At 43.2% G+C, this 1,153,433-nt stretch overlaps 1 protein-coding gene, 2 non-coding genes and 2 pseudogenes across 3 annotated transcripts; 2 read left to right on the forward strand and 3 right to left on the reverse strand.

Annotated features, from left to right (window-relative positions):
- Positions 1-18,731: 18,731 nt before the first annotated feature.
- Positions 18,732-768,480, reverse strand: LOC126184041 (inactive phospholipase C-like protein 2). Its single transcript, XM_049926398.1, has 21 exons — positions 768,441-768,480; positions 767,677-767,826; positions 702,924-703,130; positions 548,637-548,815; positions 508,425-508,537; positions 435,361-435,424; positions 382,567-382,660; positions 257,331-257,534; positions 225,461-225,578; positions 197,896-198,067; positions 177,574-177,748; positions 171,382-171,549; positions 125,049-125,227; positions 111,273-111,381; positions 103,454-103,630; positions 98,884-98,981; positions 72,213-72,305; positions 43,131-43,217; positions 32,933-33,118; positions 26,711-27,025; positions 18,732-21,002 (listed from the first exon to the last, which is right to left on the reverse strand). Exons 1-21 carry the CDS (start codon positions 768,478-768,480, stop codon positions 20,691-20,693), a joined length of 3,240 nt encoding a protein of 1,079 aa, XP_049782355.1. The 3' UTR covers positions 18,732-20,690.
- Positions 406,724-406,798, forward strand: Trnat-ugu (transfer RNA threonine (anticodon UGU)). The gene has a single exon. It is a non-coding gene; the product is annotated as a tRNA-Thr (tRNA).
- Trnat-ugu (transfer RNA threonine (anticodon UGU)) lies at positions 736,095-736,168 on the reverse strand. Its single transcript has one exon. It is a non-coding gene; the product is annotated as a tRNA-Thr (tRNA).
- Positions 768,481-853,226: 84,746 nt separating the features above from the next.
- On the forward strand, positions 853,227-853,344 carry LOC126185911 (5S ribosomal RNA; annotated as a pseudogene).
- A 229,186-nt stretch (positions 853,345-1,082,530) lies between these two features.
- On the reverse strand, positions 1,082,531-1,082,648 carry LOC126185544 (5S ribosomal RNA; annotated as a pseudogene).
- Between the last annotated feature and the right edge of the window lie 70,785 nt (positions 1,082,649-1,153,433).

Genomic DNA, 1,153,433 nt, shown 5'->3' on the forward strand with positions numbered 1-1,153,433 from the left:
TTTGGCAATCTTACCAAACTAATACCTGAAAAAATCCGGCTTCGGAGATGTCGTGTGGCCAATGGTCAGGTGTTTCCTCTGACGGGGTGGGTTAAGGGTAGTGTTTCGGTAGGACAGTTTTCATGGCCAATGACCTTTTCTCTCGTTGCTAGCTTGCCGGTAAATATGGTGCTGGGTTGTGATTTCATTTCTAAAACTCAACTCATTTTGGATTATTCCGAGGATAACACCTTCCGAGAGGTCGACACCTTCCGAGAGGTCGACACCTTCCGAGAGGTCGACACCTTCCGAGAGGTCGACACCTTCTGAGAGGTCGACACCTTCCGAGAGGTCTACAACTTCCGAGAGGTCTAAGTTTGTCCAGAGGTCGATATTTGTCAAGATTTCGATATTTCTAGTGGCCTTTAATTTCGGTATATCGATATTATCGAGACGTCAATATTTTCGAGGTATCGATATCTCCGGGAGATCGACATTTCTGGTATATCGATATATCCAATATATAGATATCTCCGGGATATCGATATTTCCAGGACATCGATATTTCGGGGATATCGACATTTCCAGGATATCCATATTTTCGTGATATCGTTATTTTCATGATATCAGTAATTTTCTATAGACCGATATTTATCTATAGACCTATATTTTACAACATGTCGATATTTTTAGAGACATCTAGTTTGATCATGAAATCGATATTTATTGAGAGATCGATTCATATCGAGTGATTGATGCTTATCGTGAGATCGTTACTATCGATAATTTTCGCGATGTCTATATATTCCGAGAGGTCTATATTTTCCGTGAGGTAGATATATTTCGCGTGGTCGATATATTTCGCGTGGTCGATATTTTTATAGTGGCCGATGTTTTTATAGTGGTTGATATTTTTATAGTGGACGATATTTTTATAGTGGTCGATATTTTTATAGTGGTCGATATTTTTGTAGTGGTCGATATTTTTATAGTCGTCGACATTTTTATAGTCGTCGACATTTTTCGAGTGGTCGACATTTTTCGAGTGGTCGACGTATTTCGAGTGGCCGACGTTTTTCGGTGGCCGACGTTTTTCGAGTGGCCGACGTTTTTCGAGTGGACGACGTTTTTCGAGTGGACGACGTTTTTCGAGTGGTCGAAATTTTTCGAGAGGTCGACATTCTTCGAGTGGTCGACATTTTTCGAATGGTCGACAATTTTCGAGTGGTCGACATTTTCCGAGTGGCCGACATTTTCCGAGTGGCCGACATTTTTCGAGTGGCCGACATTTTTCGAGTGGCCGACATTTCTCGAGTGGTCGACGTTTTTCGAGTGGTTGACGTTTTTCGAGTGATCGACGTTTTCCGAGTGGTCGACGTTTTCCGAGTGGTCGACGTTTTTAGAGTGGTCGACGTTTTTCGAGTGGAAGACGTTTTTCGAGTGACCTATGTTTTTCGAGTGGCCTATGTTTTTCGAGTGGTCGATATTTTTCGAGTGGTCCATAATTTTCGAGTGGTCGATATTTTTTGATTGGTCGACATTTTTCGAGATGTCGATATTTTTTGATTGGTCGACATTTTTCGGTAGGTCGATATTTTTCGAGTGGTCGATATTTTTCGAGTGGTCGATATTTTACGAGAGGTCGATATTTTTCGTGTTGTCGATATTATACGAGGGAGCTAAAAGTTTCGAGAGGGCGATATTTTTCGAGATGTCGGTATTTTTTGAGAGGTCGGTATTTTTCGAGTGGTCGGTATTTTCGGGATGTCGGTATCTTTCGGGATGTCGATATCTTTCGAGAGGTCGGTATTTTTCGAGAGGTCGGTACTTTTCGAGAGGTCGGTACTTTTCGAGAGGTCGGTACTTTTCGAGAGGTCGGTACTTTTCGAGAGGTCGGTATCTTTCGAGAGGTCGGTATTTTCGGTATGTCGGTATCTTTCGGGATGTCGGTATTTTTCGAGTGGTCGGTATTTTTCGAGCGGTCAAATTTTTAGAATGGTCGATGTTTTTCGAGTGGTCCATGTTTTTCGAGTGGTCGATGTTTTCCGAGTCGTCGGTGTTTTCCGAGTGTCGATATTTTTCGAGAGATCGATATTATACGAGTGATCTATAAATTTCGAGATGGCGATATTTTTCGAGATGATGGTATTTTTCGAGATGTCGGTATTTTTCGAGTGGTCCGTATTTTCGGGATGTCAGTATCTTTTGGGATGTCGGTATCTTTCGAGAGGTCGGTACTTTTCTAGAGGTCGGTACTTTTCTAGAGGTCGGTACTTTTCTAGAGGTCGGTACTTTTCTAGAGGTCGGTACTTTTCTAGAGGTCGGTACTTTTCTAGAGGTCGGTACTTTTCTAGAGGTCGGTACTTTTCGAGAGGTCGGTACTTTTCGAGAGGTCGGTACTTTTCGAGAGGTCGGTACTTTTCGAGAGGTCGGTACTTTTCGAGAGGTCGGTACTTTTCGAGAGGTCGGTACTTTTCGAGACGTCGATATTTTTCGAGTGGTATATATTTTTCGAGCGGTCGATGTTTTTCGAGCGATCGATGTTTTTCGAGTGGTCGGTATTTTTCGTGTGGTCGGTATTTTTCGTGTGGTCGGTATTTTTCGAGCGGTCGGTATTTTTCGAGCGGTCGAAATTTTTAGAATGGTTGATGTTTTTCGAGTGGTCTATGTTTTTCGAGTGGGTAATTCGCGGGAGGCGGGTAATTCATGAGAGATCGATATTTGTCGAGAGAGTCGGTATTTTTAGAGCGTCGGTATTTTTAGAGCGTCGGTATTTTTAGAGCGTCGGTATTTTTCGGGAGGTCGGTATTTTTCGGGAGGTCGGTGTTTTTCGGGAGGTCGGTATTTTTCGGGAGGTCGGTGTTTTTCGGGAGGTCGGTGTTTTTCGGGAGGTCGGTGTTTTTCGAGTGGTCGGTATTTCTCGAGAGGTCGTTATTTGTCGAGAGGTCGTAATTTGTCGAGAGGTCGTAAATTGTCGAGAGGTCGTTATTTTTCGAGAGGTCGTTATTTTTCGAGAGGTCGTTATTTTTCGAGAGGTCGATATTTTTCGAGAGGTCGGTATTTTTCGAGAGGACAGTTTTTTTATGTAGGCATCTAATTTTCGGGACATTGACATTTTTAGAGATATCGGATTTATCGAGAGATCGATATTTATTGTGAGACAGGATTTATCGTGAGATAGATATTTTTTGGGAGATCGTATTTATCGAGAGTTAGATATTTTTGAGAGATCGATATTTGTTGAGAGATCTATATTATTGAGAGATCGATACTTTCCGTATGATAGATGCTTGTCGAGACGTCGATACTATCGATAACATTCGAGAGATTTATAATTTTCGAAATGTCGATATTTTTCGAGTGATCGGCAACATTCGAGAAGTCGACACCTTCCGAGAGTTCGACACCTTCCGAGAGGTCGCCACCTTTCGAGAGGTCGACACCTTTCGAGAGGTTGACAACTTTCGAGAGCATGACACCTTTCGAGAGCATGACACCCTCCGAGATGTCGACACCCTCCGAGAGGTCGACACCCTCCGAGAGGTCGACAACCGAGGTCTACAACTTCCGAGAGGTCTAAGTTTGTCCAGAGGTCGATATTTGTCAAGATTTCGATATTTTTCGTGGCCGTTATTTTCGGTATATCGATATTATCGAGACGTCAACACTTTCGAGGTATCGATATTTCCTGGCGATCGGCATTTCTGGTATATCGATATATCCAGGTTATAGATATTTCCGTGACATCGATATTTCGGCGATATCGACATTTCCGGGATATCGATATTTTCGTGATATCGTTATTTCCATGATATCAGTAATTTTCTATAGACCGATATTTATCTATAGACCTATTTTTTTTGAGATGTCGATATTTTTAGAGAGATCTAGTTTTATCATGAGATCGATATTTATTGAGAGATCGATTCATATCGAGTGATTGATGCTTATCGTGAGATCGTTACTATCGATAATTTTCGCGATGTCTATATTTTCCGTGGGGTCTATATTTTCCGTGAGGTAGATATATTTCGCGTGGTCGATATATATCGCATGGTCGATATTTTGTCGAGTGGAGATATTTTTATAGTGGTCGATATTTTTATAGTGGTCGATATTTTTATAGTGGTCGACATTTTCTAGTGGCCGATATTTTTCGAGTGGTCGATATTTTTCGAGCGGTCGACATTTTTCGGGTGGTCGACATATTTCTTGTGGTCGACGTTTATCGAGTGGTCGACGTTTTTCGAGTGGTCGACGTTTTTCGAGCGGACGACTTTTTTCAGGCGGGCGACATTTTTCGAGTGATCGACATTTTTCGAGTGGTCGATATTTTTCGTGTGGTCGATATTTTTCGAGTGGTTGATATTTTTCGAGTATTCGATATTTTTCGAGTTGTCGATATCTTACGAGTTGTTGATATCTTTCGAGTTGATATTTTTCGCGTTGTCGATATTTTTCACGTTGTCGATATTTTTCGCTTTGTCGATATTTTTCGAGTTGACGATATTTTTCGAACTGTCGATATTTTTCGAGTTGTCGATACTTTTCGAGTCGTCGATACTTTTCGAGTTGTCGATACTTTTGACATAGTCTATTTTTTTCGAGTTGTCGATATTTTTCGAGCTGTCGATATTTTTCTAGTTGTCGATATTTTCCTTGTGGTCGACATTTTTCGAGTGGTCGACATTTTTTGAGTGGTCGACATTTTTCGAGTGGTCGACATTTTTCGAGTGGTCGACATTTTTCGAGTGGTCGACATTTTTCGAGTGGTCGACATTTCCGAGTGGACGATATTTTTCGTGTGGTATATATTTTTCGAGTGGTCGGTGTTTTTCGTGTGGTCGGTGTTTTTCGTGTGGTCGGTATTTTTCGAGTGGTCGGTATTTTTCGAGTGGTCGGTATTTTTCGAGTGGTCGGTATTTTTCGAGTGGTCGGTATTTTTCGAGTGGTCGGTATTTTTCGAGTGATCGGTATTTTTCGAGTGGTCGGTATTTTTCGAGTGGTCGGTATTTTTCGAGTGGTCGGTATTTTTCGAGTGGTCGGTATTTTTCGAGTGGTCCGTATTTTTCGAGTGGTCCGTATTTTTCGAGCGGTCGAAACTTTTGGAATGGTCCATGTTTACCGAGTGGTCGATATTTTTCGAGAGGTTGATATTTTTCGGGAGGTCTATATTATACGAGGGAGCTATAAATTTCGAGGGGTCGGTACTTTTCGAGAGGTCGGTATCTTTCGAGAGGTCGGTATTTTCGGGATGTCGGTATCTTTCGGGATGTCGGTATCTTTCGAGAGGTCAGTATCTTTCGAGAGGTCGGTATCTTTCGAGAGGTCGGTACTTTTCGAGAGGTCGGTACTTTTCGAGAGGTCGGTACTTTTCGAGAGGTCGGTACTTTTCGAGTGGTCGGTATTTTTCGAGTGGTTTATATTTTTCGAGTGGTATATATTTTTCGAGTGGTCGATGTTTTTCGTGTGGTCGGTATTTTTCGAGTGGTCGGTATTTTTCGAGTGGTCGGTATTTTTCGAGTGGTCGGTATTTTCGGGATGTCGGTATCTTTTGAGAGGTCGGTACTTTTCTAGAGGTCGGTACTTTTCTAGAGGTCGGTACTTTTCTAGAGGTCGGTACTTTTCTAGAGGTCGGTACTTTTCTAGAGGTCGGTACTTTTCTAGAGGTCGGTACTTTTCGAGAGGTCGGTACTTTTCGCGAGGTCGGTACTTTTCGAGAGGTCGGTACTTTTCGAGAGGTCGGTACTTTTCGAGAGGTCGGTACTTTTCGAGTGGTCGGTACTTTTCGAGTGGTCGGTAGTTTTCGAGTGGTCGGTATTTTTCGAGTGGTATATATTTTTCGAGTGGTATATATTTTTCTAGTGGTATATATTTTTCGAGTGGTCGATGTTTTTCGAGCGGTCGGTATTTTTCGAGCGGTCGGTATTTTTCGTGTGGTCGGTATTTTTCGTGTGGTCGGTATTTTTCGTGTGGTCGGTATTTTTCGTGTGATCGGTATTTTTCGAGCGGTCGGTATTTTTCGAGCGGTCGAAATTACTAGAATAGTCGATGTGTTTCGAGTGGTATATTTGTTTCGAGTGGTATATTTTTTTCGTGTGGTATATTTTTTCGAGTGGTATATTTTTTTCGAGTGGTAGATATTTTTCGAGTGGTCGATATTTTTCGAGTGGTCGACATTTTTCGAGTGGTCGATATTTTTCGAGAGATCGATATTATACGAGGGAGCTATAAATTTCGAGAGGTCGATATTTTTCGAAATGACGGTATTCTTCGAGATGACGGTATTTTTCGAGATGACGGTATTTTTCGAGAGGTCGGTGTTTTTCGAGAGGTCGGTATTTTTCGAGAGGTCGGTATTTTTCGAGTGGTCGGTATTTTTCGAGTGGTCGGTATTTTTCGAGTGGTCGGTATTTTTCGAGCGGTCGGTATTTTTCGAGTGGTCGGAATTTTCGAGTGGTCCGTATTTTTCGAGTGGTCGGTATTTTTCGTGTGGTCGGTATTTTCGGGATGTCGGTATATTTCGAGAGGTCGGTATCTTTCGAGAGGTCGGTTCTTTTCGAGAGGTCGGTTCTTTTCGAGAGGTCGGTACTTTTCGAGAGGTCGGTACTTTTCGAGAGGTCGGTACTTTTCGTGAGGTCGGTACTTTTCGAGAGGTCGGTACTTTTCGAGAGGTCGGTATTATTCGAGACGTCGATATTTTTCTGTAGACATATATTTTTCGTGAAACCGATATTTTTAGAGATATCGGATTTATCGAGATATCGGATTTATCGAGAGATCGATATTTATCGGGAGGTAGGATTTATCGTGAGATCGATATTTATTGGTAGATCGTATTTAACAAGAGATCGATATTTATTGAGAGATCGATACTTTCCGTGAGATGTATGCTTTTCAAGACGTCGATACTATCGATAACATTCGAGAGATCTGCAATTTTCGAGATGTCGATATTTTTCGAGAGTTCGGCACCTTTCGAGGGGTCGGCACCTTTTGTCGTGACAACACCTTTCGAGGGGTCGACATCTCTCGGGAGGCCGACTCCTTTCGGGATGCCGACTCCTTTCGGGAGGCCGACTCCTTTCGGGAGGCCGACACCTTTCGGGAGGCCGACACCTTTCGGGAGGCCGACACCTTTCGGGAGGCCGACACCTTTCGGGAGCACAACACTTTCCTAGAGGTCTACAACTTCCGAGAGGTCGATATTTGTTGAGATTTCGATATATTTCGTGACCTATATTTTCGGAATGTCGATATTTTCGATATATAGATATTTCTGGGATATCGATATTTCCAGCATATCTATATTTCCGGGATATCGGTATATACGGGATATCAATATTTTCGTGATATCGACATTTTCGTGGTATCGACATTTTCGTGATGTCGACATTTTCGTCATATCGATTTTATCATGATATAGACTTTTTCACGATATCGATTTTTGCATGATATCGATTTTTGCATGATAGTAATTTTCTATAGAACGATATTTTTCTATAGACCTATATTTTTCGAGACGTAAATATTTTTAAAGAGATCAAGTTTTATCATGCGATATTTATTGAGAGATTGATACATATCGAGCGATGGATACTTTTCGAGAGATCGGTACTTGCGATAATTTACGAGAGGTCGATATTTTTAGAGTCGTCGATATTCTCGAGTGGTCGATATTCTCAAGTGGTCGGTATTTTTCGACGGGTCGATAATATTCGAGAGGGCGATAAATTTCGATAGGTCGGTATTTTTCGGGAGGTCAGTATTTTTCGGGAGGTCGGTATCTTTCGGGCTGTCGGTATCTTTCGGGACGTCGGTATCTTTCGGGACGTCGGTATCTTTCGGGACGTCGGTATCTTTCGGGACGTCGGTATCTTTCGGGACGTCGGTATCTTTCGGGACGTCGGTATCTTTCGGGACGTCGGTATCTTTCGGGACGTCGGTATCTTTCGGGACGTCGGTATGTTTCGGGAGGTCGGTATGTTTCGGGAGGTCGGTATGTTTCGGGAGGTCGGTATGTTTCGGGAGGTCGGTATGTTTCGGGAGGTCGGTATGTTTCGGGAGGTCGGTATGTTTCGGGAGGTCGGTATGTTTCGGGAGGTCGGTATCTTTCGAGAGGTCGGTATCTTTCGAGAGGTCAATATCTTTCGAGAGGTCGGTATCTTTCGAGAGGTCGGTATCTTTCGAGAGGTCGGTATTTTTCGTGAGATCTATATCTTTCGAGAAATCGATATTTTTCGCTACGTCGACATTTTTCGCTACGTCGACATTTTTCGCGACATCGACACATTTCGCGACGTCGACCACTGTTCGAGACGTCGACCACTGTTCGAGACGTCGACACTGTTCGAGACTTCGACACTGTTCGAGACGTCGATACTGTTCGAGACGTCGATACTTCTCGAGACGTCGATGTTTTTATCCATGGATCGATATTTTCCGAGATGTCGTTATGTTTTGTGTAATCGATATGTTTTGAGACGTCAATGGTTTGAGAGCATGATATGTTTCGAAAGATCGATATTTCTCGTGTGTTCGTTTCTTTTGTGAGATCGATACTTTACGAGATGTCGATACTTTTCGATATGTCAGTACTTTTCGAGTGGTCGATACTTTTCGAGAGGTCGATACTTTCAGAGATATCGATTCTTTTCTATGGTCGTTTTTCGAGAGTTCGATATTTCTCGAGAGGTCGATATTTTTCTGGTGATCGTCATTTTTCGTGTTCTGCGAGATTCATATTTTTCGAGTGTCGATATTTTTCCAGTGTTCGATTTTTTAATTTTGCGAGACATCAACATTTTTTGGGTGTGTCGATCTTTTTCGAAATATCAATATTTTTCGATACGTCACAATTTCTTGAGATACCGCTATTTTAAGTGAGCGATATATTTCGATGGGTATCTATATTTTTCGAGGGATCGACATTTTTCTAGGGATCGACATTTTCCGAGCGATCTATATTTTTCTAGGGATACATATTTTTTTGTTACATCGATATTTTTTCCAGGGAACGGTATTTTTCGATGGATCTATATTTTTCAGATCCTTTAAATCGGTATCGGCTATTTTCGTGAGATCGTTTATTTTCGATATCGTTTATTTGCGATAGTTGGATAATTTTCCATTGTGTGATAATGTTGGATACGTCGTATGTTTTGATAAGTCGATAATTTTCGATAATAATGCTTTTCGGTATCTCCTGCTATGTTCCCAACCTTGATAGTTCTTCTGATTCAAGCTCGCCTCAAAATCTCTGCTAGTTCTAAGTTTCTCTGTAACATATTTTACATTATGGGTAGTGTTTTTTTCTGGGGGGCTCTTGGTAGAATTTTAATTTTTATTTTGGATATAAAGTAATCTGGGTCTAAATTTGTACACATGAGGAGGCGTTTAAACGCTGTTGATTTCATTATCAGATCAAAGGCCTTACAAATTTCCACTAGTCATTCGGCATTTTGACTAGTCCTGTTGTGGGCTGGATAGTTCTTAGTTATGATTCTGAACCTCCTCTCTTTCCCTAACTGAGCATTGAAGTCACCAATTAGCATGATAACATTATAGTTAGAATCTTCAATAGTGTTTTCTCCAGGTCTTCCTAGAATTCTTGTACTTTCTCTGGTTCAGTTCTATTAGTCTCATTTGTGGAAGCATGTACATTGACCAGTGTATAAACCTTATTTGCTCCCCTAAAGGTAATTGTGGACCTAAAGGTAAGTGTGGAAAGTCTACTGTTTCTGGAGATGAAGTCAGTGATGGCTCCCACATTTTGTTAATTGATTATAAAGCCTGTGCCCAGTTGAGGTACATTCTTCATTACTCTCTTGCCAGGTTTTCCCCTTATAATGTGAAGTCCTTCAGATTCAAATGCTGATTCAGCTGTGTATCATGTTTCAGTTTTCCGGTTTTGAGGAGTGAGTTAACATTGAAGGTAGCAAAGTTACTTTCTTACTTTTTGATGTCTTGCATGTTGGTGTGAGCTCACCAGAATCTGTTTTCTCACTAATGTTGTCATTGACAACAGTGGATAGGTTACCACCTAGGGTAGTGCTTTCTATAAGCAAACTTGCTATCATGCTTAATCGAATGATTTATGTTGGGGTCAACACCTAGGTATTGACAGGGCTACACCCGGGGTAGTGAGCCTCAGAGGTGCCTTGAGATGTGACCTGGCTTCTCTTTTATGGCTTATTTGGGTACCAACCCTCCTCCTTTATCCTGGCTTGGGACCGACAGCAGCACTTTCAGGTTACTCAGTCCACCCATTAGTACTGCAGGTGGAGTTTGTTGGCTCCTATGTAGTAATGCCATTGATCTGGAAGTGCAAATATCTGGTCAGTCATCTGTTATTAGTTCACACACATATCTCCCTCATTTGAAATCAAAGAAACTTTGATTTGAGGAGGTAACTTTTTGCCATATCACTGACAATGCATCATCAGACATAAGAGTAGTGTCCGTGGCTGATGTTGCCAGAATTGGGAAGGTGTTCTGCCATTTAACTTTTTTGTATAATCTGCCTGATGAATTTGTTGCTCTGGCAATTTGGAGAACCTTTGCAGGAAGGCTACCTTTGCAGTTTCAAACTTGCAGATGATCAGAGGCCATTGCATGACATCACTGATGATATATGCATAGTCAGCAGTATTGCAAAACAAAGCAGAAAATTTTGATGTGTTATCAACAACACTGTGAGTAATCAGAACAGCCTCTGCAATGGCAAACCATGGTGTAGGAACATCACCAAAATTGTGTTCATATGGCCCTAGGTTATGTGATCCAGGGGTGTCATCATACAGAGCCCCATTGATCTTGCATGATGTGGGAGATAAACTGTAATTCTTCTCGAGTGACTCAGGGAAGAAATTTGTTCATCTACTCAATTTCCAGTCCAGAATCAAAATGGAAAGCATGTGAGCCATATTCTTAATGAGGAAGTTTCACATGACAATCTGGTCCAGCAAGTGAATAGTTTTGTACCAAAATTGTAGATCTGTCTCATTGGTGAAGTTAGTAGGATCAAAGGGTTGTGCCACGCTAATTCATTGCAAGTGTTCCACATGGTCTGTCAACCCATGTGGGAGGAGAAACATAATCACTCTCACTTTTCACCCCACAAATAATCTGCTCCATATTGTTTGTCATACTATGTAATCCACTAAAAACAGTATCTGGTTGGGTGAAAGCTCCCAGTAACTTTTGTCCAGTTTCATGATCCAGTGTTTGGCAGGAATGTGACATTGTGCATTACCAATGTACTGGTAATTCAGTGTGCTCATCATGCATTACCAGTGTTAGAAATTGCATGTGGATAAGTAGTCATGAACTGTGCTGTATTGAAATTAAATCCCCACAGAAGCATAGCTGTCAGTCACCAAAAAATACACACGAGATTCTTATTGGCTCAGATCTATTGCCATAACTTCAATGACAACAATGATGTCTGTATGAATAACTCCAGCTGATGCCATATTGGAAACCAGTGGCACTACATTTTTTTCAGGAGCTTCTGGGAACAACAGCACATGGCATCAATAACATCAATACCATATCAGTGGCCATGCCACTTGCTGTGGCATTGCTGTTATTACATGTGGAAACCCAGCTTAGCTGTAGCAAGGCTCTAATGTGCCTAATTATGCAGCAACTATAATGTTATGCAAATGTGTTCACTCTGCCATTGTGCTTCCCAAAGGCCCTGTAAACAACTTTAATACTGCTTGCCACACAGTCAGAATGAGTGTACTCAAAACTTTTCTACAAGAGCTATTACAGGTTCATTAAGTGATCTACCATTTGCATTCCATGAATGGCAGGTGTTTGTGTATTATACCAACTCTGTTTAGTCTTCACAGTACTATAATGATACCAAGTTCATTTATTGTCCTACAGATATTAGTGTACTCAATGCCAAATTCAGGTAGGTATTTGCAGACCTAGAAAGTGCCTATGAAATAGTTTTTAGCTATTTGTGTTGTGGTGACAATGAATTTTCAGTGGAGATGGTGTTATTCTTCTGGGTCTGTTTTTCTGTGTCATTATTTTGAATTTTGCCCTCTTCAGTATTGGTTGGTCATATATGATTCACTGTCTGACAAAGGAAATGAAGCAGCAGCAAGACACGATCATCTGTCATCGCAATTTTGTACATGCACACACCATTAGTGGGTATGAAATGATCAGAGTTGCCATCCTTCATGACAGAATGATAACTAGAATACATTACTGTTGTTCATGTTTAGTGTTGTTACTAGACCTGATAGGGTCTATAAGGGGAGAGAACTGCATCAGATGTGTGATCACTGTGAAGGGCATGAGAATGCCACATGCTTGTGCAAGACAGAGGTGTCAGCAACTGACACAGTTTCAAAGTAGGCTCATTGTGGGGTCTACATTAGGCAAGTTGGTCAAGTAAAGCAATATCCAAATTTGTGGGGCATTTGGATGTGACAGTGGCTCAGTGTTGGACTGCACAGAAGTGTGAGGCAGGCATACGCATCATCAAGGTTTTGGTTGACCACGTCTGACCACCATAAGGGAGGATCTCTGTATTGTGCACTAAGCACATCGTAACTCCTTCACATTTGTGCCTGTCATCAGGGAACAAGTTATGGACTCAATACAATATTCTGTGTTATTCTATGCCGTTGGTTGGAGACTGGGAGCAGCTGGACTAGGGAAATGCCATTCCGTGCATAGGCTGCTGTTAACAACATAACAAATCTGGGGGTTTGGAGTGGTGCCATCACCGGTAAGCATAGTTTGCTGATGAATGTCACTGCACTGTGTTCAGTGATGAATCGTGCTTCTGCACTACCCAGGATGACCATCACCAACAGTCAGAGTGGTGACCTGAAGACAGGTCCAATTCTTCCATTGTTTTGGAGAGGCACAGTGATGTAACTCCTGGTGTCATGGCACGGGTAGCCATCACGTATGACTTCAGGTCATGGCTGGTAGTAACTGATGGAAGTCTGGTGGTGCAACAGTCAGTCACAGACATGCTGTGTCTTCATGTGCTGCTTCTCATATGACAGTGTCATGGTGCCATTGTTCATCAGAACAATGCTTGACCACACATGGCAGATGTCTCTATGAACTGTCTGCATGACATGTGTGGGACCAATTTGGATGTCAAATCCCTCCTAGTGCCAGTATCCAGAATATCAGGGACCAGATACAACAGGCAGCTTGCCTCAGCTGACGATCACTGGTTTTATGAAACCCTTCCCAGTCATTGCATACGTCCAGGCAAGAGTCACTGCAGTATCATACTGATGGACTGATACTGCCAAGTTCTTTGTAAATTTAACTCAAGTTTGTAATCAATGAAATAACATTACCTACCTTCTCAAACTGTGAAGCTTCATTTTGTTTCCTTTCTACTCTTCTGTATGCTTCACTTTTTTTTTCTTTTTTTTTGTGAGGCTGTGTATGGAGATGTACTGGCCTGTACAGACAACCTTACTTGTAGTAGTTCCACAAAAACTTTAGACCCTAATGAATGTAGAAATGAAAGTAGTGTATTGATAGTGGTCATGAAAGCAGTAATACAAATAGTAGTACTAGTAGTAGATGGTTAATTGGTTAGTAGGTCAATAACAGTTTTTGCAGTAGTGGAAATTATTTTTTCTTTTTCTGTTCCTTTTTCGTGGTATTATTAATATTAATTATTTAATTACAGTTCTATTATGCACAAATATGTGGGTTGTGAAGTCTATTTCAGCTGTCCAGTTAACAAGCAGTAATTTTCAATAAGAAAGAAAGAAAGAAATGGTCTAGACTTCTCACAGGCTGATGATTAACCAGATCAGATGTCTTTGGGAAGAACCAGAACCTGGACTGTATGCCAGATCAATTTGCTTGTCAATTTGCTTACGGAAAAATATGTCGACACCAAAAAGGAGTTGTGTGACAAACAAAAGTTGGTAGGCATGTTTCTACATCTAGGAGATGATATGTATTTAGATTTCATGCCAGTTCCACTAGTGTGTTGCTGGCTGTGTCACTATGAGGATACATATCAGGTTTGATTTAAATATACGCTGTAATAGTACCTTTGAGATTGGATGCAGTAGGTTGATGTTAGTCAAGAATGCTCTTAAGGTGACAGACACCATTATCAACACCTCACTGGGTTTGAATGAGGTCATGTAATAGGGCTACAAGAAGCTGGAGATTCTTCTCCAATACTGCAGAAAGACTTGGCAGGAATGTAGGCATTATACATGACTGATGGAAGCAGAGGTCACGATAATGAAAGCTTGCAAGAAAACCAGGCTCCGGGTGGCCATGTGCCATTAACTTGAAGGGGAAGATCATTGTGTTTGGTGTATAGCTCTGGCACATCGTACTGCATCTGCAGCAGCGTTTGTTAGGAGTTCAGTTGAGGGCCAGCAACTGAGCTGTCTGTGTGCTAGACACACTGGACCTACGCCTGAAGTTATGGCCTAGCATATGATTTCATATGACAGCAGGAGCACTCCTGCAGTTATCCTGGGCACCCTGACTGCAAATTTGTATGTCAGTCTGGTGGTTTGACCTGTTGTGCTGCCAATCATGAACATCATTCCTGGGGATGTTTTCCAACAGGATAAAGCTCACCCACATACTGCTCTTGTAAACTAACATGCTCTACAGAGTGTTTATGGGTTGCCTTGGCCTGCTCAGTCACCACATCTGACCCCATTCCATCACATACATGACATCATTTGATGACAACTCCAGCATCAGTCACATGCAGCATTAATCATCCCTGTATTGACTGACCAAGAGCAACAGCCATGGAACTCCATCCCACAAACTGACATACAGCAGCTATGCAACACAATGCATGCAAGTTTGCATGCTTGCATTCAATATTCTGGCAGTTACACTGGTTATTAATGCACCAGCATTTCACATTTGCAGTGGTTTATGTCACACTTACATTAACCTGTCATTTTACAAGGTTAATCACTGAAATGTGTTACCTACATAAATGTTTTCCTGAAAATTCATTACACTACCTTAATCATTTTTGATGTTGGAATTTTTTCCTTTAGTGTATTTGATCATTTTAATGGTATTTTTGATATTTTCTTGTCTGTTTCATATTTTTTATACTTTTCCATTACATTTAGTGGTTATTACATTGGAGAGTTACCTATACACTAAATTTCCAATAGTCATTATCCAGGTCTGACTTGTTTACGTACTGAACTCACTCTCATAATGAACCGTGCATGTCCACACACAGTTTTACACATACCTTTTGACGTAAATAGCACTCGAGTGTCTTTTTCTCTTCACACTAGTGATGATTTGGCATCTTGACATTATTTTCAGAAAATATGTTTGGTATGACTTGTATCTGACATTTTGTTTACATATGTATTTGTTGATGATAGCAACATCATAGTCAGTGACAAAACACCAGAATCAAATGAAAATCTCAGATACCTGCAGTTAGGCAATTTGCAATAAATTAACACTGAATATTAAGAAAACATGCAATATCCACTTCAGCATAAAGGGGGAAAACAACTCTGTCACATTACACATAGATGATGACTCTATCGATTGTGTGACAAATGCAGAGTTTTTTTGGGATGAATGTTAATTGTCATTTAACCTGGATTGAGCACACAAAGGTTATAGTAAAAAGAATGCCATTAGGATGTTGTGCTCTTAGGGTTCCATGACCAGTTTGTAACAGCCAATGTCTTGTGTACTATCAGCTTAGCTATGGGATTCTTTTCCAGAAATTAAACAGAAGAAAATGGTAATGCAAATAATAACTAGAAATAGTATTCAGGCTCACTCTAAAGAACTGTTTAAAAGACTGGGTTTTCTTACTGCACCAACTGAGTGCATTTCACAATCTATTATGCAAATTAGGAAAAACTTTACCATCACTAATAGTTCTCCTTATATCATGGAACAAGAGCCAGTGTACAATACACTGTCCAAAGATGAAAAAGACTACAAATACAGTTCTTTTTAAAAATGCAGCTAAAATATGCTTTATAACACACACTACAGAATTAGACATTATGTAGAGGATGCAGAATAGTGAACAATTTACAATACTGTAACACAGTGTAATACTTTCACAAGAAAATCATGAGCCATGTGCACAATGGAAATGTCTTGTCATTCTCTCAAGTTCAACATTTCACTCGTTTTGGGAGGGGGGAGGATGCCGACTCAATATTTCAGGTGGACAGAGAGGAGGACATGAAGATGAGCATAGGACATATTTGCATGCTTATGCACCTGCAGACAGTTTTGTAAACAGATTGAAGTTAGTGCAAAGGACGTAGCAAGATGTTGATGGTTCAGGAGCCACCAGTGGGTGATTGAGAACAAAACTGTGCTTCATATTTTGTATAATACATTACATGTAGCAAACTGTGTGTAAATTGAAGAAAATTAAACAATAGGGACCAAATGAATGAGGTAGTGCAGATAGTAAGACATTGACCTGATAATTGGAAGGATCGGGGTTCTCTGTCTTGCCAATCTGATTTATTATTCTGAGGTTCTCCTAATTTTTTTTTACACGAAAATGCAGGGATGACTTCTTCATCAAAGCCATTGCTGACCACGTGTCCTATCCTCATAAAACCATACTTGTATATTCTATGAGTATATATTTTTTGAGCTATTTATCTTCATTGTATTATGATGACATATCCTAAAAAAGTAAAGCAGTCATAAATATTATGATAGTTTTGAACACTTCTGTGCTTTACTAGGCATGGTATTGTTGGAGGTGGTATGCTATTGCCTTCCCTCAACCTTTGAACTGATTTATCAAGCCAGTTACTGGATGACCTAAAGCTTAACATGGATTCTGAATCATGGTGCAACTCAGCATTTTTAACACCAACAAGTATTCCATGGGTGAAAGAAATAAGTAAAAAATAAAAATCTAGTACTCACTGTGGATTGAACACAAGACCTTTAGATTTGTAGTCTGACACTTTACCACATTTTTTTAAAATCTAATTTTGTTCATTATTGTTTTTGTATTTGTTTGAGGTGGACATACCATGAGGTTGTTCAGGTTCATCATTGATCCATCCACTTTTTTTTTTCCCCCTCCCAAGTAGGGTGATATCTACCACTGAGCCACAAATCCTACATCATTACAAAATCATCCATGGATGAGTAAATAAATAAATAAAAATAAAACTTTGCAAAACTAATCACTGTGCCTCATGAAGCAAAGCCAGCCAGTGGCTGCTTTGGGTGTATCAACCATAAGCGAAAAACGTTTCCCAGGATATGAACTAAAGAAGAGTATCAAAAAGAGATTCAGCAAATTTTTAGTTACTTGGTTGACTTTCTTGGAATAATTGACAGTCAGAGACTATCTACATTCTACAATTTTTTTTAGAGTAGTAACCGTGTGATAACAGTGACATCAATTTCTACAGCTTACTTTTGTTAGAAGCATATAGTGATGGCATTAATATGCAACAAATATAAATTACAACAACATACTGTATAAAAGCTATCCAAAAACAGATTACTTCTTCAGACTTTATTACTAAAAGATTTTCCAACAGTGTTGTGAATTGTGTATTCTGCACGTAATTATATTTTGCGACACTGAAAAAGAAAGCGCTAGTGCCATGTTGTGGATATAATATAAAGGGAAGTGTCACTTTTTCAGAAAAATGCACACAATGTCTCAATGTATTATGCCATTTTGACAACAAAATTTTGGGGCTAGGTATAAATAAAATTTATGAAAGTTATGAAACAACTTGCTGTTATTTTAAATTTCAAATAAACAGTTACATGTTCATTACAATTTTGTAAATGGTGCACTCTTTTCTGTGCATTTCCATTCTTTGTTAAGAACATTTTTGATACTTATCTCCAGCTCACCCACTTTACAATATCATAAAGAATTTTATTACATATTTACACAGTGGAAAAATATACGTTATGTACAAGATTGAAGAGAATTCTCAAGCCATACAAGAAAAAAGTTTCACACACCGAATGCTGATTATTCACTCATTGCTGCACCCAATACTCTCAACATTTTGATTACATGTTTTTCACAGAACACTTACTTCGTATAAACAAAACTTTTAAACACAGTTTACCTTCTGTACATGCTAGCAGTAAAACAGATAGTATGAAAAAAATGCTGTATGATGTTTATCTAGAAATCAAATATCCTCACATACTGGACCCTGTACTTCTTAAATTATTACCATGGCATATTTTTACAGTGTCAAGATTTTAGGTTACTAGGGATCAATAAACAGTTTAGATTTTTGACACTATTTTCGTTATGGATTTTATGTATCTTGAAAATAGTATTTTTACATGTGGTACCATTACTGGATCCATACAGTGTAAGAAAATATTTTATCAGATTACAGGCCTAAATTATTTAGACCATTATTTGGCATCCCTGACAGTGTCTTCTGTAAGAAAATGTTAAATATAATAATACACTGTTGTGAAGAAGAGACTGTCAAAGCATAAGGAAATCAGTCATTAGTAAATACCTGATGTTATATACTTAGTGAGACCCAAAAATTATCACAGCAAAGAATTCGATGGTAGTAGATTTTGTAACTTTCACAATGACTTCACTCAAATACATTAAAGAACTGTACCTGCCAATACCTTACATTGTTTAATGGGATGGCAAATTGTACAAAAGAGTGAAATTATATGCTGCACAGGATATTTAAATAAGACACAAAAGTCTCAGAAAAATTTTCCTTTATGGTAAAAAAAAAAAAAAAAAAAAAAAAAAAAAAAAAAAAAAAAAAAATATTTTAAACAAGGAACTACAGAGTTTAAAATTCTGCATAGTACATAAATGATTCAAGTGCTAAGATATTAACAAATTACACCATACTTCTTTCAACAAATTATTAAAAATATAGCTTTTTACGGAAGTAACAACCAACAAATTAACAACATTGATTCCACAAATAGTGAACACAGGTATGTGTAAAATATCAGTTTATACTTATTTTCACTCAAAATTTCCACTATAACAACAGAACATTGTTAGAAGCTATGTAGATATGTATTAGTTGCTTAATAAAGTCTCACTATTCCACAGCCAATATTTTCATTTGATTTTGGTCTGTTTTGTGAACATACTAACTGTTAACTATAAGAATGAAACTAAAATGTTCTAAACTTTAATATCCAGGAAAGAACACAAATAAAACAGCTAAAATAGTCCAATGCTGCTTCTACACAAGAAAGACTTCCTTCTGCTATGCTGTCTATAGATGTGCAATCACATAACATCAGTTAAAGATCATTAATATATGTACATATGAAAATACTGTTCTGGAAGCTCATCATTTTGTTATTATTTTAAGTAAGGTTAAGAAAGATAGGTTATAAAATTTAAAATCTTATTCTCAAATGAAAATATTTGATATTTCACAAAATATTCAGGATATTTCACTGAGAATCCCTAAAAGAGCAGTAAAATGAGTAAAAATGTTAGAAACAAATATTTATTTGTTGGAGTCTGGGAATGGAGAATAATTCTTTGGAGTGGAGAAAAAAACTGAAATTTCTGACAATGCATACGTCTACAGTGACTGAACATTCCTGTAAACATCTGACAACCTATTATTTCATTCAGGTTATTAGTCTGTTACTGGATCCAAAATCTATAAATAATTGACTTGGTCATACCATGATTCAAATTTCCCTGAAATGTTGAAAGAAATATTCCTTTTTATTTTCAACTCAATTTTGTACGTACTAAAAATTCACATTTGCTGTTTATCAAAAGCAGGGACTTATGCAATGTTTATTGCCTTTCCCAATAACACCTCACTGCTTTAACTTTCTAACAATAAGTAGAATGTTTTTAACCTTTTTAAATTTCTTAGTTGCAGCTCACATTGTCAGACTTTTAGTCACAGTAAAATTAAACATGTTATTGTTATTTATTCTGAACATAAATAATTTATAATCTATCTTAAGCATATGTCAACTTTTGCACAATTCTTTTGTGTACTGGTGATTAACTGATATGAGAAGGTTGTGGTACAATAAGTGAGAAATAGCTAGCTTACTCCTAGTTTCATAAATGTCAACAGTATGCAACTGCTGTTCTTTTAGAAGCAGTAGATAATATTCCACAACGCAATAGCTATGCAAGGTGTAATGTATGTGAACAGAAGTGTTTTTATGCCATTACAAATAATTTTAATATGCAGCTGATGAAACAATGTACACTGTATTTATTAATGTACCTGTAACTTTCAAGTTCTTAAAATAGTTTGGCACCATATAAAAATAAAAAACAAAAATAAATTTATAATTTCAACATCAGCATGAATCGCACATGTACACAAGGCATTTCACTTATGGCCTTATATATTGCATTCATATTAATTGAGTTCTGTCTCTCATACAATAACAAAAGCATGCAAGAAGCTCAGCTCAGTTTACTGTGCCTTAATAATATTTTACATGTTTTTAATAATATAGTAATCCTTACATACACACATTATCCTAGAAATTCTTGAATGAACACCAAACACTGTGGAAAAATTAGTGTAATTCACTACACACACACACACACACACACACACACACACACACACACACACACACACCTGTGACAGGAGAAAAACACAGAATTGTTTATCTCCTTCCTTTGGCAACGATTTCATTACTTTGAATTAATAGACCGTCTATACAGAGGTAACACATCTCTACATCCATGTCCCTGTAGCACTGTTCGTTGTTACATTGTTACCAAAGTATTCCTCTTCACAGTCCACACTTTCATGTTGATTGTTATTAGTTGGTCTCTTCAAAATACTCTTTAGTTTTATTTCACCAGATGAAGATCCTGATGAGCTAGGTTGTGCAGTAGATGCAATACTGGAATCTGAATGTAGCTTTGAGGACTGTTTTTCCACAGATAAATTCTTGTTTAATTTCACTTTGGAAACATTAGTTGAAGTATGCGGTTGCTTTTTCCCAATGTTTAATTTCTCCATGACAGCTGCAGCATCAGCAATCTGCAAGGAAAATATTGGATATTAATTTTGTTGCCTGTCATAAGCTACATATAATGTAGGAAACAATTAATTACTTGAATAAGATTAAGAAAAACAGTCTTGGTTTCAGGGGGAACAATACTTTTATTGAGGCATTTCTCCCTTCAGGGGCATCATTAGAAAATTTTAGTATACTGCAGAATTTGGAATTGTCACATCTGATGGGACTTTTGGGTGTACCTTAAAAACACTGGGCTCAGTTGAAAAAGCAGTGATGGCACAGAACCACACTTACAGGTTTTGAAACCCTATAACACAATCTGTACACTAAGCAATGATCCGTTCCAATCAAAGTTACAAGTTTTTATGTGTTCGTTTTTAGTGAGACTCAACATAACTTCAAATGACTATATTGCGAAGGTTTCACTAATTAATTCTTTGATAGTAATACAAGATAAGCCTGGTATCATACTATACATTACAATCATTACCTTCACCTTCATTCAACAGATACACACAACTCTCACACATATCCTGAGGAAAGTCTGATTGAAATGAGTTATTGCTTAGTGTACAGATTGTGCTGCATGGTTTCAGAACCTGTAAGTGTGGTCCTCTGCCAGCACTGCTTTTTCAACTGACCCTGGTGTGTTTAAGGTACACACAATGGTCTCCAGAGATGTGGTAAACACAAATTTTGCAATATATTAAAATTTTCTAACCATACCTGAGAAGGCCAAACACACCAATAAAATTATTATTTCCCCTGCAACCAAGACTGTTCTTCTTTCAAAATACTACCCACAATTGCTATACCAGATGTCATAAACTGGGAAGAACTTTCCTACACAAGTACTGCAATCTGAGTGATATCATGGCTAAGGTGGGTGAAAGAAAGAGATGTTCAGAAAAAGAATAACAGTCAGGGACAGGGTTAGGAAAGATGATGTGAAACAAGCAAGTGTATGCAAAAAACTCGAGGAACACATCTGGAAGCCACAAGGGGAAATGTATTGACAAGTACAAGGCAGAGATAAAGGATCACAATTGAGAGAAAGATGTAAAGGAAGAAAAATATGAATAAGCCAGAGTTTAATAGGAAAGTAACAGTGGAGAGAGAGACTGGCCTGGAGACAGGAGGGAGGAAACAGGTGGAAATGGGAGAAGATTAGAGGCAGATGGAGGACATTGAAGTTACAGGCCTGATGGATCTGTTACACAGAGGATTTCTATCTGCAGAATAAAGAAAAGCTGACTTTAGGTGAGGAGGTTTGTAAAGCAGCCTTTTAAGTTAACTACATTTTGTTGAGCAGAATGTTTTGTAACCAGGTGGTCCAGTTGGTGCTCATGATTTAGTGGTGCTTATTCGTCAAAGTTTTTTTTGTGTTCTTACCTTGTTGCAAGGAGGCTAATACATCATGCAGATGCTTTACAGGTGGGCCTGCGTCTGAGGGGTAGTGGGTAAAAAAAATGCAACAGGAGGCCATAGGCAGATTCTTGGGACCCTCAGGTTAGGGTTAGAGGATTGAGAGCAAAAGGATCACAGGGATGGACAAGAAGGATATGTTGGTAGAGTGCCTGGTGGCACACTGTTTAGGAAGTGAGGGAAGGATAAACTACGCTCATTCAAATGGTTCATTTACCTTTACAGGAAACCCTTTCTATCAAGAAAAATTGATAATGTTCAAATGACATGTGATTACAAAAATGTTGTGAACTAATAACTGTTTATTCACAAGAAGACATATCCCATTTGATAGCCCCAATTTCATACTTTCCATTAACCAGTTTATTTAATCTAAAAAGCCATTAACTCAAAAACTATTCATAACTGAAGTTTTAAACCAACCAACAGTACTTTTTTTTTTTATTTGAAATTTTAAGATCTGATGCTATACTTTTATTGCCCTAATTATGCTGAACCAGATAATAAATTTGATTACCTGAACAAAGTGCTCATTAAGAAATTAAGAAAATTGGGGAGTTGTAAAATTTACATGAAACTATTAAACCACTACATTGTATCATCCAAACAGTACATAAATCTTTATTATTTTTACAGTTGTCTAATATACAGTAAAACAAAACTCTTACTTGATTCAAGAGAATGACACCACTACTAAATTTGATTATTATATCATTATAAAGCAAAATGTAATTACTGATTTTGTTACTTATCCTTATGCTTATCTATGGACATACCTCCATCAGACAATAGATTGACAGTGTGCGCCTAAGCCATCACCTGGTTCATATCTCTGTCTCAAAGTCTCCAAGTAGCACTCAATATGAAACCATCATGTAGCAACTTGTGTTATATTTTTTGTGAGCTTATTCTGAGTTTATGCCTAAGAATCACTCTGTCAACAGATGTATCAAAATCTGCATATCAATGGAAAATTTTGCAGTTAAAGTTCATTATCATGTAAATTTCTGAGTGTAAAAACAGCCTGGCTGCAGAAGTCAATGTAGCTTTTTGTGTTGATATACTAGTGATGACCCAGTGACTGACTCCAAGAAATGTTTGTAATTATCTGACTCCTTTCTCCTAGTTATTGGTAAAGACTTTTCAGAGGTTATGGGAAGATAAGAGAGGACTTCAATATGGGACTGTGTTTTGAACAAACTACCACTGTCTAGAACCTATTATGCGCACTTACTATAGTGGTTCGTTGGCATTATTTTCTTTGAGAAAACTGAACTGATCAGATGAGAATTATTAATGATTTTCTTGTTGATCAACTGTTAGCAATATGTAAAGAATAAGAGTTAGCTGGTCATCACCAAAGTGAGTCTTAATATACAGGGTGTTTCAAAAATGACCGGTATATTTGTAATGGCAATAAAAACTAAACAAGCAGTGATAGAAATACACCGTTTGTTGCAATATGCTTGGGACAACAGTACATTTTCAGGCGGACAAACTTTCGAAATTACAGTAGTTACAATTTTCACCAACAGATGGCGCTGCAAGTGATGTGAAAGATATAGAAGACAACGCAGTCTGTGGGTGCGCCATTCTGTACGTCGTCTTTCTGCTGTAAGCGTGTGCTGTTCATAACGTGCAAGTGTGCTGTGGAAAATATGGTTTATTCCTTAGAACAGAGGATTTTTCTGGTGTTGGAATTCCACCGCCTAGAACACAGTGTTGTTGCAACAAGACGAAGTTTTCAACGGAGGTTTAATGTAACCAAAGGACCGAAAAGCGATACAATAAAGGATCTGTTTGAAAAATTTCAACGGACTGGGAATGTGACGGATGAACGTGCTGGAAAGGTAGGGCGACCGCATACGGCAACCACAGAGGGCAACGCGCAGCTAGTGCAGCAGGTGATCCAACAGCGGCCTCGGGTTTCCGTTCGCCGTGTTGCAGCTGCGGTCCAAATGACGCCAACGTCCACGTATCGTCTCATGCGCCAGAGTTTACACCTCTATCCATACAAAATTCAAACGCGGCAACCCCTCAGCGCCGCTACCATTGCTACACGAGAGACATTCGCTAACGATATAGTGCACAGGATTGATGACGGCGATATGCATATGGGCAGCATTTGGTTTACTGACGAAGCTTATTTTTACCTGGACGGCTTTGTCAATAAACAGAACTGGCGCATATGGGGAACCGAAAAGCCACATGTTGCAGTCCCATCATCCCTGCATCCTCAAAAAGTACTGGTCTGGGCCGCCATTTCTTCCAAAGGAATCATTGGCCCATTTTTCAGATCTGAAACGATTACTGCATCACGCTATCTGGACATTCTTCGTGAATTTGTGGTGGTACAAGCTGCCTTAGACGACACTGCAAACACCTCGTGGTTTATGCAAGATGGCGCCCGGCCGCATCGCACGGCCGACGTCTTTAATTTCCTGAATGAATATTTCGATGATCGTGTGATTGCTTTGGGCTATCCGAAACATACAGGAGGCGGCATGGATTGGCCTCCCTATTCGCCAGACATGAACCCCTGTGACTTCTTTCTGTGGGGACACTTGAAAGACCAGGTGTACCGCCAGAATCCAGAAACAATTGAACAGCTGAAGCAGTACATCTCATCTGCATGTGAAGCCATTCCGCCAGACACGTTGTCAAAGGTTTCGGGTAATTTCATTCAGAGACTACGCCATATTATTGCTACGCATGGTGGACATGTGGAAAATATCATACTATAGAGTTTCCTAGACCACAGTGCCATCTGTTGTTGACAATTGTAACTACTGTAATTTCGAAAGTTTGTCTGCCTGAAAATGTACTGTTGTCCCAAGCATATTGCAACAAACGGTGTATTTCTATCGCTGCTCATTTAGTTTGTATTGCTGTTTCAAATATACCGGTCATTTTTGAAACACCCTGTAAATAACAAACCTATATGAGTAGTGTTGCATCAGTTACTGAACTTTGAGACCATCAAATAAAACGGTTCCAGAGTACAAGACTTCAATTCATCATGTGCCACTGAAGACTTGTTGTGAGTCTACCAGGTTAATACCATCATATGCTGTTCTTGTAGACCTATCATACAGCAGCCTTCCTCAGTTGATGGTGGAACTACTGATTTTTCAATGATAATACAATTTTTAATGTCCTCCATATGCTGTCATGTTGTTTACACAAGATAAACTTTATTGCATTGTGTAACACATTACATTACTAGCCTGTGGCTATTTTGAAATGTAGTTATGTCAGTGATATGTGTTTCATATCCAAAAACTGTTTAATGTTATGTAGGAACAGAGACTTGTTCTCACACACACATGTCGAAAATCTGCATATGTAGTCTTGCACATCACGTACTGCATGCAGGAACACAATTTGTAACATGTCATTGCGTAACTAAATTGCTGTTAACAAATAGCTTCTAATTCCTTGCATAATGTATTTATGTCTTTGTAAGCTAAAGGGCTTATTGTGCTGTTAAATACATTAAGTAAGGACTTAGAAGCCACTTGTTGACAGCAATTTAGTCATATGATGTGTTTCAAAATATGCCCCCATATGCAGTATTTGATGTACAAGACTATAGACATCCAGATTTTCAACATGTGTGAGTGGGCACACATCTCTGTTCCCATGTAGAACTAAGTGGTTTTTAAATATAGCACACACATCACTGACACAACTGCCCTTGAAAATGGCCACAGGATAAAACTGGCTAGTAATATAGCACATTACATGATGCAATAAAGGTCATGTTGTACACAGAATTTAACAGCCTGTGGTACACATTTAAAATGATTTCATCATTCAGAAATCATGTAGAGACTGTTGAGTTAGAAATGAAGAGACTAATGGAACTAGTAATTATTCTTCATATTTTGATGGTTTTATCCTTAAGAATCCTCGAACAGAATATTTTGCTAGAATTATCTGAAGCCAATTTATCAATTTCATACACACACTTCAAACAACATTTTGGTTTTTATGCGAGTCACTGACATTTGCATGAACTACACACACACACACACACACACACACACACACACACACACACACACACACACACACACATGTAATAGCTCTAAGAGCAATACCTGGTATTTAATTAAGACAGTTAATGTGTTAGTAACATCACATTTATGAGGGGAAATAAGTAACAGTCACTGATAATTGAAATATATTATCATAACACCATATAAATTTCAGACAGTTAATCTAAGCTGAAACAGTTTTTCCACAGATTTCACAGTTGATTGCACAGGCATTAAGAACAATAAGTTACAGCTGGAATTACCTGTGTTAAAAAGAGTTGGGAGTCTTCTTTACATGTCTTTAGTAGGTCAATTTGCCCCTTCAGTCTCCGCACATTCACAACAAAATATTCCACAAAAGTGTTTAGTCTCTTTCCTGTGGCACCAACCGACACTGCTAATTGTGGGAAATCCTCATAATCTACTTGAATGACATCCAATTTCCTCTCAAGTTCAGCTACCAGGTTATCACTATGCTCTAAAATGTACTGTGAACTTTTAAGTGCTTTCTCCAAAATTACCAGACTTCGGTCAACAAATTCTGGTATGTCCGACCCTTGAACTCTCACCATTTGTAGCTGCAGAAACAAAGAACAATTTTTTAAGTTTCTGGTGTATTTAGCATACCATGTTCTATAATAGTTTCAAATAATAACAATAACAATAATTTATTCTGCATCAACCCCAAAATGATACAATTTCAAGATACTATGCAAATCATTCTTCCAAATTGGTCAGTAATGACTGTTTCATAAATATGCAAATATAGTATAGTTGCAGGTTTCAGTGCCATTCATATCTCTTTAACATACAAGAAGTACTTAGAAATTTATGAGTTTTTAATATTTTGAATTTTCTGTAGGTTAGTAAAAAACTCGCTTTGAAACTATTTCTCCAAAAAAACAACAATGATTTTACAATAGCTTTTAGGATATATGCAAGCTTCTAATTGCTTTAAGTTGAGGAACTAGGCTACTCTAGTGAATAAAGTTGGTCTGAGTCACCACTTTTAAAGTTTGTCTTTTAATTTCATTGTAACAAAATAGCACCAATTTTGGAGACAATGAGTAGTGCCCACCCACAGTCAAGCTCCTTACTAGTAAGACCATATCTTCTCACAAAACGGCAATTCTCAAGTGATCAATTTGTGAATCAAGTGTGCACTTTTAATGTCCAGTACTATTTCAATCAGTATCCAAATGTGTGAGATGCCTTCATGGATTCTGAGGTTAATTTCTCAGGAAACAGAGCACTTCCTTACAAGAATGTACACACATATGTTGTTTATGTGACATTCAAATAATGACTCAGGTTTTTACTATGAAATAGTCACAAACTGTGACTGTTTAATAGTAATAAGCTCATTTATTATTTTTCAAAGTCACATTTTGTGACTTTTTCACAGCAGTAAGCTTAGTTTTTATCCCAGTGTTCTCTAGCAAATGTGTGTGTGTGTGTTACGTTTTGTCTACAATAACTGAATACAAAAACACACAATTTACTGCTAAATTAACCTTCAACTCTTATATATACTGATAGCTCATATGTTTTCGTGCAGATGCTCTTGATGTTTGGGCATTATGTGCATATTCTTAATAGACATTGTAACAATCAATTACAGATGATACAAAAAATTGATGTTAAAATTGCCAAGTAATTTGTTTCCAAATAGTTCATGAAACTTTTTCACAGTTGCTGATTTAAATTGTAGCTCACACTTACGATGATGTTATTTAACTTCTGCTTCCTTTGTTGTCAATGTTTTCTCATAACTGCTTTGCTGCAGAGAGAATAAAATGGGTCTTATCTGTGTAGGATCTCATACCTGCACTCTAATCAAATAAAAAAGGTGGGCACTATATTGGAAATAACTTTTCACAATGCATTGAAAAATACTGAGTACTGACTGACCTATGACAAAATACACTGACAGACACTGACCTTTAACATACAAATGCTGACAGCTTTGAATCACAAGCATTTCATTTTTGTATGACATTATTAACATGATTTAGGAAACAGACTGATCATTTAAATTTATGATTCTGTAGGAGTCCAGATATGCTGTTTTCCTTTTCAAAATGTATTGACATGTTTCATGTAAACAAAATTGCAATAGAAGTACATTTATAGTGAAAATTTGATGATATGTCCCAAATAGACCCACGTCCCAGTAAAATTAAGAATGGAAAAGTTAACAGTAACTGGAAAATATTTGAGCTCTCTGCCGCAATTGGATAAGCAGCAACCAGCAGCAAGTCGTACTCTTAGCTCACTTATTTGTGTCATAGTTCAATTCTTAATTTCTTTGCAAGTTTTTTGGTACTTCCATAGTTTAAGTCTCAAATTTCGGGTGTATTATAGTATTTGAGAGATGTAGCATCGCATTTTAGTACCTGTATAGTGTAAATTTGCTTAGTCATCAGTCATCTGTTTGTTCTGAACAGCATGTGAGATAAAAAGAGAGGGGGAAAAAATTGTTAGAGATGGATAGGGACTACGCCTGTTGTGTACAGCTTCAGGGGAAATTGGCCACCATCCATAAACAGCTGGAAGCTGTGTTGGGCAAGGTCAACAGGCTCCAGGCAGTTGCCCTGGGCCATGGTGACAATGGGACACCTGAGGCGAGTGCTTTGGCGCCTCTGGAACCTGTAGCATGAGCTGGGATCTCTGATGCCACTGTGCCCTCGAATTTGGACGTCCCTGCCAGTTGACACTTTCATGACAGTGATTGGCGAACCATGGCAGGGTCGCGAATCCCTCGGCGGAAGGCGAAAGTTGGTGCTGGCCGCAAGGCGGTACCCATATGCCTCCATAATAGGTTTGAGGTACTACCCACTGCTGAAAGTACTTCCGAGCCAGCAAGGGTGACCTCAACTGTTGCGGCAGTGGCCGGTCTTCCTGAGAGGCCGAGACAAATGCAGAGGGTGGGATTGATTGTTATTGGGAGCTCCAATGTTAGGCAGATGATGGAGCCCCTTAGGGATATGGCAGCTAAAGACGGGAAGAAAGCCAATGTGCACTCCTTGTGCATATCGGAGGGAGTCATCCAAGATGTGGAAAGGGTCCTTCCAGATGCCATGAAGCGTACAGATTGCAGCCAACTGCAGGTGGTGGCTCATGTCGGCACTAATGACGTGTCGCTATGGATCGGAAGAGATTCTCTCTGGTTTATGGCTGCTATCTGAGTTGGTGAAGACTGCCAGTCTTGCTAGCACGACGAAGGCAGAGTTGACCATCTGCAGCATCGTCGACAGGACCGATTGCGGACCTTTGGTACAGAGCTGAGTGGAGGGTCTGAATCGGAGGCTCAGGCAGTTCTGTGACTGTGTAGGCTGCAGATTCCTTGACTTACTCCATAGGGTGGTGGGGTTTTGGGTTACGCTAAATAGGTCAGGTGTCCACTACACAGTAGCAGGAGCTGTGTGGTGGGGACTGGACTTTTTTTTAGGGTAGACAGTCTTGGGAAAGATCAAAAAGGGCTCCAGTCTCAAAGGGTACAGGGAAAATAAACAACGCGAATTGACCGAGCTACAGTCGGTATTGTAGTTATGAATTGTCGTAGCTGTGTTGGAAAAGTACCAGAGCTTCAAGCGCTGATAGAAAGCACTGAAGCTGAAATTGTTAAAGGAACAGAAAGCTGGCTAAAGATGGAGATAAATTCTGCTGAAATTTTTACAGAGGCACAAACTGTTTTCAGAAAGGAAAGATTAAATAAAGTAGGTGGTGGTGTGTTTGTGGCTGTTAGTAGTAGTTTATCTTGTAGTGAAATAGTTAGTTCCTATGAATTACTATGGGTAGATGTTATCCTTAACAGCCGTACCAAAATAATAATTGGCTAATGGCTGAACGGTTCAAAGAAAACTTGAATCTCATTACAAATAAGTACCCCACTCATACAATCTACCCTCAATTTGTTGGCGAAAATACATGTTCAAAGCTGGTGATAGACAGGAAACATCTTCCAAAATTGTACTAAATGCTTTCTCTGAGAATTACTTTGAACAATTATTTCATGAGCCCACACAAATTGTAAATGGTTGTGAAAACACACTTGACCTCTTAGCCACAAATAATCCTGATCTAATAGAGAGTGTCATGACAGATACAGGGATTAGTGAACACAAGGTCATTGTAGCTAGGCTCAAAACCATATCAACCAAATCCACTAAAAATAAATGCAGATTAAAATTGGCTTGATGCCTTCCTAAGAGTGTGTTGCCATTCCTTCCAAGCTAATTATGTAAGTGTAGACCAAATATGGCTCAAATTCAAAGATATAGTATCGTCAGCAATAGATTGATTCATACTGCAAAAGTTAATAAGAGATGGGACTGATCCACCACGGTACACAAAACAAGTCAGAACACTGTTGCAGAAACAACAAAAAAAGCATGCCAAATTCAGAAGAATGCAAAATACCTAAGACTGGCTAAGCTTCACAGAAGCTCGAAATTTGGTGCGGACATCAATGCAAGATGCTTTTAATAGTTTCCACGATGAAACATTGTCTCAAAATATGATAGAAAATCCAAAGAGATTCTGGTTATATGTAAAGTAAACCAGTGGCAAAAACACTCAATACCATCACTGTGCAATAATGATGGAAATGTTACTGATGAAGGTGCCACTAAAGTGGAGTTACTAAATACAGTTTTCCACAATTCCTTCAAGAAAGACGATGAAGTAAATATTCCAGAATTCAAAACCAGAACAGCTGTTAGTATGAGTGACATAAAAGTAGATATCTTAGGTGTTGCGAAACAACTCAAATCACTTAAGACAGGCAAGTCTTCTGGTCCAGATGGTATACCAACCAGGTTCCTTTCAGAGTATGCAGACACAATAGCGCCTTTCTTAGCAGTCATATACAACCGCTCACTTGACAAAAGGTCTGTTCCTAAAGACTGAAAAGTAGCACAGGTCACACCAATATTCAAGAAAGGAAATAGGAGTAACCCATTGAATTACAGAACCATATCACTGACCTCAATTTGCAGTAGGATTTTGGAGCATGTACTGTACTCAGACATTATGAATCACCCTGAGAAAATGACTCGCTGTTACATAACCAACAGGGATTCAGAAAATATCATTCTTGTGCAACACAGCTAGCTCTCTATTCCCCTGAAGTAATGAGTGCTGTTGACAAGGGATTTCAGATCGATTCCATATTCCTAAATTTCCAGAAGGCTTTTGATACCATTCCTCATAAGTGACTATTAATCAAATTGTGTACATATGGAGTATTATCTCCATTGTGTGACTGGATTTGTGATTTCCTTTCAGAGAGATCACAGTTCATAGTGATAGATGGTAAATCATTGAGTAAAACAGAAGTGATATATGGATATAAGCCCCTCTGCTGTTTCTGATTTACATAAATGATCTAGGTGATAATCTGAGCAGCCCCCTTAGATTATTTGCAAATGCTGCTGTAATTTACCGGCTAGTAAAATCATCAGATAATCAATTCCAATTACAAAATGATCTAGAGAGAATTTCTGTATGGTGCGAAAAGTGGCAACTGGCACTAAACAAAGAAAAGTGTGAGGTCATCCACATGGGTACTAAAAGAAATCTGATAAACTTTGGGTATAGGATAAATCACACAACTCTAAGGGCTGTCAATTCGACTAAATACCTAGGAATTGCAATTATGAGCAACTTAAATTGGAAGGACCACATAGATAATATTGTGGGGAAGGCAAAACAAAGACTGTGCTTTGTTGGCAGAACACTTAGAAGGTGTAACAAACCCACTAAAGAGACAGCCTACATTACACTAGTCCGTCCACTGCTGGAGTATTGCTGCACAGTGTGAGATCCTTACCAGGTAGGATTGACGGAGGACATCGAAAAGGTGCAAAGAAGGGCAGCTCATTTCATGTTATCGCACAATAGGGGTGAGTGTGTCACTGATACGTTATGTGAGTTGGGGTGGCAGTCACTAAAACAAAGGCGGTTTTATTTGCTGCGAGATCTATTTACAAAGTTTCAATCACCAACTTTCTCTTCCAAATGCGAAAATATTTTGTTGCCACCCACCTACATAGGGAGAAATGATCATCATAATAAAATAAGAGAAATCAGAGCTTGAATGGAAAGATTTAGTTGTTCCTTTTTCCCACGCGCCATTTGAGAGTAGAATGGTAGAGAAGAAGTATGAAAATGGTTTGATGAACCCTCTGCCAGGCACTTACGTGTGAATTGCAGAGTAACCATGTAGATGTAGATGTAAATATGGATCTGGATATACATCAGTCTCCATATGAATCACTTCATTATATGTAGTATTTCTTTGTCTGCCGCATTACAGTATACACACACATATCACTTGAAAATTTCTGATAGTGTATGGCAAGTGGAGGTCTAAATTATTAATGCAGGTAATAAGGGGACAATGACTTCAGTTTACAACATCATAAATCTATATTTAATTAAAACTGAAATGCTTTAAAAAATGAAATTGTTTTAACACTCACCCCATTCTGAGATGTAATTGACACATTAGTTATTTGTGGGGTTGCTTCATATCGTTGTAACAGTACTTTCAAACAGTGACTCATATTTGCTGTTTCATCTACACCACATTCATAGCGTAACTCGTCCATCGCCATCTCTGCTTCAGTGCGTAGCCGCAGAGCATCTTCCATATCTGGAATTACATCCTATCACAGAAGAAAAAAAGCATGTATTTTGTTGGAAAATATCACTGAAAAGTTTTATTTATGGACATGGCACCAATAAGAGAAATATCAGCTACCTTTTGAACAAATTTAAATGGACTGGTACTATGATTAATGATAAATGCTCTGGATGCTCATTAAAACCTAATCACAACATGTGAGGCAATCAGACTGCTGGCAAGATTGAAGGCTGTGGGGAGTGGCGACAACAATCCTCATAATGTGAATGGATGTGAAAGAAATGCCCCACAGTTAAACATGTGACTATAGATGACTTACACCATGATATTGACCATTCCTTCTCATGACACTTTTCTCACATGAAACACTGAAAGCTTTGAATCAAGGCAGTCAGCTAGATGCAATATTTCTTGATTTCCAAAGAAATTTGACTTCTACACTTATTATAAAAACTAGCATTATATGGAGTATGAAGCAAAATATATGACTTGACTGAGGATTATTTTGTAGGGACAATGCAGCAAGCTATCTTGGATGGAGAGTCATCAACACATGTAGAAGTAAATTGAGGTATGCCCACAGAAGTGTGTTGGGACCCTTGCTATTCATGTTGTATATTAATGACCTCGCAGACAATATTAATAGTAACCTCAGACTTTTTGCAGATGATACAGCCAACTGTAATAAAGTACTGCCTGGAAGAAGGTGAATAAATATTTAGCCATATCCTGATAATATTTCAAAGTCGTGCAACTTCCTTTAAATGTTCAGAAATGTAAAATTGTATATTTCATAAAATAAACAAAAATGCATAGTAGCCTATGACTACAGTATCAGTGAGGCATGGCTGGAATGCGTCAGCTCATACAAACACCTGAGTGTTACACTTTGTTAGGAAGGAGAGGCACACAGCAATCAGTCACAATCCCATTACTTCTTATTATTCTTGCAAATCTAGAGTTTTTCCTTCTGCCTATACACCTGTAAGAACATACAGTGACATGCACTGTCACTTGTTGGATTGTAACTGAGATACACTGACTATGGCTATTTATAGTTTAAATCTATATTTGGAAGATCTGTACCTACAGATTGGAAAATTGCGCAGGTCGCACCAGTGTTTAAGAAGGGTAGTAGGAGTAATCCATTGAACTACAGACCTATATCATTGACGTCGGTTTGCAGTAGGGTTTTGGAGCATATACTGTATTCAAACATAATGAATCATCTCAAAGGGAACGATCTATTGATACGTAATCAGCATGGTTTCAGAAAACATTGTTCTTGTGCAATGCAGCTAGCTCTTTATTTGCATGAAGTAATGGCCGCTATTGACAGGGGATCTCAAGTTGATTCCGTATTTCTAGATTTCCGGAAAGCTTTTGACACCGTTCCTTACAAGCGACTTCTAATCAAGCTGCGGGCCTATCGGGTATCGTCTCAGTTGTGCGACTGGATTCGTGATTTCCTGTCAGGAAGGTCGCAGTTCATAGTAATAGACAGCAAATCATCAAGTAAAACTGAAGTGATATCAGGTGTTCCCCAGGGAAGCATCCTGGGACCTCTGCTGTTCCTGATCTATATAAATGACCTGGGTGACAATCTGAGCAGTTCTCTTAGGTTGTTCGCAGATGATGCTGTAATTTACTGTCTAGTAAGGTCATCCGAAGACCAGTATCAGTTGCAAAGCAATTTAGAAAAGATTGCTGTATGGTGTGGCAGGTGGCAGTTGACACTAAATAACGAAAAGTGTCAGGTGATCCACATGAGTTCCAAAAGAAATCCATTGGAATTCGATTACTCGATAAATAGTACAATTCTCAAGGCTGTCAATTCAACTAAGTACCTGGGTGTTAAAATTATGAACAACTTCAGTTGGAAAGACCACATAGATAATATTGTGGGGAAGGCAAGCCAAAGGTTGCATTTCATTGGCAGGGCACTTAGAAGACGCAACAAGTCCACTAAAGAGATAGCTTACACTACACTCATTCGTCCTCTGTTAGAATATTGCTGCGCGGTGTGGGATCCTTACCAGGTGGGATTGACGGAGGACATCGAAAGCGTGCAAAAAAGGGCAGCTCGTTTTGTATTATCACGTAATAGGGGAGAGAGTGTGGCAGATATGATACGCAAGTTGGGATGGAAGTTATTAAAGCAAAGACGTTTTTCGTCGTGGCAAGATCTATTTACGAATGCGAAAATATTTTGTTGAGCCCAACCTACATAGGTAGGAATGATCATCAAAATAAAATAAGAGAAATCAGAGCTTGAACAGAAAGGTTTAGGTGTTCGTTTTTCCCGCACACTGTTCGGGAGTGGAATGGTAGAGAGATAGTATGATTCTGGTTCGATGAACCCTCTGCCAAGCACTTAAATCTGAATTGCAGAGTAGTCATGTAGATGTAGATGAATAAAAAATAATGTTATTGCAACTGATTGCTGTGTGCCTCTCCTTCCTTTTAGTCTATGGTCACTGTGCACAATGGTTCCTTATGGAATTGAAGTTGACTTTATAAGAATTTGAAATGGAATGATCATATAGGCTCAGTCATGGATAAAGCAGGCGGTCGACTTTAGTTTATTGATAGAATACTGGATAAATACAATAAATCTACAAAAGAAATTACTTACAAATCACTCATACAGTCCATCCTAGAATATTGCTCAAGTGTGTGATGGGGCCTGTGCCAAATAGGACTCACTATCCCAAGAAAGCTTACTTATGAAGTTTCAAGAACCAGCTTTATTTGATGATTCTAGGAATGTGCTACAACCTCCTATGAATCACTCCCATAGAAATCATGAGAACAAGATTAGGTTAATTATGACACATATGAAGGCATTTAAACAAGCATTCTTCTTGTGCTCCATACATGAATGGAATGGGAAAAAATCTATAACAGATACAGTGGGACATACCCTCTGCCATACACTTCACAGTGCTTTGCAGAGCACAGATGTAGATGTGGACATAAATCACAACACACACACAGGATGTCCCAGGAGGAATGGCCAGTATCAGTAGCATGACAGAAATGATCATTCGAAGCAAAAAAGACTAGTAAACATGGGCTTTAAAGTGCATACCCTGAGACCTATGAGCACTTGTTCATTTTCACTACTGTGAAACATATTTCTTATACTGAACAAGTACTCATAGCTCTTAAGATATGCATTTCAAAGCCAGTGTTTACTAAACAATGTTATTCTTGTTTTAATCTATATTGCATTTGCCTAAAATATGGAAAGCAAAGAGCTTGTAGTAGAAGAGATAATTTTCAAAGTATTTAAGATGACAAAGCTCTTAAGTTACGAATTTTAGAGCCCATGTTTACTAGACAAAACACCTTTCTCTTCATTTCCATGAATATTGGTCATTCCTCCTGAGACATCCTGTATAAGAAACATTGATATGCCTGAGTTTTTTCTGTTTACTGTTTTGGTAAAGGTAAATTAATCTTATCTCTTGTTCCATGGAAGAAGATAGAAGTATTATGATCATATTTACTGATGTTTTTTTCCTAATATAACTGATTGGTGCATATACTTCCATGATGCAGTTACAATGCCCAAGTTGTTAAACATACTTTCACAAAGAACCAGGTTATTAGTTTTAATTATTATTTTTCTAACACTTTTTCTGTAGTTCCATAATTATGTCTATATTTAGCATATTTTCATAGCAAAAGATTGAGTGTAATTTGAAATATTGTTTAACTATGAGGCACTTGCCCTGCCTGTTACACAGTAGTGAAGAGCATCTAATGGCATAAAACAGAGATGACATTCTCTCTGCTGATATGTTTGTGTGCTGATAACTCTTAATGTAAACCAAATATTCAGCATAAAAAATATGTTTCTTACACATTCTACACAATTATGGTTTATATTTCATTTGACAGTATACTTGTCCTCCTTTAGCCTCAGGTTCAAGATGTTCCTTTCAATTTTCCTTATTTAACCTCAAATTCAAGATGCTTTTTTATTTATGTTCAGTTTTGTTCATTGATTATTACATAACTGTAAATGTCTTCCTTTTTCCATGGGTAATTATGGTATTGATATTATTGAGAGCCATGAAGAGAGAATTCTCCAACATACAAGGCTCACTGGAGGTATCTTAGTCTTAAGAGATGGACAGAATGCATAATTACCTCCTAATAGCCAGTCAGAGATAGTCTTTAAAAGGATTCTTTATAATGATATAATGACTGGCAGTTTTGAAGTCATACTTCCTGGTATAATGACTCAGTATGTCTCCAATGCAGTAACTTTCATATCTATTTCAGGTGTGATGTGACCTTTAAAGGCATCCAATGCTGGCATAGGTATCTTACTAAGCATTACATCAGATTTCCAGCTCAAGACAGCAATTCATCATTAGCTCTGTTTTGCCATCTAGTTGTTATCTTGGCAACACATCACTAACCCATTTGTTAAGTATTCCTTGGCAAAAGTTTTACAGTTCAAAATAATATTCGGGAAGGGGGAAGAGGCAGCTTTCCACCTCTAAAGTACAAGGGCATGCTAAAAAGTAATGCCTCCAAAAATTGTGTGTGTAAATTCTTCAAGCTTTTTAAATAAAATAAATGTTATTAATATTTTATGTCTTTATTCTTCACATCTACATATTTGCAGCCTTCTGTAACTAGACAGCTCCAAATTGTCACATGTAATTTGGCAGTGTGTAACATAACTATGTTAGTGTGTGAGAAAGAGTGTGCTGTAATCAAAATTTGAATATGAAGTGCTGTGACACCTGCAACAATCCGATGCCTTGGGTTCACTATCATTCCATATAATACTGACTTGGCACCATCCAAGTTTCATTTGTTTCCAATACTTAGAGAAAACCTTCGATGACTTCACTTTGGTAATGATGAAACGTTGTATGCAGAGCTGAGGTTGTGGCTCCATCAGCAAAGTCAAACATTCTACAGTGACAGTATCAAAAAAATGGTCTCCCACTGTAAAAATGTGTTTGTTACCAGGATCACTACATTGAGAAATAAATATGTAAACATGAAGAATAAAGATGCAAAATGTTAGTAACATTTGTTTTCTTTTGAAAGCTTTAAGAGTTTTCACAAAAAAAATTCAGGGACATTACTTTTCAGCATACCCTCATAACTGCTAATATCATGCTAATTTGTTTTTCTTTTCCAGCTGTTTTTAATGAGATACTTTTCATCCCTTTACGGCCCACTGGCATATTGTTCCAGATATCCTAAAAGGTAGATGCTTCATTGGTGACGTCAATCTGGTGTAAATGGTCAGAGTGCTGTTGCCATGATCACATTTAGATTATTTGCCTCTGGAAGTTGACTAGTATCTCAGTAAACTCTTATTGCAGTCTCTATGCTAATAAAGTTCTTCGCTGGGCAGAAAGATCATTTCATCTGTGGCACCAACTGATACTCTCAAGGAATTGTGTCTGTAATATGTTTAAAGTCTTCACAACTTCCAAGGCCTTCAACTGGATTATTTGTCAATAGACAGGTATCCCATCTTCTTTTCTCTTCTACAAAAAAAGGAACCCTAGCTTCATGATATTTTGCAGATTTTGGCCCTCAGTATGGTTTCCTTGGTAACATGATGAATTGCAGCTTATTCCCCAATGCTGCACATTTTGATACAAACCATACTTTTTATCAGCATCTGTACGAGATGTATTCTTCACATAATAAATAACTATGAGTTTAAAATTTGCATCATAACTGCCTTGAATTCCAAAGAGTGCTGATAATTTTTTTCACTTTACCATGTGATAGTTAAATTTTACTCTTTACTTAGAGAAAAGTGTACCTGTCCTGTCACGAAAAGTAATGGAGCTTTGAGCACAATAATAGTCACATCACTTCAAACTAAGGAATGAGCACTAAAGTTGAAGATTTTACAATCTGAAAATATACCAGTTCATTTAGGGCTGTGCAGATAAGTGACATCCCAATTTTTTGTGTCCAAGTTTTAGGGAAATAGTACAGCTTATATTTAGGACAATATAGTGTTTTAGATCTGATAAATATTTTATTAAGTCTTAGTCAGCAACAGATAATGCCAAAGATGAGGGATGGAGAGAAACATAAAACTGTTATAGAATTACAAAGATTGTTCTGCTGAACTATCTAGATATGGAACACTGTATGAAAGATGAGTAAACCGACATCCTGTGAGTCAATTTTACCTATGGGGTTTCCAACGCAAAAGAACTAGCTAGAAAATACCTACTCAGCTAATCAAGAGAAATACAGTATAGCAGTGAAGTGCAGTTATCAGCAATGGAGGCACATACAGTTAACTGCTCATACGGCTTATGTTCTGTGAGAATAAATCAACAGAGGATCAAAACTAGGATGGCTAGGTACAAACAATACCCTCAGGTGCATGCACCATGATTTTTTTTTTTTTTAATTGCGAACAGGGGTTCCTGTATGATGCTGCATGAGATCTGTGATTCATTTTTTTCCCTTGGAGTGCTCTGGATAGTACTTCTGCAGTGACATTACTGCAACTAGGCTCCACTGACTTTTGAGATATCTGCTACATAAACCGGTTCATTGCAACAGTTCTTTATAGTCAACTCAGTACCAGAAAATGACAAGGCAATTATTAAAGTAGGAACATGCAAACAGTATACACAGGAAGTAAACATCTCTAGGACTCAAGATGCACTCAGATTGGATGAAGACAGCGGGAACAGTACAGAGAACAACTGCATATAGTGGTTGGTTCTTCATTTTCTGCAACAGAATATACTATGCTACTTGACAAAATCAATAGTTTTCAACTGAATGTCTACATAGTCACTTCTCATTTCTCTGTCACTATTTGCAATCTTAGAACTTACTTTTCACAAATAATGTGGTTCAGTTTTATTGTTCTGAGAGACCTGTAGGTATGAAGGTATGATTCTTGCCACTACTCCAAGATTGCTTTGACCACCACAGTGCTTCTCTAGGTGTTGTGTTACTGAAAGGGGTACACACTTGCTTTCCTCCAACCTAAGAATCTATCAATCCAGTGAGTTATAGACAGACTTCTACTTCAACGTACAATATGACATATTTAACATACTTAAAGCACTGACTTAAGAGAAGATTAAGTTACATGGCAATAGACAGTTCAAGATTAATTAGAAATTAAAGCCTGACTCTTCCAAGTTTGCTATATTAAACTTTGCTCTTGAACACCTAGTCATGCTAGATTAGTAATACCATTTGATAGCAATAATAACAATTACAACAATGAAATTGCAAGTTACTGTACATAAAACCAAGGAAACTAAAGTTTAATGAAAGTAAAGTATGAAAAATGAAAATCTGAAATATATTTCAGATGAATTTGATGTTTATTGTGATTAATGTATGAATGTAGAGTTCCACAGTGGTAATATTGAATAAAATGTTCTCGAGCTTCCAGCTATGCCAAGTGGTTAAAATTGAATGAAATTTTGACCATGGACTCCTTGGCCATTGTCAAGTGAAATGACAGCTGACGGGCTGCTTGTAGGCCCTTATATACTCTAGCTACTGGCTATGATGTCACTGGTGCTCATCTCATTGCCACATTTAGGCACATGTTGACTTGGTGTCCAATGCGCCTGCTTCAACCTCACTATTACAAGGTACCAAGCTGTGCTGAGCTGCAGGCCACCATATCTATCAAAGTTGTTGTCACTCATTTTTATTTCAATGGCTTCCTTAATTAAAAAGTCCCAGAAACCATTAGTGTGTGCCATGACAGAGGTTTCATCAAATTTGTTCCAGTGATAATTTTCAATAGCTTCCTCAACTAAAGTGGATTTTTTGGGGTAGCATAGGTGATAAAAACTCTTATGCTCCTCCTGTCATTGTTCTACAGTGTACACTCTATGTCTAACGTAAGACTGGCCAAACTGACAAGGTATGGATTTTTGTTGAAGGCCTGGAGTTCAATTTGATTTTGTGCTTTTTCAGCAGGCAGTTTATCTTGCCAAACATGGAGCTACAGAATAGCAAAAAAGCAAGTCTTTTATCCTGCTTCTCATCAGTGGTCTCAGCATGATTCTTATTTGAGATCAATTTACTTATTTGGTTCTTGTTGTAGCCACTGCTCCTGAAGACCTCAGACAGATGGCTCAGCTCAGAGCTGATGGTGTGTGAATACAGGTTTGTGTGCATAGGAGTTCTGTTGACATTGTAGCCAACACATTCATTTAGTTTGAAATGGCAGTGCATCATCTTTGTCTAGTTTCACAGTGTACTGTATTTTGTTGTTGATGCTGATGAGATACTCCAAGAATTCAAATTTTTTCAAGTCCATGGGGCCAATGATCAATGTGTTGTTAAAATATCAGAAGCAACAACTAGGCTTTAATGAGGCCATGTCTAAGAAAATGTCCTCAAAATTCTCCATAAAAATTTTTGTAACACCTGAAGCTAATGTGCCTCCCTTCGCAATGTCAACCATCTGATCACAATACAGTTGGACAGAAAATAAGATGACATAAGAGTGTGTCTAAAGAGCTTGACAACATTACTATCAAACAACTGGGATACTAGATCCAAAGAGTCTTTCATAGGCACATTCGTAAACAGTGCTACCATATCAAAAGTGCCCATAATGTCACTAAGTCAAAGACAGTTAATTTGGCTGATTCTCAGGAAAACAATGCTATGAGCAGTCACAGTGACCAGGACTGAGTACAATGGCTGCATGCACTATGCAATGATGCAAGAATTGAGATTCTCCCCGCTGACATGCTGTAATTATGGAACATACACACTATGATACAAAGAGCATGAAAAGAAACTTTATTTTTTGTCATTCTGTGGTTCTGTTTCAGGCAAGGTAAACTACCTGCTAAAAAGACACAAAACCAAATCAATCTTCAGGCCTCTGTCAAAAATCAAGCAACTACTGAGTCTAGTTTCAGACAAGTCCCAGAATGCTTGGGGCCTACAAGATACCTTGGCAGTGTGATCAATCTTAAAACAAACAGTGTGCTCTGTAGGACAAAGCAGAAAGGAGAATGATAGGTTTTATCACTGGCAATATCCTGAAAAATCCACTATGGCTGAACACATTCTAGAAAAGTCACCAGATCAAATTTGACAAAATGTCTGTGGTGGCTCTCACTAATGGCTCCTGGGATTGTGTAATTACATAATCCATTGAAATAAGAATCAGTGGCAACATCCTTAATAGAGATGGCAGCCTGCAGCTCAGAACAGTGTGGGATCCAAGGACAGTGAGGCTGAAGCAGGCACCTTGAACATGGAGTCAATGTATACCAATATATGTTGGTGCCATGAGCACCAATGACATCACAGCTGGCAGCTAAAGTATATAAGAGCATACAAGCAGTCCAACAACAGCCATTCCACATGAAAATGGCCTGGGAGTGCTTGGTTGAAAGCTCATGGTGTTAAAACCACTTGATGTAGCTGAAAACCAGAGAACATTTTATTCATATTAATAGCTGCTTCATCACAAGGAAAATCAAACTACAGCAGTATTTTGACCATATGTCAACTGGAGGAAATAGTGGATAAAATAAAGAACATTAGGCTCTGAGAATCAAAAGAGACAAAACAGCTATAGATGTTAGTCTACAAGTGTGTTCAGTAGTTTGGTTTACAGTTAGTAATGTGATTCTTCATAGGTATAAAGAAGGTGATCTTTAGAAAGTCAAAGGAGTTGGAATTGATACGTGATCTAGTGACATGAGATGCTTTCCACTAATGTTGCATGCTCTTGTTTCTGGGATTGCATTAAGCAATAGTAATGAGATAATCATTGTAAATCCTATATTAAGGAAAAGAGGTTGAGTTTACTAGAAGATTATTAGTGGTAATGAGAAATCCGTGTCCAAAATATGATTTTCTGAGAAAGTCATGCTAATAAATGCATGGTAAATATATATCTCAAGCAAAAGCATTAAAAACACTTTTATTTGATAAAATATGTGTTATGGGTTACCAGTTTGCATACTGAAAATATTCAGTGATAAAAGGCTTTTTATCTTTGAATAACATGGTAACATGCTTACCTTGAATATGTCATCCAAGTTTTTTATTCCAAACTTCAGTATGGTGGCAAGAGTTCTGGCATATCGTGCTCTTTTCTTCATTTCCTTCTAAAATTTAAAAGCAGAGTATTATTTCTCACATAACAACTGACATAGTTCTAATGTAACATTTCTTCATTTTATGATACTTTTTCTATACATACATTTCTGGCACACATTGACAAATGTCTCAGCACACAGCACAACTATAAGTGTAAACAATAACCCAAATCAACTTTCATCTTTAAATGATACTATGCTTTACTGTGAAATGTCAAGAAATTCTTTCATCTTAAAGTATCATTGCAGAATTTTCTCCACATAATGGAGGCAGTAGCCTTATGTTATTCTTAAAGTTTCCATAATAGTCATATACTAAGCTGACACTTGTAGTGACTACAATTCCGAAATTAATCCACTAATTTTTTTCAGCACTAATATGTTACAAAATATATGCTCTGATATTAAGCTTGAGGAAATAAGGATACTGCTACTTATGCACAAAAATAAAGTGAGGAAGCCAGGCTGCACTATATAACCCTTAAGAAGTTGGACCAATATGAAATAAAATCAGCTAAATCTAAAGTAAATGATGAGGATACCACAGGATCAAAAAACAGTTGTAAAATAGTTTGGAATATTGTAAAAAGTGAGATCAATATGGGCAAAGGGCAAACCACAGTCCTAATAGACTGCAATACCCTTAACAAATACACTATAGACTGTGCCAGCTCCCATTTTTCATTTAATACATATAATTATATTACTCGTTCAGCAGCTGTGTCTCTGCTTAAGCAACCAAAATCAGTATCCAAAAAATAACTTAAAAACACATAAACAGAGGATTGCTATGGAGATAGTAACAGTACTATTAAACATGTAGCCTCAGCAATTATGAAGCCACTAACATACCTGGCAAATCATATTCTCGATGAAGGTGTGTTCCCAAATGTCTGAAAATGACAATTACACTCCCAGTCTATAAGAAAGATGAAAGAAAAATGCCAAACAACTGTAGACCCATATCAACAGTTCCCATTATATCAAGTCATAGAAAACAGTATAAAAATGCAAATTTACAATTATTTTGAAAGTAATAAATTAGTGAGTAATAGCCAGTTTGGCTTTTGATCTCAGCAACCAACAAAAAATGCAATCGAGTGTCTCCTCAATAACATAGATGAAGGATTTGAGAACAAGAAACTCACTTGTGCAACAGTGTTAGACATAACTAAAGACTCTGAATCTGTCACAATTGACAATGATATAAAATCTGGAACATTATGGTGCTGTAGATAAGCCATTAGAACTATTTCAGTCATACCTAAGCAACAGGATACAATTAGTAAAAGCAAACAACAAAATGTCAACAACAATGAAAACAAGGAGAGGAATCCCATGGATCACTGCTTGGTCCTTTCCTGTTCATTGTGTATACCAATGACTTCCCAAATTACATTCCATGTGACAATTTATTGTATGCTGATGCCATGACACTAATTACATATGAAGAAAATCTGCCAGATGTCTCAGAATACAACAAAGTAGTAACTGAAATGAGCAGTGACTAGTGCAGGGCTGGTCTTTTATCTACAAATAAAATAAAAACTGAGGAAATTTACTTTGCCATGAAGACATTTAAACAAGATACAAAAAGCATTAAATTATTCTGATTGGATTTAGATCAAAAACTCACATGGGTAAGTAAATAAAGTATCTATGTGACAAACTAGCTCATACACTCTTCCTACTGTAGAAGCTGGGACACACTGTTAGTAAAAATTTACTAATTTAAGAATACTTTTCTTTATTTCAGTCACAACTGCAATATGAAGTGCTACTTTGGGGTAACTCAGTAAGTTCAAGTACCATTTTCAACTAGCAGGCCGGCCGGGGTGGCCAAGCGGTTCTAGGTGCTACAGTCTGGAATCGCATGACCGCTACGGTCGCAGGTTCGAATCCTGCCTCGGGCATGGATGTGTGTGCTGTCCTTAGGTTAGTTAGGTTTAAGTAGTTCTAAGTTCTAGGGGACTGATGACCTTAGAAGTTAAGTCTCATAGTGCTCAGAGCCATTTGAACCATTTTTTTCAACTAGCAGAAAAAGGCAGTTAGATGCATATATGAGATCTAGCACCAAGACGAAGCTGCAAAAAACACTCTAAAGAAATCAAAAAATGACACTGCCTAGTATTTATATCTACAACTGTTTAACATATGCTAAAGAAAACATGAGCAGTTTTAACTTAAGGTCCACATCCACAATACCTGAAACAATAGTAACCTAGATCTTCCATACTCAAAACTGACATTAAAGCATAAGAACCATAAGTAACTATGTTCAAAACTCTACAAAACACTCCTAAAGACAGTGAGAGATTTACCAATGAATATTTTTAAGCATATCTTAGAAGTGTAGTCAAGTGCATGCCATACTACATTATGAAGTACGCCTATATGTATGTGACAATAATGTATAAGCATTTAATTATTATTATTATTATTATTATTATTATTACTGTTATTATTATATTAACATTGTATAGTACCACTGTGTTGATGATTATTGTATTATCACAATTATTGTAGCATATTTATCTATTTTTCCTGCACATGTACTATTCAACAAAATGACTGAAAGACAAATAAAGATCCTATTCTAGTCTAAAACTTATGATGATAAAATGGTAGCTTGAAGAGCACATTTTTCCTGTATACAAACTGTAAGATTTATTATATTCTTTCAGTTCTACAGATGAATGAATAACAGAAATAAAATACAAAGACAGTGAAATACAACACATTTCTAGTCTTTGCAGCAGTGAGCTAGTATGTTCTACCACAAGGCTCTGTTCTGGGACGTGTCCTATTTCTGCTTTATGTATGTGACTTGGCTGATAAAATACATGGTGGAACCACAGTACTCTTTGCAGATAACTGTAATATTCTAATTATATCACACAGTGAGGGAAAGTCTGCAGGAAACATCAGTTATGCACAGCTTAGTACAGTGGTTCAGGACCTCATCATAAATTCTTAAAAAACTGTGGCAGTTAACTTTCACGCCATGCAAAACCTCCATCCTGCAAACCCTGTTTTTACCATTGAAGGAAAAAAAGGTCTCAAAAGTCAGTAATTTTGAGGCATACCCATTCAGAAGGATCTGAAGTGGAAGATGCATCTTACCTATCTAAATAAATAACTGAATACACAAATGTATGCAGCTAGGATTCACACTCAAATTACAAGCTGCTCATCAATGTACCATTGTAATATATAGTCACTACTGATGTATGGAATAATTTTTTGTGGGAATTCCTCAATTAAACACACACATACATTATCAGGTTGATAATGAAAGCTAAATGCAGTGATTCTTGGAGATTCATTTCTAAAAGCCTGCAAAGACTGTCTCTTCCTTGTTTGTGTATTTATGAAATACTAATTTTTACAGAAGGGACCATCTTAAAAAAAAAGAAAACTTATTCAAACATGACTATGATAAACATGCATATGAAACAAAGCAGAAGCTGAACTTTCGCATAAGCACAGTTAAGTACAAACTTATACAAAAGAGGAGTGTATCATACTGGAGTTATGTTATATGAGGGCTGTACAGAAAGTAAGGTTCGATTGGTTGCAAAATGGAATCCACTGTGAAAATCAAAAATATTTTATTTGCAACAGTTATCTACACCTTCCAGTTACTTCTCTACATAGTCACTGCTCTGCCTTAGACATCTGTTGTAGCATTGTACCAACTTTCAAATACCCTTGTCACAGAAGGCAGCCCCCAGTGCTTTCCACTAAATCTCTATAATAGTCTATAGCTTGTTGTCTGTGCCAAAATGTTGTCTTCATAGCCAGCAGTTCTGGTGAGCAGAAATGATACTCAGAGGGAGCCAATTGGGCACTTTATTGTGGGAGATCAAATATTCCCATTGAAAATGCTTCTGGAGCTTCTTCAAAATTTGGTTTGAAATAATTTTAAAAATACTATTGATGCAATTTCCACTCACAAATAAAAGATTTCAATTAGATTTGGCAGATAAATTCAATGGCAAGATTCTCTGGTATTACAGCAGTCCAAAATACCCAAGGATGGGTCACTATTCTGAGAAAACTACCTTCACAAATAATTGTAGCAAAATCAAAATCAGGAACAATATACCACATTCCAGAAATTATCATATACCTTCTTGTGAAAATGAAAGTTTCTACTCACTATATAGTGGAGATGCTGAGTGGCAGATAGGCACAAGAAAAAGATTCTCACAGTTAACACTTTCACCCATTAAGGCCTTCATCGACAATAGACAACAGAGGGACAGAGGTAGTGTTTGAACACAACCTTTCCCAATGCTCGACATATTCCAAACCAACAACAATCTTCCTAGTCGCCATGACCCACTATATCCTCACCCACAATTACTTCTCCTTTGGAGGCATTACTTACAAACAAATCTGGGGTAAGGCTATGGGCATCCAAATGGTACCATCCTATGCCAACCTATTCATGGGCGATCTAGAGGAATCCTTCCAAAAAGCCCAGAATCCTAAATGCCTCACCTGGTTCAGAATCACTAATGACATCTTTGCTATCTGGATTGAATGTGGGGACACCCTATCCACATTCCTCCAAAACCTCAACTACTTCTCCCCATTTGCTTCACCTTGTCCTACTCAGTCCAACCCTACATGTTGACCTCCACCTCAAAAATGGCTACATCAGTACTAACCACAAACAATACCTCCACTTTGACAGCTGCCACCCGTTCCATACCAAGAAGTCCCTTTTGTACAGCCTAGCCTAGCAGTAATGAGCAGTCCCTCTTGAAATATACTCAGAGTCTCACTGAAGCCTTCACTGACTGTAGTTATCCTCCCAACCTTGTACAAAAAATAATCTACCATGCCTTATCTTTTCAGTCTCCCACCACCTCCGAGAGTCCCACTGTCCGGTCACAGAGGAGCATTACCCTTGTCACTCAGTACCATCCAGGATTGGAGCAACTGAATTACATTGCCTTTCAGGGTTTCAATTACCTCTTGTCATGCCCTGAAATGAGAAATGTCCTGCCCAGTATCCTTCCCATCCTTCCCACAGTGGTATTCTGTCATCCACCAAACCTACACAATACACTCGTCCATCCTTACACAACCCCTGCTCCCAATCCCTTAACTCATGGCTCATACCATTGTAGTAGACCTAGATGCAAGACCTGTCCCATACATCCTCTCACCACCACTTACTCCAGTCTGGTTACTAAAATCACCTATCCCACCAAAGGCAGGGCTACCTTTGAAACCAGTCATGTGATCTAAAAGCTAAGCTGCAACCACTATGCTGCATTCTATGTAGGCATGACAAACAACAGGCTGTCTGTCCACATTAGTGGTCACTGACAAACTGTGGCCAAGAAACAAGTAGACCACCCTGTTGCTGAACACGCTGCCAAACATGATATCCTTCATTTCAATAAATGCTTCGCAGCCTGTGCTATATGGATCCTTCCCACCAACACCAGCTTTTCTGAATTGCTCAGGTGGGAACTTTCCCTGCAGTACATCCTATGTTCCCATAACCCCCCCGGCCTCACTGTCCTCACCCATCCAGCCCCTTCCCTGTTCCCATTCCAGCACTACAAAGCTGTCATTCCACCATTATACCCAGTCTTTTTACAGCAGCACTTCACTGTCCACCACCCCCACCATACTATCCCTCCCTCTCCTCGCCCCAGCCTCCTCCTTACCCTCACCCAGTTGCCACTCCCATCATGCACTGGTGTGTGTGTGTGTGTGTGTGTGTGTGTGTGTGTGTGTGTGTTTTGTCTATTGTTGATGAAGGCTTTAATAGCTGAAAGCTTTAATTGTGAGAGTAGCAACTTTCATTTTCATAATATTGTTACATTCCATCATAGGTTTTCCATTGTTTGACATATACCTTCTCGGTATTACAGCATTCCTTCATACATCACCTTTCACAGAGCCCATCAATAGGGAGAAATATAAGGGGTTGCAGAACAAATCAAAATATATATTTACCATAGAAATACAACTTTGGTGAACTATTTGTAGCATCTTTAAAGATGGGCAGCACCATAGGTGACTGTGAGGTGCGAGGTGGGTGTGGTTGGGGTGGGGGTGGGGGTGGGGGGGGGGGGGTGGGGGTGGAGGAGAGGAGGTGGGAGCAGGCAAGAAACAGAAAAAATTGCAACTTTTTGTGCTAGAAGAGAGCGAGAGAGACAGAAAAATTGTGTGCTGTCTCAAAGAGGAAAAATAATGTGATCTCCAGGATTGGGAACTTCTAGAAGTCTATGGGTGCAACACAGTGCCACTTGCAATCATAAAGCTACAAGTTCTGCATTCCAGTTGGTATGTTGTACAAGAATATGACAGACTGGAGGGATGAATATGACCTTGGTGCAGTAATAGGTTGCTGAAAATTGATTCTACTGGCCAACTTGAGGATGGTTTTGACAGGTTTCTGACAATCTATTTGTTTATTGGCCCTGGGCTACACTTTTTCTAACCAACTCAAATAGATGTAGCTTCCAAAGCACATTTTGTTCAACATCAGTTATGCCAGATAACACTAAAAAATTGGAATCATAAAAGTTTTGCAATAAATCCCTTAAAAGGTGAAATCCCATAAGCAAACAAAGTCTTATAGATGGCATCGTCAGAGTTGAATAAGACATTTTTAAAGCTTGTTTACTGTTTCTCCACTTAAAGGGGTCTATGTCATTTTTCTTCACACACAGCAAGGATTTCTGTCATTCTGACCTTTTTCCCTTGTTTCATATTTTTAATTTTCAGCTGTAATATGGCTGTAACATTGGGTAGTTTCATATTTAAAATATTTTGTATTATTCTGTGAAGTGTACACAGGAGGATTTTAATGAAACGTGCAAGTATTTCAGCTTTACAGCACAATGAAAGAGCAATCACAAAAATACGGAAGTTTATAGTACACATGAGGGAGAATAAAAGAGGCTAATTTTAATAAATTGAAAGTGAATGCATGGGCATGGATCCTGCAGTGTCCTCAAGAGATCTGTGTGAGGAAATATTATCAGCAAACTGTATAAAGTGATGACTATGTAATGGTGACATCAGAGGACACCATATAAAAAAAAATTATAATCTGAAAGGAAATGAATGACCATCCTACATATAGAACATACCACAACACTGCTGCCATCACTGAAATTAACTGAAATGAAATGTGTGTACAAAAGCGCATGCAGAAGAACTATATACACATCAAAGTTCTGTAGATTATCAGCAAATCATCCAGCACAAATGTAATCTGTATCATGATTGTGACAAATTTTGAAGCTTTTTCTCAAATTCTAGGACAAAATATGACATCATAAGTTTTCCTGGTGAACTGAATTTCTACACCTCTCACTAAAACTAGTGCAGAAACATAAATACATGTGCACTGAGGACAGGTTGTGCTTTGTTAAGACCTATCTCGAGCTGAATACCACAAATGATCCAACATACACAATATTGTTCTTAATGCCATGCTACAGCAAAATTTTGCAGTGTTGACTAAGATGACTAGTTAATCAGTCAGTAGTCACACTTCATGGAAAAGGCCAAAGTTATATGTTTCCTACAGTAATTTCAGTTTCAGACAACAGTTGATCATATGTTTTTGAAATTTCATAATTCAATAGATGATGAATGACTGCAATTGTCATTTATTCAGCTTTGAATATTTGTCTACATTTAGTAATAACTAATTAATTAAAGTAGGAGAGATAAGTTCTATGAAAAATTGAAATCTTATCTAACTCATATTAAACTAAAGCTAATTTAATATATGTGTTTTGTTGTGATAAACAGCTGTTTACTTGATATTATTAATGATAATCTACATTCTATTCAAATCATCATTATATCTTTCATAAACTCTTCCACAAAACTCTACATCAGAGTATCATATAGTTATTTTTTTCCAGTGGGCCTAGCTCATGTGCAGAATATTCTCACACTTTTGTTTGTTGTAAATTATCATTCCCTTATATTGTGTAGTCTGGACCCATAATGTCAGTCAGTGATAAAATGCAAAAATCTACCCAGTTTATGGTATTGTAAGCACAATTTCCTTGAATGATTTCAAATTGATACACAAAAAATTACAGTTTCAAGTATCTATAGGGACTGCAATTGTTGCAGTTTTCTAAATAATGGGGGTCATTGGCTAACTCAGAAGCAGAGTACACATGTTCCTGATTACTTCTAGTGGCACCATGACACATAATATGCTACTTCGGATTCACCAGATAATAATACCATATTTATAACATATTGAAACTCACTATGGCATGTAGTTTTGCCTGTGTTTTTGTCAGCAGCATTGGATAATGAATGCAATGCAAATGAAAAACTGCATAATTTATTTTCTAGATACTCAACATGTGAATGGACAAAGGGAGAAAGGAAATGGGAAGCAAGAGGGAGTAGGCACATGGGATATGAATTCCGCAGGGAGACTCAGCACATGCATGGGATAGGCTAGCAGATTTCTGCTAGTGCCTAGCCATTATCAAGGCACTATTTCTTAATTTTGATGCATGTTAGTTCCCTGTTGTTTTGGCCCCAGTCACAGTTACTAGAATACTACAGTAGTATTCTAGAAACTGTGACTGACACCTGAACAACAGGGAACTAACATGCATCGAAATTAAGAAATAGTGCATTGATAATGGCTAGGCACTAGCCAAAATCTGGATTTGTGTAATGAAACCAGCAAAAAGGATTTGCTGCACTCTATCATTTATAAATTTAGGAGTAGTTGTTTTGCAAGAAGTCAGAAAATGGTGTATGACTCCAGATTGATATTCAATTGTTTCTAGTCGCTACCAATACATTCAATACAGGATGCTAGTACACTGGCATTGTAGTAGCCACATTGTTCCTGTGTTAATGTCACTTGTGATTATAATCTTATACAGAGGATATCCACTTTCCAGTATTTGAAACTAATACTATAGTTTTGTTTAGGTGTATGCAGGTGTAATAAGTACAGTGGCATCTGCTAGCCAAAGTTGACTAGGTTGGCTGTGTCAAGAGAGCAGTAGGTGTTTACTGGTGCCATTCCACTTCTACAGAAACATTTATCCCAATTATCCACTGTGACAAGAATCTTCTTACAGTGAACAGTTAGTCCTTCAACTACAGAAAACAGAGGGTCACTTTAACAAACAAAACTATGGGATTATAACTAAATTCAGTGTAGTGGAATGAAAACTTTTGTCCTGGAAGACTTGGAATTTGGCACACTCCTTTCCTTCACCTACATAAATGATTCATCAAAAAAATTCAAGGCCTCTTCACAAATTTTGACGTTTGCTGATTATAAACATACAGAGATAAAAGGCACAAACACACCTACGTAAGATGCAGCCAAGAGAAAAGTAGGACAGGGCAACAACCAGTTCTAGAGGAAACATCTTAACTTTGAATGATAAGTTCTCAGACAAAAGACCAGATAGTCCTGGAAAACATGCATAATATTTCACCAAGAGACTGAGTTGTTTATCATCATATGATGACAACTTGGTCTGTTGTTGAAGTATTATGCAGTTTGCCATGAGTTCTGTCTATTCCCCTCAGAACTTTTCATTCATTGTACATGCTAGAAAAAACTTATTAATTGCAGCTCAAATCTTAATCTAGCAAAAACTAAATACATGCAATTCAAGGAATATAAAAAAAGACCTATTGGTACCAGATGAATAGATAAATCCACACACAGTAAATGAAATACTGTGTCTCATTCCTAGACACCCAGAAGGATAACAAACTGAGGTTCACAAGCATGTGCACAAGTCAACCAAAAAGTTGAACTTTGTTTGCCTTACACTTATAAATCTTTCTCACTGTGTTCACTTTTAGCTGGTATTCCTAGTGCACTTTGCATACTTTCACTCAGTAGTGTGGTACAGTATAAATTTTTGGGGCTATGCAGCTAAGGTGAAAGAAATATTTAACTTACAGAAACTAGTAGTAAGAATGCCAATGGCTGTGTCATAGTGGTAACACCAGTTCCCATCAAATCACTGAAGTTAGGCAGTCAGGTTTCAGTAGCACTTGGATGGGTGACCATCCAAGTCTGCTGAGCACTGTTGGAAAACAGGGTAACTCAGCTCTTGGGATTCCAACTGATGAACTACTTGACTGAGAAGTAGTGGCTCTGATCACAAAAATTGACAATGGCCTGGAGAGCAGCGTGATGACCACACACCCTTGCATATCCACATCCAGTGACATCTATTCGCTGAGGAGACAACAGTGGTCTGTTGGTACTGTTGGGCCTTCTGAGGCCTGTTCGGGTGGAGTTAGAGTAATATGAATATTTTTTAAAGTTGAAGACTGAAAACTTTGCACCAGTCTTCACCAAAAATATTGCAGAAACCTCTTCAAGAAGCTAGAATTCTTACACTTTTGTGCCAATACAATTACTCCCTAAAAGTGTTAATGCTTAACAATAAGAGTGAATTTAGGATGAAAAATGCACCTCATGGCCACATTACTATGAGTAAAAGTAATTTGTGTGTAGGCTTCACATCTCTGCCTAGAATCCAAAGTAGTTTTTTACAGTCTGGTGTAAAAGTCTTGAACAGTTTGCCAGTAGACATGAGAGAGGATATGGATACTCCTAAATATTAAGGCATAAAGTAAAAGAATATTTAAATTAACCATTCCTCCAATAATTTATTAGAATATTTAGACTTGGGTACCAGTATGTATGCCACAGTTAGCATTAATGTGCATAATAAATGTATTTTAATGTCTTGATAATATAGAAAGCAGGGTTTAACCTCCTATGGACAATGAGACATTAGAGATGGAATACACACTCAGATTCAGGATGGAAATTGGTCATGACCTTTTTCAGTGAATGAAGTATTTGTCTTAACCAAATAAGAGGAACCATGAAACACTTAAATCTTGATGACTAGGCCAGGAAATGAACCCTTGTCCTCCCAGATGTATATTCAATGTCTTAAGCACTGTGCCACCTTGGTGGTCTGAGCATATAAAATAAGTAAAGTAACATAAATGCTTAATGTGAAACAGAAGAGGAAAAGAAAAGCTGAGGGGTATAGGAGAAAGTGCAGTGGATGTTATGAAAGTAGCTGCTTTTCTAGTAATGTACATAATATCCTTATTTTAAAATATACTAAAATAATTAATAGTAATTAACAATGTAAGTAGATTACACTAGCTATAACTGATTGTTAATATATTTCACAAATGCAGTCTACAATGGCTGCTTCTGCATCTTAACTGGATTTATTACATGTTCCTGAAAGCTTTCCTCCTTGATGGAGTTTATGGGACATAATGTGAGGATGAATGGTTGAAATGAACTTATTGGCTGTCATTAGTGTGATCTTGACATGTGCAAGAAAAAATTCCTAAGAATTCTCTCAGATTTCCTCAAGGTTAAAACACCTATCATAAAATCTAACTGCCTATTTGTGTATCAACAATATCACCTTATTGTCAAATTACTAAAGCACTGATAAGATACAAACACACCTCTCACAAGAAACTGTTGAAACCTGACAAATGTATTCTGAGAAAAATTTCAAATGGAATATGTATTCTCCAGATGAAATAGGTATCCTCCAAGAAATGTAGAAAAAAGAAGATAAATAATTAGATTAAGTCTAAGGCCAAATTTTAAAAATGTCAGACACCCTGCAAGATTAAAATTAAATAAATAAAATCTACTGAGACATAGAAAAAAGTAAAACAAAACATCTGAGGAAGACAGGAGCTATTGTATTCACCTTAGGTACATGAACAACTATAGTTTGACCACACTCACATCTACATCTATACTCTGCAAACCAAAATGAAGTGTATGGCAGAGAGCCAGTTATTACGGCTTTTTCTCATTCCAGTCACAAATGGAATGTGGGGAGGATGATTGTTTAAATGCATCTGTGTGCCGTAATTAATCTAGCCTTGTCCTTATGATCCCTATGGGAGCAATGTGTAGGAGGTGGTTGTAAATCCCTTGAGTCATTATTTAAAGCCAGTTCCTGAAACTTACTTTTCTCAGGACAGTTTCCCCTTCAAGAATCTGCCAGTCCAGTTGATTTGACATCTCTGTGACACTCTCCTGCAGGTGAAACAACCTGTGACCATTCATGCTGCCCTTCTCTGGATGTGTTCAATATCCCTTGTTAGTACTATCTGGGATGGGTCCTAAGCTCTTGAGCAATATTCTAGGATGGGTTACATGAGTGCTTTGTAAGCAGTCTCTTTTGTAGACTGACTGCATTTCCTCAGTATTCTACTATTAAACTAAAGTCTGCTACCTTCTTTTCCCATGACTGAGCGTATGTGATTGTTCCATTTCATGTCCCTACTAAGTGCTACCCCAGGTATTTGTGAAAGTTTACCAATTCCAGTTGTGTGTCATTGATATTATACTCATGGAGTACCATCTTTTTTCATTTTCTTAAGTGCACAATTTTACATTTTTGAGTGTTTAAAGCTAGGTGCCAGTTTTTGCACCACTTTGAAATATTGTCAAGGCCTGACTGAATGTTTGTCCAGCTACATTCAGACTTTACTTCATTGTAGATTACTGCATCATCTGCAAAATATCTGAGAATACTATTAACATTGTCTGCAAGGTCATTAATATGCAACATGAACAGCAAGAGACTCAAACATGCTTCTCAGGGGCACACCCAAACTTGCTTCTACATCTGTCGATGACACTTCAAGATAACATGCTGCAGCCTTCCTACCAAGGAATCCTCAATCCAGTCACAAATTTCATGTGATACCCCACATGATCATACCTTGGATAATAAGCTTAGATGTAGTACTGAGTTAAATGCTTTTCAGAAATGTAGAATTAATGCATCTACATGACCACTTTGAGACATGGATTTAAGGACTTCATGAAAGGAAAGTGTGAGTTGGGTTTTACATAATCTATGTTTTCAAAATCCATGCTGCCTGGCATGAGAGAGGTTGTTCTGTTTGAGTCGCCTCATTATGTTTGATCTCAAAATGCGTTCTATGGTTCTGCAACAGATGGATGTCAAGGATACTGGACGGTAGTTTTGTGGATCACTTCTGCTACCCTTCTCGCAGGCAGGTATGACCTTTTGATGCAATTCTTCAGACTTTTCCAGCTAGCTGTTGACATCTTGAGGTGTCATGTATTCTGCCCAATATCAGTGTCATTCTTCCACAATATTTCAACAATGTGACTCGTTATCTTCATCAGGTGATACCTCAGACTGCTCGTTGAGTGGAACAGGACCAGTATTTATGCCTACACTCCTCACCTCTCCATGGTGGGCTTCTGGTGATCTGTCTGTGGTCTGCTCCCACTAGCAGCATCGTTAGACATTCCCTCTTTGGTCCAAAGTGCCTATCTGTGGGTTGTCATTCCATTTTCAGTCCACTGAAGTTACAGATGTTCTCTCTGTGATCCGCACCCACTAGAAATGTTCTTAAGCATTCAATCTTTGGTCTAGTGAGCCAGCCTCAGCATTGGTGTTTTGTTTTCGCTCCCATGCACCCCTCTGGGTGCTGGTGTTCTGTTTTGAGTCTGGTGTGGTTCTAAGCGTTCCCTTGCAGTCTGATCCTGCTAGAACCAGCCTGTGACATTCCATCTTTGGTCTGGTACACCGTGTGCTCTAGCTGAGCAGCTCTTGGCTGGTACACATTTATAGAGCAGAAAGTTGAGTATTTATTGTTTCCTGTGTTTTCCTCACAGTATATTTCTAAAATTTTGTGGATGTTTTTCTTTTTAAGAGGTTTAATCTCATGTCTTGTAACTGTAAATTCATTCACTCTGTAGCACAGTATGTACTTTTTTTAAAGACAAGCATTGTTTATCATAAGGTCAGATTGCAGTTGTGTACTTGTTTACGTGAATCCTACTTAATTGTTCTGTTTTCTTTCCATCAGTGTAATTTGAGTGTGTCCATTCATTATTAAGTTCATATTTTCGAAAAGTAGGACAAGTCTTAAGTTGCTTGATTTAGAATCTTTCACACTAATCATATGTTTACATGCAGTTTTTGTACATTGAAGTTACATATTGTTGTGATTAAAATAATTAATGAATATTGTAACCAAGCAAGTGCTAAGTTCCTGTTGTAAGCAGAAGTAAATAACTTTTTATGTTATATCCTAGTTCTGAAGCATTAAACTACAGGTTTAATTTTTGCTGCTCACAAATAACAAAAATTCATCTAGGGTAAAGTGTGTTAAGTGATTGGTTCTATTTTTAAGTGTGTAATCTTTGTTGCAATGTGTGATAAGTTTGGATGCTGCCATAGGATACTCAAAGAGTTAGTAAGTAGTATATGTTGGCTATGGGTTGGAATTTCATTGGGCTGACTGTAGTGAGGAGCTGAATGAGGACCTCAGCGAGGCTCTCCCATGAAACTGTAAGCTTTGAAGAAGAAGAAGAAGAAGAAGAAGAAGAAGAAGAAGAAGAAAACAAGAGCATTGCTGAGCAGGAGACAAAGATTTGTGCCCTTCAGGTTGAATTAGATAACACAAAATTTTAACTAGGTAGGTTGAAGGGGAAAATAGATCTTGGGAACTGCATAAAGGTAATAAGCAATGGGTGAAAGGGGAACAGCTCTTCAACTTCATCTACACTTGAGCTAACAGTACTGAATGAATTTGATTTGTCACCTGAAGTAGCAGGGGATGAGCCTCATCCACCTATAGGTCACACTTCTGGCAAAGAAGCCAATTTAGATCCATACCAAAAGAGAGCACGAAGAAAAGAATCCTGAGGAACAGGATACCAGGTCACAAGTACTCTGAAGGCAAGTGCTGGCCTTAGCTAGGTGGCAGAGGAGAGAACGTTTTTGTGCAAAGATTTTGGCAAAGGTTATTATAGTTAATGGAGCAGGGAACAGCCTGGCTAAGAACAGTAATTACAGGATTAGGGGTGATGTGGATGAACTAGGAGTAGAAACTAGACACAGAAAAGCAATTTTTGTGGAGGTCCTGCAGTGCCATGAGCAGCCCTGTGTGAACACCACTGTGAGCCACGTGAATACTCAGTTGAGCAGACTACTGCTGACTGAAATGAAATTTCATATGAATGCAGTTCCTGTTGCTACAATTGGGAGATGGTGATATACTAGACATGGCCTACACCTGAATAGGAGAGGGAATGATAGGTTGGGTGAACTTCTAGCAGCTGATATATGGGGAGCTACTGTCATGTATATAGCAAGATCCCTGTGGTTACTGGTGTCAGAGGGGCACTCTTTTTAGATTAGAATCAGTTTTCAGTCACCCTGTTTTGAAAGAAGTGAAAATAACAGAACTGACCCACAAAATGCTTAAGAATTCACAGAAAAGAAAGGTTAGCTTATTTCATCAAAATATTAGAGGACAGAGTAATAAAGTAGAAGAGCTTCTATACTTTTTGGAACATTTAGAGAGCTCTGCAATGATAGACATCTGTTGCCTGTCTGAGCACTACATAAGTTACATATAAAGGATTACACTATAGCAGCTTACTTGTGCAGAACTAATATGGGAAAAAGAAGAGTTTTTGCACTTATTAAGACAGAACACAAGTTCAGAAATACTGAGACAAGCAGATTTTGTAGTGATAAGCACATAGAAGTATGTGCTTGTGAAATGATACTGAAACATAGTTCACTTTTAATTCTAACTGTATACAGATCCCCACTGGGAAATTTTGCACTGTTTATGAGGAATCTGGATTCTTTACTGTGCTATCTGTCAGACAGCAGCAAATAAAAATCTGTGGTGACTTCAATATAGATTTTCTGGAGGGTTTCAATATGAAAAATGATCTGGAAACCTTATTTGGATCCTATAATTTGATCTCAGTAATTAACTTTGAAATACTGGTCAATAATGTATGTATGTTAGAATAATTAATGACTCCAGCACAAATGTTTTTAAGAATAGTTTGCAGGAGATGACCTGGGATGAAATTTATAGTTAACCAAATGCTAACATAAAATTTTATCTATTCCACGATAAATTAATATTTGAAAATTGCCTTCTGCATAAGCTAATCAAAAAGGACGTTAAACAGCCATGTAAAAACCATGGATCACCAGTGGAATTAAAAGTATCTTGTAGAAAGAAAAAGGAAATTTGCCAAGAACAAGTACAAATCCTGGAGTAGTCATACACTACAAAAACTAATCATATGGAATGATGTTCTGGGTAGCTAACTCATATTTAAGAAAGTCTTTATTGCACAAAAACATGCCATAAGAATAATATGTGGTGCTCAACCATGACCATCTTGTTGACATCTGTTTAAGGAGTTGGACATTCTGACTACTGCTTCACAGTATATTTATTCCCTCCTGAAGTTTTTTGTAAATAATCCACTACAGTTGAAAAGGAACCATGATCTACATAATTACAATACCAGAAGGAAAAATGATATTCGTTATTAAACATTTAGGTTGTCTTTAAAACAAAAAGGGGTGCACAATGCTGCAACAAAAGTTTTTGATTACTTACCAGTAATATTGAATGTCTGACAGACAGCAAAGTAAAATTTGAAAACAAACAGAGAGTTTGTCCTTGACAACATCTATTCTGTAGAAGAATTTCTTTTACTGTAATGTGTAAAAGTTGGTGGGTAGGACTTATTAACTCATAACAACTGTATACATTTTTTCTTTCTGGAAAAAAAACTTAGAAATGTCCAGAATGTAATCATATTTACAAATTAATTTGTGATGTGAATTAAAATGACTGATTTCACATCATTACAATATATCGGGCAAAATTATCCTTGGAACATGAAATTAACTAACTAACTCTCCCATGTCTACAGCCTCAGTTCTTCTTTTTGTCGAGCTCTGATGCTGACTTCATTGAGTTTTCAGCAAATCCAGTGCAGGGCCCCAGGCTCTACTGAGTGGGTACCCACTGTTGTGATTCATGAGGCTCCCTGTCACCTTTACCTCTATAGACTATCTTGTAACAATGCCCCAGTACCTGGGGGTCTGTGCCAGAAGCCTCATTTCATAACAGTTCATGGAATGACTGAGTTCCAGACAGTGCTCAGCAATGGCTGATTTAGTTGCCTATCTTAGTCAGGTGTGTCTCCAATGTTCTTTGCATATGATATCCACTGTCTTAGATGTTTCGCCAATGTATAACATGCCATGTTGGCAAGGTATATTATAAACTCCTGGTTTTCATTGTCCTAAGTGATGTGCCTGAAGTTCACTGACAAGAATTCTTTAAGTGATCATGTAAATCACCGAGACTCAAAACCTACATAATCATACAGTTCAATGGAAGGTACAAAAATGTCTTCGACCTGCAAAGTAAGAAAAGGTTCAGAGACATTTAATGTATGATATATCCATTAAAAGCCAGTTTTTTAGGGATCCATCTTAAAACAGTCAATACTATTTTCATGGACCTTTTTTGTCCATTGAACATTTTTTTTTTTTTTTTTTTTTTTTTTTTTTTTTTTTTTTTTTTTTTGTGGTTTTAGGGCGCACAACTTCAATGGTCATTAGCGCCCTGACTACTCTAAAAATGCACCGCGAGGCACAAGTTGACAACAACTAAAAGGGAAAACACGCTAAAAGAGACTGACAGGCATAGGATTAAAAACAACATCAAATGTCCTTAGCGAGGTTTGTCAAATTGATAAAACAAAGAACACGAGCAGCTGCTCGTGGGTCATCCGCTAAAACGGCATCGAAAGTATTAGGCAGGTTAAGATCGAGGCGCAGTTGGTTAAGATCGGGACAGGACATTAAAATGTGTCTAACTGTCAGCAAGTGCCCACATGGGCAGAACGGCGCCGGCGCAGCCGTCAGCAGATGGCGATGGCTGAACCGGCAGTGTCCAATCCTTAACCTTGCTAAAACGACCTCCTCCCGCCGAGAAGGGCGTGAGGAGGACGTCCAAGCCACGGGAAGAGGTTTTAAGGCCCGAAGCTTGTTGTCGGTAAGTGCAGCCCAATCGGCATGCCACAGCGACACAACGCGCCGACAAATGACCCTGCTAAAATCGGACGAAGGGACACAACAAGAAGCTGTCCGAGGCTGGAGGACCGCAGCCTTGGCCGCGGCATCTGCAGCTTCGTTCCCAGGGATACCGACATGGCCAGGAACCCACATAAAGCTAACCGGCGGACCGACGTCCACCAGCCGCTGAAGAGAGCGTTGGATCCGGTGTACGAAAGGGTGAACCGGGTACGGATCACTGAGGCTCTGGATGGCGCTCAGGGAATCTGAGCAGATGACATAAGCAGAATGTCGGTGGCGGCAGATGTAAAGAACAGCCTGGTAGAGGGCAAAGAGCTCAGCTGTGAAGACCGAACAATGATCATGGAGCCGGTATTGGAAACTTTGTGCCCCGACTATAAAGGAGCACCCGACCCCGTCATTGGTCTTAGAGCCATCTGTATAAATGAAAGTCATGTTGATGAACTTCGAACGAAGTTCCAAAAAACGGGAGTGGTAGACCGAACTGGGGGTGACCTCTTTTGGGAGCGAGCTGAGGTCAAGGTGAACGCGGACCTGAGCCTGGAGCCAAGGTGGCGTGTGGCTCTCGCCCACTCGAAAGGTTGCAGGGAGTGAAAAATTAAGGTGTTGAAGGAGGCGACGAAAGTGAACTCCAGGGGGTAGCAGGGCAGAGACATACAACCTATATTGACGGTCAAGAGAGTCGTCAAAAAAGGAACGATAAGACGGATGGTCGGGCATTGACAGTAGCCGACAGGCATACCGACAAAGCAGTATATCGCGCCGGTAAGTGAGTGGCAATTCGCCAGCGTCAGCATGAAGACTCTCTACGGGACTGGTATAAAATGCTCCGATCGCAAGTCGTAAACCCCGATGTTGTATGGAGTTGAGGCGGCGTAAGATGGATGGCCGTGCAGAGGAGTATACGAAGCTCCCATAATCCAGCTTGGAGCGGACGATCGACCGATAGAGACGAAGTAGGACGGTTCGATCCGCACCCCACGACATACCACTGAGAACACGGAGGACATTTAAAGAACGGGTACAACGGGCGGCCAAATATGACACATGTGGAGACCAGCTAAGTTTCCTGTCAAAGGTAAGACCTAAAAATTTGGTTGTCTCCACGATTGGGAGATCAACGGGACCAAGTCGTAAGGACGGTGGGAGAAACTCTTTGTAGCGCCAGAAGTTAATACAGACCGTCTTCTCGGCAGAAAAACGGAAGCCATTGGCGACACTCCAGGAGTAAAGACGGTCAAGAGAACGCTGAAGACAGCGCTCCAGGACACGTGTACGCTGCGCGCTGCAATAGATGGTAAAATCGTCCACAAAAAGGGAGCCTGATACATCAGCTGGGAGGCAATCCATTATTGGATTGATCGCGATGGCGAACAGAGCGACGCTCAAAACTGAGCCCTGTGGCACCCCATTCTCCTGGCGAAAGGTGTCGGACAGGACAGAACCCACACGTACCCTGAACTGTCGATCCATTAAAAAGGAACGAATAAAAAGAGGGAGGTGACCGCGAAGGCCCCATGTATGCATGGTGCGGAGAATGCCCGCCCTCCAACAGGTGTCGTAAGCCTTCTCCAAATCAAAGAACACAGCCGCGGTCGGGTGCTTCCGCAAGAAGTTATTCATAATGAAGGTCGACAAGGTAACCAGATGGTCAACAGCAGAGCGGCGCCTACGAAATCCACATTGGACATTGGTAAGTAGGCGTCGAGACTCAAGCAGCCAAACCAATCGAGAGTTAACCATTCGCTCCATCACTTTACAGACGCAGCTGGTAAGTGAGATAGGTCGATAACTGGAAGGCAAGTGCTTGTCCTTCCCCGGCTTAGGAATCGGGACAACAATAGACTCCCGCCAGCATGCGGGAACATGTCCCTCAATCCAGATGCGATTGTATGTACGAAGAAGAAAACCTTTACCCGCAGGAGAAAGGTTCTTCAGCATCTGAACATGAATAGAATCAGGCCCTGGAGCGGAGGACCGTGATCGGCCAAGTGCGGTTTCGAGTTCCCGCATGGTGAATGGGGCATTATAACTTTCACAATTCGAGGAGCAAAAGTCAGGTGGCCTAGCCTCCTCTGCCTGTTTGCGGGGGAGGAAGGCAGGGTGGTAATGAGCGGAGCTCGAAACCTCGGCGAAAAAGCGGCCGAAGGCATTGGAGACAGCCTCAGGGGCCACAAGGACTTCATTCGCGACCTTCAAGCCAGAAACTGGGGAGTGGACCTTAGTGCCTGATAGCCGGCGCAGGCTACCCCAGACAACAGAAGAAGGAGTAAAACTGTTGAAGGTGCTTGTGAAAGCAGCCCAGCTAGCTTTCTTGCTTTCGTTAATAATACGACGACACTGAGCACGTAATCGTTTATAATTAATACAATTCGCCACTGTAGGGTGGCGTTTAAAGGTGCGTAAAGCACGTCGACGAGCACGTAAAGCGTCTCTACATGCTGCGGTCCACCAGGGGACCGGTACGCGACATGGAGAAGAAGTAGGGTGAGGAATGGAATATTCAGCAGCAGCGAGAATGACTTCCGTGAGGTGTGCGACCTGACGATCGCAGCTTGTGAAGGTTTGATCCTGAAAGGTCGCCCTGGAAGAAAAGAGCTCCCAGTCTGCCTTGGAGATGGTCCAACTAGAGGAGCACGGAGAGGGAGTATGCTGCAGGAGATGGATAACACACGGGAAGTGGTCGCTCGAATATGTATCAGCACGTGCATACCACTCAAACCGGCGTGCAAGTTGGGGAGTACATATAGAGAGGTCTAAATGGGAATAGGTAGGAGATGTGTCTGAAAGAAAAGTAGGGGCGCCAGTATTAAGGCAGACAAGATTGAGCTGGTTGAAAAGGTCTGCTAACAAGGAGCCCCTCGGGCAGGAGGCTGGAGAACCCCAAAGGGGATGGTGGGCATTGAAGTCTCCAGTTAACAAAAACGGTGCAGGTAGCTGAGCAATAAGTTGCATCATGTCTGCCCTGGTAACGGCAGATGACGAGGGAGTGTAAACGGTACAAAAGGAAAACGTAAAAGTGGGGAGAGTAATGCGGATGGCGACTGCCTGCAGGCCGGTGTGCAATGTGATGGGATCGTAGTAAATATCATCCCGGACCAGCAACATAACCCCTCCATGAGCTGGGATTCCTACCATAGGGGGTAGGTCAAAACGCACAGAGGTGTAGTGTGCCAAGGCAATGTGATCGCATGGGCGTAGCTTCGTTTCCTGGAGGGCTACGACGAGCAGACGATGCAAGCGGAGCAGCAACTTCAAGTCCTCTCGGTTGGAGCGAATGCTGCGAATATTCCAGTGAATAAGTGCCATCGTAAGAAAAGGAAGATGAGAGAAGGGGTCACCTCGAAGGCCGCTTAGGGCCTGGCTTCGAGCGAGCACTGCCGCCGCTATCAGTAGGCGGACAGTCATCGTCCATGGGGTCTATAGGGTCATCGGCCATCTCGGGAGGATGGCCGGGAGGGGGAGCTTCCTCCGCCGGTGAACGGCCAGATGTACGGCTACCGGCGGTGCGGCCAGGCGAAACGGATGACGGCCTGGGGCGGCAACCGCTGGGTGGCGCAGGAGAAGAGATGCGCCGTGGCGGAGAAGGAGAACTGTGCTTCCTATGCGCCTTTTTGGAAGGACGTTTGGTGGAAGTACCGGTCGAAGGCTGGGAGGTCGAGGGACGGAGGAAGTCTGCACGGGATGGTTCCTTCTTGAAGGACCGTGCATCTGACTTCGGGGTCTTCGACTTAGCAGAAGCTGAGGAAGTGGCTGGTGTCTGTGGTGTGATGGGAGGAAGAGGAGACGTCGACCGCGCGATCTTAGCACTGGCCGAACGGACGACCGTGGTGCTGAAGGTCAGATCGCATGTCTGGGTTGCGACCTCCCGGGTAGTCCGAGGAGAGGCGAGGACAGTACTATATTTCCCCGCTGGGAGCAGCGTGGGCTTCCTACTAGCCAATAGCTTGCGAGCAGCCGAGGTGGACACTTTCTCTTTGACACGAATTTCTTGGATGCAACGTTCGTCCTTATAGACAGGACAGTCGCGGGAGGATGCGGCATGGTCCCTCTGACAGTTCACACAATGAGGAGACGGAGGTGGACAGTCACCCTCATGGGCATCCCTGCCACAAGTGACACATTTAGCCGCATTGGAACAAGACTGTCGAGTGTGATTGAAACGCTGACACTGGTAGCAGCGCGTAGGTGTCGGGACATAGGGGCGAACAGAAATAACCTCGTAGCCCGCCTTGATGCGCGATGGCAGCTTAACACTATCGAAGGTCAAGAAGAGTGTCCGGGTCGGTACAAGGTCGTTGTTGACCTTTTTCATGACCCGATGGACAGCCGTCACGCCCTGCTCAGCGAGGAAAGATTGAAGCTCCTCGTCAGTCAATCCGTCGAGGGAGCTAGTATACACTACACCACGAGACGAATTCAAAGTACGGTGGGCCTCCACCCGGACAGGGAACGTGTACAGGAGGGTGGCCCGAAGCAGTTTTTGTGCCTGAAAGGCACTCTCAGTTTCTAGTAATAAGGTGCCGTTACGCAACCTGGTACAAGATTTGACAGATCCGGCTATGGCATCAACGCCCTTCTGAATAACAAAAGGGTTGACAGAGGAAAAATCCTTTCCGTCCTCAGTGCGAGAAACTACGAGGAACTGTGGGGCAGGCGGTAGTACTTTTGTCACTGTTGGCTGGTCACGTTTCCGTTTTTGGGTCGAAGTCGAAAGCGATGGAGTAGAATCCATTGCGGAGGAATCCCCCATGATTGCCAGCGTCTCCGATGGCGCGCTCCTTCCTTGTGGGGACCCTCTCAGAGGGCACTCCCGCCTTAGGTGAATGTTTACACCTCAGGTCACACCTCCCGAGAAACAGACGGAGGGACCAATCGGCATGGTCAGAAGGTATCAGCTCAGGCAATCACCCCTCCCCGGGCCTGGCCTTTACCAGGGGGTACGCGCGTGCCTTACATGTCTACCCAGGGCGGGGACTTACGCGTTACCCCGTCACCGGCTACGCGTGCGAACGCGTGGGTCGGCCTTCAGACACGCACAGGGAGGAAGGAAGAAGAGGAAAAAGAAGAGAGAGAGGGAGAAAGAGGACAGACTGTCTCAAACGCCGAGGCGGAGACAGAGAAGGCAAGGAGAAGAAGGCAATGAGAAGAAGGCAATGAGAAGAAGGCAATGAGAAGAAGGCAATGAGAAGAAGGCAATGAGAAGAAGGCAATGAGAAGAAGGCAATGAGAAGAAGGCAATGAGAAGAAGGCAATGAGAAGGCAAGGAGAAAAAGGCAATGAGAAGGCAAGGAGAAAAAGGCAATGAGAAGGCAAGGAGAAAAAGGCAATGAGAAGGCAAGGAGAAAAAGGCAATGAGAAGGCAAGGAGAAGTCAAGGGAAAGAGTAAGGAAGACAGTGAGGTTGAGAAGAGCAAAGAAAGGGACCAACAAAAGGAAGGAAGACTCGAGAAGTTGAAAACCAAAAGGACCACGATTATAGGTCGTGAAACCGTCCGTCTCCGGACGCAGGCGCTAACTACCCCCGTGAGGGGGATGGACTCCTTTTAGTCGCCTCTTACGACAGGCAGGAATATCTCGGGCCTATTCTAATCCCCGGACCCGCAGGGGGGGTCCATTGAACAGTGATGTGTAGAAGATGTCAAAAGCCAGTATTTACTGCTCGTTATGTATATGTACTGCATGCTAAAATACCTCCTAATTGTGCCTCTATCAATCTCCAATTCATACTCTAATTTTAATTTGTATTTCCAGGTGGTCAAGTACGAAACTCATGACAAACTGCAGGCCATTGAGGAGTGCAGTGCGTACTGTGGGTAACAGACATTTTGTGCCTCTACCTTATCTGATCCTCCAAGTGACCTGACAATTGACCAGATACTGAACAATTATTACTGCCCATCTCTTTTTCCATAACAGATTCTGAATGAATGCCCATGGAGTGAGTAACAAATCTGGGAAAGTGGTGTCACAGCAGATTTTGTATTTGTTTGTTTATGAAAATTTTCAAAAACCATGGTATGTAGAGAGCCATTTGGCAGAAAAATGTTGTACATAGAAAATATGCTTTAGGTATTTTTATATCGTATGAAGCAAATGCATGAACATATCAAATAAATTTAATTATTTAAAAATTATAGGGTCCTACCAAATATCACCAAGAGGGAGAGTGGTTCAAATGTGAAGAAAGAAAAAAAAATCCCTCACATAAATAATGTACATCCCCCCAAAGGTAATCTATAAGGTCTAGCTGCTCAAAACACAAAGAAAGAAAAAAGAAGAAAGCATGAACCCACAATACCCTTCAGTATGTAGTAAAAGGATATGGTTATTAAAGAACATAAAACTGGGAAATCAGCAGGCCAGAATGATAGTCAATTGGAATAAATTAAGAACTTTGAACTTAAGGGCAAAGAATGGTATCCACAACAGTTCAAGACCTGCTTGGACAGATCTCAGATCCAAAGTGATGGCACTGATAGGTCCTAAGAAAGAAGGAAAGGATTCAAAAGATTTCAGACCTATTGAAATTTTGTGCCACCTCCACAAAATACTGGAAAGACTGATACTGAATCAAATTCTACATGTGATTGGCTCACTGCATACATAAGAGCAAGCTCAGTTTCATCTCCTGACAAAAGCTACAGTGGACAATTGCTGAAATGAATGCAGATTGTAGAGAGTAGTTTTGAGTTTCACAAGGTGAGGGTTTTAAGAATCTGTCAAGATTTAAGTTTTGCAAGATGTGGGTTCTGTGGACCTGTGAGCAATGTATGAGACTGTTAAGCATAAACTACTTCTTGAAAAGGTGCATAATTTAATAAAGGATAGTGGATTAACTATGTTCCTTTGCTACACTTCTCCAGAATTGTAAATTAGGACAAAATAGCTGGTGGAAGATACAGAAAAACAGTCTTCTCCAGAGAAGCATATTAGCTCGAACCCTTGCCAGTATCTACACAAACAGGCAGGAAGTATTCTCAGACACCATAATAATCTTGTCCGCTGATGACATTACTGTAGCCACATGGAGTTTGAAGTAGTGCAAAGAAGTCTGTCTACTGCCCATGAATACCATGAATCACTAAGGCCAATTCTGCAAAGACTCAAGTTTATGCTTCTCATCTGAGAAATAGGAAAGCTCATAAGGAAGGAAGATTATGGTTTAACATACTGTTGACATAAAAATTGTTAGAGATGGAGCACAAGTTTGGAATGAGGATGAAATCTGTCTGTGCATTTTTCAAAGGAGGCATCTCAGAATTTGCCTTTAGAGACGTCAGGGGAACCACAGAAAGCATGAATCTGGATGGTCATAGGAGGAACTGCATCACAAGTATCCCAAATACCAGGCAAATGTCCTTCCACAGTGTTAGCATGCCTACTGAGAAAGCTCATTGCAAGCTGAAAGCAACATGAATATTTATCAACTACAGATCTGTGACACTCTGAAATATTTGTGAGTAATGCTTGACAATGTCCTTACTCTTAGAAAGCACTGCATGTGCTTAAAGATTTCACAAAAATCATCTTTCTGTGCAAACTGGCCAGTACATTAACAAACATAGTGGTATCTTCAGTACAGGATTTAAAGATAGAGGATATCAATCAGTTAATTTCTTACTTTCAAAATGAGGCATCATACAGAACAGTTTGTGATTTTCACAATATGAGGTATCAGTTAGTTCACTTATAACTTTCATGAGGTGAGGTACCGTATCCCTTACAGCTGAGTATAGCGCTCTCAAATCTTATTCAGTTTTGTAATAATAAAGTTTTCAATTAAAATTGTAATTTTTTCTACATTTGATTCAAAACAAAAAAATTAAATGAACTAATTTGCTTTGCAGTATAAAATATTTTATTTCAATGGAAAATTGATTATGCTGAAGTTCAAAACGTATTTTGTGGACGAATTTTGCTGGTAAATATTTAACTGTAGGCCAGTTATATGTCAGAACTATTCTCAAGAGGAAGTGGTATACAAGAGCTCATGGAAAGTGGGTGTAATCTGCAGGTGATGAAAATTCATGAATAAAATGAGTTCATTCAAAAAACTGTGGTTCAAAGATAGTTATTTATTGAATTTCTACTGATTAGTGATCAAATTAAAAAGGTGTTTATCATGTAGGTGAGGCTGAATTAGAATGGAAATAACAATTTATGTGTTATGGTGTGTCTACAAAAGGTAGGTATTTATGCAGTACTTCATTTAATTAATTTATTTCATATAATGTGCTACATATCTATCGCACTTCTGGATACAGCGAAAAACTATGATTAATGAGCTGTTACAATGCAAACAGGGAAGTTACTCTGCTACCTGCTACTCTGTCACAGAATATACACACCCAGTTTCTAGTCATCATTGCATGCTAACCAAATGGACATATTGCTCAATGAGACCTGTTGGCTAGTGGCAGGCTGTTTAAAGTTCATTCAAAGTACAGTCCACATCAGCTTGTAGGGATAGCCCCACCTAGTACTCACAGAAAAAATAGCTGTAAATAAGGAGAGGATGAGATTAGAATATGTAAATACCTATCTGCTGTATGTTAATGTACCTCCAGTTCAGAGACCAAATTGTGGTTACAGCCTGCTGAAAACAACACAATAACTAATTGTGTCACCTGAAGTGAAAAACAGACAGCTGTGTTAAGCCAAGGTCCCTAACATTCCAGGACAGATGGTGGTTATGGAAGTGTTGCTGCCTCACTGCAATGGAAATTATGTAACATGACATCCTTAGACAGACAAATGACAGGAGTGGACATGTCCAAAGACAACCTATAAATGCCAGAGCAGAAATAATGCAAATGTGGCAAAGACTAAACCATGAAACATATTTTCCAGTGTTCAGCTTATCCATTTTTGGCATTAAAGATGAACTTTTTTCAGTCAATGCAGAATTCAGATGATGTTAAAAAGTATTAGTTTAAAATGTTGCAATATGCTCAGTGTTCAACTGTGATAAAATGTCTTTCTGAAATAAGAACAATAAGAAAATATATTATTTTAACTATTTGTCAGCAGTTATAACTGAAATTTAGTATAGTTGTGATTATGCGGTACTCTATTATGGAAGCCAAATAAGGATGACAAACAATGAGGTGAAATTAATTCCTGTTAAAAATTGCTGTTAGGGACAAGATACATTACAATGTGTTAGCAACAGCTTAGAGTTTTAAAATAAATGTCACATAAAATATGACCTCAGAAAATGGGATGGTTATATAAATAGAATGTGAAACACCAGAATACATGTCCACCTTCATAGCTGAGTGGCCAGCAAGGCAGAATGCAATGCAAGGGGCCTGTATTTGATTACCAGCTGGATCAGAGAATTTCTCTGCTCGGGGACTGGGTGTTGTGTTATCTTCTTCATCCTATCATCCTTATTGACATGCAAGTCACCAAAGTGGCTTAAACTTAAAAGACTTGCACCAGGCGACTGGTCTACTTGACAGGAGGCTGTCGCCACACAACATTTCACTTTATTTCACCACAGTAAACAACTTAGTTTCTCTAAAGATAAAACAGTAGACAAAGAAAATATTTCAGTATATGATAGTAGCTCGAATATATGAGATTGTCTAAAAACCTTTGAAAGGGAGGAGTGCAAGGAGGAAGATGGTAAGGATGATGAATGAATACAGTGCCAACCTCACACACTTTACATTCATCACTTTCTTTTTCTTTGATGGACAGTTGTATTATATTACTGTGATTGATGACATTTCTTTGACATTGTACAAATCTAACACAAAATAGGAGGGTGAAATACCAATAATATGCTTTCTTCATATGGAGATACTGGCAACACAGTGCATGAATTCTATTATTTGTAAACAGCACTACCTGACATGTACTAACAACAAGTATTACAGCACTTAAACATTACTATGTATTGAGCATCTCCCTGGGTTTGGAATTAAAAAATTATACTTGAATATGCAGAATAACAATCTTTAGAAACTTTCCTACAAGGAAACATAGTTCTTATACACAGTCAGTCTATAAAACTGATTTACATTTTGCGCTATTAATATTTACATTTTTTTTTCAGTAATAGATTTAGGTTTTTAAATTTTAAGAGTCCTCAAACACATTTTGGCAACATTATACTAAAAGGAAGCAGAAACAGAAAGCTTAAATTTTGGTGATGGCATTACAGGCAAGTGTCACGAGGAATATACGATCGAAACGACAGTAGTTATTTTGATAGCATAACAGATTTTTGTCAGTATTTATGGTTGTTGGTCACATTACACAAATGACACCAGTTTGACACAGAACAGGAGCTTTTTTTTATCGGCTGCTAAACCAAGAATAAATGGAGCCATGCTAACAGTCACATACAATTATTTCAGTTTTTCTATAACCAGGAGACAAGAAAGGATTAGAGATAGCAAAAATGAAGGATGTGCTGCATAGGTGTTGGGATGAAGGTAAAGTTGTTCATAACTACACATCAAAAAAGGCACAGGGTGCTTGTTCCATGTACCAGAACACTCATGAGAGATGAATGCAAAGAACAAGTTTAAGATAACAATGAAAATGATATTCACTACTACTTTTACCTCCCTTGCTGTTCCTTGTTTCTGTATGGACAAATGTTTTGGAACAGTTTAACCTACTCCAGCAATTAGTTTTCCTGTTTCATCAGTGTCATTTGTTCCTGACAAAATAAGTATTCAAAGGTTTACAAAGTCAGAGATTCAATCATATTCTCCAATTTGTGTGTCTGTATGTGTCCGTGGGCTGTATCTCCTATTTTATCATCTATTAAGCAGAAGCTTCTCTTATGACACAAATATTATTAATATTCAGCTTTCAAAATGCTTCTAATACCGTTACATTAATTCCTCGGACTTCATTTTTACGTAATGTTCAAAGTAGCAAATATGTGCAAGAGTAATAGAGCGACATACGGCTTTTTCCATAAAGCAGCATATTTAGCATGGTAATACTGAGCTACCAAAGCAAAGGATACTCTGGGGTTTTAAGGGTACTGTGGCACAAAACCATTCAGTACATACCACTGCTCTCCCTGGTGGCCACTTTGTGACAGACAGTTTAAAATGCTTGTCTCTGCAGCCACAACATCCATTTTTTGTTGGTTTTTCACCCTCCTATGTAGGAAACTGAGATAAATCATCATGTATTTAACAAATTCAATTCAGAAAGTACTCTTCTGCTCTGATTATAAATAGGTATGGTTCTGCAGTATGAATATAGTAATGCTTAGTGAGAACTTTAATTGCAATGTCTTTTAAGTGGATTTTATTTACATTGAGAATGAATAAATCTTAATACATTTAGGAACCTGAGCAAAATATTATTTATAATTTTAATCAAACCTTTTTGGCAAAGTTCTCCATTATGAAGGTGACACAAAATAACTTAACATTTTATTGTTACATACTTTGTGTCCTATTTGCAATGTTTTTCTTATGTTGCAGTCAGTGACAGTACAATCTTAGGTATGAAAGAGCCTCACCAACTATGACTAGAGTGCTGTAGACGAACTGTTAGAGAATAGAAGATAATTTTCCTTGAAATATCTGAGAAAGTGATCCCAAAAGCAAACTGTCCCATGTCAGAAAGAATAACATGGACTAATTAGTATGAGGACATTAAGAGTCAGATGAGAATGAAGTGATTATTCCACACTTCTGCTCTTCAATTTACTTAACTTGATTCAGCATCCAGTATAGAAAGTTTTCTGTTTTGTTATTTATCCCACCTTATTAGGTGAAGTCAATAATCAAAATTACTCAGTGGTAATGCCTGTACTTTAAGTGGAGCCATAATTTAAAACTAATAGAGAAATATAATAGAAATGCATCTAATCAACTTCTTTATGTACGTGTCTGCAAATGAAGGTTAAGCACATTGTTCTGCTTTATTGGAAGACTAGCCAGTTGGCCATTGTGTGGTTCCAAGTTGCCACTAAATACAGCTGTCACAATCATAGGAAACAGGCACAGCTCATATTTCCAACAAGTACTGGAGACATGTGCTATGTCTTGTTTCCCAAAATTATAAAATCTGATGCATTTGACAAACTTAAACATTATGTTGGCACACATGCTGTGTCCAGCTTCCTAAAATTATAACAGCATACATCTTTAGTAACTTCTTGACATCACATGGAAACAGTTTGTAAAGCCAAAACTGGCCTGTCACAAAATATCAATAAATTTTAATTTCTGACAAAATCATACAGCCTTGGCAGAACAATGGTTAACTTTGTTAATATATTGTTCATTGGAAACTACTGCAACCAAGATATGTAGAGTTTCTTACTGGTATACTGTGCTCAATGCTGTATGAATTAACTAACACTTTAAGCAGATAGTACAACTGTGTTGTTTACAAGTCACTGAATTCTGACATTTACTTTATATCACACACACTTATATTTTTCTGAAATATTATGTAATTGTAATAATTTTATGGAAATGAAAGCTCAGTGAACTATAGCTACTTATTCAAATGTTCACACTGAACTATTACAGGACAAGTGTAAGGGTGCATGTGAGTTCAGATTGGTGTGGGCAACAGGAATGTATATTAAAATAAATTTCCAGGTGTCAAGCTTTACACCAATGGCCCCAAGAAATGATAAACAAATTATACAAATAATAAAACAGATAATTAAGTTCCTGCCATTCTGTTGCACAATTTGTTCTGAAAACAGTGTTGTCTCTTTCCAGTGACAGGACAGATCACCATAGCAATTTTGGTGCCAAAGTTTAGAAAACCATTTGTATTTTCATGGTGCCTAAGAGAAACATTATAGAGATAAATGGTTGTGATCTCACAGCCTGAAAAAACTTTTTTTGAGACTTTTTGTAGGAACTTTTATGCGCAAAGATGAATCACAAGTTCCTCCTTCCATACTACTATACATATATCTGCTTGTGAAATGTACAATTGCTTCACCCCACAAAATAAAAATACTTTGGCCTCTTCTGCTATTGTAAGTTGCACAGAGTGTGTACACCATTATAGACAATGAAATGCTGTGTCCAATTAATTTTATGAAATGAAAATTCATTTGAGGAAACTTATAATTTATGATACACAACTGCTGCCCACTACATACCTTCAGGAGGGAAAATGTGTAGTTCTGCCAACAAATACATACGAAAGTAAATGTGATACACTTCCTGTCTTTTGGAACTAACAGTTCCTTCACTGTGGATGAGAAAGGGATAGGTTGGGGGTTTCCTACCCTCATTCTTACTACATCCTGGGTTCTAAAATTTTTATACAAGTTCAAGTATCTGAGAAAGTTTCCAAAGATATCAGTAATGCTACAAGTAGAAAAGAGGAGCATCATCTTTTTTCTTTTCTCTTTTTTTAAAGATTACTTATAGTTCCATGCAGAAGTGAATGAAATCATATTATTAGTACATGTAGAATATAACCCTCAAAACAACTCAGTTACTTAAATCAGTTCCATTATGAAGTAAATGATTGGAAACTTATTTTTTAAATTATTTTCCAATCTATAACCTTGTATCTCAGTAACTTTAAAAAAAGTCCTTTACCCAGATAATGAAAGATGATCCTGCAAATGTGAGGATGTGTGGAAGTGTCAGTATAGTTAAAATCTGTTTGTGTCTTAAGACCAATAAAGCCAGATATTACAAGGCCCCTAGTGAGTAATGGGATTGTTGTAGTCAAGTGTACTAGCCAATAACTCATTGGATGTAGTACAGAAAATAGAATAAAACAAAATATCATACTACTCTAGCCTCTCACAACCTTAAAGTTTTTTTGAAGCACATGCGTAAGCTTATGCTTTCTTTCTAGCAATTTTTCCAATCCTACAATTTCGTCTCTGTAAATGTAAATGGTCAGACAGCTATCTGTTTGATAAAACTTAATTTTGTAGTTGTGTTCTCCTTATAAAGGTTTACCATTCTTGTAGTACTTTTTCTAATAAACTCAATACTTACAGCTGACTCAACAATAAATATCAATATATTTTTTCCTTGCTTATTTGGTATGGCAAGAATAGCAGAACATAATTAACTGAAATTGTCTTTAAAATGTTACATAGGTGTAACAGATGTTCACTAAAGTATTGGAATAAGAATTTTACTTTGCAAGCTTATTAAAGCATTTGACTAAGAATTTTATTTAACATTTTAGCTTAATGGGACCTACACATCCACACACAATCATCTGGTGACTTTACAAGATGGTAAATGATAGCATCATCTACAAATAATCTAAGAGGGCTACTCAGAATGTATCCTAAATTGTTTATATAGATCAGGAACAGCAGAGGGCCTATAACACTTCCTTGGGAAATGCCAGATATTACTTGATGACTTTACATCAGTTAATATGAAAAGTAACCTTTCTGAAAGGAAATTTTGAATCCAGTCACACAACTGAAATGATACTCTCCATGCAAGTAATTTGATCAGAAGTCACTTGTGAAGAATGTGGCAAAAGCCTTCTGAAAATCTAAAAATATGGAAGCAATTTGACATCCCTCATCAATAGCACTCACTGCATTGAGAGAATAAAGAGCTAGTTGAATTTCACAAGAATAATATTTTCTGAATCCATGCTTCTTATTTGCCAATAAATTGTTTTCTTTGAGGTAATGTTTGAACACAGTGTGTGCTCCAAAATCCTACTGCAAACTGATGCTGGTGATATGGGTCTGTAATTCAGCAGATTACTGCTATTTCCTCTCTTGGGCACTGATGTGATCTGTGCAACTTTCCAGTCCATAGATACAGATCTTTCAACAAGTGAGCAGTTATATATAACTGCTAAGTATGGAGCTGGTGTATCAGCATACTTTGAAAGGAACCTAACTGGAATACAAACTCGACCAGCACTCTTGCTTTTATTAAGTGATTTAAGCTGCTTTCCTATGCTGAGGATATCTACTTCTCAATTACTCAGGTCGACAGCTGTTCTTGATTAAAATTCTAGAATATTTACTTTATTTCTGTGGAGAAGGACCTTCAGAAAACCATGTTTACTAACACTGCTTCAGTGGCACTGTCATCAGCAACATTACCATTGCTATTGTGCAGGGAAGGTATTGACTCTGTCTTGGTGCTGGTGTACTTTACATACAACCAGAGTCTCTCTGGGTTTTCTGCCAGATTTTGAGATAGAGTTTCTGCAAAACTTTGTCAATCTTGGCAATTTTGCATTCTTTAAAATTTGGCATGCTTTTTCTGTTGCTTGTGTAACTGTATTCTGACCTGTCTTGTGTACCATGGGTGATCAGTACTATTTCTTATTACTTTATATCATACATATCTCTCAATTACCACTGTTACTATTTCTCTATATTTAAACCATACCTGGTTTATACTTACACAGTCAGATCAGAAGAAGTGGAGACTGTCTCTTAGGATGGTGTCAATTTTTATCTGCTTTTTAAATTGATATATTTTGCATTTATTTTTGGTAAATCTGGATGTTACGGATTTCAGTTATGCTACAACAACCTTGTGGTCTCTAATCCCTGTATCCATCATGAAGCTCCATATTTTCTCAGGATTATTTGTTGCAAAAAGGTCAAATATGTTTATGCAACCATTTTCACTTCGAGTGGGCTCCTGAACTAATTGTTCAAAATAATTTTCGAAGAAAGCATTCAGTGCAATTTTGGATGATGTTCTTTGTCTGCCATTGACTACTTTAAACATGTATTTTCACCTACATATTGAGGATGGATTGAAATCATCACCAACTGTCATTGTAAGAGTGGGGTATCTATTTGTAACAAGACTCAAGTTTTCTTTTAAGTGTTCAGAAACTGTATCATCAAGTTGAGGGTCAGTAAAAGAAACCAATTATTTATTTATTGCGGTTGTCCAGTATTGCCTCTAACTACACTAACTTACAGGAACTATCTACTTCAATTTCACTAGAAGGTAAAATACTTCTGACAGAAATAAACATTCTGCACAGATTACCATTTACATTATCTGTGTTTGTGACTTTATTAAAATTAATATCTTGCTAAATACTAAAATGACAAGAAGACTGCCTACCAGAAGTTGCAATGGATCTGTCGGTTATGAGGTTAAGACAGTAACAACTATTGTCACACCGGCGGCATGAGCATTGACTACACAAGAAACTGAGGCAAAAAATTAAATTAAACACAGCAGGAAATTGCCCTGCCATGAAGCAACAGTCTACTGTATGCACTAACATAGCATACGGTAGTCTATATGGTGCTGCCACCACCCAGATTTCCATTATTTGATATGCTGTCATAAAATTAGGATGTTTACCAGTAGTAGCAGAAGAGCCATTTCCAGATGCATACAATGAGTTGACAAATATCTCACAATATCACGTCAGACCTCCTTTTGCCTGGTGTACTGCAGTTAACTCAATGTGGTATGGACTCAACAAGTCATTGGAAGCCCCCTGCAGAAATATTGTCCCATTCTGACAATACACTGATCCATAATCATGAATGTTTTTCTGGTGCAGGATTTTGGGCACAAATTGACCTTTCAATTACATTCCATAAATGCTCAATGGGATTCATGTTGGGTGATCTGGGTGGCCAAACAATTCAATTGAATTGTTCACCATGTTCTTCAAATCAATTGCAAACAATTGTGGCCTGGTGACATGGTGCATTGTCATCCATAAAAATTCCATTGTTATTTGGGAACATGACATCCATGAATGGTTGCAAGTGATTTCCAAGTAGCTAAACATCCAGAGGACCCAATCCATTCCATGTTAACATAGCCCACACCATAATGGAGCCACCACCAGCTAACACATGGGTCCATGGCTTCTAAGGGTCAGTGCCATGCTCAAACCATACCATCAGCTCTTTCCTACTGAAATCTGACAAAGCCACATTTTTCCAGTCATCTAGGGTCCAACCAATATGATTACGAACAGAGGAGTCATGCTGTAGGTGGTGTGTGGCATTAGGAAAGGCTCTCATGTCAGTCATCTGCTGCCACAGCCCATTAAGGCCAAATTTCACTGCACTGTCTGAACAGATATTTTTGTCGTATGTCCTTCATTGATTTCTGTGGTTATTTCATGCAATGTTGCCTGTATATTAGCACTGGCAGCTCTTTCCAAATGCCACTGCTCTCAGTCACTAAGTAAAGGCCGTCAGCCACAGGGTTGTCCATGGGGGAAGTAATGCCTGAAATGTAGTTTTCTCAGAACACACTTGACACTGTGGATTCCCTAATGATTTCTGAAATATATCTAGCTCCATCCACCATCCTGTGTTCAATGTCTGTTAATTCCCTTTGTGCAACCATAATCACATCAGAGGTCTTTTCACATGAATCACCTGAGTAGAAATGACAGCTCCACCAATGCACTACCATTTTATATCTTGTGTACATGATACTACCACCACCCATACATGTGCACATCACTGTCCCATGACTTTTGTCACCTGAGTGCAAAGTATACTGGAATGCAGAGTTTGAAAGTCTGTTCAATGTCTTTCATCAAATGTACACCTATTCCATTTTATTGTTCATTTGTTACCTGCTATAGTAGTACCAGAAATATTTGAATCAAGCACATTAGGGAATAACTTTTCATCAGCTTCTTTGGTTAGATGTCTACATTTCCCATATTCTTTGGCAGGCCTCAAATTTCCTGGTCAGCTTCTCTGATGGTACCAGAGGAAGTGCATTTGTTAAAAACTCTGATTTCTTCATCAATTAATCATCCCTGGACAGCTCTATAACTACCAGCAGCTGTAGAGACAGATCAGCTAAGTCAAATTTGGGAAGGCTCCTACAGACCAGGCACCATCTACATTTTTCTCCCACAGTGCTCACTGAGTAGTGTAATGGTACCACCTAATCTCAATATGGAAACTGAGTAGCTGGCACAGCATTACTATTGAATGGCACTATCAAGATGATGTGTGTCATCATGAGCACCCTCTGATGAGACCACACTAGACTCCTAATAGAAGCCAGCCCACCAGGGCTGGTCTAATTCATTTGTAGTTCAGTCAGTGAAATACACACCGGGTAGCATACTATCTTGGTTTATGGTGTTTGTATTTCACATTCTGGTTATTCTTGGCAAATCACTGATATTGTATGAACTAGATTTGGATTGGACTGCTTATTCTAAGACAGTTTGCACTGCTCCAGAAGTCTTCTGCAATATATCTCAAATTTTCAAACAAATTGGAGTTTGTCTCCATTAACTTCACCTGCCAAATACTTATAAAAAAGTAACCAAATTATAACCACGTAGTTAATACATTTTCACAGTTATAACTGCCACATTAGACTCCTGAAATTACTTTATTTATATACTCCATGACTGCCACCTCAGCCTTTGTGCCATTTTTAGGACACACAATTTTGTACTCATAACAAGTAAAAAAATTTGAAATGTACTAGAGCACAAAATTGTTCCACTTTATAACAGCTATAACACAAATATGGAATTGTAGAGTTCGCAAAGAAAAGTAATTTTAACAGTTGAAAGTAAGAGCAACGTCCTCTAAAATTTTTTCTATTACTGTGAACAACACACAAGAAAAGGTTATGTAACTACCTATGCAATAATTTGAACAGAATTTGTTGTTGCCCATGTAAAAATTTATTTTCGGAGGCAGTATTAGACATGGACAATTATAATCTGTGCTCTGCAGTGCTCAGTGCATATACAGACACGGTGGATGTAGTAAATGTTTGGATGTATTGTTTCATGCAATCACACAAGTGCCTAAGGCTTTGGCACAGAAACAAACACACAAGGAAGTAGATTGTATAACAAACTACCGGTAAAGATAAAAGAAATAAAAAATTGTCTTCATTTAAAGAAGCAGAATTCAAATTTTTAATGACCGACTGCTATTATAGTGTAAATGAATACCTGGAATAGCTTCATGCAAAACTATTATATTTATGTACTCTGTGCCAATAGTAATTTTTATATTACTGTTGCTATGATCTAAATAAATAATATGTACAAAAGTGTTAGAATTATTATATGTCATATCTAAATATCAACTGTGTATTCCACGTAAAAAGTCTCTCTCATACATTAATGTAATTAATCAAAGTTGTACATGCTGTTTCAATGCGGTCTGATGTTGTGTAGTCTACTATGCACATTTGTATTGTGTAGAGTGTTGTTCACCCTTTATATATGTACATTGTCTCTGGATGAATAAACTACTACTACTACTACTACTACTACTACTAACAGGACTAAGTTTTGCAACCTATAGGGGCCATTCAACCTGACAAAACTTAACACTATCTAACTTGGATCATTTTCCAAAGGGTGTGCATGATATCTAAGAGTATAACACTCTTGTTACAAGCCTTCACTGTTGGAAAATTGCAATATGGGTAATCATTTATGTTCCTTCATAGACGGCCAAATTAATGTCATGTACGCACTTCCAATACCATGAAACCACTGTCACTAGTACATGCAGCTGGTTGATGAATTCATAGCCTCAAGGGCTTGATGTTAAACATACGCATGTTCATTCAGAGTGAATTGAAAATTTGGACACAAGGGCCCAAGAATATATTTCAAGCCATTGACCATTGGTCTGGGACATGAATTATACTGTATGAATCATTTTCACTTATGAACACACATGAGGTACATTAGAAGCAGTGGGAACATGTTACAATGGTCTGTATGAGAGTATGTGCAGAATGGATCTGTTAACAGGTGGGCTACTGTTCTGTTGGTTGGCAAGATCCTCAAATGTGCTGCATTTGTCCTAAAAATGATAGTACTGTAACTGTTGTAGCTTTCAAACATTCAATAACAAGTAAAACTAGTTGAAACTTCATGGTAAATTAAAACTATGTGCGGGACCAGGACTCGAACATGGAACACTGCCTTTCACTGGCAGTGCTCTTTCTTACTGAGTATCCAGGCATCATTCACAACCCATTTTCACAGTTTCACTTGTGTCAGTACCTCTCTCCCATTTTCCAAGTTTCAATGTAAGGACATGTCACACATTGTGCATGGACAGCTCAGTTGGTTTCGAGTTTGAGTCCCATTCTGGCACACAGCTTTAAGCCAGGAAACAGTACACAGTCTGTTGCAGGATGTTTGCTGTGTGTTAAGTACTCTTTTTGGGATTCTTTTCAAATGAATCATAGTATGAGGGGCATTCGAGAAGTAATGCAAAAGTTTTTTTTTTCTGAATTCTGGTCGGCTTTATTCATGATTCCAATACACAGTATTAATCCCCACTCTTTTGGTTACAAAACCCTATTTTTGAACATAATCTCAATTCAATGTGATGGTCTTATGCCACCTTACTGAGAGGGCCTGTACGCACACGCGATACAGCTCTACTGGTCGACATCAGAGCCCACATCTTGCTGCATCAATAACTTCCCCATGGGCTGTAGGATGGATGAGGAAGAACAGTCCAACGAGTTTTGTGAGCTCCCCTCGGGTACGCAGACTCGTGTGAGTCCTCGTGTATTAATGGAGAAAGAGAAGTTCATTTGCATTTCCACGGTGATGAAACATTGAAATTGTTTCTTCAATTTTCTCAGCACAGCACAATACACTTGTGAGTTGATTATTGCACAATGATGGAGGATACCAAATAGAATATCCACTTCAGAGTCCCAGAAAACCATCACACTGAGTGTGCAGCTTTGAACTTCTTTTTCAAGAGGAGAGACGCTGCGTTGCCACTCCGTGGACTACCATTTGGTTTCTGGTTCAAAGTGATGAACACCTTCCATCATCTGCGATGATATCCAACAAAAAATTGTCACCATCAGCCTCATAACACGCAAGCAATTTCACACAGATAATCATACATTGTTCTTTACGGTCTTCTGTTAGGTGGCGAGGGATCCAGTGTGCACACACCGTTGAGTACCTCATCCGTCGGACGAGTGTGTCAGCTCTTCCAACAGAGACATTCAGTTGAGCATCAAGGTATTTGATTTTGATATGTTGATCACCTTGAAGGAGAATGTCTGCAGATTCTAACATTACAAGAATCATAGCTGTGTGCAACCTGCCAGCACGGATAGGCCTGTGTGACCTTGCTACAGTGATGAAAGAATGCCTTGCCCAAAGACTCATCATGCTTTTGCCTGGGTGTTAAAATTACGAACATCCTCAGTTGGAAAGACCACACAGATAATATTGTGGGGAAGGCGAGCCAAAGGTTGCGTTTCATTGGCAGGACACTTAGAAGATGCAACAAGTCCACTAAAGAGACAGCTTACACTACACTCGTTCGTCCTCTGTTAGAATATTGCTGCGCGGTGTGGGATCCTTACCAGGTGAGATTGACGGAGGACATCGAAAGGGTGCAAAAAAGGGCAGCTCATTTTGTATTATCACGTAGTAGGGGAGAGAGTGTGGCAGATATGATACGTGAATTGGGATGGAAGTCATTACAGCAAAGACGTTTTTCGTCGCCGCGAGATCTATTTACGAAATTTCAGTCACCAACTTTCTCTTCCGAATGCGAAAATATTTTGTTGAGCCCAGCCTACATAGGTAGGAATGATCATCAAAATAAAATAAGAGAAATCAGAGCTCTAACAGAAAGGTTTAGGTGTTCGTTTTTCCCGTGCGCTGTTCGGGAGTGGAATGGTAGAGAGGTAGCATGATTGTGGTTCGACGAACCCTCTGCCAAGCACTTAAATGTGAATTGCAGAGTAGTCATGTAGATGTAGATGTAGATGCTCACTGCCAGGTCTCTGTAGACATTCTTCAAGCACCTATGAATATCTGCAATGTTCTGGTCCCCCCCCCTCATCCCCCCCCCCAAAAAAAAAAAAAAAAGAAAAAACAAAAAGAAAAAAAAAAGCTCTCGATTCAGAACACACCTCCACTACAGACGCCATTTTGAAAGCTATGTATGACGCTGCCACTTACTGGCACTTCACTTCATGAAGCAATAGGGGCAGAAGTGGGAATATTCCATGATGTCCCACAACAAATTCTGAATTTTTCAAATGAAATTGGTGGAAAAAAGTGTTGCATTACTTATTGAATACCCCTCATAAGTCATTTTCCATTCCCAGTTCATGCAACACATGAACCTTACACCATGCATTGCCTTCCACAGACGTTACATGGCCAGTGAGTGATATCAACGAGTCATATAATTTATCTTATGTTATAGCCAAATATGTGACGTTATAGCCAAATAGCATAAGAGTTTTTTTATCTGTGTATATGTAAAGCACTAAGCAGCACAGCCAATGTTTACAACAAAATAACTTCAGAATGTGGAACAACCCCTACAGGTGTACCACAGATATTGGTGCTGGGTCTACTCTTGTTCTGATTATTTATAAAAGATTTTCCATCATACATTGCCTGACAAAAATGTGAAGCACTCAGAAAATAAGACCAGGTGTGAGGATGTCATTGTAACATTGTACATGTACACAGCACAGTGGGTACACAAATAATTAGAGTTACCACTCTCTGCGACAGACAGAATGGCCACCAACACACGTTAGTGCTGTTACTAGGCCTGATGAGGTATATAACGGGCATTGCCAGCATCCAGTGTTGAGTGATCATTGTGAAAGACACGGAGATGCCACATACTTGTGTGAGACAGAGTTATGAGCACCTGCCAGTGTTTGAAGGGAGTCTCATTGTGTGTCTCCATTTGACCATGTGGTTGAATTGTGCAATACCCAGATATGTAGAACATTTGGATGTAACAGTAGCCTGATGTTGGACTATATTGGCATGTGGAGATGGGTATGCTCATTGTCAAGGTTCTGGTTGACCACAACTGATCACCACACTAGAGGATCTTCATACCACACACCAAGCACACCATAACCCCTTAATATCAAAGCCTGCCTTCCAAGAACAAGTAACAGACTCCCTACAACTTTCTGTGTCATCCTGCAGCATTGGCCAGAGACTAGCAGCAGCTGGACTAGAGAATTACTGTCCCACACTTAGGTTGTAGTTAGCATCACAACACAAATGGCTATGTTTTGAATGGTGCAATGACCAGGAATCATGGACTGCTGACAAATGGTGTTGCATTGTGTTCAGTGGTGAATTGTGGTTCTGAAACACCCTAGATGACCATTGCTGGTGAGTATGATGGCAGCCTGGTGAGAGACTCAATTCTAACATTTTAGAGGTGCACAGTAGTGTTACTCCTGTCATCATGGTGTTGGGAGCCATTGGGGTTGACTTCAAGTCATGGCTGGTAGTGACTGAGGGAACTGACATTACAGCAACAAGTCAGAGATATCCTGCATTGCCTTGTGTTATCTCTCATGGGACAGTATTGTGGTGGCGTTTTTCTACCAGGCAGTGCTCGTCTGCACATGACGTGTCTCTATGAACATTCTGCATAATGCTCAGGTATTTCCCATTGCCAGCAACACCCTCAGATCTGTCCTGATAAAACACATGTGGGAGCAGCTCCATCCAAGTGCCAGTTCCAGGATATCACGGACTAGATAAACAGTCCTGGGCCAGCTGGCCTCAGCAAAGGATACCATGGCTCTAGGACATGCTTCCCAAGTAAATCAATACATGCATCCAAATAAGGGGGTGTGCAACATCATACTGGCAAGTCCTTTGTAAGGTGGACTCTATTTTGGAATCACTGAAATAACATTACATTCTCTCTCATAGATTCATTTTCACCCTACTCCCCCTCTGGGTGCTTCACTTTTTTTTGTCAGACATTGTCTATTGAAGAAGCAGAATATTTCTCTCTAATAATGATGCAAGCATTATGAGCAAGCCTAATGGTGTAACTTCTACACTTCTACACTCTTGGATTTGGCATGTTTAATTGAACAGGTAGCCGGATGCCCTCCCTGCTGCCACCTCATTACACCCCCCCCCCCCTGCTCCAGAGGGAATATGTGTACACCAAATGTCTGGGTGTAGTGTTATCCATGTGAAAGAGAGTAAACATTTTCTAAATGTTTGCAAATAATGTAATTGAGATGGGACTTGGGTACCAGCACAGTATTCACCTAATCAGATGTAAGAAACCACCTATAAATCATATCCAAGTTGGCAGGCACACTGGCTGTCATCATTAATCCACTAGGCGGTTTTGATCTGGGGCCAACGCACCTGTCTGAATTCCAGATGCAGTGTTACACTCGGCTATCTGGATGGTGTGTAATTTCTACACTTGAAAATGTAAAAAAAAAATGTTTTCTTGAAAATAATTAACGATTGGATCTCTGCAGACAGATGATCACTGTGTTTACATAAAACACAATACATGCAATCCAGTACAGCACAAGGTCTGACCACTTCATTAGAAATAATGCACGAATTTAAATAAATAAAACAAATAGAATATTTGAAGTTCTTAGGTGTTTATACTGACAAGAATCCAAACTAGAAGTCACATGTTATAGATCGCCTTAAAATATCTATACATGGATCAGGTATTGATGCCGTTACTTTTTCGTTACACATATCATTGTATTTTGGACATCAAAATATCGCAAATTTAACCTACCTTTTCTATTTTCATTCACTTCATCTTGAGCATCATCAGGGATACCCAGTCATCAACAAAAAAATGTGTGTTGTATAGAAGAATTTGTTGTGTGGAAGTGTGTAAGGTGTACATGGTGTCCATTCCAGAACTTCCTGAAAACTGCTCTTTAAACTTGAGGATACACTGATAACAGCCTTACGATACACACTTTCTTGGGCTGTTTGTTGTCAACAATCAGTCAGTCAAAATTTGAGAACAGTAGCAAATTTCATAAATATAATATTAGAAAGAGAAATGAATTACACTTCCGTCAATGAGCTTTAGTGTAGTACAGAATGAAATGAGGTATTCAGCTACAAAAATCTTTGACCAGCTATGAAATGTTGTAAAGAATTTAAAAATGTTTTTAAATGTATTATTTTTAAATTTGTTTAAAATCATTTTGAAACATGAACTGAAAACATCTCCCCTTGATAACTTCTTCTACTCCACAGAAGAGTTTCAGGATGTGCACAGTATAGTGTGTGTGTGTGTGTGTGTGTGTGTGTGTGTGTGTGTGTGTGTTTTTTTTTTAAGATATAAACTGGTGTTTCAAGATATACACTGAGGTGACAGAAGTCGTGGGATATCTGCTAATATCATGTCGGACCCCGTTTGCCTCGCATAGTGCTGTAACTCAATGTGGCATACACTCAAAAAGTCATTGGAAGTCCCCTGCAAAAACATTGAGCCATGCTGCCTCTATAGTCTTCCATAATTGTGAAAATGTTGCTGGTGTAGGATGTTGTGCACAAACTGAAATTTCAAGTATGTCCCATAAATGTTTTCTGGGATTCATGTCAGGCAACCTGGATGGCCAAATCATTTGCTTGAATAGTCCAAGCTGTTCTTCAAACCAGTCGTGAACAACTGTGGCCCGGTGACATGACACAGCATCATGGCAACATGAAGTCTATGAGGCCTGAAAATTGTCTCCAGATAGCTGAAAATAACCATTTCCAGTCAATGATTGGTTCAGTTGAAACAGAGGACACAATCCATTCTGTGCAAATACAGCCCACACCATTATGGAGCCATCATCAGCTTGCACAGTTTCTCCTTAACAAAATGGGTCCACGGCTTCATGGGGACTGTGCCATATTTGGACACTAACATCAGCTCTTAACAACTGAAATCAGCACTCATTTGACCAGTCCATGGTTTTACAGTCATCTTGGGCCCTACTGATATTGTCATGAGCCCAGGAGAGGTGCTATAGGCAACATCGTGCTGTTACGAAAGGCTTTCGCATCAGTCATCTGCTGCGTAGTCTATTAACGCCAAATTCTGCCACACTGTCCTAACCGATACATTTGCTGTACTTCCCACAATTATTTTGGTGGCTATTTCACACAGTGTTGCTTGTCTGTTAACACTGACAACTCTACACAAATGACACTGCTCTTGGTCATTGACTGAAGGCCGTCTAACACTGCATTGTCCACGGTGAGAGGTAAAGCCTGAAATTTGGTATTCTCAGCACATTCTTGAGCTGTGGATCTCAGAATACTGAATTCCCTGAAGATTTCCAAAATGGAACGTCCCATGCATCTAGTTACAATTACCATTCCACGTTCAAAGTCTGTTGATTCTCGACATGGGCCATAATTACATCAGAAACCTTTTGACATGAATCACTTGAGTACAAATGACAGCTCTGCCAATGCATAGCCATTTTATACATTGTGTATATGACACTACCAGCTGTATCCACACTGTAGTGAGAAATCACAATTTTGATCCACAGAACATGCAAATAACTAATAATTAATTACATTTTCTGATAGGTACTGTGAGCCACAATAAACAGTCAAGAATGCCCATCTTTGGGCCTTTCTGGAGTATACATTTTCCCGATCATATGTACTTACATGTGATATTTACAGAGAATGACAATAAAAACTGTCTCATTACCCTTACAGAAGGTACACTCAACAATGGGTGTGTTTCTAGTTCTATGTTATTCCAAAGGAGGAGAGAAGGAAGATTAGGGTTTAACGCCCCATTTACATCTAGGTTGTTAGTGGCAGGTAATCTATAGAAACAGGTTGTGGGTATATTAGCTTAATGGAATGTCTTAAGATGAACAATGAAAGCTAGGAAAATGCCATACCAGATTGTTCTGTGATATTCACTGGGTAATGTTTGACCATCAAATTATATAGGTTAGGAATGTTATGTCATTAATTAGTCAAGCTGCACTACAGATATATCATTGCAATGAGATAGCACTGCAAATGTACAATGTTGTTAATAATGAAATCTTACAACAATGTGTTCCAAGTTTTTGCTAATATATGAATAAAAAAATTAAATTTAATAAATACATAAATAATTCTAAACTATGACATAACTGAAAAATTTAACAGGTTCTAAATATCATTTGCTTTCTCAGGTGACAGATGACTTGGAAGGCCACTCTATGAAGTAATGCACCTAATTCGCCTAAACTCAGTCATTTTTGTAAGATGTCACCTGACTGCCTAAGGGCAACATGGTGGTTCAATATGCTGTTGAAACAACACTGTTTTGCATTGAATTTGGAGAAGAACACTCTACAGTGGTATGGGAAATTCCACTTGCAAATATTGTAAATAATGCTTTCCATTTAACCAGGGATGTGGTGCAGAATGTTCAGTCAGTTTTGCACCAATGATTCCTATCCAGACATTTACAACAAATCTTTCCTGGTGACCACACACTTATGATATGGAAAGTAATCTAGCATGATTAGCACTTCCAAAATGATGACAGATTTTTGAAAGTACCTTATAAACCAATGATTAGGAACTGGAAAACTTCACATATTGCAATAAATGCAAAAAGGATGGGAATTCTGCCTCAAAATGTTAAATTATTTGATAGATACTATTTAATAGTGAACTGTATCCAGATGAAATATTTTATTAGAGACAATATGAAATAGCTTTATTTTCTGACTACAAATACAAAACATTTTACCAGTTTTCAGTTACTGGTATTGCACATCATCTGGTGAAGCCCAGGTTGGTAGATAATGTCTCTAAGAGTACAAACACAATGATGTGTCAATGTGTTCAATGATATGGAGCCATGCCAACTGTGGGAAATTGAATAGTCTGTTTAATGCTAACACTTTTAATGTGGTAAATTAGGTGGCAGATGTTTTAAACTGTAGTTGCACCTTATAATGCCAGAGGTCAGGCCTGAACTACATTGTCAACAATACTCTGTGAGCTTCAACAAGCACTTGCATGGTAGCCATCCCAAGATGCTTTGTGTTGTGCATTGCTCATTGTCTTCTTTTCTTATTTTGAAACAGACAAAGTGACTAATCTTGGTCCATCACGAATTTTGATTTTGACCACTGCAACACCAGAAGAGAGTCGTGATCCCTGTGACAATGCATAATTTCTGCTGTAAGCTGCTGTGCTGCAAAAGGGACATGGGGTTTGTTTCCCAGCACCGCTTCTCTCTCCTCTGGCACTCAAAATTGTAGTTTCTTTACGCTTGCAGCCATCTACCACTATATCCTACAGTGCCCACATTCTGTGCTATAGTGATTGGAAAACAATATCTATAACATTTCTTGACTGCACCAAAATTTTTCTCCAAAAGTCCAAAGAGAGTTACTATACATTCAGTTCTACTTCTACGCTAAGTGCCTTGTCAGTTCTGTCTGTAGCCATTGGCAAGCATGAGTTGCACAGCTATGAATGCCTTTGAAAGGTCAAAATTAAAAGTCTGCAGATTTTGTATTTATAGAAAAGGCAGCAAGACACAAATAATGTCCAGAAACACCTTAAACTGGAGATGCATTCAGTTCACCAGTGGGAAAATGCTGCTGCTTTTCAACAGAACAATCATTTTGGAAGTTTAAATACAGCCAAACAAAGAAAATAAATGTCATTTTGGTGGAAAATGGTGTTGAAGTTTTTGTGAAAGTAAACATTCCAGTTAAAAAGTTCCCAATCAGAACTTTTCTTTAATAGTCAGTTTCAAAGAACTAAGACTTTGTTCGTCTTCACTCATGTAGTGCTATGATCTTTTAAATTTGTATATCTAATCACTCAAACAAATCACAAATTTCAATGGAAATAGATGCAAACTTTGCAAAAAATAAATGCAAATTTTGCTAAAAATAAATGCTACAGTTTCTGGTCCCCGCTCATAAAATATGATCATCATATGTATTCTAGAAAGCTCTGCTTGCAAGACTCTATTTGCAATTCTTTTTAGAAAGTGTTTGATTTACCCAGTCATCCACGTATCTGGGATGATTCAGAGCAGCAGTAACATGTGAGAAGTAGCAAGCAGGAAGTATGCTGATTCTGTTGAATGTTTGTTGTAATTCATAAGAGGAAAGCCCCCATGTTCAGGAAACTAGTGGTCATAACTTACTTTCTGACAGTTTTAATGCCTATTTTTATATGTTCCAGCTTTTATCATCCAGTTACCTAATATTGAGGCTCCATAACTTTAAACTACTGCAGTAACTGTTGTTCGACAGCTTTAATGAATTCTTAAAAAACTAATCAATCTGATGGAGGGATAGGAGGTAGTTGAAGTGAATGAGAATTATTCTGTGAAAAATGACATACTACTGCATTCTGAATATGATAACAGATATTGTGGTTAGTTTACTTTTAACATTCATCATGTAACCATACAACTTACCAATTGAAGATCTCTAACAACATTAATACAACTAGTAATGATGCAGTGTATCTGTGCAGTCATTTTTCTATTGCACTATTTGCAAGTGGAACAGGAAAGGAAATGACTATTTGTGATACAGGTTACCCTCCGCCATGCACTGTACAGTGGCTTGCAGAGTACGTACGCAGATGTAAATGTAGACATAGATCTACTAATAATTGTGTCACCACTGGTTGTCATTATGCAACTAGCTAGCATTCATGTTTGTATATTTCAATGAGCCATCCTTTCTATGACTGCAAACACATTGTCTAAGCAATTAATTTTGAATATCCTACCAAGTCTGCCTGAAAATTTTTTCCCAGGGATGGTAAATGTACGACATTATACATATCCACCATAGCTGGATATAAATTTGTGTTTACACACACACACACACACACACACACACACACACACACACACACAAAAAACCATGCACAGATACATTGTATCAGCTAATTACATAGTTACATAGTACCAACAGTGCATCTCATCTCTGGAGTGGGGTTGTGTTGGCTGGCATTGGTGAGTTGAGATAGGAGGCAGGGAGGGGGAGGGTGAGTTGGAGGGAATGGTAGCTGACAGCTGGGAGAAAGAGACAGGAAAGGGGCAGGCTAGCAATGTGGTACCCATGAGCTTACTCTGGCACCGTTAGGGGGAGTTGTGTGTGGCACACAGTGAAGTGGAGGAGTGAGTTGGAAGAGGAGGGATAGAATAGAGGAAGAGGGAGGGGGAGAGTGTGACTAGAATGAGGGAGGTGGAGCCACAGGGGTAGTAATGAGATGTGAGTGTGACAGGAGCTGGTGGAGATAGAGACCAGGAGGATTGCAAGGTCAAAGCATGGGTTGTAAAGACATTTCCCATCTACATAATTCAGAGAAGCTAGTGTTAAGAGTGAGAAACTTGAAAGAATAGGTGATGAAGCAGCCTTTGAAGTTGAGTATCTTGTGCTCAGCAGCATGTTCTGTCATTGGGCATTCAGCTTCATCTTGGTCACAGTTCGGCAATGGTCATTTAGGTGGACAGCAATTGGTACTCCACACGAATATGTGCCATATAGCAAGGGGTTGGGAGTCGCTGCAGCAGATATGCCCTGTCTGTTCCCAACTACCTGTGCCTATGGTGCCTATGGCAGCACGTTCCAGGTTCTAGCTTTCAGGTCCCTCAAGTGTGGTAACCATAATAATTTGGAGTCCGAAATGATGCCCAGAAACCTCACGGAGTTTTTAAAATGTAGAACGGTGCCCCTAATATGCAAGTCAGGTAAATTAAAAATATGATAAGAATGATTAAAATGATCTGCAGAAAACTGAAAACCCATGACTGGAAAGGCTGTGATGTTACCTGCAGTTGGGAGGCATTTAAATAATTGAAGAGCTGCACACCTGTCCCAGATTGCTGAACAGCACTCATCAGGACACCAAGGTATGGGTCACCTCCTAAGATGACCTGGAGACTTTGGGATGGATAAGTCACCAGTATGATGGATCACTCATTTGATGTGGTGCACCCATTCTTGGATGTTGGTGTGGTGTTTGAACACAGCCTGCTGGCTGAACAATGTCCAGTTAGCCCTGCTGACCATCCATTTTAGTGGCTTCTGTTCAAGCAATCCTCCAATCAGTATGTGAATGTGGAGTGGGAAGTGGTCACTGGAATGAAGGTTGCCAATAACTTCCCACTGAACAGAGTATGCAAGGGCTGGAGAGCAGAGAAACAGGTCGATGACTGAGAATGACCCATTGTTGTTGTTGTGGTCTTCAGTCCTGAGACTGGTTTGATGCAGCTCTCCATGCTACTCTATCCTGTACAAGCTTCTTCATCTCCCAGTATCTACTGCAACCTACATCCTTCTGAATCCGCTTAGTGTATTCATCTCTTGGTCTCCCTCTACGATTTTTACCCTCCACGCTGCCCTCCAATACTAAATTGGTGGTCCCTTGATGCCTCAGAACATGTCCTACCAACCGATCCCTTCATCTGGTCAAGTTGTGCCACAAACTTCTCTTCTCCCCAATCCTATTCAACACTTCCTCATTAGTTATGTGATCTACCCATTTAATCTTCAGCATTCTTCTGTAGCACCACATGTCGAAAGCTTCTATTCTCTTCTTGTCCAAACTATTTATCATCCATGTTTCACTTCCATACATGGCTACACTTCATACAAATACTTTCAGAAACGACTTCCTGACACTTAAATCTATACTCGATGTTAACAAATTTCTCTTCTTCAGAAACGCTTTCCTTGCCATTGCCAGTCTACATTTTATATCCTCTCTACTTTGACCATCATCAGTTATTTTGCTCCCCAAATAGCAAAACTCCTTTACTACTTTAAGTGTCTCATTTCCTAATCTAATTCCCTCAGCATCACCCGACTTAATTCGACTACATTCCAATATCCTAGTTTTGCTTTTGTTGATGTTCATCTTATATCCTCCTTTCAAGACACTGTCCATTCCGTTCAACTGCTCTCCAAGTCCTTTGCTGTCTCTGACAGAATTACAATGTCATCGGCGAACCTCAAAGTTTTTATTTCTTCTGCATGGATTTTAATACCTACTCCGAATTTTTCTTTTGTTTCCTTTACTGCTTGCTCAATATACAGATTGAATAACATCGGGGAGAGGCTACAACCCTGTCTTACCCCCTTCCCAACCACTGCTTCCCTTTCATGTCCCTCGACTCTTATAACTGCCATCTGGCTTCTGTACAAATTGTAAATAGCCTTTCGCTCCCTGTATTTTACCCCTGCCACCTTGAGAATTTGAAAGAGAGTATTCCAGTCAACATTGTCAAAAGCTTTCTCTAAGTCTACAAATGCTCGAAACGTAGGTTTGCCTTTCCTTAATCTTTCTTCTAAGGTAAGTCATAAGGTCAGTATTGCCTCACGTGTTCCAGTATTTCTACGGAATCCAAACTGATCTTCCCCGAGGTCGGCTTCTACTAGTTTTTCCATTCATCTGTAAAGAATTCGTGTTAGTATTTTGCAGCTGTGGCTTATGAAACTGATTGTTCGGTAATTTTCACATCTGTCAACACCTGATTTCTTTGGGATTGGAATTATTATATTCTTCTTGAGGTCTGAGGGTTATTCGCCTGTTTCATACATCTTGCTCACCAGATGGTAGAGTTTTGTCAGGACTGGCTCTCCCAAGGCTGTCAGTAGTTCCAATGGAATGTTGTCTACTCCGGGGACCTTGTTTCGACTCAGGTCTTTCAGTGCTCTGTCAAACTCTTCACGCAGTATCGTATCTCCCATTTCATCTACATCCTCTTCCATTTCCATAATACTGTCCTCAAGTACATCGCTCTTGTATAGACCCTCTATATACTCCTTCCACCTTTCTGCTTTCCCTTCTTTGCTTAGAACTGGGTTTCCATCTGAGCTCTTGATGTTCATACAAGTGGTTCTCTTATCTCCAAAGGTCTCTCTAATTTTCCTGTAGACAGTATCTATCTTACCCTTAGTGAGATAAGCCTCTACATCCTTACATTTGTGCTCTAGCCATCCCTGCTTAGCCATTTTGCACTTCCTGTCGATCCCATTTTTGAGATGTTTGTATTCCTTTTTGCCTGCTTCATTTACTGCATTTTTATATTTTCTCCTTTCATCAATTAAATTCAATATTTCTTCTGTTACCCAAGGATTTCTACTAGCCCTTGTCTTTTTACCTACTTGATCCTCTGCTGCCTTCACTGCTTCATCCCTCAAAGCTACCCATTCTTCTTCTACTGTATTTCTTTCCCCCATTCCTGTCAATTGTTCCCTTATGCTCTCCCTGAAACTCTGTACAACCTCTGGTTCTTTCAGTTTATCCAGGTCCCATCTCCTTAAATTCCCACCTTTTTGCAGTTTCTTCAGTTTTAATCTACCATGACCCATTAGCAGCACAGATATGAGTGGGAGTACAATCTTTTAGGCTGCACAGTTACTGAGGTGTCATGAGGCTCCCCTAAAACCTGACACCAAGGACAAGTGGAAGTCAAGCCCCACAAGACATGGTGAGCATTGAAGTCTCCAAGTCAGAGAAATAGGCGAGGGAGTTGTTCTGTAAGGTCTATGAGAGCCCCAGAGTCTACGCCATGAGACAGAGATAAATACAGTGAGCTAACTGTGAAACACAGCAACCCCTCCCTTGGCCCTTTCCCCAGTCGAATCCTTATTGTGACAGAGAGTATAGCCCCATACGACAGGGGCATCAGGTGTTTTAAAATGTGTTTCCTGCAAACACACGTACACTGGGTGTTCCTGTGTTAGGAGCTTCAGGTCCTCCACATGTGTTGTGACTCCAATAATATTCCACTGGAGGATGGGAGCCATTTATCACAGAGGTTGCACTTTCACCTTATCTTGCCACCTGAGAGGGGGAACCTACCATATGTGGAGGCTCAACTTTGGTGTGAGTGATTGCCCCAGTCCGACATCAAGGTCCATTAGCTTAGAAGAAGAATCAAGAGATATGTCAGACAGGATGAGTTTGACATTGTTGGACGGTTGACTTCCCAGCTCTGTCAGTGGTTGATGCTTTGTCTTGGATTTTTCGCCCTGAGTGGGCTTAGGAACCACAACCAGGGCTGTGGTAGTAGTAGCACTGGACAGTGGACCAGGTTGATCCTTTCAAGGGGCAGGGAGCTCCGCAACAACAACAACCATAGCCTTGTCCATTGTTCTGGGTGGAGGTATGGGCTTCAAAATAACTGCAGCAGAACAAGTGCATTGGCAGACGCAGGTAGTAGTGTTGACACTAGCAACCTCAATTTGAGTAGCAGCATTGGGTTTAGGGACTGGCTATTTAAGAACAGACGCAAAGGAGGTAGTGAATGTCAAGGGCTGCGTGGCCTTATAGATCTTTTTGGTCTCTGCATATGAGGTATTTTTAGTGGGTTTGATCTCCCGTACCTCCCTTTCATCAAGAAAGACACTGCAGTTCCTACTCCAGATGAGGTGATGCCCAGAGCAGTTTATACGCTTCACAGGAGATGAACAACCAACTCTTTTACAGGCAACCTTCCTATATATGCCACAAGTGGCTTCTCCCTTACATTTGACAGTAGTGTGCCCAGAGTGCTGGCACTTAAAACAGCACATTTGGTTTGGAAAATAAGGCCACATGCTGAGGCAAAGGAAATCTGCTTTGACATGCTCTAGAAGTTATGTGTTGCTGAAACTAAGTATAAAGAGTCTGATTTCACTAGATTGTCATCCACCCTTTTCATTATGTTTTCTAAGTCCACAATGCCTTTCTGGATCCACTCATTTTCCAGTTCTTCTCTGGGAATGTCAATGAGATCCCTTTAAGTCACAACACCGTTTCTGTAGTTCTGCAGTTCTGTCTCTATTGCATACTCCCCAAGACATCTAGCTGTTTGGAGGTTAGCTGCTTGTGGGGAAGTAGAAGTTTCCACTAACAATGTTCCATTTTGCAAATGTTTGACTGACTTGACAGGGCCACAGATTCCCTCTAAGCTAGTTCTGATATAGAAGGGTGAAACCCTCTCAAAAGTTTCTTTTTCTCTTTACTATGAGAAACACATTCTGGCCAGTGGCATGTATTCTGTTACTGTAAATACCACCACTCTAAATAAGCCCAGAATCAGGTGGACTTGCTATGCAAGCCCTATTGTTTGATTGGATGTTGGTACCTACCAGCAGTCCCTGCTGGGAGGAGGAAAAGAAAATTTCAAAGGAACCATCTCAGCGTGGGAAGCTGGGGAATTAGAAGTACATCTAGATAAGAGCCCCATGTGCCTAAGTAAACCTTATACAACTGAGGTGCAGCAGGTTCCCCAGAGGTTGCTCACTAATGACTATTCCTCCTAAACAGCCATGTATCTCATTGGTGCACAGGACACCTTAAGACTGAGGTTTTTTTTTTATAGAGCTTTTTACCATCTTCACGATCCAGGTGGTCAAACCAAGATCCCCATGGCACATGGGGCTCTTATCTAGATGTACTTCTAATTCCCCAGCTTCCCACATTGAGATGGTTCCTTTGAAATTTTCTCTTCCTCCTCCCAGCAGGGACTGCTGGTAGGTACCAACATCCAATCAAACAATAGGGCTTGTGTAGCAAGTCCACCTGATTCTGGGCTTATTTAGAGTGGTGGTATTTACAGTAACAGAATACATGCCACTGGCCAGAATGTGTTTCTCATAGTCAAACAGAAAAAGGAAGTTGAGAGGGTTTCACCCTTCTATATCAAAACTAGCTTAGAAGGAATCTGTGGCTCTGTAAAGTTAGTCAAACATTTGCATAATGGAACATTGTTAGTGGAAACTTCTAATTCCCCACAAGCAGTTAATCTCCAAACAGCTAGATGTCTTGGGGAGTATGCAATAGAGACAGAACTGTAGAACTACAGAAACAGTGTTGTGACTTAAAGGGATCTCATTGACATTCCCAGAGAAGAATTGGAAAATGAGTGGACCCAAAAAGGCATTGTAGACTTACAAAACAAAATGTACTTATATATGAATGTTTAATGTGAATGTAAAATGACTCATGCCACATAATTATCATTAATTGTACATGTTATCCATGGAACATGAAACAAGCTAACTAATTAACTGTCTCACATGAGAGCGTAGGATCTCCGTGTCCTACATAGTGGTCATTCAAATAGACGATGCTGTTAGTGCACCTTATATATGATACCAGGCCTGGTCACAATGCTAAACATAACCAACACTAATGCACTCTAGTGACTGTTCCATCACAAGAATTGCAACTGTTAATCATTTACGTACCCACACATGGTATATGTTTGTACGAAGTTACATTGACATCTGGCTGTTCATTATGGGTGCTTAACTTTTTTGTCAGGCAGTGAATTTATATGATATTTTTTTGTATCTCTGAAGAATATTTGTGAATATTTTTGAGTGTACGGGGTTCTATTTCTTTCGTTTTCTTTTCATGTTAGTAGTCTCATTTTCATTCAGCTACACACAAAAAAAGGTTTCCATTTCCAGGGACATTCAAGATAGATGTGCTGCTCAGGTATTCCAGTTTTGCATCTGTTTATAGAATGATGTACCTGTGAGTGCAGTTTTCCTGAATTATGAATTATTGGATGTGGGAGAGCATCACTCTTTGTTTTTGGACTAAAAACTGGGCCTGCTTTGGCACGCACCAGCATGCAATGAGTGTCATGCATTAGTATGTATGAGAGTTGAGTCAGTGTATGGATGCCTATTTAGCAGGCAACACAAGTCTGGAGCACTTTTTTTTTTTTTTTTTTGAGTAGTATGATTTATGTTACATGTAATACAGTCTGTATGATAGTGGTGCAGGGTCATTAAGAAAATTAATAACTGTTATGATGGATGTCCTGGGGAACTGATAAAATAAATGTTGTCTTTGTTCAGAGTTTGTTAATGTATGTATTAACCTGCAACCATCAAGATGTTTCCTGAATCTGGCAGTACAGGATCTTATCAATTACATTTCTGAGCTCACTCACTACTCAGCCTGCTTGTCAGGAAGAAGATCAAGCGAGAGAACAATCAGTGAGTAGCTTACAGAATGTCTACTGTGCTAGTGTCAACGTTTTCATTCTGGGACTCAGTTGTGGAGGAAGCTGGGGAAATTGGATGGCAAAGGAATCAATTAATGGAGGTAGAAGTTTCAGCCTGGAGAAAGTCTGGAATATGGCACATTATTTGATCACCTCGCAAAAAAGTTGCTACAGTGCAGCTCATACTGATACATAGATAACTCAGCATCAATTAAGCATCTAACCACAGATTCAGTTCACACAAAACTCTTTGTCGCTAAACATCTCTGGTCCTAGTGTATTCTGTGGCAGGTGTAGTTATGTGGATCTCATGTTTATAATGACAAATGTGAATGCCCTAGCTTCAGTGTGTCAGCTCACTCAGATGATGGCCAAATTGTATGTAACTGAAACATCATTTAAAGAAATGGATTTTCCACAGCTGGATGCTTGAAATCTAATGGATCAGTCAATTATTGGGTTGACTAGAGATGTGCACTTGAGATCATTATATAAATAATTGTGTGGTGGCAACATCAATGGAAGAAATTTTGGTAGATGTTATTCAAGCATGTTTTATTGTACTGAACATAACTAAAAAATAATTTTTCTTTGTTATTCAAACTATAGTATCATCTCAGACATCAAATTAAGCCATGGCCCTATAACTCTGGAAACAATGAATTCAACAAATATAAGCCTATCTTCAGCAGTTGTGGACTTGCATATCTACTAATGGGGGTTGACTAAATGTCAGAAAATACATATAGGTAGGTCTCCAAGTCATATACTGGCTAAAGTGGGAACAACTAGATACGATCAAGTTTTATGTTCACACTTCTTCACTGAAGTTACTTGAACATTAAATATTCTATCATTGAGTACTACACAAATATCATCTTACTTTAATGAAGTTAACAAGTCTGAAGAAACCAGAGAACAATAAACAAACATGTTCTATGGGAAGACTGAAATTCACTCATTGTAGTTAAAAGGTGTAACACTGTACTTACCCTAAAACATCTTTTATAAGTCACTGAGATGTGGACAAACAGGAGTGCATTTGGTATCAGTTCCCCATTTGAGGCCATCAAACGAATATGACGATACCCTGTTGAAAGACCATTATAGATTGACTTTACACAATGATGATGCTACATGACATACTGTAGGAAACATAATGGCTGCAGATTATGTAATACTACCTCGATACAAAAGTAATTAATTTATTCACATTGCTATGAACTATTTGTTGTGGCATATTAGTTCATGGTTCTTCTTCAGCCTGGATCTTTGTACTTACATTCTGAAGAATTTCATTAAAACTGAGCCAGTCTTGGTCAGTTGGTGATAAGTTTGTTACAGGTGTCTTTTTGTGCTACTCCAGAAGTAAAAAATTGCAGAGCCCTTGAATAGCCTTACAGAAACTGATATGCAAAAGTGTTTTGGCAGTAGGAGGAGTCACTGTGAATGTATGCAGAACTTAGATGGATCCTGATTTGAAAGCAACCACCAGTAACTCAGCATATTTGTTAAGTGCACAAATTTTCAGCATTAATTTAATTTCTTTTCTCATAGTAGTGAAAAAGGTAGCCGTGTTCATTCCATGAAAAATGCTGATTTCACTTTTCTCTAGGTGCTGTCTCACCCAAATAGTAACTACTTGTACTAGAAAATATAGTAGACATGGTTCTGGCATAATGATTCATAGTGATGCTGCCACAGCTGCTAAGGTTGGAATTTTGAAAGATAAGAATGATGAACAGAGTACATCTAGAAGCCATGGCGACTCTCATGTAAATAATGCTGAATTGAAAATGCACAAGTTAAAATGTGGTGTAATTTAGGTAAAAGATGTTTTTTCAGTAATTTGATTGTCAGTACAGGGGTTAAACCTCAGGATGGAACAAAGTGTGAAATAGTTAATACCAATATTGGAACTCTTCCAAGGTGTGGACAGTAAAATGTTCTTTGGGAGATTACTCGTCCACCTTCATATGCAAAGAGATATGTCATCAGTGATTTTCCCTTGAGTGCTTGTCATCTGTTTATGGACAAACCTCTTCTCACATTCTAAAATGCATTGGAACGAGGCATGTAGAGTGTGGGAAGCTGAAGAGTAATCATTATTGTTAGAAGAGCTAGATGCATATTATGCTATTTTGTATGTCACGAATGCCATTGAATCCAAAGGAAGAAGTGGACTTTCTTTGATCAGATAAATGTGGAATACAGTTTTATAAGTCTGTGATGTGGTGTAATTACTTCAGGAAGGTCATGACACTCCTCAGATTTCATTTGAAGTCAACACAGCTGGAGGAACTAAAAAAAAGTGACATTTTCTCTCATGTATGACATGAGTGCAAGATTCATAGCTAATTGTCAGAGCTTGTGTATCCCTGGCCCATATATTCGTGTTGATGTGCTCTTATTCCTATCCAAGTGTATATGTTGGTTCATTCAGTTCATGGTTTCAAAACCTGTAAACTATAGGCAGAAATATTGTTAATAAGGGTTGCAAATATACGCTAGATGCTTTCCCATATCATGGTAAAGATGAGTTTCATCTTGGTGGTGAATCACAGAGTGACTTTGTAGTGAAGAAGCTTATAGGTTCATACTTGAATAAAGGAAAGAATGTTACAGGTGACAACTTCTTCACACTGCGTTCACAATAATAGCATCTGGAACAACCAAACTGAACAAGCTGGCTTTGTACAACATGCAAAATTAGAAGGGAGTGCCTGAGTGCATTAAGAAAGCTTGCAAGGGCCTATACAAGACTTTAGTTTTCGAAAATGATGATGTGATCCTTACAGTGTGTCAATGAACGCCAGAATAGATAGAGGTTGTTAGCATGATGGTCTACAGGTACTCAGTGAAAGCTGGTGAAAGAATGTGGTCTGTTGATACTTTTTTGTAATTTTCTGGATTCAGAAGGTGTCAGTAATTTGGTAACCTACAGAGAAGCAACAAACATCTAAATAACAAGATGAATTTTCTTCTCTAGATCAAAGAGGAACTTGCCAAAGATTATGCAGAAGCCAGAGTCACAGCTCTAGATATTCATATTGAATCATTAGATGTAGGTGGAAGCTACCACCTCTTCCAGGTGCAAAAAAAAAAAAAAAAAAAAAATTGCAAATTAGGGAAGAGTTCATACAAATGTGTAACAAATCAGTTTGCAAGAAATGTGTTACTAAAATTTCTTGTGGTTCTGCAGATGCAAAGCTTGGTCTACAGAAAACAATGATCTGTAGATATCTAAACAGAACACACTTACTTACACAGACTGTAAAGTTTACCTTTGGAGAATGTGTGTTAAAGTGAAGACCTATATTAGACTATGGCAACATACAGACTGTATATTATTTGTTCTTACTTACTTACAGAAAACATCAAATTGCACACAAAGCTTTCGGATTTTACTATATTTCTATAAAAATACAAGATTCTGTCATGACATTATGAGTAATTTTCAAGTATTTGCATATTTAAATTGATGTAGACAAAAACTGTGAAAATATTCTGTTCCCAATCTGTTATTTGAATACAGTTTAAAATAAATTGTTAATATCACCATGAATGTTTTTAATATTTGAACTAAAACAACATAACAGACCATTAGAGTTACTATTTGTTACAGGAAAACACATCCCCTAAAATAAGAACAAGTTTTAAATGCATCAAGTCAACATGGAACAGTAGTGTGCCCATAAGTATACTTTAGTTATTTAGGTTTATTTATTTTGATTCTGTGGGGCATTACAGCTGCAGAACATCACTACGAGAATATTGTTAAAATAATATGTTACGTATATGTGCGTGAGGTTGACATACTACATATGCATATTACTTACTACTACTTAAGAACATTTTATAGGACTTAGTATCAATTTTAGAGTTATAATCTGCGAAACTGCTGCTGGTGTAAAATCCACTTTACAAGTTACAATGCCTTATCCGATAAAAGAAAATGTTATATAATAATTGAAGGAATAAGACTGGTAGCCTGAAAACAAAAAGTGAAAGGGAGAGTGTTCCTTTCCCATGTGAGTCTATGAACAACTCAAAAACATTGACACATTGAAAAACATACGAAAACTATTGCTAAATTAATAGAAAGATCAGGATGGAGTAGAATTATTTGTAAGTGATAACTTACTACTTACAAAATAGAAATCGTGAGATGGAAACCTCAGCAAATCGACCTCATACTTTAAAGATACAAGCACCCTTGGAAGATATCAGCCACAGCAACGGATCCCGTGCGAAAATTTGGGCCAAAATTGTAACAGTGCGCACTTATGACCAAAACGTGCAATTTTAAACTTCGCGCGCACCGGATGTTTATCACTTGCTTCGCCCCACTGCAGCCGCCTAATGGCCGAGCGCGAAGTACCGTACAGCGGAATGAAGATCATAGCCCTCCTATTCGCACGATGTTCATGGTGAAGGAAGAGGAGGGGAGAGGTCGATACTTCTCCGGAACGTGTTCGAAAACTTGTTGGAGAACTGTCATATTATTTTACGCGAAAAATAGTAAGTAATATGCGTGTGTAATGTGTCAACCTCATGCACATATACGTAACGTATTATTTTAACAATATTCTCGTACTGATGTTCTGCAGCTATATATACGCCCCAGAATCAAAATAAATAAACCTAAATAACCAAAGTATAATAATGAAATCAAGTTAATGATTTTCGATTAACAATTTAATCGTGCCAATCACGCTGAAGAATAGTGCATTTCTTGCAAAGGTACTTCACTTTAATAGTGCCAGCTTTAAAGTCCGAAGAACTTAACGCACAGTAGCGATGCCAATAACTAAATAGCGCTATGCTACTTATTTAATGACACAATTCATTTCGTTCATTTACACGATATTTGTGAATCGCAACATCAAAATATTCAACGCAAAGAGACCTCTGGCACCTGCTAGAAACCGCACACCATGACACAATGAAGAAAACATGTTACCAATATGAAAACAGTATTTTATAAACCCCATTCTCACTTCGCGCTCGGACATTTGGAGGTTGCAGTGGGGCGGTGCGAGTGTCAAACGGTGCGCGCGAAAGTTTAAAAGCTGTAGCCTACTTTCAAAAGGTCATAAATGCATACTATCAGAATAGTGACCCAAATTTTCGTTTTTCACGCGGGATCGATTGCTGAGGCTAGTATCTTGCAACTGTTGTTTTTTCCTCGTTAAAATATGGGGGCGAGTAGGCGATGTTTCCTTGTGAATAGCAGACAGGCACACAGGGAAGGATCCTACTTTGCTAAGATTTTGGACCAAAATTTAGTCAGTAGACAGAGACTGGAGAGAGGTGTGTGTGTGTGTGTGTGTGTGTGTGTGTGTGTGTGTGTGTGTGTGTGTTTGTTGAAGAAGAAACATTTTGAAAACTTAGCACATATTATTATGCTATGCATTTCTATTTGTCAGCCTGTTGCCCAGCCACATTTTCTTGTTGGTAGTTGGTGATCTATGCTCATATATTGAACAATCTAGTTAACTATCAATGTTCAGTAAATACTGTTAAAACATTTACTTTAAGGCATTATTGATTAGTCCTCACCTGGTTGTAAACATGTAAAAGGAACTGTATATTGTCCAATAAAATCATCACCAATGAACTCATCATCAAGAACTATAAATCTCACTAGTGCTGCTTCTGGCAGAGCCAAGTAAAAAGTAAAACTTTCTTCAAATACTGGAGATTCACCTTCATTTGTAAGAGTTTTAGTCCTCTTAACTGCAAAGCAAATCATAAATAATATGTTATTTATTTCACAACATAAAAATAAAATGTTAAAATCCAAATGAGCAGTTGATGTTGAAATTAATAATAATTTGTTTTCTACAAGGAACATTTTGAGAATAGCTTAAGTGTTTTCAGAGTGATAAAAAGATGTTAAGAAAGATCCAGGGAAAAAAAAAAACAAAAAAAAACAGGAATGAGAATAATAATACAGTCCAATGTCAAAAATGAGTACTTTAGTGGAGAATGATCACCATAAAGTAATTGTTACACATGAATGAATTTTTATGCTAATAATATTACAGCTGTACAGTGCATTGTCCTGGACAAAATTTTTGTTTCTCTTATAGCCTCCTTCGGCAACAAGCAATCCTGCAGTCGCACATAATGTGAACCATATAGGTTTCAGATGTCATCCTGGAAAATAGTGATCCCCACCTCTTTTATCTGGTCAAGGAATGGTAATGCATATGACTTTAGACACAGTCCCATAATATCACAGGCTCAATACTCAAGTGTTCTGGTGATTTTGCTGACCTTGGGAGCTGATTAATAAACTCAGATGGCATATTAAGTAATGTGAGAGGGGTGTGCATGTGCTCTGCTGTGCTGAAAGAGCACATCTCCATGATATTTTATGAAATGGCAACAAAGCATGTATGATATACTGGATATTTCTAGCACTGTTCAGAATTACAACAACAAATTCTAGAGTAGTACAGTCATTGTAGACAGTGGTTGCACCTACTGTGAAATTTTAAACTGGAATCTTTCTGCCTTCAAGCACCCCCTGTGACACTGCAACTGATTCTTATTGACACTACCTGATACACTCCAGTAGTTGCCACTCAAATAGTTGACAGTGGACTCAGATATTAGTCATTTGTTGCTTCCATCAAATGTCTCCCAGTGTGCAACATTAGTATGAATTTGTAATTTGTGTTGTGATTACAGAAATGTAGGACTCAAAGTTAATCTATATGTTGCTGCCTTTTAGAAAATGAATGATAAACATGTGCATCCTCTTTACACCACCAATAACACCACTGATAGATAAATTGCAGCCCACATTCAATAACTTGGGCAATTCTTCAGAACAATAATCCAGCCTCCTATGTCCTCATAATATGCTCATAGTAAAATTCAGTTAATAGTATAAATTGAACTCACTGACATTGACTTGACATGTAACTCAGTTCAAAACAGGAGAGCACATTTGCACCAAGTCAAGTGCTTAGCACTTTAATACTTTGAGCGTGGTTTCTACTCGACTCACAGCTTAGAAATGTAAATGTTTGCCTTTACCACCAGGTATTAGTGCCCCATGCAAGTATGAAATAACTACATCAGTCCTACAAATGTTACTTTTCCACTAGTGTATTTACTTAAAGATACAGAATAAGAACAGATCTGCATTCATGGGAACCTACACGATAGATGAGGGACTTTTCGACATTGATACAAAGAATTACTGTTGACTTGCAATTAATATTATACTTCGGTGATGCCCTGTGCATGTATGAAAGTCTTACGCTCATTATACGAGAAGTGGCCATTACTGTGTGGCTTTAACTTGGAGGCCAGTGAAGTGAATTTATACTGTTTGAAAAGAGCAAGTGAGTGTAAGAAATGCAGTATTTCTCATCCATGAGGACTACAGAGGACAAATATATCATATATGAACTTGTGAAAAATTAAGGAATTGACCAATAATTTATGTTGTACCTAACATGACACACAAGTGACATCTGCTGTCTCTGGGAGGTAAACACAGTGTTGTGAACACAACTTCAGCAGTGTCTGCACAATACACTTGATGTAATTATGATGAGATACTTCATATCACATGGTATATTTCAAAGCATTATTTTCCAACTTTACATCTACACTTAATGGTTATGAAACTGTACTATATTACAGGAGATAATAATGGTCAAAACTGAAAAGTCCTAAAACATCAGTCTAAAAATAAAAAGAATACTTATTGAGCTGTGAGAAATTTTACTCGCAGTGAGAACACTGAGAAATTTTACTAGTAGTGATAAGTCAGTTATGAGTGGTGTACAACACCTTCTTGCTGATGTGCATTGTCTATTTGTTACAGATTTTGTTATTCTCTATGCTTAGCCATCTGAACATGACACTGTTATCAGACAAGGCACTTACAACAGTCTCCTCTATAATTCATTGTATATGTACCATGTGGATGTTGTGTAGGTACCACAACTAGATGAATGCCTCTGACTCAATGGAGTATGAACAACATTAATAGTGAAATGAACTATTATTCCATGTGAGAAATGGCAGATATGGTGGTATGTTCTGGTTTAGCTAACAGTGTTGACCCACATTAATGTGTAATGTTTGTTATAATATTTAGTCCAAAGACTGGTTTGATGCAGCTCTCCACACTACTCTACCCTGCATAAGCCACTTCATCTCTGCATAACTACTGCAACCTACACCCATTTCAATGTACTGATGGTAGTCAACCTTTAGTCACCCTCTACAATTTTTATCGCATAGCCTTCCATTCATTACCAAGTTACTATTTATTGATGCCTTATGATGTCTGTTATCAACTGAACCCATCTTTTAGCCAAGCTGCACCATAAAATTCTTTTATCCCCTGTTCAGTTCAATACCTATTCATGAATTATCCAGTCTTCCCATCTACTTTTCGACACTCTTCTGTAGCACTGTGTTCCAAAATTTGATATTGTCTTTCTTTTCTAAGCTGTTTATTGACAATATTTCACTTTCATACAAGGTTCAATACTTTCAGAAAAGATTTCCTAACACTTAAATTTATATTAAATGTTAATAAATTCATCTTTGCCTGAAATGCTTTCCTCGTTATTGGAGTCTTCAATGTATATACTCGCTACTTCAGCCATCATTTTTTTTATGAAAACATACTACAACTCTCATGTACCACTCGTAGTGTCTCATTTCCTTATTTAATTCACTCAGCAATGCCTGATTTGATTCAACTACGTTCCATTACTCTTTGTTTACCTTTGTTGACGTGCACCTTACAACTTCTTTTCAAGACGCCATCCATTCAAGTCAGTTGCTCTTCCAGATCCTTAGCAATCTCCAACAGAATTACAATATCTTCAGCAAACTTCAGAATTTTTATTTATCCTCCCAGAAATGTAATTCCTTGCATAAATATCTCCCCAGTGTCCCTTACTGCTTGGCCAATGCATAGATTAAACAACACTGAGGAGAGGTTGCAAACCTGTCGCATTCCCTTCTCAACTACTGCTTCCTTTGCATGCCCTTCAACACTTACAACTACAGTCTACTTCCATACAAATTGTAGATAATCATTTGCTCCCTGTATTTTATCTCTGCTATCTTCTGAATTTCAAGGAGTATGTTCTAGCCTACATCATAAACAGCTTACTCTAACCCTACTAATGCTGTAAGTTTAGAGTTGCCTTTCTTCACTTACATTTAACCATATAACACAAACTAATCTTCCCTGAGGTAGGTTTCTGCAAGTTTTTCTATTCTCCTGAAATAACCCATGTCATTATCCTGCAACTGGAAATTACTAAACTAATGGCTCTGTGGCATTCAGACTTCCTGGCATTTGCCTTCTTTGGAACTGGAATTAAACACCATTCTTGAAATATGGGGTTTTTTCATCTGTTTCATATACTTGCATACTGGATAGGTCACTGATGTCCTCTCTGTTTGGCACCCTAAAACATTAATCATCAGTGACATCATCATTGTTGTTATCATCGTCAGTAGTTTTGTCGTGGCATTTCCAAAGTTATCAATAATCTTGATGGAATCTCGTCCACTCCAGGTGCACTGTTTTGAATTTTGACTTAGGTGCCTCAGTGCTCTGTCAAAATTTTCTTGCAGCATCACATCTCCCAACTCATCTTCATCTTCTTCCTCATCCCTAGTTTCAAGTTTGGTTCCCTCGTGTAGCCCTTTTGTATATTCCTTGCACATTCCTGCTTTCCCTTCTTTGTTTAGATTGGCTTGCCATCTGAACTCTTAGTAGGCCCTATTCATGTAGGTGCTTCTCTTTTCTTCAGAGGTATCATTAATTTTCCTGTATGTTGCATGTATCTTTCCCACTGTTATGCATGCTTCTACAGCTAACAATTCCTGTTTTGGTATTTTACACTTTCAGTCAATCGTATTTTTCAATGTCTGTATCCTGTTTTCCCTGTTTCATTAGCTGCATTTTATATTCCCTTCTTTCATAAATTAAATTCACTATCTCCTGTGTTATTTTAGGATTTCTACTGGACATGCCCTTTTTCCTCTTTGACCATCTGCTGCCTTCAGATTTCATCTCTCAAAGCTACTCATTACAACCAGTTTTTTTTTTGTGCAACTAATTACCTACTTAAAGTGCAATAGATTGGTTGATGAGGTCCAATAGCATAGCTTCTCCAATCACCTGATCTTAATACTCTTTGTTTCTGGCTGTAGACACACTGAAAGGCATTGGTGCAGGTCACACCCATCAGCAGTGTGTACATTTTAGGGAAGCATGGGTCTTGCACATGTGATGAAATCTGTGGAAAGTCAGGTGTGTTTGCACAAGTTCATAATTCTTTCAGAATGAGTGCTTCAGGGTGTGTAATAATGTACAGTAGCCACATTGCACATGGCCATCATAAGGATACATAGGAGGTTGTAGTTTACTCCCAGACTCCTCATCCAATACTGTTTCTTAACATTTTGTTAGTGGCTTTTCATAGGATTGTTTGTCTCTATCTTAAAGGGTCTGGCAGTTCAGGTTTTTAAGCATCTACGTGACATTCTCCTGTGGTTCAGTTAAACCTGTGACAATTTAAGCTCCCCTTCTTTTTATACATTCAATAGCCCATGTTAGTCCTGTTTTATATCGCTTACACCCACTTGAGAAATATTCTGTGATGGGATGGGTTGCGTAAGCATTCTGTAGCAGTATCCTTTATAGGCTGCTGCACCTATGACAGGGCCTATGTGACATTTATACTTTATGTTCCCACACGTTGTGACACCCACTTATTCATATAAGCCGACTAATTCCAGTCATGACTCTCTGATATTGTAATCGTAGAATACTATCATTTTTGCATTTTGAGGACAGAGTTTAACATTTTTGAACATTTAGAGCAATTTGTTGATCTTTGCATCACTTTAAAAGCTTATGCCATGTGAGAAAAGCATGAAGTAGGTTACACAGGCAGATTTTGGAATCCATGCTGGTTAGCATGGAGACGTCATTCTGTTTTGGGTCCCTCATTATGTTTAAGCTAAGAATATGTTTTAAGGTTCTACAGTACAACAGATGGATGTCAGTAACAATGGGCAGTAGTTTTGTGGATCACATCTCCTACCCTTATTGTACATGGGTTTGACTAGTGCATTCTCTGGATAAAGAGCAGAATGGAATGGAAATAGCAAATTGAGTACACTATATGCAATTTAAACCTTAGACAGATAGTAAGAGGAGTATGGCATAAAAGGAAACAACAAGAAATAGATGAGAAGGTGAGACTCTGGGAAAAGAAGAAATAAGTTAGAGCAGAAACAAAAAACTGGTGAAGATGGAAAAGGAAGTAGTAGAGCAAAGTGTGAAATTTGTGAGAGATACTGGTACTAAAGCAGTAAGGACACAAAATGCAAAGAGAAGAGCAAAAGGATAAACCATGAAAAACTTTGTAGAATACTAAACACAACAGTAGTAGAAATCAAAAATAGGAAGGGACTGAGACAATGGAGTAAGAAAGTAGTGGAGATAATAAAGGAAAAATAGTGGGAAGGGTGAAGCTAAACACCAAGTCCTGTTGTAGTAATAAGAGGGAAGGAGGATATATTTCACAACCAGTACAACCGGTGTTCATTTGCATATAAATATATTTGCAGTTTCCATTCAACTTTCTCTTCTGAGAGTAAAAATGAGTGGTCATACACAGAAACTGTATACCAATAACATACGATGCCATATGTAGAGCAGACCTAGCAGTAATGAGCGAGAGTTTTCTAAATGTTTGCAAACCTTGTAACTGAGGTGTAACTTGGGTATCAGCCCAGTATTCACTGAATGGGATGTGAAAAATGATCTATAAATCACATCTAGGCTGGCTGGCACACTGCCCCTCATCATTAATCTGCCAGGCAGATGTGATGCGGGGCTGGCAGGCACACTTCCGCATCCCAGGAGTAGTGCTCTTAACACACATGGCTATGTGGTCTATAAGTGATGTGTAATATGCACATTGTTGTCCATTTAAGAATAATGAAATTATTGGTATTACGGAGGGGAAAAGTAAATAACAATACAGTTAATAACTGTCTGATGGTAAGTTTTACATTGCATGTATCATGGCAAAACAACAAATGTGAAAATGTTGGAGAGGGGCAGAGAGAGGGAGAAGTGACATTCGCAAAAGATTTATGTAACACAATGAAAGCTACCCTTAGTTTAAAATGTATGCATTATGTAAAAGACAAATAGGCAGAAAGGGAGAGGGAGAGGGAGATCACGGGGGTGGGGGGAGAAGGAGTGACAGAGGAGGGAGGGAGAAATGAAGAGTGATGTTCCTGAATTGGGGGGGGGGGGGGAAGGAAAAAGAATGGACAGTTGTAGTTTAACATCCAATTTACTACAAGGTCGCTGGTGAAGGAGCACAAGGTCAGAAAAGATGAGGATGGACAAGGAAATCAGCTGTGTTATTGTACTGGTATTCTCATTAATCAACTTTCAGGCAGCACAGAACACCTAAATCTAGACAGCCACATAGGGCTTTGGACACTAATGTCCCTGGACATGGCACACTTCACTCAGTGTGAGAGGAACAGTTGTAGGGAATGATTACACAATTTTGTGCTCTTGTGCGAGTAGGTTTTTGGATACATGTATCTCAAAATCAACAATAGTACTGCAGCAGTTTGCATTTGAAGTTCTTGTAATTCACTTTTGGATAACTGAATGGAACAGATTAGTTGCAAAGATAAACAAATAGCTGACAATAATTAAGGAGCTTACAGAGAAAGAAACAAATGAGATGTTTGCTTTGCCAGGTGTATTTCTTGACAGTCAATGCATGATGAGGTGATGTATAAACATAGTCCACAAGCAATAGGAGAATAACTAAATAAAAGTTATTTCCCCTGTTCACTGCAAGGCAGTATTCTCTCATGATTATAAGTCTCAATAAAAACATTGGCAGTAAAAGGAAATTGTTCCAAGATGGGAAGTGAAAGTATTCACTAATAATCTAACATATTACCTATAACGTAACCTATAGTGAAATCAGAAAGCAAACTATTCCTCATACAAGTATGTGTGAGTGAAATGGGCAATACTCTGCATTAGTCATATGCAACAGTCAACTGTGAAGAGTAAAAGTAGTGTATACATCACTCTGAGAAATGGGATTTCTATCTGCAGCATCATACTCTCTCTCTCTCTCTCTCTCTCTCTCTCTCTCTCTCTCTCTCTCTCTCTCTCTCTCTCTCCCCCCCCCCCCCCTCCCTCTCTAGCTCTCTCTCTGGTGACTTATAATAATCACATATCTTACAAATTCACAATGATTACAGCAGTTAAATCATTAACATGATTAACTACATAATGGAAATATGAATGAAACATAATAAATATTCTTCTTACAAGCACAGTCTGATGGCGTTCCGTGTACTTGAACGATGACATATGGATCTATAACATCACCCTTCGCTGAAGATCTTCGAGGCCTTGGTAAATGTTGTGCACTTATAATCTAGAGGAAACATCATGAAGTGTTAATATTACTCAAAACTACAGGAATCCATGTCAATTCATGGTAATCTACATACAATCTGGTAATCTACATACAATCTGTTTATGTAATATTATAGCTGACTTAAGTATGTAGTTGGTAACAACTTATATCTCTTGTTTGAATGCTTTGTTTTTTCACTGACTTTCATTTTACAACATCCACATAGTTGCACACATAGATCACTACTATACAGAGATTTAATTAAATATGTAATAATTATATAGGACACACAATGAAAGAACAAAACTAGACAGATTATTCATGATTTTATGAATATGTAGGCTGAACAGTATGATGAACCATGGAATAGAGGTTATGAGTAGATTAACAGAAACACTTACTTTCATTCCTTTTTCCATTCATTCATAAAGATGTTCACATCTGCTGAACTGGTGGCCAACAAAGACAGTACTAAATACTGTATCACAACAATTGGAAATACAGTCTCCTTACTAATAGATCTTTCAAAACAAATAGCCCTTGTAATAAATGGTAAAATTTAAAAACCTTCGTACAGCATATGTTTTTGATGAGGCCAGGCATGTTGTCTTTCAGAGATACAGAAACTGTTAATGACTTAAAACTAATTATTTATTTCTGTCACAGTTCTGAAGTGATTCACGGAATCATGACTGATATAAAGTGCCCATTATAAAAGCATAAAAAGCCAGGAGGGGGGGGGATTGCATCCAGGGGAGGTAAGTACCTAAGTTAATAATTAGCCAGTACTGAATATAGAGAACATTTATTACATACAGACTCACTAATTCAATGTTAAAAATACCCTTTTTAATAGTATGAAAAAACATAAACAAAAATTCCAACAATGTGTAGCAGCCTCACATAAATTAACAAATAACAGATTAATTATGATGATGCTTTAATGCGGAAGAACCTTCACTCACATATTATGTCCTCCATGAGCCACAATCATTGAATGCAAAGCACATCACAATGAAACAAACAAGTAATACCCGTATTTACCCGAATCTAAGCCACACTCGAATCTAAGCCGCACCTGAAAAATGAGACTCGAAACAAAGGAAAAAAAGATTTCCCGAATCTAAGCCGCACCTGAAATTTGAGACTCAAAATTCAAGGGGAGAGAAAAGTTTTAGGCCGCACCTCCAAATCGAAACAAAGTTGGTCCATTGTAATATGAGACACAATTTAGGTCGAATGAATGACGATACAGCTACAGTAGTTTGGTTCGAGTCGTAAGCTTTACCAGGTAGCCATTACTATGCGTCAGGCGCTCCGTCCGTATTTATACGGGTACCCTTCCTTTTTCACGTGCTTCGTCTGGTTTGAATCGATTGCTTATTTTGTTTGATCTGATAAGTGCCGTTTTCTCTGTTATAGGTGTTTACGTCACTCTAACCTGAAAATGCATCACTGTACTGTGTCATGCATTGTTTGTCGCATTCTGATAGTGCGTGTTTACGGCCTGTTGCCGTTCGCGGCATGCCTTGCTTTTGTGCGCGCTACCGCTGCTTGCAACTAAAAAGAGGCGAATCGTCTCATTAGCGAAGCAATGTCAAGAGACTGCTATTTGTTGTTACTTACACTGCTGCTTTCTTTGAGAATGATCAACAAGAACCAAATAATAGGCTGCATATTATAGAACATGTTCTGAACGAGAGTTAGGCGAAAAATTTTCTCCGTTTGAAAATCTTTGCGGCCACTTCTTTAGTACATCAAATTCTGCACAGAAATTAGAGTCATCTTAGATTTAAAAATCTAGTCAGTTGCCGTGGTTCATTTCTGACTGTATCACTATTAGGCTAAGAATAATACGAATATAAACATGACACGATAAGTGTATTCTTCCGCGTTTGCTGTTGTCTCACTCTAGTTTCGTAGTTTATTAGGCAGACAGGATTTAAATGAGATAGCAACAAACACAGAAGAACACATGGCAAAATGTTTGTATTTGTATTATTCTTATGGTGAATGGTGAAGAGAATACTGCTTGTGATTCACATGTCATCAGGTTACTATTAGCAACCATCTCTTCTCACAGGTAGGAAAAAATTCAGAACATAGAGTTGGCCATATTGAAAAACATCCCAAACAGTCTTGCCAGTCGGATTTTCGTAGTACATTGAAATTCTACTACATTCGAAGATGAACAATACGGAATTTGTATTTACTTCGTTGGATAATGTATGAAAATGCAGTGGTCGAAACTCGGGGCGAAGAAAAAAAAGCTCGTCTTCCACCTTTTTTTTTTAATTTATTTACTGACGCAGAGGTTTTGGCGCCAGTATTTATCTTTGTGCCTACAAAGCATGCCTGTGTAGCACTACATATATTCAACGGCAGAAGTTAGTTGTGGCGGCACCTACCAACATTTTTCAGAAGTTCCGCTTGCTTTGCACTCGATTCTAAGCCGCAGGCGGTTTTTTGGATTACAAAAACCGGAAAAAAAGTGCGGCTTAGATTCGAGTAAATACGGTAGGGTGTAACATACAAGCAGATCACTCAAGGAATTTATCAGTATCCTTGAAATCGGTGTGATGGATATATTTGTTTTACTTGTTCAACACAATATCCCTGCATTCAAAGTATAAGTTTTAGGTGCCCCCATGAAATTCTTCCATATGCTGATAAATGCTATCAGTATAGTGCATTCATGTCTGAAGGAAACATCAGAGGGAGTTTTTATAGCTTCTTGATAGAGTATATTCTTTGAAGTGTATCTGGTAATTCCTATCTGCCTGCCCCACATCTATATTTTACATCAACCACAATATGCTGCACATATCAGAGTGAGTGAATTTTGCTTTAATGATGTTAGCTTTATGCCTAAACTTGTATCTTACTACACTGTTCATCTACAACTACGTTTTACTTTTGAATTCTTAAAACATAGCGTCATCTTGTGAGAAATATTACCGCCATATTTTAGTGTGTTATATCAAATTCTGTTTTGTTTTTATTTTTGCACTACCAAGGTGCTATTCACATTTTTTCCCATGACACATTCATTGTTAAGTGTTTTATATAACTCAGTTATATTGCCATTTCATCATTTGTTACTTGGTGCTTTCCATTTGCTCTTTACTTAATTTCTATCCAAAGAGATTCTCAAAGGTCTTTAAATGATACAACAGAAAAGGTTTGCTTGTGATGTGGTGAATGACATGATTTCTCATTGACAATTTCTGAACAAAGTAGTTTCCATTATTCTGTGTTATGTGTATGTCCCAAAAAATACTGTGAATTGTTGTCTTCGTGTTTCAGAGTAAATTCTATCTTAGGGTGTATGACAGTCACTTCATTAAAGATTTTATTAATTACATTCTTTCTCTCACTGACCACCATGATAGCACAACATATTTATTGTACTCATAGTTATCAGTTAAATAATGATAAGCAAATTATTTTTATTTATAAATAATTAATAATGATTTCTGCTATGATATCAGTCAAACAGTTTCTCATAGCTAAAGAAGGTGCTAACATGGCAGGAGTTGAATTATAATGATCCCATTAACATACACTGAAATGAATACTTATTTTAGTATCAGTTATGTAGAAAAATGTTTCCAAAATCATCCAAATTGTACTAAGTTAATGAAGGCCCCAAAACAATCATTTTTGTTTTTTAGTTTTCATACTATTCTGATTGGGTATTTTTATATAGAGCTAGCCACTTTTCATGCAGTAAAAGGTTCCTTACATATAATTCATATTGGCTAATCATAAACTCTTCTCTCTTTTCAGGCACCAACAGTGGGTCAACAATGACCAACAATGGGAACTGATAGAGGTGGAACCATTTCCACCCTTTAAGGCTGTAAGCTTCTCACCTCCACCCAGTCCTCCTCTCCATTAAACGCTTATTTAGATGTCTATATGATTACCTTCCTGGACGTTTTCCTGCTCAGTATTTTAATGCTAAGGCAGACATTAATGACAATGAATGTAGTTTGTAACACTGTAGCCAATGAATGTAGGTTACCTTTTAATTTCTGAAAGAAGGAAAGCCTTAGCACAGTGTGCAGACTTCATTTGACTGTTTCAGTGTTGTTGTCAGGTCATTTATGATTTTCCCCTTGAACACTATGATCCCAGCTATTCCTTTATTTATTCATTTATTTATATTTAGATTTAAAACTATCTCACTTCCTCCTATGCTGCAGTTTCAGTTATCAAAGATTACTTTATTATCTTATAAAGGGCAGTGAAATGAAAATGATACAGATGGAAAAAAGTAAGTAAACTGTTCACTATTTCAAAGGTAATCACCATAACTGTCAATGCATTTATCCCACTCTGAGACAAGATGGTCAACGCCGTCATGTAAAAATGTTTGCGGCTGCATACGGAACTATGATTGTACCCAGGCATGCACCTCTTCATCTGAAGTAAACCAACAACCACATTGTTTTTCTTTGGGGCTCCAATAATCTTGAAATCACATGGGAAGAAATCAGGACTGTATGGAAGATGTGTAAGGGCTTGCATAAATAGCTGTACTCTCCATTCAGAATTACTATTCTGTTCGGCTCTGGCTGTTAGTTGGTGTTTGTAATAAACATGCTTTCAGTACTAAATATGGTACTTCAGTGATGATGATGCTGTCATATTTTGACTTGATTCTGTCTAAGACATTACAGTAGGTCTCTCTCAATAGTGAAGTTAGTGCAAAGGCTTTAGAGTCATTTGTTCCAGCCCTACATGATGTGCTAAACACTGACAAAGCTCAAGAATTAAAAGCAGCAGCACAAGCTATGTTTAATGGTACAGTCAACTGATGACAACTAGTCAATGTTATCATCTGATTTTCTAAGCACCTGACCATCTAGCAGACTTACAAAATGGGATTCAGTAGTTAGAAATCCACCACTATCTTCATTGGTAGACACGCACAAAAAGAAGTGCTTTGTTCACTGTAGGTATGTCCCAAAGTGAGCGGAAGCTCATAAAAAAAGTATCCTCCATGTGATTGTCTAAGAGTCCCAGGATATCAAATGAAGTTCACATCACAGGCCAAGGCATCGAGGATGTCATGACTGTTCCGTGACGTCACCTGTTTTGCATGCCACAAACTGGGGCATCTAACAAGTGTCTGTTTTGGCCAGTGAAAGATAACGACAATAGCTGCCAGTGTACACTATATCTTGCCAATGCCAACAGCAATAACAAATAGGGTGCAGAAGCTCAAGATGCTGTTTTTGCTGGCTGCTGGAAATAAATGGAGGAGACTTTGCATAATGAAGGCAATAGTATGGTGTCATGGGTACTGCCCTGATGTTGAGGCTGCAATGGAACATGTGGTCTGGAGCTGCCAGGCTTTCACCCACTATCCATCACACTGGTGCAGCATTTGAACCCTTGGCTCAACCCTCACCACCTTTGGCAAAGATTACATATTTATATTGCTGGAACATTTTGAGGAGTGATGTGGTAGCTAACTGTTGACATCCTCTCTAACTCTCCATATGTAGCACAGAATGCTACCACTACCACAGCAGTTATCACCCATGCCCTCTCCACCGTATTTTCAATTGAGGTGGCACCTTCTCGGGTATCGCAGCTCAATGAGTTGGAAAGCCTATCGGAATGCATGGACTTAGACAACAGCTTCTAACATTTGCGAGAGTTGCTGTCACTGCCTCAGCGCTTGGCCTGGACCATAACCCATGTACCAGACTAATGTTGCCTGTGGCTGCTCTATAAAGCTAGCAATGCAGGAGCATGGACCTTGGTCGTGTTCTGACTGTGCTCTTGTACTGTTCCTAGTATTCAGTGTTGCTTGGTTCTTGATATTGCTATGTCTTGGCTCAAAATTTAGTTTACACCCAGGGCTTATCATTCTGTCATGTTGTCTTGCTCTTTGTCGATCGCTGTTTCTTTGTTGTAGTCTTTTGTGGTTTTTGGCAACTTACCATCGATGCCCAGTAGGCCAGCATCTCCTGGCCATGTCCAGTTCTGGCTACTATATCTTCCACCATGGTTTGTGACAATTACCTTCATTTTGTGGCATGTTTGTTTCAGGATTTTTGTATTTGCAATGGTATTGAGCACCTGACCACTGCCCCATTCAATACAGCATCTGATTCTGAAGCTGAGCAAATGGTCAGGACCTTCAAAATGCATACATGCCAGATGATGACAACAGACAACCCTAAGAAAGCACTCACTCACCACCCTCCTTGCAACCTATGGGTCCATCCCCATAAACACAGACATAGTGATCGACTGCACCTGACTCAGGGAACCATCACCCACGCACACAGTCTTATTACCACATGGGCTCCAATGCATGGACCCAAGGTGTCACCATCAACAACAAGGTAGCAAATGTTTGAGGTTGTGCCCAGCCAGGAGTAGATAGACAGGCATGAAAATCAGCTCCAGCCACAATGAGACATAGTGCGGCCCCTCCCCCTCAGCAGCTGACGGGGCATGACTTGACACAACCATGCCTGGGACAAACATACCCAACAGCTTGCCTACCACCACTACAATTTCTGCTCTCTTTTCGGGCACCAACAGGGAGAGGGAGATGGGGGATAATGACCAGCAATGGGAACCAATAGAGGTGGAACCACTGTCACCCATTAAGGCACGTAAGGCTCCCCCTAGCACCAGAGATGGCTCACCAAACAATTGGCAGAGGTTGAGCTCCCGGATTGAGATGCCCACATAGGCCAAGTGGTTGTTCCTACCTGAACCATAGCTGACACACATTCCCCTGCAGGCAGGACAGAGCAGTACCCCAGAAACCGTCAATCTGCTGACAATTCCACAAACAGAATTGACATCCATCCTGGCTGATCATGACGACAAAATGCTGTGGGAGCCACTTTCTCCTCATCCTTTGATTACACGATAAGTCACACAAATCTGAAGGCTGTAAATTCAACTAAATAGTTAGGGATTACAATTACAAATACCCTAAACTGGAATGATAATGTTGTGGGTTGAGCCAACCAAAGATTGCAATTCATTGTCATAACACTTAGAAGGTGCAACAGGTCTACTAAAGAGACTGCTCACACCACGCTTGTCTGCCCTATTCTGGAGTACTGCTGTGTGGTGTCAGATCCGCATCAGATGGGACTGATAGATGACATCGTAAAAGTACAAAGAGGGGCAGCGCGTTCTGTATTATCATGAAGTAGGGTAGATAGTGCCACAGACATGATAAGTGAATTGGAGTGGCTATCATTAAAACAAAGGCATTTTTTGTTGTGACAGGATCTTAGCATGAAATTTCAAACACCAATTTTCTCCTCGAATTGCGAAAACATTCTGTTGGTGCTCACCTACATAGGGAGAAATGATCATCATGATAAAATAAGAGAAATCAGAGCTTGCACAGAAAAATTTAAGTTCTTGTTTTTCCTGTGTGCTGTTCAAGAGTGTAACTGTAGAGAGACAGCTCGAAGGTGGTTCATTGAACCCTCTGCAAGGCACTTTATTGTAAATGGCAGAGTAATCACGTAGATGTAGATGAAGTTGAAGTTAGCACAGGCCAGGCCATTTCCAGCCCAAAATGCTTTTTAAAGAGCGAAGGAGGTGAGCATCTGACAACGATTTTGATTCCCCACCAAGCCTGAGTATCAACATGGAAGTAACATCAGATATACTCAGGCTTTGTAGCTTGGCTGAAACTTGCTCCCATGGATGGTGCCATCAGGGTCATGTCACATGGGCCCATCCACTGACTCAAGAGTATGTGTTAATAATGTGACCCCACATTTGTCCAGCATTTCTTGCTATTCTCTGAAGCCTTTGATAAGTGTGATTTAATAGCAGAGTGATTGACCTTCCTGGGTTGATGTTTTTGATTCAGGTCCCTCTGGACTGTTTTTCACGTGCTTATGGTGACTCTCAATTTGCTCTGGACTTTGCTTCTGGCTAACTATTCACATCATGAACTCCATGTGATTGACTAAAGGAAAGGCCTCTTTGTGCTACCAGTCTCTACATCAATGGCAGTGTGAGTGACCATAAACTGTGTTCTACATATATGGAGTAGGACAGAAAATCAATAATTGTTACTGAAGTGCAATAATGTTGTTCTAGAATGAGATTTTCACTCTGCAGCAGAGTGTGCGCTGATATGAAACTTCGTGGCAGATTAAAACTGTGTGCTGGACTGAGACTCGAACTCGGGACCTTTGCCTTGTCCTTTCTTTCAGGAGTGCTAGTTCTGCAAGGTTCGCAGGAGAGCTTCTGTAAAGTTTGGAAGGTAGGAGATGAGGTACTGGCAGAAGTAAAGCTGTGAGGATGGGGCATGAGTCGTACTTGGGTAGCTGAGTTGGTAGAGCTCTTGCAAAGGTCCCGAGTTCGAGTCTCGGTCTGGCACACAGTTTTAATCTGCCAGGAAGTTTCAATGTTGTTCTAGCTTCAGAATCATAAAATGACTGCATGTTGTATGATTGCAATCAGATGCAACATACCAAAGATAAATTCAGTGAAGTCACATTACAGAAACTGATGTAACAAAAAGCCTGTTTGCAATGTAACAAAACAGAAATTCTTGTACCAGAAAAAACTAACATGAATGAAACATCAAAAAGCCACATTGTTATGTATGCTAAAACCCAACTAAGTGAGAAGTTGACTGTTTTGACATTCTATTCAGTTCAGTTGGATCATTGCACAAGACTGTGAAATGGTACAGAAAGTTTATTTTTACTTTCTGAACATGTATGTTTTAATGCCTCACACTCTCTACAGGGTGCAAGCTGAATGCAGTATATCACTGGTGGGGTTTCATCAATTTCTGGTATGAGAACCTGCGGGAATTCATGTAACAAAAATCAAGAAGTCTGGGAGAGCATTATGCTCTGACTGCAACAAACCTGTACTATTTACAGGGTGAAATTTTCAAATTCCATTGTAAGAGAGCACTCCAAGAATGATATACTAAAGCACAGATGACTCTTTTGCTTGAAACAGAAAGCGTGCCAAGAAACCAGATGTGAATGCAAAAAATGGACTGCACCATTTTTTTGAGATTTAATTTCACAAAGAATTATTAATGATGTGGTGTCACTGCCAGACACCACACTTGCTAGGTGGTAGCTTTAAATCGGCCGCGGTCCATTAGTACATGTCGGACCCGCGTGTCACCACTGTCAGTATTTGCAGACCTAGCGCCACCACATGGCAGGTCTAGAGAGGCGGACTAGCACTCGCCCCAGTTGTACGACGACTTTGCTAGCGACTACACTGACGAAGCCTTTCTCTCATTTGCCAAGAGACAGTTAGAATAGCCTTCAGCTAAGTCCATGGCTACGATCTAGCAAGGCGCCATTAACCATATCTGGAGAGAGTCTCACTTGTATTAACAATAGCGATGTACCACAATGATAGATTAAAAGTTAAGTATTAACTCAGATATGTACTTTTCTTTAGTGCATTCATACGTATCCTGTTCCAGACTTCACGCCAGTCGGCGTGTGTGTACGCGTGCCTTTCGGTTACCCGTCACTGTGGACTGGCTGTCTTGTCAGTCCACTACAAATGATGGGCTATTGCTCAGGAACAATTAAATGAAAGAAATACTTCCCTAAGCAATGTTTAAAGGGAAACAACTTTATAAGGAACAAAAACAAAAGAAAAATATTTTTATGATTTTGTGAGTAGAGTTCTAAAGACCTGGGGAAAATAACTGGAAATGCAGTGTGATTAAGTTCTTCATTCATGGGGACACAGTAAACTTATTTGTTTTACAGTTATTAAAGGTGTTTAAAATCTATCTTTGCAATTACTGGTGTTGCAAAGATGGATTTTACATACCTATACAGAGTATAATTTATCATATAACTAAAAAAAAAAATCTGTTTTTTGTAAGAGAATGTTTTATTTTTGTATACCAAACATGTATCACCTATTCGTACTAGGCATCTTTACTGGTCTATAGTATAAAAGACAAACTTTCTGAACAGGCCTTGAAGGTCCAGTGGAACTAACTGACCACCGTATCACCCTCAGCCCTTAGACGTCACTGGATGCAGGTATGGAGATGCATAGGGTCACCACACAACTGTCTCAGCCATTGTTTTTCTTTTTTTTTTCATGACTGGAGGCATTATTTCTCAGTCAAGAAGCTCCTCAATTGGCCTCATCAGGGCCTAGGGCACCCTGCTTGCCAACAGTACTCAACAGACCTGAACGGTACCCTATCCAAGTGTTAGCCAAGACCGAAAATGCTTAACTTCGGTGATCTGATGAGAACCAGTGCTACCACTGTTGCAAGTCCATTGGTGTATATAATATAAAGCAATTATTTAATTATACTTATTTTGATAGGAGATCTGTAGGGGAAGGAAAATTTCATGAAAATAACACAAATTGAGCAGTTTTTAGCGAAATAATGCGAAATCAATGGTTTTGTGAGCAAAGGCAACACAGAATTTGTGAAAAGGACACTAAACTTGACAAAAAATAAGAGTGAATTTGGAAAAAAACAAGGAATTCGGCAACAAATAAAACATGCTTTAGTGTAAAAGATATCACTGACTTTGGCAAAAAATAGGTACGTTAAAGGAAAGAAACAATTTGGCAATAAATAACAGAATTGGCACAAATACAACTAATTTGGGAAAAATAACAGATCTGTCAATGAAATAACGACAAGCTTGGCAAAAATACAACTAATTTGGTAAAAATAAAACTAATTTGGCAAAAAAAACATCAAATTTCACAAAAAGTGACACCAAATTTGGCCAAAATAGCACCAATTTTGGCCAAAAAGCAAAAAGATTTTTTCTTGTCTGTAGGGATCTGTAGTGATTCTTTGATAAATGTGAAAAAGTATGTACAAAATTAAATTTTCTGACTCTGAACATTATCTCCAGATGAATTACTGAGCTGATAAACGGAAAAACTGGATGTTTCAGATGTTGTAATATACGTTGTATGTGAAGTACAAAAACGTAAAGGCACAGCCTACCTTGTGTTAAATAAATATTACCTTTCTGATACAGTATTATTTGGGCAGAAACAAGTTGTATTCTCAAATATTGTTTTCTTTTTTTGGTCTAGAAGGCTGCTTAAGCACAGTTTATTAGGCTTATGAGCACAAAATGTAGTGGTACACTTCCAAAAATTTTATTCACAGTGAAGTATTGTTTCTGAAGATTGTCTAAGGAAGTGTTATTGTGCTTGCAGATAGGCAAGACAGGTTGGACATTTGAGAGTCTACAACATTCACTTTATAAATTAATAAAAGTACTGAAGTTAACCATCGTTCCATGAAACCTACACATTTGTGTATTTGAAGTCCACAAAAAATTGTTCTAAATTAAACATACATGTTGATATGATACCAAAAAGATTGATGAAAGGTATGCTAGAGTTCCACTGCTCCACAGTGTAATAATGCATCATGTCTCTGTGACTCAGCAGTCAGTGTACAAAAGTCTAAGGAAACAATTGTACATGAAGTTCTCAAACAACTCACATAAAATGGATTTGCTTAAAACAGAATGAATAGTTATTACAGTGGATCACAGTGGATGCTGAAGTTTCAGAATCAAATAATCATCCACAGTATGTGGCCCAAATGTGTGTGTTTAACTACTAACAGACTTTTTCCATTTCTTGATTTAATTTATTGACCAACACGTAGAGAACAGCATGTATTTTGTACATTTATTTAAGAAGAAACAGGGAACAACTGAGGTGAATCAGAAGTGACATATATCTTTTGTTGTTGAATATTAAAAAACTTCGTTATTGAAAAAAGATGTAATTCGTGGTCAAGAAGCCATTGTAACATCTGTTTGGGTTTGCCAGTATCATAAATTATTTCAGAGGAGCTTCAAAGTTAGGAATAAGTATCTGAATAATATACACCCACATTATTTATATATTATTTAACAGAAGGAGTCGCCACTACCAGCATTCCAGAAAGCTTTCTGATGAGGATGAGACAGAAGATGCAGCTAAATGAACACCAAGTAACAGCCCAAATGTAAGACATTTGGCGAAAATAATAATGATAATGGACATCACACAGTGTGAACCAGACAGGTCTGAAGCACCATAGCACACCATTTTTAAGACAGAGTTTCGGTAGTGGTTATGCTGGTCATTTCTGTCTCCATAAAGTGAATATATTCATAATAAGCAAAACTAAATCAACAGTAGGGAATTGTTTCAAAATTTACATAAATACAAGAATCTATGACACTGTGTCACAGTTTATGACAGCAACTGTTCTTCATTCAGTATAACTGCACCATTTGCTCATACTTTAATATGTATCATTTTGAATGGAAATCAATCATCAAGACTGTCTCATAAAATCTCATTGGCAACAGCTGAGTGGCGCTGGGGTGCTAACAAACAGCATCAGCCTACAAAAAGAAAGAAAACAAAAACTGCGTAGGCTCTAATCTGATGAACACCTATACCAAATTCAAATTCTGTCTCCGACTAAGACTTGAGCCCAAAGCTCTCCCTTTTGCAAGCAGTATATTAACACTAGTACTTCTTTTCATTTTTGTTTGGGATTTGGGGGGGGGGGGGGGGGGAGGTGAACACAAAAATGTATAAGTTTTATATATACCTATACAATTAACTGAAACTGCAACATCATCAGGGGTACAGAAAAAGAGTGAATCTCATCTGCAGGAAAAAATCTAAAAAATGTGGCTATGGGAAGGTGGCTCACTAAGATTTATGATTAAGAGGACAGGGCAGTAGGTGGCGGTAAAGACAGGAAAATATCATAATTTAATGCTTTTTGGCAGCTGAACAAAAACGGAGGGAAAGGAAAGGAAATAGTAAAAGAAATGGCAAAAGGAGGGGTTATTTGACAATCTTCAAGAGTTTCAGAACTCAAAGGCTATTTTCATGATACAAAAGTTTATGTTCTAAACAATATCATAACTCGGGCAATACTGTGCCAATATAGAACTACTAGCAGATTTAATCTACATTGTTCTACACTATTACTTATGCTTGTATAATTATTTACTAAACTATTATCAATTTACTTCCAGATACTGATTTATTTCATAACTGTAGAATTTTGCCATTGTCATCATGCAGGAAGAATCTATATGAAATGAGTACATCTCACAGTGCCTTTTAATCATTCTACCTTCACCACACAGGTTTTGGTTAATAGAGAAGCCAGTTTAACAACAACATGATGTTCGTCAAATAAAACTCATATACATTTCCATTCAGGGATACTTATACTTAAACCTCAAGTAATTTTGTGGTATCATAGCAATAGCAAGACAAGAAACCTTTTTCGATTTACTACAGTATTTTAATCTTCAATTGTATCAGTATTTCATATTCTTTTGTGATCTTCACAGCTACAAACAAGTAGTGGTACAAATCTTCGCTGCTCCTCTCTCATGAACACTTTCCTTCCTCCAAATAACAATGATGTCAAGTTGCCTAATGTGATTTGAAAGCTTCAGAAATATTTTATGATTAGACAAAACAGCAAATAAATGCTATACATTCAGTAACTCCTGTACACTATTTTTAGAAAAATACTTGGATTGTTATCCTCTGTAAAGCATCCACATCCTGTAGAAACAATCATTATACAAAACAAACTGTCCAGTATACTTCATGATGAGGTTTCTTTGTAGAATCATTACGTAAAGTTTAGTTTTAACAAAGTACACCACCTTTATATGCAGTACTTGAGGTTTCACTCCAGGTATCCAGTCTTTCATATCAGATTTATATAAAATGAAGTGATCTCGCATGATTTCTGGCTTTAAAACATATCCACATCCCCCATTTTCACGAAATCGTCCGTCATTTATGTCCATCAAATGGCCAGAGCCATGGTAGTTTAAGGCCACTACGAAATAAAAGTTAAACATTTAGAATGGTGTAGGACAGCATGCAGATGATAGACACTATGTTACTATAAAGAACATGTAATCTATATACTGGAGATCAGGTGTTCTCAAGCTGTACTAGTCATGATTTACTAATCTGTAGGACCAAGTGCAATTATTAGGAGAGAGTTTGACAGTAATTATATTCTCATTTGTAGTAAATCAACAGTAACAGTGGTGTTCTTGGTCATTTTAATTCCTTTTAGACTAGAACTGAAAATGAGTCATTTTAACTCTCAATCAATAACTAAATTTTTATTGTGTTTCTAGATACATTGGATTTATTTTGTAACTTTTAGCAAATCTTTTCATCTTATGCTTCCAGTTCCTTTACATGATGACGTTTGCCAATCTTTGCTGGCTTATATAGTAAGCGTTATGCATACCTATCATTTCAGTTTCATTTTTTCCAGGCCAGAAAGGACTATCAACCTTGCTACATCAACAGTTCACTAAAATCATTATAATTTCTAAATTATCCACACTAACTCGTGTCATTTTACTCTTTTCTTCTGAATGTCATAAACATATTAACATTGATTGTAATCTTATTTGTTTCTTCTCTTGCACCACTAATAACTCTCATACTTAAATTAGTTAAATTCTGTCAGATACACAGATTTTTAATAGCCCTAAACTATAAGCATTATAATTTAAAACCAATAGTTTAGTCTATAGTCACTGAATCTACATGAAATAACAATTGCCCTGAGTGTTTAACATATCACGGATATTTGTTGACAGTAAAATGAATTCCTATCTATATTCTGTCTCTTTTATTTAAAAAAATCTGAAAGTTCTCTAGAATTGTAAAAAATGCTGTTTGAAAGTTCTAAAATTTTTATGCTCATTCCCAGATACATTTTTCTGATCTCTTACTACAAATCACTGCATTTCTTCTAAATCTTATTTGTTTAAAAATGACCTTTTATGTAATTTCTCCATAAACTAAAGGTAAAATAATAAATCTCTATTGTAGAGCTAGTACTCAATTTTTGTAACAATACAGCTGCTGTTGATTTTCTCTATGGAATACTTTATTTAAGGTGATCATGTACCACTGCTTAACCAATTTGTATACCTCTTCTCATGCCATTTCTAAGAGCAGAATGTTGAGAGTTTCAAAAGTATCCCTCTATGGAGTCACTTCTTCACTAAACTGAACATTATTTCTTGATATAACTATCTTTGCTTCATCTGCTTCACCTTTTATATCTTATCACTAGCTAAAATCTCACATCTTAGGAAATAAAATGTTCAGAGTCATTTTATTTATTATTTGCACTATGAAGGTAACTATACCAAATTTGAACATATGACATGTGTGTTGATGTCTGCCTTTATATAGAGTGAGTCATGATCTCTGCAAACAATGTATCAGAATTGTAGATACTGCAAAGAGGATAACTTATTCTCAACAAAGTCACAATTCATTTAGAATGTGTGCACCCATGTTTGAAGCACATTATCATGGTATATTACGTTAATTTAGTTGTAATTAAGTTTGACTGAAGGCAAAAAGGCAGCAAGTACATATCAAATCTGATTGCTAAGAGGATATTACAACGATTCCACATTATGGCTTCTGTACAATGTAACAAATGGATGATACTGAAATAAGCATTCCAAACAACAAACTATTCAATGTTAACATGGTACCTGGTCCTGAAGGAATGACAATTAGATTTTACATTGTAATAGCTGCAGGGTTCTTTTCCACTCTCATATTTATCAATAGTCTTTCACAAAGCAAACAGTCAAATGTGTCTGGCAAAAGAGCGGAGGTCCATCCTGTTTATAAGAAGTGGAAAATGTCAGATAACAGAGCTACAAAGCAAGATCAGCAACATCAGTCTGTTGCAGGGTTTTAAAGCATGTCCTAAAGCACATATATAATGAGCACAAATTCAAAAATACCATAATCTGGTCTTCCTATATTTTTCAGAGCCATTTTATACTGCGTGGCATTAAATGATAACCATGACATGACTGCATGGAGTATCTTATCAGATATGAGGGTGGCATGCTGAATTTTTGATTGATAGAAAACAATCTCTTATAGAAGAAGAGGAATGGTGGACAGAAATAATGTAAATCACATGGGGGTGAGACCCAAATAAGTGAAATAGGAATGTTAAAGCTCTTAATATACATAAATGGCATGTCAGACAGGGTCAGCAACACTTTCATATTGTTTGATGACAAATGTATTGTCTAAAGCAAAGCATCAGGTAGATTATTGTCAGGATATGCAAAATGATGTAATAATATTTCCACTTGGTGTATTCAATAGCAACTTCCTCAAAAGATGTATAAATGCAAAGTAATGCTACAGACAAGATAAACAACCCAATAGTATAATATTGTTATACCATTTGAATACCTGGGGGGAATACCATGATATTGAATGAGATGAACATGCAAAATCGGTAGCAGGGAATACAAATGGAAGGCTTCTGAGGGAATGCATTGCATTTATTATGGTAACTACATACAAGACACTAGAATAAATTATTATAGAGTGCTGTGCCAGGGTTTGGGGTCCTCATTAAGTAGGCTGTACAGCAAATATAGTAGGTACTGAGAAAAACATCTTTTGGATTTTAAAAAAGTCAGCACAGGCCATGTGACACTGTAACAGAAATGTTCCAGGAACTTAAATTGGAATCTTCATAAGAAAGGTGGCATTGTTCTCACCAAACCCAGTATGGTGAATTTAGGTAACTGGTATTCAAGTAGAATGAATGTGTAATAATTCACTGCTTTAGTGGTATTCTTGGGAAGGGGTCATGAGAGTGAGATACGATAGGTCAGAGCATATATGGAGGCATGCAGATAGCTGTTTCTTCCTCACTTCATTTATAAATGGAATAGTATAGAGATTCATTAATGTCTGTACAAAGTACCTAGCACATTGCATTGTCAGTGGTTTGTGCAGTACATATGTAGGTAGGTATAGATGTAGATAAGGCTGATTAATGAGAATGAAAAAATTGATATTATAACACAAAAACATTATAGTTGATCATGTGACTATAAAAGAATGAGGCTGCCATTCTGCAACACAATAAAACTTCCAACTTTATGCTTATGCCGAAGTCCTTACAAAACACAAAATTTTGGAAGCTTTATCAAACTTGCCTTATCATCATATGAAATAAGAGGCCACTAAACTATTGTTGTCAAATACAAAATGGACTCCATTAAAATGTGACACACAAGCACCACATAGTGGAAGCTGCTCTTGCCTGAATGTGACTATTCACACACATTTTTGCAACCTTGCCACATCAGCATACCTGGTATGAGGTAAGTAAGGCTGAGGAGTTAGCTTCACAAACCACAATTGCTGTCCTTCACTATTAGCCACATTTCATCTCACAGTTATTTTAGATTCAACAGTGTGAAGACAACCTGAAGAAGAATGCCACATTATTTTCCCTTCAGTTGCAGGACATGATGGTAGTTCCATATCTTTTACTTCATTTTTCTCTGAAGGGTATGTTAGTGGCAGCTCTTGTAGTGTACTGACAGCAAGGGAATTGGAATAAATGCAGATGTTTCAGCCTTTGGAGCATCATAGTGGGTCCAGAGCAAATGAATGAAGCTTTAAATGTACAAAACTAGTTTCAAAGTGTTCAGGCAATCGAATGTCAGTAACCAATGAAGAGGGTCTTGTTAAAAAATAAATCTTACTCAGGAGACTCATATGATTCATGTCGAGCATATTCAGGAAAGGAAGAATGTATTTAGTGTAAATCTTTAACATCAAATTCATCCTACGAATATCTAAGGAAAGATAACAGCCAAGAAACAAGGTACCTTTTTGAAAAACTTCTATCCAATCCTCATCCACAAAAGCACATTACAAGAAAGGAACTCCATTATTTCTCAGTGGCCAAAATGGAATTGCAAAATAGATCAACTAAATTCAATATCTAGGAAAAATAATCAAAAATTCGTATTTACACCTTACAACTAGTGAAGACACAATAAGCGATATACAAAAAGTCTGTATCAAAATACATTCAACTAAGAAATGAGTAACTCAAAATGAAAACTAAGACATCAGGAAATAACATATTATGTCTGAACCATTATTTCAATCAAAATTTTGATCAGTGGAGCCATATGACTAATTGAAGATGCAGAAAAATAAGACAAGGAGCTCCTAAGGGAAAATTCTGGCTCAGCTTGTACAAAGAGAATCAGTAGGGGAAGAAGATTTCATGAATTATACCAACAGTCTGCAAAAACTTCTTACACATTCAGGAAAAAGTTAATGAAATTCTAAGGTCACATTTTTAAAATGGTAAAATTTGAGACGGGCTAAAATAATTTCATGGTTTTTTTTCCCTTTCAGTGAAAGTTCAGTACATACGACTAATTGAAAGAGATCACCAGGAAATAAGTATCACAGAGGACACTGTAGAGAACAAAACTAAATTCTAAACTGTAATTGATATCAGCAATTTACAGAAAAGACAAACACTAGGTGTAGTAACAGGATGGGAAGAATTTGCTACAAGAAGGAAGGAAACACATTAAGTTCAGATGCACTTTGCAGATGGGTGTAACAAAGCAATTACAACAATATTTTAAAGTTTATTGAATGTGCCTCTCAAATACATATACCATGCATGATACTTTAAACTGAGGTGCATAACACCAGAACAACATGCCAGCAGGAAGAGGTTTCTTAACAACATATCCTCTTCATTATATTTACAATTCTTCAGTGTGTGTCAATGAGATCTTGACTCACCAAGCTTCCTTGAAAATCACTGTTTGATTTTTGTTTGTATTTCCTGGTAAATTCGGTCGCTGTTTACTTATTTTCTCACATTTTTATAAATAATGGCATCAGCTCAAGAATAAATGATTTGTGGTTTTTAATTTTAATAGTATCTTGCAAGTGTTATCAGCATCAGAGTAAACTGCCATCAACCATTTCTTTGTGTACATTACTTCATATCCCTACATCTAATACAAGGTGTACGGAAGAAATATGCAATAACACAGTATGTTGCGCAAAAGGCAAACTGATCATCTTGAAAGAGTGTGGGATTGTGGCAGGAGTCTGCAGGACTGAAAACACCATCTCACAAGCTGTACTCATGAGCAATTCTCCACTACTAGTGCTTCTACTTACTGCAGATGGAATTGATGTGGCTCTTATTCATGGACAAAACTCTAAATGTTACCACATGTTACTGTAACACTAATGCCACTTGGTGGGTACTAGAGGGCAGTTGATCTTTAATGTGTCAAAAAACTTCCTCCTTAAAGGCAACTGTTTGCACTGAGTGTGGATGCCAGCATGTACTTTTGACATCTAATACTGAACAGAAATGCAGAATATTTGATACAGTGTTCAGAAGGCTTGCCATATGCATAGCAAATTTCTCAACACCACATGGTACTGCTGTACGCACGGTGAAACATAACAAGCATAATGTACACACTTTGGTACACATGGATGCTGTAATTTCGGAAACACACCAGGCACAAAATATGATACCTGAACTGGTCTGAATATCAAATGCTGTGGAGTATTTCTGTTGGAACTGTATGCAATTGCACAGCAACTCTGACAGTTCCACAAACTTTGTCATTTGTAGCAGGATATTGGTCATTCCATTCTTTACTACTGGTACACGCCATACTGTTGTCACAAAAGTTGCGGTATTGTTTGTATCATTTCCTTTGCTAGTATGATGTTGACATTTCTGCACTAACTCCAGTAATTTTTACACAGAAAAAAAATATAAATTGTCTTCTGTTAGCCATATTATCTTTTAGTAATGACCGTACAGAAATCATTTATATCATAGGTGATTCTTTAAAAAATCTTATTTGTTTTTAGTACTTATACAATTCAAAAAGATGTTCAGCATTCCATACAACTAAAAAATACTATCTTGTTTATTCTTTCATGATAGTCTTGTCTGTTTTGACCTAAACTGGTCTCCATAATATAGTCTATCCTTTCATGACAATATTTGCGTTAAAATATTATACGTATTTCCAGTAAAAAAAAAAAAAAAAAGGATGCAATTCTGCCAAATTTGTTTGTCTTGTCTCTTTAAACACCAAACACTCCTGTTTCTACCCATCCCTTTCCCTTATCAGCATTCTTTCTGTCAAACCTGTCACCATTTTCTGTGTTCAAAATAAAACTTTTTGACCTCATAGCACAAGGGAACATATCATTCCTTTCTGTAATAGTTCTACTGTATTTAAGAGAATTCATACATCAACTTAAATGACACACACTTCAGTGTTACTTTCAGTTTGTCCAGCTTTTTTACTAAGTGATGCTCTTGGACTATAAGTGGTGGTATTCAGAAAATATGAAACAATTTTTCGTAACTAGCATGTGATTTCTAGCATGTTATCAAATAATACTCAAAATATGCTGATTGTTTTTCAGTTTTCATTAGTTTCAGCACCAACTACTAAATTTTACCTCTTATTTGTAAATTAACTTGCTTGAAATGCTTACTGCAATTCAGTAGTGGATGTCAGCATATTTTCTTATTGCAAGAAATAAGAATATTAACATTCAGCAGGGATAGTACCTGTAAACACTTAATATTTCTCAGCCATTACTGCTTGTAATAAAACATAATGTGACACACTCGTATTTGTTAGTGGCTGAGAAGAGTTTCTAGGCTAATTACACTATTGTAAGATGTTGATAATTTTTATAATTATCTTGATTGAATACTAAAATGGTTTCTCAGTTACCACCTTGGCCTTTTCCTTCTTGAACATTGATGTAGCTAACTCAAAGATTCCCTGTAGATGGCATAATGGGCCACGTAACTTTAAAATTGCACAAAATATGACACACTTTTTCAGTATTGAAATCTCCTCCTTTTTTGTAATATTTATGAATACAGCAAAGTCATAGTGAAAATATGGCCTTTCTACCATCTTTCCACGAATAGCTAATATCAAAGTTAACAGTAACAGCATGAGTACTGATAAGAAAATATGAATGCAGAACCCTGTAAATTCTAGCAGATATAAGGTTGTCTTAAAAATGAGGCAGGTAAGTTTTAATGGCTGTGCCCATAAACAATATCACTCATGATGAATTAAGATCAATGATTGAACTCCTCATTTTAATAAAATACACCATGATTGGTGATAAAAATTAAGTTTTCTGTATCCAACACAATCTCCATGGAAAGCCATTGCAGTTGTGTTTCTGAACCAAAGTAGATGGTGGATTTCACAAACCCTCGAACATTAATAACTTGTAAAATGCGTGGCAAAATACTTTAAAAACTGAGAGATGCTATTCAAAACTAACAATAAAGAAAATTGGCATCTGTAACTGTCTTGATTACTGACACTGTTTAATCACACACTACCATCCTTTTCATTTAGTCTGTTTAGATCTTACTGAAACCTTTTTGTATGTGAAAAATGGGGATTTGCACCAAAGTTAGGTGTCCACATTAAACATTAGGTCCCCCTATAACTGACTGGCTAAAACAATACTAAGACTGAAGGAAGATGAGGACATACTATCTCAAACAGAACTGCATTCAGTAAAGCACTATGTTGTTCAAACCAATCTTCAGGTTGAGGACAGCTTGAACTTTACTTGTAGCTATAAATTGATCATTGATTCCTGAATGTGACTTCTATTTTGACCATGAACATTGCATAAAAACATCCATGTTACAATTAAGAATACACTCATCATAGATTTGGCAGCTACATTTACAGTCACTCAATAAATAATACCCGACGTTCAACAACTACAAATGAGAGACAAGAAATATACAAATAAACATTGTATTCTTCATTTGTGTTCCTCTCTCTTTGTAAGAACACCTTTCACTGCCACTTTACACGAAGTGATGAGCAATGAATAAAACACACTGAACAGAATTAATTGTTTAGTATAAACTATTTTTAAAAGCTGAAAAAGTGAAATTAGTTGAAGGTATTACTGTAGGATGCAACTGAAGTCCTTTATTTACTTATCTTTGATAGATGTCAGTATCCCATTTACAGCAGAGCACTTAAAGATGTAAATTTTCCTACACCTGACAATGAATGATAAAATGACTATTCATGAACTTGTTTCAAATAATTTCTTTAGAATTTTTCATGAGAGATTTCTTGTAATTAGGGAAAAACTGAACTAACATCGTGTGATTATGGTTAAAATTGTATCCTCTTGATTGCAAGTTCAGGATTTCACCACTATTATCCCATTCTGCATGAAAATCTATGTGGCAAATATTTGTGAAGCTGTACCATAATTCTGAGTTTCTGCTTTTGACATGCTGATGCAGCAACATGTGCAAAGAGAGTAACAGCGAAATTGAATTAGTTTTCCTAATAGTTCAGTTACCTTGCTGGTTAAAGACGCAAGATGTTCTGAGGAGAAAGAAAGATGTTCAGGCATGTTTTGAGAGATGAGGGGACAAGCTTAAAAAGGATGAGGGAGTATAATATACTATAATTTAAATTGCAGGAAAACAGATGAAATGGTAAGAGTAGAAATGTATTGAGAAGTGGAAGCTAAGTAAGTTAATAATGTAAGCAGATGGGGGACAAAATTTGCAAATGATAGAAGACTGCCAGAAATTAGAGTAACACTAATTAAAATGTTGAAAAATTTTCATGAAAGGGGTTACAGTATTCCTTGAGAAAAAATTGTTATGATATATGTACAAAAGTTGTCATTACCTGATATGCACTGCAAAGAATTATCAGTAGTTTTAACTGCAAAATTTCAGTAGTTCTGAACAGGAAAGAATGCCTATTTGTTGCCATAAGTGAATAAAAGGCAGTGTGCTTCAAAAATAATTTATATTTAAACGAATTTGGTGAGGAGAACATTTGTAATCAGGTTGAAGCATACAACATCCACACAATAAACGTGATGCATTTGCATTTAGAACACAATCAGAGATATAAATTACAGTATAATCGGCACTACAGCACAAAACTGTATGGAAACAATTTCGAAGAAGATACAAGTACAGGCTAAGCTCAAAAAACCTTGCACAGGTCCTGAAATACTAGTTTGATGAATGTTAATATTTTTCTGTTCTCTAGCTCATATTGTGGTAATACAATAAATATATAATCTGAGACTACAGTACACATGTGGAAGAATGGAGTCTACTGTGAGATGATCTGTGTCAACTGAGGTGACAAATTACTGATATGACTCGATTATTTGCAGTCATATCAGATTTTGATTTCCTCCTCACCACATTGAGACCAATTTTTTGGATGGCTAAGTATTAAATTTTGACCAGATGCTATTGAGAGGTGGGCAAATGTTGCTGTTTCAGAAATAGGATAAATAAAGAAGGAAGATTCAAGAAGGTCATTGCATCTGAGACTGCACAAGCCAAAAAGAATTTCTATGAGAAGAAGCAGCCACTACCATCCAAAATTATAGACCCGAGATCAGAGAAAGACCAATGGAAATTCGGAGTACAGTTCTGTATGGGTGTGAAACATGGACAATAGAGAAGAGAGAACTTGTGTGAATAGGAGCCTTTCAAATGTGGTATTACAGGGGACTGTTGAAGATCGGATTGACTGATTAATTAAGGAATGAAAATGTTCTGCAATGAGAAAAATGTATAACAAAGAGTGTAATGTAATGAAGAGATTCTAAAGTTGTGTAAATATCATGACACAGATAATTGCTGAAACAGGTAGTTAAAAGGATGGGAAAGGAAAGAATCATGTGAGCATGCATTGATGTGAGTATCTAAGGCTCTTTGTTACTGATTTGGGATGCAATGGTTACATTGAAATGAAGACAACAGGTGACAGGAATGGAGAACTGCATCGACCTATCTTGGGGCTCATGACCAAACTAATAACCAGCACAAACAGAAATAACAACAGTTATTGTGATTAGAGATTTATATGGTAGAAAGTTTATCTATTTTGTCCAGTGTGTTCTGTTCATTGCTTGAGATATAATCCTTGAACCAATTACAGTATGGCTGCATTGTTATTATTGACTATCTGAACCAATTCTATTTTTGGTATTCTTATCTTACAAAGATTTCATGTTACATCACATATTTTCAAAAATATTGTGAACTCTTAAAAAACATCATAAAGTATTCTTCACTGAAAGAATAACTGTTAACTGCAGAAGTCAGTGTTACAAGAAACAGTAACAAAAAATTTGACAAGTTTGCACTAAATAAAAATTTGATTAATCCTTCAGGTCGATTAAGTACACTTTCTGTCAACTTCATAATTCCATGCAATAAAGTGCAATTTGGGCTGCTCCCAGCTTTATAATGAAATGTATTGCTTTTATACAAATCAGTGGTGTAATCCTACTACAATACTATGCCTTATATACACAAAAAACTTCGTTTCAATAGTTATCCAATCTTTTTATTTCCAGTCTCTTTTCATTGATATTTGCTTCTCACATCTGTAGCTTGGCAGTAATGAACTCCATGATTTTATTACTTCAGTTATAAAAATTAAATAGCTATTATAATAACATATTTGTGTGGCAGATTTTTAGGTTCTTACTGACACCATACGGTTGCTTGCATAACTGCTACCTTTTTGTTACAGGTCCTGTATCTGCTTTTGTGATGACATTCCAGTAGTTCCATTGATATATCAAGATGCAAACTAAACAACACCAATGAGAGCCCATATTTTTTATTTCATTCATTTCTTTGTTGCACATGTATGTGTTAGATTTTTTTTACAGAGCTGTGGTTTCTAATTTTTATAAAGTGAATAATTTGTATATTGTGACAGTTAAGAATTTGCAGTCATTCACTCAGGCCCAGATTTCTTGCTTTTTGTGAGTAGTTGGTTTAACAATTGGACATAGAGAGGCCTTCTGGATTAATGTAAACATTCATTGGCACTGTTTTTCTGCATATGATTTCCATAAACTACTCCAGACCTCAAGTCTGTTGGTTAAGGTGAATGCTCCAGGTTCGTGTGTCAGTCTGGCACAAATTTTCTTTCTTCTCAACATATTTCTTACACTGTGAATGCATGCTGATATGCACTGGCTTGTCATAGTAAATAGGTGCCAGTGGACTGGAATGCACAGTGCGCCTGTGGAACCAACGATGACTCACTGCATAGTGTGCAGGGCCGTTCTTGTGCTTTTTTTCAGAAATCTGTCTTGTTCTGGATGTTTTATGAAATATTACTGTAGAAAATGCACACTTTGGAACACTACATTTAATTATTGCAACAAGATAGAACATATCAATGCTCATTGTTTTCAAGCTAAGAAGCATTCGTTATCATCTGAGGGAAAGACAGGTATAAATTTTGTGCAAATGGTTGGGAAATGGTGTCAACAAATTCAAGCGCAGAGTGAACCAGAGTGCAATGACAAGCTTGGCAAATGCTTGTGCAGAGCTCAGGCTACCCCCATGTGCCACATGAAAGATATAGCTTCCTCTCTCGTCACTGAATAATGACATGTCACAAGGCTGTCACTCATGTTTGGTCTGTGTGGCTGAAACCATTACTGCAACACCAATCACAGAAAACAATGTTCTCGCATCAGAAGAAATTGTTCATCACACTGCAAATTAATTGTAAGGACATTGTCTTCCAGCTAGACATGAGAGCTGCAACAAACCTCTTAATGTGTAAATGTACCAGCTCATAGGTGCACCATTTTTGCAACCTTAGCAAGTTGAAGTGGTCGGATGCAACGATATGGTCAGGGCTATGAAAGGACTCTGCACTGTTCCTGCTACTTACACTGATCAGCCAGAACATTATGACCCTGTCCAGGTGACAGCAGAGTCACCTGGTGAGGAATGACTGACAGTCAGACACTCTGTCCGTGTGTAGAATGGGGAAGACGTGTGATCTATCTGTGTTTGACAGAGGGCAGACTGTGATGGCCTGGAACCTTGGCATGAGCATTTTGGAAACTGCACGACTTGTCAGGTGTTCGAAGAGTGCTGTCGTGAGTGTCTTCAACATGTGGCAAAACCAAGGTGAAACAATGTCCAGACGTCGTGGGGCTCGGCTACCACCCTTCATTACAGCTGTTGGACATCACAGGCTGGGCAGACTGGTAAAAGAGAACAGGCAGCAAACTGTGGCAGAACTAACATCAAACTTTAATGCTGGGCAGAGTACAAGTGTGCCTGAACTTACAGTGCACCAAACACTCCTTACGATGGGCCTCCACAGCTGAAAATCCATGCATGTGCCAATGTTAACATCATGAGATCAGCAACTACAACTGATATGGGAGTGTGACCATTGACACTGAATGTTGCTGCAGCATCAGAGCATTGCATGGTCTGATGAATCCCAATACTGTCTTCATCATGCTGATGGGAGGGCATGAATCCATCATATTCCAGGAGAACAGCTACTTGACACCTATATGAGGTCTGTTCAAAAAATTCTGGAACATTTGAGTTTCATACCAACGGTGTTTTGGAGCAAAATGCAGTTGACATCCCTCCACACACCTGTGTTTAATGTGTAACTGCCAGAAGTTTCATTGTTGTATGTCTATTAGTTACTGTTTAGTGCTTGAGTAGAACATTGTGTCACGCAGTTTGTGAATTGGGAGATGGTAGAGTTAGAGAAACAATGTGCCTGCATTAAATTTTGTGTGAAACTCAAGAAAACTTTTACAGAGACACATCAAATGATGCAGGAATCCTATGGTGATGAGTTCTTTAGCTGTATTTGGTGTTACAAATAGTTCACACAATTTAAAAATGGCCAGACAGAAGTTAAAGATGACCCACATTCAGGACACTAGTCTACTGACGACACTCATGTCAGGAACATCAACGAAATTGTGTATGCCAATCAAAGACTGACAGACTGACTGACTGACTGACTGACTGACTGAGAGATTGCAGAAGAATGTAACATTTCAGTTGGATCATGTCAGGAAATCCTGACAACATCCTGGAATGCATAGTGTTGTCACCAAGTTCGTCCCATGGCTCGTGAGTCGAGACTAGAAAGACATTTGCCTCACAATCTGTGAAGAGCTTTAGGACTGCGCAAATGAGAATGAGATGTTCCTCAAGAGGATCATAACTGGTGATGAGATGTGGGTCTATAGTTATGATTTTAAGACCAAGGTTCAATCTCTACAGTGGGTCAGGAAAGGCTCTCCAAGACAAAGAGTCGTCAGGTAGAGTCAAATGTCAAAGCCATGCTGATAGTTTCCTTTGAGTTTGAAGAATTAATTCATCATGAATTTATGCCACAGGAACAACTGTTAATTGATGGTACTATTGGAATATGTTGTGACACCTGCGAGAAAATGTGAGAAGTAAATGGCCTGAAATGTGGTGCGACAATGCATGGCTCTTGCATCACGATAACGCACCTGCACATTCATCCCAATTGGTGTATGACTATTGCACAAAAAACGAAATCACTGTGCTTCCTCATTCTCCATACTCTCCAGAGGTGGACGTTGTGCACCTTTTTTTATTTCCAAAGTTGTGGACCACTTTGGAAGAACAAAGATTTGCAACAATAAATTAGATAAAAGAAAATTTGCAGATTGTGCAATCCAGCAAGAGGTGAATCCAGACTACTTCCGGAGGTGGAAGCGGTGTATCAGTTGTGGAGGAGAGTATTTCGAAAAAGACTGTGCACAATAAGTAAGAGGTAAGTGCAGAAAAATTTTGTGGACAAAGTTTTTGTGAACAAATCTTATACTGTAGGATGGAGACAAGCTGGCTGTGACTCCATTATGCTCTGGGGTATGTTCACTTGGGCATCCATGGATGCAGTGGAGCTTGTGCAAGGCACCACGATGGCCAAGGAGTATCATATACTGGTTGCTGACCACATACACCCCTTCATGATGATAATGTTTCCCAATGACAGTGGAAATTTTTCAACATGATAATGTGCCATGTAACAAGACAAGGAGTGTGATGGAGGGGTTTGAGGAACACAGTGGCAAGTTCCAGTTGATGTGCTAGTGCCCCCCCCCCCCCCCCCCCCCTCCCCAACTCGCCAGATCTGAAGCCAAAACCCAATCAAATGCATCTGGGATATGATTGAATGTGGCGTCAGAGCTCATCGTCCCCCTCCCTGGAATTTATGGGAATTACATGACTTGTGTGTCCAGATGTGGTGTCACCTATCTCCAGCAACCTACAAAGGCCTGATTGCTTCCATGCCATGAAGTGTCGCCACTGTTACCCATGCCAAAGGTAGACATACTGGCTATTAGGTAGATGGACATGATGTTATGACTAATCAGTGTATAATCAGTTGCAGCAAGATCTGGAAGTGACAGTGGTCAATCAATTTGCCACACAGAGCATCTCTGGAGTTGATGTGTTCCACACATTTGGGCTTACTGTTATGGATGCTGTGCACATTATATCTGATGCAGTTCTGACCTAGGACATTGATTGTTTATGAGCTCAGTACAGGAATCTGGTTTTGGAGTGTTTAGGCCCTGTCAAGGAGTTTCAAGCCCTCATCATGATTAAACAAAATGCTCAGCCTAAGTTCTGCAAAGCATGAAATGTGCCCTTTGCTCTGCAATGTGGTGTCAAAACTGAATTGTATTGATTTTGGATGGATTTTTGACATTACATGATTCACTTTGATTTGATGAGATAGCTAATGCTAGCTACTGACTCATCCCAGTAGAACATTGGCACTGTCTTATTGCACAGGTTTTACAGTCATGATAGGCCAACTGTGTTCGCCTGCAAGACGCTGCACCTGGGCCATATCAGTCATTGAACTGGTGACATCATGGAAGCACTCCAGCAATGACGTTGTGTGATTCACTTTGATTTGATGAGACAGCTAATGCTAGCAATTGATGCATCCCAGTAGAGCGTCGGCATCATCTTATTGCATCAGGTTTACAGTCTCCATGGGCTGACAGCATTTGCCTCCAAAATGCTGAACCTGACCCAGATCAATCACTTAACCAGTGACAAGTGAATGGTCCACTCCACTGGTGATTGTCCACAAGAAAAAATATGAAATCCATTTGTGTGGTGACTTTAAAGTCATAATCAATGTGGAAGCTATTACGTATCCTTGTACAGTACCAAAGCTTAAATAATTAGTGGCTATGCTGAGTGGGGGAAATATTTTTTGATACTGATCTCAAAGATGCATACCTCCAAACAGAGGTGGATGATGAGATGAAGCAAAAGCTAGTGATTAACACAGCACAGGAGTTATATACATACAATAGGTTGCCTTTCAGAGTTTCCTGAACCCTGGCAATATTTCAGTGATATCTTAAACATGTCACCAAGAAGGTTCCCTACTCCTGCAACTACTTGGACAACATTATTGTCTGGCAAGGCTCATCTGGTCCCCCTGCTAATTTCCAGAAACTATTTCAGTTACTGCAAGACAGGTTTTAACTGCAACAACCAGTGTCAGCTTTCCAAGCCACGGATCAAATACCTGGGCCACATCATCGACTGTTATGGCATGCAGCCTCTCAACAAGCATCTTCAATCAATTAGAGATCTAGCAACTCCAATAACTTACAAGATCTTAAGGTTTTCTTGGGTAAAATCACTTATTACACATGGTATATTGCTAACACAGTGAAAATTGCTGTGCCTCTTAACAAATAATAGTGCAAACACCAAAAATTCGTCTGAACACAGCAGTGCACACATGCTTATACTAAACTGAAGGAAGCACGCCTGCAATGACTTTGCTTGATTCTTTGTGCAAGCAACTGATGCAGTCCAGAAGATCCTCATTGTCATCTTATTGCACAAGATTTCAAGCCACAATTGGCTGACAGTGTTTGCCTCCAAGACTCGGAACCTAGCCCAGATCAAATACAGTCAGGTGGAAAAAGTGGCCCTAGCCATGCTAGCCTGCTCGCTGTCTATCCTTCTCATCAATATCTTTACAGCCAGAAGTTCACTCTGATTACTGACCACAAGTCACTTGTTGCATTGCTTGGACTCAATCGAATGATATCAGAAAGAATAGTGCACAAATTGCAGTGAAGAGCCTTGATTTTAAACAAGCATAATTATGATATCACGTATTGCCCTTCGATACAGCATGCCAAAGCAGAAACGTTATCATCGTCACCAGTGGGACATGATAATGAATTTGACCACACTGATCTCGAATGTCTTCATATTAAAACCATGTTCATGGTCAGTTGGACAATTTTCTGCTAGATGCTTCATTGGTGACATATACTGATGAGATGTTTTGATATGTCTGCCACTATGTTTTGCCAGAATGGCCAGCCAGAAGTACCATCATTCCAGATGCCATTGTCAGAAGGTACTTCACTTTTCATTGTTCTTTATTGATTCATGATGGAGTGCTTCTGCTGCACACTTCACAGGACACACCTTATGTACTCATTCCTGCCTCATTGCAATGCTGAGTGTTAGAATTTCTTCACACATACTGAGAAAAGGTACGCACTAAGCAGCTAGCAAGAAGGCATTGTTCATGGGTGGGCATGGGCTGTCAGAGTGAAGCAATGATGAGGAGCTGCTGTTTCTGTCAACAAACTCAGGCCATGCAGCAACAGTTCCATTCATTGCTTAAGCCAGATGGACCATGGCAGAGGGTACACATTGATTGACCAGGACCCTTTCTATATACACACTGGTTGGTGGTTGTTGATGCATATTCAAAATTCCCACATGTTGTGCCAGCGAAGTTGACTATGTCTTCTGCCACTTTCAGAATCATGGCACGGAGTTTTGCCATCAAAAGACTGCCGACCACCATTGTATCAGACAATGGTCTACAATTTATGGTGCAGGAAGTTTTGGATTTTTGGAACTGCAACAGCATTTCCCACATACACACTGTCCCCTCCATCCTCAGTAGAACAGTGAGGCAGATCGATTTGTTTGTATGTTCAAGTTCAAGGAGTATCACACTAAAGGAAATTTCTTGATGATTTTTCTAAGTCCATACCTTACCATGGCTATCAGTGAGCATTTGAGAGCTTAATTTTTGCATGGCTGGCAGCACATGGCATTACTTCATCTCTTGCACCTTTCACATCAGCAAAGAGCCCTTGGTAATCAATCCGAAGTTTACAATTGGCCAGAAGGTTTATTTTCACAATTTCTCTATGAAGTGGGACCTTGGCACTATAGTGCAAACACGGGAGTGTTCGACATATCTTATCTTAGGTGCTTCTGGTCGGATGTTGCGGCACCAGTATTAAACAGTATTAAATTCATATGTTGCCCTCGCACTCCGATGCTACTGCTCAGTTGCCTTTGCCTACAGGGTCACCTTGCTGAGGCACACCGATCAGGCTTTGTATCCTGGGGCTATCAAGTGGCCACTGCTGCCTAGGTAGCCACCCACTTCACTGCCATCACAGCTGCAGTCACCGCCACCACTGCAGCTGCAGTACCTGGTAGCTGAGTTCCTGTCACAGCTCAGGGCCATGGCTGCACCTGAAGTCATGATGGCATCATCACTGGGGACCCTGCCAGCATTGCAGCCACAGTCACAGTGGCATTTCAGGGTTTTCACTGCACCTGATGTCCCCCATCTACATCTCTGCCAGTGATTCGGCCTCTCTCATCACTACCACTGTCACCCATGTCACAGGTGTTCTACCCACCTGATGCCATCATGAGCCCCCGCCCAAGGCCACCACACCAGACCAGATTTCAAATCAGTGCTCAGTCCCTGGTTGTAGTTGCTTTGTGACACTGATGTTCTTGGCTTGCCTCTTGAGTCACTCTTCACAACCATAGCTTAAAATGCTCCAGATAAATGTCTTGATTAATTTCTTTCTTGTTTCTATATTTTGGTGAATGTTTGTTAATAAAATACTCTTTATTTGTGAAGGCTTTGTTGGTCACTGCAATTCTTCTTCTAATATCCATTACACTTATGTTTTTGTCTGTTATTGTACTTCCCAGGTAGCAAAATTCATTTACACGCATTAGTATTGTATTTTGTGTCATAATGTTTGTCCTTAATTGTCTGCTCAATGTATTTATCACAGTTATTTTCGCCTCCTTTTAGTTATTTCCATTTTGTGGTTGTCTAAGGCACAAGCTAAAAATTTTAACATGTTGTTCAGCAAAGACTACTGAATCACAGGCAGATGAATAGAATGCATTTGTTACCACTAATTTGATGCCTTTAGTGGCACCTTTCATTGTTTGTATTGCACTTTCTTTGTAAATAAATATGGAGAAAGAGGACAGCCTTGTCGGACACCTCTTCTTAATTTAGCCTCTTTCTTAATGCTGTTGATGTATACCTCTGTACTCTGGTTATTGTATAGATTGAGAAACAATCATTTATATCTTCAGCTTATTCTAATTTTATTCAGTTCTCCTCTCATATGACAGTATTTCCTGGGATATTGTTGTAGATATGGTTCTAGGTGGATCTTGTTTTATTCAGTTTTGTTCATTGGACTGTGAGCCGATTCATTGCAGGATGTTGACTGACCATGTATATAGTCAGTGTTTCTCTTGAAAGTTAACATGTAGAGCTCTACAGTTTCAATGACACGTATTCATAATGATTGCACCAATTCTCACATGAGAAACTTTTACCATACAATCAGGTCAGCATTCCTCTAACACTGTCATTCCAGAGGTAATTTGTTAATAAATTATTACAACTGTAAGCTACTAGCACTCAGTTGTTGGTAAATCTGCTGAAATCTTGGACAAGGAAGAGATTAATGGGTATTTCAGAAAGATATTTCTGGACATTTGGTATGTTTTCAAATAAATGTACTTCTTCCGTATAGATATTTCAAACCATAAGTGGACTAAGCTTTTTCTTTTTTCATCTCCAGCTACTGCAATTAACTTTTGGTCTTGAGGTATTGCATTAATCTGTTGTCAGTCTTGTTTCTACATTTGATCAAACTCCATTTGCTACTCCTTTGTTCAAATATTATTCTCATGTTTCTCCTTTCCTGCTATACTGTGATCATAGTGATATGTGAAGGTGGTCTGCAGAAATATTTGTGCCGCTATCAGTAATTTATATTTCAAGTCAGTGATGTTCATTTATCAGTTATTGTTTGATATGTTAATACATTTTTTGTTTAAGTTTTATTATGTATTTTCCCGTATATGCAAGCATTTCTAAAAATCACCCATAGACAATGACTTATTTCACTTTTAACAAAATATTTGTTTCTATTTTAATATTTTGTTAATATCACTTACATCATTTCCATATCACAGTACTGAAGATTCTCTTCACTGTTGTCACTGATCTTGGTTGCAAAAGGATGGGAACCATTCCATTTCAGCTGTTTTTGTGCTTCGTGGATGATAGTGATTTCCCTTGTTAATTTACTTGTTTGAATAGCCATTTATTTTGGAAGACTGTGTGTGTCAGTCACTTGTTTCTATATATGTTATGGCTCTGTTGGCATTTTGTAAATTCTTGTGTCATAAGTATATAACCAGAGGGTGCTCAGTAGATGAGTTCTCTGAAAATATTCTTCACCCTTTCAGGTTATATCCAACTATACATCTCAGAAAGATAACCTACTTCACAATGTTCAGTGAGTAGCTCATGATTAACTTTAAAAGTAATGAAGTTCTCAGGTTGAGAATGTTAACTAAAGCGGTCCGTGCAAATAAACAGCAAACAAATCAATAGTCCCCATGTTGCCATTTCCTTGTATATTGATCCTGGTTGATGCATGATATGCAGGAGATTGATTTAAATTAAGACACCTGTACTTAAACCAATAACTTACTCTGTATGTAATAGAATTAAATTTCTCCTCTATGTACCTCTTATGACATGCAAAGCAGATATTTCAAAACTCTGGAAATGCTGGAAAAACTCTTGATGAAAACATGATTTGTTTGCATCTGCAACTGTCCGGCCACTGGATTTTGTATCAACTTTGGATTTAAAATGGTTTCCTTCCAACAGCACTTTCAGTAGTTCAAGTGGATGGTAGAAATTGTAGAGCAGGCATGACTGTGCTGCAAAAAATATGAACTTCTTGATGGTTACTTCTGACTGAAGGGATAACATGTTTCTTGAGCAGACTTTTGTATGTAATACTGGGCACTCTTTCTTCCTTGCCCAATGGTGTTCCAAAATTAAAACACTTCCAATTAAAAAGAAAGTGAATGTAAGTTTCCTTGATGATGATTCAGGCAAACTTTATGTCTTAGTGGCTATTTCATTCTTCACTTATTCTCTTGATTCCTGGTTCATCACTGTGTTCACAGACTGTCACCTGTGATGTTTCTTCTTATGAATCTCTTAACTGTGTCAGTATATGCAGCATTCATTGTGAAATCATTTTATGGAAGCACAGGATACTGCCAGAAATGTGATACCACATTCTCTTAAGTGTGGTGCAACCAATTTTTCGCTGCATTTGTGAGTTTGCTTAGCATTTCAGCAACACATTTCCATAGGTCAGCCATTCACCAGACTGTTACAATCACTGTTGCCGACTTTAGGAGCTTGTGCTCCACTTCTAGCATTTTTTAAACTTCAAATAAGATATATAAATATTCAGGATAGATAACAATTTTCATGTTCTTGGATGACATATGCATCCCAAAAGTATTATGTTGTCTCTTCCTGATGACACAGTTTCATTGACCATTTGGTTTTGTAGCACTCACTACACATCACAGGACATTGCTTTGGAGCAAATGATAGCTATGATATAAAATATTTTTGAAAAAGTATTAGTTTAGCTTTTGTTGACCTATCTTCATCTGCTTATCCTAGTGGCTTGGTTACCTTCATAGATTTACAGAAACATTGCAGATATCCTGAGACTGTTAATCCAGTTCTATAATTTCTGTCATGATATGATTTCTTTTATTTTAGTTTCTTCCAATAATTATCTTGATTCATTCACAATCTGGCTCACAACATTTAAATTTAATGTGGGGCTGCTATTTAATGACACTGATCAAGATTCTAGAATGCAATAAAATCATACATGTGTGTCTCAAATTTTGCAATATTGGTTTTTCTTCTAGTAACTTTCCATATTCCTATAGTCAAAGTACTGAATATAAATGCATAATGTTTATACTACAGAGCTGAACTCTACTGAAACTGAACCTAAACACCTAACAACTGCTTCAGATTATATCCATTAACCTGGTGATGTAGTACTACTTCACCTTAAAATATTTTCATTAATTTCAGCCCATACACCAATTTTGTTGTATATGATATCACCTAGACAGCACATAGGACTCGCCAGCAACACTGCAACTTCCCTTACTTGAAATGCACTACATTTACAAAGTATTTCGTTGCATTATGTGGTTCACTTATATCGTAAAGTGATGCTTCATTTAATTTAATTTTACTTATACTATATTCAGTGCATCAAAGCTGCCACTACCTTTTCAGTCAGCACTAAACAATTTATACACACTCAGATATCACCAAACTCTGCTGTAAGCTTTCATGATTCTCTGCTTTTAAATAGTGCATACACATGTAATCAAACACCTGACTTGAAGACATTGCATTGTGCTAACATTTAAAAGTCATAATGAGTAAAATTATTGTAATGTTTATCAAAGTTTTTACATTCAAATAGTTTCAGTTTCCAGCAGTATGTTAATTATTTCTTTCTTTCTGAATGACCTCCATAGTATAAATTCTTTGGTACCCTTTGTTTTGTGATCTCTAATTCAAACTATTCAAACTATCTTCCCACTGTTTCATTTGCCATTTCATGCTCTATGTAAGTTATAATTTTTAGATCTATCTATCTTATTATAAGCATGTGTTAGAACATAACATATCTGCCTTCTAGTTTGCTTATAATCCTCCAAATGACTAAAATTACTGTATATTGTACAAAGTCTTCTCTCCATTAGAGTCTTTCTTGTGACAAATTTTGAGTCTTTATCAATTCATTTGTGCTACAACAGCGTCATAATTTGTAATGTATTTGATCATTTGAACCCCCATTTTTAGTATATAATTTACAAAGCATTTTAATTATGTACCTAAACTGCCCACTGCAATTTACCGAGTGCCTTTCTAAAATTTTTATGGTTATATTCTTGGCTCCATGCTTATAATGTGTGTCCAATGAATTCATTTTAGTTTGTAAATGAGAAATAAAGAGGTTTTTTTAATTTGATTTTCCCCTTTTTACATATCTTAAAACCCTTCCTTCATTATGTCAACCATTACAATTTGCATACATCTGTACCAGTAAATTATATATTTTCAGCCCAGCACCTTCCAATATGTATCATCTGGCAATATTTTATTACTCCAGAATTTTATTTTTTGCAATTTAAATGCACTTCCTTTCCTCAATAGACCTGTTTTTGCTGTTAATAACATAATCATTTAAAAATATTTGTTATCAAATTTATCTTTGTCATGCAAAATTTTTAATCATAGAATTACTTAGAAGGAATATGTTGTTAGCATACATAATTCTACATTACGTAAATGCCATTATCAAGTTACATGGTTTATAAATATTTTTGTGACTTACTCTGTACTCTACTTTGACATTATTTACACACAATCTTCCTATTTTTTTTAATGTAAGGCACTCATTTTTGTATCTGCTACCACTCCTCATTCCTTTCCATCTATGTACAACATACTGTCCCCAAGAACATATCCCATGTATAAAGGTTTTTCTTCACATGTAAATATAAATGACAAATTCAAAACTACATACTACTTGTTTCATTTAGTCTTTGTTGTTCTACGAGGGGTGTTTGAAAAGTCCGTGCATAGTCCAAGAGATGACACCACCGGCACATATTGAGGTCATTTTTAGTTAGTAGCATCTTTGGAAATAATGCACACCAAGTTTCAGCCATATTGGTCTATTTCTTTATGTTTGGCACTTGTGTAAATCAAGGAAGTAGAGTGATTATCAAAAAATGCACAAAAATGAATTTCGTGTTGTGATTAAACATTACTTTATGAAAGGCAAAATGCCTCAGGAGACTAAAGAGAAGCTTGATAAACATTACGGTGACTCTGCACCTTAGATTAGAACAATTTATAATTGGTTTCAAAATTTTCGGAGTGACCATATAGGCACAAGTGATGCTGAACATTCTGGATGCCCTGTGGAGGTTTCAACTCCAGAAATTATTGATAAAATCCATGATATGGTGATGGATGACAGAAGAGTTAAGGCATGTGAGATTGCTAGTGCTGTGAGCATCTTGAATGAATGGGTACATAATATTTTGCATAAACATTTGGACATGAGAGAGCTATCCACAAGATTGGTTCCGCGATTGCTCATGCTTGACCAAAAACAGAATCGTGTGATGTGTTGCAAAGATGGTTTGCAGCTGTTCAGGAAGAATCCGCAAGACCTTAAGCATCGTTTTGTTACTGTGGATGAAACATGGATACATTAAAACAAAAATCTAAACAATGGATTACCAAGGGAGAATCTGCACCAAAAAAGGCGAAGACCATTCCTTCGGCCGGAAAGGTTATGACTTTTGGGAGTCACAAGGGATAATCGCCATTGACTATCTGGAAAAGGGTATAACTATTACTGGTGCATATTATTCATCGTTATTGGACCACTTGAAAACCGAGCCGCAAGTAAAATGCAGGTGATTGGAGCCCAAGAAAGTCCTTTTCCGTCATGACAGTGAATCAGCACACACCTCAGCAGCTGTGGCCGAAAAATTAATGGAAACAGGATTCCAACTCTTATCACATCCCACCTCTTCTCCAGACTTGGCTTCCTTGGACTACTATTTGTTCCCCAGTTTGAAGAAATGGCTGGCGGGACAAAGATTTTATTCAAACGAGGTGGTGATTGCAGCAACTAATAGCTATTTTGCAGACTTGGGCAATTCCTATTATTCGGAAGGAATGAACAAATTAGAACAGCATTGGACGAAGTGTATAAGTCTAAAAGGAGACTATGTCAAAAAGGAAAAAAGGTTTACCCCAAAGACATTAACAGTTTTTATTTTTGCACAGGCTTTTCAAATGCCCCTCATACTAACATTCATACACAGCAATGAATTTAAACTTTTTTGAACAAACATTTACCCCAACTAGTCAACTGCATTCATAAACAAAATTTTTATTCTTGACTTAGTTCAGAGCTACATTTTACCATTTTTCCATTTTATTTTGTTCCTCGCCTTGTACAATACTGGTTAAATATCCATTAATATTCCAGTATAGATCTGTTTGTACGTCCTTTAGAAGTAAAATGTAAATATCGTGTGACTAGGGCCTCCCATCAGGTAAACCGTTCGCTGGGTACAAATCTTTCAATATGACGCCACTTTGGCAACTTGCATGTCGATTTGGATGAAATGATGATGATTAAGACAACACAACACTCAGTCCCTCAGCGAAGAAAATCTCATGGTGTCTGTGATGATTTAGCAGGTATAGCACTAGACTCCAGCCCTAGAGGTCCCATGTTAAGTCCTGGGCAAGGATGGGGATTTTTACTCATTCCAGACCCTCCAGGATGGCCCCAGATTGATATAGCCTCTATCAAATGAATACCGGGGACCTTTCCTGAGGGTAAAATGTAACCGTATCGATGTGCCCATCACCCTCTCCCTCCTAGTGCTGTGGCGAAGAAAGAATGCACCCTACCTGTTGTCACAACAATGGCCCATTCATAGGCTTGTGCCACAGACTTTGCCTTTTTATTAGATTTTTATATGACACTACAGAATTAGCAAGGTACTCAGAAACATGTGGTAAATTTAAACAACTAGTCAGTTTTCTTATGATTAAAAAACACTCTGCTACTGAGCGTTGTTTTTTCTCATTTTTAGTAGATTCCTATTTTCTGCAGTACTGACACTTTAGAATTCATAGTTCTCCCTGAGCTCAGTGCTCCTATGTTTTCCTAGATTCCACCCATTGAGTTCAAACTAATGAACCACTCACACTCTCCACAAAAGCACTGGCATTTTAATAACTGTTGCAGATAGTTTGTGTGTGTTCTGGTATATTTACTGCCGTTGTTATGTTTGTTGTTCTGTTGGATCCATTAACAATCACAGTTAGAATCACATTAATCAACTTTTTTTCATTGTTTGTATTATCAACTGCAAATCAAAACAACTCACAGCTAACATATAACACACAACTCACAACATTTTGACCTCTGAGAACATCAAAATAAAAAATAATCCATAACTTTGCAAGCATCATGGTGTTCACCATATCTGAAGATTTTTTTTTAAAGAGATGCTACAATAATTTCTCTTTTGTGTATCATGAGAAGTCTTTTTTTAAAAAAAGAAAAATATATATATATATATACGGTACAATTCAAGCATTATTTCAGAACATAGGTAGATGTGTGTCTGAGATACTTTTGTTCTGTTTATAAAACTGAAAACTGCTTAATGATGAACATTTTCTTGAATTGAAACTATTATGGATCTCAATGTCCATTATTACACTCAAGAGGTAAGTTCCATTTTAAAGTTTATTTTTTGCTTACATCAGAAAGCAACAACCTGCACATGTATATTGCCATGTGCTTCATAACTAAAAAATATATAGATGTCACCATTTGTCAAAAGAAAATCTCCTTCAGCAATGAACAGAGCACATTAAACATCACATACGTCTATGTTATATATTTTGGATAAGCTGATTTTATTTTCACAAGCAGATGGAGCTTTGTAGATGAGTGACAAATGGTAAAGGAAACCTGAGTTGATGAAAGAAGAGCTAAGGATAAGCTAAAGGAATACAGGAAAAGGGAGTGGGAGTAGTTCTGCATTTGCTAGATATTCATAAATAATTACCAGTATTGAGTGTAACATGAGATGAGTAGAAAAGGTGTGATGGAAGGGAGAACTCACATCAAACAGAAGCACTAAGAAAAATAAAAATAAGTGAGAAGTAAGGATAAACGGATGAGGATGACCAGGAGAATAAAAGAGCTAATGTAACATGCTTATTCAAATGTGAGCACAAAGTGGAAAGTTCTTGATCTGACACAGTGATGACAATCATGTTAATGAAACTTTGTTTTTGCCACATCTTGTGCTGTAATGTAAAACATGTCTCATTAAATACCATGCCATCATTAAATCTATTGGTTTGGACTGTTCACCAAGAACATAAATTCATCCAATGTTTGTGAAGATTCGTAATAAATCTATGCCTTTCTTTTCACTGCATAATAAATAGACAGGTGGATAACAATGTTGCTTGACCTCTCATGAAGGTGAACCACAGAAAGGACATCCAAAAATTAAAACTGTTGATAAATACTTCAATGAAGAGCATGGGACAACTGTGCTTTACAGATGCATGAAATAGCCGATGCGATAAGTACATCAGAAGAAGAATATGGTAGATTGTAGATCAACAATTCATTGTGAAAATGCTTTGTGCAACATGGATGCTGCATTTGTTGAATTCTGATCTTGAGCTTAAATGATTTTGTGCAGTGAGTTGTTACTGTGGATGATACATGAGCCCACCATTTTGGTTAAAGAAACAATCCACTACCAGAGCACTAGATGGCCTTTCAACAAAAATGAGGAAATCAGTTTCGTCTGATAGAAGGGTTATTAGGATAACTCTTAGGGATGCAAGAGAGATCCCTTTTATAGAGTACATTGAAAAAGGTAAAACAATAACTACCAAAATCAGTGCAAATCATATTTTAGAAAACTGAAAAATAAGAAGTATACCACAGGATAATGGCTACTCAGTCAATTTATTAAAAATGATACTTTTGAATTGACATTAAATTTCTTATCAGCCACCAGGAAAAGGCTCCTGAAAACACTGAAGAATCACAAAACAAGAGAATGTCAGCAAAATGATTCTGTATGCCTTTCTCATGACACTACTACATCAGTGCAGAGCAAGCTACGCTTTAGTCAACCATCAACATGCCGAAACGACCAGATAATTGCCAAAGTGAACACTGTGGTGATGCAGGAGTGTCATGTGACTATCAGAGAAATTGCAGGTGAGGTGGGTATCAGAACTGTTTTGGCACATTCCATGCTCCAGCATGGCCATGAAGAGTGTGTCAGCAAAATTCATGTTGAAGCTGCTGACAGCTGAGCAAAAGCAACTTCGTGTTGAAGTCTCACAGGATATCTGGACCCACAAACAGTGACCCTCACTTTGTGAACACCATAACCACTGGTGATGAGTACTGGGTGTATGGGTATGTTCTGGAAGCCAAATCCCAGTCATCACAGTGGAAGCATTCTTTGTCACCAAGACCACAGAAGGCCTGGCAAGTGCAAAGCAATGTCAAAGTGATGCCGACTGCTTTCTTTGACTCCCACAATGTAGTACACCATTAGTATGCACCACAGGGTCAAAAATCACCAGAAAGTACTCCAGGAATGTCCTCAATTGCCTATTTGATGCTGTGCAGAACAAGAGACAGGACCTATGGTCAACAGGAAATTGGTGCCTCCATCATGGCAGTGCTCCAGCACATGATGAAAAACCAGATTCCTGTGCTTCAACAGGCTCCTTACTCTCCTGATTTGGTCCCCTATGATATCTGGCTGTCCCCCAAACTCAAGAGGCCATTGAAAGGAATGTAATTTCAGACAAGAGAAGACATTATGGCGGCAGCAACAACAGCTGAGCTAAACTCCATTTTAAAAGCGGCCTTTTCAGCATGCTTCCAACAATGGTGGCACAGCTGGGAGAAGTGTGCAGGATCCCTAGGGAACTACTTTGAGGATGATTAGGTGTCCAATGCTGCAGGTAAGCCAGTTTTTTTTTCTGGTCAAAGGTCAGATACTTTTCTAACAGACCCCATATCAGCTCTTGGAGAAGCTGATTACTACTGAATTTTTTAATGTTAAGGAAATGGGTGTCTCAGTGTGTCAAATCCAGAGCAGAGATAGAATTGAAAATATTGGGAATCTGGAGCCAGGTTATAAAATATAATGGAAATGCCGTGTGGCAAGGGCCTCCTGTCGGGTAGACCATTCGCCTAGTGCAAGTCTTTCAAGTTGACGCTACGTCCGTGACTTGCATTTCAATGGGGAGGAAATGATGATAAGGACAATACAGCACCCAGTCCCTGAGCAGAGCAAATCTCTGACCCAGCCGGGAATTGAACCCGGGCCATTAGGTATGACAGGCCTTCGTACTGACCACTCAGCTATCTGGGGCGGACAGGTTATAAAATGAATGTGAGTCAGATATGTAATAATATGAGCATAAGACACAGTGCTTCTTATATATTATGAAAGAAATTCAACATCAGAATTAATTAAAAACTCGAAGGTTAACACAAGAAAATTATATTTTTATGACTGTCTTTCAATGCAAGCAATAATCCTGTTAATAACATATTTGTTCAGTCTAAAATATTTCAACTACACAGATAAATTTTACCCTGCAGTTTTGGCTGCTTTCTAGTTGGACAAGGGGACAATATCATTTAATAAATATCATCTGTCAAACTTACCAATTCACATGCTAGTGAAGTGGTTTACTTGCAGAGAAACCTACTGTAATTTGAAAAGAAGTTTTTGGTAAAAGTTTAGTGGAAATAAGTCAGCAAATTGTTTCTGAGTGAATTACTGTGCACAAGAGTGTGTCAGATGTGAAGACATGTCAAAGAATTTTTTCATCAGTGTGTATCAGTAATAAATACTTAGATGATAAGCTAAGCAATGAAAGTATGATTATAATGTTGAGAGAGATTTTTTTAGGTTTTGTGTAATAATTCTACACAGTTTCAATAGCGTTAAAGCTCCAAAGAACACTGGTATTAGGGGAAAACACATGACTTACAAGGTTGTAGCTGAGGTCAGTTACAGAAGAGTAGCAGTAAAAGTTACCATGAGGAATTAATATACAGAGTACAAAATAAAACAAATAAGTGACTAAGAACTCTAGCGTATGGGGTATTTCACTGTATATGAGCACATGCATGGTGTGTGTGTGTGTATATATATATATACCTCTAGCTACTTGTAGTATTTTTCCTTGTTCTATTCTTTGTGTTAGATTTTTCTCCTCTTACTCATAATTTCCTTTTCACTTGTTTTACCACCTTTCCTAATGTGTTCACAAGTGAATTTTAGGGCAAATTTTTACTTTTCTTTCCATTGCAATCTGATTTAAATGATGAGAAAGTGAAAATTTATTTGTAACTTTTTATGTTATATTCAGTCATAATGAAAATAAAAAGCATTCTGGAACATTGATTTAGCATTGTGAATGGTGATAAGGCAACAATAGATGAGTTTATCTTGGAGCTGTGAAGTAAGTAATTGGTTTGCTCAAGCAGTAAGTCAGTGAATGAAGTGACGTGATGACGATCAACCCAGTTTTGTTAACATGCATAAAGTAAAGTCTGTAATTTGGACAGACAACAAGTGTTCATTTATCTGAAAATGAATGTATATCTGTGTGTGTGTGTGTGTGTGTGTGTGTGTGTGTGTGTGTGTGTGTGTGTGTGTGTGTGTGTGTTCCTTTAGTTAGATTATGATATAATATTTAAGGGTGAAAAACTATGATGAATAGTAAATTTCATTACAGGAATATGATGCATGTTAGTGAACATAGGGAAATATCAATAAAGCATAAATGATGTAATATGATTTCTTAAGGAATAGATAGAATGAAGTGAGACACAGGAATGCATTTTGCATAATTTTGATTCAATTAGTGACTTGTGCATTGGGTAAGCTAATGTAGAAAAGTATATATGTATATATTAATGAGATCTAACAGGAACTCAGGAAAAGTAATTACTCATGTTGTCAGTAGTCAATAATAATTACCTTTAGCAAAAAATTGTAATAAATAACCATATAACATATGATCTATAGTTAGACATGCTTAGAAACATTACTAACATGTACTGTGTTTAGTAAAACAATTGGCTTCAGATTTCTAAATGTGACTAGTGCCAACAGTTTTATTCCAGCTTTGCTAGATGCCTGATTCTGGGTAGAAGGAGAAAGGAGTAAAACTAGGAAGTTATTTATGGTTATCATGCAGTTTAATTATTGAGAACAGATTTTCTGTATCATTCCATTCCTTCTTGTTTTTAGTATTTCTCATATTCATGGAAAAAATAGCCTAATAAAAATGAACTAAAATTACTGCTTTTAACATGCCAGCAACATTTGCCTGTATTTAACATAAGTAATATAATACTACAAGAGTAATGATGAACAACAGAAAGCATAAAAGTGCAACTGTCTTAAACATATGAAAAAATTGACAGTACTCAAGTGTGTGAAGAAAGGTAGTGAAACTGAGTGACATGTGATTGTATCACAAGAAGGATGGCAGAATGCTACAATTCTATGTTAGTAGCTGAACATTGTTTTCTTATACTACTTCCAGCTAGATCTGAAAAAGACTATAGACAGTAAAAGGCAGGTACTATAGACCTTATTGTAAACACTTCAATAGTATATTGATTACTTGCGTAAGGTAGTGTACTTTTTCATTTGATTTTTGTCTTTGTTTTAGTATCGTCAGAAAGACTGACTCTTCCAGAATCAGTTAAAGTTTAGATGTATGTAATCATTTAATGATTTGTCTTTGAAACACAGTAATTTGGATGTTAAGTACCTCCATAAGTTGGTAATATTTAGTTATCTTGTTGTCACTAGGATGATGCTGACATTTGAGGTATTGCTGTGATGTTACAGCTGTATAAGACAGAGAATTTGGTGCAACCTGTGTGGAGGACAATGCGATTTGATTACCAGGGCCAATTACAGAAGCAGGTGAAATTATTCACACTTCTCTGACATCTTAAATAAAAATGTATTTTGGACAAATTTATAGACGACTGATGATTATTTAAATTTTTTACAATATAAAATGTTTTATTGACACTTCTTTTTTTCATGGTATTTCATAGAGGGGCTGTGATGAGCTATTGCTCAACTGTAACAGGCACTGATCAGTGCATATGCAAATTATTACACAGAGTGGCAGTTATACGGAAGGAAAGGGGTTAGGTATAGCATAATGTACCTACTGAACAACATGAATATTTTTACTTTTGTCATAAATAGAGGTGAAAAAAAATCCAGTAACAGAATGTAAAATTTATCATGATTTAATATATTTTCCAAATATAAAGCCAAGTAAACTCATTTCCTCTATTTTAGTTTTATTATTTATTTATCCCTTCTTGCATCCCTGTTTTTAATTTCAAGTATTAATTTTTTGCTTAAAAGTTCTTCAAAATTATAAAATACTGTTTGTTGATGTGTATGGTTTGTAGGTTCTTTAGCCAGATTTCAGGATTGCAGCCAGATGATGATCTTGCCACAATATATTGAGTGACAACCATTCATCTTTCTGAAATTGTAACATGGCAGGAAGGGTGAAGAGGGAGAGAGGGGAGAAAAATGTAAATATCATAGAAATATGTTGATGATCCACCCAAAATCCTGAAATCTCATCAAATAAGGCTAATCCTATTTAGGTGGTCTTTAATTTTTACAGGAGCTTTCGTTATTTAGGGTTCTATTACTAAAAACAAGTGAGAAATGAATGAATGAAATAATGGGGTGTAAAATGAAAGTTTTTAAGATAAATTAGATTCAAATTAGACACATTAGAGAAACATAAGCTTGGATGGAGATGTATTTTCTACACAGCATTTAGAGAAAATTACAGAAGAGGAGGAAAGACATCTGGTAAAATTTGAGGTACAGTGATGGAGCATGTTTAGCGATTAGGTTGTCAATTCCAGACACAGACACTGTATAGTGAAGAGTATTACATTTGGTAGGAAGTTTTTCCATTGCCATAAGTTCGAAAAATACATAGTGATGTTTACAATAATGGTAACATAAAGTTATCAAATCCAAACTATTTGGTACTAGTGTTCTACAGAGCATTGTCCTCCTGACTTGCTGATTTTCAACCTTTGCCTATAGAGTCATTCAATAACTGGACATATTGTAAACATAATGCAAGCCCAGCTGTTAACATCAGCTTTTGGAAGCAGAGTTAATATTTCTATTTAAAGCAGCTCCTGAGTCGTCTTCAAGGGATTTACTGAACAATGTACTAGTCTTCTCACCAAGAAAAAATTCCTGGCAGTAATGGGGATTGATCCTGTATCCTCCATGTGGTAGTCGCAGGAGATTAAGGTACAGATTCAGAGGTGTTGCAAGTTTATATATACTGTGGATAAGGATTTAGTTGTAAGATGTATGAGGAATTGCTGCATTTTCCATGTAAGGTGTTCCTAAGAAGCCTAAGATGTCACAGATACCCCATGAATTTCAGAATATTTCTCTGGGTGAATATGGAATAGAATTTCAGGTGAAGTACCTATAACTCACGACATGCCCTGGTCAGAATGTGGATGTGTTGTTTAATAATTGGTACTGACAACTTTTCTTGTCTGATATTGCTGATTATAAATGTGAGACATTTGAGAAAGAAATTACTGGAAACTGACTATAAGTCATCAGTTAATTATTTATATTTACTGAGGGCATTTGGTTGAATCCATAACATTTCGTATCAGAAACTGCATGGTAGTCGTGACAAAGAAATGTAATTGCTGTGTGTGGAAGGAATGGAACTTTTTAAATGAACATATATTTTATCAGTAAACAGTATGATGTGTATGGAGGTAACTGAGGTACAAAAGTTTAATTTTAATAAGCAGGTTGCTGCACACAAAAGAAATATCTTTGTAAGCATTTCTGATATTGTTGAAGATTGAGGGGAATTTTACCTCTGCATTCTCCTAGATCATAAAAATGCAATTATAGAAGTAACACGACATCATCATCATGCGATTTTTTGCCGTTATCATTTGTGCTACAAGATACAAATAACATTTTCACAAACACTTTGCACTCTTCTTAATGGATCGACTATTTTATGATAAAAAACTTAATATCCTGTAATCATATATTGTATGAGATAAACAATATAACCATTATAATTAATGAATATGAAAAAAATGGCTTTTGTTCATTAGTTACTTTCTTAAGCTGATTTTTTAAAGCTGAAAATTAATATCAGCACAATCAAAAGGCTAATTTATTCATTATAATTTAACTTATTACTCTTAAAGCATAATTTATGTACCTGTATACAAATAAATTTACTTGGTGGAAAGGTAAAATTGTGGTAAAGCTACAAACAGTAACTGATTCGCATAAAATTTATATTAAGGAAGGAATATGAAATATATATTAAAACTGAACTACAAAGAGATGAATTTCAAGCTTATCTCTTGTAGGAGGGAACACTGTACCTCAGTACACTGTTCATAATTTTGTCTCTAGCAAGCGCTGTAATGAAAGTTTAATATATTTTCTTATTACATTTGTAAATGATGGCATTCACTTTTTACATGCTATGGCCTTTGTCTGTAATCACAAAAATTAGTTTGAAAAATTAAGATCTCTTTCCAAATGTGAAAACAAGCTCCGAGGTACAATATGGTGATATACCTTGAATAAATATTTGACTGAAATTTAAAAACATTGCAATCAAGAAAATATTGTTAACACTGTATTTAATAGTCAATCTGTTACATTATTACTCCACTACACACCAATAATTCAGTAAGTAAAATCAAATGAAGCAGAAGCATTAGCAAAAACCAGTTACAAGTTAAATACATTTTGAATTAGAAGCTACTGGAAACTAACAAATTTCCATTTTCAAGACAGATAAATTTGTTAAGGCATTCATTTGCAAGTATCACATATTCCACAGTAAAAGACCTTTTGTTTCAAGGCACAAGATGGAAAATGAACAACAAAGCATGACAGCTGTCCACGTGTTATATAAATAGTTCTAAAATGTACAGCATTTTACTCACCATAAAATTCTGTACCTAAAGAATTAACAATATATTTTAAATAGCTTTAATATATTGTACAGCACTTAAATGTGTAGAATGCAAAATATTTACAAATGTTGCATGAGAAACAACCTCACATCTAACAATAACAAAAACTGTAGAAAATAGCAGGGAGTGCTTATGGCAGTCTACTGTGCATTCCTTCATGTGATTCTAAATTCAGTCACTAGACTGAAGTACTAACCAAGAAACACTGTGTGTTCCTTGGTACACTCTACTCTAGGTAATACTTTTTCTCCTACTACATAGTGTGAACACTATTTTCCTTCTTTTAATTTGATCTCCTAATTTTGGAGTTCTCCTCTTGTAATTATTCCCTATTCCATATTGACTGAATTGTTAATCCTTTTCATTCCTGTTTCTAAGAGAAGCAACACTCATTTAGTTCAGTTGAATACTTAGTATCTACCATCATTCTGTAATCTCAGTCAATCTAACTGCAGCTCCACCTCACAAAGTTACATTTTTCTTGCTTATTTTTAGTACTGTCAAAAACTTAGCATTGTAATTTTAGTGTAAAAGAAGCATTAGTTTTTTAAAGCAGCAGTATGTGTTGCTCTGCAAGTGTATAGGGTAAAGTGAGGTTAACTGGCCATGGAGATTAACTGAACCAACTTTATTAAAAATGGATAACTAGGGACATTTTTGTCTATATAAAATCTAGTTATGTTAATTTGGCAGTCCATCATCTCACCTGATGTTTTATTTTCAGTAAAAAAAAGGTAACTCCTGTGTTACTAAACACTGTTGAGTTAACAAGGTTCAAAGTAAATGTTTGCACTTTCTGTTTTTATTTTTTTTTCTTTAATCATTTTTAGATTTATAGAATAAAAAATCCACTTCAGTTGCAGTAATTTCTTTATTTATTACACAACCAGTTTCAAACCGTAAAGCTTCATCTTCAGATGCCACCAAATAATTATGGGAACGTAAATGTGTGGTGGTTGAGCCAGTCAGTAATTGGCGTCACACCCACGTCAAACGAACACATGGGAATGTAGGAACAGCAATCACAGCACCCATATGGACAACATGACATGGAAGTGACTAGCGCAGATGGCCCAGAAGCCAGCTGACAGTGGTGGCACGTGTAATAATTAGGTATTTTGTGAATTACAGGGTCCACAGAGCCACTAGTAAGACAGCAAACCACCAAGCATGATATTATCCTCTGGAACTGAGGAAAGACACTGTCAGTTAACATATCCATGAAAAGGCTTCTTTGTGGAAATTAGAAAGAAACTAAATTGTTTCTAAGAAACATTCCCATTAAAAAGTCTTGAAGAAGTTAGATTAACAGAAGAAAGGAAAATGAACAAATCTAATACTGTCAACTGGAACTACATTGATCCTTATGAGTCTACTTTGGCCCATGAAGGAAAAAACAAGTTATTGGTTTTCAGTATTTACAGGCAGTACCTATTCTCAATCATAGGTAGCAGCCCTACCAAGCCTCTGAGACACCACAGTGCAGTGCTAATATTTTCGAACAAGGAAGAAGTATAATTTTTGTTACCTTCCTACTTTGTGTTGTATATTGACTAAAATAAACAGGAAAAAATTGGTAAGCTGGCTACATACTACTTTGTCCCATGTCAAAGTAGCCTGTAGTAAATCAGCTGTAGGTTCAACTTAGCTTAATATGTCTTTTTTAAGTGTTTTTTCAGATAAAAAAGTCATTTGTGTATATAAAGGATGATTAGGGTAAGAAGTTACCACAACTATACAGAACAAGATCTTAAAAAGTGTTTAGAAGAAATTAGGTCAGACCAAAAAGGCCAGAGAGTTGCTTCAAATCTCTATGGAATTCATAGAAGCACCTTAAAGAACAAACTGAAAGGGAAATTTGTGAAAAAGTATGGTCATCCAATAGTATTTAGCCCTGAAGAACAGAAAATGTTTGTAAATCACATGATTAAAATTGCTGAATTTGACTTCCCACTTAAACAGATCTTGGTCTTTTAATTAAAGGCTATTTAGACCAAAAAGGTATTGTTATCAAGTGCTTCAAAGATAATCTGCCCGGCTACGAATTTATTAAATCATTCCATAGAAAGCAAAATAGACTACCCACATGATTTTGTAGCAATATCCTACAACACCTAACACATAAAGGTGTAAAATGCCAGTTGAGAGGAGCAGACATAGGAAATTAAATGTCCCTACAGTGAAGAGTATAAGTCTGATAGACTTCACCTGCATCTTCAAGCACCACTGCTTCTGTCTACAATGGTGATATTTCCGTTCCCAAAAAGAAGGGAAGACCCAGGAAAATAAGAGATTTGTGACTCCTGAGACTAAGAAATTGATGCTGATAAGTTAAGGGTTCATGATTCATCATGAGTTGGGGTTCTCTGCCTTGCTAAGGTCTTGCATGTCCTGAAAGATGAAATCATGTCTCATAGTATACACAGCAGACTTGTCTGCCTTTCTATGAATATATTCAGTTTACTGTGTTCTTCTACATAAACACAAAAACCTAAAAGTACTGCTACCTTCTGTCGCTATGTCGCCATAATTCTGTATTAACAGAGGTATCTTTTGCTCAAGGCAATTAAAATAGTCATTACTTGGAAAAAAAATTCCTGTGACAATGTAACCCTGCTCTAGTACCAAATTTGCCCACATTTTGGAAAAGTAAAATCATGTACCCAAAAATGCTGCAACAACCCCTAATGTCACGTAAGTATGGAGTAAAGTCCTGTTAACTAAAAAAACAGTTTTTGTAACATAATTAGAGCAGACTCATTTGAAAAAATTAAGGACTAAAAATAACTCTGGGCAAAGAATTGAGTTAAAGTAGCCAAGTTGAAGGCAGGCTTATAATAAAAAGTCTAGAAATGAGAGGAATGAAAACTTATTCTTATTATTTTACACTCCTGGAAATTGAAATAAGAACACCGTGAATTCATTGTCCCAGGAAGGGGAAACTTTATTGACACATTCCTGGGGTCAGATACATCACATGATCACACTGACAGAACCACAGGCACATAGACACAGGCAACAGAGCATGCACAATGTCGGCACTAGTACAGTGTACATCCACCTTTCGCAGCAATGCAGGCTGCTATTCTCCCATGGAGACGATCGTAGAGATGCTGGATGTAGTCCTGTGGAACGGCTTGCCATGCCATTTCCACCTGGCGCCTCAGTTGGACCAGCGTTCGTGCTGGACGTGCAGACCGCGTGAGACGACGCTTCATCCAGTCCCAAACATGCTCAATGGGGGACAGATCCGGAGATCTTGCAGGCCAGGGTAGTTGACTTACACCTTCTAGAGCACGTTGGGTGGCACGGGATACATGCGGACGTGCATTGTCCTGTTGGAACAGCAAGTTCCCTTGCCGGTCTAGGAATGGTAGAACGATGGGTTGGATGACAGTTTGGATGTACCGTGCACTATTCAGTGTCCCCTCGACGATCACCAGTGGTGTACGGCCAGTGTAGGAGATCGCTCCCCACACCATGATGCCGGGTGTTGGCCCTGTGTGCCTCGGTCGTATGCAGTCCTGATTGTGGCGCTCACCTGCACGGCGCCAAACACGCATACGACCATCATTGGCACCAAGGCAGAAGCGACTCTCATCGCTGAAGACGACACGTCTCCATTCGTCCCTCCATTCACGCCTGTCGCGACACCACTGGAGGCGGGCTGCACGATGTTGGGGCGTGAGCGGAAGATGGCCTAACGGTGTGCGGGACCGTAGCCCAGCTTCATGGAGACGGTTGCGAATGGTCCTCGCCGATACCCCAGGAGCAACAGTGTCCCTAATTTGCTGGGAAGTGGCGGTGCAGTCCCCTACGGCACTGCGTAGGATCCTACGGTCTTGGCGTGCATCCGTGCGTCGCAGCGGTCCAGTCCCAGGTCGACGGGCACGTGCACCTTCCGCCGACCACTGGCGACAACATCGATGTACTGTGGAGACCTCACGCCCCACGTGTTGAGCAATTCGGCGGTACGTCCACCCGGCCTCCCGCATGCCCACTATACGCCCTCGCTCAAAGTCCGTCAACTGCACATATGGTTCACGTCCACGCTGTCGCGGCATGCTACCAGTGTTAAAGACTATGATGGAGCTCCGTATGCCACGGCAAACTGGCTGACACTGACAGCGGCGGTGCACAAATGCTGCGCAGCTAGCGCCATTCGACGGCCAACACCGCGGTTCCTGGTGTGTCCGCTGTGCCGTGCGTGTGATCATTGCTTGTACAGCCCTCTCGCAGTGTCCGGAGCAAGTATGGTGGGTCTGACACACCGGTGTCAATGTGTTCTGTTTTCCATTTCCAGGAGTGTATTTGGAAGAATCCAAAGAGCTAGAAGACTGTTACTTATGCCAACTCCTCTTCAGCAGCAAATCTTTCTTCAGACAAAGATAACATGGTGTATTTATCAGGGAATTTTTATGAATGTGAAAATCTGTAGCAAAGGCTTTACAGTTTTCATACATTATTTGCTAAGGTTTTGCACATCTTGAAAGACGGAACTCAAGTGTTATTTTACACAGGTATAACAGGAACAACAAAATTTGTGCCAACAAATGAAAAGTTTTTAACCAGAGACAGAAGTTGTATTGAAATTACCTGATCCATTTTAATTAAGATTAGCCGAATATGCAAATATGTTATAGTGATTAAAATTCTTCTGGGTATTATGCCACGTCATTGCTAAAAACTAATAACAATAATAAACTAAAACCGATGTTTTGGCCAAATTGTAACGGCCTTCCTCAGGGCCTGAGGAAGGCCATTGCAATTCGGTCGAAATGTCAGTTTTAGTTTATTATTGTTGTTGTTAGTTTTTAGCAATGACACGGCATAATACCCAGAAGAATTTTAATCACTATGACACCGGCTGTGGAAGCCTACATTCTTATATGCAAATATGTTGTCTTAATTGTGATTTAAGTGACTAAGTTGTATTAGATATTTATCAGCTGTTGGTATGCTGTTGTGACTGTGCGACAACACACTACTATGCGTTTGTGCCCACCACCCATCTGCTCTAAGAGAATCTCACACTGTAGCAGACAAATGATCACCAGGAAAAAAACCACATCATGAACTGGATACATCTGAGGACAAAAGTTTTCTCTATCATGCACCTCTTTGCTGCAGCAAGTGGGGTTGCCCCCTAAAGCATGCTGCAGGAAGTGTCCCCCCCTGCACTGATGCTGAGCTGTGCACATGGTCAGCGCAAAGAGTTAATGTTCCTTTGGTGTTAAGTTCATGTTCAAGTTGTCTCACTATCAGAACTTAATGGCTTGCCATAGTTCTACCAGATAGGTGTGTGACCCATGAATTCATCAATGGTAAGTTGGTTTTGAGTGTCTATAAAGCGAACAGCATTGCAAGCTACCACGATGCCCATGGAGAACTACCTAATAGGGGGGACTGATACCGTACTTCAGGGGAACATGTCAGCACCTGCCTCATGGTCTAATTTCATGAGGATGGAGTATCCACACCACAGAATATGTTAAATTATAGTAAGAGTGGCAGCCGGCCGCGGTGGCCGAGCTGTTCTAGGCACTTCAGTCCAGAACCGCGTGACTGCTACGGTCGCAGTTTCGAGTCCTGCCTCGGGCATGGATGTGTGTGATGTCCTTAGGTTGGTTAGATTTTAGTAGTTCTAAGTTCTAGGGGACTGATGACCTCAGATGTTAAGTCCCATAGTGCTCAGAGCCATTTGAACCATTTAGTAAGTGTGGCAAGATTTTTTGTGAACTATATGCAAAACACTGCAGCACCATACATGTGGTCATTAAAGACTGAAATTCCCAACTGTGTTAGATTAGTTTCACCTACAGCACCTCTAGTTTGTTTATTTATATTTTGTATTTGTTTTGCTCACTGTGGTACATTAACTTCACTTATGGTACCTCACTTTAGTTTATTCGTATACTGTTTTCTTCTTTGATCAGCATGTTAGATTAGCTTCACCCACACTACCTCAAATTCATTTATTTCTAATTGTATTTTGCTTTAATCACTGTGTTAGATTAGATAATCTTATGGCACCTCCAAGTTCATTTATTTCTATTTGCATATTACCTTGTCAGTGTGTTAGATTAGCCCCATTGACTGTACTTCAAGAAGATTAATTATGTTTCTCATCTTGCCTTAAAAGAACAGTGTAAACTGATTCCCCAGACATGGGCAGAGGGCACACCTCATGTGTACTTGTCAGAGGTGTACACATTCCACTTTTAACCAGCCCACGCTTGCCTGTCAGCCAAGCAGGCTAGCTGCCACACGTTACCAGCAAAACAGTCAGGCTGCTTCACTCCCTCCCAAGCCAAGATTTGCCCAACCCAAGCACGCTAAAGAAATCTTGCAAATATCTACTGTGCTGTGCTACATAGCAGTTTATTCTTTATGCTTTCATTGTAATGTTATGAATAGGGTTTGGAAGTTAATGAAAATCCTTTTATTACCTGAATATCACAAGAAAAGGCTTAATGAAATATGTACTCATTTTGGGCCAGAATATGGTGGATTTTTTTGGTCATATTTTTGGCTTATTTATTTTTTTGGTATTAACTGTTTTCTCTGTGGCTTTATCATCTTTCGATTAATATTTTACACCTAAGTAACTAATGACATCTATTATACTGCAACTGCAACACCAACTAAAGCAAGGTTTTAGAAGTCTAGTTTCTGTAGCTTTAGTGTGTTTCAGCTAATTATGACCCTAGTTTTTTTTTTTTTTTTTTTTTTTTTTTTTTTTTTCATTGGCAATCTGACTGGTTTGATGTGTCCCACCACAAATTCCTCTGCTGTGACAACCTTTTCACTTCAGTTATACAATTGTAATTACTTTTTCTTTGATGTGTACTGCAGGTTCACTGAATTCATTTTAAGTGCCCAAAAAGTTTAGAATAAATTCCTCAAATGAATTTTGGCAAACATGAAGCTTGTTTTTGTATTATGTTACTCTAAAAAGTACATGTTTCTCTCACACTAAGCTTTCTTCACACTATGTTGCATATCAACAGACTGTGGTTTTTAATATCCACTGATTCATATTTTTTCTTGTTTCAATCAATTTTCCCCCTAATGTTAGAAAGCCTATATACTGCTAAATAGCCTCGAGTCCTTAGAACACATTCCCACACATTTGTCAGCCAGTAACTCTTTGTCATCTTTCAAAATATTTACCGAGTGAGAAAACTGCTGGACAAATTTACAAACATGCTGTAACATGCCCGAGGTCCCCAAATGAAGGTTTAGTAAATTTTTACACAATTTGCCTTGCGAGGCACCTACTGAGTTATTTGGAGCTGTCTCATAAAACATGAAAACTTTCTCCCTGCTGGATTTCAGCTCTGTTTAAATACTTTCTTAGTTTCTCCTCAGCCTGTTTTAAGTTCAGTTTGTTCATTTTGCTGCACCCAATGTTATGATAAATGAGGTGCAGTGAAACTATCTATGCAAACATATACCTGGCTAATCACATTGGATTGATAGTGCAGCGTGTTGGCAAGTGCAGCAGGCTTAACGGGTTCCATAAAGCTTGCCAGGCTTGTGAAAACCCAAGCTGACCAGCTTTAACCATTGTGCTTCAGTACACATGTAGTCTTGTTTCTCTGTTCTGGCAGGTTGAAATGCTTTAATGGTTGTGGTGGAGATAGGAGCAGGCCGGCTGGGAGGAGAATTTGTCCTTACTTCTAACTCCTTCATGAGTTGTAGTGATTGACTAGATTGACAGTTCTTGTTCAAAGGCATTTTTTGTGGCAACATACCTCTGTAAATGCATTTTGCAATTAATTGTTCCTGTTTAGTATCTGGATGTCTTTTGTTACATTGTTCCCATACCTTATCCATCCATTTTACCCTCCACACCTAGCAAACCCATGGTATAAGCCTGTCATGTTCAATGAAGAACACAGTTTCCACACGGTGACCACAACCTACCTCCCCCCCCCCCCCCCCCCTCCTCAGACGACACTCAGTATTATGGCCAGCTGTACACAGGTGCTATTGACATTACATTCCCCACCATTCTATTCCACCTGGCTAGTGCTTGCCACACTGGTCTGAATGCATATGTATCGGATAACTGCAAACATCACATTGCCCCATCACTTGAGTAGTGCTCACCACACCGGGCTACCCAGCCACTAACTAAACCACCCATCGCTCCCCCCGACCTACAAGTGCATATGGCTGAGTTTCACACTATCATCAGCTACTGTGTGCAGCTCACAGGGACCACCACTGTCCCGGCACATCCTCCTCCCCTCCCCCTGTCCCATCCTCCAGCTGCCCCACACCATCTTCCACCTCCCACCTTTCAGCTCTCCCCACTCATGGTTGTCGTTATCTTTTGCACAGCCAATATTTGCAGGCTCCTCGTTCACCAGTCACTCCATACAATTTGCCCTAATGGTTGCGCAGCTTGAGTCTATGGTCAACGTGGAGGTGCACGACATCTTTGCAAGCCCACCACAGTCTGACAGATTTGGTGTGCTGAAAGACTGGCAGATAGTGCAGTTTGCAGTGTTAGAAATGCAGTGCATGCACAGACTATTTTCACTGGAGGAATGCACTGGCATGGAGCCCCCATAACTCCTCCAGCCCCTCCATGCACTTGCAGAGTGTACGATCATTCTCAAAATGATTCTGCTTTTGAATTGGCTCATGAATCTGCCTGCTGCAGTCTGCACGGTAGTAACTGCACATGATTATACGAACTTTGACATGGCAGCCATTGTTGTGGACAGGGTCTTCGACTGCCTCAATTGCCCACACCATTGCCGAATGCAGCACCGCAATGGCTATTCGCACAGTCTCCTATATGTATAGCCCATATCATACTCTCCATGTCCCACAAACCCTCCACAGACATATACCAGTTAATAACCCACTTGATCAGTGAGGTGGACAAGCTCACCTCCGCCCTAGAGTGCATGCACCATCCTGTGCTTGCCCATCCCTGCCCCCATGATGTCTGACTACCAGTGCACATACCCACACAGGTGCAACCCTCATCCCTCCCCCAACCATCTAGTGGTAGCCAGGGCATTCAGAGTGCTAATGATGAAGAGTGTTTTGGAAGCAATGCCGCAAACTGTCAGGTACCATGTGCATAGTCCTCAAACACTAGTGGCAGCTGGCAATAGGCTTGCCCACCATTTCTCGGCACCCGTTCATGCACAATCATCGGAACCCCTCCTCCTGAACAGCCTACCTGCTTGACACCAGCTCCAATCTCTCCATGTACCCTCACAAACTGTTACCCTCATCTGGCCCCCTCTTACCCCTCCTCCTCACCATGGTAAATGACTGTAATCGAAACCTACTTCTCCCACACCAGGTCCATCAACCTCAGACTCGTGTGGATTTTGCATGGACCTTTACTGTGGCTGATGTTACAGACCCCAGCCTTGTCACAGACTTCATCCACACTATGGCCGCCTCATCAACCTAGCAAATCATCGATGACACATCACTCTATTCCATTGCTTGTATATCCTGCACTGCCACCAGTTTTGCCATCAAGCAACTGTCATATTTCAGCCCCTTTCCTGACCTGAATTTTATCCCTTCATTCACCCTTTCAATGCCCCGGGAGGTACACCATGATATGTTGTGCTACACTGCAACAACCCTGGCCCCATCCCACGCCCCCTGGTTTTTTGGCACCACCTTGCCTTCAGATGGGTAAGTGAAGAGACTCACATACCAAAATCAAGGCACTGATCATCTTTGTTGTGCTCAACCTCTCGAGGATCCCATATGCCTCTGCTCTACACCTCATCCCAACAAAGGTAGTATTTGGCACTGATGTGGTGACTTTCGGGTCCTCAATGCCTAGACAGTTGTTGTTTGCTATCCAGTGCCCCTCTTGCATAGATACAATGAAGATCTGTCCAGTGCAACCATCTTCATCAAGGTATACTGCACAAAAGCATTTATGAAAATTCTGGTTGCACCAGAGGACATTGAGAAAATGGCCATAATCACCCACTGTTCTTTTCACAAATGTATTTATGGCCTTCGGGCTCCAGAGCACCACCAAGACCTGGCAGTATTTTCTCGACAATGTCCTATGCAGCATCTTGGGTTGTTTTGTGTACCTGGATGATATCCTATATCCACTGGTGCAATCCCATGGCACACTGCCAGCACCCCCGGGAGGTATTTTCCTACCTCAGGGAGGTGGAAGTTATCATCAACCTGGAGAAGTGTGTCTTCAGTGTTTTGGAGATTGACTTCCTCAGACACAGGGTGTCATCTGCACACTCCTGCCCACTGGACAAGAAGGACTGGGCTGTTGCCAAATTCCCATGCCCAATAACTTTCATAGAACTCTGCAGATTCCTCAGGATGGAAAATTTTTTCTGGTACTACCTGAAGAACACTACAAGTGTGCAAGCAGCAATCACTGCCACATCCCAGGGTGATAACACTAAAAGTAGCAGGCCCATTCCCTCTACAGTGCAAATGACAGAGTTTCAAACAAATGAAATGTGACCTTTCATATGCTGCCCTCCTGGTCCTGGCAGCCAAACAATGACTTCAACCTCAATCCACACACAGTTCCTGGTACAGACTTACATGTCTGGTGTGACTTTAGCACAAGTTCTAACCACTCAGGCAACTCCTCGAGGTGTATCTCTCCTACCTTACCCCCAACTTCCACAAGACAACATTCAAACACCTCCACAGCCTGTTCCACCCTAGTGATTGCACATCTGTGGTCCTCATGGAGGAGCATTTTGTCTGGCATGGTATCCAATGGGACTGCAGAAACTGGGCCTGCACCTGTCTCCCATGCCAGAGTTCCACGGTAGGCTGTCATGTGCATGCCCCTATCAATTCTTTCCCCCTAAATGATCATAGTTTTTCTCATTTCCATATTGATACTTTAGGTCCTCTTCCATCATCAGACAACCACTGGCACATCCTCACCATCATCAAAAAGTTCACTCTGTGGCCAGAGGCTGTGCTGCTGGCTGACATCAAGGCAGATACTGTGGCCAAGGCTTTCATGGACACCTGGGTCTCAGGTTTTGGGTCTGGTTGCCTTACATGAGTAATGGGGTTTACTGTACCAACTTGATTGGGATTTTTTGTTCATAAAATTTTTTTGTGGGAACTTACCTTTGTAAATGCATTCTGCAATTAACTGTGCCTGTTAATGCTCCCATAAAGGAGCCATTTAATATTCAGCTGTCTTTTGTAACATTGTTCTCATGCTTTGCCATCTGTTTTACCCTCCATGCCTAGCAAACCCACAGTATTCACCTGCCATAATCAGTGAGGAACACAATTCCCAAAATTCTATAACTTATTCTTTTTGTTTCATCATATTGTATTCCATAGGGTGCAGTAATTGGCTACAATGATGTGTATTATGTTTCTCAACGTATACCAGTTATGATAATGGTTTAGTAAACCCCACTGCATGTTTTAGTTAATCTCTTACAGGGGGTTAAGTCAACCACTTGCTACTGTGTTACATTTTGGTCCCTTCTTTTGCTAATATTTAGATTAGGCTCTTAATATTTTTCCAGACATTCATTATATACTGTATCAACTAAGACAATGATGTGCTGAACATTTACTTATTGTGAAAAATATAAACACAAAAAGAAATGTAAAAACTGGCCAAGTTAACCTAACCTTACCCTACATATGACTGCTTACACGAAAAAGATTTCAGGGAGTTTGTGAAAAAACAGCATTTTCTTCATGTGTGTTACATCACCTCACATCTGTTACAAATTACTTTAACTTAAGATAGCTCAATTCTTTTGTTGTGATTTGTATCTGTGACCATTTCATTTAATGTTACTTAAGCTACTGCATTGGTCTGAGATGTACAGAACAGAATTTTCAGTGTGTGTGTGTGTGTGTGTGTGTGTGTGTGTGTGTATGTGTGTTTTTCAATGATGTACACATTGGATCAATTATGTAAGCAACTCAGTTTCAATCTTAGAACCAATGGAGGAAGAGATCTCTTAATCAAAACTGTTTCCATACTACACAACTCATTATACATGCAATAGTAGTAAGAGCAACAAGCCCTCTCAAGAAACATATAAGTTGTGTTAGTAATAATACAGTAACTGGTACTACATATAAATAATTTCTTAAATTTAACAGTTAGCCATGTTCCAATTGTATTTTATGTATGAAGTGCAACAGTACTGTTTGGCAATCCTTTCCATACGCCACACAGATTTCTGCAGCATAAAAAATGTAGTTGGAGTAGAATCACTGTGGATTACTTCCAGTTTGAGAATACCTGTCTCTCAGTAGTTTACCTGGAAGAACAGTTTAATACTTTACCCATTTGACAGCCAGAGCTCCAAGTATCCAATGGTTTGTTGTTTTGAGGCACATTTTTTGAATCACTGAAGATAATCTTAGTGAAGTACCTTTTATATTCATTTAAGAATGGTTCTAGGTAAGTGGATGTCATGTTCCCAGTGAATGTTTTAGAAACAACTTCCACTTCTGCAACAATAATTTCACATCACTATGGAAAATATTACTGTCAGGCAGCAGCTTACAGACTACACCTTCAAAGATCTAAACAAGTTCAAAAAATAATATTTCATTTCTACGCACAATGTAAAATGAATCTTAAGCCACTGAATAAACAGCAAATAACACATTTTCAAAAGAAAGTAACCTTAAGTTCTGCTCTCCCACCTATATAAAATTACCAGTTTATAGAATGTCACAACAAAAGCTTTCAGCCAACAAGGCCTACGTTGAAAAGACAGACACACACAGACACACACACACACACACACACACACACACACACACACACTTGTTACATTCTATCCTGGATTTTCCATATCAACACCAGTAATGATAGTAAATGTCAAAATTTTACACTGTTCACATGCAATATAACAGCCTCAGCTCTATGCCAGATTTCATCAATCATAGTGATCGGTGAGTGATGGCATGCCAATCCCTTGGCAACCTGTGACCAGATGTTTTCATTGGGTGAGGCATCTGGAGAACATGTTGGCCAAAGCTACAGTTGTACACCCTCTGTACCAAAGTATCTCAGGACAGCAGAAGCAACATGCAGTCTTGTGTTATCTTGTTGAAATATAATGTAACATAGTCCAAGAAGACGGAGCACAGTTACTGGCCTCTATGCACTAGAAATATAATGGCTACTGTCTAAATTACTGGCTACGTGAATCGAAGGTGTCATGTTGTGTACCCAGTGGTACCCACACAATTATACCAAGTACTGGGTCCTTATGACAATCAGGAATACAATCTTTACAGTTTGTTCTCCTCAGAGCCTCCACACATGGATATATTCATCATGATACTGTGTGTAGAACTGGACTTCTCTGGAATCATCATGTGGTGCCGTTCCAGTGTCCAGTGTCATCATTGGGTGCACCACTGTTGGCACACCCCTCTCTGTTACACTGTCAAGGGAAGCTGCAACAACAGTTGCTGTACTGACAGTTCCTCGTGCTCCACATGTTAGCAACCTGTTTGTGTGGATACTTGTTTTGTAGCAAGCCCAGTTCCTGATTCAGTGTCAACATGGATGTATGATCCTATATGGTGGACTGAACAATAAGTCTGTCCCGTCAGGCACTAGTCATGCTGGTTTGCTGAGATTCTCCGTGGCATTGAATATGGCTCTCCTGAATGCAACAATGCCACATTGACAAGGCTGTTGTGTGATTCTGACCAACATGAGCAGTAGTATCAGGCAATGACAAACCACAGTAATGATACGTCATGATTCCACCACTATCACCATTATAACACTTGGTGGTGCTCCAGATGTCATTGCACTGTTTTTGTGGGCACTTGTGTTGCAAAATAGCAGATTTCCTGATTGAAGGAAAATGATGTAGTTGCATGATCCTGTATGACATTGAATACGGCCCTCTTGAACTCAGCAATTCCAGATCAGCATGACAGTATTGAAAGACCACAATGCTGTCACTAATACTGTCTACATCTTACATGAGGTATAAGTTGACCTTACAAAAGTGGTGTGGTTTCAGAAGTTCCTTCATTCTCGGTCGGTTTTTCTTTGAGGAGACAACACCTCGTGATGCTGTTAGGAGTACAGTGACATCTGCACATTATAAGGACCTCCTCCTGCAACACATGATTCCAGCTTAACAGAACTACAACTGTGTCCACACCACTATTTTCATGCAAGGCGGGGTGACACCATTCCACCTATGCAAAATAGGAATAATTGGCCAAAGGAGTTTTCAGCTGCGATAAGATTGTACCAAAACACAATCTTAATTGCTGTTATGGGCTGCAGGTCTAGCATTTGCCTGCATATAGCCAGGAAATTACAACAGCACAGGCTCTACAGAGCACAGAGAAGTGTACTTACTTGTAACATCTGGACCTAGCTGTAAGAAAGAGAGGTGCATAATATTGGCTCAAAAAGGGTGAATATAATAAGGTAAGAGAGATACTTGAGAATGTGGAGCAATTGGCATCTACGACCACACGGTCTGGAAGTGGGCCATTAGACAAGATGTTACAGACCAGGGGAGGACAATCTTTGTTAATAAAAGAGTCTATAACAAAATATGGAATGAGGAACTGTGGCATAAGCTGAACTTTCTGACACCTAAAATATTGGATTACGAACTGCAAGCTTACATATTTGAGAGACAACCAAGAAGAAGCACACATCATAACAATGAGACACACAACCACAGAGCATTCACCTACACTGGGGAAGATTTTCTGAGACCCTGACACTCATCTCTCAATCTCTGCACCAAGTTGGCACAGCAAGGCAGCTCCTGTGTGTCCTGAATTGTGCCTCAATATGCTGGGGGCTAATTATCAAGACAAATGAGGAATCTAGCTTGCTTCTGATTCCAAGTACAGTAGTGTAGTAAGAGTTATAAATTACCAAATTTGCAATCCAGCTATGCAGCTTAGTACAATACACTAGTAGCATGTGCATTCTAGACTCCGGAAGAACACATACAGGGTGTACATAATGTCCGGAAACACTTTCAATTATTTATTGCACAAGAACTAAACATTGTACAGATGTCATACATAATGCATTTTGAAGAGAAACTCTTAAAGTTTTTTTTTTTTTTTTACAAATATTCAATATGTGAACCATGAATGACTCGGCAGATGTAAATACAGTAATCACATTCTTGCCATCCCCTCCCAGTGTGGCATTGTTAACTGTGGCACTCCCTTCCTGTGTTCTCTGCCAGAGCTCTGCTACATCACGTGGTAGAGGCGGTACATACACCAGATCTTTAATGTGTCCCCACAGAAAAAGTCTCATGGAGTGAGATCTGGTGATCAGGGAGGCCATTTCATGAAACAGCTGTCGCCTTCTGTAGCATGGCCGATCCATTGATGCAGCGGCTCTGTGTTCAGGTACCTACAAACTTGATGACGAAAATTTGGTGGAACCTCATCCTGCTGAAAGATGAACGGAGAGTCCGATTGCATTTGAGGCTGCTGCAAAATGTCCAAGTAGGAATATCCAGTGACAGCGCTCTCAGTGAGGAAGAATGGCCTGTACAGTTTTTGATGTGACAAGGCACAAAAACATTTACCTTTGGTGAGTCACGCTCAAATTCAATGCATTTGTATGAATGCCATCCCCATCCTCATTCAATTGTTGCAACAGCGAACAAAACTCAAAATGCTTCATTGAGATTCTGCACTAGCTCCAATCTGAATGTTTTCATAGACATCTTGTGTTGCAGGACTTTCCACATGGTCACTGGAGCCATTTTGAGTTCACAGGATGCACAACGCACTGATTTCTTTGCACTGCTTATGAATGTCTCTTGTACGCACTCCAGATTCACTTCACTCACATTCTCTTAGCCGGGCACAAGCAACCCATCATAATGAATTTGTTGTGCGAGTGGTAAATAGCCTTCCTTGTTTGTGGCTTCTTACCATACTTGGTTCTCAACGTCCATTGAACAACTGTAGTGCACTTGTTTTTGTCAAATTCTAACACACAGAAAGCTCACTCTGCACCTGAACTCGCCATGGTTGCAACCAGTGCCAACTATTGTCAAATTACCAAACTTCGCTGTGGTGGTATATATGAAAAAAAACTTTCAGCGTTTCTCTTCAAAATGACATATGTATGATATCTGTGCAATGTTGGTCTTGTGCAATAAATAATTGAAATTGTTCCCGGACTTTATGTATACCCTGTATCTATGCGCCAGGAGGCCAAAGAGTAGTAAGTAATTTTTCTTTTATGTTATTATGATTTTTTTTTCAGTTTCCTCACATTAGTTACACTAACACATTTTAAATTATTTTAGAATATCATTTGCTGTATTCCTGCCAATTCGTGTGCAACATTTACTTTGGTCTGTTGTTGTATCCAGATAAAGACTACAAGAAAATTGCAAATAAATAAAATGTGGCTTTCTCCATTTGTTATAAAGAGAGTGTCTCTAAAATAGAAATACAGGGGACTGGCAATATATAAAGTTCTTAGGAAATGGGTTTGGCAGTAGATTGTATTGGTACTCCGTTATTTTTATTATTCTTTTTTGCATGAGGAAATTTTTTCTGTTAATAACCCCCCATAAAGGGATGCATATGCTATTGTTGAATTCAGAAACTCATGATAAATGGGTTTTAGTGTGTTTATATCACATGATTGCCTGAGAATTCTAAAAGCAAGCTTGTTTAACGTTTTTGCCCTGTGGTGGTCCCACTGGAGTGAAATGTCAACCCAGACTCCCAAAAACTTTGTTTTTGTTACTAGTTCAATTTTTTTGCCATTTAACTGCATGGGTTCCATATAGGCAGGATGTTTTTGGGATGGGTAGAAGAGCATATGAGCTGTCTTGTTTGTGTGTAATAAGCCGGCACGGTAGCTCGGTCTGTTTTGTCAGAGAGCCGGTTGGCCTCTGTAATAAAAAAACTGAGTGGAAGGATCAACCATCGAACTTTAATAGGATATCTTGCGACGTCCACAATGATCAAACAACGATCAATAACGAACAAACAAAAAACAGTAATTTATCGTGGTGGAGTCATGAGAGGAGTCTTTCAGCTGTGTCATTAAAGTTGAAATTCCACTGCAGAGCTAAGACTGACTGGAAGAGCAAGTGTGTGTCATCTGTAAACAACACAAGAGACATATTAGGGAGACTCACAGGAAGGTCACTGAAAAAAGGCAGAAAGAGGAGAGGGTCCACTACCAAGCCTTGTGGGACTCCACAGCTTATCAGGGCTTTGTCAGAATAAATTTGTATATATTCAGGGCTTGTGATTTCTACCACTTGCTTTTCACTAGTGAGCTAGGATTCAAACCAATTATTTGCTGTGCCTCTGATGATATATGTTTCTAGCTTCTGAAGAAACAGTAAATGATTAATGTGAACAAACCTGTACTAAGGTCAACAAGAAATCCAGTTGAAAATTCCTTTTGATTGAAGGCTTTAAGAATTTGGTCAGTGAAACTGAAGAGTGCATCATTCACAGCCCTGTCAGTAACTCATAACACATCACCCCTCAAGCCAGTCAACTTTTGCCAAAGTGGCTTTCTGCTGGCCATGTAAGGGTGGCACAAAACTCAGCCCAAAACAATCATCCAATACAGTCATGATTATTTTATTTATATTTACATACATACTCCATGAGCCATTTTACAATGCATGGCTGAGGGTACTTTTTGCCATTGCTAGTCATTCGTTTTCCTGATCAACATGAAAATGGAGCATGGGAAGAATGATTGCCTTTATGCCTCTGCATGATCCTTAATATCCCTTACTTTGTCCTTTCTGTCCTTCTGCAGCCTGTACACTGGCCAATATATTCAGTCTACAGGCTGTTGCAAATGCTACTTCTCTAAACTTTCTCAGCAGTGTTTTGGAAAATCTCCTTCCTTCCAAGGATTCACAAGGATTCTCCCCATTATTTGTTCCACAAGCCTCTAACAACTTTCAGCATAAGAAGGAGCTTTAATCTACAATTTTGTTAAATTCCTTCCTCCTTTCCCTGGTAGTTCATTTTGTATGTGGTGACTAAAGATACTATACATGTTCATACCAGAAATACAGAACTGACTTTTAGATATGTGCAGGCAACAAACAAAACACTCATTTCACTTAACTATTTTATGAATGAACTTCATAACAAGTTATTCCCAGTATCAGTAATTTATTAAAATGTGCCATGTGTACACACAAATAGTTCCACACTCAGAGTTAAATTCCACGTTCACATAGTTAACTTCAATCATCTTAATTTATTAAGAGAAAACTGCAAAGCAGTACTTAGCATTTTGCATTTATTTCTGTTTGTAACATGTATTATGAGAATGAGATAACTATATGTACAAAATTCAATTATTTGTCAGTGTGTGTTAGTATCTGCAACTTTAAAATACAATACTGATAACTAATCATATAAGAACACACATTATTAGTTTCTATGATGTATGTCTCAGAACTAGTTTATCCTTTTGCAGAGAAATCTACAAAGAAATAAAAATAGTTTACTTACCACTGGACACTGCAGGGTGAGATTCATTCACCTGTATGCTTCCAAGTGATATTAAATCTGATAGCTCCCTACAAAGAAGATGAGTTTCTCCACCTATTACTGCACCATCATCATCGAGGAGCACATCATGGACTTCTCCCACGTCCTCTTTGCAGTCTGGTGGCAACTTGTGTCCCTATGTAGAGAGAATTAATTCACTCTTAAAAATTAGCTTCACACATTATCAGCAACAAGATAATTTAGGTTGTGCCATATGAACAGCTGGCAATGTTTTAAGGGAGTAGATCCCCACACTTTTACATGAGTATCAGTGTAAATATAAATACAAGGAAACTTCAGAAATGCTAAACAACCGTAACTGAGAATTAATAAAAGCCATACAAAACATTGTTTTATGAATCTTAAACACATCTTCATCAAACTACACTGCCTGACAAAAAAGTGAAGCTGCCACATGACATAGTTATATATCAGTATAACAATGTACTGAGACACACTATTGGCGAGTATGTATGATTTAGAGTTGCAATACCCCTTCACAGATAGACTGTCCATCAGAGTGCATTAATGTTGTGTATAGTTTTGTTACCAGGCCTTATAGGTTATGTAAGAGGTGTGACAGTTTCCAATGCTGAGTAATTACTAAGGGCACAGAAATTCCATCTACTAAAATGAAACAGCATTATTAGCACTTGACAGATTTTGAAAAGTGGCTTCATTGTAGGTCTCCTTTGGTTGGCTGGCCAGACTGTGCAATATCCAGATTTGTGGGGCTTTCAGATGTGACAATGGTCCAATGTTGGACTACATGAGAATGTGAGGACTGACAAATCCATCATCAAACTTCTGGTCAACCACATCTCGCCAACACAAAGCAGGATCACAATACTGTACAAAAAGCTCATCAGAACCCCTACACATCTGTGCCTGCTATCCAAGAACAAGTATTGGACTCCCTACAACATTCTGTGTCTTCTCACACCATTGGTCAAAGACTAGCAGCAGCCGGACAAGAGAATTACTGCTCTATGCATAGGCTTCTGTTAACACACAAACAGCTGCATTTAGAATGGTGCCATGACCATGAAGAATGGACAACTGATGAATGGCATCACTATGCCAGATGACCATAATTGGTGAGGAAGTCACTTGTAAAAAGGTCCTATTCTTCCAATGTTTTGGAGCTTTATTCATTGCACCACGGTGTAGGGTTGGATGGTTGGTTGGTTGGTTTAAGGATTAAAGGGACCAAACTGCAGAGGTCATCGGTCCCTTTTTCCAAAATACGAAAAATACCCACAGAGAATAAAAAATGTTCAACAGAATAGGAGACAGAGGACACAGAACAAAAGAAAGAGACAAGGACCAGACAAAACGAAATAAAATCACACGGAGTGTGACGGTGGTTGGCCGACCACAGGAACAAAAAAAAGGAAAAGCCAACCACCGAAAACACATTAAAAACTTAGTTTAAAACCGTAGGCCAAAGTCCAGAATCAACACAAAACAAGAAAATAAAACAGAAGCACTGAGATTAAAGAATAAAAACCCCCTGCCCGAATAAAATGTAAAACTAAGTCAGCCACAACAGGGTCATCAGATAAAAGGGCAGGGAGCGTATCAGGCAGCGCAAATGTCTGCCTGACCACAGCTAAAAGGGGGCAGGCCAATAAAATGTGGGCCACTGTCAAAGCCAGCCCGCAGCGACATACAGGAGGGTCCTCCCGGCGCAGTAAATAACTGTGTGTCAGCCAGGAGTGGCCAATGCGGAGCCGACAAAGGACGACTGAGTCCCTGCGGTTGGCTTGCATGGATGACCACCACACAGTCGTCGTCTCCTTAATGGCACGGAGTTTATTGGGCGTGATCCGATCGTGCCATTCAGCATCCCAAAACGCAAAAACTTTTCGGCGGAGGACTGCCCGCAAATCAGTCTCTGGGAGGCCAACATCCAGAGACGGTTGTCTCGTGGCCTCTTTCGCCAGGCAGTCAACATGTTCATTGCCCGGGATATCAACATGACCGGGGGTCCACACAAAGACCACAGAGCGGCCGCAACACGCAAGAGTATGCAGGGACTCGTGCATAGCCATCACCAGACGAGAACGAGGAAAACACTGGTCGAGAGCTCGTAAACCGCTCAGGGAATCGCTACAGATAACGAAGGACTCACCTAAGCAGGAGCAGATATACTCTAGGGCACGAAAGATGGCGACCAGCTCAGCAGTGTAAACGCTGCAGCCATCCGGCAATGAACGTTGTTCGGAATGGTCCCCTAGAGTTAATGCATACCCGACACGACCAGCAACCATCAAACCGTCAGTGTAAACAATGCCAGAGCCCTGATACGTGGCCAGGATAGAATAAAAGCGGTGGCGGAAGGCCTCTGGAGGGACTGAGTCCTTCGGGCCCTGTGCCAAGTCGAGCCGAAGGCAAGGGCGAGGAACACACCATGGGGGTGTACACAAAGGGGCCCGGAAAGGAGGTGGAACAGTGAAACCCCTAATCCCGGAGAGAAGCTCTTTGACACGTACGGTGATCGGACAACCCGACCGGGGCCGACGGTCTGGCAGATGGACGACAGACTGCGGGAACAGGACACGGTAATTTGGATGCCCGGGCAAGCTAAAAACATGGGCAGCATAAGCAGCCAGTAATTGTTGGCGTCGTAACCGCAGTGGAGGGACACCTCACCTGCCTCCACCAGTATGCTGTCCACAGGGCTGGTCCGAAAAGCACCAGTGGCAAGGCGTATCCCGCTATGGAGGATTGGGTCCAGCACCCGCAACGCAGATGGGGATGCTGAGCCATAGGCTAGGCTCCCATAATCCAGGCGAGACTGGACTAACGCCTGGTAGAGCCGCAACAGGGTAGATCGGTCGGCGCCCAGCGGGTGTGGCTCAAACATCGCAGAGCATTGAGATGCCGCCAACACGCCTGTTTGAGCTGCCGGATATGAGGCAGCCAAGTCAACCGGGCATCAAAATCACCCCCAAAAACCTGTGTGCTTCCACCACTGAAAGAAGGTCGCCGGCTAGATAAAGCCGTGGCTCTGGGTGGACAGTGCGTCGCCGGCAGAAATGCATAACGCAGGTCTTGGCTGCCGAAAACTGGAACCCATGAGCTACAGCCCAAGACTGCGCCTTGCGGATAGCACCCTGTAGCTGACGTTCAACGGCTGCAATGCCAGTAGAGCTGTAATAAAGGCAGAAGTCGTCAGCATACAGGGAAGCAGAGATGGAATTTCCCACGGCCGCAGTGAGCCCGTTAATGGCTATTAAAAACAGGCAGACACTTAAAACAGAACCCTGTGGCACACCGTTCTCCTGGACGTGGGTGGAACTATATGAGGCTGCGGCTTGCACGCGGAAGGTACGATACGACAGAAAATTTCTGATAAAGATCGGCAGAGGGCCCCAAAGACCCCATTCATGAAGTGTAGAAAGGATGTGATGACGCCATGTCATATCGTACGCCTTCCGCATGTCGAAAAAGACAGCGACCAGGTGCTGACGGCGGGCAAAGGCAGTATGGATGGCCGACTCCAGGCTCACCAGATTGTCGGCGGCGGAGCGGCCCCTCCGGAACCCACCCTGAGACGGAGCCAGAAGGCCCAGAGACTCCAGTACCCAATTCAAGCGCCGGCTCACCATCCGTTCGAGAAGCTTACAAAGAACGTTGGTGAGGCTAATGGGGCAGTAGTTGTCCACCTCCAAAGGGCTCTTGCCTGGTTTCAAAACGGGGATGACAATGCTTTCCCGCCATTGTGACGGAAACTCACCCTCGACCCAGAGACGGTTGTAAAGGTCGAGGAGGCGTCGCTTGCAGTCCACTGAAAGGTGTGTCAGCATCTGACAGTGGATGCGATCGGGCCCGGGAGCGGTATCAGGGCAAGCGGCAAGGGCACTGTGAAATTCCCACTCACTGAATGGAGCATTGTAGGATTCAGAAGTGTGGGTGCGAAAAGAAAGACTCCGACGTTCCATCCGCTCTTTAATGGAGCGGAAGGCCTGGGGATAATTCGTAGAAGCGGAACTCATAGCCAAATGCTCTGCCAAGCGGCTTGCGATGACGTCTGAGTCTGTACAAACTGCTCCATTCAGTGAGAGCGCAGGCTCGCTGGCAGGGGTCCGATAGCCGTAGACGCGTCGAATCTTCGCCCAGACCTGCGATGGAGTGACATGGAGGCCAATGGTGGACACATACCGCTCCCAGCACTCCTCCTTGCCTTGGCGGATAAGGAGGCGGGCCCGCGCACGCAGCCGTTTGAAGGCGATGAGGTGGTCTATGGAAGGATGTCTCTTGTGACGCTGGAGCGCCCGCCGGCGATCTTTAATCGCCTCAGCGATCTCAGGCGACCACTACGGCACAGCCCTCTGCCGAGGGGACCCAGAAGAACGGGGAATGGCAGATTCGGCGGCAGTAACGATGCCGGTGGTGACCGATTGAACCACCGCATCAATGTCATCACGAGAGAGAGGCTCAATAGCGGCAGTGGAGGAAAACAAGTCCCAGTCAGCCTTATTCATAGCCCATCTGCTGGGGCGCCCACAAGAGTGGTGCCGTGGCAGTGACAGAAAGATTGGAAAATGGTCACTACCACACAGGTCGTCATGCACACCCCATTCGACAGACGGTACGAGGCTAGGGCTACAGAGCGATAGGTCAATGGCGGAGTATGTGCCATGCGCCACACTGAAGTGTGTGGAGGCACCGTCATTTAAGATCGAGAGATCGAGCTGCGCCAATAAATGCTCAATAGTGGCGCCTCGACCTGTTGCCACTGACCCACCCCACAGAGGGTTATGGGCGTTAAAGTCGCCCAGTAACAAGAAAGGTGGCGGCAATTGGGCTATCAGCGCAGCCAGAACATGCTGCGCGACATCACCCTCCGGTGGAAGGTAAAGACTGTAGACAGTAACAGCCTGTGGCGTCCACACCCGAACAGCGACAGCCTCTAAAGTTGTATGTAGAGGGACAGACTCGCTGTGGAGAGAGTTAAGGACATAGATGCAGACGCCACCAGACACCCTTTCATAAGCTACCCGGTTTTTATAATAACCCCGATAGCCACGGAGGGCGGGGGTTCACATTGCTGGATTGCTGGAAACCATGTTTCCTGAAGTGCAATGCAGAAGGAAGGGTGAAGGCTGATAAGTTGGCGCAGCTCAGCTAGATGTTGGAAGAAACCGCTGCAGTTCCACTGGAGGATGGTATTGTCCATGTCTGAGAAAGGCGTGACAGGACTGGGTAGGCAGATTACGCCGCTGGGTCACCTGCTGCCTCCGATTGAGCACCTGTGCCAGTGATTGCCATGGCGTCTGAGGGATCGGCGAGATCGAGGTCCTCAGCGGACGCCAGAATCTCCACCTCGTCCTCAGACGCAGAGCTTGTAGGAAGCGGTGGGACGGGTGCCACCACAATGTTGGTATTCTTGGGGACTTTCTTCTGGTTCTGTTTCTGCTTCTCTCGTCGTGCCTTCGGTGGTTCAGGCTTGGAGGGCTGCACAGGGTCAGTCTCAGGGACGGAGGACGACTGTGAGGCCCTACGACCAGGGACTGGTGGTTGTTTGAGCCACTTGCGGGTGTCTGCTGTGCCGCTGGTCGGAACTTGCGAAGGGAGGTCCCCAAGGGACCCCTTCCTTGCGAGAGTAGCCGAAGAAGTCTTACTCTTCTCCGGCTGGGAAGGGGGAACTGATGTCCCCGATGGTTTGGGGGGGGGGGGGGGGGTGTTGCTCCTGAAGTAGATGGAGCAGGAGCAACAGGTTGTGAAGTGCCCCCCCACAAGCAAGGGGGCTGGTGGATGCTGACCAATCTTAGAGCCGATTCGTGATGATGGGAGAACCGTCGTTGCAGCAGCGGCGTAGGTTGATATCATTGCCAAAGGATGGAGCCTCTCATATTTCCGTCTAGCCTCGGGGTAGGTCAGGCGGTCCAGGGTCTTATATTCCATTATCTTCCTTTCTTTCTGCAATATCCTACAGTCCAGCGAGCAGGGGGAATGGTGTTATCCGCAGTTAACACAGATAGGAGGCGGGGCACATGGAGTATCGGGATGCGAAGGACGTCCACAATCCCGACACGTGATGCTGGAAGTACAGCGAGATGACATGTGCCCAAACTTCCAGCATTTAAAACACCGCATCGGAGGAGGGATATATGGCTTCACATCACAACGGTAAACCATCACCTTGACCTTTTCGGGTAAAACATCACCTTCGAAGGCCAAGATGAAGGCACCGGTGGCTACCTGATTATCCCTCGGACCCCGGTGGACGCGCCGGACGAAGTGAACACCTCGTCGTTCGAGGTTGGCGCGTGATTCATCATCGGACTGCAGAAGAAGATCCCTGTGGAATATAATACCCTGGACCATGTTGAGACTCTTATGCGGCGTGATGCTAACTGAAACATCCCCCAACTTGTCACAATTGAGCAACAGCCGTGACTGGGCAGAGGATGCCATTTTGATGAGCACAGAACCAGAGCGCATTTTGGACAAGCCCTCCACCTCCCCGAACTTGTCCTCTAAATGCTCCACAAAAAACTGGGGCTTGGTTGACATAAACGATTCTCCATCAACCCGCGTACACACAAGGTACCGGGGTGAATAGTCTCCACTGCCTTCTTTAGCAAGACGTTCCTCCCATGGAGTGGCTAGGGAGGGAAACGATCGCTGATCAAATTTCTTCACGTTGAGGTTAGACCTCGATCGCTTAGAGACTGCTGGTGGAGGCCCACCAGCGAGAGAGGATGTACCACGCTTCATTGCGGGTCATCCGCCCTGATGCCACCTACTCCGACCAAGGGCCCTCCCCACGGGTGCCATCCAGCCGCAGCAATAGCCACCTGGCAGGATGGCCATTGCCGGCAGTCCTGATGCCCCAGGGAGATGGGCATCTACTCCTTGGCATACGTGGGGAGTTAACGGCGCAGGCATCAGCAGAGCGATCCCTGTGTTGTCAGGGGGCTACAACCAACAGGGTACATGGCGGCCCCACCACAACGGACTGGCTACTGTGCTGGATCTTAGGTGCAAAAATGTCCAAGGTCGTCGTCGCAGTTAAAAGCAACATTGCAGAATGCAGTGTGGTAATCGCACCCAGGGACGTATCCTCGCCCAAGAGATGGAAAACGAGCGGAACACCATTGCAATGACGAAAAAGCCGGCTAAAGGTCTCAATGCACAACGGATACAGTGCACCATGTAAGGCGCCCTTCCCCAATTGGCTTGCTCTTTGGAATAATTTAGAAATATGGAGGTCAAACCCGAGAGGGGACCATCACATAAGGCCAAAACATGTGAGACTCCTTTTAGTCGCCTCTTACGACAGGCAGGAATACCGCGGGCCTATTCTTACCCCTGAAACCGCAGGGGGTACGGTGTAGGGAGTCGTCATGCATCACTTCAGGTCATGTCTGGTAATGATAGACGGAACTTTTCCAGCACAATGGTACGCCATGGATATTCTGCATCCCCACGTGTTACCTCTCACAGGACAGCACGGTGGAGCCATTTTTCAACATAACGTTGCTCGGCCACACATGGCACGTGCCTCTATGAACAATCTGCATGATGTTGACGTAACTTTGCAGCCAGCAAGATCCCCACATCTGTCACCAGTAGAACATGTATGGGACCACCTTGGATGTCAGCTCCACCCTAGTGCCAGTATCCAGGGTATCAAGGACTAGTTAGAACAGTTATGGGGCCGGCTTGCCTCAGGAGAGAGTAAAATGGATTTATGGCAACTTTCCCAAATCAATCAGTGCTTGTATCCATGGCCAGAAGGGGTCAACATCAAACTGACAAGTGGGTGCATAATACCAAATTCTTTATAAATTTGACTAGATTTTGTAATCACTGAAATTACATTACATACCCTCTCAACCTTTGAAGTTTCATTTAATTTTATTTCCTTCTTCTCTTCTGACTGCTTGACTTTTTTGTCAGGCAGTGTATTTTGATATACCATTAAAAATAGCAAGCAATGTTTTCCATGTTATTGATTCACACTGTAACTCTTTGATGATGCTAATTTTTAAATAAAGTTAGAGAAGAAATACAAAACAAGTAAATGAAGTAAGTAACTAGTGTAAAAAATTTACAATTCTAAGACCAGAAGGTCATGATAAGGTTGTGGGCACCTCATAATTAACATAATACTCCCTGTTTCCTAACATGACACAAGGTTAAGAATAGAGACAAATGTAGAAAACAAAATTAAGAAAGAGTTTCAATTTAATGAGGCACCAAATTCTGCACAACACATTTTTGGTTGGTTGGTTGATTTGGGGAGGGACCAAACAGCCACATCATCAGTCCCATCAGATTAGGAAAGGATGGGGAAGGAAGTTGGCTGTGCCCTTTCAAAGCAACCATCCTGGCATTTGCATGAAGTAATTTAGGGAAATCATGGAAAATCTAAATCAGGGTGGCTGGACATGGGTTACACATTTTTATGTTTCTAAAAAATTACAATAAGCCTCATCTCTTTTCATTTATTCACCTTTGATTGAAGGGGAATTGAATTAGTTAAATGAGAGTCATGCTATCACAGTGATTGTATTAGGTGATTTCATATCCTCTTCTTAACCTTTTGTAATCTGACATGGTACTGGGTATATCAATTTGTTTTATGGGCAAGCTTTGGAAGTGAGAAGTGCTGTGAATAGGAGAAAAGAGACTTTTAGTGAGGCCCAGCAAAAGCAGCCACAGAGAACTGCGAGCACACTGACCTTCATGGAAACAAAGAGTTAAAGTGGAGGTATAACATCCTTGCCATGTCGGGGGGCTGAAAGGGACATTGATGAACAGTGAGCAGGTGGAGAGGCCATTGTCTGGCTTATAGCATGGTTTGTAGGGTGACTGCTATAAATGCCTTTATTCTAAAAGGCAGAACTCCTTCAGCAGGTGGTATGTGCTAGGAACCCATTAAAAGAATAATGTGAGCAGATAAGCATCTCCTGGCTTTCCTAAAAAAAAAAAAAAAAACGAAACATCTGTGACCTACTTAATGCTCAGAAGTTGCAGGAAAGTCAGAGAGTGGCCCTGGGGACAGTTTTTTTAACAGTTTCACAGGACAGGCTAGCTAGGCTAGCTGGTAGCTGAATGAGCATTGACTGGTCTGTTACAAGTGACTTCAGGAGGAGATAAGTTTTTTAGAAAAGAGGGGAAGAAACTCAATTCATTGGCTTGTTGGCATTTTACCGTTACTTTGCACAACATTTTGTCAAAGAAACAACTGTGGCCTATAGTAGCTCTTGAAAGGATTGGTGGATACATTTTGTTGGTGCACAGAAATGAGCAAGCTGGTTTTTGGAGACTTACAAAACATCTTTTAGAAAATATCAGATGCAGACAAGTCACAGACAGGAGATGGTAGCAAGCTCTGTGGCTGTGCTCTCAAGTGGCAGAGTCATCTGAGGTCCGCTGTTCAAGTCCTCAGCTGCCAAATCATAATGCTGAACTTCAGACCAGCAAACAGTAGTGTCCCTACTCTACTCAAATTACACTGAAGATTAAGGTAAGCATCACTTACATCTCTGGCACATTAGAAGAAAAGAGAGTATTGTAGTTAAATTTCAATATAGGTTTCACTGTCTCATATTTGTCAGTGCTTCTTTGGGATTCTTCAGTTCTTGTTGCATACAGTCACTGTGATCACCATAATCAAGTTGCAAATCAGTTCATAGAATCAGATGCAAGATTATTAATCATCTCCCCCTCATTTAGTAACTTTGCCAACTCTGAGCTTTAGTTTGCAATTCTCATCAGAAAGTTCAAATTGAGACTTCTTTTTTTTTTTTTAATGCTTCAAAAGGCCAACTGTCTTTTGTAATAAACTGTGAGAGTATGCTTAAATCTTGGGTTTATTATCACATTCAATCCCTTTCAATGATAAATATTATGTCAATTCCTCCATCTTCAGATTCACTGTTACAGCCTAAATAAGTGTTAACATTAGTAAATCTGTTGCATGCATTAAATTCTGCACAGATTCTCAAGGGTTTGGCTGATTCATGATTAATTCATGAGTCAGTTAAATATCACATAACAGGGGGTTTGCAAAGTGAAACATTAAGAATTTTAAAAGTATGGCCAGTAACATTATGCTGTTTTTACAGAAATGTACAAAGATATGAGGTTTCGTTCATCCTTTTATACTGAAATTAATTATGAAAATAGATATACTTAATGATGGTAGGCAGCACTGTAGCAGTTTTTGGAGAAGAGGAGGCAAGAAAATTGTGATTTAACATTGTGTCAGTGCTGAGGCCGTTAAAAATTGAGCACAAGCACTGATTTAGCAAGGACAGGGATGGAAATTGATTATGCCCTTTTCAATAGGAATCTCCCAGTATTTGTATTACATAACTTAATGGAACTCTACATCTTGCTGACTAGAGAAGAATTTGAAGTCCACTTCTCCAGAATATGTGTTATGTACATTAACTAATGGAGAACCTCACTTGGTAGCGATGTTGGAAACATTCCTTGTCTCTATTCAAATAGATTTGTTGGATTTCTTTTCACATTATTCATGATTGTGAACACTGATAAGCTGGACTTTGTTTGAGGGATCTAAGAATTCTGCTACAGTAAATAATAAGTTTAAAATTTTTGCTGTTAACTTTTCACTGAATTGAAGTTTGTGCAAAAATGAGGCTTGTTATCGTCATAAGGTAAAGCTCTCTTAATGAAGCTGCATTGTCAGAAAACTGACTCTGCAGAGAGCAGTTTCATGTTGCCATTATTCAGGAAGACTATTGTAACTGGAAAATAACTGGCAGGTTGCATGTCACTGAAAGCGGTGATGAAGTCTGAGGACACAGTCTGATGGAAGCACATGTGTGATAGTTAAAATATCTACTGAAGTTTTTTTTTAAGTTGGATATGAGGCCAACACACAAGTGGCAGCTTCTGTACATATCATCTAGAAAGAAGATCTTCACAAACACTAAACATACAGGAACTGAAACCACCAAGATATCTGAAATTCATAAAATAAATTTCCATAAATTTTTATTGGCTGTTAAACATTATTAGACATAAATTTTTCATTTAAATGCATACATGTCACATATAGGCAAAAAAAGAATTCACACACAGCTGTAGAAATGTTTCCCATCAGTCTATAGTGATTTCTTAGCACATGGTCATTGCATCTTTCACTACTAACTAATTTTTTTTTTCCTTTGAGGAAGCTTGCAGCAATATGCTTCTAACTGTCAGAGACCATTATATAGCACTTTTAAAACACAACAGAATGCCCTCTTTACAAGAGAAACAACTGTTCTCTAGTGTAACATTCAGCCAGCACAATGAGTATATTTGTCCAGCTACTGCTGGGGCTGCTCCAATTATAGTCATCTCTCCCTCCTTCCCATGTTCTCAAAATTTCTTGGGCAGGAACTTACAACAGAATACTAAATCACCTTCCTGACAGTAAAATTTTACAAACATTGCCACTTAACTTCTGTAATGATTTTGCTAATATTTCTTGTCTTTAATGCATTTACTGTTTGTAAACCACCTCAAACAGTAATATTTGAACTATAATTTGTCAACCATCAGAAATAACAGAACAACATGTAAATTCGCCGGTGTTTTCATGTCTATGGCACGCTGCACTAGATAAACACCTGAAAATGGCTTTTTAACTCAAAACTAGTAGTGTAAGAAAGATAAACTCTTAATAAAAATTGCAGTCCAAGTGGAAAAATGTCAACTTCATTCAAAGGAGACACCAATGAAAAACATCATGAACTCAGATCTGTCAGAACAAACAAGAAAAGTTACACTTTTGGCATTGTCAGTATCTTACAAAGACCTTTGTGTGGATCGCAAAATTCTACAAGGGCAAGTGCGATGGCAAGTCATTCCCCTTGCATGGACGGAATCTTATTTTAGCAATGGACAACAGAGGAACACAGTAACCAATGACCCAACAGGAATAAAAACAAACTTGGTATGGGGAAACATTGAATATTGTGTCCCACAATGTCCAGTGCTTGGTCCGTGTCTGTTCTTGGCCTACATAAATGATTTACCTAGAACACAGAGGATTCTTCGAAACTTCTGAAGTTTTCTGATGACACTAGATAAAGGGCTGAAACATGTCCATACCAGATACCACCAGAGGACTGATGGAATAGGCTTGCAACTTGTTCACATCAAACAGCTTAATTCTTGATCTTACAAAATCCCATATTGTTCAGTTCAAAACAACGAAACAAGATACCAGAAGTTGAGACCAGTGAGAACACACTGAATGGGGCTGCATGTGCATGTGTAAAGCTCCAGGGCAATGAGATGGATATTAAACTGAGGCAGGACTAGATCATGGATCAGTTACCCAAAATGCTCAGTTCTGCCTGCATTACCCTTAGAAATGCCTCATTATGCTGCCATGAATAGTGGACTACTAGTATACTTTGCATACTTTCATTTACTCAATATTGTCCTATGGCATAATGTTCTGGGGAAATGCAGCTAAGATAAAAAAGTATTCTTCTATAGGACTGTTCAGTAAGAATATTATAAAAGTTGATAACTGAACATACTGCACAAGCTGCTTTAGGGACCTATCAATGTTTACACTAGTATACCAATACATTTACTTCGTAGTGACATATCTGATTAATTACAAGAGTAAATTAAAGATGAAATGCGCAACTGACCATGTTAACACTAGAAGTAAAAATAATTTTCATGTAGACTAAACATCCCTTTCAATGGTTCCAAGTGTAGTTTTATATTTTGATGAATGATGTGTAACAGGTTGCAAGTATTAGCTACCTCTCCCACAATTCATCAATACATTTGGACTCAGGAATGTTAATTTCACATAACTCTAGGGTACAGTTCTCACTGAGCTGATACAATATGACAAAACTACACTCCATCTGAACAAGTGTCTGAAGCCCAAACTGTTCCAAACAACTGCCATATCATCCTTAACCAATAGGCATCAGTGGATGCAGATACGGAGAGTCATGTGGTCCGCGGTCCACTCTCTGAAGTTGTTTTCAGATTTTGTGACAGGAGCCTGTACTTCTCAGTCAAGTAGTTCCTCATTTGGTCTCACAGGGGCTGAGTGTAGCCTGCTTGCCCATAGACTAGGCAGACTCAGGTGGTCACGTGTCCAAGTGCTAGCCAAACATGACAGTGCTTAACTTCAGTGACCTAGTGGGAACCAGTGTTACCACTGCAACAAGGCTGTTGGCAGTATGCAATATGACATATTGCAATAAATGTCACATTGTGTGACACTTATCAGTGTGACACTTACATTCCCACAAGGATGATACAATATGTGATGCAGCTGTTGATAAAAAAAAAGCAACATGACAGAATAAATCACTTTTTTGTTTGAGTTTCAGTTGCAATCACAAGCTCTTCTGAAGTGGACATTATTGTCACTTATTATTTACAGTTCAAAAAACAAAAAAAGAAAAGGAAGTTCTGGGTGCACCCATACATTGATATAAATATGAAAAATTGTTCAGCTGTGGTTTCTCATGAGGTCTCTCAGCATGAACACAAATTCCATGAATTCTATAGAATGAGTCCAGACAGTTTCCACTTTTGGGAATAACAGGTATCGGCTACTTTGACAATGCAGGACACAAATTTTTGACTAGCTATTTCTCCTGCTGAGAAGCTACTCATTCCAATTAGGCAAGTTGGTGAAAGAGTGTGAATGACATTAAAATGCCACTATGAGAAGTTTATTTTTTGTAAGAGCATCTGGTATGGTACTTTACAGAATGTGGTACATATATAAATAATGGTTACAAATTAATAAAGCTAATATTTCTACAACTATTTGGTTTTGCAAAGTAGTATACAATTCAGCTTGACAAGTATTCAGAAGAAACACTGGATCTGAAGTGGGATCCGGGACAATTGATGGTGTAGCAGTGGATGATGAACTCTGCACAGGGGTATGTGACAACAAACAGCTGGCTCGATTGCCACAAGATGGTTTAAAATTGACAGAACGGCTGTAGGGCTGGTGTGAAGAAGTGTTGGGGTGGGTGGCTATCAGCTGGATTGTGAACAGGTGAGCTGAACTGGACGGAGCAGTAAGCAGAAATATAGTGGTGGCTAGCAAGCAATGAAAAGTAGTGGTCATGTTTTTCCTGAATGGAAAGAGGTGCTTCTGATTTCTGGCAGTAGAGTTGCAGAATGAGCTATGATGGAGGAGTCCTGTGACTTGAAATATTGTCATTACATTTAATATTACAGAAAATACATTAAGTGTCATACAGGCACGGTAGGGTAAAAAAAACTGACAGCTTTGGAAACACAGCAGTGAGATGAGCTCATTGAAAATTAAACCATATTTGGAACTTAAATGATCAAAAAAAGCAATTAAAATTTACTACTAGTATTATTTTTTAAGACTGTAACAAATAAGCCCATTATGTAATTTACATTCTCAATACACCAAATGAACGTGGCTGATGCCAGCAATCAGATGAAGTGATCACTTTTCTAAGTAAATAATATATGCAAAATATTATAAAAAATTAGTTAATTTTACATAAATAGTGCCATGACTGTGAAATGCTCCACAGATGCACAAATGATGATATCAGCATGAGTATCACTTTAATAGTCCAACAATTTATGACATATTTATTTATATTTGTGAGCTATAAAATATGTAAAGTTAGTGTCTTGACTGGTTCCAGGTATGTCAAATTATATGTTTGAGATTAGTTTGAAATTCTTGTCACAATGCCTTATATTTTATGAAGAGGTTGCAAACTGCAAAGATTCACCAAATTTTTATCGTATATATTTATGTGAAATTATTGTATAAATTCTTAATGATGGTCAGGGTGAAAGTATCTTCACTGAGTTGAGTAGTGGTGAAGTGACCAAGCCTTTAAATAAGCATGCACAGCACAGCATCTTTCATCTACGGTGGTTCATTGTGTGTTTTTTGTCTGCAGTTGGTCGGAAGTGTGATAACATTCTGTGTGCTGTGTGTGCTACTTGCTTCACTCCGTGAGTGTGGAGACATGGAATTATTTCAAGGCTGCAAGTGAAAGTCTGTAAATATTTGTGGACTCTGATTTCAGTCAGGACATAGAATTTCTTGAGTCATTTCATTTCAGTGAATGACTAGCTTTCATACGGGCATTCTTTAATTATTCTTGGTAGGTGTGCTTCCATTATTTGTATTTGAGATGGACTTGGCTGAAAAGTGACACAATAGTAATGTGCACTGTTGAGTTTGGCTCCACTGAGGGTAGCAGTGAGAGTTCACACTAATGAACATTAAGAAGTTGTTACAGTTATTCGTGAGTTAATGTGTAAAACTATTTAATTATCTAGAGCATGGTGTTGTCTGTAAATGCACTGCTTGCATGAAGTGATTATAAATTTCACACTGCTGATTTAGCAGCTACCATTCACATATGTTGTGCATGTCTGAAATAAATATTTGAAAACAGTCTGGCTTAGCCAACATTATTATCCATCAGGATTTCGTTTAAATATTTCATCCTTAATTCAATTACTGATTAACATTTATTTCACTAATTTGTTTCATTAATATTATAAGGTTTAGAATTAGCATTACTGTGTTGAATGATTCAGCTGTAGAGTGATTGTGTATGGCCACCCTCCCTATTGAAGACAGCCAGCCATGTTGAAAGTTATAGGTTGTACATCATCTGCACTTTTTTAGCACATTCTACAGCATCACGATTATTTATCTCAAGAAGGATATACTAGATGAGAGAGTAAACAAGTCCCATGGGTGAAATCACAGCCAGACAATGTATTTGAAGAAATGAAAGAAGCTCATGATGTTAAACAAAATCCCAATGTCGCCTTCTCAAGTTCTTTCTAGCTGCTCATTCAGAAGTAAAAGGAATTTAGCTTTAGGATCTCTTTTATGCTTGCCATAAGGTTTGCTGAAATCAGGAACAAACTGTAAAAAAGCAGTCAGCATTATCACTTGATTCCCTGTGTCTCATCTAATGTTAAAAACAATTTCAATATGTTGGCTATAATTTGTATGCAGCAATGTATGACCTGAAACCCACCAAACATAAGCTGGCTACCAACTACACTCTTTGCTGTAAACGTTCCAAACATAGCCAATTGTTTTCTTAGTAACTAAGTATCAGAACAACTATGGGCAATAGCAAAAAGAAAACCAGAGAGTGAGATTACGGCATAAGAAAAAATATTTTTAAAAAAAATACTTAACAGTTTCCTTAGACTCAAATGAGAAAGCCTGCATAATGGAGAATACACGTGAATCTAAAAACCATGATTTTTAAATATTTACACAAAAATAAAAGCTTTCCTGAAAAACTAAGTAGAGAGACAGATGTAGCTCTGCTTCATTTACATAAAACAATGTTTTAGGCACTTCTGATGACTTGAAATTTGTATCAAAACTGTCACCCCAGTGTGAACCAATTGTCACTTCAACTACTTTTCTATGCACTCCAGCAATGCAGGCTGCTTCTGTGTTATATTGTGAGCTGCATCGCATATGTCATTGCCTCAGTGAGAACCACACCTAGTATTTGTATTAAGTAGATATTAGCTTTGCCAGTACATGGACAGCTGATAGTGTTCTGTGTAAAGATGCATAAGATCTTTGTTTGAAGTGTTAGACAAAGCACCAGCTGTGTAGTATAAGTGGAGGAGCAGTGAACTTTTTTCCCCAAAAACAGCTGTTTTCCTCCTAATATACGTGAATGAAGAATCAAGGGGCAATTTCCTTAATTATCAGTTTCAATAGATTAGCACTAGTGATATTTTACACATGTAAAAATGATACTTTACACAAGTAATTTGCTGTGGCAGCTTCTGGCTATTAATATATAACTTTACTTGTTCCACATACCTGGTGGGAGTCCATGATGAGACTTACATGACAATGCAAGAATGAAAAATGACAATTGGAAATTACTGTGTTTTGAGCCACTGTCTCCACACATATGGCCTACAGTATTATCAGACAGTGTGTATTTTTATTATAGAAATACTTGACATCTTGGGTGTACACTGTACAGGGATCATTCATTATTGATGACACATTGTTAAAAATAGTTTTTGGCCAAATTTTTCAAAATAAAAAGTAAAATTCTCATCTGTGTTAAACAGGATTGCATAATTAACACACTCAGTACTATGCCTGTATGCCATACAGATGCACATGTATCCACTGTGAGGACAGCACCAGCATCCCATACAGACACAAGTTTTCCATTCACTGAAATGTGTTTTCCCATGTGCTACATGACTACTGGCTGTAGGACAGCCTTTGTAGTTTATATTTTGATCGCTGGATGCAGCAGGAGTCAATTTATAACTGTGTCTTTAGTGAACGTGGTAACTGTCACAAAGAACCGAAAGGGCACACCAACAAGCTCCCAAGCTTCATGACAAGGAATCTGAAGAAACATTTTTTATTTTTATTTTAATTAAGGGTCCTATTCTAGTGCTCACTCTGGAAAATAGACTTTATGTGTATTGGCTCTCCACAAAACATCAGGCAACCACTGAAGGTGTTTCTGTATGTTCAGAAGGAGGTTTTATAACAACAATAAAGCCAAACAATGTTATAGATTACAATATGAACAACGCTGGTGTACACTACATCAACAAGCTGTACAGTTGCTGCCCTTTCACATGCAAAACAATGAAGTGGTGAAACAAAATTTGCTTTCACTTTTTCCTAATGTTACTGTTTATGATTCTATTTTGTACAAAGATGTCACCAAGCAAAAGATATCTCTAGCGAAAAGCATAAAAAAGAAGTTAGAATGGACTCGGTAGTTGAAGGAAGTGACATATCATCACTGGACGGAACACCAACCATTAACATAGATAGAACTTTTGGTCGACACTTTCCAGATAAGGTTCCATTTACTGCCAACAAAGTAAACAACATGTGCTATTGTAAAGTTTTCTCTGGCAATGGAAAGAAAGGGCCTGGCAAGTGAATAAGAAAAGAAAGCAGATAGTGGTACAAACATGGGAATGTTGGACTTTGTGTACCACAATGTTTTCAAGACTGCCATTTGGAAGTAAATTATGTACAAACTACATGTTATCATTTTTTGTTATAAAATATGAAATAAATACGCACTTACAGCACTTACAGAGAATTTAAAAACTGTAGCAACCAAAGCTAATATAGTTATACTTGACTGCTTGAAAATTCATACAGTGAACAGTTTTTAAAACACAGGTGTTAAAACTATTAAAATGAAACTGAATGAAATGTCCAATGGTCTTCTGTAGCTGGATTTGTTTAGGTCACTTATAAGCCAACAACTGGTAAGACAACTGGTAAGACAACTGGTAAGACAACTGGTAAGACAACTGGTAAGACAACTGGTAGCACAACTTTTAAGTTGCATCTTTTGGTGCAAATATAAATGCTATGTCATAGGTTGCCTGCAGAGTACCTGTTAATGTAAGCTAGGCTGAAAATTATCTGCATAAAATTTAATGCATTCTGAAAAAAAGTGATCAATCTGTGTAACTGCTAGGAAATCCAATTGAGACATTGCGAGCCACCTAGTGTAGTGTCTGAGGCAACAATTGTCACTACAGGGCCCAGTACTTCCAGAATAACATCTATGAAGGGCATTTTGCACTTGGCATGGGCCAACAAGAATATTTTTTAATTGGAAAGTGTACAGTTCGCATCTTAACACAGATATGACATTCATCATTGATGATGGCCTTTTTATCAATTGCCAATGAATTTTTATCAATTGAGGAGGGTTGAAAACTTTTGCTAGCCACGTCAATTGTCACTCTGTGGCATTTTGTAACCTATGACACAGCATTTATATTTGCATCAAAAGACGTTTTCTTTTTATTTTTGCTTGAAATATTTGTGAGCCTAGAGAGGACATTTCTCATGTTTCTGGCAATGCTGATATACCAGTACTCATCCAAACACACATATAACCAAGCATATTTCCTAATCTACAAAGTATCGAGTTTAAAATGATGTGTGTCTCTAAGATGCTTGACAATTGAGTAATTATTCTTTACATTTACCAGAAAATCACCAGTTCACCTACACAATTGAAGAGAAGAGATAGCAATGTTGAATGTGTTGATCCAAGGACTGTTCTGATGACTTATGTCTACACCAATGTCCTTTGTGGCCAGTACTACCCCACTATACAAACTGTTAATGCAAGCTAAATTGAAAACTGTCGGTATAAAATTTAATGTAATCTGAAAAAAATGTTATTAGTCTGTCTAACCGCTAGGAAATCCAATTGAGAGACTGCGAGCAACACAGTGCAATGTCTGTGGCAATGTATCACATGAGCTGGCCACCTGGGCTAATGAAATGCCTGCCATAGCCTGCTGTAAGTTACTTCAGCATTTGCCTACAGTATGCCAGCATTCTGCAATGATCTCTGTGAGCCTTGTGTGATGAATGTTGTGACTCTTCTATAATTTTTTGGTTTGGCGTTTTGACTTTGCCTACATCTGTTGCTGTCAGACTCCTGCTTTGATGTATTGTTTTAAGAAATGCCCAAGGTTTTTCCACTTGCAGTTATAAGCAGCTGATGGAAATTAGTTAAATGATTTACTTTTTCATTTTTCCTTTATTCGAATGTAATATACAGGATGTCCCAGGAGGAAACATCAGTATTCATGGCTATGACATGAATGAAAATTCAAAGCAAAACAGTCTAGTAAACATGGGCTCTAAATGATTGCATTAAGAGATATGAGCACTCTTTCATCTTCACTATCATTAAAAACATCTATACTACTGAATAAGTGCTCATAGCTTCTAAGGTATGCACTTTAGAGCGAATGTTTACTAGACTTTTTGCTTCGAATGACTGTTCCTGTCATATCTCTGAATATTGACCTTCCATCCTGGGGAACCTTGTATAAATGAGTTTTAACACAGAACAGCACATAATTGGACAATATGGATGTATGCACAAAATTAAAATTTAGAGCAAAGATTTCCATTTGCTCAGCATTATGGAGGTAAGACATGCACAATTAAAATCTGATGCTTTGAATAATTACTTGAATGAGTTAAGAGTGGTGGCATGAAGTAGTTTTTTCCACATTTGATTTAAGATTAGAATTTGCATCTCTAATAAATACAAACCAAACACATATTCAAGAACCAAAGCAGGATACATATTAAACAATACAAACACAAATGATATACAAGAGTACAGCAAAAGTCACAGTTTTACTTCAAAGTCAGCCTGCAATAAATATTTTATTAAAAGGCGATATTTAAAAAGACAAAAAAAGACATTATACAGAATATTTTCTACTCACCATAATCACTACTTTTCCTCGCAGATCTTCGAGAGTCATTTCACAAATATCTGTTTGGCTGTCTTCTGGATGCACATACAATGCATCACGTAACACATCTCTAATCGCAGATGCTAGTTTCCTCTGCTCATTTATGTCACAGTGATTTTGTAAGTGGACAAACAACGGATATCTTGAAAAGAAAATTATGTATTAAAAGGCAATAACAATAAATGCAAATTCAGAATGTTGAATTAGAGAGAGAGATATGGTGCACATAAAACTGGAAAAACGTACCATTACAGAAATGAATATAGTAAAAATGGACAGAACAAGTAATTGAAGAAAAATATGTAGAGACATTTACAAATTGCAGAAGGATATTAGTAAACACATATGAATGGAGAATGTTGGGTCCTTAGAGTGAACGTCAGTTGCTACCGTTGGAATAGGGAATTAAACAATCATAGTTGAAAGAGTTGTAACTTGCCCTATCTCTTGCTCACAAAATGGTTCGTGTGTTAGCATCTGCAATAGAATATGTAATATCTGTATTCTAGGATGATGGTAGTTATCATCACGGGGATTTCTTAGCTCTAAAATGCTAGACAACTTAGGTATGATTTAGAACTCTTGCATAATGGGAGGAGGGGGGAGGGGAGAGAGTGAAACAGACCTATACCCTTGTGATGTCACTGTAGTGTAGATAATGACACTGCCGTGAGTAATGAATGTCACAATACATTTATTGTTCTGGTTATATTTTGTTACATTTTGAACTCATATTTTTGTCCTTGTAAGTGGTGGACCTTTTTCAAGATTTGACGACCTTTATTCTATGTTTCATATTGCGTTATATTCTTATCTTCTGAAAACCAATTATAATTTATTATTTCTAAAACTAAATGATTATTGACATTTATCAAAATACAGTTATAATTTGATGTAAACTATTCTACATACATTGCATTTCTGTGAGTCAGTATCGATATGAATGTTACCAATTTTCCTGATTGTAAGACGAGATTTTTCCCCAATTCATCATTCAAAATATACAGGGTCATCTTATATTCGCAGATTAAACTATAGTTCAATTCTTTTATCTTGGCGGCTCGCACATGCCCGCCCAGACGCTGGGGGTAGCATTTATGACTCTCGGTGAGGAGAGCTCTATGTCATTGTGACGTAGCATGCATCATCATGAGTTTCACGAGTTGCCCTATCGACTGTTAGTGCGTCTTGAATCTGCATTGTTATTTGTTTATGTGCTTTCATTGTCCTATTGTCCGGTGTTGCTAGCGTGTACGTCGTTCTGAACATGGGCTCTAACGGAGATGAGAGAACTTTCTAGCAGATCCATGAAGGTAACCTGAAAGATTTCACTATCTTTCTTAGTTGATTTACAACACGAAGGCAAAATTAAATGTAACTAGATGGTTTAATGTTTCTAGCAACATTCGGAATTATCTTCAGAACCACTTCACTTTCTCAGTTTAACATTTCTGCCCACATGAATTATGTACAATTCATTGGATTTTATAAAAATACGATACACTTTAATTTCTTCCTATTTCACATTTTTATCCACATGATTTATTCAATATTAATCGGATTGAAAACATGACTAGTCACTTTTTTAACTTTCGTTATGGTTATGATTCCTTCATTCAGATATTCGTTACGTTCATGAGACACAATAACATCTCTCATTCTGTGGAAATACGGAAGCGTCCGATCCCACCCTTCGGCTTTGACCCATGACGTCACAAATATGGCGGAAACGACCATAAACGACAATTCCAATATGGCGGATATAAAATCGTTGCATACGTATCATAAAGACGAAAATACATCGAAAAACACACACACACACACACACACACACACACACACACACACACAAGTTTCACAAAAAGCCTAATGACTAACGGGACAAGCGTGGGAAATTGGGGGTTTTTGGGTGGGGAGAAACCAAATATAAACAAATTTAGCCACCCACCCCCATACAAAACCACGCAAAACAACGAAAAAATCGACAAAATACAATATTATCTGGAATCGGACACTTCCCTTGAGCTATATAGATCTACAGCAGCTCCCGATCCCATAAATTGGGATCAAACACTTCCCTTGACCTATACAGCTCAACAGCAGCTCCCGATCCCATCTCCCAATACAAAAATCAAAATGCACCGCCAAACATTACGAACAAACAATTCCCTTGACCTACACAGATCTACAGCAGCTCCCGATCCCATAAATTGGGATCGAACACTTCCCTTGACCTATATAGTTCAATAGCAGCTCCCAATCCCATAAATACACACACACACACACACACACACACACACACACACACACACACACACACACACACCAACGAAAAAATACTAAACCAAAAGAAAAACCCAACCCACCCACCCCCGACCCCAAAATAAAAAACCCACAAACAAAAAATTACAAACAAATACTATACAACAAAATAAACCACCCACCCCACCCTGAGCCATAGCCACCCACCCACCTACCCAGACCACCCTAACTAACCACTTTCGGCCTGTACATTTTACCCACAGCCCTTAAGAAAACCCGAACAATACAATAGCCCTCTGGGACACTCTTCCGCCAACAGTACTCATCTAAATGAGACTGAAGGCTGGAAGAGTGCCTCTTCCCCCTCCCAAGAACTGACTTAACCGCCCCCCATATCCCCTCTATTGTATTAGTACAAGCCCCTGTCTCATAATTCTTAAACTATGGTTCACTACTAAATGATTAAATCCCCTCTCACCCAACCCCCTATAAGAAGGAAAAGCATCAGAAACTATTGTGGACCCCGGCTCTATATATTCGTCAATTAACCTCACTAATTCAGCCTTGGACCTCCCTTCCACAACCCTAAAAACACATTCGGAAACCCCCCCACCCCCAAAGACCAGCCACAGACTTCCCCCTCCCATACTTCCTTTTCCCAAACTGTGACTCGTCCACCTCCACAACAACCCCATGCGCCACTCCCCCCCCCCCCCCCCCCCCCAACTTACCCCTGTACTTAATAAATTCCGAACACACTTCACGACAAACGGAATACCAATCTAAAACGCTCCTCTCACTCACACCAGTCTCATGCACGCAAAAACTCTGTGGGGATCTATAACAAAAATAATATGTAACAAGCACAATCTCACGCATGCCCAACCTAGACTTCTCGAGCCAGGTACAGCGCCGTATGGAACGCCATATGTCATCTTTGCGACAGCGCCACATATAACCGTCCCTGGTCCAAGAGGCCGGAACTTTAACCAATTTCATTGGTTCACGGCACACACCGCACTTCACCACCTCGGCAATTAAGCCAAAAAGCTGTAGGAACTTAATCAGCTCTATAGCTGTGTCCCCCATCATAGCCCTCAACCGAGAACTATTGATCTTGTCTTTCACATCCATTCCTGAACAAAAGACCACAACCGATTAAACTTAATGACAAAACCGCTCGACGTACAGCAATCATCACTACATTAACCTTCACACAAAACCACAAAACCGTTATCTCACTGATACAAATTCCGCTTCAAAAATACGCAAGCAGCACTCGCCACTGAGCAACAGCAAACTGAGCCCAATACACCAAACAAACGAAAACCCTGAACATACCACCAGAGGGCACAACAAACCACAACACGACGACATCCACCAACACGCCACACTCACAAACCAAACTCCGCGCTGTAATGACGTCACACACCACAACACCCTTACGTCACGGGTCAAAGCCGACGCGTGAGATCGGACGCTTCTGTCGACCCATTCTCTGGATAGCAGCTTAATAATTAATTACTTCACTTTTCTGTCCACACAATTTATGCACGATTCATCGGATTTAAAAAGAATGACAAGCTTTTTTTTATTTCGTTATGGCTCCTTCGCTGAGACATTAATTATGTTCAAGAATACACAATTACATCGCAAATTGTTGGGATTACATTTAACCATTCATTCAGCTGGGATGAGCATATCACACAACTCCTGCCACTTCGTTTGTACACATGTCTTTACATTTAGCTTTGACGTTATCGGTACAACTGCATAGATCGATATACGTACTCATTTAGTCGATTTGGGTTATTTACGTCACGATGACGTAGCGTTACGTCATTATGACGTAGGGTCCTCCTCACCTAGCGTGAGATGAATGCTAACCAGACGTGGGAGATTGCTGCGTTGCCAGTTGCAAACGACGCACGCGCCAAGAGAAGCAGCGCCATAGTATAGTATAGTATAGTTCGCAAACTTACGTTTAGGGGGGAGCGTGCAGTTTATGAAGTAAAGCCACCACGGCTGCATTAACCCTATCGCTGCTACAGAGACGTGCTCCCCGCATTCCACGCTGTGCGCGATTTTATCACTGCACTGCTCGCCTGTGCAGACACACGGTGTTCCGACTGCTTTGATACACTTATCATTCGATTTCACAAAACCTATTTGGCCCAAAAATTTGATTTTTACACATCATCTTGACTGACACCTTCCCCCCATAAATGACTTAAATTTGTTTCGATGTTCAACGCAGTTACTGTGCAGCATTAAATGTACTAAACCATTGCACGAAATTTTGAAGAGTTTGCAGAGGTAAAAGTCCACAGCGTATACTTTCCGTGTGGTCGATTTTAGTTGCCACAATGTTGAGAATGAAATGTGGGCAAGATACCTAAATTTCATATAAAATTTACTGTGTAACAATATCTCATTTAATTTAAGTACCAGATAGGTTTCGTATGTAATATTGAGAAATATTCCCTCTTTAGCGACTGTAATAAAACTTTTATTTATACCAGAGTCATTTCGCTTTTTTCTAAAACGTTTTGATCAAAAGAAAGTTGGCGAACTACACAAAACTGAATTGTGAACTTTTGTGTGTGTGTGTGTGTGTGTGTGTGTGTGTGTGTGTGTGTGGTGCTGAAGTCTGATCAACTTCGTTGATTTTTACTTCTGTAGGGAATGGAAGGGGTAAAAATTTATTGTGAACGTAATAAAACATAGAAACTAAATTATAATGTCAGTGAGGCGCATTGCGCAAACAATTTGTGTTTGTCACAACGGACAGTAAATACTTGCCAAAACATAGATCAGTCGAAGAAAACATTGAATATGATGTTACAAAGAAGTGTCCCAGGCAATCAAGTAGCTCGGCAACGTACGAGCTGAAATTCTGCACTAAATAATACTTTTAATACTGTCGCAAAAGAATATATCTCAATATGAATAGTAAAACAGCGACTGCGGAAGATAAGATATACAAACAAAAGAGATAACATGAATATTATATGTGTGCCTTTTCATTGTTTTTAATTGCTGTGAAAAGAAATATTGGAGGACAAAATTAGAAAAACTGAAAACTTATGATTATACTGAGGAGACAAAGCACTAGAAATGTCAAAAAATTACATCCAAACGAATAAAATTCATGAAGTAAGAAACTTCAATATTTTTTTAAATAAAGAAAATATTACTCAACAATTAAGGTTTGCACTCAAGACCTTTCCCATAGTATCCATTCACCTTAACCATTACGCTAACGCAGCTGGTCATTACACAGTTCACCTGGCACCTGGATGACAGTAACATATCACGCAAACTACCGACAAACACTTTTGGTATGACTATAAATTTCTCACGTTTCGTCGAAGTACAATAGGAAATAAACAATTACTGCTGTTCTTTATTGCGAAAAAGTGGTTCGTGAGAATGATACAAACACCTTTCCTTGCTATCGCCTGAATTAGGAGGCTTATTGCTTGTTTGGTTAAATTAATTAATAGAATATGAAGCAATTGGTATAAAGAATGTTTTTCCAAACTTTCTATAAAAGAAAGTCTGCTATCAAGACATTGCTTTTGTTCAGTTACTTTATTTATGACTGAACGTTTCTAAAACTGAAGACACTCGTCCATGCTCTGCACTGCAGTCGAGCTCTGGCAACATCGTTCTCTGTTCATTGGCTGACTGTTTTGTGTTGTCAGATGCGCAGAACGAACCTAAACTCGGCTGCCGTCGTAAATGACACACACTATAGTACTGTTGCTGAGGTTAACATTTTTACATTGTTTAATGAAGTATACAGATGGTGTCTTGCATTTACAGATGAAGCTTTGGCTATTAAGGTCACGTGCAGATTTATTTTGAAGAATTCGGGAGGGCGGGGATGAACAAATGGTATTCATCTTCAAAGGGGCACAATACTTCCTGACTCGCCGAAACGCTCGACACAGTTTCATACTTGCTCGAAAAATCCCGTGACATCTGCCTTGCGCGGCGGTAGTGCAAGGTATAGCCTACGCGAGAAACTATGAACTACGATAGTCTACTGCTCTGCTTAAAATTTATCAGTTTTGTGAAGCACGAGAGGAAATAACATCAAATTCTATCATCTTACAAACTCTTGTTGTACTGGAACATGTTTGAAACAGAAGTTCTCATACATGTACGGATACCGTGTACAAATATTTTGCTGCTTTTTAAGTAAGGGTAACTTCAAAAGCGGAAAAGATGTTCTTCAAACAACACTACTTGATTCTGAACTCAGACAAATATTTTATTTGATTATGAGAGACTGTAGTGTTTTACTGAGAGGGTTGCAAATAAATTCGGTCACTGTTCACTTATTAGAAGACTGGATAAAAACGTCACCAGCTTTATATCAGCTGATCCTGACATTCAGATGAAACAAGAAGGAAAATTTATCGACAACGATATGTCTAACGAACGAAATAAATCGTACTAAGCTGACGGTACTTGTCGCGAGAATAAATACAGTGGCAAGAACTGTCGTGGATATGGAACCAACAGACGTCAGTAGATGGCGGGACGAGCGCAAGCTCGAGAATTGGTCTGAATCGTGATTGCGATCTGTTTATGTATTTGTTGCTGTTGTTAATATGACCCTGGAAGTTATTGCAGTCTGTGCTTCACAGTTGCTCAAGCATGGCACTACGAAAGGGTTGGAGGGGGAACAGTGATACCAGACTGACTGAGAACTACACTCCTGGAAATGGAAAAAAGAACACATTGACACCGGTGTGTCAGACCCACCATACTTGCTCCGGACACTGCGAGAGGGCTGTACAAGCAATGATCACACGCACGGCACAGCGGACACACCAGGAACCGCGGTGTTGGCCGTCGAATGGCGCTAGCTGCGCAGCATTTGTGCACCGCCGCCGTCAGTGTCAGCCAGTTTGCCGTGGCATACGGAGCTCCATCGCAGTCTTTAACACTGGTAGCATGCCGCGACAGCGTGGACGTGAACCGTATGTGCAGTTGACGGACTTTGAGCGAGGGCGTATAGTGGGCATGCGGGAGGCCGGGTGGACGTACCGCCGAATTGCTCAACACGTGGGGCGTGAGGTCTCCACAGTACATCGATGTTGTCGCCAGTGGTCGGCGGAAGGTGCACGTGCCCGTCGACCTGGGACCGCACCGCAGCGACGCACGGATGCACGCCAAGACCGTAGGATCCTACGCAGTGCCGTAGGGGACCGCACCGCCACTTCCCAGCAAATTAGGGACACTGTTGCTCCTGGGGTATCGGCGAGGACCATTCGCAACCGTCTCCATGAAGCTGGGCTACGGTCCCGCACACCGTTAGGCCGTTTTCCGCTCACGCCCCAACATCGTGCAGCCCGCCTCCAGTGGTGTCGCGACAGGCGTGAATGGAGGGACGAATGGAGACGTGTCGTCTTCAGCGATGAGAGTCGCTTCTGCCTTGGTGCCAATGATGGTCGTATGCGTGTTTGGCGCCGTGCAGGTGAGCGCCACAATCAGGACTGCATACGACCGAGGCACACAGGGCCAACACCCGGCATCATGGTGTGGGGAGCGATCTCCTACACTGGCCGTACACCACTGGTGATCGTCGAGGGGACACTGAATAGTGCACGGTACATCCAAACCGTCATCGAACCCATCGTTCTACCATTCCTAGACCGGCAAGGGAACTTGCTGTTCCAACAGGACAATGCACGTCCGCATGTATCCCGTGCCACCCAACGTGCTCTAGAAGGTGTAAGTCAACTACCCTGGCCAGCAAGATCTCCGGATCCGTCCCCCATTGAGCATGTTTGGGACTGGATGAAGCGTCGTCTCACGCGGTCTGCACGTCCAGCACGAACGCTGGTCCAACTGAGGCGCCAGGTGGAAATGGCATGGCAAGCCGTTCCACAGGACTACATCCAGCATCTCTACGATCGTCTCCAAGGGAGAATAGCAGCCTGAATTGCTGCGAAAGGTGGATATACACTGTACTAGTGCCGACATTGTGCATGCTCTGTTGCCTGTGTCTATGTGCCTGTGGTTCTGTCAGTGTGATCATGTGATGTATCTGACCCCAGGAATGTGTCAATAAAGTTTCCCCTTCCTGGGACAATGAATTCACGGTGTTCTTATTTCAGTTTCCAGTAGTGTAGATGAGGTGGGGTGGAGTAGTGACGGGCAGTAAATTAAGTAGTGTTGCCAACGATGAGAGTGTATAAACAATATTTTGGCTTTCGAGGAACTGTTGCCACGTTTAAACTGCATTATGACTGAATCCGTTTGCATCCGGGACTGAATTGACTTTAAAATTGGACAAATACTCAACACGAGTATTCATATCTACAGGAGACGGTGAAAGTCTCGATGTGTGAAAGTGGTGGGGGAGGGAGCAGTGGCGTACTTCAGTGTTTCGTGCTACAACATTGTCGGCGCTGCGCATGACTTAGTCGAGTACGAGATGGGGTGTAAAAATATCAGCTGCTGGTTTTACGGAGCCAGTGAGAGAGCGACGGGAAGACGACATGCTTAAAAGCGAGAGACACTTTAACATTCTCATGTCAGTATAGAAGCGAAATTTGACATGTATTTCGATAAACACAGCTGTATTCTCAGGTCCCACGGTAACCTCAACCTCAGAAATCGCAACATATTCAGAAGAAACGGCCAAATATTTGTGACAACGAAGATTTAAAATTCATGGCTGTGCTATGAGGATGATGGTGATAAAACATAGTGACACCACAGATGGCACGTTTAGTAAGCGAAAAAAGTAGTAAAAAAGTTTTGCAAATTCATGTAAATAATTGTTTTGCTTATTTTATCTCAGTTATCAAAACGCAGACAATAAATTTCAGAACTTTAGAATAGGTAAAATGTTAACTTTTTAAGCAGGTACTTTACGTCAGCAAAACAGTTGGTAAATTTGATTAGTCACAATACGTTAAAAATAATGTTTTGCAACAAGTCTCTTAAAAAATAGGGGTCATCTTATAATGAGGGTCGTCTTATACTTGGGTAAATGCGATAATCAATGATTGAAAGAGTTGTAATATGTTTTTACTACATGCCTGCTACATGATGTACGAGGGCGGTTCAGAAAGTAACCTCCGATCGGTCACAGTGCGGGTTGTGGGGAGAGTAGCGACGCCATCTGTGCGTTCACGCACTCAACAGGTCAGTCGGCATCAAGCCGTGGTCGAGTGAACGTCGTACCTGCGCTAGTTTAGTTTTTGTGGCAGTTTGAAATGTGTGCTGCAATAGAAAACCCCGCCAAATGTGAAGTGCGTGCTGTCATAAGGTTTTTTACAGCCAAAGGATATTCTGCAGCAGCTATTCATCGTGAGCTTCGTGCCGTGTACGGACCAAGAGTTATGAGTGAAGGAGTTGTCCGTGAATGGGTACGTTTATTTAAAAGTGGACGAGAAAACGTTCATGATGAAGAGAGGAGTGGTAGACCATCATTGGTGACTGACGAACTCGTTCAGACAGTTGATGCAAAAGTTCGTGAAAATCGACGTTTCTCAATGTCGGAGTTGTCTACTGGTTTTCCACAGATTTCTAAGACTCTCTTGTACGAGATAGTGACAGCAAGATTGGGTTACCGTAAGTTCTGTGCACGATGGGTGCCCAAAATTCTTACCGACCACCACAAAACTCAAAGAATGGCCTCTGCATTAGACTTTCTGTCACGTTATGAGGACGAAGGAGAACCATTGTTAAACAGAATCGTGACCGGTGACGAAACCTGGATTAAGTACGTGAACCCTGAGACAAAAGAACAATCAAAGATGTGGGCACATTCAAATTCGCCTACCAAACCAAGAAAAGCCTCGCAAGATTTTTCTGCCAGAAAACTGATGGCAACGGTGTTTTGGGATGCCAAAGGGGTGTTGTTGGTTGAATTCATGGAACGTGGTACGACCATTAATCAAGACGTGTACTGTGAAACAATAAAAAAGTTACGACGGGCTATACAGAACAAACGCCGTGGTATGCTGACTTCCGGTATCGTTTTTTTGCACGATAACGCCCGTCCTCACTCTGCTCGCAGAACAACGGCCCTTCTTGAGTCCTTCAAGTGGGACGTTATCAACCATCCACCTTACAGCCCAGACCTGGCGCCAAGTGATTATCACCTCTTCATGCATTTGAAGAAATGGCTCGGGTCACAGAGGTTTGATGACGACGAAGAGCTCAAAGATGCGGTCACAGGCTGGCTCCAGGCACAAGAGGGTGATTTTTATGCAGAAGGAATTTCAAAGCTTGTGAAGAGATACGATAAGTGCCTCAATCGCTATGGAGACTATGTAGAAAAATAGTGCAAAGATGTAGTTGTAAGATGTATATATTAAAATATTTTTATTTAACTTGGTGTATTTTTTTAAATCAACCGGAGGTTACTTTCTGAACGGCCCTCGTATTTCTTTCGTAAGAGTGTGTTTGGTCTTGTGTGGACGGACGTGAGGAGATGCGAGTTTACAAACCTCCATTGACTTACATAAAAATGCATTCATGAAACTATGTTGTAGAAGAATAAGTATTGTCAGAAAAACGTGCTTTGTCTCGTGTGAGAAATATAAGGAATGTTTGATCTAAAACCTCATTCAGTACTACTATTTCAAAAAATGCGGTGGAGTTAATTATAGTCTCATCATTTGAAGAATGCGCTACAACAGATTGCGAGCCTGAGAGATTAAGCAGTTCTTCCAAAACACGTAAAATCGAGGCCTCTACCAGCGAGATAATACCCTGTTTTAATTCAAGGATACGGAGCAGCAGCAGCAACTACGACGCCAACAACAAGGGACTGAAGATGAGTATCATTTAACTACTGACTTTTAAAGTGAAAAATGTTGATGCAACTGATCTGCTACCTGTGTCCTGAATTTATCTAAACCAATTCTATGTCTAGTGTACTTCGACAGAATTGTTAATGAACCTTCAGTTTCGAAGGTTACTCAACAATAATTTTAATTAGACAGTGGGACAGGGTAGTTTAGAAGAGAGAATGAGAAACTACCTCAAAAGTTGGGATGAGTCATTCCATTCCTCTAAAACACAAGACACAACATAACTATTTGTAGATGGCCAATCATTGAAGTTTTGAAATATCATCTTACTTTAGTTGTATGTATTGTATTACAATACTTTTCTTCTGTGTGTTGTCCATCACAGAGAAAAATCTGAAGGAATAGCGCTTACTAATAAACAACATAACAAGGAAAGTTGCAGATAAGTAACGTGGCTCCCAAGATGACATTTTGACTTTTTCTGTATGTAATGTGTAAACATTGTATTAACGCTCGAAAAATATGGAAGTATCTATGTGTAAAGGTGGTAATGGGATATGTGAGTGACTTTAAGACCTCTTAAGTAATAGAACCCAGCACGTTGTCCTGGACACCAAGTGTTCATCAGAGACGAAGATATCAAGAGTTCTCCAGGGAAGTGTGGTAAGACTGTTCTTGTTCTCGACACTCATAAATATTATGTCAGACATGGTGAGCCCCAATCTGCATTCGTCTGCTGATGATGTTATGGTGTACGTACGGCTCATAGTTAAAAGCTCTGAGGTGGAGTCGCCCCAAAATATATATCACTATAAATTTCTCAATAACCTATTGCAGAATTTAAATTATCAGAACGCTTTTCCCATATTTCCCATACGGATTTAAATAATGCCGGTCAACGTTTTTGGAACTGATGGTAGGTGATAGCACGTGATGTTTTTCCAACAGGTAGTAGCTAGTCTTAAGGCTGCGCCTTGACATCCCGCTTAGCCCTATGTAGCGGAGGTTTGTGGGTGTGGTTTCCGCCGAGTACAGCTCTAATGGGCGTCCCGGAGGATCTGGTGTTTCAGCCTAAGGGTGTCCTACCAACTTGCACACAATTTTCACGTTCCACTGGTTACATCAAAAGGGAATGAACAGAGTTGCTGAAACTTTGCTATCGAATCCCTGTCTCTGTATATCTCTATTATGTTTTGATACGTCTTTACTCGCCCTTTAGTATTGCTGTTTTTATAGTCCTTTCGACGGTTTTTCTTTTTTTTTTTTTTTTGCCATTGACTATTCTGTCTAATATTGGAATAAGTTCGCAAATTTCTCGCCAGAGTGCACTGGCAGCGGTAACATATAAAGCTCTATACAGAGCTTTAGTAACGTATCACCACCTAGCAAGAGTTTCACAAATGATAAGAGGAAAAAGCGCGCGAAGTATGTCCTCTTACTTTAGTTTCCTTGCTCGCTGACTACAGATAACGCGGGTTATTAGCAAATTTCTCTTTGTGAGTGCATTATGCATGAGTTTCGTGGGTTTTACTTTCTTGCGAATAATAGCAGCATAACACGAGTCAGAAAACAACACAATATGAATCCAGAGTGCAATTTATCAGGTAAAATTTAGGAAAGTGCGGTAAGGACGAAAGTGAAGGAACTTGGTGCGCCCAGACTGGATGTAAACATGAATCAAGAGCGCCCAGACTGGATGTAAACATGAATCAAGAACAAAACAGCGTAAATCCAGGGAGGAGTAAACAAGCAATTTTAACAGAGCATTGTACAATGCAGCAGATTGGCTGTGTGTGTGTGTGTTGTACCACTTAAAATGCATATTTTTGTAATACACAAGTGTAAATACACTACGTCATCTAAAGTATCTGAACACCCCCAAAAGCATACGTTTTTCATATTAGGTGCATTTTGCTGCCACCTTCTGCCAGGTACTCCATACTAGCAACCTCAGTAGTCATTAGACATCGTGAGAGAACAGAACGGGGCGCTCCGCGGAACTCACGACTTCGAACGTGGTTAGGTGATTGGGTGTCATTTGTGTGAAACGTCTGTACGCGAGATTTACACACTCCTAAACATCCCTAGGCCTACTGTTTCTGATGTGATAGTGAATCGGAAACGTGAAGGGACATGTACAGCACAAAAGCGTACAGGCCTACCTCGTCTGTCGACTGACAGAGACCACTGACAGCTGAAGATGGCCGTAATGTGTAATAGGCAGACATCTATCCAGACCATCACACAGGAATTCCAAACTACATCAGGATCCACTGCAAGTAATATGAAAGTTAGGCGGGAGGTGAGAAAACTTAGATTTAATGGTACAGCGGCTGCTCATAAGCCACACATCACGCCGGTAAATGCCGAACGACGCCTCGCTTGGTGTAAGGAGCGTAAAAATTGGACGATTGAACAATGGACAAACGTTGTGTGGAGTGACGAACCACGGTACACAATGTGGCGATCCGATGAAGGTGTGGGTATAGCGAATGCCCGGTGAGCGTCACCTGCCAGCGTGTGTAGTGCCAACAGTAAAATTCGGAGGCTGTGGTTTTATGGTGTGGTCGTGTTTAGAGATGGGTCGAACTCGTTCAATCCCGTGAACTGCTTCATTCATTTCACTCTTTGCCGTGAAGCGTTCAAATGAAGTAGTTCATTCATGAAGTACGGAAGCCTGGCGAAGTTGCCCAGTTCGCCGCTCAGCCGCGGCTATACTCGCTTCGCCTCGCTCGTACAATAAAGCTTCGTAATACTTCATAATTTTACCAACAGATGGCCGAACTATGCAGTAACGTGCACGCAACGTTTTACGCTCTTACAACGTCTGAGCTAACTTAAATAGAGTATGGTCGAAGGGGACAAAGGAAAGATAAACAGAGAAGCCTGTCACATATAAAGAAGGTATTACATTTAATCTTGCTCGACATTTTCTCATGAAGCGCCCAAAAAAGTCTTTATCTGCCAAGTGAAACATTATTTGTTGTATTCATGGACTGAAAACAAGGGCTACCAACGAAATGCAGTCCAATTTTATGTTCCTTTTAAAATTTAATCCAAAATAGAACGTGTATGTTTACCACTGTCACAAAGTCTATATATCTACTTTAAGTAATAATTCAGAAGTTTTCCTGTAGATTTATTTTTGTTGACAATAATAACCCTTCAGATTCAAAACGTGAACTGTCACCTGTAGTCATTGGTACGATTTCAGTGTTATTAACATGTTGGCTGTGCGTGCTCACACAGCCAGCCTCATCGTTTGTATCTGTTATATTCATTTGTCCGCAAGCGCTGCCAACGGTAGGCTACCGGTAGACGCGAAGTATAACTGAACTGCACAAATAGTCACGGGTAAAGATGTCAGCACTGCAGGAAGCAGCTGACGCTGCCTTCCCCTCGCCCCTCACCACCAAAATACCACGCAGACCTATCGTTTCCCACAAACGCCGCACGATTTGTCGACAGGCAGTAGAGGGGGAACTGAAGTGGAGGGAGAATAAGTGACGTAGCGCCGATGTAATGGGATGAGGGAGAGGGGAAGAGAGTGAGTGAACTAGAAAAAAGTGTGGAGTGTGTTATCTGTGAAGAGTTTGAAGTACCAGTTCATTGAAATTGAGTGGTTAGTTCACACTTCACTGGAGTGAAGCGTTCATTTAAACGACTCATTCACGAGCTCCCCATCACTAGTCGTGTTATTCATGAAGGGGGCTTTCACCCCGCCGGCCGATGTAGTCGAGCGGTTCTAGGCGCTTCAGTCCGGAACCAAGCGGCTGCTATGGTCGCAGGTTCGAATTCCGCCTCGGGCGTGGATGTGTGTGATGTCCTTAGGTTAGTTAGGTTTAAGTAGCTCTAAGTCTAGGGGTCAGATGGTAAGTCCCATAGTGCTTCGAGCTATATGATTTGAGCTTGCACCCCTTGTTTTTCGTGCCACTGTCACAGCACAGGCCTTCATTGATGTTTTAAGCACCTTCTTGTTCCCCATTGTTGAAGAGCAATTCGGGGATGGCGACTGCATCTTTCAACACGATCGAGCACCGGTTCATAATGCCTGTGGCGGAGTGGTTCAAATGGTTCAAATGGCTCTGAGTACTATGGGACTTAAAATCTGAGGTCATCAGTCGCCTAGAACTTAGAACTACTTAAACCTAACTAACCTAAGGACATCACACACATCCATGTCCGAGGCAGGATTCGAACCTTCGACCGTAGCAGTCGTGCGGTTCCGGACTGAAGCGCCTATAACCGCTCGGCCACCGCGGCCGGCGCGGAGTGGTTACACGACAATAACATCCCTGTAGTGGACTAGCCTGCACACAGTCCTGACCTGAATCCTATGGATCACCTTTGGGATGTTTTGGAACGCCGACTTTGTGTCGGGCCTCACCGACCGATATCGATACCTCTCGTCAGTGCAGCATTCCGTGAAGAATAGACTGCCATTCCCCAAGAAACCTTCCAGCACTTGACTGAACTAATGCCTGTGGGAGTGCATGAAGGCTAAGGGTGGGCCAACACCCTATTGAATTCCAGCATTACCGATGGAGGGCGACACGAACTTTTAAGTCATTTTCAGCCAGGTGTCCGGATACTTTTGATCATATAGTGTACGACAAATGCGGTCTGTACATTTCCATGGCGGTTGCTCAGTTTTCTCATGTCAATCAGTCACAGCACAAGATCCGTGACGTCATGGAAACATCACCATTTCGCGCGAACTCTTCAACACCGCGGTTTGAGTGTACAAAACATTTAACGTCTGAGGTTTAGAAATGAAAATACCATAAAATATAGCATGCAAGTAAGCTAACAGACAGCACATTACAGATTTCCTCTAAACGCGTCTTTTAGTACGATCTGGTGTGCTAAATTGTCAGGAAATGTGACGTTGCGGGATGAAAAAGCTATCTATAGATTTTGTCTTGGAGTTAGCTGTTGATGTTATTTAGTAGTTGATTACGAAAAAGGAGGAAGATACGGTATTTGAAGTTTGGCTGGAGTGTAATATTGCCCCCTCCCCCTCCCCTTTCTAAAATCTTGGTTATGGTGACAGACTGATCTGTAGCAAAACCTGAGGTCTAGGTTAGTTCAGATTGGTAAATGGGTCAGCGTACCCCAGTATGGAAGTCACGAGCCGCACCTGCGTAGTGTATGCGGAAGTTCTGTAATGTAGTGACTGTAGAAGGATACAGAATGACTTGGACAGTATTTCTATTTGGTGTGATGAATGGCAGCTTGCCTCAATGTGGAAAATTTAAGTTAATGCGGATGAGTAGGAAAAGAATCCTGCAATTTTCAAATTCTGCATTAGTGTTTTTCTGTTTGGCATTGACACACAGATTAAATATCCAAGCATAACGTAGCAAATCAACATGAAATGAGGCCAGCATGTAATGTCAGTTGCTAAAGAGGTGAATGGCCAGCTTTGGTTTGGTAGGAGAATTCTAGAAAAGTGTAGCTCATCTATAAGGGAACCCATTCTTGAATACTGCTCGTGTGGTTGGGATTCCTACCAGTTCAGATTAAAGGAAGACGTTGAAGCAATTCAGAGCCTTGCTGCTAGATTTTTTATTGGTAGGTTCAAGCAACATGCAAGCATTACAAAAGTGCTCCGTGAATTGAAATGGGAATTCCTGGAAGGAAGAAGACGTTCTCACAAAACACAATTGAGGAAGTTTAGACAAATGACATTAGGACAGACAGTCCAGTGCTTTTGCTGCCATCAATGTCCATGTTGCATAATAACTGCGAAGACAAGACGAGAGAATTTGGGGCTGACGTAAAAAGACATATATACAATCGTTTTTCCCTTGCTCCATTTGCAACTGGCACAGGAAACGGAAAGGTTAGCAGTGGTAAAAAGTTCACTCTGCCAAGTATCATGTAGATGCAGTAAGGACTGAGGATGAGACTGGTATTGGTAGAGGTGTCAGACAGGTGTATTTTTGCTGGCAACACTTTAGAGAAAAAACGTGTGCTGAGAAAATACCAGGTAAGGCACTAGGAAAAGCAAGAAATTGCTACAAACATATGTTAAAGATATTGGTCTAATTTTGCAGATCCATTCCTTTTACCTTCTTATGTACTTTTTTCCAGTCTCTTGGAATTTTTTTTGCTGGTTGAGAGATTCCCCATAAGTGCAAGCTAAGTACGGGACCAATGCCGAAAAGTACCGTACTCTCTATAAAAAATTAACTGGGTTTCTATTTGAACCTGGTGTCTTATTTGCTTTCAACTCTTATATTTGCTACTCAGTGTCAGGAATGACTATTTCTGTGTCCTGAAAATGAGAATCTGGGTTACAGTCAAATGATGGTACGTCTGTACGATCCTCCAGCGTCAATGATTCTTTGAAGGCAGAATTTAAAACTCCAAAATGGTTCAAATGGCTCTGAGCACTATGGGACTTAACATCCATGGTCATCAGTCCCCTAGAACTTAGAACGACTTAAACCTAACTAACCTAAGGACATCACCCAACACCCAGTCATCACGAGGCAGAGAAAATCCCTGACCCCGTCGGGAATCGAACACGGGAACCCGGGCGCGGGAAGCGAGAACGCTACCGCACGACCACGAGCTGCGGACTTTAAAACTCCATTTTTCCTTTTGCTGTCTTCTGTTACCAAACTGGTTGCTGAGTGTCTGAATAGAACGTTTCTCCTCGCTTACAAGCAATCTCTTGAATGCGAGGTTGCAAGATCAATTTCAAATGAGGCTCATTTGAAGGAGACTAGTTAATTATGACAGGAAAAATATTAGCTGCTTAGCTGCTAATGACTCACCGTGTTCATTAGGAAAGCGACAGAAAATGAGCGCCCGGGAGGTACAGAGATCAATCTTCTTTGGGATGTTTGTATTGCACTTCAGAAAATGGACGCCGTCGACATTCAAGAAACGTTCAAAACAAACTAAAAACTTGCATCACGAACACCGAATGGAAAGTGGCGTGCCACAGTGATTATAAAAGTTCTCGCCATCAACATCGAAGGCGAACTCCTTGAGAGTTACGAACCGTGCAGGAATTTCAGCAAGGCATCCGCTCTTAAAGATTGCAAGTAGCAGTCGATTGGTGTAACGGGGTGATGAGAACTGATGGAATGTGACGACATGCAACTGAATGCGAAACAGTCTGCCGTGGAGCTTATCGTGAAACTGGCAATCCTTTAATGTGTAGCTGCAGATAGTACAGGAGTATGTTTTACAGACACGGATAAAACAAAAATCCAGAGGCTGAATTTTTCCAATGGTTCCTGGTGGTATGAACTGCAATGTCACATACTTTTCAGGAGGGATAGTTTGCTCTAAAGGAGTAGGATTTTTATACACGGACCTAGAATAAAGCAAAAGCAAGTAATTTTGACCAACTACTGGCCAAAGAACTGCTCATACCATAGCTGTCGCTCTCTTACGCCCATTTCCACACGCTTGCTTGCTGTAAGGTAAATATTCCTTATTGTCCTTGCAAGATCACGCACACGAGAAAGAATCATAGAGGTAGAGCACCTCCACCATCTCGCAGCACAATAAATAAATTTCTAGCCAATTTACCATCGAGATTAACAGTCAGCATAACTGTATATGAATACGTTAAGGCATTTGTGATAGTTGATCTTGATACAACTTTCTCAGTACCTCTAAATTCCAGGGTTCCTTTCATACGTAATTACTCTTCAAATCCCAATTGATCGGAGTTGAAAAGAAATTCCTTACTGAACGTTGGCATAAGTTTGTCTATCACATCTACAAATTTTCTGGTCGACTCCTCAGTTTTCTGTGCATCATCATGTTGACGCTTTGTTTGAAATTTTGTTACGTCTTCTAAGTGTGAAAAACTGTTTGAAGTTATGCAGTCATATACCACTTTCCTCGAAATCACTATAATCTACGTCGCGTGCAGTTTGGTGTGCATAACATAGTAGGTCATTGTCACCCACATCCTATAAATTGAATCAAGCATCCCTGAAATGCACAAACACCAGTTTGTGTAACAAGTGCGCCTTGCCCTACCTTGAAAATTGTTACTTTTTCTTATGCACTACACGGTCACATTGCTGCGGACTTATTCGAAATCTGTCCATAATTGCTTTTTTACTATGCTGCAGACGATCTTCCATGTATGAAATTATATTTAATTCTAGCTCATTGGACAACGATTGTTCTTTACTTCTTTTCACTGGACACGGGATTTTTGGCTCCTTGTCAGACATGGATTATGAACTACATGGCTAGACACTTATCACTTTCACTTGTAGCGCGTAGTGTCATCATTGCATATCTCACGTGCATAGTCCACACAGTCGAGCGTATACGACTCCACGCATTCCACAGACTCATCTTGCAGAAACACTAATATTTCATCTGCCACTTCTTTCTCACTCTGTAAAATTCCTTGGGTTCCTTAAACAAAGCAAACATTGCATTATATCTACAACAACAGCTCCCAAAGTTGATTGATGAATCAACTTTGGGAGCTGCTGTTGTACATATAATGAAATGTTTGCTTTGTTTATCGTTGCCATTGCTCAGCTTTGTGTCAACACCACTAACACTGTACCACTGTTGTGAGTTATTCGTTCACTAAGCAGTTCAACTACGCTCCATAGCCGCATGCTGTGTTCACCATTGGATGCCTCCAATCCCGGCCTCTATTGTCATTAGCAGTCAGTATTGTGGTTGCATGGTAGACAATATGTGGGGATTTGAATGCATCACTGGCCTTTTGCGACCTCGCACTCAAGAGGTTCCTTTTTAGTGGGTCACAGATTTCTCGGATTCACGGCAAGGCCTTTCTCTAACATGTAAGAGTGGAATTTGTTTCACACATCGATTATTTTATAGCTGCACAAATTTCTACCAACTTTTGCCTGTCAACATTTCTGCGCTATTTTTCGAAGCAAGAATGCAACAATCCTTCTCAGAATTTCCAAATTTTGTTATTAAACTACGGTGGGTCTTTCTCGTCCTTAATCCATTGACTCAGCACATACACTGATGGGAAAAAATCACAACATCAAAAAATAATTAACGTAGCGTAATGAAGTTCCACAAATACATTTGTCTGGGTAATATATTTAAGTGACTAACGTTACAAGATCACAGGTTAATGTACATGCGAGATAAGCAACTGTGGTGCATTAATAACCTGTATAACTGCCAGAACATTGAATCCGCATTGTGTTGTACAGGTGACAGATGTCAGTTTGTGGGATGGAGTTCCATACCTGTTGCACTTGGCCAGCCAAGGAAACATGTTGACACTCCATAGAACCCATTGGGTTACAACAGTAGTACGCTGGCGAACGTTATCTGTTGGAAAACACCCCCTGGAATGCTGTTCATGAATGGCAGCGCAGCAAGTCGAATCACCAGATTATGAACAAATTTGCAGTCGGGGTGCTTGGGATAACCTTGAGAGTGCTGCTGATGTCATATGAAATCGCACCCCAGATCATAACTAGTTATAGGTCCAGTGTGTCCAACCAACGCACAGTCATCACTGGCACAGAGACTGAACCAGCTCTCATCAGAGACCACAGCAGACTTTCACACTGTCCTCCAATGAGCTCTCGCCTGACACCAATGAAGTCACAAATGGCGGTGGTTTGGGGTCAGTGGAATGCTCGCTACAGGGCGTCTGACTTGGAGCTGTTCTTGAAGTAATCAATTCGTACCACTTTGTTGTGTGACTGAGATGTAAACTGCTGCTCAAATTGCTGCTGCAGGTGCAGTGCGATGCGCCAGAGCTACGCGCCGAACGTGATGGTCTCCCCTCTCAGTAGTGCCACATGGCTATTTGGAGCCCTGTCTTCTTGCGGCTGTACTTTCCCAAGACCACCGCTGTCAGAAATTATGTACAGTGGCTACATTCCTGCCAAGTCCTTCTGCAGCATCACAGAAGGAACATCGAGCTTCTCTTAGCTTTATTACATTGCCCCATTCAACCTTATTAAGGTGTTTATAATGGCGTTTATGTCGCCTGAAAGGCATTCTTGACTAACATCATTTCACAACGCCCAGTCTCAAATACACTCCTGGAAATTGAAATAAGAACACCGTGAATTCATTGTCCCAGGATGGGGAAACTTTATTGACACATTCCTGGGGTCAGATACATCACATGATCACACTGACAGAACCACAGGCACATAGACACAGGCAACAGAGCATGCACAATGTCGGCACTAGTACAGTGTATATCCACCTTTCGCAGCAATGCAGGCTGCTATTCTCCCATGGAGACGATCGTAGAGATGCTGGATGTAGTCCTGTGGAACGGCTTGCTATGCCATTTCCACCTGGCGCCTCAGTTGGACCAGCGTTCGTGCTGGACGTGCAGACCGCGTGAGACGACGCTTCATCCAGTCCCAAACATGCTCAATGGGGGACAGATCCGGAGATCTTGCTGGCCAGGGTAGTTGACTTACACCTTCTAGAGCACGTTGGGTGGCACGGGATACATGCGGACGTGCATTGTCCTGTTGGAACAGCAAGTTCCCTTGCCGGTCTAGGAATGGTAGAACGATGGGTTCGATGACGGTTTGGATGTACCGTGCACTATTCAGTGTCCCCTCGACGATCACCAGTGGTGTACGGCCAGTGTAGGAGATCGCTCCCCACACCATGATGCCGGGTGTCGGCCCCGTGTGCCTCGGTCGTATGCAGTCCTGATTGTGGCGCTCACCTGCACGGCGCCAAACACGCATACGACCATCATTGGCACCAAGGCAGAAGCGACTCTCATCGCTGAAGACGACACGTCTCCATTCGTCCCTCCATTCACGCCTGTCGCGACACCACTGGAGGCGGGCTGCACGATGTTGGGGCGTGAGCGGAAGACGGCCTAACGGTGTGCGGGACCGTAGCCCAGCTTCATGGAGACGGTTGCGAATGGTCCTCGCCGATACCCCAGGAGCAACAGTGTCCCTAATTTGCTGGGAAGTGGCGGTGCGGTCCCCTACGGCACTGCGTAGGATCCTACGGTCTTGGCGTGCATCCGTGCGTCGCTGCGGTCCGGTCCCAGGTCGACGGGCACGTGCACCTTCCGCCGACCACTGGCGACAACATCGATGTACTGTGGAGACCTCACGCCCCACGTGTTGAGCAATTCGGCGGTACGTCCACCCGGCCTCCCGCATGCCCACTATACGCCCTCGCTCAAAGTCCGTCAACTGCACATACGGTTCACTTCCACGCTGTCGCGGCATGCTACCAGTGTTAAAGACTGCGATGGAGCTCCGTATGCCACGTCAAACTGGCTGACACTGACGGCGGCGGTGCACAAATGCTGCGCAGCTAGCGCCATTCGACGGCCAACACCGCGGTTCCTGGTGTGTCCGCTGTGCCGTGCGTGTGATCATTGCTTGTACAGCCCTCTCGCAGTGTCCGGAGCAAGTATGGTGGGTCTGACACACCGGTGTCAATGTGTTCTTTTTTCCATTTCCAGGAGTGTATAAGTAATGCTCAGGAGCGTCCCAGTATGTATTTGTAGCAAACCCGACTTGCATCATCCAGTGACGCTACTAGTATCACATTTGTGCGACTGGTGCAAAATTTGAATGGACATCATCTTTCAGATGTAGAAACACGCCTACTAGTTGTCGTTTATGCATCGTGGCCGAGCGGTTCTGGGCACTTCAGTCCAGAACCGCGCTTCTGCTACGGTCGCAGGTTCGAATCCTGCCTCGGGCATGGATGTATGTGATGTCCTTGGTTTAATTAGGTTTAAGTAGTTATAAGTCTAGGGGACTGATGACCTCAAATGTTAAGTCCCATAGTGCTCAGAGCCATTTGAACCATTTTGTCGTTTATGTAACACAGCTCCTTACTGGTACCTCGATTTCTTTTCCGTCAGTGTACTTCTTCAGATCCTGATTTACATTCAGTTTAAAATTTTCCCATAATTCCTCTATGTCCGTCGTATTGGAACTAAATGACGTCCATACATTGTCGAAGTAGGATGTTAGGAACAGTTTATCTGCCCTTTCTAGCATAAAAACTCTCCTAATCTTCATGATGGACCTATTAACTTGTGTAATCATCACTACAGTGATGAATTCGTCATCAATAACCCCTGTCTCTATACTGACACTATCGATAAAGTCAGGCATGTTTGTAGCTGCAAGGTCTAAATTATCTCCATTGTGTTTAGGTTGTGCGAAGTAGCTGTTCAAAACTGTTTTCTGTGAAAATGTCCAGAAGTATTTCACAAGACTATCTGTCGATATCACCTGCAATGAATCTACAGGGTAGTCCATTGATCGTGACCGGGCCAAATATCTCACGAAATAAGCGTCATACGAAAAAACTAAAAGAACGAAATTTGTCTAGCTTGAAGGGGGAAACCACATGGCGCTATGGTTGGCCCGCTAGATGGTGCTGCCATACGTCAAAATGATATCAACTGTGTTTTTTAAAATAGGAACCCCATTTTTATTACATATTCGTGTGATACGTAAAGAAATATGAATGTTTTAGTTGGACCGCTTTTTTCGCTTTGTGATAGATGGCGCTGTAATAGTCACAAGCATACGGCTCACAATTTTAGACGACCAGTCGGTAACAGGTAGGTTTTTTAAATTAAAATACAGAATGTAGGTACGTTTCAACATTTTATTTCGGTTGTTCTAATGTGATACATGTCCCTTTGTGAACTTATCATTTCTGAGAACGCATGCTGTTACAGAGTGATTACCTGTAAATACCACATTAATGCGATAAATGCTCAAAATGATGTCCGTCAACCTCAATGCATTTGGCAATACGTGTAACGACATTCCTCTCAACAGCGAGTAGTTCGCCTTCCGTAATGTTCCCACATGCATTTGGCAATACGTGTAACGACATTCCTCTCAACAGCGAGTAGTTCGCCTTCCGTAATGTTCCCACATGCATTGACAATGCGCTGACGCATGGTGTCAGGTGTTGTCGGTGGATCACGATGGCAAATATCCTTCAAATTTCCCCACAGAAAGAAACCCGGGGACGTCAGATCCGCGGAACGTGCGGACCAATCCACTTGTCATGAAATATGCTATTCAGTACCGGTTCAACCGCACGTGAGCTATGTGCCGGACATCCATCAAGTTGGAAGTACATCGCCATTCTGTCATGCAGTGACACATCTTGTAGTAACATCGGTAGAACATTACGTAGGAAATCAGATTTCAGATCAGATTTCAGATCAGAGATCACCATTTAGATTGCCATCGATGAAATGGGGGCTAATTATCCTTCCTCCCATAATGCCGCACCATACATTAACCTGCCAAGGTCGCTGATGTTCCACTTGTCGCAGCCATCGTGGATTTTCCGTTGCCCAATAGTGCATATTATGCCGGTTTACGTTACCGCTGTTCGTGAATGACGCTTCGTCGCTAAATAGAATACGTGCAAAAAATCTGTCATCGTCCCGTAATTTCTCTTGTGCCCAGTGGCAGAACTGTACACGACGTTCAAAGTCGTTGCCATGCAATTCCTGGTACATAGAAATATTGTACGGGTGCAATCGATGTTGATGTAGCATTCTCAACACCGACGTTTTTGAGATTCCCGATTCTCGCGTAATTTGTCTGCTACTGATGTCCGGATTAGCCGCGACAGCAGCTAAAACACCTACTTGGGCATCATCATTTGTTGCAGGTCGTGGTTGACGTTTCACATGTGGCTGAACACTTCCTGTTTCCTTAAATAACGTAACTATCCGGCGAACGGTCCGGACACTTGGATGATGATGTTGTCCGGGATACCGAGCAGCATACATAGCACAAGCCCGTTGGGCATTTTGATCACAATAGCCATACATCAACACGATATCGACCTTTTCCGCGATTGATAAACGGTCGATTTTAACACGGGTAATGTATCACGAAGCAAATACCGTCCGCACTGGCGGAATGTTACGTGATACCACGTAATTATACGTTTGTGACTATTACAGCGCCATCTATCACAAAGCGAAAAAAGTGGTCCAACTAAAACATTCATATTTCTTTACGCACTACACGAATATGTAATAAAAAATGGGGGTTTCTATTCAAAGAAACGCAGTTGATATCCGTTTGACCTGTGGCAGCGCCATCTAGCGGGCCAACCACAGCGCCATCTGGTTTCCCCCTTCAAACTAGACGAGTTTCGTTCTTTGTAGTTTTTTCGTTTGATGCTTATTTCGTGAGATATTTGGCCCGGTCACTATCAATGGACCACCCTGTATAGACGCTCCAGTCTATGTTAGATTAAAGTTACCTCCAACTAATATTGCACGATTGGGGTACTTCTGTGCTATTGAGCGTATACGTTCTTTGAATGATTTTACTACTATTGTGACAGGAATGATTGGCTGGTAAAAGAATCCAATGAATAACCTGAGTTCACCTAGACCAGTTATTTATGCCGACATAACTTTGCAGTGAGGTTCAATTTTGACGTCGGTAGACATATTTTTGTCAGTTGCAATTAACACTCTCCATCCAGTGATCTCTAACCCGTGTCGTTGAATAATGTTCCATCACTCACTAAATATTTCAAAGCTTTCTACCTTAGGTTTAATCTAGGTCTTGGTTCCAAGGTTAACTTGAATGTGACAGCTTTCCTTCGGGATGGTAAAGCTAAAGCCCTGACAACTGAAGTGTCTTTACTAAGTACCCAATCAGATTTCACTCTTTGTGTATCAACTGATGTGCATTCATCAGAGGACCTCAGACTCTCACCTAGCCTAAAAAACTTAATGCACTCTAAAAACTCTCTGCTACCAGAGTACCTGCTTCCCTTATGTACTGCACCCTTGACATATCAAAGGGAATCCTGAAGTTTTCCACACCATAACGCAGGTCCAGAAATATGCAGCCAAAACCGTCACAGAATCATCCAAAGGAACCCCATCAGTTCTGTGTATGATACTGTGAATTTTAGCCTCTGCTAGCAGCCCACAAGGAAGATCAGTAATTTCGCCACTTTCACCTGCTGCATTTATGAACTAAGGATGGTCTCAGAACCCAAGAGACAGGCATCATTGGTACCAACATGAACCTGAACTTGCAGACGATAGCACCCTCGAAGAGAAGACAAGGATGGGTTAGGGAAAGCTAAAAAGGAAGAGCACGTCATTCAGACCTGACTTAACATCTACATCCATACTCTGCGAGTTATCTGACAGGGTGTGGTGGAGGGTACTTTGTGTACCAGTTTTTGTCAAGTCAGTATAGGATTTTAATTTCTAATTCATTGAATGCATCCCTCATGGCCTTCCTTATGCTAATTTTGGTTTCATTAACATTTGTTTATCTGTGAGGCTTTGGCTGCATTTAACTTGGCAGTGCAGCTATCTCTGCTTTGTTAGCAGCTTTTTAATATGGCTGTAAAATTTCGGTGGTTCTTTTACATAACTCACAACTTTGCTCGGCATATATAAGTCTAAAGCATATTGTACAATGCTCTTGAACTTTGTCCATTGATACTGAACATTGTCAGTGCTTTACATTTTCGTGTAAATCTGTCTGGAACTCTGAAATATGTTTCTTGTTACTTTTGCTATGCAGAGAGGTCTTCCTACCTTTCTTTTTATTCCTATTCATGGCGATATTCTTAGATTCTGTAATGGCTCTATGATCACTGATTCCCTGTTCTACACTAAGTCAAAAAGTTTGTGTCTCTTTGCCATCACTTGGATGAGAAGAGCCCCACAAGGGGAATGAAGGTGTTTGTGTTCATTATTTTGATCCAGTTTGTGAATGGGGTAACCCTTCTCAATGGCAAACAGTGAATTTTTCATCGATAAATAGCAGTACAGAGCATGTGGTAAATAATTAATAGTGAACAAATCTACGAGTGTATAGCTTTGCAGTTTCTGTGTTGCATATTTATCAGTAAAACTACAGCTTTACGGCTTCTGTGGTACATGTTCATCAGGATTAGTTCTCTCCCCATGTTGTCAAACCTTGTCAGTGGCAGAAGAAAACATATTCAGTGGGTGTAAGTGTATGTAGATTACTATTTCTTAAGTACATATAGATCAATGTTGTTTTTAAGACGAATAATGAGATATGTGCTGAATTAAACATCTGCATAATATGATGTATCTACAATCTATTACACATAATGTGTCAACAGAGACACATGCTATATTGTATGAGTTATCTGCAGTGTCAACATACAGAGTCATTATCGTATGTTTACATCCCTTTACATTTATCCCAAGCCTCTCTATCCCCTGAAGAATCTCTCTCTCTCTCCCGTCTGTCATAAAAGTTTTATTCATATCCGCCTATTCTTACAGAATGAGTTTAATGCCTGTTTCCATTCACCTAGATTTTATGATACAGTGATTCTTAGGAGATTCAGTGTTTTGTAAACAGACATTTTTCTGTGCTACGCTTGATACTTTCGAGAGCTTCTATGTAAACAAAAGTAATACTGCAACTGTAAACAATTGAGAAATGTAGGATATCAGAAACATAGATATTGTTCTAGAGATTATTTGCATCACTTACGGTGTTGAGAGAAAACCAAACTCTCTGAAGACTTCCAAACAATCTTGGAAGAGAACCTTTGTTTCTTCATAATTTTCTGGACTGGCAGTCTGTTGTAGTGAAGTATTCCAACAGTCAACTGTAAAGGTAATCCGTTCTTAATCACATTCAAGTAAATATAAATATAATGTCTTAGAGCTATAAATGCAAGGAGAATTGACTTCTAAACATGTCTAACTTCAGTGTATGCTGCTGTTACAGTTGATCTAGAATCTACAAAATACTTTTATAAATCTAGAAACTACTTTTATACCATGAAGACTTTAGTAATTCACAACCAGATGATTTGTTATACAGTTACCTACCAAATGGAAATGAGTCATATGCATACATTACATAACAAAATGCTAATGTAAATATCTAAAATTTGTACACCAATCCTGCATATTTAAAACAAAAACCTTCCATAATAGATGGGCAGACGTTATCAATGTGCTTCATGGGGATTATACCTGGACTTAAAACAGACAGTATTTATATTGTGTGGATGGTGTGGACACGACAGTGGATTACTTTTGAATTACTGCTGGCATTAAGCTGGATTTCATGAACCTGTTAGATAGTTTATTGATTCACTAGATTAGATTAGTATTTATTTTTCATTCCAAAAACCCACAGTGAGGATGTTCTTAAGGCTGTAGAACACATCATGCAACAAGAAAACAATAAATAGAAAACGTTATAAATATTTACATAGAAAAAAGATATGCTAATATATCTTTCACAGATCCAAAGCGAAATGGTCCTCATGGAAATGGGATAAAAAGTGTCAAATGCATTTTCATTCAAAAGGCAACAACAAATCTGTTAAAAACATGTAAAAGTACAATACACTGAGGTGCACATGATAGTTCTTAGGCTATTGTAGCCACACATCATCAAAGAGAAAAAACAGATTACAACACTTATTTACATTGATGACATTACTGCACAGAAAATGTACTAAAGTCAGATGTTTTGTAATACCCACATTGTCTGATACTATCAATAATATATACACATCAGCCAGTTCTACTAAGAAATTGATCAATGATATAGAAGGAGCTGGCTACCAATAAATAGTTTTGGCTGCTCTGAAACTGAACTGTATTAGTGGTTAATTTTATTATAGCTGTTGGCAAGTTATTGGAAACGTGTGGTGTGTTCCAGAATAATGGACACCCTTCTGGACCAAAGTAAATGACATTAAATCTTTCTGAACATTATTCTTATTTATAGTACTGATTCCATTAACTGCTCTGTTCGTTTGAGAAAGAGGTATAATGTAAATGACAAATTAAATTAAGAAGTAAATACACTCTCCAAGCACATTAATGTGACCACCTGTCCTAACCCTGAATAACCACCTTCTGCAGCATGAGACATGCAGGAAGAAAGTCAGTGAGGTTCTGGAAGGTACCAACAAGGATGTGGAACCATGCCGATTACACTGCCATGGCCAGCTGTGTTAGGTTTCTCAGTTGAGGATCCATGCCTTGTACAGCCCAACCGAGGTGGCCCCACGGATTCTCGATTGAGTTTAAACCTGGGGAGTTTGGTGCCCAGGGGAATAGAATAAACTCATCCTAGGGCTCTTCGAACCAAAAATTACACCGTATGCTGTGTGATGTGTTCCACTGTCCTGTTAGTATATTCCATCGTGCCGAGGAAAAACAAACTGCTTGCAGGGGTGGAAATGGTCCCCAAGGATAGGTGCATACTTGTGTTGAAACATTATACAGCATACTTGTGTTGAAACATTATACAGTACAGAATAACGAGATCACCCAGGGAATGCCACGAAAACATTATCCAGACTATAATGCTCCCTCAGGTTGCAGGGTGCTTGCAGTTAGACATACACTACTGGCCACTAAAATTGATGCACCAACAAGAAATGCAAATGATAAACGTGTATTCATTGGACAAATATACTAGAAATGACATGTGATTACATTATCACGCAATTTGGGTGCATAGATCCTGAGAAATCAGTACCCAGAACAACCACCTCTGGCCGTAATAACGGGCTTGATACGCCTGGGCATTGAGTCAAACTTAGCTTGGATGGCGTGTACAGGTACAGCTGCCCATGCAGCTTCAACACGATACCACAGTTCATCAAGAGTAGTGACTGGCATATTGTGACGAGCCAGTTGCTCGGCCACCTTTGACCAGACGTTTTCAGTTGGTGAGAGACCTGGAGAATGTGCTGGCCAGGGCAGCAGTCGAACATTTTCTGTATCCAGAAAACCCGTACAGGACCCGCAACATGCGGTCGTGCATTATCCTGCTGAAATGTAGGGTTTCGCAGGGATCGAATGAAGGGTAGAACCACGGATAGTAGCACATCTGAAATGTAACGTCCACTGTTGAAAGTGCCGTCAATGCGAACAAGAGGTGACCGAGACGTGTAACCAATGGCACCCCATACCATCACGCCAGGTGATATGCCAGTATGGCGATGACGAATACACGCTTCCAGTGTGCTATCACCGCGATGTGGCCAAACACGGACGCGACCATCATGATGCTGAAAACAGAACCTGTGTTCATCCGAAAAAATGACGGTTTGCCATTCGTGCACCCAGGTTCGTCGTCGAGTACACCATCGCAGGCGCTCCTGTCTGTGATGCAGCGTCAAGGGTAAACGCAGCTGTGGTCTCCGAGCTGACAGTCCATGCTGCTGCAAACGTTGTCGAACTGTTCGTGTAGATGGTTGTTGTCTTGCAAACGTCCCCATCTGTTGGCTCGGGGATCGAGACGTGGCTGTACGATCCGTTACAGCCATGCGGATAAGATGGCTGTCATCTCGACTGGGATCCAGCACGGCGTTCCGTATTACCCTCCTAAACCCACCGATTCCATATTCTGCTAACAGTCATTGGATCTCGACCAGCGCGAGCAGCAGTGTCGCGATACGATAAACCGCAATCGCGATAGGCTACAATCCGACCATTATCAAAGTCGGAAACGTGATGGTACGCACTTATCCTCCTTACACGAGGCATCACAACAACGTTTCGTCAGGCAACGCCGGTCAACTGCTGTTTGTGTATGAGAAATCGGTTGGAAACTTTCCTCATGTCAGCACGTTGTAGGTGTCGCCACCGGCGCCAAACTTGTGTGAATGGTCTGAAAAGCTAATCATTTGCATGTCACAGCAACTTCTTCCTGACGTTTAAATTTCGCGTCTGTAGCAATTTTAATGGCCAGTAGTGTATCACGCTATACATGCCTATCTGTCCAGTGGAGCATAAAAGATGATTCACCTGAAAAGGCCACTTGTTGGCACTCAGTGGACTTCCAGTTGTGGTTCTGACATGCAAATTTCTGCATTCTTTGCTGATGAACAGCAATTATCACGGATGCAGGAACCAGCAAAGTTTGCTGAACAGTTATTAAGAAAATACTATTGGTAGCTCCTTAGCTCATCTGGGTGGTCAGTTATCAACAGTTGCATGTATATCCACCCACACACATCTCCACAGCCGTCATGCATCCCTGTCATCTATGGCCCATGGTGGACCACAGTTGCCTCAGTACCAGTTTTCCATAGTGCCATTTTGCCATGCATGGTATAATATAACCATGGGAGCACACAAACTGTTTACAAACTTAGCCATTACTGAAATGTTCCAACCTTGGGCCGAAAGCCAATGATCATACCAATTTGGACATCATATAAATTACTCTGTTTCTTTATTATAGCAATGACTGCACTGTTTTCCATGTCATCGCCATATGCTTTATACAGGGTGTTACAAAAAGGTACGGCCTAACTTTCAGGAAACATTCCTCACACACAAAGAAAGAAAATTTGTTATGTGGACATGTGTCCGGAAACGCTTATTTTCCATGTTAGGGGACTGATGACCATAGATGTTAAGTCCCATAGTGCTCAGAGCCATTTTCCATGTTAGAGCTCATTTTATTACTTCTCTTCAAATCACATTAATCGTGGAATGGAAACCCACAGCAACAGAACGTACCAGCGTGACTTCAAACACTTTGTTACAGGAAATGTTCAAAATGTCCACCGTTAGCGAGGATACATGCGTCCACCCTCCGTCGCATGGAATCCCTGATGCGCTGATGCAGCCCTGGAGAATGGTGTATTGTATCACAGCCGTCCACAATACGAACACGAAGAGTCTCTACATTTGGTACCGGGGTTGCGTAGACAAGAACTTTCAAATGCCCCCATAAATGAAAGTCAAGAGTGTCGAGGTCAGGAGAGCGTGGAAGCCATGGAATTGGTCCGCCTCTACCAATCCATCGGTCACCGAATCTGTCGTTGAGAAGCGTACGAACACTTCGACTGAAATGTGCAGGAGCTCCATCGTGCATGAATCACATGTGTCGTACTTGTAAAGGCACATGTTCTAGCAGCACAGGTAGAGTATCCCGTATGAAATCATGATAACGTGCTCCATTGAGCGTAGGTGGAAGAACGAAACTAAAATGAGCTCTAACATGGAAATTAATCGTTTCTGGACACATGTCCACATAACATCTTTTCTTTATTTGTGTGTGAGGAATGTTTCCTGAAAGTTTGGCCGTACCTTTTTGTAACACCCTGTATAACTCCACTGCTAGTGCTGCCACCTGTCATCCAAGTGGTTATTGCACATTGAGGCCGAACATAAGCAATGGTCACATTAATGTGACTGGACCGTATGCATTGTGAAGTAGTAGTTTCCCCAGGCCACTGAGGAATTGCTTGCGTTCACACCGCAAATAATTTGTGATACTTATTTGGGCTCTAAAAAGGTTCAGCTTGGTTTGATGAGGTACCACAAGTATCTAGTACGATATTATGGAACAGAAGTACGTGAACTATGTTGGTGTTATAATTTTTACATCACATATATCTGACAGCATCCACATTTCAAATAAAGATTTGTTTAGGTACTTTGGCATTTTTGTGGCAGCTCTTCCCAGTTGACTTTATTATCAAGCTGTAATATCAAGAATTTAACATGGTCAAACTCCTTTACTAGCATTTTATCATATTTTAGACATACACTGGGGAGAAACCTCTCACAAGTTCAGAACTGCACATTGTGTGCTTTTTCGAAATTTGGTGACGAAGAACTGGCTTGGAACAATTCATGGTGTTCATAAAAAAAAGCATTAACTGATTTTTACGAAAACAATATTCGATTTGCAATTCGTTTCAATCCCTGTATCATCTTCAAACAAAACAAAATTAGCATCTGGTAATATTACTGATGATAAACAACAAAACTTAAGGGCTTTAAGATGGAATTAGTTCCCAATTGAATGACGCCTGATTGCTTAACACAGCACTCCTTCCTACTGACACTCTTTGTTTCCTGTCAGAGAAGGACGATTTGAACCATACTGGAGTATTTACTGTTACCTCATAATATTCTAATTTACTTGAATGGACGTTGTGATTTACACAGTTAAATGCCACTGACAAATCACAAAATATATCAGTAGCCTGTAATTTACTGTGCAGTAAATAAAATACATTCTTCCATATGTGTAAATAGCCTCCTCAATATCAGAACCCTCTAGAAATCCGAAATGTGATTTTGACTAGAAATTTTTTGTAGTCAGATGGTTAAGAAATTAACAGTACATTACATACTCTAAAATTTTCGAGAATGCTGAGACCGGACTGAAATTTGGTGGTAATTCTTTGTCTCCTTCCTTAAACAGAGGCTTAACTTCAGCATATTTCAACCGTTCGGAAAATGTTACACTGATAAATGACTGATTAGACAAATAACTTAATATGTTACTCAACTGAGAAGGGTGCTCTTTAATTAAAGCCCACCCGGCTAGCCGCTCGGTCTAACGCGCTGCTTCCCGAGCGGGAAGGCGTGCCGGTCCCCTGCACGAATTCGCCCGCGCAGATTTGTGTCGAGGTCCGGTATTCCGGCCAGCCTGTGGATGGTTTTTGAGGCGGTTTTCCATCTGCCTCGGCGAATGCGGGCTGGTACCCCTTATTCCGCCTCAGTTACACTATGTCGGCGACTGCTGCGCAAACATTGTCTCCACGTACGCGTACACCATAATTACTCTAGCACGCAAACATTTGGGGCTTCACTCGTGTGGTATGAGACGTTCCCGGGTGGAGGGGGAGGGGGGGGGGCCTCCTCTGGGGGCCGAACCGCACAATAAACCTGGGCTGGCTCGTTGTGGGACGGCGGCGGTGGGGTGGGTATACTGCTGTGGCCTGTTGTGGGGTTGTGAACCACTGAGGGCTATGGCGGGACGAAACCTCTCCGTCGTTTCTAGGTACGCGGTTGAATACACCCACACACTCTTTAATTACGTTAGTTGTGCGTCTTATGAATATATCTTTTATTGTGTTCTGAGTTCGAACATTCACAATAACTCATATTGTCTTTGTTACCTGATGTGACAATATTTTTCTCACAATGCGTTTGATGTGATGCCTATATTACTGTCTTCAGTATTTTCCAGTATGTCTTATGACATTACAGCATCAAAATCAGCGCTGTTTCTGACTGACAGTTACAGTTTACTTTTTGTCTGACAGTAAACTTTAATTCCTTGAATAATCCATGGATTCCTTATAGACATTTGTCTATTTTATGTTATTTCGAGGAAGAAAGCAGCTTTCAAGTAAAGTAAGGGCTTTGTTAACAAAAATGTTGTATTCTTGAGTTAAGCCATGAGCACTGTAAATATCACTACAGTTCATTCCTTTGAGGAATTTTCTTAAATAATCAGTTTTTGGCTTAGTGACTACCCTCTTGAAGTCAGTTTTAGTTTATTTTATATCCTGATAAGTATTGAGATTTAATGATAGGATCTACAGTTCATGGCCTCAGATGGTATTGACTATTTTATTTGTAATATAATTTTGTCCATTAGACCTTGTGACAAAGCAGGCTGACTCCCACCATCCTACTTTGTATACACTCCTATTTCTTGTATTAAAGTCTGTATAACATTTTCACCAATTTTCATTTCAAAATTCCAATGTTAAAGTTCCTACATTAAGTTCATGTTACAGAAATTGTGGAAACTATAGAAACAAATTCCCCCACAAAACTATGTTGCTAAGATCATTCAATTTGTTGTCCTGCTTGCAATGAATAATTAATTTTGTCAGAAATGTTGGCCATAAAAGTCATTGCAATTATAAAATTTTGTACACTTAACCACGAGGAAAATCCTATGAGCTAATAGGTAAATGCAAAACGATGATCACTTTCAAATTAAAGAGCCATTTTTCACATTTTTGGTAACGTATTTATATTAGAATAAACTTAATTTAAAAGATATTATTTATTAAATATTTCACCAGGCCTAAACTTTCACTACCAATTATAACAAACCAATGTAAATTCCGGTAACTGTTGATATACTTTTGATTGCCTGATTTTTCTCAGTCTGTTGAGTCCAATATCAATGAGCAAGAGTCCCTAACTAGAAATTATTAAATTTTCAATAACATAATTTTAACACACAAGATGGATCCCACGGGCATGAATCATAGGCATAAATCAGTACTGAATAATTTATTGGCTGCTGCTCATACCAAATAATATATAAACGAAATATTATAATAATCTTCTCAAATAATGAAAGGCAAAAATTCTTACCTACAGAAGTACCTGGAGTAAGTCTTTACAAGACCAAAACAAGCCGTTTCAGTCATTCTGTTCCATCTGCTCTTAGTCTTTGCCTACTATAGTTTCAGGCTAGCTAGTCTGCCATTTAGCCCAGCCTTGGGAATCACTTGTGTTGCCTCTCTGTTCATTTCATTCAGGCTGAGAGAACATAATTTACAGTTATGAGCAGTAGACATCAAAATGTGCAAGTTACTATTCAGTTGAATAATACTTGTAACTATAGTAACAGTTCTGTCATCTTTTCTCCTTAACTGCGTACGAAGCAACATGTGATCACCGAGCGATGTGGCACAGTGGCTAGCACACTGGACTCGCATTCGGGAGGACGACGGTTCAATCCCGCGTCCGGCCATCCTGATTTAGGTTTTCCGTGATTTCCCTAAATCGCTCAAGGCAAATGCCTGGTTCGTTCCTTTGAAAGGGCACGGCCCACTTCCTTCCTCGTCCTTACCTAATCCGATGAGACCGATGACCTCGACGTTTGGTCTTCTCCCCCAAACAACCGAACCGAACATATGCTGTCTTCGTTTTTGAAGAAATGAGAACTATTAGGGAGCTCCACATATGTCTGTCTATAAACACTGTTAGAGACTGTAAGAGACCTGGACATCACCGGTAGGATCTTAAGGATGTGATGAAATATTGGTGAACTTCCAGTTTTAAACTTAAAAAAAAGCTTCTGGCTCTACATTTAAAGTATAGTTCCTACATCAGCAGTTTCAGGTTCTGATCCAGCGAAACTGTGCAGGTACTGTAGGCTTATACCACAATGGGTAGATTTAGTTACGTGACAATCTTTATATAAAGATATCAAAGGCTGTTTTTGAGCAGTTAACTAACCTAGTAGGGAAGCTAACAGTATAAATTAAGTTGAATCATAACGGTACCGACTGCAATGAATTCTTACTGGAAGCGCCTTTTAGAAAAATCTAATATTTTGAATTTTGCTGTTAAATAGGCCAATAGAGCTTCGTGGTCATTTATGAGCAGATGAAAATTACCCTCAGGGATTGGTATACATTTACTGTCATCAGGGTTTATTATGAAATTCTACTTTGGTCTTACATGCTTCCATATACTGCTCTAGCCAAAATTCGTAAATGTCTATGTTCTTAAATTTATGACAGTTCCTGATGGATGTTGCAACTCCTCTTTCGCCTCTCCTCTTCACTGCTCTACAAAAGTGAAGTGTTAACCTAAATCCTGTAACACTCAACACATCTATACCAGCAGTCACATATTCAGAGAGACTGATTATCACAGCTAGGTTTTCTTACCAATTCATCAATGCAGAAAAGTAGTACTTTAAAATTACTTCTCAGTCCTCAAATAAATACAACATTTTTTTCCCTTACATCCTTTTCTAAAAAGCCACTTGTACCACTTCATGAAATGTAGGCCCCCAACATTTTGCATAACTGAAAGTAATTTTTGGAAATGATATTTGATTCTAATTCGATACCGGGAAATAACCTGTACAGCCAATCTCAGATGTTTTGCTAGCCCAGTTATATAATCGTGCTGTAAAGCATAAAGACGATTCACTGCAATCAGTAATAGGTTCTCTATTGAACCTGGTGTTATAGCCTACAGCAACGTATTTCTATGTGACTCACAGGGTTGCATGTTAAATACACTGCTTACAGACCCGAACATCCACAAAAACTCCGTTCTGACATTGTTATACCTCCTCAGTTTTGAGAACTTAATATATGCATGGAAATGAATGTCTGCACCAAATGAATACTTTCCCACAGCGAAACAATGCACCCGAATACTAAAGTTCTCTATGCAGCAGCCTATAAATCAGCATTTGCTGCCAATGGCGTAAGCATCAATTGTAATTACAAACTCACTTTCGAGTCTGTCATTGCTGCCAGCAACTTGCATTTACGCAGTATCCACAGGATCGGTGGTGCCTACACCAGACAGCCTTGGAACAGCACGAAGAGGTGGTTGTTATATTATGCGTTAAGTCTTAGTCACTGAACATTCTTTGTTATCATTCTTGAGCTCTGTTCCACTAACACATACACCCCTATAAATGGATGGGGTTTCTTTAAACAACGTAATTTCACATTTACACTTCTCTTCAGTAGTCCTCTAATCAGCAACACCACCAAAAGTTGTAGAGTTCTCAGATTTCAGCATTACCGTAAATATCAATTTATAGTTTTGACCATATCGTTTCCAACAAACTGGTATTGGTAGTAACGTCAGAATATAAGAACTCTACTCCTGTTTGTGTTGTTGCTGATTACAGTACTATTGAAGAGAAGTACAAATGCGAAAATACATTGTTTAAAGAAATGCCACCTATTTGCGCGTATCAGAGCCAGCTTTAAGCATGTGAAAACGGTGCAACCGCACGGGGTTCTGCGCTTCTTTGGACCTTACGCAATGACTTAGAAGGTAATTTTAATACTATCGCCTGAAATTATGGTATTACTGATAAATTGAAAAAATCAAGTAAGGTGTTTCTCAAACAAATTGTAATTTTTAATACGCATGTGATGTAATTCAAGTATATACCCATTGTGAAACGACTACAAGGCTACTGGGCCTCGCGGAGTGGCCGTGCGGTTTAAGGCGCCATGTCACGGATTGCGCGGCTACTTCCGTCGGAGGTTCGAGTCTTTCCCTGTGTGTGTGTGTGTGTGTGTGTGTGTGTGTGTGTGTGTGTGTGTGTGTGTGTGTGTGTGTGTGTGTGTGTTGTTCTTAGCATAAGTTAGTTTAAGTGGTGTGTAAGTCTAAGGACCGATGGCCTCAGCAGTTAGGTCCCTTAGGAATTCAAACACACACACACGCTACAGGGTGTACATCACTGAAAACTATAGCTGCATCAGAGTCGATGGAACTAAGGACTATGATAGGGACGCGCAATGGTGGTATCTATTGTCGACAGATGGCTATTGCTCATCCTAAATTAAGAGATACGCGGCTCTCAGCGTCCCTTCACGCCCTTGCAACTCATTGGAGTGGCTAACAACCAAGCATTACATTCATCAGCAAGCCAGTGTCTCTCAAAGAATAATTTGTTTATTGTCGTGAGTTTAACTGTACGTTTCCAGTTCACACTGATTCATATGTTGCGCGTGTGTTCCGAGTTAAAGTTTAAAACTTTTTCTGTGCTGTGAAATTTAAAATAGCGAAACGGAAATGTCTCGTGACAGGGACAGAGTTAGGGAATACGACTTAGGGGCTCAAAACAACAAGAAAAGCTATATTAAGAACCATTTTTGAAATCACAAAAAGGCTCTTTCGACAAGTTTCTTCAGCTAACATCTTCACGGATAAAAATAAAACTGAAGTATGCTCCAATGGCGAAGGCATTAACAGTAGCCTCTCATCATGTGGTGCTCTAGATAAAAATGAAAATATAGTATTGGAATGCGAACCTCTTGCTATCCCGGAATGAGACAGGCCTGCTAGTAGCGATCGTGAAATAATCAAACATCCGAATCCAGGCACTTGGCCTAAGACGATAGCATCCTCCAAGATAGATGGAATTGTACAGAATGACGCTACTAAAGTTGTAAATTTTGATATTCCTTTAACCCTCGCATTACCAAACAGGGTATTCTGACTACCCCAGGTTGATTTTTTTCCCTATAATAATGTTATCTGAAGGGCCACATGCCTGTGGTTTCATGACTTTGTATTAAAATGACTGACGTTGAATTGACACTCACGACTGTCTAATTTTTTTGGCTTTATCACTGTTATTCAAGTCATTTATTGGTATGAAACGTCTTATTTTCTTATTTGTAGAAAAGAAGATTTTGGGAAATATATCTGTCATTCATCTTCTTTGTTGAGTTTTTCCATAGATCCAATGTTTGTTATTGTTGCTGGTTACTATTGTTGAGTTGAATTTGACGTTCACTGTTGAGCTGACATTACACGAGTCAGTATTTCATCTGCAAGTAAGGATGTCCAAAGGACTTTAGTAAAGAGATCATGGAAATTTTATACAATTCTGATGTCAGTGACGATGAAAATGAATGGGACATTGATAATGAACTGAATGAATATATGGAACCTCTTGATAAAGACCATATCATAGCATCAGATGAAGCTGATGATGAAATATCAGAAGACTCTACACATTCATGTGAACAAGTAGAAGAGGATGAAGATGATGAAGAAGAAGAAGAAGAAGAAGAAGAAGAAGAAGAGGACACTGGAGATTTGTTTGTTTCCAGAAGTGGACTACAATTTTCTAGTCAACCACCAAGAGGTGGGCGTCGTCAATATCGCAACATTTTAAACGTAACACCTGGCCCAGTGAATGATGAAAAAACAGTCAAAACAATAACAGTGTCATTTTTATTATTTATCTCACCGAAAATCGTGAACATCATTGTAGAAGAAACGAACAGGGAAGCCAAAAGAGTAATTTCTCTGTGGAATGCAGCTCATTCTTCGAACAAAACGACATGGAGAGATATAAATGCAACTGAAGTGTACACTGTATTAGCTATTCTAATAGGAGCTCGTCGAACTCATGGACATCGCACAAGTGCTTCCGATCTGTGGAGAGGTAATGTTGCTTTCGGCAACCATACTTTTCTGCTGCCATGTCAAGAAACCCATTTTTGTCTATACTGAAACTCTTGCGATTTGACAACAGAGACACAAGAGCACAGAGAATTGAAGAAACCAAGGACAAACTACAAGCCATCAGGGTAGTGTTCGACAAATTTCAGTTTAACTTGTGTAAGAACTTCCATCCTTACGAATACGTGACTATTGATGAACGATTAGCAACGTACCGAGGAAACTGCCCTTTTAGGGTTTATATGAAGAGCAAGCCTGGCAAGTATGGCATTAAAATTTGGGTTTGTGCTGATGTGAAGACATCTTACTTATTACGGATCCAAATCTACACAAGAATGGTGGACAATACCCGGGAAGTGAATCAAGGACAGAAAGTTGTTTTGGATCTGATGGAACCACTTCTGAATAACGGTCATGGTGTAACAACTGATAATTTTTTCAGCAGTTTTCCATTGGCTGCTGAACTACTAAAACAAAACACGACATTGGTTGGTACCTTGCGTTCCAATAAAAAAGAGATTCCGAAGGAATTCTTGCCAAACAGAAAGAGAGAAGTTCACTCTTCAATGTTTGGTTTCACAAATGACTTGACCCTGGTTTCCTATGTTCCAAAGAAGGGAAAGGTAGTAATACTACTCTGTACTTAGCATAATGAGAGACAAGTGAGTGGTGAAGAAAGTGAACACAAACCCGAAATCATACTGCACTACAACAAAACCAAAGGTGCTCTAGATAATGGAGACAAAATGACAAGAGAATACAGTTGTGTTAGAGGAACGAGGCGGTGGCCACTAAGAATCTTCATGGAAGTGATAGATATTGCAGCACTGAATGCATATATTCTGTACACTCAAAGATTTCCTGAATGGCAGAAGAATAACCGAAGCCGACGTAAACTCTTCACGACTGAACTGGCATTTGGACTCAACAAAGGCAACCGTGGATGAAAGAGCCAAAAATATCAAGCGTCTTCATAAAGTTGTACAAGATGCACTGGAAGCTTGTGGTATTGCAACTCCTACAGCAGTGATCCCGACCCAGTGTTCCAAGTTACCAACGCCACAAGGATGTCAAGATTGCAAGAGAAACGAAGATCGGAAAAAAAGAATATGTTGTGTAACGTGCAAGAAACCTGTTTGTAATATACACAGAGAAGAAACTGTTGCTGTGAAGTGCACGCAGTGCAAAAATGTACTTGACTGAAAAGTTCATAAAGTCTTGTGTTATTTTACCGCAGTGACTGTTGAGGTACATAGATTATTAATTTTCTGTTCGTTGAGGACTGAATTTAGTGAAAGATATAAATTTTTTTTTTGTATTTTGTATCTGTGATCTGACTAAATACTTATAATAACCTGAAAAGCTGTTTTTCAATACTAAATAAACCCATTCAATGGAAATAACGAAATTTGAGAACAAATATTACAATAAAACACAAAACTCTTTTGGGGTAATCCAAATACCCCGCTTGGTAAAATAGAGGTGTGAAAAAGCTTGGTAACGGGAGGGTTAAATGAAAACAGAAGAAAATTTTCACCTCATTTTTTGAAAGAACTTTACCAATATGAGCCGTGTGGCTCGATCAACGATATTCCCGCCGCCGGTATGGGTCATGTTTCCGGCTGTGCGCGCAAGCGCACGCCGACGCCACCTACCGAGCCGATCGGGAGGGAGAGAAAAAGATGAGGAAGAGGGCGTGTATTTTGCTTTGGGACGCCGAGCAGTAGCGGTGTTTTGGGAACTGTGGCGGACAGCAAGTCGGGTACGTCCAGAAGGGGTTGTTTACCCGGGTGACGGCGCCGTGGCAAATATCGCCAGCGTGGAAAGAGACGTTATTGGGAAGCCGTTGGTTTTGTTTTTCCGCTGATTCGCGTCTCCTGGAATCGGGATCTGCGGCGGTTGGCTTCGTCAAACAAGCAAGAGGGTAAGGGCCTTGCTTGTCCTGTAAATTGTGGTCGGAATCCACAACCGGGCTCTGTGTGGTTGACTGTATTTACTTGGGCGGCCGTCGCTACTCCTACTGAGTCGGGCCTACAATGTGTTGATTTTAATGGGTTTAATACGTCATGTTTTAAGGTGTGTATGGTGTGATCATTAACATTTACGAGGGCCTGGAGTGCTGAGACCTACTGTCAAGGTTTAAACGCCATTGAAAACAGTTTTCTGGTCCTTGTTTAAGAACCGCCTGGTTACTGGTTACTGTATTTATATCACACCACGGAGTTAAAATGGCCAGTCGCTATTGATATATTTATCTCTGATTGTAATAACATTACTGTTACGTTTGTTTCAACCAATAGCGTGTCTGAGAGACACGTTTATAATTTGAAATCAGTAGTTTCCTAAATTCTTACCAGTTATTGAGAGGCCAGTTGTTATTGTGTGTTTAATGGCCTGAAACGGAATCTATTGATGGTGGTACTGGAATTCCTTTAATGACAGTAGATCATGTATTAATTTTACTGATGTGTTGTAATGAGTTATTGTGTTTCTAGTTATTTAAGGCAGATGTCGGTCTGTTGTAGATACCCACTTGTCCTGGGATTTTCTTGTGCCCATTCGTGACCGTTGCTGCTCCCGTCTGGGGGTCCATGTCGAACCTGTATTGGAAACAGCTGAATGGGGGGGGGGGGGACGTCCGTTTTCTGAGCGAAGTTCAATCTCACGATCTTGTTTGTTCACATGTAATTTTATATGTTACATGCTAAATTATCTGAGTTATTTTGGTAATAACAATCACTGTCGTAATGAAAGAGTACATTAATTATAAAATTTAACTCATTTCACTAAATGTGTACTAGGCCATAAGTGCCGCGTTTCTTAGAGTTTAAAACTGAACTACTTTATTTTCACCTGAATGTTAAATTTTAAAGATGTGTGGTAGTTTTAGACATGTGACGGTTTTGTCAAGTTCTCTTGTTTAAAGGTACCAAATAAAATGTTAGGTGCAACTGTCGATGGTGATTGCCTGATGTGTTACTTTGGTCCAGTCCTACCACCCTACAGCCTGTTGTGCTGAGTTTGTGTCGCTGCGTAAAAGGTGTAATTACATGTTGTCTCGACACTTCACAATAGAAAAAAAGGGCTCAAAATTGGTTGTGTATTCGCCATCTACCGACAAAGTGTTTGGTCATTATTGTAAACTTTTTGATTCTCCTTCGAACAAGCTGTCAAGCGATGGACTCTGTGATTGGCTTCAGTTAGGAAACAGGCATCAAGAGCATGAAAAACCAGTTAACTACGTAGATTTTACAAAGAAATGAACAGAATGTGAGATATGGTTGAAACAAAAAAGTGGTATTGGTCAACTTGACCTTTAACAACTAGGAAAAGAGAAGGAACATTAGCATCAGGTTCTAAACAGAATTATGCTCGCCATCAGTTACCTGGCTCAGCATAATATGGTCTTAAGAGGAACCAGCGACAAGCTGTATCAAGATAATAATAGCAATTTTCTTGGTTTAATTGAAATGATAGCAGAATATGATCCTATTTTGCAGGAACATCTAAGGCAGGTAAAAACTCAGTCATGTTCATTATCTTGGAAAAAACATTCAAATAAACTCGTAAATTTGCTTACCAACAAAGTAAAAAACAATTTGGTTAATTTGTAGAGGAAAGTTAATATTTTTTAGTCAAATAAATGGTTCAAATGGCTCTAAGCACTATGGGACTTAACATCTGAGGTCATAAGTTCCCTAGATTTAGAACTACTTAAACCGAACTAACCTAAGGACATCACACACATCCACGCCCGAGGCAGGATTCGAACCTGCGACCGTAGCAGCAGCGCGGTTCCGGACTGAAGCGCCTAGAACCGCTCGGCCACAGCGGCCGGTTAGGTTTGTAAACTTACTAGAAGACACACTGTAGAAGAAGACTTTCCGAACGTCACTTCAACGACAGGAGAAAGTTTGAGAGAAACCCTTTGGCGAAACTAGATCAACTAGGTCTCGATATTCATGACTGCAACACAGCGAGGTGGCACAGTGGTTAGCAGAGTGTACTCGCACTCAGGAGGCCAACTGTTGAAACCCGCGTCCGGCCATCCAGATTTAGATTTTCCGTGATTTCCCTATATCGCTCCAGGAAAATGCCGAGATTTCTCCTGTGAAGGGACACGGCCGATTTCCTTCCCCATTCTTAACACATCCGAGCTTGTGTTCGGTCTCTAATGATCTCGACGTCGGCGGGACGTTAAACTCAATCTTCCTTTCCTTTTTTCATGACTGCAGAGGCCCAATTGACGATAGTGGCGCAAATATGGAAGGTCATCACAGTGCTGTTCAAGCACGAATCCTAAAGTGTAATAACAGAGCATTTTGTACGTCATGTGCTAACCACAGTCTGAATCTTGTGTTATCAGATGCGGCAAAAGCAGTTACATTTTTTGGTGTAATTCAAACAATATAAATTAATCTTGGTGCATCCACTCAGATATGGGAAATGTCACTGAACAGGGTAGCACGTTTAACAATAAAGCAGCTTTCAGATACCCAAAAAATGGTTCAAATGGCTCTGAGCACTATGGGACTTAACATCTGAGGTCATCAGTCCCGTAGAACTTAGAACTACTTAAACCTAACTAACCTAAGGACATCACACACATCCATGCCCGAGGCAGGATTCAAATCTGCGAGCGTAGCGGTCGCGCGGTTCCAGACTGTAGCGCCTAGAACCGCTTGGCCACTAGTGCCGGCTCAAATACTCAATAGAAAAGTAGAGTGGAGATGGTCTCAGCTATAAGGTACCGGGCAAGAGAAGTGAGAGATGCCCTTTTTGAGGTGAGAAAAAGCAGTGATAAATCGAAAACAAAGAGCGAAGCACACTTGCTTGCTGTGAACGAGTTACAGAACTTCAAGTTTACTATAGTCATTGTCATATGGTATAATCCTCTCTGTGCAATAACCACAGCAAGTAAGGCAAGCAGAAAACATGGACACGGAAGTAGCAATTAAATCCCTCGAAGGTTTAGTGAAGTTTTTTGAGAACTTCCATTAGAAGGTTTTGTTAATGTGCAGATAACTGTGAAAGAGATAGCTGAAAGTTTAGTTTGAATGAAAATATAAAGAGGAGGATTGGTAAGAGGACGAAGCAATTTGAAAATGAAAGTGATGAGACGGTTTGCAGGGCACAGCTTCTAGTGAAGAAATACAAAATTCATTTTGTATACCCTTTCGTTGAAACACTACTAAAAAGTTTGAAAGAAAGGTCTGGGCAAGTGGCTAAGTATTCCGAAATATTCGGATCTTTGCCTTCTCCAGAAAGTTTAAGACACATACAGAAAGTTTAAGACACGAAGAACTGAAAATTCTATGTAAAAGAACTTGAGAGAGAGGTTAGTGCAAACATAAATGACGAATGTTCAAAAGATACTGTATAATCAGAACTTTTGACAGAAATCAAAGAGTTCAGAGAAATGTTGCCCAATGACATGAAAACTACAGTGCTAATTTTCAATATTTAAATGAAATTGGAAGCCTCATTTCCCAACATACACTCCTGGAAATTGAAATAAGAACATCGTGAATTCATTGTCCCAGAAAGGGGAAACTTTATTGACACATTCCTGGGGTCAGATACATCACATGATCACACTGACAGAACCACAGGCACATAGACACAAGCAATAGAGCATGCACAATGTCGGCACTAGTACAGTGTATATCCACCTTTCGCAGCAATGCAGGCTGCTATTCTCCCATGGAGACGATCGTAGAGATGCTGGATGTAGTCCTGTGGAGCGGCTTGCCATGCCATTTCCACCTGGCGCCTCAGTTGGACCAGCGTTCGTGCTGGACGTACAGACCGCGTGAGACGACGCTTCATCCAGTCCCAAACATGCTCAATGGGGGACAGATCCGGAGATCTTGCTGGCCAGGGTAGTTGACTTACACCTTCTAGAGCACGTTGGGTGGCACGGGATACATGCGGACGTGCATTGTCCTGTTGGAACAGCAAGTTCCCTTGCCGGTCTAGGAATGGTAGAACGATGGGTTCGATGACGGTTTGGATGTACCGTGCACTATTCAGTGTCCCCTCGACGATCACCAGTGGTGTACGGCCAGTGTAGGAGATCGCTCCCCACACCATGATGCCGGGTGTTGGCCCTGTGTGCCTCGGTCGTATGCAGTCCTGATTGTGGCGCTCACCTGCACGGCGCCAAACACGCATACGACCATCATTGGCACCAAGGCAGAAGCGACTCTCATCGCTGAAGACGACACGTCTCCATTCGTCCCTCCATTCACGCCTGTCGCGACACCACTGGAGGCGGGCTGCACGATGTTGGGGCGTGAGCGGAAGACGGCCTAACGGTGTGCGGGACCGTAGCCCAGCTTCATGGAGACGGTTGCGAATGGTCCTCGCCGATACCCCAGGAGCAACAGTGTCCCTAATTTGCTGGGAAGTGGCGGTGCGGTCCCCTACGGCACTGCGTAGGATCCTACGGTCTTGGCGTGCATCCGTGCGTCGCTGCGGTCCGGTCCCAGGTCGACGGGCACGTGCACCTTCCGCCGACCACTGGCGACAACATCGATGTACTGTGGAGACCTCACGCCCCACGTGTTGAGCAATTCGGCGGTACGTCCATCCGGCCTCCCGCATGCCCACTATACGCCCTCGCTCAAAGTCCGTCAACTGCACATACGGTTCACGTCCACGTTGTCGCGGCATGCTACCAGTGTTAAAGACTGCGATGGAGCTCCGTATGCCACGGCAAACTGGCTGACACTGACGGCGGCGGTGCACAAATGCTGCGCAGCTAGCGCCATTCGACGGCCAACACCGCGGTTCCTGGTGTGTCCGCTGTGCCGTGCGTGTGATCATTGCTTGTACAGCCCTCTCGCAGTGTCCGGAGCAAGTATGGTGGGTCTGACACACCGGTGTCAATGTGTTCTTTTTTCCATTTCCAGGAGTGTATATATTGCTTACAGAATTTTGCTGACCGTGCCAGGAACTGTCGCCTCTGCTGAAAGGAGCTTTTCATGTCTGAAGCTGATCGACATTTATTTCAGGGGCAGCATCTCGCAAGAACGTCTGTCTTCTCTTCCATGTTGTCAGTGTAACACGATGTAGTTTCAAAACAGAATTTTGATGATACTGTTGATGAATTTGCTCACGAAAAAGCAAGAAAAAGATGTTTCGTGTAAAGTGTGAAAAGCAAAAAACCCTTACTGCCTGTAACTTACAAATCATTTAATGTAATGAGAATATAGAGCACAGTGAAGTGATGAATACATATAACAGATATCTATGAACGTTATTTGAATTTAAATTTCATAATTCATAGGATTCCAGTACGTATGTTCGCTTTTTTTATTAACGTTTTATTAGTTACCATACCTATTACGACTACTACTCCTGTGATTTATCACAACAGTAGGTCTGCTGTAGTAATACTCTTTTGATATACTAGTAGTAAGTCAACGATGATGTTACAGTTCTTTTAAACGTGGCATAGGGGTATCGCCTGTGTTGAATGAGGGGGCAGAAAGGGACTGGGGGAGGGAGTAGTGACAAATGAGGAGGAGCCGAGGGGAGAAGTTTAGCACTGGGCTCCGCGTCAGCTAAGGCTTGTCGCGATGTGGGTGTCTCTGTTAGTGGAACCAGAGCCTCAGAAAGTTAACAGAGAATGTTCCATGACTGGGAAATTATCGTTCAATATAACAACCAAAGTGTATTTAACACTTCGTGAAAGAAAATCAAAGGTCCAACGGCAAAAAGTATCTGTCTCAGAGGACTTCCCTTTCTGAATTGTGACGAGCTTTGCTACTTCCCAGATCACATTTGAAAAAGTTCAGGTATCTGCGGACGAGCGTAGTATGTCAGATGTCTATTTGCTATTTTATGACAACCGTATCAATCCAGGTGCTGCGCGTCTGATGCCTATGGTTTGGCCAACAGAGCGGGGGACAGTTGTTTTTTCGGTTTAGCAATGAATACACTTTTTTTGTTAATGCATCTAATGCTCTAAGGCGTACGTATAAGTATAACAACATTAGAAAAGCCAAATTTTTATCATTGTTGTATGAGTAATGTTAGAACATCAATGGAACAAAAAAAAGTGTCCCTGAAGAGACACACAGCGAAGCAGACCTAGTTGAATGTGGGTCAGGGGTACTGACCCCTCTGCTGGGTAAACAAATAGGTTGCGTAAGCATATTGTGGAGAAAAGGTATAAATAGTTGTTGTAAGTGTGAATGTGGGTGGTAGTGGTGCCTTCAGTCAATAAGTGAGCTAGTCGAACGATCGTGGATTAGTCACATAATGCGAGCAGCCACTGGGCGGTACGTGACTGGAAATAATTCCGACCCAGAAATTTTCGCGTTCGGAGGACTAAATGAGAAATCTAGTGACGTCAGTAGTCAAGCAAGTGACGAACATGCTAGAAGACGATAGTGAATAGAACAAGCCAGTGCAGGCGCTGCCAAGACGTGTATTGGTTGTTCCGCTTAGAGAACCGGCCGTAGGTACGAACTCAGTATCCCTGCAAGGTAGGCCACCATGCGTTACAGACAATCGGCCTTCACAGTGAAATATAAATAGATGGAAATCAAATTTCTGGCGACTGCTAAAAATTCTCAAGAGTTGTTTCTACTGATATAGTCTGCTAGAATTATGTTCTTTACGTTCTGAAACTGTAGTTTTGTTTCAAATCTATCCTCTCTTAAAACTTCTTTAGTTTCTGTCCTCCGTATCCTAAAGAAGGTGTTGCTCTGACACCTGTGACCACTAGTGTTTTACCACTGATGGCAGCGCCTCCTTTCATTAAAATTTCTGCTACAATTCCATCCGGTTCCCTCTTCCCTCTCGTGTTGAGATAAAGGCCGTACCTAACTTTGCGCAGGTCCAACTTTGCAACCAGCCGAGTGGCGTACAAACAAGCAGCCTGCGAAACCCTGCTGTTGTGTGCTAAAATAACGTTGGTGCAGCAATCTGCTATGCAGCAGTCTGCCATAGCTGTGGGTTGGGTTTCCACATGCCACGGCCGAACACTGTACTCCCGCAGCCACCTGCGCGATAGGAGGTGGGCTCCTGTCACAGCATAGCTAGCCTGAGCAACTATAAATTCTCCCCGCTCAGACACAAGCAAGTAGTTGACTCCCGACTCCAGCCGCCGCCGTGACATCTCCAAGCCAGCTGACGGTCCAATATGGTGCCGAGCAGCTTCAGCCTCAGTAAGCAGCGTCATCAGATAGGCCTGCTGTTCCCGGGTCTTGAGTTGGTTCCGCCGAGCATCTCTGAGCAGTTCCGAGGGTCCTACGTTCAGTACCGGGCGTCAGCACTCCTGACAGGCTGTTTGGAGCTGCTAGCAGTCCACCATGTCGACTGGCAGGCTGATGCCATCCTTGAGTCAGTAGGGCAGCTTCACCGGTCATCGCTATTTCGCTGTGGCAGCACCCGGCTGCCAATGCTCGTATTGTACTATATGTTAACCGGGGACGTAGAAACGACGGAGAGGCTCTGTCCCCGCCGCAGCCGCAGTGGTCCACAACCCCACGACGACTACCGCAGTCGACTTCACTCCTCCGCCGCCCCACACCGAACCCAGGGTTATTGTGCGGTTCGGCCCGCTGTGGACCCCCCCAAGGAACGTCTCACACCAGATGAGTGTAAGCCCTATGTTTGAGTGGTAGAGTAATGGTGGTGTACGCGTACGTGGAGAACTTGTTTGCGCAGCAATCGCCGATGTAGTGTAACTGAAATGGAATAAGGGGAACCAGCCAGCATTCTCCGAGGCAGATGGAAAACCGCCTAAAAACCATCCACAGACTGGCCGGTTGATCGTACCTCGACACAGATCCGCCGGGCGGATTAGTGCCGGGAACCAGGCGCTCCTTCGCGCCCGAAAGCCGTGCGTTAGACCGCACGGCCAACCGGGCGGGTTTGCCAGTGTTTACACACATGTTGCCACGAGACTTTATGCGCTAACGGCGTCAAGCCGGGCTTCCACAGGCATGAATTTCTTGTGCGTGTATCCCGCACAACTGTGCTTACATGCACATTAGCGTTTCTACACGTCGAAGCTGGAAATGCCATTCATGCGACTTTCAAGGTGGTGACAAGTGACATTATTCGTACGGGAGTTTAGTAGCTTTTAACCTAAGTGCTTGTAGTGACACTGATGAACAAAAAGCGGACACACAAATGTTGCGTATGGAAATAGACATCTCGTAGGAATAATTTCGGTACATCCAATACGCTAGTAAGGGAGTTATCTGCCGAGGACGACGTTTCGTTCGAAAATAATTTTGGAATGAGCAAAATCAATTTTGAAATCTCTTTGAGCCATATTTCTGGCTCTGTACAAAAGCCTAAGAGGCGCATGTAAGATGTCCTTCCAAGCCGCATTAAATTACAAGCAACACTGAAATATCTGGCAACTGGAGTCACTGCAATATATGTATTGCATTTCGGAGAGCAGTATTTTTAAATTTTTATGTCATCTACAATACACTGAAGGTACATCTGAAAGTAAGATATTCATCTCGACAGTCCAGCTTTGTTTATATTTTCAGGGTTAATCAAGGTTCTGATAGGTCACTGGTGTTGTAAATATACGTTTGTTTTACCGGTGAAATACTTAATTTTCTAACCAAACTTTTTACTACTGTGCAAAACAGTCATTACTCAGTAACAGCGCCAATACGAACACTGTTATATATGCATAAGATTTTAAAGTGGGTCAAGAGCAGTTTTAAACATCTAAAGCCACAAATAAATTTCCATTGTATCGTGATATTTACACTCAATGGCTAAAAGAAAAAATTATCATCTCATACAGAAATTAAAATATCTTCACAGTGTTGTCTGTTTTGCAGTAATATGAACCGCAACAATGTCACTCATTTACAATACTTTTCAATCCATTTCGCCACTTCAAACGATGATGTCTTACTCTATTACAAGTAAGTGATTATAAAGAGTTGCTGAATACTAAGAAGTTGTTCCTGTCGCGTTGTTTAAGAACAGTTTGCCACTTTAGAATGTACTTATTTACGTAGTTGAAAACTAAGCCTATTATTCTAGTATGACGTAAATAAACACACTATTTAGATCTGTAATGTCCGACGAAACAGTAGACTGGAGTAGATCCACCTATCGGCAGCTATTGAAGCTCGTAGGCGATGGTAGGGGAAGCGACATCGTGCAAGAAAGTAGAACGGCTTTCAACTTAGGTAACTTACGCGTACGTTGGCAGGACAGTGTGGAAGTTGGGTGTCTTATGTGTGGAAACACGAAAAAGTCGCACGGAGCCACGTAAGGCGAGTAAGGTACGTAGATCAGCGGAACCCCGCCATTTTTAGCCAAAAACTGTCTAACAGAGATGGCTGTGTGTGCAGGTGCGCTATCGTGGAAGAGTCAGTCTACTGTCTGCCACAAATCGGGTCTTTTTCGACTAACACTGTTGCACACTCTTCTTAAAATTTGCAAACTTATCTCTCGAATTATTTCAATATCTTCGTCGATTCGGGCAGTTGATGGACGTCTAGAACGAGGTTTGCTATCACTCGACATGTTGCGTTTCTTAAATCGAGCAAACCACTCGTACACATGAGTTTTTCCCATAGCATCATCTTGGTAAGATGTTTTCAACATCAAAACAGTTTAAGCAGCATTTTTACCAAGTAGAAAACTAAATTTCACAGCTGTCGTCGTTCATTTAAACTTGCCATCATAAAAAACGAAACAAGAACAAAACAAGAAGAAAACAGCGCTAGCAAAATCAGTCAGTGCAGATGAACAGAACAAGCCAGGTCGACAACACAGGTGGCACTAAACTGGAAATGAGTTGTGCTTGGGTAACCCTCGTAGACCTCTTGTACGGAAATAATTCTGAATAAAGAATGTTGATACTGAATGAGCTTTCCCAACTACGCGCTCGCTCCGGTGTAGGTAAAACGCAACCCACAGTTCCCACACATGTCATTCTGTGGCAGAAGCGGCGTTAATGGCTTCTGGTATCAATGTTGACTGCTGCTCAGCCGCGTATTGCTCAGAAATGAGGCGCCACCACATTTTGATGCCAGGGAAGCGACTTGGGAGACCTGATACCGTTACATGTAGTATAAACCTATCTACTGTCGGAATACGTGATACTGCACAAGACATAAGCAGCTGTTTCAACCCCAAACCAACTCTCCCGAGAGCGGGTTCGATATTCCTTGGTCACGGTGTCTCAGAACAGATGCAATCTCAACATCTGTATGTGTTTTGCTGATTCAGTCTTTACCAGACCTCATTCTAATTTGTACTGAACCTAGACCTCTGTCAGCACTACTGCCTGGCTCACCCATTGTAACTACGATGACTTTCTTGGTGATATCTTTACAAAGTGAGCCTAAATCTTCTGCAACATGACCCAGAGAAGCATAAGCTTAAGAGTTGGTGACCTATATTCTGATCCTAGGTCAAAAAATGGTTCAAATGGCTCTGAGCACTATGGGACTCAACATCTTAGGTCATAAGTCCCCTAGAACTTAGAACTACTTAAACCTAACTAACCTAAGGACATCACACACACCCATGCCCGAGGCAGGATTCGAATCTGCGACCGTAGCAGTCCCGCGGTTCAGGACTGCAGCGCCAGAACCGCACGGTCACCGCGGCCGGCGATCCTAGGTCATCTTGCAAAAGTTGGTCCACACATCTAGCATGAGAACTATATAACAAAAATACACTGATGTGCAAAAATTCAGGAGAAGGATACCTTCTACATGTTGTCACTGCCAACTGACATAACTCGATGAAACTTGGACCATAAATAGAAAGTCACCGCGATTTCTGATGGACTCAAGGACAATATAAAACGCGGAGAATGGTTCTTAATAGGGTATGTGATCATCAAGGATAGCAAGATATGCTCTGCAACGTGCTCCGATGCTGCCCACAAGGTTGATAAGGAGTTCTTGTGGTAGGGCGTTCCATAAGCGCGGATGACAACTGCGGGATTAATCGACGGTCCTCTCGATGGTATTTAACTCGGGGAAACGGACATGCCAGTCAATTCGTCGAATATTCTCTAGTTACAAGACCTTCTCCGCCTGCACTGTTCGATGGGTCGTGCATTGTCATCCGTGGAAATTTAGGGCTGATTGTAAACGTGAAAAGATGCACATGAGGAAGCAGTACAGTGTGACTAACGTTGACCGGCAATGTACCGTGTTCAAAGATTTCGAGGTCAGTACGCGTTTGCAACATTATACCACCTTAAAATTTTATTTTTGTGGGGATCTGTACCCTCTAAACGTTTAATAAAAGAAAACATGGTCCGTAGTAGGCTGTAATATAGACGAGCTACATTTAAATCGTGCGATTAGCTGATTTCGATGACCTGTCATTTTCAAGCATCTTGGTATCACCTTCGTTTGCAGATACTTTTTACTGAACCATATATATTCGTTAAACTTCAGCATCTTTATCCAAGTACGTCAGTACTGAATTACAGTATCCCATGCCGTACTAGGAAAAGTCTTGTACCAAGGGACCGTAGTCCTTAATATTTGACACAAATCTCAATTTCATACCTCTACCCGTCCCTGTGAAAAAGGAGTCTGAACAGGTGGACAGACAGACGGACGACAAAGTGATTCGATAACGCTTGCATTTTTATCGGCTGAAGTACGGAACTTTAAAAAGGCCGTCTAGTCCCAAATGTGTCAGTTTATATATATCTTTCCCTTGGACGCAAAGGAAGGAAGCGAGTACTAAAAAATTTACATACTTAGGCAAGTACTACAAGAAGCACGGAAGAGTTCAATTACTTTGACAGAACGGCGAAATGGACAAACTAGATAATGGTCTCCACAGACGGCCAAACTAAGAAGGTAAAATTAGATTGTTATAAGGCTGTACCAACGTTCCACTATAATGGCGGATATGGAAATGAGAGTAGAGCAGTAGTCCTACAGAGCAATTAAAGAAAGTCACACAACACTACTCTTCCAGACACTGAAAAACTGCTTGGAAAAGTATCTGCCTATTCACTTTCATGCGAGTATGTGGGACCAACCCAACAAATACCTGATTGATCGGATCAAAACATCTATGGAAGGAAGAAAGTTTGGAGTCTAACGTCCCATCGACAGTGAGGTCATTACAGATGGAGCCCAGGTTCGGATTAGGGAAGGAAATCGGCCGTGCCCTTTTAAAAGGAGCCGGCCGGAGTGGCCGTGCGGTTCTAGGCGCTACAGTCTGGAACCGCGAGACCGCTACGGTCGCAGGTTCGAATCCTGGTTAGGTTTAAGTAGTTCTAAGTTCTAGGGGACTGATGACCTCAGATGTTCAGTCCCATAGTGCTCAGAGCCATTTGAACCATTTGAACCAAATCGCTCGGTAAAAGTATCTATGGTTTTGGCTGCGCTGAGGATGAGTAACTACAACTCCGCAAGTAAATGCAAGTACACATCGGAATACGTGCTGCATCGGCTACTCCCCGTCGATGACCCAGCTACAGATTTACACGAACACACACAAATACAGACCACGTTAGACCAGAAGTACGACACTGAAGCTGTCACTTATCAGTATGTGTAAGAAGAGGTTGTAGTGACGCTGGCCTCGTTAAAGAAAGAGAAAACACCTGAAACCGAAGGTATTCTTGCAACTAGCGCCACAGATCGTACTCTATTTAACATCTGCACTAAATGAAGCACTGCGACTAGGAAGGTTACTTCAATCACGGAAGACGATGGAAACAGCAATTTTCAAAAAAATATGGTAGACAAGATCCCTCGTAACGTAAGTAATACAGCCGTAGTAGCCCTATAAGAACTTTGGTTGAGGTCCACGAGCGCCTCCTGTGTAATCAACTGCAGCTACGCAGGGAGCATAGCATCAGTCAAGTTTCAGAAAGGGCTTACAATGGGCGCTGATGACCACGCTGTTTAACGCCCGAAAACCTCAAACCAAACGCACAGAAATGGCTTATCGACTAACGTCATAATAGAGGCACTCAAGATAGTAGGAATACTTGCGAGATTACTGCGAGAGACGAGATGTGGAATACCGACAGGTGATTAAACGAACAGCAGGGGGATGCCTGCAGGAATCCATTAGTGGACCTATCTTCTAGCATCTGACGATAGAACTAATACTCAGTCTGACGCTCGGTGACATTGATGAGAAGAGTTCGTGGCGAACGCCAGCTATTTTCTAGCAGTAGTTACTGCAAACTCAAGAGGCGCTTTGCAGAACAAATCCTACAGAGAGGAAATAAGGATGTGATGCAAAAGAAAGAAACTGATTACAGCAGGGCACAAAACTATCTGCACTGCCTGGTAAAAGAAGTGAAGTACCCAGAAGGCTAGGAGGAAACGAAATGAAACTTAATGGGTTGAGAGGGTATGTTATGTTATTTCGGTGATAATACCGAATCCAGAATTACGAAGAACTTGGCAGTATGAGCCCAGTTATCAGTACGACGTTGCACTCCCTCTGGTCTATATGCATGCATTGATTCGGTTGGAAACGCAAAGCTACTGTGCGCTAAAGAAGTAAGGGATTCTGAAATTAAACTTACTGTTATGAGCGTATAAGGGCAGTTCAAGCAGCTCGTCCACTGGTTGGCATTATGATGTCCTTATGATGCCCCTTCGCATTCTTACTTGTTTGATATTTCAGCATAAGGTAGTGGCTGGATTCAAGTGATATTATCTTAATAAGCTGAGTTTTGAAAGGGCAGTCCGCAGCGTATTGTCAGTCAGCGTTTTCTATTTCTTGATTAACAATGACCAGAGTCAGAGGAGATGGCTTACATCTGGATGCTTCTATCATTTCTATCATTCCCACAGAGAATGTAATTTTGATCTTCTTCAGGCCACTAATTTGATTGATATTTACATAATCAATTAAGGGAAATAGTTCTTAGTATGACCACCAGCAGAATCACAAAATATACAGGGTATCCCTAGAGGAATAGTCAGTATTCAGGGATACGAGCCGGCCGGTGGGGCCGAGCGGTTCTAGGCGCTTGAATCTGGAACCGCGCGACCGCTACAGTCGCCGGTTAGAATCCTGCCTCGGACATGGATGTGTGTGATGTCCTTAGGTTACTTAGCTTTAAGTAGTTCTAAGTTCTAGGGGACTGATGACCTCTGATGTTAAGTCCCATAGTGCTCAGAGCCATTTGAGCCAAGGGATACGATAAGAACGATATGGAAGCAAGAAAATCAGGTGATCAGAGCTATGAACACTTTTCACTTCGCTACTACGAAACACATCTTTTCTAAATCAAATGGGACTTAACTTCTGGGGTCACCAGTCTCCTAGAACGTAGAACTATGCACTTAAACCTAACTAACCTAAGGATATCACACACACCCATTCGAACTTGCGATCGTAGCGGTCGCGCGGTTCCAGACTGTACCGCCTAGAACCGCTCGGCCACACGGCCGGCACATCTCTTCTACTGATGAAGTGCTGTTAGCACATAGTGTGCATTTTAGAGACCATGTTTATTAGACTACTTGCTTCGAACGATCATACGTGTCATCATATAGCTGAAAATTCACCATTCCTGGAACATCCTGTAAAGGGCTCTTCAGTGTCCTCATCCAAGGCATGAGTAATGAATTGAAAATAGAATGACGCCACTTCATTTGTGCTCTTTTACAATATAAACATAAAAAATATTCGCTTCTCCCAAGAACATGCATGCTGAAAGAATACATAAAAAGTTACCACTTAAAGTAAACGTCATCGGTTGCTATATTTGGCAGGGATATATTTTTTTGCAAAGTCTATGCAGATAGCCACATTCTTTTAGCTTTTACTTGCCTATAATTTACTGGGCGACGGGGGGGGGGGGGGGAGGGGGGGGATGGGGGGCGAACGCCCAAGTATTGTGTTTGCTCTGTCCTCTCATGTACGGATGTATAGCAATTGACCTTCCGGCTTCTTTCCCCTAAAAAAACCTGTTTTACATGGTTCCTAACCCTTACAGCAAAGCTTTGAACGCTAATATCTGTGGAGTCGTTTGGTTATTCCCCAGTTTTAGTCTCTCAGCAAATGAGTATGGTCAGTCTGAGCCAAACTGTAACTATTACTCAGTTGCGAAAGAAAAGTGGCTCAAATGTTTCTTTTCCCCCTGACCCTTCATTTACGGTACGTGAAATTCAGAACTTAAATATCAGTCTCACAAAGCGATTCTCAAAAATGCTCGAGAAAATTGAGTTGGAATTTTTCGAAAGTCTTTAATACACTAAAGTATAGCCGATTTTATAAAAGATCGATAATTAAGAATTTATATATAAAACTTTGAACATAGCTGCTAAGGTTCAGTGACCGTGTCAGAATTATATTGGAACAAATAAGCCCTCGGTCACAAACATTAAGTCAAAATTGACCAGGTTTCGACGCTACTATGAGCGTCGTCTTCAGAATTAGACTAACTGTTCTAAAACATATTAAGTATATAATACATTAATAAAATTAAAGTTTGTACTGACTGGAAAAAGATGCAGTACTTACAAGTCACATATTAAAAAAGATCTAAGCCGGAAAGGCGACGTCATAAATAGTTGTAAGTAAGATGGCGAGCCGCTAAGGGCTGCTCGTACTTTAGTGAACAAGGGTTGCAACAAGACTCAGGTGTCCACGTTAGAAAGTGTGGGGCTGGCCGCAGTGGTCTAGCGGTTCTGGCGCTGCAGTCCGGAACCGCGGGACTGCTACGGTCGCAGGTTCGAATCCTGCCTCGGGCATGGGTGTGTGTGATGTCCTTAGGTTAGTTAGGTTTAAGTAGTTCTAAGTTCTAGGGGACTTACGACCTAAGATGTTGAGTCCCATAGTGCTCAGAGCCATTTGAACCATTTTGAACCAGAAAGTGTGGGCAAGTAAACATTGTGTTGCTACGAGCGCCATCTAGTAGCCGCAGAAACAACTAGGCTACTGTACATTCAAAATTAGACACATAAATTGTGATGCAGCTGATTCAGGCATAACGTAAGCACTAATGATAATAGGATGAAGTTACATATTTATCTGCTTTAAACAGAGATACAATTTGTAACGTAAAAAAACCGTTAGTTATGACACAAGAAAACAGCTAAGATGTAACAGGAAAACAGCATTTCGGTAAACTGCATGAGGAAATCTGAATCAAAGATCAAGCAATGGCTTTATACAGTCGAAAAAGTTTTTATTTCGCAGCTGTAGCTGTTCGTTGAGAATGAGGCCATCATGACGAGAGAGATGTTTGAAAATCTCCAATTCCTCTAAAACATCTAACCCACGCCCCTTCTTTTCGGTATGCAGAATATTGTTATCGCCTATGGCTTTAGGCACGTGTCCAATAATTAAGAGATGATCGGCAAGGATGAATTTAGGGGACTGGCGCCGTTCTTTCTCAATAGATGTTTTTTATATCTGATAGTGAAAGCACGTCCAGTTTGTCCTATATCATAGGAGGAGCAGGTATCACAGATGATCTTATAAACGCCAGAACTTTCTGTAGGGGAGCGAATGGCTTTCAAATTATGAATGAAGTTTCTCTTTAGATTATTATTAGTAGAGAAGGCAACATTGCAGTTGTATTTGTTGCGAAGCATGCGCTGAATCTAATAGGAAATGAGCCCTATGAAAGGAATAGAAAAACGGTCTTTTGGGTTAATTTCAGTGCATGGGGTGTTGAACGTGGTAGTTCTTGCAGTTTTCTTTTTTAGAATATCGTCCACTATGTTAGGCGTATATTCATTATTGACTGCTATGGTTTTAAGTAAATTAATCTCCTCATTAAATTTTTCTGTTGAAAGTGGTATAGAGGTGGCTCGGTGGACGGCAGAGTGAAAAAAGGCCATTTTTTGAGACTGTGGATGAAAAGAAGAAGCAGGCACGATTTGGTCAGTATACGTTTCTTTTCGAAAAATATTGAAAGTGATGTTATTGTCTTCTATTGTAAACGTCAAGTAATGTAATTGGCGGTTTTCGTTTTCGAGTTCAATAGTGAAAGAAATTTTTTCATGGAGGTCGTTAAAAAGTTTAAATATATGATCAATTCTGTCGGCGGGTCCGTTATAGATGACTAGAATATCATCAACGTATCTTGTGTAAGAAAGGATACCTAGTGAAGCGGCTGAGACACGGTTAAACAGCTTTTTTTCCAAGGAATTGATAAAGATGTCGGCAAGGATGCCGGCTAAAGGGTTGCCTGTAGCGAGCCCATCAGACTGCTGGTACAGTTTTCCGTTGAATTCAAAGTAGTTGTACTTGGCAACGACATTAATGAGATTCAGAAAATTGGTAATCTGTTCATCTGATAGATCTTTTCTAAATTGACGTAAATTTTCTTCCACAATGATGAGCGTCTCATGTACAAATTTTAATTTTATTAATGTATTATATACCTAATATGTTTTAGAACAGTTAGTCTAATTCTGAAGACGACGCTCATAGTAGCGTCGAAACCTGGTCAATTTTGACTTAATATTTGTAACCGAGGGCTTATTTGTTCTAATATAAGAATTTATATTTTGAATGAAGCTAAATTTTTGTGTGTGATATGTAATTAGAAATAAGAGGACGTAAATTTTTCATAAAACTACAATTACATGTGTGATAATTAGCATATCTGATTTATTTTATATTTAAATGACGTAGGCATTCATACTTAACGGAAAAAACCTAAAACATAACGAGAGAAACAAAAAGCTTACTTCTGACAGATCGGCAGCCACTGCCGAGCGCCCGGATGATTCCCTCTACGCCCGTATCCCCTCTCAGCTGACCCTCTGAAAGGAACGAATTCTGGCAGCTGGAAATGTAGTAGTCAGTAATCGGTTTTGACATGTCCTGCCATAAAACGGAATGTGATGGAGCAAACACGTCGCATTCTTTCGATGTCAAATATCTTGCGAGACCTGAAACAAGAGCACAATTAGCAAATTTTGAACTTTTCTCATAAAAAAACTGTGCACAATAAAAATAATTCATAATAGCATTCAAGAAATGTATTCAAATTCTGTAAATAAAGACTGCAATAAGTATGCACTGAATGGGTCAAACTGCAACACCCACAAGTTTTGACGCTACAATATTGATCTTTGACACGCTAGAGTAGAAGGTGCCACATAAACAGAAAAAAATCTGCAAGTTCCGCACGTTTTCTAATTAATAATGTAAAAGCCGACTTTCTTTTTTCATATGTGTAAGATCACGTATGTTAGGTAAATTCGCATCAAAAATTTAGATTCAAGCATTTTACCTATTAACTAATCATGCAGTTCGTGTCGTTTCTCTTTTATATTCTACTGATGGCATCAAAACTTATGCGTGTGATATATTGGGTATATCGACTTTAAGCGCAGCTAAAAAGGTAATTAGTACTATATAATCATTTGTACACCGCATTTGCGTCTTCCACAAACGTTGACTGTAATATCCTACCTAGGTCAGACAATCGTTTACCTCATTTCAGTGTAAATAAAGCGATATATATAAATTTAATTTTGTAAGTTGACGAGTGCCGTGCATAATGCACTTTGTAGCAACTCGACAATTTTGAGCTATAGTTATGCATTCTACAGATTTTGCCAACTACATCTGGTTTGGAAATCGTTTACCTTTAAATGCAGTGTGATTACTTACATAATCAGTCGAATATTTCTACCCTTTTCCCTTGTTGGCTGGTTTGGTCTAAGGATGTTTTTGAAAGTTTAACGTGAGCAATGTTCTTATGAAATCGACTACAATGGCGTAATATAATTTTTGCGCATATTAAAACTGTCATATGTAGTAACATTTAGTTTCCCATTTCAACAACAGACAAAGTATGTTGGAGACTCGAAGTTCCGAGTAGCTATGGGTAATCTAAATATTTTCACGGGTCTTTCGCTTGTTACAAAAGAAAGTCACTTGCTTGGGCATTATTCGCTGCAGTTTTTAGAGGGAACTTTTAATTCTTGTGGCATAAGAGTTTAACAGATCTATAAATTAGATGATAATCAGTAGGCTTGGTTTAAAGTTATTTATTTTCAGCTCAGAAAAATATTTCACCAATCACAATGGGCTACTGTGAATACTATTCTTTTTCAGTGGGTGAGTCAGTACTAGTTAGTAAGCCGATGGAAATCGCCCTGAATACTGTCAGACTATTGGAAGCTATTGCAAGGGGGTGTATTGCGCTAGCTACCAAGAGACACATACCAGAGATACCAATGGCACCTCAGGTACTTCCCTCTGCCGTAGATACCATCTATTCTCTCGAAAATGCAGGACCTATCATCACTCGCCGTCTTGACTGTGAGTGGTGTGTCAGTGGTACTTCTAGCTGCCAAGAGCAAGTGATGCGTCAGTGCAACGTCTAGGTACCCTGTACAATTAGCACAGGGACCAGCGAGACCCAGCCTCCTAACTAGTAAGTCTGAGGTTCTGTCGAACATTGTTTAACATTCCGACCGTTGCTGTAGGTATGCTTGGACTGATTACAATAGTAGTGTCATCTGAAAAAAAACTAATCCTGTTTGTTGTTTGTAGGATGGAAGGTCGTTTACGTGTATGAGGAACAAAAGCGGACATAAAACTGAGCCTTGGGGAACGCCATTCATGATTTCTCCCCAGCCATAATAATTCCTCAGACTACATTGGTCAAATTATGAAGTACAACTTTCTGCAATCGTGTGGTTAGACATGACGTTATCAGTTGGTTGGCTACACCGTCAGTTCCATAAAACTTCAAATTACGAGTACACAGTAGAAACTGTTCAGAAATCGAAACTGTGATATGCTGCGGAAATTGTTATTGCTCAGGTGAGGTACTATTTTTTGAAAATGGTGTCACTAGTTAAACAGACAGGTAGCTACTGGCATCTCCCCTATCACCTTTCTTAAAGAGTAGTTTAACAACGGCATATTTCAGTCCTTTTGGAAAAAGGCCTAGTGATGCATTACACATTTAAGATAAAACAGTATTTAATGTGTGGTGTCACCGCCAGACACCACACTTGCTAGGTGGTAGTTTTAAATCGGCCGCGGTCCATTAGTACATGTCGGACCCGCGTGTCGCCACTGTCAGTGATCGCAGACCGAGCGCCACCACACGGCAGGTCTTGAGAGACTTACTAGCACTCGCCCCAGTTGTACGACGACTTTGCTAGCGACTACACTGACGAAGCCTTTCTCTCATTTGCCGAGAGATAGTTAGAATAGCCTTCAGCTACGTCCATGGCTACGACCTAGCAAGGCGCCATTAACCATTTCTAGAGAAAGTCTCACTTGTATCATAAAGAATGCTGTATACAAATGATGGATTAAAGTTAAGTATTCCAGCAGCTACGTACTTTTCTTTATAGCATTCATTACGTATCCTGTTTCAGACCTAACGCCAGCCGGCGTGTGTAAACGCGTGCCTTTCGGTTACCCGTCACTGTGGACTGGCTGTCTTGTCAGTCCACAACATAATGTATGGGAACATATCTTTAGTATTCTGTGGGGACACAATCAAATGCAGATGAGCTTTTATTTTTGAGAGAATATACACTGAAGCGACAAAGAAACTGGTATAGGCGTGCGTATTCCAATACAGATATATGTAAACAGGCAGAATACGGCGCTGCGGTCGGCAACGCCTACATAAGACAAGTGTCTGGCGCAGCTGCTGCTACAATGCCAGGTTATCAAGATTTGAATTTGAACGTGATGTTATACTCGGCGGACACAGCATCTCCGAGGTAGCTATGAAGGGGAATTTTCTCGTACGACCATTTCACTAGTGTACTATGAATATCAGGAATCCGCTAAAACATCAAAACTCCGATATCGCTACGGTCGGAAAAAGATCCTGCAAGAATAGAAGCTTGTGTTATGTGGTGTTGCAGATGAATTCTGAAGATTAGATGGGTGGACCACATAACTAATGAGGAGGCACTGATGGAATTGGGGAGAGAATAAATGTATGTCACAACCTGACTAGAAGAAGAGATCGGTTGCTAGGAGACATTCTGAGACATCAAGGGATCATCAGTTTAGTACTGGAGGGAAGCATTGGGGGTCAAAATCGTAGAGGGAGAGCAAGAGATGAATACAGTAAGCAGACTCAGAAGGATGTATGTTGCAGTAGTTATTCAGAGATGAGGAGACTAGAACATGATAGAGTTACATTAAACCAGTCTTCGGACTGAAGATATAAGTCTTCCCACATTGGACAGACAGTGCGCACCATCGAAGATCGGTGCCGAGAACGTCAGAGGCACACTCGACTTGGGTACCCCAACAAGTCGGCGGTCGCAGAGCACTATTTGTCCGAAAATCACGAAATGGACTACCAGCATACCAGGGTATTGGCACAGACATCTAAATACTGGACAGCGTCGTTAGAGAGGCTATCGAAATTTGTACCAGGGACGGAATCATCAACCGAGATTGCGGCTACAGCCTCAGCAGGGCATGGGAACCAGCACAGAGTCTAATTAAACAGACGCTCAGCAAAGGAAACGAACGGGCGACTAGGGCGGTCGAGGCAATTACACCGACGCCACCACAGACGCCGACGCCAGCGTCTCACCGACATATGACGTGCGGGCGCGGACCGCGGAGAGAACGCCTCGCGAGGGGAGGGGATTTAAGACGGCCGCCCGCCCTTAGGAGCTCAGTTCGTCAGCGCACCTGACGATGGCGACATGTCTGACCGCCGAAATATTGTGCCCGTTGGACGCTATGGACCGGCAGTACACCCGTGGACTGTTCGAGTAGATAAATAAGTTGTAGCGTCGTATTGTAAGGAGGAACCCAAACATTAAAGTCTGGACAGGAGCATGTATGGCAATTTTGCCTCGAGTTTAGAATAATAGTTAACCTAGCACTAGATAGATATATACCTAATAGAACAGTTTGCTGGCACCCTCTATGGTATGCAGTCTCTGTAGAACAACGTCTAAAGGAGCAGTAATTACTGTTCCATAGGTGTGAAACAAAGCAGACGGCTAAAGGTAGAAATATTCTAAATTTAAACAAGTTTAGATGTCAAAAGAACAATTCGTAAAGCTTTCAGAAACTGTCGTAACAGAATCATCTCGAATGATCACTCACAAAACCAAAGGAATTTTGGTCTTACGTAAAAGCTTCCAGTGCCACAAGAGTTTGTGTCCAAACACTGATGCATGATATAGGAACTGAAATTGAGGATAGCAAAGCAAAAGGAGAAATGTTCCTTGACAAAGGAAGATTCAGGAGTACTGCCCCGGTTTGAGTCCTGTACGACTTCAAATCTGAGTGATAGGGAAAAGTTGCGTTAGTCGTACCACAGCCTAAGTCGTACTCCAGTAATATTTCATCCCACATTTATAAAATGCGATATGAAGTAGTGTAAAACTGAACTAAATAGTCGAGCGAGTAAGCAAACACAATTGAGCTGACCGCTGGCCATCGTGGACAGAAAAATAATTAACAAATCAGTTTCTATTACTGCGTTTATTATATTCTCTCACTACTTTGCACTTATTATGATGATAAGGTAACTGTTTTGTGTCATATGTATTTCTTTGGCACTCTGTCATTCATTTAAACATAATCAAATAGCAAAAAACCTTGAGGTTCTGCGTGAGTTCGGGTTTGAAACGCTAGACGTCTCACTGACTCACTGCCTAAGTTGTACCTGTGGAGAATTCGTTAATCGTACCTGTCCCATTTAGGCGTTGATGAAAATTACGTACCGGTTAAAAACTGTTTCACCAGATCCATATGATGAAGAGAGCTTACAATAAGTGGAAGCAACTTACAATAAGTGGGAGGTTGAAGTTGGATTTAATGAAGCATGTGGAACGTGTAATATACCAAGGCCTACTCCCACTCGTCAGACTTCAAATTTTGAAAGACCTAAAGATGTGACAGCAGAGATGAAAGATGAATTAGCACAGTATATAATTAATTTAATGTCCAGTTTCTTAGGAGTAACTATTACTGAAGTAAGGAAATTGCTTAGGAACTTACTGAGAAATATCATCTACCGCATAGCTTCAATAAAGAAAAAAAGCAGGTAAAATTGTATTACAGGTTTATGAAAGAACATTCCACTTCGTCCTTGCGAGTTCCCGAAGCAATATCGATGGCAAGAAGGAAGGGGTTTAATAAAGAGCGTGTTACTGAGTTTTTGATAAACACAAGAAAATACTGGATAAACATAAGTTTACTGCTGGTTAAATACGCCAAAGCGCCCGAGAAACTGGTATAAGCATGAGTTTTCAAATAAAGAGATTTGTAAACCGGCAGAACAAGACCACCAAACTCCCCAGCCTTGCAACGTGCTGTTCAGAAGAGATCTCCACCCCCTCGTGTTCTTAAAGATTGATGGACAGCCCTGCAGGATTCATGGTGTCCGTTCTCTGCAACAGTACTTCAGGCATTAGTCGAGTCCACGGCACGTCGTATTGCGGCACTTCTGCCTGCTCGCTAGGGCCCTACACGATATTAGGCAAGTGTACCAGTTTCTTTGGATCTTTAGTGTATATAGAGTAGATGAAACCGTATTATCCACATTTCACAAAACGTATAAAGTGGACGCAACCAGAAGCTGAGTCAGGGGTCTTACAACGGCATGTGTATGTGCAATGAATGCAACAGGCAAATTCATACCTCTGATGTTAATACTTAAGCGACAGATGGATGGATAACATCAGAATTGCTTGTCCTATGGCTAGAACATTTCATAAAATGTACAAAAGTAGAAAAAAGGGACCAGATACGAATTTTGATTTTACTGGATGGATATAGCATACACACCAAAAATTTAGAGGCAGTTCAGCTGACTCGTGATTATGGTATAATCATGCAGTCATTTCCTGCTCACACGAACACTAAAAATAGCTACAATGACGACGCACCGTCATGGCTACGTTCAAGTCCTGGCAGTGTCATAAAACAAGCTAATATTGCAGAACTACTACGTAATGCATATCCCAGATTAGTTTGAATGGACACAGCACTAAACTGTTTTAAGGCAACAGGCTTGTGGCCATGTGACAGAAATGTCGTCAAAGAAGAGGACTTTGTAGTTACCACTGTTGATATTGTTGTTGAGTCAGACCGAGAGTCGGTCAATGAAACTGAAACAACAAAGCAGAATTCTAGGCCACCTAACGTTGCAACACCACTCAATGATCAGCGTGGACCTTCTACAGTATCTCAAGAATGTGGACCCGAAAACCATGCTGCAACGATTGTCACAATTAACAGCCGCCGGCTTATGTGGCCGAGCGGTTCTAGGCACTTCAGTCTGGAACCGCGCTGCCGCTACGGTCGCAGGTTCGAATCCTGCCTCGGGCATGGATGTGTGTGATGTCCTTAGGTTAGTTAGGTTTAAGTAGTTCTAAGTCTAAGGGACTGATGATCTCAGATGTTAAGTCCCATAGCGCTTGGAGCCATTTGAACCAATAACAGCCAATAAATAAAATCTTACTTGAACGTTTCATCTTCTATCAACAGTTATCAAGAAAAATACGAAACGACCTAAATTAACAATAGAATTAACATCAGGTCCTTACAGATAGGAAATAGAAGCCAAAGAAAAGGCAAATAAAATGACCTAAAAAGAAAGAGATATATGAAAACTTCAACAAGAATAAAAAGTAAAGGACAGAGTCTATCGGTTATGTTAGCTGTGTAAGGAAGATCGAGAAGTAACATGAACAAAAAATAAAAGACTGAGTCTGTTGCTTACGTCAGCTGTGTAAAGAAGGTCGAGAAGAAGAAATGATTCAGTGTACGAAATATGAAGTTTGGGTACATGACCTATGAGCTGGCGTGTAAAGTAAAAGTTATAAATATTTCTGTGATATTTTTGTTCAAACCAACTAATTTTCAATATGCCAATTTAAGTAGATTAATTTGCTAATAACAGTTTTTTGTGAACTATGTGTCATTTCATTACGTGTAACTATAGAACTAGCATCAACTTTGTAGTTTATAATTTATTATTGTGATGTTTTATTACAGCATTACATGCATGTACTGTGTTTTTGTTGACTTCTTATCCTAAGTACTACTAAGGCTATAGGGGATACGGATTAGGAAAACAGTCGCCTTCTCGTACCGAAGGTGCAGTTTTGGAAAAAGGCTGACCTAGCAGATATAATAACCTCACACTTTCCGCAGACGACTCAGTTACCTATACTGAAGTACTATTTAAAAATAAAAAAGTTGTACAAATGTTCTATCAGATCTTGATAAGATTTCAAACTTGCTTTAAATGTTCGGAAATGTAAAATTGTCCACTTCGCAAAACACAAAACAGCAGCCAATAGCTACAGTATCAGTGACCCATAACTGGAATCAGCCAACTCGCACAAGTACCAGGGTGTAATAGTATGTGATGACATTAAATGGAATGATCATATAGGCTCACTCGTAGGAAAGACAGGTGGAAAACTTCGGGTCGTTGGTGGATAGTGGGAAAATGCAATCAGCTTATAACTGAGAGTACTTACAAAACAACGGTCCGAGCCATTCTAGAATATACTAAATATAACTTACAGGGTATAATGAAGATATAAAAAGAAGAGGCAGCATGAATAGTCACAGGTTTGCCGGACCCATGGGAAAGCGTTACTGAGATGCTGAAATGTCGGAACTGGCAGACACACAGAGATAGACGTCAACAGTAATATGAAAGTTTACTTACGAAGTTTCTGTAACCAGTATTAAGAGAAGAATCTAGGAGCATACCACAGACCCTTACTTATCACTCCTATAGGAACCGCAAAAACAAGGTAAGACTAAATACAACGCCCACAGAGGCATTTAAAGACTCATTTTTCCTGGGTTACACACGCAAATGCCACAGGAAATAACCCTTGCACGAGAAACAATGGTATATATTCTCTGCCATTCACTTCACAATGGTCTGCAGATTAATTAAGTAAATGTTTGCGTTTATGGCGGAATAGACCTCCTTAAGCAGAGAAAGAGACAGACAGATACATAGAGAGAGAGAGAGAGAGAGAGAGAGAGAGAGAGAGAGAGAGATAATGAGGCGAGGGGATTATGAGGACTGCTTACTCACAAAGCAGAGACAGTCAGTCACCTTCGACGTTGCTAAGTTAGGAAGTGTTGCTGCGAGCAAAAATGGAGAAAATTGCATTGCCAAGGAAAACATTGGCCATCAAAAGCATCGTCATTACATGTACAAACATAGGCCTCGCATACTCTATCCGCAAACATCACCTTCAACACCTCTGGGCCTCTACGTTTTGGCGTCAGATGTGAGATCCTTGTCTGAAGCTGTAACAGGATTCTAGTCTCCAGGCACAACTCGCGGCATCAACATGGAGTTGGGTGAGTGCGGTGATTTTTTGTGTGTTTTTGTTTTATTGCAAATATCGTGGCAAGTTCGTGGGTCTTTTACCAGAGGTTAAATTGCATTGTAGGTACAGTAAGGAGCACGTCAACTCAGGCAAATGTGTATGTATAAATATAAGTGTTAACTTTCGCTTGGATATTATGAGAAATACGTCTTATCATGAGAAGAGGGTATTTGGTTCATTGTATAGGAGTATATAAGGTGTTAACCACGTATAGCGATTCAAAAGGTGAACCTCAGAATTGTCGAGAATTAGGTATGATACTGTTACAATTAAGTGTCCTTCTACACTCCTGGAAATGGAAAAAAGAACACATTGACACCGGTGTGTCAGACCCACCATACTTGCTCCGGACACTGCGAGAGGGCTGTACAAGCAATGATCACACGCACGGCACAGCGGACACACCAGGAACCGCGGTGTTGGCCGTCGAATGGCGCTAGCTGCGCAGCATTTGTGCACCGCCGCCATCAGTGTCAGCCAGTTTGCCGTGGCATACGGAGCTCCATCGCAGTCTTTAACACTGGTAGCATGCCGCGACAGCGTGGACGTGAACCGTATGTGCAGTTGACGGACTTTGAGCGAGGGCGTATAGTGGGCATGCGGGAGGCCGGGTGGACGTACCGCCGAATTGCTCAACACGTGGGGCGTGAGGTCTCCACAGTACATCGATGTTGTCGCCAGTGGTCGGCGGAAGGTGCACGTGCCCGTCGACCTGGGACCGGACCGCAGCGACGCACGGATGCACGCCAAGACCGTAGGATCCTACGCAGTGCCGTAGGGGACCGCACCGCCACTTCCCAGCAAATTAGGGACACTGTTGCTCCTGGGGTATCGGCGAGGACCATTCGCAACCGTCTCCATGAAGCTGGGCTACGGTCCCGCACACCGTTAGGCCGTCTTCCGCTCACGCCCCAACATCGTGCAGCCCGCCTCCAGTGGTGTCGCGACAGGCGTGAATGGAGGGACGAATGCAGACGTGTCGTCTTCAGCGATGAGAGTCGCTTCTGCCTTGGTGCCAATGATGGTCGTATGCGTGTTTGGCGCCGTGCAGGTGAGCGCCACAATCAGGACTGCATACGACCGAGGCACACAGGGCCAACACCCGGCATCATGGTGTGGGGAGCGATCTCCTACACTGGCCGTACACCACTGGTGATCGTCGAGGGGACACTGAATAGTGCACGGTACATCCAAACCGTCATCGAACCCATCGTTCTACCATTCCTAGACCGGCAAGGGAACTTGCTGTTCCAACAGGACAATGCACGTCCGCATGTATCCCGTGCCACCCAACGTGCTCTAGAAGGTGTAAGTCAACTACCCTGGCCAGCAAGATCTCCGGATCTGTCCCCCATTGAGCATGTTTGGGACTGGATGAAGCGTCGTCTCACGCGGTCTGCACGTCCAGCACGAACGCTGGTCCAACTGAGGCGCCAGGTGGAAATGGAATGGCAAGCCGTTCCACAAGACTACATCCAGCATCTCTACGATCGTCTCCATGGGAGAATAGCAGCCTGCATTGCTGCGAAAGGTGGATATACACTGTACTAGTGCCGACATTGTGCATGCTCTGTTGCCTGTGTCTATGTGCCTGTGGTTCTGTCAGTGTGATCATGTGATGTATCTGACCCCAGGAATGTGTCAATCAAGTTTCCCCTTCCTGGGACAATGAATTCACGGTGTTCTTATTTCAATTTCCAGGAGTGTATTTGATTTTATTTTTCCTGTTGTTGCTGTTTCGTTATATTGACTGAAAAGGGTTGTTACCACAACGCCAGAGTCTGACTTCTGAGTTCCACTTTTCACCATTTGGAATGGGAACTGTAGTTTGTTTTAAGCAAATGGCTTATTATGTTTAAGCATATAATGTAGTTAGAGGTGCTGGGACGTTTAACTGCCCTTGTCGTGGTCTTGTTTTGTTCGAATCATTTGTTGGGTTTTATGCAGTCTGTAGAGGGTCAACCATGCCGTTTACAATATTACAGGGACTAACCTGGACGAATTTCATCAGCTGAGGTAATTCATCTGCTAGACGACATTCGTACATGTCTGAGGAAATAAAAGCTGAGGAAAGGAAAAGAGCTTTGCACCGAACAGTTACTCCAGCGTACACGGGGAAGAGAGACAAAGAATTTTGCTGGTGGTTAGGTAAAATCGAGAACGATATTCCGGTCGGAAGGATTATGAGGACTTTGGAGGAGCTTGAAAGAAGGAAAAGGATAGTACTGGCGCGGATGCAGCAATTAGTGACGTTGTGGAAGATGAGGGGAATAATATAGATTGGTTGATTTGGGAGGGGGGACCAAACAGCGAGGTCATCGGTCACATCGGATTAGGGAAGGGTGGGGAAGGAAGTCGACTGTGCCCTTATAAAGGAGCCATCCCGGCATTTGCCTGAAGCGATTTAGGGAAATCACGGTTCAAAATGGTTCAAATGGCTCTGAGCACTATGGGACTTAAAATCTGTGGTCATCAGTCCCCTAGAACTTAGAACTATTTAAACCTAACTAACCTAAGGACATCACACACATCCATGCCCGAGGCAGGATTCGAACCTGCGACCGTAGCAATCGCGCGGTTCCGGACTGGGCGCCTAGAACCGCTAGACCACCGCGGCCGGCGGAAATCACGGAAAACGTAAATGATCTATAGTGCTGTACCAGCTGGACGAAGTAACTGTGTACTGTACTGAAGTAAAGTACTGCGTAGATAGCAACATAAGTAAATAAGTGTGTGGCTAGCAACATGGGTTATGTAGGTACAGTAGTACGTACCCCACTGACTGACAATGGATATTGTTTAGAGGTTGTGGAGTCTGGAATAGTCCTCAGAGAAATGCATGTGCCGAAGATTTTTGTGGCATCTAGACAGCAACTGCAGACAGTAATTTTGCTGTAGATACTGTGGAGGATACATAGAAAGCTATCGGTAATGTTTATTGAATTGCAGACGTCGTGGGTAACGAAGTGGTACAGACGCTATTATTTCAGAAGGACGCAGATTCGCCGCCAACTGTGTTGGTGCAGCCACTTCGGGAACGGGGAGGGGGTAGGAAAAGAAATAGGAAACTTGATTACAAGGTTAATGATCAGGTTTTCAAGGTTAAATCCGTACAGGAATGAACCCTTGAATATCGGGAAGTTAGCAAAAGTGATGACTCTTGCAATTTGGTATGTACTAGAGGTAAGACGTTGCGCCATGCAAAAACTGACCTTCGGCGATGCACAGTCGAACGCGGGGGGATATTGTTCCAGCTGGGGGGAGGGGGGAACTGTTGCCAGATACTGCCACAAGGTTCGTCTGTCATGAAGGGCAAACCGGTTAAACTGCGAACAAAATCGATAAGGTTTAATTCGCATGATATAGTGCCACAAGGCACAAGGAAGTTGCTTTGGTGAGCTGGGGTACATACAAGCCTAGCATTGCGAGTGCAATTCAGTCTCTGATTGGCACAACAGTGAGAAACTACCTGTTAACTTACTGCGTGGTAGAAATGTTTCTGGGTTTCATGTGAGTATAGTTTTAGAGGTGCGTTTTCTAGAGAATGTACCGGAACAGCGGGTTAAGAAACGACCGGATAGACAAAAAGAGATGCAGACCATGATACGAGGTGCATTCAAGTTCTAAGGCCTCCGATTTTTTTCTAATTAACTACTCACCCGAAATCGATGAAACTAGCGTTACTTCTCGATGTAATCGCCCTGCAGACGTACACATTTTTCACAACGCTGACGCCATGATTCCATGGCAGCGGCGAAGGCTTCTTTAGGAGTCTGTTTTGACCACTGGAAAATCGCTGAGGCAATAGCAACACGGCTGGTGAATGTGCGGCCGCGGAGAGTGTCTTTCATTGTTGGAAAAAGCCAAAAGTCACCAGGAGCCAGGTCAGGTGAGTAGGGAGCATGAGGAATCACTTCAAAGTTGTTATCACGAAGAAACTGTTGCATAACGTTAGCTCGATGTGCGGGTGCGTTGTCTTGGTGAAACAGCACACGCACAGCCCTTCCCGGACGTTTTTGTTGCAGTGCAGGAAGGAATTTGTTCTTCAAAACATTTTCGTAGGATGCACCTATAACCGTAGTGCCCTTTGGAACGCAATGGGTAAGGATTACGCCCTCGCTGTTCCAGAACATGGACACCATCTTTTTTTACGCCCTGGCGGTTACCCCAAATTTTTTTGGTAGCGGTGAATCTGTGTGCTTCCATTGAGCTGACTGGCGCTTTCTTTCTGGATTGAAAAATGGCGTCCACATCTCATCCATTGTCACAACCGACGAAAAGAAAGTCCCATTCGTGCTGTCGCTGCGCGTCAACATTGCTTGGCAACATGCCACACGGGCAGCCGTGGGGTCGTCCGTCAGCATTCGTGGCACCCACCTGGATGACACTTTTCGCATTTTCAGGTCGTCATGCAGGATTGTGGGCACAGAACCCAGAGAAATGCAAACTCTGGAGGCGATCTGTTCAACAGTCATTCGGCGATCCCCCAAAACAATTCTCTCCACTTTCTCGATCATGTCGTCAGACCGGCTTGTGCGAGCCCGAGATTATTTCGGTTTGCTGTCACACGATGTTCTGCCTTCATTAAACTGTCGCAACCACGAACGCACTTTCGACACATCCATAACTCCATCACCACATGTCTCCTTCAACTGTCGGTGAATTTCAATTGGTTTCACACCACGCAAATTCAGAAAACGAATGATTGCACACTGTTCAAGTAAGGAAAACGTCGCCATTTTAAGTGTTTAAAACAGTTCTCATTCTCGCCGCTGGCGGTAAAATTCCATCTGCCATACAGTGCTGCCACCTCTGGGACGTATTGACAATGAACGCGGCCTCATTTTAAAACAATGCGCATGTTTCTATCTCTTTCCAGTCCGGAGAACAAAAATCGGAGGCCTTAGAACTTGAATGCACCTCGTAGATCAGTGGATTCGCACCAATTGCTGTTAAAGAAGATTCATGAACGATAACTTGTTAAGAAAGGCACTTTTTCAGTATTAGTTTTAGTTTGTTCCATATTTATGGGCGGTAGTATTTGGTGGGTATGGTTGGAATACTTTTTCAGTTAGTAAGAATGGATGATGTTGTAGGTTCTTTTCTTGAGCTATAACACACTGATGAAATTTATGATGTGCCCTGAAGCAATTTTCTGTGTGGTGATAAATAAGAGATCGGAACGATTTACGGCTCCTTTAACATTTGCCATTGGTTACTCGAGTCGTTAGGACTCGGGGTTATAGGTGTATTCTGTTTTGTGTAATTTTGTGGATAATTGGTTAAGCCAATTTACTCTGTTAGTGTTACTCTTTCTTTCTTTCGCTTACGCCATAGTCCCGCAGCGATCGCAGGGTCGGCGTGGTTACAACGAATTTGGAAATGTTAGTTTTTTTTTATTTAGGGATGGCCGGATGCCGTTCCTGCCGCCACCCCGTACCCCCCCAGGACGGAATCAGTGTACCCCATCTGTCTGGAAACCGCGAAATAGCGCGGACGTGTTTCAAATGTCTGCGACACGTGTAACTGAGGCGGAACGTGGGGAACAGCCAGGTATTCACCTGGAGGGATGTGGAAAACCGCCTAAAAATCACATCCAGGCGGGCCCGCACACCGGCCCTCGGAGTTAATCCGTCGGGCGGATTCGATCCGGGGCCGGCGCGGCTACCCGAGTCCAGGAAGCAGCGTGTTAGCGCTCTCGGCTACCCTGGCGGGTTCTGTTAGCATTACTCTGTTAGTTCGTAAATGGACATTAGAAGATGTTATCAGCGATGGGAAAACGTACAGATTAATGGGCTAGTACTGTAGGCTAAGTACGTAGTCAATAAACCTAGTCAATAAACCTTGTGTGTTTGTGGGGAAAGGACCATAAAACTGTCTGTTGTGGGGCTGTAGTGGTAGCCCAGGGGTTGTTATTTCCGATGTTTTTTAAGTTAAGCATTTGGGACAGATATTGGCCGGTGAACTATTTTAGCAAAAGAAATTTTGCGCATGAGCTACTGGTCTTAAGAAAATTGTACTGTACACAATTATCAATTCGGGAATGTACACTGAGGTGAGAAAAGCCATGGGTTACCTCCTAATATCGTTGCGGACCTCCTTTTGCTCGGCGTAGTGTAGGAACTCGACGTCGCATGGACTCAACAAGTCCTTGGAAGTCCCCTACAGAACTACTGAGCCATGCCGCCGTTATAGCAGTGCATAATTGCGAAAGTGCAGGATTTTTCACACGAACTTTCCTCTCGATTATGTAGCATACATGTTCGATAGGATTCAGCTCAGACGATGTAGGGCCATATAATTCGCACCAACTGTCCAGAACGTTCTTCAAACCAGTCGCGAACGACTGAGGCTCAGTTACGTAGAGCATTGTCATCCATAAAAATTCCGTCGTTGTTTGGGAACATGAGGTCTATGTGATGCGTGCCGCTGAGTTATTTGGCTATCGATTCTCATCAACGATAGTTTCAGCGCTAGTTGCGTGACAAGAGGGCGCGTTGAGGTCACGAGGACGGGGTTTTGGCGGGCTTTCGGGACGCGTCAGTATACAATGCGATACACGCCGCAGCGGAGCCGGGTTGTGGGCTCGTTGAGGGCGGGAATGAACCAACGTCGACATCAGCGGGGCCTGACAAAGTGCTGTCTAGCGAGGGAGAATCAATCCACTGTGGCTGGCGTCCCGAAGGTTTGAGGTTGCGGAGCGGGAACTACTACTACTCTAGATTGATGGTAACATCATAGTCAAGTATCGTTCCTGGAGAATTTGTCAGCTACTTTTCATACAACTCACGTTGTCGTGTGCTGAAAGGCTGAGGTTGCGCGGAATCTTGAGCGGGTTTGGTTAGAAACGTGTTAGTCTTGGTGTATGCTATTGAGTTGAGTCTTGGTGGGCAAATGTAAAGCCTTATGACTAAAATTAACAGGTTTCGTGCATCTGGGCTAATACTGTTTAGTACCGAGTAGTCATATGCTATGTACTTACTCACATGTGCTTAAAAACATCTAAAACGGAAGGCCCGTAAAACTGTCTGTTGTGTGGCTGTAGCGGTAGGCCAGTGGTTGTTATTTCCGATATTTTATAAGTTAAACGTTTGGGACCGACATAGGCCAGTGAACTATTTTAGCAACGGAAATTCTGCATATGAGCTATTGCCGCCTAGTTGAAATATTCCCTGGTGGTGTTATTCTTACGACCATCATTAACACGTTCTTGCAGTACTGCCATATGCGATGACTGAGTGTAATTTGTCGCAGTAAAATAATTTGTCTAACGTCCACTCGCATCTCTGTTTAAGTTATTATCACTGACTACTTTTCAGAAATTTCACCTGTAATGCTGCAGAATTATGGAGTTATTCATTAAGAAGTCGTAACCTTACGTCTGATTTGCCCATATCATTTCATGTAACTGGCTGAACTTACTTGTAACGGGATGTGTCGTCAGCGTAAAGGCACTGGTTAATCGAAATATTTTTTTCATGTGCTATGAGGGTCGAGGTCTATATTTGAGAATGTCCCGTTAGACGATTAGCTTCATTAATTCGTTAGTACTTTGAAGTGAAACTCTTAAGCACCTGTCACTGTTCAGGAAAATTGTTAATCTGCTAAAGTTTAGTGGCGGCTATAACCGTGAAGTTTGTTCTAAAAATTTTTTTTCGTGTTAAATATGGCCAAGGACCGGATTAAAAAAGTTTTGACGTATTCCTGAGGTTAAAACAGCTAGTGCCGATTCGAATTGGTAAATTCATTGGAGAATTTAAAGGCGGCTGAGAACGAAGTTAAACTTAAAATTTAATCTATTTGGCCAGCCGGTGTGGCCGAGCGGTTCTAGGCGCTTTAGTGTGGAACCACGCGACCGCTACGGTCGCAGGTTCGAATCCTGCCTCGGGCATGGATGTGTGTGATGTCCTTAGGTTAGTTAGATTTAAGAAGTTCTAAGTTCTAGGGGACTTATGACCTCAGATGTTAAGTCCTATAGTGCTCAGACACATTTGAACCATTTTTTTAAATCTATTTGTGTAAGCTGTAAAAATGGTTTGCATCGTGGGCGTTTTACTATTTAACTGCTCGCGTAGTGTGGAAACAAACAGCTAGTGCCGATTACAATTTTGAATTCAAAGGCGGCTAAAGGCCAAGTTAAACTCCATGTTTTGTCTGTTTGCGCTTTCAGTAGACCACTGATAAATTTATATTATTTTATATTTATGCAGTTTGTAAAATGGCTCTAAGCACTAAGGGACTAAACATCTGAGGTCATCAGTCCCCTAGACTTAGAATTACTTAAAACTAACTAACCTAAGGACATCACAAATATCCATGCCCGAGGCAGGACTCGAACCTGCGGCCGTAGCAGCCGCGTGGTTCCGGACTGAAGCGCCTAGAACCGCCCGGCCACCGCGGCCGGATGTAGTTTGCAATTTAAGTGGCTCCTGCCAGTTGAAGTAAGTAAGTCGTGTTAAGTGTTTTAATGTGGTTACATGCCGATTAAAATTTAAATGTTCTGAGAGTCGTGTAATCATACGCAGACGGTTAGAGCCGTTGTTGATTTGAATGATTCTATGGCTTATGTGGTTATTCCATTAGAGCGGCTGGTGCCGAGAATCATAAATGATCCTTTTAGGTGAGGCTGCTGAGAACCGTAGGGAATATGGAAGTCTTACTGTCTTGCAATTATCAAGTAACCAATGGCCAGCTGAATCTAGATTACTTGTTAGCTTGTGCCTTTTATTTTAAAGGTGGATTGGCTGAAATTTAAGAATTCTGATTGGTCGGGTTTTGTTGAATTAAAATGAAAACTGGAATGTGTTATTATGTAGTGTGGCTAATGCCAATTGTATGTTGTCTTTCTTAATAACTGTGCATTGTTCAAATGTCGAAGGATTTTGTCGAAGTAAATTTTATTTCTGTGCCTAGTACCGTCCTGTCAACAACCACTGCGTCCTAGGCATCCCCGCGCGAAGGGGTATCCCCATTCCTTATTTCCGTGTTAGAACAAAGGGATAGGAGGGGGAGGGTTGACCATATGTCCAAGTAGCCGAACATAACAATTTCCAGTTAATGATCGCCTTAGTTGGAGCAGAGGACCCAGTCCATTGAATGTAAACAAAGCACGCACCATTATGGAGCCACCACAAGCTCGCACAGCGCCTTGTTGACAGTTTGGGTCCATGGCTTCGTGGGGTCTGCGCCACACTCGAACCCCACCATCAGCTCTTACCAACTGAAATAGGCACTCATCTGACCAGGCCACGGTTTTCCAGACTTATATGGTTCAACCGATGCGGTACGAGTCCAGGAGAGGCGTTGCAGGCGATGTCGTGTTGTTACCAAAAGAATTCGCGTCGGATGTCTGCTGCTATGGACCATTAACGGCTAATTTCGTCGCACTGTCCTCACGATACGTTCTTCGTACGTCCCACATTGATATATCTACATCTACATTTATACTCCGCAAGCCACCCAACGGTGTGTGGTGGAAGGCACATTACGTGCCACTGTCATTACCTCCCTTTACTGTTCCAGTCGCGTATGGTTCGCGGGAAGAACGACTGCCGGAAAGCCTCCGTGCGCGCTCGAATCTCTCTAATTTTACATTCGTGATCTCCTCGGGAGGTGAAAGTAGGGGGAAGCAATATATTCGATACCTCATCCAGAAACGCGCCCTCTCGAAACCTGGACAGCAAGCTACACTGCGATGCAGACCGCCTCTCTTGCAGAGTCTTCCACTTGAGTTTGCTAAACATTTCCGTAACTCTATCACGCTTACCAAATAACCCTGTGACGAAACGCGCCGCCCTTCTTTGGATCTTCTCTCTCTCCTCTGTCAACCCGACCTGGTACGGATCCCACACTGATGAGCAATACTCAAATATAGGTCGAACGAGTGTTTCGTAAGCCACCTCCTTTGTTAATGGACTACATTTTCTAACGACTCTCCCAGTGAATCTCAACCTGGCACCCGCTTTACCAACAACTAATTTTATATGATCATTCGACTTCAAATCGTCCCGCACGCATATTTCCAGATATTTTACGGAAGTAAATGCTAGCAGTGTTTGTTCCGCTATCATATAATCATACAATAAAGGATCCTTCTTTCTATGTATTCGCAATACATTACATTTGTCTATGTTAAGGGTCAGTTGCCACTCCCTGCACCAAGTGCATATCCGCTGCAGATCTTCCTGCATTTCGCTGCAATTTTCTAATGCTGCAACTTCTCTGTATACTACAGCATCATCCGCGAAAAGCCGCATGGAACTTCCGACACTATCTACTAGGTCATTTATATATATTGTGCAAAGCAATGGTCCCATAAGACTCCCCTATGGCACGCCAGAGGTTACTTTAACGTCTGTAGACGTCTCTCCATTGAGAACAACATGCTGTGTTCTGTTTGCTAAAAACTCTTCAATCCAGCCACACAGTCGGTCTGATATTCCGTAGGCTCTTAGTTTGTTTATGAGGCGACAGTGCGGAACTGTATCGAACGCCTTCCGGAAGTCAAGGAAAATGGGATCTACCTGGGAGACTGTATCTATATTTTCTGGATCTCATGAACAAATAAAGCGAGTTGGTTCTCACACGATCGCTGTTTCTGGAATCCATGTTGATTCCTACAGAGCAGATTCTGGGTTTCCAGAAATGACATGATACTCGAGCAAAAAACATGTTCTAAAATTCTACAAATGGTTCAAATGGCTCTGAGCACTATGGGACTCAACTGCTGTGGTCATAAGTCCCCTAGAACTTAGAACTACTTAAACCTAACTAGCCTAAGGACAGCACACAACACCCAGCCATCACGAGGCAGAGAAAATCCCTGACCCCGCCGGGAATCGAACCCGGGAACCCGGGCGTGGGAAGCGAGAACGCTACCGCACGACCACGAGATGCGGGCTAAAATTCTACAAAAAATGGCTCTGAGCACTATGGGACTTAACATCTGAAGGTCATCAGTCACCTAGAACTTAGAAACCTAACTAACCTAACGACATCACACACATCCATGCCCGAGGCAGGATTCGATCCTGCGACCGTAGCGGTCGCTCGGCTCCAGACTGTAGCGCCTAGAACCGCACGGCCACTCCGGCCGGCTGCTGCCGCTATTTTTCGGATCTTCTATGTAAAACAGCGACGGTGTCACGACTTTTGCAAAAGGTCATGGAACAAACAAGCGTAGTGTGAACCAAAACATCGTTCCATCAGATGTAGCAACGCTACATGTCGATTTCTGCATCGCGGACTGAGCCAGGAGCCAGCAACTGAATAATGTCGATACAGCAGAAAGGTAGGGCGACTGTGGTATATGCAGGCCTGTTATTACACCTCCAAGCTATGGGCTTATGTGGGCGTATGTAGTTGGAAGCGGTGGTTTGGCGAAAGAAGTAGGACCCGAACCAGTATAAATACTAATCACTTTTAGCCCAAGGAATCGCAGTCTGGCAGCATCACCTACAAGGGAAAGACTAAGCTGATCGACGGGGCGACACGGTTCTGCAAGCAGTCGCCGTAAGACTTGGTATCACCAGCTGCATGCCACTAAATCCACCACTGTGCACTTAGCTGGTGACCCACTCCCAGGTTCACTTCAGCCGCAGCCAACCCTCTGCCCTGGAGGGAAGCTGCTCAAGACCAGGGCGGTGCAACTGCTCAACTACCTACGTCTGGGTGTCATACTGACGCTGTCTTCCTCTGCAAAAGTCACAGCAAGTTTCTAAGCCTATTGGTGTGCCCCTTCGTGATCCGCGAGCTATGTCCTGAGGGTTAGCAACCCTCTGTAATGGAAAAAAAATAAATACACTACTGACCATTAAAATTGCTGCACCAAGAACAAACGCAGATGTGTGGTGTCACCGCCAGACACCACACTTGCTAGGTGGTAACCTTTAAATCGGCCGCGGTCCGTTAGTATACGACGGACCCGCGTGTCGCCACTGTCAGTGATTGCAGACCGAGCGCCGCCACACGGCAGGTCTAGAGAGACGTCCTAGCACTCGCCCAGTTGTATAGCCGACTTTGCTAGAGATGGTTCTCTGACAAATTACGCTCTCATTTGCCGAGACGATAGTTAGCATAGCCTTCAGCTACGTCATTGACTACGACCTAGCAAGGCGCCATTATCATTTGCTATTTATCTTGTGATGCATGTACCGTCAGACCGATGTTCACCAATTATGAATTAAAGTTAAGTATTCCAGCAACTACGTATTATTTTTACTAGACTCAACTCCTTTAACTGTTCCAGACCTCACGCCAGCCTGCGTGAGCTTAAACGCGTGTCTTTCGGCTACCGGTCATAGTGGCTTGGCTGTCTTGCCAAGTCACAACAAAATGATAAACAGGTATTCATTGAACAAATATATTATACTATAACTGACATGTGATTACATTTTCACGCAATTTCGGTACATAGATCCTGTAAAATCAGTACCCAGACCAATCACCTCTGGCCGTAATAACGGCCTTGATACGCCTGGGCATTAAGTCAAACAGAGATTGGATGGCGTGTACAGGTACAGCTGCCCATGCAGCTTCAACACGATACCACAGTTCATCAAGAGTAGTGACTGGCGTATTGTGACGAGCCAGTTGCTCGGCCACCATTGACCAGACGTTTTCAATTGGTGAAACATCTGGAGAATGTGCTGGCCAGAGCAGCAGTCGAACATTTTCTATATCCAGAAAGGCCCGTACAGTACCTGCATGATGCGGTTGTACATTATCCTGCTGAAATGTAGGGTGTCGCATGGATCGAATGAAGGGTAGAGACACGGGTCGTAACACATCTGAAATGTAACATCCACTGTTTAATGTGCCGTGAATGAGAACAAGAGGTGACCGAGACATGTAACCAATGGCACCCCATACCATCATGCCGGGTGATACGCCAGTATGGCGATGATGAATACACGCTTCCAATGTGCGTTCACCGCGATGTCGCCAAACACGGATGCGACGATCATGATGCTGTAAACAGAACCTGGATTCATCCGAAAAAATAACGCTTAGCCATTCGTGCAGCCAGGTTCGTCGTTGAGTACACCATCGCAGGCGCTCCTGTCTGTGATGCAGCGTCAAGGGTAACCGCAACCATGGTCTCCGAGCTGATAGTCCATGCTGCTGCAACGTCGTCGAACTGTTCGTGCAGATGGTTGTTGTCTTGCAAACGTCCCCATTTGTTGACTCAGGGATGGAGACGTGGCTGCACGATCCGTTACAGCCACGCGGATAAGATGCTTGTCATCTCGACTCCATACGAGTTGGGAGCCAACCTCATGAATCCATGGATCCTGCATGTCAGCAGGGAACTGTTCAAGCTGTTGGGGGCTATGTAATGGTGTGGGGGAGTGTGCAGTTGGAGTGCTATGGGACCGCTGATACATGTAAATACGACTCTAACAGGTGACATGTACGTAAACATCCTGTCTCATCGGCTGCATCCATTCATGTCCATTGCGCATTCCGCCGGGCTTGGGTAATTCCAGCAGGACAATGCAAGACCCCACACGCACAGGATTGCTACAGAGAGGCTCCAGGAACACTCTTCTGAGTTTAAACACTTCCGCTGGCTACCGAACTCCCCAGACATGAACGTTATGGAGCATATCTGGGATGCCTCGCAACGTTCTGTTCAGAAGAGATCTCAACCCCCTCGTACTCTTGCGGATTTATGGACAGCCCTGTAGGATTCATGGTGTCAGTTCCCTCCGGCACTACTTCAGACATTAGTCGAGTCCATGCCACGTCGTGTTGCAACACTTCTGCGTGCTCACGGGTGTCCTAGTGGATATTCGGCAGGTGTACTAGTTTCTTTGGCTCTTCAGCGTATTACCGCGAGGATTATCATTCACTACGCAAGAAGGTGTATCAGTTGAAATTTTATGACCAAAGCCCGCCAGTAGTGACCAGCCACCAACAACGTCACAACGTACAGACCACGCAAAGATAAGCTGTAATGCCAAACGCTCTCCCTGCAAAGACTTAATGCATCTCCTGTAGTTTCAATTTTAATTTCTTTCTCTTTTGTGATAAAATTTTTTCAGTATTTGTTTCCTTTAAAAATAAATAAGTTTCTGTTAGGTGTGTTCGCAATCAGTGTTGATATTATTGAGTCCACCCTTAATGGCAGTTATTACATATAATTGATTCGTCTCGATGGGCCATGAATCCACAACTTTCAGCGTAGATGCACACTTACGTTCGACCTCCTGTTGGAATCTCAAATTAGTGGGCATGGGGGACATGGACGAGGGCTGCTGATAGGTAGCGCTCTGTGTTGAGTGTGGGTCGGCCGGAAGCGTACCGCTATAGTCCGCTCAATTGCGCTAAACACTGTATCTAGATCGCGCGGTGGGTAACGCAACTACCTAGAAAGTAGGAGATCCTTCGTTGGACTATCGGTCATGCACACATTTTCATTCGTCGCCGCTGATTCGGGGTAAAATCCTGATGCAGCTGACATCATCAATAATTCGTTTCCTTTCCTCCATCCCTCTCCCCTCCCCCGCCACCGTCAGTTTACATAATACACAAATTTTGTTTTGTGTTTAAATTCACTAAGACGTATTACGACATACTCATAAACAAGTGTGCATTTATTTGGTTCTTACGGTTATAATTGAACAAAATTATAGCCATTTGCCTAAATTATTAACGAATATATTCACAGGAGTTTTCGTGTTCCATTTTCATGCAGTGTTTGTTGTTAAACTCTGATATGGTTACTTTCGATAAGTTAGGAAGTAAAACAGGTTCTTTCGAGTTTAAGTAAACGAAATACTACCTGAAAATTACACAAAGGAGATCTCTGGGAACCGTTTTCCTCACATGTGACTCAGTTCATAACAGGACTACAGAAGAAAGCATGTTATTGCTTGAATTCGTTACACTGCTGAGTCATTTTCTTCTCACTATTCACAAAGGTCCAGTGCGAACTAATTATCGAATAGAAGCGAAAATTTGGTAGGTATTCTAATGAGTTAATGTGTAACCAATTTATGTTGCGAAACGAATAGTTCTAATGTTGGCCACCAGCTGCAAATCTGGAGCTGCACATCTCATCAACGTCTCTGATGAACAAATTATGCAAGTGGTGGTTCATACAACATCAACGCTACGCGTTTCTCCCTTGCGTGAACTTTTCTGCCCACGTCCCGATCCTAATCCATTACATATGGAAACATTTCTATATGTCTTTCTTGCATTCACAGCGCCAGATTTGCACCTGGTGGCCAGAATGGAAAATATGTTTTTTTACAGTGTAAATCGGTTCCGCATTAACTCATTAGAACATTTACCAAGTCTCGCCGTCATACAATAATTAACAGCCCACACAGGACCTCTGTCAGTAACTGCACGTTAATTATAACCACCCGGTACATGTGTTGCCGCGTTCTCCCCCTGTCAGCGTTCCCGAGCAACCGCTGACGTCATAACAGGCCAGTGGCCACCTGTTGCATCAGTCCCGCAACACTCGTTGCCTTCAGCACACGCCCAGGTGGTTGGGGAGAGTGAGGAGAGGGGGGGGGGGGGGTTGCTACTGCAAAGCACGGTTCGCAGTGTTGTACTTCGCTGCGCAATAAATTGGTTCAAATGGCTCTGAGCATTATGGGACTTAACAGCTATGGTCATCAGTCCCCTAGAACGTAGAACTACTTAAACCTAACTAACCTAAGGACAGCACACAACACCCAGCCATCACGAGGCAGAGAAAATCCCTGACCCCGCCGGGAATCGAACCCGGGAACCCGGGCGCAATAAATTGTATGACTAATTTGAGCAACCATTGGTCATCATCCTGACAACACCCCACTGTCTCAACTTAACCCGGCCACTGTTGAGGTCATTCACCTCAGGTCTCTGCAGTACATTTCCTGACAGATTGAAATGTGCAGCAGTAATACCCATTTATTAAAGTGGAGGTAAGCAAGTAACTTCTAAAGACTCATCTGCCTCCTTCATACCAAGGCGTGCTTTAAAGTAATACCTCCGAGTTTTCAGTGTGAAAACTCGTACAGATTTTTAAATAAACCAAAGTTTTTAGACATTCTACATCCTCATTCTTCAAGTCTACATATATGGAACCTTCTGCCGCTAGAGGGCTCCGAATTATAGCGTGTAGCATTGCGGTGTGTAACGTCACTGGCCGGCCGGTGTGGCCGTGCGGTTCTAGGCGCTTCAGTCTGGAACCGCGTGACCGCTACGGTCGCAGGTTCGAATCCTGCCTCGGGCATGGATGTGTGTGATGTCCTTAGGTTAGTTAGGTTTAAGTAGTTCTAAGTTCTAGGGGACTGATGACCACAGATGTTAAGTCCCATAGTGCTCAGAGCCATTTGAACCATTTTTGTAACGTCACTATGTTGTTGGGTGAGAAACACCGTGCTGTATCGCGTTTCGAATTCGAAGAGTTCGTCCATGTATGAAACGTCCTGTTGTTCAGCATGAATGCCGACCCATACACGAGCGTTGCGACATTTGGAAAAATCCGACGCTTTGGGTTCACTGTCATCGATCATCCTCCATACAGTCCCGACTTGGCGTCATGATTTTCATCTGTTTCCAGAACCTATAGAACACCTTGGAGGACTTCACTCTGATAATGATTAAGCGGTGCAAGTTGTGGCTCCGTCTTCAAATTCTTCTATTCCTAACGTTTCGTCCAATACTACGTTGGACATTTTCAGAGGTATGGCTGGTCCTGCTGAGTCCTTAGTCGGCAGGACTCACCAGGACCAGCCATACCTCTGAAGATGTCCAACGTAGTATTGGACGAAACGTTAGGAATAGAAGAATTTAAGGACCACGGCGATATAACCCGGAAGAATTATCAACAACAGTACCATCCGGTCGTGAAAGCCTTTATTGTATGAGCCGTCATCAAAGTTGAACATTCTACAGCTGCAGTGTCAACAAACTGGGCTGTCGCCGAGAGAAATGTGTTCATCCCCAAGGTGACTATGTTGACAAATACATATGTAGACACGTAGAAAATGGCGTAGATTGTTAATGACGTTTGTTGTATTTAAAAATCTTTAAGGGTTTTCACACAAAAAATTTGGAGGCAGTAATTTTTAGCACTCCGTCGTACATTTCCAAAAATTATGTAGATGTATCTTGTAACAGAATACTCCGTTGCTTTAATGACACTAACGTATTAACAAATTTTCAGTCTCTCTTCCAGTAAAGGTCTTCTATAGAGTAAGCAAAGTGTGACCTCGAAAACATGCTCCATAAAGCAATAAGACTAGAAAAATTGGTTTGTTGGCCTTTTATGTGAGTTTGCCAAGGCCATCTTTGCTCAGATCACACACTGTTTTAGGGAAACTGAAATTTTGATATCAAGGCTTAACTTAACAACAGAAAACGGAGGATTAGATTACCAAGTGATAACACAGCCATAAAATTAAATTCACCGTTATTATCAGACACTAAAGGCAACTCCAAGTTGATGTACCTATCCTACGTCTTTCGCTATCTTTAACATGTGGCTATACATGCTGTATTCTGGGCCTGCCTGTTGAAATTTTTTCCGCTATTTTTCCTCCTGAGACATGGTTATGCAGGTGGTATGTCGACTTAATTAATTTAGTCTTCCTTCTCGTTATCATGTCAATCAACGTTCTTTACTCTTTAACTTCTTTTAGTATTTATTATATTTTCTTTCAGACCATCATACTTTTGTGACGTGTGAAATTTCTTTCTTGTTTCCATATTAAGGCGATCGTTTGCTAATAAATTACTCTTATTTCTGAAAGTTTGTTTAGTCATTCTTTTTTTAATACCCATTATACGTCTGCTGTCACATGTTGTTGTACTGCACAATTAGCAAATACCGTTACTTGCCTTAGTAGTACACGACCACGATGTTACTGCAGCTGGCCTCCCGTGGCCGTTGTCGGAAATACTCGCTGAAGTTCGAGTAAAAAGGATAGTGCTGACTAAGGAAAATGCATCACTTTGTGATTTATTTCAAGACAGTTGTGCATCTTGCACCCTGGCAAGAACAGTGGCATAGCTTAAAAATGCAATACTTCAGAAAACTCGACTTACAGAATTAATTCTGTAAAACTTATACTGAAATAGTATAGGATTCCTTTAAATTTCAAGCAAGTATTGCTGGCAGTAAATTCCATTATATTTTTCTACATCCATACTCCGCAAGCCACATGACGGTGTGTGGCGGAGAATACTTTGAGTACCTTTATCGGTTCTCCCTTCTATTCCAGTCTCGTATTGTTCGTGGAAAGAAGGATTGTCGGTATGCCCCTGTGCGGGCTTTAATGTCTGATTTTATCCTCATGGTCTCTTCGCGAGATATATGTAGGAGGGAGCAATATACTGCTTGACTCCTCGGTGAAGGTATGTTCTCGAAACTTCAACAAAAGCCCGTACCGAGCTACAGAGCGTCTCTCCTGCGGAGTCTTCCACTGGAGTTTATCTATCATCTCCGTAACGCTTTCGCGATTACTAAATGATCCTATAACGAAGCGCGCTGCTCTCCATTGGATCTTCTCTATCTCTTCTATCAACCCTATCTGGTACGGATCCCACACCGGTGAATAGTACTGAAGCAGAAGGCGAACAATTGTACTGTAACCTACTTCCTTTGTTTTCGGACTGCATTTCATTAGAATTCTTCCAATGAATCTCCGTCTGGCATCTGCTTTACCGACGATTAATTTTACATGGTCATTCCATTTTAAATCACTTCTAATGCCTACTCCCAGATAATTTATGGAATTAACTGCTTCAAGTTGTTGACCTCCTATGCTGTAGCTAAATGATAAAGGATCTATCTTTCTATGTATTCGCAGCACATTACACTTGTCTACATTGAGATTCAATTGCCATTCCCTGCACAATGCGTCAATTCGTTGCATATCCTCCTGCATTTCAGTACAATTTTCCATTGTTACAACCTCTCGATATACTACAGCATCATCCGCAAAAAGCCTCAGTGCACTTCCGATGTTATACACAAGGTCATTCATAAACAATGTGAATAGCAACGGTCCTACGACACTCTCCTGCGGCATACCTGAAATCACTCTTACTTCGGAAGACTTCGCTCCATTGAGAATGACATGCTGCGTTCTGTTATCTAGGAACTCTTCAATCCAATCACACGATTGGTCTGATAGTCCATATGCTCTTACTTTATTCATTAAACGACTGTGGGGAACTGTATCAAACGCCTTGCGTGCCGGCCGGGGTTGCCGAGCGGTTCTACGCGCTACAGTCTGGAACCGCGCGACCACTACGGTCGTAGGTTCGAATCCTGCCTGGGGCATGGATGTGTGTGATGGCCTTAGGTTAGTTAGGTTTAAGTAGTTCTAAGTTATAGGGGACTGATGACCTTAGAAGTTAAGTCCCATAGTGCTCAGAGTCATTTGAACGGCTTGCGGAAGTCAAGAAACACGGCATCTACCTGGGAACCCGTGTCTATGGCACTCTGAGTCTCGTGGACGAATAGCGCGAGCTGGGTTTCACTCGATCGTCTTTTTCGAAACCCATGCTGATTCCTACAGAGTAGATTTTTAGTCTCTAGAAAAGTCATTACACTCGAATATAATACGTGTTCCAAAATTCTACAACTGATCGACGTTATAGATATAGGTCTGTAGTTCTGCACATCTGTTCGACGTCCCTTCTTGAAAACGGTTATGACCTGCATGGAAGTCGGGGCAATTCACACTTGTTTTTCAGTAACATAAAATGAAGATGAAATATTTCGACTTGTCACTTTTCTTTTCGGGGTGCGATGTATTATTAAGAGTTCAGCGTGCCTTGGTGAAATATCCGATAAAAACTCACTATAAGCCGACCGAAGCGCCTTCACTCTCAGGTGCAATAGTATTGTGATCGACTAATGTTTTACTTACTATCTTAATGCTTTAAAATAAATACAGAGAAGTTGCAGCATTAGAAAATTGTAGCGAAATGCAGGAACATCTGCAGCGGATAGGCACTTGGTGCAGGGAGTGGCAACTGACCCTTAACATAGACAAATGTAATGTATTGCGAATACATAGAAAGAAGGATCCTTTATTGTATGATTATATGATAGCGGAACAAACACTGGTAGCAGTTACTTCTGTAAAATATCTGGGGGTATACGTGCGGAACGATTTGAAGTGGAATGATCATATAAAATTAATTGTTGGTAAGGCGGGTACCAGGTTGAGATTCATTGGGAGAGTCCTTAGAAAATGTAGTCCATCAACAAAGGAGGTGGCTTACAAAACACTCGTTCGACCTATACTTGAGTATTGCTCATCAGTGTGGGATCCGTACCAGATCGGGTTGACGGAGGAGATAGAGAATATCCAAAGAAGAGCGGCGCGTTTCGTCACAGGATTATTTGGTAACCGTGATAGCGTTACGGAGATGTTTAACAAACTCAAGTGGCAGACTCTGCAAGAGAGGAGCTCTGCATCGCGGTGTAGCTTGCTCGCCAGGTTTCGAGAGGGTGCGTTTCTGGATGAGGTATCGAATATATTGCTTCCCCCTACTTATACCTCCCGAGGAGATCACGAATGTAAAATTAGAGAGATTAGAGCGCGCACAGAGGCTTTCAGACAGTCGTTCTTCCCGCGAACCATACGCGACTGGAACAGTAAAGGGAGATAATGACAGTGGCACGTAAAGTGCCCTCCGCCACACACCGTTGGGTGGCTTGCGGAGTATAAATGTAGATGTAGATGTAGCTTGTCCGTACTCGTGTGTTAGATTTATATATCACACTTATTTCAGCCATGTTTGTGTTTATTTTCAGTCTGTGGTTGTATAATGCATTAGACAAAACTTTTAACATATAGTTCATGTTGTTTTCAGAAATTGCCAAGACGACTATACCATTTTTAAAATAAATCTTTTATCATCAACAAGTCGAATATATAGTATTTGTTTACAGTTGTGTTTGATTAAATATGGAGTCTGTGATGTTCCGTGACTGGTCCATTACCGTTCTCGGCATAGATAAATGATTTACAGAGGGCATTGGAGCGCACATCAAAATCAGTGATGTTTGAGGTATGCCCACACTGCAGTCTATAGGAGAACATTCATCGGTGTCAAGTGCTACTCACGGAAATATGTCTCCAGGAAGCATACACTAGACTGAAGTGGATCAGCGGATCCAGTAACAGGCGAGTACCTCGGATTTCCGAGTAGTGCGCTTCCCCGTTTATTTCCGGTACTACTGTAGGAAGCGACGAATACTCGCAGCCCAGCCACAGAAAATGGAGAGGGCAGTCATTTGACTGGAGTAGCTAGTTACCAGAACCAATTAAGTAGCAAGTAAATTGGAGCTTCCAGGAAATGCACTCTCTCTGTAATTATTGCGCAACCGTAGGAGGTGGGAGGAAATGGATGGGCACTGCAGGTGTCAATTTCTCACTTTGTGTTTCAGTTCACCTTATGTGTCATACAGAAGAGCACTTGTGTTGAAATTTATAAAGGGTGACAATTATTGAACTATATGAAATAAAATCGTCGTAACTTCTGAACGGTTTGCGTTAGGACGTTCAAACTGCACGGTTGGTCGCTGGGTGTGATAGGGATTAGTATGAGCATGGTAAGGTTTGGTTTAGCGACCAAGCCCACTTTCATTTGGATAGGTTCGTCAATAAGCAAAATTGCCGCAATTGCGGGGCTGAGAATCCACATTTCGCGATCGAGATGTCTCTTCGTCCTCAATGGGTGACTGTATGGTGTGCAGTATCCAGTCACGGAATAATCGGTGCGATAATCCTTGAGAGCACGGTGAGTACCGAACGGTACATGAAGGTTTTGGAAGATGATTTCAGCCCCATTATCGGAAAGGCCCTGATTTCCACAAGATGTGATTCATGCAAGACGGAGCTCGACTCCATCGAAGCTGGAAATTGTTTAATATCCTGGAGGAGCACTGTGGAGACCGCATTCTGGCTCTGGGGTACCCAGAGGAGACCGGCCTGGGCCTTGATTAGGAGCCACATTCTCCGGATCTGAACACATGCGTCTCCTTTTTGTGGGGCTATATTAAAGGCAAGGTGTACAGCAATAACCTCAAAACCATTGCTGAGCTGAAAACAGCCATTCAGGAGGTCGTCGACAGCATCAGTATTCCGACACTTCAGCGGGTCATGCAGAATTTCGCTATTCATCTGCGCTACAGCATCGCCAATGATTGTAGACATATCGAACATGTCATAATCTGGATTCGAATATCTGTAGGGACGGTTACATGTTGAATAAAGCGTGTGCGCGCTGTAGTTTATAACTAATTAAATTTTTTCATATAGTTCAATAATTGTTACCCTGTGTACACTGCCTCTCAAAATAAGCGAAGCACCCACAAGAGGAGGACCAAACGAAATGAAACTTTTCGAGTACAGCGGTTTGTGATGCTACACTACTGGCCATGTCCGCCGCTCGTGGTCTCGCGGTAGCGTTCTCGCTTCCCGAGCACGGGGTCCCGGGTTCGATTCCCGGCGGGGTCAGGGATTTTCACCTGCCTCGAGATGACTGGGTGTTTGTGTTGTCCTTATCATTTCATCATCATCCAGGAAAGTGGCGAAATTGGACTGAGCAAAGGTTGGGGAATTGTACGGGCGCTGATAACCACGCAGTTGAGCGCCCCACAAACCAAACATCATCATCACTACTGGCCATAAAAATTGCTACACCAAGAAGAAATGCAGATGATAAACGGGTATTCATTGGACAAATATATTATACTAGAACTGACATGTGATTACATTTTCGGTGCATAGACCCTGAGAAATCAGTACCCAAAACAACCACCACAGGCCGTAATAACGGCCTTGATACGCCTGGGCATTGAGTCAAACAGAGCTTGGATGGCGTGTACAGTTACAGCTGCCCATGCAGCTTCAACACGATACCACAGTTCATCAAGAGCAGTGACTGGCGTATTGAGACGAGCCAGTTGCTCGGCCACCATTGACCAGACGTTTTCAATTGGTGAGAGATCTGGAGAATGTGCTGGCCATGGCAGCAGTCGAACATTTTTTGCATCCAGAAAGGCCCGTACAGGACCTGCAAGATGCGGTCGTGCATTATCCTGCTGAAATTTAGGGTTTCGCAGCGATCGAATGAAGGGTAGAGCCACATGGGCGTAACACATCTGAAATGTAACGTCCACTGTTCAAAGTGACATGAATGCGACCAAGAGGTGACCGAGACGTGTAAGCAATGGCACCCCGAACCATTACGCCGGGTGATACGCCAGTATGGCGATGACGAATACACGCTTCCAATGTGCGTTCGCCGCGATGTCGCCAAACACGGATGCGACCATCATGATGCTGTAAACAGAACATGGATTCATCCGAAAAATGACGTTTTGCCATTCGCGCACCCAGGTTCGTCGTTGAGTACACCGTCGCAGGCGCTCCTGTCTGTGATGCAGCGTCAAGGGTAACAGCAGCCATGGTCCCCATCTGTTGACTCAGGAATCGAGACGGGCTGCACGATCCGTTACAGCCATGCGGATAAGATGCCTGTCATCTCGACTGCTAGTGATACGAGGCCGTTGGGATCCAGATAGGCGTGCCGTATTACCCTCCTGAACCCACCGATTCCATATTCTGCAAACAGTCATTGGATTTCGACCAACGCGAGCAGCAATGTCGCGATACGATAAACCGCAATCGCGATAGGCTACAATCCGACCTTTATCAAAGTCGGAAACGTGATTGTACGCATTTCTCCTCCTTACACGAGGCATCACAACAACGTTTCGCCAGGCAACGCCGTTCAACTTCTGTTTGTGTATGCGAAATCGGTTGGAAACTTTCCTCATGTCAGCACGTTGTAGGTGTCGCCACCGGCGCCAACCTTGTGTGAATGCTCTGAAAAGCTAATAATTTGCATATCACAGCAACTTCTTCCTGTCGGTTAAATTTCGCGTCTGTAGCACGTCATCTTCGTGGTGTAGCAATTTTAATGGCCAGTAGTGTACTTAAGTGATTACAGTATCGAGTCAATTTACAAAGAAATTGGCAGTGTGACCCCACTTATCGGTATGGCGTTGCATTTCATCTGGCCTGGATGTTGTGAAGGGTGTCAAAGCCGTTGTATGCTCTATTGAGGCAAGCTGTGGAACTGCTTGACATTCTGGATACTGGCACTGGGAGAGAGTTGATGTCCGAGCTGGTCCAACGTATGTTCTACCGAGGACGGATCTGGGGATCTTACTGGGCACAGGAGCACATCTGTATAACGCAGACAGACCCTAGAGACACGTCCCAGCTGTGGATGAGAAATGTGCTGCTGAAAATGGCACCACAAGACTGTCGCATGACAGGAAACAAAAGAGGACGCAGGATGTTCGAGTCGTGCAGTTGTGTTGCCAGAATCCAGTAAATATTACCATCCCCGAACTAAAAACAAATATCCGACAGCTCACCACACGATGACAGGAGTAATACCGCTGTGCCCTCGAAAAAATTGGAAGAATGGTACCTCTCTCATGGTCTCCGCCCGATTTCGTCGACGATGGTCGTCCAGGGTAGTGAGAACCGAGATTTATCGCTGAACACAATGCGTCGCCATCCATGAGCACTCCATGCTTCCCGCTCACGGTACGATACAAAACGCAGCCGTTTGTGTTGTGGACTTATCGGCAGCCTACGTGTGAGATGGTAATTCCCTAGTCAGGCTGCTGCTCGTCTCCGACCAATAGAGCTGGATGACACATTACTTGTTCTCAGATGGCAGGAGAAAATGTGAAGTGATTACTGTGTGTTTGGTGTACAATTCGGCGATTTTCCTTTGTGATGGTAGGACGTGGTCGACCGAAACCTTGACGACGAGGATATCTGCCCTAACGTTTCCATGAGTCCAAGATCGAGACAGTATCACATACAAAAGCCCCACAGATCTGGATATTGCACGATTCAATCAGGCACCCAAATGGAGACCCGCAATGCGACCCCTTTCAAATTCAGTCAGGTGCTGATAAAGCTACCCCACACGGGTACGCGGTATCTCCGTGTCCTTCCCATTCCTCGCTCTACATCTCACGCTGTTAACTCTTTATACTCTACCACGCCTGATAACGCTAAACGTGAACAGCACTAATGCACACTATCTGTTACAGAGAATTAAAAATCTCATCATTTAGGTACGCGCCGATGGTATGTACGTGTGCGAAGCTACATTGACATACGACCAAGTCTTCAGGGTGCTTCACTCTTTTTGTCAGGCAGTGTACAATATATCCGGACACCCACAAAACATACGTTTTTCATATTAGGTGCATAGTGCTACCACCTAATGCCAGGTACTCCATATCAGCGACCTCACTAATCACTAGACATCGTGACAGAACAGAATTTTTTTATTAGCGTTCTCGGTAACATGGTAAGTTCTATATGCGATGACATCACGGTCCACAAAGCTCTGCAGGCCAGATACATTTGGAACTCCAGATCCACCTCGTACTATAGCAACAGTTAACCATCCGTTGCCATGTGTGAAGGAATCGTTGATGTCGATGCTGAAGTTGAGGCGGCATCCACAGAAGACTGCTGTCCATCCAGTAGAGAGTGTGCTGCGACAGACTTTATAGTATTCTTTTTCTTGTCTGCAGCAGAAGTTGTCATTTCGACGTCTTCAATTGTTTTATACACTCTCTACTGGATGGACCAGCAGTCTTCTGTGGATGCCGCCTCAACTTCAGCATCGACATCAACGATTCCTTCACACATGGCAACGGATGGTTAACTGTTGCTATAGTACGAGGTGGATCTGGAGTTCCAAATGTATCTGGCCTGGAGAGCTTTGTGGACCGTGATGTCATCGCATATAGAACTTACCATGTTACCGAGAACGCTAATAAAGACTTTGGCAAATCTACCTATATGTCACCCTCTCCCTTTACTTTATATACTCGTAATAGACGTAAATTATCAACTAATGAAACTGTATTTATTTGGATCAAAGGCAAAGGTACTTGTGAATATGTAAAATTTGTTGGTGATTGTACTTTGTATTTTCATAAATAAATTGATCTGTAGCGTAGCTTAAAAACGGAAAACGGAAAACAGAAAGAGCTTCACTCTTTTTGTCAGGCAGTGTACAATATAACCGGACACCCACAAAACATTCGTTTTTCATATTAGGTGCATAGTGCTACCACCTAATGCCAGGTACTCCATATCAGCGACCTCACTAATCACTAGACATCGTGACAGAACAGAATTTGGCGCTCTGCGGAACTCACGGACTTCGAACGTGGTCAGGTGATTGGGTGTCACTTGTGTCATACGCCTGTACGAGAGATTTTCACACTCCTAGGTCCACTGTTTCCGATGTGATATTGAAGCGGAAACGTGAAGGGACACGTACAGCACAAAAGCGCACAGGCCTACCTCGTCTGTCGACTGACAGAGACCACTGACAGTTGAAGAGGGTCGTAATGTGTAATAGGCAGACATCTATCCAGACCATCACACTGGACTTCCAAACTGCATCAATCCACTGCAAGTACTATGACAGTTAGGCGGGTTGTGAGAACACTTTGAGTTTATGGTCGAGCGGCTGCTCATAAGCCACACATCACGCCGGTAAATACCAACGACGCCTCGCTTGGTGTAAGGAGCGTGAACACTGGACGACTGAACAGTGGAAAAACGTTGTGTGGAGTGACGAATCACGGCACACAATGTGACTATCCGATGGTGGGGTGTGGGTATGGCGAATGCCCGATGAACGTCATCTGCCAGCGTGTGTAGTGCCATCAGTAAAATTCGAAGGCGGTGGTGTTATGTTGTGGTCGTGTTTTTCATAGAGGTGGCTTGCACCCCGTGTTGTTTTGCGTGGCACTATCACAGCACAGGCCTACACTGATGTTTTAAGCCGGCCGGGGTGGCCGAGCTGTTCTAGGCGCTACAGTCTGGAACCGCTCTACCGCTACGGTCGCGGGTTTGAATCCTGCCTCGGACATGGATGTGTGTGATGTCCTTAGGTTCAAAAAATGGCTCTGAGCACTATGGGACTTAACTTCTAAGGTCATGAGTCCCCTAGAACTTAGAACTACTTAAACGTAACTAACTTAAGGACATCACACACATCCATGCCCGAGGCAGGATTCGAACCTGCGACCGTAGCGGTCGCGCGGTTCCAGACTGTAGCGCCTAGAACCGCTCGGCCACCACGGCCGGCGATGTCCTTAGGTTAGTTAGGTTTAAGTAGTTCTAAGTTCTGGGGTACTGACGACCTCAGAAGTTAAGTCCCATAGTGCTCAGGGCCATTTGAACCATTCGATGTTTTAAGCACCTTCTTGCTTTCCACTGTTGAACAGCAATTCGGGGATGGCGATTGCATCAACTTAACACAATCGAGCACCTGTTCTTAATGCACGGCCTGTGGCGGAGTGGTTACACATCAATAACATCACTGTAATGGACTGGCCTGTACAGAGTCCTGACGTGAATCCTATAGAACACCTTTGGGATATTTGGAAGGCCGACTTGGTGCCAGGCCTCACCGGCCGACATCGATATCTCTCCTCAGGGCAGCAATCCGTGAAGTATGGGCTGCCATTCGCCAAGGAACCTTCGAGCACCTGATTGAACGTATGCCTCCGAGAGTGGAAACTGTCATCGAGGGTAAGGGTGGGCCAACACCATTCTGAATTCCAGTATTATCGATGAAGGGCGCCACGGACTTGTAAGTCATTTTCAGCCAGGTGTCCGTATACTTTTTATCGCATAGTGTAGATTCTCGGATTCATCTTGCAAAAGGGGTGATATTCCTGCTGCAAATTATCGATAGATTGCGTACAGTCATTTTTTGGAGTTTTTCTTGCATTTCCTACGTTTCCGTGACCCGCTTGGCTAGCCGCGCGCGTTAGCATGCCGCCTCAGGCTTCAAATGTGACAATTAGGCCCCGGGTTGAATCCGCCTGATGGATCAGCGACAAGGGCCAAAATGCCAGCCAGCTTGGATGTGGTCCTTGGGTGGAAGGGGAAGGGACGCAGTTAGTCGGAAATCATGTGTACGTTGTCCACAGCTGTCATGGTACCTTCGATTACTACCACAGGTCCGATGTAAGCCCCCGATAAAGTCCTCCATTGCATAATGTTGGTCCCACCAGCCTGCATACGTGGCCGCGATATATGGCAATATTATAACAAGTGTAAAAAAATTAATATATTTTGATGTGTCAAAACGTATATCATAATTATGGCAAATTTTTGAAAGGGAAAGTAACTAAAAAAATGGTTCAACTGGCTCTGAGCACTATGGGACTTAACATCTATGGTCATCAGTCCCCTAGAACTTAGAACTACTTAAACCTAACTAACCTAAGGACATCACACAACACCCAGTCATCACGAGGCAGAGAAAATCCCTGACCCCGCCGGGAATCGAACCCGGGAACTCGGGCGTGGGAAGCGAGAACGCTACCGCTCGATCACGAGCTGCGGACCGGAAAGTAACTAAAAAGGAGGATACTGGTAAGCTTGTGTAGGTGATCCTAGGTCATGGATGGAAGTTTCATTTAAAATATGCCACAATGATTTAAATGTTGAATGGTTAAATAATAACGAACTCTTGGAGGACGAAGAGAAAAGGATCTTCTTTCTTTCCTGGCCTTATCCCTGCCTTCACGGGCTCGCTATGTTACTCTGGATTCGGCATTGTTGCTGGATGGATGCCCTCCCTGTCGCCACCTCTTCCGCTCGGGATAGAATGTGTGTACCCCATCTGTCTTTCATACCCCTTTTGCCTAGTGAAAGTTTGAAAACGTTTTTGAAATGACTGCGAATCTTGTAATTGAGGAGGGGCATGAAAACTAGCCCAGTATTCACCTTATCGAATGTGGAAAACCACCTAAAAACAATATCCAGGTTGGCTGGCATACTGGCCCTCGTCGCTAATCCGCTGAATCGCCTCATCGAAACCTGGGGAACCAATTCTAATGCGCGCGACTATCCAGGCTGGTGATGGAAGCAAAAGCATGTGCATGAAAAATTCTGAAAGGTAATTGTATGCAAATGTATCGAAAACTTGCAACAAGAAGTTCATACGTATGTGTACTTACATGATGTGCTAAATCATTATGTCCATTTGTTTAATAACGTATTGGTCCAACTCGTGGACACAGTAAAGCAGTGATTCTGCGTAGCATGTGTTCGGAAAATCCTCGATAAATTTTCGGAGGTATATGTCACGAGATGTCTACGCACAGGTGACACAATTCCCGTAAATTACGAGCCGCTAGTTTGTGGGCGTGGAGCTAGCGCATGGAAGCGTCAATTGCTTTTAGATAGGTTGAATTTGGGAACCAAGATATCAATGTCAGTTCACTATCATGTTTCAAAAACAACTGCAACGACCTTCTGGCCTTGTGAAACTAGTAATTACTATGCTGGACAATATCACCGCCATTGGGGAAAGACACCAAGCACGAAGGGACGCAGTGAGTCCGCAATAATGTTCAAGTAGTCCATCGCTGCCATAGTGCCTTCGATTACTATCAGAAATCCCACGCAAGCTCAGGGAAAGTTCCCCAATGCATAACGTTGGTCCCACCAGCCTGCGTACGTGGCGCGATGCGGGTTTCGAGCGCCTTTCGCCTGGATAATGGCGACTCCTGACACGACCATCCGACTGGTGTAAAAAGAAACGTGATTTATTGGACAAGGCGACATGTATTCATGGATCTACCATTCAGTCTCGAATATTCCCTGTCCAATGCAGTCCTAATTGACGATGTCGTTGGATCAAAAAGGGAACACGTAGGGGTCGCTTGCTGTGCAATACTATGTTCAACAACGTGTGTTAAACGACGTGGTTCGCAATTCTCGTGCCTGCACCGGCATTGCACTCTTTCGTCAGATCGTCACCTTTCCTGCATTACAGAGTGGACAGGACTATGACCTCCATGTTGTTGTGTGATGACTTGTGGATGTCCAACACCTTGTCTCTTACACGTGGTTTCGCCATCTTTCAACTGCTTTTCACAAATCTCCACGACAGTAGCGCGTGAACCTTCACCATTAGACAGATTCTCATTCCCAAGCGTCAGGCCATAACAAATGGTTCAAATGGCTCTGAGCACTATGGGACTCAACATCTTAGGTCATCAGTCCCCTAGAACTTAGAAATACTTAAACCTAACTAACCTAAGGACATCACACACACACCCATGCCCGAGGCAGGATTTGAACCTGCGACCGTAGCAGTCCCGCGGTGCCGAACTGCAGCGCCAGAACCGCTAGACCACCGCGGCCGGCAGGCCATAACACTATGCCCCTTGTCAAAGTTGCTTATGTCGGTGGGCAACCCAGCTTGCGGCCCGGTTACATATTTCCCTACCGGCCGGTGTGGCCGAGCGGTTCTAGGGGCTTCATTCTGGAAGCACGCGACCGCTACGGTCGTAGGTTTGAATCCTGCCTCGGGCATGGATGTGTCTGATGTCCTTAGGTTAGTTAGGTTTAAGTAGTTCTAAGTTCTAGGGTACTGATGACCTCAGATGTTAAGTTTCATAGTGCTCATAGCCATTTGAACCATTTTGAACATATTTTCTTTAGCGATGGCGCTCGAGAAAACGCAGGGTTACACACAATATAGTAAAGCGTGTCGGGGGGACGCAGAAAACAGTGCAGTCATTGTCATAATCCAGCAACTGAGCCATTTATCTGATTTACAAAAGGGCATAGTCGTTGGCTTTCGGGCCAAGGTTGGAGGCGTTTCCGAAAGGGCTAAGTTTGTGAAACGTTCGCGTGCAACCACAGTTAAAGTATACTTTGCATGGCCAAATGCTGCTGTCCAAAACAGGCACCTTGGCAACTGTGGTGCACCACGGACTAGAGATGACAGGGGTGAGCAACGGCCTTCGAGATGTGTTCGGGCGAACAGACGTGATGCTGTTGACCAAATGACAGCCGTGATGAAGCAAAGGGCTACCAACAGTGTCTCCTCTACGACCGTTCATCGAACGTTGCTGCTTATGGGCCTCAACAGCAGACTCCTGGTTCATGCACCCATGCTGACTGCTGATCATCGCCTGCGAAGTCTGCATTTTCTACGCCAGTACCGTAACTGGACGTTGGACGTCCACTGAGTAGCTACAAGTGGCCTTTTCAGCGGAATCACGTTGTATGCCCCACCGAACATATGGCCGTTGGTGTGTATGGCGTGAAGCATCTAAAAGCGAACACTCTGCAACAGTCTTCGAAAGGGTACAGGCTGAAGGAGGGAACGTTAAGTTCTTGAGAATGGTTTCCCTGACTGATCTCATCATTCTGGAAGGCACAATACATCATCACTGTCACAAGTATGCATCTATCCTTGGAGACCATGCCCACCCCCACATGCAGTTTCTTTCTTTCTCGGCACAATGGCACGTACCAGCAGAACAACGCAGTGTGTCACACAGTTTGCATTTTGTACGTGGATGGTTCGAAGAGCACCAGGACGAGTTGACCGTGCTCTCCTGGCTACCAAACTCTCCCAGATTTAAACCCAACTGTGAGTCTGTGAGACCACTCCGATCGGGCTACTGGCACCACTGGTCCTCATCTGAGAAAGCTGGTGCAGCTGGGCATAGCACTGGAGTCGGCATGATTCCACATCGCTGTCGCTACTTCCCAGAGCCTCATTTACCCTCTTCCTGCACGTCTCGCAGCGATCCATACTACAAAACGTGGTTATGGTGGTTATTCAGGCCTTTGGCAGATGGTCGCAATAATGTGACTAGACATACACTGAAGAGCCAAAGAAACTGGTATAGGCATGTATATTCAACTACAGAGATATGTAAATAGCCAGAATACGGCGCTGCGGTCGGCAATGCCTATATTAGACAACAAATGTCTGGCGCAGTTGTTAGATCGGTTACTGCTGCTGCAGTGGCGTGGTTATCATGATTTAAGTGAGTCTCAAGGTGGTGTTACTGTCGGCGCCCAAGCGATGGAACACAGAATCTCCGAGGTAGCGATGAAGTGGGGATTTTCCCGTAGGACCATTTCACGAGTGTACCGTGAATATCAGGAATCCGGTAAAACATCAAATCTTCGACATCGCTATTTCCGTAGAAAGATCCTGCAAGAACAGGACCAACGACGAATGATGACAATCGTTCAACTTGACACAAGTGCAACCCTTCCACAAATTTCTGCAGATTTCAACGCTGGGCCATCAACAAGAGCCAGCGTGCGAACCATTCACCAAAGCATCATCGATATGGGTTTTCGGAGCCGAAGGTCCACTCGTGTACCCTCGATGACTGCACGACACAAAACTTCATGCCTTGCCTGGGCCCGTCAGCACCGACACTGCACTGTAGATAACTGGAAACATTTTGTCTGGTCGGACGAGTTTCCTTTCAAATTGTATCGAGCAGATGGACGTATACGGGTTTGGAGACAACCTCATGGATCCATGGACCCTGCATGTCAGCAGGGGACTGTTCTAGCTGATGGAGGCTCTGTAATGATGTGGGGCGTGTGCAATTGGAGTGATATGGGACCCCTGATGCGTCTAGATACGACTCTGACTGGTGACACGTAAGTAAGCATCCTGTCTGATCACCTGCATCCATTAACGTCCATTGTGCATTTCGACGGAGTTGAGCAATTGCAGCAGGACGATGTGACACCCCACAGGTCCAGAATTGCTACAGAGTGGCTCCAGGAACACTCTTCTCAGTTTAAACACTTCCGCTGGCCGCCAAACTCCCCAGACATTAACATTATTGAGGATATCTTGGATTCCTTGCAACGCGCTGTTCAGAAGAGATCTCGACCCTCTCGTACTCTTACCGATTTATGGACAGCCCTGCAGGATTCATGGTGTCAGTTCCCTCCAGCACTACTTCAGACATTAGTCGAGTCCGTGCCACGTCGTGTTGCGTCACTTCTATGTGTTCGCGGGGCGCTACACAATATTGTGTGTGTGTGTGTGTGTGTTCAAATGGCTCTGGGCATTATGGGACTTAAATCTGAGGTCATCAGTCCCCTAGAGTTAGAACTACTTAAACCCCAACTAACCTAAGGACAGCACACACATCCATGCCCGAAGCAGGATTCGAACCTGCGACCGTAGCAACAGCACTGTTCCGGACTGAAGCACCTGCCTGTGTGTGTGTGTGTGTGTGTGTGTGTGTGTGTGTGTGTGTGTGAGGGATGGTAAGTCAGGTAACAGTTCCTGAACCGTTTAAGACGTCGTAATTCTGTTTTATGTAAATCACCTTTAAAATGTTATCACGAAATGATGTATAGTATTTTCGTCATAGCTATGTTAATTACAGCGCTATCGGTATCAACTTCGCTTTTTGCAGTAGAGCAATAGTAATTTCTGCTGCTGGTATTGTAGCTACAAGAGAGATGAATTCAACGGCGTTTTACTCTTCAAAGTCCGATTATAGTTTCAGAGAAATTACCGTAATTGTAACTTAAAAGATATCTGTTTTGAAGAAGAAACCGATTTCTGCACCAAGGAACTGTCGTTGTATGGAACTGTCGTGTCAGCTTGAAGCTTCTGTACTCCATACGGTGGGAGAAGAGATCTGACAGTGGAAGTTGCCTTGGCGCACGTGCTTCGCTCGTCCACGACGGCCAATCAGATCGTAAGATTTTGTTACAGGTACTACTGTGTTGTCGCTGTAGTGCTAGACGACCCTTGTTTTCACTCACTGATGCCACGTACTTCGTTCAGGTTTGTGTATGTACGTGTGTATTCCACTAAATCAGTGAGTTTCTTGTCGTGTGTGTGGAAAATGGCTTCCTGTAGCAATTGGAAAAGGAGCTACGCTGAAATCTCGAACACGAGAATTTATATACAAATTGCGAGTTTACTTTGAAAGCGAAAATGACAAATGGCTCTGAGCACTATGGGACTTAACATCTATGGTCATCAGTCCCCTAGAACTTAGAACTACTTAAACCTAACTAACCTAAGGACATCACACAACACCCAGTCATCACGAGGCAGAGAAAACCCCTGACCCCGCCGGGAATCGAACCCGGGAACCGAAAAGGACAATGGTAGGTCTTTGATACCAGTAAGTAAAGTGACTGACAAGGTGACAGAAGCAGTGAAGAGAGTCACAAATGATAAAGAGGCTGGCAGTTCAGCTGGAAGCCCTGTAATTGTGACACCTGAAAAGTCAAAGGAGAGATCGTGCCGTGCGTCTCAAACAGACAACGTGGACGAGAGTGCTATCAGGCAACATATATACGCGTACTACAACAGGAAGGAGTACCTCTCTTAAAAAGATGATATCACTGTCGGACAGTAGTTTGTTCACAGGCAGAACGACAAGACTTTCCATTGTTTTAAAAGTTTATTTACGGTGAATAATGTTCTCGGGAAGAAAGGATCTAATGGAACGCGAAGACATTGTGGCATGGAGATGTTCCCTGCGTGAGTTGCTAGCAGTGAATCCAGAGAAAGTGGTATGGACTGACGAGACATGGGTCAACGTGCGTCACGCACGCCCCTTCGCGTGGACAGATGACACATGCCACGGAACTACGAGCGTGCTAATTGGTAAGGGAGGGCGTCTAATTTTTGTCCCTGCTGGCTCTATCAACGCTCTTGTGCCCGGTGCTATGGCGATGTTTCAGTAAAAAAAAAACTGTCGATTACCAAGAGAAAATGAATACAGATACATTTAAAGACTGGTTGGTTACTCATTTGCTACCAAATGACAGATCTGGTAGTGTTTTTCTAATGAACAACGCACCGTAGCGTTCTGCACTATTAAACAACGCACCAACGGCTGCTGGAAAGAGGGACGACATAGTCAGCTAGTTGCAATGTAATGAAATGTACTTTGAACAGAACACGGGAAAAGCAGAACTTCTGGAATTAGTGAAACAATATAAGCCACAGAAGACACATTATGTAACTGTTAAGTTAGCAGAGAATCACGGCCACGAAGTTATACGTCTTCCACCGTGCCATGCCATTACAACGCCACCGAACTTGTCAGGGCTCAAATAAAAGCAGATGTCGCGGAGCGAAATAAAACCTTTACGTTGCGAGACACACAGAAGTTGCTAAATGAGGCTGTCACAGGAATAACTCCAGAAAACTGGAAGAACCTCGTGAAGCACGGGTGGGGAGGGATTACTACGTCGAACATAGAAGAAGGCGTAAGAGAAGAATCCATACAAAATACCGTAATTTCTTTATCAGACGATGAGGACAGCAGCGGCGAAGACACCGAAGCCTGTGTGGTCGCGACGAGAAACGGTAGGTTAGATTACGATGACCTTCGGGTATCCGTTCTCCCGCACGAAAAATAATTGTAACGTCTTCATTTGACATTTTACACTCGACATTTGTGCATTTTGCTGTACCTTGTTAAGGTAGAAAATGTGTGTGTGTGTGTGTGTGTGTGTGTGTGTGTGTAAGGATGCAAACACTGCTAGCACATGAGAAAAAAAAATTGATCAAGAAACACATCGCTCAGTAGAATGCTACCACGAAGAATGCTACAATGAATCGTGTGTAGAGTTGTAAAATTACCGTAGACTATCATAAGTAAGAGTAGATGGTTCAAATGGCTCTGAGCACTATGGGACTTAACATCTGGGGTCATCAGTCCCCTAGAACTTAGAACTACTTAAACCTAACTAACCTAAGGACATCACACACATTCATGCCCGAGGCAGGATTTGAACCTGCGACCATAGCGGTCGCGCGGTTCCAGACTGAAGTGCCTAGAACCGCTCGGCAGTAAGAGTAGACTACGGTAGTTTTCCTACAAGGCTAGGTCAGTTACGATCGTATCCTTTACGTTAGGTATGTTGCATACATATTGGGCGTTACCTCTTTTCAATCGTTTTGTTTGCGTATGCGATCAGTGTCTTACTAAATTCCTCTTTAAGCTGGAGGCGGTGAACCATCTAGAAACTGCGTGAGGATATATAAAGGGCCGCATAACCTACGGAACATATTTGGTCTACCCTTTTTTTTTTAACTTATGGGACTTAACTGCTAAGGTCATCAGTCCCTAAGCTTACACACTACTTAACCTAAATTATCCTAAGGACAAACACACACACCCATGCCCGAGGGAGGACTCGAACCTAGCCGGGATCAGCCGCACAGTCCATGACTGCAGCGCCTCAGACCGCTCGGCTGTTCTACTTAGTTATCCTCATGTCAGTTACTTAAAAGTAAACAACATTTGTAGTAAAACTGAATCTGTCAATGTCGTATTTTCGGTTTTATTCGAAAATTGTTGATTTGTAACAATAAACAGAGGGATGACGTGGTAAAAATAAAACAAAACAAGAGAGATTTATCACATACCACTAGAAAAAGCTATTTCCTCAAAAAAGATAAACTTAAAAAAAAAAAGACACGAAACAAAAGCATATCAAACACCGCTGCAGTAGTTAACCGAGCTTCTATAAAACATGTTTCTGGTTTTCATAAACAACTTTAAAACCAACAGGAGACTCTTGCTTTTGCATCAAAAGTATTTTTTTGCATAAAAGCACAGAAGCTACGCAGTCAATTTTTATTAATAAAATAAAATGCAGTATGCATTTTGTAAGGATGTAAAATAGACAATGGACTAACACTGAACGACGTACGGTTCTAATTACGTGCAAAATGAACAAAAAACAAAGAAGTTGTCAGTTCCCAGTTTCATTCACAAACTTTCATTTGTCTCTTTTCCTACCAATATTACCGCTAATCATACCATTTACTGCGTCGTTTATGTACCGTACCAAAACTACCGAACCGTAGTTCTGGTAGAGCGCACCTGTATTCGTGCGGCATTGTTAGGCTCTGTCACCCTGGCTGCCGGGGGACCGAAGTGTTGGAGTGGAAGGTTTGTCATCCAGCTCCCCGTCAGGCCAGTCGCTGACCCACTGCACTTCCGGTTCGAATAGTGGCAACTGAACTGTCAGCTTCTCCTGCCATACGGAGTATAGGAGTGTCTACTTACAAAAGCGGGTCGGTGGAGAAATGTTTAATTTAGAACTGCTACTAATAACAATTTTCAACTTACGGATGGACCGACACACCAACTGGACGGCAAAGGAAGTGTAATCCAAGAACGATTCATCAGTTAACTACGGTAACAGTTCTGCTCTTGTTTCTGCCAGAGCCGTGAGAGAACGATGCACGTCAAAAACTGAATTGATCTGTAGAACATGGCCGACCGAAGTGGCCGAGCGGTTCTAGGCGCTTCAGTCTGGAACCGCGCGACCGCTACGGTCGTAGGTTCGAATCCTGCCTCGGGCATGGATGTGTGTGATGTCCTTAGGTTAGTTAGGTTTAAGTAGTTCTTAGTTCTAGGGGACTGATGACCTCAGATGATAAATCCCATAGTGCTCAGAGCCATTTGAACCATTTTTGTAGAACAGGGAATTGAGGTATAAAGACTGTTAAATAATAACGTCACATCATGTGATTAATGTCCAAAAAAATGTTAAAATGTGTGTGAAATCTTATGGGACTTAACTGCTAAGGTCATCAGTCCTTAAACTTACGCACTAATTAACCTAAATTATCCTAAGGACAAACACACACACCCATGCCCGAGGGAGGACTCAAGCCTCCGCCGGGACTAGCAGCACAGTCCATGACTGCAGTGCCCTAGACCGCTCGGCTAATCCCGCGCTCTGATTAATGTCGAGGCACATACTAATATTGGACAATTATATCTACAACAAAAAGGGAATCACAAATAACGTGGTAATAACAGCTTTCTTAAAATGCCATGTGTCACCAAATGCCGGCCGGAGTGGCCGTGCGGTTCTAGGCGCTTCAGTCTGGTGCCGAGCGACCGCTACGGTCGCAGGTTCGAATCCTGCCACGGGCAGGTTTAATTAGTTCTAAGTTCTAGGCGATTGATGACCTCAGAAGTTAAGTCGCATAGTGTTCAGAACCATTTGAACCATTTTGTCATCAAACGTTCGAAATGTCCACCGTCTACAGCAATACGCGTTTGCAGTCGCTGGTGCAAGGACTTTGGAACAGACTGAAGAGATTCATTCGATATCACTAAACATACAGGAACAATGTGATGTTTTAGAGGATAGAGATGGGATAAAACTGCTGAAGTCATCAGTTTACACACACTGCGGGGGTGATCTGCGGGCGGCTATCCCGCGCGGCTGACACAGATAGAATGAAAGCTCTTTTTTCTCTGTGCCTCCTACTACCAGTAGCGCGACGGTGCAATACTGTTTCTTCCTTATCGGACGTGACGTATTTCCTTATTTGGGTATAATTCACGAATTTTTGCGTAAGACAGAAATCGACTTCGTTTTCAAAATTGATACATATTAAATACTAAATATTTTAATTTCTCCGGAACTAAATGGTTCAAATGGCTCTGAGCACTATGGGACTTAACATCTATGGTCATCAGTCCCCTAGAACTTAGAACTACTTAAACCTAACTAACCTAAGGACATCACACACATCCATGCCCGAGGCAGGATTCGAAGCTGCGACCGCAGCAGTCGCGCGGCTCCGGACTGAGCGCCTAGAACCGCTAGACCACCGCGGCCGGCTCTCTGGAACTACTTTTCGGATTTTGAAGAGCGAAATGCCGTCGACTGCGTCTCCTTTAGAACTGTGATACTAGCTGCAGAAATTACTTGAGTTACGTTTGAAAGAGCGAAGTTGATACCGTTATTTCGGTAATTAATACAGCTATGAAAAGAAAATGTTTAATTAGGACTTTCTCACATTTCATCTGTGTGAAAATAGAATTACGATACCTTAAACGGTACTCGAAATATTTGAGGCATACAGTTCAGAATTATATAGTGTTTAAGGAAATAAAAGGAAACGCTGTTTTCATGTGACATTACTTTCGCAGGAGCACCGTTTCCCCGCTAGAGGTCCACGAAGGTTTTGAAACGAAGGATGTTCAGAGATGGTGTTAAACTGCTGTGTAATGAATACTGTTTTAAAGATATTACTGAAATTGTTGTCCATTTACGTTACTACACAACTGGCATCTGTGTGATAATGACTGTCTAAGAAGCTCAATATTACTATAGGTGTTTTATGCATAACGGCTGCAGCTTCAGCCAAACGGGCAACCAGTTCTTCTGCAGTGTCTACTGGTACAGCCTACACAAAACGTCTTATCTCCCTCCACATATAGAAATCCACAAGAACAGGGCCAGGAGAACGTGGTGACTATGGTACCGACCCACACCTCCTAATCCAACAATTGGGGGAAACATTATCTAAATGTCCTCTGACATCAACAGCACAGCTGCAACCATAATCATTGCCTGATTGATAGCGGGACATTCTCCTGCATTGTCATTAGTACATCATGGAGGAAGATACGGTAATTTCCTTCACCGAGCGTATTAGGCTGAAGTTACGGCCCAGTCAGATCGTCGAGAACAATACCAGCTCACACGTTTATGTTAAATTTCTGTTTATAGTGAAACAGATGCATTGCCTTAGGGTTTGCCAACTCCCAGAAATGGCTACTCTGACTGTTGAATATTCCTTCCCTGTTAAGATAGCCTCATCAGTAAATAAAACAGAAATTTTGAAGTCAGGTATGTTTATAGTGTAGAGTAAATACCATTGGCAGAATTCCACGCACTGGGGAAAGTCATCAGCTGATAGGTCTCGTATCTTCTGATACTTGAATGGTTGCATGCATGTCCCGTGCAAGACATTCAAATGGCTCTGAGCACTATGGGACTTAACATCTGAGGTCATTGGTCCCCTAGAATTTAGAACTACTTAAACCAAACTAACCTAAGGACATCACACACATCCATGCCCGAGGCAGGATTCGAACCTGCGACCGTAGCGGTCGCGCGGTTCCAGACTGTAGCGCCTAGAACCGCTCGGCCACACTGGCCGGCGAGGACGTTCCGCACAATGGCGTTAGCGGTATTTAGTTCCTTAGTTCCCTAAAACTGAACGGTTAAGACACTGGGAGGCCTACCAGTTTCCCGTCTGTCTGGGCTAAGGGATCTTGTTTCACGAAGACGGCCAACAAATCTTTGATATGTGATATTATTTGGCAAACCCTTCACTGGAAATCTTTGTGCATACAGGCCCCTTGCTGCACGATTGTTGTATCTTTCTCCCTGTAAAAGACGTGCATGTCAGCCATTTTGGTTAGAGTGTAATCAGCCGTCAAGAACCTGTAAACATTAGTAGAACCTTTCAAGTAAACACAACGTAACAGACAATAATAATGCAATTCTTTATCCAGAGACAAAGACACTGCTAGCAGAAATGAAAACTTATCCTTCCGAGTAGTAGGATGTAATTGCTTCACAACTGAGATTAGACAGTTAGCGAGTTGCATACAAATCAGTTAAAATAACTGTAACTTGGCTCAAGAGAAATCCAACGTCAGAAACTTGACAGATTATCACCGGAGTAACGTTGCACCTGTGACATTTGTGTCCCACAACAACAAAATACGTTCTTTTTAACACCTCTAAAATCTCGACAAATCGAATACGTAGCTTTTTAGACCATGTGTGTGTATATATGTATGTCAACCGTAAAACCATTTCGTAGATCTTGCAAGATATTATGCAACATACATCTAAAAGTAAGTTTTCCTGATGTTCTTTTGGAGGATTTAATTACGCCCAGAATTTTACGCTTTTCTTAACAATAAAATGCTTCGTCGAAATGCGAGACACAGGACTAAATATACATATAGCAGTTCTGAAGATTTGATTATACAGCAGTTATATCGAAGTCTGCTTGGATAAGGCGTACTGGAGAATATACTGACGTCTGTTCGTAAAATATTTAGTGTCATAAACCGAGCTCCTCGTTCACACCGTGAAGGCCGACGGGATGTCTACCGGCAGCTGTGTCATCTTCTGCACTCCGGCGTCATGCGAATGCGGTATCGAGGAGCATACGGTCAGCACACCGCTCTCACGAAGGTTTTACAAATTTTCCAGACCGTGGAGCCGCTACTACTCAGACAATGCATCCCGTACCACACCTCCCACCAACGATATATCCTTGTCAGTACCGGGAATCGAACCCGGGTCATTCACGTGGCACCCAACTATGCTGACTGCTCAGCTACGGAAGCGGCCATTTAGTGTCATAGCGGTATTAATTTGTAACTGTTTCGTCTACAATGTTTTTAGTAACGAATGGTTCAAATACCTCTCAGCACTATGGGACATAACATCTGAGGTCATCAGTCCCCTAGACATAGACAACTTAAACGTAACTAACCTAAGGACATCACACACATCCACGCTCGAGGCAAGATTCGAACCTGCGACCGTAGCAGCAGCGTGGTTCCGGACTGAAGCGCCTAGAACCGCTCGCCCACAGCGGCCGGATAGTAACGAAGATTTGGCCGACAATGTGCAGTCTTATTGATCATACGCGGGTATTGGATAAGTAATGTCACATTTTTTCCTGAAACCGGCTTTGTTTTTATTCAGGATTCTAGTACACCATATTATTACCCACTCATATCACTACAAAACCCTATTTTTCAATATAATCTCCGTTCATTGCCTCGGCCTTACTCCATCCTACTGGGAAACCTGTACGCCTACATGGTAACACTCTACCACTCGACGTCGGAACCAATGTCTTTCTGCATGAATAACCTCTCCACCATCCTCGTACTGCTTCCCGCGGAAGTCTGAAAGTACGAGATCCGGGCTGTGAGTTGTGAGCTACTCTCGGGTGCGCAGCCTTGTTCAAATGGTTCAAATGGCTCTGAGCACTATGGGACTCAACATCTTAGGTCATAAGTCCCCTAGAACTTAGAACTACTTAAACCTAACTAACCTAAGGACATCACACACACCCATGCCCGAGGCAGGATTCGAACCTGCGACCGTAGCAGTCCCGCGGTTCCGGACTGCAGCGCCAGAACCGCTAGACCACCGCGGCCGGCCGCAGCCTTGTGTGTGGCCTTGCGTAGCCATGTAGAAGGAGAAGTTAGTTTGCATTTTTGTGGCGATGAACACGCTGAAGTTGTTTTTTCAGTGTCCTGAGGGTAGTACAATACATCTCCGAGTGGATTGCTGTTTTTTCCGGTTCAGAGTGATGAACCCACGTTTTATCGCGTGTGACGACGTTCGACAAAACATTGTTACGATCAGCGTCATAGCGCGCCAGCAGTTCCGCACAGATGGTCCATTGTTGCTGTTTGTGGTCTTGTGTTAGGTGGCGAGAAACCCAACGGAACGCCTTTGAGTACCCCAACTGGGCGGCAGGTTGTCAGCACTACCAAACGAGACGTCCATTTGCGGAGCGAGGTGTTTGTGATCTGTCGATCACCTCGAATGAGTGTGTCCGCACGTTCCAACATTGTAGAAGTCACAGCAGGTTTGCCCGGCCTTGTTGCCATGATGACAGACGTCTACCCCAACGACTCACCGTGCTTTCGTTCACTAACAGGTCTTCGTAGACATTCTGCAAGAGCCTATTATTATCTGTGATGCTCTGGTTTTCCACCAAAAGAAATTCAGTGACAGCTCACTGCTTTGAACGCACCTCCGTTAAAGACGCCATTTTGAAGGCTACGTATAGCGCCACCTATTGGAAATGCATGAAACCGTATGGGGTTAAGCGAGAATATCCCATGATGTCCCACAACAAAATAAGCATTTTTTTCAACCGAAATTGGCCAAGAAAAATTAATGTATTGCATTATTTAAGTAACTTCCGTTTTACATCAAGAGCAGAAGATCTGACGTAGCACTTCTATTCTGGAACCAACACACCGTAGAGGTTCACTAGAAAATACGAATTTGGTATCTTCCTTGGCTGTTAATAAGGTTAACACAACATGCTGACGCTATTTTATGATGTCATAGTGGCTGTTCGTCAAAGTTAAATCAGCGTGAAACACGTTAAAAAATGGCTCTGAGCACTATGGGACTTTGTTGATGGAACGATAATTTCCACTGGAAAGCGGCTACGTTTGTTGTAAATGAAACGGTAAGCTAGCTTGTAGCGTATCAGAAGGAGCATAGGAACACTATTTCAGTGGTGTGTACACTATCAAGGTTAAGTAAATAGCTTTTGTGGGATCAAGTTAGCCTGTATTTATATCTATGACCGAGCGAGGTGGTGCAGTGGTTAGCACCCTGGACTCGCATCTGTCCGCCAATCCAAATTTAGATTTTCTGTTATTTCCCTAAATCGCTCCAGGCAAACGCCCGGATGGTTTCCTTCTCCATCCTTTCGTAATATAAGCTTGTGATTTGTCTCTGATGACCTCGCTGACGACGGGATGTTAAACTCAAATCTTCTTTTCTTCTATGACTATGAATCAAATGCAGTCTTTCGTCCATTAACTGATATGGCTTTTTAAGTACTGAGTTCAGGTACGCCTGTAACTACTTCCACGAGCAACGGTCTTGGGTGATATTAAGGAAGTTAACTCAAGCGATTTTCCACTGATCTTTGTCCCGTCTATCTGGCGGTCATCCTCGTGGTCTGTCTCTGTCTCTTTGACTATTCCCGCACCGCCTTTGTCCATAGATCATCATTCTTCTGCAAACATGGCTGGCCAATTACTGTTTCATAGTGGATGTTCATGAATGAATAGATCTAATGTCATCCGCCCGTTCTTTGTCTTTCTTTGAAAATCCCAAAATAGACTTTTATTGCCTTGCTGTGCAGTTCTAAGTTTCCGTCTTGCATATTCATGAACTCTCCGAATCTCAAGGCCGTAAGTCAACACGGGGAAGACACACTGATAAAAAGACTTCTTTTGTTACTGCCAACTGAAGATAACTGAATGTCTTCCAAACGCTTGTCAGTCTAACTTCGTGCCTCAAAATATTTCGTATCTTATGTCTCCAGTCTTATTTAAAAGCTGTCAAAAAAATAATATTTCCTGACATTGTTCAGTAGTGTATTTTTGAGTTGTACGTTTCCTACACCGTAACATTTATTGGAGACATATTTTTACTTAGAAAGGTTCCTGGTCAGTCCCACTGCCTGACATTCCGAGGCGAGATAAGATACCAACGTCTGTAGTTCATCAAAATCATTTGTCAATGGCACAATGTCATTTGCAGATCTCAAGTTTCTAAGTCTCTTCCGTTGACAATAATACGTTTTTTCTTACCAGTTAAATTTTGCCATTGCCAGTTCCAGGACGACAGGGAATAGCTTGGGAGAGATGGTAGCGCGTTGTGTCACTTCTCTGTGGATTGGAAACTCTTCAGTTGATTCCGTGGCACCAACAAAAGCTGTAGATGTTTCATATATATGGAACAGGATTTTAATATAAGCCATCTCTAACGCTTTCTCAACTAAGGCTTGCACGATAGCAGGAAGGTTAAGTGAGCCAAAAGTCTTTTCAAAAACTACAAAAGATATACATGGAGGAATCCGGAATTCGTTTTCTCTGCTTATCACTTTGCGGAGAACAATAATATGGTCTAGTGTGCTGAAGCGGCTACGGAATCCAGCCGGCTCAATGGGATGAGCTGCGACCAGGATGCAACTGATACGATTTAACAATACCCTTGTGAAAACTTTGTACAAAACCTAGATTACACTTATGAGACAATTTTTATGTTATGAGTGCTTCCTTTCTTGCGGAGCAGTATTACCATTCCTTTGTTCTATAAGGCTGGGATGGACGCACGGGCAATACACAGGTTGTCCCACGTAAGAATGATCAGGCGCATTTTCTCTGGTGTTTGGATAGATATTTGGAATTTTATTTTTGCCATGTGTAGCCGCAGTCCACCAAAAAAAAAAAAAAAATACTCAGCACGGCATCCATGCGACGCTCAATATCGACGGGGAGCGTCAGTTTGTTTCCCGTTACAAACAAAATGATTTTTAAAACGGAATGTGACGTGCCCTTTCGATATAGCTGTGCCAAATTATTCTAATATGATACTTGTTTTATCGATACTTATTAACACGGGCACTAAAACACGGAAAATAAGTACTACCCCGGCAGAGACTTAGCAATGTTTATATGAAATAGAGAATGGGGAAAGAAAGGGAAAGGATGGATCGGAATTTGTGACCTCCCGCCGCACAGGGCATTACGGTGCTGCTGTGCCGAAAGATGAGAATCTGTGACGGACCGGGACTCGTATCTAGATCTACATCTACATCCATACTCCTCAAGCCACCTGATGGTGTGTGGCGGAGGGTACCTTGAGTACCTCTATCGGTTCTCCCTTCTATTCCAGTCTCGTATTGTTAGTGGAAAGAAGGATTGTCTGTACGCCTCTGTGTGGGCTCTAATCTCTCTGATTTTATTCTCATCGTCTCTTCGCGAGATATACGTAGGAGGGAGCAATATACTGCTTGACTCCTCGGTGAAGGTATGTTCTCGAAACTTCAACAAAAGCCCGTACCGAGCTACAGAGCGTCTCTCCTGCGGAGTCTTCCACTGGAGTTTATCTATCATCTCCGTAACGCTTTCGCGATTACTAAATGATCCTGTAACGAAGTGCGCTGCTCTCCGTTGGATCTTCTCTATCTCTTCTATCAACACTATCTGGTACGGATCCCACACTGGTGATCAATATGCAAGCAGTGGGCGAACAAGTGTACTGTAACCTACTTCCTTTGTTTTCGGATTGCATTTCCTTAGAATTCTTCTAATGAATCTCAATCTGGCATCTGCTTTACCGACGATCAACTTTATATGATCATTCCACTTTGAATCACTCCTAATGCCTACTCACAGATAATTTATAGAATTAACTGCTTCCAGTTGCTGACCTCCTATATTGTAGCTAAATGATAAAGGCTCTTTCTTTCTTTGTATTCGCAATACATTACACTTGTCTACATTGAGATTCAATTGCCATTCCCTGCACCATGCGTCAATTCGTTGCATATCCTTCCGCATTTCAGTACAATTTTTCATTCTTACAACCTCTGGATATACTAAAGCATCATCCGCAAAAAGCCTCAGTGCATTTCCGATGTTATCCACAAGGTCATTTATGTATACTGTGAATAACAACGGTCCTACGACACTCCCCTGTGGCAAACCTGAAATCACTCTTTCTTCGGAAGACTGCTCTCCATTGAGAATGACATGCTGCGTTCTGTTATCTAAGAACTCTTCAATCCAATCACACAATTGGTCTGATAGTCCATATGCTCTTACTTTGTTTATCAAACGACTGTGAGGAACTGTATCGAACGCCTTGCGGAAGTCAAGAAACAAGGCATCTACACGTGTCTATGGCCCTCTGAGTCTCGTGCACGAATAGCGTGAGCTGGGTTTCACACGATCGTCTTTTTCGAAACCCATGCTGATTCCTACAGAATAAATTTCTAGTCTCCAGAAAAGTCATTATACTCGAACATAATACGTGCTCCAAAATTCTACAACTGATCGACGTTAGAGATATAGGTCTATAGTTCTGCACATCTGTTCGATGTCCCTTCTTGAAAACGGGGATGACCTGTGCCCTTTTCCAATCCTTTGGAACGCTACGCTCTTCTAGAGACCTACGGTACACCGCCGCAAGAAGGGGGGCAAGTTCCTTCGCGTACAGTGTGTAAAATCGAAATGGTATCCCATCAGGTCCAGCGACCTTTCCTCTTTTGAGCGATTTTAATTGTTTCTCTATCCCTCTGTCGTCTATTTCGTTCTTGCCATCGATATTGCTTCGGGAATTGTGAATAGCAACGGTCTTCCGACACTCCCCTGCGGCACACCTGAAATCACTCTTACTTCGGAAGAGTGCTCTCCATTGAGAATGACATGCTGCGTTCTGTTATCTAGGAACTCTTCAATCCAATCACACAATTGGTCTGATATTCCATACGCTCTTACTCTGTTCATTAAACGACTGTATCTGTGTTTACCGCTTCTCATGAGCGTCTGCCTTAACCGCTTCGGCCATCCGCATACGTTCCAACTCAAATTTTCAACTTATCGCACGCTGCAATGCAGCGTCCCTCGTCCATTAGCCCCCTACGCGCAAATTATCAATTCCCGAAGTTCGGACGCTATTAACGTATCCGCACTGAAAAAAAAAAAAACCGTCAAGGGGCCGTAACGCTCTTACTGAAATATATATATTTGAGCGGTGTCCGTTCTGTCGGACATTCTCGACAGAACAGAAGTCAGTCAAATATATGAATAACGTTGCTACATGGCGGTAGCGAGCAGCTTGTGCCAGGGTGATGGTGCCGCTGTGGAGTACTGGTTATTCTTGGTGTTTTACTGTCCCTGTTATTACACATCGATAAAACGAATATCGCACAAGACTAATTTGGGACCACTCTATCGAATGGGCACGTGAAATTACGCTTTAAAAATCGTTCTGTTTGTAACAGGAAACAAGCCGACGCTTTTTGTCGATACTGGGCGTCGCATGAAAGACGAAACGGGCAGTATTTTTTTGGGCTGACTGCGGCTACGCACCGCTAAAACGAAATTACAGATATCTGCCGAAACAACAGAGAAAATACGCCTGGGGACGCTTGCGAAGGACACCCTTGTGCATGTACAGGGTACACTAAATTTCCCCTCACAGTCTTCTAGGACTCATAGGGGTGATTGAGTAGGTAATAGTTTGAATTGAAATCCACGTCCGTAAACGTACCATTTCCGTGCTACAACAATTTGAAAACATGCTGGTAAGCGACCACTTTTACGAGTAATTTATTAGACATGACCCAGTACACCGTTTGTTTTACAGTTTGTAATATTGGGATTTCCGTAGTATGAAAGCTGTGAGTACCCTTGGAAAGGTATTCGCCTATATGTATATTAAATAATCAATTTATGAGATGAGACCTATTCTTTGAAAGACAATTGTTTTATATAATTTACGTAACTGTAAAGATGCGCATCTAGCGCGGACGCTGGTACATCGATTGCACAGTCAAAGAAACATTTTAACAGAAGCTGAACTGATCGTTCCGCTTCGATCTAAATAAAAGATGACAGTAAAAAGCTTTTGTAGATCTTAAGATTTTATCGTACTTCTACTTGTAATGTTAAAGCGTAAAGAAGGTCGTCTTTAAGCCATAAAAGTGAGCGGTCTTGCCAGCGTGCAGACAACATTATTAATTAATAAAATTCGAGTAATTTATGTTCGATACTGTAAACCGGCAAGTTATTGTTATGAAGGTATTGAACGGTGCAAGAATTGTCTTGAAGGAAGGAGAAAAGTAATGACTGTGAATTGTGACAAAAACGTGAATCAAGGAGCTAGCACAGGACAGGCTGAAATCTGATCGCTCCATAAAGTTAAAAAAGTACTTATGTAAGTTATACTGTTTATAAATAAGTCCGAATTGCTTGTGAGAATTGTTTGAATATATTTAGTGTTTACCAGATTTCTTATTCTATGCTTTTCCTTTATATTTTTTTTACCTCCATGTCATATTATTTTTGTAAATATCAAACAACCTTTACTACAGCAGAGAATACTGCGGCATCCTGGTAGTAGACAGAAGGCCGCTCCTTGTCTTCTAAACAACTCATAGCTGTCCCATTTATTAATGATTTCATTTGCAAATGCAATTTTTTATTGTTCATTGTTGAAGGTCCCTTAGGTGATTATAAATTTCATACTGATTACGAAAAGAAATCCGGGTTGTTCTTTTCCAAATAATAGAAGCCTTTGCGTAATCAAAAACTAGCCTCCTTCTGACAACGATCAGGAGCCGACCAGAAGACGGACGTCTTCGTCCGCTTTCGTGTTTCCTGTGACTAATCTGTGCTAAACTGGGAACACGACATTCTAGTATGAAACTATATGTATATATATATAATTATCAGATTAAAATTGAAAAAAATTCAAGTATATTTAACTTATTTGTTTATTTCTTTTATCATACTAGAAGATCCACTCGTTAATAACCACAGAAACAAAAGGAAAACTTACTCAATTTTCACGAACGCAGGTGATTAAAGTTGAACTGTTTTTGCCATATAGCTCCTCAGAATAATTTCTGAAGTGTTCTGGAAGGCTCACGTATCAGGGAAAAAAGTTTAACAAACGAGGGATTTCCTTGGTGGGATCCATCAGTATATACAATGATGAAACTGTGATACGTACTTAAAACGTAGGATAACAGAACTGTAAAAACGTAATGTGGCGTACAAGTTAAATAAAAATAACTTTGGGCCTCTAAAGACACCGAGGCGGCAATTTGTTCCATTGCTAGTTATGTGTTCGAAGGTCTGGTATATGCAGATCAGTGAGACAGTTGGTGGCATGTATCTCGAATGGCTAGGTCCATAGAGCCGATTCCTGAACAGCCGCTCATAGTTGGGGTAGGTACCACACTAAATGCCGATGACAGAGACCACGCCCGTCGAGATAGAAGCAGGCGCCGCCGAATCTGGAGTGGTGGTTCAGCAGCCTCTGCACACAGACCCTGAACTGGGCTGATCTGAAAGGCTCCAGTCAACATCCAAATGCCCTCATAGTAGACAGCGTCTAACATTTTAAGCTAGGAAATGCAGGGATGTCCTTTGTTCGTGGATGTTTCAGCTGCGGGGCCAGGTTAATTTTGAGCCAAATAGCAGACCCAAAAAACGCACGTGGTCCATACAATTTAAAATAATGTCCTTCCCTCATAGTGAGCTCCGTCAGTGAAAACTACGACGCGTACGGTTAAAGACGAGACGAGTAGTCTTCTCAAGTAAGAACTTAAAACTAGTGTCATTAGCCCAAGTTTCCAGCCTCCTGAGGTCTGGTGAAGTTGCCTCATCGTCGTCGTAACAACGGAGGAAAAGCAGAAGTTCTCGATGTCATCCAGAAAACAAACTACTGTTAACTGGTCTTGTAACTGCAGAGGAGATGCCACTGACAATAAGTGCGAACAGTGTGAGATTGTACACCGTCTCAACAAAGAAGCCAGAAAAGGAATGACCAACGCGTTTGTGTGAACGTCTGTCGTTGAAAGACCGAGTAAGAAGCGACAGACGTCCACGTAATCCCCCTACATGAAGCTGGCGAAAGATGTGTCTCCAATTGGTGTTGTAACCATTTTCAAGACGAAAAAAGAACACTGATTAAATGGTAGCGGCTTAAGGAAGACATCTATATCGCCGTCTCAAATAGAATTACGTCATCAGGGACGGAATGGTAGCTCCTGAATCCGGACTGGGAGCGGCACGCGTGGCTTTGTGATACGAGGAGCCAGACGAGGTACGGGTTGACCATGCGCTCGAGAGCTCTTACTCAAACAGCTGGTAGTAAGGGTTACACTCCGCTATCTATTATTGCTGGTACGATCGTTGCCTTTTTTCCATAGGGAATAGATGTTGCTCCCTTCGAAGTGACGGGGTACCATACATTAAGAGAGATAAGGTTGAAAGAAGGTAGGAGATTGTCTGTGGATCCAGGGTCAGGTCGTCGTCGTCGTCGTCGTCGTCGTCGTCGTCGTCGTCGCCTGAGGTAGTTTCTAGACTAGGGAATGGAATCGGTGGCAGCTCGTTGGATCACACAGCCGAAATTGTCCACCATCCCCTGGGCACATTCCTATTGTTCGACGACGATCTGATGACTGTATACCAACTGGTTTGTCCTTTGAAGCCTTTATCTTTGCAATCTCCTGTCGATTACCGTCCGATTGAGCAGGAGGATCCACATCGGAAAGTGATTACTGGAGTGCAAATCTATAACCACTTCCCACTGAACTGAGTCTGTAATTGTTGGAGAACAAAGGGAAAAATGTCGAGGACTGAAGATGACCCTCTAGCTATAGAAAAGTGTGTCATCCGGCCAGATTTCAAACGACAGATTCACTATAAATGGACGAAGTGGTCGATAGTTCGATCCCTGAATCAAGTGGTAGCCGAGCCACACAGCGCATTGTGTGCACTGATGTCACCCATGGGCAGGAATGAGCGGGAGAGTATCCGAAAGAGATATGTCAGTGCATCTGGCTCCAGCGGATAGTGAGGTGGAAGATATACAGAACTCACTGTGGTCTTAAACGGTGTGAGAACTCCACCGCAACTACTTGTATAGCCGTGGTAAGACGGACAGGAGGAGAGGCGTCTGTCATCGACGAAAACAGCCACCTGATTATCAGCTCCGTCTCCAGTAGGATAGTCGTTCTTGTAGGGTAGTAATCCCTTAACTCAGGTGCGTCAGTAACATTAAATTCTGCTTCTTGTAAGCAGATGCAGAACAGTCTCACCTGGGCCAGAAGCCGTAATTCTTCCAAAAGCGGGCTGCTAGATTTGTTACGGTAGCTTCGATCAACACGCGATTATTTCGGAGATGCTTCGTGAACTCAAGTGGGAATCCATGGAGAGAAGACGACGTTCTGAGAAAATTTAGAGAAGCGGCATCTGAAGCTGACTGCCGATTGATTCTACTGCTGCCAACACACGTTTCACGCAAGGACCACGAAGATAAGAGAAATTTGGGCTCGCACGGGGGCATACAGGCATTCGTTTTTCCCTCGATCAATTTGCGGGTAGAACAGTAAAGAAAATGATTAGTATTGGTATAGTGTACCGTCCACCGCTCACTATACGGTGGCTTTCGGAGTATGTATGCAGATACAGATGTAGAGGTACCCATCTAAGTTCTGCTACGGTACAAGAGTTCTTGTGGGAGCTTCTGATCAGTGATGGTTATCGTTGTCCTTCTCCCTCGGCAGGATTGATTTACTCGAGAGGTCGGGGGGGGGGGGGACATTAGACGCTGCTCAGTTCTCCGGTTCCTCCATGTAAGTATCGGTGTCCTCGACCTAAAATACTAGTCAGAAAGGGGGAGTGCTCGCCGATCTAATGTTTTTGATGCAACTTTCTTAGATTGGGAACGAATTTTGTGTGGCTTTCTCCTTTCTTATAACAGGACACCTTAGTGAGCCTATGATGGTGTGCAGTGGTTTGTGCCTGAGGTTCTAAGTCTGTTGTTGATGGTTGAAGAACGGTATAGGGGTCATGTATAGCTTTTCCACCACAGATATATTGACAAGTGCGTTTACATACACAGATTGGTCCAAAAAAACGTTTACAAACTGACATAGCACATCGGGAATACAACAAGGATCAGTCGCAGCAACTGGGAGTCGCAAAGGCGATCCAGGGCAACTAATTGGAGTTGCAGTTATTTAGTCACGCGCTGCAAATATACGCCCACTATAGAAGATGCTCGAAGTTTTGTCCAGCTGCATCGAGACAAGCCCGACATCAACGCCGCATTGAACGGCGTACCTTTTCAAAGATACCTGGTGTATCTCTAAGACATCCTGCTGCCGCAACAGTCCTGCTCACTAGGTCCTCCGGCGATGTAGCAGGTGTTTCATCCACAAGGCCCTTCAGATACGCCCACGGGAAAAAAATCGGTTGGGGACAGATCGGATGATAGTGGTGGTCATAGGATTTGCCCGCCGTGACCGATCTAGCGGCCGGGAAAGTTTGCCCGTAGATGTGCCCTCACTTGTCAGCTGAAATGCATGGAGGCGCCGTTGTGCTGAAATCGAATGTGGCGGCGAATTGGCATGGGAACATTATTCAGCGTGTCCAGAAAAGCCTTTCGAAAGAATAAGAGATACGAGTGACCATCAAGTCTGTCCGGGAAAATGTACAGCCCAAGAAAACAGTCTCCCTCTCGTGAGTTGTAGCACCCCCTCGTGGCGTCTGCGACCAAGCTTTGTATATGATTACTGTTCCTTGTGTCCGCTCCCGGTAGCTGAGTGGTCAGCGCGACAGAATGTCAATCCTAAGGGCCCGGGTTCGATTCCCGGCTGGGTCGGAGATTTTCTCCGCTCAGGGACTGGGTGTTGTGTTGTCCTAATCATCATCATTTCATCCCCATCGACGCGCAATTCGTCGAAGTGGCGTCAAATCAAAAGACGTGCACCTGGCGAACGGTCTACCCGACGGGAGGCCCTAGTCACACGACATTATTACTCTTCCCTGTATGCACGATGTGCAATATCAATTCTTAAACGCTTTTTTGGCCTCCTGTATATCTACATATACACTCCTGGAAATGGAAAAAAGAACGCATTGACACCGGTGTGTCAGACCCACCATACTTGCTCCGGACACTGCGAGAGGGCTGTACAAGCAATGATCACACGCACGGCACAGCGGACACACCAGGAACCGCGGTGTTGGCCGTCGAATGGCGCTAGCTGCGCAGCATTTGTGCACCGCCGCCGTCAGTGTCAGCCAGTTTGCCGTGGCATACGGAGCTCCATCGCAGTCTTTAACACTGGTAGCATGCCGCGACAGCGTGGACGTGAACCGTATGTGCAGTTGACGGACTTTGAGCGAGGGCGTATAGTGGGCATGCGGGAGGCCGGGTGGACGTACCGCCGAATTGCTCAACACGTGGGGCGTGAGGTCTCCACAGTACATCGATGTTGTCGCCAGTGGTCGGCGGAAGGTGCACGTGCCCGTCGACCTGGGACCGGACCGCAGCGACGCACGGATGCACGCCAAGACCGTAGGATCCTACGCAGTGCCGTAGGGGACCGCACCGCCACTTCCCAGCAAATTAGGGACACTGTTGCTCCTGGGGTATCGGCGAGGACCATTCGCAACCGTCTCCATGAAGCTGGGCTACGGTCCCGCACACCGTTAGGCCGTCTTCCGCTCACGCCCCAACATCGTGCAGCCCGCCTCCAGTGGTGTCGCGACAGGCGTGAATGGAGGGACGAATGGAGACGTGTCGTCTTCAGCGATGAGAGTCGCTTCTGCCTTGGTGCCAATGATGGTCGTATGCGTGTTTGGCGCCGTGCAGATGAGCGCCACAATCAGGACTGCATACGACCGAGGCACACAGGGCCAACACCCGGCATCATGGTGTGGGGAGCGATCTCCTACACTGGCCGTACACCACTGGTGATCGTCGAGGGGACACTGAATAGTGCACGGTACATCCAAACCGTCATCGAACCCATCGTTCTACCATTCCTAGACCGGCAAGGGAACTTGCTGTTCCAACAGGACAATGCACGTCCGCATGTATCCCGTGCCACCCAACGTGCTCTAGAAGGTGTAAGTCAACTACCCTGGCCAGCAAGATCTCCGGATCTGTCCCCCATTGAGCATGTTTGGGACTGGATGAAGCGTCGTCTCACGCGGTCTGCACGTCCAGCACGAACGCTGGTCCAACTGAGGCGCCAGGTGGAAATGGCATGGCAAGCCGTTCCACAGGACTACATCCAGCATCTCTACGATCGTCCCCATGGGAGAATAGCAGCCTGCATTGCTGCGAAAGGTGGATATACACTGTACTAGTGCCGACATTGTGCATGCTCTGTTGCCTGTGTCTATGTGCCTGTGGTTCTGTCAGTGTGATCATGTGATGTATCTGACCCCAGGAATGTGTCAATAAAGTTTCCCCTTCCTGGGACAATGAATTCACGGTGTTCTTATTTCAATTTCCAGGAGTGTATACTCCGTAAGCCATCTTATAGTGTGTAGTGTAGGGTACTTTATGTACCAGTATCATTTCTCTCTTTTCCTGTTCAGCTCACATACGGTTCGTGGGCAGAACGAACGACTGCTGGTAAGGCAGCTGCTTGTCCTGTTCCAGAGGTTGCCCCTCAGTCTGCAAGATCCGGGCTGTCGCAGAGGGTGGGCTTACTGGTAGTCATGGGGCCCCTTAGGGATATGGCTGCAAGGGAGGGGAAGAAAACCGATGTGCACACCGTGTGCGTACCGGGGGGAGTCATTCCAGATGTGGAAAGGGTCCTTCCGGATGCCATGAAGGGTACAGGGTGCACCCATCTGCAGGTGGTCGCTCATGTCGGCACTAATGATGTGTGTCGCTATGGATCGGAGGAAATCCTCTCTGGCTTGTGGCGGCTATCTGATTTGGTGAAGACTGCCAGTCTCGCTAGCGGGATGAAAGCAGAGCTCACCATCTGCAGCATCGTCGACAGGACTGACTGCGGATCTTTGGTACAGAGTCGAGTGGAGGGTCTGAATCAAAGGCTCAGACGGTTCTGTGATCGTGTGGGCTGCAGATTCCTCGACCTGCGCCATAGGGTGGTGGGGTTTCGGGTTCCGCTGGATATGTCAGGAGTCCACTACACACAGCAGGCGGCTACACGGGTAGCAGGGGTTGTGTGGCGTGGACTGGGCGGTTTTTTAGGTTAGATGGCCTCGGGCAAGTACAGAAAGGGCAACAGCCTCAAAGGCTGCGACGCAAAGTCAGGACATGCGGGGACCAAGCAGCAATCGGTATTGTAATTGTAAACTGTCGAAGCTGCGTTGGCAAAGTAACGGATCTTCAAGCGCTGATAGAAAGCACCGAAGCTGAAACAGTTATGGATACAGAAAGCTGGCTGAAGCCAGAGATAAATTCTGCTGAAATTTTTACAAAGGCACAGACGGTGTTTAGAAAGGATAGATTGCATGCCACCGGTGGCGGCGTGTTTGTCGCTGTTAGTAGTAGTTTATCCTGTAGTGAAATAGAAGTGGATAGTTCCTGGGAATTATTATTGGTGGAGGCTATACTCAACAACCGAGCTAGGTTAATAATTTGCTCCTTTTACCGACCTCCCGACTCAGCAGCATTAGTGTCAGAACAACTGAGAGAAAATCTGGAATACATTTCACATAAATTTCCTCAGCATGTTATAGTCTTAGGTGGAGATTTCAATTTACCAGATATAGACTGGGACACTCAGATGTTTAGGACGGGTGGTAGGGACAGAGCATCGAGTGACACTATACTGAGTGCACTATCCGAAAACTACCTCGAGCAATTAAACAGAGAACCGACTCGTGGAGATAACATCTTGGACCTACTGATAACAAGCACATCCGAACTTTTCGACTCATAACAAGCACATCCGAACTTTTCGACTCTGTAAGCGCAGAACAGGGAATCAGTTATCATACGGCCGTTGCAGCATCCCTGAATATGGAAGTAAATAGGAATATAGAAAAAGGGAGGAAGGTTTATCTGTTTAGCAAGAATAATAGGAGGCAGATTTCAGACTACCTAACAGATCAAAAAGAAAATTTCTCTTCCGACACTGACAATGTTGAGTGTTTATGGAAAAAGTTGAAGGCAATCGTAAAATGCGTTTTAGACAGGTACGTGCCGAGTAAAACTGTGAGGGACGGGAAAAACCCACCGTGGTTCAACAACAAAGTTAGGAAACTACAGCGAAAGCAAAGAGAGCGTCACTGCAAATTTAAACGCAGCCAAAACCTCTCAGACAAACAGAAGCTAAACGATGTCAAAGTTAGCGTAAGGAGAGCTATGCGTGGAACGTTCAGTGAATTCGAAAGTAAAATTCTATGTACCGACTTGACAGAAAATCCTAGGAAGTTCTGGTCTTACGTTAAATCAGTAAGTGGCTCGAAAGAGCATATCCAGACACTCTGGGATGATAATGGCATTGAAACAGACGATGACAGGCGTAAAGCTGAAATACTAAACACCTTTTTCCAAAGCTGTTTCACAGAGGAAGACCGCACTGCAGTTCCTTCTCTAAATCCTCGCACAAACGAAACAATGGCTGACATCGAAATAAGTGGCCAAGGAATACAAAAGCAACTGAAATCACTCAAAAGAGGAAAGTCCACTGGACCTGACGGGATACCAATTCGATTCTACACAGAGTACGCGAAAGAACTTGCCCCCTTCTAGCAGCCGTGTACCGCAAGTCTCTAAAGGAATGGAAGATTCCAAATGATTGCAAAAAAAAAAAACACAGGTAGTTCCAGTTTTCAAGAAGGGTCGTCGAGCAGGTGCGCAAAACTATAGGCCTATATCTCTGACATCGATCTGTTGTAGAATTTTAGAACATGTTTTTTGCTCGCGTATCACGTCATTTCTGGAAACCCAGAACCTACTCTGTAGGAATCAACGTGGATTCCAGAAACAGCGATCGTGTGAGACCCAACTCGCTTTATTTGTTCATGAGACCCAGAAAATATAGATACAGTCTCCCAGGTAGATGCCATTTTCCTTGACTTCCGGAAGGCGTTCGATACAGTTCCGCACTGTCGCCTCATAAACAAACTAAGAGCCTACGGAATATCAGACCGACTGTGTGGCTTGATTGAAGAGTTTTTAGCAAACAGAACACAGCATGTTGCTCTCAATGGAGAGACGTCTACAGACGTTAAAGTAGTCTCTGGCGTGCCACAGTGGAGTGTTATGGGTCCATGGGTTTTCACAATATATATAAATGACCTAGTAGATAGTGTCGGAGGTTCCATGCGACTTTTCGCGGATGGTGCTGTAGTATACAGAGAAGTTGCAGCATTAGAAAATTGCAGCGTAATGCAGGAAGATTTGCTGCGGATAGGCACTTGGTGCAGGGAGTGGCAACTGATTCTTAACATAGACAAATGTAATGTATTGCGAATACATAGAAAGAAGGATCCATTATTGTATGATTATATGATAGCAGAACAACGACGGGTGGCAGTTACTTCTGTAAAATGTCTGGAAGTATGCGCACGGAACGATTTTAAAGTGGAATGATCATATAAAATTAATTGTTGGTAAGGCGCGTGCCAGGTTGAGATTCATTGGGAGAGTCCTTTGAAAATGCAGTCCATCAACAAAGGAGGTGGCTTACAAAACACTCGTTCGACCTATACTTGAGTATTGCTCATCAGTGTGGGATCCGTACCAGGTCGGGTTGACAGAGGAGATAGAGAAGATCCAAAGAAGAGCGGCGCGTTTCGTCACAGGGTTATTTTGTAAGCGTGATAGCGTTACGGAATGTGTAGCAACCTCAAGTGGCAGACTCTGCAAGAGAGGCGCTCTGCATCGCGGTGTAGCTTGCTGTCCAGGTTGCGAGAGGGTGTGTTTCTGGATGAAGTACCGAGTATATTGCTTCTCCCTACTTCTACCTCCCGAGGAGATCACGAATGTAAAATTAGAGAGATTCGAGCGCGCACGGAGGCTTTCCGGCAGTCGTTCTTCCCGCGAACCATACGCGACTGGCTTAGGAAAGGGAGGTAATGACAGTGGCACGTAAAGTGCTCTCCGCCACACACCGTTGGGTGGCTTGCGGAGTATAAGTATATATGTGGATGTAGATGAAGCCTCCGTATGGGCTCGAAACTTACTAATTTCATCTTGATGATCTTTTTGCGACATATACGTAAGAGAAACTAATACACTGATCAGCCAGAACAATATGACCACCTACCTAATAGAAAGCATGTCCACGTTTCCCACTGATAACAGCGGCGACGCATCGTGGCATGGAAGCAATGAGGCCTAGGTTGGTCGCTGCACACTCTAGACATCTAATACCCGTAAATTTCGGGGAAGGGGCTATGAGCTCTGACGTCATGTCCAATCACATCCGTGATGTGTTTCATCGGGTTCAGATCTCGCACATCTATTGGATCTCGCGGCTGTGTTTCTAGAACCACTTCTTCACACTCCTGGTGCATTATCTTCCTGAAAAATGGCATTGCCGGTGGCAAACATGATCTTCATGAAGGGGTGTAAGTGGTCTGCAAACCAGTGTACGATACTCCTTGGCCGTCACGGCGCCCTGCAAGAGCTCCACTGGACCATGGATACCCATGTGAAAGCTCCCAAGAGCACAATCGAGCCATCGCCAGCGTGTCTCTGTCCCACGGTACAGGTGTCAAGGAACTATTTCCCTGGAAGGCAACGGTTTCGCGCCATCCCATCGGCATGATGAAGGTATCGGTGTTCATCATACCATGCAACTGTCTGCCAATGCACCAACGTCCAGTGCTGATGGTCAGGTGCCCATTACAGTCGTAGTTGCCAATGTCGTGATGTTAGCATTGACACGTTCATGAGTCGTCCGCTGCGGAAACCCATCGTTAGGAATGTTCGGTGCACTGTGTGTTCAGACTGTCCGCCCCCGGTAGCTGAGTGGTCAGCGCGACAGAATGTCAATCCAAAGGTCCCGGGTTCGATTCCTGGCTGGGTCGGAGATTTTCTCCGCTCAGGGACTGGGTGTTGTGTTGGTACCTCACCAAAAAAGGAAGGGTGTACATAGACTTCCAATCCCTATCTGTCAAAGACTTTACGTCAGTGAGCCAGTGTTACAACTGTTGTGACCTTGGCCATACAACCAAAGCCTGCGCAGACACAGGTACGACCTGTTCAAGGTGTGGCAAAAAGGGCCACAAACGCGCGGACTGTCGAGCATCAGAGCCCATCGATTGCATCCCGTGCAGGAACAGAAACCGAATTTGCAATAAGAGCAGGGGTGGCGTCTGCCAGACCTACAAACAGCTGCTTGATAGACTAATTGACAGTACTGACTATGGCAACTGAACACCCCCCTGAGTCAAACAACATGCTCCGCTCCATAAATCAACCCCTGTAAAAATAAGATCGTACAAGTCACCATCCACCAGGCACAGAAACCATCTACGTGCAATACTCTGGCGTAAGAGGCAAAAACTATTACCTGACGACTACCCCAACAATGGTCACATTCCAGGCTTGATACACAATACAAACGTGGAGGACAGCCATCATGCAATCAATGAATACATAGACGACCTAACACTCACAGGACAAATGTCACCAGAAGCCGCCAAACTAATCAAAAGACAAATAATGTACTGGATGACATTCCAGACGACCCTTATGAACAGGATAGACGAACTCGAAGGCGAACTACTGAGAATAGACATGATAACCCCAAATCCTGATACCGACAGACCAGAAAACCATACCACACATGACCAACCAAAGCAACTGCACAAAACAGCGTTGCTAACCACTCAAGATCACCCATCCACTCCAGCACAACGACGCACATACGACACTACAAAATGCGAAGGACGCATCAAACCAATCAAATTCATACAAGGTGAGACCTTGAACCCAACGGTGCTAAACACAACCGTAACGCAAGCAAGCACAACTGGAATCCAAACGGAAAACATGGACAAATCAGACACCTCAGACTGTAATCAAATCAAACGCAAAATAACTCTCTCTGACTCACTGACAGAGGAAGAAGACGACGTCTATTATTGCCCTTACGCCAGAGATTGTAGTGTTCATAACAATGATATTCGAAACCGTAATACCGACCTTGAACAGGCCACAGCGCCGGCAGACACCACGAATGCCACACAAAAAGCCGCAGGAACAACCGCAACAAAAGTTTGCGGAGGGTCTGGCAACAGAGGCGACAGTGGGCATAACATACCAAAAGCTGTTATGTCTGTCACAGGTAGCGCAGACGAGCAGTCAAGTGGGAACCAAATCACGTCAAATCAATGCAGAATGGAGGCACAAACAACCAACACATCTGATACACATCAAGACTGCACAAACGAAACACACACAAAAAACAAACGAATCATCGCAGCCTTTAGGAAACTAAAACCGCATAGAAAACCCAAACAGTCTAAGAGAGTCCCGAAAGTGAAAGCGTGTGACGACCAATCTCGGCAATCGCAGGCTGCCTCAAAACCTAGTGATACGAAAGTGCACACCCCTGATGATACCAACACCTTCGCAGCCCCCCAACCAACAGCCTCAATGCCGACGCCCAAGGAAACCCCCACAACAACCAACGAGGAAGCCAATCCAGCGCCCCCGGCAGAGGTGCACAACAACGCCACTACACCATCACGACACGTCACGGCTGCAGAGACGCCAACACACGCCATCGACACCGATAGTTTTAGTTACGACAAGCTAGATATAAATGTAAAATTAAGTAGGCTAGAAAAAAGAGACATCCTAGAGACGGCACAGCGGATGCTCATCCGCACCCTACACCCTTACGGCCAATCTGTTTGTTTCCGTACATCAGAGCAAACCGATAGAGTGATTCTCAAAACGGAGAATATTCCAACAGATCCAGACAGCCTACTAGACCTGCTCATGCAGGTGTGCGCCCGCAGGGAGGAACCATTCGATATGGACAAGCTTTACAAGGATCACGTAAGGGCTCATGGGAGAACATACTTCGATTACAGTCAAACTGGCAGCAAGTGCTACGCCACAGTTAAACACCCAAACTGCTAATAGCACAGCTTAATGCTATGCGGAGTATACTTGTAAATTCGGAGCTCCCACGGGTCCTACGTGAACTAAAAAGTGACATTCTGTGCATACAGGAGCCCTACACTAGACAAGGGCATATCCCCAACTTTCCTCCAAGTGCGGTGACAGTTGCGGAGGGGACAGGCTGCATGGCATCTGTCATAATCCTAAACAAAGAAATACATCCAGTCAAAATTACAGAACTCTGTTCCGAGCACCTAGTTACAGTTGAAGTCACACACAATGGGGATACTTGGATCATCGCGTCGCTGTACGCCCAATTCTGTCATTGCATCAAACCATACGCAGACCTCATCAGAGATGTTGCCCAATACGCTGGCAACAAAAAACTTCTCATCTGTGCAGACATAAATGCCAGATCAACCCTGTGGCATTCAGACAGAACTGACGACAGAGGTAGAATAATAAATGACATCATCCAAGAAAACAGACTACACGTACTCAACAAGGAAGGACATCACCCGACTCACATCGGACACAACGGTCATTCATCAAACATAGACATCACCCTCGTTAATAACGCCGCCATCAACCACGTACGAGACTGGACCGTACATGACCAGATCACTGCTAGCGACCACAACATCATCACACTAACCTTAAGTGGCACACCAAACGTCAACACAGAAACACTACCAAAAAGACTATTATTTGACAAAACAGACTGGGACAGGGTCAGACAAAAAATACATGAGCACATACCGCAAGACATCACCGGCAATGTTGATTACAGAGCACACATGCTGACAGATATCATCACACACACACAGAACACCTGCATACCCACACAAAGAATGACAAAACACCAAAATATTCCCTGGACTACACAATTAACACGACTCAAACAAGACTCAAAACGTAAACGTAAACTTTACCAACGAGCAATTTCAGATAGAGAAAGACAATTACGACTACACGACTACCGGCTTGCCAAGGATAAATATAAACTTGAGCTGAATAAGACCAGGAAAGACCATTGGAACAGCCATGTAGCAGCACAAACACAACTAAACATTTGGGGGGAACCATACAAAATCGTGACAGAGAAAATTAAGAGCCCACTGGTTCTGGGAACGCTGCGACAGGAGGATGGTGAGATGACTAAGGGCTGGAGACGCACAGCGGAGTTCCTGCTGAGCAAACTCCTGCCCGACGACATCGCAGACACAGACACACCACAACATGCAGCGGTGAGACGCGAAGTAGACACAGTATACACCACACCAACCGTCACCTGTCCATTTGCGCAGGAAGAAGTGGCGACAGCGATCTCAGAACTCAAAAACAAAAATGGCGCCTGGACCGGATGGTATCCACCCTGAGGTACTGAAACAAATTGCACCGCAGATCATCCCGTTTCTCACAACGTTGTTAAACGATGCATTAAGGCTGGGCCGTGTGCCTGCAGTGTGGAAGACCTCGAAGGCGGTTATCATCAAAAAGGCTCCAGACAAAGACACATCAGACCCCAAGTCATACAGACCAATTTGCCTTATCAATACACTCGGTAAAGTACAAGAAATACTACTCTGCAAAAGACTACAAGCACACCGAACACTACGGGGACTGACACCACACCAATATGGCTTCAGGGAAGGGAAATCTATAGACGACGCAATTAACAGAGCACTCCAAATAGTACACGACACACGCTCCAAATACACACTTGCAATTATGATAGACATCTCAGGTGCCTTCGACAACCTCTGGTGGCCGGCCTTGTTCAAGAGGCTCAGACACCTGCAGGTACCGGAGTCTCTGTATAATAGTTTCATGGACTACTGCAGAGACAGAACGTTCGTTTGGCAAATGGACAACCAGAAAGTGATTAAACGAATTACAAAAGGCTGTCCACAAGGGTCGATCTGCGGCCCCATCTTCTGGGACATAGTTATAGAACCGCTCCTACTGTTGCTAGAGGAGCACATGTTGACAGATGGAGCTGCCGCTTATGCTGATGATCTACTCGTCGTAGTTTCAGCAAATAACCGTGCCCAGCTAGAAGAAAGAGCCAATGGAACACTTAGGACAATAACCCAATGGTGCACAGATAATAAATTAAAGATAGCAGGAAACAAAACAACTTATACATTGCTAAAGGGTATCCTGCGCAGGAACCCAATAGTCAAAATCGGGGACACAAACATAAAAAGACTAGCAGTCACACGCTATCTAGGAGTATACATTGATGAACGATTGAACTTCCACGAACACATGCGAATATGCACAAACAAAGCAGAAAAGATACTACACAAACTGGCTAGGCTAAATTCGGAACAATTCAGAATACCCCTGTCAGTGACACGAACATACCATTGCGCTCTCTTCGAGTCAGTACTATGCTTTGCTGCCAGTACGTGGGCCCACAGGTTAAATCTCTCAACCAACAGAACCATTGTACGTCGAGGCCAAAGAAGTGTTCTACTTCGACTAACAGGGGCATTTAACACAACATCAAATGACGCACTATGTGTCGTCATGGGAATTTTCCCCATAGATATCACCATCAGGTACCGCGCAGCAATGTACTGGCTTAGGATGGGGAGAATAGACCAGGTTCGGCAGATCACTGGTGTACCGATTGAGACAACACGCCAACTCAGAGCATGGCGAGTGGATACCTGGCAGAGCGAGTTTGCAGTCCGCCTTCTTGGAGGTCTAAATGCTTAGCTTACTACAGGTAAATTCATATAGCGTTTACTCTTTGCTCGAAACAGCTGCATACATCGAAATGCTAAACAGAATTTAGGCCTGAAAGTGGGCTGTTAAGCCTACCAGCAAAACTGTTCCGGCGTAAAAGTCAAGCGCCGGCACGACGGTCAGGAACGGTCGAGCAGACAGGCTATGAAGACGTCAGCCAATAGTACGCTGACCACCTGGCCGCGGCCCAGCTGAAGACAGGCCGTTCTACGTGTTCTACAGCAGCGATTTAGGAACTGTATTGTTTCACTTGTATCAGGAGTTCTGTATACCGAAGAGATTTTCTTATTTTGTGTGTCGCCCATTGCTTGCGACACACCATTGTAAATTCTCAAAGTTAAGAACTGTCATTTATCTTACTGTAATAAAAATTCATTAATACGATTTGCTTAAACTGTTGTCTAGCGATTCGAGAAAGTAGGTTTCCTACAACCCCGCCCCCCCCCTCGAGTCCTTTTGCATTCCCCTCCTCTGCCTTTCCCCTCTCCCTCTCGCATCTGCCCAGCCCCCCCCCCCTCTTATGAGTCCTCCTCCTCCGTCGGCTCCTTCCCTTCCCCCTCCCCCCTCCCCCCTCCCCCCACCCCCCACTTAGTTTCTCCTCTCCTTCCCCCTTTTATTTCCCATCATCTGTCGAGGTTTCCCCCCCCCCCCCCCCCCCCACATGCCCTCGGCTGTGGTGTGTCATATTTGTGCCAACTTTTTAGTGCAGTGTTCAAGTGAGTGTTCAGTGTTGTGCGTCTTTTCCAAAGTGTTGCGAACAGAAATGATGCTGTCGCTGGGTGTGATTTTTATATCTCTTGCGAACAGAAACCAGACTGTCGCCGTGTTTTTTAATTGTCTGTCTATTATTTTACCTGTCTGCTTCCTGTGTATTTTCTCAGCATCGCCAACCTTTTGTTTTATGTTTCAAGTTCAACAATTTCCCGCCATTTTACCATTGAAGTCACCGATTTTATCGCCTGCTTTTGTTATTTACTATCTTAATTTTTGAACACAAACTCTGTAGGCTGAAGAGTGGCGTACTAAGCTGCTGCCAGCCCGCCCCCGAGGTGGGGGGAAGTCGAGGGCACACAACCATTCCTAGTAAAGCACTGCAGTGCTGAAACCATCCTTCAAGCTGAGCAAAGCTTCACTTGATTTACAGTGTAACAAATAATGCTTATAGAAATTCTTCAAATCCATATGTGGCATACAGCAAACAAGTGCTTAACAGTATTCGTTAAAAACAGTCTTGGTTGCAATTTTAGTTTTTTATTTTTCAACGACGCGTTTCGCCTCATTTAGGCATCTTCAGGTAATCTTTTCTAGATGGACGCGAGAGGCACCAAGATCTGCAAAACGCGTTCCCGTTCACAGGAGCGAGTAACAGAGTAAGATGGGACTTACTACCTGAGCCCCCATCTTACTCTGTTACTCGCTCCTGTGAACGGGAACGCGTTTTGCAGATCTTGGTGCCTATCGCGTCCAGCTAGAAAAGATAACCTGAAGATGCCTATATAAGGCGAAACGCGTCGTTGAAAAATAAAAAACTAAAATTCCAACCAAGACTCATTTTAACCGATATAATACTTATAGGCGGACGGCCTCAGTTTGGGCTATAACGCACCAGGCAGCCGCAATGTCAAGCAGCCAATGTAGTCAGCCAGCTGACAGTCAGTCGTGACCGATCAGCTGAGCGACATGGAGGTGAAATGTGTTAGGCTTGTTTCTCGTAGCAAACGTATAACAAACATACTTTACTATTAGTATCAGTACTATTTTTCCGTCGTTTTACTTGCTTTGTGCGCTGCGGATTACAAGTTCACTTACATAGATGCCGCCCGGTGTGGCCGAGCTGTTCTAGGCGCTTCAGTCTGGAACCGCGCGACCGCTACGGTCGCAGGTTAGAATCCTGCCTCGGGCATGGATGTGTGTGATGTCCTTAGGTTAGTTGGGTTTAAGTAGTTCTAAGGGACTGATGACCTCAGATGTTAAATCCCATCGTGCTCAGAGCCATTTGAACCATTTGAGCTTGCATAGATGTTGGAGCATACCGAAAACACAGTGACTCATATATTTTCATGCAATCAGTTTTGCATGAAAATCTCGTTAGTAGAAATTTTTGAAATATCAGAGAAAAGTCCCACATCAAACAAGGGAGTATCGATGCTGTGGGTCATTTTTGGAGACGAGGCATTGGGTATATTTGAAAAAGTAGCGCCTCATAATGCAGGAAGGAGTTTAATGGCTCTGAGCACTATGGGACTTAACATCTGTGGTCATCAGTCCCCTAGAACTTAGAACTACTTAAACCTAACTAACCTAAGAACATCACACACATCGATGCCCGAGGCAGGATTCGAACCTGCGACCGTAGCGGTCACGCGGTTCCAAACTGAAGCGCCTAGAACCGCACGGCCACACCGGCCGGCTAGGAAGCAGTTTAAGAAAAAATAAAAGAAACTTTATAAACCGACTGTATCGGACTAGGCGGTCTATAAAAAAACATTCTTTCAAATAAATGGAGAACGAGAATTTGTCATCGCTCCATGGATGTTCGAGATGAATTTGTAGTTGCCGTAATAGATGCATGTTGCGTTTTACAAAATAATGTGCCGGGTGGACAAGGCTATAAATTTGGAGACACGCTGTACGTCCCTCCACAAGTGAAAATTTCCCCAAGTCCTGCAAGCTGTCGAAAGTCATCATAAAATTTGTTTCAGAATGCAAAGAATGTCTGGCTGCTTCGACAAGTGCACGGACACTGATGGCAGGCACATAAATTCTCCAAGAGAGAGGCTGCCAATAACTGGCAGCGTGAACACAGCAGGCTGTCGCATCGTCAGAGTGCGCGGGCTACAATGCACGTTTTTTTTATTAGTTGCTGCAGTCAGCCTGCCTACTGCGTCACAGCCCTACTTCACTACCGACTCGGCCCCCTTCATCTGTCTCTACACCTGTCAAGCCGGCCGCGGTAGGCGAGCGGTTCTACGCGCTCAGTCCGGAACCGCGCGACTGCTACGGTCGCATGTTCGAATCCTGCCTCGGGCATGGATGTGTGTGATGTCCTTAGGTTAGTTAGGTTTAAGTAGTTCTAGGTTCTAGGGGACTGATGACCTCCGCAGTTAAGTCCCATAGTCCTCAGAGCCATTTGAACACCTGTCAATACTTCTCCGCTCCTAACACGGTGTAAGAACTCTACGTAAGCAGCCAACGATTAGAATGAAGCCGACAAAAACTCTCAGACTTCAAAACCTTCCTTAGATTGCTAACATTATCGGATATGCATGTTTTCGTAGCATAATAACGCAGTTCGTGGTTTTAGTGCTACAAAATGAGTGGTTCCTAACGATTAACATCACCAAACTTTTAATCTAAAATCCCTTTAAAACGTTATTGAAAGCTGTTGGACGTCCACAGTCGTCCAAAGTGTCTTACGATTAATTATGTGTAAGCTTGCCGTTATAATATGGAATAATTTTTCCATCCGACAGCCGTCTATGCAATTACGTAGAGCTACGAGATTCAAAAATTTCGGGAGAGACACTGGGTATATAAAAGAGTCCGTAAAATTGCAACACACCATCAACCTGTGTGTATCGTGTATGTGTCAAGAGACGATTGGAAGACATTTTCTGTCTTTCTATACCAACTGCAAACATTGCAGCAAAGTCTAATCCACGATTTATAAACAAGTAGTTCACCTCTATTGTTGCCCATGACCAAATGAGACTTACAACAAACTTCAGACATATATTAGCCAAAGAAGTCGGGTCACGAGTTTCGAATGACATTATGACGTAAACAGAAGATTTTATTTGGAATGTAATTTGAGAAGTAAAGTTAAAGTGGAATCACAACGAATTATATGCCAAAAACTACAGTAGAACTGATATCTCAATTTTTGTTAAAGAAGGTGAGCTGGAAGTCATACATCGAATTCATGATTAAAGACGGATTCAAGAGTGCGTTGCATATGTAGAACGTATTTCCTTTACTGTTATAACGGTAAATTTTCGTTACTCAAATAACGTTCCTGATGAGACATAAAAAAAAAGTTTTTCTGGAAGCTAATTTAAAAGAAACGAACTATACAGTTGTTTCTTAAATGACAAAGAACTGGAGCAATAAATGCAATTAGATTTCAAATTTGTCTATTATTCTTACACTCTATATTCATAGATGACGAATAAGTGTTTTTATTCGTATAAGTGAATAATATTTATTATTCATGGATTCACATAAATTTCGCCTAAGTCTGGCGCTAAGCGAAGTGCACTGCGCATGCGAACACTGCAAATTCGTAGCCTGTATGCAACTGAGTGCAGGAGCGTGAAATACTCGTGGGTCAGGCGGCTGCCACTGACATGCGCTCAGGCGGCTGTCATTAGCGTCGGTAATCTTCGGCAACTTCCGCCAACGGTCGCGAAGCGTACTAGCGCTATCGCTCGCACACCACAGGCGCGTGCGGGCCATGCGGAAAGGTTAGACTGTTGCACACCACGCTCCCGTTGTTAATACATACATATCGGCCGAGCGCCTAGGTGTCACCTGTACAACAGATCTGTCAGGCGGGTTCCGTATGGAGTAGGGGCACGCCTGTCAGCGTTAACCCGGAAGCCGTCAGATACTTCGGTACAAGTCGCGACGTAGCCTAACTACAGGGTGAGGCAGTGAAACGGCACGATTTCGATAGTGGTTGTCGGGCGCGGAGGGGGGTTGCGAGAGTGGGGGAAGTGACCTTGGGCGTCTAGAGTGGTGGAAGTTTCAGTAGCCATGGAGCGTTGGTCGAGTGCGCAACGTGCATATGCCGTAAAGGCATATTACAAAAACGCGGATAGTGTGGTTGGTGCTCAACGCGCTTTTCGTCGTGAATTCAACCTGCCGCCACGGGCTCCCGTGCCATCAAGGAAAGCCATTCTCCTTTGGGTTAAAACCTTTGAAGCTACTGCTAGCACAACAAAGAAAAGAGGCGGCAGCACAAAAACAATCCGGACACCCAAGAACATTAATCGTGTGCGCGAAGCGTTGGGACGAAGTCCGCGAAAATCCGCGAGACGGCACAGCGCAGAACTTGGTCTCAGCAATCGATCAGTAAGACGGATTTTGAAGAGTGACCTTCACTATCATCCATACAAAATTCAGGTAGTGCAAGCCCTTAAACGTAATGACTACAATAACCGTATACGCTTTTGCCAGTCAATGCTTAACGTTATTGAACGAAATGAAGAAAGAGTGCATAACTTATGGATGAGTGATGAAGCCCACTTTCATCTTAGTGGGTACGTAAATAAGCAAAACTTCAGATATTGGTCCTCAGATAACCCGCACGAACTTCATGAAAAACCTCTCCATTCTGAAAAAGTAACAGTCTGGTGCGCAATGTCATCTCGTGGAATCGTGGGGCCCTATTTTTTTGAAGATGAAGATGGCAACACAGTGACGGTAAACTCTGGACGTTATGCTGACATGCTGACCATTTTTGGTCTGCCTGGAATTGATCGACATGATCCAGATGCTGAAACACTCTTCCAGCAAGATGGTGCAACAAGCCATACTGCTAATGTCTCAATGGAATTGCTCAGACTTGCATTTCCACGACGTCTAATCAGCAGGAATGGCGATTTCCCCTGGCCTGCCCGTTCACCAGATCTGACGGCACCAGACTTTTTTCTTTGGGGCTACCTCAAGTGCAAAGTCTTCCAGGAAAATCCACCAAGAACAAAAGAAGACCTGAAGGAGCGAATTCGACAGGAAATTAACAACATTCCAGTATAGATGCTACGAAACGTCATGGGACAATTTCATCTCAGGCTTAGACAATGTGTGCAAAACCAAGGACGACACCTCACTGACACCATATTTAAAAAATGATTGTTTTTAAGTTAAATCTTTAATTTCCACTCTTGTACTTGAGATCCATGTTCAACTATTATGACTTTACTTGTAAATAAATCTTTGGTGGTTTTACAAAATCGTGCCGTTTCACTGCCTCACCCTGTAGTTTATTGCGCATAGACACGTGATTGAAAATAATGGAGAATTCTGTCGCGGGCAGGCCGTTTAAGGCTGCGCACAGATAGCAGAAGGTAGTCTTCACAGAGTAAGCCGTGGTCCAGGCACCGAGCGCAAAAGCTCTTCCACAATCAGGGGCTTACAGCGGTGCATCCTGGAAGACGTGTCGCAGTCCACCACCAGCTGCACAGCCGAGTCATCCTCCAGGGGGAACTGCTAAATTCGGACCGTTCCTAGTCGACGTGAGGCCTGTGACACCGTATCAAGAGTTTGGACTTCTAATTAACACTGATTCTTAACTTTAGCTACACCGAACTCTAAATCCTCTCACCCATTGTGGGCCTTAACCACTTCCGCCATCCGAGCACATCGGGCGAGGTCGCGCAGTGGTTGGCACACTAGACTCGCATTCGGGAGGACGACGGTTCACACCAGCGTCCAGCCATCTTGATTTAGATTTTCCGTGATTTCTCTAAATCGCTCCACGAAAAAAACCGGGATCGTTCCTTTGAAAGGGCACGACCGACTTCCTTCTCCATCCTTCCCTGATCCGATGGTACCGATGACCTCGTTGTTTGGTCCTCTCCCCCAAATCAACTAACCAACCGTCCGAGCACGCGCCACTGCCACACCGAAACTTCCATATATCGTAGTCCAGGTGTCACAACCTGGATTCAACCGTTATGTGTATTCCTGTCCGAGAAGGACATATTTATTGAGTCAAGGACCTGGTATTGGCGAATAAATACGAAATAACAGTGCTTGTGTTACTAAGAAGTATGATGCAAAGTTCCTTCAGTCATGCATGCATGTCCGAAGGAACAGGCACTGCAGAGACTACTGCAGTCAAGAAATACAGAAAATGCATTTTGCTATTATGAACCATCTTCAGTTGTATATTGGAATGACGGCTACGAAAATTTGTGCTGGGCTGGAACTCGAACCTGGATTTCCAGCTTTACGTGAGCGGTCGCCTTAACCGCTTCGGATCCCAGCAAGAATCACGGCCAGACCCAAACCTCCATACGCATGCATGAATGTCCAAAGGCACACTGCATTGTATTTCTTAATAACACAGGCACTGCTATTTCCTGTTCCTTCGCCAATACCAGGTCCTCGACTCACAACAAATATGTTCTTCATGGACGGGAATATACCGGGTGATCAAAAAGTCAGTATAAATTTGAAAACTGAATAAATCACGGAATAATGTAGATAGAGAGGCACAAATTGAAACACATGCTTGGAATGACATGGCCTTTTTATTAGAACCAAAAAAAACACATAAGTTCAAAAAATGTCCGGCAATGGCGCTTCATCTGATCAGAATAGCAATAATTAGCATAAAAAAGTAAGACAAAGCAAAGATGATGTTCTTTACAGGAAATGCCCAATATGTCCACCATCATCCCTCAACAAAAGCTGTAGTCGAGGAATAATGTTTTGAACAGCACTGTAAAGCATGTCCGGAGTTATGGTGAGGCATTGGCGTTGGATGTTGTCTTTCAGCATCCCTAGAGATGTCGGTCGACCACGATACACTTGCGACTTCAGGTAATCCAAAAGCCAATAATCGCACGGACTGAGGTCCGGGGACCTGAGAGGCCAAGCATGACGAAAGTGGCGGCTGAGCACACGATCATCACCAAACGACGAGATCTTTCACGCGTCTAGCAATATGGGGTGGAGCGCCATCCTGCATAAACATCGTACGTTCCAGCAGGTGTTTATCAGCCAGGCTGGTGATGATGCGATTCTATAACATATCGGCGTACCTCTCACCCGTCACGGTAGCAGTTACAATACCAGAATCACGCAATTCCTCGAAGAAAAAAAAGGCCTGATAACTTTGTTTTTTTTTTTTGTTCTAATAAAACCCCATGTCATTCCAAGCATGTGTGTCAATTTTTACCTCTCTATCTACATTATTCCGTGGTTTTTAAGTTTTCAAATTTATACTGACTTTTTGATCACCCGGTACATAACGTAGGAGTCCAGGATGTAACACACGGTCAACAACGTACGGAAGTTTAGGTCTCGCCGTGATTCGGTGCTCGGATGGACGAATTGTAAAGCGGGATATCCGGGTTCAAGCAATAGTCGGGCACAAATTTTCATTGTCATGTCAGTATACAGCCAAAGGTGGTGCATATTCGCAACTGTGAATACATTTCATGTAATTTCAGTTGGTTCAAGTACTTTCAATACCGGCCTTCTGCCAGAATGAAGGTGTTGATGTATGTACTGTGGTTCGTAATAGAATTGGGCTTCTGACAAGAGTTATTTTGTTGCCTGAGTATTAAGCCAAAAATAATTTTTTTGGTTGCAATTCAGTCTTCAGCCCAATTACTTTTTCTTAAGCATGCCTTCAGCCCGCAGGTGATCGCCACGGGAAAGGGACATGTGTTTACGTGCACAAAATAAACTTTATTTCTTTTCCGTTCTGAGAATTGTTCTTGTTCACTGAGCACGGATATCACATTTGTCGCTGAAACCACTACTAATTCGTCGAGTAGCTCCTCAGCTGACATCTCGAGGTGGAGTGCACACAGTACCAGTCCTTCCACCAAGGAAAAATTCCTTGCAGTACCGGGAAGCGAACCTGGGTCCTCCACATGGCAGTCAGCAACACTGACCACTCAGATACGGAGACTGACATGAAAACTCGATGGCCTCTAAAAATTTTGCTCGACAAATGACATTACCACTTTGCAGTAGTATGTGCCTGGCACCACTTCGCAAGGCGTCTTCACAGAAAACCATAAAATCAGAACATGCCAGTACTTCACACACATTCTACGTGAAGTTATGAAACCCCCGGAAATTGCATCTGTACAAGTAACGAGATCATAAGCTTATTTTTTTAAATTAATGACACTCTGTACAGATAATTAAATTTTAGGAATTTCAACACTTTACCTACCACGAAAGTGTTCACTGCACAACTTTACATACTGAGAATAATAGGTTAGGTTAGGTTAGTGGTGTTTAACGTCCCGTCGACAACGAGGTCATTAGAGACGGAGCGCAAGCTCGGGTTAGGGAAGGATGGGGAAGGAAATCGGCCGTGCCCTTTCAAAGGAACCATCCCGGCATTTGCCTGAAACGATTTAGGGAAATCACGGAAAACCAAAATTAGGATGGCCGGAGACGGGATTGAACCGTCGTCCTCCCGAATGCGAGTCCAGTGTGCTAACCACTGCGCCACCTCTCTCGGTGAGAATAATACAGTACTAAGCTTCCACAGGGCGCATTATACCGCCGCCATTAGGACACTAGCAGTGAAAATATTGACATTGAGAATCAAAAGGACGTAAGCCAACCTCAGGGCACAAACTTACATACCTTGCCTGACAAAAATGTGAGACGCGCAGAAGACATAGTATGGAGTCAATTTAAATTCATACACGTACACACCATCAATGGGCATGTAAATGATTATAGTTGTAATTATCTGTGACATGTAGAAAAGACAGAGTGCATTAGTGTTGTCACCGGGCCTGGTAACGTATATAAATAGCTTGAACAGCGTCAGATGTTGAGTGATCATTGTGGAGACGGAGAACATAGAGACACCGAGTACAGTGTTAGACCTGACAGAGTTTGAAAAATGCCTCTTTGTGACTCTCGATCTGACTGGCTGGTCGAATTGTACACTGCTGGCCACCGTAAATGCAACACTCTGACAGAAGCATCCGAATCAAGTGAAATTTACACCATGAGTTTGCAGCGATGAGATATGCAACTGATTAGAATTTCAGCGCAGACGCACATCACGCGCGATTGTGGCGCCACCTCATAGCGCCATTTAAGGCTTGGCGATTTCGACGAGTGTACGTTCGGCACGTGTGTTTACCTTGTGGTTGTTTCACACGACGATCAGTTATGCCTCGTAGACAACAGCGAACATCTTTTGATCAAGTATCCGAGTTCGACAGAGGAAGGATAGTGACTTACTGAGATTGTGGATTATCGTACAGAGAAATCGCTAGTCGTGTTGGACGAAACCAAACAACTGTAATGCGGATATGTGACCGTTGGCTGCAGGAGGGTACGACGGACCGACATGGTCGATCGCATTCACCTCGATGCACCACTGCACGTGCTGATAGAATTGTGCGCATGGCAGTGATGGATCGCTCAGTGATATCCCGAACCATAGCACAGCACATTGCGTCTGTAACGCATCATGCAGTGTCTGCGCGTACCACTCGACGCCGTTTACAGCAGGGTGGTCTGTCCGCAAGACGTCCAGTGCTTCGTCTACCATTGACGCAGAACCACAGACGTCTCTGTCGCCAATGGTGTGATGACAGACGGATGTGGACGGCAGAATGGAATGACGTTGTCTTTACTGACGAGGCACGCTTCTGTCTGCAGCACCAAGATGGTCGGATTCGAGTGTGGAGACACCGTGGAGAGAGGATGCTGGACAGCTGCGTTATGCACCGCCACACTGGTCTTGCACCGGGTAATATGGTATGGGGCGGCATTGGCTATTACTCTCGCACGCCTCTAGTACGCATTGCCGGTACTTTAAATAGCCGGCGCTACATATCCGAGGTGCTGGAGCCAGTTGTCCTTCCTTACCTTCAGGGCTCGGCCACAGCCATATTTCAACAGGATAATGTGCGACCACACGTGGCACGCATTGTCCAAAGGTCCTTCGTCAATAACCAGATTGAATTGCTTCCCTGGCCGGCTCGCTCTCCGGATCTTTCGCCGATAGAAAACATGTGGTCCATGGTTGCTCAACGAGTGACCCAGATTACATCCTCAGCTGCCACACCAGATGATCTTTGGCAACGTGTGGAAGCTGCTTGGGCTGCTGTACCCCAGGAACACATCCAACGTCTCTATGACTCAATGCCGAGACGTGTGGCAGCGGTGATCTCCAACAATGGCGGCTACTCTGGCTACTGATTCTGGCAGGAACCACATGTCACAGACGTCTGTAAATGTAATCATTTGATACTTGGTCAACATGTTATCTACAAAATAAATTTTGCTGTGCTACCTCTTGTCTTTCTTGGTGTTGCATTTACGGTGGCCAGCAGTTTACAATATCCAGATTTGTGGGGCATTTGGATGTGACCGCGGACCGGTGTTAGATTGTATGGGAAAGAAGGAAAGGCACACTCGTAATCAAGGTTCCAGTCGATCGCGTCTGACCACTGCAAGGAAAGATCGCCGTATTGTGTATCAAGCATTCAGTTATCAACCCATGCGCATTGTCACGGTCAGTGCGGCTCTCCTCGTCGGAGGTTCGAGTCCTCCCTCTGGCATGGGTGTGTGTGTTGTCCTTAGCGTACGTTAATTTAAGTTAGATTAAGTAGTGTGTAGGCTTAGGGACCGATGACCTCAGCATTTTGGTCCCATAAGACCTTACCACAAATTTTTTTATCGTCCCATGCATAGGCTGCCGTTAACAACAAAAAAACTACCGGCTGAATTTCGAGTGGTGCTGTGACCGGAAAGTCAGCGATGAACCGCCGTTTTGAACTGCCCCGGATGACCATTGTCGGTGAGAATGGTGGCGACCTTGGGAGAGCTTCCACTCTTCCATTGCTTTGGAGAGGCACAGCGGTGTTTCTTCTGGCATCATGATGTGGGGAGTTACCGGGTGTGACTTGGGGTCATGGCTAGTAGTGATTAAGAGAACTCAGGCGGCACAACAGAACGTCATGAGCTGCTGTTCAGTATTCTGTGTTGTTTGGCCCACTGAATGTGTGGTGGGCCTTTTGCCGCTGCGAGCGATGGCCTTTTGTGTGGTACCTGATTCCAAATGCCTGTTGCGTGCAGTTCCCTCCGTGATATACGTTCTGATTCTGGCCAGATGTATCTCCATTGTCCTGCAGCAGCACCTGCTATCGCTTTTGAAACCAGTTGTCATTGAGATTCATTGGAAGAGTCCTTAGAAAATGTAGTCCATCAACAAAGGAGGTAGCTTACAAAGCACTCGTTCGACCTATACTTGAGTATTGCTCATCTGTGTGGGATCCGTACCAGGTCGGGTTGACAGAGGAGATAGAGAAGATCCAAAGAAGAGCGGTGCCTTTCGTCACAGGGTTATTTGGTAAGCGTGACAGCGTTACGGAGATGTTTAGCAAACTCAAGTGACAGACTCCGCAAGAGAGGCGCTCTGCATCGCGGTATAGCTTGCTGTCCAGGTTTCGAGAGGGTGCGTTTCTGGATGAGGTATCGAATATATTGCTTCCACCTACTTATACCTCCCGAGGAGATCACGAATGTAAAATTAGAGAGATTCGAGCGCGCACGGAGGCCTTCCGGCAGTCATTCTTCCCGCGAACCATACGCGACTGGAACAGGAAAGGGAGGTAATGACAGTGACACGTAAGGTGCCCTCCGCCACACACCGTTCGGTGGCTAGCGGAGTATAAATGTAGATGTAGATGAAAAGGCATGCTACTCGTCTCGGGTCTCTGTCGGCCAGAATGTCTTACGACCACTGTTATTACGCTGTCTCATATGACTGCCAGTGGTACAGGGTTCATTGCAGATATGTTCTTCAGTACATCTTGATACACCAAAACACTGAGCAACGTCGTCAACACTGAGGCCATGAATATATCCAAAGACCATTTTGTCACGTCTGCATACCCAAACTATCTGATTCCACTGAACCAAATGGCATATGCACACCAAATAACTGCCGTGGTGAAGTCAGCATTGGAGGGTCACATGACCATCAGATCCAGTTCTACATCATTTAGAGCGCCCCAAAGCAACCAGTATGCTCTTTTAAGTACGAGGGTCACTCCAAAAGAAATGTACACTATTTTTGTAAAAATACAGTTTTCATTCTGCATGTGTAAAAGTTTTACAGTGTGTAGACACATCCTTCCCGCTTGGTTTCAAACTTAGTTCAACCTGTTCCCGTGAGTGGCGCTGTCACAGCATGTCTTCAAGATGGATGCTACACTTGACGTTCGTCAGAAGCGACGTGCTCTCATAGAATTCCTGTGCTGTGAAAACGAGACAGTGGGAAACATCCACAAGAGGTTGAAAAAGGTGTATGGAGATGCTGCTGTCGATCGCAGTACAGTCAGTCGGTGGGCAAGCAGGTTACGTGATGAAAGCGGGCACGGCAATATTGAGGATTGTCTTAGCAGCGGCAGGCCTCGTACTGCACACACTCCAGACAATGTGCAGAGAGTTAACGAATTGGTGACTGCTGACAGACGCAACACAGTGAACGAATTGTCACGCTACGTTGGGATAGGGGAGGAAGTGTTTGCAGAATACTTAAAGTGTTGGCGTTAAAAAAGGTTTGTGCCAGGTGGGTTCCCAGGATGTTGACAGTTGCTCACAAAGAAACAAGAAAAACGGTATGCAACTTTTGGAAAAGTACGAGAATGGTGGAGATGAATTTCTTGGAAGAATTTTGACAGGTGATGAAACATGGCTCCATCATTTTTCACCAGAGACGAAGAGGCAGTCAATGGAGTGGCATCATGCAAATTCACCCAAGAAAAAAAATTCAAAACCACACCTTCTGCTGGAAAAGTTATGGCTACGGTGTTTTTCGATTACGAAGGACTCTTGCTTGTGGACGTCATGCCAAGTGGAACCACCATAAATTCTGATGCATATGTGACGACACTGAAGAAACTTCAAGCTCGACTGAGTTGTGTTCGATCACATCGGAAAAAGCAGGATGTTTCGCTGTTGCACGACAATGCACGGCAACATGTCAGTCAAAAAACCATGGAAGCGATCACAAAACTCCGATGGACAAGACTGAAACACCCGCCTTACAGTCCTGACCTAGCTCTATGTGACTATCATCTCTTTGGGAAACTGAAGGACTCTCTCCGTTCAACAAAGTTTGAAGATGATGACTCCCTTGTGCATGCTGCCAAAGAATGGCTCCAACATGTTGGTCCCGAATTTTACCGTGCGGGTATGCAGGCCCTGGTTCCAAGATGGCATAAGGCAGTTGAGAGGGATGGAAATTATGTGGAGAAATGAAAATATTATTCCTAAAGGATGTATCTACACACTGTAAAACTTTCAAACATGTAGAATAAAGATGGATTTTTTTTAAAAATAGTGTGCATTTCTTTCGGAGTGACCCTCGTAGATGTTTAATATTTGCTTCAGTGAGCCTATGAGGCGATGAATCTGCTCATTTGTATTTTGACAATTGTGACATCATTGTTGTTCTTGTATCACATGGCCCCGCTCCCCTTTTGGCACATGGTACACCAATAATGTGTTGAAAAAGTTTTACTGGTAACGCCTCGCTTGGTGTAAGGAGCGTAAACATTGGACGATTGAACTGTGGAAAAACGCTGTGTAGAGGGACGAATCACGGTACACAATATGGAGATCCGATGGCACGGTGTGGGTATGGCGAATGCCCAGTTAACGTCATCTGCCAGCGTGTGTAGTGCCAACAGTAACATTCGGAGGCGATGGTGTTATGATGTGGTCGTATTTTTCATTGACGGGGCTTGCACCCTTGTTGTTTTGCGTGGCACTATCACAGCACAGGTCTAGATTTATGTTTTAAGCACCTTCGTGCTTGCCACTGTTGAAGAGTAATTCGGGGACGGCGATTGAATCTTTCAATACGATCGAGCGCCTATTCATAATGCACGGCCTGTGGCGAAGTGGTTACACGACAATAACATCCCTGTAATGGACTGGCCTGCACAGAGGCCTGACCTGAATCCTATAGAACACCTTTGGGATGTTTTGGAACGCCAACTTTGTGCTAGGCCTCACCGACCGACATCGATACCTTCCCTCAGTGCAGCACTCCCTGAAGAATGGGCTGCCATTTCCCAATAAAGCTTCCAGCACCTGACTGAACATATGCCTGCGAGAGTGCAAGCTGTCGTCAACGCTAAGAGTGGCCAACACCACAATGAATTCCAGCATTACCGATAGAGGTCGCCACGAACTTGTAAATCATTTTCAGCCATGTGTCCCGATACTTTCGATCACATAGTGTAGGCAGCACTAGTGTCCTATATGTGATCTCCTTCATAGATGACTCGCACTTTCCTAAAATTCCCCCAATGAACCGAATCGACCATTCGCCTTCCCTACCACATTCCTCAAACGGTATATTCGAAACCCTTCAGCGACTTATGCTGATCCCTAGATTTGCAACTGTGATGTAATTGACTTTACTGTCCATGTCACTGAATTTTATTAAACCTCAGAATGTTTCTATAATTTAATTGCAATATTCCTGAATTAATATTTGTATGAATACATAATTCTGAATGAAGCCCAACTGAATTTCGTTACCTTCCTCACTCTGTGAATCTGACTATGAAATAGCCATTCATGAATTTTGTTGGCTGAAGGCCTGGCAAATGTTCTGTAAATGTGAACTGCACTATCTTCTCTCTATACTGAGGCTCATGGCCAACGCAGCAGCTTATGTAACGTTCATAATCTCGACACAGCACACCACAGAACAGGATATTTCTTAAAGTACCTTTGTAGGACGCAGCTCACTCCTATGGCTCCTTTGCGATGTATGAGCCCATGGAAACTGGACATCACATAAACTCATCAGCATCCCACAAGAGCTGCAAGCAGACGACACTATGGAAACTGAGCGTCACATAAACACGTCGGCACCCCTCAGAGCCGCAAGCAGACCACAAGGTCCTAGTAGAGGTGGCATGCCCTTGTATTACTTCGACCTTTGAACTGGCTTACTCAGCAAGTTTAATGTAGACTCCAAACCACATTGCAGTACAGAATTTTTCATATTAAGAAACCATGGCCAGTATTATAAAACAGCTTAGAAAAAAACTGGGATCTAAATCAAGACCTCTGGACTTATATTCTGGCATCTAGGCAATGAGCCACCGAGCTTTTCTCCTGAATGTAGTAGGGTATATATATAATTCTATTTTTATTTATATCATATAAGATGTTGCTCTTATGCAAGTAAGTCCTTTCAGTGCAGTTTTATATAAATAATTCTATGATGGGTGGCAAGAAAATTTTAATTAATTTTGCTGTTTGTTCAGATACATGTCTACTGTCCTATACATTGAAATACCCTTGACGCATTACCACAGCATGTCGCTAGGGGGAAACACACATAAGTGGACTGGTAGTAGTTGTTGGCCTGGTCTTCAGGCAGAAGACTGGTCTGATGGAGACCTACTGTACCCTGTGCAAACTTCTACATCCCCGAAGAACTACCGTAACCTACATTCTTTCGAATCTGCTTGCTGTACACATCTCATGGTCCCCCTCTACAATTTTTACCCTCCACAACTCTCACCAGAACCAAATTGCTGATCCCCGGATTTCTCAGAAAGTGTCCCATCAACCGACCTCTTCTTTTAGTCAAGTTGTGCCACAAATTTCTTTTCTCTCCAATTCCATTCAATACCTCTTTCATTAGTTACATGGTATACCCATATAATTTTCAGCATTTCATAATTTCCAAAGCTTCTATTCTCTTCTATCTTAACTGTTTATCGTCCAAGTTTCACTTCCATACCTGACTACGTTCCAGACAAATACCTTCAGAAAAGTCTTCCTAAAACTCAAATGTACCGGGTGTCCCTCCTAAGAGTCGTCAGGTGCATTTTCTCAGGTGTTTCGGCAGATAGCTGCCATTTCTATCTTGCAATGTGAAGCTGGAATCAGCTCAAACAAATACTGTTAATTGCGTCATTCATCCAACGCGAAGTGTCGGGTTTTTTCCCGTTACAGACAGAATCATTTTCAAAGCGGAATTTTACGTTTTCATTCGCTATCGCAGTTCCAAATTCGTTTAGAGCCATATTCGTTTTATTAATACATCTTAACACGGACAGTAAAACACGAAGAATAGTCAGTAGTCTAGCAGCTACGGAGAAACTCTGCTGTAGGGCGGTGGTAGCGCGGGCCAGGGCGGTGCTGTCGTTGCTTGGGTATCGGTTATTCTTCGTGTTTTACAGTCTCTTATCACATACTCATAAAACGAATATCACACTAGACTACTTTGGGGCCACTCTATCTAATGGACACGTAAAATTCCGCTGTAAAACGATTTTGCTTGCAACGAGAGACAAACGACGCTTTCCTTCGACGATGGGCGTTGCATGAAAGAAGTTATTAGCGTTATTTGTTTGGGCTGACTCCAGTTACACACTGCGAAAACTAAGTTGCAACTATGTGCCAAAATATCAAAGAAAATGCGTTGAATAATTCTAACGCGAGACCCCCATTATATTCATTCATTTTATTAATATTTGTATGAATACATAATTCTGAATGAAGTCAACTGAATTTCGTTAAGGGGCTCCTAAAAGGCTCAAAATCATGAAAAGTTCAATTTTTACTTTTTTGCGTTTTCTGAATCTGCAGACTATTACCTTTTAGTAGATATATAATTTATTCAATTCCGAAGACTACAACTATTTTTAAATTTTTTTTTGAAATGTGTTCTACATGGGCGTGACCCACTGTGGCGATGTTAAACTGCTGTCAAATGGTGTTATTATTAACGTCCGTGTTCATCAGGTACATTTTAGTGATGTGAGATAAAGTATGTGTTGTGGCTAACCTGTGATGGTTCAATATATATCGCTGCTGTGATTGTCGATTGTTTCATGTTTATTTACTCTGTCGTTATCTCGAAAATATTCGTAATTAATTCTGTTTCTTGAGTCTCTGTTTTGTTGAAGTATAATAATGAGTAAAAGTAAAGTTGCTGTTGCGACTTTCAATGATGGCAACATTGTAAGGTGCAAGGTATTTAGAAATATGGGAATGAAGATAGGTTCTGACATGGTACGAGCGATGCTTGCTTTAGACAAGGAACGCCTTCGGGCTGCAGACAGGGCTGTAAAGAGTCTAGAAATACAAGCAAGAGTAAACAGGAGGAGGAACAAGAGGAAGCTGGAGGAGGAGTTTGCAGAGGATGAAGATAATCCATCCTATGGACCTGGAATGCACTAAAAAGTTAATCCAATCTTTGTCGCTCGATTCCCAAAACTTTTATTTTCTCATACTAATGACATGTTTTCTAAGGATCTTCCAAACATATTTGTTTCAAACTTTCAGTAAATGTTACACAGTACCTTCTGCATAATTTAACACAGCCTTTTTCCAAAAAACTGTATATTTTTGAAAATATAAATAAAAAATTGCAAAAAAAGTTGTGAATTTTCATTACAATTGAAAAAAAATCATCTTTAATAACTGAACTAAAATTTTGTAAAATCCCTGTGTTAAGTTGTAGCCCATATTCCAATAAATAATCTGTAAAAAGTTCAACTTCCTACCTCAAATACTTTGTGAGGAAAGATGTAATTTATAAGCGTTATTTTAACATTGCAAGTATAGGGCGTTCCGGAGCCCCTTAACTTCCTCATCTGTGAATTTGACTATCAAAGAGCCATTTATGAATTTTGCTGGCTGAAGGCCTGGCAAATGTTCTGTCAAATGTGAACTACTACGATGTGAAGGCCATCGCGGCCTTCCTGTCAGGCAGGTCGCAGTTCGTAGTAATAGACGGCAAATCATCGAGTAAAACTGAAGTGATATCAGGTGTTCCTCAGGGAAGCGTCCTGGGACCTCTGCTGTTCCTGATCTATATAAATGACCTGGGTGACAATCTGAGTAGTTCTCTTAGGTTGTTCGCAGATGATGCTGTAATTTACCGTCTAGTAAGGTCATCCGAAGACAAGTATCATTGCAAAGCGATTTAGAAAAGATTGCTGTATAGTGTGGCAGGTGGCAGTTGACGCTAAATAACGAGAAGTGTGAGGTGGTCCACATGAGTTCCAAAAGAAATCCGTTGGAATTCGATTATTCGATAAATAGTACAATTCTCAATGCTGTCAATTCAACTAAGTACCTGGGTGTTAAAATTACGAACAACTTCAGTTGGAAAGACCACATAGATAATATTGTGGGGAAGGCGAGCCAAAGGTTGCGTTTCATTGGCAGGACACTTAGAAGATGCAACAAGTCCACTAAAGAGACAGCTTACACTACACTCGTTCGTCTTCTGTTAGAATATTGCTAGGCGGTGTGGGATCCTTACCAGGTGGGATTGACGGAGGACATCGAAAGGGTGCAAAAAAGGGCAACTCGCTTTGTATTATCACGTAATAGGGGAGAGATTGTGGGATGGAAGTCATTAAAGCAAAGACGTTTTTCTTCGCGGCGGGATCTATTTACGAAATTTCAGTCACCAACTTTCTCTTCCGAATGCGAATATATTTTGTTGAGCCCAACATACATAGGTAAGAATGATCATCAAAATAAAATAAGGGAAATAAGAGCTCGAACAGAAAGGTTTAGGTGTTCGTTTTTCCCGCGCGCTGTTCGGGAGTGGAATGGTAGAGAGATACTATGATTGTGGTTCGATGAACCCTCTGCCAAGCACTTAAATGTGAATTGCAGAGTAATCATGTAGATGTAGATGTAATTTATTCATTTAACCTGATCAGATTAGGGCCATCAGGCCCTCTCTTACATCGGACCAGTGTTCCACTCATGCAGCATTTTACACATCATAGTTACATCATGACAGTAGTCTGAATAAGAAAAATAGATTAATCTAGTGACAATATGAATAAAGAGTGATGACTAAGACCTAATAAAGTAGATACTGGCAGTATTTTTACAACAGCTGCTATTCATAAAAATTATGACAAAGCAATAATAATAACAGTAAAAGAAAAAACGAAATAGTAATGGTAAACGTGAGAAAAATTGACAGTAGTAATGAAGATTTGTGCAGCTGTACATTTATATATTGGTGTATAAAGTAGATGTTTACTGGTATAACGAGTTTTGGGGAAGGGAATTTTAACGAGGCCGCATCAGTTAAGAAAAAACTGGGAACTGAGGAAGAAGGAACTAATGGGATGAATTCGACGTTAACAAATTTCTCGTCTTCAGAAACGCTTTTTTGCCATTGCCAGTGTACATTTTATAATCTCTCTACTTCGACCATCATCAGATATTTTACTGCCCAAATAGCAACACTAATCTACTACTTGTAGTGTGAAGTGTATCGTTACCTAAGCTAATTCCGTCAACATCGAGGGATAATTAGTCTTCGGGAGCAGTAGAAATATTGCAGCAGTGGCAGCCCCATCCAGATGGTTAAGGAAACTGAAGGGTTCAAAAAATGGTTCAAATGGCTCTGAGCACTATGGGACTTAACTTATGAGGTCATCAGTCCCCTAGAACTTAGAACTACTTAAACCTAACTAACCTAAGGACATCACACACATCCATGCCAGTGGCAGGATTCGAACCTGCGACTGTTGCGGTCACGCGATTCCAGACTGTAGCGCCTAGAACCGCTCGGCCATTCCGGCCGGCAAACTGAAGGGGAACGACGCAGCAACAATCCATGCCGACTTGCTGAAAGTGTAGTGAAAATTGAACGATCATATGAAATAGTGGTTATGTAATGCAGACTTTTCGAGTGTGGATAAATAAGTCTAAATGACAAAGAACCAAATTACAATGTTTGGAAATGGAAATCCGTGGTAAGGTCTTATGGGACCAAACTTCTGAGGTCATCGGTCCCTAAGCTTACGCACTACTTAATCTGACTTAAACTAACTTACACTAAGGACAAGAGACACACCCATGTCTGAGGGAGGACTCGAATCTCCGATGGGAGGAGCCGCACGAACCGTGACAAGGCGTCCAAGACCACGCGGCTACCACGCGCTGGCACCAAATTGCAGACCATCTCCGTGAATAACTGGGAGTGTCTAAGAGAAGTGCAGGTCCTGGTGGTCGAAATTCTATGTATCACAATTGGGGCTGATAGTGAAACCAGTGAAAACCTGCCTTAGATCAGTTTTCAACATCTTGCATGACAGTTTGACCGTAATGGAGGTTGCCGCGCGCTGAGTTCGTCGATTGCTTACACCCATTCAAAAAGCCTACCTATCGGAGGCAGTAGTGGTAATACTGCAGCGGTCTCAGGCCAATTCAAATAACTGCTTTAACCCTTTCGTGGGCAAAATTATTGAGCAGTTTTTTTAATGAATGGAGAGCAGATGGTAGTTAACAGATAGGTATATTTATCATACATAGTATCAAATTTGCTCCAATTGTGAAAGTGAGGTCACACAACAAGGTGGGAAGTATTCTCCCCACTGCCCTTCCTTGGAGTTAAATGACAAAAACAACTTTTTCAATATATGTCATATTTATTTGATAAATTTACTTCTCTTGTTACAATGATTGTTCACAATTACTTGCCATGAAATTTTCTGAAACATGGGTCTATGCAAAGTGGTATTTGACAATAAATACAAACACAACGAGTGCTCTTTTCCGCAGCTTTGGTGCTACAATGACGGCTCGTCCAGTAGGTTTCTTCTAAACTGGGTTGATGCTCCCCTACAGCCACATGACGAAAATCTTCAGGTATTTTACCCCTTTCTGCCAGAAAGACATGTTTCTGTCCACGCCTTTTTTGGGATGAGAAGCCAGAGATCAATTGTCTGGCTAGATGGATCCTGTATGTAAGCTGGTCATGCTGTCCACTTTCTCTTTTACTTATTTTCCACAGGATAAAACTGTTCACTGCAGCAACGTCCACCAGGAAATAAAATATTCTGTGCCACCATTTGACAGAACGTCTGCCAATAGCATACCTTTCTCGTAATTGATGAAACTTATCGACACCTCCCATTATTTTGTTGTATTCTGCCACAACTTCAGGACAAGAAATCTCTGTACTAGTACCATCCTTGTTTTTCCTTTTCACTGTGGCTGTTTCTCATGGGTCATGAATTGAGGACAGGAAAGTGACTGGACGGTTATCCATCCATTTTATTGCAGAAATGGCTCCTTTTGTTTCAAACTGGAATTCCCCTCGTTCGAATTTTACGTTTTCCTTCATAAATTTGGGTGAAACAAAAGTATTTACCTTATAGTATAGCTTTGAGGAAAAAGTCACAAAATGTCACGCAAACAACACTGAAAGGCTCCTCTACTGAGCAACACTCAGCTATACAATGTCTCTGTGCGAAGGTACAGCAAAAACGGCGGGAACTTCCGACTGGAAGTAGTACCCTATACTGTTCACTAGGTGGTAGCACCATACAGAGGTGGGAACTGTGAATCCCACGGGACTAGGAGGGAGTTCATTGTAGTGCGAAGGATGTTTCCCACTAGAGATGGGCAAACTAAAACACGTAAATGTTTCGAAACAAATGAAACAGTACAATGTAATGTTTCGATACAGTGTTTCGAAACTGTGAAACAGTTTGTTTTGTAATCTAATAAAACTACACATTTTATCATCTTGATTTTTTTTTCTTTATTGAATTTCAATTCCCCCCGAAGGGGGCGGGCTGGCAGCAGCTTAGTATGCCGCTCTTCAGCCTACAGATTTTGTGACAAAGATCAGGAGAACAAATAATAATAAAAAACAGGCGATAAAATCGGAGACTTAGAGAGTAACAAGGCGAAAAGAAATCGTGGAACTTAAAACAAACAACAGAGGGATGATGATGCTAATAAAAATACATACGAAGCAGACAGGGAAAACAATAGACAATTAAAAAACACGGCGACAGTCTGGATTCTGTTCGCAAAAGACATAAAATTCACACCTAGCGACAGTATGGTTTCTGTTCGCAACATGAGAAAGACAAACAACACTGAATAGTCACTGGAACACTGCACTAAAAAGTTGGCAAATGTGACACCACAGTCGAGAGCAGGTGGGGGGAAACTGGACAGAAGATGGGAAAACAAAAAAGGGGGGAAAGGAGAGTAAAAGCGAAGGGGGGCAACCGGGAAAGGAGCTGATGGAGGATGAGGACCCATAAGAGGGGTGGGGGGGGGGCAGACGCGACAGGGAGTGGGGTAGGCAGGGGAGGGGAATACAAAAGGACTGGGGGGGAGAAGGGAGGTAGGGAGAGGTTTAGTGGGGAGAAAACGGGGCGGAAGGGGGGGGGGGAAGAGGGAGCCCAGGGAAAGGACAGAGGAAAGGAGTGGGAGGGAGGATCAGAGTTGATAGGAAGGATAAATGGAGGGAGAGAGGGCATCATCCGGGAGGGGGAGTTGACGGAAGCCACCTTGAGAAAGGAGATGGAGGGTGTAGAGATGGAGGGTAGGGGGGACACAACGGTGAAGGCGTGGCAGGGGGCGGGGATGGGAGAGGAGAGGAGCAACCAGGGGGTGAGGGGTATCATCTTGAATGTCTACTGTATAAGTATGTCCATATAAACACAAATGAGGTGCGAGAGCGCTAATGATATCGCAGAAAGTATGAAACTATCACTTAGGCGTCTTGGCAGTTTCGTATTTCCTGCAGCAAATGCGCTGCTTTTGTGTCATGTGACTTTCATACTTTTCAATTGGCTGAGGAAAGCCTTAGTTGAAGACAGAAGAACCACCACGAATGGAACTGGAGGTGGGAGCAAACTGCAGAAACAACAGATATGCTACTGGGATTCCCACATTCCATTAGTATGGCTAATATACCCATGCTGCTAATTTCCATGCACACAAAGGGAATCATTGTGGATAATAGACACAGTGACTATAGACTCACAAATAACGCCAAATAATTCGAATAAATAACAAAATATAACAGAAAAAAATTGTGTTTCAAGGTGTTTCGAACCGTTACTATGAATTTACGATGCTTCCCGTTCACCATTACACTATCAGTGATATGTCAAACAAATTGCTTGCAATTATACCTACATCAAATTTATATACATGTCTAATAACTGTCACTCTACGCCTTTTTTTATTTAAAATGTTGTAGACTTATTTGCGTTTCTTAATATGATTACTGTACATGAACAGAGAAGCGTATGTTATAAAAAAAGTGTAATTTAACTGAATGATTTTCACATATTTATTATTTTGAATGCGAATAGTATGCGTTGTTTTATTGTTTGTTTAGTGTTTATAAAGCAGAAGTTACGCCATTTCGGAATAGGACAGTCAGCTAGAAACGAAGCTTTATTTTCGGATATCTTGAGCTTCATGCTATTGCTTGTCAAAAGATTTCGACACTCTTGAAAGTTTTTCATGAAGTGGTATGTTGTGTTTCAGTATCTGTGCCGAGCCCGAATCTGGTCCGACACAGAGCGGAATGAAACATCACTGTTTCGATACAATTAGTCCGTTCCAGGTGCAGGTGGACTGAAACAGTCTTATTTTGAAACAACGATACAGTTTCTGTGTCTGGCTCGAGATCCGAGACAAGGGCGGAATGAAACACCACTGTTTCGAAACAGTGAACCATAGCCGTTCGGAAACACTGAAACAGTTCCAGGTATCGATACAGTGTATCGAAACATAGAAACAGTGGCCAAGTCTATTTCCCACGGCTCACGAAAGGGTTAACTGCCTAACCACCATGGACGAATGCTGTCAAAGTCGGAATGACCCAGTGACAAAGGACGATAGCCAGCAGTGAAAAATTTGAATTCAACAGCGCCGATAACATCCAAAATTCATATTTCTACAACCAAGTCATCCATCATTCGGAAAAATGTGTCACATTGAAGTGCTCATATGAAAAGAAGGACTAACATAATCGCCAAGTCTCATGGTCGCAGGTTTATGTTTCTCATGTTTACAAAATTATTGGAAACATGGTCTACATCTACATCTACATCCATACTCCGCAAGCCACCTGACGGTGTGTGGCGGAGGGTACCTTGAGTACCTCTATTGGTTCTCCCTTCTATTCCAGTCTCGTATTGTTCGTGGAAAGAAGGATTGTCGGTATGCCTCTGTGTGGGCTCTAATCTCTCTGATCCTGTAACGAAGCGCGCTGCTCTCCGTTGGATCTTCTCTATCTCTTCTATCAACCCTATCTGGAACGGATCCCACACTGCTGAACAGTATTCAAGCAGTGGGCGAACAAGCGTACTGTAACCTACTTCCTTTGTTTTCGGATTGCATTTCCTTAGAATTCTTCCAATGAATCTCAATCTGGCATCTGCTTTACCGACGATCAACTTTATATCATCATTTCATTTTAAATCACTCCTAATGCGTACTCCCATATAATTTATGGAATTAACTGCTTCCAGTTGCTGACCTGCTATATTGTAGCTAAATGATAGAGGATCTTTCTTTCTATGTATTCGCAACACATTACACTTGTCTACATTGAGATTCAATTGCCATTCCCTGCACCATGCGTCAATTCGCTGCAGATCCTCCTGCATTTCAGTACAATTTTCCATTGTTACAACCTCTCGATATACCACAGCACCATCTGCAAAAAGCCTCAGTGAACTTCCGATGTCATCCACAAGGTCCTTTATGTATATTGTGAATAGCAACGGTCCTACGACACTCCCCTGCGGCACACCTGGAATCACTCTTACTTCGGAAGACTTATCTCCATTGCTGCTGAATGACATGGTGGTGCCAACTGTGAGTGTCTAACGGATGACTGAGAGCGATCTTATAAGATAAAATACATTAGGATCTTCAGCAGATTGGCTATTGGAAACCATTTTTTCCTGAGAGACACATTTTCACCTAAAGAGCTAAGTCGTGTTCGCAGTGAGAGCCGCTCGAGCTACGCGTTGAGTTCATGTAGCCAGTTAGTGCCGTCTTTTCACCCTACTTGCACAGGCGGGCAGTCACAGCGGGGGATGGTCACGTCCCAGTTTGTCTCCCAGGACGCGCTATCAGCCAAGTTGGAGCGAGCACGTGCCGGCCGAGAATGGCTCCAGAGACCAGAAAGGCTATAACTCAGCACCACTTCCACGTGTTTCTCGGCCACCAACCTTCGATAAATTTGTGACGTCCCGCCGTTCCACGATAAAAATTGTCGTGCAGGAGCAGATTTTAACTTCTGCTATCGCCGTTTTATGGAACACGTAATTACAAAAACCCCCAAACTGCCCATTAAATGTAAATATTTTAGGTGAGGCTTTACCGTGACTTTTATTATTATTACTTGAAACTAGAAGTCTATTGTTAGCAGTAATTATTTTATTTTCTCTAGTTGCAGAGGCTTAAAACTTCCTCATCACATTTCTGTCTTATTAATTCACGTAAATTCAACTGATGGTTGGTGTCTAGACCTCTGAAACACGTAGTGGATATAAAATGTATTGTGACTGGTAGCAGTAAACTTGTAGTTTCACCTGAAATATGTGAGTTATTCAGTGCCTTTGGTGACTTTATAGAGTCTTATTTGCACCAAATGCGTTTGCTTTATTTAAAACATAATCAGCGGCCAACGGAACGATTAACATATTTATAAACAAATCTTTACTTAGGTTTTTTGGTTTCTACATTTTTCCATGCGTTCTTCAATAGGCAGGCGTTCGATTTCTAGCACTTGCACTGCACAGACACACAATGTTTTCTCATTTTCACGTTTTTATATATTTATGTTGACCTCTTTTTTTGCTGTAGTTTGTTTTGATCGCGTGGAATGCAATCGAAGTTTGCAATTTTTGTGGCTATTATAGTATTTGCTGTTCCACTGCGTGTTTATACAGGGTGTTTAACAATTGATGTTACATAATTCTAGAGTTTGTAGAGGGGACTTTTATATAGGAACCCACGTCCGGAAACGTCAACCAACGACGCTACAGAGCGTCAAAGTTATAAGCGCCGGTGGCTGTAAACTTAAGTATATACAGGGTGATTCCGCGATAATGTAACAAACTTTTCAAAGATGATGGATAAAGATAAATGTATCAGTTTGAGGTAAGGGTTTCCGGTTCGGAAAGGAACGAGTCGAAAGTTACAGACGAAAACCATTCCAATACCTCTGGCAGTGGAATACGTGTGCTGGTTCTGTTGTTGCTAAGATTATAGGGTAGCTAACTTCCAGAGGTAGTAGTATGGACCAAAAGAAGAAAAATGTGCAGTAAACATGGGCTCTAAAATGCATACCTTAAGAGCCCTGAGCACTTGTTCAATACAGGAGATGTTTCACAGTAGAGAAAATCAACAAATACTCATAGCTCCTCAGGTATGCATTTTAGAGCCCCTGTTTACTAGACAATTTTTCTCTTGTTTTGGTCCATACTATCATCTCAGAAGTTGCCTACCGTACAGTCTTAGTAACAACAGTACCAGTACATATATTCTAATGTCAGCGGTATCGGAATGATTTTCGCCCGTAACTTTCGACTCGTTCGTTTCGAACCAGGGACCCTTACCTCAAATTGATACATTTATCCGTCTCATTCATCCTTGAAAGTTTGTAACATCATCATGGAATGACCCTGCGTATACATACATTTACAGGCGCCTGCGGCTGGTGCCGGCGGATGTTCGAGTCCTCCCTCGGGCATGTGTGTGTGTGTGTGTGTGTGTGTGTGTGTGTGTGTGTGTGTGTGTCTGTGTTTGTGTCTGTCCTTAGGATAATTTAGGCTAAATAGTGTGTAAGCTTAGGGACTGATGACCTTAGCAGTTAAGTCCCATAAGTAAAAAAACAGGCGCTAGCGCCTAATACTTTGACGCTCGGTAGAGTCGTTGGATGACGTTTCTGGACATGGGTTCCTGTGTACAACTTGATCTACTAACTGCCCTCTACAACCTCGAGGAGCGACTAACATGAGTTGTGAAACACCCTGTATACAAGCTGTTCAAATGTCTTTGCATCAGTCGTCTAGCAGTGATAGATCACGTCGTGAGGAACAAGTTGCATTAGAGACAAAAAACCTCGTTGACGCTTCCCGGCGACGCTAGGTGTCTTTCAGTATTTTCCGGCCCTGGGATGACGAGGCTTCACCAAAGTAGCAGGGTCTACTGACCAGGTGAGCTGCGTCAGCGAAGTAACTACCCCAGTAAGTTGATAAGAGTGCTTCTCAACAGTAAAATCTTGAGAAAGAGTGCCTTTAAGAGGAGAAAGCTTTCTTTAAAGTGAACTGAGAACTTTAATTTTGTTCGGCCTACGACCTTTCACTCGGAGAATATGACTGGATTATAGACACCACACACTGCATACGCGCGTCGCAGTGTACCTACGTCCTGCCGCCTCCACGGAAGTATCCAATAATAATAATAAAAAAAAAACGACTAATGTCAGTGGGAAGCGTCAGTGAACATTTTGTCTCAAACAAAAACGTTGTTCCTCATGACATGACCTGTCACCCCTAGACGTTTAACGGAAAGTGATTTGAACATTTTGTATATAAATATACACTCCTGGAAATGGAAAAAAAAACCCATTCACACCGGTGTGTCAGACCCACCATACTTGCTCCGGGCACTGCGAGAGGGCTGTACAAGCAATGATCACACGCACGGCACAGCGGACACACCAGGAACCGCGGTGTTGGCCGTCGAATGGCGCTGGCTGCGCAGCATTTGTGCACCGCCGCCGTCAGTGTCAGCCAGTTTGCCGTGGCATACGGAGCTCCATCGCAGTCTTTAACACTGGTAGCATGCCGCGACAGCGTGGACGTGAACCGTATGTGCAGTTGACGGACTTTGAGCGAGGGCGTATAGTGGGCATGCGGGAGGCCGGGTGGACGTACCGCCGAATTGCTCAACACGTGGGGCGTGAGGTCTCCACAGTACATCGATGTTGTCGCCAGTGGTCGGCGGAAGGTGCACGTGCCCGTCGACCTGGGACCGGACCGCAGCGACGCACGGATGCACGCCAAGACCGTAGGATCCTACGCAGTGCCGTAGGGGACCGCACCGCCACTTCCCAGCAAATTAGGGACACTGTTGCTCCTGGGGTATCGGCGAGGACCATTCGCAACCGTCTCCATGAAGCTGGGCTACGGTCCCGCACACCGTTAGGCCGTCTTCCGCTCACGCCCCAACATCGTGCAGCCCGCCTCCAGTGGTGTCGCGACAGGCGTGAATGGAGGGACGAATGGAGACGTGTCGTCTTCAGCGATGAGAGTCGCTTCTGCCTTGGTGCCAATGATGGTCGTATGCGTGTTTGGCGCCGTGCAGGTGAGCGCCACAATCAGGACTGCATACGACCGAGGCACACAGGGCCAACACCCGGCATCATGGTGTGGGGAGCGATCTCCTACACTGGCCGTACACCACTGGTGATCGTCGAGGGGACACTGAATAGTGCACGGTACATCCAAACCATCATCGAACCCATCGTTCTACCATTCCTAGACCGGCAAGGGAACTTGCTGTTCCAACAGGACAATGCACGTCCGCATGTATCCCGTGCCACCCAACGTGCTCTAGAAGGTGTAAGTCAACTACCCTGGCCAGCAAGATCTCCGGATCTGTCCCCCATTGAGCATGTTTGGGACTGGATGAAGCGTCGTCTCACGCGGTCTGCACGTCCAGCACGAACGCTGGTCCAAATGAGGCGTCAGGTGGAAATGGCATGGCAAGCCGTTCCACAGGACTACATCCAGCATCTCTACGATCGTCTCCATGGGAGAATAGCAGCCTGCATTGCTGCGAAAGGTGGATATATACTGTACTAGTGCCGACATTGTGCATGCTCTGTTGCCTGTGTCTATGTGCCTGTGGTTCTGTCAGTGTGATCATGTGATGTATGTGACCCCAGGAATGTGTCAATAAAGTTTCCCCTTCCTGGGACAATGAATTCACGGTGTTCTTGCAACTTGGCATATACAGATGTCTCGTTCAACGGATTCTTAAGTGACCTCCGGATATACCCGAACAAGATGACGCCAGCTCAGAAGCTCACTGCAGAACACAAGCGACAGGGACTGCTGTTTGACCGCTGGGTGGAGGATAAGGGACAAATTCTCAGCAACATTTCATTTACAGATGAGGTGCATTTTAATTTCGACGGTGTGTTTAACAACCAAAATGTACGCTCTTGAGCTACTGAAATTCGGAAAGTGCTTCATGAAGGACAATATTATGCTCCGAGGATTACAGTGTGGGTCGCAATTTCAAGTCACGGACATTTCTTCTTTGAATAAACTGTGAACAGTGCACATTATTTGAGCATACCCCTCAGTAACTTCGTTCCACAGCTTCTTGATACTGCATTGCCCTCCAACACGCAGTGGTTCACGCCGGTTGGAGCAAGACTGCATACTGCCAACACCGTCTTGGATTCGTATCACGAGCGCATCGACAAGCGGGTCATTTCACTCAGATTTCCACGTCATTTCAACGACGGACAATTTTGGACCCCCAATAGTCCAGACTTCAACCCATGTGACATTTTTCTTTAGCGGGTACCTAAAGGAAACAATTTTCTCGAAACGTCCACATGATTTGACGGAGCTCAGACACCTTATTGTTCAAGCTTGCAGTGAAATTACGGAAGAAATGTGCAGTAGAGTTGTCACTAACATCACTGTTCCTGAGAAGGAAATTAAAATTCACAATGGTGGACATAGTGAGCATATCCTGGATTGGAACACATTTTTCTTCCACTCACGGTTGTCGTCTTCTCGTCTTGCCAAAAATAGACAGTTTCGTTTTTCTTTCTGCGCAGCTAATACATTAGACAAAAATCTCCAGTAAACTCAAATATTACTTTTTTCCGTGCCATTAGCGAAAGATCTTTTCCTAAAAACTTACCGAAAACATTAAGCGCCGCTTTCTAACACTCTTCCGCTAGCGTACGCCACTGCGGAACAACAACCAAGTTCTACACAGCTTTACAGTGCAGACGAACGCCAAACAGGACCAAATAAGCAAAACGGGAAGATCCAGTAGAAATACTTGGATAACACAGGAATACTAAATTTAATTATCGAAAGAAGAAAATATAAAAATGCAGTAAATAAATCAGCGCAAAAGAGATACAGACGTCTAAGAAATGGAACTGACATGCGGTACTAACTGGAAAAAGAGGAGTGGTTAGGTGAGAAATACAAGGCTGTGGAAGTACGCATGACTATGGGAAAGGGGAAAGATACATAAAGTATGCGGAAAAATTAAACAGCCCAGAATGGAGAGCTGAAAGGTGGAAGGAATATACAGAGGGTATGTATGACGGAAATGAAGCTGGACATATTGACGCGAACTGTGCACCATGCAGTGCGGGGTAGACGTGGGCGTCGCTGGTTGACGTGCTGCTAGTCGTCATCTGAAACCCGACCATCAGCAATTATTTGTTATTTAGTATTTTTCATTTTTTGCAGCAACTAAAAATTTTGTTTGTTTGTAATGTTTGTATATTCTACAACATTCTATGTTTGTATAAAGAGCGGCACTCCAACCAGGAGTCACTTCTATTCTCCCAGGCTCTACGATGGCGCTCGTAATAAACCTGCTTTCAGTGCTATGTGTTGTATTTCATTAACGGCCCAGCTTTCTGATTTGAACTCGATTGTGGTAACGATGTGAAAATATAGACAGAGAAGAGGAAAAACGTGATAATATGGGAAATAAGATACTCAGGTGAGGATTTGACAGAGCTCTGAAAGACCTAAGTGGAAACAAGGTCACTGGAGTAGTCATCTCCTCAGAATTATTAAGATACTTGGGAGAGACATCCATGACAAGATTATTTCACTTTGTATGCAAGATATATCACAGAGGGTAAATAGCCTCAGATTTCAAGAAGAATGTATTAATTCGTATTCCAAACAAATCATTTGCTGACTGGTACCATTATTACTGAACTATCTGTAAAGTAATGGTGGCAAAATACTGACACGAATTCATTACAGAAGAATAGAAAAACTTTTGGAAGCCGACCTCGAGGAAGATCATTTTGGGTTTCGGAGAAATGTATGAACTCGCGAGGCCATACTGACCCTATAGCTTCTCTTAATAAGATTCAATGGAATAAGGAAAACTTACGCTCGTAGCGTCTGGAGATTTAGAGAAAGATTTTCGCACTGTTGACTGAATCACACTAAAATTTTAGAGGTAGTAGATGCACAAACATCGATCAAAAATTATTTACACTTGTGCAGATGCCAGACTGCACTCGGAGTAAAACTTCCTGGCAGATTAAAACTGTGTGCCGGACCAAGACTCGAACTCGGGACCTTTGCCTTTCGCGGGCAAGTGCTCTACCAACTGATCTACCCAAGCACGACTCACACCCCGTCATCACAGCCTCACTTCTGCCAATACCTCGTCTCCTGCCTTCCAAACTTTACAGAAGCTCTCCTGTGAATCTTGCAGAACTAGCACTCCTGAAAGAAAAGATATTGCGGAGACATGGCTTAGCCACAGCCTAGGGGATGTTTCCAGAAAGAGATTTTCACTCTGCAGCGGAGTGTGCGCTGATATGAAACTTCCTAGCAGATTAAAACTGTGTGCCGGACCGAGACTCGAACTCGGGACATTCGCCTTTCGCGGGCAAGTGCTCTACCAACTGAGCTACCCAAGCACGACTCACGCCCCGTCCTCACAGCCTTACTTCTGCCAGTACCTCGTCTCCTGCCTTCCAAACTTTACAGAAGCTCTCCTGCGAACCTTGCAGAACTAGCACTTCTGAAAGAAAGGAAGTTTCATATCAGCGCACACTCCGCTGCATTGTGAAAATCTCATTCTGTAAACATCCTCTAGGCTGTGGCTAAGCCATGTTTCAGCAATATCCTTTCTTTCAGAAGAGCTAGTTTTGCAAGGTTCGCAGGAGAGCTTCTGTAAAGTTTGGAGGGCAGGAGACGAGGTCCTGGCAGAAGTAAGGCTGTGAGGATGGGGCGTGAGTCGTGCTTGGGTAGCTCAGTTGTTAGAGCACTTGCCCGCGAAACGCAAAGGTCCCGAGTTCGAGTCTCGGTCCGGCACACAGTTTTAATTTGCCAGGAAGTTTCATATCAGCGAACACTCCGCTGCAGAGTGAAAATCTCATTCTGCACTCGGAGTATCTGATGAAAAGTATCCTGACAAACCTATGTAAAGTGAAATTGACCATTTTATGTCACAAAAGGCGGACCTCCCCCTGTAAAATAGTGCGCGGATTTTTGTATTGTCAGAAGAGAAGCAGTATTTTTTAAACCCTCATCGCCAGCTTTGTAAAGGCCACGTCGCTACTGCTGGGGAGGCCGAGTTGTCACTGTTGTTACGGTAGGCTGAGTTTTAGAGTTCGTGAAACGGCTTCTGGTGCAGTACACCGCTAAGACAATTTCTCTTTGTCACTATTACACAGCTACGCCAGAGGGTCACGTATCAGCTAGGAGAAAAAGTTTCGGCGCAGTTCTCGCGGCCTACCGACCTCGTCCGCGCAGTGGGGCCTGCTGTTTCTCTTCAACTAAGTAATGTAGATTTATGGTTCAAATGGCTCTGAGCACTATGGGATTTAACATCGTAGGTCATCAGACCTCCAGACTGAGAACTACTTAAACCTAACTAATCTAAGGACATCACACACATCCATGCCCGAGGTAGAATTCGAACCTGCGACCGTAGCAGCAGCGCCGTTCCAGACTGAAGTGTCTAGAACCGCTCGGCCACAGCGGCCTGCTGTAGATTTATGACTGGGCACTACGGTGCTGTAGTTTTATACTTGACATGGCCAGACTTTGGCATGCAATAGTTTGAGGCCAAATTATTTTGGCTGAAACCTAGGTAAGGATTGGTTTCTGTCTCCACTGAGGCTGACGTGTCATATGTTTATTTAAGGGCGGTAGGACGTCAAACGGATCGACTTGGAGCAGAAGAGGCATCACACGACATTTTAATTTCCAGTGTCTATACTTTTACAAATAAGTTCATAAATCTTTGTCAGCATCACCAGGAAGGATTCAGGATTCACACTCATTGCAGTGGAAGTTCGGAAACATAACATAATAATTTTTTTGTGTGCGAAATTTCTTAACTTTTTCACTTACTAATGGCTGCATTTGTTGCTATAGGTACACTTTTCTTCATAAGTTAGAGAGATTCTTCGATGAAGTTTGCACAGCATACACATCATACTTACAGGTGTATGAAACTCTAGAATTTATTTAATTTATGAAAAAACAAATGAGCTGTTGTATTTTAAACTTAATGTTTAGAAAAAACACAAATTTTGTAGTCAATTACCTCAATTTTTACCACAGTTTTTATAGATATGGAAAATTCTAGAGTTTCATACACCTTTATGTATGGTTTGTATGCGGTACAAAATTCATCGAGGAATCTCTCTTACTTATGAAGAAAAGTGTACCTATAGCAACAAATACTGACATTAGTAAGAGAAAAAAATGATGAAATTTCACATGTAACAAAAATCATTTCGTTATGTTTTCGAACTTCCACTGCTATGAGTGTGAATTCGGAATCCTTCCTGGTGATGCTGACAAAGTTTTATGAATTTATTTGTAAAAGTATAGACAATGTAAATTAAAATGTCCTGTGGCGCCTCTCCTGCTCCAACTTGGCCCGTTTGACGTCCTACCCCCCTTAGCAACTCTCCATCAAATTAGTAACAAACTCACACAAATGAGTTCAAAAGGTTAAGTAAACCTTTTGAACTTGGTGACCTGTTGAATAATGAAGTCGTGATGACTGGGTGTTGTGTGCTGTCCTTAGGTTAGTTAGGTTTAATTAGTTATAAGTTCTAGGCGACTGATGACCTCAGAAGTTAAGTCGCATAGTGCTCAGAGCCATTTTTTGAGAGCTCCTCTTCTGTTTTACGAGTAGGCTTCTGTTCGTTGTCGTCCGGTCATTGGCCGATTGTACTCGGCCAGCAATTGGGCGAGGCCAGGTCGATATCTTCATCCTAAGCGCTGCCAGTGGCGCTGGCGGAACTCGCGCAAGTGGTGAGTCACTGTGGCACTGGCACCAGCTTCCATCTGTGCACCTGTAGTGCTGTTTCTCTGGTAGTGTCTTGTTCGGGCGACACAGCACACTAACATCAAAATGCGTCCGTCAGGAGAAATCGGCGACTTTCAACGTGAACTAGTCGTTGGGTACCGTCTGATTAACAAATCCATCGGGGAGATTTCTATCCCTAAAGCTGCCAACGTCCACTGTTGGTGATATGATTGTGAAGTGGACACACGAAGGAACAACCGCAGATAAACCACGGCGAGACAGATTTCATGTACTGACGGACAGGAGCCGTCAAGCACTGCGGAGGTTGGCTGTAAAATATGGCATGAAATCGGCGGAAGCGATCACTCGTGGGTTCCATAATGCTATCAGCAGTCCAGATAGTACAACGATTGTCTACATATACATCCACATTTATACTCCGCAAGCCACCCAACGGTGCGCCGGCCTATGTGGCCGAGCGGTTCTAGGCGCTACAGTCTGGAACCTCGCGACCGCTATGGTCGCAGGTTCGAATCCTGCCTCGGGCATGGGTGTGTGTGATGTCCTTAGGTTAGTTAGGTTTAAGTAGTTCTAAGTTCTAGGGGACTGATGACCTCAGAAGTTGTCCCATAGCGCTCAGAGCCATTTGAGCCACCCAGCGGTGTCATTACCTCCCTTTCCTGTTCCAGTCGCGTATGGTTCGCAGGAAGAACGACTGCCGGAAAGCCTCCGTGTGCGCTCGAATCTCTCTAATTTTACATTCGTGTCTCCTCGGGAGGTATAAGTAGGGGGGAACAATATATTCGATACCTCATCCAGAAACGCGCCCTCTCGAAACCTGGACAGCAAGCTACAACGCGATGCAGAGCGCCTCTCTCGCAGAGTCTGCCACTTGAGTTTGCTAAACATATCCGTAACGCTATCACGCTTACCAAATAATCCTGTGACGAAACGCGCCGCTCTTCTTTGGATCTTCTCTATCTCCTCTGTCAACCCGACCTGGTACGGATCCCACACTGATGAGCAATACTTAAGTATAGGTCGAACGAGTGTTTCGTAAGCCACCTCCTTTGTTGATGGACTACATTTTCTAAGGACTCTCGCAATGAATCTCAACCTGGCACCCGCCTTACGAACAATTAATTTTATATGATCATTCCACTTCAAATCGTTCCGCACGCATACTCCCAGATATTTTAGGGAATTATCTGCTACCAATGTTTGTTCCCCTATCATATAATTATACAATAAAGGATCCCTCTTTCTATGTATTCGCAATACATTACATCTGTCTATGTTAAGGGTCAGTTGTCACTCCCTGCACCAAGTGCCCATCCTCTGCAGATCTTCCTGCATTTTGCTGCAATTTTCTAATGCTGCAACTTCTCTGTATACTACAACATCATCCGCGGAAAGCCGCAAGAACTTCCGACACTATCTACTAGGTCATTTATATATTTTATTTTGTGCGTAGGGAATGAAAAAGAGTTGGGTGCAATGGTCTAGCAGCTCCTCATAGGCCACAAATTTGTGCAGTCAATGTTAAACGACGCTTGAGGTGGCGTAAAGAGCTACGCCACTAGACAGTGGACAAATTGAAACGAGTGATTTGAAGAATCACGCTACACCATGCGGAAATCCGATGGAAGGGTTTAGGTTTGTCGAATACATAGAGAACGCTCGTGCTATTATGTGTAGTGCCAACAGCGAAGTACGGAGGAGCTGGTGTTATGATATGGGCGTGGTTTTCGTGGTTAGGATGTGGACCAGTTATTGCGCTTAAGAAAACGGTAAATGCGGATGAATATGAACCCATTTTACCGCGTTGTGTACTAGGTACAGTAGAGGAACAGCTCGGAGACGATGACTGTTCGTATCAGCATGACAATGCACTCTCTCATAAAGTAGTGTCTGTGAGGCATTGGGTTGTGGACAACAAAATACCGGAAATGAACTAGCCTGCGCAGAATCTTCACATAATCGGCTAAAACCTCTTTGAGATGAGTTAGAACGTCAACTTCGCTCTAGTGTCCAACAACACTATCTGTTCTGGTTTCTTGATGGAGAATGGCTTGCCATTCCTTCATACAGTCAAACACGTCATGGAAATTGTTCCCCAGCAGAGTTCAAGCTGTCGTAATGGCGAAGCGTGGACACAGCCGAAATTAATGTCTATTAACAAGTGTTCGGATAGTCTATCCATAATTGTCAGTAAACCTACTGGCGACGACATAATGGATGCAGTATATGAGCAAACGATGAGTATGTAGCAGGAACGTAATACTTCTAACTTAGCGGAATACGGAATGCTTTACATGGACACAGATGTACGCCTTCTTCAGATGTATTCGTACAATTCTGGGGTGTATACGTGGCAAAATACCATTCTGCCTATTACTACACCACATCTGGGTTATCATAGGATGTAATTCTCAAAACCACACGCGTCGGACTCGATGTTTTAACCGATACCATCGTGTATTGTTCTTTGAGCACGGCATTCGTGGGGGTCTTTTAAAACGTTATCATAGAAACCCCAAGGCAAATAACTACGAATGGGTGAATTGGCTCAAATGGCTCTCTAAGCACTATGGGACTTGACATCTGAGGTTATCAGTCCCCTAGACTTAGAACTACTTAAACCTAACTAACCTAAGGAGATCACAAACATCCATGCCCGAGGGTTGATTCGGGCCTGCGACCGTAGCATCAGCGCGCTCCGGACTGAATCGTCTAGAACCGCTCGGCCACAGCGGGTGAATTGTTCAACAAAACCATTGATTCAACATAAATCCTGCATTTGGATCTTAACAATTTATATGAGTTTCACATGCAACAATTTCATACTATTGGAGTGTTTCGGTGGCTAACTGGAACGGATTTTTCAACTGCAGCTGATAATTAATTCTGTTGTAGGATACGTCTTGGACGTAGACTTGACGTTTTGTAATAGTTTGAACGACGATCACAACCATTTGCCCCTAAGTCCAGAGCACCAAATTCTGCAACATGTTTCCGTGGCCAAGCTGATAACGATGCTAGGTGAACAAAAAGAGATTACAGGAACATAGATTATTGAAACTTCCAGCAATGTATAATTTTGGGTACGGATCTGATTAGAGTCACCAGCATTATCCAATGCAAACAGAGCCATGGGTGAAGGACTACATAGATTAAAATACCGATAAAAGATGAGCCATGTCGTGAGCATCTGAGAAAGATTTTTATAAATTGATTAACAACACTCTTTTTTGCAAGAAGATGGAGAATATTCGATAAGATCTTTGAGATGGGTATGGAGGGTTGGGGAGCAAGGCAATTGATCGAAAAGCTGTTATTTTAAACAGGCTAATATCTTCCACGAAGAATTTGTGGCTCTTGAGTTGGTTCAAATGGTTCAAATGGCTCTGAGCACTATGCGACTTAACTTCTCAGGTCATCAGTCGCCTAGAACTTAGAACTAATTAAACCTAACTAACCTAAGGACATCACACACATCTATGCCCGAGGCAGGATTCGAACCTGCGACCGTAGCGGTCGCTCGGTTCCAGACTGTAGCGCCTAGAACCGCACGGCCACTCCGGACGGCTCTTAAGTTGGTGACAGTAGCAATACACTTTATAAGACATGTTAGTATTAGTATGTGTGTAGTGGACCCATGAAGGATCCACATCTGTCATTTTCATGACTATGTGAAAATTCATTCTGAAGACTGAGAGTTGTTTTATGTGGATAAAAACCGCTCCATTTATTTTGTGAAGGACTGTGACCCATATGAAGTTATGAAGTGTCGTCCCAACACGTTAGACACGTCTGAATATAAAACTTCTAACTTATATAGTATAAGACAGCCGACAATAAGGTTATCAGTTTGATGAAAGACAAGGCGAATGCGTCACAGATTTTGTAGGCCTGTGATCTACAATGTATGCATACCGCACAGCATATGGTGCCAACTTAAGGCAGGCCAAAGGTGTACGACATTACACTGCACCAATTCTTATGATTGATGATTACCTGGCATGCCTTTACAGTAATGGAAATCAGTATAAAGGCAAGTATATTTGCAGGAAATTTCAAACTGTCGTTTGGGATAGTTGTATATAATGAACATGCAGTAGTATCAAATCCAGTATACCCACAAATGCAGTCAAAAGGTATCGCATTTGATGTCGGTAGTATACTACACAACAAGACATCAACGCTTCATGTGGTAGAGGGTGGAAGTCGGTATAAAGGCAGTCAGCTCTGTACGGTATTAGAGTGTGTGTGTGTGTGTGTGTGTGTGTGTGTGTGTGTATGTGCGCGCGTGCCTTCACTGCAGATAGGAAACAGACACCATTAGTGACAGTTCGTGTTGTGTATATAAACCACGACTCTGAAAATGCCACGCGGGAAACACTTATCATTTGAAGAAGAAGCAAAAATCGGTACGTACAACGAAATGGAACTCTCTAAGCGGCAAACTTTCAAGAATTTGAACTACTAAAGTACAGTGATTAATAATTTAGTTAGATTGGGCGCACGATATAGAGAGAACAGAAAATATGGGCAGAGTAGAAAATTATTTGACGCTTGGAAAGGGTTACTTTTGGGCAAAGTAAGAGCCACAAACTGTTATTCTTCTCACCTTGTTGCTGATTGATAGTTATCAGTAGTTGCCACACGTGTACAGCAAATTTTATCACACGACATATATATTGCACTCAAGAAACGGCTGCAGAAACCGGCTGTAACACCCGGACATAAACAGGTTAAATTGGAGTTTGCTGAAAAACGTATGTCATGGACTTCTGAATAGGATAAAGCAATCTTCCGCAATGAGGAGGAGTGTAATTTAAATGGGCACGGTGGATTTAAATATTATTGACATGGTTTGAGAACAGAGCTGCGGGTAAGAATGAGCAGAAATTTTTGTGGTGGGACTGTTACGACTTGGACAGCCTTCTGCGTTAGAAGGAATCACGCATTGCGTGACTGAACACTAGAATGAACTTTAACATGTACACTGAGATGCCAGAGAGACATCTGATAAGACTGTATGAGGACCTACGGGACGAAAGTTTAATGTTCCAACAAGATAATACATAGGTGTATGTTTCTGCTACAGCCAAAAGTGTTTTGAGGATAGAGATATCGATCTCTTGCCCTGACCAGCATGTAGCCCGTATTTGAAGCCCCTGGAAAACCTTTGGGAAATACTTGCAAAGCGTTTTTATCGCAATGGAAGGCAATTTAAGGCCGTGTGTGATCTGAAAAGAGCGATAAGAGAAAAGTGGGTGACTATTTCACTCAAAGAACTACAAACCGTAACAAACTCAATGCGGAAGAGAATTTTTGAGGTAATTAGGAAGAACGTATGTTGGACAAAGCACTAACAATGCAATAACACAACAGTACAGTGAGTGCCTTCATACCAATTTCCATTCAGGAAATGCAAATGTCTTATTTTGTTACCCGTGTTATGAAAGAAAATAAGTAATTCCGTCATGATTGTTTATCTCATATTTGTATCTACTACATTCATAGTAAATTCGACACATTTAAGTTTCAAATGTTGCACAATTACTTTCGTGGAATCTTGCCATTACACTGATTTCCACTACTGTATGGCGGTGCAGATGATGCATCGAAAATGACGTCAGGTTAATTTTCGGTCTAAGAGACATGTGGTTTATACTGTACCTGAACTGAAAATTAGTCAGTCATATCATGTCATGTCATCTGCGATGGCGGAACTGAAATCGTACCATATTCACTGCAGTGTGTGTGTGTGTGTGTGTGTGTGTGTGTGTGTGTGTGTGTGTGTGAGAGAGAGAGAGAGAGAGAGAGAGAGAGAGAGAGAGAGAGAGAGACAGAGATAGACGGGCGCTGGTGCCCGGTGTAGTCCAGAATTTCTATGTGATACGGAACCAACAAATTGTTGGAAGTTCCCTACAGAAATATTGGGCCACGCTCCCTCTATAACCATCAAGAATTGCGAAACGGTTGCCGGTGGAGGATTTTGTGCGTGAACGGACCTCTCGATTATGTCCCATGTCGAGCGATCGGGGTGACCAAATCATTCAATCAAATTGTCTAGAACAAGTCGCGAACAATTGTGGCTCGGCGATATGGCGCTTTGACATCCCTGAAAATTCGATCGTTGTTTGGGAACATGAAGCCCATGAATGGTCACAAATGGTCTTCAGGTAACCAAACATAACCATTTCCAGTCAATGATCTGTTCAGTTGGTACAGAGGATCCGGTACATTCCATGTAAAAACAACCCACACCATTATGGAGCCATCACCAACTTGTATAGTGCCCTGTTGACAACCTGGATCCATGGCTTCATGGGATCAACGCCACACTCCAACCCTACCATTAGCCCTCACCAAATGAAATCGAGACTCATCTGAACAGGCCACGGTTTTCTAGTCGTCTACGGTCCAACAGATATTGTCACGAGTCCGCGAGAGGTGCTGCAGGCCATATCGTGCTGTTAGCAAAGGCACTCGCATCGATCTTCTGCTGCCATAACCCATTAACGCCAAATTTCGACGTTCTCTCCTAATGGATACGTTCGCCGTACGCCCCACACTGATTTCTGCGGTTATTTCACGCAGTGTTGCTTGTCTGTTAGCACTGACAAAACTACACAAAAGCCACTGCCATCGGTCGTTAAGTGAAGGCCGTCGGCCACTGCGTTGTCCGTTGTGGGAGGTAATGCCTGGAATTTTGTATTCTCGGCACTCTCTTAACACTGTGGATCTCGGAATATTGAATTCCCTAAATATTTCCGAAATGTAATGTCCCATGCGTATAGCTCCGTGTTCGAAGTCTGTTAATTCACGTCGTGAGGCCATAATGACGTCAGAAACCTTTTCACATGAATCACCCGAGTACAAATGAGAGCTCCGCCAGTGCATTGCCCTTTTACATCTTGTGTATGCCATGCTACCGCCATCTGTTTATGTACATATTGCACCTGATGCATAAAGGGTCTTTCTAAGTCTTTGCTTCAAAATAGAGACAAAATGGCCACTGACACATACTGACGGCGGTAGGCATCTTTTTACTGAATTAGCCGGCGCTGGAACGACGTGATTTCACTAGACTAGTGAGGTTTACTAACCACATGCTCTCAGGTATATACCACGTGGCCTACACACGCCGTCCCCCGTTGACGTTAGTTAATCCTGGATACTATATACGCTGAAAGGTTTGCCTAAGCAGAACAGTAAAGGGGACTCCACATCAACAGAGAAGAGACCCTGCTAACGGTAAGACTAGCACCTGAAAATAAATACTTTATGGGTGTAGCTGGCCCCACAGCTCGTCGCTAGAAAACTTGATTGCTGTAAGACGGGTGCCGGGTTCCATTCCTGGGATCAAGAAAGGTGTCTGTGTAGAAGAATGATTGTCCATGACCAAAACAATACGTACAAGGGTAAAGCATGTTAATTATCTGTTTCAAGGAATGTCAACATATAACAGCTAATATATTTATATATTTCGTATGGCTAATAGAATACAGCAGTAAATAAGTCATAACACAAACAACGTATAAAAACAATGAATGGTCAATGTTACAGGCAACAAACAATTATTAGATCTAAAAAAGGAAGTAAAACACAAAATACACAAAAATACATAGAAATTATAGTAATAGTATCTAGTAATAGGTTTTACAGAAGGAAAAGAGTAGACCAGACTCATGGTTGTATGTCCAAGTCCCTCAGCCAGCCAGAAGCATCTCCCTCCAGGAGGTGCAGCTCCTGCATTGTGCCAGGGAATCTCCTCGTAGGGCAGTCCATTGCGATATGATGTAGAGTTTGTGGATTCCCACAGTCGGAGTTGGGTGAGTCAGTCTGTCCCCATTTGTGCTTCCAGTAATTACGTCTACCATAGCCTGTTCGGATACGATTTAAAGTTGTCCAAGATTTTCTGGGAAGACCGAAGCCCTCGGGCCGTACGGTTGGGTCCGAGACTAAGTTAAGGTGATCAGGGTTAGACATATCCCATTCCCGACGCCAGGCTTCGTCGATATCATAATTGTCCTCGATCAGCTGTTGCCCTAATCTCCATGATGGCTTACGGGACTTGAGCCTGTGGCTGGGATTCTTGCAGTCTTCGTGTAAGGGTAGGTCATGGTTGTTAGCGCACTTTTGCCATTCCCTTTTCAGTGCAGATCTTCGCCTTAGATGAGGTGGGGCTATGTTAGCCAGTACCGGGAGCCATTGGTGGGGCGTCGATTTAATAGTGCCTGAGATGAGCCTCATGGTGTCGTTTAGCTGGGTGTCCACCGTTGCTGTATGAGTGCTGTTTAGCCAGACCGGAGTGCAGTATTCAGCCACCGAATATACTAGTGCAAGAGCAGATGTTCTGAGAACTGTGGCGCTTGCTCCCCAGCGACTTCCAGTGAGTTTGTGTAGGACATTATTTCTGGTTTTGATTTTTGCTGCGCATTTGTATAAGTGCTCCTTGTACGTCAGAGATCGGTCCAATGTAATTCCCAGATACTTTGGGAGGGGACTGTAGTTAAGCAGCTGGCCTCTGAACTCTACGTGGGGTGCATAGTTTGCCTGTCTGTTGTTGAGGTGGAAACAGGAGACTTGGGTTTTAGAAGTATTAGGTCTGAGCCTCCATGTTTAGAAATATTCATCCATTTATTAACAACACATAATGCATCAGTTTGTGCATCGCAACTGGCAGTGTTACACAAATACTATCATATCTTTGACTGCAGTAAAGAACAACGAATATAATGAATATCATAAATGATGTTCCTTTAAACCTATGTTATAAGCTGATAGGTCTTTATAATTGCTTTATTCATAATACGAATGCTCAAATGCATGTCCGTCTTGTTGGACGCATTGATGAAAGCGGCTCTCGGTATTATCATGGACACGCCTTAACATTTCTACAGATACTGAGGAGCAAGGCGTCACAGTCGTACTTTTAACACATCTGGATTTTCCGGTTCCGTTTCGTAAACCTTGGCTTCGATATAACACCATTAGAAAAAATCAAAGGGTGTTAAATCAGACGCCGGCCGCGGTGGTCTAGCGGTTCTGGCGCTGCAGTCCGGAACCGCGGGACTGCTACGGTCGCAGGTTCGAATCCTGCCTCGGGCATGGGTGTGTGTGATGTCCTTAGGTTAGTTAGGTTTAGGTAGTTCTAAGTTCTAGGGGACTTATGACCTAAGATGTTGAGTCCCATAGGCTCAGAGCCATTTGAACCATTTTTTGTTAAATCAGACGATGTCGCTGGCCATCTAATGCAACCACCATGATTTATCAGCCATTTGGTGTACACATTGTTGAGACGTTTCCCAACCCGTCTACAATAATGAGGTGTTGCACCATCGTGCTGAAACCAGTGTCTCACAGCTAACTGGAAAGGGATGTGTTCTAGGAGATGCCCAAGAATGTACCCATTCTGTAGGAATTGCAAATGCAGCCTACCAGTTAGTCTGGGAGCCAAATAAACTGGTTCATTACGTTAATATCCCAGAGTGATTGCATGTGACGTGGTCGGAACCAGTGAGGATTTGCAGGAACCCAGTAACGTAGATTGTGTCTATTGTACTGGGGCGTCATCGGCGAAATAGCATTCATCTTCTCATAGAATTTGCCCTATGAAATCCGGATTTACGGCTACTTTGTTTACAAGTTATCTGCAGAACGATTCCCGATTTTGGAAATCGTTTCCGTATAGCTGTTGGTGTAGGTGCAGCTTAAAAGGATGGCAGTTTCGTTCCTCCAAAATCCTTTCTACCGAAGACCTCGATATCCCCAGGTCCACTGCAGCTCTTCTTTCTCATAATTACTATGAGAAATGGGTATTACTTTGCGAGATCTAATGACTTTCGTAATATTAATAATAATAACCATAACTGTGTTATTATTGTTGTTGGAAAATAAGTGTCCCCTGTCGACTGTAGGCAGAGTTATGTGATATGGGCGAAAGACGGCACGGCAGGTGAGCGTGCACGTGCAAGACACCGATACACCATTTGGTAGAGGTCGACCGCGATCAAGCAACTGGCGCTGTCGCAATGCCTGCACAAAGCGGAGGCCAGCAGCTCTGTATTTTCCCGGAGCTATGGAGAATAGGTGCGTTTTGAAGTTGTGGTCAAAGGCGGAAGTGAGAGCTGTTATCCGCTATGAACGGGCACGTGGAGTATCAGGCACAGAAATTCATAACCGCCTTATTGAGGCGTATGGGTCAGGTGCGATGTCGAGGCAAATGGTGCGGAGATGGTGCCAGCACTTCAGTGATGGACGTCAGCATGTGCAGGACATACTGAGACCTGGACGGACGCGCACGGCCACTACAGATGCAATGTCAGGAAGGTGGATGAAATGATTAAAGCGAACAGGCATATCACCATCGATGGAGTAGCGGCAGAACTTGGAATCGAACATGAGCGAGCTCACAAGATCATCCACAACATTCTTCGACACAAGAAGGAGTCAGCACGATGGGTGCCCTGCCAACTGATCCCGACACACATGGAACAACGCATGGCGCTCAGCGTGGAACAGATCGTGTGTTACCATGAATCTGGCAATGACCTTCTGTTTCGGACTGTGACGGGGGATGAAACGTGGGTCTACCATTACACGCCCGAATTGAAGGCCGCATCCATGGAGTGGGAACATCCGTCATCACCTGTCCGAAAAAAGTTCAAAAGCACTCCGTCTGCAGGTAAAGTGCTACTCAACGTTTTATGGGACGCCAAAGGAGTTTTGCTGATGAACGTTCTGGAGGATGCAACCATCAATGCTGCGAGGTACTGTGCCACTCTGTCGAAATTGAAAGAGGTGATTCGGAAAAAGCGGCCTGGCCTTCTCAGATCTGGTGTTCTGCTGTTGGATGACAATGCGAAACCACACACGGGGACGGCAACGCAAAACCTTATTGCAACCCTTGGTTGGGAGCGCCTACACCATCCGCCTTACAGTCCGGATCTCGCACCAAGTGACTTCCATCTGTTTTCTGCTTTGAAGAAGACTCTCGGCAGAAGGCGCTTTGGCAGCAATGCTGACGTCAAACAAGCCGTTCAACGCTTCTTCCGTATGCAACGCCCTGATTTTTTCCTGGAAGGCTTTTTGAAGCTTATAAAGCGGTATGACAAATGTCTCAATGTACTTGGAAATTATATAGAAAAATAAAGATATGTCTTATGTTTAATGTCTCATTCTCTTTTTTTTCCTTTCACACACAAAAAATGGCTCTGAGCACTATGGGACTTAACTTCTAAGGTCATCAGTCGCCTAGAACTTAGAACTACTTAAACCTAACTAACCTAAGGACATCACACACATCCATGCCCGGGGCAGAATTCGAACCTACGACCGTAGCAGTCGCGCGGTTCCAGACTGTAGCGAATAGAACCGCTCGGCCACCTCGGCCGGCCTTTCACATACAACTCTGACCACAGTCGACAGGGGAAACTTATTTTCCAACTCCCCAAGTGTTATAGGTACAAATAATACTGCAACCTAAATGCAATAGCACGATAACACTTTCGTTTATACTTCATTGTACATAGGCGCTATTTTCACTTAAGCTTTGCTTATGGTGCGTCGGATGTGGTCCAAAATAATAATTTTCCGGGCAACATCGAGTGCGTCGCACATTGGTCTTTCCACTACATATTGTACCTTGAAAGCTCCCTCGATTCTTAAACTATCTCTGTGCGTCTAAAAACATGCGCAGAAGGTAGGCGTCGCGTTGGAAAACTTTGCGAATAAAGCCTTCGGGCCTCAGGTGCGCGTCTCCCCATAGATCAGTTTTGTATACGGGGTGTCTCACCTAACTCTGCCACCTCATATACACTCCTGGAAATGGAAAAAAGAACACATTGACACCGGTGTGTCAGACCCACCATACTTGCTCCGGACACTGCGAGAGGGCTGTACAAGCAATGATCACACGCACGGCACAGCGGACACACCACGAACCGCAGTGTTGGCCGTCGAATGGCGCTAGCTGCGCAGCATTTGTGCACCGCCGCCGTCAGTGTCAGCCAGTTTGTCATGGCATACGGAGCTCCATCGCAGTCTTTAACACTGGTAGCATGCCGCGACAGCGTGGACGTGAACCGTATGTGCAGCTGACGGACTTTGAGCGAGGGCGTATAGTGGGCATGCGGGAGGCCGGGTGGACGTACCGCCGAATTGCTCAACACGTGGGGCGTGAGGTCTCCACAGTACATCGATGTTGTCGCCAGTGGTCGGCGGAAGGTGCACGTGCCCGTCGACCTGGGACCGGACCGCAGCGACGCACGGATGCACGCCAAGACCGTAGGATCCTACGCAGTGCCGTAGGGGACCGCACCGCCACTTCCCAGCAAATTAGGGACACTGTTGCTCCTGGGGTATCGGCGAGGACCATTCGCAACCGTCTCCATGAAGCTGGGCTACGGTCCCGCACACCGTTAGGCCGTCTTCCGCTCACGCCCCAACATCGTGCAGCCCGCCTCCAGTGGTGTCGCGACAGGCGTGAATGGAGGGACGAATGGAGACGTGTCGTCTTCAGCGATGAGAGTCGCTTCTGCCTTGGTGCCAATGATGGTCGTATGCGTGTTTGGCGCCGTGCGGGTGAGCGCCACAATCAGGACTGCATACGACCGAGGCACACAGGGCCAACACCCGGCATCATGGTGTGGGGAGCGATCTCCTACACTGGCCGTACACCACTGGTGATCGTCGAGGGGACACTGAATAGTGCACGGTACATCCAAACCGTCATCGAACCCATCGTTCTACCATTCCTAGACCGGCAAGGGAACTTGCTGTTCCAACAGGACAATGCACGTCCGCATGTATCCCGTGCCAGCCAACGTGCTCTAGAAGGTGTAAGTCAACTACCCTGGCCAGCAAGATCTCCGGATCTGTCCCCCATTGAGCATGTTTGGGACTGGATGAAGCGTCGTCTCACGCGGTCTGCACGTCCAGCACGAACGTTGGTCCAACTGAGGCGCCAGGTGGAAATGGCATGGCAAGCCGTTCCACAGGACTACATCCAGCATCTCTACGATCGTCTCCATGGGAGAATAGCAGCCTGCATTGCTGCGAAAGGTGGATATACACTGTACTAGTGCCGACATTGTGCATGCTCTGTTGCCTGTGTCTATGTGCCTGTGGTTCTGTCAGTGTGATCATGTGATGTATCTGACCCCAGGAATGTGTCAATAAAGTTTCCCCTTCCTGGGACAATGAATTCACGGTGTTCTTATTTCAATTTCCAGGAGTGTATATCTGTAACAACAATAGATATTGAAAAAACGTTTTTCACCCGCATGAACGTAGGGTAGATGCTTATGCGAAATTTTAAAACGTAAACAAATACTATTTTCAACACAAAGTTGTGTATGTTTAAATGGATACCCCCTATTATTTCGTATGCAATCAATAGCATGAAAAACCACAAAAATAATGGCGTTGCTTGCATCGCAATACGTCAATTACATCCCGGGAAATTACGAAGTGAATTTGACGCTTGAAATAAATGAAGCGCACAGCTAGCGCACGCCCTGATACTCAAGCGTGCACCTCACGCTGCCGGTAATCGTGATGTGAGTGACGTACTACGTCAGTGGGGCGTTAATGCATGGTGTGGTATCGTATGACAACACATCATTGGCCCATATTTAATTGATGGCAGTCTTAAAGGGGAATAGTTTAGCCCCTTCTTGCGCTGTAACTTACTGGAACCGGTCCACCTCTTATAATGTGTCAAATAATGCGGTATCAGAATGATGGATGTCCTGCGCATAATGTTTATTGTTGCGAAATGACAACTAGAGGTACAATTAGTGGGAACACACTTGGTTTCACGTTTCTATACCTCATAAGTTTTGAAATATGTGGCTTGTAAAGGATAGCAACGGCCTCACTGTTTCTGACGTAATGCATCGCATGTAGTACTGTGCTCAGAGCAGGGGTTGCCTGCAGTTGCGCCTGTATCCTGCCGTAAATATACCAATACCACCATGGCACGCTCTATCTTCAGTGTAAAAGTGTCTCCTAATCTGGTCTGCTGAACTGCTCTCATACTGTAACGTAATTCACATACGTTGCCACATTAAACCTGTTTTCTTGTGGCTTGTTACATTTGCCGTCATCTAGTCCATATGCCGGCCTTCAGTACTAGATATTATTTTAATTTATGGTGAATTTCACAGAAATGCAACTGCAGCTGTGACACTGTATGCTGTCCGTCACGTCGAACCATTGGCAACATTTGCAAGATACTCACGGAAACAGGAAGCTGGGCTCCCACAAAACGTCGACGTACAACACCAGCGACTGGCAATGGAAACGAAATTGCTGTTCTGGCTGCTATAGCCCACAGTCCTCAGGTGGGTGTACGAGAAATGGGACGAGGTGTAGGAATAAGCCACAGTAGTGTGTGCAGAATCTTGCATCGGTATCGGTTTCATCCGTTAAATATCTCATTGGACCAAGAACTGCACGGGAATGAATTTGAATCCCGCATTGCATTCTGTCGTTTTGCACTTCAGCAGTTGCAAGGTAATCCAGTATTCCTAAGCAATCGTTGTTTACGGACGAGGCTTCATTTTCAAATCATGGTAATGTGAATCTGCGGAACATGCACTACTGGTCCGTGCAAAGTCCCAACTGGATTCGCCAAGTTGTTCATCAGCAACAGTGGAGAGTCAATGTTTCGTGCGGTATCATTGCTAACTGTATTGTAGGTCCCTATTTTTACCGTGGAACATTGAATGGACAGCGATATGCGTCATTTCTTCAACACACACTAGCGCTCCTCATGGAGGATCAAGGATTAGAAACTTGTCCATCAGTGTGGTTCCAAGATGATAGATGTCCCGCACAGAATGCAAAAGTTGACAGAGACGTTATAGATGCGACATTTCCAAATAAGTGGGTGGGGCAGGGAGGTACTGTGCGATAGCCAGCACGGTCCCCCGACTTGACGCCATTAGACTTCTTTCTCTAGGGCGCAGTGAGAGAGAGAGAGTGTATCAAGAGCCCCCAACGACAGTAGAGGATATGCAACATCGCATTACTGCGGCGGGGCCACTTCGAACATATGTTGACGTGACAGTTTCATTGGTCAAGATGTGGGTGTATTTTCTATGTTGGATATAATGCTCAAAAATACATTTTCTGTGGCCGATGGGGCACTAGTAAATGTGTTTATCAAAGTGATTTCAAGTGTGTTATCTCTAATTGTAGCTGTAGCTTTCATTTCGCTAGAATAAACATACATTTACAATTTGAAAACCGTAACTTTGCGTTGGACGTGTTACTTGTTTATTTTTGTGGATTGTGCGTACCTTCCCATTGTGTGAGCCCCTGACACAGGCAGCGTGAGGTTCACGCTTGAGTCTCATGACGTGCGGCAGCTGTGCGCTTCATTTATTTCAAGCGTCAACTTCGCTTCGCAATTTCTCGGGATGCAATTGACGTATTGCGATGCAAGCAACGCCATTATTTTAGTGATTTTTCATGCTATTGGTTGCATACGAAATAATAGGGAGTATCCATTTTAAAAATACACAAGTTTGTGTTGAAAATAATATTTGTTTACGTTTCAAAATTTCGCATAGTATTTGGTTTCCTAAGTCCCTGCCGTACGTTCATGCTGGTGAAAACCGTTTTTGAATATCTATTGTTGCTCCAGAGATATTTGAAGTGCCAGAGTTAGTTGAGACACGCTGTATGTGCAGTCTTTGGTGGAGTATGTTGCGGTTGTAACCTGTTAGAGTGTAAGACCTGAATCGAACTACAAGCAGACGGCTACGCGACGTTGTCGGAGCGGAACCAGGAGGAAAACGGACGCAGATGGCGGCACAGCTCGGTGGATGTTCGCTTTCATTGCACTTCCCCTTCGGACAGCAGTGACGAGGGGATCCTTCTTCCACTAGCGTATGCGGGAAACATAAATCTACAGACGACAACTAGCGTAGGCTACCTGGTGTACATATATGCAATTTATTTGCCGGCCGGAGTGGCCGTGCGGTTTTAGGCGCTCCAGTCTGGAGCTGAGCGACCGCTACGGTCGCAGGTTCGAATCCTGCCTCGGGCATGGATGTGTGTGATGTCCTTAGGTTAGTTAGGGTTGGTTAGTTCTAAGTTCTAGGCGACTGATGACCTCAGAAGTTAAGTCGCATACTGCTCAGAGCCATTTTGCAACTTATTTCAGCAAATATTTGCAATTTCGTTTCTGTATTATGTAGCTGGAGTCAGCACCAACAAATAGTACTCATCACGTCTTTCATGTGGCGCCCAGTATCAATGGAACGATTTTTAAAGCGGAATATTAAGTGCCCGTTCGATAGAGCGGTCCCAGATTAGTTTAGTGCGGTATTTTTTTATCGATATGTACTAACAGGGACAGCAAAACTCGAAGAATATATTCCAGCAGCGACAGTGCTGCGCTCTGGCCCGCGCATTGTTGGATGGGTTATCCCAAATGATTACCAAATGCTCTAAATGACAGGCTACAACCTGTTTTAATCCACATCCTAGAACACTAATGAGTGGTCAATGGTAAACATTTTGACATAGTACAGAGATCTTGTCACGCCCACTAGAACAACAGACACCATTATAGTTACAGCCTTCCACGATTTTGCCAGAACTAATGACACTGCTGAATGTAAGCTTCGCAGACCTATAACTAGACAACCCATCGAAACAGCACAATGGTCGATTTGGAGCGCTATAGATGGAACCAAGTATCTAATACTGGTACCAGTTTGTCATGTAGCTCTTCACCGCTTACGTAAGTAATGGTGTATCACTTGCAGCCACGCAACATATTGTAAGAACAGTGATCACAAAATGTCCCAAGGGGCAAAAGGAGATTAGTGTTTTACGTCCCATCAACAATGAGGTCATTAGAGACGAAGCACAAACTCGGATTGTTGGAGGATGGGGAAGAAAGTCGGTCGTGATCTTTCAAAGGAACCGTCCCGGAATTCGTCTGAAGTGATTCAGGGAAATCACGGAAAACCTAAATCAGTGGAGTCAGACGCAAGTTTTAACCCACGTCCTCCCGAATGCGAGTGCAGTGCGTTAACCACAGCGGCACCTCGCTTGGTCCTAACGGACAGGAACTTGAGGCGAACGTCACACCCTGTCAATGACAGTCGGTTGCAAGTCTGAGAGTAATGGCTGTTATCAATGAATGCCGTCCATCTAAATAAATTCCAACGGAATATTGCAAAGGGAACTGGATGTAATGGACGTTTGAATGTGGGAACCTCGCTGTAGACCGTTGCTCACAGTGGCACAAACAACTGGACGTCTTCAATGGGCTACAAAAGGCAGAAATTCGACAGTAGCTGAAGGGAGGCACACTGCGTGGTCTGGTGAGTTGCGATTATTGCTCCTTTTCAAATGGTTCTAGACGTTGAGTGCGCTGACAGCCCAATGAGACATTTAACCAACAGTTAACAGGGTCTATCTAAGACTAGACGTGGGTCTGTGATGTTTTGGAGGTGACATTGTACCATAAGCTGAGCCCACATATTGAAATTATCGTCGACATGTACCAGGTCATTTATTTCAACACTCTCGGTGACAATATGTTGCTCTTTTTCATCTGCATTTTCTTGATGAGAATACTATGGACACGCTCGTCTTCCAAAATGTCAAAACCTGTGTACAGTGGGTTGCAGGCATACAGTCGTGGCTTTATTAACACTGAGGGTCCGCTACTAGCCGGTATCGTAGTAGTTGCATTTACGCTACAGCCTCACTGCTTGCTACCCGCTGGGAGTAATTATCCTGCGGGAAGTCACATATCGGGCAGAGTGCTAGCATCGTCAAACGCGGCACTGCTGGAGTGATCTTGAAACAGCCAATAATGCCTCAAGTTTCCGAACATGCAGCGGGGACCATAGTGAGCAGCGGGGTAAGCGAGGATGGTGCAGGTTAAATGGACCCGTAAGACGCAGTAGGTTTGATTCATCATCGGCGTACCATGCCAGCGAGCTGCGAGGTGGCAGCATAAACGCAATCATAGGCACCATATCGCACCTGGAATGGCCCACTAAACCACCCAATATCAATCCCATAGAAAAGACTGGAACTATTAGGAACAGCAGGTGATTAGCAGCAATTGGAAAGTCTACCAGACCATCAATGACAGGCCTCAGTTGGATATGACATACTTAAAGAAACGTTTGGGCCAAAAGACTAGGGGAGGTGTTACATAGTATTATCGTGGTTTCTCTTTTAGGACAACTATTTTTGTCTGGTGTGCTTATTGCATTATAAGCATTTTGATCTCACTGCTATCGTAGTTCAGCGTCTTGATCAACTGATTGCTACAAAATTACGCACAATTTCGAAGAGAAACATATCTTCACTTTTTATAAGTCCATGGCCAATATAAAAAGTATTTTAATTTTTTTAGCACTTACCATCGACTGTCAGGTACTTATTGTTGCGACCTTCTTCTGTAGTCTCATAGTTGTTGATGATCTCCATACATCTCTCCAGTGTTACGTCTTTCAGCTGTAAAAACGAAGGTAAGACGTTAGACAAATTTTGCTTCATGTAATCGACACACACTTGATCATTATATAGTAGCACAGAAAACTTTATCACTAATGTACCGAATAGACAAAGCATGATACAATGATTCTTTGTACCCAATAAGCCCAAAAAATTTTCAGATTCGGTTGATAAAAATAGAGAAACATAAAGATGTTAGTTTTAAGATTTCAGGTGTTCTACATAGTCTTCTCCTCCACTTGACTGAAACGTGCAGAACGTTTATAAAACCATGAAAAACTGTCAAATTCCTTCTTTGGGATGTTGTTCAACACGCGAACCACAATGGATTGAATATCTCTTTGTAACACTATTACCTACATTACCAATAATGATTTTATCTAACTTCTTTGTTTGTGTCTTTATTTAATGTGACTTCTGTATAATCATGCTCTTTCATGTAACGCACATGTAAATGTTTTATTTATTGTTTCTGATAATTCACGTAATTGACATTAATCTATGGATGTAATTTCAAAATCATCATTCTGTAAAAGAATGTGACGATCAAAACTTTAATTTTAATACTGCTTCACGCATAGGGGAATTAGGTTTCCAATCATGTAATACTTGGAGGGAAGTCCCTTCGCAACGGTACTAACTAGGCGGGAATAGAACAGGTGGATCTGGCGGTCGAAATTCAACGTTACTATGTGTCATGAGTCAGTCGGTGGTTAGCAGGTGAAGAGTGAGCATCTTGTGAATTGAAAGAAGCAAGAAGTACAGCAAGATTATGTATTATAGCCTCGGATGCGGAAATAGTTCGGCTTATTATTCACGGCATAATTTGGTTAGTTCTGTACTACGAAAATCTGACGCTAAGAAGGGAATTTTCAGAGCTTGTTACTCAGAAGAGCCATGGACACTTTTGCCGCCCTCTTTTGAATAGCACAGGAAATCGATGCTGCCACCACCTTCAGCTCAAATTATCAGTTGAGTACTGTATAAATGCAAGGACAAGTTACATGGTTTCGTTTCCAATAATAATTTTGTGTGTAAACTTTGTGTTGAGCCACCGTATTTTATCCTTAGTCATTTACCTAGACAGGGCCCTATCGCAAGTGCTATGATGAATCCAAGTATCCTGTTTTACCGAACTGAAAAGCAATTATCGTCTTTAACAGAAGTTAATAAGCTTTGTGGAGCTGTTAAGTACATACTTATTTAGTGAGCATAAGTTTTGAAATACTCCACGTAGTTTTCTTAAATGGACAGTTAAAAGCATTCGGTTCAAAGATTTTTCTTATTGAAATAATAGTGCTTACAGTTTCGTGTATTATGTAGTTAGTGTTTCCCATATGTGTCGTGACTGAAGGGTTCAACCGCGATCTGAATCTAGCGATAAATTTAAATATATTACAATAACAGTAAGAGTAAGCAGCTAGCTATAAATATTCAAACTATGCTAGATCCGTGTGTCACATATTCCACTTGAGCTAAATATAAGGAAGTGAATGTCCCTTGAAAATGCAAATAATAATCAGTAAAAAAGATACTATTACTTCATAACTATTTCAACAGTAGTAATGTCCTACAATTAAACTGACCAAGGAACCTCTTGTCCATGTCAGTAGTGCTCCACCATTAGTAATCGTTTACCTATAATCATCATCTTCCTACTGTAACATACAGATAGGAAGCCAGTTGTTGCCTAAACGCATTAATACTCCTCCTGTGTAGTTCAAGTCAGATCACTGGTAGATTCATTCCTAAATTGTGCTACAGTTTTGTATCTTATGAGATTAAGTAAAGTCAGCCCCAATAGTTAACTTTCTTTATGAACCATGCTAGTACTGGGTACAACTTTGCCTAATGAGGCTGGCGACCGTTTCTTTTCACGTAATTACAGTTTAATAGATTACTCATAGAATCTTGTTTCGATTCCCGATTACCTTGATACTGCTTTTCTTGCATAGAAACCTTCAAGGAAACAAAATTAGTCAGATACCTTACCATTCTATGCCGCCACGGTCACAAATTAAAAAAAAATCCTTTCACAGGGGTAACATTATTGGCATATTACCCGGTAATGTTACAGGTTATGTCGTCAAAGCATTGATGCTTCGCAAGAATTTCTGCACTTTGTCGTTTTGTGATTGGTTCGTATCGATAATAGCAAGTTTCGTCACCCGTGATAATTTTTTTCCCAGAAAAGGATTATCAGAATTTTGCATTTCGATCAAGTGAAAACGCGTTGTCGCTTGTTATCTGGGATTCACAGTGTGGGGGGAAAAGCTTTGTAAGCACTTTTACCTTCTTCAAAAAATTCTAAAGAGTGTCTTGAACTCTTCATTTAGAGATGTTGCTCCATTGCGATTTGTGACGCAACGGTGTTAACACATTAGTGTCGCACGTCCACTACTTAACACTGCCTCCACACAAGTGACTGGTCGAATGCATATTTTAGGAAAGTGCGAGTCATCTATGAAGGAGATCGCATATAAGGCGCTGGTGCGACCTATTCTTGAATGCTGCTCGAGTGTTTGGGATGCGCACGAGGTAGAATTGAAGGAAGACATCGATGTAATTCAGAGGCGGACTGCTAGATTTGTTACCGGTAGGTTCGAACATCACGTAAGAGTTACGGAGATGCTTCGGGAACTCAAATGGGACTCCTGGAGGGAAGGCGACGTTCTTTTCGAGAAACACTATTGAGATAAAAACTTCCTGGCAGATTAAAACTGTGCCCGACCGAGACTCGAACTCGGGACCTTTGCCTATTGAGATAATTTAGACAACCGGCATTTGAAGCTGACTCCTGAACGATTCTACTGCCGCCAACATACATCGCACGTAATGTACACGAAGATAAGATACGAGAAATTAGGGCTCATACGGAGGCGTACGGAAAGTCGTTCCTCCTCCACTCTATTTGCGAGTGGAAGAGGAGGGGAAATGACAAGTAGTGGTACAGGATACTCTTCGCCACGCACTGTAAGGTGGCTTGCGGAATTTTATGTAGATGTAGATTTTTCTTGCGGCTGTTACTTCACACTGGCACCGTAGTTAATACGCTGAAGCCGCTTACATGTCAGAAATAAAATTACTCTCGGAACTTTTTGGATTGAAGGTGTATTCCATATAGTGACACTTTGCCCTTTTCATTATAACAGATGGCAGTAAAATTTTTGAGTGCTATATGGTTAAAGTAGCACTGCTATGGAAAACCAGCGATTCGAAGAATATAATAAAATACAGACGTTACCCGATCTCCGTCCACAAAATTTCAGAGACTGTTCGCATCCGTCAGAAATCATGTAATAAGCAGTGACGGTAAAACAAGAGGATCTGATTCACGGAAACCCCTGTGTACAGATACAAAAGCACTGATGTGGTTGTCGTCACTGCGGCAACGGCTAAGCATAATGTTCCTTTTGCCGCTCTTTTATTGCTTTCATGAACCCTGACACGAGGTGCATATTGGCCAATTCTTCGTTACTAGGCCTATCCATACCGCTGTGTATCACAGTTAACTAAGAAGTAACCCTGCCAGAGACAAAAACCCGAAGCAGAAGCGAGCAATACTGAATTCAAGCTCGAGAGCGAAGAGTAAAGCAGGCATTACTGTCGTCAGCAGCAAGTACCATGACTGACAAGCCGACACATGGCGATCGGATTTTTGTAGTTTTTATATCTACGGTACGTGAAGCTCAGAAATTAAATATCAATCGGTAAAAACAAGTCAATGCAGCTCTAAAAAATTCTCGAGAAAATCGACTTTGAAGTTTTCCGTCTGTCTTTAATACGCTAAAGCAAAGTTGATTTTTCTCGACAGGTCGTGTGGCTGTGAGGTAGAACGCTCGCCTACCACTTGTGTGGCGTAGGTTTCGTTCCCAGGCCTGTCAAAATATTAAATAAACCTGTATGTTCCATGAATATTCCCCTGAAGCTTAAAATACAGAAGAATGAGAAAGAACATAATTCGTGATTTTTTTAAATTATACAATCTTTTATAAGAGATCAGTAATTAAGAACTTCTATTGCAATGAATAATGGATTTTTGTGGGCTATATGTAATTAGTAATAAGACATGCATTTTCCATAAAAACAGCAATTACATATCTGTTGATTAGCTAATATTTGATGAATTTATATTTAAATAACGTAGGTATTCCAACTGAACGTAAAAAACGAACAAATAATGACCGAAAGGAAACCCCACCCAGCAGTTATATGTTTTAAACTTCACAGGATTGCTAGCAGAACATGCACCTCTGTTTAAAAATCTGAGTCAGCCACAAACCTCACCTAAAAACCCTACGTGGCTGGCAAACATTCTACTACACAGCCGCCGGCCGCTGTGACCGAGCGGTTCAGGGCACTTCAGTCCGGAACAGCGCTGCTGCTACGGTCGCAGGTTCGAATCCTGCCTCGGGCATGAATTTGTGTGATGTCCTTAGGTTAGTTAGATTTAAGTAGTTCTAAGTCTAGGGGACTGACGAACTCAGATGTTAAGTCACATAGTGTTTAGAGCCATTTGAACCACACAGCCACATGTGTAAGTAGGCTGTTTAGGTTTTTATGTTGGTAACGCCACGCAGCGCTCTGTATGAAACTCACCGACTGTGCTGCGTGCAGTCTGTGGCTGGTTGGCATTGTTGGAATATTCACTTGTGTAGTGTTGGGCAGTTGGATGTGAACAGCGGGTAGCGTTGAGCAGTTGGAGGTCAGCCGCCAGCAGTGGTGGACGTGGGGAGAGAGATGCCAGAGTTTTGAGCGGACGGTCTGGACGTGTGTCCGTCAGAAAAAGGAAATTTGTTTAATTGAATGTCACTTTTGAACGTTATTAACGTAAATACATTGTTTGCTCTCTATCAAAATCTTTCATTTGCTAACTATGCCTATCAGTAGAAGTGCCTTCAGTAGTTAGAATCTTTTATTTAGCTGGCAGTATTGGCGCTCGCTGTACTGCAGTAGTTCAAGTAACGAAGATTTTTGTGAGGTGAGTGATTCATGAAAGGTAGCGGTTATTGTTAGTCAGGGCCATTCTTTTGTAGGGATTATTGAAAGTCAGACTGCGTTGCGCTAAAAATATTGAGTGTCAGTTTAGTGATGATCAGAATAAGTAAAGAGAGAAATGTCTGAGTACGTTCAGTTTTACTCAGCTGTCTCTGTTTCAAATAACGTAGAAGTTTACCAGCACAGTAATTCACAATTTTTCTAAGGGGACGTCTCACATGGCCTATCGAGAAAAACGGACCGTGCTTTAGCATATTAAAGGTGGTCGGAAAACTTCAAAGTCGATTTTCGAGAATTTTTGCGAGTGACATCGACACATTATGGGAGATTAATATTTGAGTTCTGAACTTCACGTACAATAAATACAAAAAATTACAAAAATCTGATAGCTGTGTGGTCAAATGGTTCAAATGGGACGTAACATCTGAGGTCATCAGTCCCCTAGACTTAGAACCACTTAAACCTAACTAACCTAAGGGCATCACATACATCCATGCCCGAGGCAGGATTCAAACCTGCGACTGTAGCAGTCGCGCGGTTCCGGACTGAAGCCCCTAGAATCGCTCGGCCACAGCGGCCGGCACTGTGTGGTCCCCATGCGATTTGAGGAAGTCCGTTTCAATATACGACACACACCACATTGTACTATTTTGCAATTATTTTCGGTGCAATATAGATACTAAGATAAATAGGGGAAAGAAATACGTGTGTTCAGGTTCATCCTGTACAATATTCTCAGCAGAAAGCTACCTGACGTGAGAAACGTACTCTGTGAGAGTATCACAACAATACTACTTTTCAGTCTGCATTGCTGCGTCTTTCCTGTTAAGTCATTCCTCCTTCGAGGCCTGGCACCTGTGTCTGTATAGAATGGTCTTCTTTAATAAAATTTATTTCAATCGTCGTGAATCCCCGAAAATTTCGTGAATTGTGTTTTTCAGACTCAAGTGGCTAACCAGTTAAGAATCTACTTAAGCGGGAAATCAGAGCAAGATTCGCCTAAACGTAGTTGGACAACTTTCGATAGGACGCATTCAGGATTTCCAGCTTACTAGGTCCATGCTCATTAGCCCAGTTCAACGATTCGGTTCAGGTTTGATTCGCCACCCTGTGTTGCATAATATGCATCCTATTTTAGTTATTGTTTTGTAATCCAATTGAAGTGTTATGCAATACCTGTCCTCTTTTTTAGTCTAAAGCAGGACGTTCAACACACTCGATACACTAAATATTCTCTACCTAATAGTGTTATTTTTTATTCTTAGCTCTAATAATCCAGTATTAAAGATAATATCTTAACGACAAATATATGAAAAGCCCTAGTAAATTTGTAAGAACCTGAAATGAAAATAATTACTGAAAAACGAATCTGCTAATTTGATCTGCAAACGTTAAACAGAACTTTTTCATTCCGTTCAGTTTGCAGCTATCTCGGTATAACTCGAATTTGTCCTCCAAATGGTTTGAAAATCTTCTGTACGTGCAACAACATGTGCGAAATTTACAAATATTATTCTTAAATACGTTAATTGTATTGTTCTAGTAGGAATAGTCCACAGGTTAGTGTGTTGTTCGTTAAGTCTAGAACCAGCATAACACTGTAAGGGAAATTAACATGCAAATGGTCGCCGTTGGGGGCCAAAATTTAATAAATTGAGAAGAAATTGATATGCAAATCAGACAACTTAATTGAAGATTTGAAATAGGAAAACTTTTGCGATTATTATAATCTCATCGATACAGATATAAAAATCGGGGCCAATTTGCCTGGGCATAACAGGACTTAGTAACTGGGCAAGTAGGAGGGGAATGGACTATCTCAACTGTCGTTGGAGTCAGTTTTACATGAAGATGTTAGCTGCAGACGCAAGGTCAACACCTCGTTGTTTGTGTGGTGGCAAGTTGACAGCTGGTAGCTTTCATCTTTTTTGTTCTGTGCCTTTGAGAAGACGCCCCTGGGCCACTTAAAACATTCGTTCTTCCATACTGGCTGAGCGCTAGCCTTAATCCTTCAGATAGCATACGACTGCCAGCACAGTGTTCCTGTGATTGTGCTTCCAGCGTCTTTTTTATGGTAATTGTCTCGCGAAAGCGGTATTATCGAAATATTTGGAGCTGAGATGAAACAGGCAGAAGCAGTCGAATACTTAAAGATCCAAGTGACAAACAGCAAGATAAATCTGCTCAACATGGAACAGGAAATGAGCATGTCACAAAGCGACAATGAATATTGGAAAGGAGGGATCTTATTCAAGAGTCTGAAGACTGAGTCGACAATGGGCTGGCATGGCTCCAAATGGTAAACTCTGTCTCTTCTGATTCCTCCGACTCTGCATTGCTAACTCACTGACTACTCCCTCGTCACCGACTCTTCACTACCCATTTTCTGCCTAGTTGCATCTCTCTCCTGCCTGAATGTCTGATTGTTCTCTGAATGCCTACCTAAAGGATTCTCTCGGCTGCTCCTCCTTTGAATTTCTTATACTCGTCTCCCTCAGAAATGAATGGAGCCAGTTTTCAATCCCACTCAATGAGCAATCGATGTTACATAGCCATGTCTCCCAGTCTTTGTGCAGGGTGAAGTTTTCCAGTCTTGCAGTGGCTGATGTGTATCGCAGAAATTCCTGTCTGGTTCTTGTATGTTGCCCGTTGTGCCAGTTCCCAGCACTGGCTGCAATTTCCCCACAAAATTATTTCATGTGTTGGTATGCATGCCTGAGTTCTCAAGAAAGCAGCCATACAACAACAAAGCAACTTGTTTGTAACAGGAAAGCCTGTGCTTCTCCCAAGTGTCGTCAGGTGTTTGTGACTTGGTGGCGTTCCTCTTGTTGTGTGTCAGACTTCACACTGGGCAACCCCTTCCTATGTGGGGCAAACAGCCCGGATAAGTCATACCAGTCTGTCTTTTGGGAAAGCCTAAGGCACCAGTTCTTGCTTAAACGTCCCTCTCGCCCTTAGGGCCAGTGACCAAGTAATGCAGTGTCTGATTTATTTGATAGTACTTTTCCTAAGTGAAATTTAATGTAGTAATCATAATTAACTGTCTTGTTGTTGTGGGACTAGGCAGAATCTCTAGTCACACTTCTGCACTGATAAGTACACCGTTGTTACTACGCTGAAGAAAATGGGAAGTGTTTCACCATGATTGAAACGGTCGATATTTGTCGAACCTGTGTGGAAATGTTCATCACATAACGGGTATTACATAATTAAACTTTCATTCCATTCGGAGCTGAAGGCCATCATCGATACCAGTGTGAGTTGTGACCCCAATGGATCTTAAGACACTCTTGTATTCATTGTCGCATGGAAGAAGATGCCTTCCGAATCTCATCTTCAGGAGTTTCTTGCTATGTCAAACACTTACTGTGTCACTTTATGAAGATTGCTGGCGGCAAGCTAGTATGAATGTATACACTTCCCAATCACTCCAGATATGCCTTTTGGGTGACATCTGGGCGCAGAGTAGATCGGTTAAGGATTTGTAGATTCGTCAAGGCGTTTGTGGTGTCAACTACAGTGTGGGGTCTTACATTACCTTGTTGGAATACTTCCACGTGAAGAAAGAAGGAAGAAAGCAAGATTAGGGTTTAACGGCCCATCGATATCAACTCGAGACCTCAACCCAACTTCAAGTAACCTGTTCCCGATTGTTCGTGGTGACACTGTCTGTAACCTCTTCCCGAATTTCAGCTGTTGTCATACTTCTATTCTTCAGAACCAGACGAAAAATCCTACAACGTTCTCGTGCTGTAGTACTGGAAGGATTGTGTTTGCTCTTCTAGCCACACTTTTGTCCCGAGTCTACCTTTTTAGCACTCGTTGTACAGTCATTGCATTGCTACTGACCGTCCCCACAGCTGATTGGTCAGCGCAGCAGAATGCCATGCGAGGGCTCCGGGTTCCATTCACGGTCGGGTCGGAGATTTTTTCAAATCGGAGAGTGTGCGTTGTCTTTATCACCATCTCATCCTCATCGACGGGCAAGGCGTTCAAGTGGCATCACCTAGAAAGACTTTCACCAATCAAGCGGTCTACTCGACGGGGGGCCTAGCCACACGCACATTCCATTGCACTGCACTACAGCTAACTGGTTAACTCTGAGAGCTTTTCAAATTGCCTCTTTCTGCGAAGGAATGTTTGACAGTGTATGCTATAAGAAAATTTTTTGAAATATAGAAACAGTATGTGATTTTACTTCTTTCACTCATATTGTAGCCCTACAGTCAGGAGCGAACTGCGTAATTATATCAACGAAACATTAATATCCGATAGTGTTGGGTGCCTTGTTTCAATGGGTGGGGAGTACTGCACTTTGAGGGTTTTTATTGACTGCAGACTCATTTTTGGTTAAGTAGAGCACATACGCATGTTATCAGGGAGAGGGGGGGGGGGGGGCGGGAGGATGAAGTACTGTCAAGTGCAGAGTCAGTTGAACTGGGCCGGTTCAATAGTGTAACTGCTAAGGCCATATGCCTATGAAGTCTCTGTCTATAAAACAAGTAAATCTGTGCTCAGTCCGAAGTTATTACTGCAGTGCTTAACTAGACATGGTAGTGTGCCCTTGACTTGCTCTTATATCGGAATCGACTTACACAGAGGGAACCTAAAATTGTGTGCTCCAAAATACGGTGCAAGTTGAATTGAGGGCAACTTTTAGAAATTTAGCGTAGTTGTTCTAATAATTTATAGTCTTCGATACTAGAGTGAGCTGTGTTTACTGTATATCCAAGACTACTCCTTACTTGGTTCCTTCTGACCTTAGGTAACGCCCCTTAGCCACCTGGCAGTTTCTTTTAATTATAGGATACGGAATTGTATCCGGATGCAAGAAGTCAGCAGATGTAATGTAATTCGGGGAAGTCCTAGTGATGACTGCCAGATTTTTCCTGATAATGTTCCAGACATATTTGACACTGTCACAAGCAAACAGATGCTCTTCACTGACTTTTAAGATACACGTTGTGCACAAGGGCTAGTCTGCTAAGAGTATGGTGTCAATTTTACAGCTGGTGTGTATTTTCCGGTTGACCGCTCGGTACCATGTCGCTTTCACCGTTGGTAACGAATTGCTGCATAGTATATTCTTCGAGATTACTGGCAACATGTAATTGCGGTATTTTTTATGATGTTCCTGTTCTTGCTTTCAATCAGCTTCTTGTAAGCTGTCTTCACCGTCATGAACTTCTTTGCTGGTATGGTGAGCTGATGTAACTACACTGAAGCGCCAAAGAAACTGGTACACCTGTCTAATGTCGTGTAGGGACCCCGTGAGCACGCAGAAGTGCCACAACACGACGTGGCATGGACTCGACTAATGTCTGAAGTAGTGCTGGAGGGAACTGACACCATCAATCCTGCAGGGATGCCCATAAATCTGTACGTGTACGAAAGGATGGCGATCTCTTCTGAACAGCACGTCGCAAGGCATCACAGATATTATCAATAATGTTCAAGTCTGGAGGCAAGAGGAAGTGTTTAAACTCAGAAGAGTATTCCTGGAGCCACTCTGTAGCAATTTTGGACTTGTGGGGTATTGCATTGTCCTGCTGGAATTGCCTAAGTCTGTCGGAATGCACAATGGACATGAATGGATGCAGGTGATCAAACAGGATGCTTACATAAATGTCACTTGTCAGAGCCTTATATAGACGTATCACGGGTCACACATCATTCCAACTGCACACGCCCCACACCATTACAGAGCCTCCACCAGCTTGAACAGTTCCCTGCTGACAGGCAGGGTCCATGGATTCATGAGGTTGTCTCCATACCCGTACACGTCCATTCGCTCGATACAATTTGAAACCAGACTAGCGAAAGAAATTTCAGTGTGGCACGGATCCTTATATCGAACGGATTGAGGAAACCTGATTCTAAACGATTCAATTCATTGTAATTACGCCAACAGCGAATAATTTGGAGACAATTTTGTTCCTCTTAAATTGCTAATTTCTTAGGTGGTAAAGTTCAAATGTGTACATTTGAATCAGGTGGTGTTACAAAGAACAGCAATGCGATTTTTCATTACTAGACTGATCATCATTACAAAAGATGGTAGTTACATCGTTTTCCAGTGACGCTCCAATCTGTGTCCAAATTTTCGTTGTTGCATAAAGCAAGCTATATTCTCTTATGGATCACAGTGATGTCGCGATTAGACACTGCCACCTAGGAATGTACGTGTGCAGGGTAGCCAAATAGATCTGACAGTGAGTACAGCTCAACCAAATGGTGGGCGTACGTCAGGAGTGACACCAGCCTGCGGACACGAGCTGATACTAAAACGGTCACAACAGCAGCGCGGCGAGCGCGCAAGATCGGGCTGGCCTCCGCCTTGTCCTCCCCGTGGCTAGTCGTTCGACTACAGGCTTCGCGCTCCGAGCATTAGTGCTCGGGCATGCGATAACTGAGCGTGGTGGGCTCTACCTGGTATGAGCAACCAAAACGCCCAGTTTGCAGACCTGTAATACGGACGTGGGCCAACGGCCGTACCGTAGTGTAACACCGGCTCCCGGCAGATCACCGAAGTAAACTGTTGTCGGGCTTGGCTAACACTTGGATGGGTGACCGTCCGGGTCTCCCGAGCGTTGTTGGCAAGTGGGGTGCACTCGGTCCTTGTGAGGCCAATTCAGGAGCTGCTTGACTGAGAAGTAGCGGTTCCGGTCACGACAACTGACAACGGCCGGGAGAGCGGTGTGATGATCACATGTCCCTACAAATCCGCATCAAGTGACGCCAATCGGCTGAGGATGACAAGGCGGTCTGTCGGTACCGTTGGGCCTTCGGAGGCCTGTTCGGAAGGAGTGTAGTTTTAGTAACACGGAAGCAGATTCAGTTACTAATCCTCTGAGTACCAATGGTTTCTTTTATATGAAACTGAGAAAATGGCTCTGAGCACTATGCGACTCAACTTCTGAGGTCATCAGTCGCCTAGAACTTAGAACTAATTAAACTTAACTAACCTAAGGACATCACACACATCCATGCCCGGGGCAGGATTCGAACCTGCGATCGTAGCGGCCGCTCGGCTCCAGACTGTAGCGCCTAGAACCGCACGGCCACACCGGCCGGCCTATGAAATTGAGAATGGGGAAGGAAAGGGAAGAGATGGGTGGGATTCGTGATTCGCAGCATCAGAGGCCATTGTGGTAACGCAATGGCGAAAGCTGGAAACTGACGCCAGACCGAGACTCGAACCCGATTTACTACTTCTCATCAGTGGTTGCCGTAACCACTTCGCCATCCGTATACACTCCCTCACCGACTCGTCCTTTAACCACCACCATCTAATATATACAATCACCATTCTAGTAGTTTCTGCCACAAAACACCATTTTATTAATTTTATTTAGAAGTTTCAGTCCCTTTTGCAAGAAATTACCGATATAGCTGCAAGACAGAAACATCTAGTGGTTCACTGAGGTACTTCTACGAATGTAGTGCACTGTAGCAGTCATATATCGTGTTCAAAGCACCAGTCGACGCGGAGATGTGCTAAGTGATTGTAGGAGACTGTAACATTTGGTTTTCCTTTTAGTGATCAAATGGTTCAAATGGCCTTAGGTTAGTTAGGTTTAAGTAGTTCTAAGTTCTAGGGGACTGATGACCTCAGATGTTAAGTCCCATAGTGGTTCAAATGGCTCTGAGCACTATGGGACTTAACATCTAAGGTCATCAGTTCCCTAGAACTTAGAACTACTCAAACCTAACTAACCTAAGAACATCACACACATCCATGCCCGAAGCAGGATTCGATCCTGGGACCGTAGCGGTCGCGTGGCTCCAGACTGAGGCGCTTAGAACCGCTCGGCCACATCGGCCGGCTTTTAGTGATCATATTGAGGAGATCACTGACAGTGAAAGTAAGTACAGTCATGCTCATAAATTACGGATAATTGTAGAATGTGGTGCCACACAACGTGGCAATACACAAAAATGGCGCTAATAGCATAGGCACAAAGGGAACACACAGGACACATATCCACGGTCCACAGTCCACGGTATTGGTGATAAGTTGAGAAAACCGTCCCGAAACACATGTGCTACAAAACGCCACTGTTTCCTGCGCATGTACCCCGACATCAATATGCGATATGATCACCATGCACGCGTACACAGGCCGCTCAACGCGTTGGCGTACTCTGGATCAGGTGGTCGAGCAGCTGCTGGGGTATAGCCTCTCATTCTTGCACCAGTGCCTGTCGGAGCTCCTAAAGTGTCGTAGGGGTTTGAAGACGTGTAGCGATACGTCGACCGAGAGCATTCCAGACGTGCTCGATGGGGTTTAGGTCTGGAGAACAGGCAGGCCACTCCATTCGACTGATATCTTCTGTTTCAAGGTACTCCTCCACGATGGCAGCTCGGTGGGGGCCGTGCGTTGTCATCGATCAGGAAGAAGGTAGGACCCACTGCACCCCTGAAAAGGCGGACGTACTGGTGCAAAATGACGTCCCGATACACCTGACCTGTTACAGTTCCTCTGTCAAAGACATGCAGGGGTGTACATGCACCAATCATAATCCCACCCCACACCATCAAAACACGACCTCCATACAGGTCCCTTTCAAGGACATTAAGGGGTTGGTATCTGGTTCCTGTTCACGCCAGATGAAAACCCCCCGAGAATCACTGTTCAGACTATACCCGAACTCGTCCGTGAACATATCCTGGGACCACTGTTCCAATGACCATGTGCTGTGTTCTTGACACCAGGCTTTACGGGCTCCCCTGTGACCAAGGGTCAGTGGAATTCACCATGCAGGTCTCCAGGCGAATAAACCATGTCTCTTCAGTCGTCTGTAGACTATGTATCTGGAGACAACTGTTCCAGTGGCTGCACAAGGCTACCTGCAGTACTCCATGGCCGTCTGCGGACACTGGTGGTGAGATATCGGGCTTCTTGTGGTGTTATACACTGTGGACTTCCCGTACTGTAGCGCCGGGACACGTTTCCTGTCTGCTGGAATCGTTGCATTAACTTGAGATTGCACTTTGTGGCACACGGAGGGCTCTTGCTACGACCTGCTGTGGTTGTCCAGCCTGCAAATGGTTCAAATGGCTCTGAGCACTATGGGACTTGACATCTGAGGTCATCAGTCCCCTAGAACTTAGAACTACTTAAACCTAACTAACCTAAGGACATCACACACATCCACGCCCGAGGCAGGATTCGAACCTGTGACCGTAGCAGTCGCGTGGTTGCGGACGCAAGCGCCTAGAGCCGCTTGGCCACCGCGGCCGGCTCCAGCCTCCAGTCGCCCTAGTATCCTACCCCTCATAACGTCATCAATATGTGTTCTTTGAGCCATTTTCAACACACAATCACCATTAGCACGTCTGAAATCGTCTGCACACTTACTCGCTGCACCGTACTCCGACATGCACCAACACACCTGTGCGTATGTGAACTGCTGCCAGCCCCACCGTGCGACGACCGCAGGTCAAATGCACCGCATGGACATACCCCGAGATGATTTAAACCCGCAAACCGCCCACCAGAGCGTTGTTTCACCATGTATCAGCATTATCCTTAATTTATGAGCATGAGTGTATATATGAATTTATGGTAACGTAAACCTGAGTTTGTACTACTGCATTTATGGGTTCTTTCGAAATGAAACAATGCGGCAGTAAGCTCATTTGATACATCTACATCTACATCTACATGACTACTCTGCAATTCACATTTAAGTGCTTGGCAGAGGGTTCATCGAACCACAATCATACTATCTCTCTACCATTCCACTTCCGAACAGCGCGCGGGAAAAACGAACACCTAAACCTTTCTGTTCGAGCTCTGATTTCTCTTAGTTTATTTTGATGATTATTCCTACCTATGTAGGTTGGGCTCAACAAAATATTTTCGCATTCGGAAGAGAAAGTTGGTGACTGAAATTTCGTAAATAGATCTCGCCGCGACGAAAAACGTCTTTGCTTTAATGACTTCCATCCCAATTCGCGTATCATATCTGCCACACTCTCTCCCCTATTACGTGATAATACAAAACGAGCTGCCCTTTTTTGCACCCTTTCGATGTCCTCCGTCAATCCCACCTGGTAAGGATCCCACACCGCGCAGCAATATTCTAACAGAGGACGAACGAGTGTAGTGTAAGCTGTCTCTTTAGTGGACTTGTTGCATCTTCTAAGTGTCCTGCCAATGAAACGCAACCTTTGGCTCGCCTTCCCCACAATATTATCTATGTGGTCTTTCCAACTGAAGTTGTTCGTAATTTTAACACCCAGGTACTTAGTTGAATTGACAGCCTTGAGAATTGTACTATTTATCGAGTAATCGAATTCCAACTGATTTCTTTTGGAACTCTTGTGGATCACCTCACACTTTTCGTTATTTAGCGTCAACTGCCATCTGCCACACGATACAGCAATCTTTTCTAAATCGCTTTGCAACTGATACTGGTCTTCGGATGACCTTACTAGACGGTAAATTACAGCATCATCTGCGAACAACCTGTTTATTAAATTTTAGGCTCATATTGCTTGTTATTTAGGACTATAATTTTTAATAGACGTTATAAATTTATGGGAGTTTTGAGATATGGGATTGCCTAGGAAAATGCGAAACTGCATTCAAATGTATACTGTGAAATGATGGATGTTTGAAAACTATATATTATAGTGGTTTCAAAATGAAACCACTGCCTTAAAACAATTTATTGTTTACATTTTGCCAGTTTTTTTTCTTATATTCGTGGCTTACTATGATAATAAAGGTTGATTTCGTGAAAAATTTTACCATCATTCTACGAAGTGAAAGCACCTCCGAAATTAATTGATTGTTTAGTTTTTGCCAATTTCCCCTTGTACTTTTTGCTTAGTATGATAATAAAGTTAATTTCGTGAAATTTTTTTAAATAATATTTTGTTCACATTGTTGGGTCTGAAAGTGTCAGGGACCTGCATCGGCCGTTGCTCTTCACATCGTCTGACAACATTGGGGCATCGCATGACTAATCGAGAAGACCTGCTGCGTTACTGGACTTGGATTATACCTGGTTACTGCTTTGAAGACTTTGTTGATTGCGTATAACAACTTAGCTGTGGGTTATTACGCTTTCTGGTTGAACTATTTTGTTCTGTTTTGTCTCTAGTGTACGTTAACTCATATCGGATACTTTGCGATATCTTTTACGTATTGTCTTTGTTGTGACTTGGCAAGACAGCCAAGTCACTATGCGAGGATGCCGAAAAGCACGCGTTAAGCTCACGCAGACTGGCGTGAGGTCTGGAACAGTAAAGTAGTTGAGTCTAGTAAGGAAAGAACGTAGTTGCTGGAATACTTAACTTTAATCCATAATTGGTGTACATCGCTCTTGATGATACATAAGTGCAATCTCAATATTAACTGTTAATGGCGCCTTGCTAGGTCGTAGCAATTGACGTAGCTGAAGGCTATGCTAACTATCGTCTCGGCAAATGAGAGCGTATTTGTCAGTGTAGCTTCGCTAGCAAAGTCATCTGTACAACTGGGGCGAGTGCTAGGAAGTGTCTCTAGACCTGCCGTGTGGCGGCGCTCGGTCTGCAATCACTGACAGTGGCGATACGCGGGTCCGTCGTATACTAGCGGTCCGCGGCTGATTTAAAAGCTACCACCTAGCAAGTGTGGTGTCTGGCGGTGACACCACAGTCTTATTTTTCATTTGTCAGTACATCAGACCATCCGTGAAATCAGTGTCGTATACTTCAGAAATAAAATTGACATTCCCAGCGACATACTGTTAGTATCTTGCACATTCTATTTGTACCAGGGCGTTTCTTATATTGGGATACATTCCTTTCTTAATGGTAAGCATACGGCACCCTACTGTAAGTAATTGGTATCAGTATGTAATAGTATTGCATTAGGACGCTCCAAAGCGTCTGTGAACACTTAACATTGATGAGGACTGTGGATCATATGAGTACTTCCATCAGACCATAAATGTTTTTTGCAATATGAGAATTCACCATCAGTTTTAAAGATATGGTGCAATTCTTTAGTCATATTGAGAAATGTGAGCACTTTCAGAGTCATGAGCTATTTTAAAAGCGGCCCATAGTTCTGGCTTATGTATGGGAGTTCCATATATCGGATGAGAGCGATCAGCGCCCCTTGTGCCATCAGGTACATACGGGATGATGGGCTTGGAGACAAGTCCGCGACCCTTGAACTCGATGGCTTTTCATTTTAAACTGTGGATTCGTAAGAGTTCGTGGAGACCTTCACTAGAGAACCAGAAACAGGGAGTTCTTTATTTCATGAGATTTCGGACTTGCGGCCGGATGACGGATGAGCTGCCAAGATTTTTACACCATCTAAGTTCCATCCACGGGGATATCCACCTTACGAGGGAACAAAAATGGCTGTCTTCCGTTTACAGGTGTCTTAGTCAGTCTGGAAGTGGGTGGATGACTAGGAAATTTTGTTTATTATGAGTGCATACAAACGGACCTATATTTATAGGCTTCGGACGCCCTACATATGCCGGTGCACAGGGCACATGTCGTGTCTCATGGAGACAGCCACGCAGAAGGACCTAGCACATCTACCGTATGTGTTCAAAGACAATGGACATTCTTGACATAAGATTAGGAAAGCTTTAACTGGGAGTAAACGCGGCCATTTACAAGTTAAAGAACAGAAATAGGTGTTTAAGTCTAGAGCACTCCTCCCATATGTAGGTAACATTTTATCTGATTTAGACAGAATACTAAGGAAACGTCACGTTAAAGTAATCTCCTCGGCTCGGCAAAGGATGATCTGGATTTACGGAAGATTGGAGTCTACAGAATACCACGTCAATGTGGCAAAGCGTACACTAGTCAGACCACACGCAGAGTTCGTGAAAGGTGCGTGGAACCATGATCGGCACATTCGGCTTTTGCACCCAGAAAGTCAGCCGTAGCCGAATATTGTATATTGACAGGAAGTTATGTATTATTCTTCCACGATAATCTTGGCCACGGTGAGCTCCATTTGGGATTCGGTTATTAAGAGATTGTTAAAAGCTTGGGAGCCGGCGATTTCTCTGATGGCCGGCCAGTGTGGCCGTGCGGTTCTAGGCGCTTTAGTCTGGAACCGCGTGACCGCTACGGTCGCAGGTTCGAATCCTACCTGGGGCATGGATGTGTGTGATGTCCTTAGGTTAGTTAGGTTTAAGTAGTTCTAAGTTCAACGGGACTGATGACCTCAGATGTTAAGTCCCATAGTGCTCAGAGCCATTTTTGAGTTCTCTGATGTATTTAGAAAGACAACATTTTACGCCTAATGTCACATCCGGCGACAATTCATTTTATTATTTTGATAACAGACTTAAAACTCCGTCCGTCCACAGTTCGACAGAGAGCATGCCTGAAATGTGGCTGTTGGTCACGCGCCCGCGCACCTCAGGTGGGGCGATATTCAAGAACGGGAGCTAAAATCGACAACGGAAACCTAAGCGCATGCGCCGCCACCCCAATTATAGGCATAAAGTCAGTGATGTGCCCCAGAAATCTCTTTTTTCCAATAATCCTATCGTTTCCCCTCTGTTTTTCACTCCTCGTATGCTGACGCGCCTTTACCGACACATCCCACCAACCCTCCATTTACGCACTCTCCATTTGTTCTCCCAACGAAACTTCAACCATCTCTCACTCCCAGATCATGAACTCCGCCCCAACATTTACCCATCCTACCAGCTATAGGTCCAACCAACCCAATCCACCTTTTCAGGGCTTCCTCTCCCTCCCATTCCCTCATTTCCTTAACCCCTTATCCCCTCCACCCCCAGTCTGCCTTTCTTTCCTCACGCCTTTTCCCAACAACTATAAGTATCATTCAAGTGGATGTATCTCCCTTCGAACGCATGTATGGCCATATTCCATATGCCATTTTTGATGCTTATCCTCTCAGGAATGGGTTCTTATAACTCATTCTCAGTTACCAGAATCACCTTGTATATTAGGGAGTACAACTCCCGGTTTTCGTTCATGGGGACTCTGTTGTTTGTATGGAGAACCATACAGAAGTAACAGTCATTTTAGTGGAACACAATAAGAAACTGATTATGGCGACAGGAAGTGCGTTCTGCCACACTATATCACTAACATTGCCAAACATAGAATAACATGCTGACACCGTGAAGACAGGGAATGTGTCCAGGAGGAAGAGAAGAAAAGAGAAACAGCCAAAAAAGAAGAAGAACAACAAAGTGATCACTGCTACTTGTTTACGGGACATCTAAGACAGCAACAACCAGTCAGCGAAAGAGGTTAATGACGCCTTCCATTCTGTTCAAAGTTGTATAGCTCTCCTACCTCAGGTGCCAATTGCCACAGTCAGTTTCGGACCACATTTTCTGGCGGTAATGTGACAGGCGATTCGTTTTTGTGAACTGCATTGTTCCTGTGTGCGGCGTGTTTATTTTAAATGACATAACGTCCTGACCTATTTGGAAAAGTGCTCCGGACCATTACCACCCTGTCAAGAAAATCCAATACTGCACGTTAACGGATAGCGAGTGAATGCATCCAGAACGGCAACAGCCAGCTCTTGCTGCCGCGGCGATACTGCGTGCGCAGATAAACGTGCACCGAGAACATCTTTCCCTCCCATGATAGACTATCAGTCATTTTTTGTTTTGATCGAGGTTCTTGTACGACCGTTGAGTGCTCTCCAATTCAGTTAGCTAGTTAGTTACATGTTACATACAACATTTGAACGATAATGTGGAACTAGTCAGTTTACAGGCTATGTACACGTGATTAGTATTAACATTAACAGACACCTTATCATTTTATTCCTACTCATGCAACTACACTTACAAACTAGTTTTTCTTAAAATTGGCTACCAGTTTTTGAGTAGAAATTCGTCAATGGAATAGAAGTTGTCCAAGAGAGATGATTTTAAATTAGATTTGAAACTTGCTTAGCTACCTGTCAGACATTTTATGTTATTGGCCTAATGATCAAACATTTTTATTGCCGCATACTGAACTCCTCTCTGAACCGCTGACAAAAATGGTTCAAATGGCTCTGAGTACTATGGGACTTAACTTCTGAGGTCATCAGTCCCCTAGAACTTTGAACTACTTAAAACTAACTAACCTAAGGACATCACACACATCCATGCCCGAGGCAGGATTCGAACCGGCGACCGTAGCGGTCGTGCGGTTCTAGACTGTAGCGCCTAGAACCGCTCGGCCACTCAGGCTGGCTGAACGGCTGACAGCTTTAACAACGTGTAGAGAAGTCCATTTTCCCTGTAGTGCTGCACGTATGTGCATCAATGTTCTTCTCAAATTGTGATTCATTATTTATGACGAGTTTTATCAGCGAAAGTGTGTACTGTGACGGCGCAGTTAAAATGTTTAGCTCCTTGAAGAGGTACTTACGTACACAATATCCGTGGATGAACACTAAATATTATTATTACCGCTCGCTTCTGTGCAATCAAGTTATTTCGTACTACATAAAATTATTCCGTTCGAAATCGTCAGATAAAAAAGGTTTATGACGTTCTTTTCCACTCATCTACGCAATGAGGTTGGTGGAATACGTAGCACAGTATACATATGCTGCCCATTTTTATCCTGACCCCCCATCTCATAGCCAAAGTACAACAAGTTTGCCTTTAAAACATGGTAGTTGGGGTCTTTCGATAGCATGAGCACTTCACATGTTATGTACGTGTACAACTTCGGTCCCCACGATAGACACCCGTCAACTACAAAGTTATTTCGACCGAAGTATAAATCTCTCCCCAGCCGCATGTGCCTCTCTTGTAAAGAAAGGCAATCAGTATTGCCTCTTAACGAGTCACAGATCTCGCTAGGACATTTGGTACATGCTGTAAGGAACCAGGTTCAGTGAGACAAAAGTAAATAAATGAATAGTCAACACTGACTGCACTTGACTTGGAAAGCGGCAACATAATGTTGTTGACACCATATACGCTCGCTTTAACAAGGGAAACTCCACATCGCACCCCCCTTCAGATTTAGTGGTAAGAGGGTCCAGTGGACAGGCGTCAAAAATTGAACAGAGATCAAGCTTGAAAACAGGAAGAAGGCATACTTAACTGTGAAAAAAAAAAGAAAAATAGGAACAGTTCACGGTCCAAGGACAGGAAGTGCAAGGAACCTAAGAGAGCAATAGCGTCCTAGTTAGGCGGTGACGGTGTTGGACTCTCAAGTGGGCGAGCCGTGTTCAGACCTCCCTCGTGTCGAAAACATTTTTTTTTCGCTGTTCGCTATATTCAAATTTGTGTCTTTGTCGTGGTGTAAAGTCCATTTGCAGCATCGAGGTGTAAGGAAGTGATCTAAAATGACAGTTTATTCTGCACAACTGCGGCCGAAATGAAGTGACTTTCGAATAGGAACCGCAAACGTTTGATGACAAGGCGACAAGCCAATCGAATCCTTCACGAGAAAACACGTTTGGTGTGTCATACACGGCTTTAGTGACAGTACGTGCGTCATTTGACAGGAATCTCTCACGAACTCACCTAATTTGTACGCCTGGTAAGTAAGTGAGATATGCCTCCTGGCCTGATTTAGGTTTTCGTATGAATGTGATCCCTCCCAAGGGAATGATGGAAACGTAATAGTTTGTCACATAAGCTGCAACAAATGAAAGCAACAGTTTCATAATCGCACAGTTTCTCTGTGCTCTGTCAAAACATATGTTTTTAACGGTTTTGAAGTTGCATTCCGTTTTGGACGTCTTGACTCTTGAATTCCTTTGCTGTAACATAGTTCACATGCGTTTACGTGTTGTTTTCATTTATGTGAGACACCTATGTGGTTTCGCGCCTGCTCTCACTATTCATGACAATTACTTGTGACAGTAACGTATTCTTACCACATCACTCATATTCTATAACCAATGTGTAGTATAAAAACGGCTAAGACAACAGAAAGCGAACAAACATTTCAATAACCGAACGGACAGTTAATAATATAGTGAAAAAATAAAAATAAATGACACGAGGGAATTTCAAAACCCGGCTCGTCCGCTTTTTTGTCCAACAAACGTGACCATTTAAGCACGACGCCACGACTGTTCAATTACACTTATTAACCTTGGACCGTTCACTGTTTTTATTTTGCTTTGTTTTCACAGTTCAGTACACCTTCTTCCTGTTAACAAGTTTGATCTGTGTTCAGTTTTTGACAGGCTATCCACTAGATCATCTCACCACTAAATCTGAGGGGGTGTGATGGTGAGTCTCCCTTGCAAGATACAACGAAGGATGCCATATTAAGGTTTCTCGTTGCCTGTTTAGTGCTTTGGGCGAATCTCACTAATGCCAAGTAGCGGCTTGCAATTTAATCAGCAGTTTCAGGAGCTCATCTTTCCCATTAAACGATGGCCTCCACCCCTAATTTTGTTCCGCATTTCTCCCTGTACACCAAATTTCTCCTCTGCAGAGTCGTCTGGAAAGAGAATATCCATCATTAATTAGCATACAACGTAATTGACCTCTTTCTCGAAGCAACTTCACTTCACTTTTTAATGCAATAATGTAATTTTTTAAGAGTCATTCTTAACTGATGACATGAGATTAGGTGTGGGTTAGCAACACGTTTATTTTCATAACGAGAATGAACTACTTATCTGTCTTGTCCTAAGCTGCTTGTTTAATTATCCCCTGTTTCAGCATTTCATCGTAGCTGCAAATGCCTTAGCATGTTAATGAGCCGCGCTCGATTAGCCGAGCGGTCTTGGGCGCTGCAGTCATGGACTGTGCGGCTGATCCCGGCGGAGGTTTGAGTCCTCCCTCGGGCATGGTTGTGTGTGTTTGTCCTTAGCATAATTTAGGGTAAGTAGTGTATAAGCTTAGGGACTGATGACCTTAGCAGTTAAGTCCCATAAGGTTTCACACACATCTGAACATCTGAACATCATCATCATCATCATCTTTAATGAATTACCACTATGTTTTGGCTGAGAATGAAAAAATTGAACTCAGCACCAGAATAAACGTAGGCGTTACTCTGAACTCTCCGCCCACCTGACATCTGAGCCCGCTCCGCCCACGCCACTTTGTTTTCACAGTTCAGTACACCACCTTCCTGTTTTCAAGTTTGATCTGTGTTCAGTTTTTGACGGGCTATATACTAGGCCATCTTACCACTGATCTGCCCCCGTCAGGCAATGTTGCCGTATTACTTACCAGTCAGTCTGTTGTCGCAATTCGCTACTTTCGTGTGGTTGGTTTCATTTGTTTCCGTGAACTTGCTCTGCTTTAGGTATAGTCATGAGTGATACTGTATAGCAAAGTTCCATGCATAGCATAGTTGCCCGCCCACTTCTCTTCCTATGCCGAAATCGACTGGACATTAGAAAACAAACTAAATATGTAGTATCTACTGTCTTAAAGTTTTTCAAAAAGTTTCTCATGACGAAGAAGCTAGTCGGAACAGTTACTTTTCCCAAGCACAAAAATTGATGGCAGAAGCATGTGGAGTCTCAGAACAAACGGAGCAACGTGTTGTGGACATAGTAGGATTTATTCAAACGGACGATTTTAATAAAGAAGTGGTCCGCTGGGCGGTGTTTGAACAGTAAAATAGAGGATAGTATTCTACGGCCAGGAAAGCCCGTGCCCAACTACAACACAAAACTGAGTACAAGGGCTCAGAAAACGTCCGTTCTTTACCTTCTAAAAACATTGGTTGTAAATTCAGAAAATGCATAGATGGGTGCAAATTTTTTATGGGCTGAAGGGATATTACCCCCTCGATAGCTACATTTTTGAGGACTACTTATTTATTGAATCTGGACGAAACTTTGGATTCCCAAACCAATACCAATAATATGAAGATAGTATCTGTTCTTTCGGACATGTCCGAACAGATACCATCTTCATATAGATAAGGCTAACCGACTTTCTTCTTCTGTGCTGGATGCACACGACATGCCCGAACTCTTACGGGACTCAGTAAGATTGTTTGCGGCGAGTAATGAGTGTAATGGGCATGGGCACTACGAATGTAGTGTGTGGACATTAAGTTGGGAATGTGGGTCTCACGGGTAGCGTGCAAGGGATAAATCCCTGCAGTCGCACTATCCTCTGTGCCCTCGGTGGCTCAGATGGATAGAGCATCTGCCATGTAGGCAGGAGATCCCGGGTTCGAGTCCCGGTCGGGGCACACATTTTCAACTGTTCCCGTTGATATATATCAACGTCTGTCGACAGCTTAGGGTCTTGATTTAATTATCATTACATAAAAATAAATTCAATGCGTGACAAAAAATTGGAGCGATGTCAGTTTAAATTCGTACACGAACACAGCATCAGTGGGTACGCAGTTGCAATTTTCTGCGACACGTAGGACGGCTACCGGAGTGCTTCAGTGTTGTTTGTGTTTACTCATGTTACCAGGCCTGGTAGGCTTGGCTCAAATGGCTCTGAGCACTATGGGACTCAACTGCTGTGGTCATAAGTCCCCTAGAACTTAGAGCTACTTAAACCTAACTAACCTAAGGACATCACACACATCCATGCCCGAGGCAGGATTCGAACCTGCGACCGTGCGGTTCCAGACTGGAGCGCCGTTAACCGCTCGGCCACTCCGGCCGGCTTTTGGTCTGGTAGGATATATAAGGGGTGGGAACAACGTCAATGTTGAGTAATCGCTGCGAAGTACACGGAGATACCGCCTACTCCTGTGAGACAGAGTTATCAGAACCTGATAGAGTGCGAAAGTGATCTTATTCTGGATCTCCATTTGGCTGTCTGGTGGAATCGTGGAATATCTAGATTTGTGGGACATTCAGAAGTGACAGTGGCCCGATGTAGGACTGCATGGTAACATGAGAGCAGGCAGACTCGCCGTCAAGGTTCCAGTTGACCACAAGTCAGGATCGCCTTATTGTGCACTAAGGTCATCGTAGCCACATCAGTGCCTACACTCTGAGAACAAGTAATTGACTCCGTACAACGTTGTGTGTTATCCGCTACCATTAGTCAGAGACTAACAGCAGCCTGACTAGGGAATAACAGTCGATGCGTAGGCTCCCGTTAATACCACGGAACAAACGGCTGCGTCTGGAGCGGTGCCGTGACAGGGAAGCTTGGACTGCTGGATAACGGCGTCCCATTGTATTCATCGATGAATCTTGGTTCTGCACTATCCAGGACGCCCATTGTCGGCGAGTATGGTGGTGACCTGGGTAAATGGTGTCGGACTTGGTCACAACTGGTAGCGACTGAGGGAAATCTGACGGCAATAGGAGTGACCCATTGAATTACAGACCCATATCACTGACCTCAATCTGCAGTAGGATTTTGGAGCATGTATTGTACTCGAACATCATGAATCACCTTGAAGAAAATGACTTATTGATACATAACCAACACGGATTCAGAAAATTTCGTTCTTGTGCAACACAGCTAGTTCTTTATTCCCATGAAGTAATGAGTGCTGTCGACAAAGGATCTCAGATAGATTCCGTATTCCTAGATTTCCAGAAAGCTTTTGATACCGTTCCTCACAAGCGACTATTAATCAAATTGCGTGCATATGGAGTATTATCTCAGTTGTGTGACTGGACTCGTGATTTCCTCTCAGACAGGTCACAGTTCGTAGTGACAGACGGTATGTCATCGAGTAGAACAGAAGTGATATCTGGCGTTCCGTTAGGTACTGTCATAGTCCCTCTGCTGTTCCTGATTTATATAAATGATCCAGGAGGTAATCTGAGCAGCCACCTTAGGTTGTTTACAGATGACGCTGTAATTTACCGTCTAGTAAAATCATCAGACGATCAATTCCAATTACAAAATGATCTAGAGAGAATTTCTGTATGGTGCGAAAAGTGACAATTAGCACTAAACAAAGAAAAGTGCGAGGTCATCCACATGGGTACTAAAAGAAATCCGATAAATTTTGAGTATAGGATAAATCGCATAAATGTAAGGTCTGTCAATTCGACTAAATACCTAGGAATTACAATTACGAGCAACTTAAATTGGAAAGACCACATAGTTAATATTGTGGTGAAGGTGAAACAAAGACTGCGCTTTGTTGGTAGAACACTTAGAAGATACGACAAACCCACTAAAGAGACAGCCTAAACACTTTTCCGTCCTCTGCTGGAATATTGCCGTGTGGTGTTAGATCCTTGCCAGGTAGGATTGACGGAGGACGTCGAAAAAGTGCAAAGAAGGGCAGCTCGTTTCGTGTTATCACGCAATAGGGGTGAGAGTGTCACTGATATGATATGCGAGTTGGGGTGGCAGTCACTGAAACAATGGCGGATTTCTTTGCGGCGAAATCTATTTACGAAATTTCAATCACCAACTTTCTCTTCCGAATGCGTAAATATTTTGTTGACACCCACCTACGTAGGGAGAAATGATCATGATAATAAGATAAGAGAAATCAGAGCTCGAACGGAAAGATTTAGGTGTTTCTTTTTCCCACGCGCCATTCGACAGTGGAATGGTAGAGAAGTAGTATGAACATGGTTCGATGAACCCTCTGCCAGGCACTTAAGTATCAATTGTGGAGTAACCATGTAGATGTAGATGACACAGTGATACGTCACAGACGTCCTGCGTCCTCATGTGTTACCTCTCGTGCGACGGTATAGTGGTGTTAGTTTTCAACAGTACAGTATTCGTCCACACATGGCACGAGTGCCTCTATGAATTGTCGTAGTGACGTTGAGGCACTCCTGCGACCAGCACTAATTGTAGCTCTGTCCCCTATAGAACTTGTGTAGGATCAGCTTGTTTATCAACTCCATCCCAGTACCAGCACCTAAGATATCAAGGACCAGTTACAACACGTGCTGGCCAGTTTGCTTCAGGAGAGGATACACGGCTTTGTGACACCCTTCTCAACCGAATCAATGACTGCATCCAGGAAAGAGAGGATACAACGTCATAGTCATCAGTGAGCTCGTACTGCGAAGTTCTTTGTAAATTGACTCGATTTTTTAATTAACGAAATAGCATCACACACCCTCTCAACTCATGAAGTTTCATGTTTCGTTTCCTCCTCCCCTTATAGGTGCTTCACTTTTTTGTCAGGAACTGTAGTAGGAGTACATGGACTGGTGGAGAGGAATTAAAAGAGAAAACGCCTGATATGATTTCGCCCAGGACATTTAGGTACTTGGTTTCAGAATTATGACAGAGTTTTATATATGTTCAAGACACCGGAATGTTAATAGATAGATTATGTAACGGTAAGACAGAGATTTCGGAATCGGATTCGTAACTGCAAAATATTTCCAGACGTGTATGTGGATTATCATCATAATTTATTTGTTATTAATTGTAAACGGAAACTAAGAGAATTGCACAACGTTTCGACCTTAGGAAACTGCATCGAGAAAAATTAAAATAACTAACTGGTTATGGAGAGTTTCGAAGAGAACTTTACGCAAGGAATGATTGAAACAGGGGAAAGGAACACAGAAGAAGACGAAAGGGTAGTTTTGCGAGACGAAATACTGAAGACAGCAAAGGACCAAATAGTCAAAAAGAGAAGACCCAGTACAAATCCTTGGTATATCAAAAGAGATACTGAATTTAGGTGAAGAAAAGTTTAAAAAAACCTACAGCACTTAAAGCAGGAAAAATTAAATGCAGACGTCAAAAAACAAGATTGACCGGAAGAGGATAATTCTAACGCAAGAATGGCAGGATATGAAATGAAAGGCTGTAGAAGTATGCTGGAGTAGCATAGACGCCGCCTGTAGGAGATTTAAAGAAAGATTTAGAGGAAAAAGAAGTACCTTATGAATATTACACTGAAGCGCCAATGAAACTGGTCTAGCCATGACTATTCAAATACAGAGATATGTAAACAGGCAGAATACGGCGCTGCGGTCGGCAACGCCCACCTACGAAAACACGTGTCTGGAGCAGTTGTCAGATCGGTTACGGCTGCTACAATGGCAAGTTATCAAGATTTAAGTGAGTTTGAACATGGCGTTATAGTCGGCGCACGAGCGACGGGACACAGCATCTCCGAGGTAGCGATGAAGTGGGGATTTTTCCATAAGATCATTTGAAGAGTGTGCAATTAATATCAGGAATCCAGTAAAACAATCTCCGACATCGCTGCGGCCAGAAAAATATCCTGCAAGAACGAGACCAATGACGACTGGAGACAATCGTTGGGTGACAGATGTGCAACCCATCCGCAAATTGCTGCAGATTTCAGTGCTGGGGCATCAACAAGCGTCAGCGTACGAACCGTTCAACGAAACATCATCGATATGGGCTTTCGGAGCCGAAGGCCCACTCGTGTACCCTTGGTGACTGCACGAAACAAAGCCTTACGCCCCGCCTAGGTCCGTCAACATCGACATTGGACTATTGATTGGAAACACGTTGCCTGGTCGGACGAGTCTAGTTTGAAATTGTCTCGGGCGGATGGACGCGTACGGGTATGGAGACAATCTCATGAATCCATGGAGCTTGAATGTCAGCAGGAGTTGCTCAAGCTGGTGGAGGATCTGCAATGGTGTGGGGCGTGTGCAGTTGGAGTGATATGAGACCCCCGATACGTGTAGAGGCGACTCTGACAGGTGACACGCACGTAAGCATCCTGTCTGATCAGCTGCATCCATTCATGTCCATTGTGCATTCCGACGTACTTGGGCAATTCCAGCATGACAATTCGACACCTCACCCATCCAGAATTGTTACAGAGTGCCGGTCGGAGTGGCCGTGCGGTTCTAGGCGCTACAGTCTGGAACCGTGAGACCGCTACGGTTGCAGGTTCGAATCCTGCCTCGGGCATGGATGTGTGTGATGTCCTTAGGTTAGTTAGGTTTAAGTAGTTCTAAGTTCTAGGGGACTGATGACCTCAGCAGTTGAGTCCCATAGTGCTCAGTGCCATTTGAACCATTTTGCTACAGAGTGACTCCACGAACACTCGTCTGAGTTTAAACACTTCCGCAGACATGAACATTATTGAGCACATCTGGTATGCCTTGCAACGTGCTGTTCAGAAGAGATTTCCATCCCCTCGTACTCTTACGGATTTATGGACAGCTATGGGGGATTCATTGTGTCAGTTCCCACCAGCAGTACTTCACACATTAGTCGAGTCCATGCCACGCTTCGTTGCGGCACTTCTGCACGCTCGCGGAGGCCTTATACTGTATTAGGCAGGTGAACCAGTTTCTTTGGTTCTTCAGTGTACATCCTTACTAAAAACAAGTCTGAGAGGTGGAAGCGACATACGCTATCTGATAAAATGTGTTCGGACACCTATTGGTGGGCATTAATATGGGGTGTGTCCACGCTGACTTCATGACGACTTGAACATTGCTGAGGTGGTCGAATGTCCGTATAGGACCGATAGCCCACTCTTCCTCAAAAGCTGAAACCAGAGAATGTAGTGATGTTATACGCTGGGTCTGGATCGAAGCCAACGTTTTGATTATTTCCAAAGGTGTACCGCTGGCTTTATGACCGATCTCTGGGTAGGCCAGTCCATTTGAGGAACGTTATTGTCCAGAAACCAATGGCTCACGGGTGCTGCTTTATGATAGGGTGTATTGTCATGCTGATTCAAACAATAATCATCTCTAGATTTGCTCCTCTTCTGTACGCAGTACATAATGCTGTAAAATGTGTTCATATTCTTCCGCATTTATCGTTTTGTTAAGCGTGATAATTGGAACGTAGCATAATCACAAAAAAACACCCCCATAGCATAACACCAAGTTCTCCGTAATTCACTTTGGCACTACCCATGTTGGTAGATAACGTTTTCCAGACATTCGCAAACCCTAAAACCTTCCATGGATAGCCACAAGGCAGTGATACATCAATCCAAATCACTCGTTTTCAGTCATACGCTGTCCAGTAACGTCGCGCTTTACTCCACCTCATGTGTGGCTTAGCACTGGCCACAGAAATGTGTGTCTCATAAGGAGCTGCTCTACCATTGCACCTATTTTTCTTTTTTTCTTCCTACGCGCAGTTCATTGTGCTAACTGAACTACTGGAAACACTATGGAACTCACGTGTGATTCCTTCCCCTTAAATGATGCAATTTTTTACAACCGTCTGCCGCAGTGTTCCACGGTCCCCGTACGTCAGGACATGAGGTGTGCCTAAATTTAGAATTATGTATATAGTATATGTCCGAAAGAACAGACACCATATCCATATAAGTATGTGAGGTGTGTCTGGTGTTAGCATAAATCTTGTTGTTCTTTTGCGTTTACACATGACAATCACATCACCAACAGTCGACTTGGGCAGCTTTGTAAGGGTTGACATGTCACTGACGGATTTTTTACTCAGGTGACATCCAATGACTAGTCCACTTTCGAAGTCACTAAGCTCTTCTGATCGAGAATTTCTGCTAACAACACTATACTCCCAGCCTCATTTTATACGGGCGTGCCCGCCTCCCGTGACATCTAATGTAAGTAGGCTCTTTAGTTTTTTATGTTGGTAACGCCACGTAGCGCTCTATATGAAAATCACTGACTGTGCTGTGTGCAGTCTGAGGCTGGTTTGCATTGTTGGAATTTGCTATTGTAGTTTTGGGCAGTTGGATGTGAACAGCGCGTAGCGTTGCGCAGTTGGAGGTGAGCCGCCAGCAGTGGTGGATGTGGGGAGAGAGATGGCGGAGTTTTAAGAGCGGACGATCTGGACGTGTGCCCGCCAGAAAGAGTAAATTTGTAATACTGGATATCATGAACTGATTATATATATATATATATATATATATATATATATATATATATATATACTCCTGGAAATTGAAATAAGAACACCGTGAATTTATTGTCCCAGGAAGGGGAAACTTTATTGACACATTCCTGGGGTCAGGTACATCACATGATCACACTGACAGAACCACAGGCACATAGACACAGGCAACAGAGCATGCACAATGTCGGCACTAGTACAGTGTATATCCACCTTTCGCAGCAATGCAGGCTGCTATTCTCCCATGGAGGCGATCGTAGAGATGCTGGATATAGTCCTGTGGAACGGCTTGCCATGCCATTTCCACCTGGCGCCTCAGTTGGACCAGCGTTCGTGCTGGACGTGCAGACCGCGTGAGACGACGCTTCATCCAGTCCCAAACATGCTCAATGGGGGACAGATCCGGAGATCTTGCTGGCCAAGGTAGTTGACTTACACCTTCTAGAGCACGTTGGGTACATGCGGACGTGCATTGTCCTGTTGGAACAGCAAGTTCCCTTGCCGGTCTAGGAATGGTAGAACGATGGGTTCGATGACGGTTTGGATGTACCGTGCACTATTCAGTGTCCCCTCGACGATCACCAGTGGTGTACGGCCAGTGTAGGAGATCGCTCCCCACACCATGATGCCGGGTGTTGGCCCTGTGTGCCTCGGTCGTATGCATTCCTGATTGTGGCGCTCACCTGCACGGCGCCAAACACGCATACGACCATCATTGGCACCAAGGCAGAAGCGACTCTCATCGCTGAAGACGACACGTCTCCATCCGTCCCTCCATTCACGCCTGTCGCGACACCACTGGAGGCGGGCTGCACGATGTTGGGGCGTGAGCGGAAGACGGCCTAACGGTGTGCGGGACCGTAGCCCAGCTTCATGAAGACGGTTTCGAATGGTCCTCGCCGATACCCCAGGAACAACAGTGTCCCTAATTTGCTGGGAAGTGGCGGTGCGGTCCCCTACGGCACTGCGTAGGATCCTACGGTCTTGGCGTGCATCCGTGCGTCGCTGCGGTCCGGTCCCAAGTCGACGGGCACGTGCACCTTCCGCCGACCACTGGCGACAACATCGATGTGATGTGGAGACCTCACGCCCCACGTGTTGAGCAATTCGGCGGTACGTCCACCCGGCCTCTCGCATGTCCACTATACGCCCTCGCTCAAAGTCCGTCAACTGCACATACGGTTCACGTCCACGCTGTCGCGGCATGCTACCAGTGTTAAAGACTGCGATGGAGCTCCGTATGCCACAGCAAACTGGCTGACACTGACGGCGGCGGTGCACAAATGCTGCGCAGCTAGCGCCATTCGACGGCCAACACCGCGGTTCCTGGTGTGTCCGCTGTGCCGTGCGTGTGATCATTGCTTGTACAGCCCTCTCGCAGTGTCCGGAGCAAGTATGGTGGGTCTGACACACCGGTGTCAATGTGTTCTTTTTTCCATTTCCAGGAGTGTATATATATATAATGACTTTTGAACACTATTAAGGTAAATACATTGTTTGTTGTCTATCAAAATCTTTCATTTGCTAACTATGCCTATCAGTAGTTAGTGCCTTCAGTAATTAGAATCTTTTATTTAGCTGGCAGTAGTGGCGCTCGCTATATTGCAGTAGTTTGAGTAACGATGATTTTTGTGAGGTAAGTGATTCATGAAAGGTATAGGTTATTGTTAGTCAGGGCCATTCTTTTGTAAGGATTATTGAAAGTCAGACTGCGTTGCGCCAAAAATATTGTGTGTCAGTTTAGTGTTGATCAGAATAGGTAAAGAGCGAAATGTCTGAGTACGTTCAGTTCTGCTCAGCTGTTTGAAAATCAAATAATGTAATAGGTTTATCAGCACAGTAATTCATTAATTTTTCTAAGGGTACGTTTCACTAATGGTCGATCCCGCATTACATAGCGGTGGCCGGATGCTTTTGATCGGATAGTTCATAGGGGGTCTCTGTGGCAGAAACAAACTAAAAGACAAAATTATAGGAAGGGAAGGGTTCAAATGGTTCAAATGGCTCTGAGCACTATGGGACTTAACTTCTGAGGTCATCAGGCCCCTAGAACGTAGAACTACTTAAACCTAACTAACCTAAGGACATCACACACATCCATGCCCGAGGCAGGATTCGAACCTGCGACCGTAGTGGTCGCGCGGAAGGGAAGGGGAAATAGATAAAGATGAGATGGGCGATATGAGTCGGCACTGATAGAGCACACAAAAACCAATGTCGAGAAAGGCCTTTGGAGTAGACGACATTCCTTTGTATTTATTGAAAACGTTGGGAGAGCCAGCCATGACACAATTGTTCCATCTGGTATACAATATATACGAGAAAAGCGAAATATCCGCAGAGTTCAAAAAGAATCTAATAATTCCACTTCCGAAGAAGTCTGGTGTCGTCAGGTGTGAATATTACCCAACTATGTTTTGACAAGTTTCACTTACAAAATACTGACACGAATTATTTACGCAAGAATGGAAAAACTCGCAGACGTCGACCTCAGGGAAGATCAGTGTGGGCTCCGCGGCAATACTGATCCTATGACTAACGCTGGAAGACAGGTTAAAGAAAGGCAAAGTTAAATTTAAAGCTCTTGTAAATTTGCAAAAAAAAATTACAATTTAGACTGTAATACACTGTTTTAAAATCTGAAAGCAGTAGGGATAAAATAGAGAGAGCGAAATGTTATGTACAACTTGTGTAGAAACCAGACTGCAGTTATCTAAGTCGAAGGACATGAAAGGGAAGCAGTATTTGAGATGTGAGTGAGACAGGATTGTAGGAATCTCCATGGTGATGGAACGTGGCAGTAGATGTAATTAACTTAAGAATAATTAATAATAGATAAAATGTTCGCAAATCCTATGCAGACGACATGCTGCCTAGTATACATTAGTGTAAACAAGAATATAACACAGGAATCAGTTTAGTTTTTTCCAGGTACTCCCAGCTGGAAGGACGAAATTCTTCGATTTAGCCGCGCGGGATTAGCCGAGCGCTCTAAGGCGCTGCAGTCATGGACTGTACGGCTGGTCCCGGTGGAGGTTCGAGTGCTCCCTCGGGCATGTGTGTGTGTGTGTGTCTGTGTGTGTGTGTGTGTGTGTGTGTGTGTGTGTGTGTGTGTGTGTGTGTGTGTGTGTGTGCGTGTGTGTGTGTGTGTGTGTGTCCTTAGGATAATTTAGGTTGAGTAGTGTGTAAGCTTAGGGACTGATAACCTTAGCAGTAAAGTCCCATAAGATTTCACACAGACTGGGTGTTGTGTGATGTCCTTAGGTTAGTTAGGTTTACGTAGTTCTAAGTTCTAGGGGATTGATGACCTTAGATGTTGAGTCCCATAGTGCCCAGAGCCATTTGAACCAAGTTATTTCACACACATTTGAACATTTTCTTCGATTTAGACTTGAAATATTTTTTAACCTTCATGAGGCTGCCCCAGTCGACTGTTGGTGACGTGATTGTGAAGTAGAAATGTGAATAAACAAGCTTTTTTACACTCTTGCGGTCGATTATTAAAAGCTGGTGGAGGAGAATACAGTACGCCTTTCCGCATAAGGGTGATGGAGGTGCAATCCAAATTCAGACTGGATTTCTATGGAGTATTAACTGAACTAAAGCTGCTAATTCTTGCAAATAAGCTGATACTGATTATCAACAAACAACATTTCAGTAAGTATTTATTGGGAGACCAATGTCCTGGTTCCCAGACTCATGGACACAGGACGGACGACAAGTAGTTTGCGAACTTACACTACATATTGCTCCATCTACCATTTATGAACCAAAAATATAGTGCCATATGTCATAAGCGATTTAAAATAGGCAACGAAGATTAATTTCCGTGTTGGACCCTCACGTAGTGCAGATGCTGTTCTGATGGGAAATATAGCAGCATTCAGTTTTTGAACAAGATCCTCAGCATGGGCTTTCTGTGACAGACAAGCTAAGTCTCACCCCCCCCCTCCCCCCTCCGGTATCCGTGGACAAATTAGACGCCTCCTCATAGCCATTCTAATTACTGTGGATAAGGTCCATATGCTGTCTGTTGTTGAAGTACTAGAGGAACCAATTGTGAGCTATTGCTGTTATGGATTATAAGAACTTCTGCAATAATATTTTGTGAGCAACCAAATGAAATGGTTCAAATGGCTCTGAGCACGATGGGACTTAACTGCTGAGGTCATCAGTCCCCTAGAATTTAGAACTACTTAAACCTAACTAATCTAAGGACATCACACACATCCATGCCCGAGGCAGGATTCGAACCTGCGACCGTAGCGGTCGCGCGGTTCCAGACTGTAGCGCCTAGAACCGCTCGGCCACCTCAGCCGGCCAACCAAATGAATTGGCTGAGTCAAATCAAAGAAGACTTCTAAGTGGTGACAACTTTTTAATTAATGCGTCCGGTACCTCACAGAAAAAAATATCATTTTTAGTTTTAAACCACGTCTACAACCAAACAGTACGTTTGACAGCAAATTATGTGAACTGAAATGATTAATTACCCATATATACATGTTGATTCGAAGGTCATGTTCTGTAGGACAAATAGTGAGAACTAGAACTCCACCGACAAACTTTCAGAGGTGGTAGTATGGACCAAAATAAGAAAAAAGTCTAGTAAACATGGGCTCTAAAATGCGTATGTTAAGAGCTGGATTGATACTGTAAAATAAATCTCTTCTGCTGTAAGCTCTTTGCTTTCCATTTTTTGAGAGGCGGTAGCATGGACCAAAACAAGAAAAATGTATCCAGTAAACATGGGCTCTAAAGTGTACGGGCTATGAGCAGTTGTTTAGTAGATGAAATGTGTTTCATTATAGCGAAAATGAACAAGTGCTCACATCTCTTACGCTATGCATCTTAGAGCCCATTCTTACTAGACTTGCTTTCTTTTGTTTTGGTCCATACTACCACCTCTGAAAGTTTGTCGAAGGAGTTTTGGTTCACTCTATTTGTCCTATGGGACATGACTTCTGGCCCTTTGAACAGACTTTTCAACAACTTTTACAAACATCGATGGCATGTAAATACGTCTAAAACTGTCTATTTTGTCCGTTTCTCCTTTTGTATAAATCCGTTTCACTACTGAGTGTTTTAATCGTTCAGGAAACTGACAATTCCTAAAGGGGAAATTACAAATGCGGCTGGATGCTGGACTAACATGCAGCATAGCCCTAGAGTATCCTGCTTAATACCCTATCATCATATCCACAAGAGTCCTTTATTTTCAGCAGTTTTATTACTGACTCAATCTCCCCCTTATATCACGCAGGTTTATTTTAGATACCAGTTTTGGAAAGCCATTTTCTGAGAGAGCTGTATGATTCCCTGTAGAAATTAAGTTTTTATTTAATTCACCTGCTGTATTCAGAAAGAGATTTTTAAATACTATACCTTTATCAAACTTATCAATAACAAAAGTATTTTCACTACGTACTGACATTATGTCCTCGACCTTATGCTGTTGGCCAGACACTTCCATCAAACGGTTTTCATTTTATCCCTAGGATCAGCTATTTTATTTGCGTAGCACTTGCTTCTTGCCTTACTAAAGACATTTTGAAGCACCTTGGACCATTGTTTATAATGAGCTACTGCAGCTGGATTGCGAACATTTCTAGCGTTTTTATATACCGCCCGCTTTGTTCTTAATGATATCAAAATCTCACTACTCAGCCACACAAGTTGCCTGTTAGTGCTATTACCCTGTTTTAAACGTTGTAATGGGAACAACTTCCAAAGAGTATGAGAAATGTGTCGTGGAGAGAATTATTGGGTTGGGTTGTTTTGGGGAAGGAGACCAGACAGCAAGGTCATCGGTCTCATCGGCTTAGGGAAGGACGGGGAAGGAAGTCGGCCGTGCCCTTTGAAAGAAGCCATCCCGGCATTTGCCTGGAGCGATTTAGGGAAATCACGGAAAACCTAAATCAGGATGGCCGGACGCGGGATTGAACTGTCGTCCTCCCGAATGCGAGTCCAGTGTCTAACCACTGCGCCACCTCGCTCGGTGGAGAGAATTATATTTTTCGTCTATCTTGGCGCTCTGTGTATGATTGTGCTACTCCTCCCCTGCATTCTTGTTAGGAAGAATACAGTCTGCGCCAGATGATATGAATGTAGCAGATCTTCGAACATTTTGTACCCTGCATAATTGCTTATAAAATTAATGACAGGTGACAACTAATTTTTGCTACTTTCTATAAAATGAACCAAGAACTCCCTCTAACTTGAACAGAAATGTCCTGAAATCAGAGTTATTCAATTTGTACATTTATAAAGCAGTAAAAGAAACCAAGGGTAAATTCGGAAAGGGAACTAATGTTCTGAGACAAGAAATAAAATCTTTGAGATTTGTGGATGATATTGTAATTCTCTCTGAGACAGCAAAAGGCCTAGAAGAGCAGCTGAAAGGAATGCGTGTCTTCATAAGAGACAAGATGAATATCAGCAAAAGTAAAACAAGGTTAACGGAATGCAGTGAATTAAAACAGGTGATGCTAGGGCAGTTGGATTGGTCAATGAGGCACTAGAAATAGTAAACGAGTTTTGCTATTTGCATACCAAAGAGAGAAAAAAAAACTGACGATGTGCGATGCAGAAGGGGTACAAATGCGGATCGGCAATAGTTAGATAATTATTTAAGATAAACAGATTAACATAGAATGTAAATTTAAATGCTAGGAAGTCTGTTTCGAAAGTATTTGCTGGAGTGTATGCATGTACGAAAGTGAAATGCACACGTTAATCAGTTCAAATAAGAGGGATATCTAAGGTATTTAAATGTGGTGCTACAGAAGTATATTGAAGATTAGGTGAGTACACCGAACAACTAATAATGAGACAGTAAAGAGAATTGGGGAAAAGAAATCTACGGCACAAACTGAATAAAAGAAGAGATCAGTTAACAGGGCACATCATGAGGCATGAAAGAATAGACAATTTGATGGTGTAGGGAAGTGTGAAGGGAAAAATGTAAAGAATAAAGGTTTAGTATCGTAAGCACGTGCAAATGGATGTCGGTTGCAGTAGCTACGTACAGATGAAAAGGCTAACACAGAATATACTTGCGTTAAGAGTTGTATCAAAGCAGCTTCGGACTGAAGGCCACAACACGTGACAAGATACAATAATGTTGTCTCGTATGTTACCAAAATAAATTTTATAATTTTCTTAACAAGTTTTCTCGTTGGAATTTTCCACGAGTTCTACCAGAACGTAAATTCATCAGCGACGACGTTTTTCGTAAAACAGGCTGAACAATTTGACACCTCTCACGGTTTCACGGAATAGTTTTAAGTTTTCTAGATAAAGTATGTCTCACATACATCTATAACATTGAGGATATTCATACTTTTTTTATTCAAATGTGTTTGTGCTAATTCTTTTTATACAGGCTGAACTAAAAAAAAGTATCTTGGAAATTTTTTGTGATGTTGGTTTTTATTCTCTTCATAACTATTGGCAAAAATTATCTTTCAAAATGTACCCCTCCATATTACAAACTAAAAACAGAGATGTGTAATATCTTATTCTGAATTTCTTCTTCTTCTACTTCGTTTACTTACTTTGTGCTATGTGCTGTCGTCTAGGAGAACGTGTATAAACTGTAAGTAATAACATCTGACCTATGGACCACAGGAAAATCATAACTGTGAGAGTCTGTCGTGTAGAGCTCCCGTGGGGAAGTCGGTGGAGAGTTAGTTTGTCGTACTTGGGTCCCAGGGTCGAACCCTGGTCATGCCAGGTTTTGTACTGTAGTATGTGCGAAACTGTTATTTGGGACAACACGATTCTTACTTGTAAAATGACTATTCGGAGTTCACAGCAACGTTCTATTGCAGTCGTCTTCCGCTTTGTTTATTTGAAAATATCAAACCTGAATAGTACATTTGAAGTTGCACAGAATAAACGTAAACAATCGGAACAGAAGAATAGAGAGACAACTGCATCACATGCGCGGTAATAATACTAGTAGTAATTATAGTTATGCTTATTGTTATTATTACAATTGTGCTTTTTATTATTATTATTATTATTATTACGAAACGACATTACAATACCATGCAGGAATAATTTAAGGATTTAGTTGACAATTAAAGAGCATATAGTTACAGCAATCGATAGATAGGATTCACTGTGCTGTGCGAGGGGCGTTTGAAAATTCCGTGCAAAGTCCGAGAGATGGCACCACCGGCGCGTATCGAGGTCATGTTTAGTTAGTAGCATCTTTGGAAAAAGCATACACCATGTTTCAGCGATATTGATCTATTTATTTGTGTTTGGCATTCGTGTGAATCAAGGAAGTCCAATGATTGTCAAAAAATGGAAGAAAAAAATTTCGTGTGGTGATTAAACATTACTTTATGAAAGTCAAAACGCCTCAGGAGACTAAAGAGAAGCTTGATAAGCCTCACGGCGACACTGCACCTTCGATTAGAACAGTTTATAAGTGGTTTCAAAATTTTCGGAGTGGCCATATGAGCACAAGTGATGCTGAACGTTCTGGACGCCATGTGGAGGTTACGACTACAGAAATCATTGATAAAATCCATGATATGGTGATGGATGATAGAAGAGATAAGGTGCATGAGATTGCTAGTGCTGTGGTCATCTCGAATGAACGGGTACATAATATTTTGCATAAACATTTGCACATGAGAAAGCTATCCGCACGATGGGTTTCGCGATTGCTCACGCTTGACGAAAAACGGAATCGTGTGAAGTGTTGCAAGGATGGTTTGCAGCTGTTCAGGAAGAATCCTCAGGACTTTAAGCGTTGTTTCGTCACTGTGGATGAAACATGCATACAGTACTATACTCCTGAGACCAAAGAACAATCTAAACAATGGGTTACCAAGGGTGAATCTGCACCAAAAAAGGCGAAGACCATTCCTTCGGCTGGAAAGGTTATGGCGACTGTCTTTTGGGATTCGCAAGGGATAATAATCATCGACTATCTGGAAAAGGGTAAAACTATTACAGGTGCATATTATTCATCGTTATTGGACTGTTTGAAAACCGTGCTGCAAGAAAAACGCCGGCGATTGGACCGCAAAAAAGTCCTTTTCCATCACTACAATACACCAGCACACATCTCAGCAGTTGTGGTCGCAAAATTAACGGAAATAGGATTATAACTCGTTTCACATCCCCCTATTCTCCAGATTTGGCTCCCTCGGACTAATATTTGTTCCCCAGTTTGAAGAAATGGCTGGCGGGACAAAGATTTTATTCAAACGAGGAGGTGAGTGCAGCAACTACGAGCTATTTTACAGACTTGGACAATTCCTATTATTCGGAAGGGATCAACAACATAGAACAGCGTTGCAAGAAGTGTATAAGTCCAAAAGGAGACTATGTCGAAAAATAAAAAAGGTTTACCCCAAACACGTAAGTAGTTTTTATTTTTGCACGGACTTTTCAAACGGCCCTCGTACATCAAGAAGCACTGTCTTAAATTTGCAGGCATTGAGCGCATGGAGAAACTGGTGGTACGAATAGCAAAATTTCTGAAATTTTACGCGTTGGTCCACTGTTAGTTGCAACGGTTTTTAATGGAACTGGACGAAGAATAGGGAGACTTCATGTTTACTCCAAAGTGCGTTAGTTAATGTTGTGTAAATTGAAGGGAGACGGGGGAAAAGGAAAGGAAAGGAAAGGAAAGGGAAGTAACTAAAGATATCGCTGCATTGGAACTTTGTGCAGAGTCGGTGGCGACGAGTGAAAATGTGTGCCAGACAGGGACTCCAACGCAGGATCTCCTGCTTACTGGGCAGTTGTGTTAACTGCTACGCCACCCGCACGCAGTGTTTATTGCATGTGTGAAGACTACTTCTGCAGACCCAAGTTTCCACCTAGCGCCACCCATCTACGGTCCACGTCCATGTCCTCCATGCTCGCTAATTTTAGATTCCCGCTGGAGGTCGAACGTAAATGTGCATCCGCATGTCCGGAAGAACAGACACTAAGTGCCCACATAATAAATAATATGTTGGTGTCAAGGGGTATACCTAGAACGGTTTTTCAATTTAAAACTCGCTATTGTTGAATTTATGAAGGAAAAAGGAGCACAGAAACGAATATTATTACATGCAGAATGGATCGCAGGTCTTGCGTTTTAATTGGACTTGACTGTAAATTGCCCAAGTTAAATACCACTAGGTGAGAAACACTTCTTTCTAATTTGATCAGGATGCATTAAAGGAGATACTCGCGCTATAGAAGCGACATATTCTGACACACACAATGCAGTTCCCTGATCTCACTGGTGTTAAAGAGAACGTGAGGCTTGAAGAATTCATTGCGGCCTTGAAAGAATTTGAAGGATAGTTTTAAACGTTTTGCGGACACTGCCAATATTACATCTGTTTTCCAGACTGTTTGCCGTTTCAGTTGAAAGTGCTCCTGTTCATTTATAGATGATACTGATTGATCTGCATGGTAATTCTCATTTTAAAGTAGTTATTTCTATAATAAGGTTGCAACAGTGCTACAACATTCCGACAAATGCGTGAGAGACGTTTTCTCGGGTATGAAACTAAATAAGTCATGATTACATATCAACGTGAAAGCAAAAATAAGCCGCGCGGGATTAGCCGAGCGGTCTCAGGCGCTGCAGTCATGGGCTGTGCGGCTGGTCCCGGCGGAAGTTAGAGTCCTCGCTTTGGCATGGGTGTGTGTTTTTGTCCTTAGGATAATTTAGGTTAAGTAGTGTGTAAGCTTAGGGACTGATGACCTTAGCAGTTAAGTTCCATAAGATTTCACACACATTTGAACATTTTTGAAAGCAAAAATCAGTGAAATTGCCTGCCTCTGTCGGTATGCCGACAGATTGTACAAGATAAAAACGTCCCACAAATAATTAAATAATACTGAAAATTCGTTTTGTTGTTGATCTATGTAGTTGAGAAATGTGAAACGTAAAACCAAGTCGTACGGAGTGCGATTCCATTGCCATTTAAATGCGACGCACTTACAGTTTCCCCCCTCTTTCCCCTCCATGAGCTCAGACAGCGTGGCGTGGCAGTGGGGGAAATGTGCCGGCCTGGCAAAAGTGCTAATGAACTCGTGTGAAGGCATACGGCTCGCGGGCCGAATTCTTGGCAACTTCTGCTCTATCGACTTCCCCACAGGAGCTCCACATGACAGACGCTCACAGTGATGCTTTTCTTGTGCTCCGTAGGTATGGTGTTACTTATTATGTATCGTTTATGCACATTACCCTGGATGACAGCACATAACATGAACTATATTGTAGTTTTGGTGTATACTCGATACACGTTTAGTACTGATCTGTCTGTCATCTGGAGGTTTCTGTGGTTGAGTTAAGCGTGACTCAGTACGTAGTCCGCTGCACTCAAGGTTTGGCAACTTTATTTTATTTAATCTTGTGGCCAGATTCCCTTCCTGTCGCCCCATTCGTCAGTTGCCTGAGGGAGGGAAGTAGTGTGCACGCTTCTTTGGGTCGGAACAGCAAACCCACAACGAGCTTATCGTAGTTCTAAACTTAGGGATTTTCAGCTATAGTCTTGTGGTATGATACGTGGTTTGGCTTCTCATGTGTCGTCTTGTGTGCATGTCCCATCTGAGGTTAAGTGAATGTCGCTGAGCGCTACCTACCACTGAGCGCTTGTCGTTCCTCCTCCATAACTGGCGGATGAGGGAGTTCTGGGAAAGACAGCACTTTATGTAGAGCCTCTCGCTGTGCGTTGGCATCTATCAACTACATAGGGCTTGCTGGCCATGTCATGCAGATAGTGTGCCAGAAAGTCATAGAGCACATGGAACACTTGGCGCAGGATTTTGTTCTGAATAGCCTGTAGTGCCTTGATGTGGCTGGCAGCTACATTTCCCTAACTTTGCTTGCATAGTTCATGATTGGCCGAATATTCATATAGTGACCACAACTGACCGACAGTGGAAACCTCTCATTGGACAGTGGATATAGTGCATCAAGCCACTACGTTATTTGCTTATGCACATGGGGAATATTCTCCTTCTCCTTCTGATCAAACAAGACCGCCAGGTACTTCGAAGGTATGGCAAATTCAATTGGATGCCCAAAGGGTACTACACTGGCGACCTCTTCTGGACAACGTTTGGTCAGGATTATACCTTGGCTTTTGGCAGCATTCAAACCGACCCTCAAATTCACAGCCCATTCTTCAAGCTGGAGGCAAGCTACTTGCAGTCAACGGTGCACAGCAACTGGCCACCTGGTGCACGTGAGATGTGCTGTGTCACCAGCGTGTATGGTGTTGATGGCTGTGGCACCTTCGGGAGGTCTCCTGTGTAGGCTACATACAGCACTGGACCTAAAACGAAGCGCTGCGCAACCCTGGCTTTAATGCTCATTTCGGTAGGTATACCCTCTCCAGCATGAATGGTGAAGGTGCAGTGTTCAACTGCGGATGAGTTCGACAAACGCTTGCAGGAGGGGATGTACAAAGAGCTTATAAAACAGGCTATGACGCCATACGCTGTCAAAGCCTTTGACACATCTAAAACATGGTTCCACAATATTATTTATTGCTGAAAGCGAGGGTAGCCTTCTGAACAACTCATAACAGCTGCTGAATGTTCGAGTGCTACCTTCCTTCATATGCAAGTTGAGTCGTGCTAGGAAGATACACTCGAAATCCTGGCTGATCATCAGGAGGACACTTATGGGTATATAACTGGTAGGGTCCTTCCTATCTTCCCCAAACTTCGGCATGGCCACCAGAACCACATGTTTTCAAGGATGAGGACAATGCTTCTGGGTGAGGACGATGTTGAACATCCCCGTGATGCAGGTAATCACCATCGCTGGCAGTGCTTTGAGACCTTGGCTCACGATGTTATCAAGTCTGGGAGCTTTCACAGTTGGAAGACATCACAGATGACCCTCACCTCCCTTTCGATGGCCGGCATAGGATCTCAGATATGTGAGTGACTTGAAGACTTTTTAAGTAACAGATGCCAGATCAGAGATAGCTTTATCATCAGGAGTGCACCAGGGAAGTGCAATGGGACCGTTTTTGTTCTCTATATACACAAACGATCGGACGCATAGGATGAGAAGCAATCTGCTACTGTTTGCTGATGATGATGTGGTGCACGGGAAAGTGTCGTCTTTGAGTAACTTTAGGAGGATACAAGATGACTTAGATTTTCTATGTGATATTGTTACCAACTTGATCTAAATGTAAGGAAACATAAGTTAATGGAGATGACTACGAAAACCAATACTGTAATGTCCAATGGCCGACTTTTCTCTTATTCCGAGAATTCAAGGAAAGTGCAGTTTCTCTATTAAAGAGACTGCGTATAGAACACTTGTGCTACCAGTTCTTGAGTACTGCTCGACTGTTTGGGATGCCCTCCAGCTCGGATTGAAGGAATACTTAGAAGTAGTGCAGAGGTGTGCATCTTGAGTTGTTAGCTTTAGGCTCAGTGAACAAACAAGAATTACTGAAATGCTCCGTAATCTCAAATGGGAGTTCCTGGAGGGAAGGCGACGTACCTTCGGCGATACGATATTGAGAAAATTTGAAAAATCGACATTTTCGGCTGACAACAGGACGATTCTACCACCATCAATATAAATTTCGCGTAAGTACCGCGAAGATAACATAAGAGAAATTAGGACTTGTATGCAGGTATACAGGCAGTCGTTTTTCCCTCCCTTTATTTGAGAGAGGAACAGGGAAGGAAATGACTAGTATTGGCACAAGATACTCTCTGCCCTGTACGATACGGTGCCTTGCGGTATATGTGTGTGGATGTCACGATGTACCTAGTGGAGCAACACAGTATTTAAAGTTCTCTAACAGCAGATTTTGATTTCACAGATGTACACCATGGAAGAGAATGTCTTTATTTTGGTTACTGTTTTGTTTTCATTTTACAGTAAAATTATTTTTGATTTTGTTAGGCTTACTCTTTCATTCTAAGCTCGCTTTGAACCGAAGCCTACACAAGTAATAGATATGCAAGTGGTGCAAAAGTTATTTAAACAGTTGATCATACTATGCTTTTATATGCACATAGTATTGTGCAATACGACACACTATTAGATACCGTGGTTTCTTGCATATCTACATCTACATGACTAATCTGAAATTCACAGTTAAGTGCCTGGCAGAGAGTTGTCGAACCACCTTCAAACAATTTCTCCACCGTTCCACGTGCAAACGACAAGCGTGAAAAACGAAAACTTAAATCTTCCCGTGCGAGCTCTGATTTTACTTGTTTTATAAAGATGATCATTTCTCTCTATGTAGGTGGATATCAACACAATATTTCTGCAATCGCAGGAGAAAATTGGTGACTGAAAGAATCTCGCCGCAAAGGAAAAAGGCTTTGCTTTTATGATTTCCTCTCCAACACATGTATCATATCTGTGACACTCTCTAGCCTATTTCGCTGTGATACAAAACTGGCTGCCCGACTTTGAACTTTTCTATTTCCTCCTTCAATTCCTTCTGGTAAGGATCTCATACCGTGTAGCAATATTCCAGAAGAATACGGACAAACGTAGTCTCTGTGGCAGATGTATTGCATCTTCGAAGTGTTTTGACAATAAAATGCAGTCTTTGGTTCGCTTCCACACAACATTTTCTATGTGATCGTTCCAGTTTAAGATGTTCGTAACTGTGATCCATTCGCATGCAATTGAATTAACAGCTTTTAGATTTGTGTGATACATTGTGTAATCGACGTTTAACGGATTCCTTTTCGTACTAACGTGGACGAACTAACACTTTTCAACATTTAGAGTCAATTGCACCTTACCGCACTATACAAATACCTTGTCTAAATCATTTTCAAATTAATGACTTTACTAGAGAGTAAACGACAGCATCATCAACAAACAATCTAAGAGCGCTGCTCAGATTGTCTCCTAAATCATTTATATTGATTAAGAAAAGCTGAGAGCTCATAACATTTACTCGGGGAACTCCAGTTATCACTTCCGCTTTACTCGATAACTTTCCGCCAATTACTATGAACTGTGACCTTTCTGACAGTAAGTCATAAATTCCATCCGCACGTAAGACGACTGTCCATCGACACGAAGTTCGATTAGGAGCTCTTTGTGAGGAATAGTGTCAAAAGCATTGTGGAAATATGGAATCAATCTGACATCCCCTGTCGATATCACTCATTACTAAATGTGAATAAAGAGCTAGTTGTGCCCCATAAGAACGATATTTTCTGAATCTACACGCAGTCTGATTAGGAGCTCTTTGTGAGGAATAGTGTCAAAAGCCTTGTGGAAATATGGAATCAATCTGACATCCCCTGTGGATATCACTCATTACTAAATGTCAATAAAGAGCTAGTTGTGCCCCACAAGAGCGATATTTTCTGAATCTACACGCAGTCTGATTAGGAGCTCTTTGTGAGGAATAGTGTCAAAAGCCTTGTGGAAATATGGAATCAATCTGACGTCCCCTGTCGATCTCACTCATTACTAAATGTGAATAAAGAGCTAGTTGTGCTCCACAAGAGCGATATTTTCTGAATCTACACGCAGTCTGATTAGGAGCTCTTTGTGAGGAATCGTGTCAAAAGCCTTGTGGAAATATGGAATGAATCTGACATCTCCTGTCGATATAACTCATTACTAAATGTGAATAAAGAGCTAGTTGTACCCGACAAGAGCGATATTTTCTGAATCTACACGCAGTCTGATTAGGAGCTCTTTGTGAGGAATAGTATGAAAAGCCTTGTGGAAATATGGAATCAATGTGACATTCCCTGTCGATATCACTCATTACTAAATGTGAATGTTGAGCTAGCTAGAACACAGTACCAAAATCCTACTGCAAATTGAGGTCAGTGATGTGTGTCTGTAATTGAACAGATTATTTCTATTTCCATTATTATGTATTGGTGTCACCAGCCCAACTTTCCAGTCCTCAGATATAGATTTTTTATCGACCCTGTGGGTGTATACAATTGCTTAGTATGGAGCCGAAATGGTATACATTATGGACCGAAGACCTTGCCTCTATTAAGTAGTTTAAGCTGCTTCGCTACATTGAGTGTATCTATTTCTAATTTACTCATGTTGCAAGCTGTTCTTGAATCGAATTCCTGAATATTTACTTCATCTTCTTTGATGAAAAATTTAGGAAAATCTTGTTTAACAACTCCGCTTTAGTGGCAATGTCATGGTTAACATTATCATCAAATGGCTTAAATGGCTCTGAGCACCATGGGACTTACATCTACATCTACATCAATACTCCGCAAGCCACCTGACGGTGTGTGGCGGAGGGTACCTTCAGTACCTCTATCGGTTCTCCCTTCTATTCCAGTCTCGTATTGTTCGTGGAAAGAAGGATTGTCGGTATGCCTCTGTGTGGGCTCCAATCTCTCTGATTTTATCCTCATGGTCTCTTCGCGAGATATACGTAGGAGGGAGCAATATACTGCTTGACTCTTCGGTGAAGGTATGTTCTCGAAACTTTGACAAAAGCCCGTACCGAGCTTAACATCTGAGGTCATCAGTCCCCTAGAACTTAGAACTACTTAAACCTAACTAACCTAAGGACATCACACACAGCCATGCCCGAGGCAGGATTCGAACCTGCGACCGTAGTAGCAGCGTGGTTCCGGACTGAAACGCCTAGAACCGCTTGGCCACAGCGGTTGGTATTTTTCAGAGAAAGAATTTAGTACAATTTCGGACGATTTTTTATGCCCAGCGCCAACATTAAGCATGTAAACTGCCGGAAAAAAATAGTGCACATGGAAAGACCACGTCGATTTTGATCCAATGACGAAATTTGCCATTTGGAGGATAGTAGATGTACAGATTATGTTTTCAATGTCACCTGCCAACAGATAGCGTAGTAGCATAGCTATCAGAGCGCCATCTATGTCTGTCGCTTAATAAAAAATGGTCACAGCCAGAACCCTCAGTATGGTGCAAAAACGTGTGAAGCAAGCAGACAACCTCCAACGGAGACGCACTGTTGCTTTCTACAGTCAACTAAAGAGTTTGAAAGGGTTCAAATCGCGGCCTTCAGAATGGCGGAACGGTCCTTTCGGAGAATTGCCACACAAGTTGGAAGTGCTGCGTCAGCTGTGCAACGATGCTGATATCATGTGAACATTCTCACGTCCGTAGACGAGGCTCTGGACGTCCACGCATCACAGATGCCCGCCAGGGTCGTCGTATTGTAAGGCCAGCAGTGGCAGATCATAGAGCTACCGAGGCCCAGACGTGTTAACACGACCTGTAGCGAAACAGTTATTAGTAGTGGTACTACGGGTATAGGCACCTCTAGCACCTCTCCCATTCACGCCACAACACCAATGTGCGTGGTTTGACTACAGACGTCAGAGAATCACTTGGCAAATGGAAAAGCGCGCCGTGGTCTTCAGCGATTAAAGTAGATTTGCATGCACGCAAGTGATGGTTATTTTGCATGTACGAGGTGCATTCAAGTTCTACTGCCTCCGATTTTTTTTTCTTCGGACTGGAAAGTGATAGGAACATGCGCATTGTTTTAAAATGAGGCCGCGTTCATTGTCAATACATCCCAGAGATGGCAGCACCGTATGGCAGATGGAATTTTACCGCCAGCGGCGAGAATGAGAACTGTTTTAAATACTTAAAATGGTGACGTTTTCCTTACTTGAACAGCGTGCAATCATTTGTTTTCTGAATTTGGGTGGTGTGAAACCAATTGAAATTCAACGACAGTTGAAGGAGACATGTGGTGATGGAGTTATGGATGTGTCGAAAGTACGTTCGTGGGTGCGACAGTTTAATGAAGCCAGAACATCGTGTGACAACAAACCGAAACAACCTCAGGCTCGCACAAGCCGGTCTGACGACATGATCGAGAAAGTGGAGAGAATTGTTTTGGGGGATCGCTGAATGACTGTTGAACAGATCGCCTCCAGAGTTGGCATTTCTGTGGGTTCTGTGCGCACAATCCTGCATGACGACCTGAAAATGCGAGAAGTGTCATCCAGGTAGGTGCCACGAATGCTGACGGACGACCACATGGCTGCCCGTGTGGCATGTTGCCAAGCAATGTTGACGCGCAACGACAGCATGAAAGGGACTTTCTTTTCGTCGGTTGTGACAATGGATGAGACGTGGATGCCATTTTTCAATCCAGAAACAAAGCGCCAGTCAGCTCAATGGAAGCACACAGATTCACCGCCACCAAAAAAATTTCGGGTTATCGCCAGTGCTGAAAAAATGATGGTGTCCATGTTCTGGGACAGCGAGGGCGTGATCCTTACCCATTGCGTTCCAAAGGGCACTAAGTTAACAGGTGCATCCTACGAAAATATTTTGAAGAACAAATTCCTTCCTGCACTGTAACAAAAACGTCCGGGGAGGGCTGCGCGTGTGCTGTTTCACCAAGACAACGCAACCGCACATCGAGCTAACGTTACGCAACAGTTTCTTCCTGATAACAACTTTGAAGTGATTCCTCATGCTCCCTACTCACCTGACCTGGCTCCTAGTGACTTTTGGCTTTCTCCAAGAATGAAAGACACTCTCCGTGGCCGCACATTCACCAGCTGTGCTGCTATTGCCTTAGCGATTTTCCAGTGGTCAAAACAGACTCCTAAAGAAGCCTTCGCCGCTGCCATGGAATCATGGCGTCAGCGTTGTGAAAAATGTGTACGTCTGCAGGACGATTACGTCGAGAAGTAAGGCCAGGAAGTTTCAAGTTTTAACGCCAGTTTCATCGATTTCGGGTGAGTAGTTAATTAGAAAAAAAAAATCGGAGGCCTTAGAACTTGAATGCACCTCGTACAACGAACAACTGGTGGGCGCTGTCTAGTAGAATGTTTTTGTCCGAGACACACTGGCCAACACTGGGCCTTATGGTCTGGATTGTGATAAGCTACATTTCTCGTTGAACTTTGCATATGTGGAATGTTGTTAGACCGGTTCATTTTCCGTTCTTGCTACACGAAGGTGATGCGTTGTTCCAACAGGATAATACTCCCCCATACACTGCCTGCGAAATTCAACGTGCCCTGCAAGATGCGCAGCAACTTCTCTGGCCAGTATTATCTCCGCAGTTGTCTCCAATCGCGCACGTGTGGGATATGATGGTACGAGAACTGGCTCGAGCGACTCGTCAACCAATAACTCTCACAAAACTACGTTAACAAGTGGAGCAGGCATGGAATAATGTATCCCAGGATAGAATTCATCATCTCTGCGATCGACTGGATTCCAGAGTCAGCGCCTGCATTGCCACCCATGGAGGATACATCACGTACTCATATTGGCGTTTCAGCATGGGTCGATATCTGAAACTTCAGAACAGCTTGTGCTACTGATCTTTAAATGTAATAATTTCCTGTGCTAATATGACTGTTGCAACAGTAAATCTTGAGTGAATTGGAAACCTCTAAAAGGGTGTACTATCTTTTTTTTCTGGAGGCGAGTTTTCACCAACATGTGGAGGATAGACTGAAGTCACCACCAGCTGTAACGATATGAGTGGGGTATCTATTTGAGTTTTCTTTGACGTTTCAGCAACTGCATCATTTGAGTCTTGGGGGGAGGGGGGGAGGGGGTGTTGCTAAGAGAAATAATTATTAATTTATTCCGGCTATGAAGGATAACTGTAGGAAGCATTTAATTCACTTCCACTACAAGATCTGATACTTCTAACAGCAATAAATACTCCAGCACCAACTGTATTTGATCTATCCTTCCTGAACACCGTTAGGTTTTTTGTAAATACACTCCTGGAAATTGAAATAAGAACACCGTGAATTCATTGTCCCAGGAAGGGGAAACTTTATTGACACATTCCTGGGGTCAGATACATCACATGATCACACTGACAGAACCACAGGCACATAGACACAGGCAACAGAGCATGCACAATGTCGGCACTAGTACAGTGTATATCCACCTTTCGCAGCAATGCAGGCTGCTATTCTCCCATGGAGACGATCGTAGAGATGCTGGATGTAGTCCTGTGGAACGGCTTGCCATGCCATTTCCACCTGGCGCCTCAGTTGGACCAGCGTTCGTGCTGGCCGTGCAGACCGCGTGAGACGACGCTTCATCCAGTCCCAAACATGCTCAATGGGGGACAGATCCGGAGATCTTGCTGGCCAGGGTAGTTGACTTACACCTTCTAGAGCACGTTGGGTGGCACGGGATACATGCGGACGTGCATTGTCCTGTTGGAACAGCAAGTTCCCTTGCCAGTCTAGGAATGGTAGAACGATGGGTTCGATGACGGTTTGGATGTACCGTGCACTATTCAGTGTCCCCTCGACGATCACCAGTGGTGTACGGCCAGTGTAGGAGATCGCTCCCCACACCATGATGCCGGGTGTTGGCCCTGTGTGCCTCGGTCGTATGCAGTCCTGATTGTGGCGCTCACCTGCACGGCGCCAAACACGCATACGACCATCATTGGCACCAAGGCAGAAGCGACTCTCATCGCTGAAGACGACACGTCTCCATTCGTCCCTCCATTCACGCCTGTCGCGACACCACTGGAGGCGGGCTGCACGATGTTGGGGCGTGAGCGGAAGACGGCCTAACGGTGTGCGGGACCGTAGCCCAGCTTCATGGAGACGGTTGCGAATGGTCCTCGCCGATACCCCAGGAGCAACAGTGTCCCTAATTTGCTGGGAAGTGGCGGTGCGGTCCCCTACGGCACTGCGTAGGATCCTACGGTCTTGGCGTGCATCCGTGCGTCGCTGCGGTCCGGTCCCAGGTCGACGGGCACGTGCACCTTCCGCCGACCACTGGCGATGTACTGTGGAGACCTCACGCCCCACGTGTTGAGCAATTCGGCGGTACGTCCACCCGGCCTCCCGCATGCTCACTATACGCCCTCGCTCAAAGTCCGTCAACTGCACATACGGTTCACGTCCACGCTGTCGCGGCATGCTACCAGTGTTAAAGACTGCGATGGAGCTCCGTATGCCACGGAAAACTGGCTGACACTGACGGCGGCGGTGCACAAATGCTGCGCAGCTAGCGCCATTCGACGGCCAACACCGCGGTTCCTGGTGTGTCCGCTGTGCCGTGCGTGTGATCATTGCTTGTACAGCCCTCTCGCAGTGTCCGGAGCAAGTATGGTGGGTCTGACACACCGGTGTCAATGTGTTCTTTTTTCCATTTCCAGGAGTGTATTTCAACTGAACATATCTCGGGCTTTAGCCAGCTTTCAGAACCCATAACGGTTTTGAGATTCATTGTTTTGTGTTGGCGATTGGAGCCCTTGTTCCTTCACAATACCGTTGCGACAATTTACGACTATAATAACGATTGCTCTTAGGTCTATCCTCGTCATGTGTTCCACTTACATTCTTTGAGGCTAAAGCCCTTACTGTACTTCCCGAGACCCTCTAAACTGAAAAACCGCCAAATCCACTCCACACAGCCTCCGCTACCTGTGTAGCCGCCTCCATTCTGTAATGGATGCCCAACGTTTCGTCCAGTTATTTAAACGATGTGACTGTGTCAAACAGTACACTACTAACAATGTATCTGAACATTACGGGTTTGTTTTTCCTATTCATCAGCATTAACTTACATTTCTCTACATTTAGAGCCGGCTGCCATTCATCACACCAACTAGAAATTTTGTCTAAATCATTTTGTACCTTCCTACACAGTCACTCCAATTCGACGCCTTCCCCTACACCACAGCATCATCAGCAAACAACTGCAGACTGCTGTCTACCCTGTCCGCCAGTTCATTTATGTATATGTAGCGTTCGATCTGTACAATTTTAGGTTTCACTTAGGAATCTTCGTTGGAAAAGACAGCTGCAAATTTACAGTGAGGGCAAATAAATAGTAAGAAAATCAGGATGTGGCACTGAAAGAGGGGGTCGAGTTTACTCGGAGTAACTGAAGCCTTTGATACCGCTACGCTACCCCACAACCAAATTGCCACCTGTCAACCTAATCAAGACTTTGGGCTACACTATACATCAGTACGTTACCAAAGCCTACACTTCGAAAGTATGAGTTTTCGAATCAAGACAGAAAGCTAGATATTGGCCAGAAGATGTACTTACTCCCTGTTCGCCTGCCAAGAAGAAGAGCAGGTCATAAGCAGTGAAAAAGTCTCTGCGTGCGAACCTGAAACACGAGGAGAATATTGTTACAGCAAATAATATACATTTTGTCATTCTCTTATATTAATGACCAAATCAGTGTGCCGAGTAATAAGGGTGGCCGCAGCATTGCATCAAAGAGGAAGAAAAATTCGGAAATAGTCATTTCTGATGTAACTGATTAGGTGAATTTGAAGCGCGTCGCGCCCCAATAACTAAATTTTACACGACATACACAAAACTTATCCTACCTTAAAGGAACATTACTTGTACATTCAATTTTTTTTCTTAAGGTGGATTTCTTTGATACCTAAAAGATAAACTACATTAGGGCACTCAAAGTACTTTTTATTTTGTTTAAATGATTATGGATGTCACTGTTTTGACTTAAATTTTTATATTACTTGCAATATGACTGACTCCAGCCTATGCAACAAGTAGAAAATAAAATTAAAAAATATTCACAAAAAATTGAAACGCGTGTCGCTGACTTTAAGTTGACACTGAAAATGAGATTATAAAACTGGATTAAATAACAGTGAAAATTCTGTTAGATACAACAAAGTAAATAGTGATAAAGTATCACTAATTGATACTCAGCTACACTTCTTTGATTAGTTCGCGTAAAATACATTCCAGGCCCAACATTCGACTGTAAGAATTTGTGAAACCTCCAAAAATCACGAATCAGTAGGTCTGTGTAACTGACTATTAGCAGCAAAGTACTGAAACAAGACACTCTTCGTCTCCCCAGCGTGACACCTTATTATGCGGCTATGCCGAATTCGCAATCCAGTATGTGAGTTTTGCATTTAGTTGCACCTGTAGATTTGAAGAAGATTTCAGTCTCTGGAAGGGAATCTTCAAAAATGTTCAAATGTATGTGAATTTCTAAGGGACCCAACTGCTGAGGTCATCGGTCCCTAATCTTACACACTACTTCAATTAAAGTTAAATTAACTTATGCTAAGAACAAAACATACACCCATGCCCGGGAGAGGACTCGAACCTCCAGCGGGAGGGGCCGCGCAGTCCGTTACATAGCGCCTCAAACCACGCGGCCACTCCGCGCGGCCAGGGAATCTTCTCGACCTTGAAATTTCACAGTCTTTTTCTCCTTAGTAGCGCAGAAAATTACATTTTCTTAGTGACAGCTGCATTTGGATCCACAGATGAAGCAGAAACGAGCACACCTAAAGAATAATATGGCCAGCTTTTAGTGCCCACTACAATTAGCTCTTCTTTGTGCAAAAGTTAAAAGTTCGGAAACAAGAATAAATCAGATAGTAGGCATTTATTGAAGAAAATAATGACAACTTAATTTGAACAAATGGTCCGGGGGCAGCACAGCTACTATCTAACAGCGAACAATATCGGAAAAGGGACGTTTCTAAGCCCTAGCGCAAGTGGCAGCACTTGTCGCGCCACTGCAGTGTCAAATATGGAGAAAGAAAACTATGCAGGTGATTTTGAATTTAAACAAGTGTGAGGCTTTCGGTGTACAAACATAACTCTTGAAAGATGTAAACACATGACTGGTTGCTGTTTTATGTATTTGCATTGTATTAACAGTCACGGATTCTAAAATATCGCCGGCAGGGTTGTCCGAGCGGTTCTAGGCGCTACAGTCTGGAACCGCGCGACCGCTATGGTCGCAGGTTCGAATCCTGCCTCGGGCATGGATGTGTGTGCTGTCCTTAGGTTAGTTAGGTTTAAGTAGTTCTAAGTCTAGGGGACTGATGACCTCAGATGTTAAGTCCCATAGTGCTCAGAGCAATTTTTTTTTCGAAAATATATGTAACAGATACGCGTAATGTATTTGAAAGGTGTGTTTTGTTTCCATGTAAGTGCTATTACATTTTTATCATGTCTCCACATAAAACTGATATTATTCTCCATATTGTAGGCGGTGATATTGTTTAACCCTAGTAATAACAATGACAACGTAAAATCACCATCGCAGTACGCGCAGGTTGTAAACGACGAAGCAATATCGGGTTGAGCTTTATAAAAGAGATAATATAATTTTTTTCTTTAACAGGCAACCTGAAGAAGTGAGAACATAAATGGGATGAAGAAACCATGAAGGAAGCTGTAGAAAAAGTCAGACTTCATGAAATCTAAATCAAGGAAGCGAGTGAGAAACAATGAGCTTCAACAAATAGGTTAGGTGTTACACTTGAAGCTTTGTGGTGGAACAAAGAGATTCCCATGAATCCTGTTTTAAAAAATAATAAGCTTTTTGGGAGATGATGAAGAGGAAACGGTACTGCGTCCTCATGTTAAGAATTTAAATAGCCAGCTTAAACCTTTGAGTACAGACCAGTTGATAAATCCATACATATTATAAAAATGTATGTATATACGTTGTTCCACATTTCGTCCTAAACCACAGCGCTGATTTCAAGCAAACATGGTACACATACAACCTACTGCCTGGAAAGAATCGCTGTGGGGGTAAGAACCACCTACCTATCACAAGGGTAGGCAGTGGAGGTGAAAAATAAGTGTAGCTCACGACGTGCGAATACCCACACTTTATTCATGCAGTATTTGAGAATGAGAGTACCCTAGCGACTTGCAACAAACTTTGCACTACTTGCTGGAAACACCCACAAAATAATGAAAGGAAAAAATCTGTCGGTTACAACGTTTACGCTGTTCATTAAGTAAAACTGCTGCATCATGCATCACATTACATTTATTACTCCTTTGCTACTAATTCTATTCACAACACATTTCGAAGAAAGTGTACACGTTTGCCGCTGAATGTACCTACAAAATTATGTCACTGTACGAGACATTCTTCACGAGATACGCCATAAACATTGAGCTGCGTGAAAATGAAACTGCAGGGTGAAATTTGCTAGAGATACACGTGAGATAAGGGTATAACTATGTGTGAAATATATGTAAACTACACTACTGGCCATTAAAGTTCCTACACCACGAAGATGACGTGCTACAGACGCGAAATTTAACCGACAGGAAGAAGATGCTGTAATATGCAAATGATTAGCTTTTCAGAGCATTCACACAAGGTTGACGCCGGTGGCGACACCTACAACGTGCTGACATGAGGAAAGATTCCAACCGATTTCTCATACACAAACAGCAGTTGACCGGCGTTGCCTGATGAAACGTTGTTGTGATGCCTCGTGTAAGGAGGAGAGATGCGGACCATCACGTTTCCGACTTTGATGAAGGTCGGATTGTAGCCTATCGCGATTGCGGTTTATCGTAACGCGACATTGTTGCTCGCATTGGTCGAGATCCAATGACTGTTAGTTAGCAGAATATGGAATCGGTGGGTTCAGGAGGGTAATACGGAACGCCGTGCTGGATCCCAACGGCCTCGTATCCCCAGCAGTCGAGATGGCAGGAATCTTATCCGCATGGCTGTAACGAATCGTGCAGCCACGTCTTGATCCCTGAGTAAACAGATGGGGACGTTTGCAAGACAACAACCATCTGCACGAACAGTTCGACGACGTTTGCAGCAGCATCGACTATCAGTTCGGAGACCATGGCTGCGGTTATCCTTGACGCTCCATCACAGACAGGAACGCCTTCGATGGTGTACACAACGGCGGATCTGGGTGCATGAATGGCAAAACGTCATTTTTTGGATGAATCCAGATTCTGTTTACAGCATCATGATGGTCGTATCCGTGTTTGGCGACAGCGCGGTGAACGCAGATTGGAAGCGTGTATTCGTCAACGCCATACTGGCATATCACCCGGCGTGATGGTATGGGGTGCCATTGGTTACACGTCTCGGTCACCTCTTGTTCGCATTGACGGCACTTTGAACAGTGGACGTTACATTTCAGATGTGTTACGACCCGTGGCTCTACCCTTCATTCGATCCCTGAGAAACCCTACATTTCAGCAGGATAATGCACGACCACATGTTGCAGGTCCTGTACGGGCCTTTCTGGACACAGAAAATGTTCGACTGCTGCCCTGGCCAGTACATTCTCCAGATTTCTCACCAACTGATAACGTCTGGTCAATGGTGGCCGAGCAACTGGCTCGTCACTATACGCCAGTCAATACTCTTGATGAACTGTGGTATCGTGTTGAAGCTGCATGGGCAGCTGTACCTGTACACACCATCCAAGTTCTGTTTGATTCAATGCCCAGGCGTATCAATGCCGTTATTACGGCCGGAGGTGGTTGTTCGGGGTACTGACTTCTCAGCATCTATGCACCCAAATTGCGTGAAAATGTAATCAGAGGTCAGTTCTAGTATAATATATTTGTCCAATGAATACCCGTTTATCATCTGCATTTCTTCTTGGTGTAGCAATTTTAATGGTCAGTAGTGTATATGTGACATGTGCGTACGCGGACATAGCCGCGAGTAAGGAACTCCTCTTAAACCCGCTGATCGATTTCGACCGAACTTGGTACACATACTGCGTACTATGTGGAAAGAAATACTGTTGGGTAAGGAATGGGTATCCCTCTATTGGGGCGTCGGTGATAATGTGGAGTGAGAAGGCAGAGGAGGAAATGAATTCAGGTGGGGGGGGGGGGGAAGGAGGAGATGGACAGAGAGAGGGCGAGGTAGAAGCGTACAGGAGAGAGAGAAGTGGAGGAAATGGATGGAGAGAAGGGGGAGGAGCAGGTTGGCAGAGGGAGGGAGGAGGAGATGTATAGGGAGAGGGGGAGGAGAATATGGAAGAGAGAGAGAGAGAGAGAGAGAGAGAGAGAGAGAGAGAGAGAAATGATTGGAGGAGATAGGTTGAGGGTGAGAGAGAGGGGGCAGGAGCAGATGGACAGAGTGAGGGGGAGAAGCAGATGGATGGAGAGAGGGCCAGGAGAAGATGGACAGAGAGTGGGCGATGGGGGATGTGAACAAAAATAGGGATGGGGAGGAGATCGACAGACAATGGGCGGTGGAGGAGGTGAACAGAAATATGGATGAGAAAGAGATGAACAAAGAGGGGGGGGGGGGCGAGATATGGACAGAGAGCGGGAGAAGAGGAAGATGGACTAATAGAAGTGAAATAAATACATACCCAGGCAATGCTGGGTACTTTGCTAGTCTAATGTGTAAATATGCAGAGTACGTGAAAATAAAGCATCGGTCCAAAAAAATGAAAATGAAAGCCGGTAAAGACTTTGACTATGATTTCATGAAAAGACGTGAGGGCTTAAGGCTGCGGCTAGCTGAATCCACGAATCTGCAGCGAGCAACAGGTCTCAGCAAAGAACAAGGCGACAAATTCTTTGGCAGTGTAGGTGAGCTGATGGGCAAGTTCAAGTTTATTCCTACTTACAATTCAATTAAACCTTTTTTGCAATAAAAACGACGTTTTTACACATTACAGTTTTAAGTCCGTGCAGACATCCAAAAATTTAAATGATCAAAATGGAAATGGTGGAAGAAATATTTTAAATAGTCAACGAACAAATATTCTTATGAAATCGAATTTTATAATTCTAGTAATTCATGTATCATAGTATTTTTTAGTCTGAATAATGTTCCAATAAAACATTCAGAAAATAAATTTCGAAAAAGTTTACCTGTTCCATACTACCCGAAATTCCAGTAAGCCTATTTTGAATATTTTAACCAGGGCAATTTTTTTTTTGTATTTTGCGTTAACATGCACAAATACACTGTAGCGCGAAATAAACTGGTGAAGGCATTCGTATTAAAATACCGCGCTGCGGTCAGCAACGCCTACATACGACAACAAGTGCCTGTCGCACTTGTTAGATCGATTACTGCTGCTGCAGTGGCAGGTTACAAACATTTAAGTGAGTTTGAATGTGCTGTTATAGTCGGCGTACGAGCGTTGGGACACAGCATCTCCGAGGTAGCGTGAAGTGGGGATTTTCCCGTACGACCATTTTACGAGTGTACCTCGGGGAAGTACAGAAAGGGCAACAGCCTCAAAGGGTGCGGGGCGAAGTCAGGACATACGAGGACCAAGCAGCAATCGGTATTGTAATTCCAGAATGAGATTTTCACCCTGCAGCGGAGTGTGCGCTGATTTGAAACTTCCTGGCAGATTAAAACTGTGTGCCCGACCGAGACTCGAACTGGGGACCCCTGCCTTTCGCGGGCAAGTGCTCTACCATCTGAGCCACCGAAGCACGACTCACGCCCTGTACTCACAGCTTTACTTCTGCCATTGTAAACTTCTGTAATTGTAAACTGTCGAAGCTGCGTTGGTAAAGTACCGGAACTTCAAGCGCTGATAGAAAGCACCGAAGCTGAAATCGTTATAGGTACGGAAAGCTGGTTGAAGCCAGAGATAAATTCTGCCGAAATTTTTACAAAGGCACAGACGGTGTTTAGAAAGGTTAGATTGCATGCAACCGGTGGTGGCTTGTTTGTCGCTGTTAGTAGTAGTTTATGCTGTAGTGAAGTAGTGGTGGATAGTTCCTGTGAATTATTATGGGTGGAGGTTACACTCAACAACCGAGCTAGGTTAATAATTGGCTCCTTTTACCGACCTCCCGACTCAGCAGCATTAGTGACAGAACAGCTGAGAGAAAATCTGGGATACATTTCACATAAATTTCCTCAGCATGTTATAGTCTTAGGTGGAGATTTCAAAGGACGGGTGGTAGGGGCAGAGCATCGAGTGACATTATACTGAGTGCACTATCCGAAAATTACCTCGAGCAACTAAACAGAGAACCGACTCGTGGAGATAACATATTGGGCCTACTGATTACAAACAGACCCGAACTTTTCAACTCTGTAAGCGCAGAATAAGGAATCAGTGATCATAAGACCGTTGCAGCATCCCTGAATATGGAGGTAAATAGGAATATAAAAAAAGGGAGGAAGGTTTATCTGTTTAGCAAGAGTAATAGGACGCAGATTTCAGACTACCTAACAGATCAAAACGAACATTTCTGTTCCGACACTGACATTGTTGAGTGTTTATGGAAAAAGTTCAAGGCAAACGTAAAATGCGTTTTAGACAGGTACGTGCCGAGTAAAACTGTGAGGGATGGGAAAACCCACCGTAGTTCAACAACAAAGTTAGGAAACTACTGCGAAAGCAAAGAGAGCTTCACTGCAAGTTTAAATGCAGCCAAAACCTCTCAGACAAACAGAAGATAAACGATGTCAAAGTTAGCGTAAGGAGGGCTATGCATGAAGCGTTCAGTGAATTCGAAAGTAAAATTCTATGTACCGACTTGACAGAAAATCCTAGGAAGTTCTGGTCTTGCGTTAAATCAGTAAGTGGCTCGAAACAGCATATCCAACCACTCCGGGATGACAATGGCATTGAAACAGAGGATGACACGCGTAAAGCTGAAATACTAAATACCTTTTTCCAAAGCTGTTTCACAGAGGAAGACTGCACTGCAGTTCCTTCTCTAAACCCTCACACGAACGAAAAAATGGCTGACATCGAAATAAGTGTCCAAGGAATACAAAAGCAACTACAATCATTCAACAGAGGAAAGTCCACTGGACCTGACGGGATACCAATTCGATTCTACACAGAGTACGCGAAAGAACTTGCCCCCCTTCTAACAGCCGTGTACCGCAAGTCTCTAGAGGAACCGAAGGTTCCAAATGATTCGAAAAGAACACAGGTAGTCACAGTTTTCAAGAAGGGTCGTCAAGCAGATGAGCAAAACTATAGGCCTAAATCCCTGACATCGATCTGTTGTAGAATTTTAGATCATGTTTTTTGCTCGCGTATCATGTCATTTCTGGAAACCCTGAATCTACTCTGTAGGAATCAACGTGGATTCCAGAAACAGCGATCGTGTGAGACCCAACTCGCTTTATTTGTTCATGAGACCCAGAACATATAGATACAGTCTCCCAGGTAGATGCCATTTTCCTTGACTTCCGGAAGGCGTTCGATATAGTTCCGCACTGTCACCTGATAAACAAAGTAAGAGCCTACGGAATATCAGACCAGCTGTGTGGCTGGATTGAAGAGTTTTTAGCAAACAGAACACAGCATGTTGTTCTCAATGGAGAGACGTCTACATACGTTAAAGTAACCTCTGGGGTGCCACAGGGGAGTGTTATGGGACCATTGCTTTTCACAATATATATAAATGACCTAGTAGATAGTGTCGGAAGTTCCATGCAGCTTTTCGCGGATGATGCTATAGTACACAGAGAAGTTGCAGCATTAGAAAATTGCAGCGAAATGAAGGAAGATCTGCAGCGGATAGGCACTTGGTGCCGGGAGTGGCAACTGAACCGTAACATAGACAAATGTAATGTATTGCGAATACATAGAAAGAAGGATCCTTTATTGTATAATTATATGATAGCGGAACAAACACTGGTAGCAGTCACTACTGTAAAATATGTGGAAGTATGCGTACGGAACGATTTGAAGTGTAATGATCATATAAAATTAATTGTTGGTAAGGCGGGTGCCAGGTTGAGATTCATTGGGAGAGTCCTTAGAAAATGTAGTCCATCAACAAAGGAGGTGGCTTACAAAACACTCGTTCGACCTACACTTGAGTATTGCTCATCAGTGTGGGATCCGTACCAGGTCGGGTTGACAGAGGAGACAGGGAAGATCCAAAGAAGAGCGGCGCGTTTCGTCACAGGGTTATTTGGTAAGCGTGATAACGTTACGGAAATGTTTAACAAACTCAAGTGGCAGACTCTGCAAGAGAGGCGCTCTGCATCGCGGTGTAACTTGCTGTCCAGGTTTCGAGAGGGTGCGTTTCTGGATGAGGTATCGAATATATTGCTTCCCCCTACTTACACCTCCCGAGGAGATCACGAATGTAAAATTAGAGATATTCGAGCGCGCACGGAGGCTTTCCGGCAGTCGTTCTTCCCGCGAACCGTACGCGACAGGAACAGGAAAGGGAGGTAATGACAGTGGCACGTAAAGTGCCCTCCGCCAGACACCGTTGGGTGGCTTGCGGAGTATAAATGCAGATGTAGATGTAGAATATCAGGAATCCGGTAAAACATCAAATCTGTGGCATCGCTACGGCCGGAAAAAGATCCTGCAAGAACGGGACCAACGACGACTGAAGACAAGCGTTCAACTTGACTTCTGTTTCAGGTCAGGATTGAGCATTAAAGGCACACACAGTGCACACAGTTTTCTGTGCCGCAGTTCTGCAATGATACCCTGTACGCGCCCTAGTGACATGTCGCATTTGGCTGAGAACTGTGTCTGTGTTATCCGACAATTTGCATCAATCCGATTCCGATGGGTCCCATCGGTTTCTGTATGTTGTCGCTCACTCAGAGCTCTGCCACCTTTCGCTTCATTACGACCACGAACAACACATCGTCACGCATTACTGATGTCGATACAATCATCATTGTACACAGCTTTCATTCTTCTATGGATTTCAATTGGAGGCTCGTTTTTTGCTGTTAGAAACTCGATTACAGCACGCTGTTTCTTACGCGCCGACATGGTTACGTTATACATCGCCACGTTACAACTGACATCAGCGAATAGGGACTGTACGATCACATTAATGTGACCATCTGTCGAAAGCTAAATGACCGCCTTTGGCAGCGCGGATGAGGAGTGAGAGTCAGTGTGACTGTAAATGTCGTGTGACTAGGGCCTCCCGTCGCCCGTTCGCCGGGTGCAAGTCTTTCGATTTGACCCCACTTCGGCGACTTGCTCGTCGATGGGGATGAAATGATGATGGTCAGGACAAGACGACACCCAGTCCCTGAGCGGAGGAAATCACCGACCCAGCCAGGAATCGAACCCGGGCCCTTAGGATTGTCATTCTGTCGCGCTGACCACTCAGCTACCGGGGGCGGACAGAGAGTCAGTGAAGTTCTGGAAGGTACGACAGGGTTGTGGCGCCAGGCTGACTCCAGTGTCGTGGCCAGCTGGGCTAGGTTTCTCGGCTGAGGATCCAGGGCGTCAACAGCCCGATTGAGGTGGGCCCCAGATTCTCGGTTATGTATATATGCGGGAAGTCTGGTGGTCAGGGGAGGACGGTAAACTCATACTGGTGCCCTTCGACCCCGCACGTACACAGCGAGCTGTGTGACACGATGCATTGATCCGCTGGTAGATTACATCGCGGCGAGAAGAGCCAAACTTGATGTAGGGTTGTGGTCTAGCACGTCGGAGAACTACGTCAAATTGACCTACAAAAATTACCCAAGCTACAGCGTATGCACGTCGTGCTAGATTTTCAATATTCTCGCGCTCTTCTCTCGCAAAATATTAGGGTTAGAGAAAAAAAAAACATTTCATGTAGGATTGACACACAGTCAGCATGGGCTTAGAAAACATCGTTCCTGTGAACCACAACTAGCTCTTTATTCACATGAAGTGTTGAGTGCCATTGACAAGGGATTTCAGATCGATTCCGTATTTCTGGATTTCCGGAAGGCTTTTGACACTGTACGACACAAGCGGCTCGTAGTGAAATTGCGTGCTTATGGAATATCGTCTCAGTTATGTGACAAGTCAGAGAGGTCACAGTTCGTAGTAACTGACGGAAAGTGATCGAGTAGAACAGAAGTGATTTCTGGTGTTCCCCAAGGTAGTGTTATAGGCCCTTTTCTGTTCCTCATCTATATGAGCGATTTGGGAGACAATCTGAGCAGCCGTCTTCAGTTGTTTGCTGATGAGGCTGTCGTTTATCGAATAATAAAGTCATCAGAAGATAAAAACAAATTGCAAAACGATTTAGAAAATATATCTGAATGGTGCGAAAATTGGCAGGTGACCCTAAATAACGAAAAGTGTGAGGTCATCCACATGAGTGATAAAAGGAACCCGTTAAACTTCGGTTACACGATAAATCAGTCTAATCTAAAAGCCGTAAATTCAACTAAATACCTAAATGGTTCAAATGGCTCTGAGCACTATGGGACTTAACATCTGAGGTCATCAGTCCCCTAGAACTTAGAACTGTTGTTGTTGTTGTTTGGGGAAGGAGACCAGACAGCGAGGTCATCGGTCCCATCGGATTAGGGAAGGAAGTCGGCCGTGCCCTTTCAGAGGAACTATCCCGGCATTTGCCTGGAGTGATTTAGGGAAATCACGGAAAACCTAAATCAGGATAGCCGGACGCGGGATTGAACCGTCGTCCTCCCGAATGCGAGTCCAGTGTCTAACCACTGCGCCACCTCGCTCGGTAGAACTTAGAACTACTTAAACCCAACTAACCTAAGGACATCACACACATCCATGCCCGAGACAGGATTCGAACCTGCGACCGTAGCGGTCGCGTGGGTCTAGACTGAAGCGCGTAGAACCGCTCGACCACACCGGCCGGCCTAAATACCTAGGTATTACAATTACGAGAAACTTTTTACAATCACGAGAAACATAAATTAGAAGGAACACATAGAAAATGTTGTGGGGAAGGCTAACCAAAGACTGCGTTTTATTGGAATGACACTTAGAAAATGTAACAGACCTACTAACGAGACTGCCTACACTACGCTTGTCCGTCCTCATTTAGAATACTGCTGCGCTTTGTGGGATCCTTACCAGATAGGACTGACGGAGTACATCGAAAAAGATCAAAGAAAGGCTGCACGTTTTGTGTTATCGCAAAATATGGGAGAGAGCGTCACAGAAATGATACAGGATTTGGGCTGGACATCATTAAAAGAAAGGCGTTTTTCGTTGCGACGGAATCTTCTCACGAAATTTCAGTCACCAACTTTCTCCTCCGAATGCGAAAATATTTTGTTGACACCGACCTACATAGGGAGGAACGATCACCACGATAAAATTAGGGAAATCAGAGCTCGTACGGAAAGATATAGGTGTTCATTCTTTCCGCGCGCTGTACGAGATCGGAATAACAGAGAATCGAGAAGGTGGTTCGATGAACCCTCTGCCAGGAAGATAAATGTGATTTGCAGAGTATCCATGTCGATGTAGATGAAATTTAACGTAGTTTAATTTTGCACTGCGACACGTATGCGCTGGAGGGTACGGTTTTCGACAAAAGTGATATTAAATGTCTTCTACCTAGGAAACCATTCGGAATAGAGCATATGTTCATACGAAGTTTGTTGTTCAAAATCACAAAAACTGCCACCTCTCAGAGCATGTACCTTTCCTGCTGACTCACTCTGTGTGCCCTCCATTGCTCGTGCTGCCACCACCGTCTATGAGAGATTACTGCAAGTTTACGTCGAATGTAGTCAGTGGTCGCATTAACGTGACTGGACTGCGTATAATACCTCAACCGATATTGAGAACAGAAGAAAAAATTGGAAGAATAACTTTTCCGAACGGCCTCGTATTAGGTCTATTTAAAATATGGATAAACGTAAGATAATGCCTTTAACAAAGAGAAATAATCCTATGGTATCTGATTACGAGGTTAGTGGTGAATATCTAGCCACGTCACCTCGTGTAAGTACTTAGAGGCAATACTTAGTAGTAATAAGAACTGAGACGATCACGTAAAACAAGTACTAGGGAAGACCAATGGAAGACAGATCTGTAAGTAGAATTCTGAGAAAATGGAACGCAGATCTAAAGGAAATCGCATGCAAAACGCTAGTGGTACCAGTTCTAGAATATTTCTCCAGTGCTCAGAACATTTCTCCAGTGCTCTGAATATTTCTCCAGTGCTCACTAATCATTACCAAGTAACCATTACAACAGACATTGAAATAATTCAGGGACACTGGTATCGTAGCAGGCCGATATTAACCCTAAGTAAGTGTAATAGTAATAGTCAGGGAAGTTGCAGGAAAATAGTCGGAAGAAAGGCGACGCAGGTCTCACGAGACCCTGTTACGCAAATTCAGAGAACCTGTGTACAGACAGAACTATGCGACCACTATGTTACAGAAAGCGTACATCTCATGAGAATAAGATACGAGAGGTTAGGGAGCTTCCAGAGGCATACGGACACACATTCCTCTTTCATTTAATACGCAAATGGAATAAGACAGAAAATCAATTTTGGTACGATGTACCCCCCGCAATGCACTGTACAATGTTTTCTGGGATATAGATAGACATGCAGATTTCTTGACCCCAAAACTATAGAGAACAGTTCTGTTTCGATATTGAATAATGTCATATCCGTATCACTACGCAGTTCGCATAGAATTAAAGAATGTTTTGTCGATAGAAATAGATTGTGTACGAGAACGTTGGCTATTAAAACAGAGAGTGGGTACAGCAGCTTACAAAATATCCACTGATTAGGGATATAGGATTGTTACCAATCAGCCGACTACTGTAATTCTGTAAATATACCGATGAGCCAAAACATTATGACCACTGCCACAGCGATATAGAATTGCCATGGGGTGGCGTTGCAGACACATGTCCGGATACGCCGTCATCCAGGCGGAGGCACTTTCATGCTATGGGGGACATTCATCTGTACTTACACGCGACCTCTGGTAGTAACCGAATGCACCATGACAGCTAAGTGCAAAGTGAACATTATTGCGAACTTCCAAGCTAGGTGTCTTTACGCGACACCAGCGGTATCCTCCAGCAGGATAACTGTCCATGTCATAGAGCCACCATCATGCTGCATTGGATAGAGGAGCATGATAGGGAACTCACGTCGATATCTTGACCACTAAATTCGACTGATACAAACATGACGGCACACGTCTGGGACGCTACCAAGCGCCAGCTACGCGCTCACAAACCGGCTCACCGTAATTTGCGGGGATTGCGTTACCTGTGCGCAATCATCTGGTGCCATATATCTCCCGAGGGCTACCTACGAATTGTAGGATCCATATCACGCAGAATCGCTGTTTCATTGCGTTTCAGTAGTGGACCAAAACGATGTTAAGCATGTAGTAATAATGTTTTGATGTATCATAATTTTTCTGCATCTAAGAAAGATCAACTTCCCTATCTTTAGTTAAATCAAGGAAATAAATAAGTTTGCCAGCCGTGGTGGCCGAGCGGTTCTAGGCGCTTCAGTCTGGAACCGTGCGACCGCTACGGTCGCAGGTTCGAATCCTGCCTCGGGCATGGATGTGTGTGATGTCCTTAGGTTAGTTAGGTTTAAGTAGTTCTAGGTTCTAGGGGAATGATGACCTCAGAAGTTAAGTCCCATAGTGCACAGAGCCATTTGAACCATTTGAGCCAATAAATAAGTTTCTGCTAAGGGGAATACTTCTGCTTTTGCTTCACTCCTCATAAAACCGTTTCGTACGCAGTAAAAGTAAGTGATAACTTGATAAATCAAGCATCTCGCAAAAACGATTGAGCGCTTGCTTGCGAACGAATACCTACTAGAGGAGGCGAAATCCTTCAGCTAGAACCGCATTTCCAAAAGTGATATTTGGGTGATTATAAGAGCAACAAGAAGCGCTCTTGGGAAACAGGATTACGAAACCAGAGTTTTGAGTCCCATATAAACGTAGTAACAGCCTTATTGAGAGTTATTCTTCCCACACACCGTTGTCACCCCGAGTCGCACCCGGCACAGGAGGGTGAAAGGGCAAGCCCTCCTGCAAATCCTAACGGCCTGTTGCAGAGGTCTTCATTAGCACAGAACTACACTGAAGAGCCAAAGAAACTTATACATCCGCGTAATATCGTGTAGTGCCCCCGCGAACACGCAAAAGTGCCGCAACACGACGTGGCATGGACTCGACTGATGTCCGAAACAGTGCTGGAAGGAATTGACACCATGAATCCTGGAGAGCTGTCCATAAATCCGTAGGAGTAAGAGGGGATTGAGATCTGATCTGAACAGCACGTTGCAAGATATCCCAGATATGCTCAATAATGTCCGTATCTGGGGATATTGGTAGCCAGCGGAAGCCTTTAAACTAAGAAGAGTATTCCTGGAGCCAGTCTGTAGCAATTCTGGAAGCGTGGGGTGTCGCATTGTCCTGCTAGAATTGCCCAAGTTTGTCGGAATGCAGAATGGACATGAATGGCTGCAGGTCATCAGACAGGATGATTACGTACGTGTCACCTTTCAGAGTCGTATCTAGACATATTAGGGGTCCCATATCTCTCCAACTACACAAGTCCCACACCATTACAGAGCCTTCGCCAGCATGAACAGTCCCCTGTTGACATGCAGGGTCGATGGATTCATGAGGTTGTCTCCATACCCGGACACGTCCATTCACTCGATACAATTTGAAAAGAGACTCGTCCGACCTGGAAACATGTTTCCAGTCATCAACAGTTAAATTTCGGTGTTGACGGGCCCAGGCGAGTCATGAAGTTTTGTGTTGTGCGGACATTAACGGTCCACGAGTGGGCCTTCGACTCCGAAAGCCTACATCGACGATGTTTCGTTGAAAGGTTCGCACGCTGACACTTGCTGGTGGCCCGGCACTGAAATCTGCAGCAGTTCGCGGAAGGTTTGCACTTCTGTCAAGACCGATCGAGGTGGCGCAGTGGCTAGCACACTGGACTCGCATTCGGGAGGATGACGGTTCAATCCCGCGTCCGCCCATCCTGATTTAGGTTTTCCGTGATTTCCCTAAATCGCTCCAGGCAAATGCCGGGATGGTTCCTTTGAAAGGGCACGGCAGACTTCCCTCCCCGTCCTTCCCTAATCCGATGAGATCGATGACCTCGCTGTCTGATCTCCTCCCCCAAACAATCCAATTCAACTTCTGTCACGTTGATCGAGTCTCTTCAGTCATCGTTGGTCCCGTTCTTGCTAGATCTATTTCCGACGCAGCGAAGTCGGAGATTTGATGTTTTACCGAATTCCTGATATTCGCGATACACTCGTGAAAGGGTCGTACGGGAAAATCCCCACTTCATCGCTACCTCGGAGACGCTACGTCCCATCGGTCGTACGCAGACTATAACACCACGTTCAAACTCATTTAAATCTTGATAACCTGCCATTGTAGCAGCAGTAACCAATCTAACAACTGCGCCAGACACTTGTCTTATATAGGCATTGCCGACCGCACCGCCGTATTCCGCCTGTTAACATATCTCTGTATTTGAATACGCATGTCTATACCAGTTTCTTAGGCGCTTCAGCGTATATTTCACGTCACACATTACGCGAAACAAATAATGTGGAGTTGAAATATCACTACACACTAGAGAAATAAGGAGAGCCTCGTGGATTAGCCGGCAATGATTTTCCAGGGGTGTTCCTGTGTGTTCTTGCGCAGCATCTTCGGAAGTGTATCTCAAAGTTCCAGTCGCAGTCATCGCTGCAGTAATCGCTGCCCACATATCCAAAGAGTATCCGCTGCTCTTAGAAAGTGCCTATGCTGGGTAGAGGGAAATGTGTTCCAACAACTGTACTTAGCGCCAGAGCAGGACTGTGACAGGCTAGGACTATTGCACAACCATCTATTGAAATTAATTATTGATGTATCAAAAAATGGTTCAAATGGCTCGGAGCACTATGGGACTTAACATCTTTGGTCATCAGTCCCCTAGAACTTAGAACTACTTTAACCTAACTAACCTAAGGACATCACACAACACCCAGTCATCACGAGGCAGAGAAATATTGATGTATCAACGAATAAATATCTGTTTTCTCGAAATATGACTGTAGTCCTTTCAGTAGTTGTACTTGCATTCTTGTCTGATTGGGACTAACGCCCTGTTTACACGGACATCAGCCGAACCTCGGTATTTGCTTTCAACATCCTACTCTGGCGATGCACAGTAGCTACACCAAATCATTCACGAATGGATCAGGAAAGACAGGGAATGACGATGGTAGCGTAAGTACTCTCCACCACACACTGTAATATAGCTTACTGTGTGTGAATGTAAGTGTACAATACATAAGCTACGGTATTGCCCTTACCGACATTGAAACGCTTGTCATACAATGTAGACTTGCACGGCCGGTATTAACTTCACTTAAAACTTACAGGCTGACAGGCCGTGGTTCCCTAACATTTCGTGTCCGGTTGCGGAAGACATTGTCGGAGGTGAAACGGTGAACTGCAATCAGAACGCGAGGGAGCGCCGAATACAGATGATGATAATGATGATGATGATGTTTGGTTTGTGGGGCGCTCAACTACGCGGTTATCAGCGCCCATACAAACTCCCACCCTTTGCTCAGTCCAATCTCGCCACTTTCATGAATGATGATGAAATGATGAGGACAACACAAACACCCAGTCATATCGATGCACGTGAAAATCCCCTAATATAGAGGCAGAGTACAAGGAACCACAATCCAACACATGACGCCGGCTGCCTCTAGTAGTGCCAACATTCTAGACTGAAAGTAATCGATCGTTAGTCTGTCGGTGTGAAGTCAAAATCCATATTTAATTTAATTTGACAACATCCTATTTTCTGTTAAAATTATTACGTGCTTATAAATCTCAACAGCCTCTCTATAAATACACGCATGATAATGCGATATTTTCGATATGACGGTCGTATCACTGAATTTTATTTCATGAGTACCCTCTCGATACACATGTTCTGCTACGCCCAGTTTATTATTACAGACGGCATTTCCTCTTATGCTCCACTAAACGGGTATTAACACTTTTCTCGTCGTACAAATATATACTAGTCCACAACTACAAGGAATTTTTATATACACCCGATGTAGCTAAACGATGTATCTTTTTTGCCGTTCTTAAATATTTACCACGATTCCTGTGATCTAAACTATCTCATGTATAGCGGATATTTTTCCAGGTGATGTCGAGTCGTTATTCAGACATTGCCAACGACACGATTTTCGAATAGGACGTTTGCTGAACAGTGAACACGCAGAATTCTAGGACCAAGTTCTCCACTAAGTCATCGAACGCTCGGAAAAGTGTGATGCATTTCAGTGGTTAGTTAACATCATCGCTAAGTCTGTTGATCACAGTTTGATATTTTAGATAACAATTAAAATGTTATGACTTAACCTTTTAAATGTATCTATAATGTTTTTTAATAATTTCAAGTATAAAGCTTCATGAAAGGTTTACTCATTCGTGATCAGACTAAAAATAATAAATTAAATTATAAACTTTTTAATAAATGGTGTTATAAACACTCTAGTATAAAAGTCATTAACAGTTTTATTGCACTATAAATGAAATGAGCTGTTGTGATATTTTTTCCAGTGGCAAATACTCCCTACACTACTTACTATTATATATTGGATGCCCCCCCACGTTTATGGTTCATCGTTTAAATTTTGGAAGTATCGTCAGAGCTATTAAAATTTCAGAACTACAAATTTTCAGGGCTATCTGTATGGGGTTAGGAATCTGTATGTGTATAGGAAAAATATTTCCATACTTCGTAGTCGGTTTTAAAAAGAGTTATCTTTTTAAAAAAATATTTAAGTTGTTATTTTATACTTTTTAGCTTTTTGTGTGTGTGTGTGAAATTTTTGAAACGACTTGAAACATTTTTAAGTGATTACAAGAGAGTCACAGAGTAAATTGCAGGTTTAGTTTAGTTTTTCTTCACCTGAGTCAACCAATATATTGCCTCCTCCTACGTATATATCTCGCAAAGACTATGAAGATAAAAATTAGAGAGAATCGAGTCCACACAGAGAGTTACTAGCAGTCGTTGTTACCGCGAAACATTCGCGACTGGAACAGGAAAAATGTGAAATAGTAGCGGTGCACGAAGTACCCTCCACCACACACGAGACAATAAAACGAGTTAGTACTGCGTTGTTGCGAGCTGTATTGAAATTATCAGGTCTCTAGCTCATTGGAAAGTTAGTTCGAAATCCAGCCCTCAGACAAGAAATTGGGTTAATATTAAACTGTCATTCACCTCTGACACACATTGAAAGCTCATCAGAAAGTTAGTTTACAATCAATTGCTAAATTTGCACCAAACAAACAGACAAGAAAGCGACCAAATAAAAATGTATTAAAAATGGAAAACCCACGCAGGCCACAGTTGTGGTGCAAATTTCGGAATACGTGTTACCTGGTGACAAATCAAGATGGTTCAGCCAACTGTGCATAGCTAATGGATAACGGAGAAATACTGTCCGTTAAAATACAGAGCCTGACAAAACAAGTGAAGCACCTAGAAGACATGGGTCGATGTCAAGTGTAACTTCGTACACGAATACAGCATCGGAGGGTATGTAAATCATTAGATTTCTCTGTGATATGTAAAACTGTTGCTAGAGTGCATTAGTGTTATTCGTATTTTGTGTTGTTACCATAACTGCTAGGGTATATGTGGATGAGTGACCATAGTCAGATGTTGAGTGACTACTGTGAATGGGATGAACATTCCTGTAAGACAGCGTTATCAGTTTCAAGGGGGCTTCATTGTGAGCCTCCATTTGACCAGCTGATCGAATCGTTCAGTATCCACCTCTGTGGGACATTTTCATGTGAGAGTGGCCAGATTTTAGACTGCGTGGGAGCGTGAGGGCTGGCATACTCGTCGACCATTCGATCACGTCTGAGCGCCGCAAGGGAGGACCGCTGTATTGTGCAACAAGCACATCTGCCCCAGTGATCCGAGAACAAATAATGGACTCCCAGCAACTTTCTGTGTTATCCCGAGCATTTGGTCGAGGACTGGCAACAGCCGGTTTAGGGAATTACTGTTCACGAGTAGGCTCCCGTTAACGCCAGACGACGAACGGTTGGGTTTGGTTTGGTTTGGTGCCGTAACCGAGAAGTATGCATTGCTGAATAAATGGCTTTGGATTGTTTTCAGCAATGAATTGCGTTCCTACAATATCAAAGATGACCATCATCGGACACGACCGCTACGGTCGCAGGTTCGAATCCTGCCTCGGGCATGGTTGTGTGTGATGTCCTTAGGTTAGTTAGGTTTAAGTAGTTCTAAGTTCTAGGGGACTTATGACCACAGCAGTTGAGTCCCATAGTGCTCAGAGCCATTTGAACCATCATCGGAAGTATGGCGGCGACCTGGGGAAAGGTCCCATTCTTCCGTTGTTTTCGGGAGGCATAGAGTTGTTTCTCCTGGCTTTATGGTGCGGCGAGCCATCGTATATGACTCCTGCCACAACGGTACGTCACAGACATACTGCGTCTTAAGTGTTACCTCACAAGAGACAGCATTGTGGTGCCATTTCTGAACGTGAAAATGCTAGTCCACATATGACAAGTGTCGCTATGAACTGTCTGCACGATGTTGAGGTTCTCTCGTTGCTAATAAGAGTCACAGATCATTCCCCGATAGAAAACGTGTGGGATCAGTTTGGAAGTCGGCTCCGTTACATTGCCAATATGCAGGATATCATGGACAACTTCCAGCAGTTGTGGGTCAGCTTGCCTCCGGAAAGGATACAACAATTTTATGACACACTTCCCAAACAAATCAGAGCATATATCTAGGCCAGAGGAGGTGCTACCTCATACTGATATGTGTGCTCATATTGCAAGTTCTTTCTAAATTTGGCTCCATTTTGTAATCACCGAAATAACATCACACGCCTTCTCCACTCATGAAGTTTCATTTCTTTTCCTCCTCCCTTCTGGGTGCTTCACTTTTACTGTCAGGAAGTTTGCAGTAACGCAGTTAGTATACTGACTATGTTCGAAGTCAGGTTCGTACTGGCAGCCGCACGTGCGAGGGCTTGAGTTCATTTAGCCAGTTAGTGTCCTCGTTTCGTCGCACTGGCAGAAGCGGGCGGCCACAGCTGGGATGGTCACGTCCCGGGTCGTTTCGCAGCACGCGCCATTACACAAGTTGGAGCCAGAACGTGGCTCAAGGGAGCCGAACGGCTATAACTCAATACGACGTTCCCGTTTCCCTTGGCCACCGTTCTTCGACTGATGTGTAGAATGCTGCCACTGAGCGATAAGAACTGTCGTGCAGTGGCAAGTTGTAACCGTTGTTATCGCAGTTTGATGAAATTACGTAATCATGAAAATCTTCAAAATGGATCACTTTATAAACAGGGATACCATCGTGGTGAGTTTACTGCAAATACACAGAAATACACTTCTGATATTAACCAACACTATCACTACATACATGTAGTAATGCAACCCCGTAGCGTCTTTCTGTTTGTTTGCGAAGGAGAATCTCATAAATTACTGTTGAAATTTTGATAGGGTTTTCGCTAACTTATAGATTTATTCACGAAGAAGTTTTGCGTATATAATTTACAGATATTTCGTACAAATTGGCTGAACTATTATGGTTTTGTCGATTAATTCGTGCCTCCTGACAACTTTCCTGGCGCGCCCTGCTTGAAACGTTGAACTTAAACTAGAATTTGGAGTTAATGTTCAGTTACCTAACGTTGTTAAAAAACGGTTCAAATGGCTCTGAGCACTATGGGACTTAACATCTGAGGTCATCAGTCCCATAGAACTTGGAACTACTTAAACCTAACTAACCTAAGGACATCACACACATCCATGCCCGAGGCTAACGTTGTTATTTGAATTTTAATATTAACTATAAGCAGTGGCGAGTACTCTAAATTAACACTACACCAAGCAAGTCGACAAGCCGTAGATCCATAATGCTACCTGTGCGAAGCCGTGAGTAGGGGTCGCTAGCCAACTACTAGAAAGAAAATATACTGATGAAAAAAAAATCGCAACACCAAACAATTATTAATGTAGAGTAAGGAAATTTCGGGAATACATTTGCCTAGGTAACATATTTAAGCGATAAACATTGCAACATTGATACGGTCGAATGATTTTCGGTTTGTTCTTCTGCGATGCTTACATGTAACCGTACCGATTTTTGGCATTAGCGCGTCTTTACGGAATAAAAACTGTTCTGTGGTCAGAGATTCCAGGTGTGGATAGCGGTTTTAAGTGCGCGCCGGGCGAGTCTTAAGTGACTTGTGTTTGGATGACAGAGGGCGGAGTAACCCGTGTAGCGAGTAGAGATGGGGGATCCACTCCTGAACTGATTCATAGAGTTGAATCTTTCAAAGGAGTGAACAATCAGTGATTCAGAAAAAAAGAAGAACGGTAGCTCCAAACGTTTCCTACAGCAGAGAGAGAGAGAGAGAGAGAGAGAGAGAGAGAGTCGGAGCAGATCAGCGGGGCCTCTGCTGGTCAGAGCACACTGCACACCACACAACACAGCCAGCGCCGGCCTCTGCCCTGCTTCTACCTTGGCTGCCTGCATTGTGCAGTGCCCCATTGGATTTTGTGTTTCACATATGCCCTGTGGTCTCTGTGCTTCCTCTGCCGCCTGCAGTGTCTGGCGCACCTTAACTTAGCATCGCACTCTGTCGGCGATTGTTTCAGTCGCACATCCTGCCCTCTGGGCAGTTGATGCCAGCAACAGGACAGAGAGCCTCCTAGCGGAGCACATAAGAACTACTTGCAACAACCTGCTAGCAAGAGAACGGACGATTTGTCTCGGAGAGGGTGACTGGTGGCCGTTCACTGCTCCCCCCACCCTCGGAACTCGCCCGCTCAACGCTCACCCCACCGTTCTCGACTCTAGCCAGAGCGTTGAGCAAAGCAACTCAGGTGTTACTCTGGTCTCTGCGGTCTTAGCTCACGCAGTAATACAGCTCGCGGCTTGACCTGCTTGACTCAGGGCCTCTGCATTGGAGTTCGTCTCTACTGGATATTGTTCTTTGTAGTAATACCGGTATGTATATTACATAATTATGTTATGTATACATCATTTGTTTTTATTTTATTTTTATTTGTTTAAAGTCATCAGATTAGGTTCCTCACGACTCCTCCTACTATACGATTTTTTATTATGGACACTCGAATTTACGCTTTGATTATGAGCGAACTGTTAAACATATCGTAAAATCACCTTTGACCATGATAATGGCTACAAAGACAAAACCACGATAGTGCAAAATAAATCAATAATCAAAAACTTTGTCATATCGTGGAAATTTCAATAAACAATACAAAATTCTTACTTATTATCGGCGTTACTTCAAAATAGGATCAAATAAAATCAAAATACAGGTATAGTACTGGAATAAACCAAGTTTAAAGGGCAATGTGCCTTCCATTTATTTTCTATTGTGAATGAGTGGTGAGTCATGAAAAAGAGCTAGTTCATTTCAGGGAGTGAACAGTTCTGATCCGATCTCTGAAAAGAACAGTTTTGCCCATGTCTAGTAGCGAGAGGCGCGTGCATGCTAGCTCTGTACTGGAAGCGCGCAAGTGCTATCTTGTGATGAATCAGCGGCGCGGATGGCGGAAAGCATATCACATCGGAATCAGTGCCTCACACTTCTACTGAATTTGGTGAGCGCCCGCATTCAGTTTGGAATTTGAACTGAGTCATTCGCCTTAGCTGGAACAGTAATTCGTCCATCTGTGATCGACTCCAGTCGCGTACAGCGTCATCCTTTAAATTAAACTGTTTTCGGTTAGCAAGTCTCCTATTTCTTTCGGGAGACATCACATTGGATGTAGCACCGAAGAGCAAGTTGGGATTATCATTAACTGTAGTGTCACGAAATTGTGCCCTGCAGTCTTCTGGAAATGTACACCTGCTGGGTTAGCCGAGCGCGCTTACACACTGCTTCCTGGACTCGGGTAGGCGCACCAGCCCTGGATCGAATACGCCCGGTGGATTAACGTCGACAGCCGGTGTGCCGCGCAACCTGGGTGTGGTTTTTAGGTGGCTTTCGACATTACCCTAGGTGAATACCGGGCTGGTCCCCACGTCCTGCCTCAGTTACACGGCTCGCAGACATCTGAACACTTTTGCACTATTCAATGGATTACACTAGTCGCAGACAGTTGGGGTACACTAATTCCATCCTTTGGGGTATGGGGTGGCGGCAGGAAGGGCATCTGGTCACCCCTCCCACTAATATTGCCACATCCAATTGACCATGCCGACCATGCGTATCCATGGGAAAACATGCTCAATCAAAAGAAAGAAAGAAAAGAAAGTCTTCTGCAAATTTACATGTTACGAATGGCTAATCGTATACCTTTCTGTTGTAGACTTTCCGGGCTGTGCAAACCTTGTTGAACTATGTGCAAGGTGTTCTAGAAAATTGATGTCAGCTTCAGGGCAATTCGTAATAGTGGGTACATGTTCTCAGGTTCCACTGGCGTAAATTTGCATGTATGTGGGGTTAATTGATTTCTCTGATTACAAAGCTACGTTTAAATGTACTCTTCCAAATCGCCTCATGTCCAAAAGGCATGGTGAACGTTAAGTTGGTTGAGACGGATAGTGATACTTTGTCGTTTGCAGTTCTTCTTCTTAGCTTGGGACCGTAGTAAAGTGAGACATGTTTAATGTATCTGATACTAATGAGAGGTTGATTTGTGTAAGGCTCCATTACCTCATGTTAGGCTTCTGTAAATTGTATCTAAATTTTGTTATAGGTTTTTTTTTGGTAAATATCCTAACGTTGGTTTTCTGAGAACCAGACTGATTGAACTGGCGTTAAGTTATTCACATGTCAGTATCCCTCTGGCCAGTACGGTGCACTAATGCGAAAGTGATTGCGAACTTAAGCTTATTTGCTTTAAAAGGAGTACCTTGTATGATTTTAATTTTTTTAGGTTATTGGTTCTAATCTTTACGGAAAACGAAATTTTGGGTAATTTCGAATTACGGTAACCACTTGTAAATATTTTGAATGATTTTAAGTTTTTAAAAAGGTTTTTTGTTCTGATGTTTAAAAACTTTGCGAAGTTTAGAACTTCAGTCAATGTTGTAAAAACTTTGCATCATTTTAATGTTTTAAGGATTGTTTGTTTTACTGTTTAAGAGACAGAGAGTACGAATTTTCTGTATACCTGTGTACGCTAGTATAAACTAAGAAAACCAATAAATGTTCTGCTACAGTGCTCAGCCGTTTATCACACCAAATCATTGTATTCTAGCTTGACGGGCTCTAAAGGTTACTTTTCACTTTCGAAACCTTAATAGAAGGTTCCAAAAATCACAGGTCAATGTAAGCGCCAGATAATCCACTGCAAATGTGAATTGCTGGTACATTAATAATCAGTGTAACCACCAGAATGTTGAATGCAAACATACAAACGTGCACGGATTGTGTTGTGCACGTTCCGGATGTCACATTGTGGGATGGAGTTCAATGCCCGTTGAACTTGGTCGGTCAATGCATGTGCGGTTAATTCTGTTTGTTGATGACGTCCCATATGTGCTCCATTGCAGACAGACCTTGTGATCGAGCAGGCCAAGGCAACATGTCGACACTCTGTAGAACATGCTGGGTTACAACATCAGTATGTGGGCGAGCGTTATCCTGTTGAAAAACACCCCCTTGAATGCTGTTCGTGAATGGCAGCATAACAGGGTCAATCAGCACACTGATGTGAAATTTTGCAGTCAGAATGTATGTGATAACCACGAGATTGCTCATGTTGTCATGCGAAAACGCGCCCCAAACCATAGATCCAGGTGCAGGTCAAGTGCGTCCGGTTGTAGGCCCCCAATAGGCCTCCTAACCAACACACGGCCATCACTGGTACAGAGATAAAATCAGCTTTCATCAGGAAACAGAACAGGCCTCCACCCTGCCGTCCAGTGAGCTCTCACTTGACACCACTGAAGTCGTAAATGGCGGTGGTTTGGGGTCAGTGGAATGACCTACCGGTGCGCTACAAGATCTACCTCTGGGTCGCTACACAGGAATACGTCCATTGTTGACCCGTACGCAGAACCACGACTATACTGAAAAGGAGACTTGCTGTACTCTTGTGTCCAGTGTAGTCGTTGGGAGCAGCAGTGTCAGCTTGTCTCTTTCTGATGCCACGCGTCGAATGAAACAGTAATAATGGTGTTTTCCAGATGTGGTGTTACAGATATTCACGCACTGCCCATGTGGATGCTCGTATCCTTGCACGGCCGGGCGAACAATATATCTGTCCTCTCCGGTTCTTGTCGCGTGGGCCCAGTTAGGTCCTGAACCGATCGACTTCACACTCGCACGGCAGTCGTCGGATCCCGACCAATGCGAGCAGCAATTTCGGGGAACGATAAATCTCACTGTCGATAGGTCACAATCCTGACGCTGTAGATTTCTGACACGTGCTGGAAGGCGTTTCTACTTCTCGTATGAGGCATAACACGACCTCCCCACAAACAACGAGCGTTAAAATGCAATTTCTGAATGAGAAATGCTCTGTGTAATATTTACTTGTACGAGGAGCGTTCAGTAAGTAATGCAGCACTTTTTTCCGCGGCCAGTTTTGGTTGTAAAAATGCGAAATTTGTTGCGGATCATAGTGGAATATCCCTGCTTCAGTTTCTATAATTTCATTAAGTTCCGATAGGTGACTGCGCTATAACTAGTCTTCAAAATGGCGTTTGTAATGAAGGTGTGTTCCAAGCGAAGAGCTGTCATTGAGTTTATTTTGATGGAAAATCAGAGCATCGTGGATTTTCGTAGGCGCTTGCAGGTTGTCTACGGAGACTTGGCAGTAAACAAAAGCACCGTGAGTCGTTTCGCGAGGCGTCTCCCATCATCGCAACATGGTCGCACAATCCTGTGCGATGTCCCGCGTGTCCGCCGGTGGCACGCAGCTATGATTCCTGCAATGTCGGAACGTACGGACTTTCTCATTCGGGGTGATCGTCGGATCACAATCAGACATCTCGCTGCACAACTGGACGTTTTTGTTTGTAGTCCTGACACTCTCGTCCACCGGTTGGAGTACTCAAAGGTGTGTGCCCTCTGAATTCCTCATCCACACTACAGTCCGGATCTCGCACTTTCCGGCTTCCATCAGTTTGGCCCAACGAAGGATGCACTCTGCAGGCAGCAGTACGCAGATAATGGAGAGGTTATTGGTGCAGCAAGACGTTGGGGGTAGAATCGATCATAGGCGGCTTAAACTCAGACGCCGCCGGAGGGAGGGTAGGTGCCCTCAGCTCCAGAGACCCCCCAACTGACTGGAGGTCTAACAAAGACTTCTCGAAGACAGTTGGTAAATAATGTTCGGTAACGTGGAGTGTGCTCGAGTGCTGCGTGGACTGTTGGTAAATAGGTCAAGAAGTCGAGACGGGATTTAGGTCCCTCATGGAATAAGTATCCGAGCACCATCCCTCGGCCCCCGTAATGTCATGAAATTTGGCGGCGGGAAAATGTTTGTCCTCCACGAATAGAAATATACGCAGTTTGATCGTGGCTTGTGGCATGCGAAGATAACAGGCAATAATTTGTTGCACGAATGACTAGACATCATGCGAAGAGGTGCAGGTCAGATGGAGGTCATCGGTGTCGACTTGCTGGCAGAGGAGGGTAATCTGACAAACCAACGTTTTGCATTCACTGTTTTGTGGCATATTTCCAGTTGATTTTGCGACACCACATTGTCTGGACATCTGTAGGGAGGGTGGGATGAAGAATGGTATTCCACACTATGGGCCACTGGATGGAGGGATATTTGGTCTCCATCACATTACGGGGAACACGACGCAATAGTAGGCCATAAAAATCCTTGGTCCTGGGAGGGCGCTTATCTGGGAGACTGGTATATGTGCAACTGTAGTCGACGAAAAGGCCGAAATGTGAGACAAATGAGGCACCGACAGACACCGGTGGTGAGGTGGACGCAGCCAGGAGGACCTCAAACAAGCTGTCCGGCACTGTCTTCTCATGGTACACATATACAAGGCCGCAGCTCACATAGCGACGTTGACGAGTCCGAAGCGATCTTCCCGTGGGGGCAGGGTAAGTGTCTCATAAAGGACTTTAAGCATGGAACCAGCCGTAAGATAATAGCCAAGGGCCGCCTGAAGGTTGCACCCAATCGCCGTCGGCAGAGGGAGAACTTGTGCGATATGGACTAATTTTGACGACACAAAGCGATTAAGAAACTCAGTGCGGTGAAGTGTGCCCTGGCGGCGCAGGAAGCTCTAGCGGACGTTGTTACGGATGACGCGTAACAGGGGACGGAAATTCGTTGCCGCTGTGCGTTTGACGGTGGGGGTTAAGGTAATACCCAGGTACTGGAACATCCACACGAGTGGCAGGGGTGCCACTTCTCCTTCCTGCGGGCCTCGTCCAATGTACATCGCAGAAGATTTGGTGACATTCTTGGCACTGTCAGCGGTAGCCCCATAACATGAAATCACTTCGAGTAATAATCGAATCTCAGAGCCGAAGCGGATGAGGAGGAGGAGATCATCAGCATATGTGCGACAGTGGAATGTGTCTTGGCGAAGGGTGAGGCTGGAGAGATCGGGCTCTAGGTCAATGGCATATAGGAGAGTAGAGAAACGGCACCCTTGCCGAATTGAACGGCGGATGGGTACCGGCCCTGCTGAATGTCCATTGACTTCGACTCGTGAACTGGTACTGCTATAAAGTCGCCGGAGGACGTCGATGAACGGAGGAGGGATGCCCCTGCGGGCCACCACCGAAAACAGGAAACGGTGGTTCAAAATGGTTCAAATGGCTCTGAGCACTATGGGACTCAACATCTGTGGTCATCAGTCCCCTAGAACTACTTAAACCTAACTAACCTAAGGACATCACACACATCCATGCCCGAGGCAGGATTCGAACCTGCCACCGTAACAGTCACGCGGTTCCGGAGGAAACGGTGGTCCTCTTTCTCGAAGGCGCTATAGAAATCTATAGCGACGACCGCTGCACGGCGTCTGCAGGCTGCCGCCATCGCAGTTAAGTCGCGGCATTGCCCTGTTGTAGTCTGTACGTTAACCTGTCCGCCAGGCGTCGTTTCCTCTGGGGAGAGGACATGAAGGAGTATCGTCCGGAGACGGGTCGCCAGTAAGCGGGCGAAAATCTTGTAATCGGCATTGAGGAGGGTGACCAGTCTATAGCTGATGACTGTCGTACCACAGGCTGGTTTGTGGACTAGAATGATGATACATTCTACAGAGGCTGGTGGGACTGCTTCGTTATGTCATCAGTTCTTCAAACATAGTCGTCCACCGCGTTGCCATGAGTTCCCGGAAGGCTCGGTAAAACTCAATCGGTAAGCCATCAATGACGGGCGATCTGTTGACTGCACCCTTATCGATTGAATTCTCGACTTCGTCTTGTGTGACCGCTACAGTCGAAGTATCCGCCTCTGTGTGGGGGAGGGTTCGTGTGACGTAATGCAAAATGGAGTCATCTGCTTCAGTATTGGCATCTTCCCTATAAGTACGACTGTAGTGTTCGACGAATGCGTGAACGATGTCGTTGTGATTGGTCACCTGAGTACCATTAGGAGTGACCAGAGTGTCGATGAGCTGCCGACGACGCCGCCGTTCGTCGGACATTGTATGAGCCATGGATTGAATTCCCAAACCCGCATGTTCGTGGCGCTGCATCCGTATCACCACTCCCTGCAATTTATGGTGTGCCAGCGCAGCTATCCTCGCCTTAGTTCTTTGTCGTTCCAACTGGTTGTCTGGTGTTGGCGGCTGAGTATCAAAATCTCGGAGAATCGCATAGTAGAAGTCGATGGTGTTATGATGCAAGTCGGCCAAGTCCTTCCCACTCACCAGTGTCTTCCGGATCGTTAAACGGCGCAGTGCACCCACTACGTCAATGTCGAACGATAGCTGGGAAGGCGTCGTTCACAGGCTGCCCATGTCTCGGTGACTTGCTGGCGACAAGTCGGGTCATGCAGGTGAGAAATATTTAGTTTGCATGGCGCACGGCTGCGCCTTAAAGAGTGGGATGGAAGGAGGATGTGCAGATGTAAGGGCAATTGTCGGAAAAGGCCAGTGGCCAGCATTCGGTTCCCTGTATCGCAGATCTAACATTCTGTGAGACATATATCCTGTCTGCGGAATGACTGTTAAGAAAGGTATGCCCAGAATGGTCGCTATGTTGGACTTCCCAGGTATCGTGGAGCAGGAGGTCCCGTACGACTACATGTAGTTCCTGGCATCTAGTGCAGTGTGGAACCTGATCTCTTGGGTGCTGAACGCAGTAAAAGCACCTCCTAGCAGGCAGTGTTCGTATTGCACTAAAAACAGGAGGGTCATGTCCTCAGAATAAAACTGGTCCCATTTATCTCGTTGGTCGGTGCCTGAAGACGTGTGGACATTAATGAAGAGTGTCCCAATGGCAGAGTGTGCCATAGCCCCGAGCTTATGGAAAAAGGCGACATCGGTGACAGAAATCGTGTTGCTGGTTGTAATGGTTCTTTATTTACGTGACCATTACGGCACTCCAACCCAAGTTCTCGATACCAGTAATATCGTACTACTTTTCTGCGAAGTAACGGACATATTTTTGTGACAATATTCACATTTGTTTTTTTTAATGCATAGGTACTCCGATGTATCGATATATTACAGTGATACGGTTCTTGTGTGTATTCATTTCTGTGAGACTGTCACAATCTTTGACTTACTTGTAACCGTTTTGGCGCGAATGAGCACAGAGCAGTCTTTGTTTCACTTTGCAGAAGTTAAGTTGTTATTTCGCTTTGTAAAAGAACAGTCAAGTCTTGTGTTTGGTTAAAGTGGAAATTAAATATATGAAGATTGATACAAAACTGTTTTCTTGATGATGTGACAATTAAGAAGAAGTATATGTGAATTTACAAGAAGTTTGTGGATCGTGAACACCAAGTCAAAAATTATTTCTACCATACCATTGTTCTGATCTGGGATTGTTTGATCATTAAGAATTTCATGAAAAACCCATTTGTTAGGTCTTCAAATGTTGCTAAAATACAGAACTGGACCTTCTAGCAGTCAAAGTGGAATCATCCTAGAATCAACAAGATGAGCCATAACAACTTCGACGAAATCTACGTAGGAATCCATTCAAGATAAGTGCCAAAATTAATGACTTTTTTTCAGTGACTTCATTATTTCCATTCTGACGATACCATCAACAGTCAATAACTTTGTTGTTGCCCGATAAAGCGAACATATGCTGCGCGAGCAACATTATTAATCTGATTTGTAACCTACTTTGCAAGTGGTGGTATTGTTAGAAGGTGTAGGTGGCCACTCCATGGCCCATGGTATCACTCGTGGAGGCGTGGCCGGTGTAGCCATTTATATCCGGGAGACTGGCCAAGTGAACTTCCTGCAGGAGGGCGAAGTCTATATCAGAAGGCCGAAACATCAACTGCATAAGGCGGATTTTCACCCTGGAATGGATGTTGGTGTTGATGGTTGCATCTGATAGACGTGGTGGCGGACTGCTGGAGCCTAGTCCACTCTGGCGTCAGCGGAAGGGCGTGGGTGTCGCCGTGGAACGTCAACCTGCTCACCCACAGGGGGTTCTGGGGAGAGTATGATTAATGGAGCGTGGCCGATGGCGCCGGGTCCCGTAACGGGGCATCATCCTCGACCTCCTCGTCTCGTGCCACGCCGTGGAGGCGGGCACCGGTGTAAAGTCATTTTTGTCATCAGAAGATGGAGTAGTGATTCGTAGTGTAATTTCGGCTGTGCTATGTCCATTAAATAGTTCACTGTCCTCATGGTGCTTTGGGGGGAAGGGCGCAGGCGCACCGGTGGATGTCGGCGCTCTCAAATCGTCTCCTTCGGTAATGGCGGATTCAGGCTCTTCGTTCGGGTCGACGTCGGCCTCGTCCTCGAGCCTCCTGGTCGGAAACGGTGCCGCGCCTTCTATTGCGACGTTTCGCAGAACGTTGTTTCCTTATTCGACCTTCCGTGTCCGGTGATGGAAGGGAGTCATGTCACTCTGGTCAGAAGGCCACAGTAGCGACGATGACCGAATCCATCTCCATCGCGTTGCAGACGAGTGGGTCAGCGGCCTATCGTATCGGCACCGTGGGAACGGGTTCGATGGCTGGTTGAGGCGGCGGGCCGTCCGAGGCGATCTCCGTCGGAGTACCGTCGGGCTCATTTGTGGCGTGCGGTTGGCGTTGCGAGGCGGTAGGAGAAACAAGAGCAGCAGCGTAGGACATCGGTAGCACCGTAGTTTGCAACGCGGGCGATTCATTGACCACTGGAAGTTGCTTAACACGCCGTTGTAGACATTCTGATCTATGGTGGCCTTCTTTGCCGCAGCCAGAACAGGTCTGAGACTAGCCATCATATATAACTGTTGCACGGCACCCGCCGATCTGTACGTAGGACGGGACATGGCTTTGGAGAGGATATGTCCGAAACTGTGTCCACTTCTCCGCAGCGTGGTCGTGGACTGTGCCGTATGGTCGGAGTGCCGCGACGACTACCTCTGCAGGAAGTTCGAATGGCAGTTTGAAAATGCGTATCGTACGCATACCTAACCCCGCGTGGTCGACCGTTACCGCCCCGACATCGCCGTCAGCATGACAGAAGAAGAGGCCCTGTTTGGTCTCGCGTAGGATGCGTTCGCACGCAACGTCGTTAATGATATTAACATAGATCGTGCTGCTCACGATCGACAATGTATTTCGATAATATCGGTCGCCGCGAGCTTCACTTCCCCTCGCAGAAAACGCTCCACATCGAATGCTTCGGGTCGGACATAATCGTTGCAGAAACTAAATTAGAGTATAATTTGCCTAACAGTTCGCCACGTACCGTAGAAGTCAACAGAGCACGTAACCAAAGGCCTTCGGAATGTAAACAAAGCGAGCTCGTGCTCCACACGCGAAAACACTGGCGTGTCCGCTCTGTTGCCCTGCCAATGGGAGACTGTCACCACTTCGACTATCCGAGCACGCCTCCGGGATCGACCCAAACTTCAATATGTCACGGAATTCACAACTCTTACGCTCTCACATTTCGCGATTCCCGCACAGGGAGAGAGAAATATTTTATCGTAATTTCGGTCCATGAAGCGTGCTACGTCATTGATAGTTCAAATGACTGTGTTTATACTTCGTCTGTATCTTCACATTCTGCACTTGGTCTCCCGTGGCTGTTATCAGAAACGCATATGACATGGCATTAAACAAGTAAAGTGGTGACCAAGGAAAACGCATGGCACAATGAATGATTTGAAGACAGTTGCGCATAAAATATCAAGCGCTTCAGTACGTCATCGTGAAATATAATAATAAAAATTCACGATAAGCCGACCGAAGTGCCCTCGCTCCCAGGTGTGAGGGACGGAAAAAACTCACCGTGGTTCAACAGCAAAGTTAGGAAACTATTGCGAAAGCAAAGAGAGTTTCACTGCAAGTTTAAACGCAGCCAAAACCTCTCAGACAAACAGAAGCTAAACGATGTCAAAGTTAGCATAAGGAGAGCTATGCGTGAAGCGTTCAGTGAATTCGAAAGTAAAATTCTATGTATCGACTTGACGGCAAATCCTAGGAAGTTCTGGTCTTGTAAGTGGATCGATACAGCATATCCAGACACTCTGAGACACGCGTAAAGCTGAAATATTAAACACCTTTTTCCAAAGCTATTTCACAGAGGAAGACCGCACTGCAGTTTCTCCTCTAAATCATTGCACAAACGAAAAAATGGCTGACATCGAAATAAGTGTCCAAGGAACAGAAAAGCAACAGAAATCACTCAACAGAGGAAAATCCACTGGACCTGACGGGATACCAATTGGATTCTACACAGAGTACGCGAAAGAACTTGCCCCCCTTCTAACAGCCGTGTACCGCAAGTCTCTAGAGGAACGGAAGGTTCCAAATGATTGGAAAAGAGCACACGTAGCCCCAGTCTTCAAGAAGGATCGTCGAGCAGATGCGCAAACCTATAGGCCTGTGTCTCTGACATAGATCTGTTGTAGAATTTTAGAACATGTTTCTTGCTCGCGTATCATGTCACTTCTGTAAACCCAGAATCTACTCTGTAGGAATCAACATGGTTTCCGGAAACACTATCGTGTGAGACCCAACTCGCTTTATTTGTTCATGAGACCCAGAAAGCCATTTTCCTTGAATTCCGGAAGGCGTTCGATACAGTTCCGCACCGTCGCCTGATAAACAAAGTAAGAGCCTACGTAATATCATACAAGCAGTGTGGCTGGATTGAAGAGATTTAGCAAACAGAACACAGAATGTTGTTCTCAATGGAGAGACGTCTACAGACGTTAAAGTAACCTCTGGCGTGCCAGAATGGAGGGTTATGGGACCATTGCTTTTCACATTTGGGGAGCAAAATAACTGATTATGGTCGAAGTAGAGAGGATATAAAATGTAGACTGGCAATGGCAAGGAAAGCGTTTCTGAAGAAGAGAAATTTGTTAACATCGAGTATAGATTTAAGCGTCAGGTAGCCGTTTCTGAAAGTATTTGTATGGAGTGTAGCCACGTATGGAAGTGAAACATGGATAGAAGAGAACAGAAGCTTTCGAAATGTGGTGCTACAGAAGAATGCTTAAGATTAGATGGGTAGATCACATAACTAATGAGGAGGTATTGAATAGGATTGGGGAGAAGAGAAGTTTGTGGCACAACTTGACTAGAAGAAGGGATCGATTGGTAGGACATGTTCTGAGGCATCAAGGGATCACCAATTTAATATTGGAGGGCAGCGTGGAGGGTAAAAATCGTAGAGGGAGACCAAGAGATGAATACACCAATCAGATTCAGAAGGATGTAGGTTGCAGTAGGTCCTTGGAGATGAAGTAGCTTGCACAGGATAGAGTAGCATGGAGAGCTCAATCAAACCAGTCACAGGACTGAAGACCACAACAACACAACATAAATGACCTAGTAGATAGTGTCGGAAATTCCATGCGGCTTTTCGCGGATGATGCTGTAGTATACAGAGAAGTAGCAGCATTAGAAAATTGCAGCGAAATGAAGGAAGATCTGCAGCGGATAGGCACTTGGTGCAGGGAGTGGCAACTGACCCTTAACAAAGACAAATGTAATGTATTGCGAATACATAAAAAGAAGGATCCTTTATTGTGTGATTATATGATAGCGGAACAAACACTGGTAGCAGTTATTTCAGTAATATATCTGGGAATATGCGTACGGAACGATTTGAAGTGGAATGATCATATAAAATTAACTGTTGGTAAGGCGGGTAGCAGGTTGAGATTCATTGGGAGAGTCCTTAGAAAATGTAGTCCATCAACAAAGGAGGTGGCTTACAAAACACTCGTTCGACCTATACTTGAGTATTGCTCATCAGTGTGCGATCCGTACCAGGTCGTGTTGACAGAGGAGATAGAGAAGATCCAAAGAAGAGCGGCGCGTTTCGTCACAGGATTATTTGGTAAGCGTGATAGCGTTACGGAAATGTTTAGCAAACTCAAGTGGCAGACTCTGCAAGAGAGGCGCTCTGCATCGCGGTGTAGCTTGCTGTCCAGGTTTCGAGAGGGTGCGTTTCTGGATGAGGTATCGAATACATTGCTTCCCCCTACTTATATCTCCCGAGGAGATCACGAATGTAAAATTAGAGAGATTCGAGCGCGCACGGAGTCTTTCCGGCAGTCGTTCTTCCCGCGAACCGTACGCGACTGGAACAGGAAAGGGAGGTAATGACAGTGGCACGTAAAGTGCCCTCCGCCACACACCGTTGGGTGGTTTGCGGAGTATAATTGTAGATGTAGATGTAGATGTAGAATAATATCTTGGCCGACTAACATCATGTCGTTTCACAGATGCATGGACATGCTGCAACAAACAGCTGGCGTCAATCCCGATCGCAAAATAAGAATCATTTTCGTAATATTTACCCCAGAATCAGAACTGTATCCGTTGCTTGAGACAAACATGCATGTCTGAAGAACATTGTAACGTAAAGATGCAGACACTGTATAGACAGTCATCGTAGCCATCAATGATGTATCCTTACCTCGATGGTGTACAACGCCTATAAAATAAACTGACGGAAAAAACCTCGCAACAACAAAAAATAATTAATCTAGAGTAATGAAATTTCGGGTAATACATCTCTGTATGTAACGTATTTAAGTAATCATCATTGCTACATCACTGGTTAATGTGAGCGCGAAAGAAGCCATTGCAAATGTGAATATTGTTACAGTAATAACCGGTGTAACCACCAGAATGTTGAATGAAAACATGCAAAAGTGCATGTATTGTGTTGTAAACGTGCCGGATGTCAGTTTGTGAGTTGGATTTCAATACCTGTTACACTTGGTGGGTTAATACAGGGACGGTTAATGCAATTTGTGGATGACGCAGGAGTTGTCTTCCGATGACTTCCCATATATGTTCAATTGCAGACAGATCTGGTGATCGAGCACACCAAGGCAACATGTCGATACCCTGTACAGCATGTTGGGTTACAACAGCGGTACGTGGACGAGCGTTATCCTGTTTGAAAACGCCCCCTGAAATGCTGTTCATGAATGGCAGCACACCAGGTCGAATCACCATACTAACGTACAATTCTGTAATCAGGGTGCGAGGGATAACCACGAGGGTTTCCCTGCTGTCATATGAAATCGCGCCTCAGACCATAAATCCAGGTGTAGGTCCAGTGTGTCTAGCACACAGACAGGTTTTTTGCAAGCCCTCAACTGGTCTCCATCTAATCAACACATAGCACCGAGGCAAAATCAGTTTTCATCAGAAAAAACAACTGGCCTCAGCTCTACCCTCCACTGAGCTTTCGCCTTACGCCACTGAAATCACAACGGCACTGGTTTGGGATCAGTGTAATGCACTATATAAGGTGTCTCTGGACTGTCACTTAAGTAACCGATTTGTAACAGTTCGTTGTGTCACTGTGGTGCAAACTGCTTTTCAAATTGCTGTTGCAGACGCAGTAACATGTGCCAGAGTCATACGCCAAGCGCGATGGTCTTCACTCTCGGTAGTGCAACGTGGCCGTCCGGAGCCCGTTCTTTTTGCGACCGTACATTCTCGTGACCCTGCTGCCAGAAATCGTGTACAATGGTTATATTCCCGGCAAGTATTTCTGCAAAGTCGTAGTAGGAACATCCAGCTTCTCGTAGACCTATTACACGACCTCGATCAAACACCGTTGTGTGTTGATAAATGCGTCTTTGTCGCCTTAAAGGCATTCTTCACTAACATCCAGTCTCAGAGGAAAGTAGCGCTCACTACCGTTACATCGTTTATTTAAAACAAACCTGACCTGAATCATCATATCGCCGCTACTAGCCCCACTCTTATGTGACTGGCGCGAAATCTGAATAGATCATATTTCAGATGTAGAAACACGTCTACCAACTTCCGCTTATCTACATCTACATCTACATGATTACTCTGCAATTCACATTTAAGTGCTTGGCAGAGGGTTCATCGAACCACAATCATACTATCTATCTACCATTCCACTCCCGAACAGCTCGCGGGAAAAACCAACACCTAAACCTTTCTGTTCGAGCTCTGATTTCTCTTATTTTACTTTGATGTTCATTCCTACCTATGAAGGTTGGGCTCAACAAAATATTTTCGCATTCGGAAGAGAAAGTTGGTGAATGAAATTTCGTAAATAGATCTCGACGCGACGAAACACGTCTTTGCTTTAATGGCTTCCATCCCAACTCGCGTATCATATCTGCCACACTCTCTCCCCTATTACGCGATAAAACAAAACAAGCTGCCCTTTTTTGCACCCTTTCGATGTCCTCCGTCAATCCCACCTGGTAAGGATCCCACACCGCGCAGCAGTATTCTAAGAGAGGACGAACGAGTGTAGTGTAAGCTGTCTCTTTAGTGGACTTGTTGCATCTTCTAAGTGTCCTGCCAATGAAACGCAACCTTTGGCTCGCCTTCCCCACAATATTATCTATGTGGTCTTTCCAACTGAAGTTCGTAATTTTAACACCCAGGTACTTAGTTGAATTGAAAGCCTTCAGAATTGTACTATTTATCGAGTAATCGAATTCCAACGGATTTCTTTTGGAACTCATGTGGATCACCTCACACTTTTCGTTATTTAGCGTCAACTGCCAACTGCCACACCATACAGCAATCTTTACTAAATCGCTTTGCAACGGATACTGGTCTTCGGGTGACCTTACTAGACGGTAAATTACAGCATCATCTGCGAACAACCTAAGAGAACTGCTCAGATTGTCACCCAGGTCATTTATATAGATCAGGAACAGCAGAGGTCCCAGGACGCTTCCCTGGGGAACACAATTCCTTGTTGCGGCGATTTTTTCCACCATGGCGCCGAGCCAAGTTAGGCGGGTTGCATCACCCACTGGCTAGGTGCTCAGCGTGCAGTGCGGCACTATGCTTTGAATTTTTTCAAACCGTTGCATCCTTGAGCCCCCGGTTCACGATGTACGCTTCCCAGTTACAGAGGTCAGGGATAACGCTTTATTAATAATTATAGTACAAAGTGATATCTCACAGTTACATTGTCAGAAAGTATGTGTTTATCGTCAACGCCGCCACCGCATGCCTTCATACAAACATATTATTAGCCTCGTGAATAAACTAGGAGGAAATGGAACAGCTCAAGCAGTTATACTAAATGGACCTATATTCTTCCATGGCTGCAGGGTTAATTTTACTCTTGACGTCGTTACTGGAAATTCTGGTAGTCACGAAATATGTGGGCGTAAGCGTTGTTGACTCCGTACCATATGGAAGTTTGGGTCGATCCTGGAGGCGTACTGTGAAAGCAGAAGTGGCTAAGCGACTGCTCACGATAAGTGGGAAATCCAGTTCAAGTCATGGCACGCCACAAACTTTCATCTATCACAAACAGCTGACGTCAATCCGGATTCGATTTCGTGTGAATATATTTCTCTTTTGCAGAGATTTAGTTCTTGTAATTACCATTTTTCCATTTCATATCCTCTAAACTTCTATCGCCGTCAGTTATTTTGCTGCACGAAGAGTTAAACTCATCTACTACTTTGAGTATCTCATTTAATGATCTAATTCCCTCTGCGTCGTCTGATTTAAGTCGACCACGCCGTCACCCTAGGTTTTATTCATCTTATAACCCTTTTCAAGATACCATCCATTCCACTCGGCTGATCTCCCAAGTTCTTTGCAGTCTACGGCGGAATTACAGACCCGTCGGAAAACTTTACAATTTTTATTTCCGCTCCCTGAACTTTAATTGCCTTCCCGGATTCTCGTTAGTTTCCTCCACTTCTGGTGCAGTGTACAGATTGAGTAACATGGGGCATAAGCAGCAACTCTGTCTCATTCCTTTCTCAATTACTGCCTCCTTTCATCTTCTTCGGCTCTTATGACAGCAGTCAGGATTTCATATAAGTAGTACAGAATATTTCGCTCGCTGTACTTAATCTCGATAACTTCGGAATTACAAAGTGTGTGTTCCGCTTACCATTATTGAAGGCGTTTTGTAAACATACAGATGCATATATGTATATATATGACCGTGTCCTTCTTTAACCTAACTTCTGAGATAAGAGCCGGCTGGTGTGGCCGTGCGGTTCTAGGCGCTTCAGTCTGGAACCGCGTGACCGCTACGGTCGCAGGTTCGAATCCTGCCTCGGGCATGGATGTGTGTGATGTCCTTAGGTTAGTTAGGTTTAAGTAGTTCTAAGTTCTAGGGGACTGATGACCACAGCAGTTAAGTCCCATAGTACTGAGAACCATTTGAACCAACCAGTCTGGAACCGCGTGACCGCTACGGTCGCAGGTTCGAATCCTGCCTAGGGCATGGATGTGTGTGATGTCCTTAGGTTAGTTAGGTTTAAGTACTTCTAAGTTCTAGGGGACTGATGACCACAGATGTTAAGTCCCATAGTGCTCAGAGCCATTTGAACCATCTGAGATAAGACGTAGGGTAAGTGTTCTTCACCTGTTCCTGTGTTTTTCCTGAACCCAAACTGATTCTTCCCCATGTTGGCTCTAGCAATCTCCCCATTCTTTCATACGTAAGTAGACTGAGTATTTCGCAAGAATGACTTATTTAACTGATTGTTCGATGATATTCCCTACTTTCGACACTTGGCATCTTTGACATTGTAGTTATTTCATTATTTTGAAGTTTGAGGATACTCCACTTGTCTCATGTACTTTGCATACCACTTGGAAATTACCGTTATGGTTCTTTCTCCGAAAGATATTAATGACAGAGGAATGTCGTCCACTTGAGCTGCCTCATTCCGACTTAAGGTCTTTAAGTGCTCTGCGAAATTCTTCTCGCAGTATCACATCTACCATCTCACCTTCACATAAATCCTCTTTCCTATAACACTGCCTTCATATTTTATTATTTTATATACTATTTATATATCTCCTTCTACCTTTCGCCATTCCATTTTCTGGTTGGTACTGGCTTCGCATCTGGGCTCTTGATGTTCACACCACTTCCAAAGTTTCCTTCCATTTTGCTTCATCTACAACTGCATCTGTATTCCACAAGGCACCTTACGGTGTGTGGTGGACGGTTCTTTAAGTACAACTGTCTCTTCACCCTTTTCCTGTTCCTGTCACGAATGGTTCGTGGGAAGAACGATTGCTGGTAAACTTCCTTGTGATCGCGAACCTCTCTAATTTTATCTTCAGGGTCTTTTCTCGAGATATACGTAGGAGGAAGCCATATATTGGTTGACTCCTCTAGGAACATACACTCTTGGAATTTTAACAGTGGACTATACGGAGATGCAGTAGTCCTCCCTTTCTGCGTCTGCCACTGGAATTGACGAAGCATCTCTGTGCCGCTTTCGCGTCTACTAAATGAACATGTAAAGAGACGTTCGCTCTTTTTTGAGTTTTCTCTATTTCCTTTATCAACCCTATTTGATGCGGGTCCTAGAGTGACGAGCAATATTCAATTATTACTCGAACGAACGTTTTTGTAAGCTACTTCTTTTGCTGATGGACTACATACATTTTCTGAGGAGCCTCACAATCAATCTATTTGGCATCTGCCTTACACGCGATTTATTTTACATGGTCTTTCCACTTCAAATCGCTCCGTATGCATACTTCTAGATATTTTATGGAAATAACTGCTTCCAGTAATCTTTATGCAACCGTGTAATCATACAATAAAGGGTCTTTCCGTCTATGTATTCACAATACGTTACATTTGGTTATGTTCAGGGCCAACTACCTCTTACACCACAAGGCGTCGATCCACTGCATTTCGCTCTAAGTTTCTAGCGTTGCAACGTCTCCCCGTGTACAACAACTTTATCCGTAGAAAAATGGTTCAAATGGCTCTGAGCACGATGGGACTTAACTTCTGTGGTCATCAGTCCCCTAAAACTTAGAACTTCTTAAACCTAACTAACCTAAGGACATCACACACATCCATGCTTGAGGGAGGATTAGAACCTGCGACCGTAGCGGTCGCGCGGTTCCAGACTGTAGCGCCTAGAACCGCTCGACCACACCGGCCGGCAGTCCCCTAGAACTTAGAACTACTTAAACCAAACTAACCTAAGGACAGCACACACATCCATTTCCGAGGCAGGATTCGAACCTGCGACCGTAGCGGTAGCACGGTTCCAGGCTGTTGCGCCTAGAACCGCTCGGCCACCCCGGCTGGCCATCCGTGGAAAGCCTCATCGGACTTCCGACATCATCTACTACGTCATTTATATACACTACGAAAAGCAATGGGCTTATAACACTCCCTGGAGAACGCCCAAAGTTCCTCGAGCTCGCATTTTATTCATTAAGCGGCAGTACTGAACTGTATCGAACGGCATGCGGAAGTCAAGGAACATAGCGTCTACTCGTGCGCCTGTATCTACTGCTTCCTGGGTCTCGTGTACCAAAAAGATCTAGATGGGTATCACACGGTCGTTGATTACGGAATCCGTGTTGATTCCTACGGAGGAACTTTTTGGTCTTCAGATGTGTCATAATACGCGAGCATAAAATATTTTCCGAATTTCTACAACGGGCCGACGTCAGAGAAATAGCTATGGATTTATGCGTCTGTTCGACGACTCTTCTTGAATACGGGAACGATCTGTTCTTTCTTCTAACCATTAGGAACCCTTCGCTCTTCTAGATATCTACGGCACTCTGCAGCTAGAAGAGGAACAAGTTCTTTCGCTTACTCTGTGTTGAATTGTATTGGTATCCTTCCCTCAGCTGAGCGTTTTAAGTTGCTTTTCTGTCCCTTGGTCACTTATTTCGAAATCTGTCATTTTGTCGTTCGTGCGATGATTTAAAGGTGGAACTACAGAGTGATCTTCCTCTGTGAAACAGTTTTGGAAAAAGATGATTAATTTTATACATCTGCCTTTCGTGAAGTCATCAATGATTTTACAACTTTGCGTTTCTCCAGTATCCATTCCAGTTTTGTTGTTTAGCATCTTCTGTCAGTCTTATTTTTAGACGTGTGTATTCCCTTTTGCCTGTTTCGTTTGCTGTGTTTTTATATCTTCTTTCTTCATTGATTAAATGTAAGCACTATGTGATCAAAAGTATCCGGAAACTTGGCTGAAAATGACGTACAAGTTCGTGGCGCCCTCGATTGGTAATGCTGGAATTCAGTATGGTGTTGGCCCACCCTTAGCCTTGATGACAGCTTCTACTCTCGCAGGCATACTTTCAATCAGGTGCTGGAAGGTTTCTTGGGGAATGGCAGCCCATTCTTCACGGAGTGCTGCACTGAGGAGAGGTATCGATGTCGGTAGGTAAGACCTGGCACCAAGTCGGCGTTCCGAAACATCTCAAAGATGTTTTACAGGATTCAGGCCAGGACTTTGCGCAGGCCAGTTCATTACAGGGATGTTATTGTGGTGTAACCACTCTGCCAGAGGCCCTGAATTATGAACAGGTGCTCGATCGTGTTGAAAGATGCAATCGCCATCCCCGAATTGCTCTTCAACAGTGGGAAGCAAGAAGGTGCTTAAAACATCAATGTAGGCCTGTGCTGTGATAGTGCCACGCAAAACAACAAAAGGTGCCAGACACCTCCATGAAAAACACGACCACACCATAACACCATCGCCTCCGAATGTTATTGTTGGTGTTACACACTCTAGCAGGTGACGTTCACTGAGTATTCGCCATACCCACATCCTGCCATCGGATCGCCACATTGTGTACCGTGATTAGTCACTCCACACTACGTTTTTCCACTGTTCTATCGTCCAATGTTTACGCTCCTTACACCAAGCGAGGCGTCGTTTGGCATTTACCGGCGTGATGTGTGGCTTATGAGCAGTCTCTGTCAGTCAACAGACGAGGTCGGCCTGTACGCTTTTGTGCTAAATGTGTCCCTTCACGTTTCCACTTTACTATCATATCGGAAACAGTGGACCTAGGGATGTTTAGGAGTGTGGAAATCTCGCGTACAGACGTATGACACAAGTGACACCCAATTACCTGACCGCGTTCGAAGTCCGTGAGTTCCTCGGAGCGCCCATTCTGCTCTCTCACGATGTCTAATGACTACTGAGGTCGCTGATATGGAGTACCTGGCAGTAGGTGGCACCACAATGCACCTAATATTGAAAACGTATGTTTTTTGGGGTGTCCGAATACTTTTGATCACATAGTGTATGTCGTGCGTTATCCAAGGATTCCTGCTGGGTATCCTGTCGTTGCCTGTTTGATCCACTACATGTAATAGTGTAGTTATCGACCCCAGTACAATGTATCGAATCGCAACCTTACCCATGATCACAGGAGGCACAGGGATGCCCCATCACATATTGAATGGGGTGCGCTTTCGGCGCCTACAGGAATGGTCCGTAAGTCTTTTGTCTGATAGATTTGCTCATGAAGTGAATAAGTAGAAGATCAACCCCACGTAACTCCGCGGTTTCAGAAGAAGATTGCGCGAAAAATCAAGACATACGGAAAAATAATACAAGTGCGAGTAGTACTCGCGGTCCGAGGGTTCCGTACAAAGTTAATTATACGTAGAGATCATTCTTCCATCCTGAAAATCGATAATCTTGAAGATTTTTGCCTGTTATCGATATCTTTACTGGCAAGAAGTCGGTCCTGGAAATTCCAAGACTTTTGAGAATGTTTCAATTTCATGTTTAAGGTTAAATTTTGTGTATAATTTCCCATTCGCTATTGTAATCCTACATTTATCATACCAAAAGCTGAAAATTTCGGGCTCTTATACGCCCATCATCAGGTGTCCATACGTCCACCGCGGCGCTCGGGGTCTCAATACGAAGTTATAACACACGATAATAGGTGTATAAGAGCCCTAAACTGGTCGTGTTCTAATAAACGAACCTTAATACTGCAGAGGTGTTTCCAACTTCTGGTATGATGATCAGTTGCAGATGTTCCTCCGACAGCATTGTTTGTTCATTCATTTTATTAATTTTGGAGTGATATTAACAGTCTACGCTAATTGGCAATTGCAGAAGCGTTATCGTCGGTTACTCTCACTCGTGTTGCGATTGTTAGCAGATTATACGGAAGTCTCTAGAGAAGAAAACGATACATCCGGCCACAGGACTATAGCTGTTACGCAGATATCGAATTGTTCTGTGGAATGCTTCAACGGATATTTCAGGGGATATCGGAACCTCATCCTAAACATTGGAAGTGCAGTCCTGCATCAGTTACCAGTATAACGAGTGCTTTACTTCGAAATATCAGAGATTTCGTACGCGTGTTAGGCATACACTGTCGGGAAGGTTTGTATGCAGAATGAGCAATTCGGAAAGGACTTGAGAAGCCAGTGCTGGCGTAGAGCTGTTGTCAGGCAGCCTTACGGCTATCGCGGTTAAATGGCAAGAGCATCGTTTTCACAGAGACAGGGGATTTCGCTTCATCTTAGCTCATCCAGTTAACACGTAATATTTTTAAATTATGTACAGAAATCTTCCTCGTGAATAATAATAATAATAATAATAATAATAATAATGTCGTGTGACGAGGGCCTCCCATCGGGTAGACAGCTCGCCTGCTGCAAGTCTTTCGATTTGACGACACTTCGGCAACTTGCGCGTCGTTGGGGATGAAATGATGATGATTAAGACAACACAACACCCAGTCCCTGAGCGGAGAAAATCTCCGACCCAGCCGGGAATCGAACTCGGGCCCTTAGGATTGACAGTCTGTCGCGCTGACCCCTCTTTTTTTTTGTTTGCTCGTTGCGGACGTTACACGACATCCGTTGAAGTTCGGTTGTTGATCGTTACACTCAGTTTTTTTTATTACAGAGGCCAACCAGCTCTCTGACCGAACACGCTGAACTACCGTGCCGGCTATCCCCTCAGCTACCGGGGGCGGACTTCCTCGTGAATTACTCTACTTGTTACTGAAAACCAGATCAGAATCTCTACAGTAGTTCCTGAGGTCTCTGACGGATTACGAATGCAGTGTACGTTTGCACCGACAAAAAAGTTAATGTGATATAATTAAACATTAACAGTTTTCGGAATTTTTTTCATTTACTTGTACTGTGAAGCCTTGATTCTTGCCAACTATCCTGATTCTAGGTCAACTGGAAGCATCCTATAGGTTTTGATGAGTGCGTTTGCGAGTATCAAAGCATGTGACATAAATAGCTGTATTTTCTGACTGCGACGACTTGAAAGCTGAAATTTTTCACGCCGCCAAGGGACCCTATACCTTACTATGTGTCAAATTTCCACTTGATACCTCCACTCGTTCCTGAGAAAGACGTGTTTTAACAGTCGGACAGACAGACACATAACAAAGTGATCTTGTAAGCGTTCAGTTTTTACCGATTTAAGTAGGAGCCCGGAAAAATGACTCCCTGTTATCAGTGGATCGAGAATCTCTCCAAGTTTCGATTGGTGACACATGTCGTGGAGTAGTTGCAAACCATACACCACTTGAGGACAGGCGTGTCAGAACCTGTGGCCAACTCATCCGCTTCATATTATCCCATCGAATTATTGCGCGCCTACAGAGAAGCAACCCACTTAACATATTTCGAAAGCGATCTACTGTAGTTGTGCCTTCCTGGATGGCGGCAGCACTGGCTTCAGTGAACTGCAGACACATATTGACATTTGCTGTGGCTCATATGGTACAAATATGAAGCATTTGTAATATGAGTTAAAAAGTTGGGAAGAAGCTCTATCCACTAATACGTGTCTGTTTTGTCTGATTTCTGTATGTCCTGCAGTTTTCGTGTAGTCGTGTTCTGAACCCTCAGAGGTATAGTTCGGATACACAGTTCTCGAGACCTGTCGCTTTATAGTTATGCTGAACTGTGTAGCTTTGCTGTCTGTGACGCTACATAACATGTGAGCAGACGCAGTACTACCAATTCAAATTCAACCCAGACATGTGTCTAGTGTACATTACAGAAAACAAAAATTAGAAGCCAACAGGTACCCAAGTTAAGAGGTAACAAAATACGAATTTTCAACAAAAACGGTTTCAAAGACAGGTCCGTTTCATTCAACCACAAAATGTGAGGGGATAGACATTTATGATCATCACAGACAATTAACATACGACTTAGGATGCTGCAGTTTAGACACATTACTTGTCATTACTCACGTATTGGAATTAAACGGCTATACTCGCATGCAATTCCCTGAATTAGTTTACGGACAGCGAAATATTGACAGCAGCTAATGTTTCAAGTTTGTCACCTTGATCACACCAGAATGAGGAGATGGACGTTCGGTGGATCCCAAAGGTGCCGATAATAAGGAATCCCAAAGGTGTTGATAATGAGAACTTTAGAGAAGGACAAGACAAAAGCATTGAGGATATTTCTTTACTGGTATCAGCGTCATATTATGTCTATACGCGAACTACGTTATATCTAAAGATAGTCCTCGTAGGTATACTAAGATTTACGTAAATTGTTCCTGGTGTTCTTGATTGTGAAACGTATAACTAAAACGAAAGTCTCCAACTACATGGTCCAGTACTAACAGCCCTTATTTGTTGATGGGACAGACAAAAGAGAACCTGCTTTACATCTTCTATTACAAATCACTAGAAGCCACAAACCACAATCATGTGCGGATGGCTGCGTAGCAGTTTCCTCCTACCGGTTCTATGAGGCTCCAGGACGGCGACACCTGTTCCATTCCGATACTTCTCTCCACCTGTCTCAAACACTGACGGCAGATGTAGCAAATAAAATATTAATTTAAATGTAAGACAAATACAATATAGCTACGATGTGATTGATAAGAATTTCCTTTCAGATGAATTATCAGGCCGGCCGGTGTGGCCGAGTGGTTCTAGGGGGCTTCAGTCTGGAACCGCGCCACCGCTACGGTAGCAGGTTCGAATCCTGTCTCGGGCAATTATGTGTGTGATGTCCTTAGGTTAGTTAGGTTTAAGTAGTTCTAAGTTCTAGGGGACTGATGACCTCAGATGTTAAGTCCCCTAGTTCTCAGAGCCATTTGAAGCATTTTTGCATTATCAGCACAATAACCTACCGAGTGTTGTGGATCGGAAACCAAAGAAAAATAAATCTGTACGTCGCAGACTGTAGAGAAACGAATTTTCTAATTTCTGGCATCAGAGTGGCAAACTACAGCCAGCTAATCGTTATTAATTCCCACAGTTGAAAATGTTGATAACCTATTGTTAATCTTTACAGCAGTACCTAACTGATCGAAAATAGGTTTTTTATTAAAGTAATTACTGATAATAATACGACGGGATATTGGGACGTAATACTAACACACAAGACTATTTGAACCAACAATTGAAGCCATCGTGGCCGGCCGTGGTGGCCAAGCGGTTAAAGGCGCTACAGTCTGGAACCGCGCGGCCGCTAAGGTCGCAGGTTCGAATCCTGCCTCGGGCATGGATGTGTGTGATGTCCTTAGGTTAGTTAGGTTTAAGTAGTTCTAAGTTCTAGGGGACTGATGACCTTAGAAGTTAAGTCCCATAGTGCTCAGAGCAATTTGAACCATTTGAAACCATCGTGTTCTGGCAGAAAGATAAGATTACTTATTAACGCTGACCAGCTGACGTAACACTAATGAAAAAACATTCCTATGGTTGGTATCATCCCATGTTTTTGCGGCGTTTCCATATGCTGCTCGCAACGATTTTGCCATCACAAAGAAAAACGCATCTATAAGTTTAATAATATTGATGAATCACAAAGTCTACGAGGATATTATTGTTGTCATTCATGGTATTGTTCCGCAATCATGAAAAAATTTGGATGCTAATGACGGGAAGGCTTCAGTTATGGCCAACCGATTCAGGGTCATATTTGGCAGATCGCTTGGGTACAACCTAAATTGAAATATTCTAAGATATTTAGGCACAACGACCCCCGTCTTCTTCTTCTTTGAGAAAGTTACTCCTAAAGTTCTGAGGCGTAACTGTTTCAGAATCGAAGGTATCGATACATAACTGAAAAATTGAGCTTTTTTCATTGACGTATAAGGTGTCTGCAAACGCCTATTTTCCTAGTAATTGAGGAGAGAACGTTTTCAGCAGCCGCTTATGTATCCGTAGGATAAACGCTGTTCAACGAACGCGCCGCGAGTGTAGCGACATATGTATCTGGTTGCGGAGCAGAGAATCTGTGTTCGATTCCCAGTCGCATTCTGCATTTTTCTTTTTTGTACTCCTTTTTCCGTTCAGAAATTAGTAGCTAAAGAAGGATGAATAAGGTAGGTATATAAATAGTGAGTAATAACAAGGTAGGCAAATAAATTTCTCTATCAACTTGGATTAGTAAATAATTAAAAATTTAATCCTGCCGGATTTACAGTGGCTCTTTGACGCATTTTGTTACATGTCCTTACACTTATTAATATTTCTTTTTCGGGAATTAATTTTGAGGCATACCACGCATACGACCACATTGTGTGAAAAATCTGTGCTGGAAGCTGACCATGAATTATGTTATGAATCGATATTGCATCCTTTCGGTTGTGAAATTCCCGCGGGGTTTGTAGATGCAGAGGGTTTGTGGAATCAGTGGGTTTCTGGAAGCAGACTGTAATTCTGAAGTCTCGAAATAAAGTTTTTAACGTGGCGATAAAAATAAAGATCACATAGCCGTCACTAAGGTGTGAAGTTTAGTGGTATTACTTCTACCGTGCAAGTCGGTTGACCCTCGTCTTCTATAGTTTGTGTACCCCAGCAGATAAGACTTCCTATCAGCAACGTACGGTTTTAAATCGTTCTCAAGATATGTTCTGTAAACTAAATTATTCTTTTTACCAGATTTGGAGCAAGTGAGGCAAACATTTTTTTAATAAGTCGGTTAAACGATTGATGTCTTCTGTAACCCGAGGACCAGATTAATCATTAGTTTCTTATAAACACGGGACATATTTAGCAACAACTTTCGAGACGCTGTGATGGAATATTGCGCCGGCTAAGAGTGAGTTATTTTAAGTACGCTACTGACTGCGACAATGGTTACTTTTTCTCCATTATGCGATAAAGTGCGTCGAATGCTCGTCTTCGCAGAAGTCGTACTCTAAATTGTGTTCATACTTACATGAGACTTAAAATTTTAATTCTTTACTAAACAAAGTAGTTTGAGAAGTTTATTTGCCCACTTTGTTATTTCCTCCATTGATTTACTCCTCTTACTAAGTCTCCCACATTCCCAACAGTGTCGATGCGAAAAAAATATAAATTACGAAAAACCTACAGAATGCAACTGGGAATCGCACACGGGTTCTCTGCTTCCAGTGAGTACCTGGTTCGCAACACCAGCAGCGCATACTTTATGGGTTCATAAGCGACAGTCGAGAAAGTTTCCGTCCACGATTTCTAGGAAAAAAATGTTCAAATGTGTGTGAAATCTTATGGGATATAACTGCTAAGATCATAAGTCCCTAAGCTTACACACTACTTAACCTAAATCATCCTAACGACAAACATACACCCCCATGCCCGAGGGAGGACTCGAACCTCCGCTGGGACCATCCGCACAGTCCATGATTGCAGCGCCTGAGACCGCTGGGCTAATCCCGCGCGGCGATTTCTAGGAAGAAATGGGTTTGCGGACCCTTTATATGTTTATGAAAAATTTTCAGTTTTCAGTTATCTATCGATCCCATCATTTGTGAGTCGATTGCATGCCATGAACTTGAATTTTTTTTTTTCAAAAGCGGGAGGTTGTTGAGCCAAAATATGTTGATTCTTTCATTTGAGTTTGAACACAAGCAAATGCCGAAATGTGGGCCAAATTGGTTGGCCATGTCTGAAGCCTTCTCCTTGTAAAAAGAGAAACGTATAACTATGTCAGACCAAACGAATTTCGCGAAGCAATCTGTTCGCAAACGGAAAATGATTTATTTCATTGAAACTTCCTGGAAGATTAAAACTGTGTGCCCGACCGAAACTCGAACTCGGGACCTTTGCCTTTCGCGGGCAAGTGCTCTACCATCTGAGCTACCGAAGCACGACTCACGCCCGGTATTCACAGCTTTACTTCTGCCAGTATCTCGTCTCCTACCTTCCAAACTGTACAGAAGCTCTTCTGCAAGGTTTTCTGCAGTTTTAGGAATGCCAATCTCGTGTTCAAGCTGTCGTGTGCTCACATCTGGATTCATAGCAACGGAAGTGAGAACAGTAACTTCGCCAGCTTGGTCTGTGCGAGTGCTGCGACAATTGCGTTGTCGTGTGCTGAAACTTCCCGTTTCCTGAAGCGTCGCAACAAAACGAGAAAACATCCATAGGGTAGGTGATTTTTTGTCAGGATATTGCTCTCTGTACAGTTCCGCTGCCTGCGTAGCATTTCACCTACCTTCAACAACAACATCAACAACAATGAAAGAAACGTTGTGTCGATGCAGTTTGTACGAAGGACAGCCTTTACTGTATGCGTACTCTACACAAAGTACTTATAAGGACTAAACTACTGTACTAAATATACCCGTACATAAGAAAACAGTACTGCAGTTACTGTTCTGCTAGCTTACATTCCCCAAAGATGAGTAGCATTTCTACCCTCTCTTCGTTGCTGTACATTCTAGTCACACAACTCTTCAACCGACGGTTGGTGACGGAATGACGGGTGTGCATTCTACTTATGTTTAAATTTGTCCTCTGTCAACGTCAACACGTGGATTTGTTCCATTACCCCAAGTACCTGCACTAAGCGCTGGGAGCGTCAACGTCCGTGTTGTGTTATGCAATTAATAACGTTGTGTTTCAGTGAATGGTACACTGTAATACATTTTTGAATAGGTCTTTAGGAGAGGAAATGAACTAGCGGATAAAAATACAGGGTGACATTTAAAAAAGTCATACCGCTGTTCATATCTTTGTAAAAAAGAAAGCGCCCGCATCTCGTGGTCGTGCGGTAGCGTTCTCGCTTCCCACGCCCGGGTTCCCGGGTTCGATTCCCTGCGGGGTCAGGGATTTTCTCTGCCTCGTGATGGCTGGGTGTTGTGTGCTGTCCTTAGGTTACTTAGGTTTAAGTAGTTCTAAGTTCTAGGGGACTGATGACCGTAGCAGTTAAGTCCCATAGTGCTCAGAGCCATTTGAACCATTTGAAAAAAGAAAGCTACATCGAAGGTAATCATGCTGATTGATGTCCCCCTGATGGCTAAAGAACATTTGCTTGAAACATTTTGTACTTTGTACCTGGAAAAACAGTTATTTAGGGTGGTCAAGATAAATGTGACACCCTATATACAGGGTGAGTCGCGTAAGACCCACTTTATTCCGGCGGCGATTGCACGTATCGGCATGCGGTTTTCGGTGAATGATAGCGGACTATGGGGCACATACGTTGGTTGTTGTTGTTGTGGTCTTCAGTCCTGAGACTGGTTTGATGCAGCTCTCCATGTTACTCTATCCTGTGCAAGCTTCTTCATCTCCCAGTACCTACTGCAACCTACATCCTTCTGACTCTGTTTAGCGTTGGCATCTCTTGGTCTCCCTCTACGATTTTTACCCTCCACGCTGCCCTCCAATACTAAATTGGCGATCCCTTGATGCCTCAGAATGTGTCCTACCAACCGATCCCTTCTTCTAATCACGTTGTGCCACAAACTCCTCTTCTCCCCAATCCTATTCAGTACCTCCTCATTAGTTATGTAATCTACCCATCTAATCTTCAGCATTCTTCTGTAGCACCACATTTCGAAAGCTTCTATTCTCTTCTTGTGCAAACTATTTATCGTTCATGTTTCACTTCCATACATGGCTACACTCCATACAAATACTTTCAGAAACGACTTCCTGACACTTAAATCTATACTCGATGTTAACAAATTTCTCTTCTTCAGAAACACTTTCCTTGCCATTTCCAGTCTACATTTTATATCCTCTCTACTTCGACCATCATCAGTTATTTTGCTCCCCAAATACCAAAACTCCTTTACTACTTTAAGTGTCTCATTTCCCTCAGCATCACCCGACTTAATTCGACTACATTCCATTATCCTCGTCTTTCTTTTGTTGATGTTCATCTTATATCCTCCTTTCAAGACACTGTCCATTCCGTTCAACTGCTCTTCCAATTCCTTTGCTGTCTCTGACAAAATTACAATGTCATCGGCGAACCTCAAAGCTTTTATTTCTTCTCCATGGATTTTAATACCTATTCCGAATATACGTTGGTACATGCACAATAATCACAACGTTTATATTGACCGAGATAATGAGGCAAGTACATGTTTTTAAATGGGACGCTATACTTTTTTTACCATCATTCGAACGCTCTGGAAAAGGCGCGTATAGTAATGTAACGTATGTTGCTATTGTGATTCAAACTTTGCTTAAAAGAGGGCGGATGGGGATTTACTTACGTAGCGTGGGCCATGCATGCTGCATACAGCACGGCAACTCAGCCTGCGGGTCGCGCGAGGCGTGTTTACAGTCTGCAGCCGCTTCTGACCGCCTCGACCTTCAATCGTGCAATATTTCCCAGCGTCTTTTAAAAATGGTTCAAATGGCTCTGAGCACTATGTGACTCAACTTCTGAGGTCATTAGTCCCATAGAACGTAGAACTAGTTACACCTAACTAACGTAAGGACATCACACACATCCATGCTCGAGGCAGGATTCGAACCTGCGACCGCAGCGGTCTCGCGGTTCCAGACTGCAGCGCCTAGAACCGCACCCAGCGTCTTTGGAGCGAAGTTTGAATCACAATAGCAACATGCGTTACATCACTATACGCGTCTTTTCCAGAGCGAATCACAATAGCAACATGCGTTACATCACTATACGCGTCTTTTCCAGAGCGTGCGAATGATGGTAAAAAAAGTATAGCGTCCTATTTGAAAAACATGTACTTGCCTGATTATCTCGGTCAATATTTACGTTGTTCGTGTTGCTCTTCATCCGTTGTTCGCAGTATATCGTGCGAGAAAAGGGCAAGCTGAGTTCAGCACGAAAGACGCATTCTAAGTCCGCCCCCGGTAGCAGACAAGGGGAGCCTCCATACTGTAAATCACGGATTTTGATGCGCTTCAAATATGTTGTAGAGGCACTTACCCTGAGTACAGGGCCTTGTTTGTGAGAAAATCGATTCTGAAGTTCATTGCCTGGTTTGTATATCCGTAACATTATATATAATCGGAGCAAGTCAGCGTAGCGCAGCGGTAGAGGTTCACGGCTACTGCTGTGGAGGTACCATGTTCGAATCCTGCTTGTTGTGGCGTCACAAGACAGCCACGCCACTCGGAAGTAGCCGAAATGCACGCGTTTACACACGCCTGCTGGCGTGAGGTCTGAAACAGGATACGTAATGAATGCTATAAAGAAAAGTACGTAGCTTCTGTAATACTTAACTTCAATCCGTCATTTGTATACAGCGTTCTTGATGATACAAGTGAGACTCTCTCTTGAAATGGTTAATGGCGCCTTGCTTGGTCGTAGCCATGGACTTAGCTGAAGGCTATTCTAACTGTCTCTCGGCAAATGAGAGAAAGGCTTCATCCGTGTAGTCGCTAGCAAAGCCGTCGTACAACTGGGGCGAGTGCTAGTACGTCTCTCTAGTCCTGCCGTGTGGTGGCGCTCGGTCTGCAATTACTGACAGTGGCGACACGCGGGTCCGACATGTACTAATGGACCGCGGCCGATTTAAAGCTACCACCTAGCAAGTGTGGTGTCTGGCGGTGACACCACACTGCTCGTGTACTTTTTTTTCAAAATCGACCGACTTTTTCAATTTTATTTCAAAGAATATCAACGAATAGTGTAAGATGTGCGAAGTTACAAAGATATATTCAGTTATTAATTTTTTCTGCCATACAGTATTACAAAATCTTATTTTTCATCGTCGACATTACTCGATGTGCCAGAACAATATTGTGGGCGATACTTATCATAGAAAGAGCCGAAGCACAAATTTTCACAGCACCAAGTGCATTTTATGAAAGCAACCGTCTTGCAGGCGTACGGTTTTTTTATGAGCGATACCGGGAAACACAATTCTTTTGCATTCAGAAACTTTCATCCGCTAATTTCGATGCGAACCATGCGTATCTAATGATGCTATCAAAATTAGGTGCGCTCAATTGATGTAGGATTAGCGAATGTAATTTTATCGAATCTTCCCTGCAAGCGATCTCTGTATTGTCTTTCATCAAGTCGGGAGCATAATGAATAATTTTCGTGAAGATTTTCACCTGTCAGTAAAAATAAACATCGCAGGGCTGGCAATAAGGAGTGCACTTTGGTGGGACCACTTTTGTGGTCCAGGGTTCAAAAATGGTTCAAATTGCTCTGAGCACTATGGGACTTAACTTCTGAGGTCATCAGTCCCTTAGAACTTAGAACTACTTAAACCTAACTAACCTAAGGACATCACACACATCCATGCCCGAGGCAGGATTCGAACCTGCAATCGTAACGGTCGCGCGGCTCCAGACTGTAGCGCCTAGAACCGCTCGGCCACTCCGGCCGGCCTAGGGTCCAGGGGCTTGTTTTCCTGTCATCAGTAAATAGATGATAGTATATAGTTGAATCGGTTTGCGCTCCCCACGAATCGATAATATACAAAAAAAATTTTCTGTTCCAATTGCAGAACGCAAAAATTCTTCGTACACCAGTTTAGTGAACTTCCCGGATTTCGTGCAGGACACGACTACATTTCTATATTTCCCAGTTAATTCGCCTATTCGTTTTTTAACGTTAAGAGCAAATTTTCCGGACGGTTCTTGCATACATAAAAAAAAACATATTGGATCACCTTTCCTAAGACCGTTATGGTATACTGGGCCGTATAAGAACGAGTAGTCTTGTTTAAATCTTTTTTTTTTTCGGACGAGAACGATTTTCGTTTCTTTTTCCGAAAGTGATCTATTATACGTTGCCTGATACTGGCAGCCAGTTCGATCAGTGACGAAATTCTCTGTAAGTATTCTCGTTTGTATGCGGAATTGTTCGGCAGCTGCTAAAACTTCGTCTATCGTCGTAAATTCTTTAGAGCTGACAAACTTTGTAATTTTTCTTTGCGAATCTGATGTTTTTTCTTGAATAGCTCAACCCATGCATGGCCGGCCGTGAAATTGAAGCTTTCCGATAAGAAGGGAAGAGCAGCTGTGGAGTTCTCGTTATCACCACATCTCGGAAAAAAATTTAATTTTTCAGAAGCCATTCTCCTTTTTACGATATACTCGACATATATTTCATGTCAATATGCTTTACATTTTCCGAATTCTGCCTCGCTTTGACGAACCTTTCATACGTTCGCTTCTATGGAAGATCCGATAAAATTACATTAGCTAATCCTACATAAATTCAGCGCACCTAATTTTGAAAGCATGATTAAATATGCAAGGTTCGCATCGAATTAGTGGATGAAAGAGAAATCTTTTTGAATGCAAAAGAATTGTGTTTCCCGGTATCGCTCATGAAGAAACCGAAGGCCTGTAAGACGGTGGCTTTCATAAGATGCGCGTGGTGCTACAAAAAATTGTGCTACGGTTGTTTCTATGATAAGTATCACCCACAATATTGTTGTGGCACATCAAGCAATGTGGACAATGAAAACTAAGATTTTGTAACACTGCATGACAGAAAAAATTAATAACTGAATATATCTTTATAACTTCGCACATCTTACACTATTTGTTGATATTCTTTAAAATAAAATTGAAAAATTCGGTAGATTCTGGGGAAAAAAGTACACGAGCAGGACTCGAACACGGTACCTCTAGCGCGGTAGCCGTGTACCTTTGCCGCGTCGCTACGCTGACTTGCTAGGTATATACGTAATGTTACCGATTTTCTCAAAAACCAAGGCCCGTCGCTAAAAACCAGATAGACAGGTACTCTACAACATATTTGAATCACATCAAAAACCGTGATTTACAGTACGGAGTGTCCCCTTGTGAGTGGTCAGCGTGACAGAATGTCAATCCTAAGGGCCCGGGTTCGATTCCCGGCTGGGTCGGAGATTTTCTCCGCTCAGGTACTGGGTGTTGGGTTGTCCTAATCATCATCATTTCATCCCCATCGACGCGCAAGTCGCCTAAGTGGCGTCAAATCGAAAGACTTGCACCCGGCGAACGGTCTACCCGACGGGAGGCCCTAGTCACACGACATTTACATGACGCATTCTAAAACCATACTGATTCCTGGTCATAAGCTTCTCGGTCTCAAGAAATAAATTCGAACTGAGGGTATGTTCAAGAATTCTACAGCAAACCGATATTAGTGGTATTGGTCTGTAATTTTCTGGGTACGTTCTTTTGCCCTTCTTATATACAGGTGTAACCTGACCTTTTGTTTAGTCGCTTTGCCTTTTAGCTGGGCGAGAGATTCGCGATAAATGCAAGCTAGGTAAGAGGCTAACGCCGTATGGTACCCTGTGAAAAACGAAATTGGGATTCCATTCGGACCTGGTGACTTACTTGTTTTCAAATCTTTCAGTTGTTCCTCTACGCCAGGGATGCTTATTACTCCGTCGTCCATACGGGAGTCTGTTCGCTGAGCAGACGACGGTATGTTCCTACGACTGAGTTAATTGTGGCACTAAACAATATGTTAACTGGATTTGTTACGTATCTATCCCTTCCCTGGCAGTTATGTAACGCTACTTCAGTATGGTTCTGGACTGCACGTAGACACACACCGTATAGCGGTCCCATCACACTTCCCTGGTTCACTCATATATATATATATATATATATATATATATATATATATATATATATATATATGATTTAGTGGACAGGGTGGGCAGCAGTCTGCCATTGTTTGCTGATGATGCCATGGTTTACGGTAAGGTTTCGAAGTTGAGCGACTGTGGCAGGGTACAAGGTTACTTAGACAAAATTTCTAGTTGTTGTGACATATGGCAGCTAGCGCTAAATGTAGAAAAATGTAAGTTAATGCGTATGAATAGGGAAAAGAAACCCGTAATGTTCGCATACAGCATTAGCAGTGTCCTGCTTGACACAGTCACGCCGTTTTAATATCTGAGCGAAACGTTGTAAAGTGATATGAAATGGAGCCAGCATGTGAGGAGTGTAGTAGAAAAGGCGAATGGTCGACTTCGTTTTATTGGGAGAATTCTAGGAAAGCGTGATTTATCTGTAAAGGAGATCTCATATAAGACGTTAGTGCGACCTATTCTTGAGTACTACTCGAGTGCCTGGGATCCGTACCAGGTGAGATTAAAGGAAGACATCGCAGTACTTCAGAGGCGGGCTGCTAGATTTGCTACTGGTAGGTGCGAACGACAAGCAAGCGTTACGGAGATGCTTCGTGAATTGAAACGGTTATCCCTGGAGGGAAGGTGACGTTCTTTTCAAGGTACACTACTGAGAAAATTTAGAGAACCGGCATTTGAAGCTCACTGCAGAAAGATTCTTCTGGCTCCAACATATATTGCCCGTAAGGATCGCGAAGATAAGATACGAGAAATTATGGCTCATACGGACGCATATAGACAATGGTTTTTCCTTCGTTCTATATGCAAGTGGAACTATGGAAATAAGTAGTAAAGGTATGGGGTACCTTCCGCCATGCGCCGTATGGTGGACTGCGGTGTATCGATGTAGATGTCGAATGTAATTGTTTATTCACAAGTAACTAAAAACCTATTTAAGCAGAGGCAGAGAAAGTAGTCATTAACAAGAATGCAATTCTGCAAGGTTCCAACCTTTAGATCTACAGAATCAAAATGGCGGGATAACGTATAGAGGAGAATTTTGCTTAAGATTTCGTTACTAATTTATTGTCGATCTGCCTGAACACAGCTCTTTCACAAATAAAGCGAAAAACCTTGTCAAACTACAGCTAAAGCAGTCTTCCCTTTCAAAGACGAACATTTCACCATTGAGCTAACAGGCAGCTGTACCAAAGATCGCTCCCTCTTCACTCCCGTGATGGCTAAAACGGAAAATTTTCAACGCTAATGATGAGGTTAGTTGCAGTTTCTACTTGGAACGAACTTCCCGGACTCCGAAACATTAAGTGTCTAATTCTATATTATTTTCTAAAGTGAGCATTATTCAGAAACTGTAATCGAAATTACAACAAAAATCAAGTGAATAGGGTAGGATAATTTTGAACTTCTCCAGGAAGTAAATCGACAGGTCCAGTATTGCCAAAGATATTCTGGGATATTTTATAATTTAATTTTCCTCGAGACATTTAAGTCTTATCTTGATCGTAGATGAAGATAGAAGGTGAAGAAATGAATTAAAATTTGTGTTGCGGCTGGGACTCGAACCCGGGTCGCCGTGCATTTTTTTTCCGTTGTTGATCGTTTTGGACGTCACATGACATCCATTGAAGTTCGTTGTTGATCCTTTCTCTCAGTTTTTTTTATTACAGAGGCCAACCAGCTCTCTGACCGAACACGTTGAGCTACCGACTTATTAGGCAGGAATGTTGAACATTACACCGTCGTAGCTAAACATATGAATAGTCCATGCAGCAATGTTGACCATGGCGCTGAGGTGATATAATAGTCGTCATTTCCGCCTAGTAATCGTTTGAGTCCCGGCCGCAGCACAAATTTTAATTCATTTCTCCAGTTTCCATCATTATCGTATGTTCTGGGATGTTGCCAAGTCTCGAACTAGAGGCAGGTAGAATAGCGTTTTCGCAGCCGAACTGCTTCTGGAGCGTCTCCTACTTGGTGTTTCAAAGACACTGACTTGGCAGCCACCGAGTTGACTGAACGAACAGGTCAATGAATGTCATTTGCATTTCTGTAACTAGAGGTCGTAGGCCAGCATTACCTGTGGTTACACAGTAACCGTTATGTGAAGATAAGAGCTTTTTCTTCTTTTGATCAATACGAATTTCAAACAATTTTTCTTAGGAATAACATTACATCTGTGAATAGTGTCAAGTTTAAAATGAAAAAAGGTGAAGTGGGCTCAAAAACACGTAATGAGATGAATCCTGTTTCTGTACGCAATGCAAATTCGATCCCAGCCTCTGATAACATGAAAGGAGAAGCGTGTGGTATCATATCATACGAAAAAGAAAACAAAATGCTGATGTTATTTTCTAGGATATGCCTTAGTTAACCGAAACTGCCATTCAGTTTGCATCGATGATAATAATATAGCTACTGATACTGATTTGTCAGTAAAAGAGAAATTTGTCTGATGAATGGGTGTGCAAACCGAGAGTACATTTTAAATGGAGAGAAACCAAAATGTCAGTAAGAGCTCCACCGAGCTGAGCGTGGAGTGGACTGTATATGAAGTGCCTCGCATTTGGTAATTTTAGTTGTTAAATTAGTGGCTGATGGTTTTATATTAGCGAAACCTCTCGGCTATCACAAACTTCATATGAGAAGTATCCACTTGTAATTGTTAGAACAGGCCAATACGTTCCATTGTACTCTATTTGTGGCTCAATATGACTCAATTGGTGACGCCAAATTTAATTTTATTTCGTCTGCTGACGACAAGCAGAATGAATTTCGAACTCCTGTGAAAATTTTGTTGCCTGCCTTGTGAAAATCACAATTGGTATCTCACTGGGAGAAATGTATTCGTCGTCAGGGTGACTACCTAGAGACATACCGTAAATATGTAGATATGAAGAATAAAGATGTAGAATGTTAATAAAGTTTCTTTTATTTAAAAAGCTTTATGAGTTTTCACACAAAAAAATCCAGAGAAATGCTTTTCGACAAGCCCTTGCGTGTTCGACTTAGTACAGAAGATGCGGAATCCATTTCAATAATGGGCGTCCTAAATCTCGTGTGACTTAGACGCAGCACATCTCACTTTAAATGATGTGTTTAGTCCATGTGGAATACTGTTTTGAGATACCGTACAGAAAACATTTAAAACCAGTGTATTTCAGTGTGTGAGCATAGCCACGAGGGCTGAATTGTACATACGATCCCTTATTGAATTACGGTATCTGTCAATAAAATTTGCTTACAAGCATTCATTAACACGTTCGCGCTTACGATGAGAATTTTCTTTCTAGCTGCGGGGTGGTGGATTGGCAGACTGAAAATTATAGTCACTATGTTCTCCACTGCTTTCTGTTTGACCACAAAGTAAGTTTTCAGGCCCTTTAAAAACGGTGAAGATGATAAATTCAACCCGCCGCCCCACAAGTAAACTTTTCCCTCATATACAAACTTGTCACGTGGCGCGGCATCCACATTAGAATTTTGAGTGAAATTGCTCAGCAAGCTCATTTAATCCATAGAGCCTGGTATGTACTGGAGGCATTGCGTTAGTATTTTCCCTTTGAACTTACCTTTCGTAAGCGATTTTCAGATAGTACAATGTTTGACAATGATGCAGTCTCTGAGATCTTCAGGTGGCGGAGAAGAACGACTTACACTTATTGATATTGGTCCACTAGCAGACATTTTCAGGTTGTTAAGCACAAATAGGCAGTCGATATTAAGGCACATTTTCGTAGCTTATAGAATCTATTTAGCTGCTATTTGTTAAGTTTCGAAATAATGAAATTAAGAGCTCATATTTGTTTTGTAAATAGAAAACACCTTCTCTTGCTGCACTGTATTTTATTTCTCCCAGACGCGTTTCGCCTTTATTCCATTTAAGGCATCATCAGTTGGGTAGTTTAGTTCTATTTACGAAACAAAAGCGTGTTTTTATGTTCCGAACTTTTTCGTTGCCATTCTCATCTTGTTTGCCCTTGTTGTTGTTCACTATGTGATTCCAAAGTCGTTAAGTCTTGAAACCGCAGTTTTCGATCAAATATCTATAACTTGTGATAGAAGACTGATAGTGCATCATAACGACATGGGCAAATCAGACGAAATGAGGGAAGAAAGAAGGTCGGATCATAAAAACGTGATTATGTTTCGTAAACAGAGCTGTAGTGTGATTTCCAGCATGTGAGGAGATGAGAGGAAACGCAGATGCCAACTAGAAACACGAGGAACTATCCCACTGATGACGCCTTAAAGCGAAAAAAGGCGAAACTCGTCGGGGAGAAATAAAATACAGTGGAACAAGAGAGGGCGTTTTTTATTTACCAAACAAATATTTATGTGCTTGCTGTGGGGGATGGCCACGCAAAAAAGCTCGTAAACAACTCGTAGTTCACAATTCACAGCTAATGTTCAGGAAGGCATTACTATTAAATCATTTATCCCCCTGTTGTTGCGCTATTGCGTAAGATTGCTCTTCCTATCACTATCGCGATATCATTTAAAACTGTTTCTTCTACATGGGGGTCTATTTCAGGGCATAGTTAATTATTTTAAACTTTCATGAACACGAAAGTAAATTTTCGCAAGACAGGGAGCAAATTAAAACTTCGATCACAATCCTCGGATACCCGTTTTTTCAAGAGCTTTCGAGTACTGTTAAGAAAAGTACTTCAGTCCATTGTAAAAACCGTACCTGCTTGAAAAGTGGTTAGCGCGCTGGACTCGCATTCGGGAGGACGACGGTTCAAACTAGCGTCTGGCCATCTTCATTTAGGTTTTCCGTGATTTCCCTAAATTGCCTCAGGCAAATGGCCGGGCTGGTTCCTTTGAAAAAAGGGCACGACTTCCTTCCCCTTCCTTCCCTCATCCGATAGGATCGATGACCTCACTGTTTGGTTCCCTCCGCAAAATCAATCAAACAACCATCTAACATGCTTCAATAGCTTGGTTGCTCCAAGAGCTTAGACAACTACCCCTACAGCAAATTACGTAACTCTCTTCCTCATTTCATTTGCCGAAAACCTCGTTTTGATATCTTGAAACGTTTACGAAATACATGACTCACACTGTGTATGTTACATTTCAGCTCTTAGTGATTGACGTACGCATGGAATATTTTCAAATGGCATCTGACCCTCCATCACACGCGAGCTGCCACTGCCTACGGGACAGAGTCGCCCCTTGATGGCATATCGCCGTGTTCCATTAGGGGGACACAGAAATTACTGTCTTTTTTCATTAAATTCAAACAGATATTATTATTAACAAGTTTTCATTTTTAATCAGTGATGTAATCACTCTCGTTATCCAGTGTGCAAATTTTCAACACCAGATCTGTAGGAATCAACTGGATTTTGAGTAAAATATCTGGATTTTTTTAAAGGATTGCAGAAACTATTTACTTCACACTTGCCGTTTCGGCCTCTGGGCCATTTTTCAAGTGGTTCTGCGAAAGATTTTGCTTCAGCACATGTCACACGGTTATAATTCTCCAACATGTATGCGTATCATCGTCGAAGGATTTTCAAATCTGACATGTGCTGAAGCAAAACATTTTGCAGCATCAGTTGAAAATGGCCCAAAATTCCTAAACTGCAATTGTGAAATACATAATTTCCACAGGCAACGGCGAATATGTTGTCCTCTAATAAATTCTACATGGCTGTGAACATCGAACATGAAAAGGTAATCGAAATACCCTGAAGAACCAAAGAAACTGGTGCACCTGCATAATATCGTGTAGGGCTCCCGCGAACACGCAGAAGTGCCGCAACACGACGTGGCATGGACTTGACTAATGTCTGAAGTAGTGCTGGAGGGAATTGACACCACGAATCCTACAGGGCAGTTCATAAATCCGTATGAGTACGAGGGGGTGGAGATCTCATCTGTGGTTCAAATGGCTCTGAGCACTATGGGACATAACTTCCAAGGTCATCAGTCCCCTAGAACTTAGAACTACTTAAACCTAACTAACCTAAGGACATCACAAACACCCATGCCCGAGGAAGGATTCGAACTTGCGACCGTAGCGGTTGCGCGGTTCCAGACTGTAGCGCCTAGAACCGCTCGGCCGTCTCGGCCGGCGAGATCTCATCTGAACAACATGCTGCAAGGCATCCCAGATATGCTCAATAACGTTCATGTCTGGGGAATTTGGTGGCCAGAGGAAGGTTTAAATCAGAAGTGTGTTAGAGTGTTCCCGGAGCCACTCTGTAGCAATTCTGGACGTGTGGGGTGTCGCATTCTACTGCTGGAATTGCCCAAGTCCGTCGGAATGAACAATGGACATGAATAGACGCAGGTGATCGGACAGGATGCTTAAGTACATGTCACCTGTCAGAATCGTATCTAAACGTATTATGGGTACCGTATCACTTCAACTGCCAACGTTCCACACTATTACACAGCCTCCATAGCTTGAACAGTCCCCTGCTGACATGCAGGGTCCGTGGATTCATAAGGCTGTCACCATACCTGTACACGTCCATCAGATAGATAAAATTTGAAATGAGACTCGTCCAACCAAACAACATGTTTCCAGTCATCAACAGTCCAATGTCGTTGCTGACGGGCCCAAGTGAGGCAAAAAGCTTTGTTTCGTGGAGTCATGAAGGGTATTCGAGTGGGCTTTAGATTCTGAAAGCCCATATCGACGAGTTTTCGCTGAATGGTTCGCACGCTGACACTCGTTGGTGGCCCAGCATTGAAATCTGCAGAAATTTACGGTAGGGTTGCACTTCTGTCACGCTGAGTGATTGTTTTAGTCGTCGTTGGTCCCGTTCTTGCAGGACATTTTTCCGGTCGCAGTGATGTCGGATATCTGATGGTTCGCCGGATTCCTCATATTTATGGTACACTTGTGAAATGGTCGTACGGGAAAATCCGCACTTCATCGCTATCTCGGAGATATTGTATCGTCGGCTGGGGTGGCCGAGCGGTTCTAGGCGCTTCAGTCTGGAACCGCGCGACCGTTACGGTCGCAGGTTCGAATCCTGCCTCGGGCATGGATGTGTGTGATGTACTTAGTTAGGTTTAAGTAGTTCTAAGTTCTAGGGGACTGATGACCTCAGATGTTAAGTCCCATAGTGCTCAGAGCCATTAGATATTGTTTCCCATCGCTCGTGCGCCGACTATAACACCACGTTCAAACTCAGTTAAATCTTGATAACCTGCCTTTGTAGCTGCAGTAACCGATCTAACAATTGCACTAGACACTTTTTGTCTTAATAGGCGTTACCGACCGCAGCGCCATATCCTGCCTGTTTAGATATCTCCGTATTTGAATACGCATCTGTATACCAGTTTCTTTGGCTCTTCAGTGTATCTGGAAATGGTGTTTAGAACATATTCCGCATATCCAAATTTTCATCCACTCAGAAAATGCTGTTGCGGTCGAATCAAATGAAAATCCGATGGCGCAATATCTCCCATCTCCATTCATTAATTTTTTTGCAGGGTTCGTCTTGGGCAGTGCGGTTTTGCATTATTTTGCTGCAAAATAACGCCTTTTCTGTTGACAATTACTGGGTAATTATCAGTTAAAAATTAATTTACTCGATCCAGTTGTTCACAGTAAAGGCCCGTATTTACAGTTTTCAGGGTCTCAGCACTTCAAAATGGACGACCCGCGAATACTCCTCGAAACAAACAACAGCGCCTTTTTGAGTTGCAAACGTGGCTTATTTGTACTTTGTGGTGGTTCATTCGGAAACAGACACTGCATTTTTCGTTTTGGATTATTATAAAGAACAGATTTTTCATTTCCAGTAATCAAACGATCAAAAACCACTTGTGTATATTGCAGCTGAAGCAATAAATAACACGTGGTCGTTCGGTTAGTTTTCTTTGTCTTTACGACCCTGCTGCAAATGTTCTTGGCTGGTCGGCCGAGGTTGGTTAAGAGTATCTGACAGTTCCTCGATTGTCTGAGACGGATTTGCTTCCTCTTCCGTCTTTAACATGTGCCGGCCGGAGTGGCCGAGCGGTTCTAGGCGCTACAGTCTGGAACCGCGCGACCGCTACGGTCGCAGGTTTGAATCCTGCCTCGGGCATGGCTGTGTGTGATGTCCTTAGGTTAGTTAGGTTTAAGTAGTTCTAAGTTCTAGGGGACTGATGACCTCTGCCGTTAAGTCCCATAGTGCTCAGAGCCATTTGAATCTTTTTTGAACCTTTAACATGTCATTGCCTAAAGGTGCTGGTCTTCTTGATCGATACGAATCGGAAAGATCAAAAATACCGACTTTGGACTTAGAAAATCACCTATGGCATTTACGCACGTCAAATTCACTGCCATAAACATTGCAAAATTGGTAGTAACAGTTGCGTTAGTACCCTTGCGAGACTTACGAGTAATCAAGAAATATTACTTTCCGGTCCCTTTTATTCATGAATCATCCTACGTCACAGGTGGGAAAACGGCGGCGTGACCTACGGATTGGTTTCAGTCCGGCCAGCTGAACTAATTCGTGGGAGAGCAAGTGAGGCGCTCGCTTAGTACTGCGCCATAGACGCATTTTCAGATAGTTCCGCCGACACTCGGGTCTTCTCGGGCTTGCAACTCATGGCATAGACCAGTGAAAGTTTTGCTTACTCTACGCAAGGGCAATGACATTTCACCGCCGTTAGGTTTGAACAATGAAGAGAAACACGTCTCCAGTCTCAACACTAAGTTATGACCCATGTGTTCATGTGCGTGCGGAGGATGGGGTAAACAGCTGTCTTGACGGGATGTAGGGATGAGTATTTTCGCCTCTCGATCAGAGCTAACAGCACACATACGTTATTTACTGCTTACTGTACGTTTTTGTTACACTTTCGTAGCAAACGTTTGTAGTAGGAGACAATGGCACGAAAATAACCGTGTGTGTTTTGGGATCTTATGGGCGCCCAACGGCGAAGTTATCAGCGCCCTGACATCGATTAAAACAAATGAGTGTGGATAAGAACGAAAACTGTCGTAACGCATGCACACGAAACGACCACACAATGACTCTACCGAACAGGCACGCTCACATGCACTAAAACCAATGAGGAGGCAAGATAGCCAATCAAGAAATTAAAACAGAGGGAAAACAAACCACAAAAGAGCTAAAAGAACAGCAACTGGAAATGTGACTGGTTGACCACTTGGTGAGCCAGCCACCCCGTTGACACATTAAAAATATCTCCCCAAAATCGTGTTAAAAATGTGGGACAATTCACAGAACTTTAAAACGCGAACCACATTCGTTTGAGCATTGCATAAAAGAGACTGCAGATACGCCGGCAAATCCGCTGCAGTCCGCTGGTCAGCAAGTAAAATGCAGTCCAATAAAATGTGGTGCACCGTGATCTGAACGCCACAAGCACTACACATCGGAGGGTCCTCTCGCTGGAGTAAAAATCCTTGCGTCATAGGGCGGTGGCCGATGCGAAAAACGAATAAGGATGACCTCGTCCCGTCGACGTGGCTGGGAGGAAGTACGCCACGGCCGAGTTGTGGGCTTGATCACACGGAGGTTGATGTCGGTCACTTGTAGCCACTCATGTTCCCAGCGACGCTGGACTTCATACCTCAACAGCGAGCTGAGGGCATGCAGTGGGATAGCACACTGATAGACCTGAATGTCACGACACGCTTACTTGGCTGCTCGATCAGCCCTTTCATTCCCCAGAATTCCCGCCTGCCCTGGTACCCAGCAGAAAGACACCTGTTTCTCCAGTCGCTGTAGTTGGAGGAGGGCGTCGTGGATAGTCTGGGTTCCTTTATCTGCTAGGTACAAACGCTGGAGAGAGTAAAGGGCGCTCAAAGAATCTGAACAGACGAGAAATCTAACACTGGGAGAAAGTCTCATCTGTTCCAGTGCCCGCAAGATGGCATATAATTCTGCGTCAAAGATGGTAAATTCGGAAGGCAGTCTGGCCTTGAGGACACGATCCGGGAAGACGACAGAGCAACCAACAGAGTCACCCTGCTTAGACCCATCCGTAAAAACAGCTACATGGTCGTGGTGCTCAGAGAAAACGGCATAAAAGACCCCATTAAAAACGGAAGCAGGAGCGCTATCTCTTCTGTACCGCACCAAATCTACGAAAATAACCGACTACCCTCGAAATGTGTCAATTTTAACATTGGCGGCAGCGACCAAAACTTGGTGAACAAAATCATCACCTACTGTCTGTTCACATGTAAACTTCTGTGTTACCTGTTTGTTAACTTTGTAAAAGTGTCTCCGTGCTTCTTTACTGGGTTTATTCGCAAAATGTTTGGCATTACGAAGAGATAAGTAGATGCTGAATGTCGGCAAGTCCAGGAGATATAGACAGAGGACTATTTCTTTACCAACTACAAAGATAAACGAGATGGCTTGTTGTGTAGAGATTCACTATGAGTTGGGTGCAACTTAATACGAATAGGCACTTTTCTACGAAACACATTGCTCAACAAAAGCTTTCTATTCTTTCTCGTATTGACATTACACTATGTGAATTAGGCCAATGCGTCATCAAAGGCTGCCCATGCTCGCTCTAAGTTCTGATTATTGACAAACAGCCTTCTATTTTTTAAGCCATAACACATGTATTTTAACTCCTTACAATATGTTAAAAACTTTTGTATATTTCGAACGCTTCGATTGGGTAGATATACGGTTGCAAGACGACTGTACTGGTTGAAATGGGAAAAACGAAACAGAGAAAAAAGTGGGGCTGTAGGCACTTAGTGATTCCAGTCAAATTCAGGAACTATAGTTAACTGCGGATTACTCAAAAAATTTTCAGACCAGCAAGCGCTAGCGTTTGTCTAGTTACAGGGTGGCAACATAAGATTCTATGGTGCTATTTTGGAAACACTTTATATATTTTGGATGAGATAGCGTGTACTTCAGTACAGTATTAACCAGGATTTGACCTTAACAAGTATAGCTGCCAGTTTCCATGTCGACAGCGTCATTCGAAGTAACTACAGCTTGTTTAGGCGAGAAATAATTGCAATATAAATCAATGAAGTCAAAAAGATACTGCTGTAATGGATTCTTTAATAGTAGAACAACTACGAAGCATAAAACTTGTAAATTTGTTCCAGTATCTTTCTGTCTACCTCCTACACAAAACTCTTTGGAGTTGCACCGATTTGTAAATGTGTGTGCTTGCAGTGTAATGCTGTGATTCAATAGTTTTAATCAATAATTTAAAAAAAAGAAAGCTTGTCCACTGCATCTGGTGCAGAAATTGTGAAAATACTGAAGCGCAAACTTTAATTCATAAATAAAATGTATTCTTCTATAAAATGATTAATTCGCACTTACAATATGAAAGCTCTCAAGGTACTTTAATTCAGTTGCTTTCGTTGAAGTCTTCTAACGATTCAATAGCTAACAAATTTCTACCATTCTCTGAGAATTTTATTTTCAGTACGACGAATGTACGTGAACTCTTTTCAAAGCACGCAACCGCTCAACGAAAGATAACAATCGCAGAATGCATAACCATTAGAATGTGAGCATAGAACGATTTCGACTCGTTGCGTCGCAATAAAATGAAATTCTATTAACATAAGACTTCCTCTACGGTCCTGGTATTCAATGTGACCCCTCTTCCGATATAGCATCCTACAGTCAGCCAGCTTAAGACTTAATCACTGTGGTCTACTTTGGCTTCCCTGGTGTTCTATTGAAAGATCACAATTACGGCGATTGCTACGATAACACGCAATGGATTAGAAGAAAAGTGTTAGGGCGTAAACTCAAGCGTCGGCACACCAGTCGGGAAGACAGAGCGGAGAGGGCTGTGGAGAAGACGTTAGCCAACTGCACGCTGACCGACCCCTTTCTAAGCCGCCAACGCGACGGCAGCGCCCTCTATACAAAGAGAACTTAAGTGCTGCGCCGAGTGGTCGCGGCCTAGCTCTACAGCTGCATCGAGATTAGGCACTTCAACAACAGGGACTTAGGAATTGTAAATACTGAAGAGACATCTTATTTGCATGTCGTCCTTCGCTTGCTCAAATGTTTCAAATGGCTCTGAGCACTATGGAACTTAACATCTGAGGTCATCAGTCCCCTGGAACTTAGAACTACAACCCTTTAGTGACCAGTGGGAACTATAATTCCCACTTATTTGTTTTCGCTGTAAGTTCAGTGGTAATCCGTGTTCCCACTTCTAACTTGTTCTACCATCTCTGTTAGAGTGTGCTAACTATGTGTAGTTTGTCAACGGTTAGGCGAAAGCTGTTGTATTTCTACCTTGTGAGTCAATCAACGCAGAAGCACAGTTTCCGCGTGAAAATGAGCCACTGTTTCGACCGCTACAGCGTTTTTTGGATAGTGTGCTTTCCTTTTGCATGTGAAGTGACTCGTGTTGTATTTATCTACTTTTATATTTATGAGGGAGATAGTATTCGTGTATATTTGCTGGATTTGACTGAAAATTACATAAATATTACAAGGTAAGTTAGTGGAAGCAGAAGTGAAGTATTCTGCCCATTGGCTGTGGCAGAGTATAATGAAATAATGGGAGGAGTGGATAGATTTGATCAGCTGCGTGAACGGTATGCTGTAGGCCGTCTTTCATGGAGGTGGTGGCACAAACTGTTTTTCCCTCTTGTGGATTTGGCAGTTGTCAATTCCTATGTTATGTGGAAACTACAGAAGACAGAAGCAGACCAGCTAACATTTAGATTGCACTTGGCAAGGCAGCTTATCCCTGGCTTCTCAAGTCGAAGAGAAGAGGAAGGCCTGTTCATTTTCAAACACCAAAAAGAGGTGTGTCTGGAGTACCAGATGAAGTTTGTCTGGAGAAAGTTGGAACTCATTTCCCTACAAAAGGTACAACAAACAGAAGATGCCACCAATGTAGCACCAAGAACAAAGAAAAGAGAACAAAAATAATGTGTAGCAACTGTCGTGTACCTTTGTGTGTGGCACCATGCTTCTCTAAGTTCCGTAGTACATCACCTTAGTGAACTCAAAGGACAGTATGAACTAATACAAATATAAATGTAATGTTAAACATGTTTTTGCACTAAAAAATAAAGGAAATACATTTTTTAAAATTAGCAAGTGAAGTTACTCCAGAGTTCGGTGGGAACAATAGTTCCCACTAATTTTTTTAAACTCGTAGGCTAAACTCTCACTTTCAAGATTTAAACTATGATTTTATGAACGGTTTCTTAGCCCAGTAAAGTGTTCATAAAAAGTCTACAACTTCCGGAAATAATTTGGTCACTAAAGGGTTAAACCTAATTAACCTAAGGACATCACACACATCCATGCCCGAGGAAGGATTCGAACCTGCGACTGTAGCAACCGCGCGGTTCCGGACTGAAGCGCTGGAACTGCTCGGCCACCGCGGCCGGCTTTGCTTGCGACACTTCTATGTTATTCTCAAAGTTAAGTATTGTCAGTCTTCATTTCGTAATAAAACTCATTAATACGATTTGTTTGAAAGTTGTCTAGCGATCCGAGAAGGTAGACTTCCTAGACCCTCACATTTGGCGAGTAGGCAGTACTCAACAAAAAGTGAGTGAGAAACTGAAACACGCTACAGCAGCTTCCGTTTTGCGATATATAACCAATTAAAATATTTAAAGAAAATAAAATGGAGAGGGAGAGAGAGAGAGAGAGAGAGAGAGAGAGAGAGAGAGAGAGAGAGAGAATGCAGTCATCAGAAAATTTGCAGCATCCAGAAACCATTGACGATTTATTTTGTAAACCTATGATACTGACAGTTGATGTAAGCGTAGGTCATAATTAACATATCTCAGGTTGTGAAACGTGGTATCCTTTTGAAGGTTTGTCACTTTAAGTATATAAAATTTTAGGTACGGTACATGACGTGCAATGAGTCCGCTCCTCGTTTGCATATATACATTATCGTGTAACGGAAGCCAACAATAAAGTGACAATATATGGAGATGGTATCTGTTCTTTCGGACATGCCCATAAATAGTTAAGGCTGACCGGCCATTGATTTCTTCTGTGCGGATGTACACGCATTGCCTGAACTCTTACGGGCTCGGTCAGATTGTCATGCGCGAGTAATGAGTGTAGTGGGCAGGGGCTCTACGAATATACAGGGTGTTACAAAAAGGTACGACCAAACGTTCAGGAAACATTCCTCACACACAAATAAAGAAAAGATATTATGTGGACATGTGTCCGGAAACGCTTAATTTCCATGTTACAGCTCATTTTAGTTTCGTCAGTATGTTCTTCCACCGACGCTCAATGGAGCACGTTATCATGATTTCATACGGGATACTCTACCTGTGCTGCTAGAACATGTGCCTTTACAAGTACGACACAACATGTGGTTCATGCACGATGGAGCTCCTGCACATTTCAGTCGAAGTGTTCGTACGCTTCTGAACAACAGATTCGGTGACCGATGGATTGGTAGAGGCGGACCAATTCCGTGGCCTCCACGCTCTCCTGACCTCAACCCTCTTGACTTTCATTTATGGGGGCATTTGAAAGCTCTTGTCTACGCAACCCCGGTACCAAATGTAGAGACTCTTCGTGCTCGTATTGTGGACGGCTGTGATACAATACGCCATTCTCCAGGGGTGCATCAGCGCATCAGGGATTCCATGCGACGGAGGGTGGATGGATATATCCTCGCTAACGGAGGACATTTTGAATATTTCCTGTATCAAAGTGTTTGAAGTCACGCTGGTACGCTCTGTTGCTGTGTGATTAATGTGAGAATTAAAAAATGAGCTCTAACATGGAAAGTAAGCGTTTCCGGACACATGTCCACATAACATATTTTCTTTCTTTGTGTGTGAGGAATGTTTCCTAAAAGTTTGGCCGTACCTTTTTGTAACACCCTGTAGTGTGTGGAAATTCAGTTGGGAATGTGGGTCTCAAGGGAGCGTGCAAGAGATAAATCCCTGCAGTTGCACTATCCTCTGTGCCTCGGTTGCTCAGATAGAGGCCGGCACGGTAGCTCAGCGTGTTCGGTCAGAGGGCTGCGTGGTGCTCTCTGTAATAAAAGAACTAAGTCAAGGAATCAACGATCATCTTGAACGGGTGTCTTGTGACGTCCGTACAGTCCAAACGCAACGAACTATATCGAACAAAATGAAAGAAAAAAAAGATGGATATAGCATCTGCCATGTAAGCAGGAGATCCCGGGTTCGAGTCCCGGTCGGGGCACACATTTTGAACTGTCCCCGTTGATGTATATCAACGCCTGTCGACAGTGTAGGGTCTTGATTTAATTATCATAAAGTAACATGTTTTAGATCTGTCACTGACTGCGTGGCTTATTTATAAAGTTGGTTTTGCTCTCTGATAGGCACAGAACCGTGCCACTCGAATGTACTGTACATAGTTTTCCTGCAACAACTAAAAATGACGATGCGCCTGAGGTGGGCGAAGAATGGGGAGCAGCTAACAAAGGGAAATATTACAGAGAGAAAGAAGGAGGGTTAGAGTTTAACGACCTTTCGACAGCGCGGTCATTAGAAACGGAGCACAGACTCTTATTACGAAAGGATGGGGAAGTAAACCAGCCGTGCCCTTTTTGGAGGAACCAACCCGACATTTCCCTGGAGCGATATAGCGAAATCACGGAAACTCTAAATCTGGATGGACAGACGGGGATTTGAACCATCGTTCTCCCGAATGCCAGATCACTGTGTTAACCACTGCGCCCCCGCCCTCAGTGGAAATATTATAGAGAAATACACCCTGCGAGCTCATTGGTATACCAAGTAAACGGTATCAAGAGAATTTTATACAACCACAGCACGTAAGAAATTTATTCATGGGTGGTTTGCAAAACATCTATCTCGACTAGGAGAGATCGACGCACCTCTTTGTTCACGCAGAAACGAAGATCTGTAACACATTATCTTGCAGTGTATCGAAAAGAAAGCCATGGTAGATGGTATACTAAAATCACTTAGATCTATGGGGTACAAAAGCCCATAAGTCCGCTACTGCATTACCACTCTATTCGTGACGATAGGATTCCGAGTTTATAAACTTCTGTACAAAGTTCTCTAAGAGCAGGAGTGTCCATTTAACCAGGCACTGTGAAGGTTTCAAGAGTGTTCCTCTGTTGTGGACATCGATGGCAAGACATTATGGACCAGCATTGAGCTGGAGAAGACCTACAGTGCGAGACCACGTGAGAATACGAGATACCGAGGTGTCAACTTCATGACGGAGAACAACCGAAACGAGAAAAACGCAGCCTGTACACGTGACTTCAACAACCAAAATAAAATAGGCATACTCATTGTAGTGCGTACACGCAACTAATTTTAGTACAAGTTTATCAAATATTACTGCTTATTTCGTAAATGAATTTGATTATTTTTCCTCTGTAATTATAGTAATATTGTTATTAATGTGTGTATATTGTTGTACGAAAAGACACTCAGAAATGGTTATCGTTAATACGTGTTTGTAAATTATGGGTGATAATATGGTCATGAAACCAAAAGCCAAAATAAAGAACAAAATAAATGCACTTAATTTAAATCTAAAACATGTATATCAACCACTTACTTGTACATGAGGGCGTAAATATCTGGTCTGGCTGTAATTTCCTTATATATTTCAACGAATCCTCTGCAGTCAAGTTGTCCCCTCTTTCCAGGGTTGTTGACGTAGTCATATTCCTGAAAATACAGAAAGAAATACAGCGATCATCAAGTGCATTGTAAATATCAAACAGAAAACATTAAGGATGTCATTAAACAACGTCAGAAAAGCAACATAGAAATGTATGAAGAAAAAAAATCAGCCAAAATTTTTATTCATGTGGTGTAACATTGAAAAATCCGTGAATATACTGTTAGGGGTTTGAATCATTGACTGTGACAACACCACAAGGTACTTGTACGGTGTGAACCTGAACTCCACAGACAAAACTTCGGAAGGTGTTTAGGAATATTTCCTGAGTGTTTCGGTATAAGGTACCTGTAGTCACCGATGGCTCGTTACAGAGTAATAAGTAAGCTTGATTTATTCGGTTGACTACCATAGTTACTTTTGTTTTTGTGGAATTACCCTCATATCAGTGAAAAATGCCTGTAATAGCTAATAAATAACATTTTCAACACTTAACACGTGAGAGATGTCCCTTTTGATCGGTCATCTTCCATATACTTTGTTTCTACATACCTTTGTCTCATGAGAAATCTTTGCTGTTATATCTGTGGCGCACTCATCGACTTACACCACAGTCAAATATACAGGGTGTTACAAAAAGGTACGGCCAAACTTTCAGGAAACATTCCTCACACACAAAGAAAGAAAATATTATGTGGACATGTGTCCGGAAACGCTTACTTTCCATGTTAGAGCTCATTTTATTACTTCTCTTCAAATCACATTAATCACACAGCAACATAACGTAACAGCGTGACTTCAAACACTTTGTTACAGGAAATGTTCAAAATGTCCTCCGTTAGCGAGGATACATGCATCCACCCTCCGTCGCATGGAATCCCTGATGCGCTGATGCAGCCCTGGAGAATGGCGTATTGTATCATAGCCGTCCACAATACGAGCACGAAGAGTCTCTACATTTGGTACCGGGGTTGCGTAGACAAGAGCTTTCAAATGCCCCCATAAATGAAAGTCAAGAGGGTTGAGGTCAGGAGGGCGTGGAGGCCATGGAATTAGTCCGCCTCTATGAATCCACCGGTCACCGAATCTGTTGTTGCGAAGCGTACGAACACTTCGACTGAAATGTGCAGGTGCTCCATCGTGCATGAACTACATGTTGTGTCGTACTTGTAAAGGCACATGTTCTAGCAGCACAGGTAGAGTATCCCGTATGAAATCATGATAACGTGCTCCATTGAGCGTAGGTGGAAGAAAATGGGGCCCAATGAAGACATCACCAACAATGCCTGCCCAAATGTTCACAGCTAATCTGTGTTGATGACGTGATTGCACAATTGCGTGCGGATTCTCGCCAGCCCACACATTTTGATTGTGAAAATTTACAATTTGATCATGTTGGAATGAAGTCTCATCCGTAAAGAGAACATTTGCGCTGAAATGAGGAGTGACACTTTGTTGGATGAACCATTCGCAGAAGTGGAGGCTGATAGTGTCTGCACACGCTGTACATGGTACGGAAACAACTGGTTCTTCCGTAGCACTCTCCATACAGTGACGTGGTCAACGTTACCTTGTACAGCAGCAACTTCTCTGACGTTGACATTAGGGTTATCGTCAACTGCACGAAGAATTGCCTCGTCCATTGCAGGTGTCCTCGTCGTTCTAGGTCTTCCCCAGTAACGAGTCATAGGCTGGAATGTTCCGTGCTCCCTAAGATGCCGATCAATTGCTTCGAACGTCTTCCTGTCGGGACACTTTCGTTCAGGAAATCTGTCTCGATACAAACGTACCGCGGCACGGCTATTGCCCCGTGCTAATCCATACTGTACACCAAATGGGCATCTGCAACTCCGCATTTGTAAACATTGCACTGAATGCAAAACCACGTTCGTGATGAACACTAACCTGTTGATGCTACGTACTGATGTGCTTGATGCTAGTACTGTAGAGCAATGAGTCGCATGTCAACACAAGCACCGAAGTCAAAATTACCTTCTTTCAATTGGGCCTACTGGTGGTTACTCGAGGAAGTACAGTACATACTGACGAAACTAAAATGAGCTCTAACTTGGAAATTAAGCGTTTCCGGACACATGTCCATTTAACATCTTTTCTTTATTTGTGTGTGGGGAATGTTTTCTGAAAGTTTGGCCGTACCTTTTTGTAACACCCTGTATACAATCACGACACACACTAGCGACGGTAGCGCTCGAAGAGATGATGAAGCAGACGGCACGTGAGTATTAAGGATAGTGTTTGTTTTTAATTATTTTCTACTTAATTTACGAAATAGTTGTTATATTTTTGCGTTCCATGGGCTAGTAAATAACCCAGAAACACGAATGGTTGTGAAACACATATAAAAACAAGTTAATCACACTCGTTCAGTACCAAAAGCTAAAACTTACTCATGAAGAAAATATACTTTCGAATATGTATATATTTGTAGCTTTCTCCACTGAGAGCAAGAGAATATAAATACATTTTTCATTCCTGAGAAGCTTATTTTTCTGATGTTTTCTGTTGTTATTATCATAAACGCTTTACTTGACACCTAAAAAATTTTAATGGAACCTAATAATCGCCCTTTCTTACTCAACTTCCTAATGCACTAATATTTTTGTAAATGTAATTACTTTTTCTGCAAAAGCGAGTGTGTTGAGAAGATTCTTGCCGTTTGTGGCTCATATTTTCAAAAATTGAGGAATCGGTTTCTGCTTTGTAGGTGAACAGTTTCGTTGCTTTTGACGATTTATTATCACGTCCACATCGTTTCCCGTTAAGCTGCAGGTATGGTGGCTTATTTGGTACGTTAAATTATCTTGGTATTACACTGAAGTGCCAAAGAAACTGTTATAGGCATGCGTATTCAAATACAGAGATATCTAAACAGGCAGAGTACGGCGCTGCGGTCGGCAACGTCTATATAAGACAACAAGTGTCTGGCGCAATTGTTAGATCGGTTACTGCTGCTACATGGCAGTTTATCAAGATTTAAGTGAGTTCGAACTTGGTGTTATATTCGGCGCACGAGCGATGGGATACAGCATCTCCGAGGTAGCGATGAAGTGGGGATTTTCCCGTACGACCATTTCACGAGTGTACCACGAATATCAGGAATCCGGTAAAACATGATATCTCAGATATCGCTGCGGCCGGAAAAAGATCCTGCAAGAACGGGACCAACGAGGAAATGAAGAGAATCATTCAACTTGACAGAAGTGCAACCCTTCCTCAAATTGCTACAGATTTAAATGCTTTGCCATCAAAAATCGTTAGCGTGCGAACCATTCAACGGAACATAATCGGTATGGGCTCTCGGAGCGCAAAACACACTCGTGTACCCTTGATGACTGCACGACACATACTTTTACGTCTAGTCTGGGCCCGTCAGCACTGACAATGGGTTGTTGATGAATGGAAACATGCTGCCTGGTCGAACGAGTCTCGCTCAAATTGTATCGATCTGATGGCCGTGTACAGGTATGGAGACAACCTTATGAATCCACGGACCCTGCATGTCAGCAGGGGACTGTTCAAGCTGTTGGAGGCTCTGTAACGGTATGGGGCGTGTGCATTTGGAGTGATGTGGGACCACTGGTACGTCTAGATACGACTCAGAGTTGACACGTACGTAAGCATCCTGTATGACCACCTGCATCCATTCATGTTCATTTTGCATTCCGACGGACTCAGGCGATTCCAGCAGTAGAATGCGACACTCCACACGTTCAGAATTGCTAGAGAGTGGCTCCAGGAACACTCTCCTGAGATTGAACACTTCTGCTGCCCACCAAACTCCTCGGACATGAACATTATTGAGCATATCTGGGACGCCTTGCAACGTGCTGTTCAGAAGAGATCTCCACCCTCTCGTACTCTTACGGATTTATGGACAGCCCTGCAGGATTAGTGGTGTCATTACCCTCCAGCACTACTTCGGACATTAGTCGAGTCCATGCCACATCGTGTTGCGGCACTTCTGCGTACTCACGCGGGCCCTACACGATATTAGACAGGGGTACCAGTTTCTTTGGTTCTTCAATGTATATTTGATATAGGTTTGCTACGTTCCACATTAACTGAGTTGACGTACGGTGTAGCGAACAATACTCCGCTTTCTTGGATAGGTATACGACGACTTTCTGCAAAAGGTCTGGGCTTCTGGTCTTTACTAGAAATTTTTTGTTATTAAAAGAAAACATTGTTCAGTAAATAACCGAACGTTACAAGAAAGTCCGCAGCTCGCGGTCGTGCGGTAGCGTTCTCGCTTCCCGCGCCCGGGTTCCCGGGTTCGATTCCCGGCGGGGTCAGGGATTTTCTCTGCCTCGTGATGACTGGGTGTTGTGTGCTGTCCTTAGGTTAGTTAGGTTTAAGTAGTTCTAAGTTCTAGGGGACTGATGACCATAGATGTTAAGTCCCATAGTGCTCAGAGCCATTTGAACCATTTCTTTTGGTTACAAGAGAATAATAGATCAACCGTTCTCAATGGACTGCTTTGCACCACCCAGAGTCCTTAGGAAACTGAAGAATGACGAATATAGTGTTATTTTTTAGTTATTGTGAATTTTTATGGTACTACATACACTCCCTATTGTAAAACCTACGTCACAAATCATTATAAACGATAGTAATCGCACTCATCCGAGATCGTAATCAGAAGTGTCGATTGCTGACCTCTTGTGGCATTGCTATCGCAGTAGGTATCAAGAACGAGACGAAATGTCAAAAATGGTTCAAATGGCTCGAAGCACTATGGGACTAAACATCTGAGGTCATCAATCCCTAGAACTTAAGTCCCATAGTGCTCAGAGCCATTTGAACCATTTCGTTAAGTTAGACTGTGCTTCCGCATACTCACGGTTGCTTCGGCTGCGCGAATGTATCTGTCTGTCTATGAACCGAGAGTGGCTTCAGCCACACGTCAAGCGAGGGTTTGGTCGCCACAGGTGGCTTGCCGCTTTGGAGGAAAAACAAGTTTGTCTGTCCCGTTTGCGCTGCTCTGAAGTGAAGGTGGGCTGTGCTCGTGTGTGATACAGTGTGCTAACGAGCGTGCCTGCATGAATATACACTGACAAGGACACCATTATATCAATTACAAGGACACCATTATATCAATTAGTCGCCGATTTTGATGAGTCTTTGACATGGTAGAGTGGCCTGTCCTGAGTATCGGACTGGCGGCTTTTCATACGACGGCACCTAGTTCCCGAGAAAATCGATGTTGAAGTTTTATGCGTACCTACTCGTAACGTCCGCCATATTTCGACCGAGTGAGCGTAGCGCAGTGGCTGAGGTTCACGGCTACCAGGCTGGCGGTGCGGATTAGCCAACATGGTGAGGTTTATTTCTACAGGCAGGTTAAAATTTCCACGAAAAAAATTTAAAACGCCCCCGACTTGCTAAAGACTAGTAGAGAAATCGCTTTGAGGGAAGATCCCGTAAAAAATACATTCTTCAATTTTTCAACAATTTAGTGCACCAGCTTTCACAGGAATAATCAAGTACGCATTGTTCGCGTCGAAGTTGATCGAAGAAAGAACAATCTTCCTCAATTTAAACGAAATGAACGAAATGTGTTTTGTGGCATCGTTTCTAAAATCGCACGTGGCTGCAAGGCTTGGTACGATACGAATTTGTTACTTCTACAACAAACACCATTCGGAATTCTGATCAAATACAACAAGCGATAACATAACTCGAAGGTGAGAGGCATAATCGCCACGCTTGCTTCAGAACGGATTGGCGAACTACAAAAGTAATATCCAGCAAATGTGTCCCAGCTGGAGATGTGAAAGTCAAGGACAGTCTACTAGAAAAGGTCAGTGAATAAGTCTACCTTGGCCAGATTATAAATATGAAGGGAGACATAAGGCCAAAAATCTATCGACGCATCAAGCTTGGCTGGCAAGCATTTGGGAAGAATTCAAAAGTATTCAGATCAAAAATGCCAGTAAATCTGAAGACAGCAGTATTTGATCAATGCATTCTTCCTGTGATGACGTATGGCTGCGAGACATGGACACTGAACTCGTTCACAAAAGGGAAACTTAGGACAGCACAGAGAGCCATGGAGAGATCAATGCTGGACTATACAAGAAAGGACAGGAAAAGGGCAGATGACATCCTGTCTGTGACGAAGGTTAATGACATCTTAGAGAGAGTAGGTTCCTTGAAATGACAGTGGGCTGGCCACGTCGCAAAAAGAAAAGACAACAGATGGACGAAGCTAGTACTGGAGTGGAGTCCGAGAGAGCACCGGAGGCCTAGAGGAAGACCACCAGACAGATGGGACAAAGACATCAAGAAGATCGCTGGTAACACCTGGCAGAGAACTGCCCAAGACCGTCCCACTTGCAGAAGACTTCTGAAAGCCTACCTGAATCCACGACTCGAAGAGGCCACATCACCTAATGATTGAATTGGCTGATGATGATGATGATGATGATGACAACAAGCGATAAGCGATGTCTAGTAAGATGGTTCTGCAATCTATTCTGTAACAAACGTAGAACACGTTTCAAGAATGTTTCATGTAATGATTGATTCATTAATGAAATTGCTACGGCGAAAATGACACCGTATGAGAAATTTTCCATGGCATATACTGTTTAATGATGTTCCGTACGATGAAACTGATAAAGGCGTACTGAGGCAAGGTTGGAAACAATAGTGCCAACGTGGTAGTGGGGAACCTTAACCACTGCGCTACGTTCGCTTGCTTGAAACATGACGAACATTACAGGTGTAGCAAGTACTTAGGAAGCTTCATAATGGATTTTCTCGGAACAGAAACTAGGAGCCGTCGATTGAATAGCCGCTAGCCGGGTATTCAGGACAGGACTCTCTACAACATACTGAAGTTTCGTGAGAATTAGTTGCTAACAATGTCTGATGGTCCCATTCTAAGAAGGAGGGAGCCATGCGTGAAAACAGGAATAGGATTATATTGACTAAGTGGTGGTAACAAGCATATACATCTCCACTCTGTTCGTCCATTCTGCAACACAAGGTAATGTGTTTCTTTATTTCACAACCTGCCGAACTAAAACAGAAAAATGTGATGCTTAGGCAATGTTTTCGAATGAGTACCTGAGTGAAAGTCGCAATTGTGATTAGTGCGGCGCAGATACCGTTTTGTTTACGTGCTATTTCTGATTTGTGATCGGGTTTAGCAAGGTGATCTTATTCATCAAAAGATTTTGCATTTTATTTCATTTTTTATTTTTTTTTCATACCCAAGTTATGAAGTAGGTCTATGTCCCGAGAGCACAACTTGAGTCATTTAACATTAATCTGATTGTTCTATGGAAAATTCTTTTGCTTTCTAGACAAAATAATAAACCCTGAGGTTACGGGAAAATGTCTTTTCTTTACTTCTGCTTCGTTCCTTTCACTGGTTTAATTAAATGAACTACAACTTACGAAGATGGTAGTACTGAATAACCATGACGTTTGCACTGTCGCCTTATGCAGATGTAATTACAGAAATATTCTCGATCTCTGATTCGACTGATATTTCAATTTGGAACCAGTTCTGCTGTGAGCAGTTAATTGAAATATCACGGTTTCTGAGAATTAATAAATTATTTTCTGATTACGGAAGGTAAGTTTACTTCGAGAATCTCTGGGTAACAGCGGTTCTGTAGAGTAGTTATGTTTCGTGACTACGTTGCATCATCATGTGGATCATTTCAGATGTCAAAAGAATATCCATTACGTAACGCATGTTTGACTGTGGCGAATCATTCCTGAGGACAGACAGATCGCTTAATAATATTAAATACTTTGGACTCTAGTCACAGCAATTTCAAGTGGAATTTAAATGTCCACTGCTACTAGCGAAGACACATCCAGTGTAACAGAAATCACACACACAGAGTAATGCAACAATCTTCAAATGATGGAAAAGTACTGAGATGTGGTTGCCTTTGCTGCGAGAACAGCGTAACTGAGCCACCCTACAGCTGCATTGAGTGTATCCATACACGTGGTGTCTGTCGGCCGATTCTCCATCAGTAAACCCACCCATATTGCTGCTAGCGTGCAACTAACACTGAAGGGAAGAAAATGCTAGCTTGAGGGTGAAGAGTGGATAGTCTACATCGACATCTACATACATACTCCGCAATACACTATACGGTGCGTGGCTCAGGGTACCTCGTACCACAACTAGCATCTTCTCTTCCTGTTCCACTCCCAAACAGAACGAGGGAAAAATGACTGCCTATATGCCTCTGTACGAGCCCTAATCTCTCTTATCTTATCTCTGTAGTCTTTCCGCGAAATGTAAGTTGGTGGCAGTAAAATTGTACTGCAGTCAGCATCAAATGCTGGTTCTCTAAATTTCCTCAGTAGCGATTCACGAAAAGAACCCTCCTTTCCTCCAGAGACTCACACCCGAGTTCCTGAAGCATTTCCCTAACACTCGCGTGATGATCAAACCTACCAGTAACAAATCTAGCAGCCCGCCTCTGAATTGCTTCTATGTCCTCCCTCAATCCGACCTGATAGGGACCCCAAACACTCGAGCAGTACTCAAGAATAGGTCGTATTAGTGTTTTATAAGCGGTCTCCTTTACAGATGAACCACATCTTCCCAAAATTCTACCAATGAACCGAAGACGACTATCCGCCTTCCCCACAACTGCCGTTACATGCTTGTCCCACTTCATATCGCTCTGCAATGTTACGCCCAAATATTTAATCGACGTGACTGTGTCAAGCGCTACACTACTAATGGAGCAGTCAAACATTACAGGGTCCTTTTTCCTATTCATCTGCATTAATTTACATTTATCTATATTTAGAGTTAGCTGCCATGGTTTACACCAATCACAAATCCTGCCCAAGTCATCTTGTATGCTGCTACAGTCACTCAACGACGACACCTTCCCGTACACCACATCATCATCAGCAAACAGCCGCACATTGCTATCCACCCTAGCCAAAAGATCATTTATGTAGATAGAAAACGACAGAGGACCTACCACACTTCCCTGGGGCACTCCAGATGATACCCTCACCACCGATGAACACTCACCATCGAGGACAACGTACTGGGTTCTATTACTTAAAAAGTCCCCGTAGCTCAGTGGTCAGTGCGTCTGTCAGCTGTGCAGAGGATCCACGTTAGATTCCCGGTGCTGCCAGGGATTTTTCCTCAGTGAAAGAACAGAAACGGGATGCTCTCAGACTCGTGACGCCAACTGACGACCAGCTTGAGTGAAAAAACAGAGATCCCTCCCCCCCCCCTCCCCCCCCCCCCCCCCGACCTTCATATCACATCGAATGACGCCAATGGTCAGGTTGCACTCGGCGAGTGTTAGCCCGCTTGGGAGCGAGTTATTGCGACACTCGTGGATAGTGAGAGATACGCTAGGAGCAAGTAGAGACGCGTATAATGCGTTGGCGCGGCGTAGGACAGCGCTCAGTTTTCTAACTTCACAGATTCAAATGGGGCCACGCAGATTGGGACGCGACACGATGGGGACACGATAGGTGGCTGCGCCAGGTCGCGAGGTGTTACGGTTATTGCACAGCTTCTCGCATCGCGTGCCACGCCAGCACTACGGAAGGGTGAGGCGGGGAGGGGGAAGCAGTCCTGCTATATGCTCTCTTCGACACTGCAAATATGGGCAGTGGTAGTATTGGACATCCGAAAAATATAGCCTTACTGTATACTGAATTTTATTGTCATTGAATTGTGTTTCGTTTTTCGCAATTCAAGCGATCCATTGTTTTTCGTTAGTACACTATATTTTTCAGTTATTACACCAGTATGGTTTTTTTGGTTTCTTCTTTTGTCAAGAACAATGCACAGTTCAATAACTGGTGAGCCCTAAGCCACTGGGATTATATTTTCTGCCTCCACAAAGTTTTCAGATAGCAAGAAAGGACAGACGAGGGTAGTGAATAAGGAAGTAAGGAATCTTACAAAATCATGTGATCTAAAACATGGTTATCTACCGGGTGATCAAAAAGTCAGTATAAATTTGAAAACTGAATAAATCACGGAATAATGTAGGTAGAGAGGTACAAATTGACGCACATGCTTGGAATGACATGGGGTTTTATTAGAACCAAAAAAATACAAAAAGTTCAAAAAATGTCCGACAGATGGCGCTTGTCGGCCGGGGTGGCCGAGCGGTTCTAGGCGCTACAGTCTGGAACCGCGCGACCGCTACGGTCGCAGGTTCGAATCCTGCCTCGGGCATGGATGTGTCTGATGTCCTTAGGTTAGTTACGTTTAAGTAGTTTTAAGTTCTAGGGGACTGATGACCTCAGAAGTTAAGTCCCATAGTGCTCAGAGCCATTTGAACCATTTTTAGATGGCGCTTCATTTGATCAAAATAGCAATAATTAGCATAACAAAGTAAGACAAAGCAAAGATTATGTTCTTTACAGGAAATGCTCAATGTGTCCACCATCATCCCTCAACAATAGCTGTAGTCGAGAAATTATGTTGTGAACAGCACTGTAAAGCATGTCCGGAGTTATGGTGAGGCATTGCCATCGGATGTTGTCTTTCAGCATCCTAGAGATATCGGTCGATCACGATACACTTACGACTTCAGGTAAGCCCAAAGCCAATAATCGCACGGACTGAAATCTGGGGACCTGGGAGGCCAAGCATGACGAAAGTGGCGGCTGAGCACACGATCACCACCAAACGACGTCATCTGTCGGACATTTTGTGAACTTTGTTTTTTTTTTGATTCTAATAAAACCTCATGTCATTCCAAGCATGTGTGTCAATTTTTACCTCTCTATCTACATTATTCCGTGGTTTATTAAGTTTTCAAATTTACACTGACTTTTTGATCACCCGGTATTTCCTGCCTGTTATGCTGGCGTATTTCTACGATCTGCTACAAAAAGTCTAAAAGGGGTAATTTCCAAAGGTACGACACATTTATGCTCCTGGTAAAAAGCATCCACTAGCTGAAGTACGTAATTTTCACTGTCATTACTTGGACATGGATGTAATAAGAGACATTATACCAGGTCAAGAAGCCCTCACTAATAGCAATGTTTTAATTGGGTCATCGTGACGAGACAAAGCATTTCAGTGGTTGCATACATACTATCAGCATTAATAAACTAATTGTACAACAGGCTACACAAATGAAGAAGTGGTCAATATTATTTTGTAAGTAAGAGTATCCAGAAAGGGTGTTGTTACTTGTTATATTTAATTTGTGGAAATGTATTGCTTACAAAAGCCGACCTACATTCATGACAATTTTTTTCGAATGTCATGAACTTCCCTCCCCCCCACCCCCTCACTCCCCCATCCCAAGCCCCACATGGCTAGCTTTTGCATTCCTGTCGAGTGTATTATCATATTGTGCAGTCGATGAATAATTTACTTTTCACAATGGCAAAAGAAAAGTTAATAGAGACAGTACGAAATGCAGAGATCTTAATGATAACTTTTGCATCGGGGGAGAGGGGGGGGGGTCGAAAATAAAATACCTAGATATATGGGTGCAACACTTTTATAATTCCTTAAATAAAGAAAATGGCTGACAGTGATCATCACTTATCTGAAAATTACTGACAGTTTTTGTTCAGTTGCAATCGGCTCCTGTGCATTGCAGCCATTTGAGTCAATGGTGTGTTATATGATTCCATGCACTTCAGAAAACTGCCTTCTAGTAATTTTGAAGTAATTTGTAAGATCAGCATCAGTCAACTTAGTGATAGTTTGAAACTGATCTTAGTCATAGTTTGAAACTGACCTAAGTCATAGTCTGAAACTCAAAATGGTTGAAATGGCTCTGAGCACTATGGGACTCAACATCTGAGGTCATCAGTCCCCTAGAACTTAGAACTACTTAAACCTAACTAACCGAAGGACATCACACATCCATGTCCGAGGCAGGATTCGAACCTGCGACCGTAGCAGTCACGCTGTTCCGGACTGAAGTGCCTAGAACCGCACGGCCACCGCGGTCGGCAGTCTGAAACTGTCCACATCTTTTCCATTATAACAAAATATACTTCTTTGATGATTTGATTTTTTTATTCGAGAAGAAATAAAAATTTTGAGGTTCGCCGATGACATTGTAATTCTGTCAGAGACAGCAAAGGACTTGGAAGAGCAGTTGAACGGAATGGACAGTGTCTTGAAAGGAGGACATAAGATGAACATCAACAAAAGCAAAACAAGGATAATGGAATGTAGTCGAATTAAGTCGGGTGATGCTGAGGGAATTAGATTAGAAAATGAGACACTTAAAGTAAAGGAGTTTTGCTATTTGAGGAGCAAAATAACTGATGATGGTCGAAGTAGAGAGGATATAAAATGTAGACTGGCAATGGCAAGAAAAGCGTTTCTGAAGAAGAGAAATTTGTTAACATCGAGTATAGATTTAAGTGTCAGGAAGTCGTTTCTGAAAGTATTTGTATGGAGTGTAGCCATGTATGGAAGTGAAACGTGGACAATAAATAGTTTGGACAAGAAGAGAATAGAAGTTTTCGAAATATGGTGCTACAGAAGAATGTTGAAGATTAGGTGGGTAGATCACGTAACTAATGAGGAGGTACTGAATAGGATTGGGGAGAAGAGAAGTTTGTGGCACAACTTGACTAGAAGAAGGGATCGGTTGGTAGGACATGTCCTGAGGCATCAAGGGATCACAAATTTAGCATTGGAGGGCAGCGTGGAAGGTAAAAATCGTAGAGGGAGACCAAGAGATGAATACACTAAGCAGATTCAGAAGGAATTTGCAGTAGGTACTGGGAGATGAAGGAGCTTGCACAGTATAGATTAGCATGGAGAGCTGCATCAAACCAGTATCAGGACTGAAGACCACAACAACAACAACATTCTTTAATGAATAAAGCGACACTTTGTCTTCACTATTAGTATCGGAATCCGTTTCGGAAGTCAAGTCTAACGGTAATAACTCTTATCTGCGAATCACACATTTTCAGTTCGACAAGAAATAGGTCAGCAACTGGGATCTGGTACGTGCACGTTACCCTGACTGAAGAGCACACTCTTCATACGTGTCTCAATATGTGCAGGTCTGCACGACATGCGTGGAGCATGCACGTTGTGCAGTAAAATCGTATCACGTTACAAGTGCTATACGCGTCTCAGTGTGCACTTAGGCTACTGAGATGCGGAGACATTCTTTGCCGGCGCCAGTTGGCGACACGCTGTACTGACAGAACTGAGGCACACACCTTGTAATCTTTCTCAAACAATTTTACAGACTCTACGTGCTAGAACAATTGGATTTTTCTTTTTGTTGTAGCTTTACGTACCACGTTTATGATGAAGTGATCAAGATCTCGCTAATCATCATGTTTATTATGATATTCACATTTAAATAGACAATTAACAAAATTCGAAAAGTTTGCTGTAAAAATAGGGATCACTGTGATTTTGTGTTTGGTGCATATTACACCATATGAGGTTGCGTATGAAATTTAGCTAACATATTGAATTTTTCTTTAGACTTGAGAGAAGGTAATGGATTTTATGCAGTGCTTTTACTTCCGATCACACGTCCACAAGATTGAAATATACATAACATCTCCAATTTCTCATGAACCGTTCAAGATATCGAAATGAGATTTTGGCAAATGACAGCACGCAAGGGGAAGACTATTTTACCAAATACACTCCTGGAAATGGAAAAAAGAACACATTGACACCGGTGTGTCAGACCCACCATACTTGCTCCGGACACTGCGAGAGGGCTGTACAAGCAATGATCACACGCACGGCACAGCGGACACACCAGGAACCGCGGTGTTGGCCGTCGAATGGCGCTAGCTGCGCAGCATTTGTGCACCGCCGCCGTCAGTGTCAGCCAGTTTGCCGTGGCATACGGAGCTCCATCGCAGTCTTTAACACTGGTAGCATGCCGCGACAGCGTGGACGTGAACCGTATGTGCAGTTGACGGACTTTGAGCGAGGGCGTATAGTGGGCATGCGGGAGGCCGGGTGGACGTACCGCCGAATTGCTCAACACGTGGGGCGTGAGGTCTCCACAGTACATCGATGTTGTCGCCAGTGGTCGGCGGAAGGTGCACGTGCCCGTCGACCTGGGACCGGACCGCAGCGACGCACGGATGCACGCCAAGACGGTAGGATCCTACGCAGTGCCGTAGGGGACCGCACCGCCACTTCCCAGCAAATTAGGGACACTGTTGCTCCTGGGGTATCGGCGAGGACCATTCGCAACCGTCTCCATGAAGCTGGGCTACGGTCCCGCACACCGTTAGGCCGTCTTCCGCTCACGCCCCAACATCGTGCAGCGCGCCTCCAGTGGTGTCGCGACAGGCGTGAATGGAGGGACGAATGGAGACGTGTCGTCTTCAGCGATGAGAGTCGCTTCTGCCTTGGTGCCAATGATGGTCGTATGCGTGTTTGGCGCCGTGCAGGTGAGCGCCACAATCAGGACTGCATACGACCGAGGCACACAGGGCCAACACCCGGCATCATGGTGTGGGGAGCGATCTCCTACACTGGCCGTACACCACTGGTGATCGTCGAGGGGACACTGAATAGTGCACGGTACATCCAAACCGTCATCGAACCCATCGTTCTACCATTCCTAGACCGGCAAGGGAACTTGCTGTTCCAACAGGACAATGCACGTCCGCATGTATCCCGTGCCACCCAACGTGCTCTAGAAGGTGTAAGTCAACTACCCTGGCCAGCAAGATCTCCGGATCTGTCCCCCATTGAGCATGTTTGGGACTGGATGAAGCGTCGTCTCACGCGGTCTGCACGTCCAGCACGAACGCTGGTCCGACTGAGGCGCCAGGTGGAAATGGCATGGCAAGCCGTTCCACAGGACTACATCCAGCATCTCTACGATCGTCTCCATGGGAGAATAGCAGCCTGCATTGCTGCGAAAGGTGGATATACACTGTACTAGTGCCGACATTGTGCATGCTCTGTTGCCTGTGTCTATGTGCCTGTGGTTCTGTCAGTGTGATCATGTGATGTATCTGACCCCAGGAATGTGTCAATAAAGTTTCCCCTTCCTGGGACAATGAATTCACGGTGTTCTTATTTCAATTTCCAGGAGTGTAGTTAACTAATGGAGTGGAGGAGGATATTAGTGTTTAACGTCCCGTCGACAACGAGGTCATTAGAGACGGAGCGCAAGCTCGGGTGAGGGAAGGACGAGGAAGGAAATCGGCCGTGCCCTTTCAATGGAACCATCCCGGCATTTGCCTGAAGCGATTTAGGGAAATCACGGAAAACCTAAATCAGGATGGCCGGAGACGGGATTGAACCGTCGTCCTCCTGAATGCGAGTCCAGTGTGCTAACCACTGCGTCACCTCGCTCGGTGTTAACTCATGGAACGGTCTTATCTACGGCGATGCAGCACAAGCTGTACTTTTTAATTTTTCACTTCAGTAGAGTAAGAGTCATCGACAGCTAGTAAAAAGAGAATTTATGGGTATGAAAGTAAACATGAAATTTCTTCTCTTATATCACTAAAAACCGACACAGTGATGTAAGATATTGACCTCTCTGGTCTCCAGTCACTTGCTTAATGAGACACACTGTTTCAGGATTCTGTTGCAATAGTTACTACAAGATGGGTTTGTGCAAATAATAGTGTCGTTTATCAAAAGAAGCACAATCAAACCTGTCAACAAGGGAAACGTAGCCGTTACTCTCAATGATGACGCTTCTTCACACAAAAATAAATTATCATTTATGTTACAGTTCTGGAGGAATTCTCAAAACCCATCGTATTTGTAATAGTGAACGACTGGAATGGAAACTTACTGAAGGATTTTCTTCTGTTTTTTTTTCATCTGAGCGATATTAAAGTAATGGTTAGTGTTCCATTCAGGTGGAGTGATCCACACATGGCACATGCAAGGCGCTGGTTACTCACCTATGTATTGCCAAAATGACGCTGTTAGATACGCACATAAAAGAGTTATTACTGAGAAAGGTAAGCAGTTGATCCATTGCACATCCCAATGGTTAGCTCATTGTCAGCAACAGAGAAGTAATGCGTGTGACAGGATTGTCGAAGAGAGCCAGCTGCTTCTTGTGAGGAGAATCATGTCATTTAAAAATATTGTTGTAAATGTAGGCCTGCCTTGGTCAGCAATACATTTCAGCAAATTAAATATATCAAATAATACACACTTTCAGGATACTCATACTTTCGAAATAATACTAACCACAGTCTTAATTTGTGCAACCTGTTGTATAATTAGTTTATTGGTGCTGATTCATGGTATACAACTACAAGAATGATATTTTTTTGACACTACTTGCTAATTAAAACATAGTCGTTCATGGGGGTTTCTCGACTGTTTCTAGCTTACAGCGAAATGTGATGTCCGCGTGCATGTAGTTATTATCATCACTTATTACATCCATATCCAAATAATCACAGTTAATCTTATATACTTCAGATATAGGATGCTGTTTACAAGGAACACAATTTGGATACACCTGTGGAAATTCCCACTTTTCGACTTCTTGTAACATCGTACAGTTACACCAGTATAATAGGCAGGGCATAGACGACTTTGTGTCACTGTACCATATTTAAAATTTCCTGCCTTGCTGCTTGATCACATAATTTTATAATATTCCTTACTATACTATTACCTTTACGATGAAACGTCTGTCTCGTCTTGCAATGTCAAGATATTCGGGAGGTAGAAGATATAATCCCAGAGGTTAATGGCTCACCAGTCATTAAACTTTGCACTGTTCTTGATTAATAAAAACAACAACGAAACAAAAAAGCATAACTATGCAGATAAAAGTAATCGAAAAATGTAACGTGCTAATGAAAAAAACCGAGAGCTTCATCTACATGGATGCTCTGCAAATCACATTTAAGTGCCTGGCAGAGGGTTCATCGAACCACCTTCACAATTCTCTATTATTCCAATCTCGTATAGCGCGCGGAAAGAACGAACATTCATATCTTTCCGTACGAGCTCTGCTAATGGCTCTGAGCACTATGGGACTTAACATCCATGGTCATCAGTCCCCTAGAACTTAGAACTACTTAAACCTAACTAACCTAAGGACAGCACAAAACACCCAGCCATCACGAGGCAGAGAAAATCCCTGACCCCGCCGGGAATCGAACCCGGGAACCCGGGCGTGGGAAGCGAGAACGCTACCGCACGACCACCAGATTCGGGCAGCTCTGCTTTCCCTTATTTTATCGTGGTGATCGTTCCTCCCTATGTAGGTCGGTGTCAACAAAATATTTTCGCATTCGGAGGAGAAACTGACTGGAATTTGGTGAGAAGATTCCGTCGCAACGAGAAACGCCTTCCTTTTAATGATGTCCAGCCCAAATCCTGTATAATTTCTGTGACAATCTCTCCCATATTTCGCGATAACACAAAACGTGCTGCCCTTCATTGAACTTTTTCGATGTATCCCGTCAGTCCTATCTGGTATGGATCCCACACTGCGCAGCAGTATTCTAAAAGAGGACTGACAAACATAGTGTAGGCAGTCTCCTTAGTAGATCTGTTACATTTTCTAAGTATCCTGCCAATAAAACGCAGTCTTTGGTTAGCCTTCCCCACGACATTTTCTATGTGCTACTTTCAATTTAAATTGTTCATAATTGTAATACCTAGGAATTTAGTTGAATTTAAGGCTTTTAGATTAGACTGATTTATCGTGTAACTGAAAAACGGAAATACTACTCAAGTGAGAATGAAGTTGAGCAGTAAGGCAATGTTTTTCTGTTGGCAAATACTACCACTGCCCATATGCACGGTGTCGAATGGGGCATATGGCAGGTCTGCTTTGCCACTCCCCGTCTCAGCTCTCCCATAGTGGCTCGTGGCGCGGGAAACTGTGCCATAACGACAACGTCACGTGACAAGGCGCAAGCGCGTGTCGCATCACCGTCGCATCCCGTCACCAACGCGTCGCGTGCCAATTTGTGCTGTCCCACTTGCTCACTTGAAGTTACATAAATGCGCGCTGCCCTGTGTATCACCGACGCGGTATGCGCATCTGAAACAGAGGTGCGCGTAGAGCGTGTGGTGCAGCGCAGGGCAGCGTAAATCTTTGTAACATTAAAGGTTCAAGTGGATCAGCGCAAAATCGGGCGCGACGCGATGGTGGCGCGACGCGATGGTGACGCGACACGCGCCTGCAGTAGGTCGCGTGGCGTTGTGGTTGTGGCACAGTTTCTCGCGCTGCATGCCACTATGGGAGAGCTGAGACGGGGAGTGGCAAAGCAGACCTGCCATATGCCCCATTCGGCACCGTGCATAGCACTATGCGTAGGTAAGGTGGAGTGGGTGAAATCGGACGTCCCATATTCTCCCTTCGGCACCACGCATATGAGCGATGGTAGTATCGGCCTTCCAAAAAATATTACCTTACTGCTGAACCTTATTGTCACTGAATAACGTTTCGTTTTCGCTATTAAAGCTCTCGATCATTTTTCTTTAATGCATTATATTTTTCAGTTACTTATATCTGTATAGTTTCGTTATTATGCTTCGTTATTGTTCTTCTTTTGTCAGGAACAATGGATAATTCAGTTACTGGTGAGCCATTAGTCACTGGGATTATAGACTGAAGCACCAAAGAAACTGGTATAGGCATGCGTATTCATATACAGAGATATGTAAACAGGTAGAATACGGCGCTGAGGTCGGCAACGCCTATGTAAGACAACATGTGTCTGACGCAGTTGTTAGATCGGTTACTGCTGCTACAATGGCATATTATCAAGATTTCAGTGGGTTTGAACGTGGTGTTAGTCGGCGCACGAACGATGGGACACAGCTTCTTTGAGGTAGCCATGAAAGTGGGATTTTCCCATGCGACCATTTCACGAGTGAACCGTGAATATCAGGATTCCGGTAAAACAGAAAATTTCCGACATCGCTGCGGTTGGAAAAAAATCCTGCAAGAACGGGACCAACGACGACTGAAGAGAATCGTTCAACTGACAGATATGTAATCCTTCCTCAAATTTTTGCAGATTTCAATGCTGGGCCATCAACAAGTGTCAGCGTGGCACAGTTTCTCGCTCTGCATGCCGCTATGGAAGAGCTGTCAGATTAGATGTTAGATTAGATTAATACTTGTTCCATAGATCATGAATACGACACTTCGTAATGATGTGGAACGTGTCAGGTTAATAAAAGATGTCTGTACAAGATATTACATTACACAAAATATATTGCATGACACTAATGTTTAAGTTTTTTCCCGTAATTTATATCTAAAAATTCAGCCAATGGGTAGAAGGAGTTGTCATCTAGAAATTCTTTTAATTTATTTTTAAATGTTAGTTGGCTATCTGTCAGGCTTTTGATGCTGTTTGGTAGGTGACCAAAGACTTTTGTGGCAGCATAATTTACCCCTTTCTGTGCCAAAGTCAGATTTAACCCTGCATAGTGAAGATCATCCTTTCTCCTGGTGTTATAGCTATGCACACGGCTATTACTTTTGAACTGGGTTGGATTATTAACAACAAATTTCATAAGTGAATATATATACTGTGAGGTTAATGTGAGGATCCCTAGATCCTTAAATAGGTGTCTGCAGGATGACCGTGGGTGGGCTCCAGCAATTATTCAGATTACACGTTTTTGAGCAATGAATACTTTTCTACTCAACGATGAATTACCCCAGGATATGATGCCATACGAAAACAGTGAATGAAAGTAGGCATAGTAAGCTAATTTACTGAGGTTCTTATCACCAAAATTTGCAATAACCCTAATAGCATACGTATCTGAACTCAGACGTTTCAGCAGACCATCAATGTGTTGCTTCCAGTTTAACCTCTCATCAATGGACACACCTAAAAATTTTGAAAATTCTACCTTAGCTAGACTTCTGTTCAAAGTCTATATTTATTACTGGAGTTGTGCCATTTACTGTACGGAACTATATATACTGTGTTTGATCAAAATTTAAAGAGAGTCCGTTTGCTGAGAACCACTTAATAATTGTGTGAAAACATCATTTACAATTACATCACTTAGTTCTTGGTTTTTGGGATGTTATTACTATACTTGTATCATCAGCAAAAATAGCTATCTTTGCATCTTCATCAATGTGGAATGGTAAGTCATTAATGTATATCAAGAACAGTAAAGGACCTAAGACCGAACCCTGTGGGACCCCGTACTTGATAGCCCCCCAGTTTGAGGAATCAGCTGTTGTTTTAAGGAAACATCATCGATATGGGCCTGCGGAGCCGAAGACTCACACGTGTGCCCTTGTTGACTGCACGACACAAAGCTTCACGTCTCGCCTGAGCCCATCAACACCGACATCGGACTGTTTATGATTGGGAACATGTTGTCTGGTCGGACGAGTCTCGTTTCAAATTGTTTCGAGCGGATGGACGTGTATGGATATGGAGATAATTTCATGATCCTGTGGACTCTGCATGTCAGCAGGGGACTATTAAGGTGGTGGAGGCTCTGTAATGGTGTGGGGCGTGTGCAGTTGGAGTAATATGGGACCCCTGATACGTCTAGATAGGACTTTGACAGGTGACATGTACGTAAGCGCCCTGTCTGATCACCTGCATCCATTCATGTCCATTTTGTATTCCGACAGACTTAGACAATTCCATACAAAGCGACACCCCCCCCCCCCCCCCTCCCACGTCCAGAATTACTACAGAGTGGCTCCAGGAAAACTCTTATGAGCTTAAACACTTCCTTTGGCCGCCAAACTCCCCAGACATCAACGTTATTGAGCATGTATGGTCTGGGATGTCTTGCAACGTGCTGTTCAGAAGAGATCTCCACTTCCTCGTACTCTTACAGATTTATGGACAGCCCTGCAGGATTCATGGTGTCAATTCCCACCAGCACTACTTCAGACATTAGTCGAGTCCATGCCACATCGTGTTACAGCACTTCTGCGTACTCGCGGGGGCGCTACACGATACTAGGCAGGTGTGAAAATTTCTTTGGCCTTTCGATGTATTGGCCGGCCGTTGTGGCCGTGCGGTTCTAGGCGCGTCAGTCTGGAACCACGCGACCGCTACGGTCGCAGGTTCGAATCCTGCCTATGGCATGGATGTGTGTGATGTCCTTAGGTTAGTTAGGTTTAGGTAGTTCTAGGTCCATGGGACTAATGACCTCCGATGTTAAGTCCCATAGTGCTCAGAGCCATTTGAACCTTTTGATGTATTTTCTGTCTCCGCAATGTCTTCACATCGCAAAAAGGGAAAGACGATTTATTGTGAGGGTAGTGAAATAGTAAGTAATGTCATAAAATCATATGATCAAGAAACAAGACAGAGAATTTTAAATATATAGTGAAACAAGGTAGAGTACGCACTGCCTATTATGCTGGAACATCTGCATGATAAGTTTCAATAATTAGAAAGGTAGCTATTCCCACAGGTTTATCCCCTGTGTGCTCCTGCTAACAAGCACCCAAGATCTGGAGTATATAAGATTCACTGTTGTTACCATACTTGAATATATACACATAATTAGTGACATTATATACTACATTCACGCGGACAACGCATTTCACTGTAAGCTAGAGACAGTCGGGAAACCCTCACGAATGAGAATGTTTTAATTGACACATAGTGACAAGGAAAAGCATTTTAGTGGTTGTACACTCGGAATGAGCATCAATAAACTAATTATACAACAGGCTGCACAAATTAAGAATGTGGTTAGTATTATTCCGGAAGTATGAGTATTCTGAACGAGTGTCGTTATTTGATATATTTAATTTGCTGAAATGTATTGCTGACGAAGGCTGGCCTGCATTTACGACAATGTTTTATGAACGACATGAACTCTTCCCCTCACAAGGCATATCTGGCTAGTTTCGATATTACTGTCGCACACATTACTTCTCAGCTGCTGACAGTTCACTAGCCAACTGGTTGTGCAGTGTATCAATTGTTTACTTTTCTATTTGCGAATCACACAGCGTCAGTTTCGCAAGTCGTGGGTGAGCAACCGGCGTCTGGCACGTGTGCATCACTCCACCTGAAATGCACACTCGTCATTATTTTAATATTCCTCAGATTAAGAACAGGAAGAAAATCCTTCGGTAAGCTTCTATTCCAGTCGCTCGCTATTAAAAATACGATGCGTTTTTGGGATTCCTCCAAAACTGTAGCATTACTGATAATGTATTTTTGTGTGAATTGTTGACCTTTTCTCATTTGAAGAAGCATCATCATTTATGAGTAACGGCTACATAGCCCTTGTTGACAGGTTTAATTGTACTTCTTTTGCTAAAACACGGTATAATTTGCGCAAACCCAACTTGCAGTAGCTATTGCAACAGAATCCTGAAACAGTGTGTCTCATTAACCAAGCAACTGGCAACCAGAGAGGTCAGTAGCTTACAGAAAACTTCACTGTGTCGGTTTGGATTGACAAAAGAGAGATGTTTATTTTCATACTAAGAAATTCTCGTTTCACTAGCTGTCGATGACTCTTAAAAAAATTCCCCAATGGACTGAAAAACATAAAGAACTGCAGCTTCTGCTGTGTCGCCGTAGATAAGAGAGTTCTATATGTTAACTATTTAGTAAAATATTCTCCTCCTTATACGCTATCATTCATCAGAATCTGGTTGAGACATCTATACCGGTTTAGGAGATGGATGTTATGAATATTTCGTTCTGGTCTAACAACCCTACCACAACAAAGGTCAAAAATTAATTATGATTGAAGTGTTGCTCACGTTGCTAAATATTGCATTTTCGGGCAGCAACAAAGTTGTATTATGTGGCAGGTGTCATTAGAGCACAGTTAATAAAGTCATTTCTTGAAATAATGGATAAACTAGGCACTCATCTTTTCGTATTTCCCACGCTGGTCTCATAGTGAACTCATGGCTCAATCGTCGAAAATCTAGGTAGTGATGATTCCAAGCTCGGATTCAAAGAGGCCTAGGTGTTATTCTTCGATATTCTAAAGTTTTATAGATGTGTTTCATAAACCATTCTCGAAGATAAAAATTTTGCAAGTTAGGACAATGGTGATGTAAAAAAGTAATCAGCACTCCGAATTTAAGTTACACTTATTTTTTATTACTTTTGTTGCAACATCACTTCACAAAATATAACATACTTGAAAATGTCTTCCTCACTGTTAAAGTTCACATTTCACAAACTGACTACAATTTGCGTCTTTTCAACATGACGACCAAGACTTGACTCTCTAATAACCGCTTACACGCCCAAAAATCAGAGTTACAAGTACGTCAAAGATCATAGTGACAAAAGAAAGAATACACATAAGAATAATATCATTGCAATATAAACATATCGATGTATCAAAGTACCTCTACATTAATGAAATCAAATCTGAATGTTGTCACAGAATATGTTAACTATTTTACAGAAACACAGTAGAATATTGTTAGTATCGAGAGGTTGAGGTAAGGCGCCGCAATGGTTACGTAATTCAAGTACCATTACACTGGCGAGTGTGAGATCGGGTGTGAATGCGCTACATAGGATTCATTTCCTCGAGATCGGAGACAGACAGGGACCTACTCTCAAGTCTAAAGAAAAATTCAACATGTTAGCTAAATCTCATTCGGAAAAACATATGGTGTAATATGCACCAAACGCAAAATTATAGCGACCCCTATTTTCCATTGCGAACTTCTGGAATTTCTCTCAGTGTCTTAATGAAATGTGAATGTCACAAGTATGACAATTAGCGACATGACAGATACTTCACGATGAAGGTGACATATAAGGCTACAAGTAACGTGAAAACTTTTTTTTTACCCAGTAGTTTCTGTAAAATCGTTGAGAAAGATTTCAGGGTACTTGTCACGATTGTGTCGGCGAAGCGCGTCCCCATCCTGCCCGGGCAAAGAACGTGTATGCATCTCCAAATGCGCAGGGCCTGCGGGTAAGTGCGCGATGCGCGCATCGCGCTGTAATATCATGTCACTGCACACGTATTATACGCGTCCAAATTTATCCCTAGTGTAAGGGACGACGGCCGCTCACTCGACTTCGTCACGGGGAAGCAGTGCTTCTCTGAGAATCCCGCTATTGGAACCAACGTTCCGCCATAAATGGCGCCCATTTATGCCAATGCTTCGCCAGCGGAAGCGCCACCGAGAACCGCTTCTCAGTAGCTCCTGTATGAATGGAGCTCCAAAGGGTACGCTCGTGTTGTAGCATCCCTGCTCGTTCCTGCCACGTCACATGTCGTTGCTCGCTGAAAGCCTTGTTAAATTTAAGCTGTAGCGTGGCTGCTGGCACGTCGGCGGTCGCACAGGCGTCTCACATCTAGCTGAGAGCCTTTAACTTGCGGCTGTGCACATCACTATCCGACTGGTTTACTTGCAGTACATAAAGCAAACACGATACCCTCTACGTCGTCTGACGTCAGTAACAGTGATTCACTCGCGGCAAAATGTGTGGAGGAAGACGAGTTCACTCTTTGAATGTACACCGTCCACACTGCAGATAATTTCACCAACGTGGCTGTCAATCAGCGACTGTTGTATAATACAAAATTTTGAAAACCACGGCCCTCAGTCGCGAACACAATTAATCTGTGACCTAGGATTCGGTGTCACAAGGGATTTTTTACGTCTCATATATGTAAATTAAAAACATTTTTGGTTTTTATACCGAATCTATTACAGCAAGCAGTAATGTCATTTAATGGATTATTTCGTATGTCTTCTTTATGCAATTATTCTGGAATTTTTATGCTACAGCCAGTCATTCATTAGTTGTATTTTATATCATGCAGTATCCCGCTATTGTAATTACTTCATGTACACCGTTCAGGTGTTTGTGCATTTCCGTATCTGCAGTTACGAGAAATGTTTACAAAATAGCTTGGCAGGCCTGTGTGGCCGAGCGGTTCTAGGCGCTTCAGTCTGGAACGGCGCGCCGCTACGGTCGCAGGTTCGGATCCTGTCTCGGGCATGGATGTATGTGATGTCCTTAGGTTAGTTAGGTTTAAGTAGTTCTATGTTATAGGGGACTGATGACGTCAGATGTTAAGTCCCATAGTGCTGAGAGCCATTTGAACAAAAAATAGCTTTTTTTACCAGTTAACCACCAGATGGCGGTATTGTCTTGAAGTTGCCGTGGCGCACAAGTCACATGATGTTTCAGTTTTGTGTTGACTGTAGCAGAGGACACATGGCAGCCCCTAGTGGCATGGATGTATGTGATGTCCTTAGGTTAGTTAGGTTTAAGTAGTTCTATGTTATAGGGGACTGATGACGTCAGATGTTAAGTCCCATAGTGCTGAGAGCCATTTGAACAAAAAATAGCTTTTTTTACCAGTTAACCACCAGATGGCGGTATTGTCTTGAAGTTGCCGTGGCGCACAAGTCACATGATGTTTCAGTTTTGTGTTGACTGTAGCAGAGGACACATGGCAGCCCCTAGTGGCTTGTACCTCTATTGCATTTTATTTTAATTCTGACTATCTGAGGCTGTTAGGTATGACCGCAACTTTCGTATTTATTGGTACGTTATGCTGTAACATTTAGTTAGTTTTCATTTTGTCCGAAGAAGGTGTCCCCTGTGACACCGAAACCTAGGTCACAAATTGTGTTCGCGACTGAGGGCTGTGTTTTTCAAAAATTTTTAGCTCTAAAAGTGTAGATACATCTTTTCAGAGAGCTAGGAATGTCGCAACAAATCTTACAGTTTATTTTAAGTACACTACTGGCCATTAAAGTTGCTACACCAACAAGATGACATGCTACAGACGCGATATTTTACCGACAGGAAGAAGACGCTGTGATATGCAAATGATTAGCTTTACAGAGCATCCATACAAGGTTGGCGCCGGTGATGACACCTACAACGTGCTGACATGAGGAAAGTTTCCAACCGATTTCTCATACACAAACAGCAGTTGACCGGCGTTGCCTGGTGAAAAGTTGTTGTGATTCCACAGGTAAGGAGGAGAAATGCGTACCATCATGTTTCCGATTTTGATAAAGGTCGGATTGTAGCCTATCGCGACTGCGGTTTATCGTATCACGACATTGCTGCTCGCGTTGGTCGAGATCCAATGACTGTTAGCAGAATATGGAAATGGTGGGTTCAGGAGGGTAATACGGAACGTCGAACTAGATCCCAACGGCCTTGTATCACTAGCAGTCGAGATGACAGTCATCTTATCCGGATGGCTGTAACGGATCGTGCAGCTACGTCTCGATCCATGATTCAGCAGATTGGGACGTTTGCATGACAGCAACCATCTGCACGAACAGTTAGACGACGTTTGCAGCAATGTGGACTATCAGCTCGGAGACCATGGCTGCGGTTACCCTTGACGCTGCATCACAGACAGGAGCGCCTGCGATGGTGTACTCAACGATGAACCTGGGTGCACCAATGGCAAAACGTCATTTTTTGGTATGAATCCAGATTCTGTTTACAGCACCATGATGGTGGCATCCATGTTTGGCGACATCGCGGTGAACGCACATTGGAAGCGTGTATTCGTCATCGCCATACTGGCGTATCACCCCGCGTGATGGTATGGGGTGTTATTGGTTACACGTCTCGGTTACCTCTTGTTCGCACTGACGGCACTTTGAACAGTGGACGTTACATTTCAGATGTGTTACGACCCGTGGCTCTACCCTTCATTCGATCCCTGCGAAACCTTACATTTCAGCAGGATAATGCACGACCGCATGTTGCACGTCTTGTACGGGCCTTTCTGGATACAGAAAATGTTCGACTGCTGCCCTGGCCAGCATATTCTCCAGATCTCTCACCAATTGAAAACGTCTGGTCAATGGTGGCCGAGCAACTGGCTCGTCACAATACGCCAGTCACTACTCCTGATGGACTGTGGTATCGTGTTGAAGCTGCATGGGCAGCTGTACCAGTACGCGTCATCCAAGCTCAGTTTGACTCAATGCCCAGGCGTATCAAGGCCGTTATTAAGGGCAGAAGTGGTAGTTCTGGGTACTGATTTCTCAGGGTCTATGCACCCAAATTGCGTGAAAATGTAATCACATGTCAGTTCTAGTATAATATATTTGTCCAATGAATACCCGTTTATCATCTGCATTTCCTCTTGGTGTAGCAATTTTAATGGCCAGTAGTGTATTATTGAGAAGGCATAGTTACATAACGCCGAGAGGCGACAACAGTGGCGTCTGCGGTCAGCGGGGTGCCCCGACCCCGGTAGCATGACCGTAGGCACTCCATCCACCCTGGCCGCCAGCTCGTTGTTTGCTAAGTGTCTTCTTAATTAGAGGCACTGATTCCAAGCCTTACTTAGGTACTCGACTAATGCATCCTAACAAATCGGCTAGCGCTGGGTACTGTTTGTTCGACAACCGTGAGATGGAATACGATCGCGTCAGGATTTTAGCACAAACGCCAGAATGCAGGTAGAGCGTCGTTAGAGATGCCATCGAAATGCGCACTGGGGGAAATCACACCAATCGAGACTGCGGGTATAGGCTATATAAATACAATTTAGTAATAATAAGTGGGACTGGTATCGTGAAACCAATCACATTTCAGTGTTTTCGTAGATGCACGTTGCTGAATTTGAAGCTATAACAACATCAGTCTTAGTGCAGTGGAGTGGAGATGTTTGGAGGTATCAATTTAAGAGAGTTGGAGCCTTCATAACTAGTGGAAGCGTTAAATGAATCGTTCGACTTTAGACAGTTCTGTATGTACGAATGTCGTGTAATAAGTAACTTTCCCTACGTTATTGCTCTGCATAATAAACTGTGCCCGTGAAATGTCAGTGCCTGCGAGTTTGAATGGGGTGTTTTGACAATGCTCACCCTGGCTTATGATGCATACCACAGTATCTTGCAAGTATGAAGCCAGTTAGTATGGTGTTACAACGACAATGTGTGTCCACTTGTGAGCTGCACTCTTTCATTCGTTTTCTTCGCAGAAAAACAACTATCCGCTGTCGGTATCCATCTTGAGTTGACCTTTGTCTGTGGGTAAGACGGTATGAACATTCACATGAGGATGAGACCTGGGTCCATAATTCGATTCGCCGGCCGGTGTGGCCGAGCGGTTCTAGGCGCTTCAGCCTGGAACCGCGCGACCGCTACGATCGCAGGTTCGAATCCTGCCTCGGGCATGGATGTATGTGATGTCCTTAGGTTGGTTAGGTTTAAGTAGTTCTAAGTTCTAGGGGACTGATGACCTCATATTTTAAGTTCCATAGTGCTCAGAGCCATTTGATTTGAACGATAATTCGATTCCAGAGACAAAACGTCAGAGCATGATGTGGAAGAAACCTGACGAAAGAGTCCCAAAAAGGCAAAGGTCACACATCGGCACGGAAAGTTATGGCAACCATCTTTTGGGACAGTGAGGGGGTGTTCCTCGCTCAATATCCACTTCACCACACCAAACTCCGTACAGGGAGGTACCGTAATGCCTTAAGGAATCCACAAGCTGCCGTCAAAAGAAAACGTACTGAACTTTTGCCTCGGAAAGTTCTCTTCCTTCGTGACAATGCTCGAACTCATTCAGTTCGAATGACCCATGAGGAGCTCCGAAGATTCAATTGACAACTGTTGCGGCATCCTCCATATTCACCAGATCTTGCCCCGAAGTGATTTTCACATGTTCCCCTCCAAGGTAAGCACTTTAACACCGATGAAGTCCCATCAACAGTGAACAGCTGGTTACGAGCACAGAATCCGACGAGGTACAACACTGGTTCCGAAAGACTGATGTCACGTTACAGAAAATGCTTGGAAAATCATGGCGACTATGTAGTAAAGGAAAAAAAAATAAATTTGTGGTAAGGTTCTATGGGACCAAAGTGCTGAGGTCATCGGTCCCTAGGCTTACACACTAAGTGAACTAACTTACGCTAAGGACAACCACACACATCCATAATGAGATTTTCACTCTGCAGCGGAGTGTACGCTGATATGAAACTTCCTGGCAGATTAAAACTGTGTGCCGGACCGAGACTCGAACTCGGGACCTTTGCCTTTCGCGGGCAAGTGCTCTACCAACTGAGCTACCCAAGCACGACTCACGCCCCGTCCTCACAGCTTAAGTTTGGAAGGTAGGAGACGAGGTACTGGCAGAAGTAAAGCTGTGAGGACGGGGCGTGAGTCATGCTTGGCTAGCTCAGTTGGTAGAGCACTTGCCCGCGAAAGGCAAAGGTCCCGAGTTCGAGTCTCGGTCCGGCACACAGTTTTAATCTGCCAGGAAGTTTCACACACATCCATGCCCGAGGGAGGACTCGAACCTCCTATGGGGGTGAGCCGCGCAGAAAAGGAAAAGAAGCAGCATTGTATAATGTCAATAAAATTATTTTAGTATGATAAATTTTGTGTAATTTTTTTAACATATGAAATAGGGAAATTTACTTATTAGACGCCCCTCGTAGTATACGTGCAACTAAAGTCAGGAGATGTATATTAGTTTGGAGACGTGTATTTTGTTGTTATTGGTAGATAGTGAGCTGCCTTCAGCAGTAGATGCAAGGCTAAATGAAAATGATTTGTACAACTGGAGCGTCCAGTACTACTTGAAGTAGAATACCGATTCCTTCAACCAAAGCATTCTCGTATACTGTTTGAAACTTGCAACAGGTGAAGGAACCAAGACACAGACGCCACACGGTGGAAGACACGAAACAGTACAAGGCTGCAGCTTCAGTAGAAAATGTCGAGAGGTACACGAAGTAATATAGACTATCCTATTGTTTCATATGTCGGTCGATGGTGCCTGAATCAGCGTCGTCAATGGGCAGTACGTCAAAGAAGACAGATTAGCATTCCGTCTTCAGGTCACGAGTGGCCTACCGGGACCATCCGACCGCCGTGTCATCTTCGGTGGAGGATGCTGATAGGAGGGGCGTGGGGTCAGCACACCGCTCTCCCGGTCGTAAGATGGTATTCTTGACCGAAGCCGCTACTATTCAGTCGAGTAGCTCCTCAATTGGCATCACGAGGCTGAGTGCACCCCGAAAAATGGCAAAAGCGCATGGCGGCCTGTATTGTCACCCAACCAAGTGCCGACCACGCCCGACAGCGCTTAACTTCGATGATCTCACGGAAACCCGTGTATCCACCGCGGCAAGGCCGTTGCCCAAAGAAGACAGATGCAGCTTGAAATCTTGCTAGATGTTATGAACTTTGGATACAGTATCGAACAAATACGGACAGAATAGTACCGATAACAGATCAGTTAATGAGCGCGAAAGTTTCAAGATGTTGCTCATCCATCTCTCGTGGCAGACGGTGCAAGACAGGACTCGTATATCACAATGTTATTTACTGTTAGAATTCAGTGAGTGTTCTTTACTAGAAGAGTCAACCAATCTATTGCTACCTCTTGCGTACATCTCGCGGCAGTGGTACATAGACGTACGCGACATTAAACGCTAAGTATAGACGTGGATATTGATAAGAGCTGGAACAAGAGGAGATGTGTGGGGTCATGGTGTTCGGTAGCATGGGAGGGGTATCTGCGCTGCACAAGACAAAGGATCACTTCTTTGAAACCCCTAATTGCCTCCCATTGCAATACAGGAGTTGGCTAAAAAAAATGGTTCAAATGGCTCTGAGCACTATGGGACTCAACTGCTGTGGTCATAAGTCCCCTAGAACTTAGAACTACTTAAACCTAACTAACCTAAGGACATCACACACATCCATGCCCGAGGCAGGATTCGAACCTGCGACCGTAGCGGTCGTGCGGTTCCAGACTGTAGCGCCTTTAACCGCTCGGCCACTCTGGCCGGCCAGAAGTTGGCAGTTTGCTTCAAAGGTCCCTACAAAATTTCTTTGTAACGGTGCAAAAGCGTGGCTCCTTGCAACGTCATCCTTGAGCTCGGCAACACTTCAGACAGCAAGGTGTCGACACATGCAAATAAAAGGATAGAGCTCAGAAGTTCATGCGATCTGTAAAGTGCGTTAATGATGTCACATTGGCACCAAATTTCACCAGAATTCTGCCCAACGTCTCTGTGGACGCATCATACGTTTGGAAAGTCTTTACATCCCCTTTTCCTCATAACTGACCCATTCGTTTGGCGCCTCTGCAATTGAATTTAGAACTGCTACGCCTAGCGTTAAAATCACTCTGGTTTCTTATGGGTAGCAGAGGAAAATATTTGGAACACACCACCTCTCAGAACCTACACGAAAAGGTCTCAGGAGTTGGCAGAAAGGGCCTACATGAACTCCCCACCATAGAGACTTTCATTTTGATACATTTCGCGCTCGAAAAAGACCGTTTGCAGCGCGATGAATAACAGGACGCCGTTCTTGACAAATTTGGCTATCGCTGACAACCCCTGGACGATTAAACCCCTTTTTAAGGACATCGCGGCGCTGAATCCCCATTGAACGTGATTACACCCCTTTTGAGTTCAACGTCACATAGCTCTGGTATTAGAGTACAGGGTGGCACCATTAGGGAGCGTTCAAATCCATTCGACGAAATTTGAACAGTGAAGCGTCTGCCCTCTGGGGGAGAAGAAGCATTTCCGTGGCAATTAGAAACCTATGTCAGCAACCGCGTGGAGTGGGATAAGTGGAGCTCTCTGTGGAGTTTGAAAAATACGGGGAGCAACGAATGGCGCCGGCCGCTGTGGCCGAGCGGTTCTAGGCCCTTCAGTGCGGAACCGCGTGACTGCTTCGGTTGCAGGTTCGAATCCTGCCTCGGGCATGGATGTGTGTGATGTCCTTAGGTTAGTTAGGTTTATGTAGTTCTAAGTTCTAGGGAACTGGTGACCTCAGATGTTAAGTCCCATAGTGCTCAGCGCCATTTGAATTTGAACAACGAATGGCAAGTTGAATCCTCGAGTTGCATGTGTTTGGAGCTCAACGAAGGCAGCTAGGGTAAGTCCCTGTGCTGCATGCAGTTGCAATAAATGTTCATTGCAGCATATCCTGTCCTGAATCGTACAGATACGTCACCATTGTTTCATATTTACGAGAGGCATTCAGTAAGTAATGCAACATATCTTTTTTTCTGAAAAATGGTTGGTTTTATTCAGGATTGCAATACACCATATGTTCCCTACTCTTTTGGATACAAAACCCTACTTTTCAACATAATCTCCATTTAATATGACTGCCTTATGCCCCTTTACTGGGAGGAACCTATGCTGGCTTGGTGCCATTCTACTCGTCGACTTCGCAGCCTACGCCTTTCTGCATCAATGACCTCCCCCATCATCCACGCACTGCTTCCGGCGGAGTGCATCTTTCATCGGGCCAAACAGATGGAAGTCGGGGCTGTTGGGTGGAGGAGGAGGAACAGTCCAATAACGTTTTGTGAGTTCCTCTCGGGTACGCAGACTCGTTTGAGGACTTGCATTGTCACGGAAAAGGAGACATTCGTTAGCAATTTTGTGGTGATGAACCCAGTGAAGTCGTTACTTCAGTTTCCTGAGGATAGTACAGCACACTTCAGAGTTGATAGTTGCACCATGAGCGGGGACTTCAAACAGGATAATCCCTTCAGAGTTCCATAAGACCGTCGCCATGACTTTAGCGGTTGTGGGAACAGCTATGAACTTTTCCTTCGGAGGAGAGGTGCTGTGGTGCCACTCCATAAGAATGCCGTTTTGTTTCCGAATCACAGTGATGGACCTATGTTTCGTTATCTGTGATGATGTTGGAAAAAAATTGTCTCGATTGACCTCGTAAGGCGCAAGCAATTCCGCACAGATTGTCCTTCGTTGCCCTTTATGGTCTTCTGCTAGGCAGAGTCCATCCCGATAGCTGAGTGGTCAGCGCGGGGATCTGTCACGCCAAGGGCCCGGGTTCGATTCCCTGCTGGGTCGGGGTTTTACTCCGCTCAGGGACTAGGTGTTGTGCTGTCCTCATTATCATTTCATCATCATCAGTGGAAGGCAATGGGAAACCACCACTGTAATTACTTCCCTAGACGCTCATGCGGTGGACCTCTCTGACGAGGCTTCCCCCATGTCAAGACCCGCCGTAAGGCGGAACACAAAGATTTTTTTAAGTTAATCGGTGAGAAGGCCAACGGGCACATACCGTACCTTTGTGAACTGCAACTGGTGGACAAGTGTGTCAGCACTTCTAACAGAGACGTACAGTTGAGTAACGAGGTGTTGGATTGTGATTGGTCGAATGAGAGTGTCCGCACGTTCCAACATTGCAGAAGTCACAGCTGTGTGCGGCTGGCCGGCACACAGGGCATCGGACAGGATTGTGCGACCTTGTTGCGATGATAACAGACACCTCGCCCAACGACTCACGGTGCTTTTGTTCACTACCAGGTCTCCGTAGACATACTACAAGCTCCTATGAATATCTGCGATGCTCTGTTTTCTGCCAAAAGAAACTCAGTGACAGCTCTCTGCTTGGAACGCGCCTCTGCTACAGACGCCAGTTTGAAGGTTACTTGTAGTACCGCAGTCTATCGGAGCTTCATGAAATTATAGGAACTGAAGCGGGAATGTTCTAAGATCTGTCACAAAAAATTATACATTTTTCAACCGAAACCGGCGAATAAAAAATAGTGTTGAATTGCTTATTGAGCACCCCCGTATTTTGCAAGGTAATGTTGGCAGTGCATGGCTACGAGCATCAAATATGGTGACGTGATAGCTTATTTGATAAAGACAATGCTCGAAGGACAGGGAATCGACGATTTTCGCGTAACGAATTTAATCTAATCTTCACTTCAACCTTTGCGGTTAGTTCTTTAGCTAGAAACTAGTGATCTCTTTTTCGCACCTCTCGTCGGCTACCCAAAAGTAGCCACCTCAACCTGTTATTTTAGGTCCAAGCACCATGCAGTGTCTTCGCATGTAAGAAATGACACAAAATGTAAACCCAATTAACAGAAACTGTGATAATTCCTCCATGTGGAACTGCCACTTAAGTGATGATGTGGAAAGGAAAAAACAGCACAGCGTTAATCATGACAAAATTTCAATGCTGAACCGTAACACAGAGAAATATGGAGACCGGAGTACTAACAGCAAACAAAGGTTGCAGCCAGTGACTGAGGAATGAATGCAAACCAGATCTCCAGTATATTGCTGCTTATTTAATTAACAAGTGATGAAAACTAATATTATCATTTCGCGATCAACTGAAATAATTAGAATTTCGGGGCACTTATAATCCCACATTAAATTATTCAAAGGTTTATCCTTCTTGGACACTCCAGGGCGCGCCCGAAATGATTGTTGCTCGGAGGAATCTCCTGGCAGTTTCCGTTAGAAATGATGTGAAGCCTCGTAACAAATACGCCTTCGCTGATGCACGATCTAGATTTTCGGTGTCTATCACATCGGAAAGCAGACACATCCCCACTGCCCCCACAGAAAGAAGCGGGTGCCATCTCTTACGACTCCGCAATTTTGTTGGGATAAGAACACGGTGGAGGGGGTGACTCCAGGAGCGAAGTTATTAAAGGAAGAATCTGATCTGATTCTCTTTCGTGGTCTCTTGTATCTCAGATCACGTTCTGCGGACGTGATTTCATCACTGAAGGTGGAGATAGACAGAGGAGCTGTCGTTACATCAAAAGTTAGCACAGTGCTGGACACGAGCCCTTCGTGTTCTGAACCAGTAGCAGTAACTAGAAGTGCTGATCCCAGGCTTTAGCCACCGCCTTCGATACCCTACCGGCTGAATCTTCTTGAGGTAATAATGCAGTCAGTTGTCAGGTCTTCTTTCGTTCGCAGTCTTTAGGCAACGATGATTTTTTTTACCATCTTGGCTAGTCGTTTGATTTTTCTAAGAAGACTTTAATTGCTCAGCGTATATAAATAGTCTTACAAAGCAAATCTCAATTTAGCAAAGTCAACGGTAACGTGTATAGCTGTAAAATATGTTTATTGATTCCTAAAGCCTTTATGGTGTCGACATTGGAGGTAGTAGCTGAACTATAATCAACCTTCGTAACACAGGCAATATAAAAATTGTAATGAAATCATCAGACAACTAGGTATTGTTCTTGATTGTTGGTGTTTGGTTTCCCCATTTCGTTTCCTTTCCATCGACGATAATTGTCAATTTTCCGACAGCAAATAATTTACTAAGTGCCATCAGTGCGGTCCTCTGCTAAGTCTTATTACGAAGTATAGATTGCCGTTGTATTAACTTCCGCCATGACAGACAAGAACAGTCTGATACCCCCACTTTTTTTGCACTAATTCCAATTTTAAAAAGATGAAGCTAGTTTTCCTGCTCTCGCGTCAGAGAGAAACGACCTTCCGAAACTGTACCGATATCAGCCAGTACTAGTCCGATAACCACATTGTGGAATGAAAAGGAATGGTAAAAACGAGGAAATGATTGTGGTGTAGCTGCAATGCTCTGTACGATAGCGCCATTAGCGCGCCAACGTTAATTACTTCATACAGCAGCCAAAGACTATGAAAAATTACTTGTCACACTCTATTATTTAAGTTTCACAACCACACATCGTCGCTGCCTTGATCCTCTGTCTCCCACACGAACAGGCGACAACTACACGCAAATACAAGAATTGGGTTTTTCTTGTTAATTAAAATCCTCAGTAGAAATGAAGTAATGAACAACTTAGAGGGAAATTAAGACTCGGTATTGGTATTTTGGTCCAGTTATAAAAACTGTAAAAAAATGCTCATTTCATTTATCTTTGAGCTAAATTAAACACTTCACTCAAACCACTAAAATAGACACAAAGGACAAAAAAGATTTGCTCCCTTTCTAGAACACTCGACGTGCGGGGGCGGGCTGAAAAGTAATGCCTCCGAATTTTTTGTGTGGAAACTGCTGAATCTTTTTAAGGAAAATAAACTTTATTAACATCTTACATCTTCATTCTTCGTAACTACATATTTATTTCTTAACTAATCACCCAGGCGCCTAACACAATTCTCACAACGAGACAAAATGGTTCAAATGGCTCTGAGCACTATGGGACTTAGCTTCTGAGGTCATCAGTCCCCTAGAACTTTGAACTACTTAAACCTAACTAACTTATAGACATCACACACATCCATGACCGAGGCACAATTCGAACCTGCGACCGTAGCGCCTAGAACCGCTCGGCCACCCCGGCCGGCAAAACGAGACCCCTGTTTGTTTATATCATCACTGTAGAATATGGTTGACTTTGTTGATGGAGCCACAACGTCGCCTCTGCTCGCACCGCTTAATCTCTGTCAATGTGAAATCCACGAACGTGTTCTTTAAGTTTTCCATACAGATGAATATCGGATGGGCTCAAGGCGATACTGCATGCAGGATGATCGATGAAAGTGAACTCAAGGCGTCGGATTGTTGCAGATATCGCAGCGCTAGAGTGAGTTCTGGAATTGTCATGCTGAAAGAGAGGATCCTCCACGTGTGGACAATGTTTTCCTGTGTTTAAAGTTCAATTCCAGCACGCTATTTCTCACGTATCGACATGTTTACGTTGCACTCTACAATTCGGAGCCCTCTAGAGGCAGACGGTTGCAACTTGCGTCAGTGAAGCAGTAAGATCGTCCAAGTAATATGCGTCACATGTAACACCTCAACAGAACACAATAAAAAATTCGAAGACATTACTTTCCCGCACGCCTTCGTAATTCAAAGCGACTACCAGGCAGGCTTTACCAAGACAGACATGTTTGTGTGTGAAATCTTATGTGTGTGAAATATTATGGGACTTAACTGTTAAGGTCATCAGTCCCTAAGCTTACACACTACCTAACCTAAATTATCCTAAGAACAAACACACACACCCATGCCAGAAGGAGGACTCGAACCTCCACCGGGACCAGCCGCACAGTCCATGACTGCAGCGCCTAAGACCGCTCGGCTAATCCCGCGCGACACAGGCATGTTTAAAAACTAATAAAATGTAAGGAGTTCTTGGCAGGATTGCTTAATAAAGGTGTGCATGACGTTGGTTTCGTGGAAGGCGGAAAAGTATGTTGTCTTGGTAGCGTAGCTGGAAATCGTTTCTGCCCACAAAACTTAACACAAATTTATTTTTCCGTTACAGTTGTGAGATGTTTGCGGATAGACTTATTACGAGATATACGCGTTAGAAAAGTGATTATCAAAATTAAGTGTTGTAACGATATACGGCGGAGAACCACAGGCGGCACGAGCACTTCATGCGGGCCGCATTCCACCCGCGGGCCGCAGTTTCACGACTACTGTGTTAGGCTCAGCAACATATGAGACGTGGTGACCTTTGTGATGCTGTGCTAACAATTTTCCAAAAGCGTTAGTTATGTACATGCAATAAACTTTAATGTGTGTAATCATGCGTCTGTTAGGAGGGCTCACAATCCTAGCGGCCCAATCATAATGTGAATTTTAATTTAACTGTCATATTTTCAGCCAAATTCTCTCGACGCGTATCGGTCATTGTACACAAGGACCTAAATACAAGCATATGTGCTAAAGAAAGGAAGCAGGCTTTTCTCAACCAAGTCATATTCGTTTACACTGAGGTGACGAAAGTCATGAGATAGCAATACACACCTGTACAGATGGCGTTAGTATCGCGTGTACAAGGTATAAAATTGTAGTGGATTGGCGAAGCTGCCATTTGCACTCCGGTGACTCATGTGAAAAGGTTTCCGATATAATTATGCCATAATATGCAATATATGCATATGCCATATTATGCCATAATATGCAAGACTGGAGTTAACAGACTTTGAACGCCGAATGATTGTTTGAGCTAGTTGCATGGGACATTAAATTCCGGAATTCAATATTCCGAGATCCACAGTGCCGAGAATGCCAAATCTGAGGCATTACCTCTGGCAACGGACAATGCAGTGGCCAACGTTATTCACTTAATGACCAAGAACAGCGGCGTTGGCGTAGAGTTGTCAGTGCTAACAGAGAAGCAGCAACACGTTAAATAACTGCAGAAATCAATGTGGAACGTACGACGAACTTATCGCTTAGGACAATGCGGCGAAATGTGGCGTTAATGGTCTATGGCAGCAGACAGCCGACGCGAGTCCCTTTGCTGACAGCACGCCATCGCCTGCAACGCCTCTCCCGGGCTCGTAACCATGACGGATTGGAGCCTAGACGACTGGAAAAGCATGGCCTGGTTTTCAGTGGGTGCAAGCTGATGATAGCGTTCGAATGTGGTGCAGACCCTACTAAGCCATGATACAAGTTGTCAACAACGCGCTGTGAAAGCAGGTGGTGACTCCATAACGGTGTGGGCTGTGCCTACGTGGAATGGACTTAGTCCTCTGGTGCAACTGAACCATCATTGACTGACAATGATTATGTTCGGCTACTTGGAGACCATTTGCAGCCATTCATGTACTTCATATTTCTAACAACAATGAAACACGAACAGCTGCTAGCATGAGTTTCTTAGAAGTGGATACCTTAGGGGTTGCGAAGCAACTCAAATCGCTTGATACGGGCAAGTCTTCAGGTCCAGATTGTATACCGATTAGGTTCCTTTCAGATTACGCTGATACAATAACTCCCTACTTAGCAATCATATACAACCGCTCGCTCACCGATAGATCTGTACCTACAGATTGGAAAATTGCGCAGGTCGCACCTGTGTTTAAGAAGGGTAGTAGGAGTAATCCATCGAACTACAGACCTATTTTATTGACGTCGGTTTGCAGTAGGGTTTTGGCGCATATACTGTATTCAAACATTATGAATCATCTCGAAGGGAACGATCTATTGATACGTAATCAGCATGGTTTCAGAAAACATCGTTCTTGTGCAACGCAGCTAGCTATTTATTCGCACGAAGTAATGGCCGCTATCTACAGGGGATCTCAAGTTGATTCCGTATTTCTAGATTTCCGGAAAGCTTTTGTCACCGTTCCTCACAAGCGACTTCTACTCAAGCTGCGGGCCTATGGGGTACCGTCTCAGTTGTGCGACTGGATTCGCGATTTCCTGTCAGGAAGGTCGCAGTTCATCATCGAGTAAAACTGAAGTGATACCAGGTGTTCCCCAGGGAAGCGTCCTGGGACCTCTGCTGTTCCTGATCTATATAAATGACCTGAGTGACAATCTGAGCAGTTCTATTAGGTTGTTCGCAGATTAATTACCGTCTAGTAAGGTCATCCGAAGACCAGAATCAGTTGCAAAGAGATTTAGAAAAGATTGCTGTATAGTGTGGCAGGTGGCAGTTGACGCTAAATAACGAAATGTGTGAGGTGATCCACATGAGTTCCAAAAGAAATCCGTTGGAATTCGATTACTCGATAAACAGTACAATTCTCAAGGCTGTCAATTCAACTAAGTACCTGGGTGTTAAAATTACGAACAACTTCAGTTGGAAAGACCACATAGATAATATTGTGGGGAAGCGAGCCAAAGGTTGCGTTTCATTGGCAGGACACCTAGAAGATGCAACAAGTCCACTAAAGAGACAGCTTACACTACACTCGTTCGTCATCTGTTAGAATATTGCTGCGCGGTGTGGGATCCTTACCAGGTGGGATTGACGGAGGACATGGAAAGGGTGCAAAAAAGAGCAGCTCGTTTTGTATTATCATGTAATAGGGGAGAGAGTGTGGCAGATATGATACGCGAATTGGGATGGAAGTCATTAAAACAAAGACGTTTTTCTTCGCGGCGAGATCTATTTACGAAATTTCAGTCACCAACTTTCTCTTCCGAATGCGAAAATATTTTGTTGAGCGCAATCTACATAGGTAGGAACGATCATCAAAATAAAATAAGAGAAATCAGAGCTCTAACAGAAAGGTATAGGTGTTCGTTTTTCCCGCGCGCTGTTCGGGAGTGGAATGGTAGAGAGATAGTATGATTGTGGTTCGATGAACCCTCTGCCAAGCACTTAAATGTGAATTGCAGAGTAATCATGTAGGTGTAGAACTGTCACAGGGTCACAATTTTTCGCAACTGGTTTGAAGAACGTTCTGGACAATTCGGGAGAATGATGTGGCCACATAGTCGAGATATCAGTTAGTACACAATATCCTACAGTGGCAACATTTTCAAATTACGGACGGCTATGGAAGCAGCATGGCTCAATATTTCTGCAGGGGACTTCCAAAGACTCGTTGAGTTCATGTCTCGTCGAGTCGCTGCACTAAGCCGGGCGAAAGGAAGTCCGGCACGATACTATCAAGTGTCCCATGAGTTTTATTACCTCAGTGGGTGAAACGCATCTGAGGACTGCCTCTCGTAGCTGTAGGTGGGAACCCGGCATTGAGTTTTAGTGCGGCTGCTGTGTTGCAGATGGCGGACTTACGGCAAGTTTCTGCAGGATATGGTCGCTGCTGAAGGCGCGGCCCGAGACTCTCTGCACCAGCGTCACCACCTGCTGCTGGTCCAATGTGCCGTCCTCAGACTCCGGGACAGTCGCTACAGCCACCTCGAAGCTCTTCTGCAACCAGCGTTCTCGCATCTTCTCTTTCTCCTCCAACGGGTCTGCAACAAGCACAGGCTACTAAATGGAGGGGCATAAACAAATCGAAAGCCGTGGCAGGGCACATTTGCGCGTGATTCCCCCACATAACGCGATGCCACATTGTTGAACAACATAATTTGTAAGGAAATCGGACAAAATATTAATTCATGAAATGTATTAACAATTGCGAATATGGAAAACCATCAGCTGTAGAATGGAATGATGACAATGGACATTTGTGTCAGATGTAACATCATAGATTAAGGGTCGACCTGCGACAGCAATCGCACAACTTGCGTACGGGCCGCTAGACGCCGCCGCGAGCGCTAAGAGTGCATTGCGGTCGCAGGCGCGCGTGTTACGTATGGGCCGCGAGGTGCCGCCACGAGCGCAACCGTGTATAAGTGCCGACGGAGTTTGGCCAGTTCTCATTTTGTAGGCATCTAATTTTTGCCTATTCTCTTATTTGCTTAGTTGCTTAGTTGCTTAGCTCTTATTCGTTTATGGCTCATGTTATTGTGCTCTCTCTCAGCCATTCTGATTGTTTTGATTTACTCCCAATTGAGAAGTGCTCATTTTGGCATTTCACTTTTGCATATTTCTCATTTTGCTAGCCCCTCCTCTCTTCATCCCGCCGCTTCCCCAGCTGCCCCATGCTCTCCCCTTCTTTTTCATCCTCTCTGACCTTTCCCTCGGCAGGTCCCACCTGGTAGTTTTATTCTTCGTCATGTGTGCTCCAAGTGGGTTTTAAGTGTGTTGTTTCGGAGTGCTTTTAATACTGTGGCCAATTTTTAATCTGTGCGTGCGCATCCAGTGTCTTCTCTGTGTTTTGAGAATCGCCAACTGAGTTTTTTAACTTTCTGGTGACTTTTTTAACTGTCCCCAATGGACGTCTACATGTCAGTGTATTTTTACCTCCATTTTCTCCCCTTACTCTGTTTTATGTTCCCCTTTTTTATCTCCTTATGTATGTATTATTTTATTCTTGTTTTAGTTGTCGTGTCACTCGGCTGAAGAGCGGCGGATTGTGCTGCTGACAGCCCTCCCCTGCCCATATGGGGCAGGGGAATGAAATCACAATAAAGAAAAAAAATCATTTTGCTAATAATATGCTCCTTAGCTTTTTACAGTTGATTTGATTAACATAGTCTTATGTAATGTTTGTTCATCTCAGCCTGTTCATATTTTGATGTTCTTTAAATACTGTAATAATTATCGGAAGCATTTCTTTCCTTAAACTTGTGTAAAGTATTCTCGATGTAGAATTTGTTCTGTGACACAGGTGTAAGGTTTTGAATATGAATTATATACGAAACTGTGCTTTAAAGGGAATTTATTTTTTCAGTTTTTACTACATCAGACAACAATTGTGTGATATGAGGGAGAAATTTGAGGGGCGAACCCATGGAAATAGTCTTAAGTGATCCCCTTTAAAAATAAAAATTTGTGTGACACTGAAAGACGTGACACTAAAGGATACGTCACACGGACCGGGCCGCGAACACAGATTCCCTGCTTATCGTGAGCGATAGTACCATTTGGCTATCCGTGCACGACTCATGACCAGACTCAAACTTCCATATGTCGTCAGCCATTTGTCTTCAACCTGTACTCGCACATTCATTATGTGTTTTCTCGTACAGGTGAGACATTTTACCTGAAAGTCGCTTGCCCGGTGTCGGCGGATAAATACGATACTGCAGTGCCTGTGTTGTTCTGAATTACGATGCAAAGTTCCTTTGGACATACATGCAGCATTCAGAATAACACACGCACTGCAGTATCGTAAAATATTAATCGTACAATGTAGGATTTTAGCGCCGGTATTTGCGATACTGCTGAGATTTGAGTTATGAGAATGAGGCCGTGGTCCAATGCATAATTCTCTGCCAACCGTCTCGTAGTCTACTGCTGGAGACATTACAGAAGCTACACGACTGAGAAAGCTGTTACAGACCTAAAAATAGCTCTGCAAACCGAAAAGTTTATATGTCATTACATTATTAGATGTATAGATAATTAGAAAACCTGAAGGAGCTTCAGGGGATAAAATCTACAGACATGCAAGGTCTACAGTTTGTAATGAAAAAGGAATGACTAAAGGAAAAGTTATCGTTCCATTCGTAAAAGCGATCATAGATCGCATCAGCAAAGTACTCGGAAAACACGTTACTGATACGGTGTTTAAACCAACAAGAAAGGTGTGGGAATGTATGAACACTGCAAAGGGCCTACGCCTACTGCTTGCCACAGCAGGGTATACAAGGTTGTTCACAATTCATGTTACACACTTCTAGAGGTTGTAGAGGGAACATAGTAAGACAAGTTTTATAAAGGAACCCATGTCCGGAAACGTCATCCAACGACACTATAGGGTTCCTAAATAAAACCTGATCTAACTCACCTATTTACCCCTAGGAGTGTGTAACATGAATTGTGAAACACCCTATATAAAATTCTATACACTTCCGACCAAGTGTACAAAGGAACTACAAAAAAACCAGCATTAACACCCGCCTCAAGGAACACAAGACAGATAATTCAGCAGTAGCAGATCAAGTGGTTCAAAAAATGGCTCTGAGCACTATGGGACTCAACATCTTAGGTCATAAGTCCCCTAGAACTTAGAACTACTTAAACCTAACTAACCTAAGGACACCACACACACCCATGCCCGAGGCAGGATTCGAACCTGCGACCGTAGTAGTCCCGCGGTTCCGGACGGCAGCGCCAGAACCGCTAGACCACCGCGGCCGGCAGATCGCGTGCTAGGGCCGGGAAATCAGCAGTTCCGTTTCTCTGACATTGTGATTTTTGTAATAACTAAGAATTACTACGCCAGATGAGGAGAGAGGCCATAGAAATTCAAAAGCACAAAAATAATTTCAACAGAAAGGAAGAAGGTTTAAAAAGTTGCGGTCCTTAGTGCTAAATAAAGAACAATGCCAACTCTTCCAGTCTACAATCTACATACACTATGTGATCAAAAGTATTCGGACGCCTGGCTGAAAAAGACTTTCAAGTTCGTGGCCCTCCCCATCGATAATGCTGGAATTCAGTACGGTGTTGACCCACCCTTAGCCTTGATGAAAGGTTCCACTGTCGCAGGCAAACGTTCTATCAGGTGCTGGAAGGTTTCTTGGGGAATGTCAGCCTATTCTTCACGAAGTGCTGCACTGAGGAGAGGTATCAATGTCGGCCGGTGAGGTCTGGAACCAAGTCGGCGTTCCAAAACATACCAAAGGTGTTCCATAGGATTCAGGTCAGGACTCTGTGCAGGTCAATCCATTACACGGATGTTGTTGTTGTGTAACCACTCCGTTACGGGCCGTGCATTATGAACAGGTATGTCACGGTCCGTGCGGCTTCCCCTGTCGGAGGTTCGAGTCCTCCCTAGAGCATGGGTGTTCGTGTTGTCCATAGCGTAAGTTAGTTTCAGTTAGATTAAATAGTGTATAGGCTTAATGACGGATGACTTCAGCAGTTTGGTCCCCTAAGGCCTTACCACAAATTAAAAACAAAAAAAAAAACAAAAAAAAAACAGGTGCTCGACCGTGTTGAAAGGTGCAATCGCCATTCCCGAATTGCTCTTCAACAGTGGGAAGGAAGAAGGTGCTTAAAACATCAATGTAGGCCTGCGCTGTCATAGTGTCACGCAAAACAACAAGGGGTGCAAGCCCCCTCCATCAAAAACACGACCACACCATAACACCACCGCTTCCGAATTTTACTGTTGGCACTACACACGCTGGCAGATGACGTTCACCGGACGTTCGCCATCCCCGCACCCTGCCATCGGATCGCCACACTGTGTACCGTGATTCGTTACACCACACAACGATTTTCCACTGTTCAATCTTCCGTTGTTTACGCTCCTTACATCAAGCGAGACGTCGTTTGGCATTTACCGGCGTGATGTGTGGCTTATGAGCAGCAGCTCGACCATGAAATCCATGTTTTCTCACCTCCCGCCTAACTATCGTAGTACTTGCAGTGGATCCTGATGCAGTTTGGAATAGCTGTGTGATGGTCTGGATATATGTCTGCTTATTACACATTACGACCCTCTTCAACTATTGGCGGTCTCTGTCAGTCAACACTTCACTGTCACATCGGAAACAGTTGACCTAGGGATGTTTAGGATTGTTGAAATCTCGTGTACAGACGTATCACACAAGTTACACCCAATCACCTGACCACGTTTGAAGTCCGTGAGTTCCGCAGAACGCCCCATTCTGCTCTCTCACGATGTCTAATGACTACTGAGGTCCTGATATGGAGTACCTGGCAGTAGGCGGCAGCACAATGCACCTAATATGAAAAACGTATGTTTTTGGTGGTGTCCGGATACTTTTGATCACATAGTGTAGCATACTTCGGAGCGATTCCGCGATCTTTGGGAAAGGTCTGTGACGTCACGAACCGGCCGTTGCATGGATACATATACATAAAGTTCGACTTGTTGAGCTTGTTTTGAGTCTGTAACAGCTTTCTGAGTCGTTAAATCCCTTGATGATGTCTCCAGCGGTGGAAGACGAAACGTTGGACAGAGAATTATGACTTGGACCCCAGTCTTTTGCCCATAACTCAAATATCAACAATGCTGCAAAATATTAATCACCCGCAGGAGATATTACGTTGATACCGTTTAGATGATATTCAGTGAAAACACGATAACACTGTTGAGTGTGGTACTGTGCGGATAGGAAATCGACTGCAGTATTCTCTGCAAGCAACAACAGCGTATCCATAACAAAACCCATACTCAAGTATATCGACATAATAATAAATAAATGTGGTATGTTCGATTCAGTAGAATTGGCCATCAAATGACAATCTGACAATCACAGTTTAAAGATTCAGTTACGTAAACTCAAGCACAACTTTGCAACTTGAACTTAAAAAAATAAAAACATGACAATCGATAAATAAATCCATAGCAAATGGAATAACAATGTGAGAAACGAAAACTTATCTCTAACCTGCAGAAATATCTCTCTGTAAACAACACTGAACAATGTTATATGGCACTATAGTCAATATTTTACGTTCCGTTAGGCCCCAGCATAGTATACGTCGGTATAAGACATAATGAAAATGAATAATCCAGTTAAGTAATAAGCTTTTATAAATATTTTACACTTGTGGCCAGTTTCGGCTTATTGCCGTTATCAAGTGACCTGCGTAAATAACATACGTAAATCGTAGCTGTTTAATGTTCACAATTGCACTGATACTTACGTCTAGTTCGAAGTAACCATCATGTTTCATCTATATCACATTTTTTCTGTCATATCTGTGTAAGCATATTACTTTTTTAGTTAAGAAACGTAAAAATACGTTTTTGTCAGATATTTTGACAGATTTTGACAGTTCTTTACTACGATGCTGTATGTTTATAAAGCATAGACAGCTCACCAGAGATGATTTTACAATTCGTTGTTCTTATTTTGCTTTAAATTTTATCTGTGGACTGTGTACGTTTTGTTTACCACATGAATATTTCTTTTCGTATTTGTTATGTCAATAAAGTTTTCTAGATGGTATTTATATTTAAAATCTATATATTAATGTAGAATTGTGAATGGAGACACAGATTTTAAACATAATTACTGTCTTGAAATATGTCAATAGAAGACGATAAGAAATAGTCTTATGGTAAACAGTTTTACACAGGCCATAGATAAAATTTAAAGAAACATAAGAACCACGAATTGCATCATCATCTCTGGTAAGTTGTATATACTATGCAAACATATAGCATCGTAGTAAAGAACAGTCAAAACTGAAATGTCAAAATATCTGAAAAAAAACGTATTTTTACATTTCGTAGCTACTATAGGTAATATGCTTACAAAGATATGACAGAAAAATTCTACTATAGATGCAGTGTGATCGTCATTTCCGAGTAGACGTAAGTACCAAAGCTACTGTAAACATCGAAGAGCCACGATTTACGTACAGATAATCGTAACTATGTTTTTTTCATAGGTCACTTGATAATGGCAACAAGCTGAAACGCGCCTATCGTTTAAAATACACTCCTGGAAATTGAAATAAGAACACCGTGAATTCATTGTCCCAGGAAGGGGAAACTTTATTGACACATTCCTGGGGTCAGATACATCACATGATCACACTGACAGAACCACAGGCACATAGACACAGGCAACAGAGCATGCACAATGTCGGTACTAGTACAGTGTATATCCACCTTTCGCAGCAATGCAGGCTGCTATTCTCCCATGGAGACGCTCGTAGAGATGCTGGATGTAGTCCTGTGGAACGGCTTGCCATGCCATTTCCACCTGGCGCCTCAGCTGGACCAGCGTTCGTGCTGGACGTGCAGACCGCGTGAGACGACGCTTCATCCAGTCCCAAACATGCTCAATGGGGGACAGATCCGGAGATCTTGCTGGCCAGGGTAGTTGACTTACACCTTCTAGAGCACGTTGGGTGGCACGGGATACATGCGGACGTGCATTGTCCTGTTGGAACAGCAAGTTCCCTTGCCGGTCTAGGAATGGTAGAACGATGGGTTCGATGACGGTTTGGATGTACCGTGCACTATTCAGTGGCCCCTCGACGATCACCAGTGGTGTACGGCCAGTGTAGGAGATCGCTCCCCACACCATGATGCCGGGTGTTGGCCCTGTGTGCCTCGGTCGTATGCAGTCCTGATTGTGGCGCTCACCTGCACGGCGCCAAACACGCATACGACCATCATTGGCACCAAGGCAGAAGCGACTCTCATCGCTGAAGACGACACGTCTCCATTCGTCCCTCCATTCACGCCTGTCGCGACACCACTGAAGGCGGGCTGCACGATGTTGGGGCGTGAGCGGAAGACGGCCTAACGGTGTGCGGGACCGTAGCCCAGCTTCATGGAGACGGATGCGAATGGTCCTCGCCGATACCCCAGGAGCAACAGTGTCCCTAATTTGCTGGGAAGTGGCGGTGCGGCCCCTACGGCACTGCGTAGGATCCTACGGTCTTGGCGTGCATCCGTGCGTCGCTGCGGTCCGGTCCCAGGTCGACGGGCACGTGCACCTTCCGCCGACCACTGGCGACAACATCGATGTACTGTGGAGACCTCACGCCCCACGTGTTGAGCAATTCGGCGGTACGTCCACCCGGCCTCCCGCATGCCCACTATACGCCCTCGCTCAAAGTCCGTCAACTGCTCATACGGTTCACGTCCACGCTGTCGCGGCATGCTACCAGTGTTAAAGACTGCGATGGAGCTCCGTATGCCACGGCAAACTGGCTGACACTGACGGCGGCGGTGCACAAATGCTGCGCAACTAGCGCCATTCGACGGCCAACACCGCGGTTCCTGGTGTGTCCGCTGTGCCGTGCGTGTGATCATTGCTTGTACAGCCCTCTCGCAGTGTCCGGAGCAAGTATGGTGGGTCTGACACATCGGTGTCAATGTGTTCTTTTTTCCATTTCCAGGAGTGTATTTACCAACTGTATTACATTACTGCAGCTAGTTTTGGAGCATTAATTTTCTTTATGTCCTACACTAATGTTATATGAAATGAAATACACTCCTGGAAATGGAAAAAAGAACACATTGACACCGGTGTGTCAGATCCACCATACTTGCTCCGGACACTGCGAGAGGGCTGTACAAGCAATGATCACACGCACGGCACAGCGGACACACCAGGAACCGCGGTGTTGGCCGTCGAATGGCGCTAGCTGCGCAGCATTTGTGCACCGCCGCCGTCAGTGTCAGCCAGTTTGCCGTGGCATACGGAGCTCCATCGCAGTCTTTAACACTGGTAGCATGCCGCGACAGCGTGGACGTGAACCGTATGTGCAGTTGACGGACTTTGAGCGAGGGCGTATAGTGGGCATGCGGGAGGCCGGGTGGACGTACCGTCGAATTGCTCAACACGTGGGGCGTGAGGTCTCCACAGTACATCGATGTTGTCGCCAGTGGTCGGCGGAAGGTGCACGTGCCCGTCGACCTGGGACCGGACCGCAGCGACGCACGGATGCATGCCAAGACCGTAGGATCCTACGCAGTGCCGTAGGGGACCGCACCGCCACTTCCCAGCAAATTAGGGACACTGTTGCTCCTGGGGTAACGGCGAGGACCATTCGCAACCGTCTCCATGAAGCTGGGCTACGGTCCCGCACACCGTTAGGCCGTCTTCCGCTCACGCCCCAACATCGTGCAGCCCGTCTCCAGTGGTGTCGCGACAGGCGTGAATGGAGGGACGAATGGAGACGTGTCGTCTTCAGCAATGAGAGTCGCTTCTGCCTTGGTGCCAATGATGGTCGTATGCGTGTTTGGCGCCGTGCAGGTGAGCGCCACAATCAGGACTGCATACGACCGAGGCACACAGGGCCAACACCCGGCATCATGGTGTGGGGAGCGATCTCCTACACCGGCCGTACACCACTGGTGATCGTCGAGGGGACACTGAATAGTGCACGGTACATCCAAACCGTCATCGAACCCATCGTTCTACCATTCCTAGACCGGCAAGGGAACTTGCTGTTCCAACAGGACAATGCACGTCCGCATTTATCCCGTGCCACCCAACGTGCTCTAGAAGGTGTAAGTCAACTACCCTGGCCAGCAAGATCTCCGGATCTGTCCCCCATTGAGCATGTTTGGGACTGGATGAAGCGTCGTCTCACGCGGTCTGCACGTCCAGCACGAACGCTGGTCCAGCTGAGGCGCCAGGTGGAAATGGCATGGCAAGCCGTTCCACAGGACTACATCCAGCATCTCTTCGATCGTCTCCATGGGAGAATAGCAGCCTGCATTGCTGCGAAAGGTGGATATACACTGTACTAGTGCCGACATTGTGCATGCTCTGTTGCCTGTGTCTATGTGCCTGTGGTTCTGTCAGTGTGATCATGTGATGTATCTGACCCCAGGAATGTGTCAATAAAGTTTCCCCTTCCTGGGACAATGAATTCACGGTGTTCTTATTTTAATTTCCAGGAGTGTATTTTTAGTGGGTGGTGTTGAACAACTTTCATAAAGGTTAGGAACCCTTTCATGCAATACATTGGTGTACCTATTTTTATTTTATTATCGATTTCTATCACACTTTCTCTAAAGGGGGTTGCTCTCATTTAGTACAGATCGTCAACTGAAGGTCAAAGATTGATTGAAATCGAAGATCAAAATAAAAATATTTACAGCTGCGTACTGCATGATGCAGTTCCTGAGCCTTACATGGAACGTTTCCCTCGAATTAGTCTGCACAACCACCTTCTCAAACATACATTATTCCTCTTGAAAAACTGTGTGTTTATGACTTGAGAAGACCTAGGGGTATTCAGTACCTAGTAAGTCATATCAGCGCGCTTCTAGGACTGACTCAACCTATGTGTCATTTATGGTTTCCTCCTATTTTTTTGTTCTTTCTGGGGAAAAGAACCACTAGACGAACAGATATGACGGACAATCGTCATCCTGAATTTAAAACAATGGTTCAACTGTGTGGGCCAGCTTTTCAGGGACTATGGGTGACATTTTCATCAATAACCTAAAAGATAAAGTTTTAAAGCCTTAACATGCCATTATGGGTAAAACTGTTTATTATAGACGTAACATAGGCGATACTTTGTAGCTTGTTATCGGTTATGATTGATATATGGAAGAAATAGTAAAAAAGTTCGACGAAGTCCACAGGGGATCCACAGGACCCGGCCTGCTGCGTGAGCGATGTGAGATGGACGGCAACTGGCAGAAGTCGACGATTATAATGGATGAAGAGGACTAATGTGTTTCAATTTTCTTTTTTCTTTTTTAGGTAGGCCAAAATAGTCTTGGAAGACGCTTTAGTTTATTTACCTCATGAGTTAAGATTTTACTGCCTGATGATGAGAGCATTGTCTCTCGAAACGCGTTATGAGCTATATGTACCACAGAAATACGATCGAATGCTATATTGCAAATGATTAATTTCAAGGTTTATTTTCATAAGTTCGACCTCTGACGTCAATACACATTCAAATTCTCTTGACAACACCAGTGTAGCGCTTCTGAGGCCTTCTCAGCGCTACTGTACGAGCGCAGCACAAATAGTGCGAACGATCAAAGTATCTTCGGTGTTTACTTTTTCTTTGTAAGCTCCACCTTTCAACCATCCCCATAGGCAAAAATCTACTGAGGTAAGATCTGCGGATCATGGAGGACAAGAAACATGATCATTTTATTTAATCCCTCTTCTGAAGAAGGCTGGGTTTAGAAGATGTGCCTCCTGGTGACTAGAATGCGCAGGGAACCCGACGTGCTGGAAGAACATACCCATCTATGTAGCCTAAGAAACCTGTTCCAATAATTCTGGAAACTCGTTCTCAAGAAAGTATAGATTCCGAGACCATACAAGACATTGCATTACATTAATGTTTGTTCTATACATCATGAATACGACATTTCGTAATGATGCGGAACATGTCAGTTTAACATAAATTTTCTTTGGACGTTATCTTCTTTTAGTTTTTTTTTTTTACAATTACTACTTCATATCTAAAAAATCATCTGTTGAGTAGAAGGAGTTGTCATTCAGAAATTCTTTTAATTTGTTTTTAAATGTAGGTTGGCTATATGTCAGACTTTTAATGCTATTTGGTCAATGACTAAAGACTTTTGTGGAAGCATAATTCACCCCTTTCTATCTCAAAGATAGATTTAGCCCAGAATAGTGAAGATCATCCTTTCTTCTAGTGTTGTAGCTATCCGCTTTGCTATTATTTTTGAATCTGGATGTGTTTATCACCAAAATTAGCGATAACCCTAATAGCCTAATAGTATCAACAGTTCATCAACGTATTTCTTCCAATTCAATTTCTCATCAATGCTCACACCCAGAAATTTTAAATATGCCTTAGCAACAGACTTCGTTTCAAAATCTATATTTATCACTGGTGTTATGCCATTTACTGTATAGAACTGTATATACTGCGTTCTCTCAGAATTTAGTGCCTATTTGCAGAGAATTACTTAATAATTTTCTGGAGTACATTATTTATAATTTCCTCAGCTAATTCTTGTTTGTTGGGTGTGATTACTATACTTTTATCATTGGCAGCACAACAAGTCCACTCAACTTATTATGTATCATAACACACTAAACATTTACAGAGATGCGTTCTTGAAAATGTCTCTCCACAAAAGTCTGTGGGTTTTTGTCGAACCACCGATGCGAGCTAAGAGTGCTATCAACAGCGTCATTAGTAAAAGTGGTATCATCGGCAAACATTATTAATGAGACCATTCGGTGACTTACAATTAGTCAACGGCATAATTCCAATTGTCTACCTTCACCTCTTGCTCCAGCGTGTTGAATCAGCTATAAATGATAAGGACAGACGTCGTGCATGAGGAATGTCAGCCATATCATCGAGTGAGGATAATTGATACATGCAGAAATCCTGCGTGTGCTTGTTGAACGACTACGTTCTACCAAATGAATGTGTTCTACTGCAAATGGTTCAAATGGCTCTAAGCACTATGGGACTTAACATCTGAGGTCATCAGTCCCCTAGACTTAGAACTACTTAAACCTAACTAACCTAAGGAAATCACACACATCCATGCCCAAGGCAGGATTCGAACCTGCGACAGTAGCAACAGCGCGGTTCCGGACTGAAGCACCTAGAACCGCTCGGCCACAACGACCGGCTGTTCTGCTGCATCCACACACTGTTCATTTGATTGTTCAGGTGAAATACTCGTATGACTGCTACGCCGTGCAACACTCTCCCGCAGTTTTGTGGAAACACGAGAAAGCAATTTTTAAAACGATATTTTGCGGTTTGAAAATCGTCTGCCGTATTCTCTGTAACCAGCAGCAGCGTTTTCACTTCGACAATTATACGAAAATACAGTACCGGCTTACTTAGAATCTGTAAATAACTCTACGTGCTGGTTGCTAACACGATACGATAGCATTGACCAGCGAATCGGTCACAATTACAGTTGAAAAATTCGGCGATGGAAATTCGAGCACGACTTCCCGGCTCGGACTTCGGCATATAAATAAACTCACAAGTGACCTGAAAACGTAGCTCTGAAACAGACTGTATATCTGCAAACAATTGAAACTGACACCTGTTATTTCGAATGCTGAATCTATACTGCCACCTTCTGAAATATTTGTTATTCCTCCTGGGAGACCCTGTTGTATACAGGTCCAAGATTTCTGTTTGTACAATGCATTCACAACCGGGACGACCAGAATGTTTAGTTTTTATTACCTGGTCAAATATAATCAAGCGCGCATTTGTTGCCGTCGGTGTACAGTGACAAACACGTTTATGAAGAGCTCGGTGTAGCATCGTTACACTCGCAACTAGTGGAATGCTGGCGCTTGGTATTGTGTTTCCCCGCTCCTTCCATAAAAATATGGACAGCAGAATTTCGCTCCCGCAGTATTTCTTTTCAACGAACGAGATTCATGCTCTGAACTGGAAAGTATTTTGTGACACGTAGTTCCAGATCTATTCACCTACTCAACCGCAAACCACAACAAGGGGCAAAACGCATTGGCGCGAATAGTATGGCCTGCCAGTTCCAACCTCGCCGACAAAAGGAATTTTTATCTCCGCAGCATTTCCCAGGAAGACAGTTGCGGACTATTCTGTGCTTCACATTTCGCATCACTTCTCTGCGTTAAATTCCGTAGCCCTGCCAAGCGTTTTTTTCGGTAACTGCAAAACACTATACACTTCACTAGACCGAATTTTCTCATATTTTCTCATACTTCTACTATGGTGGTTCGACAATGTATGTAACATGTCAGGCAAACGTAAACAGATGTACGAATGTGCATTTTACTGTATATCGTGCGTTTTAAGAATTAACAAGCCTCTGTCAATGCTACGTATGCAAACATGCCCGTGTGCACAACCGTAAAAGGTTTTATTTTTGACAGACCTTTATATAATGTGCTGCTTTTTATCCACCATAATGACAACATGGCATGAAGTATTAACTTACACTTCAGTCTGGAACCGCGTGACCGCTACGGTCGCAGGTTCGAATCCTGCCTCGGGCATGGATGTGTGTGATGTCCTTAGGTTAGTTAGGTTTAAGTAGTTCTAAGTTCTATGGGACTGATGACCTCAGATGTTAAGTCCCATAGTGCTCAGAGCCATACTAACTTACACTGGAACAAAATTTATTACAAAAATTTTCTGAAGGTATATAAATGCAAAGTTTCTATTTCCGTAGTTCTAATGTCAAACAAAACATTTTATCTCAGATATTTTTTCATAAATCACGATAAGGCGTACAGTCATATAGTCCATAGATATGCTTTATGATGCAGACCAGAAGCTGACAGCTACTACTTTTGAAACCGACTGTTAACAATAAAGACTGATGCTACATAGGCTATTGAAAATTGGACTACCATCTACACTCTTTTTTAAAACAGAATTTATCTTAGCACAGGTGTTTCAAACTGTCTCTGATTCTCCTACTTTCGCTTCGTCGTCATAATTGTCATTCGCTGTATGAAGACTTATCCAGACTGCAGCAAAGGCTACGATCTTCTGCTTTACGCATCCACGTTGCTGTTGCATGTTTTCTAATGTCATCCGCCCACTAGAGATCAGAAATGAGCTCCACATACGTGTTTTAACCTCACCAGTGAGTCATGTGACGTCATGTCCGAAGTCGCCGTCTCCGTGTGCGGTGTGCTTGTGGGCTCGAATCGTCTCTGCCGCTGCCCACTTACCACCTGAATCTGTTACCGTATACAAGTGGGCTCGACTCGCTCAAGAAAGAAGAGCAAGTACACGAGTTCGCAAACACAAACGCAGACTCACGATATTGCCGTTACATACGCAACCATTTCGAAAGAAATTTCCTCCATTAAATTACAAATTACTATTCATTTATTTTAAGATGTGGTGCTACAGGCGAATGTTGGAAATTAGATGGACTGATAAGGTAAGGAATGAGGAGGTTCTGCGCAGAATCGGAGTGGAAAGGAATATATGGGCCGGCCGAGGTGGCCGAGCGGTTCTAGGCGCTTCAGTCCGGAACCGCGCTACTGCTACGGTCGCAGGTTCGAAACCTGCCTCGGGCATGGATGTGTGTGATGTCCTTAGGTTGGTCAGGGTTAAGTAGTTCTAAGTTCTAGCGGACATGACCTCAATTGTTAAGTCCCATAGTGCTAAGAGCCATATGAACCATTTGGAATATATGGAAACCACTAACAAGTAGAAGATACAGGATGATACACTGAAGCGCCAAAGAAACTAGCTTAGGCATGCGTATTCAAATACACAGATATGCAAACAGCCAGAATACGGCGCTTTGATCGGCAACGCCTGTATAAGACAGCCAGCGTCTGGCGCAGTTGTTAGCTTGGTTACTGCTGCTACAATGGCATGTTATCAATATTTAAGTTAATTTCAAACTAGTGTTATAGTCGGCGCACGGGTGATGGGACACATCTCCGAGGTAGCGATGAAGTGGGGATTTTCGTACGACCGTTTTAGGAGTGTACTGTGAATATCAGGAATCCGGTGCAACATAAAATATCCGACATCGGTGCGGCCGGAAAAGGATCCTGCAAGAACGGGACCAATGACGACTGAAGAGAATCGCTCAACGTGACAGAAGTGTAACCCCGTCCGCAAATTGCTGCAGATTCCAATGCTGCGCCATCAACAAGTGTCAGCGTGCTTCCTAATGGTTTTCGTTTGAAGCGTGGGCTACAGAGTGAAACTTATTCCAGGTATCACCCCTCCCCTAATAGAACACATTTTTAGTGGTGTACTTCTTTGGGTGCTGGGCTTTCGGAGCGGAAGGCCCACTCGTGTGTCCTTGATGACTGCACGATACAAAGCTTCATTCCTCGTCTGGACCCGTCAACACCGACATTGGACTGTTGATGACTGGAAACATCTGGTCGGACGAGTCTCGTTATAAATTGTATCGAGCGGAAGGACGTATACGGATATCGAGACAACCTCACGAATCCATGGACCCTACATGTAAGCAATGGACTGTTCAAGCTGGTGGAGGCTCTGTAATGGTGTGGGGCGTGTGAAGTTGGAGTGACAAGGGACCCCTGACACGTCTAGATACGGCTTTGACGTATGACACGTACGCAAGCATCCTGTCTGATTACCTGCATCCATCCATGTCCATCGTGCATTCCGACGGGCTTGGGCAATTCCAGCAGGACAATGCGACACCCCACACGTCAAGAATTACTAGAGAGTGGCGGCAGGAACACTCTTGTGAGTTTAAACTCTTCCGCTGGCCACCAAACTTCCCAGACATGAACATTATTGAGCATATCTGAGAAGCCTTGCAACGTGCTGTTCAGAAGAGATTCCACCCCGAAGTACTCTTACGGATTTATGGACAGCCCTGCAGAATTCATGGTGTCAGTTCCATCTAGAACTACTTCAGACATTAGTGGAGTCCATGCCACGTCGTTTTGCGGCACTTCTGCGTGTTCGCGGGGGCCCTACACGATATTAGGCAGGTGTACCCGTTTCTTTGGGTTTCAGTGTAGGACTTCATTTAAGACATCAGGGAATGACTTACATGGTGGTAGACGGAGCTGCAGAGGGCAAAAACTGTAGAGGAAGACGGAGATTGGAATACATGAAGCACATAATTGAGGACGTAGGTTGCAAGCGCTACTCTGAGATGAAGAGGTTGGCGCATGAGATGAATTCGTGGCATGCCACATCAAACCAGTCAGAAGACTGATGAGCCTCCAAAAAAATTCATTTATTTCAAACAACCGTGGTTTAGGCTTTATAGCCTTTTCCATGTACAGGCTGAAATGTCACAAAATGTATGACCTGCCTAAATAACAGAAGCAGTTTCTATACCAACATAACAACTGATCGGTTAGCAGCGAATATTTTTCGTTTATACACACACTTATAAAAATAAAACTTTTTCGTAGACTGCTGTAAATATATTTCAATACTTAATATCCATTCAGAGAATGTCTAATAATTACGTTGACATATACAAACACTTTCGCGGTATTACGGAGTGTGTAAAAACAGTATCAGAAAACATAACATGATGATGAAGTGCAGTCTCTAAATGGTGATTAATTATTAAAATAAATTACAGAAATATATGAACAGCTACACAACTCCCTATTGACCCATAAATGCAAGCTTCCATGGCTATATAAATACAGAAACAGCTCGCTTTTTGTCGCAGAGATATAACAGTGACGTTGCTCTGTGTCCAGTTTTCGTTTGACATAGCACATATGCTCTCTTATGGTAGAGGTGGACTAAACAAGAATGCAACTTTTTGTTTGTGCTGGACGAAATGTGTATGGCTTTCGTTTGAAGCGTACCACTTATTCCAGGTATCACTCCTCCTCTAATAGAGCACATTTTCAATTGGGTACTTCGCATCAATTAATTTTTCTTCTTACACCCTCCACAGTCTCGCAAAACACAGCTTCGTTACTGGCCATCTGATCCCGATAATCGGTCATTTCGTCTCGTCAGTGCTACTTTCAGCAGGTGTGTCCACCTTCCGTACTAACAATACGTCACGACTAGCCTTACACTACTGCACGCTTCAGTAAGAGAGAACGAGTCGAGGAGTCGGAAGTGGCCGCAGCGCCAAGGCTTTCAATCTCGTCATACTCGCGTAACTACAGCGAGAACGAAGTAAGTCCGTTAGCACTGATGTAACAGCTGCGGCTTGATTTGTGAAATATGCAGCCCGAAGGTTACACTCTCGCTCCGTTTCTGATCTCTAATACCCCCTTACTTTAGGTAGTCGTTTCAGCATTACCTTAATTTTTTAGAATCGAACGAAGAACGTCCCTGGCCTTCTAATCAGATTGAGTGCCTGTGGAATATCTTCTTAGCTTTATGACGACTCGTGACTCGCCGTCAGAAAAATAACAGTTCATAGTATGCGGCGAATTTATCTAATTATATCTAGGGTTCCACAAGATAATATGCCCTGTACTGTTCTTAATCTATAGAACGGTTTAGGCGACAATCTGAGCAGTCCTCTTAGATTGTTTGCTGGTGACAGCATCGTTCGCCGTTTACCGTCCTCTTCCCTCTGCTTATTGCTTTTAGGAAGAAGCTGTAACACAACTTCCTGTCCTCCTTACGACGGTTCCCCGGAAATTAGAGCGTATGGCCAATTTTCTCCGCTGGCAAACGGGGAAACAAATACTTCCATCATCCCCCGTTTATGCTTCCTGTTCTTTTCATTTTTCAGGCACTCACATCACCTTCTTTTCCCTCTCTCTCTCTCTCGCTCTCTCTCGCTTTCTCTCTCTCTATTCCTCTATCTCTCTCAACCCCCTCTCCCCCTCCCCCACTCTCCCCACGGCTTGTCTCATGTCCATCTCTGCTAGCGCTAATGGTTCATAGCTGCCTAACTACCTCCCTTACAATTATCTCTACTGTTGTGTTCATGAACGACTTTACTCTGTACTTAATTTTTTCTCTTTCTACAGTACAGTAATTACTAAATGATTTATAATGCTGTACGCTAGGTATAAGTGTCCCCGCCGCAGCCGCAGTGGTCCACAACCCCACGACGACTACCGCAGTCCACTTCACCCCTCAGCCGCCCCACACTGAAACCAGGGTTATTGTGCGGTTCGGCCCCCGGTGGACCCCCCAGGGAACGTCTCACACCAGACGAGTGTAACCCCTATGTTTGCGTGGTAGAGTAATGGTGGTGTACGCGTACGTGGAGAACTTGTTTGCGCAGCAATCGCCGTCATAGTGTAACTGAGGCGGGATAAGGGGAACCAGCCCGCATTCGCCGAGGCAGATGGAAAACCGCCTAAAAACCATCCACAGACTGGCCGGTTCACCGGACCTCGACACAAATCGGCCGGGCGGCTCCTTCCCGCACGGCCAACCGGGCGGGCCGAGCTGATGTTAGTCAAGAATGTCTTGAAAGCGACAAAGGCGCCACTGCCAACATCTCACTGAGTTTGAAAGACGTCATGTAATCGGGTTACTTTTGCGATACTGCAAAACGGCTTGCCAGGAATGCAGCCACTGTACATGACTTCTGGCATGACCAGGAGCGGCACGGCCACCAAAACAAAAAGTGAATAGATTTTTTTAATAAAAAAAAGGGAAGGAGATATGGAAAAGAGATAAGGAAAGGACAGAACACACTTTATTGTCTATAATAAATCATACAATCACCGTTGATCTTTATTTTATAATTGCCATTGCCGACTTTCACCCATAAAAAGAGGTACTCATCAGCATTTAACTTCTTCCTCCTTCTCGTAGTCAAAACAAATGGCATGCTGGGAACAAGAGTACCATAAGGCTGTTTAGCCAAGAGTCCTATAGTCTCAGCTATACTCCATGTCTTCCAAGCCAAAATGTTAGCATCTGGAAATGCTTCAAGGCCACCATAATCTGCTTGATTCCCCCATACAACAGCAAGTGTCAGCCAGGTACTACCTCCAAACACTGCTTGTACATCACACGTAAAGTTCAGATGGAGTCCACGAAAAACATTTAGACCTCCAATCAATTGCTGTTTATTAAACTGTCCAGCCAAGTCAATATGAATAGCCTTCAAACTGCGATACACAGGTACACTGCGCCGCCAGCGACGACGGTAACCACGTCGCAGAGGCATTGCTGTGGCACGTTAACACAAGTGAACGTAGAGAGAATTTACGGTCTCAAGATTCCCGGGCTGGGACAGCCACGTGGCATTACCGAGAGGGGAGAGCACTGTGTTCGTCGTATGACTCTGGCGCATTGTGCTGCATGTGCAGCAACAATATGAGCAGCAGTTGCCACCATAGTGACACAACGAACTTTACAAATCGTACACTTCAAGTACAGCTCCAAGCCAGATGCCCTGTAGTGTGCACTCCACTGACTGCAAACCACCGCCGTTTGCGAGTTACATGGTGTCAAGCGAGAGCTTAAAGTAGCGGAGGTGGAGGTCTGTTGTATTTTCTGATGAAAGCTGGTTCTGCTCCCAGTACCATTGATAGGCGGATGTTGGTTAGAGGTAGGCCATTTCAAGGTCTGCAACCAACCTGTCTGCATGCTACGAGGTGCGACAATAAAGTAATGAGACTGATTTTCTTTGCAAGATGCGGCAACCCTGCAGGCTTGCGCAGGCACAATTCCTTGACCTTGGTCTATAAGCTGCTTCTGGTCCAAGTGACACATCGATGCAACTGCTCAGTCGTGAGTTGTACTGTAATAAGTTAACATGTGTTGTGTCTCTCGTCACGGAAATGGAACCGCATAATACTGCGCAACGGTATGCCATTTCTTTTTGCGTTAAATTGGGTGCAAACGAGAAGACAACTTACGGTAAAATGGTTCAAATGGCTCTGAGCACTATGCGACTTAACTTCTGAGGTCATCAGTCGCCTAGAACTTAGAACTAATTAAACCTAACTAACCTAAGGACATCACACACATCCATGCCCGAGGCAGGATTCGAACCTGCGACCGTAGCGGTCGCTCGGCTCCAGACTGTAGCGCCCAGAACCGCAAGGCCACTCCGGCCGGCAACTTACGGTAAGCTTCAGAAGGCTTTTAGAGAGGAGGTTATGTCAAGAGCTCAAGTTTTTCGTTGGCATAAAATGTTTAGTGAAGGCAGAACGAATGTTGAAGATGAAGATCCCAGTGGACGACCATCAACCTCACGGACGGATGTCAACTTGGCCATTGTGCGTGAACTGGTACAATCTGATCGAAGATTATCCGTGAAAATGATTGCAGAAGAACTGAACATCAATCGAGAAATGGTTCGTCTAATAATAACGGAAGATCTTGGTATGAGAAAGATTTGTGCAAAAGTGGTCCCCAAAAGTCTCCCACCACAACAGCGAGAAACACGGAAAAATGTGGCAGCCGATCTGTTAGAGCAGACGGATATCAATCCAGAATTGTCGAGCCGTAATCACAGGTGATGAAAGCTGGTTTTTTCAGTACGATCCAGAGACAAAACCCAAACGCCAAAGTTCGCAATGGTGCTCAAAGGGATCACCCAGACCAAAAAAATCTCACATGTCAAAGTCAAAAGTGAAATGCATGCTTGTGTGCTTCTTTGATTCCAAGGGAATTGTTCATCAAGGGTGGATGCCCCTGGACAAACAGTTAGCCAATATTACTTCAAAGAAATTTTAGAATGACTTCGTAAAAGATTTCTTCGTGTCCGTGCTAAAACTGCTGATAATTAGGTCATGGTAATGCGCCATCCCATACTGCTCTGTCAGTACAGCAATATTTAACCTCAAAACAAATTTCAGTACTACCACAGCCACCTTATTCACCAGATATCGCTCCGTGCGACTTTTTTCTATTTCCAAGAGTTGAAACGGCAGCCAAGGGACACCATTTTCAAACAACACAAGATGTCCAAAAAGCTGTGACGAGGGTCTTGGAGGATATTACAGAAGATAAGATCCAGAAATGTTACCATCAATGGCAGAAGCGCTGGAAAAAATGTGTGCAATCAGAAGGGAACTACTTTGAAGGAGACAACACTAAACTTAACTAAAACGGTAAGCAACATTTTTTCACATCAGTCTCATTACTTTATTGTCGTACCTCGTATATCTGGAACTACAGTCTCCGGTGCAATTTCGTATGACAGCAGGGGCACACTCATGGTTATCCCACGCATCCTGACTGCAAATTTGTTCGTTGTGCTGTTGTGCTGCCCTTCATGAACAGCATTTCCAGGGGGTATTTTCCAACAGGATAACGCTCGCCTACATACCGCTGTCGTGACCCAATATACTCTACAGAGTGTCGAAACGTTGCCTTGGCTTGTTCGATCACCAAATCTGTCTGCAATCGAGCACATGTGGAACATCATCGGACGAAAATTCCAACGTCATCCATAAACAGCATTAACCGTCCCGGTATTGACCGACCAAGTGCAAAAGGCATGGAACTACATCCCACAAACTGACGTCCAGCACCCGTACTACACAATTTATGCACGTTTGCCTGCTTGCATTCAACATTCTGGCGGTTACACTGGTTATTAATGTACCAGCATTTCATATTTTCAATGGCTTATCTCGCACTTACATTAACCAGTGATTTTGCAACATTAATTTCTTAAATGTGTTACTTAGACAAATGTATTCCTGAAATTTTATTATTCTACATTAATTATTTTTGGTGTTACAACTTTTTCCGTGGTGTATGTAGGATTCCTGAATAAATGTAAGAGAGGGGCTGATGACACTAACATTGACAGTTTAAATAAATAAATGAATAAATAAATAAACAGCGTCTATTGAAGTCATCAGGTGATCGAAACGAATTGACAAATCATTAAGGTAGGTTACTCCATGATGCGAAATGTGGCGATCGACTATAGCAATAAAAAGCGTGAGGCCCTCACCTACTTCATCTACAGACTTAATCCCCAAGCTACCGTGCGGTGCATGACAAGGGTTACCTTCTTTCATTGCTAATCATTCCTTTCGTGCTCCACTCGCAAATGCAACATGGAAAAAACTGTGGTGTCACCGCCAGACACCACACTTGCTAGGTGGTAGCTTTTAAATCGGCCGCGGTCCGCTAGTATACGACGGACCCGCGTGTCGCCACTGTCAGTAATTGCAGACCGAGCGCCACCACAAGGCAGGTCTAAAGAGACGTACTAGCACTCGCCCCAGTTGTACAGCCGACGTTGCTAGCCATGGTTCACTGAGAATTACGCTCTCATTTGCCGAGACGATAGTTAACATAGCCCTCAGCTACAGTTGCTACGACCTAGCAAGGCGCCGTATTCAATTGCTATAATACTTCTGTATCATCAAGAGCAATGTTCTACAAATGTGGATTAAAGTTAAGTATTCCAGAAGCTACGTACTTTTCTTTATAGCATTCATTACGTATCCTGTTTCAGACCTCACGCCAGACTGCTTGAGTTTAACGCGTGCATTTCGGCCTTCTCTAGCTATACAACAAAAACGACTATGTACACTCCTGGAAATGGAAAAAAGAACACATTGACACCGGTGTGTCAGACCCACCATACTTGCTCCGGACACTGCGAGAGGGCTGTACAAGCAATGATCACACGCACGGCACAGCAGACACACCAGGAACCGCGGTGTTGGCCGTCGAATGGCGCTAGCTGCGCAGCATTTGTGCACCGCCGCCGTCAGTGTCAGCCAGTTTGCCGTGGCATACGGAGCTCCATCGCAGTCTTTAACACTGGTAGCATGCCGCGACAGCGTGGACGTGAACCGTATGTGCAGTTGACGGACTTTGAGCGAGGGCGTATAGTGGGCATGCGGGAGGCCGGGTGGACTTACCGCCGAATTGCTCAACACGTGGGACGTGAGGTCTCCACAGTACATCGATGTTGTCGCCAGTGGTCGGCGGAAGGTGCACGTGCTCGTCGACCTGGGACCGGACCTCAGCGACGCACGGATGCACGCAAAGACCGTAGGATCCTACGCAGTGCCGTAGGGGACCGCACCGCCACTTCCCAGCAAATTAGGGACACTGTTGCTCCTGGGGTATCGGCGAGGACCATTCGCAACCGTCTCCATGAAGCTGGGCTACGGTCCCGCACACCGTTAGGCCGTCTTCCGCTCACGCCCTAACATCGTGCAGCCCGCCTCCAGTGGTGTCGCGACAGGCGTGAATGGAGGGACGAATGGAGACGTGTCGTCTTCAGCGATGAGAGTCGCTTCTGCCTTGGTGCCAATGATGGTCGTATGCGTGTTTGGCGCCGTGCAGGTGAGCGCCACAATCAGGACGGCATACGACCGAGGCACACAGGGCCAACACCCGGCATCATGGTGTGGGGAGCGATCTCCTACACTGGCCGTACACCACTGGTGATCGTCGAGGGGACACTGAATAGTGCACGGTACATCCAAACCGTCATCGAACCCATCGTTCTACCATTCCTAGACCGGCAAGGGAACTTGCTGTTCCAACAGGACAATGCACGTCCGCATGTATCCCGTGCCACCCAACGTGCTCTAGAAGGTGTAAGTCAACTACCCTGGCCAGCAAGATCTCCGGATCTGTCCCCCATTGAGCATGTTTGGGACTGGATGAAGCGTCGTCTCACGCGGTCTGCACGTCCAGCACGAACGCTGGTCCAACTGAGGCGCCAGGTGGAAATGGCATGGCAAGCCGTTCCACAGGACTACATCCAGCATCTCTACGATCGTCTCCATGGGAGAATAGCAGCCTGCATTGCTGCGAAAGGTGGATATACACTGTACTAGTGCCGTCATTGTGTATGCTCTGTTGCCTGTGTCTATGTGCCTGTGGTTCTGTCAGTGTGATCATGTGATGTATCTGACCCCAGGAATGTGTCAATAAAGTTTCCCCTTCCTGGGACAATGAATTCACGGTGTTCTTATTTCAATTTCCAGGAGTGTATTTGCTTCCGTACTATCAATAATGTATCCTGCCTTTTCTTCGCTATCCTTACGAGAAATGTATATGGTGGCTGTAGGAACGTTCCACAGTCTGTCGCAAATACCAGTTCTCTAAGCTTACTCAATAATTTTTCGCGAAGAGAACGTATTCTTCCTTTCAGGGATTCCCACTTGAGTATTACCGAGCTTTTTCGTAACACTAACGTGTATATAGAATCTGGCGGTAACAAATCTAGCAGCACGTCTCTGAATTGCTTCAATATCTGCTCTTAAGATGGTAAATCTCTTATGAAAATTTCATGAAACAGATTTATCTTGCGTAAGTTGTTTCCTGGGATGCCTGCTTTACTGTCGTGTTCATTAGAAATTCGCCAGAATTTCCGTTATAGAGTTACGAGGCGATTTGTGAAAAAGTGTCTCCGAAAACCATTCACAGCGAGGAAAGAATAGTCGATATCGCGACCAGAGTGGCAATATGTAATTTAAACGATGGCCTAACAGCCATTATGGAAATCATGAACGTGCTCGAACTTGAGATCGGACCAGCCTGTTACCACTTGTGCAGAAAAATGGACGGAAAGCATATCCGAACGAGCAGAGCAGAGGATGACAGAAACTGCCAAAGAGGCCTGCAGGATCACCGTGGCCACGAACAAGATGGAAGGGGAACTCCTTTCGGATAAGGGAGGATTGCTGTGTGGTCAAAGGAACATTGATTAGAGGTATATTTAACTTAACTACAAGAAATGTAACCCAAAACTTCAAACGCGTTATCTTGAAATCGAATTTTTCCATATTGGCGGGTAACACAGCTTTGGAACTGTAGATACGCTTTTGATCGGAATTTGATGCCGGCGATCTAAATTTAATTCTCTATCAATGTACTTAGCCGTTTTGCGGTAACTTCAAAATCCTATTTTCGGGGCATGTTTTGTCTCGATTTTGTAGGCAATGACAATGATATGTGTTTCAACACGTCGCATTTTGGTAGAATTTAATATCATCGATTATCTTGAGCATGCTGATAGAAAGTATATTTTAAATGACTTGTACAAAATTAGTTTGTTGGAGGTCGTATAGAAGGGCTTGGGGTATTCTCACTGATAAACATTTTTCCGGCTGCAAGGGGTCCTTCCACTTGATGCAGCGGCTACACAGGGCGTCCAACGTGCACACAAAAATGCTCTCTTAAAGACAGAAATATAAGGAATAAAACTGTATTAGCAGATTTAGCATCTTTTTTAATTCATCAGAAAAAATACGAAAATTATCTATCTTTTATACGTTCAAAGAAGGCTACCGTCTTAATCCAACCTGTTGCCATTCAACTAATGAAGTAGAAATACTATCTAGGTCATCTTGCATCCTCGTATAGTCACTCAGACATTTTCCCGTACACTAAAGTGTCATCAGAGAAAAAAGACTCGTATTACTGCTCATTCTATTCGTCAGATCGTTTACGTATACAGAGAACAAAAGCGAAAAAGAAGGAAGATTAGGGTTTAATGTCCTGTCGACACTAAGTGATTAGCGACGGAACACAAACTCTGACTGTTTCAAGGATGAGTTAAAAAATCAGCCGTGTCCTTTCGAAGTAACCATCCTGGAAAACCTAAATCTGGATGGCCGGAGGAGGATTTGAACCACCACCTCGAAGAACAAGAGTGCTTATGCCACTCCTCCCTGAGGCTCTCTTGACGACACCTATGTCGGTGGTACCCTCTTTGCATTACAATACATAGAATTGTTTCTTCAATGACTTATGCTTGTGCAGTCCTCAGATTCGATAAGATTAAAATATATATTGTACACCAATGTAGCGTTCTTCAGGTAAATGACCTTGGTGAGCGATAGAACAGACATATTTCCGTTTTTTAAAGTAGTTTTTATTTACTTTCAGCGCTTTGAGCAACACTATCTCCATTGTAGGTGTACACCAACTAGGACGCAAGCCGCTTGCGTAGTCTTGATACAATCAGGTAACTGTCAACATATATAGTTTGCAAGGTTGGTTGGTTGGTTGGTTGTTTGGGGGAAGAGACCAAACAGCGAGGTCATCGGTCTCATCGGATTAGGGAAGGATGGGGAAGGAAGTCGGCCGTGCCCTTTCAAAGGAACCATCCCGGCATTTGCCTGGAGAGATTTAGGGAAATCACGGAAAACCTAAATCAGGATGGCCGGACGCGGGATTGAACCGTCGTCCACCCGAATGCAAGTCGAGTGAGTTTGGCAAGACGCGTTTCAACAACACGTTGCGATCGTCAACTATACATTGATATCTGCCACAATCGCTAAGCTTTGGTTTTGTAGTGTGTGTCAGTGAAGTCAGGCGATAAGAAATTCCTTACTTCTGCCCAAATCATTTACTGTCAGTTTCTGTCCAGAGGTTACTTCCCATTCTAATATCCTCTCAAGATATTACGTTCGATAAGACATGGAGAACGAAAAGAGTACCCTGTTTATATTCCTCCTCGCACTGTGCTGTCACTGCTAGAGTACTGGTTATTCTTCGAGTTAATACATATCGATAAAACGAATATCGCTCTAGACTATATCGGGACAGGTCTGTCGAATATGTACGTAATATTCAGACTTAAAAATAATTTTGTTTGTAACAGGAAACAAACCGACATTTCTGTCGACACTGGGCATCGCACGAAACCGTGATGAGCATTATTTGTTTGGGCTGACTCAGCAACAAGTCGCAAAAAATAGCAAATATCTGCAGATGCACCAGAAAATGAGCCTAACAACTCTTAGGAAAGATAGCCGGCCGGTGTGGCCGAGCGGTTCTAGGCGCTTCAGTCTGGAACCGCGCGACCGCTACAGTTGAAGGTTCGAATCCTGCCTCGGACATGGATATGTGTGATGTCCTTAGGTTAGTTAGTTTTAAGTAGTTCTAAGTTCTAGGGGACTGATGACCTCAGATGTTAAGTCCCATAGTGCTCAGAGCAATTTTAAAAATTTTCTTAGGAAAGATACCCAATATATACTTTATTACTTTGGGAGTACGTATCAGAAACAGTCCGTACAATGGAGCTATTACGAGCGGAAGAACCAGATGTGAACTCATTAACCGGTAATAGACGAAGCCCGCCCATTTGTTCGCTGAGAATCTAAGCTTACCGGACAAAACGTTAATCACAACCATAAAAATGCCGTGCCCGGTGGTCTGATGGTAAAGCGGTTGCCTGGAAACCGAAAGATTGTATCGAATCCCGGAATGTTTCAAACTGCCTTTAAACCTAGCCTTCACGTCCCCCCCCCCCCCCCCCCCTCCCCAACTGATTATAAGATACGCAAGGAACGACAAGCGGTTCGGGTTCCACGTAAAACTGGTGGTGCCATTTCCCCCGTAGGGTTACCAGGGTAGGTTATTAACACGAAAGTGGCCGAACTGCTGTGCAACAGGGAGACTTGCACCAGGCCGTTGAGTCTCCTTAAAAGAGCACACTGGTCGCATTGGAGATGGTGTGGAACTAGTACGAGGCAGACATGTGACCCTAAACTGATGACCTATGTCATGACACTGACGTGATGTGTGTTTACCAGTCGACTGTATAAAACCAGCAGATTAAGATGGGTCGACGTGGAGACATGACAGAATGGCTGAAACAGGTTTTTATGTCTGAAGCTTTACGTTAAGTACATCGCGAATGAAGAAACCAGATTTGTTGGTGTATCAGCTCTCACTGTTCAGCGTGACTACGAGACGTGGTGTACCACTCACACACATATAACACTGCGAAATAATTGTCCAAGGAATAGCAAAGCAACAGAAATCACTCAACAGAGGAAAGTCCACTGGACCTGACGGGATACTAATTGGATTTTACACAGAGTACGCGAAAGAACTTGACCCCCTTCTAACGGCCGTGTGCCGCAAGTCTCTAGAGGAACGAAGGTTCCAAATGATTGGAAAAGAGCACAGGTAGTTCCAGTTTGCAAGAAGGGTTGTCGAGCAGATGCGCAAAACTATAGGCCTATGTCTCTGACGTCGATCTGTTGTAAAATTTTAGAACATGTTTTTTGTTCGCGTATCATGTCATTTCTGGAAACCCAGAATCTACTTTGTAGGAATCAACATGGATTCCGGAAACACGATCGTGTGAGACCCAACTTGCTTTATTTGTTCATGAGACCCAGAAAATATTAGACACAGTCTCCCAGGCAGATGTCATTTTCCTTGACTTCTGGAAGGCGTTCGATACAGTTCCGCCCTGTCGCCTGATAAACAAAGTAAGAGCCTACGCAATATCAGACCAGCTGTGTGGCTGGATTGAAGAGTTTTTAGCAAACAGAACACAGCATGTTGTTCTCAATGGAGAGACGTCTACAGACGTTATAGTAACCTCTGGCGTGTCACAGGGGAGTGTTATGGGACCATTGCTTTTCACAATATATATATATATATATATATATATATATATATATGACCTATTAGATAGTGTCGGAAGTTCCATGCGGTTTTCGCAGATGATGCTGTAGTATACAGAGAAGTTGCAGCATTAGAAAATTGCAGCGAAATGCAGGAAGATCTGCAGCGGATAGGCACTTGGTGCAGGGAGTGGAAACTGACACTTAACATAGACAAATGTAATGTATTGCGAACACATAGAAGGAAGGATCCTTTATTGTATGATTATATGATAGCGGAACAAACACTGGTAGCAGTCAATACTGTAAAATATGTGGAAGTATGCGTACGGAACGATTTGAAGTGTAATGATCATATAAAATTAATTGTTGGTAAGGCGGGTGCCAAGTTGGCATTCATTGGGAGAGTCCTTAGAAAATGTAGTCCATCAACAAAGGAGGTGGCTTACAAAACACTCGTTCGACATATACTTGAGTATTGCTCATCAGTGTGGGATCTGTACCAGGTCGGGTTGACAGAGGAGGTAGAGAAGATCCAAAAAAGAGCGGCGCGTTTCGTCACAGGGTTATTTGGAAAGCGCGATAGCGTTACGGAGATGTTTAGCAAACTCAAGTGGCAGACTCTGCAAGAGAGGCGCTCTGCATCGCGGTGTAGCTTGCTGTCCAGGTTTCGAGAGGGTGCGTTTCTGGATGAGGTATCGAATATATTGCTTCTCCCTACTTATACCTCCCGACGAGATCACGAATGTAAAATTAGAGAGAATCGAGCGCGCACGTAGGCTTTCCGGCAGTCGTTCTTCCCGCGAACCATACGCGACTGGAACAGGAAAGGGAGGTAATGACAGTGGCACGTAAAGTGCCATCCGCCACACACCGTTGGGTGGCTTGCGGAGTATAAATGTAAATGTAGATGTAGAGGGTGGTAACGGAATGGGATCGGAAATGAGCGTACGCCTTTTCAACGGCAGTCGTTTCGAAAGCCAACAGGAATTGCTGCTGTTAGTAACTGCAGATCCATCTCATCCAGTTTCCGTGTGAAAATTGCGAACGGAACTGCATGCAGTGGACGTTTGGAGTCGTATAACTTGCAAAAAGGCATTTCTGACAACTGCTCATAAAGATACACGTCTTCAATGTGCCAAAAAAGACAGTAACTGATTGGAAATGGGTGGTGTGGTCTTATCATTCGTTATATCCCCTCTTTTCAAATGATCCAAGGCATCGAGCGCACCAGAAAGAGATGTTTAACCTACATGTTAGTTCGGGCCATAGGTGGGTTTGTAGTGTACTGGGAGTGTTTCATGCACCGCAACTTGGACCCACTCATTCAAGTTGCCGTGAACGTGAATTAGGATATTTGCTGCAACGTTCTTGGGGAGCAACTTACGCCCCATCGTACCTCGCCTGACGCGCTTTATCACCAGATCTAAATCCAATAGAAAATGGACTGGACGATCTGGAAAGGTAGGCGAAACATAACAATCAGCATTCCCGCCATCTGGTGGCTCTGCTGGTTCTAACTGATATGTTCCTCTTACAACAGGCACAACCAATTGCTAGCCAAACCACGATCCGCGCTCGTCCCGCATGTTGGTACTAGCCAACCACGATATTACTGCACGTCACCTCCCGTAGCCGTTTTCGGAAACACGCAGTAACGTTACAGGAAACAAATGCAGTGGTGGATAAGGAAAACGCATCGCACTGTCAATGCTTTGGGATCAGTTGTGCTTACATTATGGAACAGTTCAGCGTATCTTCGTGAAATATCGTCAATAGTGCAGTGCGGTGTTATCCATAATCATACACACCCATTAGAGTGGAAAACAGAGGAAAATGTCGCAAAAGTGGACACATTCGGGTGAAAATGAGCTTATATTGAAAGTCGTACAACTTTGCCAGGAAGGAAGAAAGTAGAATCTGATAATAATACTTTTATGGAAATCAATTTTGGGGGCCGCAAGAGTGGTAGGGGAGAAAACAGAACAGTGAACTACATTCTGGAAGACTTTAAGAAAGCGGGAGAAATCGGGCGAAAAGTTAAAACTCCTATAAAAAAAAGGCGTTTTAAAAAATTATTTCTCTATATGATTTCGATAAAGCACTTAAACGAAGAAAATTTTTGGAATAGTTGAATAGAAGGAGGAAATCCAAATGTTGAAAAAGCAGCTTATATCTTGAAAAACTGAGATAAATTTTCAGAGGAGTAGATAAATACTTCTAAAAATATTCGAAGATATGGGTTTAGTTTCAAAAAATGTACATCTACATCTACATGATTACTCTGCAATTCACATTTAAGTACTTGGCAGAGGGTTCATCGAACCATAATCATACTATCTCTCTACCATTCCACTCCCGAACAGCGCGCGGGGAAAACGAACACCTAAACCTTTCTGTTAGAGCTCTGATTTCTCTTATTTTATTTTGATGATCATTCCTACCTATGTAGGTTAGGCTCAACAAAATATTTTCGCATTCGGAAGAGAAAGTTGGTGACTGAAATTTCGTAAATAGATCTCGCCGCGAAGAAAAACGTCTTTTTTTTAATGACTTCCATCCCAATTCGCGTATCATATCTGACACACTCTCTCCCCTATTACGTGATAATACAAAACGAGCTGCCCTTTTTTGCACCCTTTCGATGTCCTCCGTCAATCCCACCTGGTAAGGATCCCACACCGCGCAGCAATATTCTAACAGAGGACGAACGAGTGTAGTGTAAGCTGTCTGTTTAGTGGACTTGTTGCATCTTCTGAGTGTCCTGCCAATGAAACGCAAGCTTTGGCTAGCTTCCCCACAATATTATCTATGTGGTCTTTCCAACTGAAGTTGTTCGTAATTTTAACACCCAGGTACTTAGTTGAATTGACAGCCTTCAGAATTGTATGATTTATCGAGTAATCGAATTCCAACGGATTTCTTTTGGAACTCATGTGGATCACGTCACACTTTTCGTTATTTAGCGTCAACTGCCACCTGCCACACCATACAGCAATCTTTCTAAATCGCTTTGCAACTGATACTGGTCTTCGGATGACCTTACCAGACGGTAAATTACAGCATCAAAATAAGAACCATCCAAACAGAACGTTCCGATGTTATTACTAAGAATGCGGAATACGAGTACTTGGGATCATTTAGAGTAACGAGAAGGGACCGAATAAACTAGTGGTATTCACTGGGTTCGTACGCATCATACCATGAAAAAGTTCTGGCAGCATGAAGATGTTCCAGGTTTAATGACCAATAGCAGTGCAGGCCAAAGAGCTATTATTGTTGACGCTGGACAAGCAATGGGTTCCATAAGATAGCAGAGTTAATTTGTGATATGAAATCTAAATCCCACAATTATCATAATGATATGGCTCTGAGCACTATGGGACTCAACTGCTGTGGTCATAAGTCCCCTAGAACTTAGAACTACTTAAATCGAACTAACCTAAGGACAGCACACAACACCCAGCCATCACGAGGCAGAGAAAATCCCTGACCCCGCCGGGAATCGAACCCGGGAACCCGGGCGTGGGAAGCGAGAACGCTACCGCACGACCACGAGATGCGGGCTATCATAATGATATGAATGGGGATAACTATTAGAAATGGCTAGAAGAGAAACTGATTCCTAAGATCGCAGTTGGTAGTAACGTTGTTCTTGATAACGCAACGTAGCAGACAAAGCCCCCACTACTGCGACTTACTAAATGGATAGAATTGAATGCTCATTCAGAACAAAACCAGTTTTGAACCGATTTTAATGATAAATGAGCTTTTACAAATTTCTAATAAGACAGAGCATGGTTTTTAAAACAGATACAGTTTCAAAACGTGAGAGATATACTGTTCTAAGGTTCCCACCATACCACTGCAATTTGAATCCTTTGGAGGTAACTTGAAATACAAAGGTGAATACACCAGTAAAACCAGATTTGTCATCGATTACTTATTTTATTTAATTGCAAGAAAATTGGCTAATAGAGGTGTGAAACTATTTTCTGGTGCGAATGAATTTTTCCTTGAATTTAGAAATTGCGTTATACTGATGGGAGACATGTGGAAGCATAAAAGTAGGCCATCTGAATAATCGTTGTGTTATTTAGTTTCTGTTTTAACTCAAACATTTTTAGAATGACGAATAAATCACATCTTTTCTTCTATATCTACATCTACATCAACATGGATACTCTGCAAATCACATTTAAGTGCCTGGCAGAGGGTTAATCGAACCACCTTCACAATTCTCTATTATTTCAATCTCGTATAGCGTGCGGAAAGAATGAACACCTATATCTTTCCGTACGAGCTATGATTTCCCTTATTTTATCATGGTCATCGTTCCGCCTATGTCGGTCAGTGTCAACAAAATATTTTCGCATTCGGAGGAGAAAGCTGGTGATTGGAATTTTGTGAGAAGATTCCGTCGCAACGAAAACCGCATTTCTTTTAATGATTTCCAGCCCAATCCCGTATCATTTCTGTGACACTCTCTCTCATATTTCGCGATAATACAAAACATGCTGCCCTTCTTTGATTTTTTCGATGTACTCCGTCAGTCCTATCTGGTAAGAAAATGGTAAGGAAATGAAAATGAACAATGAAGCAGACATGGGTTAATGGAAGAAGCAATAGACAATATAATCAATGTTGTTATAGGGAGTGAAGATGAATATGCAGCACAAGACAGTGACAGTGATACGGAAACTTACACAGCGAATGAAACTGGAACCCATTCCATTCAGACAGCTGCAGCAGACGATGACTGTAATCACCACGGTCAGAGCAGTTTACATTGCATAACTGTAATTCTACCGTCGTTCCTTCGCCACGCAACCCCGATTACGCGCAGACTACGGATCAGGCGACCGAAGCGCCCTCACGCTGAAGTGCAATAAAATTGTGGTCGATTAATAAATGTCTCGAACAACCACGAAGACGACGACGACAACAACAACAAAACGCTAGTTTGCTCATCACAAAGTCTCCGGCAGCCGCCACGAGACGCGCGAAGTCCGCTGTCAGCAGAGCGCGCTTCCGCGATCACGGCGCTGCGATCCCGGCCACTATATTCCTACATGACACGTGTCCGCCAGCAGCTCGCGCTGAATCCGTGAACTGCGACAGCATTTAGGCCTGCGCTCGAGCACTGTTCGGCAATTTGTACTCAGCAAACTAGTAAAAGTACTAACTGGCCGAACTTGGGTATTGCACCCCTTCACTGTCCTCCACACCTACAAAACCTCGATCCGACACATCTTTTGCTATACGAATGCTGCATGGATATCCTCCCCATCTAGCACCTAAGTACTGTAAGTCTCTTCACATCCTTCAACGCTATGCACTTTGTCTCGCTTTCCGCATCCATTTACCTTTTGCCAAAAGGAACCTTTACCAACTCATTAAATTCCCCCTTGTCCTCACCAAGGCTTGGGTTTTGCCGCCCTAGGCGAGAGCTGAAAAACGACGTCTCGTCTTTTCCACTACCATCGGTCTCTCAAAAAATGGTTCAAATGGCTCTGAGAACTATGGGACTTAACTTTTGAGGTCATCAGTCCCCTAGAACTAGGAACTACTTAAACCTAACTAACCTAAGGACATCACACACATCCATGCCCGAGGCAAGATTCCAACCTGCGACCGTAGCGGTCGCGCGGTTCCAGACTGTAGCGCCTAGAACCGCTCGGCCACCCCGGCCGGCCCATCGGTCTCTCCATTACCCCGACCCCCCGCGCCCCCCCCCCCTCCGCTACCGCCAACATCCAACGGCACTACGTTGCATTTCTCTTATTATACGTTCAGTCATTAAACTAATCTAACCAGATGTCCTAATTTTTTGGGGACAGCCCTCAGTTTTCATGCTTTGTCCCGAATTCCTTTAAAACTGATTGATGACAACGAATATCCTTAATTTCTTATTTTTTTGTCAATTTTTTAAATTGTCCAAAATAATTGAAATAAGGAGAATGTTTTGAACATTTTAAGCTAGAACCAAAATGAATATACCAGTGCAACTAAATTTGGCATCGATTACTTACTTTATTTAATTGCAAGAAAATGGACTAATACAGGGGGAACTACTTTTTGGTGCGAACGAATATTTCCTGTAATTTAGAAATAATGAACTGATGGGAGATATTTGGAAGAATCAAACTAGGCTATCTGGATAATCGTTGTATTATTTCGTTTCTGTTTTAACCGAGACATTTTTAGAATAAGGAATTAATCTAATCCTTTTCGGCACTCCCATTCGTCAAAGGAAGTAAAGACTTATTAAGTTACTCTTCCGAATGCTTTTGAAAACAAATCAGTATTTTAATTTTTCCTCTTTTTCATTTTTTCTCCACATTTGCTCGATTTTTTCGCTCTCTGAATTTAGATTAATTTTTTTCCGTCCTTTGCCCTCTTGCCTAATGACGGAAACACCCTCAGTCCTCACTGACACTGAAGGCCTCCAAACAACCTACACCACCCACAAACTTGACTGCAATAACCCTCTACTTTCCCCCCTACTTTCTGTGCGCGCCGCTGTCTTTCAGTGTGACGCACCCCGGCGGCTGTTTTCGTGAGCTAGCGCATGCAGCAGCCAAGGACGAAACGTCTTCTTTCGAGACGTGCTATAGTGCGAAGTAAGTGCCGCGTGTTGCAGTTGCGGTTAAGTTTTCCTCGTGGTATTGCCGAAGCGTGCAGTGATGTATTTTGGTGTTGCTGCTTATGAGCAATATAATGGAGTTGTGTCCAGTTTAGTATTCTTCTAAATCGCTGAAGTGTTTTAACTATTTTGTTCAAGTGTTTAATCGTGGTTACTCTCTTTGCCGAATGTTGGAAGTATCGAGTTGGACTCGCAGTGTCTGCTAACTATTGTAAGAGTTGGTGATGCAGCGACCGGCAAGCTGATGTCTCTATGGGTTCGCGATCTGTGTATTGTCTTTGTGTCCCTTGTCAACCATGACGCGTGCGGTATCAATTGCATTGGCTCTGTTGTGAGTGGTTTAGCAAATGGCGCGTGATTAGTGATTAGGAATAAGTGTTGTGTTTGTCTTTAGTGCTAACAGCAAGCAGGGATGGTCGTTGACATTTGTCGGTCTCATCATTTGCACAAGTGAGCGTGTGTGTTGGTAGCAGCTCAGGCATCACTACAACTGAAATCGGTTTTGATCACTTTGTGAGGTTTCCAGCGTGATGTGCCGTTCCTAGTGGAATATTTACGTTTGCCATTTGTTCGAAATGTCTGAGTTTCGATCCTTGAAGGTTTATTCCCTATGCTTGATATTGTCAGCTGTACATTGAGATTCGGTTTGAACAATCCGATTGATGTCCTGTGTTCGGTTTCTGTAATAGTCGTTACTCGTTTCGTCTAGTGAGTTCAGTCATCCGCAACAAAAACAGCGCTGAGTTCAAATCAAATGGCTCTGAGCACGATGGGACAACTGCTGAGGTCATCAGTCCCCTAGAACTTAGAACTACTTAAACCTAACTAACCTAAGGACATCACACACATCCATGCCCGAGGCAGGATTCGAACCTGCGACCGTAGCAGCAGCGCGGTTCCGGACTGAAGCGCCTAGAAACACTCGGCCACACCGGCCGGCCAGCGCGTAGTTCTACTGTCGCAGGTTCGAATCCTGCCACGGGCATGGATGTGTGTGATTTCCTTAGGTTAGTTAGGTTTAAGTAGTTCTAAGTCGAGGGAACTGATGACTTCAGATGTTAAGTGCCATAGTTCTTAGAGCCATTTGAACCATCTCCTCTGTCATGTTACATGGTAAATTAATTGATATGCGAAAGTAATGGCTAGCCATGGTTATGTTCCATTAGAATCAGTCGAATGTTTGTTTCCTGCTGTAGGGACCGACAAGCAGTGGTCAGTCTGGATTTGTTGTGTTTAAATGGTGTATGTATCTCTGGCGTATCATGTATGGGTACGTTCGTTAGCTCTCAGTTGTAAGTGGTTCTGCTGGGAATCGGTCATGCTCCTAACTCCACTATCGGTGGTTCAACTGTGGCATGTGATCCGTGATTAACCAGCCATGTGTGTTTAGCCAATCCGACTACCTGAAATATCTGTCTCTCAAGTGTCTTGTATTAGCTGTTGAGTTGAGATATCGTGACTTCTGGATAAAATCTGATTGATTCCGTATCTCAGTGGTTTAATATGAATAATGTTTACTGACGAGAAAATAAGTTTAGCACGACATACGAGCAGACCATTCGCTTGCCTCGTGTGCTTTTCTGTATCGAATCTGGAGAGCCTGAATTAAGACTGGAGGCACCACTGTGCATTGGATGGTTACACTGTTGTGTTGTTCGACGACGTGTGGTTTGTAAGAATTGTATTTCACTAAATATTAAGTCTGACGGAATATGTTTTATTAATTTATTATGATTATATTGTTCGTCGTTGGGCGAGCGTGGGCGTGCTTAATTGTGCCGCAGCCTTGTGTCGTCTATGATTGTCTTGTGTTCCTATATTTCCTTAACCCCTTTTTCCCCTTCTCTTCTTCTTTCCCTACCACACTTTTCCCCTTCTAATTTTAGTCTCATCGATACCCTCATCTACTCCCCTCTTCTTACTTCCCAACAACCGGTCCTATTGCATCGATGCTACTCTCCAGTGCCCCATCCTTACGCAACCATCCTCCTTCATCTTTTTATTTTTAATGTTTTAAATTAAACATGAAAAAAGCCATATTCCCTATACATGTAAATACACACATCAAAAATAGTTTTGCATCACCCCGGTTCCCAGAACTCCTGAAGATAGGCGTTGACTGTGGATATTGTATCACGGGCACAGTCCCTTTGACTGTTCAGAGATGTCACTAAACTCGCCCAAAGATGTAAACAGACGAAGGGGGTCCCACAGACGATCAGTTCCAGTCATTCCACCAGGAAAGAGGTACACGGCTCGTGTTGTCTGTAGTTCAACCATGCCTAGACGGTCAATACGGCGGTTCGATCGCATCCGCATTGTTACTTTGTACCAGGAAGGGAAGTGTCCAGGCGTCTCGGAGTGAACCAAAGCGACGTTGCTCGGACACGGAGGAGATACAGAGTGTCAAGACTTGTCGATGATATGCCTCGCTCGGGCCGCCCAAGGGCTACTATTGCAGTGGATGACCGCTATCTACGGATTATGGTTCGGAGGAACCCTGACAGCAACGCCACCATGTTGAATAATGCTTATCATGCAGCCACAGGACATCGTGTTACGACTCAAACTATGCGAAATAGGCTGCATGATGCGCAACTTCACTCCCGGCGAGGTCCAACTTTGCAGTCAAGACACCCTGCAGGGCGGCACAGATGGGCCCAACAACATGCCGAATGGACCGTTCAGAATTGGCCGCTCTTCACAGAAGAGTGTCGATATGCCTTCAATCAGACAATCGTCGGAGACGTGTTTGGAGGCAACCCGGTCAGGCTGAACGTCTTAGACACACTGTACAGCTAGTGCAGCAAGGTGGAGGTTCCCTGCTGTTTTGGGATGGCATTATGTGCGGCCGACGTACGCCGCTAGTGGTCATGGAAGGCGCCGTAACGGCTGTACGATACTTGAATGCCATCCTCCGGCCGATAGTGCAACCATATCGGCAGCATATTGGCGAGGCATTCGTCTTCGTGGACGACAATTAGCCTCCTCTCCCCCCCTCCCCCCACATGCACATCTTGTGAATGACTTACTTCAGGATAACAGCATCGCTCGACTAGAGTGGGCAGTATGTTCTCCAGACATGAACCCTATCGAACATGCATGGGACAGGCTGAAAATGGCTGTTTATGGACGACGTGACCCCCTAACCACTCTGAGGAATAAGCCGAATAGCCGTTGAGGAGTGGTACAATCTCGACCAACAGTGCCTTGATGAACTTGTGGATAGAATGCCACGACAACTACAGGCATGCATCAATGCAAGAGGAGGTGCTAGTTGGTATTAGAGGTACCGATGTTTACAGCAATCTGGACCACCACCTCTGAAGGTCTCACTGTATGGTGGTACAACATGCATTGTGTAGTTTTCATGAGCAATAAAAAGGGCGGGAATGATGTGTATGTTGATCTCTATTCTAATTTTCTGTACAGGTTCTGGAGCTCTCGGAAACGAGGTGATGGAAAACTTTTTTTGATGTGTGTACATCTACATTTACATGAATACTCCGCAAATCACATTTAAGTGCCTGGCAGAGGGTTTATCGAACCACCTTCACAATAAGTAATAAGTTTCCTTTAATTTACGTCTATGGTCACAAACTATTTGTAAACAGATTACCGGTTTCGGTCTTTAATGACCAGCATCAGATCTGTTTCATAAAAACAAAGTCCTAATGTACTGCAGCCATAGTGGCATCGTCAAATGTTAAATGCGGAATCAGCACCAGCATTGTCAAATATATATAACTCTCTATTATTCCAGTCTCGTACAGAGCGCGGAAAAACGAACACCTATATCTTTATGTGGGAGTTGTGATTTTCTTTATTTTATTATGTTGATCGTTCTCCCTATGTAGGTCGGCGCCAACGAAATATTTTCGTATCCGGAGGAGAAAGTTGGTGATTGAAATTTCGTGAGAAGATTCCGCCGCAGCGAAGAACGCCTCTGTTTTAATGGTGACCACTCCAAATCCTGTATCATTTCTGTGACACTATCTCCCCTATTTCGCAATAATACTAATCGGGCTGCCCTTGTTTGAACTTTTTCGATGTACTCCGTCAGTCCTATCTCTTAAGGATCCCATAACGCGCAGTATGGGCAGTCTCCTTATAGATCTGTTAAATTTTCTAAGTGTCCTGCGAATAAAACGCAGTCTTTGGTTAGCCTTCCCCACAACATTTCCTGAGTTCCTTCCAATTTAAGTTGTTCGTAACTGTAGTACCTAGGTATTTAACTGAATTTACGGCCTTTAGATTTGACTGATTTATCGTGTAATCGAAGTTTAACGGATTCCTTTTAGCACTCCTGTAGATGACCTCACACTTTTTGTTGTTTACAATCAATTGCGAATTTTTGCACTTATTCTCCATACGTCACACCAGATGACCAAAACGAGGAAATTCGAGAGATAATAGTTTCCCACAATAATCCTTCCCATGTGCCATTTGCCAAGGGGGGATTAATTGGTGGTACCAGAAGTACCACTTACCGTACACCGCCAGGTGGCTTGCGGAATATTGATGTAGTTTGTCAACTTTAACAGGGACACTGCGAATGCAGCCTTGGCACTCTAACCCGTATATTATTCTGAGATGCGAAAATCATGTGGAGGAACGTCAGCAGCTGTTCAGTCTAGTCCCTTGCAAAGAAAGAGAGTTTAATTAAATAATAACCATTTTCCCAATCTCGAATTCATACTGTATATGTAATTTTTATGTGAACGATAGTAATGATGGCCATATTGCGTTGCTAATTAAAGGTTTAGAAAATGAATTGTCCAATTTATGCATTAAAATCAATTTTCCCTGGCCATTGGAAACCGCTGATGGCTTGCCTAAGTAGAAGACCATCGAATGCTAGGGTACATGAATTTTCACGGGACGGTGAGAATCTGAAGTTAGGAGCCATTACCATCAAATTCTGCGTGCCGGTACGCCGTTGCAGAGGAGCATTACTTTCGTCAGCGTTCTTTGACCCTGTGTCACAACTAGAGATGGGGGATCCGCTCTTGAACTAATTCATAGAGTTGAATCTTTCAAAGGAGTGAACAATCAGTGATTCAGAAAAAAGAACGGTAGCTCCAAACGTTTCCCATGGCAGAGAGAGAGAGAGAGAGAGAGAGAGAGGGAGAGAGAGACGGAGCATATCAGCAGCGCCTCTGCTGGTCAGAGCACAGTGCACGCCACACAACACAGCCAGCGCCGGCCTCTGCCCTGCTTCTACCTTGGCTGCCTGCATTGTGCAGTGCCCCATTGGATTTTGTGTTTCACATATGCCGTGCCGTCTCTGTGCGTCGTCTGCCGTGTGCAGAGTCTGGCGCAGCTTAACTTCGCATCGCACTCTGTCGGCGATCGTTTCAGTCGCACGTCCTGCCCTCTGGGCAGTTGATGTGAGTAACAGGACAGAGAGCCACCTAGCGGATAACATAGGAACTACTTGCAAAAACCTGCTCGCAAGGGAACGAACGATTTGTCTCGGAGCGGGTGAGTTCACCACACCCCCCACCCTCGGAACTCGCCCGCTCAACGCTCACCCCACCGTCTCGACTCTAGCCAGAGCGTTGAACAAAGCGACTCAGGTGTCACTCTGGTCTCTGCGGTCTCAGCTCATGCAGTAATACAGCTCGCGGCTCGACCTGCTCGACTCAGCGCCTCTGCTTCGGAATTCGTCCCCACTGGATATTGTTCTTCGTAGTAATACCGCTATGTATATTACATTATTATGTTATGTATCCATCAATTGTTTTTATTTTATTTTTATTTGTTTAAACTGATTAGATTAGGTTCCTGATGACTCCTCTTACTATAGGATTTTTATTATCGCAAAATGTGATACACCAATATTTTCCTTGTTTTATTCTGCGTAAGGCTATATGCAGCACTTTCGTTTTACAGTCAAATTTATATATTTTTTTCTTATTCTGGTACGGATTTTGCGATTTTAGGTGTCTTCGGAAGTAAACGTTCACTTTAAAAATATATGGCTTGCGATGTATTTGTATGAGGTTAATGAAATTTTAATACATTATAGCCAAATATATTGTTAATGTAAATCTCAAGTTACAACATTTTCCGATCACCCAAAAAACCACGATAGTGCAAAATAAATCAATAATCAAAAACTTTGTCATATCGTGGAAACTTCAATAAACAATGCAAAATTCTTACTCATTATCTGTGTTACTTCAAAATAGGATCAAATAAGATCAAAATACAGGTATAGTACTGGAATAAACCAAGTTTAAAGGGCAATGTGCCTTCCATTTATTTTCTATTGTAAATGAGTGGTGAGTCATGAAAAAGAGCTAATTCATTTCAGGGAGTGAACAGTTCTGATCCAATCTCTGAAAAGAACAGTTTTGCCCATCTCTAGTCACAACAGGTTACCCAAAAGCCAGGACGGCGAGCCGCCTCGCCGGCAGAAAGCAGATGGAACTGTCTTCACTACCAACATGAACCTTTTACACTCGGAGGAGGCACACTTCTCTGCTGCTTCCGAGATTACAAAACCACATGTAGACGTTCTCCAACTTCCGTTCCGTTGTTGTACTTCGTCGGTATCACTTCGTTAATGATAGTAATGCGGGCGTTGCCACCATCTTTCTATACATGTCTTGGCTTCCATCCGTTTTGTAGGAGCCCTGTGTCAAACGCTAAGTTTTTTCGTGCTGCCAGTTTCTTTGCGTTGGTATGCGTAACTCCGCATTGCTAACCATTTTCTTTCGTAATATTCACCTACAAGAATTCATTTGAGTTCTCTAAATACCTTTGTCTAGGAACTGGAGGAGGTTACCTTTGGTTTTTAATGGTCTTAAACGTATTTTTCTTGTCCTGCAGCAAGACGGCTGTGTGCCTAGTACTGCAGAATTGTGGGTTGATCTGGTTCCAGTAATGTACCACGGCTACCTTGCAGTTATTATACAGAGTGAGCACAAAGTCTTGCCCTGATTATAAAAATGTATTACAGAATAATCGTTTGGTATAATAATTTACATTTGATGCCGCTACGTAAGTTAGTGTTACTAGTTTTTTTTAAGACCACTTACGTTAGTAAACCTCAACGTGTGCTTCCTTGGTAGCCCGGAGAATGTCGAGGCGGTATTCCAGTTCCCGCGAGGTGTTTCGTAACATGTGTTCTGTCACAGTACCCACAGCAGATTGTATCCTAGCCTTCAGTTCGTCGACGTCTGTCCTTGATATAGCCCCAGAAAAAAAGTCAAGGGGTGTAATGTCTGGAGAGGGGAGTAATGTCCGGATCGGTGGATTGGAAGGAACGGACCAACACCCTGGCCTCTCCGCTCTCCCCACATTACACCCCTTGACTTTTTTTCTGAGGCTATATCAAGGACAGAGTCTTCGTCACACCAGTTGATGACGTCGACGAACTGAAGGCTAGGATACAAGCTGCTGTGGGTACTGTGACAGAACACATGTTACGAAACACCTGGCGGGAACTGGAATACCGCCTCGACATTCTCCGAGCTACCAAGGGAGCACACGTTGAGGTTTAGTAACACTAAGCATCAAATGTAACTTATTATGTCAACCGGTTATTCTATTATAAATTTTATAATCAGGGCAATACTTTGTGCTCACCGTGTATTTTAACAGACAACATATACGGGGAGATTAAAAATTTTCCGGTTGAATGCGTTGCTGCATCGTATATGCAAGGTAGCGCGTCTCCGATGCATTGATATAAGCACCGACATGTAGGCAAGGGTTAGCGTGGCATTCATGTCTTTCCGACGTGCGTGTAGTAAATGTGGAAACGTGAACTATGGCGACGTTATTACCAAAAGCTTCCAAACGGGAACAATGAGCTGTTATTCTTGACTTGGTTGCCGAAGGACAAACACGGGTAGGCATTCATCAGAGAATAAAGAATGTGTATGGGGCAGTATGTCAGTCGAAAACCACCGTTTTCGAATGGTGCGACAAAGGATTCTGCAGCTTCATAACATTGTGCGTTCACATGCCGCAAATGTCGTGACGCACAAGTAACACGAAGTAAAGTGGTAGACACTCGAGCATATGCACTATACTCTTTATGTCTCCCCCTGTGATTATCGCACTTTTGGTCCCCTAAAATAGGCTTTGAAACGTCGAAGATTCTTGTCCGACGAGGATGTGCAGCAAGCAGTTACGGACTACTTCACGCAATACGACATAGTATTTTACAAAACGGGTATCTTGAAGCTGGTGCGTCGGTAGGATAATTGTCTTAATGGTCACTGTGATTTTGCCTGATTGGCATATTGATTCTGGACTTCACGGTCTTCGAACGGAAACTTTTTGATCGCCCCTTATACACTCCTGGAAATTGAAATAAGAACACCGTGAATTCATTGTCCCAGGAAGGGGAAACTTTATTGACACATTCCTGGGGTCAGATACATCACATGATCACACTGACAGAACCACAGGCACATAGACACAGGCAACAGAGCATGCACAATGTCGGCACTAGTACAGTGTATATCCACCTTTCGCAGCAATGCAGGCTGCTATTCTCCCATGGAGACGATCGTAGAGATGCTGGATGTAGTCCTGTGGAACGGCTTGCCATGCCATTTCCACCTGGCGCCTCAGTTGGACCAGCGTTCGTGCTGGACGTGCAGACTGCGTGAGACGACGCTTCATCCAGTCCCAAACATGCTCAATGGGGGACAGATCCGGAGATCTTGCTGGCCAGGGTAGTTGACTTACACCTTCTAGAGCACGTTGGGTGGCACGGGATACATGCGGACGTGCATTGTCCTGTTGGAACAGCAAGTTCCCTTGCCGGTCTAGGAATGGTAGAACGATGGGTTCGATGACGGTTTGGATGTACCGTGCACTATTCAGTGTCTCCTCGACGATCACCAGTGGTGTACGGCCAGTGTAGGAGATCGCTCCCCACACCATGATGCCGGGTGTTGGCCCTGTGTGCCTCGGTCGTATGCAGTCCTGATTGTGGCGCTCACCTGCACGGCGCCAAACACGCATACGACCATCATTGGCACCAAGGCAGAAGCGACTCTCATCGCTGAAGACGACACGTCTCCATTCGTCCCTCCATTCACGCCTGTCGCGACACCACTGGAGGCGGGCTGCACGATGTTGGGGCGTGAGCGGAGGACGGCCTAACGGTGTGCGGGACCGTAGCCCAGCTTCATGGAGACGGTTGCGAATGGTCCTCGCCGATACCCCAGGAGCAACAGTGTCCCTAATTTGCTGGGAAGTGGCGGTGCGGTCCCCTACGGCACTGCGTAGGATCCTACGGTCTTGGCGTGCATCCGTGCGTCGCTGCGGTCCGGTCCCAGGTCGACGGGCACGTGCACCTTCCGCCGACCACTGGCGACAACATCGATGTACTGTAGAGACCTCACGCCCCACGTGTTGAGCAATTCGGCGGTACGTCCACCCGGCCTCCCGCATGCCCACTATACGCCCTCGCTCAAAGTCCGTCAACTGCACATACGGTTCACGTCCACGCTGTCGCGGCATGCTACCAGTGTTAAAGACTGCGATGGAGCTCCGTATGCCACAGCAAACTGGCTGACACTGACGGCGGCGGTGCACAAATGCTGCGCAGCTAGCACCATTCGACGGCCAACACCGCGGTTCCTGGTGTGTCCGCTGTGCCGTGCGTGTGATCATTGCTTGTACAGCCCTCTCGCAGTGTCCGGAGCAAGTATGGTGGGTCTGACACACCGGTGTCAATGTGTTCTTTTTTCCATTTCCAGGAGTGTATATTAGTTTATTTGAAATTTTCTGTCTGTTACTGGTCGGTGCCGCTCACCCCCTCAACCACGCCCTATTTCCCCTTCATTCTTTGTTATTTTCCTAGCAATTGAAACATTCGCGAAACACTTTCAGTAAGAGTACAGGTTTGATGTCTCCCTTGTCCGCTACGGTCGCAACTTCGAATCCTGCCTCGGGCATGGATGTGTGTGATGTCCTTGGGTTAGTTAGGTTTAAGTAGTTCTAAGTTCTAGGGGACTGATGACCTTAGAAGTTAAGTCCCATAGTGCTCAGAGCCATTTGAACCATTTCTCCCTTGTCAGCGGGCAGAAGATTGCCAAGCAAGAATAATTCTGTCTACTGACGGGGATACAGTGCCAAGTAATACCGCTGATTTATTTCACTGATTCAATATCTACAGTCTTAAAGCTATGTAAAACGTGAGTTCATTATGTGTTGAGCAAGGAGAGGGCACTTATCAAAGGCAATAAAATCTCTTTGCCTCGAAGATCGCCAGATTTGTTTTTTTGTGATTTTCACCTGTATAGAAAGTCACCTGTCACTGGAGATACCGTAAGCTGTACTGGAAACAAAATTGGAAAGGGTTGCTTTGGTGCTACCCGAGTAATATATTTCCCTTATTAAATATATCTTCTACTACAATTGTTTTTCTCTACCTGCAGTGCTCTCCTTTTATAAAGCTTAGGCATCCACTCTGCACGCAATGGCGTGAATCGAAACTTATTTAGAGAAAACTGAGATTTATTTACTAGGGCTATAATATTGCGTGCACCTTAGTCGTTCCCAAGGCGTGTGAAGCAAGGGTTCTGCAACTGGTGGCGTTTATTTCAAACTCGACACGCAAGCGCTACCTGAATTCAGCGATGTCGACTGTTATGACGACTTCTAACCACGAGGCACCTGTAGGTAGATAATAAGTACAACGAAGTAAATGGAAGTCAAGATGTATGGAACGTGCCTTACCACAAACTTGAAGTTCCTACGCACCTGGATTTTATACTTTTGTAGCCTAAGCGTAACTGGTATTTTAGAGCTGTGCGGAAACCTGCACCCGGTTTCGTGGGTTTCCTTGACCAACATAATTAATGAATGACAAAATGAACCTACGCTTAATGATTCTTGGTACGTTAAAAATTTGAGTCGTACCATCACTCACGTCTGTGAACAGGTTAGTTCTGTCATTCTAGGTTTCCGCGAGGCGTTAGGTAATCGACGAATGACACAATATGTGATCGAACAGAGGAGCTTCACAAATATGTGACTGACTCGATAAGTTTCTTACTAAGAGAATCCAGAGTGTTTACTGGACGGGGAAGGTTCAACAGAAACGAGCGTAAAATCTAGTGTGTACCAAGAGACGTAATAGAGCCCCTGATGTCCTGCTACACATCAACGATTCGTCGGATGGGATTATAAAAACTATAAGGTTCTTCGCTGACAATGCTATACTCCATCATCGTATCTTCCTTGGACGCACGTAAGGACAATTTCCATTTGGTGTAATAAACAGTAGAAGACATCCCCTCAGAAATAATGAGATCCTTTGGAGAGACAGGAATTAAAAGAAAGCTGTTCCAGCTCGTGTGCAAGATATGAGACGGGCGAAATCCCTCAGACTGCAAGAATAAAGTAATAATTCAGTTTCAAAGAAGGCAGGTGTTGACACGTGTCAATACGACCGAACTATCAGTTCAGTAAGTAATGGTTGCAATACACTGGCACGAATTATTAAAAAAAAAAAGAAAGGAAAGTCTGATAGAAGGCGCCCTATGAGAAGATCAGTTGGGCTCCATAGAAATGACAGTCCGCAGCTCGTGGTCGTGCGGTAGCGTTCTCGCTTCCCACGCCCGGGTTCCCGGGTTCGATTCCCGGCCGGGTAAGGGATTTTCTCTGCCTCGTGATGACTGGGTGTTGTGTGATGTCCTTAGGTTAGTTAGGTTTAAGTAGTTGTAAGTTCTAGGGGATTGATGACGATAGATGTTAAGTCCCATAGTGCTCAGAGCCATTCCATAGAAATGTAAGAGCAGGCAAGGCAATATTTATCTTATGACTTATGTTAAAAAATAAGTTGAAGAAAGTTAGAGCAACGTTTATAGCATCTGTACGAGGGCCTGCTGAAAAGTAATGCTTTCGAATTTTTTTGTGGAAACTCTTCAAGCTTCTTAAATAAAACAAACGTTATTAACATTCCATTTCTATTCCTCACGTCCTAATATTTGCAGACCTCTCGCTAGAGAGCTCCGAAATGCAGCATGTAACATGACGGTGTGTAATGTAACGATGTAGGTGCGTGAGGAACAGCGTGCTGCTATTGAGTTTCGAATTGTAAGAGTTCGTCCACATACAATGTATCCTCTCGTTCAGCCTGACAATGCCAGCCACCCAAGAGCGCTGGGACATCTACAACAATTCGACGCCTTAGCTTCACTGTCATCGAACATTCTCCACACAGTGCCGACTTGGAGCACGAATGGGAAAAAATCAGAATCATCGTTGAGTATGCCTTGGACAAGTATGTTCCGAGCAAGGTCTTAAGGAATAGAAAAGACGTACCGTGGTGTAATAACCGTGTTGGAAAACTGTTACGTAAACAATTTAAGAGGAGTCAAATCCTAGATGACAAACAAACACTAAACAGAAATAAGCATAAGGAGAGTAATGAGAGAAGATGGTTCAATTGACTCTGAGCACTATGGGACTCAACATCTTAGGTCATAAGTCCCCCAGAACTTAGAACTACTTAAACCTAACTAACCTAAGGACATCACACAAACCCATGCTCGAGGCAGGATTCGAACCTGCGACCGTAGCAGACCCGCGGCTCCGGACTGCAGCGCCAGAACCGCACGGCCACCGCGGCCGGTAATGAGAGAAGAGCTCATTGACTTTCGAAGTACCGGGCATCCTGAAAAGTACACTACTGGCCATTAAAATTGCTACACCACGAAGATGACGTGCTACAGACGTGAAATTTAACCGACAGGAAGAAGATGCTGTGATATGCAAATGATTAGCTTTTCAGAGCATCCACACAAGTTTGGCGCCTGTGGCGACACCTATAACGTGCTGACATGAGGAAAGTTTCCAAACGATTTCTCATACACAAACAGCAGTTCACCGGCGTTGCCTGGTGAAACCTTGTTGTGATGCCTCGTGTAAGGAGGAGAAATGCGTACCATCACGTTTCCGACTTTGATAAAAGTCGGATTGTAGCCTATCGCGATTGCGGTTTATCGTATCGCGACATTGCTGCTCACGTTGGTCGAGATTCAACGACTGTTAGCAGAATATGGAATCGGTGAGTTCAGGAGGGTAATACGGAACGCCGTGCTGGATCCCAACAGCCTCGTATCACTAGCAGCCGAGATGACAGGCACCTTATCCGCATGGCTGCAACGGATCGTGCAGCCACGTCTCGATTCCTGAGTCAACAGATGGGGACATTTGCAAGACAACAACCATCTGCACGAACAGTTGGACGACGTTTGCAGCAGCATGGACTATCAGCTCGGAGGCCATGGCTGCGGTTACTCTTGACACTGCATCACAGACAGGAGCGTCTGCGATGGTGTACTCAACGACGAACCTGGGTGCACGAATGGCAAAACGTCATTTTTTCGGATGAATCCAGGTTCTGTTTTCAGCATCATGATGGTCGAATCCGTGTTTGGCGACATCGCGGTGAACGCACATTGGAAGCGTGTATTCGTCATCGCCATACTGGCGTATCGCCCGGCGTGATGGCATGGGGTGCCGTTGGTTACAAGTCTCGGTCACCTCTTGTTCGCATTGACGGCACTTTGAACAGTGGATGTTACACTTCAGATGCGTTACGACCCGTGGCTCTACCCTTTCATTCGATCCCTGCGAAACCCTATATTTCAACAGGATAATGCACGACCGCATGTCGCAGGTCCTGTACGGGTCTCTCTGGATACAGAATATGTTTGACTGCTGCCCTGGCCAGCACATTCTACAGATCTCTCACCAATTGAAAACGTCTAGTCAATGGTGGCCAAGTAATTGGCTCGTCACAATACGCCAATCACTACTCTTGATGAACTGTGGTATCGTGTTGAGGCTGCATGGGGAGCTGTACCTGTACACGCCATCGAAGCTCTGTTTGACTCAATGCCCAGGCGTATCGAGGCCGTTATTAGGGCCAGAGGTGGTTGTTCTGGGTACTGATTTCTGAGGATCTATGCACCCAAATTGCGTGAAAATGTAATCACATGTCAGTTCTAGTATAATATATTTGTCCAATGAATACCCGTTTATCATCTGCATTTCTTCTTGGTGTAGCACTTTTAATGGCCAGTAGCGTAATACCTCTGAATGTTTTTATTCTATTGTCAATATCGGTTACGGTATTACATATCATACATATTACTCGGTCGACTTTCCCGCTTCGCTGATGCTAGTTGCAACCCTCTGCCGCTGGTGGGCTCCGAACTGTAACATGTAACGTGACGATGTGTAACGTAATAATTTAGGAGGGTGATAGACCCTCCGAAAACTGAAAGCACGAATTCGAAGTGATCGTCCACATATGGAGCACGCTCTCTTTCGGCATGATCATGCCTGACCACATACGAGCGCTGAGACTTCTGCTACAGGCGGCCGGAGTTGTCGAGCGGTTCTAGGCTCTACAGTCTGGAATCGCGCGACCGCTACGGTCGCAGGTTCGAATCCTGCCTCGGGCATGGATGTGTATGATGTCCTTAGGTTAGTTAAGTTTAAGTAGTACTAAGTTCTAGGGGACTGATGACCTCAGCAGTTAAGTCCCATAGTACTCAGAGCCATTTGAACCATTTTTGAACATCTGCAACAACGCATCGCCTTGGTTTCACTATAATCGATATCCTCCTGATTGGCCCATCCGAATTTAATCTGTTTCCAAACTTAAAGAAACAGCTTAGAGGACCTCATTTTGATAGTGATCAGGCAGTGCAACCAGAGATTAATTTGAGGCTCCGTCACCCAAGTCAAGCATTGTTCAGTAACGGTATCAACGAACTGGTCTCTCGTCGGGAGAAATCTGTTCGCCGCCAGGGTGACTGCACTATAATGCCTGTCAACTCTCTGCTCAAAAAATGTTCAAATGTGTGTGAAATCCTATGGGACTTAACTGCTAAGGTTATCAGTCCCTAAGGTTACACACTACTGAACCTAAATTATCCTAAGGACAAACACACACATTCATGCCCGAGGGAGAACTCGAACCTCCGCCGGGACCAGCCGCACAGTCCATGACTGCAGCACCTCAGACCGCTCGGATTATCCCGCACGACGGGTGACTATGTTGAGAAAGAAAAATGTAGTCATGAAGAGTAAATATTTAGAATGTTAATAACTTTTGCTTTATTTAAAAGTGTGTAAGAGTTTTCACGTAAAATATTTGGAGGCGTTACTTTTCAGCACGTCCTCGTAGACTTACAGAAACCTTTGTCAATGCTGACCGGACTTCACTCTTCGAAATTTTAAAGGTATCAGGGATAAAATGCAGGGAGCGAAAGGTTATTTACAAATTATACAGAAACCAGAATGTAGTTATAAGAGTTGTATGACATGAAAGGGAAGCAGTTGTTGAGAAGGAAGTAAGAGAGATGTAGCCTATTCGATATGTTATTCAGTCTGAGCACTGAGCGAGAGCTAAATGAAATCGAAGACAAATTTGATAAGGGGAATTAATGTTCATGAAGAATAAATACAAACTTTGAAGTTTTCCGATGACGCTGTGATACTGTGAGAGACGTCAAAGAACTTGCAAGAGCAACTGAATGGAATCGACAGTACCTTCAAAAGGATTGTAAAATGAACACCAACAAAAGTAAAACAAGAATAACGGAATGCAGTCGAATTAAATCAGGCAATGCTGAGAGAATTAGATTAGAAAATGAGAAAACAGAAGCAGTAGATGTGTTTTGCTGTATGGGCAGCAAAAGAACTGATGATGGCCAAAGTAGAGTGCGTATAAAATGCAGATAATCAACAGCAAGAATAGGTCTGAAAAATAGTAACTTGTTAATACCTGACGGCCACTGTGGCCGAGCGGTTCTAGGCGCTTCAGCCTGGAATCGCGCGACCGCTACGGTCGCAGGTTCGAATCCTGCCTCGGGCATGGATGTGTGTGAAGTCCTTAGGTTAGTGAGGTTTAAGTATTTCTACGTTCTACGGGACTGATGACCTCAGATGTTAAGTCCCATAGTTCTCAGAGCCATTTGAACCACTTTTGCTAACACCCAATATAAATTTATGCCGGCCGAAGTGGCCGTGCGGTTAAAAGCGCTGCAGTCTGGAACCGCAAGACCGCTACGGTCGCAGGTTCGAATCCTGCCTCGGGCATGGATGTTTGTGATGTCCTTAGGTTAGTTAGGTTTAACTAGTTCTAAGTTCTAGGGGACTAATGACCTCAGAAGTTGAGTCCCATAGTGCTCAGAGCCATTTGAACCATTTGAATATAAATTTAAGTGTTAGGAATGTTTCCTGAAGGTCTTTGTCTTGCACGGAACTGTAACGTGGGCGAGAAGGAATTCAATGAATAAGAAGGAAGGAAGACTTGGTTTAACGTCCTGTCGATATCGAGGTCATTAGAAACAGGGCTAAGCTTGGGTTATGTCAAGGGTAGGGAAGAATGTCGGCCGTGCCCTTTCAAATAAACCATACCAGCATTTGCCTGAAGCGATTTAGGGAAATCACGGAGAACCTAAATCAGGGTGGCCGGACGCGGGTTTGAATCGTCGTCCTCCCGAATGCGAGTGCAGTGTCCTAACCACTGCGCTACCCCGTTCGGTATGGTTTTCCTCTTACACACTTGGAGATTTTGTAGAGGTAGCACATTACTTGTAAATAATGTTTTACATAACAACATTCATCCAAAAACAGTCACTTTGTATTTCATTATTAAATATATAGCATGTGAGGGAACAGTGACCACTTTTATTATAATGGAGAAAGCCAGTCGCAGTTTGTGTCACTTCTTACGTTTATTCGTATTACTGATTTCGACCTTCGTCATACGCCTTCTTCTTCTAGATTTCCGGAAAGCGTTTGACACGGTGCTCCATTGAAAGCTGTTACAGAAAGTATGGGCGTATGGAATAGGTTCACAGATACGAGAGTGGCTCGATACCCGTACACGTCCATCAGATCGATACAATTTGAAACGAGACTCGTCCGAACAGGCAACATGTTTCCAGTCATCAAGAGTCCAATATGTTTTTGACGGGCCCAGGCGAGGCGCAACGCTCTGTGTCGCGCAGTCACGGGGGGTACACAAGTGGGCCTTCTTCTCCTCAAGCCCATATCGGTGATTTTTCGTTGAACGGTTCGCACGCTGCCACTTGTTAATGCCCAGCATTGAAACCTGCAGCAATTTGCAGATGGGCTGTATTTGTTTCTCGTTGAAAGGTTCTCTTCAGTCGTCGTTTGTCCCGTTCTTTCAGGGTCTTTTTCCGGCTGCAGCGATGTCGGAGATTTGACGTTTTACGGGCTTCCTGATATTCACCGTACACTCGTTAAATGTTCGTAAGGGAAAATCCCTATTTCATCGCTACGTCGGAAATGCTGTGTCGCATCGCTCGTGCGTCGACTCTAACACCACGTTCAAACTCACTAAAATCTTGTTAAGCTGCTATTGTAGCAGCAGTAGCCGATCTAACAACTGCTCCAGATATATGGCGTTGCCGAATATATAGCCTACTTACATCCGAATGTTCAATAGAGTGTCGTGTCAAAATATGAAGTAAATCGGTAATGTTAAACGACGTCTTGTGTTTATAAAGTAGTGCAGATTTATCAAATGGTTCAAATGGCTCTGAGCACTATGGGACTTAACATCTGAGGTCATCAGTCCCCTAGAACTCAGAATTACGTAAACCTAACGAACCTAAGGACATCACACACATCCATGCCCAAGGCAGGATTCGAACCTGCGACCGTAGCGGTCGCGCAGTTCCAGACTGAAGTGCCTAGAACCGCTCGGCTACAGCGGGCAGCTACAGATTTATCCATAATTTAAGAAGCACGAAATGGAAATTTTATGCAGGTTTATCTAAAGTGCCTTATGATCCAACGACTCTACTTTCCGGCTCATAACAGCACAATCCGGATAAAGTCTTTTAGTGTGGTTCATGCTAGCTTATAACTAGTTCATACTGAAAACATTATACAGGGATCAGCCAGAACATTATAACAACTGTTCACCGCCAGAATGAATGCCGCCTGTCGGCGTTTCAGGTAAGTGATGAGATGGAGAAAGTGTTTACGCAGACCCGAGACGAAATGCAAATCATCCTATGACGATACGGGCCCGAATGCGGAAAGTCATTGACAGAAACGACCTTGACAAAAGGCAGACAGTTACGAGCAGGCACCTGGGAACGAGCACGTGGGAAACGGCGAAGCTAGTCGACAGTTTGTGTTCTACTATCGTGAGTATATATGAAAATCCACGAGTAGGCGACAACGTGTTGGACATCTACGCTTCGTCGCAAAACTTGGAGGTCAGATGACTGTCCACCCTGTAAGGCTTGATAGGCGACGGTCTGTGGTAGATCTGATGACAAGAGTACATTGCTAGTGCAGGCACAAGCATTTCGGAGCACACTGTCCAGTGCATGCTGTTGAATGTGGCGCACCGCAGTAGACAACCCCTACGTGTTCCCATGTTGTTCTAACGACGACGTCAATTACGATTGATGTGGCGCGTAATCATCCAAATTGGACCGCTTACCAGTAAAAACGTGTCCCCCTGGTCGGATGCGCCGCCATCAAGTCGAAAGGCCACTCGAAACATGTACAGCTGGTGACCGATTTCGCTTGACTCCTCGCCTCATTGCTGTGCTGAACTGTACAGCTTTACTGTCTGTTAACATGCTAGGACGGCCGGAGGCACCACCTTATCGTAGCACTGTCCGTGCGGGTGGGAGAGTTTGCGTGTTCCTGTGATGCTGAGAGCTATACCGGTGGTAGCGTAGCTACTGGCAGGTTCAACCTAGCCGGTCAGGTCTCAGCAGAGGAGCCAGACGAAGTGTGCCTCACAACGACCTACCGTCCTTTCCTCCCTTTCCCTTCCAGTCCCTTCCCTTTCCTTCTTCCCTTCTGTCAGTCTCTTCATCGGCGTAGGAGGCGAGTAATATCGATAGGTAAACACTCACGGCTTCTGTACCGACGAAGCAAGGCACCTGTGATGTGCCTTAAGGGCGTATGTCAGGATACTTCCAGTGGCATATGGCCATTCACTGCATCCCCTGCCTCTTTCCAGACGTATCGGCCCTACGATACACTGCCAACCAGAGGCAGAGGACGAGAGAGTGGATCTGCATCTGCGCAACTGCTTGTCCACTTTAAATACCTTCAAGCGCAGATGACTCCGGCAAAGTTTCAATGGACTATGAGCTTTGAAAGTCCTGCGGCGATGGAGTACTGATGGTGAGGCAAGGGTTTGGTGTACCTGAACCTTAGTTGGTGCTCTGCACGTTAGGCGGTCAGACGGTGATGGTCGTTCTGGTACTCGTCAGAGACGGGAGGACTGGTTCGGCAGCTCGTCAGACAACAAAGCAGCCCTATTTAGGATCGCTCTGCTTCCCCTAATCCAGGGAGAGGCCTAGAAAAGGTGGCCTAAACATAGCCCGTCTCAACCCAGCACAAGTGGCAAACTGCGGTCACTTGTTCACTAACATATGCGGTCAAAAAAATAATAAAATAAACCTTAAATATCTAATGATTGGAGTCTGGAACGTCCGTACTTTACAGGATAACGACCATAATCAGTGCCCAGAGAGAAAGACAGGACTTATCGCAAGGGAATTGGCTAGATATAACATCGACATTACCGCCATAAGTGAAACACATCTTAGTGACTCTGGACAGTTATGTGAACCGCTCGGAGGTTATACCTACTACTGGAGTGGAAAGTGGGGTAGGATTTGCCATACGCAATAAATTGGCATGTTCACTGACAGAACTCCCAAAAGGTATCAGTGACAGAATAATAACACTCAGACTTCACCTGGCATCCAAGAAATATCTTCACTTGATCAATGTATACGCACCTACATTGCCATCTCCGGATGAAGAGAAGAACAAGTTCTACCAAGACCTCCGACATGCCCTTAGGGATATTCCTTCTGCAGATAAACATCTGTTACTTGGTGATTTTAATGCTCGTGTTGGGAATGATTTCAGTGCTTGGGATGGAGTCCTCGGTCGCCATGGGATTGGAAAATGCAACTCGAATGGTTTGGATCTTCTAACTCTATGTGCCGAGTTTGAACTCTGTCTGACAAATACATATTTTCGTCTGCCTGAAAAATATAAAACGACATGGATGCATCCGCGATCTAAACACTGGCACCTTCTGGATTATGTGATAGTACGGAAAAAAGATCTTCGTGACGTACTGGTCACACGTGCAATGAGAGGCGCTCAGGGATGGACAGACCATCGACTCGTGAGGTCCAAATTAAAGAAAACTTTGAAGGCACCACGCCGAGCTTCACACAAAATACCAACAAAATTGTCCTGCAAAATCTTGACCAATGATCAGACTATGAGAGCAAAACTGGATGAAAAATTTGGTGTCGATGACCTTTTGATATCTGAATCTGCCCCTGTTGATGAACAGTGGAGTGCATACGCTAGCAGACTGCGTGGCTGTGCTTCAGAAGTCTTGGGAAAGCCTCAGAAGAAGCACCAGGACTGGTTTGACGACTCAGATCCAGAGATCAGAAAGCTAATTAATGATTTCAGAACCTCTCTTCGCACCCCTGATGATAACAAGCGTAGAGCAGCGCGTTACAATCTGAAAGTGAAGGTACGTGCTCTCAAAGACAGTTGGTGGGCAAATAAAGCAAATGAAATACAGTTATATGCCGACACACACCAGACGGGCAGATTCTTTGAGTCCCTGAAAACTATCTTTGGTCCAAGAGTTGGGAAGATAGCACCTGTCTATAACAAAGATAAAAGTTGTCGGCTGACGCAACAGAGTGACATCCTGTCTCGGTGGGCGGAACATTTTAATTACGTTCTTAATCCCGACCATCAGACAACCGATATTCCATCCATAGAAGCACTTGAAGACCTGCCAGTTGAGGAACAACTTGCGGATGCCCCTTCCTACGATGAATTCATTTCAGCACTGGCTAAGCTGAAAAATGAGAAAACAGCAGGATTAGATAACTTGCCATCAGAGCTATATAAATATGGGGGGCCAAACATCAAGAAACCATTGTTTGCTCTGATCTTAAGGATTTGGGAGTATGAAATGATTCCACAAGACTGGAAAGATGCTTGTATTTCCAAGATCTATAAAGGCAAGGGTGACATATCAGACTGCAGCTCCCACAGGGGCATTTCTCTTCTCTCAGCAGCGGGAAAAGTCCTTGCCCACATAATTAACACCCGGTTAACACACTTTGCAGAAAAACTGCTACCAGAGACCCAGTGTGGCTTTCGCCCAAACAGAGGCACAGTGGATGCCATATCTGTTGTCAAACAAATGCAAGAGAAAAGCTTAGAGCAACATCGGCATTTGTTCGTGTGCTTTGTAGACCTGGAAAAAGTGATCGTGTCCCACGTGAAGCTCTCTGGATCATACTAAAGAAAACTGGGTGCCCTAACAAAATTGCCAGTTTAATTCGGCAGTTTCATGAAAACATGATGGCAAAAATCCGCCATGAGGGCAAGCTCTCAGAACAGTTTCCAGTGACATGTGGTGTAAAACAAGGCTGTGTTTTGGCTCCCACACTCTTCTCACTTTACTTCGCAGTTGTTATGAGAGACGCGACCAAAGCCTGTAGTAATCAAATTAGTCTCGACACAAGGACAGACAAAAGTGTCTTCAACATCTCTCGCCTCAGAACAAAAAGTCGCGTAACCAAACTATCCATCTTAGAGATTCTCTACGCGGATGATGTATGCATGATGGCTAATTCTTGCGAAACTCTTCAGACTTACATAAATCTGCTAAATGCCTCCTGAAGAAGATTTGGCTTAGCCATTAGCATCACTAAGACGCAAGTTCTCAAACAGCCACTTAGATGTCTTAATGCATATGACTCCAGTATTGAGATAAATAACAAACCCTTGCAAAATGTGTCAAATTTCAAATACCTGGGAAGCCAATTTAGAAGCGACAACAGCCTGACAACGGAAATCGCAGCGCGTATAGCCAGCGCAGCCTCAGCCTTCGGTAAGCTTAATGACCGACTATGGAAATCACATGATCTCAAACTACAAACAAAAATTGCAGTCTACAAAGCAGTAGCATTATCCACCTTACTCTATGCCTCGGAAACATGGTGCTGTTACAAAGCTGACATTAAGAAGCTAGATAAATTTCATCTTCGATGTCTGAGATCAATTCTGCGCATCAATTGGGAAGACCGTGTCCCAAACACGGAGATTTTGCGCCGCGTGAAACTGGCTGGCATTGAAGCTTTAATAATGAAACATCAACTGAGATGGAGTGGTCACATAGTACGCATGGATGACAGTAGGCTACCTAAAGCGGTGTTCTACTCGCAGCTCTCGTGCGGGAAGAGGAGGAAAGGTGGTCAACACCTGCGATATAAAGACACCATTAAACGCCACCTTGCAGCCTGTGGCATTCCAAGCAACCGTTGGGAGGAGCTAGAATTGCGCCGATCGGAGAGGCGATCAACTGTACATAAGAGCATCGAACAATTCGAGCAAAAGCGTCTAATGAACCTGGATGCTAAAAGAGAGCTCCGAAAATCTCAGCTCAAGCCTGTCTACACGTATACTTACAACTCTGCTGGTCAACTTCACTGTGCTTCATGCAACAGGATATTCAAAGCGAAATTCGGATTCGCGAGCCACATCCGAGCCTACCACAACAAGGACAGAGAAGACTGACGGAGTCGCTGTCGCCGGACACGGCGAGGAGGACATCATCAGGACGGCCGGTGTGGCCGTGCGGTTAAAGGCGCTTCAGTCTGGAACCGCGTGACCGCTACGGTCGCAGGTTCGAATCCTGCCTCGGGCATGGATGTGTGTGATGTTCTTAGGTTAGTTAGGTTTAAGTAGTTCTAAGTTCTAGGGGACTTATGACCACAGATGTTGAGTCCCATAGTGCTCAGAGCCATCTGAACAATTTTTTGAACATGCTAGGAGACGAAATGCTACCAACATCCTGTCCGTAGACAGTAAGTCGTATAACTATACGAACACTGTCTGCCTGTTTTTGATAATGTCTGAGAATATACTGCTGCTGATTTATTTGCCTCTTATGTTTATTTTCTGTGTTCAAATAACTAACGGATCAACACTACTTAGTATACACTGTACTAATGCAAACGAGTTACAGCTTATCATGATACCGTTGTGAAAAGAGTTTTTTAATAAAGTAAAGTACACCAAATTGTCTAATCCTGGGTTCGGCACGGGGCGGCGGTGGGGTGGGTGGACTGCTGTCGCCTGTTGTGGGGTTGTGAACCACTGAGGGCTACTTCGGGATGAAGCCTCTCCATCGTTTCTAGGTCCCCAGTTCAAATACACAATACAGTAATACCTAATACAACAAATGCAGCATTTTTTTCTATCGAAATTGGCGACAACAATATGAGTAAACGTCCCTCGTAGTTTCAGGAAGAGTGTCAAGAAAGAGAATAAAAAAAGTCCACAAATGGTTCAAATGGTTCTGAGCACTGTGGGACTTAACATCTGAGGTCATCAGTTCCCTAGAACTTAGAACTACTTACACCTAACTAACCTCCGGCCGGTGTTGCCGAGTGGTTCTAGGCGCTACAGTCTGGAACCGCGCGACCACCACGGTCGCAGGTTCGAATCCTGCCTCGGGCATGGATGTGTGTGATGTCCTTAGGTTAGTTAGGTTTAAGTAGTTCTAAGTTCTAGGGGACTAACGACCTCAGCAGTTAAATCCCATAGTGCTCAGAGCCATTTGAACCTAACCAACCTCAGAACATCACACAAATCCATGCCCGAGGCAGGATTCGAACCTGCGACCGTAGCGGTCGCGCTGTTCCAGACTGAAGCGCCTAGCACCACTCGGCCACTGCGGCCGGCAAAAAAGTCCTCAAATTGCAGGAACTGAAGCATGTCAGTTTCCACGAAGTCATTACCGTTTAATCTTACTTTAAAAAGCCTAATCACATCGCAATAGCCTGAGGAATGCAGGGAGGAGGAGTAGATTATTGTTTAACGTCCCGTTGACAACGAGGTCATCAGAGACGGAGTGCAAGCTTGGATTAAGGAAGCATGTTGAAGGAAGGTGGCCGTGCCCTTTCGAAGGAAACATCCCGACATTTTCCTCCAGCAATTTAGAGAAATCACGGGAAACCAAAATCTGGATGTCCGGACGCGAGGGATGCTGGGGGTGATGATTAATTCCGCCAGTACAATAGTCTCTGAAGGCCGACGTTTGGGGGGCCTGTAGGGATTGGCTGAGCTATCTTTCTGTTGAGGATATATCCACGTGCGAGCATGGAGTAACATCAGCTATTTTCTGAAAGTATATCATTCTTACAAGAAGGAGCTGCAATAGGTCGCTCTCTGACACAGTCGAAACTTTGTTTGGTGAAAGAAGGGCGAAAATAAATTCACTCTTATTTTGTTTTAGAGGCAAACACGAAATGGTTTCCAAGAAAGTGACCAAGGTTTGGCGCTATTGCATCAGTGCTCACACATGGTGTTATACCAAACACGTTGGTGGCGTAATTGCTAACATCACAGGTTCGAATTTTGGCGCTCTGTGTTCAAATCGAGTCTTATGATACTTCCTAGACAACAAAAAGAAAAAAAATATGTGAGCGGAATGACATCAATTTCTTTGTTATATCGAGATATACAATGAAAATATTAACAAAATAAATAGGCATTTGAAATGTTATTAAAATTAGTTTTCATCACCACAAATCCTATATAACTTGATGTAACTAACGGTAAATGAAAATGAAAAACTTATAAATTCTGTAAATCAATTTTTGCTTTTATGCTACAAGAGAACCAATGTATTCGGCGGGGTGATAGCAATCATTAGACGTTAAAAGCATAAAAAACTGAAGCACCACCAGCAACGTACGAAGGCATATATGCCACTGTCATATTCTGTGATGGGAATATCATAAGAAAGAGCAACATCGTTCACGTTAATTTCGCAGCAAACCAAGCTTATCAAAGCATTTTATCGAAAGCTGGAGCCTGCAATTAATTACGGACACAGACGTATATTTTATTAATTTCATCACTTCTACTTGTGATTTCCGTCTGCTGTTCTGTGAACATATGGTACTTTTGTAACAGGCGAATGTAGTTCCCCATCTTTCGCCGTATACTTCTCAGGGCTGACGGCATAGACTTTGGCGGAATCACTTTTAATGAAAACGTCGATATTCCGATTTTATCCAAAAAAATGTTCAAATGTGTGAAATCTTATGGGACTTAACTGCTAAGGTCATCAGTCCCTAAGCTTACACACTACTTAACCTAAATTATCCTAAGGACAAATACATACACCTATGCCCGACGGAGGACTCGAACCTGGATGATGATGATGTTTGGTTTGTGGGGCGCTCAACTGCGTGGTTATCAGCGCCCGTACAATTACCCAATCTTTGCTCAGTCCAATTTCGCCACTTTCCTGGATGATGATGAAATGATGAGGACAACACAAACACCCAGTCATCTCGAGGCAGGTGAAAATCCCTGACCCCGCCGGGAATCGAACCCGGGACCCCGTGCTCGGGAAGCGAGAACGCTACCGCGAGACCACGAGCGGCGGACAGGACTCGAACCTCCACCGATTTTATCGACAACCAGACAGTCGTATAAGAAAAGATACCTCTGCAGACACTACTAAGTCAGTATATGCAGAAAATGTTCCAATTTTTAGGTTCTGAACCACAGTCGGTAAAAACGGAACCCTTACAGGATCACATTGTTAGATCCTTTCTCTCTTTCTCTGTTCGATTATTATGACACCTATTTTCAAGAACTGGTAGAGATAGCAAGTTGAAATCTATATCAGGTACTAAGGCCTACGGTCCCTTGACGATGAATATAATTTAAGCTTCTACACCAGTTGAATAAAAAGGTACGGCGATATACGCCAAATATTTTGATACTAGTCGTGGTGGTGTAGTGGCAGTTCCGCTTCGTACACCGTACGGATAGGACGTTGTTTACTTTCGCTCCGTCACAGCGCTACGAGTATTGGAAGTTCGATATTTATTTGACTTTTGTGCTCTGTGAGTGTATTCCCTATGTCGAATTCGTTTTGGTATGCTCTCGATAGCCGCGTTGTCCGCTTCTTTTGTTTATATGGCGTCCAGGTCTATTGCACGTAAAGCTACACTAAGGTTTTTCTTGTGATATGTCGACACGTCATGTGCAGCCCATTTATCTGGAAATCCACAATTGGTTAGTAGATACTTTTGATTTAACTTCGGATCGGGTTAACACGGCGTATTTTGACATCGACCTTTATTTCCTTTGTTAAATTTGTGAATCCCTTAAAAGTAAAAAAATTACTGCGTGAACATAGTTTCCAGATTCCTTTCCATCACAGAGATGATTCAGTTACTAGAGTCCTTACGAACGCTGACTTTGAATACAGGAATGTTCGTGTGTTCAACCTGCCGTCCGAGGTAGATAATTTTTGCCTCAAAGACGATTTGTTTAATTATGGCGAGATTAAAAATGTTGTCAAAATATCGTGGACGAATTAATTAATTGAAATTAATTTAATTTTTTTATAGAATGAAGATATAAAACCCAACACCGTTATGTAAAGTAGTTTTCTGTAAAACATGCCTGCAAATTTCCTTACTGAATTGCTGGATCTAATATAATATCAGATAATTTCGTTATTTAGTTACATACGTGCTCTGTTTTGTAAAGACAACTCTCCGATTGAACTATGGAAGAAACTACCTTGCCGAGTTTTCTACTTCATAGCATTCTTTGTAGGTCGCTGTTGGTTTTCTAATTTTTGCTGTGAATCGTTAATAGGGAGGTCTGAATTGTGCTGCACAGATGAGTTAGAATGTACATCATCATGAATCCATATAAAGTAATGAAACAGACTAATAGCTTGAACTGTCACATCGATTTTCATGTCACAATTTATTTAAATATCCAGCAACCAGATATCATGGATGCTAACAAACTAAAAGAACATCTTACAGACTTTCTTCGGCAGTACAGTCCATGATTAAACCTGTGCCTTTCATAAGTTGATTGTTTATAAAGTTATTTTCTCATTATGTGTTTCATGATACGAAAGGCTTCATCTAAATCAAAACAATAAGGAAATTTCCTGTCTTCTTTTGGAAGATGTATAGATTTCTGAAGTGGGAGCGCGCCTCCATACAGAGCATTACAGAAAGAACGTTCTTTCAGTTCCCTCCCATCACTGTTGCGGGCGTACTACCCAACATGAAAGGCTAAAAATATGCCATATCCATTCTGCTTGCACAAGAAACAGCTAACAAGTCTATAGATTGTTATTATAAAATGTTGATCCAAATTTATCGAAAGCTTTAACTCCGATGTGCTTTTCACGAAGTTACCAGTACTGTACGGTAGAGTCTATGTTTCAGCCATAACTCTTTGTCTGGCAGTGTGTTCTCGGAAAAAATTAAAGGATAGCAGGATACATATAAAATTCTTTAAACTACTTAAAAACTCATCGTTGATTCACATTAGTATGCCACGAAGGGTCTACGCAACAATGAAGACACAGTACCACGTTACTAACGCCAAATCATTTCTGTTGGCATCGAGTCACACGCACACCACCTCAGTGCTATGTATCTGCTACGTCTCGCGTCACGTATCTTGTCACGCCATGTCGGTGGGCATCCTGTGCAGGAATTAATATTGATCATCACTCATTTTACACAAACAGGAATATAGTTCGTATTGGCTTGGAGACCAGCGAGATTATGATTGATGACAGGCTTTTAGGCACCAGCTGGAAGCTCTACTAAAGAGACAGCAGACACTACAGCTGTCTGTATTGCGGCGCATTATGGGATCATTACCAGTAAGTATTGGCGGATTGCATCGAAAAAGTTCAAATAAGGACAGCTCGTTTCGTATTATCGCAAAATAGTGGAGAAGATGTCATAGGTATGAATCGTGAAATGGGGTGGCAATCATTAAAACAAAGACATTTTCTTTTCCTGTGAGGTCTCTTAACGAAATTTCAATTTCCAGCTTTCTTCTTCGAATGCAAAAATATATCGTTGATTCTCACCCACAAAGAGAGTAACGGACAGCGTGATAAAATAAGAGAAATCAGAGCGCTGAACAAAAGATTTAGGTGATCCTTTTTCCTACCTGGTATTCGAAAGTTCGGTCGAGAAAAAGTGTAAAAGTGGATCAACAAATCCTCCACCAAACACTTAAGATTGAATTCCAGAGTAGTGATGTAGATGTAGATGTGGATATAGGTGCACCCGCCAGTTAACTGAATCAGTTTGCTTCGGCCCGGCTTTAACCGGATGCGCTGGCTGGCTTTATAATCGAGCGGTTCTCCTCGGCGCTGCCAGGGCGGCAACCAACAGCTGCGGAATATGCCACAACAGCTCACACAGCTGCTGTCTATGTTGACTCGACGCATGAACAACGGAGCTGTAGTGGATCAGCGGATCTGTTTCTCTCGGCAATATGGCGGCTTTGCGTATTTTTTTGTCGCGTCACATTTGGGTACAACGTCAAGTTTTCTACGATCACCACCATCGTCTTTTTCAGGAGGAACTGACTGTTCTAGCTGCTGTTGCTGATGATGCTCTGGTAGCCTTTCATAGCTTCTGTCTAGTCGGCTTACGTCGTCATTATGTCATTCTACCAGAGTGTGCGTCATAGAATGCGCTAATGCGCCACCGCTTTCGTAGGAGCATTAACGTATGACGAAAGAGAGAAAGCCTAATACTAAATTTCTTTTTCGAAAACTGTTTCGCTGAGGAAGCTCGTATTGTGATTCCTCCTTTTAAACCATCTCATAAACGTCAGAATCACAAATATCGAAATAAGTGACAGAAAATCAACTGAAATCGCTCGGCACAGGAATGGCGACTGGACCTGATGGGATACCTATACGATCCTAGGAAGTGTATGACCAAGAAGCTGCTACTCTTCTAGCAGGCATGTACCGTAGGTACAACGACGTGTGGCCGGTCGCTGTGGCCGAGCGGTTCTAGGCGCTTCAGTCCGGAACCGCGCTGCTGCTACGGTCGCAGGTTCTAATCCTGCCTCGGGCATGGATGTGTGTGATGTCCTTAGGTTAGTTAAGTTTAAGTAGTTCTAGGTCTAGGGGACTGATGACCTCAGATGGTAAGTCCCATAGTGCTCAGAGCCATTTGGACCATTTTTTGAACAACGACGTGTGAATCCTAGTTGGCTGTGCTCTTCCCGGAGACCTAGAAGATGGCAAAGCCCGGCGCCCAGGTTGATTCTGTCGTTCCCTGACTTCCGGAAGGCGTTCGATACAGTTCCGCTCTGTCGCCTAATGAATAAAATATGAGCGTAAGGAATATCAGACCAGCTTTGTGATTGGACTGAAGAGCTCCCAGCAAACAGAAAACAGCATAATATTCATAAGAGAGAGAAAAATTCAGATGTGGTGTACGCCAAGACAATGTTACAGCACGATTAATTTTCACAATTTATACACCGATGAACAAGTGAATAACGAAGAAGTTTCATGAGGCTTTTCGTGGACGAAGTTGTTATAAATAGAGAAGTAACATCGCTAGAACATTACACAGAAATGCAGGAAGATATGCAGAGTACCAACGCTTGGTGCACGGACAGGCAGTAGACCCTTATCATAAACGAATGTAGCGCATTGTGGATGGGCTGAAAAAGTCAAAGAGACCCATTACTATATGATCGCATGATTGCAAAACAATCACTGAAAGCAGTCACGTACATTACTGATGTGGGAGTGTGCGTACAGAGTGATTTAAAGTTCGACAACGACATACGCTGGGGTGACAAAAGCCATGGGATACCTCGTAATATCGTGTCGGACCTCCTTTTGCCCGGCATAGTGCAGCAACTGGACGTGGCATGGACTCAAAAAGTCGTTGGAAGTCCCCTGCAGAAATATTAAGCCATACTGCCCCTATAGCCGTCCATAATTGCGAAAGTCTTGCCTGTGCAGGATTTCATGCACGAAATGACCTGTAGATTATGTCCCATAAATGTTCGGTGGGATTCATGTCGGGCAATCTGGGTAGCCGAAACATAGACTCGAACTGTCCAAAATGTTCTTCGAGCCAATCATGAACAATTGTGGGCCAGTGACATAGTACATTGTAAATCACAAACATTAAATAGTCGTTTGAGCACATGTAGTCCATGAACGGATGCAAATGGTCTCATTTCGTTCAGCTGGACCATAGGACCCAGACCATTGAACGTAAACACAGCCCACACCATTATGGAGCCAGCCCCATCCTGCACAGTGCCATGTTGACAAACTGGGTACTTAGCTCCGTGGGATCTGGGCCAGACTCGAACCATACCATTAGCTCTTACCAACTTAAAATCGGTACTCATCTGACAAGGCCACAGTTTTCCAGTCGTCTAGGGCCCCAAAAAATGGCTCTGAGCTCTATGGTACTCAACTTCTGAGGTCATCAGTCCCCTAGAACTTAGAACTACTCAAACCTAACTAACCTAAGGACACCACACACATCCATGCCAGAGGCAGGATTCGAACCTGTGTACGTAGCGGTCTCGCGGTTGCAGACTGTAGCGCCTAGAACCGCACGGCCACTCCGGCCGGCGTCTAGGGCCCAGCCGATATGGTTTCGGTCCCCAAGAGAGGCTCTGCAGGCGATGTCGTGCTGTTAACAAAGGCATTCCCTTCGGTCGTCTGCTATCATAGCCCATTAACGCCAAATTTCGCCGCACTGTCCTAATGGATACTTCCGTCGAACGTCTACACTGATTTCTCCGGTTATTTCACGCAGTGTTGCTTGTTTGTTAGCACTGACAAAATGGTTCAAATGGCTCTGAGCACTATGGGACTTAACATCTATGGTCATCAGTCCCCTAGAACTTAGAACTACTTAATCCTAACTAACCTAAGGACATCACACAACACCCAGTCATCACGAGGCAGAGAAAATCCCTGACCCCGCCGAGAATCGAACCCGGGAACCTTAGCACTGACAAATCTACGCAAACACCGCTGCTCCCTATTGTTAAGTGAAGGCCGACAGCCACTGCGTTGTCCCTAGTGAGATGTAGTGCCTGAAATGTGTTGTTCTCAGCATACATTTAACACAGTGGATCTCGGAATATTGAATTCCCTAATGATTTCCATGCGTCTAACTCCAACTATCATTCCGCGCTCAGAGTCTGTTATTTCCCGTCGTGTGGTAATAATCACATCGGAAACCGTTTATACCTTGTGTACACGATACTACCACCATTTGTATATATGCGTATCGCTATGCCATGACTTTAGTCACTTCAGTGTTTAACAGATCCCTGGTAAGATGGCAAACAGATATTCATTGGTAGAATCCTCAGAAGATGTAGACCAAGAATGAGACTGATATTTCCTACGTAGTAGCTCACGTTAATTACTGATTGTCCCAGATCGTATGCAATTAACAATTATTTGTCAGTTCAACACACATGTGCGAAACACAAATTGTCCTTCTTGACTACTGGTGTAAATTCAGTACAGATGAAATTTATCAAGAATTAATTATTGATAAGCAAATTAATTGTTTAATCTCTGCCTGTATGCAAGCAGATGAAAGCTGATACGTTCCACAGAAGGAATCACGTCACTTGTTGCATCCCGGCCATATACGGGCGCAGTAGTGTTAGCCTGAGCGGTGTGTTGCAGCAGCGTTGGCGGCAGGCGAGCGCGGGATACTGTCACTCAAATAATTCAGCAAGACCAGCCCAGTGGTGGGAGGCACGTTAGCTTGCTGGAACAGCGAACTCAATGGTACTGCTCAGACTCGTGCAGCGAGGGGCAAGGCAGATTTCCACACTGACAGTGGCAGTGGTGTTTCAGGAGACGTCACTTTTAATGGCGTATATGCACAACAAGCGAGCCGCTGCCGACTATAAGGCTGCACATTACAGTAATAAAATTGTTCTTAGTATCACAGCCCTATAATGCCGATGCCGCTGGGTCGGACAAGGTACATGGACCTCCTAGTAGAGGTGCTAGTGGTAAATTCCTATGGGACCAAACTGCTGAGGTCATCGGTCCCTAGGCTTATACATTACTTAATCTAACTTAAAGTAACTTACGTTAAGGACAACACACACCCATGCCCGAGGGAGGACCTCCGACGGAGGGGGCGGGGAGCAGTGCGAATCGTGGCAAGGCGCCTAAGACCGTGCGGCTACCCGGCACACTCAGTGGAAGTTACTGGTTCGAGGCCATGGCAGAGCAACAATCCCAGCCTACCTCTGCCCAGGAGTCAGCAGGTCACAACCCGTGCACACCAGCCGTCATCTGTCCTCGCCGGAGAGACATCTAACCGTGCTGGGCACCCACCGCCGTGATGCAGCCAAACGTCGCCCGTGGCCGTACAACGGCGTCCAATGCTGGCGCAGGGACCGCGCAGCTGACATATAATGGAAGGGTCTGACATATCGTTATCGATTGTATTCACGTTTTCCTACGACGTTCTATATTGAAATTAAAGAGACATGAGTTTCGGCTTTTTGCTAGACACTCCCTCGTTTTTGAAACTAAATTCGAGGTCAACGTTAATAACGGAAAATCATTTTTTCAATGCTATACGTCGTCTAAAACCATTTTTGTAAGTATAGTAAGGGGTCCATAGTTAATAACAATCGAGTTATTAAAGGTTTTGGTGTTTCATGCTGTAGCATGAGCATCCGCCATGCAGAACGATTTCGGTGGCCGAACGACATGCTGTGCAGTTGGTGCATTGGATAGAGTCTGTCAATCCTAAGGGCCCGGGTTCGATTCCCGGCTGGGTCGGAGATTTCCTCCGCTCAGGGACTGGGTGTTGTATTGTCCTTCTCATCATCATTTCATCCCCATCGACGCGCAAGTCGCCGAAGTGGCGTCAAATCGAAAGACTTGCACTCGGTGAACGGTCTACCCGACGGGAAGCCCTAGTCGCACGACATTTACATTTTTGCCGACACGGTAGCTCAGCGTGTTCGGTCAGAGGGCTGCTCGCCCTCTGTAATAAAAAAAAAAAAAAACTGAGTAAAGGAATCAACGATCTGTGCGGCTGGTCCCGGCGGAGGCTCGAGTCCTCCCTCGGGCATGGGTATGTGTGTTTGTCCTTAGGATAATTTAGGTTAAGTAGTGTGTAAGCTTTGGGACTGATGACCTTAGCAGTTAAGTCCCATAAGATTTCACACACATTTGAACATTTTTTGAATCAACGATCAACTTGAACGGATGTCTTGTGACGTCCGCCGAGACCAAACGCAACGAACAATACCGAACAAAATGAAAACAAAATCGGTAAAAATTGTTAAACTACCAATATGCTGGCCAGTGTTCGATTCTTGGTCGAGACATTTTTTTTTCGATATTTTTTGCGGTGTACCTGATGATAATATTCTGATAATCGGAACATTTTTTAATTTTTTAAAAGTAACACATCAGGTATGATTAACGATCAAATAAGTATATATTATAACGTATTGGCACTTATTTTCGTCGTGATACATGAAGCGCTAGATTGGACTTTCATGATGCTCGAACGACCTGCACTGTGAAAGTGACACCACCGAAATGTACCTCTCTTTGTCAACTGGGTGACTTTTACTTTTTCGGACAGGTAAAGAATTTCATTGTACGACTTCAGAATCATGCGAAATCACAGCAGAGCAGAGAATTACAAGACAGGATGAATGCTATCAACATTCATGCTTGGGTCCATAACCCGTTGTCCACGTCTATCTTTCAAGATATGCTTTTAAGCGCCTGGTACGCATCCGAACTGATATCTGACCGATCTGTGTTTAGTGACGTTAATCGGAATTTTTTTCCACGAACAATGTACCGGAAACATGTTAATGCGGCGAGATTTCGTTCGGGTGTTGTACTTAGTTCAGAAATACACTCCTGGAAATTGAAATAAGAACACCGTGAATTCATTGTCCCAGGAAGGGGAAACTTTATTGACACATTCCTGGGGTCAGATACATCACATGATTACACTGACAGAGCCACAGGCACATAGACACAGGCAACGGAGCATGCACAATGTCGGCACTAGTACAGTGTATATCCACCTTTCGCAGCAATGCAGGCTGCTATTCTCCCATGGAGACGATCGTAGAGATGCTGGATGTAGTCCTGTGGAACGGCTTGCCATGCCATTTCCACCTGGCGCCTCAGTTGGACCAGCGTTCGTGCTGGACGTGCAGACCGCGTGAGACGACGCTTCATCCAGTCCCAAACATGCTCAATGGGGGACAGATCCGGAGATCTTGCTGGCCAGGGTAGTTGACGTACACCTTCTAGAGCACGTTGGGTGGCACGGGATACATGCGGACGTGCATTGTCCTGTTGGAACAGCAAGTTCCCTTGCCGGTCTAGGAATAGTAGAACGATGGGTTCGATGACGGTTTGGATGTACCGTGCACTATTCAGTGTCCCCTCGACGATCACCAGTGGTGTACGGCCAGTGTAGGAGATCGCTCCCCACACCATGATGCCGGGTGTTGGCCCTGTGTGCCTCGGTCGTATGCAGTCCTGATTGTGGCGCTCACCTGCACGGCGCCAAACACGCATACGACCATCATTGGCACCAAGGCAGAAGCGACTCTCATCGCTGAAGACGACACGTCTCCATTCGTCCCTCCATTCACGCCTGTCGCGACACCACTGGAGGCGGGCTGCACGATGTTGGGGCGTGAGCGGAAGACGGCCTAACGGTGTGCGGGACCGTAGCCCAGCTACATGGAGACGGTTGCGAATGGTCCTCGCCGATACCCCAGGAGCAACAGTGTCCCTAATTTGCTGGGAAGTGGCGGTGCGGTCCCCTACGGCACAGCGTAGGATCCTACGGTCTTGGCGTGCATCCGTGCGTCGCTGCGGTCCGTCCCAGGTCGACGGGCACGTGCACCTTCCGCCGACCACTGGCGACAACATCGATGTACTGTGGAGACCTCACGCCCCACGTGTTGAGCAATTCGGCGGTACGTCCACCCGGCCTCCCGCATGCCCACTATACGCCCTCGCTCAAAGTCCGTCAACTGCACATACGGTTCACGTCCACGCTGTCGCGGCATGCTACCAGTGTTAAAGACTGCGATGGAGCTCCGTATGCCACGGCAAACTGGCTGACACTGACGGCGGCGGTGCACAAATGCTGCGCAGCTAGCGCCATTCGACGGCCAACACCGCGGTTCCTGGTGTGTCCGCCGTGCCGTGCTTGTGATCATTGCTTGTACAGCCCTCTCGCAGTGTCCGGAGCAAGTATGGTGGGTCTGACACACCGGTGGCAATGTGTTCTTTTTTCCATTTCCAGGAGTGTATTCATGTTTTGCCTATTTCTATGCTAAGTTTCATCCCACTGATTGCAAGAACGCCCACGAATAGACTATCAGTTACGATTACGTAATAATTATTTTAGGTGCATCACGATGAAAATAACTGTCTATACATTATAATATATACTTATTTGATTATTAACTACACCTCTCAGTGCTTTACTTCAAAAAAGGCAAAAAGTAGTCCGAATATCAGAATATTATCAGATGCGCCGAAAAAATATAAAATGAAAAAAATGACACGATCAAGAATCTAACACACATCAGCAGATTAGTAGTCTAAAGCCGCTGACCTCGCTCTGCTAGACACGTCGAATGACGGGTACCCAAGATGCTGTATCAATACACAAAAAACCTTAACAACGCGAACGTAATTAAATTTGGACCCCATATGACATAAATAAAAGATGTCTGTTTACAGACGATCTTTCGATGCATGGCACTGAAAATACGATTTTCTGCCATCAACTTCGACCCAGAGTTTTTCAAAAATTAGGGAGTGTCTAGCAATATGCCGAAACACGTGTCCCTTTATTTTCGATACAGAACGTCGTTGGAAAATTTGATCAAACCGGTGCCCCGCATGTCAGACCGTCCCTGTGTTAGTAACCAGGCCGCAGGCGCTCGGTGGCATAGCCGCGTCAGCGTCGCGGTGCGTGCAGGCAGCAGCCCAGCACAATGCGGCGGCCAGCCGGTCATAGGCCCGGTGTATCATTCAGCGCAGATGCGGCAATGAAGAACTCGCTACATTAGCAGCGGCCTTTCTCTAGAGCCTCCTGATCTCCTACCTCACGTCCACCACCCTCTCGCACCCTCTCGCTCATAGCTGCCCCTTTCTGCACTGGAGTCGGTCATTTTTATTCAGATGATTCATGCGGAAAGATGTCCGAAATGATTATGGCCGCACGACGGAAATCAACAGACTTTGTACGCGGAATCATAGTTGGAGCTAGACGCATGGGACAACCCATTTCGGAAATCGTTAGGGAATTCAATATTCCGAGATCCAGAGTGTCGATAGTGTGACAAGAATACCAAATTTCGGGCGTTACCTCTCACCACGGAAACACAGTGACCGACAACCTTCACTTAACGACCGAGTGCAATAGCGTAGAGTTGTCAGTGCTAACAGACAAGTAACACAGCGTAAAATAAAAGTAGAAATCAATGTGGGGATGAAATGCGCAGGATGAAAGTATCCGTTAGGACAGTGTGGCGAAATGTGGCGTTAATGGGCTATGTCAGAGGACGTCGGAAGCGAGTGCTTTTGCTGAACAGCACATCGCCTCGTTGACTCTCACATGGAGCGCCTTTCGCCTGCAGCGCCTCGTGTCCACACCGGTTGTACTGTAGATTACTGGGAAACCGTGGCCTGGTCAGATTAGTCCCGATTTCTGTTGGTAAAAGGTGATCGTAGGTTTCGAGTGTGACACTCATACCATGAAGCCATGGACCCATGTTGTCAAAAGGGCACTGTGCAAGTTGGTGGTGTCTCCATAATGGTATGGACTGTGTTTACATATAATGGACTGGGTCCTTTGGTCCAACTGAAACGATCACTGACTGGAAATGGTTATGGTCAGTTATCTGGAGACCATTTGAAGCCACTCAAGGATTTCATGTTGCCAAACAATGACGCAATTTTCATGGACGACAATGAGTCATGTTACCGGACCACAGTTGGTAGTGACAGGTTTGAAGAACATGCTGGACAATTAGGGAGAATGATTTCGCCACCCAGATCGCCCGACAAGAATCCCATCGAACATTTATGGGACTGAATCGAGAGGTCATCCGTGCACAAAATCCTTACCCGGCAACACTTTCGCAGCTATGGACACGGCAGCATGGCTCAGTACTTCTGCATTGGGCTTCCAAAGAATTGTGAAATGACTGTCATCTCGTTTTGCTGCTCTACGCCGGGAAAAAGGAGGTCCGACATGACATCAGGAAGTATCCGATGGCTTTTGTCACCTCAGTGTAATTATATCCACGTATTAGGTTGGTGCCGGCCGCGGTGGCCGTGCGTTTCTGGGCGCTTCATCCGGAACCGCGGGGCTGCTACGGTCGCAGGTTCGAATCCTGCCTCGGGCATGGATGTGTATGATGTCCTTAGGTTAGTTAGGTTTAAGTAGTTCTAAGTTCTAGGGCAGGGGCGGGCAGGAATCCTGCACATGTGCGGTGCACTTGCACGCGTGCAGTTACAGGTGTTCCGCGTGCACACAGGGGCAAGCTGGCCACCCGCTTACCTCCCATCCCCACCATACCTTCTGTCCGCTCCTTCCTCTGTAATGCGTTTTGTTTCCTAGCTAGCTTTATTGAGTGAATGAATAAGGTGAGTAGGAGTGCTTGAAAGAAATCATGGTTTGAAAGAGTACCTATTACCTACGAAACGTTTTATTTAATTATCACAGGTGGAGTTTACAATATGTTTAATATCTGGAACAAAATTTCTACATACAGACAAACACAACAGTCACGTAAATTTTCAATACTCATGTTTGCTCTTAACCGAGACTTATTAATTCAGCAAATGGTTTTCCAGCTCTCGCTATATTAAGTGCAGTCTTATAACTTGCACATACCGCTGGGCTATTATTGTTGTCGTCCTGGAAACTTGAAAACAGTGCTCTATAAAATGTTAGATCAGTTAGATGAGAGACATGACGAAAGAAAGTCGCAGATCTCTCGTGACAACAGCAACTACGACAAATTCAAATGGCTCTGAGCACTATGGGACTTAACTGCTGTGGTCACCAGTCCCCTAGAACTTAGAACTACTTAAAACTAACTAACCTATGGATATCACACACATCCATGCCCGAGGCAGCATTCGAACCTGCGACCATAGCGGTTGCGCGGTTCCAGACTGTAGTGCCTAGAACCGCTCGGCCACTCCGGCCGGCCAAGTACGACAGATTCATCTGGTATCGTCAGATCGCTCTTCTTAAGCTCAGTCAATTCCCCATCCGCTCAGAATCCGACAATAAATTGTACTCGTCCTTGTGAAATTTATTATAATGGCCTTCAATACTAAACTTCCGTTGACCAGCGAGAATACTGTCACATATTAAACATTTCGAATTTTCACGTTTTTGCACAAAGAAAAAATGATTCTCCCATTACTTTTTAAAAGATAGCAAATCTCCACTTCTCCGTTTCTTGAAATACAACGTTCACTACATAGTGCTCGCTCCGCATCAACGTCCGCAGCTTTGCCTGGCACTACACTGCCGCAACCTGCCGGCTGTCGCCACAGCCCCGGTCGACGCCTGCACGCGAGCAGCACACGTGCAGCGCTGTGCGCTCATGAGCCGCGTGCAACGTTTGCCCGCCCCTGTTCTAGGGGACTGATGACCTAAGATGTTAAGTCCCATAGTGCTCAGAGACATTTGAATTTTTTAATTAGGTTGCTGCTTAAGTTCGTACCGTTTTTGTTTCGTATGTTTCAATTCCGGTTACTATGGGTTTGTTTAACGATTGTCATTTTTTGTAGTCATAGTTGCTGTTTGAGGTCCCATATCGTCATTTTTTCATTTGGAGATTTGGAGAATGTGGGTGGAACTGTGGACGCTAGGGAATGGAGTGCCAAGTAGAGAAACCGGAACATTTCCGATATATTCTTCTGTCTGAATTCAGTAGAGGAGTGACAGCAGCAAAGGTAGCCAGTATAATTTGTGCCTTGTATGTCGGTAATGCCACTGGACACAGCACGGTAACAAAATGGTTTTCTCGTATTAAGGAGGACCATTTTGTCATTAGTGACTCTCCACGTTCAAGAAGACCTTTGGAGTTTGATGAAGATCGTTTAAACGTATTAATACATAATGATCCATGTCAGCATACTCGATTGGCAGATGTGACCGCTGCGTTCCACCATCGTGCGACATTTACATCCAACGTGGAAAGTTCAAAAATCTGTCGTATGGGACCACATGCTCTAAGCCAAAATCACAAAAATCAGCTGGTGGCTATGCGTGAATCTCTGTGTGCTCGTCATCAATTGCCTCGTGAACAACACTGATAATTCCTATCCTGTATTGTTACTGGTGACGAGCAATGGTGGCTTTATGCTAACATACGGAACAGAAAGGAATAGTTGAGCCCAAACAAAGCAGCAACTCCCCACAGAAAGACCAGTGCGCATCCACAAAAGATAATGATACGCACCCGGTGGAACAGCGACGGTGTGGTGTACTACAAATTGCTTCCCCGATGTGTAACCATCACTGATGACATTTATTATCAACAACTGAGATGTCTTGCAGACGCAAAGAACGACGATGAGGAAGACTGCGTGAAGTGATGCTACATCAGGATAAAGTCCGCCCGCATTCTGCTAGCCTGACAAAAATCACTATACAGGCGTCGAGTTGGGAAGTCAATGCGCACCCACCTTATTCACGAGATCTTGTGCCCTCAGATATTTACATTTTGCGCCATTTGAACAACCTTCAATGAACTTCGTTTCAGGATGAAAATGCGCTCCGATCATGGCTCGACAAGTTGTTCTCCCCAAATCCACGTGATTTCTAAAGTTGTGGAATTTCTTCTGGACAGGCAAATGGAAACTCTGCGCGCTGATATACAAACAGCGTTCGTCGGCTTGTGGCCTAGTGTGGTCAGCCCCTCCAGCTAACATTCGTTGTACCAAAACGTCTAAATTGGTAATTGCTCCTTCTCTCTGTCTTGACAGTGAAGCAGATGTACAGTATCTTCTGTTACTGTGAGCAAGAAACCGATCCAACGCTTTGGTGGCATGTGTCTAGACCATAAACGTGTCGACAAAAATGAAAACTGATGAAATGGAGCTAAATGTAACGCACGTTCCTCAAAACGTCTGGACTTGTCATTGCCTCAATTCAATCCTTCAGAAGCCATACACTTAAGAATCACGTGGACGATGTCGCCAGTGCGCTCAGTGCCAAACCATACTCTAGTTTGACTTAACTCACTGTGGAAACCACATATGTATTAGATACTACCGGGAAGACTACAGTTCTGCACTGCAAGATAAAGGCCATCGTGCTGGTCGCTCCACACGCCTTATTTCAGCACAACAATACACCGCTGAATGTCACGAGGAATTCAGAGCGTCATTCAAAGTATTATTGTATCCTTTTTTAAGGGTGTGACTAATTTTTTATCCATTTGTCTCATTATGGTCCGCAGCTCGTGGTCTGGCGTTAGCGATCTCGCTTACCGACCACGGGGTCCCGGGTTCGATTCCTGGTGAGTCAGGGATTTTCACCTGCCTCGAGATGATTGGGTGTTGTGTCGTCTTCATCATCCTCATTCATCCACACTACGGTCGGAGGAAGGCAATGGCAAATCACCTCCACTAGGACCTTGCCGGTGCGGGTCTCCCGCATCGTTCCCTACGCTCTGTTATGGAGTATGGGACTTCATCATCCATCATCTTATTATGACTAATGTATTGGACATCATGACGGAATGAAAGAACTTTTTGTTACCCAGTTATATCTACTTCATTGCAAGGTAATTACAAGTAGCACAATAACACAATAATATTTCAAAGTGTTAACGTCATTTCACTGTGTTATTCATGGTGTGGTCTTCAGTACAAATACCGGTTTAATGTGGCTCCCTGCGCTGGTCTATCCTGTGAATTCCTCTTTGTCTTTGCACATAACTACTGCAACATATATCAGCCTGAACACGCCTCCTGTGGGCAAGCCTCGGTCTCCAACTACATTTTTTATTCCCCTAACTTCCCTCCATAAACTTATTCACGATTCTCTGATGCCTTAGTATGTGTCCTATGAACAGATCGAGTCGTTCCGTCACACTATGCCACATATTACTTTCCTCCCCAATTCGACTCAGTACCACGTCTTTAGTAATCCGAATCCGATCTACCCATCTAATCTTCAGCATTGTCATATAGCACCTAACTTCAAAAACTTCTATTCTCTTCTTGCCTGAAATGTTTATCGTCTACTTTTCACTTCCGTGCAAGGCTATACACCAGGCAAATACCTACAGAAAATACTTCCTAACACTGAAATTTATGTTCCATGTTAACAAATTTCTGTTTTTCAGAAATTACTTGCTTGCTAATGACACATTGCATTTTTTTTCAGTCATCGTCACTTACTGTTCTGCCTAAATAACTTAACTCATCTACTTCTTTTAGTGGCTCATTTCCTGAGCTAATTACCACAGATTAACGTAAATTAATTTGACTTATCCTGATAACATCCTCCTGAGATGTCCTCGCCCACAAATCAGAATGAAGGATTACTTTGCTTATGGGATATTTTATCAAAGAGGATACCATAATTAGTAAATTATAAAGCAGAGCTGAATATTCCCCGGATATGTAACCAGAGCAATCTCCTCTTGCTTTGAGCCGTTCGCAGTACTTGCGAGGCGCCTGCGATGGTGTACTCAACGACGAACCTGGGTGCACGAATGGCAAAACGTCATTTTTTCGGATGAATCCAGGTTCTGTTTACAGCATCATGATGCTCGCATCCGCGTTTGGCGACATCTCGGTGAACACACATTGGAAGCGTATATTCGTCATCGCCATACTGGCGTATCACCCGGCGTGATGGTATGGGGTGCCATTGGTTACACGTCTCGGTCACCTCTTGTTCGCATTGACGGCACTTTGAACAATGGACGTTACATTTCAGAAGTGTTACGACCCGTGGCTCTACCCTTCATTCGATCCCTGAGAAACCCTACATTTCAGCAGGATAATGCACGACCACATGTTGCAGGTCCGGTACGCGCCTTTCTGGATACAGAAAATGTTCGACTGCTGTCCTGGCCAGCACATTCTCCAGATCTCTTACCAACTTAAAACGTCTGGTCAATGGTGGCCGAGCATCTGGCTCTTCACAATACGCCAGTCACTACTGTTGATGAACTGTGGTATCGTGTTGAAGCTGCATGGGCAGCTGTACCTGTACACGCCATCCAAGCTCTGTTTGACTCAATGCCCAGGCTTATCAAGGCCGTTAATACGGCCAGAGGTGGTTGTTCTGGGTACTTATTTCTGAGGATCTATGCACCCAAATTGCGTGAAAATGTAATCACATGTCAGTTCTAGTATAATATATTTGTACAATGAATACCCGTTTATCATCTGCATTTCTTCTTGGTGTAGCAATTTTAATGGCCAGTAGTGTACTTGTGTAGACCGGTGTGTTCTCCCCTTCCAGGTGCCAGACCGAGTTTGACTACCGTATAGCCATCGCGTGATTTTTGAGAGCGCCATCAGTCAAGTTGTGTTTTTGTTGTGTGTTACGAAAAGGGAACAGCGGAAATTAGAGCAACGTTATGCCATCAAGTTTTGTGCTAAATTTAAGGAATCTGCGAGTGTGACCTTTGAAAAGTTGAAACAGGTCTATGGGCAACATTCTTTATCAAGAGCACAAGTTTTTCACGAGCATAAATCTTTTTGGAAGGCCGAGAGCACGTTAAAGATGAACCTGGCTCAGTGAGACTTTCAGCTTCAAAAACCGACGAAAACGTCGAACGTGTGAGTGCTCATATGACAACAGACCGACGTTTAACAATAAGAATGATGGGTGATCTGTTAAACATTTTCACCGTACATCACATTTTGACCGATGTTATGCACACGTGAAAGATTTGTGCCAAAATGGTGCCGGAAAACTCACGACCGAGCAGAAGGACAACTGAAAAACGCGTGAGTTGCTGATCTCGAGAGGATTGCTAAAGACCACAAATGGTTTAGTCGTGTGATCACAGGTGATAAAGCCTGGATTTTTTAGTACTATACTGAGAGAAAACGGCAATGTGAGATGTGGCACATTGAGACAACTCCTCGACCGAAAAATGCTCGACTGGGAAACTCAAAGAGAAAAACCATGTGGATTTTTTTTTGACAGTACGGGTATCGTGCAAAAAGAATTTTTTCCTCCAGGAAAAACTATCAGCCAAGTGATACACAAAGATAACCTTGAAAGGTTCAAGTAAAGGGTGAATCGAATGTGACAAGACATCGCAGACAAAAGGATGCTGCATCATGACGACACCCCATGTCACATGGCCGCGTCAATCAAACAATTTTTATCCTCAAAAGGACATTCCTGTTATTTGTTGTTTCATTACTTTTCTCGCTTACTTCGTACGGTACACCTATCTGTATGGATGAGGCACGCAAGCCACCTCACCGCGGCAAAGTCTAAGGAGCGTGAGGGGCTATTTCACTGGACTGCGCTTGAATAAAACACACATCCTGACTTCTTTGCAAATCCCAAAGACTCTTCTCTGTATGACCCATGTAAAACAGTTAATGTAATATTTTAGATGTTGGCAGGACGTTAGTGTGAAACTTTCGTTTCTTTAATCGCTGTTTCAGATAGGTGCACGTACAATTTGGTCGGTAAATCTAATTCTCTTATTGTAATGCACTACACTCATTAGTCATCTGTCTCAGTTGACAAGTGTCATATTTTGAGGACACGAAAAGCCCGAGTTACGAAGGAGCCAGTGCGACACACACACGCAGATGAAAGAGAAGTTCATTACAGAGGAAAACTGATATACTTTTACAGTGGACAGAAAACTTTGTTTGTGGCTTTTGAAATGCCGAAACCAAAAGTATCAAATCAAACAGCAGTGGGTCGGTCTTTTGTTACTCCTGACTGACGTTCGCCGTAAGCCCACCCATCCCCTAACCGCCCCCACCTGCACACCAGTAAATTAAAACTGCATTCTCTGAATGCCAATGTTCATCAGGGAAATTGCTGTTCAAGGGCACTTCTGACTTTCTGACGGACGACTGTTTCGTCACACGAACAGTAGACTTTATTACCCTTTCGAAATATCTGACAAATATCCACCATGTACCCAGCAGTGAACAGAACGTTGCTTCCCGTGAAGTTGTATGTGTGCTCCATTGCGCACGTCTTTTAACACCCACTACACAATATTAAGCACACGTTGGACATAAGCATTGTTTTTAAAATTAGATGTGGAAAAATTTTACTCTTTATTTTAAATGTAGCTTATTGTTCAAGTTTCTTCTTAGAATAAAGACGCAACATAAAGGTAAACATCAAGAAAAGTAAGAGGGTAATGTAATGTATTCGAACTAAATCATTTAATGCTGAGGGAGTGATATTAGGAAACACTAAAATTAGTAGAGATGTTCTGATTATGGGCAGAAAAATAAATTATAGCCGAAGTAGAGAAGATATAAAATGTATTGTGGTTCTGTAGAAGAATGGTGAAGATTTTATTGGTAGATCGGATAACTAATTAATGAATCGAATCGGAGAGGAAAGAAATGTGCTGCTCACCATGACTACAAGAAATCAGTGGTTGACTGGACACGTTCTGAGGCATCAAGAAAGTTTGAAAGCAGCCGGTGTAAAATTTATTGAGTTCGATGAACGTTTGATTACAGAAGGTAGGTTCAAGTGGACGTAAGCTGCAACCGTCATACAGAGATGGAGAAAGTTACACAGAATTGATTGGCATGGATAGATGAATCAATAAGTCTGCGGACAGAAGATCACAACAACATGTAAAGCTTCAAAATAAAAATAAAAAATTTAGTGAAAGGCAGGAACACCTGCAGATGATCGATGCTTTGGTAGAGTGGCAATTTACGTCAACATAAGCAAATGTAACGCTCTTCGAATACATAGAAAGAAATACACTCCTGGAAATGCAAAAAAGAACACATTGACACCGGTGTGTCAGACCCACCATACTTGCTCCGGACACTGCGAGAGGGCTGTACAAGCAATGATCACACGCACGGCACAGCGGACACACCAGGAACCGCGGTGTTGGCCGTCGAATGGCGCTAGCTGCGCAGCATTTGTGCACCGCCGCCGTCAGTGTCAGCCAGTTTGCCGTGGCATACGGAGCTCCATCATAGTCTTTAACACTGGTAGCATGCCGCGACAGCGTGGACGTGAACCGTATGTGCAGTTGACGGACTTTGAGCGAGGGCGTATAGTGGGCATGCGGGAGGCCGGGTGGACGTACCGCCGAATTGCTCAACACGTGGGGCGTGAGGTCTCCACAGTACATCGATGTTGTCGCCAGTGGTCGGCGGAAGGTGCACGTCCCCGTCGACCTGGGACCGGACCGCAGCGACGCACGGATGCACGCCAAGACCGTAGGATCCTACGCGGTGCCGTAGGGGACCGCACCGCCACTTCCCAGCAAATTAGGGACACTGTTGCTCCTGGGGTATCGGCGAGGACCATTCGCAACCGTCTCCATGAAGCTGGGCTACGGTCCCGCACACCGTTAGGTCGTCTTCCGCTCACGCCCCAACATCGTGCAGCCCGCCTCCAGTGGTGTCGCGACAGGCGTGAATGGAGGGACGAATGGAGACGTGTCGTCTTCAGCGATGAGAGTCGCTTCTGTCTTGGTGCCAATGATGGTCGTATGCGTGTTTGGCGCCGTGCAGGTGAGCGCCACAATCAGGACTGCATACGACCGAGGCACACAGGGCCAACAGCCGGCATCATGGTGTGGGGAGCGATCTCCTACACTGGCCGTACACCACTGGTGATCGTCGAGGGGACACTGAATAGTGCACGGTACATCCAAACCGTCATCGAACCCATCGTTCTACCATTCCTAGACCGGCAAGGGAACTTGCTGTTCCAACAGGACAATGCACGTCCGCATGTATCCCGTGCCACCCAACGTGCTCTAGAAGGTGTAAGTCAACTACCCTGGCCAGCAAGATCTCCGGATCTGTCCCCCATTGAGCATGTTTGGGACTGGATGAAGCGTCGTCTCACGCGGTCTGCACGTCCAGCACGAACGCTGGTCCAACTGAGGCGCCAGGTGGAAATGGCATGGCAAGCCGTTCCACAGGACTACATCCAGCATCTCTACGATCGTCTCCATGGGAGAATAGCAGCCTGCATTGCTGCGAAAGGTGGATATACACGGTACTAGTGCCGACATTGTGCATGCTCTGTTGCCTGTGTCTATGTGCCTGTGGTTCTGTCAGTGTGATCATGTGATGTATCTGACCCCAGGAATGTGTCAATAAAGTTTCCCCTTCCTGGGACAATGAATTCACGGTGTTCTTATTTCAATTTCCAGGAGTGTAATATTTATTAAAAACTACACGATTGCAAGAATAATCACTGGAAGCAGTTACTTCAATAAAATATCAAGGAGTATGCGTACGGATTGATTTGAAGCGACATGTTTAAATAGCATTAATCACGAGTAAGACAGATGCCAGACAGAGTCACTGAAAGAATCCTTAGGGAACGTAGTCCATAAAAAATGGAACTAGCTTACAAAATATTTCTTCGACCAATACTTGGATACTGTCGTCAGCCTGGTATCGGCATCTGATAGTAATGATAGAAGAAATAGAGAAAAGTTAAAGAAGAGTAGCACATTTCGTTACAGGTTCATTTAGTAATCGCGAAACCGTCACGGAGATGCTGAGTGGTAGACGCAGCAAGAGAGGCGTGTTCTGTATCACGGTATGGTTTGCTGTTAAAATTCAGTGAGCGTACGCTCCTTGAAAAATAAACAAATATATCGCTTACATTAAATGTATTCATAATTGCAAATATGGACAATCATTTGCTGTAGACTGGAACGAAGACAATGGAAATTTGTGTCGGACCGGGACTTGAAACCTGATTTCCCGCTTATTGCGAGCGCTAGCCTTACCACTAGGCTGTTCGTGTGTGAACCACGACCAGACCGAAAGTTCCACACGTCGTCAACCGTGCGTCACGCACGCATGTCCAAAGGAATTTTGCATCGTAATTCAGAACAACACAGAGACTGCAATATCGTATTGAATATATTGCTTCTCTTCTTCGACATGTGAGAAGAGGGCAGTTGTGGTTGCTCGCTGTTTTAGACTACGGTAGTGTTATCTTCTCAGATACAGTTCTCTACGGAACCGGGTTCGAGTCCCTGCCGGGTTGAGGATATTCTCCGCCCGGGGACTGGGTGTTTGTGGTGTCCTAATCATTTCATCATCATTTATGAAAGTGGAGAGATTGGAATGAGTAAAGATTGGGAATTTGTACGGGTGCTGATAACCGCGAAATTGAGCACCCCACAAACCAAACATCATTATCTAGGGAACATGTAATTGCAGAAGGCTTCATGCGTGTCTGTTCCGCTAAGCTGTCTTTTAAGATCTTGTGAGACAGTAATGCTGAGTTCTCTTTTCTTAATATTTCGTTAATGAAACAAATGTATGTGACACATACATCTACTTGAAACAGCTAAAAAATAAAGTTCTTCGATCTTTCTCACTGAGCCAATTATTCACACGAAAATAAGAAAGAATGTTTTCTTGAAATAGAGTGGTTTTATCATTTTTATGCGTTCCATCTATGAATGAGAAGCTTCAGATGATGTAACAATTGTTGTTGTCTTCTCTTGTTCGAATGGCTCAAATGGCTCTGAGCACTATGGGACTTAGCATCTGAGGTCATCAGTCCCCTAGAACTTAGGACTACTTAAACCTAACTAACCTAAGGACATCGCACACATCCATGACCGAAGCAGGATTCGAACCTGCGGCCGTAGCAGTCGCGCGGTTCGGACTGAAGTGCCTAGAACCGCTCGGCTACCGCGGTCGGCCTTCTCTTGTTCGCTTTTGCCGATAAAGAAATAGTGAAATGGAATTAATCAACAAAAGCAGACATATGCGAGGCCCAGAGTCGACGGGAAACTTCGGTTTGTTTCCCGTTACATACAACATCATTTTTAAAAGCGGAATTTTTGCGTGTCCATTCGATAGAGCGGTCCTAAATTAGTCTTGTGCGATATTCCAGCAGTTGCTGCTGGAATTCTGGTTATTCTTCGCGTTTTATTGTTCCTATTATTACATATCGGTAAAAGGAATATCGCACAAGACTAATTTCGAACCGCTCTATCGAATGGGCACGTAAAATTCCCTTTAAAAACAATTTGGTTTGTAACGGGAGATACATCGACGTTTTCGGGCACCGCATGAAAGACGTGGCGAGCAATATTCGTTTGGGCTGACTCCCGCTACACATTGAAAAACAAAATGGCAAATATTTGCCGGAACACAACTCCGTTTTAGCGGCACTGTCATACGTGAATTCACCTTTGTTATCGCGCAGTGAAGGTATTGATTGTGTCTTGCCACTGGTGTGCTTTATGTATGAACAGAATCTCTTTGGGCTTTCTGCCAGATTCCGAAACAGAGTTCGTTGTGGGAATTATTAAAAGCATCTCCCATTAAAGTACGCGCTATATTTCGAACTTCTGCAAAACTTTGCGAATCGTGCGGATTTTGCGTTATTTTAAATTTGGCATCCTTTTTCGTTGCTTCTGCAATAGCGCTCTAACTGCTTTTGTGTACCATGGGGGATCAGTGCCATCACTTATTAATTTATGTGGTATGTATCTCTCAATTGCCGTCGATACTATCTCTTTGAAATGACTCCGCATCTTTCCTACGCTTACGTGATCAGATCGGTAGGAGTGGAGACTGTCTTTCAAAAAGATGTTAAGAGCATTTTCATCAGCTTTTTTAAATAGATATACTTTGAGTTTCTTTTTGATGGTTGTAAGTGTTACGGTATACAGCCTAGCAGCAACTGCCTCGTGGTCGCTAATCCCTGTATTCGTCACGGTACACACTATTTATCCAGGATTATTTGTTGCGAAGGGGTCACGTATGCTTTCGCAAACAATTACGTTTCGAGTGGGCTCGTGAGCTAACTGTTCAAAATAATTTTCTGAGAAAGCATTCAGTACAATTTCGGATGACGTTTTATGCCTGCCGCCGGGTTTAAACGTATAATTTTTCCAGAATATCAAGGGAACGTTGGAGTCACCACCGACTATAATTGTATGAGTGGTGTACCTACCTGAAATGAGACTCAAGTTTACTTTGAACTGTTCAGCAACTATATCTTCTGAGTCTGGGGTCGGTAAAACGATCCAATTAAAAGTTTATTCCGAATGTCAAGTATAACCTCTGCCCATACTATTTCGCAGGAACTCTCTACTTCAGTTTCACTACAAGGTAAACTACTTCTGACAGCAATAAATGCTCCACCAACATCTGTATTTAATCTAGCCTTTCTCAAAACTGTTAGATTGTTTGAAAAAATTTCGGCTTAACTTATTTCCGGCTTTAGCCAGCTATCTGTACATTTAAATATTCTAGCTTCAGTGCTTTCTATTAGGGACTGGAGCTCTGGTTCTTTCCCAACACAGCTACGACAATTTACAACTACGATACCGATCGTTTCTACAACTACCTTCTGTGTTTTACCTGCCCTCTTTTAGACGGACTCCCTTTCTGTGGTTTGCTGAAACCCTCCAACCTAAAAAACTGCCCAGTCCCATACACAAATCCCCCGCTACCCGTGTAGCCGCTTCCTGGGTGTAATGGACTCCTGACCTATTAAGCGGAACCCGGAAACCTATCATTTCCGCTTGCCGCCCGAAGCCAGAGACCATCTCCTCCGACCCAAAGCGACACACATCATTGGTACCGACATGAGCCACCACCTGCGTTTGGCTGAACCCTGTACTCTTCATAGTATCCGAAAGCACTCTTTCCACATCCGGAATGACTTCCCCGGTATGCACATGGAGTGCACACTGGCTTCCTTCCCCTCCTTGGCAGCCATCTATCTAAAGACCCCATTACACGCCTAACGTTGGAGCTCCCAACTACCAGCAAACCCACCCTCTGTGTATGCCCAGACCTTTCGAGACAAGAAGCTTCTTCTGGAACAGGGTGGACGACTGCATCTTGCTTACAGACTTCATGAGCCACGAATAACGCCCGAAACCTGTTCGTCAAACAAACCAGGGAGGCCCTACGTTCGGCCCCTCAGAAAATCTTTCTCTGCCTGCCAGACTTTCGAATGATCTCCCACTCGACCACAAGTGAGGAGTCAACCTCAGTGCAGGCAGTACTCGCGGTGGCCACAGTAGTGGACCAACCGGGGAACATGTGGGACGTGCTCGTCGTCTCTCGCATTCCCGCGTCCAACCCTGCATCCCTTGGCAGCAGCCTCATACTGTGTAAAAGAAGCCAAAACCACCTGGAGTTGTGAGCGAAGGGTCACCAACTCAGTTCGGATCTGCACACAGAAATCACAGTTCCTATTCATTGCTGAAGTCGCTCCTGTTTGAAGTTCGCGGGGCGGGATTAGCCGAGCGGTCTCGGGCGCTGCAGTCATGGACTGTGCGGCTGGTCCCGGCGGAGGTTCGAGTCCTCCCTCGGGCATGGTTGTGTGTGTGTTTGTCCTTACAGTAATTTAGGTTACGTAGTGTGTAAGCTTAGGGACTGATGACCTTAGCAGTTACGTCCCATAAGATTTCACACAAATTTGAAATTTGAATTTTTGAAGTTCGTAAAAATGTGTAACAAACTCGGGTTCTTAGCAGCAGGAACCCGAGGTGCTCTCTCACTGACAGTCGAACCGACACTGAGCTACAATAACCAAAACAAGCAAAGCTTGTACGATACGAGGATCGATACAAGCGTCGATAACAACGGCGGAATTGTACGCTACGCTTTTATTAAAATAAACAGTAGTGCCTAGTAAGCAAGAAATTAGAAAAATAAATTAGTAACTACACAGATAACTGAAAATAAATCACTCGTGTTTGAAGTTTGTAAAAATATATAACAAACGAATGGTGTAGTCGCCTTATTGGCAGCAGCGTTACTCATTCCCTGCTGGGGTACTGGATACTCTTCCTGTTTTACTGCTCCTGTTAATACGTTCTGATAAAACGAATATCAGATTAGCCTAATTTGGGATCACTCTGTCGAATGGGTACGGAAAATTCCGCTTTAAAAATTATTTTATTTGAAACCGGGAAAAAACTGACTCTTACCATTGACGTTGGGAATCGATTGAAACTTCCGACGACCAGTAATTGTTGAGATCACTTCCATATACTCATCGCAAAAATTAAATTCCAAAAATATTCCAAAACACCAGAGGAAATGAGCAGACTACTCTTAAGAGGGAGACGCTTTATATACAGAGTGTATCGCCTAAAACTTGCACTGCAAATATTGCGAAAACGGAAAGTGCTATTGCCGGCCGGAGTGGCCGAGCGGCTCTAGGCGCTACAGTCTGGAACCGCTCGACCGCTACGGTCGCAGGTTCGAATCCTGCCTCGGGCATGGATGTGTGTGTCGTCCTTAGGTTAGTTAGGTTTAAGTAGTTCTAAGTTCTAGGGGACTGATGACCTCAGAAGTTAAGTCCCATAGTGCTCAGAGCCATTTGAACCGGAAAGTGCTATTAATGTGCGGTTTTCACAGAGTGGATTGGTGTTCAGGGGCTTGGGTTGTTAACCAATAAACAGACAGTAATAATACTTAGAAAGTTTATTTTTTGTGAAAACATACAGGTATTTAATGGAACAATGCCTATTGGCATTAACAAACTAAAAGTAGGGTAAATTAAGATGTCAGTGGTGTTGGTTGCAGGGGTCTAGTGCTAGTCGTTTTCGAAATTTCGTGTTTTGAAAAGTTCCCAGACTGACACTTGTTCAATACCTGTGGGAACACACACTAAAGAACAACACAAGTGCACAAACTAGTCATGTGGATTCTGCCCAGTAATGAGATAACTGACCATCACAGGTTGTGTTCATAAGGACCACCGGTAGTGGCTATTCACGCTTCCAGTCTAGTACAGAACGACTGCTGCGCACCTGATAGCATTTGAATGGAGAAGCCCGAGCAAGCTGCAGTAATACGTCGTTGTATATCATCGGATGTAGTTGATATGTTCTTGTAGACACCGTCTTACAGTTTTCGCCTCATAAAAAAGTCTACAGGCGTCAAATTCGGGGAACGGACAGGCCAAGGTACAGGTCATCTGCGTCCAATCCAACGATTTGGAAACAATTCGTGAAGACATGCTGCAATACTTTGTGCATTTTGGGCAGGACAGCCGTCATGTTGGTACCACAGGTTCCTCCTAGTTTGCAGAACCTCTCCTAGCATCAGTGGAAGATGCTCTGCTAGGAGGTTACGATACTTGTGCGTGTCCTGTGTCATGTCGGTTCACTATCCTACAGCATACGTTTACACTCCGTGGACGCTGATGTTCCACCTGACGTAGCTAACGGGCATTGTCAACAGATCGATAGTGCATGTTTCGGCGGTTTACCTGGCGATGATTGGTAAATGTGGCTTCATCACTGAACAAGATACGTGATACATCTGGAGTATCTTGTCTTAATGCTCATGTACAGAAGTTAACACGATTTTCATAATCGCTCCCATCCAGCTCTTGATGGAGAGATGTGTGACAGGGTTTGAACCTACGTCGATGGAGAATGCGTAGGACTCTTCCTGACTCGTGCCACTTCCTCGTGCGACTGCGCGGGAGTTAACGTGCCGTTCAACTGCAACGGCACCAATAACGTTAATTTCCGCCTCTTCTGTCGTCACTTGTGTCCTTCTGTTACAATGCCACTTTCACGTGACTGATTGAAAAGGCTAATAATAACTACCTAGATGATTGACGTCTATTGGGATATCTTGCTGCATATACCGAACAAGAACAGAATGCATTCTTGGTACGACCTCCATACACCATGAGCATGTCTGCTTTTTATGCATTGGTATATCTCAACGTCCAGTCACGACCTACTCCTTGGGCTGTTACACTCTAACTGACTAGCAAGTCGGAGTGCACTCAAGGAACACACAAGCACGCTGTAAGCAAACATAACAACATCGTACCTAGCAACTACGCAGGCTGAATGGCACAAACAATTGAAGGTGTGGAAATGTTTGAAAATACGATATCTTGTAAAAGATTAGCAGTAATTGCCTGCAACAAACACCACTGATGTTCTAATTTACACTTTTAGTTTTATGATGACAATAAGCGTTCTTTCATTAAAAATGTCTATGTCTGCATAAACATATACTTTCTAAGTATTATTACAATATGTTGACTGGCTAATATTACGAGCTCCTAACAACCGATCCATCTGTGAAAATCGCACATTGGTAGCAATTTCCATTTCCGCAATATTTGTGGTGCAAGTTTTAGGTAATTCATCATACATATTTATGGTGTCGAAGTGGGAAAGATCAATATTCAAGGATACGATAGGAACGATGATTTGAAACAAAAAACTTCAATGGTCATATGCTGTATTCCGATTGATTTCCGAGACAGGACACATTTCATACACACTGTTATTTATTTTCTATAATACTCAGTACATCGTCATTGTTCATAAGATACAATAGTAGTGTGGATGAAGTCTACACGAACAGTTTGATATACGACACTTGTGGTCTATCAGGTGGGAAAACTACCTCATATTCGCCCGCAATAACTATCTAAGCTACAGCGCATGCGAATCTCGCGAGATTTTCAATATTTGCTCGCTCTATTCGCACAAGCCATCAGTCCTAGAGAAAAAATGAGTAGGAGTTTTTTTGTGTAGGAAATTTAATGTCGTTTAATTTTGTACTGCGATACATTTTCCTGGAGGCTGCGATTTTCGAATTATTCAAGGGAAACGTACAAAAGTGACAATAAATGCGTTCTGTATTGGAAATCATTCGGAATAGGTCAAATGTCACATGAAATTTTTTGCTTCAAATGAGCGTTCTTGTCATATCCCTAAATAATACCTACCATTCCTCGTGGGACACCCTGATGTACGGTATGAGTCAGGTAACACCTCACACTCCTTTTATTTGTGAACAGTTCCAGATACCGAAACGAGGTTTTCGGAAAATGGTAGTATGCTAAGGGGTGCGAACATCTGTTTGTGATAAATTTTCTTAAGTCTTGTTTTGATCGAGATAGTGAAGCAAGTAGGACTTTCTAATGGAATGATACGCTTTTTTTAACGGCATCACAAAGCACTAAAAAGATGAGTACAAAGATATAATAACTTAATTTTTAGGTCGAAACTCTTCACAAAAGAATCCGAGAAATACTCTAAAACTGAAAGGCAAGTTGGCTGGAATCGGCTATTTCGTTGTAAACACGCTCATGCCAGGCTACATCGTTGTATCAAGTCTTCCTACTGTTTACTTGCCTGCACTCCAGAACTAGCAGGTTCAAATGGTTCAAATAGCTCTGAGCACTATGCGACTTAACTTATGAGGCCATCAGTCGCCTAGAACTTTGACCTAATTAAACCTAACTAACCTAAGGACATCACACACATCCATGCCCGAGGCAGGATTCGAACCTGCGACCGTAGCGGAACTAGCAGGAACTGTGTTGTCTATCGACAGGTCATCTCTGCTTCAACATAATTTGCATGCTGACATGTACATAAATGAGGAATAATTAGACAATCTCCTTTTATACGGCGAATTTCAAAGAAATGCTGTCGAAGTGGTGAGGCGGTATGAAGATGTCTATCCTGACCGTCGCTGACCGTCGTGCCAGGAAGTTGCATGAATTACTAGGTCACTAGTGCAAACAAATATCTTCAGCTTCAAAAGACGGCGAGGGTGAAGACTTCAACTGACAGGGGATATGAAGAAGCTGTTATAAATACAATACATATGAGTCCGCATGGTGACACAAGACGTACTGCCCAGCATTCTCGCATCAGCCAGATGAGTATCGTTCTCTTACTGCATCGACATAAATTCCACCCTCATCATCTTTCACTGCATGAGGTACTTGGATGACGTGATTTCGAACGGCATATATTTACGTAATACGCACTATTGCGCATCTGAAAATACATGCTGGCTTGGTCAGGCACAACAACAACGACCGTGAAGCGTAAACGTGTGGTGCGCCATCATAGAAAATTCCATTGTTGAACCTTAATTTATCCCAGGTGTACTAAATGAAAATACGTATGCACACTTGCTTACGAACAATTGACCTGTTCCTCTAGGACATGTACCACTGGATAATTGTTCATCACGACGGCTGCCCAACTCACTCTTCCCTTATTACAGCGCATATACCGAATGAAAAGTTTCCTGACAGCTGGATAGGACGGAACGCTGCAGTACAATGGCCGGTCAGGTCTCCTGATTTGACTCCTCTTGATTTCTTTCTATGAGGAGCACTTAAAGATGCAGTGTGTCATGAAGCGGAAAACTACGCCAAATGATATTCTCCACCGCATTGCCATAGGATGCAACGGTATGTCATCCGATTTGCTGTAATCTGTTCATGCGTCTCTCGAAAGGGACTACATTGTGCCTGGCAATGGATCGTTAACAATCTGAGCACGTGCTCAAGTAAAGTGTACAACTACATTTCGTTAAGAAAAGTATTTGTTTCGTGGGTTGCATTTCGTCACTCATTCCTAATGAAACGTTCAGTTTATTGAAAGTGTACTCCGTCCAATCACGATTTCCAGTAGTGTCTATCTACACATTTGCCCGACAGCAGGTATTTTACCATTAAGAAGCGTTTAGGTGTTTCCCGATAACGACAGGCCAGATATTTTTTTCAGATCCGAGGAAGGTAATACAGAAGATTCTTTTTTTCATGAACAGGGCTATTTGTTAAGTCCCGATAAAGACAGGCCAGATATTTTTTTCAGATCCAAGGAAGGTAATACAGAAGATTCTTTTTTTCGTGAATAGGGATATTTGTTAAGTCCCACAGTGCTTAGAACCATTTTTTGAATAGGGCTATTTACCATCATGAAATATGAAAGACCGACGTTTCTGTTTCAGATTTGCCGGCCGGTGTGGCCAAGCGGTTCTAGGCGCGTCAGTCTGGAACCGCGAGACCGCTACGGTCGCAGGGTCGAATCTTGCCTCGGGAATGGATGTGTGTGATGTCCTTAGGTTAGTTAGATTTAAGTAGTTCTAAGTTCTAGGGGACTGATGACCTCAGATATTAAGTCCCATAGTGCTCAGAGCCATTTGAACCATTTGTTTCAGCTTTGACAAGTCAGCAGCGACGGGGAGGGTTTAAATGGAAAACTGTGTGCCGAAACTCTAGTTGTTGCTATATAAATCTGGAAAAGTACGCCGGCCGTTGTGGCCTAGCGGTTCTAGGCGCTTCAGTCTGGAACCGCGCAACCGCTACGGTCGCAGGTTCGAATCTTGCCTCGTGCATGGATGTGTGTGATGTCCTTAGGTTAGTTAGGTTTAAGTACTTCTAAGTTCTAGGGGACTGATGACCTCAGATGTTAGGTCCGATAGTGCTTAGAGCCATTTGAACCAGTTTTTTGGAAAAGTACACTGATTTGAAATAGTTTTCCAAAGTCCCATGTGATGCGTCAGGAGCCAGCTTACACCGTAGTTCCGCGTATAAAATTCATAGCTGACCCTGTATCTATGTTGAATAGGAAATGAGATTTTATCGCAGTAGCGTAGGCCTGTCTTGCCGCATATAATGACGGAGTCTCGCACGAAAGTTCTGCTTGGCGGTGTTTACACCGTAACAGCCGGCTCTGCGCATTGATTTCCAACTTACGTAGATGTCTTGCATTCTTTTATGAACTCTGTTTGTTGGGACTTGACTCATTTTGCTGATGTAATGTTATCTTCTGTGTTTGTCTGTGTGCGGAGAAGAAGAAGTTGAAACATTTGGCAGCCTCACATTCCAAAGGGGACAGGAGGGGTAGATGTACTTGTATGGCGAAGGAGAATGTAGGTGTTTTGTGAAACAAGGAAAAGTGTATATGGAAAGGTAGGGAGGAAAGGGTGGTAAAGGGATCAATGTTCAGGAAAAGTGGAAGAGCCGCAATGATGTCACTCCTGCTGGAATTCACAGCTCGAGTTCAGCAAAGGTGAAAATCAAAGGTCAAATTTGCTCTCAAGAGCTGATTTCTCTCCTACTAGTATGGAATCATGGGAATGAATGTTAATGGAATATTATCATACTTGTTCTTATAACAACATTATATGCTGTGGCAGTGAAGAACACGGAAAGAACAACATCATTATAGTGGAAAAAATGAATGAGTGGATGGAAGGAGAGGGGAGTCTTCACATTTCTTCAAAAATGCGATCTTACCTAGATATTAATCACATTAGTCCTGCCTGTGAAACTTGTATCTGGAAAACATAGTCTGCCACAGAAAGCCGGCCGCGGTGGTCTAGCGGTTCTAGGCGCGCAGTCCGGAACCGCGCGACTGCTACGGTCGCAGGTTCGAATCCTGCCTCGGGCATGGATGTGTGTGATGTCCTTAGGTTAGTTAGGTTTAAGTAGTTCTAAGTTCTAGGGGACTGATAACCACAGATGTTAAGTCCCATAGTGCTCAGAGCCATTTGAACCAACCTGCCACAGAAATGTATTTGAACATCATCGATTTCTTTCAAGATTTAATATCATACCTATAGCCAATGTATTGAGAACACAGAGTTTTCATTTTCTTTTTAATTTCCTCTAGTGTTTTTTCTGGCCTACACTTTTTGAAAGAAGTGCTTAGTTCGTTTAATGCTGAATTACGTCTGCTCGTTCTGTTGAAATGATACTATTTCTTGTTTGAAAAATACATGAATTCTGTACATACCGTTTAATTAGAACACTCACATAGCCTTTGCATCAATTTACCATCATCGTCATCACACACTAAAGGTGACGCCTTGACGATATAAAAATGGTTCAAATGGCTCTGAGCACTATGGGACTCAACTGCTGAGGTCATTAGTCCCCTAGAACTTAGAACTAGTTAAACCTAACTAACCTAAGGACATCACAAACATCCATGCCCGAGGCAGGATTCGAACCTGCGACCGTAGCGGTCTTGCGGTTCCAGACTGCAGCGCCTTTAACCGCACGGCCACTTCGGCCGGCCTTGACGATATAGCCATTCTTCTTTGTATCTCTTAATCTTTACCATTTTGTTGTAGTTTCTGCACTTCATTCGAATGATAACACTTTGTAAACATCTACATCTACATCTACATGGATACTCTGCAGATCACATTTAAGCGCTTTGCAGAGGGTTCATCGAACCACCTTCACAATACTCTATTATTGCAGTCTCGTATAGCGAGCTAAAAGAGCTATGACTTCATTTATTTTATCATGGTAATCGTTTCGCCCTATGTAGGACAGCGTCAACAAAATATTTTCGCATTCTGAGGAGAAACTTGGTGACTTAAATTTCGTGAGAAGATTCCGCCGCAACGAAAAACGCCTTTGTTTTAATAATCTCCACCCCAAATCCTGTATCATTTCAGCGACACTCTCTCCTATATTTCGCGATAATACAAAACGTGCTGCCCTTCTTTGAACTTTTTCAATGTACTCCGTTAATCCTATCTGGTAAGGATCCCACAACGCGCAACAGCATTGTAAAAGAGAATGGACAAGCATAGTGTAGGCAGTCTCTTTAGTAGCTCTGTTCAATTTTTTAACTGTCCTACCAATAAAACTCAGTCTTTGGTTACCCTTCCCACAACATTTTCCATGTGTTCCTTCCAATTTAAGTTGCTCGTAACTGTAATTTCTTGGTATTTAGTTGAATTTACGGCCTTTAGATTTTACTGATTTATCGTGTAACTGAAGTTTAGCGGATTCTTTTCAGCACTCATGTGGATGACCTCACAATTTTCGCTATTTAGGGCCAATTTCCAATTTTCTCACCATACAGATATCTTTTCTAATTCGTTTTGCAATTTGTTTTCATCTTCTGAAAACATTACTAGTCGATAAACGACAGCGTCATCTGCAAACAACCTAAGACGGCTGCTCATATTGTATCCCAAATAGATAAGGAACAGCAAAGGGCCTATAACACTACCTTTGGGAACGCCAGAAATCACGGGCGTTTCACTCGAAAACTTGCCGTCAATTAATATGAACTGTGACCTCTCTGACAGGAAATAACGAATCCATCACATAACTGAGGCGATATTCTATAAGCACGCAATTTCAATACAAGTCGCTTCTGTGCCACAGTGTCAAAAGCCTTCCGGAAATCCAAAAATACGGAATGCATTTGAAATACCTTGTCAATGGCACTCATTGGATGTTCTTGGCGTGTCTCTCAATTTTTTTCGCAAGATTTTTCCTTCAAAGATGAATTTTTTTAAGCTGTTATGTCGCATTAGGAGTCCTGTTAATTTATTTGTTCTTTTCTGTACAATTTTAATCAATATTTTTTCTCTTCAGTATCTTTTTGGATTTGTCCACTGGATTCTATTTCCGTTCAGAACGTTTTTGTGGCTCTTCTCTTCATCCACGTAACTATTGTTTCTTTTTTTTCTTTTTCTGTTTCCCCAGAATCCACTCATCACAACAACCATTGCTTAAAATACTCCAAATAAAAGTCTTGGATGAACAAACTATGATGACTGTTTGTCAGTAACTTTGTCTTATTTCTGAAGGCTTATTGGGTCATTGCTATTCTGCTTTTAACATTCATTATACCGCTGATGCCATCATTTATTCTACTTCCGAAGTGACAGAATTTATTTACTAGCATTAGTACTGTATTTCCCATCTTAATATTTGTCCCTACTTGCCAGTCCGATATATCTATCACGGTTATTTTAGTTGTGTTTGTATTTATCTTCAGTTTATAGTTGTTCAATGTATCGGAAAATTTTGAGCCGTACTCCGCCTTCTCTGCTGTCAAGTGCGTGACAATTTTCCACACCTGTGTGTGACGGCTTCATTTTCTGCTGCCAACATTCGGCTGTTATCCGATAAGTTTTCACGCGTGGATACAGACTTGATTTCAGTTCCATACAACTTCTCTAAAAGGAATATGTAAATTAAGTAGACAGTCATGCCCATGAAATTGTGATTGGAAACCGTTGCCATATGGATGAACATTTAACCACTTGGCCACCTTTGTTTAACTTTGATCTTGTTCAAACCTTCCAACGAGCCCCCTTTGGCAGCTTGGTCGCTGTCACTCGCAGAAATCTTTCTCCCGCTCAACCATATCTGTAATGTACTGAAATCGTTAAACTTACGCGCAGTTACAAAAAGGATACTCGCTTCCTCTGTTGGACAGATTAATCACAACAAGAAGTTACAACTTGTCCGTGGACAACGAAGCCCGTAACAGCTTTATGTCACTATGTTCAGCTTTCCATAGCAGAAGTTATAGCAAAACACGATCACGCAATGCGGTAGTTACATTTCTCTATGCTTTATCTATGAACCCATATGCATTAATCGAAAAGAGACAATAGGATCTTATACACTAGATAATAATGAAAAAAGGTGTAAAGTTTCACAGTAATTAAAATGTCATCTCCATTAAGTAGCAGCTTCTAGATTTCTCTAGGGTTGAACACAGCGCAACATGCAGTGTTAGAATTACGAGTTCTACGTCCCTGTTAGCACTGCAGCGCGATTACATGCAATCTGCTGAGTGGAAGACGGTGTTGATTTCGTCACAGGCTGTTAAAGAGTCCATTCTACTGTCCCACTGGAATGCAGCTTTCGGGAATTTCCTGTAGTCATCTTAGTCAAACGATTTCCTCTGGTTCGCATTTGAAACATACAGCTGGAAAATATAGTTTCTAAAACATATTTGTGCTTCTTTTATTACGCCAGTCGACATTAAAATTTTGTAGTTATGAGTGCAATGTAATTTTGACATTAAAATGATCACACGTGATACTGTGAAAGCAAAGGGGGAGAGTTGAATAAGTATTTTTGAAAGCTTATTTTCTGTTTCTCCACTTCTGATGATTATTTGTATCCATGTTCAGTAGGATTTTCTCTTCAATTTTGACCTTATTTTTTCTACTGTAGATTGTTTGTTCTGAGGTTCAACCTGACATTAATGTTATATCAATAAAAATATTTTTTATTTCTAGCTCGTAGGATTTCGCTGCACTTTATCATATGAGTAGGTAATTTCCGATAGTTAATTCAGGAATATATCACCCATAAGCATATTAATAACATAAATAGATGTACTTAGTTTATGTTAATGATGCGTTTTCCTTTCGGATATCACAACAATATACCTTAAAAATGTAGTCGATACGTGAATATCTTTTAAGACGCGATACGTTTTGCATATTTCTTGCAAAATTTAGTTCTTGGGGCACGACACACTCTGAAGTTCATAGAACCCGTTAAGAAAATAGGAAAATTTTAGTGTTTTCCCTTGTCTTGGATAAATTTCTTGGGACGCTCATGGCCTATCCTCTCATTGTTAATGCTTCGCGGAGCAGCAAAATATCCTCTGTCCTAGCAGCCAGTCAGTAGACGCTTTTAGGGCGCTGTAGACCTCAGTGAGTCACCCTTGAGCGTAGCGTAGTTGTCTCTTAAGTAAATGGCTGTATAATTTTTATTTTGCTATATAGGTGGAGAGATAATAGCGTCAACAACGTGAATGGACAGCGAACTCAAAATGTTGAATCATTCCCCCAAAAAGGACGCCCCGTCGGTAGCGGCACTCAAACCGCTGCCTAGTTTGCCAAAACGTTAAAGCCAGTCGTTACGCCCATGCACAACCCGTGACTTTTTTTTCATATTTTCCTTGCGGAATTTGTCGTGAAACGTCTTCCAGACCGATTTAGTAGCTCTTCAGAAAACTACATTCTCGTCATTTAAATAATGAAAAACTGCACCACTTACGTATTTTTTATGCTTAGCACAACGCGTTTCGGGAATTAATTCTCAGTTGACCTGCATTTGTCTACAATTTTTTTTTGTAATGTTTTATGTGTGATTTTCAGCCGCTCTTTCACACAAGCAAACTTCACAAAAATATTTATGCAAACAAATTCACTTTAAAATGAAACACGTTGTGCTAAGCATGTAAAACTACGTACCAGGTGAAATTTTTCGTCATTTGAATCAAGAATGACGCAGTTGTAGGCTTTCCAGAAACAACAAGTATCAAGAACGAAATGATCCTATATTCTCCTCTTCGTAAAAGATAAGCTTCACACAAAAGAAACATTTGTGTTAAAGAATAAAATAAACTCTTCTTAGAAACAAAATATAAATAAATCACGTACTGGAAAACTAATGAACGTCATCATGTGGGAAAAATTTATAACAAATTATTTTTCTGGAAGTCGATAATAAAGAAAGAAATTTCTTCTTCAGAGAAAAAAACCCATAGAAACTCTTCTTCAAAAACAAGCATCTTGAAAAAGTCAGAAAGCGCAAAGACTCCTCGTGAATATCGCTAAATCTTTTCTTGAGGAAAAAAGTGTGACTCTTCTCGAATTAAAAATTACTTGTATGGGAAAGTCAATTTACTTTATTGAGAGAGGTTTCTAGAAAATTTCAGAAAAATCCCTTGTATTTCTATTGAAACTTGTTTTTAATTAGCAGTATTGCAAAATAGTCTCTAACGTCCGTTTTATGTAGTACTGAAGTCCTGTAATCGTAAAAAACAGTGAGCCACGCACTACACATAGCTCTTCCGCTCTGCAGCCGGATAGATGCGTCAGTCCGATTGCAATTTACTTTCCAAAGTTTCCAGTAATATTATTGATGGTGCCATGCTGGTGGTATGGGCCAGTCCATTACGGACCCATGACATCGTTTTGTTTTGATCAGCGTATATGAAACGGTATTAAAGGATGTCTTGTAAAGCACACTTTATACAATATGGGTCCTGTGGTATTCTGACTCAAAATAGTTCTTTCGCTTAACCATTTTGTCTGTGACAGTGTCATACCATTGTGACCTGACGCTGGTGGGCATAAAAGTTTGATGTATGTGGAACCGGATATGCGTTCTAGGATGGACGATTTGTCTTTGATGCATGGGAGTATCCTGAAGAACGTGCTGAAAAAGTTACCGCATTTAGGCGGTAAGTTGCCCTAACTATCGGTGTATCGTCTCAGTTCTGCGAATGGATTCGTGATTTCCTGTTAGAAAAGTTACAGTTCGTAGTAATTGAGGGAAATTCATCAAGTAAAACGGAAATAATATCTGATGTTTCCTAAGGAAGTCTAACAGGGCTTCTGCTGCTCCTGATCTATATAAACAATTTAGCAGACAATCAGAGCGGGTCTGTTTGATTGTTTGCAGATGATGCTGTCATTTATCGTCTTGCAAGGTCACCATATGATCAAAACCAATTGCAAAATAATTTAGACAAGCTATCTGTACGGTGCGAAAAGTGGCCATTGACTAATAATTTAAAGTGTGTAGGCAGTCAGTACGGAAAGGAATCCGCTGAATTTCGGTTACACTATACATAACGCAGATCTACAGGCTGTAAATTCAAATGAATACTCAGGGATTACAATTACGAATAACTTAAATTTGAACGTCACATAGATAATGTTATGTGTGTATGTGGCTTGGGGGGGGGGGGGGGGACAAAGACTGCAGTTTACTGGCAGAAAACTTAGAAAGTGCAACAAGTTTACTAAGTAGACTGCCTCCACTACGTTTGTCCGTCCTCTTCTGGACTTTTACTGCACAGTGTGTAAACTGCGTGAGGTAAGACTGAGGGAGGACACCGGTAAAGCTCCAAGAAGGGCAGCTCGTTTTGTATTATCGTGAAATAGGGATCACATTGCCAAGGATATCAAAATATTTTGTTGGTGCCCACCTACATAGGGAGAAATGATCATCATAATGAAATGAGAGTAATCACAGCTCGCACGGAGAGATTTAAGCGATCATCTTTCCTGTCCGCTGTTCGAGAATGGACCTACAGAAAAATAGCTTGGAGATGGTTCGATGAACCCTCTGTCAGGCACTTAATTGTGAGTCGCAGTGTAATAGTGTAGATGAGAATGTATTTTTTCAGACATATGGAAAGCCGGCTGTGAGTCTGGCATGTCTATTGGTGCACAATGTCTGCAGCTATTTAGTGGTGCATCTACTTTTTCGTGACAGAATCTGCTGTTGCAGTAATTATGCAATAGATGCTCTTTACGAAACTGACACACAGATGAGTCGGGCCCCGTGATATCTTGAGTTTTATTCAATTATTTTATAAGAGGAAATCAAGTGAAAACGATACAGGTGGAAAATATGTAAGTAAACTATTTGTTACACTTCCGTTCGGATCACCTTGAACGACTAGAGATAGGACGTTCATATTAACAGGACATGCATGTTGGTATGTTCTGCAGAAGAGATCAGCATTTCAGTCACCTCAGTGCAGCATGTCTCCTGATACCTAGTAGGCACAGGGTCCGCATGGGCCCCGATAACTTGATCTATGCGTCATGGCATCGACGCATGTAAGGGGAGAATGGTGTCCTGTGGTATGGCCGTCCATGCTGCATTCACCTGGTACCAAAGTTCATCTGTGGTGTTTGACATTGGGTCACATCACTGCATCCGTCGTTTATTCCTATCTCACACATTTCTTATTGGCAACAAGTCTGGTGCCTGGCGGGGCAAAGTTCATCTGTGGTGTTTGACATTGGGTCACATCACTGCATCCGTCGTTTCATCCTATCTCACACATTTCCTATTGGCAACAAGTCTGGTGCCTGGCGGGGCAGGGCAAAAGTCTGACACTTTGTGACACCAAGAAGGCACGTGTTCGTGCAGCAACATGTGGTCATGCACTGGCTTGCAGAAAAATAGCATCTGGGGTGTGGCATGTCATTCACGTAGGTCGCACTGGTCGCAGTGCCCTGGACAAGCCCAAACCCTGATCTGAGGTCGTACCCAATAGCACTCCACACGACAGATTCTTGAGTTCGCGTTGTACGTCTTGCGCGAATGCAGTTACTGTGATGCCGCTCCCCATGTCTGTGGCGAACCAAAATGCGGCCATCATGCTCAAACAAACAGAACCCGGATTCGTCCGAAAGCGCTAACTGATGCCATTCCTGATCTCAGTGACGTCGTTCCATATACCATTGCCGTCTAGAATGTTTCTGCACGCTCGTCAAAGGCAGGCAGAGAAGTGGAGGACGTGCGCGTTACCCATGCAGTAATCAACGGCGACGGCCTGTCACCCCTGATGGTGTACGATGGGTTACGTTGTTCCACTGTTGCGCCAGAGCTGAGAAGGACGCAGATGTGTTCAAATGGTTCAAATGGCTCTGAGCACTATGGGACTCAACTGCTGTGGTCATCAGTCCCCTAGAACTTAGAACTACTTAAACCTACCTAACCTAAGGACATCACACACATCCATGCCCGAGGCAGGATTCGAACCTGCGACCGTAGCAGCGGCGCGGCTCCGGACTGGAGCGCCTAGAACCGCACGGCCACCGCGGCCGCGCAGATGTGTTCTGCAATGCCTTTCTCAGGGTTGGTCTGGGTGGTGTGACCTGACCCATCTTGTCGTCTTTTGCGGCCTTCCGTGACCCATTCTGCATTCACCCGTTGCACTGCCGAAACACTTCGTCCTACAAGAGCAACAACTTCCCGGGTGGATGTATCACATTCTCTCACGCCAATAATGCGTCATCTTTCAAATCCACTGATTTGACGGTTCGCGCATACGTCTGTAAGGCATCCTGCACGTCTGCTGAAGTCACACTGATCCATTACCTCCGGTTTATAGCGACAACAAGAGCGGCAGACATATTTTACCGGTAAGTGGTGTTGTGCCGCGATGTCGATGTTAACCTTGAACCCGGGGACTGCCATGGTTCAAATGCTAATCATTTCTGCAGCACATACTAGTGTACATGAGCTGTCAATGTGAACGTCCTATATCTAGCCGTTCAAGGTGTTCTGTTTCTCCGGAACATTAGTGTATTTCAAGACTATTCGCCATAACTGTTAATCCATGTATCGTACTGTGAAGCCGGTCGGGGTGGCCGAGCGGTTCTAGGCGCTACAGTCTGGAACCGCGCGACCGCTACGGTCGCAGGTTCGAATCCTGCCTCTGGCATGGATGTGTGTGATGTCCTTAGGTTAGTTAGGTTTAAGTAGTTCTTAGGTCTAGGGGACTGATGACCTCAGAAGTTAAGTCCCATAGTGCTCAGAGCCATTTGAACCATTTTTTTCGTACTGTGAAACAAGGCGCTCAGTGCCTTTATGGAATAATGTTTGAGGTTTCCCTCGTGGCCATGATTGTATACAGGCATGATCTCCTCGTCCGAAGCAAATCGACGGCCACGGACGTCTTTCTTCTGCGTTCCAAAAATATAAAAATCGTGCGGGGAGATATCCGGAATGTATGGAGGACGTGTAAGGGCATCTCAGCGTAGTTGAAACAACAGGAAGTAATGATGACCTCTATCTCCGCTGCTCATTGACTTTCTGGAACAACGCCCCACAATTCATGCTCAGTGGTACGTCAGGCGCCATCAAGCCCGAACACCCAGGAATGTTGAAGGACGGCATAATTCTGTTGAAGAGTAATGCCCACCCACTATGTTGCGAGGGTTGTTTCGAGTACGCTGATGAATTTTCGCTAGAAAGCCCTTACAAAACAAATGGTTCAAATGGCTCTGAGCACTATGGGACTTAACATCTGTGGTCATCAGTCCCCTAGAACTTAGAACTACTTAAACCTAACTAACCTAAGGACATCACACACATCCATGCCCGAGGCAGGATTCGAACCTGCGACCGGAGCGGTCACGTGGTTCCGGACTGAAGCGCCTTTAACCGCACGGCCACACCGGCCGGCAAAGCCCTTACACATCTTCCTTATAGCCGAGATCCCTCCCATGCGATTTCCATATTTTTGGAGCCCTGAAAGTAAACATTCGTGGTCATCGATGTCGGAGAACTCTAGCCATCATAAAGTAGAAGGGTGAGCACACCCCATATTAATGTCCACTAATACATGTTCTGATAGTATGTGAACCGCGGGCTATCACAGTTCTTTGAGGTACGCTAGACACTGAGGATTCCACTCGATTAAGAACAGTTTCAGCAGGAAGCCTTCGGCCCAATTGCGTATCTGCTATTATATTACGTGTGCAGGTAATTTGTTGACTAGGCTAAGGTGCGGGACTGTGTCGAAAGATGTCTGAAAATGAAGGAAAACATACATAACTTTGAGCTCGGCTATGTACTGTTTTACGGACTTCGTGGATTATCAATGTAGTTTTTACATCAGCACTTGTGGAAAGCACGCTGATTCTTACAGAGAATTTTGTCTCCAAGAACGTCTTCGTACATGAGTCAAGTTTAATTTTTGTAATTACTGATGCAAACTGAAATGTGGATGAGTGATTTTCAAATAACATTTACTAAACTGCCCCAGTGGATTCATAGCTTAACGAAGTTTACTTTTTGGATGAAACTCGTAAGTTTGTTTCCCATTGTCTCAATTACACCGACGGATCTAGAACATGTTAAAGCAAGAACAACTTGCCTTACACTTGCAAAAACTGATAATACGTACACACCACACACATACACAGTAAAAGACTAGTGCCACCACACAACAAAATATACCCAATTTCAGGAGTTATTAGTAGTGAAAATGAGTAACTCGTGGTTTATATAACATTCCAAAAACCCACTAGTCAGTCTAGTGTTTTTTTCTTTCGTTTGTTTTTCTCAGAAGAATGAAACTAGTGTCTCTGGCTACAGCAACTATATGAGCGTTTTTCACTCACTCTTCTGGTGCGAGTGGTTTTTCACTTCTGAGACAACCGACTGATTCAAGTCTCTGACGATTGAGTCAGTTATATGAATGCTTTCACTCTGTTTCTGTGTTTGAGTGATTTCACTTACATACTTCTTCTGCCATTATAGTTGTTATAAACTGAAGATGATTCAAATGGCACTGAGCACTATGGGACTTAACTTCTGAGGTCATCAATCCCATAGATCTTAGAACTACTTAAACCTAACCAACCTAAGGACATCACACACATCCATGCCCAGGCAGGATTCGATCCTCCGACCGTAGCGGTCGCGCGGTTCCAGACTGTAGCGCCTAGAACTGCTCGGCCACCCCGGCCGGCACACTGAAGAGCCAAAGAAACTGGTACACCTGTCTATTATCGTGTAGGACCCTCGCGAGCACGCAGAGGTGCCGCAACACGAAGTCACATGGACTCCACTAATGCCCGAAGTAATGCTGGAGGGACCTGACACTATGAATCCTGAAGGGCTTTCCACAAATCCGTAAGCGTACGAGGGGGTGGAGATGTCTTCTGAACATCAAGCTGCAAAGCATACCACATATCATCAATAATGTTCACTTCTGGGGAGTTTGGTGGCTAGCGGAAGCGTTTAAACTCAGAAGAGTGTTCCTCTAGGCACTCCGTAGCAATTCTGGACGTGTGGGGTGTAGCATTGTCCTGCTGGAATTGGCCAGTCTGTCAGGAATGTGCAATGGACATGAATGGATGCAGGTGATCAGACGGGATGCTTACATACGTGTCATGTGCCAGAGTCGTATATAGATGTATCACGGGTCCCATATCACTCCAACTGCACACGTCCGCCGGCCGGAGTGGCCGAGCGGTTCTAGGCGCTACAGTATGGAACCGCGCGATCGCTACGGTCGCAGGTTCGAATCCTGCCTCGGGCATGGATGTATGTGATGTCCTTAGGTTAGTTAGGTTAAAGCAGTTCTAAGTTCTAGGGGACTGATGACCTTAGAAGTTAAGTCCCATAGTGCTCAGAGCCATTTGAACCATTTGCACACATCCCACACCATTAAAGATCCGCCACCAGCTTGGACATGTCCCTGCTCACATGCAGGGTCCATGGATTCATGAGGTTGTCACCATACCTGCACACGACCATCCACTAGATACAATTTGAAACGACACTCGTCCGATCAGGCAACATGTTTCCACTCACCAACAGCTCAATGTCAGTTCTGAGGGTCCGAGGTGAGGCGTAAAGCTTTTTTTCGTGCAGTCATCAATGGTACACGAGTGTGCCATTGGCTCCGAAAGCCCATATCGATAATGTTTCGTTGAATGGTTCGCATGCTGACACTTCTGGAAGGGGCAACACTGAAATCTGCAGCAATTTGAGGAAGGGTTGCACTTCCGTCATGTTGAACGATTCTCTTCAGTCGTCGATAGTCCCTTTCTTGCAGGATACTTTTCCGGCCGCAGCGATGTCGGAGAGTTAATGTTTAATCGAATTCCTGAAATTCACGGTACACTCGAGAAATAGTTGTACGGGAAAGTCCCACTTCATCCCTACCTCAGAGATGCTGTGTCCTATCGCTCGTGCGCCGACCATAACACCACGTTCAAACACACTAAAATCTTGATAACCTGCCATTGTAGCAGCAGTAACCGATCTAACAACTGCGCCAGGCACCTGTTGTCTTATATAGGCGTTGCCGACCGCAGCACCGTATTCTCCCTGTTTACATATCTCTGTATTTGAATACACGTGCCTATACCAGTTTCTTTGGCGCTTCACTGTATAGGCATCGTGACTATAGTTGCCAACGTTTTTAGAGACAGATAACAAGGAGAAGTTAATGCAAACTATATTAATTAGTCTGTTACGGGAAACGTCATTTTACGTGCTTCACATTGAGGGACTCCAGCAGACTTCTACTGTACACTGCTCAAGCTGTAAATGCCAACAGATTCATTGAGAGGTGCGTGATATAGGAGGAAGGCTGCTTACTCCTACACTTTGACTACACCCACCACTCTTCCCACTCACTCACTCCCTCCGGCAATATGCGTGCCTGCCGTGCACAACGGAGCGCAGCCAGTCTTAATACAGACGGCTGCAGCAAGCGGCTGACACGCGCCACTTCTGTTGCTACTGCTAACCCGGGGCGGCAGCGTAGGAGACGTAACTTGTAAGCCTGGGCGTCTGCCGGAAAACCGTTCGTCCGACAAGCTGGACGGCCATATACGGCCACACAAGCTATACCAGGACTGGCCCTCGTCCATTGTACACGACCAAGTAGAACGCATACGAACGCATACGGCAGGCTGACGGATGGATCCCAGAGAAATCTGATTTCTCGGACGTAGTCGGACGTCGTCGGTGCATGCGACCGCCTGTTGCTGGTTGTGTGAGTCTCTGTGAGTTCGTTACTTAATTACGAATTATAGGCTTCGAGAAGTTTGTTATGTTTTGTGAATGAGAACAGGCCAGTGTACGATATGTACGACCCGAGGCTTCACCACTACAACGTACCGAAGAAAGTATGGTTAAAAGCTTCAGAGCACGAGAGGTGGAAGGTAATTGGAAAAGCTAATCATAACATAGCACAACATATAATACTGTGCCACCAGATTTACTGATTGCATCACAAATTTTTGCCAGAAACTAGTCCAGACATACGTGACGTACAGCATCATTCAATAAGACTCGTTTAAAAACATCTGTTAACTTTATTTAAAAACCAAATTCAGACCACACCTTCAACTTTACGTCTACCCTACATAACTAGTATTCCGTAAAGTACTCAAACCGATTTCATTAGTGCACTTCTCTACTCAAGAAAATGTCATTCTTTTGTGTTGTATGGAATACGCTACTCTGACACCACAGTTTTCGCCGACAGAAGTGTAACTTTTTGTCGACTGTGTTAGCTAGCAAGTGAATGCAGCCGCTTCCTTTTCAACTACTATGCTATATAATAAGCATACAGGATGAGTCTTATTAACGTTAAAAAAATCTCCGAAGCGACTTAGATGACGCTGACACAACTAAGGCAGATGGGGCCACAGATGTCGGGAAATACACCAAAAGTGAATGAAAAATGCTGACATGTGGCGTCACCACATGATGTACCTCGCCACAAGGGCAGCGGTTGAGCCTATTGGTCTGTCAAACCTGATCAACTCAACCCCAGTCACGTATTCACGTCGGCGTGGCTCCGGGTCCACGTGCGCGACTTTAGCGCGTGGGGTTCATGGTTCGAGTTTTGCATCTGGTTGGCAGTGTTTTTTTTTTCATTTGGTTAACAATTGTGTGTTTACGTTGAGGTAAGATTTATTATTTTATGTACTGGTCTCCCGGTCTCAGCCGGTTTATTGCAAAGTACTCGTGACTGCCGTCTGCTTCACGTCTGCTGTGCAGCGAGCTACCTTAATTTAAGTATTAACAGTATTTTTCTTACTTGTCACTTCTTCTTCCGTGTGTATTTGCTTTTAGGAAGCTTTAATTGTCGGGTGCTATTAATAGTGTTCCATAGATTTCGTGTTTGTTTTGAATACAGTCAGAGAGTCCCTTTAGTCAACCATAGTGCCAGTAGTGCTAGTGTTTGTTTTCAATACAGTCCAGAGACAGGTAGTGCTATTTTCATTGTTTTCTACAAGAAGTGGCTAGCAACCACAGTTTAGTGAATAAACAGCCGCCTTTAGTGAATTAGCAGTCTAGTTAAAGGTTGATTAACTCTCTTCAGTAAATTGATTCCTTAGGATGGATAGGATGTGTGACTGCTGTGTACGGACGCAGGAGGAGCTGGCCACTGTTCGCGAACAGCTGAACGTGTTGATGGCCGCGGTCAGCCGTCTTCAGGCTGCTGCCTCTGAGTGTAGCGGCAGTGGGGAGTCTGGTGCGTCACAAGGTACACCCTAGGTGTTACATGCTTCACCCACTGTCCCTGCTGTCGAAACATCTTCGCGGGTACCGGGCGTGGTTGGGCCACCCTCTCCCCAAGGGGAGTGGCAGGTTCAGCGGCGTTCGCGGCGCACGAGGCGGAGGGTCAATGTGGAGGCTGGCCGTGCGGCATCGCCCGCTCTGCCTGTGAGTGGACATGTGGCTGCTCCTTCAGCAAGGTCCGAGCAGGCACACGGGGGGAGGGGTTTATTAGTTATTGGGAGCTCCAACGTTAGGCGGGTGATGGAGCCCCTTAGGGAAATAGCGGGAAGGTCGGGGAAGAAGGCCAGTGTTCACTCTGTCTGCTTGCCGGGGGGTCTCATCCGAGATGTGGAGGAGGCCCTACCGGCGGCGATAGAGAGCACTGGGTGCACCCGACTGCAAATTGTTGCTCATGTCGGCACCAATGACTCCTGCCGTCTGGGTTCAGAGGTCATCCTCAGTTCGTACAGGCGGTTGGAGGAATTGGTGAAGGCGGAAAGCCTCGCTCGCGGGGTGGAATCAGAGCTAACTATTTGTAGTATCGTTCCCAGAACCGATCGCGGTCCTCTGGTTTGGAGCCGAGTGGAAGGCTTAAACCAGAGGCTCAGACGATTCTGCGAAGATCTGGGGTGCAAATTTCTCGACCTCCGCTATCGGGTGAATAAATGTAGGGTCCCCCTGAATAGGTCAGGCGTGCACTACACGCCGGAAGCGGCTACAAGGGTAGCGGAGTACGTGTGGAGTGCATATGGTGGTTTTTTAGGTTAGAGAATCCCCTCCCTAATCCCGACAAGACGCCTCCTAAGACGCGGCAAGGTAGGAGTAGGCAAAATGCAACAGGGAATAACAATATTAATGTGCTAATAGTAAACTGCAGGAGCGTCTATAGAAAGGTCCCAGAACTGCTCTCATTAATAAACGGTCACAACGCCCATATAGTACTAGGGACAGAAAGTTGGCTGAAACCAGACGTAAACAGTAATGAAATCCTAAACTCAGATTGGAATGTATACCGCAGAGACAGGCTGGACAGTGAAGCGGGAGGCGTGTTTATAGCGATAAGAAGTGCAATAGTATCGAAGGAAATTGAGGGAGATCCGAAATGTGAAATGATTTGGGTGAAGGTCACGGTTAAAGCAGGCTCAGACATGGTAATTGGATGTCTCTATAGGCCCCCTGGCTCAGCAGCTGTTGTGGCTGAGCACCTGAAGGATAATTTGGAAAATATTTCGAGTAGATTTCCCCACCATGTTATAGTTCTGGATGGAGATTTTAATTTGCCGGATATAGACTGGGAGGCTCAAACGTTCATAACGGGTGGCAGGGACAAAGAATCCAGTGAAATTTTTTTAAGTGCTTTATCTGAAAACTACCTTGAGCAGTTAAACAGAGAACCGACTCGTGGCGATAACATATTAGACCTTCTGGTGACAAACAGACCCGAACTATTTGATGCAATTAACGCAGAACAGGGAATCAGCTATCATAAAGCGGTTACGGCATCGATGATTTCAGCCGTATATAGGAATATTAAAAAGGGTAGGAAGATTTTTGTGTTTAGAAAAAGTGACAAAAAGCAGATTTCAGAGTATCAGTTGGCTCAACACAAAAGTTTTGTCTCAATTACAGATAGTGTTGAGGATCAGTGGACAAAGCTCAAAACCGTCGTACATTATGCGTTAGATGAGTATGTGCCAAGCAAGATCGTAAGAGATGGAAAAGAGCCACCGTGGTACAACAACCGAGTTAGAAAACTGCTGCGGAAGCAAAGGGAACTTCACAGCAAACATAAACATAGCCAAAGCCTTGCAGACAAACAAAAACGCGAAGCGAAATGTAGTGTGAGGAGGGCTATGCGAGAGGCGTTCAATGAATTCGAAAGTAAAGTTCTATGTACTGACTTGGCAGAAAATCCTAATAAATTTTGGTCTTATGTCAAAGCGGTAGGTGGATCAAAACAAAATGTCCAGACACTCTGTGACCAAAATGGTACTGAAACAGAGGATGACAGACTAAACGCCGAAATACTAAATGTCTTTTTCCAAAGCTGTTTCACAGAGGAAGACTGTACTGTAGTTCCTTCTCTAGACTGTCGCACAGATGACAGAATGGTAGATATCGAAATAGACGATAGAGGGATAGAGAAACAATTAAAATCGCTCAAAAGAGGAAAGGCCTCTTGACCTGATGGGATACCAGTTCAATTTTACACAGAGTACATGAAGGAACTTGCCCCCCTTCTTGCAGCGGTGTACCGTAGGTCTCTAGAAGAGCGTAGCGTTCAAAAGGATTGGAAAAGGGCGCAGGTCATCCCCGTTTTCAAGAAGGGACGTCGAACAGATGTGCAGAACTGTAGACCTATATCTCTAACGTCGATCAGTTGTAGAATTTTGGAGCACGTATTGTGTTCGAGTATAATGACTTTTCTGGAGACTAGAAATCTACTCTGTAGGAATCAGCATGGGTTTCGAAAAAGACGGTCATGTGAAACCCGGCTCGCGCTATTCGTCCACGAGACTCAGAGGGCCATAGACACGGGTTCACAGGTAGATGCCGTGTTTCTTGACTTCCGCAAGGCGTTCGATACAGTTCCCCACAGTCGTTTAATGAACAAAGTAAGAGCATATTGACTATCAGACCAATTGTGTGATTGGATTGAAGAGTTCCTAGATAACAGAACGCAGCATGTCATTCTCAATGGAGAGAAGTCTTCCGAAGTAAGAGTGATTTCAGGTGTGCCGCAGAGGAGTGTCATAGGACCGTTGCAATTCACAATATACGTAAATGAGCTTGTGGATGACATCGAAAGTTCACTGAGGCTTTTTGCAGATGATGCTGTGGTGTATGGAGAGGTTGTAACAATGGAAAATTGTACTGAAATGCAGGAGGATCTGCGGCGAATTGACGCATGGTGCAGGGAATGGCAATTGAATCTCAATGTAGACAAGTGTAATGTGCTGCGAATACATAGAAAGATAGATCCCTTATCATTTAGCTACAAAATAGCAGGTCAGCAACTGGAAGCAGTTAATTTCATAAATTATCTGGGAGTACGCATTAGGAGTGATTTAAAATGGAATGATCATATAAAGCTGATCGTCGGTAAAGCAGATGCCAGACTGAGATTCATTGGAAGAATCCTAAGGAAATGCAATCCGAAAACAAAGGAAGTCGGTTACAGTATGCTTGTTCGCCCACTGCTTGAATACTGCTCAGCAGTATGGGATCCGTACCAGATAGGGTTGATAGAAGAGATAGAGAATATACAGCGGAGGGCGGCGCGCTTCGTTACAGGATCATTTAGTAATCGCGAGAGTGTTACAGAGATGATAGATAAACTCCAGTGGAAGACTCTGCAGGAGAGACGCTCAGTAGCTCGGTAGGGCTTTTGTTAAAGTTTCGAGAACATACCTTCACCGAAGAGTCAAGCAGTATATTGCTCCCTCCTACGTATATCTCACGAAGAGACCATGAGAATAAAATCAGAGAGATTAGAGCCCACACAGAAGCATACCGACAATCCTTCTTTCCACGAACAATACGAGACTGGAATAGAAGGGAGAACCGATAGAGGTAGTCAGGGTACTCTCCGCCACACACCGTCAGGTGGCTTGCGGAGTATGGATGTAGATGTATGATCAGTATTACCTCTATTCTTCTTACAGTTCACAGAAATCCAAACCCATGTTATACATCTACATCTACATGGATACTCTGCAAATCACATGCAGGTGCCTGACAGAGGGTTCATCGAACCACCTTCAGTATCCTCTATTATTCTAATCTCGTATAGCGCGTGGAAAGAATGAAAACCTATATCTTTCCGTACGAGCTCTGATTTCCCTTATTTTATCGTGATGATCGTTCCTCCATATGTAGGTCGGCGTCAACAAAATATTTTCGCATTCGGAGGAGAAAGCTCGTGACTGGAACTTCGTGAGAAGATTCCGTCGCAACCGAAAACGCCTTTCTTTTAATGATGTCCAGCCAAAATCCTGTATCATGTCTGTGACACACTCTCCAATGTTTTGCGATAATACAAAACGTGCAGCCTTTCTTTGATCTTTTTCGATGTACTCCGTCAGTCCTATCTGGTAAGGATCCCACACCGCGCAGCAATGTTCTAAATTAGGATGGACAAGCGTAGTGTAGGCTGTCTCCTTAGTATGTCTGTTACATTTTCTAAGTGTCCTGCCAATAAAACGCAGTCTTTGGTTAGCCTTCCCAACAACATTTTCTATGTGTTCCTTCCAATTTCAGTTGTTCGTAATTGTAATACCTAGGTATTTAGTTGAATTTACGGTTTTTAGATTATGCTAATTTATCGTGTAACCGGAGTTTAACGAGTTCCTTTTAGCACTCATGTGGATGACCATACACTTTTCGTTATTTATGGACAAGTGCCACTTTTCGCACCATTCAGATACCTTTTCTAAATCGTTTTTCAGTTTGTTTTGATGTTCTGATGACTTTATTAGTCGATAAACGACAGCGTCACCTGCAAACAACCGAAGACGGCTGCTCAGATTGTCTCCAAAATCGTTTACATAGATAAGGAACACCAAAGAGATTATAACACTCCCTGTGGGAACGCCAGAAATCACTTCTGTTTTACTCAAGGACATTCCGTCAGTTACTACGAACTGTGACCTCTCTGACAGAAAATCACGAATCCAGTCACATAACTGAGATGATATTCCATAAGCACGCAATTTCACTACGAGCGGCTTGTGTGGTACAGTGTCAAAAACCTTCCGGAAATCCAGAAATACGGAATCGATCTCACATCCCTTGTCAATAGACCTCAGCACTTCATGTGAATAATGTGTTTCACAGGAACGATGTTTTCTAAACCCATGTTGACTGTGTGTCAATAGTCCGTTTTCTTCGAGGTAATTCATAATGTTCGAACACAATATATGTTCTAAAACCCTGCTGCATATCGACGTTAACGATATGGGCCTGTAATTTAGTGGATTACTCCTACTACCTTTCTTGAATATTGGTGTGACATGTGTAACTATCCAGTCTTTGGGTACGGATCTATCGTCGATCGAACGGTTGTATATGATTGTTAAGTATGGAGCTAATGCATCAGCATACTCCGAAAGGAACCTAATTGGTATACAGTCTGGACCAGAAGACTTGCTTTTATTAAGTCATTTAAGTTGCTTCCGGTCGCAGGTTCGAATCCTGCCTCGGGCATGGATGTGTGTGATGTCCTTAGGTTAGTTAGGTTTAAGTAGTTCTAAGTTCTAGGGGACTGATGACCTCAGATGTTAAGTCCCACAGTACTCAGAGCCATTTGAACCATTTTAAGTTGCTTCACTACTCCGAGGATATTTACTTCAACGTTACTCATGTTGGCAGCTATTCTCGATTCGAATTCTGGAATGTTTATTCGTCTTCTTTTATGAAGGCATTTCGGAAGGCTGTGTTTAGTAACTCTGCTTTGGCAGCCCTGTTTTCGATAGTACCTCCATTGCTATCGCGCAGAAAAGGCATTGATTGTTTCTTGCCGCTAACATACTTCACGTACGACCAGAATCTCTATGGATTTTCTGCCAGGTGTCGAGACAAAGTTCCGTTGTGGAAACTGTTGTAGGCATCTCGCATTGAAGTCCGCGGTAAATTTCGAGCTTTTGTAAAAGATCGCCAATCTTGGGTCTGGTACCGCGCGCCGCGGAATTTGAATCCCCGCCAGACGTCATGGACGACGAAGACCCCTAGAGGTCTCTGCACCATCGCGCTGTAAGCTGTGGTGGCGCGCGCCTCCTGGCCCGCAGTTAGTGTGAGGGCGCCACAGTGGAACACGTGGTTCCAGCGGTCAACAGCGGCGCCCCCGATAGAGTATTTAAGCGCCTGCCTCTTGCTCAGCCAGCCTCTTCCAGCTCTCCCACACCCTTTCCCAAATCGCCCTCGCTGTCTGTTCCATCTTCCATCTTACCACCTATGCCAGCTACTCCCACAACCAGGCCCACATCACCTTCATTCTCGTCACCACCCTCGTCTAACTCTCCCCTCTTATGGTACAACAATACTACAGTATCCTGTACCACAATATTCGCTCCCTGCCCACCCACAAACTCCTCTTCCTCCACGCCCTCCATCAGCACTACGTGGATGCCGTCATCCTAAATGAAACCTTCCTTCAACCCCTTATCTCCATATCCACAGCTCCTTACACCCTTCACAGCACCGATAATCCGTACCCTCTGGCGCGTGTCGGAGTTGCTATAGGCCACTTCAAGCACCTCCCTGTCCGGCCCCAACCTCTGCTTAACAATCCTGCCGAGCATCTCACCCTCAGCTCTTCTTCCCCACCCTTACCGTCACCTGTGCCACCATTTATGTCCGCCCTCACACCCCCATCCCATACGATTTCCTGGGCCACATTGACTGCACCTTCTCCACCTACATGATTGCCGCCGACCTCAATATCCACAGCCATGATCCTGCCGACCTCCAGCGGTGGCATCAGTTAATCACCACCCTCCAGGGAGACCTGTTTCTCCCCCCCCAGAACACCGGACCCGAATCCAACACCACTCCCGATGTGGTCCTTGCCTCTCCCAACCTCCTTGGGCGCATCACCGCAGATGTCCTTGACCTCATTGGCAGTGGCCATGCTCCCATTCTCCTCACTATCTCTAGTGGTCGCCATCCCCACCCCACTCCTCGCCCCGACATCCCTCCTAACCTCGTCCATGATCACTCCCGCGCCAACTGGGATGCCTATCGGGACTCCATTCACACCCAGGTTGAAGGCCACGACCTTACCCTCCTATCTCCTGATGACATCTCTTGCACTGCTGCCTTCCTGCACCAGACCTTGTCTGACGCCGTCGCCACCCATATCCCCACCAAAGCCATCCACCCTCACCACCCTGCCCTGCCTCCACAGGCCGTCTTTCGCCTTCGAGAGTCCCGCTGTCTCTACCGCTCTTTTCTCCGCACTCGTGACTGGGACACACTTACCCGCCACCGGCAATAACAACGACACATCCGCAACCTACTTACTGTGAAGAAACGCAGTGCCTAGCGCCAGACATGTACACAACTCAACACCACGCTCCCAATAAACTCTTCCATGTATTGGTCTACTTTCCACCGCCTTACTGAGAACCACCTCACCCCCCCCCCCCCCCAGTACCCTCTCCTCCTTGATGACGTACCCTTTCCTGACAACCTCAGTAAGGCCAACCACTCTGCTCTCACATCTCCGATGTTTTTTCCATACCAGATGATCCCCAATTTGATTATTCCCTCTTCCCTGACGTCATCGACCGTACGAATAACTCTGTTCCTCCCCTTGCTCCTAGCTTCCAGTACTTGGGCCACACACCACCATCTGAACTTAACACTCCCATCACTACACAGGACATCAGCCTCAGACTCTGCACTAAAAGCAACACTACTCCCGGCCACGACCACGTTACCTACCGCCATCTCAAACACTGCCCTCCCTCGTTCCTTCCTTTCAGTCCTTGCCACCCTCTACAACGTCGTCCTTGCCATTGGCTTCTACCCCAACCTGTGGAAAACCTCCCGTATCCTGATGTTCTCCAAACCCAACAATCCTCCATCTGATGCCTCTTCCTATCGTCCTGTATGTCTCACATCAGTGTTCAGCAAGGTCTTGGAATCCATTCTTATCCGGTGCACCCATCAGCACCTCCACCGAAACCACCTCCTCCCTCGACCCAATGTGGCTTTCGACCTTCCTTCTCTGCTGATGACCAACTCATACACCTCACTCATCTCCTCTCCCTCCAGCTCAACGCCTGTCACTCCACCATTTTTGTCTCCCTCGACCTCTAAAAGGCCTACGACCGTGTCTGGCATCCCAGTCTCCTGTTTAAACTCCAGATTTATGCCCTTCCTGTCAGCTACATCCGTCTGATGGCCTCCGTCCTCTCCCCCTCCTATGTTACCATCCAGAATGCCAATACCCACACCTTCTCCTCTCCCTCCAGCTTAACGCCTGTCACTCCGCCATTTTTGTCTCCCTCGACCTCTAAAAGGCCTACGACCGTGTCTGGCATCCCAGTCTCCTGTTTAAACTCCAGATATATTCCCTTCCTGTCAGCTACATCCGTCTGATGGCCTCCGTCCTCTCCCCCTCCTATGTTACCATCCAGAATGCCAATACCCACACCTTCTACCCTTCTGCAGGTGTGACCCAGGGCTCTGTCCTGTCCCCTCCTCTACCTCCTGTACGAGGCAGATATGCCCCAACCCCCACCCCTCCAGTACACCTCTTGCAGTATGCCAATAACACTGCATTCCTTGCCCTCGCTCCTACCCTCCAACGATCCCAATGCCTTCTCTAGAATCAACTTGACCTTTTGCTGCATGGTGTAACCAGTGGCTCCTGAAAATCAATCCTTCCAAGACCCAGGCACTCATTGTAGGTCGTACCACTCGCTCCTTCCGGCTCCTGGATTTCTCCCTTACCATCTGTGCCCGTCCTGTCCACCTCTCCCCCACCCTCACCTACCTTGGCCTCACCATTGACTGTCACCTCACCTGGATCCCTCATTTCCGTTCCATCCAATCCAAAGCCCACAACCGCCTCCGACTCCTCAAACTCCTCTCTGGCCAGACATGGGGGTTGCACCCCTCTACCATCCTCCACACCTAAAAATCCTTAATCCATCCCATCCTCTGTTATGCCAGTCCCACCTGGATATCTGCCCCCCCCCCAAATTCTACAAGTCCCTCCAGATCCTTGAGCCTCATAAACTCTGTCTCGCCTTCCGTATATGCCTCCCGTCCCCCACGTGGATCCTCTATGACCTCATTCCTTTCCCTCATCTGCTCCTATTCCTCGAACATCTCCACATACTCTACACCTCCCACCGTCTTGATCCCTATCATCCCCTTGTTGATCCTCTCCTCTCCCATCCCCACCCCTTGCCACGCATTCACTGTTGTGTCCCCCCTACCCTCCATCTCTACACCCTTCATCTCCTTTCCCAAGGTGGCTTCCATGAACTCCCCCTCCTGGATGATGCCCTCTCTCCCTCCATTTATTACTCCTATCAGCTCTGATCCTCACCCCCCTCCTTTCCTCTGTCCTTTCCCTGGGCTCCTTCTTCCCCCCTTCCATCCTGTTTTCTCCCTGCATACCCTCTAACTACCTCCCTTCCTCTCCCCGCCGAGTCCTTTAGTATTCCCCTCTTCTGCCTTTCCCCACTCCCTGTCATGTCTGTCCAGCACCCGCCCCCCGTCTTATGGGTCTTTGTCCTCCATCTGCTCCTTTCCCCTCTTCCCCCCCTTCATTTTTCCTCTTTCCTCTCCTTCCCCCCTTTTTATTTTCCCATCATCTGTCCAAGTTCCCCCTACCTTCCCTCGGCTGTGGTATGTCATATTTGTCAACTTTTTAGTGCAGTGTTCAAGTGAATGCTCAGTGTTGTTCGTCTTTCCAAAGTGTTGCGAACAGAAATTATGCTGTCGCTTAGTGAGAATTTTATGTCTCTTGTGAACAGAATCCAGACTGTCGCCGTGTTTTTTAAATGTCTGTCTATTATTTTACCTGTCTGCTTCAAATGTATTTTATTAGCAGCATCACCCCTTTGTTTCTCTGTTTTAAGTTCCACGATTTTTTCCGCCATTTTACCACTTAAGTCTCCGATTTTATCACCTGTTTTTATTGTTTATTATCTTCATCTTTTTACAAAAAATTCTGTAGGCTGAAGAGTGGCATACTAAGCTGCTGCCAGCCCGCCCCCTTCGGGGGGAATCGAAACTCACAACATTTTGGCGACGAGGTAAATGGTGGTCGTTGTTGGTATGGAGGCGAAGTTGATCTGTTTGCTGTAGCAACAGCAACAGCTCATGCAGCAGCAGCAGCAGCTCCAGTTAGACATCTTACAAAAGTCACTGCAGTTGCTATCGGACAAAGTCGATGCCCGGGACGCGTTGCCACAACAGCTTCAGAGTCCTCGGGTGTCCGATGCTTTGCCACCTCCGCCGTCGTTTCTACTCTTTAATGACGCTAAAGAGGACTGGTAAACCTACTTACATCGGCTGGAAAATTTCACGGCTTTTCCAGTCACGGACGACTTCTTGCAGCGGTCGTTGTTTTTGTTATGGGCCTCCTCAGACATGTTCTTTCTTCTCCTCAAGTTGGCACCGTTGTCTGACCCTGTGGCTCTCTCTTTGCAGAAGATATGCCTTTTGCTGACAAACTATTATTCCCAACGCTATAATGAGGTCTCCTCTCGGCCGGAGTTCCACCAGTACCATAAACAGCCAAGTCAATCGTATCGTTCCTGGGTCATGGACTTGCAGGGTCTCAGCCATCGATGCGATTTTACGTGCACCAATCAGCAGTGTAAGGCTTCGTATGCGGACTCCCTGATCCGGGATGTGGTGGTTCAGCTGGCTCCCGTCCTGAAGTCGGTACTGTGGCGTTGAAACTCGACAACCCCACCTTGCAAGAGATTCTCTGCATCGCCCACTCCTTTGAAATCGCTCAAGCAGCTAACGAGTATCTTATGGCGCGACCGCAGGTGGCGGCGATCGCGGCGTCACGGCGGGTTCCGCCCTCACGACGTCACCGTGGCCTGGCCGACAGAGGCCAGCGCCGTCGGGACTCCTCGTTGTACGACGTCTCTATGACATCGGCATCTTCGGTCGCCCCTCGTCGCCGATCGCGCGGCCGACTTCCATCTTGCCCACAGTGCTTTACTGCCCATTCGCGGGCTGATTGTCCCCACCACTGGAAAACGTGCACACTGTGTAACAAGGAGGGCCACGTCCGATCGGTTTGTCGTAGTCGCTCGATTCACTCCAGTCCTGCCCCTCATGGACCTCAAGATACAGTCCATGCTCTGCAATCGGCCGTCCCACAGGATGACCCGTCACCGCAGAAGCTTTTCCTCACGCTCCGCATTTTCACTGACGATGTCAGTTTTCAGGTCGACACTGGGGCCACCGCCTCCCTGATTAATATGGCGACATATAGACGGGTGGCCACCCCTGCGTTGTCACCTCCCTCTCGCCGTTTGGTCGCCTACAGAGACGGTTCCATTCCTCTTCGTGGGCAGTTCGTCGTCCAGGCGACGTACAAGTGTGTTCCCCAGCTCCTTACCCTCTTTGTCGTCGACCATCCGTCGGCTTCGAATACTTTTGGCCTGGATAAGTTTCAACTGTTTGGCTTTTCAATTTCCGACGAAGTTAAGGTCGTTTCAGGACTTGAACGATCTGTGCTCCACTTTTGCGTCGTTGTTTACAACGGATCTCAGATGTGCTTCCGGCTTTCGGGCGCACATCGCCCTACGGCCTCGCTTTTTCCGGGCCTGGCCCCTTCCAGTGGTCTTGCGGCCAGCGGTCCAGCAGGAACTTGATCGGCTCCAGCACACTCCCAGGTTGAAAAGGAGGCTCCAGGCCGCTGGCGTGCTGGAGCCTGTAACTTACAGTGCATGGGCGACACCACTGGTGGTCATACGGAAACCCAATGGGTCCCTTTGGCTTTGTGGGACTTCAGCGCTACAGTCAATGCTCAGTCCCTCGTTGACACTTACCCCATTCCCCGACAGGAAGCCCTTCTTGCCAAACTTGTCGGGGGAGAGTATTTTTCAAAGATCGACCTGGCTGAGGCATACCACCAGTTGCCCTTGGATGCTGAATCTCACAACATCTTGGTTATCAGCACGGACTGTATAAGTACAAGCGCCTTCCCTTTGGTGTCTCTTCGGCGCCGGCCATTTTCCAGTGATTCCTGGAGCAGTTTACACAGCCTATCCCTGCCTGTGTAAATTATCTGGTTGACATCTTGGTCACTGGGCGTTCCCCCCAGGAATATTTGCAACACCTTGAGGCCTTATTTCACGCTCTGCAGTCTGCTGGTTTACACTGTCGGCTGGACAAGTGTTGTTTTTTCAACCAGAAGTGGAATACTTAGTCCACTGGCTTAGCAAAGATGGCATTCGCCATTCAGGTCGTAATGTTGCGGCCACTAAGGCCCTTCCTCGTCCCAAGAACTTATCGTAACTCTAGAGGTTTTTGGGCAAGGTTACTTATTACTTAAAGTTCTTGCCCAGGCTGCATCCATTGCTCAGCCCCTCAATCCCTTGCATCGCAAAGGGGTACCTTTTGATTGGACTTTTGGCTGTGATCAGGCTTTTCTCTGTTTAAAGGCGATGCTGAAGTCCACCCCTTGCCTTACTCCCTTGCCTTACCGCCCCTTGGTTGTGGCGTCTGATGCATCGGCATACGGCACTGGGGCCATCCTTGTGCACCTGGATGCCGATGGCGCCGAACAGCCTATCGCTTATGCCTCTAAGACGTTGACCCCAGCACAACGGAACTACTCCCAGATTGAAAAGAAGGCCCTGGCGATTGTGTTCGCTGTCCAAAAATTTCACACCTATCTCTTTGGGGCAACGTTCACCCTCCTGATGGACCATAAACCCTTGGTTACACTTTTCGGACCACACTCTCACCTTCCAGAGCAGACAGCTCAACGTTTCCAGCACTGGGCATTGTTTTTACGTAACTATGCTTACACCATCCAGTATAAGCCCACAGCCCACCATGCTAACGTGGACGCTTTGTGCCATCTCCCAGCAGGCTCTGATCCTGCCTTTGACCAGCAGGAGGTCCTCTGCTTTCACACTGATTCCGCCTGCCTGGATTCGCTGAACGGTCTGCCTCTTATGGCTGCTCACATTGCTGCGGCTACCAGCTGTGACCCTGTCTTGCTGCAGGTACTCAACTACATGGTCCACAGGTGGCGGTCTTATTACTTGTTGGACACAGTCCGATTTGAGCCCCTGGCGCCACCTGTCCTACAGGCTCTCTGTGGTCGTCCTTTTGTTGGCCATGGAGTCAGATGACCATCAGGTGGTCACCCCTCTGGAATTGTGGCTTTGGGTGCTCAGTTTGTTACACCATGCACTGGAGTATGTCCTGTATGAAAGTTTTGGCTTGCTGGCACGAGTATTGGCCAGGCATCGATGGTGATATTGAGCGCCTGGTCCATGGGTGCACTGTCTGTGCACGTCACCACGCAAGCCCCCTCAGTCGTTTGCACCCTGGCCTGTGCCTCGCCGGCTCTGGGATCGCATACATATCAATTTTGTGGGCCAGTTTTTGGGGTCCATGTGGTTACTCATCGTTGATGCCTACTCCAAATACCCATATGTTGTCTGCATGGTATCCACCACCACTGAGGCTACACTCATGGCCCTGGCCCAGGTTCTCGCCTTCGAGGGCCTGTCACACACATTGGTCTCTGATAATGGTCCCCAATTCACGGCATCCTCCTTCCATGACTTCTGTCAGGCCAACGGCATCAAACATATCCGTAGCCCCCCTTTCCACCCTTCGTCCAATGGCGTAGTGGAGAGGCTTGTCTGCACTCTTAAACACCAGTTGACTAAGGCGGTCGACACATCACCAACCACAATGGCCCTCACCCTGTTTTTGAGCACCTATTTCAATACGCCAATTGACAGATGCAGTCCAGCAGAACTCCTTCATGGGCGACAGCCGCAGACCCTGTTCCATTTGCTGATGCCGTCCTGCTCCCCCCCCCCTCCCCCTTCTGGCCCTCACAGTGGTATGCCCATGGCACAGCCATGTGGGCCCACGAGTATGGGTGCAAGGCAGGTTGGACACCAACCACGGTCGTCACGGCCCACGGGCGGCGTGTGACGTTGGTACAGACGTCGAAAGGGTTGGATCGCCGCCATCATAATGAGCTCCACCCATATGCCACCACGGGACTCGTGTTGGGGCCTCTTTCCCTACCTCCGTCAGGTGCAGACGTGGTCCTCGAGTCACTGTCTCTGCCCCCAGTTGTTGTCCCCCCTCGGGCCTGCCGCCGGCTCTCTCCACATCCGGGTGGATCAGTGGCTCCCTCCCCTGCCCTGGACTCTGGATTGCCTGTCATGGGTACCTCGGGCGTCCCTTCCTCCCCGCCAATAGCGGTTGATGAGCCCAGCTCCTCTTCCCACTGCCGCCCACCTCGGCACTGTCCGGGGCGTTTCTGCCCCTATGCACAAGTTTCATGGGGGAGGGATCCGATATTGCGCGCTGCGGAATTTGAATCCCCACCAGAAGGTATGGACGTCGAAGACACCTAGAGGTCTCTGCACCATCGCGCTGTAAGCTGTGGCGGCGTGCACCTCTGGCCTGCATTTAGTGTGAGGGTGCCACAGTGGAACATGTGGTTCCAGCGGCCAACAGCAGCGCCCTTGATAGAGTATTTAAGCTCCAGCCTCTCGCTCAGCCAGCCAGCCAGCAAACCACCCCTTCCTTCCGTCTCTTCGACTTCTATATCACAATTTATGGCCATCCTATCACCCTCACCCCCACCCTTAAATACCTTGGCGTCACCCTTGACAGTCTCCTCTCCTGGACCCCCCATCTCTGGACAATCCAAGCCAAGGCATGTTCCCAACTCCATCTCCTCAAGCTCCTTTCTGGCCGCACGTGGGATCTGGACCCCTCCACCATCCTCCACACCTATAAATCCCTCATCTGCCCTATCCTCTGCTACGCCCATCCCACCTGGATCTCCACTCCTCCTACCTTTTACAAATTCCTTCAAATCCTAGAACGCCATGCACTCCACCTCGCCACTCACATCTGCCTCCCCTCCCCCACACGGATCCTGTTTGACCTCATTCCATTCCTGCACCTCCTCCATTTCCTCGAACAGATATGGATCCTCTACACCTCCCATGAACTTGATCCCCCTCAACCACTCGTCTCTCCCATCCTCTCCCACGTGCGTCAGCTGCTGCGCCGGTATTCCCACGTCCCACCCGCTCTCCATCTCTCCACTCTGCATATCCTCGCCCAAGGTGGCTTCCGCCAACTCCTCCTCCCTGTTGATGCCCTGGTCCCTTCCATCTACCCCTCCTACCAACTTTAATCCTCCCCTTCCACCCCCTGTGTCTTTTCCCAAAGGCAACCTCTCTCCCTTCTCTCTGTCCTCTCCCTCCTCCTTTCCTCCCTCCCTCCTCACCCCTGGCCTTCCCCTACCCCCCTACCTTCTTTCCTCCCCCTTCCATCTCCTCTGCCACTGGCATCTACACCCTCCCCTCTCACTCTTATCCCACCTTTTCCCCTTTGGCAGGTCCCCAGAATCGCACACGTATAGTGAACATTCGCGCGCTGGAGATCATCGCCTAGTGTTTGCGTGCGCCGTCGTGTTCGTGTTCCAGTGTTTCATCGTTTGTGCTCCATCGTTCGCATATGTCATCTCTGTCATCTCTGTGCGTGTCCACGTTTCTGACCGTTTTTCATTTTGAACACTGCGCCCGTGAACGGCTCCGTGTGTTTTACTTTTGTATGTCTACGTTTGCTTGACCACCATGTCTCCTTTTGTATCGTTTGTCATATCTGTGGCCGAAGAGCAGCGTAGTATGCCGCTGTCGGCCTACCTGTATCAGGTGTGAAAATAACAATAAAGGGGAGAAAAAGCTCAGCCAGCCTGTCTAATCTTGTGTACGTCTCTGGACATATCCCCACGCCTTAGGCAGCTTATTTACTTTCATGTTCTGTGTACGAGTGGACGTGGTTATTACGTTTTCTTGTGACTCCGTTGTTTCGACCTTGTTGTTGTTTGTTCTGTCTTTCGTAGGTCGCTTCCATACTCTCCCGTCGTGTTGTTGTTCACGGGCCGCTCCGCGGGTCCCGCCGCGCTTTCCGTCACTTCAACCCCCCGACCGTTCCCGTCGTCGTTACAACATGGGGATTTTGCGTCTGTTTAAGTTTGGAATGTTTGTTTCGTTGTTTCTGCAACAGTGTTCTAACAAGTTTTGTGTACCAAGGAGGATCAGCTCCGTCGTTTGTTAATTTATTTGGTATAAATCTCTCAATTACTGCCGATACTATTTCTTTGAATTTAAGCCACATCTGGTCTACACTTATATTATTAATTTGGAACGAGTGGAGATTGCCTCTGTCTCTTAGGAAGACGTCAAGTGAATTTTTATTTGCTTTTTTGAATAGGTATATTTTCGCTTATATTTCGAGGATTTGGGGATTACAATATTCAATCTCTACGACAACCCTGTGTTTACTAATCCCTGAATTGGTTTTGATGCTCGTTATTAACTCAGGATCATTTGTTGCTAAGAGGTCAAGTGTGTTTTCACAACCGTTTAGTATTCGCGTGGGCTCATGAACTAACTGCTCGAAATAATTTTCAGAGCATGCGTTTACCACAATTTCGGATGATATTTTATGCGTACCTTCGGAATTAAACATTTATTTTCGCCAACATATCGGGGGTAAATTAAAGTCACCACCAACTATTTTCGTATGAGTCGGGTACGGGTTTGAAATCGAACTCAAGCTTTCTTTGAACCTTTCAGCAACTATATCATCTGAATTGGGAGGTTGGTAAAAGACTCCAACTGTTATTTTATTCCGGTTGCCAACAATGATCTCTACTCATACTAACTCACAAAAAGTATCTACTTCAATTTCGCGACTTGATAAACTATTTCTGACAGCAACAAACACGCCACCGCCAACCGTGTTTAGCTTATCCGTTCGGAACACGGTTAGGTTCTTCGCAAAAATTTCGGCTGAGCTTATATCCGGCTTTAGCCAGCTTTCAGTGCCTATAACGATTTGAGCATATGTGCTTTGTATTAGCTCTTGGAGCTCTGGCACTTTCCCAACACATACGACCATTTACAACTGTTATATCAGTGGTTCCTGTATCTACGTTATCCCTGTGTTCATCCTGTACCCTTTGTGACTGAAGCCCTTTTTGTGTTTTCCCGAGACCCTCTAACCTAAAACAAAACCGCCCAGTCCACGACACACAGCCCCTGCTACCCGTGTAGCCGCCTCCTGCGTATAGTGGACACCTGATCTATACAGCGGAACCCGAAACCAAACCACCATTAGTTGCCTTCTATCAGTCTTTGCATTCCAGTGTAAATAATTCACGTTAGTGTTTTGCAACCGTGCCGTCTTAAGCTCATGATTCGATAATATTCACCCCTGTCAGTATATGCGATCTTCGCACCTTGGATTATCGTATTTATTGTAGTCAGAGAGTTATTTCGTGAATTTCGTATTTCTTCCATACCAGGAGGAATAGTTTTTTCGTAGTCGGTTTCCCTGACTAAAACATCAATGAGCTACCACTGGAATCAGTCATCACACACAAATATCTGGACATAAAGGTTTGTGGGAATATGTAAGGGAATGATCACATAGGATCAGTTGTAGGCAAAGAAAGTTTATGAATTCTATTCATTGGTATGATACTGTGAAATTGGGATCAATTTAGATAGAAGATAGCTTAGAAAAGACTCGCGCTACTCGTCCTAGAACACCGCTCTATTGCGTGCATCCCATACCAACTAAGATAAAACAGAGATATTGAACATATACAATGAATCGCGGCATGAATGGTCACAGGTCTGTTTCATTCACATGATAGATTGACGGAAATCATGAAAATCGGAACTGGCAGACGCTTGAATAAAGAAGGCAACAATCCGCCGAAGGCTTAATTGCGAGTGAATAACTTCTTTATGAGCTCCAAATTTGCATCCATACATCGACCTCTCCACATCTCTTTCTCAATGAACAAGTAGCCTTGCAAACAAGTAATTTTTACACACTTTTTCACAACTAGTAAAGAAGTATATACACTACTGCCCATTAAAATTGCTACACCACAAAGATGACGTGCTACAGACGCGAAATTTAATCCGACTGGAAGAAGATGCTTGTGATACGCAAATTATTAGCTTTTCAGAGGATTCTCACAAGGTTGGCACCGGTGGCGACACCTACAATGTGCTGACATGAGGAAAGTTTCCAACCGATTTCTCATACACAAACAGCAGTTGACCGGCGATGCCTGGTGAAACGTTGTTGTGATGCCTCGTGTATGGAGGAGAAATGCATAACATCACATTTCTGACTTTGATAAAGGTCGTGTAGCCTATCGCGATTGCGGTTTATCGTATCGCGACATTGCTGCTCGCGTTGATCGAGATCCAATGACTGTCAGCAGGATCCAATGACTGGGTTCAGGAGGGTAATACGGAACGCCGTGCTGGATCCATACGGCCTCATATCACTAGCAGTCGAGATGACAGGCATCTTATCCGCATGGCTGTAACGGATCGTGCAGCCACGTCTCGATCCCTGAGTCAACAGATGGGGACGTTTGCAAGACAACAACCATCTGCACGAACAGTTCGACGACGTTCGCAGCAGCTTGGACTATCAGCTCAGAGACCATGCATGCTGTTACCCTTGACGCTGCATCACAGATAGGAGCGCCTGCAATGGTGTACTCAACGACGAATCTGGGTGCACGAATGGCAAAACGTCATTTGTTCGGATGAATCCAGGTTCTGTTTACAGCATCATGATGGTCGCATCCGTGTTTGGCGACATCGCGGTGAACGCACATTGGAAGCGTGTATTCGTCATCGCCATACTGGCGTATCACCCGGTTTGATGGTATGGGGTGCGATTGGTTACATGTCTCGGTCACCTCTTGTTAGCATTGACGGCACTTTGAACAGTGCACGTTACATTTCAGATGTGTTTCGACCCGTGGCTCTACCTTTCATTAGATCCCTGCGAAACCCTACATTTCAGCAGGATAATGCACGGCCGCATGTTGCAGGTCCTGTACGGGCCTTTCTGGATACAGAAAATGTTCGACTGTGGCCCTGGCCAGCACATTCTCCAGATCTCTCACCAACTGAAAAGTCTTGTGAATTGTGGCCGAGCAACTGGCTCGCCACAATACGCCAGTCACTACTCTTGATGAACTGTGGTATCGCGTTGAAGCTGCATGGGCAGCTGTACCTGTACACGCCATCCAAGTTCTGTTTGACTCAATACCCAGGCTTGTCAAGGCAGTTATTACGGCCAGAGGTGGTTGTTCTGGGTACTGAATTCTCAGGAGCTATGCACCCAAATTGTGTGAAAATATAATCACATATCAGTTCTAGTATAATATATTTGTCCAATGAATACCCGTTTATCATCTGCATTTCTTCTTGGTGTAGCAATTTTAATGGCTAGTAGTGTATGTTATTTCGCATGAAATTTAGCTAACATATTGAATTTTTCTTTATCTTGGGTAGAGTTATCTGCCACAAATCTTGAGAAAATTTATCTGACGTAGCAATCTCATTTCCGATCGCGCTACGCAAACGATAGAGCCAGAGTGAAATATCCACAATATTCCCCACATTTCATGAACGGTCTGCGATATCGAAATGTGATTTAGGCAGATGATAACACGCTATTGGACAGATTATGACAGGAAACAAATGATTTGGTGTGATGAATCAAAAAATTGTTCAAATGGCTCTGAGCTCTATGGGACTTAACATCTAAGGTCATCAGTCCCCCTAGAACTTAGAACTACTTAAACGTAACTAACCTAAGGACATCACACATCCATGCCCGAGGCAGGATTCGAACCTGCGACCGTAGCAGTCGCACGGTTCCGGACTGGAGCGCCTAGAACCGCTCGGCCACCGCGGCCGGCTGTGATGAATCACTCTGTACCTTGCGGCAATCCAATGGAAATGTTTGAATTTGGCGAATGCATGCAGAGCCTTATAAGTCCGCACAGGACACGGTGGCCGATGCCCAGTGACCAGTTTTCGGCCAATGCGCTGGATGAGGACTTGCTTTTTCATAAGCTTCTGACCTTACTTTTCCTCATTTCCTCACTTAATAAACTATTGTTGCAGAATTCTCTCGCAGTTGTGTCTGCACAACACGTTAGCAGCGCTCCGCATTTCCCCTACAACGCCTGCCTGTAACCACCACTACTACGGCTCTCCCCACGCGTGCCATGCCGTCTGCGCAGCTACCCGCCGCGGCATTCTGCACCGACTTATACCTGTCATCATGGTTCAAATGGCTATGAGCACTGTGGGACTTAACATCTCAGGTGATCAGTTCCCTAGAACTTAGCACTAATTAAACCTAACCTAACTAACCTAAGGACATCACACATCCATGCCCGAGGCAGGATTCGAACCTGCGACCGTAGCGGTCGCGCGGTTCAAGACTGAAGCGCCTAGAACTGCTCGGCCACACCGGCCGGCCCTGTCATCACGTGTAGTGCTAACAGCAAAGTACGTAGGTGGAGTTACGCTAAATACCATATCGTTATTATGTAAAACTTCATTACCTACTGTGTTATTCCACCATCTACAGACTTTTCTGATGAAAGAATGCAATTTTAAGGGCCATCAATAGCTGGTGAGACGAGAAATGCTTTGAGTTTTGGAACAACGTAAGTGATGACATTAAACTTTTTTTGTACCGAGGATGTACTTTTTCGTAAGGTACTGACCACACTTTTCTTCAGTTCCTTACTTAATAAACCACTGTTTCAGAATTCTCTCCCAACTGTGTCTGCACAACATGTTAGTGAAGTGAGACTATGTAAACTCCGCTGTGTTTTGGCAAAAGCAAATTTTAGCACGGCATCCAGAGAAATGTGTAGATTTTATTGAAAATTTGCCACTCCGAGGCGAAAACAAATCGCTGCGTTTTCGGCGGAGGCCTGTGTAGATACTAACCAAAGCTCAGGTGACAGTAGATCTTCTTGAATGGTCACCATACAAGTTTGGGCGTGGAGGGGCCCCACTTAATATTTACAAAAAATGTGAGCATAGGCTTCAGTTTAGAACGGCACTTCCCCTCCAGCCATTGGAATTTCCCCTACAACGCCTGCACATAAACCCCACCATTACCGCTCTCCCAACACATGCCCTACCGTCGGCGCATTTACCGGCCACAGCATTCTGTGTGGACGTATACCTGTCATCATGGGTAGTGCCAAAAATAAAGTACGGAGAAGGTTGTGTTACACTACACGGAGAAGGATATCAACACATTTTGCTGTACTGTGTACTTCATGCAGTAGAGAAACAGTTCAGGGACGACGATTAATTGTTTCAGCGTCGCAATGCAAACAGTCACAAAGCAGTATCTGCGAGGCAATGGTTTGTTGACATTAACATTCCTGAAATGGACTGACCTGCCCACAGATCCCACCTCAACCTAAGGGAACTCCTTTCGGTTGAGTCAGAACTTCGACTTCGCTCTTGACCACAGCATCCAACATCACTACCTTCTCTGGTTGCCAATCTGGACGAAAAATGGGCTGCCAATCCTGCACAGACATTTAGACAACTCACTGAAAGTGTCCCCAGCACAGTTCAAGCTGTCATACAGACGAAGGTTGGATACACTCCATATTAATGTTACTGATAGGTGTCGGAATACTTTTGATCAGATAGTGTATGACTGAAGGTGAGGTTGTTTAAACTGAACAAGAAGTGAAGTACTAAATACCTAGCGTTGTTGAAGATTTGATTTCGGGTCCGTGTTGAGTACATGTACAATATTCTGAAAAGAGTACCGTGCTTGTCTGGAAAATTTGTCGGAGCTAACGGGTTACGAATTTAATTGTAGTAGCAGCATAAATTGCGAGTGCGGTTTCGTAAATGCTTTGTTCTGTTAGAAATGGAACTAAACAAACATCTATTATTTTAATGAAATCAGGGAATGTTTATAGATATTTCCAACTGTAATGTCATTTGGTGAAATTACTCTGTATTAAAACTATTGTTCGATGAATTTGAATGTAAAGTTTCGGCAGGCGGTCTGAGAAAAATCGTTAACAAACTTTGGTCTTACGTAAAGTTAGTAAACAGATCAAACATACTGAAACGAAAAGTGACAGAAGAACGAAATACTGAATTCTATATTCGAGAATTGTATCACGGTTCATGGTCGGTTGTCCGTTTTACTTCGTACTCGTACACATCATCGGTGGATATGTAGATGATCAGAGTTGCAAATCTCTGTCACAGATAGAGTGGCCACCAGTGTTCAGAGGCGTCGTAGGTTATATAAGGGTCATAAACAGCGTTACATATTGAGTGACAACTGAAGGACACGGGGATGCTGCGTACTAATGTAGGACAGAGTTCTCAGAACTTGACGCAGTTTGAAAGGGGCCTCATTTTGGTTCTCCATTTGGCCGCCAGGTCGAATATTGAAGTATCCAGATCTGTGGGGCATTCGGATGTGACAGCAGCCCAGTATTGGACTACATGTGAGTGTGACGCAGGCATACTCGTCATCAAGATTCCTGTCGACCGCGTGGAGAGAATCGCAATACTGTGTGCAAAACAAATCATAACCATTTCACATCTGTGCCCGCCATCCAGGAACAACTAAAAGACACCCCGCAACATTCTGTGTCCCTCTGCACCATTGGATGAAGACTGAGAGCAATCAGACTAGGGAATTAACGTCCCATACTTAGGCTGCTGTTAACACAAAACAAACGGCTACGTTTGGAGGGAGCTGTTACTAGGAAACATGGATTGTTGGTGAATGGCGTCTCATTGTGTTCAAACATGAATCGTTATTCTTCACTATCCCAGATGACCACCGTTGGCAAGTATGGCGACAACGAGCGGAGAAGTCACATTCATCCAGCATGTTTGAGAGACACAGCGGTGTTACTCCTATTAACATGGTGTGGAGATCAATCGGCTGTGAGTTCACGTCCCGGCTGGTACTGATTGAAGGAACTCTAGCGGACATCCTGGGTCCTCAAATGTTTCCTGTCATACCATTGCTCAACAGGATAATGCTGGTCTACTCTTGGCACGTGTCTCTGTTAACTGTCTGTGTGATGCCGAAGTACTTCCATGGCCAGGAAAATCGCCACAAGGCAGTAGGAGGGGCAGGAAGATGTAACATCATACTGATAAGTTGGCTTATACTGCCAAGTTCTTCGTAAATTTGGCTCGACTTTGCAATCACTTAAATCACATCACGTACCTTCAAAACTACTGAAATATCATTTTGTTTCCTCTTCCCGTTCTGGAAACGTGTTTTTCTTTTATCTGGCGGTGTGTGTTTTAACGGAATATAAAAGTGACAAAAATCTCTCGACAGAGGAGAATCAGCTGGGCATGATACGATACGTTATAGGTTTTGCGAATGAACATTCTCACCTTTCAGCAGCAGTTTATCCTAGATCACTAGAGCAAACTAGCATTACAAATATCAGCAAAAATGTGCAGGTTACTCCCGAGTTCAAAAACGGTCATCGGTCTGATGTACTGTACGTAAGTATGGGCCTATGTCGCTGTTGTCTATCTGTCTTCCATGAGATCTAAAAGTTAAAAGAACTCAGGCAGATGTTCGGGTTCCACGAGTTCCAGAACGCTTTTAATACAGATCCACCAGTTGCATAGAGTCTAGAATACAAGCTTATAGAACATCGGGCCAGCTTTAGGACTGGATTCAGAAATACTTAACGAGACGATACAGTTGAATTTGAAAGTAATTACGGGAATCCCCAGCGGGAAAGTTTTACGGCGCTTTCCGTCCGCTTTACACGTAGGGTGACTTTTAAAATCAAACAACTTACAGCTAATTAAGAAAGAAATCTAAAACCTTGTTGACCTCTTTTCGTACAAACCAATATTCACGCAGATATCGCTACTTTTCAGTATATTCCAATCAAGAAAATAATAGCTAATTCATACGTAAAATTATAACATTATAATGATTTTTTTGTGACCGGTATTCGAGTCGTAGCTGCCCCTCTGTAGGCTACTAAGGCACATTGTCCGGGGAAGCACGTTAGCCAGACAGATTGCTGTCTGCTACAGAAGATGCCAGCATAGCGGGATTTATTTTACACGTCATCAGTCATGTGGAACAAGTAGTGCACTGTTTCATATCACAGCACAAACCGCAATATGAGCCTCGATTCGCGGTTTAACACGTCTATCGTTCTATCGAGCTCATGTGAAGAGGAACATCGACCTGTTCGCTTAAGGAATCGCCACGCGCGCCTACGACGAGACCGACGGGGAATCAGCAGCCAGTGACCATGCAAGACGTCGCCAAGGAGCAGCTCCGACGCCAGGGAGAAGGCAGTCGTATTCACTGATAGACTCCGTACCATAAACTTGAACTATTTGTACAACGCTTGTATGGAAACAGAGGCTTAGTGTTACTGAAAAAAATCAGTGTTCGGACATAGACATTTGCAGTTACTATATTATGCCGCTGTGAGTGACACATTCACGAGCAGAGAAAGGTGTCCTGGTACCCAAGAACAATAGAACAACTTACTACAGAGAGAGTACACAATAACGTAAGTAACAGAAAGGTTCGGAGTAAAGCAACGAAAAGATCGTCTTGAACTAATGGTTTATCACAAATACGGTAACAAGTGTTGAATGTACTGACAGAGTACACTGTCAGTCACTATAGAGGAACAGTGCCGTAGGCAAAGTCTGCCTACGCAGCACTGGCAATTTCTCTGGTTGCACGGGTGAGCGCTGCGCTCCGACGGGTCGAGAAGCCGAGGACGGGACTGAAATTGGCATTGGCTGGCGAGCTGCTGGGCGGTGTCCTATAACGGCCGCCTGGAGGAAGAATACCGGGAATTAGTCTGGCGTCGCGTGGCTTGCGAACACGAGCTACCGCCTGCTGTGTCCGGTGGATGTGGCGCCGTCAATATTAAGCGGCTGCCGCAGGCAGGATGGGCTGCAGTTGCGTTACAAGCGCCTGGACAGGGCGGCAACCCGCAACAACATGTAGTGTGGCGTGTGGCTGGATCGCAAGGCACCAGCCCTACGCCACGGTTTTCTGTGATTGTGAAGTCTGGGCAGCCATCCGCACAGTGATTCTTCAGGACACGGAACGCACTGTTCGATCCACTGCGACAATTTTTCTCTAAGAATAATTAATATTCAGAATTACAAGTGTTCATACACACTGATCCTAGAAGTCTTGTTGTGTTCAGTGACTTAATTAACTGGTGCCCACGTTATGTAACGGGAAGAGTTTTTTAATATCGTTAATAAAGTGTTCGTGGTTATTTGTCTATCTGGGAGCTCGTTCTTCAGTAGTGATCCCTAGATAGGTCACATCAGGAATGTTGCTGATGCATTTGTTAATCAGGTGACGTTGAATGACTAGTTAATGTCCGAAGTCACTGAGCTCTACTGACTGACCGATTCTGCTGTTACATCTACTGGCAACACCGTATTCCCCGCCTCCTTTTATACTGGCAAATCCGCCTCTAGTGACAGCTAGTGGTCAATTCCGCATTACATAGGGATCAATACACTTGCACAGCTCTTATCAGTGCAGGAAGATAAGTGTGTGTGTGTGTGTGTGTGTGTGTGTGTGTGTGTGTGTGTGTGTGTGTGTGGCATAGGTTGTTTCGGTAAATACGATGGGTAGTCATAAGGATTTAATTTCCCCCTCTTTATCAGGAAGTACAGTTGGTCGTGAGGAATGTCATGGCGAGTACTATCGCCTTCTGGTGCCTGTCTACAACAGTCCATTGCAGCAACTTGGAGGCTGTTTGCACTTAAAAATAACCCAAACCCGGAAATAGGGAATCAAATAACAAACTCCGTTAATAAACAACAGAAAATACAATGGGAAATGCTTACTTCCGTAACTGCTTCACTCATTCAAGGTGAAAGCAACAACAGCTGTGATGGAACAATTGAAAATTACATCTACTCGAACAGCACAACTTATTAAACAACTAGCGCTAAATCTTCCACAAGAGCAAACTCTTCAGAAAGAAGTAAAGGAAACTGCAGAAAATTGAACAAGAATATGGAAACAACTCTTCACCCTACATCCCCCTTCGGGAATACGAAGTCAAGGCGTCTATAAAAGTAATAACAACCAGAAAGAGATTTTCACTCTGCAGCGGAGTGTGCGCTGATATGAATCTTCCTGGAAGATTAAAACTGTGTGCCGGACCGAGACTCGAATTGGGGACCTTTGCCTTCGCGGGCAAGTGCTTTACCAACTGAGCTATCCAAGCACGACTCACGCCCCGTCCTCACAGCAGAAGTAACGCTCTGAGGACGGGGCGTGAGTCGTGCTTGGGTAGCTCAGTTGGTAGAGCACTTGCCCGCGAAAGGCAAAGGTCCCGAGTTCGAGTCTCGGTCCGGCACACAGGTTTAATCTGCCAAGATGTTTCAACAACCAGGAAATCAGCCGGGACTGATGAAGTTTTTCCTGGCTTTATAAGACACCTGGATAAAAAAATCAATAACATGGTTGACAAGCTTTTACTCGGATATACTAAATTCTGGAGATGTTCCAACTGCTTCAAAATTGGCAACACTTTAGCAGTCTTAAAAATCGGAAAAGTTCCTGATGATGTAGCCGACTATCGTCCAGTATCACTGTAAAGCAAATGCTATAAATTATTACAGCGCAGTACCTACAACAGGGGTTAGTCTTGTTTAACGTCCCGTCGACAACGTGGTCATTAGAGACGGAGCGCTAGCTCGGGTTAGGGAAGGATGGGGAAGGAAATCGGCCGTGCCCTTTGAAAGGAACCATCCCGGCATTTGCCTGAAACGATTTAGGGAAATCACGGAAAACCTAAATCAGGATGGCTGGAGACGGGATTGAATGGTCGTCCTCCCGAATGCGAGTCCAGTGTGCTAACCACTGCGCCACCTCGCTCGGTAGTACCTACAACAGGGGGTTGGGTTGATTGGGGGAGGAGACCAGACAGCGAGGTCATCGGTTCCGAAATTTGCCTGGAGCGACTTAGGGAAATCACGGAAAACCTAAATCAGGATGGCGCCACGAGGGATTGAACCTGCAGCAGGACTGAAGCTGGTGAAACTACTGTTCCACCCTTTCACGCCGGTTTCCGACGAAACAAAAGCTGCGGTCAGCATGTGCTAGAATCAACCTTGCACGACGGAGGGAGGATTTCAAGAAAGGCCTTTAAAACCTGTGTCGCACTTGTGGACCTTACTGCAACGTGTGACACATTTTGACTTGAAGAGCTTACCGTAAACCTCAAACAATACGTATCTAGCAGAAAACCTACAGATCTGATTAAAACATGTTAATAAATCGATAATTCAAAGCCACATTTCCGTTCACCACTAGCAAGTCAAAATAAATAAAAAACAGACTTGCGCCATTCCTATGTAATATTTACAAATGAGGTGCCAAAAGTTATCGGATACCTCCTAATATCGTGTCGGACCTGCTTTTGAACGGCTTAGCGCAGCAGCTCGACGTGGCATGAACTCAACGAGTCGTTGAAAGTCACCTGCAGAAATATTGAGCCATGCTGCCTCTGTAGCCGTCCACAATTGGGAAAGTATTGCCGGTGCAGGATGATGTGCCCGAACTGACATCTCGATTATTTCCCATAAATATTCGATGGGGTTCATGTCGGGCGATCTGAGTGGCTAAATCATTCTCTCGAACAGTCGAGAATATTCTTCAAACCAATCGCGAACAATTGTGGCCTGCTGACATGGTGCATTGTCTTTTTCCAAAGCTGTTTCACAGAGAAAGACTGCACTGTAGTTCCTTCTCTAGATTGTCGCACAGATGACAAATTGGTAGATATCGATACAGACGTCAGAGGTATAAAGAAACATATAAAATTGCTCAAAAGAGGAAAGGTCGCTGGACCTGATGGGATACCAGTTCGATTTTACACAGAGTACGCGGAGGAACTTGCCCCCTTCTTACAGCGGTGTACTGTAGGTCTCTAGAAAAGCGTAGCGTTCGAAAGGAGTGGAAAGGGCACTGGTTATCGTTGTTTTCAAGAAGGGACGTCGAACAGATGTGCAGAACTATAGACCTATATCTCTAACGTCGTCAGTTGTAGAGTTTTGGAACACGTATTATGTTCGAGTAAAATGACTTTTATGGAGATTAGAAATCTACTCTGTAGGAATCAGCATGGGTTTCGAAAAAGACGATCGTGTGAAAACCAGCTCGTGCTCTTCGTCCACGAGACTCAGAGGGCCATTGACACGGGTTCCCAGGTAGATGCCGTGTTTCTTGACTTCCGCAAGGCGTTCGATACAGTTCCCCACAGTCGTTTAATGAACAAAGTGAGAGCATATGGACTATCAGACCAATTGTGTGATTGGACTGAAGAGTTCCTATATAGCAGAACGCAGCATGTCATTCTCAATGGAGAAAAGTCTTCCGAAGTAAGAGTGATTTCAGGTTTGCCGCAGGGGAGTGACGTAGGACCGTTGCTATTCACAATATACATAAATGACCTTATGGATAACATCGGAAGTTCACTGAGGCTTTTTGCGGATGATGCTATGGTATATCGAGAGGTTGTAACAATGGAAAATTGTACTGAAATGCAGGAGAATCTGCAACGAATTGACGCATGGTGCAGGGAATGGCAATTGAATCTCAATGTAGACAAGTGTAATGTGCTGCGAATACATAGAATGAAAGATCCTGTATCATTTAGCTACAATATATCAGGTCAGCAACTGGAAGCAGTTAATTCCATAAATTATCTGGGAGTACGCATTAGGAGTGATTTAAAATGGAATGATCATATAAAGTTGATCGTCGGTAAAGCAGATGCCAGACTGAGATTCATTGGAAGAATCCTAAGGAAATGCAATCCGAAAACAAAGGAAGTAGGTTACAGTACACATGTTCGACCACTACTTGAATATTGCTCACCAGTGTGGGATCCGTACCAGATAGGGTTGATAGAAGAGATATAGAAGATGCAACGGAGAGAAGCGCGCTTCGTAACAGGATCATTTAGTAATCGCGAAAGCGTTACGGAGATGATAGATAAACTTCAGTGGAAGACTCTGCAGCAGAGACGCTCAGTAGCTCGGTACGGGCTTTTGTTGAAGTTTCGAGAACATACCTTCACCGAAGAGTCAAGCAGTATATTGCTCCCTCCTACGTATATCTCGCGAAGAGGCCATGAGGATAAAATCAGAGAGATTAGAGCCCACACAGAGGCATACCGACAATCCTTCTTTCCACGAACAGTACGAGACTGGAACAGAAGGGAGAACCGATAGAAGTACTCAAAGTACCCTCCGCCACACACCGTCAGGTGGCTTGCAGAGTATGGATGTATATGTAGATGTAGATCTGTAAAAATTCCATCGTTGTCTGACGGCAAATGGTTTCTAAGTAGCCGAACATAACAATTTCAAGTCAATGATCGGTTCAGCTGGATCAGAGGAACAGTTCATTCCGTGTAAACACAACCCACACTATTATGGAGCCACTACTAGATTGCACAGTACCTTATGGCTTCGTGTGGTCCACGCCTCACTCGAAACCTACCATCAGATCTTACCAACTGATATTGGGACTCATCTCATCAGGTCGCTGTTTTCCAGTCGTTTACTCTCCAACCGATATGATGACTAGCCCCGAAGCGGCGCTGCAGGCGATGTCGTATTGTTAGGAAATGCACTTGCGTCGGTCGTCTGCTGCCATAGCCCATTCGTGCTAAATTTCGTCGCAATGTTGGGTTGGGTTGTTTGAGGGGAGGAGACCAGACAGTGAGGTCATCGGTCTCGTCGGATGAGGAAAGGATGGGGAAGGAAGTCGTCCGTGCCCTTTCAAAGGAACTACCCCGGCATTTGCCTGGAGCGATTTAGGGAAATCACGGAAAAACTAAATCAGGATGGCCGGACGCGGGATTGAACCGTCGTCGCACTGTCCTAACAGATACTTTTGTCGTATGTTCCACATTGATTTCTGCTGTTATTTGAGGCAGTGTTGCCCGTCTGTTAGCACTGACAAATCTACACAAACGCCGCTGCCTTCTGCCGTTAACTGAATGCCAACGGCCACTGCGTTGTCCGTGGTGAGAGGCAATGACCGAAATTTGGTATTCTTGACACACTCTTGAATCTGTAGATTTCGGAATACTGACTTGTCTAATGATTTTCGAAATGGAATGTACCATGCGTCTATATTCCAACTATCATTCCGCGTTCAAAGACTGTCAGTTTCCGTTGTGCGGCCATAATCACAACGGAAACATTCTCTCATGAATCACCTGAGTACAAATGACAACAGCTCCATTAATGCACTGCCCTTTTGTAACTTGTGTACGCGATACCACCACCACCTGGTGGTTTGATCATCACGCATATGGGATTGGTTCCCAAGTATGTGAGTGGCTCGAAGACTTCTTAAGTAATAGAACCCAGTACGTTGTCCTCGATGGTGAGTGTTCGTCGGAGGTGAGGGTATCATCTGGAGTGCCCCAGGGAAGTGTGCTAGGTCTGCTGTCGTTTTCTATCTACATAAATGATCTTTTGGATAGGGTGGATAGCAATGTGCGGCTGTTTGCTGTGGTGTACGGGAAGGTGTCGTCGTTGAGTGACTGTAGGAGGATACAAGATGACTTGGACAGCATTTGTGATTTGTGTAAAGAATGGCAGTTAACTCTAAATATAGATAAATGTAAATTAATGCAGATGAATAGGAAAAAGAATCATGTAATGTTTGAATACTCCATTAGTAGTGTAGCGCTTGACACAGTCACGTCGATTAAATATTTGGGCGTAACATTGCAGAGCGGTATGAAGTGGGACAAGCATTTATGGCAGTTGTGGGGAAGGCGGATAGTCGTCTTCGGTTCATTGGCAGAATTTTGGGAAGATGTGGTTCATCTGTAAAGAGACCGCTTATAAAACACTAATACGACCTATTATTGAGTACTGCTCGAGCGTTTGGGATCCCTATCAGGTCGAATTGAGGGAGGACATACACTCCTGGAAATTGAAATAAGAACACCGTGAATTCATTGTCCCAGGCAGGGGAAACTTTATTGACCCATTCCTGGGGTCAGATACATCACATGATCACACTGACAGAACCACAGGCATATAGACACAGGCAACAGAGCATGCACAATGTCGGCACTAGTAAAGTGTATATCCACCTTTCGCAGCAATGCAGGCTGCTATTCTCCCATGGAGACGATCGTAGAGATAATGGATGTAGTCCTGTGGAACGGCTGGCCATGCCATTTCCACCTGGCGCCTCAGTTGGACCAGCGTTCGTGCTGGACGTGCAGACCGCGTGAGACGACACTTCATCCAGTCCCAAACATGCTCAATGGGGGACAGATCCGGAGATCTTGCTGGCCAGGGTAGTTGACTTACACCTTCTAGAGCACGTTGGGTGGCACGGGATATATGCGGACGTGCATTATCCTGTTGGAACAGCAGGTTCCCTTGCCGGTCTAGGAATGGTAGAACGATGGGTTCGATGACGGTTTGGATGTACCGTGCACTATTCAGTGTCCCCTCGACGATCACCAGTGGTGTACGGCCAGTGTTGGAGATCGCTCCCCACACCATGATGCCGAGTGTTGGCCCTGTGTGCCTCGGTCGTATGCAGTCCTGATTGTGGCGCTCACCTGCACGGCGCCAAACACGCATACGACCATCATTGGCACCAAGGCAGAAGCGACTCTCATCGCTGAAGACGACACGTCTCCATTCGTCCCTCCATTCACGCCTGTCGCGACACCACTGGAGGCGGGCTGCACGATGTTGGGGCGTGAGCGGAAGACGTCCTAACGGTGTGCGGGACCGTAGCCCAGCTTCATGGAGACGGTTGCGAATGGTCCTCGTCGATACCCCAGGAGCAACAGTGTCCCTAATTTGCTGGGAAGTGGCGGTGCGGTCCCCTACGGCACTGCGTAGGATCCTACGGTCTTGGCGTGCATCCGTGCGTCGCTGCGGTCCGGTCCCAGGTCGACGGGCACGTGCACCTTCCGCCGACCACTGGCGACAACATCGATGTACTGTGGAGACCTCACGCCCCACGTGTTGAGCAATTCGGCGGTACGTCCACCCGGCCTCCCGCATGCCCACTATACGCCCTCGCTCAAAGTCCGTCAACTGCACATACGGTTCACGTCCACGCTGTCGCGGCATGCTACCAGTGTTAAAGACTGCGATGGAGCTCCGTATGCCACGGCAAACTGGCTGACACTGACGGCGGCGGTGCACAAATGCTGCGCAGCTAGCGCCATTCGACGGCCAACACCGCGGTTCCTGGTGTGTCCGCTGTGCCGTGCGTGTGATCATTGCTTGTACAGCCCTCTCGCAGTGTCCGGAGCAAGTATGGTGGGTCTGACGCACCGGTGTCAATGTGTTCTTTTTTCCATTTCCAGGAGTGTAGAAGCAATTCAGAGGCGGGCTGCTAGATTTGTTACTGGTAGGTTTCATCGTCACGCGAGTGTTACGAAAATGCTTCAGGAACTCGGGTGGGAGTCTCTGGAGGAAAGGAGGCGTTCTTTTCGTGAATCGCTACTGAAGAAATTTAGAGAACCAGCATTTGAGGCTGACTGCAGAACAATTTTACTGCCGCCAATTTATATTTCGCGAAAAGCCCACAAAGATAAGATAAGAGAGATTAGGGCTCGTACAGAGGCATATAGGCAGTCATTTTTCCCTCGTTCTGTTTGGGAGTGGAACAGGGAGAGAAGATGCTAGTTGTGGTACGACGTAACATCCGCCACGCACTGTATGGTGGAGTGCGGAGTATGTATGTAGATGCAGATGTAGATGTAGACCTGCATATGTGCATATCGTTATCCCATGTCTTTTGTCACCTCAGTGTATACAGCAACATGCAGCCATTATGACTCAAAGTAAATCACTCGGGGAAGGAATGCAAATGTGAACAGATCACTTGTGTATACTCTACATATATTACAAAATGTAGAGAATACTCCCTAACGCCTCGAAGACTGAGGTGTGTCTCTTTCATCTAAACAACTGCATAAACATGTAAACGTGGCATTCGATGAGAAGCGAGTACGACGCGACTTCTGCCCTAAATCTCTCTATGTTGTATTAGACAACTGATTTACACACTACTCGGCGACGCAAGTTGATAACTCGGCCGAAGTAGCAACTAAATAGTTCACGTGACGAGATAAACTCAAGTTCCTGCCATTGTTACCTCGTAGTGGGTACATGGAAAGGAACTGCGGAAATTGACTTCGGGGAAAGTTTATACAATTCTGCACAGTAAATGGCATAACACCATTGATAAATGTAGAGTATGAACAGAAGTCTGTTGCTTAGGCAGAATATTCAAAATGGCTCTGAGCACTATGGGACTCAACTGCTGTGGTCATCAGTCTCATAGAACTTAGAACTAATTAAACCTAACTAACCTAAGGACATCACACACATCCATGCCCGAGGCAGGATTCGAATCTGCGACCGTAGCAGAATATTCAAAATTTCGGGGTATGTGCGTTGATGAGAAATTGAATTGGAAGAAACACATAGGTGATCTGAAATGGTTAGGTTCAGCTACTTATGCCATTAGGTTATTGCAAATTTTGGTGATAAACATATCACTAAATTAGCCTACTATGCCTATTTTCATTCACTGCTGTTATATTGCATCATATTTTGGGGCAATGCGTCACTAAGAGAGAAAGTATTCATTGCACAAAAGCGTGTAATCAGAATAATAGCTGGAGCCCACCCAAGATCATCTTGCAGACATTTATTTAAGGAACTCGGGATAATCACAGTACCTTCGCAATACATATATTCACTTATGAAATCTGTTATTACTAACCCACCCCAGTTCAAAAATAACAGCGAAGAGCATAGCTACAATACTAGAAGAAAGGATGATCTTCACTACTCTGGATTAAGTCTCACTTTGGCACAGAAAGGGGTGAATTGCTGCCACAAAAATCTTTAGTCATTTGCCAAATAGGATTAAAAATCTGACAGATAGCCAACGAACATTTAAAAACAAATTAAAAGAATTTCTGAATGACAACTCCTTCTACTCAACAGATGAATTTTTAGATATCAAGTAAAAACTGTAAAGAAAAAAATTATTATTTTGTGTAAAGAAAATTTATGTTAAAGTGGCACGTTCCACATCATTACGAAATGTTGTATTCATGATCTAAGGAACAAGTATTACTGTATGTATGTATGTACTTACATGTATGTAGCGAAAACTTGCTGTCAACGTCGTTAGTTTTCTGGCAATGAAAGCGAGAAAGTTGTGATAGTACCGACAGAGAAGTCGACGAATGTGCAAGCCAGGCAAACGTTATGGAGGAAAAAGGTGTTCAAATTTTAGAAGAAGGGACACGAGGGCGATTGGAGCAAGATTCAAGTACCTGCCCCAACGGTAAATTAGTCAGATTCACACAAAAAATATTTCATTGATGACATAGGTACAAGTCATTTTATGAACACTCTAAGGCAATGTCATCTTTGCGAAAACGTCATAGATTTTATCGTTCAGAACTGGTTTTCCAGGGTAGCAAAGAAACGCTCAGCAAAAATGTTCCATCTATTATATTTGTTTTTGAAAGGTTCCAGAATGAACAAGTCATTTTGTGCTGATTTGCAAAAAGAAGCACCCGAGTTAAAGCAGCCAGTGGTTTACTTACGTGAAACTTGGAGTCGTACACACTACAGTACATTATGTGGAGAGCATCGTACCACAACAGGGTCAACCACCTTTTCATTGCTGTGAATGCAGAGTTTCATATCATGTTAACTTCTTCTCTATCACCAAAACAGGAAAACTTGCGACTGTTGTGTAGGAATGGAGAGAAAAATTTAAAAATATGGAGTGGCATTCATTAAGGAGCAACAACCTTTTCCTCTTCATTTCATTGAGAAAAGTGTGCAAGAAAATAATTCCAATCATACACTTAGATCTAGATGCTATTAAACTGGTCGGTAATTTTGAAACGAACAGGATCCGTAGTCGTAATATGTCTAGCATCTCGCTCGCTAACCCGAAAAAATAACGGTGTTTGCTTGTGTTAGTAGTAAATGAGTGGCGTGCCTTACCTAGCCTGATGCTAGCCTTTTCGAGGTAACGCTCTTCCGCGTGTTCATCGTCAATTTCGTTGCTCTTTTATTCAAGCAATTTTTCCGTTGGCGTCACACGACTGAGTGGGCTTTCCAATAAAGGAAAAAATTGAGATGAACATTAGGAATCAAAACAAGGATCTCGGCACTACTAGCCTAAAACGGTAATAACTAAACTGGGCGGTCGGTTTTCTGCTAGGCCTGCGATATTAGCCTTTACTATTAGGAAATTAGGTGACTAGAAAGGCCGTTTATAACACCAAAAAGTCTTTAACGACTACTGGAGGAGAGATACTTTCACAGAAGAGGAAAATTCAGCATAATAAAATCAGTCGGCGTAGATTCGAACCAAGATTCGGCATTATCGTCCGTAACTGAAATAGTAGACGACGAAGCAACAGACACAGTTGTGGAAAGCAGCAACATCACAGGGGGAACTAGTTTTACGGATATTGCCAACAAAGTATCGTGAGCAGCCAAGATGCGATATACTGTAATTATTTCTCACTTCAAACACCGGAGGATACAAAGTAGTAGGACGTTACAGGGCTGCGCCTGGCGTGTACGCTGTTATTGCGCTCCTCCTGGCTTCTTGAGCGTAAACACGACGGTGCCGCCACTCCAGCCAGGTAAGCCAGGCAATTTGTTGGGACAACATGACAGGATCGAGGAAAAACCCTTCACGTTCCAGCAACTGCTATGGTCTATTCGACTATGGATATTTTGCTGTCGTGTGGTTTAAAAAGTACATACATAAAAAACTAAGACGAGCAAATGAATTAAACCGTGAGGATAATAAGTGGTGCCTTAAAACCTACCTCAACGCAACAGTGCTCCAGCTGAGCAGAGACCAGAAAACATACCTTTGTGGGTGTGAGAAAAACTCTGTGGCTCTGGCCGACCGCAAATCCTCCCCATCCAAGTGAGCATTAAGGAGCAACCACAATGCTGATTGTAATCCCAGAAACCAGTCTGGTAAAATATCACAGAACCTTATTTCAGTGATCAAATAGTGCAGAATGGAAGAAGAGATAGACAAGTATCAAGCAATTACATATCAAGCAATTACAAGGAATCACTTGAGTGCGAGGTCGTAAAAGCCCAATGATGTTTACGGCATTGAACGCCCCACATGTTGTCTGCCATGCAACAATATTGGCTGCTAATGGCCAAAAAGGGCGGGGCTGGAAATATCCAGTAGTGAGCACAATATGAGGCTACGGAGCGTAGTTGAACTACTTAGACGAAGAGAAACTCACAACAGTGTTACAGCGCTAGTGCTGTTGGTACAAAGCGGAGCAGTGGCAACGATAAGCAAAGCAAATATTGCATTGTATATACAACATCAGTTGCCCAAGTGCACATTTCGTCACAAAGGAACCCAAGGAATTCCGCAGAGTGAGAAAGTAGTCGCAGATGCAAGGAGAGTCAGTGGAAAGTGTGGTGTCGTATACGCTCGACCGTGCCGACAATGACCACGATACGTGCTTAAGAAGTGGAAGTGATGCTGAAAGAGTTGTCGAGCCATGTAGTTTATCTTCCTTCTCGGACAGGGAGCCACAAATCCCGTCTCCGGTGAAGCGTGATGAAGGACAATAGTTTTCCAAGGAGAGGCTACTAAACATAATTACGTACATGAAAAATCATCCGCACCGTAGTAAGAAAAGACAGTTATGAAGCGACTGATACGGTCGCAGGTTCGAATCCTGCCTCGGGCATGGATGTGTGTGATGTCCTTAGGTTAGTTAGGTTTATGCAGTTATAAGTTCTAGGGGACTGATGACCACAGCTGTTAAGTCCCATAGTGCTCAGAGCCATTTTTGAATAGTTATGAACAGGTTTCGAATAAGTCCGCAGCAGTATAACCGTATATTGCTTAAGAAAAGCTACGGGTATTGAAGGAAGGACAAGGCGCAGCTGTTACATAAAATGCTGTTTGCACGTTTCAATCTATAGGGTGTGCACGACAGTGACCTACTACTTTATGCAATCAAATTGGGCTCGACGAGTATTACAGTGATTTCAAGGAAAAATGTGTATGGCTGCATAACTTCAAACAGTGCTGCAGAGTTGGCAGACCTGAGATAATGAAATTTCAAGTAAAGCGTCAGCTTGACGATGCACAGCAAACTGCAGAATCCGCCCGAATACCTGTAGATGAGATAAACAAACTTATGCCATCGTTCAATAAGGAATTTGTTTCCAACTCCGACCAATCTGGATTTGAAGAGCAAATGCATTTGAAGGCAACCCTGGAAAACAGATGTACCAAGAGAGTTGTATTAAGATCAACTAACATCAATGCCTTAACTCATTTGTATACAATTATGTGGAATCTTAATCTGGATGATAAATTTGCTGGAAAGTTATTTATTGTGCTATGAGAAGTTGGAAGTGCTCTGCCCCTGCGATTCTTTTTTCGTGTGCGTGATCTTGCAAGGGCAGTGGGGAACATTTCGTCATAACAAGCAAGAGTGGCGAAATGGGCGTAGGAGAACTAGATCTATAGTATGAGCACTGTTTTTGGCCAGCGGCTGGTCAAGATAACTTGCTTTTCCTTGATTCCGGGTCTGCATACAAAAATGATACTCATTTACAGCAAACTATCCATGAACACCAGCCGGCCGGAGTGGCCGAGCGGTGTAGGCGCTACAGTCTGGCACTGCGCGACCGCTACGGTCGCAGGTTCAAATCATGTCTCGGGCATGGATGTGTGTGATGTACTTATGTCAGTTAGGTTTAAGTAGTTTAAGTTCTAGGGGACTGATGACCTCAGAAGCTAAGTCCCATAGTGCTCAGAGTCATTTTTGAAACATGAACACCCAAAATTTTTCAACAAGATCACTAAAATAATTTATTCATGCAGATGACCGATTTCGACAATTCTCTGTTGCCATACTCGGATCTATATTTACATCATTACATAATCACCTCCTTCAGCACAGAAGTGGTGCTGTACAGTGTATGTCCATGTTGGTATCGTGAGCTATACTAGAAGTCGGCTTGTAATGACGTAATCATAGCTGAATATGGCAACAGAGAATTGTTGAGTCCGGTCATCTATATGAATGAATGATTTTAGCGTTCAAAATTTTTTCACTGTTCACAATGCTACAGGTTGCCCCCACGCTGACGATGTCAGAAGTGTGCAAACTATTCCTCGGGAAATGTATGTGACATTGCAATTCTAATGGTTCGAATGGCTTTAAGCACTATGGGACTTAACATCTGAGGTCATCAGGCCTCTACACTTAGAACTACTTAAACATAACTATCCTAAGCCCGAGGCAGGATTCGAACCTGCGACCGTAGCAGCAGCGCGGTTCCGGACTGAAGCTCCTAGAACCGCTCGGCCACATTGCAATTCACACCACCTGCAACCATTGGACAAATTCAGCCTCTTGATGTTTGCTCTTTACGTGCCTTAAAGGATAGCCAGTTACATGATCAGCTCCACGACAGACTGTTCCGCCTTCAGTTACATGCCAACACATTTCATCAGTTCTTATTTCCCCGTTACAACAAAATAATTCTACACGCATTCTTTAAGAGTGGATACCTAGCTGATCGTCCTGCGCCGTTTGTAGCTCCAAAGGATTTCGCCTTCGATCCTGATGGTGAGAACTTTTATGATAACTTTGGTTGGTTCAAATGGCTCTGAGCACTATGGGACCTAACTTCTGAGGTCATCAGTCCCCTAGAACTTAGAACTGGTTAAACCTAACCAACCTAAGGACATCACACACATCCATACCCGAGGCAGAATTCGAACCTGCGACCGTAGCGGTCGCGCGGTTCCAGACTGCAGCGCCTAGAACCGCTCGGCCACTCCGGCCGGCGATCACTTTGGTGCGCCACTTTTCATTCGGTGTTCATGTTACAAGCTAATAGTTTGTTTTGAACATTTCTTAATATCGACGATGTCCATTTTGTGAGGCGTAATACATAAGTCCCATAGAAGGTTGAGCTCTGCACCTCCCGGACACTCACTTTCTGTCGCCCTCCTGATACACATAGTGAGCCATCAGCAGCTAATACTTTTCCTGCTATAATTTTTAACACAACACTTTCAAATGAGCCTTACTAAAGCTTGAAATTGCGACCTCGCTATCATGGGTTTCCTTGTTAGATATCACAGATACGACGTAAGAACCTACGGGAATGAACCTTCGGGAAGGCTGAACAGAATAAGAGGAATCTGTGTGCGATGCAATTCGATGATGTATAGGTGAGGTGTATCAGTTTCTGATTACCACAGTTATTTTTTCTCTCTGTTTGCAATCACGCAATAGACTGATCAAACCAACAACATGTTTGTAGGCACTTTAAATTATATGGAAATCATACAGTGACGGGCAACATTCCTCTGTGCCATATGTGGGTCTGTTCTTTCCGATATGTATGACCAAAAAAAGGAGCAAATGCATGTACCAGTATCGAAAGCAGCTCCTCTCGTATTTGTATTATATTTAACGTCCGTTAAATAATGATAATGTAATAAATGTAATGTAATAAATAATGGCGTCGGACAAATAGCACGAAGCAGCTTGTAGCATCAAGGTAAACAGACATAGGTCTCAAAGCTTTTTTCGATTACTTTTGGAAGAAAATTTTAAACGTCACCAATATAGAGCTGACTTGAAATTTAGTATTTTCTTTCAAATGGTCAGTGATGGAATGTAATTGGGTTACTCAGACAATTATTAACAATCCTCTGCTAAGTTGCAGTCCAGTAAATAAGGCTTAGAGACACCGTGATTGATTGAGAAGACTGGGTAGATAGTACACATTCTTCAGTGTGTTTTGTCTGTACATAAGTAGATGGAGTGACATGTCTATAGGCAGAGTAAATTTATGTTGTGGACTCAGATAAAATCCAGTGAATACGGTTATGGAATTACTATACAACACCAAAAACTTTCTGACCGGCAGACAGAGATTCTCTCACCGAACGAGGTGGCGCCGTGGTTAGACGCTGGACTCGCATTCGGGAGGACGACGGTTCAATCCCACGTCCGGCCATCCTCATTTAGGTTTTCCGTGATTTCCCGAAATCGCTCCCAGCAAATGCCGGAATGGTTCCTTTGAAAGGGCACGGCTGACTTCCTTCCCCGTCCTTCCCTAATCCGAAGATAACGATGACCTCGCTGTCTGGTCTCCTTCCCCAACCAACCCAAGAGATTCTCTCCTTGCGCAGTTCACGAAAAGTTGTAGTTGCAGACGAAAAACATGCATGCTTGGCGACTCCTCGGAGTGACAAAGTGTATATCTGATCGCTGCGATAGTGAACCTTAAAATGAGGGTGCTGCCATCTGCCGGATTTGGAACTTAATTAGTATATTCATCGACAGTCATTCGGTAGGAAAGACGGAAAAAACACTAGAACTGTCAAGCCGTAACTGAACGTGAATTTTCGTAGATTAGAGATTAGATTAGATTAGTACTTGTTCCATAGATCATGAATACGACACTTCGTAATGATGTGGAACGTGTCAGGTTAATAAAAGGTGTCTATACAAGATATTAGATTAAACAAAATATTACATGACAATTTTTTTGTAGGGATTGGGGAAATTACCCAGTTACTACATCCAAAAATTCATCTAATGAGTAGAAAGAGTTGCCATTAAGAAATTATTTTAATTTCCTTTTAAATGCTATATGGCTCTCTGTCAAACTTTTGATGCTATTAGGTAAGTGACCAAAGACTTTAGCGGCAGCATAATTTACCCCCTTCTGAGCCAAAGTTAGATTTAACCTTGAGTAGTGAAGATCATCCTTTCTCCTAGTGTTGTAGTCATGTACACTGCTATTACTTTTGAATTCGTTCGAACTGTTAATAACAAATTTCATAAGTGAATATATATATTGTGAGGCTACAGTGAAGATCCCTAGCTCTTTAAATAAGTGTCTGCAGGATGATCTTGGATGAGCTCCATCAATTATTCTGATTACACGCTTTTGTGCAATGAACTCTCTTTTACTCAATGATGAGTTACCCCAGAATATGATGCCATACGAAAGCAGAGAATGAAAATAGGCATGGTAAGCTAATTTACTGAGATGTATATCGCCAAAATTTGCAATGACCCTAATAGCATAAGTAGCTGAACTCAAACGTCTCAGCAGATCCTCAGTGAGTTTTTTCCAGTTCAACCCCTCATCAATGCATACACCTAGAAATTTAGAATATTGTACCTTAGCTACCGATTTCTGATCGAAGTCTATATTTATTAATGGTGTCATGCCATTTACTGTGTGGAACTGTATATACTGTGTTTTGTCAAAGTTTAATGAGAGCCCATTTGCAGAGAACCACTTAATGATTTTCTGAAAAACATCGTTTACAATTTCACCAGTCACATACCGCTGCAGATGCATGCAAACTTTCAAGATGGACGCAAATACGTGCGTACGGTCTGTTTTAAATACGAAGGGATTGGGGGGGGGGGGGGAGGGGGAAGGAGTGGCTAGAGCAAAATTTTTAATCGTGATAAGTGTGGTAGTATCTCACAAAGGCTTGACCGATAAGTTGAACAGAGGAGCGTGCCTTCTGGAGGACGAGCGGACAGTTAAGTGGTCGGTAGGCTACCGGTGACAAGGTGACCAGTCCTATGCAGGCAGTTCGGGTGAATACAAAGTGGGTTTGCAAGCCGTTGCTTGCTTTAATCATAAGTATCTGACTGAGTGATGATAAACGTTATCTTCTCGATAACCTTCAAATCGTGAGCTACACAGCTAAATTTTATACATGAATTAGTGAATTTACTCATGACACTTTTATTCCCTGTGCCTGTGGTCACCCTCAAAACTCAGATTTATAATCGAATTAATTAATTTAATAAGATTGAATCTGAATTTGCTACTGTACCCATGTACCACCACAATAAAAAAAAGAGTGAAGAGCTGGGGGTATATGAATGAGAACAGTGGCGTATTAAAGTTTACAAAATAATGACATGTTTTATTAATCCTTTTGTAACTACAATTAGCTGGTCAGTCTTACACGAAAGAGACAAACACAAATCGGAAAAGGTTGGTTGGTTGGTTGGTTTTGGGGAAGGAGATCAGACAGCGTGGTCATCGGTCTCATCGGATTCGGGAAGGATTGGGAAGGAAGTCGGTCGTGCCCTTTCAGAGGAACCATCCCGGCATTTGCCTGAAGTGATTTAGGGAAATCACGGAAAACCTAAATCAGGATGGCCGGACGCGGGATTGAACCGTCGTCCTCCCGAATGCGAGTCCAGTGTATCGGAAAAGGAATGGTGTTGATTGGCACAGCATACAATGGGGTGGAAGCTATGAAACTTGTCCTCTGATTTACTTCCTTTTACAAGGCAATCTGACTTCGTTTACATGAATCCCGTGTGAGGCCCATTTCAAATGGAATCAACTACCACCAAGTATGCAAAAACTAGAGACAGGGAGCTGTGAAATATTATTTAACAACCCTACGCTAGTGCAGCAGTATTTTACCCTTTCACCTCCATACAGGCGACAGCAGAAAACGGTGCGCTGTGAGATGGAGCGGTGTGATGCGGCAGCTGTAACGTTCTGACACGTCCACGAAAATTTGCATACTACGCACTCTGGTGTGATTATCACAATACGGAAAATTTCCGTATCAGAGGCCTCAAATCTCAGCAGATTTCGGTGTGAGGTGCACCCATTCGCTGGTCTGGCCAAATCAGTTTGACACACACGGGCACGATTGTGTGTGCTGTAATCGTCAAACGTCTGATGGCTGACTCAGGACGAGTAAGTTCACCCTCGTAACACATGATATGTTCGAGATGACGTGCAGTTCAGCTGTCAGCAGAGTTGAAAATTGCCACTGGCTCTTGGTCCACCACAAGATACGGACCACAAGACTCACCCACTTGTGAAAGACCTGAAATTCTCCAGCAGTGGAGGACCAGAAGAAGGGAAAAAAACACAACCACTTTCCACCAAGACTCGGTACAGGAGCCGAATTAGCAAAAACGAAACCACCCTCCACATAGCAGAAACCAATCTAACTATCCTCTACTCATTGAATCTTCCCTCTTGACGGTTCTGTTGGCCTGATAGCCAATCCAGACAAAACACTAGAATTCCCATGCCCATGGTGGGGAAGCAAGCCTCCAGTCTGCATTTCTTGAAAGGAGATAATGAGTAACTCTGAATCTCCCTTGTCTGAAAGAAGAAGATTTTAGACTAGGAAGGCGTCGTTCTCACGTTAAGGATGGCCAAATTTTTGCAAAAAACATTTACCTACATGGGACCACAGTTCCTCATTTAAAGAGAGATCTAGTCTTTCCGGGCTGACCATTTCCAATTTCTGAAAGAAACAGTTAAACTTCCCAAACAGTCGACAGTCGTGCCCGTGAAAGAAGTGTATTTTCTGCTCGACTTTCTGGCGTCGATGGGGAGGGAGGGGGGCTGTTACAGTCGTGCCTCCACTACACCAGCTAGTCTGTCCGTATCATCCCAGTTTCTAACATGACAATGCACCGAGTTTTATGACCTTCCCACCAGTTGCACAACAGCTCAGTTTATAGCAGTCTCTCTTAAATGGCTTCCTGCATCAACTTTCTGCTAACTAGCTGCCTTCGCGGTGGAATGCCGCCTGGCCCAGATTTTGGGATCTGGTACCCTTCTGTCCGACACTAAGTAGCAGGAGGAGATGGCTTCAGCCAGAAGTCCCTCTGCAGGTACAAAACACTGAGCGCTGCTTCCCAGAGTCAATCAGGCAGCCTGCTCCCTGCACTCAGCATTTGTTGTTGTTGTGGTCTTCAGTCCTGTGACTGGTTTGATGCAGCTCTCCATGCTACTCTATCCTGTGCAAGCTTCTTCATCTCCCAGTACCTACTGCAACCTACATCCTTTTGAATCTGCTTAGTGTATTCATCTCTTGGTCTCCCCCTACGATTTTTACCCTCCACGCTGCCCTCCAATACTAAATTGGTGATCCCTTGATGCCTCAGAACATGTCCTACCAACCGATCCCTTCTTCTAGTCAAGTTGTGCCACAAACTTCTCTTCTCCCCAATCCTACTCAATACTTCCTCATTAGTTATGTGATCTACCCATCTAATCTTCAGCATTCTTCTGTAGCACCACATTTCAAAAGCTTCTATTCTCTTCTTGTCCAAACTATTTACCGTCCATGTTTCACTTCCATACATGGCTACACTCCATACAAACACTTTCAGAAATGACTTCCTGACACTTAAATCTATACTCGATGTTGACAAATTTCTCTTCTTCAGAAACGCTTTCCTTGCCATTGCCAGTCTACATTTTATATCCTCGCTACTTCGACCATCATCAGATGACTCAGCATTTATGGCCCCAAATTCATCTCTCTCCCTGTCCTCCGTCGCCTCCACTACAGCCCCTTGGGTACAAGTTCTCTACAGGTTACACATGCAGTTACATCATTCTGCCCACAATTCCCTCATGCATAAAGTCATAAACCACACATACCAAATGTAGTACTGGGGAACACCGAGATCATGACCTAAAATATGAACATTAATCTGACTGAAAATGTTGTTAAAGTGAGAGAGTGGTGTGCCACTCCCCGTTTTCTGCAGTGCGATAGGTATCACTGTGTGGAGTATGGAAATTTATTGTTTTGCATGTTTTTAAGGGAGCACTGCACTGTGCAGTATTTGTGTTACAGACTGTCTAATTATTTGCATACTGTCCTGGCAGTTCGCCCACGGCAATAATAAAACGCAAAGCAGTGGTGGCAGTTGTGAACTGTACTGACGGTTAGATACAGTAGGCGGCCGCGGAAACATAATGCTCCACTGGTCTAGTGCAGGCATCACGAGTGGAACACAAACCGAGCGAGGTGGCGCAGTGGTTAGCACACTGGACTCGCATTCGGGAGGACGACGGTTCAATCCCGTCTCCGGCCATCCTGATTTAGGTTTTCCGTGATTTCCCTAAATCGTTTCAGGCAAATGCCGGGATGGTTCCTTTGAAAGGGCACGGCTCCGTCTCTAATGACCTCGTTGTCGACGGGACGTTAAACACTAGCCACCACCACCACCACCATGAGTGGAACATATATCTCTCTCTGTAGAAGCGTCCCAGTCGTAATTTTTACAAATCCAGTGTATCCATATAGTGTTATAGGAGCTGATAGTTACGTCACACATTAAAAGTGCAGGTGTTAAGTTCGTTTTAAGCGAAATGTAGGCATACTGTGTGTTTCTCGGTGTGGTGTGTCTTACTGGAAAAAAAGGACGTGGCTTTTTGCGGAGAAAACCGACAAAATTTCAACCAATCGCCTAAAAAATGTAAATAGTGCCATATACTGGTGTGCTCGCAGGGTATGAACTACGATAATAGTTGTTATACATTTAAAGTTCCTCATTTAAGTTTGTCTTCTTGTAAAAGTAGGTATTTTGTAATACTGGGAGGGTAAAATCGATAAAAATTTAACGAATCGCCTGAAACTGTAAACAACGTTGGTGGGGACAGTTATTACATCCATTTAAAGCTACGTATATTACGCGTGTTTATTAAAAATCGATAAGTAATATGTGTTGTCTTAAAAATTCGAGATAGTCATGAAACCCTTATAACATGTATATTGTGAAAAAGTGCAAGAGAATTATATAATAGCAATAAAATGTGCATCTTCTTTTAAAAATCGCCTAGAGATGTGTTCCGTCAGCCGATCCCTTCTTTTAGTCAGCTTGTGCCGTAATTTTCTTTTCAGAATTCGATTTAATACCTTTTCATTAGTTATTCGATCTACCCACCTCTTCAGAAATCTTGTTTAGCATTACAGTTTAACAGCTTCTATTCTCTTCTTCTCTTACCAGTTTATCATCCACGTTGCAACTCCATAAACTCCATACAAGGCTACACTACGCGCAAATACCTTCAGAGAGGACTTCCGATGAAATTACCGAATGAAAGAAGCAAACTATGTTATCTTTCTGATATATATATATATATATATATATATATATATATATATATAGGGTGAGTCACCTAACGTTTCCGCTGTATATATTTCGTAAACCACATCAAATACTGACGAACCGATTCCACAGACCGAACGTGAGGAGAGGGGCTAGTGTAATTGTTTAATACAAACCATACAAAAATGCACGGAAGTACGTTTTTTAACACAAACCTACGTTTTTTTATATGGAACCCCGTTAGTTTTGTTAGCACATCTGAACATATAAACAAATACGTAATCAGTGCCGTTTGTTGCATTGTAAAATGTTAATTACATTCGGAGATATTGTAAACTAAAGTTGTCGCTTGAAACCTCCGACGTTCAGTTGCGTGTTGTAACAAACACGGGCCACGGTCGGCGAGCAGCATCTGCAGGGACATGTTTACGATGACGATCGTGTTTACGAGTGTGGCTGTAGTGCAATGTTGTGGTTTGGTCTAGCTGTCGCAGTGCCCGCATGTAGCGCTTGCTGCTATTGTTATTCTGCATTCGTCTCCGCACGCAGACCAACTGTAGTACACCGTGTTACCAGACGTTTGTGACAGTGTAATGTTGTAGGAACTGTAATCATGGTGTATTCGACCTCTGAAAAGGCGGAGATGATACTCATCTATGGCGAGTGTCGACGATATGCAGCTGAAGCCTGCAGGGTGTATGAAGAACGGTACCCGGACAGAGAGCATCCAACGTGCCGCACATTGCAAAACATCTTCCGCCAACTGTATGCAATAGGTATGGTCGTAACACGCAAACGGGTCCGTAAAAGGCGCGTCACAGGAGAAGCGGATGCAGTTGGTGTGTTAGCTGCTGTTGCCATGAACCCACACATGAGTACACGGGACATTGCGAGAGCCGCTGGTCTGAGTTGAAGTAGTGTCATGCGCATACTGCATCGTCACCGCTTTCACCCGTTTCATGTGTCGCTACATCAGCAATTACATGGTGATGACTTTAATCATCGAGTGCAATTCTGTCAATGGGCATTAACAGAGAATGCGTTGCAGTTCTACCTGTTTACCGATGAAGCGGGTTTCACAAACCACGGGGCAGTGAATCTACGGAACATGCATTACTGGTCCGTGGACAATCCTAGCGACAGCGACCGTGGACTGTAAATGTATGGTGCGGAATCATTGACGACCACCTCATTGGTCCTCACTTCACTGCAGGGGCCCAAACAGCTGCAACATACATCGCGTTTTTACAGAATGATCTGCCAACGTTGCTCGAAAATGTCCCACTGGAAACTCGTCGACGTATGTGGTATCAGCATGATGGTGCACCTGCACACTAGGCTAACCATTGACAGGATGTTCGACGGGCGTTTCATAGGACGTGGAGGACGCATAAATTGGCCAGCCCGTTCTCCTGATCTTACACCTCTGGACTTCTTTCTGTGGGGTACGTTAAAGGAGAATGTGTACCGTGATGTGCCTACAACCCCAGAGGATATGAAACAACGTATTGTGGCAGCCTGCGGCGACATTACACCAGATGTACTGCGGCGTGTACGACATTCATTACGCCAGAGATTGCAATTGTGTGGAGCAAATGATGGGCACCACATTGAACATCTATTGGCCTGACATGTCGGTACACACTCTATTCCACTCCGTAATCGAAAACGGAAACCACGTGTGTACGTGTACCTCACCCCTCATGGTAATGTACATGTGCGTCAGTGAAAAAGACCAATAAAAAGGTGTTAGCATGTGGACGTAATGTGCTGTTCCAGTCTCTTCTGTACCTAATGTCCATCACCGTTCCCTTTGGATCCCTACGTAATTCGGTGCTCTCCGATACACACGATCGAACAGCGGAGGAGTTGTACTCAAGCGTCAACTTTAGGTTACTATATCTCCGGATGTAATTAACATTTTACAGTGCAACAAACGGCTCTGATTACGTATTTGTTTATATGTTCAGATGTGCTAACAAAACTAACGGGGTTCCATTTTTAAAAAAACGTACGTTTGTGCTAAAAAACATACTTCGGTGCATTTTTTTTATGGTTTGTATTAACCAATTACACTAGCCCCTCTCCTCACGTTCGGTCTGTGGAATCGATTCGTCAGTATTTGATGTGGTTTACGAAATATATCCAGCGGTAATGTTAGGTGACTCACCCTGTATATATATAAGGCATGCAAAATCATGTAGTGGGAGTGTAGCTGAACTGAGTTGTTTGATAAGCTCCGAAATGTGTGTGTGTGTGTGTGTGTGTGTGTGGTGTGTGTGTGTGTGTGTGTGTGTGTGTGTGTGTTTGAATTTAAATTCTCATCAGTATGTACACCAAATAAGTTGTAAGATTCTGCCTTCTTTACAAACTCCCGCTCATACTTCAACTTTATCATTGGTGTTGTGCCATTCGGGGCCCAGAATGGAATGTGCTGCGTTTTTATTAATTAAGAGAGAGAATATTTGCAGGAATCAAGCGATAAGTGCTGTTAAACATATGCTTCACCATTCATTCTGTTACTCTATTAATATTTATATAGAAGACTGAATGAGAAGGAAATTGAGTACTGACCTTTTTGCAGTCCCATTAAGGCGGTGAGTCCCACCACCCAGATGTTTGCTTCCACTGCCGAGGAAGCTAGGAAGTCTAGAGACTCGAAGTTGTCACCGTACATAATGGAAAAGGCGCAGTCTTCAGTGAATGGGTCGTGTAAGGTCCTGTCAAGCTGAACATCAGTGGAGCGGCCGTGACGTATTTCTCGAATACTGTCTACGTCCACTGCAAATAAGAAACATAATGTCAACATCGGGAACTGCTCCAGGATACTTGTATAACCATTTGAACAATTCAAACACGGAATCTGTACAAATAATAGTCTAGAGTCGAGCATCAGAGGATACTTTTAAGTTTAATCGGCAACAACGTCGCGTTAGAAATATTGTTGGTGGTAAATGCTTGTAAAATTGGTCTACGCAGAAATGTGGTAAAAAATTGAGGAAATATTCTCTCATTTCTTCAGGTATTTTCAATACACTAACATTTATGAGTTACGTGTGTATGTAGGACGAAGTAATGAATCGAACTGCTGAATTATTTGTCAGTTGCCACAGTCGTTTATCTTTTTCCGAATTTTGGAAATAGCTTGTCCTAAACGAAACTGAGCTACGGAAGAGTATTTTAAATATAAAGAGGAGATTGTATTACGCAGGGGGATTAATCTGTGGTGTTAGACCTCTGTCTTCCGCAAGTGGCGTACAGACACCTTTTGCGAATTTTTGGAAAGAGGTTTAACTGAGAATGAAAGGAATTTATATATGTGTTTTATAGATATAGAACTGCACCTTTGGGTAACTACAATGAGGAAAAAGAGTTGACTGAAAAACAGGCAACTTATAAACCCATTTAAATCAAAAACCGTAAGTTAGAGTGAGACAGTCTGAATTAGGAAAACGAGTAAGGCAAAGCCAGAGTCCTTCTCTTACTCTTAGTTATCTGAACTTAGTGAGCATGACTGAGCAATGCTCATCAGATGAAAAAGGAGTAAAAACTATAGAAATAAGTGTATGATGTTTGAGGTTAGTAGGCGAAATGTTCCTTCCAACAATGGATAAAAGTGTTGTGGGATACAGCGAATGTCATTGAAACTAATGGAAAGATATAGGACCTAAAATCAATACATAGATAACAAATTCAATGCAATTAGGCAGAGGAGAAAGATAATGCTGAATTGATAATTACTGAAACGTGTACACAGCTTAAATACCTAGGAAGCAGAATAAAATGCGACAGGTAGTAGAGTGGCAGTGGTGAAAGAGGCATGTTGTAAGAGTGTGTTTCTTGAGCAATATTGACACAGGTTTGTGGAAGAGACTGATAAAGTGTCTGTGAGGACTGTCCTCCTCTAGGTGCCTGTTTACACATTGCTTTTAGTGCACAACATCGGCCCATGAGAATTCGCAGACTGCCTAAACACGCTAGTAAAGGAACAAGGCCGTTTCTGGGAAAAATAATTGATTCAAAATGGCTGACAGGTTTTCCCCACCCCCCTACGATGTTACATCCACTTTCACCTCTGAAAATGGTGGGAAATTTAGCTGGGAAAGGGTCGATTGGGCTACCTCCCTTCCCCCCTTCCTCCTGTCCCCAGCTCCCACACTTCCTATGATGTCACCCTCAAAATGGCAGGAAAAGGTCAATTGGGTTAACCTAACTCTTGTAAATCGTAGGAAACGGTAATTCTGTGCTGGAGAGGAAGGCAGGATATTTTATTTACTTATTTATAGCTCAAATTGGCTACCTCCAGTAACCCAGTAACCTAACTCAGAGTTGTGTACGTTAGCCTCGACATGCAGGGACCAGCTGAGCTAGTTCACACTACATCCACCAAATGGCGCTGTTAGCCTCTCCCCTCCTCCTCCACACCCTACCACACTACTCGCCCCACTTCCCCCACTCCTCCACTTGCGCAGCAGCTTCAGTCTGTGCTGAGCTCTTTGCTAGGATGACATAAGTCTTTGTGATGTGTTCAATGGAAGCGATGCTTTTGATGTCAGTCAAGGAGGAGTTTACTGGCTGTATCACCTGTAATCATGCAGCTTAAGACTGTGTCCATAGCTCCCTGCATGTGGGTTGGAAGGTGAAGATAATAGTGCAGCATAAGAAGAAGATGAATAGGATGTATGCGCAGACACGATAAATTAGAACAATTACATATCTAAAACTTCATGTCATATTTCAAAACCCAAAACTGGTCGTGAAAAAAAAAACAGTAGATTGGAAGTCTAAAAGGCTCCCTTAGAATTTGAAGCACTGTCCTGCAGACGTGAAAAATGGCTAGAATTTTCGGTGAACTTTCGATATCCTATAACTGCTTGTCTGGAAAAGATCTAAGACCACAGTTGTGGGTGGAGGACAGCATCTCACCTGTCTAAACCGGAGGAGGCTGGTCCACCTGGACTTGTCTCTGAGCAATTGAACAAAGAAGACATCACGTGACTCTCTGACGTCACAGAATTTCCATAGGTGCCCCTATCTTGTTCGAACCTGTCTTTCGAGACTCCTATGACGCCCCACAAAGGATATCTTTTGACACTCTGTCGTCATGGATCTTCCTGTTAATGGATGGAACGTGATTGGTTGTTACTGAATATATCTGCTAAGAAGCTGCTGCTGGGGTTGAAGCACTGTGCACCACTTTATACACATGGACAAATTACTAGCATTTCAGTGGAGAAATATTTTTGTACAGATAGAAGAAAAATATATAGGGGTCATAGTGCACTAACAGTTAAATCCTGGAAAAGTTGTCTACAGATCATGACATACAGAAAGTATTGCCAAACACACTTAGTCAGTTACACTATTCTGTTACTGTGGAGGAAAGCTTGAATTTTTCGGCGTGAAACCGATCTCTAACCAGGCTATACCACCACAAACGGTTGTACCACTATGCTACATCGCTGTAGCACCACAATTCATATTCTGAAGCGTAAAAAGTGATCACTTCTGTATCCTGCATGTAGCTATCGACCGTAGGCCCTCCTACATACGCCGCCAAGATATAAAGAACGCCAAAACAAAAGCACATGCGCCGTATATAGTCGTAGTGCTAGACGAGGTCAGTCAATAATCCACTGCGGCCAGCGGTCAGTAGGCAACTGCCCCCTACACCCGCTGGATTGATGCGTGTTCGAGGCGCCCTCTGTGGTCAGTGGCCGCTCTCTGTACTGGTTAGAAAGGCTGGGCTGGTTCCTCTATGACGAAAGCGTCCACTGAAAGTACTGATTCCGGCCAGGTCTGCTTGCGGCTGTGGTTTCTGCAAGAGTTGCGACCATCTCCAGATTCTGGAATTACACGAATATTTACTTTCTGAGCTCTGCCGATCTGAAATGGTTTGTCAATCGCGAATTAATTTACCAATCTCGAAACCGTTATCAGGTGAAATATTCGATTTTACACACCAAAGATGATGATATTTGCGACACTCTTATGCTGAAATCATCGGGTAGCTTATGAAAATTTCCAGGATTTCATGTATTTTTACATAGTTTGGTGGAATCTCATACCATTTACGCGACTGTTCTCGATATCAACCGCATAGCCGTATGCTACCGATCGTTTGTGCAGTATAATTCTGAAGATGAAGAGTGGAAATTATATCTTTGGAGAGCCAAAACGTTTTGGTGGGATGTGCTGTAAACCTTTGAGTAACTACGAGTAGTAACATATTTCATTTGTGAAGATTTTTACGTCAGAACTCGGAAATAGAGGAAACTGGTAGTTCTACTTGTACTTTTTTTTAACGAATATGATATAACAGATTCCATATCATCCTTTTACTTTACAAAATAAACTAAGGTTTTAATACTCAAAATCACATGTGTTCTCATGCATAGAGAACCAGCAAATGTGTCTTCCACCGGTGTTTCACCATCTCGATGCAAATGACACATCAAAATCGATGTTCCCTCAACCAAATAAAGACGGGAAACGTGTACTGTGCCTCACAGACGTACAAGCGGCTTCTAGAACTCTCGGACCTATTGAATGACGAGTGAGAGACTTGTAATGGCTCACCTCAGCGACAAAGAAGTGTGGCGTCACCCATCACACCACCTCACAGTCGAATGAGAGGCTCCGTTTCCTGTTTCCAGTCTGCAGATATTAGTAACACATGGACACAAGACTTACCAACAAGACGCTTCCTGCAGACGTTAAACGTATTTTTTTAGAAAGACTGTCCCCCCCCCCCATCAGCAACAATAGCGAACTCCATGACTATTCGCTACAGATGAAGAACAGAACGGTCAACAACGGTGTGCTTTCAAATGTTCTGGATGTGCCGGCACTGTCTGGGAGTGGTCCTCGGCTAAATAAAATCAGGCTCATGTCGGTAAAACATTAGGCTGCTGAAAGACATTCTTTGATGCTTCTCACTGCGATACCTCTATTCCTCCGTCATACCTTTACCTGCTCGAAACTTTTAGCACTGAAATGTGGTCTCATATGCATATTTCCATTTGTCAGGTTTAGTTTTACATGTCACACGAGTGTTATTTCATGTTAAGGTTTTCCAGAACAGTTTCTGTGCATCCCTTCATCTAGTGTGTTAGACGGGTCAAAGGTACTCTTTGACGCTTATCACTACTGATACCTTCACACTTATACCCACTAGGAACTTTCATGGTCTGTCATTCAATGGATTTAGTATTGCACGAGAGGTGTTCACGATACCGTTCTCGAAAAACGCTGTATAATTTAGTCCACATGAATTTGACAACGGAGTTCGCTCAAATATCCTCCCTACTCCCTAAACACCCGCACAGATCATGCGCAAAGACTGCACAGTGAAGACATGCGGCGCTGCCCGGAGCGAGACCTTGGCGGCAGCTGACGTGGGTAGCCTAAACTGCCGGTGAGAACGCATGCAGAGCACTATTATGATTCCACAAGATAGACGTCTCCATTCTGCAAGATCTAAACACATATATGCACTCAGCCTCACGCGTACAGATGGACGAGAGTTAACAGAAGTTGTCACCGGTCTTGAACAATAGTAGTTCCTATCGTATTTTTTAAACGAATACCGATGTCAATAATAAAACAGATTCCAGACCATCCTTGTACTTCCCAAAGTCAGCTAAGGTTCTTAATATCCATAATCTGGTGTGTTTCACATACCTAGAGAATCAGAAAATATGTCTTCCACCGGTGTTTCACCATCTAGATGCAAACAACACATTATAATCATGTACTCTCAACCAAATAAAGATGGGAAATGTGTAGAATGGCAGTATACCTCACAGTCTAACAAGAGGTTTCTGGAACTTGGTTCAAATGGCTATGAGCACTATGGGACTCAACATCTATGGTTATCAGTCCCCTAGAACTTAGAACTACTTAAACCTAACTAACCTAAGGACATCACACAACACCCAGTCATCACGAGGCAGAGAAAATCCCTAACCCCGCCGGGAATCGAACCCGGGAACCCGGGCGCGGGAAGCGAGAACGCTACCGCACGACCACGAGCTGCGGACAAGTGTTTCTGGAACTCCCGGACCTACCAGATGAAGAGAGAGAGAGTGTGTCTTGTAACAACTTGCATCACTACAACACCAACAAAGATATATGACGTCATTGATCACACCATCCCACAGTCAAACAAGAGGCTTCCCTTTCCAGTCTGCAGATATCAGTCATAGACGGACAAAATATTTAAGAACAGGACACGTTTAGAGTATCTCGGAAAGAATGGCTACCCTGGAACAATAACGAATTCCGTGCCTTTTTGCTATTAATGAAGAACAGAACGATCAACAGCGGTGTGCTTTCAAGCATTCTGGACGTGCCAGCACATTCTGGAAGTTGTCGTCGACTACGTAAAATCAGGCTAATGTAGGAAACACATCAGGCAGGTCAAAGCTATAGAAATAATATACAATCCATGACATGGTGTTATACATGGTTTCCACGATGCTTTAGTCATGTGAAAACATGTGTTTTGTTAGTCGCTACGAATACGAGGTGGAATATATATTTGGGAATGGTTGGTGAGATGTACAGGTATTAGCTATTATTCACAAACAGGCAAGTTTAGGTTTGTCAGAAAGCATTTCCCCTCAGTCCTCGGGAATGTGTTTCAATCCAGAATTCTTTTGGTTTGTGAGATATTCTAGAAGAAATTATTACGTCTCCCTCTCTGCTGCATGTGCTGAGAAAGGTTTGAGCATTAAAAGGAGAATTCTGTGGAAATAGCTGTATTATTGGAAGCTTGACTTGATAGTTTTGACGCTGCTGCTACGGTCGCAGGTTCGAATCCTGCCATGAGCAAGGATGTGTGTGATGTCCTTAGGTTAGTTAGGTTTAAGTAGTTCTAAGTCTAGGGGACTGATGACGTCAGATGTTAAGTCCCATAGTGCTTAGAGCCATTTGAACCATCTGATAGTTTTGACAAAGGGAGGTTAGAGTACTAAATCCTATGATCGACAGACCATAAAAGATTCCAGCAGGTATAGGTACCAAGGTACCAGCACTGGTAAGGGTCAAAGAATGGCTTTGACCTACCGGATGTGTTTCCTACATGTGCCTGATTTTACTTAGTCGAAGACCACTTCCGCGTTGTTGATAGTTCAGTTCTTCGTTAATGGCAAACGTCATGGAGCTTGTTATTGTTCCAGCGTAGCCAGTTTTTCCGAGATACACTAAACGTGTCCTGTTCTTAAATCTTTTGACCATCTATGGGTGATATCTGCAGACTGGAAAGCGAAGCTTCTAATATGACTGTGGGATGGTGTGATTAATGACGTCATACATCTTTGTTGGTGCTGTAGTGAGGCAAGTTGTTACAAGACACTCTCTCTCTTCGTCTGGTAGGTCTGAGGGTTCCAGAAACCTCTTGTTAGACTGTGAGGTATACTGACATTCTACACATTTTCCATCTTTATTTGGTTGAGAGAACATCGATTATGATGTGTTGCTTGCATCTAGATGGTGAAACACCGGTGGAAGATACATTTGTTGATTCTCTAGGTATGAGAAAGACACCAGATTATGGTTATTAAAACTTTAGCTGACTTTGGAAAGTACAAAGATGGTCTGGAATCTGTTATATCATTGACATCTGTATTCGTTAAAAAAATACGAGTGGAACTACCAGTTTCTTCTATTTACGAGTTCTTACACAAAAAACTTCGCAGACGCGATAAGTTTCTAGTTGCTGCGATTACATATGGTAAATATGATTCTGTTTTTGCGATTTGTTTGACTTCGTGGTATTCATAGACGTGCCTCTCGGTTGATAGGTACAAGCAGGATGCAGAGTTGATGATTTTGTACGGTGCAGGATACGAATTGTGTTTACTATAGCGACATAGCGATATGGCATGGTGGTACAATCGCTTGTGGTGATAAAGCCGCGTTGGAGATAGGTTTCACGCCGAAAAATTCAAGCATTCGTAGCAAAGTAATGTAACTTACTAAGTGTATTTTGTAATAATTTGCATATTTCATGATTTCTAGACCACTTTTGCAGGGTTTAACTGTCAGTGCAATGTCACTGCTGGATTTCTTTTGTCTGTACAAAAATAGTTTTCCGCTGAAATTCTCGTTATTTTTCCGTCTTTAGAAAGTGGCGGACTGTGCTCCCACACCAGCAGCAGCATTTTGGTGGGTAAATTCAGTAAGAGCCAATCATGATTCACAGGAATTTCCATGACGTCAGAGAGTCACGTGATGTTTTCTTTGTTTGAAGCTTCAGAGAATAGTGCAGGCAGACCACCCTCCTCTCTTTCAGACAGGTAGGATTCTGTCCTCTACCCGCCATTGTGGCTTCAGAGCATTTCCAGACCATCATTTGTAGGACAACAAAAATTCACCGAAAATTCTAGACATTTTTCTCATCTGTAGGACATTGCTTCGAATTCTAGTAGAAGTTTTAAGCATCCGTTGTGTGTCTGTGTTTTTTCATGATCTATTGTGGGTTTTGTAATATGTCATGAAGTTTGAAATCTCTAATTGTTCCGATTTTCTGTCTGTGCTTACACTCTATTGTTCTCCTTTTTACAGTCCGCCACTATCTTCGCCTTCCAACCTATATGCAGGGGTCTATGGATACAGGTCTCAGCTGTACGATTACAGGTGACATAGCTGTTAAACTTCTACTTGTCTGACACCAGCAATATCCCTTACATTGAAAATATCCCAGAGACTTTTGTCCAAGAGCTCAGCACAAACTGAAGCTTCTGCACAAGAGGAGGAGTGGAGGAAGTTGGGCGAGTAGTAGGGGAGAGAGTTGGAGATGGGGAGGGGTGGAGAAGTGGGGGGGAGGTCAACAGCGCCATCTGGTGGATGTAGTGCAACCTAACTAAATCGGTTCCTGCACGTCAAGGCGAATATACACATCTCCGAGTTACCTTACTGGAGGTAGTCCAATTGAGCTATAAAAAAGTAAATAAAAATTCTGCCTTCCTCTCCAGCACAGAATTACCGTTTCCTCCCATTTCCACGAGTTATGTTAACCCAATTTACCTTTTCCTGCCATTTACTGGGCTGATGTCATAGGAGGTGTGGGAGGGGGGTTAGGGTGGAGGGGATGGGGAGGTTAGGTTGGTGGAGGTAGCCCAGTTGAACTCCTACCCTCAAAATTTCCCGCCAGTTTCCGGGGGTCGAGGGTGTGACGTTATAGGTGGGTGAGGAAAACCCAGTCGCCGTTTTGTATTAATCATTTGTCACAGTAACGGCTTTGTAACATTACTCACGCTGAATGTTGTACTGTACCGCAGCAAAGTCTACCGTATACCTTGCTATGGATGTTTATAACTGTGCATGCTTGCATATACACTTTACATGAATACTTCCGACGGAATTCGAAGTGTACGTTAACGCGTGTGTTTTCAAGCGGCGAAGACGGCTGCAGCTTTGCGTTGTACAACTCTCGCATCGTGCTGATTAAGTTAGATAAAAACGACGGTTTATGGCAACCTGATTCAAAGAAAATGTGAGTGTTTTATGGGAACGATATTGTTTGTTTTACATCGGAAGTAAAGAACAGAAGTGTCACAGCATTAGTAGAACGTGCTGCTTAAAAGAGACAAAGAGTGAAAGAAATTAAAAAGAAAATAAAAACTCTACATCAAAAATACTGCCGAGAAAGACATGTGATTGAGACCTCAAAGAGAAGTGATGCTGGCAGTGAGAATGTTTACATAACAAAAGTACAGCTTTTTTGAAAGACAGCTCGCCAGTGGTACGGAACCTCAGACTAGCCGATTCCTTCTCGGATGGAGTAATTGCTTTTTTCGTCACAGTGTTCTGCTTCCTTAATTTCTGTTGCTCATAGTCCAGTACCAATCGGTAATTATCCTCACTTAGCATGAAGTAATTTCGGAACGAGTTTCGTCATCTAAAAGAAGTAATTTTCGAATAAGTCTCAAGCGTCTCCTGTTCTCCCCTCGCCTCATAATTCCTTTACATCCATAATGATTGTTTTATTATCGTGTCGTTCACTCCCATGCCATAATCTAGCGGCCGCAGAGAAAGAAAGAACTGCTGATATCCGGTTAACACTCGACGCCGTGACGTAGATTCCTGTCTGTACTTCCAGTATTGATGTGCACTTTATGGCTTCCCTCCCTTTGTCGTCATCCCGTGTTTTGGTGTTCGCTTTAAGGAATGTGTAAGTGGGCACCAAGACGGTGAAAAGCGGACGATGACGAAGAAAGATTAAGAAACCTGGACCCCTTTGAGATGTGAATGTGGTGGAGAAAGCACAACATGCGTTGGATAGATGTATATTATGAAATAGATGAGGCGCTGAAAGGTGTGAGAGAGCAGAGACAGTTATAAAAAGAAGGAAAAAACTGGTTAGAACGTATATGAAGAAAAAACTGTGGGGTTTATGAAAACTGTCGTAGAAGAGTATCTGGAGGGGAAGAGGAGATGAGTTAAGAAGAGACTTCAGGTCTTGGACGATTTGCTGCATGGCACCACAAACAGCAGAATTAAGAAGGAAGCAATGGAGATGTAAAGGACCTGCTAACATAGCAGAGAGCTCATGTTGATGATGATGACGGCCGAGTTTTTGGTAATAACTGGGACCGAAAACTACGTGCGCTAAATAAGCGACCGACAGCGCCAAGTCCTTCAGGCGGCGAAACGCGACTGCTGCGGTAGTGACCTATCTGTAAGTGAGCGATGCTGAGAGATGTGAACAAAAACAAGTACAGCTGATTTATAAGTCGGCTCGACAGGTAAACATTGTCCTTTTTTTTACTTTGTTTCTTTTTACGTAATATTATTGCGATACGAGTTATTTATACATGTCAGGTTTTATTCTTACAACGAGCTTGTCTTTCAGTTACATGGCGCCTATTCTCCAACGTACGCGCTAATTTTGTCGTCATATCCTAAACTTATAAAATTTGTCAATTTCTCGGCGGCGTTATAGCTCAGTTGATCAGTACAAGTTACCGCCTACACACGAGACAGCGAACGAGATTTCCAAAGCAGCCGCATAGCCCCGCATAGGTGATGCGATAAGTGTTTCCATATCTTACAAGGGAACCTCCACATCACACCCCCCTCAGATTTAGTTATAAGTTGGCACACTGGATAGGCCTCGAAAAACTGAACACAGATCAATCGAGAAAACAGGAAGAAGTTGTGTGGAACTATGAAAAATTAAGCAAAATATACAAACTGAGTAGTCCACGCGCAACATAGGCAATATCAAGGATAATGGGAGCGCAGGAGCGCCGTGGTTCCGTGGTTAACGTGAGCAGCTGCGGAACGAGAAGTCCTTGGTTCAAGTCTTCCCTCGAGTGAAAAGTTTACATTCTTTATTTTCGCAAAGTTATGATCTGTCCGTTCGTTCATTCACATCTCTGTTCACTGTATTAAGTTTAGTGTCTGTGTTTTGCGACCGCACCGCAAAACCGTGTGATTAGTAGACGAAAGGGCGTGCCTCTCCAATGGGAACCGAAAACATTTGATCGCAAGGTCAAAGGTCAACAGATTCCTCCAAAGGAAAACACATCTGATATATTCTATACGACACTGGTGGCGGCATGTGCGTCACATGATAGGAATATGCTGTCGACCCACCTAACTTGTACACTTGGCGAATGGGTAAAAAGATTCTTCTACCTTGCCCGATTTAGGTTTTCTTGTGGATGTGATAATCACTCCCAAAAAAGTGATGAAAACATAAGAGTTTGTCACATAAACTGAAAATAAAAAAATAAACTTTTCACTCGAGGGAAGTCTTGAACCTTGGACCTCTCGTTCCGCAGTTGCTCACGCTAACCACGGAACCACGGCGCTCCTGAGTTCAGACTCTCCTCGATATTTCCTATCTTGCGCATGGACTACTTGGTTTGTATATTTTTCTTATTTTTTCATAGTTCCACATATCTTCTTCATGTTTTCTCGATTGATCTGTGTTCAGTTTCTCAAGGCCTATCCAGTGTGCCAACTTATAACCAAATCTGAGGGGGGTGCGATGGGGAGGTTCCCTTGTTACACGACAGATACATATAAAACGTGCGCAGCTCCATTTCGCATGTGTTGAGGTTTGAAACCAAACCCTAACAGTAAGTCGCGTGATTGGTGGAATAAAGCTGATTTACTGCCATTACACAGTAACAGTTACATTCTTCTCGTTTATATCTGAAAGAAGCATCGATTTCAACAAACGAGCAACTTTTATTTTAGTATTTCACATGTAATAATGCAATTATTGTAATTTTTGCAAAATTACTAATAGTTGTCTTTTTGGCAGTCAGCAAAGTGAAATTATAGGTAATAGTTTGAAACATTATATTTAGAGCTCTTACTGCCTATTGTAATACTATGCCACCGGGCGCTCAGAGCTAAAGAGTTCCACATAAGCACATAGGTTGACTTTCCTGAAAGCAAGTTTAACTAAAGCTCTAGCTTTGCTCTGATTAGGTTGTCTGATTTAAAGACAGCCTGGGGACACTTGAGCGGTTGGTTAAAGCCATTTCTGTTAGAAATACATGGGTTGGTTTCTGGGTTGCAGCCTTCGTGACTGATCAGGCATGCAGATAAATACTTGAAGTAATATCTAGCGGTGTTCTCGAGGAAAATTCAGCATGGAAGCCGCTTGGAAGGACGCAGCCCACTACAGCTATGCTGCAACATCGAAGAGCGTGAGATGAACATGACAGTTCTCATATCACAAGCCAACCTCCGCTGAAGGCTTTCAGAATCACACGGTCGGAAATTTCACCACACTGTAAAGAGACTAGAAGGGATGGCAGCGCAGTGACGATCATTGATTGGGCGAGACTGAAAACTCAGCTTACCAATGAGAAACGCGACACGATAGAAAATCTAGCGCCCTGGGTGGGGGGGGGGGGGGGGGGGGAGTGGGGTACGACGAACAAAACTGCTGAAGAGAGGCAGACTCTGGAAGAGAGATGCGACACAGGAAATCGTCGATCATCTAGAGTAAGACCCAGAGATGCCTTAGAAGAAGCTTTGCACAAACCGTTCTAATTTTGCGTCATGGAGGCATGTCAGCCTATTGTTGACTACATCGAGTCGGATCCCTGCATTCATTTCAAAGAGTATATTGACTTTGTGGCATATCCGTTTTCCATTCCATGAGTGATGGACTTCCTTATGGTCTGATGTTTCAGTCTTTCAGCATCCGACTGTATATACCTTATTTCATTTCAGCCTCCAAATACAAAAGTGACACCGCCTCTGAGAGCTAATCACTGCAGAGAATAGACGCCAGGCGCGATGATAGTAACACCGCCTCTCCCGGCGGGAGGCCTCTACATGGAGCGTTTAGACCGGTTTTCAACCAGCGGAAGACGGCAGGAGTTGATCTGGCCCGAATCTCCGTTAGCGAGCTGCGGAACACGGGAGATGAAGACTGCTGAATTCCAACGAGCCGTCAGACATCAAGAGAGGAAATCGACACATTGCACCAAAACCTATCAGACGCCCACTATGTCCTATAAAACTCATTCAGTTAAGTGGTGAGACGAAGTGCTTTATGTCCCCTCCCTTTTCCTACTTGCTCAATTACTAAGTCGTATCTCTGTCTGACAAAAAAGTGAAGCACCCAGTAGACAGGGTTACCACACGTCCGGAAATTCCCGGAAATGCCCTACATTTTAACCGTTTGTTCGGCTTACGAGGGGAATTTTTGAAAAATCTCTAATGTCCTACATTTCAGAAACAAACAGTGATCGTTATAAATGAACTGGCAGCTGTGAAAATAGAAACGAATAATTGGTTGTTAGCCGCAATTGCAAGTCGCTATGGCAACACAGCTACAGTGATACAGCATATAAATTCCATAGTAACAAAGAACAATGAGCGTGGCTACACAGCATTTGAACTCTGGGTTAAAATGGACTTCGCTGTTGGCGGTGTCTGCGTGCTGTGCAGATGTTGGTAACGGTGCGATGAATGACGGGAAATCGAGACAACGAATCATAATACAGATGTGAAGAGCGAATGACTTGATTTTCTATCTCTTCCATTTGCAGTTTGGTTATCGAAGATTAAGATTGTGGAAAGTCAACAGTTAATTCACAGTGCTTTTTTTAAAAGCCGAAATGCGAAACGAAACGAAAATGCAAATTCAGAGACCCATTGTCATTGATGTATAAGTGTTTCAAGGCAGGAAGAAGCGAATACGTAGCACAATGCCTTATTTGTCCTCCAGGAACATATGTTTCTGTTGCACACAAAGGTAAGGTTATCAAATAGTTTTTATGTTTCGTCTGGCTTTGATCGGCGTATTGCTATGGCGATTATTTAAGGAGTTTTAATTTATAATTGCCAATTTTGGTATATTACCACTATATTAAGACAGAAAAGTTTCTCTTGTTGGTGTACAAGATTTGGAAGTACACCTGTCTTCCAAGAAACATAAAACATCTCAAAATTCTGCCGGTACCTCGAATATTAAAGGTTTCTTTACTCAGCCCACAACACTCAGCATATCGTGTTAGCGCTGCAAAGGCAACGCTTAGGTTTCACGTTGTTAATCATCACGCATCATACAAATCCATGGACTGCACGCCGAAACTAAACGCAAAACTATGCAGCGATTCTCAAACTGTGAAGAAAGTTTCGTGCGCAAGAACAAAGACCGAAATGGTTATTAACAAAGTTCTTGCGCCACATTCCGTTGACGTGGCGATACAACGTCTAGAAGAAATTTCTTTTTTTGGGGTGAGTACCGACAACAATAATCATGGTTCTCAGAAAGTTCTCCCTATTTCAATATTTTGACCTTAAAGCTGGCGGTATGCCGGCACTGGTAATCGCAATTAAAACTACATCAAATGAAAGTGTAGAAATACTATCATCACACTTAAATAGGGGTAAGAATAGAAAAGAAATGTGTCGCATTTGGTGCTGACAATACGAACACAAATTTTGGGGGTATAAGTCGACCAGAGGGCAAAAAGTATTCACCAAACTAAAGTCCTATATTAATGAAAATTTAGCTGGAGTGGGTTGTTCAGCCCACATTCTTAACTATGCCATTCAGTATGGGTCGGATATTTTAAGTGTAGATTTAAAGTGTATTGTTTTCAAGCTGTATACTTACTTCTCTACATATACAGTAAGAACTGAGGAACTCAAGCATTATTTTGAGTTTGTAGAAATTAGTTACAAACAGCTTCTTAGTCACAGTAAAACCAGATGGTTATCTCTGTTCCCTGCACTTGACAGAATAACTGAAATGTATGAGCCTTTAAAATCTTACTCTTTGTCTATATCCAATGCTCCTAAAGTTCTAAAGATTTTCTTTGAAAACAGATTGAGTAAGGCTTATTTATGTCACTTACATTCATTAATGTATGTGTTCCACCATGTGCTACAACTTGAAAGTGAACAAACATCCATTGTTGAGATGATCGCAATTTTAGATAATGTGTGTTGTCTTCTTAAGAATAGATTAGAGAGTAATTTCATGTCACTATAGACGAAATAGGTCTTCATAAGTGCTAGGGTGGAGGGCCTTGATAAAGGAGCTGACAATTTTGAGCAGGAGGCTGTTTCGTTGTATGGCGAATGTCTGAGCTATTTAGATAAATTGTATGTGTCCTTCTCAGAACTCAGTTGTGTTAGGTGGTTAAATTTAAATGATAAAGTATGCATGGATGATTTACAAAAGTGTGTACAGTTCTTGAGTGATAAAGGCACTGTAATAGATGATGTCAAGTGTTGTGATGCGATACGTAATGTGAACCAGTTTTTGCAGCATAATAGCTCTGAACTTGAGAAACTGTCCTGTAATAATAAGTAGGTTAGATATTTTAGTGGTAGCAAGCATGAGAACTGCCATTCTGAACTCTTGAAATAATTCAGTATTTTTTTGCTATTCCTGCACATAATGCTAATGTTGAAAGAGTATTTTCACTAATAAGAGCACAGTGGACAGATGAAAGGAGCAGATTATCTGCTGATTCGATCAAAGGTATTGTTTTTGTGAAGAATAATTTTAAAAACTTCAGTTGTTTGAAATTTTTTGATTATATTTCAAACAAGCCAAATGTTTGGTACAGGGTCAGTTCTTCAGAAAAATATAACTGACTGCTGTTGATTATCATATTTAACATTGTATGTGTCAGAACTAAAAAAATATATATATTAATGTATATGCCTGTGGGTATTATAAATAGCATTTAAATTTGAAATTTACATAAGTTTTTTCATTGAACGATAATGTCCTACATTTTTGACAAATGTCTTACATTTTTTACCAATGTGTCCTACATTTCCATTAGATAATTTGGTAACCCTACCTGGTATTAAAATCCATGGAGAAGAAATTAAAACTTTGAGGTTCACTGATGACATTGTAATTCTGTCAGAGACACCAAAGGACTTGGAAGAGCAGTTGAACGCAATGGACAGTGTCTTGAAAGGAGGATATAAGATGAACATCAACAAAAGCAAAACGAGGATAATGGAATGTAGTCGAACTAAGTCGGGTGATGCTGAGGGAATTAGATTAGGAAATGAGACACTTAAAGTAGTAAAGGAGTTTTGCTATTTGGGGAGCAAAATAACTGATGATGGTCGAAGTAGAGAGGATATAAAATGTAGACTGGCAATGGCAAGGAAGGTGTTTCTGAAGAAGAGAAATTTGTTAACATCGAGTATAGATTTAAGTGTCAGGAAGTCGTTTTGAAAGTATTTGTATGGAGTGTAGCCATCTATGGAAGTGAAACATGGACGATAAATAGTTTGGACAAGAAGAGAATAGAAGCTTTCGAAATGTGGTGCTATCGAAGAATGCTGAAGATTAGATGGGTAGATCACATAACTAATGAGGAGATATTGAATAGAATTGGGGAGAAGAGGAGTTTGTGGCACTACTTGGCAAGAAGAAGGGACCAGTTGGTAGGACATGTTCTGAGGCATCAAGGGATCACAAATTTAGCACTGGAGGGCAGCGTGGAGGGTAAAAATCGTAGAGGGAGACAAAGAGATGAATACACTAAGCAGATTCAGAAGGAGGTAGGTTGCAGTAAGTACTGGGGGATGAAGAAGCTTGCACAGGATAGAGTAGCATTGAGAACTGCATGAAACCACTCTCAGGACTGAAGACCACAACGACAACAACAACAACAACAACAACCAGCAGACGCAGACGGACGTCAGTTTAACTTAATAACTGTAGACCCCATCGGCAGGTGTGTGACTGATTACAGTTGCGATTCTCAGTGACTGATAGAACGGCCACCAGAGTTCATTGGCGCTGTTCGTGTTTAGCGTGCATAGAGACAGCTTCAGATGTTCAGAGATCTCTGTTAATGACATTAAGATGCCACATACTCATATGAGACAGTGTTATCAGCAACGAACACAGTCTGAAAGGGGCTTCATTGTGGGTCTCCGTTTGGCCGACTGCAGTATCCAGATTTGTTGGACATTTGAATGTGACAGTAGCCCGATGTGGGACTGCATGGTAACGAGAGGCCAGATTACCAAAGTTCCGATCGACCACGTCAGAACTGCACAAGGGAATATCGTCACTTAGTGCACCAAGCAATCGTAAGTAATGGAAATCTTGCAATGTTCTGTGTCATCTCGCACCTGTGGTTGGAGACTAGCAACAAACAGACAACGGAATTACGATCCAGAGCCTAACATACCTTTAACACCACCGAACACACAATTGTATATTTGGAGTGTGGCCGTTACTGGAAAGCCATCAAGTATGACTGAAGGTCGCGGCCCGTAATGATTGAGGGAAACCTGATGGCACAATGGTACGTTACGGACTTCCTGCGTCTTCTCGTGTTACCATGCGCTAGTTCAAATAGCTCTGAGCACTATGGGACTTAACATCTGAGGTCATTAGTCCCCTAGAACATAGAACTACTTAAACCTAACTAACCTAAGGACATCACACACATCCATGCCCGAGGCAGGATTCGAACTGGCGAACGTAGCAGTCGCGCGGTCCTGGCATGAAGCGCCTAGAACCGCTCGCCCACTGCGGCCGGTCATGCGCTAGCATTTTGTTGCCTTTTTCCAACGGGACAACGCTCTTCCACACATGGTACACGTCTCTTTCAACTGTCTACGTGATGCTGAGGTCCTAACGCGGCCATAAAGTTCCACAGATCAGTTACCGAGAGTACATGTGTGGGTCCAGCTTGGACATCAACTCAATCCCAGAGCCCGTATCAAGGTGGTTTAAAACAAGTTATAACAGTTGTGGGCCAGATTGCCTCAGGAGAAGACACAACGGCCTTATGAAAGCCTTCATAACCGAATCAGTGCAAGAATCGAGCGAAGAGGAAGTGAAATGTCATACTATTAATTAGAGCCATACTGCCAAGTCCTTTGTAATTTGACTCGATTTTTTAATCACTCAATTAACGTGGTATGCGCTCTCCACCCACGGAGTTTCATTTCTTTTCCTCCTCCCCTACTGATGCTTCACTTTTTTGTCAGGAAATGAATCTGTATTGTTTTTCTGTGAATAATAATATTCATAAATGCTAATGTTGCCACGTATTTATCATTTTTTAATTAATTTATAAAATTTTGGCTCCCAGCGTGGGGCCATTTGCATATCAGTCCCTCAATGAATTCTATTTCACCACATTTTGGTGTCCAATGTGAGTTGGTGTATTTCGTGTCTCTCGCCACTGCAGCTCCCGTAAATTATGATTTAGCTCTGTACATACGATTGGAATGTATAGTATGTTGCTGTATTAGTTTGATTCGAACGTGTGGTTTGTTGCTGTGTTGGTTTTCTGTTTTCTGTCTGTTTTTTCTGTGTGCTGCTACCAGCATTGAAATCGGTGTTGTGTTGCTTCTGTCACTTCATTATGTGGAGCATATTTGTTTGGTGTTCGTGGGTTCCACACAAATGAGGTCTGGGAATTGGGTAGACATGGACGACGACAAGCCAGTTGAACGAAGTTCGAGGTTGAGTGGAGAAGTATTAGGCACTCTCATGAACGGTGTAAAGAGTCAGAACACAGACTTTCGATATTAAGAAACACCAAGAAAAAATGGACGAACATAAAACCAGGTAATCCTGCTATCGCATCGCCAACGACACCGTAAGACCGGAGCAATTCGGCTTTAGGAATCACCACTCGACAACACAACAACTCCTCCGCGTTGTCGAACACATAACACACGGCTACAACATGAACAAAGCCACAGGGGCCGTGTTCCTAGACATCGAAAAGGCTTTCGATCGTCTCTGGCACAACGGACTCATACGCAAACTAAGCGAAGCTGGTTTCCCGGACGGACTCGTACGTCTCATACACTCATATCTCACGAACAGATGTTTCAACACTAACGTGCAGGATAAACAATCAACACAACACGGTATCCAAGCTGGAGTACCCCAAGGGAGCATCCTAGGGCCCATATTGTTTAACCTGTACATTAATGACTTCCCAGCGACACAAAACACGACGTTAGCCGTCTACGCGGATGACACAGCCATCCTCGCGCAAGACTGGAAACCGTCGAACATCAGTTCACGAATACAGACAGCACTCAGAACAGCTGAGCCTTGGTTGGAGCGATGGCGTATTAAAGTAAACGTCGACAAGTGCGAAGCAGTTCTGTTCACATGCAGACCGAAACTACTGCGCAAACACCAACACTGTAGACCAATAACACTACATACACGCCCAATACGTTTCCGAGAGAAAGTCAGGTACCTTGGTGTCTGGCTGGACCGGAAACTTACATGGGGGGACCACATCGAATACGTTGCCAACCGAGCGCACGCGAGGCTCAAACAGCTCTACCCAATGCTCAACAGGGAAAGCACACTGAATAGGAGGGTGTCGAGGTCCATATACATGACACTGATTAGACCTCTGATGACGTACGCAGCTCCCGTCTGGGGATATGCAGCTCCTACACGACTGCGCCGCCTGCAGATCATACAGAACAAGGTGCTACGAATCATTAGCAACGCTACACACGCACCGTGGATCTTCACCATGAATACCGCCTTGATACCCTCAAGGAAGTATTCAAAAAACACGCCACACGACTATACAGGAACTCGAGACACTCGAACAATCCTTTCATCCTCACTCTGGGAAACTACGATCACAACCACAGGTGGAAGCACAAGCGGCCAAAGACACTGCTAGCTAGGGCATAGCCACCTATGGTAAACTAACATACGCAAACAGCGACAAACGTCGGCAAGCCCCTGCCTATCAGCAACACTGACTGGCAACTACCAGCTGCTATTAGAGCCGACCAACAGGCCACAGCAGGGACACCGACGAGCTCGCCCACAGACGCACAAACAATCTGCCAACATTCCCTCACACTGTGCCTCCGGTATATGAGCTATCGGACACAAGATCGATAACAAACCTAACTGTTACAGGTTGCTGACGCTGAACGAGGACTCTGTACCAGCACCCAGCGCCAGCCGCCGAGCAGCACAAACGCACAACGTCAAGGTATCGACATGCATGATACCCACTACTAACAAAGCCTATCCTAGCACAACCTATCGCAGGCAGCAAGACAACCGCTACTGCTCTTACCACCCGACCTATCTTTCGCAGAGGTTTTTTTCCCATGGCTCTTGCCTTGGCACTTTTTTTCCTCTGCCCTTCAAACCGCTACCCTTCGTCAGATTTCGACCAATCTACCTCCAGATGAGCGCGTATTAATGGTTAATCCTAACCAGACGTACGCAAACATCGCAGTACCCACATCCTGCGACACCTCACTTTAGTGAATACTAACCCTTATGCAGAGATGGCAGTAGTCCTTTTGTGTTGGTCATCATGCCGGTGTGGGCGTGGAGGGGCTCCACCTCTTGTGAAAAAAATCGTAGAAAAGTTTGCTACCATGGTGTCATATATACCCGACATAAAATAAAAAAAATGCAAAACAGTGTAAGTAGACGCTCAGATGAGGCAGGAGAGCCAGATGCGACTTGGGGGCTAGAAACCGAGCTAAAACTCTGCAGACATTAAAGGGACCTCAGAGACCCCTCCATTGGGGTGATAAAGAAGTGTGTGGTAAAACTGGTCTACCAATTTTCAGGTCAATACTAGTGTTGTCAACGGATTGGCGCTAGATTATATAATCGGCAACGATTTACTCTCGGGCAGAGCCGTAGCCCTCGAGTGGACCACGAAAAACTGTGGCTAATTTGTTTAAAGATCAGACAGATCCCATGGATTGCAAAGGGCACTTAAGGTGCGTTTGATTTTGTACCATGAAAGGAATAAATTTTTATAGATGGACGACGGGAGCTAAAAAGTAATTTATTAGATGTAACAGGGGTCCCAGACGAAGTCAGTTTACTTTTTGAGGGTCATGATGATTGTTCCACGCACCTTGCAGATGGAGAGGAATCTAACAGATACGGTGCGACTGTTTGTGCATTAGGGAGCATTGCTATAGGATTTAGAGGGCCAGCTGCCGTTAATGAGTATGCTTCCGTGACATCTCATGCCGCCCATGCCAATATAGCAGTCACGCGCCAAGATGAACACACTAGTACAGGCTGTTCCAGCCTGAGTACCCGCCATGGAGCAGCAAGGCAGACACGGGCACAGGTGGGCAGTGATGGGCAAACAGCTGACGTACGGGCAGTCTTGCAGCCAGGCCAAAGGGACGCCATCGTACTCCACTGGCCGAGCTCATGAGGCCACTGGTGGCCATGCAGGTCTTGCGTATGCAGAAGGCATACAACTGGGCCGGCTGGTGGGTTGCCTTCACTACTTGCACCTTCCTGCGGACGAGCTGAAAGGCGCTCCGGGTGGAGCATCGATGGAACAGCTGCACTAGTACTTGACATGAGGACACAATCATTCCACCAGCTGAAGAAACCGAAGATAAGCGCGTGTAAACGACTCAGAAGGTTGTAGATGAAACACCCAAAGTAATACAGATTGTCATATGGAGTGCAGAATGTGACGGAAATTGCAATGTAGGAAAGAGACAGTTTGAGGTGTACCACTGAACTATAGAATACAGCCACACACCAGTAGTAGGAGACAATGCTTCTGCTACCTCAAAGACCGAATTCCTAAACGTAGATGACTATCAAAGAAACACAAGCTTTGTCGTGCGCGGATACCTCATTTGAATGCTGGTGGTTAATTGTGAAGATTATAAAAATGGTTGAAATGATTCTGAGCACTATGGGACTTAACATCTGAGGTCATCAGTTCCCTAGAACTTAGAACTACTTAAACCTAACTAACCTAAGGACATCACACACATCCATGCCCGAGGCAGGATTCGAAACTGCGACCGTAGTGGTCGCGCGGTTCCAGACTGAAGCGCCTAGAACCGCTCGGCCACTTCGGCCGGCAAAGATTATAAGCACTGAGTATTTTGAATGTAGCATGTCACAGTAATTAGTATGTATTTATCGTGGTTAATAGTAATTTCTGTGTCTGAGAACTGTAATATATTGGTATAGATGTGAAGGGGTGAGATGTCTAGCGAATGTTTACGTATTAATGGTTTGGGCGCTGACTCGCCATGTAGCGTGAGGCTGGGAGGGTCCGCCCACATTAGTCAGCCTACGGCTTCCTGTTGGGAAGGATTACAGCGTAGCTCATCCTAATTCATATTATTTATTTTGCTTATGCGAAATTTTAATATGATGTGCCGATGTTTTGTTGTGTGTTTTTGTGTGAAGAGTACAGCTGGGTGATGCTCACACGGTTGTGAATGTCACTCACGCATAAAAATCTTGGAAACTCCATGCTGCAATTTACGAGGACGGGCCAGCAGCACCATGTGGTTTTCAGAGAAGTAGTTTTCTTGTAAAATGGAAAATGAGACATAGATTTAGGCACATTAAGATTAGTTTGCATGTTGGAAGTAAGGCGAAGGTTACAATAGCTTAAGCACACGGAGTTATGTACAAACAATTTTTTTTTCTTATTTTCATTTCAGTCTATTCGAGCGGTTAGCACATGTGACATAATAATACTCAATGAAGGTATGGGAGGCTTCCTCATATGAGAAATGTGCACCTTGCATCTGATGTTCATAGGTGGTGAGGTACGACAGAACGCACTGACTTTTCTTGCATATATTGCTATTGTGGGAATCAAACCCATTGAGGAGGAACTTTGAACACAATTGTTCATGATACTGAGTTATCGATCCCATTCTATCTATCTGGCATGTTTTAATGTAATGAGGTATGTCACGAATATTCGCCGATTTGAGTGACCAAATTTTGGGTTGGCACTCACTTTATGTCTTTATATTTCTTTGATAAATATTGTTGCTGTTTGATGTCTATTCTTTCCACAAAAAATTCCACATGACTTAATTCTATGTCTTGGGTTTATTTGTCCTGTTTGGCTTGTGACTTGATGATCCAGTGCAATGTGATTTATGTACTTGATTTGTCATTTACATGTTGTTGATCGATGAGTTTTTTTTGTGTTTGCCAAATCAGGGTTAGTAAGGACGCAAGGCATTATTTGCGTTAATTGTTGAGTGGATTCGAACCCCTCTGAGTGCAACTGAAAATGAGCTAGCGAGAGAATATTATTTTACGAACAGGAATTGTTTGTAATGGACTTAGTTATCATAGATGAGCCACATTACGATGACTGTCAATCTTCTATACCAACAGCTTAAAATTCTTGTGAAGGAGCAATGTAATACTTCGTCATCATGAACTCAGAGCAAAAGGGACGCACTTAAGTCACATATGGACATAGGGAGACGTAGCCAGACAAGTACAGTTTAAGTGAAGTCCTTGTTTTGTTATGAAAGCATTGTCTCATTTAGAAACTGACTGACAGCAGAGAGCCACAGCCGCGACCCGAATGGTTGGTAACACGCGAGCGAATGCTTACAGGCATTCGTGCTACAAAAATATGGGTTACATGTTTGATAACTGTCTTCCTGATAAATCAGGAAAGCTGATAAACACATGAAGTAATTCGTAGTGGTATTCACGAGAAAATTCAACATGGTAGCCACTAAGGAACTCAGAGACCACTGTGCAAATTACTGCAACATTAAACAGTATCAGAACAAGACAGGCATTCCCACGTCAAAAGCCAGCTGTTGCGAGATGACTTTTCTGCTCACAACGTTGGACGTTTTGTCACTCTGTGCGAAGGCTGGGACGGATGGTTGTGCAGTGCTCATTTACTGAGTGAAATAGTAAAATGAGCACACCAATGACAACGACGATATGCCAGAAAATTCAGTGCCCTGGAAGACTGAGTCGGAGCCAATGACAAACTGCCCTACAGGAAGAGAGAAGACAGATCAGAGAGTCAGGGAGTGAGAGGTCAGACGGCAACTGCTACAACATTCAAAAATGAAGTCTCAGTAAAGAACCTGTAGGTAGAAAAGCAATCATGTGGACGATATTTTTTAATATTTAGCTACAACCAAATATTGCACAATATTTTTATTTTGATGAACTAATTTACTTCGATTGTATATATATATATATAATCTCGAAAATTTAAATACAATGATGCTAAAATCTGGAATGATATACTTCCCAGAAAGAGGCTATAAATGTATTACAGGTACTTACAAACATCATGCAACATATTCAAGCGACTTTCACCTTCATTTCTGTACATAAATGTCTCGCAACATGATAGTATCTCTAGTATGGAACATTACTTACCTCAGAAGTGAACAAGTGAAAAATTTAAGTAGACGCCCAGGAACACTGGCCACAAATAGTTACGATACTACAGTTAAAACAGAAGTTTTCTCTATCACAGATGTGTTTATTGGAAAATAATCATACTGGAGAAAGTAGCTTATTCCAAACTTTTGCCAAAGGTACAAGAAGTACATTATTCTCTAAAATATGTTGACATTTGCCAGAGCATATTCTTCCTTTAGCTCAAAACTGATGACTCGAGTTCGGGCCTGCTAAATGGCTACCTGCTGCACTCCTGTCTAGTAAGACACAGAAGAATTCGCTCTGACTTGTGCTTCTCTACCTCCAATGTTTTCCAAAAGTCAAATGGTGACTTCATGCTATCTGCATAATTCAAAAGAATCTCAGCAGCAAACATATGCCAGATGTTTCCAGAATGAGATTTTCACTCTGCAGCGGAGTGTGCGCTGATATGAAACTTCCTGGCAGATTAAAACTGTGTGCCCGACCGAGACTCGAACTCGGGACCTTTGCCTTTCGCGGGCAAGTGCTCTACCAACTGAGCTACCGAAGCACGACTCACGCCCGGTACTCACAGCTTCACTTCTGCCAGTATCTCGTCTCCTACCTTCCAAACTTTACAGAAGCTCTCCTGCGAACCTTGCAGAACTAGCACTCCTGAAAGAAAGGATATTGCGGAGACATGGCTTAGCCACAGCCTGGGGGATGTTTCCAGAATGAGATTTTCACTCTGCAGTGGAGTGTGCGCTGATATGAAACTTCCTGGCAGATTAAAACTGTGTGCCCGACCGAGACTCGAACTCGGGACCTTTGCCTTTCGCGGGCAAGTGCTCTACCAACTGAGCCACCGAAGCACGACTCACGCCCGGTACTCACAGCTTCACTTCTGCCAGTACCTCGTCTCCTACCTTCCAAGCTTTACAGAAGCTCTCCTGCGAACCTTGCAGAACTAGCACTCCTGAAAGAAAGGATATTGCGGAGACATGGCCTAGCCACAGCCTGGGGGATGTGAAGACGTCGAAATGACAACTTCTGCTGCAGACAAGAAGAAGAATACTATAAAGTCTGTCGCAGCACACTCCTTACTGGATGGACCAGCAGTCTTCTGTGGATGCCGACTCAACTTCAGCATTGATATCAACGATTCCTTCACACATGGCAACGGATGGTTAACCGTTGCTATAGTACGAGGTGGATCCGGAGTCCCTAATGTATCTGGCCTGGAGAGCTTTGTGGACCGTGATGTTATCGCATATAGAACCTATCATGTTACTGAAAATGCTAATAAAGACTTTGGCAAATCTACCTATATGTCACCCTCACCTAACATCCCCCAGGCTGTGGCTAGGCCATGTCTCCGCAATATCCTTTCTTTCAGGAGTGCTAGTTCTGCAAGGTTTGCAGGAGAGCTTCTGTAAAGTTTGGAAGGTAGGAGACGAGGTACTGGCAGAAGTGAAGCTGTGAGTACCGGGCGTGAGTCGTGCTTCGGTAGCTCAGTTGGTAGAGCACTTGCCCGCGAAAGGCAAAGGTCCCGAGTTCGAGTCTCGGTCGGGCACACAGTTTTAATCTGCCAGGAAGTTTCATATGCCAGATGTGATCAGACTCCCCGACAACTGATCAACCACCAAAACAGAATGTCAGTTCCGCAGAGTAGGCTGCTCCAAAGCTGCCCCAAAGCTGCCCCATAGGGCACGGACGCTACTGGGTGCCCCTCAGCTCTCTCGCGAACAGGCGCCGCTAGAATAGGCTACCCGCTAGGCGCTCCTACTCGTGCGTACCCATGAGCTCTCTCGCGAGAAGGCGCAGCTGGTATAGACTACCCGCCAGGCGCTCTATTTCACGCGTTGTGCATATAAGGGAATTATCTGTCCAACCATACCTACGTGTGCCCGGCCAGTGCAGAACTCTCGCACAGGCTGTTTGCCCAACCAGACCTTCCCACCTGAGCCAGCGGGGGCCCTGCTACCTGCAGTCGGGCACGCGAGTGGAACAGCCTACCAGTGGATCATCTTCGTGACACGACTGACGTAAACGTTTTGGAGGCAGCGCAGCAGACAAGGAGGGGCAGGTGAAGAGGCAGCTTTCTGCCATGCCTGCTCTCTAATGGTGCAATGTCAACTGCTGTGCTGTGTATCCAACTCTACGGGACTTGTGACAGTGGCAGGTTCTGTCTCCTGTTGGCGAAACGGATTCGTCCTCAATTAGTTGACGCGATGTAGGAAGAATTGACAGAACTAGCGCGAAAAGAACCTCTACCATACGACCCATCCTGACTGAATGAAATAAACACTCAGAGACTAAATATGAGCATGGATAATTAAACAAATTAATTGAGTGGTAGGAAAACCGAAGCTGTTTCACTTTTAGCACCTTTTTATTTCTTTCGAATACTGGCCATAGCAAATTATATAAAGAGAAATTCTAATTAATAGCGAAAAGTGTGCTTAACTGGACTCATTCCCCTCCCCCCTCCTCCCCCAAATCGGACATTCTGGTCTCATGGTTCCGCATTCTCTTGAAAAATTGTAAATAGTAGCTTAGGCTTCTACCACTCTGTACCAGAGTGCACACGTCGCTCGCTTCACTTGTGACTTCTCAGTTCACAGTTACATGTTTTGACAATGGAAAAAGTGTTTAGGTGTGGTACGTTTTCCGTTATTTGTCCCAGGTATTGGGAGGTAAACCTTTCAACCTATATGTGGTCTTCAATAGTAAGGTTTACTGTTAATGTTTATGATGAAACCGTTCCGTTTAGATGTCTGGGTAAAAACTTACTGGGTTGATAAAATGTAGACTATACTCGCAGAAACTGGGCCTCTTCCAGTAGCTTAAACCGGACACCTTACTTTTTGTTGTTTATAGTCTGTCTGTATTAGTACACGCCTTTATTCCCTTTGAATTTTCTTGCAGGTTCCAAGAGGATAAGGGGAACATTGATCAAAGAAAGTGGAGTCTGTCTAAAAGGACTAAAGCTATTTATGCAATTCAGAATAGGAAAATGAGTTGGAAAAAGACCATTAAACAGATTAATATCCCAGAAACAACACGTATGAGGTTTTGCAGTGAACACATAGTGCGTAGTGGGGCGATCACTCTGTTGTAGAAATAATTCATAGGCCAAGATCGCTTAAATACTGTCTACTGGATAACCGGTTTCAACACACTAAAGGTGCCATCATCGGATCTGAATGTAGATTAACATTTATAAACCATTCGGATATTATGATACATGAGGCTGACCAGCTGATATAAACAATGTTTGTGACAATGATTTTATGTCAGCTGGTCTGCCTCATGTATCGTTATATCTAGATGATTTATAAATGTTAATCTACATTCAGATCCGATGATGGCACCTTTAGTGTGTTGGAACCGGTTATCCAGTAAACAATATTTAAGCGATCTTGGCTTATGAATTATTTCTACCTATGAGGTTGATAACATGAAGTACGATACACCCGAGGAAGCAGCAGAAACAGAGAGAGGCAGGCTAAAATTTTGGGTAAAGATTTTGAAGGAAAGCTGCTTTAGTACTGTCTTGTTCTGCGAGCTTCTTTATTTGGGCACAATCGCAGAGACTTGTGAAGAATGCCTGCACAGTTCGCAGAGAGAAATAACACTGAACACCCTTTAAAGGAAGTGTTTTCTTGAAAATGTGGGTTCGGTTTTGGAAAATTTCCTGTATTGCCTCAAAATTTTAGCTTAATATTGGACTTCCCTGTCATTTGCAGTCTTCCACAACAAAAGATCCAGACGTATCAGGTTTAATTACGGTCACATACTCGCCATTTCTTGTACTAAACAGCTGATAAAACCGTCACCATCAAGAGCGGAAGAGGTTATGCCTACAGTAGGCAGATTAGATGAATGCCTGGGAGACCTAAGGTGGGGAACAAGAAAAATTTCTTCCCCTCGCTCATCTCCGCCCATCAGCTGCCTATGGTCAGTGGTATTGGCTGTACGACAACAGTACCGTACTAGGTGACTAAATTATTGGGTTGTGTTCGATAGTTACCGTTTAAGCTGTCCAATTTTCCTTCATTAGTGCATTAACTTTTCTAGTTATGTCTGTCTTCTGTTTCTTGCTTACGAAGGGATGTGTTGGCTGCTTGCATATTTCACAGAAATTTTACCTTCTTTCTAGGCCTCTTCGTATTTAAAGCGTCAGTGACAAAGGTTAAATTTCTTGTGAAATAGCATGCAAACATCAAATCAGTATCGTAGGCAAGAAACAAGCGAGAAAATCCTACTGCACTGACGGGAAAAGAATCGCAACAACAAAAAGTAATTAAGTTAGGTTAATGAAATTTCGGAAACACAGTCATCTAGGTAACATACAGGATGATCAAAAAGTCAGTATAAATTTGAAAACTGAATAAATCACTGAATAATGTGGATAGAAAGGTACAAATTGACACACGTGCTTGGAATGACATGGGGTTTTATTAGAACCAAAAAAATACAAAAGTTCAAAAAATGTCCGACAGATGGCCCTTCATCTGATCAGAATAGCAATAATTAGCATAAGAAAGTAAGACAAAGCAAAAATGATGTTCTTTACAGGAAATGCTCATATGTCCACCATCATTCCTCAGCAATAGCTGTAGTCGAGGAATAATGTTGTGAACGCCACTGTAAAGCATGTACGGAGTTATGATGTGGCATTGGCGTCGGATGTTGTCTTTCAGCATCCCTAGAGATGTCGGTCGATCACGATACACTTGCGACTTCAGGTAACCCCAAAGCCAATAATCGCACGGACTGAGGTCTGGGGACCTGGGAGGCCAAGCATGACGAAAGTGGCAGCTGAGCACACGGTCATCACCAAACGACGCGTGCAAGAGATCTGTCGGACTTTTTTTTTGTGCTTGGAATAAAACCCCATGTCATTCCAAGCATGTGTGTCAATTTTTTCCCTGTATCTACATTATTCCGTGGTTTATTAGGTTTTCAAATTTATACTGACTTTTTGATCACCCGGCATTTAAGTGATTAGCATTGTAAGATCACAAATTAGTGTACGTGTGAGATAAGCCATTGCAGATGCGAAATGATGGTACATTAGTAACCGGTGTAACAGCTAAAGTATTGAATGGAAACATGCATACGCGCATGCATTGTGCTGTAGAGGTGTGGTGGGTCAATACAGGGACGGTTAATTCTGTTTGTGGATGATGCTGTAGTTGTGGTCCGATGACATCCCACATGTGCTCGACTGGAGACAGATCTGGCGATCCAGCAGAACAAGGTAATATGTCGAAACTAAGTAGAGCATGTTGGATTACAACAGCAGTATGTGGGTGAGCGTTATCCTGTTGGAAATCACCCTCTGGAACGCTGTTCATGAATGGCAGAACAACAGGTCGAATCACCAGACTGACGTACACATTTGCAGTCAGGGGGATAACCACGAGAGTGTTCCTGGTGTCACACGAAGTCGCACCGCAGACCATAACTCCAGTGTGTCTAGCACGCAGATAGGTTGGTTGCAGGCCCTAAACTGGCCTCCTCCTAACCAACACACGGCCATCACTGGTACCGAGGCAGATCCTAATTTCATAAAAAATAAACACGACAAACCCCACCCTGCCCTCCAACGAGCTCTCTCTTGACAGCACTGAAGTCGCAAATAGCGCAGTTTGGGGTCGGTGGAAGGCACGCTACAGGGCGTCTGGCTCGGATCTGTCCTTGAAGTAACAGTTTGTCGTGCCACTATGGTGCCAACTGCTGCCCGAATTGCTGCTACGTATGCTAGAGTCATGAGCTGAACACGATGGCCTTCCCTGTCGGTAGTGTCACGTGACCGTCCGGAACTCGGTCTTCATGTGACTGCTCATTCCCGTGACCACCCGTACCAGCAGTCATGAACGGTGGCTACATTCCTGTCAAGTCTTCTGCAATATTGCAGAAGGAACATCCAGCGTCTGGTAGCCCGATTACACGATCCCGTTCAAACTCAGTGTGGTGTTGACAAAGGCGTCTTTGTCGCCTTAAAGGCATTCTTCGCTAACATCAAATCACCACGTCCAGTCTCAAAGGCTGCTACCGTCACGACCTTTATAAATCTACATCCATACTTCTCAAGCCACCTGACGGTGTGTGGCGGAGGGTACTTTGAGTCCCTCTATCGGTTCTACCTTCTATTCCAGTCTAGTATTGTTCGTGGAATGAAGGATTGTCGGTATGCCTCTGTGTGGGCTCTAATCTCTCTGATTTTATCCTCATGGTCGCTTCGCGAGATATACGTAGGAGGGAGCAATATACTGCTTGACTCTTCGGTGAAAGTATGTTCTCGAAACTTTAACAAAAGCCCGTACCGAGCTACTGAGCGTCTCTCCTGCAGAGTCTTCCACTGGAGTTTATTTATCATCTCCGTAACGCTTTCGCGATTACTAAATGATCCTGTTACGAAGCGCGCTGCTCGCCGTTGTATCTTCTCTATCTCTTCTATCAACCCTATCTGGTACGGATCCCACACTGGCGAGCAATATTCAAGTAGTGGTCGAACAAGTGTACTGTAACCTACTTCCTTTGTTTTCAGATTGTATTTCCTTAGGATTCTTCCAATGAATCTCAGTCTGGCATCTGCTTTACCGACGATCAACTTTATATGATCATTCCATTTTAAATCACTCCTAATGCGTACTCCCAGATAATTTATGGAATTAACTGCTTCCAGTTGCTGACCTGCTATATTGTAGCTAAATGATAATGGATCCTTCTTTCTATGTATTCGCAGCACATTACACTTGTCTACACTGAGATTCAATTGCCATTCCCTGCACCATGCGTCAATTCGCTGCAGATCATCCTGCATTTCAGTACAATTTTCCATTGTTACAACCTCTCGATATACCACAGCATCATCCGCAAAACGCCTCAGTGAACTTCCGATGTCATCCACAAGGTCATTTATGTATATTGTGAATAGCAACGGTCCTACGACACTCCCCTGCGGCACACCTGAAAACACTCTTACTTCGGAAGACTTCTCTCCAATGAGAATGACATGCTGCGTTCTGTTATCTAGGAACTCTTCAATCCAATCACACAATTGGTCTGATAGTCTCCAGAAAAGTCATTATACTCGAACATAATACGTGTTCCAAAATTCTACATCTGATCGACGTTAGAGACATAGGTCTATAGTTCTGCACATCTGTTCGACGTCCCTTCTTGAAAACGGGTATGACCTATGCCCTTTTCCAATTCTTTGGAACGCTACGCTCTTCTAGAGACCTACTGTACACCGCTGCAGGAAGGGGGGCAAGTTCCTTCGCGTACTCTGTGTAAAATCGAACTGGTATCCCATCAAGTCCACCGGCCTTTCCTCTTCTGAGCGATTTTAATTGTTTCTCTATCCCTCTGTCGTCTGTTTCGATATTTACCATTTTGTCATCTGTGCGACAATCTAGAGAAGGAACTACAGTGCAGACTTCCTCTGTGAAACAGCTTTGGAAAAAAGACATTTAGTATTTCAGTCTTTAGTCTGTCATCCTCTGTTTCAGTACTATTTTGGTCACAGAGTGTCTGGACATTTTGTTTTGATCCACCTACCGCTTTGACATAAGACCAAAATTTCCTAGGATTTTCTGCCAAGTCAGTACATAGGACTTTACTTTCGAATTCATTGAACGCCTCTCGCATAGCCCTCCTCACACTACATTTCGCTTCGCGTAATTTTTGTTTGTCTGCAAGGCTTTGGCTTTGTTTATGTGTGCTGTGAAGTTCCCTTTGCTTCCGCAGCAGTTTTCTAACGCGGTTGTTGTACCATGATGGCTGTTTTCCATCTCTTACGATCTTGTTTGGCACGTACTCAGCTAACGCATATTGTACGATGGTTTTGAACTTTGTCCGCTGATCCTCAACACTATCTGTACTTGAGACAAAACTTTTGTGTTGAGCCGTCAGGTACTCTGAAATCTGCATTTTGTCACTTTTGCTAAACAAAAGCGTATATTTAAAGCGAACCTAATTTGCATCCTCATAGTGGCAATTACAGCGACTGGTGCGAAACTGGATTAGACATCATCTTTCAGATGTGGAAACATGCGTAGCAACTTTCGTTTATGTCGCTCATTTTATGCTGTTGTTGCGATTTTTTTCTGTCAGTGTATTGACTACGTTTTAAGTAAATAATACGAAACGTGTTCCTTGACAAAAACTTGCATTTTAGCAGTTGCATGCCAAGAGACACAATACTTACGCAGTAATTATTGATAACATAAAATGAATAATTTGGCCGCTATTCTTCCTGAAGTAACAGTTTGCTGAAAAGGTATGGCAACTTAAGACTTGTTTGTTAACAAGTGAATCACACTATGTTGATACAATAGGATTAAGAACAATGATGCTACAGCGACACGTACTATTGTGCGCTATATTGCGTCGTTTTTCAGATACACATTTCTTTCGCACGCAGTCTTCTCAGCAACTGCCATCGATACATAGGGCTACAGATTTTTTTTTCCCACTGAGCTTACGTCCCGTCTTTATTACGTACAACTCGCGCAGTTATAGAATACTTAATTACTAGAAAAGGGAACCATACTCGCCATACTGCATACTTCACATCAAAGATAGGATAATTAGCACCGTTTTATTTTAGCATTACTCTTGCAGACATAGGATAACAGTCATACAGACAAACATGCATACCATGCAAGTGAAGAGGTAATGTGGTAGAAGGATAACGCATTACAAATGGTTACATTTTGCGGAAACAACTGCAAGGTGCAATATATAGATCAATTTCACAGTCCCGTAAAATACATGTTCGACTTGCTATACATTATAACATTCCAAGCAATCGTCAGGTCACTTCTTTCTCCTTTTTATTTTTCTGTTCATGCAGCACATACGATAACAGCTGATGGAGGAGGTGTTGATGTTAGTTGGATTTAATACAGACACTGAAAAGGTGTTATTACGTACTTAGTTAGATAGCGATACAGAGTGTGTATATCACTGCAAAATCATAATGTTTGTTGAACTGTGCGATGCATTGGCTTGAATAATAATGTTTAACAATGAAATGAACGCCCTTAGCTGCTTACAGGCGTTGACATACGTCAACGGGGACAGATGAAAATGTGTGCCCCGACCGGGACTCGAACCCGGGATCTCCTGCTTACATGGCAGACGCTCTATCCATCTGAGCCACCGAGGACACAGAGGAGAGCGCGACTGCAGGGATTTATCTCTGGCACGCCTCCCGCGAAACTCACATTCTCAACGTATTGTCCCATACTACATTCGTAATGCCTCCGCCCATTACACTCATTACTCGCGGCGCGTTGCCGATTCCCGTAAGAGTTCGGGCACTGTTTGTGCATTCGCACAGAAGAAGAAGATGGTCAAGTGGCCTGTGAGCCTCAACTACATATATACTAAGATGGTATCTGTTACCATCTTAGTACATAAAAAAAAATTGGTTCAAATGGCTCTGAGCACTATGCGACTTAACATCTGAGGTCATCAGTCCCCTAGAACTTAGAACTAGTTAAACCTAACTAACCTAAGGACATCACATACATCCATGCCCGTGGCAGAATTCGAACCTGCGACCGTAGCAGTCGCGTGGTTCCCGACTGAAGCGCCTAGAACCGCTTGGCCACCGCGGCCGGCTTAATACATATATAATAATGTTTACTCGATATTGCTTTTTCATGGTCTGGAGTATCCATTTCGAAAACAAGTTGTAAATTGCTCCCAGTCATGTTCTGATTTTTTCTAAAGAAAATCGGAGGCTGTGCCGTTAACAATCTTATAAGCGTTTTATGGTAGACGTGTCGACTTATGTCGAAATTAAAGATGTATTGATGGTTAGGAGCGATGAGGCCCAAATACAAGGAAAGGTACTAATGCAACCAAAGATAATGGTAGCAATTAGGGGTATACAGCTTAGTTAACAGATATAGAAAGAAATGAATCGAACTAAAGTTCCGATATTTAGATATTAAATAGCGGTCTTCGTTTTCACAATTAGGGGACAACAGATGGAATGAGTTTCATCACAGTCAAAATGTAAATAAACGAGGAGTTTATTTCTCTTTCGAAGGCCGTCATTTGAATAAGCGTCAAACGGTCCCGTAGAGTGTCATAGGGCACATCATCTTTATCAATTTCAAAGTTATTGCAACGCTTACCCTAACCGAAGAAAACGTTTGTCGAAGAGTTATTTACGACGTCAACGACACAGAAGACAATTATGAAGAAATCATTAGAATGGAGAATGGAAAATTAAAAAAAATTGTCGTGTGACTTGAGCGTCCCGTCGGGTAGACCGTTCTCCGGGTGCAAGTCTTTCGAGTTCACGCCACTTCTGCGACTGCCGGCCGGAGTGGTCGTGCGGTTCTAGGCGCTACAGTCTGGAACCGAGAGACCGCTACGGTCGCAGGTTGGAATCCTGCCTTGGGCATGGATGTGTGTGATGTCCTTACGTTAGTTAGGTTTAATTAGTTCTAAGTTCTAGGCGACTGATGACCTCAGAAGTTAAGTCGCATAGTGCTCAGAGCCATTTGAACCATTTTGAACTTCGGCGACTTGATCGTAGTTGGGGATGAAATGATGATGATGAGGACAACACAACACCCAGTCCCTGAGCAGAGAAAATCTCCGACCCAGCCAGGAATCGAACCCGGACCCTTAGGATTGACATTCTGTCGCGCTGACCACTCAGCTACCGGGGTCGGACAGAATGGAAAATGAAAGAACGGAAAGTGAAAGAAGCAGTTCAAGAGAGAAGTAATCAAAGATAAGTGGTTAACAAAATGGTGAGGAAAGTTTGTTGTGGAATTAGAAATGCACGTGTGGATCGTTCAGTGGTGTGTAGCGCGTGAGTTAATGAGAAACATGTGTCGTGTGGCCATATTAAAACAAATTTCATGCTTTGTGTGAAAATAATAAGAGATCGTGTTAGCAATTTTTACGTGCTGTACAACGTCCGTTGTCATGCAGAAGGGAAGACACAAGTAATGGTGAAGTTGGTGGAAATCGTACTCCAGCGGAACTCGCGCATCAAAGTCGCACTGAATATATCCTAAAAGGCAGAGAATGGACGCGCGGTACGGTAAGGCATACCAAAAGCGGCATCGCGGTCGGCTGCACGTGAACATGCCAAACAAGCAGGATCATAGCAGACACTGAGACACTGAGCAGGCTGCAACTTAACCTGATCCCGCTTTGTCCTTGTATCCCCAAAATTCCTCTGCGACGCAGTTCACCATGCCCATGACGTCACAGAATGCAAGGACTCCGCAGGCTGTTCGGAAGAACATACAAACCTTCAGTCAGATCCTCTGGGCTGGACACACACAAGCAAAAATAAATGGCTAACTTTAAAAATCCTCAAGTCATTCCTCTCAAGGAACCATCTTCAAATATTCCGAAGTAGAATTGGCGGTCTTGTCAACTCGTCCAGCCGTTGGTTACAGTTAGCCAAATAATACAACAGTTATACTATGCAGGGTGATTTTGCTAAATGATGGAACGGCAGGGGGAGGGGGGGGGGACTACAAGAAACCATCCCTGGGAGGATAGGGGGCAAAAAGGGTCATATGGACATACGATCTTAAATGCATTACATGGGATGAACACCTTCTTGAAGGTGAAGATAAAAGATCTTTCGACAGTGACCCAGGTATTATCACGATGTATGTGGTCCGCCAGCGTTGGGTAAGCCAGACGAACGTGTGGGACTTTCTCCACAACTGCCACTATCCGTATCACTTACAAAGCGTGCATATCCTATTACCAACAGGCTTGACTCTGCAGCCACGGTTTTGTTGCTGGTTCGTCGCACATGTCAACGCGGTGCTGGGATTTCTGTCATCCAGCCTATTCACGAATGAAGCTACATTTACGTGGGGCGGTTTCATCAACCTTCACAATATCCACTTCTGGGCTACGAAGATTCCTCAAGGTATGGTGGCAGCGAGCTGGCAGTATCGGTTCAGCCACAGTGCGTGCGCAGGGATTATTAGCGATCGCTTCGTGGGACCAGTCATCCATCCACAACGCCTCACAATAGAGGCATATCTACACTACCCGCGGGTGAGCTGTGCCTTTCGTGGTACGAAGGATAATGTGGCTGCTGCATGATGGTGCTTCAGTTCATTTGCCTCTTGTGTACGGAGCTGAAACACTGGTACAGACAGAACATTCCCACAAGCTTGGTGTGTTCTCATCTGTGCTTTCAATCACTAAAACCTACACTGTCAAAGATCTTGTATTTCCACCTTAAAGTGAGTGTACCTCCGTTGCAACGCATTTCCGGCCATTTGTACGCATAATTGTTTTGCTTCTTATCCTCTCAGGATTGGCTTCCTGCCGTTAGACCCCATGTAGAAAAAACATACTGTTTAGAGGCACGTAAATATAAGAAAAGGAATGAAAAGTTTGCATCAATTTTGAAATGTAATTCAGTTTCAGAGATACAACTGGAGATGATTATGTTTGAAGTAACAGTAAAAATTCCGTTAACAAGACGAAGGCTTATATCCAGAAACTTAGAACCCCGGTACAGAATTTTAAAAAGAGATCAGAGATTCATGTACAGAAAACGAAGAGCAGGCGGTCGTTAAAGTAGTACAAAACTCTTGTCGTGGAGTGAACTTGAGTCACACGGTAATGTGGCACAAGAAGTCTACAGCACTTCACCGAATGCTCTGTGCTGTGTATGACGTCGCGCTGTATCTTCGAGGGTCACAACTGCGTGCTCAGAGCACTACAGTGAGACTCGTACCGGGTGGTTATAATTAAAATACAACTACTCACGCAGGTCCAGTGTGGCCTTTAATTATCGTACGGCAGCGAAACTTGGTATATATGCTAATATGTTAATGCAGAACCGATGTACGCTGGGAAAAAATTAGTTCCAATTTTCGTCACCAACTCTTGCACTGTACAGCATCTCTTCAACGTCTCAGGTGCACATATTGAACTAACTGTGTAAGCGGCGGTTAATAATAAAATCAATATTATACCTTTCTCACTAGTTTGACCTTTTCTGCCCACGTCTCGTTCATTACATAGGGAAATATTTCTGTACTTCTTTCTTGCAGTCACAGGGCCACATTTGCACGTAGTGGCCAAAATTGGAACTAATTTTTTTTCAGCATAATTTTATTCATCATTAACGCATTTGAAAGTCTACCAAATTTCGCTACTATACGATAATACCGACCACACTGGGCCTCTGTGAATAACTGCACATTAATTATAACCACCTGGTACGTTATTTTCTGTTAGAACGATTGCCATAAAGAACTGAGTAAATTCGAACAGAGCAAAATTATAGCCGCTTACAAGTTCGTGCAGCGCTGCCTGCTTAGAAGTCTCTTTTAGCCGTAGAATTGCGAATAATGTCTACGCTTGATACATCACTCTGCTACTGCGTGTTACATGGGACAAAATGCAAAACTATTTTCATATATTCATTCATGATATCTAATTCACTGATACACGAATGTTCTCAAAAGCAACCGCAACCTACACTAATATGAGTGATTTCAAACAGAACTGGAAGGGAAGACAGTCTGTACCAGTGCACTACACAGTCCTGAACCGCCCCGAGGAAGTAGTTTCGAAGAAAAAGAGGGTAAAATATAGCAACTTGTTGCAAAGACCACGTCACTATTTCAGTTTTACCGTGTTTACAACAGATGCCATGTCTTTTTGAGATTAGAAGCACAGATTATCAAAACACGAATTAACTTGATACTGTTTGAAACTAAATATGCAGTGATTTAAAACTGTATGAGTCACAAATGACACTGGTGGAAATTAAAAAAACAAAATAAGAACTCTGCATACTCAGACGGGCCACTGAACCCTCGGTGACATGGTGCTGGAAATTGTGATGTTTGCTTACAGCGGAATAGTCACATTTGTCATGTCGAAACCTGTACTGCTTTTTTGTCACTAGCAGTTGACGTCCGTTAAAATGTACATGCTAAATTCAAACTGCCGAAATGATCTGGAAGCTGCTGAAAAACAGTTGCGCAATATGATATTTTTCGCATGGTTTCCGCGCTTGAAATTGTGAGGTGCACATATCTGAATTCTCGCGCTACACGATGCGACGTTCTCTTGTCACCCCAGCTGTTGACTAGCGAGACACGCACTGAATCGCTTATCGTAATATAATTAAACATCCGCAGAGAAATGCAAGTCATATTTTATTCATAAAAGTACCTTTCAAATAGGTACGAAAAATACACAAATAAATACAATTTTTCCAGCACGTCAACATTAACATTATTTTTTGTAACTATTACAAAAAAGTTAAATACTGCTGCAATTTTCCAAATTCATATTTTTATGCCGCACGAACATACAACTAAGGATGAAATTTCACATTTTTGAGAGACACAAACAGACGTTGTTGTTAGACAGAGCCTGGCCAGAGTTATAAATGAATCCGGCCAGATTTCGGTATATTCTGAGGATTGCCACGAATATTTAATCAAATTATGAGGCCGAGCAGGGGAAAACTGATAGTGAGCTAATGAAATAGTTATTTTGGCGGACTTGAAACTGCAATGCTCTCTCCATAACAATTTCCTCTTCTAATTTCCTTTAAATGCCCTTCCTCTGACGGAAAAAAGTCTTTAACGATCAGTACGTTCGCCGTACCAAGTTTAATTTGAAGCACCTTTACTCCCTTGCCAGTGTGAGTTATGGATGTGGGAATCAACGATTCAGAACTTTTATGATCTGACCATGAATCGAGAGTTGTTCCCACAAAACGGAAGAGGAGCGTGAAAGGTATAATCTTTTCATTTCACATTTTCCAGACTTCGATAAGTCTGCTACAATATCGTCTGTACATAACATTAAATTTTGGCGCATGATTCAAAATTTCCGATCTATTCTTGAAGACAAACATATTGCGCCGATAACAATGAACCGTCTAGATTGGTTACAAGCATTATTGTTTATGAATGTGTGAGTGCAGACGTAGAGCATGGTCGCCTATGTATATTTTTCCCCTGAGATTGAAGGCGTCCCTTTAGTTCGCATTTCCTTTTCAAAACTGGACTGAAATGTATTGTTTATTCATTTATTTACCTATTGTATGACACATTGTAGCAGTACATACACAAATATAGATACAATAATAAACAAGAATACAAATGTAAAAACAAATAATAGAACATAAAGGACATAAGCATCACATAACAAATACACAGAATTAAGATATTTAGAATGCAGAACTAATTGTTAAGTATACATCGTTGTCCAGATGTTGTATTCACTTCGTAGTATGAGGTTTTTCAAAGTCCTCGGCTAATCTATCATATTTTCTATTAGGCCACAATCTTGTGGTGTGGTCTAGAATCTTCTTAGGAGCTCCAATGTGCGTTGTCCACAAGTCCTAATCTATAAAGCACGGCCTTGAATCTTGTGTGGCCGTTTCGGATACGATTTTGAGTCTAATACAATCTTTTCTTGGGAAGTTGAACCCATGCAGTGCTTTGAGGAATCATTTATGTGATAAGGCTTACTAACTGAGTTCTCACGTTCCTTTTTCCACGTATATATGAGATTAAGGGTGTTCTGTTCTCACAGATAGCTGTTGTTCCACTTGGCTTCAGAGATTTCAAGCGTGTATCTGGTAAATTCATTAGTATATCTTGAATAGGTAAACTTTTTGCGTGGTCTATCACCAGTATCCTTTTTCCATTCTTGAATACCTGCTTCTGTCGTCTTTGTTTCGTTGTAGCTATGTTACTGACTGTGGAGAGCCAGAGCGTCGCAGCGGACCTGTTTGTGCCGATGATTATACGCACGGTTTTCTGGAGCTGCACGAATGCCTTGTTGGTATTAGTGACTTCCTTTTCAGACCGTAGTACAGTATTATCAGTGGCGAAGACTACTGAGGATGCTGCCGTTCGCAGTGTAGAAGTATCTGCATCCCAAAAACCACCAGCCTATTTTCTAACAACATTATTCCGTGTTCTTGGCTTCTAACCTACATTTTAAAGATTTTCTTTGAGTGTTCTTCGCTCCTGAGCAATATTTTCAAGATTTTCCTTATAGTTTAAGGTTCTATCCAGCGTAATGTCCGAACATTTAGTGCGGAAGTTGTGTTGCACTCTGTGTTGATTAAATAACACCTTCAGCTGTTTATTGGTGACCTTATCGTTGATACAAAAAGTTCAAACTTCAGTTAGGGTCCTTGGCCCTTCAAGATATTTACTTTGCACCGCTATGGCCAGGTCAACAGTGCATCGATATTTTTGCGACACCTAGACCACCTCCAAGCTGGTGCATCCCCGGAAATGTTCTCCAAGGAAAGAACGACAACATGTCTTCACAAACGACGACCGTGCTGATTCAACGATTTCTGCCATTCTATATCAGCAGCAGCAGCAAAAAATAAAATATGTATTGTAAGTACGAGGTTCACTAAAATTAGCGATATTAGGCTCCGAGTTGGTAATAAAATCATCGGTCTGTTCAGTTTGAACTACTTCATTTCCCGACCTGATTTTCGGTAGAAAGTTCACTACTTTTCATGACACATTTTTTGTGAGTTCTCGCAAGCTATTAATCCAGTTATGAGAAGCTATAAATTCTTTTGCATCTATACTGTTAGCACTACTTAACGTCTTATCGCGCAAGAGGGTATCGCTGAAATTAAATGTCTATTGTCAGCCTTTAGAAAAAAGTTCAAAAAGACGTGCGTTTAACGTCATCATTATATCCAAATTTTGAACAAGACTCACGTGTTGACGTTTCTTAGCACTTTCGTTTACCCAAAACACCATCGCTGCCAGTTTTTCTCTTAAGCTAATTTTAATTCCTGGCCCTTCTTTCAGAGGCACTACTAACTGAAAATTCATCATCGTTATAGCGTTCTTCAGATCTTCCCTCGTTCACACCCTGCAATATTAAATGTTTCAGTCGATTCTAACCATATGTTAGCAGCAGTGGACAGTGGTAGTCAAACAGCTGACACGCAGAGAACGCGTGAAATGGCGTCACCTGACGGACGCTATAAATTATCTGCATCTGTCTGAGGCCGAACTGAAGGGCACTCGCGGTAATCCATGCAAAGTGGGGCAGCCGTGCAACACACTGACTTACAGTATCGGTTAACTTCTACCACGGTGAGAGTATTTTCTCAGTTTGCTGCCACGAGGTATACTATATTGGTTGCAAACGTTGCTAATTTGGTTTTAGCACTTGAAGCTATGTGTGCAGTCCTGATAAGCGCCTCTTGGGCATCTAACCACCTAGTAGTTTCCCCATTCGCTTAGGGCTCGCCTTGTTGCACAGCCTAATAGCTGTCAGAAAACAGGCTGCCTGTGCGATCAGAACGCGCTGCTGCCCATCGCATTAGGCCGTGGTCAGAGTACAGACAGAACGCAACGATCCCTGCCCATCGCATTAGGCCGTGGTCAGAGTACAGACAGAACGCAACGATCCCTGCCCATCGCATTAGGCCGTGGTCAGAGTACAGACAGAACGCAACGATCCAGTTGCACAAAGGCGTGAGTTGCGAGTCAGTTAGCTGCTATGGAGTTTCGATAATGACAAACTACTTACTCAAAGCGAGTGGTTGTATCACATAGGCATCTTTGCAAAGAACTGTGGTCGTGTGAACACCGTACATTCTGATATATTTGTAAGTTTTATGAAAAATGCGTAGCTTTATACAAGCTGATTGAACTGAATATCTTTCCTAACTGCAGGTGTGCATCGTAAATCATCTAGTCAATACATACGAAGGGAAAATAGATAGAAATTCAAGAATTTTATTGATGATTGTTCTCCTCGCTCCTTCTGAATTATTGCCTCCAAGCTCATGCAAGCGTTCTTTATATACAGGGTGTTTCACTAACTATGTTTGCCTCTGTAAGTTACGAAATAATAGGCGACGGAAATATTTATTGCGGTAGGTCACCATAAGAAACGTTACACTGTCTGCGGAGCTATGACCATAGTTTAATGTGTTATTATCCAAAGAGCTACAACAAAAAGATACAATTTTTAAACGGAACAATAGTAGTTTCTATCAATAACGCCAGCTGTGTATACATCAATTTAAATTACATTCCTATCACTTTTAGTTTGGGAGCTACAAACCTTCAAAGTTTCAGGGGCAGATACCACACGCTGTATATAATACATGGCTGTGTGGTAGGTGATGGATGTTCTGGCCGTGGGACGTTTATTTAAATGAGATGTTCAGATGTGTGTCCATTCCCTGAATGTCCAATGCAATGCGCCTTCTAAAGGATCAGCGGACGAGGTGTAACATCGCCGGTGTCACGGAGCAACACGCGTCCTCGATTCGCCGTTTTAGATCATCTGCGGATGTGGGCTCAGTGACATAAACACGATCCTTAAGATATTCCCACAAAAAGAAATCTAATGGTGTTAAATCGGGCGACCTTTGCGGGCCATGGATGAGGACCATGGTACCCCAACCACCCTCCTGCAAACCTGTTGTTTAGTTTATCCACAACAGCACGCGCATAATGGGCTCGGTGACCATCGTGCTGCATCCACATATGGACTCTCGTGTGTAGAGTCAAGGAGACCACCCAAACTGTCGACTATAAACGCGCTATAGGAATCAGCTGTCAGTGTACCTGAGTAGTAGTGTGGACCGATGATTTCATCCCCAAGGATCCCACACCATACATTAATAGACCACCTACGTTGACGGTCGACAGGTCGTAGCCACCGAGGATTGTCTGCGGCCCAGTAGTGCACGTTATGGAGATTCACTGTATCATAATTTGTGAATGTGGACTCATCAGAGAACATAACACCTTGTGAAGATTCCAGCGTGAAATTACGCATGGCCCATTCACAGAATGTAACTCTCGCACGGAAATCGTTCCCATGCAGCTCCTGGGTCAGTGACAGGCGGTACGGGTGAAACCTGTGGCCGTGTACTATACGCCGCACAGATATGAGACTGACACCAGCGACTGCAGCAACGGCTCGTAAGCTGACATGAGGATCGTGGTGTACTGCAGCTAAAACAAACACCTCCGTCTCCTCACTTCTTGCAGTTCTTTGTATGTTACTGCGGTGCATTACCAAGCTGCCTGTTCCCCGAAGTCGTTGTTCGGCACGTAAGAACGTAATGGCTGCCGGAGCTCTTCGCCTAGGATATCTCACGGCGTACGCCATGGCTGCTTTAGTGGTATCGTGTCGGCACTCGCCGAGCATCAGCAACATGTCAACGTACTCATTGTTAATGTATGCCATCTTCATCCGATGTCAGTAACTGTGGTATATTGAGCCCCGTTTGTTTGCGTGGCTCGAACTGTCGGCTATACGGCCGTGTGCGACTACAGTCGGCAGTCTAACAGCGCATCGAGGAAGCTTCTTGCTCCGTGACACCAGCAACGTTACAACTCGGCCGCACCACATTTAGAAGGCGCATTGCATTATGCGCAGCGTGTGTGGTATCTGCCCCTGAAACTTTGAAGGATTGTAGCTCCCAAACTAAAAGTGATAGGAATGGAATTTAAATTGATGTATACACAGCCGGTGTTACTGATTCCAGTGCATGATAGAAACTACTATTGTTCCATTTGAAAAATTGTATCTTTTTGCTGAAACTCTTTGGATAATAACACAATAAGCTATGTTCATTGCACCGCAGACAGTGTAACTTTTCTTATGGTGACCTACTGCAATAAATATTCCCGTCGCCTATTACTTAGTAACTAATAGAGGCAAACACATTTAGTGAAACGCCCTGTATACAGGGTGTTACAAAAAGGTACGGCCAAATTTTCAGGAAACATTCCTCACACACAAATAAAGAAAAGATGTTATGTGGACACGTGTCCGGAAACGCTTAATTTCCATGTTAGAGCTCATTTTAGTTTCGTCAGTATGTACTGTACTTCCTCGATTCACCGCCAGTTGGCCCAATTGAAGGAAGGTAATGTTGACGTCGGTGCTTGTGTTGACATGCGACTCATTACTCTACAGTACTAGCATCAAGCACATCAGTATGTAGCATCAACAGGTTAGTGTTCATCACGAACGTGGGTTTGCAGTCAGTGCAATGTTTACAAATGCGGAGTTGGCAGATGCCCATTTGATGTACAGTATGGATTAGCACGGGGCAATAGCCGTGGCGCGGTACGAGACAGATTTCCAGAACGAAGGTGTCCCGACAGGAAGACGTTCGAAGCAATTGATCGGCGTCTTAGGGAGCACGGAACATTCCAGCCTGTGACTCGCGACTGGGGAAGACCTAGAACGACGAGGGCACCTGCAATGGACGAGGCAATTCTTCGTGCAGTTGACGATAACCCTAATGTCAGCGTCAGAGAAGTTGCTGCTGTACAAGGTAACGTTGACCACGTCACTGTATGGAGAGTGCTACGGGAGAACCAGTTGTTTCCGTACCATGTACAGCGTGTGCAGGCACTATCAGCAGCTGATGGGCCTCCACGGGTTCACTTCTGCGAATGGTTCATCCAACAATGTGTCAATCCTCATTTCAGTGCAAATGTTCTCTTTACGGATGACGCTTCATTCCAACGTGTTCAGATTGTAAATTTTCACAATCAACATGTGTGGGCTGACTAGAATCCGCAAGCAATTGTGCAATCACGTCATCAACACAGATTTTCTGTAAACGTTTGGGCAGGCATTATTGGTGATGCCTTGATTGGGCCCCATGTTCTTCCACCTACGCTCAATGGAGCACGTTATCATGATTTCATACGGGATACTCTACCTGTGCAGCTAGAACATGTGCCGTTACAAGAACGACACAACATGCGGTTCACGCACGGTGGCGCTCCTGCACATTTCAGTCGAAGTGTTCGTACGCTTCTCAACAACAGATTCGGTGACCGATGGATTGGTAGAGGCGGACCAATTCCATGGCCTCCACGCTCTCCTGACCTCAACCTTCTTGACTTTCATTTACGGGGGCATTTCAAAGCTCTTGTCTACGCAGCCCTGGTACCAAATGTAGAGACTCTTCGTGCTTGTATTGTGGACGGCTCTGATACAATACGCCATTCTCCAGGGCTGCATCAGCGCATCAGGGATTCCATGCGCCGGAGGGTGGCTGCATGTATCCTCGCTAACGGAGGACATTTTGAACATTTCCTGTAACAAAGTGTTTGAAGTCACGCTGGTACGTTCTGTTGCTGTGTGTTTCCATTCCATGATTAATGTGATTTGAAGAGAAGTAATAAAATGAGCTCTAACATGGAAAGTAAGCGTTTCCGGACACATGTCCACATAACATTTTTTTTTCTTTGTGTGTGAGGAATGTTTCCCGAAAGTTTGGCCGTATCTTTTTGTAACACCCTGTATATTATGCCTTACACGACAATATTCAGGTGGGTTATAGATCGTACAAGTATGTATTTATTGATACGGATGATTCAAAAGACATGTACCATAGGACAAATGAGGCGAACTAGAACTCCACCGACAAACTTTCAGAATTTCATTCCCTTGTTCAGTAGATGATATGTATTTCACAGTAGCGAAGATGAAGAAATGGTCATAGCTCGTAAGGTATCGATCTTAGAGCCCATGTCTACGGGATGTTTTTTCTTGTTTTGGGCCATACTACCATCTCTCAGTTTATGGAAAGCAAAGAGCCTCCAGTAGAAGAGATTTGCTTCACTCAATCGAAGATAAAGAAGTTCTTGAAGTATGCATTTTAGAGCAAATTTTTACGACTCTTTTGCTTCGAATGATCGTTCCTATCATATCACTGAATACTGACCAATCCTCCTGGGACTTCCTGTATACATAAAAATAATACCTACTTGATTCAGACTTGCGCCTATTTCCTTCCACATAGCCATCTTCACTAGATTTTTTGACTCCGTATGGGGTGCTGTTCCACGCAAAATCCCAAATCAACGAATGTTTTGGTTTATTTCGAAATTTCTCACACTTGCTCGCCGCGTTCTTTGTAGAAAATCAGAACTTGGCAACTAATCGCGGCGAGCAACAGGGTTTTCGTGGGACGCACAGGCGCTGTCACACTGGGGCCCTGCCACAGCGTGCAGCACAAGCTGCAGTTGTTGCCCATGAGGACTGGCCGCATTTGACCGGGCGTTAACGAAACGTAATCTTGGCCCTTACATCAGACAGCTTTTACATGTCCACTTGTGTCGATGTTAATGCGAAGTGGAAACGTCACGGCATCACTACACCCAATTATCGTTCAGGCAGACTTTTTCGAGAGTGGAACAGTAGAGAAGAAGCTTAAAGATGGTTCGATGAACCCTCTGCGAGGCAATCCACTGTGAACTGCACAGTAATCATGCAGATGTAGATGTAGCGGCCGCTGAACCCACTCGTCAGATTCCTTTGTGAAACATAAGCATGGATGTATAGACTGGACGTCCCACCTACATGCAATAGGGGTGGGAACTGAAAAATTCCAGGTCTGTCAGCAGAAGACTGCAGTCAGCTCAATACCTAATAAATATTTCCGTGAAGTGTTCGTTCAGGTCAATGTACTTGATCGATCTTTTCTCCTTTGAATCTATTTAACGACTGAAGTCCCATTTTGAAGATATGCACGTATGGCTATCACAACCTTTGTAATGGATTCAAAACGTTTTCTTCGGCAAATAAATATCTTTCATGAACGACATCATCTTAAAATCACATCTAAATCAATATTTAATTTATTAAACCCTAGACATGTTCGTGATAAATCCATTATCAACCGTCAAACCAGAATGAAGATAAGCCCAAGAAAACAGCTATTTATACATTAGAGCTGAGGCTGAAGACACAGCTCAAGTCCAAATCAACTGCCATAAACGTGCAGAATTAACACCTGTGAGTTTAGAGTCTGACTCAGAAGTAGCTGGTTCGAATAGTGGAGTGTAAGAAATTTTCCCCACCAGTGTTTGGCTGGTAAGGGGAGGAGAGACGCCTGCCGCTGCCCGCCAAGGTGTCACCTCACCCTCTCTGTGAACCACGTCCGTCGCTGCAATTCCGTCAGAAATGTGTTGTTATTGATCTCCCATGTTCCTCAAGACATTACTGTTCTCAAGCTGCGTAGATGTTCATTCAGAGAAGTTGTCTTTATTTTCAATCTCGTAATAAATAGCTGTTATTCAAAGTGTGTGTGTCACTTCAGTCTTCATATCTGGGATGCGATGGAGATTTGTATATTTTCCTAACTCCAGCTAACAATCTTTATGAAATGGCACAGCATATGTTTAGGTATGTCAACAAACTGCTCAGCATGACATTGTGAGGATGTTTTCTTCAGTGCCACAACGAATACAACAATGTATTCGTGCCTGTGATAGTCACACCTCATACTGATGGTGATTATAAGCACTACTTATTTAACGCATGAGATACGCCAGATGCTGCATTGTTTTCTGACGAAGGCTTCGCGTAGGTAAAATTTTTCATACTTTTAATCATCGCAGCACGTCTGTTCATTAAATGCACTTCAGCTTCTTCACTTTTTAAATTACAATTTGTGCTCTGTAGTAACTAGAAATTACTGCTGAGAATCCAGATTTATTTGAACTATGATATCCTAGAACTATGATTAAATGAGCGCGAGTGCGACTGAAGAGATACTGTAAATGTGGAGTTAGTAAATGGTGTACATCTATACGGACTTTCAGTATAAAAAAAGAAGTCCTCTCGAGTGGTACAGCTGCTACAGCCTTTAGAGGCAATGGAAACAAAGACTTTGGCACAGGGAAGAATTTGATTTGTTAAGGATAGGTTTCAACCCTTATCATCACCCTCTCACATCCGATGCTATGTTACATTAGATGACCATAGCTAATATGAAGTTCCTCTTTATCGCTTCACACTGACGGAACTGTCCTTATCACAGCAACATGTTAATACAGTCTCACACTCTCTTCAATTGCCAATGATAGGGATAGTGTCATTGATTACATTGACGAGAATATCATTACGTTTCCTTCATAAATGTAAGTCACAGATGGTAACTGTAACTAATGATTTTACCCTTCGTCACACTAATTAACACACAACAGTAAGCAAATGATGTGGATTCGACAAGTCAGTAGTGAGCAGTTAGTTTTAGGTAGTCGAAGTTGTTGTGTCACGAACTGCAAAGGATCGATGTCCCTAAATCAAGTGTTCAATACATTCTCTGCAAAGTTTTAAAGAATAGAAAAGTGTGTGCAAAGTTAGTCCCGTACACATTGACTACCAAAAAGAACAATGATGCGTGGACACATGTCGATACTTGACTGAAACGCAAACCGCGAACAATTTTTTCCTGAAAAAGATCATCACCGGTGACAAGGCTTGGTATTACCAGTACGAACCTACCACAAAACGACAAAGTGAAGAAATTCACGTAAAGGATCACCGCTTTGACGACATACTCAACATGCAAGGCAATTGACTGGCGAGTTGAACAACATCCCACACATTGACTTTTCTGATAGCATGGTCGTTCTGTGGGCTGTACTGAAGTGGAGTGGAGACCATGTAGAACACACGAATCGTTAAAACTACCGTCTTAACTTTTCTCTATTTTTTATTAATAGTGTCTCGAAACTTTCTTGACATACGTGTGTGTTGAGTCGTACTGCTGTCGAGAAGTTACAGAATAAAGTTTCAGTTTGAATTTAGATGAACGTTGATTACATAAATGCAACTCATTTATGCACGAAGCAGTATCTTGCTGCCTGGTATCTCCTTACAGAACCTTCCTGTAACTGCCTATAGTGATAAATCTCTAAAAGGATTATATTTCGTAAAACAAAAATAAATTTACGCGAAAGTTGGGTGCAATATTGTCATAGTAGTCTGCACAAAACTGTCGCACGAAAACAAGCAGGTCTTCAATTCGCTTGCACAAATTATACATACCAGAAACCTACCTGTTTAGGATTGAGACGATATTTAATGGTGTGTGTGGATACCGGACTGCTTGTGGGAGTTTCCATTATAGCACGTCAGGTATTTCATTTGTATTGCTGACATTGTTTCAACCAAAATTAGATTGTGATGTGTTTTCTATCGATTTCTTATCGCAGTCCGCAAGCTCGGCTGCAGCGAAAAAGCTAAGAGCGGCCGTTTACGACAAAAAAAAAAAAAAAAAAAAAAAAAAAAAAAAAAAAAAAAACTCCACAACTAAAAAAGGACGCAAGTGGCTTATGGCTCAGTGGAGAAAGAAAAGAAAAAATAATAATGCTGAAGTAAAACATTATTTATCCTAAGGCCGTGGGTTCGATCCCTGGTTATTATTAAAAATCTTATTTGTAAATTATCACTACTTTCATCTTTGTGAATGTTTGTTAATGTGTAAAATACCATGTTGCACGGTGGTTAGGAGTTAACGTTATGCTGCAGGTCCCCCTAAAGCTGACTGGGAGAATTAATTCAAAGGTAGGAGGAAGCAACTGCACGCCACTTCCAGTCGAAAAATGGCTAGTAAAGGACAGTGGTGCGGAGTGATGACAGATTTCCTTCACGCGTCAGCAGGTAGTCGTGTACCACGGAGAGGTGGCCGAGCTTGGGGCGAAAGTCTCTGGTACGAGTTGTTATGCGATGGAGACTGCTTGCCGTTTGTGTACCAAATTGTGCCGCGCAGGATTAGCCGAGCGGTCTTAGGCGCTGCAGTCATGGACTGTGCGGCTGGTCCCGGCGGAGTTTCGAGTCCTCCCTCGGGCATGGGTGTGTGTGTTTCTCCTTAGGATAATTTAGGTTAAGTAGTGAGTAAGCTTAGGGACTGATGACCTTAGCAGTTAAGTCCCATAAGATTTTACAGACTTTTTTTTGTACCAAATTGTAATATTTTACCAACAAATAATTACAGTTCCAGGCATCGGCCGCATACGAGAACCGAGGAATAAAGCACTTAATATTTACGTATTTTACGACGAGTTCTAATTACAGTGACTTTGATATATTGCAAAACAATCGCTAACGATGTGCTAATCCGCTAACCTGGAAAACGGCGAAAATGCCACAGAAGCTTAAGAAAATGTTGGAATTAAAATTGGCACGCCTGAGTTGTTCAGCGGTAGCACCATGTTTGTATCGTATTACTGGATTTTGTTTTTCGCTTTCATTTACAGGGTGCTCAAAAGGTCAGTATAAATTTGAAAACTTAATAAACCACGGAATAATGTAGATAGAGAGGTAAAAATTGACACACATCCTTGGAATGACATGGAGTTTTATTAGCAGCAAAAAAAAAAAAAAATGTCCGACAGATGGCGCGTGAAAGATCTCTTGCACGCGTCGTTTGGTGATGACCGTGTGCTCAGCTGCCACTTTCGTCATGCTTGGCGTCCCACGTCCCCAGACCTCAGTCCGTGCGATTATTGGCTTTGGGGTTACCTGAAGTCGTAAGTTTATCGTGATCGACCGACACCTCTAGGGATGCTCAAAGACAACATCCGACGCCAATGCCTCACCATAACTCCGGACGTGCTTTACAGTGCTGTTCACAACATTATTCCTCGACTACAGCAATTGTTGAGGAATGATGATGGACATATTGAGCATTTCCTGTAAAGAACATCATTTTTGCTTTGTCTTACTTTCTTATGCTAATTATTGCTATTCTGATCAGATGAAGGGTCATCTGTCGGACATTTTTTGAACTTTTGTATTTTTTTGGTTCTAATAAAACCCCATGTAATTCCAAACATGTGTGTCACTTTGTACCTCTCTATCTATATTATTCCGTGATTTATTCAGTTCTCAAACTTATATTGACTTTTTGATCGCCCGGTATTTAGTGAGCGTTGAGCGCATCGGTCTGAAAGATATCACACCACCTCTGATTTGACATGCAAATATATATCGATGACAGTAGTGGAAGATCAGTGTTAGGAATAGTTTATATGTGAGAATGAGTTACCTGTACACCGCAAATCGGGAGCCTGCCTCTAATAAATTTTACTAAACAGATTACCTTTCTTACTATGAGATGATCATACCAGAAGACAGGTGCCAACGAGTTACCCACTGCACATATACTGATAAGCCAAAATACTGTGATCATCTGAATAACTGCGTGTTTTCCTACTTTTGGAACGCAGTACGGCAGCGATGCTTCTTGACACGGATTAGCAACTCCTTGGTGGTTTCTGCAGATACATTTCACCAGATGTCCACATACAGCTCACACAAATTCCGTAAGTTACGGGCCTGTTGTTAGCATGGAGCTAGCGCCGGTGTGTCCCATCGATTTGATCTGGCATCTTTGGTGGCCAAGAGATCAATGTAACTTCACTATCCTGCTCCCCAAACCACTGTAGCACAATTATAGTCTAGTGGCATTAACAGTTATCCTGCTGGATTATGCCATCACCCTCGGGGAAGACGGCAATTGTGAGGGTGATCGGTAATAATGTTCACGAAGTCCATAGCTGCCATGGTGCCTACCATAAAACGATCTGTGCTCTTGGCATGGTGCAGGTTTTGAGCAGTCCTGCATCTAGATAATAAACGCGTATTCCGACACGACATAACTGGCGTTCACAGAAACGTGACTGATCCGACCAGGCGACGTTTCCGTCGATCAGTAGTTCAATCTCAATAATCCCGTGCCCATTCCCATGGTAACTGACGATGTCATTTGGTCAACATGGAAATATGTAGGAGACGTTTGCTGCAGAGCTGCATATTCAACAACGTGAGCTGAATGGTATGCTCCGAAACACATTGTAACGTATAACGTGGCAGTGTGTAACGTACACTACTGCCCATTAAAATTGCTACACCAAGAAGAAATGCAGATGATAAACGGGTATTCATTGGACAAATATATTATACTAGAACTGACATGTGATTACATTTTCACGCAGTTTGGGTGCATGGATCCTGAGAAATCAGCACCCACAACAACCACCTCTGGCCGTAATGCCGGCCTTGATACGCCTGGGTATTGAGTCAAACAGAGCTTGGATGGCGTGTACAGATACAGCTGTCCATGCAGCTAAAACACGATACCACAGTTCATCAAGAGTAGTGACTGGCGTATTGTAAAGAGCCAGTTGCTCGGCCACCATTGACCACACGTTTTCAAGTGGTGAGAGAGCTGGAGAATGCGCTGCCCACGACAGCAGTCGAACATTTTCTGTATCCAGAAAGGCCCGTACAGGACCTGCAACATGCGGTCGTGCATTATCCTGCTGAAATGTAAGGTTTCGCAGGGATCGAATTAAGGGTAGAGCCACGGGTCGTAACACATATGTAATGTAACGTCCACTGTTCAAAGTGTCGTCAATGCGAACAAGAGGTGACCGAGACGTGTAACCAATGGCACCCCATACCATCACGCCGGGTGATACGCCAGTATGGCGATGACGAGTACACGCATCCAATGTGCGTTCACCGCGATGTCGCCAAACACGGATGCGACCATCATGATGCTGTAAACAAAACTTGGATTCATCCGAAAAAATGACGTTTTGCCATTCGTGCACCCAGGTTCGTCGTTGAGTACACCATCGCAGGCGCTCCTGTCTGTGATGCAGTGTCAAGCGTAACCGCAGCCACGGTCTCCGAGCTGATAGTCCATGCTGCTGCAAACGTCGTCGAACTGTTCGTACAGATGGTTGTTGTCTTGCAAACGTCCCCACCTGTTGACTCAGGGATCGAGACGTGGCTGTACGATCCGTTACAGCCATGCGGATAAGTTGCCTGTCATCTTGAATGCTAGTGATACGAGGCCGTTGGGATCCAGCACGGCGTTCCATATTACCCACCTGAACCCACCATTCCATATTCTGCTAACAGTCATTGGATCTCGACCAACGCGAGCGGCAATGTCGCGATATGATAAACCGCATTCGCGATAGGCTACAATCCGACCTTTATCAAAGTCGGAAACGTGATGGCACGTATTTCTCCTCCTTACACGAGGCATCACAACAACGTTTCACCAGGAAACGGCGGTCAAGTGCTGTTTGTGTATGAGAAATCGGTTGTAAACTTTCCTCATGTCAGCACGTTGTAGGTGTCGCCAGCGGCGTCAACCTTGTGTGAATGCTCTGAAAAGCTAATCATTTGCATATAACAGCATCTTCTTCCTGTTGGTTAAATTTCACGTCTGTAGCACGTCATCTTCGTGGTGTAGCAATTTTAATGGCCATTAGTGTAATTTGGGACCACTCTGTCCAATGGGCAAGTAAGATTCACTTCAAAAATAGTGTTATTTATAAAGGGCTAACGAATCGATGTTTTCCGTTGACACAGGGCATCCCATGAAGTACGTGATGAGAGAATATGGTTCCCACTGACTCAAACTAAACGTTTCGAAAGGGAAACTACAAATATCTGCCGCAACACCAGAGAAATTGCGTCTGACGACTTTCAGGAGAGAACCGTGTGTATAAAAACATAAACGTCTTTTAATTAAAATGTTGTTTTGAGGGATTGAGGGGAGGGGTTCCGGAAAACCCCACACCTCACACACACACTCCCATATCCACCACTGAACGGAACACAAAACTTCAAAACGAAAGGAATGCACAATGACGTACCGTGTGTTACAGTGTTTCTACCAACTGGAAAATCTGTATATTTGGGTGACAGCGTGCAGATAGCCGAGCGAGGCTCGTTTCACCATCAATTAATTCAGCACAGAAAATCCAATAACGCTGTGAAAAAAAAAAATTAAAGCTACCTGCTGTGCCCTGTACGCATCATTTCCGGACATTTTATTTATGGGCACACTGTTGCACAAACAATAATTGCGTGACATTGTGAATTCCATCGAAGTATAATAAACGGATTAACTTACGAAAATGAAGCTCACATATAAAGCATAAAAAAAAGGAAAACGTTTCCCAGCAATCGTTTTTGTTTCATGAATGAGAACGATTTGTTGTCTAGAACGAGAGAGATCCCTTCACCCACCTCCACAGCCGAAGTCACAAACGCTATACTGGCGCTATACTTGGATGCTTGACTAGATTTATTTCGTCCATGTACCATTGGTCTTTTTTTTCCAAACCTGAAGCTGTTTATGAAAGAAATGGCTCTGAGCACTATGGGACTTAACTTCTGTGGTCATCAGTCCCCTAGAACTTAGAACCACTTAAACCTAACTAACCTAAGGACATCACACACAGCCATGTCCGAGGCAGGATTCGAACCTGCGACCGTAGCGGTCGCGCGGTTCCAGACTGAAGCGCCTAGAACCGCTCGGCCAGTTTATGAAAGAAAGCAAATTAAACAGTTAATTTTATTAACATCCACTATGCTAATTGAAGTCTAACAGCCTTTTCTTAACGTGTGATACAGCAGTTCACATTTATAAACGGTGAAAACGAATTCCACCGACAAAATTCGGAGACTGTTCAGGGATATTTTCTGAGTATTTCGGTGTCAGGTAGCCGTGGTCTCCGGTGGCTCGTTAGAGTAACAACGTATTTATAGTTTTCTGCGCTTATGACTCCAATTACCTTTGCTTGTGAGAAAATGCCTTCGTAACAGTGAAAAAGCCTGTAATATGAAGTCACCAAAACGTACAACACAAATTAGAGAGTAAAGCAACAAACTTCAGATGCAGAAGAATGTTTAATGAAACACCTCAGTCGTTGTGTCGTCCTTCAATTTCATTCAGTGAAACCTTACACGAGGTGTGTATCGGACAACTCTTCCTCAGAAAAGCTATCCCTACAGCTGTGTAAAACCGTTAACGTACAAGTAACTCTGCCAGAACAACTAACACTGCCGGAGACAGAACAAAACAATAATAAATGCAAGCTTCAGGTTCAAAAAATGGCTCTGAGCACTATGGGACTTAACATCTGAGGTCATCAGTCCCCTAGAACTTAGAACTACTTAAACCTAACTAACCTAAGGACATCACACACATCCATGCCCGGGGCAGGATTCGAACCTGCGACCGTAGCGGTCACGAGGTTCCAGACTGAAGCGCCTAGAACCGCACGGCCACACCGGCCGGCCTGCAAGCTTCAGGGTGAAGAGTGTTTCGCCATTAGTATTTTCAGCAGCATGTACTGTAATTCGAAACAACGGAAGCATGATCTTGCAAATATAATTTACAATTTTACAGTGAGGCGCTACAACAACAGATATTGGAACCATAAATCAACACCACCACCAATGGAGCCATTTTCAACGCTAAGCAAGAAACAGAAACTCATTACAAGAACGCGACTGGTACCGAACATATCTAAGTATCCCCACTATTGATTTCACGTGGTCTGGTTGTTGCTTATCGTCACTACCAGATATTTCTGAAACATTTCCACAAATTTTGTAATTCGAATTCTGAAACTTACTGGCAACCTGAAATCGTGTGTCATACCAGTTCTCGAAACTAGGACCTTTGCCTTTCACAGACAACTGCTCCACAGACTGAGCCATCTAAGCACCGCTCGCAGCCCGCCCTCACAACTTTTTTTTCTGTCAGTACCTCATTTCCTAGTTTCCAGACTTAACAGCAGTTCTCCTACATACCTTACGGGACTATCACTCCTGGAAGACAAAATATTGCGGAGATATGTCTTAGCCACAGTCTGGGGCATTGTATCCATAACGAATTTTAACCCCTCAGCGCTGTGTGCACTGATCTGAAATTTCCCGCCAGATTAGAATTGTGTACCGGACCGAGAATCGAACCTGGTACCTTTACCTTACGCCAAATTTTTTGCTCCCATAGGCTCCTTAGAGCCCACCCATCTCTCAGCAAAATCGCCTTCATCGGTGTTGGCTTCTTCCACGATTCTATATTTTTCATTGTTATTCCATATAGGTTGCTGGAAAGTACGTACGTCATACGAACCGATGGGTTTGCATCAGTCTCAGCGGAAGTCCTCGTACATGTGGTTTGAAGTTGTGAATCTCCTCTTAAAGTGAAATATAATAGCACTTAAATATTTTAATAACTTGAATTCTTGAATATGCGTAGCACTCCAATTGCTGCTTGAATCTCTGGTTTCTCTCACAGACCAAAAGGATACTGCAACGGAACGCATTGTAACACAGAACGTGAAAGTCCCTAACTCTCTTCTGAAGATTACATAAAACAGGGGTACGGGTCGAGGGATTGTGATGGGAGTAGTTTAGTCTTAGGTTAATGTATCGACGTTACAATGCCGATGAAGCAGGTCTGTACATCGTTCGCAGACGTTTCTTTCAATACCCTATGCCGGCCGCGGTGGTCTAGCGGTTCTAGGCGCTCAGTCCGGAGCCGCGCGACTGCTACGGTCGCAGGTTCGAATCCTGCCTCGGGCATGGATGTGTGTGATGTCCTTAGGTTAGTTAGGTTTAAGTAGTTCTAAGTTCTAGGGGACTGATGACCTCAGATGTTAAGTCCCATAGTGCTCAGAGCCATTTGAACCATTTGAACCAATACCTATGTTGACTTTCAAGATGGACCCTGAGGTCTTCAAGATCGGAATTTTCTGTCTGTAGGGCATAGTACGCGAAGTGCCCAACCAGCCATGCTTGCAGTAAAATTTGACTGGCGGGAAAAATCTCCAGTCCAATTCTAACAAACGAAATGCGATTGTGCGAGGCGCCTACCTGGTGATGAGAGACAGTTTTTTCTCATCCAACTCCAAATGACGTTTTGGTACCGACGCAAGAAGAGATGTCCGATAGTATGGGGAATTTGACAATGGCTACAGAGCGGGCTGTGTGCAAGATCGACTCAGTTTAACTTCTCACGCGTAAACACGGTGTTAGCGACCGCTTCATACCACGTTGCTTGTATGAAGGCAGATATCAGTAGATGGAATATGTTGTTCCACAGCCTGGTAAAACTGAGCTGTAGGAACTTGGTTGGTTGGGAGTGTGTAGTAAGAGTGATAAACAAAGCATTGCAAATGAATGGCGAGGAGCTTCGAAGTACTCCCTCGCCCAGTGGGTCAGGACTTTGAGTAGATGACAAAGTATTCTGGTACAACATTAGCAGTGACGTCTAAAGGCAGCAGTGGATCGATTTCCTGGTGGAAGGATGCACAGAAGTGTTTAGTTATGCTGTCGTTCGCATTTATGTTGATTTTGCGCGATCTTCTGAGAACAATCGCCGTAGAGTGGACTCCTAGTTTTTTAAGTCCAAGTCTTCCTAACTTTCTGGATGTGGGAAGACTTTGAAAGATACTGCGAACATTGTTTTACCAGACGTACCAAGATGTTGAGGTCAGGGCTTGCTGTGAGTTCGCGTTAGGCATGGGTAGCGCTGTTGCTATATGCTGCAGTCGCGTAAGACTTACTGCTTCACGAAGAACACTTTTTGGAGGCGACAGTGGTACCTCATGGTCTGCCTACGTGAGATAGGTTTTATGTTTTGTACTTTAATGCGCCAGTTGAACCTTTTTTTTTAGCACTCCGCGTCTTAACTTCTAAGGTCATCAGTCGCCTAGAACTTAGAACTAATTAAACCTAACTAACCTAAGGACATCACACACATCCATGCCCGAGGCAGGATTCGAACCTGCGACCGTAGCGGCCGCTCGGTTCCAGACTGTAGCGCCTAGAACCGCACGGCCACTCCGGCCGGCAGTTGAACCTTATCATATCGTTTGGGCTGGCAGTAATGAACATCCCCAGATGGTTCCAGACGTCAACTCTTGGCAACCATCGGTGTTGTAGTTAGTGTGGATGCTGACCTCTTAGTAAGACTACACATTTTGTATATTCAAGAATGTACGCCTGTACTGCTGTTAATTATCTAGAATCCGTTGGACGAGCTGTGTGTGTTTGTCATCGTGGTATATCAAGGTGACATCACGTCCTTGGGCTCGGACAACGTTTTTGAGGCCCTATGGGAAACCTCCAAGTTCCCTACAGAAATATACAACCATGCTGTCTCTATAGCCGTTCATAATTGCTAAAGTATTGCCGGCGCAGGATTTTGTGCAAGAACTGACCTCTAGATTATGTCCCATGATCGTTCGATCGGATTAATGTCGGGCGATATGTGTGGCCAAACCATTCGCGAGAAATATCCAGAATGTTGTTCAAACCAGTCGCGAACAACTGTCGTCTGTGTCATGGCACATTGTCATCCATTAAAATTCCATCATTGTTTAATAACATGACATCTACGAATGGCTGCAAGTGGTTTCCAAGCAGCCGAACATCCAGAGGGACCATTCCATTCCTATAGGCAGCCTACACCATTATGGAGCCACCACCAGCTTGCAAATGGTTCAAATGGCTCTGAGCACTATGGGACTTAACATCTGAGGTCATCAGTCGCCTAGAACTTAGAACTACTTAAACCTAACTAACCTAAGGACATCACACACATCCATGCCCCAGGCAGGATTCGAACCTGCGACCGTAGCAGTGGCCCGGTACCAGCTTGCACTCTGCCTTGTTGACAACTTGGGTTCGTGGCTACGGCGGGTCTGCGCCACACACGAACGCTGCCATCAGCTCTTGCCGAATGAAATCGGTAGTCATCTGACCAGGCCACGGTTTTCCAGTCGTCTGGGTTCCACTCGATATATGGTCACGAGGCCAGGACAGGCGCTGCAGGCGATGTCGTTCTGTTAGCACTGGCGCCGATCGTCTGCTGCCATAGCCCAATAACACCAAATTTCGCCACAATATTCTAACTAATACTGATGGCAACTTCAAATACTGGTATCAGACGTTATTCGGTTGGGATTTAAGGTGGAAAAATTGTTTGCTTGTGGTGATTCAGTTAGCCGTCAGTATCTTCAGCACAAAACATTTTTGGCTAAGGTTCAGGACTGACTGACTTACGTCGGTTCGGCGCTCTGATGTTAAGGTACGTTACCATGTGTTAGCTCCATCGGAGTCGGGGACACTGTAAACCATTCTCATCATGTGTGCCGTGTCCAACAGCGGCCAAGTTCTGCGTGAATGGTACCGACGAGACCAAATACGATAGCTCTGTGAATTGTACCTATACAAGTATTAAAAAGAAAGAGTCTGTTTCGCCTATCGAAGAAGCGTTAATTTTCACGGCTGAAGTAAACGGCCCACTCCACCTATCATAAGCCTGAATAACCACCAGTTGCAGCGCTGACGTGCAGGAGAGAAACACTGAGGCTCTGGAAGGTACAGACGGGGATGTGGAGCCATGCCGACTCCAGCGCCGTGGTCATCTGCGCTAGGTATCTAGGTTGAGCATCCATGGTGCGAACAGCCTGATCGAGGTGGTCCCACACATTCCTACTGAGTCGAAATCCGTGGAGTTGGTGGCCAGCAGAGTACGGTAAACTCAATCTGGTTCTCTTCGAACCACGCACGTAGACTGCGAGCTGTGTGACACATTGGACTGACCAGCTATTAGATGCCATCGTGCTGAGGAAAACTACATTTAGGGGCGGACACGATTGGCAAGGATAGATGCATACTTGTGTTGATCCATTGTAATTTCAAAATGCAAGATCACCCAGGGAAAGCCAAAAAATATTCCCCAGACAATAACGCTCTCTCCTCCGGCCTGGATCCATTCGACGATTGCTTCAGTGTCGTGCGCACCAACGTCCATCTGTCATTGGCCATGAACCGTGCTCGAATAGCCTAATGGTAAAAAAAAGGTAAGGTGTCAGCTCGCAATGAGCTGGGAATCCGGGTTCGAGTACCAGTCCGGCACAAATTTTCACTGTCGTCATTCCATTATACAGCTGACGGTTGTCAATACTCGCAAATGCGAAAACGATCCATGTGTATAGATACAGTCGGACACTAAAGTCTACATACACCCCCATTTTGCAGCATGTTGCGTACAGCCTGGATGCACAGAGACGTGTAACTCTGTGCCTGCGTCCACATCCAAAATAACATAACCCAAGGTCTTCAGACCGGTATCGTGTACGGCAAGCATGATATATGCAACAGTGTTTGTTTACAGCGGTACAGAAGTAAACATACACTTCGCGTCTGTCGTTAGTTGCAAGAGAGACTTTGCAGTGAACACAGTGCAAGCGGTGTAGTTTGATGATATAACACGTGTATTGCAATACATTATTCGATCGCGTAACATGGATTCAAAAAGAACCGAAATACCAGTGGAGGGCGAGGAAAAATATTATTGAGCTCAGTAAAAAGGGCTTTCCACTGCGGAAAATTGGAGAAATTGTTAGAAGCAGCCATGCAAGTGTCCAAACCATAATACGAAATTACAGGGATAGAGTAAGTGTAGAAAACAAAGCGAGATGAGGACGACCACTAAAATTATCTAACAGGGAGCGCCGACACATCATTAGGAAAGTGAATGCGGGTCCCAGAATTACAGCTACGGAGTTGGCATTAGATGTCGCTAATACTAGTGGAAATAATCATCCCATAACAGTACGAAGACTGCTGCACAATCATGGATTTGAAAGTGGAACAGCGAGGAAGAAATCGTTCATAAGCAGGGTAAATGAACAGAAGCACCTAGAATTTGCAACTCTGCTCCGAAATAAAGATTCTACATTTTGTAATACAGTACTTTTCACGGATGAGAGTAAGTTCAACATCTTCCAGTGCGATGGACAGCAAGAGGTGTGGCGTAAAAGGAATGAAAGTTGGAAGAAGAGAAATATTGTCCCATCTGTGATGTATGGTTGTGGAAATATTCTTGTGTGGGGCAAGTCTGGAGCTGCAGTTGGGAATTTAGTATTTATTGAATGTATTATGGATAAATGGAAGTATCTCACCATCTTAAAGAAGAATCTGAAGCAATCTGCGGAGAAACTGGGACTAAGAACAGACTGGATTTTCCAGCAAGACAATGACCTCAAGCATACGGCCATTGTCGTAAAACAATGGCTACTTCACAATGCACCAAAACAGTTGCATTCGCCTCCCCAGTCAGCAGACATTAAGCCAACTGAACATCTTTGGGGAGAACTAAAGCGAAGGATAAAAAAACACATCAAAAGCAAAGATGATTTAAAAGCTGCCCTAGTGAAAGAGTGGAATAACTTTACACCTGCGTACACAAAAAATAGTGTGGAATCTATGCCTTGACATTTGATCGAAGCAGAAGGTGGCAATACAAAATACTAAATTGGGCCTGAAAGTGAAGAACCTCACAGTTTATGTTTATTTTCGTACCTGACCGCTGTTTCATTTGTATGCTCAAGATGTCAGTATGTGGAATTATTATTAATTATACAGAATATATGTTGTTTTTCAGTTCCTAACATGTCTATTTATGTCACAGAAAGTGAATACATAATATTTTCTTGATTCATTTTGACTTCAAGCGTTATTTTTAGGGTGTGTGTAGACTTTAGTGTCCGACTGTAGTTCATCTATAGCTTACGATGAGTGAATATGCGAGTGTCAAAATATGACTTACATGGCCATATTTTTTATTCCATTGGTTTAAAAGCTTAAATTACACCGCCACGAGACTGTCGACCTTAGTATTTGAAATAAATTTCAATTTGATAACTCTGCCCGTTCCTGAGGGAAATGGGTCTTAACAGACGAACAGTCGGACAACAAATGGGAAAAAATTCATGTGATATAATTACAGTTTAAAAATTTAGAATTTTTCCTTTGTTTTTATTGCAAAACCTTGCTTCTTGTCAAATTTCATGATTCTATGACAGCTGGAAGTATCCTATAGGCTCAATTTTTTTTACACCGCCAAAGAACAGTAGACCTTAGTACTGGACTTAAATTACAACGTTATACCTTTATCCGTTCCTAACTAAAATGAGTCTGAACAGTCGGATAGACAGACAGACGGACAAAAAAATTATTCTGTAAGCGTTCCGTTTTTACCGATCTAAATAACCTAAAAATAAACCATCCCTCCGGTTCCATTGTAGCAACAAATCTCTCAAATTTTAGACCAGTTATGCAGGTAATCTGGCAAGATTTGAGTACTGTTACCTGAATGAAAAGCTCTGCATCAGCTATGGTCGGTCTTTCAGCTTTCTCCGTGTGTATATATAGCTTCTGTGTTTTGTGCTATGTTATACAGCAGTTCTTCAGACCGTGCGAAACATTACAGAAAGTCATAGATACATATCCCTAGTATTTCGGCAAATGTACAATGTTTAGCTGCAGTTAAGCCCAATCAAATATACTCATCACTTGTTTCATGCTGTAAGGGAACCATTGCCGACAAAGATCGATATTAGTTGCTAATTTCCGGTTGCTGCAATATACCTCATCTGCTAGAATGTCCTGGACGCTACATTTTCAAGCCAACAGTCGGGGACTCCCAGACAGACTGCACATGCCGTCTAGACGTTGGAGTGAGTCAGTCGGTGGCTAGTTGTCAAGGGTGGATAAATTTTTAGAAATAGTCTGTAAGTGCTGAAAAGAATTATTTTAGTCGTGATAGAAACTGTATATTTAAAGAAAATAATTTTGTGAAGCTAACTGCAAAGTATCGTGAGTTATGAGCAGCTTGAAGATGACGGCTTGATATGTGTATGTCAGCCATTAGTAGCACATGATAAACTAATTTCTTTACAGGAGACCACGTATAACATTTATTTATCTAAAGAGGGCCTAAACAATTTCGAATGAAATGAAATGATCGTATGGCATTGTTCGTCGGGAGATCCCATTCAGATTCGGCCGCCAAGTGCAAGTCTTACTGCAGTCGACGCGAAGTAACCAAACAACTGAAATATCCTTAATGCGAACTACACGAAAGAAACTGACTTACGTGGCGATGCAGAATGAACTATTTTGAACTGAGAGAGACAGGTTAGGGTCCATAAACTTTCTCTGTCTGAAATAAGCCTGTGTTTAAATTGAGAGGATTTTATCATTTCAGAACAATCGTTAAATTTAATTCAATATAGTCTAGGATATAGTGCACTGGACGATTTATCCGCATGCTTCAGTTCAAAAGCAACCCGCGTTTCTACTGTAATTAACTCTTTTTTAATCGTCCGATGGCCGCAAATTTAAGTGACCATTATAATTCTTGAAATAAATAAAATTTGGGGGAAGTGTACCAATGCGACGCCCGCTGTTACCGGCAAACGTAAGAGTATTTCCTGTTACAGACAATTTTTTCTTGTTTAAAGTAGAATTATTTTTCGTCATTTCGGTAGAGAGGTCCAGAACTAGTCTAGTGCTATATTCGGTTTAACAATGTCATAACAGTGACAGAAAAACAAGAACGACCAGCTTTATAGGAGCGAATGAGTAGTGCTACTGCACGGCGGCACCAAACAGCCCGCACGGTAAGATGAGATGGGACAAATCGGGTAGGAATGAAGTGGAGAAAAACGTTTATCGATCTTTCGGTGTTGACAGCAGTAGTGACTGATCGAGAAAAGAACGCATAGTCACAAAACCCTGGAGAGTATCACTTTCAAGATATTTTCGCAGAGCGGCTTAGTTTTTCATTATACTTTGGGTTAAAAAGCAGCTAGTTCCAGTACCATCTAAGTTACACCAAATAAAAATGTGGAATCGACTGGAAGACAAGAACCTGGGGGGAGCTGGTCAATGTGGAATCGACTGGAAGACAAGAACCTGGGGGGAGCTGGTCAAGATGCCAAAGGATGGAAGCTGTTTAACTCTTCTGCCAATGGAATATCAGGAGCACTGTAGTATTAATTTTGTAAAATGGAACAAAGGGATATCGAAGCTGCAACACTGGGCAGTATACCTGGTAACCAAATGGATCAAAAGGGATCTGAGCGTATGGTTAAAACAACAGCTGTTGTAGCTCGGGAAGGAGTCTGAGGAGGATACAACGAGGAGGAAAGCTCATCAGAGATTCTAAGTTGGGACAGAAATGATGAAGAGTCGGAATGGTATATTGATTACAAGTAGATTAATTACTGCTATAATCTGTTCAGTTAGACTACACAGTTGCATAGCTCTATTACGTTGGTCTGTAGTGAATCAGTAACTGTAATGACTGTAGCGATTCAAATTACAATTATTTTAAGGAAAATATTCTAAGGTGCGTTTTGAGGATACTGCTCTTAAATTCGAGAACTATATGGTATATTTGAACGCAAGTGTTAAATGAGTAGTACACCGACATCATCTTCTACGTAGGAACCTAAATGGGCCTGCAAAGACTCGTAAGCTGCCAATCCACGCAGGGTCATTTGGCAGTGGTTCAGTGTAGCTATACACATAAACGTAGATAACTGCGTGATCAGTCGTGAAATTAAGAGTTTGCTGACTCCCATTTAAATGTGATAAAGACAGAGGGATTCCTTTCAATTTGTTTAATATTGTTGTTTAATATGAAACACTTGTTGTCTTATATTATACATTGAATGTAGCATTGAAGCAAAATTTGGAATGTAGAGAATATAATTACTTGCCTCTTAATCGTAAGACGAGGGGTCAGTGATAACAACGTGTACAAAAAATAAAAAAAATAAAAAAATAAAAAAAATCACCTAGCCCTCACCATATCGGTGAACATTACTGAATATGGAGAAAGAGATGAGAGAAATAATCAGTCATCTAGATATATTTTCAATCTTTCGTACATTACGAAAACACGTTATCGGTTGACTGAATTTTGTTAGGCAAGAAGCAGTTAAAATGTATCCTTATAACTAAATATTGGATTTTTTCTACCATCAAATAACTTGATAGTTACTTAATTTTAGAAGAGGCTTACTAGAGAGGAATATATTCGTATTCGGTTATTAGCATGTTAAAATTCTACGCTAATTTTCAGCGGTTAAACAGATAAATCCTGGATATTAAAACATTTATTTCAATAAGGATGCATTTAGTACGCTATCACAGTAATTGTGGAATATTTACTCACGGAAGTAGTGTACTTACATCGTGCTTTGACGATTTTCTTGTTTGTTGGTTCCCAGGTAATGTATGTAAGGTCTTCAGAGAGAGTGAAGTATCGGTGGTACTGCCTTCCGTTTGGCCGCAGTTTGATCAGGGTAGTGCCGTTCATCATATACCGCAGGCAGTCGGAAGCTGCAACACAATACGACAAGCGTCTTACTTTCACATGCTTTCTACACACACTCAAGTTTAAACATAGTGACTATGCTTTGTCTGTGACTGCAGGAACCTATGTAAATAATGCCGAGATCTTTAATAGCCGTTCTAGCATTGAGATGAGTATGGATGAAATAGATAAAAGTTGTAGAATAAAAACGTAACACAATCCGAAAAGAAACAGTAAAACCCGTTTGTAAAACATGTAACAATACTTAAAAAATCAGCAGATCAAGATAAAAAAAATAATACACCAAGAAAACTGATTTGTTAGTTATGCAGTTAGTTACATGTTTCATAGATCATTTTAAAGATTCTTTTATCGAAATGATGTGGGACGAGTCAGTATACAGGATATGTAACATTAACTTTAATGAACACATTTTTATTTCTACTCCTGCAACTGCACTTGAAAACCAGTTCTTTAGGGATTTTTACTGGACTAAGAAACGCCGATGATCGAGTCGATCTTTATCGCAGTTCCTCCCGTTTGTTTCCAACGCGAAGGAAATAGAACACAAAGACTCCAATACGGATACGAAGTACCGTTCATCATGCACAATGCAGCACATTCTTGATAGCGTATGTACCTGTAGAATTGCATCCCATTGAGCCCACGGAGAGTCGCATCTGGAATGAGATAACCCGTCTTTCTCGTAATATGAATGTGCAAATCATTAGCGTATGGAAATAAGTACAGATTGTTGACATCTTTATTTCTTCATCAGATACAGATGAAATCGTGCATACTGCACTTGTAGCGCAACTAAGACACTTTATGAAGTGTATGAGTTTTAAATTTTCGATTGTCATCAGGTTAAAAACTGAATTCTATCTACTTATAACTTCATGGCCTTTATGTATTATGGCGTTCTATTACTTATTTATTAATTATAAGATTAAAAATGAAAAGACTATCCACCCGCCTTAAAACCATTGATGGTGTACAAGCAACTTTCTGGGGAGGGCAACCACAGCTCAGAGACGTTGTGAATATCAATAACAACACTCAGCATTCGATAACCATTTAAATCATCATAACAATTATACTATTAAAAAGTAAAGAATGATGAGGTGTTTCCAAAAACCGCATAGCTGTATGAATATGCTTTATTCGCAAATAATACACTCCTGGAAATTGAAATAAGAACACCGTGAATTCATTGTCCCAGGAAGGGGAAACTTTATTGACACATTCCTGGGGTCAGATACATCACATGATCACACTGACAGAACCACAGGCACATAGACACAGGCAACAGAGCATGCACAATGTCGGCACTAGTACAGTGTATATCCACCTTTCGCAGCAATGCAGGCTGCTATTCTCCCATGGAGACGATCGTAGAGATGCTGGATGTAGTCCTGTGGAACGGCTTGCCATGCCATTTCCACCTGGCGCCTCAGTTGGACCAGCGTTCGTGCTGGACGTGCAGACCGCGTGAGACGACGCTTCATCCAGTCCCAAACATGCTCAATGGGGGACAGATCCGGAGATCTTGCTGGCCAGGGTAGTTGACTTAAACCTTCTAGAGCACGTTGGGTGGCACGGGGTACATGCGGACGTGCATTGTCCTGTTGGAACAGCAAGTTCCCTTGCCGGTCTAGGAATGGTAGAACGATGGGTTCGATGACGGTTTGGATGTACCGTGCACTATTCAGTGTCCCCTCGACGATCACCAGTGGTGTACGGCCAGTGTAGGAGATCGCTCCCCACACCATGATGCCGGGTGTTGGCCCTGTGTGCCTCGGTCGTAAGCAGTCCTGATTGTGGCGCTCACCTGCACGGCGCCAAACACGCATACGACCATCATTGGCACCAAGGCAGAAGCGACTCTCATCGCTGAAGACGACACGTCTCCATTCGTCCCTCCATTCACGCCTGTCGCGACACCACTGGAGGCGGGCTGCACGATGTTGGGGCGTGAGCGGAAGACGGCCTAACGGTGTGCGGGACCGTAGCCCAGCTTCATGGAGACGGTTGCGAATGGTCCTCGCCGATACCCCAGGAGCAACAGTGTCCCTAATTTGCTGGGAAGTGGCGGTGCGGTCCCCTACGGCACTGCGTAGGATCCTACGGTCTTGGCGTGCATCCGTGCGTCGCTGCGGTCCGGTCCCAGGTCGACGGGCACGTGCACCTTTCGCCGACCACTGGCGACAACATCGATGTACTGTGGAGACCTCACGCCCCACGTGTTGAGCAATTCGGCGGTACGTCCACCCGGCCTCCCGCATGCCCACTATACGCCCTCGCTCAAAGTCCGTCAACTGCACATACGGTTCACGTCCACGCTGTCGCGGCATGCCACCAGACTGCGATGGAGCTCCGCATGCCACGGCAAACTGGCTGACACTGACGGCGGCGGTGCACAAATGCTGCGCAGCTAGCGCCATTCGACGGCCAACACCGCGGTTCCTGGTGTGTCCGCTGTGCCGTGCGTGTGATCATTGCTTGTACAGCCCTCTCGCAGTGTCTGGAGCAGGTATGGTGGGTCTGACACACCGGTGTCAATGTGTTCTTTTTTCCATTTCCAGGAGTGTATTTTCATAATGTAGATAGACGATTATGGAGTTCCAGCTTTCGGGACGGTATCCACCTTAAGATTCAAACCACAATGGTGGGCTGTCACAATAAAACTGAGTACATCCAAAAGATGCTTGTCAGAATGTACAAAGCGTGGCTGTTAAATGAACCAGGCTGGATAACACCCCGTAGGATATATTATAAGAATCGGTAGACACCAGCTGTATAAAACCAATGAAGTAAAACTTAAAATCCCGTGTAACGAGCGTACTTCCGCCGTATTGTTAACAGGTCAATGTAGTATCAAAGCAGCCGGTAGAGAATAGCAGGTATTGCTACTGTTGCTAGCCTCCACGTGTTGTCTTAAAGACACTTTGGACATTCCGCATTGATATACTAATAAACTGGGCAACTTTACTCACGAGTTGGCTATGGGTACGTTCAAACACAATAGCTCCATAGGAATCAGTGGACTCTTAAGGGCCGGCCGGGGTGGCCGAGCAGTTCTAGGCGCTACAGTCTGGAACCGCGCGACCGCTACGGTCTCAAGTTCGAATCCTGCCTCGGGCATGAATGTGTGTGATGTCCTTAGGTTAGTTAGGTTTAAGTAGTTCTAAGTTCTAGGGGACTAATGACGTCAGAAGTTTAGTGCTCAGAGCCATTTGAACCATTTGAACTCTTAAGAATGTGACCAGTATTTCGCCCAGAGACTTCATTAGCAAGCTGATTTACGAATGATAGTTTATCACTAAAATTTTCCGAGACGGCTTGCCCTCGCGTATGCTTTCGTTTGTTCTCTTCCTTCTTTGCTTTTGTACTGGCATTTGGCCATCGCCATACAGCCATGGATAACATTTTCATAATACCATTCTTCAAGCGTTTTACTATGCACGTCATTTATTTTTATTCTAATAAAAAAATAAGGTTTGAATAAATAAGTGAAACATGACACCGGTAGAAACTATGCATAAAGCAATTACATAATAAATTTAAAGAAAAGAAAGAAAATAATATAGCATCATAAAAAGTATCTATACTTCATGTGCAAAATATCTCCATTTAGTTGCGTCATACATACAGGGGGTGCCAAAAATATGGAAACACTACAAAAAATGGTTCAAATGGCTCTGAGCACTATGGGACTTCGAAAACCTCAAACCACACACACACACACACACACACACACAACTGCTGTGGTCATCAGTGCCCTAGAACTTAGAACTACTTAAACCTAACTAACCTAAGGACATCACACACATCCATGCCCGAAGCAGGATTCGAACCTGCGACCGTAGCGGTCGCGCGGTTCCGGTCTGTAGCGCCTAGAACCGCTCGGCCACTTCGGCCGGCGGAAACACTACAAACACAACACATTACTATGCCTAATACAGTGGAGGAAACCATTTAGATTAAAAACATCTTTCAGTCCTAGCTGAATGAATAAGCACAGGTCCAGTATGGTTTTTGATATCAAATTATACCAACCTGTCTGCAACACGACGGTCGATGTGAACGAGCGGTTCTTGGCGCTTCAGTCCGGAACCGCGCTGCTGCTAGGGTCGCAGGTTCGAATCCTGCCTCGGGCATGGATGTGTGTGATGTCCTTCGCTTAGTTAGTTTTAAGTAGTTCTAAGTCTAGGGGGCTGATGACCTCAGATGTTAAATGCCATATTGCTCAGAGCCATTTGAACCATTTTTTTGTCTGCAAAACAGCGGCAAGTTCGGGTAATGATGATAGAGGTGCATAGCCACCATGCACCCATCTTTTCAAAGGAAACCACGAATGCTCAGTAATATAAAAATCTTGTGACTGAGGTGACCAGGAGACATTTCATCTTCTTTCTCACAAAACAAGTCCTGGACTACGCGAGTTGGCTTTGAGCACAATATCACCATCCGGAAACAAACATAGTACCATGGAATGGGCCTCATTAACCAAATTCTCCACACATTCCTCGGCCGTAATGCGACCTTGCAGTGTAACATGGGGCTCATGCCTTACCACGATATGATTGCCCAAACCACCACAGAACCCCCGCCATGTTTTACGGTTGGGACGTAAACTCTGTCAGAATTTGGAAACAGTGTGAAACAGGACTCTCCCGCCCAGATGTCATTTTCCCATTGCGCAATAGTGCAAGTTTTATTGTTTCGGCACCTGTTTCCTGTTCCTGGCATTTGCGTCAGTGATGACCTTGTGCTGCAATTCCCTGCTTATTGAGCTCCTTTCGTGTTGCACTGATGCTGACAGGGTTAACGAGTGCGACATTCAATTCTGCAGTGAACTTTGGAGCTATTGTCCTCTTACTTTTCGTCAAAATCCTCTTCAATGACCAGTTGTCACGATCATTCAACACACAATTTCCTCTGCGTTGTGATTTAGCGGATGACGTACTTCCGTTTTCTCTATATGCCGTGTAAATTTTCCAAACGGTTACTATTGAAACACCGAATTTTTCAGTTACCTTAGTGACGGAAGCACCCACCATACGAGCACCAACAAGTTGCCCACGCTCGAATTCTCCTAGCTCGCACGTACTGCACTCACAACTACACAAAACACTATTTAACCACAATTGGCACTTTCAACGTATTGAGGACATCGCAGAGGTGCCTTTCGTGGTAAACAGCGCAATGCCTAGGCTCGGCGCCCGCATCTCGTGGTCGTGCGGTAGCGTTCTCGCTTCCCACGCCCGGGTTCCCGGGTTCGATTCCCGGCGGGGTCAGGGATTTTCTCTGCCTCGTGATGGCTGGGTGTTGTGTGCTGTCCTTAGGTTAGTTAGGTTTAAGTAGTTCTAAGTTCTAGGGGACTGATGACCATAGATGTTAAGTCCCGTAGTGCTCAGAGCCATTTGAACCAACCTAGGCTCGGCCACCATCTGCATTTACACTACTGGCCATTAAAATTGCTACACCAACAAGAAATGCAGATGATAAACGGGTATTCATTGGACAAATATACTAAAACGGACATGTGATTACATTTTCACGCAATTTGGGTGCATAGATCCTGAGAAATCAGTACCCAGAACAACCACCTCTGGCCGTAATAACGGCCTTGATACGCCTGGGCATTGAGTCAAACAGAGCCTGGATGGCGTGTACAGGTACAGCTGCCCATGCAGCTTCAACACGATACCACAGTTCATCAATAGTAGTGACTGGCGTATTGTGACGAGCCAGTTGCTCGGCCACCATTGACCAGACGTATTCAATTGGTGAGAATCTGGAGAATGTGCTGGCCAGGGCAGCAGTCGAACATTTTCTGTATCCAGAAAGGCCCGCAACACGGTCGTGCAATATCCTGCTGAAATGTAGGGTTTCGCAGGGATCGAATGAAGGGTAGAGCCACGGGTCGTAACACATCTGAAATGTAACGCCCACTGTTCAAAGTGCCGTCAATGCGAACAAGAGGTGACCGAGACGTGTTCCAACGGCATCCCATACCATCACGCCGGGTGATACGCCAGTATGGCGATGACGAATACACGCTTCCAATGTGCGTTCACCGCGATGACGCCAAACACGGATGCGTCCATCATGATGCTGTAAACTGAACCTGGTTCGTCCGAAACATGACGTTTTGCCATTCGTGCACCCAGGTTTGTCGTTAAGTACACCATCGCTGGCGCTCCTGTCTGTGATGCAGCGTCAAGGGTAACTGGAGCCATGGTCTCCGAGCTGATATTCCATGGTGCTGCAAACGTCGTCGAACTGTTCGTGCAGGTGGTTGTTGTCTTGCAAACGTCCTCCTCTGTTGACTCAGGGGTCGAGACGTGGCTGCACGATCCATTAGAGCCATGCGGACAAGTTGCCTGTCATCTCGACTGCTAGTGATACGAGGCCGTTGGGATCCCTCCCTTATCCACCGATTCCATATTCTGCTAATAGTCATTGGATCTCGACCAACGCGAGCAGCAATGTCGCGATACGATAAACCGCAATCGCGATAGGCTACAATCCGACCTTTATGAAAGTCGGGAACGTGATGGTACGCTCTTCTCCTCCTTACGTGAGGCATCACAACAACGTTTCACCAGGCAACGCCGGTCAACTGCTGTTTGTGTATGAGAAATCGGTTGGAAACTTTCCTCATGTCAGCACGTTGTAGGTGTCGCCACTGGCGCCAACCTTGTGTGAATGCTCTGAAAAGCTAATCATTTGCATATCACAGCATCTTGTTCTTGTCGGTTAAATTTCGCGTCTGTAGCACGTCATCTTCGTGGTGTAGGAATTTTAATGGCCAGTAGTGTATGTTCAAGCGTGCATTTCTCGCCATGTTTCCATGTTTTTGTCCAGCCTTTGGATTCAAGTGGCTCATCATATTTAATACTGTTCCATTTTTTTGAGTCCGTCTCCGTAATTGATTAGTCAGCGAGAGTCACTGCCATGCGGAGGATCCGGGTTCAATTCCTGGCAGCCCAGGTATTTTTCCTTGGCGGGAGTTCTGGAACGAGGTCCTCTCGTCTAATTAAGAAACTATTTGAATGAGAAGTAGCGGCTCCGTGGTTTGGAAAGCCGACAGTTGCCGGGAGAGTGGCGTGCTGATCCCATGCGACCTCATACCCCACCCGTATGAGCCCATGTAGCAGAGGATGACAGGGCGATGGGTCGACGCCGTGCGGTCCTCTGGGCCTGATCACGGAATTGCCTTATACCATTATTCTGGATTGACAGTAAGATTGCAGCGGATGTTGGAAGAGAAACCTCTGTCTTTACCAATATCACATAAAAGACTTTTGTTGTATCTTGTACCTGGTGTAATGAAATTGTAGATTTTTCAAGTCCTCTTCATTGAATAAATCGCATAATGAGGATTGTTCAAACAAATTTCGGGTTTGCAGCCGGTCGGCGTTCAATACTTCCCACGATATTTCAACTGGGCACATGCCAGTCATCTTCAGGTGAGCCGTCGCAGACTGGCGAAAACGTCCTCCGTTCCGCAAAATATAGCGTACTGTAACTATTCTGCGCATGCGTCGAAAACTTGATAGATGAACCCCACTGCCCACCGGCAGCGCCCTCGCTGGTGGAATAGCGGAACTCTGTCGCCCTCTGCGTTGCTGTTTGTCACAGCCGTCGAGGCACTCTGTCTTCGATTTGAGCAAATCGTGGAGATGATGGGATTCCATGCACTGTCCAGCTGGTAGCCGCTGTCCGGTTTAACAGATTTTCCGCTAGTCGTATTTCGGCTACCAGCTGGAGAGTGCATGGAATCCCATCATCTCCACGATTTGCTCAAATCGAAGACGACAGAGTGGCTCGACGGAAGTGACAAACAGCGACGCAGAGGGCGACTGAGTTCCGCTATTCCACCAGCGAGGGCGCTGCCGGCTGGCAGTGTGGTTCATCTATCAAGTTTTCGACCCATGCGCAGAATAGTTACAGTACGCTATTTATTGCGGAACGGAGGACTTTTCCGCCAGTCTTCGACGGCTCGCCTGAAGATGACTGGCAGGTGCCCAGTTGAAATATCGTGGGAAGCATTGAACGCTGACCGGCTGCAAACCCGAAATTTGTTTGAACAGTCAATTCGCCGGGAAAATTTTAAAATTCACATAATGAGGATTATTTAATTTCGAATTGGAACAGGTGGACTGGGAATCGACACTATTTAAGAACATGCATGTAATCATTAAAAATCGTCTGCTTCTATTTCAGTTACTAAAACAAGCAGCTGGCCATAATGCACTTGTTCTGAGATCTTGATCCAGACCTATTGTGTCGGCCAGTCGTTTCTTTATTTCTTACTGATTATGCGCACCATTTCTTGGTTAGGAATCCTGTCATTCAGATCTTCAAAGAAGTTCAGGTTTTCTACAACGGCTGTTAATTAATTTCTTTCTTCGCGTATTACGTCGTCTTGGCTAATAGCCATCCTCTAGAAAAATGTTTGATCAGTTAACTGCACATGTTTTGGGTTAGTCATTTTATGGGGAAGTCCGTGGCTAGCCAGTCTAGAAGCTATGATACTCCATACAGAACAACCAGTACAAAAAAAAAAAAATGTTTAGATATGGGTGAATCACCAAGGTACCAAACTAACTTATGCTACGAACAACACACATGCCCATGCCCGGGGGAGTACTCGAACCTCCGGCGGGACGGGCCGCGCAATCCGTGACATGGCGCCCTAAACAGCGCGGCCACTCCCCGCGGCTCCACAACCAGTAAAAACACTAGCACACAGCTACGTCATTTTTGTAGTCAGGTTCCACAGAACTGTCAGTCATTGAGACCTTGATGAGAAGTGGTGCTGACAGTGAGGATGTCAACGTACCAAAAGTATAGTTTCTTGAAAGACCACCACCAGCAGCACCAGTAGCATCGAATTTTAGATTAGCCGATAACTTCTGGGAAGAAGTAATCGCTTCTCGCACCAGACTGTCCAGGTTCATTAATTTCTGTTGCGTAAAGTCCCGTAGGAATCGATAGTTATTATTCCTCACTGTCAATTACTTTTGTATTGTGTATGCGTGCGTTACAAGATGTTATTTTCGAAGAAATGTCAAGCTTCCCGTCTCCTACATCTGCTTGTCCATTTGTTCACGGATAACGACCGTTTCCTTCTTTTCGTGATGCTCGCTGTCACTTTATAGAATGCAGCGACCGCTATGGTCGCAAGAATTGTGATTTCCTTTTATAACTCGACGCCAAGGCAGTTTTGTCTTCGTGCTTACAGTTGAGTCTACTGACATGTGCTCTGTGACGCGTCTAGCCTTACGTAAATTCTTCCGTCCACTTCAGCATGCACATTGTTTTGTGCTTTAAAGCACTAATGGGCAGCACGCAGAGGACAGCAGCCGCCCACCTGGAAGGAATGAACGAAATACTCTTTGTCCACTTCAGCGCTACAGGTGGTTACGCTGGGAGAACAGAAGGGCACTCCAGGTGCTTTGAAGTCTTTCTCAGACCATTTTTTATAAACTATTCAGTACAAAAATGTGATTCTTTCGTTACTTACAGCACCATACGGTGACTGCCTATCTTTTCACCGAGCGAGGTGGCGCAGTGGTTAGCACGCTAGACTGGAGGACGACAGCTCAGATCTGCGTCCGGCCATCCAGAGTTATGTTTACCGTGATTTGCATAAATCGGTCCAGGAAAATTCCAGGATGTTTCCTTTCAAAGGGCAGGGTCGACTTCATTCCCCATCCCTGATACAATCCGAGCTTGTGCCCCGTCTCTAACGACCTCGATGTTGAGAGGATGTTAAAGCTTAATCTTCCTTAATTTCGCCTCGATAATGTTATTGTGATTTTTTTAAATTATGTAACCCACAGCACAAGATTTGAGTAGTTTGCAGTGAAAGAATAGGGGTCGCTGTGAGTTTATGTTTGCGTGATAGGTCATACATCGATGGATATGAAATGTAGCTAACATATTGCATTTTTCTTTAGATTTGGTAGGAACTCTATACCTGTCTTCAATCTCGAGAATATGGATTTTATGTGCCACATTGACTTCTGCACTTGCGAGTAACAATAGCGAGAGACTGAATTCCACCATACTTCATAAATGATTCAAGATATCGAAACAGGTTTTGGAAAACAGCTGAGTACTTTTCAATACAATTAATATTAGAAAATTTCACATGTAGAGATAAAACTAACTACAGATTTTTTAATGGAATAATGTAATTTTAAGTGTCATTGGTAGTTGACGAATGAAGAAATTACGTCGGCTTGCAATAACATACGTGGTGACTATAGTCTACAGATTGGCCATGATCGCAGTTACTGGTTTAGTAATGGCTGTTCTCAGGAAGTGAAAGCTCCTTTAGTATGTTAGTGAAGCGAATTTGTGCAAACTCCTCTGTGTTTTGGCAGAAGAACAAAAATTTTAGATAGCGATAAGATAACTGTAGTTGTTACTCAGAACTCGTCACTGGCGACACTTCTCTGTAGGAAGAAATGATTGCAAAGTCAAGAGAAAATAAATCTCCAATCTGTTGTTATTTCGGAGGAATTCCATAACCCAGTGTGTCTAATAATAAACGGCTGGAATGGAAACTTAGGAAAGGATTCTCTCCCTACACATACTCAGTGGTTTCCAAGATTTTGCATCTCTTAATCTGAATATTCTGTTTATGATTCTCGTGTAAAATTAATGTTTCAATATTAAAACTAAATGACCCTTTTAACAAGAATCATCAAAGTTGTGGACATAGTATGACCAAAAAGTGCAAGACAGACTGAGTGCGATACAGGTTAACAAAATTAAAGACAGAAAATATGTGGGCATTAGTCTCAATCTCCAGATTTAGTCTTTACATTTATCCCAAATGTTCATCACACTTCGCATATACTGCATGCAAGGAAAAAAGTATTCGGGAACTAGGAAAATGTCATGCTTGAAATAAACTCGCGATGACTACTTTCACTACTTTCACTATATTCGGAAATGGGGCAAGTAACAGAAGAAATTGCACAAATATAAGGTACAGATAATTTTAGAAAATGAGTCTCTTGTTCTACACACGGGTACGTCACGAAGGTTTCAGTTTCCGAAATTAATTAAATAACAACATATCGGGATTGACTCATATAACAACAAATTACCACGCAGTATGAGAAATCCTCCCTCTTTCGTAAAAACCACATGGATACAGGCATCATTAGCCACAATCTGCTAGGGAAAGAACTTAGTAGTAGTAATAGTAGTAGTAGTAGTACCAGTAGTAAAGCAGCTTCATTATCGGTAGATCACTTTTTCAAGGATACTGGAGATGTCTTGGTATTACTATTTAAGAACAACAAAAAGAAATTATTTAATATCCACAGGAATTCACACACACAGACACACACACACACTCACACCCACTGACTCCGAATGGTACGCCAAATTCCAGATTTACAAAGGCAAATAAATTACATTCCAAATGATTCCAATGGCTCTGAGCACTATGGGACTTAACATCTGAGGTCATCAGTCCCCTAGAACTTAGAACTACTTAAACCTAACTAACCTAAGGATATAACACTCATCCATGCCCGAGGCACGATTCGAAACTGCGACCGTAGCGGTCGCGCGGTTCCAGACTGAAGCGCCTAGAACCGCTCGGCCACAGCGGCCGGCGCTAAACAAAGGAAAGAAATTCACCCTCGTCCTATTACCTTAGCATATGGGAGACGATGATTTTCGTAATTATCTAAGAACGGATGAATCAAGCATTCCGGAGCTGGTGTACATCATCACACCATTCTTAACGAAAAATCATACAGTTATGAAAGAGACTGTAAGCTGCGATAAGAGGCTGTTAGTTACACCGAAGATCCAAAGAAATTGCTACACCTGCCTAATATCGTGTGGGGCCCCCGCGAGCATGCTGAAGTGCCGCAACACGACGTGGCATGGACTCGACTAATGTCTGAAGTAGTGCTACAGGGTACTGACACCATCAATACTGTAGAGCTGTCCATAAATCCATTAGTACGAGGGGGCTGGAGATCTCTTCTGAACAGCACGTTGCAAGACATCCCAGATATACTCAATAATGTTCATGTCTGGGATGTTTGGTGGCCAGCCGAATCGTTTAAACTCAGAAGACTGTTCCTGGAGCCACTCTGTGGTAATTCTGGGCGTGTACGGTGTCGCATTGTCCTGCTGTAATTGCCCAAGTCCGTCGGAATGCACAATGGACATGAGTGGATGCAGGTGATCAGACAGGATGCTAACATACGTGTCACCTGTCAGAGTTGTATCTAGACGTATCAGGGGTCCCATATCACTCCAATTGCTCACTCCCCACACCATTACAGAGCCTCAACCTGCTGACATACAGGATCAATGGATTCATGAGGTTTTCTCCGCACCCGTACACGTCAATCAGCTCGATGCAATTAGAAACGAGACTCGTCGGACCAGGCCACATGTTTCCAGTCATCAACAGTCCATTGTCGGTATCGACGGGCCCAGGCGAGCCGTAAAGCTTTGTGACGTGCAGTCATCAAGTGTACACGAGTGGGCCTTCGGCTTCGAAAGCCCATGTCGATGAAGTTTCGTTGAGTGATTCGCACGCTAACACTCGCTGATGGCCCAGCATTGAAATCTGCAGCAATTTGCGGAAGGATTGAACTTCTGTCACGTTGAACGATTCTCATCAGTCGTCATTGGTCAAGTTCTTGCAGGAGCTTTTTCCAGCCGCAGCGAAGTCAGATATTTGATTTTTTACAGGACTCCTGATATTCACGGTACACTCGTGAAATGATCGTACGGGAAAATGCCCACTTCATCGCTACCTCGGAGATGTTGTGTCCCATCGCTCGTGGGCCGACTATAACACCACGTTCAAACTCACTTAAATCTTGATAACTTGACATTGTAGCAGCAGTAACCGATCTAACAATTGCGCCAGGCACTTGCTGTTTTATATAGGCGTTGATGAACGCAGCGCTCTATTCTGCCTGTTTACTTATCTCTGTATTTGAATACGCATGCCTATACCGGTTTCTTTGGCGCTTCAGTGTGCATTAAGATTTGTAGCCAGTGTCAGTAGTTAAGAGGACCTCAAAATCAATGCTGTTGTATCCCCACAATTATTAACTAAAATGACTGTGAAACCGGCAACGTGATGGTTTGTTGACTGAGGGGGGACAGCCCGGTAAAACAAAATAAGTAAACCAAAAGACGTTCATGTACACGTTATTCATTTATTTATGTATGTCGCATTAAAATGATTTGCAGCCTTTTAAGCTCATTTGAGATTCGAAGAATAAAGGCTACACTTGGTGGTGGCGAACATCATCAATACATACAAGAACAATTACGTACGAAATGAAGCATTTAGCAATTGTTAGACCTAAGAAAAAAGGAAGTCCCACACTTTACCCTTCATAGTAGAGGCACTGGATATAGACTGGACTTTTTGAACACTCATAACAAAGAGGAAAGTATATTTTACGAATTAACGTCCACTGAATGTCGATATTCGGATTATAGCTTTCATTTCCTATTAGTAGCGGAAACAAAACGTAGAACAGAAATACAGAAGGTCGATGGATTTTTATTCTTTCTCTGTGCCAGATAAAACCATTATGGATTCGTTAAGAAACGAAAAAACGTACTTCATTCCTCCCATCTGTATTGCTACACTCCTCGCATGACATGTGCCACATAGATCTGAAGTCTTCAAATTTCTTTGGAAACTCTGTCTGTACAGTTTCGTCCGCCTCGCACCTTGTCATGTATATTAGAACAGCATTAACTCCCCCGCGCAGTGACAAAAGACGGACTTTTGTCGTGGGGTTGACACGACAGCTCTATACACGACACAATTTATTCGGTGGAAGGGGTTGGGGGGGGGGGGGGGGGGCCGAGGCTAGCTTCGGCTATGGGGTGGACCTACCGGCCTGACATTTCTACAAGGAATGTTCGTCGGTCAGTCGTCCGGTCGAAACGCCTACATAAGTGCAATTTGTCAGTCGGTCGGTTTGTGAGTGTGTGTGTAGGGTCCGTAAAGGAGTGGGTCAAAATAAATCGCTTCCCCTGTAGTCATAGATTCTCCTCGGCGCAACCGTTGTTTGTCTTACAAATCCATAATTCATGTGACATCTTTGACCAACACGATAGCCAGAACATGTGCTAGAAACTAAACACTTTTACGCGAAATTTCAAGTTCTAACTCTGCTCACGCGTGTCAAATACAGTTACTTCATGGTACGCGAATAGGTACGAATGTTAATGTCCATCACAAAATCTGATTATACACCGATATTCAGTCAGTCTCTTATTGCAGAAACCTTTCAATATTAAAAGGAAACTAGTCTCCCTCCGAAACACAACATTATCGCTACTTCCGCATTACGACAGCTCAAACTTCGTTTGATTGTACTTTGTTATTTGTTTTCCCAAAATACATGTAAGAAATAGATACAATTTGCGCTTTTTGCCATTTTTATGGTTCCATGCATCAATCGGTAAAAACGGAAACCTAATAGGATAAACTTGATGTCCGACTGTCTGTCTGTTACAAGCTTTTTTCCTCAGAAACTGACAAGGATATGTAGTTGAAATTTATGTAAAAACACAGGTCTACAGTTCCTTGGTGATGTAAAAAAAGTAAGCTTCGAAGTCAACGCAGTAAAAAGATACGGCTATTTATGTCACTCATTTTGATACTCGCAAATTCACTCAGCAAAACCTTGTAGGTTACTTCCCGTTGACCTACAATCATGGAATTTGGCAAGAAGCAAGGTTTCACAGTGCAAGTAAAGAAAAAAATCCGAAAACTGTTAATTTCTAATTATACTACAAAAGAAAATATATTTGGGTGTCTGTTGTCCATCTGTCTATCTGTCCGTCAGTTAAAATCCCTTTTTCTCAGGAACGGGTAGAGGTATCAAGCTGCAATTTATGTCAAAAGCCAGAGTCTACGGACCTTTATCGGTTTTAAAAATTCAAGTTTCTAAGCTAGTGCAGTTAAAAGATTTCCAAACAATCACCCGATATTTCTGGTGTCTTTTTTTTTTTTTTTGTCAGCAGTGCAGATTTACAGCGAAATATTTCCCGGAACGAGAGCGAGGATGTAATTGGACTACGGGAAAATACTTTTCCCGGCACGCTGCTACTCGGAACTTTCAATGGCAATTTAGAATGAAACATTTTTGACGAGAATTGGAAATCTCTATCTCTGCTCCTGTATGCCAAATATTGTTGCTTCACGGTACACAAATAGGTACGAATATCAATATCCATCATAAAATCAGATTACACGCCGTTACTGAATCAGTGTCTCATTGCAGGGATCTTTCAATATGAAAAGGAAACTGGTCTCCCTACGAATCACATCATCATCGCTACTCCCTCATTACAGCGGCTCAAACTTGGTTTCATTGTACTTCAGGCTTTGTTTTCGCAAAATACATGTAAGGAATAGATCCAATGTGCTTTTTTGCCATTTTTAGGGTACATATTTTGATACTCGCAAACCCGCTCATTGAAACGTATACTATCTGTATTATAATTAAGTTGGTACGGAACGCCCAGAGCATGTGTGCTACTCGGAATTTTACGGTTTTTTTTCTTTCGGCTGAAAGCGCCGCGTTGTTTGGCTATCAGTGCCCATTTGCGACGAAATATTTCCCGAAACGAGAGCCAGGATATAATTGGACTCCGTGAAAGTACTTTTCCCGCCGACACTGCCACTCGGCGCTTTCAACACCAATTTACAATCAAATTGTTTGGGACAGCGACTGAGCTGATATACGACACAGCTCGCGCCTGAGCGCTAATGAGCTGTCACAGTGGCGGAAGGACTTTGGTAGTGCGTCACATTTCAACGTTGTGACCGCGCTCAATACTGAAAAAGCGAAAACGCCTTTGCAAAGCTGTCAGCAATAAACGAAAATTTTTTACTCTTTATTTGCATTTCTGTAGTTGTTATAGCCTTCAGTCTCCATGACAGATTTCATTCAACCCTCTACGCTAGCGCAAGTCTCGTTTCTCCATAGATAGCAGACCCTGCAGCCACTTGAACCTGCTTACTGTCTAAAGAGTAGTCATAAGCACAATACTCTTGGGCCTTCCATGGACACGTGTTGATATTCTGTCTGCTGGCTTTTAACTTGTGCTCCTCGGCAGACGTTTGTTCCGTAATTTTTCTGATGTTTCGTCAGCAGGAGTGGCTGGCGCTGCCAAAGAATCACCCTCCATTTCTGGTGTCTGTCTTTCGGCCAATAGTGCCCATTTACAGCGAAATACTTCCTGGAACGAGAGCGGGGATATACTTTGACTCAGTTGAAGTACGTTTTCCGAGACGCCGCCACTCCGACCTTTCAATAGCAACTTACAATGAAACAGATTTTACAAGGAATGGAAAGCTCTATCTCTGCTCATGTATGCCAAATATTGTTGCTTCATGGTACACAAATAGGTACTAATGTCAATATCCATAATAAAATCTGATTAAAATGGTTGAAATGGCTCTGAGCACTATGGGACTTAACTTCTGAGGTCATCAGTCCCCTAGAACTTAGAACTACATAAACCTAACTAACCTAAGGACATCACACACATCCATGCCCGAGGCAGGATTCGAACCTGCGACCGTAGTGGTCGCGCGGTTCCAGACTGTAGCGCCTAGATCCGCTCGGCCACTCCGGCCGGCAAAATCTGATTATTCGCTGTTATTAAATCAGTGTCTCATTGCAGGGATCTTTCAATATGAAAAGGAAACTTGTCTCCCTACGAAACACAACATCATCGCTACTCCCTCATTACAGCGGCTCAAACTTCGTTTCATTGTACTTCACGGAGGAGAGCTTCTGTAAAGTTTGGAAGGTAGGAGACGAGGTACTGGCAGAAGTAAAGCTGTGAGGGCGGGGCGTGAGTCGTGCTTGGGTGGCTCATTTGGTAGAGCACTTGCCCGCGAAAGGCAAAGGTCCCGATTTCGAATCTCGGCCCAGCACACAGTTTTAATCTGTCAGGAAGTTTCATATCAGCGCACACTCCGCTGCAGAGTGAAAATCTCATTCAGGATTGCTCAAGTTTGCTTCATCTGTCAGGTTTTCTCTTCCCATTCTTCTGCTGCGCATTTTATCCCTCGTGTTGTATGTTGGAAACCTTAAATAAAACATTCTTTGGTTTCAAGCCACGTCAAGTGGTTTACTGCCCACAAGCTTTCGGCAGAGTTCTCCTCTGTCACTGTCAAGTGGATGACTGTCATGTGTTTATCATTGCCGTGCTTATATAGCCGCGCCGTCGCTCGTGACGCAAGTGGTGCTCGGTCCCGCGCCATATATTGTAATGTTTTGGCCACTCGACCACCGGGCCCGCTTCAACTCCCTCAACACCGGATCCGACGCTGTTTACTTTTAGTTTTTGTTAAATGTATCATGACGTGTGTTGCCTAAAATTTCTGTTCATATATAGTTTACCCTCTGACGAAGCAGATTAACTGTTGCATGCTTGGCAGGCCAACTCACTACAGCAACTAGTTTCTGTAGTAATTGCTTCCTGCCTCCTTTATGTTGGACGCCAATTTTATTTGCTGAATACAACACATGGATTCCGCTTGCATTACGATTACCGAACGAACCCACATTTTAATCAAAGAGGTGGCCTAACGGCAAGGGTGTCCCCCTTTAACTTCTACTCTTCGTAACGTCCTTGGATGAAGTTCCTGAGCGTGCGATCTTATCATTAATTTGTTCATCAAGACGCTATGTATGAAGTTTGTCAGTAGATTTTCGTCACACGCTGTGTATTTTTCTTTATGTGGAATGCGAACCCCGCATTCTATAATAGGTCTCAGGTGCGTGCTTTTGCTTACATTCCATGAATTCAACTACACTCCTGGAAATTGAAATAAGAACACCGTGAATTCATTGTACCAGGAAGGGGAAACTTTATTGACTCATTCCTGGGGTCAGATACATCACATGATCACACTGACAGAACCACAGGCACATAGACACAGGCAACAGAGCATGCACAATGTCGGCACTAGTACAGTGTATATCCACCTTTCGCAGCAATGCAGGCTGCTATTCTCCCATGGAGACGATCGTAGAGATGCTGGATGTAGTCCTGTGGAACGGCTTGCCATGCCATTTCCACCTGGCGCCTCAGTTGGACCAGCGTTCGTGCTGGACGTGCAGACCGCGTGAGACGACGCTTCATCCAGTCCCAAACATGCTCAATGGGGGACAGATCCGGAGATCTTGCTGGCCAGGGTAGTTGACTTACACCTTCTAGAGCACGTTGGGTGGCACGGGATACATGCGGACGTGCATTGTCCTGTTGGAACAGCAAGTTCCCTTGCCGGTCTAGGAATGGTAGAACGATGGGTTCGATGACGGTTTGGATGTACCGTGCACTATTCAGTGTCCCCTCGACGGTCACCAGTGGTGTACGGCCAGTGTAGGAGATCGCTCCCCACACCATGATGCCGGGTGTTGGCCCTGTGTGCCTCGGTCGTATGCAGTCCTGATTGTGGCGCTCACCTGCACGGCGCCAAACACGCATATGACCATCATTGGCACCAAGGCAGAAGCGACTCTCATCGCTGAAGACGACACGTCTCCATTCGTCCCTCCATTCACGCCTGTCGCGACACCACTGGAGGCGGGCTGCACGATGTTGGGGCGTGAGCGGAAGACGGCCTAACGGTGTGCGGGACCGTAGCCCAGCTTCATGGAGACGGTTGCGAATGGTCCTCGCCGATACCCCAGGAGCAACAGTGTCCCTAATTTGCTGGGAAGTGGCGGTGCGGTCCCCTACGGCACTGCGTAGGATCCTACGGTCTTGGCGTGCATCTGTGCGTCGCTGCGGTCCGGTCCCACGTCGACGGGCACGTGCACCTTCCGCCGACCACTGGCGACAACATCGATGTACTGTGGAGACCTCACGCCCCACGTGTTGAGCAATTCGGCGGTACGTCCACCCGGCCTCCCGCATGCCCACTATACGCCCTCGCTCAAAGTCCGTCAACTGCACATACGGTTCACGTCCACGCTGTCGCGGCATGCTACCAGTGTTAAAGACTGCGATGGAGCTCCGTATGCCACGGCAAACTGGCTGACACTGACGGCGGCGGTGCACAAATGCTGCGCAGCTAGCGCCATTCGACGGCCAACACCGCGGTTCCTGGTGTGTCCGCTGTGCCGTGCGTGTGATCATTGCTTGTACAGCCCTCTCGCAGTGTCCGGAGCAAGTATGGTGGGTCTGACACACCGGTGTCAATGTGTTCTTTTTTCCATTTCCAGGAGTGTATTTAGCTGATTTTGTTTATAGACCTCGTGTTTAATTTTGATGTACTGTCTCAATGTCAGTCATCAGTTATCTTTTTTAAAAGTCCTGATTCTACTGCTATTTTCTATTTTTATTTTTTTCAGTTATTTTGGTGTGGTATACCTACACTGTGTGTCAGAATTTCTCAATATTTTCTTAAAGTCCAACAATCTCATTCACGGCCATCCGTATTTCATTTATGATATTAGATCCAATTAAGTGCTCAATAAGATATTGTGACAATGTGATAGATGCCTACTTTATCAGAAAGGCATTTACGGAATGTTGCCAAGTAGCATGGGAAGGAGCCATCAATCAGTAGATGAAGCAATATCGTAAGCTTCATGTTATAAAAGACATGTTTTTGCTGCATACATTGATTGCGAAGTTGGCATACGATTATGATATTCTACTGTTTGAATTCGTAAGTGTGTCACTTACAGAACAAGCACTTGTAGGCCAGTTCATAATATTTTATTTGTAAAGCCCCTATCAAGACAAAAGATGAAGCCCAACAGTTTGAAAAAGATTTTTTTAAGTAAAGTATAGTTACTGCACTATTAAGGAACTAGAGTCTGCAGCCAAAAATTAAGCTCTAGAAGAGAAAAATCTTAATGTCAAGAGTTACTTGGCCCGAGAACATCCAGGGAGATCAGACGTAATGTCCACAGATTTGTTCGCCGAATGGTAGCAAGAAGGCACGAATATCCAGTTACCTGCCTCGAAGAAAGTTCTGGAGACTGTGCAGTAACGAGAAAGTGATGAATGAAGGAACTTTTCTCATCTCCGGAATGTGCTTCTTGTTACCCCGACGGGAGACTGTAAACTGTCTTCCATTAGCAGTTCTTTCTTACCACCGCAATGTTCCTGTTTTCAAATTACGACTGAGGTTATTTACTCACCTTGTTTACACCGTATACTACAGCAAGAAACTGAAGGGAGGATTACATACACTTCCGTCGTTGTTCCTGAGGAGAAGTTTCTGAGAAGTTTAAATCGAATTAGATGACAAGGTTATAGCTTATACACAACAGCGGTAATACCGTACACCATTGCCCATTAAAACTCCAAGACGGCATGCAACAGGCGTAAAATGGACGTGATGCAAATTAAAAACTTTTCAACGAAACCACACGAAGTGGGAAGGAGTCACGCCATCTAGGTTCCGTATACAAGAAAAGATTACGCAACGGTTTTCTCATTCAGAAATCGGATATGAATGTTCGTTCTTTGTGAGAAGATCGTATCATGCCTCATGTGAAAAAGGAAAAACATCTCCCCGCACGAGTCGAAATTCATGGCCTATGGAAAAAGCAGTTTATTGTTCCTTGATACTGCTTTACGCTTTGGACTTTAATACGACAACTGTCATGCAAATATGGAATCGATGGGCTTAGGAGGGCAATTCTCAGCGACAAGCAAGTCCCACGCAACTAGCGAGCGAGAGAACGAACTTATTGCTCTCTCGGCCAGAATCGTACAGCCGCGTCCCGTACTTGGAATAGGACATGCGCTTGTTTACAAGAAGTCAAGTATCCACAAAGACAGCGTGATGTCGTCTAGAGTACCACGAACTGTCAGCACGGCGATCGTTGCTGTGGCTTCCTTTGACGCGGCAGCAGAGAGAGAGAGACGCCGACAGTGGTACACGCAACACTGGACACTTAAGTGGAACCAAGTCTTCGCCGAAAGCAGGATACCTAAAAGGGTTTTTCGAGAACTACAATCTCCTTCTTCGAAGGATTCCAGTTTAAGTTCCCCAAGCATCTTTGTTAAACTTCCTTCAGGGCTGCACCTTCCCGTTACGAACCCTATCAGCGCGTCTCTGTATTCGTCTGTTGACATGCCTTCTTGACAAGAACACCAAACGCTGGAACAAAACTCTAAATGCAGTTCTTTGACGTCTATTTTTTCTAAAATTATGTTCTTGGGGACCCAGCACGTCCTTGAGTTCACTGAATTATTTACATAAAAGTCAGCAGTTTAATGTTTTTTCCCCTGTTGGATAACTTTATGTCGACGTCACTGGTATCTCTACATCCACATGTACACAAATACTCCGCAAGGCTCTGAACGCTGCGTGGTGGAATGTACATCGTACCAATATTGGCAATTATCATTTCTATTCCATTCACGTCCTGAGAGAGGGAAAAATTACTTCTGTATGCCTCTGCAGGCACCCTATTCCCTCCTTTCTTCTTCCTGTGATCCCTGCGCGAGCTGAACTTTGGTGGCAGAATGATGGTCATACATTCATCTTTGAATACAGGTTCTTTAACGTCATCTTTCTTCCCATTTAAGTTCCCCGTGCATAGCTATTACGCGTGCGTATAGTTTCCACTCATCTGTTAAAATCATAGCAGCGCGTCTCTGGTTTGTTTCTATATGTGTTTTCATGCATACCTGATAATGCCTACAAACACTGGAACAATATTGAAGAATTGGACTCACTAGCGTCTCGTATGCGAATCCCTTTAGAGGACCCTTCCAACAAATCTAAACCTTCCACTAGCCTTCTCTAATACTGATTTTAGAGTGTCGTCCCATTTCATATCGCTTTATAGTATTAGCCTTAAATTCTTAAGCGGTGTGCAATGGTCAAGATTTTCACTACTAATTTTGTAACTGCATACCTTCTCTTGAATACATGCATTATCCTGCATTTGTCTATGTTTACAGACAGATGCTACTCATTACACCAAGTGGATATTTTGACCAAGACTTTCCGCACCTCTCTGCTGTTATCCAACAACTATACTTTCCTGTCATAACGTTGCTGATCATCTCTAATAAATGTGTTATGTATACTGAGAACTTTAGGGGTCCTATGAGGCCTCCTTTTTGCACACTTAACGGTACTTTCGTTTCTGGTAGTCAAAAATTCATCTAACGAATCACACACTTGCGGCGATTTTCATACGATCATATCTCTGGCGCTCGCTGAAATACTATATCCAGATTGCGTCAAATTTCTTTTTAAATGTTATTTTTACATTTCAAGCATCGTGATTGAACAGCTTTGTAACAGAGGTGATTGTCACAGCTGTCCGACATGCATTTTCGAACTGCGTGCGACTATATTGCACATCTTGCCCACACCTTGTAGGTATGTAAAGTCCGCTCTAGATCTGGATAACTGTCTGCCCACTGAGGATAATTGTTTTTACTCACGTAACTTGAGACACGAAAATGGCCTCATCTGACACCGAGCAGATCGTCCTTAAATTCATAGTTATCTTCGTTTCTTGACAAAAATCTGATTTCATTGCTAATTCCGCTCTAGATCACTGTACGGTGTTACTCCTAGGTACTCTACGTGTAACGAACCCTTTTACTTAAACTTCATTGCTTATTGGTAACTGTTACCAGCCGAGTATCAAGTCGCGTCTGATAACTTTCATGACCTTGCTGCAACACTGAGTTACTATATACATATATCAATAGTCTATCAAAGCAACACTTTAACACTACTTATTATTACCTTAATGAAACTGCTTCTGATTCAAGAATTAATACGATGACTTTAATTTTGAAAAGGTTTACCACGTTCTAAATCCTGCCCAGACTATGGCAAATGCTATCATGATTTCCCGACGCGTCTAGTGCGTGTTTTCAAGACACTTTTCACTAACGCTTATCTACTTACTTTGGTTATCTTTTAGATAACTTTGTATTATCCACTTAACAACAGTACCGGCATTCACAACTAAGGCGGGAACGAATACAACAATAACTTAGGAAAATTCTACTGTAATAAGCTATTTAATTTAAAAAGACGGCAGTCCTGAAGGAACAAATACAAAATGTTCTCGACTACAAGTCAATGGCTGATCCTGCCATGAGTTTACATGTTTACGTTAGCGAAACCGGAGATGATTCAAGCAAGCGAAATTTCAACAATTTTTACCATCATAGTTACCGAATCTTTTCATAAAGAAACATAAGCTAGAGTAAATTTATAACCCTTTCGAGTTACTGTTCTAAGACACTAAAAACTAATTGGCTCTGAGCACTATGGGACTCAACTGCTGTGGTCATCAGTGCCCTAGAACTTAGAACTACTTAAACCTAACTAACCTAAGGACATCACACACAGCCATGCCCGAGGCAGGATTCGAACCTGCGACCGTAGCAGCAGCGCGGCTCCGTACTGGAGCGCCTAGAATCGCACGGCTACCGCGGCCGGCCAAAAAAAAAAAAAAAAAAAAAAAAACTAATTAATTACGAAAACATTAACATTGGGACCAACTTTTTTAAGGGGGGAAACCTAATAACTGTTCTACCAGTGGTGGCTTTTTCAGATACAGTACTGAGTTAATGGAACAGCACTTTGCAAAAGAAAGTCAACACACGTCACGTTTACTTTGAGCCGTGGCAGTGACTATCGATTGCAGACAAATCTGCGCGGTGCGCCAGCGGCAACTAGGAGCCTCTCTGACCCAGTGAAACTTCTGCAACGCTAGCTAGAGGTAGACACACAGGGAATGGAAGTGTCAGTAGAGGAGAAAGGAAGTAGCCGCCAAAGAGAGAGGAAGTTAGCAACACGGTGCAGCGCGGAACCAAATTAGCAGAGAGTATGCCTGGCTTGCGGCAAACTGTCCAAGTTACCCCTCACTGACGCCACGCCTGTGGACCGAGGAGGGCACGGGGCTGTGGTTGCGACGTGCTGCCTTCCGTCTTATCCGTTACAAGAGTGTGGACAAAAGCGAGGAGTGAAGGTTACCACACTGCGGTGTGGTAGCTAGTGGACAGTGGTAAATTTCACTATCGAGAATCCGATGTGCGAGTCAGCGGCTGTCTGGAGTCTCATATTGGTTAGGGTATTTCGTTGGAGCAATGTAATGGGCAACGACGAGTAGTAATGGAAGAATCGAATGAAAATAGTTGATTCAGTTGGTTGTAAAACGTCGACGTCGGAGCTTTATGTATAGATTGAATTATTCAATCATTCTTTGGTGTGAAACCACTGTTTCGGAGCAACAGAATGAAAGCAGTCGACAAAATCAGGTGGTGTTTTGTGTAGTGACTGAGCTACTCATTCTTCCTTTTCAAGTGAAACTAGTCTTCAGTTTTTCTGTCAGTTGAAGCCATTGAACTGTTTAGTAGTTCAGTTATTCTTCCGAGAAAAACCTGTCTGTAGTATTTTCATATATGAAGTAAAGCAGATACACGTACACCCACCCCTAAAGTGCACTTGAAGACGTATAGATGAGTGCACCAAAGTTAAAATAAGCAATACAGATATTCATTTAATTACGTACTGAAAGACCAGTTCTTCTTCTCACCATTTAAAACTGACAAACAGGCTGCTGCGCATTAAATTGTTTCATGTGCAATTAACGCGTAACTAATAAAACAGACTCGTTGGGAGTACAAAGCTAATAAGCAAGCGTAGACGATCTCTTAGGGGTACGTGAAGAAGAAAGGGGACATGGCCAAATTTTTACTGCTGTCTGTATTCGACTCTTAAAATAATTAAAAAACTATTTTTTTTAATATTGCGCCTGTGTTCGTCGTGCTGCTGCCGGTGCCAGGGCCAGGGAGGCAGACAGTGGGAGGAGGTAGCTGGTCTCCGCTAGCGCAGTTCCCAGCAGAACTGCGCTCCCTACGGCCACTGCGCCACCTCCTCGCGCCGGCTGCAGACCTCGCCCTGGCAGCAGCAGGACGACGACGTACGGCGGCGACGCCACGCACGCACCCCGACGGTAAAACCGTCCAACGTTGAGCGTGCCGAGTGTTCTGACGTCATAGCATGGAATAGCACGTTGGGAAGTCTTTCCGAACGTGCAGAGCAGTATCTAGCAAGTCAAATATTCTTAGTATGATCGGTCGTAATGAAATGACATGAAACGTCATATTCGTGCTAAGAGAATTACTGTAAATATTATGATTCAATTTCAATAAGTAATATAGCTACAATTAAAGGTTTCAGGACATGGGAACAAACTAGATATCATCTTTCTGTGCTCGCTGTCACGGTAGCGCAATGAATAGCCTCACAGTTTCATCACATAGATGTAGGGATGGTAGTAGTTTGCGTCCCCCTACACCCAAAAACTTTTTTCTTCAAACATTCGCTTTTATATGGTTTCTGATGCTTTCTTATTAGTTTAAGTAAGGATACCTTGCGCTACTTGTAGGAAGACAGTTTGCCCTTTCTTTAAGTTTTGTAATTCACATGTAGAGATTCTGCTACTGAGTAGGAACAGTGATCAAGTAAGAATGACCTTAGGGTTTTACTAAAAAGTGAGAATGATGAAATAACGTTTATCTTACTGAAGAAGTATTGTAAACTTGTATCGCACTTTTTCTTCTTTATTGAATTTCGATTCCCCCAGAAAGGGGCGGGCTGGCAGCAGCTTAGTATGCCGCTCTTCAGCCTACACACTTTGTTTTAAAACGATGAAGAGAATAAATAATAAAAACAGGCGATAAAATCGGAGACTTAAATAGTAACATGGCGAAAAAATCGTGGAACTTAAAACATAGAACAAAGGGATGATGATGCTAATAACATACATACGATGCGGACAGGTACAATAATAGACAGAAAATTAAAAAAAAAACACGGCGAAAGCCTGGTTTCTGTTCGCAAAGGACATGAAATTCACCCCCAGCGACAGCATGGTTTCTGTTCGCAACACTAGAAAGACGAATAACACTGAACATTCACTGGAACACTGAACTAAAAAGTTGGCAAATGTGACATACCACAGCCGAGAACAGGTGGGGGGAAACTGGACAGATGATGGGAAAATAAAAAAAAGGGGGGGGGAAGGACAGGAAAAGCGAAGGGGGGAGGAGGGAAAGGAGCCGATGGAGGATGAGGACCCATAAGAGGGGTGGGGGTGCTGGGCAGATGCGACAGAGAGTGGGGAAGGCAGAGGAGGGGAATACAAAAGGACTTGCGGGGGAGGCAGGTAGGGAGAGGTTTGGTGGGGAGAAAACAGGATGGAAGGGGGGGAAAGAGGGAGCCCAGGGAAAGGATGGAGGGAAGGAGGGGGGATGAGGATTAGAGTTGATAGGAGGGATGGATGGAGGGAGAGGGGGCATCATCCGGGAGGGGGAGTTGATGGAAGCCACCTTGGGAAAGGAGATGAAGGGTGTAGAAAAGATGGGACACAACAGTGAAGGCGTGGCTGGGGGCGGGGATGGGAGGAGAGAGGAGTGTACCGCGCTATTTGTAACGGAACTTATGTAAGCTAATGTCCTCATTGAGCTGAATGGTACTTTACTTTTTGTCTTATAACATTTTCACAGATGTTGAAGTTTTTATTTAGGTACACTACAGACAAAACAACCTGACTAGCATATGGACAGGGGATGAAAGTACGTTTTAATAGAGCTGGTATAGGAATTTTACGCCCGTCCATTTCGTAAACATTTTGCGAGTCAGATACAGCCGATAACTGCCACTGGAGCGCGTTACGATCGCTTACACGTACCGTAAGCAAGAGCCGCATCGTTTCTGAGCGTTCAGCAGCACGTAGAACTCGGCACGCCCAACGTTGACGTTCGACAGCACGGTCCGTGTACCGACGTCGTAAGGGTGGAAAAGTATGTAAGTGAAATTACTCAAACCCGTAAACTGAGTGAAAACATTCTCATAACTGACATAACCACCTGATACCTACAATATCAGTTTGTTTTCTCACATTAAGTTAAGTGCCACTGGCATCTACACCCTCCCCTCTCCCTCCTCCACCATCTTTTCTGCTTTTGGCAGGCCCCCGGACTCGTACACGTGCAGTGAATTTTCGCGCGCCTTAGATCGTCGCCAGTGTTTGTGTATGCCATCGTGTCAGTGATTCAGTGTTTCGTCGTTTGTGCTCCTTCGTTCACGAGTGTCATTTCTGTCGCCTCTGTTAGTGTCCGAGTGCTGAACGTTTTTATTTTTGACGCTGCACCTGTGAACGACTTCATGTATTTTAATTTGTGTGTCTACTGTTGTCTGTCCACCGTATTGTTTCGTTTTTTGATGTCTCCACTTGTACTGAATGTATTATCTGTGTCCGAAGAGCGGCGTAGTATTGCCGCTGCCGGCCTACCTTGTATAAGGTGTTAAAATTACAATAAAGGAAAAAAAACCCACATTAAGTGGAATCTCTCTGCCTCCCATCTCTTCCCCGGCTCCTTTCTGCTCTCTCCTCCCCTCACTTTCCCACTCCTTCCGCGTCCGCCCAGCCTTTTCTATGTCCCCTCCCTCCATCGGCTCCCCCTTTTTTTCTTTTCCTCTCCTCCCCCCCCTTTTCCCCCTCACAGGTCCGTGTCCTCCTCCCCCCCCCCATCTGCCGCCGTGTCACCTGTATAGTGCTGTTATAAGTGAGTGTTCAGTGTTGTACGTCCCCTGTCAGTGTTTCAAACAGCCGCCATACTGTCGCTAGTTGTGTTTTTTATCTCGTGCGAACAGAAATCAGACTGTTGCCGTGTTTTTTAATTGTGCCTGTCTACTTCATGTGTATCTTCATCCGCATCGTCACCGCAGTGTTTTTATATTTTCAATTCCACAACTTTCCGCCATTTTACAGTTTTTACACCGTTTTATCGCCTGTTTTCCTTGTTTGTTTCTATTCTCATTATGTTTTTTAAGTCAGACATTTTAGTAGACAAAACAAACATAAAGGACTCACAGTTATGCGCAAAACGAAGTTTTCAAAACAAAACATCATATTCAGTAATATTTCTTCGAATTCCTTCCAGCGTTGCATGACAGTGTTTAGGTTGAGAAATAATGTTCGGGACGACCATCTGTCCAAATTGAGAACCGATAACCACAAGCTCCTGATATCAAGTGTTAGTCTTCACCACACAAATCTGGCATAATTTCCATGCACTTTGGAGCTGTTAAGTTTCACTTACCTTACAGTGTTCAATGAAAGCACCAGAAAGAAATGCTAGCGGAAGGGGGCAACAAGAGATATGTACATTACATGAATTTCAGAATTTGTAAAAGAGTTATGTGTGGCAACAGCCTTGCCGCAGTGGATACACCGGTTCCCGTGAGATCACCGAAGTTAAGCGTTGTCGGGCGTGGTCGGCACTTGGATGAGTGACCATCCAGGCCGAAATGCGCTGTTACCATTTTTCGGGGTGCACTCAGCCTCGTGATGCCAATTGAGGAGCTACTCGACCGAATAACAGCGGCTTCGGTCAAGAATACCATCAAAACGACGGGAAGAACGGTGTGCTGACCCCACGCCCCTCCTATCCGCATTCTCCACTGAGGATGACACGGCGGTCGGATGGTCCCGTTAGGCCACTCGTGGCCTGAAGACGGAGTGAGTAAAAGAGTTGTGTAGAAGATAAAGTCTGTAAAGTTTTTCCTATTGCCACGAAGAGAAGAGTTCTGTGGTGGTTGCCTGCAGATAGTACTTGTCTCGACAAATTTGGACCTTAAATGTCAGTTGCCAAGTAATTTATATCATTCATTAGTGCAGTGTCTGTATACTTCGATGCAATGTTTCTTCGGACACGCAGGCATATCAGAAGGAACACTGCATCGAACTATACCAGACACTGTTAAATACAGACACTGCACTAACGTATTTCACGTCAAAGCTAAAGCAACCTGACAAGAAAAATTAATAAGCCTCTCCCTGTGCAGGAATTATATAATTATGCGAGCACTATATGAAGCAGACATTGGTACGTATGGACATTTGAGTCGGTACTGGAAGCGTGGCCGGAAAGCCAAAATTGTTAAGGCGACCGTTAGCGACAAGGGAGCAAAACGGGTTCGATTCCCGGTTCAGCGCAAACTTTTATATGTTTCCAGTAAATTGTATGGCTGTTGTAGTACCGTATTCGCAATTTGCGAACACATTTTATAATTTAAAGTCGGCTAATACTGAAACTCCTTGCCAAAAACTAATGCAGAGACAGACCTTCACTCTCAAGACATATTATTTTGGATCTACCTTCGCTTACACACATTATTTGGTCTCACAATCACCCGCCATGGCAAACGAGCGGCGATCGTGTAACTAGGCACCTGGCCAACGAACAAGGGTGAGTGAAGTGGCAAGCATGTGCTCCCCGCATCCAAATCGGCTGCACTGAAATCTGTCGGATTTTCGCAGAACTAATTGCGCAGAGCAATACGAGCGAGCATAAATGTCAGATGCAGACCTCTATTTCCGATACGCTGCAGGGTGTCGAGTACTGTTCGGTAAACTACCTGACAGCTGATTCGTGCTGCAGGAGTATAACGGCCAGATTACAACCTACTAATCAGCCACTGCAGCAAACAGCCGGCGGTGGCTGTTCCAGCCTGTTATAATTAATTTCGTGCTTTATACATCGTCGACGGCTCTCCTTCGTGATGGAACTTACAGAAGATATAAGTGTTAATGAATCAATGTTCATACACGAGAGTAAAATGCAGAAAACTTACTAGCTTTTAATATTTGAAACCAGATGTAAGTATTTTGATGAAACAAGGACGGTAATTATTTAAATACTTAATGAACGAAATTAATTACCCAGTGTGTTTCAAAAATTTCACAAGACTATATATATATACTAATAATAAATATTTAAACCGTCGTGTCTGTCTGTTTGTCTGTTTGAGCAAGCTAGTCTTCAAAATTACAAGACGAATTTTCATGGGGTTTTCAAAGGTAACTTCAGCGTAGCTTGGGGCAACATTTACGCTTCATTTCATCAGAAATGGAAAACGGAAATTTTTTCTTTATTGTAATTTCAGTTCTCTACAAATAGGGTGGGCTGGTAGCGAATAAAAACCGCATCTCAGCCATAGATTACACGAACTGTAAATGTGGTTTAAAATATATAAAATCGGATGACAATAAGTAATGATTTTTTAAAAACAAAATGATGGACAATATTTACGTCTTATACAGAAAATGGGATGAGAGAATTAAGGTTAAAAAACCACTGATGGACAAAAATGAAGATTTAAAAAATTTTGTAGCTGATTTCATATTACATTTAAAATAAAATCGCTGGTGATAATGTGAATGATGATGTGTATTGGTGATGCTGGCGATGTATTAAAATGGGCATGATTACGGAGGATGTGGAATGACAAGTATAGCAATGGAGTCTTGTGGAACTACACTAAGCAACCGATAATCAGCAAGGTCGGTAAATGTGAGGGAGGAGAACGGAAGGAAGGTGTGATGTGGATCGTATTGACTAGGGTTGGGATTTCGGGACAGATTTCATAGTTGGGGAGTGGGAGTTGGTTGAAATTCCGGTGGCAGAGGATCCATAAGGTATGAAGGTGCGTTGAAGGTGGAATGCGGATGTAGTGGCCCAACAGGATAACTGGATTGAAGATTAAAAATGGAAAAAAAGATATAATTTAGAGTTTTATCTCAAACAGTTGTACAATTGTGTCAGTCTGTTTGAACATGCTAATCTCCAGAACTACTATACGAATTTTCATAGGGTTTTCACAGATAGGTTTCGAGTGGCTTGGGGCAACATACATGCCTTATTTCATTAAAATCTGAACAGTTCAGTTAGAGTTGTGCGGCGTAATTTTGACAGTGAGCTGCCACACCGATGGATCGACCGTAAGAGGGAGTAACAATCTCGCATTGCACCACGTATTGACCTCCAAGGTAGCATGATCTCATGGTATGTGATTTTCTTGTGTGGGCGTTCGTCAAAGCCGCCGACTACATGCCTCCCCTCCAATAACTTTGGCCCACCCACCAGACACTTCCTTAACTTACGTCTCTCCACTATCCGTCCGAACGCCTACCTTCATCTGCACCGTTTTCCTACCTTAACGAAGCCCAAACTTTTCTACACACAACCCTCAGCTCTGTAAAACACATTATTTCCTCCCAAATTTATTCCTCCCAGTGCAGATCCATCAGCTGTTAAGTGAAAATGCAGCGCTGTTTCGTAAAAGAATGTCAACTTTCTGCGATGTGTTTTTGGATGTATTTTTTTGTGATTTTTAACTGTAACTTAAAGTTTTTTCTACAATAGTCTAATCAGCTTAGTAGTTCAAATGTATAATCATCACGGCATAGAATAGCAAAGAACCAATAGCGAAATTGCTATTTTCGTAATACACCAAAGAACAAATAAATCGCGCTGTTATTATTTGTAACTCGGTGACATGTATTTTCGGAAGTTTGCCTCAGTGAGAGAATTAAGCACCGCGAGCTTATCTTTATGAATACAAACCTACAGCGAATTTATTTGGATAGGATACATGAATTTATTAATTTCGCTTTTTGTATTGAAAACTTAATGACTCTGTTTCGCTTCTTTCGGAAGGTTTTATTCATATAATTTGCTAGAAAAAACGAATTTATTGAGTTTCCTTCATGATTTGGGTGTTCACTCTTTACATTTTGGTTTCGTTTGGTTTAAGAATAAAACTAGATAGAGAACGGTCGACTCTTTCTGGTACACCAGAATGGTTAAAAAGACTGAATATTATTCGATCTCAAGAATCCATGAAGATCGTAAGGCTAGGATTGCTTGCAGCTGGTGAACATCAGGCTTTAAATCGCTCTCTGAAAACTACTCCTGAAAGCGAGGCGCGATGTAACTCTGACCGAGAGAAAAATGGCCGAGGTTCTCAATGTGTTCTACAGCTGCTTCACGGTCTCTCCCTTGTCATGAAGCAAACAAGCTCTTCGTTCATGTCTTCAATCATACTGCTTCAGAAATTGTATACAAAAACGCTTTATGAGTCAAAAATAAATTCCACTCGTACGAAGTCTCAGGCATAGCTGTAAATACGAGAGGAGTTCAATAAGTACTGTAACACATTCGTTTCTCGGCCAGTTTCGATTGAAATAATGCTGAATTTTTTGTGGGACCTCGTGGAATATTCCTGCTTCAGCGCCTGTAGTTTCATGAAGTTAAGATAGGTAGCGGCGCCATAAGTAGCCTTCAAAGCCACGTCTGTAACGGATGTTTGTTCCAACCAGAGAGCTGTCATTCAATTTATTTTGTGGGAAAACCATAGCATCACCGATATTCATAGGCATAGGCGCATGAAGAATGCCTACGGAGACTTGGCGACGGTCTCCTGAGACAGTGAAAGGGTTATTCTATCTGATGTCGTCCCTTATGGTGCAACAATCAACTCGGAAGTGTATTGTGCTACCCTCAGGAAATTGAAGAAACGACCTCAGCGTCTTCATCACCACGACAATGCAAACGAACTTCTTCTTCTTCTTCTTCTTCTTCTTCTTCATGACAGCAAAAAGCCTCACACAAGTCTGCGAACCCAACAGGAGCTCATAAATCTTTATTGGAGTGCTATTCTTTATCCACTCTGCAGCCAAGGCCTCGAGCCTTCCGAATTCCATCTGTTTGCCACAATGAAGAATGCACTCCGTACCTGGATGATGGGGAGTCTATTCATACAACAATACGTCGACTCCGAACTGGACCAGTAGAGTGGTATCACGTGCGCATACAGGGCCCACTAGCAAGACTGCGTAAGGCAGTCGCACTGAACGGAGATAATTTTCAAAAGAAGGCTTCGTTGCCAAAAGAGTGATAAAAACATGGTGTATTAGAATCCTGAATAAAACCAACCTGCTTTCAGAAAGAAAATGTATCGCGTTACTTATTGGACGGCCCTCGTAAATACCGAGGCAACAACGGGTTTCTCAGCTAGTCTGCTGTAAAAATGAAGCTGTAAACTAGGAGTGAATTTTGAATTAAGCACAGGGCTACCAAGGTTTTATTTTTAAATTAACCATTCCGCTTTACAAAAGTATATCTTTTTCAATCATGCACATACAATGTTTGGGTGGTTTTACGATCACTTTTAGTATAAAATTTTACATTTACCTTTCACAAAATTTTTAATGAGCGTTCAACGGAACGCACAACAAACATCTAAACCGCGGACGGGCAACCGGTGTCCCACGGGTCGTTGGGCCCGCGATTGTTTTCCGTCCGACACGCGGAAGAAATTTTTGAAAAAAAAGCGTGGTGCTCGCTTTGTACTTCGCACGGGACATATTAGAACACTCCAGTTGTTGAAATAAATGGTAATTTATAATGAATTAACTGCAATTAGTTGTTTTTATAGGCTTTATATCCTAATGAAATTTCAAGATGCCTGACACCCTATCATCAGATGTTTACATTTATTTTTGTCAAGAAAATCATTTATTAACGGCTGTAACGGGACATTCTTCTCTAGCATTACTTTTCCTCAACAGTAGTTTTCGATACTAATACTATTTTTCCAATTTTGGTGAGGTTAATATTATCTCAGTTGCTTTTCTGAACACTTCCATATAATTTTATACACAGTATATTAAAACCAAGCTAAAATTTATGAAACGGAATTACTTTATAAAATACTTTAGTTTTGATGTTATAATCGATAAGTACTAGTTCTGAAAGTATAGTTAAAATTATTTTTAGAGACATTTGAAATTACGAAATTATTTCTACACTTAAAATTTCTATTATTAATTACGCAATCCTGTACTGTCTACTATGTTTATTTCTGGATTCATTGGTGAAATAATAATCGGAATTAATAACGTAATGAAAACTAGTAGGAATTCATTTGTTAAGAAAAATTGTAAGCAATTTGGAATATGGTTATTTCCGCAGTCGTAAGCTTGCCTTTGATGTGATCGGACGTATTTTTGTATAATAGGTGAGAACAATGTAATTTCAGCTTTGTTAATGTGAAAAATCAAAATACTCTATGATATACTAAAATGTGAGAAAATCGGTGGAAAATATATTTACGTACAAAATTCTGCAACAACAATTTCCCAATTTATTTAGTTCAAACCAACCGTGGAGGACCTAATGTTATATTTTCAGCGTCAAGAATCAGACCACTATACAAGAAGAAGTGGAGCCATCTCAACATGACAAGCTAAGTAAACTTGAAAGTTTATTGTAATCTTCGCTCCTCTCAAATCTTAGTAAAAGACTTTGCTTGTTAATTATTTGGACTGGGCACTGTTTAATGTGGACAATAGATGGAAGAAGGAAGGAGGAGGGAGATTACAGGATGTATTTAATTTTGCAACGGAAGTTCTTAAGGGGGCTATTGTAAAACATTGAAAGTAAAGAAACAGTGTTCACGATGCATGAATAAATCTAACCATTTGAATATGGGGTCAACATAAAATGAATGTACTCTCAGAAACGCGTGCTCTGAGCCATAATTTGTTGGCGTTGCTTGTTGGGAGACGGGTGCCATTCATATCGATGAGTTATCCCGTAGGTATTGCCACGGACGCTATTGTTTGGAATATGCGGAAGGAACGCTGCTGTCGAGTCATTTGACAAGGCGGCCTGCAGCCTAAGTAGGTATGTGAATCAAGCCCACGGGTCAACAAAGGTTGTCCATGCTGTTGTGGGTTGGCAGGAGAGCCAACACCGTGATTATTAGAGGAAGCCGAAAGGCACGCGTTTTAGCTCACGCGGCCTGGCGTGAGGTCTGGAACAGGACAAGGAAATTAGAATTTAGAAAAACGGACGTAGCTGGTGGAATACTTAACTTTAATCTATAACTGGTGAACGTCGCTCTTGACTGTACATTATTCACAATATCAGTAGTAACTGGTAATGGCGCCTTGCTAGGTCGTAGCAAATGACGTAGCTGAAGGCTATGCTAATTATCGTCTCGGCAAATGAGAGCGTATTTTGTCAGTGAACCATAGCTAGCAAAGTCGGTTGTACAACTGTGTCGAGTGCTAGGAAGTCTCTCTAGACCTGCCGTGTGGCGGCGCTCGGTCTGCAATCAATGATAGTGGCGACACGCGGGTCCGACGTGTACTAATGGACCGCGGCCGATTTAAAGGCTACCACCTAGCAAGTGTGGTGTCTGGCGGTGACACCACACATGCCTGGTGTAGATGATAGTCTATTTCGTCCCATACTTTTGCTTGTGTGTATGGAGATACTATAGTCACTGCTGTTGCTATGCTATGCTACGTATTAGTTTCCCCAAAGTTAATTGCAATTTCATCGTTCTCGATCCATATGGGAGGGGGGGGGGGGGGGGGGTTGTCAGCAGTACAACATTCCGCTTTTCAGCCCATAGCTTTAAAAATTATATAAAAAAGAGGGAAACAAATATTACTGAAAGACTAAAAAGATACAACTCTTTGTAACTATAGAAAGACTTAATTTCGTTGGGGCTATTATGTGAGACTGATGCCTTTTTTTATTACATTAAAAGCAAAGGACTAACAGTTAAAAATTACATACATCCAAAAACACATCGCAGAAAGGTGACATTCTTTTACGAAACAGCGCTGCATTTTCACTCAACAGCTGATGGATCTGCAGTGGGATGAAAGGATTTGGGAGGATAGAATGTGTTTTACAGTGCTGAGGGTTGTGTGTAGAAAAGTATGGGCTTCTTTAATGTAGGAAAACGGTGCAGATGAAAATAGGCGTTCGGGTGGATAGTGGGAGGACATAAGTTAAGGTGGAGTCTGGTGGGTGGGCCGAAGTTATTGGACGGGGAGGCATGTAGTCGGCGGCTTTGACGAACGCCCACACAAGAAAATCACATACCATGAGATCATGCTAACCTGGAGGTCAATATGTCGTGCAATTCGAGATCATTACCCCCTCTTACGGCCGATCCATCGGTGGGGGCAGCTCACTGTCAAAATCACGCCGCACAGGTGTAACTGAACTGTTCCTGTTGAAACGGAGAACCCAAAACACCAGCTGTTATGATCTTATCGCCGCCACGCCTCGGCGCACACTGGGTAATGAAATAGTGACCGATAGCGCTACACGCATCAGGGAGACCGCTGTCGGCAAAAACGTCAAATGGCAGTTAGCAGGTGGTGGCAATGTAGATGTTTAGTTTCCATGCGTATCTTAAAATATTTTTCAAATATTTTCCACATTTCTATCTTTATTCATGTAGAATGTTCCCGGATAAATTTGCACTCCGAATGACTGCTGGCCTGCTGCCGCTCCGTCTTCCCCACTCACACCACTATTCCGAGCAGGTGTGGGAGTGAGGCAGTTATATGCTGAACGCTACATGTGTAAGAAACTGAAGAATACACACTTTTGCAATACAGCACAACAAATAGGGTTCTCTCAATACTCTTTATTTTCAGCATTTTATTTCTCCTCAAAGCAGTACCATAAATACTTAATTAAGTAAGTACATTAGGTAGTGATAATATGGTGAGTAGAACTAAAGAAAGCTTTACATACAGGCGTTTAACATTAAGTTCTGTTGTTTATTAACTTATACATATTTAGATTTTAGAATGTTAGTGATACAGGCAAACATATGAAGTTACGAAAATAAGTCATCGATTGTTATACAAATAAAAACCAACAGCTGACCGAGATCTGTCAGATTAGTACACTCCACTGACAGTTTACAATTAAATTGTTTAGTTTCATTTTTATGCACTGATCCTTTTCAAGAACTCGACTTCCTACAGTGTTCCGCTACAAATTGGCTGTTTTCAAATGTTCAGCGGCATTGTCATAACCAAATGCTTTTGTCATATCTATTTGCACATCCTTTCAACAGCACGCCGTCACTGATCGTTCGCTAATTTTAAGCACACCGCATTAGTGCAGTTAAACACTTTTCTGTAAGAGTTGTTTGTTCAGGCTTCTTTGCATTTTTTTCAGTGTTCTTTCTTTTCGACGTTCTTAAGAGCCATGACAGAGAGACAGCCACAGTACTAACCAGAATGAAATCAGAATTATACCCACAGTAACAACTAAAATGATAACCTGAGTGATGGCGCAACATTAAGGAGAGTAAACCTGACTAAATTGCCGATAGCAAACTGTTATGGCGTAAAGCCAGCGTCAGCACGCCAGTCGGGAACGACAGTGAAGAGACTGCTGTGAGGTCAGTCAATCGCCGGCCGGGTGGGCGTGCGGTTCTAGGCGCTACAGTCTGGAACCGCGTGACCGCTACGGTCGCAGATTCGAATCCTGCCTCGGGCATGGCTGTGTGTGATGTCCTTAGGTTAGTTAGGTTTAAGTAGTTCTAGGGGACTCATGACCTTAGAAGTTAAGTCCCATAGTGCTCAGAGCCATTTGAACCATTTTTTTTTCTTCTTCAGTCAATCGCACGCTGACCCGACCTCCCTCCAGGACGACAAAGCGACAGCAGCGGACCCTAGGTGAAGACGACATAAGCGCCTCGCCTGGTTGGTGGCAGCCCTCTTCGATAACAGCTTCAACGTTAGCCACTTCGTAAGCCGACGCATCGAAACCCCTATCATTAGCAATCTCTATGTAGCACAGGCTTGCGTTTGTCTGTTCTGAAGAAGGCTGATTATATTGTGCGTCGCCCTTTGCTGGCGGCCCATCTATCAAAGTTAAGTATTTGTTTTGTTATAATAAAACTCATTAATACGAGTTGTTTGTTTGTTTGTTTAGCGAACGGAGTATGCAGCATTCATAGACACAACACAAATGGTGCCTGTTGGACAGCGAGAGCCTATGCTTTGAGGGGACAGTCAAAGGGACTCTGCCCCTTTCGACCTTTCGACTGATGATAAACAAGCCGATCGTATGCTGCGGTCTGGCCGTGACGGCACCGTGCGGGTAGGCGTGGAGAGGGGAGCGCTTTGCAGGACAGAAATAGCTCGCGAGCCACGCTTTGCAACGCCTGGACTATGCAGTAGCTAACCACAAATGTTTATACTACAACAAACCTACAAAATTATTAAAAAAATGTGTTCGTGTTTCCTTTAACCCTCATTTAATGTATTTTCCTTTTTCCCAAAATGTATCGAAATCGCTAACTGTTCCAGTAAATCCAATTTCCTACCATCATCCTTTATGTGCTAAATTGTGATGTCTTCTCCAGTTACCAATAAAGGCTAACTAGTTTCTGCGATATGTATGGCCTGGGTGATTTTTGTTAATCCGAAAATCGTCCCTGGAAATGCCTACCAGTTTGAGCGATGTAGTTCACATTACAGCTATTACACTGAAGTCTGTAGGTACCAGATTTATCATATTTATCAGTCTCCTATTTTAAATTATTCCTAAATTTACATTGTCACCTGTTGTTGGTGTGAAATGCCGTTGAAGCTACATTTAAAACCAACCACCCCTTTCTTTTTCCGTTTTACCCACTGGGCGAAGCATGTTGAAACACATTTTAGGAAGACGTGTTCACTAAGGAAATGACAAAAAATTGTAATATTTTATCCATATTTTTATTTTTATCACTTTCAGAAAATTCTTGTAGTGTAATTCTGACGATGAAGGCTTCCTCCTTCGAAACGCACCATTTCTAGAGCTTTTGAAATGTGAAAAATCGTTGAACCCACATTTTAGCACGGATTCAAATAATAAAACCGAAGTTTATCTGGTGTTACACAAGGACGTGTCACAGGTACTTCGCAAATTGTTCAAGTGGCTCTAAGCACTATTCGACTTAACTGCTGAGGTCATCAGCCGCCTAGAACTTAGAACTTATGAAACCTAACTAACCTAAGGGCATCACACACATCCATGCCCGAGGCAGGATTCGAACCTGTGACCGTAGAGGTCACGCGGTTCCAAACTGAAGCGCTAGAACCGCATGGCCACACCGGCCGGCAGGTACTTCGCAGGTCTGTTTAAATTACTTACGAGACAATCAAAGATGCCCTCTTACGGTCTCTGTAGACGATGTCACTGTTTACCGTTTAGTGAACTTAAACAAAAATCAGAATGGGTTACAAAATTATTTAGACACGATTCTCGAATGGCGTAACAAGTGACAATTGACCCTGATCATTAAAATGTCCTCTACATGTGTACAAAGAGAGTTCTACAGAAATTCCATTACATAGTAAATTATACAAACTGAGAGGTTATCGATACATGTAAATAACCTGGAAACAGGTTAAACTGGAACGATAGTATAAAAAAGATTGTAGGGAACGCGAAACAAAGGTTGCATTTTATTGGCAGAGCGCTTAGAAATTGTAACAAATCAGCCACAGAAACTGCATACTCTACGATTGTCTGTCCTCTTCGACACTCTTACTCCACGGTATGGGACCCTAATCAGGGAGGAGTCCCGGAAGACAGGGAAAACATTCAAAGGCGACTGAGTTTGTGTTACGATGAAATGGGGCAGAATGGGGCTCGGATATTATAAGCGCGTCGTGATAGCAATCACTGAAATAGAAGCGTTTCTCATCGCAGCGAAATTTTTTTCAGAAAACCTCAATCGAAGATTTTCTCCTTCGAATGTCAAAATACTTTTTGTCTCTAGCTTACATATGGAAGAACAACATTCACGGTACAACAAGAGAAAACAGAGTTCGCGCAGAAACGTTTAGGTGTTAATTTTTCACGCGTGTTGTTCGAGACTGGCACTGTTGAGACATACAGAAGGTGTCCTTAGAGTTCGGTCAGGCACTGTTTTCAATACCAACTGAGTGACGACGTGCAAAGTGTACCAAATATGCTCCGGATCAGTACAGGGATGGCTATTCAGTAACGCAGCGTTTTTGAATCACTGTAAAATGCGTATAATCGTATTGTGAAAATAATTAATAATTTTCACATGACACAGACAGATGGTGGAATGATTTTACATTCGTTGCTGAGAGCCAGTTCAACGTCTTTTCGACAGACGGAGCAACTGTTGTGTGGAAAGCCAACTGACAGGTTTCAGGCTAAATATTTGCTATCTGTTCCAAAACACGGTCACGGAACTGTTTCATGATCTGTTGTGGGTGAGATATCTTTCAATGACAGCACGTTAAACAAAGAGTGATATGAAACGTCCTGGCAGTTCAAATCTGTGTGCTGGACGAGGACTCTAACCTAGGACTTAAGCCTTGCACAGGAAAGTGCTCAACCTACTGAGCTATCCAAGCACGACTCATGAAATAATCACACAGGCTGTGGCTAAACAATTTCTCGGCAGTATCCTTATTTCCAGGAGTTATAATCCTACAATATGTGCAGGATAATTTCTATGACGTTTGGAAGGAAGGCGAAGAGGTACTGGCGGAAGTATTGGTCAGTGAGACGGTCGTGAGTCGTCCGTGAATAGCTTAGTCGGAAGAGCACTTGCCTGCGAAATGCATAGGTCCCAGGTTCGAAACCTACGCAGTGTCTTGTTCCACCAGGCAGTTTCAAATAAGCGCTCACTCCGCTGCAGAGTGAAAATTCATTCTGAAGGTGGGATATCTCAATATTCTGAGGAAACATTTAGATAGGAACGCAGGACAGTTGGGAGCTTGGGTCTTCATTCATGTGTTTCCAAGATGAATATCTGGAGTACACATCATATTGCCTACAAAAGTGGCCTCATCCTAAAATTATTCAAACACCACCTCAGTCGCCTATAGAGATTTTACGGGATGAACTTGAAATAACGGTCAGGCGTAACACAATAACGTTGACAGAAGATCTGATAAACAGGATAAAAAAAGAATCCGAAATAGTTAGACTTGAGTAAATAGTAAAAATAGTTAGTAATATCGCGACAGGTTGAAAGCCGCTGCAAAGAGGTAAAGATATCCTTCCAAGTACTGATTTCCAGATCGTAATAGCCCGGAAGTTCCGAAAAAAATGTATCTGGAAAGGCCGCGGGCAGAATCGAGGTTTGGGGGGTCTTAGTGCTCGGTTTCCACTTGAGCTAGGGATATGGGGTAAAAAGATTTTAGTTTAACCCGAAAAAGCGGCTATCTGTATAGCCATTCGAACATCGGTCTTACTGTAGCTGTGTCATAGTATTTTGAGCAAAGTTTGAACGACGAACCGGAGCTGGCGCCCAGGCAGTTTGTGCGAATAGATTAATTTCTTTTGCAAAAAAATTTAATTTGGCTGACATTAATGTTCAACTAATGGCACGAATTGTATGTGCACCCTTCGGATTTTACGTGCAAGAACAAACATTCGCGTTAGAATTTTACTTGCAAAAACGGACATCTTTAAATAACTCCGTGACCGAACGGGTGTAGTGGTTCAAATTTGGTCCACCAGCGTATTGGACCTTAGCCTAAGATAAATTGTAACCGGTTGGAAAAAATCTTGCCAGTTTGGATTTTAAGTGCCAAAAATTCGTTTTTGTGGGAGGTTTTTCAAGCACTCACGTCTATACTTCAAACGTATACGAATCGTTGCAAACTTTGCACCGATGTTTAAAGTCAAAACAATGTTTTTTTATCCAATAATCTATAGCTGTTGTTGAGATAAGATGGTGTAAAGTCGAGTTAAATGTAGCGTGTAAAATTAGTTCTTCGTGAAATGAATACGCGGAAACGATTTAAAGTGAATAAAATAAATAGAGAAATGCATTATTGCGACAAAATTGAAAACTCGCTTTCAAAAATCAAGCTTCATTCGTATTTTGTTTGCAAAAACACGTTTTTGTAAGTTCTTTTTTTGCGCATCACTCCTGCGTTCGAGACTTGTGCCAATCGGTTCAAATTTTGTAAGAATGTAGACCCGCATCAGTCGTCGGGAGTCAACTAAATTCGACGTCGTTTTCCAAGTTATGGTGATGTACTTCAAAATTTCGGTAGAGGAACCCGAATGCAAAATACGAATATGTCCTGTGCAGAGTTAGGGATGTAAAAGAAGCAATCTAGCTTTTTGACTTATCTTGTAGTTTCAGATACATTTAAATCAAAACATCTTGACATATTCGTGCTTTTTTACAAGTTAACACTACTTTCTCAACTATCTTTGACCACCACCTGTTACATGTATGGTGAGAGGTGTAAGAACAAAAACCCACAAATTTATGTGGTTCTAGAGCATGGGATGCATCAACAATAGCAAATATCCGACAGTGGGGTCGGTGGTGGTGCATCTATAATAGGAATTGTCCCAGACTGGGGATGCATGCCTCCTCACGTTGTGTCATACCGCACGACATGACAAATAACATGTTGGATGACACTATGATATATGTCATGTCATACCGTATGACGTCATGTATCAGGTTACTTGACGTCACACGACTCATTATGCTACATGGCGTGGGTACTAATATTAACATGTAAAAAAGCGCGAATATGTCAAAATGTTTTGACTTAAACGTCTTTGAAGCTGCCAAACAAGTGGAAAAGCTAGTTCCCTTCTTTTACATCCCTAACTCTGCCCAGGACGTATTCGCCTTTTTTGTGCTACGATTGGTGCATTGTTCACGCTTGTTATTCATATATTCAAGAAGTTACGGTGTGACCGAATACTGGAGACATTATAATGTTAAACTGTTACCGAAATTTAAGATACGTACTCCAAGAGAGCAGTGACCGGATGTTAACGATAACCTCTGTAGCTCGAAAGTGGTGTCTTGGTCAGACTACGAAGCACTTATGTGATAATTTTTGAATAATCGTGTAAATCTGGATGTAGACAGTCGTTCCTCTCAACAGAAAAGGTGGGTGCAAACACTTATCGTACACCGTGTGTCCCTAACCACTCTACAGGTGTAGGCGCCGGTGTTACAGTTATGAACGGTCAATGGCACGTGGAGTTCGGTGAGGCTGGCGCGGCGATTATGACGTTCAGAAGGCGGCGCGGGGAAGCCGTCGCGCGCGCATTCCACCACAAGTCTCACGAAGCCCCACTGAGCCACGACACGAATATTGATCTGTGCACCGGGATTGCAAAGCCGACGCAGAAAAAACTGGGTCAGCTCGCACTTACGTCTCGCGACACGCGCACGCGGCCGCTATCCCCTCTGTGTCCACGGCACTTCCTCTCTGGGAAACCAGTATCTGAGGGGTTTTGGGCTATACCTAGAGCTGCTCTTCATCAAGTCTCGAATGACTCGAGCAACTGTCGCCACAGGTCAAGAAATCAATGGTTCGTTCGTCTGAAACTTTCGAGCGTCCCGCGATCTATCGATAGCTGTTGGTACTAGATCCACGAAGAGCCTTACCGTAATTTAGATCACCGAACGGATACAAGAAGGATACAACAAGCAGCACTTCACGATTGGTGTCTTCCGTGACATCGAAAAAGCTTACGATAAGGTGTGGCGGCCCAACCTTCTCGTCAAACTGCATCGCACTACCCCTATTGCGGATTGTTACATTAGACTCATAGACAGCTTTCTGCAGGACAGGAAACTGTATGTCCGAGTCGACGATAAAAACTCCGAAATGAAACTGATCTCCGCAGGAATTCCGCAGGGCTCTGTCATTTCACCTCTACTTTTCAACTTGTATATAAATGACATCCCAACAGTCCCCCTTGTTACGGCGAGTTTTTATGCGGACGATACTGCCTTTCTGACAACTGGACGACACTTGGACCAGCTCATCGCTAGGATGCAACAGCAACTTGCTGTAATGGAACGCTGGGCGCTGCACAATAAGATAACGATCAACCCGACGATGACGGCAGCCGTTCTGTTCACACGGAGGAAACCAGTTCTCAACGACAGACTCCAAATAGCTGACCAATTTATCCCATGGTCGCCGGGAGTGAAGTATCTCGGTGTCTACCTCGACAAAAAATTACTCTTTACGCAGCATATTGACGACAAGAAGACGGCAGCCCAGAAGATGGTCAGGTCGTTGATTCCGTTCCTGAAGAGTAAGGATCTCAACCCTAAGACAAAACTCCAACTGTATAAGGCAACGGTGGAACCCACAATGTTGTATGGCTCCACCTCGTGGGGAACTACGTGCGTCTCCAACTACAACAAACTCCAAGCGCTGCAAAACATTTGCTATCGATGGATCACAGGAGCTCCATGGTGGACAAGAAACGTCGACATCCGCACCGCACTCCACGAGACCACCATACAAGAGAAGGTCCGTGACAAGGCTCTACGAGTTTTTGACAAGATCGATGCCCTTAGGGACGAAGTTCGACAATTACAGTAGGTAGGAACGGTAAACCCTGCAAGATGGCACAAGTATCGCGTACCGAAGTCAATAACGTTTCACCCCCCATAGGCAATCTGTCATAACACGAGGAAGCAGTCACACATAACAGCCTTGACACATTTCACCCTCCACAGGAGATAGACATCACCAAAGACAGCAGGCTATAGGACCCATTGCGTGCCCAAGCCTAACTGAATGCGTAATAAATAAAGTGTTTTCCTTTTATCCTTACATCCCATCCTAGAAGAATAAGTCATCAAGGATGATCTCTTCAGTCCACACTACACACACATAAAAAAAACCGTAATTTAGTCTCGCGATCGTTAACACGATCTAGTAAAATTCTTGAGTGTTCTGTCGCCCCGCGATCTGGCGACGTATGTTTGTACTCTGTTCGCGACGGATTTCGCAGTAATAATAGATTCTCGCGAGGGCGGTTACAGTTAAGTCTAATTTTATTTATTTCAAAGGAGAAACAGACTCCAGCCGCAATGATGCATCGAAATAATTCGAATGTGAAAGTTGAAAATTTGTGTCGGACTGTGACTCGAACCCAGATCTCTCGTTGAACGCCAGTGGTTGCCTTAACCGCGTCGGCCATCCGACATATCCCGTCCAACCCAAATTCTAAACTTGTCACACGAGCGTCCACAGTCCATTCACCTAATAGCTCACAGGGAGTCCTGTATTCCCGCAATAGGCACTGAGCCTACTGCGCATAAAGACTGATGTTATAAAGGCAGTCATGCCTATATCCTGTCAGGCATGTCCGACATAACAGACGCCACACACAACACAACACAACACAACACAACACACACACACACACACACACACACACACACACAGTATACATACAAGGTGAATCATCTAAAACTTCCACCGAAAATATTGCGGAAGCGGAAAGCGCTACTGATATGCGGTTTTCACCGAAAGTATTTGTAGTCAGGGGCTCGTATTGTTACCCACTCGAATGACTGTAGGAAAACTTAGAGCGTGCATTTTTTGTGCGAACATACCCTTTCTTAATTCGAACGATACGTATTGACATTAACACACTAAAAGTAGGGCAAATCGGAATGTCAGTGGTGTTTATTGCGAGATCCTAGTGTGACGCGTCTACAAGATACTGTATTTTGAAAAATTCCTGCACCGACACTTGTACAATACCTGAGGTAGCACACACTAAAGAACAACACAAGTGCATACACTATTTATGTGGCTACTGATCAGTAACGAGACAAAAAATGGTTCAAATGGCTCTTAGCACTATGGAACTTAACATCTGTGGTCATCAGTCCCCTAGAACTTAGAACTACTTAAACCTAACTAACCTAAGGACATCACACACATCCATGCCCGAGGCAGGATTCGAAGCCGTGACCGTAGCGGTCACGCGGTTCCAGACTGAAGCGTCTAGAACCGCACGGCCACACCGGCCGGCAGTAACGAGACAATTGACCATCACAGCTTGTGTTTAAAACGTTCACCAGCAGCGGTAATACACGCTTGTAGTCAGGTGTAGAACAACTGCTCCACACGTGCTAGGATTGAAGCGGACCTGCATTAGCAGGTTGCAGCCATACGTCGTTGCATATCATCAGATGTAGTTGGTATGTCCTTTCACGCAGCGTCTTTCAGCTTTCCCCACAGAAAAATGTCTACAGGCGCAAATCCAGGAAATGAGTCAGCCAAGGTACAGGTTCTCTGAGTCCAATCCAACGATTTGAAAACAATTCGTGAAGACACGTGCGCTGTGGGCTGGACAGTCATCATGTTGGTACCGCAGGTTCCTCCTAGTCTGCAGAGGAACGTCTTCCAGCATCCGTGGTTCAAAAACTGTTCAAATGTGCGTGAAATGTTATGGGACTTAACTGCTAAGGTCATCAGTCCCTAAGCTTACACACTACTTAACCTAAATTATCCTAAAGATAAACACACACACCCATGCCCGAGGGAGGACTCGAACCTCTTCCGGGATCAGCCGCACAGTCCACGACTGCAGTCCCTAGAACGCTCGGCTAATCCCGCGCGGCAGCAGCATCCGTGGTAAATTGTCCGTTAGGAGGTTCTGAAACGTGCGCGCGCTCAGTATTCCGTCTATGAGAATGAGCCTGTGAGCTCATGGTTCACTACTCCACAACACACGTTTACACTCCATCCAAGGTTTCTATGCAGCTCTTGATGGCAGCAGGTGTGACAGGGATGGAACCTTTGTCGATGGAGAATGCGTAGGTCACTTGCCTGACTCATGCTACTTCCTCGACTTATTGCGTCTCAGTTAACGTGTGGATCAACTGCAACAGCGGCAAGGACATTAATTTCTCCCTCTCCTGTCGTCACTTGTTTCCTTCTATTACGCTGTCCTGGTGTTACACTACCACTTTCAGGTAAATGGTTGATGAGGTTGATAAATCACTGCCGAGATGACTAACGCCTATTGGGATATCTTGTCGCGTACACCGTGCAAGAACGAACTGCATTCTTCCTACACTCTCCAAACACCATTAGCATGCCGGCTTTTTCTGCATTGGTAAATTCCGTCGTCCATTCACCATCTACTTGCTTGGACTGTCACACAGTAACTGACTTGCAAATCGTATTGCACCCAAGGAACACATAACCATACTGTAATCAAACATAACAACATCGTACGTAGAAACTACTCAGGTTGATTGGGACAACCAATTTTTAGTGTGGAAATTTTCAAAATACCGTATCTTGCAAAGGACTCGTATTCGAATCCTGCAACAAACACCACTGACTTTCTAATTTACCCTACTTTAGGTTTGTTAATGTAAACAGGCACTGATCCGTTCAAAAAGTAAATGTTTACACAAAAAATACACTTTCTAAACATTATTACAGTCTGTTTATTGGCTAACAGTAGTAGCTCCTGGCTACCAATGGTTAATGACCTACAACGTGCACGGCAAAGATTACGGATACGAAAGTGTTACTGACGTGTGGTTATCACAGAATGGATTGGTATTCAGGGGCTCGTATTGTTACCCAATAAACAGACGGTAATAATACTTAGAAAGTATATACATGCTCATTCGTAAGCTAGAACAAGATACTGGGGTCCCATGAGGAATGGTCTGTATATGACAGAAGACATTTTTCGACGCAAAAGAGTAAATGCATACCTACAAAGCTATCAGCACTTCGATAGTGTGAAACACATCTCTTCTGCTGAACTAGCGCACATAGCTCTGAAGGTATGCGCTTTAGAGTCAATATTTACTGGACAATATTTTCTTGTTTTCGACCACGTTTACTTCCCGTGTCTTTCTCCAACTGAGAATGTTTGGAGCGTTATGGGCAGGGCTCCCCAACCATCTCGGAATTTTGACGATCTTACACGCCAATTGGACAGAATTTGGCACGATATCTGTCAGAAGGATGTCTAGCATTGCTACCAATTAATGCCAAGCCGAATAACTGTTCACATGGCGAAAGAGGCGGACCAACGCGTTACTGACTTGCTCAAATTGTGAAACTCATCCAGTTTTTCTTTAATTGTAATATTTTCAGTGCGGTACGGATGATTCCTTCGCAATGCTTCATTTTTTTGTCTTACAGTGAGTAATTGCTACTGTCCTAATTATTGACTATGCGAGCCAGAGGTGAACATGCTGTGTACCCAGTGGTAAGCCAATTCTGATTACTCTCCGTGCCTCCACACACGGATACATCCATCATGACTCTGTAAACAAAATCAGGTGCCGATCTTGTTCACAAAAATGGCTCTGAACACTATGGGACTTAACACCTATGGTCATCAGTCCCCTATAACTTAGAACTACTTAAACCTAACTAACCTAAGGACATCACACAACACCCAGTCATCACGGCCGATCTTGTGTCTGGTGTTGTTGCACCTCTCTTTGCTGCTGCCTCAAGGAAAGCCGCAACAACGGTCTTCGTGAGACTTAAAGTAATGTATCTTCCGAATCGTCGCCGGCCGCGGTGGTCTCGCGGTTCTAGGCGCGCAGTCCGGAACCGCGCGACTGCTACGGTCGCAGGTTCGGATCCTGCCTCGGGCATGGATGTGTGTGATGTCCTTAGGTTAGTTAGGTTTAAGTAGTTCTAAATTCTAGGGGACTGATGACCACAGCTGTTAAGTCCCATAGTGCTCAGAGCCAGCCCGAATCGTCAAAACAAACTATACTATAAGGTTTCCAGTGTTGACGGAAAAAGTACGGTCTCCGTGCTGACAGTGAATCGTGCTCCAGTTGTCACACTTTGTGCAGGTTCTTGTCTTGCGGCAAACAAGTCCAGTTCCTGACTCAAGGTACGTGGCGTGACTGTGCGATCCTGAATGGACGAGCGAACAATTAACCTGCCTTCTCCGGCGCTAGTCACATAAGGTTGCTTAGATCCTGCGTAGCGTTGAGTGTGACGCTTCTGCATCCATCGACCGCATATTCGCATGGCAGGAACTATAAACCGCAGACTTGATACGACACAACCCTGCCCCTCTCAATTTTTAAAATTTTTTTTTAATGTCTGATAAGTTCCTATGGGACCAAACTGCTGAGGTCATCAGTCCCTAGGCTTACACGCTACTTAATCTAAATTAAACTAACTTACGCTAAGGACAACACACACACCCATGCCTGAGGGAGGACGGGGGGAGCCGCGCGAACCGTGGCAATGCGCCCAAGACCGCGCTGCCGCACGCAGTTTCCGATAAGCGCTAGTAGACGCTTCTCCTTACAGGATGCGTAATGCTATCTTGTCATAAACAAACAACTTCCAAATAGGATTTGCGAATGAGAACCCAGCTGCGTAATGTTTCCTTGTATATACTATGCAGATCGCATTACTCCTAGCTATTGTGTGTGGTTGCTCTGAAATATTTATCATGTGCACAGCCAAACGTGTAGTACACATCAAGTCATTCTGACATTTGTCGGATACAGCCAATAGCGTACTTCCTAAAACATTGAAATAAATTTACTTACTGCCGCGCGGGATTAGCCGAGCGGTCTCAGGCGCTGCAGTCATGGACTGTGCGGCTGGTCCCGGTGGAGGTTCGAGTCCTCCCTCGGGCATTGGTGTGTGTGTGTTTGTCCTTAGGATAATTTAGGTTAAGTAGTGTGTAAGGTTAGGGACTGATGACCTTAGCAGTTAAGTCCCATAAGATTTCACACACATTTGAACATTTTTTGAAATTTACTTACTGTTTACACTGGTTATATATCTACCGCTAGATATATACACTCCTGGAAATTGAAATAAGAACACCGTGAACTCATTGTCCCAGGAAGGGGAAACTTTATTGACACATTCCTGGGGTCAGATACATCACATGATCACACTGACAGAACCACAGGCACATAGACACAGGCAACAGAGCATGCACAATGTCGGCACTAGTACAGTGTATATCCACCTTTCGCAGCAATGCAGGCTGCTATTCTCCCATGGAGACGATCCTAGAGATGCTGGATGTAGTCCTGTGGAACGGCTTGCCATGCCATTTCCACCTGGCGCCTCAGTTGGACCAGCGTTCGTGCTGGACGTGCAGACCGAGTGAGACGACGCTTCATCCAGTCCCAAACATGCTCAATGGGGGACAGATCCGGAGATCTTGCTGGCCAGGGTAGTTGACTTACACCTTCTAGAGCACGTTGGGTGGCACGGGATACATGCGGACGTGCATTGTCCTGTTGGAACAGCAAGTTCCCTTGCCGGTCTAGGAATGGTAGAACGATGGGTTCGATGACGGTTTGTGTCCCCTCGACGATCACCAGTGGTGTACGGCCAGTGTAGGAGATCGCTCCCCACACCATGATGCCGGGTGTTGGCCCTGTGTGCCTCGGTCGTATGCAGTCCTGATTGTGGCGCTCACCTGCACGGCGCCAAACACGCATACGACCATCATTGGCACCAAGGCAGAAGCGACTCTCATCGCTGAAGACGACACGTCTCCATTCGTCCCTCCTTTCACGCCTGTCGCGACACCACTGGAGGCGGGCTGCACGATGTTGGGGCGTGAGCGGAACACGGCCTAACGGTGTGCGGGACCGTAGCCCAGCTTCATGGAGACGGTTGCGAATGGTCCTCGCCGATACCCCAGGAGCAACAGTGTCCCTAATTTGCTGGGAAGTGGCGGTGCGGTCCCCTACGGCACTGCGTAGGATCCTACGGTCTTGGCGTGCATCCGTGCGTCGCTGCGGTCCGGTCCCAGGTCGACGGGCACGTGCACCTTCCGCCGACCACTGGCGACAACATCGATGTACTGTGGAGACCTCACGCCCCACGTGTTGAGCAATTCGGCGGTACGTCCACCCGGCCTCCCGCATGCCCACTATACGCCCTCGCTCAAAGTCCGTCAACTGCACATACGGTGCACGTCCACGCTGTCGCGGCATGCTACCAGTGTTAAAGACTGCGATGGAGCACCGTATGCCACGGCAAACTGGCTGACACTGACGGCGGCGGTGCACAAATGCTGCGCAGCTAGCGCCATTCGACGGCCAACACCGCGGTTCCTGGTGTGTCCGCTGTGCCGTGCGTGTGATCATTGCTTGTACAGCCCTCTCGCAGTGTCCGGAGCAAGTATGGTGGGTCTGACACACCGGTCTCAATGTGTTCTTTTTTCCATTTCCAGGAGTGTATATACTCCACAAGCCGCCGCCATGCGGTGCACGGCGCAGAATACCACGTACCGCTACTAGTCATTTTCTTTCCTGTTCGACTCTCAAACAGAGCGCAGGAAAAACGACCGTCGATAAGCCTCCATTCAAGCCCTATTTTCTATCATCTTATCATCGTGGTCCTTACGCGAAACGTACGTTGGCGGCAGTAGAATCGATCTGCAGTGTGCCTCAAACGCTGGATCTCTATATTTCCGTATTTCCGCAATAATACCTCACTATAAGAACGTCGTCTTCCTATCAGGGATTCCCATTTCAGTTCACGAAGCATCTCCGTAATATTTGCTTGCTAATCGAATCCACCGGTAACAAATCTACCAGCTAACCTCTCAACTACTTCGATGTCTCCCTTTAATCCGACTTGGTGGGGATCCCAAACATTCAAGCAGTACTCACACTCCGTGCGACCGCTACGGTCGCAGGTTCGAATTCTGCCTCGGGCATGGATGTGTGTGATGTCCTTAGGTTAGTTAGGTTTAAGTAGTTCTAAGTTCTAGGGGACTGACCTCAGATGTTAAGTCCCATAGTGCTCAGAGCCATTTGAACCATTTGAACCTCAGATGTTAAGACCCATATTGCTCAGAGCCATTTGAACCAGTACTCACACTCAACGCCACGCAGGATCTAAACGACCTCAGTACTTTATACATGAGCTACACTTTTCCAACATTCTTCCAATAAAACGAAGTCGAGCATCCCCTTACCAATCTGACGTACTCATTCCATTTCGTGTCGCTTTGCAACATTATGCCTAGATATTTACTCAAGATGAGCGTGTCAAGCAGCACACTGCTAATGGCGTATTAGAACGTTACAGGATTGCTTTTCCTACTCATCAGCATTAGTTTATATTGTTCAACATTTAGAACAAGCATTCATCACACCAACTAGAAACTCCATCTAAGTCTCCTTCTATCCTCCTACATTCACTCAACGACACCTTCCCGTACTCTACAGCGTTATCAGCAAACACCTGTAAATTGAGGTTCAACTTGTCCGTCAGATCGTTTATGTTTACAGGGTGGTCATAAACAGTCTGAAAGGCTTGTAAGGGTGTTGCAGGGTAGGCTGTGCTGGGAAATAATGGTAAAGAGAAAAATATGATACGATCCACCGTTTCGCATTTAATTAGCATTGAAGATAACCAATCAGGCCTTGACACTAATTGTATCTGGCGGGCTGCTTGAATTTCCGCGCGCAATGGCCCGATTGGCTATATTCAATGCTAATTAACTCGGAAACGGCGCAACGTATCGAATTATTTCAAAAAATTATTTCTGAGCACAACCTTCACTGTAAGGTTCTTACAAGCTCTTCAGACCGTTTCTGACGACCCTGTCTAGAGAATAGGAGCGGTCCGATCACACTTACCTGGGGCACTGCTGAAGATAAACTTGTCTCTTATGATCACTCGCCGTCGAGGACAACGTGCTGGGTTCTATTACTTAGGAAGTCTTCGACCACTCACATATCTGATTCCTTTTACTACCTACTTGAAGGCCGTATAAATAATTTCCCAGGCAACATTAATTTAACAGCTAGTGCGGAAATAAAAATCTAAAGGCACTCGAGATATTCTCCCTGTGCTTCACAATGATGGTTGGCTTGAGGAGCAAAACTGTGTATTTAGTTGAAAGGTGGGAAATTTTGAAGTTATTCTACTGAAGACGGTGACTCAGCCATTGGTGTTACATTAGTTTCATTCACAGAAATACCGCGCCACAATGCGCACTGCGCCAGTTCCATACGTTGCAGTATTTTACTGTATACTTAAGACAGGCTTGATAGTTTAAGGACTCACTGTATAAAGCAGCTTATCTTAGATTATCTCAAAACGTTTACCTGGAGATATGTATTCCATATACCTTAACCGTACATTATATCGTCACGAAATGAAATCAAGTCAGTGTCTATTGCAGGCGTCGGTTCTCACCTAAGTTACTGCAGTTACGCTTCAGAAGCACGGATTTCATTTTGAGCAAACAGACGAAAAGAACACACACACACACACACACACACACACACACACACACACACAAAGGAAGCGAATATGAGACTAAGCTACTCCCACACTGCTGAAGTACGAAATATTTTTTTGTCTGTGGGGCTATATTAACAAAAGTAATGGCAATGTAAGTAATAAATGTAGGCTATTATTTCTCCTACAAAAATTCTTGGAGACAGCTATCAGTTAATATGGTCAAGATCTGAGGCATGTAGTAGACATTTGCAGGGTAAGAAAGAGAAAATAGAATTTGTAAGAATGCAATACTCGACGGCGATATGAATTAATAAAATCTTCTCGGGCTCCCAGCTGTGTTAGGTAGTTACACTGAAGCGCCAAGGAAACTGGTATAGGCATTCGTATTCAAATACAGAGATATGTAAACAGGCAGAATACGGCACTGCGGTTTGCAACGCCTATATCAGAAAGGAGTGTCAGGCGCAATTGTTAGACGGGCTAAAAAAAATGGATCAAATGTCTCTAAGCACTATGGGACTTAACTTATGAGGTCATCAGTCCCCTCGACTTTGAACTAGTTAAACATAACTAACCTAAGGACATCACACACGTCCATGCCCTAGGCAGGATTCGAACCTGCGACCGTAGCAGCCGCGTGGTTCCAGACTGAAGCGGCTAGATCCGCTCTTTTATTTTTTTTTCGTAGTTGATCGTTGGGTTTGGTCGTTGCGGACGTCACATCACAACACATCTTTTTTTTAAAGTTCGTCTGCTGATCCTTTTACTCAGTTTTTTATTACAGAGGCCAACCATCTCTCTCACAGAACACGTTGTTAGATCGGTTACTGCTGTTACAATGGCAAGTTGTCAAGATTTAAGTGAGTTTGAACGGTTGTTATTGTCAGGGCAAGAGCGATGGGACACACCATCTCCGATGTAGCGATGAAGTGGAGATTTTCCCGTACGACCATTTAACGAGTGAACCGTGAATATCAGGAATCCCGTAAAACATCAAATCTCCGATATCGCTGCGGCCGAAAAAAAAAAGAAAAAGAAAAAAGAAAACCCTACACGAACGAGACGAACGACGACTGAAGAGAATCGTTCAACTTGACAGAAGTGCAACCCTTCCACAAATTGCTGCAGATTTCTACGCTGGGCCATCAACAAGTGTCAGCTTGCAAACCATTCAACGAAACATCATCGATATGGGCTTTCGGAGCCAAAGGCCCACTCGTGCACCAGTGATGACCGCACGTCACAAAGCTTTACGCTTCTCCTGGGCCCGTCAACACCGGCATTGGGCTGTTGATGACTGGAAACATGCTGCCTGGTTGGACGAGTCTCGTTTCAAATTGTATAGAGCGGATGGACGTGTCCGGGTATGGAGACAACCTCATGAATCCATGGATCCTGCCTGTCAGCACAGCACTGTTAAAGCTGGAGGAGGCTCTGTAATGGTGTGGGGTGTGTGCAGTTGGAGTGATATGGGACCCCTGATACGTCTAGATACGACTCTGCCAAGTGACACGTACGTATGCACCCTGTCTGATCAACTGCATCTATTTATGTCCACTGCGCATTCCGGCGGACTTGTGCAATTCCAACAGGACAATGTGACATCCCACACGTCCAGAACTGTTACAGAGTGGCTCTAGAAACACTCTTCTGAGTTTAAACACCTCGGCTGGCCACCACACACTGCAGACATGAACATTATTGAGCATGAATGGCTCTGAGCACTATGGGACTTAAACATCTGAGGTCATCAGTCCCCTAGAATTTAGACTACTTAAACCTGACTAACCTAAGGACATCACACACATCCATGACCGCGGCAGGATTCGAACCTGCGACCGTAGTGGTCGCGCGGTTCCAGACTGAAGCGCCTAGAACCGCTGGGCCACACCGGCCGGCGTTTTTGAGCATATCTGAGATGCCTTGCAAAATGCTGTTCAGAAGAGATCTCCACTCCCTCGTATCCTTACGGATTCATGGTGTGAGTTCCCTCCAGCACTACTTAAGACATTAGTCGAGTGCATGCCACGTCCTGTTGCGACACTTCTGCGTGTTGGGGGGGGGGGGGGGGGGGGAAGGCTACACGATATTAGGCAGGTGTACCAATTTATTTGTTTCTTCAGTGTAAAATCCCACGAGCATGCGACCGAGCTTTCCTCGGCCGTTGTGAAATGGTAAATGACTGGTGTGTCGCCGTTATATAGCCGCGCTGTGGCCTGTGAAGCCACTGGCTCTCTTCCTCGCCAGCTACGGATACGCCTTCCTCCCGCGTCCATCGCGCCCGCTTTAGCCTGGCAACGGCTGGGTCCCAGGCTGCGCTGATCTACCGAGCGAGTTGGAGCAGTGGTTGGCACAATGGACTCGCATTCGGCAGGATGACGGTTCAGACCCGCGTCCGGCCATTCGGACATAAGTTTTCCGTGGTATTCCTAAATCACTATAGGCAAATGATGGGATGGTTCCTTTGAAATGGCGGTTGGCCGTCAGCGACGCAGCGGCGACGACGTGTGCTTGCGTCCCGCCGGTGTAGTGGCGTACGCGAGTTTGTATATGTACCGCGAGCGCGAGTCGCTTGCTACAAGTTCACTGAAGTAACATGGCGAACTCCTGTAGGAAGAACACTATGAAGATTACGTTTCAAGCCGAATATCCACGAAGCAGTGCTGCAGCGGACTGACACCATCAATCCTATAGGGCTGTCCACAAATCCATGAGTACGAGGGCGTGGAGATCTCTTCTGAACAGTACATTGCGAAGTATCCCAGATATGCTCAATAATGTTTATGTCTGGGGTGTTTGGTGGCCAGCCGATGTGTTTAAACTCAGAAGAGTGTTCCTGGAGCCACTCCTTAGCAATTCTGGATGTGTGGCGTGTCACTTTGTCCTGCTGGAATTGCCCAAGTCCGGCGGAATGCACAATGGACATGAATGGACGCAGGTGATCAGACAGATGCTTACGTACGTGTTACCTCTCAGAATCGTATCTAGATCTAGACGTATCATGGGTCCCATATAATTCCATCTTCACAGGCATGCAGTGTCCAAGAATTCATGAGGTTATCTCCACACCCGTGCGCGTCCATCCGCTCGATACAATTTGAAACGAGACTCGTCCGACCAGGCAACATGTTTCCAGTCATCAACAGTCCAATGTCGGTGTTGACGGGCCCAGGCGTGGCGTAAATCTTTGTGTCGTGCAGTCATCAAGGGTACACGCGTTCACCTTCGGCTGCGAAGCCCATATCAATGATGGTTCTTTGAATGGTTCGCACGCTGACACTTGTTGATGGCCCAGCATTGAAATTTGCAGCAATTTGCGGAACGGTTGCACTTCTGTCACGCTGAACGATTCTCTTCAGTCGTCATTAGTGCCGTTATTGCAGTTTTTTCCGGCCACAGCAATGTTGGAGATTTGATGTTTTACCGGATTCCTGATATTCACGGTACACTCGTGCTATGATCGTACGGAAAAACCCCACTTCCTCGTTACCTCGGAGATGCTGTGTCCCACCACTCGTGCGCCGACTATAACACCACACTCAAACTCAATTGTATCTTGATAAGCTGCCATTGTAGCAGCAGTAACCGATCTAACAACTGCGCCAGTCACTTGTTGTCTTATATAGGCGTTGTCGACCGCAGCGCCGTATTCCGCCTTCTATTTGAATACGCATGCCTTTCTTTGGCGCTTCAGTGTATGTGGCACGTTACACGCTACAGTTCGGAACCCTTTAGCGGCAAAGGGCAGTAAACATGTAGACATTAAGAATGGAGATGTAGGATGTTAATAACGTTAGTTTTATTTAAAAAAGACTGAAGTGTTTTCACATAAAAAAATTCGAGGGTATTACTTCTCAGTCCCGGTGGAGGTTCGAGTCCTCCCTCGGGCAGCGGTGTGTGCGTTTGTCCTTAGGATACTTTAGGTTAAGTAGTGTGTAGGCTTGGGGACTGATTTCCTTAGCAGTTAAGTCCCATATGATTTCACACAGATTTTAACATATTACTTCTCAGCACGGCGTCGTATATACACATCTGTCATTATTACTAAGAAATTTTTCACTGGCGTAGAAGGAGCTGGGAACAAATAAATCCTTTAGGTTACTCTTAAACAGAAATTTATTAATAGTTAAACTTTTTTTGGCTACTGGCATGTTATTGGAAATGTGTGTTCGTGAATAAAACACTAATTTCTGGACCAAATTAAATGATTTTAAATGATTATTCTTAGTTCTAATACCGATTCCAGGAACTAAGCTGTTGGTTTGAAAAAGCCTTATATTATTTTTGACAAATTTTATTCAAGAATAAATATAGTGCAAAGCAGTACTTAGTGACCCTAGTTTCTTGAACAAACGTCTGCAGGAGTTCTTGATTTGGGTGACTCTGAGCACTATGCGACTTAACTTCTGATGTCATCAGTCGCCTAGAACTTAAAACCTAACTAACCTAAGGACATCACACACATCCATGCCCGAGGCAGGACTCGAACCTGCGACCGTAGCGGTCGCTCGGTTCCAGACTGTAGCGCCTAGAACCGCACGGCCACCCCGGCCGGCAGTTCTTGATTTCACACCATACATAATTCGTATTACATTATTTTTTACTCGAATAACTTTACTTTGGCTTGAAGAACTGTCCAAAAAAATGATCCGTGTGACAACGTAGAATGAAAGTAAATGAAATATGCTAGCTTTTTTATTGCTACACCGCCTATGTCTGATAACAACCGCATTGCAAATAATGATTTGTTGAGGCATTTCAGCAGTTCTGTGGTATGCTCCTCCCAGTTGGATTTATGGTCAAGCTGTAGCCCCAACAATGTAACGCAGTCAGCCTCTTCTATCTGCTAGTTAGAATATTTTAGGCTTATACTGGGGTATACCTCTTACAGGTTCGAAACTGCATAGCTTAATGCAAAGAAATGGCTGGGAATAATTTTTTAATGTTCAAGAAACTTTCAGTAACCTTATTTCCTAGTTATTTTAATATTTGTATTATCTGCAAAACAAACTAGCTTGACGTATAACAATATTATTGATGAAAGACCATTGATATACACAACAAAAAGTAATACTCTAAAATGCAACCTCATGTTCCTATATAGATGATACCTGATAGCTTAATAAGGGCATTTCCCTATTGACGTCCTTTGTTTCCTAACAGACAATTACGATCTGAAACAGCTTGTAGAATTTCATGTTACATTGTACGAGTAAGATTCTAATTTACCTAAGAGGTAAATCAATTAATATAACAGTATCCTGTAATTTAATATCTAATGAAATAAGTTCTTTCTTGCTGTGTTTTTAAACAGCTTTCTCAGTATCCGAACCCTCTAGAAATACGAATTGTGACTTACAGAAATTATTATTTGTAGTCAGGTAGTTACGAAGTCGACAGTATATCCAGTTTTCTAATAATTACGAGAATGTTCTCAGAAGTGAAATTTGAAACAAATTTGGCAGTGTTACATTGATAAACGACTGGTTACACAAATAACTTAATACGTTACTAAGCTGAGAAGAACACTCTTTAATTAACTGTAGTAAGGGTCACATCCATATTAATGAACATATTTGTAATGGTTGCTCTAAGGTATCCCGTGGCAGCATCTGCTGCACCTGACTACTTCACCTTTTCAGCAACTGTTATGAAATGCGTATTAAAACTTTGCACAAACCTACTACCAATGTATAATTTACTCTTAATGCTATCTGCTCCTCTTCATCTATGGTTCTTCCAAACTAGTCCTTCACTATATCCCATAGAGTTTTTATTTTGTTACCTGATGTAACTATCTTTTTGTCGTAATGTATTTGCTTTAATGTACATATTATTATCTTAAGCATTTTGCAGTATGTCTTGTAATGAACTACGGAACCAACATCAGAGCAGTTGCTGAAGAACGGATAGCGTTTCCCTTTTTGTCTTACAAGATACCTTCTTTTTTTGAGTAATCCATGCCTTCTTTGTAGATTTTTGTCTAATCTGTATTAGTTTTCGGGAAACAGATTTCAGATAAGGTAAGAACTTTATTATCGAAAGTGTTGTGTTGTTAATTCATGCATGAGCACTGTATACATCATTCTAGGACTTATAATTGTTTACTAAAAAACAGCAATTCTTCGCCTACCGACTACGCTCTTGAACTCAGATTTGGTACATTTTGTATCCTGATAATAATTAACAGATTGAAAAAGAACTGAATGACATGGTCTGAGACGTCCCTGATTTCCCGTTGGTTTCTGCTCAACTTTTACATCACGTACATTCTCTGTGCCTACATGCCCACAACGCCATCAGCGGCAATCAGTCCCGCGATGGGCAGTGATCATTATGTGTTGCCTGAGGCTTTCCCGACCGAGTGGTTCAAATGGTTCTGAGCACTATGGGACTTAATTTCCGAGGTCATCAGTCCCCTAGAACTTAGAACTACTTAAACCTAACTAACCTAAGGACATCATACACATCCATGCCCGAGGTAGGATTCGAACCTGCGACCGTAGCGGTCGCGCAGTTCCAGTGTAGCGCCTAGAACCGCTCGGCCACTACGGCCGACCGACCGAGTACTTGTGGATATGGTGTTCGGGAGAGACGTCCCATGTCGTGGTGAAATTTCAAAAATATTTCTTCGCTGCATCTGACAGACATCTTCAGGAGCGATGAATAAACTGCTGCCGGCCCGGGTGGCCGTGCGGTTCTAGGCGCTACAGTCTGGAGCTGCGCGACCGCTACGTTCGCAGGTTCGAATCCTACCTCGGGCATGGATGTGTGTGATGTCCTTAGGTTAGTTAGGTTTAAGTAGTTCTAAGTTCTAGGGGACCGATGACCTCAGCAGTTTAAGTCCTATAGTGCTCAGAGCCATTTGAATCAATAAACTGCTGAGGCTGTTACCGAAGCCTCCGTTTATGCTAGCCTAAGAAGAAACCGCGCAGGTGCGAACGCGCCTACTTCGGTGACCAGTAGTGCAGATATACTGATAAGTAGCTAGAGAGTCAGCTACGCCACCCATCGGTCAATGAACTGACAACTTCGACGCACACGCGGAGGCTATCAGTCATACTACGCGCCGCTGTCGGCCGCCTCAGCGACATTAGTCGAGAGCACCTGTCCGTTATACGTGACCGATAAGGCGTATGCCCACCCTCGCCGTTGTCATCCGAATATCAGTGTCGCCCTCGCAGCGTCATCCCTTGTACGACCTATAGTTCCCGTTCGTGGTCGCTGTGATTTTAACATGTTAAACGTGGGCACACCCCAGCGCGGACACGTATATCGACAGGCGGCTCGCGACAGAGGACGCTGGCACGGCTGACGACAGCACACATGACCGATAGCCTCTGTGCGTGCGTCGAATCTGTTGGTTCATCTCCGACAGGTGGCGTAGCTCTCTCTCTCGCTGCCGATCAGTATATCTGGCTATTGGTCAGAGCTTCAGCGGTGACACCGACACTGAATTCTTCTCTGTTTAGCTTTTAATGTACAGGGTGATCAAAAAGTCAGTTTAAATTTGAAAACTGAATAAATCACGGAATAATGTAGATAGAGAAGTACAAATTGACACACATGCTTGAAATGACATGGAGGTTTATTAGAACAAAAAAAGAAAAAAATACAAAAGTTAAAAAATGTCCGGCAGATGGCGTTCATCTGATCAGAATAGCAATAATTAGCATAACACAGTAGGATTGTTGTTGTTGTTGTTGTTTTGGGGGGAACAGACCAAACAGCGAGGTCATCGGTCTCATCGGATTAGGGAAGGATGTCGGCCGTGTCCTTTCAAAGGTACCATCCCGGCATTTGCCTGGATCGATTTAGGGAAATCACGGAAAACCTAAATCAGGATGGCCGGACGCGGAATTGAACCGTCGTCCTCCCGAATGCGAGTCCAGAGCGCTAACCACTGCAACACAGTAAGACAAAGCAAAGATTATGTAAAGCATGTCTGGAGTTATGGTGAGGCATTGGCGTCGGATGTTGTCTTACAGCATCCCTAGAGATGTCGGTAGATCACGATACACTTGCGACTTCAGGTAACCCCAAAGCCAATAATCGCACGGACTGAGGTCTGGGGACCTGGGAGGCCAAGCATGACGAAAGTGGCGGCTGAGCACACGATCATCACCAAAGACGCGCGCAAGAGATCTTTCACGCGTCTAGCAATATGGGGTGGTTCTAATAAAACCCCATGTCATTCCAAGCATGTGTGTCAATTTTTACCTCTCTATCTACATTATTCCGTGGTTTATTAAGTTTTCGAATTTATACTGACTTTTTGATCACCCGGTAGATTTCACCCGAAAGCGTTTACCACTATATTCAGGTAGTTTTCACCCGAAGGCGTTTACTACTACTATATTCAGGATTAGGGAAGGTGAGTAAAAATTCTCTTTATTATTGTGTCATCACTGGGAGAAAATGAGTTGATGTTCTTACTTCTTTTGGCTAGTACGTCTAATTGGCTTCTGTAGCGACATTGGGGTGCATGTACGTTTTCAAGGCCCCTGATTGAAGGATTCGCTCAATCCCACGCTTTCCTGTATACAGAGGCAGCAGTCTTCTTCAAGCGACCCGAGACTTTCTCCTCATGTGCCGCTTCATGCAGGTATTTAGCTGGGAAATTGTATGGCCCGTGAAATATCCTTCGCAACGCCTTGTTCTAACGTGTCTGCAGCCTGTGAAGATGTGTCGTCGGCACCGTAATCCATGCTGCACAGCCATATTCCTTCACTGGGCGTATATATGTACTGTACATTGCGAATCCTGTCTCCGGTTGTAAGTTTGAGCGTTCGTTAAGTAATGGGTAGAGTGTACCCAATCTCTGCACAACCTTAAGCTGGGCACCTCTCCTGCCTTTCCGTCCAAATACTGGCAGCGATTCGAACCAACCTACCACAGGGTGGAGCGCCACCACACAGGCGTGCGGTAGCGATCTCGGCTACAGAGGCGGGTAAGATGCCTATGAAACAGAGCGCTCATGGACAAACTTTACGTCTCACCATAGCCACGTAGCGTTTGGAGTCAGTGTACGTTGGGGACATAACTTCTGTTCTGCACATATTAGTGTTGACTCCATAGATATTTCTACTCTAAGGTATAATTCCGATGATTGTGTCGAGAGCGTCTTTCGAGTTAAATTTATATCAACATTGAACCTCGTTTATTTTATCCAGGTTTATAATTAGACAACGTAGCGAATTCTTGAATTGGGTTCATTTTCTGAACTAAGATCAAAATCGATCTCCAGTTAGCGAAGTTCATACATTGCAATGTACGTTTATACAATACTGTAGCACGTTAGTGTCTAAGTAAACTGGCAAATATTTCGGCTGTTGTACAAATATCGTGATCAGTGACCTCCAGTTTCATATGTTGGTTAGTTCATTCGGGGGAGGGGACCAAACAGCGAAGTCATCGGTCGCACCGGCTTAGGGAAGGAAAGGGAAGGAATTCGGCCGTGATCTTTCAAAGGAACCATCCCTGCATTAGCCTCAAGCGATTTAGGGAAATCAGGAAAAACCTAAATCAGAAAGGGGACACGGATTTGAACCGTCGTCCTCCCGAATGTGTGTTCAGTGTGCTAAACAGTGTGCCACTCTTCAACGTCTGATAAGAAAACTCCCTAGTGTTACTGTAGTGTCACCGCCAGACACCACACTTGCTAGGTGGTAGCTTTAAATCGGCCGCGGTCCATTAGTACATGTCGGACCCGCGTGTCGCCACTGTCAGTAATTGCAGACCTAGCGCCACCACAGGGCAGGTCTAGAGAGCCGTACTAGCACTCGCCCCAGTTGTACGACGACTTTGCTAGCGACTACACTGACGAAGCCTTTCTCTCATTTGCCGAGAGACAGTTAGAATAGCCTTCAGCTAAGTCCATGGCTACGACATAGCAAGGCGCCATTAACCATATCTGGAGAGAGTCTCATTTGTATAGTCACGAGCGATGTACCACAAGGATGAATTAAAGTTAAGTATAAAAGAAGCTACGTACTTTTCTTTAGTGCATTCATAACTTATCCTGTTCCAGACTTCACGCCAATCGGCGTGTGTGTACGCGTGCCTTTCGGTTACCCGTCACTGTGGACTGGCTGTCTTGTCAGCCCACTACAGTTACCACAAGAGCATATCGGTCAGCAGCTACGGCGACATCTCCGCACGTGCATTCTAGCTGGTGAAAGTTGGTCGTATCCACAAATAAACTTCTCAGTTCGCGTTTCTCGTGCGGGCAATGCCCTAGTTTCGAACTGTATCGTCATACAGATCGCGGAAAGTTTTATGAGCTGAGCGATGCATACTGGATCCCGATGCCACGTTTCCTCGCATAAGAAAGCGAACAGACATCTACCTGCCAACGCAAACACGTTTTACTGTTTGTGCGTCATTCGGCGTTGCTTAGCTTTCATAATTTCAAAAAGGAATCACGTCAGTTAACACTTTTAGGAAATTTCCATAAACTTCCATTGTAATGGAATCCATTTTTAAAAGCTCAAACATCTAGAAAAAAGAAATGGTACTTTTACTCCGTATTCAAAGTGCTTCACACACACTGTACAGGAATTCTTTTTTATTACAGACTGTAAGTCCGATCTCATGCGAATAAAATGTCTTTCAGGTAAACCTGAGAGGGCGAATAGAATGGTGAATCTTATATTGTCTGAAAACTGGTGTAAAAATCTAGAAAATGATATCAGCTTGGGAAACGAGAACTCGGAAATAGTAAAACCTAAATGAGCTCTCAAAAAGGAACATTTTTTTCTTTATACTCTGTTCATGATACATTTTTAAAATACTGGCCACTAAGATTTCTACACCAAGAATAAATGCAGATGATAAACGGGTATTCATTGGACAAATATATTATACTAGAACTGACATGTGATTACATTTTCACGCAATTTCAGTGCATAGATCCTGAGAAATCAGTACCCAGGACAACCACCTCTGGCCGTAATAACGGCCTTGATATGCCTGGGCATTGAGTCAAACAGAGCTTGGATGGCGTGTACAGGAGCTTGGATGGCGTGTACAGGTACAGCTGCCCATGCAGCTTCAACACGGAACAACAGTTCATCAAGAGTAGTGACTGGCGTATTGTGAAGAGACAGTTGCTCGGCAACCATTGACCAGACGTTTTCAGTTGGTGAGAGATCGGGAGAATGTGCTGGCCAGGCAGCAGTCGAACATTTTCTGTATCCAGAAAGGCCCGTACAGGACCTGCAACATGCGGTCGTGCATTATCCTGCTGAAATGTAGGGTTTCGCAGGGATCGAATGAAGGGTAGAGCCACGGTCGTAACACATCTGAAATGTAACGTCCACTGTTCAAAGTGCCGTCAATGCGAACAAGAGGTGACCGAGACGTGTAACCAATGGCACACCATACCATCACGCCGGGTGATACGCCAGTATGGTGATGAGGAATACACGCTTCCAATGTGCGTTCACCGCGATGTCGCCAAACACGGAAGCGACCATCATGATGCTGTAAACAGAACCTGGATTCATCCGAAAAAAATGACGTTTTGCCATTCATGCACCTAGGTGCGTCGTTGAGTACACCATCGCAGGCGCTCCTGTCTGTGATGCAGCGTGAAGGGTAACCGCAGCCATGATGTCCCAGCTGATAGACCATGCTGCAGCAAACGTCGTCGAACTGTTCGTGTAGATGGTTGCCGGCCTGTGTGGCCGAGCGGTTCTAGGCACTTCAGTCTGGAACCACGTGACCGCTACGGTCGCAGGCCCGAATCCTGTCTCGGGCATGGATGTTTGTGATGTCCTTAGGTCTTTTTTTTTGGTCATCAGTCTACTGACTGGTTTGATGCGGCCCGCCACGAATTCCTTTCCTGTGCTAACCTCTTCATCTCAGAGTAGCACTTGCAACCTACGTCCTCAATTATTTGCTTGACGTATTCCAATCTCTGTCTTCCTCTACAGGTTTTGCCCTCCACAGCTCCCTCTAGTACCATGGAAGTCATTCCCACATGTCTTAGCAGATGTCCTATCATCCTGTCCCTTCTCCTTATCAGTGTTTTCCACATATTCCTTTCCTCTCCGATTCTGCGTAGAACCTCCTCATTCCTTACCTTATCAGTCCACCTAATTTTCAACATTCGTCTATAGCACCACATCTCAAATGCTTCGATTCTCTTCTGTTCCGGTTTTCCCACAGTCCATGTTTGACTACCATACAATGCTGTACTCCAGACGTACATCCTCAGAAATTTCTTCCTCAAATTAAAGCCGGTATTTGATATTAGTAGACTTCTCTTGGCCAGAAACGACTTTTTTGCCATAGCGAGTCTGCTTTTGATGTCCTCATTCCTCCGTCCGTCATTGGTTATTTTACTGCCTAGGTAGCAGAATTCCTTAACTTCGTTGACTTCGTGGCCATCAATCCTGATGTTAAGTTTCTCGCTGTTCTCATTTCTGCTACTTCTCATTACCTTCGTCTTTCTCCGATTTACTCTCAAACCATACTGTGTACTCATTAGACTGTTCATTCCGTTCAGCAGATCATTTAATTCTTCTTCACTTTCACTCAGGATAGCAATGTCATCAGCGAATCGTATCATTGATATTCTTTCACCTTGTATTTTAATTCCACTCCTGAACCTTTCTTTTATTTCCATCATTGCTTCCTCGATGTACAGATTGAAGAGTAGGGGCGAAAGGCTACAGCCTTGTCTTACACCCTTCTTAATACGAGCACTTCGTTCTTGATCGTCCACTCATATTATTCCCTCTTGGTTGTTGTACATATTGTATATGACCCGTCTCTCCCTATAGCTTACCCCTACTTTTTTCAGAATCTCGAACAGCTTGCACCATTTTATATTGTCGAACGCTTTTTCCAGGTCGACAAATCCTATGAAAGTGTCTTGATTTTTCTTTAGCCTTGCTTCCATTATTAGCCGTAACGTCAGAATTGCCTCTCTCGTCCCTTTACTTTTCTAAAGCCAAACTGATCGTCACCTAGCGCATTCCCAACTTTCTTTTCCATTCTTCTGTATATTATTCTTGTAAGCAGCTTCGATGCATGAGCCGTTAAGCTGATTGTGTGATAATTCTCGCACTTGTCAGCTCTTGCCGTCTTCGGAATTGTGTGGATGATGCTTTTCCGAAAGTCAGATGGTATATCGCCAGACTCATATATTCTACACACCAACGTGAATAGTCGTTTTGTTGCCACTTTCCCTAATGATTTTAGAAATTATAATGGAATGTTATCTATCCCTTCTGCCTTATTTGACCGTAAGTCCTCCAAAGCTCTTTTAAATTCCAATTCTAATACTGGATCCCCTGTCTGTTCGAAATCGACTCCTGTTTCTTCTTCTATCACATCAGACAAATCTTCACCGTCATAGAGGCTTTCAATGTATTCTTTCCACCTATCTGCTCTCTCCTCTGCATTTAACAGTGGAATTCCCGTTGCACTCTTAGTGTTACCACCGTTGCTTTTAATGTCACCAAAGGTTGTTTTGACTTTCCTGTATGCTGAGTCTGTCCTTCCGACAATCATATCTTTTTCGATGTCTTCACATTTTTCCTGCAGCCATTTCGTCTTAGCTTCCCTGAACTTCCTATTTATTTCATTCCTCAGCGACTTGTATTTCAGTATTCCTGATTTTCCCGGAACATGTTTGTACTTTCTCCTTTCATCAATCAACTGAAGTATTTCTTCTGTTACCCATGGTTTCTTCGCGGCTACCTTCTTTGCACCTATGTTTTCCTTCCCAACTTCTGTGATGGCCCTTTTTAGAGATGTCCATTCCTCTTCAACTGTACTGCCTACTGCGCTATTCCTTATTGCTGTATCTATAGCGTTAGAGAACTTCAAACTATCTCGTCATTCCTTAGTACTTCCGTATCCCACTTCTTTGCGTATTGACTCTTCCTGACTAATGTCTTGAACTTCAGCCTACTCTTCATCACTACTATATTGTGATCTGAGTCTATATCTGCTCCTGGGTACGCCTTACAATCCAGTATCTGATTTCGGAATCTCTGTCTGACCATGATGTAATCTAATTGAAATCTTCCCGTATCTCCCGGACTTTTCCAAGTATACCTCCTCCTCTTGTGATTCTTGAACAGGGTATTCGCTATTACTAGCTGAAACTTGTTACAGAACTCAATTAGTTTTTCTCCTCTTTCATTCCTTGTCCCAAGCCCATATTCTCCTGTAACCTTTTCTTCTACTCCTTCCCCATCAACTGCATTCCAGTCGCCCATGACTATTAGATTTTCGTCCCCCTTTACATACTGCATTAACCTTTCAATATCCTCATACACTTTCTCTGTCTGTTCATTTTCAGCTTGCGACGTCGGCATGTATACCTGAACTATCGCTGTTGGTGTTGGTCTGCTGTCGATTCTGATTAGAACAACCCGGTCATTGAACTGTTCACAATAACACACCCTCTGCCCTACCTTCCTATTCATAACGAATCCTACACCTGTTATGCCATTTTCTGCTGCTGTTGATATTACCCGCTACTCATCTGACCAGAAATCCTTGTCTTCCTTCCACTTCACTTCACTGACCCCTACTATATCTAGATTGAGCCTTTGCATTTCCCTTTTCAGATTTTCTAGATTCCCTACGACGTCCAAGCTTCTGACATTCCACGCCCCGACTCGTAGAACGTTATCCTTTCGTTGATTATTCAATCTTTTTCTCATGGTAACCTCCACCTTGGCAGTCCCCTCCCGGAGATCCGAATGGGGGACTATTCCGGAATCTTTTGCCAATGGAGAGATCATCATGACACTTCTTCAAATACAGGCCACATGTCCTGTGGATACACGTTACGTGTCTTTAATGCAGTGGTTTCCATTGCCTTCTGCATCCTCATGTCGTTAATAATTGCTGATTCTTCCGCCTTTAGGGGCAATTTCCCACCCCTAGGACAAAACCTCTATCCGCTCCTCCGCCCTCTTTGACAAGACCGTTGGCAGAATGAGGCTGACTTCTTATGCCGGAAGTCTTCGGCCGCCAATGCTGATTATTTATCGAAATTTAGGCAGTGGCGGGGATCGAACCCGGGACCGAAGACGTTTTGATTATGAATCAAAGACGCTACCCCTAGACCACGGGTTTAGGTTAGTTAGGTTTAAATAGTTCTAAGTTCTAGGGGACTGATGACCTCAGATGTTAAGTCCCATAGTGCTCAGAGCCATTTGAACCATTTTGTAGATGGTTGTTGTCGTGCAAACGTCCCCATCTGTTGACTCAGGGATCGAGCCGTGGCTGCACGATCCGTTACACCCATGCGGATAAGATGCCTTTCATCTCGACTGCTAGTGATACGAGGCCGTTGGGATCCAGCACGGCGTTCCGTATTACCCTCCTGAACTCACCGATTCCATATTCTGCTAATAGTCATTGGATCTCGACCAACGCGAGCAGTAATTTCGAGATACGATAAACCGCAATCACGATAAGCTACAATCCGACCTTTATCAAAGTCGGAAACGTGATGGTACGATTTCTCCTCCTTACACGAGGCATCACAACAACGTTTCACTAGGTATCGCCGGTCAACTGCTTTTTGTGTATGAGAAATCGATTGGAAACTTTCCTCATGTCAGCACGTTGTAGGTGTCGCCACCGGCGCCAACCTTGTATGAATGCTCTGAAAAGCTAATCATTTGCATATCACAGCATCTTCTTCCTGTCGGTTAAATTTCGCGTCTGTAGCACGACATCTTCGTGGTGTAGTAATTTTAATGGCCGGTAGTGTACAATGTAGTAAACATTGCAGTAAGTATTCCTCCGCGTTTGTTGTTTCCTCATTGGAGTCTCCTTCCCGTGGAACGTACAGTATATCGAGACGTGCAGACCCCCGTCGCGCACCGTATGTTTGTGCTGCAGCGGCGGCACTGCTATATCGCTTTAGGCCCATTTCACATTTGTCTGTCAGCCGTCTAAAAGGCTCCGTTTACACGGCACGCTGCCATGGCTGCTTCACATTTATCCAGCGGCTGTTGTGTACGACACGGAAAGGTAGCTCTCTTCGTTTTATTCTTTCCCTGTCTCTCAGTAGAATCCCAATGAAGTGGTAATTGTAGCATCAGTTTTAATTTATTGTCGTTTAAAACTAAGAAGTAAAGTGGATTTAAAGCGGAACTGATGCGGGATATTCCTAGTTACAGGGCTGCGAAGAGATCGTGAGAATTTCGTCTACTATTTCTGAATGAGAATGTTAATATTTTCAAAAAATAATGTTGGGGAGATTCACTATGTGATCAAAAGTATCCAGACACGTTACTGAAAATGAATTACAAGTTCGTGGCGCCCTCCATCGACAATGCTGAAATTCTATATGGTGTTGGTCTACCCTTAGTCTTGACAACAGCTTCCACTCTCGCAGGCATACGTCCAATCAGGTGCTGGAAGGTTTCTTGGGGAATGGTAGCCCATTCTTCGCGGAGTGCTGCACTGAGGAGAGGTATCGATGTCTGTCGGTGAGGCCTGGCATGAAGTCGACGTTCCAAAATATCCCAAGGGCGTTCTGTAGGATTCAGGTTAGGACTTTGTGCAGGCCAATCCATTACAGGGATGTTTTTGTCGTGTAACCACTCCGCCACAGGCCGTGCATTATGAACAGGTGCTCGATCGTGTTGAAAGACGCAATCGCCATTCCCGAATTGTTCTTCAACAGTTGGAAGCAATATGGTGCTTAAAACATCAACGTAGGCCTGTGCTGTGATAGTGCCACGCAAAACAACAAGGGCTGTAAGCCCCCTCCATGACAAACACGACCACACCGTAACACCACCGCCTCTTAATTTTACTGTTGCTACTACACACGCTGGCGAAGACGTTCACTGGGAATTCGCCATATCCACACACTGCCATCGGATCGCCACATTGTGTACCGTGATTCGTCACTCCACACAACGTTTCTCCACTCTCCAATCGCCCAATGTTTACGCTCCTTACACCAACCTAATCGTCGTTTGGTATTTATCGGCATGATGTGTGGCTTGTGAGGAGCCGCTCGACCATGAAATCCAAGTTTTCTCACCTCCCGTCTAACTGTCATAGTACTTGCAGCGGATTCTAATGCAGATTGGAATTCCTGTGTGATGGTCTGGGTAGATGGCTGCCTATTACACATTACGAACCTCTTCAACTGTCGGCGGTCTCGTCAGTCCACAGACGAGGTCGGCCTGTATGCTTTTGTGCTGTACGTATCCCTTCAAGTCTCCGCTTCTCTATCACATCGAAACAGTGGACCTAGCGATGTTTAGGAGCGTGAAAATCTTGCGTACAGACGTATGACACAAGTGACACCCAACCACCTGACCACGTTCGAAGTCCGTGAATTCTGCGGAGCGCCCAATTCTGCTCTCTCACAATGTCTAATGAGATCGGATTTCGCTGATATGGCGTACCTGGCAGTAGGTGGCAGCACAATACATCTAATATTAGAAAGTATGGTTTTGGGGGTGTCGGATTCTTCTGATCACATAGTGTAACGATGGATTACATTTTGACTTCAATTGGGTCTGTATCCTGACAGTTTCCTAAAATGTAATTTTTCGAATGTTTGCTATTACTTCATTCAGTGTACACACATTTTTGAAAATGGTTCAATAAAACATAATTATTTAAGTCACTGGACGACATGCTTACCGCATTCAGCTTTTTATCTGTCTCTCCTTTTTCGAAATGATCAGCTAATTTCTTGAATACATCACTCCATGCATTTTTTGTTTTAATCCTCCGTAATATTCTACAGTTTGGCCTCACAAAACTGATGGTTCTTCCGTTACAGAAATTGATAGCTCAATGTATATTTCCCAAGCCATATTCAGACCTACGAAAGGAAGTTACGAAATCAGATAGGAAGGCTGATATCATTAGAGCGAATTAACACGTTACTGCCTCGAAGACTTCCATCCTGTGACATGCTTCAAATATGTGAATGCGGCAATCTGTATTACTAAGTGACTGTCCCAGAACGCGCGACATGGTTGCTAATCTAACGTCTTCCAGTGGAAAAAAAACATAGTTTCATAATTTCACGTAATTATTGACCGAATTTAAAAATTTAAAATGTTGTCATAGTTTGCTCATTAAGAAGTATAATCTTCTGTTCAAAGCTTAACACAGTAAGACAAATATTGGCCCACCCGGTTAGCTGTGCGGTCTAACGTACTGCTTTACAGGCGGAAAGGCTGGCCAGTCCCCGGCACAAATCCGCCCAGCGTATTAGTGTCGAGGTCCGGTGTGCCGACCAGTCTATGGATGGTTTTTAAGGGGGTTTTCCATCTGCCTCGTCGAATGCGGGCTGTTTCCCCTTATTCCGCCTCAGTTACACTATGTCGGCGATTGCTGCGAAAAAATTTCTCCACGTACGCATGCAGCGTAATTACTCCACCACGCAAACATTGGGGTTACACTATTCTGGTGTGAGACGTTCCCGGCGGAGGAGGGGTCCACTGGAGCCGAACCGCACAACACACTGATTTCGGTGTGGAGTAGCGGTGGTGTGACTGGACTGCTGTTTCTAGGTCCCCAGTTCCATACAATACAAGACAAATGTTACTGTTAGAAAACCGAGCGAGGTGGCGCACTGGTTAGCGCACTGGACTCGCATTCGAGAGGGCGACGGTTCAAACCCACGTCCAGCCATCCTCATGTAGGTTTTTCGTGATTTCCCCAAATCGCTTCAGGCAAATGGTCTCTTTGAATCGGCACGGCCGGTTCCTTTCCTCATTCTTTCCGAATCCGATGGAACCGATGACCTCGCTGTTTGGTCCCGTAGCCCCAAATCAACGAACCAACCAACTGTTAGAAACTGTATGTTTCTCTTCAAGCAGCTTAGCTAATTGCCTGAAAAAAAAAAACCAGACATTATTCATCTGGTAATTCAGAAATAGGTCCACCTCCGTTGTTGCGTTGTCAGCGCCGGGGACCCGTGTTCGATACCCTGTAGTACTGTACTAAGAATTCTTCCTTTGTGGCCGGCCGGTGTGGCCGAGCGGTTCTAGGCGCTTCAGTCTGGAACCGCGCTACCGCTACGGTCGCAGGTTCGAATCCAGACTCGGGCATGGATGCGTGTCATGTCCTTAGGTTAGTTAGGTTTAAGTAGTTCTAAGTTCTAGGAGACTGATGAACACAGATGTTACGTCCCATAGTGCTGAGAGCCATTTGAACGATTTTTTCTTCCTTTGTGGGAGGACTGGTACGGGGTGCACTCGATCTCCTGAGGCCAACTGGGGAGCTACTCGACCTATTAGCAGTGATTCCAAGGTCAAGAAACTCGGCAACCATTGGGAGAGCGGTGCGCTGACCACATGCCCCTCCATACCGCCCCCTTTGACGCCACTGGCAGAGGGCGACACGGTGGTTGGCCGGTCCCGATTGACCCATTTAGGGCCAGAACGTGGACCTTCACTGACTGTTTCACAGTGAGAGCACTTAGAAACTTCTACAAAATTTTCTCGCTGACACCCTCAGCAAATGATGAAAAGAAAAGAGTTTATCGCTTACAACGTTTTCGCTGTTCTTGCAGTAAAACTTTAGCATCAGACATGACGTTTTAATTGTTTAATTCTTTACTGCTGACTCCATTCGCAACACAGTTTGCAGACGGTATCTACTGGTAGAAAAAAGTTTGACAACACATGAACCTGTGTTTAGTGTATGCTGCCTTTAGAATCTGAAGATGGTCATTGTATGGACGAAACCTGTTATGACTGTGTCATAAACATGTGATTGCGTCTATAAATAAACAAAAAAATTTTACAAATTAATCAATCACGCACTCCATGGACAGAATGTCGTGTTTTTCGGTATCTACTGGGTTGGTGCATAAGTTCGCACCGTTTTTCCGTAAGTTTAGTAAATACAGCAACAGTCTGCCAACGCTCGGGTACCTTTTCGATTCAGTGTGAGTAGAAATCGCGTGGTTTCGATGCGAAGAACTCGTCGAGCCACGTTCGAAGCGTATTTTGATCCGGCAAGGAACTTCCTTGAAGGCTGTTCGATAGAGAGCGGGAAAGGAGAATATCTGCGGGAGCAAGGTTAGGCGAGTAAGATGGATGTGGAATGACTTCCCAACCCAAATCCTGTATTGGGCGATTTGTCAGTCTAACAGAATGCGGGCGGGCATTATTGTGGAGAAATATCACTTCATGCAGTCTTCCTGGTAGCTGTTCTCGGACTGCGCCTGCAAGACGTCTCAATGGTCAGCAGTGATGGTTACGCCTCAGGGAAGCAATTCCTAGTACACTTTACCGTCGCTGTTTCACCAGACGCAAATCATTATCTTTTGTGGATGCGTGCAGGTGTTTGTAGGTGAGTTACTGCTTTGTTTGAGTCCTACCATTTCTTTCTTTTCCTTCTGTCACCAATAACGATACAGAATAGGACTGTTCGTTGTTCACGAGCCAATTTTTGACGAGGAAGCAGAGATGCACGTATTGCCGCCCATCGATTTTTGTGAGTTTGGCTTAGAGCATCCGGTACGCATACACCAGATTTTTGAACCTTACTCATTGCCTGCATTTTGTCGCACGATAGTGGAATGATCACAATTCACCACATTTGCCAGTTTTAGAGTACACTGTCGTGGATCATTGTGAATTAATGAGTTTAAACGATCGTCATCAAAACCCGGAGGCCTTCCTGAACGTGGAGAGCCACTACTGTCAAAACGACCCCTCCTTAAAACGAGATAACAATTTTCTTACCGAGCTCTGCCCATTGGCATTATGCCCATGTTTCTGCCATTCCTCTATTGAAGTCAAACAAAAGAATATGTCGGAAATATTAGGATTTTTCCAATTGGCACTCCATTTTCTAGCGTCCACGACTGCACCCACTGTCTCCAAGTGACAATAAGTGAACTCCAATAGTAACAGTGAACAACAAATAAATGACAATCGGTAAATAAACCATAGCAGTCGGAATACCAAGATGCAAAAGAAAATCGCTATGAACTTATGCACCAACCTAATACGTGTATCACTGAATATACCTGCAAAATTATATCATTTCACGACACGTAGTTCAGGAGATATGATCTCATAAACATTGAGGTGCGAGAAAAACTTTGTTTTCCTTACAATGGAGCGCAAATTACTCACACTATATTCATCCACAAGGAGAGCACTTAGTTGCTTCCAACAAACTTTAAGAATTTTTGTACTTTCAACATTGCAGCATAATCAGCAATCGTGATAATCTTATGTTTGATTGTGGCTTTATGTCTCTTTACAAAACGTTTAATCAGTTTGGGTGTAACATCAAAATTTTGGTGAATGCAGTATAGCAATTTCGATCCCCTTGGATCTTGTTGTGAACCAATTTGTATCGGATTCTCCAATATAAGACGAAAAAGGGGTGCACTGTCTAGTTCCATTACAATTCGGAGAACCATAATGGCGGCTTTCACATCTACGCGTCACGGCCTGTACCGTACAAACGCCACACGTCAGCCGTGGAACTGCTGGGCCCTTCCACAGCAGTGGACAGTTGCCGAGCCATTAGCATAGCAACGTGTGGGATAGTGACTTAGCGCCCTAGGAAACGCCATTAAACGCCCGATTCGGTAAAGAATCGAACTCAAATGTATAAAGCAGCTTCAAACGTCTGATTATTTTACAACTGAGTTGAAGTGTTAAATATTTAACGTTAAGCATATAAGCCAGAAGAAGTTTAGAAAAGTTTTGAAATTATTCTTAGAGTTAATATATAAGAAACTATCAGCCTCGATTGCGGTAATGAAACCAACCTTTACCTAGACACGTCTAGATACGACTCCGACATAGTTTCAGTATTTCACGTAATTACTGACCAAATTTAAAAATTTAAAATATTGTCATAGTATGCTCATTAAGAAGTATAATCTTCTGTTCAAAGCTTAACACAGTAAGACAAATATTGGCCCACCCGGTTAGCTGTGCGGTCTAACGCAATGCTTTACGGGCGGGAAGGCGTGCCGGCCCCGGCACGAATCCGCCCAGCGTATTAGTGTCGAGGTCTGGTGTGCCGACCTGTCTGTGGATGGTTTTTAAGGCGGTTTTACATCTGCCTCTGCAAATGCGGGCTGCTTCCCCTTATTCCGCCTGAGTTCCGCTATGCCGGTGATTGCTGCGCAAACACTGTCTCCTCGTACGCGCACACCGTAATTATTCTGACAGGCAAACATTGGGGTTACACTCGTTTGGTGTGAGACGTTCCCGGGGGATCCACTGGGATCCGAACCGCATAAAAACCCTGGGTTCGGTGTGGGGCGGCGGTAGGGTGAGTGGACTGTTGTAGCCTGTTGTGGGGTTGTGTACCACTGCGGGCTACGGCGGGGACGAAGCCTCTCCGTTGTTTGTAGGTCCCCAGTTCAATACAATACAATACAAGACAAATATTACTGTTAGAAAACCGAGCGAGGTGGAGCACTGGTTAGCGCACTGGACTCGCATTCGGGAGGACGACGGTTCAAACCCGCGTCTGGCCATCCTCATGTAGGTTTTTCGTGATTTCCCCAAATCGCTTCAGGCATATGCTAGGATGGTTCATTTGAAAGGGCACGGCCTTCTTTCTTCTCCATCCTACCCTAATTCGAGGGGACCGATGACCTCGCTGTTTGGTCCTCTGCCCCGATCAACTAACCAACCATCAACCAACCAAATTAGTGGTGGCTCCATAATGGTGTGGGCTGTAGTTACATGGAATGGCCTGAATCCTGTGGTGCAACTGAACCGTTCGACAGGATGTGGTTATGTTCGACTACTTGGAGACCATTTGTAGCCATTCCTGGACTTCATTTTCCCAAACAGGGCATCGGGTCACAAGTGTTTGCGACTGGTTTGAAGAACATTCTGCACAGTTCGAGCGAATCATTTGGCCACCCAGATTGCCCAACATGAATCCCATCGAACATTTATAAGACATAATCGAGAGGTCAGTACGTGCAGAAAATCCTGCACCAGCAGCACTTTCGCAATAATGGATGGCTATAGAGACAGCATGGCTCAATACTTCTGCAGGGGCTTGCAACGAGTTGTCGAATCCATGCCACGTCTATCTGCTGCACTTTTACTGATGAAAGGATGTCCGACACCATATTCGGAAGTATCCCACGACTTTTGTCACCTCAGTGTACAACACAGCGCAGTCCTTCCACCTCGCTGATAAAACTGACAACTGCAGATTTCCGAGTACAGCTCTGTCGCGCCGAAACTTTACATCCACTGCATGTTGACAGGAGCAGAGATATAACGATTTTAGAACAAAGGTAAGTGTATACATTGGATATAAACGATATAACCAGAAAGTTACTTCTTGTTAATATTTCATGGAGAAAAACAGATACGTATTAATTTATCTTCCAGAATAATTATAAAAAAAATGTATGACTATAATTAGAGTTTTAAATATTCACGACTTCAAATGCGAATATGACAGAAGTACGTCGAATTTATAAAAGTCATTGTTTCTCACCAAATAATTAGTCTTATGTTTGATTGTGGCTTTATGTCTCTTTACAAAACGTTTAATCAGTTTGGGTGTAACATCAAAATTTTGGTGAATGCAGTATAGCAATTTCGATCCCCTTGGATCTTGTTGTGAACCAATTTGTATCGGATTCTCCAATATAAGACGAAAAAGGGGTGCACTGTCTAGTTCCATTACAATTCGGAGAACCATAATGGCGGCTTTCACATCTACGCGTCACGGCCTGTACCGTACAAACGCCACACGTCAGCCGTGGAACTGCTGGGCCCTTCCACAGCAGTGGATAATTGCCGAGCCATTAGCATAGCAACGTGTGGGATAGTGACTTAGCGCCCTAGGAAACGCCATTAAACGCCCGATTCGGTAAAGAATCGAACTCAAATGTATAAAGCAGCTTCAAACGTCTGATTATTTTACAACTGAGTTGAAGTGTTAAATATTTAACGTTAAGCATATAAGCCAGAAGAAGTTTAGAAAAGTTTTGAAATTATTCTTAGAGTTAATACACTCCTGGAAATTGAAATAAGAACACCGTGAACTCATTGTCCCAGGAAGGGGAAACTTTATTGACACATTCCTGGGGTCAGATACATCACATGATCACACTGACAGAACCACAGGCACATAGACACAGGCAACAGAGCATGCACAATGTCAGCACTAGTACAGTGTATATCCACCTTTCGCAGCAATGCAGGCTGCTATTCTCCCATGGAGACGATCGTAGAGATGCTGGATGTAGTCCTGTGGAACGGCTTGCCATGCCATTTCCACCTGGCGCCTCAGTTGGACCAGCGTTCGTGCTGGACGTGCAGACCGCGTGAGACGACGCTTCATCCAGTCCCAAACATGCTCAATGGGGGACAGATCCGGAGATCTTGCTGGCCAGGGTAGTTGACTTACACCTTCTAGAGCACGTTGGGTGGCACGGGATACATGCGGACGTGCATTGTCCTGTTGGAACAGCAAGTTCCCTTGCCGGTCTAGGAATGGTAGAACGATGGGTTCGATGACGGTTTGGATGTACCGTGCACTATTCAGTGTCCCCTCGATGATCACCAGTGGTGTACGGCCAGTGTAGGAGATCGCTCCCCACACCATGATGCCGGGTGTTGGCCCTGTGTGTCTCGGTCGTATGCAGTCCTGATTGTGGCGCTCACCTGCACGGCGCCAAACACGCATACGACCATCATTGGCACCAAGGCAGAAGCGACCCTCATCGCTGAAGACGACACGTCTCCATTCGTCCCTCCATTCACGCCTGTCGCGACACCACTGGAGGCGGGCTGCACGATGTTGGGGCGTGAGCGGAAGACGGCCTAACGGTGTGCGGGACCGTAGCCCAGCTTCATGGAGACGGTTGCGAATGGTCCTCGCCGATACCCCAGGAGCAACAGTGTCCCTAATTTGCTGGGAAGTGGCGGTGCGGTCCCCTACGGCACTGCGTAGGATCCTACGGTCTTGGCGTGCATCCGTGCGTCGCTGCGGTCCGGTCCCAGGTCGACGGGCACGTGCACCTTCCGCCGACCACTGGCGACAACATCGATGTACTATGGAGACCTCACGCCCCACGTGTTGAGCAATTCGGCGGTACGTCCACCCGGCCTCCCGCATGCCCACTATACGCCCTCGCTCAAAGTCCGTCAACTGCACATACAGTTCACGTCCACGCTGTCGCGGCATGCTACCAGTGTTAAAGACTGCGATGGAGCTCCGTGTTCTTTTTTCCATTTCCAGGAGTGTATATAAGAAACTATCAGCCTCGATTGCGGTAATGAAACCAACCTTTACCTAGGTTTCAGCCCACCTGTCGGGGTCGTATCTAGACGTGTCATAGCTCCAATATCACAACTGCACACGCCTCACACCATTAAAGAGCCTCCTCCAGCTTGAACAGTCCCCTGCTGACATGAAGTCCCCATGGATTCATGAGGTTGTCTCCATATCCGTAAATGTTCATCCGCTCGATACAATTTGAAACGAGACTCGTCCGACCAGCCAACATGTTTGCAGTAATCAACAGTTCAATGTCGGTGTTGATGGGCCCAGGCAAGGCGTCGTGTCGTGCTGTCATCAAGGATACACGAAAGGGACCTCGGCTCCAAAAGCCCATATCGATTATGTCTGTTTGAAATGGTACGCATGCCGGCACTTGTTGATGGCCCAGCATTGAAATCTGCAGCAATTTGCGGAAGGGCTGCACTTCTGTCACGTTGAACGATTCTCTTCAGTCGTCGTTGGTCCCGTTCTTGCAGGATCTTTTTCCAGCCGCTGTGATGTCGGAGATTTGATGTTTCACCGGATACCTGATATTCACGATACATTCGTGAAATGGTAGTACGGGAAAATCCCCATTTCATCGCTACCTCGGAGATGCTATGTCCCATCGCTCGTGCCCCGACTGTTACACCACGTTCAAACTCGCTTAAATGTCGATAACCTGCCATTATAGCAGCAGTAACCGCTCTAACAAATGCGCCAGACACTTGTCTTATATAGGCATTGCCGATCGCAGCGCCGTATTCTGCCTGTTTACATATCTCTTCAAAAAATGTTCAAACGTGTGTGAAATCTGATGGGACTTAACTGCTAAGGTCATCAGTCCCTAAGCTTACACACTACATAACCTAAATTATCCTAAGGACAAACACACACACACACACTCATGCCCGAGGGAGGACTCGAACCTCCGCCGAGACCAGCCGCACAGTCCATGACTGCAGCGCCCAAGACCGCTCGGCTAATCCCTCGCGGCCTACATATCTCTGAATTTGAGTGTGCATGCCGATACCAGTGTCTTCGGCGCTTCGGTGTAGAAAACTTGGAGACTTCTCTTGTAGCTGTTTAAGAAAGGAATCATCCACTAAGACTATGTGCCACGAATGTGAATGAGAAGACTCTATAGTTATTGTCGAGGACAAGCTAAGTTAACAACACATTTACTGTAGTTCAATAAGATATTTAACTGTGCTACTCACTCTCAGATTCATGCTTAACATAGATGAACAAATTCTGGTTCCAATATAGACGCTGTTGTTGCTTTGTTTTGAACAATTGACATTAATAATATTTTTCGAACCTTTTTTGAAATAGTTGAATGAGTGTGAGGGTTCAGATCACCACCGCCGTGTACACAGTGCTTTATAGTCGGCCGGGGGACAACTGTGAAATGGGCCTTACTGGCGCGTTTAACTTGCAGCTAGGGTGCCCTTCCCGATGCTGGGATCAGTGCCAAGCGAGTTACGGATGCGCCGGGAGCGGCCTGAATGGGATAAGCCGCCAGGCCGGGTTGGCAAAAAGACCGGAAATCTACTTTTCCGATTTTCACGTGGTAAACATTCTTGACGGTATATAAGGCTACGTCACAACGTTTTATGAACTCATTTTTCCCTTAAAAGTTTTGATTTGCTCGGGAAAAAAGAAAACGCCTACTTCTTGTTTCGCCTGATTTTTTTTTTTAGTTCCGTAACTTTTCTCAATCTGTTTTGAAGGACGTATGCGGTTAAGAAAATCTGTTTTTTGCACACATGGTTGTATAGATTCGTAGCTTCTTAGTAAATGATTTAACCTTTCATACATCGTAACAGTCGCCGTAAACTGACAATATTTGTCAAACACGTGCGCTTGATTTGCAAATGTTTTAGTGAAAAAGTTAGATAGCTGGTAGCCTAACGTTAAATATCTTTTAGACCATACCTTATTGCGAATGGAGTATGACTAAAAGTACAAACAAGTCTTTGAAATGGTAAGGAAACTGATATCTGTTCCCGTTCATAGGTAAATGTAAGTTACTGAGTGGCATTAATGCAGCGATCGCAAGCCTACAGAGTTCTTGCGCTTTTAGCCTAGTGTTGAACACTGTAGGATAGAAAAAAAAAAGAATTATTAGCGATCAGTGCAGGCCTAGTGTCGGTCTCTCGTGTTCTTTTAATTATCCATGTCCAGAAAAACCCAATTATATACGAATTTTTATCTCGGCGACGACCGATTACTCTGGCTATGATTTTACAATAAGCCACAACTGAAATTATAAATGGCGATCAATTATTTGTTGTCAACATCCTCCAACTAGTTGAGGAACTAGAAGAGAAGAATTTGGAACTAGAAGAGAAGAATAAATTAACCTGAGACTTTGCTGTGGATGGATTATATGAAAGGCTTGCGACATTCTACTTTTCTTCTTAATTGCTTTCTTGTAGGAGATGAAAAACGATAGAGGCCAAGAAATAGACTAACATTTATGCATGTTTCTATATCTAAGTTGACTACTGCACAAGGTGTTCCGTTATGAAATTTTCACTTTCTTATCTCTGTGAGAATTGTAAATAATTACATCGCATCTCGGTCCCTAAGGAGCTCATCTCCGTCCTTAAGGAGTTCCGACTTCGATTTTACTATTTTAAAAGAAAGAATGAGGCATGTTTAGGATTTAACGTCTTGTTGATATCTAGGTAATTAGAGGCCGTTAACAAAAGGAATGATGGGCAGGATCAGCGTACCCTCGAACACTGCAGGGCAGGTAAACCAATTACAGTCGATCGATGCAGATGTGCGCGTCATTGCTGTTTTGTTTCTTTTCTCCCCCTGGCCGGACGAGCTGCACAGAGAAGGGAATCTCCACTCTTCGACAGCTGACAAATGAGGTCGTAGATAACTAAGGTGCAGCCGTCAGTTTTTCACCGTCAGCCAGTCTGTGCTAACGTATAGAACAATGACTTCATTACTTTATTCGTATTGATTCGGCAGTGCAGTGACTCGTCAAGCACGGAAGAAACAGGAGGTTATGGACTCATCCCATGTGTAGCGACAGATATTTAGGAGAGTTTTTTGCTTTACATCAAGAAGTAAAAACTTCCCTGAAAAATGTGATCCCTATTACATAATGACTCATAATATATTTCAGTACGTGCTGCAGAACATTCGAGAGCTGACACACACATCAGGAAGTAATTAGAGTCGTGATCTTCGGTAATATCTTGCTGTGTCTTCATCAATCGTACTTTGTCCATTTCGAATTGCAAAATATTAATATTTTTCCCACTAGTTTTTTTCTTTTTTATTAATAACGCGGTAGTTGGCAGTGGCGATCGTTCATCGATTGAATCCAATGACGACCTCTCAGACTGATCTTTGTCTTGTAAGACAGAGTAATAGGCGAACATTCTTTAGATAATACCATTCGGTTCCTGGTTCTGTTTTCACTGACGAGCTCTTGAACTTAAGATACCCATTAATGAACTGTGATGAAACCAACGCCAAGTGTAATAACTTTTTGACGGGCTTTCTCATTTGAATTTCACAAATTTCGCTTGAACAATAGTAAAAAATGTAAAAAGTGTGGTGTTTTAGTTCCCTATTGTATGAAGATGTAAAGTAACTTTGCATACATCATTATAACACTTGTAATTTTCCCTCACTGGTTTTGAAATGTCAAGGAACTTTTCTTTTTTTAAAAAAAAAAGAAAAGAAAAGGATTGCGCAGTGGCACTTCTGATAAAGGCAGAGCGAGACGTCTGATATGTTTACTAAAAAAGCTGAATCGTACATCAGCAGCTTGCGCCTGCGGCCGGTTCGCGCCGGAAATATAAACCCTTAATGCCTGAATAAATTGCTAGGTGAAAGATAAAATAAAAAAAATCGTGGTGCTTTAAGCTACCGAAAACACTCAAGAGAATGTAGTACTTGTCAGATGCGGTGGTAATTTTATGAAGAATCAGCATCTTCCGGCACAGGCATTCAAAAACAGTTAACCTTCCAGTTATTAGTTACTATGACACGAATTCGCGATACTCGGCATTAACATCCATTTTGGATGTCGCCACTGTGAACACACCCTTAGGCTGCAGCTGTAAGGGTAACGTCTGGTAACAATCGAACAACAAAATGTCGATTTTTCTGTATATATGGTTCGTAAAAACGGCGATCAGCAGGCAAACAGCATAATTCCAAATTTCTTTAAGTACAGGTTTTCAGAAACAGTGAAATAATATACTTTAAAACTTCGTAGTAACATTCATCACAACGAAGCATACGGAAAGTGAAAGTTACGAAAAAGAACGAGCAGCAGAAAAGTCTACCAGAGACATGGCATAGCTTCTGCTTCTTCTTTTTCTTCTTCTTCTGCCTATCCTTTTCCCATTTCTCTAAGGTTTATATACCGGCAGCAGAGTCGCGCTAGGTTGCATACACGCTGCAGCAACGCCCTCAAACGGAAACTTTTTGATGGCTCCCTATATTTCCTAAACTGTTTAATATATCGCAATGCAGTTTTCACCTAAGTAATGAATAAACTACACAGCTCTTTTCATAGCTGTTTTAATTACAGAGATGTTGGTATCAACTTAGCTTTCTCAAATGGAACTATACAAATTACTGCTTGTAGCATAGTTCTAAAAGAGACGAAATCTATGACGTTTCACTCCTGAGAATCCAGTTACTAGTTTATGACTAATAACAATATTCATGACTTACGATTTACCTGTTTTGAACATGAGACCGACTGTTACTATGCTAAAATTTGTGATTTCATACCCAAATAAGAGATTATGTCGCGCCAGATGAGAAGGAAACAGTGTTGTATCACTGTGATACTTGCATAAAGTGGCACAGACGAAATGCAGCTTTCATTCCAGCTTGCTGATTAATTTTCTGGTTAGTTAGGGGAAAAACCACGAAGAAAACAGTCGTGTTGTACGCACAAAGCTATTGCAACAGCCGGTGTCCAAAAAGAATAATTCAGCGAATGTACAAAAAATTGTTATTGTTAAGGCGCTAGACTACTACGCAGAGGTAGTGATGGGAGCAATAGAATGAAAACAGTTGATTCAATCGGTTATAGGAAAACGGAGCTTTACGTGTCGGTTAAATTATTCATTTATTCTCTCATTCTTCTACTTGAAACCAGTCTCTGGGAGCAACCGAACGAAAACGGTCGACACAATTTTGTGGTGTTTTGCGTACTGTCTGAGTTACTCATTCTCTCTTTTCACGTGAAACCAGTCTTCAGTTTTTCTGTCGGTTGAAGCCGTTCAAAAAGTAACTAATATAAAAAAGCTTCGTTGGGAGTACAGAGATGAGAAATGGCGGAAGTTCTCTCAGTGGAACTTGAAGAAGAAAGGCACATTAACAGATTTTTGTGACGGTCTGCATTCCGCTTTACTGAAAAGTTGCGTTACACATTAAAAAACCATTTTTTTTAAATAACGTACCCGTTTCGCACACGCTCCACGTCAGCGTCCTGTCGCTGCCGGCGCCAGGGTGGCAGAAGGCGGGAGGAGGTGGCCGGTCTCCGCTAGCGCAGTTCCCAGTAGAACTGGACTCTGACCGATCACAGCGCGACCTCCTCGCACCGGCTGCCGACCTAGCCCTGGCAGCAGCCACACGCGCCTCCCAACAACGACAGTCGCCCACAGATGATGATGGCTATGATGATGTTTTTGGTTTGTGGGGCGCTCAACTGTGCGGTCATCAGCCCCCGTACAAAGTCCCAATGTTGACACAGTCCAATTTTTTTACACAGCCCAATTAACAACTGTCACAAATGATGATGACGGTCATGAAATGAACACAAACATCCAGTCCCAGGCAGAGAAAATCCCCAAACCAGCTGACTCTCCCCACGGAAAAGGGTGAAAAAGTATATAAGTGAAATTACTCAAACCCCTAAAGTGAGTGACCGAGCGAGGTGGCGCAGTGGTTAGCACACTGGACTCGCATTCGGGAGGACGACGGTTCAATCCCGTCTCCAGCCATCCTGATTTAGGTTTTCCGTGATTTCCCTAAATCGTTTCAGGCAAATGCCGGGATGGTTCCATTGAAAGAGCACGGCCGATTTCCTTCCCAATCCTTCCCTGACCCGAGCTTGCGCTCCATCTCTAATGACCTCGTTGTCGACAGGACGTTAAACACTAAACACCACCACCACTTAAAGTGAGTGAAAACAATCATATAACTGACATAGCCGAAATATACTTGTATCAGTAGTGAAACCATTGTCTGCTGGCCTGCACGTTCGTGATTTGGTACCATTGGACTTTCTTCCTTGAGGATGAAGTCAAAGAGGAAGTCGGTACACACGTTCCGACGACCCGAGAGGATTTAAAACTTCACATTGTTACAGCATATTTAGTGGTACCGAAGGACTGTCTTCCGCATGTCTAGAAGTCCTCGCATCACCATCCAGATGTCTTAAACAAGATGGTTCAGTGAGGTCAACTAGTGGTCTGGTTCTTGACATCTCAAATTTGGTAATTTTTTATGTTTATAGTAATTAGTAGAGCATTGTCGCCGATGTGTCTGCGTAAACCGGGGCGCTATTCGTAACAAATAGCATCAGGCACATATATACATAAATATTACAACTACTGAAATAATTACAAATGTCTTTGTCCAAAACACTGATTCATTCCGTTACAAATATTCAATTTTCGTGTGATCGTTCTACTAATAGTTCTATGCTGGAGGCCGCTTCAATAATAAGCGGCCTCGCTCCGCCTGGTGAGTAGGCTGCCCATTGCAACATGCATTTCTGGACGGAAAGCAATTTTGCAGTGGAGTTGCGACCACAGGAACCGATGTCCTAACAAAAAAAATGGCTCTAAGCACTATGGCACTTAACATCTGAGGTTATCAGTCCCGTAGACTACTTAAACCTAACTAACCTAAGGACATCACACACATCCATGCCCAAGGCAGGATTCGAACCTCCGACAGTAGCAGCAGCGCGGTTCTGGAATGAAGCGCCTAAAACCGCTCGGCCACGGCGGCGGGATCGATGTCCTAACAATACAACCCTCGTGTGAACAACACACGCTCAGCACGGTCAGCGATTTTTCATCGGTGCAATTCAATACACCAGATGTTGCGACGAGGCTGTAAATGGGCTGGGCCAAAGAGATATACAGGGCCTGCAACGAACTTGTGACGTCACACCAGTGGGCTTATCCATCACACTTCGGGAACACTCGGCTTCGTGCAGGGCCCACAGGAAATGAATATTTAATTGAAATGGTACTCACTAAAGGTCTTAACTTTGTCGTGTGACATTGAGAATTTGCATGCATTTAAACGTGCAGTCAAGAATTATTAAACTCGTTCGAAGTGATCATTTTGAGCACGTGATGATATAGACATAATTGTAAGGAAGAGTTTATCACCACAAAGTGGTTATTTTTTTGTTGCCGATGTGAATTTCAAATAGAACTGTGTATCTTGAAGGCAACGGCCTTTCCACAGTGGATACACCAGTTCCCGTGAGATCACCGAAGTTAAGCGCTGTTGGGCGTGGCCGGCACTTAGTTGGGTGACCATCCAGGCCGCCATGCGCTGTTGCCATTTTTCGGGGTGCACTCAGCCTCGTGATGCCAATTGAGGAGATACTCGACCGAATAGTAGCGGCTTCGGTCAAGAATACCATCATAACGATCGGGAGAGCGGTGTGCTGACCCCACGCCCCTCCTATCCGCATCCTCCTCGGTGGATGACACGGCGGTCGGATGATCCCGCTAGGCCACTTGTGGCCTGAAGATGGAGTGCTTTTTAACTGTGTATCTTGACGTGAAACTCCTGACGCGACGATTTTATTTAATGGTCTTCATACTTCACTTCCTTGTTTTAAAAATCCTACCAATGTTTAGCTTGCACCTTTCGGTCACGGCTCTGACGGAAATACAAATAGTTCTGTTGGTATAGTTAATTGATGGATCATCCTTACCGAACGAGGTGGCGCAGTGGTTAGCACACTAGGCTTGCATTCTGGAGGACAACATTCAAATCCCTGTCCGGCCATCCGTCAGTTTTAAGGTAAACATTTTCCTAATATTCCGCGTTGGCAACCAAACTCTTAGCTGCGTCACGTTTCAGCGTCGCATCATAACGACAGTTCCGTGCAACAACACGAACTTCTGCTTAAGACAGCAATCGTTTTAACGTTCAGAAATGATAAATCCTTAGTTCTAAATATTATAATTCCGTTGAAACTTCTAATATTGAAGAGTGAAACACCGCTAAATTCTACTCTTTCGTAGTGTTGATGCTAGCAGCGAAAATAACTGTAACTACATTTGAAAATGTGAAGTTGGTACCCACGTCTCTGTAATTACGAGGGTTGCCCAAAAAGCAGCGCACAGCATTTTTTTCTTCAACAATTCTTTATTGAACATAATGAGAATTACACACACGAAAGAATAGTGTTTCCGTGATTTCCCTAAATCGCTCCAGTCAAATGCGGGGATGGTTCCTTTGAAAGGACACGGCTGGCTTCCTTCCCCATCCTTCCCTAATCTGATGAGACCGATGACCTCGCTCTCTGGTCTCCTCCCCCAAACAATCCAATCCAATCCAATCTTCCACGAATGGCATCCTTTAATGGCCCAAACAAGTGTAAGCTCTCTGCAACATGTCACGTGTGACAGGCGTGTATGGTCTCCCCGACCTTTACAAATCGTGGAATCCCACCGAACTGCCCTGTGATGACCTCACCATCTGTGCCCAGCGACTGGCTGTACTCTGTCAACAGCAAATGCTCCATGGACATCGCACAATATTTGTGGATATTCCCCACAGTTTCTTTCTCTGCAGTGAGAAACTCAACGACGGTACGTTGCTTGTAAGTACATCACCTACAGACGCCATTTTGAAACTGTCCTGCAGCTACGCTATCTGTCGGAAGTGACGGAAACTTGGCGCACTCACTCAGGAGACTTCAAATAATACATACGTAACGTTTCGCATTCGTAGCATTTGTTTCAGCTGAGAAAAAAATGCGGTGCGTTACTTTCTGAGCAATCCTCCTAATATAGCTGTGAAAAGAAACTATACATAATTGAGTTCGGCCTTTCCACAATTCATTTCAGTGAAAACAAAATTAAGAATCCTAAATGGTTTAGGACATATCATAGATGAACTCCAGTGTTGAATGACCCTGTATATTCACATCACATACGAACGACATGAACACATGAGCATGACTAACAGGACAGACAAAACAGCTGTCCAGTGAGATTTGAAATAAGGTCTATACGAACCAAACGCTAGCACAACCATTGGTCAAAAGTGTGAAGTCTTTCAGTGCCTCATTGTATCGTCCACGCTAGAATAATAACAAAATTACTGATATATAAGAAGGGCCCATTCCGAGGCCCACGAGAAACACAGGCCGTGTCATGAACGTCACAACACGTGACACTGCAGGTATTAGGAGTTCCAGCAGCCGTCTCTGGCGGGGCGCGAGTAAATACTTCGAACGAGTTTAATATTTCTTGACTGCACGTTTAAACGCATGCAAGTTCTCGATGTCACACGACAAAGTTAAGACCTGTAGTGAGTACCATTTCAATTGAATTTTCATTTCCTGTGGGCCCTGCACCAAGCCGAGTGTTCCCAAAGTGTGATGGATAAGCCCACTGGTGTGACGTCACAAGTTCGTTGCAGGCCCTGTATATCTCTTTGGCCCCAGCCCATTTACAGCCTCGTCACAACATCTGGTGTGTTGAACTGCACCGATGAAAAATCGCTGACCATGCTGAGCGTGTGTTGTTCACATGAGGGTTGTATTGTTAGGACATCGAGCCGGCCGCCGTGGCCGAGCGGTTTTAGGCGCTTCATTCTGGAACCGCGCTGCTGCTACTGTCACAGGTTCGAATCCTGCCTTGGGCATGGATGTGTGTGATGTCCTTAGGTTAGTTAGGTTTAAGTAGTCTATGGGACTGATAACCTCAGATGTTAAGTGCCATAGTGCTTAGAGCCATTTTTTTTTTTTTGTTAGGACATCGGTTCCTGTGGTCGCAACTCCACTGAAAAATAGCTTTCCGTCCAGAAATGCAGGTTGCAACGGGCAGCCTGCTCACCAGGCGGAACGAGGCCGCTAATTATTCAAGCGGCCTCCAGCATAGATCACACGAAAATTGAATATTTGTAACGGAATGAATCAATGTTTTGGATACAGACATTTGTAATTATTTCAGTAGTTGTAATATTTATGTATATGTGTGCCTGATGCTATTTGTTACGAATAGCGCCCCTGTTTACGCAGACACATCGGCGACAATGCTCTACTAATTACTATAAACATAAAAAATTACCAAATTTGAGATGTCGAGAACCAGACCACTAGTTGACCTCACCGAACCATCTTGTATTTCAACAGTACTTGATTTGTAGGTACGAATGTTAAGCAGATGTTCAGTTTATAGCCGGCCGCGGTGGTCTAGCGGTTCTAGGCGCGCAGTCCGGATCTGCGCGACTGCTACGGTCGCAGGTTCGAATCCTGCCTCGGGCATGGATGTGTGTGATGTCCTTAGGTTAGTTAGGTTTAAGTAGTTCTAAGTTCTAGGGGACTGATGACCACAGATGTTAAGTCCCATAGTGCTCAGAGCCATTTGAATCATTTTTTTTCAGTTTATAGTTTTTCGGTGTAAGAGAAGTACTGGCGGAATCGGTCCTATGAGCGCAGATCCTAGAGTCGTGCCTGGGTTGTGTTGAATTTTAAAGGCACATTTCCGAGTTCGTGTCCTGGTCTGGCTCAAACTATTTACCTGTCATGAAGTTTCAAATAACCATCTAATTTCACAAGAACATAAAAGAATAGGTGTTTGTTTCAGTATGCACAAGACTGCTGTCTGTCAAGGGGAAAGGAAAGTACATATTAGACTGCCACGAAGAAAGTGAGGGCTAGATTATTAGATGTTTCGGCAGATTCCCGCTCCGTTATCACTTATAGTAATGAAACAAGGTCGCCAGCCACGCAAGTACCTGTGAGACAGAGTCACATATTTTTCTGACACTTCTCTCATCCGCTGCTTCGCGAAAAATTGCACATATGGTCAGTGGAACGGTTTACATCCATAATCTAACACCAGAATATTGTAAATCTTTTCTGAGAAACCAAAACTTCAGAATTAGTATCTCTGGAAAAACTATTCTCTTTAAATTTCTTTTGTACAAAGATAAAACTTGGATCTCGTTTCGCCTGTGATGAAAATTTTACGTTATTGCCTTACGATAGCTTTCTAAGTTTGACACTAGTTCACGTGAAAAGTAAATACTGTAGAACCGTCACAGTTTGTGTTTTTGTTGAGTGAGACTGTTCTTTATAAGCAGAGACGGAAGAAGCTATTAATATCTCGAACGTATTTCTTGAGCACGGGTTGACTATAGCTCCCCGTGTCCGCTGCCGATTAACACCGCTCTTCCGAGCCCACAAGGGACTCTTTAACTTTCACCGGCTTCCACAGTAAATCTCGACGTCCCGTAGGGCCCCTTCATCCGACTCTCGCTTCAAAGCCGATGGTTCCCACTGGAGCTCGCTACTCCAGCCACGCTCTTCTGAGTCGGTTGGAAAATTTTCTTCTCGACAGAGTGGTCAAGCACATCTCCCATATCGGCTCATTACGGGAATTGTAAGACGATGAGTAAAATACGGAGGGTAACTGTGCAATGAGAAAAATTCTCTGAAAGTATTGCTGAAAATGAAGCAAAATTCGATGCAGACTGTACTGGCGAATTTATATTAAAAGAAGAATAAGATATAGCCCTACAAAAAATGAAAATAACAAAGCCCTGCATATATATATTCCTGCAGAGTTTCTCAAAGTGGGGCGAAAGGAAATGAATGAACGATTATGTACTGGTGTGTGAAAGTATACAGAGTGGGAAAATAAAACTAACCCGGACAATATTCATAAGGCTGAAGCGGAAATGAGAGGAGAACTAACCACGACAGTAAATGCTGGAAACTGTCACTTAGATGCACCAATTATTTGCTGTCACATGTCTGTACATGAGCCTTTGCCGCAAGCACTTTACTAAGTACTTCGCTGCGTCATTACGTACGACTGAGTGAGAGGGGCATACATGTTTAGTGGCCAATTAAGTGAAGGACAAAATTGTGCTGGCTGTTAAAAACCGCGTGTTCTTTGTCGAATGTTACGCGAAATTCAATTCGTGGAAAACCTATGCGGAGCTGTTTGCACATGAGTTGATCACTGAACTTGTAGTGGCAAAATGGCGCGAAATGGGTGGTGTAGCGAATTAAAACCATAACTATCTGAAAAAAGTCTGAACACCAGAAAACATTGCTTTAATGAAGTAAAGCCTGGATCAAAGTACGAAGATATTTCAACGCCGTTTTTCTGTGCAAGTGAAGATTAACATTACCAAAAAGGATCTGCATCACTATCCTTTCAAATTCACTACTGTGCATGACTTAAAGAGCGCAGACGAACTTTAGTGTGTTCAATTTTGCCTGTAATTTTCTGAGTACAGTGGAATGACGGCTTTCGGATCCTCAGTTATTCGTTTGATCAGATGAGGCTTGGTTCGTCCTGTCAGAGTATGTGAACTCATAGAACATACGCGATTATCCACCAAAAAATCCTCTTTAATACTTTGAGGATCCGCCACATGATCTCAAGATCGGCGTTTGCTGCAATGTGTCAGTTGTACGCACTGTAATACGATTCTTTGACCAAACTGTTAATCCTAACCGGTATCTCTGTAAAATGTGTCATACATACATGGGTCAACTCATAGAAAATGATCAACTGTATGGATATTTTAAGCAAGATGCGGCAACACCACACATCGCCTTGACAATCTTGTCACGAATGCGCGAGGTGTTTGGTGAAAAGAAGTGCAAAAAGCAGAGGCAGTTAAGTCCGCTGGCTATCTCGATCACTTTACCTCTCTCCCTGTAATTTTTACTGCTGGTGCTAATTAGAGAGCCAGGTGTACTCTAGTAATGCTCACACAGTGTATGGGCTTCCACAGAACACTGTAAACGCTATTGCTGCTATCAAATGGTTCAAATGGCTCTGAGCACTATGAGACTTAACATCTGAGGTCATCAGCATCCTAGAACCTAGAACTACTTAAACCTAACTAACCCAAGGCCATCACACACATCCATGCCCGAGGCAGGATTCGAACCTGTGACCGTAGCGGTCGCGCGGTTCCAGGCTGAAGCGCCTAGAACCGATGGGCCACAGCGGCCGGCTGCTGCTATCGTTCAGGTAGAATTCTCCGCGTGTCTCGCAGTTACATAAATTGATCACATTACTGCATCGATATCAACGGTGGTCATTTCAAGCATCTTCTGTGATGTTCATTAGCAAGGATCAATCCTTCGGCAGTCTTATTGTAAATATTGTCCGAGCTACTTTTATTTTGCCTACCGTATACGAAAAGGGAAAACTGCATAGGAATTTTCAAACAAATCTGTCCCTAAAAACACAAGTGCCTTAAAATGTTAAAATTAACATTTAGTTCGCATACACTGAAATACTAATCGCCTTCGTCCTCAACCAAATTCAAAAGAACCTGAAGCCACACTCTCAGAAAACCGATATGACTTCCCAAAAAACCGAGGAACCAGAGAAAGAACATAAGCTTTGAAATTATTTATAAAAAAGGAAATTAACAACATACATGGCATCTGCAAATATACACAGTGTGTTTGAAAACGTAAGATGTGAATAAATGTTCGAAGTGCTGAAGAAAGTGGGAATAGGCCACAAACACCGACAAGTAATATGGCACCTTCACAAAAACGAGACAATTTTTATTGGTGGTCGACTTACAGAAGAAGAGGCACAGATTCGGCAAGGGGTACTGTAACCAACTATTGTTAGGTATACACAGAGAAGACACACAAAACGTGGGATACACTTAGAAGTAGGTGCATCAATACATGTAAAAGTATATATATACTGAGGTACGCTGATGAAGTAGCAGTTTTAGCTGAAAGTAAAAGTTGGGCACAATGGAAAAAGTTATAGGAACAGAATATAACGAGTCTAAACACGCGCCCGGATAGCCGAGCGTGTTAAAGTGTCGCTTGGAGGATAAAAAGGAGGAGAGCCTGTTCCGGATTGAATCCTTGTGGATTAACATAGAAGTCTGGGCAGTGGGCCAGCTGCGATGTGGTTTTTAGGTGGTTTCCCACATCCAACTAGTTAAATACATGGCTGGTATCCATGTCCCCCTTCAAATACAGGCTACGCAAACATTTTTAAAAGCTCTCAAGTTTGTACATGGAATTTGTCTAAACTCAGGGAGATGGGGTTCACAGACTCCTTCCCTGAGGGAGTGATTGTGTCAAGAAATGCATCTGCCAGCACCTACCATTAACACTGCCACGACCAATGTGATAGTGCTGAACCCATAGAAGAAACGGGAAAGGGCAAAAGAAGAAGATAAACGAGTCCTAAGCACAGTGATTTTTTTAAACAAAGGATGTGAGTCATTTACTTATTTACGAAGCGAGAAAACTAGAGATGGAAGAAGCAAAGGTGAAGTTCCGGCTATTGACAGAGGGTGGAATATTATTATTGTTAGCTGGGAGTTACAATGTTAGGTGCGTGACAGAGTCCCTTAGGGCACGCGTACCAAAGAAGGGATGAATTCCTGTGTGCACTCTGTGTACACACTGGGAAGAGTCGTAAGTGATGTGGGACAGGTTCTTTCTGATGCCATCAAAAGCTTAGGGTAAAGCCAACTGCAGGTGGTGGCCATGTCGGTACCAACGAAGTGTGTCGCTTCTGACCAGAAGAGCTTCTTTTTGGTTCCCGGTGGCTATCTTAAGTGGTAAAGAGAGTGAGTCTCCCTTGCAAGACCAAGGTGGAGCTCGCTATCAGTAGCGTCGTAGACAGGATAGACTGCGGACATTTTGTACAGAGTGTCTGTATCATAGGTTCACGCAGTTCTGCGACTGTGTAGGCTACACATTTGTTAAAAAAATGGCTCTGAGCACTATTGCACTTAACATCTGAGGTCATCAGTCCCCTAGAACTTAGAACTACTTAAACCTAACTAACCTAACTAACCTAAGGACATCACACACATCCATGCCCGAGGCAGGATTCGAAACTGCGACCGTAGCAGTCGCGGGGTTCCGGACTGAAGTGCCTAGAACCGCACGGCCACCGCGGCCGGCCTACACATTTGTTGACTTACATCATAGAGTGGAGGCGTGTCGGGATCTGCTCACAAGATCAGGGATCGATTACGGAGAGAGGGCGGCTACAAGGGTAGTGCGGGCTGTGTGGAGTGCACTGGACGATTTTCTTAAGGGTAACGTGTAAAAACAGGGGTACAGTGTCGGACGGGGTAGGTCAAACACAGGACGCTGTGACAGCAAGAAAAGATTGGTTGTAAACTGTCGTATCATTGTTGGGTAATAACCAGAGTTCCAAACACTCGTACAATGCGCTGAAGCAGATATCGTTACAATAGTGAAAGCAGGCTAAAGTCAAAGAAAAGTTCAGTGGTAGTTCTTGCTGCGAATCTGACGGTGTTCGGAAAGGATAGACTAAATTCATTCGGTTGTGGCGTGTTTGTGGCTGTCGGAGCTAGGGCCGACCACGGAGTACCAGACTTCACGCATTCAGGGTTTGTGCGGCCGCGGGCGTGCCAAGAACTGGCTTGTCTCGCCTTTGCTCAGTCCTTCTCAGAAGTGCCCAGCACAGCACAATCATTTAGTATTGCTCTGTGGCATTTCTCGGTCGGCGCAACTCTCTTTAATTCGGCAGAATCGTCGATTCAGCGCTGTTTACTCTTCGCTAGCCGGCCGTGGTGACAGAGCAGTTCTAGGCGCATTAGTCCGGAACCTCGCGACTGCTACGGTCGTAGGTTCGAATCCTACCTTGGGCATGGATGTGTGTAATGTCCTTAGGTTAGTTAGGTTTAAGTACATTCTAAGTCTAGGGGACTGATGACCTGAGATGTTAAGTCCCATAGTGCTTAGAGCCATTGGAACCGTTTGAACTCTTCGCTATTTTCACGTAGTATGAACGACGTTCGCATGTCCAGTGGTCGTCTGCAGAACAAGATTCAGTCTAGGAATCTATTGTCACAAGCCTTCACAAATTAATGAGAAAGACAGACAAAAGGGATGAAAGTTCTCGATATCTATTATGCAGTCGCATAAGCAACGGGTACTGCAAACTTACTACGAAAAGACATTGCAATAACACAGAAAAAGAATTTAAGGATTTAGTTGCTAATGAAAACGCAAAAATTACAACGATCGACAGACGGGATTCGTTCTTCTGTACATGAAGAAGCACTTTGCGGTACATTTGTTGACATGGAGTACGTAACGAAATTGGTGGTAAGAATAGTAAAATTTCTGACGTAGCACCCATTATTTCGCTATCATTTGCAACAGTTTTCGATGGAACTGGACTAAGAGTATGCAGAATTAATACACTGCTGCAAAATACGTTAGTTAAGTCAAGGGGCTCGCCAGGGACGATTTTTCGATTTAAAACTCGCTATTATTGAATTTATGACGGAACATAAAGCGCCGGAACGAAAATTAGAATATCCGGAATGAACTGCAGATTTCGTATTTTGTTGGACTTGACTGCACATTGCCCACAGTAAGACACTGCAAGGCGAGAAACAACATATTTCTGATTTTATGAGGATGCATTTAAAAAGAAAAATCGTATGTAGAAGGGAGACTTTGTGACACACAGTCCAGTTCCCCAAGCTCCCTGCCATTAAAGAAGCCGTGAGGATTGAAGAATTCATTGCGGTCTTGAAAGAAGTAGAAGGATTGGTCCTCTGCCCCTCCTCGCGTTCAGACAGCGTGGCTTGGTGTTACGTCAAACGTGTCAGCCAGGCTGAGCTCTATGGCATTAGGGCCAGGGCATGGCCTGTGAGCAGGATTCTTGGCCATACCTGCTGTAGTGACACTGAAGTATACAGTTGCTGCCGCAACACGTAGTCAATACACTACTGACCATTAAAATTGCTACACCACGAAGATGACGTGCTACAGACGCGAAATTTAAGCGACAGGAGGAAGATACTATGATATGCAAATGATTAGCTTTTCAAAGATTTCACACAAGGTTGGCGCCGGTGGTGACACCTACAACGTGCTGACATGAGCGACGTTTCCAACCGATTTCTCATACACAAACAGCAGTTCACCGACGTTGGCTGGTGAAATGTTGTTGTGATGCCTCGTGTAAGGAGGAGAAATGCGTACCATCACGTTTCCGACTTTGATAAAGGTCGGACTGTAGCCTATCGCGATTGCGGTTTATCGTATCGCGACATTGCTGCTCGCGTTGGTCAAGATGCAATGAAAGTTAGCAGAATATGGCATCAGTGGGTTCAGGAGGGTAATATGGAACGCCGTGCTGGATCCCAACGGCCTCGTATCACTATAAGTCGAGATGACAGGCATCTTATCCGCATGGCTGTCACGGATCGTGCAGCCACGTCTCGATCACTGAGTCAACAGAGGAGGACGTTTGCAAGACAACAACCACCTGCACGAACAGTTCGACGACGTTTGCCGCAGCATGGACTATCAGCTCGTAGACCATGTCTGCGGTTACCCTTGACGCTGCATCACAGACAGGAGCGCCTGCGATGGTGTACTCAACGACGAACCTGGGTGCATGAATGGCAAAACGTCATTTATTCGGATGAATCCAAGTTCTGTTTACAGCATCATGATGGTCGCATCCGTGTTTGGTGACATCGCGGTGAACGCACATTGGAAGCGTGTATTCCTCATCGCCATACTGGCGTACCACCCGGCGTGATGGTATGGGGTGCCATTGGTTACACGTCTCGGTCACCTCTTATTCGCATTCACGGCACTTTGAACAGTGGACGTTACATTTCAGATGTGTTACAACCCGTGGCTCTACCCTTCATTCGATCCCTGCGAAACCCTACATTTCAGCAGGATAATGCACGAACGCATGTTGCAGGTCCTGTACGGGCCTTTATGGATACAGAAAATGTTCGACAGCTGCCCTGGCCAGCACATTCTCCAGATCTCTCACCAATTGTACGTCTGGTCAATGGTGGCCGAGCAACGGGCTCGTCACAATACGATCGTCACTACTCTTGATGAACTGTGGTATAGTGTTGAAGCTGCATGGGCAGCTCTACCTGTACACGCCATCCAAGCTCTGTTTGACTCAATGCCCAGGCGTACCAAGGCCGTTACTACGGCCAGAGGTGGTTTTTCCTGGTACTGATTTCTCAGGATCTATGTACCCAAATAGCGTGAATATGTAATCACATGTCAGCTCTAGTATAATATATTTGTCCAATGAATACCTGTTTATCATCTGCATTTCTTCTTGATGTAGCAATTGTAATGGCCAGTAGTGTACATTCACTATGTCATGGCAGTGGTAATATTCCCGATGGTTGCTCTATAATCGGAGTTATTAACACGGTATTCCGAAATTCCATCACCGAAGAAGATGCAGTGAATGTTTCAGGTTTACAATCAAGAACAGCTGCCAATGAAAATAACGGGATGTAGGTGTAATCGGTGTAACGAAGCAGCTTCAGTCACTTAACAAGACCAAGTCTTCAGGCCAGTCTTCCAGACTGTATACCAATTACTTTCCGTTAGGATAAGCTAATGAAATAGTGTTGTGATTGCTAGTCGCTCGTTCGTAACTCCACTGCAGGCTAGACTTCCCTGAAGCAACGAAGGTTGCACAGGGAGCCTTAGCGCCAGGTGAAGTGAGACTGCTAGCATCTCGAGCGACCTACAAAACAATCCACCAGCATTACAGGAACACCATTGCACGTTAGCAACCACTACGCAGTTTCCTACTACTGTAGAATCTCGCATATAAGCCACAATCCTGAGGTTAACGGGGAGTTCCAGTCCCCTCGAGCTCAGCCGTTCCATCGCAGCTCACCTGCCAAGGAGCAGGGACCTGTTCGCCGATGGAATCGCCACGTTTGCCGATGTGAAATCAGTAACCCAGTGGCATAACTAAATGCCGCCAAGGAGCAGTGTCTACGCTGGGAGAAAGATATTTGTATTCACCGATATGTACTTGGTCTCTGAACGGGACACTGGCACAGGCTACAGATGCTGTATTTATACAACGCTCACATGAAAGTTGAGTGTTTGTGTTACTGATTAAATCACGGTTTTGGAAGTGACATGTGAAGTTAAATTTATGAGAGTGCGTGCCTCATACTATTCGTTGGCAGTAGTTCCACTGTTCAGGTAGACATATCGTAGGCTGTTGTCAATCTATAGACATCCCGGTAACCACATCGATTAGTGAGTAAGTCAAGTTACAACAGTCACCTTTCTCTGGCGAAGTAGTTATACGAACAAAAACAGTGGATTTAGAGCAATTAGAAAAATCTGTAAAAAGACCTGAAAGACTCGGTGGTTCAGAACGCCGCAGTATCGAGAAAATGTAATATAGTACAAAATTTTAAGTAAGCTGTATATAATGAAACAAAATTTGTCCAGCCTGTTTTTCAGAAACAAAAAGTAAAAGAACAGTAATCTGTGCTGAGTATATTTTCAGATGGCGCAGCAACTTGGAATTACGATGCAGGTACTGCGCCTACTGCGATGTATCACTAGCTCGCAGAAAAGGCTGCTGAAAATGCTTGGCGAAAAAGAACATGGGCAAGAGGAAGTAATGAGAACTGCGCCAGAATTCCATCCGTTTGATCAGAAGGAGCAAAAATGGCGAATTACACCGGCCGGATGGAGCAGCATTTTAGAGCGCACAGAACAACTGATGAGGTAGCGCAAAGGGCCTTTTCGCTGTCTAATGATGGAGCTGAAATTTATAATATGGCACAACAATATTTTTCGTACGAGGATTCAAGCGCATTAGGCCAGACACAGATTGAAGAAAAGCTGTCAAAATAATTCGAAAGTAAAGTCTTCATAGCTGCAGAACTTCACAAATTTCACGGAGAATGGAAGAAACATTATCAGACTCTTAAGTTATGGATTGCTATGCTCCTGTGTCTAGCCAGAGACTACATTTAAATGCGAAATGCGAAAATAGTGAGTGTAATCTGACATTTGGGAATACGTTAGTAAGGGACGTGCTAACAGAAACGTCCCAACTAGGTTAAATAACCCAATACCATAGGAGACTTCAAGCGTAATTCAAGCAAAGGTAAAAAAAGAAATAGGACTCTAAATTATGCAGAATACGGAGTTGTAAAAACATGATTTCAACGTTTCAGAAGTTTTAAATAGAATAAATGTAAGCATGAGTACAAAAGTACACCTAAAACGGTGGAAATACAAGATCAGCTATAAATACAAGTAATTATAATCAAAATAAAGTAAAATGATGTGCCAAATGTTTCATCACGCATAATAAGTAAGTATGTTATCATAAAGAAGTGGGATATTTTAATTGTAGTTAAAAAGCGCATGTGACAGAAATATGCCTATAAAAACAACGTATGAAAATTATGTAACATACACACTAAAAAGAAAGTAAAAGAGCAAAATAAGATTTCGAGAATACACAGTAGTATCCGAGTAATGCTAAAGCATTGTTGGTAGACGTAGAAATAAATGTCAACGGAGTAAATTTCCAGTACGTGTGGGTTCATCTAAAACAATAGTAAATAGTGCAGCTCATAATTTTTTGGATCTCCTGAGTTAAGAAGGTTTGAGGATACGCTAACATATTGGTGAAGAACCGCTTAACGTAACAGACAACGCGCAGTAAATGCTAAATAAAAGAATGCAGCAATACAGACAACACTGATAATGACGGAGTCCCAAACGCCTACAAACATCATGAGACTCTAAATCTTTGGATAACTCAAGTTTACAGTCCATGAATCAGCAAAACAGATAAAAGTACCGGATGAGAAGGAAGAATACGTAAAACTGTGTACGAAGTACAGAGGACGTTTTAGTAAAACTTTAGGATGAGTAAAAGATTACAAGGTAAACATGTCTTTGAAATATGACGCAACACCGTAAGTTTGAAAGCATGATCAATACCCTACGCAGTGCGTGAGAAGGTCAAACAACAAATAAATAGGTTAGAAAGGAATGGCATAATTGAACAGGTTATGAACAGTCCGTGGGCCACACACTTACCAACAGTAGTAAAATCGAAATGGAAGATAAACCTTTGTCTCGACTTCAAATCCATCCTGAACGCACAGTCCATAACTGGTAAGTACCTAGTCCTCAAATCAGAAGACATGATGCAAAAATTAGACAGGAGAATGTGCTATTCACGGATTAATCTGAAAGACTCTTGTCTTCAGCTACTATCGACCAAAAAAGTCAGACAGCAAATGTCATTAACAGATCATACGGCCTCTATAAATTTCATTCATTACCTGTCGCAATAATTTATGTTCCTACCAAACATATCTAGAGCAATTTCTAACATTCTGGGAGCAGCAAATTATACAGAAGATATAGTTGTATAAGGAATCACGAAGATGAACAACAAAACAAAACGAGGATGATGGAATGTAGTCAAATTAAATAAGGTGATGCTGAGGGAATTAGATGAGGTAATGAGACACTTAAAGTATTAAATAAGTTTTGCTATTGGGAAGCAAAATGACTGATGGTGGTCGAAGTACAGAAGATATAAAATGTAGACTGGCAATGCTAAGGAAAGCGTTTCTGAAGAAGAGAAATTTGTTAATATCGAGTATAGATTTAAGTGTAAGATAGTCTTTTCTGAAAGTATTTGTATGGAGTGTAGCCATGTACGGAAGTGAAACATGGACGATAAATAGCTTAGACAAGAAGAGAATAGAAACTTTCGGAATCTGGTGCTACAGAAGAATGCTGAAGGTTAGATGGGTAGGTCACGTAACTATTGAGGAGGTACTGAACGGAACTGGGGAGAAGAGGAGTTTGTGGTACAGCTTGACTAGAAGAAGGGATCAGTTGATAGGACATGTTCTGAGGCACAAGGGATCACCAATTTAGTATTGGAGGGAAGCGTGAAGGGAAAAAATCGTAGGAGACCAAGAGACGAATACACTAAGCAGATTCAGAAGGATGTAGGTTGCAGTAGTTTCTTGGAGATGAAGAAGCCTGCACAGGATAGAGTAACGTGGAGAGGTGCATCAAACCAGTCTCTGGAGTCAACACCACAACAAAAACAACAACAAGGAATCATGGCAGAAGAACTGTTAGAAAACTTGAAGAAATTGTAAACAGTTGCGCACGAACTTGGATGTTATAGAAAATTCGTTCTCCAACAGCCACAATAACTGAACCGCCACCCACTCTGCAGAGATAAGGAGAAAAATGGAAGTGGGCGAAGTATTTTCTAACGGCTTTTGATACACAGAAGGGTGCTATATTACATTCAAAATGCTTAATGACTTACAACCTAAAGAAGCAGTTAGTAGTTGTAGCCGATGCTTCATATATAGTCAACGGGACAAGTGGGAAATGCAGATAAACTCCTTGCTTTCGCCCCCAGGAGTTTGCACTGATCGCAGCTGGACCGGCAGCTGTGGCCGAGCGGTTCTAGGCGCTTCAGTCCGGAACCGCACTGCTGCTACGGCCACAGGTTCGAATCCTACCTCGGGCATGGATGTGTGTGATGTCCTTAGGTTAGTTTGTTTTAAGTAGTTCTAAGTCTAGGGGACTGATGACCTGAGATGTTAAGTCCCATAGTGCTTAGAGCCATTTTTGATTGCAGCTGTGTTACTCTCAGATAGAAAAAGAAGCTCCAGTTCTCACATTTGTTGGAAAGGAATTCCTTAATAATTTTTATGGGCGTATAATTTTGTTATAAACTAACTGAAATTCTTTACTGACGTTATTCCATTCTGTAGCATAGAGTCCGGTGAAAATTCAATAATCGTTTCAGAGATGGTCATTGATAATATCGGCTTACAATTATGACATAGAATTGCATGTTTCTTCAAAACACAGCAACGCATACATGCTATGACGTTTAGTATCTGGCTCCAATGAGAATTTTGACGCTTCACCAGAAGTATGTTTTCAGATCGATTCGATGTCACTCAAGACGGAAATAGGGCTAAGACTACACTCAAAATTAGTAGCAGAAACAGGAGGAAAAGAATAAATGCTATTAAAAACGGAATATTTTATGAAGGCTGAGTGGTCATTGTCTACGAAACTGTTAATGCACCCTGAACTGATGCACTTCCGGGATCTGCAACATTTATTATCACCGTATAAAGGAGTCATCTTCCTACACACAGCAGAAGGGGAAGAGCGAGTGGTCGTCCCCAAGGAAATAAAACAGAAGTATGTAAACTCTTGTGCAGATTTCCTTCGGGAATCTCCACCATCAATAAAATGGCAGAAAACTTCAGGTGGAAAGGTTTAGAGAAGGCAATAGAACACATGCTGCTGAATGTATGCGATGCAGGAAATATCAATGTGCTTCACTCAGATTATGTTTTCCATGACATAACATATCTGAACTTTGGATCAGAGTCCACTTGGTCTACTCTGGATCATTCTTAGAAAAAAATTAACTCGTAGTCGTAGATTTCTGTATTAGCTTCCCGTACACGGCAAGAATAAGCAGCAGAGAGGGACAAAAACTGCTAATGTCCTGAAAAAGATATTTCCAGCAGACATTTTGAAACATAAATTGTAACTGACAATGGCACACAGGTTTATCCCACAGAATTTGAGTTTTGTGCGGCTAGCGAGTACAACATCGCAACGTACCATTCTACCCTGAATGAAGTGATGTAGCTGAACGTTGTGTCAGGAATTTTGAGGCGCATATGAGAAAACTAAGCTACTAATACAATAAAGAAGACGCACTAACAAAGCTTTTAATATCCTACAGAAACATATCCCACTCGGAAATATCATTAGCCGAAATGTTCACGGGAGAGAGACGGGAGAACTTTGCTTTCCCTAACAACATCTCACAAGTACGAAATAACCTCCGCAAGGGATGAGGAAATTAGGAAAACGAATTTCAACATTAAAGATAATAAATTCTAAGATGCATCGAGGGAAAAAAGTATGGTATATTTTGGCAGGCAGTGTTACGCGTCGTAAACATGTGAACCAGCTACAGCTGCGAAATTACAACTGTTTCCATTTCAGAAGCTACAGTCTGTTTTAATTTCAGATGAGGACAGTGGAACGAGAAGGAGGTTCAAAAATGGTTCAAATGGCTCTGATCACTATGGGACTTAACATCTGAGGTCATCAGTCCCCTAGAACTTAGAACTACTTAAACCTAGCCCACCTAAGGACATCACACATACCCATGCCCTAGCCAGGATTCGAACCTGCGACCGTAGCGGGTGCATGGTTCCAGACTAAAGCGCCTAGAACCGCTCGGCCACACGGCCGGCGGGAAAGAAGATGCTCCGCATCACTCCCACGGGGGGTGACCGTTAATCGGGCGGTAGAAATTGCACTGCCATATTGCCTTCCCTCTAACAGCGCAGGTTACACGGGCAGCCTACGCTCCAGGTGGAGCTTTGCATGGCACAGAGAGGCCTAAGAAAACGGAAATCACGAATTCGAATAGTTCGTCCACACACAGAGTACCCTCTTCTTCAGCATGACAATGACCGACCACACACGAGCGCTGCGACATTTCCAACAATCCGACGCCTTGGGTTCGCTGTCATCAATCATCCTCCCCACAGTCACGACTTGGTCCAATCTAATTTTCATCTGGTGCCAAAACTCAAAAAACACCTTATAAGACCTCACCTTCATAGTGTGGAAGTGGTGCAAACAGAGTTGAGGTTGTGACTTTTCAACAAAATCATTCTACATTCTACAAAGACAGTATCAACAGTATCAATTTTTCAGTCGCCATGATGAGTATGTCGAGAAATTAATATGAGGATTTGAACAGTAATGATGTAGAATGTTAATAACATTTGTTTTACTGAACAATGTTTCAAGCGTATTCACATAAAAAACATCAGGTTTACGATAGAAGCGAACAATCAATTTGCGTTCTTGTGTGTTCTTCTAAAGCGAAGACCGAGTGGCACACAGTGACGGAGCGTTTATAGTAAAAACAACTCATTAAGACTCGTATTTCCATGCCTCCAGCGTTTATGTTCACCACAACTACAATACTGGCCATTAAAATTGCTACACCAAGAAGAAATGCAGATGAAAACGGGTATTCATTGGACAGATACATTATACTGGAACTGACATGTGATTACATTTTCACCCAATTTGGGTGCATAGATCCTGAGAAATCAGAACCCAGAACAACCACTTCCGACCGTAATAACGGCCTTGATACGCCTGGCCATTGAGTTAAATAGAGCTTGGATCGCGTGTACAGGTAGAGCTGCCCATGCATTTTCAACACGATACCACAGTTCATGAAGAGTAGTGACTGGTGTATTGCGACGAGTCAGTTGCTCGGCCACCATTGACCAGACGTTTTCAATTGGTGAGAGATGTGGAGAATGTGCTGGCCAGGGCAGCAGTAGAACATTTTCTGTATCCAGAAAGGCCCGTACATTACCTGCAACATGCGGTCGTGCATTATCTTGCTGAAATGTAGGGTTTCGCAGGGATCGAATGAAGGGTAGACGCACGGGTCGTGACACATCTGAAATGTAACGTCCACTGTTCAAAGTGCCGTCAATGCGAACCAGAGGTGACCGAGACGTGTAACCAATGGCACCCCATAACATAACGCCGGGTGATACGCCAGTATGGCGATGACGAATACACTCTTCCAATGTGCGTTCACCGCGGATGCGACCATCATGATGCTGTAAACAGAACCTGGATTCATCCGAAAAATGACGTTTTGCCATTCGTGCACCCAGGTTCGTCGTTGAGTACACCATCGCAGGTGATCCTGTCTGTGATGCAGCGTCAAGGGTAACCGCAGCCATGGTCTCCGAGCTGATAGTCTATGCTGCTGCAAACGTCGTCGAACTTGTCGTGCAAGTGGTTGTTGTCTTGCAAACGTCCTCCTCAGTTGACTCAGGGATCGAGACGTGGCAGCATGATCCATTAGAGCCATGCGGACAAGATGCCTGTCATCTCGACTGCTACTGATACGAGGCCGTTGGGATCTAGCACGGTGATCCGTATTACCCTCCTGAACCCACCGATTCCATATTCTGCTAACAGTGATTGGATCTCGACCAAGGCGAGCAGCAATGTCGCTATACGATAAACCGCAATCGCGATAGGCTGCAATCCGACCTTTATTAACGTCGGAAAGTTGATGGTACGCATTTCTCCTACTTACACGAGGCATCAAAACAACGTTTCACCAGGCAACGCCGGTCAACTGCTGTTTGTGTATGAAAAATCGGTTGGAAACTTTCCTCATGTCAGCACGTTGTAGGTGCCGCCACCGGCGCCAACCTTGTGTGAATGCTCTGAGAAGCTAATCATTTGCATATCACAGCATCTTCTTCCTGTCGGTTAAATTTAGCGTCTGTAGCACGTCATCTTCGTGGTGCAGCAATTTTAATGGCCAGTAATGTAGAAGGCGTCGTCTTCAGCACAACAGTTCACAAGGCTAACGGAAAACTGCAAGCAAGAGAGTTTAGCATCGGATTTTCTGCACCTAAAGACAGGTTTTCAGAAGGACAGTACCAGTCATTGCTATATCGAGCCAGAGATAAAATAAAAGATGCCTGGGCCAAACCTTGCACAAGACGAAGAAAAACCAGTTGCGATGGCATTTTTCCACTACGTCGGTAACACATCAGCGAAAATTGGAAGAATATTTGGGAAATAAAACGTCAGGTGTGTATTTAGCCTGCCGCCCAAGACGAAAGCCTTGTTGGGGTCTCTTAAGAACGACTTAGTACAACGGAAACTACGTGCCGTACGCCGGGACAGTGCGTGAAAGTTAACGTACTTCAGACCATTCGGACATTGGAGGAAAACTTCATGGAGAACAAGAATCACACAAAAAAAAACAAAAAAGTAGGCTGACGCCGAAATCCATCTCCAAAGGACATAGCATGAATTATTAGAGCACAAAATCGTTAGAACACGTCAACACATTCTGGGACTCAGTTTTCAAAGAATGATGAACAGTTCACTACGTGGAATTATGGACCAGACCTGAGTATGCTCAAAGCACGACAGTCTGTGGGAAGATCCACTCAGTTCATGTCAACTGAGGAGCTGAGACCACACTACGTATGCGCAATTTTTCCGCATCAACAGCGTCCCGAATACAGCAGTGGCGGTACAGCGCGGCTCGTGTCCCGACCACTATCAAGAGACCTCCACCTCAGAAGCAGAACTGGGTTCCGGTTATGCTGGCCCGAGATCAGCAGCAGGAGCATACGAAATAATAATAATACTACTAATAACAATAATAATTATTATTATTATTAATTTCAGCAGGATAAAAGGGCATACGCTGATGACTCATTTTTGGGCGCACTACACCAGAAATTCTGCTTGACGTCGATTCGACAAGTCCTTGGCAGGTTTCCGGATGTACACTATAAGATCAAAAGTATCCGGACACCTGGCTGCAAATGACTTCATGGCGCCCTCCATCGCTAATGCTCCAATTCAGTACGGTGTTGGCCAAACCTTAGCCTTGATGACAGCTTCCACCCTCGTACGCATATGTTCAGTCAGGTGCTGGAAGGTTTCTTGCGGAATGGCAGCCCATTCTTCACGGAGTGATGCACTGAGGAGAGGTATCGATGTCAGTCCGTGAGCCCTGTCACGGGTCGGCTTTCCAAAACATCTCACAGGTGTTGTATACGATTCAGATCAGGACTCTGTGCAAGCCAGTGCATTACAGGGATGTTTTGTCTTGTAACCAATTCGCCACAGGTCGTGCTTTATGAAGAGGTGTTCGATCGTGTTGAAAGACGCAATCGCAATCCACGAACTGCTCTTCAACAGTGGGAATCCGGAAGGTGGTTAAAACATCAAAGTAAGCCTATGCTGTGATAGTGCCGCGCAAAACAACAAGGAGTGCATGCCCTCTCTGCCGTGGCGCGCACAGCCACACAAATTCAACGGCGCCTGATATTTAGTCTCGGCGCGTTCCGCCAGCCAGCGCTAGAGGCGTTCCCGCCAAACATTCCATCAGCCGCGAACTACGCACGGGCACGTGCCTTTTCCCGGCGCGGATGGTCACACTGTGATATCACCATCCACTAGTCAGGGATCGCCAACGGCCGCCAATCATCACTCCGGAATCAGAGGAGGAAGACTGGAGCCGTCGTGTTAAATAGCCGGAAGAAAGGGCAGGCGTCTTTCGACCCGCCGAGGACTGCCGCCCGGAAGATACTTTGACGCAGCCGGAACGTCCAGGTGCCCCGTCTTCGCTACGCCGGTCATCGACCTCGGAATCTTTGCCCGTCTGCTTCCTCGGCATCCGCCGGAGAGCGTCGAGAGAAAACCCGACAAAGGAACGTAAATTCAGTTCAGTTGCTAATGTTTCAATTCAATAAGGTGGCATATTCTTTGGCTTGTTATAAAATTTTGGTACGAGAAGAAGCTTTTTGTTTTCGAAGAAAGTTATCTTGTTGTAAAATTAAGCGGATGGACCTTGCTCCATCAAATAAAAATTTTTGTTCGCACATGGACGTTAATCTGTGGGTATAACACTCTCCACGAAAAACACGACCACACTATAACATCACCGTCTCTGAATTTTACTGTTGGCACACAGGCATCACAACAACGTTTCACCAGGCAACGTCGGTCAAGTGCTGTTTGTGTATGAGAAATCGGTTGAAAATTTTCCTCATGTCAGCACGCTGTAGGTGTCGCCACCGGCGCCAACCTTGTGTGAATGCTCTGAAAAGCTAATCATTTGCATATCACAGCTTCTTCTTCCTGTCGGTTGAATTTCGCGTCTGTAGCACGTTATCTTCGTGGTGTAGCAATTTTAATGGCCAGTAGTGTAGTTATTGTACTGTTGCAGACGGTTTTAGCTATATGAGTACCGACTTCATGGTACATATATTGTAAATGGAATTATGGTATGTCTTGCCTTAATGTTGCATGTCTTTTGTCATTTTGTTTTTAATTTAACATCGCTGAACATTCATGCTGTGAATCGGTTCTGCGCTTTGATGTCACTGAACAAATACTTCCAACTATGCGTAATTATTCATTACTGACCGTTAAATTTGCAACATCATGAAGGACACCAATGCATGAAAGCACTGGATTTTTTAGCGTGTAAATCATTATTAATAAACCCTCAAATATGACACTTTAGCTTCGGAACGATGGAATCCATCATGGGTTTAAAAAAAATTTTGCGTTTGCAATTACCGCTACGGGTAAACAAAAAACGAAGCAAAAAGCATATGCCTGCGAAAAGCACAAGCGATTTGAAGCTATCTATCGGCCGCGTATGCTCGGTAGAGCCGATTTGCAAACAATCTCTGACCGATGCTCGACCAAACCTTTCGGCAGTTAGATAAAACAGGATGGCGAGGGGCTGAGTAATTGTCTTTCCTCTCCCAGTTATCAGTTTCGCTGCTCCCTAGTACAGTTCCTTTGCCTGAACCTTCCTCCCCCCCCCCCTCCAGCCCACTCCAATGTGACCTCTTGACAGCACGGAACAATAACAAGTGAGCGGACGTGGAACAACAGGCCGTATGTTACCACACAATCCGCATTTACACAAGGTAGCTCCAATCAAGCTCTTACCTGCCCGAAATTAAAGATTCATTCTTTTACGACGTTTCCAATTAATTATTTTCATAACAGTGTTTACTGACGTCCACAATGATTTAATGATGTTTATTATTTGACAAGTATCTCTCCACCGATTGTGAGCATTTTTGTGTCCGTTTGATAGGTGACCACTAAACTCAGATAGGAAATTATATTAAAAAGTGATTCACCAAATATTAATGACAGCTTCTATAGTTCTGCAAGTCCTTAGTGCGACCGTTCTTATAGGCCGGAACACTGTCCGCCATTTTCCAGATACGTGGCAACCGCTTATTAATCCAGTGACCTCTGGTGAACCGATGGCAGATGAGGGACACGATACTTACAAGGAAATGCTTGTATAACGAGGTCAGACTAGCGTCGACAATCAATGTTGTAATCCTAAGTTGCTTGGCATTTGCTGATCATTTTGTCATTATTCAGAAAATTTTGTGATAACATTTGGGCAACTACAGCTCCTGAAAAATGTGGAACAAGAAACTGCACTTCAAATACTTATGGAAAAAAATTTAGAAAAATCATGAGCAATTACATGGATCCTCATCTAAGTCGCTTCGGAGAGAATATCGAAAAATTGATGAAATTAACAATTTTAAGTCATTAGGTAAATTTATGCAAATTAATTGATTAAACACAGAAATCAATAAATAATATTTAGTGAGGTTAGAATCTAAAGATATCTGAGCCCAATCTCTCAGAGAATATCAGAATCAGACACTACAAAATAGTAGCCAATAAGGAGGTATCCATGCTGCAGAATCTGTTTTTAACATCGGTGTCAAGAGAAACACTTAAGTTAGAAAAGAAGGAAAGATATTTTTAAAAAAAGTCGTGTCAGAAAGCAAAGTAAAAGTCGTGCTTAGACACGGGATAGATGAAAACCTCCAGATAGAATTAATGGAAATATGTGTGGTCGTATAAGATAAGCTCCAAGTAATGAGGATGGGTAACGGTAGATGAGCTTTCAATCTTGTCTGAAACTGTAAGAAAGGCAACCAGTACACTGAAGTGTTAAGGGAGGAGATGACAGAAGTGAGTATTACGGTAAAGGCGATAAAAACAAAATTGCGCTGATATACCCGAAACAAAATGTATTCCGTAGAAGAGCAAAGAAATATAGAGGCAAGTGTGACGTGAACGTAAAGGTGATAAAAACAAAATTGCGCTGATATATCCTATACAAAATGTATTCCGTAGAAGAGCAAAGAAAAATAGAGGCAAGTGTGAAGTGATTGCTATGGGACAGTGAGAAACTCAGTGACAACAGACAAAGATATTTCGCTTTGCCATTTTCTGTGGTGGCTAAAAGCGACAGACGGAGACGAGGAGCACAGCCGATTAGCCACAGACCCTCGTTGCATCGAATGGACCCTGTCAGCTGCCCCTTTTCTCCTGCGTTATTGACAACTCGTCTCGTTCAGTAGCACATTCCCGCTGACGGGACGCCGTCATTTGATACCTGAGCGACGTTTCACAATGCTCGCTGCCAATTAAGCCTGCTGCTACCAATTTGACAAAATTGTTCTGTTCTTTCGCAGTTTCACGAGTATTGTATTGCGTCGCTTAAATGTGATATTTTTAGTGATCCGCGATTTGTCTGTGTACATGAAATGTAAGCTGTTGTGATAAACTGCCGGCCGCTACGACCCCCCATCAAAAAAAAAAAAATTAAAAAAAAATGGCCGAGTGGTTCTAGGCGCTTCAGTCCGGAACCGCGCTGCTGCTACGGTCGCGGGTTCGAATCCTGCCTCGTGCATGGATGTGTGTGATGTCCTTAGGTTAGTTAGGTTTAAGTAATTCTAAGTTCTAGGGGACTGATGACCTCAGATGTTAAGTCCCATAGTCCTCAGAGCCTTTTTTTTTTTGTTGTTGTGATAAACTCATTTTTCCTTCCTGTAGTGTTCACAAAATCTTTTCAAAAACTTCGTCATTTGTGTACAGCAAAAGATAGAGTTATATTCTTGATAAAGACCAGGATGGAATAAAGAATATGAAAACTCCAGGCAATGGCTGAAAGCAAGGGAAACTGTAGAAGTTATATTTTCCCAGGACATGCAGCTCTATTGTGTAGTTTAAAGCTGACATCAGGGTCTTGGGTAAAATATTCCGGAGAGCAAATAGTCCTCCGCTCATATCATCGGATGCGGATAACTCACCTGGATGTTGTCATCAGAAATACCAAATCTGTCGTTCTGTGGTTTTGAGTGTCGAATGTTAAGATCCCTTAATCGGGTCGGTGGCTTAGAAAACTTGACACGAGGAATGAGTATGATATATATGATATAGTTGTAAATAATGATGTACAGTGGCCGAAAGAACAGAATTTCCTGTAAGGTGAATATAGGGTTGTCAACACAAAATCTGAGATCTAATAATTGGAAAGAAATAGGAATGTGGATAAACAGCCATGAACAACATAGTGAACCGATAATCACAACCAATAAAGGGTCAAAGCCAAGACCACCACAGTAGCACAGGTACACTACCTGACAAAAAGAAGTGAAGCACCCAGAACACATGATCAAACGTCAATGTCACTTCGCACACGTACACACAACCGGCGGTTGTGTGAATGATACGAGTTGCAGTTCTCTGTGACATATTGAATGGGCACCATGGTGTATTAGTATTGTTCGTGTTTAGTGTTGTTGTCAGACCTGGTAGGGTGTATAAGCTACACGGAGAGAGTCAGATGTCGAGTGAATACTGTGAATGATACGGAGATGCCACGAATTGTGCGTGACACGGCGTTATCAGCACCTGACAGAGTTTGAAAGGGCCTTCGTTGTGGGTCTCCATTAGGTTGGCTGGTCGAATCTTGTAGCATCGACATTTGAAGGGCGCTAGTGTCTTTACGATCTGTCTGCGTGACGCTGAGGTACTACCGCGGCCGCAAGATCCTCAGATCTACCCCCGACTGAAAATGTGTGGGACCAGCTCGGCCGTTAACTCCATCTACGTTCCAGTATCTAGGATGTAAAGGACCAGTTAGAACAGGTGTGGGCCAGGATGGCTCAGGAGAGGATACAACGGCTTTGTGATACCCTTCTCAAACGAATCAATGCTTACAACCAATCCAAAGCGGTCCAGCGTCGCACTGGTTAGTGGGCTCATACTTACAAACATGTTGTAAATTTGACTCGATTTTGTAATCACTCGGACAGTACCACATACGCTCTCTTCCCCATAAGAGTTCCTCCTTCTTGGTGCTTCACCTTCTTTGTCAGGCAGCATATATGCCTACCAGCTACGCAGACGCTGAAAACTGTGAAAAAACGTGTGAACGATAAAACAATTTATTCAGTACGTTAATGGAGACGAAAATTTTAATTGGATTTGCTGGCTGGCATTCTATAATGGGCGATCAAAAAGACGCCGTTCAAGGGTGTTACTGCAGCGTATATGCAACGTAGCGCAATTCCGATGCGGGTATATAAGCACTAACTTGTAGCCAAGGGGTCAGTGTGGTATTCATGTCTCTCCGACGGCGGTGCGATAAATGAGGCAACGTGAACTATGACGAAGTTATTACCAAATGCGTCCAAACAGGTCCAACGAGTTTTTCTTCCCGTTGCTGCCGAAGTAAAGACACTGGTAGGCATCAATGAAGAATGTGTAATTGGTAACATGTTTGTCGAAAACTACCGTTTGGAATGGGTGCTGCTGCTTCTTCATAACGCACATCGCCATATCGCAGCCTGCCGCGGTGGCCGAGCGGTTCTAGGGGCTTCAGTCCTGAACCGCGCGACTGCTACGGTCGTAGGTTCGAATCCTGCCTCGGGCATGGATGTGTGTGATGTTCTTAGGTTAGTTAGGTTTAAGTAGTTCTAAGTTCTAGGGGACTGATGACCTCACATGTTAAGTCCCATAGTGCTCAGAGCCATTTGAACCATTTTTTGAACCCATATCGCAAATGTCTTAAGGTGGAAGTTACGCCTACTGAAGTGGGAGAGCAGTTGAGCACCCCACAACACAAATATCATCATCATCCTCATCAAGTGGGAGACACTCGAGCATCTGTCCTTTAGCCCTGATCTCTCCCCGCCGGCGGTTCTAGGCGCTTCAGTCTGGAACCGCGCGACCGCAACGGTTGCAGGTTCGAATCTTGCTTCGGGCATGGATGTGTGTGATGTCCTTAGGTTAGTTGGGTTTAACTAGTTCTAAGTTCTAGGGGACTGATGACCTCAGATGTTAAGTCCCATAGTGCCCAGAACCACCTGACCCATTTTTTTGATCTCTCCCCAAGCAATTACCATGCCTTCGGTCCCTTAAAAAATGCCTTGAAGCGTCGACGATTCCTGTCGGACGATGAAATATAGCAGGCAGGTACAGACATCTTCACGCAGCAGGACATGGTGCTTCACAAAGTGGGTGGGTCGGTGGGATGACTGCCCAAATGTCCACTGTGAATTTGCCTGTCAGGCGTACTGATTCTGGACTGTACGGTCTTCGAACGGAAACTTGTTGATTGTCCCTTACATATCTATATCTAAATCCACACTCCACTCCGTAAGGCACTTTGCGGTACATGGCTGAGGGTAATTCTTGTCCCGTTCTCATTTCTTCCCTTTCCCGTTCGAATCTTGAATGGTGCATGGGAAGAGCGACTGTCGATAAAACACCATATGAGCTGAGATGGAATTTCTCTGAATGTCTCGTCATGGTCATCTCACGAGACGTGTGTGCGAGGAAGTAAAATGCTGCCCGACTCTTCTTGGAACGCACGCTCTCGGAAAGTCAACAATACAACTCTCCGTGATAAACAACGCTTCTGTTGTAGCGTCTGCCACTGGACTTTGTTGAGACTCTGCGTAAAGGGCCCGCGCTTATTACACCATCCCGTGACTATCTCTACCGGATATTCCGGTACTCTTCTATTAATCCAACCAAGTAAGCATCCGATACTAATGAGCAATACCCAAGTGTCGGTCTTGTAAGTTTTTGTAGCTGAATTACATTTCCTCTAGTTTCTTCCAGTGAATCTCAGCCTGGTACCTGTATTTCCTACAACAAATTCTATGCGATCGTTGCAGTTTCGACCGCTCCTCACGGTTACTCCTGACTATCTTACGATTGTTATTGTTTCCAATGGATTATCACCAAGAGTGTAATCGAACCCTAATAGATTAATTTGCCATTCTGTGTGAATTACGTCGTATTTATTTGCGTCCAGGGTCAAAATCCGGTCGATGTACCAATCATCACTCGACAGGAGAAAAATAAATAAAATGAAAAACATTACAACTTCAAGGGAACGAGGTTAGGGAATTTCGTACAGATCACAGTGCAATCATTGTTAGAGCTTGGTTTATGCATCATAAAATAAGGCTGAGTACGTGAAAGAGTTCGAAAGCCACCAGACAGTTTCAAATGGATTACGTAAAGGTAAGGAGGACTTTTGGGAATGTGATCTAAGCTGCAAAATATTTTCCAGGCGCCTATATGAACATTAAATCTGAAGAAATCGCAGAGGTACAGGAAATTAAGGACGTTAGACCCAGGTAATTTGAAACAACCACAGATGATTTAGAGTGCCGAAGAGAACATTAGGCAACGACTGACCGAAATAAAAGGAAAACAGAGTACACGATGAATCCGTAGCTTTGAAAGACGAAGTATTGAAGACATCAGAAATTAAAATAGGCAAAATGACAAGCCCCAGTAGAAATCTTTGGTTACCATACGAGATAGGAAATTTAATTTTCAAAAGGAGAAAATATATGAATGCAGCAAAAAGCAGGAGCGGATACACGAGAAATATAGAGCTGTAAAAGCATGCATGATTGTAGAAAAACGGATTCCGTTTATAGAAATGCTGAGGAGCAGCTATAGGAACACCAAGAGGTCGAATGACACGTCAGTACTTAGCAAAAAGGGAAAGCTGCAAGGTGAAAGGCATATCAAGAAGGGTTATGTATTTAATAAAGGTAAGTGAAGATAATATTATGGACAGGGAGGAGAAAGCATATGAACATGAGATAGAGAATATTGTATTGCAACAAGAGTTTTACAAAGCACTGAAAGATGTAAGTCAAAACATGACGCTTGGAGCAAACGATTTCCCTCAGATATATTCAGGTCATTGTGAGAACCAGGAGACAGATAAGTTTCAATTAGTATGTAGATTATGCAGGACAGGCGAAATACTCTCAGACTTCAGCAATACTGCAACTATCTTAATACCAACAAGGTAGGTGGTGACAGGTTTTACAATAATAATACGAATTATCCATAACGATTGTTAGAAGCCGGTCTCGGGGAAGATCTGTTTGAGTTCTGGGGAAGTGTAGAAACACGGGAAACAATACCGACCCTATGACGTATGTTACAATATGGGAATACCCACATTTATAACATTTTTAGATATAGAAAGCTGAAATAATGTCTTTGAAATTGTATACTAAAGTTGTTATGGACGTAACACAGCGAATGGAATGTTATCTACAACTTCTCTAGAAAAGAGACTGCAATCATCTGTCAAAAAACATGAAAAGGAGGCGTTAATTGGGAAGGCAGTCAGAAGGAGTCAGCAGGATATTCCGCATGTTATTCCATCTGGAGCGAGAATTTCAAAATATTACTTGTTAACTGCCGGAGTATTAGCAGCAATAACTGCCGGAGTGTTAGCAGTAAAGTGCCACAGTTCCTGTCTCTCGTAGCAAGCAGTCGTTTCCACGTCATACTAGGAGCGTCTAATGTATAATGGAAGGATTGGTTCGATTCTCCATGGGAAGGAAAGATAGCCTACCAGAACTCCACCGGTAAAAGAAGGAAACGTCCAGAAAACCTGGGATCTTATGTACATGCCTTAAGAGCTATGGGCACTTGTTCAGTATAGGAGGCGGGTTTTACAGCAGTGAAGATAAATAAGTGCTAACAGCTATTAAGATCCAATGCTTACTGGACATTTTCCTTCTTTTTTGATCCCTACTACCATCACTCAAAATGTGGAAAGCAAAGAGCTTTAAGTAGAAAGAGGTATCTCTCACAGTGACGAAGATGAACAAAAGCTTGATGTACGCATTTTAGAACCTATGCAAAAACTACTATATTCTTCCTACAAAGAGACTGTTGAAATATTAATAGAGAAAAGTTAATAGCAGCACGTGCATTCATAAGAAGAGCAATGTGAGAGGAATATAATAGTTTTAACAGCCTCATCTTGCAGACAGATTTATAGAAAATCATAGAGAGCTCTGGTCATACATAAAGTCAATGAACTTGTAAGCCTACCACTCAGTATCTCGTGGATCCGTTTGGTGTTGAAACTAATGACAGCAGACAGAAAGCAGAAATATTAAATTTCACATATAAAAATGAATTCCCACAACACAATACTGCCGTACCACACTATGACCTCTGCACCGTTACAGAAATGAGGGATATCGATATTAGTACCTTCCAGTGTTGAAATGCAACTGAGATTCATGTTATTATCGTGAATCACATGGTAGCAATTTCACTGCATGATAGCCTTCCCTCTAGCAATGCAGGTTGCACGCAGCAGCCTACATGCTAGGCGGAGAGAGGCGGCTACCAAGTCGAGCGGCCTACAAAACTGGTCGCCAGCATAACAGGAACTATGTTGCAAGTGAGCAGACATGTGGGACATGTAGTGCGCAGTTATATGTCCCAGCGCAAACGAGGATATCAGCCGCTTTCCACGGCTTAACGGGAAGTTACACTTCCGTCGAGTTCAGCAGTTCCAACCGGGCACGCCTACCGACTAGAGATGGGTCGTTCGCGAACTAACGGGTTCAGAGGAACGGTTCATCAAGATGAACGGAAAGAGCGATGAACAAATTTTAAGGAACGGTCTTTCATAGTTCACTTCGGTAGTAGGTTTCTGCGTATATTTCCCGGGAACGGGAAACGGTCGGTCTCGTTCCTGCAACGGCACGTCGGCCGCTCTCGTTCCAGCCTCGTTCCCGTTCTCGTCGGTCTCGGTCGCGGCTTTCTACTTGTAGTTTCGGGGAACGAGAAACGGTCGGTCTCGTTCCCGCAACGGCACGTCAGCCGGTCTCGTTCCAGCCTCGGTCCCGTTCCCATCTGTCTCTGTGTCGCTTGGCCGGACTCGTCTTTCTTCGCGTGGCCACTCGTCGCAGTTCCAATGCCGACTGCTCATAGTTAGTTCAGGATAGAGTCGTTCGTTTCGTTCGCTGCGCACGCCCATTATAGATCTGTTTCAGACCTTTTTTGAACTTTGAACTTCTGGTTCTTTTCGTATTCTATTCAGCAGCCATGACCGGTAATTAAAATGTATTTTATAATTACGTAAATTACATAAAATTACATGGTATGTAATACAACTGTTCAGGTAACAAAACGGAATATCAGCTTACTTCACTATTTCGGTAAACCGCAGAAGAAATACTTGTAAAAAGGAAAGATTTTTTTGTTATTATACATGCAAAGGAAGTCGGCATGGCACACATGAGTGGACATTTTTCGACTGTGTTTCAGCCAAGGTAAAAGAGCATGTTCATTGTTATGGAAGGCAGACCGACTTACAACCGAATGAAGTCCGCGTTCAATAATCGAGTGTCTGGTGTCACATTTTGTAAAGAGAATATTATAACTTCTACAATATCATTTCAGTGGTACAGCGTGGCGCACGAAAAATCGTCCCCGAGTACTAGACTGCTCATTGTCGCCTACAAATCGTCATCTATTTTTTCGAAGTTGTTGTTTGCATTAGCTTATTTGTTATTTCTTCACTGCCTAATTGCTACATGCTTATCTACTACGCTCGTAGCGGCCAACAAATCCTGCGTAATTGGCGAGCAACTGTACTCGGGTCCGGATTTACAAGTGCCACCTTAACATTATTTCACTGCGATCAGCCACATAACGCTATAGTTGGCTAAACGAGAGGTTTTGCAGAATCACGAAAATTACAAGTGTGTGAGAATTCTATTATGAATAAGAACTCTGTACTCCAGGGCGGAGACAAGTGCCCCTTTTGGCACCTTCCATCTTCAGTCACCTATGCTAATAATTTTCAGTTTATCATAAGAACCGTATACCAAGTACAAATGAACGGTGAACGAGTAAAAATGAACGGTTCCGAAAAAAGAGCGGTCACCAGTGAACTAGTTCCCAAGGATGAACGAGTTTGCCCATCTCAACTACCGACGAGAATCGAACTGTACGCTGAAGGAATCGGGACGCAAGCCAGTGAGGAGTGTGATGGGATATCACCATCCCAATGACAACACTAGAGATCACCACGGAAGTAATGTATATGTCGGGAAGAAGATGGTCATATTCAACGACTTGGATTGTATCTCTGAACGGAACAGTGAAAAACGCTAGGGCTGTTTGTACAACGATCGCAAGAGTTAAGTATCCGTGTCACTGAATAAATCAGTGTTTGGGACATAGACATTTCTAGTTGTTTCATTAGCTGTAATATTTATGTGTAGCAGAGCATGATACTCTTTGTTGGGTGTAGCGCCGCAGTCCGCACTATCATTTCAGCTGCCTCTTGTGGGTTGTTGCTGTGATACAAAAGTGACAGCAGCTGCATCTGCTGGCAACGAAGTGAAATTACAACAGTCTCGTTTGTCTGGCGACGAAGTTATACGGTGTAATACAACGGACTTCGAGCAAATCAGAAAAGAGTGTGAGAAGAACTCAAGGACTCAGTGGATCACAACGCAGCACTATCGAGAATATGTAACAAAGCATAATATTTTAAATGAGTTACTTGTACAAAGTTTAAAACTTGTACGCCACGCCTGTACGAAAAGTGAACTGTCTAATAAATTTTTTTCCAAGAATCAAAAGTAAAATACAGTAATCTGCGTCGAGTATATTTTCAGATGTCGCAACAACTCGACATTATAATGCAAGTACTACACCTACTGCAGTCTGTCGGTAACTTGTAGCAAACGCCACTGAAAAAGCTGGGCGAAAAGGGATGCGGACAAGACGAAGTAAGGAGAGTACCGCTGGTATGCTATCTGTTTGGTCAGAAGAAGGAAAAATAGACAAATTACATCGCAAGGATGGAGCAGCATTTTACGGCACATACAACGACAGGTGAAGTAACGCAACGTACCTTTTCGCTATGTCAAGGTGGCGCAGAAATTTATAGTATAGCACAACTGTGTATCATGACACACATTTAAAAGAACGTGCAAGAAACCACATCAAACTTCAAGGGATGGTTCGTTGCACTCTAGGGTCTAACCAAAAGCTGTAAATTTAAATGTGAGAATCCTGCATGTGACTTACCATACGCAACTAAGGCAGTGACGGAGACGCTGGTAGTGCATGCCCTGACGCCACTTTCAAAAACGACCTAATTAGGTAAAATAATCCAATACTAGAAGAGTGTTCTAGTGTAATTCAGGTATCTGAGCAGGGGAAAAAACCACGGAAAATGTAGAAAAGCAAGTTTTCAAAATAGTGTTTCAGGGCTTCAGAAATTTTAAAGACAAGAAAAATTAGTAGGATACAAATACACCCCTAAAACGGCGGAAATACAAGATCAATTTAAAATACGGATAATAACCATCAAAGGAAAGTAAAATCATGCGCCAATATTTATTACATTGCATAGCGAAAGATGCTATTACAAAGTAGCGAAAAGTTTTAACATTACTAAGAAAGGGCATTATAAACAAGTGCATCTACATGAACGAAATAGGAAACTAACGTGTAATACGTATAAGAAAGAAAAGGGAAGAGCGGATGAAGAATTCGGGAGTAAGAAATTCATATTAATGTGGAACAATGCTAAAGCAGTAATTGTAAATGTAGCAACATATGGGAATAGGATACAATTCCAAGTATTCCAAATAGATATGGGTTCTTTCAAAGCTATAATAAATACTAAAACTCATGAATTTATTTGATCACCTAAGTTAAGCAAATTTAAATGTGCACTAACAAGTTATAGCACAACCAATTAAAATAAAAATACAATGTGCAGTAAATGCGAAGTATAAGAATACAGTATTGTAATCAACACTACTAGTGACACAGTCTGAAATCGCTACAAACGTGAAGGGACTCAACCTCTTTGGAAAACTCAGGTTTACAGTCCATGATTTAGTAAAACAGATGAAAGTAACGGATGAGATATAACACTCTGAAAAACTATGTACAAAGTACACAGGAATTATTAGTGCCACGCTAGAAAGATTAAAAAATTACCAGGTGAAAAACGAAATATCGAAGTTTTGGAATGGTAGACCAATACCCTATCAATCCATAAGAAGGTCAAACAGGAATTAAATATGTTAGTAAGGAATGGGTTAATTGGAGCAGTTACGAAGAGTCGAAGGGGCCAAACTCTTCATAACTAGCAGAAAAATCGAATGGGCAGATAGGAGTGTGCAATGAAGTCAGATCAACCGTGAATGCACAGCTCGTAATCGATATATACCTAATCACGAGAGCAGAAGACATAATGCCAAAGTTAGATAGAGGGAGATACTACTCACACATGGTTTAAAAGCGCTTATCTTCAAATACCACTCGACGACGAAAGCCAGAAGATCAAGGCCATTAACACATCACTTGGCCTCTATAAATATGTAAGACTACCTTTAGGAATTAATACTGCTCCGGCGTTATACCATTGATACCTCGTGTAATTAAGCAGCAAGATTCCGCTTGCAGCAAATTATTTAAATGTTATAATAGTATCAGAAAGTACGAGAGAAGAACATTTAGGGAACTTGTTTGAAGCACTCTTAAAGTCGGTCTCTGAATTAAATAAGGAAAAATTCTCCTGCTTTCAACAAAACCCAAAGTAGACACATACTATCCGGAGAAGGTAATAACTTATCAGAAGAAACTCGAAAGTAATCGAAAAACTTCCATTACTGAAGAACAGTTCCAATCGAACGTAGGTTGTGAGTTAACGAGCATTTCGCTCTCATTTAAGTATATGGCTGAAAGAGTCGGCCTTCAGGAATTGTAAAACGAACCCCGTCGTCCAGGACCGGATGCGGCAAAGGGCACAGAGTCACCACGAGATGGGGCAAGTCACAGGCGTCTATTGTCTATTGTCTATTGAGGCCTAAGCGCTGTAATGTGCGAGTGGGACAGACGAGAACCTACGTCATAGGTAAACCCAGTAGAAGGCGTTTGTGGCCGAGGAGACGCAACAGTGTTAAATATGGCGGACCTAAGATAGGCTATAAATGGAAACATTTATGGAAACTATTTAATTCTGTAGTAATGCAGGGAATGAAGCCACAGTAATTTTAATCTGCCAGCCTCCATAAATTTTCATGGTGATCCCTATAAAAATTGAATATTGATCATATCTATAATAGTTTAGGATTTACTTTTAAAGTGAAATAAACAAGTTTTGTAGCATAGACGTGAATGATAAAGTCTGAACGCGTTGGTCGATCTTAACGATCGATATTTCATATAGAAGAGCATCATTAAAATGACAAACGTAGTAAATATGAACTACGTGACTTTGTCTAAAAATATAGTAAATTTAAATTTTCAGTATTTTCAGTTAAGCACAGATCATCATTTCCTCCACACAAAACACACTGAACGATGACAGCATGACACCTTATTGAATCATTAGGTAATAGAATATTTGTTGTAAGGTTTAGTGCATAATAGTTACTTTGGTTCCTTGTTTACTTATCGAAAAGCACACTGGTGCAAGGCTACCGGCCGGGATATTAAAAGTAAAGAAGTAAATTGTATTGGTTTTATGCAAAAGAATTTAACAATGTTTATTATTGTTACTTTATTTAGAACGTGAAAGTGGTCAAGCTTTGATTATTTAAATGTGTTAAAATGTAAAATAATGTAGAATAAGCTGTAATCAATCAGATGGACGTCTTCAGGAAAGGGAACTGCCCTAGTCAGTTGAGCGAGGATATTCGGCGCGCGGGAAACGAGGCCGGGGACGGGCAGAAGGACAGTGCTGGTGGAGACGCGAAAGTGGACGGTCAGTCTTTAGGTAGCTAGGAAATGAAACGACTTAGAAAATTTCGTGTTGTGTGGTATCGCGGAACTTTGTCTCTGAGCAGTAAGCAGCAGCGCCTGGTGTGAACTCTAACATTTCGCGTAGTTAACGAGGTGGAGTATTGGACTTGTGACGCGATGACATTGTAAATGATCGAACTGTATCAAATGGATATGCGCTCGAGTGTAACAGTAACTCTAAATACGACCACTTTCGCTACTAGTTTGCTGTCTGAATAAAGCTTATTCTAACCAAATCGCAACTGTGTGGCCTACATCATTTGAAAATGGAAATGAAGTCCCATGCTTCTTTACAGAGCGTAGGGGAACGATGCGGGAGACCCGCACCGCCATACTAGGCAAGGTCCTAATGGAGGTGGTTTGCCGTTGCCTTCCTCCGACCGTAATGGGGATGAATGACGATGATGAAGACGACACAACAACACCCAGTCATCACGAGGCAGGAAAAATTCCTGACCCCGCCGGGAATCGAACCCGGGACCCCGTGCTCGGGAAGCGAGAACGCTACCGCGAGACCAAGAGGGCGGACCTACATCATTTATGGGTCGTTAATTTAGTTCCCGATATTGTTATTACTGTTATTATATGTTATGTTAACTTTGTATTTCGCAAACTTGCCATCAGCCAGACAATTTAAGCAAAGGGTCACAAGTGTGTAATTTAGGGCGTGTAATGCGACACGTGCGGTTCAACACCCAGACGAGCTTGAGCCAAGACATTTCGACAAAGAGGAACCTCATGGGAGCCCGAACATCTCTGGGATGTTATCTCGCAACTGGGGGCTCGTCCGGGATAGGAACTTGGCAAGTGTTAGTTGAGGAATAAGAAACTTGCAAAGTGTTGGAATAGGATTGGATTTTGGAAAGTGTTAATTGCGGAATATGAACTATGGAAAGTTTTAGAATTGGATTTGAGTTCTGCAAAGTGTTTCCAAAACCATCATCTGAACTTCGATAGGCAGGACCTCTTGCAAAAATTAAATGCGAGATCGGTTCAGGACTGAATATTAGGTTTCTTTAATAGTTGGGAAATTATAACTGTAATTCTCACAGTTAACGACATTCTGTGACACAGGTCCCAAGTCTGTGGCAGTATAGGCAGTTTGCGTGGGGGCTCTGAGCTACGAATTTTGCAACGGTTGTGTCCACCGAGTTTTCGCAGTGGTTAGGAGTGATAAAAAAAGTAACGCGGAACAAGAGGCGGCATCGAAAGTACGTGGTTCCAGCCATCAGCGGCATCTCCAACGGTGATTCATCGTGCAGCGGTGGTTAAAGTACCACAGCGGAGGCTACGAGATTTTCAGCGTCGGTTTCAACTGCAACATCGGCAGCAACACCATAGCAGAAGGATCCAGCACGACAAAGCTAAGTACCTGCGCTGATAGCGAGATTATGTATGGTTCTGTAGCTCAATTGCCAATAATACACGTCGCTAATCTTAAGTAGTCGGCCAGTTTGTGTGGGTCCGAAACTAGCGAGCCGCTTAGCCCAAAGTCGGAGCGGGAGAGCGTGATCGGTGACAAATAGTCCGAAATCAGGCTAGGGAGATGAAGTTTGGGGGAGACATGAAGTCGCAATTAACGCAAATGATAAAAGGATTGGGATCCAAAACTGATTCTGTTAAAACCGATATGGGTGACGTAAATTTAAAAATTGACTCTGTTAAAACCGATATGGTTTACGTAAATTTAGAAACTGATTCCGTTCAATCCGAAATAGCATCGGTTGTGAAAGAGGAAGTAGGTAAAATGGCAGGTGGAATCGAGGAAATGCTAGACGGAAAATTAAAAGCCATTCAGGATGAAATGGGCAAAATTTCTGATGAAGTTGGGTTACTTGACTCTAAGGTAGATCAAGAGGAGAAAAATTTCAGTGATAAGGTGGAGAAGTTGCAGGCAGATCTGGGAGGCAACATAAGAAATTGTAGGAGTAGGCAAGATGCTCTAATGGCTGAGACGACAGAGGTTGTTAACAACTTATCCGTTCGAATAGGTAAAGGGGAGAAAGAAGTAGATAAAATAAAGGAACGAGTAGAATCTGGCATTAAAATTGAAAATAGTGAAGTTAAAAAGCAAATCAATGAAATAAAAAGTGAACTGAATTTCTTAGCTCCACATCAAACCTGTACAGTGTTCCGTGGATGAACTCGGGATCGGTCAAATGTTTTGTAGACGACGGGAAATATGACCCAGTAAATTTTCTAGGATCATGCTGGGATGGTTTTATAAGGGGAATGTCCGACGAGGCGTAGATAAAATTCGTGAAAAGACCTGGACACAATCACGGGCAAATATACAAAGTGATACGTTCAATACCTACGAAATATATGAAAACAGTTTCCTGAACAAGTTCTGGAGTGAAGCGAAGCAAACGCGACCCCAAAATGCGTTTCTGAATGGGCCAACATTTAAATACGGGAACAGGTCGATGTGAGAATTTTGTAAACGTGAACTTGAGAGATTAATGCATGTGAAACGTCCATTGGGGGTGCTTACTGAAATTACCCTGAAAAGGCGGTTACCGGAAAATTTGCAGTGGGATCTAGTGCACAGCCCTAACAACTCAATAGACGAATTTTTGGACTTTGTAGAAAAATTAGAACGGGCGGTGAAATTTAAACCGCCAGGTAAGCAGACAAATAGTTATCTGAGTGGAAATCATAACTACAGTCCGAGTAACTACTATGAAAGACATCCGGGAAGTTATCAACGGAACGCAAACAACAGTTCTGATAAGGGAAATGGTAACAGTAGCACATCCAATGATAAATTTCAAAGGGGTAATGGGAATGGATACTTTCGTGACAGGGACCGACACCAAGAACTTCGATTTGAGGGACCGGCACCTGGAGAAATGAACCAGCGTAATGGGAGATCGGGAAACTAGGTCTCGCCGCATCTCAGGCCCGGAGATTACAAAATAAACCAGCGGTGAATAGGACGCGAGTAAACGGAAATGTGATTGGTGTTAATAAATTGGCTGAAAGGCGTCAGAATTATGACATGAAATTAGTAAGAGACGAGAATCAAATAGGTAAATTTTCAAATCAGATCGTACATAAAAGGCGTAATCCTAACATAATGAAAGATAACGATAAAGGCGATGATGACGATTTAGGGCTAAATGATTTGTTTTATGAATGTGAAAGAGTGTGTGAATGTTAACACAATGAAAGAGTCTATGTGCCAAAAGGAGGCTGGATGGTACAGAAAATTCTAAATAGGTACTAACCAGCGGTAACGGTTATAGTGATGAAGGTGATGATGTTTCAGGTGATATTGTTATGGAGAAAGTTGTTAAGGAGGTTAATAAGCGCTGCGTATCATTAGTCTCGTACGTTGTTGATGGATTTGTGTGTGTATCGGCGGATATTGGTGATTTATTTTTGAAGGAAGGTAGTAATGATGTTTTATGTGCAGAAGTTACAAAAGTTGAAGCTGTCTGGATGGATCCGTGGATCTTGAATATTTGTTTGAGAATGAATGTGGATCTGAATTCGATGTGCGATCTGAAATTAATGTGGCGCAGGAGCGTGTAGGAGAGGAAAATGTATTATGCTCAGATTCAAATCAAAACGCAGCGGAATTTAATGGTACTGTTGGTTCTGAAATTGCACGACGCTGTAGCTATAATTTACGTGATGTAACGGCAGAGGATGGTGAAACTATGAACGGTTCTTATATTGGTGATTTGTCGACGAAGGTAAATGAGCTTTTATGTAGCGAGTTGTATGATGTATCAGCGGCTGTTGAAAGTGCTGTTTGTGAAGGTGTTTGTAATGACGTAGAAGTAAAATGTAACGCTTTATTTCATGACAATGATGCTGTAGATACTAATGTCGATAATTTTAAGGGAGAATACAGTGAGTTTGATTCTAATATAGAATGTGACATTTGGACAGAATGGTATCTTAAGGAGGAATGTGGTTTTACTGTATCTGATTGGCAATGGTACGGTAGAACACTACGATCGTTATTGCCTCACTTGTGGACTCGAGAGAAGTTTAAGACTCCTAGAAGGGAGAAAAAATGAAACTGGAGCTAAAGAAGCATTTAATGAATTATTTTGGGACGAGTACGAAATTGAAGGGTGGATCGAACAGGATATGTGTGCTCTAGAGATGAAGGAGAAGGGGAAAGTAGATTAAGAAATAAGTGTATCTGTGTTTAGATTATAAGATTATTTGGAGAGGTAATTTGCAGTGTTTTATTTCAGGATTTATTGTAGCTTGTTTGCTGTTCCATCGCATAAAGATTTTTTTGGCACAAGGTCTGTGCAATTATAAAGAGATAGTTTAGACGCACGTTTGGGCGCGAGGAGGTTGAAGAACTCGATTATTTGGTGAACGGTATCAAGTCAGAATTTCAGTGCACAGTATGTATATAAATTACACACTTCACCAGACGTATGTTTTCGGATCGGTACCCTATCAAACAAGGTAGTAGCAGGTCTACCTTCGGATGCAAAAGTTATAGTGGAAGAAATAAGATAAGATGAAGTTCCATCTAAAGTGAAGCATTTACTCTAAACTAATTCTCCCTGAATTGGTGCACTTCTGGAAACTGCACCATGCTGATATCACTCTTGAAAGGAGTCATCATTCCCCACTCACTAAAAGGGAAAGTCATTCTGGAAGCACTATAACCGTATCTAGAAGGGGCAGTCATATCAAAAAGAGACAGATGGAAAAAGAATTAGTAAAATGTCTATTATTTCGAAAGTAATACGGCCACTGGAAAGGTTTAGGTAAGGTCACATGTTGCAAACATGAGGGCTATGCAGGAAAAATCAAGCTGCCCCCAACCAAATTATATTTCCCATGGCACACGGCGTCAGAATCTTGGACTACGTCAGACAATTCTTAGGAGTAGATAGCTGAACCAGATTTCGATACGTTGTAATAATGACAAGTGCAGATGCGGGAAAAGCAGTTTAAATACAGTGCTGAAGAAGATACACTCAATAAAAGGTTTAACTACAGCCATTGTAACAATGGCACACTATTTGTCCCTGGAGAACATGAAGACATGTATATGAAAAGCGCTTAGTAGCGCATTATTCCACTCTGAATAAAATGGTGGTGCTCAGCGTTTCGTCAGGACTATTGAAATACAAATGAGGAAACTCTGCTACGAATAAAATAAAGAAGACACACTGACGATGTTTCTAATTTCTTAAAGCAGCAGTGCTCACAAGGAGAGGTCCCCAGTCGCTATGCTCCATGTGAAGGAAGATGAAAATCCATTTCCATAACAATACGAAGTAGCCGCCGAAGAGAAATACGGAAACAAAAATTCAAAATTGAGGATAAAATAATGTATTCGGAGTCGCACATAAGGAAAACTATGGCAACTGGAGACAGCAGTACGTAAAGTGACGGTGTTATCTGCCGTAAGTATGCAGATCAGCTACAGCGCAATATGCTCAATCTATCTATTCCATAAGTTACAAGCCTACTTTAGTTTCAGATAGGGTCAACGTGTCAACCATGTACGGGGACGAAGGAATCACAGAATTACAGACGTCAACCAGTGCTGAAGTCCCACAGCAACCAGAACCCATGAAGGTTGAGGCCACCAGCTGCAGCACGGATGTCAAAAATACACTCCTGGAAATTGAAATAAGAACACCGTGAATTCATTGTCCCAGGACGGGGAAACTTTATTGACACATTCCTGGGGTCAGATACATCACATGATCACACTGACAGAACCACAGGCACATAGACACAGGCAACAGAGCATGCACAATGTCGGCACTAGTACAGTGTATATCCACCTTTCGCAGCAATGCAGGCTGCTATTCTCCCATGGAGACGATCGTAGAGATGCTGGATGTAGTCCTGTGGAACGGCTTGCCATGCCAATTCCACCTGGCGCCTCAGTTGGACCAGCGTTCGTGCTGGACGTGCAGACCGCGTGAGACGACGCTTCATCCAGTCCCAAACATGCTCAATGGGGGACAGATCCGGAGATCTTGCTGGCCACGGTAGTTGACTTACACCTTCTAGAGCACGTTGGGTGGCACGGGATACATGCGGACGTGCATTGTCCTGTTGGAACAGCAAGTTCCCTTGCCGGTCTAGGAATGGTAGAACGATGGGTTCGATGACGGTTTGGATGTACCGTGCACTATTCAGTGTCCCCTCGACGATCACCAGTGGTGTACGGCCAGTGTCGGAGATCGCTCCCCACACCATGACGCCGGGTGTTGGCCCTGTGTGCCTCGGTCGTATGCAGTCCTGATTGTGGCGCTCACCTGCACGGCGCCAAACACGCATACGACCATCATTGGCACCAAGGCAGAAGCGACTCTCATCGCTGAAGACGACACGTCTCCATTCGTCCCTCCATTCACGCCTGTCGCGACACCACTGGAGGCGGGCTGCACGATGTTGGGGCGTGAGCGGAAGACGGCCTAACGGTGTGCGGGACCGTAGCCCAGCTTCATGGAGACGGTTGCGAATGGTCCTCGCCGATACCCCAGGAGCAACAGTGTCCCTAATTTACTGGGAAGTGGCGGTGCGGTCCCCTACGGCACTGCGTAGGATCCTACGGTCTTGGCGTGCATCCGTGCGTCGCTGCGGTCCGGTCCCAGGTCGACGGGCACGTGCACCTTCCGCCGACCACTGGCGACAACATCGATGTACTGTGGAGACCTCACGCCCCAGGTGTTGAGCAATTCGGCGGTACGTCCACCCGGCCTCCCGCATGCCCACTATACGCCCTCGCTCAAAGTCCGTCAACTGCACATACGGTTCACGTCCACGCTGTCGCGGCATGCTACCAGTGTTAAAGACTGCGATGGAGCTCCGTATGCCACGGCAAACTGGCTGACACTGACGGCGGCGGTGCACAAATGCTGCGCAGCTAGCGCCATTCGACGGCCAACACCGCGGTTCCTGGTGTGTCCGCTGTGCCGTGCGTGTGATCATTGCTTGTACAGCCCTCTCGCAGTGTCCGGAGCAAGTATGGTGGGTCTGACACACCGGTGTCAATGTGTTCTTTTTTCCATTTCCAGGAGTGTATGTTCAAATGTGTGTGAAATCTTATAGGACTTAACTGCTAAGGTCATCAGTCCCTAAGCTTACACACTACTTAACCTAAATTATCCTAAGGACAAACACACACACCCATGCCCGAGGGAGGACTCGAACCTCCGCCGTGACCAGCCGCACAGTCCGTGACTGAGACAGCTCGGCTAATCCCGCGCGGCTCACGGATGTCACCGTGGGGATGGATTTCATCAGCCCACAGCAGTAGTAGCAGAAGAAGAAGATGCTCTGCATCACTCCCTTCTGAAAAGTGTGAGGGGGATTTGGGGGGGGGGCGCTAAGGGGGTGTATTTTGTGACCAGTGTCGCATTGTCGGAACACCGCTGCCAACAAGAACTTCCTCTGGCACTGCAGGTTGCAAGGGACAGTTTAATCGCCAGGTGGAACGAAGGCGCATATTCATATCACTGCGCAATTCGGGAAATAAGTCGCTTCAGGGGAACGACAGGTGACACACGAAAATAATGCTCAGATTCGGGATATTTCTCCGTACTGGAATGTAGTAGCCAAATGGGGTTTGCTGCAATGAATAAAGCATAAATTGAAGTTTTTATTTGTATTTTTTTACTGAAAAAAATTAAAATTTTCACTGTGTAATTGGGATTTTTCCGAGGCAGCTCTGAAAGGTGGTAGATCGAAGATTGTCGCTGTTACTCTAGTTGTGGTTATCTGAAACGTGAAATTAATCTATCACCGTGCTCCTTAGAGATGTAATTTTAGGTCATCGTAGGGACTGGCAAAACCTTGATCGAATCCGCCCGGCGGATTAATGACGAGAGCCGGTGTGCCGGCCAGCCTGGATATGGTTTTGAGGCGGTTTTCCACATCCCATTAGGTGAATACTGGGCTGGTCCCCACGTTCCGCCTCAGTTACACGCGTTGCAGACATTTGAAACGCGTCTGCACTATTTCACGATTTACACCAGACGCAGACGGTTGGGGTACACTGATTCCGCCCTGGCGGGTACGGGGTGGCGACAGGAAGGGCATCCCGCCATCCCTAACACTAACATTGCCAAATACGTTGTAACCACGCCGACCCTGCGATGTCTGCGGGACTATGGCGCAAACGAAAAAAAGGAAACGTAGGGGCTGGCAAAAAATTTTTTTGGCAAAGTTACATTTCTTTGAAAAAAATGGCCGTTTCTGTACCCCTCTATTTTGTACCAAAAAAATACTAAATATCAACATAAAAAAATCGTCAAGGGAGATCAAAAATCACTAAAATCGGATGAAAAGTGTAGCGAGGGCGACTACAACCATGCCGAAAAACGTGGTTTTCAGAAAAACGCGTTTAAATTTTGACAGGTATTTATCATACAAAGATCGAGCAAAGTTTGAAACTTACAGGATGTCATTGATACCTGGTCCATAATTACTATCGCCCTGGCTAGTGAATGGCCGCTTTCTGCTACTTTGACCTGATAAGCTCTCATCTTCGTCCTCAAAGCCCTTTTCGTCGCTGAGCCCATCGCCGTTGGCGTCTTCATCTTTACACAATCGGCGCATTTCATCGCCGATATTGATTTCAATGGCATTTGCCACGTGCATTAATGCAGTATGGCCTACGCTGAATAGACATACGGCCAAATTTGAAACAATGTTGACAATTTCGCTTCGACTGGATGTTATTTTTGGAGCGTGTCTCCAAATGACACTATTGAAACTTTCGTTCACGTTTTGAGCAAAACCGCCCGAACAACGCCCCAGCAAATCAGGTTTCATGAAATCGATATAAACAGGGAGCGTGGGTGCGGAACCGGTTCTCTAACGCCGAGGCGTGTCGTGCACGCTCGGCTTCAAACGCTCAGAGACTCGTTACTTTTTGGAGTTCACGCATAATATTTTGGGGAATAATTCTTCAATACACGTACATTAAAATTCCTCAATAAAAAATTCGAGTTTTCTCGACAGTCACGCTGTCGTTCCCCCTTAATAGACAGTTCAAGTTCCAATGAGCTCAGCAGTTCCATCGCAGGTCATCTCCCGTAGAGCATCGATTTGTTCGCCGAAGGAATCGGCACGCACGCCGACGAGTCCAACGGTACAGCAGACCAGCGAACGCAACACATTGTCATAGGGCAGTGACTCTTCCGGGATGGAGACGGTAGTACTCACTGATCTGGACTAAGCCTCTGAATGGGACACTAGCAAAGGGTACAACTATCTGTACAATGATCGCTTGACAGGTGAGTATTTGTGTTACTGAATAAATCAGTGTTTAGGACATAACGTTTGTAGCTTTTCCAATAGTTGTAATATTTCCGCGTATCTGTGTCTCATACTGTTTCTTGGAGCAGCGCCCGTGTTCGACAGACATTTCAGCGGCACCTCGTACGCTGTTGTTAATGTACAGAAGTCACAGTAGCCAAGGCGATTGGCGGTAAAGTTCAGTTACAAGAACTTAAAGCGAACATGGCACCAGACCCTGACGGTATTTCAGTTGGCTTACGTTAGTTCCTTACCTAGCACATTTTGTCGAGACACTCTTGCAAGGCGTATAACCCCGCAAAAATGTTTACAAAAGGGGTAAAGTATCGCGTGCAATTACAGGCTAATGTCGCTGTTCCACATCTTCATCTACTAAGCAAGATACGATAATGCGAATTATTTTCCCAAATATGTGATTTGGTTGAGGAAAATTTCATTAATAGAACCCAGTACGTTACACTGGAGGGCAAATGTCCCACGGAAAGGAAAGTAACATCGGGTATGCACCAAAGAAGCGTAATAGTATCTCTGATATACCGAGCAAGGTGGCGCAGTGGTTAGCACAGTGGACTCGCATTCGGGAGGACGACGGTTCAATCCCGCGTCCGGCCATCCTGATTTAGGTTTTCCGTGATTTCCCAAAATCGCTCCAGGCAAATGCCGGGATGGTTCCTTTGAAAGGGCACGGCCGACTTCCTTCCCTAATCCGATGAGACCGATGACTTCGCTGTATGGTCTCTTCCCCCAAACAATCCAATCCAATCCAGTATCTCTGATATTTTCAATATAGATTAACGATTTACCAGATAGGATCGGTAGTAGTATAAGATGTTTAGCTGACGATGCCGTTGTGTACAATAAAATCCATCGTTATGCGATCGTAAGGAATTTCATAAATAACTGAAAAAAATTATCACTTGTAACAAATGGCAACTCTGTTTAAATGAGGAATAAATGTGACATAGTACGTATAAGCAAGGGAAAGAATGCAGTAGTCAGTAAGCGGTGAACAACTTGGGAGCGTCATATTATAAAAATACTGTATTTAGGATTCATACTGAAAAGTGATATGATATGAACTGGCAAGATAAGGTAAAATCAGTATTACAGACTGTCAGTGGAAAAAATGGATTGATTGAAAGGGAGTGCTGAAGAAGCGCACTGCATCTGTAAAGGAAGTTACATACAAGGGGGTAGTGTAACAATTTCTAAAGTCAGTATTTTACTCATGGCTGTAGTTTCCAGTAACTGTTGTGTATATTTCAGAACAAAATTCAGTCTTCTGTTGCAAATACATTTTCATTTCGCTTTACTCTGAAATTTATACAGTAATATTCCAGCGGGTTGTGTTGCTATCAAGTAGGTATTAAAACAACCATGGAACGAATTAAGACATGCACTGCAAGAATCGTAATAACCCTGCAGCAGAAATGCTCAGCGACCTTAGATCAGAATCCGTGTAAGAAAGACGACCTGACCCTCCGGGAAAACCAGTTAGGTAAATTTATGAAACCTGTATTCGAAGAAGATTTTGCGACCTACATACTGCCACCGAAATCTTTCTCGCGTAGGGATCATGAGAATAAGAGAGAGTAGAGCGCGTATGGAGACCTATGGACTGTCATTATCTCTCGCTCAAAACGCAAGTGAAATTGTGGAAAGAAAGTAACAACGGTAAGTTGTACCTTCCACCATTCACTGTCACTGGCGTTCGAAATGTAGAGCGTGACTTAGGTAAGCTGCTCACCTCAGAAATTTCCCGAACCGTTACGGATACCGTAATTCTGTTATGAACTTGAAATCAGTCCTCACGATATAACGTACAATCTCTTTCCCTAGCTATATGAATTACAGAGTTATTAGAGTCAATGTCGCTGTTAAAAATGGATCTACAGTATTTTTTGGTATTAGTTTGACAGTGCGAGCCTACCACAGGAATCCACTTCTTGCAGTATGCTGCCGCGGCACTGCGTCACAGTACTCACCTACTCGCCGCCGGCCGCATGTCAGCCGGTGACGGACGTCCTGCTGAAATTTCAGACCCTTTGACGTGTGCCATCCTCGCAGCCGCACCACAACAGTCCCGCTTTGGCACGAACAAATGCTATCGCAGCAATGCACCGCTGCACCCACGTACGCGCCGCCACCCTCATGTCAGTCTGCTGAAGTTGTCACCCGATTTTCGGGATATATACATTTTTCAGCTCTCCATAGACATCATATAGCTCTAGTGTTCATGATATAAAATCTGAATAATTCTGCAGAGTTTTTCGTAGATAACAATAGTTCTCGACAAAATGTTAATCTTGTAAAAAATTTATTTTCCAAATTAGCGAAACAGATTACGACCAGAAGATTGAATAGTTCCCCAAGAGTTAAACAGGAAACCCGACTGATATTTTCATCTGCAGATAATAGTTTATGATATAACTAGAATACTGAGGTACCCATTTTCACTACACTACAGGCCATTAAAATTGCTACACCACGAAGATGACGTGCTACAGACGTGAAATTTAACCGACAGGAAGACGATGCTGTGATATGCAAATGATTAGCCTTTCAGAGCATTCACATAAGGCTGGCGCCGGTGGCGACGCCTACAACGTGCTGATTTGAGGAAAGTTTCCAAACGATTTCTCATACACAAACAGCACTTGACCAGCGTTGCCTGGTGAAACGTTGTTTTGATGCCTCATGTAAGAAGGAGAAATGTGTACCATCACGTTTCCGACTTTGATGAAGGTCGGATTGTAGCCTATCGCGATTGTGGTTTATCGTATCGCGACATTGCTGCTCGCGTTGGTCGAGATCCAATGACTGTTAGCAGAATATGGAATCGGTGGGTTCAGGAGGATAATACGGAACGCCGTGCTGGATCACAAAGGCCTCGTATCACTAGCAGTCGAGATGACAGGCATCTTATCCCCATGGCTGTAACGGATTGTGCAGCCAAGTCTCGATCCCTGAGTCAACAGATGGGGTCGTTTGTAAGACAACAACCATCTGCACCAACAGTTCGACGACGTTTGCAGCAGCATTGACTATCAGCTCGGAGACCATGGCTGCGATTACCCTTGACGCTGCATCACAGACAGGAGCGCCTGCGATGGTGTACCCATCGACGAACCTGGGTGCACGAATGGCAAAACGTCAATTTTTCGGATGTATCCAGGTTCTGTTTACAGCATCATGATGGTCGCATCCGGGTTTGGCGTCATTGCGGTGAACGCACATTGGAAGCGCGTATTCGTCATCGCCATACTGGCGTATCACCCGGCGTGATGGTGTGGGGTGCCATTGGTTACACGTCTCGGTCACCTCTTGTTCGCATTGACGGCACTTTGAACAGTGGACGTTACATTTCAGATGTGTTACGACCAGTGGCTCTACCCGTCATTCGATCCCTGCGAAACCCTACATTTCAGCAGGATAATACACAAACGCATGTTGCACGTCCTGTACGGGCCTTTCTAAATATAGAAAATGTTGGACTGCTGCCCTGGCCAGGACATTCTCCAGATCTCTCACCAATTGAAAACGTCTGTTCAATGGTGGCCGAGCAACTGGCTCGTTACAATACGCCTGTCACTACTCTTGATGAACTGTGGTATCGTGTTGAAGCTGCATGGGCAGCTGTACATGTACACGCCATCCAAGCTCTGTTTGACTCAATGCCCAGGCGTACCAAGGCCGTTATTACGGCCAGAGGTGGTTGTTCTGGGTACTGGTTTCTCAGGATCTATGCACCCCAATTGCGTGAATATGTAATCACGCGTTAGATCTAGTATAATATATTTGTCCAATGAATACCCGTTTATCATCTGCATTTCTTCTTTGTGTAGCAATTTTAATGGCCAGTAGTGTACTTGTGAAGTTGGCACCTGACTTTCGAGAAATATACATCTTCTTGTAGATTTCTTCGCAGATATTCTATAATTCCAGAGTTCTCTGTACAAAATTTGAATCGGTCTGCAGCATTTCAGGAAAAACATACAGAGAATCCTAACAACACGTTTTATGATGATGATATCTTATGAGGTAATTGCAGTAACAAGGGGCATGGGGAAACTCCACGACAGTAAACAACATCGCTTGCAGTCGACTCAGATCATGCACAAGCGATCTCTGACAGACAGTGCGGCTAGTGACTTTAAGCAGTGCAGACGCAAGTCTTTTTTTTATAATAAAGTGAGTGCTTATTCAGATCTTGGTTGTGTAACTGTACAGTCTACATACTATATATAGCAGAGCACTACGTTCGTGACCTGGGACGAGTGTGGCTGCGTTCATTTCGGGACATCTACGGTTACTGCTCAGCTACAATGCTGTCATCGTGCCCCCATTGTGCAGCGCATTTCACATATCCGGATAACGGTTCTCGTGGCACGATACCCAGTGTTATGGATAACAGCCTCCACGCACCACAAATTGTCAAAAGTGATCGTGACACTCTTCAAGATATTGCTCTGACAGTGAACAGTGGTGCTGAATATTGGAATGCGTCGGACGACATACTCCGTGATTTCACAATGGGCTCTGCTCTGTATGCAAACCAGGCTACTTTAGAGCCACACCGATCCGACTAGTCGGATTCTTATTCATTCACTTTGACCAAGGTGACATCTGAACAGCATACGAATTCATTCGCCTTGGACTTCATGCAGCCGGCTGCATTGTCTTCCGACTCACGTACTACGCATCAAATCGCACCATGTATGAAGCTAAACTGTACAGCTGTTCAACTACGGATGTCACAGTGGCAATCTGCTGGACTGGGGACTCATTGTAAGCTGCCACTTCTCAGATCAACCAAGCCTGTGGTTCGCCGCTACGGAAAGTACACTCCTGGAAATGGAAAAAAGAACACATTGACACCGGTGTGTCAGACCCACCATACTTGCTCCGGACACTGCGAGAGGGCTGTACAAGCAATGATCACACGCACGGCACAGCGGACACACCAGGAACCGCGGTGTTGGCCGTCGAATGGCGCTAGCTGCGCAGCATTTGTGCACCGCCGCCGTCAGTGTCAGCCAGTTTGCCGTGGCATACGGAGCTCCATCGCAGTCTTTAACACTGGTAGTATGCCGCGACAGCGTGGACGTGAACCGTATGTGCAGTTGACGGACTTTGAGCGAGGGCGTATAGTGGGCATGCGGGAGGCCGGGTGGACGTACCGCCGAATTGCTCAACACGTGGGGCGTGAGGTCTCCACAGTACATCGATGATGTCGCCAGTGGTCGGCGGAAGGTGCACGTGCCCGTCGACCTGGGACCGGACCGCACCGACGCACGGATGCACGCCACGACCGTAGGATACTACGCAGTGCCGTAGGGGACCGCACCGCCACTTCCCAGCAAATTAGGGACACTGTTGCTCCTGGGGTATCGGCGAGGACCATTCGCAACCGTCTCCATGAAGCTGGGCTACGGTCCCGCACACCGTTAGGCCGTCTTCCGCTCACTCCCCAACATCGTGCAGCCCGCCTGCAGTGGTGTCGCGACAGGCGTGAATGGAGGGACGAATGGAGACGTGTCGTCTTCAGCGATGAGAGTCGCTTCTGCCTTGGTGCCAATGATGGTCGTATGCGTGTTTGGCGCCGTGCAGGTGAGCGCCACAATCAGGACTGCATACGACCGAGGCACACAGGGCCAACACCCGGCATCATGGTGTGGGGAGCGATCTCCTACACTGGCCGTACACCACTGGTGATCGTCGAGGGGACACTGAATAGTGCACGGTACATCCAAACCGTCATCGAACCCATCGTTCTACCATTCCTAGACCGGCAAGGGAACTTGCTGTTCCAACAGGACAATGCACGTCCGCATGTATCCCGTGCCACCCAACGTGCTCTAGAAGGTGTAAGTCAACTACCGTGGCCAGCAAGATCTCCGGATCTGTCCCCCATTGAGCATGTTTGGGACTGGATGAAGCGTCGTCTCACGCGGTCTGCACGTCCAGCACGAACGCTGGTCCAACTGAGGCGCCAGGTGGAAATGGCATGGCAAGCCGTTCCACAGGACTACATCCAGCATCTCTACGATCGTCTCCATGGGAGAATAGCAGCCTGCATTGCTGCGAAAGGTGGATATACACTGTACTAGTGCCGACATTGTGCATGCTCTGTTGCCTGTGTCTATGTGCCTGTGGTTCTGTCAGTGTGATCATGTGATGTATCTGACCCCAGGAATGTGTCAATAAAGTTTCCCCTTCCTGGGACAATGAATTCACGGTGTTCTTATTTCAATTTCCAGGAGTGTATTTTCGCTTCGAGTGACGTTATCAATGGCAGCACAAAATTCATCACACTACTTAGTGGCTTGGCGAAAACGTGGATGAGATCAGAGATATCATCCTCGCCCCACCCTCAGGCAAAAGTACGAGGCTGCTAAAACAACACTTCTTCGCTGCCTCTCACACCCTCCTGCAGAACAGTTACACCGAGTCACCTATGCTGGAGATTTAAAGGACAGGATTGCTTCGCAATTATGGCATCGATTACGCACACAAAGAGATTTGCATTCATGCCCTGCCACATGTTATGAACTTTGTGGGTCGTCCAGATTTTCCTGAAAGTTCAATTGGACATGTTTGCTCATGAGCAAAATCCACTAGACGCACTACTCAAACTTGTGGACGGGATATTTTCAATCATTCAACATATGCAATGTATTAATAACACAGACAACAATGGCGTCGGACGTGTCTTGCAACCATAGCGGAAGCGCAACCAACCTCGCACCTGCCACCAGCAGAGTCGACCATGCCCGAACTCAGCTCTGACGTCACCGCCATCGGCGGAGCGATGACCTACGTTCCATCACAATAAACCTCCATCTACCCACCAACCACGCTACGCCTGCGCCTGTAGAGAACCACTTCTGCTGACACCACATACGATTCGATGTTTCTGATCGCAACAGTCGTCCGCCATGTCACTCCTAAACTTGCACAGTTTGAGCATGTACACCGATCCGTGCTGGTCATCTAAGTCACCTAGACTCTTCGAACGATGACACTGGCTCGCTCCTACCTTGCCCTCACAGGCTCTTCATTCCCGACCGCATCAGCCGCTAACACTTAGTTGTCGATTCTGGCTTCTGAGTCAATACTTCGGTGCCCTCTTCTGCATTACCGACGCCTACAGGCGCAGCCATCCAGCTTCGCGCAGCAAACGACTCGGTAATCAGAGTGTATGGATGTCAGACTTGCCCGCTGGACCTTGGTTGTGACGACGTTTTCGTCTGGACATTGTAGAGGAAATTTGTGGATGTTAGTGAGCCAGTATCCGGTGCAGACTTCCTTCCAACCTTCCGCTTGGTTCTTGTATGGGGAGTTTAAACTCACACTGCTAATGTAAGTTAAATGGAGCCTGCCACTTTACGTAACAGTTTCCACCCCTTACCCGAACGCCTGACAGCAACCGGTACCTTCAAGACTGCCTTCACGCCATCGATCGCATTCAGAAACTGCAGGAACTCTATTTCGACTTGCACGCGATGAACATACATCTGCAACACGAAAATAATGCCATCTTTATAGAATTCATGAAGCTGAGGAAGAACTCCACGTGGCATAGCGCTATCTCGATGAGCTTCATCGACCGCCTCCACCCGATTCCGACATACTCTCTGTATCGATCCGACCTTAAAGTTTTTTCGTCATCTGTGGATACACCTGCAGCTTCATCATCAACTGCTGACACAAAGGTCAGTACAGCAATTTTCGCTCGTCTCCTCTTGACATGCCATCGTGCTCTTCCCCACAAGACTGGTTTGTGCAGTGCAGCATTAAAAATGGAATGGTTCATGAGATCAAAGCTCGCTACGCCATCCCCCCCTCCCCCTCGCCCTCCAGTACGTCACAGACAGACAAACAGCTCACACTATCGCTAGATCCACTCAGGGTCGCTAAGGCAGCGACTGGGGAACTCCTACAGGCTGGCATCATGTGGTACTCTAACAGTTCCTTAGTTTCACGCCTCAAATTATGTTTTAAAAAAGACACGTCTGTCAGGGTTTATGGTCATTACGGAGTTCTCAATGCTTGTTCTTTGCTGGACATATACCCAGTCCTGAACATCTAGGACTCATTATGTGGCGGACGCCTCTGTGTTTAGTGTAATTGGCTGCAAGAAAGCATATCTGCAAATCCCTATATCGGTAGGAGGATATCCACAAAACGGTTATTATCATACTTTTTGGCTTGTTTGAAATTATTTTTATGCCATACGGACTATAGAACGCCATTCAAACCTGGCAACGCTTTATTGTTGGCCCTATTGAAGTTCTCCATTATATGCATCTCAAAGGAGTTTACGACATGCTGTCTGATAGCAGAGTGGTGATCAATGAAGAAAAATGTCAACTGCGACAAAACGAAGTCCTTCTGCTTGGCAACGTAGTCAAAGCCTCCGGCATTAACCCTAGACCACAGAGCACAGAGATCAGCCGCCGCCGCAGGACTACCATGAACTGCGCTGGTTTTTAGGCACGTTAATTTTTACTGCCAGCACTTGCCGCAGGCTGTTTCCCTTCAGGCACCTCTCACTCAGACCCTCATTGACTAGAACATTACTGGCAGACGTATACCACTATGGACTTCGGAGATGCAATCCGCTTTCAGATGTATCAAAGACTGTCTCATCTGAGCCATTACTCTGGTGTTCCCCCTCCAGGATGTTCGGCTTGTCATAGAGGCAAACGTGAGTGACTTTGCTATTGGAACTGTCCTGCAATATGAGGTTGGGGGTGGGGGTGGGATAAGAGGGGCTGTTGAACCACTCTTTCGTAAGCTCTCGCCTTCGCAATGGCAATGTAAGTAGTCAGCGTATGATCGAGAGCTACTACAAATTATGAAGCGATATGTTACTCATGGGCCCGCATCTCGTGGTCGTGCGGTAGCGTTCTCGCTTCCCACGCCCTGGTTCCCGGGTTCGATTCCCGGCGGGGTCAGGGATTTTCTCTGCCTCGTGATGGCTGGGTGTTGTGTGCTGTCCTTAGGTTAGCTAGGTTTAAGTAGTTCTAAGTTCTAGGGGACTGATGACCATAGATGTTAAGTCCCATAGTGCTCAGAGCCATTTGAACCATTTCTTTGTTACTCATGGCACGACATCAAGGGGTGCCCTCTTGTAGTTATTTACATGGAACACCGAATGCTCACAGGCTCTATCCGAAACTGGTCCAAGGACACCTGCCCCGAGTGTTTTGGCACTTTGATTACGTCGCACAGTTCACCACCGGCGTCCGTCACATAAAAGGCGCGGAAAACGTCGTGGCATATTACCTACTGTGCATCAAAGCCGTATCACCCCACTTCGACTGTGACTAGTTCACGGAAGAGCAATAGCAAGACAATAAGATAAAGGCTCTTCTTCGTAGTTGCTCTACGAACCTCCGGGTCGCACTTCAGCCTATTCCGGGTGCGACCCGTCTCATCCTCTGCGGCGTCTCGCAAAAACAGACACGCCTCCTTGTTGCTCAACTATTTTGCCACATGTTCTTCGGCCAGTTACTTAACTTCGCAAACTTCGCACACTCTGACTTACGAGGATAATCCCAAAAGTAAGGTCTCCTTTTTTTTATAATTATACAGACCTGTATATTTCTACAATAGTTTACATCAGTTTACAGCTTGAACATTTAGCTATTTTTCGATATAATCACCATATCTGTCGATGCATTTTTGTAGACGCGGTGGCAGTTTTTGTATGCCAATGTCATACCAACTCGTCGCCATGCTGTTCATAAAGTTATGAACATCTTCTTTCAACTCGTCGTCGGAGCTGAATCGCTTTCCGGCCAAATGTTCTTTTAACTTATAGAACAGGTGATAGTCACTGGGCACCAACTCAGGACAATAGGGTGGGTGAGTGATTATGTTCCACTGAAACTGTTGCAAGAGAGCAACGGTTTGCCGAGCCATGTGTGGGTGAGCGTTGTCATGGAGAATGTGTACGCTCAACATTCCTCTTCTCCGATTCAGAATTGCCCGTTTGAGTTTTTTCAGAGTCTCACAGTACTTGTCAGCGTTAACTGTGGTCCCAGTGGGCATAAAGTCGATCGCAAAAAACGGTTGTCTTGACTTTACCGGCAGACTGTGTTTGTGTGAAATTCCGCAGCTTTGGCGAAGAAGGATGCCGCCACTGGCGTGATTGTTGCTTGGTCTCAGGTGTAAAGTGGTATGCCCAGGTTTCGTCATCCGTGACAATTGAGTTCAGAAAATTGTCCCGTTCGGCTGCAAGGCGGTGAAGAAATGCGTGGGAAGCATCAACTCGTTGCCGCATGTGGTCCTCAGTCAGCATGCGTGGCACCTATCTTGCGAACACCTTCTGGTAGTTCAATGTTTCCGCTAAAATTCTGTGAGCGGTGCTTCGGGAAACCTCAGGAACCAACGGGAAGAGATCATTGAGAGTGATCCGCCGATCTTCACGAATGCATTGCTCAACCCTCAACACTGTCTCCTCAGAAACTGATGGTCTCTCGCTCCTTTATTCGTCGTGAATTTCGGTCCGATCAGCTGCAAGCTCTCTACACCACTTACGAACATTTTTGACATGCATGCACGACTAACCATACACTTCCGTCAATTGGCGATGGATTTCAATCGGCGCAGTGCCCTTTGCGTTCAAAAACCGAATAACTGCACGCAATTCGCACTTGGAGGTAGCATCCAACGGGAGCTCCTTCTCAACGGTAGCCAAGCCAAGACTGAGCGCCTCAGCGCGGTTTGCGTATGTTTACACACAGCGCGTGAAGCACTCTTCATCAGTGTGACCAACTGCCCCCCAAACAGAGTTCCGTACTTATTAAAAAATAGGAGACCTTACTTTTGGGATTACCCTCGTACATCCGACTATGCTCCTGGTGACGGACAGTTTTGCGTGTCCTAATGTGAAGAACAACTGTAAGCACTGGACTCATGTACGCTTTCTGTGCAAAGGCGGAAGGTTTCACGCAACGCTCAACCACCCCTAGGTCGCTTTGAAGTCCCAGAAGGACATTTTCTGCACTTTTATGTCGATGTCGTGGGCCCACTACCCATTTATGACGGCTATCGGTACATCTAGTCGGTGATAAACTGCGTCATTAGAATGGGTACACGCTGTACTGCTTATGGACTTTAGGATCGAATCCCCCGCGAAAGCCTTTATCGACATAAGGATTTCACGCTTTGGTTGTCCCATGTACACAATGACTGACCAAGGTCGGCAGTTTGAATCGGCCGTTTTGCTAGAGTTGTGCAACATGTCAACTTAGAAAGGCAGCGCATCGTCCAGAACAACAGGCTCGTTGAGCGGTGGGATCGCACCTTAAAGGCAGCTCCCATGTGCCACGGCGGAATGTGGACCTGTGGCAGTACAGTAGGTACTTCTCGGTGTACATACGACCTATAAACTTGACCATGGAGATTCGGTTGCTGAAATTCTGTACGACGAAGTGCTCTCCTTGCCTACTGACTGTGTGTTCCAACAACTGCAGACTACAACTCCCGCCTTGACCGAGTTGGGATCGCGAGTAAAATACCACATCACCCGCCTCCACATACCTTCACCTCCTCCTCACTGTGCACGTGAGGTATTACTCCAAAAGGGTCTAAAAGATTGCTAGTTTGTGGTGTAACGCTATGAAACAATCTGACCAGCCTTCCAACCCCCATACTTGGATTCCCAAAGGTAATTCGATGGGACGACCATACCTTTGACATATTGTTACAAGGTGCCTGCCAGTCGCCCTAAGCTTGCGTAGACTCTACAAGAAGCATTGCCAATCGAAGACCCCTTCCAACCGTCCTCCACTACTCCGTTGGAAAACTCACCGGTCCTGGTGGCGTATCCCTGGCTATCGAGTTGCTCCTTGACGTTAACGATTTTCTTCGTAAAGACCTTAACAGACAATGACTTCCTAGTCGTGGGGTAGCATTCAGATCACCACACCGGGATGACTGTATCACCCAACACCGAAAGAATACCTTTAACACAACACACGACGTCGATACTGCTGCTCTCACCGCCCACTTCCCTACCGATGGTCTCCCCAATATCGTAGCTGCCCTCTTAGGATTACGCACCATCACTGGTGCCGTCCGCCCCCAATGACCTCTCCGCAACCCGTCCAACCTCCACCGCCAACGTGCAGTTACGCTTCAGCTGCGGCCGTCATGCGCCGGTGTCTCTTTATTGACCTGCACGCCGTGCGGTGAACACCACTACCCCGTGTCGATTCTGCCAGAGATGACAACACGCCTGGCACTTCCACGTGGTGCCCTGAAGACATCTCGACTTCCACGTTGTCTCATAGTCTTCCACACTACAGACACCTACTCACACAGTAGCCTACACTGCCACGGGGGATGTGTGGGCGGGGAGCGGCCGTTGTGGCCGAACGGTTCTAGGTGCTTCAGTCTGGAACCACGCGACCGCTACAGTCGCAGGTTCGAATCCTGCCTCGGACATGGATGTGTGTGATGTCCTTAGGGTAGTTAGGTTTAAGTAGTTCTAAGTTCTAGGGGGCTGATGACCTTAGATGTTAAGTCCCATAGTGGTCAAAGCCATTTGAATCATTTGGTGCTGGGGGGGGGGGGGGGGGGAGGAGCAGCAGGAGGTTGGCGGCTCTGCGACAGTAAACAATATGTATGGTAGTCGCCTCATACTATGCTCTAGCAATCACTGACAGGTAGTGCAGCTAATAGCTTTAACCAGTGCAGATGTAGCTCTATTGTACCATCTTTGTTATAATAAAGTGTGCACTTATTCACACACAGATTTTGTTATTGCAAATTGCATGTCACATCTATGGTATAGCACGCCAGAAATATTTTTAACTTCATGAAAAAAATTCGTATAACACGTCTGGATAGCACCTACAGATCTACTGACAATGCTCAGTTATAGCCTTGTATTGTATTGTATTGAACTGGGGACCTAGAAACAACGGAGAGGCTTCGTTCCCGCCGTAGTCCTCACTGGTTCACAACCGCACAACAAGCTACAGCAGTATACTCACCCCACCGCCACCTCACACCGAACCCAGGGTTATTGTGCGGTTCGGCCCCCAGCATATTGGCGAGGCAATCGTCTTCATGGACGACAATTCGCGCCCCCCTCGTGCACATCTTGTGAATGACTTCCTCCAGGATAACGACGTCGCTCGACTAGAGTGGCCAGAATGTTCTCAACACATGAACCCTATCGAACATGCCTGGGATACATTGAAAAGGGCTGTTTATGGACTACGTAATCCACTAACCACTTTGGGGGATCAACATCGAATCACCGTTGAGGAGGGGGCAATCTGGACCAACAGTGCCTTGATGAACTTGTGGATAGTATGCCACGACGAATACAGTTATGCATCAACGCAAGAGGACGTGCTACTGGGCATTAAAGCAATCTGGACCACCACCTCTGAAGGTTTCGCTGCATGGTGGTACAACATGCAATGTGTGGTTTTCATGAGCAATAAAAAGGGTGGAAATGATGTTTATGTTGATCTCTATTCCAATTTTCTGTACAGGTTCTGAAACTCTCGGACCGAGGTGATGCAAAACTTTTTTTTATGTGTGTATATATATGATATGTAACTGGCTAAACTTCCCAAACTCTGTATTCACTGACAGTGCAAGGATCCATATACGTCTACACCATCTAGTTCTGAGCATATGCACCTAAATTTTCATAGTTAGCTTTACCCAATTTTTTAAATTTATGTTATTAAAAGGTTTACGCATGAAAATTTGTCATTCTCTGTTGTGTGATGATGCAAAGCAAATAACATTTTTATTTCCAAAATATTACATATCACAGCTGCCATGCATGGAGTGCCATCTGACGGTCCTCTTTTCTTAAAGTTTTCGTGAGTACGTTCTAATCCGTTTGCTCTTACGTATCATGATATTAAGGATGACTAGATACTGCGTATACCTAAGTGTTAGACGGATACATTCTGCTGTTTGTTATTCATAAAACATTGTATTATATCTTTGAGTAAGCGTTAAGTTTCATTCGCTTATGTACTTACGATTGTGGTTGTTATCACATATTTCTCATGGATACCTATTTCACTATAGATCCTCTGAAAATGGGGAAATGCAGAAACGCGTAAGGTGTAATCCATACATGTTATAAAAGTATATGTACGTATGTATGTGTTTATGCTTTACACCTCCTCCTGAACCACTGTATCGATTTCATCCAAACTTTATACATTTATTATTTACACTACCGGTCGTTAAAATTGCTACACCATGAAGTGACGTGCTACAGACGCGAAATTTAACCGACAGGAAGAAGATGCTGTGATACGCAAATAATTAGCTTTTCAGAGCATTCACACAAGGTTGGCGCCGGTGGCGACACCTACAACGTGCTGACATGAGGAAAGTTTCCAACCGATTTCTCATACACAAACAGCAGTTGACCGGCGTTCCCTGGTGAAACGTTGTTGTGATGCATCGTGTAAGGAGGAGAAATGCGTAACATCACTTTTTCGACTTTGATAAAGGTCGGATTGTAGCCTATCGCGATTGCGGTTTATCGTATCTCGACACTGCTGCTCGCGTTGGTCGACTGTTAGCAGAATATGGAATCGGTGGGTTCAGGAGGATAACACGGAACGCCGTGCAGGATCCCAACGGCCTCGTATCACTAGCAGTCGAGATGACAGACATCTTATCCGCATGACTTTAACGGATCGCGCAGCCACGTCTCGATCCCTAAGTCAACAGATGGGGACGTTTGCAAGACAACAACCATCTGCACAAACAGTTCGTCGACGTTTGTAGCAGCATGGACTATCAGCTCAGAGACCATGGCTGGGTTAACCTGTACGCTGCATCACAGACAGGAGCGCCTGCGATGGTGCACTCAACGACGAACCTGGGTGAACGAATGGCAAACTGTCATTTTTTCGGATGAATCCAGGTTCTGTTTACAGCATCCTGATGGTCGCATCCGTGTTTGGCTACATTGTGGTGAATGCACATTGGAAGCGTGTATTCGTCATCGCCATACTGGCTTATCACCCAGCGTGATGGTATGGGGTGGTTATACGTGTCGGTCACCTCTTGTTCGCATTGACGGAACTTTGAACAGTGGACGTTACATTTCAGATGTGTTACAACCCGTGGCTCTACCCGTCACTCGATCCCTGCGAATCCTTACATTTCAGCAGGATAATGCACGACCGCTATGTTGCAGGTCCTGTACGGCCCTTTCTGGATACAGAAAATGTTCGACTGGCTGGTCTGGCCAGCACATTCTCCAGATCTCTCACCAATCGAAAACGTCGGGTCAATGGTGGCCGAGCAACTGGCTCGTCACAATACGCCAGTCACTACTCTTGATGAACTGTGGTATCATGTTGTACCTGTACCTGTACACGCCATCCAAACTCTGTTTGACTCAATGCCCAGGCGTATCAAGGCCGTTATTACGGCCATAGGTGGTCGTTCTGGGTACTGATTTCTCAGGATCTATGCACCCACATTGCGTGGAAATGTAATCATATGTCAGTTCTAGTATAATATATGTGTCCAATGAATACCCGTTTATCATCTGCGTTTCTTCTTGGCGTAGCAATTTTAATGGCCAGTAGTGTACTATCTCGAAAGAAATACTGTGGGGGTAAGAACCAGGAACCTCCTATTGGGGTGTCGGTTACACAGTGAAAAGAGAACAGTGGAAGGTAGATAGGGACAGACAAGAGGGGAAGAAGGGGATTGATACAAATAGGGGGAGGAGGAGATGGGCAGAGAGAGAGAGCGGGAGGGAGAAATGGACAGAGAGGTGAGGAGGATGTGAACAGAGAGAGGCGGAAGGAGGAGACGGACAAAGAGAGGGGGCAATTTAATGGCCAGTAGTGTAGGTATTAGCAGCTTTCGACGGTGAAACCACGAGTGCTGACAATTTTCTCCTAAATTTATTTCCGGAAGAACAAATTGTCTCACATTGAAATAATCTACATGCACTGAAATAAATGACAAGATCAATGGGGATAAAATCAGTGAAGATGCAAAGATGTTGGTGCAAGGCGTTGACGTGTGCTGATCTTTCAAGGTAATGATTATGTAGTGATAATTAAAAATTTGTGCCAGACTGCAAGTCAAAGTCTTATCTGATTTTTATTTCTTACTGATATTTCGCAGCTCCTGGATTTCTAGGATCTGTGATTTGTATAAGTGCGCTTAAATATTTCAAGAATCATGTATCTTACATGTATATTTGACACATTGTGGTCTTGGTGAGGAGAAGTGGATTTTTATTTTCAACTTGGAAATTGGGTAATATATGTGCAGGCTGAATATTCATCATTCGATTTTGAAATCATTTAATATGCTGCTAGCGCCCTCCAACTGTTCACTACGAACATACTGCTATGTTCGTAGTAAACGCAGCATCCCACCTTGTCGACATGGTTAACACAAGGACAGCACAGACGTGTATATGGTTAAGCTTAGTAAGGCACAAAGATTCTTAAAAACATCACTTGAAATGTCTAAAGTAACTGCAAGTGTATGTCTACCGCTATTTTTAGCACGAGTAGGGCTTCCACATAGTTCTTAAGGAAGTCAATACTTTCCAAAATCTTGCAAAAAATGTCTTGGTGGAGTAAGAAAAATCATGATATGATCTCATTTCCTCTAATATAACACTAGCTTATTTGGACTAATAAGGAGGTCATTAAGATTATTGAGTATGAAACTTCGATATCAAAACAAATATCTACGTTTTGAACTGAAGTTGGTGAAATAGGCTCACGACAAGAATTACACGGTGTGGCCGAGCGGTTCTAGGCGCTTCAGTCTGGAACTGCGCGACCGCTACGGTCGCAGGTTCGAATCCTGCCTCGGGCATGGATGTGTGTGATGTCCTTAGGTTAGTTAGGTTTAAGTAGTTCTACGTTCTAGGGGACTGATGACCTCAGATGTTAAATCCCATAGTGCTCAGAGCCATTTGAACAACAATTACAGTGCATTTATTTGGATAAAAAATGAGTTAAGTATCATTTATTAGCGAAGCAGACGAATGGAAGATCGTTCTGGCGACTTAAAGAGCTGCAACTGCAGGAATCCACTGACGTAAGCAACTTCGCCAGAGAGCATGGGTACGAACATCTTGGGGAGGGCGAAGCTGGTCGGCTATTTGCGTGCTACTGTCGTGAGCATCCGTGGAAAGTGGTTGAAGAACGGTGAAACCACGAGTAGGCGACAAATGACCGTGGCACACGGAATTGCGAAGTTTCAGAAGAACGATGGTGAAACCTATTCAACATCTTGGGCACCAAATTCGTCGGATCTGAACCCAATGGATCACATCCGGAACGCTTTCGCGCATCAGCATAGCGCCTACAAACAACCGGCCGGTAATTAATGCAAACTACATGACCTTTGAACAGACATCTGGTACCACATACGTCTGGAATACTGCAAAGGACTTTTCGAATTCATGCCACGCAGAATCGCTGCTGTATTGCGCTCCACAGGTGGACCAACATGCTATTTAGTAGGTACTCAAAGTTTTGGTTTATCAGATTAAAATCAGTCATTTACTTTCAAAATTTTAAGAAAGGAAGGCACACTATATATGACGAATCTGTTGGACATTATGCTGTCTCTAACTTTTCTCGCACCCAGTCTTGCGTCTGGCAGGTAGCGTTTTTCTTTGCATTGTGTTAGACAGTTGTGCGTTCACAGTGAGGTCAGATTTATTATTTTGTCTGCCGGTGTCGCTGCCTCCGATGTTAAATTGCGAAGTACAGTGCAACAAAAACCTACCGTATTGCATCACAAGTAAATAAGTATAAGCTTCCGAATGACACCGCTTTCTGCAAATGACCTACTTTTTTTCGAAATAAAGTCTGCAAACTAAAAAAAGAAGAAACAAAAGGAAAGAGACACAAGATAATAACCGCTTTTCATTGGTTACAGCGAGGATAATAACTCTGTAACTTCTACGTTTACAACAAATCACATTCACAAAAGGTGTTGGAAAAAAGAATAAACTAGTGGAGCGAAGTGTAGTACTGTCCCCTATCAGGTAGGGTACAATCGACAAGCCCAATCGCTACTCTTGCAGCGAGGTACGTAATCTGGTGACGTAACATGTTCATCACTTGTCATCCACTTTTTCGACGTTTCCCGATGTCTGGTGCCTATGTGTCTTATAATACATTTTTTATTTCAGCGTCATGTACGTCGCTTCGGGAATTTTTAAATGTTAATAAGAATCACACTGCGTATGGAAAATGTACGCTACGGTTTTCTTAAAATGTTCAAAAGGTGTGTGAATTCCTAATAGACCAAACTGCTTATGTCATCGGTCCCTCGACTTACACACTGCTTTAACTTATGCTAAGAACAGCACACACACTCATGCCCGAGGGAGGACTAGAACCTCCGGTGGGAGGGCGGTTTTCTTATTTAGAAGTGTGAACATCGTAGAAGAAGGTGAAATGTCTGCAAGCGCGTGTTGGAAATTTACAGCGGCAGGATCGTGGACTATTGAGACTGTGGGTTATTGTGCCGCGATGCTACTGCGGAGCTGGTTGGTATTTCATGACTTTTATGCGAATATGAATCCCATGGGTTTAGGAGGGCCATACTAAACGTCATGTAGAGTCTCAGCGTATAGATGGAGAGAAGATATACTTATTGTCCGTCTGTAGAGTCTCAGTGTATAGATGGAGAGAAGATATACTTATTGTCCGCCGCGCGGTCTAAGGCACCTTGTCACGGTCCATGCGGCTCCCCCGTCGGAGGTTCCAATCCTCTCTCGGGTATGAGTGTGTGTGTTGTCCGTAGAGTAAGTTAGTTTAAGTTAGATTAAGTAGTGTGTAGGCTTACGGACCGATGGCTTGAGCACTTTGGTCACGTAAGACCTTACCACAAATTTCCACCTTATTGTCCGCTCAGCCATTCAGGATCGAACAGCCACAAAACATCCCCAGTGTTTGGAAATGCATTCAGTTGTAGCAAGACAGCTACTCATAAGGACAGTGTGAACACAGATGGAACACTGTAGACTGTCAACGGGGTGCCCATTGTTGCTACTTCCTTTGACGCAGGAAAACTTACATTGGTGGTTCCAATGCCAACGCTGGACACAGGAGTGGCATCACGTCGTCTTTTTTGGTACATCTCATCTCTGCTTACTGCGTCGTGATGGATGTATGTGTGTATGGAGGCTCCCAGGGGAATGAATATAATCAGGACAGCCGGCGCTATGTTTCTAACGTGTTAGCGCCGGTGGCTGCTCCCGGTCTTATAAGTCTCTGTGGCGTTATGCCGGCCGCGGTGGTCTAGCGGTTCTGGCGCTGCAGTCCGGAACCGCGGGACTGCTACGGTCGCAGGTTCGAATCCTGCCTCGGGCATGGGTGTGTGTGATGTCCTTAGGTTAGTTAGGTTTAAGTAGTTCTAAGTTCTAGGGGACTTATGACCTAAGATGTTGAGTCCCATAGTGCTCAGAGCCATTTGAACCATTTTTTGTGGCCTTATCTTGCAACAAGATAATCTTGTAACAAGATAACGCTAGACGTTGCCTGTGCTGTGCAAACCTAACTCTATACGTAATGAGTTTGACTGTTGCCATGGCCAGCATCCACTGGAGCATCTGGTGTTGTCGAGAGATTGGCAGCCATTGCGACTGACGAACTGTGGCACAAAGCTGAGGCAGCGTCGAACGACGTACTCGCATCTATCATCCAAGATCTATTCGACCAGATTCCTCCGGGTTGGAGCCATTTTAGCTGCCACAGGTAGCAGCTTTGTATTGTTCAAATGGTTCAAAATGGTTCAAATGGCTCTGGGCACTATGCGACTCAACTTCTGAAGTCATCAGTCGCCTAGAACTTAGAACTAATTAAACCTAACTAACCTAGGACATCACACACTTCCATGCCCGAGGCAGGATTCGAACCTGCGACCGTAGCGGTCGCTCGGCTCCAGACTGTAGCATCCAGAAACGCACGGCCACTCCGGCGGGCCTGCAAATGGTTCAAATGGCTCTTTGCGCTATGGGACTTAACTTCTGAGGTAATCAGTCCCCTAGAGCTTGGAACTACTTAAACCTAACTAACCTAAGGACATCACACACGTCCGTGCCCGAGGCAGGATTCGAACCTGGGAGCGTAGCGGTCGCGTGGTTCCAGACTGTAGCGCCTAGAACCGCTCGGCCATCCCGGCCGGCTTTGTATTGTAAAGGGATGAAATTATACGAGGGCCTTTCTGAAAGCATGTTGGTTTCATTCAGGATTCCAGTACAGCATATTATTCCCCACCCATTTGGCTATAAAACCCTATTTTTCAATATAATCTCCGTTCAATTCTACGGCCTTACGCTACCTATATACCCGCATGGTACCAATCTAATGGTCGACGTCGAAGTCAACGTCATGCTGCATCAATAACCTTTCCAACATCCAAGTACTGTTTCCCACGGAGTGTATCCTTCATCGGGCCAAACAGATAGCAGTCGGATGACAGTGTCCGCACGTTCCAAAATTGAAGAAGTAACAGCTGTGTGCGACCAGCAGGAACGCGGGAGATCGGATGGGGTTTGCACGACCTTGTTGCGATATGACAAACATCTCTGCCAACGACTTACCATGCTTTTGTTTACTGACAGGTCTCCGTGGATATTCTGCAAGTGTCTATGAATATCTGTGGTGCTCTAGTTTTTCGCCAAAAGCAATTCAATGACAGCTCTTTGTTTAGAACGCAACTCCGTTGCAGGCGCCATTGTGAAGGCTGCATTTAGTGCCGCCCCCTATCGGAACTTCACGAAACTATACGAGCTGATGAGGGAATATTACGTGATGTTCCACAACAAATTCGTAATTTTTTCAACCGAATTGGCCGAGGAAAAAAAGATCTGCGTTATATATTGAATGCTCCTCGTAAAAAGAGACTTGGAACCAGCAGAAGAAAGTCATGACGAAACCAGGGAACCGCCATATCGATCACAGCTGGCGAGGGCACTTGCCGCCGACACGTGCCCGCAGGAGTATCGCATTTCAATTGCGAGAGCCGGAACTCCCGACACGTCCTAGACGATTCGGTGCGATACACCAATCGAGGTAAACAGCAGAAATCAGCACGGAAAAGCAGCTTTGATGGACGCTCGAACCAGCCTGTCATCGTCGAACAGCAGGCTAGTAATGAGACGTCTAGTCTGTGCTACTCGGCGCCGCTCCGATAAAGCACACACTTCTGCCTCAGCAGGGACACTAACCGCTGTTTGCCGCGTAAGCCTCTGGGAGTAAGGGGTAGCTCCGCACTTTGCCGCCGACACGGGAGTACGACGTGACGTTCCAACCATCTCTACCCTTGCCGGCGTATCAACAGAAGATCACTACGCCCTGAGCCCAGGAGACCGATGCAGCCACACCCACTACGGCCAGGAAACACTGGAACCTGACGACGCAGCGCCAACTACCTAGCAGCGTAACACGCCGTTGCAGCCCGAGGCCGTCGCCTCTGGGGAGACGCCGTCATATTGCCCGCGTCGCCCGCTAATGACTGTAATCAAGCCTCAATAAAGAAGACATTTTAACCATCATCGGGATTTCTTCAGCTGCCCAACATCCTCCCTCAGCAGAGAATGCTAACCCACACTAAGCTATCAGAGCCGTCCTGTCAGTATATTAAAAGTCACACCCTACAGTAGTGCAAATCAATATAAAGGCATCGATGTTTGTAGAAAAATTAACGTTGTCGATTGAAATAGTTGTGTACAGCGTACAGCAATATTATGAGAGCCAGCATATTGGCAAATGCAGTCAAATGGTGTCGCATTTGATGTCAGTAGTACAGTATACAACAAAAAGATTCAGATGGAAGAGGGTGAAATTCGGTATAAAGAAAGTCGTCTCTGTGCTGTGTTAGTGTGTACGTAAGTGCCTTTCCTGCAGACAGGAAACAGACACTATTTGTAACAATACGTATTGGTTCAAATGGCTCTGAGCACTATGCGACTTAACTTCTGAGGTCATCAGTCACCTAGAACTTAGAACTAATTAAACCTAACTAACCTAAGGACATCACACACATCCATGCCCGAGGCAGGATTCGAACCTGCGACCGTAGCAGTCGCGCGGTTCCGGACTGAGCGCCTAGAACCGCTAGACCACCGCGGCCGGCACAAGACGTATTGTGTACATACAGGGTGCAACAAAAAGGTACTGCCAAACTTTCAGGAAACATTCCTCACACACAAAGAAAGAAAATACACTCCTGGAAATGGAAAAAAGAACACATTGACACCGGTGTGTCAGACCCACCATACTTGCTCCGGACACTGCGAGAGGGCTGTACAAGCAATGATCACCCGCACGGCACAGCGGACACACCAGGAACCGCGGTGTTGGCCGTCGAATGGCGCTAGCTGCGCAGCATTTGTGCACCGCCGCCGTCAGTGTCAGCCAGTTTGCCGTGACATACGGAGCTCCATCGCAGTCTTTAACACTGGTAGCATGCCGCGACAGCGTGGACGTGAACCGTATGTGCAGTTGACGGACTTTGAGCGAGGGCGTATAGTGGGCATGCGGGAGGCCGGGTGGACGTACCGCCGAATTGCTCAACACGTGGGGCGTGAGGTCTCCACAGTACATCGATATTGTCGCCAGTGGTCGGCGGAAGGTGCACGTGCCCGTCGACCTGGGACCGGACCGCAGCGACGCACGGATGCACACCAAGACCGTAGGATCCTACGCAGTGCCGTAGGGGACCGCGCCGCCACTTCCCAGCAAATTAGGGACACTGTTGCTCCTGGGGTATCGGCGAGGACCATTCGCAACCGTCTCCATGAAGCTGGGCTACGGTCCCGCACACCGTTATGCCGTCTTCCGCTCACGCCCCAACATCGTGCAGCCCGCCTCCAGTGGTGTCGCGACAGGCGTGAATGGAGGGACGAATGGAGACGTGTCGTCTTCAGCGATGAGAGTCGCTTCTGCCTTGGTGCCAATGATGGTCGTATGCGTGTTTGGCGCCGTGCAGGTGAGCGCCACAATCAGGACTGCATACGACCGAGGCACACAGGGCCAACACCCGGCATCATGGTGTGGGGAGCGATCTCCTACACTGGCCGTACACCACTGGTGATCGTCGAGGGGACAATGAATAGTGCACGGTACATCCAAACCGTCATCGAACCCATCGTACACTGGACTCGCATTCGGGAGGACGACGGTTCAATCCCGCGTCCGGCCATCTTGATTTAGGTTTTCCGTGATTTCCCTAAATCGCTCCAGGCAAATGCCGGGATGGTTCCTTTCAAAAGGGCACGGCCGACTTCCTTCCCTCATTCGATGAGACCGATGACCTCGCTGTCTGGTCTCCTTCCCCAAACCAACCAACATCGAACCCATCGTTCTACCATTCCTAGACCGGCAAGGGAACTTGCTGTTCCAACAGGACAATGCACGTCCGCATGTATCCAGTGCCACCCAACGTGCTCTAGAAGGTGTAAGTCAACTACCCCGGCCAGCAAGATATCCGGATCTGTCCCCCATTGAGCATGTTTGGGACTGGATGAAGCGTCGTCTCACGCGGTCTGCACGTCCAGCACGAACGCTGGTCCAACTGAGGCGCCAGGTGGAAATGGCATGGCAAGCCGTTCCACAGGACTACATCCAGCATCTCTACGATCGTCTCCATGGGAGAATAGCAGCCTGCATTGCTGCGAAAGGTGGATATACACTGTACTAGTGCCGACATTGTGCATGCTCTGTTGCCTGTGTCTATGTGCCTGTGTTTCTGTCAGTGTGATCATGTGATGTATCTGACCCCAGGAATGTGTCAATAAAGTTTCCCCTTCCTGGGACAATGAATTCACGATGTTCTTATTTCAATTTCCAGGAGTGTATGTTATGTGGACATGTGTCCGGAAACACTTACTTTCCATGTTAGAGCTCATTTTATTACTTCTCTTCAAATCACATTAATCAAGGAATAGAAACACACAGCAACAGAATGTACCAGCGAGACTTCAAACACTTTGTTACAGGAAATGTTCAAAATGTCCTCCGTTAGCGAGGATACATGCATCCACCCTTCGTCGCATGGAATCCCTGATGCGCTGATGCAGCCCTGGAGAATGGCGTATTGTATCACAGCCGTCCAAAAAACGAGCACGAAGAGTCTCTACATTTGGTACCGGGGTTGCGTAGACAAGAGCTTTCAAATGCCCCCATAAATGAAAGTCAAGAGGGTTGATGTCAGGAGAGCGTTGAGGTCATGGAATTGGTCCGCCTCTACCAATCCATCGGTCACCGAATCTGTTGTCGAGAAGCGTACGAACACTTCGACTGAAATGTGCAGGAGCTCGATCGTGCATGAACCACATGTTGTGTCGTACTTGTAAAGGCACATGTTCTAGCAGCACAGGTAGAGTATCCCGTATGAAATCATGATAACGTGCTCCATTGAGCGTAGATGGAAGAACATGGGGCCCAATCAAGACATCACCAACAATGCCTGCCCAAACGTTCACAGAAAATCTGTGTTGATGACGTGATTACACAACTGCGTGCGGGCTGCCACACATGTTGATTGTGAAAATTTACAATTTGATCACGTTGGAATGAAGCCTCATCCGCAAACAGAACATTTGCACTGAAATGAGGATTGACATGTTGTTGGATGAACCATTCGCAGAAGTGTACCCGTGGAGGCCAATCAGCTGCTGATAGTGCCTGCACACGCTGTACATGGTGCGGAAACAACTGGTTCTCCCGTAGCACTCTCCATACAGTGACGTGGTCAACGTTACCTTGTACAGCAGCAACTTCTCTGACGCTGACATTAGGGTTATCGTCAACTGCACGAAGAATTGCCTCGTCCATTGCAGGTGTCCTCGTCGTTCTAGGTCTTCCCTAGTCGCGAGTCATAGCCTGGAATGTTCCGTGCTCCCTAAGACGCCGATCAATTGCTTCGAGCGTCTTCCTGGCGGGACACCTTCGTTCTGGAAATCTGTCTCGATACAATAGTACCGCGCCACGTCTATTGCTCCGAGTTAATCCATACATCAAATGGGCATCTGCCAACTCCGCATTTGTAAACATTGAACTGAATGCAAAACCACGTTCGTGATGAACACTAACCTGTTGATGCTACGTACTGATGTGCTTGATGCTAGTACTGTAGAGCAATGAGTCGCATGTCAACACAAGCACCGAAGTCAACATTAACTTCCTTCAATTGGGCCAACTGGCGGTGAATCGAGGAAGTATAGTACATACTGACGAAAATTAAATTAGCTCTAACATGGAAATTAAGCGTTAAGGACACATGTCCACATAACGTCTTTCCTTTATTTGTGTGTGAGGAATGTTTCCTGAAAGTTTGGCCGTACCTTTTTGTAACACCCTGTATAAAGGCATGGATGTTTGTAGAAAAATTAACGTTGTAGATTGGAGTAGTTGTGTTCAGTGTACATGCAATATTATGAGAACCAGTAAATTGACAAATGCAGTCAAATGGTGTCACGTTTGATGTCAGTAGTGCAGTATACAACAATACATCAACTATTCAGGTGGAAGAGGGTCAAATTCGGTATAAAGGAAGTCGTCTCTGTGCGGTGTTAGTGTGTACGTACGTGCCTTTCCTGCAGACAGGAAACGGACACCATTAGTAACAATGCGTATTGTGTACATATACCATGATTGTGACAACGCCGCCTGCTGGAGTGGCCGAGCGGTTCTAGGCGCTACAGTCTGGAACCGCACGAACGCTACGGTCGCAGGTTCGAATCCTGCCTCGGGCATGGATGTGTGATGTCCTTAGGTTAGTTAGGATTAAGTAGTTCTAAGTTCTAGGGGACTGATGACCTCAGAAGTTAAGTCCCATAGTGCTTAGAGCCACTTGAACGATTTTTTTGTGACAACACCACACAGAAAACTTATGATGTGATGAAAATCAAAATCGGAGCGTATAAACAAATGGGACTCTCTAACCGTCAAATCGCCAAGAATCTGAACCGTTGAAGTATAGTGATTTACAATTTCGTTTGATTGGAAGCACGATATGTACAGAACGGAAAATATGGGCTAAGTAGAAAATTATGTGAGACATCGAAACGGTTGCTTTTTCACAAACCATTATTCTTCTCAAGTTGTTGCTGATGCACAGCTGCCAGTAACTGCCAGACGTGTACGATAAATTTTGTAAAATGGAAACATCTTGTATTCAAGAAAGGACTGCTGAAACCTGATATAATACCCAAACATACACATACTAGATTGGAGTTTGCTGAAAAACATGTGTCATGGACTAGAGAACGGTATAAAATGATCTTCAGTGATGAGAAGAAGTTTATTTTAGATGGTCCGGATGGCTTTCAATATGACTGGCATGCTCTGAGAATAGAGCAGCAGTTAAGAATGAGAAGAAATTTTGGTGGTGGAAGTGTTATGTGTTAAAGTGCTCTTTATCCATTATTCGCACAAGCGATACTTTGTACATCCGTGCGGATTTGTGGACAGGAGCTTTTCTATCTTCAGGAAATTTGTTATATTCGAATTTATAAAATGCTCACATATTCTGCAGGAAAGGGCTGGATCCATGTTTGGTAGAACGCCTTTCGACAGTCGTCGTATAAACCAAGTACCCGTGTCAGTTTCCACTATTAATTATAAAACATACAGTATTAAGTGGTTTTTTTTCCTTCTTTGCGTATGAGCCGCTCGGGATTAGCCGAGCAGTCTAAGGCGCTGCAGTCATGGACTGTGCGGCTGGTCCCGGCGGAGGTTCGAGTCCTCCCTCGGGCATGGGTGTGTGTGTTTGTCCTTAGGATAATTTAGGTTATGTAGTGTGAAAGCTTAGGTACTGGTGACCTTAGCAGTTAAGTCCCATAAGATTTCACACACATTTGAACATTCTTTGCGTGTGAGGATGCATCCTGTGTAGCCTTTGATGCACAGATTGACGTTGCACATAGTGTCTTCATAGTTGTGTCTGGAGACTACTACCAAGGAATCTTTCCACCTTTCGCACGTAACGAACCGGAAAGGTGATGTCGTGCTGTTAGCGAAGGTGTTCGCGACGGTCATCGGCTGCTAAAGCCCGTTAACGCCAAATTTCGCCGCACTGTCGTAACGGATACGTTCCTCGTACGTCCCACATTGTTTTATGCCACTATTTCACGTAGTGTTGCTTGTCTCTTAGCACTGACAACTCTTCGCAATTGCCGCTGCTCTCAGTCGTTAAGTGAAGGCCGTCGGCCACTGCGTTTTCCGTGGTGAGAGGTAATGCCTGAAATTTGGAATTCTCGAAACACTCTTGGGACTGTGGATCTCGGAATATCGAATTCCCTAACGATTTCCGAAATGGAATGTCCCTTTCGTCTAGCTGCAATTACCATTCAAAGTCTGTTAATTCCCGTCGTGCGGCCATAAATACGGCAGAAATATTTTCACATGAACCACCTGAGTACAAATGACAGCTCCCCTAATATACTGCCCTTTTATACCTTGTGTACGCGATATTACCTCCATCTGTATATTTGTATATCGCTATACCATGACTCTGCCCCTCATTCTATGTCTCGTGAAATGAGCACGATGAGAAAATTAGACAAATTAGATGTCATACGCGGTTTTATCGACAGTCACTTTTCCCATGTACTGTTCGTGAATGGAAGAGGAAAGAGAAGAAATGATAGTGTCACCAGAAATACCCATCGCCAAACACCGTAAGGTGGCTTACGGAGTGTAGATGCAGTTGTAGGAAAGTAGTAGAGTGATGTCAAGACTAAAGCTAAAGAGGATTGCACAGGATAGACTGTCGTAGAGAACGGCATGAGACCAGACTTCGGCCTGAAGACAGCAAGACCACAGCGTATGGATCACGAGATTTTGGAGAGGAGATAAGCTGGAAATGTCAAGCTCGCGAATTTACATATAGATTGCGTGTTTATTTTTAAAGGGAAATGAGGAGACAGCCAATTCAGCCGAAACACAGACCGTGTGACGCCAGGAAAGACAGGGAATAGATTCTGTGGAGCGACAGATTTTGACACCCTCGAAGCAACTACGAGGCACATATACTCATTTTGGAGCAGTATGGATTTCTTGACAGTTAAAAAGTTGCTTGCGTTACAATCCTAAAGACGCGTTTTGCAGCAGTATGGATTTCTGCACAGTTAAAAAGGTGATTGAGTTACAATCCTAAAGCTGTTTCCTGGCAGTTATTGGTTCGGCAAGAAATTAACGAGGGGAATGGGGCTCACGAACCGGGTGCTGTTGCTGTGTTGTGGAGATTGGATTTCTTCATGGGATGTGAATCCGAAGAGTATAAAATGTGCTGACGGAACATGAGAGAACGTGCGTTACATAATGTTCGTCCATACTTGAGTGTGGCAACATGGAAGGACGGCCGATTCGTTATAGATCGTGCTAGCTTTGTGGAAGGTTTTATATCTTAGTTACTGCCTGGAGTAGTTTGATCTTCACGATTAGGAGCTGGCAATGTTGTCGTCAGCAGTCAGGAATCGTCCCGTCGTGGATATCGTCTCGGCTCCAATAAGTCAAATACTCGAGCTCTGAAGGCTAGAGGGAGCGGGAATAAGGTTGTATCCCGCCCCTCTCTGATATGTGAACCACGAGCGCACCATATACATAATCATGATCGGGGGCGTCCATAGAAATTCTTCCAGGAGGGGGCAACATCTCGCAAGTGTCACTTTTTTTTCATATAATTCGTTGAATCTGAAAGCGTTTCGTGTCCTAAGAACAAAATTTGACAGAAATAAAACTTACTGCACCCCGAATGTTTGATATTTATCCGTTCAATATCTTTTTGAACGTAGATTGCAGTGATACGTGAAACTAGAGCATACTTCATTATTATATACAAAGTAGGCATTTCAACATTTTTGCTCTGAATACGGATACTAGCTTTCTGTTTTGACCACTTTCTAATCTCATTCAAATCACAATATTCACCACCTCCTTCTCCGTTTACATGTGTTTTTATCCCACCTCTACACGAAGTCTGCCGGCCGGTGTGGCTGTGCGGTTCTAGGCGCTTCAGTCTGGAACCGCGTGACCGCTACGGTCGCAGGTTCGAATTCTGCCTCGGGCGTGGATGTGTGTGATGTCCTTAGGTTAGTTAGGTTTAAGTAGTTCTAAGTTCTAGGGGACTGATGACCACAGATGTTAAGTCCCATAGTGCTCAGAGCCATTTGAACCATTTTACACGAGGTCTGCATGTTAATTAACGAATTTTGCATCCCTTCCTGTCGCCACACCTTTACCCACCGAGACGGCGGGTCGGAATTTGTGTACCCCAACTGACTGTGTCTACTGTCGTACTTGTGAAAGTGTTCGAACGTTTTCTATAAGTTTGCGAATTGTGTAACTGGGGCGGTACATGGGTACCTGCTAGGTATTCACTCAGTGGGATGTGGAAAACCGCCTATAAACCACATCCAGACTAGCCGCACACCGGCCCTCGTCGATAATCCTCGGGCGGATTCGATACGGTGACGGCGCGCCTTCCCGAATCCCGGAAGCGGTTTGCTAACATCCGCAGCTACCCAGGCGGGTAATCCGGCTATCCAACGAATTAAGAAATAAAGCTATAAAATATCCATAATACATATTTTTATTCAGTCCTCAATTATTTTCGTAAAATAAAGAACAATCACCTTCAGTCACAATCGTGATATTATTTCAATACACGACGCATTTCGAGGACTGGGAGCTCACCTTCAGATGCTTTGACAGTCTACATCAAGTATTTTTCCAATCCAGCACTGGAAACAGACCAGAATTAACCTAAATCTGGAAAAATAATCGATGTAGACTGTCAAAGCACTCGAAGATGAGCGCCCAACCATCGTCAATTGAAATAAAATCACGACTGTGACTGAATTACTTCTGCAGATGGGTAAAGAGATTACGCAGTCTGGTTAATAGCGTGTTTATACACCTTCCGAACGCTATACTAAAGCGATTATGCGAGGTATGGATACTACAAGTCCTCAGCAAGTTCCAATAGGTACGTGGCGCCAGATGTCTGCGGAAAAGTCACAAAATTCTTGAAAATTACGGCCGGGAGCTTTGTGTGCGCTCAGTAGGTGCTCGATTGCGTTCCAGATAGGCTCCATTGGATTCAGAGCAAGCGATTTTTGTGGCGAAGACATCGACACTAGATCACTGTTATGCTCCTCAAACCACAGTATCACGATTCTGATCTCGTAAAACGGACAGTTATTCCTCTGGACGATGCCGTTGCGTCGGAGAAGACATCAAGCACGAAGGGATGTAAGTGGTCCGCAATAATGTTCATGTATTCCACAGCCGTCATGGTGCCTTCGATTACTATCACAGGTGTTATGAAAGTCCAACAGCCGTTCGCCTAGAAGATGGTAGCGCAATCGGACACGCCATCGACCTGGTGCGACAAAAAATGTGATTCATCCGGCACGGTGGCAAATCTCCACTGATCCCCGTCGTAATGGCGTTGGGTCAACATGAGAACGCGTGAGGATCTTCTGCTGTGGAGCCTAATTTTCAACAATGTTCACTGAACAGTGTGCTCGCAGACACTTATTCCTGCATCAGCCTTGTACTGTGTCTTCAGATATGCCACAGACCTCCCCGTATTCTGATTTGCAGTACAGTCAAAACTCCGACTCACATGTTCTGTGAGCATCTTGTCACCTGTTCGTGGTTTCGCCGTCCTTTAGCCACTTTCCATAGATGCTCACAAACCTAGCACGCGAACAGATGGCCAGATTCGCCGTTTCCGAGATTGCTCCCTTCGAGGCGCCGGGCCATAACAACCTGCCCTTTGTCAAAGACACACATGTCGGTGGATTTCCCCATTTGCGGTTCGTATCGTCGCTAGAATGATTCCACGTTCGTCGCTGCTCCACTTGTGTACTTTCCTTACCATGCCACGTAACTGCAATGTCACCAGGATGTATTCAGCCTCACAACGGGCGTTGTTCCGTAATTGTTTGGCTAATCTTTAAAGGAAAAAAACCTAAGAACATGCCTATTCATTTTGTAGCAGCGGAAGATGGTATCCTTCTGGGAATTGTGGACGGCCCATGAGCATGTATACTGCGGTCATGTGCTCGTTGATGGAACGGTCCCTAAGTACAGCCTGATACACGCTGTACGACAGAGAGAGGACTGTGGACTCTTTACCAAAATTGTTCAGTAACGGTACCATGTTTCTCTTCTACGTAGCGCTACATTTCCCTAAAGTCCAGACAAATAATTTCAGAAATGAAAATCTATCACTTAGGCATTTCCAGCAACTTGTGTTAACCAGTTTGGTGTATAAAACAGCCAAAGTTTGAAGATTCAGTCTTTTTATTTAACCCAATTTGAAAATAAATTAAGTAAGCCGAAACTAGTCATCAGTTAAATAAAAACAACGAATCTTGTAATTTTGGCTGTTTTCTACATCAAACGTAACATTTGACTTTTTAGTCTATGTTAACAAATCTATCATTTTCAGAAACTCTTTTTTCATCCTTTCCACTTCGCATTTTATATCTACTTTTCATCTGCCAGAATCAGTTCTTTCGTCTCTCATATAGTATAACTTGTTTATTAATTTCAATCTGTCATTTCCCAGTCTAATTTAGCTGATTTAGCTCGATTACGCTCCATTACCTTTGTTTTGCTCTGGCTGATTTTTATCTCATATCCTATTTTAAAGAGATTATCTATTTGGTATATCTTAACTTCCAAACACTATATCGCTTCTGACAGAATTACAATGTCATCAGGAAACTCTGTAGTTTTTGTTTATTGTTCCTGCACTTCTAATTCCTTTTCTAAATTCCTTCTTGTTTTCCTTTACTGCTTTCTTTATGTACTGACTGCAAACAAGAGTGTAGGCTGCAAACTTGTCTCACTCGCTTCTCAATACTGCCCCCTCCCCCTTATCATGTCCTTCGACTATTATAACTGCAAAAAGTTTATTCCGAAAGCGGTTGGCAACAGTTTGCCCCATGCGCTTTATCCTTGATGATTTAAGAATTTCGAATATGGTGTTCCACTTAACATCTTCGAAAGTTTCCTTTGAAGCAATTAATATTGTTGTTGTGGTCTTCAGTCCAGAGACTGGTTTGATGTAGATCTCCATGCTACTCTACCCGGTGCAAGCTTCTTCATCTCCCAGTATCTACATCCTTCTGTATCTGTTTAGTGTATTCATCTCTTGGTCTCCCTCTACGACTTTTACCCTCCACGCTGCCCTCCAATGCTAAATTTGTGATCCCTTGATGCCTCAGAACATGTCCTACCAACCGGAAATTAATATTACAAATGTGAATCTCTTTATTTCTAAGTCGTAAGACCAGTATTGTTTGCCGTGCTCCTGCATTTCTCAGAAATCCAAACTGATCTTCCCAGGGCGGCTTTCACCAGTCATTCCATTCTTCTGTAAGTAATAATTGTTAATATTTTGCAACCGTGACTTATTAAAGTGGTGGTTTGATAACACTCATACCTGTCAGTACCTGTATTCTTTGATACTGAGATTATTACGTTCTTATTGTATTCTGAGGGCTTTTTCCCTACCTCACATGTCATATCTACGAGGGGGAAGAGTTTCTTAGTATTCGGTTCTCTCAAACATCTAATTTTGAAAGAATGTCATCTACACTGTGAGCCTTATTTTTCCTGCCCTACAAGAGCCGTTTTCAATATAAACTTCAATAAGCTCACCCACAGAATTGGTGTAATAAGTACAAACAAGTTTTCCGAATAAAACACGCCGAAAAACATTCTGTTCACATAGGCACCTAAAAGTGTGGCAACAATGAACCATTGGCATAGAAACTTGAAAAATTTGGTGTTACGTGATGGGTTGTAGACACGTGAGGCCCATTTGAATTACAAAGGACCTTGTGTGGCCGTAGGGCTTGTAGTATACGATCGTGAGGGCTGTATTTCTCTGTGGGAGCCGCTTTTTTTTTTTAGTATCTGTAACGGGTGGGAACAATTCTTTTCGTTACTTACAGCATCTTTGGTAGTAGCTGCTATGCCTGTTGATACTTTTTATCGTAGTAACTACGCCTAATTTTGTAAAGATCAGACTATTTTCTGTTTAGTTGCTTCCACAATGTTGCAGTGTTTTAGTAGCAACAACGGTTGCCACGTGGCCTGTGCTTAAATGTGTTTGCTATTGCAATTTCGACTATTAACATATTCTCAAGTAACCACCTCATTATGAATTGGTTCAGTGCATATTGATTCATCTTAAGGGCAAACTGTCCTGTCAGCCATATCTACATATTTCATGTCGTATGCTTAATTAGACCTGATTCCTCGACAACTTTATAAAAGTACGTTCACAGAGGTTTAGCTGTGAAATATCGCACTTGGTGTATGCACAGTGACAAATAACAGTGAAATTTTGACACGAATTCAATGGAAATTTTAATTATTTTTTATAGATGGCAAGGCATAGTTTCTTATTATGCAGACACGAAATATGTAAATGTAGTTGATACGAGGATGATTTTCTGTTAAAAGTAATTACCATGCATTGATGCTCTTCTTGCTGATCTATTTCTTGAGAATGGCAGTATAACAGAAATGACAATCGTAAATAAATACCTTTAATAAAAGTTATCATTTCTGTTACATAGATGACTCTCCGTCCTCCCCTCCCACTTTAAATGCGATTTTTAATCTGTAGCCAGATAATGAAAAATCGGAAATGGTGTTACGACATGAAAACCAATTAATTGCTTTATTCTATGGAAAAGGCGACAAGCGAATTGTTTAAAACCCGTAAATACGGTATATTACAAAGAAGTACCTTCAACATGGAGAGCTTTGCTAATTCTTTTTCCTTCTTTCAACAATTGTGGTAAACTAAACGTACGAAGATGCTTTAAAATTACTACAACTCTTGATCTCTAGTTTCACAGTTTGTGGTAACCTGACAAAAGAAAAAAAATATTTACGAGTTAAAAAAAAGCAATCGCAGAGTTACCTTGAAAAATGGACAACTTTGTAAAATGTATACATACAAACATTAAAATAGACAGCTTTAACTCATGCATTTCGCAGTTCAAAGAAATTTGTGGACTTTTTATGAGGAAAGGTTTATTCAAATGGTTCAAATGGCTCTGAGCACTATGGGACTCAACATCTTAGGTCATAAGTCCCCTAGAACTTAGAACTACTTAAACCTAACTAACCTGAGGACATCACACATACCCATGCCCGAGGCAGGATTCGAACCTGCGACCGTAGCAGTCCCGCGGTTCCGGACTGCAGTGCCAGAACCGCTAGACCACCGCGGCCGGCGAAAGGTTTGTTATTCCGGATTTAATTGTAAGGAAGGTGGAGTACGTACATAATGTCTTGCACATTGTATAAATTTCCAACATGCACTGTTGGGGGTAAAAACTGGTCCCTCTCTCAGTTATCGAAGATATGAAACCTCCAACACTCTATCTCAACAGACTCAACAAAGATATGTTTGAAGTTCTCTTCTTGCTCATCATTGCTCAACATAGCCAGGCGCCCTGGTGTCTTTGAATGGGATCACTTCACTTTATTTTCAGGGGTTCTAAGTGGAATGTTATATCTTTGAGCTGTTTCCTTTTTTTCACTGTTCCTTTCTTTACTAACCAATGCAGACACAGTTAGCTGCCTAGCTATTTCATAATTTTAATACTGTGGCCTTCCATCTTGGTGCTAACGTATTTAGATATTTTAACATGTAAAACAAAAATAAAACCGCAGGATCTGAGAAGAAGTGCTGAAAAGTTTCAAAAATCACAATATTCTAGTATGGCAAAGTTGAACAGTTTCCACAAACTTTCTTGTTGCAATATTATCAAGTACTATTATTAAACCAAAATGCAACCCAACTTTTACATCTAAAAGTGATTCTGAAAGACAATTACATAGCCTACTGGCTCCTGAAGACAAGAACGATCTTGTCCGAGCACGGAAGAAACACCTTTAACAGTTTGGACTACGCCACAATATAAAGAAGACAGAATGTCTGTCAACAGATGCAAATAATACGAGAACCATCGAAATCGGCAGTATACAACTGCGAAATATCTTAAAGTATCTTGGCTCAAAAATCACTGCCAACAGATCACTCGTTCCCGAAATCACAAACCGAGCTAGCAAAGCATGGCTTACATGGAGGTTAATGATTGATGTCCTTCGTGATAAGAAGATCCTGGACCGACCTTAGTCGAAAATATATCACTCTACACTCCGCTCAGTTTCCTTGTACAGTGCAGAAAGTTGGACCATAAAAAAAAGAAAGAAGGGGAACTATTTTCTGTGATGGATGTCTGGTCTGAAACGACATGGTCATGTGACCACTGATGAAATCCGCAAGCGGTACGGAGTGGCACCTATCATTGGGAAGATAATATGGACACATACTTCGAACAGATCAAGAATAAATAATAAAATGTGGTTAATCCCTGCAAGCCGATGGTAAATGACCTATGAGAGACTGAGGCAATGCTGTCAAATGCCATTCATATAGATCTAAAGATACCGTGTCACCACCGTGACCAGCAATGCTGTCAAACGCCATTCATATAGATCTAGAGATACCGTGTCTCCAAAGTGACCAAGCGCAAGATAGTGTCAAATGGAGACAGTCCAAGAGCGTACCTCGCTACATTGCTTGACAAACGCTGAGGAAGAAAAAGATCAGGGGAAGGAGAAAGAAGGTGAAGAACTCAACAAAACAAGTAGTTTTTACTCAAATGTGAATGAATGAGCAGGTCGAGACATTTTGCAGACTGCAAAAAATCTACGACAGAAGCAAAACTATCCATAAAGACCTCGAAACGTGTACAATGCTGAATACGTGGAAAGTGCCATTGAAAAATGTCCTCGGTACGCAATGCAAAGAGTGGTGCCTGTAGGTTAGTTAAGAAATTTGGAAGAGCGCCAAACATACTCATTTCCAAAAATCGGCGAAGTTGTCCCAAGTGGCCAAGTTGTCCCAGTTGACGGTATATGTGTTCAGTGTTTGTAAGTAAGTGTATTCACTGGGTTGGCAGAATGTGAATCTCGCAGGCGGCAAGACGCAGGACGCGCCACGGCCGCAACAGTAAATACGATCCACTCTACCTAACTGGCTAATCGTCTACTTTAGCACTTAGCGCTCGCTGTGCCCGTCTCTATTCTTCTGCCGCCCAGTCAAATCCCTCTCTGCTGTTTCGCCGCCAGAAGCGAGGATCGTGTACAGCTACAAATCTCTGTGTAGCTAAGCAACCTAATTCGTCCGGTGCAGACTGCATACCAATTAGGTTCCTTTCGGAGTATGCTGACGAAATAGCTCCACCTTTAGCAATACCGTGCAACAACTCGCTAGACGGAAGATCCCTGTCTAAAGACTAGAAAATTGCACGGGTCAACACCGATACACAAGAAAGGAAATAGATTTCAGTGTGAACTGTAGACCTATATCACTGACGTCGATTTGTAGCAGGATTTTAGAACATATATTGTGTACAGACATGAATTATCTCGAAAAAGTCGCCGTACTGACACAACCAGCACGGATTCGGAACGCGTCGTTCTTGTGGAACACAACTAGATATTTATTCACACGCGGTAAACAGTGCTATCGACAGGGGATCTAACGCGATTTCAGTGTTTCTAGATTTCCAGAAGACTTCTGACACCGTTCCTCCCAAGCGGCTTCTAATCATACTGCATGAGTGTGGACTAACGTCGCAATTGTGCTTCGTGATTTGTGATTTTTTGTCAGAAAGCTCACAGTTCGCAATAACTGCTTAGTATATTGCTTTAACATGACAAGTTTCTCGTGATGGCCGTTTTCGCAGCTACTGTGTGTAGATTGAAATAGTTTTAAAAAATGGTTCAAATGGCTCTAAACACTATGGGACTTAACATCTGAGGTCATCAGTCCCCTAGACTTAGAACTAATAAACCTAACTAACCTAGGGACATCACACACATGCATGCCCGAGGCAGGATTCTAAACTGCGTCCGTAGCAGCAACGCGGTTTCGGACTGAAGTGCGTAGAACCGCTCGGCTACAACGGCCGGCGCAGTAGATTTAAAGAAAAACGCCTTTTGCGCGCTGCACAGAAAGACTTTTTTTTTTAGTTAAATTGTGCATCCAGACGTGTTTCGCCTTAGTTACAAGGCATCTTCAGTGGGTGTCCTGAAATATCTGAAATATTACGCGATTTTTTACGTTTGTACATATAGGTTATCGATCGAACACATAGGTCATAGATTTAAAACGGTTCACTGAAGTTCCTATAGTAAAATGTAAAAATATGGAAAGCTGTCTGGCTCGCAAATAACGACTGAACGTTTCCATTTTATTACAAAAACTTCAGTCGAATGTTTAAAATCAATAACCTATGTGGGCAGACGATAACGCATATGGGCAAATGAAAAAAACCGGCCAATATTTCAGAACAACTACTGAGGATGTCTTGTAACTAAGACGGGAAGCGTGTACGTGCACAAGTTAAATAATTTAAAAAAAGAAAAATATTTATGTGCAGCATTCAAAAGGCTTTTTCGTTTTCAAATATATCAATTTGCTTCAACATGGTTAACAAAAACTTGCAATTTAGAGAAATACATAATGTGAAACGAATGCACCCGAAAAATTGAAATTTAATGTGTAATGATATTCATTTGAGAGCTATATTAGCCACAAACGGTCACAACATTGGCATTGCAATAATTTACATCATATAAAATCGAAATGTGCACGTTTGGTAAACAGAATCCGAAGAGTTCACACACAAATGGAGCACCCACTCTTTGAGCACGACAGTGCCTGAACACACAACAATCCTGCAACGTCTATAACAATCCAGCACCTTGAGTTCACTGTCATCGATCATCCTTCATGCAGTCCCGACGTGACTCCATTTGGTTTTCATCTGTTCCCGAAACTTCAACAGCTCCTTCGAGCACCTTACTTTGATAGTGACGAAGTGGTGCTCGCAGACGTTATGGCTCCATTAACGAAGTCAAACAATCTACAGTGACGGCGCTTCAGTCTGGAATCGCGCGACCGCTACGGGCTCAGGTTCGAATCCTGCCTCGGGCATGGATGTGTGTGATGTCCTTAGGTTAGTTAGGTTTAAGTAGTTCTAAGTTCTAGGGACTGATGACCTCAGAAGTTAAGTCCCATAGTGCTCAGAGCCATTTGAACCATTTTTTACAATGACGGTCTCAGCAAATTGGTCTGGTTTGGAGAAATGTGTTGATCGCCAGGGTGACTATGTTGAGAAATCAGTCTACAGACAAAGAATAAACATGTATAATCTCAATAATGTTTGTTTTATTTACAAACCTTTAAGAGTTCTCACACACAAAAATCGGATGCATTACTTTTCAGCACGCCCTCATAATGTCCTGGGGAAAGTGATCTTCCTTCGGTCTGTTTTTCAAGGTAGTCACGAAGTCTCTGTCAACAACAGCCGGAACATTCTGAACATTCTACCAATTTCTCAGTTTCTCGACAGCAGAAATCGGCTCCTTCGTCACGGAGCTATTCGAAAACAGCTTTGTGATCGTCCTCATCGTTGGTAAAACTCTATGCCTCAGATGTTGTTTCTCCTAGGCAAAAAGATGGGAATTGCATGGTACAAGATGTGGACTTCCCGCTCGGCATCACCTACATCTGCGTGTCTTTGGTTAGATTGTTGGTACTATTTTACTGCGGTCGGACACGATGTTGCTTTTATACACCAGATCAGATAGTACTTCAGCGTCTGCATATAGCTCTCCATTCAGGTTAGCGTGTTGCCTCCTACGTGCCAGGAAATGTTCGACCCAATCGCAAGCCGGCCGAAGTGGCCGAGCGGTTCTAGACGCTACAGTCTGGAACCGCGCGACCGCTACGGTCGCAGGTTCGAATCCTGCCTCGGGCATGGATGTGTGTGATGTCCTTAGATTAGTTAGGTTTAAGTAGTTCTAAGTTCTAGGGGACTGATGACCTCAGAAGTTAAGTCCCATAGTGCTCAGAGCCATTTGAACCCAGTCGCAAACCTGGTTGGATACCCCGTTGAAATTTAAATTTCTTTTAGTATCGAATCAAAAGGTTTTCGAATGAAACAACGTATCAGCTCTGTTGGAACAATGCAGTCGTTCCCTTTATTTGAACAAAGGTACTAGTCACAAGTTCCGTAGAGGTTGAGAGTTCAATGCACAACGCAAACTTCTGGAGGGTTACAGTTACGCAAGGCACGAACACTGCAAAACATCTGAAGTCCGTGAATGAAGTTCGAGTCCGTCATTCTGCTATGAGAAATCCAGCCAGCGTTAACGCCATACGTAGTTCTAGCTCGCAACCGACGCGCATGTTGCAAGCATGTAGACTAAATACGACACTGGCTTGCTGTCGTGGTGCGGGCAGCTTAATCCCACTGCAGAGATCACGGGATTACGCCACGAGACATGGCGTGGCGTAGGAGGGCAGGGCGCACTGTCGTGGTGCGGGCAGCTTAATCCCACTCCGGAGACCGCGGGATCACGCCATGTGACAAGACGTCGCGCACGAGGGCGCGTTACTGCCCGTGCTCGGCGCGCATTACGCGTGTGTGCCACCACCTGTTGCGGGAACGAGTGAACAGTCACGCTCTCTGAGCCGCTGGCTACGGCCACCTTCGTTTCCCCAACTCGTGGCAGTTAGTACATCATGTGTGATGAGTGCAAGTTAAATTTTGCACTGTCAGTATTTTCAGAACACATGCAGATTTCGACGGAGAAAATCATTTTGTTCTAGGACCGAGCGAGGTGGCGCAGTGGTTAGCACACTGGACTCGCATTCGGGAGGACGACGGTTCAATCCCGTCTCCGGCCATCCTGATTTAGGTTTTCCGTGATTTCCCTAAATCGTTTCAGGCAAATGCCGGGAACAGTCACGCTCTCTGAGCCGCTGCTACGGCCACCTTCGTTTCCCCAACTCGTGGCAGTTAGTACATCATGTGTGATGAGTGCAAGTTAAATTTTGCACTGTCAGTATTTTCAGAACACATGCAGATTTCGACGGAGAAAATCATTTTGTTCTAGGACCGAGCGAGGTGGCGCAGTGGTTAGCACACTGGACTCGCATTCGGGAGGACGACGGTTCAATCCCGTCTCCGGCCATCCTGATTTAGGTTTTCCGTGATTTCCCTAAATCGTTTCAGGCAAATGCCGGGAACAGTCACGCTCTCTGAGCCGCTGCTACGGCCACCTTCGTTTCCCCAACTCGTGGCAGTTAGTACATCATGTGTGATGAGTGCAAGTTAAATTTTGCACTGTCAGTATTTTCAGAACACGTGCAGATTTCGACGGAGAAAATCATTTTGTTCTAGGACCGAGCGAGGTGGCGCAGTGGTTAGGACACTGGACTCGCATTCGGGAGGACGACGGTTCAATCCCGTCTCCGGCCATCCTGATTTAGGTTTTCCGTGATTTCCCTAAATCGTTTCAGGCAAATGCCGGGATGGTTCCTTTGAAAGGGCACGGCCGATTTCCTTCCCAATCCTTCCCTAACCCGAGCTTGCGCTCCGTCTCTAATGACCTCGTTGTCGACGGGACGTTAAACACTAACCACCACCACCATCATTTTGTTCTAGGTGGTGCATGATGTTCTAGAAGTCAGATAAGAGCTATACAGGACGGCAGCTGTTCGAATGAATTCTACTTCCCTTTTTTTTTAATAAATGGGACTAGCCTGTACTGTACCATTGCAGTGAAGGGGAACTCACTTCTTCTCAAAGAATCTGCGGTAAATCGTGATCAACAAAAGGAGCTGATTCAGTTATAAATTCTGTAAAGAATTTGACTAGCAACAGCCTTGCCGCTGTGGATACACCGGTTCCCGTGAGATCACCGAAGTTAAGAACTGTCGGGCGTGGTCGGCTCTTAGATGGGTGACCATCCAGGCCGCCATGCGCTGTTGCCATTTTTCGGGGTGCACTCAGCCTCGTGATGCCAATTGAGAAGCTGCTTGACCGATTAGTAGCGGCTTCGGTCAAGAATACCATCTTACGACCGGGAGAGCGGTGTGCTGACCCCACGCCCCTCCTATCCGCATCCTCCACGGAGGATGACCCGGCGATCGGATGGTCCCGGTAGGCCACTCGTGGCCTGAAGACGGAGTGTAAAGAATTTGACTGGGGCTCTGTCGATCCCTGTGGCATTATTAAGTTTAAGCGATATACGCTGCTTTCAATAACAGTAGTACAGATTACTGTCCTATTCTGGAGGGGAAGAGTTCAGATCTCGATCCCATCGGCTCGATTTAAATTTATCTACATCAACATCCAAATCCGCAACAAACCGCCATACAGTGCATGTATCGCAGCTAGTAACTCCCTTTTGTGTACCACTCGCAAATGCAGGGAGGTAACAACAACTGTCTATGTGTCTCGTTATTAGCCCTCCTTTACTTTATCTATCCTTTTAGTTATTACGCAAGATGATCGTTGGTGACAGTAGAATAGTACTACAGTCTGTCGCAAATGTCGAAGCTCTTAACTTCCTCAATAGCGTTTCGCGAAAACATCGTCGTCTTCTTTCTACGGATTCTCATTTGAGTTTCGGAGCATTTACGCAATACTCGTGGGTTGAACGAGCCCACCGGTAGCAAATCTAGCGATACGTCTCTGAATTGCTTGGACGTCTTTCTTTAATCCAGTTTGGTGGGGATCCCAAATACCCGAGTTGTATTTAAGAATGGGTCCAACAAGTGTTCTTTTCGCGGTCCCCTATATAATAGGGTCATTCAAAAAGAAACAAGGCGGAGGCTACAAGTTGAACACTGCTTAAGGGATCGTAATGCCTTTGCCTACGGAAGAAGGTGTGGTCCCTATAAGAGCGCCGAGGCCCCAAATTTGATACTGGAAGGGCGTGGGTGGACAACCGCGTGTCGACAGAACAAGCACGTGCACGTTTCCAGCGTCCACTTCACTCCGTTCGTGCTGAAAGCAGAGAAATGGAGGCTTCAAAAGAAGAGGAAAAGGTTTTAGTGCGTCTTCTTCCAGAGGAAGGACTGCGAGTGAAGTCCTCGAAGGCGTCCTTTAAGTTTTTTTAAAACATATGACAATCGGATGTGGTCAAGTCGAACGATGACAGTGAACCCAAGGAGTCTGATTGTTGCAGATGTCGCAGCGCTTGCATGAGGTCTGGTACTGTCGTGTTGAAGAAGAGGTTGCTCCATGTGTGGACGAACTCCTCCAATCCGTGCTTTCAGTTTTCTAAGGGTCTTCAAAAATTGTTCAAATAGCTCTGAGCACTATGGGACTTAACAACTGAGGTCATCAGTCCCCTAGGACCTAGAACTACTTAAACCTAACTAACCTAAGGACATCACACACATCCATGCCCGAGGCAGGATTCGAACCTGCGACCGTAGCGGTCGCGCGATTCCAGACTGAAGCGCCTAGAACCACTCGGCCACAGCGGCCGGCACCTAAGGGTCTTACAGTATCTTTCAGACTTTATGGCCGTGCCTTTAGACATGAATTCCAAATGCACCGCACATTCAACACTGAGAGCATGACTTTGACTGCTGATGACATGGTCTTAAACTTCTTTGGTTCCGGTGAGCCTTTTTGACGGAGTTCCATTGTTGCTCTCTTGTTTTCAGGATCAAAATGGTGAACCCAGCTTCCATTACCTGTCTTACTACTGAAGTCGATACGATCATCAGCGTACACAGCTTTTATCTTCTATGGTTTTCAGCTGGAGGCACGCTTTCTGCGATTTGAAACTCTATTATAGCACACTATTTCTTACACATCGACATAGTTACGTTACACACAATCATGTCACACGCTACAATTCGGAGCCCTCTAGCGCAGAGGATTTCAACTTGCGTCAGCGAAGTGGAAAAAGCCGGCCGAGTAATAGTCATGACGTGTACAACCTCAGCTGATATTGATAACACAATAAAAAATTTGGACGCATTACTTTTCATCACGCCCTGACGCAGCGGCCTAGCGTTGGAGACTGCTTGGTTACAGCTGCCTTGTAGTAATAATTGTCAATCCAGGAGACGCTCTTATAATAGTAGTGCGCGAGACAAAGTGATGTACTGTTACCACATCTACAACGGACGACTATCATTTCCTCCTTTCCCTTTCAAATCTTGAATTATGAGTGGGAAGAACGACTGTCGGCAGGTTTCCGTATGAGTTCGAATTTCTTTCTCTCGGTATGAATATAGGCTGATGTAATATTTTACGTGACTCTTCTTGGAACCCACGCTGGCAGAATTTTAACTGTTAACCTCTCGGAGATGCGTAACACTTCTGCTGGAGTTGGATGAGCACCTCCCTCACGCTCTCGCGCTTAATGAAACGAATCCGTGTCTAGACTGATAACGCATCTTCTCTATCTGTTCTTAAAGCCATTTTTTTCGTGAACGAATTTTACTGCCTGGAATTTTTGCAGTGGATACCAACGCGAAAAAACCCATAATTTTACACATATCTGTCAATTAAAAGATAAATATTCAGAAGCAAATTTGACCTTACATGTATGAAACTTGGGACAGAATGGTCATTATCAGAATCGTGATGTATGATGCTCAGATAAAGTGAATACGATCTCCACCTCAAAATTTCGGAGATGGTTGAAGGAAATTTTATAATTATTGTGCTATAAAGGACCCCGTCGCCAGCTAATAGTCGAAGAACAATCATGAAATTATTATTTATTCATGAACAACTTACTTTGTTACTGCGAAAATACCTCAAAACAGTAAAAAGCAACCAACAAACCGTGCAATACAAAACGAAACCTAGACGAAACACATACACTTTTATCAAAGTGTGTTCAATCTGTCTTCTCAGCGTAAAATACAGTAAGTAACAAATGCAGATCTGTTTCCTTACAGGTATTGTTCAAATGTCGGCAATCATGTTCACGGCAGTGTGTAAACGACACATACATCTGCGACAGTCCTGGAATCAGGTAAAAATGAGTATCGATGTGAGTCGTTCATTGCAGTCACGTTGGGTTACCGAGCTGGCCATGGAAAATGACCACCGCGAACAATTCATTGCTGTCCAAGCTGTACATAAATGTGGTTTCTAAGATGAACACATGGTCAAATACCTGTTGTCATGGGTAGGAAAAGTAAGTCTTTTTTTAGGATACATCCAGACAACAGGTTCCCCTGCCTAAAGAATATCTCCAGCACTTTAAAGAATACTGAAACAATCACTCACAAGACAGATTTTAACGTTCCAAATATCACACATACCAGATAGCACAAAGAAGTACAAACAATTGGAAAGAGTAACATGGGGCATTTCACAGACATAGCAATCCTCCACCAAAACATAAAATCAATAAAAAATAAAAAAACAACTATCAGATGTTGAGCTCCAATCTTTGAACTGCACAGTAGTTTGTGTTACAGAGCACTGGTAAAGAGAGACAGAAATCCAACATGTAGTGTTATCATCGTATGAAAGGGCAAACTCTTACTGCAGAACTGCTTCAAGGAGCGGAGGATCATTCGTTTATATCAGAAAAGGAACACAGTTCAAATTAGGACATGACCTCAGTACAGCAAGTGAGGACAGACACTTTTAAATATCAGCTATTGAATTAACAGGGCTTGATATCACCAAGAAATTAATCATTTTATGTGTGTATAGATCTCCCAAGGGAAGCGTGGACACTTTTTTCAATAAATTAACAGAAGTTCTAGATAAAGTCTCAAGCACAAAGGTCAACATAATTCTGTGTGAGGACATTAACATCAACACTAGTATCATAAATGAATCCAGCAGTACCCTCATAAATATCCTTCAACGTTTTGGCGTGTCCCTATTGGTCAATAGTGCAACAAGGCTTACTACAATGATTGCATTAGTAATTGACCATGTGGCCATGAATATGGACAGGGAAAAATGTGATGTAGCTGTAAAAGATCTCGGACTATGAGGCCATCTCTGTCAAATAACAACAGTAAAATCAGGCATCGAATCATTCGCCAAACTACAATCTTACAAACAACATCTATCAGAAATCAAAATAAAAGATTTTTCAAAGGAACTAGCAAAACAAAGCTGGAATGAAGTGTATAAGGTAACCAATGTGAATATGAAATTCTCTAAATTCTCCACATTATTTAAATTAAAGTTTGAAAAAGCATTTCCAAAAGTATGCATGTCTGTATCAACATCTCACGAAAACAGATGGATAATAGTAGGTATTAAGAAGTCCTCCTAAACACTTAAATACCTCAGTTCCATGAAAAAGAGTCGCAATGATCCAGAATTCTTGAATTTCTATCAGATACAAAAATATCTATAGACAGGAGCTGACTGCTGTAGAAAAGTCATTTAATGACAAAAATAATATATAATGCAGAGAACAAAAGCAAAGTAGTCTGGGATGTTATAAAAAAAAAAAAAAGGAAACGGGGAGAGGCAAACAAATGCAGAATAACATACTGCAAAGGGAGGGGCATAAGGTAATAAATGATCCACAACACTTAGCAAACTATGTAAATGAGCATTTTTCAAGTATTGCAGAGAAGCTACAGCAAAAATTCCCGAAAATAAATGTAACACCTGTCAATAATGTTGCACTAAATATAATGATGTTACTTCCAACCACAGAGAATGAAGTCAATAAAACTGTTCAAAAATTAAAAAATAAAACATCAGTTGGCTTAGATGAAGTACCAATGTGTGTACTGAAACAATACATAGAGATTATACAAAGCCGCTTAAAGAATACTTCACATCAGGGACATTTCCAGAGCAGTTGAAACAGGCAAGAGTTGTACCTTTGCTTAAGAAAGGTAATGCAGAAGACTTCGAAAATTACCGGCCCATTTCCCAGCTGTCATCATCTTCAAAAATAATAGAAGCAATTATGAAATACAGATTAATGAATTACCTGAATAAATACAATCTTATAAGCGAATCACAGTTTGGTTTCCGAAGTGGCAAAAATATGGAGTCAGCCATAGTAGAATTCACAAAGGTTGTACTTGATGCTCTTGACAAAGATGACTATGTCACAGGCATATTTTTGGCTCTTTCTAAGGTCTTTGATACAGATGACCACAAGATTCTATTAAATAAATTAGAAGCATTAGGAATAAGAGGGGTAGCTAATGACTGTTTTCAATCATACCTAGCAGATAGGGTAATAAGAGTAGTGACAACACATGCTTCAAATAAATCCAAACATTTAGTAAAACACTTACCAGAGCCTAAACAAATTAATTTAGGGGTTCTGCAAGGTAGCACATTAGGACCAACACTATTCCTGATATACATCAATGCCTTTCCCAGTACTGTTACTCATGATGAAAAAATGCACTTCGCTGATGACAGCAATGTTATAGTCACTGAGAAAGCAAGACAACTCCTTGCATAAAAAGCAAATGAAGTTCTCAAGGAAGTTTACGATTGGTCAGTAAGCTATAAAGTGACATTGTACATAAAGAAAATTAATGCCATGAATTTCAGTTTGAAGAGGGAAAATGACAATGTTAAAATAAATGTAGATGGCACGTCTATAGACTGTGTGACATGTGCAAAATTTCTAGGAATAAATATTGATTCTCAGTGGAAGTGGTGTGAATACACAAAGGTACTTGCAAACAGAATCTCATCAGCATATTATGCCCTTAGAACCCTGTCATCAGTGTGTAACATGCAGTGTCTTTTAGTTACATACTATTCATATGTACACTCAGTTCTTAGCTATGGCATTCTTTTTTGGGGGACAAATGAACAAAATATGAACACAATTATCAGACTCCAGAAAAGAGCCATGATAATCTTAACCAAAAATGGTAGTCGAGCTCATTATAAAGATCTGTTCAAAACACGGTATTTTAACTGCTCCGTGTGAATATATTTACCAGTCAGTTGTACACATCAAAAATAACATTGGTAATTACTGCACAAACAGTTCTGTCCACGACCATGGAACAAGACCTAGACTCACATTGGCCACGAAAATATAAACATAAAACTCAAAACAGCATTTTACCAAGGAATAATACTGTACAATAAATTACGAAAAGAGATAAAAGAAATTGCAAAAATACACTTATTTAAAAAGGCAGCTAAAAAGTACCTGTTATGCAATACATTTTCTACATTGAAGGATTACTTAGGTAAAACAGAGTAGAGTTAAGGTTGTTTGGGGGAGGAGCAAATGGCTCTGAGCACTGTGGGACTTAACTGCTGTGGTCATCAGTCCCCTAGAACTTAGAACTACTTAAACCTAACTAACCTAAGGATATCACACACATCCAAGCCCGAGGCAGGATTCGAACCTGCGACCGTAGCGGTCGCGCGGTCCCAGACTGTAGCGCGTAGAACCGCTCGGCCACCCGGCCGGCGCGGGAGGACTCCAGACAGCGAGGTCATCGGTCTCATCGGATTAGGAAAGGACGGGGAAGGAAGTCGGCCGTGCCATTTCAAAGGAACCATCCCGGCATTTGCCTGGAGCGATATAGGGAAAGCACGGAAAACCTAAATCAGGATGGCCGGACGCGGGATTGAACCGTCGTTCTCCCGAATGCGAGTCCAGTGTGCTGCGCCACCTCACTCGGTAAAACCGAGTAGGGGTTTGGTAAAAAATGTTATACAAATAAATAATAATAATGATTATAAAACATCCAACTTTCCACATAACTCCTTCACACCACGTTTTTTTTTCTTTTTCTAGAAAAACTTATCCCCAAGCTATGCATTCTGCAATAGTAACACCTCTTCCTCTTTCTAACCTGAGCATCTCACTCATTATAGACGGATGCAAATGGGAAGTTGTGGTACAGAAAATGGCCCAGAGATTACCAGCGTGTGTGTGTTTGCGCGTGTAGTGAGTGAAGTGTTATGAACAATGTCTGTATAGTGTGTGCAGTGACTGATAGTAAGATATGAGTGAACAGTGTGGCATTACATTATTTAATAAGTTATTTGTAAAAAAAGTATTGTATACCAGGAGTAGATCTAATGATTGTCTCTAACTAGAAATCTGTAAATGTATGCGTATACCAATTAGCTTATTATAAATGGGTCTAAACTTTTAAATAATTTGACATGTCCAATGTGCTTGTAAAAAGAGATCCACGGATGAATAAAGCTGCTACTACAACTAATAATAAACGGAACGTTTTATACCCGACTCCGTTCAGTTAACCGAAGTACTTAACGTTCAGTCACATAGTCGTTGACAGTGCCATCCCCTTACATTGACAGCGACTTCAGCTACTGCGTATGGATTTTCGTCATCCCGTACATGGCTACTCCCAGTGTTTGACATCCCCTCTCTCGCAAGCATGGCGGCCTATGTAAACAACACGAAAGGTTGGAAATTGTGGTTTTCTGCACGTTACTGTAAGAGCCAACATGTATACACCACTGGATATGGCATGTCTGCTGTCTGCAATACCTGCATCTTCTATGGACGAAATGGTTGCCGTTGTTGCTCATGTAAGATTTTGAAAACAGCTGTTTGGCTTCCGTTCAGAGATCGTGCAACGCACCCACTATTGGTGGCAGGATTGTCACAAATCGCGTGCAACACATTCTCTTCCAGATCGGGTGTTCCGGCGTACCACACACCGCCGGCATCTTCCATTTCAACATGCCAGTCACCTTTTTCTCGTAGGAGCCTTTCCACAGACGCAAAAGTTCTGCGATACACCTTCAGAGAGGAGCGAATATTTATAAGAATACTTACGTAGCGAGATAATCTGAAGGAGAACATATTGGGTTAAGATCTAGTGAATTTGGAGAACGGATTTCATGTGCCACTAGGTACATAAAAGTACATATCGTTTGTAAGTTAATGTTGGATGCAACGAAATTGCGATCTGGTGGAGATCCCGGGCCCGAATGTCACCAGACAGAAAGTGCGGGCAACTTCTTTGTCCAAGTTGAGACGGTAATCATATCCGAATTCACGAGACGAAGTTGTCATGGGCTGCTTATATTACTGTTCTTGTTGTTGTTGTTGTTGCGGTCATCACTTAGAATAGTGGGCCGGCCGCGGTGGTCTAGCGGTTCTGGCGCTGAAGTCCGGAACCGCGGGACTGCTACGGTCGCAGGTTCGAATCCTGCCTCGGGCATGGGTGTGTGTGATGTCCTTAGGTTAGTTAGGTTTAAGTAGTTCTAAGTTCTAGGGGACGTATGACCTAAGATGTTGAGTCCCATAGTGCTCAGAGCCATTTGAACCATTTTTTGAACTTAGAATAGTGGTTTGATGTCGCTCTCTACTCAAGTCTATCCTCGACAAACCCGTTCATTTCTGTATGACTTGTGTAAACTGAATCCATTTGAATCTCCATACCATGGTTTAGCTATACGTCCTCCTACAATTTTTACCCTTCACACTTCCCTCCATTGGCGAGTCGTCGATGCCGCAGAATGCATTCTGTCAACCAATATCTTCTTTTAGTCAAGTTGTGTATAAATTTCTTTCTTCACCAATTCAGTACGTAACTGTGCTATCAGACGTATAGAACAACACAATGCCGACTGCCATATAGCGTCATGCGGATGCGGTATGGAGGAGCATGGAGCCAGCATATCACTCTCTCGGCCGTTGTCGACTCTCCAAACCTTGTAGCCGCTAATTCTCAAACATGTAGCTCCTCAGTTGGCATCACAAGACTGAATAGACCCTGTTCCAATTCTCACGGCAAGTAAAAATCCTGCAGTACTAGAAAGTGAACCCGGATCCTCTGCAAGGTAATCAGATTTGCTGGCCACTCAGTTGCAGAGGCAGATAGCAGTTCGATGGTACCTCTTCATTACTTATCTGATACACTCAAGTAATCTTCAGCATATTTCTGTGACATCACATTCAAACGCTTCTATTCTCTTCTTCTCTGAACTGTTCATAGTCCACGTTTCACATTTGTACAAGGTTACACTCCAAAATGTGCCTTCAAAAATCTTCAACATATGTTTGTAACACCACATTCAAATGCTTCTATTCTCTTCTTTTCTTAAATGTTTATAGCTAAGTTTCACACTTGTATAAGATTACACTCCATAATATACCTTCGCAAATCACTTTTAACATTTAAATTTATAGTTCTTGTTCCGAAATGTTTTTCTTGTCACTGAAAGTCTACATATTATATACTCTTTACAGGAGCCATCGTCAGTTATCTTTCTGTTCAAATTGTAAAATTCATCGACGACTTTTGGTGTCTGATTTTCCTAATCTAGTTCCCACTGCAACAAGTGATTATACTCTACTTTTCAATTAACTGTTATTTACTATTTGTTGATATTCACCTGACCAAGTCTTTTCATGACACTGTCCATTCTGTTTAACTGATGTTCCAAGACAGGTATAGCCAGTCCAAAACGTAACCGAAGCTAGTCCAGCGAACAGAGCAGGATCGCGAGCGGCAGACTAGCACGACGCGCGACAAAGAGGACGCGAACTGGCTGGCGCTCGTGTTTAATCAGCCGACGAGCCTCTGGCCTCGCTAATCGAACGTATTTGCCACGACCCCCTGAGCAGCTGGCATGTTAATGCTGTGCGTCTGCCCCTTAACTCAGTGCTCCTCGGCGTTTTTCAACTTCGCGCCCCATTGCTGTAGTGGAATGTTGGCCAACGCGCACAGCCTACAAGTTACAAATCTTCAGAGTATAAACAGACACCAAATTCAACTACATTACCGCCCATTAAAATTGCTACACCACGAAGATGACGTGCTACAGACGCGAAATTTAACCGACAGGACGGGGTCAGGGATTTTCTCTGCCTCTTAATGGCTGGGTGTTGTGTGCTGTCCTTAGGTTAGTTAGGTTTAAGTAGTTCTACGTTCTAGGGGACTGATGACAATAGATGTTAAGTCCCATAGTGCTCAGAGCCAATTGAACCATTTTTGAACCGACAGGAAGAAAATGCTGTAATATGCTAATGATTAGCTTTTCACAGCATTCACACAAGGTTGGCGCCGGTGGCGACACCTACAACGTGCTGACATGAGGATTGTTTCCACTCGATTTCTCATACACTAACAGCAGTTGACTGGCGTTGCCTGGTGAAACGTTGTTGTGATGCCTCGTGTAAGGAGGATAAATGCGTACCATCACGTTTCCGACTTTGATAAAGGTCGGATTGTAGCCTATCGCGATTGCGGTTTAACGTATCGCAACATTGCTGCTCGCGTTGGTCGAGATCCAATGACTGCTAGCAGAATATGGAATCGGTGGGTTCAGGAGAGTAATACGGAACGCCGCGCTGGATCCCAACGGCCTCGTATCACTAGCAATCGAGATGACAGGCATTTTATCCGCATGGCTGTAACGGATCGTGCAGCCACGTCTCGACCCCTGAGTCAACAGATGGGGACGTTTGTAAGACAACAACCATCTGCACGAACAGTTCGACAACGTTTACAGCAGCATGTACTATCAGCTCGGAGACCATGGCTGCGGTTACCCTTGACGCTGCATCACAGACAAGAGCGCCTGCGATGGTGTACTCAAAGACGAACCTGGGTGCACGAATGGCAAAACGTCATTTTTTCGGATGAATCCAGGTGCTGTTTACAGCATCACGATGGTCTCATCCGTGTTTGACAACATCGCGGTGAACGCACATTGGAAGCGTGTATTCGTAATCGCCATACTGACGTATCACCCGGCGTGATGGTATGGGGTGCCATTGGTTACACGTCTCGGTCACCTCCTGTTCGCATTGACGGCACTTTGAACAGTGGACGTTAGATTTAGATGTGTTACGACCCGTGGCTCTACCCTTCGTTCGATCCCTGCGAAACCCAACATTTCAGCAGGATAATTGGCGACCGCACGTTGCAGGTCCTGTACGGGCCTTTCTGGATACAGAAAATGTTCGACAGCTGCCCTGACCAGCACATTCTCCAGATCTCTCACCAATTGAAAACATATGGTCAATGGTGGCCCAGCAACTGGCTCGTCACAATACGCCAGTCACTACTCTCGAGGAACTGTGGTATCGTGTTGAAGCTGCATGGGCAGCTGTATCTTACACGCCATCCAAGCTCTGTTTCACTCAATGCCCAGGCGTATCAAGTCCGTTATTACGGACAGAGGTAGTTGTTCTGGGTACTGATTTCTCATGATCTATGCACCCAAATTGCGTGAAAATGTAAACACATGTCAGTTCTAGTATAATATATTTGTCCAATGAGCACCCGTTTATCATCTGCATTTCTTCTTGGTGTAGCAATTTTAATGGCCAGTAGTGTAGTACAAGCCATGAGATTTTTATTACCATCTAGAAAAATCTGCGCTGAAATGCGCAGGACACAGTACCGTACCAAGCCGTAATAGATATCAAAATAAAGTGTCGCAGTCCATTTATGAATAGGAGTACAGCGCACTAACTTTCTGCATTTAAAGAGAGTACTGTTGCAACAATTCATCTCGAGTTGGTGAAAGCATATAGCAACAATGCTGCACCAAATCGCACATATACAAATTTTAATGGCGAAGAACAATGAGTAGACCTTCTGTCTGAGAAGAAACACAAATCGCAAAAGAAATGGCGGCCCTGGTGCTCGACACAGGCGTATCACAGTCGAGACGATAATGGTAAAAGTGAAACTCAGTGAAGAATCAGTTTTCAATATCTTGTACGGCATTTTGAACATGACAAACGTCACTTCCCGCTAGAGTTCACGACTGCTCTCTTCCATTCAAAAATCCCGCCGACCCGAGATATCAGCGGAGGTGTTGCAGCTGTGTCAGATTAACTCAGATTTATTGGTTAGCCGCCTAATCGCAGTAGGGAGAGCTGACCGTATCACTGTGACCGCGAATGAGCAAAGGAGTAAAGCAAGCACAAGAGGGTTCACCACCGCTGGAAAGGGCGTAGGCCCAATCATTGTCGAGCAAGGTAATGCTGAGTGTCTTTTCGGGTCTGCCGTGCTGTGGTGCTAACGCATTATGCTCGTATGGAGCAAACCATCACAGGAGCATATTACTGAAACCTCCTGGCCAAGTTACTATCATTAGCGTTATTATATTTTGCATCATTCCCGCATGTTCTCCTGATATGACGCTCAGTAGCTTCTTCCTCTTCCCTCGAATGAAGAAACCCTGCGTTGCAGACAATATAAAAATGAAGACGAGCTAATTTTCGAGGTTGAACGTTTCCGAAAGAGTCAAAATGTAGACTTCTATATGTAAGGTTCTCGGCCAAACCATCCATCGTTGGGAAAAACGTGTGACATAGGAGGGTGAATATGAAGAAGCAGTAACACCATCACTAGATTTCATGGTCGCAGCTTGAGTTTTCCGAGGTGATAATTAAAGCAATCTCCTCGAATACGATTTTCTTTTATATTCTTATGGCCTTCGTACATTATCTATTCAGCCAGGCCCAGATATAATGAAGGGTGTCCACGTTGGCGTCCTTGGTGTTTTTGCCATTTTCAACATTTTTCCATCATATATCATCACCTGGTCAGAGAAGCAAGACTCAGCAGCAAGACGGTGAGTTTTCGATATGATGGCTGGTGCCAGACATTCGGGCATGTATATTTGCATCGAGGTGAGAAAATTTTTCGGGCAGCCTGGGTTTGAACGCGGAAATCCATTTCGACTGATACACTCTCTGGAGGAAATGATATTGGTTTTCGCCGGACAAGTTCAAAAAAATGGTTCAAATGGCTCTGAGCACTATGGGACTTAACATCTGTGGTCATCAGTCCCCTAGAACGTAGAACAACTTAAACCTAACTAACCTAAGGACATCACGCACATCCATGACAAAGGAGGATTCGAATCTGCGACCGTAGCAGTCGCACGGTTCCAGACTGTGCGCCTAGAACCACTTGGCCAACGCGGCCGGCCCGGACAAGTTCATGTAACAGCTGTTTTTAATGTTTACAGCTCATGTTTCAATCTTATACGGATTAGAGGTAGGCTACGGTGCAGATGCTTAAATAAATGCACTGCACATACGAGGGGACTTCAAAAGGTAAGTTACCCATTACAATGGCAGCCCAACTTCTGTTGAATGCTGCACTACACTTTAAAGTCACACAGATACAAGACACTATATTTCAGCACATTCATGAAGCCTGTGTAAACAAAGGTCGAAACATTCTATCAATCGTTCAGCTCCTCGACGATGTAAATGCGCTCCTTGGTCACACAGCCATTCGAAACGAAAAATGCTGTGTGAACCTCATCACGGTCTGAAAGTCTGCGTTTGCAGCGAATCAGTTCCCCGATTTCCTGGACATTTACGTCTGTGGTCGATGTCGATGGCCTTCCTTTCCTGTCAGCATCAGCCACTTCTCTGTGGCCTTGGTCAAATTATTGGCACCATTTCACTACAGCTGGATGCGATATTACATTTGGTCACTATACCACTAGAATTGAAACTTCAGCATCACAATGACGGAAAAGACGAGGTTTTTTTTTTAAAAAAAAGGCCTTTTAATTCTTCTGCTTAGTGTATGTGTAGTGCATATAAATGCATAATTTGTTGCATGTAGCTTGTTCATCCTGTTAGTTGTCGTCCACAAAAAGTCGCCTAGCCAGTCTACGGGATATTGCCAATATTTATAGTTATTTCTACATTTTTTATCTTAAACTTTCGTCTGCAATGTTCAAGTACGATTCATGGTGGACGACATGACGAGTAGGACTGTAGCCCCAGCAGAGTTTGCTTTTTCCTGTAAAACACGCAGACTGACCCCTACGTGACACTTCTGAACAGACTACGAGGAGTGTGGGAGGGAAATCATGTTCTGGCTGCCTGGGGCTGCTGCAGCATCGATCCAAGTTAGAACGCTCTTCCTCGTTCCGACCGCCAGCAAGACACGACGTGCACTATGTCCTCTCCCTCCTGATTATATTGGACTTTGTTTCGAGTTTAAATCTAAAACCTTACGTGAATATCTTGATTGACCTTCGGACTCGGGTGCGCCCAGTTGTATTCCATACACCACAATACATGAAATTTATTTCAAGTGGCTCCGTCATTTAACAAACAAAACCAGGCAGATGCTACCATACTCGTTCATCCTGGTTGGTTGGTAGGTTTGGGGAAGGAGAGCAGACTACGTGGTCATCAGTCTCATCGGATTAGGGAAGGATTGGGAAGGAAGTCGGCCGTGCCCTTTCAGAGGAACCACCCCGGCATTTGCCTGGAGCGATTTAGGGAAATCACGGAAAACCTAAATCAGGATGGCCGGACGCGGGATTGAACCGTCATCCCCCCGAATGCGCGTTCATCCTGGCTAGGACCTATCGATACTGCAGCATATCGGTTGCAGCACGCTATCGCGTTGGTCAACCGAATATGATGTGGTCAGTGTTCACCTCCAGACAGAACACCAGAAGTGTGCCACTCCGTACTAGACGATACCTAGCTAAGTGAAACACAATTCGCATCCGCAACCCCCCGGTATTCATATGAATCCGCCAATCTTTTATCTGCACCAGTGAATATTAAAATTTTGTGAACCATTTTAATTCGTTCTGTAGCCCAAATTCTGACCGTTATATTGCTCCTGGCCTAAATGTTCGTCTGCCGAAGTCGGACCTCGAAACTTACATTTCATTCACTAAGAAGGCAGAGGACACCATTGTCATTTTTTAAAGCAGCATTGTCTGAAAAATTCTTGATCACTTCCGTAAGTTACAAATAAGTGTCGAAATTATTGAAAGTAGCAAGCAATGCATTGTGTACCTGGGATACGTTGACGGGATTACAGATTATGACCATTGCCAAACGCAAGATTCAGTGCCACCTGGCGGAGCTGCGGGCACGTGAAGGAGCGAAGAAAATACATAAGCGGAGCAGAGATGATAGTGGAACCGTTCTAGCGATGAAACGGGCCACAAATGGGCAGACCCACTGGCATAAGCGACTAGAACAGACGGTAGATAGTTACGACTTGGTGGCTTGGAACTAACATCTTGGAAACGACGAAGCTAGTCGGCTGTTCGCGGACTACTGCCGGGAGCATCTATGGTAGGTGACTGAAGGACTGTCAAACCACGAGTAGGTGACAAGGATTCGAACGTCCACGCCTCATCACAAAACTTGGAAGTGGGAGGCCTTCGCGATCTGTAAAGTAGGGCAGACGGTGATCTGTGGCAGATCTGATGACAGAGTACAGTGCTGGTGCAAGTACGGATATTTCGAAACACACTGCTCAGAGCAAATTGCTGAACATGGGATTCGGAGTATACTGAACCAACGAAACCGTGATTTACTACTACAGTGGACACGGGATCATTGAGGCTGGCTCACGGATCAACGGAATCGTGTCATCTATTCCGATGAATCGCATGTCTTATTGTGCCAGGTCGATGATCGTATCACTACATGCAGGCATCCAGGCGAGCAGATGCTCGAAAGAACGCACCACGCCAAGGACGAAGGGCGATGGGGGCAGTAGGGGACATTCTCCTGAGGGCCTTGTGGTAGTAATATGATACACCATGATAGCTGTGAGCTACACCTGCATCCCACCACGGGTATGTCTTTCGCGGGGGCGAGGGCATCTTGCAGCATAATAGCTATTCCTATCACAACACCGTAATTGTGCTACAGCGGTTCGAGGAGCATGATAGTGATCTTGATGTCTTAGGTACCGAATTCCCCTGATCTGAACCCGATGTAACATAGCCGGTATGCTATCGATCGCTAGCTCCGCGTCCACGTGTCAGTAGCCCGGAGGTAACAGCAATTGCGTGAGCTGTCCGTAGACGTCCGGTGCCACATACTTCTACTTCCAGAAACCTACCACAGACTTGTCGATTCCATGCTACGCAGAATCGCTGATGTAGGTGGATCATCACGCTATTATGCAGACGAGGCTCGTACGACGGTAACAGAAAGTGTGCCAAATTATGTGAAAAACTAAGAAGACTCGACGTTTAGCTCTTGCAGCATCGACTTTCTCCAGGACACTGCAGTCATGCCAATATAGTTGCATTCCAGGATCAGGAACTGAATATATTTTTAATTTATTAATTAAGATTTCCGTCAGAATTGCATAAAATATTTGTGTTACTTACTAGTTTCGAACATATTCATTCAATCTCAAACCATCACCTACATTAGGCGGTACAATGTTGTTATCGAAACATGGAAAACAAAATGTTAAGTCATACAAATAATTTTCAAACATTTTGTGTGCACAGATTACAGTAGTTCAATAAATATTTTATGACATAACTGCATTTGTAGTGTTTGACTGTGCATAAGATTTGTTGTCACGTCACATTAATCTAACAAATGTTATCTGACTGTTCTGGTATATTCATAATTCGGTATGCGTCTTTAGTTGTTTATACATCAAAATTTGAGAGACGCCTTCAGTTGTTTATTGTGTGTTAATATGCTCTGGTCGGAATTTTATAACTGGCTCAAGGAAAATATCAGCCCAAGAGACAAGACTACTTTTCGCTATCATTTGCGAAGCACAAAACATACAGAAGACACTACTGAAAATGGTATGAAAATTTTACGCGTAGCATCTAAGGGAATGAAGTGAAGAATGTGAAATGTATAAACAGAAGATTATGGAGCCTGATAAATTGATGAACGAACAGTTCGAATTTAAGCACACTAATTTTTTAACTCTTTTTAAAAATGATTTATGAGTGTCAAGCAGTTACCCGATGACCATACCTATCATTAATTTATAAAATAATGCGACAATGACTGAAAGCTTTATCAATACAGTATCTATGTTCTTAGTCTTAACCTGATGAAACCTTTATAAATACAGTATCTTTGTATTTAGTATTAACATCATGATTTCTGGAGAGACAGAGCATATGAACACCTAATAATCAACTGAAGCCGCCTGTCAAAATTTAACTAACTAAAGACGTCTATCGAACTTCTAATGCACCAAAACAACAAAAATATAATTAAATAATATTTCGTATAGTTATCTGACATAAAAATAGATCTTTTATGCACAGTCAAATATTACAAATGCATTGTTGCATTTGTTGTACAAATGTAATATGTGCATACAAACATTTTGTATTTAATTTTTTGTTAATAAAACTGTACCTCCTAATGTAGGTAATGGTTTAGTATGAACGAAAATGTTCGAAACTAGTAATAAATAAAAACTTTCTATGTAGCTCTGAAGGAAACCTTAATTAATAAATGACAAACAATAATTATTATTATTATCTATTGCATATAATGCAAAGAGATGAAAATCGCAATAATGACACTTTCCTTTACGCTCTGACTACAAACCAATTATAAGTCTGGATAACCGTAGAAATAGCATCGGATATCAGCGTGGGACAGGAATTTATCGGCAAACTATTTACTTCCGCAGATATTTCAGGATATATCCGCAGCCGTGCAATCCTGTAACTGAATCTTTCATAGTTAAAGCGGAGACGAAACAATTTGACGACCAACTTCCTGTGATAAATCGTAAACGAGCCTCACGGTCGTACTGCTCAATATGTAAGTAGGCTGTTTAGGTTTTTATATTGGTAACGCCACGTAGCGCTCTGTATGAAAATCACTGGCTGTGCTGTGTGCAGTCTGTGGCTGGTAAGCATTGTTGTAATATTCGCCATTGTAGTGTTGGGCAGTTGGCTGCTAACAGCGCGTAGCGTTGCGCAGTTGGAGGTGAGCCGCCAGCAGTGGTGGATGTGGGGAAGTGAGATAGCGGATTTTTGAGACCGGATGATCTGGACGTGTGTCCATCAGAAACAGTACATTTGTAGGAATGGATGTCATGAACTGCTATATATATTATGACTTTTGAACACTATTAAGGTAAATACATTGTTTGTTCTCGATCGAAATCTTTCATTTGCTAACTGTGGAGTCACCGCCAGACACCACACTTGCTAGGTGGTAGTCTTTAAATCGGCCGCGGTCCGCTAGTATACGTCGGACCCGCATGTTGCCACTGTCAGTGATTGCAGACCGAGCGCCGCGACACGGCAGGTCTAGAGAGACGTCCTAGCACTCGTCCGAGTTGTACAGCCGACTTTGCTAGCGATGCTACACTGACAATTACGCTCTCATTTGCCGAGACGATAGTTAGCATAGCCTTCAGCTACGTCATTTGCTACGACCTAGCAAGGCGCCATTACCAGTTTATATTGAGATTATATAATGTATCAACAAGAGCGATGTTCACCAATTGTGGATTAAAGTTAAGTATTCTACCAGTTACTCTTGTTTGGCTAGTCTTATTTCTCTGACCTGTTCCAGACCTCACGCCAGCCTGCGTGAGCTTAATTGCGTGCCTTTCGGCATCCTCGCATAGTGACTTGGCTGTCTTGCCAAGTCACAACACTAACTATACCTATCAGTAGTTAGTGCCTTCAGTAGTTTGAATCTTTTATATAGCTGGCAGTAGTGGCGCTCTCAGTATTGCAGTAGTTCGAGTAACGAAGATTTTTGGGAGGTAAGTGATTTGTGAAGGGTATAGGTTAATGTTAGTCAGGGCCATTCTTTTGTAGGGATTATTGAAAGTCAGATTGCGTTGTGCTAAAAATATTGTGTGTCAGTTTAGTGTTGATCAGAATAGGTAAAGAGCGAAATGTCTGAGTACGCTCAGTTATGCTCAGCTGTTTGAAAATCAAATAACGTAAGAGATTTATCAGCACAGTAATTCAATTATTTTTCTAGGGGGACGTTTCAAATATCTGCACAATGTTTTCCCCTGTGTCGGTATGACAGGTGCCACTTGTTATTCCATAAGCTCTGACACACTGCTGCACATCTTGCAGAAGGTCTGTGTAAGGAATACGGTCATACATCTTTGGGCCATAGTGTGTAGTATAGCGACAGCGTCGACGAAATCATTTCCAGAGACACAAAGAGCCCCTCCACGCGTAACATGGTAACTCATTTATTGTAGCGGTATAGTTGTGTAATACGTTCTATTATCTGGTACACCAAGCAATTGTTGATGTAACTGATTGTACCACGACTCTGTCCGATCAATACCTGTGTCTTCATCTAAGTTAAGAGCATATTTTATTCTCTCCAGTATTGAAGCGAGCTCCGTTGTAATCATAGAGGCTTAGGGAAGAAGTTGGACTGTGTTACTGTAGTGTATCTTTTCGTCATAATATAATGCTGCCGACGCCGTTAAAATAAGTGGCCCATCGATAAATCGACGACGCCCTTGTTCCATTCCACTTAAAGTCTTATGACAGTTGAAATAAGGTGGGAGGAGCCGTGGGGATAACAGTCTTTCCGGGAGATGTTTCCGTGCCTGTAAAATGAACTCACACGCAACGAGGATGCTTATATAATTCATCCGTTGCACAACCGATTCGGACTTATCCGTCTACTTTCAGGAGACGTTCGTGTACTGTATTTTCGCTAATAGTGGATTTCGTATTTCCTGACGTGCACTGAAATTAAGTGAAGCAATAAAGTCGAGTGCGCACGCACACACGTACATTATTCAAATTACTTAGAAACACCACATTGCTCTACTGCAGCTAGTCACCCCAAGGAGCACTTTATCGAGGGTGTAACGAGAATGCAAATCAAGGAGCACGCTGCAAAGGAAAGTAATGACGAGACTTGCGCAGGTAATGAAATACTGGTCACACGTCGGCGGAGCGGCATCGACGGAGATGGACTGAGAACTACCGCGTAACTGTTCTTTTAAGAACGAGATACACGGTGGTTATAATAAAACTGTCTGTACTTACGAGGCACCCTATGAAAGAAACGAGTGGTTGTAGTGCAATAAAGCTTCGTGGAAATCTTTGTAATGACTTGCGGAAGAGAAATAACGAATAAACCATTGAAACAAACACATTTTCATTTCCAATAGTGGGGGTCATGTTTGTTAATAACATGCTATATGTGCGTTCCAGGTTACAAATGTTGTTCACTGAGGCAAACGTCTGCATGCACGACAACCACGGACACCATTTCACAGTTATTAGCAACACTTTTCGAAATGTTGACCATGGAATGTTCACAGATAGTGACACAGCTCGTACACTGCTTGATGATCACACAATACGTCCAGCATTCTCAGCCGCAGCAACATAACTTCTTCAACAATTTGTGGCGCAGTTCACCGCCGTCCTCTTTCAGGGCTAATTCTCGAATCATCAGTTAATTCGAACTTCCGAATCATGCTCTTCAACCTCGGTGCGGAAAGAGGATGTCTCCGTATTTCTTTAATGCGCCTATACTCGCGAAGAGCTTTACAGGTGAAGCCCTGATTGCCTTGTCCAGATTCTTGTTGACTATCTGCAAGTACAATGCATACTGATGTTCCTGTTTCAGCCCTACGTGGCCGTACCAGTACAGCCGCCTAACGGCAAGTCATGACACTAACACTAGTAACAACACAAATGCTGCAGCGTACAGTCTGAAAATCATTCCTATAAAGTTGGGTTCCCATATGGTAAATAGTTCCCCGTCTTCAATGGCTCAGGTAACGGAAGTTTAATTATAACCACCCTGTACTGGCGGCTTCATATCCGTGTTCAATTTTTTCCGCTGCGTAGGTCTCCCACCATCACGTTCCGGACACGTAACCAAGAGGAGATGACCTGGCGGGAAGGAAAGACTGAGCACCTGACACAGTTGAAAAGACCACAGTGTAGTGCCAACTGGTGAACTTTTTGCCCCACCAAAGCATTCGAAGCAGCTGTCCTGCTCTAATTTGCAACATTACTGTCAATAAATAAATGTACTATCGGAGTTGCACTTCAGGGGACAAATCTAGAAGTGAGCACCGTTTAGTGAGTTGACTAGCAACTCAGACAATTTACAGTCACTACGTTTAATTGGTCGATCGATGACTGGTTCTACCAGGATAAGTCATTTTTAATTAACTATTGGAAGTTATCTGTTCAAAGTTATTGTAGTATAAGTGGATCTATAATGCTGATTATGTTTTTCATATGAAATTGACTGTTAGATGATAATATTTGGACTGTATGTTTTAAATGGTGCTCATACCACACCTTGACAGCTTGCGTAACGCACTGTTGTTGACACAATTCAACTGCGAGAATGAATAGAGAAATCTAATGCGAGAATTCTATGAAAATATTATCTGGGTATGAACTTTGATGAAAAACTGATTACTTTGAATCTAAAGTTGGTCCTTGTGAAATTTAATTAAAGAAAGAGTCTGTTTTGCACACTATTTAGCTTGCCTGAGTACCACTGGATAACGCCGTGTAAACTTCTCTCGTAGTTACAGCGAATCTCGATAACAGAGCTGCAAAATATGACTACTGAGATACGCAAAGGAGCAATACGTTCTCTAAAAACATTGCATCATTCTTGGTTCATAATTTTTGATAATGGTTTTAAATAAACTGAAAATCAATAGACTCTTTGGATGTGGATATTTACTGGGTTAAATCAACTTGGGTTGTCAGAAATCCAGATGAAGAATCTTTTTGCTTTTTGCTTTGCTTTTTTTGTTAAGATTTATCGAAATAGATTTAGGAATCAGATTTTGGAAATTTTCCCAGGAACGATTATACATGAGAAGCTTAGTTTTTGTAGTTCTTGGAATATAGTTATGTGATTTCAGAGAAAGCTTTACTATTATTGAAGTAACGTTGTATGCTATTAAGTCAAATTATATGAGATTGCTATTGAGTTGATTTAACCCAGTAAATATCCACATCCAAAGAGTCTATTGATTTTCAGTTTATCTAAAACCATTATCAAAAATTATGAACCAAGAATGATGCAATGTTTTTAGAGAACGTATTGCTCCTTTGCGTATCTCAGTAGTCATATTTTGCAGCTCTGTTATCGAGATTCGCTGTAACTACGAGAGAAGTTTACACGGCGTTATCCAGTGGTACTCAGGCAAGCTAAATAGTGTGCAAAGCAGACCCTTTCTTTAATTAAATTTCACAAGGACCAACTTTAGCTTCAAAGTAATGAGTTTTTCATAAAAGTTCATACCCAGATAATATTGCCGCAAATAAAGCAAACTTAATAATTATCTGAAATCCATTCTTCACAAAGAGTATAATCGTACCAATACAAAAATCAATTATTTTTCTCTCCACATTAAATCTTCCATTAATCCGTAGTATAATTCCCAAAAATCTCCATTGTTTGCTGCTTACTGCTACTTAACTAAAATCTAATACCACATCTAAGACCAGAGCTAAACTGTCTACTCTCCTCTCCTAGCGATCAACAGATAAATCTGGCGCCCATATTCGCAGAGCAAAGACCTTCGCTAACTCATCACTGTGCAGTGCTGCTTCTCTGCCGAGTCTGTGCGCGCATGTCTAAGCAATTCAAACCTTACGAGCGGGATTCCAGACATCCAAAACATGAAAAATTCCTACGAAAATTTACACACATTCATTTCACTATTTCCCATGACTGAATTCGTTATGTGCCACCCATTCAGTCCTCCAATGGCAGCACCCTCATAATTTGCATATTTTCGGTATATATTCTCAAATACACGACAGCAGTTGCAGTCTCTCACATCGCTTTTGGAAACTAACACAACTTGATAATCGCAGTACGTTTCGTATATAGTATATCATCGCAATGTCTAAATCAGTTGTATTCTTGTCATCTAGTATAGGAGTTTCTGCCTACGGATTGCACATTAGACTGAAATATGAACGGCGTATTCGGACATGACCATCGACCTGTCATAGCGAGAAAGGTGATTCATCTGACTAGGCGACGCGTTCCATTTATCCACTATCGAAGATCTCCTGCTCACTGCAATTGTAACTGACGATGTCGTTTGGTCAGCATGAGAGTATATACAGGGTGTTACAAAAAGGTACGGCCAAACTTTCAGGAAACATTCCTCACACACAAAGAAAGAAAATATGTTATGTGGACATGTGTCCGGAAACACTTACTTTCCATGTCAGAGCTCATTTTATTACTTCTATTCAAATCACATTAATCATTGAATAGAAACACACAGCAACAGAACATACCAGCATGTCTTCAAACACTTTGTTTCAGGAAATGTTCAAAATGTCCTCCGTTAACGAGGATACATGCATCCACCCTCCGTCGCAAGGAATCCCTGATGCGCTGATGCAGCCCTGGAGAATGGTGTATTGTATCACAGCCGTCCACAATACGAGCACGAAGGGTTTCAACATTTGGTACCGGGGTTGCGTAGACAAGAGCTTTCAAATGCTCCCATAAAAGAAAGTCAAGAGGGCTGAGGTCAGGAGAGCGTGGAGGCCATGGAATTGGTCCGCCTCTACCAATCCATCGGTCACCGAATCTGTTGTCGAGAAGCGTACGAACACTTCGACTGAAATGTGCAGGAGCTCGATCGTGCATGAACCACATGTTGTGTCGTACTTGTAAAGGCACACGTTCTAGCAGCACAGGTAGAGTATCCCGTATGAAATCATGATAACGTGCTCCATTGAGCGTAGATGGAAGAACATGGGGCCCAATCAAGACATCACCAACAATGCCTGCCCAAACGTTCACAGAAAATCTGTGTTGATGACGTGATTGCACAACTGCGTGCGGATTCTCGTCAGCCCACACATGGTGATTGTGAAAATTTACAATTTGATCACGTTGGAATGAAGCCTCATCCGTAAAGAGAACATTTGCACTGAAATGAGGATTGACACATTGTTGGATGAACCATTCGCAGAAGTGTACCCGTGGAGGCCAATCAGCTGCTGAAAGTGCCTGCACACGCTGTACATGGTACGGTTCTCCCGTAGCACTGTCCATAGAGTGACGTGGTAAACGCTACCTTGTACAGCAGCAACTTCTCTGACGCTGACATTAGGGTTATCGTCAACTGCACGAAGAATTGCCTCGTCCATTGCAGGTGTCCTCGTCGTTCTAGGTCTTCCCCAGTCGCGAGTCATAGGCAGGAATGTTCCGTGCTCCCTAAGACGCCGATCAACGCGCCATGGCTATTGCCCCGTGCTAATCCATACATCAAATCGGCAACTGCCAACTCCGCATTTGTAAACATTGCACTGACTGCAAAACCACGTTCGTGATGAACACTAACCTGTTGATGCTACGTACTGATGTGCTTGATGCTAGTACTGTAGAGCAATGAGTCGCATGTCAACACAAGCACCGAAGTCAACATTACCTTCCTTCAATGGGGCCAACTGGCGGTGAATCGAGGAATTGCAGTACATACTGACGAAATTAAATGAGCTCTAACATGGAAATTAAGTGTTTCCGGACACATGTCCACATAACATCTTTTCTTTATTTGTGTGTGAGGAATGTTTCCTGAAAGTTTGGCCGTACCTTTTTGTAACACCCTGTATAGGGGCCGTCTGCTGCGGAACCCCATGTTCAACAGCGTGCGCTGAGCAATGTGCTCCAAAAAACTTCTGCCCTCACAACCTTTCCACAATGTCATCTGATCTGCCACAACCCTCTGACATTCACGTTCCGTAGTGCGACACTCAACACCACTTCGCCTAATCGTGGTTTTCCCGTTCTTAAACCATAGATGCTCACGATAGTATCACGCGAAGAGCCGAACAGCTATCCCGTTTTCGAGATTCTCGTTCCCAGGCTCCGCAGTATAACAGTATGCACTTTGTCCAAGTCGCTTATGCCAGTGGCTTTGACCATTTGTAACTCGTATCATCGTTAGGATAACTCCTCATTTTTCTCTGCTCCGATTGTATACTTTCCTTATGGCGTCACATACTGCGACGCCACCTGGCGTCATTCAGGCGTCGATGTGAGTGGTGATAATGGTTTGGCTCCTCAGAGTGTGTTTATAACTCACAGCTGGTGAAAGTGCCTCGTTATGTTTTACTTTGTGTGCGCACAATTTTCACAATATGGAACAGTTTCAAATTCATGTTTAATTGTAAATTTGGAAACTTGTGGTAAGGTCGTATGGGACCAAACTGCTGAGGTAATCGGTACCTAAGCTTACACACTACTTAATCTAACTTAAACTAACTTACGCTAAGGACAACACACACACACACACACACACACACACACACACACACACACACACCCATATCCGACAGAGGACTCGAACCTCCAATGGGGGGAGCCGCTTTAATTATAAACATAAATTGTTACACTTATCAGGATATTAACGTTAATCCTGAGATTGACGTAACTACTATTTGTACATATAGCTAGCACTCACTCCGTCTTCAGGCCACAAGTGACCCATGGGGACCATTCGACCGCCGTGTCATCCTCAGTTGAGGATGCGGATAGGAGGGGCGTGTGGTCAGCACACCGCTCTCCCGGTCGTTATGATGGTTTTCTGTGACCGGAGCCGCTACTAGTCGGTCGAGTAGCTCCTGAATTGGCATCACGAGGCTGAGTGCACCCCGAAAAAAGGCAGCAGCACATGGCGCCCCGGATTGTCACCCATCCAAGTACCGGCCATGCCCGACAGCACTTAACTTCGGTGATATGACGAGAACCGGTGTATCCACTGCGGCTAGGCCGTTGCCCGCACCTACAGCTAGGAAGGCCCACATTTCCGGCCAAAGGCCTCATAACGAACTAGAAGAGTGCAGGGAGAATTCGGGAACATTCCATGTACAGGTTGTTTCACAATTCAAGTTATGCATTTCTAGAGGTTGCAGAGAGACTTGTTAGATCACGTTTTACAGAGGAGCCCATATTCGGAAGTGTCATCTGACGACGCTACAGAGCTTCAGTGTTATAGGCATGGTCGCCTGTAAATGTATGTATATAAGGGGTGATTCCGCGATGAAGTTACACATCTTCGAGAATGATGGGGAAGGATAAAAGTATCAGTTTGACGTAAGGGTCCCCGTACCGGAACCGATCGAGTCCCAAGTTTATAAACGAAAATCCTCCTGACACGTCTGCCAGTGGAATACATGTACCGGTTCTGTTGTTGCTAAGACTGTAGGGTAGGTAACTTTCAGAAGTGGTATTATGGACCAAAATAAGAAGAAAAGTCCAGTAAACATGGGCTCTAAAATGCACACATTAGGAGCTATGAGCACTTCGTCAGTAGAGTAGATGTGTTTCACACTAGCGAAGATGAACAAGTGCTAATAGCTCCTAAGGTATGCATTTCAGAGCCTACGTTTAAAAGTCATTTTTTTTCTTGTCTTGGTTCATGCTACCACATGTAAAATTTGCATACACTACATTCTTAGCAACAACAGTACCGGCACATTTATTCCACTGTCAGAGAAAACAGAATGTGCTTCACTTGCAACTTTCGATTCATTCGTTTCCGAACCAGGAATCCTTACCTCAAACTCAAAAACATTTTTCGTTCTCCATTATCCTTGAAGGTTTGTGACATCATCACGGAATCACCCTGTATAAACATACATTTACCGGCTCCGGTGTCTCTATCTTTCGCGCTTTGTACCGTCGTTGGATGACGTTTCCGACGTGGATTCCTATGTAAAACATGCTCCACTAAGTCCCCTCTATAGCCTCTAGAAGTGTGTAACATGAATTGTTAAACACGCTGTGTACGACCGTAACTATCTTTACAGCTCCCTATCGATTCTACAAACAAAACCCGCCACGTTAGCCGAGAGCGCTAATGCGCTGCTTCGTGGACTCGGTTAGGTGCGCCGGCTCCAGATCGAATCCGCCCAGCGGATTAACGACGGCGGTCGGTGTGCCGGCCAGCCTGGATGTGGTTTTTAGGTGATTTTCCACATCCCCTAGGTGAATACCGGGCTGGTCCCCACGTCCCGCCTCAGTTACGTGGCTCGCAGACATCTGAACACTTTCGTATTATTCCATGGATTCCACCAGTCGCAGACAGTTGGGGTACACTAATTCCGTCCTGTTGGGGTACGGGGTGGCGGCTGGAAGGGCATGCGGCCACCCCTAAATCTAACATTACCAAATCCGATTAACCATGCTGACCCTGCGTACGTGCGGGACAAAGGCGCAAGCGAAAGAAAGAAAGAATCGATTATACAAAGAAATGTGACAATTTTCATCATATTTTTTATTGTGTCTGCAATTTATCATGGAGTAATCTTCGTAGGTACCGAGTTTTCGCTATGACATCGTTCTGGAAAGTCTGACCTACCTTCCAGAGTGGTATTTGCCCATTTCTTTATTCAGTGGTCTATTTTATTGTGATCAAATTAAAACGAAACAGAAGTGCCGTTCCGAGAGAGCGGAAATGCAGCACTTTACCGCTGACGCTGTGTCTCGAAGGATAGGTGCGCGCCGCATAGAAATGTGACTTTTAACACTAGAGGGACCACACCGGGCAATCTGACCAGCGAGCATTGTTTAACATTTAAAAAAATGGCGTATGTTTTAACTTATGAGTCTTATTTTTCATAACTTATAATGCATGTTGGTCGTTTACAATTTTTGAAAAAGACAAACGTCTATTACAAAAACTGAACGAATTATAAACATTTTTACCTTAAAGGACCGCAGCCGCTCATTCTGACCGGTGAGACACAACAATGGATTTTTTCATCCGATTAGCTTATTTTATTTCATTATTGTATTCTCGTTCCCTCTCTCTCTTTTCGTTTTACTTTACTTTGTGGAAGAGCGACATACTTTAGCTGCTATTCTCTGCAAATACGCTGTTGTGCTCTGCAGAAGTTTCGCGCTCCTCCTCATTGTTACGGCGCGCCAGTGTTTTCGATCGAATGAAGAAATACTGAATTATCTGAACAGTTTACCAGAAGAAGATTCTGAAGGCGAAGATGAAGATATTGCTGAATGTGATGAGTTGGATGATAAAGATGACAAAGATTATAAAGATGACACGGAATATCATCCCCACGAAACAGAACAAGGCGACTCATCAGAGTCGGAAGAGGAATATCCAGAACACGTACATCATACAAATAACCCAGTGCTTACACGTTCGATTCCAGTGACACCACAAATTCCTACTCGCACACGTGGGGGGGGGGGGGGGGAGGGACGAAAAAAATCGCATCCATCTCAGCATCCGAAGATGGAAGTGCAGCCGGCGGAACAGTGTGGACTCGAACTGCACCAGGGCATACACCTGGAAGATTAGGGCGTCACAACGTGTTGGTAAAAATTCCTGGGCCAACGTGTAACGATAGGAAACTTACAGCCCCAGGCAGTTTCTTGTGTGTACTGCGAGCGTTGGCAGAGGGTAATATTCTACACAACATGAAACACTTTACAGAAATTAGAGCCCTAGACCTTTTCCAGGATGACACATGGGTACTTCATATTGCCCAATTAGAAGCTGCCATAGCTATAATGTATACAAGTAGAGGGTATCGTTGAAAGAATTTCTCCTGAAACTTCTGTGGGCTCAAGTGAGGGGGCCGGTATTTTTTTCTCGCACTATGGGAAGAAAGAAGTCTATAGAAGTCCAGCGATTTTTAAGATTTGATGACAAGCCCACTCGTGCCGGAAGACTCAAGACCGATGGCTTCGCAGCAGCTACCCCGGTCTGGAATTCATTTGTAGCTAACTGTATCCAGAACTGTAAACCAAGTGCATTTATAACCGTAAGTGAGCAGTTACATCCATACAAAGCTCGGTGCCGTTATGTACAATACATGAGTAATAACCCCGACAAATTTGGTTTGAATTTCTGGCTTGCAGCAGATGCCAGTAGTTAATATACGACGAAAGCTTGCAGCAGATTCCAGTAGTTAATAAACAATTAAACGATTTCCCTACTTGTACAGACATCTTTTATTAACCTGACACGTCCCACATCATTACGAAGTGTCGTATTCATGATCTATGGAACAAGTATTAATCTAATCTAATCTAAAGTGAAAGACACACTAACATACCTGTTGCAGGGTATGTTGTTACACGTCTCATGCCACCTTATACTTCGAAAGGAAGAAATGTAATATGTGACAATTTCTTCACACTCACATATCTTGCATAGCAGCTGAAGTGGAAGAACACAACCATGGTGGGTACACTGACGAAAACCCGAAGAGAAGTACCCCCATCAACGAAGTCTATTGCCGGATCTTTGTACGATACTATTTTATACAAATCTGGAGACACAACAATTACTTCCTATAAGGGAAAGACCACGAAAAATCTTCTTCTATTGAGCACAAAGTGCCACTCAGCTGCAGTGGACGAAAAAAAACAGAAGAAACTCCCTGAAACTGTGAGCTTCTACAATTCCACTAAATTTGGAATTGATATTCTGGACCAGATGTGTCGTCTGTACACTGTGGAATTTGGCTGCCTTAGATGACCTATGCACATTTTTTTCAACGTCCTAAACCTTGCTTGAATCAACGCCTGGATCCTTTACAAAAGGACAACAGGGGAAAAGTTTAGTCAGAGAATACTTTCCTTTTTTTTCAAATTAGCAGAAGATATCTCCTCTGTGTATATATAATCAAGCGAAAGACCCAGTCATACATTCACTGCAAACACTGAAATACATAAGGTACCAGTGCGGAAGATCTGCCAGATAGGATGCTAAAGCTCGAACAAAACTAAAAATCAGTGTGTGTAGTGCAAGAAATTCGTATGTGATCCATGTGCTGGAAGTGTTCAGTACGTGTATGCGAAGTCTTGACAATGATGGTGGTTTTGATTGAAAATACGTTGCAGAGATAAAAAAATGTTGTTTTCTCGTAATTGCTACAGAAATTTGTGTTAATTTTTCTTTATTTTTCGTACTAAATATATGTGGACTCTGACCACCATCTGTTGGTTACGAACTGTAGATTAAAACTGAAGACACTGAAAAAAGGTGGGAATTTGAGGAGATGGGACTAGACAAACTAACAGAACCAAAGTTTGTAGAGTGTTTCAGGGATAGCATTAGGGAACGATTTACAGGAATGGGGGAAGGAAATACTGTAGAAGAAGAATGGGTAGCTTTGAGAGAGAAAATAAGTGAAGGCAGCAGAGCATCAAGTAAGTAAAAAGACGAGGGCTATTAGAAATCCTTGGGTAACAGAAGATATATTGCATTTAATTGATGAACGGAGAAAATATAAAAATGCATTAAATGAAGCAGACAAAAAGGAATACAAACGTCTCAAAAATGACATCGACAGGAAGTGCAAAATGGCTAAGCAGGGATGGCTAGAGGACAAATGTAAGGATGTAGAGGCTTATCTCGCGAGGGGTAAGATAGATACTGCCTACAGGAAAATTAAAGAGCCCTTTGGAGAAAAGAGAACCACTTGTATGAATATCAAGAGCTCAGATGGAAACCCAGTTCTAAGCAAAGAAGGGAAAGCAGAAAGGTGGAAGGAGTATATAGAGGGTCTATACAAGGGCGATGTACTTGAAGACAATATTATGGGAATGGAAGAGGATGGAGATGAAGATGAAATGGGAGATACGATACTGCGTGAAGAGTTTGACAGAGCACTGAAAGACCTGAGTCGAAACGAGGCCCCGGGAGTAGACAACATTCCATTAGAACTACTGACAGCCTTGGGAGAGCCAGTCCTGATAAATCTCTATCATCTGGTGAGCAAAATGTATGAGACAGGCGTAATACCCTCAGACTTCAAGAAGAATATAATTATTCCCATCACAAAGAAAGCAGGTACTGACAAATGTGAAAATTGCCAAACTATCAGTTTAATAAGTCACGGCTGCAAAATACTAACGCGAATTCTTTACGGACAAATGGAAAAACTGGTAGAAGCCGACCTCTGGGAAGATCAGTTTGGATTCCGTAGAAATGTTTGAACACGTGAGGCAATACTAACCCTACGACTTATCGTAGAAGATAGGAAAGGAAAACCTACGTTTCTAGCATTTGTAGACTTAGAGAAATGCTTTTGACAATGTTGACTGGAACACTCTCTTTCAAATTCTGAAGGTGGCAGGGGTAAAATACAGGGGAGCGAAAAGCTATTTGCAATTTGTAGAGGAACCAGATGGCAGTTATAAGAGTCGAGGGCATGAAAGGGAAGCAGTGGTTGGGAATGGTGTGAGACATGGTTGTAGCCTATCCACGATTTTGGTCAATTTGTATATTGAGCAAGCAGCACAGGAAACAAAAGAAAAATTCGGAGTAGGAATTAAAATCCATGAATAAGAAATAAAAACTTTAAGGTTTGCCGATGACATTTAAATTTTGTCAGAGACAGGAAAGGACCTGGAAGAGCAGTTGAACGGAATGGACAGTGTCTTGAAAGAAGAATTTAAAATGAACAACAAAAGCAAAACGAGGATAATGGAATGTTGTAGAATTAAGGTGATGGCTAGATCATGTAACTAATGAGGCGGTACTAAAGAAAATTGGGGAAAATAAGAGTTTGTGGCACAATTTGACTAGAAGAAGGGATCGGTTGGTAGGATATGTTCTGAGGCATCAAGGGATCACCAGTTTAGTATTGGAGGGCAGCGTGGATGGTAAAAATCGTAGAGGGAGACCAAGAGATGAATACACTAAGCAGATTCAGAAGGATGTAGGTTGCAGTAGTTACTGGGAGAGGAAGAGGCCTGGGCAGGATAGAGTAGCATGGAGAGCTGCATCAAACCAGTCTCTGGACTGAGGACCACAACAACAACATATGTTTATGACCTGTTTGGGGCTTTGACTCGATAGAAGTCAGAGATAAAAGTATTATTGTGAAATTATATATTTATTTGCATTTGTAAGTTAAGTTTAAATTGATTTTGTATTTGCAATGTGTTCTTTACCTCGAACTTTTTATGTAATTAAATATAATTAGTATAGAAATTTTTATGCGTAACACATTTGTATGATAAGCATAATGCACTACTGACCTACAAAGACACCGTACGGAAACATCTTAAGAATTAAAATTAAAAACAAAGAAGAAAAACTTCACCGGTCTAAATGATCAGTAGCGGTCCTTCTAGGTAGTTCGCTAATGCTGGTCTTCATAGTGTTAAACTAAACTTGAGCAGAAATATAAAAATAGTTCAAATGGCTCTGAGCACTATGGGACTTAACTGCTGAGGTCATCAGTCCCCTGGAACTTAGAACTACTTAAACTTAACTAACCTAAGGACATCACACACATCGATGCCCGAGGCAGGATTCGAACCTGCAACCGTAGCCTTCGCGCAGCTCCAGACTGTAGCGCCTAGAACCGCTTGGCCACTCCGGCCGGCAGCAGAAATACAGAATAATTTTCTCTTCCACGCCCACACAAAGATGACGTTCTTGTTTTAATAACCATATTAAACTTCAAATTGACACCTTCACTTACCCACACAGTGGACGTAGTCACGTGGACTTACCTGAAACAAAATGAAAAAAAGCACAATTAATGTCGTTGCTATTCAGCATTAGGACCAGTTCATAACAATACGAAATTTTGTCACTAGCCGCAAAGCGGGAAGCTATTCACACAGTGATCAATTCGTTAGCGCCACTCTTTGAAAGTTAATTTGGCAGAGAGACATTTATCATACTAAATATCTAGATGTCAATTGTCTGAATATAGCATTTGCAATAAGTAGAAAATAAAATGAGTGTGCGTGCCATCTACCGTTATGTCGACACAATTGCGGTACCGTGGCCTGTCAGAATATTGATGGAGCGCCCACGCTGTTAAAACGTTCTTTGACTGTTTCACTATCATATTTGTTTTATGTATAGTGTATCCGCTCAACTGTCTAAATCTGTTGTATTCTTGTCATCTTGTATACTAATTGCTACCTACGGATTACACAATGGACTGAAATATCACGAGTTATAATGGATTTTAAATGGGTTAAAAATTCGATATATATACTAACCATGAGATCAGTTGCAGATGGAAAGTTTTTTGTTTTGTTTTGAAGATACTGAATTTTCCTTTACACAGAAGAGCCTTTCGCGCCGTTGGTCAAATATTTGCCAAACATATCTTACTTTACCTTGTAACTTCAATTTATGAACCAAATGTAAGTTAGCAGCAATGTTTCACTGTATGTAGCTACTGACTGGTAAGTTTATATTATAGATTTCGTGTTCATTACAACTAAAATCTTTTAGTCCACATCATAGGCAATCGCGTCGATTCTTCTCGAAACTGCCATTATTCAAGGGATCTGATTCCACACATATATGAAATTACATAAACTGGAAGTTTTGTCTTTTAGTACCTAAAAGAACAATGGATAAAGGAAACACATATCGGAAATTCATGCCTCCTGTTTTCCTACCTCCTGTTTTTCTGGAACGTTTTAATTCAACTGCCCCTCGATAAGTTAAATCGCCCCCCAGGGGCCATTAACGGCTGGCACGAGAACCACACAGTCTACGTCACTCCCATCGATATCGTCTTCCGGCGATTTTCATTAAAGTCTTTATCACGATCTTCAAGTCGTTATCTTACATTTCTGGCAATGTCCCGATGAAGATCCAAGGGAGGGTCAACGACTTTATGACCTCCTACAAAGAACAATTTGCTATAGCTGTTTATATTTCTACATGCACCAATCTACAGAATGTATGACCATCTCTTGGAAAATCACGTAGCAGAAACACGAAAGGTCTTAGAAATGTCAAGGAATTCGGCTTTTTAGTTACCTACCTAGGGCCTGCCGCCTGACTGGTTGCAGAAAACATTCCAGCCGGTTAAGGACGCCCATTCACATGCTGACTGTGTCTGTTACCGACTACAAAGCCGACATCGTTCGTGAGCCTATGAAGTTACCGCCTATATTTCGAAGTAAATTTGAATTTAACTATCAAATCCAATAAGAGACAAACTTGAAGTTATGTGAATCCTCTATTCGGCGGCGACATTATAAAAAGGACTGGGAACAAATAATAAATTTGCGTCCTTTTGATTAATAGTAATTAATTTCTATGACACGCAAGAATAATTACCACCATTATCACTTTCTTGGCGAGATTTCTTAAATTATCTACGACCCACAGTTTGCTTGAGGAACGATTCGTTTGGCAGTTTATTTATTTGATCGCGACAGCGATAACACTTTCCCTTTGGAAATCATTATCCAGAAATATTATCGGCCTTGAAAAAACAGATATGACTGCAGGTTCTAATAAGTGTAACAATTAAATGGGAAGTACGCATAAAATGGCACATAAAATGAACGCGAACCAAACGAAAGGTCTCCGTAATTAAATGTTTCACTTTCTTTCATTGGTATGCTTTTACTACGCTTTTTACTGAGAGGATGACTAAATAATCTAGTCTACACCCAAAAATAATTTTTTTATATTTTTCTTGACGTGGAACAGCTTTACTACACTTACAAGAAACGAACGGCATAGCGATAATCTGGTATCGGCAATGATAACTGAGACAATAGTGTACAACAGCAAGTGAGCAAAAGAGACCCGAACCCAAGAGCAAAAGAGACAATAACAAGAGATCTTTCCACATTATTACACATCCTTTTATAGTATTTCATCAGTGTTATCTTTGGGTATATTTTGTCGTCGTAATGGTTACAAAGTTCATACATGTCTCATTACATACGAGTAGATGTTTGTCCGAATAAAATTGGCTTGGCTCTGAGCACTATGGGACTTAACATCTGTGGTCATCAGTCTCCTGGAACTTAGAACTACTTAAACCTAACTAACCTAAGGACATCACACACATCCATGTCCGAGGCAGGATTCGAACCTGCGACCGTAGCGGTCACGCGGTTCCAGACTGAAGCGCCTAGAGCCGCACGGCCGCACCGGCCGGCAGAATTAAATTAAACATTATTTCACTTAAGAGTGCTAGACGCTGTGATTTAGTAATTATTTCTCTCGAAAAGGGGGGAATTCTTTAAGAGTCATTGTGATGCCACAAGGACATTAGCAGTAACGCCAAACAACAATGTTGAAGTTGTGTTCCAAGACGACTGGCTCCTCTTCACACAGCTCACATTGTCCAGGTCTGATTTTGTGAGCACGAGCATGAATTATTGCGTCTCCCTCACCACCACAGTTACCAGATCTCACTTTGATTTACATTGATTTTATTTTCATTAAAGATTAAAATTTTTAAACGTTGTGTGTTTGAATAGAAATTTCACAACAGACGAGAAGAAAAACAGCCGATCAGTCTCGAAACATAAATAAATTAAATCTTACCTAAACTTCCCATACTTACTCCGTCGGGCACGGTGTTGGTCCATGGGGATAGTGTACATAGGGGAACGTAACCAATTTTAGATTCGCATGAGGGAATACACAAAAGAGCACGCTATAAGCTGTTTTCGACATATCCTACTACTTTTTTTGTTGTTGTGAGATACACAACTTTGTGTTTGTGCATCACTCGTAGACACACTGACTTTTGTATATTTAAGTACTGCGTAATTTATTGAAGTTATCTGGAAGATAATTTTAATTCTTCATTTACAGAACTTTATGCTGAATGGAATTCCACGCATTTTTAAATCTTGTTATATAACATGTAGACGGTTAGCCATACTTCGTCGGTCGTACGCTGTTTGGTGCCTAGAAACGAAAGAAGGTCTCCTACAATGGAAAATATCTTAGCAAATAAACTGAGTTTCTTTAATGTCTCAGCAATTTTACCTGTCTTGAAAAAGAAATTTTGTGTGTATTATGCCTATGATCGTCGTCAAATATGTGGAGCCTATGAATCCTACGTACTCGGTTCGTTAGACAAACAATTCAAACAAGGCGTATTAATGAGTTTTATTACAAAAAAGTAAATGACAATACTTAACTGTGACAATTACTCAGATGTGTCGCAAGCAAAGGGCGACATACAAAATAAACAATCTGTACAGTATAACAATTTCCAAGTATGTTACATAGAGTGTACAAGTGAAGTAACGAGCGTAGACGCTTCTATCCAAGTCGCTAGTCTTGAAGCGGCTGCTCAACTGTGGTGTCGCCAGTCGGTTGCGGCGGTTATGTCCTCTTCACATAGGGGCCGCTGTTGTCGCGTTGTCGTCCTGGAGAGGGGTCGCGAAGCGTGCGATTGGCTGACGTCTTCTCACAGCTATCTCTTCTCTATCGTTCCCGACTGGCGTGCCGGCCCTTGACTTTACGCCGTGAAAGTGCTAGTCTCCAGTCATTTCTATTTCTAAAACTAGTTCACTTGTAATCGTTTTCTATGATATTTCTACTTAATTTGATATCGCTTGGCGGTTGCTGGTGGGTAGCAGAGTAATAATGTAGCGGATAGACTACTGAATACAGTACTGACAAGATTTTCACGATGGCAACACTTTAAAATTTTGATAGCATATTTATTCCTTGGCACTAGCCATGCTGTACTTAGGATCTTTTTTTTCCACATTTGGAGACACCTGATTTTCCCGGATTACTTTTTGTGATCGGAGAAAAAGACTGCAGCACATAAACAGTGAAAGGTATCATTTAAAAATGTAACAAGAAAATACTCTAAAGCCGCGTGGGATTAGCCGAGCGGTCAGGCACTGCAGTCCTGGGCTGTGTAGCTGGTCCCGGACGAGGTTCGAGTCCTCCCTTGGGCATGGGTGTGTGTGTTTGTCCTTCGGATAATTTACGTTAAGTAGTGTGTAAGTTTAGGGACTGATGATCTCAGCAGTTAAGTCCCAAAAGGTTTTAAAAAAAATAACTTTCTAAATCTCTATTACAGGCGAAATTCTGAAAATGTTCCAAGGTGCAGCACACTAGACAGCAGTCACTAGAAAACTCTTTATCCGTTCGTTTCGCTGATAATCTGTTACATGACTTAACCAAAATGCTGTCTGCCTTATAAAATAAATGCTCAAAGGGCACTGATATTGCTAGAATAATGTCAGGTACTTATCGGCTAGCTAATAAAACTGGGGGGAAAATGTTTCATGTCTTTTTATTGGACTGATTCAGGAAGATTCAGGAATTATTGAGCTTAAGCTGTTTCAAACGGAAATACTGAACCCAACCACTATGTCGAATCGTGAAATCAACGGGATTTAAAGTGAACGAACTGCGAACGAAACGTTCCCAAGTTTGACGAGGCGTCGCAAATGTTTTTGTACTGTAACTCTGTCGCTCGTCCAACTGTTGGCCTGTAGGTGTTCCTAAGTTTAATTTTTGGAAGTGTTGGAACTGAGTCATACGTGCAAAAGTTTGGGTGAATAATAAAGGTGTAATAAATCATTCTAGGATTTTTTTTTCTTTCTGCGCGTGGCTAGGGCCTCTCGTCGCCTGGTGCAAATCTTGTTAGTTGACGCCACTTCGGCGACTTACGGGTAGGGATAGGGAAAGCTGACCAGTTAAAACCGATGCCTGCATTTTAGTTCTAAATAACCGGTATTTTTCGGTATTTGTTTGGTCTCAGTTATAACAGGTGTTTTCTATTTTCTACTGAAACCGAAATATCAATTAACAATAGCAGCAGAGCTAAAATTTCTCGTTTTTGCAAAATCTTTTTTATAAAAGGAGTAATCCCTATTTGTAAAATTTGCATTAGTTTGAAATTTACGTTATTATAGAAAGTGGAAAAAGGGATCAGTGCTATTTTAATAACAGTGCCGACAGAAACGAGCAAGGAACATGTGGCATGGCATGGAAATCGAAGCTGGCGGCCCTCGAATTGCATCGACCGCGTCGACCACTTTTCGATAGGACCTCCACCGTCTCCTACAGCCCCTTCTTATGCCCAGGAATTTCGCCTACTTCGATGTCGGCTGCTTCTGCCACGACAATGAATTCCTTCTTCTTACTTTTGCCCCATAACTAAGTTCTTCTTTGACCTTATCATCTTCGTTTTCGGTTCTTCACGTAATGTTAAAGTTTAAAATTGTAGTTACATATAAATACTCAGCATATAAAGAATGTAAATTGCTTCTTCTTGACTTAATAAAAAACATAAATAAATGGAAAAAAAGTAATACGTGGGAAGGAAAAAGAATAATATCTTCAATCTGGAAATAACTATCACTCAGTAAGGAAGTCCACAGTATAACATTTTGTTTTGTTGGGGAATAGAGGCTCTTCTCTGGTTTAGAAACATCACTTATCTGTATTTGTCTTTGGTCTATTCTACTCACTAAAGTACATTTAAATTTTGTCCATTGGCGTATCTGCTGGTATTTGATGCACAGAAATCTGTGCTCCAGATTTTTTTCCTTGACAATAGGAACATTTGATAGTTTGTCAATGCTTTAGTTAAGCCTTTCATTTGTTCCTATCGTTTCATTTAATACCCGACACGGCATTGACTGCATTTGGATATTTAAATGTTTGTTGGATACGTTTGCCCACATTGTTGTCCAGTTTCTGTTGGTATATTTTCTATCCATCCAATTCACGTTGGATTTATGGAGCATCCCTTTATATACATCCGCTGATTTTATGGAAGTCTTGTGTCTTATACAGTCTAGCGTGCAATTGTATGATATGTAGTACACCCTAACCCAATCCAAGACGTGACTGATGTGAGATATATTCACCGGTGGACTAAGGCTTTGTGGTTGAATCTGTTACAGAATTCCAGCTGTTTAACCAATCGGTAGCGCTTTTGCTCCCGTTTGCGATTTATACAAATGTAAGGCATCCCACAGTTCCAATCCTCCTTCACTGTGCGGTAGAGCTAAAGCCGACATTTTTACCTTGAAGATATTATGCCGCTAAAAGAACCCGGGCTATTGCAGGTTTGATCCAGTATGTGATTAGTTTCGTTGATTGTATTATCTGTGTTATGTACTATAATTTAGCCACTATGTGTTTATTATTTACTGTCTGGAACATAGAACGGCCTCTGTAGGTATTTTCTTTCAGTTTCCTTCAAACAACGCTCAACATCTTTTTCCAGTTACTTGCAGCCATTTTTGATGGTTGGTGTACATGTCTATACATAGAATTTTAGGGATTTTTGTCTCCTGAAATCCATGATTGTTGGCTAATCGTACACACTTTCCTAACATAAAAATGTTGGTCTTGTGGATGTTAACTTCAGCACATGATGTTGCGCTGTAAGTGTCTACTGTTATTCCGACATCGTCATCATAAGCTTTACATCCAGAATTCACAACAAAGAGATGTAATGGTAAAAGTTGATATTCTACCGGCAACAAAAGAAGATCCAACGCTACTGCAAACACCATCAAGGGTAAAAGACATCCTTGCTTCACGCATCGATTTGTGTGTATTAATTCCCTCAGTTGCCCATTTACCACAATTCTCGAGCTTGCCGAACTGAACTTCTACGAATTCTTGACTACATGCTTTTGAGGTCATTACGCTGTAAAGTTACTTGTGACTTATTCTGTCAGACTCTTTCAAGACGTCAACTGATGATATGGCTGCACTCGGTTTTGCTGTTGACGTTGCCCCTATCAAGTTTCTATAATCAGTAACGGCCCCTCCTATAGATTTACCTCGAACAGCACTTGCTTGGTTGTCTGATATGATTTTCTTCATCACCTGCGTAAATCTAATTTTCAATATTCTGTTTAAGATTTTATAGTCAGAATTCAACATAGAGATTGGCCTGAACTTAGGTAAACGTTTCACCTGCATCTCTTTTGGAAGGAGCATGATTAGAGCTTCTTTAAAATCTCGCGAAATGTAGACGTGTGTCCAAATACAGATCATGACACTAGTGATATGCTGCTTCATCATCTCCCAAAATTTCATATAACGCTCAGCTGGTATTCCATTTGAGCCTGATGACGTCCATTTTGCTATTTGTCTTATCGATTCAAGAATTTCTTCCTCTATGAAAGGGCTGCGTAATGATCGATTGCCTTGTACATCGGAATTGTCTGTTGTATGTCTCTAAAGATCATGACTTTCTGTATCATCGGTAACACCTTCTCCATAGAGGTTTTGAAAATATTTATGAACTTCTTGTAGAATGCCTTCCTCATCTTTCACAACATTGCTTTTCTGCGCTTGGATTTCCTTTACTATTTGTTGATTCCTACTTTTGTCATGTCTAGAAGATGGTACAAGACCGCTTGTCTTCATTGATGACTTTAACTCTTACTTTCAAGTCCTGAAGCAGTTGCGATCTGGTACGTAAAATTTTTGCCTTAACTTTATTAATACCATGTCTATTCCACTCTAGGTCCGTACGTCTGCCACGTAAGTAACGGAGACACGAGTAGTAGAAGTTTAAGTTGTCTCCTTGTTCTCTCCTTTTTCAGTTTGAAAAGCGTATTAAATTTTTTATAATCCTTGGATTTGCCAGTTTTAGTCACCAGTCCAGTGGGAAAGACATATCTGCGCTTGCTTTGTACAGGTCTACCATACGCCATGAAATTCGTGTTCTAATACTCTGTCCAAGAGGATACTGACATTAAGCTTCCATATTCCTCTTGGAAGCTTGATTTGCTGTGGTTGCATCTTGATATATGTCATTTGACAATGGTCAAAGAAGGCAAAAGGTGCTATTTCAGAATTAATTAAATTTGTGTTAATGGCCCTGTTATATATACTCTACCCAGCCTGCTCACTGATGTATTCGTTACGTATTTGTATGTTGGTACTTCCGCATGAATCATGGACCATGGACCTTGCCGTTGGTGGGGAGGCTTGCGAGCCTCAGCGATACAGATAGCCGTACCGTAGGTACAACCACAACGGAGGGGTATCTGCTGAGAGACCAGACAAACGTGTTGTTCCTGAAGAGGGGCAGCAGCCTTTTCAGTAGTTGCAAGGGCAACAGTCTGGATGATTGACTGATCTGGCCTTGTAACAATAACCAAAACGGCCTTGCTGTGCTGGTACTGCGAACGGCTGAAAGCAACGGGAAACTACGGCCGTAATTTTTCCCGAGGGCATGCAGCTTTACTGTATGATTAAATGATGATGGCGTCCTCTTGGGAAAAATATTCCGGAGGTAAAATAGTCCCCCATTCGGATCTCCGGGCGGGGACTACTCAAGAGGATGTCATTATCAGGAGAAAGAAAACTGGCGTTCTACGGATCGGAGCGTGGAATGTCAGATCCCTTAATCGGGCAGGTAGGTTAGAAAATTTAAAACGGGAAATGGATAGGTTAAAGTTAGATATAGTGCGAATTAGTGAAGTTCGGTGGCAGGAGGAACAAGATTTTTGGTCAGGTGAATACAGGGTTATAAATACAAAATCAAATAGGGGTAATGCAGGAGTAGGTTTAATAATGAATAGGAAAATAGGAATGCGGGTAAGCTACTACAAACAGCATAGTGAATGCATTATTGTGGCCAAGATAGATACGAAGCCCACACCTACTACAGTAGTACAAGTTTATATGCCAACTAACTCTGCAGATGACGAAGAAATTGAAGAAATGTATGATGAAATAAAAGAAATTATTCAGATAGTGAAGGGAGACGAAAATTTAATAGTCATGGGTGACTGGAATTCGAGTGTAGGAAAAGGGAGAGAAGGAAACGTAGCAGGTGAATATGGATTGGGGCTAAAAAATGAAAGAGGAAGCCGACTGGTAGAATTTTGCACAGAGCACAACTTAATCATAGCTAACACTTGGTTCAAGAATCATGATAGAAGGTTGTATACATGGAAGAACCCTGGAGATACTAAAAGGTATCAGATAGATCATATAATGGTAAGACAGAGATTTAGGAACCAGGTTTTAAATTGTAAGACATTTCCAGGGGCAGATGTGGACTCTGACCACAATCTATTGGTTATGAACTGTAGATTAAAACTGAAAAACCTGCAAAAAGGTGGGAATTTAAGGAGATCAGACCTGGACAAACTGAAAGAACCAGAGGTTGTACAGAGTTTCAGGGAGAGCATAAGGGAACAATTGACAGGAATGGGGGAAAGAAATACAGTAGAAGAAGAATGGGCAGCTTTGAGGGATGAAGTGGTGAAGGCAGCAGACGATCAAGTAGGTAAAAAGACGAGGGCTAGTAGAAATCCTTGGATAACAGAAGAAATATTGAATTTAGTTGATGAAAGGAGAAAATATAAAAATGCAGTAAATGAAGAAGGCAAAAAAAAATGGTTCAAATGGCTCTGAGCACTATAGAACTTAATATCTGTGGTCATCAGTCCCCTAGAACTTAGAACTACTTAAACCTAACTAACCTAAGGACATCACACACATCCATGCCCGAGGCAGGATTCGAACCTGCGACCGTAGCAGTCCCGCGGTTCCGGACTGAGCGCCTAGAACCGCTAGACCACCGCGGCCGGCAAGCAGGCAAAAAGGAATACAAACGTGAGAAGGTATTGAATAGAATTGGGGAGAAGAGAAGCTTGTGGCACAACTTGACTAGAAGAAGGGATCGGTTGGTAGGACATGTTCTGAGGCATCAAGGGATCACCAATTTGGTACTGGAGGGCAGCGTGGAGGGTAAAAATCGTAGAGGGAGACCAAGAGATGAATACACTAAGCAGATTCAGAAGGATGTAGGCTGCAGTAGTTACTGGGAGATGAAGAAGCTTGCACAGGATAGAGTAGCATGGAGAGCTGCATCAAACCAGTATCAGGACTGACGACCACAACAACAACAACCACTATTAGACACAATCCGTAGCGGACGAGTCTATTTCATTGGACACGTGAAAAGACTGGATGACAATAGATGAACTAAAAGAACCTTCCGATTATTCAGAAACAAAACGAATAAAAATCTATGGATCAAAGATATCCAAAAAGACTTAGGAGAGATGAAAATAACTCAAGGAGACATTTGAAGAAGATGAAAACTCAGAAGTAAAATACAATACACCAAGGATTTTCAAGAAAAAGAGAAGACACGTGGAAGAGTCTTCACCCTGGATGAACGCAACTATAGAGCGAGAGAATAAGAAAGTACTAGGAATACAAGAAGGAGATCCTTAATAGAAAGCACAATTTCTCAAAAATAGCTGTCTTAAGTGGTCCACAGTTGGTCGGAGTCGACGCAAGAAAAAGAAGGATAACCATTAGTACGAGTATCTTGGGGTTGCTGTCCTTTTTTTTAATTCAGTCCAACAGTTTGGTGAAATTGAATTTCTTTTTTAGTTTTTTGTAAATTCTTTAGATTAAGAAAACGCATGAGGGGTTGTCGATTTACGACTGAGTGGAATAAAATAAAAGTGGGGGTACCCTCAGCCACGCACTCAGCCTGGGCAGTATATACACCCGATCAGTCAAAAATGTTGCGAGACTTGATTAATAAAAAAATACAGAAAACTTTAGATGGTGGTTTTTGTGTTGCAGGTGTTCTACATAGGTTCCCGCAACTTGATTACAACGCACAGAACGTTCATAGAACTATTAACGAATTGTCAGAGAAGACCTTCTTTCGGGTGTTGCTCAACTAGCGTTACATTGGCTTCAATTTCGGTTACGTCGTCAAAGTGTCGGCTCCCCATGTGAATTTTTTGTGGTAGGTTCGCGTTAATGACGCAAACTCGCGTCACGAGTTGCAAGAAATAACTATCCCTGTTTTGCACTTCAATCGAGTCGCAGCAGGCGACCACGCGTCGTTGCTTCTGTTCGGGAGTCAAGGTGTTCGGTATGAACTTTGCACACACTTAACTCTTCTTCAAAACATTCTGGACAATCTCGCGAATAATTCATTTAGAGATGTTGATCCACTGCGATTCGTGACACAACACTGAACATTGATCACAACTGACTGGTCGAAAGCACATCTGTTATTTAGAGTTGTTTGTTCAATCTGCAATCTTAGTTACTGTGCTGACGTCGCTTATACGCCACGAGTAAAACCACTATTGGAAATTTTTAGACAGACGGCCGAAGGAGACGTAGAAACAGGTGTTTGATCAAAATCAATCATTCATATCACAAGATGATGAACGATAATTTGAATTGCAGTGAAAGAAGATAACCAACGATGAAAAATGAAGATAAATTACGTGACACACTTTGATGCGTAAATACAATGAAGCGCCAAAGAAACTGGTATAGGCATGGGTGTTCAAATACAGATGATGATGATGATGATGATGATGATGATGATGATGATGATGTCTGGTTTGTGGGACGCTCAACTGAGCGGTTATCAGCGCCCGTACAAATTCACAATCTTTATACAGTCCGATCTAGCTACTTTCACGAATGATGATGAAATGATGAGGACAACACAAATACCCAGTCCCCGGGCAGAGAAAATTCCCAGCCCGGCCGGGAATCGAACCCGGTTCAAATGGTTCAAATGGCTCTGAGCACTATGGGACTTAACTTCTGAGGTCATCAGTCCCCTAGAACTCAGAACTACTTAAACCTAACTAACCTAAGGACATCACACACATCCATACCCGAGGTAGGATTCGAACCTGCGACCGTAGCGGTCTCGCGGTTCCAGACTGTAGCGCCTAGAACTGCTCAGCCACAACGGTCGGCTCCTTAGGGAATCGAACCCGGGACCCCGTGATCTCAATACAAAGATATGTAAACAGGCAGAACACCGTGCTGGGTTGGCAACGCCTATTTCAGGCAACAAGTGTCTGGTGCAGTTGTTAGATGGGTTACTGCCGCTACCATGGCAGGTTACCAGGATTTAAGTGAGTTTGAACGTGATGTAATAGTCGGCGCACGAGAGAGGGGGGACAGCATCTCCGAGGTTGTGATGAAGTGGGGATTTTTCGGTTCGACCATTTCACGAGTGTACCGTGAATTAAGGAATCCGGTAAAACAACAAATCTCTGATATCGCAGCGGACGGTAGAAGATCCTGCAAGAACGGGACCAACAACGACTGAAGAGAATCTATCAACGTGACAGAAATGCAATCCTGCAATCCTTCCACAAATTGCTCCAGATTTCAATGCTGGGCCATCAACAAGTGACAGCGTGTGAACCATTCAACGAAACATAATCGAGATTGGCTTTCAGAGCCAAAAGCCCACTCGTGTGCCCTTTATGACTGCAAGACACAAAGCTTTACGCCTCCCCTGGGCCCGTCAACACCGACATTAGATTCTGATGACTGGAAACATGTTGCCTGGTCGGACGAGTCTCGTTTCAAATTGTATCCCGCATGGCTGCCTCCTACCCCAGTGAAAGCCTCCCGGGACTCGTTTGGCAGCAGAATGAGTGGACCTGGGCAGTCCAGGAAGGACCAGAACGGGAACATATTCCCGCCCTTATCTGGGCTCGAACGCGGGGCTTCCAGGGCAGGAGTCTATGACTCTACCTGCAACAGCAGGACGGCCACGATAGCAAGAAGAATACATGATTACATCTGTAACTGATCTGAGGCTACACAGGTAGTGAAATTTAGCACACAGAGCTGTCACGTCTGGCACAAATAATGGCTCTGACCTGGCTGGGAATTGAGTCGAACTGAGCTCTGATGACAGATATGGGTACGTTATTCCATACTACTTCAGATAATTACCTCAATTCATCAATCGTAGTGGCTGCCGAGTGGTGACGTATCAGTCTCTCGGCGACACACCACCAGAATTTTTCCATTGGGTGACGTATACTGTGAAACTGCTGCCAGGCCAACAATAACTAAGCATTCATCATACTTCCCACCCCACCGAGTCAAGAACTCGCAACAGTATCTTTGGAGAATGTGACTGGACAGGGAAGCAGGATATGAAAGCTTGTGTGGACGTTTGGAACAAGGAGTGTATGGGGGTTACATTTCATTTTGTTTTCTATTTAAGTGAACAGTGCAGCATGACAAATCCAACAACGACGATGACAAGTATTAGAATTATAACAAAAGCCTGCAGGTAAGTGCTTTAGTCACTGGACGGTTTACGTATGAATTGCGACAAAATTTCTTGTCAGTAATGGTGACGAAATTTACCTCTTTCGTCGCCACTGAAAAAGGCATTGCATAAACCAATATGTTGCCCCACGTCTCATTACAAGTACAATACCCTCCGTAACGAGGAATGTCGGAGTGACACGGTCAACACATGGTCTTGTGTTATCTTGTTGAAAAACAACGTCATGGGACCCTCTAAGATGGGACACTGTCACCAACCTTAACATGTCAGAAACGTAGCGGATGTTGTCCAAATTGCTCCCTTTTCGAACCAGAAGTGGTTGCGTTGTGTACCCAAAGGCACTTAATATCTTAGCTTTTGATGCTGGTCCCATATAACGATACCAATGCCACACACTAATGTTCGTTCTCCTCGGCGCCTCCATACACGTATTATCTCAGAAACTACTGCAGGAATTTCGATTCGATGTTCAATATTAAAGAGGAAGATTTGTAATTTATTACTGCTACGCCAGACATATCGTCCGGCCGTAGATACTTAAACTATGTGATCAAAAGTATCCGGACACCTGGCTGAAAATGACTTACAGGTTCGTGGTGCCCTACATCGGCAATGCTGGAATTCAATATGGTGTTGGCCTACCCTTAGCCTTGATGACAGCTTCCATTCTCGCAAGCATGCGTTCAGTCAGATGCTGGAAGGTTTCTTGGGGAATGGCAGCGCATTCTTCACGGAGTGCTGCACTGAGGAGAGGTATCGATGTCGGTAGGTGAGGCCTGGCACCAAGTTGCCGTTCCAAAACATCCCAAAGGTGTTCTGTAGGATTCAGATCAGGACTCTGCACTCCAGTGCATTACAGGGATGTTATTGACGTGTAACCACCCCATCACGGGCCGTGTATTATGAACAGGTGCTCGATCGTATTGAAAGATGCAATCGCCATCCCCGAAATTGGTCTTCAACTGTGGGAAGCAAGAAGGTGCTTAAACCATCAATGTAGGCCTGTGCTCTAATAGTGTCACGCAAAACAACACGGAGTGCAAGCCCCCTCCTTGAAAAACACGACCACACCATAACACCACCGCATCCGAATTCTACTATTAGCACTACACACGCTGGCAGATGACGTTCAACGGGCATTCGCCATTCCCACACCCTGCCATCGGATCGCCACAATGTGTACCGTGATTCATCACTCCACACAACGGTTTTCTACTGTTCAATCGTCCAATGTTTACGCTCCTTACACGAAGCGAAGCGTCGTTTGGCATTTACCGGCGTGATGTTTGGCTTATAAGCAGCTTTTCGACCATGAAAACCAAGTTTTCTACATCCAGCCTAACTGTCATACTACCTGCAGCGCATGCTGATGCAGTTTGGAATTCCTGTGTGATGGTCTAGATAGACGTTTGCGTATGACACATTACGACCCACTTCAACTGTCGGCGGTCTCTGTCAGTCAACAGACGAGGTCGGCCGGTCCGCTTTTGTGTTACACGTGACCCTTCACGTTTCCACTTCACTATCACATCGGAAACAGTGGACCTAGCGATGTTTAGGAGTGTGTAAATCTCGCGTACAGACGTATGACACATGTGACCACCAACCACCTGACCACGTTCGAAGTCCATGAGTTCCACGGAGCGCCCCATTCTGCTCTCTCACGAAGTCTAATGACTACTGAGGTCACGCTGGTATGGAGTATCTGGCAGTAGGTGTAAGGACAATGCACTTAATATGAGAAACGTATGTTTTTAGGGGTGTCCGGATACTTTTGATCACATAGTGTAATGCTACATGTGCGATGTGGAGGTGGGTCACTAGCTAGAATACAAAAAGTGCACTCTCTTAATATGCATCATGTCGCATCACCGACGCCTTTGGTACAACAAATAGGATGGGAGGGTTTCATCGATGGGGTACGGAGCCAAGAGTTAAAGGACAATGCCCTAAACAGGGACGGACCTGTTGTGGCCACAACGAGAAATTCCTTATTAAACAGTCACTTTCATTGCCCACAGTGTGTTAATCTTTGGCTGCAATTATGATTTCTATCGTTGATGCATGAACTTCTGAATGAAAAACGAGAAGGGGATTGGCAGCCTTTGCTGTTGTGTAATTACGCATAATATCCTCATCTTTTACGCATTGCGATGCATCTTCTGAGGTGGAGTACAAGACCTTGGTGCTCTTCACCTGTCACACACTTTTTTCCTCATGATGATGTGTAAAGGCAAACACAAGCCTGTCTGTAGTTAGTCACATCTAGTACATTTCCACAGTGTGCCACCTCTGTGCTGGACAATGCGTCTGAATACAGTTGGCAATGGAATTCCTCCAATCAGAGGTGCCATCGAAACCAGCGACATGTCCTACGTTGCCAATGTGCCACAGTATAGCGTAGCTTCGGACTGCACTTGGGCGGAAGCACTCGGAACAAGCGCCGTTTAACTACTGGAACGCAGTGCTGCATGCAGTGAGGTCTGTTTGACTTCCGCAGTCCGCGAGGGCAGCCCACTCCCTATTTAACCGGGCATTAACAGAGAGCAGCTGGTGCCCTTTGTAACAAAGCTGTAGTGGCACGCGTCAAACGTCATCCAGCAGGTATTACCCGGCAAAGTGAACTGAAGACCCGGCCACTGGATGCATCATCGTCGTGTTTACGCCCGAGCAATAGGGAGCGGAGGCAATAATAGAACACACAAGTACTCCTGCAAGTGAAGCGCTTATAACGCGATAAGCGTCGTGGCTACGCCGCTGAATTACATGTCCTGCAGAAGAACAGAAACATCACGTGCAATATACTTATCTTATTTGAGTCATTCACTGACAATAATTCGTAGAAGTACTTCTCGCTGTTGTTTTCGTCAACAGCGTTTGGTAATTCGTCGTCTGCCGGTTTTATCGTGAGCGATAGTGACGACGCTTCGATCTAATCCATGCCGAGTGATAATCTTATATGTTCTGTTTCATTGTTTGTCAAAGAATCACTTTTTAACGACAAATACCGCGTTTTCTCCAGTATTCTAATCTTACAGCAACAAAAGCATGGCTGGCATTGTTTTCAGCGAGATGTTTTATATCTTACGACTGCAGTGACATGTTAGGTGTATACTTCCACCGTAAAAAAAGAAAATCCAGAGATGATGAGCAAATGTGTGGCTAGTAGATGACATTATAAAAATGCAGTAGTAACACACGAATTTAGACGAACACACAATGCATGATGAAGTGGTCTTTAACTTACAGTGAATGCCAAATGAGGGAGGGTAAGCGATTTCATTTTTTTTTCTTTATGGTTGCCTTGTTGATTTCCAATTTCTTGTTTGTTCTTCTTGATATTTGCGTGAAATATTTTATTCCCGGCAGATAAAGTCAAAGTAAACTAACATGTCTGTATTTTTCACGTAAACGCCAGCATTTTAGCCTTGGTGGAGCCTTATGGAATTGCAGCGCTGTTGGGTCGACAGCTATGGGACCAACATCGCTTGCGGCAGATGGGCCGAGGGGAAATCATACAGTATGTGGTGACAAATGAACCCAGACTCTGGAGGCACAGGCCAGTACGTGATCTTCAGAAATTTCTTTCTTATGGCGGCATGTGAAGCAGGACAATATAAATATACGTAATTAATGTTTTCTCTGTTTTCAGGTACACCTGACAACAAAAAATGTGAGTCACTGCCGAATACAACCAACGTAATGTAACTGTGTTGCAGGTCCTCTAAACACCGTGGGGTACAGTCGTTTGACTACATACAATAGATACCGCAAGAGACTACTAGAGACCAAAGGTCTTTATGGCAGTCAGTCTAAGCGTCAACTAAATATCGTCATACAAAACATATTAGAAAACACGTTCTTAGCCATGAGGCACCCCATAGAACTCATAAACTAACCTTAACTACAAGTGACATTCCAAAAGTTCTGAGAAAACGGATGATTTTACACATATCGTACAGTAATCCTTAGTCAAAATTAAATACTTGAGACAATATATGGACTTACAAAGCTGTACGGCAATTGGAAAAAAGTTTTTCGCTCTTGAAAAGGTTTTCCATCCACGTGCTGAAGATCACTCAACGGCGAGTGGCTCTGGAAACTGCATATTGGACGAACCAGCAGAAAAACGCGATTAACGGCAACAAGCACTCTAAGGAAATCTCAACATTAACAGCGAATCACCAGTAATAGCATTGTTCTCGTAACACATCAACAGCTACGTGTACACAAATTTGCACTTTAAATGACATGACCAACGTCGTCGTTCTGGACCTGGATTCAAACCCAGCACCTATAGCCATTGCTAACTAAGCTAAGCTTTGTTTGTGCCTTATTGAGACCCGATCGCTAGGCGTAAAGAGACGTGAAGTATAGACGTTTGCACCAGTATCAGTTATCAATTCAGATCCTGAAAATAAATGACGAAAATGTTTGTACTGAACTGGGAATCCTGTCATAACAGATACCTTCCTGGGAACTACCCCCAACGACGTTTAATATGGTGTCATTCGTAAGGAACAAGGTATGCTCATGTTTAAAATTGAAATGCTATCATGTAAAGCTTGTTACAGGGATGCGAACCCAGCACCTAATCGGACTGTTAACGAAGTACGTAAAATCAGAAGTTAAATTGTCAAATGTTTTCACCAATAGCGAGATGTTGGAACCTTAAATGACGATAGAATTGATTTTGCCGACTGGGATTCGAACCCAGCATCTAGCGCCGTCGTTTTCTAGCCAGGAACAGACGATAAATAGCTATTGTTGGTTCACCAGTAGCGAGATGGGCGCATGTTTAGCTAGACATCAGGCGACGAAATGTTCTGTGTTGAATGGAAATCAAACCCCCACACACTTGGTCATGAAGGAAAAAAAAAAAGCCTCTGAACACTATGGGACTTAACTTCTCAGGTCATCAGTCCCCTAGAACTTAGAACTACTTAAACCTAACTAACCTAAGGACATCACACACATCCATGCCCGAGGCAGGATTTGAACCTGCGACCGTATCGGTCGCTCGGTTCCAGACTGTAGCGCCTAGAACCGCTCGGCCACTCCTGCCGGCCGGTCATGAAGACACTTTAACCATCAAATTCTTTTCCGATAATACCTAGGAGTGGCATATTTGTACTTTCAATGATGTGATGGAAAATACTCTGCTGGCTAGAAGTTGAATCCACAAGATATCGTCGTTGGTGATCACAACGAACACAACGTCAAACCCAAATCCGTTTTCGCCAGTAGGGTGGAGAGGAATGTTTGAACTTGAAAAGATGTAAGGAAACGTTTGATCTTGTAATGTTGTGATAAAAAGCTCATCATGTGGCTGTGAGTTGAAACGAACACGTTACAGCTGACAACGCACGAAGAGACGTTGAAAATGCAACTATTTTTCACTAGTAGTTCAGAGTGCACATGCTAGGGCTTGAAATGAAATAGTAAATATTTTGTGCTAATCAGGATTCGAAACCAGATAGGTGGCTTTCGAGGAGGCCTAGAAGAGTTTGCAATCTTGGGGAACACAGTGAAATCGAATTCGAATTCCAGTCCAGCACCACAATTTTCAACGTCTCAGTTTCAAATAAAGTAAGAGCCTTGTGAACTTACATGGCCATTGGTCCATTAAATGAAATACGTTTTCTAGTTTACGACGGCTTGCTGGTGACAGAGTCTTCCGGTGTTTCTCCATCTGTCACAGCTCAAACGAATGCCGCTCTGCCCCTGTCGGCAGCGAAGGGATGTTATCTTTACTGCGGATATTGAACTACGGAGCTTACTGGCGTTCTGCACTAGGTGTTACTAGGGGTGAAGGGGGTGAAGAAGAGTTACTTGTGTATGTTAAAAATCTACGCCTGACGTGAGATGTGAACCTACACGCTTTACACATCAATACGAGATTAATCCACCAGGCCACAGAACCCCCTGCCAAGCACATAATTATGAATTGTAGAGCATTTATTTACATGTAGATGCAGATGTCAAGGGACAGGTAACAGGAAGGAGGGCGGGATATGGGAATGGATGGAAGTGCAGAAGTGCAAAATATAAGCGTGAAATGCTTGCAAAGTACTGCTTACTTAGATGTGTGCCACAGTTCGTTTTATCTTAGGACCGAGAGATAAGGAAGGACTGTTTTCAGAACGAAGAATGAGTTATAGGGAAGGGGAGATCAAAGAATACGGTTTCATAGGTGTTGAGAGGAATGATAGAGAGTAAAGACAGCAGCAATTAAAAGAGAAAATGTAGCGTCAATGGAAACCGCTAGATTTGTTTATAACGTTTTGGGGGAAAATGGTTTAAATGGCTCTGAGCACTATGGGACTTAACATCTGAGGTCATCAGTCCCCTAGAACATAGAACTACATAAACCTAACTAACCTAAGGACATCACACACATCCATGCCCGAGGCAGGATTCGAACCTGCGACCGTAGCAGTCCCGCGGTTCCGGACTGCGCGCCTAGAGTTTTGGGGGAATGGAATATAAGGGCACTTGCGGCGATAGTGTCAGAGAGCGAGAGAGAGAGAGAGAGAGAGAGAGAGAGAGAGAGAATAGAGGAGATATTAACAACGAGTAAACACAATATGAAATCGTTTGCGTATTGTGTGGAGAACGGAGGGTGTATTCATGGATGGAGGGGAAGACAGAGATGTATTTGAAATAACAAAAACTACTGTGACAGAGTCCATCTACGCTGATTAGTTTGTAAGTATCTAGACGGGTATAAATGAAATCAAAATAGAATATTTAACAAACTATATTCAAAAGAAACCCACTTGAATTAAAAAGGCAACTCAAAGGAAAACTAACCCATATTGTATCTTTTCTGTTGCCACGCGACCTTCCACTAGCTCCCAATGACGAAAAATGACGAAAAAGAAGACATAACAAAACATTTTAAGGACTCTTATAATTTATCCAGAATCCTTCATTATTTTGTACTTCTATCATGCGTCTTGGCGTAGAATGTATAAGCCGTCGGACGTAACAGCCTGAAGAAGCAACTTCCTCCCAGGCTTCCAGGACGCAGTCCCAAAGAGATTCCGCAGTAGTTGGTTGGTTTCGTGGCCAGTTCTCTGTTAACGTTCTGGCGACCTCAGCCCACGTGTTTTCCATGGGGTTCATATCAGTCGCCCGTGGCGGCCAGTCTATGACGTTAACGCCAATCGTGGAGAACCGCTGCTGAACAAATGCAGACTTGTGAATGGGAGAACGGTCCTCTTGCAATGTGACGTCCCCTTCTGCGTACAGCATTCGCACTGACGGAAGCATCATATTTTCCAATATGTGGGCACACTGCACGCTGTCCGGAGTTCCTTCTATCCTGTGAAGAATTCCCGCCCCTCTCGCAGAAATCCAACCACAGCAGGTAACAGATAGCCGGCCACTTCTTCTCGTCGTGGTTACATATTGGCGTCGATGGCGAGTCGCTTGCGGCCTGTAAACGATTCGTGGACCGTCGTTACTGGTGGAAAACACCTTCTCATCAGTGAAAATGACGGTGCCCCAAGACGCCCTCAGATGGAGCTCCGCAAATGCTAGCCGGTATAAAACGTTGTCTTCGCTGAGCTCTTGTTTCACGGCGGATCGTCGTGCATGCAGTTCAGCGTCCCTCAGCCTTCGGCGAATCGTGTCACTGGAGCCGGGGAAGTTGGTCTCCCGCCGCAACTGCTTCGCCTTCGGAAAGGGATTTCTCTGCTCCTAGACACTAGGTCCCTGTCTTCCTGCTGTGAGCTCACTCTCTTCCTGCCTGAGCCATGAGCCCTGTTGGTGGTGCCTCTTTCAAGGCAGATCCTCCACCATCTCGTTGCAGTGGTATGTGGTACGCCATACCGTCTGCCAGCTTCTCTGATGGAACATCCTCCTTCTTCAATGAGAATAGACCTCTCCCAGTGAGCCATTACGGCTGACAGCCTGATGTGTATTTCTGCTTGCCGCTCTTATACTGATTCCAGGAGAGGAGGTAAACATATTTACGTCAAACGGAGCGGCAGAGGCAGAGGCATGCGGCGCAGCCGTGCTGACTCGTCGCGGGCTGTTGGCCCACCAACGTCACCGCCAGCTCGCTCACTTCCGTCTCGCCTCGGCCAGCCTGGCTGGTCCGTAGCTCGCGAGCCGCGGCTAGTACAGACCCGGGCCGCAAGGCCACGATCACCCCTTGAAGGATCAAAAGTTACACCCAACCTACCCAAGTCTGAAGTATAAACTAACGCAGCTACAGCTATTGTGCTATAACATGTGCAGGCACACCTACAGTTGACGACTCATTCAAATATTTGACGAACAATACGTTCAAAAATACATTCATTTTAAACATAGCCACCACAAAATATTTCACCTAGCTGGCAATAGTATGACGCACGAAACTATTCTTTCTTGTAAGCGCTCTGCATTAGATGTAGCCTTAAGAAAACGTGTATTCTACCACGACAACTAAGTGGAATGTAAAAGTAAACAGGTTTGGTGGCGGCTTCTCCAAGAAATAGTAGATCCGTAGTATGTAATACACTTTTTGTGCAGTTATAACATGTACTCAGTGTGTCTGAAACAATACGTGCTGCACGACGGAAATTACTTTCTGCTGAGGCACTTCACTTACATCTCAATGATACCCGACTACTGGAGAACATTGCTCTTTACGGCAGTCAATCCACTTATAAATTAACACCATGATATCGCAGATATTAGGCAACACCTTACTAGGAATGAGGAAGGCCTTAAGGTTTGCAACTAAACATGCTACTCCTAGCTACAATGAACAAGAATTTGATTATTAACGTGTCTTCATAACCATGTGTGCGGCGTTCGACTCTCAGTCAGCATAGACGTTTTCGTCGTCTTGTTTCTAATTAAACGTGCGCACATCTCGCTAATGGTGGACCAACATTGGACATTTCTCGTCTGTTCCTGGTTAGACAACGACGGTGGTAGGCGCTGGGTTCGAATCCCGGTCAGGCAATACAACTTCAGTCGTCAATTAAGGTTCCAACCTCACTACTGGTGACAAATTGTGATATCTACATTCTGATTTTACGTACTTATTCTACATTTGCATCCTTCGTTCCTTGACAATGCAACAATATACGTCTTTCGAGGTTAATTACCAAGAAGGTAATTGTCATGTTAGGGTTCCTGGTTTCGTACAAACATTATCGTCATTTACGTTCAAGTTGAGAACTGATAACTGATACTGGTGCAAACGTCAATATTTGATGTCTCTTTCTGCCTAGTGATCGAGTCTCGATAAGGCGCAAAGCTTTGCTTGGTTAACAATGGCTTTTCGTTCTGGGTTTACATCCTGATCCAGAACGAAGACGTTGGTCATGTCATTTAAAGTACAACTTTGTGTACAAGTAACTGTTGATGAGTAATGTGAACAATGATATTGCTTGTGATTCGCTGTGAGTGTTGGGATTTGCATAGAGTGCTTGCCGCCGTTAATCACGTTTTCTTTTAACTGATTAGTATTACATAAAGTTGATGCGAAACCACTCCCCGTTGAACGTTGAATGACCTTCAGCATGTGTTGGGTAAACCTTTTAGACAGCAAAGAATTTGCTTCCAATTACTATACAACTTTATAAATCCATATACTGTCTCAAATATTTAATTGTGCCTAAGTATTACTGAACGATTTATGTGACAAAATTAGTTGTCCCATAACGTTTGAAATGTCACTTATTGTAATTAAGTTTAGTTTACAAACGTTAAGGACTGTCTGATCTCTTCTGTACTATTGTGGTGTTACTTTACGCCACGCGGGATTAGCCGAGAGGTCTGAGGCGCTGCAGTCATGGACTGTGCGGCTGGTCCCGGCAGAGATTCGAGTCCTCCCTCGAGCATGGGTGTGTGTGTTTGTCCTTAGGATAATTTAGGTTAAGTAGTGTGTAAGCTTAGGGACTGATGACCTTAGCAGTTAAGTCCCATAAGATTTCACACACATTTGAATATTTTTTTCTTTTTTTTGTTACTTTACATCTGGACGGACTGACACAAATAGCAGTGTTCACTAGTAGTCTCTAGCAGTACCCATTGTGTATCTTACAATGACTGTACTGTGGAAGGTTGTGACGATGTGAAACACAGATGTGCTATGTTAGTTGCATACATTCAGGTGCAGCCTACACGTTGGAATTCAGGCGTGACCCATTTTTTTTGCTGTCGAGTATACATGTCTGCTACCATGGAAAATATTTCAATCTCAGCAACAAGCTATCGTAGCACGCCGCTAGATGAGCGAAATAAATGGCGCACACAGTAGACAAAGTTGAGTACTTCCTCTTCGTGGGTAGACCACCTACTTACAGGAAGAGCATTGTCTCTTCTTCGAGTGTGTATTTCGTGAATTGGTCTTTCCAGTTTACTCTGTTCAGAGTGTCATGCGGTAATTCTCTTTCGGCATTTGAGGGGGAACGATGCTGTGATAATCCATCCTGAGTTGGTAGGAGTATACACAAACAGCGCGCCATTATACAGGGTCGTAAGAAACTGTCTGAAAAGTTTGTAAGGGTGGTGTCCTCATTCCCGAACGAAGCATCAGACCATCTCTCTGTAAACAATCGGAATTGGTGAGATGAATCGATGTCTTCATGCTAAGAGGGTAGCTATCACAATCGAGGCGATAGTGGAAAAAGTGAAGTTCGTCACGCATTAGTTTTCAACGTCCTGGACGACATTTTTAACATGACAAGAGTCGCAATCTGCTGAGTTCTGAGACTCCTACGACTCATTCAAAAAACCGCATGAACCGAAGCAGCAGAGGAAATATTGCAGCTGTGTGACGCTAATCCATGTAACTTCTTATACGAATGCTTGATTCACCTCAATGGGCAATGAATAGATAACGTTCAGAGCGGATGCACAATATCATTAGATCTACTGCGGGAATCTAAAAGTAGCGAGCACTAGGGAACATGAAAAGGGACTGCGGATAGGTGCCGCAAGATGTGAATGCGCGTTGGCTGGCGGGCATGCCGAGACGGTTCATGCATCTGCAATAAACACTATTTCCGGATGGCGCAGCGGTTAACGCAACTGCGTAGTTAGCAGGAGATCCCGGGTGCGGATCCCGGTCTGGCATGCATTTTTACTCGTCGCCGCTTATTCCGCATTAAGTCCCAATGCAGCTGATATCATCAGTTCCTTCCCTTTTCTTTCCTTACCTTTCTCCCCCCTCCACCCTCAGTTTACACCATATGACTTCTTTAGCCACCTACTCACCACGGATGAGGCCTGGGTGTATCGGCGTGGCCACGGGACGAATGAGCAAAACGGACAGTGGAAATACGTGGATTAGCCACCGCCGAAAAAGGAGAAGACCCAACAATCATCGCAAAAGGTGGTGCTGTGTGTAATTTGGGACTACCATGGCGTAGTGTTAACAGATTTTGCAATTAACAGACAAACCGTCACAGGACTATACGTTCGAAATATCTTGACGAGGTTAGGGGACGCTGCAAAGTCGAAGCGTCGCGCGAAGTTGTTCAACGGGGTCGTTTGCTCCACGACGACGCCGCAACTCATTGTGCACAGCTTGCGCACTCACGCTGTTTCCTTGTGCTGTCAAATATTGTCTCAACCTTACGTCTTCTGCTGACACGACATCCAGCAGCTTCATCCTCTCTCCTCGGAAGAAGAAACCATTGCACAAGAGTTTCCTAAATGACAACGAGGTGATTTTTAAAGAGGAGGGTTTCCTGATCAAACAAAATGCAGACTTCTACAGCAAAGACACCCGCAAAGTCAGCTACTGTTGGGAAAAGTATGTCACATTGAAGGGTGAATATGTAGAGAATTACTGACACCATTACGAAGCTTTATCGTCACACATTCATTTGACCCGCCAGGGTAGCCGAGAGCGCTAACGCGCCAATTCCTGGATTCCAGTAGGTGCGCCGGCCCCAGATCGAATCCGCCCGGCGGATTAACGACGACGACCGGTGTGCCGGCCAGCCTGGATGTGGTTTTTAGGCGGTTTTCCACATCCTGCTAGGTGAATACCGGGCTGGTCCCCACGTCCCGCCTCAGTTACACGACTGGCAGACATTTGAAACACATTCACACTATCTCACGATTTCCACTGGACGCAGACAGCTGGGGTACACTAATTCCATCCCGGGGGGTACGGGGTGGTGGCAGGAAGGGCATCCGGCCACCCCTGAATAATAACCTTGCCAAATCCGTCCTTAACCATGCCGACCCTGCGCCTATGCGGGATAAAGACGGTAACAAAAGAAAGAAATCGTCGCACCTTCATTTATTCGACGTGATAATTAAAACGTTCTGCTGAAGCACATATCCGAGTCATCCACACAGTTCAGACACATGGAGCACCGGTTAGAGATTGGAGAAAGAGACCGGTAGAACATCTACATTGATCAGCCAAAACATCATGTCCAACCAACCTAATAGGTGGTATGTCCACCATGGGAACAGATAACAGCGGGGACGGGTCGGGGCGTGTAACAATGATGCCTTGGTAGGTCGCTGGAGGGAGCTCACACCACACCTGCACACACAAATCACCTAATTCCCGTAAATTAAGGGAGGGATGCGATGAGCTCTGACGCCACGTTCAATCACATCGAGGATGTGTTCGATCGCGCTCAGATCTGGTGAGTTATGGGGTCATAGCACATCAATTGGAACTCGTCGCTGTGTGCCTCGAACCACTCAATGACACCTCTGGCCTAGTGACATGGCGCATTATCTTGTTGAAAAATGACACTGCAGTCGGCAAATATGATCGTCGTGAAGGGGTGTAGGTGGTCTGAAACCAGTGTACGATACTCCTTGGTCGTCACAGTACCTTGCACGAGCTCCACTGGTCCAATGGATGGCCACGTGAATGTTCCCTAGAGCATAATGGAGCCGCCAACACCTTGTTCCCATCCCTCCGTATAATTGCCAAGGAGGTGTTCACCTGGAAGAGGACGGATTCGCGCTCTCCCATCGGCATTGTGAGGAAGATATCGGGATTAATCACACCACGCAACGCTCTGCCACTTCGCCAACGTCTGGTGCCGATGGTCACTTGCCAACTTCAGTCGTTGTTGCCGATATCGTGGTGTTAACATTGGCACATGCATGGGTCGTCGGGTGCGGATGGTTGTTGTTGGGTTGTTTTTTGGGGAAGAAGACCAGACAGCGAGGTCATCGGTCTCATCGGATTAGGGAAAGACGGGGAAGGAAGTCGGCCGTGCCCTTTCAAACGAACCATCCCGGCATTTGCCTGGAGCGATATAGGGAAAGCACGGAAAACCTAAATCAGGATGGCCGGACGCGGGATTGAACCATCGTTCTCCCGAATGCGAGTCCAGTGTGCTGCGCCACCTCACTCGGTAAAACAGAGTAGGGGTTTGGTAAAAAATGTTATACAAATAAATAATAATAATGATTATAAAACATCCAACGTTCCAATAATTCCTTCACACTACTTTTTTTTTCTTTTTCTAGAAAAACTTACCCCCAAGCTATGCATTCTGCAATAGTAACACCTCTTCCTCTTTCTGACCTGAACATCTCACTCATTATAGAGGGATGCTGACTCAGTTTTTCAGGATAGCAAATGGGAAGTTGTGGTACAGAAAATGGCCCAGAGATTACCAGCGTGTATGTGTTTGCGCGTGTAGTGAGTGAAGTGTTATGAACAATGTGTGTATAGTGTGTGCAGTGACTGATAGTAAGATATGAGTGAACAGTGTGGCATTACTATTTGTAAAAAAAGTATTGTATACCAGGAGTAGATCTAATGATTGTCTCTAACCAGAAATCTGTAAATGTATGCGTATACGAATAAGCGAATGGGTCTAAATTTGTAAATAATTTGACATCGGATTAGGGAAGGAAGTCGGCCGTGCCCTTTCAAAGGAACCATCCCGGCATTTCCCTGGAGCGATTTAGGGAAATCACGGAAAACCTAAATCAGGATGGCCGGACGGGGGATTGAACCGTCGTCCTCCCGAATGCGAGTCCAGTGTCTAACCACTGCGCCACCTCGCTCGGTCGGCTGCGGCGGCTCATCGTTAGGAGTGTTCGGTGCATTCTGTGTTCAGACATACTTGTACTCTGACGAACATTGAAGTCTGATGTTAGTTTCGCCGCAGCTCGCCGTCTGTCTTGTTTTACCCATCTGCCCAGCTAACGACGCCTGGACGTGGCTTCATAGTGGTTTCGCCACGTGCTGAAGAAAATCACCACAGCACTCCCGAACACCTGACAAGTCATGCAGTGTCCGAAATGCTCGTGCCGAGCCTACGAGCTATCACAATCTGCGCTCGGTGAAACTCAGATTGGTTGCGCGCCTTCCTCGTTCTACACACCGACAGCACACTCACTGATACGTATTACGTGCGCGCGCCGTGAGTGTGTCTGACTAGCAGTCATTCCAGGTTTGGTGACGCTGCTGTTGCCTGGCCGCGTTTATGTCGATAGTAGGTCGGTGGTCATGTTCTGGCTGATCTACATACATATTCAGCGAGCCACGAACGGTGCAGGGTGGAGGCTACCACGTTCCACTACTAGTCATTTCCTTTTCTGTTCCACTCAGGAGGGAAAAAGGACTATCTGTATGCCTACGTATGAGCTCTAATTTCTCTCATCTTATATTCGTGGTTCCTACACGAAATGTTGTACGTTGACGGCACTAGAAGAAGTCTGCAATCGGCCTCAAATGCCAGTTCCCCAAATTTCCACAATAGTGCCTCGCGGAAAGAACATCGACTTCCTACAGGGTTTCCCATTTGAATTCGCGAAGCATCTACGTAATACTTGAGTGTTCATCGAACATACCCGTAACAAATCCAGCTGCTCCCGTCTGAATTGATTCGACGTCTTCATTTAATCCGAGCTGGTGGGGATCCCAAACACTCAGACAGAACTCAAGAACATGTTTCACTAGTGTTCTACACGCGTCTTCCTTATTGACGAACTACACTTTCTCAACATCCTTCCCACGAAACGAAATCGAGAATTCGTCTTCTCGACTATCAACCTGACGTTATCATTTCGTTTCATATCGCTTTGCAACGTTACGCCTGGATATTTAATCGATGTGCCAAGCAGAACATTAGTATCGCTGTATTACAAAGTGACAGGATTGTTTTTCCTACTCATCAGCATTAACTTAATTTTTCTACGTTTAGAACAAGCTGCTGTTTACCACACCAACCAGAAATTCTTTCGAAGACATCTTGTATCCCCTTACAATTACTCAAGGATGACTCTATCCCGTGCTCCACCAGTCAATAGCTGTAAATCGCTATTCACCATATTTGCCAGATCATTTATCGATATAGAGAACATTTCAAATAAAACTTTGCTCCAAACACGAATGGCCAGATCGTTCCCAACGATCACTGGATGACATTTTTATCAGTGATTCAGCGGTCTATAGCTGAGAGGAGCGTAGAAGTCAGCGATCGTGACGTTGAAGAGGGTGCGTCGAACGCGGAGTCAACGTATACCCATATATGGCAATACCGCGATCGTCAGTGATGCCAATACTACAGGGTGGGGCAAATAAAAAGTGGCCCAGACGAGTGTATACGATAGGACGTGAATGTGTGCATATAACCAAGCCCCGTGACAGGCACACCACGTGTACGCCCGCCACGTAATCCACACCGGTTCAGAACGTAGTGCGGACTGTGTCAGTGTGAGTGTGAGTGGATCATTGCGAAGGAGACGATGGTACACACAGTGGAGCTGCGGGTGTTCACTGAGGAAAGTTATATGACAACAAAGCTATGGAAATGATGTAGACAGTAGTTTGCTGAGAAACTTAATGGTGTCAAAATGCCAGCAAAGACTGCCATGCAAAGCTTAGTCCGAAAACGGCGTCGAACAGAATCTGTTTTGAAGAAGTCAAAAAACATTCCGAAACGTATCCGCGTACCAGAAAATGTGGCTGCAGTTCACCAGAAAATGATTCAGAGTCCATCGAAATCACCCCGATGCCTGTTATTGAGTGGCTGTTCACTAAGATAACAATAAATGGCTGGGACACGAATTGTTCTTTATGTCTGATGAAGTCTGGTTTCGTCTCGGTGGTTATGTCAACTCACAGAATCACATGTTCTGGGCAAAGGAGAATCCGCATAAAATACACGAAACATCATTGCACGATCATAAGGTTGGTGTTTGGTGTGCAGTGTGTGAACGCCGCGTTATTGGTACCATCTACACTACTGGCCATTAAAATTTGCTACACCAAGAGGGAATGCAGATGATCAACTGGTAGTCAGTGGACAAATATATTATACTAGAACTGACATGTGATAACATTTTCACGCAATTTGGGTGCATAGATCCTGAGAAATCAGTACCCAGAGCAACCACCTCTGGCCCTAATAACGGCCTCGATATGCCAGGGCATTGAGTCAAACAGAGCTTGGATGGCGTGTACAGGTACAGCTGCCCATGCAGCTTCAACACGATACCACAGTTCATCAAGAGTAGTTACAGGCGTATTGTGATGAGCCAGTTGCTCAGCCACCATTGACCAGACGTTTTCAATTGGTCAGAGATCTGGAGAATGAGCTGGCCAGGGCAGCAGTCGAACATTTTCTGTATCCAGAAAGGCCCGTCCAGGACCTGAAACATGCGGTCGTGCATTATCCTGCTGAAATGTAGGGTTTCGGAGGGATCGAATTAAGGGTAGAGCCACGGGTCGTAACACATCAGAAATATAACGTCCACTGTTCAAAGTGCCGTCAATGCGAACAAGTGGTGACCGAGAAGTGTAACCGATGGCACCCCATACCATCACGCCGGGTGATACGCCAGTATGGCGATGACGAATACACGCTTCCAATGTGCGTTCACCGCGATGTCGCCAAACACGTATGCGACCATCATGAAGCTGTAAACAGTACCTGCATTCATCCGAAAAAATGACGTTTTCTCATTCGTGCACCCAGGTTCGTCGTCGAGTACACCATCGCAGGCGCTCCTCTCTGTGATGCAGCGTCAAGGGTAACCGCAGCCATGGTCTCCGAGCTGTTATTCCATGCTGTTGCAAACGTCGTCGAACTGTTCGTGCAGATGGTTGTTGTCTTGCAAATGACCCCACCTGTTGACTCAGGGATCGAGACGTGGCTGAACGATCCATTACAGCCATGTGGATAAGATGCCTGTTACCTCGACTGCTAGTGATACGAGGCCATTGGAATCCGGCACGGTGTTCCGTATTACCCTCCTGAACCCATCGTTTCCATATTCTGCTAACAGTCATTAGATCTCGACCAACGCGAGCAGCAATGTCGCGATACGATAAACCGCAATCGCGATAGGCTACAATCCGACCTTTATCAAAGTCGGAAATGAGATGGTACGCATTTCTCCTCCTTACACGAGACATCACAACACGTTTCACCAGGCAACGCCGGTCAACTGCTGTTTGTGTATGAGAAATCTGTTGGAAACTTTCCTCATGTCAGCACGGTGTAGGTGTCGCTACCGGCGCCAACCTTGTGTGAATGCTCTGAAAAGCTAATCATCTGCATGTCACAGCATGTGCTTCCTGTCGGTTAAGTTCCGCGTCTGTAGCACGTCATCTTCGTGGTGTAGCAATTTTAATGGCCACCATTTTGAAACCATTTGTTGCAGCAACGGAAGAAGAACAGACCTACAGTTACTTCCAACAGGATGAAGCAACTGTCCTTACAGCCGGCCGAGCCTTGTAGCACAGTTACACAACGTTCACACCTGACCCATCTGATAGCAGGGGTCAGTCTATTAGCTGCCCTAGCTGGCCACCCAGTTCAGCCGATCTGTCAGTCTGCGATTATTTTGTGGGTGGAGCCCTCAAGGCTAAAGGGTAGCGCAATAACCCTCACAGGCTGCAAGAACTACAGCAGAAGATTTCAGATGATATTGCAGTAATTCCAGCAGTCCGGTTTCGATCTGCCTTCAGCAACTTGCTGACAAAGGCCCAAAAGTACCAAGAGATATGAACATTGTCTATAATCAGATTAGTACTGTATTACCTTCCCTCTGCTGTGTTTCCTTGCACCCTAAAACTCTGTGCTCCGGGCCACTTCTATTTGTCCCACCCTGTGTATAAGGGCGTACCAGCAGCCCATTGACAGTCATTCCATTTGACAATGGCCAAGAAGTCGTTAATAAAAAGCTGGTGGCATTATAACCACCTGTCACAGTTGGACGTAAGAGCGTACTTCATTCCAATTGTTCGAACTACCACCGTCATACTTTAATGAAAGATATTGACGAGAACTCGGGAAAATTCTGGTAATACGTCAAATCACTAACAGGGCCGAAGGCTTCCATCGAGTTACTCGTCTACGAGTCTGCCGTGGCAGTAGAAGACAGAAAAAGTAAAGCCTAAGTTTAAAAAATCAGTTTTGGTTTAAAAAAATCATTCACGCATAAGATCACACAAATATACCTCCCTTTCACCATAATACAGACTCCCGTATGGAGGATATAGTAAGAGGCATTTCTAGCATAGGGAAGCAACTGAAAGAGTTGAAAATAATTAACTTGCCAGGTCAGGTTGAAACCCCAGTTCGGTTTTACAGACAGTACTCTATGGCATTGGCCCCCTAGTTAGCTTGCGTTTATCGCGAAGCTCCCGATCAGGGGAAGTTCCAAGCGACTGGAAAAAAGTGCAGGTGACACCTACATATAAGAGGTGTGAACGAACGGACAAGTGAAATTACAGCCCAGTATCCTTCATATCAGTTTCCTGTATAATTGTTGGACATATTCTCATTTCGAATATAATAAATTTCCTACAGACTGAGAAGCTTTTGTCCACAAATCTGCACGGATTTACAAAGCATTGCTGTACTGTCTGTGGCGATCGACAAGGTTGGAAACCTTGCCGACACGCTGCAGCGCGTTGCAGAGGCATTGATGACGGCCACACAAGCGGCCGCCAAGCAGCAGCCGCAGTGAGGCGCTCCCTGCGCCGTCCGCGCCGGGAGGTATGCAGTCGGCCCACCAAGGGCCAGCACCGTTGTCCGCACACGCGGGCAACACAGAAGCCAACTAATCCTGAGAAGGGCAAAGAGATGACAACTACAAAAAAGAGAAGAACAACTAACAATCGTCGAAGAGAAGACATGGAGGCAATGCAGGGGTATCCTGCAAGAACTCCGACTAACCAGGGGAAGAGCGTGCACCCTGAAGAAGATGCTCTAGCGGCTAGTGCGAAACTCAGGTTGTCCTTTTCTCACATGATATCCCACAAACCATGAATGAAGGGCATTAAGCAGATTCCATATTCCTAGATTTCAGGAAAACGTTTGACGAAGTGCCGAATTGCAGACTGATAACGAGGGTACTAGCGCACAGAATGGGTTTCCAGATATGTGAGTGTCTCGAAGACTTCTTAGGTAATAGAATCCAGGACGTCGTTCTCGACGGCAGATGTTCGTCAGAGACAAGAGTATCGTCAGGACTGGCCCAGGGAAGTGTAATAGGAGCGCTCTCATTCTGTATACACGAGGGTTGTCCAGAAAGTAAGTTCCGATCGGTCGCTAAATGGAAACCACAGTGAAAATCAGAAACATTTTATTTGCAAGCGTTAGCTGCACTTTCCAGATACTCCTCTACATAGTCGCCGCTCTACCTTAGACATTTGTCGGAGCGTTATACCAAATTTCCAACACCATCGTCATAGAAGGCAGCCGCCTGTGCTTCCCGATAATTCTCTACACTAGTCTATAGCGCGTAGCCTGCGCCCAAGTATTGTCTTCGTATCCAGCGTTTCATGTGAACAGAGATGATACTCAGGACGAGCCAACTAGGGCTGTGTTGTGGGTGGTCGAACACTTGCTATCAAAAAGGCTGCAGGAGCGTCATCACTGCCCCTGCAGATTGCGGCTGAGAATTGCCATGAAGAAGGAAGTGCGTGGCAATTGTGTTAGGTGGGCTGCATTCATTAAGGCGAAGTCTCTCAGCGGGCCCTCCTACTTGGCGGGAAACATCGTTGTTCTAGGCACCTTTACTCGCTCACAGTGCGCTCACAACTGAAAAGAGCGTCTTGATGCGATCGACGGTCATACTAGAGACACTACCCAACACTACCCAGCTTCATCGGGTTTTCACTATGGTGTCCATTTCGCGACCGATCGGAACTTATTTTCTGGACACCCCTCGTACATAGATATTCTGACAGACAGGTTGAGCAGCAAGCTTTGGCTGTTTCCTGATGACGCCTTGGTGTACGGAATGGCGTCGTCGTTGAGTGACAGGAGGAGGATGCAAGATGACTTAGAAAAAATTTTTAGTTGGTGTGCCGAATGACAGCTTGTCTAAATGGAGGTAAATGTAAGATTATACAGTTGAGTAAGGAAAACAATCCTGTTATGTTCGAATACAGCATTACTAGTGTGCTGCTCGACGTTGTCACGTCGATTAAATTTCTAGGCGTAACATCGTAGAACGACATGAAATGGGACGAGCATGTAAGGACGGTAGTAGGCATGACGAATTGTCGACTTCGATTTATTGGGAGAATTTTAGGAAAGTGTGGTTCATCTGTAAAGGAGACCGCATACAGCACGCTAGTGAGAGCCATTTATGAGTATTGCTCGATTGTTTGGGATCTATATCTACATCTACTTACATACTCCGCAATCCACCATAATGTGCGTGGCGGAGGGTACCTCGTACCACAACTAGCATCTTCTCTCCCTGTTCCACTCCCAAACAGAACGAGAGAAAAATGACTGACTATATGCCTCTGTACGAGCCCTAATCTCTCTTATCTTATCTTTGTCGTCTTTCCGCGAAATGTAAGTTGGCAGCAGTAAAATTGTACTGCAGTCATCCTCAAATGCTGGTTCTCTAAATTTCCTCAATAGCGATTCACGTAAAGAACGCCTCCTTTCCTCTAGAGACTCCCACCCGAGTTCCTGAAGCATTTCCGTAACACTCGCGGGATGATCAAACCTACCAGTAAGAAATCTATACCCAGTAACAAATCTACATCCAGCAACAAATCTATATCCAGCAGGCGGGATAAAAGACACCATCGAAGAAATTCAGAGGAAGGCTGCTAGATTTATTATCGGTGGGTTTGACCGATTATAGAGTATTACGAAAATGCTTCTTGAATGCAATTGAGAGTCCCGGGGGAGGAGGGGGGAGGGGGGGGGGGGAAGAAGACACGACGTTCTTTTCGAGGAACGCTACTAAGAAAATTTAGGGAATCGGCGCTTGACTCCACCTGCACAGAGCGATTCTGCTCCCTCCAACGCACATTTCGGCTAAGGACCACAAAGAGAAAAGAAATTAGGGTTGGTATGGAGGCATATAGTCAGTCATTTTTGCCTCCCCCATGCGAGTGGAACAGGGAAGGAAACGAATGGTAGTGGTAGAAGGCATCCTTTGATAAGCACCATATGGTGGGTTGCGAAATATGTATATAAATGTAGATGTGGAAGAATATGGTAACGTTTGAAAATCACAGTTTAATTTAAAGTAACTAGAATATTGTTAGTTTTGACACGGGGAGGAGGAGTGAGGGAGAATGAACTACACGTAAAGAGAACAGCAACCATTTCCTATGGGCAACTGTTTTACAGAAACCATTTTCGTGACGTTCAACAAGAAGAGACTCACAAATAAATATTTCAACATAGTTAAAAAACTGCTTCTCTGTTTTTTTAATTCAGTTGCTACATACCTGATCGTTTTAACAACCACAAGGTGGGTCTGAATGCTACACTGCTTTACTAGGCAGCATCCTATTGCCTCCAGTACGCCTTTGCCGTCTACAGGTTTTATAACCGATAGCTCAGCGTAAAGTAAGCTCCGTAATAGAGTGCGACTTCGTATTTTTCTCTGTAAAAATAGTTACCAGAGTAGAAAGAAGCAATAAGAGACAGACCGGGGATCAAACCCATCATCTTTGTATTTCAAGTCTGGCACTTACCTACTGAGCCACCTTACCTCTGTTAAACATGATTTATCCAATAATTATAAACAAATAAACAAAATCATATCCTCAGAGAAAATGTTGCTCTATGTGTCTCGTCAAGCGTAAAAGACACAGTGTGAAAGCCTGCTCACTCTTTTTCGTCGTACGAGCGCGGCCATTTTTAGTTTTGTTTATTGACACTCGTCGGTAGTCGCCATCTACTCGCCGGCTCTAGACGGAAGTGTTCCCAGGGTAGTACGAGCCCTTACGTGCTAGTATTAGTACCAGTTCCAAACATTGTTGCGGTTATCTATGAATACATACACTGTTCTGTCACATTAATGTGACCACCTGTCAAAAGCCTGAACAAACACCTTTTGTCGGAGACGTGTAGGAAGAGAGTCGATGAAGTGCTGGAAGGTACCGACAGGAATTCGAAGCCAATCCGCCTCCAGTGCTGTGGCCACCTGCACTAGATTTCTCGGTTGAAGATCCATGGTGCGTACAGCCCGATCGGGGTGGTACCACAGATTCTCGATTGAGTTTCAATCTGGGGAGTATGGTGAACAGGGAAGTACGGTAAACTCATTCTAGTGCTCTTCGAACCACGCGCTTCACTGCGAGCTGTGTGACAATAAAGTCCCCTCCTCCGTCGTGATCACTTCCGAAGATTGTGACAGATTGTTTGCTTTCAGACGTTTGACGCCGTACACGACAACGGCCATCTGTCCGATGGAGCATAAAATGTGATTCACCTGAAAAGATCACATGTCGCTACTCACTGGACGTCCATATTTGCATGCAAATTCAGCCTGCATCGCCCATTGCAGCTGCCTATATGCAGCAACCTTAGCTGAACGGTCGTTGAGAAGACATTGTTGGTAGCTCCTTGGTTCTTCCGGGTGGTCACTTGTTCAGCCGTTGCACGTCTATTCGTTCAAATGGCTCTGAGCACTATTGGGCTCAACATCTGAGGTCATCAGTCCCCTAAAACTTAGAACTACTTAAACCTAACCAACCTAAGGACATCACACACATCCATGCCCGAGGCAGGATTCGAACCTGCAACCGTAGCGGTCGCTCGGCTCCAGACTGCAGCGCCTAGAACCGCTCGGCCACTCCGGCCGGCTGCTCAGGACAGGAGTGTGACAGGGAGAATAGGAATGGGACTTTTCATTACCTCATGAGAAGATCGTAACATGGCTTTACTGCCTCTGACGAATAGTTGTATAACAACAGCTGAAATCCGGGCTGAGGTAGTACGCAGAGTGTCCCCAGAAACGTCATTTGTTGTAATAATGCGCGGCCGGCGCACGTCTATTCGTCCGTCCATTAACATATAACACTGAAACAGAGTGTCCATGAACAAGTGTTATTGGAAAAAAATGAAAATTTACGGGAGCATACGAGGTGCGACAATAAAGTAATGAGACTGATGTGAAAAAATAAGTTGCTTACCGTTGTAGTCAAGTTTTGTGTTGCCTCCTTCAAAGTAGTTCCCTTCTGATTGTACACACTTTCTCCAGCGCTTCTGCCATTGATAGTAACATTTCTGCATGTCATCTTCTGTAACATCCTCCAAGATCCTCGTCACAGCTTTTGGGACATCTTGTGTTGTTTGAAAACGGTGTCCCTTGACCGCAGTTTTGACTCTTGGAACTAGGAAAAAGTCGCACGGAGCGATATCTGGTGAATAACGTGGCTGTGGTAGTACTGAAATTTATTTTGAGGTTAAAAATTGTTGTACTGGCAGAGCAGTATGGGATGGCGCATTATCGTGATGCAGAATCCAATTATCAGCAATGTTGGCACAGACACTAAGAACTCTCTTACGAAGTCTTTCTAAAATTTCTTTGTCGTAATATTGGTTAACTGTTTGTCCAGGAGGCACCCACTCTTTGTGAACAATGCCCTTGGGATCAAAGAAGCACACAAGCATGCATTTCACTTCTGAGGTTGACATGCGAGCTTTCTTTGGTCTGGGTGATCCCTTTGAGCACCATTGCGAACTTTGGCGTCTTGTCTCTGGATCGTACTGAAAGAAACAACTTTCATCACCAGTGATAACATGGCTCAACAATTCTGAATTGATTTCCGTTTGCTCTAACGGATCGACTGCCACATTTTTCCGTGTTTCTCGCTGTTGTGGTGTGAGACTTTGGGGACCATTTTTGCACAAATCTTTCTCATACTAAGATCTTTAGTTATTATAAGACGAACCGTTTCTCGATTGATGTTCAGTTTTTCTGCAATCCTTGTCACGGATAATCTTCGATCAGATCGTAGGAGTTCACGCACCCTGACCAAGTTGACATCCGTCCGTGAGGTTGATGGTCGTCCACTGCTGTCTTAATCTGCAACATTCGTTCTGCCTTCACTAAACATTTTATGCCAACGAATAGCTTGAGCTCTTGACATAACATCCTCTCCAAAAGCCTTCTGAAGCCTACCGTAAGTTGTAGTTGTGTTTTCACCCTATTTAACTAAAAAATATGGCATATCGTTGCGCAATATTATGCGGCTCCATTTCCGTGACGAGAGACACCAACACGTGTTAACTTACTACAGCACAACTCACAATTGAGCAGTTGCATCGATGTGCCGCTTGGACTAGAAGCAGCTTATAGACCAAGGTCAAAGATATTGTGCTTACGCAAGCCTGCAGGGTTGCCACATCTTGCAAAGAAAATCAGTCTCATTACTTTATTGTCGCACCTCGCATATTTATTCAGTCAGGGGTAAAAAACTGACAACTGATTCAAAATATGACGGAATGTAAATGTAATCTTTCATGTAACCTACTACACTATCCAGTCACATTATTGCGACCACCTGTCAGAAGCGCTTTTGCAGTGCGAGACGTGCAGGAAGAGTGTCAGTGATGTTCTGGTAGGTGCCGACAGGTATGTGGAACCGTTCTGACTTCATTGCTCTGGCCGGCTGCGCTAGGTTTCTCTGTTGAGGATCCATGGTGCCAACAGCCCAATTGAGGTGAGACCATAGATTCTCGATTGGGTTTAAATCCTGGGAGTTTGGTGGCCAGGGAGTGCGGTAATATCATCCCAGTGCTCTTCAAACCACAAACATACACTACACGTACATCTACATGGTTACTCTGCAATTAACACTTAAGTGCCTGGCAGAGGGTTCATCGAACCATTTTCATATTACTTCTCTACCATTCCACCCTCGAATGGCGCGTGGGAAAAAGGAACAACTAAATCTTTCCGTTCGAGCTCTGATTTCTCTTATTTCAATATGATGATCATTTTTCCCTACGTAGGTGGGTGTCAACAAAATATTTTCGCACTCGGAAGAGAAAGTTGGTGACTGAAATTTCGTAAATAGATCTCGCCGCAAAGAAAACCGCCTTTGTTTCAGTGACTGCCACCCCAACTCTCGTATCATATCACTCTCACCCATATTGCGCGGTATCACGAAACGATATGCCCTTCTTTGTACTTTTTCGATGGCCTCCCTCAAGGATTCCACACAGAGCAGCAATATTCCATATTCCAGCAGAGGACGGACAAGTATAATGTAGGCTGACTCTTTAGTGGGTTTGTCGCATCTTCTAAGTGCTCTACCAACAAAGCGCAGTCTTTGTTTCGCCTTCCCCACAATATTATCTATGTGGTCTTTCCAATTTAATTTGCTCGCAATTGTAATTCCTAGGTATTTAGTCGAATTGACAGCCTTTAGTTTTGTGCGATTTATCGTATACCCAAAATTTATAAGATTTCTTTTAGTACCCTCGCACTTTTCTTTGTTGTTCTTTGATTAATAGTCGCTTGTGAGGAACGGTACCAAAAGCCTTCAGGAAATCTAGGAATATGGAATTGATCTGAGATCCCTTGTCGACAGCGCTCATTACTTCATGGGAATAAAGAGCTAGCTGTGTTGCACAAGATTGATATTTTCTGAATCCGTGTTGGTTATGTATCAATAAGTCATTTTCTTCAAGGTGATTCATAATGTTCGAGTACAGTATATGCTCCAAAACCCTACTGCAAATTGAGGTCAGTGATATTGGTCTGTAATTCAATGGGTTACTCCTATTTCTTTTCTTGAATGTTGGTGTGACCTGTACTACTTTATAGTCTTTAGGAACAGACATTTCGTCAAGTGAGCGATTGTATATGATTGCTAAGAAAGGCGCTATTGTGTCTGCATACTCTGAAAGGAACCTGATTGGTATACCATCTGGACCGGAAGACTTGCCTATCTTAAGTCAATTGAGGCAAGTGTGAAACGTCGCATTCTCCTGCTAGTAGATGGCATCGTTCCAAGGAAGAACGGACTGCGTATAGGGGTGGTCGTGATCCCCAAGGAAAGATACATACTTGCGATGATTCATTGTGCCGTTCAGAATCGCGAGATCACCAAGGAATGCGACGAAAACTCTCCCCAGACCATAATGCTCACTACTCCGGCCTGAACCCTTCCGAGGATTGTTGCAGAGCGTTTACCTTCTGTCCGATGGAGCATAAAACATCATTCATCTGAAAAGGCCACCTGCGGCCACTCAATGGACTTCCTGTTGCCGTATTGGCGTGCAAACACCAGACTTCACCGATGAACAGCAGTCAGCATGGGTGCATGAACCAGGCGCCTGGTGCAGAGGCCCACACGCAGCAACAGTGTCGCTGGATGGTCGTTGAGCAGACTCTGCTGGTAGCACCGTGGTTCATGTGGGCGGTCAGTTGTTCACCAGTTGCGCATCTACTCGCCCGTACTCATCTCTACAGCCGTCGTTCACACCTGACATCTATGGCCCATGGTGCACCAAAATTGTCTCTGCACCAGTTTTGGGTAGCGTCATACTGCCATGTATGGTGTGCTGTAACCACGACGGCGCTATAACAAGTTACAAACTTATTCGTTGCGGAAGTCCTTCCATCCTTGGACCAAAAGCCAATGATCATGCCCTTTTGGAGTCAGACAAATAGCTCCATTTCCAAATTACGACTGCACTGTTACCCACTTCTCCAACACGCTTTATATACCCTCCAGTGTTAGTGCTGACACCTGCTGTCTACGAGTGGTTATTGCACATTGACTTCCATCGCACGTGGAAGTTACATTAAGGTGACTAGACCGTGAATTATGAAAACAGAACAATAAAGTGATATTCATTCAAATCCAGAAATCAAAACCAATATAGTGCAAGCTTATTCTTAAGGTACAGAAAGATGAAGTTTTGTAATCAAATACAGGTAACATTATAGTTGGATTTCTTCACACATCACGCAGATACCTAGGAATAACCAGGCATAAGGATTTGAGTAGAACCATTACGCAGCTTCAATTATTCGTAAATTACGTTACTGGCTATTAAAATTACAGGGCGAAAGGTGACATATGACAAACTTTAAACCGACATGAAGTGTGAAACTTGAGTTCCCTCCGGCATATAAAAAGAGCAAACCACTATCACTTTTCGGAATACAGCCGCGTGACATCTTTAACAACCACCGTCATTTCGGCAGGGGAACATACTACTACATTTCTAAACATATGATCATACAATTTATCCGTGTGCCCCTATAAAATTTCTGTAATTTTCTTTTTTTAATTAAACTTAATTTTAACAGTTTTTAACACGTCTTCATTGTATTACAGACGGTTCTCGCTGTGGTTTTAATACCGTGTTTTTGTTCGTTACTGTAAGATATCACCGTACTTTATTATTTTAAATTAACATGCTGGCTAGACATTGCCATGATTGAAATACACTAAAATCACCCACACCTCGCTGTTAGATAAGCCTGTGATACTTATGTGTGTACCATCTTTGTAAATATTTAGTGCATCGCTGGCATAATTTATTTGAAACTTCTATCATGGAATTCACGTCATTTGCCTTCACAGATATTTTGATCGTCAAACAGCAAATATATCTAGTGAGTAAGTAATAATGTGACATTTATATTCTTTTAAGTCACTAGTTTTACCATTAATTAAAAATTGTAGCTGTGTCGAAGACTGTGTTCCGATGTCTGTTGGCGTCTGTCTCACCGAGTAAGTACATAGTGTTCTGTGTTTCAGCTGTTCCTAAAATCTAAGCAAATGTAATTCTCACACTTACTTCAAACTTTATAACTGATTAAATGGTTCAGTATGTGACATATGTGTCGCCCCTAATCACAGATCCTGGTGTGCTGCCGCACATATATTAATACAGCCAGTCCACTCTACATTTAGTGTCCATAACCTCTTCTAGAGCAATTTTAAAAGGCTCCCAGTCCCCGATAACGAAATCCGCCCTCGCATTTATCCCTCCTATTAGTTTTAACTCGCTCCTTCTTATTCTTTTCCGATTTCAGAGTTCCCCCTCCTCATCAATCTTCCTTTATCTTCTCTCCTTTATATCTTGTCTCGCCCCCCATCCCCCAAACTATCTATATCCAAAATCCCACGTTTTCCTATCAACCACTCTCCCAAATTATACCTATCCCCACAAAACAATTTACTTGGACCAAGTAGTTCTGCAAACACTTTATCTACCTCAACGGATCAGTCGACCTTTCCTCGCCCTACTACTCCTAAATACAGGCCCCATCCAGTGGTAGTGAAATGTAATACGTAGCAGTCAGTGTTTGTTGTACTTAATTCGCAACTCGTTGTTTTTAAATACCATACAACGTTTTACTACGCGTTATTTTAAATTTCTTCAATGGAAGGCGACGCTTTACAAATATTAAAACATTTGTATGTAGTTCATTATTTTAAAAATTTTCTTTTAATATCTTTTGGCTGAAGAGCACAGTACTGTTCCACTGCCAACCCATCCTGGCCGCCTCTGGGACGAGGGAATGAAATAACAATAAAGAAAAAAGGAATATATGGCATTCGTGTTAGAAGGCGACGCGACGCATTCCCGAGTATCAATATGTTAGACACGTTCTTACAGACAGGTTGTGATATTACATTTCTGTGACGACTGAGAGTATTTCCTCTTCTTTCTTTCCCACTTTAATATACTTTTGTTCTTTAAATTTCACCACAATACCGTTTTCTTTTGAATCTGGTTGCAGCTGTCACTTCATAATCGCATTTCTACCGAAATTGCTCAATTGTTATAAATAAAAACTTTTTAATAGTCATGGTGACAAAAAATCGTCAAGGACTTTTGATAGGGTACTTGAAAAATGTCTAAATTGTACAAGTGTCGGAAAATAAATTAAATATTAACAGTTGCAGCCAGGATTTAATCTTTAAAAGAATGAAATAGTGGTGTCCATGGTAGTGTTATTTCCGTCTGTTGTATGTTAACTTAGCACTGTACTATTCATTTTCGTGCCTGAATAGTGTCTCTGTTGATAGCTGTCGCTTTCTGTCTCTTGAGTGTCTGGTGTCCCTCTGTAGTGATGATGCCTCAGCATTATTTAACACTTGGAGTCATAACAACATGAAAAATTAAAATTCTTAAGTTTTTCTAAGAAGTAAACTTTATCACTACAGTAACCAAAGAATGCAAGGAGAAACAGGGAAAAATTAAAAACTCAGAGTTGTTTTAAGGTAGCGGCGGCTTCACTTTGGAATATAATTTTGAAACTTTTACAGAATTAATCGTTATTATCACAGTGAGCAACGAATGCGAGATGAAACTGGCAAAAGGTACACACTCAGTCGTTTCAAGGTGGTGGTTTCACTTTGGAACCACAAGGACATCCAGTTTTCTTTTCAATCACCCGTCACTTCATGTGATACACACTTTAAGAAAAAGCAACGCACCTCGAAGGAATTATCCGAATGAGTAGATGTGATGTAAATGTACAGTCAAACAAATGATTAAAATTTCAGAAAAACTGGATGATTTATTCAAAGGAAAGAGCTTCATAAATTGAGCAAGTCAATAAATCGTTGGTCCACCTGTAGCCCTTTTTCAAGCAGTTATTAGGCTTGGCATTAATTGATAGAGTTGTTGAATGTCCTCCTGAAAGATAGCGTGACAAATACTGTCAAACTGGAGCGTTAGATGGTCAAAATCCCGAGTTCGTTGGAGGGGATACTCTCAAAATGCTCCAAACGACAGTCCCCGCTGTCTGGGACGTCTCCAGACATGTTTCTCTTCGACCGGGAATCTCACTGATTGTTCAAAATGGTTCTAAGCACCATGGGACTCAACATCTCAGGTCATCAGCCCCTAGAACTTAGAACTACTTAAACCTAACTAACCTAAGGACATCACACACATCCATGCCCGAGGCAGGATTCGAACCTGCGGCCGTAGCAGCAGCGCGGTTCCGGACTGAAGCGCCTAGAACCTCTCGGTCACAACGGCCGGCTTACTGATTATAGTAGAACTGTTTTTCAGTGATGAGTCCCACTTCGAACTGAGCTTCACATACCAGCAAAGATTCCAGCCCAAACCATCAGTGGGATACCATCCCCATTGTCGTCCGCCATACGGCCCTACTACCAGGAGTGATGAAATGGGGCGCCATCTCTTTTCATAGTACGAGCCATTTGGTTGTCATGGGCGGCACCCTTACAGCACAATGGTACGTCGACGATATTCTACACCCACTTTTGTTGCCCTTCTTGGGAAGCCACTCTGAGTTCATATTAGAGCTTGCTAATGCCCGCCCGCTCAATTCATGAATTTCTACTACTTCTCTTCGTGCTTGTCAAACCATATCTTACCCAGCAAGTTCGCCGGATCTGTTCCTAACTGAGAACCTTTGGAACATTATGGGAAGGACCCTCCAACCAGTTCGGGATTTTGACGATTTAACGCGCCAATTGGATAAAATTTGACACGAATCCCTTAGGAGAATAGCCAACAACTATACCAATCAGTGTCAAGCCGAATAACTACTTGGATAATGGACAGAGATAGACTAACGTGTTATTGACTTGCTCAATTTGTGAAGCTCTTTCTCTTGAACAAATCGTCGTTTTCCTCTGATATCGTAAGTATCTGTCTGCCTGTACATGTACATGGCATCTACCGGTTACCGTCTCATTGGGATAACCCCTTCGTGGTGCGTCGTCTTTCTTAGTCTTAGTATGTATTTGAAAGGAAATTCACATTTTGACTGTACACAATACCACATCTCGTAACTTGTATGAACCCGTAATGCTTAAAATAAATTACAGTCTTAAATAATAAGCAAAAATGGTACTAACATTTTACAAAGTTTGTATCAAACCTACATACTGTCCAAGTGATTTCATTTCGTAAGCACTCATAAAAGCAGTAGTAAAGACTCAAATTTACGTCTCAGTAACTTTAAGTATACCTACATTCACCGTCAACGACTTACTCAGTATGGGCACTATAAAAAGAAGCATGTCACTATCAGCTACAATGGCGTAGCATAATCTACAATCCGCCAATTCGTTTGAACGCTAAGTAAATGCTGCAATGCATTACATTCGTAGAAGTACCTCAGTGTGCAAGTAGATGTCTCTCTTTTGCAACAGCATTAGTACTTTCATGCTTAAGTCACTGGTACTTGAAAACAAAATTAATAAAATGTCGGTTTCCAGCAGAAAACACTGGTGATCACAGAGTTAAATACATGCGCCATCCTGGGTTTAAACGCTCAATTAAAGCGCAGGCTGCTTTACTCGCGATTATATCCCTAGTATTCGACTCGGTCGATGTGTTTGCGTCAAGCTTCGGCCTCTTGACCCAGCGAACGACGTAATCCGCTTTCCTGGTCTATTGGAAATCGAAGATGAATTGGCCGTAACTTTGTGCGAATGTTGGCGCGTGTTCGCTGCGCTTTCGCTTCCAGTGAAGAGGCAGCAGATTTCTGGAACCGACATATGGAAGAAAGATAGTATTAGCAGCATGTAGCCAAAGGTCACCTTTCCTGCAGATCTGGCGTATGGTAACCAGTTTCAAACTGATGTTATTCCCTTTATATTTCATAATGCTCAGAAGTAGAGGGGCAGTGTGGGATGACGTATGATATGTATAAACGAATACATGTGAATTAGAGTACAAAACCAAAGTTGGGATAAGCATTTGTTTACCACTGGGGATCTCGCTACATATTTTAAATTGAGCCTTAAAACATGCTCGAAAGAGGGTACCTTCAAAAACATTAGATCCACAGTCGGCATACGACTGAATACTCTTTTCTGCTCTATGTACGGTGATGGGAAGTGTTACACCATGAATACCTAAGCCGAATGATACCAAAGTGATACCCAATAAATGCTGTGCAACTGAGATATGTGGCTTAAAGTATAATTTTCAGTACAGAAAAGAATTGCATTATTACAAATGAAGTATGGTACGACTGTATGACGCCTATTGGGGATGTGTAACGGTAGTGGGACTTCTCAGGTGTAGATCGAAACACAGTATACCTAAACCACTTGCATGTGCAGCTTATCTTAATCTTTCGGACTCTGAGAAAGGTCGAATCGTTGGTATGAGCATCAAAGAGACACATTACACACACAGTTGGCTATAGTGCATTGACTGCAGACCAAGTGGCGACGAGATGGTCTCAGGACAGGAGTGTGACAGGGAGAATAGGATTGGGGCTTTTCATTAATTCATGAGAAGATCGTAACATGGCTTCACTTCCTCTGACGAATAGTTGTATAACAACAGCTGAAATTCGGGCTGAGGTTGTATGCAGAGTGTCCCCAGTAATGTCATTTGTTATAATAATACTGATTTAACAACTAGCAATAATACTAGCGATACTACTACGATACAACACCTATACTACTACTACTACTACTACTACTACTACTACTACTAATAGAGACGATACACAAATACATTTATGAGTATCCAAAGATGACAACGACTTCTTAGAAAGTGAAATTCAGATGGAATGCACCAGCTAGGGGCTCTGGGAAATGAGGAACATCTGGTGGAAAATAATGGTACCTAGTTGGTGGAAAGGCCGGCAGCGGTAGCCGAGCGGTTCTAGGCACTTCAAAAAAAATGGTTCAAATGGCTCTGAGGACTATGGGACTTAACATCTATGGTCATCAGTCCCCTAGAACTTAGAACTACTTAAACCTAACTAACCTAAGGACAGCACACAACACCCAGCCATCACGAGGCAGAGAAAATCCCTGACTCCGCCGGGAATCGAACCCGGGAACCCGGGCGTGGGAAGCGAGAACGCTACCGCACGACCACGAGATGCGGGCTAGGCACTTCAATCCGGAACCGCGTGACTGCTACAGTCGCAGGTTCGAATCCTGCACCGGACGTGGATGTGTGTGATGTCCTTAGGTTAGTTAGGTTTAAGTAGTTCTACGTTCTAGGGGACTGATGACCTCAGATGTTAAGTCCAATAGTGCTCAGAGCCATTTTTTTTAGTTGGTGAAAAATGTGGAAACTGGGTAAGGAATGCATACACGACAAAGACAGACACTATTATTGTTTTAGTAGCTATGACATTATCTGTGTTTTGAAGCTGGACATGTTATACAGTTCACCGATATAGTGATAGACATCATTACAGATTCTACAGTCTCGGATTTTCGCTTCTGAAACGGATTTACAGTAGGCGGCTGAGTGCAGGCTTGAAACAGAGAGCCGCGCGGAGTGGCCGCGCGGTTTGAGGCGTCACGTCGCGGACTGAGCGGCCCCTCCCGCAGCAGGTTCGAGTCCTACTCGGGCATGGGTGTCTGTGTTGTTCTTAGCATAGGTTAGTTTAAGTAGTGTGCAAGTCTATGGACCGATGACCTAGGCAGTTTGGTCCCTTATGAATTCACACACATTTGAACATTTTGAGAGAGAGAGGATTTTTCGCTGATGGGAATGAATATTTATGGTGCTTTGTTCAGGCGACAGTCTTTTAATACAGACAAACAGCAATACTGACGCGGCAACTGAACATTGAAATCTGAACATGTCTCATTGCTTGGTAGGTCTACGACACTTAAGTGTTTCCGATAAACCCGACATTATGAATTGAATTTGAGGCTTAACACAGTTTACTTTTTCATTACAACTAAGTGTAAAGCCAACGCTTCTAATATTCACCCAGTAATAGAAATAACACAAGGGAATTTTGCCTCGAGTTCCAAAATTTTTGGAAATATGTGGCAAGGTCTTGTGGGACCAAACTGGTGAGGTCATCGGTACCTAAGCTTACACACTACCTAATCGAAGTTAAAATAACTTACGTTATGGACGACACACACACCTATGCCCGAGGGAAGAATCGAATCTCCGACGGGGGGGGGGGGGGGGGGGGGAGATGGGGACCGTGATAAGACGCCCTACTAGACGCACGGCTACCCCGCGCGGCTCGAGTTCAGAAAGAAACACTGAGCACTATGGGACTTAACTTCTGAGGTCATGTCCCCTAGAACTTAGAACTACTTAAACCAAACTAACCTAAGTAAATCACACACAGCCATTCCCGAGGCAGGATTCGAACCTGCGACCGTAGCGGTCGCGCGGTTCCAGACTGAAGCGCCTAGAACCGCTGGGCCACCAGCGGCCGGATCAGAAAGAAACATCATTATATCACAATGTAAGGTGATGAGTCTCAAAATAAAAATTAAAACTAAAGGTACATAACCTGAAGTCACGAACATTTTAGTGTTCCCAAACGTGATTTTGCAACACCAGGACAATTTGCTAAAAACAAGGACTGTCCGGGAAAAACAGGGACGAATGAGAACGCTACCTACGCAGTACTGCTTTCCCGAAAAGACTTTGCGAGTAGTACCGTTATTGTGCTACATGTTTGTAGTTCCCCAGTAGGCCATATAGGAACGCGCCCTGGTGTGGCAGTATCGATCCTTTTACACGAGTCGAAGGGACTCAGCTTCCCAGCTGAATTATACATAAGTTCGGGAATGTTGCAGGAGATAGTGGCGACGAAATAATCCTCCCGTGGTTAAGTGACACTTCCGTTGGTGCAGCATTATTAACGCATGGCCATTGTGAAAGTTCCAACACGCACTGCGAAAGCGTTACTTGTTTGTGTGTCCACTCCCTCCGGCTGCAACACTTCTAATTAATGACTCTACACACCCAGTAGTGATTAACTTGGTTGGCAAGCCACGATGTCGACTGCCGTATACCCACGTAATGTAACTACGTCTCTGCAGCGTGAGATGGGATACTTGCAAAGTTCTATGCTTACTAAATATTCACAAAGCCAAAAACGCAATTTCGTAATTATCGTCCAATAAAATCCAAAAACGAGGTAACTACAGTAGGAACTTGCGAAGTACCATACAATTAACTGTGCACCCTCGTATAACACGGACGCCAAAGATAGGGTGATACGTATCTGGTGAATAAGCATATGTAAAATAACTGGAAAAAGTACCCGGTAACTGCTATGTAATGCAGAATTGACCACTCTATTTCACGAGAGGCGGATCCGCCACTATAAAAGAAACCGGGGAGTACTGCGTTGCCAGTGGAGTGGCAGTGACTATTGATGGAAACAGGCGAATGAAAACAATCGATTCAATCGGGTGTTGGAAAACCATCAACTCATTCGCTTGTAGTTATACATATCGGGTAAATTATTCATTCATTCCTTTGACTGAAACCGGTCTATGGGAGCAACTGAATGAAAACTGTCGATTCAGTCGGTTGGACTATTCATTGATTCTTTTGTGTGAAACCAGTCTGTGGAAGAAACCGAATGAAAACAACGAAGTCAATCTGTTGTAGGTTTACATGTCGGTTGGATTATTATACACTAGTTTGTTGCGAGTAAAACCATTCTGTGTGGGCAACCGAAAGAAAACTGTCCGTTGTAGTTTTGCATACACTGTGCCATCAAAAGCATCCGGACGTCTGGCTGAAAATGACTTACATGTTCGTGGCGCCCTCCATCGGTAATGCATGAATTCAATATGGCGCTGGACCACCCTTAGCCTTGATGTCAGCTTCCAATCTCACAGGCATACGTTCAATCAGGTGCAGGAAGGTTTCTTGGGGAATGGCAGCCCATTCTTCACGGACTGCTGCTTTGAGGATATGTGTCGATGTCGGTCGTTGAGGCCTGGCATGAAGTCGGCGTTCCAAAACATCCCAAAGGTGTTCTGTAGAATTCAGGTCAGGACAATCTGCATACCAGTCCATTACAGGGATGTTATTGCCGTATAACAACTCCGCCACAGACAGTGTGAAAGATGCAATCGCCATCCCCGAATTGCTCTTCAACTGTGGGAAGCAAGAAGGTGCTGAAAACATCAATGTAAGCCTGTGTTGTGATAGAGCCACGCAAAACATCAAAGGGTGCAAGCCTACTCCATGAAAAACACGACCGCACCGAAACACCACCGCCTCCGAATTTTATTGTTGGCACTACAAACGCTGACAAATGAGGTTCACCGGGAATTCACCTTAACCACACCCTGCCATCGGATAGCCACATTGTGTACCGTGATCCGTCACTCCACACAATGGTTTTCCACTGTTCAATCGTCCAATGTTTATGCTCCTTACACCAAGCGAAACGTCGTTTGGCATTTACCAGTGTGATGTGTGGCTTATGAGCAGCCGCTCGACCATGAAATCCATGTTTTCTCACCTTCCACGTAACTGTTGTAGTACGTGCAGTGGATCCTGGTGCAGTTTGGAATTCCTATGAGATGGTCTGGATAGATGTCTGCCTATTGCACACTATAACCCTCTTCAACTGTCAGCGATTTCTGTCAGTCAACAGACGAGGTCGGCCTGCCCGCTTTTGTGCTGTACGTGTTCCTTCACGTTTCCACTTCACTATCACATCGCAATCAGTGGACCTTGGGATGTTTCGGAGTGTGGAAATCTTGCGTATAGGCGTGTGACGCAAGTGACACCCAATGACCTGAACAAGTTCGAAGTCCGTCAGTTCCGCGGAGCGCTCCATTCTGCTCTCTCACGATGTCTAATGACTACTGAGGTCGCTGATATGGGGTACCTGGCAGTATGTGTCAGCACAATGCACGTAATGTGGTAAATGCTAGTTTTTGTGGGTGTCCGGATACTTTTGTTCACGAAGTTTATTTCTTTTCAAGTGAAACCCGTCTATAATTCCGTTCTTTCAACTGAAATCACTCTTTACTGTGCTTTATTTAATTGAGCTATCCATTCATTCTTCTGAGTAAAACCAATCCGCCGCGCGGGATTAGCCGATCCGTCTGAGGCGCTGCAGTCATGGACTGTGCGGCTGGTCCCGGTGGAGGTTCGAGTCCTCCCTCGGCCGTGGGTGTGTGTGTTTGTCCTTAGGATAATTTAGGTTAAGTAGTGTGTAAGCTTGGGGACTAACGACCTTAGCAGTTAAGTCCCATAAGATTTCACACAGATTTTGAAACCAATCCGTAGTAGTTTCAATAGCTGAACTAAAGCAATGGTATACAACCGGTAGCCCTAGCGCCGTGGGTACGTGAAGACATCTCAGGGGATACGTCGAAGTAAACATTATAGATGTTGTTGTTGTTGTTTTCAGTATGAAGACTGGTTTGATGCAGTCCTGTTCAAGCTTCCTCATGTCCGAATAACTGCACCACCACATTATAAATATTCATGTAACTATGTACTGAACAGACTAGTTCTTATTCTCATCATTTAAAATTAATTAATATAGCGCTGTGGATCAAATGGTTGCAGATGCAACTAACACTTAATTAAGCTGATGTATCATTGGAGGCACAAAGTTGAGCATAATGTTCCTTCTCTTAGGGATACGTAAAAAAGGAGGAAATATTGCCAAATTTTAGCGACTGTTTAAATTTTGTTTTACTGAAAAGGTGTGATGATATCCATTAATTGAAAACCACTTGAATCCCAACCTTTAGCGCTTATTCAGCCGTTTATTTATGTGGAAGGTAAATATAATGAGCAGAAAATTACTATACTGGCTACATTTTAAGCCTCTGAAAAGTAACAGCCATAGTATATCACATGCGTAAAGAAGTACTATTAACAATTCGTGTATTGGTACTACATTTTCTCAGAGACGCCTATCTCTAGACACCAATGTAAACAATCTGTTCGCACACCTCCGAACAGCTGGGAGCCATGTGTTACAGTGTCCTGCGCTGACGTCCAGGGCAGACGAAGCAGGAGAGGGTTAGAGAGCCTGAATACAGAGAGAGTGGTCGTAGGTGAAGTTGCCCGTGATTGGTTGATTAGCTTTGGCAGAAAAATGGCGCCAAACATCTCTCGCGCTTCCTATGTTCGCCGTGCTTTTGAGTTGACTTGAAGTTCAGAGGACTTTTGGAAACGATTAAAAGTTATTTGATTTATTGAGAGACTTGTTATGCGTTGTGCATGCATGTTCGATTTAGTTGTATATCGTTTTTAGTTCGTAATTAGCGTTTGCTATCTTAAATACGAGTTGAAATAATGAAGCGTTTTGTGATGAAGTCGGTAGGCCTACATGTTTGAAGTAAACACGTTAGTAATTGTACAGTATTGTTTTTGACATCTGTAATTCGTTCTGCAGACGTTCGTAAACGATACCAGGTTGTGCTGCATTTGGTTCTTCCAATAGAGGCGAAGGTGGATTTCGCATGTTAGCATTTCCCCGCAATGAAGAAAGACGAAAGCAGTGGGCAGTCGCAGTCAACAGGGCTCACATAAATCAAACAGGATCCTTGTGGAATCCAACCAAGTACTCTTATCTATGCGAAGTAAGTCGTTTTTGCTTTTTACTACATATAAATCAACTTGCAATACACATAATTAAATTTGAAAACAGACCAGTAAATTGGCTGTGTGAAAATTATTATAACACATTATTCTTATAAACAGAGGCATTTAACGAATGATTTCGCCATATTGTCTTGTGCTTTTGATTCGGTGAGTGTGTACTCCACTACTGGCCATTCAAAAGTTCCGCCCGCGGTTTGGCAGAGAAATGGCCGCCGTATCGTCCGGTTGGCCACACTCTCCCTATACAGGCTCTCTAGAGAGGGTTAGCACGTGTCGCCCTCTTGCTGCAGCCGTCAGTTTGTACAACAGCGGCCGTACGTTGGCACCAGACCTGCCTCCTGCGTCCGGCCTGCACTTCTCTGTGCGCGACACGCACGCAAGCAAATTGCCGGAGGCAGTGAGTGAGTGACTGACTGAGATAATAGGAAGGCTGGTGAGTATAGTCAAGGTGTATTAGTAAGTAACCTTCCGCCCATATCAAACAGCTCTCAGCACGTCTATTGGCTTTCACAGCTCGAGCAGTATGCAGTATTGGTCTGCTGAGTGTTTCTTAATGCGAAGTACGTAAAATGACGTTTTCCCGCAACAAACTACTTAATACTTTTAGAAACACTAAAGCCAAAGAAACTGGTATACGCATGCGTCTTCCAATACAGAGATACTTAAAGAGGCAGAATACGGCGCTGCGGTCGGCAACGCCTGTATGACACAACGAGTGGCTGGCGCAGTTGTTTGATCGGTTACTGCTGCTACAATGGCAGGTTATCAAGATTTAAGTGAATCTGAACGTGGTGTTATAGTCGGCGCACGAGCGATGGAACACAGCATCTCTGAGGTCGCGATTAAGTGGGAATTTTCCCGTACAACCAATTCACGAGTGTACCGTAAATATCAGGAATACGGTAAAACATCAAATCTCCAACATCGATGCGGCCGGAAGAAAATCGTGCAAGAACGGGAACAACGACGACTGAAGAGAATTATATGAGGATATACAGCCTACAGTTGCAGGTTAACTTTATCGTTTACCTAGGTTTCAACGTTAGTAATAACGTCTTCTTCAGAACCTGCAACAAGTTAATATTATAACTTTTTTTTCCTTTATTGATTTTCAATTCCCCCCCGAAGGGGGCGGGCTGGCAGCAGCTTCATACGCTGCTCTACAGCCTACAGACGTTTATTTTTAAAAACGAAAGAAGAAAAGAAACAAGAAAAACAGGCGATAAAACGGTGACGTCAAGTGTAAAATGGCGGAAAAATGCGGAAAGTTAAATCAGAGAGCAAAAGGGGTTGGCAACGTTAATAAAAGGCACAGGAATCAGACAAGTAACATAGTACACACACAATTAAAAAACACGGCGACAGTCTGGTTTCTGTTCGTAAAAGATAAAAGGCACACCCAGCGACAGTATGATGGCCGTTCGCAACACTTCCCAAAAAACACAAAACGGAACACTCACTGTAAAACACTCACTGTAGAACACTGCACAAAAGTGGTGGCACAAAGATGACACTCCCGAGCCAAATGCAGACGGGGGGTGGGGGGGGGGACCTGGAGGAGGGGGAAGAACAAGGAGGGAGGAAGGAGTTAATATTATAATGCGCTAGCAAATTATATTAGATATGGTCATCCTACAGGATGCAACGTGTAGTACTTACATAAAATATTATTTAAATGTTTGCCTAAAACAGGCCATGTCCTAAGTCAACTTCATAAATCTTGATGCATAACCATAAGGTTTTGTCACTTCTATTAAAGCAGCTGTAGAAAATTCACTTTAAGCCCGTTGTGTGGGCCTCGTCGTGTGACTAGAGACTGCGGACCGCGAGGGCTTCGCGGTCTGCCTCACAGAGGGCGGCGCGCATGCGCGAGACCTATAGAATCAAACTCTTACTACGCACGCGTCATATAACCTTTTCGCTATAAATTAATTTTATATTTTACTATTGTAAGTTTATTACAGTACCCAGCATGACTACGTTTTACGTTCTGCCGGCCGCGGTGGTCTCGCGGTTCTAGGCGCGCAGTCCGGAACCGCGCAACTGCTACGGTCGCAGGTTCGAATCCTGCCTCGGGCATGGATGTGTGTGATGTCCTTAGGTTAGTTAGGTTAGTTAGGTTTAAGTAGTTCTAAGTTCTAGGGGACTGATGACCACAGCTGTTAAGTCCCATAGTGCTCAGAGCCATTTGAACCATTTTTTTACATTCTACTACAGACCTTTCTAAACTGACCAACAAATCTCGTATGAAAATCTGTAGGAAAGGATCTATTATTACAGAAACAGTGAAGTCACATGCATTATGAATTAGTGCAATCATAGTATAGGCTGGAAGCCTTCGAAGTATGCCCTATTTTTTAGATACAGGTGATCGTTCAGTAAATTGCCTCTATCTGTAATTAGGTGTGCATAAATTTGTAGTTCCTCAAACGTGTCGAGTCTGTATTCCTTAACTTCATGATGTAGTAGCTCTATGTCACGTAAAGGTTTAGGCGTATAAGCCATTTGCACCAGATGTTCCGCAAAGGCTGACCCCCGTGTTCGTGCGCCCTTTATTGGAAGATGTTCTTTAACCTTACTGCTATAGCTCTGCCTGTTTGACCTATATAATAACATGGGCAATCATCACACATAATCTTATTCTCTGAAGAGAATCATTCAACGTGATAGAAGTGCAACCCTTCCGCAAATTGCTGCAGATTTCAATGCTGGGCCACCAACAAGTGTCAGCGATCGAACCATCATCGATATGGGCTATCGGAGCCGAAGGCTGTTGACAACTGGAAACATGTTGTCTGTGGGACTAGTCTCGTTTCAAATTGAATCGGGCAGATGGACGTGTACGGTTATGGAGACAAGTCTAGAATCCATGGACATTGCATGTCAGCAGGGGACTGTTCAAGCTGCTGGAGGCTCTGTAATGGTGTGGGGCGTGTGCAGGTGGGGTGATATCGGACCCCTGATACGTCTATATACGGCTCCGACAGGGGACACGTACGTAAGCAAGCTGACTGATCATCTGCATCCATTCATGTCCATTATGGTTCAAATGGTTCAAATGGCTCTGAGCACTATGGGACTTAACATCTCAGGTCATCAATCCCCTAGAACTTAGAACTACTTAAACCTAACTAACCTATGGACATCACACACATCCATGCCCGAGGCAGGATTCGAACCTGCGACCGTAGCAGTCCATGTCCATTATGCATTCCGAAGGACTTGGGCAAACCAGCAGGACAATGCGACATTCCTCACGTCCAGAACCACTACAGAGTGGCTCCAGGAACACTCTTCCCCGGGTTCGATTCCCGGCGGGGTCAGGGATTTTCACCTGCCTCGAGATGACTGGGTGTTTGTGTTGTCCTCATCATTTCATCATCATCCAGGAAAGTGGCGAAATTGGACTGAGCAAAGATTGGATAATTGTACGGGCGCTGATAACCACGCAGTTGAGCGCCCCACAAACCAAACATCATCATCATCATCATCAACACTCTTCTGAGCTTAAACGCTTCAACTCGCCACTAAACTCCACAGACATGAACATTCAAATGGTTCAAATGGCTCTGAGCACTATGGGACTCAACATCTGAGGTCATCAGTCCCCTAGAATTTAGAACTACTTAAACCTAACTAACCTAAGGACATCACACACATCCATGCCCGAGGCAGGATTCGAACCTGCGACCGTAGCGGCCGCACGGTTCCAGACTGAAGCACCTACGATCGCTCAGCCACAGTGGCCGGCCATGAACATTATTGAGCATATCTGAAATGACTTGCAACGTTCTGTTCAGAAGAGGAACTTCACCCCATCGTCCTCTTACGGATTTATGGACAGCCCTGCAGGATTCATGGTGTCAATTCCTTCGAGCACTACTTCAGATATTAGTCCATGCCACGTCGTGTTGCGGCACTTTTGCGTGCTCATAGGGGTCCTATACGATATTAGGTAGGTGTACCAGTTTCCTTGGCTCTTCAGTGTAGTTTCATTCACTCCTCCTTGTTATTTCTAGCTAAAAATGTTGGCAACCCTAGTCATTGCGCATGAATAACAACCGTGAGGCTGAAAAGCTATGTAAGTGAAATCACTCAAACACAGGAACCGACTGAAAACGTTCATATAACGTAATCGGCAGATGGTTCAAATGGCTCTAAGCACAATGGGATTTAACATCTAAGGTCATCAGTCTCTAGGCTTAGAACTACTTAATGCTAACTAACCTAAGGACAGCACACACATTCGTGCCCGAGGGAGGATTCGAACGTGCAACCGTAGCAGCAGCGTGGTTCCGGACTGAAGCGCCTAGAACCGTAATCGACAGAGACTTGAGTCAGTCGGTTGTCTAACATTAAGTGAAAAGCCACTAAAACCCGAAGAGTAAGAGAGAAACACTCATACAGCTGACGCGGCAAAGGTGCAAGTTTCATTCGACTGAAGAAACCGAAGGAAAGGAAAAAGGATCCGCTGGTCAATGGGTTGTTAAAAGTATTCAGTTGTCTCATCGGTAGCAGTAACAGCAGAACTTCAACCCTTCTAAAGCTGCCCAAGTCGACTTTTGGAGATGCCATTATGAAGTTGAAATGCGAAGGAACAACCACAGCTAAATCAAGACCACGGAGACAGTAATTGTTAAGCATTGCAGGGGACGGTTGTAAGAAATAGCATGAAATTAGGGGAAGGAATAACTCGTGAGTTCCAAAGTGCTACCAGCAGTCCACGTAACACAATGACTGTGAGTACAGAGTTAAAAAGAATGGAGTAAAATGGTCGAGTAGCTTTTCCTAAGGGACACATTTCTATAGTCAATGATAAGCCACGCTTGAGGTGGTGTAACGATCAACGCCACTAAACACTGGAAGGCTAACAAGGAGTGGTTTGGACTGACGAATCACGCTGTACCCTGCAGCAGTCCGATGGAACAATTTGGGCTCGGTGTCGGCGAATGCCTATAGAGTACTTTCTGCCATCACATACACAGGGTGTTACAAAAAGGTACGGCCAAACTTTCAGGAAACATTCCTCACACACAAAGAAAGAAAATATGTTATGTGGACATGTGTCCCGAAACGCTTACTTTCTATGTTAGAGCTCATTTTATTACTTCTCTTCAAATCACATTAATCATGGAATGGAAACACACAGCAACAGAACGTACCAGCGTGACTTCAAACACTTTGTTACAGGAAATGTTCAAAATGTCCTCCGTTAGCGAGGATACATGCATCCACCCTCTGTCGCATGGAATCGCTGATGCGCTGATGCAGCCCTGGAGAATGGCGTATTGTATCACAGCCGTCCACAATACGAGCACGAAGAGTCTCTACATTTGGTACCGGGGTTGCGTAGACAAGAGCTTTCAAATGCCCCCATAAATGAAAGTCAAGAGGGTTGAGGTCAGGAGAGCGTGGAGGCCATGGAATTGGTCCGCCTCTACCAATCCATCGGTCACCGAATCTGTTGTTGAGAAGCGTACGAACACTTCGACTGAAATGTGCAGGAGCTCCATCGTGCATGAACCACATGTTGTGTCGTACTTGTAAAGGCACATGTTCTAGCAGCACAGGTAGAGTATCCCGAATGAAATCATGATAACGTGCTCCATTGAGCGTAGGTGGAAGAACATGGGGCCCAATCAAGACATCACCAACAATGCCTGCCCAAACGTTCACAGAAAATCTGCGTTGATGACGTGTCAACATTACCTTCCTTCAATTGGGCCAACTGGCGGTGAATCGAGGAATTACAGTACATACTGACGAAACTAAAGTGAGCTCTAACATGGAAATTAAGCATTTCCGGACACATGTCCACATAACATCTTTTCTTTATTTGTGTGTGAGGAATGCTTCCTGAAAGTTTGGCCGTACCTTTTTGTAACACCCTGTAGTGCCAACAGTGAATGTTGAGTTACGTATGGCGTGAGGGGGGGGGGGGGCTGATTTTCATGGTTAGTGCGAGGTCCCTTTACTGCGCTTAAGAAAACGCAAAATCCGGAAGAGAATATGCACATTTTACAGCATTTGGTACTGTGACCAGTAGAGGAACAATTTGTAGACGACGGTTGGACGATTGTCTTTTTCACCATCACCCTCTCATAATGTTGCGTCTGTAAGGCTATGGTTCATCGAAAATAACATTCCTGGAATAGACTGGCCTGACCGTAGTACCGTAGTGTCAACCTGAACCCAATGGAAATCGTTTGGGATGAGTTAGAACGTCGACCTTTTGTAGCAAGGTGCAGGCACGATACAGCACATTAACATTATTGATGTGCACCTGCATACCTTCGTACTTCATTCATGACTTACCTGCTGACGATGGCGTCTTATAACTGTGTGTGTCACAAGGGCACGATCGTGCTACAGGGGTTTGAGGGGCGTTATAGGGACACGCTCTGATCTCTTGTCCACGAAATTCAGCTGATTTGAACCCAAAGGAAGTCATCTGGAACACTATCAGGTGCGAGTTCTGCACCCATAAACCACTGCCTCATATTTTTCTGAAATTGCATAGCCTATGCGTATACATTTAGTGCCACGTACCTCCGGAAATATACGTACTAACAAGGGAACCTCCCCATCGCACCCCCCCCCCCCTCAGATTTAGTTATAAGTTGGCACAGTGGATAGGCCTTGAAAAACTGAACACAGATCAATCGAGGAAACAGGAAGAAGTTGTGTGGAGCTATGAAAAAAATAAGCAAAATATACAAACTGAGTAGTCCATGCGCAAGATAGGCAACATCAAGGACAGTGTGAGCTGAGGAGCGCCGTGGTCCCGTGGGTAGCGTGAGCAGCTGCGGAACGAAAGGTCCTTGGTTCAAGTCTTCCCTAGAGTGAAAAGTTTACTTTCTTTATTTTTGCAAAGTTATGATCTGTCTGTTCGTTCATTGACGTCTCTGTTCACTGTAATAAGTTTAGTGTCTGTGTTTTGCGACCGCACCGTAAAACCGTGCGATTAGTAGACGAAAGGACGTGCCTCTCCAATGGGAACCGAAAACATTTGATCGGAAGGTCATAGGTCAACCGATTCCTCCACAGGAAAGCACGTCTGATATTTTCTATACGACACTGGTGGCGGCATGTGCGTCACATGAGAGGAATATGTTGTCGACCCACCTAACTTGTACACTTGGCGAATGGTAATAAGATTCTTCTACCTTGCCTGATTTAGGTTTTCATGTGGATGTGGTAATCACTCCCAAAAAAGTGATGCAAACATAAGGGTTTGTCACATAAACTGAAAATAAAAAATTAAACTTTTCACTCGAGGGAAGACTTGAACCAAGGACCACTCGTTCCGCAGCTGCGCACGCTAACCACGGGACCACGGCGCTCCTGAGCTCACATAATCCTTGATGTTGCTTATGTTGCGCATGGACTACTCAGTTTGTATATTTTGCTTATTTTTTTCATAGTTCCACACAACTTCTTCCTGTTTTCTCGATTGATCTGTGTTCAGTTTTTCAAGGCCTATCCACTGTGCCAACTTATAACTAAATCTGAGGGGGGTGCGATGGGGAGGTTCCCTTGTAAGGATTTTTCCAATTCTTGTCATGCAGAAATGCTGCTATATTTCGTTCCATAGGTGGACTATAACGCTATTAAGCAAGCAGTTATAATGTTTTGGCTCATCAGATTATATTATTCGTGAACTATACAAATTGTAATGTTCACTAATTGATCATGCATGGTTAGATAGAGGAAAAGGCCTGAAGGCGTTAACCTTTCCAGGTAAAATAAGTGCGTAAGTAAATAAAGAAATAAATACATTTTGTTTCGAATTTTTGAGTGTCCTAACAAAATACAGGAAGCACGTGTGATTCAAAACACGGGGGTCAGACGTCTAGAACTTCCTACGACCTACAGAGTGAACTCCCAACCATTGATTGTTACGTTGCAGGTTACGTTACGTTGCAGTTCACAAACGCACCAACGACTTTAAAGGCTACTGTCGCTGTGCGCGATGGATAACCTAACTTGTTGACTTGGACTCTGTTACTACGCAAGTAGTCGCTCGTGCATCATTGCTTTAAAGTCCATAAATATAATACAGAATGAATGGTGAAAACCTTCTTAGTAAGTGGACAAGTTACTGAAAAACATGTAAACGTGTGAAATGATTAAATTAAACCCACGCGGGTTTGATGTTTACGAAGCCAGACGTGTGAAATGACTGAATTAAATCCCACAGGGGTTTGATGTTTACGAAACCAGATGGTTTAGTTTAAACCAAATAAACTTTTATTAAATAATGTTCACGCATGTGTGAAATGTGGCCTTACATCAATTGCAGATGCAATTAAAAACAATTAAACGATAATTAATGAACCGGTATGCAGTGTGAGCAGAGCATGGAACGCATTAACAGGCGCAAGCCAAGTTCATTTAAGTGCACATTAATTCATGAAAATTAACAGCAAACATTCGAAGTCCGAAAGTGCAGTTTCCCGTTATCAATGGTGACATTAGATAAAGTTAGTTACCCTGAATACACACGAATATAAATAACAACAGCAGCAAGCAATTAAAGCTGACAGCTGCCTCAAAATCCCATAAACAAGGTTAAAGCTCATAACGTCACTCAGAATCAACTACCGAAAATACAGTCAAATAATCCGAGTCCAGTGAAAAATGAAATTCTGCGACTCGCGCTCACAAAAGTTATTTCGAGTTCAACGACATTTTAGCGTATTTAACTCTCACGGCAGTACATTAACACGGGAAACACACAGAGAAAGAACTTACCTGCATTCCACAAGAACTGCTTATTGCCTGAAATATTCGAGAATGTTGTCTAGATAACTTCAGGCAAAGTTGTATTCCTACATTCGCCGTTAAAGCTTTGTAATACGTATTTTATAAAGTGGATTGCTCCGAAAAACTGTATCATCAGTTGTAATTTATGTTTTTGCTTTATACAATTTTTGCGGAAGTATCCTCGTCCAGGCGATCTTTCCCTCTAATTCTGTGAAAACCTACAAAAGTAACTTCATATTTTTGAAAATTTTGGAACTTAATGTGCGTGTGCATATTGTATCCTGTAGTGAACCGACTTTTACGAGTTAGTCATGCTTTCTTCAAATAGCTGCAACAGAAATATCGTTTTCCTCTTAATTGCAGTGTAGGCTTTTACGTAATCAGTTCAGTATTTCCACGTGTTTGAGAATGTAGGATCGCAATGTAAACATCGTTCTTACGAAGTCAACTGTTGCAGCATAAAAGTGTGTTCTGCAAATGTAGTAACTGTGGTAATGTGTCTCATTAAGTTTCCCCTCTCTATACCATTTCCTGTAAATTATCGCTAGTTTCGAGGTTTAAAGCGAGCTTCTAAGTGGAAATAATTTCTACAATATTGAGGTCCAAGTAGCTTCAGGCACTCACTAAATTTTATGCAAAGTTTTTGACATGTTACAACAGAAACTACTTTTGTGTTATTTGCTTATTTTTTGCTTTATTTGCAGCATATCACTCTCAGAGCTCAAAGAAGAATCAGAAGTTAACTTCCTGATCACTTGTTTACAGTTCTGCACCTGCCACAAAACAACCCTACTGTGAATACTGTTCTGGGGAACAGGATGAGGTGGCTGATGTTAATAAGCAGCTCGAAACCATTCAGACTGCTGCAGATGGGTGCGTTGGGAAGGCTACCGAGGTACCGGAGATAACAAAAGTACCTCAAATGCTGTCCTCTCAAAGGGGTACTGTCCCCTCTCCAGGAAGTATAGGATTTATGTCCGCCCATCCACTTGACCGAGTGGTTTGTCAGTGGTAGTTGTCCTGCACAGGGGGGCAATGGCAGGTGTTTTAACACCAATTCCTCTAATCAACAAGTCTAAGGTGCTGACTTCCACTGGAGCAAACTGGGCCAGCGAAACACGTTTCACCTTCTGAGAAGCATGCTGTGTCTTGTGTCATGGACAAGCAAACACAAAATCGTATGGGTCTGTTAATTGTAGATAATTTGAACGGCCCGGGTTCCCTGGTTCGATTCCCGGTGGGGTCAGGGATTTTCTCTGCCTCGTGATGACTGGGTGTTATGTGATGTCCTTAGGCTAGTTAGGTTTAAGTAGTTGTAAGTTCTAGGGAACTGATGACCATAGATGTTAAGTCCCATAGTGCTCCGAGCCATTTGAGTTTGAACGGACGACAAATCATGCCACCCCTTAGCAAAATAGCTGGTAAGGAAGAGGATCACCTCATGCACTCAGTGAATATGCCTACTGACATAATTCACCGTACTGAGGACTGTATAGCCTGCAACTACCTGTATTATATCCACGACCGGCAGCTTGCCGTATCAAAGGTCCCTCGACGGCCTCACAACACAGCCTGGATGTATACCAGCACAGTGGCTGGTAAACATATGCCGGTCTGTTTATGAGTTAGCGTCCGGCGGTCTCCACGGCAACAAGCGGCGCCTGTACTGAGACCAGCGGCTCCTGTGTCGTCTCAGGCGGTGCTACTACTGCGACACTACTTGGCATCTGCTGGTCATCTGTTCGCAGCAGGACGAGCAGGTGTTAGTCCGTCGAGTCAGTACATAAGTGGCCACCCAGTCATAGAGCAAGCAGTTTCAACCACAGCACCAACCATAGAGGATCCACAAAAGCACTGCAATTAGCAGCCAGCAGTCAGTGCAGGTGCTATCGCCTCTACCGATTACTGCATTAACGGATGCAGTGCTTCTGGGACAGTATATGCAGTATATGAACTTGATCTTGTGCTTGTGTCCAGCGATAGCCTTCAGTATTATAAGCATCATCAGACTTTGAAAGATGCACTTTTTGTTCATCACAAACTAGTAACCTTAGTGACTTACAATTTACTTGTGACTCCTTATTCTGGAATATTGTATTGTGTGTGCCCATCAGGCTTATATCGACTAGCGTCTCTGTGGACATATATATGTCAATCAGTTCCACTCACTTTGTGTTGGAAGCAGAGTGTCTGTTGTTGTACTGCCTGGGAATCGTTATTAACATGTGTGGCCAATCTGATCAATACAGTTAATGGTGATGACGTTGTTAGGAACGTAATGTTTACATATACTGAAGCGGCAAAGAAACTGGCATAGGCAAGCGTATTCAAACACAGAGATATGTGTGATGTCCTTAGATTAGTTAGGTTTAAGTAGTTCTAAGTTCTAGAGGACTTATGACCTAAGATGTTGAGTCCCATACTGCTCAGACCCATTTTTGAACAGAGTTATGTAAACAGGCGCTGCGGTCAGTAATGCCTACAGGGTGTTACAAAAAGGTACGGCCAAACTTTCAGGAAACATTCCTCACACACAAATAAAGAAAAGATGTTATGTGGACATGTGTCCGGAAACGCTTAATTTCCATGTTAGAGCTCATTTTAGTTTGGTAGAGGCGGACCAATTCCATGGCCTCCACGCTCTCCTGACCTCAACCCTCTTAACATTCATTTATGGTGGCATTTGAAAGCTCTTGTTTATGCAACTCCGGTACCAAATGTAGAGACTCCTCGTGCTCGTATTGTGGACGGCTCTGATACAATACGCCATTCTCCAGGGCTGCATCAGCGCATCAGGGATTCCATGCGACGGAGGGTGGATGCATGTATCCTCGCTGACGGAGGACATTTTGAACATTTCTTGTAACAAAGTGTTTGAAGTCACGCTGGTACGTTCTGTTGCTGTGTGTTTCCATTCCATGATTAATGTGATTTGAAGAGAAGTAATAAAATGAACTCTAAGATGGAAAGTAAGCGTTTCCGGACACATGTCCACATAACATATTTTCTTTCTTTGCGTGTGAGGAATGTTTCCTGAAAGTTTGGCCGTACCTTTTTGTAACACCCTGTATATAAGACAAGCGTCTGGCGCAGTTGTTGGATCGGTTATTGCTGCTACAATGGCAGATTATCAAGATTTAAGTGAATTTGAACGAGATGTTATAGTCGGCGCACGAGCGATGGGACACAGCATCTCCGAGATCGCGATGAAGTGGGGATTTTCCCGTACAACCAGTTCACGAGTGTACCGTGAATATCAGGAATCCGGTAAAACATCAAATCTCCGACATCGCTGTGGCCGGAGAAAGATACTGCAAGAACGGGACCAACGACGACTGAAGAGAATCGTTCAATGCAACAGAAGTGCATCCTGGCAGAAGTGTCATTGTGGAAACCATTCAATGAAACATCATAAATATGGGCTTTCGGAGCCCAACCCCTACTGGTGTACCCTTGATGACTGCACGACACAAAGCTTTACACCTCGCCTGGGCCCGTCAACACCGATATTGGACTGTTGAAGACTGGAAACATGTAGATGGTCTAACAACCCTACCAGAAAAAAATGGTTCCAATGGCTCTGAGCACTATGGGCTTAACAGCTATGGTCATCACTCCCCTAGAACTTAGAACTACTTAAACCTAACTAACCTAAGGACATCACACAACACCCAGTCATCACGTGGCAGAGAAAATCCCGGGAATCGAACCCGGGAACCCGGGCGCGGGAAGCGAGAACGCTACCGCACAACCACGAGCTGCGGACAACCTTACCACAGCAAAGGTCAAAATTTAATAATGATTGTGGTGTTGCTCACGCTGCTAAAAAGAGGCCTAGGTTTTATTCTGCTATATTCAAAAGTTTTGTAGATGCGCTTCACAAACCATTCTTGAAGATTAAACCTTTCAAAGTTAGCACAATGGTGATGTAAAAAAATAACCAGTACTCCGAATTTAAGTTACACTTCCTTTTTATTGCTTTTGTTGCAGTATCACGTAACACACAAAACATTACTTCACAATACAAAACATACTTGAAAACATCTTCCTCACTGTCAAAGTTCACATTTTATAAGCTGACTACAATATGCGTCTTTCCAACATGGCGTCCAAGACTTGACTTTTTCAAGGTCCGACTCTCTTAACTAACAAATAATCGCTTACGCGTCCAAAAATCAGAGTAACAAGTACGACAAAGATCATAGTAACAAAAGAAAGAATACAAATAAGAATAGTATCATTGCAATGCAAACATGTCGATGTATCAATGTACCTCTACATTAATGAAATCAAATCTGAATGCTGTCTCAAAAATATGTCAACTACTTTACAGAAACACAGTAGTATTGCTGGTATCGAAAGGTTCAGGTGAGGAGCCGTAATGGTTGCGTAATTCAAGTAGCATTACAATGGTCGGACGAGTCTCATTTCAAATGGTACGAGCGGTTGGACGTGTACGGGTATGGAGGCAACCTCATGAATCCATGGACCCTGCATGTCAACAATGTCAACACGGGACTCTTCAAGCTGGTGGAGACTCTGTAATGGTGTTGAGCGTGTGCAGTTGGAGTGATATGGAACCCCTCATACGTCTAGATACGATTCTGGTAGGTGGAACGTACGTAAGCACCCTGTCTGATCACCTGCATCCACTCATATAAATTGTGCGTTCCGACGGACTTGGGTAATTCCAGCAGGACATTGCGATATCCCACACGTCCAGAATTGCTACAGAGTGGCTCTAGGAACACTCTTCTGAGTTTAAACACTTCCGCTGGCCACCACACTTCCTACACATGAACATTATTGAGCATATCTAGGATGCGCTTCAACGTGCTGCTCAGGAGAGATCTCCACCCCCTCGCACTCTTACGGATTTATGGACAGCCCTGCATGATTCAGGGTGTCACTACCCTCCAGCACTATATCTGACATTAGTGGAGTCCATTCCACATCGTGTTGGACACTTCTGCGTGCTCGCAGGGGCCCTACACGGTTTTAGGCAAGTGTACCAGTTTCTTTGGCTCTTCAGTGTGTTTTCCGGGCGTAGTTCGTTAATACAGACAGCGTCAGAATTTCAGCACAGTTTGGCTATACCAGTTTCAAGTATACTAATACCAGCGGAAAAATGCTCCAGTCGGAGCACAATAATGTTCCCGTTTACTTAAAAGACTCTGATTGAAATGTGGAGTACTAGCTACCTCATTCTACCTTCCACAGCACTTTTAAAACTTGTCATAAGGATTTTGGGGTACGAACATAGTCGCATTCTTTTAGTTCTTCTTTCTTCAGGCAAGTCACCTCAGACTCCCACAAGCCCCCCTAATTGTAACTCACTCACACCCACTGGTGCCGGCCGGTGTGGCCGAGCGGTTCTAGTCGCTTCAGTCTGGAACCGAGAAACCGCTATGGTCGCAGCTTCGAATCCTGTCTCGAGAACGGATGTGTGTTATGTCCTTAAGTTAGTTACGTTTAAGTAGTTCTAAGTTCTATGGGACTGATTATCTCAGATGTTAAGTCCCATAGTGCTCAGAGCCATTTGAACCATTTGTACAGCCACTGGTCCTACGCTGTAAGTGGCTCACAACCATCCACTCCCAGTTGCCCTTTTTCACTCACTTATTCAGTTCACGTCATTATCTATTTGTCTCTCTCTGTCGTTGTCTGCAGTGTAACAGCCAGTCCCCTTAGTTCTGTCCTACTACAACATTCTCCTCTTACTGTCACTATTTCCCTCCCTCTTGCTCTCTGTTACTGCTAATATCTCATTCCTCCCTTCCCCTGTTGCCGTCTCTTCTCACTATCATTATCTCTCTCTTTCTCGTTGCCATTGGCAAATACTCTGTCTCGTATTATCAGTGGCTCTCACTCACTTACACTTTCTCTTTATTTCCCACTCCCCCTGCCCGCCGTTGGCACTGTCTCGTTCACTCCTTTTGTATTACTGTTTTGTCACTGTCAACTATGTTCCACTGCCACTGCGTTCCACTCTTTCACTCAAATTGCACTGTCTCCTTCGCTCAGTCTACGCTATAATACAGCCACTGTCTACCCTTCGCTCATTCTATAACACAGCCAGTCTACCCTTCGCTCTTTCTATAATACAACCATTGTCTACTATCTTCCAGTATTTATTATTTTTCCGTCTGCCACTGCCACGTCTACTTCTCTCTCAGCATAGAAACGGGCGACTACGTTCGCATGCTAAAATTTTTGGGCAAATTTTTAAATGAACTGAGGAAGACAGGTGCAGCACTTTTCAGTCAGTATTTTAAATAGACGAGAATATATTGGCATTTTTGTGCTCCGGTAGGAACATTTTTCTGCTGGTTCCCTTCTTTTTCCCGATGCAGCAGGGCATGTAACTCATATGAAATGTACTGGTCAGTATAATTTAAATAGTTTACTTTCGTGAAATTGAAATAATGCAAAAACAGTTTTACACCCCAGAGCATATTTTACATGCAAAAAAAGTTACATGTGCTACAGTACTACAACATGGGGTTCTCAGAAGGTAATCTAGACATTTTACAGCATATTTCACTCTACGTCAATTTATAAACTACGTTTTTCTCATTATTCAGGATTTTACATGTAGAAGTACGGTATCTTGAGAAAGGATAAAAATATCAAGAACATTTTCATTACAGCTTGAGATTGTGATCGGAGGAATATATCGTAAAAAAGTTCTGCCATTTGGAGTGCTTAGCCGTCTTGGAATCCTCGAATGGATTTTGGAGCGCTTATGATGGCGAAAATATAGTAAAAATCCGTTTTTGTCGGTCGTTCCGAAGAACGTGCCATGAACTAATGGTGCCTCCATAACTCCCATCGGGCTCACCCTAGATCACATCAAATGCAAAAAGAACCAACCGATTTGCTCGATTTGCCTAAGCAGGACGAAAGGTGTAATATTTATACCCGAGGTATCGGCATTGGAAAAACCCCTTTTTTATTCACGGCGCTTTGGCAGACAACCCGAGATAATTGTGGTCCTATGTAAAACCGCTAACTCGGTCTAGGACTTCCATCCATTCACTTGCTGAGCAGTCTGGTGTGGCAGCTGGAGACAGCAAAATGACAGCTGAAGATTTAAATTTCACTTCCAAGAAATTGTCCACGCAGGAGAATCGTACAAACATACCGTCATTTGACTATCGAACAGACTCCCGAATGGACGACATAGTAATAAGCATTCCTGGCGTAGAGAAACAACGGAAGGAATTGGAAGGTCCAGATGGAATCCTATTTCGATTTTTTAAGGAGTAATCTACGGCATTGGGCCCTTACTTAGCTCGCATTTATCTCGAACGTCTCGCGCAGAGCAAAGTTCCAAGCGACTGGAAAAAGGCGCAGGTGACTCCTGCGTATAAGGGCAAAAGAACAGCACCGCCAAATTACAGACCAATACCCCTAACATCAGTTTGCAGCAGAATCCTTGAACATATTCTCAGTTCCAATACAGTTTTCTTGAGACCGAGAAGCTCATTCCCACGAACCAGCATGATTTTAGAAAGCATCGCTCGTGTGAAACGCAGCTTGTCCTTTTCTCACATGGTATACTGCAAACTGTGGATGAAGGGAACAGGCTGATTCCATATTTCTTGATTTCCGGAAAGCGTTTGACAGGATGACCCGCTGGAGGCTGTTAAGGAAGGGACGAACATACGGAAGAGGTTCAAAGATAAGTGAGTGGCTCGAAGACTTTTTAAGTTATAGGATCCAGTATGTTGTTCAAATGGCTCTGAGCACTATGGGACTTAACATCTATGGTCATCATTCCCCTAGAACTTAGAACTACGTAAACCTAACTAACCTAAGGACATCACACAACACCCAGTCATCACGAGGCAGAGAAAATCCCTGACCCCGCCGGGAATCCAGTATGTTGTCCTCGACGTCGAGTGTTCATCACAGACAATAGTGTCGTCAGGAATGCTCCACGGAATTGTGACAGAACCGCTATTAGCCTCATACTCGTATGATTTGCCGGACAAGGTGGGCAGCAATATGCGGTTGTTTGCTGGTGATGGTGTGGTGTACGGTAAGGTGTCGGAATTGAGTGACTTTAGGAGGATATAAGCTGACTTTGACAAAATTTGTAATTGGTGTGACGAAGGGCAGCTAGCTCTAAATGTAGAAAAATTTTAGTGAACGCTGATGAGTAGGAAAAACAAACGCATAACGTTCCGATACAGAATTAATAGTGTCCTGCTTGGCACAGTCACGTCAGTTAAACATCTGGGCTTAACGCTGCAAGGTGAGATGAAATGGAACGAGCATGTGAGGATACTGGTAGAAAAAACGAATGGTCCACTTCGGTTTATTGGGAGAACTTTAAAAAAGTGTAGTTTCTCTGTGAAGGAGACCGCGGCCAAATCTTTAGTACTGCTCGAGTGTTTGTGATCCGTACCAGGTCGGATTAAAGGAAAACATCGAAGGAATTCTGAGGTTAGAACAACACGCAAGTGTTACGGACATACTTCAGGAACTCAAATGGGAATCTCTGGAGGGAAGGCGACATTCTTTTCGAGGAACACTGTTGAGAAGATGTAGACAACCGGCTTTGAAGCTGACTCCTGAACGATTCTACTGCCTCCAACATACATTACGCGTGGGGACCATGGAGGTAAGATACGAGAAATCATACATGCAGTCGTTTTTCTCTCGTTTTGTTTGCGGGTGGTACAGGGCATCCTCCGCCACGCTCCGTGAGAATGTGTGAATTGCTAAGGGAGCAAACTGCTGAGGTCATCGGTCCCTAGACTTACACACTACTCAAACTAACTTATGCTAAGAACAACACACACACCCATGTCCGAGGGAGGACTTTAACCTGCGGCGGGAGAGGACGCACAATCCGTGACATGGCGCCTCAAACCAAGCTGCCACTCCGAGCGGCGGTCCGTAAGGCGGATTGCTGAGTATCGATGTAGATGTAGATTGTGTTTCTCGTCCAGTATGGGTGCAAACAGTGGGGATATGCTTGCTGAAGTACTTGTTACAAAACATGGAGCAGTACCAGCAAACGGCACAACGAGCCCTGGAACTGCTGTTGGAGGAGATGACCAGCATCAGTATGATGCCAACCACCACTGTCTTCATTAGCTGCTGACTTCGCGTCGGAGAGTATTGTAGTGTCAGATGAAGTATCCTTCCACTTATCAAGGATTACGGCTCCATTAGGAGCAGACATTAGGAACAAATAATGATCGGTTGGACACGACATATTCTCTATGAGCTGTCTGTGTGTTGTTGAGGTACTCCCATGGCCGGCAAGATCCCCAGATCTGTTCTCCATGAAACATGTATAGGATCATCTCAAACGGCAACTCCATCCCAGAACCATTATCCAGGCTATCAAGGAGCATTTACAACAGTTATGGGCCAGCCTGCCTCAGGAGAGGTCCTATTTCATTTTCAAGGAGTAAAACACAGCCAGAAAGGTAATTTGGCACTTTAGGTTTACAGTGAATGTCTTCGGAACGACGATGCATACAAAATGTTTTTTACTTGAAAGTTGACATGTAATTAACGTCCTTAAAAGCTGTATAATCATCTTTTGTAACAATTTGAAATTTTGCAAAGTACGCCAATACTATTAATTAATTTTGAAATATGAAAACTTTCGCAACAACATAAATTAAAGAAGATTCAAGCCACATATATCCCCATATAATAAAGCTGGTTTCTGAATTACCATAGCTCTCGGAGTATTTTCAACGTAACTAAAGAATCTAAACATTCATTACTATTCTAATCATTTAAATTAATTGTATTTGTTTTTCATCTTAAATTGTTGTTTTATGTTTTATATTCATGTTTTTTTTGTTTTTCGGGTGTACGTTTCATATCTGTGCATTTCGTTAAGTGTAAATTATATGTAACTCATTATTATGATAAAAAATAATTACAATAACGATAATCTATAAGGAAACGCTTAAAACATGGCAGTTTTTTACGCCATGTACATAAAACGGACGAAATTTCTTCACGTAGTATACATGAAAGAGAACACAATACAAAACAATATTCATCAGAAATACTTGTTTAGTAAATAAAACCGCCTTCTTCTGTTGCCACTAAATTTATTTATCCCAGACGCGTTTCGCCTTTTTCTTGTTCTAAGGTATCATCAGTGGGATCTATAACAATACAGTTTTGCTATTTTTAGATTATTAAACCGTTCACTTCACGATTTTCATGTAAAAAAGTAATTACTTATGATGTGCTAATCTGTGTTTCCTCTCATGTGGTTTGGAGGTCGCACTACCACTTTATTACTGACATATAAGCACAACTTTTGCGTTCTGACCTTCTTCACACTGTTCACCATGTTTCTACTTCTTTTTTGTGGTGTACTATTGTTCTTTTGCCACTCGATATAACTATTTCGTCGGACACTGCTTTTAACAACGTAAGTATTGTAACTCCATTACGTGTTTCCTCCACTTCGGCGTGTTTACCTACTTGTTGCCAACCTAAGGAAGTATATGTTCAAGACTAACTTCTATTCATGATATTTCTACTGTGTGTGTGTACGAAAGAGAAAGAGAGAGAGAGAGAGAGAGAGAGAGAGAGAGAGAGAGAGAGCTGAAGAGGGTTTTTCTTTGGGGGGGGGGGGGTTTGAATTGTATGGTGTTGAATATGACTGTATGAATGTACTAGCTGCTAGCGAGTGTTTGAAAGCTTTGGTGAGAGCTGATTTGACTTTCCGTTTCAATATTCTGTGGAGGGGTTCATGGAAAAGTGAGTGTAAAGATGTTGGGTGGTATTATTATTGTATTGAATGGTATTATTATATTAATCCTCTTTGGGAGTGTTATTCTATTATTTTATATATTAGTGTAAATAATGAACTGCTTGGCATGTGTACTTGATCATTCAACAGGGTTTTCCTTTCTGCTTTGGTTTTCTGTGGTAATTTTCTTGCAGGGTTAGGAGGTTTTTTTCATTGTTGATTCTAATTATTTTCATGACATTTTCTCTAGTGGTTGGTTTGTGGTCATGTTCTCTTAGATGTTCCGCAAATGGGGAGTGGTTTGTCCCATATTTTCAGGCCCTCATGTGTTCTTTGTATTTGACATCAAATGTTCTACCTTTTTGTCCTTCACAAGTGTTACACTGTAGTTGATATATACCAGCTTACTGATATATGTCTGTTTTTTATCAGTTTTGGGATGTATTTTTGTATATAATTGTCTGCTGTGTATGCCGTCTTTATTCCCTGACTTTTGAAAAAGTTGGTGATTTTATGGGTGAGTTTGTGTTTGTATGTCATTGTGTATCATCTGGTGTTTTCTTTCACCTGTTTCTGATAATCCTGTGTAGTTGTTATGGGACGATGTGTTTGTGTTTCGTTATGTTGTGTTGTTGTCTGTGGTTTGGTGCTTTCTGCTTTCATTTTACTTTTAATTTTGTTGTTATTATTGTAACCATGAATTTGTGCTATTCGCGTCCAGTTCTTTTTGGTAGCTTTCTTTGGTGACTGGCCTTGTGTTGAGTCTACGGAGCATGTATCGGAGTGCTCCTTGCTTTTGTGAGTGTGGGTGGTTCGACGATTGGGGAATGATAATGTCCGTTGCTGTGGGTTTACGTTAAATTACGAACATATGCTTATTGTTTTATTTTTTGATTGCTATATCCAGAAAGTTAATTTGGTTGTTCTGTTCTCTTTCAATTCTGAATTTTATACTTTTATGTATCTTGTTGATGTCAGTATTTAGTTTTTCAACTTGTTTGTCGTTCATCTATTAAGAAAAGGATGTCATCCATGTACTTGAACCAACATAATGTGTTGTATTCTTCTGCTACTATTTTTGTGAAAATGATCTGTTCAATGTGATTTACAATAATATTTGCTAAGACTTCTGAAACTGGGGACCCCATTGGTAAGCCATCTTCTTGTAAATAAAATTCGTTATTGAACTGGAAGTAATTTTGTTCTGTAATGAGCGTTATTAATGTGCGTATTTCCTTAATCTGTTCATCGAGGAGTTGACTATAAGTTTTTAGGTTTTCATCTATGTTTTCTATTGTTTCTGGTACTGGTATGTTGGAAAAAATGCTTTCTATATCAATTGAGAGGAATGTTGCTGTGTCTGGGATTTTTATTTCTTTTATTTGTTGTATTAGCTGTGTAGTGTTTTTAATGGTTTTGTCTTCCTGTACTTTGAAATTTTCAGATAGTAACTTTTACATGTATCCTGCAAGCTTGTAAGTGGGGGGTTTTCTGGATTCCAGCGTTGATCTCACAGGAAGTTTAGGTTTGTGGATTTTTGTTGGCTTCGGAGGACAGGTGCAGTGGGATTTATCTGTCAACTTTCTTTTCTTTGGGGTATCCAGTACGATGTCAATATTTTTCAGAGTGTTTTTTACAATATTCATCATGGTTTCAAGTTTTTACAGGCTATCCTCTAAAGATCCTGATTTGTATCAGGCATATTTCGGTAGATGGGTAAGCCTTGGTGAAGGGAACTGATTATGTGGTAGTGAGTGTAGCTTGATTGTTTTGTTTCTCAAGTGGAGATTGACATCATAATCATTCAACAGAACTAGATCTGAAAGTCTCCTCGCAAAGTCCTTCCAGCATCGAAAGCTATGTACGTCACACGGCTAAGATGTCAAATTAAACACCTTTAACCCGTCGAGTTTCCAAACTTATTTTATTTGGCTACCAGTTTCGGCCATGATATTGCTATAGCAAGCAGAAATCTACTAATACCAGTATGTCTGGACTGTGACTGCTTCTACATTGGCCAGACAGGCAGATCATTTGAGATTAGGTTCAAGGAACACATGGCAGCACTAAAAAACAAAAAATACCACACATCAGCAATAGCTACCCACCTACATGAAACAAAACACCATGTTAACAACACAAGTATTAGCATCCTACACATCCAACCAAAAGGCAGAAAACTAGACATCCTTGAAACACTCCAAATATACAAACACCAAATGAAACAACCAGAATCCATCTTAAATGACAAAAATGACAATATTTACAATAGTATCATCTCTGTTTTCAGCAACTGCCTACACTCTTAAAAATACACACACACACACACACACACACACACACACACACACACACACATGTGCACACATGCTAATATTTACCATAAATATTGACAGCCGCCAAGAGTACAAGAGATTGACCTCATTCACAGATAATTCATCACACCAAAAGCTTGTACCCCTTGTCAGCTTAAAACTGTAGGTACATCAACTACTGGCACAAATGTATATCTATCTGCATATTTTATAACATTAACCAATGTATTACCCCAACCTTTAGGCAGCTAATATATGCAACATGTAATCTTAAGACTCCTTGCCATGTAAATGTTTGCTCTCATATAATCACTCCTTCCTCTCTCTCTCTCTCTCTCTCTCTCTCTCTCTCCCTCTCTCTCTCTCTCTCTCTCTCTTTCTTCAAAGAGTGTCATCTATTTATGATTTTACTGCTGTAGCCAATATGATCATTGTAATTCAAGCCTGTAACATTTCACCTAATTGTTATTAGCAAGTATGAAGTTTAAGCCATTTTAACATTTCACCTGATTGCATAAACGAGTACGAATGTTTAGCTGTTTTAACCTTTCAAAATTGGATTTATATACCACCTGAAGTACACACACATATATTCGACACCTCAAAACAAACACCCCCAAATGGTTTAAACGATTATTCTGTAATAATGTTGTTACGATCTATATTCTTTGCACTTTGCGATTATGTCTTCTCTTCTGCTGTACGAACCTTGCACCCAGCTGATTGCAGACGCCATATTTGTTTACAAATGTGGCAGTATACATGTGAAGTGTTACGACAGAAAAAGGAACCTGTGACCACTGGAGGTACTCTAGTTTACTTATTAAAGTTTACCATTAGATATCAGTTTATTTTTTGTCAAAAGTTATCCAAAACCATATTCTGAAATAGTGTCTTGTTTCCCCACTAGGCAGTGCCACAAGTTCCTCCAAAATCGTAACACAACATACACACATATGTAATACTAACTAACGTAAATCCACCCGATGATGGAGGTTTAAACCTTCGAAACGCATCGTGGAAAAAAATAAAATAAAACGGGGACTGGTAACAGTAAACTTGTTGTTTCATTTAATGTCAGTAACAGTCACGGTAAAGCCTAACCTAAAAATGTTTGCATTTAAAAATACCAGTATTGCTGGCCCGTGTTTTGATCAAAACGGTGGTGAAATCTTCCTACACGTCAGTCAGGGGCCTGCAGATGGCGTAGTAAATCGCCGAAACTGTGTTAAACGTTATTCGCACACGCGGCCTAATATATATTACAGCATCTGTATATTAACTCTAAACAACAACCACAACAGCCGCCCTGCGCGCCAAAAACGAGTAACATCGTATCTGATTGTTGTAACCATAGCAGTTCAGCCACACGTGGTCGCAACTGACAGAGGCTGTATTTGTTCTCCTAAGGAAAGAGGCACAGTAATGGTAACCTCACATAGCCGGAACTCTAAATCTTCGACCTTGGATTCCTCACTTGTATGTGAAATCCAAGGGAAGAAATTAAACACAAAACCCCGAACGAAACATTGAAGACGTCCAAGAAAGGTTACAAATACACTCCTGGAAATTGAAATAAGAACACCGTGAATTCATTGTCCCAGGAAGGGGAAACTTTATTGACACATTCCTGGGGTCAGATACATCACATGATCACACTGACAGAACCACAGGCACATAGACACAGGCAACAGAGCATGCACAATGTCGGCACTAGTACAGTGTATATCCACCTTTCGCAGCAATGCAGGCTGCTATTCTCCCATGGAGACGATCGTAGAGATGCTGGATGTAGTCCTGTGGAACGGCTTGCCATGCCATTTCCACCTGGCGCCTCAGTTGGACCAGCGTTCGTGCTGGACGTGCAGACCGCGTGAGACGACGCTTCATCCAGTCCCAAACATGCTCAATGGGGGACAGATCCGGAGATCTTGCTGGCCAGGGTAGTTGACTTACACCTTCTAGAGCACGTTGGGTGGCACGGGATACATGCGGACGTGCATTGTCCTGTTGGGACAGCAAGTTCCCTTGCCGGTCTAGGAATGGTAGAACGATGGGTTCGATGACGGTTTGGATGTACCGTGCACTATTCAGTGTCCCCTCGACGATCACCAGTGGTGTACGGCCAGTGTAGGAGATCGCTCCCCACACCATGATGCCGGGTGTTGGCCCTGTGTGCCTCGGTCGTATGCAGTCCTGATTGTGGCGCTCACCTGCACGGCGCCAAACACGCATACGACCATCATTGGCACCAAGGCAGAAGCGACTCTCATCGCTGAAGACGACACGTCTCCATTCGTCCCTCCATTCACGCCTGTCGCGACACCACTGGAGGCGGGCTGCACGATGTTGGGGCGTGAGCGGAAGACGGCCTAACGGTGTGCGGGACCGTAGCCCAGCTTCATGGAGACGGTTGCGAATGGTCCTCGCCGATACCCCAGGAGCAACAGTGTCCCTAATTTGCTGGGAAGTGGCGGTGCGGTCCCCTACGGCACTGCGTAGGATCCTACGGTCTTGGCGTGCATCCGTGCGTCGCTGCGGTCCGGTCCCAGGTCGACGGGCACGTGCACCTTCCGCCGACCACTGGCGACAACATCGACGTACTGTGGAGACCTCACGCCCCACGTGTTGAGCGATTCGGCGGTACGTCCACCCGGCCTCCCGCATGCCCACTATACGCCCTCGCTCAAAGTCCGTCAACTGCACATACGGTTCACGTCCACGCTGTCGCGGCATGCTACCAGTGTTAAAGACTGCGATGGAGCTCCGTATGCCACGGCAAACTGGCTGACACTGACGGCGGCGGTGCACAAATGCTGCGCAGCTAGCGCCATTCGACGGCCAACATCGCGGTTCCTGGTGTGTCCGCTGTGCCGTGCGTGTGATCTTTGCTTGTACAGCCCTCTCGCAGTGTCCGGAGCAAGTATGATGGGTCTGACACACCGGTGTCAATGTGTTCTTTTTTCCATTTCCAGGAGTGTAGCAACAAAGATCAGTCAGTCATTAACACGGCGGCATGTCTATAACTAAAAACATAGACATACGAAGGCAACATCTAAGTAGATAACATACACATACATATAAAAACTTGTCTGTGGAACACAGTTATAGAAGAAAAAATGAGGAATCCAATCTGACATTGAAGCTGTGGACACAATTAAATAATCAATAAGATACGCACTTGTAAACGTAGTAGTTAGTATACAAAGGCCATTTCCATGAAAATACAATCACTTACTTCTATGTAATCACTCGGTCTTTTATGCAAATAAGGAAGAAGGAAGCATCATCAGATATCTGAAGATTTAACAAGTTCTATTAGGCTGACTGACTTACATCACTTGGGGCAGTGGTTTAACATAACAGTTGAGTTGCGAATATTTGCCAAGAGAAACGTTTCTTCATGAAAGTTATTCATGTAAAAAAGAAATCAAAATACATAGAAAGCACTATGAGACACTACACAAATCGTAGTAGAGCAAGATGAATGATGATGTAATCAAACAATATTATTAAATCATTACATTATACAATATCAAGTCAAAACCGTCACATCAGAAAAAAGGAGACTAAAGTTGGTGTCATTAAGTTTATAAAAAGGTTAGAATAATATAATTTTTAAATAAAAATGTCGAAAATATCATAACCGTTTGCTGCACTCGGCAGCCAATAATGGAATGGAACCAGTATTAGGTTAAAATATGGTTTAAAAATACCGTCAGCAATGGTAAATTCCCATTTTGTATATGTGCCGTTTCGTGACGCATTGTAGATGATGGTCAGAAGAGCTTGAAAGTGTGTTGCAGGGAAGTTTGCGCTGAGAAATAATTGTTAAGAAAAAAATTCTATACGTTCTGCCGTTTCCGAGTTACTTAGCAATGAAGCTATTCAGTCAGATAGTCACGAGCGAAAATTCAAGCAGCTGCATGCGCTAAAATGCGGTAATACGCAGACATCTGTGGGTGCGGACAAGTTACTACTTGTTGAAAAGTTCGTTACCAGATAAAAAGTTCGTTTTCGGAAGTGATAAATTTAAAGTGGGTGAACATAAGCTATGTGTTTTCAGTCTAAGGAAACTAAACGAAGAACACATTTGGCGACACAACCACTGGCAGGCTACTTGAATTCCCGCGCGACGATCTGATTGGCTAACTTTAAGGCGAAAGAACCCTGAAACGGCGCAAGGAACTGAATTTTTTTTTTTCGGAAAAATTATTTCTCAGCGCAAACTCTCTTGTAACAACCTTACAAGCTTTTCAGACCGTTTCTGACCACCCTGCATAATTCACTATTTCATTATGCTCTGCTCTAAACAATTCACTCACTACATTTTCGATAGTCGTAGCTCGAGGGTATCACAGAAAAGAAGGCAGTATGTAGTAGTGGTCAGAGATTGGGTCGGTAAGTGCAAGACGCATCATAGATTGCACTCGGCCTTCGTCCAAGCGGTGGGCGTAATACGTTGTTTGGACGGCAGCAGATGTCATGTCGGAAGACCTCACAACAGGCGGAACCTTTGTCAAGGCGCATGCGCATTCACCTGTGCATGCGCACCCGTGACGAACGGGTAGCGCGCGGTAATCTTAGCCTCAGCGCCAACACGCAGACAATAAGGCAACAAAACATTCTTTTATTTTCTTTTATTTGGCCTTCCGTGTAGCAATTCGATTGAGCCATCAATAACACATAGCTACAATGTAGCAACTCGATTTAGTCATTAACAACACATAGTTACAATGTATGTAGAACTGGATAAGAAAATTCAGAAATGCATATGCACAAGTAGAGAAATCCCAAACCGTCACAAACGTGTCCACTATATTTTTGCAACAATTAAATTAAAAGGTAGTTACAATTGTGTTGCATTACAGTTCACACCATACCTGAAATATCTTCAGAAGCAAGACAGAAAAATATAATATGTACACCATTAACACCTACAGACTGTGACCAGCATTCTTATGGAACTTAACAGTCAATAAAGGCGAAATTCTTTGGTAAATAAAAGAGAAGTAGCTGATTGAGGAAGGCAGTATCCTATACTAAAAAAACAAAAATCATGCACTGCGTCTGGGCAGAGGTTATTGAAGCCGTGTCACAAGGCGGTCATTATTTTTAATACTCAACGTGCACTCCACGCGTAAAAACAGTATATGGCACAACACTTGCTACAGTGAACTCACTGGAGCTACCCGAACTAGCCTGTACACTCACAAGAAGCACATCACCCAGTCTATTTACATGGATATAAGGACACAGTGCAATGCAGTTATGTAGGAAGTTCTTGTTGTGGTTGTGGTCTTCAGTCTCAAGCCACTGCTATCCTCAGAATTTCAAAGAGAGTACTCCAGTCAACATTGTCAGAAGCTTTCTGTAAGTCTACAAATGCAATAAACATAGGTTTTCTTTTCCTTAGCCTACCTTCCAAGTTGAGCAGTAGCGTCAGTATTGTCTTATGCATTCCTTCATTTCTCCAGAATTCAAACTGATTTTCCCCGAGGTCGGCTTCTACCAGTTTTTCCATTCTTCTGTAGAGAATTCGTGTTACTATCTAGCAACCACGACTTATTCAACTGATAGTTCGATAATTTTAACAACTGTTAGCAACTGCTTTCCTTGGAATTGGAAATATTACATTCTACTTGAACTATCGTGGTATTCCGACTGTCTCATATATCTTGCACAAGAGATGTAAGAGCTTTGTTATGGCTTGTTCCCTCAAGGCTGTCAGTAACTCTGACGGAATATTGTCTACTGCCGTGGCCTTGTTTCGACTTAGATCTTTCAGAGTTCTGTCACATTCTTCTGGCAGTATCGTATCTCCCATCTCATTTTCATCTACGCCCACTTCCCTTTCTATAATATTATCTTCCTTGTATAGAACTTTTACACACTCGTTCCACCTTTCTGCTTTCCCTTCTTTGATTAGGACTCGTTTTCCATGTGAGCTCTTGATATTCATAAAGCTGCTTCTCTTTTCACCAAAGGCCTCTTTAATTTTCGTATAGGTGGTCTTTATCTTTCCCTTAGTGAAATATGCTTCTAAATCGTTACATGTGTCTTCTAGCCGATCCTACATTTTGCGCTCCCAGTCAGTCTCATTTTGTAACGTTTGTATCCCTTTTCTCCTACTTCATTTACTGCATTTTTATATTTTCTCATTTCATCAGTTAAATTCAGTATCTCTTGTGTTAACGAAAGATTTCTGTTAGGCCTTGTCCTTTTACGTATTTGACCCTCTGCAGTCTTCACTATTTCATATAAAGCTACCCATTTGTCTTCTACTGTATTCCGTTCCCCTTTTCTAGTCAACCGTTTCCTAATGCTCCTTCTGAAACTCTCAGCAACCTCAGGTTCTTTCAACTTATCCACGTCCTATCTCTTTAATTTCTTATCTCCTTGCACTTTCTTCAGTTTTAATCAACAGTTCATAACCAATAAACTGTGTTCAGAGTCCACATTTTCCCCTGGTAATGTCTTACAATGTCTGGATCCCAAGTCTCTTTTTTACCATTATACAGGGTGTACATGAAGTCCGGGAACACTTTCAATTATTTATCGCACAAGAACTAAACATTGTACAGATGTCAATAATATTGCATTTTGAAGAGAAACTCTGAAAGTTTTTTTTACGAGCTTTCGATATGCGAACCATGAGTGACCCGGCAGACGTCAATACGGTAATCGAATTCTTGCCATACCCGTCCCAGCATGCCACCGTCGACGGTGGCAGTCGCTTCACGTATTCTGTCCCGGGGCTCTGTTACGTGGTAGAGGCGGTACATACACCAGATCTTTAATATGGTCCCACAGAAAAATGTCACACGGAGTGAGATCTGGTGTTTTTGTCGAACTCCAACACACAGAAAGCTCGCTCCGCACATGAACTCGCTATGTTTGCGACTAGCGCTGACTATCGGCAAATTACCAAACTACGCTGTGGCGGTATACGTGAGTAGTTCCCTCGCGGAGATACCAGTGGGGACTATTTTAACCTCCGGAATATTTTACCCAAAAGGACGCCATAACCACTTAACCATACAGTAGAGCTGCATGCCCTCGGGAAAAATTACAACTGTAGTTGCCCCTTGCTCTCAGCCGTTCGCAGTACCAGCTCAACAAGCCAATTTTGGTTGTTGTTACGAGGCTAGATAATTCAGTCATCCACAATGTTGCCCCTCCAACTACCGAAGAGGCTGCTGCCCCTCTTCAGGAACCACACTTTTGTCTGGTCTCTCAACAGATACCACTGCGTTGTGGTTGTACGAACGGTACAGCTTTCTGTATCGCTCTGTCTCGCAAGCCGCCCCACCGACAGAAAGGTCCATGTTTCATGAGGGGGTTCTTGAACATACAAAACACAATTTCCATCAAATACTTGACGCCATCAAATCACTGTGATAGGTATTCTAAATTCTCGGAATGATATATTTGCTGAAGAATTTTTCTGTTGATTACTCTCCATGCAGTCCTGACAGTACCATTTTACTCGTTACTGTATGCATGAGACTACAGAACTGGCTGACTATGCGATCACTGGGTGATTCCCATATCTAGCATTCTTTGAATTTCTTTGTGAACTGCAGGTTTCCTCTGTGATGGAACAAGTTATATTTCATGCGAAGTTGTTCGTTAGGTTTCACTTTTAAATTACAAAGGCATCCTCTCACTATTCCGGGCTGTGACGAAAATACACCTTAGTGGACCTGCAGTTCCTCTCTCAACTCTTGCCTTTGATACCGAGTAATTTCTGTTAATTTTCTTAGTTTCGCTTGAATATTTTCAGCATCGACATTTACGTCATACCGCGACTTCACGTTGATATCTTCCCCTCGAAAAAGTGGAGTCGCAGCTCCCTCTCATTCTTTCACGCTAACAAAACAAAATTTCGCGTCCTCAAAGTATTCGCGATCTTCCCCTACAATTTCTTTAAAGCAAATCTTCATCTCTTCCTCCTTATGCTTTACGTATGCACATACTTCGACAAAATCTAATCGGCACTATCTTTCTGTCATCCAGTCAGCACCATAGATAATTCCAACGTTGAAAAACTGAACAGAAACTGAGTGCTACAAATCTTCTCCCAGTACTCGATATTTAAACATAAATTGCTCCCTGATTGGCTTGCGTGGATTCCCAACTGCGGTTACAATTCTGAGTCCATTTACCGGACAAATTGGCATAACTTCGCTATCATTGAGTTCTTGAAATAATTTCTTTGCAATTGCACTCCACTCAGGGCCAGAATCCAATAAGATGTTGTAACGTTACGAGTCTAGGGAGAAACACTCGGCTGGAACTGAATGTTAAAAGCAGTTAATGTTTGTTGAGCAGTCGAGGTATTATTTCTGCCTAGCAAGTGTGATCAGGACGCGTATCTTTGGAGAATTCCGAGGCTGCAACGGAACATAATAAAGCGTTAAAGTGGGCTTTGAGTGTGAGCAAATATCAACAGAAATCTAGAAAGTTGTAAATGGGTTCCGCTGAGCAGACACGGAGATGGCCTGCGGACAATGAGAAGATCAGCGCGAGCTTGTGACCCGGTTTCACCAGCATGGCGTTTTCAGGCAGCCACAGGTCAACCGCATTGGACTGCAGAGTGCTGGACCCAAAGCAACGTATACAGTGGCTAACGACAGACATGATACACGCTTTAATAAGCTGGAATAAGGCGAGGAAGACTGGTTGGGTTGTTTTGTGGAAGGAGACCACACAGCGAGGTCATCGGTCTCATCAGATTAGGGAAGGACGGGGAAGGAAGTCGGCCGTGCCCTTTGAAAGGAACCATCCCGGCATTTGCCTGGAGCGATGTAGGGAAATCACGGAAAACCTAAATCAGGATGGCTCGACGCGGGATTGAACCGTCGTCCTCCCGAATGCGAGTCCAGAAGACTGGTAGAATAAATACAAGAGCACTAAGTCAATCAACAGAATGTAATACATCGTATAAAAAACTGCAGTCATAAACATATTTACAACCAAACCATTCATTCCATCACAAATGTTTACTCTTACTGAGTGATAAACGTTTCTACGATATACAATAAACCATACTTCTCGTAATGGCATTGCACAGCAGTCATCAACATAACAAACAACGAACATTACATAGTTGTTAAATATTCTATAATATTACGTTTATATATCTAAGGGTGTCGAACCAGACCGTCCTCCACACTTACAATGAAAAAATGAAGTAGTATGCAGTCATTAGTGAATCGATTTATTAATCTGTGATCAAAGTGCCCGAACTCTTAAGGGAATCGGCAAAAAGCCACGACTAATGAATATAATGGGCAGGGGCAATATGAATATGGTGCGGGACAATAGGTTGGGAATGTGGGTCTCACGGGAGGCGTGCCAGAGATAAATCCCTGCAGTCGTACTATCCTCTGTGTCCACGGTGGCTCAGTGGCCGGCACGGTAGCTCAGCGTGTTCGGTCAGAGTGTCCGTTGGCCTCTGTAATAAAAAACTGAGTGGAAGGATCAACCACCGAACTTGAACAGGATGTCTTGCGACGTCAGCAGCGACCAAACACAACGATCAATAACGAACAAACTGAAAAAAAATATGGATAGAGCGTCTGCCATGTAAGCACGAGATCTCGAGTTCGAGTCCCGGTCGGGGCAAGAATTTTTAACTGTCCCCATTGACTTATATCAACGCCTGTATGCAGCTAGGGGTATTCATTTCAATGTCATTTCATTCTAAGGAGCTGCATGGTCACCGATGGTGTTCCGAAAGAACAGATACCATCTTCATATATACATATAATATGATTGGTGGTGTGCTAGAAGCACAAATATGTCGGTATTAATGACATACGTAGTTAAAAATGATAAGAACTGGTGTCAGCAGAGACGTCATGACATGACCTGTCAATCAAATAGGTATTTTAAATATAGAATCATTAGTGTAGAAATAGTGGTCCGTTTGCATATATGTGAAAGTGTTGTACGAAGTGTGTAACTTTGTAGGGAGCTGATCTACATCTACATCCATACTCCGCAAGCCACCTGACGGTGTGTGGTGGAGGGTACCTTGAGTACCTCTATCGGTTCTCCCTTCTATTCCAGTCTCGTATTGTTCGTGGAAAGAAGGATTGTCGGTATGCCTCTGTGTGGGCTCTAATCTCTCTGATTTTATCCTCATGGTCTCTTCGCGAGATATACGTAGGAGGGAGCAATATACTGCTTGACTCCTCGGTGAAGGTATGTTCTGAGCTACTGAGCGTCTCTCCTGCAGAGTCTTCCATTGGAGTTTATCTATCATCTCCGTAACGCTTTCGCGATTACTAAATGATCCTGTAACGAAGCGCGCTGCTCTCCGTTGGATCTTCTCTCTCTCTTCTATCAACCCTATCTGGTACGGATCCCACACTGCTGAGCAGATTTCAAGCAGTGGGCAAACAAGCGTACTGTAACCTACTTCCTTTGTTTTCGGATTGCATTTCCTTAGGATTCTTCGTGCTCTCATTGGCTGAAATGTCATTAAATTGGTGGACGTTGGCGGTGGAAGAGGTGCTCTTGGGAGCAGGTGGGACGGAGAAACGGAAGAACAGTTCAGGACGTTGATCAAGAAGGAGAGATTCTAGTTGTCTGCGGTCGAATAGTATGACAGAGTGGTGTGAATTTATTTATGTAGAGAAACAACGGATCGCTTATCGGATCTTGGTTACGGGCATCTAAGAATGTGGGTGATGGAACTTATGTATTGCGCACATGTTGCGACTCGATTTTAGTGAGGATTCCGTTATCTTTTGCTTCATACTAGGTAATTCATAGGCTGGTGATATATTTCAATAATTAAGTTCATTTACGCATAAAACTGCTTGTAGGACATCCATTTACTGCATAAACCATCTGTTCTTAAAATTGGCAGTGTTGTGTATGTTAATTACAGATGTCCCCTGTTTTTAATGTTTATTAATTTATAATTCGCATAACTTCTCTATCCTCAATATTATTCCAAGGAAGGATCACCTTTCAGTAAATCAGTTTGCTAATACAGCAACAAGGCGTAAGGCAGACGGTGTACGGTTCGTTCCTAGGACTTTTATGTGCCAAGATTTATTCAGAGCAATACATTTGCCTCTCTGTCACATTAAATGCAGCGCAGTACAGTCGCAATGTCAACATCAGCTGCGCACTCTGTCCGCCGCTCGTGGTCTCGCGGTAGCGTTCTCGCTTCCCGAGCACGGGGTCCCGGGTTCGATTCCCGGCGGGGTCATGGATTTTCACCTGCCTCGAGATGACTGGGTGTTTGTGTTGTCCTCATCATTTCATCATCATCCAGGAAATTGGCGCAATTGGACTGAGCAAAGATTGGGTAATTGTACGGGCGCTGATAACCACGCTGTTGAGCGCCCCATCATCATCAGCTGCGCACTCATCAGCTGTAACAATCGGTTTCACGGTGTCCTTAGTACATTGCTCATCTCCCCTCAATAAATGTTCCATGACGCCGCGTCCATTGTCTGCATTGTTTGCAGTGTAATAGGTGACCCCACGTACGTACATTCTCAGTTTCAGCGTGGTTCGCGTCCCAAACTGCGAATCCAGATGTGTATCTGTGTTGCGCCGATCGATCTTAAGTATCACGGTACTCGTTCCTCTGAAATTCACGATATCCCTTCTGTCTATTATACGGTCGTCTGCAGTCTTTGTTTCTCCGTGATCCGTTACGATCATTCCACCGATTCGCAGCTTCGAAATTAAGGTCATTACGCTACTCCTCTTTGTCTCGGTTTGTCACACCTCAATGATTGTCAAAAAAAATGGTTCAAATGGTTCTGAGACTTAATATCTGAGGTCATCAGTCTCCTAGAACTTAGAACTACTTAAACATAACTAACCTAAGGACATCACACACATCCATACGCGAGGCAGGATTCGAACCTGCGTCCGTAGCGGTGCCGCCTTTCCAGACTGAAGCGCCTAGAACCGGTCGACCACTGCAGCCTGCTCCAATGATTGTCCTCACTTTGCCTTTTCTCAGTGTCAAGAGCTTCGATTCGGTCTACTAGCAAATATACGTCGTCGATGTCTTTATATATTGTGAGAGGTAATTGCATGTACATGCAGTGGTAATCGTCAAGTAAGAAACTATGTTGGTCCTGTGTCTCGTAACAGGCTCATCTAGATATACGTTTCGATCCCAAGACTTATGGAAAAACACTTGAATGGTACCGTTACTGCGGCCCTATAATGACGGCGTCAACAAATTTGACTTGACTGCCAACTGTTGTTCGACAGACCAAAATTTATTGAAGAAGACAGTATGAAATTCACTGAAACTACAATAGCTATCATCGACTCTCATGCCCCATGTGTGTGCACAGTCTTCCAGATTACTCACACAAATATCTTCTTTTTGCTTCTCGGAGTGCAATGTTGAGAAAGCAGCCTTAAACTGGCGTATTGAAGCAACGGTGTGTGATCCCTGACACGGTTTGAAATCGTGAAATTCGTGTGTACCAGTACTTGTATCAACAATCATGCTTGGAGCTGCACTCTTCATAACACGATGGGTCAAATGGTTCAAATGGCTCTGAGCACTATGGGACTTAACATCTATGGTCATCTGTGCCCTAGAACTTAGAACTACTTAAACCTAACTAACCTAAGGACATCACCCACATCCATGCCCGAGGTAGGATTCGAACCTGTGACCGTAACAGTCGCGCGGCTCCGGACTGAGCGCCTAGAACCGCTAGACCACCGCGGCCGGCGCATAACACGACATTTCTCTTGTACTGTACTATTGACTTTTCTTCTAGCACACTTTCATCTAAAGCGGGCTGCAACATGTCTTCAACAACTCCCGCCGGAGGTTCGAGTCCTCCCTCTGGCATGGATGTGTGTGTTGTTCTTAGCGTGAGTTAGTTTAAGGTAGTTTAAGTAGTGTGTAAGGCTAGGGACCGATCACCTCAGCCGTTTGGTCCCTTAGGAATTCACACATTTGAACACATGTCTTCAACTTGATCGGCCACGTTCGTGCATTATTCCTGTTCGCCAGCTACCATCTTAGAGAGTGCCATCTTGGGCAATGAACAATTTTTTACTGTCGTGATCTCGTCATTAATTTTATTTTCCACCAGACCGAATGCAGTTTTAGTAGACTCACGATGTGTGTCAAGTCTCAAGTATGTGCTACTGCATAATGACAGCATGTTACCATCGATTCCGACTGGGTATGAATCTTACATGAAAGAACAATATGAGAATATCAAACAACCTTTTCTGCGAGTGAACTATGAAAAGTTCAAATGGCAGGTTTCCTGGGATCTGAAAGTCATAAGCATATTACTTGGGCTACAACACGGCTACATAAAATTATGTTGCTTGTAGTGCCTATGGGTTAGCCGCGCCAAAGCATGTCATTATAAAAAGAAAGGTTGGTCTATGCGTAAATCAGTTGAACCAGGCTCTCACAATGTTATGCACGAAGCACTTGTCGAACCCAAGAACATAATTCTCCCTGCTCTTCACATAAAACTGGGCCAAATGAAATACTACGTTAAGTCTGTGAAAAAAAACTGCGGAACCAAATCTCTATTAGCGTGGTAAATCTCCACGCTTCATAGCGAGGCGAAAATAAAAGATGGGATTTTCGAGGGACCCCAGAAAGGCAAACTGTACAAAGATGAGCATTTCAACACCATCCTCATAGGTGATGAAAAGTTAGTTTGGGATGCCTTTGTTCAAGTGTCAACAAACTCTCTAGGAAATAAGGGGGCAGAACACTAAAAGGATTTGTGGCAAATCTTCTGCACTACTATAACACTCTAGGTACAACATGTTCCTAAAGTCACATTTTTAGATTACCACTTGGACTTCGTTCTTGACAACTGTGATGCTGCAGCCGACGAGCACGGAGAACGCTTCCGCCAGTAAACTTCGAACATGGCAGTAAGATTCCGGGGAAACTGGAATGCATCAGTGTTATCCGACTACAGATGAACAGTAATCAGGGAATCACTAGCAGAAAGCTACAAGGTAATTGTATGCATAAACGTATACAGGAATAATTTAAGACTGTCGTAACTTCAAAACAAGAGCTCATCTTGCATTTTCGTTGACATTCTTCGTTAGCAGCACACCATAAAAAAATTAAGATTAGGTGTCTCATGGTACACTGCTGGCTATTAAAATTGCTACACCACGAAGATGACGTGCTCCATACGCGAAATTTAACCGACAGGAAGAAGATGCTCTGATATGCAAATGATTAGCTTTTCACAGCATTCACGCAAGGTTGGCGCCGGTGGTGGCACCTACAACGTGCTGACATGAGGAAAGGTTCCAACCAATTACTCATAGACAAACAGCAGTAGACCGGCGTTGCCTGGTGAAACGTTGTTGTGATGCCTCGTGTAAGAAGGAGAAATGCGTACCATCACGTTTCCGACTTTGATAAAGGTCGGATTGTAGCCTATCGCGATTGAGGTTTATCGTATCGCAACACTGCTGCTCGCGTTGGTCGAGATCCAATGATGGTTAACAGAATATGGAATCAGTGGGTTCAGGATGGTAATACGGAACGCCGTGCTGGATCACAACAGCCTCGTATCACCAGCAGTCGAGATGACAGGCATCTTATCCGCATGGTTGTAACGGATCGTGCAGCCACGTCTCGATATCTGAGTCAACAGATGGGGACGTTTGCAAGACAACAAGCATCTGCACGAACAGTTCGACGACGTTTGCAGCAGCATGGACTATCAACTCGGAGACCATGGTTGCGGTTACCCTGTACGCTGCATCACAGACACGAGCGCCTGCGATGGTGTACCCATCGACGAACCTGAGTGCACGAATGGCAAAACGTCAATTTTTCGGATGCATCCAGGTTCTGTTCACAGCATCATGATGGTCGCATCCGTGTTTGGCGTCATTGCGGTGAACGCACATTGGAAGCGTGTATTCGTCATCGCCATACTGGCGTATCACCCAGCGTGATGGTATGGGGTGCCATTGGTTACACGTCTCGGTCACCTCTTGTTCGCATTGACGGTACTTTGAACAGTGGACGTTACATTTCAGATGTGTTACGACCCGTGGCTCTACCCTTCATTCGATCCCTGCGAAACCCTACATTTCAGCAGGATAATGCACGACCGCATGTTGCAGGCCCGGTACGGGCCTTTCTGGATACAGAAAATGATCGACTGCTGCCCTGGCCAGCACATTCTCCAGATCTCTCACCAATTGGAAACGTTTGGTCAATGGTGGCTGGGCAACTGGCTAGTCAATATACGCCAGTAACTACTCTTGATGAACTGCGGTATCGTGTTGAAGCCGCATGGGCAGCTGTACCTGTACACGCCATCCAAGCTCTGTTTGACTCAATGCCCAGGCGTACCAAGGCCGTTATTACGGCCAGATGTGGTTACTCTGGGTACTGGTTTCTCAGGATCTATGCACCCTAATTGCGTGAAAATGTAATCACATGTCAGTTCTAGTATAATATATTTGTCCAATGAATACCCGTTTATCATCTGCATTTCTTCTTGGTGTAGCAATTTTAATGACCAGCAGTGCAGTTACGGAAAGAAAGTAAAATTTGACTGGCTAGATACATGTGGTAGGCTGTGACGTAATCACTGCTAAAAGGAGACTGGAAAGGGAAAGGGATGAGTGAGAGAGGAGACAGTGTATGAATAAGTGGGAGGGAGGGATGGGTAGAGAGAAAGAGAGCGCTTGGGGAGGTGGTGGAGTGCGAATAATGATGATGGGGAAAGAGTGAATGAATGGTGGGATGAAGAAAGAGGGCTATCAGAATAACCAATGAGTATTTCCTTCACTGTTACGCAGTAAGCAATAATCACTCCTATAATTTTTGTGAGAGTTATTACTAGGATCTTTTCTTAAAATACAAAGCATTATTGTGTTTTGCGTAGATTATAGAGTAGCGTGCTCTAGAGACAGATAGCACCAGTGGAGAAAGAGTTTATCAAAGAAGACCTTCGTCATTCAGTAACTCGAACTATAAAAACGAGTGTTCACTTGAGACCGGTCGTTCAGCAATGTTGTTGTAACGTTACTTGCGATATGTGAAAATATCACTGTATTTTTTAGGCAATTCAAGCTGGTGTAGTGTATCTGGCTTCGCTCTCCGCGTTCCAAGAGCCTCCCAATGTGTCGTCAAAATTAGATGGGTTTGGCGTAGGAAAAAAAAGTGGGGATACAAAGTTAGTCGGTCGTTTTTGAAGCTTTAGTGGCGACGTGTGGTAACTTTTCGCCGTTAAACTTATCTGGAAGACGGCGGTTCTCGGCGAGCTAATGGGCTGTCAGGCGCTGCCTCCCCTCTCCCACAGCTCGTTTGCTGTTCCCTTTGTTGGGACCTTTTACATAACTCCCTTATTACCCTGACAATGGCATTTACTTGGTGCTAAACGACAAGTTCTCTCGCCTTACCAAACAGTGTTACGTAGAGTGATTATACGTTATTGGACGACCCGCGTTTCCACCGAATATTCCAGTGAACGTAATTTCGCCGCTAGCCATTAAAATGTCAGTACAAAGAAGGATTAAAAATAAAGTGACTTTACTTATTGTGCGTCTCCATTCTAGTAGGAGAAATATACTGCTAAATTTGTAGGAGATTTTGGACTTCCCGGGTTCTGATATCTATTATACAGAGCTGCCAACTTTCGTAGCAAACAGTGGCTTTAACTTGGCTATGCAACGATTCGAACTGAGTTAGGATAACAGATGATGGTACATAATTTCATGCTGGTTCTACATGTACATCTACATCTACATCATTACTCTGCAATTCACAATTAAGCGCCTGGCAGAGGGTTCATCGAACCACCTTCAAACTATTTCTCTGCCGTTCCACTCTCGAAGAGCGCGAGGGAAAAATTATTCCGTACGAGCTCTGATTTCTCTTATTTTATTATGATGGTCACTTCCAAAATGGTTCAAATGGCTCTGAGCACTATGGGACTTAACATCAGTCCCCTATACTTAGAACAACTTAAACCTAACTAATCTAAGAACTTCACACACATCCATGCCCGAGGCAGGATTCGAACCTGCGATCGTAGGAGCATCGCGGTTCCAGACTGAAGCGCCTAGAACCGCTCGGTCACAGCGACCGGCGGTCACTTCCCCTATGTACGTGGACGACAGCAAAATATCTTCACATCCTATGAACAGACGAAGCTCGTTTTTTCTGGCGTGTGAGGTTAACACACACAATTGCCGAGTGTGGGTATCTTCACCTCCAGTCACTGTACATGAAGCGAACGTGTCACCGTATAGTGTGGCTTCAAGGCTCCCTTCATCATTGGCCCACTCTTTTTTGAACAGGTCTGCCTCAAGACGTGCAATGTAACTGGCCAGCGTTACTACGATATGCTCGCCAGCATGTAATACCCGCCTTACAGGAGAGAGGCGCATTTAACTCAACAGTTTTCATGCAAAATGAGGCCCCACCGCACATCGATCGTGAAGTTCACCTGCTTCTTCGAAACACATTTGGACACGATTGAATTGTCAGCCGATCGTTTCCAAATGCTTGGCCAGTACGATCACCTTATCTCACTCCCTGTGATTTCTGGTTGTGGGGCTACCTGAAGGTCAGGGTTTACTAGGGAAACGTTCAGACATGTGCTGATGTGAAGCGCAGCATATCAAGAGAGGTAGCCAGCATACCTACGGATATGCTTCGTTCTGCTGCGCAGAATGCAATCTTGCGCCTTCAGACTCTTCTGGACACTGATGGGCGCCGTATTGAACCGCTTTTGTAGAATTAATAGTATCAGTATGTGATGGTACGATGTTCATGTTGTGACTTGGCAAGACAGCCAACAATTAAAGGAGTTGAGTCTAATAAATAAAGTACGAAGTTGATGTAATACTTAACTTTAATCCATAATTGGAGAACATCGCTCTTGTTGATACATTATATAATCTCAATATAAACTGGTAATGGCGCCTTGCTAGGTCGTAGCAAATGACGTAGCTGAAGGCTATGCTAACTATCGTCTCGGCAAATGAGAGCGTATTTGTCAGTTCAAATGGCTCTGAGCACTATGGGACTCAACTGCTGTGGTCATAAGTCCCCTAGAACTTAGAACTACTTAAACCTAACTAACCTAAAGACATCACACACATCCATGCCCGAGGCAGGATTCGAACCTGCGACCGTAGCGGTCGTGCGGTTCCAGACTGTAGCGCCTTTAACCGCTCGGCCACTCGGCCGGCGTATTTGTCAGTGTAGCATCGCTAGCAAAGTCGGCTGTACAACTGGGGCGAGTGCTAGGACGTCTCTCTAGACCTGCCGTGTGGCGGCGCTCGGTCTGCAATCACTGACGGTGGCGACACGCGGGTCCGACGTATACTAGCGGACCGCGGCCGATTTAAAGGCTACCACCTAGCAAGTGTGGTGTCTGGCGGTGACACCACAGTGCACATTAAAAGTGTTTCAATTGAAGTGATTCTGCATTATTTCTCTACCCCATGTCCTCGAAATTAATGCCACCAAGTTTAGTCCTCGTACGATGATTAGTTTCTGTGTTATAACGTGTTAAATACTGTAAATATAATTATAACCAACCGGTCTGTCGTTACGTGGGGAACAGAGTGCTTTAATCGAGATTCTACCCACAGAAAGTGTGCCTCCAACTGAAGTTATGTACGGTGATGATTGTACCGACATCAGTAATGTGACACATGACGAATGCTCGGTCACCATTTTGACCCCGAAAATATGAGAGCATAAATGGAGTTTCGGCACAAAGGATCACCGACGCTTCAAAAGTTCAAGACCATGCCATCTGCAGGCAAAGTCATCCTCACAGTGTTCTGGGATATTCAAGGTGCGCTGAGCCTGGAATTCAGGCCTAAAGGCACCAACCAGCATAAACTCAGCAAGGAACTGCAAGACCCTCAGAAAACTGAAAGCACGAATTTAAAGAGTTCGGCCATACATGGAGCACCCACTCATTCAGCATGACAATGCCAGAGCACACATGAGCGCTGCTACATCTGCAACAATCTGACGCCTTGGGTTCACTGTTATCGATCATCCTTCAGACATTCCCGACTTGACCCATTCTATTTTCATGTGTTTCTTAAAGTTAAAGGACACCTTCGAGAGCCTCACTTTCATAGTGATGAAACGGTGCAAGCAAAGGTAAGGTTGTGGATCAACAAAGTCAAACATTCTACAGTGACGGTATCAACAAAATGGTCTCCCGTTGTAAAAATGTGTTCGTTCAAAAAATGATTCAAATGGCTCTGAAAACTATAGGACTTAACGTCTGAGGTCACTAGTCCGCTAGACTTAGAACTACTTACACCTAACTAACCTAAGGACATCACACACATCCATGCCCGAGGCAAGATTCGAACCTGAGACCGTAGCATCAGCGCGGTTCCGGACTGAAACGCCTAGAACCGCGCGCCCACAACGGCCGGCAATGTGTTCGTTGCTACGGTGACTAAGTTGAGAAATAAATACGTAGACATGACGAATGAAGATGTCGAATGTTAATAAAGTTTGCTTTATTTAAAAGGCTTTTAAGAGTTTTCACATAAAAAATTCGGAGGCGCTATTTTTCAGCACGGTAACGTAATATGGGTGCTGTAATGCTACGTGGGACAGTTCAACTATTCTTAAGCTGCCTGATCTAGGAAGATACGCAAAGTTCCTCAGACAAGAAAGGCTGTGAAATACCATGACTGTATTGTACGTGTCCCTAGATTGGGTCATACGTTCTTTGAAATAGCTGAAAGTCAATTCTACGTCTCGGAATTACTACTTGAAATATGTGCTTTAGAGGATAAATGAGCTATACTCTCACAAATAACCAAGTCACAAAACTGCCTCCAAGGAAGTACTCTAATTGAGCTGCCAGTTCAACATGCATTATTTAAAGTTCAGATGTAATTACAAATGCAACATTCGCACTAAAAGTTAGTAGTTATATCGAACTACCGACCTTCTGTTACTAAATCTCGATAAAGTCATTTTATACAGCCATAATTTCGCTCGATAATCGTTTCTCTATTAGGCTCACCAAAAAGCTTACTACCAAGTTCGTTATATCGTTTCCTACGACTTCTACGTAATAAGAACCGCGTAAATACGACTTGTACTAAGTAAGGCCCATGTGACTTCATCCAACTAACTTATCACAAACCTAGTGAGGTGGCGCAGTGGCTAGCACACTGGACTCGCATTCGGGAAGACGACTGTTCAAACGCGCTTCCGGCCATTCCGATTTAGATTTTCCGTAATTTCCCTAAACCGCTTCAGACAAATGCCGTGATGCTTCCTTTGAATGGGCACGGCCGATTTACTTCCTCATCCTTCCCTAATCCGATGGGACCGATGACTTCGCTGTTTGGTCCCCTCCTCGAAATTAACGAACCAACCAACTTATCAGAACACTCGTCCAAATGGGATATCACAAAACACGTCCACATTTATGGTGTCTCTGTTCTCATCAAAATGTCAAAATCTACGCTGCTTTCCCAAACTTGAGGAGGAATGTCACTTTCGCACGATGTCCATTGTCAAGTAACATAGGTCAGTGTAACTTTCGCCATATAGAGAAGGAACTGCTACAGTACAGTACAACATCTACATCTACATGGTTACTCTGCAATTCACACTTAAGTGCCTGGCAGAGGGTTCATCGAACCATTTTCATACTACTTCTCAGCCATTCCACTCTCTAAGGGCACGTGGGAAAAAGGAACACCTAAATCTTTCAGTCTGAGCTCTGATTTCTCTTATTTTATTATGATGATCATTTCTCCCTACGTCAACAAAATATTTTTGCATTCGGAAGAGAAAGTTAGTGATTGAAATTTCGTAAACAGATCTCGCCGCCTTTGTTTCAGTGACTGTCACCCCAACTCGCGGACCATGTCAGTGACACTCTCTCTCCTATTGCACGATAACACGAAACGAGCTGCCCTTCTTTGCACTTTTTCGATGTCCTCCGTCAGGCCTACCTGGTAAGGATCCCACACCGCGCAGCAATACTGCAGCAGAGGACGGACAAGAATAATGTAGGCTCTCTCTTCGGTGGGTTTGTCGCATCTTCTAAGTGTTCTGTCAACAAAGCGCAGTCTTTGTTTCGCCTTCCCCACAATATTATCTATGTGGTCTTTCCAATTTAAGTTGCTCGTGATTGTAATTCCTAGGTATTTAGTCAAATTGACAGCCCTTAGATTTGTGCGATTTATGGTATACCCAAAATTCATCAAATTTATGTTAGTACCCATGTGAATGACCTCGCATTTTTCTTTGTTTAGTGCAAATTGCCACTTTTCGCAACATACAGAAATTCTCTCTACATCATTTTGTAATTGGAATTGATTGTCTGATGATTTTACTAGACAGTAAATTACAGCGTCATCTGCAAACAATCTAAGGGGGCTGCTCAGATTATCACCTAGATCATTTATGTAAATCAAGAACAGCAGAGGGCCTATGGCACTACCTTGCGGAACGCGAGATATCACTTCTGTTCTACTCGATGATTTACCATCTATCACTACGAACTGTGACCTCTCTGAGAGGAAATCACGAATCCAATCACACAACTGAGACGATACTCCATATGCAAGCAATTTGATTAACAGTCGCTTGCGAGGAACGGTATCAAAGGCCTTCTCGAAATCTAGGAATATGGAATCGATCTGAGATCCCTTGTCGACAGTACTCATTACTTCATGGGAATAAAAAGCTAGCTGTGTTGCACAAGAACGATATTTTCTGAATCCGTGTTGGTTATGTATCAATAAGTCATTTTCTTCAAGGTGATTCATAATGTTCGAGTACAGTATATGCTCCAAAATCCTACTGCAAATTGAGGTCAGTTATATCGGTCTGCCGCGAGGGGTTAGCCGAGCGGTCTCAGGCGCTGCAGTCCTGGACTGTGTGGCTGGTCCCGGCGGAGGTTCGATTCCTCCCTCGGGCATGGGTGTGTGTGTGCTTCTCCTTAGGATAATTTAGGTTAAGTAGTGTGTAAGCTTAGGGACTGATGACCTTAAGTCCCTTAAGATTCCACACACATTTCAACAATTTTTTTTTATGGGTCTTAATTCAATGGGTTACTCCTATTTCCTTTCTTGAATATTGGTGTGACCTGTGCTACTATCCAGTGTTTAGGAACAGACCTTCCGTCAAGTGAGTGGTTGTATATCATTGCTACGAAAGGCGCTATTGTGTCAGCATAGTCTGAAAGGAACCTGATTGGTATACCATCTGGACCGGAAGACTTGCCTTTCTTAAGTGATTTGAGTTGTCTCGCAACACCTAAGATATCTACTTTTATGTCACTCATGCTAACAGCTGTTATAGTTTTGAATTCTGGAATATTTACTTCGTCTTCTTTCGTGAAGGAATTACGCAAAACTGTAATTAGTAACTCCGCTTTAGTGGCACCATCATCGGTAACATTTCCATCGCTATCGCGCAGTGACGGTATTGAATGCTTTTTGCCACTGGTGTACTTTACATGCGACCAGAATTTCTTTGGGTTTTCTACCATATTTTGAGACAATTTTTCATCGTGGAAACTATTAAAAACATCTAGCATTGCCGTAGCCACTAAATTTCGAGCTTCCGTGAAACTTAGCCAGTCTCGGTAATTCAATGAGATACGCAGTGAGATAAACACAAATGATAGTTTTATTCAAAGACAATATTTACAGTAAAGTCATTGCAGTCCATGATAGTCCCGTAGACGTTACAAATGGCGGAAAATGGTTCATAATAGGATGTGTGATCATCACGCACGGCAGTGTATGCTCTGCAACAAGCTCCCATCCCGGCCACGTTGTTGTAAGGAGTTCTGATGGTAGAGCGGCCCATTCTTCCACCAGCACGGTTGGAAACTGCTGTATTGTCGTAGGTGCATATACACACGCTGCAATACCTCCCCAACGCATCCCACACGTACTCGATGGGATTTAACTTTGGGGAACGCATAGGTCAGTCCATTCGCGGAATATCCTCTCGCTTCAAAAGCTCCTCCACAGGTGCACTTCGATGCGGTCGCACATTGTCATCTATAAAAACGAAGTCGAGGCCGAATGCAACACTGAAAATAGGCACACAATATCACAATAACTTTGACCCCTGAGTGTGGTGCGTTCAGAGGTTTAGAAGTCAGCACGCCCATGCAATATTATGCCTCCCAGCACCATAACACCTGGACCACCAAAACAACCATGTTGAACTACCAGGAAAGTTCTTATTTCTGACGTCGTTGAATTCGCGCGTGACATTTTCTTGAGTATCAGTCACATCGTCAAAGTGTTGACCCTTCCTGTGATTTTCTGCACTTTCCCGATTTACGGTAGTGTCGTATTGACAACACCAAGTCTCGTCACATGTTATATTTTTTTAGGAAACGACTTGTCCAATTGTCCGGTTTTGCATTTCAATCAAAAATCCACGCATCGTTTTTGTTGGGGAGTCAAGATGTATGGGAAAAGTTTTGCACACACTTATCTCTTCTGCAAAATATTCTGTAGGATTTCTTGAACACTTCATTTAGAGATGCTGCTCTATTAAGTTGGTTGGTTGTTTTGGGGAAAGAGACAAGACAGCGAGGTCATCGGTCTTATCGGATTAGGGAAGGACGGGGAAGCAAATCTGTCGTGCCCTTTGAAAGGAACCATTCCTGCATTTGTCTGGAGCTATTTAGGGAAATCACGGAAAACCTAAATCAGGATGGCCGGACGCGTGATTGAACTGTCGTCCTCCCGAATGCGATTCCAGTGTGCTAGCCACTGCGTCACCTCACTAGGTTTCTGATAAGTTAGTTGGATGAAGTCACATGGGCCTTTCTTAGTACAATTCGTATTTACCCGGTTCTTATTACGTAGAAGTCATAAGAAACGATATAACGAACTTGGTAGTAAACTTTTTGGCGAGCCTGATAGAGAAAGTATTATCTAGCGAAATTATGGGTGTATAAAATGACTTTATCGAGATTTAGTAACATAAGGTCGTTAGTTCGATATAAGTACGGGTCTTACCACTGCGCCACCTCACTCGGTTGCTCTATTAACATTTGCTGCACACCAGCATTGACTCGCCATTATCGCACGCACGCTACTTGACACCGCCTGCTAGCAATTGACTGATCGAATGCATATCTGCTGTTTACAGTTATTAGTTGAATTTGCCACCCTAGTTACTGCACTAACGTCATTAATACGCTAATACGCCAGGGATAAAACTAGTGTTGGAACTTTTTAGACAGTTGGTGTACTTCTACATTTTTTGTGGTATGCGGGAGGGTACCTTGTGCTGCTAGTCATTTCCCTTCCTGCTCTACTTGTGAAGTGAGCAAGGGAATATCAACAGTCTATATGCTTTCTTACGGCGCCTGATTTCTCTACACTTGTCTTCGAGGTCTTTACGTGAGTTGTGAGATGGTGAGAGTAGGATCGTTCTGCAGTCTATCGAAAATGGTTGTTCTCGAAATCTCCCCATTGGTGTTTCGAGATAAGAACGTCTTCTTCCCTCCAGGGATTCCCATTTCAGTTCACAGAGCATTTAAGTAATAATCACATGCTGATATAACATACCGTTAACAAATCTAGCGATACGCTTCTCAATTAGTTGTCTTCTTTTAATCCGACCTGGTGGGGAACCCAAACACTCGAACAATTCTCAGGAATGGGCCACTCTTTCCTAGACTTCTCCTAATCCAGTCGAACAGTCGCCTTCCCTACAACCGATATTACGTGCCTGCCACATCCCATGTCACTTTGCAATGTTTCAAATAGATATTTAATTTACATGACTGTGTCAAGCAGCTCATCAATAATGGTGTATTCGAACATCACAGGATTGTTTTTCCTATTGATCTGCGTTATCTTAGGTATTTCCTCATTTAGAACAAGCTACCGTGCATCAAATCAAAAACACTGGCCTTTAAAATTTCTACACCAAGAAGAAATGCAGATAAACGGGTATTCATTGGACAAATATATTATACTAGAACTGACAGGTGATTACATTTTCACGCAATTTGGGTGCACAGATCCTGAGAAATCAGTACCTAGAACAACCCCCTCTGGCCGTAATAACGGCCTTGATACGCCTGGGCATTGAGTCAAACAGAGCTTGGATGGCGTGTACAGGTACAGCTGCCCATGCATCTTCAACACGATACCACAGTTCATCAAGAGTAGTGCCTGGCGTATTGTGCGAGCCAGTTGCTCGGCCACCATTGACCAGACGTTTTCAATTGGTGAGATATCAGGAGTATGTGCTGGCCAGGGCAGCAGTCGAACATTTTCTGTATCCAGAAAGGCCCGTACAGGACCTGCAACATGCGGTCGTGCATTATCCTGCTGAAATGTAGGGTTTCACAGGAATCGAATGAAGGGTAGAGCCACGGGTCGTAACACATCTCAAATGTAACGTCCACTACCGTCAATGCGAACAAGAGGTGACCAAGACGTGTAACCAATGGCACCCCATACCATCACGCCGGGTGATACGCTAGTATGGCGATGACGAATACACGCTTCCAATGTGCGTTCACCGCGATGTCCTCAAACACGGATGCCACCATCATGATGCTGTTAACAGAACTTGGATTCATCCGAAAAAAATGACGTTTTGCCATTCGTGCACTCAGGTTCGTCGTTGAGTACCCCGTCGCAGGCGCTCCTGTCTGTGATGCAGCGTCAAGGGTAACCGCAGCCATGATGTCCGAGCTGATAGTCCATGCTGCTGCAAACGTCGTCGAACTGTTCGTGCAGATGGTTGTTGTCTCGCAAACGTCCCCGTCTGCTGACTCAGGGATCGAGACCTGGCTGCACGATCCGTAGCAGCCATGCGGATAAGATGCCTGTCATCTTGACTGCTAGTGATACGAATCCGTTGTGATCCAGCACGGCGTTCCGTATTACCCTCCTGAACCATATTCTGCTAACAGTCTTTGGATCTCGACCAACGCGAGCAGCAATGTCGCGATACGATAAATCGCATTTGCGATAGGGTACAATCCGACATTTATCAAATTCGGAAACGTGATGGTACGCATTTCTCCTTCTTCCACGAGGCATCAGAACAACGTTCCACCAGGCAACGCCGTTGAACTGCTGTTTGTGTACGAGAAATCGGTTGGAAACTTTCCTGATGTCAGCACGTTGTAGGTGTCGCCACCGGCGCCAACATTGCGTGAATGCTCTGAAAAGCTAATCATTTTTATATCACAGTATCGTGTTCTGGTCGGTTAAATTTTGCGTCTGTAGCACGTCATCCTCGTGGTGCAGTAGTGTACAATTTTTATTAAGTCATCCATATCCTCCTACATTCATTCAGCGACATACACTACAATGTGAACGGTAAAAAGTCGCCAACTGCACGTTACCTTATGCGTCAAATCGTGTGTTTACACCGCCTGCAAATAGAGTCAAATGTGCAGTAGGGGAGTAGGCAAAGAAATGAAACTTCATGGACTCGAGGGTACAAAATGTGATTTCAGTGATTGCAACAGCGAGTCAAATTGACTAAGAACTTGACAGCAGTACCCCACTTATCAGTATAACGTCGCACACCCTCTGGCCTGGATCCAAGCACTGATTCGGTTGGGAAGTGCGGCATAAAGCCATTGTATCCTATCCTGAGGAGAGATGGCTCACAACTGATAGAAGTGGTCCTTGACATTTAGGATATTGGCACTAGAATGTAGGTGACATCCGAGCTGGTCCCTCACATGTTCTATCGAGAAAACATCTGAGGATCTTGCAGGCAAACAGTACCACGTGTGGGTTCGAGGTGGTCCCACACATGTTCCTAGAGGTAAAACACCTGAGGATCTTTCTAGCCACGGAAGTACTTCAAAAAACCGCAGACATTTCATAGCGACACATGCCATGTGGGGACAAGCATAGACTTGTTCAAAAATGGCACCACGATACTATCACATGAGACGTGACGAATGAGAACGCAGGATGCGTGTGAAGTACCGTTGTGCTATTAGAGTTCCCTCAATCACTACCAGACTGACCTGAAGTCATACCGTTGACACGCTACACCGCGACACCAAGAACAACATCGCTGTGCCTCTCCGAAACGGGACTTCTCCCTAGGCCGCCGCTATTCATCGATGAAGACAATGAAACGGCATTCATCAGCAATCCATGCTTCCAGTCACGGCACCACTAAAAATGCAGCCGCTTGTGTTGTGATGGTAGCGGAAATCTGGCCATGTGACGGTAGATATCTGGTCTAGCTGCTACTAGTGGTGCAGGATAACATAGAATTGCAGCGAGTCCATTACTTGGTCCGGAATGTCAGGCACAGATGTGAAGGGGTTACGGTATACTTGGTGCACAATACCGCGATTCTCTTGTGATGGTCAGGCGTGGTCGACTAGAACCTTGATGACGAGTATGTGTGTCATCACGATCCCGTGCAGTCTAACCCCGGGCCACTGTCACATCTGAACGCTCCACAAAAGTAAACAAAGTGCACTTCATCTCAGATTCAAGAGAAGTAAAAACCTAGCTGACAAACAAAATCGGAACGAAGTGAAAATGAGCGTAAGGGAGCAATGAGAGAAGCGTTCAATGATTTTGAAATTAATACGTTGATAGAACATACCGTTAACAAATCTGGAACATGTGAGGCAATACTGACCTTACGACTTATCTTAGAAGAAAGATTAAGGAAAGGCTAACCTACGTTTCTAGCATTTGTAGACTTGAGAGAAAGCTTTTGACAATGTTGACTGGAATACTCTCTTTCAAATTCTGAAGGTGGCAGGGGTAAAATACAGGGAGCGAAAGGCTATTTACAATTTGTACAGAAAGCAGATGGCAGATATAAGAGTCGAGTAGTATGAAAGGAAAGCAGTGGTTGGGAAGGAAGTGAGACAGGGTTGTAGCCTATTCCCGATGTTATTCATTCTGTATATTGAGCAAGGAGTAAAGGAAACAAAAGAAAAATTCGGAGTAGGAATTAAAATCCATGGAGAAGAAATAAAAACTTTGAGGTTCGCCGATGACATTGTAATTCTGTCAGAGACAGCAAAGAACCTGGTAGAGCAGTTGAACGGAATGGACAGTGTCTTGAAAGTGGTATAAGATGAACATCAACAAAAGCAAAACGAGGATATTGGAATGTAGTCGAATTAAGTCGGGTGATGTTGAGGGTATTAGATTAGGAAATGAGACACTTAAAGTAGTAAACGATTTTTGCTATTTGGGGAGCAAAATAACTGATGGTGGTCGAAGTAGAGAGGATATAAAATGTAGACTGGCAATGGCAAGGAAAGCGTTTCTGAAGAAGAGAAATTTGTTAACATCGAGAATAGATTTAAGTGTCAGGAAGTCATTTCTGAAAGTATTTGTATGGAGTGTAGCCATCTATGGAAGTGAAACATGGACGGTAAATAGTTTGGACAAGAAGAGAATAGAAGCTTTCTAAATGTGGTGCTACAGAAGAATGCGAAAGATTAGATGGGTAGATCACATAACTAATGAGGAAGTATTGAATAGGATTGGGGAGAAGAGAAGTTTGTGGCACAACTTGACCAGAAGAAGGGATCGGTTGGTAGGACATGTTCTGAGGCATCAAGGGATCACGAATTTAGTATTGGAGGGCAGCGTGGAGAGTAAAAATTGTAGGGGGAGACCAAGAGATGAATACACTAAGCAGATTCAGAAGGATGTAGGTACTGGGAGATGAAGAAGCTTGCACAGGATAGAGTAGCATGGAGAGCTGCATCAAACCAGTCTCAGGACTGAAGACCACAACAACAACAACGTTGTCAACCGACCTGAGTAAAAACCCTAAGAGATTTAGGTCCTATGTAAAATCGGTACGTGGGTCAAAATCATGTATCCATTCTCTCAGCGACTACATCGGCACCGAAACGGAATATAACAGAGAGAAGGCCGAAATATTGAATTCGATCGTCCGAACTTGTTTCCTTCCTTGGTAGAGCACTTGCCCGCGAAAGGCAAAGGTCCCGAGTTCGAGTTTCGGTCCGGCACACAGTTTTAATCTGCCAGGAAGTTTCATATCAGCGCACACTCCGCTGCAGAGTGAAACTCTCCTTCTTGTTTCCCTCCTTTCAATAGTCGTACGAACATCGAAATGGCAGATATTGAGATAACCGATCGCGGAACTGAAAAGCAGCTACAATCGCTTAGTAGTGGAAAGGTGTCAGGACCAGATGAGAGACCTAGAAGATTATATAAAGACCATGCGAGAGAACTTGCTCCTCTCCCAGCAGTAAGTTATCGTAGATCGCTTGAGCAACGAAAGGTACCTAACGACTGGAAAAAAGCACAGGTCATTCCCGTTTTCAAGAAAGGCCGTAAGACAGATCCACACAATTATAGAGCTATATCGTTGACGTCAATCTGTTGTACAATTATGGAGCTTGTTTTATACTCAAGAATTATAACGTTTTTGGAAAGTAACCATCTACTCTATAAAAATCGACACGGATGCCGCAAACAGAGATCCTGCGAAACTCAGCTCGCTCTGTTCCTCCATGAGATCCACAGCGCAGTGGACAACGGCGTTCAGGTTGAAGGGTGATCCTTGATTTCAGTAAAGCCGTCTGTACACGGACCGTGCTGTCCAACGTTGACGTTGAGTGTGCCAACTTCAACTTGCTGCTGAACGCTCAGGAACGATACGACTTGTGTGTACGGTACGTGGGCACCAACGTGGTATACTAGATCGCAACGCACTCCAGCGGCAGTTTAAGGGATGTTTCTAGTTCGTAAATCACACTGTTTAATCAACGGGTGCGGGTAAAATTCCCACGTTAGCTCTATTAAAAAGCACATTTCCTCCATCGTCCACGAAAAGGAAAGTACCATGTCCAATCAATAAAGACACAGGCTTATAAAAGTTCCATTACAGTGCGGTACAAATTCGGAATACCTCTCCACATAAGATAAACATTATTTCATAATTCCCGCATTTTAGTAAAACCCTAAGGTCAGTCTTACTTGATCACTGTTCCTGCCCAGTAGCAGAATCTTCGCAACATGTGAATTACGAAGCGTAAAAGAAAAAGGAGCAAAATATCTTTATACAAGTAGCGCAAGCTGTCCTGTAGATCAAGCCAATCGAACAGTGTCACCCCTCAAAAAAAGGTGAACTTATATTTACATAACATAAAATATTATAGCATATACATTTATTAAACTAATAATAAAGTATCAGAACCTAATAAAAACGCGAATGTTAGGGAAAAAAATTGGAAGAGTTAAGACGCGAACCACCGTCTCAACAAAACCTCATTACTGGATAGAGACGCAACTCATTACGCTCAACCAACAACTTGATCGTTGTACTTAATCGTATTGTGTTACCCCATGCTAAAAACGTTAATCCTAGATAATTATGTAACTAACTGAAATTTAATTATAACAAATTGTACCAAGAACAATGCGTTTTGGGTGGATCTTCAGTGTGTCGCTGCCCTCAAACAGCCTACTCTCGCAAGTTACAATAACTCTTTTGCCACGAATATGATGTTTCTCATTATTTTATTGGAACGAATCACACAACTAACAACGGGTTTTCCGGTGATGCTCAATTTGCTGGTGCTCAGAAACGGCATATATACATATAGGCTTGAAATGAATGCCAATATGGCGCCTCATAACTCTGTACTGAACGGAGATGGCGTGCGTGTGACGTAGGTCGCGTTGTGCCATCTCATTCGTCAACGCTCAGACTCACGCTCGGAATGTCTGACCTGCCAGATATTGCTCTGCATGTTCGGAAAGTCTCCCGAACTTGCTATTCCACGCTATGACGTCAGAAACTCGGCACGCTCAACGCTCAGATGCACGGTCCGTGTGCCGACGGCTTAAGGCATTTGACACCGACCCGCATTGCCGTTTAATGAAAAAATACGAGCTTACGGAGTATCGGAGCAGTCTTGCGACTGGATTCAAGACTTTCTTGGAGAAAGAACTCAACACGTCGCTCTTAACGGAACTAAATCGACAGGTGTAAAGGTAATATCCGGAGTACCACAGGGAAGTGTGATAGGACCGTTGCTGTTTACAATATATATAAATGATCTAGTGGAAAGCGTCGGACGCTCTTTAAGGCTATTCGCAGGTGATGCAGTTATCTATACCAACGTAGCAACGCGAGAAGTTAATAAAAATTTGCAGTACGACCTGCAGAGGATGGATGAATGGTGCAGGCTCTGGCAGTTGACTCTGAACGTAAATAAATGTAACATATTGCGCATACATGGGAAAAGAAATCCGCTACTGTACAGCTACGTTACCGATTACAAACAACTGGAGACAGCGTCTGCCGTGAAATATCTGGGCGTAACTATTCAGAGCATGGAATGACCACATAAAACAGATTGTGGGAAAAGCAGATGCCAGACTCAGATTCATCGGAAGTACCTTAAGGAAATGTAACGCATCCACAAAAGAAGTGGCTTGTAAGCCGCTTGTTCACCCGATTCTTGAGTGTTGTTCATCTATCTGAGTTCCCTATCAGGTAAGACTGATAATGAAGATAGAGAAGATCCAACGAAGAGCGGCGCGGTTCGTCACGGGATCGTTTAGCTGACGAGAGAGCGTTACGGAGATGCTAAACTAACTTCAAAAAAATGGTTCAAATGGCTCTGAGCACTATGGGACTCAACTGCTGAGGTCATTAGTCCCCTAGAACTTAGAACTACTTAAATCTAACTAACCTAAAGACATCACAGACATCCAAGCCCGAGGCAGGATTCGAACCCGCGACCTTAGTGGTCTCGCGGTTCCAGACTGCAGCGCCTAGAACCGCACGGCCACTTCGGCCGGCAAACTAACTTCACTGGCAGACGTTACAAGAGACGCGTTGTGCATCACGCAGAGAGTTACCACTGAAATTTCGGGACAGCACTTTTCAGGAGGAGTCGGACAACATATTACTTCCCCCCCCCCCCCCACCCCACCACCCCCCACATACATTTCGCGTATTGACCACGAGGAGAAAATTCGAGAAATTAGAGCCAATACACATTCCTACCGACAATCATTCTTCCCACGCACTATTCGCGAGTGGAACAGGGTTGGAGGGATCAGATAGTGGTACCGAAAGTACCCTCCGCCACACACCATTAGGTGGCTTGCGGAGTGTGATGTAGGTGTAATCTGGATATTGCGGGGTTCCAGCAGCAGGCCAAGTGGACACCAACAATGAGGCTCCCTACAAATTCTTGTCAGGTTCTGATAAAGCTGCCTCGTACGGGTACGCAGCACCCCCATGTTCTCTACAGTGATCACTCTACATCTGACGCTCTTCATGTCACTTACATACCTTACCAGACATTGTAAAAACACTAAACACAAATAATACTAATGCCATTTAGTGTTCACTATCACTGCCACAGAGAACTGTAGCTCTTAACATTTACATACCCGCCGATGGTGTGCATGTGTACGAGGTTATACTGACATCCAACCATGTCTTCTCTGTGCTTCACTTTTTTTCAGGCAGTACATATTTATTTACGCTATTATTATTTTGTGTTGCAATTAATAAATCATTACGTTTTATTACATTTATGTCGAATCCAGGCACTAATTTGTAACTGACGAAAAGGAGGCGAGAAAATCAACTTTTTGCCAAATACCCTTACTGAAACAGCGACCGCGTCCTATCGACACTTTACTCAGTATAGGCTTTGTGTGTTTCCCATAATGAGTAGCTCATCATTTTCCAAAAATGAAGAACTAAAAGACGTAAGAAATTTGAAGTATTGTCAGAGTGGATTACTTTTTATTTTTCTCTGCCGATTAAAAACAACTGAATCAGTACTACACCTACGTTTATTATCGGAAGACAGCCATATGATGTGTCAAGCGAAAACAGTGACGGTATTGAGTATTTATTGGTAGGGACGACACAACATGTTATCTTGAATGGAAAGTCATCGAGAAATGCAAAAGTAGCTTCAGATGTGCCACAGGGTTAATCCGTTTGGCATCTTGTTGTACATAATGTATACTGATACCTGCCTGAATATATTATTGGTAACTCTCGACTTTTTGAAGATGTTTGTTAATAATATTTCAGACGAATGCAAAAATAGGCAATTAGCTTTAAATATTCAGAGTGTAAAACTGTGCACTTCACAAGACGAAATATAACTAGTGTTCTATGGCTAGAGTATCAGTTAGTCTCATTTAAGCAGTAGTGACACGAAATCGAACTATCGCATAGGCTCTGTCGTAGTTAAAGCACGGGGCAGATTTCGATTCATTGGTAGGATGCTAGGAAAATTCTGTCAGCCTAAAAAGAAGACAGCTTATAAAACTCTGGGTGACCCATCCTAAAATACCTATCAAGTGAGTGTAACTCGTACCAAACAGCACAAACAGAGTATATTGAACGTGTACAAAGAAGGGCAGCAGGAATGGTCGTAACCATTTCGACCCTTGTAAGAGCGTCACAGAGATATTGATATAACGGAACTGGCAGATACTTGAAGATAGACACAACTATCCCAAGAGAGACGCGTATTATCACACGGAACACCACTTACCAAGTTTCAACCAGTTTAAATACTTGAGAAATCCGGAAATATACTGCAACTCCCTATGTATTGGTCTCGCAGGTATCGCGGAGGGAAGATTTACCTAATAACAACCAGCACGGACGCATTTAAGAGAGAATTCTTTCCGCTCCCCATTTGTGAACTAAAGAGGAAGAAGCACTTAACAGTCATTTAAAAGGTATAGATCTACATGCAGCATTTCAAACAGGTTTAAATGTAAGCATGGAAGAGGAAGAAAACTTAACATATGATAGAATAAAACGTTTCTTCCGCTACTCACTTCACAGTATTTCGCAGAGTAAAGATGTTGACGTCGATGAAGGATGTAGAGGTGAAGTATAATAAAGAGCTACAGCAAAGCTCGTCTTTAACATTAGTCGTAGGAAAACTACTGCTTGCAGCTCACCTTACGAGATAAAGACAGGAAAACGGATGAGGTAGAAAATAACTCGAATTTTGAGGGAGAGAAAATAGCAAACGAAGTAACAGCAAGTTTGTAAACGGGGACAAATTCTCGAGGAACTGAAGCACGAGGAGGCGGAGTGTCGCGGATGGAGACATCCGATGGAAGGCGGTAATCAGAAAGCCGATATCGGAGAGAATGATATTACGAGCTGTCACCTTATTACTGCGGCATCCCGGAAGTTGGGCGGAGCGGCGGCGGCTGCTGCTGCCGCCATCGCCTCCAGCCACAGCGATAACATCGATTCAAAATGTTCATCCTCAATCGCCTGTTAATGCCCTTTACGTTGTCTGTATCTTCATTCCAACTCTATATCGCCTGATTAGGATATCTCAAAAGCTACCCTACCTCTGCTCCATATTCAGATGCATACAGGGTGTTCTTCCAAGGTGGTCCTCTCTCTCTCTCTTATATATATATATATATATATATATATATATATATATATATATATATATGGTTCAAATGGCTCTGAGCACTATGGGACTTAACATCTATGGTCATCAGTCCCCTAGAACTTAGAACTACTTAAACCTAACTAACCTAAGGGCAACACACAACACCCAGTCATCACGAGGCAGAGAAAATCCCTGACCCCGCCGGGAATCGAACCCGGGAACCCGGGCGCGGGAAGCGAGAACGCTACCGCACGACCACGAGCTGCGGGTTCGATTCCCGGCGGGGTCAGGGATTTTCTCTGCCTCGTGATGACTGGGTGTTGTGTGTTGTCCTTAGGTTAGTTAGGTTTAAGTAGTTCTAAGTTCTAGGGGACTGATGACCATAGATGTTAAGTCCCATAGTGCTCAGAGCCATTTGAACTATATATATATATATATATATATATATATATATATATATATATATATATATGAGAGAGAGAGAGAGAGAGAGAGAGAGAGAGAGGACCACCTTGGAAGAACGTCTGTATGCATCTGAATATGGAGCAGAGGAAACTTAGGGTAGCTTTTGAGATATATATATATCTCATCCGAGCGTTTAGTGCCCGTTTTATAATTCTTGTTTTGTATGTCTGTCTTACGACTCGACACTAATCGGATCTCCATTTTCCTCTCTCCTGTGCCTCTTCTTAATCCGCAGTAACTTCGCACATTTTTTAAATAAAACAAACGTTATTAACTTTCTACATCTTCATTCTTCAAGTTTGCTTATTTATTTCTCAACATAGTCATCCTGGCGACGAATACATTTCTCCCAACGAGAGACCACTTTGCTGATACCGTTAGTGTGCAATGTTTGACTTTGTTGACGGAGGCACAAAAATGGCTCTGAGCACTATGGGACTCAACTGCTGTGGTCATCAGTCCCCTAGAACTTAAAACTACTTAAACCTAACTAACCTAAGGACATAACACACATCCATACCCGAGGCAGGACTCGAACCTGCGACCGTAGCAGCAGCGCGGCTCTGGACTGGAGCGCCCAGAACCGCACGGCAACCGCGGCCGGCGACGGAGGCACAACCAAACCTCTGTTTAAATCGCTTCATCACTATCGAAGTGAAATCATCGAGGGTATTCTTTAAGTTTTGTAAACAGATGAAAATTGGATGGGTCCAAGTTGGGAGTGTATGGAGGATGATCGATGACAGTGAACCCAAAGCGTCGGATCGTTGCAGGTGTTTCAGCGCTCGTGTGTAGTCTGCCACTGTCATACTGAAAGAGAGGACGCTCCGTGTGTGGACCAACTCTGCAAGCTGTTTCTGACGCTCCAACACAGTTACATTGTACACCACTATGGTACACGCAACAATTCGGAGCCCTGTGGCGGGAAAAGTTTGCAAATACAGTATGTAGGCATTAAGAGGAAAGATATAGAATATTAATAATGTTTGTTTCATTTAAAAAGTTTTCACATAAAAAATTCGGGGCAGTACTTTCCAGCATGCCGTCGTAATTAAGAGGAGAAAATTAGTGTTTAACGTCCCATCGACAACGATGTCATTAGAGACAAAGTATAGGAGGATGGGGAAGGAAAGCAGTCGTGCCCGTTCGAAGGAACCATGCCAGCATTTGTCTTAAGCGATTTAGGGAAATCACGGAAAGTCTCAATCAGGATGGTCGGAAGCGTGTTTGAACCGTCGTCCTCCCGAATGTGACTACAGTGCGCTAACCACTGCACTACCTCGCTGCGTGGCCTCGTAATGATTCAGATACTAAAACGTGCATTCATACAATCATTATTCGGTGTCGAATAAATTTACTACATTTAGAATAATCTATCCTAATAATAAAACACCTGACGACTTAAAACTGAATATCAGGATTAGCTCATCTACATCTACATCTGCATGATTACTCTGTAATTCACATTTAAGTGCTTGGCAGAGGGTTCATCGAACCACAATCATACTATCTCTCTACCATTCCACTCCCGAACAGCGCGCGGGAAAAACGAACACCTAAACCTTTCTGTACGAGCTCTGATTTCTCTTATTTTATTTTGATGATCATTCCTACCTATGTAGGTTGGGCTCAACAAAATATTTTCGCATTCAGAAGAGAAAGTTGGTGACTGAAATTTCGTAAATAGATCTCGCCGCGACGAAAAACGTCTTTGCTTTAATGACTTCCATCCCAACTCGCGTATCATATCTGCCACACTCTCTCCCCTATTACGTGATAATACAAAATGAGCTGCCCTTTTATTGCACCCTTTCGATGTCCTCCGTCAATCCCACCTGCTAAGGATCCCACACCGCGCAGCAATATCCTAACAGAGGTCGAACGAGTGTAGTGTAAGCTGTCTCTTTAGTGGACTTGTTGCATCTTCTAAGTGTCCTGCCAATGAAACGTAACCTTTGGCTCGCCTTCCCCACAATATTATCTATGTGGTCTTTCCAACTGAAGTTGTTCGTAATTTTAACACCCAGGTACTTAGTTGAATTGAAAGCCGTCAGAATTGTACTATTTATCGAGTAATCGAATTCCAATGGATTTCTTTTGGAACTCATGTGGATCACGTCACACTTTTCGTTATTTAGCGTCAACTGCCACCTGCCACAACATACAGCAATCTTTTCTAAATCGCTTTGCAACTGATACTGGTCTTCGGATGACCTTACTAGACGGTAAATTACAGCATCATCTGCGAACAACCTAAGAGAACTGCTCAGATTGTCACCCAGGTCATTTACATAGATCAGGAACAGCAGAGGTCCCAGGACGCTTCCCTGGGGAACACCTGATATCACTTCCGTTTTACTCGATGATTTGCCGTCTATTACTACGAACTGCGACCTTCCTGACAGGAAATCACGAGTCCAGTCGCACAACTGAGACGATACCCCATAGGCCCGCAGCTTGATTAGAAGTCGCTTGTGAGGAACGGTGTCAAAAGCTTTCCGGAAATCTAGAAATACGGAATCAAATCTCAGTTTGAGTAGGTGTTCCATTTCACCGGACGCATCAGGAGCCATTTCTCCTCTGCTGTCCCAAGGGAACACAGCACCGGACGCCCTATTCTGTCCAGTTAACGAGCTCATCACAGTAAAGAGTTGATCGTCGGTAAAGCAGATGCCAGACAGATTCATTGGAAGAATCCTAAGGAAATGCAATCTGAAAACAAAGGAAGTAGGTTACAAAAAAATGGCTCTGAGCACTATGGGACTGAACTTCTGAGGTCATCAGTCCCCTAGAACTTAGAACTACTTAAACCTAACTAATCTAAGGACATCACACACATCCATGCCCGAGGCAAGATTTGAACCTGCGACCGTAGCGGTTGCGCGGTTCCAGACTATACCGCCTATAACCACTCGGCCACAACGGCCGGCGGAAGTAGGTTACAGTACGCTTCTTTGCCCACTGCTTGAATACAGCTCAGCAGTGTGGGATCCGTACCAGATAGGGTAGATAGAAGACATAGAGATGAGTCAACGGAGAGCAGCGCGCTTCGTCACAGGATCATTTAAAGCACTCCGTCATCAGGCCACATTTGGCCCATCGGGACCATCCGACCGACGTGTCATCCTCAGATGAGGATGCAGATAGGAGGGGCGTGTGGTCAGCACACCGCTCTCCCGGTCGTTACGATGATTTTCTTTGACCGGAACCGCTACTATTCGGTCGGGTAGCTCCTCAGTTGGCATCACGAGGCTGAGTGCACCCCGAAAAATGGCAACAGCACATGGCGGCCCGGATGGTCACCCATCCAAGTGCCGTCCACACCCGACAGCGCTTAACTTCGGTGATCTGACGGGAACCGGTGTATCCACTGCGGCAAGGCCGTTGCACAGGATCGTTTAGTAATCGCGAAAGCGTTACGGAGATGATATATAAACTCCAGTGGAAGACTCTGCAGGAGAGACGCTCACTAGCTCGGTACGGGCTTTTGTTGAAGTTTAGAGAACATACCTTCACCGAGGAGTCAAGCAGTATATTGCTCCCTCCTACGTATATCTCGCGAAGAGACCACGAGGATAAAATCAGAGAGATTAGAGCCCACACAGAGGCATACCGACACTCCTTCTTTCCACGAACAATACGAGACTGGAATAGAAGGGAGAACCGATAGAGGTACTCAAGGTACCCTCCGCCACACACCGTCAGGTGGCTTGCGGAGTATGGATGTAGATGTAGATGTAGATGTAAATGTAGAGGGTATTGACCCTTAACACGAGAAAGGTGCAAGTGCTTTTGCGCTAGGTTCTTACGTTTCGCGGACGGAAAACTCTGCTGCAATGTTGGCGAAGAAGTGAGCGGACACGAATGCGAGGTGTGGTGCGGGTATCGCCTGTCCCGGGCAGCCCGGCGGCCCGCGCTTTGACAAGAGCCGCGGCTGCCTCAGGTTACTGCCCGGCTTCCGCGCCGTCGGCCCAGCTCAGACCCACTCGCCGGCTGCCAATTCTTCTCAGCTCAACGCACGTCCTAACCTTCCCATTCTCTTCATCCCAGTTATCCCGATTTTTAAATTCCAGGAGCTTTCGGAACACGTGCTTCACAAAGCCCCGCCCTTAGCGCGTGCGCACTGCGTACCCTAAACATATATACTATGTGATCAAAAGTATCCGGACACCTGGCTGAAAATGACTTTACAAGTTCGTGGCGCCCACCTTCGGTAATGCTGGAATTCAATTTGATGTTGACCCACCCTTAGCCTTGATGACAGCTTCCACTCTCGTAGGCATACGTTCAATCAGATGCTGGAAGTTTCTTGGGGAATGGCAGCCCATCCTTCACGGAGTGCTGCACTGAGGAGAGGTATCGATGTCGGTCGGCGAGGCCTGGCACGAAGTCGGAGTTCCAAAACATTCCAAAGATGTTCTGTAGCATTCAGGTCAGGATGCTGTGCAGGCCAGTCCATTACAGGGATGTTATTGTCGTGTATTCACTCCGCCACAGGGCGTGCATTATGAACACGCGCTCGATAGCGTTGAAAGTTGCATTAGCTCCATACCTAAAAATCATTTACAACCGTTCGCTCGACGAAATATCCGTACCCAAAGAGTGGAAAGTTGCACAGGTCACACCAATATTCAAGAAAGATAAATTACAGGCCCACATCGTTAACGTCGATATGCAGCAGGATTTTAGAACATATATTGTGTTCGAACATTATGAATTTCCTCTAAGAAAACGGTCTATTGACACACAGGCAACATGGGTTGAGAAAACATCGTTCTTGTGAAACACAACTAGCTCTTTATTCACATGAACTGCTGAGTGCTATTGACAAGGGATTTCAGATCGGTTCCGTATTTCTGGATTTCCGGAAGGCTTTTGACACTGTACCACACAAGCGGCTCGTAGTGAAATTGCGTGCTTATGGAATACTGTCTCATTTTTGCGACTGGATCTGTGATTTCCTGTCAGAGAGGTTACAGTTAGTAGTAATTGATAGACAGTCATCGAATAAAACAGAAGTGATTTCTGGCGTTTACCAAGGTAGTGTTATAGGCCCTTTGCTCTTCCTTATCTATATAAACGATTTGGGAGACAATCTGAGCAGCCGTCTTCGGTTGTTTGCACACGTCGCTGTCGTTTATCGACTAATAAAGTCATCAGAAGGTCAAAACAAACTTCAAAACGATTTAGAAGAAGTATCGGAGTGGTGCGAAAAGTGCCAGTTGACCTTAAATAACGAAAAGTGTGAGGTAATCCACATAAGTGCTAGATGGAACTAGTTAAAATTCGGTTACACGATAAATCAGTCTACTCTAAAAGCCGTAAATTCAACTAAATACCTAGGTATTACAATTACGAACAACTTAAATTGGAAGGAACACACAGAAAATGTTGTGGGGAAGGCTAACCAAAGACTGCGTTTTATTGGCAGGACACTTAGGAAATGTAGCAGACCTACTAAGGAGACTGCCTACACTACGCTTGTCCGTCCTCTTTTAGAATAATGCTGCGCGGTGTGGGATCCTTACCAGATGGGACTGACAGAGTACATCCAAAAAGTTCAAAGAAAGACAGCACGTTTTGTATTATCGCGAAATATGGGAGAGAGTGTCACAGAAATGATACAGGATTTGGGGTGGTCATCATTAAAACAGAGGGGTTCTTCGTTGAGGTGGAATCTTCTCACGAAATTTCAATCCCCAACATTCTCCTCCGAATGCGAAAATATTTTGTTGACACCGACTTACATAGGGAGGGACGATCACCAAGATAAAATAAGGGAAATCAGAGCTCGTACGGAAAGATATAGGTGTTCATTCTTTCCGCGCGCTATACGAGATTGTAATAATAGAGAATTGTGAAGGTTGTTCGATGAACCCTCTACCAGGCACTCAAATGTGATTTGCAGATATCCAAGTAGATGTAGATGAATCGCCATTCCCGAATTGCTCTTCAACAGTGGGAAACAATAAAGTGCTTGAAACATCAGTGTAGGCCTGTGCTGTGATAGTACCACGTAAAACAACAAGGGGTGCAAGGCCCCTCCATGGAAAACATGACCACACCATAACACCACCGCCTCCGGATTTTATTGTTGGCACTACATACGCTGGCAGATGACGTTAACCGGGCATTCGAAATATCCACACCCTGCCATCGGATCGCCACATTGTGTACCGTGATTCGTCACTCCACACAACGTTTTTCCACTGTTCAATCGTCCAATGTTTACGCTCCTTACACTAAGCGAGGCGTCGTTTGGCATTTACTGGCGTGATGTGTGGCTTATGAGCAGCCGCTCGACCATGAAATCCAAGTTCTCTCACCTCCCGCCTAACTGTCGTAGTACTTGCAGTGGCTCCTAATGCAGTTTCGAATTCCTGTGTGATGGTCTGGATAGATGACTGCCTATCACACATTACGACCCTCTTCAACTGTCGGTGGTCTCTTTCAGTCAACAGACGAGGTCGGTCTGTACGCTTTTGTGCTGTACGTGTCCCTTCACATTTCCACTTCACTATCACATCGGAAACGGATGTTTAGGAGTGCGGAAATCTCGCGTACAGACGTATGACACGAGTGACACCCAATCACCTGACCACGTTCGAAGACCGTGAGTTCTTCAGAGCACGCCATTGTGCTCTCTCACGATGTCTAATGGCTAATGAGGTCACTGATATGGAGTAACTGGCAGTATGTGGCAGTAGAATGCACCTAATATGAGAAACTTATGATTTTGGCGGTGTCCGGATACTTTTGATCATATGGTGTATATCTACATCAATAGTCAGCAAGCCACTTTATAGTGTGTGGTGGAGGGTACTTTGTGCACCACTGTCCCTCGCCTCTTTCCCTGTACCAGTCGTGATGGTGCACAGGAAGAACGACTGTTGGTAATTCTTTGCGCGAGCTCGAATCTCTCTAAATTTAACTTCGTGCTCTTTTCACTAGGGCGAGGCGGTTGACTCTCGTAAGAAGTAAGCTGTTTGAATTTCAACACTAAACCATTCCATAATGCACAACGTCTCTCTTGTTGGGTTAGCATCTCAGTGGCGTTTACGGTATTACTAAAAGAACCTGTGACAAAACGTGCCGCTTTTCTTTGCAGACGCGAGTCCGACGGGAGGATCAAAGGAGTCATACGCCCCTCCGACGAACGATGTACTAAAACCATTCCTGTTTTTGTATGCATCAGTTTTCGAACATTTTAGTTATCTGTTGCAGCGCGGGATTAACGAGCGGTCTAAGGCGCTGCAGTCATGGACTGTGCGGCTGGTCCCGGCGGAGGTTCGAGTCCTCCCTCGGGCATGGGTGTGTGTGTTTGTCCTTAGGATAATTTAGGTTAAGTAGTGCGTAAACGTAGGGACTGATGGCCTTATCAGTTAAGTCCCATAATATTTCACACACATTTGAACATTTGAGTTATCTGTCGAAAAGTGACGTAGCATATTTACTATCTGGCAGGATATTATCACACAGAAATTCGGAACGGGGAAATTCGGAGCGGTGTGGCTGCCAGCAGTCCCCCGATCGTCATTGGCGGTTGCGGGCATGGTTTTCCGATTCGCGAAAGGCTGCAACACGGGAATCTGAAACCAGTAAGAAGCACAAATGGCCGTCAGCTAAACGTAGAATACAAATAAGATTAAGTTCAAAGGGAGACAGAAAGACGGAGCCGGGTCGGTTCCAGCATACACAGTCAGTCTAACAATTTTTGAGACTGTGTTAATGCAAAACACACAGACGCTAAGAGGGTGATTTTAATCGTTCAGGTGTTCTACACAGTGTCTCGCAACTCAAGTATAACACGCAGAACGTTCATACAACCATGTGCAACTGTCAGAAAAGTTCTTCTTTGGGATGTTGTTCAACTTGCGCTCAGAAGCTCACCATGACGAACCATCGGAGACTCATATTGCACTTTGCCATTTTGTTGTAGATTCATATTTGTAACACCAAGTCCTATCAAAACAGCCGCACATCTACTACTTAACAATGCCAGCTCCCTACTGACTGGTCGAATGCACGTCTCTTGTTTAAAGTTGATAGTTCAAGCTGCCATCGTCGTTACTGTGCTTACGTCGATTGTATAAGAGGAATAAAATTAGCCTCGGAACTCTTTGGACGGACCGTGTAAAGTTCGTAACGTATAGCTTTGCACTATGCTTAGGAGCGACTGTCAGGTTTTTTTTCTTTATTGTTATTTCATTCCCCGTCGCCTAATGTTGGCGGAGGGTGAGCTTCCAGCGGTACAAAATCCCATTAGTCACTCAAAGGCTTAAAAATATATGTAAAGACGCAACAAATATGATTAGAAGGTGAACAATTTTACAAATTCTTATAAAATTCATAAAAGATGAATGTTTTGATGGTATGCCCATTACATTAAACAGTCGATTTTCTTTGCTTTTTAAACGAGAATCAAAGAATTAACAGTTAAAGGTAAAAACAAAAATAAGTATTTGAAACAATTTGCGTAAACAATAAAGTCCTTTAAAAGGGTACACAACACTTTCACTAGAAAGTTAGGGTCATGCAATAGTTTTGGGCAGGCGAAACTTCAGGAGTTCTACCGGCTTGAAGGGTGTGGGTATAAATGTAAGGGTCCGATGTCCTGAAAGATCACCTGAATTGAATCCATGTGATTATTGACTCTGGGGATGTCTATAAGAAAATGTTTACCAGGAACAAGTTCGGTCTCTACATGATCTGAAGGGCAGTACATAGTGACACGTTGTTCAGATACCACAGGATCTACTTCGAGCAATTGTTGATCACGTCGTTTTACGGATGTAGGTTTTCGTCGACGTTTGCTGTGCTCATACTGCAAAAATTGAGTAAGCGGAGGTTAATAATAAAATATACAGTACGTCCTTCTCAGTTGTTTGACCTTTTCTGCCCACGTCCTGTTCCTAATCCATTACACATGGAAACATTTCTACGTCTTTCTTGCATCAACAGCGCCAGATTTCCACCTGGAGGCCGAAATCTTTTTCAGCATAAATGGGTTCCGCATAAACGCATTAGAATATCTACCAAGTATCGCTGTCGTACAATAATTACAGCCCACAGTGGACGTCTGTGAGTAGCTGCACTTTAATTATAACCAATCGGTACATCTACAGCGTTTTTTCGTGCCTCCTTGTGACTGACTGCATGCTCAGTTTGCCGCCATCTTCCAATTAGGATAGAAATTTTTTCTTGATACTGACGTAATGTATGTTGTGAGTGTAAAATAATTATTTACTTCTCTGCGTACAACCGTACGAATCGGTGGAGCAAGGAAAGTTACTTAACTTTCCAGTGGTAATGAGTGCATGTCAAGAAATGACGAGAATCGCGTGTATGTATCTTGACCGTTGCTTAGTATTTTACATTGTTTTTTCTGGTTCTAACAGGTTTCCTATGCAAAAACGCGAGATGTTAAAGCAATGGATCACCGTCACTAAACGCAAAGGCTTTACGGCCACAAGGGGCAGTTGTTTGGATGGACATAAGTTTTTGGAAGATTACCTGGTACCTCGAAAAGACATCTCAAATCAGAGGCAATCGCATTACAGTTTGCGTTTCCAAAGTATTTAATGCCAAAGAAACAGTAACCAATGCGACAGGTTAGAATAATAATGGAACACTCTACTGTATAAGCTCACGATCTAATGAACATTTTAGTAACTTTAAATTTTCGGTACACTAATAATGTACTTTTTTTCAACAAGGCAGTTTTTTACGAGATATTGTGCAGTCACTTACAAGGAAAGTGAAAAGGTTGCAGGAGAAAAGTAGGAGAAGAGAGAAGAAACACCATTCGATGAAAGAAATTATAAGTTTTCTGAACGAGAAAGGTCCTCTAACAGAGAAGCTACATGAATTCCTGAATCAAGAAATAGGTATTTATGTCGAATTAGTGAGTAATTTGCAGATATGGCTCTCGGGCGAGACGTCGGATGTCGTGAAATTTTGATAATATTTTATCTGCGCAACTGACCCACATTTTCGTTTGCTGCGAACAGGCTGCTGAGGCTGTGACAGAAGCATCCCTCAGAAATAAACGCGTAGGCGTGAATGCAAGAAATTCGGTGACCAGTGACGCAGATATCCTGATCGGTAGCGAGAGAGTCAAATACGGCACCTGTCGGACGATGAAATTACAGTTTCAACCCACGCGCAAAAGCTGTCAGGCGTATTGTGCGCCGCCGCCGGCCGTCTCTAACACCCTCTGCCGGAAGCCGCCTGCAGCTAAACGCGTCCGCCCCCGCTTGTGCCAATCCTTGCCCTTGTCATTCGAATATCTATTTTTGTCCGCCCCGGTAGCTGGGCAGTCAGCTCGGCTGATTACTAATAAAACGGGCCTGGGTTTGATAGCCGGCCCTGTCAAAGATTTTCTCCCCTCGGGGACAGGGTGACGTTGCCCTTACGTTCGTGTCGTCATAATTGACATTCCATTGTTGAGATACCTGTACGGGTACGTACCGAAAGCCAATTAAAAAAGATTGTGGCCACCACAGCCTCATCTCTTGTACGACCAACATTTCCTGTCTGTGCATTAAATGAATTCGCAGTTGCGAATGACAACCACCAGCTGTAGAATGGAATGACGACAATGAAAATTGGTGCCAGACGGGCACTCGAACCCGGATTTCCCGCTTATTGCGAGCGGTTCCTTACCATTTGGCTATCCGTGTACGGCCTACGGTCAGACCCAAACTCCCAAATTTCGTCAACCGTGCGTCTACAACCTGTACTCGTACATCCATTACGTATATTCCCGTACAGATCAGACGTTGTACTTGAAAGCCGCTTGTCCGGTATCGGCAGATAAATACGATATTGCAGTGCCTGTGTTATTCTGGTTACGATGCGAAGTTCCTTTGGAGATGCATCGTATTTATCTGCCGATACCGGGCACGCGACTTTCAAGTACAACATGTGATCTGTACAGGAATATACATAATGGATCTACGAGAACAGGTCGTAGACGCACGGTTGACGACATATTAAAGTTTGTGTCTGGCCGTAATTCGCGCACGGATAGCCACACGGTAAGGCAGCGCTCGCGATAATCTACATTCATTGTCGTGATTCCGTTCTACAGCTGATGGTTGTCCACATTCACAATTGCGAATTCATTTAGTGCCGCAGTTCCTGTTCCTTCGGACATGCATGCATGTCTAAAGGAACTTTGAATCATAATCGTCTGCATCTCGTGGTCGTGCGGTAGCGTTCTCGCTTCCCACGCCCGGTTTCCCGGGTTCGATTCCCGGCGGGGTCAGGGATTTTCTCTGCCTCGTGATGACTGGGTGTTGTGTGCTGTCCTTAGGTTAGTTAGGTTTAAGTAGCTCTAAGTTCTAGGGGACTGATGACCTCAGATGTTAAGTCCCATAGTGCTCAGAGCCATTTCAATCATAATCAGAATAACACAGGCACTACGATATCATATTTATCTGCCAATACCGGGAAAGCGACTTTCAAGTACAACGTCTAACCTGTACGGGAATATAAATAATGGATGTACGAGTTCAGGTCGTAAAGCATTGTCGACGACATATGGAAGTTTGAGTCTGGACATGTATGCGTGTCCAAAGGAACTTCGAATCGTAATCAGAATAACACAAGCAAAGCAATATCGTATTTCCTGTCTGTGGTCGCTGAGACTTTAACATGGACAGCACTGGAACCCGTGCTGTGCTAAGTTGGCATACTGTGTCCCTGTTCAGCAGGTTTACCGAGCTGCGAATTTCCACTGCTTATTTAATAATGCTATCCCAATACGAAGACGTCGACGAGAGAATTTTGGTGTTTTTGTTGCCCATATTGTGTCCTGTACTGAAACAATGATCGGCCCCTGCAGGTCTCTCTGGCTGGTCTAGATGTGTGCGTCGTCGATGTTCGATACATCTCTCCTCTACGGTGCGAGGAGTATGACATCCCGCAGCTGCAGAGAATCTCAGGCACAAAGTCTTCTTAAGCCAAGATCACCTTCCACTAGCCCAAAAGAGCTCTGAGTTTCGTTGGCGAAATGATGAAGACGCATTTAACTTCATGTTTCTTCAGCAATCTTCCTGTTTTCGAAGAAACACAGCCGACGTATGGCAAGACGACCATTCCTCTCCGTACTTCGCTTTCTTCCAGTTTCTCACTTTATCTAACACTCGGCGGGTGTGTATCCATTCTGTAAAAATACAATGCGGAGACAGCGTAGCTTATCGGATAAGCTGCCTGAATCTGACATGGTCCGTGTTGTATGCACCAACGTCCTAAGCACGCCACTTCGTTGTGTAGGGAGGTAACCCGTAAAAATAAGTGAGCGTGTGTAGGTTTATGGTAGACAGCGTGACTCAAGGCCTCCTCACTGACACGTCCACAAACGGTAGTTCACCGTTCTTCTCCATCTCCGTCGTAAACTTGATGTTAGAATAGAGAGAGTTTACGTGTTGCAAAAATGAATCCAGCGATGTAGTGCCGTGGGGCCAGAATATACATATCGCCACAAACACGTAGGTTTCAACTTGGCTGGGTGGAGTTCTCTTGCTTTATATCTTCTACAAAGAGATTGGCCACGATTCGTGACAAGGGACTACCCATTGTGACACCATCAGTGTGTTCAAAGTCTTGGTCATTGAATGAAAAGTAAGTCAAGGTGAGCTCTCCCGTTACCAATCAGGGCATCTCCGCTATTGGTCACAGGATTAGGTGCGTTATGCCTGTCTTTGAGTGGCATAAACAGGAGGCTTCGATCACACCCTCAGCAGTGTGTTGGCGCACCTAAAGATGTTGGTCAGCTGCGCCGGTAAAATGTTGCGGAAATTTCACGACGACATCCGGCGTCTCGTCCGTGAACCATATCTCAACTAATGAGTCGGGAAAGCTTCGAGCAATACAGTGTACAATTTTTTAAACATGGCGTGCAATCCAAGGAAAATAAATACACAACATACATTAAAATGTTTGCTATGACTGCGTACTTTTACTCCCCGAAGACATATGAATATTTACACACACTAATGCTTCTGCCTCATAAATCACTGAGTACTCGCTGGGCATCGACTGTGAACTGCGAACCGCGTTTCATAGGTAAAGTGTTTCGGTAGCAGCAGTGAATAATGTGGTGATGAAAAAATAATCTGGTTTCAATATTCTTGTTCATGCTTAATGTTTACGGTATTCATCGTTTTATGAATGTGAGAAAGGCAGATAGCTATATGAAGCAACATTACTGTGGATGTCTGTTTATATTCATAAAAAAAAACACTCTGAACTTACTGATTTTTTAAAAAAATACTTTATTAGTACAACACAAGATATTAATACAATTGAGAACAAGTATTATGATACAAGTAATTCATGAACAACAACATTATGTTATACACACTAACCCACCACCTTATTTAATTAGTGGGTCCTTTTATTATACATAACAAAGCAGCTTATACTAGTTGGTTAATGGCACTTGCTATGGACAGGGTTAATCCAACTATTTGACTACACTGGGTTATTCTAAGACTATCTCTACCCTGCAGCGTTCTGATTTTATTGGAACTCCACTTTGACACATGTGCAATTGTTACAGTGAAAGAAGAGAACACAATTTTCATGACCATACGGGAAGTGATTCTGGCTACTTAACACGTCCGACAATAAAAGCCTTAAATTAAGTAAAACAATCTGTACTCAACTGTTTATAAAAATGTTTAATTTTAAATAAAACCTAATACGTTTTTTTCTGATATAAAAGACAAGTTCACCAACAAAAAGTGCGTTAGATAGGCAAATAAGATCACTCCTTACCTATGAGGAAAATATCGTTTCGTTTTTGGGCGCTTTATACTTACGACATTAAGTTAGACTTCAGTGTCCATGTGCGTAAAACGAAATTGATAGTTCCTTGCTTTAATGTTAATATGGTTATTTTTACTATCATCGAGAAAGTAGATACTTCCGAATGAAAACGTGTGTTGCCTTTGGAACTGAAATGTCACTTTCAGTTTCATGCGTAGCTGCGACGTGGTGGCGCTGATAGTCGACGGCACGCTCTGTCGGCCGCAGGCCGACGTCCATCGTATAAAGATCACTGGACTCCGGACGGCAGCTGGCAAAGAGTGCCGCCCCAACATCTTCAAACTTGGTATCTATTTGTCTACAACATGGCGACCACGAAGTGGTACTAGAACGCCAAAGACAATACTTTCTGATTCTGCGACCCATGAGTGGATTACAATTGATGTTCTAGATTTCTCGAAAAGAACAAAATGAACATTACAAAAGCAGGTGAAAAAAATGGTGACACACACATTATATGATTTCAGAGTTCTCGTGTAAATCAGATACTGACCGACTACCTCCTGTCACTTTTTTTTTTTAACTCTTACGGGACTTAACTGCTAAGTTCATCAGTCCCTAAGCTTACACACTACTTAACCTAAATTATCCTAAGGACAAACACACACACACACACGCCCGAGGGAGGACTCGAACCTCCGCCGGGACCAGCCACACAGTCCGTGACTGCAGCGCCCTAGACCGCTCGGCTAATCCCGCGCGGCCCACTTATGCTTTGCTCACACATTCTCAAAATGGTTCAAATGGCTCTAAGCACTATGGGCTTAGCAGCTGAGGTCATTAATCCCCTAGGCTTAGAACTACTTAAACCTAACTAACCTAAGGACATCACACACATCCATGCCCGAAGCAGGATTCGAACCTGCGACCGTAGCAGCAGCGCGGTTCCGGACTGCCTAGCCACAGCGGCCAGCCATACATTCTCCTGTTCCGCCATAAGATAAAGCAGAAATCGTTAAAGTGTGTCAGTACATTTGCCAAACCTTTAATTAATTATGTGTGACTAGTACAAAACCTTACAAACAATGCAGATGCCTTGGAATAAAGGTTGTATCGTCTGTTCAGACATGCCACTACAAATGAATTCTAGAGATGCCTAGAGAAGACACCTGTACATTGTCAGGATGGTGTTGTGTAACCTGTACAGCGGCCGACCGGAGTGGCCGTGCGGTTCTAGGCGCTACAGTCTGGAGCCGAGCGACCGCTAGGTCGCAGGTTCGAATCCTGCCTCGGGCATGGATGTGTGTGATGTCCTTATGTTAGTTAGGTTTAAGTAGTTCTAAGTTCTAGGGGACTGATGACCTCAGAAGTTAAGTCGCATAGTGCTCAGAGCCATTTGAACCATTTGAACCAACCTGTACAGCATCTTTTGGCGCGAATACAACGTGATTAGTAACTTAACATTTATTGTTTCAGAATTACAGTCCTTTGTCCTCTCGTCGGCTTCGGCTGACGCCTCGTGCCAGTGACAGAGAGGAAGTCTGGTGACTCCTGTTATCAGTTTGGCTGGCAGGTCTGCTCTTCCAGCACTACAGTTGAAATCTTGCGGGTTGACTTCTCGCAGGCGAAGCAGTAGCGTGAGACTACGCCCCGCACTTTGCTACAGTGTCCTCGATCCTCGACCCCTCCTCGAAAGGTGGCGGTGACCCATCGGGATGTACTGTGCTGTCAGAGGTCCTATGGTTGGTTCATCCTCGCCCAACTGGACAGATAGGCTCTGACACCCGGAAGTGCCTACAGCGATGAACGGGACAGAGGCACCAGACTGCCCTCACACCCAACTGACGTTTATGATACTGTGATAAGGACCGTGATATATACTGGTGTTGCAAGACCCTCAGCATCGCAATCAGGGGTGTGGTAGGTAGCTAATGCGAAGTCCCACGAAAGATAGATCATGGATACTTGGATGCTGTCATCTCGGAAATGGCAAGCAGCATGTTTACAAGAAGTACTGGAACATCTAATACATGGATGTCATTACACTGTATTAATAATTTAATCGATTCCTTCAGTATGAACGCCATCGATCCTAATAACCAATTGATTACAGAGCAGGAGAACTGCAGTATCTATGGAGTCAAGTGGGAGGCAATGAAACAAAGCTCTGTTAGCTATGACCAAGTGTAGCCTGTTTCCTTAATAGTGGTCAGCAGTGTGTGTTCTGTTGGGTGTGCTTAACAATTTGTTACAGTTTATTAAGTGCTCTCTCAAAACTCAGGGAAGTGTTATTGCATCTGAGGTAGAGCTTGTTGCTGTACATAAGAAGAGCTAATGAATATTTCTCCCTCTCTCTCTCTCTCTCTCTCTCTCTCTCTCTCTCCTGTCGGTTAAATTTCGCTTCTGTAGCACGTTATCTTCGTGGTGTAGCAATTTTAATGCCCGGTAGTGTATATTATACCTGATGTGATGCATTGCATACAATAGTTTGCGTTTCTACTCAGTGTCGTATAGACAGTAGAGCAAATGTGACAGCGTATTTCTCTCAATAACATATTAATTATCGAAAAAATGGTGCTAATGGCTCTGAGCAATATGGGACTTAACATCTGAGGTCATCAGTCTCCTAGACTTAGAACCACTTAAACCTGACTAACCTAAGGACATCACAGACATCCATGCCCGAGGCAGGATTCGAACCTGCGACCGTAGCGGTAGCGCGGTTCCAGACTGAAGCGCCTAGAACCCCCCGGCCACAGTGGCCGGCTTAATTATCGACTTTTAAGAAAGATTAAATGTGTGTCTCGGCACAACATGTGGTCTATGTTGACAAAAGATACACAAGGACAAGGTGACCGCCGTAGCCAGCGACTCAGATAAGGCGACTCCCATAAGCGACGGCGCCACGTACGCGAAGTAAGCAGCGAGCGCACCGCAAAGTGCTGAGGCACGCCATCCTCCGCTGCGTCACGCCACGTGGCGTGATCCCGTGGTCGCCGGAGCGAGAGAAAGCTTTCCGCACAGTGACAACAATCCTGTGTACTAAACCTACATGTTTGAAACACACACGCCGACTTCCTCCGGTTTATCTCCATCTACATCTACATCTGCTTGGCTACTCTGAAAATCACACTTAACTGCCTGACAGAGGGTTCACCGAGCCACATTCGCAGTAATTCTACAGGAAGAAAAGTTTTTAAACCGACAAACTCTGGGAGGTTGTAGGGGACATTAAAACAAATATTCTTCCCTAATGTCATTTTCTTCCTATGATGATTATTTAAACCGGTGGAGGCCGTATTACGCTCTTTAGTTGTTAGAGGGCGTATTGCGCTCTTCAGTTGTAGGCAACTACTGTCCACCAGTGTAGTAGTGCATTGTCTCTGTTTACTAATGGAGCGATACACCTGGAGTGAGTACACTGATATGGTTGGTGCGTACTATGTGGCGCAGCACAACGGACGAGCTGCACAGCGGGTTTATCAACAACAATATCCTAATCGCCGTATCCCGCACCATACGACCTTTGCTGCTGTGTACCAACGTCTCCGTGGGGCCGGGTGATTTAGCAGATTACCTGGACAGGGACGCCGTTGCACGTAAAATGGGGCCCAATCAGACGAATGTAAGAGAAGTCCCTCGAGAGCAATTGTTACGTCCATTTCACTTACAGCGTGTCCGCAACCTGGAACCAGTTGATTATCCACCCAGAGCGCAGTTTTCGCAGTGGTACCTGAAACAGTGTGAAATGCATCCTACATTTCCACCGTCTGTGTTGTTTACCGATGAAGCAATTTTCGGGCGTGATGGAGTCTTCAACATGCACAATTCGCGTGTTTGGAGTGAGGATAACCCACATGCCACAGTTACTAGCGCTCATCCAGTGCGGTTCTTCATTAATGTGTGGGTCGGTATTGTTGGGGACTGTTTAATTGGGCCGTATCTGCTACCTACGCCATTAAATGGCAGGTACTGTTACAATTTTCTCGCCAGAGCAATGACAGAATTGCTGGAAGACGACCCGCTCCCTATAAGACAACGCATGTCGCTCCAAGATGACAGGGCGCCGACACATTTCAGTCGTCGTGTGCGTCGTTTCCTGGACCGAAGGTTCCCAGAAACGTGGATTAGCAGAGGTGGTCCTGTACCATGGCCTACTCGATCCCCAGATATGTCCCCTCTGGACTTTTTGTGTGGGGAGAGATGCGTAACATTGTTTACGCAACTCCTGGTCGCCCGGATAGCAGCAGCAGCAGCAGCAGCAGGAACAATTCAGGATACTCCTGGGGGTTTTGCCCGTGTCAGACAGAACATGATCCGACGGTGTAACCTTTGTTTACGTGTCAGTGGAGGCATTTTTGAAAATATACTGTAATTGAAATTGAGTTGTCTTAATGTGGTGTCTCTTGGTCATAAAAAAATGTAAAAGTGTTTGTTGGTTTAATTAATTTGCCGCCAGAGAAATCTTCCTTTACCGGTTTAAATACTCCTCATAGGAAAAAATGACATTAGGGAAAAATATTTGTTTTGATGTCCCCTACAACCTCCCAGAGTTTGTCGGTTTAAATACTCTTCACCCTGTATATTATTCCAATATCGAACAGCGCGCGGAAAAAATGAACACCTGTATCTTTCCGTACGAGCTCTGATTTCCCTTATTTAATTATGATGATCGTTTCTCCCTATGTAGGTCGATGTCAGCAATAAATTTTCACATTCGGAGGAGAAAGTTAGTGATTCCAGTTTCGCTAGAAGCTCCCGCTGCAACGACAAACGCATTTGTTTTAACGATGTCCGTGACACTCCCATTTCTCGTTAATACAAAGTGTGCTGCTCTTCTCTGAACTTGCTCGATGTACTCAGTTAATACCATGTGGTAAGGATACCACACCACGCAGCAAAAGAAGGCGAACAAGCGTAGTGTAGGCAGTTTCTTTGGCAGATCTGTTGCACCTTCTAAGTGTTCTGCCATTAACATGCAGTCTTTGGTTCACCTTCCCCACAAAATTGTCTACGTGTTCTTTACAATATAAGTTGTTCGTAATTGTAATTACTTTTCTAAATCGTTTTGCAATTTGTTTTGATCTTCTGATGACTTTACTAGACGATAAACGACTGCATCATTTGCAAACAATCTCAGATGGCTGCTCGGACTGTCTCCTAAATCGTTTACAGTAGATAAGGAACAGCATATGGGCTATAACATTACCCTGCGGCACGCCAGACACCAGTTCCGCTTTACTCGATGACCTTCCGATAGTACTAAGAACTGTGACTTCTCTGACAGGAAATCATGAATCTAGTTGCACGCAATTTGATTACAAGCCCCTTGTGAGGTTACGGTGTCAAGAGCCTTATGGAAATCCAGAAATACGGAAGCAGTTCGAAATCCCTTGTCGATAGCACTCAACGCTTCCTGTGAATAAAGAGTTATAAGTGTCTCAGAAAGACGTTGCTTTCTAAATCCGTGTTGACTGTGTGTCAATAGAATGTTCGCTTCACGGTAGTTCATAATGTTCGAACACAATATATGTTCCAAAATCCTGCTGTGTATCGACGTTATTGACATGAGCCTGTAATTTAGTGGATTACTCCAATTGCCATTCTTGGATATTGGTGCGAACTGTGCAACTTTCCAGTCTTTGGGTACCGTTCTTTCGTCGAGCGAACGGCTGTACATGATTGTTAAGCTTGGAGCTACTGCATCAGCATACTCTGAAAAGAATTGAACTGGTATACAGTCTGGACCGGTAAGCTTGCTTTTATTAAGTAATTTTAGTTGCTTCACTGCTCCGAGGATAGCTACTTCTAAGTTACTCATATTGACAACTGTTCTTGATTCGAATTCTAGAATATTTACTTGGTCTTCTTTGGAAAAGGAATTTCGGAAGATAGTGTTTAGCGCCCCTGCCTTAGCAGCAATGTCATCGATAGTACTTCCATTGCTATCGTGCAGAGAAGGCATTGACTGTATCTTGCCGCTAGCATACTTTATATATATATATATACAGGGTGAGTTACCTAACATTACCGCTGGATATATTTCGGAAACCACATCAAATACTGACGAATCGATTCCACAGACCGAACGTGAGGAGAGGGGCTAGTGTAATTGGTTAGTACAAACCTTAAAAAAATGCACCGAAGTATGTTTTTTAACACAAACCTAGGTTTTTTAAAATGGAACCCCGTTAGTTTTGTTAGCACATCTGAACATATAAACAAATACGTAATCAGTGCTGTTTGTTGCATTGTAAAATGTTAATTACATCCGGAGATATTGTAACCTAAAGTTGACGCTTGAGTACCACTCCTCCGCTGTTCGATCGTGTGTATCGGAGAGCACCGAATTACGTAGGGATCCAAAGGGAACGGTGATGGACCTTAGGTACAGAAGAGACTGGAACAGCACATTACGTCCACATGCTAACACCTTTTTATTGGTCTTTTTCACTGACGCACATGTACATTACCATGAGGGGTGAGGTACACGTACACACGTGGTTTCCGTTTTCAATTACGGACGAAAACTCGGAGACCATGGTTGCGGTTACCCTTGACGCTGCATCACAGACAGGAGCGCCTGCGATAGTGTACTCAATGACGAACCTGGGTGCACGAATGGCATAACGCCATTTTTTCGGATGAATCCAGGTTCTGTTTACAGCATCATGATGGTCGCATCCGTGTTTGGCGACATCGCACATAAGTGAAACGTGGACAATAAATAGTTTGGACAAGAAGAGAATAGAAGCTTTCGAAATGTGGTGCTACAGAAGAATGTTGAAGATTAGCTGCATCAGTCTCAGGACTGAAGACCACAACAACAACAACCACAACACCATCTTGAATAAAATTTTCCCTATATATTTGCCCCAAGAAATCTCGTCACAGTAGATTAACATATAACACTGGAACAGCAGGCACATGAACAAGCGTTTTTGAAAAAAAAATATATACGAGACCACACATTTAAACAGTTACATGTAAAATGTAACAGCTGAGTCAGAATACAAAGGAATACATGGAGTTCAGATGTAAAATTTTATAGCCACTATACAAAGAAAAGAACACAAAAAGTCGGTCATGTGATAGAAATACGCGAAATAATGACGTATATGTTTTGAAAAACGGACGACCACATCAGATCCTTGGTAGGATTTTCGAACACTGTGATTTTACTACGAAAAAATTGGAAATTGACTGTGATTTCAAATCAGATGGTTGGGATCCATCCAGCGTACACAAAGAAGGGATACATCAGAGTAATGCCAGAAGATTTTAATATCCAAACAACAGAGGAAGGTAACTTAGACACTTGGAAAATCTGATTAGAAAATTTCGAGTAAAGGTTTTCAGTATACAGTCCCTGAATATTTTGGAACCTCTGGTGTTGGGTGCGTGTAATAAGATTAGACCAGCAAAAGGGAGGAGGGATGCACGTAAGAACTAAACCACCCTGCATTGCACCAGTAGACAGAATGGACAGAAGTACAGGTTGTCGTCTTGAAGTTGGGCTTCTGGAAGGCGTTCGTTGTAGTTCCACGCTGTCGTTCTCGAACAAAATATGGGCGCACAGTATTAGCTGACCAACTTCGTGACTGTATTTATGACTTCCTAGCAAACAGAACACTGCATGTAATTTTTATAGGAGAGAAGTCTTCGGACGTTATAGTAACCTAGGGCGTTCGCCAAGATCATGTTATCGGACCATTCACAATCTATCTGTAAATGGTCTCGCGGATGAAGTTGGATGATACAGGAGGCTACTCGAGGATGATGCTGTTGTTTGTAGAGAAATTTCACCGCTAGGAAATTTTAGTAAGCTGCAGCAAGACCTGCAAAAGAAAGACGCTTGTTGCAGGAACTGACGGTGGATCCTCTATTTAAATAAATGTAATGTATTAAACATACATCGATGAACCAAAACATTACGACCGACTGCTTGATAAGATGTTGGTCCAATTTTGCAACGGAAACAGCGATTCTATGTGGCATGCATTCGACATGTCTTTGGTCGGTTTCTGGAGGTATGTGTTACCAGATGCCTGTGCACAGGTCATGCAATTTCCGAAAATTAAGGCTCAAATGGTTGAAATGGCTCTGAGTACTATGGGACTTAACTTCTAAGGTCATCAGTCCCCTAGAACTTAGAACCACTTAAACCTAACTAACCTAAGAACATCACACACAACCATGTTCGAGGCAGGATTCGAACCGGCGACCGTAGCGGCCGCGCGGTTACAGACTGTAGCGCCTAGAACCGCTCGGCCACCCCGGCCGGCCGTAAATTAAGGGCCGGGCGTGTGTAGGTGAGGAGCTGGCATCCGATAGTGTTCCAGATATTTTCCATCGGGATACGAGGAAAGCAAATTTTTGGCCATGGTATCATCGTGAATACCTCACCATGCTCCTTAGACCACTGAAGCATAATTGTGGCCTTGCCACATGGAGAGTTATCCAGCTGGAAGATGCCATAGCTATAGGGGAAGATATGAAGCGTAAAGGGATGTAGATTGTCCGAAAGAATATTCATGCGGTGACAGCTGACGTGGTGCGTTCGATTACCACCTTATGACCCACGGAAGCCCAGGTGAATATCACCCGTAGCGTAATATTCCTCCCGTGGGAATTCGTGCATGGTGTCTGCGTGGATGATGGCATATCTGGACACGACCATCGACTTGGTGTAATAAGAAACGATATTAAACCGATCAAGCGACGCGTTTCCATTCGTCCACGCTCCTATCTCGATTATGCCCACAGCAATCGTAATTGACGATGTCGTTAGGTTAACATGGGAACACTTGCGCCTGTACCAGCATTATACTCAGACGACAGATTTGCAAATGATCGCCGCCTATCCTGCCTTACAGAGTGGGCAACCCGTCAGAATAACTCTCCATTTGCCTATGCGCAAACTTAATTAAAGGGACGAAAAGTACAGCATTGAGATTGAATAAGACAGTGTAATAGGGGTACGGAAGATGGATTTTCTTTCCGCGATGCTACAGAAAGATTTGGCCGAGATGTACCCACAGTACTTCATTTCTGACAGCAGTGGTCGCAGGACATTTCTAGCTCAATAATACTGGTGTCTGCCCGCACATGAGCTGCTACTCTGAAGGAAGATCATCGTATTCACCACATAGCTATGGTGCATAGTGTAAAGTTACACTATTAGGCGAGCGATTCGGCTGTCTAGAATTAGTACGAGGTGAGGTGAATTTGTAGTGCGGCTGAATGCTAGCCAGTTGCCCCAGGGCGCGGCGTAGCCGGTCTGAGCGTCTGTTTCTGGTCAGCCCAGACACGAAGCCGTGCATCGCTTGGCCGGAGAGAGAACGAGGATTTGGGCTTAACATCTAGTCGACTTCGTGGTCATTAGAGACGTAGCACACGATCGGAATGTTCCTAGGATGGGGAAGGAAATCGGCTGAGCCCTTTTAAAGGAACGATCCCGGCATATGCCTGAAGAGATTTAGGGAAATCACAGAAAACCTAAAGCTGGATAGCTGGTCACTGATCTGAAATGTTGCCGCCAGAATGAGAGTCCAGTGTACTTGCCACTGCGCCACCATGGTCAAATGCTTCGCCGGAAATGGGTAGTACCCAGAAAACGGAAAATTTGGATGTCAGGATTCGCTTGGTTTGAGGACAGACAATGCATCAGAAATGGCGGAGCGGAGACACTCTGAAATACGACTACTTACACCTATCAGAAATTCTACAATAAATCATAGTTACATAACAGGGCAAATATAAATACATCTGCTATCTCAGAAAAATGACGCACATGAAATGAAATAATAGATTTCCAATAACTTACAAACTGCAGAAGTTAATATTTTACAGTAACTAAATATTTTCATAATGAAGTTTTGAATTAACAACTTTTGAACGCTTCATGAAGTTTCAACCAAGGAAGTTTCAGATAATAGCATTGCAGTATAGCTATCATCCCTGAAAGCTATGTATGTGCATCTATTTTATTTATTGATTAATTATGTATATACGTACTTCTCATTATGTAAATGTTTGTCAGAACATTGTATACTCCACAATAACACAGGAACAGAATGCAAAGGCGAATACCACATATCTGGTCATACTTGCATAGTTACTAAGGAAATATGTTACTAATTTTGGCAGCGACTTTATTTAAACGTTGATTTCAACTGGCAGTAAAGACCGTGGTAATCTAAAAGTGCCGCGCGGAATTGCTGCGCTGTTTGAACCGCTATGTCACGGATTGCGCGGCCCCTCCCGCCGGAGGTTCCAGTCCTCCCTCGGGCATGGATGTGTGTGTTGTTCTTAGCATACGTTAGTGTAAGTAGTGTGTAAGTCTAGGGACCGATGACCACAGCAGTCTGGTCTCTTAGGAATTCACACCCATTTGAACAATTTAAAAGTGGTCAATCGCATGTGTTAACTGACAAAATGGTTCAAATGGCTCTGAGCACTATGGGACTTAACAGCTGAGGTCATCAGTCCCCTAGAACCTAGGACTACTTAAACCTAACTAACCTAAGGACATGACACACATCCATGCCCGAGGCAGGATTCGAACCTGCGACCGTAGCGGTCGCGCAGCTCCAGACTGAAGCGCCTAAAACCGCTCGGCCACACCAGCCGGCATTAGCTGACACTACCACTGAAAGGAGTGCCAAAAAAACTTTTCTGTCAAACGGACATCAATAATTCTTTAAACAATATTTAATTTGTTGTCTTTTAACGTGAGAATAGAGGCGCAAGATTGCTAGCATATTTATTTGCGAACAAACCTTTAGTGTATTCATAGAAAATGTTCTGAATGTGAAAGAATGTTTATGAGATTTCTTTATTTAAATATTGTTATAACGTATTAGATTAGTGCGGGTAATGGTCTGGTTGAGTTGAAATCATGTCTGTAGAGCACAGAAACGATGTATTTTTGGTGGGGATGGCCTTTAGTCAACAAGAGTTCGACTGTCGTGGGAGACTACCGGAGTCAATTGGAGACAGACACTTTTTGAGTGAGGTGCTCGAAGGATCGATTCTTGACACTCTTACGCGAGTTCTTGAAGAAGCCGTGTGGAAAAGTGCGATATTTGGTCTTGTTGGTTATTGATTCTGGACGGTGAATGGCCGTTACAATAGTTTGTCTTTTGAAAGGGCACTAACTTTCGCAAGATTTGGATGCGCTCAAGTGCAGAACTTTAACTTTTTCCGGTTGCATTACGTTATCTCTCGTGTGTTTATGGGTAAATAGTAATGCTGAACTTTAAGTTATAACTGAGGTGGCGAATATTTCGTGTTGTGTGAGCACGAAATGTACTTAGTTTTTCTCGTATCTTTGATGATTTAAGCTTCGGGATTCTGCTTCCATTCTCGTAACGCTCTGACCGCAACGTTACTATATTTAATAGTGTGATTTTCTGTCTTTCTTGTAAATGGTTATCGAAGGGCGACTTTCCGTATATTTGAGATTTACATTCTTGAATAAACATTATTCTACATAATTCTCTGCTGTCGTTTACAACAATTACAGACGCCAGAATAGAATCGTTTTCAGTAATTATCATTTATCTTTTATTTAATATCTATGTTTATTTTATTAATTCGCAGTCCTAGCCAAGCATAGTATTTCCCCGTAGGGTCACAGCTGCAGGTTATTATTTGCAGCAAGTTAGCTGCTGGACATAAAAGCAGACGTTTGCGGTTAGACCCAACGGTATTACCGAGCTATTCCTTTTAAACAGAGCCGGGCATAGCCCAACAACCTTAGGCGCGAACAGTATCGGTCAAAGTGGCAATTGAATGCTGGTTCGAGAAATTACTACCCAGCATAATATCCATTAGGTAACGTCGCGATCGTAATGAATCAGCAGCACTCATTAGTAATTCTGTTGGCTCAAGACGCTGCAGCAAACAGAATCACTAATGAGTGCTGTTAAGACTCTAGAGTTTAGAGCAGCGGTTCCCAATCTTTCTGAGGCCATTACTCCTAATTGCAATGAGGTATTAGCTACTAATACCCCCCTTTTCCCCTGCCATCATCAAAATTCGCGTCTATTTACACTTTGGCTTCAAAAAGATTACCTCAGAACACTTATGTTTTTAAAATGCTGAAAGATAAATGATATTTAGTTGATGTAGGTGTTGTATTGAACCGTGACATAATGAATAAATGCGACAACTGATACTGCTTATAGCCAACAACTGTTTTTATTCAGAATCATGAAGCAATTCTTAGTGCATCGCGAGTGCTATCTATGACTTCTTCTCAGAAAAGAAAGGTAATTACTCACATTCAGGTTAGACACTTGTTGCAAAACATGCTTCCTCCGCGCCACTTCCCTTCCTAGCGACACTTGCCTCACCCAACCTGCATCGACAAGTAAAATCAACCAAATTTCAATCTGTGCACTATACTTAGTGTTTGCAAATCACTTGATTAGTGACAGCTTACCTCTCAAATGGCAGAAAGTGGAAGACTTCAGGCTGTCAATGCTTTGTATCTGATCACTACCAGTAGTAAAGATAGTATTCACGAGCTGCGACATAGTCGCGTATATGAACAGTGATACAATACCGTGAAATATTTTTTAGTCCAGTCTTTGATCACAATATCAGTTCTTTTGACGATGGCCGGCAGTCAGTAATGACCACTCTCAGATCTTTTCTACACCATGGTCTAAAGTGATATGGCCGTAATGGCATCGTCAAAACATATAAATATACTCAGCACAGCATCGTCACATGGATCTAAAATGAGGTGTAGAATAGGCCACCTCGTCCACACAGTCATTTTTGCAGCTGTGTGGAGGATGTGGCCTATTATACACCTTATTTTAGATGCGACGATGCTGTGTTGAATATATTTATATGTTTTGACGATGCCCTTATGGCCTTATCACTTTAGGACATGATGTAGAAAAGATCTGAGGATGGTCATTACTGACTGAAACCAGTCATATTGCGTTCAAAGACTGGAATAAAAAAATAAAATATTTAACGATAATAATACTACTGCAAAGACCCAGCAACAGGGTCTAGCCGTCACACTTTTAGTGTTGTCTTTTGCTGTCAGTTATTGTTGAAAAGTGAATAATGAAACGATTTCTGATCTGTTGCAACAACTACCTACGATTCGTAGACGGCATTTCATGCGATATCTAAGCATACGTGATAGACTATCTGATAAAAAGTATCCGGAAACCTAGTAATCGACAGTAATACGGGGTGCGTCAAAAAAAAAATTAAAAAAATAAATAAATAAATAAAAATTCAAATGTGTGTGTGTGAAATCTTATGGGACTTAACTGCCAAGGTCACCAGTCCCTAAGCTTACACATTACTTAACCTAAATTATCCTAAGGACAAGCACACACACCCATGCCCGAGGGAAGACTCGAACCTCCGCCGGGACCAGCCGCACAGTCCATAACTGCCGCGCCTAGGCCGCTCGGCTAATCCGGGGTGAGTCCACCCTTCACCTTTACGACGACTTCAGCTCTGCTGGGACCACTTTTAATGAGATGTATGAATGTCTTTGGAGAAATATAACCCCATCCTTCCTCAAGAACAGGAACCAGAGAAGGTAGTGTTATAGGACAGTAGGATATGTAGTGAAGTCGACACTAACTGATCCCAAAAGTGTTCCAATGGGTTCATGTCAGTCGAGTCCATTGCAGGGATGTTATTGTCCTCAAAGAATTGCCTAATAGATACAGCCATATGACAGCGTGCACTGTCTTGCTGGTAAAATCGTCATCCCCTAACTGTTCCTTACCGTATGCAGGCCACAACGCTGTAAAAGGAGTTCATATCCTTTATCATTTACCGACTTATTAGGCGTAATAAGGAAACTTCACCCTAACCACGAAAAACACCCTCGTATTTCATCGTAGGCTCATCACATGATGGCAAGTAACATTCTCCATGTATTCGCCTAATCAAAACCCTCCCATCGGGAGCCACAGGGTTTACCGTGATTCGTCAATCCAAATCTGTTGTTTCAAGTCGTTCACAGTCCAATGGTGTCGCTCTTTACACCATCTCAAGCGTCGCGTAGCTTTAACTACAGAACTGTAGCTTAAGAGGAGCTGCTCGACCATCGTACCCCATTGCTTTTAACACCAAACGCACAGCCATTATGCTAGTTGCAGTTCTGGTAACACATTGTAGCTCACGAGTGATTCATTCAGCTGTTTCACGCTACCTTTTACAAACTCACTCTGCAATGCTCGTCGGTCGCTGCCTGTCAGTACTTTCGGTATGCCTGGTCTTCCTTTAGATGTTACTGTTTCTTCGTGTTTCCACATCACAATTTCTTCATCAACAGAATGAAATTTTCACTCTGCAACGAGTGTACGCTGATAGCAAACTTCCTAACAGATTAAAACTGTGTGTCGGACAGAGAATCGAACTCTGGACTTTCGCCTTCCGCGAGCAAGTGCTCTACCAACTGAGATACCCAGCCACTACTCACAGCTTGTCCTCACGGCTTCATTTCTGCCAGTACCTCGTCTCCTACCATCCAAACTTCACAGAAGCTCTTCTGCAAACCTTTCAGAGATAGCACTCTTGGAAGAAAGGATACAGCAGAGACATGGCTTAGCCACAGCTTGGGGGATGTTTCCAGAATGAAATTTTCACTCTGCAGCGGAGTGTGCACTGACATGAAACTTCCTGGATGATTAAAACTGTGTGCCGGACAGAGACTCGGTCCCGAGTTCATCAACAGTCGACTTGGGCAGATTTACAAGATCTGAAATATCTCCAATACATTTGTTACTCAGGTGACATCCGATAATTAGTCCACGTTCGAAGCTATTTAGTCCTCTTGACTGACCCATTCTCCTGTTACTGCACTCTGCTGACAACACAACATTCCCCGCCTTCATTCCTTCCGGTCTGTCCGCCTCTCGTGACATCTAATGGTCAATTCCGCATGTCGTTGGGATGTTCGGATATTTTTGATTAGGTTGTGTATACAGGGTGTTACAAAAAGGTACGGCCAAATTTTCAGGAAACATTCCTCACACACAAATAAAGAAAAGATGTTATGTGGACATGTGTCCGGAAACACTTAATTTCCATGTTAGAGCTCATTTTAGTTTCGTCAGTATGTACTGTAATTCCCCGATTCACCGCCAGTTGGCCCAATTGAAGGAAGGTAATGTTGACTTCGGTGCTTGTGTTGACATGCGACTCATTGCTCTACAGTACTAGCATCAAGCACATCAGTACGTAGTATCAACAGGTTAGTGTTCATCACTAACGTGGTTTTGCAGTCAGTGCAATGTTTACAAATGCGGAGTTGGCAGTTGCCGATTTGATGTATGGATTAGCACGGGGCAATAGCCGTGGCGTTGTACGTTTGTATCGAGGCAGATTTCCAGAACGAAAGTGTCCCGACAGGAAGCAATTGATCGGCGTCTTAGGGAGCACGGAACATTCCAGCCTATGACTCGCGACTGGGAAGACCGAGAGCGACGAGGACACCTGCAATGGACGAGGCAATTCTTCGTGCAGTTGACGATAACCCTAATGTCAGCGTCAGAGAAGTTGCTGCTGTACAAGGTAACGTTGACCACGTCACTGTATGGAGAGTACTACGGGAGAACCAGTAGTTTACGTACCATGTACAGCGTGTACAGGCCCCCCAAGTACACTTCTGCGATGGTTCGTCCAGCAACGTGTCAATACTCATTTCAGTGCAAATGTTCTCTTTACGGATGAGGCTTCATTCCAACGTGATCAAATTGTAAATTTTGACAATCAACATGTGTGGGCTGACGAGAATCCGCACGCAATTGTGCAATCACGTCATCAACACAGATTTTCTGTGAACGTTTGGGCAGGCATTGTTGGTGATGTCTTGATTGGGCCTCATGTTCTTTCACCTACGCTCAATGGAGCACGTTATCATGATTTCATACGGAATGCTCTACCTGTGCAGCTAGAACATGTGCCGTTACAAGTACGACACAACATGTGGTTCATGCACGATGGAGCTCCTGCACAATTCAGTCGAAGTGTTCGTACGCTTCTCAACAACAGATTCGGTGAACGATGGACTGGTAGAGGCGGACCAATTCCATGGCCTCCACGCTCTCGTGACCTCAACCCTCTTGACTTTCATTTATGGGGGCATTTGAAAGCTCTTGTCTACGCAACCCCGGTACCAAATGTTGAGACTCTTCGTGCTCGTATTGTGGACGGCTGTGACACAATACGCCATTCTCCAAGGCTGCATCAGCGCATCAGGGATTCCATGCGACGGAGGATGGATGCATGTATCCTCGCAAACGGAGGACATTTTGAACATTTCCTGTAACAAAGTGTTTGAAGTCACGCTGGTACGTTCTGTTGCTGTATGTTTGCATTCCATGAATAATGTGATTTGAAGAGAAGTAATAAAATGAGCTCTAACATGGAAAGTAAGCGTTTCCTGACACATGTCCACATAACGTATTTTCTTTCTTTGTGTATGAGGAATGTTTCCTGAAAGTTTCGCCGTGCCTTTTTGTAACACCCTGTATATGTAAGAGGGGCTTTCAATAAGTAATGCGACGATCTTTTCATATTATTGCTTACTCCTATGGCTACAGAACTCAATTCTTCAACGTAATCTTCCTCCAATGCACCGGCCTTACGCCACTTTACTGGCAGGGTCTGTATGGTCGTATGGTACCACCGGTCGACGTCGTATCCAACGTCTTGCTGCATTAGTAATCTCTGCATCATCCACGCACTGCTTGCTGTGGAATGCATCCTTAATGGGGCCAGGCAGATGGAAGTCAGAATGTGTGACATCCGGGCCGTAGGGTGGATCATGAAGAACAGTTCGATGAAGCGTTGTGAGTTCCTCTCGGGTGCGCCGACTTGTGTGAGGCCTTGCGTTGCCCAGGAGAGTATGAATATAGTTTGCATTTTTGAGGTGACATAACACGCAAGCAATTCTGCTCAGATCGTCCTTCGTTGCGGCGTGTCAGCACTACAAACAGAGACGTTAAGGTGAGCAGTGAAGTATTCGACTGTGATCCATCGATCACCTCGGAGTTCGTCCGCACTTTTCAACGTTGCTGGAGTCACAGCTGTGTGATGCTGGCCGGAATGTGAGAAATTGGACAGGTTTGTGCGACCATGCTGCGATCGTGACAAACGCCTCGTCCAACAACTCACCATGGTTTTGTTCACTGCAAAGGCCTTTCATTTTTCAAGCGCCTGTGTATATCTGCGATACTCTGGTTTTCAGCCAACAGAAAGCCAATGACGGCTCTCTACTTCGAACGCACTTCCGTTACAGGCTCCATTTCGATTGCTACGTATAATGCCGCTACCTATAGGAACCTCACTGAAACTAAAGGGGTTGAAGCAGGAATTTTCACGATGTCCTACAATAACAACCGTGTTTTTTCAAGCCACACTGGCCCAGAAAAAAATTGTGCATTACTTATTCAATGACCTCCGTACGTCTCAATTTTACTGTCATAGCTACATAGTACAAAGAACAAAGTATGTGCGTAGCGAGAGGACTACACTACTGGCCATTCAAATTGCTACACCAAGAAGAAATGCAGATGATATACGGAAATTCATTGGACAAATATATTATACTAGACTGACATGTGATTACATTTTCACGTAATTTGGGTGCATGAATCCTGAGAAATCAGTACCCAGAACAGCCTTCTCTGGCCGTAATAACGGCCTTGATACGTCTGGGCATTGAGTCACACAGAGCTTGGATGGCGTGTACAGGTACAGCTGCCCATGGAGCTTCAACACGATACCACAGTTCATCAAGAGTAGTGACTGGCGTATTGTGACGAGCCAGTTGCTCGGCCACCATTGACAAGACGTTTTCAATTGTTGAGACATCTGGAGAATGTGCTGGCCAGGGCAGCAGTCGAAGATTTTCCGTATCCAGAAAGGCCCGTACAGGAACTGCAGCATGCGGTCGTGCATTATCCTGCTGAAATGTAGGGTTTCGCAGGGATCGAATGAAGGGTAGAGCTACGGCTCGTAACACATCTGAAATGTAACGTCCACGGTTCAAAGTGCCGTCAATGCGAACAAGAGGTGACCAAGACGTGTAAACAATGGCACCCCATACCATCACGCTGGGTGATACGACAGTATGGCGATGACGAACACACGTTTCCAATGTGCGTTCACCACAATGACGCCAAACACGGATGCGACCATCATAATGCTGTAAACAGAACCTGGATTCATTCGAAAAAATGACGTTTTGCCATTCGTGCACCCATGTTCGAAGTTGAGTACACCATTGCAGACGCTCCTGTCTGTGATGCTGCGTCAAGGGTAACCGCAGTCACGGTCTCCGAGCTGATAGTCCCTGCTGCTGCAAACGTTGTCGAACTGTTCGTGCAGATTGTTATTGTCTTGCAAACGTTCCCATCTGTTGACTCAGGGATCGAGGCGTGGCTGCACGATCCGTTACAGCCATGCGGATAAGATGCCTGTCATCTCGACTGCTAGTGATACGACGCCGTTGTGATCCAGCACGGCGTTCCGTATTTCCCTCCTGAACCCACCGATTCCATATTCTGCTAACAGTCATTGGATCTCGACCAACGCGAGCGGCAATGTCGCGATATGGTAAACCGCATTCGCGATAGGCTACAATCCGACCTTTATCAAAGTCGGAAACGTGATTGCACGTATTTCTCCTCCTTACACGAAGTATCACAACGTTTCACCAGGCAACGCCGGTCAACTGCTGTTTGTGTATGAGAAATCGGTTGGAAGCTTTCCTGATGTCAGCACGTTGTAGGTGTCGCCACTGGCGCCAAACTTATGTAAATGCTCTGAAAAGCTAATCATTTGCATCTCACAGCATCGTCTTCCTGTCGGTTAAATTTAGCGTCTGTAGCACGTCATCTTCATGGTATAGCAATTTTAATGGCCAGTAGTGTATATTAGGGAGATAGTCATACATTTGCTTCACAAGTTTCTTTTTTTTTGTTTGTGGTTTAAGGGCGCTCAACTACTGAGGTCATTAGCGCCCAGCTTCACAAGTTGTAACACCCCCCCCCCCCCCAACAAAGCGCGTCATGCGGTAATGCTAGTATATAGGTAATAGTATAGATTTTTTAAAAATAATTTACTTGAAGGAAAGCTCCGAGCCAGACGCCCTGTATCTTTCATTCCATTAAGTCCGAATCTCTATCAACTCCGACTTCAGTGGCGTCAAGCTAAATCTCATTGGAGGATGGAGTGAATATACGTTTTGTTCTTGAATGAGAGCCGTTTCCATCTTGATATCAGTAATGGCTGTATGTTAGGAAGGAGGAGTCTGCGGACCACGATCTGCGGACCGGTTTTGTATAATAGCAGGAGCACTTGCTTGGAGGCAAATTTTGCCCGCATTTCGTGGTCGTGCGGTAGCGTTCTCGCATCCCACGCCCGGGTTCCCGGGTTCGATTCCCGGCGGGGTCAGGGATTTTCTCTGCCTCGTGATGGCTGGGTGTTGTGTGCTGTCCTTAGGTTAGTTAGGTTTAACTAGTTCTAAGTTCTAGGGGACTGATGACCATAGATGTTAAGTCCCATAGTGCTCAGAGCCATTTGAACCATTTTTTTGGAGGCAAATTTGTACGTCAGGATGGTGTCTGAATCGGTTGTACTACCTTTCATCCTCAGTACTCAAGTAAGTGCTTTCCAACAAGATAACACGCGCCTTCATAAAGCTGTCGTCACCCATCGTGTTCTACAGAGTATCGACCAGCTGACTTGGCCACTGGGATCACCAGACTTTTTCAGTCCAGCATGTATGGGACGTTATGGTGTGGCAAATCCAGCATCATGCAGTACCAGCGTTAACAAAAGCATATTTGACTCCCAAGTGCAACAGGCTGCAACAACATCCCAAAATACACTACTGGCCATTAAAATCGTTACACCACAAAGATGACGTGCTACAGACGTGAAATTTAACCGACAGGAAGAAGATGCTGTTATATCCAAATGATTAGCTTTTCAGAGCATACACACAAGGTTGGCGCCGGTGGCGACACCTACAACGTGCTGACATGAGGAAGGTTTCCAACCGATTTCTCATACACAAACAGCAGTTGACCGGCGTTGCCTGGTGAAACGTTGTTGTGATTCCTCGTGTAAGGGCGAGAAATGCATACCATCACGTTTCCGACTTTGATAAAGGTCAGATTGTACCCTATCGCAATTGCGGTTTATCGTATCGCGACATTGCGGCTCGCGTTGGTCGACAGCTAATGGCTGGTTATATGGAATCGGTGGTTTCAGGAGGGTAATACGGAACGCCGTGTGGATCCCAACGGCCTCGTATCATTAGCAGTCGAGATGACAGGCATCTTATCCGAATGGCTGTGATGGATCATGCAGCCACGTCTCGATCCCTGAGTCAACAGATGGGGACGTTTGCAAGACAACAACCATCTGCACGAACAGTTCGACGACGTTTGCAGCAGCATAGACTATCAACTCGGAGGCCATGGCTGCGGTTACCCTTGACGCTGTATCACAGACAGGAACGCTTGCGTATTCGTCATCGCCATACTGGCATATCACCCGGTGTCATGGTATTCTCGGTAACCTCTTGTTCGCATTGACGGCACTTTGAGCAGTGGACGTTGCATTTCAGATGTCACGTTCTCCAGATCTCTCACCAATTGAAAACATCTGGTCAATGGTGGCCGAGCAACATGAACTGTGGTATCGTGTGGAAGCTGCATGGGCAGCTGTACCTGTACACGCCATCCAAGCTCTGTTTGACTCAATGCCCAGGCGTATCAAGGCCGTTATTACGGCCAGAGGTGGGTGTTCTGGGTACCGATTTCTCAGGATCTATGGACCTAAATGGTGTGAAAATGTAATCACATGTCAGTTCTAGTGCAATATATTTGTCCAATGAATACCTGTTTATCATCTGCATTTGTTCTTGGTGTAGCTATTTTAATGGCCAGTACTGTATGACATATGCACCTCTAGAAAACAGTACATACATTTGCTTGCATAAATTCAGAATCATGGCGACTGCAGAGGTTATTGAGATACCACCACTTCATATTTCTTATCACACATAATATAATTTGAGACTTGGAATCTTAAATCAAATAAATATGTTGTCTAAACAATTTTATTCCTGTAACTCACTAACACTCTCGGTATTGTGATTTCGTTTTCTGCCAGTGTACGCGGCTTTACTGATAACAGGTTAAGTGCTAATTTGAAACTTTCTAACAGGTTAAAAATTAGTGCCAGAGTTGGATTCGAACCTGAAACATTCGCTCTTCGCGGACAAATGCTCTATCGACAGAGAAATATGGGCGCGAATAACAACCCGCCTTCAAAGCATCACTTCCAGGAGTTCTCTCTCCTACCATGAAAACGTCACAATGGGGACAAAAGCTGCTGGAATGAAGCAAATTTCGGAGAAATGGTCTACGAATGAAATTTCCACTCTGCAGAACAGTGTGCTTTGATTTGAAACTTCCTGGTATATTTAAACTGCCAGAATTTCATCTTCCAGGAAGTGTCAAACGGCTGCAGAGTGGAAATTTATCCTGCTAACCGTACATAGCGATCAGCCGTCCTCTTTTTATCGAATAGCGTTAGTAGTCAGAAATACGATTCAGTTTAATTAATAGCCACTTCCGGACGTTATCCGCACGTAACGAAATGTAATAAATGACGAAATAGAAATGGAACCAAACAAAGCATTTCAGAACGTAATAGGGATGGGAATAGCCAACTAGTTAAAACCGATATCGGTATTTTAGTTCTGAGTAACCGATATTCTTCGGTATATGTTTGGTCCCCGTTATAACAGATTTATTTTTTTATTTTTTAGTGATAACCGAGTAAAGAGCGAAATATCAATTGGCCATATCATCAGTGCTAAAATTTTTCGTTTTTAATTAAGCCTTTTTATAAAAGAAGAGAAATTTATACTTCGTGAAATTTGCATTGCTTCGAAGTATTGGGTTGTTATAGAAAATGACAAAAGCGATCAGTGCAATTTTAATAAGAGTGTCGTGGCTTAAGATACGCATGTACGTCCAGAGTACAGGATTTGCTCCCATCAGCTCTATACGACAGTTTCTCTCAGTTGTCGCCAGACATCTTTTGTATTGCAGAATAGCACCATCCCTAATCTGGAAATATTTTTACGAAGTGTCGGAGCGTTGGAGCACAATGCTTTATTTACTTTACAAAATTAAGGTTTTGTTTGCAATTACTGTGAAATAATAAAAGAGGAAGGAAATTATGCTATCAGTATTAAATTAAACCTTAACAACAATGTATTCATAATATAAAATAAAAACTGGCTGAACTGCTGCCGGTGTCTACAAAATATGCCTTTACCTGCTCTTAGACCTTGACAGATTAACATGGAGAATACATTCCTTCTACCTCAGTTTAGCACTAACTATTCGTAATGCTGAAATAGATCCCCGAACACAACATAATTTTTAAGGAGAGTATGAAAAAAATAGAACGAATAGGAGAATAGTGGTTATTTTTCGTGGTATTCAACAGCTTGTCACTTCTCTAGAAAAGTAGCGAACGGTGGACGGTCTAACAACCCTACCACAACAAAGGTCAGCATTTAATAACGGTGGTGTTGCTCACGCTGCTAAATACTGAATTTTCGGGCAACAACAGTCATATTATGTGGCAGGTGTCATTAGAGCAGAGTTAATAGTCATTTCATGTAATAATAAAAAAAAACTAGGCACTCATCTTTTTGTGTTTCCCAGGCTGGTCTCGTCGTAAAATCATGGCTCAATCGTTGAAAATCTAGGTGGTTACGATTTCAAGCTCGGATGCAAAGAGGCCTAGGTTTTATCTTGCTATATTCAAAAGTTTTGTAGATGCGCTTCACAAAACATTTTTGAAGATTAGATCTTTGAAAGTTAGCACAATAGTGATGTAAAAACCATAATCAGCACTCCGAATTTAAGTTACACTTCCTTTTAATTGCTTTTATTGCAATATCACGTAACACACAAACATCACTTCACAATACAAAACATACTTGAAAACATCTTCCTTACAGTCACTGTTAAAGTTCACATTTTATAAGCTGAATACAATATACGTCTTTCCAACACTTGACTTTCTCCAGGTCCGACTCTCTAATAACTGACTAATAATTGCTTACGCGCCCAAAAATCAGAGTTACAAGTCCGTCAAAGATCATAGTGACAAAAGAAACAATACACATAAGAATAATATCATTGCAATATAAACATATCGATGTATCAAAAATGAAATCAAATCTGAATGTTGTCTCATAAATACGTTAACTACTTTACAGAAACACAGTAGAATATTGCTGGTATCGAGAGGTTCAGATGAGGTGCCGTAATGGTTACGTATTTCAAGTACCATTACAACGGACTACGTTATTTTCCTATTTAATATTTTGATTCCATGTATCTTGAGACTGAGGAAGCTAAATTTTTCAATCTCAGATCGATTTCGACGTTTAGTGGAGGAAATAATAGTAATAAAAAACTGAAAATCGATTATTTCAAAAACTAGTTATTTAGAGTAGTTTTAACAGTCGAGTTAAATGAAAAAAAACAAACGAAAACCGGTTGTTTCAGCGACAACCACCATCCCCGGCACATAATCAGTCGTCGTGCCTCTCAGGTAGAAATCCTAAAAGTGTAGCTTATTTTGTAATTATTGTAATGAAGGAATAATGAGCAAATGAAAGTAATCGGACAGGGGGAATGAAGAAAGTCTGCAATCTGAAACTTACAGATCGTATAACTTTCTACGATTGGAAATGGCAGGTCTGGAAGGGCAAATGTGCGAGATAAGACACCGAGAAATCTGACGCATATAGCGGAAGGACGTCAGAACGTATTTTCAAGCGGTTACAGCCAGCCAACCTGCAAATGAAGGGGAAGCCGTGGCGGAAGGAAGAGATTAAGGTAAATGAAGCATGTAATGGTGGCTGCGGTTTGCAGTAAACATTCCGAGCGGAGAGATATGCGGACCAGAGATGAATCTGCAGCGACGCAGCTCACTAAATCTCGGAGGCACTCGATGAGAAACGAGCCGGCTCTAAACTTGCAGGTGGAAGTAATGTTCATCCCAAGCAGGAGGTTCACACTGTGACGTCGACATCTCCTGTCGCGGGGCTGCACTAACGAAGTGCGACGCTTTTCTTCGCATATGTGTTCCTATATCTTTTTACGTATTGTTTTAATTCAACATAATATTTGTTCGTTTGTTGCACTAATTTCAGCATTAATATGAAATACACGTCTACTTTTTTAACTATTATCAAGGCTCGTGGAGTAAAAGACATTCCCTGAGGAGCACTCAGACTCTTGGGAAAGCCAACCATGACGAAACTACTCCACCTGAAGTGTAACATATACAAGGCAGCTGAAATACCGCAATACTTCAAGATGAATGTAGAAGTTCTAATTCGAAAGAAGGCAGGCGCTGACAACCGAATATTTCCAGACTCTCAGTTTCATAAGTCATGAGTACAAATACTGACTACATTTACTTCCACAGGAGTGGAAGAATTGGAGTAAGTCTACCTCGAGGGTGATCAGTTTGGGCTCCTGAGAAATGTAGAATTACGCGAAGCAATACTAAGACTTATTCTAGCAGATAGCCTGAAGAAAGGCAAACCATGATCACAGTATTTGTAGATTTAGGGAAAATCTTTACAGTATGGCTAGCCTTGGGAGAGCCAGTCCTGACAAAACTCTACCATCTGGTGAGCAAGATGTATGAGACAGACGAAATACCCTCCGACTTCAAGAAGAATATAATAATTCCAATCCCAAAGAAAGCAGGTGTTGACATATGTGATAATTACAGAACTATCAGTTTAATCAGTCACAGCTGCAAAGTACTAACGCGAATTCTTTACAGACGAATGGAAAAACTGACAGAAGCCGACCTCGGGGAAGATCAGTTTGGATTCCGTAGAAATGCTGCAACACGTGAGGCAATACTGACCCTACGATTTATCTTAGAAGAAAGATTAAGGAAAGGCAAACCTACGTTTCTAGCATTTGTAGACTTAGAGAAAGCTTTTGACAATGTTGACTGGAATACTCTCTTTCAAATTCTAAAGGTGGCAGGGGTAAAATACAGGGAGCGAAAGGCTATTTACAATTTGTACAGAAAGCAGATGGCAGATATAAGAGTCGAGTAGTATGAAAGGGAAGCAGTGGTTGGGAAGGAAGTGAGACAGGGTTGTAGCCTATTCCCGATGTTATTCAATCTGTATATTGAGCAAGGAGTAAAGGAAACAAAAGAAAAATTCGGAGTAGGAATTAAAATCCATGGAGAAGAAATAAAAACTTTGAGGTTCGCCGATGACATTGTAATTCTGTCAGAGACAGCAAAGAACCTGGTAGAGCAGTTGAACGGAATGGACAGTGTCTTGAAAGTGGTATAAGATGAATATCAACAAAAGCAAAACGCGGATAATGGAATGTAGTCGAATTAGGTCGAGTGATGCTGAGGGAATTAGATTAGGAAATGAGACACTTAAAGTAGTAAAGGAGTTTTGCTATTTGGGGAGCAAAATAACTGATGATGGTCGAAGTAGGGAGGATATGAAATGTAGACTGGCAATGGCAAGGAAAGCGTTTCTGAAGAAGACAAATTTGTTAACATCGAGTATAGATTTAAATGTCAGGAAGTCGTTCCTGAAAGTATTTGTATGGAGTGTAGCCATGTATGGAAGTGAAACGTGGACGATAAATAGTTTAGACAAGAAGAGAATAGAAGCTTTCGAAATGTGATGCTACAGAAGAATGCTGAAGATTAGATGGGTAGATCACATAACTAATGAGGAGGTATTGAATAGGATTGCGGAGAAGAGAAGTTTGTGGCACAACTTGACCAGAAGAAGGGATCGGTTGGTAGGACATGTTCTGAGACATCGAGAGATCACCAATTTAGTATTGGAGGGCACCGTGGAGCGTAAAAATCGTAGGGGGAGACCAAGAGATGAATACACTAAGCAGATTCAGAAGGATGTAGGCTGCAGTAGGTACTGGGAGATGAAGAAGCTTGCACAGGATAGAGTAGCATGGAGAGCTGCATCAAACCAGTCTCAGGACTGACGACCACAACAGCAACAACAACAACATGGCTAGAATACACTTTTTGAAATTCTAGAGATAGCAAAGATAAAATGCAAGGAGCAAAAGATTATCTGCACCTTGTACACAAACCAGACAGCATCCATACGAGCCGAAGGACATCAGAGGGAGTCAGTAGTTGAGAACGGAGAAAGACGGGGTAATAGCCCATGCCTCATGATACTTAAATTGTACACTTACCAACCTGTAAAGAATAACAAGGATAAAAACTAAAAGAGAGTTAAGGTTCAAGGAAAAAAAATTAAAACTTTGGTCTTTCCTGATGGCATCGTAAATCTGTCAGAGATGTAAGTGAGTTATAACAACAGTTTAGCAGAACAGATATCATCCTGAAAAGAGATTATAAGATGAAAATCAACAAAGTAGGCTTTGCTGAGAGTATTGTATTAGCAAATGCAACACAAAAACAGTAAATAACTTCTGATATTTGGGCAGCAAATTAACGTATGATGGTTAAAGTAGAGAAGATATAAAATGCAAACAGACAGTAGCAGTAAAAAATTTCTAAAAAAAGAGGAATTTGTTAGCATAGAATATAGATGTAATTATTAGGAAGTCTTTGCTGAAGGTATTTGTCTACAGTGTAATATTGTACAGACATAAGACGTGGACAATAAGCAGTTCAGAAATAAGCAAACAGAAGTTACTGAAATTCGTACGAATTTCAAAAAAGACGGAATTCTGAAAGCTATAACGAACAACTAATGATGAGGTTCCGAACCGATTTAGAGAAAAAATCAAATTTATGCCAAATTGTCTAAAAGGAGGAGTTGTTTGACAGCATATACCCTGAGCCGCTAAGAGAGCATCCATTTGGTAATGGAGGGAAGTGTGGAGAGTGAAAATTGTAAAGTGAGACAAAGACCCAAATACAAGAATAGGTTCAAATGCATGTAGATTCCAGTAGACACACAGAGCGGAAGAAACATGTACAAGATAGTCTACCGTGGAGAGCTGAATCGAACCAGTTTTTGGATAAAAGAATGAAAACAATAAAGTAAGAAATTTCTTGGAAAATTTGGAAATGCTTTTTCTCATTCATTCATTTCGTCCCTATAATATTCCACCTTCTCAAAAAAAATTGTGTGTTGCCTTAAACTTTTACAGGTTTCTCCATAGCAATCCAAAAAGCGATAGATCTACACTCATCTGGTTTATATGAAACTTTACACTATCAAAATTTTAATAATCTCACTTAGTTGAATACAAAAGAAAATCCTTTCAGATAAATGGTAAACCTTTCATTTTAGATCAATAGCATAACGACGGTCCACAGATACTCCTCTGTTTTGGGTTCACCTACAGAACCGTTCTCTATTTCCTTGAGGCTCCGCTCCTCGGCAAGGTTCATACTTCATGATGATCTTACTTTGTTACAGGGCGTTAATTATAAACACGCTGCTGTATACTGCAGGTCATCTTCATAACCATTGGTACAAAGTCACAGCTGCCTTCCCGTTTTTTATACGTTTTCTGTGTATAATTTTTGCTGAAACATCAGGTGTTTTTACTCTTGCTGTGTCCACTTAGCCTTATGTCCTATCACTCTCTAGCATCTCAAGTACCTTGAGTCTAGCATTGATTCCACTGCTGAAAGTAATTACAGCATCATAGTACCATAATTTTTCGGTCTTCATCTCAGCAACTGCACAAGAGGTGAGTAAAAAGTTTTCGTTCGGAGGCTGTACAGCCCAGTATTGGTAAGCCAATCAGGCTTAACCACCGTGAGCACTGAGGCAATCATCCCACCGATGCACCATGGTGAAGTTAACTCTTCTGATAAAATACCGTGACTTACAGCGTAAAGAAGTCCGTAACTGACTGTTACACATTCTCGTACGAGAGGAATCGTCGGCGGCCCATTAAGGGACCGAAAGCATGATAATCGCGTGAAGAGAGATCAGGACTACAGGGCGGGTGCTCGAATGTATCTGAATTGAGTTGGGGTAATTTCTTCATTACATTTGCGATATGGGGACTTGCGTTATCATGAAGCTGACACACCCCTCGTCGCACCATTCCACAAGTGCGGTTTTCGATAGACATGCTGCCCCATACACATTCTTCATTCTCATCTCATGTCTACTGGTGTCTGCCCAATACAAGACTAACAGTACCTTCGTCCTGTTTGGACGCATTTGGTAATAACGTCAACGGACGCACGTCGGAAAGACACGAATGTCTCACTGATCCCTTGCCTACATGTCAGTGCTTATATACCCCTATTGGACTGTACGTTGCATATATGCTGCAGTAACACCCTCGACGTAAACTTTTCGACCGCCTCTTATAGATCCAATGCAAATGTGTATTTGGGGCATAACGCCTTTTCCTGTTGTTGCAGCTTCAGACAGCGAAACCGTGCCTCTTCACTTAGAACACGAGCCAAACCACCTAATTTCACAATTATACTGGGATACATGTCGTTCTCTACGCTGGGCTCCTTATAATCACAGAAGTATAATTTGTTCTTCTAAGTACTTGGGGCGATCACAAAACACTTTTGCACACATCACAAAAAGTTTCGCATCACCTCTGTTCCGAGAGTTCCGGAACCTGTGCAGAAAATTGGAGTAGGGATCAACATAAACATCGCTTCCGTCCTTTTTATTGCTCATGAAAATCACACATTGCATGTTGTACCATCATACAGCGAGAGCTTCACAGGTTGTGGTCCAGATTGCTGTACACACAGGTACTCTAATACCCTGTAGTACATTCTCTGGCATTGTTGCACGCCAGTATTCGTCGTGGCATACTATTCACCAGTTCATCAAGGCACTGTTGATTCAAAGTGTCCCACTCCTCAACGGCGATTCGGCATAGATCACTCAAAGTGGTTGGTGGGTCACCTCGTCCATAATCAGCCCTTTTCAATCTATCCCAGGTTTGTTCGATAGGGTTCATGTCTGGAGAACATGCTGGCCACTATAGTCGAGCGATGTCGTTATCCTGAAGGAAGTCATTAAGAAGATGTTCACGATGGGGTCTCGAATTGTCGTCCATGAAGACGAATGCCTCACCAATATGCTGCCAATGTGGTTGCACTATCGGTCGGAGGATGGCATTCACTTATCATAGAGCCATTATGGCGCCTTCCATGACCACCGGCCGCCCACATCTTGCCACCCCAAAACAGTAGGGAACCTCCACCTTGCTGCACTCGCTGGAGAATGTGACCGGGTTGCCTCCAAACAAGTCTCCGACGATTGTTTGGTTGCAGGCATATGCGACACTCATCGGTGAAGAGAACGTGATGCCAACCCTGAACGGGCCATTCCGCATATTATTGGGCCCATCTGTACTGCGCTGCATTGTGTCGTGGCTGCAAAGATGGAATCGTAACACGACATCCTGTGGCTGCACGAAAAGCATTATTCAACATGCTGGTATTGCTGTCAGGGTTCCTCCAAGCCACAATCCGTAGGTAGCGGTCATCCACTGCAGTAGTAGCCCTTGGGCGGCCTGAGCGAGGCACGTCATCGATAGTTCCTGTCTCTCTGTATTTCCTCCATGTCCGAACAACAACGCTTTGGTTCCGTCCGAGACGCTTGGACACTTCCCTTGTTGAGAGCTCTTCCTGGCACAAAGTAACAATATGGACGCGATCGAACCGCGGTATTGACCGTCTTGGCATGGTTGAACTACAGACAACACGAGCCGTGTACGTCCTTCCTTGTATGGAAATGAGCGTTTGGCGTCATTGGCCAGGAGATCCCTTACGGGGGCAGGTCCGGCCGTCTATGTGCAGGTCTTATTACATTCGACGCCACATTGGGCGACCTGCTCGTCGGATGGGGATGAAATGATGATGAAGGCAAAACAACACCCAGTCCCTGAGCGAAGAAAATCTCCGACCCAGCCGGGAATCGAACCCGGGCGCCGTAGACGGCAGTCCGTCACGCTGACCATATTTTAAAAATTTTTCTTATCTCATTTTGTCCACTTTTGTTCGTTGCATGTGCTCGGAGCGGACATCGTAAGACAGCCGTTAAGTTCGTTGTTAAACGATTAACTCAGTTTTTTATTAGAGAGGGCAGTTAAACCCTCTGACCGAACACGCTGAGCTACCGTGCCGGCTTACTGGTCGTCTGTCTGACCCCTCCGTCTAATAGTCGCTGCTCATGCATGATTGTTTACATCTTTGGTCGGGTTTAGTGACATCTCTGAAAAGTCGAAGGGGCTGTGTCTGTGATACAATATTGACAGCCAACGTCTATTTTCAGGAGTTCTGTGAACCGGGGTGATGCATTATTTGTGATGTGTATATTTTAATAGCTGCCACTCATCGTTCATTACGTTACACTCAAACATGCGTCTGAAACATAAAATACACAGTTTCTGTAAAACCCATTGCCTTTATTTGCACGTTTGTTAATGATTCCTCCTGTTTTCTCTTTATTCTTCTGAAGTATCAACGTCAGCTTGCTACGATGGACAGAAAGATTAAAGTGAAGGTTCTTTGGCCAACACACCGTGCAAATCAATCAAAGAATTTCCAGAAAAAAAACACTACAAGAAGAACCTGTCCACAACAACAGAAAGAAAACCACACCATTCTAAAATCAACAGATTCGATAATATGCCTGAGCGAATGAGTTAGTGTCATTTTGTAATAAGACAGACTCGGATAAAAAGAGCTGAGATATTATAACATACCAATACATATATACACTCCTGGAAATGGAAAAAAGAACACATTGACACCGGTGTGTCAGACCCACCATACTTGCTCCGGACACTGCGAGAAGGCTGTACAAGCAATGATCACACGCACGGCACAGCGGACACACCAGGAACCGCGGTCTTGGCCGTCGAATGGCGCTAGCTGCGCAGCATTTGTGCACCGCCGCCGTCAGTGTCAGCCAGTTTGCCGTGGCATACGGAGCTCCATCGCAGTCTTTAACACTGGTAGCATGCCGCGACAGCGTGGACGTGAACCGTATGTGCAGTTGACGGACTTTGAGCGAGGGCGTATAGTGGGCATGCGGGAGGCCGGGTGGACGTACCGCCGAATTGCTCAACACGTGGGGCGTGAGGTCTCCACAGTACATCGATGTTGTCGCCAGTGGTCGGCGGAAGGTGCACGTGCCCGTCGACCTGGGACCGGACCGCAGCGACGCACGGATGCACGCCAAGACCGTAGGATCCTACGCAGTGCCGTAGGGGACGGCACCGCCACTTCCCAGCAAATTAGGGACACTGTTGCTCCTGGGGTATCGGCGAGGACCATTCGCAACCGTCTCCATGAAGCTGGGCTACGGTCCCGCACACCGTTAGGCCGTCTTCCGCTCACGCCCCAACATCGTGCAGCCCGCCTCCAGTGGTGTCGCGACAGGCGTGAATGGAGGGACGAATGGAGACGTGTCGTCTTCAGCGATGAGAGTCGCTTCTGCCTTGGTGCCAATGATGGTCGTATGCGTGTTTGGCGCCGTGCAGGTGAGCGCCACAATCAGGACTGCATACGACCGAGGCACACAGGGCCAACACCCGGCATCATGGTGTGGGGAGCGATCTCCTACACTGGCCGTACACCACTGGTGATCGTCGAGGGGACACTGAATAGTGCACGGTACATCCAAACCGTCATCGAACCCATCGTTCTACCATTCCTAGACCGGCAAGGGAACTTGCTGTTCCAACAGGACAATGCACGTCCGCATGTATCCCGTGCCACCCAACGTGCTCTAGAAGGTGTAAGTCAACTACCCTGGCCAGCAAGATCTCCGGATCTGTCCCCCATTGAGCATGTTTGGGACTGGATGAAGCGTCGTCTCACGCGGTCTGCACGTCCAGCACGAACGCTGGTCCAACTGAGGCGCCAGGTGGAAATGGCATGGCAAGCCGTTCCACAGGACTACATCCAGCATCTCTACGATCGTCTCCATGGGAGAATAGCAGCCTGCATTGCTGCGAAAGGTGGATATACACTGTACTAGTGCCGACATTGTGCATGCTCTGTTGCCTGTGTCTATGTGCCTGTGGTTCTGTCAGTGTGATCATGTGATGTATCTGACCCCAGGAATGTGTCAATAAAGTTTCCCCTTCCTGGGACAATGAATTCACGGTGTTCTTATTTCAATTTCCAGGAGTGTACATTGAAGAACCAAAGAAACTGCTTCTCCTGCCTAATATCGTGTACGGCCCCCAAGAGGTATGACACTGTGGGCCTTCCACAGGGATCGAAATTAAGCCCACTATTTTATGTTCACAGAGGGGACATGGGAATCAGGCCGCTAAGAGACAATATATGCATATATAGTTCTGCTACCATCCTTGAAGAAACCAGCAGAGTAATAAGTTTTGTATCGTTGAAGTTAGATCTGTGGCTGGCATTTAAAGACCTGTATCCTTCAGTTTTCAAGACGACTGTCGTTAGTTTCGGATGGTGAAGGATTTCACACGGACTGACTCTTCCCAGTGAAGAGTCAAACAAAATTTCTAGAATTTCTGGGAGTGACAATGGATTTACGCCTCTCATGGACTGGGCACAGAGAAGATCTAGCCTTTTCTCAGTGTGTTGCTCTCGGTTACAAGGGTACGGTGGGGTGCTGGTCATAATATTTTGCTGTTAATATTAGAGACTAATAATATCTAAAGTCGACTATGGTAGCATATTGTTCTGTAGAAGTAACAGGAAATAAATTTCTTAACTATAAAAATCCATTTTAGCTGACTCAGGACTTGCATGGGTGCTATTCGTACCACGCCAACAAATGCAATGTTAGAAGTTGTGGAAATGCTCAACGCCTTACAGTATTAATTAATTACAGACATATTGCTTCTGGAATTCACTGTACTATTGACAACCCACTAATAAAGAAACTCTAAAGACTGTCTTACGGAGAAATGAATGGGCAGATAACAAACACCGCCTAAAAACTAGAATTATGCACAGGCTTTCTAGAGTTAAAGGAAATGTTACCTAAACTCCGAAGACAGTGAACATACCGCAGCACAGACTACCAGTTGTTGACCGAGCGAGGTGGCGCAGTGGTTAGAGAGTGGACTCGCATTCGGGAGGACGACGGTTCAATCCCGCGTCCAGCCATCCTGATTTAGGTTTTCCGCGATTTCCCTAAAACGCTCCAGGCAAATGCCGGGATGGTTCCTTTGAAAGGGCACAGCCGACTTCCTTCCCCATCCTTCCCTAATCCGATGAGACCGATGACCTAGCTGTCTGGTCTCCTTCCCCACACAACCAACCAACCAACCAGTTGTGTACATAGTTCCGCGTAGTCAGCGCGTACACAACTTTCCCAATAGAGCGCGCCCCGCTAAGCACAACAGCGCAGTCGCAGCGCTCGTCCGCCTCCGCACTACGAGATGGCGCTGTCTTAGAGACAGATCAAATTCTGCTTCCGCCGATCCGCGTATTAATATGTAACGCAGTCAATGAGATTGCTGCTAACGTAGAACCTTTTCTCCTCGCGGATCACACTCGCTCAGTGATACCTGAACGCTCGAGGTATTGTAACGAGTGTACACACCTCCGATTAGTCAGTCTGCTTTATTCTGCACTTGTCTGTACCAGTCTATAGTCAAGTTTCAGTCTGCGCCTAATAAGATTACCATATTTCTGTACATAGCCATTGAGAATAAGATTAACGTACCAAGACCAAAGGAACTTCAGATTGTTAATTGCAAACAGCATCCAGAATCAAGTTACGTAATGTGCCTTTTTATTATTTTAATAAATGTGTGTGAAAATTAATCAAGTTCTGTTTAAAGTTGGTCACCGTCAATCTGCTACTCTGAGCGTGCAAGTGGCATTTCTATCGTCTGACCTAACGGCAGAAGATAAACACGCCATGATAAGATCACGAGACATATTGCTGACACTCGCCTACTTCGTTAGAGCGACAAGTAAAATAATCTGACGGTGTGTGTACCAAAGGTCTTACAGTACGCACACCACACCAGTATAATTAAATAACTTCAGCAGCCAAAATTCCCTGCTTCCCAACAAAATTTTCGCTGGAACCGAACAGTTAAATAAAAACTGGCACTGTTCATAATTTCCCAGAGTATTTCGAGACATGTGTAATGAAGACTACAAAAACACGGGTAATGGCAGATTGAATTGCACGTTCCTGTGAACACAAATTTTAATTGAAGGAATTAAATTCGCTTGCTAGTGAGACTTCCAGTTTTTCTGCAGAAGCCAGAACTATACCTGCAGTTTTAAATTACTTGCAGAGCTCATGGTCAAAATATTTTTATTCTAAAGGATTGTGAAAGCTTGCTTCAAAATACAAAATATGCAGACAACAGACAGCAGAGAATTAACCCGCTGGTAGCGCACATTATGAAAACCACCAAGGCAATCAAATATCTTGGAACAAGGTAGAATTTATGTTTATCAAGAGGTATGCTAACTTTAAATACAAAGAAAAATATTATGAAAACCACCAAGGCAACCACATATCTTGGAACAAGGTAGAATTTATGTTTATCAAGGGATATGCTAACTTTAAATATAATGAAGATAGGAATGACTTAGCGAAGACCGCTACTTAAAAAGACGTATTTAAAAACAATTTACTAGCGTCATATGGATTAGTAAGACGCCTATGGGACCACTAACATCAATCACTGAAATGCAGTTAAGGAAAATATCGTGGACAAATACACGCAAACATTCAGTCCTGCATCTGGTGCCCCATCACTTTAAAGATCATGAATTCCATAATTCGTATTAGATTCAATCACGGATCCTTTCCCAGTCATCTTTACCGAATACACTGTGAATGTGATGGAGAGACAGTATGCAACACCATGGGAATGGTCGACCTAAATTTCAATAGTGTAGGTGACCTATCTTGTTATAGTGAATGAACTTAAGTGTGACAGTCGAGAGTGATTAATTCACCAACCCTAAAAGGGTGTACACATTCTGTCAAACCGGAATACTGCAAAGACTGCGGTTCTAGGTCAGTTAGAAGAAATTACACTTACGATAGATTCGTGCGAGCGCTGTATCATGGCGGGTTGTAAGTAATTTATGTATTACATGATACATAACAATTTGCGAAATATGAAAAATACACTGAAAGAATGGGGGCAGGTGAGACTATTATTTTAGCAAACAGTAGAAGATCGTAGGCCGGGATGCGGAGAACACTACATTCATATGTTGGTAGTCTTGCAATGACAATGTTTTCATAGATCGAAAAGAATTACAACGCTTGAGAACGGCACATATGCCGAAACAAGGTTGTCGTGAACCTATCTAACCAAGAAGAAATAAACAATTTGCAGATAATTTTGTCAAAAGTATAAAGAAGATGTCGTATTAGGAACTTATGCAAGCTGCGGGCCCAGAAGAGAAGAAGTTATTTAATATAACGCCAAGAAAAGCTATGGGAAACATTTTGCAACTTCTGTGTCTTACTTCATCCACACGCAAACGCAGTATGCACAGTTCACAGTTTACTCAGTATTAGTCACTGTGTCTCTACATTTCACAAGATATGGTGCACACACTAACTTGAAATGTTTTATAATTGTCTTTACTCACGGAAACCCACACCAGCCACGCCGTTACATCACCAAACAGCATTCTTCTCGTCACCGTTCTACCACTCGATTATTCAGTATCGATAGTTGGAAACAGATCCTCTTATGGTAAATCCACAGACAGATAAACTGAACATTTACGTTCTTACAGATGTTATCATTAATATTTATTGCCATTTATTGCCCAACATGAGGAACAAAGCAAAGTATAAAACGAAAAAATTATTAATGTAGGCCGCCTAGAGCTACACCTTTACATGTAGCTCCTATTTTATCACTTGTCTTTAATAAAAATGTGATAAAATGTTTATGCCTAGTCAATAATTTTACAAAAATCATCTAAGCATAGAAACTGATTAACATGAAATTAAAAAATTAATAATGTCTTGTCGAAAATCTATATTTTGAAACCGTGACTGTATACCAAGTATAAGCCATCTCTTGAAAATAAGAAAACCACGACCAATCACTCAGAGTCACACTGTACAATTCTGTCCGTTCCCTTTTTTCAGAGGTTGCTTTCTATTACATTCTTTTATCATAGACTCCATCCAAGTTCGATGGCTCTCTGTTTTACACTGGGAACTTGTCCTATTTTCCAAATACAGTTCTCACTGCACCATTTATTTTGCAAAATCTACCATTGTAGACACAGTTCAAAATCAATGGTTGTCGCTAATCTTTCAACTACCTCTAAATCAAATAAATAAATCAAAGCAAAAAATAGTTTTATTATGTTTTTTGTGTTACTCAATTTTGTGTCCCTTTGCTATACTAATACTGATTCATTTTTAAATAAACAGCGAATACATTTCCTATGAGCTTTCTTAACAACAATCTTTCCCTTTTCAGACCCTGGATCATATACATGATTTGTTCCTGTTCATTTCATTGTATTACTGTTTAATATTTCTTTTTCACCAGCTGTGACACAGTGTTACTGTTTCTTGTATGGCTTTCTCTTGTTTCACACAGTTGTGCTCAACAATGTTTTTCAGAGCATACTCCTATTTAGACTTAGGATACAGGTAGTATGCACTGAGTTGTCGGTTGCTTATAACATCAAATAGTCCTCTGCACATTTCAAAAAATGGTTCAAATGGTTCTAAGCACTATGGGACTTAACATCTGAGGTCATCAGTCCCCTAGACTTAGAACTACGTAAAAGTAACTAACCTAAGGACATCACACACATCCATGCATGAGGCAGGATTCGAACCTGCAACCGTAGCGGCTGCGTAGTTCCGGACTAAACTGCAACCCTCCACTGTGTCTGGAATTATAGTACTCTATCACCTATTCGTTTCACTCACTCTTTTAAAAAATTCTTCTTGACGATAGTCACTGAATGTCTAATTTTTTCTGTTATCAAAGGGTACTTTTCTATTAATATGTTTATAATACATATTTCTGTCCAGAAATGCTACAAGGATATTAGATTTCTGTCCAGTTCTTGAAAATGTTCATTTAATAATTTCGCTGACTGACTGAGGTATCTGGGTTTACTTTTTCCTGCTTGGCTCTCGACAAGCCTTTATCGAGAAAACTTGTTGTAAGAGTATCAAAATTTTCAAACCTTTCTAGAACATCTGACCCTTTAAGTGATGCACTCGCTTTTCTTAATTTATCTTTCTCTCTTCAATTGTTCCTATAGCATTTATGGAAGTAACTGGATGCTATTACACCTTTTGCTAAAACTGTTCCAATAAGTTACGTGTATTACCACAAGGTTAACAAAATATTCCCTATCTGAACTTTCCTTTTAAGTAAGTCCATTCTACTCTGTATTGCAGAGGTGGTCTTTATTCCACCTCTTCCACAGCCCTGTTCTCTCTGCTGTTGGAGAACTTGCCAATAATAAGATATAACTTTGTCTTTGCTTACCTATATGCTTTCATTTGGTCAACTTTATCCAAGTCTTGCTTCCGTCTGTCTACGCTCAGTTCTAATTTCGTTTGTTTCCTCTGGATATCATCTGTAACTTCTGAAATTATTCCCTTCATTTCATTTTCAAATCCTGTTACCTCCTCTGTAATTTCCTATACTGTTTCTTGTCATAAGCTTATTTTCATCCTCTTACTTTATCTCTAATGTAAACATTTCCCATTCCCTTTTTAGCGCTATCAATAGATTTCTTAACAGCTTCATAGACTGCTCCTGGGTTTTCATTCTGGATTTCACTTCACCTTGGACCTCATGAATAATTTTAGATTAAAAACATTTCACTTTAGCAATGACATCATGAATTTCCTGTCATACGGTTTGCAATATACCATCTATGCCCTTGTTCTCATAACGATTTGTATTCTTACCAAATCCCATTTATTTCTCTTTAGTGATTGTTTGCTTGCTATCCCCTGCTGCTGTATACCCTAGTACTTGAAAACTAGGTCTCCTCCCTTCTTCACCGATAGTCGCTGTGAACAATCAACGTAATACCTAACAAAAGCGTCTCTGTTGTTCACTAAACAGTATCTGATTTCTCCTCTTCAACTACAGCTTCAGAACACTTGAATATAAAACTCTCAAGTCCTGTCACTCATAATGAAAGACGATGGGAATAGATGACCTAAATTTAAATAGTATAAGTGACCATTTAATAAAGTGGCGACAAAATCACATTACGTTATTCTCATAAAACATAAAAGTATTAGTCGAAAGTGATTAATTCCACGTGTGGGTTTGTGACGGGAAAAGCACGAAATTAAACTTACTGTGCACTCAAACACAACAAAACTATACTCACATACTCACCCTGTACCTTTACTCAAACACATATAAACCATGACCAAGAAAATTATTTCTACCTCATTCTCTGATATTAAATATCAAAGCGTATATAATATTAATTTTTTGAATAATAAGTATGCATTCACGCATATATGTATTGAGTTGCTTGAAATACACTGACGCGCCCAACCCATGCAACTCGCGTTTAAACATACCTCCGCTGAATGTGTAAACAGGGTGACTAATTAAAATACAGTGCGAACTGCGGTTCTCCGTCATTCAGATCAAAGCATGCTTTAGATAGGTTCCCACGCACGCCCCATGATGGCTGCTGCTAATCTGTTTGTTTCACAAAGTTCGCTGTTTATACGCGAGAAACCAGAGCCTGCGAAATATGGCAAATGCACTGAATGGATGGGAGCAGGTGTGAATACACTACTGGCCATTAAAACTGCTACACCACGAAGATGGCGTGCCACAGACGCTAAATTTAACCGACGGGAAGAAGATGCTGCGATATGCAAATGATTAGCTTCTCAGAGGATTCACATAAGGTTGGCGCCGGTGGCGACACCTACAACGTGCTGACATCAGGAAAGTTTCCAACTGATTTCTCATACACAAACAGCAGTTGACCGGCGTTGCCTGGTGAAACGTTGTTGTGATGCCTCGTGTAAAGAGGTGAAATGCGTACCATCACGTTTCCGACTTTGATAAATGTCGGATTGTACCCTATCGCAATTGCGGTTTATCGTATCGCGACATTGCTGCTCGCGTTGGTCGAGATCCAAAGACTGTTAGCAGAATATGGAATCGGTGGGTTCAGGAGGGTAATAGGGAACGCCGTGCTGGATCACAACGGAGTCGTATCACTAGCAGTCGAGATGACAGCCATCTTATCCGCATGGCTGCTACGGATCGTGCAGCCAGGTCTCGATCCCTGAGTCAACAGACGGGGACGTTTGCGAGACAACAACCATCTGCACGAACAGTTCGACGACGTTTGCAGCAGCATTGACTATCAGCTCGGAGACCATGGCTGCGGTTACCCCTGACGCTGCGTCACAGACAGGAGCGCCTGCGATGGTGTTCTCAACGACGAACCTGGGTGCACGAATGGCAAAACGTCGTTTTTTCTGATGAATCCAGGTTCTGTTTACAGCATCATGATGGTCGCATCCGTGTTTGGCGACATCGCGGTGAACGCACATTGGAAGGGTGAATTCGTCATCGCCATACTGGCATATCACCCAGCGTGATGGTATGGGGTGCCATTGGTTACACGTCTCGGTCACCTCTTGTTCGCATTGACGGCACTTTGAACAGTGGACGTTACATTTCAGATGTGTTACGACCCACGGCTCTACCCTTCATTCGATCCCTGAGAAACCCTAAATTTCAGCAGGATAATGCACGACCGCATGTTGCAGGTCCTGTACGGGCCTTTCTGGATACAGAAAATGTTCGACTGCTGCCCTAACCAGCACATTCTCCAGATCTCTCACCAATTGAAAACGTCTGGTCAATGGTGGCCGAGCAACTGGCTCGTCACGATACGCCAGTCACTACTCTTGATGAACTGTGGTATCGTGTTGAAGCTGCATGGGCAGCTGTACCTGTACACGCCATCCAAGCTCTGTTTGACTCAATTCCCAGGCGTCTCAAGGCCGTTATTACGGCCAGAGAAGGTTGTTCTGGGTACTGATTTCTCAGAATCTATGCACCCAAATTGCGTGAAAATGTAATCACATGTCAGTTCTAGTATAATATATTTGTCCAATGAATACCCGTTTATCATCTGCATTTCTTCTTGGTGTAGCAGTTTTAATGGCCAGTAGTGTATTATTTTACTAAACAGTAAAGAATTGTAGGGAGGGATAATGGGCACACACTACATTCATATGTTGGTAATCCTGCACTGACAATATTTTCGTAGACTGAAAAAGTTACAATATTACTACTGAAACAACATTCTAGTTTAAAGAGGAAACTGGTACTAAATCTCTTTTGAAACAGAGAGCCTAATCTCATTTAAAAGCCTTTTTCAAAAAATTTTGTTTTGTTTACATCTTACCACGTTTGCCGGATTCCGAGACAGTGTGCAGGCTCTGAAGTGACGACTCCCCGTTGAAAATAATGTCTCCATATCTGTTTTAAATCTGTTGCAGGTAATGATAAAACTCCTGTATTCTCACAGCTTTCGTCGTGAGCCTGGAGCTTGATGTCGTGGGATTGCAGTTTCTAGTGGTGCACAATTTGAAATCGGAACAGTGGTGTATATTCTAGAGATGGGCAAAACTGTTCTTTTCAGAGATCGGATCAGAACTGTTCACTCCCTGAAATGAATTAGCTCTTTTTCATGACTCACCACTCATTTACAATAGAAAATAAATGGAAGGCACATTGCCCTTTAAACTGGGTTTATTCCAGTACTATACCTGTATTTTGATCTTATTTGATCCTATTTTGAAGTAACACAGATAATGAGTAAGAATTTTGTATTGTTTATTGAAATTTCCATGATATGACAAAGTTTTTGATTATTGATTTATTTTGCACTATCGTGGTTTTTTGGGTGATCAGAAAATGTTGTAACTTGAGATTTACATTAACAATATATTTGGCTACAATGTATTAAAATTTCATTAACCTCATACAAATACATCGCAAGCCATATATTTTTAAAGTGAACGTTTCCTTCCGAAGACGCCTAAAATCGCAAAATCCGTACCAGAATAAGAAAAAAAATATAAATTTGACTGTAAAACGAAAGTGCTGCATATAGCCTTACGCAGAATAAAACAAGGAAAATATTGGAGTATCACATTTTGCGATACGTTTATCGGTTCGCTCGTAATGAAAGCATAAATTCGAGTGTCCATAATAAAAATCCTATAGTAAGAGGAGTCGTCAGGAACCTAATCTGATCAGTTTAAACAAATAAAAATAAAATAAAAGCAAATGATGTATACATAACATAATAATGTAATATACGTAGCGGTATTACTACGAAGAACAATATCCAGTAGAGACAAACTCCAATGCAGAGGCGCTGAGTCGAGCAGGTCGAGCCGCGAGCTGTATTACTGCGTGAGCTGAGACCGCAGAGACCAGAGTGACACCTGAGTCGCTTTGCTCAACGCTCTGGCTAGAGTCGAGACTGTGGGGTGAGCGTTGAGCGGGCGAGTTCCGAGGGTGGGGGGAGCGGTGAACTCACCCGCTCCGAGACAAATCGTCCGTTCTCTTGCGAGCAGGTTGTTGCAAGTAGTTCCTATTGTTATCCGCTAGGTGGCTCTCTGTCCTGTTGCTCGCATCAAGTGCCCAGAGGGCAGGACGTGCGACTGAAACGATCGCCGACAGAGTGCGATGCGAAGTTAAGCTGCGCCAGACACTCACTGCATGCGGCAGAGGACGCACAGAGACGGCACGGCATATGTGAAACAGAAAATCCAATGGGGCACTGCACAATGCAGGCAGCCTAGGTAGAAGCAGGGCAGAGGCCGGCGCTGGCTGTGTTGTGTGGCGTGCACTGTGCTCTGACCAGCAGAGGCGCCGCTGATATGCTCTGTCTCTCTCTCTCTCTCTCTCTCTCTCTCTCTCTCTCTCTCTCTCTCTGCCGTGGGAAACGTTTGGAGCTACCGTTCTTTTTTTCTGAATTACTGATTGTTCACTCCTTTGAAAGATTCAACTCTATGAATTAGTTCAAGAGCGCATCCCCCATCTCTAGTATATTCCTCCAAACAATGTCCAACTTTATGGCACCCGCGAAACTGTTCGCGTTCAGTGATTGATCCGACACATGACAAGGCTTATTCACATCAAAGCACAGTCCTCGAAATGGTCAAACGTGGTATAATGCACATACATTGTTTCACCAGTGACTCATCGATTTTCGCCTATTGCACAAGCGTAAACTGTCTTCGTTCGTCTACGTATAAAAGCAGAGCGCACAGTTCAAGTGCACTAAGTATTAATCACTGTCTTTCTGCAGGTCACACGACCACATGTATACGCCGAATTAAACGTCTTATACGTGTCTTCATTGTGGAAAACCAATGTACGGACCGTCAACAATAAGCGTTCTTCCCGTCACCACCCTAAGACTCGATTGTTCAGATTTGAGAGCAGAAAATAGGCTCTGTTACGTTAAAATTATATACAGATATATTGAAGCATTTACTTCCTGATGGACGTATTACACTAACTGACAGAAGAGCGAAGCAAAGAGAAAGTGAGGAAGACACGAAATGAAACTTCACTGGTTGAGGAGGTATGTGATGTTGCGAGGGTTGGAACTTTAATAGTGGCAACTATTTATTTACAGCTCGTACAAAATAGATACGTGTTTCAAAGCTTTGCTGACCTTCAAAATAGTCACCAACGTTGTGTATAACCCGTTGCCAGCGATGTGGAAGTCGTAGGATACTCTTAGCAGTGCCAGTTGTGTTGACAGTTCGAGCGGCGCGGTCTATTGCCCTACGGATTTGTAGTAGTTCTGAAGTGAATGGCGTGAAGTGTTTCCTCTAGTTTAGAAATCGAGTTGTATTCACGAGGGATTAAGCCCTATCAGTCAAACAAATCAGTAACAGCTTGCAATGTACGTGCTTGAGCACTGTCCTGCAACATCATGGTCAGGTCCTGCAGAAAGTGTCATCACTTCTGTTTCTAAGCTGGTCGTAGGTTGTTTTCCAAAAATGAAAAGCATGGAGACAGAAGTGATGACACTTTCTGCACGACCTGACCATCATTTTGCAGGACAATGCTCAAGCACGTACAGAGAAAGCTGTTACTGATTTGTTTGACTGATGGGGCTGCTAATTGCTATACCACCTACTGCACTCGCCTGACTTAAGCTCTCGTGGATTCAACTCGATTTCTAAACTGAAGGAAACACTTCACGGCATTCGTTTCAGAACTGCTACAAATTCGTCAGGCAATAGGCCGCGCCGCTCTTACTGCCAACACATTTGCCCCTGCTAAGAGCATCCTACGACTTCCACATCGCTAGCAACGGGTTATACGCTATTCTGGTGACTACTTTGAAAGTCAGTAAAACTTTGAAACACGTATCCATTTTGTACGTGCTGCAGATAAAAAGTTGCCACTATTAAAGTTCCAACCCTCGTATTTGACTGATTACAAAATCGAGTCAAAATAACAAAGCGACTGGCAGTATGAGCTCATTTTCAGTATGACGCTGCACCATCTGCGGTCCGGACGGGTTGGGAAACGTGTCATAAAGCTGTTGTACCCTCTCCTGGGGCAAGCTGTACCACAAATGTTGTATCCTGCATACTGTCACTGGGAGCAGCTATTCCAAATATGTTCTATCCGGTATTGATCTGCGGATGTTGCTAGCTACAGAAGTACTTCAGCATCACGCAGGTGGTTCATAGAGACACGAGCTGTGTGTGGACGAGCATTGTTGTGTCAATAAATCACACGACGATACTATCGCATGAGAGGTACAGAAGTGCCAGGGAATCTGATATAGGCATGCGTATTCAAATACAGAGATATGTTAACAGGCATACGACAGCTCTGCTTTCGGCAACACCTATATAAGACAGCAAGTGCCTGGCGCAGTTGTTAGATCGGTTACTGCTGCTACAATGGTAGGTTATCAAGATTTAAGTGAGTTTGAACGTGGTGTTATAGTCGGCGCACGAGCGATGGGACACAGCATCTCCGAGGTATCGATAAAATGGGGATTTTTCGGTACGACCATTTCGCGAGTGTGCCGTGAATATCAGGAAATCTATAAAACATCAAATCTCCGACATCGCTGTGGCCGGAAAACGATCCTGCAAGAACGGGACCGACAACGACTGAAGATAATCGTTCAAAGTGAAGAAGTGCAACCCGTCTGCATATTGCTGTCGATTTCAGTGCTGGGCCATTAGCAAGTGTCAGCGTGCGAACCTTTCAACGAACGTCATCGATGTGGGATTTCGGAACCGAAGGTGGAGGGTCTGTAATGGTGTAGAGCTTGTGTAGTTGGAGTGATATGGGACCCCTGATACGTCTGGATACGACTTTGAGAGGTGAAATGTACGTAAGTATCCTGTCTGATTACCTGCATCTATTCAAATCCATTGTGCATTCCGACAGACTTAGGAAATTCCAGCCGGACAATGCGACACCCCGCACGTTCAGAATTCTTAGAGAGTAGCTCCAGGAACACTCTTCTGCGGTAAACAATTCCGCTGGCCACTAAACTCCCCGAACATGAACATTATTGAGCATAATGAGATTTTCACTCCGCAGCGGAGTGTGCGCTGATATGAAACTTCCTGGCAGATTGAAACTTTGTGCCGGACCAAGACTCGAACTTAGGACCTTTGCCTTTCGCGGGAAAGTGCTCTACCATCTGAGCTACCCAAGCACGACTCACGCCCCTTCCTCACAGCTTTACTTCTGCCAGTACATCGTCTCCTACCTTCCAAACTTTACAGAAGCTCTCCTGCGAACCTTGCAGATCTAGCACTCCTGAAGCTGTGAGGACGTGGCGTGAGTCGTGCTTGGGTAGCTCAGACGGTAGAGCACTTGCACGTGAAAGGCAAACGTCCCGAGTTTGAGTCTCGGTGCAGCACACAGTTTTAATCTGCCAGGAAGTTTCATTATTGATCATTTTGTGGCGGCGTTCGTAGCGACAAACACTTCGCTGTAGAAACGGCTTACGAAGTCACCGCCACACTTTTAATAGCGGGCCGACCGGTCCGCTGGAACAGTGAACAGAAAGATGAAAACCCAAACACTCTGATTAAATAAAAGTCGGTACTTATCTTTATTAACGAAGATACAGAAACACAGTAGTGAACTCCGTGTCTACAGAAATCTGTCTAGTTCGAGTCGGAGCGGCTAGGTCAGCGTCGGCTGACGACAAACAACAACTCTGCTGCGATGAACACACAACTGACCAGCAAGTACACAAATCGGTGGCGAGTATACAACTGAGCGGCGAATACAGAACTGTCCTAGCGCTCGCGACTCCAGCGCTTAAGAAGCCAGAAGCCAGCGGTGGCGCGCGCAGACTTGCGGCGATTTCCTGTATCGCTGGCGCTGCTTATGCGGACGGCGTCCGGAATTTGATGCTGCCAACCTTTTGGCAGCGGGCTCGGTTGGCATTACTGGCTAGGATATAACAGATCATATTTGGGATGACTTGCAACATGCTGTTCAGAAGAGATCTACACCCCGTCGTACTCTTACGGATAGCCTTGCAGGATTCATGGTGTCAGTTCCCTCCAGCGTTACTTCAGACATTAGTCGAGTCCATGTGACGTGATGTTGCGGCAGTTCCTCGTGCTCGCAGGGGATCTACACGATACTAGGCAGGTGTACCAGTTTCTTTCGCTCTTCAGTGTTATACGTGAGTGTGCAAGATGACCATGACGTACTAGTGTGCTGCCAGAGTTCCCTCAATCACTATCAGCAATAGCCTGAAGTCATACCCGTAACTCTCCACACCGTGGCGCCAGGACTAATAGTGTTGTGTCTCTCCAAAACTTTGGAAGAATGGGATTTCTCCTCATGTTGCCGCCATACACGTCTACGATGATCGTGAGGGGTAGTGGGGCAATGTAGAATCGAAATTCTTGTCCGAAAAAAATGCGATGCCGCTCATCAGCACTCTACGCATGCCACCACTCCAAACGCAGCCGTTTGTGTTGTGGTGCTAACCGCATCTTACGTATGGGATGGTAACCTCGTGGCCCGGCTGCTGTTAGTCTCCAATCAATGGTTGGGTATGACACAGAATGTTGTGCAGGTTCATTACTTATTCTCGAATAGCAGGGGTAGATATGAAGGAGTTACAATGTGCTTGGTGCACAACAAGTGATCATCTCTTGCGGTGTTCAGACGTGGTAGGTCAGAACCTTGACGAGGAGTATGCTTGCCCTCACGTTCCCATGATGTTCAACATCGGACCACATTCGAATGCTACACTAATCTGGATGTAGCACAATTTCACCAGCTTGGCCAAATGAAGGCCCATGATGAGGCTCTTTCCAAACTATTGCACGTATTGATGATGCTGTTTCACAAGAGTACGTGTCACCTTAATGTCCTTCACAGCCGGCCGCTGTGGCTGAGCGGTTCTAGGCTCTTCAGTCCGGAACCGCGCTGTTGCTACGGTTGCAGGTTCGAATCCTGCCTCGGGCATGGATGTGTGTGATGTCCTTAGGTTAGTTAGGTTTAAGTAGTTGTAAGTCTAATGGACTGATGACCTCAGATATTCAGTCCCATAGTGCTTAGAGCCATTTGAACCATTTTTGTCCTTCACAGTGATCACTCAACATATGATGTGTTCACGCCTCTCACATGTCCTACCAATTCTAGTAACAACATTAAACACAAATAACACTAATGTAGTCTAATGGCTGTTCTACCTGTCAAAGATAATTGCAACCGCAAATCATTTATATACCAGCCGATGCTGTACGAAGTTATATTGACATCAGAGTGTGTGTTCCGTGTGCTTCACTTTTTATAGGCAGTGAATTTGAATGTACTGACATTTATTGCTAAACATAATAAATAAAGCAAAATACTGGAAAAAAATTATTTACATGTGCTCCCTAGAACACAATAGGAAAACAGGGACTACCAATACTTTTTTGTTTTTCGCCAATATAAGCTATATGCAAACTAGCTTAAACAGATCTTATCTACAATTACCATCTAGTGTAGCATCTCTCATTGTTCCAAACAATATCTTAATATTAAAACCAATTGTGAAATTTTTAAATATCCATACTGTGTATAGTGCTGTTAAATTTCTGGAAGCTGTATGGGCTTCAGGCCACAAGTGAAAGAAATGAAGAGTGTCGACTGAGACGTGGTACTATCCCAATCACGACTCTCGGCCCGTCCCCACAGCTACAGCTCTACCAGTATCTCATACATTCCGCCGGCCGGTGTGGCCGAGCGGTTCTAGGCGCTTAAGTCTGGAACCGCTACGGTCGCAGGTTCGAATCCTGCCTTAGGCATGGATGTGTGTGGTGTCCTTAGGTTAGTTAGGTTTAAGTTATAGGGGACGGATGACCTCAGATGTTAAGTCCCATAGTGCCCAGAGCCATTTGAACCATTTTCCCACACATTCCAAACTACGCACAATCTCTCCGACATACTGTGCAGGTCTTGCACTAGTGGAAGAAAGAAAATCATGTAAACATGACCTAGTCACAGTCAAGGGCCCTGCTGCAAGGATGTATCCTTTTATTCTTCTGCGGAGTATTCTCTGTTTTGTAGCTCACTGGAAGTTAAAACTGTGCTCGAGGCAGGGAATCTTGCGTGTGGTTCAACGGGCTAGTACAAGATTTTCAACTGGCTGACAGTTCAGAGACTTGTGTGTCCCAGAGCTACGCCAGTATACCTGGAAAACGAGACCTATAGTTTGACCTGAAATCTAAAACAAGAGACGCTCGTGGTGAATCATCACATCATTGAGCGATGAAGGTTAGGGTAAACGCAGGCTAAAATATTCGGCAGTCCGTCCGAAATTCGACCTAGCGAACTTTCCATCTTAAGGGCATATGCCGTGCCACTAGCTCACCAGTCTGCCACTCCCGTCTGTGAGAGAGGTGCTTCCGGATTTGGAGCTGTGAGGATGACGCGTGGGTCATGCTCGGATAGCTCAGTCGGGAAAGAGCTTTTTTCCGCGAAGTCAAGGTTCCACGATCGAGTCCCCTCCTGCACGCATTTAATCTGCCAAGAAGTTTCAAAATACACTCTATGATAAAAAAAAAGGACGCACCACGAAGTAATTGTCCGGATAGGATAAAAATTAGTAGATGTGTTGAATATGTACAGAAAAAATAAATGCTTAGAATTTCAGAAAAATTGGATGATTCATTTGAGAGAAAGAGATTCACAAACTGAACAGTCAATAACGCGTAGGTCCACCTCTGGCCCTTATGAAGCAGTTATTCGGCTTGGCACTGACTGATAGAGTTCTTCGATGTCCTCCTGAGGGATATAGTGCCACATTGTGTCCAAGTGGCGTGTTAAATCGTCGAAATCCCAAGCTAGTTCGAGGAATCTGTGCATGATGCCCCAAACGTTCTCAACTGGGGAGAGATTCGGTGATCCTCATAGCCTAGGTAGGGTTTGGCAAGCAAGAAGACAAGCAGTAGAAGCTGTCGCCTTGTGCAGGCGGGTATTATTTGACTGAAATGTAAGCTCAGGACAGCCGGCCGGAGTGGCCGAGCGGTTCTAGGCGTTACAGTCTGGAACTGCGCGACCACTACGGTCGCAGGTTCGATTCCCGTATACCAGAAAAGGATTGATAGTCACGACAGGAAAGAGGTCTCCAGTTGCAACATTTTTTCATTGGGGAGTAACCTCCCCGACGTTCTAAACATAGTTAATTCCTGTTACAGCACAGGCATGCAAGTTCCCAAGGTTCTACAGCCACTGTATGCATGAGGGATAGTTAGAAGGGATACATTTTCTCATCTACGTAAGTGACAAGTCTGTCTACATGTCTGAATTTATCGTGTTTTCATGTGCAATGTCTGGACTGTGGACTGTAGTCTAATTTATGATTATGTACTGAAAGAGAGCTGTAGGCTTCTTATTTCTATGTATTTCACACATTTTATTGCTCTTTAACACTGGCACTTTAGTGGTTTTCTGCATTACACGAAAAACACATTTCCTTCGACACGAGTTCAGACGAGGACTGCCGCCAGAACTTACATATGGCGAGAGTTCGAAAGTGGCACTCACAAGCCATTCAGTACTTGGAAAAATAATTGTTTTCTAACAAAATTACTAGTTAAACATAATCGTTACATTGTTTCGCCTACATAAGTTATAATTCCTCTTACAGGAATAAGATAACTTCAGTATAATGAACGTAAAATGCGACTTGGGTGGAAGCAATATCAACACACTCTCGAGCAATTCAACCTTAAAGCGAGCAACTACTTGTCAGCTGGAATTGCTTTCCGTCTGTACCGTCTCTCGGGCTCTGACTTGGTATTTTGCTTTAGGTGCAGCAGTTCGCCTGTTGAGCAGGGCAACTGGAGTAGTCCACCGCCTCTGGTGAACGAGTGCCACGAGTGCTTCGAGTGGCAACCGTGCCCAGCCTTTGTGTTCCGCAGCAGGCAGCTATCTCCTTCGCCACAAGCGGAAAGGGTGCGAAGAGGGGGATTTGGTGTTGTCACTTACATTGTCTGGCAACATCCCTTTACAATTTGTCACAAATATAACGTATTACGCGTAATTAGGTGGAAAGACTGCCCATTGGTGATAGTCTCAATCACTGGAAACAAGTATTCCTCTAAACATCAGCAGGCGTTTCTCGTGATTAAAGACTCTGAGGCAGAGCCGCCCCAAAAGTTCTATTAAAATATATTTTTCAGTAATGTCTTACACAATTTAATCTATCGGGAAGCATTTCAAGTATTTTCCACTCAGATTTAAACAACGGCAGTCAGAGATTTTAGAACTGGTGGTATCGATTAATGTTTTTCAGACAGGTAGCAGACTTAAAATTGCACCTTAAAATGCTGGTTAGTTGCACGTAGCAGAGGTCTGGGTGCATGGCTTCAGCCCTTTAAGGGCCCCCACAGGGCTGATAAAGCTGACTTTAAAGGAGTTGTACCAATCTTCAAATGATTTTCACGCTCCATTGCTCACAACTGACAGAAATCAACAGAACTATTGAACACACATTGTCGAGTTTCTGAGTCTGTATATATCTCCGTTAGGCTCTGATGTGTCATTAATCGAAATTTGATATTAAAGGTTTGACAGTGTTAAAGATTTTTTGCTTTATTTTCGGCATTCAAATTTTTTTCCACTGTCGTAAAGGCATGCTAAGTTTGTAGACGTCTCGCTAAGGTGCACCTGAATATAGTAAATAAGTGTCACCAACTACTGAGTTTCAAGAACGATTAGGTGAAATAAAGGCGCGAAAAATAGATTGTTACGTTTAGTTGCCATTAAGTTCCTTGCTTGCTAAAGGCGCTTGACTGCTCACAAGTGCGTTATTGTTACCTGAGGTGCATTTTGACAGTTTTTGCAACGTGTGGGGTACGTGGAGCAACCAAAAGGACGTATTTTGAGGTATAATTAAAGTGGACAAAACTCAGTAGAGCTCTCAGACACTCGACAATTTGACTACATCGGAAACCGATTCGCAGCTCTGTCTAATATTGAAACTTCGAGCTGCCTCCGTCCGGGCGTATGCGTACGGGACGATTTAAAGTGGAACTATCATAAAAATATCTAGTAGCAGTAATGACACATACCAGACGCGCTCATTGGAAGACTCATTAAGTTCAGTCCACCTACGAAAAAGGTAGCATACAAAACGCTCGTTTGACCAGTAATTGAGTATTGCTCCCCTAACCAGGAAACAGAAAATAACCAAAGAAGAGCAGCACGTTACGTCTCGTGTTCGCTTGCGCGAAAGCGTAACGCAAATGATGATCCAACTCCAGTGGCGGTCAATATAGAGGAAAAATATAAATAATATTTACAAATAAATAACAATATAAATATTTTGAACAATTATTTAAAATTATTTTACAGCTTCCACATAGGTTCGACACGCAAGCATTTTGAGATATCAACTACAGACAAAATAGAATGTAAACACGAACTCAACAGAGATTAGGAAACTTGCATCTAGAGTGCTTATGCAACCACAGATAGAAAATTGAATTTCATAAATACGCGTTACTGTGTCGTATAAAACAGAGCCTAGAAGAGTTAAACCAATATATTGTTACCTACTTACATCTCAGAAAAAGACCATGAAGATAAAATTGGAGAGTTCCGTTCTAAATGGAAACTTACCAATGGAGTTCTTACCGAGCATCATTCTCAACTGGAACAGAAAAGTGGGAAGTGACGGAGGACCAGGAAATACCACGTTGTAATGTGACTTGCGAAGTATAGATGTAGATATAAATAAACACACGTAATAGAAAAGAGATGACTCTGAGATGAAAGTGTGTTTCGTAATATACAAATTCCCTTTAGTCTGACACAACTAGATGTAAAAGAAGGGGAAAAAAACTTAACAGAAAAGTATTTTTGGTACTGACTGGGAACTTAATTTAAAGAGCAAAGTGATAGCAAGAAAATTATCCGAAAAGAGTCCGAATATCAGAAACATTATTTAAATGAAAGGCAGTCTGCAAACTTCCCTCACGAGAAGTCAACTCCGGACAGCTGTGCAAGGGTGAATTGGGAAATCGTCGTTTCAGCACAATACAAAATAGGATCTATATCTCTAGCCTTACAAATTATGGTGCACGAGCTACAGTCTTTTTAATCTGCTAGTGCGGATACGTGAACTCACAGGACAAGTCCCATTATGTAAGGGAAAATACTCGTCAGTACGTGGAACAGCCCTTGCATTAACGTTAGCAGTGGTGCGCAGAATCAGGACTAGTTTTATTTCGACCACTCTGCGTCTTGTCCTCGGATGGGTGAAGCAACCTTAATTTAGTAATTTGCCTCCGAGATCACGAGTGTCTTCCATCGCTGAAATCACACAAAAACAAGCAGAAAATGTGCACCTCATTTCCTCGTTCGTAGTACAATAGCTACCTTTTCATCGCTACATCAATGCAAAACATGAGTTTAGGAAAATGGGCTCCTATAACTATTTCGATTAATGATCGCTGATGATCCAATGTTAAAGAGAAATCTGGAGCTATTTCATCGTGGCCCGGTGACTTGTTTGCCAAGCCGTATTTATTTAATCACGCGTTTTTTCGTCTGGGGAGATTAGGGCCGTCAGGAACTCTCCTATATCTAAGCAGACTACCCTAGAGAGTTGTCACAGCTATGTGTACAATATGAAACGTTCCTTTCGTCGGCGCTTCGAAGCGTCGCGTGAAATCACCTTACGGCTGAGGTCAAAATCCACGAACTGCTGGCGACCTGCGTAACACGTGAATAATTACGGCGCATACTCCTCCATAAATTTAATCGAAAACGTTTATAGTGGGACCCGGATTAGTTCTCTGCACTGCTACACATCTAAAATCAATTTAAATAAGGGGCGCTGGCTTCGCTTTGACCCGCGAGACTAAGATAAACTTCTCGATATTCTGAAATCAATAATTAAGAACCCTGTAGCTATGTAAATATTCTCAGTAAGATTTCGAAAACCGACGACCTGACCTAAATAAAGAGTGTTAATAAATTAATTGTACAAAGTTACCATTTAATTATGAAAAGAGTAAATGTTTGATACAGCAACGAATGAAATAGATCTTCAAGTTCTATTACCGTGTAACACTGTTAGTTTCCGATGTTCCCTCTAGGTTGCATGTGCGAATGAGTTATACCAACAGTCATCATGGAGTCGTACAGAGATGCAGAGCACGTGTATGGTTTCATGAATCCTAATCCGGTACTACATTTCAGAGACATATCTGGACTAAATATCACACGACACCACCTCAAACACAAACTCTTTATTTACTGGTTCAATCGTTTCATCGAAACTGGCTGTGTATCACATAGGACGCGTGGTCAGAGTCGGCCAGCAGTTTCTGACTCAGCAACCGAGCAAGTTCAGCAGTCTTACATTCATAGTCTGGGTATCTAATACCTCAATTACAACAGTATTTGGGCGAGGAATTTATTTTCCAGCAAGACTGCGCGCCAACACATAATCATTGTGAAGTTGTCGCGTATCTCCGTAGGAATGTGCCGACTTGGATTGGACGTGGAACAATATCCTGGTCATCTCGATCACTTGATTTAACGCCAATGAAGACCTGTGTATGTGATTACATTAAAGGCTAAATGTTTGTTTCTCCAGTTCTGGGAAACGTAGACGAGCTGCGACAACGGATAACACAAGCAGTTGCCACCATACATCAAGACTTCCTTCATAGGTGTTGGCAGGAAACTACATCTACATCTACATCCATACTCCGCAATCCACCTGACGGTGTGTGGCGGAGGGTACCTTGAGTACCTCTATCGGTTCTCCCTTCTATTCCAGTCTCGTATTGTTCGTGGAAAGAAGGATTGTCGGTATGCCTCTGTGTGGGCTCTAATCTCTCTGATTTTATCCTCATGGTCTCTTCGCGAGATATACGTAATAGGGAGCAATATACTGCTTGACTCTTCGGTGAAGGTATGTTCTCGAAACTTTGACAAAAGCCCGTACCGAGCTACTGAGCGTCTCTCCTGCAGAGTCTTCCACTGGAGTTTATCTATCATCTCCGTAACGCTTTCGCGATTACTAAATGATCCTGTAACGAAGAGCGCTGCTCTCCGTTGGATCTTCTCTATATTTTCTATCAACCCTATCTGGTACGGATCCCACACTGCTGAGCAGTATTCAAGCAGTGGGCGAACAAGCGTACTGTAACCTACTTCCTTTGTTTTCGGATTGCATTTCCTTAGGATTCTTCCAATGAATCTCAGTCTGGCATCTGCTTTACCGACGATCAACATTATATGATCATTCCATTTTAAATCACTCCTAATGCGTACTCCCAGGTAATTTATGGAATTAACTGCTTCCAGTTGCTGACCTGCTATTTTGTAGCTAAATGATAAAGGATCTATCTTTCTGTGTATTCGCAGCACAGTACACTTGTCTACATTGAGATTCAATTGCCATTCCCTGCACCATGCGTCAATTCGCTGCAGATCCTCCTGCATTTCCTCCTGCATTTCATTTTCCTCCTGCATTTCAGCTTCACTAATTACGGATGGGACGTTTGTCCTGTTACAAAAGGTAGCCACAATTAATATTTGTAAATAAAACATGAGGATATACTGTAGTCAGTGCTGTATCAAACATTTCTGTAAGTTATGTACCTTTTTCAGAATTGAAGGGTACTTCTATACAATGAATTTATGAACACGCTGTATGTGCACCGCAGTCGGTTCACCCTCCCTCTCCCCTCACGCTCCTCTCCCCTTCCCCAACTTGATTCTGCAAATTCGCGCAGCTACTACCGACAAACAACAAAACAGGAATACAGTTCAGAGTTGTCGCGGAAAAAGACACATAAAACACGACACTCAAATTTCTGCGGAAAAGAATATCAATTAAAACTTCCCTAAGGTCGCCTCGTTCACAAAACATCGGCGTCCAGCCAGCTGCCTGTATGCACAACCTAATTAGAGGTATCTGCCTATTGTGTGCCCGGTCGCTGGAAAACTGGAATGCCTCCACCGGAAATCCACAGCCGCGCACGGTATGGGGATCGCGTTTTCGTATTCCCAGTTTTCCGTAGAGTGACAGGAGGAGGAGGAGATTTGTGTTTAACGTCCCGTCGACAACGAGGTCATCAGAGACGGGCCACAAGCTCGGATTAGGGGAAGCCGGCTGCGGTGGCCGAGCGGTTCTAGGCGCTGCAGTCCGGAACCGCGTGACTGCTACGGTCGCAGGTTCGAATCCTGCCTCGGGCATGGATGTGCGTGATGTCCTTAGGTTAGTTAGGTTTAAGTAGTTCTAAGTTATAGAGGACTGATGAGCTCAGCAGTTAAGTCCCAGAGTGCTCAGAGCCTTTTTTTTTTTATTAAAAGCAGGTAACTGGGTATTCGCTGTGCAGTCGCATGACTTATATGAAGACGGCTATGGAGAAAGGTACAGTGCTATGCATAGATAGTGTCAAGATGCTAGACGTATTAGGTCTTGTATTTCAGAAATGGTATGACGATAGTTATTCGACAATTAAAATGCTGTGGAGGGAGGCCTGAATAATAAAATGGGCCCTGTTAATGGTTAGCAGCTCTGTGTGAAGATACCACATGATCCTGGCAGTAAATGGTGTTCCATGCCCGTAGGAGACGTAAAACCGTATCCCATCTTATCTATCGTTTCAGAACGATTAGTGTAGGAGGTGGTAACACCCTGTAGCTGTTCAAGGAACGAATGTACAAGACGGCAGAATATCATAGGGCCGACGGAGATCTTAGGACTCTGGAATAGATCGGCCCTAATCCGTGGTCCAAGGGGGGTGCGGAAGGAAATACACAGGGCATATCCCAATGAGTCGAGATGGAGATCCCGAGAGAGGGAAGTGAAACACATTCCAACCGGAAGTCCCACCCGAAGGCGGGTATCAGGAGGGAGACATCCCTCTTTTGAAAAGAGGATGGGGTAAAGGGGCTGTCAGTGAATCGTCCAATGGTGATTGCGTAAGAAACCACGAGTTTGCTCCTTCGTATTTGTGGAGGAGGAATCTCCACTTCTGCACGGAGCTGTCGATGGGACTGGTGTGTAAGGCACCGATAGCCAGACGCTCCCGATAATGATGAACAGGGTCAAGTATTTTCAGAATGGAAGAAGTCGCTGAGCCAAAAGCCTGACAACCATTCTCTAGTCTGGACAAAACCAGAGCATAGTCTGCACCCCTGGATGTGTGGGCTAGTAGGAGGCGGAGAGCATTAAGGCGAGTTGGAACGCCCTGTCCCAACTATATTAAATTTAGTGGCTTGGCTTCCCTGTATTTCAGGTATCACTGTAGCCATTGACATGAAACTTTTACAGGACATTAAACTGTATGTTCTGAGTCTACTGAACTACAGTAATTGCATTTCAGCCACTGCTTTCGGAAACACAATTTTTTAATTATACAGTTAAAATTTTGTGTGCTTTTTTGTACGTTCTCCTAAATAATTGTAATTATACATAACATTATGTTCTTTTAGTACAATAGACTAAGGATATGTATGTTATTACTCCAAGAATATTTAAATACTCTAATCTTAGTGGTTTCTGAGACATAGGGTAAAATGCAACAAAAAATGTAAATTTTCAGAAACAGCATCTAAAATTTCAAAAGACTGTAACTCACTTAATATATTCTTAATTTTTTATTTTTAGTCACTGAGAAGCACCCTGCACCATACTGTATATCATCCTCTTAATCATTTTCCAAGTTTTTTCTTCTTTTCTTCTTTCAGGACTCCTTAGTGGCCAACTGTGCTGCATACTCTGCTTTATCAATGCGAACCTTGTCCATCCGTTCAAGTTCTCTGATGCAGTTTGGTCCAGAATTAATTCCATATGCTGTAGCACTTTCACCCTACCAATGTTGCCATCATTAAAAGCAATAACAGCATCACTGACCCCCACTTTAGTGTCTTCATTCCCAGAAAAACATTTTTTCGTAAGCGAGTCCATGTAAGACTGTTGAACGACTCACTGGGATTTTGAGTCTGACCATGCACACACTTCTTCAGTAATTCAGGATTTTCCAGGTCTCTGTAAATAGGTTTTATGATATCCAGGACTGCTACTGGGATGGAATGTTTATGGTTGTATGAACTGTTTGAGTATTGTGCATTGCGGTAATTGCACCATGAATCAGGTTCAGGAGTGCAAAGGTGGTGTACTTGTTTTTCATCAGTTGACAGTCTGTAGAAGAAGGTAGCCCATGCTGCCTGCTTCATTTTCAACAAATCCGCACCACTATTTCTAATGGCCATCCCATAATACTGATGTAGTTTATCAATCATTTTGTCTGTCAGCCTGCCTCTTGTGGTTGTAACATCAGAAAGTTTCTTGTCTCTCAAACTTTGTTTCAACTTCCTAAACCTGGTGCCCATCCTCACCTGGGCATGACCTTTATAACACAGCAATCCAAAACCTCTTATATAAAAAATTACCGATTTCATTAGATCTTGAACAAATACACGTAAAAACTTTAACATTTTCAACTGGTGTAGATTATATTTAAAAAACTAAAATAAAATACTTCCGTCGTGAGTTTATAAGTGATATATACAGGGTGAGTCACCTACCGTTACCGCTGGATATATTTCGTAAATCACATCAAATACTGACGAACCGATTCCACAGACCGAACGTGAGGAGAGCGGCTAGTGTAATTGTTTAATACAAACCATACAATAATGCACGGAAGTATGTTTTTTAAAACAAACCTACGTTTTTTTTAAACGGAACCACGTTAGTTTTGTTAGCGCATCTGAACATATAAACAAATACGTAATCAGTGCCGTTTGTTGCATTGTAAAATGTTAATTATATCCGGAGATATTGTAACCTAAATTTGGCGCTTGAGTACCACTCCTCCGCTGTTCGATCGTGTATATCGCAGAGCACTGCAACATACATCGCATTTCTACAGAATTATCTGCCAACGTTGCTCGAAAATGTCCCACTGGAAACGCGTCGACGTATGTGGTATCAGCATGATGGTGCACCTGCACATTCCGCAATTAACACTAGGCTGACCCTTGGCAGGATGTTCGATGGGCGTTTCATAGGACGTGGAGGACGCATAAATTGGCCAGCCCGTTCTCCTGATCTTACACCTCTGGACTTCTTTCTGTGGGGTACGTTAAAGGAGAATGTGTACCGTGATGTGCCTACAACCCCAGAGGATATGAAACAACGTACTGTGACAGCCTGCGGCGACATTACACCAGATGTACTGCGGCGTGTACGACATTCATTACGCCAGAGATTGCAATTGTGTGCAGCAAATGATGGCCACCACATTGAACATCTATTGGCCTGACATGTCGGGACACACTCTATTCCACTCCGTAATTGAAAACGGAAACCACGTGTGTACGTGTACCTCACCCCTCATGGTAATGTACATGTGCGTCAGTGAAAAAGACCAATAAAAAGGTGTTAGCATGTGGACGTAATGTGCTGTTCCAGTCTCTTCTGTACCTAAGGTCCTTCAACGTTCCCTTTGGTTCCCTACGTAATTCGGTGCTCTCCGATACACACGATCGAACAGCGGAGGAGTGGTACTCAAGCGTCAACTTTAGGTTACAATATCTCCGGATGTAATTAACATTTTACAACGCAACAAACGGCACTGATTACGTATTTGTTTATATGTTCAGATGTGCTAACAAAACTAACGGGGTTCCATTAAAAAAAACGTCTGTTTGTGTTAAAAAACATACTTCCGTGCATTTTTTTATGGTTTGTATTAACCAATTACACTAGCCCCTCTCCTCACGTTCGGTCTGTGGAATCGGTTCGTCAGTATTTGATGTGGTTTACGAAATATATCCAGCGGTAATGTTAGGTGACTCACCCTGTATATGTTATTCAGAAAACTGCAAATTTTATAATGGGATAAAAATCCGAAAATGTGTAAAAAAGATTTTTTCCGTTCTAACTCCCATTAAGCTTCCAGGTGGCGAATATGGGGTGCCACTTCAGTTTTTATCAAAAATAAGGCCCAAGAAACGTGACTCTACTACAACACTTAGGCTCTGGTTGCCTAAATAAAGTTCTGGATCGGCTTGTACTGTTGGTCAACGGCAAAAGGCTTAGCCCCCGTTTTGGAGGGAGAAAACTTGAAGTCATGGGAAAGGGCGCACGCTGGTGTTCAGCAGATGCTACTGGGTGGGAGTTTCACCAGATGCGAAAATCGCCGATGTGCAATTCCGGTGTAACCATAGGCTCAGCAGAGGTTAGAAGCCCATTCATGGCGACGAGGAAGAATGTGACAATTAACACAGAACCCTGTGGGACACCGTTCTCCTAGATACTAAGGGTTCTCAGTGAGGTACCAACTCTAACCCAGAAGAGCCGGTGGGGTATATACTCGTGGATAAAATTCGGAAGGTGGCCGCGAAAGCCCCAGTCATGGAGGGTAATTCAAATGTAAAGGCGCCAAGCCTTGTTGTATGCCTTGTGTAGGTCAAAGAAGACTGTAGCAAGGTGTCTGTGTTTCGCAAAAGTTCGCTGGATTGCTGTTTCCAGTCTGGGTAAACGGTTAGTTGTAGATCGTCCTTTCAGGAAGCCACGCTGATACGAGGGCAAAAGGCAGTTTACAAAGTAAGTTGGCCAGGCTAATCGGTCAGAAGGTGTCGAGAGGTGTTGGGTTCTTCCTGGGTTTGCGTATGAGGATAACTATGCTGTCTCGCCATTGTGAGGGGAAGACACCCTCTGGGTAACGTCCAAGTGTTGGATCATCTGGTTGTAGATGGAATTCGAGCCTGGGACCGAGTCATGTGAAGAGGTTGTGTCACGAGTTGTTCTGCAAGGACCAATGGATCAGTACACGGAGCACCCTGGACGATAAGACCCTGGACAGGTAATTGTCGCTGGCGGCCCAGAAGGCAACGGAGATTGGACCAAACATGAAATGAATATGTCCCCAGGGAGGAAACATAGCGCTCCCAGTATTCTTTTTTACTCTGCTTAATAAGGAAGTGAGCCTTAGCATGGAAACGCTTAAAAGGGATAAGGTTAGTCTGTGGAAGGTTTCATTTAAGTCACTTCAGCGCCGGTCGGCGGTGCTGGATAACGACTGCTACGTCCTTGGTCCACCATGGTACCGGTCGACAAGGAGGGGGACCTGTGAAGAGGGGGACAGTGGTGCCAGCAGCATGAAGAATAGTGTCAGAGACGTCCTGCACGATCGCATCAATGCAATCAGAGAGAGAGAGGTGTCGAAGTGCACAGCAGACGTATATCAAGTCCAGTTGGCTCAGCGGAATGCCCATTTTGGTGGCCTCCCTGCCTGGCGGCGGCAGGGGGACGGTAGAATCGTCGGAAAGTGGTCACTGTCACAAAGATTACCAAGGGGTGATCAAGGAGACACAAATCAAAGTCTGTAATAAGCCAGTCAATCAGAAGACCCTGCCTGTTGAAGTGGCACCTGCCCACAGGGGATGGTGTGTATTTAAGCCCCTGAGGAGGAGATATGGGGGCAGGAGTTTCTGTATTATGGTAGGAAGTTCAACATAAGGAAGTGGGAAAACTAAGGGAGGTAGACATTAGAAGTGGTGATTGCTTGGGTCGTTTGCACTTGTACCATTATTGCTTCCTGGTTGGTAGAAAAGGGGATCCAGTCGATAATGACATCGGTGTAAACCAAAGTGCAGACCCCTCCAGATGATATCTAGGGGTTGGCACAGTTCCAACAGAAAGGCCAATAACCATGAAAAGTTGGAGAGTGGTCATCACGAAAGTGCGTTTCTTGAAGAGCAAGAGCAAGAGGAAACAAGTTGTTGTATTTCCGGTAGGTGAAGGTAATATCTGTTGGAATTCCACTGGATTATCGTATG

Source organism: Schistocerca cancellata, chromosome 4 (assembly GCF_023864275.1).
Source record: "Schistocerca cancellata isolate TAMUIC-IGC-003103 chromosome 4, iqSchCanc2.1, whole genome shotgun sequence".
NCBI classification, from domain to species: domain Eukaryota; kingdom Metazoa; phylum Arthropoda; class Insecta; order Orthoptera; family Acrididae; genus Schistocerca; species Schistocerca cancellata.

What these genes read in the sequence shown, in the direction of transcription:
- LOC126184041 (XM_049926398.1), bottom strand. Translation starts at nt 768,480, where the DNA reads ATGCGACTCTCCGTGGGCTCAATGGGATGCAATTCTACAG. An exon ending in TCACCCTGCAGTGTCCAGTG is followed by an intron (nt 171,550 to 177,573) that starts GTAAGTAAACTA and finishes TTATTGTTGCAG; the next exon opens with AAGTGGAAGTTGTTTCTAAA. An exon ending in CCCAACTCTTTTTAACACAG is followed by an intron (nt 21,003 to 26,710) that starts GTAATTCCAGCT and finishes TTTTCCTTGCAG; the next exon opens with ATTGCTGATGCTGCAGCTGT.